This window comes from Cervus canadensis, chromosome 29 (assembly GCF_019320065.1).
Source record: "Cervus canadensis isolate Bull #8, Minnesota chromosome 29, ASM1932006v1, whole genome shotgun sequence".
Lineage (NCBI taxonomy): Eukaryota > Metazoa > Chordata > Mammalia > Artiodactyla > Cervidae > Cervus > Cervus canadensis.
In genome coordinates, this window is record NC_057414.1 from 13,521,227 (window position 1) to 14,602,516 (window position 1,081,290).

General features: G+C 43.2%; 2 protein-coding genes, 1 non-coding gene and 1 pseudogene across 19 annotated transcripts; 3 read left to right on the forward strand and 1 right to left on the reverse strand.

The window, feature by feature from the left end:
* Positions 1 to 199,929: 199,929 nt before the first annotated feature.
* On the forward strand, positions 199,930 to 961,536 carry FAT3 (FAT atypical cadherin 3). 16 transcript variants are annotated; one of them, XM_043451897.1, is made up of 29 exons: positions 220,184 to 220,924; positions 222,290 to 222,478; positions 350,217 to 353,522; positions 531,726 to 532,040; positions 723,863 to 723,924; positions 796,182 to 796,496; positions 798,764 to 798,974; positions 807,896 to 808,035; positions 836,435 to 836,710; positions 840,431 to 840,641; positions 846,108 to 850,181; positions 854,992 to 855,188; positions 856,174 to 856,327; positions 858,530 to 858,763; positions 885,191 to 885,580; positions 889,160 to 889,374; positions 890,557 to 890,694; positions 891,916 to 892,059; positions 897,867 to 898,064; positions 901,488 to 902,286; positions 917,933 to 918,067; positions 919,886 to 920,043; positions 929,704 to 930,172; positions 944,626 to 944,779; positions 946,796 to 947,448; positions 951,431 to 951,544; positions 954,404 to 954,463; positions 955,182 to 955,217; positions 955,846 to 961,536. In XM_043451897.1, the coding sequence occupies exons 3-29, from the start codon at positions 350,234 to 350,236 to the stop codon at positions 956,466 to 956,468; spliced, it is 13,764 nt and encodes a 4,587-aa protein (XP_043307832.1). In that variant the 5' UTR covers positions 220,184 to 220,924; positions 222,290 to 222,478; positions 350,217 to 350,233; the 3' UTR covers positions 956,469 to 961,536. The 16 variants fall into 16 exon arrangements, with proteins under 16 accessions (XP_043307829.1, XP_043307834.1, XP_043307835.1 ...); XM_043451894.1 differs by lacking the exons at positions 220,184 to 220,924; positions 222,290 to 222,478 and adding an exon at positions 199,930 to 200,257; XM_043451896.1 differs by lacking the exons at positions 220,184 to 220,924; positions 222,290 to 222,478 and adding an exon at positions 202,213 to 202,325.
* On the reverse strand, positions 418,548 to 418,656 carry LOC122431547. Its single transcript, XR_006266564.1, has one exon. It is a non-coding gene; the product is annotated as a U6 spliceosomal RNA (small nuclear RNA).
* LOC122430939 lies at positions 448,633 to 452,487 on the forward strand (annotated as a pseudogene). The gene has a single exon (XR_006266412.1). The product of XR_006266412.1 is annotated as a septin-2-like (transcript).
* A 66,920-nt stretch (positions 961,537 to 1,028,456) lies between the features above and the next one.
* MTNR1B (melatonin receptor 1B) lies at positions 1,028,457 to 1,043,008 on the forward strand. The gene is made up of 2 exons (XM_043452462.1): positions 1,028,457 to 1,028,679; positions 1,042,101 to 1,043,008. The coding sequence occupies exons 1-2, from the start codon at positions 1,028,457 to 1,028,459 to the stop codon at positions 1,043,006 to 1,043,008; spliced, it is 1,131 nt and encodes a 376-aa protein (XP_043308397.1).
* The last annotated feature ends 38,282 nt before the right edge of the window (positions 1,043,009 to 1,081,290 follow it).

The following is a 1,081,290-nucleotide window of genomic DNA, read 5'->3' on the forward strand; positions in this document are numbered from 1 at the left end:
ACCTGAGTTTGATCTCTGGGTTGGGAAGATCCCCTGGAGAAGGGCATGGCAACCCACTCCAGTATTCTTGCCTGGAGAATCCCATGGACAGAGGAGCCTGGTGGGCTACAGTCCATAGGGTTGAAAAGAGTCGGACACATAAGCCCGCATGCACATGCTGAGTTGCTTCAGTCATGTCAAACTCTTTGTGACCCCTGGACTGTACCCCACTGGGTCCTCTGTCCATGGGATTCTCCAGGCAAGAATACTGGAGTAGGTTGCCATTTCCTTCTCCAGGGATCTTTCCAACCCAGGGATCAAACCTGCGTCTCCTGCACTGCAGGCAGATTCCTTACTGACTGAGCTACCAGGGAAGCCTGTTGAAGCTGAAAAAGAGTTGAAAAGTCAAGAGTTTTGTTTTATTCTCTGGCTCATAAGAGTATATGGTGAGGCAAATAAAACCCTCCATCCCCTTGTTTCTAACTTTCAGTTACCCACACACTTACATGCTTCTTTGCATTAGTTCACCATGCACCTGGAGTCCACAGCTCCAAGAGTCCAGGGGGAAATGGCGGCAGACTTTATTTCAGAGCCTGCCACCTGGAAGAATGTTTCTGGAAAGACAAGTGAATCCTGAGTGGTCAGCTTTGGGGTTACTTTGTAGCAGTCCCCAAGGTGGCATCATCCAGACAGCTTCCATTCTGTGACTAAGGTCAAAGAGTAAAGTGAAGCCCTCACAGGTAAATATTGAACCAGGTGTTAAAACACCACCAGACACCACACATAAACAGCAGCTGCTGAAAAGAATGTGGAGACCTCATTCCCGGGCAACAGCTCCGATTAAGGCTTCCTCAAGAGAGATGGTGAGAGAAGGAAAATCTAACATCCCTGGTGTGTGGCCAGGACTCCATGTCCACACACATCAAACTTTCCTCAAAAAGTGCAAGGGGGATTACTCAGAGGCTGTTAGAAAACAAAAAGCCCAGAGAAAGGAACGTTATGGGGCTTCTGGAACAGGAGGTGGGAATGGAGTCAGTCTAGACCCTTCTCTGCAGCTCCGATCTTCCTGGAATTGTTTGACGGTCCAGAGACATCACCTGGGGAATTTGGTACTGACAAGGCTCAGATTTTAACGTGCAAAGTTTGTGCCAGTGTCACACACATAGGAGAGAAGAGGAGGAAGCTGGCGCTCATAGAAGCAACCATGATCTGTGTCGCGGGCTAGGTGGTTCCTTCCAGGGACCTCATTCATTCTCACATGAGCCTCACAGTCACTCCCAGAACGCAGAGCAAGAGACTGAGATGCAGAATTGTGCTCAGGTTGTACAACTAGTAACTGATCAAGTCAGGATTCAAATCCAGGTATCTGTTATTCTGTGCTGTTTCTACTGTACCACAGTCTGACACAGTCTCAACAGGAGTTAGTCCTAACTGAGCTTTCTATTTCAACTCGTCCACCATGAAGCCGATGACATGCCAATTAGACTGGCGAGTTCCAACCCCGTTAAGCCAGGAACTCTGCTCCCTAAAGTTTTCCCCTGTGCTATTCGTCTATTGATTCTAACTTTTTTGTCCTCAAGTATAATTTTAAGTGGAAGTAACTTTGTGTGGACACAGGAATTGGTTATAGAAAGAAAATGATCCAAATCCTCTAATATTACAGATTAGGGAACTGATATTTGTTTAATGTCACACAGTTAGTAGTGGGGACAGTAACAGAATCTAGGTTGGTGTCTGTCTCAGGGTAACTTGAGACTGTGAGTCCTGTAATCTAAGAATCTAAGAGCCATAGAAACAAATGGGGAAAATGTATGTATATGTATTTGTATGTATGCACATATTTTCCCATTTGTTTATATATATATATATGTATATATATATAGGCTTCCCTGGTGGTTCAGTGGTAAAGAAACCACATGTCAATGCAGGAGATATGAGTTCAATTCCTGAGTCAGGAAGCTCCCCTAGAGAAGGAAATGGCAACCCATCTCCAGTATTCTTGCTTAAAAAATCCCATGGACAGAGAAGCCTGGCAGGTTGCAGCTTATGAAGTCACAAAAGAGTCAGGCACGACTTTGTGACTAAATATATATATATATATACACATATACATATATATATGTGTGTGTGTATTCTAAGCAACCTATATTTAAAACTTATCTTCAGTTGCTTTGTGATCTTAAAAATCTTATTCAACCCCTTGAAACTTTGGTTTCCTTATCTATACAATGGAAATGTTAATCTCTACCTTAATGATTTTGAGAATTTAATGAAACAACATGGGTAAAATACTGGGTACAGCCTGGCACATAGCAGCTACATAGTAAAAATTAAACTTCTCCCCATACTTTTTACAAACTTGAGAAAAGAATAGAAAATGATAATAGCACTGTTGCATGTGTTTTTTTTTTCCTTTAGCACACTTAAACTCTAGAACTATAGGTCAAAGTTGAGTGAAACAAAGACCTAAGACGTTAGACCTATAAACAAAAAAAATACAGGCCAGTGACTTCTCTAGCATGAAACATCCACAGTTATTGCATAATTTATCCTTGATGTCGTCTGCCTCTCACCACCGTGTTTCTGCATGATTGAAATTGTTCGCTGCCGTAACTGTCTCATACTCACAGGCCAGGTTCTCATGTAATCCAGTCATTGGATTAGCACCAGCCTCACACTCTGTCTCTTCTTTCTTACAAATTGCTCCCAATCCTGTACCACATTCCCCCACTTTCTAAGAGGGGATATGCTCTCAGTTGCAGCAAAGATTAAGGTGCGTGGACTAAAATGTGAGGCACACCTATGAGGGCGCCCGGCACATGCCCGTGAGCAGCCTGCTCCTGGCTCCGTCTGCGACTGGGCTCCAAACAGACCACAAGCCTACGTCCGCTCTCCCGTCCTGAAATCCCCGCCATCTGAGTCCTACGTGCGCAGGCTACCACCAAGGAAATGCGCCTCTTTCTCACTTCCTACTTCCCTTCAAAGTGAATAAGGGTTTGTTGGATGATAAATCAGTATTCCAAGAATGAAGCCTTTTCAGGACACATGTTAGGGATGAAGATTTAAGATTTGTTTTTTTTTTAATTTATGGATTATGTCTCTAATGTAGTTCTGTCTTCTTCAATTAGAATCACTGCATTTGACTTACAGAAAGCGGCAGGGCACTTTCCATTCTAAGATATTAGTTCAAATCTGTCAGTGCAGATAATGACAATTGTCTTCATCTGTGTGTGTTCTGTCTATTGGTTTTAACTGAGTGTATAATGAACAAATATACATTGTCACTAAATTAGCTTTGCTAGATCTTTCTGGCATTTTTAGCTGGGAGAATGATGATCAAAAATGAAGGAAGAGGAGAGAGAAGGAGGGAGAAGGAAGGAAAGAAGTAAGGGAAGGAGGAGAAGGAAAGAAAGGAGGGAGGGAGGAAGGGAAGGGGGAGAGAGCGGGGAAGGTGGGAAGGAAGGAGAGAGGGAGGCAGGAAGAATCTCATGTCCCAAGACCCACAAAGCGCTGGGTGTCAGGAGGAAGGACAGCAGGAACACAGTGGAAAGCATAACATCAGACTTTATGCGGATCCCTGCAGGTCACCCCAGAGGAGCGCGATCTGTTCTCCAGCTCTGCACCATATGCGCATCTCCCACCTGGGGCCACTAGAGTCAGTCCACAGTAGCTTCAGTTCAGAGAGCTCAGCATCACGACTGGTCACAGGGAATCCTCTAATCCTACATCTTAGTTCAAATTATTGGCTTTCTTTACCTTCCCTGCGATAAAGCCTCACCCCTGCCTTCTAACTCTAGAATTTGGATTCATGTCACTTTTTATGGTTATATTTCTGCCCCTTGCCTTGATTACCTCCCAATGTACTGTTTCCCTTTAGAAAAAAAACTGAGTCATTGTTATGAATTAAACATCATGTGAGCTAAACCTTCACAGTCCAGATGGAGATGATGGAGCCTCACCGGGTCGGTTGTAGCCAGTAGTCAGGGGGAACAATCAGAAGGGAAGATTTAAAGTTCTATAATTGGTGGGCAATTGGGTGCTGAGGATTGAGAGTATAAGATTAGTTGAAGATTCCAAAAATCTTATCGTCCTCAACCTAAGAGACACAACTTGAAGGACTGAAAAATGAAGTTAGAATGATATGAGAGACATCACTTCTTGGCCTTTGGCTAAGAGCAAGTATAGAACACTGTGAGAAACTACCAAACCATGCAGCATGCTTATAAATGTGTAAGATCAAGAGCAGGTAGTTTAAAAGAGAGCTTTTCAAATTTTAATATGCATAGAAATCATTTGGAGATTTTATTAAAATGTGGGCTCTGGCTGAGCAGGTCTGTTCTGAGCCCCAGCATTTCTAACAAACTCCCTCTGATGCTGATTCTGGTCCACAGATAACGCTCTGAGTATCAAGGTTGTAAAATACAAAAGGAGGCTTTCAAGATTCTTCTACTCAGGTGGGCATGATTTTTTATTAACTACAGATCAATAAAGAAAACTGGCGGTGGAGGTTTTGGGGGAGAGCGAGGGTGGGAAGAACAGGTCTTATCTTCCGAGAGTGCTGCATGATGGCCCCCCGTGTGGCCACAAAAGATCCTAGTGTTGCTTGAGGTGGCCACGTGCACTGTGGACGTCTTGGCAGCTCTTCCTGGGAGGTCTTTTCAATGTACGAGATGGAAATAATGAGCCCCATGTAACTGCAGAGTTACCTCGATCACAGCCAAGAACATTCACCTTCTCAGAGTAAAGGTTCCCCTGGCTTCTTCCTTTGCCAAGACTTAAGACTCATGCTGGAGCTGGACAGGAAAACATTCAGCATCAGTTCCCTTAAAGAATGTCGGAAATATGCACCAGGGATTTTCCTCCAAAAGTAAATAATTATCGTTTGGCAAATGTTTAGAACAGTGAACGGAATTGTACATAAATCCTGTTCTCTCCTTACCAACTGCTTGCCTGCTTTAACATGCAGGTGTGTTGTTGTTACCTGTTTCTGTTTAAATATGGTTCCATAATGAAAGTATTCAACCAAATTACCTTTTAAGAAAGGTGCACTACCAACCACTCTGTAAACACACGGCAGTTTCTATAATATTAAAGACTCCGAACACTGAAAGGAAATTTAAAAGTTAGCTGAGACCACCAGCACCAGGGATTTTATATTGGTTTCCAACTAAGCCATCAGCTACCTTCTGCTTGAACACCTCCAGTAACTGTCAGCTCACCACCACGCAGAGATTCCAGTACACTTTCCAACAGCTCTGTTGGAAGATTTTAACTTATGCTATAGAAGCTGGCTTCATGACACTTTAAATTATTAGTCCTAGTTCCATTCTGTGGAGTCACAGAGGAAAATGTATCCTCTTTTTCATATAATAGTTATTCAAATGTTAAGCTACCATGGGCTCAGTTGTTCAATCAAAAATTCTTAGTTCTTTGGATTATTCTTCATGTAAAGTAAATTCAAATTTCTTCTTCATCCAATTACCTATTACTCTAGAAGTCCAACTTTCCTCTTAAACTGCAGTGTTCTCAATCAAAGGGAAAACTCCAAATGGAACTCTAAATAGTTTAAATTAAAATGTGCCTATTACATCCTTTATTTTAATTATTTTTTCTACCTTAATGCTCAGTCGTGTACAACTCTTTGTGACCCCAGAGAAGGGGGTGACCCCAAGGAATGTAACCCACCACGTTCCTCTGTCCATGAAATTCTCCAGGCAAGAATACTGGAGCAGGTAGTCATTCCCTTTTTCAGGGGATCTTCCCAACCCAAGTATTAAACCTGGGTCTCCTGCGTTGCAAGCAGATTCTTTACCATCTAAATTCTCACTTTAATATGGTATTTTTCTGTGACAGTTCAGACACTAAAGAATCTGTCCACAATGCAGGAGACCCAGGTTCAATCCCTGGATTGGGAAGATCCCCTGGAGAAGGGAATGGCTACTGCTCCAGCATTCTTGCCTGGAGAAGTCCACGGACAGAGGCGCCTGCTTGGTTACAGTCCATGGGGTCACAAAGAGTTGGATATGACTGAGCGACTAATACATGCACACCTTAATGCATCTTGCAATCACAGTAATGAGGTGGGAAGAGAAAAAGAATCCTGTGAAAAAAGAATCTGTGATCAGTAATCTTAGTCCCTACTCTCATTAACTTTGTGAGCAACTTATTTCATCTCTCTGAACTTAATATCTTAATTTATAAAATGGCAAAATTTAACCTTAAAAATTAAAGATGGACATAAAATTGACAGACAAATGTATTCAAAATTGATCTAATAATGTTTGGCATATAATAGACATTCAATAAACTATAAATATTACTACAAATTTTGGTATTTTAGAGAGGAATGTCAATGGTTAATCTATATTCCATTTTCAATCACCTTAAAATCATTAAGTATTTTTATATGTCACATTTCACTAGTACAATAATTTCATTGTGAAACCAGTGGCATGAATTCATCTTTCCCTATTTACTTTTATTTCTTTCAAATGTTCACCTGTTATTTAAGAGTCACTTGAATTTCTTATGGATAACAATTTCAGAAACAAATCTTTTAACTATCTTTCTCAATTTTGAACCATATGAAATTCTGATCAACATGACCCTGGGCTTCCCCTATGGCTCAGCTGGTAAAGAATCCGCCTGCAACGTGGGAGACCTGGGTTCGATCCCTGGATTAGGAAGATCCCCTGAAGAAGGGAAAGGCTACCCACCCCAGTATTCTGGCTTAGAGAATTCCATGGACTGTAGAGTCCACGGTGTCACAAAGAGTTGGACACAACTGAGTTACTTTCACTTCACTTTCACTATGAAATTATTTAAAATATGATATTTAAATAATATGTCCTTGTTTACAGTATTTTCTACAAATGGAAGAACTTGTTTAAAAAAACAACATGGCATTGTTTAAAATGCAAAAGAAGCAAATAAAAATTACACAAACAGGTTGAATGAAGGGTCCTATGTCTACAGACATAGGTTTTAGAAAAGACAGAGGAACCAGAGATCAAATTGCCAACATCCACTCAATCATAGAAAAAGCAAGAGAGTTCCAGAAAAACATCTATTTTTGCTTTATTGACTATGCCAAAGGCTTTGACTGTGTGAATCACAATAAACTGTGGAAAAGTCTTCAAGAGATGGGAATACCAGACCACCTGACCTGCCTCTTGAGAAATGTGTATGCAGGTCCGGAAGCAACAGTTAGAACTGGAACAGACTGGTTCCAAATAGGAAAAGGAGTACGTCAAGGCTGTATATTGTCACCCTGCTTATTTAACTTATATGAAGAGCACATCATGAGAAACGCTGGGCTGGAAGAAGTACAAGCTGGAATCAAGATTGTTGGGAGAAATATCAATAACCTCAGATATTTAGATGACACCACCCTTATGGCAGAGAGTGAAAAGGAACTAAAAAGCCTCCTGATGAAAGAGAAGGAGAGTGAAAAAGTTGGCTTAAAGCTCAACATTCAGAAAACTAAGATCATGGCATCTGGTCCCATCACTTCATGGGAAACAGATGAGAAACAGTGGAAACAGTGTCAGACTTCATTTTTTTGGGCTCCAAAATCACTGCAGATGGTGATTGCAGCCATGAAATTAAAAGATGCTTACTCCTTGGAAGGAAAGTTATGACCAACCTAGACAGCATATTAAAAAGCAGAGACATTACTTTGCCAGCAAAGGTCCCTCTAGTCAAGGCTATGGTTTTTCCAGTGGTCATGTACAGATGTGAGAGTTGGACTGTGAAGAAAGCTGAGCACTGAAAAATTGATGCTTTTGAACTGTGATGTTGGAGAAGACTCTTGAGAGTCCCTTGGACTGCAAGGAGATCCAACCAGTCCATCTCCTGAAGGAGATCAGTCCTGGGTGTTCATTGGAAGGACTGATGCTGAAGCTGAAACTTCAATACTTTGGCCACCTCATGCGAAGAGTTGACTCATTGGAAAAGACCCTGATGCTGGGAGGGATTGGGAGCAGGAGGAGAAGGGGATGACAGAGGATGAAATGGCTGGATGGCATCATCGACTTGATGGACATGAGTTTGGGTAAATCAGGGAGTTGGTGATGGACAGGGAGGCCTGGCATGCTGCGATTCATGGGGTTGCAAAGAGTCAGACACGACTGAGTGACTGAACTGAACTGATGTCTCTAGAAATATCCCTATTCAGATAAACATTGACCCTTGGACTTCCTATGAATTATTCTATTTATACTAAATCATCTTCTTAGTGTTCCATCTACTCAAAGATGTCACAGGGGACCCCAACGTCATGTTGAAATTTAAACAAGTACTGTATATACCTAACTCTCCAAAGAAGGAAATGGTTCTATCACGGGTGATTTACTCTTGGTGAATCTCTGAATTCTGAATTAGCACCGCTTCCTTTTCTAAATGCTTATAACATCTCCTTTTTTTCAAATTTGTTCTTTCTTCATAATGATTCAACCTCTTAATCATTAGCAAAATTACCTTATTATCATGGGTAATATTTGTTATTTTGGAGAACACTTTGCCTGATACTAACATGGCTATTCCTATTTTCTTCTGACTCATGTTTGTTTTGCATTAATATACTTTTAATTTATTTGGGGATTCATATTTAATTAGATTTTTTTAATCTGGTCCAATCGTCTCAGCTTTTAAATGCTATGTTTAGACAACCTATAATGTAGTTATCAATATGACTGATTTCAATCTGTTATACTGCTATTTCAGTTATTTCATCTATTATTTTATATTTTCTGTCTTCTTTGGATTAAGTGAATTTTTAGTCACAGTACTTCTTTTTTAAAAAACTTTTTTGCCACGTTGTTTGTGGGATCTTAGTTCTCCATGGACTGCACCCTGGCCCCAAGCAGTGAAAGTCCACCAAGTCCTAATCAGTCACTGAATCAGCAGGGAATTTTTGAATTCTTAAATTCCATTTTATCTCTGCTTTAAGTTTATTAGTCATATGTTTCCTTTTTTCCTTCAAGCAAGTGTTCTGGGGTGTACATCCTAAGCAGATCAAATATTTTGCCACTTCACATATAATGTAAAAATGTTTTTTCCCTGTCCTGTTCTGTGACTTACAACTTACTATGTTATAAAACCCTATCTTATTTTATTAGAGGTAAACAGTGAATTATTTTTTTCAAGAAATAAAAAGAAAAATCTCTAATGCTTGCATTTCTACTTTTTATTTTTTTACATAGATCTATGCTTCCAACTGGTATTGTTTTCCATCTGTCTGAAGAACTTCCTTTAATGTTTTTTATAATGCAGATCTTCCAGCCATGGAATCTGTCAGGTTTGGTTGTCTAAAGAAGCTTTCATTTTGCCTTCATTTTTGAAATACAATTTCACTGGCTATAGTTTTCTAGGTTGAATTTTTTTTCTCTAATCATTTTCAATATGTTTTTCTATTGCTTCCTGCCTTCCCTGATTTTGGATAGAATCTGAAGACATTTTTATCTTTTTTTTTTCTCCTCTATGTAATTTGTCTTTGGTTTGTTTTTTTGGAGTATATCCTGCTTGAAATTCATTGAAATTCACGGATTTGTGTATCAAAAACTATAGAAGTGTTCTTCAAATATGGAAATTTTAAAACTATTTTTTCCTTCTCCCCTTCTCCTTAGAATTCAATTACATATTAGCAAAGTTAAATTCCTTGTTACTGTCCACCAAGTTACTGAGGTGTTTGTTCTTAAAAGGTCTTCGTTCTTTTTTCTCTCTATTCTGCATTGTCCAGATTTTCTACTGCAGTGGTTTCCAGTTCAGCAATCATTTCTTCAGTAGAATCTAATCTTCTACTATATCCATCTTCTACTAAATCCACCTAGTAAAGTTTTATTTCACAGTTTACAAGACACCATGCTCTATCTGACTTCCTCCTTGCACCATGCACCATAAACTGCTTCCAGGCAGAAAGCCAGAGCAATCACAGGACACTCCTCAGTTCCCTTCTCTAGGCTGGATGGGAGTGGGGGTTGGGGGGGTGGGCGTAGGGGGGTGGGGTGGGGTAGGGGTGGAGTGGGGGTGGGGTGGGGGTTGAGGGGCTTAGGGGGTGGAGTGGGGGTGGGATGGGGTGGTGGGGTGGAGTTGGGGGTGGAGTGGGGGTGGAGTGGGGGTGGGGTGGGGTGGGGTAGGGGTGGGGTGGGGGGGAGGGTGGGGTAGGGGTGAAGGGTGGGGTGGAGGGTGGAGTGGAGGGTGGGGTGGCTGCGGGGATCACAGCCCGCACAGCCTCTTTCTGGTCCAGTATCTGAACCCAGTTGTTTCATAGACTGTCCAATGGGCTAGTTCCTCACACGGGAACAGCAATTCCTGTATCAGTTTTTCCTTCATTTGTGTGTGTGTGTGCTCAGTCACTTAGTCGTATCCAAGTCTTTGTGACCCCATGGACTGTACCCCACCAGGCTTCTCTGTCCATGGATTCTCCAGGCAAGAATACTGGAGTGGGTTGTCATTTCCTCCTCCAGGAGATCTTCCCAGCACAGGGATTGAACCTATGTGTCCAGCATTGGCAGGCAGATTCTTTACCACTGAGCCACCAGAGAAGCCCAGTCAAGAATCCCAAGTCCTCATAAAATATCTTATCCCCTCAAGAGTTCCCTTAAGGTTTTATTTTTACACTTGTACTTAGCAGGCATTTAAGCAAATAATTCATCTAAGTTTTCTACATGTTGAATTTAGTCTTCAGCAAGCTTGTATTTGATTAAATAATGACCTGAATTTTGTTCAAGCAATTCATAATTCCATTCACTTATTAACACTATATTACCTCACTTGTTTGAAAAATAGACTTTAATTAAAAGAAAGGAGATGCCATAATAAAGTGAAAGCTAAAAGGTGACCCAAAGTTTCTGAACCCCAGTTTCAAACTGGCTCTACCAATGCTCCATTTCAGCGTTGCATTTTTGTTCAGTGTTAACCAAACTTATGCTGAAATATACATTTAGGACAATATACGTTAGTTCAATTAAGTTATCTGTTGAAAAAAAAGCAGAGTGTTGAACTCTGAGGAAATGAGTTTCTAGGTATGCATTTATATGTTTTGGTCAACAGATAATTATTGTACCTACTACATACCTACTACACACTAGACATGGTGCTAAGGAATACATTAATGTACATAGGCCATAGTGATAATTATCAATCTGTATTATCTCATCCATTTGTTTAGTTAGTAGTTGACTGCTTCCCCATTCACCACCACCAGCAAACACTGGAATAAAAACTCCTTCAGCAGTCAATGTCTTACTCATCATTGTATCACTAGCCACTTGACTGGTCCTGCCATATAGTTCAGTTCAGTCGCTCAGTCATGTCCGACTCTTTGCGACCCCATGGACTGCAGCATGCCAGGCCTCCCTGACCATCACCAACTCCCGGGGTTTACTCAAACTCATGCCCATTGAGTTGGTGATGCCATCCAACCATCTCATCCTCTGTTGTCCCCTTCTCCTCCTGCCTTCAGTCTTTCCCAGCATCAGTGTCTTTTCCAATGAGTTAGTTCTTTGCATCAGGTGGCCAAAGTATTGGACTTTCAGCTTCAGCATCAGTCCTTTCAATGAACACCCAGGACTGATCTCCTTTAGGATGGACTGGTTGGATCTCCTTGCAGTCCAAGGGACTCTCAAGAGCCTTTTCCAACACCACAGTTCAAAAGCATCAATTCTTCAGTGCTCAGCTTTCTATATAGTCCAACTATCTCATCCATACATGACCACTGGAAAAACCATAGCCTTGACTAGACGGACCTTTGTTGACAAAGTAATGTCTCTGCTTTTTAATATGCTATCTAGGTTGGTCATAACTTTTCTTCCAAGGAGTCTTTTAATTTCATGGCTGCAGTCACCATCTGCAGTGATTTTGGAGCCCAGAAATACAGTAGGCAGTCAATTAATACTTGTTTATTGACTGAATGAATGACACATCCCTACCCTTATGTTGTTCCTATTGTTCAGTTGCCCAGTTGTGTCTGCTTATGTGACCCCATGGACTGCAGCACGCCAGGGCTCCCTGTCCCTCCCCATCTACCAGAGTTTGCCCAAGTTCATGTCCGTTGCATCGGCAATGCTGTCCAGCCAGCTCGTCCTCTGACGCCCTCTTCTCCTCCTGCTCTCAGTCTCTCCCAGCATCAGGGACTTTTCCAATGAGTCAGCCGTTCACATCAGACAACCAAAGGACTGAAGCTTTAGCTTCAGCATCAGTCCTCCAGCAAGTATTCAGGGTTGATTTCCCTTAAGATTGACTGGTTTGATCTCCTTGCTTTCCAAGGAACTTTCAGGAGTCTGATATTAGGGAGATGCCTGATAGCAAAATATATGGTTCAAATGAGGGAAGGATTGGAAAAATTTCAGAATGTTTCTATCATGATCTATCAGTGTTTTATAACTCTGAATTTTCTGGTTTTCAGATCAGCATTTTAAAATAATTATATACTTAACACTGCATATTTTAGTGGTTTTTCTGCTTCTGTGTTTCACCTTACTCTCATAGCACAAATAAGGCCAAACAGATATTAAAATCTCAGAACCTAAGGATTAGAAGGGGAAGGACAAAGAACCTAGTGCTATCTTCATGGGGCAAGGCCCTCGGGCAATCTTTGCTCTTACTTTGAGTCTAGCTTGAGGCCAGATTCACCAGCGTGCTCCTCCTCAGAAAAAAATTAAATTCGAAAGAATTGGTGAATAATACAGAAAGTAGACAGATCTCTTTGTGCAGCAGAATTCCAAATAATTTATGTGGATGCTCTGCCCTCGCAGGAGTGAAATGTAATTCCCAGCAATCTGAACTGCCCATAGAGACTTCCTTCTGAAGAGTTCAGTAAGGAAAGATGAAAGAGAAGAACTTTACAGAATAGAAACCTGGCAAATACCACCTCAGCTAGGTGATCAAGGTCAACACTGACAGAGCTAAGTCATACGGGTAGAATATGGCCTTGACATGAAATCATGAGAATGGCACTTTACTTCTACGGTCTTCCTTGCAAAAACTCATATCCCCACTCTAATCATGAAAAAATATCAAACAAACTCCAACAGAGGAATATTTTACCAAATATCTAACCATACTCAAAACTATCACAGTCTTAAAAAACAGAGAAAGTCAGAGAAAGTATCACAGCCAAGAGGAGCTTAAGAGACAGGATAAGTTAATATCATTTGGTCTCCTCTTCAGAAGGCTTCCTTGGTGGCTCAGTGGTCAAGTATCTGCTTGCAATGCAGGAGCCACACAAGATGCGGGTTCATCCCTGGGTCAGGAAGGCCCCCTGAAGGAGGCCATGGCAACCCACTCCAGTATTCTTGCCTGGAGAATCTCATGGACAGAGGAGCCTGGAGTCTATAGTCCATGGGGTTGCAAAGAGTCGGACAGGACTGAAGTGACTTAGCATGCACTCATGCGTCCTACACAGAATCCTGGAAGAGACCAAAATGATGTAAGGTACAAACTAAGGAAATCTGAATAAAGTATGGATTTTTGTTAATAATAATGCATCAGGATTGGTTCAATTAATTGTGACAAATGTTTGGTACTAATGTAAGATATTACTATTAGGGGATATTTCATGTGAAGTGTATGTGAACTCTATACTATTTTTCCAACTTCTCTGAAAATTTAAAACTATTCTAAGATGTTCTCAAAAAAATAAAAGAAAGAAAAAGAAGCCCTTATCTGAAGCTGCAGGCCTGGTCTTAAGAGTATTTCCATCGGAAAACTCTGCAGTAGGAAGAAAATAACCATTTGTTTCTCTATCTTTCAGCTCCCTGAGCAACCTCATCATCCCTGTAAGTGATTCTCCAGAAACATCCCAGCCTCACAATCCGTGAGCTTGCTGACCTTCAGAGATCTTCCCCTCAACTTCCACCTGGCCTCTCACATTGCTGTGTCTAATAGGAAATATCTGTTTTTGTTGTTCAGTTGCTAAGTTGTGTCCAACTCTTCGTAAACCCATAAACTGCAGCAAAGCAGGTTTCCCTACCCTTGACTATCTCTTGAAGTTTTCTCAAATGCATGTCCATTAAGTCAATGATGCCATCCAACCATCTCATCCTCTATTGTCCCCTTCTCCTCCTGCCTTCAATCTTTCCCAGCATCAGGGTCTTTTCCAATGAGTTGGCTCTTCACATCAGGTGGCCAAAGTACTGGAGATTCAGCTTCAGCATCAGTCCTTCCAATGAATATTCAGGGTTGATTTCCTTTAGGATTGACTGGTTTGATTGCCTTGCTGTCCAAGGGACTCTCAAGAGTCTTCTCCAGCACTACAATTCAAAACCATCAATTCTTTGGTGCTCAATTTTCTTTATGTTCCAACTCTCACCTTCATACCTAAGTTCTGGGAAAAACCATAGCTTTGACTATAAGGACATTTGTCAGCAGAGTAACGTCTCTGGTTTTTAGTACCTAGTCTAGATTGGTCATAGCTTTTCTTCCAAGGAGCAAGAGTCTTTTAATTTTGAGGCTGCAGTCACCGTCCAGAGTGATCCTTGAGCCCATGAAAATAAAACCTGTCACTGTTTCCACTTTTCCATGTGCTACAGACATCCCTGACATCCTGCTCTACTACTTCTGCTCACCGAGTCCGACCTTTGCCACCGTGGTGAATTCCTAGTCCTCGTCACTCCCCTGTCATCCCAGTGTATCACCTGTCTTCCTTACACTGTGCCTCTCAGGGAATTCCCTGGCCCCAAGACCCCCAATTACCTGTAAACACCCCATATTTTTTTAGGCCCTTTGCCTTCAGCAACTGCTGCTTCTCTAGTTCCCCCACTCAGCCGGTCTTTCAGCCTTGTTTCCAGAATGCTCGGGGCTGTTGGCAAGAATCAAAGTACTCAGTTGATTTGCTCCAGAGCAACCGTATCCCACCTCTGCTACTCTTCTAACGAAGTCCACTGATCCCTTCTCGTTTCCCTAAGTGCCCTTGTACCAAGTGCTCTCACAGCCTTCCCGACGCTTGTCCACCAGCTCTGAGGCCCTCTCTGGAGCTCCCCTTCCTTCATTTCCTGAGGCAGAATGGCCTCCTGCCTTAGAAGAGCACGACCTCCCCCTTCTAGCCCCCTCAGCTTCCTTTCTCCTCCTGTGGCAGGAACACCCTTCCCTTCTCTCCCCCTTCTGGCCTCCACACCCTAGCCCTGACGGCTCCTCACCCTCCCTTCCCCTGCTGTCCCCAAGGAAGAACTAACTGTCAACCCCCGTTTCCAACTCCTCTCATGCCGTAAGGGTCCTTGTCTTCCTTCTCTTGCTCTCTCCCTCTCTTATGACTTTACTGTCTTCACTGTTCCACTGTCCAGTTCTTCTCTTTGGCTTTCCAATATTTCCCCAGCCAACAAACAAGCTTTGCTAAACTGATCCCCAGACAATAATACTGCATTCATTAATCACTTGTAAATAATCCTGTTTGATAGGCAAATTTTGTCTAAAATATTAGTGGAGGCAAAGAAAAAGCACAATAATGAAGTTCATCACTGGCCCTGAAGATGTGAGCGTGACCATCGGGGATGGTTTTGGTTCCATCTCGGTCAAGTTGTATGGTTCTCAGTTCATCTGCCACTGCCCCCTGTCTCCAGGGCTTCTGCACAGGATTCTGTTTCAGAGTTTACCTTATCCTGTCTTCTGTTATACTCAGCTGTTGACTTGTCTCAAGATTTTCTTGAGGGAAGAGTTCACATTTTACTTATCTCTAACACAATGTTTTGTAAATCATAGGTATTCATCTTTATTAAAAGAAAAAGGGGTGAACTGGCTTTTTCCAGGCTCACTATAAATGTTAGCTTTTTAAAGATAAGTTTCAATATTTTTTTCCTAAAAGGATTTGAGGTTTCTCTTTTCCTTGTTAAGCACAAAAAGTAAAGATAAGGAACACAGCCCGAGGACCTAGAGGACACGGAAAATCACACCTACAATTCATTTGATATAGATTCTGCCTGCTGCCAAGGTAGGTCCTTGGGAGCAGGGTCCCATTTTGATGTATGTTTTGTACAGTGCCTAGGTCAGTGGGAATTCATGGTGAATAAATTGAGGGTGAAAGCTATGTGACTGAAGGATACAGCAAAGAACGAGAGTCCCAGCGTCTATTTTCAGCTCTGGAATTACATAGATACCCTTTGGCCTCTAACACAAGCCTTTGAAAGTTAAATTCTTCAGCCTTGGAACCAGAAATAATACCCACATACCTTGATGGCTTCAAAAAGGTTTTGCTTAATAAAATGACCACAAAAGAAGAAAGTTTTGCTCTTTACTGAGGAAAATGAATCAATAGCACAGCATTCCAGAGAGTTCTGCATTGACATGACAAAAACACATTCTAGCCATTCTCCTAGATTCTTTCCTTCCAAATAATTGTATTTGTGTCCCTCCTTAATTAGAGATACTGGGTTTTCATAGTTGCTTAATTAAATTGGGGGAATATCTATTCTGCGATGCCTTAAGGAAAGTGATTCCAATTATAGGGCCAGTCTGTCATTAAAGGTGAAGAGGCCAAAACATTTTCATAGCAAAGTTATAGCAAACAGACGGTGACTATAATAAGGAGGTAACTTAATAATTAGTCTTTCTATTACTTAAGTTTTACTCTGAGCTCAGATAGCTCAAGTAGCTATTTGGTCTCTTTTAGGGACAATATTGCGGATTTTCCTGGTGGTTCAGCGGTAAAGCATCTGACTGCCAGTGCAGGAAATGCAGGTTTGATTCCTGGATCTGGAAGATCCCCTGGAGAAGGAAATGGCAACCCACTCAAGGATTCTTGTCTGGGAAATCCCATGGACAGAGGAGCCTAGGGGGCTATGGTCCATGAAGTCACAAAAGAGTCAAAACACAACGGGGCAGCTAAACAGCAGCAGGGACACATTGAGGAGTCCGCGTTGCCTCTGCTGTGACAGGTCGCACATCCAGCCGCAGAAGTAGCCAGGCCAGCCACGGCAAGAGGGAACCCATGCTGTGGAGCTCCTGCATGATCCCCGTCTGTGCTGCTCAGACTGCTCCGTCACCGATGTGCTGGGCGATCCTGGGGAGTGGAGGACCGAACCTGGCTGGTATTACCTGGATGAATCACCACCTCACGTGGCATTTCAATGCTTCTTCTGTCATACATGCTCTCTGTGTTAGTTGCTGAGCGTTGCAAAACGAATTACCCCATAGTTTGCCATTTAAAACCGTACATACTTATTACATCAGCTTCCATGGGCTAGGCATCTGGGCGCTGATTTTGTGGGCCCTTTACTTCCAGTATCTCACAAAGTCGCAACAAGGTTTCTACTAGGGCTGGAATCCATCCCAGCTCAACTGGGAAAGGCTCTGCTTCCAAACAAGGGGCTGTTGGCAGGGCTCAATTCCTTGCAGGATTTTACACTGAGAGACTCAGTTCCTTCCTGGCTGTTGGTTAGAAATAGCCTTCAGCTCTTTCTAAGTGGGTCCCCTCTCTATGGTTGTTTATTCCACCAAAGCCAGCAAGAAATATAGACGTAGAGAGATAGAGATAAGTGTGGGGAGAGAAACTGCCAGCAAGAGGGAAATAACTATCTGATGTAACAAAATCTGGAAATAACATCACACTGTCTTTGCTACAATATATCAGATACAGTAGCTAGGTCAGCCAACAACAAAGAGGAGGGTGTTATACAGGGCATGGATAACAGGCAGACAAGGACTGGACAAGGATAGGTGGAGCCATTTTAAGCATCTGCTTGCCAGTCTTATGGGCATTATCATGAGACACAGAGACCCACATGTCTGTGGATCCACACTCTTCTAGGTCCATCTACTTGCATCTTCCCCAGGCCTGCCTGACTGTTGTCTTCCAACACTGCTCCTTCTAGGCTTCAGACCAACCAGCTGAACCACCTTCTGCTTCCCAGGAGTGTCTGCATCATCATCCTTACCTCTGACACCCTTCACAGAAGGACAACTCTTCAGATCTCTGCCCACTAGGAACATTTCCCTTCACCATGTCTTTCACCTCGGAGTTGGGACGGACACTCTCTTTTAGTTCATACTAACATATTAAGTTAACGTATTTATGAACTGGGCCCTAGCTTTATTTGGGGCTTTGTGATTTTTGCTTGTTTTAATTTTAAAAGTGCATTTATTGCTTTATTCCTGATTGTAAAGAATTTGTCAGTTATGAAAATGTGAAAAATAAGCCTGAAACAATGTCATTACTTGTAGAGATAATTATGTTTGTTTATACAAATATATATAGGTATGTGTTTATTTATATGTGCATATTTTGTGTACATGCACATATGTAGACACACATAAATACATCACATATACACGTCACTGGATCTGGTGTTTGATTTGCCTGCTGCTGCTGTTTAATGGGCACAAGCAGAAGATACCTAGTTCCTGGACCAGAGACCAACAGCTTTATCATTGAAGGCACAGCAAGCAGCATGAGCATCAAAATCATTGCATTAGTTCCCATTGCCCCCAGACCCCATGAAGATAAAGTGTAAAGACCGAGATTTTTACTTTCCCATCAGGTCATAGAGAGAGTACCACTCGACTTCAGGCATGAGCTGAAGGAAAGACGTCAGTGCAACAGGCATAGGTAATTTGGGATTCTTTCTACCTATCCAAGTAAGTCACCTTGCCCTCCTGCCCAGGTCTGATGTCTCAGAACCATTTCCATCGAATAGCCATCATATGATGGGTTACCACTCTGTCTTCCCAAACCATGACTTGTGTGTTCAGACAACACTCTTAACAGGCAACTGCAGCTGCAGTCACTGACAGTCCCACGGTCAGGCATTCCATCTCTGCTAAGGCTCAGCCTCACAGTAGGAACTGCCCTTGAGCAGTGACTAGCTCTTGCTGTGGACGCCCCGCCCTCACTCTACAACTCAGCAGTATGTGTTATGATTTTGCCCTAAGGCCTTGCCAGAGATTCCACTCAACCTTCTCATCTAAGACAGATACCTTTAGCACCATTGTGTCTACTAGGCTTTATGGTCCAAAAGGCAGAATTCCTCTTACCCTATTGCTCTGCGTCTGACTCAAAACTGGTAGCCTTTTAAGAATCACTTTAAAATAGGTTGGAATAATATTTTCAAGTATGGCATATACTATGTATACAATCCAAAAGTAAGCTTTAGGCTTCTGAGTTTATCTCTAATGGTTAAAGGTGCATGTGCTCAGTCATTAAGTCGTGTCTGATTTGGGGGACTACAAGGACTGTAGCCCACCAGGGTCCTCTGTTCATAGGAGTCCCCAAACAAGAACTCTGTAGTGGGTCATCATTTCTTCTTCTGGGGGATCTTTGAAACCCAGGAGTCGAACCCACACCTCCTGTGGCTCTTGAATTGGCAGGAAGATTCTTTACCACTGAACAACTTGGGAAGTACAATGGTTAAAGGTGCAGGACCAATAAGTTTATCTTAAGAAGGAGCATCTTGACTTGCCCTAGACTACTGTACTAAAGCACAGACCCCCCGAAACATTATAAGTTTTATCCTCCACACTTTAGTGACTTACATAGGATTTTCTGGTGCTTGCCACTTCCTACTCATCACGTCAGATTAACTTGGTATCATCAACACACTAGAGCAGCACAGTATTGGATTGGGATGAACAATAATGGTGAATGCCAAAAGGGTGCAGCTAAAACACTGGAGATAGTCTAGCCCTAAGCTACTTTATCTGGGGGCAAAAGAAATATAAAAATCCAACAACAATAAATTTTATGCAGTATTTATCAACTTTGTGGTAGGGACAAAAAAAGTGATGTAAGAGTTTTGTCATTGTTCGGTCGAGTCCAACTCTTCTCCAACCCTATGAACTGCCGCACAAGAGAGAGAAAAGAATTGTAAGCCAGATGGTTACTATAGACCCATTGCACATGGCTGAAACATGAATTAGTGTATGTATATTTTTCATGTATGCTGTGCATACTGTCTAAAATGTGTCCAAATCAGTTGGAGGACTTGTTACCAAAACAGCACTTAGGAATCTAAACACCTAGAGGCTTTGTCATCTTGAATATGTGCTTTTCTAGGGCTTCCCTGACTCAGCTGGTAAAGAATCCGCCTGCAATGCGGGAGACCCCAGGCTGATCCCTGGGTTGGGAAGATCCCCTGAAGAATGAACAGCTACCCACTCCAGTATTCTGGCCTGGAGAATTCCATAGACTGTATAGTCCTTGGGGTCTCAAAGAGTCAGGAACAACTGAAGGGCTTTCACTTTCACTTTCAGGACACCTAGAACTTTGATATGCCATTCGCAGGTTCAGAGGGCCTCTCAAGGTGGTCTCTCAAGTGGGAAAGGAAGAGTTTCATGTGTGCAATATCAGTTTTATGAACTTGAAAACAAAACCCATCCCTTTCTTTCATATTCTGTTGGTGGGAACTCAGTCACAGAGCTATACCAAGCTACAGTCAAGATTGAGAAATAGATTCTAGCTTGTTCAAAATGAAAAGGTGAGGACCTTTTTTGAAAAAAACAGGAAAGCATGCTGTAAAAGATACCAAAATATGAAGCTTTTACTTTTCTTCTGTGGTCTCTCCCTTTTTCATAATGTTTTTTCAAATTTGATTTCCTTTGACAGTCGTTCTCAGGAAAGAATATAAATTCTAGATTAGTAGCATGAATTTTCCATTCACCTCTGTATTGTACAATACCAGCTCTCTGTGTAAATATGAGTAGTTGTTAATTCATATGTGGAATCACTGAGATTCACTATTCGATTTTGGTAGCATGCACACATGTGCATGTATGCATATTTTATTCTTACGAGAACAGTGGAACCAGTGCACAAAATGAATTCAACTCTTTTTATTTCACTTCCTGATAGATTCTGCCCACACTCTCTACTTTTGACTTTGTGAGGAGTAAGGAAGAACTGCGAGGAAAAAGAACTATAGGTTACTCTATCTTTCCCTTTCTTTCTATGTTGTCATTTTCAGAGTAAGCAGTTGGCTAATAATAGGAAGTAAGACAGGATATGATAGTGTTTCTTGGTCATTTTTCTTAAACCATCACTGGCTTCTGTTTTCAAAGCAAGCTCAGGTTCTAAAGGTCTCTCAAGGTGGTCTCAGAAGGCTCTCAGTGACTTCTTTATTCATACACGTAACACACTGGCCTCGTACTTGTTTTGAGTCTCACTGAACTCCCACACATGGTCAGTACATCAGGATTCTGTGCTCATGAGGCACTGCGAAAGCCATATGCAAATGGACAGCGGAGAACAGTGGAAATGCAGGTTACTAGTAGTTCCCCTGCTTGTGCACATGCTCTGTTTTCGCACTGGACTTCACTTAGAAAACACAAGATCAAAAACAACATCATCAAGAATTTTTAGGCCAGCCACAGCAGAGAGGTAACTGAGCACAGAGCCCTCTGAGCGTGGTGTTCGGTGAAACATCCCAGGCTGCACACTCTTGAGGCCAGCCCTGTCTAACTGCGCACCCAGGGAGAGGCAAAGAAGAATTCAGGTTTGTGGAGAGAAAGTCTTGTGAAAGAGTTAATTTTTAAGAAAATCTAAGTGTGTAAACAGTATGGTTTCTATGGTTTAGCTATTTACCATTTTAATTGTGTTAGTCATATACCAATATAATATATGCCTAACATATGGTCAGGGACTTTCCTGGTGGTTCAGTGACAAAGAATCAGCCTGCAAGTGCAGGAAACATGGGTTCGATCCCTGGGTCGGGAAGATCCCCTGGAGAAGGAAATGGCTATCTACTCCAGTGTCCTTGCCAGGAGAATCCCATGAACAGAGGAGCCTGGTAGGCTACAGTCCATGGGGTCACAAAGAGTCAGACACGACTTAGCAACTAAGCAACAACAACAACATATTCCAAGTATCAGACCTTTGCAGGAATTATGTCTAACTAAACAATTATTCTGAAAGGCATATTAGTAGTATTCCCAACTTGCAATTGAGAAATTAAGGCTCATAGAAGGTAAATGCTTCCCCAGCGCCATTAAAGTATGTCTACTTCACTCCAAAAGTCATATTCTTTATGCTGATATATCTACTCCATAGAGATTACGAGTGGCCAAATTAAATCATTTTTAAAAGATCTTTTTTACTACCTACAACATATTCATTCTCCATATCATATTTTCCTAATCTGTATGTAACTGGCCCAAGGTCACCTCAGTAAAGCTTATGGATGAAGCATTTAGAGTAATGGAACCCAACTCCAGTCATGAAATACAATGTTCTATAACATTGCTAAGTGGATATCTATCCATTGTTTCAATGTTCCAAGTGCCATTTATTCAATCTGCAGTAAGTCCCCAGCAAAGTAAATCTGAATCAAATCAAATGCAATAAAAATACTAGACTGCACATTTTCATGACATAAAGCACTGTTGCATGATAAAATTAAACAAATATTATATTTAGGAATCCTCTAGGTAATGCTATTGTTTGTGAGAATGAAAATTTCTGTGATCTATTCATTATTACACATATACAATCCAACTTCCCAACGAGAAAATATCCTGACTAGCAGACAGCTGGGGGACAGGTGAGGGAGGCTGCAAAGACTTCAGTCTCTGGTATGTCCTGTCTTGCGTTTTGATGAGCTGATGGGAGACAATGTGAGCAATAGGAAAAGACAGTGTGTAGAGTTTAAAAAGCATTTGGATTCAAATCTCAGTTACACAACTTGTTCCAGGTCTCACCAGCTATGTGAAGTTAAAGTGGAAGCTTAAGCTCCCTGAGTCTCTGTTTGCCTCATCTGGAAGCTGAGAACAATAATAACTACTTCACAGAATTGTTAAGAGTATCAGACAAGTCATGTGAGCTGATATAGGTAAATGTTCTTTATAAAAAAGAATAATGTGCTATGCAAATAGAAGAGAGTGTTTGCTATGACCAATGTGTTCTCTTGGAAAAACTCTGTTAGCCTTTGCCCTGCTTCATTCTGTACTCCAAGGCCAAATTTGCCTGTTACTCCAGGTATCTCTCAAATTCCTACTTTTGCATTCCAGTCCCTTATAATAAAAAGGACATCTTTTTGGGGTGTTAGTTCTAGAAGGTCTTGTAGGTCTTCATGTTGTTGCTGCTGCTGCTGCTGCTAAGTCCCTTCAGTCGTGTCTGACTCTGTGCAACCCCATAGACGGCAGCCCACCAGGCTCCCCTGTCCCTGGGATTCTCCAGGCAAGAACACTGGAGTGGGTTGCCATTTCCCTCTCCTATGCATGAAAATGAAAAGTGAAGGTGAAGTCGTTCAGTCGTGTCTGACTCTTCACGACCCCATGGACTGCAGCCTACCAGGCTCCTCCGTCCATGGGACTCTCCAGGCAAGAGTACTGGAGTGGGTTGCCAATGCCTTTAGACCTATTCAATTTCAGCTTCTTCAGCATTACTGGTTGGGGCATAGACTTGGATTACTATGACATTAAATGGTTTGCCTTGGAAATGAACAGAGACCATTCTGTCATTTTTGAGATTGCACCCAAGTACTGCATTTCAGACTCTTGTTTACTATAATGGCTACTCCATTTCTTCTAAGGGATTCTTGCCCACAGTAGTAGATATAATGGTCATCTGAGTTAAATTCTGCCCTCTGATGCCCTCTCGCAACACCTACTGTCTTATTTGGGTATCTTTTACCTCGGAAGTGGGGTATCTCTTCACAGCTGCTCCAACAAAGCATAGCCACTGCTCCTTACCTTGGATGAGGGGTATCTTCTCACAGCTGCTTCTCCTGACCTTGAATATGGAGTAGCTCCTCTCAGCCCTCCTGCGCCCTGCAGCAGTCACTCCTTGGAGGAGCAGCTTATTTAACTTATATGCAGAGTACATCATGAGCGCTGGGCTGGAAGAAGCACAAGCTGGAATCAAGATTGCTGGGAGAAATATCAATAATCTCAGATATGTAGATGACACCACCCTTATGGCAGAGAGTGAAGAGGAACTAAAAAGCCTCTTGATGAAAGTGAAAGAGGAGAGTGAAAAAGTTGGCTTAAAACTCAACATTCAGAAAACTAAGATCATGACATCTGGTCCCATCACTTCATGGGAAGTAGATGGGGAGACAGTGGAAACAGTGTCAGACTTCATTTTTGGGGGCTCCAAAATCACTGCAGATGGTGATTGCAGCCATGAAATTAAAAGACGCTTACTTCTTGGAAGGAAAGTTATGACCAACCTAGACAGCATATTAAAAAGCAGAGACATTACTTTGCCAACAAAGGTCCATCTGGTCAAGGCTATGGTTTTTCCAGTGGTCATGTATGGATGTGAGAGTTGGACTGTGAAGAAAGCTGAGCACCAAAAAATTGATGCTTTTGAACTGTGATATTGGAGAAGACTCTTGAGAGTCCCTTGGACTGCAAGGAGATCCAACCAGTCCATCCTAAAGGAGATCAGTCCTGGGTGTTCATTGGAAGGACTGATGCTGAAGCTGAAAGTCCAGTACTTTGGCCAGCTCATGCGAAGAGTTGACTCATTGGAAAAGACCCTGATGCTGGGAGGGATTGGGGGCAGGAGGAGAAGGGGACGACAGAGGATGAGATGGCTGGATGGCATCACCAACTCGATGGGCATGAGTTTGAGTAAACTCTGGGAGTTGGTGATGGACAGGGGGGCCTGGCGTGCTGTGATTCATGGGGTCGCAAAGAGTCAGACACAACTGAGCGACTGAACTGAACTGAGTTAAATTCACCCATTCCAGTCCATTTTAGCTCACTGATTCCTAAAATGTCGATGTTCACTCTTGCCATCTCCTGTTCAACCACTTCCAATTTGCCTTGATTCATGGACCTAACATTCCAGGTTCCTATAAAATATTGTTCTTTACAGCATCAGACTTTACTTCCATCACCAGTCACATCCACAACTGGGTGTTGTTTTTGCTTTGGCTCCATCTCGCTCTTCTTTCTGGAGTTATTTCTCCACTGTTCTCCAGTAGCATATTGGGCACCTACCCACCTGGGGAGTTCATCTTTCAGTTACTGGAAAAGGTCAGTTTTCATTCTAATCCCAAGAAAGGCAATGCCAAAGAATGTTCAAACTACCGCACAATGCTCAAAATTCTCCAAGCCAGGCTTCAACAGTATGTGAACCGTGAACTTCCAGATGTTCAAGCTGGATTTAGAAAAGGCAGAGGAATCAGAGATCAAATTGCCAACATTTGTTGGATCATCAAAGTGTTCCAGAGAAACATCTACTTCTTCTTTATTGACTAGGCCAAAACCTTTGACTGTGTGGATCACAATAAACTGTGGAAAATTCTTCAAGAGATGGGAATACCAGACCATCTGACCTGACTCCTGAGAAATTTTGTATGCAGGTCAGAAAGCAACATGGACATGGAACAACAGACTGGTTCCAAATCAGGAAAAGAGTACATCAAGGTTGTATATTGTCATCCTGCTTATTTAACTTATATGCAGAGTACAACATGTGAAATGCCTGGCTGGATGAAGCAGAGGCTGGAATCAAGATTGCTGGGAGAAATATCAATAACCTCAGATATACAGATGACACCACCTTTATGGCAGAAAGCAAAAGAGAACTAAAGAGCCTCTTGACGAAAGTGAAAGAAGAGAATGAAAAAGCTGGCTTAAAATTCAAAAGTCAGAAAACTAAGATCATGGCATCCAGTCCCATCACTTCATGGCAAATAGATGGGGAAACAATGGAAACAGTGACAGATTTTATTTTCTTGGGCTCCAAAATCACTGCAGATGTTGACTGCAGCCATGAAATTAAAAGGTGCTTGCTCCTTGGAAGAAAAGCTATGACAAACCCAGACAGTACATTAAAAAGCAGAGACATTACTTTGCCAAAAAAGGTCCATCCAGTCAAAGCTGTGGTTTATCCAGTAGTCATGTATGGATGTGAGAGTTGGACTATAAAGAAAGCTGAGCACTGCAGAATTAATACTTTTGAACTGTGGTGTTGAAGAAGACTCTTGAGAGTCCCTTGGACTGCAAGGAGATCCAACCAGTCAATCCTAAAGGAAATCAGTCCTGAATATTCATTGGAAGGACTGACACTGAAACTGAAGCTCCAGTACTTTGGCCACCTGATGTGAAGAACTGACTTGCTGGAAAAGACCCTGATGCTGGGAAAGACTGAAGGCAGGAGGAGGGGAGGTCAGAGGATGAGATGGTTGGATGATTTCACTTACTCAATGGACATGAGTTTGAGTAAGCCCCAGGAGTTGGTGAGGAACAGGAAAGCCTGGTGTGCTGCAGTCAATGGGGTCGCAAATAGTCAGACATGACTGACTGAGCAACTGAACTGAATGGATGCAAATGGATATATTATGCGCTCCAGTACTTAAAGGACATGGGTGAATGTAAAATAAGCTGAAAATGAGAGAGAATTTGTCTAAAAACAGAGCAAGATATAAAAGGAATGATGGAAAATGTGAATGAGAGGAAAAAATGACCACTGGGAGAGTATAAAATCTGTTCTTCCCTCTGCATTTATTCAGAGTAACATCTTTTTATCCAACATCATACTCCATGTTATCAGAAATTTTAAAAAGTAATAATTTAAGGCAGTAGAAAAGATGATCCTGACTTGAGGAAGTGTTGCCTATTACAATTTAGAAGCAAGAGACCTGGTCTTATCATTTACTTGACTGGTTCTGTGATTTTGGTTAAAGACATAGCCAATCTGAGCCTCATTTCCTCATTTGTAAGATGGGAATGGTAAATCTCTCTCTTCCCAAATTTTGTTTAATATTTTATTTATACTGGTTGGCGGACAGGCACACCTGTGCCCCCTCCCTCCGGAAGCCCCTCCCTCCCCCTCCCCCATCTCTCCAGGCTGTCCCAGGGCATGGGCTTCAGGTTCCCTGCATCATATATCAAACTCCCACTGGCTGTCAGTTTTACATATGGTAATATATATGCTTCAGTGCTATTCTCTCAAATCACCCCACCCTCTCCTCACACTGTGTCCAAAAGTCTTCTTTTTGTCTGTGTCTCCTTTGCTGCCCTGCATGTAGAATTTCCCAGATTTTTTAGGAGAATTGACTGAGAAAGCAACTGTTTATACACTGTGAACATGTGAGCTATTGGTGTGGTTCTGTTCATCAGCAAAGATGATAGGCGAGGATGATGATTATCGATAGGATAACGATTCAGTAAGACTTTGCAAGGGGCTGCAAAGCTGTGCTACTGCCTATGGATATTTGAAGCATGAGCCAGGGAACAGAACAATAATCAGGATGAAGAATCTTTAGGAAAGCCTATTTATTTTCCTACTGAAATCACTATTACACACTTTAGATCAAGGAGAGAGACCAAGAGCTCATGCCATCAGGCTATGATCCAGAGTTTCTGATCTCCATATACACTGGGAACTCAACATCTCTGTTTGATAAAAACAGCCATAAACCTGAAACAGGACAGTCTAACATAGCTAAAGACTAAATAACTATTCTGTAATGAGAAACAAGTTTTTTCTCTTTTAACTCTTAACAGCCTCAAGTGTTCTGGTAGGGCTCAAGGAGACTAACATAGGAATAAAATTCAGGTGAAAAACAGCCACTTCAAGGACATCTGTACTACTTTTTATGTTCCTTTTGGATCCAATTCTTGGATCTCAGATTCTCCCCATAAAGAGGTGATAATTGCTAATTCACAGCATGTGGACTGGGTTGGTTGGTTTGATGTGTTTGTGTGTTCACGGCATGGTGAGTTCCCTTTCACTGTAAAGAGCACTTTATTCCCTTTGATAGAATGAGGTCTTGAACCCTGGTCTTGAATTTTGGTCTTGGTGGATTCTAAATAAAGATATTTCTTTTTTGAAGGGAAGACTGGGAGATGCACGATTTATTCTTGGCCAATACAACCTTGAGCGTAGAGACTAAGGACTCGAATAGGTGACTGGAGCTGACTGGTCCTTAGTGTTTTCTGATGAGATAGGGGTTAACTCTTGCTACCTGATTTCCCAAGAGTTCCCTTGTTTCCAAACCTTTCCCACAGTGGATCCTCAAATGTCCTTTTGCTTCTGTGAGGCAACTCATATGCTTTTATTACAGCTTTAATTATCTAGAAAGCAAACCCCAAGAACACTCCAAAACAACCAAAAACAGAAAATGCAATGATACCCCAACCTTGCAGAGCTGAGAGGGAATAATTTCAGGCAACTATAAGACTTGTGGGAATGAGTGCTGTTCAGATGTATTTTTCCATTATGCAGTCAACACAAGAGACAGTGTGTGAGTCCAACCATGCTTGCACAAACCCCAGCTTAGTAATATCAAACAGGAACCCTTGGTAGTATTTAGACCTGTCACAAATAGAAATTTTGATGTAGTCCAATTTATTTTTTTTTGCTGATTTATTGCCAGTGCTTTAGATGTCATACTCAAGAAACCATTGCAAAACCCAGTGTCATGAAGCTTTGTTCTTGTTTTCTTCTAAGAGTTTTGTGGTTTTGGGTCTTTGGTTTATTTGGAGTTTTTTTTTTTTTTTATGATGTAAGGTCACAATTAGAAATGTAAGCATTATTATTACTCAAGACATCCTGGCATCACTGAGTGGAATTCTAATAAAGGTGGTTTATTGAATTAGAATTCCTGAGTGGGAGGGGATACTGGCAATTCAGGCAGTGCTTTGGGCCCAATGTAAGGAAAACTGTGGGTCTGGTAAAGCGTGGTTTGGGTTTCTCCCCACGTCCTTTACAACAGCTCTTTGCCCTTCAATCACTCAAGGCCTGTCCTGCACCACATATTTCCAGATTCCACTCTCCTCAGAATTCAGCCAAACCCCACCAAGGTATGCACTGGAAAGAGAGCTGGCCTCTGGGAAGCACCTGTCCTGTGCCAGAGATGGCGCTGGGTTATCTCATTTCCTAGCCCCTGAAAACATATGTTCACATCTGCACCAGGAAAGACTCCATCTGCACTCGTATGAGGAATTCAAAGAGTCAAAACTTTTCAAATCCATTTATTCCTTCAGTCACTTGTTTATTTACTCTTGTGTTGTTGTTTTCTTTTAATAAATGTGTGTGTGTGCTAAATTACTTCACTCATGTCTAACTCTTTGTGATCCTATGGACTGTAGCCCACCAGGCTTCTCTATCAGTGGGATTCTCCAAGCAAGAATACTGGAGTGGGTTGCCATGCCCTCCTCTAGGGGATATTTCCAACCCAGGGATCAAGTCTCTTGTCTCCTGCATTGGTAGTTGATTTCTTTATCACTACCACCACTTGGGAAGTCCTCTTTTTCATATGTAACTATTGATAAAAAATAAGTATAGATATATAAATAACTCTTAAGTACCTATTCAGCCTACACCATGCTTAGATCTATAAGTATAATTAACAAGCCCTAAAAGATTGTTAACAAGCCTTCCAAGTCTTCCAATTGTTAACAAGCCTTCCAATTGTTAACAAGCCTTCCAAGCCTTCTACTGTGGAAGGCAGAGATAATGCAAGTGAGTCATTAAATGATTGCAAAGAAATCATGGACAAGGGTAGGTTCCCAATTTGGTATTTTGCATGTGTGTTAAGTTGCTTCAGTTGTATCTGACATATTGAGACCCTATGGACTGTAGCCCACCAGGCAACTCTGTCCATGGGATTCTCCAGGCAAGAATACTGGAGTGGGTTGCGATGCCCTCCTCCAGGGGATCTTCCCCACCCAGGGATCAAACTTGGGTCTCTTATGTCTCCAGCACTGGCAAGTGGATTCTTCACCACAACCACCAAACAAATCTTTGACCAGGAAATCTTGGACTCAAACATCATAGGATCTGATTCATGAGGTCAGTGCACTTTCTACTGAGATCATTTATGAAAGAATCAGATTTGAAGCCTCAGTTTTAGGATTTTGATCAGATGTGAGACTAGATGGTATAAGCACAAGCAGGAAGAAAGACACCACATTGTCCCCTGTGGTATAGAGACGATTCAGGAGTATCTCATTGTCACTCTTTTTCTCATCAAGAGATGACTGCTCATTAAAATCCAAGGGAAAAAATGATAGGAATCCATTTCTTTGCTAACAGTCATAGATGCTACTTGCAAGAATGGCTGATAAATTGCCAATTTTGTGCAATTATGCTACCCTGACTGCCCAGACACTTTTCAGTTGCAATCTCAGACATTATAAGAACATGTCCTTATCCCCCTATTTTAAAGCAGAAGTAAATTTATGATGTAAAGACTGTTGTCTGAGATAGAGGATGAAAATTACCCTTTATAGGGGTTTTAATTTTTTAATTGGGATTTGTTTTTGTTCCTGTTCCTCTGCTTTTTATTTTTGGGGTTTTGTTTTTTACTTGTTTGGTTATTTATTTATTTATTTTTGTGGTGGGGTTTTGGTTTTGGTTTGCTGAAGGTGAGTGTTTTTTCCTCAGAAATCTCATAGCCCAACTCCAGGAGGTAGTATCTGTGAGGATTTTCCTGTTAGAAAAGACAAAAAATTAAAACTGAACCAAATGACTCATTTCCATTAGCTAATGAGCTACACTAAAAGCCTAACTGCTCTGTAACCCCCAAGAAAGAAAGAGAAATCCCTCAGTCGGGTCCGATTTTTTGTGACCCCATAGACCGTATCCTTGGCATTTTCCAGGCAAGAGTACTGGAATGGGTTGCCATTGCCTTCTCCAAAGGGTCTTCCTGACCCAGGAGTTGAACCCAGGTCTCCAGAATTTCAGGCAGACTCTTTACCATCTGAGCCACCAGGGAATCTGCAACCACTGAGAATGAGAAGGTAAAAGGTCTGTGATGAAAGGCTTTTTACAGACAATGGAAAGGTTTCTAAAGTGGATCAACAGGACAGACTCACTCAGACCTCGTGTTTTATGACACAGTTTAGCAACACAATAGCTTGTATTCACAAGATGTCTGGCTATTGAAAGCTTTCTTCAGACTTTCTGAAATATCTCTGTAATGAGAAATTAAAGCTAAAAGAGTGATAGTATCAGAGAGATTTCCCCCCCTACTTTCTTTCTATTGAGAAACAAAATCCCTGAATACTCTTTTGTGACTGGACGTATTGACCATTTCTGGAGTCTTGGAGGAATGACTTTATGTGGGTATTTAGAAGACTCAATTCAGGTGGGAAAGGTTGGGACCTGTCAACTAACCCATCCTCCCTTGGGAAGAGTTAAAAAGGAAGAGGAGGGTGAACAGTAACACGCAGTACTTAGAAAGTGCCATTCACCTGAGTTCAGAGATCTCTTTACCTTGAAAATATCCTATTTTCGTTTATTGACCAACTGCTCTCCACTAGGCACCTGAGGAAGCATTGATCCCACTAAGATTTCAGCTCCTAAGTTGTAAAAAGAAGGCAGAAAGCAAAGGCGGAGAAAGATGAGACTTGCAAATTCAACCCACCTAATCACGTAGGAATTCTGGGCAAGTCATGGAGAGCCAGGCTTTTGTCTGCTTCCTCAAGAAGCAAGAAGCATAAATGACCCAGGATGGAAGTACAGCCATTCAAAAATTCAAATTACGTCTCTTCCAACTAGGTAAGCTGATTCCCACGGGGCAGCCAGCTTAGTATAAAATTAACACTTTAAAAGTCAAATTCACAAATACTCTCAGAATCTGTGAGAGTATGAATGAGAGAAATGAATCAGAATACATTTAAGACTTGGAGGCCTCTTGTCTTTGAAGCAGTGGTATGACCTAGTGTCTGGGGCTTACTTTGTGCCCGGCAGAGAACCTGACTGATTCATTAATCATTGTGTCCCCAGACCTGGCATTGTGCCTGAAACACAGCAAATGCTGAATAAACAGCTGATGAATGATGGAAAGAATAAAGGGTAAAGTAAAAAAATTAAACCTCAAATTATCAATGTGTACTTGTCGGGAGAAATATCAATAACCACAGATATGCATATGACATAGCCCTTACAGCAAAAAGTGAAGAGGAACTAAAGTGCCTCTTGATGAAGGTGAAAGAGGAGAGTGAAAAAGCTGGCTAAAATTTAATATTCAAAAAACAAAGATCATGGCATCCAGTCCCATCACTCCATAGCAAATAGATGGGGAAACAATGGAAACATTATTTTATTTTCTTGGGTTCCAAAATCACTGAGGATAGTGACTGCAGCCATGAAATTAAGAGACGCTTGCTTCTTGGAAGAAAAACTACGACAAAGCTAGACAGCATATTAAAAAGCAGAGACATTACTTTGCCAACAAAGGTCCATCTAGTCAAAGCTTTGGTCATGCATGCACCAGTCATGCATGCATGTGAGAATTGGACCATAAAAAAGATTGAGCGCCTCAGAATTGATGCTTATGAACTATGGTGCTGGAGAAGATTCTTGAGAGTCCCTTGGACTGCAAGGAGATCCAACCAGTCCATCCTAAAGGAAATTAACTCTGAATATCCATTGGAAGGACTGATGCTGAAGCTAAAGCTGCAATACTTTGGCCACCAGATTCGAAGAGCCGACTTATTGGAAAAGACCTTGATGGTGGGAAAGATAGAAGGCAGGGGGAAAAGGGGATAACAGAAGACAAGATGGTAGGATGGCATCACTGACTCAATGGACATGAGTTTGAGGAAGCTCTGGGAAATGGTGATGGACAGGGAGACCTGGTGTGCTGCAGTCCATGGGGTCATAGAGAGTCTGAGATGGCTGAATGACTGGACTGAACTGAACTGTGCAGTATGTCACTTACTTCTATTTAATTAGGATTTTAGTTTGGTTTTTTTTTGTTTTGAATTTCCATGTGTCTAATCTGATAAGCAGAAGTCCTGAGGTTAAGTGTTCCTACTCTTTTTGAATTTTTAGATTAAGGCTCAGGACCAATGCCATGATGTGTTATTTTTGTCCTTCCTGCTGTTAGTTTCCAGCAGAATCCAGGCCTTCTCTTTATTTCTCTATCCATATTATCTCCTCTCTCTGTCCCTCTAGAGTAACATAACAATCAGCCTCTAATGGGCAAACACCTGCATGGGTCAAAGCCATAACAGAACACAAGGATGCTCTGGCCACCTGCTTCTGCCCCCTGGGGACTGTCCCACTTTTAGACCCAAGGGAAGTAAGGCAAAGACCAGAGCCTGCTCCTCCTCTTTCCCTTTCACACCCCCTGCCCTGCTCCTCCCCACTCCACCTTTTTAGTCTGTCTTTACTTTTCCTTGGTTTTCCTCCTGCCTAGATGAGTGTACCTTTCCTCCTGTCCTTAGACACTCCTCTCCTCCCAGGAGACGAGGACGCACAGGGTGGCTCAGCTCCCTGCCCAGCTCTCCGGTGCTGACGTGCCCGAGGTTGCTCAGCCCACTCAGAGCTAACCCTGGGTGAACTGGATGACTGTCCTCAGGCGGCTCAGTGGTAAAGAATCCACCTGCCGATGCAGGAGACCCAAGGGACTCAAGTTTGATCCCTGGGTTGGGACGATCCCCTGGAGAAGGAAATGATTACCCACTCCAGTATTCTTGCCTGGAAAATCCCATAGACAAAGAAGCCTGGCGGGCTACGGTCCATGAGGTCTCAAAGAGTCGGACATGACTGAGCACACACACACACACATGCGCAAACCTCAAGATGAAAGTTAGATTCTCTTAAATCTCTTCTTCACAAAAAAAATCTCTTCCCATCTGGCTACCATATCAGGAACTTGCTTTCCTCCCAACCAGTTTAATATTCTATCACTCCTGCACTGAAACTGCAGTGTGGAAGATCATTATAGAAAGGTCCAGGCTACCTGTGATGGAAGGATGGACTACCTAACCGATGACTTCATTGTCAACCAGTACAGGAGAGTGATGACTCACATGGACTATGGCATCAGACTGCCTGAGACTGAATCCCAGGCCTTTATATGTTAGCAGAAGACTTTGAGCACATTACTTCTCTCTGCTCCTTGATTTCATCATCTGTAAAATGGAAATAACTATAATACCTATCCCAGAGAGTTGTTGTGATTATTAAATGAGGATAGATAGATGACAGATAGATAGAGACAGATGACAGATGGATAGAAAAGCCACTATATAATTTTGTCTCTGCTTTGTTGCTTAGGTCGTGTCCAACTCTTTGCCACCCTATGGACTGTTGCCCACCAGGCTCCTCTGTCCAAGAGATTCCCCAGGCAAGAATAATGGAGTGGGTTGCCATTTCCTCCTCCAGGTAATCTTCCTGGCCTAGGGATCGGACCCACACCTCAAGTCTCCTGCTGCCTGCTTTGGCAAATGGGTTCTTTACCACTGGCTTCACCTGGGAGGAACACACAAAATCAAGGTCACTGAATTGCCTAGAACAATGCTACATGCCGCAGCCGCTTGATGAAAATGAGTAACTGCTGCTTCTTTCCCACAACTTGATTCTGCCTCTAATCTCCCCACTCTGTATAAGATTTAAAGAGATCCTCCATCATAAGTATGACCTTGCTTTTTGAGAGCATCCAATTTAGGAAAAATTCCCGCTTCTTTAGATCTTCCCCCTAAATCCATCAATTAGATCCTCAGGTCAGTCAGTTCAGTCTCTCAGTTCAGTTCAGTTCAGTTCAGTCACTCAGTTGTGTCCGACTCTTTGTGACCCCATGAATCACAGCACGCCAGGCCTCCCTGTCCATCACCAACTCCCAGAGTTTACTCAAACTCATGCCCATCAAGTGGGTGATGCCATCCAGCCATCTCATCCTCTGTTGTCCCCTTCTCCTCCTGCCCCCAATCCCTCCCAGCATCAGGGTCTTTTCCAATGAGTCAACTCTTTGCATGATGTACCCAAAGTATTGGAGTTTCAGCATCAACATCAGTCCTTCCAATGAACACCCAGGACTGATCTCCTTTAGGATGGACTGGTTGGATCTCCTTGCAGTCCAAGGGACTCTCAAAAGTCTTCTCCAACACCATAGTTCAAAAGCATCAATTTTTTGGTGCTCAGCTTTCCTCACAGTCCAACTCTCACATCCATACATGACCACTGGAAAAACCATAGCCTTGACCAGATGGACCTTTGTTGGCAAAGTAATGTCTCTGCTTTTTAATATGCTGTCTAGGTTGGTCATAACTTTCCTTCCAAGGAATGAATGTCTTTTAATTTCATGGCTGCAATCACCATCTGCAGTGATTTTGGAGCCAAAAAATAAAGTCTGACATTGTATACACTCTTTCCCCATCTATTTCCCATAAGGTGATGGGACCAGATGCCATGATCCTAGTTTTCTGAACGTTGAGCTTTAAGCCAACTTTTTCACTCTCCTCTTTCACTTTCATCAAGAGGCTTTTTAGTTCCTCTTCACTCTCTGCCATAAGGGTGGTGTCATCTGTATATCTGAGGTTATTGATATTTCTCCTGGCAATCTTGATTCCAGCTTGTGCATCTTCCAGCCCAGCGTTTCTTATGATGTACTCTGCACGTAAGTTAAATAAGCAGGGTGACAATATACAGCCTTGACGTACTCCTTTTCCTATTTGGAACCAGTCTGTTGTTCCATGTCCAGTTCTAACTGTTGCTTCCTGACCCACATACAGGTTTCTCAAGAGGCAGGTCAGGTGGTCAGTCTCTCAGTCATGTCCAACTCTTTGTGACCCTATGGGCTGCAGCACACCAGGCTTCCTGTACTTTATCAGTTCCTGGAGCCTGCCCAAACTCATGTCCATTGAGTCAGTGATACCATCCAACCATCTCATCCTCTATCGTCCCCTTCTCTTCCCACCTTCAATCTTTCCCAGCATCAGAGTCTTTTCCAATGAGTCAATTCTTTGCATCAGGTGGCCAAAGTGTTGGACTTTCAGCTTCAGTGTGAGTCCTTCCAATGAATACTCAGGACTGATCTCCTTTAGGATGGACTGGTTGGATTTGCTTGTAGTCCAAGGGAGTCTCAAGAGTCTTCTCTAACACCACAGTTCCAAAGCATCAATTCTTCAGTGCTCAGCTTTCTTTATAGTCCAACTCTCACAGTCATATATGACTACTGGAAACACCATAGCTTTGACTAGATGGACCTTTGTTGGCAAAGTAATGTCTCTGTTTTTTAATATGCTGTCTAAGTTGGTCATAGCTTTTCTTCCAAGGAGGAAATGTTTTTTAATTTCATGGCTGCAGTCACCATCTGCAGTGATTTGGAGCCCCAAAAATGAAGTCTCTCACTGTTTCCATTGTTTCCCTATCTATTTGCCATGAAGTGATGGGACCAAATGGCCATGATCTTAGTTTTCTGAATGTTGAGTTTTAAGCCAACTTTTCCACTCTCCTCTTTCACTTTCATCAAGAGGCTCTTTAGTTCTTCTTCACTTTCTGCCATAAGGGTGGTGTCATCTGCATATCTGAGGTTATTGATATTCCTCCCAGCAATCTTGATTCCTGCTTGTCCTTCAGCCAGGCCAGCATTTCTCATGATGTACTCTGCATGTAAGTTAAATAAGCAGGGTGACAATACACAGCCTTGATGTACTCCTTTCCTGATTTGGAACCGGTCTGTTGTTCCATGCCTGGCTCTAACTGTTGCTTCTTGACCTGCATACAGATTTCTCAGGAGGCAGGTCAGGTGGTCTGGTATTCCCATCTATTTCAGAATTTTCCAGTTTGTTCTGATCTACACAGTCAAAAGCTTTGGTGTAGTCAATAAAGCAGATGTTTTTCTGGGACTCTCTTGCTCTTTTAATGATCGTACAGATGTTGGCAATTTGATCTGTGATTCCTCTGCTTTTTCTAAACCCAGCTTGAATATCTGGAAGCTCACAGTTCATGTAAGGTTGAAGCCTGGCTTAGAGAATTTTGAGCAATTAGACCCTACATCCTTTATAAGTACTTTCTAACCTCCTATTATTGAGACACCCCACCATTCCCTTCTCCTGTTCTCCTGTGTTCTCCCTCTAGGTAACTTTAATACACTCCACTTGGTTAATTTTTTGGGTTCATGAGGTTTTGGACTAAAGTGCATTGATGATAGGTTAAAGAGAGAGCATAATTCCCACTGACATGTAGTAAGCATCTGAGAAGTCTTTCCTATCAGGATTATTATACATATCTTGGGGGTATTAAGCACAGGACAGGGAAATCATGTGAGAAATAAGAACTGAGAAGGAGATCCAGAAGGTCAAACCTATCAACCAAATTATAAGAATAAAGTATGTGTCTAGGACAGGAAGTCAGTCTGGAAATAATGAGATAAACATTGAAGAGCTCACGTGAATTTGAGGTCAGTAAACAAGGCATATTAAAATCATTAAGACAATGCTTAGGAAACATGTAAAAACGTATCTATATTTTTCGTCATCATCAAAAGCTTCAGAAGCCACCTGCCAATAAGATGATGCCTGCTCTCTTTGTGCAGTGTGAGTCCACGGTGGAAAAGAACACTCCTACTGTGAAATAGCACGTGACAAAGTACTAAAAGGTTCTGCATCCTTGCCGAAAGCTCTTGGCATTCTGTCTGTAACTGGAAAACACAAATATGTTTTCTCACAGCCATCATGTCAGCATCATTTGCCACTCGGTAGTACGGCCCTGTGACAGTCATTTGCAGTGTAAATTCGAGTCACATCCCAGCAATTTTGCTATCACTCTTACTGTGAAGTCACCTTGCAGGTTTCTTCTGCAAGGCTGTGATTATTTTTCAACTTTATTACTACGCTGATTTGTTTTCCATTTGCTTATTGATGAATTTTGCTGTTAACCAGAAATATGTGTTCAGTGGCTGGTAGCATGTCCAGGGAAACTTACAGGACAAACCTTACAAGCTGGAAGGAATAATAGGGAAAACTAATGTGGATCTAGCTCACACGGTTTATTCTACAACCTGTGTTCCAGGACTTTATCAACTTTTATCCCACTGATAAGAATAACATGCTCACAACAAAGTCACAGTGAGCCCAAACAGTATATCTGCATCCATTATTTATTCATGCCCAAGTCACATAGACAAAAAGTACTAACTGCTAAGTCCAGAACTAACCAAATACTAACCGCTAGGACCAAATACTAACACTAAGACCAGATATAAGGAGAAATATCAATAACCTCAGTTATGCAGATGACACCACCTTTGTGGCAGAAAGCAAAGAAGAACTAAAGAGACTCTTGATGAAAGTAGAAGAGGAGAGTGAAAAAGTTGGCTTAAAACTCAACATTCAGAAAACTAAGATCATGCCATCCATTCCATCATGGCATCTATTTCCATCGTGGCAAATAGATGGGGTAACAATGAAAACAGCAACAGACTATGTTTCTGGGCTCCAAAATCACTGCAGATGGTGACTGCAGCCATGAAATTAAAAAACGTTTCCTCCTTGAAAGAAAAGCTATGACCAGCCTAGACAGCATATTAAAAAGCAGAGACATTACTTTGCCAACAAAGGTCCATCTAGTCAAGGCTATGGTTTTTCCAGTGGTCATGTATGGATGTGAGAGTTGGACCATAAAGATAGCTGAGCGCCAAAGAATTGATGCTTTTGAACTGTGGTGTTGGAGAAGACTTTTGAGAGTCTCTTGGACTGCAAGGAGATCCAACCAGTCCATCCTAAAGGAGATCAGTCCTGGGTGTTCATTGGAAGGACTGATTTTGAAGCTGAAACTCCAATACTTTGGCCACATTATGCAAAGAGCTGACTCATTTGAAAAGACCCTGATGCTGGGAAAGATTGAGGGCAGGAGGAGAAGGAGATGACAGAGGATGAGATGGTTGGATGGCATCACCCACTTGATGGGCATGAGTTTGAGTAAACTCTGGGAGTTGGTGATGGACAGGGAGGCCTGGCGTGCTGCAGTCCATGGGATCGCAAAGAGTTGGACATGACTAAGCAACTGAACTGAAGTGACTGAAGACCAGAATAACAATCCTTTATGTTATTTGTACTATTTCTTCCTTTACGTTCACCCCTGTGTTGTGTTACATGCATCAGAGGGGAGTTTGGTAATTAGTTCTGAGTGATCCCTCCTCCAGAGGGTATGGGTATCAGAGCACATAGCACCAGACTTTCGATGTCCATCTTGTTGAGCCTAACATGTACAGAGTACAACTCAATCCAAACACATTGCCATGGTTTATATCCTAGGTTTTTTAACATTATGTGTCATTCTAATGTGACATAGTATATTGAGAAAACAAAGTAGAAAAATATTAAATTTTTATTGTTTCACATTGCTCCAAAAGTAGTCATCATTAATATTTTAATGTATGTTGCCTTTTTTTAATGTCCAGGGTTTGTTTTACACATATACATAAATATACACATGCATATGTACGTTTGTATGTTTATGTGTGTGTAGGAAATGTTAACCCACACCAGAATTCTTGCCTGGAGTACAGAGTCAGACACGACTGAAGTGACTTAGCACAGTTGTCTTCATAAGTAACCACGTGAGTGTTAGTGGCCCATAGACTGTAGTTCACCAGGATCCTCTGCCCATGGGATTCTCCAGGCAAGAATATGAGAGTGAGTAGCCATTCCTTTCTGCAGGATCTTCCAAACTCAGGGATTGAACCTGGGTCTCCTGCATCACAGGCAGATTCTTCAGCATCTGAGCCACTAGGGTTGCCCAGTTGCCTTCGTGTTGTTACTGAATTCAGGTTCGTGTGCTTGACAATGCACTGAGATGTCACAGTCTGGAGCAGAAAAAGGTTTAATGCCAGACCATGCAAGGAGACATCCCTCTAAACCCTGCACACCCTAAAGGAGTGTCAAAGCGTTTTTAAAGGCAAGGTGACGGAGGGCTATGGTTGGTTGCTGTGAACTCCCTGGCGTCAGAATCCGTGATTCTTGCAGCTGTCCACGGGAGTCAGGTCACGATGTTCCTACAAACCTTCAGCAAGACAAGTGTTAGTCTCTATTCTGCAACTTTTATCTCTATTGATCCAAAGTGTTACACCCTTAAAGACTGGAGCCTTGAGAATGGACTGGTGTATATGTTTCAGGTTATAGGTAGCATTCTCAAAGCAAAAACCATAGAATACAAAAGTTACAGTGAAAGAAACAGATCTAATATGGATTCAGATTTGTTTTTCCCTATTATGATATTATATATAGAATTTTAAGAAAAAAAAATATGGTCTGGCGTATTCATGTCATACCTTCCAAGTGTTTGACTAGAGATGTGGGGAGTATCAGTATTCCACCCAGATTTTTTTTTAATTTTTTTAAAAATAAGTTCTTCATGTTTATTCTTATTATATAAGTAATGCAATAGAATTTTACTATGTCCCTTTAATATAATGTTATGTCCCCCAAACACATGTTTTATTTTTTAAAAAGCAGACATCATTCTCACATCGCTCATATGTCCTATTTCTCAAAAAGCATTAACAACATTGCAGGGGAATTATTCACATAATTTTCTACACAGCAGTGGTAATTTCAGCACTGAAACTCTGCACTTCTGTGTGCCACTGTTGAAAGGCAGCGAGTGCTGTCTAAGTCTCTGCATGGGTAGGCACTCCCAAGACTTCAGAGCTCCCGTGACAAACACGTGGAGAATCACTTGTATCACTAAGCTAGAGATCACAGTGGCAGATGATGCCCAAGAACAGGGGAGAGTGCAAAGAAAAAGGTATAACCAAAGAATCATTTCTCAAAAAGAAATCCATCCACCCAAAGGAGTGCTGTAGCTTGTTACACAGCTTCCCAGGGCTGGAAAGGATTAGAAAAGTTTCTGTATAACGAGGGGGCAATTAGAGTGAGTTTAAAGCAGCCTTGTTATTTATGATGGAGCAAGGTCAACGTGATTAAGTCTCTTCCATTATTTATAAGTTTGTTTGTAATTACTCTAAATTCTAGATGTTTCATATGATATAATAGAACTCATGGTAATGTTATTTCAGGTTCTCTTGATGCATGCATCTGTTTCCCCCAAATTTCAGTCATTAAACCAAAAATGCACACAGTATGCTCTGACATTAATCAAGAGAAAAAGCAAAATAATTTCTGACATACTGAATTTTTTTTTAAATAACCTAGAATCATGAAAAGCATAGTCATTTTATTCCCTAGCCTTTGCTTATGGAAAGCAATTTTAAAAAGAGTTTATATCACACTATTGGCTTGAATCATTTTTTTAAATGTCTTTTGGTAGCCACTTATAATTAAACACACAACTCTCATGATTAATGTCAGTGTTTGTGGTTAAATGAGTCAATTGTTAAATCAGCTATAGCCCTGAAATGCAGGAATGAACAATGAGGGAATGCTCTCCTCTAAATTTGCATGACTAACATTTCCACTTTGATGGGGGAGTTGGCTTATAGCATCTGTTTCAGACACATGAAAATTCAATTAAACTATCAGCTCTCAGAATTACCATGGAGCAAATATCAACATAGGAAACCATGATCTAATTATATTATGAATTTTAAGCTGGAGATAAAAGCTACATTCCAAGTTAGTCACATTGACCGACTCATTCTCCAGAAAGCTAATAAATATTTTTTTTTAAATAAGATATAAAGGCAGAGGAGAAATCTTCTCTTATTTATTACTCATTTTTGTCAGATGCTTCTAAAATTCAATTTAATGATAACTCAAAATACAAAGTTTTAGTAAAAGATGTGACTTAGAATAAGAGATAGAAATTTACTTCAGAAGGTAGGACTGAAGTTTCTTCAGTTCTGCCCTAGGAAATAAGCAGGAAGTTGAGTGAAGAATATCATAGCCTTGGAACTCTATTCCCACTTGCTCTCTGATGACCAAGGAGAGATGTGCTCTGTGATTGGAACAGAGATCAGCTCAGAGAAAAAGTAGGTTCTGCCATGAGGGACTCCACCAATGCAGAGCTAAAGGTAGACAGCCTGCGAGAAGACATGTCACGATATCAGGAGCTTCTTTCGCTGGAACTGAACAAAGGTATATCTGAGTAGGACCTTGTGGGGCTCCTGGGTGCAAAAACCTTTCTTGGTTACAGGAAATAGCCTTCATTCAGCTTCCACAAACTTTTCTGAGTTCCAACAGGCAGGTTCAAAGAGTTGCTAATCAGGGAAGGGAGGGAATACAGAAACCAGGGAAGCATAATCAAGAAACACCAGTGCAGCCTTGTGGCAAGGTCCTGGCTTCCCATCAAGGGACACACACAACAGAATTTTTGAGTTGTTTTGCAGATACTGCAACCCCCACCAGGTGGGAGAAATTACCTGTATGCTGCTCAGAAGCCTACAGACGCCAAATCACTTGAAAACAAAATGTTGATGTTGCTGACTCCCACTTAACTCACCATCAACCAATCAGAAGAATATCCATGAGCTGATCACACCCTCACTGAAACATTACTATAAGACTCTTCATTACCCATGCAGGTCAGGACCCCTAGTTTGGAGGGTATTAGCTTGCTCTGGCCCCCTTTGCCAGGCAATGGAACAAAGCTGTTCTTTTCTACTTCACCCAAAGCTCTGAGATTTAATTCAATGTTGGAGTACAGAGGCTGGATTTGGCTTCAAAGGATATTAAAAAGAGGTCATCTGTCACTCTTCCTATTTAGATTTTAAACTTGTAGTCATGGTCACAGAGGCATGGAGAAACTCTGGGAGATGAAAGCATCATGTCAAGACAGAGCCCCAGAAGCCAGCTGCCATCTTTAGAGAATATGCCAAGGAGGATGGCTCCTCCCAGTCCTCAGGTACGATGTCCTCTCATTCTGCCTGACCTGGGGAACTGATGAATTCTGTCTTCTTTACCAATTGATGCTCAGAGTTAATCAGCCTGTTCTTTAATAAATGACCAAAATAGTTAACTGAAGACAAAATCTTTCACGCAGTGACAAGTCTCGTGTGTCTCAGTTCAGTACTAATCCAGCAATAAGACGATAAGCCTCACTGCGGTACACGTCCACCCCGCACACCCACTGTCCCAGCACATATGTTCGGGGCCACCTCCAAGCCTCTGTCCGTGCTTGCTGTCAGCCCCATGGCCACATGTGCTGTGACTCTTGTCCATCTGGTCAACTACTAGCCTTGCTTTAATATCTAGTTCAAATGTCTGATGGTATTTTGTTCCCTTCCTTTATGTCCCCACAGCATTTTCACATACAAACTCAATCACAGTTTTTAACATAATATATTCCAACTTACATATGCATCCCTGGGCTCTTTTGCTTATGAACTTGATGACAAAAAAGACCTACACACAGAGATGAGTCAGTTACTGTAATAAGGTTCTCAACAGAGGTAGCTTTAACTGCTCTGGCCTTTAATTAGAGTAGGTGTATCTGAGGGAAGGAAAAGAAATTTCTATATCCTTTGCTTGGGCATGAGTAGATCAAGCTGCCATTCTAGCATGGAATGGAAGTGACCCACACAATAGTCCACTAAGTGGACTAGACACACTTGGGGGCAGCCCTCACAGAGGCACTCATGTGTTTAATTTACTTCCAAGGACCCTACACAGTAGAAATGGCAAGTTGCAGACTAATACCAGACCATTCACTATAGGCAGCTACTTAGAGCTATAAGAGATTGATACTTAGAACACTAATCTAAGGAAGAAATCCCATCCTTGGGTCAAATAGAATCTCTTAACTCTGTGACCATGACACAGAGAGCTGGCTAATGAAAAGCGTGCCTGTTTCAGAACTGCCACAATAGCTCATGGAACTCAGGGCACTTCTCCATTCTTACACTGGTCCATAAGGTCCACTCTAAGCCCAATAAGCATAACAGGAGCCTTTTATTTAATGTGAAAGACATTAAAATAGCTGAACTAACAGATATCAAAGCAGTTCGATACCAGATTTCAGGGGGAATAGACTAGGAAAACCAAGAGACCCACAGTCTTCATGAAGACACTTGATATATTTCTGCCAATATGTTCATGGCAAATGCCACTTAAAATAAAATTTTTCTAACCAGCAAGCTTGTAGGTGGGTTGTAGTATTCTTAGCAATCATTAAAACCCGTATGCTTCCTCACTGCTGCTCACGTACATTGTATTTTTGTTACTAGGGAATTGTTTTCATTGAAAAAAGAGTGACTCTAGTTCCACGGAACATTTAATATGTAAAAACTCAGAAAAATATCATTCAGAATTGGGTCAAAAATGCTTTTAAATACATGCTACAAGGATTACAGAAAGTGGTCTACACTTCTAAAGTTCCTTTTTTCCCAGTCTCTCTTCAACCCACTCTACTGAGTCTTGTTCTGTCTTCCTTCATTCCCCACAAACTCACCAGTGACTCCACACTGCTAACCTAATGGTCAGTTCTCAGCCTTCATCTCGTAGCTCTACCAACAATACACATATTAAGCACAGAAAATCACTTGCTGCTCCTCGATGTACTTTCTCCACTTGAGTTCCCGGACACCACTCCCTCCTGGTGTTCCTACTCCCTCACTGGTCCTCCCATCTCCTTCTCTTTGGCTGTTTCCTCCTCCCCTACCTTTAACATCGGAACGTTCCCAGCTCCAACCTCATTCCTCTCCCCTTCTCCATCTACCTTCATTTCCTTGGGTGATCTTACCTAGAGCTGCAGGTGTCATTTGTAAGGCTGTGAATCTCAAACATGTACAATGTTATACTCAAGGCACAGATTTCTTTCCCAAAATCCAGACTCATCTATCCCCTGCCTACTCAACATCTTCACTTGCATGTATCTTAGCATAACTACAACTGAATTTCTGATCTTCTCCCCCAAATCTGTTTTATCTTCAGCCTTTTTTCTCCCTTTGGTTAGCAAAGCCATCTGTCCATTTGCTCAGGCCAGAACTTATAGGCATCTTTGATTTTTTTTTCTCTGACACCCACATCCAATTAATCAGCCAATCCTTTTGGCTCTAATTTCAAAGTATTAAACCAGAGAACCAACCATTCCAAAAATATTGATAGACCAAAAAAAAAAAAAAAATACTGTTCAAGCTCCTGAAAGATAATTTAAGTATTGCCCCATGCCAATCCTCACATGGATTTCTGTACAATGTCACAAACCTACTAAGCAATCTGCATATGTCATCTGAAACTATGTTTTTTAGTTTCTTCTCTGAACATATTAAACAAAATAAAATTATGTTTTGGTTTAATCTCAGCTATATTTTTTTCTAAATCTCTTTCTCCACAGATGCTGACGTCTCACAGCTCGTTCATTATTAGAAAGTAGCTATTTTTTCCCCAGAAGCACATAAGACTTCATTTGGCCCTCCAGAGAGCCTATTAATGCAATTCAAGGATGTACCATTTTTAGCTTACTGTGCCTGTATGATAATTAGTGAAAAAAGAAATCATTCGTTTATTACCATCTCTTAATACTGACATATTTCTCTTTTTTTTATTTTTTGTTTCTATTTTCTGTATATGTATAAAATGCATTTTACATGAGATAAGGTATAAAATTGAAAACAGTGCAAAGTAGCACATTCACCTTCATATTCTATAGATAAAAAATGAAAAAAAAAAATGAAAGAGCCTAGTGGGCTTGCCTAGTGGCTCAGTGGTAAAGAATCTGCCTACAAATGCGGGAGACAAGGGCTCAGTCCCTAGTCTGGGAAGATCCCACATGCCCCAGGGCAGCACAGCCCGTTCACTGAAACTACTGAGCCTGTGCTCCAGAGCCCAGGAGCCCCTACGGGCCTTGACTACTGAGGCACATGCCCTCTAAAGCCTGCGCTCTGGAGCGAAGAGCAGCCCCCGTCACTGCATGAAGAGAAAAGCCCATGCAGCCACAAAGACCCAGCACAGCCAAAAATTAATTGATCATTTTCTAAAATAGAACCCAGCAAGATCCTCTCCTCTACTGCATGTATTAATATGTTTCACAAATATATTTAATATGCCAGGCACTTTGCTAGGGACTGGTGATTCCACAATGGTCAAGACAAATGTAGTTCCTATCCTTCGGTACAATTTACTGTCTAGGGATTGTTATAGATAAAGAAATGGGCTATTACCCTGCAATGTAAAGCCTGCTGAGAAAGGTGAGGAAGAGAGGGCCATAAGAACAGTAAATTCAGAACATCAGCAATGGCTTATTACAGAAAACAAGGGGCAAGGTATGACCTAGGATGAGTAGGAAGAGTTAGTTTGCCAGGGAAGAGAGACTAGCATTTTGTAGAGAAAAAATGTCATATGAAATAGGTGAAAGAACATCTGAAAATTTCTAGAAGTTCAAAGTGTTCAAAGAGGAAAGGAGGAGTGAGGAAATGAAGCTGAAGAAGTAAACTGGACCAACTCTTTTTTTCAGTCCTTTACTGACTGGGCTGTGTGTGCTCTTAGCTGGGCACACAGGATCCTCGCTGAGCTCAGGGTGGGTCCTGAGCTGCGGCACAGGCTCCAGAGGGCGCAGGTCCATTGGCTGTGGTGGAGGAGCTTAGTCATCTGGAGGCCCATGGTTTCTTGACCAGGGATTGAACTGTGTCCCCTGCACTGGTGTGTGGATTCTTAACCACTGGACTGCCAGAGAAGTCCCTGGAGCTAATTCTAAGAGATAGCAAAGAAGCTGCAGCTTTTAGTAAGGGAAACAGATGAAGACAGCCATAGACCAAGTGACCCAACCTCCACACATGGACCCCTCACCGTTCTAGAGGCGGGAGCAGACTCTGGGTTTGGAGAGGGCCCGCTTTCTGTTCCACAGATGACTCTCTTCCTCGTGTGACCTCACTCGGCAGAAGAGGTGGAGGAGCTCCCGGGGTCCCTTTGGTAAGGGCACTAACCTCCTTCGTGAAGGTTCCATCCTCCTGCCCTATTCACCTCCCGGAGGCCCCAGCTCCAAATAATACCACACTGGGTTTAGGATTTCAACATACAGAGTCGGGGGTGGTGTGAGGGGGAGAGAAATTCAGTCTATGGCAAAAACTTTAATCTCGAAAGTGACAATCAATTGTGTGTTTCAGAAAAATCACTCTTACTGTGCTGTGGAAAAGATACTAACAGAGGGGTAAGATCAGAAGTAGGAAAACAGGCAAGTTGACATAATCTTGGAGTGTGATGGTAGTGATCTGAACTAAAAGAATGAGAATAGAAATAGAACAATTTTATTTGTATGGTTGCCAAATAAAACTTTGGCTGCACAGAAGATTTTACATTCTACCGGACTCATTCAACAGTACTTGTTGATCTTCTATTATCAAAGAATTCAAACCATCCTCTGAAAACTAAGACCCAAAGAAGTTAATTTAATTAATTAAGGTCACAGGTAATTACTGATACAACTGAGTCTTCCAGTCCAGCATTAGTTACAGTTCAATGTTTTACACAGAAGGACATTCCAGTTATCTCAGTAAAATGAATTCAGATTCATCCCTCTAAAATGCTACGAAAATAAGGTTAGGAACTACAGTATTTAAAATGAGCTTAATTCTGATCCTTAAAATTCACACTGTAGAAACGTAACTTGCTTGAGCACCTTCCCTCAAACAGTTTAGGTCCCCTTGAATTAGTCTGTACTTAAAATTGCATCACCAACCAAGAACCTAATACTGTTTGCCAGAGACGGCTCTAGCCATGCCAGTCAATTGTTAGAACCACTGGCAGAGAAATTTACCATACGCATTAACCTGAAGCCTTTGAGTGGAAGGTTACTGGAAATAATGACTAGGAGTATCAAAGGCATGAATAAATATGGGAATCAGGGTTGCAAATAGTAAAGTTCTCTTATCAAGGCCGCAGACCAAATGTGCTCTCAGAGGCAACTCTCCCACCTTGGGTGGCATAGATGAATGATGATGCTGATTTAAAAAAGGAGGGAAGGGCAGATTAGCACCTGAGAATGAATTCTGTTGACGTTGTTATCAGTTGGATCCAAATAAAATGTGTTAATTTTTCTGTGTTTTCTCAGAGTTCAGCTGTGAAAATAGAGGTGTCTCTTGCAGTAGAAGATACGAAAAAAGTGAAGATAAAGTAGGTCCTTTCAAGAGATAATAAGAAGTATAGCAAGAGCCAAAGGAGACAATATTTTGATTAAAATCAAATACTTCTTAGGACTAAGATATTCTCAGTTTGCTTAGGGAGACTGAGGAATGGAAATTACAAGGTACTTTGTTGAAATTATGTGGTGAGTGGAGGAAAAGTGTAGAATAGGCCTATAAAAAGGGCAGGGATTTGTGTCAAGTTTAACATATAGAATATGTGTTGAGACTCCTGGGATGAATGATCCAGGCAATCCTTGATGAAGCCGTCAGTATTTTTGAGTGGTTCTGACAAATCTCTCCAAATTTAAGTGATTTAAACACAGAGAAGCTAGCAGTTTCAAAAAGGTGCCCAGTATTACTGAAAAAGTTCCAAGTAGAAGGTACCGTCCGGGTTTCCCAGGTGGTGCTAGTGGTAAAGAACCCACCTGCCAATGCAGGAGACATAAAAGGTGCTGGTTCGATCCCTAGGTCGGGAAGACCCCCTGGAAAAGGGAATGACTACCCATGCCAGCGTTTCTTGTTTGGAGAATCCCATGGATGGAGGAGCCTGGTGGACTAGGTCCACTGGGTCGCAGAGAGTCGGACTCAAGTGAAGGGAGTGAGCATGCCTGCAGACGGTGCTGTCCAGGGTCTCATGCACCACAAGTTCTACTTCAGATGAAAAAGGCACTGGAGGTCTGGCTTCCGAGTGACTCAGGTGATCCATGGTTCTTCATCAGGTATCTAAGTGGACTTGGGTTTACACAGGGAGGAAAAATTCACTAATTCTTTACTTATTTTGAAAATGGGATTATTCATCTTTGAATTGGTATGTTTGTGCTTAGCAAAGAAAAGAAGCAGACAGGTGAAACACTCATGCACGTTAAGATAGTGGGGAAGAACTTTTCTGTTTCTTTGGGGAACTAAGTGTTTGAAAGCACTTTTTTTTTTCATTTATTTATTTTCATTTATTTTTATTAGTTGGAGGCTAATTACTTTACAATATTGTACTGGTTTTTGCCATACGTTGACATGAATAAGCCATGGATTTACATGTGTTCCCCATCCTGAACCCCCCTCCCACCTCCCTCTCCATCCGATCCCTCTAGGTCTTCCCAGTGCACCAGCCCTGAGCACTTGTCTCATGCATCCAACCTGGGCTGGCGATCTGTTTCACACTTGATAGATACATATTTCAATGCTATTCTCTCAGACCATCCCAAGCACCTATAATACATGAACATAAGAATATCAGAGTGGTCATAGTCAATCAGAGGACCACACAGTCTTACTCCTCATTAGATTCCTGACAAAGGACAGCAAAAGAACTTGCTCCTTCTGCCATGTACCTCAAAGTTATCAGTTAAGAAAAAAATGTCCTAGCAAGTCTTTTTTAACCAGTCAGAATTTGTTTCAGCCCTCTTAGAGTCTTACTATGCACCCACCTATCACTTATCTTTTATCTATATCATTTAATCTTTACAGCAACCCTGGGAAGCAGGGATTACTTATTCTCAGGCTAGGAAACCAGTTAACTTCATCTGGGAATTTACTCATCCAATAGCTTTTTATTCATCTGCTTTGCTGGAGGTCAAGCAATGAATCATTGATGGCATTGGAATTATTGCCAAATCTGGTTTTAGAAGTTTGGGAGTCAGACAGATTTGTGGTAGAATCTCCATGGCTTACCGAGTCTATGAATTGGGCAAATTTCCCCAATTCATTGAAACTCAGTTGAATCATCTGTAAAATGGATCTAATAATAGGACCCTCTGACACACCCAGTTCTAGCAGTGGCCTTCAGGAGGAATTCTATGTGCTTCCCCTTTACTGGATCCCAAGAGGAGGGAGCCCGCAGTGGGTAGTTACGTCAGGCTCTACCACACTTTGTTTGACACTGAGTCCTTGAATGTTGTCACTGAGTAGAATTAAACGATCCTTGTTCCTAGTTGGGATTCATTCTCCTGTCTAGCTTTTCCATTGCATCTGAGTGGGAAGAATATCCAGGGCTTATTAGCTTCTGTTCTCTTTCTGTCTGTCCCTCTGTCTGTCTGTCTCTCTCTGCCCACACACGAGGGAAGCCACCTCTCGCCTCTGTCCTCGCTCCACTTGCTGTCTCTGATTTGTTTTGGATGGATTCTTTTCCCACTAAGAGGAAAGACGGAAAACTCCTCTTTGGACGTAAAAAGTAGCAAGACAAGGTCTCACATTTCACTTTCTGAGTACTTTTAATCCTAAATATCCTAGGAAAAAGAAGCCCTCTTTATGGTTCCACCTTAATTTACTGGACCAAAATCCTAAGTAACAAAGGATAGTGTCCCCTGCAACAGGGGACATGGGCCTTTGTACATGGACCTCCCCCTGAGACTTCCAACCAAGGATGCAAAGCTGGACCAAGGCCGGAGTCATGCAATCCTTAGTGCTTGGCCGAAGACCACTGTAATAATTTCTTCCTATTATTTTGATATCTGTTATCATGATTAATCAACTCTTTCTCCCTTATTTTTAATTTCTATGAAATGGGGGAAAACTCAGTAGTTTAGCTTAGGATTTTAGTGACTGCTCTCACTTATAGGATCAATGTTGCATAAAATCAATTTAATTCCAACTCCCTCTGTCTTATTATCAAATAATTTGCTAAGTAGAACATATCAAGGAAGATTTTCTCTGCATAATTTTATGTCACTGGAAATAATAATCTTGTATTTTTGTAATACATATTCAGATTTCACTAATTTACACCTTTCCCCCTCATTAATCCAAAATAATATTGTATTGACGCCTGGGCTTCTCTTTGACCTATACTCATTTTAATCTCAGTCTCAATTTTCTTTTACTCCTAAAATAGGAATAATGGAGCAATGAACATTTCCCCATCCTTGGAATTCACTAAATTTTTTAAATTCTGTGTTTGAGTAAGATGTGTTACAGTAAGGCTTTAATGTGATTGAATGAAGCATGAAGAAGTGGTCACACACTTAGACCTCAAGTAAACAAAACAATGTAGACATTTCAGTTCAAATCACCTTCTCATTAGAGAAACTCTGCTGACACAAGCTCCGTTCCAATTGTGGCAAACGTGATTTTATAATCAAGTATGAGCCGTATGGGTTTTCCCAGAAAGCTGCAGGCTTTTACAGTATCATTTTTGGCTGCATAATCAAATGGCTATAACCCATGACAGTCAAGCAGTTTGAAATGACATTCTTAATACAAAGTCTTTCTAAATTATTGTTTTTTAAGAAGATAACAGCTATGGAAATGAAAGAGACTCGGGAGATAAGATCTAATCTGATGGTGAAGAAATTCAAATGCCATCATAAAGATAAAGTCATTGAGGTGCTTGGCATATAGCAATGGGTTTCTGAGATTGAGACATCCTTTAACATAACAAGCATTTAGGAAGGCCTACAACATGGCAGGCCAGAACTGAGCTAAAGATACAAGAATAAATTGACTATGACTCCAGCCCTCCAGGATTCCCAGTCTTGTGGACAGAGCTGGCTGATCATTCACCCTCTTCTTGTGAGGGTGGAGGATAAATTGAGCCCAGTTCAAGAGGATTTTTTCTACCTCAAGTCAAATATTTCCAAACACGCTTTCCTGGGTAGCAAAAGAATTGATGTGAAACTAAGTAATTGCTTGAGGTGTGGGGGATGAACATTTATTTCCTTTATTGCATTAATCCTCCCACCTGACCTCAGGGGCAAAGTTTGCCACCCGACCCTTTTTTTACAGAGGAAGTAATCCCTGTGGCTGAGAGATTGTCCTTTGTCACTGACTAACATGTGGCAGGCCCAAGATGCTTTCTCAGATACGTAGGCTTTCTGTCACACCACATTGCCTAATAAGGGTGTGAATATCCAATATCCCGTGACTCGATTACTTAATGAAGGACCTGCAGTGTGAGGCATATGAAGGAGGCTGGCTGATAACAGAGGGACCATGTGTACTGAATGTTATCCCTCCTTGCGCAGAGTGTTGTAACTGTGTGTGTCTGTGCTCAGTCGTGTCTGGCTCTTTGCAACCTCACAGACTGTAGTCCACCAGACTCCTCTGCCCATGGGCTTCTCCAGGCAAGAATACTGGAGTGGGTTGCTGTGCCCTCCTCCAGGGGATCTTCCTGACCCAGGGACGGAACCCACGTCTCCCACATTTCTTGCATTGGAAGGTGGATTCTTCACCACCATGCCATCTGGGAAGCATAACACACTGAGGAACTCTAATTATACAAAGAAGTGGAGCAATAACAGTCACTGTGCCCTAGACTGTCATCATGTGAGTGAGGACAGATGAAAAGGCAGTGACGCTTTGTATCTCAACAGACACATCTGCATTCAAGGCCTTCCCAGGTTTGTGTCTGGTTCATGGGTGTCAGCTCGCCACTTTACATAGACTCTCAATGCATGTTAAAGAAATGAATGAATATGACCCTGCCATATGACCCAGCAATCCCACTCCTGGGCATACACACTGAGGAAACCAGATATGAAAGAGACACGTGCACCCCAATGTTCATCGCAGCACTGTTTATAATAGCCAGGACATGGAAGCAACCTAGATGCCCATCAGCAGACGAATGGATAAGGAAGCTGTGGTACATATACACCATGGAATATTACTCAGCCATCAAAAAGAATTCATTTCAATCAGTTCTAATGAGATGGATGAAACTGGAGCCCATTATACAGAGTGAAGTAAGCCAGAAAGATAAAGAACATTACAGCATACTAACACATATATATGGAATTTAGAAAGATGGTAATGATAACCCTATATGCAAAACAGAAAAAGAGACACAGATGTACAGAACAGACTTTTGGACTCTGTGGGAGAAGGCGAGGGTGGGATGTTTCGAGAGAACAGCACTGAAACAAGTATACTATCAAGGGTGAAAGAGATCACCAGCCCAGGTTGGATGCATGAGACAAGTGCTCGGGCCTGGTGCACTGGGAAGACCCAGAGGGAGTGGGTAGAGAGGGAGGTGGGAGGGGGGATCAAGATGGGGAACACATGTAAATCCATGTCTGATTCATGTCAATGTATGACAAAACCCACTACAATACTGTAAAATAATTAGCCTCCAACTAATAAAAATAAATGAAAAAAAAAAAAAAGAAATGAATGAAGCAGTTCAGTGGCTAAGACTTTGCCCTGCCAGTGCAGAGGGCCTGGGCTCAGTCCCTGGTCAGGGAACTAGATCCTGCATGCCGTGGCACAACCAAATAGTCTACTGAAAAAAGAGAAATGAATGAACGACAAAATAAATAAGTGAATGACGGCGGCATACAAAACTCCATCTACCTCAGGGCTAGTTACAAGCCACGCTTTTCTCAGTCTGATGAAGTGAAGCCAGAAGCTAGGCCTGAGTGTGAGCCCTGGACTCTAACGGAGAAGCTCCTATATATCCCCTGGGGACGCCCACAAACTTCTGGGTGAACTTGGCGTCTTCTTTTAATTCCTCCAGGGCTCAGCTGAAGCACTTGCTCAAAGGATAGCCTGATGCTTGCCTCAGAATTTAAATGCTCAGTGGAGTACACTCTGCAAGCTCAGCTGGGTTTCATTACAAGGAGTCCCACTTTCTCTCAATGCACATGTAGTCTAGAGACCAGCGTAGATGAATGGATGGTGCAGTGCATTAGGGCAGTGATTCGGAACCTCCCTCAGCATGTACTGATCCGGAATCTCCAGCTTGTCAGTTCCTAAGAATCAGTCTATCACGGTGAAGAATCACAGGATAATGGTAGGACCCACCTGATGTGAAAGATGACGGGGGATGCAGTTTGGGGGTGTTATACACAGGGGGCGTGTGTGGGGAGAGGTATGGGGGGCATTGGGGGAGTGTGCATTAATCTCTATGAGGTTAGGAGAGGTAACAATGTAAAAACAAACAGGTCAAGAAGGCAGTGTGATGGGGGAGAGCATGGACCTTGGTGACCGACAGACTTCAGTCTTACTCTCACACTGAGTTTGTCGTATGACCTTGGGTGTGTGGCTTCACTTCTCTGTGCTTAAGAGAGCTTTTCAGTGAAACAGAACAGTCCCTTGTACCTTCATGGGTGATGGTGAGATTTAATTGAGAGAACCATGCAAATCAAATGACAAGGTACTTGACCTAGAGCCGGCACCTCACAAACTTTAGTGTCTTTTCTCTTTCTCCCTTCTGAAGGGGGAAGCGTCTCTCAGAAGTATATTCCTTAGTTTGAGAGACCTCTGCCCATTCATCCAGAGCCACTTTGCCATTACAGAGTCATTAAGAACCCAAACAGCCAGGGAGGCTCCTCTGGTTAGTTATTAGGAACATCACCATCTTGCTGAGATTGTTTCGGAGATACTGACAAAGCCCTTACCATAAAGCAATGTCATTATCATTTAGATTGTCAGACACCTTTGTGTGAATCTGGTCATGACCATGTGTCTTCCCCGTGCAGAGCACCAATGACAGAGGAAGAATTTCAGAGCAATTGGGTATGTGGATTTTGAAGTCAGAATTCTATAAAATTTCAACACTGGGAAATTTATTTAATCTTTTTAAGCTTTGGTTAGGATATCTATGACTATCAATTTTGCAGGGTTGTTGTGAAGATTAAATGAGGTACTTATATAAGTCAATGATTGGAGTAGTACTTGGCCCATAGTAAGGGCCTGTACGTGTCCAACTCTGTGACCCCATGGACTGTAGCCCATCAGGCTCCTCTGTCCCTGGGATTCTCCAGGCAAGAACACTGGAGTGGGTTGCCATGGCCTCCCCAAGGGTCTTCCAATCCAGGGATGGAACCCTGGTCTCACGTCTCCAGCATCGACAGGTGGGTTCTTTACTACTAGTGCCACCTGGAAGCCCCGGGAGGGCCCAACTTCTGCTACTTTTTATTGCTATGTAGGTGCTGTCATGGAGACTTTTCTAATTGAATCTTTTCACCCCAGTGAAGTTTACGCAGTGGAAATTCAGAGAGGTTAAGGAATTGCCTGGAGAATCCCATGGAGGGAGGAGCCTGGTAGGCTACAGTCCATAGCGTCGCAAGGAGTCAGACATGACTGAGCAACTTCACTTTCACTTTCAAGGAACTGTCCTAGGTTCCCATACTATCTTCATTTCTTTATGGATTGTGTGCCCCTTTATAGATTGAAGAATTTGAATTTCTTCAAAACTACGTGGAGGTGGGAGGGTCCGGCAGAGTGGACAGGGAGGGAGACTGGAGGTGTAAGAGCAAGTTTAAGCAGGGGGGGCTCCCCTTACACCAGGGATCATCTCACATCTGTCAGAATGACTGTCATCAAAAGCACAAATAACAAATGCTGACAAAGATGTGGAGAAAAGGGAACCCTCACACACCATTGGTGTGAGTGTGAACTGGTACGATCACTGTGGAAGAGAGTATGGAGGTTTCTCTGAAAAGTAAGAGTAGAGTTACCATATGATCCAGCAGTTCCACTCAAGTTATGTGTCCAAAAAAGAAGAAAACACTAATTCAAAAGTATAATGCACCCCAATGTTCATACAACATTATTTACAACAGCAAGATATGGGAGAAACCTAAATGTCCATCCACGATGTGTGGATAAAGAAGTTGTTGTATATATACACAATGGAATACTACTCAAGCATGAAAAAGAATGAACTATTCATAGCAACATGGATGGAAGTGAAGAGCATTTTGCTAAGTGAACTAAATCAGACAAAGACAAATACTGTATGATAATTTCACTTATATGTGAAATTCTAAAAATAACAATAGAGAATATAACAAAAAAGAAGCAGACTCACAGATACAGAGAATCATGTAGTGGACTAAAAAAAAAGTCAGCAAATGTCCATTGGTGGAGTCTTTAGTTCCACAAGCGATATGTAAAGGAAACTTATGGAGTTATAGAGATGGTCTTCAGTATCTGCCATAACACTTCCTAGGCATGTCACTTCATCCTTTGAGCATCAGTTTTGTCATCTATAAATTTGGGCAACAATGCCTCTCTCAAGGGTGGCTCAGACATTAAAGAATCTGGCTGCAATGCAGGAGACCTGGGTTCGATCCCTAGGTTAGGAAGATACCCTGAAGGAGGGTATGGCAACCCCCTTCAGTATTCTTGCCTGGAGAATCCCCATGGACAGAGGAGCCTGGAGGGATACAGTCCATGGGGTCACAGAGTCGGACACAATTGAGTGACTAAGCACACATGCACACAAGACTCTGTAGGGATTATTTGAGATAACCTACAACAGACATGTATGGATGTGAGAGCTGGACTGTGAAGAAAGCAGAGTGCCAAAGAATTGATGCTTTTGAACTGTAGTGTTGGAGAAGACTCTTGAGAGTCCCTTGGACTGCAAGGACATCCAACCAGTCCATCCTAAAGGAGATCAGTCCTGATCAGTGTTCATTGGAAGGACTGATGCTGAAGGTGAAACTCCAATACTTTGGCCACCTCATGCGAAGAGTTGACTCATTGGAAAAGACCCTGATGCTGGGAGGGGTTGGGGGCAGGAGGAGGAGGGGTCGACAGAGGATGAGATGGCTGGATGGCATCACCAACTCAATGGACATGAGTCTGAGTAAACTCTGGGAGTTGGTGATGGACAAGAAGGCCTGGCATGCTGCGATTCATGGGGTTGCAAAGAGTCAGACACGACTGAGCGACTGAACTGAACTGAACAACAGACACCTGGACCACTCTGTGCCCATAATGCATAAGGAAAACAAATTCTAGACCTTTGTGCTATACCTGCCCTTCCTTATGGACACACACCCTTGTCATTAGAAGACATTCTAATCCAAATGACCACAAAAGCTGACTCAGAGCTTTGAAAGCCACTGAGATATCCAGTGGTGCTAACCAGTCTATGCAATATTATTGCAAGAAGCATGGCCACATTCTTTGTAAAATCAGCAGTCTAGGGTCTCTTTCCTAGCTCCTATTAATTTTCTTGTGCAGACAATAAAACTTCAAGGAAGAAAGCTCAGGAGTACCAGGGCTTCAGACAGTAAAAACCAAAAGGCAAGCTCCCTCTCAGCTGAATTCACTTACACACAGATTACGCTTAAACACTGGTCATTACACAGGCCTAGATAATATTTCCAGATGTGCACATTTGGGAGACCAATCCTGTGTGTGAGAAGACGGAAGTGAATTGTGTTTTCACTGATGATGAATGGTCTGTTCACCCATGGAATAACTTTCAGGAACGTTAAAGATGAGCACGTCTGGTCTCCCCACAGCTAATCCCCTCTTTTTAGCCACACATGAGGCTCCTACCCTGGCTAAGGCAAGACCCTCATCCATCAGTGAGGGAAAACCTGTGCTCTTTAATGCTACAAGATACCTCCAAGGCTTGGAGTGCAGACCTCAGAGGTGGAGCAGACCTCAGAGATGGGACAGAATTCTGCATCAGACCCTAATGTTTCCTTTTCTTGGGCAGACTCTGAATCATTCCAGAAACAAAACCCTACCCTTTATCTCCTCTGCTACTTTTTAATCCCGCTAATAAAACTGGAGTTGTAACAGTAATACCTGTGTCTAATTATAGCAAGGGAGAGGATTATGTAGCACAGTTCAGTGAAGATGGTAAAAGCACTTTTCAAAATACAGCCTAGCCACTCTCTCAAGCTTCTTCCATTCTCATAAGCCAGCTCCTGAATGCTAAAATTATTTTAACAGGCACAGCGCATGGTACATTAATAAATGATCAAAGGGTGTGCATTTGCTAATGTCCCTTTGGCCTCGATAAAGCAACCAGCAAATATTCCATTAACCACAACCCACGAAGTCATTTTTTTAGACTTGAAATATATTTTCCCCATCTCATGCTGGAGGTGGGTCACCAGGATTGCTTAGTTTATGCACTTGAAAACTGAATCCTTAAAGAAAAATGTTGAGATGGATTATTTATGAACATGCATAAATTATGTAGTGATTTCATTGAGATTTCTGGGACTTGTATGAAGTAGAATGTCCCCTGAGATGGCCACATCTCATTTAATCTGTCCGTTTCATCTTTTCCTCCACTTCACAGACTTCCCATATTTTGAGGTTCACTTTGAAACAATAGCTCATTTTGAAATGTAATTTAGAAATATATTTATTATGTATTTCTGTGTAGCACAAAATATTGCCTTATAAAAAAGAAAGCAAGCCACAGGACACACACAAGCAGAAAAGAAATTATACTTCAGAGTCATCATTCATTCATAAGATGGGAAAGGCAGTAAAAATAGCAAAAAATTACAAAATAAAAGAACAATGAGAAAAATTTTTTAAATAATAACCATGAAAACTCTATGCGGCAACATGCTCCTCTGTGCTTTCATACACTCTCTGCCTTCCACAAAGGTTGGAGACAAGTATATTATTAGTTCTATTTTACGAGTAAAACATGGAGAAGCATAAAGTTATGTTCCTTACTAATCTTACATAAATGAATCACTTGCAAATCACCACCAGGAATCTGCAAGGAAGTAGTATTTTCATCTGAGCTACAAAATTGGAAATATGAATCATTAGGGGCCCCTCTTGGTCAATGTTCCAAGACACTCATCAGTGTAAACAAGAGAAGATTTTAAACTGTACTTGCATGATTAAACTCTATTTTCATATGTATATGTAAGTACCCCAGTACACAAAGAATATCTAAGTAGGTATAGCAAAAATATGTGGATAAAATTTGTATTACAATTTTTAGAAAAGCTACAATGTTTAATCATAAAGGATTATACCCACACAATAAAATAGTTTTAAAAAGTAGAAATTTTAAAACAGCACTACAGCCAAATCTCTACTGACATGGAAAAAATGTTTTTCTTATATTGCTAAGAGAAAAATAAAACAGACTACAGAACAATTCTTAAATCATAGTACTTAAACAGAGAAAAGTTATGGAAAATCCTGATAGATCATGAAGCAAATTTTAACATTTCAATTATCTTTGTGGTAGAATTGTAGCTAATTTTTGTTTTCTTTCTCTGTGAATTTCCACACTTTCTATTTATAATATTACATATTGAGCTTTCCAATCATTATAACTAGGGAGAAATGCAAACCACATTTTTTACACGTAAAAATAAAAAATACTTTATAGTCTACACTTCATAGTACTTACTGGCAAATATAAGGAATCTGGGGATTCTATTCTAGAATCTGTTGACTTTTGAACCAGGTACTTTGTTGTACATACTTTGATGTCTTGTTCGTCAAGTTGAAAATGGAAAGATCAGCATCTGGAAAGACCTCCTCCTTAATTTTCAAAATACACATAGAATCCAACAGAAAGAAGATTTAATGGAGATGTATCTGTGGTTCTATAACTTAGAAGAGTTCAGTTCTGAGACATTCGAGGAGGCAGGGCACAAGGCCTCAGGGTCCTCATTTAGTATTCAAACTGAATCAAGAGTTTAGCTTAACCCAACCAGTATTTATGTGTACACAACATATGTCAGGCACTCCACGGAGTGAAAGGCAAACAAAGATGGGTAAGACAGAGTCCCTGAAACTCACAAGCCAATGTGGAAGGCTGTGTGTGATACAAGACAGCTTGGGATGCTTTGCTGAAACAGAGAATAAACACGCAAATCATTTTAAGGATCAGGAGACTGAAGATTCTTGAAGAACATGATGGTGAACTGAGTGTGAAGAATCAACAGAAAATGAAGCAGGTAAAGAAAGAAAGGAAGATGGCTGTGGGCATAGAGGCCTGCACAAGAAAAAGAGAGAATTCTAAAATTCTCGAGTAAGTGAGTCCTGCTTAAAAAAAACTTCATGAAGCAGGGAGTGGGGGGAGTGAAGGATGGGCAGGCAGGCAGAGGCCGGGTCTCGCAGCTGTTGGGTTATAGGGGAGAAAGAGAGGCTTGGGGAAGATGGGGAAACTCCTGATGGCCCTCGATATTCAGGCTGGAGTATGTGATCCCGTGATACCACTAGCCAAGATAAGAATGATAACACAACAAACCCCCTACACGCATACCCTCAAGTTTCAAACCTTCAAAGATGCGAACATGCATCACTGGATTATTTTTTCAAGAGTCTAGGTAGAATGGAACCCAGCAGGCCACCGGAACCCACGCCGTTGTCAGGCGGGAGTGAAGCTGCAGCGGGCCTCCGCCTCCTACCGCGGACGATGCTTCTGCTTCACCGTCTTCCACCTCCTCTCCCCACTTCAGGACAGAAATTGTTCCTAGGTAGGGGACTTACTCGGAGAAGGCAATGGCACCCCACTCCAGTACTCTTGCCTGGAAAATCCCATGGATGGAGGAGCCTGGTAGGCTGCAGTCCATGGGGTCGCGAAGAGTCAGACATGACTGAGCGACTTCACTTTCACATTTCACTTTTATGCATTGGAGAAGGAAATGGCAACCCACTCCAGTGTTCTTGCCTGGAGAATCCCAGGATGGGGTCGCACAGAGTCGGACACGACTGAAGTGACTTAGCAGTAGCAGTAGCAGGGGACTTAGTTTCCTCACATAGCTCAGCTGGTGAAGAATCCGCCTGCAATGCAGGAGACCTGGGTTGGGAAGGTCCCCTGGAGAAGGGAAAGGCTACCCACCCCAGTATTCTGGCCTGGAGAATTCCAAGGACTGTATGGCCCATGGGGTCACAAAGAGTCGGACATGACTGAGCGACCTTCATTTTCACTTTCAGGGGACTTACTGTAGCAATAATAGACCACATTTCCTGAGATGCAAATATATGCCAGGCCCTGTGATAAACACAATCCCATATTGACTCACTTTACCCCCACTGGAAGCCTACTAGCCCGAGGGCAACACTGAGGAGTTAGGAGATGGTGAATAAAGGGAGGTGAAGAGGCTGCAGTCAGAGGAGCAGTGAGATCAATATTTTTAGTTAATCGATGAGTTTTCAGCTGCGCTGGTTTCTTGTGCGCGCAGGCTTTCTCTAGCGGCGCGGGCGGCAGCTCCCCTCCGCTTCGGTGCGTGAGCCCTCACTTCAGCGGCCTCTCCTGCTGAGAAATACCGGCTCTCGGTGCACAGGCCCCGCTGCTCTGGGACATGGGGAACCCTCCCAGCCGGGGATCAAACCAGGGTCCCCTGAATTACCAGGTGGACTCCCAAGCCCTGGACCACCAGGGAAGTCCCCCATTTTAAACGTGTTGAATTCAGGGTAAACCTGGAGGCACCTTCATCATCAGAAAGGAGCTGGAGTCTTCAGTTAAGAGGAGAGATCAGGGAAGACTTGGGAATCATTTGCATATAAGAAGCTTTTAAAATTCATGCTCCATTTGTTGCTACTTTGGGATTCATAGGTGGTAAGAAGAAAGGTGGGTTACAGACAGAGCCTTGCTGGGCGTGGGGGCATCAACACTGGAGGGGATGAGAAGAGTGTTCTGGAAGGTATTGTGCAGGAGGGGCAAGGAGCTGGGGAAAGAAGGTGCCACAAACACCGAGACGAAAAGAGCTCTAGAAGATCAGCACACACTGCCAATGTTGCAGGCGGTCCAATGAGATGAGGAGCAAAGCGTGCCGTTGCATCTGACAAGGTGAAGTCACTGTTGACTGCATTGTCAGCTCACAATGCTGTTGATGACTTAGGGTTGAAAATAAAAGGATGAAGTGAAACTAGCAAGGTTTACAGAGGCACACTTCTGAAATGCTTGCTTAAGGAAAAGGGAGTGAGAGCAACTGGTAGAGAGAGGCTAGCAGCAGCTAAGTTAACGACAGAGAGCAAGGGTCTGCCAGTCTGCCTTACTAGACAAGCAGAAATCTGAAGAGGCTCTTGTTGGGGAGAGCTAGTATAGACACATAGCGTGGAGGCCGAAATGAAGTAATGTTTTAACAGATTTAGTTTTTCAGTTGTAGGTTCACCGCCATACTGAGCAGAAGTATAGCGCGGTCCCATATACTCCTGGCCACCACATGTACAAAGCCTCCCTCAATATCAAAATCCCAAGCCAGACTAGTTCATTTGTTATAATTGGTGAACCCACACTGACACCTCATTATCACTCCAAAGTCCATAGTTTACATTGGTGTTGCATATGCTATCAGTTTTCATAAAAGCATAACAACGTATATCTATCATTATAGATATCTGTTTTGAATGTTTATTTATTGGGTACTCGAGTTTAGTTGCCCCACAGCATGTGGGATCTTAGTTCCCTGACCCTGGATCAGCCCTGCCTCCCCTGCACTGGAGGCGGATTCTTAACCACTGGACCACCAGGGAAGTCCCCTATCATTATAGAATCTTACACAGTAGTTAAAAATCCCCTTTGAAAGAAAGTACGAGGAATTCTCAGAAACATGTGGAGTTCAATATAGACAGTCACCACCAGACATGACTTAAGGAATGGCTGTAGAAAAAGCCAAAAAGCATTCATGAACAGTGTTCTTAATAATGAGCTTAAGTTGTCTCCTCAAAATAATAAGACATTTTGAAGAATGTATGCTTTAGAAACATTATTTTGTTATAGAGAAGAGAATGGAGGAAAACCTGGCATGTAGGCCTTTGTGAATATTTAATGCAATAATACAGTTGGTTAACAAAGCTTGATCTAGAGTAACAAAGATGACCTAAGGTGGAGATGCGCAAAAATAGACAAATGGGACGTAAACAAACTTAGAAGCTTTTGCACAGAAAAGGAAACCATAAACCAAATGAAAATACAACCTATGGAATGGGAGAATATATTTGCAAACAATGCAGATGAGAAGGTCTTAGTTTCCAAAATATAAAAAGAGCTCATACAACTCAATAACAAAGAAACCAACCAACCAATCAAAAATAAAAAGGGCAGAAAACCTAAATAGACATTTCTCCAAAGAAGACATACAGATGCCATCATCAAAAAGTCTACAAAATGAATGCTGGAGATGGTATGGAATAAAGGGAGTTCCTTTTCCATAAAGAAATGGGGTAAAAGGTAGATTAACTGAGATTGAAGAATAATAAGTGAGGAAGAAAAGGCAACTTAGAAGTCAAGGAGAAAATAAAAAGCAAGAGATGGAGATCTCTGTTAAAAGGTGAAGGAAGGATTTTCTAATAATATTATTTTAAATTCATGGAAGGACATCAATATTTTGTAGGCAGAGAGACAGGCAGTGGCAGAACTTGAAGAAACAGGAGAGAGGAATAAATGATGAATTGAGTCTCTAGGGAATAAAGTGCCAGAGCCCAGATGGGCTTCACAGGTTAAGAAGCGGTAAAGAATCTCCATGCCAGTGCAACAGATGCAGGTTCGATCCCTGAGTCAGGAAGATCCCCTGGAGGAAGAAATGGCAACCCACTCCAGTATTCTTGCCTGGAAAATCCCATGGACAGAGGAGCCTGGCGGGCTACAGTTCATGGGGTCGCAGGGTCAAACAGGACTGAGCACACACTGATGGTAGATTTAACCTCCACCTCTTGGAGCCATTGCTCATCTACCAAGATGAGAATGAGGTAAAGAAAGGGGAGATGGCATGTGAGACTTTACCCCAGTTTACAAGTTAATCACCTCTACATGCTACATGGATTATGCCATGCTCACCAGACCCTGTGGGCTTTATAATTACTTTAAAATGAAAAGAGATCTCAGCATTATATTTCTTAGAGGCTTTAACATGTTTAAATGAATTTATTAAACTACTTCCCCACCGCAGTGTATTATTTTAATTGCTAATAGTCTAAGAAAAAAAAAACAAGTCAACAAGTCAACATATCAACTCTCTCATGAACCCTGCTGATCTTTATAAAACAGACACTTTCTGAGGCCAAAACAATAATTAAAATCATAAATATGTATTGCTACATCAAGTGAAACAATTGGAAAATGCAAGCTCATTAAGAATATTTTAATCATCTCATTACTTCTGTGGCATGGTTGTAGATAAATAATTTTAATTGTCCTACAGCTTAAGTAAAACATTTGAAAAGACAAGTTATTTTTGTGTGTCTTCTTTCCCCAAGGCAAAATCAGAACTTGACTGAAACTGTGCTACTTCCTATGGGATAAACCTTTCAACAGGAAAATAAGATATGGAAAGGCATATGGATCTAGTGACATTTTGGTTTAATTATTGAGACCACTGTACAAACAAGTGTTGTGAATAACAAAACAAGTCTAATTCCAGGTTGCTGTAAACAAAGAAATGAAAAACCCCATCCACAGATGATACCTCTAATACGAGATGCTGAAAGTGGCCTCCTCAGAATTTACAATTAAACCGGTTAAGGAAGAGTCTCCTACGGAAGACTCACAAGCCTCCAGGAAAGGAGTGGAAAATAGATTCATTCATCCAAACTGCATCAGAACCAGGAGATGGATCAAGGCATATATACACACCCCAACTATCCACTCCCTCCTCATCACCCCACTTTAGGTTGATCATCAGTCTTGCTTTCCAGCCTCAGCCACAGGAAAAAAGGAGCAGCTTTGCAAAATCCAAATAAATATTCATGTTAGAGTGTCAGTATTGAACTTTGGAAGATGCTGGTTATTTTGCATTATTGGCCTCCAATCTGGCGCGACAAGAAGTATGTTCAGAGCTGGTAGGCAGCAGCAATACTGGGAACAAGAGACTTCCCTGATGATCCAGTGGTTAGGAGTCCGCCTGGCAATGCAGGGTCACAAGTTGGATCCCTGGTCCAGGAAGATCTCACAGGCCACTAAGCCAGAGCCCCACAACTGCTGAAGCACATGCGCTCAGAGCCCCTGCCCCGCACCCAGGGAAGCCACCACAGTGAGAAGCCTGCGCGATGCAACTAAAGAAAGCCCGCACGCAGCAACAGAGACACAGCGAAGCCAAATAAAGAGATAAAACACCGGGAGCAAGGCCTTGCTTCACACCTACCAGGAAAATGAGCAAGACTCTTCTCTTTGTGACCCCAACCGTGCTATTGCCGCAAAGCAGCAGACCTCGCAGCCGGCGCCTAGCGAGGCATTCATTCACAGGCGGCGAGAGGTTAATGTTTCACCGGACACGTTGCAAACCCAGGTGAAGGCTGCTTGCTCTCATTTATGTGATTAAAAAAAAAAAAAAGCTATTCTCCTCAGCAGCCCAAGGACTGTTTAACAAATAAGCATATTTTAAATTTGCAGATTGTAGGCTTGGCGAATGGGCCCCCAGGTGGTGGTAGTGGTAAAGAACCCACCTGCCAATGCAGGAGACATAAGAGGTGCCAATTCAGTCCCTTGTTCGGAAAAGATCCCCTGGAGGAGGGCATGGCACCCCACACCAGTATTCTTGCCTGGAGAATCCCAAGAACAGAGGAGCCTGGAGAGGCACAGTCCATGGACTCGCAAAGAGTTGGACACGACTGAGCGACTGACCACGAGCCTAGAGAATGAATTCTTTGTACACTGAGAACATAGTTGACCATCCCAATGGTCAACCTATTACTATTAGTATTAGGTCAACCTAATACTATCATACCTATTACTAACAAGCCAAAAGAAACACAAAGGCTAACCTAATTTCTGACCAGACTATGGAAGGTTGTTTGGCATAGAAAAACATGTTCAAAACTGAAGGATCTCTACTTCCTAGGGCAAAAGAAAAAAAAAAAAAAAAGATGGTGAAATAGGATTTTAGCTTCAAATGATGCAAAAAGAGTGCATGTGTCAGGTGGAGAGCAAAGGGAGGATTTTTTCCTGTGACTAACATCACTGCAGTGCTTGAGGTAAAGATGGAAGCTCTGCCCTGAAATGACTTTCAGTTCAGTTCAGTTCAGTTCAGTCGCTCAGTCATGTCTGACTCTTTGTGACCCCGTGGACTGCAGCACTCCAGGCCTCCCTGTTCATCACCAACTCCTGGAGTTTACCCAAACTTACATCCATTGAGTCGGTGATGCCATCCAACCATCTCATCCTCTGTCGTCCCCTTCTCCTCTCGCCTTCAATCTTTCCCAGGGTCTTTTCTAATGAGTCAGACTTTAGGCCCAACTTTAATAGAAGTCCGGGCCCTCCGCCCATCCCCTCTCAAGCCTGTCTCTCCCTCTCTCCTACCATCAGAGGACACTCACTGGTCAGCCTTAGACATCCTGCCCAGCAAGGGCTCATCACTCCTGAGACAGGTGAAAGTCACCATCAGGTCCATCATTTTTTAAGAAAAGCCAGAGAAAACCTAGACAGTGCCTAACACTTGTTCATTCATTCCATCAGCCAGTCAGCAGACAACTGGTTTGAAAATATTTACCGAATACTTACGTGCTTGGCTATGTGCTGAGAAGTGATGAGAAAAATGGACACAACTGCCTCCTTGATAGGGCTCAGAGTTTAGTGGGATTCACAGGAACTAAAGCAATAAAATAATCCGGGGGTTTTGAGTGCTTACTCTGTGGGCTCTGCTTTAATCTGGGATCAAGTGAATGTAGGAAGTGTCAGTGGTTGTAGCTTTGAAAATACTAATTTTGAACTGCAGTCTCAACAATGAATAGGAGTGAACTAGAATAAGTGTTCCAGGCTGAGGACAGAAAATATGGAAAAGCCTTGAGACAGGAGGGAGCAGGCAACAGTCAAAGAAATAACCCAAGTGACTGGAGAGCAGAAGGGCAGAAAGGGATCCAGACCAGACAGTCAGTAAATATTTTTTATGAACAAATAATGGATGAGTGAACACACGAGTGAACAGGTGTCTGATTCCATAACCATCCAGCATTCCAGCCATGCATTCACACAAGGATACTCAGAGAAAGCCCACATCTTCATTCCTTAGACTTTCTCCCAGTTTACCATTTTACAATTCAAGCTTAACAAAAGAGAAAAAATGAGAGGAAAATAAAACCGCAGAGTCATCCTCTCCAGGGTTTTCAAACTGAGATCCAAAGCTTCCTGAATGGCCCTCATTAGAGTATGAGGGGAGAGTACACCCAGCACTCATGAGGGGTTCTCTGTGCATTGTCTTGTTTAACCCATACACTAGCCCTCTGAGGTGATTATCATTAGTTCTACTTTTTGAAGATAAATATCAGAAAGGTTTAGCTACCTCTCCAACATCCTGAAACCTGGATCCTGCCTAAGCCCTTGCTCTAAACCCTCGGCCAGTGATTCTCAGCCAGGACTAATGTTGCTCCAGGGAAATATTTGGCTGTGTCTGGAGACACTTTTAGATGTCACAGTTGGAGGGGTTCTCTTGACACATAGCGAATGGAAGCCAGAGATACTGATAAACATCCCGCAACGCTTAGGACAGCCACTCACAACGTAGATTCATCAGACCCGGAATACCAATTGCTGAAGTTTAAAAGCTCTGCTTTACATCATTCTGTCTTTGAAAATATATCTTCTTTTTTATATCTACTGAAGCACTTATCGGTGTCCAAGGGGAATTGTCAAACCATTGAATGGTAGTTTGGTGTCAGACCTCTTACTCTCTCCAGGAATAAATACATTACATGGCACAGAGTAGACGCTGACTTATCATGTGTTCTTATTGCTCTTGGAATTAGGTGGTGTAAATGTGACAATGTGAGCTGGCACGCTCCTGGTGGAGGAAGAGTACGGGAAATAATTTCAAGGTTGAGTGGCATTCAGTAGCCGAAGGCCTTGTCTCACTCTCCGGCTTAGGTCTTTCCTCAATATAATCGGACTGCCTATAAATGTTTATGAGGGGGACTCTGCCAAGGCAGAGGGAAGACAGCCAGAATGGGTGAGGTTTAATACCCTCATAATGTGATGGATTTTTTAAAAAGACACAGTTCTAGGACAGCATGGTCTCCAGGGCAGAATAAACTTCTTCATCTACACAGGAGATTAAAAAGACATTATGTATTTATGTAAAATGGTGCAGTCACTTCGATGAAAACAGTTTGTCAGTGTCTCAAAAGGTTAAACATAGAGTTATCATGTGACCCAATAATACCACTTCTAGATGTATATATACCCAAGAGAATTGAAAACTTATGTCTGCACAAAAACTTGTACATAAATGTCCACAGCAGCTCCACTCAAATAGCCAAGAAGTAGAAGCGAAAAAACAAGGTTTCCATTAATTAGTGGATGGATTTTTTGAAATATCGTATATCCACATAACTAAATATTTTTAGCCATATAAAGGGAAAAGGTACTATGTATGCTACAACATCGATGAACCTTGAAAATATTATGCAATTGAAAAAAGCCAGGGATTGTATGACTCCATTTATATGAAATGTCTAGAATGGGTATATCCACAAAGATAGAAAATAGGTTTATTGCTGCCAGGGGCTGGGAGCAGACAAAATGAGGAACAACTGAACATGGGTATGCGTTTCTTTTGGGGGCGAGTGAAAGTGTTCTAAAATTAGACAGTGCTGGTGGTTGTATAACTTGGTAAATACACCAAAACCGAGTGAACTGTACACTTTGAAAGGGTGAATTTTGTTGTGTGTGAATTATATATCATTAAAGCTGTTATTTTTTAAAAGACACTTTAAAATGTTTGACTTTCTTCAGTGGTGAGATCCACTAACTATATTATTCACATCATTCTTGGGCCTGGATCTTAAAAGTGCTATTGCAAATACTTTGAGACTGAATTCATTTAGAGATTTCACTCTTTCTGAAGATGACCTTGCCTGGCACTTAGGACTGCAAATCCTGCAACACTTCTCCCACTGCTGTTTATGGAATTAAGTATTCACTTGCTTTCTTCAGGAAGTTCACATCTCCAGTGATATTACACATCATGAACTGGCCTGGGGATGTTACAGGATCAGAGTAGATAGAACAGAAAGCTAAACAATGGAGGATTTTATGTTATTTGATCAAATGTCATTGCATTTTGCCTGCTTGAGAGTACCTTCGCCTACCAATGAAAGTTTCTGTTTTATTTTCTTGTGACACCAATGCTCAAATCCTTTTAGGATCACCAGAAAGATTGTATTTTGAGAAAAAGCCAATCCAGTCTCAATTTCAAACCGGCTCTAATTTCTTAATGTTCCCATCTTAGTTTTCCTTAACTACATCAGTGAGGAGAGCTTTAAAAATTTAAATTTAAAGGATGTTAGGATCCTTCCAATCTTCACTCTTCCTCAGGAACCAGAGCTCTCCCTTCATTTTCCACCTCTTAAATTTGTCAGCTGAAGCCTGCCAGGAAGGGTAGAAAGAAGAAATAGACTCTTCGCTGTTCCCGTAGGTCCTCACATGGGCCCAGAAGGTTCAGTCGTTCTACCCATAGAGAAGTGGATTTTGACATTTCCGTAGCCAAGAGAAAGACCAGGGATAGACATCACGGGCAGTGGGAGCTGCAGTCCCTTGGGCAGTTCCACGCTACCACCTGGAGCTCTGGAGTCCTTATCACACCTGTGGACTCACAGACGTCTGCAGATCTAGGGGCTCGAGAGAGGGGGTCATCTCTTCACAAAAATACAGACTCTCATAACTGAGAGAAAACTAATCAGGAAATTCCGCTGTCTCTCCTCCAAAAGTAGGTTCCATTTGCATGCCACCATTAATGAGGAGCTCACGACCTGGGAGACAAGGACTTGAATTTTATACCGTATTTCAGGATTAATGCAACCAAAACACAGAGCCTGTTTTGGTATAGACTTTAATGGCAGTGTTATCTTTTACCAGCTGTGTCATTGATGTCACTATTATAATTCTCTGCCTTCCCTTCCCATCTTTACCCCCATCCTCGCTCTCAACAAAACATCAGGAACCAGACAGAAGAGACAGAAAGGCTGTTAGACTCACATCTCGCCTCACGTGCAGGATATCTCTTATGTACAAGCCTTCCGGTTGTGAACTTTCAAACATGTGAAAGTGCAGCTGGTTCCAGCACTGAGCCAGAGCCTGTGTCACCAGCGTCAGGCTGAGTGAAGCTGCAGCTCACCCCCGTCTCCCGTCGCTGATGACCCCCCGGTTCCAAGATCTCCCACCTCTGCTCCCTCCTCCACCAGTCACTCTCTTCTCCTGTTCCCTCCATGCCCGCCCCTGTGTGCCCGCTGTTGCACTGTGCTACTGTACTTTTCAAGGCCCCGCACTTTAAGATTACAAATGTTTTCTTTATTTTTTGTGGTTTTTTATTTTTATGTATTATTTGTGTAAAAATATTATAAGCCTATTACAGCACAGTATAAGATAGCTGATTGCGTTAGCTAGGTTCAGTTCAGTTCAGTTCAGTCGCTCAGTCGTGTCCAATTCTTTGCGACCCCATGAATCACAGCACGCCAGGCCTCCCTGTCCATCACAAACTCCTGGAGTTTACTCAGACTCATGCCCATCGAGTTGGTGATGCCATCCAGCCATCTCATCCTCTGTCGTCGCCTTCTCCTGCCCCCAATCCCTCCCAGCATCAGGGTCTTTTCCAACGAGTCAGCTCTTCACATGAGGTGGCCAAAGTTAATTTTGTTGGATTTATGAATGAATAGGGACTTCCAGACGCACTCTTGGAACAGAACTCATCTGTATGTAAGGGAGCAGAGCAGCTGATTAGCAAACACTAGAGAGCACCACAAATCCTGAAGAAAACCAAGCAGGGAATTTCTCCCCCCTAAAATGTACCCAAGAAATGGAAGTCACCAGGCTGTTGTTGCCTGGTAGTTTGCAGGCCACTCTTCAGAAGCCAGCGGAAAAGGCAAATGCGCTCTAGCCATCAACCTTGAGAAGGAGGCCTTGAGTGGGTTTGGAGCAGACGATGCTTGAGGCTGTACAGCAGACCTGAACTATGGCATCAGCACATTCCAACCACTGTGCTTCAAGATTTCATGTGGGTTTTTGGAGATGGAGATTATTTCTTTAATTATATATTCTATTAATATGCAACTAGTCCTAAACTGGTTGAGTGGGGGTAAAGGAAAGAGAAATCAATCTCGGTTTTACTGAGAAAATATAATATTCCAGGCCCGGTGCCAGACACATCACTATTTAGTCCTCACAAAGGCAATGACTAAACCCAGCATTTAAACTTAGAAACAGGATGTGATCTATTCTGGAGAAGGTTCCGTGTGCACTTGAGAAAAAGGTGAAATTGATTGTTTTGGGATGAAATGTCCTATAGATATCAATTAGGTCTAGCTGGTCCATTGTGTCATTTAAAGTTTGTGTTTCCTTGTTAATTTTCTGTTTAGTTGATCTATCCATAGGTGTGAGTGGGGTATTAAACTCCCCCACTATTATTCTGTTATTGTTAATTTCCCCTTTCATACTCGTTAGCATTTGCCTTACATATTGCAGTGCTCCTATGTTGGGTGCATGTATATTTATAATTGTTATATTTTCTTCTTGGATTGATCCTTTGATCATTATGTACTGTCCTTCTTTGTCTCTTTTCACAACCTTTATTTTAAAGACTATTTTATCTGATATGAGTATTGTGACTCCTGCTTTCTTTTGGTCTCCATTTGTGTGAAATATTTTTTTCCAGCCCTTCACTTTCAGTCTGTATGTGTCCCTTGTTTTGAGGTGGGTCTCTTGTAGACAGCATATATAGGGGTCTTGTTTTTGTATCCATTTATCCAGTCTTTGTCTTTTGGTTGGGGCATTCAACCCATTTACATTTAAGGTAATTATTGATAGGTGTGGTCCCGTTGCCATTTACTTTGTTGTTTTGGGTTAGAGTTTATACAACCTTTCTATGTGTTTTGTCTAGAGAAGATCATTTAGCACAGGAGCCTGGGCATGGAGCCCAAAGACAAGACTGTGTTCAGTTCCTGAAGAGCTCTCCAGTGCTCACTACCCCCAGAGGGACCGCCACCCTGTGGCTCCCTCAAGGTTTCTGGTTTTAAAGCCCATTGCAAGCAAAATGACTTATGCAAGCCACCTAACAAGAGCCTTAATTCTGAGATGAAGAAACCCAAGAGGAATTCGTTCCACTTGCTCATAACACTGAAATGAAGCACAGAACCCCAAACGAGCCCCTTCTTGAATCGGCGAGAAAAACCACCTCGTTGAAAACTGCTCTTCTGTCCCCAGGACAGGCTGTGCTTGTGACGTCACTCAGATAACATCGATTGAGCCCCAGTAGGTGACTGGCACTGATGCAAATGGGTCATCTAATGATAAACAAAAGTTAGGCAGTGTCTTAAGCAACTCATATTCTTTGAAGCAAGGTAGGAACATACAGCTAGCTGTGTGTGTTGAGAGGTCGCTGAGTACTGTAATAGAATATGAATGAGGTGTTGGAAGGATGGATGAGATCAATTCTGTTGAGGCATTTCAGAAAGGCTCCACAGATCTGACCACTAAAAAGACCAAAGATCTTGAAGCAGTGTAGAACATTCCATGTGATGAAGAGAGTGTAAGGAAAACACAAAAGTACATAGCATGCTTGGGAAATCATGTGGGTGACTTGGTTATAAAAGACTGCAGCCTGCCAGGCTCCTCTGTCCATAGGATTTCCCGGACTAGGATCCTGGAGTGGGTTGCCATTCTTTCTCCAGGGGATTTTCCTGACCCAGAGATCGAACCTAAGTATCCTGCACTGCAGGCAGATTTTTTACCATCTGAGCCACCAGGGAAGTCTGATTATAAAGGGCATGTCTGTTAAAATGCTTAGACTTGATTCACCAGGGAAGGAAAAGCCAACAAAGTTCTTGAGCAGTATTTTAACATGATCAATACTATATCCAAAAAAGAGTGATGAGCCAGCAGAATCAGGGAGGGCTTACCGGAAGAAGTGGCATTTCAGCTAGGTCTTGAATACTATTTCAGGAAATAAGAATACTAATCGAAGGAAAGGTAAAGATTGTTTTCCCTCAAAGATGTCTAAAGACACAAAGGCAGCAGAACCCAGGAAACATTTACACAACATCCTGGAATATGGTTTATCCAGAAATTAGATAGTACAAATAATAAAATGGTTAGAAACAGGTCATGATACACCTTGAGTATAAAAGCAAAGTATTTATAGAGTTTCTCCAGAGATGCTAAAAAGCTAACAAATTTTTTCTTGGATTTTGTTGAGTAAAATTTTGCTTAATGAGATTGAAACTGACAGCCAGAGATAAGAGAGCTTAGAAAAAGACAAAGAAAGAGAGGCGCTCAATGGAATTTTAAATAACAATAGCTAACTTTTTTTGAGCACATAATTCCTTTTATGTGCATTATTTCATTCACTATTCACCTATGAGCTCAGAACTTATTTTGTCTGAGTAGAGGAAGCTGAGCATTTGAGAAATTAAATAATTTTTACTACAGATCACAACCAGAAAATAGCAGAGCCGATATACAACCTCATTCCCTCTAAAACTATATCCGCAGGACTTAGGATAGCTCCTGACATCTGTTAAGGATATAATGGAAAACACTTGAACTACTTTTGTTGAATCATCTTAACTCTGTGGCCTGAACTCTGTACCATCTTCTCAAAGAACATTTTCCTGATACTTGCAGCTCAAAATTGATATATTTTTCTGCATCCCAAATTCTATGGAATATATTCATTTAGGAGTATTCTGTACTCCAAATTTTGGGAGGAAGCCAGGGAATGCATCTCATTTATCCTGTTCTCTCTCACAAGATGTCCAGCAAAGTATCTACCACATGAGATGAATGAATGGACAAATAAATAAGTTATATTTCCTAAGCGGTCTCTTCTCCATTTCAGCACAGGTAAATTTCAATGACTTCTCATGAAACACCCAAGGCATATAATTGACTCAGAGTTCTCAATCAGATAACTCCTTCCATTTTCTTTTCTGATGAGAATCTTTATTGGCTGTGACTTAATTTAAACATTGCATTCATATTCTCTTTAGAGAAGCCCAGAGGCTCTAAGGTGGTGGGTTCTGTTTAATTAAATTTGATCAAATAATAATGATCTTTAATTTCCTAAAACTCAGGATCATTGAGGATATGAGAGGCACTATTTAATGCACTATTATGATAGTGTTCTTATTTCTGTGTTAACAGAAGCACAGATGGACTAGGTGTCCTCACTATGACATTTAGTGAAACTGGAGTGTCTCCTGACTTAAAAATAACTCTCACAATAATTCTCACTCCAGTCTGCCCTCCTCCCTAAAACTCCATCGTCAATATTTTATTCCTTTCAGTTTACAAGATTCCCTTTTAAAATGCAAATAATTTGCATCAAGATAAGAGAAACACTGAGTGATTCATTGCATCTCTTTTATACACAGAGAAAAGGTAATCAATATTTACTGAGCAACAGCTACATACTAGGCATTGTACTAGGAATTTTGCACTCATTATTTAATTTAACATCCACAACTCCGTGAAATTTTTTTTTTGGGTGTCTGTAACATGTCTTTATCTACAGATGAGAAACCCCAAAACTCAAAGGAAATAAGTAATTGAACAAAGTCAAACAGGAAAGGGCAGAGTTGAGACTCAGACTTTAGTTTCTCCGATTCAGGTGCTCTTTCTACGTTTTTATGTAGAAAATGGAGCTGTGAGGGTAGATGGGGTATCTAATGCTGGAATACAAGGAAGACGCTGCACACCTAAGTGAGTGCCAGGGGCAGCAGGAGAGACTCTGACTGCCGCTGGACAAGTGTGGGATTAATGGGACTCTGTGAGAATGGGAAGTGGCTGTAGGACTCACTGGCCTTAGACCCCTCCAGTGGAGCTGATTTTATAGGATGGCTAATGGACTGTTAATTTTTACACATGCAAAAAAATTCATAAATTGGAAAAATACATATAGTAAGGTACTGTTTTTTTCCATTTAATCTCTGTTTTTGAAGCCATATATTGAGAGATTTTCCAAAATTGTTAACATGTTTGCACATCATCCATGATGAAATAAGTGTATGGGGGGGAGAAAACCTTTAGAGATTTACAGTGTGGATTGTGAAAAGACACAACTGAAAACTCTCCAGCCATATGAAAAAGTCACCATGCTTTTGACTTGACTCAGAGTCATGGACCTCTTAAACTATTTCTGAAAGATATATGACATTTGGTCTGAGGCTTACAGATCAAACATGACCCCCAAAAGACTGGCCCAGGTAAAGCTCATAAGATGTTATGACTCTGTGTTCACTTTAATGCCTTTAGAGCCATGAGTTAAATCAGTCTACATTTCCACCAATTGCAATTTCTTGGTGGCTTTTCACCTTTAATTTTAGAAAAAGTCACTTTTGGAAAAGCTGTGATTTTATGTTTTTCAGTGTAAATTAATTCTTCACTCTTACTTTTTATGCTCGCCAATAATTGTTGTAGGACTTTTGGGAGGGAGGGATTGTTAAGAAACTAGTGAAATCAGCAAATTTAAAAGAAAAGGAGATACAAAAAACCTCGAATAGCCAAAATAATCTTGAGAAAAAAGAATGGAACTGGAGGAATCAACCTGCCTGACTTCAGACTCTACTACAAAGCCACAGTTATCAAGACAGTGTGGTACTGGCACAAAGACAGAAATATAGACCAATGGAACAGAATAGAAAGCCCAGAGATAAATCCACGAACCTATGGACACCTTATCTTTGACAAAGGAGGCAAGGATATACAATGGAAAAAAGACAACCTCTTTAACAAGTGGTGCTGGGAAAACTGGTCAACCACTTGTAAAAGAATGAAACTAGAACACTTTCTAACACCATACACAAAAATAAACTCAAAACGGATTAAAGATCTAAATGTAAGACCAGAAACTATAAAACTCCTAAGGAGAACAATAGGCAAAACACTCTCGGATCAAAAATCACAGCAAGATTTCCTCTATATGACCACCTCCCAGAATATGAATAAAAGCAACTACAAATGGGACCTAATGAAACTTAAAGATTTGCACTACAAAGAAACTATAAGTCAAGGTGAAAGACAGCCTTCAGATTGGGAAGAAAATAATAGCAAATGAAGAAAACAGAACAAAGGATTAATCTCAAATATACAAGAATCCTGCACTCAATTCCAGGAAAAATTAAATACCAATCCCCAAAAAAAAATTGGCCAAAGAAACTAAACGGACATTCTCCAAAGAAGAAATACAGTATGGCTAACCAAACACATGAAAAGATGCTCAAATTCACTCATTATAGAATTCAAATCAAACCACAATGAGGTACCATTACACGCCAGTCGGGATGGCTGCTATCCAAAAGTCTACAAGCAATAAACGCTGGAGAGGGTGTGGAGAAAAGGGACCCTCTTACACTGTTGGTGGGAATGCAAAATAGTACAGCCGCTATGGAAAACAGTGTGGAGATTTCTTAAAAAACTGGAAATAGAACTGCCATATGACCCAGCAATCCCACTTCTGGGCATACACACTGAGGAAACCAGATCTGAAAGAGACACGTGCACCCCAATGTTCATCGCAGCACTGTTTATAATAGCCAGGACATGGAAGCAACCTAGATGCCCATCAGCAGATGAATGGATAAGGAAGCTGTGGTACATATACACCATGGAATATTACTCAGCCATTAAAAAGAATTCATTTGAATCAGTTCTAATGAGATGGATGAAACTGGAGCCCCTTATACAGAGTGAAGTAAGCCAGAAAGATAAAGACCAATACAGTATACTAACATATATATATGGAATTTAGAAGGATGGTAACGATAACCCTATATGCAAAACAGAAAAAAGACACAGAAATACAGAACAGACTTTTGAACTCTGTGGAGATGTGAGGGTGGGATATTTCAAAAGAACAGCATGTATACTATCTATGGTGAAACAGATCACCAGCCCAGGTGGGATGCATGAGACAAGTGCTCCGGCCTGGTGCACTGGGAAGACCCAGAGGAATCGGGTGGAGAGGGAGGTGGGAGGGGGGATCGGGATTGGGAATACATGTAAATCCATGGCTGATTCATATCAATGTATGACAAAACCCACTGGAAAAAAATAATAATAATAAAAAAAAAAAAAAAAGAAAAGGAGAGCTTGGATAAAATCAGTATAATTTCATCCTTGACTTACATTCTACATCCGAATGGACTGCCTCAGCCCAAGCCCTCCTACAACCTACCCCACTGAGTGGGAGAGGGCTCTGCTAAAAAAGCACGTCCATCATCTGGTGGCAGATGCACTGTGAGCTCTTGCTTATAGACACACCACAGGATCGATATAACAGGGCACCCCAGCGTACTGTAGTGTTGTTAACATCCTGCTGGCTAGAATTCAGATTTCCATTTAATTGTGTTCTTACTTAAAATGTCTGCTGCACCTGCAGTCAACACGATCAGTATTAGCTATTTGTCTGGTGTCAAGTACATTTATGAACAATGAAAACTTTAGAAAAAAATGTCAGCCGAGATGCATAGTTCACAAATAACAAGATGATAATATCTCACGTGGAAAAAAAAGGCTCCCAGGAAAACAGCCCCAGTGATATAAATACTGAGTTTACCAGCAATGCCGTTTCCCTACAGCGGCCGGACAATAGGCCATTTCTTAAATGGCAAAAGGGATGAGCTCTCTTCTTTATCTGTATTCACTTTTGCTTTTATTTCATTCCTGGGAAAGAGAAATGCCAGAGGAGAAGCTTAAAACAGATTAGGCTGTAAGTACTGCATATAGGCTATTACATCATAACTGTCTTTGAAAACTTTCAAACAGCTGACCTGTTTATATTACAAGACAGGGTCAATTTCCATTCTAGTGACTCTTTTGATGTTTGTGAATACTAATGCTCTCCCCAGAATGCTGGCTTTAGGATAGCAGCAATTGAACCATTCAGCCTTCTCTGATGCAATCTTTCTGCAGCTAGATAGGATTCTATACATGGATTTCATTGAGCCACACAGCTTGGCATGATCAAAAGCTTTGCCGGAGCTGTCAGTAAATGATGTTTCAAATAATAGAGTCACGTTAATACCTACAGTTTCTACGCTGGTCACTGTGGCTGTGTGTATGAATGTGTGTGTGTGTGTGTGTGTGTGTGTGTGTGTGTGTATGGATATATGTAACACAAAGCCACAGTTTTGCTTCCATTGGAACTCAGAATGGTTAAATATCAAAATGAAATAACAGGGTCATTTTCAAGGCAAACGTCTGAGAAAACAAGAAAGGATGCTACATCCACATGGAATACCAAAGAATCTGGAGGATTTGGTATGAGAAAGACATAGTCAAACACTTCCATTTCTACATCTTTCCAACTACAGGAACTCAAGCAGTTTACTCGATGTAGAGGCCTCTACTGCCTTATTTTTAAAAAGGTGCTAACAGCATCAAGCTCACAAGGTTATAAGGCAGAATAAATTTACATATAATAACAGAAACAATAATAATAGCACTTATTAGTGAATTATTGTGTGCTAGCTTCTGAACACGTGACGTGCGTCATCTCAAACCAGCTTTCCCAATCACCTCTTGAAGTATGCACGGTAGTTTTCCCATTCTATGTATAAAGAATCTGAGACTTAGAAAGCAGATTTTTAGAAAGGAGTAAAACAGCTTTAATGGGCTTCCCCAGTGGCTCCGCAGTAAAGAATTTGCCTGCAGTGAGGACGCATAGGAGACACGAGTTTGATCCCTAGGTCGGGAAGATGCCCTGGAGGAAGAAATGGTAACCCACTCCAGTGTTCTTACCTGGTGAGTCCCTTGGAGACAGGAGCTTGGCAGGCTACAGTGCACAGGGTCACAAAGAGTCAGACACGACTGAAGTGACTCAGCACAGCAGAGCACCAAAGGTCTTTAATATGTGCCAGTCACTCTTGAGACAAGCTAGATGAGCAAGCCACTGTGTTCTGCTTAAATGGATTCAAGCCTGTATATTTTAAATGAAAAGACAGTTCCTATCAACACGTTATCTTTGAGTGTTAACGATAGAAGAGACCTTAAATTGGGGGCAGTCCAAGAAATGGCAACCCAGTCCAGTATTCTTGCCTGGAGAATTCCACGGACAGAGGAGCCTGGCAGTTTGCAATCCATGGGGTCGCAAAGAGTCAGACACGGCTGAGAGACTAACACAACACCACCACACCACACAGCTGAGAGCAGGATTCAGACATCAACACCCCTGGTCCCCGCCGTGAGCCCACGGAGCCCCACGTCACTAACCGGCCCGTCCCATGCTTGGGTGGCACTCCTTGTTACAAAGATTTTCAACTGCTTTCCTTTTATAGTCTCCTCACAGGCCCTCTGGAGGTAAACATCTACCCTTCAGATACTGAAAAATCATTTCTTATTTCTTCTGAGCCTCCATCAGGCTGATCATCACCAGCTCCTCAGCTACGACTCTTACAACAGGGTCTTCACAATCCTAAAATGTTGCTCTGGTTTGTCAATATCAGGCTGAAACTATGGTAACCAATTTCCAGTCTCAATACAAACTGCATTCTCTGAGCACTTTAATTTTAAATTAAAGCTGTTTGTAAGCTGTTAGTTTAGAGATTTAGAAAGGAAAGATATCAGCTCCCCTTGTCTGCCAATCTACTTGGAAAATCAGATTCCAAATATTCTTCCTCTCCTAACTCAACCTTCTATTGAAGACTTTACCACTACTTCTCGCACTAGAGAAGCTTTGCTATTCAGAGGGAGGCAAATTATGAATTATTTAAATTTTATTTAAATACCTTTCCGGAGTTTAATCTTCTTCAGCCAGCTGGGCACCAAACGTTTGATAGCTTCAGTTATGTACTGGCAGATGAATCAGACAGAGTTTTCCGATGGAAATACTGACTCTAAAAGCTTAATCACTGAAATTATAATTTGCTCCCTTTAGGGCAGTAAGGGGATTTGAATTAAAAACATTTCTTCTTGCAAGGTAAGGGATTCTTTTTAATGGCAGTGGTTCCAGGGTTCAAATTGATTAAATTTTTATAATTTTTTCTTCCACTTTGATATGGTAGAAGAATACTCCAACTCTACAGTTATCTGGAGATATTATTTTGAACACCTCTGTGTGTCAATTCCTCATCTGTGAAATGGGTATGATATTTATATAACCAAGCATGGTCTGATGATTAAATAAAATATTGTATATGAGAACACAAATGTTTTAGTATAATACTACTGGAAAGGAAAAGTGAAAGTGAAGTGAAAAAGTCACTCAGTCATGTCCAGCTCTTTGAGATCCCATGGACTGTAACTCGCCAGGCTCCTCTGTCCATGGAGTTCTCCAGGCAAGAATACTGGAGTGGGCAGCCCTTCACTTCTTCAGGGGGTCTTCCTGACCCAGAGATTGAACCCAGGTCTTCTGCATTAAGGCAGATTCTTTACCATCTGAGCCACATGGCAAGCCCAGATACATTCTTTTTAAGATTCTTTTGCATTCTAGGTTATTCCAAGATACCGAATATAGTTCCCTGTGATATACAGTAGTTTATATTACACTTGAGGCAGAATTCTTTCATAGCCAGAAAACCTTACTTTTGCCTTGAAAATGTTCAGCTGATTACATGAGGTCCACTTACATTAATCTCCTTTACTTAAAGACAAGTGATCATAGATACTAATCACATCTACAATATACCATCACAGTGACATTTAGGCTAACATCTGAGCAGACGACTCGGCACCACATCCCAGCGAAGCTGGCACATAAAATTGTGTATCACACCACCTCACAGAACTGTAAGCTTTAGGAGAAAAAGTATGCCTCTGGTTTAGAGTGGGAAGCTCTAGAAATCAGCACAGGACCTTTGGGAATCAAGAGTGCTCAACCTAGGCTCAGGATCTCCTCTCCCCCACGTCCTGACAGGCGTCAATCCAGTTAGGAACGAGACCTAAAGCTCCCATAATTTGCATGTCCTTCTTTCTTAAATAAAAGGAAGCATTCAAAATTTAGGTATATTTTTGTAATTTCAAGATACTTTATTTTTTTTAAGATGAGTCGCATCACTAAGTTTCTGACCCGTTCTCCCAATGCACAAGCTGTGAGTGTGCTTCCTTGCTCGACAGTTGAGGGGCGCTCTTTAGAAGCAGGTTTGAAAAGTGAGTGAAAATCCATATAAAACAAATATTCAAATAATTTCTGTGGAAACACAGTTAAGTGTGACCCCATCTCCTAGTCTTCCACATTGTTGCATCTGGGCCAACCCTACTCACATAGGCATCTCAAAACTCGCAGTAAATAAGTGGCCTCCCCAAAACCCCACTGCTTTGAATAGAAGCATTCAAAATTAGATATTTTTTCTTTCTTCTCTACAATGAGAAAAATATCATGATCATTAAAAACTTAAATCAAGTGAGAAATTACACACAGTCTGGTCAACATGGAAGCATACCTTCTTTGTTGTCTTATATTTACTTATTAACGATTAGAGAAAAAATCAAATTAAAAGTTAATGAAATATGAAAGGAAAGCAAACAAGATAAGCACTAAAATCAATAGAAACTGTTTTGACATGAAGAGGAAAATTGTAAAAATAATTTTGTCACATCGTACCCAAGGCAATAATTTATGAAAAGGATGAGATGAATTTTGAATAGCGTTAATAAATAGACTTCAGTGTTGTTTGGTAATCCAGTTAATGAAGAGGATTGAATCATATAAAAACATTGGCAAATGAGTTTAATTTCTTGCTGACTTGATGCTTAAATAATAAAACAATTATGTTATTTTTCTGGATTTTGAAATGCTTGAGTTATTTGTCAACTTTTAATCATATGCATTTAGATTTGATACACTGTATTGAGAATTGAGTATCCTCCTGATGAGTATTTCTCTTTTGACCAGGTATCAGTGAGAATGGAACCCCTGGTTTGCAATTCCATGTCTTAGGTTGAGAAGAATTTTCCACAGATCAGCTCCTGGCCCCTTGCATATTAAACTTGCTTCTCTCTAACTGCTGATGAACTTCCAGTGCAAGCTATCTGCAGTGTACTCTAGTCACAACTTCAAGTTCTGAACTTTTGTTTCACAACTTTGGTTGAGTCAGCACAGTGGGCAGCAGGAGTATTCCTGGAAACCATTCCCACACCAGGGCGACTAGCAATAATTTAACTGGAATTCATGCTCACATGACCCACTAATGTCAAATCAAAAGCATCCTCTTAGAGGATACCATAAAGGTCATGACGCCTCCAGCACCACCCAACAAGAGAGGAGGAGCAATGGGGGAGAAACCGGAGCAGAAAGAAGCATGAGCTGCGTGGATGAAAAATGTCACCTGCCGTATCAATAAACAAAGGATGCTGCAGTCATCAAGCCAACGACCACTATAGCCTCTGCCAACATTGAGCCCCGAGGGGACCCAGGACAGGAAACAACAGGACACTGGATCTGGAAGGTTAAGGTGCATCTCAAAAGAATGATTTCAATGGGCCCAAACTCTTCCCACACATAAAATAGTGCTGAAATCCTTAACCTGAGATATCTGGTTTTCCTTAATTAACAGCAATCTTTTGATGTTCCAACTACCTGATTTTTGTTGCAAAAGCTGTGTATATCCTAACTCCTTTCTTACCTCTTCAGAGCAGTCGCTCAGAGCTATCTGAGAGGCTGTCGTCCAGGCTTACGTGCTTGGAAAGTCTGTGGAATAAAGCACAATTCTCAGCTTTTAAGTTGTACATCTTTTTTTCAGTCAACAATTTCAAATGCTTTCAGTTAAAATATCTTACTTTTGCAAATTATACTGTATATATATATATATATACATATATACATGCATATATACCTAGTCATTCATATGGTTTTCCCCATGGGGAGGAGAACAGCTCGGCTCAGAGGGTGGCACCTCCGTACCACGTGGCTCTTTATATACTGCAAGCCTGTCCTCCCAGGTAGGCTCCAAGTGTCATGACGTCAGGGACTGTTTTGTTTCTTTGTACCCCTTGCAATTAGATCAGTTTGGGCAATGAGTAGGCACTCAATAAATATTTTATTTATTAACAAAATGATTAAGGCTAAACATTTTAAGCAAAATGAAATAAAACACTTTTAAAACAGCTAACATGATAGCCTTGTATCAAAGCACCTGGGGCTCCACAGATGTTCTAGTTTTTATAGCTGAAAACAAATTTCCCCCAAACTTAGCAGCTAAAGCAACGATAATCATTTCTTTTCATTCATGATTACCGTGAGCTGGCGAGCTGTGTAGACCAGCTCCACGGTTCTGTTCTCTCATAAGGTTGCGGTCAGCGATGGTGGCTGGGGGTCATCTCAGTGTCTTCTTGTCTCAAGTGTCTGGGGCCTGAAGTGGAAGATTCCTGTAGCAGGGGTTGAAACAGCTGCAGTAACTCAGACATTCTGAGGTCTCTCCATATCATCTCTCCAGTAGGCAGCTAGACTTCTAATGTTAGATCAGATCCTCAAGATGCATGTGCTGAGAGAGAGAGCCTGAGGGGGCTATTTTGCCTTTTATTACCAGTTCTGGGGGGGGGGGAAACACAGCATCACTTCCACTGTGCCCTATTGGGTGAGGCAGTTACAACGTCCATCCCCCAGTTTTAAAGGGTAGACTCTACCTCCTTATGGAGGGGTATCAAGGTTACACTGTAAGTAGGTCATCTGAGATAAGACACACATTAGTGTGGCTATCTTACTATACGAGATAGAGGTTTCTAAATTTATAAGCATTTGTTTAAATAATGTACAATATTCTTGCTCTTGCTAGTAGCTTCCAGCTACTGTTCTTCACGTGCCAGACCACTAGGTGCCCCTGCTAAGGAAGTGACTATCACCCTTGAATACCTGTAATGGCCTTGCCTTCAGAAACACACTGGTAGATGGTCTTGCATCTCAGAGGATCTAATACACGTCTGCTCTGTGATTTTGAAAGTGCCTTCTAGAGTTCCCCTCAGCAGTCCATCTTCCTATTTCCACCACTATTCAACCCAGGATGGGTGAAATTTAATAACTAATGTTAGTACAGCCCACCTATAGACCGTACTGTACTTCTGTGTGTCCCCAAATTCGTATGTTGAAATCCAATCCCCGGTGTGATGGTGAGGATGTGGGGCCATGGGAGGTGATTAAGTCATGAGGCTGAGCTCTTATAAATGGGATTAGAGCCTGTTTAGAGACCCCAGAGAGTTCCCTTGTCTCTTCTGCCTTGCGAGCCAACAAGAAGAAGACCACCATCTATGAAGCAGGAGATGAGCCCTTACCAAACTGAAGCTACTGAAGCTCTGATCCTGGGCTTCTCAGCCTTAAAAAAAAGCTGTGAACAGATAACAAAACTGTCAACAGGTAACAGCCTATTCTGTTGGCAATAGGAATAGCAGCCCATACTAAGCAAGCCCTGTTGGCCTCTGAGGATGTAACAGGCCCGTCTTGAGACCTTCCCCAGACTCCTGGACTCCCGGCTCCTTTGCCCTCACTTGGGATTGCCAGAGCAGAGACCGCTGTGCAGGCCTTGGAGGTGCTGCCTCCACAAACTGACGCGTCTCTTTCCTGCAGCTGCTGGCTCTTCTACCACTTCTACTTCCAGATTCTGCTATACTGTCAAGCGAAAGAATGAAATTCTCTGAGCAGCTGTCAGAGTTCATTCCCTGAGGGATAAGTTGTGGCCAGCTGCAGACAAGCTAGCCCTCTCCCTTCCTCTCACCGATGGCAGGTCTGGAAGCACAGTGCTGTTTTTCTGGAGACATCTTACAAGGCATACCTTCCAAGTGACTGACTGGGTCTGTGTAGATCATGCCAGAGGGGCGGGCATTCTACTACACCTTGTTACCTATTTTAATTTCATTTTCTTACCTGCTACACATCTTTTTTCACTGGGAGTGCCCTGTGATGGCATCAAACAATTAATCCTTTACTCAGGCTCTGCATTTTAAAGCACCGAGGCTAAACCTGAAACCGTTCATATTATCATGAGGAAACAGATTCACAGTTTTCCAACTTCTTACAGGTTCTTGAAAAACTTAAAATTGCAAACAAGGATTTTATTTTTTTCCCTCAGCTACAATGCCTACATTTTTTCCTTCTCTCCACACTACTTTCTCAAGAAATATAGGATTCAGGAAAGCTGGAAACAGGATTGCAGCCTTACCACCACCAGTGGATTAAATAAACATTGAAAGTTAAGAAGTATAATAACAGCTAATATTTGTTGATTCCTTACTATGTGCCAGGCTCTTTTCAAAGTAATTTATATGTGAAAGTGAAAGTGAAAGTCACTCAGTCATGTCTGACTCTTTGTGACCCCATAGACTATACAGTCCATGGAATTCTCCAGGCCAGAATACTGGAGTGGGTAGCCTTTCCTTCTCCAGGGGATCTTCCTGACCCAGGAATCAAACCAGGGTCTCCTGTATTACAGGTGGATTCTTTACCAACTGAGCTATCAGGGATCCCTGATATGTAATTTCTTTAATTTATATGTAATTTCTTTAATTAATTACATAAATTCCCTTCTGATTTAATAGTATCCTCATCATTACTTTATAAATAAAGAAACTGAGCCATAAGTTTACGGCCAAAAGTTCCACAGGAACTATGTGGTAGAGTCTATTTCCTTTTCTCTTTTTCTTAAATTAAATTAAATTTTTTCTTGGGAAGGCTTTTTATTTTGAATACAGCGGTGTGTACATGTCAATCCCAAACTCCCAATCTATCCCTCCCTCCCTGCTAGTAACTGTATGTTCATTCTCTAAATCTGTGAGCCTGTTTCTGGCTTGTAAATTAAGTTCATTTGTATCATTTTTTTAGTTTCCAAATTTATAATAGCCAAGACACAGAAACAACCTAAATGTCCATCAAAGATGAATCAATAAAGAAGATGTGGTACCTATATTCAATGGAATATTATTCGGTTATTAAAACAAATGAAAAATGCCATTTGCAGCAATATGAATGGACCTGGAGACTACCATACTAAGAGAAGTAAGTCAGACAGAGAAAGGCAAATATCATACGATGCTATTTATATGTGGAATCCTTGTCTCTTAAATGTATATAACTCCTTCTGTGTCTACCTCACAGTATTTTCAGAAAGACTGATGATGACACAAAATGCTCAGAAAAGAGCAAGTGTGAAGTATCTTTAATATTATATCTGTCTTTTTGATAAATGAAGGAAAAACCAAGTCAATACATATGCAGCATTGGAAAGAATATCCTAAAACATGAGCCTCAGCAAAAGACAGGCTCTAGCAATTACAGCTACACCCCTAGTGGTCCAGATGCCCATGCTTGTGATGAGGACAGGATCATGACCCTCCTTTCTGCCTTCAGATCTCACACAACTGGACAGCAGAACTCTTGAGCCTTCTGCTCCTTCTCCAGCTCATCCTACCCGCTTCCTGAGATTTCCACCTATTCTAAAGATTACATTATATTCCTGGAATAGGAAATAGCAACCCACTCTGGTAGTCTTGCCTGGAGAATTCCATGGACAGAAGAGCCTGGCGGCTACACTCCATGGGGTAGCATAGAGTCGGACATGACTAAGCAACCAAGAGTTTTCTAACTACCCTTAATCTGAATTCATCACTATCCTGTTTTACCAACTTTGCAAGTTAATTATTTGTCCATCATGCTGACTTTAATTTCTATAAGAACAAGAAAGTCTTGCTTGGTCTTACTCACTGTGCTTTTACAAAACACCTGAAATATATCTGATACTCAAAAAATCACTTCCCTAAACCTTAGAAACCACTCAAAATCCCATTGCACCATGTTTCACATGGAAATTCCCTATTAGGTGCATCACCCAAGAGCACTCAGTACTATGCTCAGTTCACATTAAAATAAACACTGTAGGCTGATTATATAAGAAAAGAAATTAACTTGAAATCACTGCTTAGTTGCATCTCCAAGTCCATGATCTGGCTTTGGTGGCAGTTAACTACAGTTTTCCATCCAAAAATTGAAAATATAACATTCTAATAAAGTGAAAATTGTTATTTACATTGTTGTAACTGTTATTAGATTGCAGAGACTGTTTTTCACTCTAAAATCTGCTTTGTCTAATCTTAGAACTTCTCCTGCTTTTTTTAAAGTCATGGCTTGCATAGTGTTAATTTTCCATTCTTTCACTTTCGATCTACCACTGTTGTTATATTTGAAGTGAAGTTCTTACAGACAGTATATTGTTGGATCTTTTTGTTGTTGTTCGTTTTTTGTCCACCTGGCAATTTTTAATCTTGTAATTTAATTAATTCAGAACTTTTATGGTCATTATTAAAAAGCAGAGACATTACTTTACCAACAAAGGTCCGACTAGTCAAGGCTATGGTTTTTCCAGTGGTCATGTATGGATATGAGAGTTGGACTATAAAGAAAGCTGAGTGCCGAAGAATTGATGCTTTTGAACTGTGGTGTTGAAGACTCTTGAGAGTCCCTTGGACAACAAGGAGATGCAACCAGTCCTTCCTAAAGGAAATCAGTCCTGAATATTCATTGGAAGGACTGATGCTGAAGCTGAAACTTCAATACTTTGGCCACCTAATGCGAAGAACCGACTCACTGGAAAAGACCCCGATGCTGGGAAAGATTGAGGACAGGAGGAGAAGGGGCCAACAGAGGATGAGATGGTTGGATGGCATTACCAACTCGACGGACATGAGTTTGAGTAAACTCCAGGAGTTGGTGATGGACAGGGAAGCCTGGCATGCTGCAGTCCATGGAGACACAAAAAGTCAGACACGACTGAGCAATTGAACTGGAAGTGACACTGATGGTCATTATTGATATAGCATGGTTTAAGTCTACTGTTTTATGTTGGATGGCTTGTTTTCTCTGTTTCCTCCTGTTTCCTTTTTCTACCTTCCTAGAGGTTATTTGAACATTTTTCCACTACATTTTTATTTATTTTTAGCGTTTTTGAGGATATCACTGTGTATAGTTTTCTTAGTGGTTGTTTTAGGTACTTTAATATACATACATAATATATTGCTGTCTCTGAGAGTGATATCAATGCTTCACCACTTCACGTGTAGAAATCTGTTCCCATATAGGTCTCTTTACATTTCCTACTTTTAAAATAAAATTATCCTAAGTACTTCCTGTACATACATTGGAAGCCACAACTGATGTTTATAATTTTTGCTTCAATCATCAAATATTCATTTAAGAAACTCTCACAAGAAGTAGGATGACTTGTTACATTTTTGCCTATGTGTACCTATCATGATGTTCTATTTTTCTTTCTGAAATTTCAAGCCTCTTTCTGCTATCATTTTCTTTCTGCCTATAAAATTTTCTTTAAGTGTTCTTCAGAAAAGCTTTTCTAGAAACGAATTCTCTGTGTTTCTTTTCATCTGAAAGATGTCTCTTCCCTCCCCTTCATACCTGAAGGCTATTTTCACTGAATACAGAACTCAGACCTGACAGTGCTTTTCCATCAGTCCTCAAAGAATGGCACGCCACTTCCGTCTGGCCATCGTGGGTCGAGATAAGAAATGTACTTCCATTCAATTGGTGTTCTCCTAAAAAGGAATGCATCACTTCTCTCTCTTTTTTTTTTTTTTCTTAATTTCAGAAGCTTAATTTTGATGTGCCTTTCAAGGAGTCTGTGCTTTGACAAACTCAGAAAGTTTTCGGTCATTATTTCTTCACATACTTCTTAAGTACCATTCTTTCCTCTCCTTCAAGCTCTCCATTGATGAATGTTGGCAATTTTGTTATGGTCTCACAGGTCCCTGAGACTATTCATTTTTGTTTCAATCTATTTTCTCTCTCATATATTCAGAATGGGTAAATTGTATTAATCTATCTTCAAGTTCACTGTTTCTATCCCTTTCATGTCCAGTCTATTTTATGAACTCATCCAGTGAGGTTTTATCTATTTTTTTACTTCAAATATTGCATATTTCAATTAAATTATTTATATTTGGTTCTTTATAACATTCATTTCTTTGCTTAGATTTTCTAATTTTTATTCTGTTCCAAGAACATTGTTGAATCATTTTTATAATAACTGCTTTAAAATACTCCTCTGATAATTCTGACCTCTGATTCAGATTGGCATTGGTTTCTGTTTGTTGTCTTATCATTCTTGTTGTGATTTTCCTCATCCTTGGTGTAATAAGTGATTTACCTGAACATATTAGATCTTATGGGCCTTATCTAACCTTTTCCTTGTTTTATCAGTCTGCCCTTTTACTGAGCTGTCGCCTGAGGCAAACAGTGCCATCCAGCAGCAGAGGAGCGCTGACTCACCCCGCCCATTTCAGGGGGGAGAAGAAATTCAGCCCCCTCTTTGCTCCTCCTTTAAAAATGGGGCATTGATGATCACACTCCCTTGTTGTCTCGAAGGAGGAGTGAAATTTAGGTCCTGCCTCACGGCTGCATACGGGATAAGCAGAGGGTTGATTCCCAGCACTTTGTTGCTGGAGGACGGGCATGGAGGCTCAGGTCCGCAATGGGCCCCACAGACATGGGTTGGGGGTGGAGAAATCAAGTGTTTCCTACTCTCTGCTTGGGCCACTTTGTCAGCCTTGTGATGCCAGGTAGGGGTGGAGGCTCACCTCACCAACGGACGGCAATAACACTAAGTTGATGAGGGATTCAGGTACTGCCAGATCTGCTGGGATGAGGATGGAGGGCCAGCTGCCCGCTCAGCCTGCCAGTGTCAGCTGGTGAGGAAGCTGGGCTGTTGCCATCAGCTTCTGGCAAGCAGGGAATGGAAAGGCAGCTCCCTGCCCCACCCGTGACATCAGCCAGTGGAGGACTGGGACACACCTTCTGTCCACAGAGGATAAGGGCTAAGAGGGAGCATGAAAGATCAGCTCTTAGCTGGCCAGCGGAAATGGAGGGAAAGCATGATAGGATTTTTTTGTTAGTGTTTGACTGGGCTAAGGTAGATATTGCCACAAGACTTTCTATTGTTAGGAAACATTTTCCCTAGTCCTTTAACTAAAGGGAATAAGCCTTTCTTAGAGAATTTTATCTGTGCTTGTTGATGTATCTGGAATGGAGGCTTCTGCAAAACTCTGTTGGGGATATATTGGAGGCAATAAGGAAACCTTAGGAACTTATCACTATGCTCCTTCCCAAATCCCAATATTCATATGCAGGTCACCTTCTTCTTGCAATCTTTCAGAGTCTCCCCAGTCTTTTTGTTGTTTTATGACCTGGGAGGACTAGGGTTACTCCATCTCGACAGAACCCAGGAAACTATTCACTATTCTGTAGGTTTTCCTATCTGTTATGAAAGTGCCTGGCACATATAGACAGTTTAATACTATCCAAGGCAATCTGTAGACTCAACGCAATCCCTATAAAAATACCAACAGCATTTTTCACATAACTAGAACAAATAATCCTAAATTTTGTACAGAAGCACAAAAGACTCAGAATAGCCAAAGTAACCCTGAGAAGAACGGAGCTGAAGATATCACATTCCTTGATTTCAAACTGTACTACAAAGCTACAGTTAACCAAAGCAGTACTATACTGGCACAAAAACAGACACACAGACCAACAGAACAGAATAGAGGGTGGAGCCCAGAAATAAGCCCATGCTTACAGATCAGTTAATCTATCACAGAGTAGGCAAGAATATACAATGGAGAAAAGACAGCCTCCCCAACAAATGGTGTTGATAATATAGGACAGCAACACACAAAAGGATGAAACTGGACCCCTTTCTCATACCAGACACAAAAATAAATTCAGGATGGATAAATGCAAAACTTGAAGCAATAAAACTTTGAGAAGAAAGTGTAGGCAATGCGCTCTTTGACATTAGAAACAGTACTTTGGATATGTCTCCTCAGTCAAGGGAAACAAAAGCAAAAATAAGCAAATGGTACTACATCAAGCTAAAAAGCTTTTCCACACAGAAGGAAACTATCAGCAAAACAAAAAGACAACCTGCTGAATGGAGAAGATATCCAATGAAGTGCTAATATTCCAAGTATACAAAGAACTCTTATAACTCAATAGCATAAAAGCAAAGAAACTGATTAAAAATTGGTCAATGGAATATTATGGGGCCATAAAAATGATGAGATCTTACCTTTTGTCACTATATAGATGAATTCAGGGTGTGTTATACTAAATGAAATGTCAGAGATAGGTAAATACAGTAGGATTTCACTTACATTGTGGAATCTAAAAAATGCAACCAAACAAAATGAAAACACACTCATAAACACAGAGAACAAATGGGTGGTTACCGAAGAGAAGGGGGAGGGAGGTCGGGTGAAATATGTGAAGAGAATTAAGATGTTCACACTTCCAATTAGAAATTGAATGTCATAGGGATGTATCACACAGTATAAGCAATGCCATCAGTAATTCTGTGAGAACACTGTGTGGGGACAGGTGACTGATGACTAGACTTATGGTAATACTTTCATACTTTATTTAAATGTTGAATCACTATGCTATACATTTGAAATCAATATGATATTGTATATCAACTATATTTCAGTTTTTTATAAACTTCATGTAGTTATATTTTGGGTTTCTTGAATACCATTATGAATAAGAATTGTCAACCCCATTCCAAATTAACTATACCTTTCAAAAATGTAATACTATTTCAGTTATTTTTCATGGCCTCTCTTCTACTAAACAGTATATAGTTATTGCAATGTATGCCTATCTGATGTTCTGAATATACACACTTTGGGCAAAGGTATATGTGTTGTTTTTCTTTTTAACTTTATTTATTTCTTCACCCCACTTGCTTTCAGAATGAGGATATCAAATGACACTAAAGTCCTTAGTAAACGGCAAAGGAGTTGATCAGCAATCTTCAAATCTTCCGTTTGTCCTCATGCTAGCAGATCCAGAGTACCCCAAGATTGAATATTTTAGTCAGAAGATAAAATGTTATCAGTTCTTCCTACTCCTCCCACTCCAATTCACCAGATCCTCTCCATCTACTTCCTATTTATCTCCTTAAAAGAATGTGGCGCTATCTGTTTTCTAAAGATATACTTTCCAATACAGTAGGTCACAAACGTCTATTCAAATTTAAACTAGTTAAGGGACTTCCCTGGCTGTCCGCCAATTAAAGCTTCACCTTCTGATACAGGGGTGCAATTTCAATCCCTGGTCGAGGATCTAAGATCCCACGTGCCTCGCAGCCAAATAACCAAAACGTGAAACAGCAATATGGTAACAAATGCAAGAAAGACTTTAAAATACCAAAAAAAAAAAAAGGAAGAAAGAAAGAAAAGAAAAAGCACCTTAAAAATGAACATTAAAAATTTAGTTCAGTTCAGTTCAGTTCAGTCACTCAGTCATGTCAGACTCTTTGTGACCCCATGGACTGCAGCACACCAGGCCTCCCCATTCATCACCAGCTCCCGGAGTTTACTCAAACTCATGTCCATAGAGTTGGTGATGCCATCCAGCCATCTCATCCTCTGTCATCCCCTTCTTCTCCCACCTTCAATCTTTCCCAGCATCAGGGTCTTTTCAAATGAGTCAGCTCTTCACATCAGGTGGCCAAAGTATTGGAGTTTCAGCTTCAGCATCAGTCCTTCCAATGAATATTCAGGACTGATTTCCTTTAGGATGGACTGCTTGGATCTTCTTGCTGTTCAAGGGACTCTCAAGAGTCTTCTCCAGCACCACAGTTCAAAGTTACCATTAAATAAAAGCCAGTACCTCCTTCCCACCTGCCACATTTCTATGCCCACGAGCCACACATGGCCATGGTGATTACTGCACAAAGAAAGAACATCTCCATCCTCACAGAAAGTGCTCTTACACAGTGCTGGTTGAAAGGCCTCCTTCTGCCCCCATCTCCAAAGGCAACAACTTCCTCTAGAGTCTGATTCAAGCTTCCTTCCGCACGCATCTATGTTTTAAAATGCACCAACAGGAAGGCAGCAGTGCTTTCAAAATAAGAGAGAGGCAGGCACGGAGCGGGTGGGAAATGTCCGGGATCTATTGTCAGAGTCGCAGACTGATGAACGTGTCTGGAGTGTGGCTGTGCTCCACATGAAAATTAGTTCTCTAGGACCGGTGTTATTGGAGCAATTACACGTCCAGGGTTAGATGATTTGCATTCTGATGGGGTTGAGAGGTCGGGTCAAAGAACAGTGCATCTCTCCATTCTTCTCCTAGATAAGAGGGATTTGGGTGTGAACCATTTATACACTCCCCATAAATATTCATGGAAGATTATATATGTGTATGGATGTGTGTATATATTTATTCTATGCATATGGTTAAAATTCATCTACATTAAACTCGAAAGACCCAATGTTTGCCATCCTAGAACAACTGTTATGCAACTAGAAATCACTCTGAAGACAGGAGGGCAGAGAGGCTGCATTTGCTGAAGCAGAGCAGAGAGGGGTGGGCAGCTTGGGAGCAAGATGCCTTTTCCCAGCCATTTTTTCCTGTCCTGCCACTGCTGATATAAGGACTCGCTGCTGTAACATTGTGAGGGTGGCTGACAAATCTATCAAGGGATCTCTCTCCCACCGTGGGAATGAACCACACCACATTCTATCCACTCATTTAAACATTGCTGCAATGAAGGGAAAAAAAAAAAAACTTTGTTAAAATGGATTGTTTCCAACATGCTTTTATCTGTCTCCAACTGAAACTTTGCTTCATTAATATTAATGTATCAAATGATTGCTGTAAACTAGGCTTACTACAGCTTTTAGTTTATTTGATCATAATAATATTCCATGAGGGCAGTATCAGTAAAAGACCCATTTTAGAGATAAGGAAAAAGAAGGTAAGTTCAGGTTTTTCCAAGAGCACACAGCAGGTAAGTTTTAAGAATCTGATTCACCATGAAAGCCATCATTTCAAAGAAGTTGAGGAAGCCGGTGAATTAGGAAGGAGAGACGATCTGCTATTGTGTATCTTAGTGATTTATGTTTGCAACAGAATTGCAGGGACACTTGCCTAATGTGGTAAGGCCATCCTTGCCTTAAACTTGACACTCAGTAGTGTGCATTTTGCTGTGTTATTTCCCCCAAAGACATGTTCATTTTCTAACCATGGTCTTCCTTCTTTGCTCTAAAACTGGGACTACACAGTAGCAGAGCAGGACACCAGGTTTTTAGATTGGTGGATTCCCTGTGGGCAACCCTTAATTTCCTCAGCCTTCATTTTCAGCATCCCTAGAAAGAGGCGCTGACAGATACCCAGACAGAGCAACCAAGAACAGGACCGTCTCTAGTTTCAGATAAGATTATTCACAAAGACAAAAGCCTGGAACATTTAACAAATGCAAGTGCAAGCAGGCAGTTCAGCCTACCAGGGGCAGAGAAAATGGATTGCAGTGTCAACTGAATCAATGGTTCATCGCTGTACTTTTTCAGTGCTTGAACCTTATTAGGATTGAGGCTGTACTTCTCGGCTGAAAATCAATCTGGAATTTTTCAAACAGCTGCAAAATGTAGAAATACAATTGCATATAATATGATGAGTCTTCCAACTGCTTTGGGAAAACTCATGCAGAGCTAAGTGGGCTGGTACATGGATGTGCTTCCGGCTGGGGATCAGGGTCCAAAAAAGAGGATGAGGAAGAGTGGCTAGGGCATAGGAGAGTTTCAAATCCAGGGTGAACTGACTGAACTCATGTCTCAGGTTGGTTTTGAAGATGCAGTGACTGCATACAGCAGTATGAGAATTAGGCTCTCTTGATACAAAAACTAACTTCAGGTTAAAGTTGGAGTCCAAAAAAATGCATTGAGTTTCTCTTTGACACCTGACCTAGCATTTAGAAATGGCTTCAGGGATGATGTGGATTACCAAGACAAAGGGAAGATGAGTAGAGATGCTGATAGATGAGCTGACCTAAAGAAGGAGCAAGGCAGACTCTTAAAGAAACTAATCAGGGAACAGATGATCTGTGCATCTGACCTGTTAGTTTGTGCCTGAATATATGACGGGATAATTCTCAAGGCAGACATTAGTAAAAGAGTTCTTTAAGTTTTAAGACAAGGAATCCTGAAATGGTTTATAAGGTATTTTTTTTTTTTAAGAAGAAATGCTTGCATTTGTAGTTTAGACCTACAAATTAGTGAGGTCTAGGTTAAATCCTGGCTTTACCATTAGTATAGGGCCTCGTATGAGGTATTCAACAGTTTTAACAATGTTAACATTTCCCATCTCTCAGGTTTATTGAGAAGATGTGTGTGTGTGTGCGCGCGCGCGCGCATGCGTGCATGTGTATGTTCAGTCATGACTGATTCTTTGTGACCCTATGGACTGCAGTCCGCCAGGCTCCTCTGTCAATGGGATTCTCCAGGCAAGAATACTGAAGTGGACTGCCATTTCCTCCTCCAGGAGATCTTCCTGACCCAGGAAGTAAACCCACATCTCCTGTGTCTCCTGCATTGAAGGCAAATTCTTTACCACTGAGCCATCAGGGAAGCCCCTGATTTTCAGTATAGATATAATGCAAACAATTATGGTTTAGTATTTTGTATTAATCAGTTCAGGCTGCCAAAACTAATACAGATTAGGTGGCCTAAAAAAACCAGAAATTTATTTTGTCACAATTTTGGAGGCTGGAAGCCTGAGGTCAGGGCACCAATATGGTCAGGTCCTAGTGAAAACTCCGTGACTTTCATGCATCTGCCTTCTTGCTGTGACTTCACATGGTCTTTCCCCAGTGCCACGGGGGTAGAGGAGAAGGGGGCGGGGAGGGGAGGAAAAGAGAAAGGAGAGAGAGAGCTCGTGGTCTCCTCTTATAAGGGCACTAATCTCATCAGACTACGGCTCCACCCTCAAGACCTCATATCACCTTAATTGCCTTCCAGAGGTCCCATCTCCAAATGCCAGCAAGCTGGGGCCTAGGGCTTCAGAATTCTTGTGTGTGGGGGGAGGGGAGGTCAGAAAACATTCAGTCCATAACATATTGTATTAAACCAGCAAGCTACATATAATTCACTTTCTCCCTGGAATAGCAGATCAAATAACTGTTGGGATATGGGGGAAAGGGATAGGATGTGTCCAGTGATTAGTAAAGCGTGGCCAGTGCCCTCAAGTGTCTTTCAGACTCATGAAAGGGATGGATGGCCAACAGGACATGACAGGGTGATGTGGCAGTCATACTGCCGGAGGTGAGCCGAAGGCAGCAGAGGAGGCTCAGGGGAATTTGCAGAGGATGGTGGAGTCAGGGGAAGGGTTGTGTTCTGCTTCCGTTTCATCCATAGGAAAGGCTGGCAAATTTCAACAGCTATGATGTATACTTAATAACTTCATGTTGAAGAATGAATGAATAGATGAAGCATATTGTCATTAATAAGAACACCCAAATTCCGTGTCATGGTCAAGGATTCTTTGTGTTAGAATGCCATTATAAAACTCTAAAATGTAAGTTGAGGTATTGTAAAGGAAAAAACATTAAGTTAGAAATCAAAAGAAAGAAAAGAATTTTAGAAATCTAAAATCTAACTGCTTTCAGCCCTAGGACCTTGGGTAAGAGAGGAAGAAGACATTTAAGAGTTAAGGGGGTTTGTATGGCCCCTGTCAACTCTCAAACTATTATTCTGGGATTCCCTCCTTGGATTTCATCTAAGGAACATTATTAGTAACATCTGGAGTGCTAAAAGGAATTCATTACACTGTGTAAGGTGGTAACCCCTGAAAAAAGCCTCAATAATCCAAATAATAGCCATGAAATGAACATATGTTTAAGGTGTAAGTAGTATAATGTAGCAGCTCTAAGTGGATTTTATTCATTCACTCAGAAAGGTTTATTCAACTACTACTAAATGTCAGGCTAGGGGCGAGTTAATGATACATTCATCTATATCCCAAGAAGTGTATATATACATATATTTATATAAATTTTTAAACACTAAAATCTATTTCTCCCAAGTAACTTTCTAAAACACTCTTTAAACTTTTCAACCTGAGTGCTCTGTTGCCATAATCTCATGTTAGCGATGCTCTGTGGAAAGGAATCCCCCTAATGCTTTTAGTGCTTGGCTCTTATATCTGAACCATGTGGTTATTGCACTTGACAAAAGCCAAAAATTGCTCTATAAAGTGCAGCCTCTTTATTCCCCTTAGAATTTGAAAAGTATTAATAAAGTTTATACTTCACTTCCAGTTTGAGGGGGAAGTAGGTGTATTTTTCAATTCTTTCTGAATTCAAGTCCACCTCTGTATCATTCCAGGTTCCTTTCCCAGACATTCCTACATCCTAAAGAGATAATAGAATATCATTTTATGAAGGTAATGTCAGGCCAGGCCTTGCCTCCTCTCTGCCCTAGCCTTCAGTTCCAAAGAATTGAATGACCATAGGACTGATTTAATCCAGCTCCTTCATTTTGTAGGTAAGGAAGTATGCCTAGAGGAGCGGAGTGATCACCCAAGGTCACTCAGCTAACTGCTAGTGAGGGTGAGACTGTCACCCAGGCCTCCTGACTTTAAGTTCATAACTTCTCCACTAACCCATGCAGCCCAATGACTTTGTTTCTCTTTTCTCCTTCACATACCTTTGCTTACAGATGTAGACATTCTGAGATGTCCATCATGCACCCAACTGGCTCATATCTGTTTATATCAGGAGATAGCCAACTGTTTATATAAAGGGCCAGATAGCAAATCTGGCTTTACGGTTTCTGCGGCAATGACACAACTCTTATTGTAATGTAAAAGCAGCCATAGGCAATATGGAAATGAATAATCATGCCTGTGGTCCTATAAAACTTCATTTACAAAATCTGGAAGTAGAGTGATTGGCCAGTGGACTAGATTTTTCCAAGCCCTGGTTTAGATCTGCATTCACTAGTCCTGATGCCAGGAGCCCTTTTCCTCACATTATCAGGGTTATGAATAAAAGATACCATCTTTCCTCCCTTATTGTAGCAATAAGAGCTTGTAAATTTTATATACTCTATATAAAAATTAAATCTACTGAATACTCACTTTATGGAAAAAGAACAAGGGATTAAATACATTGTAATAATAATAAGAATCAGCTTCCCTGGTAGCTTAGAAGGTAAAAAATCTGCCTGCAATGCAGAAGACCAGAATTCAATCCCCAGGTTGGGAAGATCCCCTGGAGAAAGGAATGGCAACCCACTCCAGCATTCTTGTCTGGAGAATTCCATGTACAGAGGAGCCTGGCGGGCTACAGACCATGGGGTCACAAAAAGCTGGACACAACTGAGCGACTAATGCTTTCACTTTCAATAATCATAGTAGGGTATGTGATTTACTGAGCACTTACTATGTGCCAGTTACCAAACAAAATACTTTTATGTACAAGTTTCTCATTATCCTTACAAAATCTTATTTTACAGCCAAGGAACGTAAGGCCAAGCAGGAGTAGGAAACCCTTTCAAGTATAAAGTTCTAGAAGCAAGATTTGAATCCAGATCTGCATGGCTGTTATCACCATCTACTGGCTTCCTGAGATCATGAGGGCCTGGTCTCATGTTACAGGGGAAGCGTAGCTCTGACCCTGGGCCTTCAGTGAGGACCCTTCCATCTGTTCCTCTACCCTGGCTCTCTTATTTTAACAATAATTTGTGTCCACGTAGATAAATGAATGATGTAAGTTACTGAGTAAAAAGAGCAGAGAATTACACAGAAAAATTAGTCTGGGTTTCCAAAGAAGGGTAAAGGCCAGGCTAAAGACTAGATAGAGAGACAGGATCCAGGTCCCAGCCTTGCAGGGTTGTGACGTGTGTGGTTGGCCCGCCCTGATCAGCACAGCGCCAGGCACTGCTGGTCACCAGGCAATGTTCTGGAGCCCTGAGGTTAGGGCTGACTCCTCAGCTCCTCACCCGAGAGAGGCTGGGCCATCACCTCACGCTGTGGTCCTGAGATCCTCTTTAATAAAGCAAGAGACTTTCATTTAACACTCACTAATAACCCTTCTGGCCTGGACAATCTAGTTAAGGAGTCTGCAAGGAAGGTGAATTACCACAGAAGCATCTGGGGTCTGTGAGCTCCCAGGAACAACATCTGCTCCATGAGGCTCACATGAAGGACGTTTCTAGGGACCAAACTTTAACAAGGAGCACCTGCCTTGGTGGAAAGATAGACAACATGGTGTGAGCACACAGATGCACATTTTTGGCCCAAAACTATAAATGTCATGGTTGGGAGTCCAGGCTTGGGACTTCAAACAACCCTGGGATCCCATCTTGGTTTTATCACTTCTTATTGGCATGGTCCCTTACAAAGGGAGGGTTAAAGTGAGCTGGATAACAGATCTTCTCTAGCGAAGTTTTAAGAAAGGGGAGAAAAGGAGATCAGGAAACTGGGGGCTCCATGGAGTAATAAATCAAAACACTGATAAATCCTGGGGAGAGATGACATCCCAATAAATTAAAAAGGAATGAAGTGACTAGAAAGGTAGTGAGGTCCTTGAACAAGGAAAGATTCAAATAAGAGCGGGACAATAACTTCTGAGACCTTAATGCTGGATAAGATTGAGGGCAGGAGGAGAAGGGGGCGACAGAGGATGAGACGGTTGGATGACATCACTGACTCAATGGACATGAGTTTGATTGAACTCCAGGAGACAGTGAAGGACAGGAAAGGCTGGTGTGCTGCAGACCATGGGGTGGCAAAGAGCTGGACACGACTTAGTGGCTGAAAAACAACTTGCTGAAAATTATAGAAAGGAATTTCAGGTACCAGATAAGAGTATGGCCACAAAGTCTCCAAGAGTCTTTCTGATTCTAAAATTCTGTCACCCCTGGAAATTCGAAAGGGATCTGTTTGTTTATCTTCTGCCAAGTATAAAGGGAACCCCAAGACCCTTCGACTTAAGCTCCTGCTCGCTTAAAGCATCACAAAGAGCACTTAGCACATCCCTTCAGCATCCCAAAGGGGACATTCTTCCTTCCACAGAGCCTAGACATCCCCTCACACCATTTATTTGCTCAGCATCTGTGCAGTGACCTTGAATTCACTGTTTTTTCAGGTAAGATAAACTGCGCGAGAGCTGCCCAAGTGGAACCATGAAGTTTACACCTCAGTGTTCCCTCGCCTTCACGATCACAATCCCCCAAAACTTGAAAGGCTATTTGGAGCTTTCCTCTGAGTAATCAGAACCCTCAGTGGAATAAACTGCCCCTAGAAGCTGTGGGCCTTTGACATTGAAGCTCGGAAGTTGAATTAAATAGCCTTTCATTCATTTAACAAATCACACTATTGCACTTTCTACATGACAGGCACAGTGCCAACCACTGGAGATACAGGCGTGACCTGTAGTTTGCCTTTTTACTCTTGGTTCCCTACACTAGTGTTGTGAGAATATCTTGTATCTAGATCTCTGCGGACAACGCCAGCACCAAGAGGCCAGTCCTGAGTGTGGCAGGGAGAAGCCTGACTGCCGGAGGCAAGTGTGATGAGATGACATGGGATGTAGCATCAGCAATAAAAGCCCCAGAGATGACGTCCCCTTTACACTGTAATCTCTGTTTCTGACATTTTTATCAGTTTTGAGAGGCTTAGCAATAAATTGCCCAAGAACATCCATAACAAGGCTTTTGGCATGTCTTCATTAGACAACCATGTCAGCTCTGTTTTTGAGCTTGCTCATTCCTCTCTGCAGATCAGCCAACTATGTAACCACTTAGAATCCTCTAGGAAGGTTCTGGTGCTCACTTCCAATTATCATATCCTCTGACTTCCATCTCAGATTTTCCTTTACATGACTTCTAACACATTAAAGCTGGAAAAGCAATCATTTTAAAAACACCACCACCACCAACAACAAAACCTGTGGCATTTATTATCTACTGATTCTCAGCACCATCCATGCATTTCTAAGCATCCCTCTATTGCAAGGACTGAACGCTTAGAATCTATGATTTTTCATGACTCTTCCTTCAAGATTTATACTTTTCCAGTGAGTTACTTGCATAAGATTCATAAAAGAGAAAAGAAAAAGAAAGTCATTTTTTCAGTTATATATAGGCATATGGACACTGAGAAGCAGAGCACTTTTCCAGAAGCTTCCTAGCAAACATCTGACAGTCACTGTCACCCACTTTCCTGAGGTCGGCAGCTGAGAACACAGGTGGTGGCTTCCCTGTGAGTCCTAAATATCAGTGTGTTCTGAAATTTAGCAGTAGTAGCTAAATCTTCTTGCCCCGGGTCCTTCAACATGGTAAAAGCCTCTTTCTCACTGTGTCAAATTTCTTTCTGCTTGAAATTCCTAAGGTGGCTTTTCTTTTCCTGACAGATCTGCATGGTAGATTGTAACAACTCATTCACAAGAATAGCTCCCATTACTGAGTGACACTATGTTAGGCACCTTTCTGGAAGCTTTATGAATATTTTCTTGCTTATTCTTCATAAACTGTCAGTCCCACTTATTTATTAGATGAGGAAATAGGGAACTGAGATGTTGAGTAACATTCACAAGGTCATATGAAACTGAGTGAAAAAGCTAAGGAGGGGCAAAGGGTTTCTGAAATCTAAGCAGAGCCCATAGGGATGAGCCAATCCTTCGAGAAGGTACCTGGAAGAAGTCCAGGCAGGCAGGTGGGACGCAGGACCCAGAAAAATATGCTGTAGTGATAGGAGGATCCAAGAAGTGGTCCAAGGGCTAGTTTCAGAGGAGGTGAAATGAGAGAGCCAGGTAACAGCAGTTAGCATCGGAGCAGTTGTGTGTCATGAACTAAGACATCACAGCTCAAATAGGATTCAAAGCCAGGGCTGTGGATGCCAGCAAGACTCATCTAAACTATGGCCCTTCTCAGTCTTGAGGGAACTTAAGTACCAGACAAGGTAGCAAAGCAGGAACTTAAGTATGAGTGGCGAGTCTTGGATACAGTGATTTGAAGTGGAAGGTGAGGAACCCTCAAAATGTGAAATATGATGGCATGCCTTAGTAGCTTATTAACTATCGCTCCTTAAGCCATCCTAGAATTAAACCAGGTTGTTCTGAGAGACTAGTAAGGAAATGAGTTTAGAGGTGGATGTCAAGAGGCCTCAGTTTGGGAGTTTGTAAACGTGAAAAGACAGAAAATTTGTTATTACCATATCATGTTTTACTTTTCCCCTTATATTTTAGCACAAAGATTTCCCATTCTTTTGTATTGGATTGGCCAAATGTTTCCTTTGATTTTTAAGTAAAAATAAAAGACATATTTTTCATTCTTACCAAGAACTTTATTGAACAATATATTCACCGTTTTGTTCCACTACCTTCTGCCATTTTCCAGGCAACTTCATAATTCCATCTTCCCAAAACTTTTTGTCTTTTTGAGCAAAGAACTGTTCCAGATGCCTTTTACAGTCTTTCAGGGAATTGATTGTCTTTCCATTAAACGAACTTTGTAAAGGCCAAACTAAATGGACATCCAAATGTGCAACGTCTGTCTGAAGGTGCAATGTCTGGTGAATATGGCAGATGACTCAGAATTTCTCTGCCAGGCTATAATAGTTTTTTCCTGGTAATCAAAGAAACATGTAGTCTTGTCTTATCCTGATGGGAAATTATATGTTTTCCTTTGATGAATTCTGGGTGCTTTTCACTGAATACTTCCTTCAATTGGGAGCAATACTTGTTGGGATTAATTGTTTGGTTTTCCAGAATAAGTTCATAATAAGGGACTGCCTCCCAATTCAATCATACACAGAACATCACTTTCTTAGGATGAAGACTGGACTTTGGTGTGATTGGTTATGATTCATTTTGCTTACTCCATGGTCTCTTCCATTCCACAGTATTGTACAGTATCCACTTTTCATCACCCATCACAGCATGTTTTTAAAAGGGAACATTTTCATTACATTTAAGGAGAGAATCATATGTAGAAACATGGTCAAGAAGATTTTTTTTGCATAACTTATATGGAACCAAACATCAAAGTGATTAACATAACCAAGCTGGTACAAATGATTTCCAATGCCTGATTTGGATATTTTGAGTATAGCCACATGGCAGAACGTTGACTGTTCTCAGTTAATGTCTTCATTTGATCGCTATCAACTCCAAATGGTCTACCCCCACCGTGGAGCATCATCCAAAGAAAGCTCCAGTATGAAACTTAAACCACTTTTGACATGTTCGATCAGTCATAGCACCTTCTCCAGTCTTCTGCACAAATCTGTCAGGTGGGGGAGGGGGGGCGGTTAGAGTTTCAGTTGAACTTTTACTTTTCTTAAAGTAAGAAAGTGTAATATGCCAAAAACATTGCTTTTTTCTTCCATCTTAAATATTAAAATGGCTACACAAAAATTCACTAATTTTGATCAGTTTTTTTAATGCATGCTGATATGCAAGCTGTCATAATATAATCTAACAAAATCATGTCAAATGAAGTTAAAGACAACTAAGTGCTACTAGTAGATATAATGGTCATCTGAGTTAAATTCTCCCATTCCAGTCCAGCTTAGTTTGCTGATTCCTAGAATGTCAACGTTCACTCTTGCCATCTCCTGTTTGACCACTTCCAATTTGCCTTGATTCATGGACCTAACATTCCAGGTTCCTATGCAATATTGCTCTTTACAGCATTGGACCCTGCTTCTATCACCAGTCACATGCACAACTGGATGTTGTTTTTGATTTGGTTCCATCCCTTCATTCTTTCTGGAGTTATTTCTCCAGTAGCATATTGGGCACCTACCAACTTGGGGAGTTCATCTTTCAGTGTCCTATCTTTTTGCCTTTTCATACTGTTCATGGGGTTCTCAAGGCAAGAATACTGAAGTGGTTTGCCATTCCCTTCTCCAGTGGACCACCTTCTGTCAGACCTCTCCACCATGATCCATCCATCTTGGGTGGCCCCACATGGCATGGCTTAGTTTAATTGAGTTAGACAAGGCTGTGGTCCTTGTGATCAGATTGACTAGTTGTCTGTGATTGTGGTTTCAGTCTGTCTGCCCTCTGATGCCCTCTCTCAGTGCCTACCATCTTACTTGGGTTTCTCTTACCTTGGACTTGGGGAATCCTTCATGGTTGCTCCAGCAATGCGCAGCTGCTGCTCCTTACCTTGGACGTGGGGTAGCTCCTCTCGGCCGCTCCGCTCCTACACCAGGCAGCCGCCACTCCTGCAGGCAAGAATCCCTTAGAAGAACTGGACTAGCCATCATAGTCAACAAAAGAGTCTGAAATGCAGTACTTGGATGCAATCTCAAAAATGACAGAATGATCTCTGTTCATTTCTAAGGCAAACCATTCAATATCATGGTAATCCAAGTCTATGCCCCAACCAGTAACACTGAAGAAGCTGAAGTTGAACAGTTCTATGAAGACCTACAAGGCCTTTTAGAACTATGACCCAAAAAGGATGTCCTTTTCATTTTAGGGGACTGGAATGCAAAAGTAGGAAGTCAAGAAACATCTGGAGGAACAGGCAAATTTGGCCTTGGAGTATGGAATGAAGAAGGGCAAAGGCTAATAGAGTTTTGCCAAGAGAACGCACTGGTCATAGAAAACACCCTCTTCCAAAAATGCAAGAGAAGACTCTACACATGGACCTCACCAGATGGTCAATACTGAAATCAGATTGATTATATTCCTTGCAGCCAAAGATGGAGAAGCTCTACACAGTCAGCAAAAACAAGACCGGGAGCTGACTATGGCTCAGATCATGAACTCCTTATTGCCAAATTCAGACTTAAATTGAAGATAGTGGGGAAAACAACTAGACCATTCAGGTATGTCTTAAATCAAATCCCTTCTGATTATACAGTGGAAGTGAGAAATAGATTTAAGGGACTAGATCTGATAGACAGAGTGTCTGATGAAGTATGCACAGACAGTGTACAGGAGACAGGGATCAAGACCATCCCCAACAAAAAGGAATACAAAAAAGCAAAATGGCTGTCTGAGGAGGCCTTATAAATAGCTATGAAAAGAAGAGAAGTGAAAAGCAAAGGAGAAAAGGGAAGATAACCCCATTTGAATGCAGAGTTCCAAAGAACAGCATGGAGAAATAAGAAAGCCTTCCTCAGTGATCAATACAAAGAAATAGGGGAAAACAATAGAATGGGAAAGACTAGATATGTCTTCAGGAAAATCAGAGATACCAAGGGAACATTTCGTGCAAAGATGGGCTCAACAAAGGACAGAAATGGTAGGGACCTAACAGAAGCAGAATATATTAAGAAGAGGTGGCAAGAATACACAGAAGAACAAGAACTGTACAAAAAAAAAACTTCACAACAACTTCACAAAGCAGATAATCATGACGGTGTAATCAATCAACTAGGGCCAGACATCCTGGAATTCGAAGTCAAGTGGGCCTTAGGAAGCATCACTACGAAGAAAGCTAGTGGAGGTGATGGAATTCCAGTTGAGCTATTTCAAATCCTAAAAGATGATGCTGTGAAAGTGCTGCACTCAATATGCCAGCAAATTTGGAAAACTCAGCAGTGGCCATAGGACTGGAAAAGGTAAGTTTTCATTCCAATCCCAAAGAAAGGCAAGGCCAAAGAATGCTCAAACGACCACATAATTGCACTCATCTCACATGCTAGTAAAGTAATGCTTAAAATTCTCCAAGCCTGGCTTCAGCAATTTGTGAACCATGAACTTCCAGATGTTCAAGCTGGTTTTAGAAAAGGCAGAGGAACCAGAGATCAAATTGCCAACATCCGCTGGATCATCAGCAAAGCAAGAGAGTTCCAGAAAAACATCTATTTCTGCTTTATTGACTATGCCAAAGCCTTTGACTGTGTGTATCACAATAAACTGCAGAAAATTCTGAAAGAGATGGGAATACCAGACCACCTGACCTGCCTCTTGAGAAATGTGTATGCAGGTCAGGAAGCAACAGTTAGAACTGGACATGGAACAACAGACTGGTTCCAAATAGGAAAAGGAGTGCGTCAAGGCTGTATATTGTCACCCTGCTTATTTAACTAATATGCAGAGTACTTCACGAGAAATGCTAGGCTGGATGAAGCATAAGCTGGAATCAAGATTGCTGGGAGAAATATCAATAACCTCAGATATGCAGATGACACCACCCTTATGGCAGAGAGTGCAAAAGAACTAAAGAGCCTTTTGGTGAAAGTGAAAGAGGAGAGTGAAAAACTTGACTGAAAACTCAACATTCAGAAAACTAAGGTCATGGAATCCATTCCCATCACTTAATGGAAAACAGATAGGGAAACAGGGGAAACAGTCGCTGACTTTATTTTGGGGGGCTCCAAAATCACTGCAGATGGTGATTGCAGCCATGAAATTAAAAGATGCTTAGTCCTTGGAAGGAAAGCTATGACCAACCTAGACAGCATATTAAAAGGCAGAGACATTACTTTACCAACAAAGGTCCATCTGGTCAAGGCTATGGTTTTTCCGGTAGTCACATATGGATGTGAGAGTTGGACTATAAAGAAAACTGAGCACCAAAGAATTGATGCTTTTGAACTGTGGTGTTGGAGAAGACTCCTGAGAGTCCCTTGGACTGCAAGAAGATCCAACCAGTCCATCCTTATGGAGATCTGTCCTGGGTGTTCATTGTAAGGACTGATGTTGAAGTTGAAACTCCAGTACTTTGGCCAGCTGATGAGAAGAGCTGACTCATTTGAAAAGACCCTGATGCTGGGAAAGATTGAAGGCGGGAGGAGAAGGGGACGACACAGGATGAGATGGCTGGATGGCGTCATCGACCCAATGGACATGAGTTTGGATAAACTCCAGGAGTTGGTCATGGACAGGGAGGCCTAGCGTGCTGTGGTTCATGGGGTTGCAAAGAGTGAGACACGACTGAGTGACTGACGTGAACTGAACTGAACTGAACTGCATTAAACTGACTGAAGTGCTACTAGAGCCACTATGGGAAAAAAACAAGCACACACACACTGGCCAACCCAATACAATGAACCATGGCTAAACAAGGAGTGAAAGTTACAGGATGTGTTAGGGTCCCCCAAAAATACATTCAAGTGATTTATTCGAGAAGTATTTTCAGGACAGGGTCCTGACTGTGTCTCAGACCATGAACACCTTATTGCCAAATTCAGACTTAAATTGAAGAAAGTAGGGAAAATCACTAGGCCATTTGAGTATGACCTAAATCAAATTCCTTATGGTTTATATAGTGCAAATGACAAATAGATCCAAGGGATTAGATCTGATAGATTGCCTGAAAAACTTTGGACAGAGGTTAGTAACATTGGTGAGGTGGTGATCAAAACCATCCCTAAGAAAAAGAAATGCAAAAAGGCAAAATGGTTGTCTGAGGAGGCCCAACAATTAGCTGAGCAAATAATAGAAGTGAAGGGGAAAGGAGAAAAGAAAAGATATAACCATCTGAATGCAGATTTCCACAGAACAGCAAGGAGAAACAAGAAAGCCTTTTTAAGTGAACAATGCAAAGAGATAGAGGAAAACAATATAATGGGAAAGACTAGAGATCTCTTCAAGAAAATTAAAGATACCAAGGGAAAAGTTCATGCAATAAGTACAATAAAGGACAGAAATGATAGATGATAGATGAACAGAAGCAGAGGATATTAAGAAGAGGTGACATGAAAACACAGAAGAACTGTACAAAAAAGATCTTCATGACCCAGATAATCATGATGGTGTGCTCACTCACCTAGAGTCAGACATCCTGGAATGTGAAGTCAAGTGGGCCTGAGGAAGCATCACTATGAACAAAGGTAGTGGAGGTGATGGAATTCCAGTTGAGCTATTTCAAATCCTAAAAGATGATGCTGTGAAAGTGCTGCACTCAATACACAAACAAATTTGAAAAGCTCAGCAGTGGCCACAGGACTGGAAAAGGATGTTTTCATTCCAATCCCAAAGAATGGCAATGCCAAAGAAAGTTCTAATTACTGCAATTTTACTCATTTCACCTGCTAGCAAAGTAATGCTTGAAATTCTTCAAACTAGGCTTCAACGGTTTGTGAACTGTTGAGCTTCCAGATGTTCAAGCTGGATTTAGAAAAGGCAGAGGAACCAGAGATCAAATTGCCAACATCTGTTGGATTATAGAACTAGCTAGAGAGTCTGAGAAAAATATCTACTTCTCCTTCATTGACTACACTAAAGCCTTTGACTGTGTAGATTACAACTGTGGAAAACTCTTCAAGAGATGAGAACACCAGACCACTTTTCCTGCCCCCTAAGAAACCTGTATGCAGGTCAAGAAGCAACAGGTAGAACTGGACATGGAACACTGGACTGGTTCCAAATTGGGAAAAAAGTACGTCAAGGCTGTATATTGTTACCTTGCTTATTTAACTTATTTAACATCATGCAAAATGCTGGGCTGGATGAAACATTAGCTAGAATCAAAATTGCCGGGAGAAATATCAATAACCTCAGATATGCAGATAACACCATCCTTATGGCAGAAAGCAAAGAAGATGTTGAGCACCTTTTCATGTGTTTGTTAGCCATCTGTATGTCTTCTTTGGAGAAATGTCTGTTTAGTTCTTTGGCCCACTTTTTGATTGGGTCATTTATTTTTCTGGAATTGAGCTGCAGGAGTTGCTTGTATATTTTTGAGATTAATCCTTTGTCTGTTTCTTCATTTGCTATTATTTTCTCCCAATCTGACGGCTGTCTTTTCACCTTACTTATAGTTTCTTTTGTAGTGCAAAAGCTTTTAAGTTTCATTAGGTCCCATTTGTTTAGTTTTGCTTTTATTTCCAATATTCTGGGAGGTGGGTCATAGAGGATCTTGCTGTGATTTATGTCGGAGAGTGTTTTGCCTATGTTCTCCTCTAGGAGTTTTATAGTTTCTGGTCTTACATTTAGATCTTTAATCCATTTTGAGTTTATTTTTGTGTATGGTGTTAGAAAGTGTTCTAGTTTCATTCTTTTGCAAGTGGTTGACCAGTTTTCCCAGCACCACTTGTTAAAGAGGTTGTCTTTTTTCCATTGTATATCCTTGCCTCCTTTGTCAAAGATAAGGTGTCCATAGGTTCGTGGATTTATCTCTGGGCTTTCTATTCTGTTCCATTGATCTATATTTCTGTCTTTGTGCCAGTACCACACTGTCTTGATGACTGTGGCTTTGTAGTAGAGTCTGAAGTCAGGCAGGTTGATTCCTCCAGTTCCATTCTTCTTTTCAAGATTACTTTGGCTATTCGAGGTTTTTTGTATTTCCATACAAATTGTGAAATTCTTTGGTCTAGTTCTGTGAAAAATACCGTTGGTAGCTTGATAGGGATTGCATTGAATCTATAGATTGCTTTGGGTAGAATAGCCATTTTGACAATATTGATTCTTCCAATCCATGAACACGGTATGTTTCTCCATCTGTTTGTGTCCTCTTTGATTTCTTTCATCAGTGTTTATAGTTTTCTATGTATAGGTCTTTTGTTTCTTTAGGTAGATATACTCCTAAGTATTTTATTCTTTTTGTTGCAATGGTGAATGGTATTGTTTCCTTAATTTCTCTTTCTGTTTTTTCATTGTTAGTATATAGGAATGCAAGGGATTTCTGTGTGTTAATTTTATATCCTGCAACTTTACTATATTCATTGATTAGTTCTAGTAATTTTCTCGTAGAGTCTTTAGGGTTTTCTATGTAGAGGATCATGTCATCTGCAAACAGTGAGAGTTTCACTTCTTCTTTTCCTATCTGGATTCCTTTTACTTCTTTTTCTGCTCTGATTGCTGTGGCCAAAACTTCCAACACTATGTTGAATAGTAGTGGTGAGAGTGGGCACCCTTGTCTTGTTCCTGATTTCAGGGGAAATGCTTTCAATTTTTCACCATTGAGGGTGATGCTTGCTGTGGGTTTGTCATATATAGCTTTTATTATGTTGAGGTATGTTCCTTCTATTCCTGCTTTTTGGAGAGTTTTAATCATAAATGAGTGTTGAATTTTGTCAAAGGCTTTCTCTGCATCTATTGAGATAATCATATGATTTTTATCTTTCAATTTGTTAATATGGTGTATTACATTGATTGATTTGCGGATATTGAAGAATCCTTGCATTCCTGGGATAAAGCCCACTTGGTCGTGGTGTATGATTTTTTTAATATGTTGTTGGATTCTGTTTGCTAGAATTTTGTTAAGGATTTTTGCATCTAAAGGTGCTCAACATCACTCATTATTAGAGAAATGCAAATCAAAACCACAATGAGGTACCATTACACACCAGTCAGGATGGCTGCTATCCAAAAGTCTACAAGCAATAAATGCTGGAGAGGCTGTGGAGAAAAGGGAACCCTCTTACACTGTTGGTGGGAATGCAAACTAGTACAGCCACTATGGAAAACAGTGTGGAGATTTCTTAAAAAACTGGAAATAGAACTGCCATATGACCCAGCAATCCCACTTCTGGGCATACACACTGAGGAAACCAGATCTGAAAGAGACACGTGCACCCCAATGTTCATCGCAGCACTGTTTATAATAGCCAGGACATGGAAGCAACCTAGATGCCCATCAGCAGATGAATGGATAAGGAAGCTGTGGTACATATACACCATGGAATTTTACTCAGCCGTCAAAAAGAATTCATTTGAACCAGTCCTAATGAGATGGATGAAACTGGAGCCCCTTATACAGAGTGAAGTAAGCCAGAAAGATAAAGAACATTACAGCATACTAACACATATATATGGAATTTAGAAAGATGGTAACGATAACCCTATATGCAAAACAGAAAAAGAGACACAGAAATACAGAACAGACTTTTGAACTCTGTGGGAGAAGGTGAGGGTGGGATGTTTCAAAAGAACAGCATGTATACTATCTATGGTGAAACAGATCACCAGCCCAGGTGGGATGCATGAGACAAGTGCTCGGGCCTGGTGCACTGGGAAGACCCAGAGGAATCGGGTGGAGAGGGAGGTGGGAGGGGGGATCGGGATGGGGAATACGTGTAAATCTATGGCTGATTCATATCAATGTATGACAAAACCCACTGAAATATTGTGAAGTAATTAGCCTCCAACTAATAAAAAAATTAAAAAAAAAAAAAAAAAGAAAGCAAAGAAGAACTAAAGAGCCTCTTGAAGAAAGTGAAAGAGGAGAGTGAAAATACTTGCTTAAAGCTCAACATTCAAAAAACAAAGATCACGGCATGATCTGGGAATAAGGTCCCATCACTTCATGGAACAGATGGAGAAACGATGGAAACACTGAGATACTTTATTTTGGGGGGTTCCAAAATCACTGCAGATAGTGACCACAGCCATGAAATTAAAACACGCTTGCTCCTTGGAAGAAAAGCTATGACAAACATAGACAGCATATTAAAAAGCAGAGACATTACTTTGCCAACAAAGGTCTAGTCAAAGCTATGGTTTTTCCAGTAGTCATGTGAGAGCAGGACAATAAAAAATGCTGAGTGCTGAAGAACTGATGCCTTCAAACTGTGGTGCTGGAGAAGACTCTTGAGAATCCCTTGGACATCAAGGAGATCAAACCAGTCAGTCCTAAAGGATATCAAAGCTGAATATTCACTGAAAGGACTGATGCTGAAGCTGAAGCTCCAATACTTTGGCCACCTAATGCAAAGAGCCGACTCATTAGAAAAGACCCTGATGCTGGGAAAGATTGAAGGCAGGAGAAGGGGACGACAGAGGATGAGATGGTTGGATGGCATCACTGACTCAATGGACATGAGTTTGAGCAAACTGGGAAATGGTGATGGACAGGGAATCCTGGTGTGCTGCCGCCCATGGGGTCGCACAGAGCCGGACACGATTGAGTGACTGAAAAACAACACATTTTCAAGGGAAAAGAGTACATGACACCCGATGAGGCAAGGAGACCAAATGGTTTCATCTAGATTTCTCATCATTCTGATGTCACAGGGAAGCTATGGAGAACAATTTGCATCATGTTGTTAGTCCCACCTTGAGGCAAGTGGGCTGGCTGACCTTTTATAACATTATGCCAGTGAGTCTTTTGTCTCAGAAGAGGGAAGGAGAGGTAGCCTCCAAGGTGAGGTTATCCTTTGGCAATTCTCTGAAGAAGAGAATATCTATGCGGTATTCTCAGGCCGCCATAAGTGTACTGGTTGATTTTTTAAAATCTAGGCAAAGAACCAACAGCATCCACTATAGTTCACTCCTTGCATCACTTGTATTCATGTGATTCTTATGTTAAGTTTACTCCTTCTGAGTGTAGTTTCTCAGGATTCTCATTGGTCTCAATTTCTTGGAAAAATTTCCAAGATGAATTATATCCCTGCCTGCTACTGAGGCATGACGGAAATGGTCATCATCCCTAACTTCTAAAATCTACAAGATTTCCCTCCCCTTGGGCCAGTGCTTCTACTAGGGGCTTGTCTGATGAATTGCCACAAATTCTTAACCCTATACAGTCCATGGAATTCTACAGGCCAGAATACTGGAGTGAGTAGCCTTTCCCTTCTCCAGGGGATCTTCCCAACCCAAGGATTGAACCCAGGTGTCCTGCATTGCAGGTGAATTCTTTACCAGCTGAGCACCAGGAAAGCTCATTCTTAGCCCTAGAGGGTCTTAAATCTTGATTACTATGCTACTATTAGGATATCATTACTCTAATTGTGAACTGAATTTACAAATGGGCATGAAAGCAGCAAGAGATACCTATGTGGATTGTCTCTATGTTAGATTCATTTCTCCTTACCTTAATTATGTACGAGCAATCCTACCACTTCATGATTAGCCATTATGGTTACTCCTTTACTTTGTTGATGGTCAGCTGGCTTGAGGATCCCAAAGTTAGCAGATGACAACCAGAGCTTTAGATCAGAAGTCCTTTAGGTAGCATTTCTTTAGATTAGCAGTCTACGGATGGAAGCAGCCCCCTCAGCAGTCTGAAACCTCTAAATCCACAGAGCTCAAATTTACAGAAAAGGTTTTCAAAAAAGTTCCTGGGTTATAGGGAGTCAAAATGAATGGTGCCTTTACCACTTCCCCTTTTTTGGTTTTCAGAGCCAGGTATTCTGTAATAACTATTGGAAATACAATATGTAATGCTTAACGGTATAAGTGCACACTATTAGCACTCCATCTTTGCATGAGGTCTTCGCAACACTTACGATCCAGTTATAGTAACAAGAGTTTATTTCCCTTGCTCAATTAGGCTCTAAGATTCTGGATGGTATGGCATGAGGTAAGACCCATGATTGCCATAACCATGTGCTACCAACCCCATCTCCTTTGTTGTCAAGTGGATCCAAGCAATGTCATAGGGGATTCCACATTGGTAAGTCAGATATTCTATGAGGTCTTGGATAGTGGCACTGCCCAAGGCATGGCAGACAGGCAAAGGCAAAGCTAGATTATTGCCAATCCCAGTAACACATTGCTGGCCTTGTCAAGATGAAAGTGGTCCAGTCTGTCAATTTGCCAACTTGTTGGTCTCTGTTAAAGATGACACAGTCTCAGGTTTTCTGTTGCTGGAAGGTTGGACATTCATCAGTAGTAGTGGCTACACCAGCCTTGGTGAACCCATGAATTGCCTCCATCTCTGCCATCAGGACTAATCTGTTTACTGGGGTCCTTGATGATAGAGGCTGCTTCACACCTACTGACTGTATTAGCTCATCTGCTTGGAAGTTTAATCCTGTTCTACCATGTACATTTTCCAATGGGTGATGACAAGTGAAACACATTTTCCTCACTTTCTTGGGATTATCTATATTACTCTTTCTAGGACTTTGTCTGCAGGTGTCCAAACTTGCACTTTCAAACTTCACCTCTGAGCAACTAAGATATTCACTGCAAAAGTCTATGTATACCCTTGCTCCACACTGTTTCTCTCCACACAAAATGGATAACCAGGTTCAAAGCCCAAAGCCCTGTCCATTGTCCTTACAGAACAGCAGTACCGTTGCATATATAGGCCACTGGGTGATCTAACTTTTCAATAACATTTTAAGATTTTCAAGTGTTTTCAACGTGCGTGTGTATGTCTGTGTTTCTCTCTCTGCTTCTCCTTCTCTTTCTTTCTCTCATTTCCTTTAAATATAGTCCATTGGAAGATCTTCATGTAGCGTCTCTTTTAAGGGCACTCCTGGGTGAGGCGGTAGGGAAGCAGAAGTCTCTGCATGGCTCGTGCTTCACATACACAAAGCCAGTCCGTTCATGAACTGAACTGGGGCTTTTTCTTCTGCCACCAGCTGATCCTGCGGAGTTCCACCTGGCGGGTCTCGGGGTGAGTTGACAGAAAGGTGACATATAATAAGCGATGTCTGGACCTGGGCCTCCTGCCCTCGTTTACTTTGATCCCCCTAGGCCTTCTCAAACCTGATCCTGGATGCACCACTTCTATGTACTGATGACTTGCTGCTGGAATTTCTTATTCTCACACCTTGGTGGGTTTGATAGGACACATCACTGAATCTACAGCTCTGGTAACATGGTCAGTTGATAACTCACAGTCAGGGGATCAATTTCAATCAGGGCCCAGAAGCACATCAGAGAGATTTTAGAATGATATGTAGTGCTCTGCTGCAGATGGCAGAGCCTTGTTCCAGAACAAAACTCTGCTCTGTGACGCTCCTATTGGGTCCTGCCAGAGATTCCACATGAGTCTCAGCTCCATCTCCAGTCAAAGCTAGAAGACTTCTGAGTCACCTGGTAAGTGGGTTGTGCCAGAATTCCCTTGTGTGAAATGGATTGGCTCCAAAATCCAAAGAATGCTATTAAGTGCTGTACGTGTTTTTTAGTGGTAGAAGGAGCAAGGTGAAATAATTTGTCCTTCCCTGTGACAGAGACATCCTGGCATGTTACAGAACACTCAGTCCCTAAAATCTCCAATGCGGCAGGCCTTGAATCTTTGTAAGGCGATCACCCACCTTCTGTGCCTGTGTCTTTTCAAGGCATCCAATGTACTTGCTACTTAATGATTACCGGGTCAAATAACATGATGTCACCAACGTTGTGGACTGATGCGACGCTCTGAATCATCCAGACAGCCAGGGCCCCTTTGGAATGTATTATGACAGAGGACAGAAGAGTCCACAGTGCTGTCACTCGAGCGTGACTGTGTGTTTCTACTTGTCTCTCGTGCATGTGAACCGTTCCTAATCATACTTCTTGATGAGTATGGAAAATTAATTAGCAGCACCATACCATGTCCTAAGTCTGTGTGAGTTTTTTTTAATTAATTGAAGTATATCTGATTTACAATGTTGCATTAATTTCTGCCTTACAGCAGGGACTCAGTTATACATATATGTACATCCTTTCTTATACTGTTTTCCATTACAGTTTATCCCAGAACACTGACTATACAGTTCCCCGTGCTATACATACAACCTTGCCATCCATCCCTTCTATGTGTAAGTTTGCCTCTGCTAACCCAGACTCCCAGTCCAACCCCCCCCCCACCCCGCCTCCTCGGCAACCACAGATCCATTCTCGAGTCTGTGAGTACTTCTGCTTTATAATAGGTTCGTTTGTGTCATATTTTAGATTCCGCATGTAAGTGCTGTCATATTGTATCTGTCTTTGGCTTACTTCACTCTGTATTATCATTTCGAGTTGCCTCCTTGTTGCTGGAAATGGCCTTATTTTGTTCTTTTTAATGACTGAGTAGTATTCTGTGTTAGCTGGCTCTAGGAAAGTTACCACATCTGTACAGAGTTGCCATTGGCACTAACACGTGGTTATATCTGAATGATCCACCGTCATCCGCCATGATCCACTTGGAATTTGCAGGGTTCAGACTGGTGAAGCAAACCGAGATAAGATAGGGACCGCCAATCGTGAGGGTGACATTACTAGCTAATATTACAACATGTGTAAGGACACATGTACGAACAATTTCATTTCCTCGAGGGGAAGTCTGGAGAGCTTCAGTTTGGCCTGTTTCACTGTAGAGAACTAGAAACCAATGACCGGGTTCTGTTGAGTGCCAACCACATCTACACACTTGGGACCAGGATCACAGCCCCGGTAATAACCCACCCCTTTGCCACCTGTATCTTGACTTTGAATATACAGAAAGGAAATTCAAATGTGGGAAGAAAATTACAAGGAGAACAAGGAGGAATCACCTCAGAGGAGAGAAAGGTCCTACCATAGAGATGCCACACTTTTTTGGTACCTAATAAACCTCAGTTTCATGTCACCAGCTCAGAAACAAAAGAAAAGGCACCCAGCCCATTACTCATGACTGAATGGTGAGTGTTGGCCCAGCCTGCAGGAGAGCCCTGATGTGATTGTTTATTATGACGGCATTGATGCGCTCTATTGCATAGACTCAAGGAAAGGGCTTTATGGTTTGTCCAAATGACTTCCTCATTTGCCAATTCACAAGCTGGGGGCCCAGGGCAGAGAATAGTCATGCTTGAGAGTGGCAAAGGTGAATGTAGCCTCTTTTAATACTGCGCAGAACAGAAAGCAGAGAGTCTTGAACCAGGTTGCCTGGGGCCAAATCCTGACTCTGCCACGTACTTGTTGACCTGCAGCAAGACAGGTAACCTCACAGTTTACCTGCACATAAGATGGGGAAAGTGCTATTATGAACATGATGAGCTGGTGTGGAACAGCTTACACAGACCTAGTACATGGATATGGTTCGGGCAATGTTACCTCCACCATTGTCATGTGAACAAAGTCACTCCAAATCTGGTGTTTTCTTCAATAAAGATCACAGCATTCAAAGTCTGAATCTTTCATCTGCTGACTAGGTGGGGGCCCTCTGGACTCATGACTTACACTCTCTACAGGCTCTATGGAGTAAATGAAGATGACAGTACCTACTTCATGGATAAAGCAAAATAATGTGTGTGAGGATAAAACAAAATAATGAGTGTAAAGCACCCTACATTTTAAATCATCCCACCTTCCATGACCCTTTCCCTAAAGGCCTGTGGTTTAGAACTTCATATTATAAGAGTGTCAATGGTATAGAACTCACTGAGCATCAGTGAAATTTTTTGTTTGTTTGTTTGTTTACTATTTGGCTGCACCCTGTGGCCAGGGATCGAACTCACACCCCTTGCCTTGGAAGGTGGATTCTTAACCACTGAACCACCAGAGAGGTCCCTGAAATAATTTTTATACTGTGTATGCACTTTTACCTGTAGCATCTTCATTATCTTTAATCCAAAGCTGTCTACTAATATCCCCATTTTACAGATGAGGAGAAGAGCCAGGGAACTCGTTGAGACCAAAGCCGCACTGCTAACAGAGTCGGGAGTCCCAGCAAGGTGCCGAGTAGAGGGGCCCGCACCATGCTTCTGCTCTGCCCTCAGGCAGTGGGGAGCCACAGACGAAAGAGGAGGAGAGGGATCCTTTACTGGATGGGCAGAGCCCAGGTTCTACAAATGCAAAAACATTTCAGAAGACATGGTAGCCTGCGAGCCTGGAGATAACTCTCGAAGAAGACAGTCCGGTGGCTCATAGTCTTGTCTTTCATTCACCGCTGTTTGATTTTTTTTCCTTAAACACGAAGGTAAACAACGCTGGTGAAGGTGCTCCCAGGTCTGTGCACACGGATGTTTACTCAGACATCACTCCTCAAACAACTGCATTAAGTGGACTTCAGGTTGAGGAATGAACAGCCAAAATCAATTGCAGTTGCTGATTCCCTGTGGGTTACCTGCACAAATATTAAAATGCCATTCATGAATTTAGAACTACTTCAATTCCAATAAAGAGTGACATCCAGAATTTACCAGCTGTCAGTGCAGAAGCCATGAGCTGGAAACACCAGCACCCATGCAGATCTGGCTGTGGACAGTTAGGGCATCGAAAGTCAAATTATCTGAGCTTTGCTAAAGTTGCTAATTTGGCCATTTCTTGAAGAAATCACAGTTGTTATAACTGCAATGATACAGCTGTTGTGCTCCTAGGCAGCTCTTCTCATATCTGTGTCTATAGATTGCCAAAATGGGATTTTAAAAGGGAAAAAGATAATTATACCCACATCATTGGTGGTCATTTTAGCTACATATCTGTATAACTGACTTACTGCCATATTTATGATAATTAGTACCTCTGTGTTATTTTTCCAAAGGACATTTGAAAGTCTTAATTTATCCTCACAACTCTGGGAAGTAGGTTTGAATTATTATTCCCAATTTACAGAGAAGGTAGCAAAAATGTAAAGAAATTCCTCAAGATTACACACTGGAAAACTCAGATGTGCTTCAAGTAGTCCTGAGTATTTCTACCCAAAATGTTGAGTGACTATGATAAGAGACTAGATACTAATGTTTAAATTGTTAGTCTGTTCATCTGTACAATGGAGAAATAAGAGGACCTAAATCAAATTATTGTAAGCATTAAATGAGATCATAGATGTAAATCACATCAAACAGTGCTTGGTGCATTGTAAGGACTCACTAAATTTTAAACATAATATAAATATTTCCTAAGTGTAGCAATGGACTAACAAAGCACTGACCTTCAAGCCTGACCTAATATTTTCTAACTGCATGGTTTTGGGGAAGTGTCTAAATATAATATGTTAAGGGAGATTAGGTTATTCTTGCTCTATCAACCTCACAGGATGCATGATGCGATGCAAGTGGAAATGCTTTGAAATTTGCAAAATGCTATGAAAGTATCAGAAGTTATTATATTGATGTCATACAAACTCTCCCAGAAGCAGAAATAATATTAGTCAATATATCATTGACTCCTCACTTACCTGCCAGACACAGCCTGCTCAGGGTTTCACAAGCTGACCCCATGCTAATCTCACTGTCATCAGGGGCAAAGGTTAACACCCCCATCTTATGGATGAATATGCCAAGGCTCAGAGCAATGAGGTGATGTGCCCAAAGTCACTCAACTAATACAATGATGGATAGAATAGAAGCCAAAAGAAAATCCAGCTTTCAAGCTTAAGCTCTTAAGCACTATACGATAAATGTGAGCTAGTAAACTTCATGGCTTCCCTAGTGGCGCAGCGGTGAAGAATCCACCTGCCAATGCAGGAGATGTGGGTTCCATCCCTGGGTCGAGAAGATCCCCTGGAAAAGGAGATGCAACCCACTCAGTATTCTTGCCTGAGAAATTCCATGGACAGAGGCGCCTGGTGAGCTAAAGTCCATGGGGTCGCAAAAGAGTTGGATACAACTTTGCCACTAAACAACAGCGACCAGTACATTTATAATGGTGAAGGACGGACCAAAAATAAAAGAATAGCATACTTTTTAAATGAAGACTCATTGACTTCATATGAATGAGGCTGAGAAGGTGGGCTTTGCCCAGCCCTGAATGCACGATCAGAAAATAATAAACTACACTGAGCTAATAGTTTCGCCATCTTCACATACGGACACTGCTCCCTTCTTGGACTGTTACTGGGAAATCCCAAAGTGATTTCTAACTTAATCTCCCTAAGTATTTGTATCTCTTGCAAATAGAGCCTACCACTTGGGGGAGGGGGAAGCAAAAGAAGAGACTATAGAAAGACAGTGAACCCTCCCCACCCTAGAGTAGTCTAGGGAAAGAAATTAAACTAAATTTAAAAATTAAATTTAAATGAAAAATTAATTTTAATAAAAATTAAAATAGAATAGTTTAAAAAATCAAAAGTAAAGATTTTGCAATTCAAAAGAAATTAAAATGGAAAAATTTTTTTGAATTTTTAATCCTGAGTAATTCAATCTGTTCTTCTGGAACTTGGCAGTATTCAAATTTATTGGCATCTTTTTTAAGGAAAATACTGTTGGAAGTCCTATTGGATTTATTTTTACATAGCCATGCCCCTACTGACCCTATTAGGAGAGGCCAATCTTGAGAGATATTTACTTTTCGTAGCTTAAAAACAAATCAGATTAATTTTTCCTCCTATTTCCAAAAAAAAAAAAAGTTTTTCAATGCATTTTAATAAGGCTCAAACTGTCTCCCTGTGTGTGTTCCCTCAATTTATCCATTTTTAATTGTCTTTGCGTCTTGGCATCTTGCTGCCCCGGGAAGGAACTGTGGTTCTCTTCTGCCAGTCTCTCCCACCCCGTTCCCTGTCTGCTCCCTGAAATAGGCTAGGCAGCCATCTGCATCTCCGGGTGGAGGCACGCTGAATGCCAGCCGTCCTATGGGGCTCTGCAGAGCAGAGCTCCAGAAGCCCGGCTGGGCTCGCACCAGACATGCGTGGCCTCGCCTCTCTGTCTCTTCCTATTAATATTTCAGCAGGTGGGTTGCATGGGCTTGGGGAGCCCTTTTGTCTCGGTGGGGAGCAGAAGACAAGCTCCATAAGGAGTCCTTTTCCCGCAGGCAGTTGAGAACTGGTATTTAAACCTCAGGAACACAGTCTCCATCACCTGTCTTTCGGTAGGCAAGAGGGACTAGGTCTTTAAATAAAACCTTCAGAAAGGCAGAGGAGCCAGGTACAGGGTGAGCTGAATGTTAAGTATAAAGAAGGCAGAATAGAGATGCTAAAGAGAGAGGCGAAGGGAGAAAAGGCTGAGGAAGAAGGAAGCATTTGCGGATGAAGAAGAAAAGACTGTGGGTCCTGTGTTGAATGCTGAGGTGGCAATGGCAGGTAAATGGCCCGTAGGAGGGAGGGCCCGAGACAGGGCAGGAAGGAGGCAGACAGAAATAAAGAGACCTGCATTGCCCAGTGTGTGTCTGGGGCTTTGATAGCCACTCTCTCGTTTGACCTTTGTTGTTGTTGTTTAGTCACTAAGTTTTGTCTGACACTTTGTGATTTCATGGACTGTAGCCCGCCAGGCTCCTCTGTCCATGGCTTTCCCAGGCAAGGATACTGGAGTGGGTGGCCATTTCCTTCACCAGGGGATCTTCCCGACCCAGGGATCGAACTCACATCTCTTGCACTGTCAGGCAGGTTCTTTACCACTGAGCCATCAGGGAAGTCCTCATTTGATCTTTACCACAATCCTATATAGTAGATGTCTAGATAGTTAATTCAATGTGATTTTCAAAGTTGCCTAAATCTCAAAGCTAATAGCAGGGTCCAATTCTCACAGGCCATTATGACATCAAGCAAATATTTGTTACATCAGTTATAAGCGGTGCCTGTATGGTGCCATTTGTTCAAGTAAGTGATGGATCGTCTCTGCTCTCCAGAACCCCACAAGAAATTATAAGATTTATTTGACAATAGGGGACCTCAGGGTGACCCAACAGGGCTGACAATCTGGAAAAGTCTATACAGCAGAATCACATTAGGAGTTAGAGTTCATTCCAGCTTGGCTAGAACGTCTCTCAACTCTGTATACTGTTGAGGGAGGTTGCTAGCATGTAGGGTTGTATTGCTCATTTTTCCTCAAGCTGGAAGGATGTTTATGAAGTGAATGCTTCCAACTATGGTAGGGTCTGTCTTGAGAAGATCTTGGACAGATGTCAAAAAGATGGTGGGCCAGGAGGTCCCAATGTTTGTCTCCCTCACAAGATAGAAAACGAAAATAGCTCTGAGAAAGTTCTAGATTACAATGAAGCAGCAGCAGAAACACAGCTGAACTCAAAAACCAAAGACAGCCACACGGAAAAGGGTAGGGAAGACTTTGCCTGCCTCGCCCCACCCTAGTCCATAGCGGCTGGGTGCCTCAGAGAGCTCCGGCCCTGCACGGAGGAGAGCAGGAAAACTGGGCAAGCCTCGTCACTCTGCGGCAATCATCACCTCCCTCCAGAGGACCCTCCAGTTCTCACCAACACTGCACCCAGCAGACCAAGCAGCCCGGGGCCCCATCACTGTGCCTCCTCCCTGGGGCTGGAGCTGCAGACCGGGACATGAGTAGGAGGCTCACAGACACACAAGAAAAGGAAGAAGGGCTGGGAAGGGTGATGAAGGGAAGATGAAAAGAATGCGGTCTAAAAGATGGCTGTCCTCTCCTGAAGGACCTTTCAAGGGAAACCTGGCCTGTTCCCTTTGGGGAACCTGTTTCTATCGTAAAGCATGGAATTGCACTCTGAATATACTTACTGAGCACCTACTATGTGCTTGTCATGAATCTCAGGGTTGTATAGTATGATTTGCAAGCAAGCAATGAATGTCTGGACCTTCCTGCACTAAATTGTGTGATTTCCTTAATGGGCATAAACTTATATACAATACCAAAACAAAAATTAGAGAGTATTGAAAGGCTTTAATCGTGCCTTCCATGTCCATGCAACAATGACCTTATTTAACCTCAAGCTCTGAGCACTTACCTGGAGTTCAGCAGAAAGCCAGCTGTTTCTTTCTTTCTGTCTCTGACCTGAAATAAAGATTTTGCAATTCAAACTCTGATGACAATTTGGTTGTTGGCCTGAGTGAGATAATAGATTCTTCCCCTCCCACTGTTCTATTGATGGAAGAAGAATATAGCTAACACCCACAACTTGCAGGAAGACGCAAAAGGATTATGCAAGCCGATTTCATATACCCACCCCACCAGTTCTAAACACACATTCAGTTCCCAGCATCGGCGTTCTGCTTGGTGACAAGATTACAGAGATGAATAAGACACATCCCTGCCTTTGAAAGCTGGACAAAATCCAAAGATAACAAAGAGATACATGTCGCACCAGCAAACATCAATTTATAATTACGTGACTCCAGCCTCATCTCTCTTCTACCCTAAGAGAATTGCTCATCAGCGTTTATGCGGAGTAAGAGTGTGACAATAAATGATCCTTACATTCACTTTGGGATATCTCCCTCCTTCTCCAAAGCCAGGACTGTCGATGTATTTTAAAACCTCACGTCCTTAAACAAGTTTTTCAAACTGACAATGCTAGAGCAGTGGCCATAAGCTCCAGAACAGTCCTAGCCTATCTTAAGCCCCAACTCCATAAATACCCTGGTTTCTAGGGCACCTCAGATTCAGGGTGTGCCGAGCGGGAGCGGAGCCCTCTCTTTCTGTCAGTTTCCAGGCTTCACATGACGGGGTATTTCATGGCAGTGAAGTGCGGAGACGTTAGAAGAAAGGATAGTCCACTGCCGTGTTAACTGAATTGTTTCCGGGAGTAACCTGAGCCAGCGTTGTTCAGAACTGTCCCCTGAGGGCTCCCTCATCCCACAGCGTGGCGTTCTGCAGCTATTAACACTGCCGTGTGCGGGAAGCGGAGCCCCTTCCAGGGCCTGAAAGGGAGCTCCGGTCTAACACTCGGAAGCGAATTGTCCAAGGAGACGCACATGCTGACAAAGCAAGGGGCTTTACTGGGGAGGGTGGCCGGGCGGAGAGCAGCGGGGTGAGGGAGGAAGAACCAGGGGGACTGCTCCTGCCTCATGGAGCTCTCAGGCCCTGCGGTGACGGGATTCGTTTCCGGGTTATCTCTGACCTGTGATCCCGACTCAGGGTCCTTCCTGGCGGCCAGCGCGTGGCTCAGCCAAGATGGAGTCCGCCCAGGAGCATTCTGGGAGGTGGTCAGATACATGGCGCCTCCTTTCAACCTTTCCTGAACCCTCACGGTTGGTACTGACTAGTTAGTTCCCTGTCCCTCACAGGACCTCTTGTTTTAAAATAACTAACGCAGACGGCGACTCTGGTGCCTGGTCAGGGCGGGGGTTTCAGTCGGTGTGCTCCCGCCAGCACCCCAACTTCAGAACTCAGGCTTACCCGGCACGGCTCTCCAGAGCACTGGAGCTGTTCCGGTTCCCCAGGGCCGCTGTAACCAAGTATCACAAAAAACCCGGGCCGCTCAAACAACAGAAATTGATTGCTTCAAAGTTCCAGGGGCCGGAAGTCTAAAATCAAGACGTTAGCGAGCTGGGTTCCTTCTGAGGGTTGTGAGGGAAAATGTGGTCCATGTCTGTCTCCTGGACTCCGGTAAGCCTCAAGCATTTCCTGGTTTGTAGACGGCATTCTGCCTGAGTCTTCACCTTATTTTCCCTCTGCATATGTACCTGTGTGCTCCGTCCCTTCAGTCGTGTCCAAGTCTTTGCAACTTTCTGGACTGTAGCATTCCAGGCTCCTCTGTCCATGGGATTCTCCGGGTAAGAATACTGGAGTGGGTGGCCATGCCCTCCTCCAGGGGATCTTTCTGACCCAGGGATGGAATCCAGGTGTCATGTCTCCTGCCTTGGTGGGTGAATTCTTTGCCACTAGCGCCACCTGGGAAGCCCTATTTTCCCTCTACTCATGTCTAATTCCGTCAAAATTTCCCCCTTTTGATAACATCATATTGGATTAGGACTCATCCTAATGATCTCATCTAAACTTGATCATCTTGATCGTCTGCAAAGACCCTTTTCCAATAAGGTCACATTCACAGGTGTCGAGGGGTCAGGACTTCAACATCTTCTGGAGGGACAAAATTCTACTCATTGGAGCCACTGAGAGCTCACAGCTAAACCCCTCCTGAAACTGTCCTCAGCTGAGGAAAGCCACCTCTCCCAAGTCACACCCCCTCCCTGTAAGAACCCACAACCTATAATGGGTCGATGAAAGGAGTGTAAAAGTCAAGTCAGAACAACTTTGTAAAGTTAACCCAAGGACGAAATTCCCTGCAGTGTTGGCAGAGATCTCTGCCTAAGCCTTCTTCCTTCACTTCCCCTGCAGGCACTAGACTGGAAAACACACCCTTATAAACTCCTGCATGAAAATAGTTAAATCAAAGGCTACTTCCCAGGTTGTACCACTTGTAGCAGTCCTGTCCTGGACCAGATGGTGGGGAATCAAAGGCAACAAGACATGTTTCTACCCTCCAAGTTTCCTCAGAATCAGAAAATGTTGTAAGGTATAGAAAGAAAGAAAGGCTTCACTCAAACACAACCTGCCTTTGGGACCTTCACTATTTTATGATTTGTCCCCCTTGCCCTGCTCCACCCCCAAATATCAACCAGTGACCACACTCTTCTTCTCCTCATGAACTGAACTTCTATGAGGAAAAAGTAAAGAGCAGAAGTTATTGTTTATTACGTAGGATTGCGAGCTAGACTTTTTGTATATGTGGTCTTATTTAATTCTCTCAACAGCTCTATCACCTTTATGTTGTGTGTGTGCCTGCTAAGTCACTCAGTCGTGTCCGACTCTTTGTGATTCATTGGACTGAAGTCTGCCAGTCTCCTCTCTCCAGGGGATTCTCCACCAAGAACACTAGCGTGTTGCCATGCCCTCCTCCAGGGGATCTTCCCAACCGGGGGATTGAACCTGTGTCTCCTGCAGCTCCTGCATTGCAGGTGGACTCTTTACCACTGACCCAGGAAGGGAGCCCTCACCTTTACATGACCACTGGAGAAACTGGAATTCACAAAGAACCAGTAAGGACTCAGCTCATCTGGTCCTAGCAAATCCAACAAGGAAGGGAACATAGGGGTTTCTACTTCAAAACCTATGCTCTTTTTACCACACCAATGATTTCCAGATTTGCATTATATAGGCTAGTAAATTAACAATAACAACAAAAATGGCAAACAGAAATAGAGATAGCAACTTTGGATACTGCCAAAAACATGAGAAGCAAAAACTTAAGTCTACTAATACTACCATTTCATAATAAAATACTACCATTTCATTACAACACAAAGTATTTTGCAAAATCAGTTCTCAAAACAGAGGTCACTGAATGTATTCAACATCATGGAAAATCTGCCACATCACCCTTATTTTTTTTTCATTTTGCCGAAGATTTCTGAAAATTTGTCTAGGACTGGTACAGATATGGGGAGCGGGGAAGATTGGTAATTACTTCTAATAGATCTGGATTTTATTCACACTAAAATAAATGACCTCTCTAGGTTATTCAGCAAAATGTTTTGAGTGTTTCAAAAGATGTATCTAAGCCAGCTTTGATGTGATCAAACATAACTGAGAACTACATGGGAATGTTACATTTGAAGAAACAAAATGAAAGCAAACGGAAATCATATTTTATACCTTGGCTATTTTTTCCGCCAGGTCTTAGATCTCTCTCAGAACTCAAGAGCTGGCAAGGGGCCAGTTTCCAATCAGAAGACACTGCTCTGCTCCTATCCATTCGCATTTGAATGTTGAATTCAACGATTTTTATTCTGCTATCAGTTACCTCCAGCAGGGAACAAGAGTTCAAATTCACATGTTAATAACTGAACGCTTGTAAAATGCCAGCTCAGGGTGTGAAATGGATGCATGCTGTAACGTTCGCTGCACAGGTGCCCTCAGTATTCCAGGGAAACATGATGAACTAATACATTCAGTATTAGTGGGAACAGTAGTGGGAACAAATTTGTCTTGTGCAGAAATACTGACTTCCATTTGCAGCCATCCTTCATCCAGAGAGCTCTCAGAGCACCTTATAGATGGTATAGAGATCAGCCACCCACTCGTGAAATGCAAATGCCTCAGGGCAAGAACCCTCCTATCTGAGGTTTTAGCAGTGCAGAGAGCATACTGCAACATTACATGAGATGAAACTCTAATTCCCCAAGTATTACAGATTTAGAACTGACGTGAGGGATTTCATTTGAAGAACAGAAGTATTTTAAGAAGGCTGAGTGCCATTCTGAAGTGGCAATCATTCCTTACAGGCAGCTTGTCATAGTGGCAAGAATGAAACCTCAGGAGTTCATCAGAGCTAAGTCTGAATTCCCGCTCCACCACTCACCCAGCTGGGTGACTGCAAATACAGCCTGGTTCCTCTTGGAGAAAGCGGGGTGATCACCATGCCTTCCCACAAGCTTGCTGTAAAAATTCAACAAAAGATTGCACCCAATAAATAGTGGCTGGTGTTACTTTATCTAGAAAATGAAGGTATGATGACTCTCAAGATGTTGTGAGAGTAGAAGTAATAATAAGTGAGGGGTTATTATGCGCTGCGGTGTGTGCTCATGGCTTTACCCACAGAATCCTCACAATTAGCATATTTCACAGAGAAAGAAACTGAGTCACTGAGAGAGAAGGTAACTCATCCAAAGTCGTGCGTGAGTGCTATTGCTCAGTCCTGTCCAATTCTGTGCAAACCAGTGGACTGTAGCCCCCAGACTCCTCTGTCCATGGGATTCTCCAGGCAAAAATACTGCAGCGGGTTGCCGTTTCCTTCTCCTGGGGATCTTCCCAACCCAGGGACTGAACCCGTGTCTCCTGCATCTCCTGCATTGGCAGGTGGATTCTTTACCACTGCGCCACCTAGTAAGGGACAGACAGCCTATCCAAGTTTGCATTGTTTAAGTGTATGGTCAGGACCGAAAAATGACATTTACTTGATGTCTTTATAGTTTGCTTGTTTTTTTTTTTTTTTTGGCCACACTATGCAGCATGGGGGATCTTAGTTCCTTGACCAGGGATCAAAACCCATTCTCCCTGCAGTCTTTACCTCTGGAGCACCAGGGAAAGCCCAGCTGATTTCTTTAGAGAATGACTTGGAAAGCCCAACTCTTCTCCCTACACCTATTTACATCATTGGCAAGTTATTCTGAATGGACACAAAGTCAAGTTCACACTCTTTTAATTTGCCCTTTCTCAGAATAACTCCTTCAGTTCCATTCAGCACACCAAACCACGGTGAAGCGCCTGCAAGGACTGCTGTAGCCACTACTTGTGTTCAAATGTTTCCAAGATGCAAGTCCAGTGCTGTCCAATGGCAAGGCCACCATCACAACTGGCTATCAAACAGGTGAGTCTATGATAAGCATTGGTATTAGCAGAAGTTTATGGACTCAAAGGAAAAAAGTCACTAATTCTGCTTGGGAGAAGAGGATATCTGCAGATTGGAAGGGACAGTGGAGTGAATGACAGAGACTGCACCCTCTCAGCCATCCTTGACAGGGGTCAGTCCTTTGGGCTCAGCTGCGCCCTCTTCAGGTGTTGGAGAAGACTCTTAAGAGTGTCTTGGACTGCAAGGAGATCCAACCAGTCCATCCTAAAGGAAATCAGTCCTGAATATCATTGGAAGGACTGATGCTGAAGCTGAAGCTCCAATACTTTGGCCACCTGATGCAAAGAACTGACTCATTGGAAAAGACCCTGATGCTGGGAAAGATTGAAGGCAAGAAGAGGAGGGGACAACAGAGGATGAGATGGTTGGATGGCATCACTGACTCAATGGACATGAGTTTGAGCAAACTCCAGCAGTTGGTGATGGACAGGGAAACCTGGTGTTCTGTAGTCCATGGGATCGCAAAGAGTCAGATACAACTGAGCAACTGAACTGAACTGAACTGTACCCTCTTCTAAAATGCAAACACTGGAAAAGAAAGATATCACATCTCTTACACAGTCATTCTTAAGATCATATTCTGTTGTGTCTGAAAGGTTCTGCGAATGCCAGTACACTGGGTTGTCAGAGAAAAGAGAGGATGGTACGGAAAGGAAACAGGAAATAGTAATCCCAAAAGCCCAGCTTCTCTTACACTGGTGACGAATTGAAGCCTGGAGACAGAGTTTTGAATGAAGTATAAAAGAATAGCTTCATTACTTTGCCAGGCAAGGCGGGGCACAGCAGTCTCCTGCCTCGAAAAACTGACTGCCCCAACTTGAAGAGGGTAAAGAGAAGTTTTATATCAATGGTCCAAAGAGGGTGTGATCTTCTTGTGGACATTCTTCTGATGGGCTGGAGGGGATGTAAATAGGAATCAGCATCATCCACCCTCAGGTTCCAAGTGGTCTATGGTCTACATGCTTGTGAGCAGTTAGTCATCAACTTCTCCCACCTGGAGGGTGCTTCAGTATCTGCAAAACAGCTCAAAGATATTGTTCTGTGTATCCCTTGATGGGGAACAGAGACCTTGCCCCAAGGATGCACTATTGTTTCTTGTGACTGTTTATTCTTCCCTGGTCTTATGTTCCCTCCCTTCCCTAATTAACAACTGCTTGAATCTGCCCACTGGAACTCAGGGAAGGTCACGGAGGCTAAATGAAGGCTATTTCCTGTAATCAAAGAAATAGAGGCACAGAAAGGCTTTGCCCTCAGGAGCCCCACAGGGCTTGGCTAGGTATCAGTAGCACGTGAGTGAGAGGTTGGGAGGATGACTTTTCAACTACTTGAAGAACATGCAGACTTTTAACGTGGAGCAGGTTGGCTGCTGAATAGGCAGGTGTGCAAAACTCTTCCCAAAAGGAGTGGGGAGAAATGTCAGAGGCAGGAGTGTGTTTTAGATACTAGACATTTCCAAATACCTTGTAAGTTCAACTCGGTTTCTAAGAGATTACCTGGAGTCTTGGTTTCCGCACAGGGTGCAAGAGACAGAGTGATCCGTTATTTGGCACCTTCTCAGTTCTTCACATTACCTAAAGGCAGTTTTTGAAGAAATTCACTTTGATTCTAAAGGGTGACCAACATATCCAGAGGAAAGCTTTTTATTTAAAAATAAGCCTGAGGCTGTAGTGATGTCATAGAAAATATATGAGTTTGGAAGCCAAACAGATGTGGGAATCTGTTTCCTACAGACTTCACAAATTCCTGGTTGTCTGACCTCTAGCAAGCTGACTTCTCCAAGCTCCAGTTTCTCATCTGTCTGTCAAATGGAGATTATATTTTCCACCTAGAGCTGACACAAAATAACAGGTAGCACTAGAAGATAAGTTACATGAGGGCAGGGATTTGTTTTTTTTATTTTCTTGCTGCATCTCCTGTGCCTAGAACACTGCTTAGTGTTCATTGATTGATTAATTGAATGAGTCCGTCAACAGTAGTCTTCATTCAAGGGCTTTCCTGGTGGTCCAGTGGCCAAGACTGCACTCCCAGTGCATAAGGTTCAGTTTGATCCCTGATCAGGGAACTAGATCCCACTTGCCATAACTAAAGATCCCACAGGCCGCAACCAAAAAAAATCCTGCATGCCAACTAAGACCCAGCAAAGCCAAATAAATAAGAAATAAAATAAAATATTTTAAAATATTTATTCAAAGTTTACTATGTGGTAGGTATTATTTTAGTAATAAGATGCTATCTATAAAGCATGAGATATGTTAAATAAGTGCTGTTTCTCTTAATGATATCTCAAACAAAAAAGACCAGTGAATAAGGGGAGAGAGAACTAATCCAAGCATTGCTAACTGGCTCTGCCCACTCCCTGAGGCTCTGAGTTAACCTGCAGAAGCCTCTCTTACCCTGATCACTGCCGTTTCATGTCACCAGCCGCTGTCCCTTTATCAACAGCCAAAAATGTTTAGATATTCCTGACTCAAGTCTTACCAAGCTTGCAAATCAAAGTCAGCCTTACTCAAAGCAAATGCTGAACAACTTTTCCATAAAAGGCTCACCCTGAAATAGCACTGATTTTCTGCCAATGCTTATTTGGAACAGACACATATTTTAAGACCTTCAGGTATGTCTTTCAGCCTCCAGTGTTCGTGAAAAACATTCAGCAGCATTCTGCATACAATAGGTGCTCAGCGAGTAATGTGTTTCTTGAGTCAGAGAAGACAGAGGAAAAGGAGCAGAATTTGGGAAATGAAAAAGAAGAGACGATCAAGAAAAAAAAGCAGGCAGAAAGCATCTTACCCGTAAACTTCATCTATCTGTCCAAGGCAGTGGTTTATGAATATTGGTGCATGAAAGAATCACTTAAGGAAATTGTTAAAAATGCAGAGTCCTGCCCCCACTCCCAAAGATTCTAATTCTGTAGAGCCCTCAGAAGATGCATTTTAACAAATCGCCCCAGTTACTTCTGATGCAAGCAGCCTTGTGAAGCTCTTTTTAGAAACCCTGCCCTAGGGAAAACAGGACGAAGACTGCTCTGAGGAAGGTGAGTAGTTCAGGAAGAGACTAGCCACAGGCTGAATTAAAAAGCATCAGCAATCAGGACAGGAGTGGGAAGCTTCTGAAAACACCAATGCAAAGAACAGAACTGAAAACAGTGCTATTATTACCTCGCTGAGGGCTTCCCAGGTGGCTCAGTGGGGAAGAACATGCCTGCCAAGCAAGAGATAGATTCGACCCCTGGGTCAGAAGAAGGAAATGGCAACCCACTCCAGCAGGCTTGCCTCGGAAATCCCACAGACAGAAGAGCCTGGCAGGCTACAGTCCATGGGGTCACAAAAGAGTCGGACATGACTTAGTGACTAAACAATAACAGCAACTCTTGCTAAACTTGCCAAATAGCTCCCCAATTAGTAAGATAATTTTAGGAAGGCACTCCGCAATCTAGCTCCCACTTACTTTACCAGCTTGATCTCTCTCCTTAAGAATCTGCCTAAAATGCAAGAGACCCGGGTTCAGTCCCTGGGCCAGGAAGATCTCTTGGGGAAGGCAATAGCAACCCACTCCAGTGTTCTTACCTGGAGGATCCCATGGACAGAGTGTTGCAGAAACTGGCTGTTGAGAAACCAAGCGACGCCCTGAGAGTTAGGGAACTCAGGTTTATTATGCTGGTGGGCCCAGAGGAGTTAACACTCCAAGCTCTGAGCCCTGACCGATGGGCGTACAGTTCCTTCATAGGGTCCGATTCCGGGTTTGCGTTCTGTATCTTGCATTGGATTACTTTAGGCACGCAGGATGGGGAGGGGGTGGGGAACTGCCTGCCTTTCACACAGACAAGCATGGCTAAGCAAGACTACAGAGGCTGGGTAATTGCAAGACACAGGGTGAGTGAGATAAGTTTAAGTTCCTGGTATTGCTGTTTTTCCCCAAAACTACTTGATCTATAGTGATCATGCAAGAAGCAAGCTGAGTTACAGAGGCAGAAATCATATATTAGACTCCATTTTGTTTTTATAGGTCCCTCCACAAGAGGAGCCTGGTGGGCAGCCGTCTATAGGGTCGCAAAGAGTCAGACACAACTGAGCGTCTAACACTTTCCAAGCAAAAGGAACTCTGCCTCATTCCAAGTATATGAGCAACATCATTTCTTTACCTCTGGCGGAATATAAACATGTTTCAAATCATTTCCACTGCTTGGAGTGTTCTAACACAGAATTTCTTCAAATCCTAGGATTGATGACACACTCAGATATCTGGACGAGGGCTCCTGCAAGCCTGCTTTCTAAACCCTCCCAAGCTTGATGTCCCAGGCCTCCAAGCAAGACTCTCGAGACTTTCTGACAAGTCTGTGAGTTCCTTCTTGTTTTTCAGCTGCCCAGTCATGTCCAGTTCTTCAAATAAATTCTCTTCTGCTTATTGTTGATTTGAATCAAAGAATCTTGACTCATACCCCTTCTTCCCTGTAGCCATCCTTCCTCTGCCTTTCACTGGGCACTTTCCAGACACTGCCTTACCCCATTCATTTTTCATCCACTTCTGAATTTTTCTGCAAATAAATGCAATCTCTTTGGCCACAGAGACTGTGTCTGATACTTCTTTAGGTGCCTCTCTAAAGGCCTAGGGTGGTGTCTTGAATAAAACAGGTATTGTGTGGTTAGGTAATTGGCTACCCCCAGAGGTTCAAAGTCACCTTTCTGACCTCAGCATAAAGTGTTCCTAACACCCTAAGACCAAATTCTGGAATTTCCCAAATCCTTAGTAATTATTTGCCAGATCAATCTATATGATGAACTAGGAGCATTCCTATCTGTAACAATTCCGTGGTGCTGGTGTTTAACACAGATTGTAGTCCCGTGAGCATCTCCTTAAAAATAAAAACAAAATTCCTCTAGGGTGACTTGATGTCTGAAATTCATCAAGAAATATCCTGGACTCCAGAATGCATCAGATCACTAGTGAGACCCAGGCTGTAATTACAGAATGAAATCCTACCCTTTTCCCTCTGTTTAGGAGGGGAATGGGCAGGCTTTGAGTGACACACGCCCCCAGCAGCTCACCAGGCTCCATCCCCTTGCTCCCTTCTGCCTAATTTTCCAAAATATCTACTCTTCTGTCCAAGGCTGCTTTCCATGAGCAAAAGAACATTGCCAAATCAAATGAATTTACTATGGATGTGTGTTAGTTGCTCAGTCATGTCCAACTCTTTGCGACCCCGTGGGATATAGCCCACTAGGCTCTTCTGTCCATGGGATTGTCCAGGCAAGAATACTTGAGTCGGTTGCCATTTCCTTCTCCAAGGGATCTTCCTGACCCAGGAGTCAAACCCCAGTCCCCTGTATGGCAGGCAGTCTCTATACCATCTGAGCCACCAGGGAAGCCCTGTGAATGTTGCCTTTCTAATTTCCACAGAGAAAATACACAGAAAACGTGCCATACAGAGAAAATACTATCACTTTGCCATTTGCAATAATGTCACATGACCTACAAAGCAATTCATATGTAATTTCATATAGACTTAAAAAGTACGTGATCCTAAAATAGACTATTTGGAGAGGAAATGGTAAAAGTACTTGCATATAAACAATTGTGGATCTTGTCTGCAAAGCTAAAAGCTTAAAACATTTCTTTGCAGTGACTCAGGGATACAGACTCAAGCAGGTATACAGACATCTTTCGTATACTCAGACTTGGAAAATGCTATCAAGCAATTTATTTATGGTTTTTTCTTAAGGTAAAAGTCACATAATATAAAACATCCCCTGTAACCATATTAGACTGCTCAGCTAAGTGGTACCAAGTCCTTTCACACTGTTGGGCACCTTTTACCATCCGTCTCCTGGATGTTTCACTTTCTTAGACCAAAACTCCATCCCCACTAAACACATTCTCCCCCATTCCCCTAGCCCCCAGCCCGGCATCTACCAATGCACTTCCTGACTCTACGAATTTGACGCTATCAACCAATTGTTAGTATTTTTCAATGTAAGAATAATCTTTCCTCCCACTTCTACTCAGTCTTTCAGTCCCATGGAATTGGAAAGAATAGGGGTATATATGCAAATACGGATAACCTTCAAGATTGGACTTAATTTTTTGACAAGAAATTTTGTGCTCAAGCCTGAAGCAATCTCCGGGATATTTTCTGCTTTGGGGTAACATTTCTTCTGTGATAACCTGAGAGAATTCAGCCTGAGGATACATGAAGAATCAACAAATTATCTTCTAAAGATCTTAACGCAAAAACTCAGACAGTGAGTGGCACAATTGAGACTTCCTGTGAAGTCTGTCTCCATCAAGAATTCCTCAGACAACCAAGCACCACATTTAGAGCTCTGTTCTCCCCACACAATTGAAAGTGTCATGTGCACAAGAGAGCCAAAATTGTTTTTTTTTTAATTCTAGGGAAACAATGTGGCAGTGTCTCGCCTTCAACTTCTTCAGCCGAATCCCTCACTGCTTATTACTATTATTATTGGTAATAGGCATTTCTGTGCCACTGAAATATTCACAGAACTCTGCACCATCATTTTCTCTCTAAGCTGCTCTTTAACCCTGCGTGAGCTGAAACAGTTGTCCTCTGATTTTGTTAACAGCAAAAACTAAAACCTCAAGTAAATAAGGAGATTGCTCCTTCTGAAATTCTTTTACTTATAGACAATCAACATGGATACGTTTTTTATCACGCATCACCTTCTGAAACACTAGATAAAAGCAGGCTTCCCTGATGGCTCATGAGGTAAAGAGTCCGCCTGCAATGAAGGAGATGAGGGTTCAATCCCTGGGTCAGGAAGAGCCCCTGGAGGAGGAAATGGCAACCCACTCCAGTGTTCCTGCCTGGAGAATCCCAGAGCCAGAGGAGCCTGGTGGGCTGCAGTCCATGGGGTCGCAAAAAGAGTCAGACACAACAGCACGTAATGGACGGATGGATGGATGGAGATAAAAGCACCAAAAATTCCTACCAATTATGGGGATAATGATTATTTTACAAATCCTCCAAGGTCATCCTGTGAATCTACAGCTTTATTTTCTTTGAAATTTTATCAAAGGAAACATATTAACCTTGCACTGAGTCGTAATTTAACCTGCTCCAAGCAACTGCCAAAAAACTTCCTTGGAAATGCTGGTTCTTGTTCTAAGAATTATGATGTCTGAAGTCATGTGTGACAGAAACCTTGTTTTACTAAGATCGAGGGAGCAATCTAGCTGTGAAACCAACTGTCCTGCCAATGTATCACCAAAATACAGCCACTGGCCAGAGAGGGCAGGTCAGCAATATATAATGTGCAATTGTTGAGCTACAGTATATTTTTCAATTGCATATTCCTAATGAACCGCCCAATGCTAACAGCAGAACTACTGAGTTATTTTTCCCTCTTTTATATATCAGCTGTATTTCCTTTAAGTATAAAATGTTGAAAGAGAGAGGAAAAAGAAGGGAAGCAGGTTTGCTGTGGATCTCTCCTGCAAAGATGATGAGCAGTTTCCTCCAGCAAGACAGTATTAAGCATCTAAGACAGTCCATGGCTCACCGACAGAGATAAATAATTGATAGATAATTAAAATTAAGATGAAAAGGTCAATGAGCCCCTCCTCTGACAGGCATTTGGCTGATGTAAATGAGATAGGCACTTACTCTTGTCCTGTGAGTGGTTATTTCTAGTTGGAATCACAGAAAGGCTACTGTACCTAATTGAGTTGTTTGCAAACGCTCTTTTTCTGTTTTCTCTAATTTACCTGTCCGTTTCAAACAAGGTAAGCAATGTGTCACGCTTATATTTTAAAAGGGAGGAAAGAGGCTTATTATTTGGAGTTGGGATAAAAGGGCCGAGTCACACCACCTCCACGATCGCTGTGTTTCCAGTCCTCAGGGAAGGTCAGGGCTACCCATTGCCACGATGCTCCCTGAGTCTCCAAGCAACCCTCCAGTGGTCAGCAATGGGAACGGCCCTTCCCGGAAGCTTGGCACGTGGTAATGCTATAAACCCTGGCCACCAAGCATGAGACCCTCAGGGTAGACACAGGTCAAAGCAGATGCAGCTCCGACGACCCCTTCTGGACTAGGGTTCACAGTGCTGTCCAGCTTTTCCTGCCCTGGAAAGAGTTGGGTCTCAAGGGGCCATTGGAACGAACATGATGACAACCGTGAACGTCAGCCCCAGGCTGTGACAAGCGCTTAGAGCTTTGTAGACTGTTCACTGACCACTTCCTGCCCAGCTCACTTAGCTGTCTCCTTCCCCCAAGGCTGTTACCTCAAATGTGAGGGCTTGCTTTCTGCTTCTCTTGTCTCTTCTGAAACCTACGGCAAAGGGTTGGGATCCTACTACTATTGGCTTAACTGCTCTGTCTTAACTCGAGAACTATGGTAAGCTAAAACGCTTTTCTAGCTGGGTCATGCTGACTGATACGAATAAATCGGGGGTGGGGGAGGCAGTTGCTGTATTCATTTTAAGTCAAGATACACTCTCTATGTGAACCCTAAATACAGTCTTCATGACTTCTGCTACTCTTTGTTTCCAAGGGGAGATCACAAGAATATTCTATAAGAAGATTTCTAATATATAGACTGATACCTACCTTGCTTTTTGTTATTCTCCAAGTTTAAATACTTCCAAAGTGAAAGTGAAGTCGCTCAGTCGTGTCCGACTTTTTGCGACCCCGTGGACTGTAGCCCACCAGGCTCCTCCGTCCATGGGATTCTCCAGGCAAGAATACTGGAGTGGGTTGCCATTTCCTTTTCCAGGGGATCTTCCCGACCCAGGGATCGAACCCGGGTCTCCTGCATTGCAGGCAGATACTTTAACCTCTGAGCCACCAGGGAAGCCCTAAATATTTCCAAACTGAACTTTAAAGATTTATAAGAAAAATTTTAGATTAACACTATCCAAGAAGTCTTTTTCTTTAATTCAAAAATAGTGAACACTTTTGTAAGTGCCAGGTAAATAAAACTGAACAAGAGATGGCCACTGTCCTCAACGAGCAATAGAATGTCCCCAGGATCTTGAAAGGACAAAAAGATTTTGCCAACTGGAATTCCTTCTACAAGGAAAACTCATCCCAACCAGTGTTAATCCCACCTTACGCATTCAGCAGTGGTTAATTGATGAAGAACAATCAGTCCCTTGTGAAACTGACTCAGTACTCCAGAAATGCCACTATTTAAATGTGGCTCACATTTTTCCTTCTCACAAAAGTAACACTTTGTCTGCAAGCTGCACACAGGTATCTTCCTGAAAGTGCAGATGTGAACCCCTCAGCATGCCGAGGATGCAAAGGCTGACATTTATTTTGCCTGTTCTTTCAGGGTAGCATTAGGGCCCCACAGACAAGGAGAAATGAGGTCTGGGTTGCACTGCAGACAGATGTAAGCCTGAAAGTCATGAGCAATTGATTTTCCACCTACTGCATTAATCCAAGGCTTGAAGTTACTTAAGGAAAAACTGGGTCCTTGTTCGTCTTCAGCACAGGACCTCAGCAGACTTAGGACCCAGATGTTTCAGACTCAGATATCTACTATCATTGAAGATATTGCTCAGTAAGTCATAATCTTACACACTGGAAATTTCTTAGGCTTTCCAAGAGGGCTCCAGGAGCTGAAATTGATTGAGGTCCAATCGTCCAGCTAAAATGAACTAGGATGGGCCTCCGTCTCTGGCCCAACACTCAGGCTTCAATAGCAATTTGTCTTCTCAGTATACCACTTCCTCTTGTATTCAGGACACAGTTGGGTTTGTGAAAACCCATTCCATTTCCAAATTCAGGAATACACACACCAATGACCCCTCCACACACATAGACACTTTTCTCCATATGGAAAAATTTTAATTATGATCAAACGCTCAGACTAAATATCCATTTCTCTGAGTCAGTGTCCTAGACTCAGGGCTTCCATAGCACACTATTCATAATCTGATTGTGAAATTTAATACCTACATTGTAAGATGTGTATTTACATTTACTACATTGTAAGATGTATATTTACATTTACTACATTGTAAGATATATATGGTTACATTCCACAAACACTTGGTGAATCCATCCTCAAAGGTTGAAACTTCTTTATACTTTATCCACAAAACCTTACAGGGTGCTTAGAATGCTCTAAGTGCTTAATAAATACCATAAGTGCTTACTAAATACTGAATGGTTAAAAGTACGGTTGAATGGAGCAAACTTGCCCCATCATTGATTATTCCATCACCCCACTACTGCCGGGCTCACCTGTCAGGCCAATTATTTTCAAGGAAAGCACTTTGGATCTAAAATGAATCCTTAGAAGGACTCTCAGAACTTCAGACTTTCTGTGAGATATAGGATGTTAGTAGAAGCCATTGGGTTTTTTTTTTTTTTTAATAACAGCTGAAATATATATAAACATTAACAGATATTCCAAGAAGCTTTGGAGCTTTAGGGGAAAATATGTGGTTTTCAAGGAAAAGAAATATCCCATCTCTGGCACAACTTCAAGTACCAAGAGCCCCGACTCTTCTTAATGAAGTGTTAACGAAATGTCAGCACAGACCAGACCAGTGTTGATTTGCATACGTCTTAGTTAATAGTGTGAAAATAGCATTGTGTGGATGTTAAATCCTGTTTATGTTATACAGCTAAAATTCCTGTTAAGATTATTGATTCTTTTTTGGAGTCTTTTCATACAGAGCAGTCTAGTAAGTTAAAAGAGGATTCATTTGATTACTCTGGAATGGTTACAATTTTCAAACAGAACACATTTCTTTGTTAGAAAATAAAAGGACGGGAGACCTGGAATTTTATAGACAACCCCTTGTTCCTAAAATTTGAGGGTCTGTGAACTAGAGGAAGGGTAATCACCACTGGGCCCAAAGTCAGTGAGCCCAACCATTCACTCTTGGCTAAAGAAGTATTAGAAGTAAAGCATAGGGCCGAGGATCACATTGCTGCTAAGTCACTTCAGTCATGTCCAACTCTGTGCGACCCCATAGACGGCAGCCCACCAGGCTCCCCCGTCCCTGGGATTCTCCAGGCAAGAACACTGGAGTGGGTTGCCATTTCCTTCTCCATTGAATGAAAGTGAAAAGTGAAAGTGAAGTCGCTCAGTCGTGTCCGACTCTTAGCAACCCCATGGGCTGCAGCCTACTAGGCTCCTCCGTCCATGGGATTTTCCAGGCAAGAGCACTAGAGTGAGGTGCCATTACCTTCTCCATTTTGGGGGAATATAGAGTAATTGCTTTCTAAAATATGCCCCATCAGCAAAGTAGCTTAAGTGTAAATACAAAAATGTAAATATTAAATATATATACGAGTTTGACATATGAACATGAGCTTCCGTGGTGGCTCAGATGGTGAAAAATCTGCCTGCAGTGCAGGAGACCTGGGTTCAATCCCTGGTTTGGGATGATCCCGTGGAGAAGGGAATGGCAATCCACTGGAGTGTTCTTGCCTGGAGAATTCCATGGACAGAGGAGCCTGGTGGGCTGCAGTCATGGGGTCACAAACAGTCAGACATGACTGAGTGACTACTACACAGACACATACAATATGCAAATATATATAATCTACAAATCCATATTGTTTTATAATGTATTCATTTAGTACTGACAATATATGAATATATAAATATTAATTCTTACATAAATATAGCAAATTATATACTATATTATAATATATAAGTGTTTATTATGTACAATATAAAACAATGTACAAGGTTGTTCTCCTGGTGATTTCAAACTGTATACTGATGGCATATACAAATATATATCTGTTTTCTTCCTCACCTGTTAATATTACTCCCATATATTCAGCAGGAACTTCAAACTTCTCTGTTCAACAGCCACAAAACTACACTTACCCTCTTCTTTGTCCTCCTTCTAGGGTCCTCTCCCCGTTCATGTCAACATCTACCCACGGAACCAGGAACAGTCATCCATACCTCTACTTTTCTGTCATCCCCACATTACAGTGAATTATTAAATAATTCCAGCTGGACATCTGAAATGTTTCCCAGAAGATATCCTTGTGTTCCATCCCTACTATTACCTCCCAGGCTTAAACCCTTACTCCGTCTCTCTGGACCACTTGCACATCTCCTTATCTTCATTATTTTTTCTCTGGTATCCATCCTCTAACCAGTCACCACCCCCAAATATGCTTATGTAACATCCAAATATGTTTCTGTGGTTTAAAACCCTTCAATGACTCCGCATGATTTACACTGTCATGAGGAGTCATTGGTCTAACATCCAGATATGTTTCTGTGGTTTAAAACATCCAGATACGTTTCTGTGGTTTAACACCCTTCGATTCTCTATGACTTACACTGTAGGCTCAAGATCCTAACAGAGTAACAGAGAAGTGGCCCTGCTTGCCCTTCAGTCTCAGCTCCAGTAACTCCCTGTCTTGACTCTTACTTTCCAAAACACTGGACGTCACGTTTTCTGCTCTCTCATCTCTCAAGATGCAGTGTTTCCCTTCTATGTACTATTTTATGCTTAAAGTAAAAAAGTGTTATTAGCCTTGCTTTACTATTTACTTTCTGATTTTGTTTTAGTTTTGTCTGTTCCTTTCTAGACAATGCACTCCATGAAGGCTTAACTACTCTTTCTAAATCCCCCGAACCTAACACATTGCCTGGAAAATAGTTGTTGAGTGAATGAATGAAGACATTATTCTTCACTTTAACTTCTCTTGAGAAGGGAATTTGTGAACTCCAAGGAGTTGGTGAACTAAAGTTCTCTGACCTGATCTTGCTTCATTCTTTTTTGTACCATTCACTGATTTTACTAATTCCCATAAGGAAACCTTTCCCCTTTCTTTATGGTTTTTAAAACTAATTCCAGAAATTAACAATGTCAGGAGAGTCTCTATGTCTATTTCTGTAGCTCTAACTATGGTGGTGGTGGCGGTTTAGTCACCAAGTCATGCCCAACTCTTGTGACCCCATGACCCCATGAACTCTTGTGACCCCATGAACTGTAGCCTGCCAGGCTCCTCTGTCCATGGGATTTTCCTGGCAAGAATACTGGAGTGGGCGGCCATTTTCTTCTCTAGGGGATTTTTCCAACCCAGGGATCGAACCTGGGTCTCCTGCATTGCTGGCGGATTCTTCACCATTGAGCCACTGGGAAGTACGGCTGTACTTAACTAGATATGTTTGTGCAGTGCAAGAACCTGGGGGCAAGTATGTGCACAACCACATACCTGGTGACACTTCAGTTCAGTTCAGTAGCTCAGTCGTGTCCAACTCTTTGCGACCCCATGAACCGCAGCACGCAAGGCCTTCCTGTCCATCATGAACTCCCGGAGTCCACCCAAACTCATGTCCATCGAGTCGGTGATGCCATCAAACCCTCTCATCCTCTGTCAGCCCCTGCTCCTCCTGCCTTCAATCTTTCCCAATATCAGGGTCTTTTCAAAGGCGTCAGCTCTCCGCATCAGGTGGCCAAAATACTGGAGTTTCAGCTTCAGCATCAGTCCTTTCAATGAACACCCAGGACTGATTTCCTTTAGGATGGCCTGGTTAGGTCTCCTTGCAGTCCAAGGGACTCTCAATAGTCTTCTCCAACACCACAGTTCAAAAGCATCAATTCTTTGGTGCTCAGCTTTCTTTATAGTCCAACTCTCACATCCATACATGACCACTGGAAAAACCATAGCCTTGACTAGATGGACCTATGTTGACAAAGTAATGTCTCTGCTTTTTAATATGCTGTCTAGGTTGGTCATAACTTTCCTTCCAAGGAGTAAGTGTCTTTTAATTTCATGGCTGCAATCACCATCTGCAGTGATTTTAGAGCCCCAAAAAATAAGTCAGGCACTGTTTCTACTATTTCCCCATCTATTTGCCATGAAGTGATGGGCCCAGGTGCCATGATCTTAGTTTTCTGAATGTTGAGTTTTAAGCCAACCTTTTCACTCTCCTCTTTCACTTTCATCAAGAGGCTCTTTAGTTCTTCTTCACTCTCTGCCATAAGGGTGGTGTCATCTACATATCTGAGGTTATTGATATTTCTGGTGACACTGCCTGCTATAATTTTCTGTTTCTGCTTAGTTACAGAAGGAAAAGGATGCATTCTTGGCTTCACCATCTTCCTGATATAACTTCCAAGTTTAATACCACCTGAGAAAGCTTCCATGCTGAGCAGAAATAATTACTTCTACATTACTTCTTGTATTACATCAATGCATGAGGAGCTAAATCACAACAATGAACAGGGTAAAATCATGGTTCAAGGGGTTTGTCAATTCGTGAAGAAATAAGACAAGAAACCAGGCAATTATAATTCAATTACGGGAAATAGTGTTAACTCTCACTGAAAACTTATGTTTTGAGCGGAGGTCCAAAGGACAGCCAGGTGAAGTGTACGGGACCCACTGTCTCCCACAGCAGCAGCACCCCCGCCACTCAGAGGCTGTGTTCTGCCTTGTGCCCAACACGGGGGATGCCCACATGTGTCCAGGCAGTGATCAGCGGGTGTTTTCTCTCTCCAACCTCAAAGCAAAATAAGCTAGGCTCTGGTCCTTTCTTAATAGCATTGCCTGTTAAGAAGGTATATAGCTCTTGACACAGAGTTCTATGGGAATGGATAGATGCAAATGGGAGGCACCCTCTTAAATCCTTACATGTGTCTGTTTAGAAGGGTGTTAACTCAGCACATAGCTCAGAACAATAGCCCCCATCTCTGAGAATCCAGAAAGTGATGACAACTGAGACATGCCTCAGAAGACAGCAAGCTAGCCTTCTTAAGCATGTTTAGTGACAAGTGTTAACAGTTAACAAAACCCTGAAGCTAGAGCTTGGAAGCTATTGATGAGGTCAGAAAATTTACTAGACATTTATTCATGTGTTTATACATTTATTTTCTTGGTAGACACTTATGGAGATACCACTGTGGGTTAAGAAATGTGTTAAAAGATGGGGAGACAATCATTAATAAGACAAAATTCTTACCTTCAAAGGGCTTACTATTTGGAAATTCAAGGAACCTTTAATGATAATAGAGTGTTCTCTGGGCACAGGATACCATGGAAACCAGGAGATGCAGGTAACCCAGGCCTGAGGGATCACGGAAAACTTCTCAGCCACAGCAGTCTCTACACTCGATTGTAAACGAATTACAACAGGATTTAGAGACCTTAGCTTGCGTTTGTCCCTGATTTACTCAGACTTTCATCACACGCCTCTGTGCTTCCACTTTGTGCTGAAGGGGTGCTGCTGACCCTCTCCTGAGATAAATGGAGGTGTTTTGCTAAGGCAGAGAGCAGGGCTATATGTCATTAAATCACTGTGGCTCAATCTTGCCAAGTGAACGCCAGTCCCAGTTGAAACATTTACAGAGTAGATAAAAATATGCAGATGATTCATTTACACAAGCTTATTAGTGAAGACATTCTTCACAAAGACCAGAAAACTATTCTCTAAATTTCTAAGGCACAAGTCTTTGTTTCAGCCCTCAAAAACTCCATCTACTTGTGCCTGATTGAGTGAACGTGGAAAAAGGAAGAATAAAATTCCTTTTCAATGACTTTACTGATTGGTTCTGGAATGGAGAGTCATTGGAATGGAGATTCTTCCTGTTTTACTCTTGGAGAGTTTTCACATTATTTTCATTTGATATATTGGTTTTTAATCAGAGCTTAAACATCAAACATGCACCCATAAAAATACTTCACTAACCAGCTATCTTTGTTCCAAGCACAAAATATTTTATGATATTTTATGTAATCTATTGAGTGAATATATTTATGAACATATTCTTTTTGTGATAAATCCTTAAACTGAGACAAAATATTAATCAAAAAATTTCAAGGGGATGGTATTGGGGTAAGAACTATTAATAGCTCCATATTTCACTTTGAACATTTCAGAACTTGGACTTTCATTTTTGCAATAAAAAACCATAAAGATGGAGGCAATAACTGCTAAATTTTAATTCTGTGATGAGACTCAGGAGAATATATTTCCCATGCCTGGGAAATTTTCTTTTACAAAAGACAGATAACAATAAAGAAATACTTAATTAACTAGGAATCCATGTGCAACACTGGATAGAAAATTAAGCTCATGTATTATTGCCATAATCCCGCTTTGCATTGGATGTCAGTATTAGCATATGGAAGTTGCAACACCATCAGGTAAAGAATCTTAAAATAAGTGAGCAGATATTGTACAAATATCGGTTTATTCTTTCAAACAAATGCCACCTGCACTGACATAATTCCACTTGTGAGTCATATGTGTGAATGAAGTGGTCGCCTTTAAACTTCCAAAGCACATCCTGTCCTCCAAATCTTGAAAAGATTTCTCTTGAAAGAGAAAGAGAAATCATAAAAATACATGGAAATATTTATAGGAGTGGGCTTCCCTGATGACTCAGTGATAAAGAATCTGCCTGCAATGCGGGAGACACAAGAGACGCGGGTTGGCTCACGGGATCAGGGAGATCCCCTGGAGGAGGGCATGGCAACCCACTCCAGTATTCTTGCTTGGAAAAATCCCATGGACAGAGAAGCCGGACAGGCTATAGTCCATGGGGTTGCGAAGGGTTGGGCACACTAGAGCACACACATACACACACACAAACACACACACATTTATAAGAGCAACAGAAATAGTTTTTTTTTTTTTTCAAATTGGGCCCCATTCTACTGTTTTCTTCTATTTCTTTACACTGATCACTGAAGAAGGCTTTCTTATCTCTCCTTGCTCTTCTTTGGAACTCTGCATTCAAAAGGGTGTATCTTTCCTTTTCTCCTTTGCCTTTCACTTCTTTTTTCAGCTATTTGTAAGGCCTCCTCAGACAGCCATTTTGCCTTTTTGTATTTCTTTTCAGTGGGGATGGTCTTAATCACTGCCTCCTGTACAATGTCATGAACCTTCATCCATTGTTCTTCAGTCACGCTGTATATCAGATCTAATCCCTTGAATCTATTTGTCACTTCCACTGTATAATCTTAAGGGATTTGATTTAGGTCATTCCTGAATGGTCTAGTGGTCTTCCCTACTTTCTTCAATTTAAGTCTGAATTTGGCAATAAGGAGTTCATGATCTGAGCCACAGTCAAAAATATACCCATTGAAAGCAGAGTTCCAAAGAATAGCAAAGAAAGATAAGAAAGCCTTCCTCAGTGATCAATGCAAACAAATAGAGGAAAACAATAGAATGTGAAAGACTAGAGAGCTCTTCAAGAAAATTAGAGATACCAAGGTAACATTTCATGCAAAGATGGGCACAATAAAGGACAGAAATGGTATGGACCTAATAGAAGCAGAAGATATTAAGAAGAGGTGGCAAGAATACACAGAAGAATATACAAAAAAGAACTTCATGACCCAGATAACCATGATGGTGTGATCACTCACCTAGAGCCAGATATCCTGCAGTGTGAAGTCAAGTGGGCCTTAGGAAGCATCACTGTGAACAAAGCTAGTGGAGGTGATGGAATTCCAGTTGAACTATTTCAGATCCTTAAAGATGATGCTGTGAAAGTGTTGCACTCAATATGCCAGCAAATCTGGAAAACTCAGCAGCAGCCACAGTACTGGAAAGGTCAATTTTCATTCCAATCCCAAAGAGGACAATGCCAAAGAATGTTCAAACTACCACACAATTGAACTCATCTCACATGCTAGCAAGTTGATGCTCAAAATTCTCCAAGCCAGGCTTCAACAGTATGTGAACCATGAACTTCCAGTTGTGCAAGCTGGATTTAGAAAAGGCAGAGGAACCAGGGATCAAATTGCCAACATCCATTGGATCATAGAAAAAGCAAGAGAATTTCAGAAAAACATCTACTTCTGCTTTATTGATTAAGCCAAAGCCTTTGACTATGTGGATCACAACAAACTCTAGAGAATTCTTCAAGAGATGGGAATACCAGGCCACCTTACGTGCCTCCTGAGAAATCTGTATGCAGGTCAAGAAGCAACAGTTAGAACCAGACATGGAACAGCAGACTGGTTCAATATTGGGAAAGGAGTATGTCAAGGCTGTATATTGTCACCCTGCTCATTTAACTTACATGCAGAGTACCTCATGTGAAATGCCTGACTGGGTGAATCACAAGCAGGAATCAAGATTGCCAGGAGAAATATCAATAACCTCAGATATGCAGATGACACTACTCTTATGGCAGAAAGTGAGTGAAGAACTGAAGAGCCTCTTGATGAAAGTGAAAGAGGAGAGTGAAGAAGTTGGCTTAAAATTCAACATTCAAATAACTAAGATCATGACATCCAGTCCCATCACCCCACAGCAAAAAGATGGGGAAACAGTGAAAACAGTGACAGATTTTATTATCTTGGGCTCCAAAATCACTGCAGATGGTGACTGCAGCCATGAAAGAAAAAGACGCTTGCTCCTTGGAAGAAAAGCTATGATCAACCTAGACAACATATTAAAAAGCAGAGACATTACTTTGCCAACAAAGGTCTGTCTAGTCAAAACTATGGTTTGTCCAGTAGTCATGTAGGGATGTGGGAGTTGGACTGTAAAGAAAGCTGAATGCTGAAGAATTTGATGCTTTTGAACTGTGGTGTTGGAGAAGACTCTTGAGAGTCCCTTGGACTACAAGGAGATCCAGCCAGTCAATTCTAAAGGAAATTGGTCCTGAATATTTATTGGAAGGACTGATGCTGAAGCTGAAACCCCAATAATTTGGCCACCTGATGCGAAGAACTAACTCCTTGGAAAAGACCCTGATGCTGGGAAAGTTTGAAGGCAGGAGGAGAAGGGGAGGACAGAGGATGAGATGGCTGGGTGGCATCACTGACTCAACGGACATGAGTTTGAGCAAGTTCCAGGAGTTGGTTATGGACAGGGAAGCCTGGCGTACTGCAGTTCATGGGCTCGCAAAGAGTCAGACATGACTGAGTGACTGAACTGAATTGGGTCCACCCTACCTGACTGGACCAAAGTACTTGAAAACATATATTGACACCAGGGTAATCAGCCAAGTATGAAAAATCTCATCTGTGGAAACGCACATCCCAAGCAAGCAGAATTTTAGGACATGAAACAAGATTATTGAGAATTTGATCTGAAATGGATTAAACCAGAAGGAATAGCAGAAGCAATAAGCTGAAGTCTTCATAATTGGGTTGTTTTCACAGCTTTAAGCAGTGTCTAATACTGTAAACCCCTCTGGTCCAGGGAATCGGAGAAGAAAAATTCCAGTAATACCTGTGCTGCTGGTGTATGAAGATGATTCTTGTCCTTCCTGCACTGTAAGTCACAGAACTTGAGGAACGCAAGCCCACAGGGAAAAAGCAGTGTTTTCTTGTGCTGGAAAGAGTAACCTTCCCTACAAATCCACCCACTTTCCAAGCAGCTACTGAAATGGGTTGGTCCTCCAACTTGGCCAAAACATAAATAAAGCTCTTAACATTCATGACATAATGACAGTGCTGCCTCCCTCATGTCTGGTATCTAAAGCTTACATTTTCACAAGCCAGTAGTGTAGGTCGTTGTTCAATCAGGATTTGTCTGTGAGCCAGGACCTACCCAGGGCTTCCCAGGTGATGCCGTTGTAAAGAATCCACCAGCCAAAGCAGGAGACGCAAGAGATGTGGGTTCGATCCCTGGGTCGGGAAGATCCCCTGGAGGAGGAAATGGCATCCCACTCCAGTACTCTTGCCTGGAGAATCCCATGGACAGAGGAGCCTGGTGGGCTACAGTCCATGGGGTCACAAAGAGTCGGACACGACTGAGCACCCACACACACCTGCCAAGGTCTGACTTAAGGCGTCTGATATTTGAAAGAAAAAGTGTAATGGGCATGCTAAGTACACTTTCTTCTAGACTCTCTAAATCTTGCTGCTTTTTAAGTTAGATCATCAAGAAGTCACGTACTTGGACCAAATTATCTCAGTTCTCCATAGAAATGCCTTCACTGATTGATGATGGAAGGTTTTGCCCTGAGCTGTTGCAGAGGGTCGATAGGAAAGTTGTCTCATCTGTATTTCTGTTGTTTTTTCAAAGCTGGAGCCAAGCAATGTCCACTACGCTTGCAAGCATGAATTTTCAAAAGGCCCATGGAAATGCAGTCCATTTAACATAATTCCAAGGAAAGCTTTATTTCTCGCAGTAAATGTGTGTGCTTTCTTTTGTCTGGAGAGAACATTAGGTAACTAATGAGGTTCCTTTCAGATGTCAGGAAACTCAGAGCTAAATCCATACATACCTTAGGAATTAACTCATCTTCAGTTGATGGCACTATCTATTTTGGGTGGTGGGTTTTTTTAGATAGTGTTTCTTCTATTTCAGTCACACCCATTTTACACAAGGTTTATCTTGGAAGCTGCTTTTTATCCTTTTTAAATGTGGGAGGCATATAGCGGAAAGTAAGTAGAAAAGTCACTCAGATTCGCTAAACATTAACTCTGTCTGAGGTGCTTCACATTCACAACCTTAGGCGTTAGTCATTAATACCATATCCATTTTAAAAGGAGGCTCAGGTGTGTCAAACAGCGTCCTCAGTGCTCACAGACCAGTAAGAGTCGGGGTCAGTGCCTGAGCCCAGATATCTTCTCTAATTTTGTCCAAAGTACATGCTCATATTTGTGACTGTACTATATATCTGTTTAACAACATTAATTATATAGAATACATACATGTTAATTCTTATAACAAGCTTACCTTGAGCTTGATTATTAAGTTCATTACTGAATTAAATACCTATTCCCCTTTGCAGTATTACTGTGAGGGTAAAATAAAATTAAAAACATGAAAGTACATTGAAAGAATTCTAGAGTAATGTACAAATGTGAAGTGTTTTATTATATGCTACACCATCCTATTGGTCATTGGAAGGTTTGAATTACTATCTTAAAACTCAATGGTTGTATGTGAGTAATTCTGAATCTTGCTGCTGCTGCTGCTGCTAAGTCACTTCAGTCGTGTCCGACTCTGTGCGACCCCATAGACAGCAGCTCACCAGGCTCCCGCATCCCTGGGATTCTCCAGGCAAGAACACTGGAGTGGGTTGCCATTTCCTTCTCTCTGAATCTTGAGCACCCCTCTATTCGCCTATTAGTACTCAGTAATGATTTTTAATCAACTGGAAAACTGAAAAGGGCTTTGGTAAATGTCCCTTAGATGTAAAATATTTTACTGAAGTTCATCAACAAATGACATTCTAAATTAAATTTCTGCTCATAAAATCCCTGTTCTGGTAAAGAAATTATTCTTATGCCATACATATAGTACTATCCTGCAAGCTGTATGAAACCACCCATTTGAGAATCCTACAGTGGGCCACTGACCTGAAAATACTTATTTCAGAAAAGAGACTGTACCTCTCCTATGTCCTGAGAAATAGCCTCAGACTTTCTGAAATGATCCACTGTCTCTGCACAGAGATATGAACAGTCCCTGCTTTGCTCATCCCAGCCCAAATCCTCAGCCAATATTAAAATGGAACCTCAGCACACCTGATCCTACTTTATTAATAAGTTTTTCTCTTTCTTCTCATTCCCCTTTTTATCCTTTCAGAAAATGACTTTGTTTCAACTCTTGATGCTAATGATATTTTTCATTTTATGTGTTAGCCCTACTGCTTTCTTTATTTTCTCAGTGAGACAAAATTTTAAGCATACTGCATTAGAAACCATGAATAATTTTCTAAGCACCAACTGCAAGTAATCACGCAAGGAAGACATCCCCATCATGGGAAGATTTCAGTGCTGCTTCGTTAGCATGAAGGCAGGCAACTTAGGAGGGAGGCGGGAGGACTGAGTGCTACTTAAACAAAACTTCATTCTTTCTGTGTGACGCTCGACAAACGGCAGACAAAATATTTTCTCCTTCTTATCTTTAATATAATGAATTGCAACAATATCCTCACCTAATTCTTGCCAATACTTTATCATTGGGCTTCCCTGGTGGCTCAGTGGTGAAGAATCTGCCTGCCAATGCCAGAGACATGGGTTCAATCCCTGGGCCTGGAAGATGCCCTGGCGAAGGAAATGGAAACCCACTCCAGGATTCTTAACTGGGAAACCACATGGACAGAGGAGCCTGGCGGGCTACAGCCCATGGGGTCACAGAGTCACACATGCTGCTGCTGCTGCTGCTAAGTCGCTTCAGTCGTGTCCGACTCTGCGACCCCATAGATGGCAGCCCGCCAGGCTCCTCTGTCCCTGGGATTCTCCAAGAACACTGGAGTGGGTTGCCATTTCCTTCTCCACACATGGCTTAGCGACTAAACAACAACAACAACTTTATCATTACTGGCAGTTGGGGTGAGAAATTTATATTCCCAGAGGGCTTTGGACATGGGCTATAGCATGCATCATATGATAAATGCCATGGAGGCTTCTGGTGATCTGAAACATGTTATAAATGCAAATGAAATAATAATAACCTGTGATTCTTGAAACTAGGGTAACAAAGATCATTCTGGGCAATCATTCTCTGGGCACTCCATCAGAGAAGCTGTAGAAAGAGAAGTTGAGTTTGCAGAAATGATGAGCACTTTCCCTTTGAGAAGAGCATCACTGATCCAAAAACCAATTGGGAGGGAGCTGATTGCTGAGCAACACATTGGTCTGGGACCCTCCCCTCAGAGCCGATGGAGAGACAAAGAAAATAGCAGGAAAATGAAGACACGAATGAGTACATGTGTTAGTCTCCCTTGTCAGGAAGCAGAGCCTGACGATGAGATTTGGGTGCAACCTGTGAAGGCAGAGAGGAAGCAGAACCAAGCGAGAACGTGGGTGTCTAGTGGGGTCTGCGGTTGGGAATAAGGCTCTAGAGCAAGAGTTAGCAGGTTTCATCATCTCTCAGCTTCTCAGCTCTGCCATTGTAGCACATTAGCAGCCACAGGCAGTAAAATAAAGAAGCCTTGCTTTGTTCCAATAGAACTTTGTTTACAAACACAATCAGTAGGCCAGATTTGGCCAAGGGACTGTGGTTTGCTGACTCCTCTAGAGTATGAATCACATCACAGAGTTACTGCCTTCTCCCCACTCCAGAGGCAAGGAGTTCAGCCGTCTGTCCCCTGTATTAGCCAGTCAGCAGCCGTGGAGCCAGCCTTGGGGGGTGCCAGGACCTCCAAGACCAAGTGGTTTCTCTCAGCTAGGAGGAGTTCCCCAACTTCACTGTGAATTTGTGAATTCTGTGAAAAAAATCTTAATTTGTGTTTTATGAAGCAAGTTCTCTGAGTCACCTATATAGTGTGAAGGGAAAAAAAAAAATCACCAAGTCCTAAACTGTCTAAACCTCAATTTTATATTTCTTAATATCCTAAGAGAGATGCGGTTGGGAGTTGTGAATAGTTAATTACTTAAACCAGTTTCCAGAATGAAATTAAGTCTACCTAAAGGACGGTAATTGGTAGAGTTTTTTCAACTTCATGTGTTTAGATAATAGTACACACACGTGCACATGCATGTACACATGCCCTTCCCACCAACACACACACAGTAGGCCAAGGGGTAAATACTAGGTCAGGATGCTGGCTCAGCTACTGAGAGCTGGAGATGGGGGATCAGGGACTGAGTAAAATGAGGGCTATTATAATCTATAGCTCAACACATGTTAGCTATTTCAATGTTAGCAAATTCAAGCAAATGTTAGCAAATACAAGCAAAAATATGTTTTAAAAAACTAAGAGAGAAAAATCAAGAAATGAAATAATAGCACTAATATGGGGGCTTCCTGGTGGTCCAGTGGTGAAGAATCTGCCTTGCAGTGCCGGGCCGTGGTTTGACCCCTGGCCAGGGAACCGAGCTCCCACGTGCGTGTGCATGCATGTGCCCCAGAGCCCCGAAGCCCACGCAGCGCAGTGGCTGAGCCCGCGCCGCGGCTCCGCAACCCACACGCCACCATGACGGCGCCTGCATGCGCCGACTGAGACGTGATGCAGGCAAGTTAAAAAATAGCGTTCAGATGAAGTAAGAGCTGAGTCCTAAGCCGCAGGAACCAAATAGAAAAACAGAGGAATTAGAAATCAAGAGATCATAAGGAAAGGAAGGGAAGACATAGGTGATGACCAAAAAAAGAAAAGAAAAGAGGATACGTGTAAACGATGCATGCAGGCTTTCTTTATTGTTCAGAAGGTGTGGTGGGTAAATTTTTAAAAAGCATTGTTTTGTAAGGTTGAACAAATACCTTACATACATGCATGCATGAACAAATAACTTACATGCATGCATAATTTACCATCCAGCAGCACCCCTCATAGATATACAGGCCAGAGAAACTTACAAAAGTAGACTGACAGATATGACTAAGAGTGTTCAAAGCAATGTTGTTTATAAAAATAAATTACTGGAAACAATTCAAACGCCTATTTACAGGAGAATGGGTAATTTGTACTATATACATTGTAGAATATTATACATCAGGGGAAATAAATGAACTGCAGCTACATATGCATTAACATAAATCTTAAACTTTACTACCGAGTGAAGAAAATAAGCTTTATAAACCCCACTTCCACATAAGCTATAGAAAGCTGCAAGAGAATGTTTCTCCCATCCTAATAACAACAAAAAAGCTGATAATATGTAAAATTATAACTTATCTTGAACCCATCAGGGAGCTGAGGTCACAAGGCAGCCATAGGAACTGAATTTCAAAACCAGACAAGTCCCTTTAAAGAGAGACAAGACATGGAAATTATTTCACCTTTGTAGAGATCAAGAAAAATAGAAGGCCACTCCAGCTGAGGGTAAGGCATCAGCTAAAATTTTAACGAATTCCTAAAGTCCAAATGTGGCCTAGGATGTAAGTTTGGAATAACTAGGAGCCCCAGACCCAGGGTAGTTCTTACACACCAGTTCTTCTCCATGGTGCTCCAGTGAGGCCCTCAAGAAAGATTAGGGCAGGACAGGAGATCAGAGAGATCTCTTTTCAGGGGTGTACACAGATGGAGAGCAGCTTCTGCTTGATTCAGGGGCAAATCCATCTCACATAAAAAACAAAAGCTGCTTTGGGAAGCACAGAAAATCCTCGTGTCCAGGGTCACCCGGGAAGAGAGAACAGTGAAAGCCATCAGCCTCTGGAGGCAGAGTATGACACTCCCCTTCCTGCCACCAGAAAGCATGTTAGGGAAGGGCAGAAACAATGGAAAATCTGTATGCCCGTGTTCTGCACCTACACAGAGCAGAAGCCTGATACCCTAGCGGGGGCAGGAATCCTTCTTCTGGGTACCTGCCGCAGGTCCAAGGCAGAGTTCTGTTGCCACAGGGGGCATCGATGGAAACACTGAGCGTGCCGTATCTCCAAGGCCCAGGCACGAAGGTGCTGCCTAGAACTGAGATGGTTTCTTAATCTTATTTTTTCATAGTTATTTCATTTGTTTTATCTTTTAAATTTTTATTGATGTATAGGTGATTTACAATATCATGTAAGTTTCAGAGGTACAGCACAGGCATCTAGTTATATATATATATTATTTTGTATATGCAGAACATATATATATACATGAGGAAATATTATTCAACCATTAAAAAAGAATGAAATAATGCCATTTGTAGCAACATAGATGGATCTAGTGACTGTGATACTAAGTAAGCCAGCCAGATATGATATCATATGATATCATAAAGAAAGTGATACCATATGATATCACTTATATGTGGAATCTAAAATAAAAAAGGCACAGATGAACTTATTTCCAGAAAGAGACTCAGAAACACAGGAAACAAACTTTTGGTTACCAAAAGGAAAAGAGGAATGGTAGATAAATTTTTTCTTATTTTTAATAATGTTAAAGGAAAATATGTTGTCTAAAGTGTAAGTAGTAACAATGTATTACAAAGTTTATAATATATGAGAAGTAAAACATATGACAACAATAGTACCAAGGATGGGAGGGAAGAAAGGAAAGAATCCTGTTACAAGGCTCACATAATCTGTATGAAGTGATATAATAAATGTGGAGATAGACTATACTAAGTTAAAACATATATTTTAAATCTTAGAACTGTCACCAAAATATTACAAAGGAAATTTAATTAGAAAAAACAAATGGATGTGAAAGAGAACCTTAAAAATATTCTGTTAATCCAAAAAAAGTCAAGAAAAGCCAAAAAAGGAACAAAGAACAGATCAGACAAACAGAAAGCAATTATGGTACACTCAAGGCAAACCATATCAATAATTATATAAAATGTAAATTGTCTGAATGGTATTATTTTAAAAATCATTTGCAGACACTTAACTATATGATAGCATTTTTACAAGCCTCAAAAATGAGCAAAATTATATAGCAGAAACTAATACAACATTGTAAAGCAATTACACTGATAAAAATGAGCAAAACTAAACAGTATGTTTCTTAAAGATGCTTCCAAAAATATCTGACAACATCATGTACTGACAAAGATACAGAGTCTACTTGTGTATAAAACTTTAAAATATTAATGATAAAATTCACAATAGAGATTACTTCTAGAAGGGGATAAGGAGTACAGAAGCTCCAGTAATCTTGTGAAATCTGGTTCTTGAGTTGGGTGTTGAGTGTACATGGCATTACTATGCTTTGGTACATATGCATTACATATATTTTGTCATGAGTTTTAAATAAAATATTTTCAAAAAGAAGATTATATAAGCAACTAAATATAGGAAAGGACCTCAAAGTAAACTAGACGGATTTTCAGAAAACAAAGGGAGAAAGGGCGTTTAGAACCATACTGAAGTGACAGATTACACAAAAATTTAGTTCAACAAAAATATCTTGAACATATATTCCATGTGCAAGGTGTTGAGCTTTATAGTGGATATAAAATTATAAGTAAGACAGCATTCTTTCCTTTGCATAACTTATAGCATAGTGGAGGTGTTCACTATAATATCTCTATCTGGAAATATTATGCTGTTTAAAATAACCCACCAGTAAGATCACAAAGAGGAAGCCAGTGAAGGTATAGAAGAAGCAAGACTGGCCATGTGTTGGTAACTTTTGACCCTTTCTGATAGGAGTGATGTGTTCATTATACTGGTTCCCCGTATCTATAGAAGCTTTCTAGAGAAGGGAACAGCAATCCACTCCAGTATTCTTGTCTGGAGAATTCTGTGAACTGAGGAGCCTGGCAGGCTACAGTCCATGGGGTCACAGGATCGGACACAACTGGGTGACTAACACACGCATAGAGGCTTTGGGGCTTCCCTGGTGGCTCAGTGGTAAAGAATCCACCTGCAATGCAGAAGACAAAGTTTCGGTCCCTGGGTCAGGAAGATCTCCTGGAGAAGGAAATGGCAACCCATACCACTATCCTTGCCTGGGAAATCCCAGGGCCAGTGGAGACTGGTGGGCTACAGTCCATGGGGTCACAAAGAGTCAGACACAACTTAGAGACCAAACAACAACAACAACATAGATACTTTAAATTTCTCCTAGTAAAAAGCAAATCTATTTTGTTTACAATCTAGCTTGGTACTTTAAAAACTAGAATGGGGAACTGGTAAACTTTCTGATCAACAACAACAAAAAAATTAGATGCCAGTTTCATGATTCCAAGATTCTTGGTAGGCTAGCACATGCATGCTCAGTCGTGTCTGGCTCTTTTCGATCCTATGGACTGAAGCCCACCAGGATCCTCAGTTCATGGGATTCTCCAGGCAAAAATACTGGAGTGGGTAGCCATTCCCTTCTCCAGGGGATCTTCCTGATCCAGGTATCAAAACTGTGTCTTCTGTATCGCCTGCATTGGCAGACAGATTCTTTACCACTGAGCCACCGAGGAAGCCCACTTGACAGGTTAGAACAATGGGCTAAATATATAGATAGACATAAATATGGATATGGATGGGCTTCCCTGGTAGCTCAGCTGGTCAAGCATCCGCCCGCGATGCAATAGACCCTGGTTCAATTCCTGGGTCAGAGAGATCCCCTGGAGAAGGGATATATTACCCACTCCAGTATTCTTGGGCTTCCCAGGAATCCACCTGCAATGCAGGAGACCTAGGTTCAGCCCCTGGGTTGGGAAGATCTCCCTGGAGGAGGGCACGGCAACCCACTCCAGTGTTCTTGCCTACAGAATCCCCGTGGACAGAGGAGCCTGGCGGGCTACAGTCCATGGGGTCGCACAGAGTCAGACACGACTGAACGACTAAGCACAGCACCGCACATTGATATGGATACGGATATAAATTAATAGATACATATATAAAACAGAGATGCAAGAAAAAATAAAAGACATACAGACTGGAAAAAAAGACATAAAACTGTCTATTTGCAAATGGCATAACTGTGTAGAGATGATATAGAAAACTCAAAGGCCTTTTAAAAAGAGCTGTTAAAACTAAATAGTGAATATCATACTTGAAGAATACAATATCAATATAAAAATTTAATAGTATTTCTATATACTAGAAGTGAATAATCGGAAGTTTAAATTTTTTGAGACACCATTTTCAATAGTACCAAAAATGAAATATTTGTAAACAAATATCACAAAGTAACTATAAGACCTGTATGTTAAAAACTATAAAATATTAATGAATGAAACCAAGAGGATCTAAATAAATGCAATGATATACTATTTCAAGGATAGGAAGATTGAAAGTTGTTTTATCAGTTCTCTCCAAATTGGTCTACAAAGTTAATGGAGTCCCAATCAAAATCCCAAGAGGATTATTTTTAAAAAATAAACATTCTAAAATTTATATAGACATGCAAAGAAATTAGAATAATCAAAAAGTTTTTGGAAGTTGGAAGTTTCACATTACCTGATTTCCAAGCTTACTATAAAACTATAGAAGTCAAGACAGTCTGATGTTGGTGAGAAGAAATACATACAAATAAATGGAACAAAATAAAGAGTCCAGAAATAGATGCACACATGTAGTATCACTTAATTTTTTATGAAGGTGCAAAGGCAATGCAATAGAGAAAGGAAAGTAAGTTCAACAAACAGTGCTGGGACAATTAGGTAACAGTGGGGAATTCTGTTTTATTTTTTTTAAGCGAACCTCAATCCATACCTCTCACTATACTAAAATTATCTCAAAGTGGATAATAGACCTAAATGTAAAACCTAAAGCTATAAAACTTTTAAAAGAAAATGTATGACAGAAATCAACCAATATTGTAAACTGATCATCAATCAATTAGAAATACATAATATTTTTTAAAAAGAAAAAAAGAATTATAATAAAAGACAACCAAATAGGAAAAAATAAAATGTTAAAAAAATGTGGTTTTCTTGAGCTAAACAATGATTTCTTAGATACAACACCTAAAGCACAATCCATAAAGAAAATACTCAATAAATTGGACTTCATCAAAATTAAGAACATCTACTCTTTGGAAGCCAAAATAAAATGAGAAGACAAGATTTAGAGAGGGAGAAAACATTTGTAAGTCATACTTCTAATAAAGAGTTTGTATCCAGCTTACAAATAGAACTCTCAAATTTCAATAATAGCCAACTTAAAATAGGGAGCTATTTGAGTAGATACTTCATATAAGAAGATACAAGTATGGTCACTAAGTACATAAAAAGATGCTCAACATCAATAGTCAGTAGAGAAGTGAAAATTAAGACCACAATAAAATACAACTATTAATATATACCTATTAGAATCAAATCTAATTTTTTAAAAATACTTGACAACATCAGATACTGATGAAGATGAAGAGTAAGTGGTACTCTCAAACATTTCTCTAAGGAATGCAAAATGGTACTTCACTTTTGGGAAACATTTTGACAGTTCCTTAGAAAGTTAACCATAGACTTACAATACAACTTAGAAATTCCACTACCAAATATTAACCCAAGTAAATAAAAACCTATGTTTTAACAAAAAGATATGCACAGATGTTTAGAACAGATTTATCTGTAAATTGCCAAAATCTAGAAATAGCTCAAGTGTCTCTCAGCTGAAGAATACATAAACTCCCAGTATATCTGTAAAATGGAATACTACTCAACAGCAAAAAAGATACAAACACACATGATGCACAAAAGAATATAATTTAATATTCAGTGAATTCTACTGTGTGAAAAAAGATATAGTCAAAAGTGTACATACTGTATGATTTCACTGAAAAGACATTCTTGCAAAGGCAAAATTGTAGGAACAGAAAATAGATCAGTGATTGCAGACATGAGAGTGGGAGAATGGTGGGCTACAAAACTATACTGGAGAATATTTTGGAGCAATAAAACTCTTTATCTTGATCGTGGTAGTGGCTGCATGGTTGCATAAATTTGTCAAAACTCAAAGAATTGTACAGTAAAGGCAGTAAATTTTACTATATGCAAAATACACTGAAATTTTTTAGATGAGAAGTATTTCCCTTCAAAATATAACATGGGTGACCATGAACTATTTTATTCCACTTACAAAATTCATAAATACAAAATGAGAAAGATATTATTTAATATGCCTATATGTAGAAGTATGAGAAATAATTATAAATTCAGTATGAATAAACTCCTTGGCATGAAGGACCAAAAGTCACTTCACTCTTAATAGTTACACAGAATTCAAAAAAAAGGCAGGGAAGACTTCCCTGGTGCTCCAGGGGTTAAGAATCCACCTGCCAATGCAGAGGACATGGGTTCGATCCCTGGGCTGGGAAGACTTCACACGCCACGAGGCCCCTAAACCAGGCATCACCCCACTGAGTCCGAGCGCCCTCGAACCCAAGTGCTGCACCAGGAGGAAGCACCGCAGTGAGGGGCCCCCGCTCTCCACGCATAGCAGTGAAGCCAACACAGCCGAAATAAAAGCAAATATGCAAATGAACAAACAGGCTGTTTTTATCTGTTTTTAAGACAGGGAGCAGTGCCTTGTTTTGTACTGCGGAGGTCATCTGGGGCAGGGATTTGGAGGGGTAATGACTCATGTACCACCATCTACACATAGAATCTGCTTTTTTCAGCCAGTGTGAATTCACCATCATTGAAGGTGCTCAGAGAACAGTGAGATCAATTCTGAAGTGAATTAATAAGTCAGAATTTCAGTATTTGTTTTCTCTTCCTAAAACGTTATTGATCAATCACCTGCTCTGGGCCAAGAACTGTATAGCCTGGAAATATGCTAGTAAACAGGTACATGTGTTTCCAGCCTGAGAAAGACCTGGTTAAAGTTATCAAATTAAGTGTTCTTTCCTCCAAAATGCAAAACGTATAGCTGAGAAAGTAGAAATGCAGAGAGCAAAGCTTCCTGACTTATTTTACTTAATTATGTCCAGGAAACTCTCAGGCAGCCATGATCATGAGAGGATCGCCAAATTCTAATTGACTGCCTCTGCTTAGAATTCAGTGCTGTGCTTGTCTTGTTTTGTTTTTGTATCCTGGATACTAAATCTGGACTTCCTCAGCATGGTTGCTTGTTACCTTACCTTAAACCTCTCTCCAATTAGTATCTGAAATGATGTGAGTACAAAGGGCAGAGACAAGCCATTCATCACACACCTCTGTTTTTACGGAGCCTTATATGCGCTCAGTGATTTATGGAACACAAAACTGATAATGGCCCTGTCCTATAGCTTTGGCATTCAGTGTGGGGGCTTTTTCCACTCTATGACCGCATTTGTCATATGGTATGTTGATGTATTTTATATATCAAGCCTGGAGAAGGAAATGACAACCCACTCCAGTGCTCTTGCCTAGAAAATTCCATGGACAGAGGAGCCTGGTGGACCACAGCCCACAGGGTCGAAGAGAGTCGGACACGACGGAGCGACTGACCACAGCCATATATCAAGCCACGACTTTGCTGCTGTGTATTTGCACACTCTCCTAAACAATTCCTTAATCATAAGTGATTCGTTCACTCATTTATTAAAAATTGCCTCACCTGTACTTACCAAGCATCTGCTGCGTGTCACTCAACTGGCTAGGTGTTAGAGGTCCAAAAAATGGTTATTTTTCATTATTTCACTACAATTTAACTGCATTTGATTTTTACAGCTATCTCTGACCAAAGGACAACACATTGTTTATTTCGTCCTCAAGGCAACAGTTTTTATTAGTGTAATTATTACCCACACATCTCACTGTGTACACACACACACCCCTAAAATGGCTTGATCCTAAATTTTTCTTCTCAAAAGAAAGAAATTACCTTGATTTAAAACTCCTCGCTTCGTGAAAGTTTCTCGAATTCTCTTAGCCCTGAATGACCTCTCCCTCTTGGATTCCTCAAGCATATTTTACCCTTTGTCTCCACTTCATAACATGTGTGTACCTTTCAAAGGTTTTTATTTTATTTTGTGTCAAGACAACATAACCAAATAATATAAGCATATGATGATGATTTTAAAATCATACAAAAGGAGTGCTCATGAAAAGCAACAGTGTTTGACCCTCCTTATCTTACTAGGCACCCCCCACCAAACCTTCCCAATGCCTAAAGGTAACCATTTTTCAGGATTTGTATACTAGTACTTCTAGATGTCAGCTATCGTATTTTTTTGAGTTATAAACTTAGAATATTGTATGTTAGTTCCTGCCATGAGAGAATAAATATCAACTTATTTACCTTGTTTTCCATATTCTTACTCTCTCCCAGTTTTTTGATTTCTGCTAATCTTTTTTCATCAACTTTGGGAAGTACACCTTGACTCTCTGTTATGTGCAATGAAAATAATAGTGTTCCCGGCACCTGAGTCAGTTCTAATGAGGTGGATGAACCTGGAGCCTATTATACAGAGTGAAATAAGTCAGAAAGAGAAAAACAAATATCATACATTAACCCTTGTATGTGGAATCTAGAACAATGGTACTGATGAACCTCTTTGCAGACAGAGACTCAGGGGTAGAGAACAGACTTATGGGCATGGGCGAGGCGGGGCCGGGGGAGGTGAGTGGAGAGCGGGGACGCATCTTCACGGCCCCAGAGTCAGTGGAGACCTGCTGCGTGCCTCGGGGCCTGAGACTGGGACTCTGCACCAGCCTAAATGGGTGGGAAAGAGTGGGGGAGGTCACGGGGAGGTTCACCAGGGAAGGCACCTGCGTACACCTACGGCCAATTCATGTTGACACGTGGTGGAAATGAAACCAAGATTGTAAAGCAGTTATTCTTTAGCTAAAAATAAATACATTTTTACAAATGTTAATGTTCCTACCTTTGATTCCACCTCACCTCCCTTCTGAGAATGCCTCAGCTCTCCAGATCAAATTGATTCACTCATGTTTACCCCATATGTTTTTAATTCATGTAATACCTTTTATTTCCTTCACCTTCAGGACCATGACTTCCCACACAACTTTCTATTTAATTTTCCCGTAAGTTTCTAATTGCCTGTCATTTTTCTTCTTGACAAAATAGTTCATAGTTTCACTAATATTGCCAATTTTCAGCTCCTTGATTATTCCCTCTGCTGCTTATAATCCAGTACAGTTTTTCATGAGGCATTTCTTCATGGAAACTTCTATCTTTGCCATTTACAACTTTTCTTTTTAGACCTCTGCACAAACTATCATTACAGGATAGATTTTAATCACACCCTGGTTTAGTCCCACAATATTTTGAATTCTTTATCTTCTTTCTTGGTTTTCACCTATCTTTCCCTAGAGTCTCACTGTCAGCATAGGGTGTACAGAGATGTGATAGGAAAAGCTGATCACATGCTTTGGAGAAGGCAATGGCACCCCGCTCCAGAACTCTTGCCTGGAAAATTCCATGGACGGAGGAGCCTGGTAGGCTGCAGTCCATGGGGTGGCGAAGAGTCAGACCCGACTGAGCGACTTCACTTTCACTTTTCACTTTTCACTTTCATGCAGTGGAGAAGGAAATGGCAACCCACTCCAGTGTTCTTGCCTGGAGAATCCCAGGGATGGGGGAGCCTGGTGGGCTGCCATCTATGGGGTCACACAGAGTTGGACACGACTGAAACGACTTAGCAGCAGCAGCAGCAGATCACATGTATGAAATGTTTTTATTTTGCCCTCAAAATAGCTTGGCTGGGAATGGAATTCCAGATTTCAAATAGTTTTCCCTCAGAATAATATTTAAGGCATCTTTCTGTTGTCATCTCAGCCAGTGTTGTTGAAGAGAATTTTGGCTAATTTGTCTCTCATTCCTTTGTAGATACCTACCGTAGGTTTTTTCCTTTCTGAAGCTTTCAAGTCCTTCTCTGTTTCCTTGATATTTTGAAATTTCACGACGATTGACCTCAGGTTATCAATCAGGATTCTCATAAGAGTAGATGGTTGTTATGTGTAACCTGGGAGTTCCCCATACAAAGAGGGCAAGAAGAGGCCAAAGAAAGAGGCTCACGGCTCCAGACTGGCAGGTGGTAGGTTTAACGAGCAGGGGAACTCACACACAAGGCTCGTCCTGGGCGGCCACAAGACGCGGAGACAGGCCCTCCCACCCACTGGAGTCTTACGAGCTTCTTTAGCGCCCTCACCCTGGTTCAATCACATGGACTGTCCAGATGGTCTCAACAACACGTGGCTCTCTCAAGTCTGCGTCCTTGTCTTGAAATGAGTCCAGAGATGTGGATGGGAGGAGAACATACACTTCAAGGACTGGGAGGGGATGAAGAGCCTTAGGCTGCCTGGGCCCAGCTCTCCGGTGACCCTGCAGGGGTCACCTTCATGCCTTCTCAATGACCTCCTCCAACAACGGCCCACTCAAGTTAATAAAGAAGAAGTATTGAGGAGGAGTAAACTGGAGGGTGAGGCTTCCCAGGCAGTGCTAGTGATAAAGAACCCTCCTGCCAGTGCAGGAGACATAAGAGACACAGGTTCTATCCCTGGGTCCGGAAGATCCCCTGGAGGAGGGCTTGGCAACCCACTCCAGTATTCTTGCCTGCAGAATCCTGTGGACAGAGGAGCCTGGTGGACTGCGGTGCATGTGATCACAGAGTCAGGTAGGACTGAAGCAGCTTGGCAAGCATGCACACAGTCTGGAGGATATTTACAACGGTATTGGGTAAGGGAAAGCCGAGAGAGTCACAGAGGATGCTGCTGTGACTTAGGATCCTTAAGAGCTGCTGCCGCTCCTGAGCTCAACAGGACAAGGATGGACGGGTTGGCCAGGGAGTCACACACAGGAAAGCATCCTGACGGCAGGCTGGTGAGGGACACGATCAGCCTAAAGAGACTCCACACAGAGGGAGTCGCAGATAAACACCCAGACCTTACCTTCTTCCTCCCTCCATCTCTCACTAGGACTCCCACTGGTCAAACCCACCCAAGGGCTGGGAACCAGACGGTGCTGTCCATCATCTTAGAAAGTGGTGAATAGTGGAGAGTGAATATAGAGAGACGAACAGGTAGCCAGCACATCAATATGCTGCTTTTCTTTTTTCTTCCTCTGTACTGATGGGCTTTCAATCGAAAGTCTCATCCCAACTAGGCTCTAAGTTTAGTTCTATTGTTTCTTTACAACTTCCTCCTCTCCTTATTTTCCCCCTACTTTCTTCTTCTGCAGCACTTCACTTTTTGTTATCTTCACCAAATCATAAACTTCTTGAGGTCAGAGAATCCACAGATTATTTACTTTTTGTCCCTTACAGCATCTGGCACAGCAGCCTGAACATGAATGGCGTAAGAAAATGAGCTCTAAATTAAGTATAAAAAATGTTCACCTTAAGTGTCAGTTGCTATACAATGTTTAAATCATGAGAACTTAGATGAGAAAGGCTTTCAGTAACCTTTGCGTTGCTTTAACTGTGACTGCAGTTGTGCCTTGATATCCACTCTGATATAGAAAAGAGCCCCGAGGGATTGTGTTGCATTTCTGAATTAGGATGAGAAATGAATGTATATTCTATTTTGACTTAAAATGTAAAAAACATGAAAACATTTCTCTCTTTAATAAAGAAGAGTTAAATAGTAATCACCAACAAATCATTGAATTTACATAGGAAATGGCAACCTACTCCAGTACTCTTGCCTGGAAAATTCCAAGGACAGAGGAGCCCAGGCTACAGCCCATGGGGTCTCAAAAAAGATGGATGCGACAGGGCAGGGAAAACATCACCCTTGAGTTTTTTGTTTTTAGTTCATTTTTTAATTGGGGTATAATTGCTTTACAATGCTATGTTAGTTTCTGCGGTACAACAGTGTGAATCAGATACATATGTAAACTCTAAGTATGTATACCCCCTCTCTCTGGAAGCCTTCTCCCATTGCCCTATCCTACCCCTATACATCATCACACAGCACCGAGCTGATGAATTTGTTAAAAGAATTTACTGGGATTCTGCATTACAATTTGAGATAACATGATGGTATTCATGGGTAGAATCCTTGACGGTTACTTCTGTTGTTAAAATCTTCAGTTTTTCAACACCAAGAGATGTTTAGACAGCAAAATGAGATATGAGAGAAAATGCCTCAGAACTCTTGACAGCTTTTCCACGCACTTTCTCTACTTCTCACCCTCAAAAGCGGGTGTTTATTCAAGGACTATAAAACTGGACTTTGAAACCTTTTTAGTAAACCCTGCCTAGGTAGCTTGGTACCTCACTCTTATAGAAGCGCACTTGTGTAATAGGGAAGAACAAGCCTGACTCCATATTGGATATATTTCCTTTAATTTAACCTCTATAGTCTATTGCTTTTGCTAAAGATAAAAATGTTGCCTATATCCTGGAATATACAGGATAGCCCATCCTGGAGGCTCTGACCATTAAGGTATAATACTTACCCTATTCATACAGAGATAAAAAATTGCAGAACAGAGAATAGCATTTGTCTCATTGGAGGTTTACAGGAACCCGAACACTGTGACCTGACCCTGGTGAACAGACGCAAGAATGAAGGATTCTGACACCGAGAAGTTTGAAACAACCAATCATATCCTCTCCTTTTAGTAAAAAGATGCCTAAATTCTAATTCAAGGAGGCTGGTTCTTTGGGACCCTACTCCATCATTTTCTTGGTCTGCTGGCTTCCCAAATAAAGCTGCTATTTCTTGCTCCAACAACTCATCTCTCAATTTATTGGACTGTCATCTGGCAGGCAGTCTGACTTAGACTCCGTAACACTCAGAGCTACTGATCTGGGGCCCGGGCTCAAACTGAGGCAGGAATGGTCCTTTTGAAACATCCTCTAACGCATGATAGTGACTCAATAAGTGATAGTCTTGCAGCAATGTGTACAGAAGAAAATTCCAATGCAAGATAAGCAGACATTATGGAATAAAGTGACAAAAACATCAAACTCTAGTAACGCTCAGAAAATAAGTGTTTCAACAAGTCCTTACTGAGAAAAACTTGAGATAAACAAAAGAATGACAACACAGATCTCAGTAATTAAAATAATAATAGTTACTAGTTATTAAGGGTTTACTCTTTGCCAAGTATAGTGAGAAACACTTTCTAAACAAGATCTCCTTGGATCCTCAAGTAACCTTATGAATTACATGTTACTCATTCATATTCAATTATGAATTATGAACTCACCTTATGAATTACATATTAGTGTCCATACAATTCATATAAGGAAACTCAGTCTGAGACAAACCAAGCAACTCCTCCAGGAACATAGCTCTATGATATTATGTGTAGTTTCCTGAATACTTGTATATTTATTTATATGTATTTGATGTCTTCCTGAAGTCCCCCATAAAAAATATTTTAAGATATTGTTAGAGGGAAGACTTCGAATTTGTGGGACCCAAATAGCCACACAACCAAGGTTCTAGAGCCCAGAGTAGACAGATCAGCTTCGAAGTACCAATAACCAGAGAGTAACCAAATCTAGTCTATTCATATTTGTGGTGTCACTCTGCAGAAGGGCTCTTATTTTTAGAAAAGAAACTGAAAGTATCCTTGCAATTTATTCGAAGTTCTTATAACTCAGATCATCTAAGATATAACTTCAATATAGGCTAAATCACTTTTAAGGAGTTTTTCCCCTTTTATGACACTATGTAACCCCTAGCCTCTTTCATGGTTTAAGCAAAAGCCAACTTTATTAAGTAGGAAAAATTACATGCAAGAAACTTATAAGCTTCCAATCACTATATGCCAATAACAAGCTGGTTCTTACAGAATTTCATAACACAGTATATTTCCGATGGTTCTTTGTGATTTGACAGAAACTTTTAAACTTTTTTCTTCTTTCTTCTTTCTAAAGTTTTCTAGGCTCTTTTGCTTCTCGTATATTCTTATTGCCTATAAGATGTATCCTTTAATTTGCTCTCTGAGACTCTAAATTTATTTTATATGTTAGTCATCAGAAAAGAAAACAGGTAGAGAGATTAACCTCATCTTGCCAAAATTTGAAGTAGCAAATATGCTTAAATTAAAAACAAACATGGTGAATCCTTGACCCTCCACTGCCAATAATCCCCAGCCCCTAAAGTGTGATCATACCCTCCTTTTCTCTGAATTCTGAACGGCTCCTTCCATGTAGCTTCTCAAGTTCCTCCATCACATCACGTCCACATCCTACCAGTGCTAACCCCAGAGGACACGTCAGCTCACTCCACCTCCTTCCAGTCTGGCCCCAGACCACTAGCATCTCCCCAGCCTCCAGGGTGATCCCTTCACTTAACGTTCTTGCTGCCCTCCCATTCTCCAAAGGACAGCCCCAGAGAGCCTTCAAGATGTAAACTGCCTTCCATCTAATCTCTATTAAAAATCTTTGAACAGAAGGGGAGAAATAACGATGAGGAAGAGGAATATGCAGTATTACAATATGTTTTTATAAAGGCTTTTTAATGTTATGGAAGAACACTTGTGAACATTTTTGTCCATATGTATACATGCAAGTTAGACATATGGTTTATTCTTAACTATGTGAAACAATATGCAACAAAAAAAGACTAGAAGGAAATAAATCAAAACATTGAGTATTAAAAAAAAAAAAACCTTCAAAGACTTCCCATAATACTCAGAATAAATAAAATTTAATCTTCTTAAAATGGTCCACAACCCTACATGGTCTTGTCTCTGCTATTCCTTCCAATCATGTACTGAACTTTCCACTCAGCTTTCAGGTCAATTTCTAAGCAGTTGTGTGTTTGCTACAATGTTTCTCCCCTCCACTAGACTGTGAGTTGCAGGAAGGGGGATCATCAGAGTTTTATACATCATTCATGATTTGCCTGCATCAAAAAACCTGGCACGTAGGCCCTCCATAAATTTTTGTTAAATGAATAAGTGAACTTAAGTTACTGTAATCAGTAGGAAACATTCTATATTATATACAGCCAGTAAAATGGAAATTGCAAACACAATAGGTAAATGTATACAATATATTATGTATGTAAGGCAAGCAAAATAGGAAATGTTATGTAAATTACAGTTGTATATTACATTTACAATGTGATTAACATAATATTTACAATATGTATACCTTTAGATACACAGAACACTTACAGTGCAATTGAGTCCATTAGAACATAGAATTCTCTTGTGTATTTTTAAAGCCAATCCTGATTGTAAAGAGAGGAAGATCTGTTTAAAAAGTTCTAAGCAGGATCTGCCTTCTGAGGTGAAAGGAAAGTTTGCCTTTGGAGCAGATGATTCATTTGTCCATGAAGGAATGTTTTGGTGGACATTTTAGTTATACACAGTGAAGCAAAAATCCTGTGAAATGGGGAGATCTGTGGAGGTTAACTGCTCTGTGTGATAATGATCTGGTCTTTAATGCAAGTAGAGATGCATGTATCTCTGTAGATTTTGTTTCCTTTTTTAATAACATCGTGAGCCTCCCATCCCCTCTCCTCCATTGGGTAGCTGTGGTAGAGAGGGTCTTTCAAAGAAGCTGGAGCTTAACCTCTGCGTAGAAGAATGGGTTAGGGGGAATAATACACTGAAGCCAGCTCATGATGGCTCCAAAAACCCAGTTGCTAAATTCTCAGGAATCTTGTGAGATCATTGTTAAAAGCAGACATTATTGAAAATTCATGATATAATCATCCAGTTAAATGTTGTCATATAATCTTACAATTTAATACAATTAAATTACATTACACACTCTTACAATTAAATAAATTTTATTAAAAATAAAGTTAGGAAATTCCCTGGCAGTCCAGTGGTTAGTACTCCTCACTTTCACTGTGGAGGGACTGGGTTCAATCCCTGGTCGGGGAACTAGCAAGTTGCGTGGTGCAGCCAAAAAAATGATTAAAAAATAAATAAATAAAGTTAACAAATATTCAAAACTCATCACTTCCTATTTTGTTATATTTTACTACCACCTGTGCTGCTGAAGTTACTTACACCCCCAGGATCTGTACGGTGGAAATACTGTATCACAGATAATGCTTCCTAGGTGGCCCCAGTGGTGAAGAACGTGCCTGCCAATGCAGGAGACGGAAGAGAGCAGGGTTCAATCCTTGGGTGGGGAAGATCCCCTGAAGGAGGGCGTAGCAACCACTCCAGTTTTCTTGCCTGGAGAATCCCATGGACAGAGGAGCCTGGCGGGCTACAGTCCACGGGGCTGCACAGAGTCGGGCATGACTGACGTGACTCAGCACGCACACTCACGCTGCACACCGCTCTCTCCAGCTCACGTTTGATGGTGTCATGTTAATAGCTTGAAATCAGCCATGGTGGCTCCATGTGCACCACAAAACTGGCAACTTCTATAAAATAGAGTTTGATTTATTGTTTTGTTGACTTCCAGACCGAAGAAAGTGATACAGAAAATATTTTAAAATCCAGATTAACCTTTAAATTGTGTTATGTCTGTAGCCATTACATTGTGAATAGCTCCAAACACTGCCAAAAATGAAATGATTGAAGCTCAGCCTATGTTTTCATTGTTTCACTTTTGCTATATTCCTTAATCTAACCCAAAATGTCAACCATTTATGTTAGAAGTACACTTGTAAATTGCAAGCATATGTTGTCTAGGGCACAACAGTTCTGCAAAAGTCAATGAAATCATTCCTTGAGAACCAATTGCGATATGGAATTTACTATAAAAACATTGCATATTTTATTATTGTAAATTGTGTTACATCTTTTATATCAGTAAAATTAATAATAAACTTATGTACATACGGGCTTCCTGCATAACTCAGTTGGCAAAGCATCTGCCTGCAATGTGGGAGACCTGAGTTCAGTTTCTGGGTCGGAAAGTTCCCCTGGAGAAGGAAATGGCAACCCACTCCAGTGTTCTTGCCTGGAGAATCCTAGGACAGAGGAGCCTGGCAGGCTGCAGACCCTGGGGTCGCAGGAGTCGAACGCGACTTGGAGCTACCTTCACGTACATGTGTATGAACACATTTTTTTTTTTTCTCCAGCAACCCAGCAACCCAACATCACTGGGTCTGGGCCATTTCTGTAGCAGAATGGGATTTCTGGAACACTAACCCACTCCAGTCGTTTTACCTTGAGAATCCCAGGGACGGGGTAGCCTGGTGGGCTGCCGTCTATGGGGTCGCACAGGGTCAGACACGACTGAAGTGACTTAGCAGCAGCAGCAGCAGCAAGCCTTCTTTGGGATTCCCGGGTGTGATTGTGGTAAAGAACCTGCCTGCCAATGCAGGAGATGTAAGATATGCAGGTTCGATCCCTGGGTCAAGAAAATCCCTTGGAGGAGGGCATGGCAACCCACTCCAGTATTCTTGCCTCGAGAAGCCTGTGGACAGAGGAGCCTGGCGGGCTAGAGTCCATAGGGTTGTACAGAGTTCAACATGACTGAGCATGCACATGCAAGCTTTCTTTGGAATATGTAGAAACTTTGGGGAAGGAGAACCTAAAAACAGACTGCATTTCCTGCAGTTTAGTAGGATGAGAACTCTGGCTATTAGTATTTGGAAATTAAAAATGAGATTAGGACCTAAAAGCTGGACGGTCAGATACACAGGTCTAAGATATTTATTCATGCAAGGACTAGCATATTTATTAAGCAAGGACTAGCAAGTGATAACTATCATTAAATATAAAGTGATATGTTTATTAGTCATTTTTTCCATTATATTAGATATTTTTCACTATCTTATAAATACATAAAACATAAAGAATACATAATTGTAAAGAAAGCAATTGACTCAAAGAAAAAGAAATACTCAAACTGAGGCTTTACAGCCAGCTCTCACCTGGTAACTGACATGAGTTGCGTAGTTTGGCCTCACTGACTGTTTCTCACCTCCCAGGACTGAAGCAGCAGCCTGGTTCACCAGGAGTCCATGAAGAATAAGCAGTTATGCAGCTTGTCATCATAGTTTCTTAAAAGAGTGATGGTGGAGCAAAGCTCACTCTGCATTATAGAAAGGCCTCAGATAAAGCTAAACGGTGCTTAAATAGATTACACTTCCTTGGGTGGTCAGCTGACATCCTTTATCAAATCTGATCTTTTGAAATAGCTATGGTCAGTCTCTGAACATTCCTTCTTTAATCCCTTTGAGTGTCATCTCTGTCATTAACTAGGAAAAGTGAAAAATACATCCTAGTGTGGCTGTTAATTAAATAGAAAATGCCTTATTTCTAACTTGGGTATCCTTATAAATTAAATGTTTTTCCTTCTATAGGGACAGCGATAAACAGTTGTTCTTTTTACAATGCCAAAAGTAACAAGCAAAATTTCTGAAAATGCCACCAGATGCTAATGGGTCCTAAGACTGCCCCCATTAAACCTGGAAGAGCTCTCCTGTTGTAATGACATGGCTTCTCGTATACCAATTTACATAAAATAAATTGATGGTAATATTTAAAGATAATGGCTGTGCTAGGTGCAGATCGTGTCAAATCGACATTCCTGTAGGTAAAAGAAAGTTGCAATTTGTCAGGGGAAAATGGTATTTCCTTTACTAAGTAGCCTTTTACCCTCGCATTGTTTTTGCTACCTCTAATTGGTGTCAAAATGAGATCAATATCCTGTCCTTACTTCTTGTGAGGTCTCTTGTGAGAATTACATGATACATGCAGTGCTCAGTATAGGCACAAGATACATGCTATAGACATGCAGCTATTTTTTAAATCATCTGTAAGGTTGTTATTACATTCCTGAAAATGTGAATTCAGCTCTGTTCCAGCCTGGGGTCCACTCCCCAGGAACCTCTTCACCATCTCTTTGCTGCCTTTGCTGCCATCTCCCTGACTCATGTTCACATTACTGACTTCTTTCTTGTTGCTTCATCCAGATTTCTCCAGGATTATCTGGCCACATTATAGAAATTAGAGACAGATATTCAGCCCCACTAGATGTATCCACGCAGCAGATCTCCTATGATTTTGCACTGTTAGATGTTTATAAAGCCCCAAAGATAGACTGTGATAGTTTCTCAGGCTTTTGTCTCATGGTCCAGTTATCCCAGATAATTTATTTTTCCTTACTGCATTTTATTTTATTCAGTCTTCTTAATACTATGCTATGCTAAGTCACTTCAGTCGTGTCCGACTCTGTGTGACCCCGTCCCTGGGATTCTCCAGGCAAGAACACTGGAGTGGGTTGCCATTTTCTTCTCCAATGCATAAAAGTGAAAAGTGAAAGTGAAGTCGCTCAGTCATGTCTGACTCTTCTCGACCCCACGGACTGCAGCCTACCAGGCTCCTCCGTCCATGGGATTTTCCAGGCAAGAGTACTGGAGTGGGGTGCCATTGCCTTCTTAATACTAAATACACACTATTATTTCTACTTGGTGTGTTTTTAGAACAAATGGCCAGTTACTTTTGAATGATGAAATTAAAGGAATGGGAAAAACCATTAAGATTAGGAGGTCAAAGGGCTCATTGAAAGCTGGGTCTAGCCTTGCAAGGCTTCCATTCTGTATCTTTCCCATCTTTTAACCTCTTTTACATTATTTATACTTGAATAAGGAGCTGGTTTTTTAGATGGGTCACCCTCTTGTCTATGGGATCACTAGCAATGAGGACAGTTCACGTCCAGAGTCATCTTCCTCACCAAGTGGAAAAGGCCTTTTTCCAAAGAATCGAATTAAATGAACTAAATGTAATTTCTAATTAAATGATGTAATTAGCATTTGTTTCATTCATTGGGTATGCTAGGCAATATGCCTGGTGAAAAAAGTGAAAATGTTAGTCTCTCAGTCGTGTCCAGCTCTTTGCAACCCCATGGGCTCTACAGCCCACCTGACTTCTCTGAACATGAAATTCTCCAGGCAGGAATGCTGGAGTGTGTAGGCATTCCCTTCTCCAGGGGGTCTTACCAACCAAGGGATCCAATCCAGGTCACCCACGTTGCAGGCAGATGCTTTACCATCTTGAATGAAGCAATTAGCATTGGTTGCATTCTTCGGATATGCCAGCCACTGTGCCTGGTACTTGAAACATACTGTCTTACTCAGTCTTTGCAACAATTCTTTTAGGTGGGTATTGTTTTCCCACTTGTAGATGAGAAATTTAAGGCTCAGAAAAGTTGGGTAACTTGCCCAAAACCAAATCCTCTGTACTTGGTGGAGCAGGGACAAAAAGAACTCTTTCCATCACACCACATGCGAATAAGCCTTCTTCATGGAAGTGAAAACTGTCCAGTGGCTAGAACCATTCTTTGATCCAACAGGAAAAAAATGGGTATTCCTATGAAAAGAGCAGATCTGGGGAGAGGACATATCTAACCCTATTGCTACATAGAAGAGACACGTTCCTCCGAAATGCGCTGAAGGTGAGAGTTGCCACCATCTAATTACTAGGTCATGTCACCAGACATACATGCAAGGAAAAGAGCCTGAACATTGCAGACAAGGATTTAAAGCAAATTCAGTCTGGTGGGTATTCCCTGTGTCTTTCAACCTGTGCCTTCTAGAAGCTGCTGATACAGGCAAAGGTCAAGATGCTTGTGAATAAAACAATAACAACAACATGAGGAAATGATGCAATTAGAGTAACAACCCACTGTGGGGTTTCCTGTGAAGCTGAGAACTGTACCTCCTAATCTGATTTCTAATGTCATTCTTTTGAGTTAATTTTTCCTGACCTAGACTGACAGAATTCTCTTCCAGTGATTTCCTCAACAGAGTAGAACAAAACATCCTTCCCTTTAAACAAACACACACACACCAGCTCTATCTCTCCAGTCTTTTGTTCCCCTTTCTTTTCTTGGTGATGGAAATTCTTCCCAGACATTGCTTTGTCTACGATGCCACTGAATGTGCTTCCCTGCCTGCCTCAGAGCGTTGCTGAAGACACACGACTGGAAGAGAGGAGTCCCAGCCCCAGCCTTCAGGCAAGCCCCTAGTGAGGAGCCTGGCAGCGGTGTTGAAAAATGCCAGATTTTCCTTCCGAAGAGATGGGAGAAGCATCACTGTTTCTCCCAGTTCAGAATGCTCTTTCCCCAGGGAGTTTCTCCAAGTGCTTTCTTACCTCTATCAACATTCCATTCCATCCCAACACAACTCATCGAAAGATCTCTTCTTTGCGTCTCATTTTCTTCATCTGTTACCTTACAGTATTGAAGGCTTCTTTCTACACCAATCGAGGTTCAGGATAGAACGTGCCCGCAAAAAGTGTCCTCAATGGCAGTGCGATCGGCAGGGTGCCCCTGGTGGGTCTGCACTGCTGCTGCCTCCCCGCTTGAATATTTCCTAGAAGATCCTTACCACCTACAGCAGTCACCCAACATTGGACACAGGCCATTTATGGTGTTAAGTAGAGCACAACATCTCTAGTGATGCTCAAAGTGATTCTATGCGATAGGTATGATTACTATCATTTGCAGGTGAAGCATCCATGGTCATCAAAGAGAAGCAACAGAAGTTCACAGAACAAGTGGCAGAGATTGGACTCAAACTTCAGTCTGTCTGACACTAAAGCCTGTGTGGTTTTTTCTTTTCCTTTGTTGAGCCCATATGTTTTATTCCTTCCCAAGGAAATACTGAAAATTTGACATCAGTGTGACTTGCAACAGAAGACTTCAAGTCTGCCACACCCTTGCAGATTTTGCTTTTTCTGTCTGGAATGCCCTCCACCGCCTCGGTGCTTGGCTCAGAACTATCTGTCCTTTAGCCCTCAGCTTTGACTTCCTCAGTGCAAAGAAATAGAGGAAAACAATAGAATGGGAAAGACTAGAGAGCTCCTCAAGAAAATTAGAGATACCAAGGGAATGTTTCACGCAAAGATGGGCTCAATAAAAGATAGAAATGGTGTGGACCTAACAGAAGCAGAAGATATTAAGAAGAGGTGCCAAGAATACACAGAAAAACTGTCTTCACAACCCAGATAATCACGATGGTATGATCACCCACCTAGAGCCAGACATCCTGGAATGTGAAGTCAAGTGGGCCTTAGGAAGCATCACTATGAACAAAGCTAGTGGATGTGATGGATTCCAGTTGAGCTATTTCAAATCCTCAGAGATGATGCTGTGAAAGAGCTGCACTCAATATGCCAGCAAATTTGGAAAATTCATCAGTGGCCACAGGACTGGAAAAGGTCAATTTTCATTCCAATCCCAAAGAAAGGCAATGCCAAAGAATGCTCAAATGACCACACAATTGTACTCATCTCACACGCTAGTAAAGTAATGCTCAAAATTTTCCAAGCTAGGCTTCAACGATACCTGAACCATGAACTATCAGATGTTCAAGCTGGTTTTAGAAAAGGCAGAGGAACCAGAGATCAAATTGCCAACATTGGCTAGATCATCAAAAAAGCAAAAGAGTTCCAGAAAGACATCTATTTCTGCCTAATTGACTTTGCCAAAGGCTTTGACTGTGTGGATCACAACAAACTGTGGAAAATTCTTCAAAAGATCGGAATACCAGACCACCTTACCTGCCTCCTGAGAAATCTGTATGCAGGTCAGGAAGCAACAGTTCGAACTGGACATGGAACAACAGACTGGTTCCAAATAGAAAAAGGAGTATGTCAAGGCTGTATATTGTCACCCTGCTTATTTAATTTATATGCCAAGTACATCATGAGAAATGTTGGGCTGGATGAAGCACAAGCTGGAATCAAGATTGCTGGGAGAAATATCAATAACCTTAGATATTCAGATGACACCACCCTTATGGCAGAAAAGGAAGAAGAACTAAAGAGCCTTTTGATGAAAGTGAAAGAGGAGAGTGAAAAAGTTGGCTTAAAACTCAACATTCAGAAAACGAAGATCATGGCATCTGGTCCCATCACTTCATGGTAAATAGGTGGAGAAACAGTGGCAGACTTTATTTTGGGGGGCTCCAAAATCACCGCAAAGAGTGACTGCAGCCATGAAATTAAAAGACGCTCACTCCTTGGAAGGAAAGTTATGACCAACCTAGATGACATATTAAAAAGCAAAGACATTACCTTGCCAACAAAGGTCCATCTAGTCAAAGCTGTGGTTTTTCCAATGGTCATGTATGGATGTGAGAGTTGGACTATAAAGAAAGATGAGCACCAAAGAATTGATGCTTTTGAACTGTGGTATTGGAGAAGACTCTTGAGAGTCCCTTGGACTGCAAGGAGATCCAATCAGTGCATCCTAAAAGGAAATCAGTCCTGGATATTCATTGGAAGGATTAATGCTAAAGCTGAAGCTCCAATACTTTGGCCACCTGATGCAAAGAGCTGAGTCATTTGAAAAGACCCTGATGCTGGGAAAGTTTGAAAGCAGAAGGAGAAGGGGCTGACAGAGGATGAGATGGTTGGATGGCACTACCGACTCAATGGACATGAATTTGAGTAAGCTCCAGGAACTGGTGATGGACAGGGAGGCCTGGTGTGCTGCAGTCCATGGGTTTGCAAAGAGTCGGACATGACTGAGCAATTGAACTGACCATGTATATACAAAAAATTTAATATAACATTTTCAATAATTTTCTCAATATCTTGATAATTACAATGGCTTCAAATTACCATAGTGTAAGATTTTTGGACACAATTTATACTTCATGTTCATCATTAAAAGAATAGAACTAGATCAATATTTTAAGTCATCTTGATTTTTACAATCTTCTGTGGCTTCTCAGCAGATCCAGTTCGAATTGGCACTGCTTGTACCTCCTAATGTGATAACGTGTCCTTCAGTTTCCATTACTATACAGCTATATAGGGACTCCAGTCTAGAAAGCAGTTGACAATTCCTTTTCCACATCTTTTCACAAGTGGGGGATGCCAGTGGGATTTCTCCTGCCCCTGCTCAAGTAGTGAACCTGGCTTAGGCCCCCACCTGCTTGAGAAGCACTCTCAGTCCAGTCGTCCTGCATGATCTGGCCTCCTGACAGGCTCTGTCTATTTGTGAACAGGTGGCCAGGAGGCCAACAGAACAGTCTCTCGGCCTTGCTCCTGATTTTGCATTTACATTTCATTTCTGGCCCATGGGGATAATTGTCTTGTTTTTTAAAGATTTATTTTTTGCATGTAGATCATTTTTAAAGTCTTTATTGAGTTTGTTACAACATTGCTTCTGTTTTATGTTCTGGTTTTTTTGGGGTCTTAGTTCCCCAACCATGCAGGGATGGAGTCTACACCCCCTGCGTTGGAAGGCAGAGTCCTAATCACTGGACCACCAGGCAAGTCCCCAATCATCTTGTTTTAAAACACGAAATCTCTTGTAAAAGTTCTCATTCGATGGTTTTCTGTTTTTGTTTTCCCTATTTGGAAGAGAAAATGGTACTTAAATGCACAATTCACAGCATTATCTCAATGTAAGGTCTCTAATTTCTATATTCCCAGTGATGAACACAGTTTATCCATGAATCAGTGCAGGCATGCAGGACTCCCTTTCAAGGAGAAGGTAATTCCTGCTTACAGGACTATCTTGAGGCTATCATTGGGGCTGACCCTTGCCTTTCGTGTTTGAATTTCTCAGCTAGTTTTATACCATCTGAGTTAGTACCCTGAGGAGTATCTGATTGTTAGAAGCTCTTGGCAGGAAGGAGATTGCACTAAACCCTCCTAATCTGAGCTGGCTTCTGCCTGAGGACAGATTTTGGGAGATGAATCAAGTGACTTCAAAACTGGAAAGGAGGCGTGAACACCAGACTTACAAAGGAGACCACTTGGCTGGGAGAAGGCAGTGTGGGAAGGCCAAAGCCAGATCTTCTGGGTTAGAATGAAATGAGATGCACTGAGTCAAAGAATTCGAAAAAGGATAATCTTAAACTTGTAATGTGGGGATTAGCAATCAGGAAACTCACTCAACCTCTATATGGTCTGGTCGCCTTTACACAAATCAGGATAAATAAGTTCTGTGTTTTCCACATCCTGTAGCATGTGTTAAAGTTTGGCTAATAGTATCAGTGAAACAGTTTCAGCTTCCTGGAGGAAAAAGGGTAGTCCTATGCAGGTATATTAATTTTAACTGTCATATTAATATTAATGGCAAAAGCTTCAAATGTTATTTTTATGAGCCCTTCTGATTTAGAGGTGTTTATTATATATGCTCTGCAATTCTGTTATTTACATTGTTTTTCTTTAATTTTATTTTTCTCATATGTAATTTAAAGAATTTAATAGGAGATTCTGGTTAGGAAAGGCACTAAAACTCACATTCTCTTTTTTATACACAGTAAAACTTAAACCTCTGGGGGTAAATATATTTTAAACATATCTGTAGTCACCATAAAGCAAACCTTGGTCTCTACTCCCTCTTTGAGGCTGAGAGCAATCCCCATTTGGAAAGTGCCTCTGGAGTGACCCTGTTGAGTAGAGGTTGACCCAAGGCTATAAGGACAGGCAAGCACCTGGCATATCTGCCAACCTGTTGCTGAGTCTGTATTTGACTGTCAGAAAATCTCTTCTAATAAATAAAAATAAATGAGCACATGAAGGAACCAGATGCTATGGAAATAATTTTGCTCAGTTTGAAAATAGGTTTCATGAACTGCGACTTTTAAGGAAAAAAATTGCCCCTGAACAGGCTTTTATAATGGAAATGGAAACACTTCTAAAGACGAAAGGAAGGTTGGTGTGTTTGAGTACCCACAGAAAGATGTATATCCTAATGTGAGGTGACAGGTATGAAATGAGACCACAAAATTGTTGGCATTTATAAATATATTATTTTATACTCTTTCCTGAATCCAGGTACCATACTGCGATTTCTTTATCCAGCAGTGAAAAACCTGTGAACCCTGATAAAATTTAACCAAGGGTTACTGTACTTGTATCATTACAAAAAGAGACCCCTTTTATTGTTTGAGTTAAAAGTCTGTCCATTTTCATTTTAAACTTGATTTCTGTAAGTTTTCATCTGTAAAACTGTATCAAGGGTTGAACTTGATGTAAAGTCTTCAGAATTGTAGGGTTAGCACCCATTTTTTTTTTCCTGTTCTCTAATCACTTTCATATATTTTACTGTGAAAGGCACAGGATAAAGCAATGTGATCTAAAGATCAGAATGTTCTAGTTACTTGTTCGTGTTGCCAAAGAGGCAACATTCCTGTTCCGGATTGAATTATTCATTGATTAGGCCTAAAACAGGCAGGTGTTAAAGAATACTGTCTATGCTTCCATCTCTTTCAGATAATGTGTATACTTTGATCCTTACAATGGCTTTATGAAGCAGAAAATACATCTCCATTTTTATAAATAAGGAAACAGAGGCTCAGAGAGGTTAAAGAACTCGATCAAAGTCACACAGCAGACAAGTGATACATGGGAAATTCCAACCCCTGTCTTCCTGACTTCAAAGGCCCTGCTTGCTGTATATTCCTTCACTACTGTGTATTCTAATAGGAGACCTCCAAGAAGGGAGCATGCAGCCCCTTCATTTTTTCTCTTCATTATAAGCTTCCAGCAGCAACAATCAGGTGATAAGTGTACAGACAAGAACCAGAAGTGCCCTTTTACTCACACTTTGCTGTGAGGAGAGTCGGACTCTCCCTTCAGAAAAACCTTAAGCAGCCAGCCTGTATCTTCCTTTTTGTCCACCTCTCCAGCCCCATGAAATGCCTTCTCCCCATGGACACCAGGCTCCCTGGCTACCACGGAGGTGTCCCGTGGCCACTCTTAAGCCTTTATTCCCAAAGGAAGCCTTGTTCTGTAAGCAGTTGTAGTCAGTCAGCAAGTATGTAACAAGGACTTATGTCGGAAACTGTAGCAGTGAAAGATGTAAGGAGAGATAAATAATGCACAGTCCTGCCCCCCAGGAGTTCAGTCTTTGCTGTTGTGGTTTGTAGCTAAGTTGTGTCCAACTTTTTTTGCAACCCTATGGACTTGAGTACTCCACCAGGTTCTTCTGTCTATGGGATTTCCCAGGCATGAATACTGGAGTGGGTTGTCATTTCCTTCTCCAGGGGCTCTTCCCAACCCAGGGATCAAACTCATTTCTCCTGCATTGGCAGGCAGATTCTCTACCTCTGATCCAACAGAGAAACCCTGTTTACAGTCTTACAACGGGGCGGGGTGGGGGGAGTTCACTCACAGATAACAAACTACAGTATCACTGTATTACATGACAGTTATGAAGAAAAAAAAATAGTAGACGGACTTTCCTGGTGGTCCAAAGGATAAGATTTCACTTTCCAATGCAGAGGGTACGGGTTCAATCCCTGGTTAGGGAGCTAAGACACTCCATGTCTCCTGGCCAAAACACCAAAACATAAAACAGAAACAGTGTTGTAACACATTCAATAAAGGCTTTAAAAATGGTCCACATTAAAAAAAAAAGAAGAAGAAGAAGAACATAGGGTGAGAAATGAACTCTCCCTGCAGTATTAGATCAGATTTCTCAGTGGGGTTGAGCTTTCTGTTGAGTTTGAAAGTTGAATAGGGAGTTAAATAGCTGAGGAAGAGAAAGTGAAATTCCAAAAGCGGAATTTCATGTATTCAACAGAAGAGCAGAGAGGAGTACATGGACACGGCCATGGAGTCCCTGGGCTTCCTGTGGCTGCTCTTAGGAAGTATTAAACCTTGGATGTCTTAAACAATAGACATGTATTGCCTCACAGTTCCGGAGGCTAAAAGTCTGAAATCAAGGTGTTCCCAGGGCCACGCTCCCTCTGAGAGCCCTAGGAAAGAATCCTGCTTTGTGTTCCCCTAGCTTCTAGAGGTTGCTGGCAATTCTTAGTAAGGTGGTTCAGCTTGTGAAAAACCCGCCTGCCAATACAGGAGATCCAAGAGACATGGGTTTGATTCCTGGGTCGGGAAGGTCCCCTGGAAAAGGTAATGGCAACCTGCTCCAGTAATCTTGCCTGGAAAATCCCGTGGACAGAGCAGCCTGGCGGGCTACAGTCCACGGGGTCGCAAAGAGAGGAACACAGCTGAGCACAAGCGCACACTTAGCTTGTAGATGCTTCAGTCTGGTCACCTGGCCATCTTCTTACCAGTGTCTTCATATCTCTTTTCTCTGTGTATGTCTGCCTCTGTACCCAAATGTCCCCTGTTTATAAGACATCAGTCATATGGGGTTAGGGTCCACCCTTCTGATCTCACTTTAACTTGATTACACTGTATAGGCCCTATATCCAAATAAGTTTACATTCTAAAGTACCAGGGGCTATTACTTCAACATTTCTTTAGGGAGTACTCAGTTTAACCTATAATACAAAGGTTGAAAAGGTCAATTGGGAACTATTGTGAGGAATCATTCATTCAACAGACAGTCATCAATTACATAACAAGTGCCAAACACTGTGTAGGAGAAGAAAAAAAGTTTGTGTACACATGATGCTCACTGTTATTTGAGCTATGAGCCAGTGAACTTAGGATGTAAGAAGAAAAAAAAAGAGCACTATATCACCCAGCTAGTGCTGTGTAATTGATCACTTCAAACTAGGTGGCTGAAAATAATGGTCGTTAATTACTGATCATGCCAGGGACAGAGGGGCCTGGCAGGCTACATTCCATGGGGTCGTAAAGAGTTGGACACAACTGAGCACATCCCCATGCATGCATGCAACCGTGGGTCGGCTGCGGCAAGCTGATCCAGGCTGTGCTTCTCTGAATCGGCTCTGCTCCTGACAGCTCTCACCCCGGTTCCATCGGCCGGGTGCCGCATGCTCTTATCTTGACAATGGCAGAGGAGAAGGAGAGCAAGCGGAAATAAGGAAGGGTTGCCACGTCTGTTCATACATCCTTGGTCAAAACAATATTTGTCACCTAGTTCAAAGTTTCAAGGGAGCAAATGTAAAGTCACATGGCAAAGGGAACAAATATAGAAATGGTGAAGAGTTGGGGGCAATCTACCCTATGGGGTTTACAGTCAAATAGGCATAAGGTTATATGTGGATAGATTTATGACCCATAGATTGGTAGATAGATAGATAGAGCGATGTAGAAATATGTGAAATTATTATTTTGGCAATATATAGTCCCTTGGGTCTCTTTACAGTAGGCAATAGCTTGCTCCTACACAGCAGTCCCCAACTTGTATGGCACCAGGGTCTGGTTTTGCGGAAGACAATTTTTTCATGGACTGGGGTGGTGGGGGGATGGTTTTAGGATGATTAAAGCACCTTACACTTATTGTGCCTTTTATTTCTATTATTATTACATCAGCTCCACCTCAGTTCACCAGCATGAGATCACAAGCTGGAGACCCATACATAGAGTATGTGAAGTCAGACTCCCTCCTTTTTTCACTCTTTGTCCTTTTAATTTGCTCTTAATTTGCTGTCAAAGATGAAAAAAGCTGATATTCAGTATAAAATATGAACTGATAATGAGATAATATAATGTCTTCCCAGGACTACACTGAGGGACTCTGTCTAACCTGACTGTGGATATTGCTTACCCTCTCGCAAAGGGGTAATAATGGAGGAATTTGGCACCTGTGATGGACTTTGGGGTTAGGCACAACCCTGCCACTACCCTACACGCATGTGTGCATGCTAAGTCACTTCAGTTGTGTCCATCTCTTTGCGACCGCATGGACTGTAGCCCGCCAGGCTCCTCTGCCCATGGGATTCTGCAGACAAAAATACTGGCGTGGATCACCATGCCCTCTTCCATTCCAGACCCAGGGATCCAACCTGCGTCTCCTGCTTTGCAGGCAGATTCTTCAGCACGAGCCCCCGGGGAAGCACCACTCTGCATAGGCAGCCATCTATTTTACCCATATGTAAAGGGATTAAGATGCTAAAGGCCCAGTAAAGTCTCTGTACCTATGTCTCCTCATCAGTCTTCAGCAGCTGAGGGTGACCCTCAGGGCCCTCAGGATGTCCTGTGTAAATGTAGGTTAAGTCTAGACTTCAGACCGTGTCCGCCTGTGCTCTGACCCCTCCTCACGCCACCCGCACCCACTATGCGTGTCTCTCCCCGCATCACTGTCATTAGCATCACCCTCCCACCCGCACATGTGCTGTCCGCCTCCCTGCCGTGGACGCTCCCACACGCCCCAAGGGTGACGCCATCTCTAGGCTTCCACCGGCAACTGAAGTAGAGCATAAACAGTATCAACTCTTGACCTGGAAAAAAAGAAGGCTCTGGAATGCTTCCTGTGGCAGAAACACACATTTGCTTTCATGGAGAAAAAATCTTAAATGGAGGAATAAAGGATTCTTAGGCTGACTTCCAATAACAAGTTTTGTTTGTTTGTTTGTTTTTGCTCTAATTTTAAAGGGAAAGGGAATTCCCTGGTCGTCCAGTGGTTGGGACTCAGCACTTTCACTGAGGAGGCCCGGGTTCCACCCTGGTCAGGAGACTGAGATCCCACAAGCCCGTGGGGCAGCCAAAGATAAATAAAATAAATAAATAAGAGGGGAGCAGGATCATAAACAATAGGGAAAATTATAAAAAGACTAAATAAATAGTCAGCCCTATTGCCATCACCCAGAGATAACCATAAGTAAAGCATTGGCATCCTTCTTTCATGTTACTCTGGCATACACATAAATGCATATTTTACAGAAAATTAGAACACAGAGAAGAGATAGCTTACTTTTTACTCATTTTTTTTAATTAATAAATTTATTTTAACTGGAGGCTAATTATTTTACAATACTGTACTGGTTTTGCTGTACATTGACATGAATCAGCCATGGGTGTACATTGTGTTCCCCATCCTGAACCCCCCTCCCACCTTCCTCCCCATCCCATCCTTTACAGTCACCCCAGTGCACCAGCTCTGACCACCCTGCCTCATGCATCAAACCTGGACTGGTGATCTGTTTCACGTATGTTAATATATATGTTTCAATACTATCTCTCAAATCATCCCACCCTTGCCTTCTCCCACAGAGTCCAAAAGTCTGTTCTTTACATCTGTGTCTCCTTTGCTGTCTCGCATATAGGGTCATAGTTACCATCTTTCTAAGTTCCACATATATACATTAATATACTATATCGGTGTTTTTCTTTCTGACTTACTTCACTCTGTATAATAGGCTCCAGTTTCATCCACCTCATTAGAACTGATTTAAATGCATTCTTTTTAATAGCTGAGTAATATTCCATTGTGTATATGTACCATAGCTTTCTTATCCATTTGTCTGCTGATGGACATCTAGGTTGCTTCCATGTCCTGGCTATTGCTATCAGTGTTACAATGAACACTGGGGTACACATGTCTCTTTCAATTCTGGTTTCCTTGGTATGTATACCCAGCAATGGGATTGCTGGGCATATGGCAGTTCTGTTTCCAGTTTTTTTTAAGGAATCTTCACACTGTTCTCCATAGTGGCTGTGCTAGTTTGCATTCCCACCAACAGTGTATTATATTCCCACCAACATTTATTGTTTGTAGACTTTCTGGTAGCAGCCATTCTGACTGGTGAGAGATGGTACATCTTTGTGGTTTTCATTTGCATTTCTCTAATAATGAATGATGTTGAGCATCTTTTCATGTATTTGTTAGCCATCTGTATATGTCCTCTTTGGAAAAATGTCTGTTTAGTCCTTTGGCCCACTTTTTGATTGGGTTGTTTATTTTTCTGGCATTGAGTTGCAGGAGTTGCTTGTATATTTTTGAGATTAATTCTTTGTCAGTTGCTTCATTTGCTATTATTTTCTCCCTTTCTGAAGGCTGTCTTTTCACCTTGCTTATAGTTTCCTTCATTGTGCAAAAGCTTTTAAGTTTAATTAGGTTCCATTTGTTTATTTTTGCTTTTATTTCAAATATTCTGGGAGGTGTGTCATAGAGGATCCTGCTGTCATTTATGTCAGAGAGTGTTTTTCATATGTTTTACTCTAGGAGTTTTATAGTTTCTGGTCTTACATTTAGATCTTTAATCCATTTTTAGTTTATTTTTGTGTATGGTATTAGAAAGTGTTCTAGTTTCATTCTTTTCCAAGTGGTGGACCAGTTTTCCAAGCACCACTTGTTAAAGAGATTGTCTTTTCTCCATTGTATATTCTTGCCTCCTTTGTCAAAGATAAGGTGTCCATAGTTACGTGGATTTATCTCTGGGCTTTCCATTCTGTTCCATTGATCTATATTTCTGTCTTTGTGCAAGTACCATACTGTTTTGATGACTGTAGCTTTGTCATATAGTCTGAAGTCAAGCAGGTTGATTCCTCCAGTTCCATTCTTCTTTCTCAAGATTGCTTTGGCTATTCAAGGTTTTTTGTATTTCCATACAAATTGTGAAATTATTTGTTCTAGTTCTCTGAAAAATGCTGTTGGTAGCTTGATTGGGATTGCATTGAATCTATAGACTGCTTTGGGTAGTATACTCATTTTCACTATATTGATTCTTCTGATCCGTGAACATAGTGTATTTCTCCATCTGTGTCATCTTCGATTTCTTTCATCAGTGTTTTATAGTTTTCTATATATAGGTCTTTCATTTCTTTAGGTGGATTTATTCCTAAGTATTTTATTCTTTTCATTGCAATGGTAAATGGAATTGTTTCCTTAATTTCTCTTTCTGTTTTCTCATTGTTAGCATATAGGAAGGCAAAGGATTTCTTTGTGTTAATTTTAGATCCTGCAACTTTACTATATTCATTGATTAGCTGTAGTAATTTTCTGGTGGTGTCTTTAGGGCTTTCTATGTAGGGGATCATGTTATTTGCAAACAGTGAGAGTTTTGCTTCCTCTTTTCCAATCCAGATTCCTTTTATTTCTTTTTCTTCTCCGATTTCTGTGGCTAAAACTTCCAAAACTATGTTGAATAGTAGTGGTGAGAGTGGGCACCCATGTCTTGTTCCTGACTTTAGGGGAAATGCTTTCAATTTTTCACCATTGAGGATAATGTTTGCTGTGGGTTTATCATATATGGCTTTTATTATGTTGAGGTCTGTTCCTTCTATGCCTGGTTTCTGGAGGGTTTGTATCATAGATGGATGTTGAATTTTGTCAAAGGCTTTCTCTGAATCTATTGAGATAATCATACGGTTTTTATCTTTCAATTTGCTAATGTGGTGTATCACATTGATTGATTTATGAATATTGAAGAATTTTACTCACCTTTAATATTGTGGGTGTTAACCGAGATCATTTTCACTAAATATTCTTGAAGGGGATGATTTTTATGCTTTTAGTTCAACAAACTAATGAATTCCTTTTCACGTGTACACCTCTCATGGTCACATTTGATATCCATGAGTCAAAAAAATTAAAATCTCGTTTTAAGGATATTAATGGCTAAGATATGGACCTCCCATTCTTTATATTTGTTATAAGCTGAGTCTCCCAGAAAGCAGAGTCAGTGACAGACGGTATGTATTCTCTCAGCTTACAGGGAGGGAGGGGACGAGGAGGAGAGGAGTGGGGGAGGAAAGAGAGCCAACATGAGGAGGCATTGTCAAGTTGGCCGTCACAGGACAGTCTGGCAGGCTATATATCCAGGATCTCAAGGTTATCCATAGGACAGAAGGAAGAGCCTTTATCCATGAGTAACCATCTCCCATTGGATGTGGTTCAGTCCTTACAGCATTAATCCTGCACTTTGGGTTTGCACACACATGGACACCAGGTGAATCCCTGGTCATCAGCCAAAGGCAAGGCGTGGTCAGCTGGGACCACATGAGGTCCCAGCAGCTGGTGCTGAGCTGCAAAGAGACAAGGAAGTGGGACAGTGTCTGATCTAATGCCTTGTCTACACTGTTGGCAACTTCACCGCCGTTTAAAATACAAAACAAGATAAAAAACCAGTAAATGTTTAAAAGACCGACCAGTTTTACAGTTAGTCTTAACAACGTTAGGAGACCAAGAGAGGTATGAGTTAAGAAAACCAGGGGAGAGGGGTTTGTGTGTCATATCCCGAGCAGACAGTCATTCCTGCCATTCCAGCCTCCTGCCATTCCTTCAAAATCCTCCTAAAAATAACCACGCTGGGATGTCTTTCATCATTTATTCCCCCTGAATGGTCATCGCTTGCTTGGTTCTCCCCTGGCATTTTTGTGCTCTCTTCATACTGCAGTCATGACAGTCTCGTAGGGTGGATTCTCAGTTTGACAAGGTAGAAATTCCTAAGTATGACAGCTTAGCTTTCTACAGATATGCATGTCCTCAGAATTGAGTAGTAATCTAAAATAGAATTTGAGAGCTAGGGACACTTCATTTCAGTATGTAAATGACATCCACTCTCCATTCTGTAAATAGCAATGTTTGGGACAGTTCGGTGGACATGGAGATTAATTTGATATGGCAGTGGGGCTGGGAATAAGGTAACACAAGTATACAAATGTTTGGTCCATCCAATACACCTTGATCACCCACTGGTTCACACCAAGAATGGATAAAATACACATAGGAATCAGATACAACCCTTTCCTTCAAAGCTTTTACAGTTGAAAAAAAGCATTTTCTACACTGGTTACAAGCTCCAAGTACACTTTTATATATATTAACTGGCTAGATGTTTATAATAACCCTGGGGAATAAAGGTTAAGCCTCAGGGCTCTGGATTTAAAGGGAGGTAGCTTCAACTTTGGTTTTTCCATTAGTGGTCGTGGGGTCGCAGGGGCGGGGGGAGGTGTGCATTCCAAGCCTCACTTCTCTCATGTATAAAAGAAGAATAATGATAATATGTGCTTCATCTGGTTGCTGTGAGAATAAGATAAGATAATATATGTAAAGCACTTAGTACTTCAAGCATATAGTAATTCAACGAATGGTAACTGTTTTTACATTGTTCAGATTTCACAGTGAATTTAAATGCATTGTTCAGGACCACATGCCATAGCCAGGGCTAGAACCCTTGTTTTTTTTTGCCTCCCAGTCTAGTGATACTTTCTTTGAAGTATAACAATGACGAATCCAGACTTTTCCAGACTTTCAACCCTAACATCCAGCACAATATTCCACACGTAATGGAGAGTGAGGAAATACTGTTTAATAACTCACTGGCAGCTGATTCCAAGTCAAATTATAGAGTTGCAAATGCAGAATAAAAATAAAATGTGTTTCAGTGCTTTCCTTGGCATCACTTCGGAGGATATCAAAGATATCAAACATAGCTTGTTCTTTTGGTCCACCAGCTGGCGAGGGAAAATATAGGTGCTCAGATCATGAACAGATCCTTTAAGGATACATCTTGCTTTAGCAGAGTTGGCCTGACCACAGGGATGTTGAGGAGATAATCCCAGTTCTCATTGTCTTCTCAGATGGAATGCAGGAGGTGATGGGGCTGACCGAGGGAAGAAAAGGCTCTGAGCTTGGGGCTGAGGGAAAGCCTGTGGCTGATGCCACAGCCCAGGCATCCAGAGAGGGGAAACACTTCCTGGATCACTGGTCTCACTCAGTGGGTTTGTGAGGAGCAAGATAAGTCCGTGCAAGTATGAGAGGTTCAAGTGGTTGGAGTCCAGTCCAGATGGAATAAAAGGATCAAGGTTTCCTTGAAAAAGAGTGAGGGCCATGGAATCCAGACCCTGTTCATTTTCCCTCCACTGTATTCCCAGTGTCCTGGGCTTCCCAGGTGGCACAGTGGTAAAGAATCTACCTACCAATGCAGGAGATGCAGGAGATGTAGGTTCGATCCCTGGGTTGGGAAGATCTCCTGGAAAGGGAAATGGCAACCCATTCTAGTACTCTTGCCTGGAGAATCCCATGGGCAGAGGAGCCTGGTGGGCTACAGTCCACGGGGTCACAAAGAGTCAGACATGATTGAGCCCATACACCCACATGTCCCAGGTGCCCAGAGGAGTACTTGGCAGAGCAGGTTCTCAGGACTTCTCACTGAATGCATGAGGAGGACAGAGATGACTACCCACACCTGAGTTTCAGAAGGGTGAAGTAACCTGCACAAGCTAGGACATGAAGCGGCTGAGCCTGGACCCAGACCCTCTGGGTCACACACACCACCACTGGGGCCCTGAAACACCATCTTCGTGTCCTTCCTTAACTAAAAATCCTCTGTCTCTCTGCTGCCTTAAGACGATGTTCAGACTCCCTTGCCCACCTTCCCACGATCTTTAAAATCTGAAGTTCACGTTATTATTTTCCACTAAAACTCCCACAGAAAAGCTCTAGCCTGGTACTCTCACCACCCTCCATACGGATCCTTTCATCCAGGTCGTTTGAAATGATCCATTTGTTCTGCCCAATTCTCTGAACTCCCTCTCATCCTTTAGGATTTGCCTATGCTGCACCTCTTCAATGAAGTTTCTGGCTGTCTCAGCACGCAGTAATTTCTCATTTCCCAGAAAGGACAAATCTCTCATTATGTGCCCTGCTCTCTAGGCAGCTAGGAAATGTTCCTTCTGATTGTTGGTCTTTGTTAGGAGTCTAACACCTGTCTACAACTAGAGTCTAAGCATACTGACAGTCAGGAATACAGCCAGCAACAAACAAAACAAACACTATTTCTACCTTCTAAGAACTATTGTTTAAATGGTTAAGGCAACTAAATATTTAGGTTAAGCTAGCTAGATGGCATATAGTAAAAATAGGTCTGAAGTTTTGATTAAGAACAAAAAAGGACTGTAAAAGGTCCCTCCCCTCCTCTCTTTCTCTGCCTCTTTGCTCTTTTTGATTGGGTGGGTACCTGTGTATCTCTGTTGCAGGGCAGAGACTGCCAATGCTGGGAGACAGCCACTGGGAGACAAATGCAAGTTCACGGGAGCCTGGAGGCTGGTCTGGAGTTCACAGATCCTGGGCAAGATTTCAAACTGGCTCCATTCAAGAGCTACGGACTTGTGAGGGGCAGACTCTGCTTCAAGGTCACTGCTGATGCAGTTTCTCAGTGTCTTCACCAGCGATGTGATGGAGGACCACCCAAGATGCTTGACCAAGTTAGGGAATGGCACTGAGAAAAACAAGAACTGGGAAAGATTGTTATTCAGCAAGACTTGTTAATGCAAAACCACAATGATACGCTGATTCTACTTAGGATGAAAGGATCATTCAGACTAAACACTAGTCTTCCTTCCAAGTTAATCAGTTGTTGCTTAGTTACTAAGTCGTGTTTGATTCTTTGTGACTTTATGAACTGTAGGCTCCTCAGTCCATGTGATTTCCCAGGCAGGAATACTGGAGCCAGTTGCCATTTCCTTCTCCAGGGGATCTTCCCAACACAGGGATCAAACCCAATTTTCCTACATTGGCAGCAGGTTCACCACTGAGCCACCTGGGAAGCCCCAGTCAATTGTTGCTGCTGCTGCTGCTGCTTAAGTCACGTCAGTCGTGTCCAACTCTGTGTGACGCCACAGACGGCAGCCCACCAGGCTCCCGTCCCTGGGATTCTCCAGGCAAGAGTACTTGAGTGGGGTGCCATTGCCTTCTACAGTCAATTGTTAGGGAAATGCTAATGAAACTGATCAAGGAGGTGCCCTGTTGGAGTGTATGTAACCATATGTGCCACCTCAATAAAGATGAAGCTGCCAAGTCCATTCTCTGAGGGGCTGTTCTAACCTTTGGGGGCAAGACAATGGCTTATGCTGAGCAGTCTCCCATCACTAGCTGTTTCTGCTTCAGGGAGAAATCACTACTGGGAATAACCCCCTGGGGACCATTCAGGACCCAACCCTGAGGCTTCTAAACCACATGAAGTAGTGACACACATCTGAGATCCTAGTAGCTGCTCTGGATGTTTTCTAAAACAGTAAGCAAGTTAGGGACTGAGAGATACTCTGAAAGGGACAGGGACCCTGCGAAGGAAGCAAGCATTAAGCTTAATTAAAATCCCTGTTAACATGTTCCAGCGCACAGAAAAGGTGAGCAGATACGGTTAGAGTAGGATGCAAGCTCCTTGAGGAGGAACTGTGTCACATTAACCTCTGGGCTCTCTGCTTCTGAAATACAATAGACTCTCAGTGGTGTGTGTAGCATGCATTCATGTTTGCACAAGTGAATACATGAGCTAATAAATGAATAGAAGTGGTAGACTTTTTCCTTCTTGATTCTTATGGAGCTTACTAGTCCAGTCTTAACCTTGTTGTTGTTTAGTCGCTAAGTCATGTCTGACTCTTTTGCTACCCCATGGACTATAGCCCGCCAGGTTCCTCTGTACTTGGGATTTTGCAGGCAAGAATACTGGAGTGGGTCACCATTTCATTCTCCAAGGGATATTCCTTGATCTAGGGATAGAATATGTGTCTCCTGCTTGGTAGGCAAATTCTTTACGTCTGAGCCACTTGGGAAGCTCCAACCTTAACCTTATCAGAATCCTCTATCAGAATTAACACTCAAATTTCCAGTAATTAATGCCTGGGGTTTCATGAATTCTCTAGAGCTTCCAGATATTCTAACCATCATGGGCTAAAGCATGCATGTTCACTAGAGTTAAAACAAAAACAATACTCTGTCCCCACTTCAAAAAACACTAAGCAAAAAATCTGATGTGATCTCTAAATGTTGTTTGCAAGATGGGGCCAGCCTCTGTGAAAATCACTCTGTGCTGCCCTCGCAAGCTGGAGGACATTCCGCAGATCCGCCGACCTCCACACCACTCCGGCCTGTGCTCCTGCTTCCAGGAGCAGCGCTTCAATACCTTGTAATGCCATTACTGTCACTCCCAAACAAGCTCAGAAATATGTCCTGAGAAATGAAATTTTCTTCAGACATTTCTTCACCTAAGCCTTCCAACTTGGAAAGATAGAAAGCTCTATAAAGTGAGTCAATTTTGTCTTAAAGGCAAATAAAAAGTTATTGGCACCAGGTTTCCAATATCTCAGGGAAAGTAATACCTGAAGCAGGGCTAAAAAAAAAAAAAAAAGAAAAGTTACTGATTTTAGGCACAACTTGAAGAAAATGAAAATAGTTTCCATGTAACTCCTTAAACAGTCTTTCAATTTTTTTTTTTTTTTCAGGTGTCTAATCCATGTAAGTAATCCAATTGCTTCTTAAAACCAACCAGGATCACTTGTAATTACCTGCCTCAAAATTGTCGTCTCAAAATTTCACAAATCCAGTGACTATTATGGCAACAGCGTTCATAAGATGCAGAGACAAATTCAGGTTCATATTCATGCAAAACTGCACTTAACATTGACAGGAAAATCAGAGCTGCTGAGGCAGCAGCAATTTCCCCAGTCTAGTCCATTTCCCCTATTTTGATTCTAATGGTGGGGGAGATGTACCCTAATTGTATATGATTCCTTATAGGAAAGCACTTCCTTCCATCACTCAAGTGCCAGACCCTGGTAGCATAAAATGATATGAATCAGGGTGTAAAGGAGAGAAATGTGTAAACTGCACCAAGTAAAGGCAGAGGTAGGTTCTGTTCTCCCCCCAAATGGTGCATGCATATTCCCTTGTAGCAGCTCTGTAGTTGTAGCAACTTTGTAGCAATCTTGTAGCAACCTGAGGAGAATGGGCTAGAATACCTTTCAGTTCAGTTGCTCAGTCATATCCAGCTCTTTGCCACCCCGTGGACTACAGCCAGGCTTCCTTGTCCATCACCAACTCCCTGAGTTTACTCAAACTCATGTCCATTGAGTCGGTGATGCCATCCAACCATCTCATCCTCTGTCCTCCTCTTCTTCTCCTGCCCCCAATCCCTCCCAGCATCAGGGTCTTTTCCAATGAGTCAGTTCTTGGCATTAGGTGGCCAAAGAATTGGAGTTTCAGCTTCAGCATCAGTCCTTCCAATGAATATCCAGGACTGATTTCCTTCAGGATGGACTGGTTGAATCTCCTTGCAGTCCAAGGGACTCTCAAGAGTCTTCTCCAACACCACAGTTCAAAAGCATCAATTCTTCGGTGCTCAGCTTTCTTTATAGTCCAACTCTCACATCCATACGTGACTGCTGGAAAAACCATAGCTTTGACTAGATGGACATTTGTTGGCAAAGTAATGTTTCTGCTTTTCAAAATGCTGTCTAGGTTGGTCACAGCTTTTCTTCCAAGGAGCAATCATCTTTAATTTCATGGCTGCAGTCACCATCTGCAGTGATTTTGGAGCTCCCCAAAAATGAAGTCTTTCACTGTTTCCATTGTTTCCCCTTCTATTTGCCATGAAGTGATGGGACTGGTTACCATGATCTTAGTTTTCTGGATGTTGAGTTTTAAGCCAACTTTTTCACTCTCCTCTTTCACTTTCATCAAGAGGCTCTTTAGTTCTTCTTCCCTTTCTGCCATAAGGGTGGTGTCATCTCCATATCTGAGGTTATTAATATTTCTCCCGGCAATCTTGATTCTAACTTGTGCTTCATCCAATCCAGCATTTCTCATGATATACTCTGTAAGTTAACTAAGCAGGGTGACAATACACAACCGTCATGTACTTCTTTCCCAAAGTGGAACCAGTCTGTTTTTCCATGTCTGGTTCTAACTGTTGCTTCTTGACCTGCATACAGATTTCTCAGGAGGCAGGTCAGGTGGTCTGGGATTCCCATCTCTTGAAGAATTTTCCACAGTTTGTTGTGAACTGTAGATGGTTTTCCCACCAGCTGTGCCTGCCTAAGCAAGATGGATAGGTTGACTGAAGCAATTACCTGGCAATTCAAGCACAAACACTGCCCCATCATTGGGAGTAGAGAGAATAATGTGGAGTTTTGCCAAATGAGTCAGACTAGCTGACGGCAGCCTGTGCACTGACTTCCAGGTTGAGTTAAGGGGGCGTGGCACTTCCATCTTTGAGGATGCAAGATCAGTCTTCATATGGGCTTATTCTGAACCCTGAACCCTTGTGTGCATGTGAAGAACAGCGGTTCTCAAGTTTTAACAAGCATCAGAAGAGTAAAACAACAGGAGGGTTTGTTAAAACTCAGATCCCTAGGCTCCACATCCAGAATTTCTGATTCAGTAGGTCTGGCATGATGGTGATGGACAGGGAAGCCTGAATGAACAGGAAAGCCTGGCATGCTGCAGTCCTCAGGTTGCAAAGAGTTCGACACAACCGAGTGACTGAACTAAACTGAAGTCTGGCGTGGGGACTGGGAATGTGCATTTCTAATACATCCTCTTATCAATTGATGTGAATGCTGCTGGTCAGGGACCACATTTTGAGAACCACTGATCTAGGCCTCTCTCTCAGGAAAATGACAACTCCATGCTCTCCCACAACCTGGAAACCCTGAATAAACAAGGCTGAGATGATTCATTCAACTTGCAAACATTCTCATTGAGCACGCACTATGTGATGCCCACCTTGGTGATGCAGAGATAAACACCAGTCTTTATTTTCAAGAGGCTCCCTTTCTGGTGGAGGAGATGGAGATAAAACCAGAGGAAGGTGAGAATGGGGCCGCATGAGAAGTGGTTTTACAGAGATAAAGACCAGTTGCTGCTGGGAACACAGACCACAGACACTCCAAGGGGCTGGAGGTTCATTAGGAAAAGCTTTGGGGTTGGTGTGGTAGCAAAGAACTGAGAATAAAGGTGCTAAAGTCTCAGTCACTCAGTCGTGTCCAACTCTTTGTGACCCTATGGACTGTAACCCACCAGGCTCCTCTGTCCGTGGAATTCCACAGGCAGCAATACTTCTCCAGGGGATCTTCCTGACCCAGGGATTGAACCTGGATCTCCTGCATTGAAGGCAGATTCTTTATCAGAGAAATTAAGAAACAGAGATTCCCATTTCTGTTGACATCCAAAAACATCAGCCTTACCGAATCCAAGGTCTGGTTGCCGTGGGTGAGCTTCCTGATATCAGGAACCATTTACTCCACAAAGATCTCCAACATCTGGCCCTCGGCACATAGTAGGGTTTCAGCGTGTGAACCAGTTGCTCTCAATGCCGCAATGACTCAATCTGCTCAATGGAAAATGTACGGGGAGAAGCAGCTTGCTTCAAATCGATCCTTGAATCAGAATCGAGGGAAAGAACATTTAAATACCACAAATCTGGTGTGAATTTGGACTGGCAGATTTTGAAATTTAAAAACAAAACAGCTGGGACTTCCCTGGTGTCTCAGTGAATAAGATTCCACCTGCCGATGCAGGGGACACAGGTTCGATCCCTAGTCCGGAAAGATTGCCTATGCCACAGAGCAGCGAAGCCCCTGAACCACAGCTACGGAAGCCTGGGGACTCTGGAGCCCTCGCTCCGCACCAAGTGGAGCCAACGCCTTGAGAAGTCTGCGCAGCGCGACTAGGGAGCGCTGGCTCGTCACAGCTGGAGAAACGCCTACGCAGCAGCAAGCCAGCACTGCCGGAAGTTAATTAACTAATTAAAGAAAACCAACCTAATCCTACCATCAAATCCTTGAACCTGCTACTTCCTCAGAGCCAGTAGTTTTCTTTTTTTTTTCACTTTACTGAAAATCACCTGTATTTGACAAGTAGTTATTTGGGGGTGAACAAAGTTATCAGATATAAAAATAGATGATGCTCTTCCAGCTTCCTTTGACAATAGCCAGGGGCAGCAAGGTGCTGGTTCGCAGTGACATTTTTGTTATGCAAATAGTTTGATGCGGTTCATTTTTGAAAAATTATGCTAACATTCATGGCTAACATTGGGCCCAGTGAAATGAAATAGGTATTAATTTGTTGAGCTAAAGTATTCCAAAAATAAGAGTAAGTAGATCTTTTCATGAATTCAAAATGAAAAGGGGGTCTATGTTCCTTAATTTAAGGCAATATGCCAACATTTATTTTTAATAATACTGTGCTGATTCAATTAAGATCAGGTAATAAAATCAATTGCTATAGTTTGTTCACCAACCTCTTGAAAAGGTTTTTTCATTTTCTTTGGTTCAGGGGCCCCTGAGTTTAGATGGATTTCTTTTTCATATTCCGTTTTGCATTAGTCAGTGAATGGGTAGAAGATGGTATATTTCTTCCTTTTAGCAAGGAGACAAAAGTCTTTGTTCTGTGCCTAGACTGCTTTTTTCTGAGATGCACTAGTGGCTGAAGCAATAAGCTGCTATGACTTACAGGTAAATTAAAAGACATGAGAGAAAACTCTACTTTTCTAACTTTTAAGACTTTATGGAACTTGTAATAAATGATTACCTCACTTTTATGTTATATAGCAACTGTGGGAATGGGACACCTTTTACAAACAAGCCATGTTCCCAAAGTTTGTAAACCAGTTGTTTTGAATGTGAAATACTTTTCCCACATAAAAATATTATAAATGGTGATCTGATTAGATTAGTGCACATAAGCACATTTTATTTATAATATAAATTATGTATTTTATTGAAATATAGGGGAAGACAATAAGTATGAATACTTTATAATTTGAAAGAGAGTGGTTTTGAATAAGAAACCACTGAAATTAAAAAAAACTCTAATATCTTAGTGTTTGATGACATTTATCATGTATACTGCTATCTCAAAACATAAATCAGATGTAGCACTGAATATCCTGTTTGCTTATTAGCCATGGTTAGTGTTGAACTTTAATTTATGAATAAAGAAAAAGGATTAATGAAAGTTCCCTCTGAGTGGCGGTGATTATTAAACAAACAACTTGAAGTATTCATTTGCAGTTTTTCTATTACATTTTTTGTATAATCATTTAATAAAGAATGACTTCTCCACTGACCCAAAGATCCAAGAAGGCAGATATTGCATCATTTTTTCTTGACCATTAAAAAAAAAGAGGAATCGGGTGGAGAGGGAGGTGGGAGGGGGTATCAGGATGGGGAATACGTGTAACTCTATGGCTGATTCATATCAATGTATGACAAAACCCACTGAAATGTTGTGAAGTAATTAGCCTCCAACTAATTAAAAAAAAAAAATACAAAAAAAAAAAATTGTTAACCACAGAAATTTCCTGGAAAGGATGCTATGACTTTTTGAATGACTCCAATCTGGACAATGCCGTCTAAAAAAGCAGCTTTGTGCTGCTTAAGGAAACAGGCGTATCTTAACACCTTCAGAAGAGTTACATGTATATGTAATACATTGCTGTTATTGTTACTTTGAATAAACTTTTACCTTTTAGATCAAAAAAATAAATAAATAAATAAAATTTTAGCACTTAGCAGACAGCCAACTGTGTAGGACTTTTTGAAATGAAATTTTTGAATTAATGAAAAAGAAAGAGGAGTGGCCTAAAAAATGTAGAATTGCAGATGTGTTAAAAATGGGTGTCCGATATTTCATTTATTATTAGTCTCCACGTAGCCAAAGAGGGGAGATTTGCAGCCAAAGACAGATGTATAAAAAGAAATTTCCCAAAGGATAAGGACAGTAAGACAGTTTGCTTGGTGAAAGCCAAGTGGTTAGGACTGTCCAAGTTTTCTTTGGTTGTTGTTCCAAAATACGGGAGATTGGGATTAGTCAGCTTTAGGATAGTTCAGTGGCGAAAAAAGGACCCCTGCAAGAATCATCAGTGGCTTGTGTTCAAAAGGTGGGGCAGTAGGAGAGATCTGACCCACGTGCAGGTGTTGGATGGAATGGAATTGCTAGCTGTACATAGAGAATTTGAAAAGAAAACTCAGCCTGCTCTTTCCCTCCTCACGGGTGCTCACTTGTGTACAACTCTTTATAACCCTACAGACTGTGGCCTGCCAGGCTCCTCTGTCCATGGAATTTTCCAGGCAACAACACTGGAATGGGTTGCCATTTCCTCCTCCAGGTGATCTTCCTGACCCAGGGATCAAACCTGAGTCTCCTGCATTGGCAGATGGATTCTTTACCTCTGTACTACCTGGGAAGTCCTGTCTGTTCTTTAGTATTATTATAGACATGCAACTCTAAAAACATCAGTGATAATATTCTTCTGTAACAAGATCTCTCTTTTTCTAAGTTCTGAAAAAATCCTGTAGTTACATTGTTATAGTTACTGTTGAGTTTTAATTTGGAGTTTGTAAACTCCAAATTAGCACATTTTAATTCCTTGTCTTTTAATAAGCTTTTTTGTCTAAGTGGAAGTTAATTCAGATAAGTTCTTGTTGCACAGTGGGTCCCCCAACACACGTGGCCTTGGATATACATGTTTATTTTAAGAGTAAGTTCTTAAGAGTTTGAAATAATCCAAGTTCATTTGAGGTACGGTTTATGCCTCCAAACCCTGGAGCTAAAGTGAAGTCACTCAGTTGTGTACGACTCTTTGCGACCCCATGGGCTGTAGCCCACCAGGCTCCTCCATCCATGGAATTTTCCAGGCAAGAACACTGGTGTGGGTTTCCATTTCCAAACCCTGAGATATTACGTATTCCTTCTAGTGAATCTGCAAAAGCAATGCTAGCTCAGTGACTAAAATCTTGAAGAAACAGAACTTGAATTTCAGGATAATTTTTAATGCACAACCTTTTCCTTAATCTGGGTTCTTTGGAGGGACCTTAGAGGGACTCATAAACTACCGAGACAGAAAGCAAGATGTATATGTGTACACACGTGTATGTTTAAAAAGAGGTTCTGTAAGTTTGATCAAAGATGTCCGTGACTCAAATAGCATAAAGTGTATCCAAAATCTCATTTGTATTCTTTTGATGTTTTATAATACACAGAGTCAAATGAGGAAACGTTTTTCTACGATAATATTTGAATTATAATTAGTCACATATGCATTATATGGGGACTTCCCAGGTGGCTCAGTGGTGAAGAATCTACAATTGGAGAAGGAAATGGCAACCCAACCCAGTATTCTTGCCTGGAGAATCCCAGGGACAGAGGAGCCTGGTGGGCTGCCGTCTATGGGGTGGCACAGAGTTGGACACGACTGAAGTGACTTAGCAGCAGCAGCAGCAGCATTCTTACAATAATTTTATCATTGTACTGCTCCAAGCTCTCTATGAAGGAACTAAAATCTAGGGATATTAGGTAACTTATCCAAGATAATACAGAAGGTGAAGGTGGAAAGCGAGGATCCTCTCAGTCTTTCTGCCTCCCTCCAGGGCCCGCGCATTTTACACCTCCCTAAACTGACTCCCTGCCATCATATAACTTGATTTTATCTGTTTCCAAAACATCCTAGTACCACAGTTTCTGGAAAGATCCACTCCTATCCCAAGTTCATAAACACCTATCCTTTGATTAAGTACTTCCAGGGAAGAAATTCCATCACGTTTCTCGATAGTCCAATAGGCAAACTGTTCTGAAATGCTTATGGAAGGTTAGCAATGAGACAGACAAGCTCCTCTGCAGTTTTTTATGAGCACAGAAACAAAGTGAATGAGATTATTAAGAACAGATCTGTGTGGGATTTAATTGATCACAAAGAGGAGCCAGTGTAAGTGTGTGTTTGTGTGTGTGTGTACTTAGCACATTGTGAAAATCATTTGCTCCTTACTGTAAATATTTAGGATTGATGGTGAGTGATTCTCTGGGATCATGATAAACAAAGAGCCTGATAACAGACTTACTTGAAGTACTTTATTGGGGTGTGTGACCTCAGGGAGCATGTGAGGGACAGTGGGAGGGACCCAGCTAAGGATGGAGAGCCAGTACCAGGTCAAGCTGGCCTCTACTTCGGGAGCCTGGCTCTTCAGGAAGACCACCCAGGAAGTTCTATGGAACACATTTCAGGATGCTTTGTTGGAGGATGGTAAAGGGAACATTTATCTGTGGGCTCCCATTGGTCAAAGATTTATCACAAGTGTTTAAGCTCTTGCACTTCTTTTTGGGCTTTAGTCTACACCAAAACTTCAACCAACAAGCCTCTGGATGGGAGGAAAGATGTAAGAGAGGTTGAGGGTCAGACACTGTCAGACTGAAGCCAGCTGGAGCCCTTTTAGAACTTGGTTCCAGCAATGGCTAAAAGACACGTGTGGAGCCCTGAGGATAGGAGGTGGCAAATGGGAGATGTGATATAGCAAGTAACATAACATTATTTTCTTATAGGTTGGTATTTTTTTCAATTATATCCTATGTCTCATATTCGTTGGGTCTAACAGGCAATTACAAGCTTTCATTATCTGTTTACCCTTTGAATATTATTGAGTTTTATATATTCATTGAGTGTGTTGGGCCTCGTGTAGGGAACTGGGGATAGAAACATAAATGTTATAAACAGATTCCCCGCTATCATAAAGTGTACCGTTATCAGCACTGAGCCTACCACAGTACTAACACATAGTAGGCACTTTTAAAGAAATAAAACAGCCTTTTAAGAATGCGTATTAAATGTTATGCAGATCTTAAATGACCAGAGGGGTGTCCCACTAGATAAAACACTTTATCATTCTTGTACGAAGTGTGTCACCCCCTGCTGTAATGGCTTATGTCTTCCAAGGGAGTGAAGACTATTTACTTTATTATCTATGTACTGCCTGGGGATAGGGGAGGCTGAAACCTAGACAGATTTCTGTACTTATCTGTAACGTGCCTCTGAGGCATAAGAGAACATTCTCAGGAGCTGAAATCCAGGAGGGGCAGCAGCTGTAGCAGTAGCCACACCTACATTCACCTGGCAGTCTTCCAGGCAGAAGGTGGAAGACGTTTTGTCTCCTTGCCAGTACTCTTTCCTTGAGCATCCTCGTGGCCAAACAACCGCTAGCTGACCAAAGTGCCTGGTTTCAGGAGCCAACTTGTTTCAGCACTTCCATAGAAGTACCTGGTTGGGAAATGCACTGATTTGTTAAAACCTTTGATGCTGTTAGCTGAATTCTGCTGGTCACAGGAAAAATGTCGTGCCAGGGACATGTATACCCACTGTATGTGTATATATATATATATATATATATATATATATATATATTTGTTATCCTTGTATACCCACTGTATGTATACATATATACATATATATGTATATATATATATATCTTTGTTATCCTTGTCTAGTCGCTAAGTCGTGTCCAACTCTTTGTGACCACATGGACCGTAGCATGTCAGGCTCCTCTATCCATGGAATTTTCCAGGCAAGAATACTGGAGTGGGTTGCTCTTTCCTTCTCCAGGGCACCTTCCCCACTCAGGGATCGAACCTGGGTCTTATGCATTGCAAGTGGATTCTTCACCATCTGAGCCACCAGGGAAGCCCCATATACATACATACACACATATATGTTTGTACATATATACATGTTCATATATATACACACATATGTAATAAACTTCCCAATGCCTTAGAAAGCTAGTGACATAAACATAAAATCAGAACTGAGTTATTCAATTGATAATATTTTGGAGGACTGGAAAGTCTTCCTAGCCCCTTCGGTGGTTTTCCCTCCCTCCAAACCCCTCTCCCGGCCTTCCGCGACAAGGAAGCCCTAGGTAACAACATGCTGACGGCCTCCGGGTTAGCTGATGTACGGGGAGCCGGAGCCTTCGTAGTTCTTCAGTGTTGACATTAAAGTCTTCAGGCGGAGACCAGAGCGTGCTGTACTTTATGGGGCAGTCAAGGCGGCGAGGCTGCTGCAGGCCTTCGCGGGAAGCCCTCCGCCTGCCGACGGCGGTGGGGCCACTGTGCAGTGAGACAAGGCAGACTCAGAAAGGCAGACTCAGCTGATTCTTCCAAGGGCTCGCTCTGGTGCCTGAGCACAAAGTCCCCATTAGCTACCCCTAACTCCTTCCCCAAGGAGAATTTTACGGTTTAAAAACAAGTAACGATTTCTTTTGGAGAACAGATCCGCAGGCCTGCGGCACCTCCCTGTGATGCCAGCGGTAGAGTCGGGGGAAACTGCCTGGCAGAGAGCATCCCAGGGAAGGCGCCAGCTTGAGCGCCTGCCTAAGGGACAGTGCGCTGCCGCCTATGGGGAGTGGGAAAGGGGGCCGGGCGGGGTGCTCAGATGGCCGCTCAGCTTTGAGGGGGGAGAAAGGCCGGGATACACAGAGCGGGGGTGAGTGTAGGCCCCGCAGCAACAGTGCATGCGTGGCGGGTGGGGTGAGAGCATGGTCTGGGATCCTGGGAAGGGTGAGGGCGCAGAAGTTACTGGAACAGGCGGACTGACAGGCTGGCGTTGCAAATCACCAAGCCCCAAGTCACTCCCTCACTCCACTGAGAGTACCTCTCCTCCATTTTCAACCAAAATGGTTTAAAACGGTTTGCGGGAAGGGAAGAAGATGGGCCACGGAAAGATACCCTTTCTCCACAGGGGACCCCCAGGGTCCAAAAATGTGTGGGCAAGTGCCAGGAGCCCTGTCTGGGACGCACATATAGAATCAAAATGCGCAACATCTGATGGTTTCCAGGTACAAAGTCACCTCGGGATCTTAGATAAGTCGTGTAAACCTCGACGTGCCTCGGTTTCCTCCCCAGTCCCGTGAGAGCGGCACGTGTGAGACCCTCGCGCGGGGCCGTGGCTGGCCTGAGAGCGAGAGCTGCGAGGGCGAGCTTTCTGGAGCCAGCATCACCAACACCACCCGCGCCAGGAAGACACGTTCTCGGTATCCTGGAGCCCCAGAGAGCGGCTGGGGAAGCCAAGCTCTAAAATTAGCCCGGCTTCCAGGCCGGGCGCCTGGAGCACCCTCAGGCTCGTCGCGCCGCCCCCGGCCCCCGCCCCCGTCCCCCCGCCCGCGGCGCTCCGAGCCCGCGAGTCATCCCGGCCGCGCGGCTTCTCCCCCCTCGCCCTTTGCGCCGGCGGTTTGGGAGGAGGAGACAGCGGGAGAGAAGCGCGAGGGGGGCGGCGAGGGAGAGGGGCTTGGCCGCGCGTCGGCGTCGGCGGTGATGGGGAGCGCGGAGCAGCCGGGCGGCGAGCACTAGCGGCGGCGGCGGCGGCTCGGAGCAGACGCGGGAGCGGGCGCTCCTCCCGGCAGCTGCGCCGCGAGCTGCGCTGCGGATCGGGGTCTGGCGCCCCCGGCCCCCTCCTCCCGGCTTCGCCCCTCCGCCCGCGAGCCCCCGCGGTGGCGGCGGCGTCCCGAGCGCCTCTGCTAGCGGCTCCAGCCCCGGCGGGCGCGCGGCGGGCACTGCGGCGGCCGCGGCCGGGTGGCCGGCTCGGCCCGGGCGGGAGCGCCGGCCGAGGAAGAGCCCGCGGACAGCGCCTGGTGGAGCGGAGCGTCGCCGGCGGAGGCAAGGGTGCGTGGGCATCTTGAACGCCGTGGTCTGGCTGCCGGGTGTCCCGGCTGGAGGGCGCCGCCAGACGCACAGCTGCAGCTGCCGGATGGGAACGGGGGGCTCGGGGGGCTCGGGGAGGCGAGAGCCGGATGGGCTCGCGGGGGAAACTTTTCACCTGGTAAAGTTCCTGCCTCGGCACGGCTCGGCAGCCTTGGCTGCCGCCGAGAGGAGAAGGGGAAGGAGGCTCGGTCTGGCGGCGGCAGCCGGGAGGCTGGCATGGAGAGTTGGCCAAGTTTGGGGCTGAGGATTTGGAAAAGGGGGCGCGGGGCGGCTTGCAGAACGGTGCACCCAGCCCCCGACTCCCGGCTGCCTGCCGGCTGCAGGTGGATCGGAGGGCCAGGCGGCGAGCCTGCTCGGTGGCCGCTGCTGGTGGGGCGCTGTAGGGGCGTTGAGAAGCCAAAGGATTCACTTGGGGACCCGAGGCTCAAGTTGGGTCGTTGCCTGGCGAGGCGCCGGCTGTAGCAGAGCCCAGACTCCACTTTGACCAGGGAGGGGAAAGGGTTAGGAGACATTCCGCGGGTCCGCTCCGCGTGTGACTCTGGTGTGCGGGGTCGGGCGGGGTGAGGTGTACCGAGCGGCCGCGACTCTGGGACGGGGGCGACAGTTTTTCTTGTGGAGTAGGGGGGAGGTGGGACTGTCCCTGCTCCCGTGGGGACAGCAAACGGAGTGCCTTGGGAGAGCACGGGTTTTGGCGGGCGTGCGTGAAGGTGGCTTGTCTTTGAAAAGAAAGCCGCGCGGGGCTGGGCGTCCTGGGGGTTGCGCTGCGGACCGCCCGGGATTGCCGAGTGGGTCGAATGCAAGCGTGCGCCAGCTCCACTCTCCAGGCCCCTTCCCAGGCGGTGCCGGGTGGACCCCTGCGCCGGGGACCAGTGTGGCTGCGGGGTCCGGGCGGGGGTCTGCGGCGCGCGGGCGAGGCGGTGGCAGAAGTGGCCGGGAGGGTTCTCGCCCGGCGCGCTCGAGCTCCGCCAGTGGGGGTCGCTGAGCTAAAGTGCATCGGGCCCCCAGGCCGGCGCGGGGCGCAGGGCCCGGGGATTTTTAGCCTCGCTGTGGTCTGCACTCCTCTCTCCCCTCTCCCGCCGACTCGTGTCGCGTGTGCTTTCCGAGACGGTTGAACGGGGACCGCGATGAGGCTTCGCGGAAAGCAACTTTCATTGTTCGCTTTTCCCAGCCCGGCTCTTGTGGGCTGGGGAGCGCTGGGGGAAGGACGCGGGGGTGGCGGGAGTGTGGCTGCGGGCTCAGCGAGCCTCGGGGTAGCCTGCGACGAGAGGAAAGGAGGCCGTGTGTGTGTGTGTGTGTGTGGCCGTGTGTGTGTGTGTGTGCGCGCGCGCGTGTGCTGGCGGCATCCTGCGGCTGTAGCTCCACGTAATAATGGGGGCAGAGCTGGCAGTGGAAGGGGATCCCTGGAAGGCTGAGGACGGAGGGAGCGAGCCTGCAGGGACCTGGCGTGGGGCTCGGCGAGGCTCCCTGGAGCGAGAGGCGCCGGCGGCCTGGAGAGCGGGCGCTCGGTAGCCCGGGCTAGCCCAGTCTGCCGGCCCAGCCCGTCCCGCGCCCCGCGCGCCGCCCCCGCGCGCCGGTCCCTGCTCGGCCTCCGGGCGGGGTAACCTGCAGCCGCCGCGGCGGGAGGCCGGCGGGGAGCGCGGGGCGCGCCGCCGGGTGAAGAAGCTTTTCTCCTCCTCTCCCCCGTCTCCCGCCCCTCGCCGTCCCCAGACCCCGGCGCGTTTGTTTTCCAAGTTGGATCCCACTTCCATTTACAAGTGTCAGACAAACCCGCGCGAGCCTCCCCCGTTCACCCCGGGCCCGCCAGACGGGCGGTGGGCGAGGGGCGAGCGGTCTGCGCGGCGCCCGGGGCGGTGCGACTCTCGCGGGGCGCCCGACTCGCCCGGGCTCACCTCCGTGGGTCCTGGGTGTTTAAGAGACACGTAAACAAACCACGACCCTCAAAGCACTCCGGCCACTTGTATCCCGCCGCTTCCCTCCTCCTCGCCTCGGACATATTCCTTTTCTGGCCCCAACGCCTGTCTTTTCAAAGGCAAGTCGGGGGTGGGGGGGGGGGGCAGGGGGCGGCAGGCAGGCCGACCGGTTCATCACGGCGGGTATGCGCCCCCGGCTTTGTTGCTGGGATTAGATTCTCTGACTGTGCCCGGGCTGAGTTAAAATACAAGCAGAGAGGCAGAGAACCGGCCTGAAAGACTGCGGACGACTTTGCCCCGGATCCGGGAGGCAGGGCTAGGTGGTGGACCGGGCAAACCCGCCATCTAGGAACCGAGGACTGAGGTACCCCCTTCTCGGTGTCGATCAAAGTCAGCCCTGATTTCGCTTCCCCTGGCAGGCGCGGAACTTCTCTTAACGTTTATGGAAGGCTTGAATGGCGTTCTGGTTTGTGACGTGGAGATTTGAATCTGAGAAGGAAAGAAAGGGAGGGGATGGAAGAGAGGGAAGGAAGGAGAGATGGAGAGACTGAGATTCTGCAGAATCGTGGAAACAGCACCAAGCCAACTGCTCCTTTTTTTTTTTTTTGAGTTCTTATTCCTAAATTGGAGCAGCTGAGCAGTGAGAGAATAAAGGACAGCCAAGAAAACCAGGGCGCCAAGAGACAAAGGCAAAAAATGCATAGTAACTTTAGCGCTTTTATGTGCATTTTTCCCCCTTGGATTGGAGTGGGCGGAGGGCATTTTGCGTTTTACCAGGAGAAAAGTTGCCTCTCAGAATTAGGCGAATGCTGATCTTTAATCATGAATCCCCGTTGCCTTTTCGGAACTCGGGACAGTGAATGGTGCTGGGGCCAGTTTCTGTACACAGTGAACCGCGATGGGAAAGTTCCCAGCACTGCCCAGTTGTAATGTCTTCACATCGGAGGCACACGGAGAACTTCACATCAAAGGCAGCTGGTTCGGAGATCAGAAACCGCTCAGCTGCTGGGCTGGCTTCGTGTCTTGGAGTGCTGGGATTTTCACAGCCAGTGTTTGTGGACCAGTGACTGGCTGGGAGTGCCCCCCCACCCCCCGCCCCGCCCCGCCCTTTTTCAAATTTATTTATTCTGCCTCCTGGCAGAGTCATTCTGAGGGTATATATATATATATTTTTGATAGTCAGGACCCAGTCTGTCTGTTAACTAGCAATTACAGTTGTGCTGAGCTACTCAAAAATGAAATGAGGAGCAATAAGCAGGCTCACTGCCCACTGACCTGTGGGCTGTATGGTTATTTTGCCTGCTCACAGCTTTTTGTAAACAACAGCTCTTCAGGCTGTTCGCAGAAGAATATTTTTGATGTGTCAGGTTATGTTATCAGCCTTGCTTTCTTCATATGCTGCAGAATGACCCGCTCTAATCTGGCTGATGAATTATGTTAAAGAGAAAGCAGTAGGCGGTTCCCAGTGAGGAGAAGATAACTTAGGCATCAGCAGCTGGTCTGAGGCTGCTCCCCATGGCTCTTGTGTTGTGCTATCTTAATGGCCCAGGAGGCCAGGAGGACCAGGGTTTTCCTGTTTGCGGAGGTGGGTGTGGCGTCCCTTCTGTCCAGCTGACTGTAGGTTGGCTTTTCCTGCGGAGCACAGAAGGAAAGGGCCACATTGGAGGGTCTGGTGTCTTGCATTGGGGTCACTCCCAGGTCCTTTCCTTCTGCAAGAGCGGGGATCTTCTGATGGGATCAGGTGGGACCGTACATTTGGGATTGATTTCCTTTGATTGCTGGGGAAGGGCTATTGATGAACCCTTGTCTTTGCTGATTGTGACAGACACCAGGCAGGAATGATAATTAAGCAGAAAGAGGCCTGACAGACCTGGTGGAGGCCATGTCTGCCCCTCAGCTCCTTCCTGAGGAAGAGAGTCCCCGATTTCCCCAGATGCACAGGGTCTTAAAGAATTAAAGACAGCCAACCCCAGTGTGGATTGTTGTGTTTTTTGATAAAGTTTTCTGAAATATTTTTCAATCTCTAATTGTTGAGTATATCTTTATAAGCATCTTTCTACTCCATTGTGAGGATTGGATCTCTTTTATAGTCCGTCCTTTGAGGATGACCACAGTCCCTACTGCCTGCTGCTGCTGCTGAGTCTCTTCAGTCGTATCTGACTCTGTGCAACCTCATAGACGGCAGCCCACCAGGCTCCCCTGTCCCTGGGATTCTCCAGGCAAGAACACTGGAGTGGGTTGCCATTTCCTTCTCCATCCCTACTGCCTAATAGCCTCTAAAGAAGCCTTTGTGGCTTGGGTGACTTCCTCTATGATGACCCCAACGGTACATATCTTTCTGTGTTTCACTCAATTTGATTCTGCATCCTTCTCAAATTTAGTGGTTTTTCTGTCAGTTGAAGAGTATCTACTTCTTTAATGAGCTTTTTTCTGCCCTTGTTTACACTGACCCTTTCCCCCAGATTTCTTTCCAAGAATAACTTTAGGAAAGCTTACCTTTCCTTAAAGAAACAAAAACAAAAAGATTCCATTTAATTCCACAGATTGAATTTATTGAGAACATATTTGATGCTTGTCTAGTGGCTTGGAGCCAGCTCCTGGTCTACCAGAATAGGCTATCAGTTACATGTAACAGTGACGAATGGCCATTCTAGTAGTTCTGGATTGGAGTGGCACTTCCCGGTTAGTCTTAATATTAGTCAATTCTAGGATTGAGATATTTTTGTATTAAAGTAGAAAGGATGAAAATTTGAGAATGGATTTCCTGCCATGATGATGGTTGGGGAAAATAGAGAACAGATTTCAAAACTTAATGATCACACTCTTCATATAACTAGTGTGTTGCTTCCTTTGCTGGATAGATATGTGTGAATGTGGCGGCCTGGGAGGAGGTCTGGGGAGAGTTGTGAATTGTCCTTCTTTAGAAAATGCTTTATGAAAGAATATTGCCTTGCCTAAACAGAAAAGTCAAGGCCTCCCACGGGACCCTGAAAAGGATCCGTGAGCAGATTAGAGTATTTCATCTTTCTGATCTTTCAGGTTCCATGATTGTGGATTACAACCTCTATTTAATAAAGTGAAGTGAAAGTCACCCAGTCTTGTCTGACTCCTTGCGACCACATGGACTGTAGTCTGCTAGGCTCCTCTGTCCATGGGATTTCCCAGGCAAGAATACTGGAGTGGGTTGCCATTCTCTTCTCCAGGGGATCTTCCCGACCCAGGGATCAAACCTGAGTATCCTGTATTGCAAGTGGATTCTTAACTGTCTGAGCCACCAGGGAAGCCAGTATTTAATAAAGAAAATTCATTCAATTAATTCTTGCCCTTCTATGTCTTAATTTTATCCCTTAATTTTTATTCTGTTAAGTCACATTGAATTTAAAGTTGTTTCAGTTTTTTTTTCTTTTAAAAAAAACTTTACATTTTTTACATTTGATCAATTTTTATTTTCTTTCACATGCTACTTTTTCTCTGAGCTCTAGCTCCGTATGTCTCTACCTGTCTTCAGAACCTCTTACTTAACTGCAAAGTCATCTTCTGAAACTTAACATGTTCCAATCTGAAGTGATCATGAGGCTCCTCATATCCATTGAGTTCTCAAATCTTAGAAATTAGTGGCAGTACATCATTTATGTTGAAAAGGGGTAGAAGCTAAGGTCAACAACCTTCCCTGGTGGCTCAGAGGTAAAGAATCTGCCTGTTGATGCATGAGACATGGGTTTGATCCCTGTGTTGGAAAGATTCCCGCCCGAGAAGGGAATGGCAACCCACTCCATTATTTTTGCCTGGGAAATCCCATGGACAGAGGAGCCTGGTGGGCTGCAGTCCATGGATTTGCAAATAGTGGATATTACTTAGGGACTGAGCACACATGAATTAAGGTTGAGAAAGTAGAAGCTGAAGTTACAGAGAACTTAGAATGCCAGGCTGAATATAAACAATGGAGTAACTGGGAGGGTTGGGTTGAGACAGCATGAAACTGTTTTATTCTGATTAATTCTGGAGTAGAGAACTCACTGTGGAAATGTGGGAAGAAAAACAGTGCAGAGAAACCAGTTAGGAGTTTCTAGTAGTAGTCTGAAAGTCAGTGATGGTGAAGGAAATAGGAAAAAGAGTTGCAAAGCTTTACTTTTTTAAACCTATTTTATTTTGTTTCTTTTATCTCTTCAAGGAATTTATTTCACTGAATTTCTTTTCAGTAATATTTACTGACCCTATGTCCCTTTGCAAGGCATCACACAGGATTCAGATATACCCTTTGTCAAAGTAAAAGATATCCTTTGCTTCTTTGTGCTTACTGTATTGTTGGCAAAATGGGAGATACCCATGTGTGCAAACCAGAAATCAACACCAGGATGTATTAGTTGACAAAATAGTGTTGTTGGACAGGGTCCTGGAGGAAGAGAGATTAATATGAGCTGGAGCAAAGTTTTAGAAGGAGTATTGTTGCTGTTTAGTTGCTCTGTACTGTCCGACTCCTTGCGACCCCATGGATGCCAGGCTTCCCTGTCCTTCACCATCTCCCAGAACTTGCTCAAACTCATGTCCATTGAGTGGGCGATGCCATCGAACCATCTCGTCCTCGGTTGAGGAGAAGGTCTCCTCTTGCCTTCAGTCTTTCCCAGCATCAGGGTCTTTCCTGATGAGTCAGCTCTTAGCATCAGGTGGCCAAAGTATTGGAGCTTCAGCTTCGGCATCAGTCCTTCCAATGAATATTCAGGGTTGATTTCCTTTAGGATTAACTGATTTGAGGTCTATAAAGTGAATATAATCCAATTTAATAATTCTTAGTAAAAGTCTAATGTAGTCAAGACAGTACAGAATTAATCAAGTCTTTCATTTGTTTAGGACAGTGCTCCTTGTGGGAAGAACATACTCATGGAACAGGCCAAATAGACTGTTGGGATGTTTTTCAGTATTTTTGGTAAGACACCTGAATTATTGAGGTCCTTTGCTCCGTTATCCTTTCGTGGTGTCTGCACCCCCGGCTTCAGAGAAGAGCGGCAGGTGTTTGAAGCGCGTCTGGGAGCCCGCACACCAGTGCCCACTCGGGCCGCTGCTCCCGCCCCTATCTGTCCACACTTTCTGGCTTCCTTGTGCTTCTATCACCAATTCTGGGGTTTTTAAGTTTTTTCCCTGTTGTTGGTGTTTAAAAAGTATGGGTGCAAATAAAGGACAAAAGGACTGCCCTTTAGGGGGTCCTTTAAAGAATCATTCATTTTTGCTGTTTTGCATCAGATTTCCTGGGTCCTTTATCACAGCCTGTTGAGGTTCAGCAGTTAGCTGGGAGGCTTCTCACCCCACCCAGAGCTCCCCAGAGGGGTCCTGAAGTGAGGTCCTCAACCCCGACTGCACTTTTGGAATCCCCCCAAGGCTTTTAAAACAAATGACTCACAAGTTGCATCCCGACCATTTTTTTTTAATAACTGTTCATTGTATTTTATTGTTTATTTTTAACTGGAGGATAATTGCTTTATAATGTGTTGGTTTCTGCCACACAGCCACGTGAATCAGCCATGTGCCCCCTCTCTCTTGACCCTCCCTCCCACCCCTGCCCCATCCCACCCCTCTGTTGAAATGTGTGTGTTGCCGCAGTGAGACAGCCAGCCAGTGGGACTTGGCTGTGTGTGGCAGGGAGCGCAACCTGGAGCTCAGGCTTGGCTACCCAGGGGCGTCCAAGCCATTTAAAGCCTCCCAGGGGCTTTTGCTGGTAGCCAAGATCGAGGACCACTGCTGTAAAGGCTGTGCCTACTATTTGGAGTTAGGGTTCACTCTTTTAGGAAGCTCCCAGGCCCCGGGGAGTTTGACTGGAAATCAGAAACACACGCTCTGCCTTCTGCTGTGAATGCAACCCCGGGGACTCTGCACAAAGTTGAAGTTAAGCTGGACTCACGCTGGAGGAGGTGGCCGGGAAGGTTCCTGGCCTCTTCCTACAGTGTTCTTTTGGTTCTCTGCTTTGCCGGCGTTTAACACTTTCTGTTGCCTAATGTGGCTTTGTCCTCGGTTTGACTCTAGTTGGCCAAGCTACTTCTCCAGCTACTAGTCATGATATGGTCCAGGAGCTGGTAAATGATATTTGCAAACTTTCAAACATCTTCAGGAACAGAAATCCTACCCTTCTTTATATTGGACTCATTGTATCTGGAGTCTTCATATGATTCTGAATTTGGGAAATGAATGCAATGCACTCCATTGATATATGGTCAGTTTTCTTTTTATTTGTAAGGATTACAAGAAATACACTGCACGCAAAAAAATGAATCATGTCTTCAAGAAGCTTACAGTCTAGTTAGAGCTCAAAATGTGTACACTTAAAAAAAAAATCACAGTACTGTTTAATATTGGAGGTCAAAGGCATGCATGCTTCTGGCAGGTGTGGGGAGGAAACTTAATTCCTACGTATCTTGTAATTAGCATCTTCTTAGTTCCATTTTCTTCTGGCCCTTAGTTACCTCACACTTAACCTCTAGCATAGAGAACTTTGAGGTGTTCGGTCCTTTAGGGATTCAGCATTCAGGTCTGTTGCTGGCTTTTTAACATTTAAAAAAAAAAAAAGTCAAATAAATGGTAAGCCTTGTAATGCTAGCTTTCAGAAGATGGGTGAAAAGGCCAGAACTTTTACCTTGGAGGTTCAGCATGAATTGCCGATATTTGTACTTTGCAAAGCAGTTGCAAATACTGTTTCAGTTATTCTTTATGTCTTTTCTTTTTCAAGATGTCAGAGATAAGCCCAGCTGTTGAGTGATGTGCAGATAGGAAAGGTTAACTAGAAGTTTAAATGTAACTTTAGGACTTCGACTAAATTAAATTCCCAACAATCTGATAAAAATTATAGCCTTTACAGTACCAGGAAAGGTTAAAAATGAGCACACTGGAGCAGCTATTACATTTCACATTTTGAAATAAACTCAGAATTATTAGTGCTACTAAATATCGTTGAACAGTACTTAACATGGGTAAACATCTGAAAGCATGCCCCATAATACAGATTACATGTAGTGACAAATGCGCTTAATAACAGTATAAATATCACTTTTTTCTATCAGATAAACAGTGAGTGTGTACATTTTCTTCAAAAGTAGGAGGAGGCTGTATCTCGAGAGAAGAGGTAGCTCAGTCTTTTTTGAAACCTAGAGCATCTATTACGAATGACATTTTGTTGATTTTTCCAGAATCTGAGCGTCTGATTAATATTTTAGGGCATCTAAAGTTTGTTTTAAGGACTGTGGCTTGAAATTCTCTGTTTGGCTCTACTTGGTGGCTAAATGGCGGCTGTTAGCACCATGGTGGGTTGAGAAGGGCCTTGTGTGATGAGTGGGCATGGCCCCACTCCAGGCTGGAACATGGAGCTACGGTTTCATCAGGTTGGCCTGGCCGTGGAGAGCCTCTACATAAAGAAATGTATACATGAAAGTGGGCCAGATGCAGACAGCTTTAACACTGCTGGAGTTAGGGGGAAAATGTGAATCTTTCCCACATTTCAAAAAAGAAAGTTTCATACTAATCATTTCAATCAGATGAGCCAAAAGTCAGAAGTGTGTCGTAATCTCCCTGGAGAACTTGGTACCTATCTGATAGGACTGTAAAGGCATTTCAGGATGTCAATTAAATGGAAAGATATGCCTGGAATTGAATATAATTAAGAAATGTTGAAGTCTGGTGTCTACATATTCAGACACTGTATTCGATGGTTCAATTAGTGAACCAGGGCTTGGATTTATTGACAAAAGGTCTCTTTCTCATGGCATGCTTCACTCATTAAAAGCTCATAATGTCTTGGATCTTTTTAGCTGTTGGAACTTGACCATTTGCCATTTTGTGCTTCTTGACTTTATTATTTTTTTTTAAACTTTACAACGGATTCAGATGATGTTGCTTCTCCCAGTGGATGCACATTCCCGAGGAATGAACCCATGATATGTCCTAACATTATGAAGTGTCACCAGAGCGTCACACAGGGCTTCATACTGAAAAACAAGGATTGGAAAGTGAGTTTATTACAGTGGAATTTGTGCTCTAACAGTTTTAAAGAAATTTGTGAATCTGTTGAGACGAATTTCTTCCCAATCCTGTTAGCTCTATATTATATTTATTTAATATTGAAATTCACATTTCTCTGTGTCCTTCTCAGTTTTATGGTTGATCAGTTGGTGGTATAAATCCTTTCTACTCCAGATTGTGGCTGGAGTTTCCCCAGTTATGTAGGAGAATGGGACATTTTTTCTTTTTTCATATCCTTGTTGTGGGATATATTTCTTTTTCAGCTACATTTGATGATTCTAAATGCTTGAATATATTGCAAATATTAAAGAAATAACTTGGGAATCTTGACACTGAGTGAGGAAGACAACAAAACACAGTCCACCTGACCCTTGAGGAGCTGTTGCTACCTATTTACAGTTCAAGTTTTAGCTGCCCCTGAACTGGTATGAATGTGAACGGCTGGTTTCATATGATTTCTTAATTCCTCATCTTCATAGGTTATGTTCTCCAACTAGGAGCAGTTTAATGTAATCTAACATTCTATCTTCCTGTAGACATAGCAGATCATTCACAGTCTGGGAGAACTAAATACGTATTTCACTGTTAGTCTTTCTGATGGCCTGTGCTAAGTTCTTCAAATTCATGTCATTGTTGGCAAAAATGCATTGATGTTCTCTTATTACCTTGGACTGATTTTACATGGAGCATATTAAACAAATGTGGTACCTGACCCTTCGAAAGTTAGCTTTTTCAATTGACTCTTATTTACCTAGATAGGCCCAGAAAAGAGGGAAATGCATGTGCTACCCAAGTCAGAAAGATGACACCAGTATCTTTTATTGAGATGAAGTGATGTCATCTACTTGGAAATGTCCTCATAACAAGGGGACAGAATGCCTTCCATTTATATTTAGAAGACAGTGACTACAATGAGGAAATTATGCAATCTAGGCGATTGATCAGGAAATGTAAGACAAAAACACACTACCTTGCCAAATCAATTTCCTAGATCTCCTTGAATTATCCAATAATTAGATGATCTTTTACTTTGGAAGTGCAGATTTTGTATGTGTAATTATTTGTCTTAATCACTGTATTCCCAAGCTGTATTCAGGGGTAACACACAGCCTGTTCAATTTATACTCTATTTCTTTCTATTAACTAGACAGGATTAATAATATACTTCCTCTCAAAAGAGAGAGAGGGAGATACAGGTATTTTATAAGATTTGCCACTTTCATAGAGCTCATCAGTGGTTATTACAATAATCAAAGTGAATAAACTTAGATTGCTCTTATACAATAGATATGTTTTTAAATGGGAGTGTAAAACCTACTTTTTAAAGCAAATCACATTTTACGTGCTTTCAATTAGGGAAAACTCTCCACTATTTCAGAGATCCTGTGGCACATTCTTTTATAAAGTAAAGGATATTTTGTTTCCCCTTAATTTATGTGTGTTTCAACTTTAAATGTTTGTATATCAGAGTTCTTAGAGGCAAGAGCATATACCTATGGGAAATATATTTCCTTTTAAACATGTGATGAACTGAAAGTTTGACCTTCTCCCTCTGCACTGCTTTGAAGAGAGGCATCAGAGGAGAAGCTAAATGGGGAAAACGCACCTGGAGTTAGAGAGGATGAGGAGGTCCTTGTCATTCATGGAAGTTGAGGAAATGTTAGAAAGTTTGAGGATTTCTATGCCATAAAGCCAGGCCAGTGCAACCCAGAGTTACACCTCTGATGATATCTGCTCCTTTGTGACATTTGCTGAAATAAACAAAAAAAAATCACAACCTAAAATTTGAGGGTTATGTTTTATTTGGTGGACAAAACTGAGGACTTAAGCCTGGGACCCAGCATCTCAGGTAACTCTGAGAGACTGTTCTGAAAGGTGAAGGGGGAAGTCAGGATATACAGGGGTGTTTGCCACAGAGCCCAAGTAGTCAGAACGTCAAAAGATGACTATTAATAAAACAAAACCAGATATCTCATGTTAAGAAGTTTAGAGCTTTTCTCTGTGTGGGAAGATGCAAGAGTCTGGGCTCACTGAAATCACACCTTTGATGTGGACCTCGGCTCTCTGGGGCCAGTATCCTGTGCCTTCTCACCCTGAGTTTTCTCAGGGGGTGCACACTGGGCTGAGGGGTGCAGCGTCTGACAGCTTGATGACTGGCATTCTCTTTCCAGCCTCAGCACTCATCTTCTGGGGCAGCTGTGGGGTCTGATGGCTGCAGCGTCCATCCCTGGCACAGTAAGGATGCTGAGTGGGACCAACCCCCTCCCCAGCCTTTGGAGCATCCGGAGAAGGGTCCCTTGGCTCAGGGCTCCTCAGCTGCCACGGTCCCTTCACCTGGCTTTTGTTCTCCTCGGTGCTTGTTGGCATCTTTGTCCCTCCCCAGCTCCTGCAGCCACTGTTTAGAGCCCTGTGCCATCCTGAAGGTCTTGTTTCAACCTAACCTGCTGTACTGCTTCTTAATATTTCTATACGTGGTTGCCCACTACAGTTGGTGTTGCTGTCATGACACCCAATACAGTCTGCCTTGCAATGAACTTACCTGTGTTGGTGTCTTTTTTCTCCCGTAGACCTTCATTCCACGGGCTCGGTGACATAACATGAATCTTTGAGCCACCACTCTTATATCACTGCTGTATCTTATCCGTGTTTAATATTTTAAACTATATGACCATATCTGTTGATGTTCCAGCTTGAATAATGTATCATTGACTTGCACAGTGGAACATCTGAGACCAAACCTTGAAAAACAGCCCTTGGGTATTAGGACTTCCTTATGATTCTGGTACTGGTAGGATTTACAATCGGCTCTCCATATCCATGGGTGTTGTATCTGTGGACTCTACCAACCACAGAGAGAAAATATTATAAGAAATTCCAAATGATTTCAAAAAGCAAAATTTGAACTTGCTACATTGCGTGCGTGCTAAGTTGCTTCAGGCATGTTTGACTCTCTGCGACCCTATGGACTATAGCCCACCAGGGTCCACTCTCCATGGGATATTCCAGGGAAGAATACTGGAGTGGGTTGCCATGCCTTCTGCAGGGGACCTTCCCAACCCAGGGATTGGACGCACGTCTCCTGTGGCCCCTGCATTGCAGGTGAATTCTTTACCACTGAACCACCTGGGAAGCCCATGCCATAAGTGATCCGAGTTCTATCCTTGACTCGGGAAGATCCCCTGGAAGAGGGCATGGCAACCCTCTCCACTATTCTTGCCTGGAGAATCCCACGGTCAGGGGGGCCTGGTGGAGGACAGTCCAAGGGACCATAAAGGATTGGACCTGACTGAAGAGACTCAGCACAACACAACCTAGCTTTTACATTGTGTTAGGTATTGAAAGTAATGTAGAGATGATTTAAAGTATTTGGGAGGGTGGTATGTAGGTTACATGCAATCACCATGCTGCTTTATATAAGGGATTTGAGCAACCCACGGATTTTGGTACCAAGGGGAGCCCTGGAACCAACGCCCTGTGGATAGTGAGGGAAGGCTGTAGTAGACTTGAGGTCCTTGTTGTCTAGTTGAAGAAAAAACCCTCCAGGCATGTATACCCAGGTTCTTGATTGGCGTGTCTGTCTATGCTGTGAATCTCTCCAGCAAGTTCTCAGCGAGTGTAGTAAAGACACGGAAAAGGCATGTATATCCATCCAAGTGTTTGTCACTTTTTAGGAGCGCCACTTTGTTTTCCAGGAGGTTCTGATAGGCAGTTGCTTACCTAATGATTCATACACGTGGATATTGATGTACACAGTCAAAGGTCAAATTTCTGGGGATGGGGAGACACCTTGGTGCTGAGTCTTCTAAGGACAGCATAGACTACATATGTGAGAATGTTCTTATTGTAAGAACATTTGGAGACTTTTACATTTATATTTAAAATGAAATTCTTTGTAAACATTTTTGCTGTAACTCTTGTTACACTAAATTATAATCAATGCACCATTTCAGTGAGTACCAAGATACAGAGCTTCCCCAAGGGTATCGCTTACCCAGTTCTGCCCATCCTGGGCAAGAGAATCATACTTTCAGGGCTGAATTTACAGTGTCTGGGACATAATAAAGCTTATGCGTGTATACATGAATGCACAAGATTACCTGGCAGTTAGAATAGATTAAAAGCAAGTCTTGTAAAATTCCAAGTATTTTTTCTTTTTTAAACTACATTGCACTAGAAAGCATTCTTTGAGGAGCTGGCTGGCAAAATCAACACGTGACCAGATGTGCATCTCAGGAATGTCATATTACAAAAAATGTTCAGTAACTATATCTTGAATGAATGGAAAAAAAGGCTTTGTCTGTCTTTTAGACACTCCATCATTCTGTGAGCTTTACAAACAAAATCTCATTAACACCGAATGCATGGGAGCATGAGAAATGTGTAATGCTCTTAATTTCTTATTAAGTGATTTGTGTTTATTGAAAATTGGCTTGAAGGTACACTGAACATAATTCATAATATTGGATTTAGGTGAGGCTAGATATCTGAGTCTTTTCTGTACTTAGAATGTGCTTACAAGTCCACTATTGGAATAGGGGGTGGGAAGAGTGATAGCTTACTCCTGGAAGGATTTGCTGAGGTGAGAAGATGAGCTAGACTTGGGGTGTCCTTTTCTGATGCTCCTGTGCCTTTTAGGTCTGTGTGAATTGTGCAAGGCCCTTATTTGTGCAGACACGCTTCGTACGTGTCTGTAAGCAGATGAGTGGCAGCGAGGGCACTCAGGGGCTGGTAGAGGCAAATGTGAATCCCACTTTTCCGCTGTTAGCTCATGAGGCCTGCTGGGTAGCAGCAGGCACTAGCAGACATTTAATTGTGTGCTAGGTAAGGCTGGCACAGCTCCAGCATCGTGGTGGAGTAAGAATTACCCTAATCAGCTGGGATATACTGCATATATTGATTAGAGTTGGATTTTCTTATGCAAAAAAAAAAAATCTTTATAAATAGTGGGAAAGTAATTGAGAGTAATTAAAAGGCAGAGAGTTAACTCACAGTTCTTTAGATGAAAAGGCATTTTGATCCTTTGCTTCCATGCAGATTTCTGGGCAGGCTGGAGCAGTTCGTGAGTGCCACATCTGAATGGTGGGATGATTGTCCCTGCTGCCCTGGAAAGAGACCAAATGGCCAAGCTGTGTAGTTGAGGCATGGGGGACCAAGGTCCAGCAGCTTCTTCTTGGTGGCTCTGTGCTGTGGGAAGCCTTCTTCTTTATTTGGGTCTGGGGGCTTTTCCTTTCTTTTTCTTGGCTTCACTCACTAATAGCTTTTAGTTATTATTAATATCCCTGATGAGAACTGAATTGAGATCCCAGTATCCTAGTGAACACTGATGGGAACATTATCTACACTGGAATTATCTAGAATTTCAGCATGTTTTGTCATTGCTTCCCTCTTTGCTTAAACTGAGAAGGCTTTGTAGTCATTTGGTATCATGGAAGCTACTTCATCTCTGGAATGATGACCTGAATAGTTATGTGCCTGGAGAATTCTATGAACAGGGGAACCTGGCAGGCTACAGTCCATAGCTTTGCACAGAGTCTAATACGACTGAAACAACTCAGCACGCACACACACACTTCCTTTCTTGCTTCCTAGCCCTTTCACTCATATGCAATGTCTGCCACAAACTATATGCATGAAATACCTGCCGGCTGGATGGGTGAATGGGATGCTGTATACGTTTGGGATGCTGGCATGATTTAACATCTTTGTGAGAAGTTGTAGATCATGTTTTGTGGAGTTCCAAGCATCATTATGATCAGAGATCATGAATAACAAGGAGGCAAGGGGAATGGGGTATGGAAGAAGAAAGGGCTAAGATTTATTGAGCATTTACTATATCAGGCTCTTTGCATATGTACTTTTCTCCCATCATCCATCATGTTCTGGAAGGTGGTTGTTAGCATCATCATTTTGCAGGTTACGGATACATGATCAGGACTTGAACCAAGGTGACAGGCCTTAATTAGCAGGGTCAGGATTTGAACCAACAGCTCTAGTTGATAATCACGGTTCTCAAATGAGGTTGTACAAGTCCCCTTACCCGCAGAGGAGGATGGTCTCATACCGTCAGAGCTTGGTGGCGGAGCCCAGAGACAGGCCGTGAGCACCAGTCAGATTTCTTTGAAGGCCGAGTATTTTTCTACAAACATTTATGGGAATTTTACAGTCTCTTCCGTAATGTGTTTGGTTAAATGTGAAATCATATTTTAAATTACTTGGTTATCAGAGTACCAATACTTAATCTTTCTGTCCCAAATCTACTTACAATGGACCCACCTAAAGCTGCTCCTAATGTGTCCTCTGGGACTCTTATGGGCTTTCCATGGAGAGAGAATCAGAGCTGGCAATTTGGTTGGAAGAGGGATTGAGGAACCCATCTTGAAATTTTGTTCCACTAAAGTGTGGTTTTTTACTTAGATTGCATGTGTATTTGCAGTGACCTGGGGCTGTTAGCAAGGAGAAGGGTGCTAAAACCTCTCATGATTTTGTCTTGTTCATCCAGGAGCTTTAAGCACCCTGATGTAACAGCTGTGGATCCAAGTTTGAGAAGCAGGCACAGAACCATACTTCCCTGCATTATTTGAATGATAATTATGATGCCCCAAACAATTTCTATGCCTGTGATTAACTGGTTAGTTATAAATGGCATTTTATCCTAGGATGATAAAACTTGTAGGAGACACTTGAGAAAAGGAGAATTTGGATTAACAATCCTTGAAAAACAGAATACCCCGAAAGTTCCACTGGTCAGCAGGCACTGAATTTATGGAAGATTCTTAGAAAGCAATTCTTGACAATATTAATAATAACTTGCATTTTTTAGAACTTTTTTTTTTCTTTTTTATTAGTTGGAGGCTAATTACTTCACAACATTTCAGTGGGTTTTGTCATACATTGACATGAATCAGCCATGGAGTTACATGTATTCCCCATCCCGATCCCCCCTCCCACCTCCCTCTCCACCCAATTCCTCTGGGTCTTCCCAGTGCACCAGGCCCGAGCACTTGTCTCATGCATCCCACCTGGGCTGGTGATCTGTTTCACTATTGATAATATACATGCTGTTCTTTCAAAACAAGAACTTTACCACCTATAATTCATCATTCATTTTTACATTTGCTTGCAACAGCTAACATTGATAAGAGACTTATATATAGTATCTCATTTACCTACCAGCAACTTCTTGAGGCAGGTATCATTATTTTCTCTACAGATGAAGAAATCGGGGCACAGAGTTGACAAGTGACTTGTCCAGGGCGACACACTTTGGCAGATATCAGAGTCAGGATTCAAATTCAGCTTTATCTAACTGTATAATCTGTGTTCTTTATCCCTCCACTGGGCTACCAACTGTCTCTCTCCTTGGTGGAGTTCTGAGTTGCTGGCCTGTCCTCAGCCTCGGTCATAGTTTATAGTGACCCTCTAGTGATCCTGGGCTTCCCTGGGGCTCAGATGGTAAAGAATCTGCCTGCAATGTGAGAGACCTGGATTTGATCCCTCGGTCGAGAAGACCCTCTGGAGAAGGGAATGGCATCCCATTCCAGTATTCTTGCCTGGAAGATCCCATGGACAGAGGAGCCTGGTGGGCTACAGTCCATGGGGTCACACAGAGTTGGACAGGACTGAGCAAGTTACACACAGTGATCCAGTGGAAACATCCAGATGTCTCCAGACTGCAGTATCCTTGAAAACATCTGCCGGTGCATGCAAATCTGGTTTGATTTTCTAAAACTTGAGAATGCAATTCAGGACAGAGGAAGCAAATTGAGTCCCTCTAGAGGATCATATGGAGAAGGCAATGGCACCCCACTCCAGTACTCTTGCCTGGAAAATCCCATGGACGGAGGAGCCTGGTAGGCTGCAGTCCATGGAGTCGCAAAGAGTCGGACACAACCAAGCAACTTCACTTTCACTTTTCACTTTCATGCACTGGAGAAGGAAATGGCAGCCCACTCCAGTATTCTTGCCTGGAGAATCCCAGGGACAGGAGCCTGGTGGGCTGCCGTCTATGGGGTCACACAGAGTTGGACATGACTGATGTGACTTAGCAGCAGAGGGTCATAGGAAGAGCTGAGATGTTCCCTCTTGAAGATTAGTTTTCCCTTCCAGGATAATATGACAACACAAGAGGAAATAGAAAGATCAACCAGTACCTATAAATGTGGGTTGTTGCAACCTTGCTGGAACTAACCAGAACTGCTGTGCTGATCGGAGTTGATTTGACTCCCGGGAGTTGGGCTATTAGATTCCCAGTGACCGTCATACAGTTATCCATGGCTACTGCTTACACAGGACGGTTTGCATCAAGAAGCTGGAAATATGCTACCTTCTGGTTTTGATTTCTCAGCTGAATGTAAATAAAAAGATGGAAGATAAAAATGCAGAAAATTGCATTAGCTTGATTAGGGGCTTTATTTGCACAAAAGAGTCTTTGAATCACAATTACCCTCTGGCTTTGGACCCCGGCTCTTCTCGCCTTTTTATTATCCAGCCCAAGGTCATTACTAAAAGGCTTCCCGTTTCATGGACGAAGACTTACTGAAATATTAATTTCATTGCCCGTAGTAGATTCATACGGTCTGTTGAATAACTTGAGGTTCTGTCAAGATCACAAAGTGAAAGAGTTATTTTTATGCCTTTGGAAAGGTGGTTCAGGAATTTAACAGGCAGCTGAAACCCCCCTCTCATCTTGCCTGTGTTGTTGACAGAAACGGGTAGAACTCTGTATGTTCTGTGGTAATTACAGCAGTGAAACAACCATCACTGCGTAAGCTACATCTTTGAGGCATCATGCAGGAAACATTTTTGTTTTATTTTCCTTTAATTGCACTGTGACTGGATTTAGATTTGATGCTTAAGACTCTGAGAGGGAAATGAACTTGTGACATTTGAAGTTTGGAAGTTTTTTTTTTTTTTTTTTTAGTACAGGTAGAACTTGAATATTCATTATTTTAATGTATGCCTTTTCAGTTTGTATCTGTTTTAATACAAAAACTGGACTTCAATACTGTTTTTTTTTTTCATTGTTCTTTTGCAGCTTTGACTGTATATGTAATTTAATCCAATGTATTAAAAAGAAGTTGCATTCTTCAATGGTAAAGAGCCCTCCCTTAGTGGTAGCTAATGATAATAATACTCGCAAGCACAATTCTTTAAAGCAAACTAAGGCAAAACAAAAACAAACCCCAAACTGCAATTGAAGGTTTTTGCATCATTACAGGCAACAGCCTAAGGCTGTAACAGAAAAGCTTGGTGAGAGTTTGGCTTGTTTTTTTAACATGTTGTTTTGTCTGTTGTGAGTAGACAGGCATTATTCTTGGTCCAAGTAACATACATCAGTTGACAGAAGCCAGCAACTTACTTACCTGGTCTCACTTTGGAAATATGCTTGGAAGTTACTATTTTATTGTTCTTTTCAGCTGGTTTTGCTCACAGAGTGATTCAGTAGCTCTTTCCATAGCTGTTTTCCAGCCTATTTTATAATCCATACTTGTTCCATCACTGCCCCCCCCCACCCCATCTTTGCACTGCTGGAATCATTTCTGTTTTACTTTAAAAACCAGTGTGCTAAATGTCACAACAAAATAAAGCATGGATTAGAAACAGCATTGCAGTTGCAGACTTAATGCCTTTGTGACATCTCATTGCTATGTAAATGAGATTCAAGGAGGTCATCTCTTTAGCAGTCACTCTAGCCCTGGTATCTACTTGATATTCCTTGGCCAAACTTACTGAGCATTCATTACTGAACTGGCCTAGGTGTTTAACTCTTTGTTGACTCTGAACCTGCTAGTCGAGGCTGCTGAGTTCAACAGCTCCTTCCTTAGTGGATGTTTTCATTTTAAGGAGCTCTTTGTGTCCCCACGCTGCTTCTCAGGCTGTGGGCACCTTGGGACCCGAGCTTCTGCTCACAGGATGCATTTGTTTGTAAGCCAGGACCGCACTGGGAAAGCACATTTGCAGGGCTTCCTTTGCTGTCTCAGGCATTTTTATCTTTCCTAACTTCTATATATTTAGGTAGATGTTTTATTCACTTGCATCTGTCACAAATTCTTGCAGATATTCTGTAGAAAAATGTGTGTCTGGGCTGGTAACTGTTCCCATAATACTTCCTTTAAAATTAATTGTCCACAGTTCAAACTTGATTTCATCTGATTTTGTAGATGCGTTAAGAGTAAGTACACTTGTTACTGAAGGCTGTGGAATCTGATTTTAATTCCATAAGAAACTTTAATGAGTACAGATTGTTGCTGGTGTTACATTTACTTGGTTAAAGGGAGTTTTTAATTCACTGCTGTGATTTGTTCTTTTTTAAAAAAATGTAATTATTAAAGTATGATCAATTTGTCTCATAATTCCAGTTTTGAAGGAGCCTTTTGCAGTCCGAGCAACTGGCCATATTTTAAATGGCTGATTCATTAAGTCATTATTCTCTCAGTGGTTATTTCAATACAGTGGGTTTTCTTTACACACAGGTGCTGAGCTGTGTAAACACTGAGTTCTGAGATTTTGGCTCAGAGAAAGCACACCTTACCCTCGGTGTAAGAAGGCTTAGGCATCTGGAGAAGAGCGGTCATTTGGCACCTCGCTCCCCTCCACATTAAGAACTGAAACACTGACGTTGATGAGAGAGGTGATTTGAGCAGCTCTGTGTTCACATGAAAATTCCAGAATGAGGATTTGACCCCTTTCATGGATTAACAGATGTCTTTGGATTAAGGTACTGAATCAACTACAATAATTTTTTAAAAGCTACTTTGGCCTTTTATAAACCAGTACCTTTCAAAGTGTCATATCTGACTGCCTACGGGCGTGAAGGACTGCTCAGACGTCTGATAATGACAGGTTATCTGGAATTCTGCTGAGAGTGGCATTACGCCTTCATGATTTTGATCAAGGGCAGTAGAAAACCACCAGTAGTTAAAATAGTGGGACAGAATTTCAAGGGCTGGTTCGAGGCAGGATTAGAGTGAAAGCTTAGAACCACCCTTCTCTGTGCGTTTCCACCTCCTCTCCTGTTCTTTACTGGATCATAAACATTCATGGTGACCCTGTTACACTCTGCGTCTTACTACATGCTGGGAGAGTTGAGGATGTAAATACAACATTGTTCTTGGCCTCTGGAAAGCTAAGATTTGGGGGTGAGATAAGGCCTCCCAGTAACCATCAAGGAATAAGTCGTGGTTTTGCTACAGTGGCTGTGCTCTCCTGGTTTGGACTCAGAAGTGTTTTCCGTGAAACTCCCCTGGCAGTTACTTCTCATCTGTCTCTTATGAACACCTCTGAAAGCAGCAGGAGAAGGGGACGACAGAGGATGAGATGGTTGGATGGCATCACTGACTCAATGGAAATGAGTTTGCGTAAACTCCGGGAGTTGGTGATAGACAGGGAAGCCTGGCATGCTGCAGTCCATGCGGTCACAAAGATTCAGAGACGCCTGAGCGACTGAACTGAAGGCAGGACTCCCTGTTCAATGCTGGAAGATCCTGATACAGAAATCAGGGGTGGCCAGTTATCTAATAACTAATGCTTAAAGAGTCCAGTTTCTCAACTTGATGCTCCTGATCTATCCTGGTGATTGCTATTTACTCAAGGAACAATTTAGAAGGAAATCTTATTTAGTAGGTGTGTTATGAAGAGTGTTAGTTAGTTGCTCAGTCATGTCTGACTCTTTGAGACCCCATGGACTGTAACCCAACAGGTTCCTCTGTCTGTGGAATTCTGCAGGCAAAAATACTGGAGTGGGTGGCCTTTCCCAAGGGATTTTCCTGATTCAGGGATGGAACCCAGGTCTCCTGCATTGCAGGCAGATTATTTACTGTCTGAATCACCAGGGAAGCTAGGAAACAGAATATGTCATTTTCAGAGATTTTTTTTTAATTGTCATGAAATCTTTTCATGTAAAGAGGCCCTCCAAGTTATTGTTTTATCAAGAGACAGGTATCATTGATGAGTTGTGAATTTGGATTTACCAAACAGTGTTCGATATTTTACAGTCCGGGGATAGCCTGAGTTGGTTTGCAGAGCAACTTGCTGCCTGGCGGCTGCCCCTTCTCCACAGCTTTCATTTTTCCACCTCAACCAGGTGCTGAGTTGTGGGACCTGTTGAACTGAAATCAGCCAATATTGATTAAAATGAAGAGGAGACAAAGCTGGAGAATGTAGAAGCTGAAATGAGATAAAGTCTGAATATCATTTGTTTCTGCTGTCATTGTTTCCGTTAGCACAGATGACCCAGTGGAATGCTTTCAGGCGTGGGTGAATTATCACAGTGGTAAGTTTTCTTCTGAGGCTTTTGAGGAAAGTTTTAAAAATGAGTTCACTCAGAGTTAAGAGTTAGACGGAAATGTTCTTTGCTGGAAGCCCTGGTTTTTTGTTGTTGTTTGTTTGTTTTAATTGCCTTGCTCTATGTTTTAGAAAACTGTCAGAAAATAAAAAATTAGCAGGTCAACCATTTTGCATCCTCCCCAATCCATTGTTTCAGAAATCGGCTTTTTTTTTTTGCCAGAGATGCTGGTTGATAGACTGCTCTGTGTTCACCGTTGTCATCAGAGTTTGTAAACCCAATGTTAAAGAGTTCTTCCTGGATCCTTGGCCTGCAAATAGGGTAAAATGCTACCAGATGAGCCACAAGGCTTCAGTTTGTGGTCCTAACCAAAAGCCAAGGACTTTAATTTTAGATCCAGATTCCAAATCATGAATTTTTCACTGGGTATGATTTTTTTAAACTACGGATCCAATCTTTATTAAAATACATTAACATAGTAAATAACAACTCTATTACTGTTCATTATATATAACAATGGATAAAGATCAGAGTTTAAAGAAATGAGCACCCAAGTAAATTTGCCTTTATCTTTCCATTGTGATTTGTATGGCAACCCTTTTCTTATACACACACTTGATTAGAATGCTCCTCTCTGCCTTACAATTTCCCCCTCAATTCTAGGGTCAGAATCTCCTTTGGGGGGAAATTTAGAAGAGGCCTTTGAAGTAGCTTAGCCCAAAAAGACCTTGGAACTGTTAACTGTCATAAGAAGAGAGGAGGGATGTTTTTGAAATGTGAGAGTTTGGGGCTAACTGTATTGTTTTATACTGTGTTTATGTCGTTGAGTTCCTGATTGAACTCTGTACGACTTGAGTAAAAATTTACTCTTTTATGTTCACTTTATAGCTCTTGCTAGATGGAGTAAATAAAAGCACAAATCTCTAGTTGAATTTGAATTGAACAACCAGCAATTCTTTTGCATAAGTATATCCCCAGTATTACATGAGACATATTTTTATCTGTCCATTCAACTCCTGCACAGATCACAGTTCATTCTATAGAGAGTATTGAGAAGGGGTTTGTTGAATGACTGAATGAGCCTCCAAGGGGAAATATCCAGGCGTTAGTTCAAAATGCTAACTGAGAGCACAGTAGAGCTTGATTCAGGAGTCACCGTCACATGCAGGGGTGGTACTTGAAGCCATGGAGATTGTCTAGGATCATTGTGTTGGCCTAAGGTTCTTCAGGGTGTTCCCAGGATGGCACCAGTGGTAAGGAACCTGCCTGCCAATGCACCAGACTTAAGAGATGCAGGTTCCATCCCTGGGTCGGGAAGATCCCCTTGAAGAGGGCATGGCAACCCACTCCAGTATTCTTACCTGGAGAATCCCATGGACACAGGAGCCTGGCGGGCTACAGTCCATGGGGTCGCAGAGTTGGACACGACTTAGCTTAGTGACTTAGCGCACGCACACTCAAGATTCTTAAACTGCAGAATCACCGGGAGGGTTTGTAACGCATAGATTCCTGTGACCCACTCCATAACTCACGATATTGTAAACTTGCGGTGGGGGTCAAGGACTGCTTATCCAGCAGGTTTCCAGTTTACATCAGCGCTCCTTATCTGGATCCACACTTCAGGAGCTACAGCCTAGACTCTTAGAGAGGGAAGTGCAAATGTTTTAGGTAAAGGCCTGATAGTAAAGAGTTTAGGCTCTGTCGGCTAGACTGTCTCACCCTGACTCTGCCTCCTTCAGCTGTTGTAGGTGGTATGTAAATGAATGAATAAGGTGTGGCTATGTTTCAATCAAACTTTCTTTACCAGACTAGGATGCTGACCTGATGGGGCCCCTGGGTCAGCCTCAGTTTGCAGCCCCTACTCTGGGCTGCAAGAAAGGTAAGCACTGAGGATGTCCAGGTTTAAAAGCCAAGTGGAAGAAAAGGAAATGGATGATGAATGATCTGAGCCATGGTAGGGTACCCGGGGAAGTGGAGTAGCCCCAAAGTCAAGGAAGCCGAGCTTTTCAAGAATGGATGCCTGATCACCCTTGTCTGTTGTCTGCGGGCAGCTAAGGCTGTAGGGGGAGATGGACACTGGGAGAGGCCTCTGGATGGGCGGTTAGGCTGTAATGACACTGCTCACTGAGTAGTCTGAACAGAACAGTGGGAGGGATGCGCCAGACGGCGGCGGGGGGAAAGTGAAGGCGGTGGAGGCAAAAAGTGCTGAGTCCCCTTTTGGGAAATTTGGCCGTGAAGGACATGAAGGCATCGAGGCCAAAGCTTCAGGAGAAAATTGGGTCCGAGAAGCTTTTTCTGAGCATAAGAGAAAAACAAATGTGTTTCTAGGCAGAGAAGGAAATGGCACCCCACTCCAGTATCCTTGCCTGGAAAATCCCATGGACGGAGGAGCCTGGTAGGCTGCAGTCCATGGGGTCGCTAAGAGTCTGACATGACTGAGCGACTTCACTTTCACTTTCTTTATAGGCAGAGAGGAAAGGGCCAGTGGAAGTGTCAGCCTGGGCTGCAAACACGTGGTGTCCTCAGAAGATGGTGCCCGCCAGATGGTGCCCAGGTGGTGAACGGGGAGCGGATGAGAATGCAAGAGAGGAGAGAGGTTAATGGAGAGAAGTTCTCAAAGCAGCAGGGTGGGAAGGCAGTGAAACAGCCCGCGGAGACTGCCCCGGGCTGGGGAAGGGGAGTACTTCCTCCACAACAGGAGTGGGTGAGCTCACTCCGTTCTTAGGAAGGAAAGGAAGAGACGTCCCAACTCACAGCCTTGGTTTCCTTGGAAAGGCTGGGAGCTCAGCAAGAGTGAAGAGACTCTGGGAAGCAGGGATTTTAAGGAGACTGTGATGGTTTGGAGTAGGCAGTAAGGCAGAAAGCACCACATTTACTGTGCAGCGTGGAGACTGCTGGGGTGGAAGCTTATTTGTGAGCATCCATATGTCACTCTGATACATGGGACTTTCCTGTAGTCTTAGCTGCCTGAAAAATGCAGAACATGTAACAGACGGAGGGTTATGCAGAAATTGCAGGTTGTCAAGAGATGTTGGTCAGAAAGGCATGAGCTGATAATACCGGAGATGCTTGTGAATGGGAATATGAAGAAAAATGAAGAGAAAGTGGAAAAGGAAAGGAAACCGAGAGTGTCACAGGCTGAAGTCTGGGTGACGATGAAGAGCAGGTGTGGAGGGAGATGTGAGGGGGGTGAGGCGGGTCGGAAGTTACTGGAGATGCTGGGGTTTCTTAGTGATTTTGGGGGTGGACAATCCCAAGGGTCTGGGGCGTGGCTGTGGAATCAGGCTCTGAAGCTGAACTGAAAGGTGTATATTCAGGGACTGAGGCGACTATGCTGGGTAGGTTAGCACGGTGGATTTCTTTTTTAAGTATTTATTAATTTAGTATTTGTTTGGCTGGGCCGGGTCTCAGTTGCCTCATGTAGGACCTTTCACTGCGGCCTGCGGGCTCAGTGTTTGAAGGGCATGGGCATGTGGGATCTGAGTTCAGTGACCAGGGGTCGAACCTCAGTCCTTGCACTGGCCGGGGGGCTGTTTAACCACTGGACCACCAGAGAAGTCCTGGCAAGCTGGATTTTTTTTTCTTTCCATGTTTTTTTCCCATTTTTTCTTTCTTTTTTTGTCCATTTATTTTTATTAGTTGCAGGCTAATTACTTTACAATATTGTAGTGGTTTTTGCCATACATTGACATGAACCAACCATGGATTTACATGTGTTCCCCATCCCGATACCCCCTCCCGCCTCCCTCTCCATCCCATCCCTCTGGGTCATCCCAGCGCACCAGCCCTGAGCACCCGTCTCATGCATCCAACCTGGGCTGGTGATCTGTTTCACCCTTGATAGTATACTTGATTCAATGCTATTCTCTCAGAACATCCCACCCTCGCCTTCTCCCACAGAGTCCAAAAGTCTGTTCTGTACATCTGTGTCTCTTTTTCTGTTTTGCATATAGGGTTATCGTTGCCATCTTTTTAAATTCCATATATATGTGTTAGTAAACTGTATAAGGTGGATCTTAAAGTCACTGGAGGTCCTGGCGGGAGAGTAGGCAGCTCTCGTTCCAGCAGGGGACCTGAGGGAGCCTGGAAACGGCCTTCTTCTGATCTTTGTGAGGCTCCGCAGCCCTTGCTCTTCTGGTCTGTCTCTGCCCCTGCTGGCTGTGATGTCTTTTCTGTGACCATTGAAGCAACTCACTGCACATTTGCATGAAGAAAGATGATAAACTAACACTGCACTACTGCTTGGGCACTTCTCTGTTGGTAACTTGAACTTCCATCACTATTTTTTTGCAAATCAGAAGAGAGCTGTTTTCTAGTTTCCTCTGCGAAAGAGAGAGCACTCTTTCTCCCTAAGTTGTTGCTAAGTTGTTGGGCATTGTTGAACATTTACTGATACCTTGGAGTCTGTGTTGTGACTACCTTCTTTGAGGAAGCCTGTCTGTTGTAAAATATTTGGGCTCACTTATCTTTTTACCAGCTTTTGGTTGCAAAGTATCCTCTAAAAGGAACTGGATCCTTTTCTACTGAAAAATGCAAGTTCATGTATGATAACTTTAGTAAACTAAATAAAAATAGCACTTAAATGGAAATTTAAGAGGAACCTAAAAGAAATAACTAAATGGTTTCTCTCTAGAGAAGTTTCTCCCCATCGGCCCCAATCCTTCCTCTCTTCTCTTTTTCTATACAACCTTTTTTTTTTCACCTGCAGAAAAGAGGACTGTGTTTTAAATTTACCTTTGTTTCTGAAGTTTTTTTTTCCCACAGGAATGACTTGATTTATATCTCATGCTCTCTCCTGTATCAGTTGAAAAATCAGAGAAAATGAATTGAAAGTGTATCATTTTTTAATATTTGAATCATCACATCTCATACTAGATTTCATATCTTATACAGATGGCATTATCCCTTGCATGTTTTCCCAGTTTGGAATTGCCAAAGGAAAGACTTGAATATGAAAGATAATGAATGTTGGGGACAGATTATTAGAATAGTTGTCAGATGTTATGAATGTCCTATTGGTTTGGCTGGAACGTATAAAAGTTTTCCCTTTGATGAAATCTGTGCAGAAAATTTTATGCTGCACTTGACATCCATCAGTATTTTCAGAACTAAAGCATTAAAAAGAAATTTAAAGTTTTCTTTCAATACTCTATCCCAACTTTATTTATATTGTCATTGGGGGAAATAGTAGATATTGGAAAAAAGGAAAAACAACTGATGTTGATTGTACTCGACAGACAAATAGAATCTCAGAACTGACTACATGATGATGACATTTCTACACTCATTTTGATAAGGCATAGAGTTTGTTTGGCGTTTGAATAATCTGTATTAGATAGGCAATTCCTAAAAGACAGAGTGAGTTCTAACACCATAGTTCCATTAGCAGTCCTGAAAAGATGTAACAACTATGGCGTTTTAGGGCTGACAGAAACTAGAGAGAGTCTGACTTAATCTTTCTTTATAGATCAACTGAGCTTTTGAGGGCTAATAAATTTACCAGGATTGTGAAGCTAATTTGGGGCCTAGTGAGGGGCTACACTTGAATATTCTAAAATACAAATTCTGCTCTCCATCTAGGTCCCGTGTTAGTTCCCTGATTGGTTATCTAGGTTTAAGCACTTTAGCATTTGCAGGCTGAATTTCAAGGTGTGGTAGGCATGTTAGGGGGCTTACTTGTGATTTGAAAATAAGTTAAAGTACCTGCATTTAGCTCAGAAAATACGGGAACATTTTGACAGTCCCATCATTCTAGAAACAAACTCTCTCCCCTTAGATGAACTTGCAGGGAGTAACTGGGATGAATGTGATGATCAGATGGGAATGGGAGACAGCAACAAGACTTTGAGGAAAAGTGAAAACGCAGAGGCACACGTCATCCAAGATGTGTCTCTCACTCATCAATCCGTGTTTATCCGAATTGGAGGTCTTCGTAAGTGAACTGAATGCTTTCAATCCAGACATGTCAGTGATTGCAATCGACCGAGCGTTCTGTCACACCTGCCTGCTTTTCTTTCTCTTTCTCTTTACTTCATTACATATTGATTGACTTCTTGGGTTTTACAAGTTCATAAATCACCTTCTTTTAAGAGGCTTTTTGGCTTTTGTGTGTGCAGACTGAGAGTACTGGAAAAGATTGATACTTGAATCACAGTAACAAAGAACTTCATCTTTCCTCTTTCAGCTTCATATGCAAGAGTGAAACATCAAAAGACAGTGTCATTATGATGAAACCGACTTAAAAGCAGTGGAAACACCTTGTAAAAACCTGGAGTGGTAGCAGCCAGCCCTCCTGAGTTTAGGGGGAGCTCTCGCCTTACACTCTTGGAGAGAGTAGACAGATCTGGAGAGACTTCACAACCAAGAAGAGAATTCAGCACTAATCATGTCGTCAAGTGCCACCCTTGCAAATAACAGCAGATATTCTTGGGTACAAACATGCTCAATCGTGTCTGACCCTTTGCGACCCCATGGACTGTAACCCACCAAGTTCCTCTGTCCATGGAGTTTTCCTGGGAAGCATACGGGCATGGGTTGCCATAATGTCCTCCAGGGGATCTTCCCGACCCAGGGGTTGAACCTGTGTCTCATGCATTGCAGGCGGATTCTTTACCATGGAGCCACCGGGGAAGCCTGCAGATATTTCTACTTGATTGCAAATCCATAATCCTGGTACAGGATAAAATAGATTTTTGTCTGTCATGGAGGGTTACATTTCATGTGCCCACAGTAGAATAATATAAGGCTTGATACCTGTGATCTCATCTGCTCCTAAAATTTTTTCAAATTCATAAATCTTAGGAATCAAAGTTTATTACTGTACTTTTCGTGAAAAAATGGTCCTTGTTCTCTTTGCTGTAAACATTTTAAATTCCTGTTTTATGGATGAATCCTAAAACATTCACTTCTATGTCTGGATACAAACAGATATTTAAACCCTGTAAGATTTTTTTCCCCTATTTTTAGCACCTAAGTGTTTTTCATTATAATATAAAGCAGTTACATGACATTTAAAATTCTTATTTTGCAGATGAACCCTAAAATACACTTTTTTTTTTAATTTACTGATACAAAGTGGGATGTTAACACTGAAGGTATAGTTTCCTGTTTTTGGCATCTAAGCATTTTTTATTATAATATAAAACAGGCACATGGGACTTTTATGGAAAGGCCTATGAGGTTGTATAATAATAATGTCTATTGTCCCCTTAAATAACAAGGAAGTCTACTTTGTAGATTGGTCGTCCAGCATTAGCAACAAAAAAATCATATTCCAGGCATTCTTTCATAGCTGATTTAATTTGGAGATATTCAGTCATTCCTTTCTGAATTAATTTAATTTCTGACAGCCAGTTTAATGCATCAAAAGGGAAAAAGAAAGCAAAAACTGCCATTGAGGTTGTCTGTAATTAATAGAGCTGACTTCTGAAGCACTCCAGACCGCTAAGCCCTCACATGTGAGAAGTGGCTTATTCTGAAGGGACCGTGCTTTGAAAGAGCAAAACAATTGAGGCTGGAGAAGAGGGGCTGGGAACCAGTGTGTTCTTTGGTGATTCAGAGCCATGGTTTCTATTTTCTCTGTGAGGGGGAGGCAGAAGGAGGATGGGAAACGTTCTGGGAATAGCTGTCTTTTCTTCGCAGCATTTGCAAACAGAATTTGCAGGCAGAAGTGTGTCTCTTGCACTAGTTTAGTAAAATGACGTGAACTCCCACAGTGTTGCTATGGAAGGTCCCACCCGTGAAGTGAGGTGAGAAATGCCGGCCGTATTTACTGTGGATCAGTCAGTGTCTGAAGTACATGTGGTACTTGCTTGGGATGGTTTTTAGTAAATAAACAGAGCCAGAGAACATTCCCTTGAAACCAGAATCTGAAAAACCAAAATGAAGTGTGTTTCAAGACTTTGGTAGAATAAGCATCGTTGTTCCCTGAAAGGTAGCACTGTGCTGGTGTAGGTGGTCTCACGTAAGCATCCTCACCTCTGGCCGTGGGTGGTGATGCTGTCCTGCATCTTTATAGGTGAGGAAACCCAGCCTGAGGTAGGCGCCTGGGTTCACATCTGAGTAATGCAAACCAGGTATGTTGCGATCACAGTGTTTCTTCAAAATGTGTAGAATAGGTACTTACCTGGCAGTCCCAGTGGTTAAGAATTCACCTTGCAATGCAGAGGATGCATGTTCAATCCCTGGTCCAGAAACTAAGATCCCAGATCCTGTGAAGCGACTATGCCTGAGTACCGCAGCTAGAGAATCTTGAGTGCCGCAGCCAAATAAAAAATACATATTTTTAAAAAACTGTAGAATGTATCAGGTTATACTAGTTGAATTTATCCAATTATTCATCTTAATTTTTTAACGAACTTTTAGACATGTAGGAACCTTTAACATTTAGGGAGGCATCAGAGGATGAGATGGCTGGATGGCATCACCGATGCGATGCACATGAACTTGGGTAAGCTCCGGGAGTTGGTGATGGGCAGGGAGGCCTGGCGTGCTGCAGTCCATGGGGTCACAAAGAGTCGGACACGACTGGGCGACTAAACAAGAGCAACAACAACATTTAGACATAAAAGCAGGCATTCAGTTGTTAAAACAAGGAAAATGAATTGATGGAGTAACTGAAATACAATGACTTCATGGTTTTCCACAACCAGATATTTTTCTACCCTGGTTTTCTTACCTCTTACACCTCCAGTAGTGTGTTTAAGGAGTTCACATTTATTTTAGTATTAATCAAAGTAGAAATTAATTTAAAAGAGATGAGTGTGGGAAAAAGTCCACAAATTATATTTCATAATTAAAAATTGCCTTTTCAGTAATTCATTGAATGAACATGGAATTTGAGTGCCTACTTTGTTCCAGGCTTTCTGAAGCTGCCAGGGATACATGGGGATGAGACAGGCAAAATCTTGTCCTCATGAAACTTACAATTTTTTGAGGGAAAAGATAGCTAATAACTAGATTTGATTTCCTTTTATCCATTTGAATTAGCTATTAGGTTACTTGGGAAAATCTTCCCTCCTGTTTTGCTTTAACAAACTTGAAATTTCCGTATAAGTAATTTATTGGTTACTTCTTAAAATGTGATTAGATTATCTGGAGTTGCATAGTGCTCTTTTTTTTTTTTTTAAATTGAAGTATAGTTGATTTACTGTTGTGTTAGTTTCAGGCATATAGCAAAGTGATTCAGTGACATCTATGTGTGTACACACACACACACACAGACACACACACACACATATATCTTCTTTTTCAGATTTATTTTCTCCCTTATAGGTTATTACAAAATATTGAGTAGACGACCTTGTGCTATATAGTAGGTCCTTGTTCATTACCTATTTTATGTATTTTATAAATTATTCATTTATTCACTTAGCTACAGGTCAGCACCTGTGGCGTGCAGGCGCCGTAGCCTGTGGGACCTTAGTTCCCCAACCAGGGATGGACCCCCAGTCGCCTGCATTGCAAGGCGGATTCTTTACCCCTGGCCTCCCAGGGAAGTCCTGGAGGAGTGTGTATATGTTAATCCCAAACTCCTGATTTTTTCCTCGTCCCTTTCAACAGCTAATACTGGATGAATTAACAAGGCTTTGGATGTTGATCATAGATGTGTAAACGCATCAGAAGCCACTCGGTCAGGTGGTGCTTCTAGAAGGCCTTGGAGTGTCAGCGACCACATATCTGAGGAAAGGAAGTGCCTGAGGAAAGAACGCAGAAAATGCATTTAGCGACTTTGCCACAGACCAGCTTTTCACAGTCTTTGGGACTGAAGGCTGTCTCTCCTGGGTTGTGTGTCCATGTCAGTGCTGGACAGAGACACGGGATGGCCTGGGGGGAATCCTGTAGATCCGCAGTGACCCTGTCAGCCTCACTGCCCCGAGGACACAGGCATACAGCTGCCAGGCCGGGCCGGGAGCTCTAGAACCGTCTCCCAGGGACCCTGTGCTGTGGTTCTTCTTGGAGGGGACATCAAGGAGAGAAGGGGCTTCCTCTAGATCACATCACTGTACAGCTCAGTCTACTGGGCTGCAAGCGCAGCCTTGGAACCTCGGATCATTCCCTTGCCTTCCACCATTTCTTGGCCCCATCTCCTGGGGTCTCTAACCATCTCTGACAGCGTGCCAATGTCAGAGCTGTTTCCTAAGCCATGGTTCCCAAACTCAGCTGTGTGTTAGAATCAGGGGAGCCCTACAATTTAGATTCCTGGGTCCTGCTATCTCAAGGCAATTTCCTTGGCAAAGAATAAGCAAGTAAGTACAGGTAATCTTTCCAATGTGTGAATATGTGCTAAGTTGCTTCAGTTGTATCCAACTCTTTGTGACCCTGTGGACTGTAGCCTGCCAGGCTCCTCTGTCCATGGAATTCTCCAGACAAGAATACTGGAATGGGTTGCCATGTCCTCCTCCAGGGGATCTTCCCCACCCAGGGATCAAACTCACCATCTATTACGTCTCCTGCATTGGCAGGCAGAGTCTTTACCATCTGAGCCACCAGGAAAGCCCAATCTTCCAATGGCAATAAGTAACTCTCTCTCTCTCAGCTCCTACGCCAAATTTGCAGGAAGGGCATCTTCTCTTCACCTCCCTCTGCTATGCCTGCCTGTAAAATGCTGGATGTGGAGTAAGTTGTATAAGCCACACAGATTCCATCTTGCTTTTCCCAGGGGATTTGACTGTCACTCTGAGATCAGTACTCAAGCCCAGGTACCTCCTGCTCTTTCTAAAATCATTGCATACTTCCCTTCTGCTGCTGCCTTTTTGCAAGCAGTATTTTGCAGGCACCTGGGCCTGTTGCATAAATTCGGTCACTCCCCCGCCCCACCCCTGCCCCACCCCCTTCACCTACCTCACCTCCCCCAGCCCCGCTCCAGGGAGCAATCTGGAGGCGTGTCTTTTAGTCCCTCTGGGTGGTTGCGAATGGCCCTGAGCAGGACCTTCACACGTTTGCCCAAGGTTCTCACTATGATGCTCAAGGGCTCTCCCTGTCCCGTGTTGCTGAGTGGATCTGGGTGATACAGCCACTGAGAGGGAGGAACATTGGTCCATCATACCATAAAGGAGCTATCCCTTTTTCTTCGCTTCCCTGTGTCCTAGATGGCTTCTTCGCTTTTTCCCACCAATGCATTTCAGGTTTGGTCCTTCCTCTTTTGGGGGAGAGCTCTCTTAAACTGAGATGTTAGTTGGTATATTTAAACCTATGATGTAAGACACCAGCTTCATAGTTAAAAGCATTGCCCTTCATTCTTGCTTCTCTGATGGCTCAGTTGGTAAAGAATTCGCCTGCAGTGCAGGAGACCCTGGTTCGATTCCTGAGTCGGGAAGATTCACTGGAGAAGGGAAAGGCTACCCACTCCAGTATTCTGGCCTGGACACAGAGAGTCAGTGACTTTCACTTCATTCTTGCTAGTTTTTCCTACTTATTTCCTTGGTTTCTTCTCTGAGTTGGGCTTTTTTTTTTTTTTTTTTTTTTTCTCCCCAGGTGACAGGACCTGGAGCTTTTGCTTGCTGAGGGCACCTAGGACATATTTATTGGCTTTTTGTAAAGGAAACCAACTGGAAAGGTTGAGGATAATTATTTAGTACTTGGAATTTATAGAGAGCATTTTTTAATAGTAATTCAGTTTCTTTTCATGTGAAGTAATACTGTTGTCAGATGGTAAGAACCTTACACTGCAACTGTGAGTTAGCCATACTTTTTCTTCCTAGTAGTTTTTTTTAAAGGAAACTTTTAAGAAAGTCAGCCTTTGTGGGGATTTTTTTTTTTTCTTTTTGAACTGCACAAGAGTCCAAGGTAAGTGGTCCGGGCTGACAACAGATTCGAGTCATGGAATCTCAAGTTCAAAGAGATTTAAGAAAGATGTTCCATCTTCTACTGTTGAGTTCTGGACTGAAAAGATCACATTGCAAATTCCTAGATCACTCTGAGGGTTAATTCATTTGGGTTCGGACACTTGAACTAATTCCAGTCAGGTATTGGTGGTTTTCTAACCCCTGAAAGCAGTGGCCTCCTTTCTTGACATTGAAATTCTCCCTGGAAGCTCAGATTTGAAATAGATGAAAGCAAAGTTCCCTAACTGCAGAGGAAGAGGGCTCTGAACTCAGGCTTCTTACATCATCCCCTGGCGCTTTCTGCCTTGTGTGTGCTTCTGACTGAGAGATGGAGGGCGGAGGGAAAGTCGAAATCCAGCACCTCTGCTGTCATCTAGTAAAACCATACCATCTTTCCCATGCCAAAGGTCCTATTCTGCACACCCAAATATGGTCAGTGAGACAAGATTTAAGAAATGTTGACATCCTGAGAAATCCCACAGAAGAATCCAAGATCCTGAGTTAATCAGAGATCAGTTTTATTTTAGTCACCAGACTGTTACTAAGATACATTAATGTATTAATGCATTTTAGAAGGATCTTAAAGGACAAAGTGTAAAAAGAAAGTTTCAAACAGATAAGACCTTGACGGCTAGAAATACCAACCCTGTTCACAAAGCATTTGAGAAAAATAGGGCATTGCAATATTTTAAAGCCATTATGTATCGAAACTTCCAAATCCTTAGCTGGGGAGGAGCCTTAGATAAACTCCAAACTGGTGATGGATGCCAGGCTAGATGGTAGAGAGCTACTTGAAATTTTAGGGCTGGGGAAAGCATTTTATGACACACTGGTTTATCAGACTTTGAGAGGAACTTATCTAATCTCTAGGCGTACATAGACAGCCAGAGAGAGGGGGAGGAAGGTTGGCATCTTGAAGTTTTGTTGACAGCCATCCTGTATTATTTTAAAAAATTAGCAAATGGCTAAACAATTCTACTGGACTGGAATCAGGAATCCAGGTGTTCCAGAGACAAATCCAGTGCCACTTTGCTTTTGTTGATGCTGTGGCTGAAGTTAGACCTGAGTAATAGCCCCATCAACATCAGAAATCTGTTTGCTGGTCCTCCAGACCAGGATGGTACCCTCCAACCTGGGCATATGCATCCTTTCTCAGGGTCCACCTGGCTTGTAGCAAGGATGTTGACTGTATTTAATTAGTTACTTACATAATTCTTAATTAGAGGGCTTTCTCTGATAAATTTTATTTAATTATTTGTTAAATTTTAATATTACAGTTTTTTAATAAAAATTTCTCAGTAGTTACCTTGAGGGCAGATACAGTGTTTGTCTTCTTCCTTATTGGAACCTTGTTATCTTGCACGGCTCCTGCCATATAATGGAAACTTAATTAAATGAGCATATTGAATGAATGACTGAATGAACGAGTGAGTGCTGAAACAATCAGATTTCTACATTTTTATCAGGGAAAAGGAACTGATGTGGGCATTTTGGATACAAAGGAGGCAGGCTACTGGAGTAGTTATAGGCATTGTGCTCAAAGCAGGAGACACAGGAGATGTGGGTTTGATCCCTGAGTCAGAAGGATCCCCTGGAGGAGGAAATGGCAACCCACTCCAATATTCTTGCCTGGGAAATCCCATGGACAGAGGAGCCTGGTGGGCTACGTCCACAGGGTCGCAAAGAGTCAGGCACGACTGAACACATAGGCACATGCACTCTGGATTGAGTCTGACTCTGCCACTCCCCAGCTTTCAGGGCTTTGGAAATTGACTTAACCTTTCCATGTCTTAATGTTCTCTGTAAATAGGTGATAATCATAGCACCTGCCCTGTAGAGTTTTATGAATAGGAAGCGGGACCTGACACATAAAGAGTGCTGGAGAGGATTGGGGTAAAGATGAATGAGTGGGCTCTTGACTAAGCAGGCAGAAACTTCCCTGCCATGTGTGTTTCAGACTGGCACTAATTAAAAACAGGGCCTTTACTTGGACAGGGGCATCAGGAGTGGGTGAAACCAGAGAAGGCATGCGTTGTCCAAGTAATTGACATATGGAGGTGACAGCTACCCTATTGCAACAGAGAAAATCAAGTAAAGTTGACCCTTGAACAATGTAGGGGTCAGGGGCACAGTGGGAAATCAGGATATAACTTATCCCTCTGTTTCAGCAATTCCTCCCTATTTGAGGTTTTTCATCCATGGATTCAACCAACTGCAGACCATGTGGTACTGTAGTATTTGCTATTGAAAAAAGTAAGTGGGCCCATGCAGTCCAAATCCACATTTGTTGTTCAAGTGAAAGAAAAACAGTGAACATAGTTGCTTGGTCGTGTCCAACTGTTTGCCACCCCAGGCTTCTCTGTCTGCCAGACTCCTCTGACCATGGGATTTTCTAGACAAGAATACTGGAGTGGGTAGCCATTCCCTTCTCTAGGGGATCTTCCTGATCAACCCAGGGATCAAACCCAGGTCTCCTGCAATGCAGGCAGTTTCTTTCTTTACTGTCTGAGCCATCAGGGAAGCCCCTTTGGGGTTGATTGTAAAACTAGAATGTTGAGCTCCTATGCAAATACCCTTCAGTTCCGTTCAGTCACTCAGTCGTGTCCGACTCTGTGACCCCATGGACTGAAGCATACCAGGTTTCTCTGTCCATTACCAACTCCCAGAGTTTACTCAAACTCAAGTGCATTGAGTCGGTGATGCCATCCAACCATCTCATCCTGTTGGCCCCTTCTCCTCTTGCCTTCAATCTTTCCCAGCATCAGGGTCTTTTCAAATGAGTCAGCTCTTTGCATCAGGTGGCCAAAGTATTGGAGTTTCAGCTTCAGTGTCAGTCCTTCCAATGAACACCCGGGACTGATCTCCTTTAGGATGGACGGGTTGGATCTCCTTGCAGTCGAAGGGACTCTCAAGAGTCTCTCCAACACCACAGTTCAAAAGCATCAATTTTTTGGCTCTCAGCTTTCTTTATAGTCCAACTCTCACATCCATACATGACTACTGGAAAAGCCATAGCCTTGACTAGATGAACCTTTGTTGGCAAAGTAATGTCTCTGCTTTTTAATATGCTGTTTAGGTTGGTCATAACTTTCCTTCTAAGGAGTAAGAATCTTTTAATTTCATGGCTGCAATCACCATCTGCAGTGATTTTGGAGCCCAAAGAAATAAAGTTAGCCACTGTTTCCGCATCTATTTGCCATGAAGTGATGGGACCGGATGCCATGATCTTAGTGTTCTGAATGTTGAGTTTTAAGCCAACTTTTTCACTCTCCTCTTTCACTTTCATCAAGAGGGTCTTTATTTCTTCTCACTTTCTGCCATAAGGGTGGTGTCATCTGTATATCTGAGGTTACTGATATTTCTCCCGGCAATGTTGATTCCAGCTTGTGCTTCCTCCAGCCCAGCGTTTCTCATGATGTACTCTATATAGAAGTTAAATAAGCAGGGTGATAGTATACAGCCTTGATGTACTCCTTTCCCTATTTGGAACCAGTCTGTTGTTCCATGTCCAATTCTAGCTGTTGCTTCTTGACCTGCATACAGATGTCTCAGGAGGCAGGTCAGGTGGTCTGAGATTCCCATCTCTTTCAGAATTTTCCACAGTTTATTGTGATCCACACAGTCAAAGGCTTTGACATAATCAGTAAAGCAGAAATAGATGTTTTTCTGCAAGTCTCTTGCTTTTTCGATGATCCAGCCAGTGTTGGCCATTTGATCTGTGGTTCCTCTGCCTTTTCTAAAACTAGCTTGAACATCTGGAAGTTCACGGTTCATATATTGCTGAAGCCTGGCTTGGAGAATTTTGAGCATTACTAGCCTGTGAGATGAGTGCAGATGCCCTTGACTTTTGAGAAAAACTGATGTACAGAATACAAAAACCCGTGATTCCTGTCTGGATATTGAAGTGTGCTGATGGACACACTTTTGTCCCTGAGTATCTCTGACTCTTCTGCCCCGTTGCTGCCCAGTGTCACTCTGAAAGGGTTTGGTGCCCACTTATTGGCACAGCAGGAGGTGCTTCGTGGGGCAGGGCGTGTTGCTCTGGGAGGAAGATGGGCTTCCACGGGAGACTACCAGGGAAAAGTGCACACTCAGTTCACACACTCTGTTAAAATGCCCATGATTTCCCTCAGTAACACAGGAATGCTTTTATGTTTGGAATTTATGATCCAGGGGTTTCCAAGTGAGCAAGGTTGTACATGACTCATCTGTAAAGGTTATAAAGCACTGTTGATCATAAGATAAAGAAGCCCTCCAAATTTAAGATTGCTAATATTATGAACAAACAAGGAGACAACTAAATAAAAAGCATTTAGTGAATTAGAAAACCAAAGTACAAAACCAAGAGAAAATCAAGGCATCATTTAACATGTGTGAATCAAGCCTTTTCTTCCTTTTTTAAAAATAATCAGAAATGTGTTTGATAGACAATATTGTGTTAGTTTCAGGTGTATAGCAGAGCGACTCAATTATATATATTCGTATTTTTCAGATTATTTTCTATTATATGTTAGTAAAAGAAGAATAGTTCCCGGTGTAATCTTTGTTGCTCATCCATTTTATATGTAGTATGAGTATCTGTTACCCCCACACACCTGATTCACCTCTCCCCTCCTCCCTTTCCTCTGTGATAACTGTAGGTTTGTTTCTGTCTGTGAGTCTGTTTCTGTTTTATATGTAGAGTCATTTGTATTGTTTTTTAGCTTCCATATATAAGTGATCCGTAACATTTGTCTTTCTCTGTCTGACTTCACTAAGTGTCTCTAGGTCCATCCATGTTGTTGCAAATGCCAGTATTCCTTCCTTTTTAAATTTTTAAAAATTAAATAAAAATGATTTATTTGGCTGCCCAGGGTCTTAGTTGTGGTATGTGGAACCTTCACTCTTCCTCCAACCGTGGGATCTTTAGTTGTGCCATGTGAACTCATAACTGTGGCCTGTGGTATCTATTTCCCTGACCAGGGATTGAACCCAGACCCCCTGCATTGGGAGCGTGGAGTCTTAGCTATTGGGCTGCCAGGCAAGTCCCATGTTTCATTCTTTTTTATGATCAAGCCTTTTCTAGGTGTAAGATACTGTGATTCTTTTGGATTTAATAGTCATTTAAGTGGTTTTTTTGTTTTTGTTTTGTTTTGTTTTTTTACCATTTGCATTTACTGTGAATTTCCTCTGAGCCACAGGATGTTTTGTTTTTAACATTTCACTTGTGTTGTGTCAAGATCATCGTAGTTCTCTGAGGTCAGTGTTATTATGCCCATTGTACAGTTGAGAAACAGAGGCTGAGGACATCATCTACTGTGTCTGAGATTGTACAGTCAATCTGTTGTGGAGCCTGGATTGGAACCTGGGTCTCCCCGATACCAGTGCTTCACATACTCTTCACCCTTGGGAAATGTGGGTTTCTGGTAACAACAAGCAACAGATCTTAGGTTGATGAGCAAATCTTGCTTCTCTCTTTTAGTAATTTTTTTTTTTTTTTTTGAGTTTTAGAAGTCTATAGCCTGCGTTTGACCATTCAGGTATTGACTTAGATGAATCCAAATGAAAACCGCATACCTTAGCTCAGGTTGTTGTTACTTCTTTTGAGAATGACAACACTGAAAAATAAATTTCCACATGTGGAACCTTGCTGGGGAGAACAGCTATGGTGAGATTAACTCAGAAATGCATGGAAACCTGACGTGGTCTTTTCCATTTGTGCCTAGGATTGTTTTGCCCCCTTGCGAAGAGCAGAGGTCCTGGTGTTCATGGCTGTTTGCAATTTCAGCTCAGGTCTCATTATGAAGTTTACATTTAAAGCTTTACAGGGGTACCAGGTTCAGTCTAAATTTGAAAGGAGCTGTGGGGGAGACAACTTGAGCATTTCCCCAGGGAAGTGGACTGGAAAATTGCTGGAGAGTGAACTGTAGGGAGCAGGCTTGAATTGGTCTCTTGGGTTGGCCATAATTACCTAATGGATTTTCCATTTCTTAAAATTTTAGGAAGGGAAAAATTGCCTTAAAAAACAACGGAAACATGAAATGGAACCACCTCGATTTCTTTTCAGGATTGTAAACTGCTGCCCTTCAGTCTTGACTCTGAAGAATGGGTGTGTTCTCAGACAGAGACAAGCCAGGAGAGGCACGTGTAGAAGAAAGGAATGAAGTGTGATTGAAACTCACAAATTGTGTAGCCTCATTTCCCCCTTCTGAATCAGTGCTGAATGCTGAGATTCGGCACCTTTCAAGATGGCTTTGGGTACAGCTAAAAGTATATTTTAATGACCATATAACTTAATTATGGTTGAGCATTTTGTTTTTCCATGGAAGGAATATATGGATATTTGTTGAGTGGCTTAGCTGTTTGTATACCAGGGCTTCCTGCTCAAAGAGGCTCATTATGCAATCTGTTTTCACCTAGAATACCATATACCCCCCACTTCCATTTTGCTTGGAAATTATATCTGAAACCAGGAATGTTAAACCCAGTCCCCCACCGTGATACATCCCAATAACTGTTCTATTTTAATGCATTTTGTTGTTATTCATTTTGTCCCAAGATGACACAGTGTCTCTTGCTCTCCTCAGTTCAGTTCAGTCGCTCAGTCATATCCGACTCCTTGTGACCCCATGAACCGCAGCACGCCAGGCCTCCCTGTCCATCACCAACTCCCGGAGTCCACCCAAACCCGTGTCCATTGAGTCAGTGATGCCATCATCCAGCCATCTCATTCTCTGTCATCCCCTTCTCCTCCTGCCCTCAATCTTTCCCAGCATCAGGGTCTTTTCAAATGAGTAAGCTTTCCACATCAGATGGCAAAAGTATTGGAGTTTCAGCTTTAACATCAGTCCCTCCAATGAACACCCAGGACTGATCTCCTTTAGGATGGACGGGTTGGATCTCCTTGCAGTCCAAGGGACTCTCAAGAATCTTCTCCAACACCACAGTTCAAAAGTATCAATTCTTTGGTGCTCAGCTTTCTTTATAGTCCAACTCTCACATCCATACATGACCACTGGAAAAACCATAGCCTTGACTAGATGGACCTTTGTTGGCAAAGTAATGTCTGTGCTTTTTAATATGCTGTTTCGGTTGGTCATAACTTTCCTTCCAAGGAGCAAGCGTCTTTTAATTTCATGACTGCAATCACCATCCGCAGTGATTTTGGAGCCCAGAATTTCAAGTCAGCCACTGTTTCCACTGTTTCCGCATCTATTTGCCATGAAGTGATGGGACCAGATGCCATGATCTTATGTTTCTGAATGTTGAGCTTTAAGCCAACTTTTTCACTCTCCTCTTTCACTTTCATCAAGAGGCTCTTTAGTTCTTCACTTTTAAAGCTATGGTTTTTCCAGTAATCATGTATGGATGTGAGAGTTGGACCATAAACAAAGCTGAGCACTGAAGAATTGATGCTTTTGAGCTGTGGTGTTGAAGAAGACTCTTGAGAGTCCCTTGGACTGCAAGGAGATCCAACCAGTCAATCCTAAAGGAAATCAGTCCTGAAAAGTCATTGGAAGGCCTGCTGCTGAAGCGGGAGCTCCAGTACTTTGACCACCTGATGTGAAGAACTGACTCACTGGGAAAGACCCTGATGCTGGGAAAGACTGAGGCATGAGGAGAAGGGCATGACAGAAGATGAGATGGTTGGATGGCATCACTGACTTGATGGACATGAGTTTGAACAAGCTCCAGGAGTTGGTGATGGACAGGGAGGCCTGGTGTGTTGTAGCCCGTGGGGTTGCAAAGAGTTGGACACGAGTGAGTGACTGAACTGAACCGACTGAATAGGGGCTTTCCTGGTGGCTCAGTGGTAAAGCACCCCCCTGCAGTGCAGGGAACTTGGGTTCGATCCCTGTGTCAGGAAGATGCCCTGGAGGAGGAAGTGGCAACCCACTCCAGTATTCTCCCCTGGGAAATTCCTTGGACAGAAGAGCCCCGAGGGCTACAGTCCATGGGGTCGCAAAAGAGTCGGACACTGAGTGAATAAACAATAGAGGGAGCCGGCTTCTGTGGTTCCACATATGCTCCTCAGACCAACATGTGCGTGCTTGCTGTGTGCCTTACGCTGTGTTACAGCTGCGAGGGACCCACACTTGAAACAAACACTGACTTGCTGCTTTTGTGAGTGGGAGAAGTAACTCATTTACGGAAGAAGCAAAAATACCAGATATATAGCATAGTCAAACTCGTAGAATCAGAGAGTGCATTGGTAGATGTCAGGGAGTGGAAGGGTCAGGAGGGGCCTGGTGCTTAATAGGGACAGAATTTCAGTTAGGAAAATGAAACATTCTGGATACGGATGATGGTGAGAGTTGCACAACAATGTGGGTGTACTTAGAGTGTGTGCGTGCGTGTTCTCAGTTATGTCTGGCTTTTTGCCATCCCATGGACTGCGGCCCACCAGGCTGCTCTGTCTCTGGGATTTCCCAGGTGAGAATACTGGAGTGGCTTCCCCTTTGCAGCTCCCGGGGATCTTCCTGACTCAGGGATCGAGTTCGCGACTCCTGCACCGGCGGGTGGATTCTTTCCCTCTGGGCCACCTGTAGCTAGTGAATGTTCCTAGTGCCACTGGAATGCACAGTTATGTGTGATTAAAGCGTTTTATCATGTGTGATCTTAACACAATCAAAACACATTTAAAAAGGAGCCGGTATGTTATGGCAAGAGCTTTAAAGGATCCAAGTGCTATGAAGTTCAGATGAGGGAGACTGTGCCTTGGCTTGAGGGGTCGTGGGAGAGACCGTTTGCTTTAGCTACAGTCTTGCCTGTGCCAGGGAGTGAGGGATCAGCTGGTAGAGTAGCCACAGAGGCCCAGGACAGGGGAGCCCAGGCCTGAGTGGCCGGGCACTGCGCACGCTTTCCTTTGACTGGAGTGTTGGTTGTGTGGAGGATGGTAGCGGGCGAGAAAATCAGAGCCAGATTTTGAATAGTTGTGAATGCCAGGGAGGGAGCTTGGACTTGATTCCTCAGGCTTTGCTGAAAAGATGTGAGCCTCTTGGCGTCATTGTGAGAACCACGATTACCGTAGAGTTGTCCGGAGGCAGTGTGGTGTGCACCGCGGGTTGCAGGGACACTAGGGCAGGAGAGAATGACCTGGAAGAATCAGGTGAAGCGGGATGAAGACGATGGGGGATGGACGCAGAGCAGGTAGGATGGAGGTGGGGACCGAGTCCAGGGCGCTGTGGAAGCAGGGCCCAGAGTTGGGTCTCTGATTCCGTATGGTTAGAAGGCGGCAGGGAGCAGTCTGGACGACAGAGAAAGGATACGACAGAACTAGGTGAGAAAGGAGACGAGTGTGTGTGTGTGTGTGTGTGTGTGTGTGTGTGTGTGTGTGTGAAGGGGGCGGTGGGTCTACTGAACTGGAAAGAGCTGTGGCCAGGCTGGCCGCCTTTCAGAACCTGATCTGATGCTGCCTTAACTCTGTAATCTTGGGCTGGCAGTTCCACCCCCCGAAATGTGTGTCTACATCTGCAAAAAGACATCTCTAATTTTTACTACTTATTATTCCAAATGTTATTTGTTAAAAAAAAAAAAACAAACAGAGAATGGAATGGTTCCAGCAACTCTCAGAAAGTTAAGAGGAGAGAGGAACAGGAAATGGAATATGGAAATCTTCTGAACTTTCTGCTGCTGCATAAGATTTAAGCTCTTGACATTTAAAGTGAAAAAATACAATTTAAGTGAATGGTGGAAGGATATGTTAATTAGTGAAGAGGAAGTTTCCGCCTTTGACACTTACAATGGCAATAGTTTGGGGTGGTATCTACACTGGCCAGCTTTATTATCAAGGCTAATTGTGCATTGGGTAATAAATAGGAAATGGGTTGAAATTTCCAAAGAGACCCACACTAATGGACATGCAATGAATATTACAAGCTGAAAAAAGCCTACCTTTAAGTTCTTGTCTTGCCTTTCTATATGGTAGATGACATAAGAAGAGGTCCACCTTGGACTGGTGGTATAGGTGGGTGTATTTAGTGCTCAAAACAGCACTTCAGGAAGAACTGAAATCTTTCTCTACATCTAACAATTTGTAAATAACCTTGTGGCTCTAAGCTACTTGAAGTTTTGTTGAGTTGAGATGATTTGGAAAGGAAACAGATCTGTCATTGAAAAACGAACGGATTGAGCTTCCTTAAATACCGGAGAGCACCTAAATGACCTTCCCAGGCTTTAAAGGAGAAAGTTTTCAATCTGCTTTCATCTCTTCTTCCTTTGGGTATTTTTCATGTAAGGGATGGAGAACAGAAGACTTGGTTGGAGTGCTTCTAAGCTGGAACTGGGGTTTGCCCTCCAGTCATTCAAGGATAAGACAGTGTTACTTACCAGGGATCGGCTCTATTACACCCTGGGCAGCTGCTATTTTTGAGGCAGGAAAGTGAGGCTGAAGAGCTTTGTACACCTGTCATGCAGAATTCTAAGCACCCCATTTATAAAACCTGTCAGTGTGACCTGGTTTCTTGGCCATATGCAGCCCTTGGCGATCTGGCCTCTTTCCCCGCTAGCCATGTTCCTTCGTCAGTCTTGTTTTTGTTTCCTGTTAGGAATGTTTCAGATTTAGCAGCTTAGTGTGTGTGAGTACGTGTGTGTGTGTGTGTGTTTTTAAGAGCCTTCATTTGTGTGCTTGAACTCAGACTGCTATTTGTCTTCCAGGAGTTATAAAGAAAAGAAAAGAAAAAAAAAAACCTTGATTCAGGATTCTGAAAATTTTATCCCATAGGGAAAAGGAAGAGAAGAAATCCTTATCAGCTTTCTTATTTGGTTATAAAAGTGGTAAGGCATGAAATTGAGACAGATGGCATAAAAATAGCTAGAGTTATTTCCTTTAGTTGAATTTTGCTGAGAGTTTCTTTAAAATCTTTGTAAACTGCTGCTTTCAATAGTTCTTTTAGGGCCTTAAAGCCCCTGTGGGTAAATGCATCAGTGTAATAAGCTTCCATCCAGGTATGTTACAGGAAAGGACCATAAACTAATTCAGAACATGAAATCTAGACCAGGAAGCCTCTTTTATGTACCCCTAATAAATAGATCATCAAGTTAACTTATCACCTCATCCTCTGTCATCCTGAGGTTGAGACAATGTAGTTACAACCTTAGGCTGTACTTGAAGGCATACATATACTAGACAGCCTGTCCTTGATAAGTTAAAGTGGACATTAGAATGTCCTTTAATAGAAGAGTTGAGGAGATTTTGAGAATTGCAGGTTGAGTATGCCAACACACAGGACATCAGACAGAGAGCAAAATAACTTAAGGAGTGGTTCTCCTATTCACTTTTTGTCTGGAGATATTAAGCAATATGAATAGCTGGGGAAAAAATGTTATGTCATTATCCATGGGTAGTGTGGTGCTAGTTTATTGTAGGGCAGAGTTACTGGAAAAGAAAGAGCCATATCATTATTCATATTAAAAAATGCTGTGACAATGTTCTACTTCAGATGAGTGTTGCTCCATAAATCATCCCAAATCCCTGTACTCAGGGGATTTTTGAAAAGATAGTATTTTCACAGGCAAAATTATTTCAGTTTCTTCATGGGAGGAATTTTAGAGTGTAAGGAGGAATTCATCCAAGCAAGAAAGCCATTTACTGAGTTCCTATCATTAAACAGGGAAGGTAAGGAGGGATATGCCCAGTTTAAAGCTATCTTAACACAGCTCTCCCCAACCTGAGGCCTCAGACCTCTGGGTTATTGCAGTTGTATCAGACCTCTATTGCCTACAGACTTAATGAGTAAAAACTGAATCCTTTTGTTTGTGGAGGGGGAGTCTTAAAAGGGCCCCATACTCACAAGGGTGAGAATTGTGCTTTAAGGTGAGGAATTATAAGAACTGAGCTTTGCTCAAACAGAGTTTGCTCTGTCTTTGTTTTTTTTTTTGATTTGACTGTTTTCTTATTTATGGACATTTTAGCCCAACTCAGAATAGAACAGCAAAATCGCAGTCACCAGCTGAACCCAGTTCAGTTACAGCATTCAATCTAAGGGTTTTGTAACTTCCAAACCTTTGTATTATTCCAACCCCTTGGTGGCTACATATCTTGTATATTGGTACTGCATTTGTCAAAAGATTTCTTTCTAAAAGCAGAATCATGCCACAACTAAGAGTTAAGGGCAGTGTATTTTGAATCTCCAAAGCAGTGGTTCTTTGGCCTACTCATGCTGGCTGGATGCCAAGGCATTTTAACCATTCCTTTCATTCAGGATTCTCCAAATTAATGCCTTCTAATGAATTTTCCAGTTAAATTACATTATCCTCTTTCCCCTGAATTCCAGATTTTCTTATGCCTGTATTGCTTCCCTTTATTATTTATTTGCTTTTTTCTTTACATTAAAAAAATGCTTTAGTCTTTAGAAGGGTAAATAGACATTATTTTGCTCCCATGTGACTTAAAGAAACTTGCACAAAGGCTACCATATTAGATGTGGCTTTTGCTTACCAGAGGCATCCGAAATGACAGAATTATGATAAGAATGTCCAGAGAAAGAGCATTTAATTGGAAATTCCATTCTTGAACAGATCACAAAATAGAAGGAGCCCTTTTTAGTTGCCTTGAATTGGTAATAACTGCTTGTGGGTAGTTTTAATATCTTTCAGGATTCTTTGTCTTTCCTGCCCCTATATTTTCTTGTGAATAGATGTCAAGAAGTAGTTTTAGTGACTCTTTTGAGGATTGGATAAAAAGAGCAAATATATACCCACTTTAACTGAATTCAGAGGAGTCACTTGATGTATTAAGCTCTTTCCATCAACTGAAGAAACCTTAGCTCAGAATTTGGACAGTCCAATCCCTGAACTATTAGGAGAGACTTTGAAGGCTTCTGTGGCCTGGTAGACCTTTTAATGACACATTCACCATCTCAGGAAATTAAATCTGTCTCCCCATCCAGTGGGATTTTTGCTAGTCTGTTATGAAATGGGCAGAGCATGATCTATTTGAAATAATTTAATGGAAGAACTGAATCAAATTTTACTTTGATAATTATTTGGGGGTTCATCCATACCCCTCTTGAGGAAATCAGAAGATGCCACATTGGACTGAAATAACACCAGGGTTGGGAAACATTCCCAGAAGAAGGGGTGAGGTGGCAGTGACCCTGTTTCCACATCTATAGCACCTGGTCCCAAAGCAAATGATCATAAATGCTTCTGAAGGATGCTTGTCGGTTCTGACCTGTAAAGAACAGGATAGTAGACGCACAGAGAAATGAGACTCATTCCGGGCAAAGTAGCTTCTGAAATGCAGGCATGCCTGTTTGGGCCTGTAGTTCCCCTGCAGTGTTACCGTCTATCTTCTTTTCCTTTTTAATTCCAGTTCACTCTGTAGCTGGTTGCTGTACCCTATGTTGCTTCTTCTAATAAATGGAACACTGGTCACATCCACCTGGGAATTTTTGGTGGCTCTGTTCGCAATGTTCGAAGTATATTCAAAGTACATTCAAACTACATTCAAATGCTGAAGAGATAATGGTTTGTGTGTGGTGCGGCATCTCTTATGTAACCCCACCGACCCTTGGTGGGCTCCGCACTTCTTGAGGTTCTGTCCATCATTTTCTTTCTCAATTTTTTAACCTAGTTTTCTTCAGGGTTTTTGTGTCAGATCAGAGTCTGGAAATAGATATACATATATATATGAAAATTTTAGCTGCTCAAGTCATGTCTGACTATTATGCGACCCCATGGACTGTAGCCCGCCAGGCTCCTCTGTCCATGGAATTCTCCAGGCAAGAATACTGAGGTGGGGGATCTTCTCGACGCAGTGATTGAACCTCGGTCTTCTGCATTGCAGACAGATTCCTTACTTTCTGAGTCAACAGGCTCACTATATGTATAGTGTTGACATTATGTACATTCAGTTCAGTCGCTCAGTTGTATCTGACTCCTTGTGACCCCATGGACCTCAGCACGCCAGGCCTCCCTGTCCATCGCCGACTCCAGGAGTTTACTCAAACTCATGTCCATCGAATCGGTGATGCCATCAAACCATCTCAACCTCTGTTGGCCCCTTCTCCTCCCGCTTTCAATCTTTCCCAGTGTCAGGGTCTTTTCAAATGAGTCAGCTGTTTGCATCAGGTGGCCAAAGTATTGGAGTTTCAGTTTCAGCATCAGTCCTTCCAGTGAATATTCAGGACTGATTTCCTTTAGAATGGACTGGATTGGATCTCCTTGCAGTCCAAAGGACTCTCGAGAGTCTTCTCCAACACCACAGTTCAAAAGCATCAATTCTTTAGCAGTTAGCTTTCTTTATAGTCCAACTCTCACATCCATACATGACTACTGGAAAAACCATAGCTTTGACTAGACGGACCTTTGTTGGTAAGGTAATGTCTCTGCTTTTTAATATGCTGTCTAGGTTGGTCATATTAGACAATTGTAAATAGAAAATTGATTTCTTGAGAAAGATCTCATATCATCAAGTCTGTTGGAGTAATAACCATATCACTGCTTTATAAAAATTTTAATGGTTTGCAAAACACTGTTTATCCTTGTCTCGAATCTCCTTTCTCATGTCTGCATAAAATGTGAAGATTGGATCTGTTAGGTAAAATTCCATTTATAATAATGTGTGAGATGACAACTGTGGCATTTAAATATAAGTATATATACATGTTATAGTATTAATTCTAAATGATTCCACATGAACAAATGATGAAATAGTCCCCTAATTTATCATCTATTAGTGTTTGGCATATCCTACTTTGTATTTCTTTTAATCTTCTGACCCTCTTTTTCAACTTGACTTACTTTTCTAAGGTGCCCAAAAGCAAGGAACTACAGTTGGTATTATTTCTTAGGAGGAAAGAACACTGACATATCCTGAACAACCACGGTGTTTCTAGGTTTGTGCTAGAGAGGCAGGGCTCAGAGAAGAGCTCTGAGGCAGGCATTGTTACTTCCACTGAGAAAGTGGGCTGCAGGGAAGTTAGGTATTAGGGCCAGAGTTACCTTTGGGCTATAGACCAAGTGCTGCCAAGCCCACGGTCTCGTTTCGATTTCACCATTTTCCCTCTTCTACCTAGTGTATTCTAAGGTGTCATTTTGTTGATCTTGGCTAATTTAACTATAGAAGTGATACATAATAGAAACCAGGGCAATGTGATCTTTTTCTTGTCTCGTGACAAACCAAAGGAGATTATGTGTGTGTGTGTGCTCAGTTCTGTCTGACTCTTGGTGACCCCCTGGAGTGTAGCCTGCCAAGTTGTTCTGTCCATAGAAGCTGCCAGGCAAGAATCCTGGAGTGGGTTGCCATTTCCTTCTCCAGAGGATCTTTTGGACCCAGGAATCGAACCTGCATCTTTTGTGTCTCTTGCATTGGCAGGCAGATCTTTACCACTGCGCCCACCTGGGAAACCCCCAAGGGATGTTCTCCTAATGCTAATATTAAGTATTTATTTCACATTTGAATCTGGAACGACTTGGGACTTGAATTTTGAGCCTTGTTTTCTTCTTATACCCATTTCAGGATAGTGGGTCTTATTGCATTGATTTCCACATCTAAAGAACTGAGCCTGAAGTTAATTATCTGTAATGTAAATGAAATGTGTATTGAAATGATTAAGTTGCAGACACCAATCTTGGGTTGTCCAAGGACATTAAAGTCATCTGTGTCCCTTGTCCTGTAGAACATACAATGCATTTAGAGGGAGCTTAACTGGTAATTCAGGAAGACCACTGTCACATACCATATACTTACTGTGGGTGAATCCAGGTTACTATGACAATGGATATATTTTCATTTTCTCCTTTTTAGAGTATAAACACACAAAGCTGAAATACTGCGTAAGTTCACCGTTAATATTTATCTTTTCTGACTTCATATTACAAAGAAGTAGAAAGACATTAGGCATATTTTCTTCAGAGTTAATGCAGTTATTTCTCTTTTTCGCACTCATCTCCTAGTGGAGGTCCTGGAACTCAGCTTGGATGTCACTCAGCTATGCTGACAGCTCCTCTTAAGGACAGTTATGATGAGAGATTAGACATCTTTCCTCACTGTTCTCATTCAAAGATTAGCACATATTTATTTCAACTTGGATTTGAAATCTAAATCTCCTTGGGTGAAGAGGATTCTGAATCAGAGATACCTCAGGCCCCACCTTTACAGATGGTAAGGACTTCATTCTGTGAATATTTTGTGTGTGTGTGGAGGGGAAATTCTTGGCATTCAGGAAAGAAAAGAAAAGTAGAAGAGAGGAGAAAGAAACAAAACAGTTACTAAGCCAAGTATCTGGAAATTACCCCAAGGTTCCTTGGGGCTTTTTCTCTTGGGGTCTCTTCTTTGGGACCCACAGTATGAATTAAGAGGACTACCAAAGAATCAAATAGCTGTAGATGGTCCTGCAAATTTTGAGCCATTTACATGCTGAAACCCTATGTTTACGAAAGACAGCACACATACTGGCTTCTACTCCACCAGGCTAACAATGCATGTTGCTTGAGTGACTGTGTGCTCAGTCATGTCTGACTCTTTGCGACCCCATGGACTGTAGCCCACCAGATTCCTCTGTCCATGGGATTTCCCAGGCAAGAATACTGGAGTGGGTAGCCATTCCCTTCTCCAGGGGATCCTCCTGATCCAGGGATCAAACCCGTGTCTGCTGCATTAGCAGGAAGATGCTATACCACTCTGCCACCTGGGAAGCCCAAACGCTGCTTAAGAGGTTGTAAGAAGTACAGCGCTGCTGCCTGACGCTTTCCCGGGCCCTCTCCTCCTGTCCCTCCGTTCTTTTCTTCTCCTTCTCCATCCTCAGGTATGGACTGAGTGCTGGGCACTGTGTTGGGAGCTGTGGACAGCATGGTGCCTGGGGCAGACCTGTCTTTCTGTCTTCATAAATCCCCGGTCTCAGGGGTAAGCCCGATGGGTAGACAGAAGACGAGAGCCTGGTACTCCGCATTCCATGAGCGGGCATGGGGAGCCCAAGGCCTCTGGCGCTGGAAAGACTTCCTGGAGAATGGCTTGGGGGGCAGAGCAGGAGACTCCAGGCTTCTTTCCCCTCTTCTTCTTCTTTCTCCCTTCCCCTTTCCTTCCCTCATTTCTTCCCATTTTTGGAGATTATCTTGAATATTTGTCCCAACTGAAGTTATGGTTTCAATAACTATTATTGTTAAACATAAGGCATGATTTGTAATATTTTCCTCCCAGTCTTTAACTTAGAAGGGGATTTATCTCAGGTTCTAAATGCTGCTTTTAGAGAAATACTGACTAGTTTTTCATTAAGAGAAAGGGGATAATAAATAAACTACATTTCTTTTCAAAATTCATCAACATAGCTCTCTGAGCAATTCATGCTGTTCATCTCATTCTCTAGTTTGAGAAGCTGGCCTCACGATGAAAAATTATGCCCAAACATCCTTGAAACTGTATTTTCTCTTTAGTATGGGCAGGAGCTAAAGGAGTGTCTTCAGATCCAAAATGTTATTTATTTCCGTGTTTGACATGTACAAATCCTCCTTGATGAAATGTCATTAGGGAGGCATATTGAGCTGTGTGGCCTCAGTTGATAGGTATGTTTCAGCTTTTATCACTGTCTGTGTTAGAAAATTAAGTGTAATCTAGGGTACTTTCATTCCTTTATTGACTCTAGTGGGTATATTTTATTTTAGGGAATTTAGTACAACATTTTGCCTTGGAGAAATGCATGTCCCTTTCCACTCTGACAACCTCAGCCTGCTCTGTCTAGGGGGCTGTGACTGAAAACTCTTTTTGTCCACCCTCTGGTTGAAAGCCTTCTGCTGAGGGATAGTAGGAATTGTTTGCAGAAACTCAGCTCATCTGTAGTTCTGGTTTGCAGAGAGAGTGTATCTTATTTTTGTACGGTGACTATTTGCCCAAAATGTTATGGAAACCCCGTCTGAAAATTTGAGTATGCTTTTTGAGTGCCTTTTCCTGATTTTATCTGATGATTTTCATACTCTGTGACTCATGCGCCAAGATTCTTAGTTAATTCTAGCAAGTCACCCACAGAATAACATTCATAAGCCAATGGTCCATTAGCATGTGTCTGCGTGCTCCCCTGTGTTGATAGAACACTTCTGGAAGGACCTTGGAGTCAGCCCCTGCTCTGCTCTGGGGTGGAAAGGCGTTGGAAAGCTGTCCTCCTGACAGCATCCTGCTTGTCACCAGCCACCTAAAATGATTTGTACCACCTCCCTTACTGAAAACATTTACCGCAAAAGGAACCTACTCAGCCTTTGTGAGTTCATCGCGTTGCTTGTTATTCAGGACAGAAGCAATGGGGCAGAAAACAATTTTTTCATATGTACCTACACTCCTCAACCAGTCCATCCTAAAGGAAATCAAACCTGAGTACTCATTGGAAGGACTGATGCTGAAGCTGAAGCTCTAGTACTTTGGCCACCTGATGAGACGAGCTGACTCATTGGAAAAGACCCTGATGCTGGGAAAGACTGAGGGCAGGGGGAGAAGAAAGTGGCAGAGGGTGAAATGGTTGGATAGCATCAACCGTCATGTCCACCGACTCAATGGACATGAGCTTAGCCAAACTCTGGTAGATAGTGAGGGACAGGGAGGCCTGGCGTGCTGCAGTCCATGGGGGTTGCAGAGTTAGACATGACTGAGTGACTGAACAGCAATGCCCCTTCTCAAAGATGAACCCAGTGTAGAGATTGCTAATTATATTATATTATATTATATTCATTATATTCATTCATGTTTGTAAAGAATTTCTAAATGAATGCTGAAACCTCTTACCAGAAATCTAATTAGTTAATCCATTCTGATTGGTTAACCTTACGTATAAAAATAATGTGATAGATATGTTTTGCTGGGGTTAGGGGAAGAAGAGCACAGAAGCTAGAGGTCCCCTTCCAGCCTGAAGTGCATAGGAGTTGGGGAGGGTCCTTGGGCCAGAAGTGATACTTGGAAGCAATTGCTTTTAGGAGGGAACAACTGAAGGGTTTTGGAAGTATGGAAAAAAGCAATGATGTCACATTATGGTAAATGTGTGTGCGTGTGTGTTCAGTTGCTCAGTTGTGTCTGAGTCTTTCTGACCCTATGGATAGTAGCCTGCCAGGCTTTTTGGTCCATGGAATTTTCCAGGCAAGAGTACTGGAGTGGGTTGCCATTTCCTCCTCCAGGGGATCTTCTCAACCCAGGAGTCTAATCTGCATCTCCTGCCACGTCTCCTGCGTTGCAGGCGGATTCTTTACTGCTGAGCCACGTGGGAAGCCCGTGATGGTAAATGAACCCCCTAAATGCATCTACCAGTTGGACTGCTCACATCCTGTCCATTATTTTTTTTATCCTCTAAGTGGCTGTATGTTAAAGGGAAGTGAAAAAGCAAAGTTTAATTCTGATAGTTCTCGACAGAAGCTACTTGTTACCCTTATTTACTTGGGGATACAATTGACTCTTGAGCAACACAGGTTTGAACCTTGAGGGTCCAGTTATATGTGGATTTTTTTTCAGTAGTAAATACTACAATACTACATGCTCCATGGATCGCTGAATCCACCAACACAGAACCAGGGATATGGAGGGCTGATAATAAGTGGATTCGGGACTGTGCAGAGATGCCCTTAACCCCCTGTTGTCCAGGGGAATTGAATCCAACAATACATTAAAAGAATCATACACCATAATCAAGTGGGATTTCTCCCAGGGATGCAAAGATTATTCAGTATCCACAAATCAATCTGTGTGATACACCACATGAACAAATTGAGTGAAAAAAAATATATGATCATCTTAATAGATGCAGAAAAGGCTTCTGATAAAATTCAGCATGTATATATGATGAAAACTTTCCAGTAAGTAGGCACAGAGGGAACATGCATGTGCGCTGAGTTGCTTTAGCCCTTTTGCACTCTTTGTGACCCTGTGGGCCGTAGTCCACCTGGCTACGTCCTCCAGGCAGGAACACTGGAGTGGGCTGTCATGCTGTCCTCCAGGGGTCTTGTTGACCCGGGGATCGAACTGGTGTCTCTTACATCTTGGCCTTGGCAGGTGGGTTCTTTACCACTAGCACCACATTCTTCAACATAATAAACGTGTCCTTAAATTCTTAAGTAATCGAGTCTGTGAAAACCTTTCTATGGGGCTGTGTAAGGGTACTTCCTTTGCATCATGACGTACATGAACACTTATTTGTTAGGATTTGGGGAGCTAGTTCTTTAGGTTAAATGAAATAGCACTTCCTCATGAGGTCCTCAAATAATTGGAAAGTGAAGCTCCTCTTCAGTGTGCATTACTAGCATAGGCTTTTAGAGTATAAAGGAAGTTGAGTTATTTGCTCTAAGTCCCTCATTAATTAAAAAAAAGAATAATTAAAACAAGAAAAAGGGAAGGAGAATAATTTCTGGTCCCAGCTTTGTGCTAATTATTTCAGACCAGTAACTTTTTTAATCTTAGCTTTGAGTGATAACTATTATCCCCATTTCACATACTGGGAAACTGATACTCCAAGAGGTTAAGGAGCTGGTCCAGAGAAACACAGCATAAGACAGAGATGAGCTTTAAATTCTGGTCTGTCTACTGTTAGTGCCTGTGTTCCTTCCATGAAGACACCACGTTAAGGCTATTCAGCTAGTTGGCAATAAGAAGAATGGACTAGAACCTAGGTATCATACTCCCCTGAATGCTGATCTTTCCAATATATTATATATCACTTAACTTGGAAAAACTTGAACATATATGTCAGTTATAAAAAAGATTAATGTAGAATTCCTTTTCTTAATTTTTTAAAAAAGAAAATACTTTCCCTCAAGACTATAATTTCACAATTCTCCTTCCCTTTTTTTAAGCTTGTTTTTTTTTTTGGATAAAAGCTAATTGAGCTTTCAGATGCTTCACTAACTTAATTTTAATCTCTGGTTGCCCTTCTGTATATATTTCTTTTCCATTCAGATGATAAGCATGCAATTGTAGTTAGCCTGATTAATGTTTTACATATTTCCCCAGGCATTCATACAGAATTGACTAAAATATAACTTACCCTTGGCTTCAGAAAACTTCTGGCATTTAGAAAACATGCACAAAATATACCCCTTGGTAAGCAGTGCTCCAACTTACAATTTTCTTCCTTTTAAGGAAGGGGGAAGAAAAAGAGACATTTTCAAGGGAGATTTTGGTTACAGTAGAGAGATTCTAGTTTGAAACCATTATTTTTTTCATTTCATTCCACTTCAGCCTTTTCCTTAGCATAGGAAAAATTTAAAAAATGGATGTATTCAGGTGTTTTTAACACGATGAGCTGGAATGGAATGCAGAATCAGCTCTTTTCTCCTTTTCATCTCAGAGCAAAAATATCACCATATCTTAAATTGCTTTGGGTCAGAACACTGTTTGTTGAATTATTCAACAGTTTGAACTGGTAGAATTAGAGGATTCATTAGACTGAAGGTCAAAAGTTAAGTTTAAAACATTTCCTTATAGTTATGATATGACTCACAGTGTTGACAGATTCCAGAAAGGCCGCAGGAGCTGAAAGATGTGTGGTCTTAATGAACTAAAAACACTCTTTTGCCTGGCCATTTAGCCCCTCGACCACTCAGAAGTACCCTGAATTCAGATCACTTGCATGTGTGTTAGATCTGTAGGCGAGTGTGTACTGGGTGAGATTCCCACTGGTTTTTTCCACAAGGTATTTACATGAGAATGGAAATTGTTCTATTGGTTTATTTTCATTTTCCTGTTTTTATCCACATCCCATGAAAAAATAAATCTGGGTCATACCGGGTCATATACTTTGAACAAACAGAACTTTCTGCTCTTCAGTTCATCTTTAAGTTAATTGTGCATGCCTGCTATGTCGCTTCCATTGTGTCCGACTCTTTGCAACCCTATGAACCATGGCCCGCCAGGCTCCTCTGTCCTTGGGATTCTCTAGGCAAGAATACTGGACTGGGTTGCCATGCCCTCCTCCAGGGGATCTTCCACACCCAGGGATCAAACCCTCTCCTGTTATGTCTCCTGCATTGGCAGGCGGGTTCCATACCACTAATGCCACTTGGGAAGCCCTAAGTTTATTTGTCGAAAGAGCCATGGCTTGAAGTCATAAGCTGGAAACTATCTCTCATTAGAAATGATGTCAAAAGAAAGGATAATATACTAATAGTGTGCATATGCAGGGAACCAAGGGCTCTCAGGCACTAAAATATTTACCTAGCTTCTTCCTTGTCCATATGTACATAGAGGGTACTTAATGTTGAGTATCACCGTTGTAGGAACAGGTAAGATGATTTGCAGAATCAAAGCAAGAATGCTGTTCTCGCGACATCAGTCTGCCCACCATGACCCACTTCCCCTTCCCATTTGGCAGCTTTGGGAATTTGGAAAGTTGGGTTTTGGGAAGTGTTCTACCTGACATCCTCTAGTGCTCCCCAGGAATTTATTATCTTGGTGTCTGTTGCAACTCACTTGTAACGTGCATTAAGTTATTAGTTTGGACACTTCAGAAATAATTGATGGTAAAGCCATCTGAAGAATAAAGATGTTCCCTGACTATTTTGGCTGTGGCCACTCTCCTCTCCATTAAGGCTCTTTCTCTCCAGGTGATTGATGACATCTGGTTGATATGTATTTTAAGGTTCTAAGCTGCCAGAGGTGGTGAGATTTATTTCTCAGCAGCTTTTGGTATAGATGACCACTTCCTTGGGCTTGAGACATCTTCATTTTTGGTCTTCAGTTACATTATCCCGTCCTGGTAATACGGAACATTACCCTTCCATCTTACTGGCCATTCATTCTTGGTCTCCTTTATTGACCTCCTGTGTGCTATGCTGAGTCACTCAGTCATGACTGACTCATTGTGACCCATTGGACTGTAGCCCACTGCGCTCCTCTGTCCATGGGGTTTCTTCAGGCAAGAATACTAGAGTGGGTTGTTATTTCCTCCTCCAGGGGTTCTTCCCAACCCAGGAATGGAGCCCATGTCTCTTATATCTCCTGTACTGGCTTATATCTCCCATGTCTCTTATATCTCCTGTATTGGCAGGTGGGTTCTTTACCTGCTGCGCCGTCAGAGAAGCCCATTGACCACCTACCAACCACTGAACATTGAAAGTGTTTAGGTCTTGAACTTGGACCGTCTTCTCTCTTCATCTGTGTTCTCCTTCTCTACCTCTAGTGATATCATTTAGTCCATTGGTTTTAATACCACCTGTAGGTTAATTACTTTTCAGTTTACACATCCAGACTCTCATGTGGATGTCTGGAGGACTTTGTGTACGTATGTAGCTAAAGAGAAGTCATGTTCTCCAGTCACCATCCTGAAAGCTGATTTTACCCCCTAGCCTTTTCAACCTCCATGTATGGCACCATCATCCACCCATTTTTTTCAGGCTAAAAACCTAGGAGTCACCCTCAATTCTTCCCTTAACCTCATTTCCCCCATCCATACCATTATCAAATCCTATCTGTTTTACCTCCCAGGTGTATCCTGAACCTGACCACTTCCCACCACTTCCGTTGTTACCACCCTCGTTCAGATGATTGGCATCTCATCCCTGGACTGCTGCAGCGGCTCCTGCCCAGTCTCCTACTTTTAAAATGCATCCTTCACACTGAACCAGAGGGCTGATCGGGCACATCCCTGTATTGCTTAAAGCCTCTCAGTGGCTTCCCACCAATAGCGGTATAAAATGTAGACTCCGCACCGCAGGTTCAGGGCTCCTTGTGACCTGGCCCCTGTTCTCTCTGACCTCCCCTCCCTCCACCAAGTGTCTCTGGGCATCACGCCACACTGGCCTTCTCTCTGTGCCGTAAATGTCCTGCTCCATCACCTTTGTCTCCCTTGCCCCATCTGCTTCCTTTTCCTCTGGATCATCTCTCTTCTGCTTTCTATCATTTATATCTTGACTCACTCCCTCCTCACACATGCCTGACTGTCCTAGCTGAAGTTAACTCCTCTTCAACCCTCTCTCTTTGAATGATCCTATTTCATCTTCTTCACAGCACATTTTACTGAAATGATTGTGTTTATACGTTCTGCTCTGTCATCTACCATAGGAGCTCTGGTCCTTGGGCACCTGTCTGTTGGGTTCGCTGCTGTTCCCTCAGTATTCAGAACAGTACATAGTACAGTACATAGTAGCAGCTCACTAAAGACTGCTCGATTATATTTGCCTCTTGGTTTCTGTAGCTCTTTTGATTTATTTTTTAAAAAGAGAGGTAACAATTCCCTTTGATATGCTGGACTAAGTTAGATTTGCTGCATTCATCTAAAGACATTACCCTGCCAGAGTCTATTAATCTTTTTAATGTAGCTTCCCTTTTTCTGTCTTCTTCTTATGCCCATTTTGGAAGTGGATTTATTTTACGTTATAAAACCATTGCCCCCTTTTTTAACCTGTGTGTTACAACTGTTAGAAGCAGACTATACTGACTTTTCTCCCTTCTTGCCTGGATTGGGAGTGGCTTGCCTCGAGATTGCATCTTTTTCATTATGAGGTTGTGTAGGAATTTAGCTCCCTTCTCTGAAGCAGTCATCATCCTTCAGCTCACTGCTCTGGGGCTGCAGAAGGGAAAATCCCTGGCTTATTCATCAAAGAGAGCTCTTTCATTAATGCTGCTGTGAATTCCTGCTCACATCAGATACAGAGGAGATGATGGGAAGGAACAGGGAAGCCACTGAAAGGTGTCAGAGGGGAAATTGAGGAGGGGTACTATAGTTCACTGTCCTCTGCATCTTTGCAAGTCCTGCCTGGTTACAGATGACCAAGCAGGGTAGAAATCTAGCAAGTAAGGCTGAGTGGTCTCTGCCAACTTTCTGGCTAAGGTTTCTCTGTTCCAGCCTAAACTTTGCATTCCCATGGTGCAGTTAGACTACTCTCTGCATTGCTCATAAATGTGTGATGTGAGGATGGGTGGTGACAGTGGTTGGGAAGATGAAAAAGAGATGGATCGTGTGCTCAGGGAGTTCTTAATAAATATGAAAATAATCAACATAAAGGGCGTGATGTGATTTAGGCCAGAAGAAAGAAGGAAGCAAAATGCGGTGGGAGTTTGAAAGGGGGAGAGCCCATGTAGGTTGGTGGAAGGGGGTGTGTAGGGAGATGAAGAGGGAAGGTTTCATGGAAGAGGGGCATTTGAGGAGCTCAGGTGGTGTGGGGTGGGGCAGCTGGGGAAAACGTGCCCCAAATGACTGAAGTGTTAGGGAAGAGTAACCCTCAGATGTCCTTGTTGTCCATGACCTTGGACAGCCTCGTTAAAGAAAGGATTGCCAAGGAAGCCTGCTAGACCTTTGGCAGAAGTAAGATCTGTTGAGCCCAATACACTCTAGGTCTGCAAACCTGCTGTCTATCTTCCGATGGAGATTCGACCCTGCACCTTGTCAGTATTGTATTTTTGAGCAGGGAAACTGGGAGATGCCTACCCCATGGACTCTGAGATCCACTTCTTTTCTGCAGTAGATAGTCTTATTTATGTTGATACGGAATCATTTTGCATTCTTAGATCCGATACTGGTAGATGCTTTATTTCAGTAAGTTGTGAAGGTAAACAAAAAGAAAACCAAGTGTTCTCCATCAGCGTCTTACCACAGTGGGACATCTGGAAACACAGTGGAACTGGCACATCCTACAAGCCAAGGCTGGGGAAACTGTGTTTTGTTCTGGCTGGATGATGGAGAACCTTCAACTGTGCTTTCCTTTTCTGAACAAGCATTAACGAAGGAAAAGATGCTTCTTAGTGCTGAATAATTTAAACATGCTCCTGAAAGCAGAGGTAACACTATGAATGGTTTCCCAAGTCAGGTTTTCAAGTATCACCTTCTACTGAAATGTCACTGATGGGTACCCTGTCCTCCTACTTACGTCATAGTTTTCTATAAATTGATCCTCTGTTTTACTTAAGTAAATCAAATCTCATCCTAAAGATAGTATTTGGAAATCATGAGTCTGATGTACCAGTTATATGTTTTCACAAATTATAAACCACCTATCATTCATCTCATGTCTTTTATTTATATGTGATGCTGAGATGCTGAATCTGTTTATATGGAACTTATGTCTTCTGCCTTTAAAATCATTTCAGCTTTGGGGAAAAAATAAAATGACTTCTGCACCATCTTTGTAGCAGTCCTATTAAGTCCAGCCCCTTCATCTCTCCCCTCCCCTGCCCTTGTCATCCTCCCCACCCCCTCCAGATTCCGTAACATTCTGAGCCTGCAGGGATTGTGGAGAACATAATAAAAGATCTTGGGTATTTTGAGGATTTGAAGTGCAATGAAAGGAAATTACTGACATACTGAATCGCCTTTTAATGGGAGATGGTGATATCGATCTGGTAATGTTTCCTGCAGTCCTAGTTGTAATAACTGTATAATATCATACACTTTATCAAAATAATTTAGAAGCTGGCAAATGAAGTTGTTATGGAACCTCTGTGTAAAATGAAATGAAAGTCACAGGGTCTAGAAGTTGGTGAAGGAGGAAGAACAGAATATATTTAGTCCTACAGGGCTAAATTAGGGGAGAAGTATAAAGTTCTGTAGCCAGAATAAATTTCTGAAAATCAAGTTCATGTCGGCAAGGGTCTCTGAGTCTCTGGGCCCCTGTTATTCTATAGAGAGTAAAAAATGATGGTCTCATCCCCTCATTTGTTTTCACCATTATTATCCTTCCTCACTGATGTAAGTTAGTATGCAAAGTTGCTTGATTTGTAGAATATGATTATGTTTATTAGAACATTTCTGGTATAATAAACTGACTTTATGAGGGGCCTGCTATCAGCAGGTTTCAAGTTTAGTGCATAGCTCAATGCGTTGGTTTTTATAGCTCGTAATGAAATGTCTGCTGTTATCAAAAATTTAATGAAAATTATGATGGTATTTCTCAGCTTTCTTATTAAAAATCAGGTCTCAATATTTCTAAGACTCTTATTATTACTTTAATCAGTTTGTGCTCCCATTATCTTCCTCGGGCACTAAAATTCTTCAAGTTTCACATTTTCATCCGCACTGTTTTGTCACTGTTTCCTTCACATGCGTAATCTAGAACGTGATTATAGAGGAAAGGTGGAGCATAATTAAGGGAGATTTCTCTTTCTTTTTTTTAGAAAATAAGCACACGTTGGAAAAAAACACTTTCCTGTTATTTCCTTGACTCTCATGTTACTACCACACTTCATGTCTGACACTGGATGTGTGGGTTTTCCACACAGCAAGCATTTCTGCAACACCAAGTGTGTGTCCCACAATTCAACTCAGTTCTGACATTGTCTGCCTGGAGGTGGCATCCCTTTCTTTGAAGGGAGGATTCAGTTTCACAAGACTATCTCAACTTAAGGCCCCAATGGCACATCTCAGGCTGTCTTCTGATGGAAAGAAAGTGAAAGTGAAAGTTGCTCAGTCGTGTCCGGCTCTTTGCGACCCCATGGATTATAGTCTGTGGAATTCTCCTGGCCAGAATACTGGAGTGGGTAGCCTTTCCCTTCTCCAGGGGATCTTCCCAACCCAGGGATCGAACCCAGTTCTCCCGCATTGCAGCGGATTCTTTGCTAGCTGAGTCACGAGGGCTAGCAAAGTCAGCTGAGTCTTCTGATGGACTGGGCTGTAAATCTGGGTTCCTGTGACCCTCTCCTAGAGTTCCATAATTTGCTAGAACAGCTCACATAAGTCAGGGGAACACATACATCTGCTAGTTTATTATATAATCAAGGATACAGATGAACAGCAAGAGGGAAGAAGTACACAGGTCAAGGTGTGTGGGAAGAGGTGCTGGGCTTCCCTCTCCCCTCTGGGAACACCACTCCCCCAGCACCTCCACATGTTCCAGTCTGGAAGCTTCCTGAAACCCGTTCTTTGGGTATTTTCATGGAGGCTTCATCATGGGGCCATGCTCAGTCATTAACTCAGTCTCCTGTCCGCCAAGGATGAGGGTGGGGTGGAAAGTTCCAGGCTTCTAATCGTAGCTTAGTTTTGACAATTTCAAGCTTCTAATCACTCCTTAGTCTTTTTTGGTGAAGCTATACAGGAGCTATACAGGAACTCACGAAGAGTCACCTAATTTGAATAAAAGGCATCACCATTGATCAGGAAATTCCCAGAGATTTAGGAGCTCTTTGACAAGAACCAGTGAAAGACCAAAGATCAGAACGGAATGACGCTCCTAGTGCTGTTAACACTTAGGAAATTAGAAGCATGTTAGGAACTCTGTGCCAGGAACTGGGGGCAGAGACCAGTGTGTGTGTGTGAATCTCCAGTACTTTACCCACCTGATTCAAAGAGCCGACTCGTGGAAAAGACCCTGATGCTGGGAAAGATTGAAGGCAGGAGGAGAAGAGGGCTACAGAGGATGGGATGGTTGGATGGCATCACTGACTCAATGGATATGAGTTTGAACAAGCTCTGGGAGATAGTGAGGGACAGGGAAGCCTGGCATGCTGCAGTCCATGAGGTTGCATAAAGTCAGATACAACTTAGCGAATGAATAACAGAGACGTACGTATATATAATATATATATAGTATATATATAATATTTATGTGTATTTTTCCATTATTTCACAAAGTAACTTCTTTTTGTAACTATATTTGTAATAATACTGCACATTTTCTTGATTTGCTCTTCAATTAAAAATATCTAATTACTTGAAGGGTCACTAATGTTTGATTCAGAATTATTGATAAGAAGAGTATTTTCTAAAAAATTAAATAATATTGTAGTTAATTGCAATTACATATTGCAAATTTTGATTTAAATTTAAAGTCCCAGAGTTTTGAGCACTTTAGATGCATTAATTTGTTTTATTACTTCTGGTTGATTTTCAAATCTCATTTCTGTGAATGTGATATGCCAGTTATAAAGCATTTTTAAATAATTAAATTGTATAGGACTTATCTTCTAAAAAATATTTTGGCCAAAGGTTTTTATATACTTTTAAATCTTTAAAAATGTTTTATACTTATGTTATTTCATTGTATTTCTGTGCTTCCTTTATTAGCTTAGGGACAAAACTATAGTATTTTGACCTTGCTATCATCTTAGAAGTCTCATTTTACCCATCTTTATAAACCCAGAGGAAAATAGAACACTGAATTCCTGACCTTTCCTGTGACTCTGTAGGCACTCACATTTGTCTAGCCTTTCCTATATGTTTATTTTGCTGTGTTATTTGCTTTTATGAATGTTAATATAAAGAGCTTTACACAGCTGCTGGAAACCCATAGATCCGTATGAAAGGATGACGACTTTGTAAATAGGCATTAGACATTTTTCATGAAAAGATCTATTTGCACACATACACGATGGTCACTTCCGCATTTTAGTAATGCGTATCAGATGTTTGATGCAGTACAAAGCAGCATGGCAACAATAATAGGGGACTTCGGCTGCAAGATGAACCCTGCATCTAAGGCTTGACTCTCCGGTCTTCCCTGGCATCATACGGAGAGCAGGAGCCTTCCTCACCCTCCCCTCCCTCCCTGAGAGGTGCTGAGCCAGGCCAGCCCCTCTCTCCTGACCTCGTGCTGAATTAGGGACGCAGGCTCTGCAGGGCTTCTCTTTTTCCTTTCTTCCTAGTTGTCCATCCTTGTTGCTGGAGGAACTTTTCCCTTTTGGCTGCCTTCAGCATTTAACGCTCCCAACATAGTCAATCCAAACTCCGGTGCCTGGATTTCAAAAGCTGCCATCCTTGGTCTGAGTTTCTGTGTGTTCCTCCTAATTTCTCTGTAAATGCTGAGAGACCCTCTGTCAGTCTTTGGTTCTACTGATGGCAGACATAGCAAACTTGTTCTCATTTCTGAGACATCAATTATGGCTCCCTTCCCCCAGCCTTTCTGGACTGTCTTTCCTAAGTCATCTTAATTTTAGCAAAACTTGTCTATCTTCTAAAGTCCATCTCGATTCTTACCTTTGCTGTGTACCCGAATCACTGCTCCTCCTCACTTGGTAGGCAGACTTGAGTCTCTATCACTGATTAACACTTTCAGGGCAGTCCCTTGGTTAGGACTTGGTGTTCTTATTGAAGGGGTCCCAGGTTCCATCCCTGGTCTAGTCGGGGAGCTAAAATCCCATAAGCCACTGCACAGCACAACCGACCAACCAACCAACCAAACGAACAAAAAACTTACTGACATACACACACTGCTGTGTATCAAACAGGTAACTAATAACCTACTGTATAGCAAAAGGGACTCTACTCAATACTCTGTAATGATCTATAAGGGAAAATAGTCTAAAGAAGAGTGGATATATGTATAAATGATTCACTTTACTGTCCAGCAGAAACCAACACACACTGTAAATCAACTATACTCAACAAATAATCAACAAATAATTAAGAAAATAAATAAAAAATAGATATAGAGTCATTAAAAAATTAACTACCAATTGAATGATTACTTTTCAGGAGCACATACACTTTGAAAAATGAGGAGCACCTTTTAAGTGTCCATTTTGATGATAATGATTCCCAAATTTGAGACTTATTTATATTTATGCTTATTAATCTCAATCTTTTATTTTCAATAATTCAAGTTTTCCAGCAACTTTCCTAAGCTATAAAATGAAATATCTCATCTTTAGAATATTTTCACCATTAAAATTAGATTCAAATTTGTGTACATAGTTTATCATATGTTTATAATATTATATGTATGTGGTACATATAGTGTAAGATTTTTTGAAAGGACCTGATATCTCAAAAAGTTGGCTTAAAGCTCAACATTCAGAAAACTAAGATCATGGCATCTGGTCCCATCAATTCATGGGAAATAGATGGGGAAACAGTAAAAACAGTGGCAGACTTTGTTTTTGGGGGACTCCAAAATCACTGCAGATGGTGACTGCAGCCATGAAATTAAAAGACACTTACTCTTTGCAAGGAAAGTTATGACCAACCTAGACAGCATAGTAAAAAGCAGAGATGTTACTTTGCCAACAAAGGTCCGTCTAGTCAAGGCTGTGGTTTTTCCAGTAGTCATGTAGGCATGTGATAGTTGGACTATAAAGAAAGCTGAGCGCCGAAGAATTGATGCTTTTGAACTGTGGTGTTGGAGAAGACTCTTGAGAGTCCCTTGGACTGCAAGGAGATCCAACCAGTCCATCCTAAAGGAAATCAGTCCTGAATATTCATTAGAAGGACTGATGTTGAAGCTGAAACTCCAATACTTTGGCCATCTGATGCAAAGAGCTGACTCATTTGAAAAGACCCTGATGATGGAAAAGATTGAAGGTGGGAGGAAAAGGGGATGATAGAGGATGGGATGGTTGGATGGCATCACCGACTCAATGGACACGAGTTTGGGTAAACTCCGGGAGTTGCTGATGGACCGGGAGGCCTGGCATGCTGCAGTCCGTGGGGTCTCAGAGTCAAATAAGACTGAGCAACTGAACTGAACTGATACCTCACTACATCAAGTTTTGAATGTGAAGAGGAGGCTGCTTGGCTGTCATGATGGAACATTTTTATCTGCTAAATTGCAGATCTCTGTGCTTGAATCTGCATGGACAACTAGACCCGAATTAAAATGTCTTTAGCTCAAACTCTTTAACAAAAACAGTGCCGAGAACACTAATTCTTTTTGTTTCTATTAACATTATCAATCAATCTAGCAATGCATTTTTATCTAAGTAGTCACAAAATTGTGAGATCATAAAATAATAGAGCTAAAAGTGACTTTAAAAATCAATTTTAACTAGGATTTTTACATATTCAGGACCACAATAAGCCTTTTACTTTGGTCTGTGTGGTAGATTAGATTACTGTTGAAAATATTCACTCCATTCTCTGTCCCCATGGGAGAAATATGTTTTCTCACTCTGGAATCTTGGACTTGATTTGTCCTCAAGGTTGGTAGAACCTGCTACCTGCTACCTGTTCCTTGGTGACATGCCCGCTTCAGCCAGTGGAATATTAACCCTCATGACATGAAGAAAGATGCCTTGTGCTTTGGCTTTGCCATGAGAAGAATTTCCACCCCTCCCCGCCCCGCCACAGGTAGCTGGGTGCCTGAATGTATGTGTGTGGAGCAGACCCAGCTCCACCTGCAGTGGGGAATCAAGCTCAGTGGGCCCACAGTTTGAAGCAGAGATGCTGACCTGCTGAGATCAGAGCTGGCTTGGGGACCTATGGGCATGAGAATGAAATGCTTGTGATTAATTGTATTCCATTGACTTTGGTGTATTTGTTATATAGCATAATTGTGATGCTATTTAATTGATGTAGACTCATAGGACAACCATATTTGTTAAGTCATTTCTGTTTCTGGCAAAATCTTTCCTAACTAACTCACTTTCTGAGTTCCTTTCTGGGCTCACGGACACTCCCTTCCCACTCTGAAAAAACAGTCTGACTGATGCTTGTGACTCACTGATCACAGGCAGCTGGTAGCTTATTCTTCAAGGTGCCCACATGCTTCTGCCCAAGACAGTCATTAGGTGCTTCCAATAATAAGTTTTGGTTGTGCTCAAACTTGCTGATACCAGTTGTACTTATTAGTGAAATACATTTGTGTAAAGATAATTGTTTCTTTCCATATTAAATACTGGGGAAAAGCTAGTTTCCAAAAAGTTTCTATCAAATAAGGCAAGTGAGGTGACTGTATAAGAATGGAAAACAATTGTAAGCTGTTGAAGATTGCTTTGAAAGTATCCCTAACTTACTACTTTACTTTAAAGAAAGTTGTTGTTGTTATTGAGTCCCAAAGTTGTGCCCAACTCTTTTGTGACCCCAAAGACTGTAGCCTGCCAGGCTCCTCTGTCCATGGGATTTCCCAGGAATTCTGGAGTGGGTTGCCATTTCCTTCTCCAGGGGATCTTCCTGACCCAGGAATTGAACCCGGGTCTCCTCCTTCTGCCTAACTAGAAATCATAGACAACAACCTGTGTGTGCCATTCATATAAAACAGAGCTGAGAGAAGCCTTGGTCTTCTCTAATGATGGGTAAAGGAAACTTTGCCAACAAAGGTCCGTCTAGTCAAGGCTATGGTTTTTCCAGTGGTCATGTATGGATGTGAGAGTTGGACTAGAAAGAAAGCTGAGTGCCGAAGAATTGATACTTTTGAACTGTGGTGTTGGAGAAGACTCTTGAGAGTCCCTTGGGCTGCAAGGAGATCCAACCAGTCCATCCTAAAGGAAATTAGTCCTGAATATTCATTGGAAGGACTGATGCTGAATCTGAAACTCCAATACTTTGGCCATCTGATGTAAAGAGCTGACTTATTTGAAAAGACCCTGATGCTGGGAGGGATTGGGGGCAGGAGGAGAAGGGGATGACAGAGGATGAGATGGTTGAATGGCATCACCCACTCGATGGACATGAGTTTGGGTGGACTCTGGGAGTTGGTGATGGACAGGGAGGCCTGGCGTGCTGTGGTCCATGGAGTCGCAAAGAGTCGGACATGACTGAACTGAACTGAACTGAACGGAACTTATATCTATGTATTTTATGTTAGAATTATGTGTTTAAGACATGATTCCCTAGTTTAATCACCTATCACCTTTTTTGATTCATTGACACAACTATTGGACTAAAAAAGAAGCTTTGTTAGGGATATTTAATTGGAGTTTGCTCTTTTGTAGAAAATTTTTGGAAAATTTGTGAGGTTTTGACTATTGGAATAAACATTCCTTCATGTTTGTTCTTTATTATAGTATTTCTCCTTGTAAGTAGGCCTTTATTTGGATGCTCCACATGTTTAGAATTTAGCTGGGGCTCTTTGGATTTTCAGTGTACAATTTTAAGGGTCACATTTTTGGACTTAAGTCTAGAAGTAATTTTAGATAATATATACTAATGGAAACTGGAAGCTTAGGTGGGTGAATGATTTTATATATATATATATATATATATATATATATATATTTTACATATGTATTCTTTATGAAGTACATATAGATACACCCATATATATACTTCATAAATTTATAATGTGTGTATATATATGTATGTATATATATATTTTTGTGTGTGTGTGTATCCCTATATAAGGAAGTCATAAGCACATGTCAAAATAAATGGATGAATAAAGACAGGTTGTGATTCAGCTCTTTAGGTTTGAATCTTGTTTGTACAAAGTTAATCTGCATCATGCAGTGATTCATGTTAGGTCCCCTTGCCATGAGTGCCAATTAGAAAAGATACGTGATTGAGTAAGGGACATTTTTCTGGAGACCAGCCCATCCCAGGAGACAGTCTGTCTCAAGGATGATACACACAGTGTTGGTTGATTGTGTAGACAGTTAATGTTTTCATCATGGGTGGCTTCCTGTCCTTTGTACTGGACACTTCTGGATTCCAAGGACCACAGGCACATCAGGAGAAGAGGTAAGGGAAACAAAAGCTCTGAATTAGGAGATGCTTCTCCCACGAGGATGGAATTCTAGCCTGAGCAGTACAGAGATGGGTCCAAAGAAAAGTGGTATCATTTACAGTCACACTACTATACATTTTATGGAAGAGTTTTTAAGCTTTTTATACCATCCATAGGATGATCTTCGGGTATGCGGGTTTGTCTAAATACCCATCAGGTACCACCTGTCTCCCGTCCTTGGTGTAACCCATCCCGACATATGGCTCAGCCTGCCTTCACCAACTACTGCTGAGGCCTTCTATATAAAGGGCAAGTATAGGTCAGTTTGGAAGCCAAGCTCTAAGGTAGTGAGCCCGTATCTATCAGAAGTAAGGAGGAGTATTGAATAAATGTCTACAGAGGGGAGGTTCTGGAGAGAACCCGAACAGTGGATTTGGGAAGAGGGATATGGAGGTCCTTCTAGAACTTCATCAGTCCATGCCACCCTCGCCCTCTCAAATGGGACAGGTCGCCTACAGGTCTTCTTGTTAACAGTGCCCTGTCTTTGAAATCAGTCTCCACATCTTGCAGATTCTCTCAGCTTACCATACTTTGTCTGTACCCCTTCTGTGCCTCTTTGTTGCTTGCTCCAGGGCATTCTTCGTTTGCTCCTGAAATAGTCGAGTAGGTCTCCAGGGTGCCTTTTCCCTTTTAACGTACCCCTCATCTATTATTTCCACAAGCATGACCTCTAAATCATGAATACAAGCATGTTCATCGTGTCCTTAAACTATTTCAGAGTTTCTGGCAACTAACTCTGTGACAGAATTAAATCCTAGTACCTCAGCCCCTGAGACAATTTGTGTTTATGAGTTGGTCCTTGGCCATCTTTTTAGCTTCCTCTCCATTCAGCTGCTCCCTCATCTCATCATACGTACCCCTTTGATCTAGCCTTGCCCGGTTATGACTTGAAGTTCCTGAAAGTTGTCAGGTTGTTTCATGTCCATGTACTATTCCTTGTATCAACACAGCCCTTCGTGTCCTACTGCGGGCGTGCTCTGTCGCTTCAGTCACGTCTGCCTCTTTGTGACCCTGTGGGCTGTAGCTGCCAGGCTCCTCAGTCCGTGGGCTTCTCCAGGCAGGAATACTGGAGTGGGGTGCAATGCCCTTCTCCAGGGGATCTTCCTGACCCAGGGATCGAATCCTCATCTCCTGAATTTCAGGCAGATTCTTTACTGACTGAGCCAAGTACTTGTGGCTCTCTTTTCATAGTACTTGTATTTCCCTTTCAAAACTCAAGCCTGGTTAAAATATGTGTATTCTATTTGACCTAATAATTCCACTTCTAAGAATTTATGTTAATCAAACAAATATTTATGTGCAAATATGTTTATTGCTACTGTTTATAATACTGTTTATAGACAGTATTGCTACTGTCTTTGAAACAACTTAAATATCCAGTAGTAGGGAAATGATTTAATAAACACCATGCAATACTGCATTTACCTTGCATTAGACTTACATTTTCACAGATTTTTGATAACATAAGAGAACATCTATAATATTAAATTAGAAGAGTTTGAAACACAAACACATGTATATTTATTCTCATTTATTAGTTTTAGTGCCTGTTCCTCTATTTAATGAGGAGGGGAAGAGACAGAGTGGAAAATATCATGAGAAGGTAATATCTTAAAAGTGATAGAAGCTCTTTGGGTGGTAGAATTATAGGTGATTTTAATTTTTTTTCATATTTTATTTATGTACTAAATACAATTTATATAAAATATTTATATTAATTTATTATGTTTTCCAAGTTTCCACGAGTGTATGTGTATTTTATAATCAAGAACATAATTCTAATTAAACACATGCAAATGAGCTCAAGGGTCCACCTGCCTGGGAAGCCTTCCAGGACCTCCGCTCTCCGTGGAGATCTCTCTCCCTCACATTTCCGCAGGCCCTGTGCTTCAGTTCTGCATCTGTGCTGCCGGATGCCAGTCACTCATCTGTTCATCTCTCCCAGTCCAGACTGTGATATTCTCCAGGGCAGACAGGAGTCTTCAATGACTTTCCCCCAGCACAGTAGCTTCCCTATGATGAGTACTCAGTCAAAGGTCATGAACCCGGAAACCAGCAATGACGCCTCCTCCAGAGTTAGGCAGCTACCTACTCATTCTCTGGCCTGCTCTGTGATAACAGGAGACCCCTGAGCATGGGGACCTGGGAGGAAAGATGGTAGGTTTGGAAGGCTGCTTTTCTTGGAACTTAACCTGAAGTCCTCACACTTAAGGGTGTCCTGCTATTCAAACCCCCACCCCCACCATCTGACCTCTACAAACTGCCCCTTCTTTCAGTTCTGTTTCAAATGCCATCAGCTCCCTGAAGCTTTTCCTCATGTCTTTGGTCTTATCAGAGATTTGAAATCTTATCAGGACTTCCTGTCTCTTGCCTTCTATTAGTTATTTTTGTTTACATCATTTATTCTGTGAAGGTGAGGAGACTTTAAGGATCCTCAAGGGTATGAAGCATGTCTTGTTTAGATTCCAGTCCTTAACAGTGAGTACCTGTTATATTTTGTACATTATTATAATGTACTTATATTTTACATAATTATTATAATAATTATAATTATTAAAATTATAATTTTGTACATAGTTGGTGCTCTGTAAATGATTGTGTCCTTGTATCACCAATTCTGCCTTAGGAATTTTTCTTACCTGAGCCTTCCCTAACCAGTCAATCTAAAACTAAAAATTGTATTTGCCCAAGAACTTGAGTGTCTCTTGTGTGCTAAGTCACTTTAGCTGTGTCTGACTCTTTGCAATCCTATGGACTGTAGCCTGCCAGGCTCCTCTTCCCATGGGATTCTCCAGACAAGAACACTGGAGTGGGCTGCCATGCCCTCCTCCAGGGGATCTTCCTGACCCAGGGATCAAACCTGTGCCTCTTATGTCTCCTGCACTGGCAGGCAAGTTCTTTATCACTGAGCCACCAGGGAAGCCCTATCTGATTTTTATTTTATTTTTCTTTATAGTCATTGTCACCAGCAGACATATATAGTTTACTTATTTATGTCTCTCTAACCTCCAGTAGATGGAAAGATGGATGGTAGTTTTATTCACAGCTGTTTCCCCGGAGCCTATGACTGTGTCTGGTATGTATTAATAGAAGGCATTCTGTCCATATTTATGAAAAACACAGTGAAGGATAAATACATTCAGTTCCATTCACTTCAACAAGAAGGTACAAAATGCTTACTGTTTGTAAAGTGCTATGAAAAGAACTGTAGATAAGGATGAGACAGCATGACTCCTGGATCACAGAATTATTTCTCAGTCTCATAGGAGATACTATGTATAGACATGATACAACATGAACTTTGATAAGTACAATGATAAACATACAGTGTCTGGGGGAATCTGAGGAATAGGTGTATCTTTGATTTCCTCTAGGTGTATCTATGAGGGCTTCTTGGAGGAAGTAACTGAATCTTGAAACCTGGGTAAGATGTGGAGAGTAGTATAGAAAATGGTAGGTGATGGAGATGGCTGGAGGGAAAAACAAAAGTGGTGGATGACAAAATGAATTGGAGGACAGCAAAGAGGTCATTCATCTTAGTTTAAAAGAAGAGGGTGGGAGGGATGCCGGAGGAGGCAGTTTGGAATTTTGCTTAAAGCTGTGAGCATCCCTGTGGATGAGCAAGGCCGTGTTGTCAAGCCTGGGGAAGGAAGTTCGTGGGAAGGAAGACCGGGAGTCAGGGCAGGTACAGAAAGGAGAGCGGCCTGCTGGGGGTCCACTGAACTCCGCCTCATGTGAGTGGGTAAGAGGCTAAGTGCGGGCGGCCGCGGGTGTTATGTCCATGCAGCTTGAGAGTTTACAATGCAAAATGGTGCAGGGACGTTTGAGAAATAGAATGAGTAGAACTTAAGTTCTTCCTCTCTTGTTCCATTTGTGCAACAAGAAGAGTAATATTCTTCGTGCTGTGCCTCGTCACTTCAGTTGTACCGACTGTGTACGACCCCATGGACTGTGGCCCGCCAGGCTCCTCTGTCCATGGGATTCTCCAGGCAAGAACACTGGAGTGGGCTGCCACGCTCTCCTCCAGGGGATCTTCCTGACCCAGGGATCAAACCTGCGTCTCTTACGTCTCCTGCACTGGTAGGCGGGTTCTTTACCACTAGCGCCATCTGGGAAGCCCCAGTAATACTCTTTGACTCCCTCTGAAGAGGCTGCTTAGGAACTGTGCATTAATTTTTGTTGAACATTAGCTTTGCTGTGAATGCAGGAAATTTCAGCGCTGCTTGGGACTTTAGTAACCATCATTTCTGTCTTTTCTGTTTGCTCTTACCCAAAATTTACAATCTGATTTAGCTTTTACAAAATAAGCCTCTGATGTAAGTATGCTTATCCTTGTTTTATAGGTGAGAAAACTAGGGTGTAGAGTTGGAATGATTTCTCCACAGTCACAATTAAATTTCAGGGTTGATATTGGAACATGACCTTCAGAATTCTACTCCTGTGCGAATCCTAGATCAGTGCTCTGTCTACAGCTCAGACCAATTCTTTGGAAAGTCTTCCTCTCTCATCTTGGCATTATCTCCCCAGAAAAGATCATACCAGTAACCATTTTATCCCCATTAAAGCAAAACCAAATCTGAGGCTTACTTATCTGTGGCAAGCTTTGCCCCTGAGTTGCGAAGCATTAGGAGTTTTTTGCTTGACAGGTACGTTGAAGTATTATAAAATCCACCAGACAAAGTTTTTGACACCAAGCTGCCACCTCAAGAATTAAACCTTAGATCACTTCCTGAATCATCTTAGATACTGTGACGGTCAGGTAGGCCTGGCTCTATCAGAACACTGGCTCTGCAACACCTCTTAGATTCTCCACTCATTGGTTTCCCTAGTTTGGGTTTCAGAGAATTTTTAGCTATCAGTTCAGTGAATGCCCTAACGAGTTGAATCCAGTTTCTTTTGCAACATTTACAGTTAATGATGGCCTATTCACTTGAGTAAGTTTCTGGTCTCACCTTCAATTCAGGAAGAGCTGGTGATGCGCTCAGTGCAATTGGAATCCTGGTGCTTTCTGAAAATCTTTGCCTTGAACAAAGTGAGAGCCACAGGATGAGCTGGCTGTCATTCATTCATGCATGCATTTATTCCTTTATTTCACACTGTTTATTGGGCTACTGTACCTTGCAGAAACTAACCAGACCCTGACCTTGCCCCAAAGTAATTTAATATCTAGAAAGGGTGATAAGACTTCTGCTTTCAAGCCTTTGCTGACTCACTGAGGTGGATGGTAATAAAGTCCCAAGAAACCTTTTGTGTTTCTTGGGACTTTATTAAATCTTGTATCCTATTGTATTGCATTTCTATATGTCCAGGTCTCTGAGTTTTGTGAGAACTTGGAACAAATTCTGTTCATTCATCTCTACCTCCCTAGTAACCAGGCACAACACAGCACAGATTTTTAATAAATGTGTGGTGAATATATAAACACATAAGTGTGGGATGAAGTACAATTCCATTGGGAAGATGGTGGAGGAGATGGCATCTGAGCTGGCTTTGCAGGATGGACGTGAAGAAAAAGGAGAGAGGGCATCACAGCAGTGGAGGCAGCACATTAAAGATACAGAAATGGGAATGCATTCAAGCCTCTGTGAATGCAAGAGTGATTCCTTCTGGATGGAATGTGGGAATCGCCAAGGTAAGACAACGGAAATCATGTTGGAAAAGGAGCTTGGGATCTGATATGGGCTTTGCAGAAAAGGCAACAAATAGCCAATTAATTTGTAGCTTGCTGACCTTTGGCCAGTTCTAAAGACTCCATCTCTTAGGTTTTAAGGTGAAGAAAGGTGAGGGACAAGAAAGGGAATATCTTGTTATGAGGATCAGAGCCTGGGAAGTCCTTCAAGGAGCTCAGGACCGAGTAGGACTAGAATGGGAAGAAAGCCAGTGTGCTTGGAATGGGCCCATCCCAGTGGAGGGTGCTTGCGTGTTGTTTTCATTTGTCAACCTCCGGCCATGCTGTGTTTGAACAAACCTGTGATGGATTATTTTTTTAGATGAGCTTTGCAGAGGCTGAGTGCTTGGAGAACTTGGTTACTCTGCCCCTTGGCTCTTTGCATGTGCTTCCAACACAGTGCCTCAGATACCTTTGTCCTGAGGATGCTTGCAGATCAGTCTTCGGCACGGATGACTGCAACTGGCTGGGCCGACTTTGTTTCCCCAGCTTGAGTGCAGCGCTGGCACATGAAGGAGCCTCGGTCAATATCGTCTGAGTGGAATTGAGTTGCTGAAATGTAGCCAAAGACAGTATCGCTCACCTCAGGGGCATCAGAGACAGAAGTTTCCATCCATATCGGAGTTGGATGCTCCTAGTTTATGGGTGGCAACCCACTCCAGTGTTCTTGCCTGGAGAATCCCAGGGATGGGGTCGCACAGAGTCGGACACGACTGAAGTGACTTAGCAGTAGCAGCGTTTTCTCCTAAGAGAATGACACTGTGGGCATTCTCTTCCTGCAGCCCTCATGCCACGGGGGCTGGGGGAGCGGAAAGAGGGCAGGGGGCGGTGGGCTGCCATCAGCTCCGTGGCTCTCCCTGGGACACGACGGGGGTCCAGGAAAGTGGAGACAGCATGGAACTCATGTCTTCCCTTTGTCCCAGGGGAGGAGTGAGAGCGCCCAGCACAGTGGAGGCGACTCGGCAGGCTCTGCGTGTGAGCTGCGTGTCACAGCTCCACGTGCAGCTGGGTTTTTGGAAAACCCACCCAGTCTGTTTGTTTTTCCAGTTAGACACACATGGGTGTACACATCCAGTCTTTTCCTGGGAACAAGCTGTTATCTATTAACGTGGTATTATCATTACCACTGTTTTGCCAAACGGACTTGCTAGAATGTGTAAGTGAACTATGCAACTGTATGCGGAGAAATGGGAGAGAGTTAGCATACTGGGCCCGGAGTGATGGTGCCCTTGTGAAGCGCTGGCCGTGTTCTGTTCAGGGGGGCTTCCCTTCCTTGCATCTCACTTGAAGCGTCTACTCAAATGGCTCTTTGATCATCGGTGTGACATCTGGGCACAGGCAGTTAGGTCTCTTCTGTTTTCATGAAGTAATCTCTTACTCAAATTTGGAATTATTTCCTTTATACTTGGGGAAAAGCAGGATCTTGGCAGAAGGGTCTCGATCTGGCTCTGTTGTGCATGTCAGTGTTTTGTCTAAGAGGATGCATTCCTATATTTTTAATTCCATGCCAAAACCAGGAAAAATTCTCTCTAGTCACTTATGCGTTTGCCTCTGTGTGTTGAATTGAGGCAGTAGAGGGTGGAAATGGCAGCATATTGAGGGGATTCTGTATTTTGTTTTCTAGAATGTTCCAATTTGCGTGCCTGCCCCTCCTCAGCAGATGATGGGGCCTCGTGGGCAGGGTGGCAGGCAGCGGGTGAACAGCTTGGCAGCATCTTGAATGCTACAGATAATGCTCTTCCCCAAGATGGGAGCGCTGGCAGAAGCTGCTCCCCGACAACAGCGAGACTCCCTCCTCTCCCTGGGGACCGGCTGCCTCCCTTTCCTGCTGGCTCCAGGCTTTAGATCAGAGACACTTCCTAATGGGAAACTCTCCCCAGTTTTGGCAGTGGGGATCCACACCGCTGGTGATGCTTTGTCACTCCAGCAGGTGATTTATTACAGAGATGCAGTGTGCGGTGTTGGTGGATTGGAAAAATTCAGGGTTCAAGTCTATTTTATCAACTTCTAGGCAGGCAATCACTGCCAGTGACAGCATCGGTCCAGAGTTTTTGATTATTCTAAATTTCATGTTGCAGAAGCCTGGATAATCTAGTGGTGGGTGAAGGATGTGGATGCCCAAATTCTGGAAATAGCTTTGTGAAACCTTCCTTTATACTCAAGGGAGGGAACGTACTGTGTTTGATCTCTATGTAATCAACAAATAGCTACTGGAGTGGAATGGGTCCTGTTATTTAAATTTGGAACATGTTTTTGGTGTAGCTGTGTAAATGACCACATGTGCAGCAGCAATATTCTCTGATAACTAGTTTGTTTTGAAAAGCCTCACAGTTCCCTTGTCTTAATCACACATCAAACACTTAGGGGCCCGATTATGAGCATTTTATTGCAGTGATAGCATGGGAGAAAACCTCTAGCTGTTGCCAGCCATTTTTTTTTTTTTTTAGGTTACATGCTAAGAGCTCACTTGCCTTTTCCTATTAAGGCGTGTGGCATGTATTTAGGAAAAGCTACTCCCGGTGGTTTGGGCTGTGTTAGGGGTGGAGCCTGAAGTTTTCAATGAATCAATCTGTGCCTTCACGTTGGATCCTTACTTCCTCCTGAGCAAAAGACAATACGTGAAGAATTCTGATTACAGCTCAGATCTTCAGCCTTAAGATGTTGCCCTTTGAGCTTGCTCTGCAAATACTTATTAGTCACAAACCTTCAATTTTAGTCCTTCACCACCCAGAATGGTGCCTGGGTACAGACGAAAAGTGCTTTTCCCATTGCAGGAGCACTTGAAACACTAGGTTCTTTCGCAGGGAGACGAAAATAGGTTTCCTATTGTTCAAATGGGTGTTTTAAGTGCTTTGCAGGTGTATCTTAGAGAATGGAGGTATTTATTTTTAATGAGAAGTGCTGAAGAATAACAATAATCGAAGCCTTGGAGAATTGCAGATCAAAGCTTTTCTCTCATGATAAAACAAATGAAGGCCTCTATCTAGGAGCTAGTAAATTTATTAATTTTTAAAAGAGGGATAGCGTCTACATGGTAATTTGATTCTTTGGGGAGAAGATCCTTTAAGTGGTGTTTAAAAATCTCCATCCTGAGGTAGTTTGGAGTGAGAACTTGTTATGACGGCATTATAAGGTAGTCGATGGGCAGCGTGGTTGAGAAACTTAGAAGCATCATGAGTCCTTTATAACTGTGCTTCTTCTGCCCGATGTACGGTATGGTATCTTATACTGTAGCCATATGTAGCTCTTGCTTTGGACCTGGGTTTCCTACTTTGCTTTTTGAGTCAGAAATGCCACAGTCAGGAAGTAGAATTTTGTGCAGGGTAATAGGCAAACTCCAAATCTTCCAAATCTAAGTTTTGAAAATTATGTGTTTGTTTATTCATTCATTCCTGGCTGCCCTGGGCCTTCCTTGCCTCAAGCAGGCTTTCTCTAGGTGCGGCAGGCGGGGACTACACTCCTGTTGCAGTGTGTGGGCTTCTCTTGTTGCAGAGCACAGGCTTCAGCGCATGAGCTCAGCACCGGTGGCTCACGAGCTTAGTTGCTCCGTGGCATGCGGAATCTTCCTGGACCAGGGATCGAACCCATGTCCCTTGCATGGGCAGGCGGATTCTTCACTGCCACACCATCAGGGAAGTCCTCTTCCACATCTTCTATTTCACATTTTCTCTGCCGTGGTTAAGATCTCCCCTCACCCTTCCAAATACTTGTGCTCCCCTCTAAGTGATCCCCATCATTTTTTCTCTTTTGGTTTGTGACTAGCAGCCATAATACATCTTGAAGAAGCCAGCTCTGCTTTCCATGAGTTGCTTTGTGGAGGTGGATTTTTAAGCCACTGAACTTGGTGATCACTGCCCTGAGCCCTTTGCAGCCATCCCCAACATTGTGGTGCTGGCTTGGAAAGAGCCAGTCTGCTCCAGAGTGCCGCATGGAGCAGGCGGCAGCTCTTCCAGAACTTCTGCTGTCAGCTGGACACGTTGGACTGGCCATGGAACTCAGGCTCTGGCATTTGTTAAATGGGCTTGAATATGAAACCATTTGGCAGGTGCAGGAAGGTTGCAGAGTAAATACACTGTCTCTGATCGAAGTGTGTGGAGGCTGCATTTGTCAAGCAGAAGTCACTCCTGGGCTGAGAAATACTTCTTGGGAAATAAGATGAATTGTGAAGTCAAGAAAGCATTGAGGTAGGGACTTCCCTGGTGGTCCAGCGGTTAAGACTCTGTGCTCCCAATGCAGGGGGCCTGGGTTCAATCTGTGGTCAGGGAACTAGATCTCACATGCTGCAACTAAGGCCTGCTACAGTCAAATAAGTAAATAAATACATATTTAGAAAAAACATTGAGATAGAGAAGGGCCTGTTTGTCAGGTTCTACCTGCTGCTTTAGCAATGAGGAGACTATGGTTCAGACAGATAGCAGGAGAGCCTTAGAGCTGATGAGGACCTGAGTCTCCTCGCACGCCCGTTTCTATAGCTCTGCAGCCTGGCTTATTTATGCATTTCCTCATTTCAGAGCTTGCCTGGAACAGGGCAGTACATCAATAAGTGAATGAATTTATGCCTTCTGTGTTTTAATGTGCATGTTTATGTTCATTCTTATCATCTGTTTGTTTACCCATATTGTAAATCTGCACGTGTTTGCCTATCTTGCTTGCTTTCCCTCCTCCACCCCTCAGATTGGGGTTGGAGGAAGATAAGGACCTTGCTGCAACTGAAACAAAACCTACAGCATCTAAAATTCCATTTTGTGCTATGAATTTTCAAAAAATGTTGCTAGGGAATGAGTCTCATAAATCAGATATTTGCATTTAAAAAAATTCCTCCTGGTTTGCTGGGACCACACTTGGTTAGCTCTTTGGTGAAGGGTAGTTAAACCTGATCTGGAAAAGGAAAGGTTTCCCATGTCACTCCCTCCCTGTCCATTCCTTGTGAATGTACTGACAACTCCCTGTTGGAACTGCTGGAGCCTGAAGATAATCCGCTGCGAGCACCAGGACCAGCTTCCTGGGCTCAGGAGTCAGGGCGAGAGGTCAGGCCTCAAGGCGAAGAGGGGCAGAGCTGTAAAAACAGTCATAGATAACCCTGTGGGGTCCGCACAAGAGCAGGCATTCTCTCCATGACCTCTCCCGTGATTTCAGTCACACACGTTGACTAGCGATTTGGAAACTTCCAGTGTTGGAAGGGTTAGTCCCCCAGGTGTGACTCTAGTGCTTGTCAAGGTGGGGACAGTTTTCCTTGCCTCTCACCTGTGGTTTAGTTATAGGCTCAGGTATGGGGACCAAGTTCTGGGTCACCTGATTCTGAATGAAAATTCCAATTGCACTCTTCCTGCTTTCCTGTACCTTCTAATGGTGTGCATGCTGCTGCTGCTAAGTCACTTCAGTCGTGTCTGACTCTATGCAACCCCACAGACGGCAGCCCACCAGGCTCCCCCGTCCCTGGGAATCTTCAGGCAAGAACACTGGAGTAGGTTGCCATTTCCTTCTCCAGTGCATGAAAGTGAAAAGTGAAAGTGAACTCGCTCAGTCGTGTCGGACTCTTTGCGACCCCATGGACTGCAGCCTACCAGGCTCCTCCGTCCATGGGATTTTCCAGGCAAGAGTACTGGAGTGGGGTGCCATTGCCTTCTCTGAATGGCATGCATAGATGATGGAATTCCTTTTGTCTTTAAAAAAAACAAAACAAAACACTCTTCATTTGATTTCACATCTCCCTCAGGACACTGCCCCATTTTCTGCTCCCCTTTCACTGAACCTCCTTAAAGATTTGCTTATTCCTTTTTTTTTTTTTTTAAGCAGAGGGTCATTTTAAAAATTGTTTCATTTTATTGATTTATCTTGGCCATACTGCAAGGCATGTGGAATCTTAGTTCCCTGACCAGGGACTGAACCCAGAACCCAGGCTCCCTGCAGTGGACACACAGGTTCCCAACCACTGAACTGCCAGGGAAGTCCCAGGAGTTGCTTATTCCTGTTTCTCTCGCTTCCTTCCCATTTCATCCTTATCGTGCCCCTGAAAATACTCTCGTCAGTGTTGGCAGTGGCCCGTGGTCACTAGATCCAGTGGTCAGCACTCAGCCCTCTTCTCTGACCCATCAATCCCTCATCTCTTGCCTCTTCCCTGAGACTCATTCCTGTGGAAGGAGACACCGGCTTTTCTCCTACCACACTGCCCCTCCCTTCTCAGCCTCCCTTGCTGATGTCTTCTAGGTTCCTTTGTTGCAAAACAGCAGGATACCCTAGGGTCTGTTCACTTCTCTTCTGAAACAAGATGCATTCCTTAGTGATGTCTAGTCTTGTGGCTTTTAATGCCATCTATATAGATCCTAACTGAAGAGCTCTAGTCTAACACTCCCTCATGCTCCAGACTCATATATATTCAGTGGTTCACTCAACATCCAGGTTGGATCTTCAGAGGGCATGTGAAACTTCACATGGCCAGTATGGATCCCCAGGTCTTTATCTCACACACCTGCTTCTTCTGCCATATTCCTCAATAATTGCAGCGCCAACATCCTTCCAGCTTGGAATCTGCATTATATAAATTAATATATATATATATATATGTATATTCACATGGGCTGCCATTTCCTTCTCCAACATATATAGTACATATATGTATGTATCCGTTCAGTTCAGTTGCTCAGTCGTGTCTGTGACCCCATGAACCAAAGCACACCAGCCTCCCTGTCCATCACCAACTCCCGGAGTCCACCCAAAGCTATGTCCATTGAGTCGGTGATGCCATCCAACCATCTCATCCTCTGTCATCCCCTTCTCCTCCTGCCCTCAATCTTTCCCAGCATCAGGGTCTTTTCCAATGAGTCAGCTCTTCACATCAGGTGGTCAAAGTATTGGAGTTTCAGCTTCAGCATCAGTCCTTCCAATGAACACCCAGGACTGATTTCCTTTAGGATGGACTTGTTGGATCTCCTTGCAGTCCAAGGGACTCTCAAGAGTCCTCTCCAACACCACAGTTCAAAAGCATCAATTCTTCAGCGCTCGGCTTTCTTTATAGTCCAACTCTCACATCCATACATGACTACTGGGAAAACCATAACCTTGACTAGACGGACCTTTGTTGACAAAGTAATGTCTCTGCTTTTTAATATGCTATCTAAGTTGGTTGTAACTTTCCTTCCAAGGAGTAAGCGTCTTTTAATTTCATGGCTACAGTCACCATCTGCAGTGATTTTGGAGCCCCCAAAAATAAAGTTAGCCACTGTTTCCATTGTTTCCGCATCTATTTGCCATGAAGTGATGGGACCAGATGCCATGATCTTAGCTTTCTGAATGTTGAGCTTTAAGCCAACTTTTTCACTCTCCTCTTTCACTTTCATCAAGAGGCTCTTTAGTTCCTCTTCACTCTCTGCCATAAGGGTGGTGCCATCTGCATATCTGAGGTTATTGATATTTCTCCCGGCAATCTTGATTCCACCTTGTGCTTCATCCAGCCCAGCGTTTCTCATGATGTACTCTGCAGATAAGTTAAATAAGCAGGGTGACAATATACAGCCTTGACGTGCTCCTTTTCCTATTTGGAACCAGTCTGTTCTTCCATGTCCAGTTCCATGACATGCATGTATATACATGTATATGTATACATATATATGTGTATATATATATATATAATAACTAATAAGTATAGTATGAAGTTACAAATTATATTTGTAAATTATACATTTCTATATTAAATATATTTATTATATATTTTTAAATTGAATAGCTCCAGAATCTGACCACATTTTATTGCTCTCACCTTGGTTCAGGTCATCATTATCCCCCTTTTGGAATGTTGCAGAAGCCTCTTAACTATCACTCCTAACTTTTCACCTTCTGTGCTGTGGTCTTTTCAACACCTCAGCTCAGTCATGTTGCTAAACCTTTGTCAGATCATCCCTTTTCTCTGCTCAGAATGCGGATGGCTTCCTCTCTGACTCTGAGTCAATGTGGCAACGGCTGCAGATCCAGGCCTGGTTTCTCTCCGACTTCATCTTCCCCTTTCTCTGCCTCGTGGACTCCTGCCACAGTGCTCTCGTTCCCGTCCGCCCGCAGAGCAGCCTGCTCCCCTGGGGCCTCCCTTTGTGCTGCGTCATCAGCCTGTTGTCCTCTCCCCTTCATGCCCACATGGCTCCCTGCACCCCCTTCATCCAGGCGCCGCCGTGAAGACTCCTACCTGCCTGCAGAGCGGCCTGCCTCCCTCTCCTGCCTTCTTTCTCTCCACAGTCCTGCTCATCATATATTTTATTTTCTTCATTTCTTTTTGTCTCTCTCCACCAGAATGTAAACCCCTCTGGGGCAAAGATTATCATCTGCTTTCTGTCTTGGCCGGTATCACTCTCTCCTTAATGGTGCCTGATCCATAATAAGCCATCAGTGCCTTGAATAAATGAATGAATGCTTTCCAGCAAAATCTGCCTTTTCATGGCCCAAAGGTTCTGTTTTCGGAGGTGTTAATTTTTAATAAGAGACATTCCAAGCTCACCAGGAGAAGGAGTGGATTTAGTTTAGATAATGGTTTCTTAGCTGCAAACTGGCCACCTTAGAACATCAATGTGACCTGCCCAACTAACCAGGGAGTTTTCACATAATTATAGTGGTGATATTATAAATATTAACTTGAAAAGCGTGGACTTGCAAAGATACGAGAAGCCAGATGCCCCCAACTGTCCTTTAAAGAGACCAACCATATGCACTGGGAAGACCCAGAGGAATCGGGTGGAGAGGGAGGTGGTGGGGGGGATCAGGATGGGGAATACATGTAACTCCATGGCTGATTAATGTCAATGTATGACAAAACCCACTGCAATGTTGTGAAGTAATGAGCCTCCAACTAATAAAAATAAATGAAAAAAAAAGAAAAAAATAAAAAGAAAGAGACCAACCATAACAAAAATAGCTAACACTTGGGGCTTGCCTGGTGGTCCAGTGGTTAAGAATCTGCCTTCCACTGCAGGGGTGTAGGGGACGCAGATTCGGTTCTTGGTTGGGGAACTAAGATCCCACATGCCACAGAGCAACTAAGCCTGAGTAGGTTTAATTAGAGAATTAGAGAAAGCCCATGCCCACCACGAAGAGGACCCACCACAGCCAAAAAAAAAGAAAAACCAACAGCTAGCCTTTACTCTGTAGTGTACTCTGCTAGATGCTTTTTGTTATCTCTCTCTCACACCTACACACACAGTGAGGTAGGTGGGCATTTTTTTTTTTTTTCATTTTGCAAATAAGGACACTAATGTGTAAAGAGCATAAGTAGCTTGTCACGTTCGAAGGTGAGTAAGTGGCCAAGTCAGGCGATGTCTTAAGCATTCTGCTCTGCTGGAAGGACGGGCTCCTCAGGGATCACTGGGCTGGTCGGGTCTTGCTTTTCTCATCAGATAGGTGCTTCCACGCCTAGTGGGAGCCTGATGCATTCGTGAAGTCAGGTCCAGTGGGAGAGGAGAGGCAGGCTGAGAACAGGAGGGGTCCCGTGCTCAAGGTTTGGACTGGTGTCCAGCTCAAACCCTCAGCCTTGGGGCCCAGCCCTGTGCTTCAGGCTTTAGAGGCTCAGCTGGGAAGAGATGTACAGTCTCTAACTTTGCTGGACTCAGATGTAGCACCTGCCTCCTATCTGTGTCTGGACAAAGCAGTTTGGTCTAAATGCATGTCCTGCTCTGGGGGCCCAAAATTATTTCTGCTTTCCTAGGTCTGAGCCACAGCAAAGCCCAGATCTGCTCTGATCACCCAGATCAGAGGATTTCAGAGCTGAGATGGATTTTAAAGATCCTGTATCACTTCTTCTGAAAGGGGGACCCTTTCCAGGGCCTGAGAGTGAGCTATTGTCTGAAACTGAAAGTTGCTCAGTCGTGTCCGACTCTCTGTAACCCCTGACCTATAGAGTCCATGGAATTCTCCAGGCCAGAATACTGGAATGGGGAGCCTATCCCTTCTTCAGGGGATCTTCCCCACCCAGGAATTGAACCAGGGTCTCCTGCATTGCAGGCGGACTCTTTACCAGCTGAGCTACCAGGGAAGGCCGAGCTGTTATCTAACACTCAGAAATGAGCTGTCCCAGGCGACACGTGTGGACAGAGCAGGAGACTTCACTGGGAAGGGCCGGCTGGGTGGGGAGAAGCAGGGTGGGGCACCTCGGGGAACTGCTTTCCACGTGGCTGGCAGTCTTGGGATTTTTTGGTGATGGGATTAGTTTAGAGGTTGTCTCTGGCCGATCATTCTAACTTAGGGTCCTTCCCGGTGGTCCTGCGTTGCTCAGCTAAGATGGATTCCAACCAGGAGGATTCTGGGAGGCTGGTAGAACACATAGAGTCTGCTTTTGACCTTTCTCGAATTCTTCCGGTTGGCGGTGGCTTGTTAGTTCTGTGTTCCTCACTAGGACCTCCTGTTCTAAAATAACTCATGCAATTGGTTACTATGGTGCCTGGCCAGGGTGGGCCGTTTAGTCAGTGTTTCCCGAACACTTCCTTATTGTGTGTGCTCCAGCCGTCAGGGAAAGCACACAAGTGCTCCCACACACTTCTCTCTTCTCATGCTGGCCCTTGGCTTGCTCTGCTCCCTCTTCTGTGACATATTCCCTCCACTGTCCTTCTGGCAGATGCTTTAGGATATAGCCTAATATCGAGAACACAATTGAAGATTTGAAATTATTTTTTTTAATACAGAGTAAGGCCAGTAAAGAATCTGCCTGCCAGCGCAGGAGCTGGAGCTGCAGGAGACCCGGGTTTGATTCTGGGGCTGGGGAGATCTCCTGAAGAAGGAAATGGCAGCCCACTCCAGTGTTATTGCCTGGAAAATCCCATGGACAGAGGAGCCTGGTGGGCTACAGTCCATGGGGGTGTGGCAAAGAGTCGGGTATGACTGAGTGACTGAGTACACATGTGCACGTGCACGCGTGTGTGCGCGCACACACACACACACACACACACACACTCAAGGATGGTTAGCGGTATCATGATTTGCTTTCATGTTTGTAGTTTATTTCCCGAAAAAATACTGATTTATGTAGAAATTGCATATGTGTGTGCTGGCATCTGAAAGTTTGGCAAGTCTATTAATCCCTCTTTTCTGTTACAGGCAAAATTTAGCCACAGATGTGAAACCCAAATCAGTGTATTAATTAATGGATATCGATGGTCTGTAATCAAGGCACAACCTGTTGGTTAAACATATTCTTAGATTAATGATAAACAGAAGAATATTTTTTAAAAAATATACTCAGGGTGTAGCATAAGAGTGTGACTACATTAAGCGTGGGTTTATCATTATTATCCTTAGGGAGAGAAGGGGATAGGTTATTTTTTAATGAATCCAGATGTCCAGAACTGTATTTTCTCTCAAATTTAAACGTACTTCCAGCAGTAGTTTCAAAGCTGGAGCTGTTGAACAGGACCATGGGGATGGGAAGTGAGGTAAGACAGCTGCTTTTGTCTGTGAGGAAACTTAATTTGTGTGACAATCGCCTTCTGTCTTCCGGGAAATTAGCATGCATAGTTTTCAACCAGAGAATGGAGTGCTCCCGTGTTTATCAAGCAGACCCAGTTTATGCTTCCGCATAGCTCTGTGACTGTGTACAGAAAGGTTTAGCCTGTACTCTGTATAGCAAATTTCTTTCTTTGGGGGGAGCGGGGCAGGCTGTGTGGCATGCGGGATCTTAGTTCCCAGGCAAGGGATGGAACCCACGCTCCCTGTAGTGGAAGCTTCCAGTCTTACCACTGGATCGCCGGGGAAGTCCTCTATAGCAAATGTCTATGCACCAAAAATGATACTTTTATCTAAAAGGGAGATTTCTGTGTGGAGCCCTGTAAGAAGGGAAAACCACATTGATTGCACACATTCTGTGTGCCTGGCAGAGGGCTACACGCGTGCTTTGGGCATGAGCTGGCATTTCTTACTGGACTCTGAAGGCAGGGATGTTTTAGGAAGGGCAGGGGGATGGGGTTGGACATCCTGGACATTTAGGAAGGGAATCAGCTCTCAGTGACCTGAGCTGATGGAGAAGAGAGTCTGGGAGTGTGGCAAGTGCTGTCTCAGGACCTCTCGGGTTCGCTGAGGGAAGGCCACGGGGAGAGGGAGGTTCCTGGGGGGAGCCTGCGGTCCTCTGCCAGCTCCAGGGCTGTTCTTTCCCCCTTCCGCTGGAGGGAGCGGCCGTATGAGGTCGTTGCAACAGGGATATGGGTCTTTTCTTTAGGAGAATAAACAGCATGCACCCTATGTGGGTTTCTCTTTCTCTTCATTCAAGCATGATTCAATTGTTTGTTGAAGATTTAAAGAATGTCCATGAATATAAAAAGGAAAACTATAATCATTCCCATAACCACCTGACCCTGACATAACCAGTTACCGTTATGAAGTGGAGCCTTGGATGTTCTGTAGGTAGTTTTTTCCTTATCCACTTTGAGTATATAGAACATGCCGCTTTAGTTAACGTATTAGACATCAGCTTTCTTAATTAAGCAATTAGAAAACAATGTGCTGTGTAGAGAGGGGCCTCCAGGAGAGGCTCCGGAGGCCCCCAGGGCTCAGACCGCTGGAGCCTGATTGTGGGGGCTCTCTGGGAAGGACCCCGGCTCTGTGTGTGATAACAGTGCTATCTAGTGTTAGCACTAGATAGCAGTAACAGTGTGATAGCACTAGATAGCTATAACAGTGTGATAACTAGTGTTGACCACTAGTCAACATAGTGGTCTAGACTGTCCGTATTGGAGATGAGGAAACAAAATATTGGGCTAAAGCCATTTACCTCCAAGTATACGATGGACTTCCCTGGTGGCTCAGTGGTGAAGACTCCATCTGCCACTGCAGGAGATGCAGGTTTGACCCCTGGGTCAGGAAGAGCCCCTGGAGGAGGAAACGGCAAAGCACTCTTGTGTTCTTGCCTGGAAAACCCCATGGGCACAGGAGCCTGGTGAGTGACAATCCATGGAGTCCCAAAGAGTCAGTCACGACTTAGCAACCAAACAACAATAGCATCGTTGGATAAAGATCTAGATTTCAAATGAAGTGGTTTTTTTCATCATAGCATTAAGTATATCAATTTCTTGTTCTCTAATCTCAGGCTGCTGTAACAGAATACCATAGACTGGGTGGCTTAAGCAACAGAAATTTATTTTCTGAAAGTTCTGGAGGGTAGAAGTCCAAGATCTAGATTTTAGCCAATTCAGTTTCTAGTGAAGGCCGTATTCCTGGCTTCTCACTTCTTTCTCACATGCCCCTCTTTGGTGAGTGCATGCATGAGGGGAGGGCAAGCGGGGGAGAGAGACAGAGACAGAGAGAAAGAGACAGGTTCTGAGTGTTCTCTGGAGCTCTAGGGCCCCTTCCTATAAGGGCACTGAGTCTTATCAGTTTGGGGCCCAATCTTTAAGACCTCATTTAACCTAAATTATTTTTTAGAGGCCTTATCTCCAAATACAGCCTCACTATGGGATGGGTCTTCGGTATACAAATTTGAAGGGATACAGTATTCAGTCCCTAACATTATCCAACGAATATTATTAGGTATCCACTGCTGTTGTACTCCTAAGGGATCTAAGGGATGGAGACATACCCATATGAAATTGCCATGGGATGCTATAGTGTAATTGTAAACTTGTATAGGACTGTAAGTTAAAGAGGACATCCATTGGGAAGTGACATGTGAGTTACAACTTAAGAGACAAGTAGGTGTCAGACAGAAGAGGAGATAGCAATTAAATGTTGCCTCTGTATTGCTGTCTACCTCTAGCACAAGATATAGAACTTATTTTTGCCTTTGATTTCTTATTTTATTGTATTTAACATCATCTTGCTGGATTAGTAAGATTTTCTGAGCCATGAAAATCCTTCACTGTCTCTCCTGAATTTTTCTGTGGAAAGATGGGATATGAATAAATAAAATAAAATGCAGAGCCTAGAGTCAGGCAGTTGTCATGATGTTAATTCCAGGCATGTGCTCCTCTCTATTCCCTCTTCTAAGCCTTGTCTGTTTAAAGAGATCGTTGGGCGATTTCGTGGAGCTGCGTAATCTCCCTCAATCCCTATTGATCTTTCCTAGTGTAGTTTGCTTGCTTTATTCAGTGGCCATAGGCATGGTTTCTTCTCTCAAAGTCTTTCTGATCACCTGGTCAGGAGCAAACTTGAAATCTCAGTTTGCTAAGAAAAAGGCATCAGAGTGCTGAAGATTTTCTATAAAATGCATTTCCCATGTTGCTGCCTCGTTTACTCATTCAACTCACATTTACTGAACATTTGCTGCTTGTCATAAACTCTTCTTGCTGGAACTAGTAGGTACAAGGCAGAATGAGATAATTCTTCACCTGGAGGTGTGTGTGGGCTAGTACAAGGATAGAGAGTCTGCAGTTCATACATAAGCCTGATTCATAGGGTCTGCTAGGAGCAGCTATTGATATGTTAAATGTTTCTGAAGGCTGTGTCCAGACTTGACCAGGAGGTTCTGCTGGATCGGTGGGGCTGTGTGTGAAGAGAAGGCTTGTTTGATCCCTGGGTCAGGAAGATCCCCTGGAGGAGGAAATGGCAGCCCACTCCAGCATTCTTGCCTGGAGAATCCAATGGACAGAGGAGCCTGACAGGCTGTGGTCCATAGTGTTGCAAAGAGGGGCTTCTCTGGTAGCTCAGATGATAAAGCATCTGCCTGCAGTGCGGGAGACCTGGGTTTGGTCCCTGGGTTGGGACGATCCCCTGGAGAAGGAAATGACAACTCACTTCAGTATTCTTGCCTGGAAAATTCCATGGACAGAGTTGGACACAACTGAAGCAACTTAGCACGCATGCATGCACACACGTGTGCGCAGAGAAGAAGTGACTTGCAAACTGCATATTTGCCATCCTGGGCTGGGTGATGCCTGAATACAGTTCTTTCACAGAGTTATGGATGCAGGGTCAAAAAATGCATCCTCTCAGTTGGAAAAAAAAAAATAGTTTCCCCTGATGATCATTTATTTTATGTTTAATCTAAAAACATATGTTACTCTTCTGAAAAATTTTCCCTTTGTTGCTTTTATTCTCCTTCTCCCTAAATTTTAGGTTACAGTCAGGAAATTGCTTTCTTCTTGCGAGAGTAGTCCTGCATCAGCCAGGGGGATATATATATATATATTCATGTGCTTCCACAACAGCATGAGATGAAACTAGCTGCTCTGCTGACTGTGGAAGACGGGGCTTCAGACTCTTGACTTTTTTCTTTTAACTCAGTAATTCTGATCCTCAGATGCACAATGAAATCACCTTGGATATTTCGAACACCCAGGCCCTGCTCCAGACCAGCAGGGTCTCCGGGGCGGTACCAGACCTGAGGTTCCCGTGTGCAGCAAGGCGGGAGCCGCCATCTTTCTGGGTTGCACTGAGTTTTCACCAGGGTTTGGTTGGTTGGATAACTGATCACATGCAGTTGCTCCTGGTCAATTGGAGGGAATGGATGGGAGGAGCAGATGAAGGAAGTCACTGAGGGGTTCTTCCCGGTTCACTGGTCATGGCCAAACACACAGTGTCTAAATATAGTTGAAATCATTTGTCCATGTCTAGACCCACATTCTTTTTTTTTTTTTTTTAATGAGGTATAGTTGATTTACAATGTTACATAAATCTCAGATGTACAACACAGTGATTCTCAATTTTTGAAGGTTATGCTCTGTTTATGGTTCTTATAAAATATGGCTATATACCCAGTGATGTAAAATATATCCTTATAGCTTACTTATTTTATGCTAGTAGTTTGTACCTCATAATCCCCAATTCCTGTCTTCCGCCTTCACTCTTCCCTGACCCTGCTGTAACCACTAGCTGGTCTCTGTATCAGTTAGCCTATTTTCTTTTGTGTTTTATTCACTTCGTTGTTTAGTTACTATGTCCTGTTTGACTCTTTGGCAACCCCATGGACTGTAGCCTGCCAGCCTCCTGTGTCCATGGGATTTCCCAGGGAAGAATACTGGAGTGGGCTGCCATTTCCTTCTCCAGGGGATCTTCCTGACCCAGGGATCAAACCTGCATCTCTTATGTCTCCTGCATTGTCAGGCAAGTTCTTTATCACTAGGGCCAACTGGAAAGCCCATTATATTCATTAGTCTGTTGTATTTTTTTGATTCTACATATAAGTGATATCATACAGTGTTCGTCTCCCTTGGGCTTGGAGGGTATTATGCTTATTGAAATAAGACAGACAGATTCAGACCCGCATTCTCAACAGTTTGCTAGGTTAAAAGCTCAGAAATTCACCTCTGATTCCCACACAGTCTCTGGGAAGCATTACAGAGTTGTGGCTCAGAGAACATGATCAAGGTCACAGGCTTTGAAGTTGGAAAGAACAGGATTCACATCTTGGATTTTACACTCACCATTCACATCCTGGATTTTACACTTACCAAGTGTGGATCTGGAGCAGCTACTTTCTGTTTTCGTGGCTTAGCTCCCCCTCGGGAAAAATGGTAGAATAAATGCATGTAGCATCATAGGATTTTAATGGTTAAAACGGACTGTGCACAAAGAGTCAGCCCCTCATCCTATTGGCTGCACAGAGAAGCTCACTAGACCCTGAATTTCAGGCTGGTTGTGTGTCTAACATGAGGGCCAACCAGAGGGCCTGGGCTCTGAGTGCCAGTCCCAGCACTAGCAATGCTGGGGGTGTGCATGCGTGTGTGCTCAGGTGCTTCACTTGTTTCCAACTCTTTGCAACCCCCTGGACTGTAGTCCACCAGGCTTCTCTGTCCATGGGGTTTTCCAGGCAAGAATACTTGCACAAGAAACTCAGAGGTGTGAGTTGCCGTTTTCTCCTCCAGGAGATCTTCCCATCCAAGGGATAGAACCCATGTCTCCTGCACTGACAGGCAGATTCTTTACCTCTGGACTGCTTGGGAAGCCAGTAATGCTGGCTACCACCCTCTAACTGATGATCTGAGAGTGGAAAGCAAGTTCAGGAAGCTCCCAGTGGCTGACTGCCTATCCGGTCCAACTTGTCATGGCATGTTTGTTTCATGGGTTTTTGACAATCAGTGGAATAAATGGATGAAATATTTCATAGGTGTTTTGAAGTCCAAAATGAAATGGAGCTGAGCTAGGGTTAGCCTTTTCCATCTCACGACTGACCTCCCTATTTACCAGGATTGGGTGTGAAGGATGACTCCATTGTACTTGCTGCCTGAAATCATAGCAGATCCTATGCCTTAGCACCCTCCAGGCTTTGAATCCAAAAAAACAGACTGACCCCTTTCCTGGATTTGAATGTGCCTCCTGTGCTGTTTAGACCACTCAGTGACCCAGAGCAGTGAGTATGAAGTGATCCTTAGATTTCATTTTAGTAATAAAAAACCTCTGTAGGCGTCAACATTACCCATACTTCAAATAAGCAACAGCATTCAAGCTTGAATTTTAGTTTTCTTGCTTTTGCCTTGTCCTCTAGAAACAAGCAAAGTCTGTAAGGAGAAAGAGGAGCAGCCTCAGAAGTAGATGGGCCAGAGCACTGGAACACTGTAGTTGACCAGATTAGTCATCATTGGTAAAGTCCTTCTCCTTCATGATGCTGTTCTCGAATTCTTATCCTGCTCCAGCCAGATACAAGGTCTAATCTTTTCTGAATTCTCATATTTCAGTCACTTTTTTTTTTCAGTCACTTTTTAAGGAATAGTTTTTTGTTATTAAAATTATTTATGCCCAGATTTCTACAAGCTTCTTAAGGGGAAGGACTTATATTAGTTATTTTTGTATCTCCCTTAACATCTAAGCCTTTTATAAGTACTCTATGTCCATCAAGTGAATGGATACATGTTCTGGGCACAATTACAAGAAATGAGTCTGTACTATCAAGACTCACCATTGTAATCTTGATGTTTGAATGACAGCTGTCATTTACTTTTCAGACCATTTAATTGCAATACTGATGTCCAGACCTTCTAGAGTCCTTTTAAGAATTTTTCGATACCTTGATTTTGATGTCCATCCTCCAGACAAAAACCCATGGCCAAAATCAAGGAAGAGCTTCTACTGTTAATATTTTTCCTCCAAATCTGCAACTATTATGTAAGCATACATTTGCAAACGTACTGTTTTCTTTATTCTGCCGGTGTCTGACTGTAGTTATCATTTAGAATTCTCCCACCTGCTTCAAGATGTCAAAGGTGGGGGAGGGATTGCTCTTGAGAGCTCATCAATTCTGCTTCACTGGACACTGGGAAGATGCACGATGTAAATTCTCTTTTGAAATTTTAAATTGTTTGCAATCTGTGGCAGCTCTGGCTTTATTTGAATATGTTGGAATGATTGGGATGGCAGTCATTTGAGTCAGAAATTCTGTCCAGTAGAAGCTGGACATTAAAAAAAATAGCATTTGCCTGCCTGGTGGTAAGCTCTTTTGGGAAGAATAAGCTTGTTTCTGTGTGTGCAACAAGGAAATGGGGGTGGTGAAGACATCCAGGATAAGACAAGTGGTGATTGACAGCCCAGCTGGTGGAGATGGGTAATTGGAAATTCATGGCACATAAATCTCCCAGTACTTATCTTGAAGCCTGGGAAGAGAGGAGATCTGAGCAGGGGAACATTTAACTCTTTCAAAGGGCTCTAATAATGTAGCAAATCTTTAAGTTCTTCATTTTAACTTTAATTAAATTATGGTTTTCTGTCTTGGAGAGATAAATGCGTTCTGCTTAAGGAAATGATTCTGTGCATAGTAAATGGGAATGTGCAGAGCTGTTGAAGAAAAAGTTCTTCACGTGTTAGTTTACTTTGAAGATGTCGTGTTTTCCCATGGGCCCCATTCCTTTAGAGAACAGTTGTTTCGTTCCCTCTTGTTGGGTTTCTGGTTTCTCTTTGTACCCCTGATGTCTCCTTTATGCATCTTAACTTCTAATTTCCAAACTAGTGTTTTGTAAAATGAGGTGATGGTAGATCATTAACAAGTAATTTGAATTAAAACTGCTAGCATAAGTGGAAGGGACATTCATCATACTTATTGAAGTTTCACATTTTCTCTGATGATCTGAATTTGGTTCAACATCTTTGATCTGGACAACTACCCTTCCATTATTTTGCTTGTGATTATCCATTATACTATTAGAAATAGTCACTAAGTTCCTTTTTAATTTTTATCTCTAAGCCAGGAAACTCCATGCAGACTAAATAGCTAAAGATTTTCATCCCCAACAAATTATTGAACTTGTCAGGGAATAAGTGAGATTGGGAAACTTAGGATGTCCAGTTTGAATCTGAACCTGATCAGTGGAACTCCCTGGTACCTTTGCATGATTGGGATGGGTCTCTTGGGGGAACGGATCTATTTTATCAGCTGGGCTTCGCCCATGTCTGCTTCATTTGTATTGAACTTCAGACACTTATCTGATCTGAGTGCCTTGTATGCTCAGAGATGTGTGGCCACGTTTGGGTTATTTCTGGTCGGCCAAATGTTGCATGTGTTGCCATGCCAGAGCTCCTGCTGGTGAACAGAGTTATGCCATAGGGGGCCAGCTCGCTATGGCTTTAGAACTTTCGTGAGCCTGATGCCCTGACATCTGGCTGAGATCTGAAAAGGGAGTAGAGATTGGAGAGGTACGCTGGGCACAGACATGAGAGTTGTTATAATGGTGGGGCATAGGGTATATTAGAATGGGCATAGGGCTTCCCTGGTGACTCAGACAGTAAAGAATCCACCTGTAAGGCAGGAGACGCGTGTTCAATCCTTGGGTTGGGAAGATCCCCTGCAGAAGGGAGTGGCAACCCAATCCAGTATTCTTGCCTGGGAAATCCCATGGACAGAGGAGCCTAGTAGGTTACAGTTCATGAGGTCACAAAGAGTCAGACACGACTGAGCGACTAAACTCCTATAGGGTGAATTAATTAATCTGAGGAAATACACTGAGCTTTTAAGTTCTGAGCCCTTATGTTAGGCAACCTTTGAAGTACCTAAGAAGGACAAGGCATGATCCCTTGATGACATGAAGCCAGGAAACCCAAGTGGACATTTGAGCTCTTCCAGGAACCAACCAAGTTATCTGGGTTGGACTAGATCTGTAAGGTGAGATGAAAGAGTTGGACTGATAATCAAGTACAGTAGGAGCAAAAATGCCATAAACTTTCTTCCTCTATTCAAAGGCCATTAAGGCCGCTTTACAGTTCTGATGTATGAAGGAGGTTATCTCTCATGATGCTCCTTGCTGTGTGTAGAGGAGGAAGATGATAAATTCATGTGGGCTGACTGATTCGGTGTGGAGCCAGGTGATAACAGAGGGGCGGCTCCCAGGGAAGGGGGTGAAGACTTAGATTTGACAATCACAGCAGGAGACCCTTAGTAGAAGAGATTATCAAGCTTTTAAAACCATGTTTCATGCCTTAAAAAGCACTGTAATTAATATATGTCTCTTCAGTGAAGGACACAAAAAGCCATATCTTCATTTAAACAACATCAGCAGCGCCCTGCCAGCACGACCAGTATATACGGCTTTATAAGGGCAGGTTTCTGAGTTCACTGGTAGGTTAAGCTCATGGCTGTCATCCTTGAGGTTTTCTTGTGAATTGCAAAACCTTTAATGGCCCCCATACCTGCAGAAAGAAGTTCAGCTCCCCCCAGCCTTCACCTTCCGACCTTCACAAACTGCCGTGAACCTATCTTTTTACTCTTCATCCAGTACAGAGTGCCAAAGGATAATGACTCAAAATGAGTAAGTTTGCTGTTGAAGAATGTGCGTTCCAAAAAAAAAAAAAAAAAAAAAAGAATGTGCGTTCTAGCAAGCGGGGGAAGACATGGAACAATTAAGTGCTTCCATGCCATAAGAATAATCTCTGTAGGATGCAGACATCATTCATAGACATGTCATGCCTTCCCAGGCCATTGTTCTTTCCCACACCATATTTCCTGGGCCCAGAATGTTGTTTCTAGCAGGTCTGGTGGCAAAAATCCAGTTCTTCAGTCAAGGTCATGGTTGAAGGTCACTGTTTAGAAATTTTCATGGACTTTTACCATTGGGGTTTGGGTGGCAGTTTGGGGTACACTTATTGTGTCTCTATGTCTTCCCCACTGCACCATGGGGCCTTCAAAGGCAAGGGCTTTGTCGAGTTCACTTTTGTGAAGAGTAGGAGCTTAATGAAAATTCACAGGCATGCAGCCTCACCATGACTGCGGGCCTTTGTGTTTGGCCCAGATCTCTGAACTGATGACTCAGTCTCAGAGAGGCCTGTCCTGACCTTTTAGAGGCCCTCTTCTATAAAACAGACCCTCCCCTTCATCCAGGTTTCTCTTTATCACTTTGTCAAGGTGTGTTGTCTTTGTAGCAGACATCACTGTGTGAAATTATTTTGTAATTGCTTTTTTAAAATTGAAGAATGGTTGATGTGTTAGTTTCAGGTGTGTAGAAAAGTGATTGTGTACACACACACACACACACACACACGTATATGTTGTTCAGTAGCTAAGTTGTGTCCGACTTTGCGACCCTATGGACTGCGGCATACCAGGCTTCCCTGTCCTTCACCGCCTCCCGGAGTTTGCTCAAACTCACATTCATTGAGTTGGTGATGCTATCTAACCATCATTTTCAGATTCTTTTGCATTATAGGTTGTTATAAGTTATTGAGTAGATTTCCCTGTGCTACACAGTAGGTCCTTGTCCTTGATTGCTTATGTCTGTTGCTCCTAACTGAAGCTAAGAGTGGGGATGTGGGGTATCTTATTCATTGAGGGATCACTCTCACCTCGAACAGTCCCTGACCTGTTGAGAGCCTTCATCATGTATTTGTCTAATCCATGAAGGGCATTTGGTTCCCATTTTACTTAGTTTGCATTTTTGGTCCAACATACATTTTTATATTTAACAACGAGCTCTCGACAGATTTTCATAGTGCTTTCTTCTTTCTCTGGGCTGGCTGGAATTTTCTGGCACCTTGAAGATAAGCACAGCAAGATGGTATGTTATCCTTGACCACATTTGGCTCTAGGCTGCTGACTTTTCAGGGGTTGTTTTCAGCAGGTGCTGCACAAACATTCATGGGGTCCTGGATCCTCCATTCAAGTGCTTTTGGGGCCTGGCATTCCGGGGTCAGGGTTTGCTCTGATCTCTTTTGTCTTTTTCAACTGTCTGTCTCCATCAAGTCAGCTGCCCACCCTGATATGTGAGTTACATTCGTGAGAAAAGAAACTGAAAGTGAAGTCGCTCAGTCTTGTCCAGCTCTCTGCAACCTCATGGACTACAGCCTACCAGGCTCCTCCATCCATGGGATTTTCCAGGCAAGAGTACTGGAGTGGGTTGCCATGCCCTTCTCCAGGGGATCGTCCCCACGCAGAGATTGAAACCGGGTCTCCGGCATTGTAGGCAGACACTTCACTGTTGCGACAGTGGTAATTTTTTTTCTTCTTTCTTTAATGACTGTTCCAAAGGAAAATAAGATCATGGAGTTGAAGGAAGAGGAGAGGATGGCAAAGGAGAGAGCGCCATGGGGGATAGAGCTGTGACTGGGAAATCCTGGGGTTCCAACCGCTCGAGTGTCCTGTAGGCACGGAGCCTCGTCCACTTGGGTGGGGGTGGCTGCGTGCACACCCCTTGCCCTCCGCCCCATAGAATCTGCTTTTTTCAGTAAGATAAAAGTGGAATAGACAGAGAATACCCCAGTTCTGGGCCAGCCAGTCACCCTTACCTTAACCACCCTCTTCTTCATAGTCTGAAGGCAGGGAGTGGGTTAAGGGTGTGGAACTAGCTTTGCTGGCTGGCCAGTCCATCACTCTCTCCAGTGGAGACAGTTATACCTACTGCTGTCAGCCTTGGGACTCAAAGCAGCCAGTTAAGCTGTTATTATTGTTCCTCTGCTCCAAGTGAGCTTGTAATTTCCTACAGTTATTACAGGGGAGCATGGGAATCAGAATGATTGAAGTGTCAGATGTCATAACTGGATCATCTTTGTATGCCTTATATTAGGTCGAGTGTGTGTGTGTGTGTGTGTGTGTGTGTGTGTGTTTTACATTAAGCTACATCCCCCACCTCTTTCTAAAGGGTCCATAGAAGCCTTGCATAATTCAGGGTACAGCCTAACTCTGTAGAACCTTCTAGAATTCCACTGACATGTCCTAATGAAATGTCAGGGTATTAACTCCTGTAATCTCTCCTTTAGGGATGGAGATGTGCAAGTGTGTGCACACACCCACACAAAAATATGTACAGTTGACCCTCTGGCCTTCCTAAAAAATTCAAGTATAAGTGGACCTACGCAGTTCAAACCCATGTTTGTTCAGGGATTAACTGTATATATAACCATCTCCCCATAAGAGTGTGCAGTTGCCTTATTTCTCATTAATGATCATTAGCTTAAGAGGTAGAGACTAACAAAAGATGGAAATATTTTCCCATGAGATTTAAAATACTATGGGATAAAAATGAAAGGAATAATTAAAAGAATTAAAAAGTGAGCAGAAGACCTAAACAGACATTTCTCCAAAGAAGTCATATAGATGGTAATAAACACATGAAAAGCTGCTCAACATGACTTATTGTTAGAGAAATGTAAATCAAAACTACAATGAAGTATCACCTCACACCAGTCAGAATGGCCATTATCAAAAAATCTACAAACAGTAAATTCTGGAGAAAGTGCAAAGAAAAGGGAGCCGGGAATGCAAACTGATACAGCCACTATGGAGAAGAGTATGAAAATTCCTGTAAAACCACCATCTGACCGACTACCCACTGTGGGCCTATAGCCTAAGGAAACCATAGCAATCCCACTCCTAGGCATAAACCCTGAGGAAACCAGGGTTGAAAAAGACACATGCCTCCCATTGTTCACTGCAGCACTATTTACAATATCTAGAATATGAACCTAGCTGTCCATAGACAGATGAATGGATGAAGAAGTTGTGGTACATATACACAATGGAATATTACTCAGCCATAAAAAGGAACACATTTTAGTCAGTTCTAATGAGGTGGGTGACCTAGAGCCTATTGTACAGAGTGAAGTAAAGCAGAAAGAGAAAAACAAATATCAATACATTAATACATGGAATCTAGAAAGATGGTACTAATGGACCTATTTGCAGGGCAGTAGTGGAGACACAGACATAAAGAACAGACTTGTGGACACAATAGGGGGAGGAGAGGGCGGGACAAATGGAGAGAGTAATACTGAAACATATATCACCATGTGTAAAATAGATAGCCAGGGGGAATTTGCTGCCTGATGCAGGGAGCTCAAATCCCCTGCTTGGTGAAAATCTAGAGGGGTGGGATGGGGTGAGAATTGGGAGGGAAGTTCAAGAGGGAGAGGATATATGTATACTTATGACTGATTCATGCTGACGTATGGCAGAAACCATCACAGTATAGTAAAGTAATTATCCTCTAATTAAAAATAAATAAATGAAAAAAATACTGTGGGATAATATTCAAACCTCCTGCTGGTTTCATGTCACAGAAACTGAAATTCTAAGGGAAAGAATTGGCCTTTGTCTGCAGCATGGCTATATTATGAACTAGAGTAGCGTTTAATCAGCTGAAGAACTCCGGCCGTTTATTGTGTAGATGTAAATTGTAATTATCTATCTAACCTTTTCTCATGTAGGGGTTGTTATTGAAAAGGTTGTTTTATTTCCTTTTTTTCTTTCAGGTTCAGTGCCATTTATATGTATATTGAACTTAATTTAGGGAAAAGAAGAAAAATTTGCTAATACCAATTGGTAGAAATCACCCCTTTGTGGACTGTTATCTAACTTCTATAGTGGCACAGAAGACACTGCATTTACAGTCTCTACATTTATAAACATTTTTTTTTCCCTCAGGCTGGTAGGAAAATCCAAACAGAGCTCATAGATTGATTCTGAATGAGAAATAGTCTCAAGTTGGAATGTATTAGTACAATCACTATTTTTATTAATCATTTAACAATTGTGTTGATTAATTTTCTGGCAGTGTTATGTTAATAAGATTTTGAAGAAAGGGAAGAAGTCATTTTGTGCATGTGGATTTAGTTTCATTTTATTCACAAAAATGGTATTTACTTAAAAACAAGGGTGGAAATAAGCAGGGATTCAGGGTTTGTCATCTTCTATTTTAGTGCAACAGCCAATGAATGGAGTGGGTGCTTGTGGAGAAATGGGTTGTGAGTCACAGGGGTTCTGGCCTCTCTGGGATGTTTGCAATTTGGATCAGAGATGTTTAGCTTCTACTGGAGTGTCATTTGTTCATGGATGCTTGGTCCATGCCAATGACTGGGAAGGATTGAGATCCCTGCATAATTTTAAGTTTGTGCTGATTCTCAAAGTGCGAAAGTGTTAGTTGCTCAGTGGTGTCTGACTCTGTGACTTCATGGACTGTAGCCCGCCAGGCTCCTCTGTTCATGGAATTCTCCAGGCAAGAATCCTGGGGTGGGTTGCCATTTCCTTCTCCAGGGGATTTTCCCGACTCAGGGATTGTGAACCCACTTCTCTTGGGTCAGGTGGGTTCTTTACCATTACAGCCACCTGGCTTAATGCATGGATTTCCCTTTATGAAAATCAGTTTCACAAGGAATTTATTTACTACGTTGAAGATAAAATTTATTTTAAAATTAGGATTGGTGATAGTTTTAAAATTCTGTTGTGTTGTTTTTGCTTCTGTTTTCCCTCTTTTAATTGCGTGGTGATGGGGTTATTTGCCCATTTGTTGAAGAGAGATCTCTGCCTCATGCACCAGCCCACGTGGTTGTATCTTGTGAGTAACTTCCAAAGGTTCACATCTGAGAGTACTTAGATTTCCACTCTTAAAGTTGCCATTGGAATATTTTACTAACATAGTTAGTTAAAGGGACTAACTGTCTGAATCACCTTGGGAACTGAAGAACTTGAACCAAGTGGTAGGCATTGCTTCTGTAATTTGCTCTTATAGAGTCTAGATGGTCTTTGAAATTCTCACCATATAAATGGTTTTAAGAACAATATTTGTATGGTTTAGCTTAGAATTCTAGTAACAGAGCCTAGGTGCTGAACTAGCTCTTTAATTTTTTCCCCTTATGAAACATTTGTTTCTTGAGATGAATAGTCAGAGAAACCATGGTATCATAGCAGGGGGTGGACTGGCTTCACCTCATCACATAATCATTTCATGTTGGATGAAAATGTAACACCTGGTGTTGAAAACCTAGAGAACGTTTTGACAGCCCATTAAAATGTAATTTAGAGGGTTTTCCATCCTATTAATATAATCCATATAGAAGCTTGTTTTAGCAGTCACGTGGTTATGTAGAGGTTTTGATGGAGGGTCCATAGGGTTTGATGACACACTGCTTGGTGTTCTATTGATTTTAAAGGTTTGTAGAGTGTGTACCTATAAAGTAAGGGAGCTGTGTGATGTGGTTTTCAAGTCACTCTCTCACCTTTTCCCCAGAAGACTTTTCCTTCCTTAATCCTCTCCAGGTGGTTCTCTGGTGCTTTGGCTTGAGGAGTGAGCCATGATACCTCCATGGGTGCTCAGGACGGGGCTGGGTGACTTCTTTTTTGACCTCTACCTTTCTTTCTGCCTGATAAATCAGGGTTCCTCTTGGGTCTACGTGTCAGTGACAGAGTAATTTCTCTGGAAAACAGTTACTTCTCAGTCCCCTTCTTGGTCTTTCTGCTGGGGTTTAGTACAGGCCCAAACCTCAGGGCCTGTATGTCTCCTTTATAGGTGTTGGGAGAAAGAATGGGAAGACGCGTACACGGGGTGAGAGGGTGCCCCAGTTTTGGTCATAGTATGGTCACCTCTTTCTAGAATGACTACCTACTCTTGCTCTCGAATTTCCTCTTGGCTGAGTTTTCTTCTATGTGTGTATAGTTTGCATGACTGAAGTTTCAGTCTAAAAGCCCGTCAGGTCAGTCAGCACTGTGGTTGTCTCTCAATTGTTTGTAGACGTGGAGGGGCAAAGAGGACGAGTATCTGGCTCCTGTCTCTGATCAGGACACAGCTGGGTCGGAAAGATGAGGTCTGTCCTGTTCTGCACGGGCGTTATTTGAAGAATGAAAGGGGACAACTTCCATCGGGGACTCAGAGAAGCCTGCTCTTTCGTAGAGCTGCAAGAGGTAGGTCGAGGCACGTCCTGGACGTCGCACAGATGTGGGGATCCGGGGTGGACCCGGAGCTGTGGTCAGGAGACCTGAGGTATCACATGTAGGCCATTCTGCGTTTTTGGCAGGGTGGGCACATATGCTAGGCGGGAATAATCTTTTAAATGGATCAGGCCAACCCAGGCATGACAACTGAATGCGGTGTGAGTTTCAGAATTCAACTCTGGACTGGAAAAAGGACATAAATGGCTAAGTTTGCTTGCTAGACCTTTGTAGGAGAAGTTGTCCATTTGTTTCAAAGATCTCTCATTATAAGCCTCAGTTGCTAATGGAAACCATTGGCATTTCTCTGTCCTTTCCCTGTGTCTTCTACACTCTCCTCCTCTGCAGTGGAGCTGCTGAAAGATATTGAAATGCCACCAGAATGCTGAAAGCGAAGGCTTCAGAGATTTCCCATCATCCAAAATTCAGGTGGTCCAGAGAGGTGCTATTATATGTGTGTATAATATAAATCAACTAGGTTGTTTAGGGAGTAATTACACTTTTATAATTTTTTTTTCTTTTAAAAGTCCCTGTTTTAGAAGGGACAGTACCTTCTTACTGTAGAATTCTAATTCATAAATGTAGAAGGAATAATATAAATAGAAAATCATCCTTTGGCAAATGTCACAGCAATAATCATCACAGATAAGAATCATCACTGGGTTTAAAAGTAGTGCATGAATGTGTGATGAGAAAGGGGATATTTGCATGTTCCCACAGTATCTCCCTATGAGAAATGTTTACATTAAAAAAGGAAAATAGTAATTCTACAGTGGAGAAACCTAGCAGCCACAACCTTAACCAGATGATCACAGTTAGTTTTACATGACATATCAGTATCATGTAATGCTTGGTCTGATGCAGGAGAAAGGACAACATCCCGCTATGGTATTCTTTCCAAAAATGCACACCCTGAGTTAGTCATGAGAAGGCATGATGTAAACTCAAATTGAGGGACATTCTACAGAATACTCTTCAAATGTCTCAGTGATGGTTGCTGAGGAAATGTCACAGGTTTGAGGACATAGGACACAGATTTAAGGAGTAAGGACACAGGACAGCTAAGTGCAGTGAGCCCCTGAGTCGTATTCTGAACCAGCAAAGGGATATACCTACGACAATAGGCAAAAACTGAGTAGTCTGTTGCTCTGTTAGTAGTGTAGCATCAGTGTAAATTTCCTTTAATTGTTATATGATTGTATAAGATGTGAGATCTAGGAAAGCTGAGTGACAGGTACATGGGAACACTGTGCTAGTTTTTCAACTGTTTTATAAATTTGAAATAAAAAAAACAAAATTTTTCTTTTTTTAGGAGACATTAAGCTTCATTGAGCTAATGGATTCATTGATTCCTTCATATCCTGTCTCTGCATATACCTAGTCCCTCTTCTAAGAAAATTAAAGCACATGCAGACACCCCTTTGGTGTTACGATTTTACTTGAAAATTCAGACTATATTTTTCAGCTTGTTGCTCTCTCCTCTCATCATCACCGATAAGAGAGGATACTCAAAGTTCTACTGAAGAGAGGAGGGACAGTCCAGGTTTTCCCACCCTTGGGCCGTTCTTAAGTGAGATCCCAATGATAATAGCGCATATTGACCATGAAGTCATTGAAGCTTCAGCTTTAGAACCCTTCACTCTCAGGGACCTCTTCGAAAAACCTCTAACTTAATTTGTTTAATTAAAAGTGTTTTTTGCATGATATCTTTAAATTTTTTTAAAATTGGGGGATAATTGCTTTATAATGTTGTGTTGGTTTCTGCCATACAACAATTCAAATCAGCCATAATTTTGTATATACATCCCCTCCCTCTTGGCTGACAGTTTTGAATTCATAGTTTTATATTTGTTTTTTAAAGAGGGTCCTGCACGTGGTGTAACAGGCTACACAATACCTGAAATGTTCCTGCTTCCTGGGAGTTATTTTGCCTGAGGCAGCCCCACACAAGATGACACAGTCCATTTACATCCTGACTCACATTTCCAAACAGCCCAGAAGAAAACAACGTCAAACGGAAGCTGGAATCAAGTATTTTGGTTCACTATTCGACTAGGCAAAGTTAGAATCAAATAAAAGCAAATGCAAATGAAAAGCACCCTTGTCAGAAGTCACCTTTGGTCGGAAGTTCAGCTTTGCTGCATCTGAAAGGTCACTGCCCAGAGGAGCAGAGTTTGGACCCGGAGAAGCAACACGCCGTGAATTGACTTGGAGGCACAGCTGACACTTGTAAATCCCACCCCCAGCCCGGCCGTCAGCTCATCCCACCTCATCACGTCTCTCAAATACGCTCACAGCCCAGATTTTCAAGTACCAGACCTCACAGGAAGAGGCCAATCATCCGCATGTAGAAATCTGTGTTAAATGAAATAGAGGATCAAGCCAAGGAGCCTGAGTTTGGGACTGGTGTTGACAGCTCCTCATTCCCGCCACTTACTAATTTTATTTCCCTCCTCAGCTGGTGTCATTGCCTAAAAACCATTTAAGCACAGGTTTTCATATTCTGTGATTTAACTCTTTAAGATCTTCTGTAACACATGCAGACTAAGGACCTCTTCTCTATGAGCATTTTAAATTGAACTTATTCTTGTGGAAATTTGATCGGTTTTATCAGAGTGAATTTTTTAAAGCTGGGTATAGACCTAGGTGTTCCAACCCTGAGTTCACCACGGACAGTTTATCTTTCCGGTGACGCACTTCTGAAATCAGAAGATTAGAATTGTAACACAAGACACAGGTACTTATTGTGAAGTTGCTTTCTCTCCTGAACTTTACAGTTGGGGGGCGGTGTGTGTATTTGCAGAAAGTTTTACTGCTGTACCCTCTCTTTCTCTCATGGGTTGGCTAAATATCTGTGTTTTCAGAGTAACCAGAGGACAGAAGAAAGAATTTGAAATTACAAATTAAACGAGTTGTGCTAGAAGTAAAATATTACTAAGTGAAGAGCTGATGGATTGGAAGCCTCACTGACAAGGTTCCTAATTTTATATCTAGCAGTTTTTTTTTTTTTAATCTAGCAGTTTTTTAATTGAAGTATAGTTAGTTTGCAATGCTGTGCTGATTTCTGGTATATATATAGCAAAGTGAGTCAGTTTTATATATATATATATTTCTTTTTCTTATTATTTTCCATTATGGTTTATTACAGGATATTGAATATAGTTCCCTCTGCTATCCAGTAGGACCTTGTTGATCATTTTATACATAGTAGTTTGTATCTTCTAATGCTGCACTCCTAATTTACCCCTCCCCAACCCCATTCCCTAGTAACCTTGGTAACTTAGTACCAAGTACCCTTGGGTAATTAGTACCTAGTACTTAGGTAACTAGTACTAGTTACTAACTTAGTGCCTAGTACCTAGGTACTTAGTACCTAGTACCCTTGGGTAACCTTAAGTTTGTTTGCTATGACTGTGAAACTGTTCCTTTTTCTTAGATAAGTTCCTGTGTGTCATATTTTAGCTCCGTAAATAACTGACATCATGTGGTGTTTGTCCTTCTCTGATTTCCTTCACTCAGCGTGGCCATCTCCAGGTCCATCCACGTTGCTGCAGATGGCGTTTCATTCTGCTTTATGTCTGAGTGATATTCCATTGTATTCACATACCACATCTTCTTTATCTATTTGTCTGTCAGTGGATACGTAGGTTGCTTCCATGTCTTGGCTATTACAAGCAGTGATGCAACATATCTATTTGCGGTACTTGCATCTTTTCAAAGCATGGTTTTCTCCAGATATATGCCTGGAAGTGGGATTGTTGGATCATATGGTAGCTCTATTTTTAGTTTTCAAAGGAATCTTCACACTGTTCTCCATGGTGGCTGCACCAGTTTACATTCTCACCAGCAGTGTAGAAGAGTTGCCTTTAGCAATGTTGGTTTTGATGTTTTATCTTTGGGCTTTGGGGAAAAAATCAGCTGTTTGATAATCAAATGGGTCAGAACCAGAAAGAATACCATTTCTAAGGCAGACTTGCTATGAAGGGTGTTGAGGGGACCCAAGTCAGGATCTTTAAAATGTATATGAATGAATCATTTGAGAGAACACTGGAATTCTGCCATGAAGAAGCCAGTAATCATGAGAGTCCTTTGGGAGTCAAAGTTCAGAAAACTTTGCATGTGTAGCTGTCTGCAGCCTTCAAAGACCTGAGGATACAGCAGAGATGATTTCATTGGCCGAAAAGCTCTATTAGAGTTAAGGTTCTTAAATATGTCCAACTGAGTCATCATACCCTTTCTGTCTTTACTTGCTGCCTGATAGTGTGTGGCTTCCCCTCTGAACCCCCCTCCACTGCCCCCAATTTGGCTGTCACTCTCCGGAGGAAATAAAAAAGCAACAGACCCAGTTTCCGGGCTGTGTTACTTTATGGAGATGCTAAAAGGCAGCTTATTTCATATTGATCATACCAGGGAGCTAGCCAAGTGTGGTGTTAATTGGGTCCTCTGGAATTCTAAACCCTCGGGACTGAAAGCTTTCTAGTGAGAAGGGGAAATAACCCACAGGCTGCAGAAAAATGAAATCCAGGAGCCTGCCATGTCCCAGTTTGCTGGTGATTGGGACAGGGCATTTTGTATCCAGTTGCTTATTTCAATTAGCTGGTTTGTGTTGTGTTTCCCCACACCCCCCCTTTCCTGCAAAGCTGTGAAGCCTTGTTTTGAAAACTGCTGCCCCAGAGTGCACTGGTTTGGCTGGCCTGCTCTCATTGTTCTAAGGCTCATTCCATATGTGGGTCACATCCTAGCTCTCGCCCTCCCCTCCCCCGCATCCCTTAAGTCATCTCCCCTTCCTTGTTCAGGCATCCAAGCACTGGCATGCACTTGCTAGAGTGCACACACACACACACACACACACACACACACACACGCACACACACACACTCTCTCTCTCTCTCTCATACACACACACTTTTCTTCCCTTAAGAGGCAGAGGTAAGGGGCAGATCCTTTGAGAAACTTGCAGGCAAAGCCATTCAAGCTTCGAAAGCTGGTTGCTGTGCATTTAGTTTATGGCAAACACCTCTTCACCTTCGTGAAAGTCATTACTCTGTTCATCTCCATTTTCCCTCTTCCCAGCCCTTGCTCTTTTCCCTTCTCTTCTTCCAGGACAAAGGTCCTTAAGAAACTAAGATTGCTGCTTAGTTCGACCCTTTCTTGTTACCGTGGCAGCAAGTGGGTATCTCAGACAGTGAAGGATGGAGCAGGCAGGCTGGAGTCTTTATGCACAGTTCTTTGGGGGCTGCAGAAAAAAGTCTGCTGAGAAATGTGCACTGCAGGCATGCCTGCTGAGTCCATTCTGCTGGTTATCTGTCACTTACTCTGACTAAAAGGTAAGGGCTTCTGTAATTTGCTGCTGCAAAGAATTCGTTCATTGTTCTATTTCTAAGGCCTTCAACTAATTGACTCTTGAGGGAAGATGGGAATGAAGAGTTTTTGCTTGACTTCTTTAGCTTATCTATTAGATCTAATTTTTAAAAAATCTCTGAAAGAAATATAATCTTGGCAATCTATGGCCACTAATGGAATATCTATTTATGTATCTTCAAAGGAAAAAAATAACAAACTTTGATTCCATGATGTTTCTTTTCTTTTCATCTAAAACTTTTTATTTACTGTGAAGAATTGTGGGGTACATGCCATCACCATTTTTGATGATTTCTGTAAACTTTGGGAATAAGAGTTGTAGTTTTGTCACAAAATAAGAATATTTCATTCTGGCAGGCTGCATTTTCACCCAGTTAAGAATTATAGTGCAGTGCACTTGAGTAGTAAGAATGAGGAAAGTTAGAGACTATTTAAACAAGATGTAGCATTTACACTGATTGGTCAATTACTGTAGTGCCGGTTAATACATGTTGATAAATACAAATCACCAACTGTGCCTCTCGTTTTGTGTGTATTTAGAGGAAACTTTCCATTTTTGTTCAGAAGTCAGATAGGAACTGAAATAACTTAGGATTCTCAAACTTGCCCACTTAAAGTAATAGGAACTATCAAATGCCTATTATCTTGGGAGAAAAGCTTAACTTTGGTTAAAGAAACATAATCTCAAAAACAGGTTCTCCATCATTGAGGAATTTGTACAGTTGGAAACCAGCTGAGTTCTATTGAAAAAAAAAATATGATTACACCTTATTTTCTTAAGCTCTGGTGATTTATTGGAATTCTTTGGTAGGAGTGTAGGCTGTATTTTCTTGGAGATGGAGATCTCTTTCGTGATATTTTCTTTTATAGCCACTGCTCAGGACATGTGATATGTGCCGCAATCTAACTGTTTTTATCAATCTGTCTCATGAGCCATAAATGAAGGAAGGGTGTATATTTGGATACCCAACTTAAGTCAGTTTATTTTATTTATTACTTTATAAAATTTGGGCCAAAGAGCCTTGGGAAACGTTTCCTCCAATGTTGGTGCGTATTCCTCTAACATGCGGATGTATCTGCTTTAACAACCTCGTGATAGTAGCAAAATAACCTGATTTTCTTTAGTGATTAGACTTTGAGAAGGAACAAGAAGTAATATGTATACTAAAGGGAGGATGCCGTGTTTAAAGGGGAAAAGTTTTACTTCCTTCATCCTAACTCAGTTTCTTAGTGGGAGTTTTGGAGATTGAGTCGCTGGGTAGGGCCCATTGAAGGGCTTCCCAGGTGGCTCAGCGGTAAAGAATCCGCCCGCGATGCAGGAGACATGGTTTCGATCCCTGGGTCAGGAAGATCCTCTGGAGAAGGGAGTGGCAACCAACTCCAGTATTTTTGCCTGGGAAACCCCATGGGCTGAAGAACCTGGCGGGCTACAGTCCGTGGAGTCTCAAGAGTCAGACACGACTTGTGACTACACCACCACCAGCAGGGCCCACTAATCTGTCCTACGGAACGTGCAGACCTTCTCGGGGGAGCCGGAAGTGACGACCCCAGAGTTTGGAGCTACACATGGGGCCCTGGCGTGGTCCGTTCCTCCGCTGGCTTCCCGCAGCGGGGCCGGTCGGACCACGCGGCCGGCTCCCTGTCCTGACCTGGGCGGCTGGCTCGCCTTCCCCACTCCTTCCCAAGGCCTTTCCGCGCCACGTGCGGCCGCCGGAGCGCTTCCTGTGCGCATGTGCAGTCCTCGGCCAGATGACGGTGCTCAGAGCCTACGCACTCGACTATGGGCTGATGCTTTGACCGTTGTATATACTTAGCTGGTTTTCACCCCAGCATCCTGTTAGGGACTGAGCATTTGTGTGCGCACCGCACATGTATACGTGGAAGCCGTAACCCCAGTGTGGCTGTTTGTGGAGATGGGCTCTATGGAGAGGTGAGAAAGGTTCACGGAGGCTGTAAGAGCGAGGCCCTCATCCCAGAGGTTCTGGTGCCCTGCGAAAAGAGACCGCAGAGCGTTCTCCCTATGAGGACACAGAGAGGGTGCTGGCTGTCTGCAGGCTAGGAAGAGAGTTCTCACGAGGAACCGAAGCTGCCTTTATTTTGGTCTTGGTCTTGTCAGCCTCCAGAACAGTGAGAAATAAATTTCTGTGGTTTAAGACACTCATCCTGTGGTATTTTATTATTACAGCCATAGCTAACTGATACACATAAATAGTTTAATTTATAACCTCCATGAACTTCTTGTTGAAGAGGGGAAACAAGAAAACTGATGTTGGAATACAAATAAGCTGACCAGAAGCATAAAAATGATAATCCTGCTAATAACCTTAAGATTGTTCTAAGCATATCTTCAAGCTGAGTTGATCAGGGTTCTTATATAGCATATTAGGTGCTAAAAATATAAGACCCAGTGCCTGCTCCATCCACTATGGCTCTTCATTTACTTAGATTAAACATGGTTCATATCCACTCTATGGTTATTTATTGAGATGTGTGTGCTCATAAAAATTATCCAAAAAACTGGGTTAAGCATATGATGAAAACATTTCAACTATCAGATCACAAAGTCAATTTTTTAAAAAAATTGACACAATATGGTGCAGTTGAGCCTCAATGTGCATATTAACATGTGCATGATCCTTTAAATTTAAATTGTATACAAATGATTATTTTTCTTACACTCAAGGTAAATGAAATAGCACTTCTTATTAATTGGAAGAAAAGGTGAAATTTGTTTTCACACATAATGAATGTAATTTAAATTGTATTAAATGAACTTTATGATAATATCTTTAATAATATATTGATCTCAAGTGAAATGCTTTATTTTAAGTCCTTCTTAATGTACTGTGCAAAAAGAATGAAATGATTAAAAGATTTCCTAAGGGGTTTCCAGTGATGATACATTATAGTGAAAAAGTGTTCCCAAGTAAAAAACGAATGGACAACCCCAGGCCAAGAGGTCCCCAAAGGCCTCTGTAGGGTCTTCAGCTGTCTGATATGCCTAGAACAGAGCAGAATTACGAATATAAAGAAGGATAGGAAGAAGAGATCCCTTAAGAAATAATGAAGACACTCCTCTTGGAGATCCGTAAGTGTAGAAGAATTCTTTGAGATGAAAAAGAGAGGTTTCAGTTCTCAGACATAGGCTGCAACCTAGGACAACATGCTTGTTGGCGTAGTGTAGCTGTTGGTCATTGAAGAAGTATATAGAAAGGCATATTTTAGCAGCATATATTAGCTGCTTTAATTTATAAAAGCAATCTAAATGTCTGTTTCTCTATTTACCATGGTCCTTTTAATATGCTTTTAAAAAGCCCCTAGTTATCCATGCTTAATAAATTGAATTGATTTACCTCTTGACATGGGCTTCCCAGGTGACACAAGTGGATAGGAACCTGCTCAGCAATGCAGGAGACATAAGAGGTGTGGGTTTGATCCCTGGGTGGGGAAGATCCCCTGGAGGAGGGCATGGCAACCCACTCCAGTCTTCTTGCCAGGAAAACTTCATGAACAGAGGAGCCTGACCGGCTACAGTCCGTGAGCTCACAAAGAGTTGGACACAACTGAAGTGACTGAGCACACACCTCTTGACTACTTCACAATTTAACTGCTTCAGTTAGTCTTAGCAAATGACATAACCAAATTGTTGATCTGTTTCTAGTATCACTGCAAAATTAAGCTGAAAATGCATACTGGATAAATTAGAGCTGGAATTGCATGGTGCCCACCTTCTCTGTGTGTTGAAGGAAATAATGATTAGATCACACTTTGGACTCACTGGGCTTTAGATCAACTCTACTTTTGGCCATGGGTCTAGGTTAAGGAAAGCCTGAGGGACCCGGTGCTGCTGTGTGCTGAGCTCAGTGCCCTGGTCAGTAGTGACCTCACTGTGACTTTCGAGCAGTCATTTCCCGCATTCTGCCCTTTCTCCGCTCTGGAGGCAGGTGACTGGGAAACAGGAAACCTGTGGCTTGATTTGAACAAAGAAGGGATTAACCAGACACCTTGCCAACCCTAGGAATATGGAGCGTATTGGCTGTGTCACTAAGGAGGTGGCCGAGGAGGAATTGGGACCTCAGGACTGACCATGCTGAGGAAGGAGGAAGTGATGAAAGAAGGAGAAAAGGAAGGTAGGAAGGAAGGAAGGAAGGAAAGAGGGATGTGGAGGGGGATGAAGGAGAAATGAAGGATGAAAAGACCAGAAACATGCACTTTCAAAGCGGTTCCATCCACTCCCTCCAAACATGGGCATGGAGACTCACAGGCATTCTTTCTGGATTTAGTTGTATTCTTTTGTTTGCAGGATACAAAGTTTAATTTTTTTTAGCTGCAGTTTTGTTATGCCTTTTTATTGCTGAGTGACCCCAGGTAGGCAATTATGCTTGGAACTCAAAAGGATTTGGTTGTTTGAACTGCATTAGCATGGGAAAGGAAAGTGGCCTGGTGTGGCAGGTCAGAGCAGACTGGTGGGAAGGGGCGGGGCTGGTGGTGGAGAAAGAGCTTGTTCTTTGGGATTTAGAGAGAAGTGGGAGAGTCTTTGTTGGGCAATCCGTCAATCACACTCTGCTCACAGGTTTGCCGAATATCACTCTCTCTTTGCAGGGTTGGGTGACGTTGACGTGGCTTCTCCCTGGTTGTTAGTAAGTATATACTTGAGACCATCTAGAGGGACCTTAGGCTGCTTCAGTGCTCACAACTTTTTTGAAGGCTTTCCATGTCTTCAGACTGCTAGAATTAAAGGATACGGGGAACATGGTGGAAGGAAATCTCTGGTCAAAGTCAGAAATGCAGTCACTACTTTTAACCGACTGCTCTTGGGGAGTTCTTTCACCTCAGTGGCTCCAGCCCTGTCATTATTTCCTGCTAAGTCATGTTCAACTCTTTTGCTACCCCAGGGACCATAGCCCGCCAGGCTCCTCTGTCTGTGGGATTTTCTAGGCAAGAATACTGGAGTGAGTTGCTATTTCCTTCTCCGGGGGATCTTCCCAACTCAGGGATTAAACCTGTGTCTCCTGCTTGGCAGGTGGATTCTTTACCACTGAACCACCAGGGAGGCTTGATTCTAATAGTCTTTATTCTTCTCTTTGCATTTATTTAATGGCAACCCACTCCAGTATTCTTGCCTGGAGAACCCCATGGACAGAGGAGCCTGGTGGGCTACAGTCCACAGGGTCACAAAAAGTCGGACATGACTGAGCGACTACACACACACACACACACACACACACACTTGCATTTATTTAATACGAAAGCTCCCACCTATGATCAAGGTTGGCCCAGAGTGACTGGAGGGAAAGAGTTATTCCAACTCATCTGCCACTGGTAGGAAGCTTTTTCTTTAACAGAAATTATCTACCTTTACTTTGAAAATATTTTGTAAAGTACTTTGCAAAGTCCAACTCACATAACTTCCCATGGGGGAGAAGAAATACCATATTGGGCCAGGATTTCTAGAAATAGACAAAGAGCTACAGACAGGTAATGTGACAGACAGCCTTGGTATCCCACCTCAGGTTTGGAAGCATTATGGGAATCTTTTTCTGAAAGTCATTTAATAAATTCATATATAAATATGTAAATGTATATAATGAGATTCCGAAAATGTGAAGATTGTGAAAACAGGGCATTTGCCTGTATCAGTGCTTTCTGAGTTTAATTAAATGGAAAAATGTTAATAGCTATGGGGGAGGGGGAGGGAGAAGACAGAAAGTTTTCCTGGTCAAAGGAGTTTAGCAAACATTGGGCTAAAGAAAGTTAGCTGGGTTTCGTTACACATGCTTTTTTGTAAGCTTTAGTTTTTTTAAGATAATTTTGTTTGTTTATTTTTGGCTTGCTGGGTCTTTGTTGCTGCGTGAGCTTTTCTCTGGTTGCGGGGTGCGCCCTTTCATCACCGTGGCTTCTCCCGTTGCAGAACACAGCTCTAGGGCGCTGGGGCCTCAGTAGCTGAGGCTCGTGGGCTCAGCGGTCACAGCTCTGAATCAGGAATCAAACCCATGTCTCCTGCGTTGGCAGGTGAATTCTTCACCACTGAGCCACCAGGGAAGCCCTGTAACGTATAATTTCCATGTCCACTCTGGACCTGCAACCTGCGTTATAGCCGTAGTTCCCAAATCTGAACTCATGATCACAAATTCCGAGACTCAGTGAATCAAAATCTGGGGAAGTGGGAATCCAGACTTTCATTGAAGACACCTTTGGGAGACCACCTTTAGGCAGTTAGCTCATCTGCTCCATCCGGGGTCCAAGGAACCGCTGTCGTGCAGCCCTCCTCGCCCCAATTTATGTAACTCCACAACTTCTTTTATCCAAGAAATGCATGTTGACATTTATGGAACTAGCAGATTAGGAAATGCTGATCAATGCATTTCTCATACTAAAGGCTTAAAGATTTAAAAAAAAATGATCATCAAGAATTGGTTTGGGGCTTTGAATTGTATATTTTGTATGTGATGGTGGTTCAGATAGCACTAAGAATCACACCTGTTTTTTGAGTCCGGAGTCCACATTGACATGTTATTTATAATTTTTTTAGTGGTATTTATTTCATTTATATTACCCTTATACTTTTTTTCCTCTTTTGCAGCAGACATTCCCAGGAGATTGAATGTAATATGTAGTAAACTGTTCTGTTCTCTCCTTCTGTTAGGGAATAATGCTTAAACTCATTTGATTTATAAAAACATAAATCCCCAGAGATAGGAAATGTTGTATTGAAAATGAGTTTGATAAACTCTTGGCATAAAATGGATGTCTTCTAAGAGAGGAGAGAGTGAAGGATCTCATTTTTAAAAAATCCTGGTTGTTTCTAGGGCTGGACTCTAGATTGTTAATTTATTGTGCCAAAGGGGGTTATGACAGTGGCTTAATTAAAATAATGTGATTAGACGAATATAAAACAAAAACTACTGGTTCTGAAAAGGAGATGATTTTTTGGAGGAACAAGAAAACTTGGGAAAACCCCTCTGAAGTGGTTTACCTTTCTCCCCATAACTGCTCTGATGGCACATCTCAGAGCCTCAGAGCTGGGCAGTGGAACCAGATCAGTTCACTGCAGGCTTTGCGTTTCTGTGTGGACAGCCTTGAAGGTGTTAGGGGTGCAGCTATATTTTGAGTGGTGAAAATATGCTCTAATGGGTAACTCCTGTCACAGCCATTAGAATCAGGTTAAATGTAAACACAATCTTCTTTTCATTGTAAATATCCTTTCGTGTGGAAAGCTGGTTTTCATATACTCATCCTTGAGTGTCTGTTCTTTTAATAAGATGTTGCAAACCAGATCGCCATTTCTATGCAAGTGACTGTTGCTGAGTTTCAATACCATGGACCTTTGCAGTCATAGGTAGATGAAACAGCTTTGGACATTTTTGTGCAGTCGTTGTCAAAAACCTTAACTGCTGAAGTGAAGATTCAGGTTCAATATGGGCCTGTGTTAGAGTCCCAGGACCCACGTGTATGTAAGATAACAAAGCACCAATAACAGTACGTGCATGGTGGCCTCTAACTCATCTCATGATGATAAAAATTGATCTAAAGATTCTCTAAAGAAAAGACCAATTATTGCTGACATTCCACAAGCTAGAACTCCTTGTGGATTAGACAGAGGCCCTGGCTGAAGACTGCCACCAGGAATTTGAAGATGGTTCTTGCAGAGATCTTCCAGGAACTAGGGCCTTTAATCTGATCACATTTAAAACCTGTTTCAGGCATGTTAGGTAAATTATGTCGAGGCTCTGGGGAGATAGCTCTGGCATCTGAGCATTCTCTGGGGATTGTTGTTTGACATTTGGAGCAGGTGAGGGGCCTACAGCTTGTGAAGTCATTAAGGTGCAATTATGACAAGCCTGACTTGATCCTTTCTAATGTGCCTGCCAGACTTGACAGCTCCAAACAGTTGGTGGGGACCCAAAGACACTTCTTCTTGGTTCCTTAGCACAGTGAAAATATTCTGTTCCCTGTGGCCAGAATGGCATGAAAGACATTTTTGCTGAGAAAAGGTGGAAGCGCTCGGGTTGGCGGTTGCTGATAAGTTAGAAACTTGAGCCTATTATCCATGACTCCCTTGGTGTACAGAATAGGTATAATTCCCCCTTTTCTGTTTTTAATTGTGCTTTAATTGACAGTAGGTGTCTCCTTATGCTGACAGACAGCTCCTTGCCTTAGCGCTTCTTTGATATCCGGCTAAGATGGTGTCTGTGCTTTTGGAATGCAGGATTGTGGCATGTCTTCAGCAGCTTGAGTGACATAGATTAAGGGTCCTTTATTTGTGGGGATGTGTGCATTTCTTTTATGCATGCCTAAGCCTTTGTAACTTAGGGTCTGGTTCCCATGCCATATCCAGATTGGTAAAGTAGTTCAAAACAAGCGCATCTTGAGTAGGGAACATCATCTTACTAAGAACTCTGAGCTCTGGGCTCACCCAGGGTCCATCCTTTACTAGTTATGTGATTGAACTCAAGTAACTTACTTTCTAAGCCTCAGTTTTGCCAGATGCCCATCTGTGAAATGTGTCTTATTTACCCTACCTCTAGGATCATCTGAAGGTGAAGTAAGACAGTGCATTGGAGACACTCAACTAGTGTTCGTACATATTAAGTACTCTGTAAGTGGTACTGTGGGGCTTCCCAGGTGGTGCTAGTGGTACAGAACCCATCTGCCAATATTAGGAGACATAGGAGTTGTGGGTTCAATTCCTGGGTTGAGAAGATCCTTCAGGAGGGCATGGCAAGCCACTCCAGGGTTCTTGCCTGGAAAATCCCATGGACAGGAGAGCTTGGCAGGCTACAGTCCACGGGGTGGCAAAGAGTTGGAGATAACCGAAGCAGCTTGGCATGCACGCACACAAGTGTACTATAATTATTGCTTAGAGTCCATTTCACTAACATAAAATAAATATATTTTTAAAATACTTTTTCCTTGACAGCTTAAGTGATAAATGATATGAACATGGACTAGAATTTCTGAATTAATGTATCTGCTCTCAAGGAATTTTGTTGGTGGCTGTGATTGAAAACAAAGTAATGAGATTGGCACTTGTCACATCAGCAAGCTTTAGATTACTGTTCATAAGTCTTTGGTTTCCCTGGCTTCTCTTTTTCACTTGGGTTGTTTTTAGCATCTATTTCATCTTCATTATGTATAAAAGCGTTTTTTTTCCCACTTATTTTTATTAGTTGGAGACTAATTACTTTACAATATTGTAGTGGTTTTTTGCCATACATTGACATGAATCAGCCATGGATTTAAAAGTGTTTTATCTAATGTTTCATTTTGTAAGAAGACAGAAAATGTTTATATCCTTCAGAAATGCATTTGACAGCAAATATTGATAATAAAATCCCAACTATAACAGCTTAAACAAATAGAAGTTTATCTTTCTAATTTAGCACCCTGTGTACAGGTTGTTAGCTTTGGTTAAGGACCTCAGCCATCATACGGTCAGTGCTTCTATGATTCTCATAGACATCCCTCTTTTCTTCCACATGGCTGCAAGGTGGCTACTGAATTCCAGACATCACATCCCTTTTCAGGTAGAAAGAAAGAAAGGTCATGCTTCCTGTCACATAATATCATCCCTATTTCTGCTAGTTTCATTGGCCTACATCCTAGTTGCACATCCTAGTTGCAAAGGAGATCAACTGTCGTCCTCCCCTGGAGTTTGCTCTTTAAATCAGTATGGTGTTAGGTAACAGCAGGATGATGAATATTGGATAGACAAAAAATAGACTTCAACAACATTGCATTCCTCATCTCAGTTTCTGTACTAGCTGCCTTCTATACTAGAGGGATTAAGTGCCCAGGGGAAACAGTTAATCCTAATCTCTCTAGCCCTTCTCCATGGTGAACTGACCATGCTTCAAGTCTGTATTATTCACTCAGTACAATGGAAAAAGAAGGAAGCATTTGCATCAACCAGTTGCCTGCCTTACTCTCCATCCTTTGGTTGAGGATGACTTCTCTTCTCTTGGTTACATCCGTCAGGATGGTTGTAGTTTATGGCGAATATGATGCATGTGGTGTGGGACCATCTTTGACCGTGACTGGCTCGCCATCCCAACAAGCATGAAGCCTGCTCTTCCTGACTCACGCTCGGGATAATGGGCAGCTCCCTGGTGTGTTCTCCTTGCAGAGTCTGTGTTCACTCAAGTGGGAGCCCACCCTTCCTTACAACCGTCCTCACTCGCACTTCTTCAAAACTGGGGGCTCATTTCCTACTGGATTATTAACTCCCAAGACTCACTGAGAAATAGGAAAGTATGTTGACTCAGTTCTATTATCTAGATTAGTGAGGCAAAGCTGAATAATACTGTAGTAGTTCTTAGAACTAAATCTTTCCTAAAATCAGTACTCATTGGCCCAATACAAGGTAACTTACTCTCGTATCCTTAGTTTAGGCTCTCAGTCATGTCTGACTCTTTGTAACCCCATGGACTGTAGCACGCCAGGCTTCCCTGTCCATCGCCGACTCCCAGAGTTTGCTCAAACTCGTGTCCATTGAGTCAGTGATGCCATCCAACCATCTCATCCTCTGTTGTCCCCTTCTCCCCCTGCCTTCAATCTTGCCCAGAATCAGGGTCTTTTATAATGAGTCAGTTCTTTGCATCAGGTGGCCAAAGTATTGGCATTTCAGCTTCAGCATCAGTCCTTCCAAGAATTTTCAGAGTTGATTTCCTTTAGGATTGACTAGTTGGATCTTCTTGCAGCCTAAAGGACTTTCAAGAGTCTTTTCTAACAACACAGTTCAAAAGCATCAATTCTTTGGTGCTCAGCTTTTTTTATAGTCCAACTCTCACATCCATACATGACTACTGGAAAAACCAGAGCTTTGACCAGATGGACTTTTGTTGGTAAAGTAATGTCTCTGCTTTTTAATATGCTGTCTAGGTTGGTCACAGCTTTTCTTCCAAGGAGCAAGCATCTTTTAATTTCATGGCTGCAGTCACCATCTGCAGTGATTTTGGAGCCCAAGAAAATAAAGTCTCCCACTGTTTCCATTGTTTCCCCATCTATTTGCCATGAAGTGATGGGACCAGATGCCATGATCTTCATTTTCTGAATGTTGAGTTTTAAGCCAACTTCTTCACTCTCCTCTTTCACTTTCATCAAGAGGCTCTTTACTTCTTCTTCCTTTTCTGCCATAGGGTGGTGTCATCTGAATATCTGAGGTTATTGATATTTCTCCCAGAAATCTTGATTCCAGCTTGTGCTATATCCAGCATGGCATTTCACATGATGTACTCTGCATATAAGTTAAATAAGCAGGGTGACAATATACAGCCTTGATGTACTCCTTTCCCGATTTGAAACGAGTCTGTTGTTCCATGTCCAGTTCTAACTGTTGCTTCTTGACCTGCATACAGGTTTCTCAGGAGGCAGGTAAGGTAGTCTGGTATTCCCATCTCTTGAAGAATTTTCCAGAGTTTGTTAGAATCCGCACAAAGACTTTGGCATAGTCAGTAAAGCAGTAGATTTTTTTCTGGAATTCTCTTGATTTTTCTATAACCCAATGGATGTTGGCAATTTGATCTCTGGTTCCTCTGCCTTTTCTAAATCCAGCTTGAACATCTGGAAGTTCATGGTTCATATACTTTTGAAGCCTGGCTTGGAGAAGTTTGAGCATTACTTTACTAGCGTGTGAGATGAGTGCAATTGTGCAGTAGTTTGAACATTCTTTGGCCTTGCCTTTCTTTGGGATTGGAATGAAAACTGAACATTTACAGACCTGTGGCTGCTGCTGAGTTTTCCAAATTTGCTGGCGTACTGAGTGCAGAACTTTCACCACATCATCTTTTAGTATTTGAAATAGCTCAACTGGAATTCCATCACCTGCACTAGCTTTGTTTGTAGTGATGCTTCCTAAGACCCACGTGACTTTGTATTCCAGGATGTATGACTCTAGGTGTGTGATCATGCCATCATGGTTATCTGGGTCATGTACCTTTTTCTTTGTATAGTTCTTCTGTGTATTATTGCTGCCTCTTTTTGATACCTTCTGTTTCTGTTAGGTCCATACAATTTCTGTCCTTTATTGTGCCCATCTTTGCATGAAATGTTCCCTTGGTATCTCTAATTTTCTTGAAAAGACCTCTAGTCTTTCCCATTCTATTGTTTTCCTCTATTCTTTACCTTGATCACTGAGGAAGGCTTTCTTGTCTCTTATCCTAGTATTGCATTTGAGAAGCAAACTTAAGTTCCCTTTCCTTTCCTCTATCATTTTCTCAAAGTGAAACAAGCATAATCAGAGCTTTAAGATATTCCTTATGTGGTCTAGGTAGCTTTTTCATAATATTTATGAAAAGATATGGAGCACTCTTTTTCTTATCTGCATGGAAAGAAAAATATTACTTCTGAAGGCTTCCTATACAAAAGTACCTAGGCTGAATGGATGACTTCCTTTCATTATTGTTAGTTTTCTACTTGCAAAGCCAGAAGTCAGAACTGTGGAATCAAAGAATTCAGGTTTCTTTGTAGTTCACATAGAGGGAGGTGGGAAATGGACAGAAATAGGTTGCCTTGTGTTTGAGAGACCAGGATAATGGAGAGTTTCTTGGAGTGCTCAGACACTGATGGACTCTTATTTGGGGGCAGAGTGCTTCAGAAAAGTCGGAAGCCAAGATTTATAGTGTATGGCAGCCTGTTAAACATCAAAAAACCATTTACTAGTCTGTTTTTTCCTAGTAAAAGGAATTTGGCTATTTTCTTTCATCATTTGTCAAGAAGAGACAAGAGACTTTTCCCAAGCTAATTAGAACATGGGTTGAATGTGTCTTTTCTGTGGCATGTAGCCCTTGAATGATGTTTGGCCATCACCAGGTCCCCACGTGACTGGATGACCAAGACAGCATCAGCCCCTTTAGCTGAGAGCCCTGGGTGCCAGCCATTGGTTTTGCCAGTCGCAGTCATTTGGCTGTGACTTTGAGAGAAGTCACTTAGCTTGAGCAAGTTCGTACCAATGAAACAGTGGGTGTGTTTGACCTGTTCAACTTCCAAAATCAGGGTCTTGCTCTCCCTTTGGGGTGTGCAGTTTGAAGGTAATCTGGGAATGTTTGGATACTGCTCTGAGCCTGAGCAAGTAGTAAAAATGGGGAAGGAAGAGATGGAAGCGTCCGCGGACCCCTGTCTCCACTTTTGTTTTCCTCTTTCCACAAGAGGACAGGGTGGTGCCCAGCAAGCCTGTGATTCTCAGTTTTCCAGGCTAACCCAGAGTGTTGCGTGGGCTCTGGTCCTGTCTTGTCCTTGCTGCCCTCCATGTGGGGTTTGGGGGCTTTGCCCCTTCCTGTTTCTTCTCAGTTCTACCCCGATGTTACCTGCTTTGGATTTGCACCCTCCCTCCCACCGGCCCCACCAGACATGCCTTCCTCCTGCTTCAGAATGTCAGTCCCCTCTCCAGTTACTGTCTGCATTCTCTGAACTTTAAGCCAAACTCAGCTAGTCTCCAGGTTATTTGATGACAGTGATGGACGTTAGGTTGCCCCATGGTGCTGAACTTCAGCAAGCTATTTGCATTTTTTACAAGTGTCACATTCTCCTGAAAAGGATCTCCAGTTGGTGAAATAATGTGGAGTAAGACTAACATGATATATAATGCTTTATTCACTGCAAAAGGGTTTCACATTAATCATATTTACTGTAATTCTCATACCAGGCCAAGGAACAAAATAGGGATATCCCTCTTGGATTTTATTTATTTCATTTGAATAGCTAAGACTCAGAGAGATTAAGCAGGTAATGCTCAAGGTCAACTAGCTAAAAAGTGAACAAAACCAAGACCTTGCACCTAAATCTTCCCATCCTGGGCTCTGGCTTCTGTAGGAGCCACCTCTTCACAATTTCTACTTCCTGTTCCTTATCTTTTTCCCTGTTGAATTAAGTACCAGCCAAAGGGCCACCATGTGTTCAAGGGACGTGTTGACTTTAGAAGATGACTGGCAAATTAGATGGAGCTCAAGCGTATGTAGGCTCAGCTTTGCAGCTGTAAAACATCTACCACCACCTGCTTTATTTTTTTTTTTTAAGCTTTTCTCATCTTTTAAAAGTGGACTCAGTAAAGACAGGTGTCTTCACTTGTGTCTTGGATTGTGTGGCATAGAGAAATGGGAACATTTTATACCGTGACGTGGGCAGTTGTCTGCGTAGTGACAGCACTTCGTGTGACCCATGGACAGTCAGTGGAGACGGTGCCGGCTGCCGTCTGCTTTGATGCTTCAGAAGATTGCGTTTAAAGCACCAAATAAAAACTCAGTTCTTCATTCCTCAAGTAGTATGTTTTTAACAATTCTTCATTCTTTAAACAATAAGGAAGAATTTGAAGCAAAGTGTAAAGTCTCCTACCCCATTCAAATCCTTCTTTTGGGTGAATTTTGAGTGCATCAGCTTCTGGACCTTTTTCTATACCATACAATGTATGTATGTATATACATTTAAAAAATGAATCATAGTTGCTTTAAAAAAATCCTTCACTGTTAGTCAAAAAGACTTACTTGATTCTTCTTAATGAGTGTCTGATATTCTACTGGATGGAGTCAGTAAAGGTACTTACCGTTACGTACAGAAGGGCATTTAGTCCTTATTTAGTATATCACTACTGAAAACAACCTAGTAAAAAGTATTATGACAGTATTTCTGTAGATAGATTCAAAGAAGTGAAATTTCAGAGTCAAAGAATATGCAATATTAAAATTTTAATAAAGGCTGCTCCCTGTCCTCCAAAGCTGTCATCCTAAATTACTCTTTTATTAATAGTTGCCCAATTCCCCACGTATTCACCATTAGGGGATATGAGTCTGATTTGCCAATTTGATAAACAAAAACAGGCCCTCCTTTGATTTGTATTTCCTTGGTCATGTGATGGTTGTGCATCTGTTTCATAGTTTTTGTTTTTTGTTGTTTTTCTACTTGCATGTCTTTTGCTGTGAAGAGCTAGCTCGTGTCCTTGTTCCAGATTTCTTTATCAGTGCGTCCTTTCTTACCACTCTCTCCATGGGGGTTGGTTCAGCCCCCATCTCCCCTCCTTGGATACCAAAATCCCCTGATGCTTAAGACCCTTACATAAAATGGCTTACTGTTTGTGCATAATCCAGGCACACACCCCCTCCTTCTGCTGTATACTTTAAATCAGTCTCTAGATTACCTGAAATACCTTATACATTTGGAAATGTATGTAAATAGTTATGCAAATAGTTATAGATACAACATGAATACTATGTAAATAGCAAGCAGCAAATTCAAGTTTTGCTTTTTGGAATTTACTGTAATTTTTTGAATATTTTTGATCCACGGTTGGTTGAATCATGAATAGAACTTATGGACATGGAGGACTGACTGTATTTGTCTGCCTCTGAGTCCAAGGTCTCTCTGGTCTGTCATTAGTCTTTTGTTTATGGCATCTTCTGCTGCTCAGATGCTTTTAATTTACATGCAATCAAGTCTGTTAGTTTTTTTCTTTATGCCTTTCTAAGCACTGTGTCTTCTCCCTGGCAAGATTGTAGAAATACTATAAATTTTTTTCTACTTGTCCAGGAACATGGTATATCTTTCCATCTGTTTATGTGTCTTTGAGTTTTTTCATCAGTGTCTTATATTTTTTGCAGTACAGGTCTTTTGTGTCCTTAGGTAGGTTTATTCCTAGGTATTTCATTCTTTCTGATGCAACGGTAAATGGTATTGTTTATTGAATTTCTCTTTCTGTTTGTGTATAGAAATGCAAAAGATTTCTTTGTATTACTTTTTTATAACTTGCAACTTTAGCAAATTCATTGATGAGTTCTAAATAGTTTTCTAGTAGTGTCTTTAGGATTTTCTATATATAGTATCATGATAGCAGCATAAATAGACACAATTTTATCACTTCTTTTGCAATTTGGATTCTATTTACTTTTTCTTCTCTGATTGCCAGAACTAGGACTTCCATAACTATGCTAAATAAAAACGGCACGAGTAGACATCCTTTGTCTTGTCTAACATCCATCGAGTATGATGTTAGTTGTGGGTTTATCGTATATGACCTTTATTATATTGAGATATGTTCCTTGTAATGCCCACTTTCTGGAGAGTTTTTATCTCAAGTGAGTTCTAAATTGTATCAGAAGCTTATTTTATTTTTATTCTTTAGTTTGTTGACGTGCTGTATCACACTGATTGATTTGCAAACACTGAAAAAACCTAAAACCATGGTCCCAAAGGATACATGCACCCCAATGTTCATTACAGCACTGTTTATAATATCAAGACATGGAAGCGACCTAAATATCCATCAACAGAGAAATGGGTAAAGAAAATGTAGTACATATATACACTAGAATATTACTCAGCTATTAAAAAGAATGAAGTAATGACATTTTCAGCAACATGGGTTGGACACAGAAATTGTCATGCTGAGTGAAGTCAGACAGAGAAAGAGAAATATCATATTATATCACATATACACAGAATCTAAAAAGAAAGATGTGAATGAACTTATTTATCTACAAAACAGAAAGAGACAGACTTAAGAGAATGAACATATGGTTACCAATGGGGAAAGATAGTGGGTAGGGACAGATAGGGAGTTTGGGATTGATATGTACACACTGCTGTTTTTAAGATGGATAACCAACAAGCACCTATTGTGTAGCACATGGAACTCTGCTCAGTGTTATGTGAGAGTCAGGATGCGAGTCTGTTTGAGGGAGAATGGATACATATACATGTATGGCTGGGTCACTTTGCTGTGAATCTGAAACAATCATGACATTGTTAAGCAGCTATTCTCCAATATAAAAGTTGAAATTTTTTCTAGTTATTTTAAAGTTTTTTTTTTTTTTTGCTTTTGTTTGTTTGTTTTAGGGTATAGATTCCTGATTCATGTATGATTGTAGGTAGACTTCTCATTTTACTTTGAAGTTCTAAAAATGGACAATTATTTAGGAAAGAAAATAAAATTTAAAATTGTACCAAAAATAAAATGAATTCTTAGCGATCCAGGATCTGGAGGCCTGTATGGCATGAGGTTGATGATCCAGATCACCAAAGCGTATTGGTTTCTCTTGAAGCCATCTCACCACCAAGATCTGAGAAAAGTGAAAGTGAAGGTCTCTCAGTCATGTCCGACTCTTTGTGATCCCATGAACTGTACAGTCTATGAAATTCTCCCGGCCAGAATACTGGAGTGGGTAGCCTTTCCCTCCTCCAGGGTATGTTCCCAACCCAAGTCTCGTGTATTGCAGGCAGATTCTTTACCAACTGAGCTGTGAGGGAAGCCCATGATCTGAAAAGCTATAACTACCCCCTGTCCATACTTTAAGCCTATCAAGATGTGTTTTGGGACCAGTCCACCATGGTCTAGTGACCAATGAAAGTCAGTAATTTGAATTGGTTTCTTAGTAGACAGCGCGAAAGAACATGCTTGATGACCAAGAAGATATTTGCTACAGGAAGCATCTTGAGATGAAAAACAGAACTTAGTGGAGTGTGGCAAAGACCTGCATTTACACAGGGTTACAGAATTTAGTGTATTTCTTCTGGAGGAGAATCCCATCCACAAACAGATGCATTATTGTCAGTATAGAATGAGAAAATAGCAGAATTCATGAAAAATGTCTTCAAGTAATATAAGTGCATGAATGACTGACGGAGTATATGTAGGTAACCGGCTTAGAGGATTGCTTATAGAGGAAATGAGGTCAGGACAGAAATGTAGGTAGAAGGTATTTATCCTCAGCAAGTCTTTCTTAGAAAAACAGAAACTGCATCTTAGGTTAAGAAGATGGTGGGCTGCAAGGCAGTTGAAGATCACTGGTGAAGTGTTGATCTATTCTGAGTCCCCTTTTCTCTGAAGACACCTTTAAATTCATGAAAAGGAACTGGAATGGATCTCAGGGTGTGAAGGATATGATCATCCCAAGGTCAAAGCGGTGAGGGAACCGGACCCCAAGCCTTGCTGTCTCCGTCGGGAAGGAACAGACACGTGTCGATGCTCACCACGTCACAAAAGGGCATTCAAGATCTTTTGCAAAAGAAATCTTCCAAAATTAGATTTTCACTAAACCAGTTATAACTTAAACTAAAATGTATTGAAAAGAAAAAAATATATATCCATGAATTAATACTTTTCTCCTCTAACTAAAAGCATGGCTGAAGTTACTTTGCTTGGGGGTCCATAGTAATCAAGGCCTCTGTGAATCAAAACCCTGGGATGTTAGTTCTTTTTGTGGACCTTAAGAGCTGATTAATTTTCCCAAGTCACTTAGTCTCTCTGAGCCTCATCTTCCCTTCCTATAAAATGAGAAATAATGCCTGCTTCAGAAATATGCTATGAAGAAAACGCTAACTGGCCCATATAAAAATTAGCTGAGTAATTTGGAAAATTCTGTGCAGAGGGTGAGATTGTAAGACATGTAATACTAGTGCTGTAAATGACTGTGAACCCTTTTTTGGACCTCTTTCTGGTAAAGATCAAGTTTCCTCTGATGCCAGTAAAGGTTGTATCTTGATTCTTTGTACCCTGAAACACCAGGCATTATAGATACATTTTTAAGAACTGTGGCATTGAAAGTGAAATTTGAATTGTATTTTTCACGCTGTCAAGGTGGGTGGTGAGTTAAGCTCTCTGAAGTGATGATTGCATTGTCTACTCCTTTTTTTTAATCCCCTAGTGTCCAGCTTGCATAGCGCTGTGTGCATTAGAGACACTAAGCAAGAGGTTCAGATTATCTCTGAAATGTGCTCCAAATTTACCTGCAGCGTGGAGGGTTAGGGCTTGTCAGTGTATTCTTATAATCTCATCATGCTTCTGTGTTGCTTCTGCACCAGCTCAAATTAAAATGCTGGAATTCCAGCTAAAATGTCAAAAAGTCCCCGCCACCTCCCGTCTGGGGGAGAGGAAGAGCTGCTCAGAGACAGGCACCAGGGCGTTCATCCACCCTTTGGCTGTGTTCTCACTTACCTGCCACAAAACCCAGGGCTTCTCATTTACTCCAGAGCTCACATTTCCACAAACTAGACCTTGGAGAACTCTGTGGGAAATGGATCTTGGCAGGCAATTTCTGAACAGGCACTAGGCTTTCTGCTTTCTACTTTCATAGATCCTTAAGAGTTGTTTGCACCTAACACAGTCTTGTCAGCTAAAACCTCAAGCCAGCTGAGCCCCGAGGATTGAGGGAGTTGCTGGGGAAAACTGCCTCTGTTTGCTAACTTGTTTTAACTGCGGCTTCTGAAAGATGGGGGCCAACGCAGATTCTTCCCGCTGCGCTTCCGTTGCTGGGCACCTATCTTTCTTTGTTTCTTGTCTCAGACAGTAAACAGAGGGTAATGGTTGCACAAGCATCCAGTTCTTTTGTGATAGCCTGGGAGCTTCACACAAGGAGATCTGAACAGGTTGCAAAAAGGAGGCTGATGCTAAATGCAAAAAAAAAAAAAAAAGCCACCAAAACCAAATGTGTGCACACACACACACATGCACACATAAATACCCAACCCAAAACCTCTCCCTTCCTAGCTTGTTACTCCAAAACCTTTGTGAGCCTTACCTGTCAATGAGTCATTATCTTGACAGTTTCTGCAGTCCTAAGCTGTAGAGGAGGATTGAAACTTGTACACTTGGTGATATTATAGGAAGTTCTTCTTGCTGTTGCTCTTTAGTTGCTTAATCATGTCTGACTCTTTTTCAACCCCATGGACTGTCACCAGGCTCCCTCTGTCCATGGGATTCTCCAGGCAAGAATACTGGAGTGGGTTGCCATTTCCTTCTCCAGGGATCTTCCCAAACCAGGGATTGGTCCAGGGATTGAACCTGCATCTCCTGTGCTTGAGGCAGATTCTTTACCACTGAGACACCTGGTAAGGTCAGGAAGTTCTTACCTGGGCTTAATAAACTTCAGCTTCATCTGAATGTATCTTTCCATAGTCATTGGGCTTCCCTAGTGGCTCAGTTGGTAAAGAATCTGCCTGCAATGCAGGAGACCAGGGTTTGATCCCTGAGTGGGGAAGATCCCTGGAGAAGGAAATGGCAACCCACTCCAGTACTCTTGCCTGGAGAATCCCATGGACAGAGGAGCCTGGTGGGCTGTGGTGCATGGGATCACAAAGAATCAGACACAACTGTGTGACTTTTTTTCTTTCATAGTCATTAGAAATTGGGCATAATCTTAAAGTCAAATATTAAAATGACTTTGGACTTTAAATGTTTTTTTTCCTATATCATTATACTTGAAATTGATCGACTATTAATTTATTTAGTACAGAAAATCACAAACTGGTTTTCCAACTCAAGTTACCTATAGGTTGGTAGATCACTAACACTTCTATTTGAACAGCACTTTTGAATTTAACATTTTTTCCATGCATTATCTAACTGAGACTTTAAATATTTTAAAACAAAGGTTGTAAATTCTTAGCAAAAAATTTTGCTAAAAAGAAAACTAAAAGATAAACCCCAAAGCAATTGTAGGGTAGTGGACAGAAAACTGAAGGAAAAAGTAGAATTATTATCCTAGAGATCATATATAAATCAAAATAAAATACTATCTGGGGAGAGATATCACAGGGCTCCATGAATGTTGAAATTAAAATAATGTGCTTCCTGACGGTATGATTGGAGGACTTGGCATGGACTTGGCAGTTATTCTCTTCTGCTTTCTGCGTTGCTGATGCCCCAGCAATGAGTCTGCCTATTGGGGAGTGCGCCCCAGCTGTGCTGGCTCTGCCACCCTCTGGACTTTTAACTTTGCACTGCATTTCCTCTCTCTCTGCCTGGATTCCTCCCCAGTACACTGAGAAACAGTTCACAGGTTACTTTCCAGGTTACTTTCAAATGCATAGTTTCATAGCAGCTCTGTGGAGCAGGAGAGGTGAAACAGTTGAAACATTTTGCCCAGGATCATAAGCAAGCAGGAGTTCACCTTGCATTCACTTCCCAAATCCAGTTTCTTCAGCTTCACTGCTTGGCTAGGGTTTATTATAAACGGTGAGAACCTTACATTGGGTAAAGGATAAGACTATACAAATAAACGGAGTACTTTATTGCTTCATTGTTATTTATGTGAGTAAACATTTACATGTTGCTATTATGTCTCCAAAATTTGTAATTGTTTTATTATTGGGAGCATTAGCACTTTGGAAGGAAAGGCTTTAAATATCTGACAAACATAGCAAATATTGAATAATGTGAAGCATTTTAATGAGTTTCCATTGACTTTAGTTTGCAAATTGTGGTAATGGAATAAAGGAAGGGATTTCTTGTTATTGAAACTGATAGAACTACAGTGTGTATGCGTGTGTGTGTGTGTGTGTGTGTGTAAAACATCTATAACCACAGTTACAGCTTTTCAGATTCTTTTATTGAATCTGTACACAGTTGTGTAAATAAATGTTAAGAAAATGAAACCTGTAATAAAATCCTTTATCATGTCAAGTAAAATGTATACTTAGGAGTGCCATTTGAGATAAGTTTTCAGGCTATCTCTAGATGTAATAGATCAACAGTAATTTAACATTGTTGAGCACTCCTGTTGCACAGTTAAACATTATCTATGGTTGAATGGATCATGAAATGCAGTGTACATAAGACATGTTTTCTTTCTTCCCTTTTTTTCTAAATGTGGTTTCTATCAAAACCTCTCTACAGTATCAAAAGTCCTTCTCTGATCTGAATAAATATTTTCTCTTCAGGCAGGTCATATATTATAGTTTGTTTGATGAAATAAAGGCCTGTGGTAGAGGCGCATGAAATTCAGATCATAGTAAAATAGCACTGGACAGAGCCCGCCAGGGCAGGTGCGGGCTGTAATTTCAGCAGAGAACCCTCCTTATGAAAGTCTGCCACGGGGCTTCAGGGGCAGCTGATGTCCATGGTGACTATAAGACACATCCTCACTTCTGTGCCCTGATCGTGGACTGAGACATTCCAGTTGTGAGGTACTAGCATTCTTGTCTTTAGCTTGTGAAATTCATAATACAATGAAACCTAATGTGAATGAAAAACAGCATTGGAAGTTTGCTTTTAAAAAGACTTTACTGTATTCTTGTGACTCAGTCATTTTCTATTGTTGAGTAAAGTAGTATTGCTATGTAATTGAAAGTGAAAGTGAAAATCACTCAGTCGTGTCCGACTCTTTGTGACCCCACAAACTATACAGTCCATGGAATTCTCCAGGCAAGGACACTGGAGTGGGTAACCTTTCCCTTCTCCAGGGCATCTTCCCAACCCAGGGATCGAACCCAGGTCTCCCACATTGCAGCCGGGTTCTTTACCAGCTGAGCCACCAGGGAAGCCCAAGATATGTAACTAGGGGGCTTTATAAATGGAGAAATAATACATTGAATAAGAATGCATATACTAAAGCTGAGATGAATTAACCAGACTAAGGGCCATTATATTGTGTTTCTTAAGATCGCCTTCCTTGGCTCTTATCTCTTATCGACTTCCTTGGCTCTTATCTCTTGTTTTTTTTTTTTTTAACATTTTAAAAAGATTTAATTATTAATTTTTGTGTTTTTGTTTTTTTAATTAATTTATTTTAATTGGAGGCTAATTATGTTACAATATTGTACTGGTTTTGCCATACATTGACATGAATCCACCACCGATGTACATGTGTCCCTATCCTGAACCCCCTTCCACCTCCCTCTCCATCCCATCCCTCAGGGTCGTCCCAGTGCACCAGCCCTGAGCACTTGTCTCATGCATCCAACCTGGACTGTTATATCCCACACACATTAGCTACAGAGCTATAATTTTCCCAAAGCAGCTCTTCCATCATGGTGCTTCCCTGATCAACAGAAATCGGCAGGGAGAGGGTCCCAGAACTGCCTCTGAAGTTCACGGTCTTCAGTGTGATACTTGCGGCTTGGAGGTCAGTCTCTTGAGCTTTATTCTTCTCTTTCCTCGCTGTGGCCTCTTGCTTTCTCCAGCCCAGCTGCCCTGGGACACTGGTTCTTCCCAGGTCTCCACTGCCCCACCTGTGTGTTTTCACTTACTTTATGATCCCTGCACGTGAGAGTGTAGTCCTGTTGTGGGTGAGAGCCTGGACACTGCAGTCCGGCACACCCAGATGGAATTGTAGTTCTCTCATAGGTGAGTGAGAGCATGGGCCCAGACCTTAAACTTTTCAAACCCCAGTTTCATCATCTATGACATGGAGATAGTGATACCTCATGAATTTATTGTGAAAATGAAATAAAACAATACAGGTAAGGTGCATAGGAGAACAATGCCTCGAATTTAGTGGGCACTCAGTAAAATAGTATTAAACACCTCCTCCTCCATGGAGTTTCTCTGTTTTCCATCCTGCAATGCAATTAGCCTCCTATTTGAATCCTGATAACATTTTGCATCTTTATAGTGTTGCCATTTTCAGTTAGCATTTTCCTTTCTTTAATCTCCTTGAAATTTATCTCTGCTAGGTGTTTCACAAATATTGGTTGAATAAAGTTGAGTTGCTGAACCACTGTACTTAATAACAGTGGGGTTTGAATGATTTCATCATAAAATAAATGGGAATTTTAAATAATTAATGGTTTCTAAGTCATGTCAAAACTCAAGCATCATTTTTATAGTGTAATGATTGAAACTGAGCTGAAAATAAGCAGCCCTGGAGGCCAGATCCTTAAATTATAAATAGCTGGGAAGGACGAAGAGGGCAGGTAACTGATGCAAGGCCATTCAGCATGGAATTCTGTGTAGGGTGTTTGGACATTAGGACCCGTGATTTGATCTGCACTCTTTGTAAAGTTACGAATATTTACTGTAATGGTGATTTCTCTGTATTTTAGATTCTCATCAAAGGGCCTCCCTAGTGGCTCAGTGGTAAAGTTTCCACCTACAGTGCAGGAACCACAGGAGACTTGGGTTCGATCCCTGGATCAGGAAGATCCCCCAGAGGAGGAAATGGCAACCCACTCCAGTATTCTTGCCTGGAGAATCCCATGGACAGAGGAGCCTGGTGGGCTGCAATCCATGGGATCACAGAGTCTGAAGTGACTGAGCACAGGTCATATTAGCAGTGCCAGCTTTCATTCACCCTGACTTACCTGACTCACTGCAGATGTGGTATAAAAGAGTCGGGCAGTCAAGTCAAGCAGCAGCTGACACCCGGCCTGTGACCTGGAGGGAAGGGAAGTCAGCTTCTCTGGCTGCCGTGCCCCTCTCCTCTGCTTCACTACGCACCTGTGATTTCTCTCTGAATTTCCTTATCTGGTGGGGAGTTGGGAGCCACAAGTCCTGGAACACATTCAGGATTCTCCAGATTCTCATCTTGAATTATCAAAGTCAAGAGAAACTGTGAAAGTTTTTTCCAACCTTAAAATCATGTTCTAATTATCATCCTCTCTTCATCTACCTCTTAAATGTAGGCTTTAATTTAAAAATATTTTTTTTCTCCATTAAGGCAGTGTTGAGACATATTTGAAAAAAGGACAAGATGTTAGGGGCTCTCCCCAGTTTTAACCCATGCATTTGAGCTGCGAAGCATTAATACTTTTCCTAAAATGTCTCTTTAATTGTAACTCTCCTCTGATTCCCCCGTTCTCTCCACTAACCCCCAAATCAAAACGGGAGAGAACTTTTTCACTTGGTTACCAGTTAAGTAGATTACAGTTGCTAAAGGACTGAGGGTGAAAATCGAATTGTTAAGCAAAGGAACTGACCCCTACTCCAGTATTTCCATCTTGCCTTTCTTCTCTTTTAGAGTGACTTCATGAAACAAGTGTCCTGACTTCCAGACAGCAACATCATTATCTTTGAGAGACTTTGCAAAATGCCTATCAAAACAGCTTATGACTGTTATCAGGCTTCATGTCACACTCTTACCTAAGAGGCTAATCTGTAGCTGATGGTTTTCCTTCTTTCTCCATTTCTAAACTTCACTCATCTATAGAGGAATTCCGGGTTTCCCTGCTGGCTGAGAAGTGAAGAATCTGCCTGCAATGCAGGAGACGCAGGAGACACGGGTTCTATCCTTGCATTAGGAAGATCCCCTGGAGGAGGGCATGGCCACCCCCTCCAGTGTCCTTGTCTTGGGAATTCCATGGACAGAGGAGCCCGGCAGGCTACAGTCTGTGGGGTCACAGAGTCAGGCATGACTGAACTGACTGAACACAGAGGGATTCCAGAGTGTGGTTGATAAAGGCATGCCTTTCCGTGAGTTAGGAGGGCACGTCCCACATGCAGACAATGCCATCCATATCGAGCTTATAATTCTCTCCCTGGTAGAATATGAAAACACCACCTTGAGGAGAAAAGATACCTGCCTTAATTACGGGAAGACTTTGAGACAGCCCTGGGCTAGCATTTGTGAAACCTGTTCAGAGATGCTCTAATTCTGTCAGGGAAGAGCTGACTCAGATAAGAACTGGTCACAATTATATTAGGCTTCTGTGAGGGAATGTCAGCTGGAAGGACTGCCCTGTATGTTCGCCATTGACTAGATCTGTGGAAGTTCTTATCCTGAAGGCACTCTGTGCCGGGATCCTGAGGAACCCTGCATGAATTAGTAAAGGAGACGCGCCGACTGTGTTAAATGTCTGATGGTGCTGCATGGGGACGTGAGACATGAGACGAACACCACCCCGTCATCGGCTCACTGAGACTCCCCAGGAGTCACTTTTACTAGCACATTTCCTCCCAGCCTATGTGTTGGATTCTTCTCCTGTTGATTTATGTGGGGAAACCTAAATACTTGTTTTTGTTTTAAAAAACAGCAAAAATTTCCCAACTGTCTTTTACCCCGACTCAGACACTGAATGTATGTAAAATTCCCAAATAACTTGAAATGAAAGGTTTCACTCCTTTGACTTTTTATTTGGGCTAAGTGGTTGATTATGGCTTTTTTGTCAGGCAGGGGAGTTTTGTGATCCACTGGATGAGTGGTAGACAGAGATGATGTATTAGAATTATTGTATAACTTCCTTGGTTTGAGTGCGGTGATTGTTTGCTATTATGTAATCTAAAACAATCACTCCCTCTTTCCAAAAATGTGTGGCTTTTCTGAAAATCTCAACGGCTTTGCATAGTATGAAAGTGAAAGTCGCTCAGTCATGTCCGACTCTTTGCAACCCCAAGGACTGTAATACGTTGAATTCTCCAGGCTAGAATACTGGAGTGGGTAGCCTTTCCCTTCTCCAGGGGATCTTCGCAACCCATGTCTCCTGCATTGCAGGTGGATTCTTTACCAGCTGAGCCACAAGGGAAGCATCATTGTGTACATTTGATGCAAAAAAGGAAGTCTAATTTTATAAAAAAAACATGTAATATTTACCATCCTATTCATTTTTAAATATATCCTTCAGTAGCGTTAAGTGTATTCACATTGTTTTCTAACTATAAGCTAATGATACTGAGGCGGTCTCAGTCCAGAAATAAGTGGATATAATGTGACAGAGATTGTGAACATGTTGTTCAAAAAAAAAAAAAAGATTCTGGAACTGAAACTAAAATTGAAACAGTGGAAAAGGAACTAGCTAGAGCAAGACAGTCCAAAATTGCCCCCAAAATCAAACAGAATAAAGTCCAACATTTCAAAGGCAGGTTGATATGCGGTGAATCATATGAGTATATATTCTATATAATCTGTATGTGAACTGTGAAAGGGCAAAAGCATACAAGTCACTTATTCATTGGCTTCACTCTTAGTGAAGAGATCAATATTATGATAATTTGGAACATAACTTATTTTGGGAGCCATTTTTAAATAAAATCAAGTCACTAGTAGCTATTTTATTGTAAAACTAAATAACCTAAGCTACCAAATAATGTTTCTTGACTGTTTCTTAGTGACATGTTGAATCCAAATACACTCTGGACTGGGAGAGGTAGGGTCATATACCATATGGCTTCCATTTGCAATTCCATGAGAGTGTGGTAAATAAACATTCTCTTTGTACCTCTACATGTACATGGACATGCAGTCATGGGGTCACAAAGAGATGGACATGATTGAGTGACTGAACTGAACTTGTACTTCTAGAAAATTATTTTAAAAGCTAATAGTATTATAACTGTTTATTTTTGGTTTAGAGTTTGAGTTCTCATCCTGGCTCTGCCTTCAGCAAGCTCCTGTGATTAATACTGAATTCCGAGCATTGTCCTTCAACTTCCATGCTCCAACTTCCATGTTCCAAACTGTTACTGAGCACAAGTTCAAGGGCCTAATGCACAGTGAGGCCAAACAATACCAATGCACAGTGAGGCCAAACAATACCAAAATGTCAGAGTTTGGAGCAAAGAAATGTTTATTGCAAGGTCATGCAAGGAGACAGGTGGCTCACGCCCCCCAAACCTTGAGTCTCTCCTTTAGCAAAGCATTTTTCAAGGCAAGGTGAGGGAGAGGTGTGGTTAGTTGTTGCAAACCTCTAGGTGTTGGAATCCTTTGTTCTTGTAGCTGTCCTGGTAGATCAGGTTCTGATCTGTTCCTGTAAACCTCCAAGACAAATCTTCTTCTCTGTGTTCTGAAACTTTTTATCTCTGTCCAAGTGGAAAAGTGGTATACCTTTAAAGGTCAGAGACCTGAGAATGGACTATCCTGTCTATTTCAGGCTATAGGCAGCGTTCTTTAATAAAAGGTGCAGAGCCAGCACGACAGGGCATAAAGTTTAAAGAAACAGAAGGAGAGCTAATACGGAGTCATATTGGTTCTTCCCTATTATAAGACTAGGCTTCTCTGCTGGCTCAGTGAGAACCCGCCTGCCAATACCAGAAACATGGGTTCAATCCCTGGATCGGGAAGATTCCCTGGAAAAGGAGATGGTAACCCACTCCAGAATTTTTGCCTGGGAAATCTCATGGACAGAGGAGCCTGGCAGGCTATATTCCATGGGGTTCCAAAGAGTTGGATAGGACTTAGCAAGTAAACAACAACAATTATTACAAAACAACTTCTAAAGTTCCTTCTTTTTTTTCTTTTTTAAGTTCCTTCTTTCTTAACCTTTCCAACTCTAGAAGCACCAGTTATCAAGTTATCTTAGATAACAAAACAGTGTACCAAGACTGGCCATGTGGTAGGCACTCATCCTGTGTTAGCTCTTGTTAGTCTTTCCCAAGTCAACAAATATTTTTTGAATGTCTGGTATTTGATCTTGCAGAATATATGGGAGGCACAGGGTAGTTATGCCTATGATTCTAGTTAGGGACATATAATCTAAGTAATTGCTCATTAATATCAGTTGTTCTTTCTCTTAAAAACATGTTTAAGTAGTGAAAGGACAGTATTGTTTCCTTTGTAGGCTGAGAGCTGGCATCTTTGTTTTTGATGTGGAAGGCAAGAGATTTTTGAAAATAATAGTGTAGCCTAGTGGACGTTTGAAGCTCGGAATTTAGAGTGTTTGGCATACAGACTTTTCTGTTGCTAAATTCTTTATTAATAATGTTTAGTCTGTTTGCATTTACTAATAACACATGGCCATTGAAAAGCAAACTTATGGGCTTACATTTGTAATGGTTGGATGACATTTGCTCGTAATGGGCAAACCACTGGGGCTTCTTTCTTTAGTTAAAAAAGGCAGTGGGAAAGGCATGTTAAACCAAGAGAAGTCTGTTCTCAAGGAAAATTCAAATCTGAACCCCTTAAGTAGAATGGTTTGGTAAAGGTTAAACAAACCTTCTCTCACTCTTGTGGGACTTTAAAGTAAATTTCATCTGAATTCTCGTCAGCTCCTCTGTGCAGCTGTCCCTAAACATCTGTCATGGCTGCTCAGAATGGCGGCTTCCCCCCTGATGGTTTACATATGCTTGTGTAAACTGTTTATTTGTAATACATAATTAGTGACAAAATGTATACTTGGTTTTTAACTACATATACTCACGGGTAGACAAGAAGAAAGCTCTATTTAACTTCACGGAATGGGAGTAGTTGGTTTAAGGCTTGTAAGTGTCTCTATCCCACTGACTTGCCAGCAGCTGTTGATGTAGAGGGGTGTTGAAAAATGTTTGGGCTTTTGCAGCTTGGGGTAATTGTGGAAGTTGTGCTTGGTCTCTCAATCCAGGATTGGGTTTGAGACCCCTGCCTTGTACACCATGCTGCAGAGGAAAATGTTTCCCTCGAAGCCATGGAAAAGTGAAGCTGCTCAAAGGCTGGGGAGTCTGTGGTCTTAGTAGACATGCAGAAAAAAATTATGTAAACCTCAAGAGACGTGGCCCTCCATTGACCTAGAAAGATCAACCTTCCAAGGTCTTGATTTTGTTGGCAGAATAAATGCTTCTGTAAAGGGTAAGATCCAAGTCAGGTTGGTGGAAAACGAGTGGAGAGTCTAGCTGTCAGAGTGACTGATGTCCTGGTCACACGTGACTGCTTCCTGGAGAAATCAGGTCAAATGGTCCTCCCCTGAGAGGTGAAGGTTTCTTCATTCTTGTTATAGATGGGGCTCTGAGAACCCAGCAGGGCTCATATCCTAGGCATAGGAGTTATCCCATCCCTAACAGAAATAAAGAGAAAGTGTTAGTTGGTCAGTCATGTCTGACTCTTTGCAACCTCATGAACTGTAGCCTGCCAGGCTCCTCTGTCCATGGGATTCTCTAGGCAAGAACACTGGAGTGGGTTGCCATTCCCTTTTCCAGGGGATTGTCCAGACCCGGGATTGAACCCAGGTCTCCCACAATGCAGGCAGATTCTTTACCAACTGAGCCACCAGGGAAGCTCCTAGCAGAGGAGAGCTCAATTCTTAGCACCAGACACTAAGAGCTGGTCTCCCTGGACATATCTCAAGGGCAGCAGAAGGCTTTGCACAGTCTCTCTGCTACAAACCATGCTCCTAGGGAGCTGTTTTGTTCATATACGTATTCTACCCTTCTCAATGGGGTCTTCCCAGATGGCACTAGTGATAAAGAACCTGCCTGCCAGTGCAGGAGGCGGAAGAAATTCAGGTTCGATCCCTGGGCTGGGAAGATCCCCCGGAGGAGGGCACGGCTACCCACTCCAGTATTCTCGCCTGGAGAATCCCATGGACAGAGGAGCCTGGTGGCTACAGTCCATGGGGTCACAGAGAGTCGGACACTACTGAAACGACTTAGCATGCACACAAGCACGCTTCCCAGTATAACTGCCCTGGTTCCCCTAGTCCAGTCACAGCCTTAGCATTAATTGACCTTAACTGACCATTAATTGACATTTTCTCCTGGTAATTCTTTGTCTGGGAGGCATGTTGTGTCTTCTAAGATGTCTGGCAGCATCCCTGGCCCATGCCCACTAAATGTGAGTGGCACCTCTCTCCTGACTGTAATAGTGGAATATGTCCGCAGACACCGCCAAACGCACTCTGGGGACAGAATCAGCCCCAGCTGAGCACCACTGCTCTAATCCTGTATTCTCATAAGACATTTATAGTTTACCTAATATTTGCAAATTCTAGGCACCCGTCACGTGCCAAGCAGTGGTTTTGATGTGGGACAGCAGTGATAACCCTAAGAGACAGTCCCTTCCTTCATGTAGTTTATAGTCCAGTTGAGAGAACAGATATTAACTGATTAGTCTTACTAAACCATAATTAAAATAGTGATAACTGTTAGGAAGGAAAAGTTCTGCGTACTCTGAGGACCAACAGGACGCCACAGCTAGACTTGGAGATCAGACAAATGTGCCTGGAGAGAGACAGAAGCTGAGGGGAAAGTGCCCGGGATTCCTGACAGGGAATCGGGGACAGGAGCTCAGCGCCGGGCTGGCCGCGTGTGTAGAGCCCCAGGGCGGGAGGCGGTCTGCCAGGGGCGGGAAAGGGCCAGGGGGGCTGGAAACGCCGTGGCTGGAGGTGAGTCCAGACAGGAAGTGAGGGCTGCGGGACTGGACACCCAGTGGTTGGAGATGAGTCCAGACAGGAAGTGAGGGCAGGTGGGCTGGGCACGCCGTGGCTGGAGGTGAGTCCAGACAGGAAGTGAGGGCCGGGGGGGGGGGGGGGCTGGGCACGCCGTAGTTAAAGATGAGTCCAGACAGGAAGTGAGGGCTGGGGGCTGAGCACCCTGTGGCTGGAGATGAGTCCAGACAGGAAGTGAGGGCCGGGGGACTGGGCATGCAGTTGCTGGAGGTGAGTCCAGACAGGAAGTGAGGGCCGGGGCGGGGGCTGGGCACGCCGTAGTTAAAGATGAGTCCAGACAGGAAGTGAGGGCTGGGGGGCTGAGCACCCTGTGGCTGGAGGTGAGTCCAGACAGGAAGTGAGGGCTGGGGGGCTGGGCACGCAGTGGCTGGAGGTGACTCCAGACAGGAAATGAGGGCCAGGGGCCTGGGCACGCTGTGGTTGGAGGTGAGTCCAGACAAGAAGTGAGGGCCGGGGCACTGGACACCCAGTGGTTGGAGGTGAATCCAGACAGGAAGTGAGGGCCGGGGGCCTGGGCATGCAGTTGCTGGAGGTGAGTCCAGGCAGGAAGTAAGGGCCGGGGGCTGGGCACGCCGTGGTTAAAGATGAGTCCAGACAGGAAGTGAGGGCTGGGGGGCTGAGCACGCTGTGGCTGGAGGTGAGTCCAGACAAGAAGTGAGGGCCAGTTCACTCGACATGCGTGATGTTGGCATCACTGGTGAGGCACGGTGACAGTTCAGGTCTTTATCATCTTGAAAGCCCAGGAAATATGCCCTCAGCAATACCCTCCTCATCAGCCGTGAGTGACCTGTAATCTCTTCCAACTCCAGAGTCGTGGATTTGAACTCATAGCCTTCTCCTAACATTCATTTTCTTTTTGAACTTACTACATTTGGCTGCTTTTCTGTTTCTGATTCTCAGGTTCCAGAATGATACCAGGGTCCCCAGAAGGCAGGGGACGGGTTGGGGAGTGCTGAGGGAATGTTCCACTACTTCATTAACCAGGCCAGCACGACGGGTCTTCATTCTTCCAAAATTAGGATGTGCAGCAGGATCTACAGAGATGGGGAAGCAGTAGTTTAGTGTCTCTCAGGGTGACTCCGTTGAGCAGCGCAGTCTCTGTGCTTAGGAGCTGTTCTCCAAAGGGAGGGTCTGCCCTTGGCCTTTTGGCTACATTCTAGGCCCAGAGTCGTCCTCAGACCAGCTCTGAGGCGCTGAGTGTTCACACCTAGTTAATGTACAGCTGCTTTGGGATAGTCTCCCTGTCCTGTGCCCAGCGTATCAGGATAAGGTTGGTTATGCTGAAAATTACTATCTAGGTGTTCAGAGGTTCTTTGGCAACTCCTTCAATATGGGTCTAAAGAAATGTTTGCAAATGTCTCAGCTCTCTCTGGAAACACGTTTTCTTTAGTGAACATAAGGACCCCACAGACACACGATTCTGCATCCCTGAGCGTCTCAAGATGAAGAGTAGTCAATGCTCAGCAATCCTTGTTGACCTGTTCTTAGGAACACTCTGGGTAATCCCATGTGGGGACTGAACTTGTGACCCTGGTCTCATTAGCGAAGGGTACTAATCCAAGCAACGTTGGCCTAAACCCATGAGTTGATATTAAATAACCTTAATGGGGAGTGTGGGAGAGCTGAAGGAACCCAATTTGCGTTGTGCCTTGTTTGCTGAGACCCAGTTGTCAGTGATGGCAACGTGAGGAGACGTGACTGACAAGATTTCTGGATTGTCAGCAAACTCCGAGGTGGCATTTCTTGACCTACATGTGAGCTGTTTTAAATCCTGGACAGTTTTTTTCATTGCCTATTCCCAAATCTTCTGCTTTGCCTTTTTTTACTTTTTTTTTTTTTTTAATCTTTCACTGTAATGTGTTCATCTTTCATAAATTAACATGTTTTGTCATTTCTTTTCCTTTTTGAGTTTATTGAGATTGCTGCCTAAGATGCTGTTTTGTAAGAGTCTTTCCAATTTCCCCATATATTGTTTTTTTCATTTCTTGCCCAGGTATTCTTTTTCTATCCTCATCTGCCTATTCCCCAGCCTTCATGAGGAGACACACATAGTATCACTCCATTGTAGAGAATTTTTCTCTTGCTACCTTCATTTAGCAGTGCTGTATTGTGCATAATATATAGGGCTCAGGGCTGCTGCCTTACATTAGCTGGGCGGTGGTGGGGGTCGGGGGTCGGTGGCAGGTATTTACCTAGACACATAGGCCTTTCCAGAACTGCCTTCTGGAACTTGTGACCTGCTCTGTCCAGAGTAAGACCTGACCCTGTGTGTGATTTTGGAAAACTATGGAATTGAATTGCATTCTCCCAGAAGACTTCCAACACTATTTCAGATGTCATTGTTTTTTGCATCTTCCTTTGGGGATTCGGTGCTGTGAGAAGAGGGGAGCCTGGTGCCTCTCCTCACCTTGTTCTGGTCCTGGAGCCCTGGGTCCCTCAGCTCTCCTCAGCTCTCCCAAGGATGCCCTTCCTAGCATGGCCATCACTTATCACTGAGGGAAAAGGCAGGTAGACCAAGATTCCCCATATTCTCTTTTCCTGATGCCTGATGTTACTATTCAGAATACTCTTCTCCTTAAAGACCACTTTTCAAGGGGAACAGCAGTTGGGATGGCGGAAAGGATGTTAACTTTTACAAATAGTACAGACCACAAGGACTTAACACAGCAGTAAGTATTTGTTGTTGTTGAGTCAGTCATGTCCGACTCTTTGGGACCCCATGGACTGCAGCCCACCAGGCTTCCCTGCCCTTCTCCATGTCCTGGAGGCTGCAGGAAGTATGTATGGGTTGTGTCAAAATGTAGTCAGCAAAGGGCTCTGGATTGCTTATAACACCTAATGCAACGTCAAAACCATGTTGTCTTGTGCTAAGTCTTTTCAGTCGTGTCCAACTCTTTGTGACCCCATGGACTGTAGCCCACCCGGTTCCTCTGTCCATGGGATTTTCCAGGCAAGAATACTGGAGTGAGTTGCCGTGTCTTCCTCCAGGGAATCTTCCTGACCAACTGTATTTTGCCCGGTGACTATTGGAATGGACACTATTTAAAGGCATTCTTTCAACTAAATTATTGGGGTTCTTTTTTCTTTTAGGCGGTTATCCCAGAGTAAATGTTATTACTGGGACAGTCTCTCTCTCTCTTTTTTTCTCTTGCCTTTTTTTTCTTCATTAAAAAAATATCTTGGGAGTAAGCGAATACTAATGTATTTACTCTTTGGTTTCTGTCAGCGAAGCTCACCAGAGAAAATTGAAATCATGCATTTTTCTGGAACATTTTCTCAGACAGCCAAGCGTAGAAGCAAATTACATCCTCTCCGTATGTTTTTTTTTTTTTTTTCCTCTTACTCCATGATGAATTTCTTTCTCCAGAGGGAGAAGTGATTTTTAAAAGGCTTGAACAACATGCTAATCTTTCCTTCTGATAGCCCCTGGTTGAATTACCCCTGAATTTGAAGCATTTACTGATGAAATGATACTTGACATTAACCACTGTTGTATGGAAATATTTCTAGCACCTGGGGAGAAAATAAAGGCGGGTGTTCATAATACTGCCGCTGTGTGGCTGAATCTTCCATTTTTCTCAGAACCAACTTGAATTACACTTGCTTCATGCTGACTGACTTTTCTCCTGAGAGACCACTTTTAGACAATAGAAAGATTTGCACCACTGGAAAAAAATGAGAATTTACAGTATTATTATAAGGAAAAAGATTGAGTTTGGGTAACGGTCTGCTTGGCTAGTTGACAGAACCAGCTGGAGGCTTTGGTTTGGGACTTGCTTAGTCCTTGTTCAGAATGACAGATATCCTTGTCGATGAAATACTCTTTTGCTTATAAAACCCTGCTTAGGCTTGGGGCTCAAGTAGACAAGCAGAATTTTCCAGTGAGGTGTGAAATCCGAACTTGGTTTTAAGGTTTTGCATCTCAGAGTATTTTTGACTTGGCAAAATGCTTTATGACTGTTGAATAAGTAAAAACATAATAAAAACTATGAAACGATTAATATAGAGTCCTTGTATTAGGACTGTGAAAATTTTTAATTTGCCTTTTCTTCAATGAGAAAAGAAAATGTACAGTACACTGTGGCACTTTCAGCTTTTCCTTCATTTGAAGCGTGGGGATGTGTTTATATGATAAGCGTTGAAGCAGTTTCTTCAGGGATAAGTCCCTTCTTAGTTGAAATGAGAATGCATACCTGTGATACGATGTAGCAAGAATAATGAACCAGTCTCAAGAATCCTGGGATTACCTCCCGCCTTCAAAGCTTTCCGGGCAGCTGTTTGACCTGTCTAAGCCACAATATCTAACCTGGGCTTGATCAGTGTTTCCCCAACTGTATTCACAAAATATTCCTTCTTCTCTTGCCGGTGGCAGTGTGGGGAGAGGAATGGGGAGGAAATTCATGATCAAAAAGATTTTAGAAATTGTGTGTATAATAGCCCTTGGAATCACAATTTGCATAGTATGCCTGTGCACACAGCAAGCATTTACTGATTCCTGACCTAATATCTGGGAACTTTATTTCTATAGTGGAAACGATAAATACAGATTGTGCTTTCCTACAGAGATTGCAAAGCAGGAAAAATTGTTGCAGGATGAAATTGTTAGAGATGACTAAGGAAGGGAGATGGGGTAAGTTTATTTTGGAGCCTACTAAAAAGCTTCCCTGGTGGCTCAGAGGTTAAAGCGTCTGCCTGCAATGTGGGAGACCCGGATTCGATCCCTGGGTCGGGAAGATCCTCTGGAGAAGGAAATGGCAACCCACTCCAGTATTCTTGCCTGGAGAATCCCATGGACGGAGGCGCCTGGTGGGCTACAGTCCACGGGATTGCAAAGAGTTGGACACGACTGAGCGACTTAAAGACTCCACAAAGTTCTAAATGAAGAAATCTGTTTACCTTTGTTTAACCAGTGTCTCCTAAAATGTTTTTTAGTTGCATACATATTCGTATGTCTGTAGAGTGATATGGGATACAGTTTGGGAAATGATGGGTTAGCTATTTCACCAGAGACTCTAGTTTCCATGATTATAATTCCTGATTTGTCTAAGGCTCATTTTCATTCCCTCCCTGGAGCACGTTGTGGAGTTGCAGTGTACGCTGGCTAGACACAAGTCACTCCACAATTTGATTGAAATTTTACCTTTTCAAGGCACTTGTTAAATACTTTAAGAAGAAGAAACAAGGGAGATTGCAGTGCGGTATGTAATTTACAAACCCACATAAGAAACTTTAATACAAGGAAGGCAGTGCTATCGGGGGAGGTGCATATCGATAAAATACAAAGTTTGGAGAAGTGGTCCTCAGAGTACTGATCGCCCGAGACCAGCTTCTCCTGGTAACTTGTTAGAAATGAGATTCTTAGCCCCCTCTGGAGACCAGCTGATCCAGAAACTCTGGAGGGGAGCCCAGCAATGTGAGCTTTAGCAAGTCCTGCTATGTTTCAGATATTTGGTCAAGTTTAAGAATTGCAACCTTAGATGTGGAGCTCACTGTGCATTGAGTCAAGGGGTATCTCTGGGATTGCTTCATAGAGTATGTACAGCTTAGCTAAATCAAGGAAGATGAGTAAAACTTAAAGAGTCAAACCAGTGGAGGCCTATATTATAGAGGAAGCAATAGCAATGAGACAAATTCACATTAGAAATCGGAAGCCTGGTTTTTAGCTTTTTTTTTTAACTGGCAATCTGTGTGACCTTGTCCAAATTACCTAACCTTTCTTGGTGTGTTTCCTCAACTCTAAAGCTGGGGTGTTTCATGAGACAATTTTATGATCCTCAGTGGGTTTACATGCCTCTGGTTTACTATATCATAATATCTTCTGAGTAATGGCATGACATGGATTATTTGTGACCCAAACACCTAGTATATTATCCTGTAGACTCTCTAGCTACAATGATTTGTATTAAGAAAAACTACACAATAAACATTTTTTCTACTTTGCAGGCAGCCATTAGCATCAGCCAGAGAGTAAAACTTTATTCCCAAGTGTGTTGTACAGATAGTCTGAAACTGATTTCAGGAGCAGGGACCCAGAATATCAAGTAGTGTCATGAGGATGATAATTTAAGCCATATTGGAAGAAGTTGCTCTTGAAGATAGGGTTTAGCAGTATCTGACTGTGCTGGGGCTCATCGTTGTAAGGAGAAGTCCTGCTAGAACTCCCCAGGACTTAAATGCCAAGTCTAAGGAGTAGCTCCCTAATGCAGCTCTGGTTTCCTAAGTTTGAAAATATACACTCAGGAGTTGGGAATAAGTTAGAGAACTGCATCAAGAGTCCTTAGCCCGTTACCATGCATGGGACCTCTCCCTGGCTCTGACCCCCACCCATGGCAGGGGCCTGGGTCTGTGGAAGAGTGGCTTTCCTATTAAGGATGGACTGCTCCCCGCCTGCAATGCAGGAGCCAAAGGAGACGCGGGTTTGATCCCTGGGTTGGTGGGAAGATTCCCTGGAGGACGGCATGGCAACCCACTCCAATGTTCTTGCCTGGAGAATCCTATGGACAGAGGAACCTGGTGGGCTACAGTCCACAGGGTCACAAAGAGTCAGACATGACTGAAGTGACTCAGCATGCACATACTCCATGGGTGGTCTTCTTCTTGACCCTTTATTCTTATCCCAATTTTCAGTTACTTTCTGCTTCGTATTCCTTCTTATGAACACTTTAATAATTATGCAGTGGTTCCCTACATACAAACCTTTGAGTTACAAATTTTCAAAGATGTGAACCTGTGTGCCAGCCCCTGTATGCAAGCTGTTGTACTATACTACTGTACTTTTCAAGGTACTATATTAGGATATGAAATATGTTGTCTTTATTTTTTGCATTTTTTTTTGCATTTGTTTTTTATGTGTGCATTATTTGTGTGAAAAGTATTAATAAACCTATTCTATTACAGTACTGTATAGCTGATTGTGTCACTTGGGTAGCTAAGCTAACTTGGACTAATGAACAAATTGGACTTACGAAGGTGCTTCAGAATGGAACTCGTTCATGTGTAGGGGACTCACTGTAATGCCAGTTCATATTTGTGGAACATTTACTGTGTGCCCAACACAGTTGTAAGCCTGTTTCATGAGAGAGGGCACTGGTATAAGCCCTATTTTAAAGATAAGCCCTATTTGAAAAGCTTTAAGTGTTACCCCAAAGTCACCCAGCCAGTAAGTGGCAAAGCCACCTTTGGGTCTCATGGAGTGGCCCTTTGCTGTTAGTAAAAGAGTCATCCTTTCCTTTACCTTTGATGTGGATTCTCTTGTTGAAAAAGGAAATGTCAGCGTAGGTTGTGAATTTCCTCCCTTATCCTGCATTTGTGACTCACAGATTTGTGTCCTCTCTAAAAACTGCCTTAGCTAATGAGATTAATGGATGGCAGTTGTACCTTACCATGTGCCACTGTTTTAAGTGCTTTATATTTGTTAATGCAAATCCGATTTAGTAGGCACTGTCGTTCTCACTGTATAGTTGAGGACAATGAGGCACTGCCAGGTTAAGTAACTCGTCCGAGGTCACACAGCTACTCAGGAGCAGTGCTGGGATTCAGACCCGGGCGGCCAGGCACCAGGGCGTGTGTTCCGGACCGCAGTGCACAACGGCGTTGGCATAGGCTTCGGACTCGGTCACAGGCCTCACCTGAGCTTTGTTTGCACGCCTCCCGTGAGGCGTCTTGGTCAAGTGTGCCTGTGAAGGGGAAGCCCTTTGGATACTGACTTTGTCTCGGAGGCTCTCAGAGCTCATTCCCCAAACACCATCTCAGTCTGGCTTATAAGCCCCTTTCAGAAATCTGTAAGATGGGAAGAGATGGAGTAGAAACAGAATGCTTTTCTAAGGCGCTGTTCTACTCTTCCCAAATCCCAGCTGTTTCAGGAGGCTGGTTTAATGGTGGCAACACGGACCTTGCCCAGGCTCCCCAGGCAAGCTGAGCCTTTCTCCAAGCCAAGGCTCACAGAGAGGTGGCTTTTGTCAGAGCTGTTCTCTCCCCTGGGATCTGTGATATTTTTTCATCCCTGGACAGGAAAGCCCCTGCCCTTCTGCAGCCCAGCCTGAGAACCTCCATCGGAGCGGACAGGGCCGGGCGGTGAGGCACGCCGCGCTGCCTCTGGAAAGGAAGTGTCTCCAAGATTGATGACTCGATGATCTCTTCAGAGATTATATCAAAAGTTATTGATTATGTTACTAAGTCGTAGAAAATAGGCTCCGAGGTTGGGAACTAAGTGCTTTCTTTAAAATAATCTAGAAGCAATAAAATAAATCAATGTCCAGAGCTTCTCAGACACCATTGCTGTCATACTCGGGTTTCACAAATAGCTTATCTCCAATGTGGAAGAGCAGGACTCTTTTTTTTTTTTTTAAGAAAACATCTTAACAGCCATCTTTGCATACTAAAAAAAGGAAGCCAAAGTCTTATTTTAATACTTACTTTACAGACTTTTAAAGAATTTCTCGCTTCTGACACTCCTTTATTTTCTAAATTGATGGAGAAAACTGCAAGGTTTTGAATTAATTTCTGCCATATTGGGCTTTTTTTTTTTTTACAAAAGTAAAAATACTAAAACCTCATGAGATATTCTCATTTTAACAACTGAAGTTGACAACTCAGTCCTGCTCAGGGTTTTGAACTTAAATCCAGATTTTAGAACACAAGAATACAATTCGATTTCAGTGTGGTTTGAAAGTCTTTTCATTTGCATTTAAGATCATTAATTCTGCTTTATAAGAAAAATATTCCAGCAGTGTTTCTTGCTAAAAAGAAAATAAATTCAGTATGCAAAAATATCATTTTCAAATAGTTAAAATGAATGATGTTTTTTTCATATTATGTTATGACAACATTTTTTGTTTTGACGGATTCACCAGAAGGTTTTGTAAAAGTAACTCTCCCCCAGGGCACTTAAATGTTTATTTATAAACAGTTAACTACTTAGAGGAGGGAGTAACTCCAGGGGGAGTAATGAGATGTTAGAAAACAAAGATAACTGCAAAATGATGATAAACCACAGAGTGAAAATTGTAATATAACTCAAAGGAAAATAATTCAGTTGGCAAACGTTTCCATTTGGTATTGTCTAGAACCTGGGAGATCTGAGACCTCATATTAGGGGATCTCATCCTATTTGGGGCAGCAGTTTCCTCACTTGTAAACTCGAGAGAGTGAGACAGATCATCTTTAAGCCCCCTTTGTATGTGTGTGTGCTCAGTCCCTCAGTGATGTCCCACTCTCTGCAACCCCAGGGACTGGAGCCCACCAGGATCCTCTGTCCATGGGATTATCCAGGCAAGAATACTGGAATGGGGTGCCATTGCCTTCTCCAGGGATTCTTCCTGACCCAGGGATCGAACCCGCATCTCTTGTGTCTCCTGCATTGGCAGGCTGGTTCTTTACCACTAACGCCACCTAGGAAGCCCTTCAGCCTCCTTTGAATTTGTATAATTCCTTGATTCTCCTTCCTCAAGTAAGATGTGCTTATTTGGAGGATTTGGGAGCTGAGCATACTACAGGCCTCTGGGCCTCTGTTTACTTGCCTCCCTTAATATTGTGTTTAGCGGGGACTTCCCTGGCCATTCAGTTGTTAGGACTTTGCCTTGCAATGCATGAGGTGTGGTTTGATCCCTGGTTGGAGAGTAAGATCCTATATGCCTCACAGCCAAAAAACCAGAACATAAACCAAAAGCAACATTGTAACAAATTTGATAAAAACGTTAGAAAGAGTATATTTCGAAAAGCATTGTGTTCAGTATACCAGTATTGTACACCTTCTTCGTGGTGTGTGGTTCTTGGAACATGCTGGTATCGATGCTGGGAATAGGATGGTGTCCAGTTTTGGCTCATCCTGACAGGTTTCCTTCAGGCTGGGGTTAGGGTGGAAATTCGGGGACAGACTAAGAAAACTTTAGTTGAACTGAATTCACCATTGGAGTGGTTTTCTTTTCTTGTGACCGAAGAGTCCAGATTCCTTGCGTGATGCATTGGTAAAACCACAGGAAGTGCTCTGGACATAGACTCTGTTGAAAAAAATGAAAGTGTTAATCGCTCAGTCATGTCTCACTCTTGGAGACACCATGGACTATAGCACACCAGGCTCCTCTGTCCATGGAATTCTCCAGGCAAGAATACTGGAGTGGGTTGCCATTCCTGTCTCAGGGGATCTTCCCGATCAGGGATCGAAGTCGGGTCTCTTGCAGTGTAGGCTGATTCTTTACTGTCTGAGCCACCGGGGAAGACTGGTGAGTAGGTAATGAGGCAGAAACAGAATTTGCATTTCCCTGGAGATGCTGGGAATAACCTCTTTTCTACCTTAAGAGAGCGTGCATGCCTTCGATTATTCTCTTATAAATGCCTGTCTCCTTCCACTGTGTTCATGGTGAACGGAAAAATGCCTCTTCCATTTTGGAGCATTCTCAGATGGTGAACTGAAAGAGTCTCTTAAGTCATGTAGGTTCTTATTAAAGCTTCTCCTGGTTTCTATCTGTAATCCCTAAGGATCCCATCTTTCAGCTGAGCATGCTCAACAGAGAGGTACCCCCAGATGCACTGGTCCCCTGGGGTTCACTCTCCTGGGAGGGATATTGAACTTTCTGCCTCCAAGCTGCTGCTTCGCACATAACTTGGCACATGGAGCATTTCCCAAGGACAGACAGCCAGAGGAACTGACTGTGAAATTAACTTCTTATATAAAAGGTCATTACATCTTTCTGTGTTTTATTTTTAGTCTTTATTTTGCTTATGAAATTCCTATATTAAACTGTACTCTTTTTGCTCACATACTCAGCATCTCCTAGGTGCTGCATCTGATGAAAGCAGCAAGGTGAATTTCCTTCTCAGGTAGAACTAAGCAAATGCAGGCCCAGAATTTCACTTAGAGAGTTTCCTGGAAGGCAGAATTGGGGAAGAAATGAGAAAGCATTGTGGAGGGTGGAGAGAGTCTGAGTTCTAATTCAGACTCTGCTATTAGGAAAGTGAGGTTTGATGTTCTTATCTACAAAAAAGTCTAATAATATGTGCCTTGCCAACCATAGATGTTTTTATAAGCTACAGAAATACTTGGTAATATTTGAAGATGCTAAACTTCCCCAGGGGATTTTTCAGTTTACAACCAGTGACTGTAACTAGTTTAAAACCAGAATGGAGGTAACCAAATAGGGAAGGTGGGTGGGTTTTATGTTTTTCCATCAGTTATAAATACTGACTAGTTCTGTAGAATTAAAGTCATATATGCTTCTGGGAAGCCTTAATAATTTCATTTTTGCTTATGTTGATAGAGAATTTAGGAAGAATGATGGTGTGATGGGAAAAAGCATGGATTTTGGGGCAGGAAACACCAGGGTTTGAGATGCTGCTCTGCTGCTGGGAGAAACTGGATGGGCCAGTGTTCCAGCCAGATGGGTTAACAGTCTTCTAGCTTTCAGTTTTCTAACATGTAGTTTGGAGCCTTAGGTTGTTTCAAGGATTAAATGTAACAAAGCAGCTAAGTCACAGAATGCCTGCAGAAGGGTTCATTTCCTTTCTCCTCTTCTCTTCCATTCTGTTTCCCATAGAAGAGACAGAGAAAGGAAATGTGAGGGTCTGGTGAGTATGTCTTGGTGGAAGAACTCATACATTTGGTTGTTCTAAAAATCTGAGCCAAAGAATATAAATAGACAGTTCTATCCTGTTAAATAGCATTCCCCTTCTCTGTTTTTAAAGCACTTGACAGATTTTACAGTTAAAATAGGAAAATGTTTTTAATCTTTTCTTTTACACAGTCATAGAGCTGTGGTGACTGTGGAAATTTAATAGTAGCTGATAAAAATAATTGGAAGTAATTCCTTCAGTTACTTGTAAGAAGATAAATCTCTTGTCATTCTTTAAATTTTCCTTTCACAAAATCTCCCTTACCTCTCTTGTTCTGAGAGGCACAGTCCACTGATAAATATCGCTTAGATCAGGTAACTCCTTAGCGATGGTCCTCCCTGCTTGGTTTGTTACATGATATTTTGTTTATCTTCATCGTATTGGATTATGCCTAACTCTTGATCAGTTTAAAACTCAACACAACAGAAGATGGTAATACTTGGAAAACATTTCTTTAAAGATCCTAATTATAAAAAGCAGTTACACAATCATTGATGAACGTAGTGTTCATCAATGTTGATTGAAGAAATATTAGAAGATGCTAGGTGCTCCCCAAACTCACAACATAGTTAATTCATTTTAAAGGTAAAAATGCAGTTTATATATAAATGTTTAAGTCATAATAGAATCACATCAAATATACTGTTTTATGCTCTTTTTTCCATGTAGTATTATATTCTTATTGCATCTGAAAATACACACCTTTTTAGTCATTATTTTTAATGGCTGCATAGTATTGTGTTTTCTAAAATGTGCCACAAAGTATTTGCTTCTCAGTTGATAAGCAATTAATATCTTTTCAATTTTTGTATTTTAAACTGTCCTGTAAATGTACACTTGTCTAATTATTTCCCTAGGATAATTGCCTAGAATTTAATATCATGTCAGAGGTAAATGAACTTCTTAAGCCTTGAAGTATGTATTTCTAAACTGATCTTCAGAATACAAGAAAGTTTACACCAGTGAGCAGTCAGTCCTATCAGCACTGTGAAAGTGTCACTCAAAGAAGTCGGGCATGATAAGTTTAAATCCTACTGATTTGGAATTCCTTGTCATCTAGTAGTGGGGATCTACTACTAGTAGTTCTACTTTGTTTTTCTTGTGTTGATGTTTTAGGAAAAAGATTTTATAATAAAGTTTTCAAAATGCACTGTTTCATAATAGTCACTTCTACTCCTTCTCTCATGTACCTCTAGGTTAATTTATCTCTTCTCTCTCTCTGTTTTTCCCTTCCAGGATGGAAGTATGATGTGATGGATATAATTATGGGATACTGTGTGGGCACACGGCCTCCTTCTTGCCTCATCCTCCTGCTTCTCAAGCTTTTGGCTACACTCTCTCAGGGGCTGCCTGGGACCGGACCCCTGGGTTTCCACTTCACACATTCCATTTATAATGCTACCGTGTACGAGAACTCGGCAGCAAGGACTTATGTCAACAGCCAGAGTCGTATGGGCATCACCTTGATTGATCTGTCCTGGGACATCAAATACAGAATAGTGTCTGGAGACGAGGAAGGCTTTTTCAAAGCCGAGGAAGTCATCATTGCAGATTTCTGTTTTCTCAGAATAAGAACTAAAGGTGGCAATTCCGCCATATTGAACAGGGAAATTCAGGACAATTATTTATTGATAGTCAAAGGCTCTGTCCGAGGTGAGGATTTGGAAGCATGGACCAAAGTGAGCATACAGGTTTTAGATATGAATGACCTGAGACCCTTATTTTCACCCACAACCTACTCAGTTACAATCGCAGAAAACACACCACTAAGGACTAGCGTCGCCCAGGTGACGGCAACAGATGCGGACATCGGTTCCAATGGCGAATTCTACTACTACTTCAAGAACAAAGTTGAGCTCTTTTCAGTCCACCCCACGAGCGGGGTCATCTCCTTAAGCGGACGATTAAATTATGATGAAAAGAGCAGATACGATCTGGAGATCTTGGCCGTGGACCGGGGGATGAAGCTGTATGGGAATAATGGAGTGAGCAGCACTGCCAAGCTTTATGTTCACGTTGAACGCGTAAATGAGCATGCCCCTGCTCTCCACGTGGTCGCTCACGTTCCTTTCTCGTTGGACACAGAACCTGTATACGCGGTGGTGACGGCCGATGACCTCGATGAAGGGGCCAATGGAGAGATTGAGTCTGTTTCCATCGTGGCTGGGGACCCTTTAGACCAGTTCTTCCTGGCCAAGGAAGGAAAGTGGGTGAATGAGTACAGGATTAAGGAGAAGAAGCCGGTTGACTGGGAGAGCTTTCCCTATGGCTACAACCTCACTCTTCAAGCCAAAGACAAAGGGTCTCCTCAGAAGTTTTCAGCAGTCAAGATAGTCCACATCGCCAACCCTAAAAGAGACACTGTCCCAGTTAGATTTGAGAAAGAAGCATACGAAGTGAGCATTAGTGAATTTTCCCCTCCTGGTGTCGTGGTTGCTATAGTAAAATTAAGTCCCGAACCACTAGATGTGGAGTACAGATTATCCCCTGGCGAGGATGCTCAGTACTTCAAAATCAATCCCCAGTCAGGTCTGATCGTCACCGCACAGCCACTGAATACCATTAAGAAGGAGGTTTATAAACTGGGGGTGACAAATAAAGAAGGAGATTTAAAAACACAAGTCACCATCAGCATAGAAGACGCCAATGACCACACCCCAGAATTTCAGCAGCCGCTGTATGAGGCGTTTGTAAATGAGAGTGTTCCCGTGGGAACAAGCGTTCTGACAGTTTCAGCGTCTGATAAGGATAAAGGAGAAAACGGGTACATCACCTACAGTATTGCCAGCTTGAATGTGTTGCCGTTTGCCATTAACCAGTTTACAGGCGTCATCAGCACCACGGAGGAGCTGGACTTTGAATCCTCTCCAGAAACGTACAGGTTCGTCGTCAGAGCCTCTGACTGGGGCTCGCCATACCGCCACGAGAGCGAGGTCAATGTGACTATTCGAGTTGGAAACGTCAACGACAACAGCCCCCTCTTTGAAAAAGTGGCTTGCCAGGGAGTGATCTCCTATGACTTTCCAGTTGGGGGTCATATCACAGCTGTCTCAGCGATCGATATTGACGAGCTGGAGCTTGTAAAATACAAAATCATCTCTGGAAACGAACTTGGTTTCTTTTATTTAAACCCAGACTCTGGTGTTTTGCAGCTTAAAAAGTCACTGATGAATGCTGGCATTAAAAATGGAAATTTTGCTCTCAGGATTACAGCCACTGATGGAGAGAATCTTGCGGACCCCATGTCTGTTAACATTTCAGTCTTACATGGAAAGGTGTCTTCAAAGAGCTTCAGTTGCCGAGAAACTCGCGTGGCTCAGAAGCTGGCAGAGAAGCTCCTCATTAAGGCCAAAGCAAATGGGAAACTGAATCTAGAAGATGGATTTCTTGACTTTTATTCAGTTAACCGGCAGGGACCACATTTTGACAAGTCATTTCCTTCTGATGTGGCTGTGAAGGAGAATCTGCCAGTTGGTGCTAATATTCTGAAGATTAAAGCCTATGATTCCGACTCTGGCTTCAATGGGAAGGTGCTATTTACAATATCTGATGGGAATGTGGATAGCTGTTTTAATATTGATATGGAGACGGGGCAACTTCAAGTCCTTATGCCCATGGATCGAGAGCACAGAGACCTCTATCTCCTTAACATCACCATCTATGACTTAGGGAATCCACAAAAGTCCTCATGGAGGTTGCTTACCATCAATGTGGAGGATGCCAATGACAATAGCCCTGTTTTTCTTCAAGACAGTTACTCAGTTAACATTCTTGAGAGTTCAAGTATTGGCACTGAGATTATTCAAGTGGAAGCTAGAGACAAAGACTTGGGTTCTAATGGTGAAGTGACTTACTCAGTCTTGACAGATACACAGCAATTTGCCATCAATAGCTCCACTGGAATCGTGTATATAGCAGACCAGTTGGACCGGGAATCCAAAGCGAACTATTCTTTAAAAATAGAAGCCAGAGACAAGGCAGAAAGTGGCCAGCAGCTCTTTTCGGTTGTCACCCTGAAGGTTTTCTTGGATGACGTCAATGACTGCTCCCCGGCTTTCATTCCCAGTAGCTACAGTGTGAAGGTCCTTGAAGACCTGCCCGTTGGCACCGTCATTGCTTGGCTGGAGACCCATGACCCAGATCTGGGGCTGGGGGGTCAAGTGCGCTATTCTTTGGTCAATGATTACAACGGAAGATTTGAAATAGATAAAGCAAGTGGCGCCATCCGCCTGAGCAGGGAGCTTGACTATGAGAAGCAGCAGTTTTATAACCTCACAGTTCGGGCCAAGGACAAAGGGCGGCCTGTCTCTCTGTCATCCGTGTCCTTTGTGGAGGTGGAAGTGGTGGATGTCAACGAGAACCTCCATACTCCCTATTTCCCGGACTTTGCTGTTGTTGGCTCTGTGAAAGAAAACTCAAGGATTGGAACCAGCGTGCTGCAGGTGACTGCCCACGATGAGGACTCGGGGAGGGATGGGGAGATCCAGTACTCCATCAGGGATGGCAGTGGTCTTGGAAGGTTCAATATTGATGACGAGAGTGGTAAGTTTCATGTTTTGTGCCAGAAGTGTTGTTTCACGTCTCATCAGTTGTCAACACTGGGGAAGTGAAGGGCTATTCTTGAACTCAAACGGAATGACAAATGAGGTTGCATTGGTGCAGAGGTGATCAAGTCAAAGCGTTTCCTTAGAATGCACTGATTTGTAAGAAGGCCTCTTTATACAGTGATAGCTGATGGTTTTCAGTGGGAGTCCCTGGTTTCTTTCTTGTTCAGCAATGCTATTAATTGGTTATCTTTTGATAAGCATAAATAATTCTCACCTCTGTTCAGTGTACTCATGACCTTCACTAAATTAAGGGTCTTGATAAAGTAAATTGCATTTGAATTGGCTTTAAATTAGAAGTGTGAAATGGATTTTCAAATGGATCTTATATGCCAGTATTTCCCTCTACAGACAGGCTTGCTGAAGCAATCTGATGTTAGTTGCTTGGTCTCTGGTGTTTCATAGGCACATCTGGCCCTTGACTGACAGGCGTTTGTACTGTATCGGCCCCATTGATACATGGAGGCATCTTACAAATATTTTCATGATAGACTAGAGGAGGCATGCTGTCGATTTTATTAAAAAAAAAATGGTTTTAAGATTTTACCTGTAAGAATTTACCTTTTATAGAAACATTTTAAGATGTGGGACAAGGTTGTCCTAGTATTTTTGTTGTCTCCTACCTACTGATTTACACATCATCACACCTACAGATATGTATTTTATTTTTATTCTTATTGTCATTATTTGCCTTTAAATATGCAGGTGCTTGGCTGTGTGTGTGTGTGTGTGTGCGCGTGCCTTGATTAGCACAGTAACATTTTCTTTTTCAATATTTATTTTTATTTATTTACATGGCTGCGCCAGGCCTCAGTTGCAGCACGTGGGATCTTTAGTTGCATCATGTGAACTTAGTTGCTGCATGTGGAATCCAGTTCCCTGACCAAGCTGGGCCTCCAGCATTGGGAGGATGGAGTCTTAGCTGCTGGACCACTGGGGAAGTCCCCAAAGTATCTTTTTCTAGTCTTCTCTAGATTGTTGACATCTCAAGACAGGAGCTACGCCTTCTCAATTCTTGTGTGAATGGTATTGTTGGCACTTTGAGTTTGGGGGACACATTTGGATCCAGTAAAGTATTTTCTATAGCGCTCACAGGGTGTTTGTTCCCAGTAAGGAAGACGGTGATGATGCTGATGATGATCATGGAAACAGGTAGTGGGAGGGGGTTGTCCTAGGGATCCTAGTTTACAGTAGTTATACCAGAGAAAGAGTTTGAGAAGCTGTTTCAATATTGGATAGAAGTAGCAAAACTCTCTGTACCATCACAGATTTAAACTTTAAATTGTAAAATTTTAATACGTGGTTTCTGATTATGGCCAGTGTAAACTGTAAAACTGATCCCATAGCCACAAAGAGGGAAAAGGTAAATGTCAAGAAAACTGGGTTCTGATTTAATCATATATTCTATCTTTTATATGTAACTTGTCATTCAGTTAGAATGTATTTTTACCTTTGAAATACAAAATGAGAAAGGAAAAGTAGCAGTCTTTACTGAGTGCCTATTCTGGGCTACTCGTTTACTATGAACAATAATGGCTTCATTGAGTACTTGCAATGGGCAACACACTGTATGAAGGGTTTTATAGTCGAGTCTTATTTAATTCTTCCAATAGTCCCATTAATCTTAATACTCAATTCATGAACCAATGTTCAGAGAAGATACATAACTTGGAGCCTAGTGGTGTACACTGCAGTCTCCAGTCTAAAGACAAGCACGGGCTTCCTTGCTTGTTTTTAGAGACACTTGAATTTGGTGTTGGTCTAAAATCTGTAAGATAATAAAGTGTTAAATGTGTGTCAAAATCCTTAGAGTCCTGAGCTCAGAGATGGCTGGCAGCAGCCCTTAGTGACCATCCTTTTTCCTTGCAATCCCACTGTTTGTGTGCTTCTCCAGCGTGAGAAGCTTACCTTTGGGACTCAGGTGGATATAGGTAGTTAGGTCGACAGTAAGGTGTCAGGCTGAATCAGTAACCACTGCAGCCTAGATGGCTACATCAAGCCACAGTGGGTTGTTTTATTAGGAAGTTTCACCTTGGTGTAGCTTGATGCAGGCAAGAGCAGGAGCAGTTTGGTGAGAGTGGCCTAGATTTTCCCGGTTTGTACTGTGCTATTTTGTTTTCATCTTGGGTATTAATGCAGAAGATGTGTGTATAGTTATTTGATGCTATAGCTGGTTTTATAATTCTTTATATAAATCATTTTTATTGGAGTATAGTTGATTAGCAATTATATATATTTATGCTGCTGCTGCTGCTGCTAAGTCACTTCAGTTGTGTCCAACTGTGTGTGACCCCATAGATGGCAGCCCAACAGGCTCCACCGTCCCTGGGATTCTCCAGCCAAGAACACTGGAGTGGGTTGCCGTTTCCTTCTCCAATGCATGAAAGTGAAAAGTGAAAGTGAAGTCGCTCAGTCGTCTCCGACTCTTCGTGACCCCACAGACTGCAGCCCACCAGGCTCCTCCTTCCATGGGATTTTCCAGGCAAGAGTACTGGAGTGGGGTGCCATTGCCTTCTCCGATACATATGTATATACATATACATATACATATTCTATTCCTATCCACATTCTTTTCCGTTATAGGTTATTACAAGATATCAAGTATAGTCCCTGTGTATACAGCAGGTCCTTGTTTATCGTTTTGTATACAGTCCGTGGGCTCGTGAAGACTCAGACGCAGCTGAGTGACTGAGCCCAGCATGTGTAGAGCAGCGCGCATCTGTTAACCCTAAACTCCCAGTGTATCCCTTCCCCGCCTTCCCCTTTGGTAACCATAAATTTGTTTGCTATGTCTGTGAGTCTGGTTCTGTTTTATACAGGGGTTGATTTGTATTGTTTGTTTAGATTCCACTTGTAAGTGATATCATCTGACATCTCTTTGTCTTAGTTCACTTGGTATGATGATCTCTAGGTCCATCCAGGTTGCTGCAGGTGGCATCGTTCCTGCTTTTCATGACTGAGTAGCACTCCAGTGGCCTTTCTTTATCCACTCATCTCGCCTCCTCCTCACCTGCTCACCTGTCTGCGGCCGTTCAGCTGGCCTCCCTGCTTTGGCTGTTGTTAAACAGTGCTGCAGTGAGCATTGGGGTGCATGTGCCTTTTTGAATTAGTGTTTTTGACTTCAGGAGCTTGGTATCTTTTGCCTCTGTTGAAAACTCAGCTCACTGTTTCGCATTTGTTCCCTTATATTCTGGATTGCATAAAATAAATTTTGCCATAAGTGATAATAATGTCACTTTCATTTTGACATTGCTTTGTGACTTAATCTCTTTTCTTAGGACATTAACTCCTCTGGGGTAAAGAGTAGTTGAGTGCATTATGTAAAGTCACGTACCTGTTTTAGGATATATCTAGAACCATTCCCTCTCAGTCTTAACTCAGTACTCTGTTCTTTGCATTCATTACCCATGTTTCTGATTTAACTTCCTAGAGAATTACTCAGTTTTAAAACTATAGTGACTCTTTTTCTCTATTATATTTCATATGGTTTCCCTGTTTAAGGAAGTAAAACTATGTTTTTCTCTGGTTATTAGAATAGAGGCTTGGACTTGATGTTGAAATTTTTTAATGAAGATTAGAATTCCCATATGGTAATATTCTTAGCCATCTTTCTTTCATCTCACTTCTTATAGATTTTAACATCCCAGCCTATGAAGCTAACGAGGAATGATTGCCTTGACTTGTGCCAGGGGATGCTAGGGTTGGGGAGAAGTTTGGCAAACGTATGAGCAACAAGAGAAGCCATCCCTTTGTACTGTTTGGCTTTTGCTCCCATTGAATGATCCATCGGCTCTGCCTCCAAGTGCTAAAAATCATGGTTTGAGCCGCTGGCAGAATGACTGAATGACTGTTTAGCCCTACAGCTGCTCCGGGGTCCGAAGTCTGGTCTCTGCTCTTCATTTGACACCCAGGCATAAAACGGCTTAAACTTGTTTGGATTTTTGTCTTTTAAGAACCTTGAAGACTCCTGCTAAAGGTTGTGTCATGGCTTGCATTGTTTCATGGGTCTCAGACCTATGCACACACATGAATCAGCTGGAAAGTTTGTTCGAAATGCAGATCCCCAGACCTGATTCCTAAGGATTCTGATTCCGTTTCTCTGGGTTGGGAGCCTAAGAATCTCCATGTGAGCTCTTCAAGCTGTTCTTCTGCATGTGGTTCAGAAACACTCCCCTAAATTTACCTGGGCTCCTTAGAGTATGTTTACAGATTCTTTCCTTCCTATAAATTCCTTTTCCTTTTTCTTTGGAAAGACAGGGAATTGAACTCATATTTTGGATGAATTTCTTTTTTAAGCGAGCTTTCCAACCCCAATATATCTTCTATTACTCATTAGTAGTGATAGTTTTCTGAATGCTTTCCTGATAAATCAAAAATCTGTTTATATGCTTTAGTAACTGCAGTGCTCCTGTTTTGTGAATCAGCTTATGCTGGGATTAGTTGATCCACTTAGTAGTTTTAGGGGCTTCCCTGGTGACTCAAATTGTAAAGACTCTGCCTACAATCCAGGAGACCCGGGTTCAGTCCCTGGGTTGGGAAGATCCCCTGGAGAGAGAATGACATCCCACTCCAGTATTCTTGTCTGGAAAATTCCATGGACAGAGGAGTCTGGTGGGCTACCATCCACAGGGTTGAAAAGTGTTGGACATGACTGGGCAACTATCACTTATACTTTAGCGGTGTTAGGTTCTTAACTATTTTGGAACTCAGTGAACAAAACCATACCTTTGAAGTTCTTTACCATGTATAGGTACTTAATAAATGTTTAATAACATTCACAGTAAATGGATTAGCTGAGGGGCCTTCAACTACAGTGGATTCAATCACAATTTAAATGACCAGTGACCAGTCTGGAAGATGGAACATGCAATTTAATCATTTTTTTTTTCCTTCACAAAGATCACATTCTTATTCTTTGACACAATAAAAATTCATAGTCTTGGCTACTCAGAAGTTTTAGAAGGTTTAGATAGAGCACATTGTACATTTTAAACTGTAATTTTCTGTTAGATTCTTTTGTAAGCTGCAATGACTTCACTGTTTTATTTAGCTGCTTTAAAGAAATATTTAATCCAAATAAACAGTTTCCAGTTCAGAACATTAATCATGGGTAATTTGGAAGATATTTTACCATTCATTATTACTAATTATATTATTGATCCATTTATCAAGTACCTGTTTTGTGCTAGGCACTGCCCTGGGTGCTTTGCAGGTACTTTCTAATTGTCACATTAATCCAGCAAGCTGGAGTTCAGTGAGGGTCAAGCATTTGAGGGGTGTCTGAGCTGGAATGGACAGTCTAGTGAAGTGGACTCCAAATCCCGTGTTAGTGCCCCTCTTTTCTACTCCAGCATGCCGCCACAGCCTTGCTAAGTGTATGTATTAGTCAGGGTTTTCTGTATTATTGCTGTGTAACAAACAGTCACAAAAATTTCAGTGGCTTGTAAAAGCATATATTTTTTTTCTTGCTCTTGAGTCTGGCAAAATAGTTGAGGTTGTTGCAGGCTGTAGTGTGAGTTATGATCTGTTCTGCATGCCTTTCCTACTCCAGTACCCAGGCTGAAGGGAGTGCTCTCTGTCTGGGCTGTAGTGCTCTCGAAGGCAGGTCAGGAGTACCAGAGCCGATGGAAGCTTGCAGTGGCTCTGGAAGTCTTAACTCAAGACTGGTCTGCATTCCATTGACCAAAGACCACCTTGGGATCGAGTTGAATATCGATGTGGGGCAGAGAGGAATACTTCTCTTACAGAGAAAGGGAGGAAGAGGAATTACTGAATAATAACACAGCCTGACATAGCATATGACAGTTGTCACTATTGTCTTCACAATCTATTGTTGTTTGGACAACACCACTAGCTTTGTGAAAGGTACTGGGTCAGTTTCCAGTGACACAGAGAGCCACAGGTGTCAGACTGGACCTTCTCCAGTGCGATCAGGATCTTTCTAGCTCTGCAGTGTTGAGATGCTATACTCGATCTTTTATAGGGAGAAGAATTCATTTCAACTGGTGGCCTGGGAAAGAATAAAGATATACAACTATGTAGCATTTATTTATTTAGTTAAAATGAAGAACTGTTTGCTAGCTGCCAGTGCTGAATCTAATACTCTTTATCTGCAGACTCTAATCAAGTGTCAAGAGTGGGTGAATCAAAACAAGGAAGAGAAACATTTGTATTGTTAGAAATTTGAGGAGTGTTTTATCATTGCAGAAATCAGATATTGAAAGAGCTGGGTAATTTCCATAGGATCATGTTTTTTGCATAATGTCATAAAATATAAGCTTCCCTTTTCTGATACTCAGAGGCATTGGAGATCATATTGTTTCTTATAGACCGCTGCTAACCGTTCCAGCTTCTTTTCCAAAAACTTGCCCTTTCAACTCCTTTTTGACAATTTGAGGAGTAAGACAGATATTACTCGGCAACTTTGGTGTAGTTCAAGACAATTCCAGACTAAATGGTGTTCCCCATCCTCATTCTTTTTTCCAGGTAATATTTGTATCCCCACCCATCTAGGTCGAAAGACATTCATTGGATTTGGCTCAAAATTTGCCTCTGGGACCAGAGCAAGTTAAGGAGAGGAATGAAGTTAGGATTAAGTGATAGCAGAAACTTTTCTTGGCTGTGGATTTTTAACCTTAGCTCTAGACTTTTTGATCATAATTATCTGAGAGAAATATAATGTTCCCGGAGGAGCTCTGAACACTCCACAACATTCAGATGAATGTAGTAGTTGTCATGTAAATCAGGCAGGAGAGAGGATTAGAAGCTTCTGGAAAATAATGAGCAGCATGTTTTTATTACTCTTTTCAGCAGGTGCCTTCTTCTTGACCTTTTCTTAGCAGTGGGCTGAAGGCAATTCAGGCTTTAATAGAGGACCCTTGGTTCAAATCTGTAATTATTTCTGCCTTGTGTATCAACTCTGTGCTGCCGTTGTCCTCATGTAACTAGTAAATGATAAATATAATGACCAGCATAAAGAGGAAATCCACACTGGGGGGCAAGCCAACAATCTGGACGCTTGTGTGGTCTTTTCTCTGAACCCATTCTTCTTTTTATGTTTTAATAATAGAGGTTTCCCATGGTTTACCTGGCCCTTCCTGTCAGCAGCATCATGATTTCCCCAGTGCTAGGTGATGCTGAATGATATTTACTTCTTCAATTAGCAAAGAATGAAATTTCAGAGGCCTAGTAAGCAGAGGTTACAAAAGCGATCATGTGATTGCTTCATGTATTACTGGCTTTCTGGAAGAGGTATTGGGATAAATTTATTGTTTGTGACTTTGGGTAGCTTGTATCTCATTTCAGTCTTCTAAAAAATTTTTTTTGCAGGTGTTTTATATGCATGTTGGAGGATACTTTCATTTATCATTACATTTGGAAGAATTATAGAGTTTGATAAATATTTATGTGATGCCTCTATATTCACAGTGTTTCATTGAAAAGAAAATGAAATGAAAGTGAAAATGGGCTGCAGTCTGTAGTTTTAGCTTGCCAGTTTTTATGAAAGCTTGTCTTATCGACAGACAGAATCTACAAAGAGTTGTGTGTAGGATTCAATTCAGTTTATATTAAATTCTGGGCACTGATACGTGAATTATTGAATATACTAGGACTCTCCAAATTTTTCCATTGGATGTTTGATGATTTAGTGGCTCCTCTAGGACAACTCTGCATGATTAAATTCACCGATTTTCATTTGCATAATATAGGTAACCTTTGAGTTGCTTTTAAAAAGCAGTATGCTGGTGAGAATAATGCCAAGTAAAATAATATATTGAATAAGAAATATTTCGAGTCTAAAAGTTTGAATAAGTTTGAATAAAAATGAAGGAATTAAGATAAAAATTTGTGGTGCATACAGGTCAGCACACACATACATACACATACACATACACACACATGGATGTTATGGTAAAAACATAAAGGCTTTTGATTTAGCTGCATGATCTATCAAACAGATTAAACCATTTCAGTCTTTTTCTACACTTCTTCCTTAAAAGTCTACCTCTTCACTCTTGCAGCTTCTCTGCTCCCTTTTTTTTCATTTTCCACCTCTTCTCTCGTTGCCGCATTTATATAGCACATGGGTTCCCTGCATGTTTTTGGGCTGAAGAAGATGCATAGGTGTTTAAGTCAAGGATGAGTAGTAGAGACAGAGAAGCATGTAATTGCAAACTGTGGGGTACATAGGTGACATAACATAAGTGAGAGCCTTGTGCTAGCCATTTATCATGTTCATTGTGGCCTTGGCATCACCCTTTGGCATTATACAATGATTTTTACAAATCCCAATTGGAGACAGGACAGTCTGAGAGATAACCAGAGCATTAAAGTCAGTTGATGATGATATATCAGCAAGGCTTAATTGTCAAGGAATGCATAACCCCAGAAATGGATCCAGATTTTATGAGGCTTGAAACTCATACAATTTGGGTGGCTTCTTTGAGAAAAAAGTATAAACAGTATGACTACAAAACTTTTATATTTGCTTAGAATGAGGAAAGAAATAACAGTAATTCATGAGTTTGAAAGTCAACAAACACATGTATCACAAATCTCAGAAAAAAAATATTTTGTTTATATTTTTATATTTATTTTAAACATAAATATGATTTATAATTATCTTATATAATATTTTGTTTGTATTTTATAAAGTGTCTGACACACATTTTGAATACATTTTTTCCTGTATACTTTTTGGTTGCATTTTTTCTTTGATTGCCTCTTATAAGATAATAATCTTTTAATTGTTTCTATAAAAAGTTCAGAAACATTATTTTTCCCCCAGTGTGGTTGATTGAAATTTTTTTTTATTCAGAGTTTAGAAATGTTTTTCTAGAGACACACTTGTTATTGATAGTGCTATATGTATTTTCTCCATTGCTGTCAAAGGTGAAAAAAATCTCTGTCAAGTTTATTTCTCATATGAGCTGTTACAGATCTACTTGCTGTTAATAATAACTGACTGCTGTAGGTCTGTGCTCTGTAAACAACAACAAAGAATTCTAGTAAGTTCAATTTCTGAGAATCTAATCAACCAAAAGAAATAACTTATGGTGCCCTTAAAATTTGTATGCTTCTTTTCAGGAGAAAACTTTGAGAACCAAATCTTCCAATTGCAAGCCCACATGCCTAATGATTGGGGAGTTTTCCACAGGCTAGCTCACAGCTCTGTACATCTGGTCCCTAGTTTCTCTTCTCCAGTGGCCGTAATTCTAGTACTGGCCACCCCAGGTTATGGTCATGTGGTGATGCAAGCTCTGTCCCTTCGCTTTCATGCTACAGTGCTGGGTGTTTCAGTGCAATGGGTAGTAGAAGGCTTTTGGTGAGCCGTTCCTACACTGGGCAGCTGGTAACAATTTGTCTATACCTGGCATTGATGGTGAGCCATTAAATCCAAGCCTAATGTATCTTCAACTCATTCTCACTTAGATCCCTAGTGTGCCTACGTGTGTGCAAAGTTGCTTCAGTCGTTTCCAGCTCTTTGAGACCCCGTGGACTATATCCCACCAGGCTCCTCTGTCCATGGAATTTCCCAGCAAGGACAATGGTGTGGGTTGCCATTTCCTGCTTCAGGGGATCTTCCCCACTCAGGGATCCAACCCGAATCTCTTATGTCTCCTGCTTTGGCAGGCGGGTTCTTTACCACTAGCACCAAATGTGTAATCTTGTGAACCATTGCTTGGGTCCTCCCTGGGGCTTGGAAGCTTTGATGGCTTCATATTAAATGTGCATCTGTGACGAGTACTGGTAAACGAACATTTTTTCTGACATTCTTAGGGTCATTGGTGGGAGGGACTGGAGGGTCACTGGAGCTGGGTCAGGCCACAATGTCTAGTGTTGATTTGTAGTTTGCTGACACCTAGACCAGGTTTAAGGTTCTTGTCCTCTGGTGTGTTATTGAGCCAACAGACATAACACTGCAAAGGACATAAGATCAAGGTTGCAAGTGAGTGGATCCAGGTTCCCTGGTATCTCCAAGTATCTAAAGGAGGTGCCCTGAAGTCGTGTAGCCAAAGCAACACTTGAAGAATAAGTCTGAGAGTTCAAGAAAGACGGTCATGAGTGCACTGCCTTTTCTGAGTGGTTGGCTGCTGAGGGAATTACGTTATTCCTTGGGCCCAACTCTTTTTTAACTCCTATTTGGGAATTTACTAGGAAGAATGTACCAGGACCTGGAAGCCAAGAAAAGTGGCCTTTGAGAGCTGTCCTAATGATTTTCACAGAGTTCTTTTTCTTCAGCTCATCTTATCCTAAAAGCATGACTTTGAGGTTTCTCCTAAATTATTAGGGGTTTCAGTTAACCGTAATTTCTGCTATATATATACACATATGTATATAAATGTGTGTATATGTGTATGTGTATATATATGTGTGTATACGTGTATATGTGTGTATATGTGTGTATACGTGTATATGTATGTATGTGTGTACATGTATATGTAGGTATGTGTGTATGTGTATATGTATGTATATGTGTGTATGTGTATATGTATATATGTGTGTACGTGTATATGTATATGTGTGTGTACGTGTATATGTATATGTGTGTACGTGTATATGTATGTGTGTGTGTACGTGTATATGTATATGTGTGTATATGAGTATATGTATATATGTGTGTTTATGTATATATATATATAAATGGGCTTCCATGGTGGCTCACACAGTAATGTATATGCCTGCAATGCAGGAGACCCAGGTTTGATCCCTGGGTTGGGAAGATTCCCTGGAGAAAGGAATGGCTACCCACTCCAGTATTCTTGCCTGGGAAATCCCGTGGACAGAGGAGCCTGGTGGGCTACAGTCCATGGGGTTGCAAAGAGTCAGATATGACTGAGCGACAGGCACTTCATACTTCATACTATATACACATAAGTCGTTTATTTAGGCTGCACCAGGTCTTAGTTGCAGCATGCAAACTCTTAGCAGTAGCATGTAGGGTCTAGGTCCCTGACCAAGGATTGAACCTGGACCCCCTGCGTTGGGAGCATAGAGTTTAGCTCCTGGACATCCAGGGAAGTGCTCCGGATTATTATTACAATGTTTTTTACTATTTACTATTACTATTATATTGTACATGTCAGCAGCACATCTCACAGTTGGTACTTTCCATCCCCGTGGGCCACTGGCATTGGTAGGGTGTTTCTGATTTCCTTGACTGCACTTTGATAAAGTCTTATTATTAAAAATAAACATTGATGAGATCAGCTTTGATAGAGACTTCTGTAGTTGGGATATCATGTTGCACATGAGCCAGTGTGAGACCTGAGATCTTGAGTGAGACTGGTGATGGAAAGCAAGGTTAAGGCCTTCTGTCGTGTATGTTCATCCTCCACTCTCATGCATATCAGTATCTCTCCCTGAACCTGGGTAGAGTTCTATATTTCTTTCTCACACCTTGAGGATACTGCTAAAGAAATTTTTGCCACATGATTAGACTGAATAAGCCTTGCATTGAAAACATGGTGATTAGTTTTGGATAACAATTTCCTAAAACATTTTCCTAATTGCTAAAAGTGAAGCCTTTGTCCATCTGTCTGTCTGGTAGTTTTATTCAAGAAGGCAAATAATCAGAGTGAGCCACACTTTCATTTATGGTCCCTAAACTCCTGTGTTTCACAGCTAAGACAGGGTAGGCACTCAATGGTGTTGATGCTAAGTCAGAATTCTTATTCCACAGTCCCACCACATGACCCAAAAATGTACAGTTAGCTAATTTGGAACTTAATAATTTGGTAGAATATGATCAAGAAGCAGAGTGTAAAGAAAAATTGCTGTGGGGAGCCTTTTACAAAACTTTCAAAATAATTTGTTCTGATATACATTAACTCTTGTATTTTTTCCTGAATCTTATTTACTTTTACTTTGCACACAATTCTAGTAAGCTAGACTTCTCTTTTTTTATTGGAATGTAATTGCTTTGCAATGTTTTGTTGGTTTCTGCTGTACAACGTTGGGAATCAGCCACTGTTGTTCAGTCGCTCAGTCATGTCTGACTCTTTGTGACCCCATGGACTGCAGCACGCCAGGCCTCCCTGTCCATCACCACCTCCTGGAGTTTGCTCACACTCATGTTCATTGAATCGGTGATGCCATCCAACCATCTCATCCTGTGTCATCCCCTTCTCCTCCTACATTCAATCTTTCCCAGCATCAGGGTCTTTTCAAATGAGTCAGCTCTTCGCATCAGGTGGCCAAAGTATTGGAGTCTCAGCTTCAGCATCAGTCCTTCCAATGAATATTCAGGACTGATCTCCTTTAGGATGGACTGGTTGGATCTCCTTGCAGTCCAAGGGACTCTCAAGAGTTTTCTCCAGTATCACAGTTCGAAAGCATCAATTCCTCAGTGCTCAGCCTCCTTTATGGTCCAGCTCTCCCTTCCATACATGAGCACTGGATCAGCCCTGTGTGTCCATGTCTCCCCTCCCCCTTGGACCTCCCTCCACCTTCCCATCCCACCCCGTGTGTCCTCCCAGAGCGCCACGATGAGCTGCCTGTGTGTGCGGCGGCTCCCCACTGGCTCTTACTTACACGTGGTAGTGTGTGCATACATGTCAGTGCTACTGTCTCGGTTTGTCCCTCTCCTTCCCCCTGACGCGTCCACAAGTCTGCCCTCCACACCTGTGCCTCTCTTTCTGCCCTGCGGACGGGTTCATCAGCACCATTTTTCTAGATTCCACATACATGATCCTGTAGCATCGTAGAGATTGTACAGCATGGAGCATTGCTGTATGGTGGCATGGTCGCAACAATGAGGACTAACCCTGTTAATTAGACAGTCAGAGACCTCAGTGGCTAACCCCCATTGAAGGTTAACTGTGCGTCAGGCATTGAAAAATATTAAATCATTTACTTTTCACAAGGATTCCATGGGGTTGTTACTTGCACATCTAAGGATGAAGAAACAGAAGCTTGGTTTTCAGTTACTTGTCCAGGTTTCCCAGCTTGTGATAAAGCTGAGATTTGAATGAGGCAGGCCAGCCCCAATCCGAGCTCTTAATCACTTCCCTACAGTTCAGACACTTGCTGGATAAACTGCTGTCTCCTTGAGGGCTGACCCAGAGGGAGCCCATCTCTTCATTACCAGACAGTATAAGAGCTGGTCATTATAATGAAGAGTCCCAATCATCGTAGAGGCCCAGATTCCTCAGGAAACAGAGCCCAAGGCAACAATTACAGCACGTGTTAATGTTTATTAAGGGTGCAGTCCCAGGGGAACACATATGAGGGCAAAAAGGAAGTCAGACCTGCAGAAAGGGAGACCAAATATAAATTAGTATGTTATTAAATTGGTCACAGCTTTACAAAAAGTGCCAGCCTGTTTCTCAGTCACCCTGCTTCTCTCTAGGGAGGTCACATGGAACTGCTGCATCTTGGACCAGTCAGCCTGGAGATGGAGGAGTGGACAAGCAGCTTTTCTCTTGATTCTTTCCCTCTTTGACCTTCTATTGATCAGATCTGCCACCTGGGGCATCAACTCCTCAACTCTGTTGGGGTGGGTAGTGGATCGGGCTGAGCTTAAGTGGATCTTGGCAGTACACAGAGGCTGGACAGAGAATTTCAATGCATTTGGGAAAGATCTTTGGTCAAAACTAAGTCTAAGCAGAAAGAAACACAACTCATAGTATTGTGATGCCTACCTGGATGCTCAGCTACCTAAAAAACTCCATTACCCAAAGTGGCACTTTCCCCAGTGGCTCTGTTTTGTCAGAGTGTCAGGGTTCCTGTTTCTTTGATCCCTGGGTGCGAAGAACGACACTGGAAGAACGGCCAGCACTCCATGTGTTTGATCGATGTGGGCCAAACCTCTTTGCAACACCTCTGCTTTCTTGAAAGCTGAGTGCTGTTTTATCAACTGTTTGTGCGTGCATGAGTCTGTGGGCTAGAAATGCACGGGAGGCAGAAGGCAGACTAAGGTCTGAGGATATTGTGAAAAGCGGGTCTGCCTAACCTACATTCCCATCTCATTCCTTGTCACATGTAATCATCTCTGTCGTCCTCCTCGTTGGGACCACCGCCACCACCGTCTAGCACTGTTTTGTCTGTTAGATTCTCTGCAGGGTGTGTCACCTACTGGAATCCATGCAGTCCTCACATTAAACTTCCGGGCAGGGTCTCATGACCCTAGATTTACGGGTGTGGGAACTGAGGTTTAGAGAGGTTGGATAACTTGCTTAATTTCAAAGAGCTACAAGTAGCAAAGCCAAGGGTCATCTCACTCCACAGTCCTTGTCCTTGTCCTGACTGCACGCTGCTCCTGGAGCCCCCATGTTGGGGCCTCTTAGAAAAATGCCTCTCCCACCCCCACCCTGGCCCTGTGCACCCCTTTTCTCATATGCCTTTGTTGCTAGGAGCTTAAAGGGAATATCTGCAATATTCAGCAACCCATTATAATATGTGCTGCATACTATACATGTCATATTTAATATAATGAACATATAAGAGAAATACAATACATGTTAAATATATTTACAGTATGCTGTGCTCATTTGTTTCGGTGGTATCTGACTCTTTGTGACCCCATGGACTGTAGCCCACCAGACTCCTCTGTCCATGGGATTCTCCAGGCAAGAATACTGGAGTGGGTTGCCATTTCCTTCTCCATGGCATCTTCCCAACCCAGAGACTGAACCCAGGTTTACTACATTGGCAGGCGGATTCTTTACCAATCTGAGCCAGGGAAGTCTGATTCATCTCAAAATTTTTTTAACTCCAACATGCCCACATCTTAAGAGGAAAATCTATTTCCCTTGGTAATGATGTAATTATATCCCATCCTCCTTCTAGAGTCTGTTTTTCTGAATACTGTTTTACAGCAATTCTACTTTGATTTTTATCAAATGTGTTGTCTTTAAGGGGCTTTCTAAGTGGCTCAATCAGGAAAGAATCTATCTGCAATGCAAGAGACCTGGGTCCGATCCCTGGGTCAGGAAGATCCCCTGGAGGAGAATCCACTCTAATATTCTTGCCTGGAAAATTCCATGGGCAGGGGAACCCAGGAAGCTACAGTCCATGGGCCGCAATGAGTCAGACACGACTGAACGACTGAGCCCTCGCTCACTCGTTGTCTTTAAATCTGTCGAGCTGAGCAGATGCTGTGTCAGATGTGATGTCTCAGCTGCTGGGTGAGGTGCTGGGTGCCTTGGTTGGAGTATTTCTATTCTAGTTGGGAGGATAAGGCATGCATGTGGGAAAAGAGGAAGTGTGCTGTCCTGTTTAATAAAAGAAACATCTATATACCCTGCACCTAAATTACTAATTTTCAAAGAATTTGAGTAATTTAATATCCCTTTTTTGGCCAAAATTATAATTGAACTGGATATTTAAACACTCTTTGGTGATTCTTTGAAGCATATTTAGCCCAGTGCCCTGCTTTGAAATTTGAGGAAGATGAGACTTATTGAGATAAAGTGATGTTTCCACCATCCCAAAATGTCAGTGGTACAACTGAGCCTAGAACCCAGGACTTGTAATCATGTGCCACTGTTTTGCTGAGATCTGTCTCCATGATTCAGAAGATGCTGTTGAGTCTTAGGTTGTCATTGTTAGCCATATTTACTACTGAGATGTGGAGTTACCGACTTGGCCGTAAGCAGACATCATCTTTTACTAGAATGGCTGACACCAGAGTTGACTGTGCAGTTTATGCTTGTGAGGATTCTGGATGACCATGCTTTATGATATTTTGCAACTTATCTTACATTCTGTTGTTTACTGACCTAAAAACATCACACCTACCATTTGAAGCAAAGAGCAGAGCACACTTTTCTTTTTAAATCACATATGCTCAGTTTTTAGTCACAAAACTCTTGAAATCATTAGCATATGCAAACATTCCTTTTCCCAAAGTGGTTTTCTACTCTGCAATTACTATGCTGTTTGGGGTAAGATAAATAAGTCCAACATTAGAACACTGCACATTAAAATGAGAAACAGTAGCATTGTCGTTCTAAAATATTAGGGAGCTATGAAAAACACCAACACAGCACATCCCCCTGTGGCTCCTGGCAGTGCCTGGTAAACCCAGTGATGCCCAGCCCTGTTCCTCTGGCTTCCCTGGGAGAGCGCTGGGCTGCTGAAAATTCTCTGCTGAAACTGGCTGGCCAGGCCACTAGTGTGGGTTGGTGAAAGGGAGAGGTTTCTGCCTTCTTTGTTCTGATCAAACTCGATGCAGTTTCTCCAGCTGTGAGGTCGAATTTCCAGCCCTTTGGTAAAATTAAATCGTCGCTTTGTCTCTGTTACCAGAGCTGGTTTCAGGCTGACAGGGCTGCAGTGGGAAAGCAAAGGGGTGGGGAGCATGCAGGTGGGATTGGCTCTGGGACAAACACTGAAATGTTCTGGGGACCTTGGATGCACAATTAACATGAAGAGCTTGGTACTCGGGTTTGAGTAGATGACCTGTCACTCTCAAGAAGATTTCTCTGCTTGCAGGGGCGTCTTTCCTAGTTGGCCCATGGGATTCTTAATAAAGATGCTGGAAATAGCAACCCTGCTGCATTTCGGCTTCTAACCGGAAGCCAAATGAAGATCAGAAGTTCTCTGTCCCTCTCAAACGGGTCCTAGCATTTCTCACTTCGGATAACGAGTGTGGTTTGCTTGCATGTTTCTTGTTATTGTTTTCTGTCTTTCAGTGTCTGTGAGTCGCTCAGATTTGGCAGATCTTGAATAGACATATGAACCCCAAACAACTGTAGTAAGAAATGCAGAAAATACTGAGCAGGAAGTGACTGGATTTCCTTTAGTAAGCAAATGTATCCTAGATGCTCATGGTTGAAAATTGCTTTTTATTTAATGAGTCATTTTTATTGGAAGGTAATGATTATGTCCAGGCCATAAATACAGTGTAAATTCCCTTCAGCAGACATTAAAAAGATGACTTTCAATTGCAAGCAGCTTTAAAGGCTTAAGAATGTTGAGGTACAAATTTTCAAACCTGTGTATTCTGTACACATACGGATAAAAAGAAGTGAATAAAACCCAAGAAGAGTCCATGCATAGGAAAGCATGTTTCTGACCACCGTCTGTGGTTGAATATTGCAAGTTGAAGGAGAACATGTAACAGTGTAATGATAAAGGGTTTTAAAGGTGTTGCTACGTGTGGCATCTCACTTTATTGTCGCAGTATCCAATGAGTTATTACCCTCACTCCATTTTACAAATGAGGCACAAGATGGTTTGGTGACTTGCCCAAATACTTCATCTTTCCAACATATTGCCTCTTCTTGTGTTTATGAATATGTAATTTTTAAGACTATCACTTTGAACAATCCAGTTTCAAAGTTTAATTGTGTTTTTCTTCCAGGAACACTCAGGCAGCAATAGGAGTTATTGCTGGTGGTTAAACTTAATAGTTTATATAGGAATAATTTTTAAAAATCCAACTGTGCTCCACATTTACCTAGGAAATAAAAACTGTATGTATCAAGATTCTGTTCAGCTGCCCAGAGGGCAGATGACAAAACTTTTTAAAAACATTTTTATACTCATAATACCAAGATATTGAACTGTTTGCAGCTAGCTCTGTGATTTTGTTGGAATAGCCAAGCATGTGCAAGATTTGGGTGTATAGGCCCAGCTTGAACTATATCCCTCATCTTAGTTCAGCATCAGCTGTGTATCTGTCTTATTCTTTCTGCTTAATTGTAAGCTCCTTTGGCAGGATTTATTTTTCTTTTTTTCCCTTTTTAAAAAAAGAATTGAAATGTAGTTCATTTACAATACTGTGTTAGTTTCAGACATACAGTAAAATGATTCAGTTATATATACATATATTTCAGATTTTCCATCATGTAATATTATAAGATACTGAATGTAGTTTCCTGTGTTATACAGTAAATCCTTGTTGTTTATCTATTTTGTATATAATAGTTTGTATCTGTTAACCCCATACTCCTAATCCAACAATCCTACTCCTGGGCATATGTCTGGAGAAGACTCTGATTGAAAAGATACATCCTCCACAATGTTCATAAACGGTGCTATTTACAACAGTCAAGATGTGGAAGCAATGCAAGTATCTACCAGCAGATGCTAGGTCTGCTGCTGCTGCTGCTGCTGGTAAGTCACGTCAGTCATGTCCGACCCTGTGCGACCCTATAGACGGCAGCCCGCCAGGCACCCCCGTCCCTGGGATTCTCCAGGCAAGAACACTGGAGTGGGTTGCCATTTCCTTCTCCAGTGCATGAAAGTGAAAAGCGAAAGTGAAGTCGCTCAGTTGTGTCCGGCTCTTTGCGACCCCATGAACTGCAGCCCACCAGGCTCCTCCGTCCATGGGATTTTCCAGCAAGAGTACTGGGGTGGGGTGCCATTGCCTTCTCCGGATTCTAGGTCTAGGTGTAGGTATATACACCACAAAGGATTTCCAAAGGTTTATTTCCTAAGCACAGTTGTGTCCTGTGCTAACCCCGTTGGAGCTTGAGTGGGGATTTTTGGAAGAAAAGGAAAAGGCAAGGGCTGGCTGTGTATCCAGCTGCAGCTCTATGTTTCTGTCTCATTCCTTTGCAAAGGTTGGATTAAATGAAGGAAACATGTTTTCTGGTAATCAGCTTCACCTCTGAACAGGTGGGGATTTGACCCAGGAGTTTTCTTGTTCTACTGTGGTTCAAAGTTTTTTTTTTTTTTTTTTTGGTTCAAAGTTTTGAATAATCAGTATGTAGATAAAATTGAGACACAAATGATCTCCTGAAGAGCTTCCTTGCCAGTGCTGGAGATCCATGGCTTATTTTCTCCAAGTTATTGAAGGTAGAGACAAAAATAAAAATAGGTTATATTTAAAACTAATTTTACTTTGCAATAACTTTGCATTGTCCCATTGACCCCAGTAGGGTTTTTTAGCCTATATTTAAACGTTCTTTCTCCCTACCCAAACAGAGCCAAAAGAAAAAAAAAAATGTCCACAGAGCTGCCCATCACTTTTTGAAAATATTTTGGGCACATCAGAAGGCATGTGAGATCTTAGTTCCCCGAGCAGAGGTTGGACGCAAACTCCCTGCATAGGTAGCCAGAGTCCTCACCACTCAGCCAGTGGGGAAGATCCTGCTGCTGCTTCTGTGTAAGCGTCCTCTCTGATTCCCCGTGCTTCCTCGTCTCCTGGCTGCTTCTCTTGTTTAATGACCTCCTGGCCATCTCTCAGGCTGACTCTGTTATCTGAAGGACTTTATCATCCACATAATTCCTTTATCTTTCTTTTCTCCGCTCTGTTTTTCAGTAAGGCCCTATCAACTTATCATTGGCAACTTCAGCTCACCATGCCCTGCATGCCCCTATCTCCTTCAGCAGGCGCTGCCTCATACCCTGTAGAACATTGGGTTCATTTCAGGTAGTGGTTGTTATCTAAGGTATTCCATACTATTTCCTCTGTGCCTAGGGCCTCCGATTTCACCACTCTCTTTTGGGCATTTTTTAAAAAAAAATCTTCATCCTCAGCTTCTACTTTATGCGCATTGCCTTCTTCTGCTATTTCTTTGCAAAAGTACTTTACTGTTTTTCAAAGTTAGATTTCTGTCACCCGCCAGCCATCCTCCCATCCATATGCTTTCTACTGACAAAACTTCTCCAACTTCTTTAACAATTTTGTCTTCTCCTTAATTCCATGTTCTTCTTCAGTAGGAGATAATCTGTTTTTCTTCTTAGAATAGCATAGTTTTAAGCTTGTTCCACAAGTTATTTTATGTATATACTAAATGAGTTATTTTATATAACACCCATGGTCAAGATTCCTTATATATATATAAATATATATTCTTTAGCCTTTCTCATTCCAGAAGGAATGTAATGGAAATTAATGGTGCTCAGTCGTACCTGCCCCCAAAGGCTCAGACATTCATATATTTGAAACACAAGAGCATTCAGTTATCAAACATTTCTATATTTACCAAGCCATGACTCCTTTTTTCCTGACAGGTAGTGTATACTACTTTTTATGAGTTACGTTGTTTCATGGGGCCAAGAAAATGGTCCTCACAGACAGGGAATCGTCTCTTTTGTATGTGCCAGGCAGTTCTCACTGGTGCTAGCCCAGACCAAGGCAGATTGTTCTGGATTGGCCCCCACCAAAACGACTTTGTTGAGTGAGAGATGAGAAAGCAGCCTGATACTCTGGGCTAGGGCGATTCATTTTCTGATAGCCAAGAGACTCTTATGGACAAATGAGAGGTTTGCAGGTCAGCCCTTAGCTTTGGCTTCTTCATCTGTTTATACTCAGGGTGAGAGTCTTCACTGATGTCATCAAAAACAACCTAAGAGCCAGAAAAATAAAGCAAAATTGTGAGTTTGGGTTTGAACTTTGTCACTGTTTTAGAATTGCCAACATGGCTAGAATAGGGTCTTTGGAGCAAAAGAATGTGGGCTGAAGTTCTCTCTTTTTGAGGAAGGAAGAAGCTCGACAAGGAATCAGAGCAGGTTCTGAAAGATGGACGTCCCAGGAAGAGGCTGTGAGGTGAGGTCAGGTTGAAGGGGCTGGTTAAGTCATCACTGGAAGAACATTCGGAGGAAGTAACCACGAGAGGCAAGAGGGATAGCACCGTTGTTTGATGACACTGTTGGGATGGAATGCCATCATGTAATCAGATTCCTCTGTGTGTGTGTGTGTGTGTGTGTGTATGTATTCAAGGGAGAGCCAGGAACAAAACAGTACAGATGAGGGTCTGTTCTCAAGATAAATGGTGTTAAATTCTATAACAGGAATGATGTGCGGGAAAGGTTCGGGTTGAAAACAAATGTGAGTATGTCTGTTACAAGGAGTGGCATCTCTTATCCTCACAATTCCCATTTGACCTTTGTGACCTTTGACACTTACAGTGCCTCTTGCTAATAGCTGGAGTGCACAGTCTGTACCTGGGATGTGGACTTTGCACTTGCTCTGTGGCCTTCAGCATTTGTGGCTCTTAATGAGTGCTCCCTGCTCCGTCACCCTTTTCCAGGCTGACTTGGCCGTCTGCTTGATGGGTCAACTGTGATTACACAGCTGTTTCTTTTCTTCTTTTCTGAGCACCCCGAAAGAAACTGTGTTGACTGTGTCTCCCCATGTGAGGTGGCACCCATGTGACCTTCACAGCCACAGGCATAATTATCCACCCTTCAGGGTTAAGGATACTCAGCATAATTTAGCTGTCTTCATAGGGCTGCCCTGGTGGCTCAGACCGTAAAGAGTCCGCCTGCAATGCAGGAGACCTGGGTTCAGTCTCCGGGTTGAGAAGATCCCCTGGAGAAGGGAATGGCAACCCACTCCAGTATTGTCACCTGCAGAAGCCGATGGACAGAGGAGCCTGGAGGGCTACAGTCCATGGGGTTGCAAAGAGTTGGACACGACTGAGCGACTAACACTTTCACAGAGCCGAGGCAGAACCCAGATCCCTTTCTCTTTAAGGCAGCTCCCTTTTGAAAGAGAACCTCTTGGTAACACACCAGTCTTTGATTGAGCAGCTAGAAATCTTTCATGGGTTGGGAGAAGTGGGGGGTCACATCCCCACTTGCAGGTGCCAGAATATAGACTCCCGCTGCATGCTCCCTACCCCCAGCTGACCTCTTTCTGTCGATGAGCTGTTTGCGGGATGATGTCCTTAGGGAAACATGGGCATCTTCCTGGTTTTGATTTTGGCTTTTGTTCTACTGAGGTGAAACTCACATAACATGAAATTTACCATTGTATGAGGTACCATTACATGCCAGTCAGGATGGCTGCTATCCAAAAGTCTACAAGCAATAAATGCTGGAGAGGGTGTGGAGAAAAGGGAACCCTCTTACACTGTTGGTGGGAATGCAAACTAGTACAGCCACTATGGAGAACAGTGTGGAGATTTCTTAAAAAACTGGAAGTAGAACTGCCATATGACCCAGCAATCCCACTCCTGGGCATACACACCGAGGAAACCAGATCTTTACATGCATCCCAGTGTTCATCGCAGCACTGTTTATAATTGCCAGGACATGGAAGCAACCTAGATGCCCATCAGCAGATGAATGGATAAGGAAGCTGTGGTACATATACACCATGGAATATTACTCAGCCATTAAAAAAAATTCATTTGAATCAGTTCTAATGAGATGGATGAAACTGGAGCCCATCATACAGAGTGAAGTAAGCCAGAAAGAAAAAGACCAATACAGTATACTAACGCATATATATGGAATTTAGAAAGATGGTAACGATAACCCTATATGCAAGACAGAAAAAGAGACACATATGTACAGAACAGACTTTTAGACTCTGTGGGAGAAGGCGAGGGTGGGATGTTCTGAGAGAACAGCATTGAAACAAGTATACTATCAAGGGTGAAACAGATCACCAGCCCAGGTTGGATGCATGAGACAAGTGCTCAGGGCTGGTGCACTGGGAAGACCCAGAGGGATGGGATGGGGAGGGAGGCGGGAAGGGGGTTCAGGATGGGGAACACATGTAAATCCATGGCTGATTCATGTCAATGTATGGCAAAAACCACTACAATATTGTAAAGTAATTAGCCTCCAACTAATAAAGATAAATGGACAAAAAAAAAAAAAAAAGGAAAGAAATTTACCGTCGTACCGTATTGGATCCTGTGGCACTCACATTGTGTACAGCTGAGACCTCTTTCTAGTCCAAGCCGGGTACCCACTAAGCACGGACTCTCCAGTACCTTCTCAGCCCTGCGCCTGCAGACCACCAGTCTGTTTTCTACCTTTCGTTTCTAGTTTTCCTAAGTACAGAGTATGGCCGTGTGATTCAGTGACCCCATGGTTAAAAGAGAAGCTGGACTCTTAGGGACTGGGATTTATGTTATCATAAATCCAGAAGGTGAGTTTCAAGAATAAAACCACATCTTGCTTTATCTTCCCTTTAGTGATAAAAGAAAGATGTTATATTTCTGAAGCACCTTTGATCTGACTTTGAAGGAATAAACCTATACATTTTGTTCAAGCAGATAGCCAGCTAGCTGAAACATAATGAGTTGATGAGCTTTTTTTTTTATTTGAAAATTGTTTATTTTGATGAATCCTAGTAACAGTCTGAAAGTGTATGGATTAATGGCCCATTTTAAGTTTCCCATTCTGGTTTTTTTTTTTTTTTTTTCCCCTTAAAGGGAAATATTTTTGAAACACTTAAGTATTCATTATGGGAAAATAAGCATGCCAGGCCTAAAAAAGAGAATGAAAGAAATGTGAGATGCTGTCTTTCTCTCAAATATTGGAGGGAAGTTTGTATGCTTGAAGCAGGATGAATTCATGAGTTTCTGTTGCTTCTTCATTGCAGTATTAGTTACTTTCAGAGGACCTGATCTTATAAAATGCCAAAAGATCCAGGAGAAAATTGAATGCTTTGACTCAAAATCAATTGCATATTATGTTAGAAGACGGCGGACTTCATGAGAACACCTCCTGTTAAGGGGACAAGAGCTGAATTTTCCTTTGATTCTAGATTTTAATATCGACTTTCAGTATTTAATAATAAGAAAGAAACATGGTTTCACATGTATTTTTAATTTTCTCAAGTTTGAAAGTTGCATGAGTCTCACATTGACTCTTGGAAGTGGATTTCAGAGTTGGTATTTAAAATACAAGATTCACAGAGACCAAAATGGTGGGGTGGTCAACTGGAGCATCATTTTCCAGAATAAGCAATATTTACATTATCCCTTTTCAATATTTTCTTCAGTTTTCATTTGGTGAATCCAGTTGCTATTAAAGTGACAAAGCTAATGGAATTACCTGCTGAGGTGACTTCTCCCAGGAAGGCACCCGGAACAAAACCTTTCATATACTGACGGGAGATTGTTATGAGGTTCTGCCTCACAAGAGGGTCCCCTGAAGGTTAAACAGGAACATTGTCTGATTCTTCGAGAGTGTCCTTTGGTGTTAATCTTTCTGACACCACCTAGATGCCTGTCAGCCTCCAGCTTAAATCCATTTTGAGATACGCCTTGGTCTTCCCTGAATTAAATACAACAAGAACAAACAATACCTTGGAGGGTTTTACCTCCTTCAAGTTTTGCTCACCTTGAGATTGTCATAGTTTGGTGGCCTTTTTCAAGGGTGTATCAGGAAAGACATTCATGGACACACCGAACCACAGAGCAAGACCTGCTATTTCAGGTGACTCTGTTCTTGTTCAGTGTTTTTTTTTTTAATTTATTTTTAATTGAATGACAACATTTTAAAACTCCACGGTGCTTTACAATTTTCCAAGTCTCACACACGTGATTTTACATAAGCCCACGAGGAGCCTTTTAAAAATCCTCCACCTTGGCACTTACCTGGTGGTCCGGTGGTTAAGAATCCACGTTCCAACGTAGGGGACGCGGGTTTGACCCCTGGTTAGGAAACTGGGGTCCCACCTGCTGTGGGGCAACTACGCCAGCTCATTGCAACTAGAGAAGCTCATGCTGAGCCCACAGGCTCTGGAGCCCACGCTCCACGACGGGAGAAGGCCAACCCTGCATGGAGAACCCCATGGGTGCTGCAGCTAGGGAAAAGCCCAAAGGCTGCAACGAACCCCCGGTGCTGCAAAAAATAGAAGAGACAGGAGCAGAACCCTTGCACTGCCCTCTCATCCCTCTCCCTGTTTATTCTCTGCATCTGTGAGTCTGCTTCTTTTTGGTTTTTTTCACTAGCTCGTTTACTTTTTAGATTCCACATTTTTGTGATATCATGCAGTGTCTGTATTTCTCCATCTAGCTTATTTCACCCTAGTCCATACATGTTGCTGCAAATGGTGGCATTATTTCATTCTTTTTTATGTCTAAGTAATATTCCACTGTATATACATACCAGTTCTTTGTCCATTCATCTGTTGATGGACACCTAGATTGCTTACATATCTTGTGTATTGCAAATAATGCTGTGGTGAACATTGGTGTGCATGTGTTTCTTAAAGAGTGTCTGCCACAAGAGAGCAGGTGTAGAGAGAACCAAGCATCTGCATTTAAAAGTGGATGATTCATTCTGAATCAGATGATTCTAGGCTAAGTGATGTGCAGACCACACCTGGAGGACCCCTGTCCTAGCCTGTTGAAACCACTGGGGGCCTTACTTTATTATTGAGTGCATTTGCTGTTCCCCCTGGTGTTGAGTCATGGGAAAATTTGGTGAGATGTCCAGGACCTAATTCCAGTCATTAGAAAAATGTTGACAAAGGCAAATAGTCTGGATTCAGAGTCCAGAGACAAAGCCCTGGAGACTCTTATTCTACATTGGCACTGCCTTACGTATACTGAAATTGAGACACTTTTATGCCCCTTTGCATGGCTTGTCCTTTAGCCCACATTTTTCCTATCGTGTCCTCTGGGATCTCATGAGAGATTTTGTCAGATGCCTTGCTGACATCCAGCTATGCTAGATCTACAGAATTTCCCTGATCCACAGTTCAGCAAACACATTTTTTGAAAGGAAAGAAGAAAAGGGATGGGCAAATAAAATTTTTTTAAAGGAAAAGAAAAATGAGATTAACTTGGCATGTTATCCCTTTGCCTGCTGATCCAAACATATAAATTTGAACCAACAAATTTCCTCTGGAATGCTCAGATTGTAAGGTATACTTCCCAGGAGTCGCTGGAGCCTAACAAAGAAATTTACATGCGTTTTACAGGAGGTTTTGCCTCCCCACAGGAACATGTGCAGACACAAGTGTGATAACTCATTAATACCAGCCTCCCTTTCTGTATGATTGGAAGCAGGGGGAGGAGGGGCTTTCTTTTAACTCTGAAACAGCGATTTTTGGGCAGCATGCAGAGATGACATTTCCTTGTAAAAATCTCTGAGGCTTTCACACTGGTCACCCCTCACTTTTCTCCCATCTGCATGCCCCCTGCAAAATAGTCTTCACCCTCTCTCTGTCTGGTGTATGAGGGAGGAAACAGGGAAAGGATGGCTTCCCAAAGAAAAAGGGAAATTCCTGTAGTGGATTTAAATGACAAAACTGTATTTCTCAGAGGGTTTATTCCTAGAAAAAGGAAAGAGAATAGTAGGAATATGTGTGTCCCAGAATTCTGACCATGAAACCGCAGAAAAGAACTTTGACTCACAACTCACTTAAGCTAATCCCTCCCCTAGAGCCCCCCACCCCCACCCCCTGACATGGTGATTCATTGTGAAAATCTGAAGTGAAGTGAATTTAGGCATGTTCGGAAGCCGGAGTAGCAGGCATCTGGGGATCACACACTGCCATCGTCCTCTCCAACTGACGGCTCAAAAGCACTGCCCTTCTGATGCACAGATTTTAAAAAGTGGGGGAAGCAAATTAATGATACTCACAAGGAATTTAAAGTAGACTAATCAGGGGAGCTGTGTGCAGATGCGCTGATGTAGAAAAATCAGTATTGGCTTTGTCTGGAAGAAGGAGTGGAGTTCGTCTTCTCGAGCTAATTAAAATGGGCTTATCTGTAAATTTAGTTATTCATAAATCTTGCTTCCACAGAGCTGCTGTTTTTCTAATAGGATGGGAAGGCTGGGTTTCTGTAAATGTGGGTCAGCCATGTGATTGAGTGACCCAGATTTCTGCAGACACCCGGAGGACAGAGCAGAGAGAGGCTCCGCACAGCCCCGCGTGGGCACCCGAGCGCCTGTTCTGTGTGCTGACCGCAGAGCTTGAACTGGACTGTTTTCACCTGGAAATCATGCTGTAGTTTCCTCCGAAGAAAACAGCACCAACCTCCAGGTCTTCCTGGTTTTTTCCCCCTTGATCACGTCTCTCTCTGAGTTCATGAAGGGACCTTTTTTTAAGCAGTGAAATTAGGTAGCATCTTTCTTGGCTGTGGCTCAGGTTGGGAAAGCAGGCAGCTCAGGATGCGGGCTGGCGTCCCTGAGTGTCCATCAGTGGAGAGCTTGGAAATGGACTCATGCTGATTTTAGACAGCTCATCAAATTAGCATTTTATGATCTCTCTGCATATTTTCTTTATAATGTAGCAGCAACTGTTTTCACTATGTGGTCAGCCAAATCATTTTTTTTTTCCTGTTATAAATTTTACTCAAAATGACAGGCCTCAACGTAGAAAAAGTAGAAAACACAAAAAAAGCAATAAAGGGGGGGGGCAGTGATTAAAAAGTGAGAGAAGATAACTGTTCTTATTCTTTTGAAGCCATGAGCAAGAGGTGGTCTTGTTTAGTGGATTACAAAAAAAAAAAAAAAAAAAATTGAGCTCTGGAACCAACTGTGCTGTGCTATGCTTAGTCGCTCAGCCGTGTCCGACTCTGTGACCCCGTGGGCTGTAGCCCACCAGGCCCTTCTGTCCATGGGACTTCCCAGGCAAGAATATTGGAGTGGGTTGCCATCTCCTACTCCAGGGGATGTTCCCAACCCAGAGATCGAACCCAGGTCTCCCGCATTGCAGGCAGATTCTTGACCATCTGAGCCACTAGGGAAGTCCATGAATACTGAAGTGGGTACCCTGTCCCATCTCCAGGGGATCTTCCCGACCCAGGAATTGAACCAGGGTCTCCTGAACTGTAGGCAGATTCTTTACCAGCTGAGTTACCTGAGGCGCCTGGAAACAGCTCACTGCATTGAAGTCAAAGCTCTACCACTTCTGTGGGATTTGGGACAATTGATCTCTCTATATCTGAGTTTCCTCTTTGATATAATAAGGATACCTACTTCAAGAAAATGCCTTGATCCCCTTAAAAGACCTCAACATAGTAAACATTCAATACATGTTTGTGGGAAAAGACACTGAATAAATGCTTAGGTGGAGTGTTTCCCATTGGATATGAAGTTGTGTATCTGGTCCCTGGGCTTCCCAGGTGGCGCTAGTGGTAAGGAAGCCGTCTGCTAATGCAGGAGATGTAAGAGATGCAGGTTCGATCCCTGCATCAGGAGGATCCCCTGAAGGAGGACACCCCAGGATTCTTGTCTGGAGAATCCATGGACAGAGGGGCCTGGCGGGCTGCAGCCCATGGGGTCACAGAGTTGGACAGGACTGAAGTGACTTAGTGCAGCACGTCTTGTTTGTAATCCATTACTTACAGCAACACAAAAGCATAGCGGAGCTTTCTTAGCCCGGTATGTGTACTGTTCAGTACCGTATAAATGTCAGTTATCATTATTGTCTTGCATGTTAGTATTTGTTAGCTGTTTCTTCAACGAATGGATGTCAGTCACGGCACTTGGGTCATTTAAACTCGAGCGAGAAGATGATGAGATTTATGAAATAATAAGTACGTTGAATAAGTAAGATGTGATCTACTTGGTACCCATGTGAGGGGAGCGCTCCCCAGGAGCTGTGTTATTTGGCAGTTTTTCTTTTCTTTGGTGTGTTCATCTGATTAAATTACTCCCATTGTAGCCTGATTGTTAATGGTTAGTAGACCTGGGCCCAGATCATTGCATCACAGAATAAGAAATATGATAAGGCTCCATAGCATTCATCTTTTAAATTAATTTTAAATAAGCATTTCCTGAGTCCTTACTGAGTGTCAGGAGCCATGTCAGATTCTGGAGCTGCAAAGACATTTGCAGGGGACAAAGTTAAGGAGACCTGTGACTCAAAGGGGAATTATAACGTACTGCGATGCATGCTGAAAGTCAGCAATGCCCAGGGCTGCTGTGTGTTTGTGTATACACTTATGTGTGTTGCAGAGAGAAGTTATCAGAACATCCTTCCCCCAAGGAGGTCCAGTTGGAACTACATCCCAGTAAAAGGCTAGGTGTTAGTTTCATATGGTGGGTGGGGCTCATTGCAACCTAAAGTCACAAGAGTGGAAATTGCGAAGGTTGAGAAAAGGAAGACAGCTGAGGTGAACAGTCATCCTCAGTTAAGCGTGGGTGGAGGTCTAGGGGGATGAAGGGTGTGGGGCTCTATGCCAAATAGGGCTGGTTGTCATTTGATGGTTATTAAGTAGAGAGTGAGTTGGCCATGACAGCATTTTGGAGAGTTCGTCAAGAGCCATGTGCATTTGGAGTTGGGATTATTTGGCACCAGAAAGACTAGTTGTGGGAAATCCATAATTAAGTGGCTGGAGTGAGGGTGGGGCAGCAGGGATGAAGGGAAGGAACCCATCCACGGGTTAAGGAAGTCACAGAGTCTGGCAACCCATGGGCGCTGGTGCTGGGAGGAAGGGTGGTGATGCTGGGGGAGTGATGAATGACAGGATTAGTGACGGTCCTCAGGTTTCTAGCTTGTGACGTGCAGGGGCTGGTGAGGCCATTTATCTAGATTAAGTATGTAGGAGAAAGGTCACTCTTCAGGTGGAAAGATGCCAAACATACTGGTGGGTTTTATGAACCTCTGACACATCAGAGGTGGCTTCCCGGGTGGCTCAGTGGCAAAGGGTCTGCCTGCCAGTGCAGGAGACGCAGAGGCATGGGTTCGATCCCTGGGTCAGGAAGATCCCCCAGAGGAGGAAATGGCACCCCACTCCAGTATTCTTGCCTGGAGAATCCCGTGGACAGAGGAGCCTGGTGGGCTTCTGTCCATGGGGTCACAGAGTCAGACACTCTGAGCACACAGGCTCGGATGTTGGTGCATCAGATGGGGCTTCCAGTAGGAGTGGATTTCTTCACGCAGGCGACCATCCTGGATCAATGTACGTCACCTTTTCCTCAGGAAGTGGTTTTGGGAGTAACAGGCGTACGTTAAGTTCTGTCTTCTTAGAGAACCAGTGGTATGCTCTGCTAGTTTTAAATACACCACAAGGATGTTTTCTGGTGAAGGGAATTAATCTGAGCAACTCATTTCCACGTGGGGGCTTTTGCCAGGCTATTGGAGGCGGCACTTAGAAGCAGGGAGATGGAAATTGGCACTGCTAGTTTTTAATGCTTTTGCAGCAAACTGATAAAGTAACGGAAGTTTTATGATTTCAACATGGTTTTGTGGACGTGTCATTATTTATGTATTTTTTTAAAGTGAAGGATATACCAGTTCCTAGCGGGAAATACGCCCTCCCCTCGTGGCTGAGTCTGGCCCTGTGCTGCCCGCCCCCCGCCAACAGTGGGTCAGGTCATTTTAGTATGCTCCTCAAGAGAAAAAGTGACAGTGAAAATCGCTCAGTTGCATCCGACTCTTTGAGACGCTATGGACTGTAGCCCGCCAGCCTCCTCCATCCATGGAATTCTCCAGACTGGGATACTAGAGTGGGTAGCTATTCCAAACTCCAGGGGATCTTCCCAACCCACTGATTGAACCCTGGTCTCCCTCATTGCAGGCAGATTCTTTACCAGCTGAGCCACCAGGGAAGCCTTAGAAGATGCTGCCTTATCTTCTGACCATCACCGATGGGGTGGAAAGTAATCCTTGCCCATTTGTCTTATGGTGCTGAGTGCCTCAGGCCAAGAGACTTCCTGGAAGAGACATGGTGGGGAAGAACAATTAGGAGTTTGGAATTCACATAAACACACTGCTATTTATCGAATAGATTACCAACAAGGACCTACTGTGTAGCACAGGGAACTATACTGAATATCTTGTAATAACTGATAAAGGAGAAGAATCTGAAAAAAAAAGATGCGTGTGCCTGCATCTCTTTGCTATACATCTGAACCTAACGCAACATTGTAAGTCAACTGGACTTCAGTCAGAAACCAAGGAATTATACAGAAAAATGAAGCTGTGACTGTGATTTACTTCTCCATGTTTCATATGTTACATATATAGAGGCAGGGTAGAGAATTGTTCATGTGTCAGTAGCATTTATTTGTAAGTTGCTGTTGTGTATCAGATAGTGTAGTGAGTTTCCTGCTGGGGTGATGAAGGGGCTGCATGTATAAACTTCTTGGGGAAGATGGGTTTCCAAACAAAGAAGAGCAAAGCAGTGAGTAAAGTACTGTAGCAGAAGCATATCCGAAGCAGCCTGGGGCTTCAGAGCATAACTGCTTAGCAAGTGCTAAGGAATTTTTTTCCTTAATTTGCTTACTTCTAATTGAAGGATAATTACATTATTGTGCTGGTTTCTGCCATGCATCAGTGTGGATCATACACGTGGAGCCTCCCTCTTGAGGCTGCTTCCCACCTCCCACCCCATCCCACCCCTCAAGGTTGTCACAGAGCCCTGGTTTGAGTCCCCTGAGGCATAGAGCAGCTTCCCACTGGCTGTCTGTCTTACGCATGTTAGTATGTATGCTTCCGTGGTGCTTTCCATCGGTCTCACCCTGTCCTTCCCACCAGGAATCCTTCAGAGAGGAGCCTCTCTGGTAAGCTTGCTTACCTTGTTTAAACGACATGGCAGACTTGTTGAAGGTCAGATCCCTTTCCCTGAATTGGATTTTTCTTTACATTTTTATCTGTGCTTCTTTGTATTGCAGTTTTTCAGGTCTGAGCCTTGTCTTCTGCACTATTCTAGAGCCTCTTCGGGGTAAGACCTCGATCTGTTCAACTTTTCTATTCCCTGCTGTGCCCAGCAAATGCCACAGTAACACACAGAGTTTCTCACTTTATTCTCAGAATAGCACCATGGCACAGATGTTATTGTTAGCCCCATTTTTATAGATAAGAAAACTAAAATTCAGAGCATTGAAAACTATTGTTAAGGTATTTTAAACCGTTCCAGTTGCTTAAATGAAATGCAGTAAACTAAATGGATTAAACAGAAATTTAGTCTTTGACAGTTCTAGAAACTGGAAGCCCAAGATTGTGATGTTAGCATGATCAGAAATGCCAACGTTATTAGGATATCATGGTGCCCTGACAGTGTCTCCCATGCCTATCTATTGTTCTGTTGGTCTCTGTCCTGGCATTGGACTAAATATACTTCTGCTAATGCTCATAACTTCACAAGGCAAGTTATTCTTATTTTTGTTTTACAGATGGGAAAATAGTGGACAAACTTAAATCTAGTCTGGGGAGAGAAAGGTTATGTTCAAGGAAAGGGAAATAAAAATAGATTTAAGTAATAAAAACTAATAATGTTAGAGATACCTTAAGATAAAAGGTAAAGAGTCTGGGTGAAATGCAGGAGACCTAGGTTTGATCCCTGGGTTGGGAAGATCCTCTGGAGAAGGTGATGGCTACCTACTCCAGTATTCTTAACTGGAGAATTCCATGAACAGAGGAGTCTGGCACGCTAAGTCCATGGGATCACAAAGAGTTGGACATGATTTAGCGACTAACACTCACTTTCAAGGTGGATTGTCAAATACATGGTGCATAATAAAAGCTCTCATTTACTCAGTGGTATGGTTGTGCTCATCTTGGTGAAATACCTTAAAATAATCTTATAAATACCTTAAAATAAGTTAGAAATGGGTACTGTTACTTTCCCCTTTTGCTGAGGATGAAATCAGCACAGAGAAGTTAATGATCACTTATTAGTAAGTGTCAGAGTAAATGTCACGTCTGTTTGTTTCCAGGGCTGTTCTCTTAAACACTGCAATTACAGCAGTGTAACACCCTGACGTATTAAGCTGAATTGTTCTTTCCTCGCTGGCTTACATATGATCACTCTAATCGGCTGGTAGTTTTCACTGCCTTGTGGAGAACTGGGGCATTCTAGGCAGGGAGGAGGCAGGAGGCATGTCCACAGAAAAGCAAAGAAAGCAAAAGTGGGGGAAAGAGCTATTTTTTAACTTCCAAAATAGGCTTTTGAAGGCCACATCAAAAATAACAGTTTTAAAAGCACAGGTTTTGATCCTAAGAGCGAAGTTTTGTTGAGAGAAGAAAAGACTCCTGAGAATAAAAAATAAAGGTCTCTGGAGAAGCTGGCCATGGGGTTTATGCCGTAATAATGGATTGGAAGGAGACTAGAGGAAGATTTATAAGCTTCCCTCCCCGCCCAAGCCCCCCGAGCCCCCCGATCCCCCCGAGCCTAGCTGAAGATCTTCGGGTAGGTAGAGGAGGAGAGCTAGTTAGGACCTGAGCAGGGAGAAAGGGGTCTGGGCTGTGCAGTGATGGGGCCAGACCTGAGCTGTCCCCCAGGAGGACAAGCAAAGCCGCCAAGTCTGGAGAGAGTGCCAGGTGCCAGCCGTGGCCCTGTCTGGAGACCCAGCCAAAGCCTCCTGGCCTTCCCCTTTCCCACGGGCACCACGCGCCAACTCCAGGAGCCGCGGTGGTCACTCCGCGCTGCTCCTCAGGGCCTCCTCGATGGCTGCCTGCATGCTGCCTATGCACCGTCCGGTAGAACCATGTTCCCCCCGCGCCCTGACATTCTGCTGAGCCTTGATGTGGGCCATCCAGTCCAGGGGCATGCCTCTTTTCAGGGCCCAGGATATTCAAAGCCTTGCAAAGGAGACCTAGATCTTACCTGGGTAGGACTGACTATATTTGCAAAGGAGAAGTGAAGATACTCTGCGACGGCTTCCAGGGGCAGGTGGGACCAAAGCTGGAACTTGAGGACGAGGAGGACCTTGGAAGTGAAGGGATAAGAGAAGCTTTCGAGGAGGGTGAGCAGAGGGCATGGGTGTGGAAAAGCATAATTCATGTTGTGAAAATGCTTAAATCCTGAAGTTACAGTTTGGAGCTAGCATCTGCCATGGGGGACCTTGAATGTGGGAATAGAGTTTCGAATTCAGCCTACAGGCGCTGAGTCACTGAAGCTATCTTTTGTTTGTTTGGCGATCTTTACACTGAAATCCTCTCCTAAGCATTTTGCACACATGTAAGGATGACTCACTTAATATTCAAAAACAGCTCCAGAGAGGCTGAATAACTGACCTGAGGCTGCACAACGGGGAAGAGATAGAACTCTGCAGATTTGAACCCTGGATTTATCTGCCTGAGACAGAATCTCATGTTCTTCCAACTCTACCAAGCTGTCCCTCAGCCTGTGCGTGTAGGTCGGGACTAGCATCCTTGGTCATGCTTGGCTCTAGACCGGTCAGACTCCAGGCTCCCTCCAAGGAGGGAGTTGAGGATACCTTTGCAAACTTGCGGATGAATGTAACACCCCTGTCCCCCCAAAGGTTTCCTAGCCTAGTCATTCCCAAGTTGGCCCCTCATGCTCTTAATTTGTATTTTGACTGAGAAGTTAAATCACTGTCAGTCACCCGTTAGTTTTGGTCCCAAGGCTGTAGACGAATGGTTCTTTATCTTGACATCTTAGCTCCTGCATCTGTGCTTTGTAAAAGTATGTAATGTTTTTCTTCTTGTTCTTCAGAGTGACTTAGTTCCCGTGCCAGGGGAGTTCAGTGTGTATGCTTTTACTCTCAGCTCTTCTTATTTATACAGAGTTTAGACCTGTGTTCTGTCAGCTCATTAATTGGTCTACTTTTCATCCAGTTAATGACAAATGTGGACCGCGCGAATGTTTGACATTCAAAACAGACAGCTCCATAGTTTCGTGCTTTTAGGTCAGTCACTCCCTCCAACTTGGAGATTTATCTCAATGAGCCTGACAGTTGACCTCTTTGCAGGCACGCACTTCTACCTGTCCTTTCTGGAGTTTTTCTTGGCACCTCGGAGTGAGGGAAGGGATTTGTTCACATCAACAATTCTTTGAGATAGACAGGACAAGCGTCCTGGTGCTCTATGCAGAGCTGAGGTGTCCACAGAACCTAGAAGTTGCACCTCTGTCCCGAGGAGTGGTGCCGTTTGTTCTGGATGCTCAGCTGCATCCGTTCCTTTGGCATCCAGCAGTTCAGCATCAGGCTCAAGTTAGAATAACTCGGACGCCTCCCTTCAGATTATCGACCGAGTCTCCCTTCCTGCTTCTCCCTCCTCACATCTTCTCTTTGTCTCTCACACGCGTGGACACAAATATACATCATATTCCAGCCCAACTGAACCATGTGAATTTCCCAGGATGTTCCGTTTGTTTTCTTACCTCCGAGCATCTGCCAATGTTGCCGTTATTGTTAACGTTAATATAACCGTAATCATGACAGTGATGGCTAGCCGTTCCTGAGTCCCAGGTTCTTTCCTCATATTCTTCCATAAAGTAGATGAAGAGGGAACGCTAAGAGCATTTGACGCTCCAGGACAAATTTCTGCCCGGCTCCGGGGCTGTTCCCTCTGCCTCGGCCGTGCTCTCCCCAGCCACCCGGCTGCCATGGTTTCTCTCTGGGACTCAGGCCTCCGTCCACCCTGCTGTGTCTCTACATCCCAATGCCTTAGTGTAGCAGGATGCATGCTGCCCGATGTGGGTCAGTGGATCTGGCTCTCTCCTCTGCTCGAGTCAGGGACCGCAGCGTTTGGAACTGGGTTGCCAGGTCGAGTCTGGGGCTGGACTGCCGCAGCTTGGGATGCCGCAGGGTAGAATGAACGATGGACAGTGTTGGGCCAGTGTGGAAGGACATGCTGCCCAGCACCCCTCGGCTATTTTGTGCTTGTGACTTTTGAAGCCCTCTCCCCTCCACGCCCATAGCGATGATCAACAAGGATTTGTGGATCAACTCAGTGAGCCTGAGGAAGATGAATCTGGGAAGTCTGTGATGACTCTCAGGACCTGACCGTGCCTTGGACTGCCCGGGAGACTGGCGGACCCTGACCTTGTGTCTGAGCTGCTGGCAGGCCGTCTTATCCGTGACTGTGGGTGTGGAGAGCTGGCTTGACTGCTTGTTTCTGAGTGGAACCTGTATGTCAGTGTTATGGAAAGCAAAAGGGAAAGGGTTGGGCGCTCAGTCGTGTCCGACTCTCTGTGACCCCTATGGACTGTAGATTCTCCAGGCTCCTCCATCCGTGGGATTCTCCAGGCAAGAATACTGGAGTGGGTGGCCATTCCCTTCTCCAGGGGATCTTCCTGACCCAGGGATTGAACTCGGGTCTCCTGCTTTGCGGGCAGATTCTTTACCATCTGAGCCAGCAAAAACCAAAACAGTTCTCCACGTGCCATTCCCTTTCCAGCTGACTTTCTGCTCTAGGCAGATGATAGGGACCTACGGAAGGCTGACCTCACCTGATTGTGTGTGCACATGTGTGCATGTGGCTCGTGTGTGTGTGTTGTCTCTGTGTCTCTCTTGGGGACTGGGAAGGGCGTCTGTTTTGCCACCAGCCTCTCGAGGAAGGCATGGCTGTCATCGCAGGGAAACACGTGCATCACAGCAGCAGCGGCAGTCACGCTGCCGTTTGCATGTCTGCGCTCCGGCAGCATCTGCTGACGCTTGAGACTCTTCTGCCAGGACTTCGCCTGCCAAACCGCCTGAACCATATGTCCTCATCAGCAGTAATACCCACATCCCCAGGTCTTTTAGGGGTGAGGCATCGTAGATCAACGACCGACATCTCCGCCGGGATAAGCACAGCCTGTGCTTGGCTCTCAGAATGGAGGGGAAGGAGTGGGGTGCTCTGCATTTTTGATTTCAGAAACAATAGATACCAAAATAGTGTTGAATTTACTTCTGATCCAGACAGTAATTGACAGTGTACTGAATGGATTAACTAATTACAAAGAGCTGCAGTATTTTTCCAAGGCCTAATCTGCTGGCTTGTTGTTAGTGAGAAGCATCATTAAACAGAATAGCATGAAGCAGTTGTTTTCCTAAGCGGCAGAAAAGAGTGTCTAAACTTCTGGTTGAGAAGGGTTCTACTTTCTATTGGCACTAGCACATGAATTTTATATGCTATAAGTTGCTCTTGATTGATTGCTATCTAGTTGTTTCAAGTGTATATTTTCTGCGCCTTCTTCCTCCTAAAGTGATGAGTCTGTTAAAAATAGGGGCTACTTATGTTTTTCTTTTCTACTCCTAGGAATGCACTACAGTGTTGGGCCCTGAGGAGGTACTCAATAAATCACCCAGTAAAAGAATAACATTGGCAGATAAGATTTATTTAGGAGGCATTCCAATATTTTAAGTCACCAACAGATTATAAAAAGTTAAATTTTTAGCAAATACACAAGATTTAAAGCAGAAAACTTTTATTCCAAATTAGATTCACAGTCTTTCCCGAGTTTCTTGGACAGTCCACAATTGATAGAAAAGTCAGTTTCCTATATATATGTATGCCAGAAAGCATATATGTGTCATAAAGCATATATAAATGATGCTGAAGCTCCAATACTTTGGCCACCTGATGCGAAGAACTGATTCATTGGAAAAGACCCTGATGCTGGGAAAGATTGAAGGACAGAGGAGAAGGGGACTACAGAGGATTAGATGGTTGGATGGCATCACTGACTTGATGGGCATGAGTTTGAGTAAACTCCAGGAGTTGGTGATGGACAGGGAGGCCTGGTGTGCTGCAGTCCATGGGGTCTCAAAAAGTCAGACACGACTGAGCAACTGAACTGAACTGATGTCATAAAGCATTTGTATCTATCTACACACAGATGAAGGCTTTTGGAATCTTTAAAAGGGGTTAAAAGTGTTTAATATTTCCCTACTTCCCTCTAACTTTTCAAATGAGAACACATTAACTATATTCCTAGAATTCAGCTCCCATTAGGGCAGGGATGTGTATCTGTTTTGTTTTTCTGCCTCGCCTCTTAGCTTCAAGAATGCCTGGCACAGACTAGATATTGAGTATTTGCTGAGTGAATACCTGAACCCCAAATATTTTCTAACCTGGTGCTATAAATAACCTTTTTTTTTTCCAGTTTAAGACTATTAATTAAATACTTTCAGTAGTTGTTGTTTAGTCACTCAGTCATGTCTGACTCTTTGCGATCCCATTGACTTCAACACGCCAGGCCTCCCTGCCCATCACCAACTCCCGGAGCTTGCTCAAACTCATGTCCACTGAGTCAGTGATGCCATCCAACCATCTCATCCTCTGTCGTCCCCTTCTCCTCCTGCCTTCAATCTTTCCTAGCATGAGGGACTTTTCCAGTGAGTCAGTTCTTCACATCAGGTGGCCAAAGTATTGGAGTTTCAGCTTCAGCACCAGTCCTTCCAATGAACACCCAGGACTGATCTCCTTCAGGATGGACTGGTTGGATCTCCTTGCAGTCCAAGGGACTCTCAAGAGTCTTCTCCAACACCGCAGTTCAAAAGCATCAATTCTTCGGTGCTCAGCTTTCTTTATAGTCCAACTGTCACATCTATACATGACTATTGGGAAAACCATAGCTTTGACTAGATGGACTTTTGTCAGCAAAGTAATGTCTCTGCTTTTTAATATGCTATCTAGGTTGGTCATAGCTTTTCTTCCAAGGAGCAAGTGTCTTTTAATTTCATGGCTGCAGTCACTGTCCACAGTGATTTTGGAGCCCAAGAAAATAAAGTCTCTCACTGCTTCCATTGTTTCTCCATCTGTTTTCAGTAGTACTAAATACTTTTTTGCTACATTTTCCCTAGATATATCCCCCTCTTGATCTTTATCAGTTTCTTTTGTCTTTCTGTAAAGCAAAAAGACTTATGGTTGAAATAAATACTTGAATTGTTTGACAATATTGACATTATTCAGCACCCATCACTTACTGGGTGCTCAATAAATATTTGTTGAAATATTTCAGCCCATCTGATTGACTCTCAGCCCCCTTCTGTATATGGACAGCTTTTTGCTCATTCATATTTTACAAAAGGATACAGCATGCCAGGTCTTCCTTACTGTTTCACTTCTTAGACAATGTTATCTAATAAAGAGTCCTATATTCCAGCTTCACCACATTTCACCATATTTCTTTCCATTTTTTAAAAGATAGACTAATTTTTCATGCCTTCTTTTAGCTCCCTTTGGGCTTCCCAGGTGGCTTAGTGGTAAAGAATCTACCTGGCAATGCAGGAAATGCAAGAGACATGAGTTTGACCCCTGTGTCAGAAAGATCTCCTGGAGGAGGAAATGGCAACCCACTGCAGTATTCTTTCCTGGGAAATGCCATGGATAGAGGAGCCCCGTGGGTTACAGTCCGTGGGCTCGCAAAGAGTGAGGCACGACTGAGTGACTGAGCGTGCACACGCATTGTCTCATGCCTGCTGTCTGCTCCTTACTCTGCGTTCTCGTATCCTGGGTTCAATGTCACCTGCTCTTGTCTTGGGCATCCCTGACTCCTGGTAATACCTAGCCAACAGTGCTGTGGTGCACACTGGCCTCGGTGTGTCCCTCGGTAGGTGTTGAGCCTGTCTAGCTCAGGGAAACTCACTGTTTCACTCTCGTCTCCTCCTCCCTCTCCTTTACTGACAGCCATCCCATCCTGAAGCCCACTCAGTCCCCAGCTCATTCAGGACACTGAAATGTTTATAGCACGGCTGGGTGAGAGCTTCCCTTATACAGATGGGTAGGTTTATCTTAATTATCTTTATGTGATAAATTATCTTTATGTAATAAATCTGAGCCCATCCCTGAGCCAAGCATTTTGCAGTTACCATCTCATTTAATTCTCAGAAACTTTGTGAAAAGAGTATGATCATAAATCCACCCTCTTCCCACAGACGCAGAGCTGTGCAGCTACTGAGGAGAGTGTTACAGTGTGAGTGACTGGTTTCCTCGTCGGAACCTTTGTCTTACATGCTCCCCTGCCCTCTGTCTCATAAGCAGGTCTTCTATAGGAGCCAGAGCAGCAGAATTTAAAGGCCTTCTGCTTGCTCTCCTCTTGATACCAGTCATGGTTCTTGGCCTTCCTTAATCAATAGAAATTGATCAGAGGCCAGATAAATTCAGGCAAGGTTTTATTGGGGCTCTGCTGCTAGAGCTGGGAGCACAAACAAGTAACAGGTTACCTTGTTAGCTCACTCCCCGAGGGAGACTGAGCTGCTCCTTCCTGGGTGAGGCTGGTGGAGACTGAGCTGCTCCTTCCTGGGTGAGGCTGGTGGAGACTGAACTGCTCCTTCTGTGGGTGAGGCTGGTGGAGACTGAACTGCTCCTTCCTGGGTGGGGGTGGTGGTGAGTCCAGGGACCGGGCCAGGTGGGTGGCTGAGGTGTTTTGCCCACCCCTTTGGTGGTGTTGAGTGCAGGGTGCATGGGGCATGCAACAGTACCCTGCTTCTGCTCCTAGCTCTTCAGAGATTCAGCAGTTGACTGTCAGCAGTTTTAGGCTTGCTGTTGTAATGCATATTGTGACACAATGTAGGTGCCTCAAAGCTCCTATAATTAGCACCGTGTTATCATTCATAGAGGAAGAGCTGCATTATCACCAAATCTCAGTCATGCACAAATGTATGTAGCCAGTAAGGGTGTCAAAGGGACGACTAAAGAAACCCAGTGACTTACTCAGTAAGCAGAACAGGTCGTGCGATGAGCCGGCCTGGCATGCTGTCATCTGGGCTGCACCTGCTCGTCTGGTCGCTGTCCTTGCCCAGAGTCCTGGGCTGGGCAAGCGGCTGCTGCATGCACAGCTCAGTGCCCGTTACCGTAATGCTAGCCGCACACCGCACTATGGATCTGCCGCTGTGTGTAAACCAGGTCTCCCCGGCCAGGTCCGATCCAGGCGGGCTGGGACCTGGGCCCCGGGGGCCTTTGCTGCACAGCTCACACTTAGACACATATCTCCTCCTGAGACTCTGAGGGATTTAAAAGAGATGAGTGCAGGTGCAAAGTATGGACAGCAAGCTACAAAGTGACCAGAGAGTCAACTGCCAAATTCCTGAAGAGCCAGCAGCAAAAGCAGGGAACTGTCAAATGCCTGGCTTCTGGTTTTTTTATTTTTTTAAAAAAGGACTAGAATTTGGGGGATTTGGGCATTAAGCAATACATTTGCCTAGATGTGAAAAGTTAATTTCTAAGGGATTGGGAGATCTTGTTTATGGTATGTGAATGCAGCTTAATGGGAATTAGTTTAATTGTGTAAGAATATTAAGCAATCTTCTGCCGTCTGCTGTCAACGGCACATGGGTCCCTGAAGGTCTGCTTTTCCATTACTCTCATCTTGTCCGTGTCTGTGTCTGGATGGAGTTCCCAACATCATTAACACGCCTCACACGGTTTTTTTTTTTTTTTTTGAAGCTGGGGCTCGATTAAATTGTTTTCACTTATGCAAAGTGGATTGGTGAAAACCTTTTCCCCAAATACCTGCCAAAACAGCTATTTTCGTCTTCTCTTGCCCGCGACCCACAGCCAGTTTCGTGCAGCATATTGGCCTGACCACCAGCTAGTCTGTTTAACCGTATGGCTCTCCCTGCCCGTCTTCCCAGCAAAGCTACTTCTGTGTTGGCACCTCCCTCCATTCACCACCCTGCAAATGCTCCAGCTCTTTTTTTTTTTTCCCCCAGAATTTTTTTTTTTTTTAATCTCTGTCTTTAGGAGATTGCCCGATAGGTTTTTATTTGCCTGTGTTATGGAACACTGTTTCACAAACTGCTTTGGGTCACAGTCTACCGTAGGAATCAAATGTTACCTTGTGAACCCGAATACCCATCCTCAGCCACACAAGCACAGGCTCCAGAGGGACTCTGCAGGGGCCTTTGAGAAACAGTACCGTGTTAGTTTCCTAGGTGCTGTGAGACTGGCCCCCAAACGGGGTAGCTGAAGATAACAGAAATGTATTGTCTTAGCTCTGGAGGCCAGAGGTCAAGGCTGGCTTAGGCGTGTTATCGCTGATGGCTCCAGGGGAGAACCTCCCTTGCCTCCTCTCCGCTTCGGGGGTGTGTGGCGACCTTTGGTGTCCTGGGTTCTCCCTGTGTGTCTTTGCATGGTCTTCTGTGTGTGTCGGTCCCTGGGCAGATTTCCCTTTTTCATTAGAGCACCATTCGTATTGAACTAGGACTCACCCTAGTAGTTCCATTTTAACCTGATTACCTCTGTAAAGACCTTCTATCCAAATAAGATCACATTCTGAGGGACTGGAGTGAGGGGTCCCCCCAGTTAGGATGTGACTATATCTTTTTTTGGGGGGGACGTGATTCAATCCATCATGATCACCAATCCTTAAGTAATATCTTAATGTCTATTCTCTTATGAAAAATGTTGCTTATTTCTTGTGAAATTAACTTCATGTAAGTTTGAAATACCATTGAAGACAGTGGTTCTGTGTTTGAACCTGGCCTCTCTGATCTTCGTTTCATTCTGTTAAAAAAAATAGGGATTTTAATCCACAATTTACGGGATTGTAGTGAAACTTAAGAAGAGATTATGATAAGATATTGAGTAAGTTAATTCTTTGGCTTCCCTGGTGGCTCAGCGGTAAGGAATTTGCCTGCCAGTGCAGGATCCCTGGGTGGGGAAGATCCCCTTGAGGAGGAAACGGTGATCCACTTCAGTCTTCTTACCTGAAAAGTCCCATGAACAGAGGAGTCTGGCGGGCTACAATCCATGGGGCTGCAAAGAGACAGATGCACCTAGTGACTAAGTAACAAGTTAGATATAGTAAAGATGAAGTGAAAATGAGTAGGAAATTATGAGTGAAACTATACAGAATCCATTATATCTGATGTAATCTGAATCTGTAGTTGTTAATCAAAAAATTCCTAATACCAACAATTATATACACATATCATACAAGATAGAAATTATTCATTTATTCTCCAGTCTTTTAATGTTGGACCAAGAATTTTATTTGTTGCTGTTGCTGTTGTTTTAATGCCATGGTTGACATTTTACATCATTTTTCTGCATAAAACCCATATGCAGAATTTTTCTGCATAAAGCCACATTTTTTCTGCGTAAAGCCATAGTTTTCTTTTGGAGATTTTTTTTTTTTTAAATAATGGATTAAATACTAGAGTGAGAATTAAAAACACAAGGCAATTTGAGTGTAGAATTCTGAGCAGAGCTTTCTCTACTGATGTAGAAAATATAGTTAAGTATTTTCCTGGAAAGTTTCACAATGGTCTTGTGTGTGTGTGTATGTGTGTGTGTGAATCACTCAGTCATGCCCAATTCTTTGCAACCCCAATGGACTATAGCCTGCCAGGCTCCTCTGTCCATGGAATTCTCCAGGCAAGAGTTTGGAGTTCATTGTCTTCTCCAGGGAATCTTTTCAACCCAGGGATCGAACCTGGGTCTCCTGCATTGCAAGCAGATTCTTTACCATCTGAGCCACCAGGGAAGCCCCCACAATAGTCTTGCTCATGTCTGATTTGATGGCTAATTTAACAAAAAGCAACTCTCATTCAACTTAATTTTCTTTTTATTAACACTCATATTCTATTAGCTTTTGCAGTATTTAATTAAATTGCACAGTTTTGTTAACAAGTAAAACTGGTGTACATTGTTTAGGGCACAAACCCAGCTGATTCTCAGTGAGCTTAACAGCTCAGTTGGTGGGGGCAAAAGAGGAGGGATCCTGGAGAACTGTCTCCTGGCTAAGGCCCTTCAGTCTAACCATGGGTGTGGGTTCCTATTTTATGAAGAAATCCAGAGCAGTGGTTGATTTGGTGAGTTGGGTAAATGCTGGTGGATTAAGGAGCTCTCACATTTTGAGGAGCGCTTACCTGAATCAGTTCTCCATTTAGGGCCTCTTGTCTAAACCTTCTGCAGCCCTCCCCATCTGTATATCTGTCACAGGTACAGAACGTATGGTCGGGAAAGCAGAACCCAGCTGCTGGGGTACACTCTTCAAGCCTATATGGCTGGCACTTGCCCAGTTTTAAGACTGAAGAAAGAGCCTGGAGTCAGCAGCAGAGAGGAGCTTATAGGCTTGCAGCAAGGTCCTGAAGCAAACTCCACTATCTACTGTGAATGATGGCAGGATGTGGGTGCAGCTTTTGCTCCTGGGGTTAGGGGGAGATGGCCAGTTAGAGGGGAAATTGGCCTCAGGTTGGCTCATCAGTTACCAGGGAAACTGGCAGAGGGACATGCACCCCCATCCTTTTGATAAGAACAGTCTCTAGCTGGGGAGGGGTGAGGACGTAGGCAGGTGAGTAGGGTGTAGGTGAAGCAGGCCCTGGTTGAGCAGAACAGCCACCTTGAGTGGCCTGCCCATAAACCAGACAATAGGATGTTCATTAAAAGTGAAACAGCATGGAAAAATATAAGGAGCTTGATAGACGTGTTTCTGTATGCCTGCTCTACCTCAAGGATGCTCTTGGTGTGGACTTGGGGTGTCTGCTCTTATCTTGGTGCAGGGGTTATTGGCTCATCCTGGCTCTTCTTAGCATCTCCCAGATTGTTAGGAAGAGAACACATCCCTCACCATGAAAGGGCTTTCTCTACTGATGTAGGTGAATTTTGCCTGTGTCAGTATTTTTATCGAGCAGAATGGGTTTAAGCTGAATAAAAAAGGCAGATATGTATCTCCACTAGGTATTTACTAGGAAATGTCAAGTGGTGTTTTATTAACTTGGTGAGATAAAGCCAGAGAAATACACGGGAGGTCTGCAGCCTGGCTTGAAACAACTGAGAGCCGTTTTCTTTGTAACTGTCATAGCCTTGGATCGCTTATCGGCACAAGGAATATGCTTTGACTTTGATTGTGCTCTTTTAAGTGTTTTCTCTGCAGATCACAGCACTCAACAAACAGGCCTAATGCTCAGAAGATAAAGTTGGTCAGAAATGGTTAGAACTGTACATGAGCCAGATTATGGAGGAATTTCAAATAAAGATATCTGAAAGTAAAAGTATGGTGGTGGCTTGCCAGTCAGTGGTCATATCATCTTCCATTTTTGCATTCCTTATTCTTTGTCAAATGTGCATTTTCTTACCAACATCTTCATGAGAAAAGTACTCTCTGTAGTTTTATTCCCAAAGCCACTGAAACGTGGAAATTTAAATGCTATATAAATAACAATATGATGAATGACTCAACAGAGGGAAGATAAAAGTAGAAATTAAGTAAAATATATGATAAAACAATGAAAATTGGTATGATCAACAAATGAGAGGAACCACAAATCAGTAATAATCAAAAATGCCTGTTTATAGGGTTACGTGCATGCATGCTAAGTCGCTTCAGGTGTGTCTGACTCTTTGCGATCCTATGGACTGTAGACTGCCACGCTCCTCTGCCCATGGGATTTTCCAGGCAACAATACTAGAGGTGGTTGCCATGCCCTCCTCCAAGGGATCTTCCTGACCTAGGGAACAACCCAGGTCTCTGGCAGGCAGGTTTTTACCACTAGCGCCACCTGGGAAGCCACATTTAGAGGGTTAGTAGAAATTTTAAAAATTGTGTACATACATAGAGTCACAAAGAGAATGACATCAACAACCATGTGCCGATACTTTAAAAAATCTAAATGAAATGCACGAAATTCTAGAAAATATATAGATTACTTAATTCAGTTCAGTTCAGTCGCTCTGCATGTCCAGCTCTTTGCAACCCTGTGGGCTGTAGCACTCCAGGCCTCCCTGTCCATCACCAATGCCTGGAGCTTACTCAGACTCACGTCCATTGAGTCAGTGATGCCATCCAACCATCTCATCCTCTGTCGTCCCCTTCTCCTCCTGCCCTCAATCCTTCCCTGCATCAGGGTCTTTTCCAATGAGTCAGTTTTTTGCATCAGATGGCCAAAGTATTGGAGATCCACCTTCAGCATCAATCCTTCCAATGAATATTCAGGATTGATCTCCTTTAGGATGGACTGGTTGGATCTCCTTGCAGTCCAAAGGACTCTCAAGAGTCTTCTCCAGCACCACAGTTCAAAAGCATCAATTCTTCTGCACTCATCTTTCTCTATAGTCCAACTCTCACATCCATACATGACTACTGGAAAAACCATAGCTTTGACTAGACGGACCTTTGTTAGCAAAGTAATATCTCATTTCCCCATCTATTTGCCATAAAGACATGGGACCGAATGCCATGATCTTTGTTTTCTGAATGCTGAGTTTTAAGCTTACTTTTCTCACTCTCCTCTTTCACATTCATCAAGAGGCTCTTTAGTTCTTCTTTGCTTTCTGCTAGGGTGGTGTCATCTGACTATCTGAGGTTATTGATATTTCTCCCAGAAATCTTGATTCCAGCTTGTTTTTCATCCAGCCCAGCATTTTGCATGATGTACATAAGTTAAATAAGCAGGGTGACAATATAAAGCCTTGATGTACTTCTTTCCCGATTTGGAACCAGTCTGTTGTTCCATGTCCAGTTCCAACTGTTGCTTCTTGACCTGCATACAGATTTCTCAGGAGGCAGGTAAGGTGGTCTGGTATTCCCATCTCTTTAAGAATTTTCCACAGTTTGTTGTGATCTACAAAGTGAAAGGCTTTGGCATAGTCAATAAAGCAGAAATAGATGTTTTTCTGAAACTCTCTTGCTTTCTTGACCCAACTGATGTTGGCAATTTGATCTCTGGTTTTTCTGCCTTTTCTAAATCCAGCTTAAACATCTGGAAGTTTATGGTTCGTGTACCATTGAAGCCTGGCTTGGAGAATTTTCAGCATTACTTTCCTAGCGTGTGAGATGAGTGCAATTGTGCTGTAGTTTGAACATTCTTTGGCATTGCCTTTGTTTGGGATTGGAATGAAAACTGACCTATTTCAGTCCTGTGGCCACTGCAGCGTTTTCCAAATTTGCTGGCATATTGAGTGCAACACTTCCATAGCATCATCTTTTAGAATTTGAAATAGCTCAACTGGAATTCCATTACCTCCACTAGCTTTGTTTGTAGTGATGCTTCCTAAGGCCCACTTGACTTCTCATTCCAGGGTGTCTGGCTCTAGGTGTGTGATCACACCATCGTGATTATCTGGGCCATGAAGAACTTTTTTGTACAGTTCTTCTGTGTATTCTTGCCACCTCTTCTTAATATCTTCTGCTTCTGTTAGGTCCATACCATTTCTGTCCTTTATTGTGCCCTTCTTTGCATGAAATGCTCCCTTGGTATCTCTAATTTTCTTGAAGAGATCTCTAGTCTTTCCCATTTTGTTGTTTTTGTCCATTTCTTTGCATTGATCACTGAGGAAGGTTTTCTTATCTCTCCTTGCTATTCTTTGGAACTCTGCATTCAAATGGGTATATCTTTCCTTTTCTCCTTTGCTTTTCACTTCTCTTTTCTCAGCTCTTTGTAAGGCCTCCTCAGACAACCATTTTGCCCTTTTGGGTTTCTTTTTCTCGGGGATTGTCTTGATCTCTGCCTCCTGTACGATGTCAGAAACCTCTGCTCGTAGTTCTTCAGGCACTCTGTCTATCAGATCTAATCAGTTGAATCTATTTGTCACTTCCATTGTGTAATCATAAGGGATTTGATTTAGGTCATACCTGAATGGTCTAGTGGTTTTCCCTATTTTCTTCAATTTAAGTCTGAATTTGGCAATAAGGAGTTCATCATCTGAGTCACCGTCAGCTCCTGGTCTTGTTTTTGCTGACTGTATAAAGCTTCTCCATCTTTGGCTGTGAAGAATATAATCAATTTGATTTCAGTATTGACCATCTGGTGATATCCATGTGTAGATTCTTCTCTTGTGTTGTTGGAAGAGGGTGTTTGCTATGACCAGTGCGTTCTCTTGGCAAAACTCTGTTAGCCTTTGCCCTGCTTCATTTTGTACTCCAAGACCAAATTTGCCTGTTACTCCAGGTATCTCTTGACTTCTTACTTTTGTATTCCAGTCCCCTATAATGAAAAGGACATCTTTTTTGGGTGTCAGTTCTAAAAGGTCTTGTAGGTCTTCATAGAACCATTCAACTTCAGCTTCTTTAGCATTACTGGTCGGGCATAGACTTGGATTACCATGATATTGAGTGATTTTCCTTGGAAATGAACAGAGATCATCTGTCATTTTTAAGATTGCATCCAAGTACTGCATTTCGGACTCTTTTGTTGACTATGAGGGCTACTGCATTTCTTCGAAGGGATTCTTGCCCACAGTAGTGGATATAATGGTCATCTGAGTTAAATTCACCCATTCCAGTCCATTTTAGTTCACTGATTCCTAAAATGTTGATGTTCACTCTGCCATCTCCTGTTTGACCACTTCCTTTTTGCCTTGATTCATGGACCTAACATTCCAGGTTCCTATGAGATATTGTTCTTTACAACATCAGACCTTGCTTCCATCACCAGTCACATCAACTGTGTGTTTATGCTTTGGCTCCGTCTCTTCATTCTTTCTGGAGTTATTTCTCCCCTGATCTATAGTAGCATATTGGGCACCTACCAACCTGGGGAGTTCATTTTTCAGTGTCATATCTTTTTGCCTTTTCATGCTTTTCATTGGATTCTCAAGGCAAGAATATTGAAGTGGCTTGCCATTCCCTTCTCCAGTGGATCATGTTTGTCAGAACTCCCCACCATAACCCGTCCATCCTGGATGGCCCTACAGGGCATGGCTCATAGTTTCATTGAGCTAGACAAGGCTGTGGTCCATGTGATCAGATTGGCTAGTTGTCTGTGATTGTGGCTTCAGTCTGTCTGCCCTCTGATGGAGAAGGATAAGAGGCTTATGGAAGCTTCCTGATGGAAGAGACTGACTGAGGGGGAAACTGGGTCTTGTTCTGATGGGCGGGACCATACTCAATAAATCTTTAATCCAATTTTCTGTTGATGGGCCGGGCTGTGTTCCCTCCCTGTTGTTTGACCAGAAGCAGTCAACTAGAAGTCAGGTCTCCCAACTGGTTTCCATGCCCTTCATGCTGTCCATGACTAAGCTCCTGAGAGCAGCACCAGTCACTTCCCATTCTGGGTATAGAAAATGGTTGGGTCTTAGATCAAACAGACTCTAATTTGAATTGATTACTTAAATTGACCCCAAAAGAAATAGAAACCCAACAAGATTAAAACCATGAAAAGGAGACTTCTAACTCCATCTCTGACATGTAGAGAGCTAGGATATTTTTACTCTCAACACTACAATGTTGACTAAAAAATATACACAACCTAAAAGTTGAGAGTTATTTTTTTTTTACTTGGCAGACAAAACTGGGGACTTAACCCTGGGACATAGCCGATCAGATAACTTTAAGAGACTGCTCCAAAGAAGTAAGGGAGGGACTCAGGATATATAGGAGTTTTTGTAATAAAGATCAGGTTGTTGGAACATGGACAGATTAGTGTTAATTAAGGAAAAGCAGATATCTCAAGTTAAGGGATTTAGCACTTTTCTTTGTAATGGGAAGATGCAGGAGTCTTTTATCACTTCCTGTGATATGGACCTCAGTTATATGAGGCTAGTATCCTGTGCCTTCTGCTCCTAAGTGTCCTCAGGGTACACCATGGCCAGGGATGGCTGCAGTGTCTGATGGCTTGATGACATTCACTTTCCATCCCGAGTTCCCTCAGGTCTTACCTTCTGGGCTAATGGTTGCAGTATCCTTTGTTTACTGTCCTGACAGGAAGCATCCTTAGTCCATAGCAACACCGGATCCAATTGGACATTGACTTTTCTTGGAATTTGGTTACGTGGAACGGAAACCAGCAAGTGCCATAAACTAGTAGGACATTTTAATAGTAATTCCGATGAATTCCTGATGGCTGAGAACAGACAGGTGGAAGACTGAAAAGCTCCTGGGAGCTGAGGGCTAAGTGGGTCACCGCTGTTCACAGTCTTTACCTCTGGAACCCGGGTTTCTCAGGTGGCTCAGTGGATAAAGAATCCTCCTACAATGCAGGAGACCTGAGTTCGATCGCTGGGTCAGGAAGATCCCCTGGAGGAGGGCCACCACTCCACTATTCTTCTTTGGAGAATCCCATAGACAGAGGCGCCTGGCGGGCTACAGTCCCTGGGGTCACAGAAAGTCAGACAAGACTGAAGTGGTGGAGCACGCACGCCCACACCTCTGGAACCTACCCATGCTCAGGAAGAGGACGCTGAAAAGTGCCCCTCAGAGCCTCGGGAAAGGGGGTGGGTGAGCAAAGGGGCTCCTCCAGGCCCCTCTCCTTGACACAGGTCTGCTCTGCAGCCGTGAGGGCTTTTCCAGAGCGCAGTTCTGACACCTCATCCCCGATGAGCGAGGGGAACTGGCCCCGCTTCAGCTGTTCCAGGCCTCTCCCCTCACCTCAGGGAAGAGAAATAGTGGGCTGGCCAGAATGTTCCAATGGCCTGTTACAAGCCATAGTCAACAGGGGAGGGAGTTTGAGGAAAGAGACTGGAAATGTTACCGCCAGGAAGACTATTAGGGGAGAGGGGAGAAATAGGCCTGTGCTCCTGGACAGGGCCAGAGGCACCCCTGAGACGGGCTCACTAGCCTGAGACACAGGAGCGCGTTGGAGGACACCCCTCTCCCCCACACCCGGGCCCTGCACCAGCCAGCCTCCAGTGGGAATGCTGGGGGGGAACGCTGAAGAGACCGCGAAACACGGGCTCTCTCTGAGAAACAGGAAACAGGAAAGTCCAAACGCCCAGAGAGGAGGGACGGGGAAGGCCACTGGAAGGATCTGAAACCTCGGGTACCCAACAGCTACACCAAGCATGAAGCAGCTTCTCTCCTCGCCAGGTTAATATGGATTCTCACAGTAAAGTCCTGTTTCTTTCAGTAACTGTTATTCTATGCTACACGTCTTGCTTTCAGTAAGAAATGATCATTCCAAAAGGCAAGAAAAAATTCTCTCCCATACTCACACACATGCACACGTGTGCACACACACACACAGGTACAGTCTGATGAGACAAAACAATCATAGAACCAGGCCCAGAAATCATATGGATTTTGCAATGATCAAAAAATTTTAAATAATTATGGTTCATATGTTATAAAGGCTCTAGTGAAAAAAATAGACAAGATACAAACCCATGTGGTTAATGTCAGCAGAGAAGTGAAAGTTGCTCAGTTGTGTCTGACTCTTTGCCACCCCGTGAAATATACAGTCCATGGGATTCTCCAGGCCAGAATGCTGGAGTGGGCAGCTTTCCTTTCTCCAGGGGATCTTCCCAACCCAGGGGTCGAACCAGGGTCTCCTGCATTGCAGGTGGGTTAGTTACCAGCTGAGCCACAAGGGAAGCCCAAGAATACTGGAGTGCGTAGCCTATCCTTTCTCCAGCAGATCTTCCCAACCCAAGGATTGAACCAGGGTCTCTGGCATTGCAGGTATATTCTTTACCAACTGAGCTGTGAGGTAATGATTAAAATAATAATAAAAAAATAATGATAACAGAAACAAAAAATGCCTTTGATAGATTCATAGGCAGATTTAATATCACTAAAAGAATAGGTAAATTTTAAAGTTAGTCAATAAAACTTCCAAAACTGAAAGGTAAAGAGAAAAAAGAGTAGGGCAAAAAAGACAAGTTGTGTAGGCAATTCACACTTGCAAATATAAATGTGAAAATCCCAAATAAATTACTAGCAACTGAACCCAGCAGTGTAACCTACAAAAATACATTATGTCTAAGAAGTATTTCTCCTAGGAGATAGTGTCACACTAAGATATGTGTCAACTAAAAAAACTGGTTAACAGATTAAAGGGGTTAGTTAAGTAATTTGCTCAGTCATAGAGCTGTTAATGGGTGAGTAAGATGCGTAATTCTGAGCCTAAGCTCCCCACCCTCTATTCTGTTTCTGACGAAGACAAAAAGAGGTAAGGGTAGAGAGAAAAAGAAGACCTCAGTGGCAACAAGTGGAAGCAGATTGCGATCGCTGAGCAAGATATCTCATTACGCTGATCTCCTATTAGGGTTTTTGTTTCTTCTCTATTTTACCCAGTCTTCTAAGTCCCTACCCTCAGTGTCCTCTTAAATTGTTCTGTTTCTGGGTTTCTCACTATCTGTGCTTCCTTGAGCCACTCCTACTCCCGCTTATTCCATAAAAAGGAGGGTTGGCTTTTGGAACATAGGCTCCCAGAAAAAGCAAGTTAAATACGATTCACTGCAACATGTGATTGTGGATATTACAGACCAGGAGAACGTGGATGTTTAGAGATGAAAGCTGGGGACAGCATCTAAGATGGCAAAATAAAAGAGTCAGATTTGAACTAGACCTTCAAATTTGGGGTTGCCATTTTCAGAGGTAGAGCAGATCTATAAGAATGTTCTAGTCCATTATTAAAGGTTTAGATGTGGGAAGGTGTAAGTCCATGTAGGTAAGTCTGCTCCAGCGAGAAGAGTTTGCATTAAGGAGTGGTGGAAGATAAGTATGGGAAATATTGGTTATGGATTTTATCCTATAAAGAAAAACAGCTAAAGGTTTTGGAACTTTTATCTATGAATGTATTCATTTGTTTCTCCGTGTAGCAAATTGTTGTGTTCAGTTGCTAAGTGTTGTCCGAATCTTTGCAACCCCGTGGACATGACAGGCTTCCCCGTCCTTCACTTCTCCCCAGGGTTTGCTCAGATTCATGTCCATTGAGTCGTGATGCTATCTAACCATTTCATCAAGCATCGATTCTATGTTAATCTCTCTGCCATTATTCCAGAGTACAAGGGTTAAAAGGATGCAACTCCTGCTTTCAAGGAGTTTTGCAACTGAAAAGACAGATGTGTCTGTAACTGAAATGCTCTGCAACAGGTGCTGTCCTGATGGAATGTATGACTGGGGATGGGAGGCCTGGGGGGGCGGGTAGTGATTAATTTTGTCAGGCAGGAGAAAGAATAGCAAAGAGTGGGAAGAATCTTATCCCAAGGAAACGATCCTGGATGGTTTAGAATATATGATCCATCTTTGTCAGGTCCTCAGCACTGTTCCTCAGTGAGTGCTGGTGGATTTGGAGGTCTTCCCTCTGTATTTGGTCCCAGCTTGACCCCTCTGTGTGTGGGTCGTGGCCTCCGAGCCCAGTGTGACCAGTGGGTAAGGCTGCCTTACTGGCAGTTGTCCTAAAACTTCTCATATTTACTGCTGCTTCCTATGTTCTCATGGCCATTTCTTCCCAAGCAGAACTCTCCTGTTTGACAGATCCTTCACTTCCAAATGTAGAGGTTGCTTCTGTTTTCCTCAAGTTTACATATATCATTCTGATCATGCAGGATTCTTTCCTAATGCCTTCCTGTGGTGCTTCAGAGAAGCAAAACGATCTTGAGGTATATCCGGGGGTGGTATGTGATATTCAGGGCGGCAGAGCCTCTCAAACCCTGTTAAAAGAGGTTGTACTATTTGGGAGGAACTTTATATCATGATCTCATCCAGTCTTCTTTTGAGTGGTATCAAAGGATGGGCTTCCTAGGTGGCGCTAGTGGTAAAGAACTGAGCTGACAGTGCAGGAGACATAAGAGACCCAAGTTCGATCCCTGGTTTGGGAAGATCCCCTGGAGTAGGACATGGCAGCCCCCTCCAGTATTCTTGCCTGGAGAATCCACGGACTGAGCATCCTGGCTGGCTGCAGTCCACAGGGTCGCGAAGAATTGGCCAGCACAACTGAACCCACAGACACACACACACAAAAGGTGGCATGAGAACGAGGCTCCCATTTATTTATACACTGACATCTTTGAACTAATTGGAGAACTTTTCAAAAAAGTATGCATTTAGTGGGGTAGAGAAAGTAGGAAATGGAAGTGGCCACAGATTTTCTATTCTTAGACAGTTTGCAAATATTTAAAATTTTCTACGACCAGTAACATTTTGCTTTTTGCAAAATCAGTTTAAGCTTAAAGTCATGAAAGCTTTGACTCTTTTAGGATGTAAGCTTGACACTTTAAATGTGACTTGTTATTGTAAAAGCGGTTAAAAAAAGCTTCATGCTTTGGTTCATGCATACATGTTGCTTGATTTATATACGGCTTCTTATATATCCTACCCAGGCACCACTGAGAGCTCAATTTCCTCCTTTTAGTGTGGCAACAGCAGAATTTTTAAAAGGCCTCTCTTTTACCATTTGAGCCATACATTCTATGACTCTGTCTTAATGTTTCTATGGAGATTGTCTTGTTCTTTGAGAAATTGTTTCAGGAGTTAGTAATCTAGAAAACAAGAGCTATTTTATTTCTTATTCCTTGTGCTCCCCCAGTCCCTGATAAAACCATATTTTAGTAGCAGTTTAAATACTTCCTTTCTAATTGTATATTTAGCACATAAGGGATCTTTAAAAATTCTTTTGTAGCTAATTGTTCCCTTCCTTAAATAAATAGCTTAGTGCTTCCTAAATTAGAGTAACCAAGGGAACAGCATCTGATTTCCCCAAACATAATCTGATTTCTTTGCTTTATGCACATGATTAATTTGCTGGCCGGAAAGCTGTGCAGACTGCATGGACTTCTAGAATTTTTTCCAAAGGGAAAGATAACTTATGTGGAGTCTTTCCAGTTATGGGCTCCATGAGCCTGGCCTCGAGGGGCACTGATTTCAATCCCTTTCCGGGAGCCAGGAACAGCACATCCTAGTAGCTCCCAGTGGGCGAATTCCAGGTGCCTCTGGGACCCTGGCACCTGAAGTTGCCAACGTGGATTAGACAGACACATCCTTCTAGGCAACAACAGATTCTCCAGATCTGTGCCCTTTTTCCAGCCAGCCAACGAATCCACCCTCCAAACCCAGGAGACGCCTCTGTTTCTTCATGACATTGTCAAGTTAATGACTGACGAAGTTTTCCCTTATTATCTTAGAAAGCTTGACCTCTGGAGATAATTAGAGAAAGAGACCCTGGAAGACTGAACTTTTCTGAAGATGACAATTATTCTACCTGCCAGAGACCTGCCTCGAGGGAAGTCTCTTTGTTCAGGCTTAAACCAGATGATTTTATTTGCGAGAAAAATTAGATATTGCGAGAGAGTAAAGGGGGCAGAGTATGTTTGAGAGAGAAAGATAGGGAGATGGAGTTTGAGTGGTAACACTAAAAGGATTCTTTTTGAAAAAGTTGTTTATTCATTCATTGGATGATGGAACGAATACTAAGTGCTGGGTGCTGTTGAGGAGTCGAGGATACAGAGGTGAAAAGAAAGGCAGGCACGTACTCTTGAGCTTCTCACAATGATGCTCACATGCTATGACTTCATCGTGCTCAGTCGCGTCCGACTCTCTGCGACCCCATGGACTGTAGCCCGCCAGATTCCTCTGTCCGTGGGATTTTCCAGGCAGGAACACTGGAGGCAGTTGCCATTTCCTCCTCCACTGTTACTTCATATGTCTCCCAAACACCCAGAACACTGCCTAGTGCATAGTAGGCACTCGACAAATAGCTGTTGAGGGAAAGCATGAATAAATAGTAAAAGTGAGTTTCTCTGCTGTCAGTAAAGTGTTACCTTCTGAGTTTTCAGTACTCAGTACCTTGGTTTCTGTTCATGCTCGTAGTATAGTTTGCCTGCAAAACCCTGGGTTGATTTGAGAGGAAATGCCCTTGATTACAGACATATAACTAGTCAGGACTGATCAGATTGAAATCGAATGTAGACCCTTAATTTAATGAGGAGAGAAAAAATTACCCAAACAAGAGCATGTGTAATTATGCTAAATTTCATGACTTCAGGGTCATAAATGGATTTTTCTTGATGTTCATCTGACACGAATTAATTCCAGTTGTGGCTGACTGTGAAGCAACGGCTTGTCGGGTCCTTTATAATAAGAGGGCATTAATTCCTGTTAAATTATGATGAGCCTCCTGCAGAATCATCTATTTCATTCATATGGATATAGCTAATAAGGAGACAATGAAAGTCCAAGGGGATCAGAAGGAGGCTTCTGCTGTAGAAACTGCCATGAGGCAACGTGGCAAGGGAGAGCTTTAAAGCAAGTGTCTCAGCCAGCTCGAGCTGCTATAACAATATCGCACAGACTGGGGGCCTTAAAGAACAGAAGTTTATTATCTCAGAGCCCTGGAGGCTGGGAAGTCCGAGATCAAGGTTCAGGCAGGCTTCAGTCTCTGGTGAGAGCTCCTTTCCTGGCTTGTTCGATGGCCCTGGCCTCATGTGCCTCTTCCATCTGACTGCTCGCCCAGAGAGATGGAGAGAGGGTGGGATGGCAGGAGCCACGGGGAAGGAGACATGGCCCGCACACGTCTCATCTTCTAAGGACACCAGCCCTGTCGGATCCGGGCGCGGTGCTCATAACCTCATTGCGTCTTGATTACCTCGTGCAAGGCCCTTTCTCCAGTACACACACTTTGGTGGGTTGGGGCTTCAACTCATGAATTTGGGGGGCAGAGTTGAGCCCAGGCCAGGGGGACAGCTTGCAGTGCTTTCTCTGCTCAGCTGTGTCCACCTCGCTGGTTACTTAGGTTCTCTGGGTCTAATTCTCCTAACTCCACATGCCAGGGGAGTAAGAATCACAGCCTGAGTTGAGAGAATGAGTTGAATCTACCAGTAGCTGAGAGATGCCGTCCAGGGCAGGGTGTGTAGGGGGCACTGGCCAGAGGCCAGCCCTCCGCCGCCCTTACCACTGTGTCCACTGGGACTGCATTCTCTCCCTGACCAGGCTGGGCCCCAGGGTTATAGGCAAACTTGTGGTCTGGATGCCCCTTTCGGTAATCAGTGGATCATATTCTAGGGGGGAAGAGAAATCTGCAGAAGCAGGGCTTCAATACAGAACGTGTGACAACCGGAATAAGTGGTGATGTTGAGAAAATGAGAGGATTAGCAAATACATTAACACCAATGGAAATTGTGGAATCGTGAGGCTCAGGAAGGCATTTTTAATGACTTGAGTAAATGAGAGAGTGACTTTAATTCTATTCTTTCAAATTATGGGATTAGGCTAAGGCCTTTCTCTGATGAGAAAATAAAATGGAATCATTTTCAGCAGGACTCCATCTTGAAAGTATGCCCATCTTTAAATATTTTTCTTTAATAATCCTGTCAACTGTTAATGAATTAAACATTATGTATAAAAGTGTTGTTTTTATTTCCTGCTCTGCAAAGAAGTCTCCTGAGAAAAGAGTCCCTGTCTTTTCTGGGCTTTCTTCTTGTTGTATTTGAAATTAAATTTCTCTAGCCAAGTGTTACATATAATTGTTATTCCTGATTTTAGCACCGATGTTAATAAATGTCACCCCAGAATATTCACTTTGTTTATTAACCTGATTTAATGAAATTTTCATATATATATGGGGACACACAGTTGAGCCCAGAGCAGTGAGACTTTCCAGTTGGCACTAGTGGTAAAAAAAACTGCCTGCCAACACAGGAGACATGAGATGCAGGTTTGATCCCCAGGTTGGGAAGATCACCTGGAGGAGGGCATGGCCGCCCACTCCAGTATTCTTGCCTGGAGAATCCCATGACAGAGAAGCCTGGCGGGCTTCAGTCCGTAGGTCACAACGAGTCAACATGACTGAAGCAACTTAGCACATCTGCAGGCATTCACACACACACACACACACACACACACACACACACTTATAAACACAAATCGGACAGCCTGACTCTTGATATTCTTAAAGAGATAAGCATATTTTCCCCTTCTTTTCTTTGTACTAAAGAAAAAAAATTCCATCTAGTGTTACACACCAGCTGCATTCCAGTACCTTTGCAGATTTTCGTTAAACACGCTGGGTGTGCCTGTGTATTAAGCCCTCTAATGAGCTAATACCAGTCCTCCGCTGTAGTTCATCAGCGGCATTTCCTCAGCTCAGCAAATGCATCTTCATTCATTCGGCCTGTGGCGTAGTTGTCAGTTGGTGCTATTTAGTGTGACAGGTAGAAGGAAAATAAGCTGTGCTTGAAAGTCTGTCAAATTATTATCAATTTTTGGTCCCAGTCCTTGTATTTGATATTCCAAATAAACCCTTTCTTTTAGGGCATTGAGTACAACATTAGATCAGTTCCAAGAGAAAACGACCGTATCTCACCGTTACGAGCTGGTGTGCCTACAGACCAGCTCACGCAGCTCAGAGTCACTTTTGCTGTGGTTTTTCATTGCGGTGGACTCGTAGTTTTAATTTTCTTTTGTGTTCTGCCCGTCTCAGACAGTGTTCTGTGCTGGCAGTTGGGATAACAGACCTTGAATTTCCCTAAATGAAGTCGAGTAGAATGGACATCAATTTTTGACTGCTAAATTGTGCTGTTGCATTGGTTTATCTACTCAGTGGTAAGAAATAATGAAGAGCATGCATTCTAGGAAAAGAAAAAAAATGCATGGAAGAAGCAAGGGTCAAAATATAGGGAATAGAAACAAGTCCAATTTTTAGATTGTTTTTACCTGAGGATCTTTTTTAGGATTACGAGTCTTATCTGCTCTGTGTAAGGTGCTCTGTGAATTTTTGTTTGTTGTCATCAGATGTACTGCAGCATAGAGATTCCACAAATCCAGAAATCCTTTTTACTGTGTTCTGTCCTGGCTTATTCACCTGTGTGCTAATTGCTTTTTGTGGCCATTTAAAAGTTCACTGTAGTTGAAATTTTTGTAGTGTGTGTGTGTGTATGTGTGTGTGTGAATAATCACTGGGACTAGTTTAAGGGAAGAGTGGAACTTTAACTATGCTTTTGAGACATCTGAGAGATTATGATATGATGACCCAGTTGCTGGGCATATAATCTGAGAAACACCTTTGTTGAATCAATTTGAGTTAACCTGAAGCCCAAGAGGCATATCCCCACTTTTTCCATTAGGGGGTGGGGGTCCATATTTTTGCTATTGTGTAAATTCTTGTGTCATTTGTTTTACATTTAATTTTTAGTGAGTAAGCTCGATAGCTGATGGGCGGGAGGGGGAGTTTATTGAGTAACTTTCCAGATCAGTTTCTGACCTGAACTTCAGCTGCAACTAGCATGATTTCAGACATGCCAGGTCCTCATTTGCTCATTGGCCTCCCTGACCTTCCTGCCAGAACCAGGCAAAATAAAGAATAAATTAAAAATACGGCTCCTTTCCTGCTGTTTTCTTGGAATATAGTCTTGGGGACATAAGCCAAAACTCTGAGGAAAAATAAACCTTATCAGAAGGAAATTTTCATATATCACACTAGATTTTTTTCTTGATATTGAATGTTAGATACAAGTTGGTATATGTGACAATTTCATGTACATAGATTGGAAGCTCTTAAAGCTGTGGAGACACTTAGGCAAAGAAATAGGAAAAAATAATACACGAGAAATGATGAAGCTAGGAAAACCTCTAGGCAAGTTACAAAGTCAGAATGATACACTTTTTAAACAAATTTTTTTAACTATAGTGGATTTACAATATTGTGTTAGCTTCAGGTTTATAGCTTCATATTTTTTTCCATTATAGGTTGTTTCAGGATATTGAATATAGTTCCATGTGCTATACAGTAAATCCATGTTGCTTATCTAGTTTATATATAGTAGTGCGTATATGTTAATTCCGTCTCCTGATTTATCCTTCCTCCTCCCCCTTCTCCTTGCGTAGCCATAACTTTGTTTTCTGTGTCTGTGAGTTTGTTTCTGTTTCATAAGCTGATTTGTATTGTTTTTAGGCTCCACATGTAAGTGATACCATATAATATGTGGCTTTCTCTGCTTGACTTAGTTCACTTATGTGATAATTTCTAGGTCTGTCCGCGTTGCTGCAGATGGCATTATTTCACAGAATGACCCACTTTTAAGGGAACAGTGAAGGATGGCATTACTTAGGGTGTGCATGCTGTTCACATTGTGCTAGGTATTGTAGAAAGTTCAAAGTTGAATCAGACCAAAGTTTAGTAGAAAAGTGCATTGGCTGCCATGTGTGCGTGTGCTAAGTTGTATCTGACTCTTTGTGATCCTACAGACTTTAGCCTGACAGGCTCCTCTGTCCATGGGATTCTGCAGGCAAGAACACTGGAGTGGGTTGCCTTGCCGTTCTCCAGGGGATCTTCCCGACCCAGGGATCAACCCAGGGATTGAACCCGCATCTCTTCTGTCTCCTGCATTGGTAGGCGGGTTCTTTACCACTAGTGCCGCCTTATACGAGAACAATGATAGTTGCCCAGAGAAGTAGATGTATTTTTATGAGACTTGAAGTAGGGAGAGACTGCATCTAGTTCATTGCTTCTGGAAGTGTGTCTTCTGGTCTGCCGCTTGTTGGACGTGCAGTTTCATTGGCCCCATCTGAACGTATTCTGGGGATGGAATCTGTATTTTAATGATCCCTCTAGGTGTTACTGATGCTCGCTAAAATTTGAGAAATATTCTGTGCATAAAGAGAGACTTGGGGTTTTGTGGGGGAGGTGGTATTTAAATTGAGCAAGAGGAGCAGACAGAACGTGAGTAGGCAGTGCAGGAAGGCAAAATCGCAAAGTCCTCAAGCCACCATCTATTTTAGTGCCTCCAACTCTTAGAATGAAAGATTTATTTTATACTTAATCTATATTCGTCGTGCTTTTCCATAAGGCAGTTTCCTCTGTTTTCGTTCTCTGTGGAATTGTGAATCATGGTGATCATATTTTGTATAACAGCCTTTGCTATATTTCAAGGAGAATATTAAGTTCCCCACTGGCTTTTCTTCACCAGGCTAATTAATCCTCGTTCGTCAGCCTTTTCTCCTACCTTCCAGCCCTTTTATCATTTTCATTGCTCTTGTCTGGGCTTTCCCCAAATTTTCCATATTTCTCCAAAGTTACAAAGACCCAAATTATATCTGGTGCTGGTTGAGATCTCTGCCTCAGCAGGCAAAGTGGATGAATATCTTGAGTCTCACATATTATTTTTTCTTTGTGAGAATTTACCTACAGAAATAAGAGACTGTGGGGCAGTGTTTTTAACATACTGTCCTTGGATTCATGGAGAACTTGGGATTGATTACATGGAATCTTAGCTCCATGTATGTACTGGCCTTTGTCTGCAGACTCAATAGCTATTGTGATTTCTACATAAGAATAAAAATGCATTTCTTTTTTTCCGAACTTATTTAAGTATAATTCAGTTTGTTCAGGCGCTCAGTTGTGTCCAACTCTTTGCAACCCCATGGACTGCAGCACACCAGGTTTCCCTGCCCATTACCAACTCCCAGAGCTTGCTCAAACTCATGGTTATTAGCAAAGTTCAAAAAAAAAGTTTTTTTTAACTACTTATGCTGTCTTAACAAAGTAAAAGTTGAACTCCCACAGTGCGAACCTATGCCGTTTTTAAAGTCAGCAAAGGAGCCCTTCTGGGTTTAAAAACACATTCACTGGGGCAAAAGTCCAGACAGTCAGCCCAGTGGCCTGTCTTCATCAGTACAATAGGAACAAAAGGATCCATCTTGCATGATATCAGCATAAGCCAGGTGACAATCAAGTGGTTAGAGTGTGTAAAAGAGCAGAGGCGGTGACTAAAGAGGACAGTGATTATTTCTGTGGACTGTCTGTTGGATCTCACATGTGCCTTTACACGATCATTTGTTCTTCTAGTCCCAGAATCCTGAGATCTTGTCGGTCAGTGGTGCCACATGTTTGTCCATCTGCATCTCTGTTCTTATCTCTCTCTCTTGTTTAAGTTTCTGTGGGTAGGGGATGAGGAAAGATTCATTATGGAGAGCTCCTCAGTCCGAGTTGGGCGTCCCTGTGCTGTATCTTGCCATAAGAGGCCCCTTCACACTCGATTGGAGGTCTAGAATTTCAGCATTTCCTGCTTGAACTAAGAGCAATAAAAGGAAATAGTGTGGGTGGGTTTGCTGAACAGCACCAAGTTGAAAATTTAAGACACTTTTCTGTATGGTCATTTGAGTTTTCACCAAGAACATTATTTCTATATACGTTGACAGGCAGGAGAGGAAAATTTCTGACCCATGAGTCTGTAAAGCGTTGAAGACTAAATAAATGTTCTTAGCAGAGCTGAGATGAAGGTGTGGCCAGTCTCAATGGAGCCTTTCATGGAGGAGAGGGCGTTTTAATGGCCCAGGCGCTCTGGAACTCTGAGACCTGTGAGTATTATCTTGGTGATGTTGGCATAGGGTGTCCTTTCATTAGTTGCTATAGAAACAGGGGACGCCACACCTACCTTCTCCATCTAATTTGCATGTTATGCAAGGAGGTCTCAGAGGGCTCTTGGACACATGCTTCTTTGAGGGGTCACTGCTCAGTGAGTAATGCTCAGTTCTTATAATTTATTCTTGTGCTTCATCCTGGGATATCATCTCCTATCTTTGTCATTTCTATTCATCTTATATCCTTAGGCTTTGAGTTATTTTGCTTATAAGAAAATCACTTATCTAAAAACAGGGCTTCCTAGGTGGTGCTGATGGTACAGAATCTGCCTGCCAATGTAGGAGACATAAGAGACGCAGGTTCCATCCCTGGGTGGGGAAGATCCCTTTGAGGAGGGCATGGCAACTCACTCCAGTATTCTTGCCTGGAGAAGCCCATGGACAAGCAGCCTGGTGGGCTGCAGTCCGTAGGGTCGCAAAGAGTTGGGCGAGACTGAAGTGACTTAGCATGCACATCTAAAAACAAGCGGGCAGAGACCATCACCCCTCCAGGTCCCTAAGTCTTACGCAGGGCACTAGGAGCTATAATGAAATCAGGACCTCCCCTAAATCTACAAGTGAGAGTCTGAACCCAGTGAGAGTCTGCTGTTTCTTGAGCAAAGCAGAAAAATGCGTCCTGGGTTGGTGTTCCAGCCAATACAGAATACTTGATGTTGATTAGAAAGTTAGACCCCCTAGGTGATTTCCCTGGCACATGTGGTTTTCCATTGCAAAATAAAATGTAGTTGCATTTATAGAATTTTAATTTTAGCCTGTTTTTTTCTTATTTTGCCTTTTTAAAGCATTGCATCAGCTTTGTATTTCTTCACTACCTCTTCGCCAACAAGAAATACAACACACAGGCTTAGATGATGTTCTGTCTCGGAAACATATTTGACAAAGCTACATATAGTAACGGCATAATTTTCTCAGCAGGAGAGTACCACATACTACTCTCTTGCAACTGGGCTTTAAAAAAAATCTAAAGAATACACTTACTTGGCTAAATGTGGCTTGTGTTTTAATATTTTTGCAGTGACATCTTTGATTCTGAACATTCCCAGTTGAAAAAAATATGAAACTTTCTTTTCCTGATGTGTGAGAAGGAAAATGGATCCTCCTGCCAATTACAGCATGAAAAACCACGGTGCCTGTTTAACTTGTTCTCTTTGTAAAATTATAAGCCTAGAATAATCCTGCCATTTCCCAGCTCTGAAATATGTTTTCATCTGATCTAATTTATTCAACAATGAGTGCTGACCGCGTTCCCCAGATTGATCATCCTCTCAGTTTGTTACTTGCCTTGGGTACTGCATTCCTGGATGTTTGTGTGTTCTTGGCGAGTCTGAATCAGGATGGGCATAGCATCAGAAGCCCTGGAATAGGAACAGATGCCCCAGGCCCTTAGCTAATCTGTCCTGCATCACTGGAATAGCAGAATTGTATTTTATTCCCCTTGTGCTGGCCACAGTTTCAGAAGAGTGGAGTCTCACTGGAGCAAACTTGCTCCACACTTCATATATCCATGGCTGTGGTTTAGAAAGACGCTGCCTTGTCATGGTTGAACAAAAGAACATCTATAGTGTCAGAAAGGAACAAAAATACCACTAGGCACAAGGCAGGTGGTTCAAAGCATCTGAAATCTGGGACTAACTTTGGGGGTTTCCCTGGTACCATTGGCTTTGCAAGGTCCAAGTGACCCCCTGAAATATACTTTGTTATAATCTCCACCACTTTGCTTTTAATTTTAAAAAGTGTTATTTGTCTTTGGCTGCGCTGGGTCCTCGTTGCCGCACTGGGTTTTCTCTGGTTGCAGCTGTTGGGGCTGCTCACTGCAGCGACTTCTCTTGTTGCAAAGCATGGACTCTAGGGCGTGGGCTCAGTCGTTGTGGTTCCCGGGCTCTGGAGCACAGATTCAAAGAGCACACATGCTTAGTTGCCCCAAGGCATGTGGAATCTTCCCGGGGCCAGGGATCAAACCTGTGTCCCCTGCATTGGCAGGCAGATTCTTAACCGCTGGACCACTGGGGAAGTCTGCGTCTCTACCACTTGAAAGGTGAGAAAGAGTGTGAATAACCATGTGGGTCAATGTATTTGTCTTCCAGTATAAGATTTTTTTTTTTCTTTGCTGTGTTTTAAACAAACCACCATCCCACAGACAGAACTCCTTAAAACCTGTTTAACTTTTCATGTTAACATTAATGATAATTAATTTCTATGACCCTTGAATTAGTTTCTTATACATTTTTCTTTCTTTGGGAAAATGAACATGCTGTTTTGTTAAGCATGTGCAAGAAACCACGGGCAGAGCCACCTGGATCAGATGTCTCTAAGCTTCATCAGTGCTTTACCCCGTACAGGACTCTGACTTGGCTTGTGACATAAACAGCTCACGTGGTTGCCACCAGCCCCTTGAAAGCAATTAGCATTTTAGCAAGCCACCCCAGAAACTGCCAGACAGAAGAGGTTTCCGTGAGGCGTGAGATCACCTACGAGGCACTGTTGTTGAGTGGGTCCTGGTTCACAGAAACTGGTGAGATGCTTTCTCAGGGCTCTTCCACATCCCTCAGAGGTGCAGATCTGTCCACATCCTGCTGAGAAAGATGGATGTGTCTGACGTTTGGTGGGAGCAGAGGGTGGATACCAGGACAGATGCTGGAGGTTAGGCAGCAGCCAGGGAAATTTGGCCAAGGCAGCTTGCATGTGTCCCTTAGATAATACCAACCATGCAGAATGATCCTGAAGATGGAGCAAGGGAATAGAGGATAAAACGGCTATTGAGACAATCATTTGGTTAATTTCCCTTTTCAAGTTTAGGAATGAGTTCCTGGTCGTCATTGCTTTTGTACAACCTGCTCTTTTGATAGTTCTTAAGAAATGGTGCTGATTTTGTTGTTGAGTTGAGTTTAGTTCCTCCTTTAAGACTGTTAACCTATTATGAAGGTCATTTCTAAATCACAGCTATGGGGAACAGTTTGCTGTCAGCTGGTAACAGGCTTGTGTTCTCATTAGATAATTAAACCCATTCCACTGACTCGATTTTGAATTGTACACTCTCAAAATCAGCATTCAGTTTAGTTCAGTTCAGTCGCTAAGTCGTGTCTGACTCTTCAGCATTAAAATACATGTATTGGATACCACTTAGATACTTTGCTGGATTCTGGAAATAGCAACATGAAAAGAATGGACTCTGCTCTTCTGAAAGATATGATATGGAAGACAGATGTGTAAACCGATAACTACCAAGGGGTGTGATAGGTGAATATAGCCACAGAAATGCTAAGGTAAAAGCTGAGCATGAAAGAGGTCATCACCAACTTTGCAGGAGGAATACGTGACTCAGAGAAGACTCAGAAAGGAAATGATTCCTGAATCGAGTTATCAGGAGAGAAATTTACCAGAAAAGGAAAAGACATGATGGAAAACATACTGGACAGAGGCAGTATGAGCGGAGTTGCATACATGGGAACTGTTATGTAACTTAATCTTTTTTCTTTTACATTTATTTTTATTGAATTGTAGTTGGATTATGGTGTTGTGTTGAGCTGCTGCTGTTCAGCAGATTGACTCAGTTTACATATATATACTTTTTCATATTCTTTTCCATTATGGTTCATCACAGAATACTGACTGTAATTCTCCTGTGTTATACGGTGGGACCTTGTTGTTTATCCACTGTATATATAATACTTTGCATCTGCTAATCCCACACTCCCACTCTTACTGTCTACCACTGCCTCCCTCTTGGCAATCACTAGAAAAATATGTAATGCTTCATGAATTTGCATGTCATCCTTATGCAGGGGCCATGCTAATCTTCTCTGTATCATTCCAATTTTTTAGTATATGTGCTGCCAAAGAAAACACAGTTTTAAACCACTCTGGATGGGAAAGAATTGACTTACAGAATCTAAAAAAAAAATAAAATAAAATTGAAAACAAAAAGAGCCCAACTAAAGTAATAGATTTTGACTGTATTAATAATGGCGTACAGTATCACTGGTGCTCCCTGTGGATATTTAAGCAATAGCTATTCTTAAATTTAGGTGGGAACCATCTTCCTTAAATTTAGGAGAGGAAATAGTAGTAGTAGGTTTAGAAGCTGCTTTCCCCTTAAACCAGCAGGTGCCCGTGTGTGCCTGTTGAGTGGGGTGTGCAGGGGGTGTGGGGTGGGGGGGCAGCTCTGAGCTGAGAATCCTAGCCTCCTTTCTACGCCCCCAATGGGGGCGTCACCTTGGGCATGTCACTTAGCAGAGTCTCTTTCATCTTGGTAAAAATGAGCTGTTTGTGTTTCTATCTAAATTCTCCTTCCAACTCTGATCTCATTACCATCAAAACACCTTGTAATACATTTTGACACATGATGGAGAATAATTCACCTGTCTCAATGGTTGCCTCATACTGGATAACTGTATTTCATAATACTATTCCATATCTTTTAGATTACTTAGTAAATGTATTTTATGTAGTGATAACCTCATACCCTGAAGAAGCCATTTACTAGGCTAGAGAAGCAGTTACTTTAAAAAATATTTAGGGGCTTCCCTGGTGGCTCAGTGATAAAGAAACCGCCTGCCAATGCAGGATACTTGGGTTCCGTCCCTTACCCAGGACGATCCCACGTGCCTCGGAGCAACTAAGGCCGCGCTCCACAGCAATTGAGCCTGCGCGCTGGAGCCCACGATCCTGGAGCCCGCGCGCCACAAGAGAGGCCACTGCCTGAGAGGCCCCCGCTGTGACTAGAGAGCCCCCCATGCAGCAGCAGACCCAGCACAGCCACAAATGAGTTATCTTAAAAATGATATTTAGGAATAGCTGTAACAATAACCAGCCTCCGTGAAGAAGTTAAACAAGCTTCCTCTCTCCCCAACAGAGAACACAAACTTGTCCATTATAACACCACCAAGCATCTCTCCGACTTGGTGCCTTGTTGTAATCCGGTCGCCCTCCCCGTGTGACGCGGTGTACACGTCATCAGAAGGCGCCGCGCGCGGCGGCAAAGATGCAGCTTCGAGCAGCATCTGCCTCTTTGTGCCTGCAGGTCCCCAGGAAGCATGTGATTGGCCTACCGACCCTGCCGCCCTGGGGACCACTCCAGCCAAGAGGGCTCATCCCCCGCCTGCAGTAACAGATGAATAATGTAGTTTGCTTAGGGAATGTGTTCGGGTTCTTTTCTGAATCAAAATTCCATTTGTTTGTTTTTATTGACATGACTTTGCTGAGAATTGCCTTTGTGGTATGTGTTACTAGCAGAGCTGGAACCGCCACACATAGAGTGCTTTCAGTCTTTGCAACACATAGGTGTGCCTGTTACAGCTTTTAGGAAATCACTCGGCTTGGAGAAGAAAACATTTGTTAATATTTGGACCTCCTGGCCAAACATCATTCTAGTGTTCAGAAATTATCAGCAAAGCAAAGGAGTGTTCAGAGAGGCTCTGGCCTCTCCCTGGCCCCCTCTCCATGAGACTTCTGACTTACATTCACCAAATCCGAAAGCCCTTTAGTGCAGGCTTCCTGCTCCCCTCCCCCAGTCCATATTCTATATTAAATTATTAGTGTTCTCTATATAAACTCCTTGGGAAACCAGAACCCTTATTATGACTTCTGGATTTCATTTTCCTTACATAAGCATTTAATGATAAAACAGCTTTCATGAACACTTAACATTTCTGTTCCTGTTAAATGTTCTTAAATTTCATAGTAGTATGCTATGTTCATTTCCATGTAGCATTCTTAAAAGTGGCTTAAGGCGGTGCACGGTCCCCAACCATTTTGGCACCAGGGACCAGCTTTGCGGAAGACAGTTTTTCCACAGATCAGGGGTGGGATGGTTTCAGGATGATTGAAGCGCATTAGATTTATTGTGCACTTTATTTCTATTATTATTATATCAGCTCCACTTCAGATTAAACCCCAGAAGTTGGGGACCTCTGGTTTAAGGGTCTTGCACACTGCTAAGTCAACCTGACTTCCAGGAAAACCTTGTATAGGTTGCAGGTGATGGGTATTTACATTGACCTACGAAGACCCAGGAAGTTCATGGGGCCCTAGTTTGCGTTAATCCCACTATAAAGTGTGCCTGAAGCAGAGAGTTTGGGGCTTAAAAAAGCTGAAGATCCCCATGAAGATTAATAATAAGATATAAAGCAGAGATAGGAAGATTATATGACATTTCTTTTAGACCTTGGATTTCTTTAATCCCTAGGTGTGTTGGGTTAGTGCTTATCTTCATGAATGGATTACCAAGGTGGATTTCACTCTCTGCCTTTCTAATGCTTTATTTTTATGACTCCTGTTACTGTTGTATATTTGTTCATCTCAACTGCGTACCCGTCGCTAAAGCCAAGGCCCCTGACCAGTCTTAAATGAGATAAGTAAGAGTCTGGAGCCAGCAATTCAATTTCAGGTGTACTCTTTTTAATTTATTTGAAGACTTTATGCCATCCCTCCGGCTAAAGGACAGAATCACAAGTTGACTCAAGGGATAACTTGCCATCTTTCAAGGGTAAACTCATAGAGTCTTTAAAGAATTTGGGGAACTTATGTAATAAAAAAGATTGTTTCCTTGAGGATGTCCAAGGCAGAAAAACGTGGAAAGCTCACTTAGATTTTAAGCCCATTTTTATTTCTTCAGTTGATTGTCAGAGCAGTGGTCAGCAAAGCCCAACCTGTAGGCTGGCTGCCTGATTTTGTTGGTTTTTTAAAAATTTATTCATTTATATTTATTTGGAGGATAATTTACAACATTTACAATATTGTGTTGATTTCTGCCATACATCAACATGAATCAGCCACAGGTAAACATATGTCCCTTCCCTCTTGACAGGGACGGGCTGGGATGGGAGGAGGAAGGGAGGTTCTGATTTTGTTCAGTTTTAATGGGACACAGCTTTTACCACACAAGGAAGAGTTGAATAGCTGCCACAGAAACCTTCTGAATCACAAAGCTTAAAATATTTACTCTGACTCTTTACAGAGAAAGTTTGCAGAACTCTGCCTTAGGATATTATTGATACTTAATATTTGTGAGGACAATTAGTAATTATAGGTTGTAAAAGGAAGAGTCTTAGATTAACATAAACACACTACCACATATAAAATAGATAGCCAACAAGGACCTACCATATAGCACGGTGAACTATACTCGGTATCTGACAAGAACCTGTAAGGGAAGAGAATCTGAAAAAGAACAGATGCATTTGTATGTATTGGAGAAGGAAATGGCTACCCACTCCATTCTCCAATATTCTTGCCTGGAGAATCCCACGCACAGAGGAGCCTGGCAGGCTATGTCCATAGCATTACAAGAATCAGACATGACTTGGTGACCAAACCACCACAACCAGCACCACAGTATGGATGTATAACTCAGTCGCTTTGCTGTATATCTGGAACTAACACCACATTGTAAATCCCCTATTTCTTTTCTTTCTTTTTTAAAAAATGCTCATTTCTTTGTTTGGCTGTGTCGAATCTTGGTTGTAGCACGTGAGATCTTTAGTCTTTAGCTGTGGCATGAGGGGTCTTTAGGTTGCAGCATGCAGAACCTCTAGCTACGGCATGCAAACTCTTAGTTGCAGCATGTGGGGTCTAATTCACTGACCAGAGATTGAACCCAGGCCAGCTACATTGGAGTATAGAAACTTAGCCACTGGAACACCAGGGAATTCCCCCAAATCAACTGTATTTCAATTAAAAAAAGGAAGTGGTCTTGTCGCTAAGTCCATGCATTACGATTTCTGCTTTCCCCAAAGTGAACATTGTTTGACGCTCACAAAGGATGCAGTGGGGAAAAGCCGAACCAAGGTTACCAGTGGATGGCTTCACTCAGCCTTAGTTCATGGAGATATTCTGGAGCCTCCATTCTCATTTTCCACCCAGTTTCATAGCGAGTGGGATTTCACATCCAAGTTCTGGTCCCAAAGGATTCAACAGTTCCAAAAGTTAGGGTTAGAGTGAGCGATGATCAGCCTCTCAATTCCGGTGGGGCCTGGAGGGCAGAGAGAATACCCATCATAACCAAATCTGTAATAATAATTTAAATTCTACAAATTCCAGGACTCTAGCAGCTTGATTTAGGAAATCTTTCCTTTCTTTTTTTTTTTAAAACAAGGGGAAGATACACAAACGGATTAAAGTGCACTTGGAAACCCAGCCGGCTTGTTTCTCACCTCCCAAAGGAGCACTTGACTCCCTGTTACACTGTTTTCCCTTTTTATCAAATTGCTAAGAAACAGTAACTCAATTGATTTAAATGATTTCTATCACACATAGCCTTTAAGACAAGTAATCGGTTTATTATGCTCAGTCATAACAATGGTATTTTACTTCTATGAATTGTATTTTCAGCAGCACTCATAAAATACTCAGTTTGACTTCGTTTATTAACTTTCTCATTTTTCCATTAACTGATATTTTTCCGTCTCAGATAATTTGCCTGCCCATTGATATTGCATAACTCAATAGAAATATGTTTTTCAAAAGAATGAACAGAACATTCTTTGAGGCTTAGATAAAATGATTTTATCTGAATATATCACGAAGAATAATGCTTCAGTTTTTGTTTTAGTCAAATTTCACTTTTAATGTTATAATCTTAATATCACTTTGAATTTAATTACATTAATTTTGTGGCTTGCTATTTAGTAGTTTCTTATTGCTGAGAGCCTAGATATTGAAAAAAATCATTTTCTACTTTTTAGATAAGAAGATATTCAATTTTAATTTATTCAGTTCTTGTCTGCAAAATTAATTAGAAAAGATGCCTGGTTTTGTATTAATAAGTTTCAGTTTGGTGTTTTATTCTCTGTTGAGTCCCTTTCAGTCTCTTGCTGAAGCCATGTAGGCCTGCATAAGGCATTTGCATTATGTTTTTTTAGCTTCCTCCTGTTTTATTGGCAAGTGACCATGTGTATGGTAATTGAGCAATTGTCTGCTTACTTGGGTTTATGGAATTTACATCAGCAAGTTTTGGAGATCTTAAATTTTGGTCTCCAAACAGACTTGAAGAGGAAGCTTTCTGAAACACCATCATTTGGTTAAAAATGTATTTGTATTTAATTGAGTGACAGTCACTCTCAAAACACTGAAGCCGCATTTCCCTTTCCTCTGGGCCACACTTTGTGCCTTCGTAATCGCAGAGACTGGAGACTGAGGCAGCTCTGCAGTCACGTGGGGACGCCTGACGGCCTGGGAGCGGGGCCGGCTGCGGACAGGGCCCCGGGGAGCCCGCAGTCAGCCCGCTCGGCCTTCCTGCGTGGCCCGTTCCTTCCTGCCTGACAGCTGCAGAGCCTGGCATTGAGATGGGGAGGTGACCTTTGTCGGGGTCCCCCAGCCAGCGCGGCAGAACAGAGCTTTGAGCTGTACTTTGTGGCTTGATCACGTTGTCCTTGGCCTTCCTTGTCATGTGTGGTTGACTCTCCATCAAGAGCGGCTCATCTCTGCCCTGGCTGCGTCCTCCTCTGTCCGCACCCGCTCATATCTGAACCGCCCGTGCCCTGCCCCCTTCACCTGACACTTCCGGTCCAGTCCCGCCTGTCTCTGCTTGGGCTTCCCTGACCCGCTTCACGTTCTCAGTTCCCGAGGGCAGCCTTACTGTTGTGTTCTAATTCTGTGACCAGTGCCGCTGGTAATACGATAGTGATTGCATTGAGTCTGCAGATTGCCTTGGGAAGCAAGTGACTATGACGATGCTCATTCTTGCATTCCTAGAACGCAGTGCATCTTTCCATTCGCGTGGGCTTCAACTTCTTTCATCAGTGTCTTAGAGTTTTTGGAGTAGAGGTTTTTTGCCTCCTTAGGTGGATTTATTCCTAGGTATTTTATTCTTTTTGACAACATGGCAAAGGGGATTGTTTCCCTAATTTCTCATTCTGGTATTTTGTTGTCAATGTATAGAAATGCCACACCTTTCTGTATATTAATTTTGTATCCAGCAACTTTACTGAATTCATCGATGAGCTCTAGTGGTTTTCTGGTAGCAGTTCTAGGGTTTTCTATGTATAGCATCATGTCATCTGCACACAGTGGCAGCTTTAAGAAGAAGGGATGCAGGCTTTGATAAGGAGAAACTTGGCGGGGCGCCTGGGGTCGGGGAGAAGGATACTTGGCCTGAGGCTGCAGCGAGATGCTGGGAGCAGGCTGCACGTGCGGATGTGTGTGCTAGCAGCGGGCGCAGAAAGGTGTGCAGTGAAGGAGACGAAAGGCCGAGGGGCCTGCGTGCAGACACAGGGCTGTGGCCGCTGAGGGCTGCTGGGACTTGGTGGCTAGGGATGAACAGGAAAAGTTCAAGTTTTACATCATCGCCTGCTCCTTCTGCCTCTGTAACTTGGCTTGTTCCTTGTAAAGTCTAGCTCACATAGGTCACGTAGTCTCAGAAAGCGGGGCCTTGCGGTACTAGAAGCTGGAGCTTATCTCACTCACCCTTGTCCTGCTCTTTGCTGTCACCCAGCCCCTGCAAACCTGCTTAATCATGCCTATCCAGGTCAGACATCCCCCTCCCCATCTTGACTGCTGTTCCTGTGCGTGAAACCGCTTAGTTGAAACCAGCCTATTAGCAGCTAGTGTTGCCCACGAGAGTCTGTCTATAAAAACTCTGTGACCCCTTTGTTCAGAACTCAGAGCTTGGAGTGTTAACTGCTCTGGGCCCACCGGCGTAATACACCTGAGTCCTCCAGCTCTCCCCTTGTGATTGCTTGGTTTCCTGAGTACTGGTTTCTGCAACAGGGAAATCCTGCCTTGCTCTGTGTCTGACAGGCAGTTCATGGATATTTATTGAATGGCCACAGATGGAATCTGGACTTTGTAGGTCTTCCTGTAAGGGAAATTAACTGAGTTGGAGAGGAGTGAAGCTAGAGATAGCATAGCCCAATAGGATGCCAGTATTATTCATTTTGCCTCTTGTCTGTTATAAGATTCACAAGAAACTGGAGCTACACTAAAGGAAAACACTTCAGAATCATATTCTTAATTGATGTGTTTATATTTTGTTCATTGTTAAGTCGTGACTCACTTTGCGACCCCATGAACTGCAACATGCCAGGCTTCCCTATCCTTCACCATTTCCTCAAGTTTGCTCAAACCCATGTCTATTGAGTCGGTGATGCCATCCAACCATCTCATCCTCTGCTGCCCCTTCTGATTTTGCCTTCGATCTTTCCCAGCATCAGGGTCTTCTCCGATGAGTCGGCTCTTAATGCATTAAGTGGCCAAAGTATCAGAGCTTCAGCATCAGTCCTTCCAGTGAATATTAAGGGTTGATTTCCTTTAGGATGGACTGGATTGATCGCCTTGCAGTCCAAGACACTCTCGAGAGTCTTCTCCAACACCACAGTTCGAGAGCATTAGTTCTGGAGTGTGAAGTCAGCTGGGCCTTAGGAAACATTACTACCAACAAGGCTAGTGGAGGTGATGGAATTCTAACTGAGCTATTTAAAATCCTAAAAGATGATGCTGTTAAAGTGTGTTTATATGTATTATTGCTGGGAACTTACCTTGTGGCTCAGATGGTAAAGAATCCGCCTACAATGTGGGAGATCTGGGTTCGATCCCTTGGTTGGGAAGATCCCCTGGAGAAGGGAACGGCTACCCACTCCAGTATTCTGGCCTGGAGAATTCCATGGACTGTATAGTCCATGGGGTCACAAAGAGTCGGACACAACTGAGTGACGCTCACTTTCACTTATTTATGTTTAGGAAAAGTGATATTGAAGACTGTGTGAGCGTAGACCAAGTAGACTCTCTGACCCATGGGCCTTGCTCTTGCCTGTTCTTTGTCCCTCTGTGTCCTGGGGCAGTTACGGACACTGCCTGCCAGCCAGCCCTGCATTCGTGTAAGTCAGTGCTTTTCAAACTGAGTTATGATCCCATCCATGGATCATGCTGTGAAGTCAGTGGGCTGCAGAGAGCATTTGAAATGACACATTATAAAATATAATAGAGATCATTGCATTGCACATCATGAGCGTCAGTTATGTTTTGCAGAAAATACATTTCTTATTGCGGGTCACCAGGAAGTTTGAAACGCAACATTTTAAGTGAAAAGAGCTCATTACTTAGGAATATCATAAATCTATCTTTAGCTCTGTGTGTAAAGAGATCATGTGATTTATTACGCCAGCCAGGACACATTTCAGAGGGAAAAGGGTAGCTCTTAATTAGACCACAACAGGTGTAAACTGGGCCTGCCTCAAGCTAATTAAGAATTATGGCCACTCTGCCTGTATTAGTCAGAGTTCTCCAGAGAAACAGGACTGATGGGATATATAGATGTATATACATCTAGATCCATCTATCTCTGTATGGAGCAGAAGAGACAGAGAGGGGGAAGGGGATGGGGGGATACTGAGATTTATTTTAAGGAATTGACGTAGGTTCTTATAGGGGCTGACAAGTGGGAAAGAATGCGACAGGCCAGCAGTTGGCTGGATACTCAGCTAAAAGCTGATGCTTCCGTTTAAGTCCAAATTCTGCTGTAGGCAGGGTTTCCATAGTGCAGGCCTGGGGGAATTCCTTCTTCCTTGGGAAACCTTTTAAGATCGTGAAGCTGATTGAATGAGGCCCACACACGTTCTGGAGGGTAATCTACTTTACTTGAAGTCTATTGATTTAATTATTTATCACATGAAATAATACCCTGGGACTTCCCAAGGGTCCAGTGGTTAAGAATCTGCTTGCCAGTGCTGGGGACACAGCTTCGATCCCTGGTCCAGGAAGACTCCACATGCCTTGGGGCAACTAAGCCTGCCTGCCCTAGAGCCCAAGCTCCCCAACAAGAGAAACTAGAGCGTAGCCTTCCTCCCCACAGCTAGCGAAAGCCGGTGCGTAGCAACGGAGGCCCAGCATGGCTAAAAAAAAAAAAAAGGAAAAATTAGGAATGAAGATATTCCTTCACAGCAACATCTAGACTGGTACTTGACCACACAGCTGGGTGACATAGCCCGGCCGAGTTGTCATAGGAAATTACAGTTACCCAGCACACCACTTAAGGAGGAGAGGTGGTGGATGAACACAGCTCAGACTTTCTTTAATGCCCTAAGGCTGTGCTGAGGCCGGACAACTTGTTAGGATTTTTGTTGTGCTATTTAATTTTATTTGTAGTTATTGGCAATGGATTTACTGAGTATTGCCAATTTGACCTTGTGGCTTCTTAAAATAATTTTTTAGAGAAAAAAAATATTTTTTCACTTTGGTGGTTTAGATCACTTTTATACTAAGCATGTAACTTTGTATTTAAAACTGTTTTAACATTTTATATTTTAACATTTTATAAACCGTTTATAATGAAATATTTCGTGAAATGTTTAGAGAAGAATGTCCCTAAATAGCTTTGCTGTTTGGGACACATTGTTTAAACTATAGAAACTGCTGTAAAATTATCTTTGTAAGTAGTCAATAATTTGCCATGTCTCTTGCTGCAAGATAAAGTATGAGGGCTCTAAATTGCCCAGAAAATCCACAAAAGCATTGATTTTCACCAAATGGCAGGAACTGACCACTAGGCAGTTCTGCCCTGTAGTAAACTGCAACAGAGTAACCAGTAAACCCTTAGCAGAAACCTGGCCTTGTTAGGATCTTTGGAGAAAGAAAGAGAATTCTGCAAAGTTCTGTATTGAAAAATATCCAAATGAATTGCTCATCCTTCATCTTTGCTGACCCAGTAGTCAACTTAGTGCCTAATTCCTGAAGTTTTGCATTTCTCCTACTTTTAGAAGGATTGTTTGCCAACTACAGATCATTCGGAAGCTGTTTAAGAGGTTTGAAAAAGGAACAGAAATGAAAGATAGTAACTCTGATCAGAGTGATCAGAGTATAGTAGGATCATTAACATTTGAGCATTTCCTTTCCACCTCATTTTCTGTGAACTTTTAACAAATTAAAATTGCATGACTTATATACTTCTATGCTTTGTGTTTTTGTCAGGTGCCTTTATAAAGGAACATTTTCCAGTGACAATAAGTACCTTCCATAAGTCTTGTCTGTAGTCTTCATGTGAGATGTAGTCTTCATCATGTGAGAATGTCCCATTTAAGTCATTCAGAGTTCTTCCCTGCTGGACCTTTAATATATTCACCAGTCCTCTTTTGTTGTTGCAAATAATGCTGCAGTGAACTTCTTTGTGAATGAAGCTTTCCTCTTGTTTGGATTTCTTTAGAAGAGCTTTCTGGTTGCTTAGGAAAATCACCATCATGAGCTTCCTTCTGAGCCCTGCCTGTTCTGTCTGGGTCCTGAGGTTGGCCGGGAATGACCCAACCCTCAGCATCCTTGGAGACCTTCATGGAGTGCTGAGCTGCTTGCTAAGTGGCAACAGAAAGCTACTTTTTCAGGGGAGCCATTAACTTGGGTTGAGAAGGATGAGATTCAATGGATACTGATCAGGTGAGAGGCCCTATGGGTCTTGGAATGGTTCACTTCACAAGGGATTAAGGGAGCCTTGTGAGTTGAGGACTTGAATTCATAGGCCAGGAGAGCAAGGTGGGTCTGCGATGGAAATTCTTGCTGGGATTGCTCATGGCCCTCCCTGGCAGTGCATCATAAATGTGATGTTTGGGAAAGAGGATGAAAGGAGACTGTCCTCTTAGAGTCTCATGTTCATGTTTATGTGCATCATTTCCGCTGACAGCAGAAGCACAGTATGAGCTCATGCCCAAGCGCTTCTTTTGATTCTTGAAAATAAATCTGTTGTAAGTAGGATCTTCATCAGTAGTTAGTCTAAAGAACTCTCACACTGCCTTATTTCTCAGAACATGTGGTCAGGCAAGTTTGAGGTCACCACTGTAGAAGCCCCTCATCATGATGCCATGTGGAGAGAACCCAAGCCACATTTTAGGGACTTGGAATCACTCCTGAATCATCTGCTGGATGTCGCATCTGCATCATCGTCTCGTGAACCTGTTGTCAAAGCTCTGCCTCCTTCTGGAGTCTTTGATGTTGCTTCAGAGCACTGGTTCGCAAGCCAGGTAAATCTTGACCTAAAAGTCAGTCTCCACTGCTGATTGGCTGTGTGACAGAGACTGTTTGCCCTCCTGTGCATCTGTTCCCCGGCAGCATGAAATGTCACATCTGTTTCTGAGAATCGTTTTGGGGATTGGGTAAGCAGAGCAGTGCACACATCCCTCATTACACGCCAGTGTTCGCTACGTAAAGCTGGTTTATATTTATTAATGGCTGTCCCAAATTCTCTCTAGATGTTTGTCCTTAGGCATGAAATTTCAGTGTCTGGTGGGTAGCTCCTCCCGGGTATCTATACTGGGGCTGATGCTAACTGACATTAGAATCACAAGAAACAGCCAACAGTAGTAATACAGCTCCTGAGGACTTCAGTCTTTAGGATTCCCTCTCCCTTCCTGTTTTTCTTATTTTCATTATTGACTCTGTGTCTAGTTCTCTGATAAGTGCTGGGGATTTTAAGTTGAATAAAATGCCATATCTGACCTCACAAAGTCTTTTTGGCCTAGTGCTTCCCAGATTTCTAGCATGTAGATGCATAAGTTAAAGTACTCTGAGGATGCTCTCGTTCACTTATGAGACACCCTGGGAGTTCTCTGGTGTGAAAAGCTCTTTACACTCCCATTAGTTTGATACCCCAAAGTTATCTTTGCTTTGACAGGAATCTGTTCTGGAAGGAATGGGTTTCTAGCTTTCAGAGTTTAGACACTGTCTGTCAGCTGAGCAAAGCTTCAAGGACCTGGCTTTTCCTGGCGTGGTTCCTGGTTCTGTCAGCCGCCACTCTTCTTAGAGACAGAGATGAACGTCTGCCTCTCAGATCCGGGAACGAGTCTGGGTGGGACAGAGGTCCATCTGCTCCACTGTGGCCTCTGACTTCCAGCTTCTGATGGGTCCACTCTGCTATTCTGGTTCCTGTTCTGTGTTGTTTTGCCTCCTGAGTACAAAACCAGGAGAGTGTGGAGTGTTGCATAGCAGCCCTCAAATGAAAAAATTAAGAGAAGGCATATTTTTCCATTTGTCATGGAAGCGTCCAGAAATTTCAGTCTTGGTTGGAAAGTAGTTTTATGACACTGTTTTCTCAATGCTGTCTTGATTCCTGTCTTTGAATTTTGGGTTAGTCAATGAATCGATCACTGAGAAGTACAGTAATAGCTATGACATTGATTCAGTGTTGGACTTTTCATTCTGGTCTCCTGGGAAACTTAGTGGATGGAATCTTAGAATGTCTGAGTAGGCAGTAAATAAACACTCATCCTCATTTTGAAGGATGCAAAGGCTTGTAAACTGAGATGTGAAATATTTAAGAAACTCTTAAAATCTCATAGCATATCAGAGTTGAAAATACTTTTGTGGTTATCTAATTTACCTTTATGCATTTTAACAATGAGAAAACTTAAAGCCAACTTAAACTATTTCTCTGTGTTAACTGCACAGTGATTAATTGGAGGCAGAGATACTGTGTTTGGAGCCAGCTCTCCCTCTTGTTAGCTTTTTGGCCTTGAGCAAGTTATTTAACCTCAGTGTCTTCATCTGCATCCAAGGGGGAAATAGTTTCAGTGTAGCTCATAGGGCTGTTTTAAGTTAAATGAAATAAGCCACCAGGTTGGTGCATTTCAGTAAACTTTAGCTATTATTATGATGGAGTGTGGAGAATGGTGAGACAAATCCTCTCTGAGCTGATCTGCAAAATTACATTTTCAACAGGTGTTCATGGTGGGTGAGGATATTCCAGGAAGGAGGGACACAGAGACAGGGACTTGAGAGTCTTAATGGAAGCATTAGGAGTAATCCAGCTTGGCTCTGCTGTGTAATGCATGAATTCAAGAAGGGAGACTCAGAGCCTGAAAAAGTAGTTGAAACCTAATCAAGGCTGGTCTTGGATGCCAGGACATGGAATCTAAAGTTCAGTCGTGTGTGTGTGTGTGTGTGTGTGTGTGTGTGAGAGAGAGAGAGAGAGAGAGAGAGAGAAAGAGAAAGAGAAAGAGAGAAAGAGAGAGAAAGAGGGACAGACAGACAGAGATATGATTATACCTGGACTAAAGGAGAGTAATTGACGAGGTTGTGCAGGAAGGGAAGTTTTCTTTTGATAAAGTGGAATTACAGCTTGTGTGTGACAGTGTATGTTAAAAACTTACAAATGTGTCTCACTTGCCTGATGATTCTGATTTTAGAAAAGCATGCAGAAATAATAGGTTAAAACTAACAACCTAAATATCTAATAATGGGGGCTTGGTTAAAGTAGCAAGTTTATATAATTCAATATTATCTAGTGATAAAATGATATTTCTTTTTAATTGACATAGATCACCGAGATAATGCTAAAATGATTCAGAAAGTGTTAAATACTATGTTTATGTGATCTCATAAAAATATATGTGTATGTATGATGGCCCATGCTTTAATTCATAAAAGTCTGGCAGGGATTTAAACCGAAATATCAATAATGGTTACCTTTGGGTGACTTTAATTGAATTAAAAATATATATAACATAACATTTACTATTTAACCATCCTTAAGAGAACAGCTCTGTGATGGTAAATACATTTACCATTGTACTGCAGCCATCTCCATCTCTTGAATATAGGTGATTTTTCTTTATTCTTCATACTTTTATCTAGTGTTTGAATTTTTAATTTTATAGCTGAAACAAAATTTGAGTTAAAAAATATAAAGTGAGGTTCCAGGGTTCACAGGGATGCTATTGCTGGGATGAGGGAAATCACGCCCTGACTCGGTTCATGACTGGTGGAGTGGAGAGGAAGCAGAGGGACTGAGAGAGGGCCGACTGTGCTCGTGATTTTATTACAGGGTCAGATCCCCCTTGAACAGATGTGCTTTTCTCTGAGATGCCTTTGGGACACCGTGTTTATGGGAACTGGACTTGGGGCTGCTAGGGACTGAAGGAATTTGGTGTGCACTGTAGACTGTACGGCAGCCAAGCCCCCAGATCCACGACCAAGCTGTCACAGCAGCTTCAGGAAACCCGGGCACCCAGGGCTGGTCGAGGTTGCATATCTAAGGAAATGTCCACAGAGGCATCAGTCCTCACTTTGGCGCCTGGCTGCTTGTGGGAGAGCCTTCCTCTGTGAGAGCATCAGGGACCTCCATATCAGTTTCATGCTGCATATAACTGGATTCTCTGAGGCCCAGATTCCTTCACTTACAGGAACCTTTGTTGTGTCAGGATTAACAAAAGGTCTCAAAGTAGCAAAACACTAAACTATTTAAATTTATTTTCTGCAACACATAGGCTCCAGTGCTCTGTTCTGAAGCAGAATTGAGAATATTTTAGCACTTTTCTCTCATATACTCTGTCTTACTAGGTATGTTTATTATACAGTGTAAAAGCCAGATTTCCCCATAAGATAGAAAAATAACTCCATAAGGAATCGTCCTTCAAGAAAAACCACATGGTTTCATTTAGGGACATTTCTCAGAAGCTCACTTTGTCTCAGCAGACATGGAGCAAAGCTGCTGCACAGAAGCACAGATGCTATAGTGGTGGGGAGAAGGAACACGAGCGGGTGTCTGACCCCAGGGCTCGTGGTCTACTCTATGGATTGCAGCTGAAGTCAGTACACGTGTAAGCATCTTCACAGGAGACCTGTGCTTCTGAGAGGCGCACAGCTCTTAGGATGGTGGCAGTCTCCTCGGGTGATGGGCTAAGGAGGATTGGGAGGGTGGAGCCTGGCCCAGAGCCTTGAAGGAGGGGTGACTGAGACGAGGAGGTAATACATCAGAGGTGTCTCCTGGATGGAAAGGAGAGCCCAAGTGAAAGTGCAGAGTTGGGGATATACATTGTAATGTTTGGATAATGGGTTTCCCAGGAAGTAGAATTAGAGGCGAGGATTGGAATGCAACTCCTTTATTAGTGGGTGATCCCAGGAAACATTAGCATGGAGTCAGGAAATGGGGACAAGTGGGGAGAGAAGCCAGTAAAGGGTGGGTCATGAAGACGCTGAGCTGGTAGGGCCAGAGGAGCTCAGCCCTGCCAGGGAGCTCTGGGAGACAGTGTGGAACACACCTCAGACTTATCCCAGCCGAGTGCAAGGCAGCCCCGTTCACAGCTCTCGGACCCCTGCTGCTTGAGGACACTCCCAGGGGCATGGATGCGGGCCCTTCCAGAGTGCCCTGCCCAGATGGAACACACGTCTGTGGCTGGAATAAAAAGCTCTCAGCTGTTAGGCAGAAATCTTAGTTTCTCCAACCTAACTCCTGGGACTAGATACATAATATCACATAAATGGTAATGTTAAATTATATGGCTGCTATGAACTGAAAATTTCTGTCCTTCCAAATTCATATGTTGAAACCTGATACCCAATATGATGATATTTAAAGGTGAGACCTTTGGAAAATGATTAGATTTAGATGAAGTCATGAGGGTGAGGTCCTCAGAATCGAATCAGTGCCCTTTTAGAAGAGCTTAGTTAATGTCTGTCTCTGCCGTGTACAGCAAGAAGGGGGCTGTCTGCAAACCAGGAAAGGGGTCTTGTCAGACACCAGTTCTGCCTGTACCTTGATCTTGGTCCTCCCAGCCTTGCAAATTGTGAGAAATAAGTTATTTAATCTAGTCTGTGATATTCTATTATAGCAGCTTGCACTGACTAAGACAATGGCAAAAGAGGTTTTGCAGATAGAATAAGGACATTCATCAACCAATATAGTTGTTTTTTAGTTAATAAACTAAACTATATTTGGGCCTAATGTAATTATGTGAACTCTTGAAAATGAGGGTGTTTTCTCGGCCTAATGTAATTATGTGAGCTCTTGAAAATTAAGGTGTTTTCTCTAGCTATTAGCAGAAAGAAACCAGATTCAAAGCACAGGAAGGACTCAATCTGCCATTGGTATCTTTGACTGTGGAAGGGACTACATGGAAAGAATCTGAGAGTAGTCTCTGCCTGCTGAGAGCAACCCCAGCTGGGCAGCCAGCAGGACACCAGGGATCTCAGTCCTACGACCATAGGGACAGGATCTTGCCAATAATCTGTGTGGGCTAGAAAACCGATTCTTTCTCAGAGCCGCTGGAGGAGAGTCCAGTCCAGCTGATAGCTTGATTTTGGCCTTGTGAGACCCTAGGCACAGCAAGTCCACTTGGACTCTTAAGAGAGAGTAAATGAATGGAAACTAGGATGATAAATTTGTGTTGCTGGAAAAAAATGCTCTTGGACAGTGATGCTCAGAGGTGTTTGTAATTAGAACCTTTAGCATGTAACAAAGAAAGAGATAAAACGTTGAGCTATATCCATAACATGAATGGTCATGGTGGAGAGGTGTCAGGGGAAGAAACTGAGATTAGAATGAAGGAGAATGGGCTTCCATGGTTGTCAGACAATAAAGAATCTGTGTGCAGTGCTGGAGACCCAGGTTTGAACCCTGGGGTGAGGAGGTCCCCTGGGGAAGGGAATGACAACCCACTCCAGTATTCTTGTCTGGAGAACTCCTTGGACAGAGGAGCCTGGCAGGTTACAGTCCATGGGGTCACAAAGAGTGACTAACATACACACACAGCAGATTGCCATGCAATGTCTTAGAAATCAATCAGTGTGAAGGAAAATTTCAGTAAGGAGGGACAGTTGAAAGGAAAGTAGTATTTTACCAAAAACATAGTCATGATTGTGCTTTCATGATTGGATAACCCAAAATTATCCAAATGTGTGTTAATTGAGCGGTCTGATGGAATAGGCTTGCTCCGAAAGTTGCTTCTAATTCTGGCTTTGCTATTCGCTAGCTCTGTGACCTCAGGAACATCCCTCAACTTTTCCAGATGTCAGGCTCCTGTTGAGTAAAGTGAGGTGGTTGATTCCAGTCTCTCCCAGCGCCAAGAGGCAATTTATTTGGATGCAAAGATATGGTGCAGCTCCCGCCTCACTCCTTGTCGTCTATTAAGTTCATAAGTGTACTGCACGTTAGTCAAAGAAGTAATCTAATTTCACAGTTAAATAAAGAGCTAATTTAAATGACTATTGAAATTAAAATGTTCATCGAATTCATTTGCTGGCTCTAATAAATGCACTCTCCAGCGTTCCATAACCCCGCCCATTCTCCGAAGCCCACACCCTGTATCTTCTCTCTGCCTGTTCCTCTGTCTCCAGATGGACTCTGGAATTATATTATTACATGTTGTTTTACTTTTATCTATGGCCATTTTGGCAGCAGGAATTATACATGTTTCCCTGACAGAGAGCTTTACGTGGAGCATGTGTTTGAAAGATTAATGTAAGCAATTGCTTCTGGAACAATTAATCTTGTTTTCCCATAGTAATGAAAAATGAATAATCAAAAGCAATAAATTGTGCCTAGAAGATGATAAATACTTCTTCAAGCATTTTAGCACTGACTGTGAATTACAGCTGACCCCCAGATGGGGAAGGATGAACATGACCAGTGGAAACTCCACAGGGGGCGCCACGGAGCTTTAATAGTGGTCTTTAGCTGCTTGATTGATTTCATTGTTCCCTATCAGAACCTAGACGACCGGCTGTCTGTCCTGCTGATTTAAATCTCGAAATGGCATCTTGTGCCTATTAGGGGAGTCTGTGTTTAAACCACTATAGAATGGTTGTCTCTTTCTGTTCCTTAACTAATGTGCGGACGCAAGTGGAGCTGCATTAGGGTTTAAAATATGAATAGTAACAACTGAATAATTCTAGTTCTACTCCCTGCAGGCTGGGAACCCCGGAGGGATGTGTTTTATCCAGAACTTCATCAGTTTCCTGGATGTGAAGCCACTTGAGTAAATTCAAGAAGGAATCCTCGGAGACTTACTTTGACTTTCAGCTGCCCATCTTCTGTAGGCACATTCATGAACCAGGCTTTACTTTAGACGTAATAAGTTTTGGAAAAAACAGTGTGTCTCTTTCACGAGACATTCTATGAGGTAATGAAGCCCTGAAATAAGTGATTGGCTTTCTTTTGAGATGTAGCACTTCAGAAGTATATTTGAGCACATGTGGCATTCAGATTCCTATGTGCAATGCCATCATACATGCATACATACATATGTGTGTGTGGGTGCGTGCTCAGTCCTGTTCAACTCTTTGTGACCCCATGGACTATAGCTCACCAGGTTCCTCTGTTCGTGCAGGAATATTGGAGTGGGTCGCCATTTTCTACTCCAGGAGATCTTTCTGACCCAGGAATCAAACCCATGTGTCCTGCACCTCCTGCATTTGCGGGTGGATTCCTCACCACTCCATCACTGGGGAAATCACACACATACATACATACACACACATGCATATGCATGCAGACATACATACATATATAATATAGCTGTGACCATACTTTCTCCACATTGAAGAAGCAAAAATATCTTAACCAGTGTAGACTCGGGGCACTTTACAAAGCAGCAGTCAGGTACAGAGACCCCTGAAATTTTCTGCAAAGATGATGGCAAAGGGAATCAAGATAGGAGCCCAGTCAGGCTCCTTTTCACTATGTGCAACTGCCTGCATTTAATGTGTTTTCATGTGTTTGTATCTGCCTGCTACTCTGGTACCCAGAGAGACCATATTTTCATGCTACTGAATCAAAAAGCTGATGTGTCCTCCTTCTCTGATGAAGCTTGGCAGGTAATCGTGAATCCCAAACTACGTCTGTGGACACTATAATTTAGGTTTTTTCCATACTGGCTATTAGCTGAGATATCTGGGCTGATGTGTATGATCTTTAGAATCCTCTGAAACAAAGGTAAGCCTTCCCTTCTGTTTCCAAGAAATGTTACTGATCACAAATGTAACAGTGTGTGATACAAGTAAGCCCTTTGAAAAGTCTACCGTGATAGGCAAACACAAATCAATGGTTGTCTCTTGATGGACTGGTCAAAAGTTGATCCCTCTTTTGTCTGTCTTGATGCTATGGTAATTGTAAACGTAACTATATTAAAAGTTTTCTCAAGGAATAGTTTCATGTCTTGTACACTTTTCATGAGTTTGTATTTTCACAAAGCTGGAAATATAATTCTGAAATCTAAATCAGGGAGAGAAAAATCAATTCAGCTGATCAGTCTTTTGAGAGTAGAGAGGCTCTTCCTAGTTTATTGTTTCTAAAAATAAGCTTTCCAAATTTGGCGCCGCTGTTGGGGAGCAGGGATGGGATGTCAGTAGCTGAAAGTCCCCAACTCCACGCCGCACTGTATTGTCAGATGCTTACGGAGCTCCTGAGAAAACTCCTGCCATATGTGTTTTGTTCTAACAACTTAACACAGCATGCTTTTTTAAAAAATTTGCTTTTATAGAAATGTTCAGGTTCTCCTGGATTCTTTTGAACTGTAGCCAGCATGTGATTTAGGCCCTTGACTTGGCCCTGCGAAGAAAAGTTGAAAACCAAAGATGAATAGCCATGTGGTCTCTTACACTTGAGGATTGTCCAGTTAATATTTCAAGTCGCCAAGGCCAGCCTCGCAGAAAGCATGTACTTTATTTTTGTTCTGAAACATTGTGTTTTGAGCTACTTCCTGAAGGGCTTTTGCAAGAAAGCAATTCATTCTGCATGGGAAGATGACTGTTTCTCAGCGTTCTCTGTCAGTTCCTGGTTCCAGACTGCCACGCTGTTGGTGGTAGGCTTATAATGATATTAACAAGAAAAACGGGATAGTGAGAAGGTGAATAAGAAATTAAGAAGAAGGGAAGGATGAGGAAGAAGAGAAAAAGATCATGATACTGTCCTTCTAGTACTTTGAAAGTGTGTTAGTCGTTCAGTCGTGTCTGACTCTCTGCGACCCCATGGACCGTAGCCCACCAGGCTCCTCTGTCCATGGGATTCTCCAGGCAAGAGTACTGGAGTGGGTTGCCATGCCCTCCTCCAGGGGATCTTTCCAACCCAGGGATCAAACTCAGGTCTCCCGCATTGCAGGCGGGTTCTTTACCATCTAAGCCACCAGGGAAGCCCTCAAGTAGTTTATTCTTTCATAATTTACAAAGTGAGTTAGTGAGATAGTTGATGTCACAAGTGAAGAAACTGATTCTGGTGTGACGTTGTTTTCTGTGTGTTACATAGCTTAAGTAACAAAGCTAGAGCTTAAACTTCTGACTCAAAGGCTGACATTTTTTTTCTATCCAACATTCCTAGCTCTACAGTTACAGTGTGGTGTTTACAATGTGAGCTAATCTGTTTGTAAAAAGACTTGAACTAGGGTTCTTCACAGAGTGAATGCTACAATGAAACATTTGATAAGGAAATATAATAAAAACTGTGCCATTCAAAGAATGAATGAAACAGTTAATTCAGGTTCAGGTCAGTCAAAGCAGGAAATATCCACTAGGTTCTGAAGAAGAAAAATATTTTAATGATGTTAAAGGACTATTCTTGGGGAAAATAATGCAGTATATGGCTTATATTACTTTCACAGAAGCACAGTGATCTTTAAGAATGGATGAGTCAGTTTCACAGACATCATATAAGAATGCTTAGGACCCCTGATTTTGGCAGGAGTCAATGCACACACGCTTCCTTTCTCAAAGTTGCTTTGTGGGGAAATTAATGGTCACTGAAGAATTGAAGGACTTCCCAGGTAGCTCAGTGGCTTCTGTCTTTCAAGGAAAAGGTTCTGTCACTTTGATAACACACAATAAAATTCAAGTCACAAATTGTTTATTAGCTGAATTGTACTTATATATCGAAGTCCTAACTTCTGGTATTTCAGAATGTGACTGTATTTGGAGATTGAGTCTCTAAAGGACTAATCAAATTAAAACAAGACTGTTAGGATGGTCCCTAATGCAATCTGACTGATGACTTTATAAAAAATGAGAAATTTATACATAGACATATACTGTGGGAAGACAATGTGAAGATGCAAGGAGAATGTCATCTACAAGCCCAGGAGAGGGGCTTCCCAAGAAACCAACAGTGCTGTCGCCTTAATCTTAGACTTCTTTGCCTCTGGAAATAAAATCTGTTGTGAGAAAATAAAATGTGTTGTTTAAGCCACCCAGCCTAGGGTACTTTGTTATAGCAGCCCTAGTAACTAGAGTACTATTTCAAATCAGTAGCTCTCAAAACTGGCTGTGTTTTAGAATCACATTAGAATTTTTTTCTTAATTGATGCTCAGGGTATCATCCCAGAACAACAGAGTCAGAATTGCAGGGGACAGGATCTCAGTGGTTGTGTTTTGCAAAGACTTCCCCAAAGATTCTGATACAGTTTAGGTTGAGAATCACCATTTACACTGTCTGCCCCCAGATTCATTCCCAGCTGGTTCCTTTCAGGAGGGATGACAAATCTTACATCCAGGGTCTGGGTTATGAAGCTTGTTACTCAGAGTAAAGGACGCCATCCCACAGGACCCAGTAATAGTCCAACGTGGCTGATCCTTCCAATCATTTGAATATCTGTTTAAAAATAGAGATTCACAGAAATTTTGATTTATGAATCTGGGAGTTCTAGGAGATGGGGCATGAGTTTGTGTTTGAGACTGTCTATGAGTGATTCTGATGATATTTTAGATTAAGAATGGCTGAATATTTATTCCTAGGTATGTGTGTATGTATGGACTTCACCGGTAGCTCAGCTGGTAAAGAATCTGCCTTCAGTGCAGGAGACCCAGGTTTGATTCCTGGGTTGGGAAGATCCCCTGGAGGAGGGAATGGCAACCCACTCCAGTATTCTGGCCTGGAGAATCCCCATCGACAGAGGAGCCTGGCGGGCTACAGTCCATGGGGTCACAAAGAGTCGGACACAACTGAGTGACTCAGCACAGCATAGCACATGTGTATGTGTATATATGTATTATGCATGTATTGTCTTCAGCAAGGAAAAGGTACACCTAATTCCACCACCAAAGGAACCTATTCAGGTTTCTGTTCTGTGATTGTTTCCCCATGACCTTTTCCATTATTAGACAGTCCAAAGATGAAAGTGTTAAGGACATTGGGAGTGATGCTTCCTAAGGCCCACTTGACTTCACACTCCAGGATGTCTGGCTCTAGGTGAGTGATCACACCACTGTGGTTATCTGGGTCACGAAGATCTTTTTGGTACAGTTCTTCTGTGTATTCTTGCCACCTCTTCTTAATATCTTCTGCTTCTGTTAGGTCCATACCATTTCTGTCCTTTATTGTGCCCATGTTTGCATGAAATGTTCCCTTGGTATTTCTAATTTTCTTGAAGAGATCTCTGGACTTTCCCATTCTATTATTTTTCTCTTATTTCTTTGCACTGATCACTAAGGAAGACTTTCTTATCTCTCCTTGCTATTCTTTAGAACTCTACATTCAAATGGGTATATCATTCCTCTTCTCTTTTGCCTTTCACTTCTCTTTTTTCTCAGCTATTTGTAAGGCCTCCTCAGACAACCATTTTGCCTTTTTGCATTTCTTTTTCTTGGAGATGGTCTTGATCACTGCCTCCTGTACAATGTCACAAACCTTTATCCATAGTTCATCAGGCACTGTATCAGATCTAATCCATTGAATCTATTTGTCACTTCCACTGTATAATCGTAAGGGATTTGATTTAGGTCATACCGGAATGGAATTTTGCAGTTTGGTGTTTTGTGGTAATGACCTGAGGTTAATCAGTATTTTCTCTTTCTCAAATGTGCTGTTAGGGCAAAAGGTCTGATGCTAACAAATTATGTCTTTCACAACTGAAGTGTAAATTGAATTTCTAATCCATTTGTTTGCTAATCATCCCTCCTTATGAATACACTAATCAACCTCTTTGGGAAATTTACCTATTATGTATAGTCATACATGCATGCAACATTTCCTTGACACAAAGTTATTGCTCCACAGCCAAACAAGATCAGGTTGTAAGAAAAAAAGAAAAAGTCTATGGCAAGTGAAAGTCTGTGTCAAAATAATAACTGACTTGTATCTTGAATGATAAATACTTATGTTCATCATCTTAAAACAACCTGTGTGATGTGCTGTTATATCCATTTTACAGGTGAGGTCATTAAGGCTAGGAGAGAGGAGTTACATCAATCACCCTAAGTCCTGCAGCTGGGAAGTGGCAGAGGCAATTCGGCTCCGGAGCCTATGTACACTCTTAACAGTTACACCTTCTACTGGCCCTAAGCTTACCCATCGACTCCTCCATGAGCCCTTTTCTCAGTCTCTTTTATATTTAATTTTAACTGATTTTGGATTAAGTTTCCCAACCAGTATCAGATTTCAAACATGCTTCCCAATCAAAGACCAGAAATTACACAATAAATATTTTTAGAGTAAGGGGTGCCTCTACACAGTTCTCTTATTTTCACTTACGAAAAACTAATACACCATGATTTTCTTGAATATAATGTGTGTTTATAATAATTCTTATGTATTAAATTATAAAGATATCCATATGTCCATAAGCTATATTCATAGTCCCATCCTAATATGAAAACTATTTTTGTTTTGCCTACTATCTTTTAGTCTTCAACCTGCTGTTGTTTTATTTTAATCATTGCAAGTGGAGCATATATTTTTATATTCAAATTTTCACTTACGTAAAGACATTTTGTGTAGTTTTGAATAGTTCCAGGTAGTCATCAAAGTAAAAGTCCTTGGAGTGATGCATCTGGATTTGCAATCTTATGTCTTCATGTTTTCAGCACCTCCTATCTTTTAAAATCACTGAAATTACAAACTTTTTGAGGTTGACTATCCTCTCTAAAACCCATCTCTAAATTTACACAGGTCGACATACTGCAGAAGAAATTTGTAGCAAATAAATGTTGATTAAATGTAGCCTAATACTTGTTATTCACATATTCTCTAGCTAGAAATTCCATACACACACAAAATATACATTTATATCTAATACATATATATATAATATAATATATGTATATATATATTGGTAGTTTAGAGCACATATTTCAGCATCAGGCTGACTTGGATTAATACTCTTTTTCTGTTATTCACTCTCTGAGTCATTTTGGGGAAGGCTTTGAACGCCCCCAAATCTTGGTTTTCTTTTCTGTAAAGTGAGGACAATATTTACCTGCAGGTGGAGATTAAATGACAAAATTAAGGTGGGGCTCTTCCAGATGTCCCAGCCTGGCCCACTGAATGCCCGGTAACAGCTGAACAATATTATAACAAAAATTCCTTTGAGGCCACTCTGACATACAGTAATTGTACAGAGCAAGGTAACACTTTTATATAGTCCTAGGAGGACAAGGCACAGAGTGAAGTTTCCCTGGTCTTATTTGGAAATAGACAACACACTTCTTTTGCTGAATCTGGGCAAGGTTTCCCTGTGTGTGTTGCCACAACAGGTGTCTTCATATAAGCATGTCCATCCACTGTGAGCCAGGACCCGTAGTCAGGGATGCGGAAGCATTTCTGGAAGGAGGAGTGGAAAGAAAAGAACTAGAGTGGCTCCTTTCATCCGAGGCTGATCTCTTGAGCAGTGGGCGGGGAAGACAGGCCTGCCTAGAGCACTCGTACCTTTATAGAGGGTGGAGGCTGGATGTAATCTTGCAAACACACTGACAGGTAGGCAGGATTCAGAATGAGGTTCACATCTGCTTGGAGTTTTAAAAGCTCATTCTAGAGCTAGAGGGAGGGCTTGTGGGTGGCTGAACAAACTCATTCTGGGGCCAGATGGCCTGGGTTTGGCTCCTTGTCTCAGCTGTACACTCGTTATATGACCTTGAGCAAGTCTTTTTGCTTTACTGTGGCCGATTCCCTTAATTGTAAAGTGGGGGTAAAAATAGCACCTACCTTCAAAGTTTGTTGTGAAAATTAAGGAATTTAATTTATGAAAGTGCTTGGAAAATATATGGCAAAAAGCAAGCTTTTTACATTCAGTAAATGTTAGCTTTTGTAATCTACCTACCTATAGAGGGCTGAATGGTCAGTTTTGCTCTTGCCAAGTTTTCCTTCCCCTCTTTTTTCCATGATTGCACCTGGATTTATGTGCCTTTCCACTTAAGAGGTGACTCTTGAAGGTTTCTTGTTTTCTAGGAGCAGAAAAATGCATAGCATTATGAACGATAAGTCCTGAGCCTGTTCTGTTATTAAATTAAAGTCATGGAGACAGTTACTTTTTATATTAAGAATGGTTCATCATTCTAACTAATCATTAAGATGTAAAGTCTGCACTCTGATAGACCTGGGCAGTACAGAACATAATTTCAGGCAGAACAGAAATTACGCATCCACACATTTCTGAGATTAGAACATGAATTAGTTTTTAGCAGATGTGTTTGCTCAGGATTCCAATTTCTCTTCTCATTCTCTGTGATAGATTCCTTCAACCACAGCTGGAGTGTTTGGTGGGGCTGGACTCCCTCCCCGCCCTTAATTTATTGTCGGTGTTGCCTGCTGGGAGCGTGCTGCAGAAATAGGACTGCGCTTTCACGCTTCCTCCTTCCCAGCACTTTTCATTCCGTCTCTGGGATTTGACTTCTCACCAAGCCCACTTTGTGGGCTCTCCTGGCGGCTTAGACGGTGAAGAACTTGCCTGCAGTGTGGGAGACCCGGGTTTGATCCCTGGATCGGAAGATCCCCTGGAGAAGGGAATGGCTACCCACTCCAGTATTCTTGCCTGGAGGATTCCATGGACCCGGAGCCTGGCGGGCTACAGTCAATGGGGTCACAAAGAGTTGGACAGGACTGAGCGACTAACACTTTCACTTTCAAACTCAACTTAGAGCCACTGATCTCTGAATTCTGTTAAGTTTTTTGTGCTCTTGCTCTAAGATACACTACAAAGATCAGATTTTGCTGCCCAGGTAGTTCCCAAGGGCAGCATGTGGCTAGGCAGGTTCCAGCCTAGTGTTGAGTCTGGAGATCCTTGTGGCTGGCTGGCCTGTTGGCATGGAGGTGAACAGTTCAGCAAGAGGATACAAGATCCTAATTCAGCCAACTTTTTGTGAAATGTGACTCTGAATGGGGCTTTGTGGTAGGTGGTTTCAGATGCCTCCTCATTTACTCCTCACAGCATCCTGATCTCTAGCCTGAAGATTGGTGGGGATACCTGAGAGAGACCAGGAAAGATCACTGCCCCTCTCAGCCTGAATTCTGAACAGTTTGGGAAATAAAAGAGCAAAGATGGAGGCCAGGATATTATCTTTATTGTAGAGATGCTAAGTTGGCCGATGTAGGTTACTGTCAGAGCCAAATGAGCTTTCCAAGAATGAATCCCAGAATCAGGACTTGAACATGCCGGTCCCAAGCGCAGTGGAAGCTTCTTCACCTGGTCCCCTGACCCCAGCGGCATCCAGGGCCTGGGAGGGGCAGTTGCAGTGGGCCTCTCTGTGGACAGCTCAGTTTCAGGAGGAAAAGTGTAGAGCTGAATGGAGTGTGTCTCATTTGCTCCCCAGTGTGCTTTAACACGATTCACTCCAACTGGAGATGAACGGAATGAGTCAAGTGTTGGAGAGGGGCCATAGGAGCATGTTTTGGGAAAATATGTCCCCGTGAAAACAGTGTGGGGTCAAGTTCAGATGACAAAACCAAAACCGAGGCACAGAGAAACTCAGTAACTTGCAAAAGGCTTCAACCGCTCCTTAGCAGTGAAGCTGAAATTTCAATACAATCCTTTCACTCTCCCACCTTAGGCTGAGTCAGAGATTTTCTCCACATGGAAAAATTGGAATCTTGACATAGAAAAGAGCTGTAAAAGGTCATTCATCCTTTAGAATCCAAAGCATAGTTTTACATAAACTGTCCAAGAAGAATAGGCCAGTCTTTTCTCCTTTGATTTCGCTGCCTCTGCTTTTGTTGTTAACTCTCTGTTGCAAGCTCTAGTGGGCTTGTCTTCCATCATATGGGTCACTCACTTTCTTCTCATGAAGTTCTCCTGGCCACTAGACTTCTTCCTCTCCAAACTGACTGATCTGGTACACCAAATCCCACGTCTGAGAAATTTGCTTTTAGACCACAGTTTTCTTCCCCATGGGCTTCCCTAGTGGCCAGACAGTAAAGAATCTGCCTGCAATGCAGGAGACCCAGGTTCGATCCCTGGGTTGGGAAGATGCCCTGAAGAAGAGAATGACTACACACTCTAGTATTCCTGCCCGGTAAATTCCACACACAGAGGAGCCTGGTGTGTTATAGTCCTTTGGGTCTGAAAGAGTCGGACACAACTGAGCAACTAACAATTTCACTTTTTTTTCCTTCCCCATGCCATCTCTTGCCCAACAATACCAACTCCTTAGCCAGAGAGGAATGCTACCCTAGCACCAATGGACTGTGATAACCATCTGTATACCTCCTGCCTGACCTGATGTTCTCAGCTTTGACAGGCCAGCTGAGGAGCCATTAAATGTTTTGAAACGTTGTTTTGTTGTTGTTGTTTCAAATTCCATTCTTTCACATGTGATTATCATGGTGATTACTATTAACATGTTGAATTACATTTTTTAAACTTTTGGCATTAGACAGCTGAATGGCATCTTCTTTAAGGACAGCTTACACAATATCCTGCAGGGGTGAGAACTTGCTCTCAAATTGTGTTCATGGTCAGAGCTCAGCTTCCCTGGGGCTTTGTGGGGAGCAGTGGGTGGTGGTGGAGGGATTTATGGGTGCAATTTCCACTATGAGGCTTCCTGGAAGATCTTTATGAATGAGCTAGATAAAGGCCCTGGAGGAAACAAAGTATCACAGCCTCTGGGTACTGAAAGGGTTTATGAACCACACAGGGCTGGAAGCAATTAGCAGCAGCAAGACTTGGAAAATAGGAGGAAAAAGGTAAATCTTATAAGCAGAGCTGGACATGGGAATTTAGAATCTACTTCCAGTGAATAAGAAGTTATATTTCAGAAGCCATGAAATCCCCAGAGTTCTGCTTACATGCATGTGAGCTAAGTTGCTTCAGACGTGTCCAACACTTTGCGACCCCATGGACTATAGCCCGCCAGGCTCCACTGTCCATGGGATTCTCCAGGCAAGAATACTGGAATGCATTGTCATGCCCTCCTCCAGGGGATCGCCTGACCCAGAAATTGAACCCAGGTCTCTTATGTCTCTTGCATTGGCAGGGAGGTTCTTTATCACTAGTGCCTACCTCTTAGTAATTTTAAGGAGCTTAAAATATCCTTTGCTAAATTGAGAGCGTGTTCATTTTTTATATTATGTTCCCTTGAAATATTATTATCCGATAGATGTGCATTGTTTAGAAACTCACCTTTTAATTACAATATTGAAGATCCTGTAATCTTGGGCTTCTGGTTAAGGATTCCTCAAGAAATCAGGACAGTTTAAAACAGGATCCTGATTCTTGCTGGTCAGTTTCTGGAAATTTACTCTGGAGTTACTTTTTCCCAGAAACTGTAGAACAGCTTTTATTTGAAATTCTGCAGAGCATTTCCTTTCTTCCTCTCATTTCTGTCTTCATGGCTGAAACTTCAGTGGTTAAGCAAGAAGGTTGAAGTGGTTTTACAAAGGTAAACTCTTGCCTGTCTGAAAGAAGTTACAGCTTTGAAGGACCCTAGAAAGAAAACTGCCCTCCCTGCACGTTGCAAAGAAATGTTTCCTATTTATGGCCAGGGTCATTGGCCGGTCACTCGGGGGGAGCTTGTCCTGAACAATTTAACTCAGGTTGGGAAGCTAGCGAACCTCCTGCACCGTTCTGTGGATAAGGGTGTAACCAGCCTTCCACAGCAAGCCCTGCTTCTGATTCCCTAGAGCTCGGGTATTCTTTGGATTGTCAAACTGGCACCTTTGGATATTTCTATGACCTTGAAAATTAGAATAATTAAGTTTCCTCTGGCACAGCGGGAGTTGATATGCATAATTAACAGCAGCCAGCCTTCCCTGGAGAACAAATTTATGAAAGACATTAAAGGAGGCAAGAAGCAGCTCTTTTTGAATGAGGGGAAGTAAGCATTAGTTATGTGAGCGTGGTGGTATTTGGATGTTCCTTATCACATGCATGTAGATACTTCTCTGAAATTTAATAATGCATTTTCCTTTTATTTTCTTGGTAGCATCCATCATATGAAACAGAGGGGTGTGAATGATTGGGAACCAAATTAATGAACAGGGGCGAGAACTTAAAAAAATACTTCTTTATAGGGGAGGAAAAAAGTTAGCTGGAGGCTACATTAACTTTTTGCAACAAAAACTTTGAGACCCCAGCAATTGTTTATGTGTCTTTTCTTTCCCTAAGCTGTGAAAATGCCTAGTATGAGTTGGTCACAAGTGAAAAACGACCAGGGAATATTTTGAACGTATGTCTTTTTAAACATTTCTCCAAACAACTCTGACTCTTTATAGCACTATTTTCTCAGCAATTGTCTTTAAAAGTATATAGCTAGTTAGGCTGATGGATAGATGAGAGAGGGGGAAGGAGAACAGTCCACTAGGATGTGGTTCTGTCTGTCTGGGCAGACTGTGGGTGTGGTCTCAGCCGATGTGCGCTAGGGCTCTATCTGTACACACTCTCTGTGGCTGAGCTCTTGTAAACAGCGTGTGCTTCCTCCAGACTCATTCTGGTCTTTTATTTCACAAGGTTGGAACTGATGTCAAAATGTATGCAAGGGATCATCTCTGTCAGTAGGATACCCTTCCAGCTGGAAGAACACGGGTTTTACAGTGAAACACACACCTTCAAGGAAACGATCAAGGCACTAGTAGTCTCTGCTCCTACTGCTTGGTCACTCAGTCTGTCTGACTCACTGTGGCCCCATGCACTGTAGCTCACCAGGTTCCTCTGTCCATGGGATTTTCCGGCAAAAACAGTGGACCGGGTTGCCATTTCCATCTCTGGGGGATCTTCCCAACTCAGGGATGACCCTCCTCTCTTCTGTCTCCTGCAGGCGGATTCTTTCCCACTGGTGCCACTTGGGAAGCCCCCTAGGAGTCTCTACCATGAGGCAGATAGAAATCAATGAAAGTCCTTAGTCTTTGTGAAGAGCATCATAGACATCTTTGCCACTGAGGACGGGTTGATCAGTAACTCAGGAGCGGTGGTTAGTAAAGGTTACAGCCAAGGGTGGGCGCTGGGTGGGTGTGCTGCAAGCGGTCAGTCGGTCTTAATTCACTGGTGAGTCCGCGATTGATGAAACTTCGCTAAAGATGTCTTAAGGAACAACCAACTCTGTTTATAAATCCAGAAACTCCTGGATATGTTGGATTTGCAAATCTTCCCAAATCAAGTTCATTGAAAATCAGTGAAAAAAGGTTTTGAATTCACACTAGTGGTGGTCGGTGAATTGGGTCTTGAGAAATCGATGCTCATAAGCCTCATTTTGCTGACTGACCTCTACCCAGAAAGAATCTTACCTGAAGCCACATAGAAAATTTCAAGAACTGTCCAAATTGAGGCTTTGACTGTTGAAACTGAAGAGGATCAGTGAAAAAAGGTTTTGAATTCACACTAGTGGTGGTCGGAGAATTGGGTCTTGAGAAATCGATGCTCATAAGCCTCATTTTGCTGACTGACCTCTACCCAGAAAGAGTCTTACCTGGAGCCACAGAGAAAATTTCAAGAACTGTCCAAATTGAGGCTTTGACTGTTGAAACTGAAGAGTGAGGGGTCACACTGCGTCTGACCATGGTGGACAAACCAGGCCTCAGGGACGCCGTCAACGGCAGGGACTGCTTTAAAACAGTCATCTCCCACATCGATGGCAGTTTGAACAGCGCCTGCAGGATGAGAGTGGTCTGAACAGAGGTGCATCGTCGGTAACAGGGTTCACTGCTGCTTTTACTTCATTTCCCCCTTCAGACACAGACTTCCGCCATTGGATGTTGCGTTTGTGAAGGTGATACACAGCAAGGTGAATACTGCGCCTGTCATTGAGAAAGGCTACACGCTCACACTGAAGGAGCGGGAGCACCTGAAGAAAAGGATTCTGGATGAAATTGAGGAACATGACATCAGAATCTACCACTTTCCTGATGCAGAGTCCGGTGAAAATGAAGATTTTAAAGAGCAGACTAGACTTCTCAAGGCCAGCATCCCTTTCTCTGTGGTTGGATCCAGTCAGCTGGTTGAAGCCAAAGGCAAGGAGGTCAGAGGCCACCTCTACCCTTGGGGCGTCCTGGAGGTGGAGAACGTGGAGTACAAGGACTTATTAAAGCTGAGGACGATGCTCCTCACTCACATGCAGGATCTCCAAGAGGTGACCCAGGACCTTCACTATGAGAATTTCTGATCAGAGAGGCTCAAGAGAGGTGGCAGAAAAGTGGAAGATGAGGACATGAATAAAGACCAGATTTTGCTGGAAAAGGAAGCTGAGCTCCACCACATGCGAGAGATGATCACTGCATGTGATCAAGTGCAGCTACAGCTGCAGGGCAGCGATGGTGATGGCAAGGTCCATGGGCACCATGTGTGAGGAAGCACTTTGCAAGATAAACATTCCCGTGAGTAACACAGCTGCGTGTTTGCAAGACTGTTGGAGGGGTGCCCTGTCCACATTTCACAGTGCCTGTGCCTGAGAATTTAATTTTTTTTTAACTTTTGATGTGTTATTTTGTATGAAGTACCTTAACATTTACATTTCATTGTGATGTTATACTTTATATTTTGTGAGGTAAACTGTCCATTTTCCTTCTTCTTCCACTTTAAGTAACCACTAACACTAGAATTGGTTCCCAGGGACCAGTCAGCACGTATAGTTAGTAGCTGGATTTGGTTTGACTGGCCTAACCGACTAATCATGATTTACTTCCAGAACATTCAGATTTCTGAGAATGTTCCTGAGCAGTAGAGACATGAACACAGAAGGATGAGCTGTCTGGGTATGAGTCCATTTCTCACCAAACCATGGCACCTGCTTCCCTGCCTTACTTTTGTTTGAGCACAACATCCAAAACCGGTTTTGCTGCTATAATTCCATACTGTTAATTTATCTGCACATTATCTGTTTACCAAACAAAAAGAAATCTAATTAGATACATGTTTATACTTCAATAGCTTTTTTACAAACAGGCTGTTAGGGGTGAGGGAGAAGGAAGGGAGATGGTGATGTGGAGAAGCGCTGAGCTCCAGGGCTGAGGACACCCAGGAAGGAAGGGAGATGGTGACGTGGAGAAGCGCTGAGCTCCAGGGCTGAAGACACCCAGGAAGGAAGGGAGATGGTGACGTGGAGAAGCGCTGAGCTCCAGGGCTGAGGACACCCAGGAAGGAAGGGAGATGGTGACAGCTGGCCAGGTGCACTGCAGAAGACCATCTGGTGTTCTCCCGACCGCCCTTGCACTGTTGACTGATTTTGAGTGCTCAAGAGCTATAGGTTTAGGTGCACTGTACAGTTTTCTCCAAGAAGTGTTCCATGACCTTAGGGTACCTCCATGCAGGGCCAGTTATTTGGGTTATTTTGGCATTTATCAACTATGCTAGTAAAAGCTGTTTTTTTAAAAAGGGGGCGGGGTGGCAGTACTGGAAAGCGGTAGACATAGTAAGCCCAATGCAGTCTACTTAGGGCCAGCTGCCACCTAATGGATGCATGGGTGTGGGTGGGCCTACATTTTCAAATCCCCTTTTGTTTTGCTGACCCAATCTAAATACCTTTGCTCATAGATAATCACTTTTTTACTAAGAGATAAAAACTTTACCTATAAAAGTGTATTTTGAAAACTTATTTTACACAGCAATTTTGTGTCCATTGAAACTAACCTTTTACCAATAAAGCACTATTGTTTAGATATTAAAAAAAAAAAAGATTACAGCAGAGAAGAGATTTTCTAAAAAGCATGTAAAGTTGCTGTAGTGCTATGATGGGAACAAGCACCCACAGGGGCGGAGCTGTAATGACCTGTACACTGATTCAGTTAATGCTAAGGAGACAAGCGCATATTAGTTCTTTGATGGAAATAGCTAACAAGAGGGCAGGTGATAACTTCCCTACAAACATCCACTGTGGTAACCTTAAATTGATGTCCTTGTTTTATTGTTGATCTCTACCCACTACCACTCACATCACTGCTCATTAGCTGTCTTCTCACCCAGAATAAGTCAGCTTTGAGAAGATGTGAACGTTAGGAAATTAATCAAAAGATATCCTTAGAGCCTGGGCTCAGTGAATCAGTCAGAGTAAGACAAATCATTGCTCAAATGCTGCTTTGCATACTGTTCACTAATAAAAATAAATGCTATAAATTAATTATTTATCATGTACCACAGGGTACTGTGTACGTTAGGCCAGGCAAAATGTTGTTTCCACTTTCTTTGGATTTTTTAATTGTGCTAATCAAATTTCAGGTTCTCTGGTTCTAAATGGAAGATTCATCTTTTTTGTCTCTTTGCAGTCCAAATAAAGACTAGAGTCATTTCCCAAAACATTAAAAAAAAAGGTCCCTTAAGGCACTCAAAAAGAAAAAAAAGGATAAAAATGACATGTGAGCAAATGAGTCTGAAAAACACTAGCTACATATATTTTTTGAGTATCAAATTTCATATCAAGTAGAGCAGTGGCTCAGAGAAATCTTGCACCAAAGAACTTTTTCTTATTTCAGCTTACACTTTTACTTTTCAACTTATTCAACTCACTTTTGCTTATTCAACATAAGAATTATACATAAATAGCTAACATTTATTGACCAGGACTCTTGTCCAGGATATTATTTTATTGCCTATCCCAATTTTATTTCACTGTAACACATATTAACTGTCTGATAAACCATCAAATGATCACCCATTTAAGGGAAACAAAATGTTGTACACCATGTATGACTTGTGAACCTCATGGTCTGAATCAGCACTACCCAATAGATAGACAGTAGATCCAGTAGATAGACAGCCACACTATGTGATTTTTAGTTTTCTAGTTAAATGGACAAAAAAAACCAAAAGAACTCAGGTAAAAATAATTTTAATAATAGATTCTACTAACCTATGGGGCTTCCTTGATGACTCAGACAGCAAAGAATCTGCCTGCAACTCAGGAGATCTGGGTTCGATCCCTGGGTTGGAAAGACCCCCTAGAAAAGGAAATGGCAACCCACTCCAGCATTCTTGTCTGGAGAATTCCGTGGACAGAGGAGCCTGGTGGACTACAGTCCATGGGGTAACAAAGAGTCAGAGACGACTGAACGACTAACACTTTCACTTCACTTATTAACCTACTAGTTATATTAATATTAAAAATATCAAAGTTATACTAAAGTATCCTGTTAAAGGTACCGTACACTTTTACCATTTTTTCCTACTCAGTCTTCAACATCCACAGCGTGTTTTGCACTTACACATTCTGTGGTTCAGACATCTCCACATCACCACTCAGGAGCGCACGTGACCGGTGGCCACTGTTCTGCATGATGTGGGTCCTTCCCAACGTGGCCTCGGTGGGCAGTCTTCCTGAGCTTGTTTCCAGGAGTTCTGTGTGACCAGTTCTCCTTGACTCCCATCCACTCATCTGGAATGTGGATCAGTTGATAAGAGACCTGTAGGCACACATTTTCTATTTCTTTGATTGTTTCAGTTGCATTCAGCTCCAGTATCAAGTTTTCCCAACGGAGAGGGAGCATGATTGGGTAAATCTTCATGAGTTAATGAAAATCAGCAGGAAGACATCCATAAACCTCATTTAACCTTGTCAGGATAACATTTAATTTTACTTAGGGTAGGCCCTTGAGTATGTTGGAAGCCTGACAGACAGTTGGATGTGCAATTTTAAAGAAAGGTATTTTGCTGGAATGTTGTTCTGGTCTTTGAGGGCTAGAAAAATTTCAAATGCAGTATAATTTCAGCAAGTATGTGTACGTGTATTTATTAGAAAATAGCTGATAATAGTCATAGACAAGCTTTCTTTCTGTTTTCCGTGGGCCAAGCCCTATTAATAGTCATTATCTCTTTTAATTGTTACCGGTCTATTCATTGCTTCATTGTATAGATAAGAAACCTAAGGCTTAGTCAGGGTAGGGAATTCTGACCGATCTTCCACCACGGTGAGTTTTGTTCAGCGCTGGAGCTCAGGCTGTCCCAGAACATGGGATCCACGTGTGCTCTTCATTCAGAAATGCACAACCTCCCAGGATCTGAATGGAAGCTGAGTTAGGGTGGCTGTAGACCAACTACTACACGAGAATGTGCTTTGGGGCACATCTCTGAGTATCTTTGACACTAGAGTGTTAAAATACTTTCTTCCTTTCTGTTAATGTGACGGTTATAACATTTATTTTCTAAAAATCAGGGAGTGGTTTGAACTTAGGCTGGGAGAGTCAAGATAATTCTCTGAGTCTAATTTCAGTTTATCCAGGCCCTGCAGTTTCAACATGATGACTCTCTCTGTTGCCAGAAATTGTGGCTCTGACAAGCTCCTGCTGCAGTCACTTCATTAATCTTACTCTACCAGGACACCTGTTCACTACTGTGCAGCGTCGGCTGATATCATGCGGTAATTATGTTGTTAATTCATGGGCTGATGTTTTCCAGACTGAAGCATGGCTTCCTGTAGGCAGTGATCTGGGAAATCAAATCGAGGCAAACATTGACAGTTTGCTTCTGCCAGCTTGGGAATATGGTGTGAGTTTGGGTGGAAAGAAATTCATTTTGTGAGTGTGGCGTTTTTCATTGGGGCTACTATTCAGCACAAATTCTGTTAACCGACTGCTGGTACAAATCATGAATTCTCGAGTGAGATGACCTAAACGGAGCTAGGATCTAAACCCTGGCTCCATTCCTTAGTTTGGGATCTTGAAATTACCTACCCTGCATGATGGAAGGATACCTGTATCCCAATAAATACTCAGTAAGTGTTAACTTTTGTTATTATTTAGCAAATATATATCAATGCCTACTCTTAATTAGCAACACAAAAAAGCTTATTCAAGAAATAATGCTCTAGTTCAGCTATTTATAAATAAGTAGAGATAATATAGAGGCTTCCCTGGTAGCTCAGATGGTAAAGAATCTGCCTACAGTGCAGGAGACCTGGGTTTTATCCCTGGTCAGGAAGATCCTCTGGAAAAGGGACTGGCAACCCACTCCAATATTCTTGCATGGAGAGTTCCATGGAAAGAAGAGCCTGCTGAATTACAGTCCATGGGGTCACAAAGAGTTGGCACTACTGAACGACTAACTTTACAAACACATACACAGATAAGATAGAAGTGTATTATAGATGGGGAAACAAGGCTTTGTGTGGTCTTGTGTGGGTTGGACCCTTGGGCTGTGTTGTTGTTTAGTCGCTAAGTTGTGTCTGACTCTTTTGTAACCTCATGGACTGTAGCCCTCCTGGCTCCTCTGTCCATGTGATTCTCCAGGCAAGAATACTGGAGTGGGTTGCCATTCCCTTCTCCAGGGCATCTTCCGGACCCAGGGATCAAACTCACACTTCGTGCATTGGCAGGTGGGTTCCTTACTACTGAGCCACCAGGAAAGTGCCCTTGGGCTCTGAGAATCACAGATGAGATGTTTACCCTTTCAGTCCTATGTGAGTCTGTAAAACCTGGACTAGACTCTTGCCTCTACTACTTCTTCACTGAGTGACCCTAGGCAAATTTCTCCACCACTTGGTTCCTTCATCTAAAAAGTGTAGAAATAAAGATATCTACTTCATAGGGTCTCTGTAAGTATTAAATAAGTGGAACATATCAAGCTCCTAAAGTAGTACCTTTCTCTTGGTAAACAGGAGTAATAATTATTACTCCTGAGTAAATAACATTATTATTACTTGTGAAAATTATAGCTTCTCTGGGGATGCGAACCTAGCATATGAAAGGATAAGTAAGCTATGATTCATTACCACATATGTGGTATAATTTGTAATCAAAAACAGTAATTTCCAACTTTTTCACCTCCTTATCATTCCCTCCTCTAATGACGATTAAAATAAAGCCAAACAACAGCACAAAACTTCTTTTTTTCTTATTGTAGAAGCCATAAGCGCAGATAGTAAACAAATTATAAAAATAATAAGCAAAGTGATGGGGAACATTGAAATCCATGATCACACTACTCAGAGATAAGTGTGGTTAATACTTTGATGTATAGCTCTTCATATCTTTGTCTTGGTATGTGCATATATAAATTTTCTAAAAATGGAATTGTACTATGCATCTTGTTTACAATCTATTTTTATCATTAGTGGGTAAATTTTTATCAGTTAATAAATGTTTCTCAACAACAAACATTTCTTAATGACTGCATACTATTCTGATGTATGGATGCACTGTAGTTCATTCAATCAACCCCCACTTCTGAGCATTTGGTGCTTTTTCTGTTCATGTGCCCTGGCAAATAGCACCACGATGAAACTGTCTTATGCCTAAAGAGCATACAGCTCTTTCCAGTGTTTGCCTCGGACTAAAGCGCAGAGGATGGTCACGGTATGCAGCTAGGAGGTGAGGGCCAAGGCGGAACTGTCACCACTTTCTGGACAGAGGAGGAAGAAGTGCAGGCCTGTTCCAGGAAGCAGATGTAAGAGTAAGGGCAGACGGAGTAAAGGATATGATATAGGCAACAGGCAAGGCAAGTTAAACCAGAGATCCTGCAGATGAGGACTAGAACGAACTTCGGTTAGCAGCACAGACTTTCTCTGTGTTGCCCGTTGCTTGAGCCCTTGTCTCTGTGAGGCTGTGGCCCTGTGCCCCGAGCCGTCAGAGAAAGTCCAAAAGCTGCGTGAGTGGGGGCATCCGGGAAACCTCCTTGAAGTAGACACGGTGGGTGATGAATATGATGTATAAATCCTAACAGGTCAAGAGGACATGTGGCAGTGTTTCACATGGGAATACCACACCGATCGCCTGGTGTGGCTTCCACCTGTGAGCTTTGAGAAGCTGGCTCTGCAGGTGTGTGGCCGTAACCACTCCTCAGAGCTTCTGGTAGCTACATGTGAGTTCCTTTGCAGTGAGGACCCGGCCCAACTTGTTTGCTCAGAGAAATGGGAGAGAATTACTGATAGATGGATATCAGTGTCCTTGCCTTAAAAAACATCATCAAAAGGACCTCATTTAGAGGGCTTCCCTGGGGGTCCAGTGGTTAAGACTCTTCACTCCCAACGCAGGAGGCCCAGATTCCGTCACTGGTCAGGGAACTGGATCCTGCCTGGTCAACTGAGAGCCGACGTGTGCTGTTGCAGCCAAGACCCAGTGCAGCAAGATACATTTTTTAAAAATATACTTTAAAAAAGACCTCATCCAAATTAGTCTGATCTCCCAGAATAGCACTCTACTTAATGTAATTTTACATTGAAATCGGGTTTCCCAGGTGGCTCTGTGGTAAAGGGTCTGCCTGCCAATGCAGAAGACACAGGTTTGATCCCTGGGGCGGGAAGATCCCCTGGAACAGGAAATGGCAACCCACTCCAGTATTCTTGCCTGGAAAGTCCATGGACAGAGGGTCACAAAAGAGTCAGCATGACTTGGTGATTAAACAACATTATAATGAACAAACTGAAACATCGTATTAGAGCATTGGGTCAGAATTAAGCCAGCAGTTTACTTACCTCTCACAGAGACAGGTAAGAGAAAAAGCATCACCTTCTTCTCCAAAGCCTCTTACTTATGACCAGAAGAAAACCCCTAGTTTTCCCCCAGATACGGCCTTCTGTTAGGTAGTTTCCAATTTTTTTCTTCCATGGTAAACAATGCTATAATGAGACTGTGGTATTCCAGGTCGGTTGTTCTAACTATTTTAACTAATGAAATTTTATTGTATTTTTGCCGTAGGGATTTGAAGCAGTGGGTAGAACCATACAGGGCTTAACTGATAAATAATAAATGCCACAATGCCCATTAATCTATATTTGGAAGCAGCATTTCCCTTGCCCTTTCCAGGTTCTGACATTTACTTGTACACTTTGTCCCTGACTATGTAGGTTTCTACAGTTGCCTTTTCTGTGGAATCATTTTCTCTATTTAAATTTTTTTTTAACTTTTTATTCTGGATTGTAGTATAGCCAATTAATGGGCTTCCTTAAAGAATCCACCTGCCAATGTAGGATACATGGGTTCGATGCCTGGGTTCAGGAAGATCCCCTGGAGAAGGAAATGGCAGCCAACTCCATTGTTCTTGCCTGGGAAATCCCACGGACAGAGGAGCCTGGCCGGCTACAGTCCATGGGGTTGCAAAAGAGTCAGACACGACTTAGCAATTAAACAGCAATAAATAGTTGAATTCAAGGTTGTGACAATTTCAGGTTCACCTCAAAGGGACTCAGCAATACATAGACATGTATCCTTTCTCCTCCAACTCACCTCTCATCCCGGCTGCCAGGTAACATTGAGCAAAGTTCCATGTGCTATACAGCAGGTCCTTGATGGTTATCCATTTTAAATATTAGCAGTGTGTACCTGTCCATTCCAAACTCCCTAACTATTCCTTCTCCTCAGCAACTAAGTCTGTGAGTCTGTTTCTCATTTGTAAATAAGTTCATTTGTATGATTTCTTCTTAAGGAATACTTTTTTTTTTTTTAAATTTCCAGAAGCTGTAATGTACACACCACTTAGTAGGGAAGAAAGTTCATATGAGTGAGGGCGAACTTGTCTTCTGTATTTTCCCATGAATATTGAGAAGTCCAGTACTGCTTCTGCTCCCCCCTTTTTTCATTGCCCTTCCCAGCCGCAGCAGAGAGACTTTTCGTCTGTGTCCCTCACCCTAAGTGGTGCGGGCCATTGTGACTGTCCTTCGAAAGACAGCTCGTTTTCATTGGCTTCCCGGGGGTGTTTTCGGTGTTGGGCTTTTTATATGGTGTGATGTCCTACTCGGGGAACTGACAAATGGCAGCAGCACTTTGCACGGTCTGGGCTCTGAGCAGGCTGCCGGACAGCTGAGCCCGGCCCGAGGAGGACACAGGAGTCCTTGCACTGATTCCACCAGCCTTTAGCCCGTTGCTTTCATCCAGCAAAATTCATCAACCAGCATTGCGCCTGCCTTCCGGGGTCCAAGCGCAGGCCCTTGATGACTGCACACTACATTTGAATTGAAGCAGCATTTGCAACTATTTATCATAATGTGTTGAGATGGTTGGTTACAGCTCCCCATATTAAGATGACATTGGTTGACAACCTTGACGTGCAGACTGTCCTCTGTTCCAGTCCTTTGACCCTCCGCGCAGGGGTCTGCTGGAGCGTGGCGCCATCTGTCCCGCGCAGGGCACGGACCTGTTAGAGCGCAGCCGGCTCGGACTGACGCCTGAATGGGGTGGCGCTGGCGCGTGATTGCGCTGCAGGGTGCGTGCTCTGCCCCATGGCCCGCGGCTTCAGAAACCACTTCACACGTGGAGGGTTCCCAGCACCCCGTCGCCCATGGGGTCTTCCAGTTGGTCCTGACAGCTGCTCCCGTAGTGCTGAGGAGGCAAAGAACCTTGAATGAGGGAACATGCAGGGGCTTTGGGGGCCTGGCTCCCCTCCTGGCTGCCTCTGCAGCTTGGGGGAAACCACAGCGCATCTCTGAGCTTGAGTTGTCTTTAGTGTTATAGCCACAGGACACCATGCATGGCTGTCTTATGGACTGTTGTCAGCTTCCATTAAATAAGCTCCTCATGTCCTTGGAAATGCTCTCTAACTTCCCCTTCTGCTCCTGAAAGAGAGGAGGGGCTTGGAAGTATTTGACGATGGAATGAACTGAAAGTACTACGTGGATCGTTTTGGTCAAACCTTTTCAAATTCTAGCAGATAGGGTCTCATTGCCTTCCTGCTTATTTGAGGGGAGAGCGAGTGCCTCACTCGCTTAACTAGGGGAACAGCCAACACTGGTGTGATGTCACCATGCATTTCTCTGGCCAAACATCAAAACCCACGTTTCCCTGGGGGTCCAGAGGATCAGGAACGGGAAGTTGGCTGGTGCAGGGATGTGTTTCTGCCGTTGCTTCAAGTGCTAGTTGATCTTGAACTTTTCATGCCTGGTCTGCAAGCCTGGAGGTCCTTCAAAGTGTGATACTAAACAAGAAGAGCTATGGTAGTGCAAGACAAAGAAAAAATATGTTTTGCTTTGTTTTGTCTTTAGCTCAGGGTTTATTGCTGCCAGAGACCTACTTCTCAACTGGCTTTGAAAAGCAGCTGTTGTCTGGCTTCCTTTTGCCTCCAGTGATGCCTGTCTTGGATACCTGGGCACAGCTTAATTTTAGCAGTGCTCTGTAAAGTAAGTCCTGGGAAATGGATTTTGAATCTCTTTTAGAGGTTCGAGAAATGGAAGCGTAAATATTGAATCCACACATTAAAGAGAGAATAGATAATTAAGCTCTTGTCTGTTCCCGGCAGCTTGTTGATGTGTTTTTATTTTCTAGTTAATGAGTGATGTGTGTCAGAGGGAGGTGCCATTTGGGAAATCAGGTCTCTGCTGAATCACAGCACTGATCCATTCATTGTTGTGTTCCACATGGGTCCGACTGACCCACAGGCAGGCTGCAGGGCTGGACTAATTATGCAGCTGTCAGAATCACAGAAATGAATGGGCTGGGAGTGCTGCTGCCCTATCTGGGAGTGTTTGTGGGTTTGGATCTCACTTTTTTACAGTGGTCTTTTAGCAGGTGAGAGAGCACTCATGTGAAATTGAAAAGTGTCTGAAAACAGTATTAGAAAGTATATCCGTCTGTGTTTAGGGTCCCATGATACAGGGCATATTGCTACCAGTTCAAAGGAACCATTGCTAGTGAGACAAATAGATGAAATGTAGAATCACATTGCGAGGCAGTGACCTTTATACACTGCAGAAACACGCTCATTCACACACAGGACACGTGCACCCAGTATTTCTCCTCTCATTAGATACATGTTACGGATGTTGTAAAGGTAAAGCATTATATTATAGGTACATAGGGCTTCCTGGGTGACGCTAGTGGTGAAGAACCTGCTTGCCAATGCAGGAGACACAAGAGACGTGGGTTCGATCCCTGAGTGGGGCAGATCCCCTACAGGAGGGCATGGCAGCCCACTCCAGTATTCTTGCCTGGGGAAGTCCATGGACAGAGGAGCCTGGTGGGCTATAGTCCATGGGGCTGCAAGAGTCAGACACCACTGAAGCACCTTAGCATGCACATACCCATAGACACTTTATGGGAAACTTCATGATTTAGGGTGTTTCTCTGTGAATAAGGGAGGGAATGCCCCTCCTGAGAAGCCGTCACCAGTGCCCTGCAGATACATTGTGAGGTCACCCAGAAACCAAACAGCAGGTTCTTTTTGACCTGAGCTGTAAGGACCGGAAAAATGTTTCAAGAGCTGTGCCATGCCTCACCATACTGCAGCGGGATGTTGAAGGAGCAATCAGTAATACCGATCTTGTCTTTATTTAGAATTTTGATACTTTGTTTATCATTAAAAACGCTGCCTTAGGACAGTGTCTGTCTAGATTATGGTGGTTTTTGGGCACCCTCTGAAGTTTTGTAACTGGGACCAGCCCCTTTCTGGCCTCACCCTAGTCCTGGTCCCTTAGAGGGTCCTTTGAATCTTCCTAGAAGACAAGAGCACAGACACAGGAGCCTCCTTGGTGCTGGCCCGGCTGCCTGCCACTGTTGCCTCCCTCTCCAGTGGGCCTGGTTGTGAGATAGTAACCGAATCGGAGTGTAGTCCTCACATCCATAGAGTTAATGGTCTGGAAGTAATGACAGACAAAATCAGATTAAACACATTTATAAAATCAGAGTAAACACATTTATAAAAATTAGAGTAAACACATTTATAAAAATTAGAGTAAACACATTCATAATTTGTTTTTACAAAACGCAAAGCGCTGTTTTAAAAAAACGAGCATGGTGATGTGAAAACGAATGGGGGTTGTGAGGATGCAGACTGTCTTTTGGAGCAGAGTTGGGAATAGCCCCATGGGGTGGGGGCTGGCACCCAGATCAAGGCTTGAGGAGGGGATGACCGAGTGGGGAGGGCACCCCCAGCGGGGGCGCTGGCGGGTGGAGAGCTAGCTTTAAGGGGAAACAGAAGGTGGTCTTTTCAGAGCCCTGAGTGGGGCCTGGAGTCTGAGGCACAGGCCAGAAGGTTCAGGTCGGAAGTGGAGGTCAGGACACGCTGCGGTGTTAGGTCGCCTCCTCTGAGACACAGGTGCCCTCCTCATGGTGTGCCCACCGCTCCATCACGGCACTCGTTGCAGCCGTGTGTTGCTCAGTCACTGAGTCGTGTCCCACTCTTTGCCACCCTGTGGATGGCAGCACGCCGGGCTTCCCTGCCCTTCTCTGTCTCCAGAAGCTTGCTCAAACTCAGGTCCATTGAGTTGGTGATGCCATCCAACTGTCTCATCCTGTCACCCCCTGCTCCTCATGACAGTGTCGTGGGTACTTTTTCACGTGCCTAGTCCAGAAACTCCACAAGGACAAGGAATGTGACTTAATTGTTCACTGGTATTTCTTGTATCTACTAGAGCTCATTGAGCATTCTGACTTAACTAATCCTTAGTGCTCAGGAATACATGCTGGTAACCAGAGATTAATCTGGCTGAGAATAAAACCAGGAAGCCCCTTGATGTACTCCCTTGGGACTGAGGGTATCAGTCTGCCAAAAAAAAAAGGTTTGGGACTCAGGAAAACTCTTAGCTGTATCACTGAGAGCCTTAGGACAAGAACCCCATACTCCCAATTCCATGAGCATTTTTACATTGTATACATTTTCTTTTTCATTCTCTTTCCCTTGGCTTGTAAAGAAAATGCCTGCTCACCTTAGCTTTAAGATTTAGATTCATCATCCTTCTGTGTTTAGAAATGGCAGAGGAAAGCAAAGCAGATGAACAAACAGCAAGGGGAGGAGAGAAGCCCGGGGAGTGTGGAGGACCATGTCGAGAAGTTCCGAAATGTGCAGCCTCCTCCCTCTTGATTCTCAGGGGAAATCTAGGATGCTCTGTGCATGTTTTACCCAGAATAATTCCTTTGTTCATGCTGGAGAGTTCCAAATCTAAATTATTAATTAGCTTTCAAGTTTGAACGTCCTGATGCTGCAGTGACTGACTCTTCTTTGTGAATACTTTTCATTAAGAACTGTGTTTTATAGCCAAGATGTAGAAACAACTGAAGTGTCTGTCAGCATTGGGCAAAGAATGATGGGCAAAGAAAATGTAGGAGACCCTGATGCTGGGAAAGGTTGAAGGCAGGAGGAGAAGGAAATGACAGAGGACCAGATGGTTGGATGGCATGACTGACTCAATGGACGTGAGTTGGAGTGAACTCTGGGCAGTAGTGAAGGACAGGGAGGCCTCGTGTGCTGCATTTCCTGGAGCTGCAAAGAGTCAGACACACCTAGGCCACTGAAAAGCAACAGCAGTCACAACTGGTAGGCCCCAACAATAATATATGTCTCCAGATAAGGCAAGTGTTGGCTACGGCGAGAGGGATCACCATCAGGGATTATCGTTAACAATACTGTGAGGTGTACTTGAAAATCGCTAAGGTAATCTTAAAAGTTCTAACTACACATACACATGCATCGTCATTGTTCAGTGACTGCTCCGTCATGAAAGACTCTGTGACCCCATGGATTGCAGCACGCCAGGCTTCCCTATCCTTCACCATCTCGCAGAGCTTGCTCAAACTCATGTCCATTGAGTCAGTGATGCCATCCAACCATCTCATCCTCTGTCGTCCCCTTCTCCTCCTGCCTTCAATCTTTCCAAGCATCAGGGTCTTTTCTAACAAGTCAGCTCTTCCCATCAAGTGGCCAAAATACTGGAGCTTCAGCTTCAGCATCAGTCCTTCCAGTGGATATTCAGGATTGACTTCCTTTAGGATGGACTGGTTTGGTCTCCTTGCTGGCCAAGGGACTGTTGGAGAGTCTTCTCCAACATCACAGTATAAAAGCATCAGTTCCTCAGCGCTCAGCCTTCTTTATGGTCCAACTCTCTCACATCCACATGTGACTACCGGAAAAACCACAGCTTTGACAATATGGACCTTTGTTGGTTAAGTAATGTCTCTGCTTTTTAATGTGCTATGTAGGTTTGTCATAGCTTTTCTTCCAAGGAGCAAGCATCTTTTAATTTCATGGCTGCAGTCAGCATCTACAGTGATTTTGGAGCCCAGAAAAATAAAGTCTATCACTGTTTCCATTGTTCCACTGTTCCATTGTTTCCCCTTCTATTTGCCATGAAGTAATGGGACCAGATGCCAAGATCTTTTAAACGTTAAATTTTAAGCTAGCTTTTTCAAAGTTGTGTGTGTGTGTGTGTGTACACACATACTTGTTGTTGTTCAGTCTCCCAGTCATGTCCAACTCTTTGTGACCCCATGGACTGCAGCATGCCAGACCTCACTGTCCCTCACCACTTCCCAAATTTTGCTCAAGTTCACATCCATTGCTTCAGTGATGCCATCCAGCCTTCTCATCCTCTAACGCTCTCTTCTCCTGCCCTCAGTTTTTCCTGGCATTAAGGACTTTTCCAACGAGTCAGCTGTTCACATTGACCAAAGTACTGGAGTTTTAGCTTTAGCATCAGTCATTCCAATGAGTATTCAGAGTTGGTTTCCTGTAAGAGTGAATGGATTGATCTCCTTGCTGTCCAAGGGACCCTCAGGATTCTTTGCCAACACCAGGGTTCAAAGGCATCAATTCTTTGGTGTTCTGCCTTCTTTACAGTTCTGCTCTCACAAGCATACATGACCACCGGGAAGACCATAGACTTGACTATACTTTATATACTTTTTACTATATATAACTTTATACTTAATATACTTCATACTATACTTGACTATACTTTGTTAGCAGAGTAATGTCTCTGCTTTTCAAGACACTGTCTAGGTTTGTCAATAGTTTTCCTGCCAAGAAGCAGTTGTCTCCTGATTTCATGGCTGCAGTCACCATCCACAATAATTTTAGAGCCCAAGTAGAGGAAATCTGTCCCTACTTACACCTTTGCCCCTTCTATTTGCCATGAAGTAATGGGACCAGATGCCATGATCTTAGTTTTTTTTTTAATATTTCCTTTCACTCTTCCCCTTCACCCTCATTAAGAGGTTCTTTAGTTCCTCTTTGCTTTCTGCCATTAGAATGGTTTCATCTGCGTTTCTGACGCTGTTGATGTTTCTCCCACCTGTCTTGATTCCAGCCTGTAGCTCATCCAGCCCGGCATTTCTCATGGTGTGCTCAGCACATAGGTTAAACCAACAGGGTGACAGCAGACAGCCGTGTTGCACTCCTTTCTCAATCCCGAAGCAGTCAGGTCATCAGCTGGTGAGCCAGTCACACACACACACACACACACACACACACCCCCAGAACTATGTGAGTTGATGGGTTTGTTAACTAACCCTATTGTGGTAATCATTTCACAATATAAATATGTCAAATCATCAGGTGTATACTTTAAATCTACATTTCTCATATTCCAGTTGTACCTCAATAAAGCTGGAAGTGGGGAGAATTGTTTTAGAAATTGAAATTCCAATATGATATATTAGGTTAAAAGATTGCTTGTTTTATTCCCTGGCCAGCAAAACTTCCAACACCTTATGCTCTGTTTTGTCTCAGAAAGAAATACAACTTCCCTGCAACCAAATCTGTTGTCCATTTGGCATCTCTTATGCCCTTTATTTTTTCCCTTCATAAGCACACGCTGGTGTCTGCTGAGAACTGTGCTAACTAAGCACCCAGATCTACAAGTCCCTTGGACTATGGAGAGACCCTGCCAGTGGGGGCTGGGTGGGGGGCGAGGACAGAGGGTGATGTGATGTGCTTCTGAAGCTCTGTAGTGTGAGAACTTTATTTTTCATGGGTATTTGGGGAAGCTTCACAGAAGAGCAAACGTTTGTGCCAGCACTTAAAAGGTGCCTAACGAATGTATACAAGTTTATATGTTGTTTAGTCACTAAGCCCTGTCTGACTCTTTTGCAATCTCATGGGCTGTAGCCTACCAGGCCCCTCTGTCCATGGGATTCTGCAGGCAAGAACACTGGAGTGGGTTGCCATGCCCTCCTCCAGAGGATCTTCCGGGCCCAGGGATTGAACCTGCATCTCCTGTGGCTCCCGTGAATCCTGTGAATCCTGGCAGATTCTTTACCACTGAGCCAGTCAGTGAAGCCCTGAATAAGCAAATAAGTACTTCTAAATATTTCTCAGGCTATTCCAAGCCTTAATCTCAGGCTCCAATTTCTGTTTAAAGTTATTTCTTAGGAATGTTGAAATATCTGTAGCACATAAAGCTTGCCTGACTTAACTCTCCTCATAAGAAATAGAAATGCGCTCGGACATGTTTGAGAAGACAATGCCGTTTAAACCCTGAGAGCTAATGAGAAGGCCAAAGCACACATTTGATAAGCTTTGTCATCTTTTTGTCTGCAGATCATAGACCTTGCATTTTAATTTACTGTACATAATGCTTCCTTAATGAGTTCCAGTGGATGGCCATTGAAAAACATGCTGGAGCAGCTGCAGACATGATTATGGGGGGAGGGGTGGGAGGAGGAAGCATTTATTTGATTTATGTGATACATAGTTAGGGTACCTAATATTTGCAGCCAGGGTACAATAAGGGCAAGGGAAAAAATCTTCAGTATTACTCTGGACAGGAGAAAGGTGCTAAATCAATTTACTTTTTCCTGTACGTGTGAAAAATACTAATTGCAAGCTAATTGAATTGCATTTTCAATGTTGTCTTGCTAGACTATGGTTTGCTTTATGCCAGAAAGTTCATATTAAGCCAGTGTAATTATCAGAATTATTTTTAAAGTGAAAATTGAATTGAGTCTTCCTAGTACTGATTTTGGCTTTGTTTTAAAGCTCTGCCTTCAAAACTAAATTGTGGCTTGGTGAAGAAAAGAGAAAGGACTGGGGATGATTCCTAAGAGTAAGACAAGAAGAAAGTCACAGATGTAATTGCCACAAATACAGGCACCAGTTATAGGGCTTTAGTGTTAGTGAATGTTGAAAATCACTTTCATGTATATCACCTCATTGAAGTCTGCTGACTGTTCTGTACAAGAGGTATTATTGTTCTCATCTTCCAGATGAAGAAACCAAGGTTTTACTAGCTTAATTAATTTATCCGAGGTAGAAGTGCTTAGATTTTAACTCTGACTCTGTTAACTTTGGTTTCATTTTTAAGGATAATAATACTTGTGCTTGGAACATCATTGTCTCAAAAAATCATTTTTTGGAAGTATTTACTAACTTACAGAGTACTATGCAAGTAGACATACAGGGTGATGATTACTGTTATCAATTGTACAGTTAAACCAGAGGGTGGGAGCGCAGAATGGACAACAAGCAACGGGAAACCTAAAATCTCGGGGTCTACAGGCATACCTCAGAGATGCTGCAAGTTCAGACCACTGCAATAAAATAAAAGCTGCAGTAAAGTGACTCACAATTTTTTTGATGCCCCAGTGCATATGAAACTTGTGTTTTTACTATGCTACAGTCTATTAAGGGCTTCCCAGGTGACTCAGTGGGTAAAGGACCTACCTGCCATGCAGGAGACATGGGTTTGATTCCTGGGTTGGGAAGATCCCCTGGAGGAGGGTATGGCACTCCAGTATTCTTGTCTAGAGAATCCCATGGACAGCGGAGACTGGTGGGCTATAGAGCATAGGGTCGCAAAGAGTCGGACATGACCGAGCAACTGAGCACACACGTGCATTAGTCTATTGAGTGTGCAATAACATTATGTCTAAGAAACACTATACTTGTCTCAGTTACACAATACTTTATTTCTGGGACTTGCCTGGTCATGCAGTGACTAAGACTCAATGCTCGCAAGGCAGGGGGCCTGCGTTCGATCCTTGGTCAGGGACGTAGACCCCACATGCCACAACTAAGAGTTTGCATGGTGCAGCTAAAGACTGAAAATCCTCTGTGCCACAGCTAAGACCTTGCACAGTCAAATAAATAAATAAAAATACATTTAAAAATTCCTTTATTTCTCAAATACACCATCTGACAAAGCAGGGTTGCCAGAAAACATCAATTAATAAAACACGCAATAAATGAAGTATGCTTATATATAAATAAGAGGAAAATCATTCCTGGATGTTGAGTCATTAGATTTTATCTCTCGGTTCTGAAAATGTGATTCAAATCTATTGCTCGTGCACTCAGCATCCCTCGCCTTGTCTCCATCACGCCATGCACTCGTCATGGGCACGTTACCCCATCTGTGACTCGTTTCCTAACGTCTTTTGACATTTATGACTCTCCTCTTCTCTTCTGTGAATGTACACATAGAGACTCGCACACACCTTGGGGACCCTGTGATTATTATCTTGCTTTTTCTATTAATCCTTCCCTTCCTTGGGTTAATGAGAAGAGTCATGATCTCAGCTTCAATTTCTCTTCTGTGAAAAGAAGCCAACCCATGATGACTTTGCTCATCAGTCCTCCATGCACTTACCCCCTGGCCTCTGCATAAGTTGGTTAATCACGTCTGCGTGTGTCCACGGCTTGGCAGTCACAGGTTTGGTCCTTTTGTTGCTCTGTCAGTTCTTCCAGGCTGTGCCTGTATCCTGTGCCCCGGATGAACCTCAGACTTGATGATGAATGTTGTTGAGGGTGACCTGACCACGTGCCTCTAAAATGGAGGCGAGTGCAGCACTATTTTTAAACGTTTGCTGAGGTTTCACTGTTTCTCCAACCCTAGGGCTGCAGCACTAACTTCCTTCTTCCCTATTAGAACAAAGAAAAATACAGCTGATAACAGAGGTCCATTATCCTGTATCCAAAGCCATGCGGCCAGCCAGGTGTGTTTCAGAATTCAGAATTTCCCATAATTTTTTTTAGGACTTTTTTTTTCCCATTTATTTTTATTAGTTGGAGGCTAATTACTTTACAATATTGTAGTGGTTTTTGCCATACGTTGACATGAATCAGCCATGGATTTACATGTATTCCCCATCCCGATCCCCTCTCCTGCCTCCCTGTCCATCTCCTCTGGGTCTTCTCAGTGCACCAGCCCTGAGCATTTGTCTCATGCATCCAACCTGGGCTGGTGGTCTGTTTCACCCTTGATAGTATTCTTGTTTCAGTGCTATTCTTACAGAACATCCCACCCTCGCCTTCTCCCGCAGAGTCCCAAAGTCTGTTCTGTACATCTGTGTCTCTTTTTCTGTTTTGCATATAGGGTTATTGTTACTATCTTTTTAAATTCCATATATATGTGTTAGTATACTGTATTGGTCTTTATCTTTCTGGCTTACTTCACTCTGTATAATGGGCTCCAGTTTCATCCATCTCATTAGAACTGATTCAAATGAATTCTTTTTAATGGCTGAGTAATATTCCATGGTGTATAAGTACCACAGCTTCTTTATCCATTCATCTGCTGATGGGCATCTAGGTTGCTTCCATGTTCTGGCTATTATAAACACTGCTGCGATGAACACTGGGGTACATGTGTCTCTTTCAGATCTGGTTTCCTCTGTGTGTATGCCCAGAAGTGGGATTGCTGGGTCATATGGCAGTTCTATTTCCAGTTTTTTAAGGAATCTCCACACTGTTCTTCATTGTGGCTGTACTAGTTTGCATTCCCACCAACAGTGTAAGAGGGTTCCCTTTTCTCCACACCCTCTCTAGCATTTATTGCTTGCAGACTTTTGGATAGCAGCCATTCTGATTGGTGTGTAATGGTACCTCATTGAGGTTTTGATTTGCATTTCTCTGATAATGAGTGATGTTGAGCATCTTTCCGTGTGTTTGTTAGCCATCTGTATGTCTTCTTTGGAGAAATGTCTGTTTAGATCTTTGGCCCATTTTTGACTGGGTCTTTTTGAAAGACAACGAGAGAGGACATTTGCTGTAATGTTTACAGAACATCTTCAGCTGGATGCAGGGTAGTAGCTTGTAATCAAATACTTGAATATTTCTGCAGCAAAAAAATGTGGAGAATGACATTGATGGGCTGAATATAACAGCCTCACATTGGGCTAGGTTGTGTTTAATCATGAAATGATTTCTGGTTCACTAACGTTTTGCAGTTTAAAAGAGTTTTCGAACATTTGGGGATTTTAGAATTGTGGATGTACCAGAGATCGTAGCCCTGCACTGACAGAGGGGTAACTGTATAAAGCATTCTCCATGCCACATGCCTTGTTATAGAAATTTGACTTTCTCTTCTTTAATTAGAAAGCGGTACATGTTTTCTCACAATAAAATGCACCAGACTGAAATATGGCTGGCCTTCCTTGGTGCTTCATAGACTTTTACAGAGTGTGTTTATTTGCCGGCGCTGGGCCTTAGTGGTGGTGCTCGGGGCCCTTAGCTGCAGCATGTGGGACTGCATTCCCTGACCCAGACCCCTGCCTCTGGAGCTCCGAGTCTTTGCCACTGGATCCCCAAGAAAGTCCTGATGCTTTATAAAGATCATCGAAGTCTGAGAAAGTTTTCCTGTCCTATACACTATTTCTTATAGCGTCTATAAGGTACCAGCTATCAATATTTTCAGAAGAGGGATACAGCAAAACTCCCCCATTTTTCCCTTTGAGAGATGGAGATAAGATCAGCAGAGGCCAGGAGCATGTGGAGAGAGTGGGTGGATTTAGAGGCCTGTGTCAATCTTTACACATCGTGTTTCTTTGATGGTCATTTCTTTTTCTTGGATGTGAGGCCATACCCAAGCTACCAAGGTGTCTCATCATCCCAAAGTCATCTTCAAATGGATTGACTTTTAATGCTGAATAATAATTTCTCAGCATGGTTTCACTGTCTATTAGGGTCATAGCTTAACGAACCATAAGGCTGATCAAGGTCATTGTATATGTTAGAGATGATTAAAAGAGAACAGGCAGGCATGTGGGATCTTGATTGTTTCATTCAAAACCCCCAAATTGTTCAGGAACTCATAAATTAGCCCTGTTTAAGGTTTATGAAGATAATTAGGGAAAGATTGCTTCAAAGTAATAACTGTTATAAAAATGAGACCTTTTTAAAACCTTGATTTATAAAGCACTTATTTGCCTTCAAGAATTTTGGGGGCTGATTTATAAGCTGATTCACCATCTGTCTCTTCTTGGCAAAACAAAGGAGAAATGGTTGGATACTATTTTAGGAGATAGATTAAAATATTAATTGTATATTTTACATGAACAAGAATCCAGGGGAGCTAGGATTTGCCTATGACCGTGGGTGACTCCTTTTTGTAAAGTATCTTAAATTGTTCTACCTTGTGATCATTTAAGATGAAAAATAAATATACTCTAAATAGAAAAAGTAAAGCTTGAAGCCGAATGGTGTTGCTAGTAAGCTTTTAATCAAAGCTTTTAGAGTTTTGTTTAGTTTACATGGTGTGCTATGCTGTGTTTAGTTGCTCAGTTGTGTCTGACTCTTGGCGACCCCGTGGACTGTAGCCCATCAGGCTCCTCTGTCCATGGGGATTCTCCAGGTAAGAATACTGCAGTGGGTTGCCATGCCCTCCTCCAGGGGATCTTCCTGGCCCTGGAATCGAACCCAGGTCTCCTGCATCGCAGGCAGATTCTTTACCCTCTGAGCCGCCAGGAAAGCCCTTAGTTTACATGATGTGGCAGTTAAATATCCAGGATATATTATCCAGTGATGTTCCAATTCCGTTTGCAGAAGAAACCACTATATTCCGGATTCATATATTCCCCTTTTTGACTGCCCCAAACATGCTGCCTATGATGTTTATTCTCATTATTTCTAAAGGTCCAGTAGCCATGAATGGTTAATACTGTGTTGTTATCCCCTTTCTTATGATGAGTAAATTGAGTCCAAAGAGGTTGAGAAACATGCCCAAGGCTGATTCGAATCTGACCCTGAAGGATGTTCTCTCTCTGCCTTTCCATATTTGACTTTGATTCTTTCAAAATCCAGGTAACTATAAACAAATGTTTCATAAACTGAAGATAGTTACGTCGATGCTTCACACCATCTGATTTCCGGTCAAGGCGTTTTATAGTCAGCCTTTTCATCCTGTGTTGTTGACTTCTAGCATCAGCTGCATGAAGTGTACCTCTAACCTCAAAGCCCAGTTCTAGCTGTATTTTCTACTTAAATCTGACTTGGCTCTCCTTAAACTGTCCTCAAATATAAGCATAGACATAGAAACCATATGCCTACCCCATGACTGGGGTACAAATTGCCTTTTTCATCCTTTGTCTGTTTGTCTTAATTGTCTCATCTGTCTTACTTAGATTGTAAATCTTTTGGGAAACACTCGGCCCTCTGTACATGGAACCCACAGATCTTCTCGGGTTATTATTTTCCATTAGGTGAGACAGCAGTAATCCAAGGGTGATTAGTTTCAGTGGGTTTGGCTGAAATATCTGGTCTTAGGAACAGAAGTCTTGCCTACGTGTACACACTGGTCTTATTTGTAGTTTCCAATGGTCTTTGCAATCTGGTGCTATTCAAATTTGTCTCAGATTAATTTTTTTCCTGATTATCCAATTTTGAAAGAGTCTCTCCATTATATTTATATGCATAACTTTAAGAAACTATTTGATTACCATATCCTTTATAGAAATTTTGGAAAAAAGAAGACAGTGCAGTGATCACATGGTCATATTTTTACTTGAGAATTTTTGCAACCTGCTTCTCCCATTTAATTTTAACATTCTTCAGTTCAGTTCAGTCACTCAGTAATGTCCGACTCTTTGTGACCCCATCAACTGCAGCACACCAGGTCTCCCTGTCCATCACCACCTCCCGGAGTCCACCCAAACCCATGTCCATCGAGTCAGTGATGCCATCCAACCATCTCATCCTCTGTCAGCCCCTTCTCCTCCTGCCCTCAATCTTTCCCAGCATCAGGGTCTTTTCAAATGAGTCAGCTCTCTGCATTAGGTGGCCAAAATATTGGAGTTTCCGCCTCAACATTAGTTCCTCCAATGAACACCCAGGACTGATCTCCTTTAGGATGGGCTGGTTGGATCTCCTTGCAAATCAAGGGACTCTCAAGAGTCTTCTCCAACACCACAGTTCAAAAGCATCAATTCTTTGGCACTCAGCTATCTTTATAGTCCAACTCTCATATCCATACATGACCACTGGAAAAACCAAAGCCTTGACTAGACAGACCTTTGTTGGCAAAGTAATGTCTCTGCTTTTTAATATGCTATCTAGGTTGGTCATAACTTTCCTTCCAAGGAGTAAGTGTCTTTTAATTTCATGGCTGCAGTCACCATCTGCAGTGATTTTGGAGCCTGAAAAATAAAGTCAGCCACTGTTTCACCATCTATTTCCCAAGAAGTGATGGGACCAGATGCCATGATCTTAGTTTTCTGAATGTTGAGCTTTAAGCCAACTTTTTCACTCTCCTCTTTCACTTTCATCAAGAGGCTCTTTAGTTCTTCTTCACTCTATGCCATAAGGGTGGTATCATCTGCATATCTGAGGTTACTGATATTTCTCCCAGCTTTTGTCTACACCTTAAATATTCTTCTAAAAATATCAGTTTTAATGTCTGTATGGTAGTCTGTTTAATGCATATGCCAATTCCTTTTTTGTTATGGGAGAGTTTTATATTTTTATGGCTATTACTTAAATAGATTGCATGTAAGTTTTGTTATTACAGGGTTTTGGTGAGCATCTTTAAATAGGCTAAATCTTTAAATATACTTTTATTACTTTTTTACTTTTAAGTAATTAAGTGTAATCATTGGGTTAAAAGATATGAGCATGTTTAACACCTTTAAAGGTCTTAAAATACATATGTAATAATAATTTATTTTTTGTAAGATTTTTGAATGATAGATTAGTATCAACATGTAAAAAGAAACTACAAAAACATAGTCCAGTGGAAAAGTTGTCAAATGTCTCACTCAAGCATTTTACAGAAGAATAAGGCAAATGGTCAGTGAACATGAAAAGATACTTACCATCCCTCATAATCAGGAAAACAAATTAAAATTGCCAGAACCATTTCACACCTATCAGCTTGGCAAAAATTAAATTTGGCTCTAACCAAGTGACATTGAGTCTGTGAAGTAAGAGACACTCATGCACTGCTGAGGAGGGTGTAAATTGTTTCAACAACTTTGGACAACAATTCAACAATATATTTAGTAAAGAAGAATTGAAAATGCACTGATGATGCAATGATGCTTATCATTATTGGAGAAAACTCTCCTAAAATTGCACGGGAGTTTATTATAGTGTTGCTTCTGGTTGCAACAAAATGGGAACATCTAAAAAGTCCATTTCTGAAAGAATGGATCAACATTGTGCAGTGTACTTACACAGTTGAGTATCATATAGATGTGAAATGAATAAAGCAAAGCTATTTTATCAGCACAAATAAATCTCAAAAAACATACTGTTGATGGAAAAAAGAGGATTCAAGAGAGCCAGCTTTTGGCATTTTACATATATCATTTAAATAATATTTAAAACAAACACAGCATCAATTTACATTATTTTTGGAGATATTCACATGGAGTAAATATATTAAAAAGCATGCATGAAAATGAGATATAAAAGCAGTGATGTATGGAGGGTTATGGAGTGTGATTTTAATTATATCTGTAGAGTTTTAGCTCTTAAGCTAAATAAGCAGTATATAGCAGCAGTGTATATATTATTCCACTACACTTTTTCGTGTTCTGAAGTATAAATGATCAATTTTTATGTTCACCATTAGAATGGTGGTTATCCATTCCCCCTATATTTTCCAACACCGATAACAGCTCCAATTCTGATGGCAGTTTGGGAATCTGATCTCTGTAGCTTAATTTTGAATACTTTATACCAATCATGAAGGTTTGAACCCACATTCTCTAGTCTGTCTTGTGATAACCAATAAGTGATTGAAGACTCTGACAAGAGTCAAAGGTATTTTCAAAGGCAATGGGACAAATTTTTATCTGCAAAAAAATTACCTGGCCCTTGGTTAGATATCCAGACTGTTTCCAGCTAAGCTAATGATGCAAGTCAACACATGTTTTTGAGTGTTTGTGATGTACAACATACAGTGCTGTGAGCCTTCCTTGCAACTGAATTTTCTGAATAAAAATTGAGCTACTAACACCTTTTCAGAGTCTGAATCCACTCTTCAGTGTAAATGCAATGCAACTGTCAGGGCTACCAGACTGCCTGCCACCCTCTTACTCAGCTCTCACTCTGCAAGCTGGATCATGCTTCTTAGAAGCTGGTCATTCTTCCATTCACTGGTGACTTCCAGATTGTTCTTTCTGCATGTTTGACACTTTCTTTACTCTTTATCTGCTTGGTAAACCCTACTTATCCCTTAAGATTTAACATAGAAGGAAATTCCTGGGGACAGTCTTCCCTGATCCTCATCTCTCCTGAGTGCTCCTGGGTCCCTGTGAATATCCACATCTACAGCCTTCGGTCCTCAAGTGTGACTCTTGGTGCATCTTTCTCCCGCATTAGGTTTATAAGCTCCTTAGAGTCAGAGACTGTGTTCTTCATGTTTGTAGACTTAGTTGATGCAGTGCTTACCATAGAGCAGGTGCTCAGTAAATGTTTGTTAACTTAATTGGAATCAGCAGTCATCTCAGTCATGTGTGTGTGTGTGTGTGTGTGTGTGTGTGTGAAGACAGCTATTCAAGAAGTAGGGTGGAGAGAGGGAAAAAGAGAGAAAGATGGAGTTAGTTAGCCACTGTCTTACATTTTCACCTCTTCTATCCATCTTTGGTATTTCATCCTTTTCCACTGGGATCCTTTTTCCATTGACTGCAATTATTTTGAAGTTTTATCCAGTTATTGGAATATTATTGTTGTTGTTATTGTTTAGTTGCTAGGTCATGTCTGACTCTTTTATGATCCCATGGATTGTAGCCCACCAGGCTCCTCTGTCCATGGGATTCTCCAGACAGGACTGCTGGAGCAGGTTGCCATTTCCTTCTCCAGGGGATCTTCCTGACCTAGAGATCAAACCTCTGTCTCCTGCATTGCAGGTGGTTTCTTTGCCGCTCAACCAGACAGAAAGCCTCGAGTATTGGAATAATTTGGTTTAACTTCACTTGCATGTTTAGTAAGCACAGTTTTGATTCCTGCATTGTAATCATCAGTACAGACAGACATAGATTGCAGAGGGCTTACACCTGGGACAAAGCCTGGTAAATCTCTCCAAGTGCTTGTGAGACATTTGCTTTGATCGGTTTTGCCCCGAAGTTAAATACTAACTCCTAACCCCGAGTGTCCCAGGAAGAATGTATTTTATGCCTCATACAAGAGATAGGAGGACTTGGGTCAGCAAATCCTCTTACAGAGAAGACACTGTGTCAACATCAGGGCTGACTAGAAACTTAGAACAATTTTTTTTTTTTTTTTGGTTAAAAAATATGCCATTCCTATAGTCCTAGTCCAGAAAGATTTGGGTTCTCCATGCGTCTTTTGTGTAGAAAGATTGTTAAAAAAGTGATCTCCTAAAAAAAAAAAAAAAAAAAGTGATCTCCTCAGGTATCCACGGGGCTTTTTTTTAATCTATTACTGTCACTTAATGCTCTTGTCAAGACACTTCCGCTGCCAGCATGCTTGTGGAGCTGCAAATCACAAACATCGCATGGGTACCGTGTTGTGGGGTGATGTTAACTCAGACCAGAGGTCATGATGTTCGACTGTCAGGAGATAAAGGAGTGGTCTTCTTTCCCTTTGGGAGGGAAGGTTCTTCTAGACTACCCCAGTGATCTCCAATAAACCCTACCCTGAGGCACACTCCTCTGATTTCCCACCACAAGTGCGGGTATAACGCTTTGTACAACAGGGGATCCTAAGCCAGCTAATGAGTTATCATATTTTCTCTTCTGACAACACATTTCTTTATCACAAATGTGTTGCCAGGAGGAGATGTCGTAGGTATACAAATATGTTTCCTAAAAAGAGCATGCATTAAAATATTGGGTTAGCCAAAAAGTCCTTCCAGGTTTATCTGTTCGTTTATAGAAAAACCCAAACGAAGTTTTTGACTAACCCAATATAAAGATTAAGAACCTGCCTGCAATGCAGGAGATGCCAGAGATATGGGTTTGATTCCTGAGTTGGGGAGATTCCCTGGAGGAGGGCACGGCAACCCACTCCAGTGTTCTTGCCTGGAGAGTCCCATGGACAGTGGAGCCTGGCGGGGCACAGTCCACAGGGTTGCACAGAGCTGGGCGTGACTGAAGTGGCTGAGTACAGTCCTCAGCACTATAAAGATGAATGAAGAACAGGATAACTCCTGGAATGGCCTCTACAGCCTGACTAATTCTGGGAGTAGTGAGAATCTGATAGTGAGGTGGGCGCAGATTCTGCCTTAACCAGTCAGAGCTCATGGATTGAGCGTGTGTTCTGTGTGCTGGGAACCAGGAGTGAAGGGTTAGATGCCGTCTCTGCCCTCCAGGTGCTCAGCACGTGGCCAGGACAAGAGGCCTTAGACACGGGCTCAGAGGATGGGCGGGCATCTCAGTGAGAAGGGGGCATGCTGGACGCTTCGAGAGTGGTGACTGCTGTAAACTCGGGGCCCTTGGGAAGGCCACTGAGACAGAAATCAGAGATCAAAGCTGAACTCTGAGGTTACCAAGTGAAGCGGGAAAGCAGAGCGTGTTTCTTTTCATTTGGGTCGTGTCGAGGTGAAGACTGAGGCTGGAGACACAGGAAGAAACCGGGAAGTGAAGATGCCTACACACGTGCTTTGCTGCCTCTGAGATCTCGTATTACTCACTGGCTCTGTTATGAGCAGAGATGTCATCTCAGCGTCTCATACATGGAAGGCCTCATAGGTGTATCACCTTTCTTAGATGTCCAGGGATCTTCAGGAATTCTCCCTTCTCGATAGCCCCCGGGATATGGATAGCTGTTTTTAGACCTTACCACTGTAGGTCTTGTTTAAAGGCTATTTTTTAGCATTTTCATGGCATGGTCCTTGAGTGTGGAAAGTGTGTCTTCCTTTTAGTTCTGGGATTCTGCTCTTCCTTAATTCGCCTGTCTCTTCGGAGAGTCTAAGATTTTCTGCATCTTTTTTTTTTTTTCTTCCAGTTCTTCTGCTGTTTCTAGTAAACTCTCCCAATATGTTGTTCCTCTCCTGGCAGAGAACTCCATGCGCCAGTAGCACTCTACTGGTTTTTCTATCCTGGACTGTCTGTCTGTTGTCTGTGGGTCACTGATCAACAACAGCCATGGGTGTGCCCTGGGGTGCTGCAGTGAGCTGTTATTCACTGCAGGGAGCCCAGGGTCGGGGGATGGGGAAACAGTTCAGAAAGAACCCACAGATACATGTGAAAAGCTGCCTGCATGTTCCCCACAAAGACCAAGCCTGACAATTCTCTCTCCTATGGGGGGAATTTTTCAGTTCTCAACTTCACCAAATAGTAAATTCTTGGTTTGTTTTTCAGCACTTACTCATTGACGAAAGCAAGGCAAAGCGAAGAAACAAGCAGAGTACTTTCAGCAAAACAGGAAATGTGACCGTATTTCAAATCGTTAGCCTTGATTATCTTTCGTTCACTTATTTATGTGTATGTGTTAGAAGCATGATATTTTAAATCTACCATTACAGAATAGAATCATCCTAGTCATGTATAAGTTGAAATTTATTTTTAGGGAGTCACCTTCATACAAATCCTTATAAAATGGTTTTATTGAGAGAGCAGGTCATAAAATCAAGTGAAAAGGAAGAAATTAAAGACCGAAGGTTAATGTGGAGCAAAGGAGGAAGGTTAAGTGATTTATGAGACAACTCTAGTGAGAGATCAACTCCCTTTCAAGGTTCACATATCTAATGGAGGCATCGCTGGCCAGCAGTGAGTTAGGGACTGTGGGTATACACGAGTGTGGGTAAGCGTGCGGAGGAGGAGAGGGGATTCCAGGACAGGGTGAGGGGGCAGCAAAGCGGTATGTGTGCATCACTCAGACTGTGACGGAGGATGCGTGCCAGGAGGGCAGCCTTTTGTTTTGTTTCAGCTCTGGCTCAGTTGCCACCGTCTTCCTGCTGAAGCCGCCTGACCAGGTCCGCTCACAGAGCTGATGGAACGGCAGTGCTGCAGCGTGGGTCTTTCTCATTCGTGTGGTTCAATTGCAAAATCATGTGTAGACGCCATCTGAATACACTGGGACATAGAACTACATCAGAGTCTACTGTTTCCTCTGTCTCTATTGCAGAGGCAGAACGAGAATTGGGATTTTATGGGACTTCTCAGCAGAGGAGCACACACCCTGAATGCTAGATCCACAGGGGCATGCCATATCCACAGGGGCATGCCAGATACACCGGGGCATGCCAGATCCACAGGAGCATGCCGGATACACAGGGACATGCCGGATACACCGGGGCATGCCAGATACACCAGGGCATGCTGGATACACAGGGGCATGCCGGATACACCGGGGCATGCTGGATACACAGGAGCATGCCAGATACACCGGGGCATGCTGGATACACTGGGGCATGCTGGATACACAGGGGCGTGCTGGGTACACAGGGGCATGCCAGATCCACCGGGACATGCTGGGTACACAGGGGCATGCTGGGTACACAGGGGCATGCTGGGTACACAGGGGCATGCTGGGTACACAGGGGCATGCCAGATCCACCGGGACATGCTGGGTACACAGGGGCGTGCAGAATGGGCGAATGACGCAGTGGCAGCGAGACGGGAAGGTGCAGCGTGAGTGAGCAGTACTGGCGCGCCTGCCACATCGCTCAGTCGTGTCTGACTCTTTGCGACTCTGTGGACTGTAGCCCGCCAGGCTCCTCTGTCCGTGGGATTCTCCAGGCAAGACTACTGGAGTGGGTTGTCATGCCATCCTCCAGGGGATCTTCCCTATCCAGGGATGGAACCCACACCTAGTACATCTCCTGCACTGACAGGCAGGTACTTTGCCACTAGTGACACCTAGAAAGTCCTGGAGTGGCGTCACAGACATTGATTGCACTGAATTGATCAAACCAAATTGAGTGGGTGATCTGTTAATTACTGAGTGAGCTTTGTGAGGAGGAGAAGCTAACCCCTGCCCTCATGAAGTCCAAAAGCTTTAGCCCATAAGCTTATAAACTAGGGCAACCAAAGAGTTTCATGGGGGGAATGTGAATGGAAAAGGCAACGTACGTTTACCTAAAATACACCAGGTATTATGAGTGCTCTGCACCGGAGATGAAGACAGTGGCACAGAGGAGCTCAAAACTCATGAGCTTTGCTCTGGAAAGTTGTAGAATATCGGCCACATCAAGTCGATTTGCTGTGGCCTTCTTCTCTGCTTGCTTAGTCCTCCTGTCACCTTGACCGCCAGGTGAAGCCTCACTTTGTGAAACCAGTTATTTAATTCTGTTCAGACTGCCAGCAGCCAAAGATAGTAATGTAAAATGTAAATGGTGTGCTTTAATTGCGTTGAAAATTCCTCCATATGCTAAAATTTTTGTTTCTGAATACCTGATGGAAAGTTCATTGATGAACTTTATTAGTGAATCCAGAGGGACCATGATTGATCTTTCGTTTATTATTTTTAATTGAGACTGTCTGACAGCTTTGTTTAAAATACTTCCCCACAGAAAAGAGTGGGGATTTCTATTGCTTGTTCTGTATAGCAGATGACAATGTAAGTTTCACTCTTTGGGGTTTTCTGGTATGAAGTGTATTTTTGTGTGTGGCCTCATACTTTTTGGAGATGGTGAATGCAGCATTCTAAAAATACAAACTGTCAGACTCCTACTTCAGGGAATTGAATACACTGGTACAAAGTGAGATATGCAGCCTAAGCTCCCGTATTAGTGCATCTCTCCCCTCTTTCCTGGGTAATTCATATACCTTTCATTTTGTAGGCACTCATTCTTATAGACATGTCTTTAAATATTCCATCATGTTCTTTCCCTGACCTTATTTATTATCTCACTGGAATCAATTACTCTTTCACAATATCTACATCTCCTCTAGCACTTAATTTGTGTTACTGTACTTGTTTATTCTGTTGTCCATGTGCAGGCTTGGATACGAGCTTCTTGAAGGCAGAAAATATGTTATTCAGCTTTGTAGCTCTTACATTTAACACAGCTGGTGCCTGGCCTCAGAGCAGACACCCAGAATATGTATAGGGTTGAATCCATTCAAGGTTCACTGAATTTTCTGTGTCCGTATGAGAACTTGAGATCGGTTAGACAGCTCTGAGTATGCAAGTCATAATCAGCCTTGACCTTGGTTAACTTACAAGATCATGCCTTGGGAGGTCTGTCAAAATGGCAGCTTGGCGTGGGGTCTGTGAAACCAGGTGGCTCATTAATAGTAATGCTGTCCTTGGTAACAGCCTTCGGAGTAGAAACCAGAAGGCCTGGTAAACTGAGTGGTCTAGTGAGGTGTGTTACTTCTCTGGAGTGTTCTTATGGGGAAAATTACAGTGTAGAAAAGTTATTTAAGGCCTCTAGCTGTTGGTTAAGCACTGGCTGTGTGAGGCCAGACAAACATTTTCAAAATAAAATGCTTCCCTAGGCCTGGAAAACACTAATTTCAGTATTTATGTCACAGAGAATATCATGAGCTGGACATTCATCACCTTAGCTCCCTCTCAAACCAGTTGACTCGAAAGTTTCTACAGATGCTACATCAGTTTCTCAAGTCACCCCAATTTGACATCCTGAAAGCCATTTTTTCCCTCTTCTTTAAAAATGTCTTCCTAGACTTCCTTATTGTGTCACATGCCAAATTCTGTAGGTGTCACTTCAGCGTGACGCTTGGTGTCTGCTTCTTCCAGTTTTACCATCTTTGTTGTAAGGTAAGGGAGTTAGAGAAGGCGAGGTTCAGAAAAAGAACGAGACTGGCACCTTACAGGAACAGATCACCTTTAATGAGGCGAGAGGGGCCGCAGTCAGATTAGCGAGCTGCTGCACTTACTCAAGAAAAGAGTAAGCATATATAGGCAGGTATGTGGAAAGTTACTGTCTTAAGGGGGCCTGTTCTTCTCCAAGGTTGTTCTGAGTAGTTATCTCTTAAAGGGCTGGGGCAAGGAATTTTGGAGATAGGCCAGAGGCTGGACCAGCTGGGAGCTGGGTGTAATCAACCTTAATGTCCATTTTTTCCTTCTGGTTAGAGAGTTCTTTGTTTTACATAGAATGGTGGGGAGGACCTGGAGGGGAGTTTTAACTTCAGGCTATTTTGAGCCCTGTAACTTTTCTTCAGTTGTCCTTCAGCTCATTGAGTGAATTCCTTTGATGGCCTTCACCATGGATCTCAGACTCCTTGCTTAGTAGGGAGCATGTAAGTCTTCTACTTTTCCATTGGCCAGCAGATGCCTCATGGGGATAGTTCCCAACTCCTCTGAACCTCAGACTTTTTCCAATGGAAAATAAGATCAATAATAGTGTCTAATTCTTAAAAATATTGGGAGTATTAATTGAGATGATGCTGGGAAAGCAATGGAAACAGGACTGGCTGAAGTTTAATAGAGAAAATCGCTAGAATTGACTCAACCCTGTCATTAAGCGTCAGGAAATGGTGATTTAATAGGGCTAGTGGAAAACAGTTGTTCAAAGAGTAAGCGATCTGTATTTACACTCCATTACAGTGCAGACTCACGACAGTAGTTGCATAACAAGGGTGCACAGTTTAGTCCTAGCCTTCTACTGCTCTGGGTTGTCAGTTTTCTTTTTCATAGCTCTTTTACTTTTATTTCCAAGAAGATAAAAACTTCTTGAGGGCAGAAACTCAATACTCTAGCTCCACTTGTGGGTAACATATGAATGGGTTGATAATATCAGATTATTTTAGATGATTCAGCTTAATTATAGACAGCCAGTGTATGTAGGTGCTTAATTGATAATCAAAATTTCTATGTTTTAAATATATGCCACTCATTCACTTTCCGAGGAAGAACCTCCCTTGAGGAAAAGGTTTTACCCCTTATGGAAAAACTACCTGCAGACATTTATAAGCCTGCATATATATTTTTAACTCACATCAGTGGAACTTGGAGGAAATATGTTGCTTTGCTTCTGTTTATTTTCTTGTATGTCAGTATGGGAACCCACCATTTTCAATATTGTCTCTCAAACACACACATGTGCGTGTGCACTAAAAGAAAGAACATTGTGGAAAATGCAGGAAAAAGTATATAAGCCTAGAGACCTGAATTTCACTCTAGCTTAGTCGCTGGCTACTGGTGTAAGTTTGGACAGGTCATTTCTGGGCCCATATTTCTTCATCTTATGAACCAAATGATGAGGTCAGATGCCATCCACAGCTTCTTCTACCAGTAAAATTATTCAATTTGTGTAGAACTCTCTAAAAAATTAAGAATTTTGCATGATAATCTGTTACCTATGACATTTGGGAGAACTGGTGTCTTCCAGACTTTTCTGGTTGTGCCAGATTCCATTTACACTGTAGAAAAAAAAAGTGTAGTCATCTATTCATGCTGAAAATTCTGCTCTTACTTAATGGGTGGTTGATGGTTGCTGTGGCAGAAGCCCAGCTCTTGGGCAGGGAGAGGTAGAAAGGTTTGGGTGAGCTGACCCACGAGACCAGACCAGGCCTCCCTACTCAGCAGGGCATACAGCGCCGCAGCAGTGAGACTGGGGTGGCGAGGTGGGGTGGAGGGCCATATAAGGGGATGCTCCCCACAACTGAAGGGGAAGACGAAAGTCATAATAATCTTGCCCTTTTCATCATGTGTCGAACTTGTAACTTCTCGGTATGCCTTTATAGTTGTACACCATTACATTCATTTATTGTGCTTACCTTTTTTTTTTTTTTTTGAAAATTTACTATTTTGTTGAGCATTTACTATTGCCAGATATTCAGGAGACATACGTGAAATAGACAATTTCAACTTGAGTCATAGATGAAATTTGGGGTGTTTTGAAAGCATGTTAAAGATCATATCTTCACCTTCCTTGCTAATAATGCATGATGGCTATGGAGCTATCTATGGAAGTTGACCCAATGTGCCTAGAATATGAGGAAGGTGGGTGTGAAGGGGGACAGGTCATTGGTGGAGGACCTTTCAGGCATTTTGAAGGTTTGGGGATGTTGTCCACATATGTTAATGATTTTATTCCCATAAACAACCTCCTGTGATAAACAGAAAAGATACTACAATCTCCATCTTATAGACTTTATAAATGGCTGCAGTGCAGCTAAGATGTTCAGTGTCTTGCCCAAGGTCCCACTTTCAACACTCATTCACTCACTCATTTAACAAATATTTATGAGTAGTTACTATGTGCCTCTGGGGTAAGGCCTGAAATTAAGGTTCAGTATTATGCTAACAGCCTCTGATCTACTCCGGAATGTCTTGAATGGCCCGACAGCAAGTGCCTCTCCCCACCCTGCTCCTGAAGATAAGATTCCCTGGTCCAATACTCCCCCTTATCAAAGGGACCAGGCCCAGTCCCAGCTCATTCCTGCCAGCCTGCACAGTTTTCCAAATAAGCCAGTCACATCATCTGGTAAGAAGCGGGGGGCACACTGTTGTCGTGGTGTTACAAAGCCTGCCCCCCCCAGGCCCCGCGTGTTCGCTTTGTTCCCACGCACAGCCCCTGTGTGGTCCTGCCTGATGCCTGTTCCCCTCCCCTGACCTGCGAGTGTTTGGGACTAATAAACTGCAGTTGATGTCATCCATCCCGTGTTGAGTATCCTGTGTCCCGCCATCCCCATGACCGTAGGATGGGAACACTTCCCTTAATAATGGGGTGAATAGGCGGCCATTAAAACGGTGCCAGAAACACACATTTTAAGTGGAGTAAGTTCAAAGAGTTGATGTATTTTGGAGTTGGCTGCTTCTGCATACTTGAATTATGAAGCAAACTAATACTGGAGCTTTTACTATCAAATTAAGGAAAACATTTGCATCAAAGGACTCACTATACCAAAACTGCACTGGGGAGTGTTTTTGGAATGCAACCCACAGGGTGAAAGGCAAAGGGGACAACTGACTTTGTGTTCTACTTTCTTGGTAAGTTTATACAAAACGGATTTTCCAGTGTCCTCAAAGATTACCAGCAAAAGATACCTAACTCTCATATGCCCCCTTTCTGTAGCGTTATATGATATGTATGTGAATTTTCCTGGGAGATCAGAAAGGCTCCAGGATCATGTAAGTGGAAGCAGTGCCCATTTTATTGTGACTGTAAGTGCATGTAAGTGCTTCGTTATAAGCTCCAGAGTCAACCAGGTGCTGACTGTCACTTTAAGAAAATCCTGTCATTGAATGGTGTATAACCAAGCAAAGAAATGCATAGATCATGTGGAATGAAATGAGCTTTGTAGACTAGACCATGAGAGATGGTGAAGGAAGTTCTTACAACGTTGTCTGAACGGAGCTTCGGGAAGCGACTGAGCTGCTGTTACCATTGTCCAGTTCCTTTTGTTCATTCATATGAGCAAGAAAATATTATTACAAACTTGGGAGTTTCTTCTTTAAACACGAGTAGGAGGGTTTCATTTAAAAGAACCTAAACAGGTAATCAGGAAGGAAGACTTGGATAGTCAGTGTGACCTTTGCATCATTTAAGCATTTGTTGACCTGATGTCTATATGTGAGCATGCATTGTAAGGAAAATATTCAGTTATTCCAATCAGTTAACTTGGAATCATGCCATTTCTACCCCTTGCTCATCTTAATAAAAGTTTCTGGGTAATGATGATATTAAAATTATATATAGTTTGAAAAACCATGTTTGTATAGACTATTTACCTCTTTATTATATATTGGGACCCTGGTGATATTTTAAGCTTTACATTATTGCTTCAGAAGTCAGATCTTAAATCTCTAGGGGGGAAAAAAGCAATCAGAGCATAAACTATGAAGTTAGAGGAAACATAAATTCAACGGAATAGTATATTACCAATTTTAGTGCATTCATCCTGTTTATTTCCTTTTGAATCCTGTTTATTTTCCTTTTTGAAGAATCTATTTAATTGAAGGTGAGCTTAGATTTGCTCCTTTAGTATTATGCAAGGAAGACTACAGAGTAATACTGAATTGGTTCTGGTCATTTCTCAGGATTTTAAGAAGCAAATTGACTAGTGAAATTAATTAAGTCACCATGTTTCATGCTGAGGGTCTCATGCTGTTAGTTACTGCACCTTTTGATTTCTCTCCTTTGTGAGATATCAGATATCAGTGGCTTTAAATTGCTGACCAGAAAGTAGAAAAACACCAGACATGTGATTCAGTGCCCACTGGAACACCAGGTAGCAAGCAGACTATTGAGAATAAGGCTAGTAAGAAAAAGGTCAGCCATCTCAATATCTGCTCCTTAAAAAATAATAGTAAAAAATTATGTTTACACAATGCATACATTTTTGTTAAAACACACAAATATGCCAAGTATATGTTAGAAAATTAAAGTCTCCTTTAATTTCACTCCACAGAGATAACCATTTCTAATAACTTGATGCTTATACTTTTCAGATTTTTAAAAATGAATTTAACTTAGGGAACTGGGCCAGTGCTATATGTATCATTGAGCTTGGTCTCTCTCTCCTTTTTTTTTTTTTATTGAATTATCCATTTGGGCACCTTCCATGTCAGTGTACATAGGTGGGTCTCATTCGTATATAACATAGTAAGGATGTACCACACCATCAACCTTGCTTCTGCTAGTGAACATTTGGATCGTGTTCCATTTTTCACCATTTCCAACATTATTGCAATGGGTGGTCTTTTCCACTTTCCAATGGGTAGATTCCACAGAGCATCTCTGTGAATTAAACTTTTTGCAGTGGGCACCACAGGTTTAATTGTAGCAGCAGTCACTGTTTGTAATTTTGCAGTCTTTCCTGTGTACCAGGTCTTTCTGCTGACAATATGCAGCGTTCCCTTCTAATCCTTAGAACAACTGTGGTGGGGAGGTTCCTTTATGTTTCCCCATTTTATAGCTAAGTTTTAAAGAAATTTAAAAACTCCCCTGAAGCCACTTAGCAAACAAGAAACAGCCTCAGGACTCAAGCCCTGCTCGCCCTGATTCTGCAGCCCATCACTGTCCTCTGACCCCATGGCCAGGCCTGCCACAATAACTGGAGCTGCTTCACCCGGTTGCATTCTTGTATCTCAGCCTGAGCTGCTTCTCCGCCCTGCTGTGCTGCCAGCCTGGTACAGACCCCTTCCAGGCCTTTGCTTTCACCCTCACATCTGGAGACAGGCCTGGGCGTCCAGTCCGCCCCCCTCCTTTGTGCCTGACCCTTCCCCAGCTCCATACCGGCCTCACTGCTGAGACCGCATTCCTGGTAGAAAGCGCAGCCTCCCTAGGTCCCAGAGAAAGAGAGGGAGCAATCCCTTTAGGTTTGCTGGATTTGTAATGCCTTTGCTGTCAGCCAACAGATTTCAGCTGACCAGCAATCTCAGAAGCAATCATTAAAAGCAGCTGTCTTCATAAATCGGGGAGGGGGCAGGGAGAAAGAAAAATTACTGCGTGAACAACACGGTAAGAGTCATAGATGCCCTTCGGTGCTTTGAATTACATTGGCGCAAGCAGGTATTGGGAGCAGCCAAGTAAACGAACTGGGAGGTGTTACATGCCGTTCGCTAAAACTCATATTGCACAAATAACCACCAGCCGGTGCTGATGCTGAGACAAGGTACATGAACTATAGGGTACAGACAGCAGTGTTTGAATGACCTTTGGGTATCGTGTGGGAGGTTTTTCTGGAAATTTTCTGCATGTCCATCATAACCCAATTTCTTTCGTAACCTTTCACCACTTCACCCCTCAAACACTTTCCCCTGTCTTTTATTTTCTTTTGTTATTTTTAAGCAAAGTTGTTTTCTAATACTTATATATGTGGCTCTCAGACCGTGAGACTGTGCAGGTATGAATCCTATCCCTTTTCTCTTTTATCTTCACCTCTCTCTTCCTCTACCATTTTTTGCTTCCTTTCTTCCATGCAAGTATATTAAGCACCTCGTCTATGTCAAGCACTTCCAAGCACATCACACCCTCAGAGGTTACGATGACCTGTGCGAAATATAGCCTTTTCTGTCACAATGCTCATCATCTAATACAAAGGGCTGGGTAACCTAATACCTAGCACTGGGTAACCTAGACTCTTGTGTAGTATCTGACACAGAGAAGGACCCCATGCTCTGTAACTCACCAGGCTTCTCTGACCATGGGATTCTCCAGGCAAGAATACTGGAGTGGATAGCCATTCCCTTATCCAGGATTCCTTCCCGACCCAAAGATCAAACCGTGATCTCCCGCACTGCAGCCAGATTCTTTACCATCTGAGCTAACAGGGAAACCCCATTCTGTAAATACTTACTACATTCATCTGTCAATATCTTACAATAAAGATACTGAATTTCGAGAGTATTAATTGACTTCCCCACTTAGTTATAAAAATCAAGTTGCGATTGCATATTGCCGTGATGTAATTCCCAATTAGCCTGCCCAGTTTACGTAGGTTTTATTACTGTTACATACTAAGATAAGGGTGGTATGTTGGTGTCAATGATTCTAAGAATAGCATGTGGGATAAAATAGGTGGTCAAGAGCTGTCACTCCTTTGCTTTCTCAATGTGACCATTGCACAAATTTTCTAAAAGATCACCTTCTGCCTCAAGGTCTGCCTTCGTGGCGTAGAACCGAACTTTGGCCCTCTGTCTATGCTACCTAAATTATAAAACAAATATTTGTTACATCCCAAGTTCCACTGTGATTTCCCCACATTAGCAGTTTTATTTTCTGTTGTTTTTCTTTTATTTAGTCACACAATCGTGTCCGACTCTTTGCGACCCCATGCACTGCAGAATGCCAGGCTTTCCTGTCCATCACCAATCCCAGAATTTACTCAAATTCATGTCCATCGACTCAGTGATGCCATCCAACCATCTCATTCTCTGTCGTCCCCTTCTCCTCCTGCCTTCTATCTTTCCCAGCATCAGGGTCTTTTCCAAAGAGTCAGTTCTTAGCATCAGGGGGCCGAAGTATTGGAGTTTCAGCTTCAGCATCAGTCCTTCCAATGAACACCCAGGACTGATCTCCTTTAGGATGGACTGGTTGGATCTCCTTGCAGTCCACAGGACTCTCAAGAGTCTTCTCCAACACCACAGTTCAAAAGCATCAATTCTTTGGCACTAAGATTTCTTTATAGCCCCACTCTCACATCCATACATGACTACTGGAAAAACTATAGCTTTGACTAGACAGACCTTTGCTGGCAAAGTAATGTCTCTGCCTTTTAATATGCTGTCTAGGTTGGTCATAGCTTTTCTTCCAAGGAGCAAGTGTCTTTTAATTTCATGCCTGCAATCACCATCTGCAGTGATTTTGGAGCCCAAGAAAGTAAAATCTCTCACTGTTTCAATTGTTTCCCCATCTATTTGCCATGAAATGATGGGACTAGTTGCCATGATCTTAGTTTTCTGACTGTTGAGTTTTATGCCAACTTTTTCACTCTCCTCTTTCACTTTCATCAAGAGGCTCTTTTAGTCATTTGCTTTCTGCCATAAGGGTGGTGTCATCTGCATATCTGAGATTATTGATATTTCTGCTGGCAATCTTGATTACAGCTTGTGCTTCATCCAGCCCAGCATTTCTCATAATGTACTCTGCATATGAGTTAAATAAGCAGGGTGACAATATACAGCCTTGACGTTCTCCTTTTCCTATTTGGAACCAGTCTGTTGTTCCATGTCCAGTTCTAAATGTTGCTTCTTGACTGGCATACAGGTTTCTCAGGAGGCAGGTCAGGTGGTCTGGTATTCCCATCTCTAAGAATTTTGCACAGTTTGTTGTGATGCACACAGTCAATGGCTTTGGCATGTCAATAAAGCAGAATTAGATGTTTTTCTGGAACTCTCTTGCTTTTTTGATGATTCAGCAGATGTTGACCTTTTTATCTGTGGTTCCTCAGCCTTTTCTAAATCTAGCTTGAACATCTGGAAGTTCACAGTTCACGTATTGTTGAAGCCCGGCTTGGAGGATTTTCAGCATTACTTTACTAGCGTGTGAGATGAGTGCAATTGTGCGGTAGTTTGAGCATTATTTGGCATTGTCTTTCTTTGGGATTGGAATGAAAACTGACCTTTTCCAGTCCTGTGCCCACTGCTGAGCTTTCCAAATTTGCTGGCATATTGAGTGTAGCACTTTCACAGCATCATCTTTCAGGATTTGAAATAGCTCAACTGGAATTCCATCACCTCCACTAGCTTTGTTCGTAGTGATGCTTTCTAAGGCCCACTTGACTTCACATTCCAGGATGTCTGGCTCTAGGTGAGTGATCACACCATTGTGATTATCTGGGTCATGAAGATCTTTTCTGTACAGTTCTTCTGTGTATTCTTGCCACCTCTTCTTAATCTCTTCTGCTTCTGTTAGGTCCATACCATTTCTGTCCTTTATTGAGCCCATTTTTGCATGAAATGTTCCCTTGGTATCTCTAATTTTGTTGAAGAGATCTCTAGTCTTTCCCATTCTGTTGTTTTCCTCTATTTCTTTGCATTGATTGCTGAGGAAGGCTTTCTTATCTCTCCTTGCTATTCTTTGGAACTCTGTATTCAAATGGGAATATCTTTCCTTTTTTCCTTTGCTTCTTGCTTCTCTTCTTTTCACAGCTATTTGTAAGGCCTCCTCAGACAACCATTTTGCCTTTTTGCATTTCTTTTCCATGGCGATGGTCTTGATCCCTGTCTCCTGTACAATGTCATGAACCTCTGTCCATAGGTCATCAGGCACTCTGTCTATCAAGTCTAGTCCCTTAAATCTATTTGTCACTTCCACTGTACAGTCATAAGGGATTTGATTTAGGTCATACCTGAATGGTCTAGTGGTTTTCCCTACTTTCTTCAGTTTAAGTCTGAATTTGGCAATAAGGAGTTCATGATCTGAGCCACAGTCAGCTCCCGGTCTTGTTTTTGCTGACTGCATAGAGCTTCTCCATCTTTGGCTGCAAAGAATATAATCAATCTGATTTTGGTGTTGACATCTGGTGATGTCCATGTGTAGAGTCTTCTCTTGTGTTGTTGGAAGAGGGTGTTTGCTATGACCAGTGCGTTCTCTTGACAAAACTCTGTTAGCCTTTGCCCTGCTTCATTCCATACTCCAAGGCCAAATTTGCCTGTTACTCCAGGTGTTTCCTGACTTCCTACTTTTGCATTCCAGTCCCCTGTAGTGAAAAGGACATCTTTTTTGGGTGTTAGTTCTAGAAGGTCTTGTAGGTCTGCATAGAACTGTTCAACTTCAGCTTCTTCAGCATTATTGATCGGGACATTTATTTGAATTACTGGATATTGAATGGTTTGCTTTGGAAATGAACAGAGATCATTCTGTCATTTTTGAGATTGCATCTAAGTACTGCATTTTGGACTCTTTTGTTGACCATGATGGCTACTCCATTTCTTCTAAGGGATTCCTGCCCACCGTAGTAGATATAATGGTCATCTGAGTTAAATTCACCCATTCCAGTCCATTTTAGTTCACTGATTCCTAAAATGTCGATGTTCACTGTTGCCGTCTCCTGTTTGACCACTTCCGATATACCTTGATTCATGGACCTAACATTCCAGGTTCCTACGCAATATTGCTCTTTACGGCATTGGACCTTGCTTCTATCACCAGTCACATCCACAACTGGGTGTTGTTTTTGCTTTGGCTCCATCCCTTCATTCTTTCTGGAGTTATTTCTCCACTGATCTCCAGTGGCATACTGGGCACCTACCGACCTGGGGAGTTCATGTTTCAGTGTCCTATCATTTTGCCTTTTCATACTGTTCTTGGGGTCCTCAAGGCAAGAATACTGAAGTGGTTTGCCATTCCCTTCTCCAGTGGTCCAGTTTTGTTACTCTTTTTTAACACATTTTGTTGCTTTCTTATATAACAGCTGTTACCATAAGGTAGACTCTGAGGTTGGGCAAATTTACCCATTTTAGAATTTTCAGCAGTGTTGACTATTATCAGAAAGAAAGAAACTTCGGGAAGATAGGACTTAAAGACTGTTGTTGATACGGGTGCCTCTTTGCACTGTGTGGATAGATATAGGTATAGCGTGACAGTCAAGATGAAATCTACCTGGGAAAGGGATAAGATGAAAATTACTTTAGAGCAATGAAATATTGCCTCCTTAGGCCTCTTCAGGGAAAGAAAAACAAAGATTTAAAATGTTGAAGTTAATAATGACGATGCATCAGTTTTATCATATGTAAATTACCAAACTACAGGAAAAAAATCATTTAATCTAAAACCCAGCTTATTGTATGTAAATTAGATTAGAGGGACTGGGTGATTCTCACCATCTCTCTGCAGACAATAACTGTAAATTCACTCTATATTCACCTCTCCTTTGTATCTTCAGCTAATAACCACCATTAATAATATTCTGAAATCCGACACCCGGTTGCTAGATTGTAACTGTAGCTCATCTGTAGGTGAAGAGAATTTATTTGTTCATAAAGAAGTTAATTAGACGAGTAATTTTTGAGAAGTGTCTTTGAGAATGTGTGTGATGAAATTGAATGAGGGGAGTGTTTATGTGTATATTTATATAGCCTCAATGTATAGTTCACTTGGTGTACAATTTTTGGAAAAGAAGATCCACTGGTTAAAAAATAAAGAAGTAAGTAAAACAGAAGTAAGCCTGTAGATAAGTTCCTCTAAGGGAAAAACAAGTCATATTTAATTTCAATTGACTGAAAATAGAATACATCAAATTAAAAAGAAGCTCCCTGGCATCATGGAAGCCAGTAATGTAATGAAAATATGCCATTTTAACTGCTTGAAATCCTACCGTTAGATTGTATGTATGTTCTCTGGAAACTCTAGTGGATGTATCACTTGTAGTAAACATATATTGAAGACTGAAATATATGTTGTCCATCTCTTCTCTATCCTGATTTCATTTTGGAAGACATAAGGGAGCTTGGAGTGACCCAAGTGTCCTAGAAAAGTCCAGAAAAGTGATCTCTTATGTCATGCTTCTCTTGCAGCAGAAAAGGACCAGGCTAAGCCTGTGTTTAGATAATTGAAATATTTGGACCACATAGTGGTAGACTGGCTTATTTTAATCATCTTAATGACAGCACCAAATCCAATAGATTGCACAGAAATGAAGGGCCCCAACCCCCAAATTAGTGTCTGCAAAGCTAATTCTATGGTCATGCATGTATGATGAATGAAAACACTTGCGCCCATCCTGCCCTGGCCCCAACACAGGCACGAAAGGTCAGGTGTGCTGAACAACCACAGGCCCCGTGGGAGTGCTTCGCAGCCACTGAAGCACCAGAAACGCATGGATCCTCAGCTGTAAAGAGCAAAATGCCAGCTTCTATGGACCCTAGGAGTTCTACTGTTTTAAAATAATCATTAACGATTTGACAAAAGGACTTCTGATTGGGTAACTGGCTCACTGCAACCTAATCAAAACTCTGACTCTGTTCCTAGATCAATACTGCTTGTACACAGTTAATTCTGAACATATTCTGCATCTAAGGAATAGTGTAGAGCCCCGAGCTCAGAGTTCATTCAGTGTAGCTGCACTTGAACAAAGGAGATTTTGGGTTCACACTGTACACTGCAGGTAGGAGATATGGAAAGATATAGATAATTGCCATGAATCCCTCTAAGGACTCATCTGAGAAATAGAGGAGAGTCTGCTGTGTTTTTGGTAGACTCATCTTTGTTTTGCTTTAATTTGCTCTCAGAATAAAACACTCCAGAATTGTCCTTTGGGGGGTTGTTACTACGGATTGGTTAGTTACTTTATTGACTGTGGATTAACATTCTCTGAACTACATGTTCTGCCTGTTTCTTCACTAAATTATACTTCCCAACCTAGGCAGATGGCGGTGCTTGTTTCAGATGGGCAATTTTTGGTGCTGCTTTTACATTTCTGTCTGCTATTTATTGGGGCCATGTCCATTTCGTACTTTAGTAGTCAATAAAGAGAGGTCAAATTACAAAGTACAGGGGAAAAATACAAGATTAGATTTCACTCGTTTATTCATTCTTTAGTTTAAGCATTTTTAAGTACTGTCTTTGTGCCAGATACTATAATCATGTATACTTTAAAAATCCCAGATCTCCTGTCTTTCCTCTTTGCCTTCCTGAAGAACATTACCCAGAGCTCTACACCGAGGGCTGCATGATTGGTGTCATCCAGAAGCTTGCTCAGATCTCCTCTAGGCATCCGCATCTCTCTTCTCTGAGTCTTTGTTTTACCTTGGCAACATTAAAAGTCCGTTTGGGTGGTTTTCCTAACTAGATAGCTTTCTTTGCACAAAGATGAGCTCTGATCTTTACCTTTATGGGCACAGAGACCTAGAGGCGGGTTTGAAATTAAGTTTTCCTTCATCTTCTACCAAGATCTTACCCCCGTGTCCTCCCTTCTGACCCATACTGGCAGGCACTCCCTTAAGTGCACAGTTTTTCCCAGGTACTGGGAAGTGTGACTTTGATTGGGGAAGACAGAGAGGGCACCAGAGAACAGAGGAGAGAGAAGGGCGAGTCAGAAAAATCATCTCTTTTCAAGAGAAGCTTCTCCTCCCCCTTTTCCAGGACAGTGCAATGTGGTATCTACTTCCAAGGAGTTTTTAGTCAAGTAAGGGAGACAGAAAATAAGCCTGTAATCACAGTGTTTTGTAAAAAGTGCCCGAAGCACAAGTTCCCATGGAATGGAATTCTCACTTAGTAACTGTTTAGATACTTCCTTGAGGGTGTTTGTATGACTTGTTTTAATCTGTTTCAGATTATCTCTTTCAAAGGAGGCAAGTATAGGAACTGGGTCCCTGGAGGGTAGACAAAGCATTCAGGAGGTCTACACAAAAATTATTTTCTTGCAAACAAAAGGAGGCTGGTAGGGCTTCATTCCAGTAACATAGGACATTAAAAACTCACAGTCTGGATGGTGCTATTACCATTATAGAAAGAAGGGGGAAAAAACAAACAAACATCCTTCTGTAAAGTGAGATCTTTCATCTATAATACATGAATTCTAGAACCTGGAGACGTATATTATGTGGTCTAATCTCATTTTTACAGAGGAAGGTGAATCCCACAGATATTTTAAATAGTAGCCTGTGTTTGTTGAGTGTCTCTGTGTCAGACATCCAGACATACTTTACCCTGATGACCAGTTCTGTCTCACCACAGCCCTAAATTCTCAGAAGCAGATTCCTTGGGAGTGCCATAATATAAGATGAAGAAAGAGAAGAGAAGCTGAAGCTGATTGAAGTTAAGTAACTTGCCTACGGTCACATAATTCAGGAAGTGGCAGAGACTTTAACCTATATCTTGATGGCTCCAAAGCTCATGCTTATGACCACAGTTCTAAACTAAATAATCTATAGAGCTACTGCAGCTCCTAGTTCTTTTGATTGAAACTTCGCAGTTCAGTTCAGTCGCTCAGTCGTGTCCGACTCTTTGCAACCCCATGAATTGCAGCACGCCAGGCCTCCCTGTCCATCAGAGTTTACTCCCTGAGTAAACTCCTGGAGTTTACTCAGACTCATGCCCATCGAGTCGGTGATGCCATCCAGCCATCTCATCCTCTGTCGTCCCCTTCTCCTCCTGCCCTCAATCCCTCACAGCATCAGGGTATTTTCGAACAAGTCAACTCTTCGCATGAGGTGGCCAAAGTATTGGAGTTTCAGCTTCAGCATCAGTCCTTCCAATGAACACCCGGGACTTATCTCCTTTAGGATGGACTGGTTGGATCTCCTTGAAGTCCAAGGGACTCTCAAGAGTCTTCTCCAACACCATAGTTCAAAAGTATCAATTCTTTGGCGCTCAGCTTTCTTCACAGTCCAACTCTCACATCCATACATGACCACTGGAAAAACCATAGCCTTGACCAGACGGACCTTTGTTGTCAAAGTAATGTCTCTGCTTTTTAATATGCTATCTAGGTTGGTCATAACTTTCCTTCCAAGGAGTAAGCGTCTTTTAATTTCATGGCTGCAGTCACCATCTGCAGTGATTTTGGAGCCCCAAAAAATAAAGTTTGACACTGTTTCCACTGTCTCCCCATCTATTTCCCATGAGGTGATGGGACTAGATGCCATGATCTTCGTTTTCTGAATGTTAAGTTTTAAGCCAACTTTTTCACTCTCCTCTTTCACTTTCATCAAGAGGCTCTTTTAGTTCCTCTTCACTTTGTGCCATAAGGGTGGTGTCATCTGCATATCTGAGGTTATTGATATTTCTCCTGACAATCTTGATTCCAGCTTGTGCTTCTTCCAGCCCAGCATTTCTCATGATGTACTCTGCATATAAATTAAATAAGCAGAGTGACAATATACTGCCTTGATGTACTCCTGTTCCTATTTGGAACCAGTCTGTTGTTCCATGTCCAGTTCTAACTGTTGCTTACTGACATGCATACAGGTTTCTCAAGAGGCAGGTCAGGTGGTCTGGTATTCTCATCTCTTTCAGAATTTTCCACAGTTTATTGTGATCCACACAGTCAAAGGCTTTGGCATAGTCAATAAAGCAGAAATAGATGTTTTTCTGGAACTCTCTTGCTTTTTCGATGATCCACCGGATATTGGCAATTTGATCTCCCGTTCCTCTGCCTTTTCTAAAACCAGCTTGAACGTCTGGAAGTTCTCGGTTCACGTATTGCTGAAGCCTGGCTTGGAGAATTTTGAGCATTACTTTACTAGCGTGTGAGATGAGTGCAATTGTGCGGTAGTTTGAGCATTATTTGGAATTGCCTTTCTTAGGGATTGGAATGAAAACTGACCTTTTCCAGTCCTGTGGCCACTGCTGAGTTTTCCAAATTTGCTGGCATATTGAGTGTAGCACTTTCACAGCATCATCTTTCAGGATTTGAAATAGCTCAACTGGAATTCCATCACCTCCACTAGCTTTGTTCGTAGTGATGCTTTCTAAGGCCCACTTGACTTCACATTCCAGGATGTCTGGCTCTAGGTGAGTGATCACACCAATTGTGGTTATCTGGATCATGAAGATCTTCTTTGTATAGTTCTTCTGTGTATTTTTGTCACCTCTTCTTAATCTCTTCTGCTTCTGTTAGGTCCATACCATTTCTGTCCTTTATTGAGCCCATTTTTGCATGAAATGTTCCCTTGGTATCTCTAATTTTGTTGAAGAGATCTCTAGTCTTTCCCATTCTGTTGTTTTCCTCTATTTCTTTGCATTGATTGCTGAGGAAGGCTTTCTTATCTCTCCTTGCTATTCTTTGGAACTCTGCATTCAAATGGGAATATCTTTCCTTTTTTCCTTTGCTTCTTGCTTCTCTTCTTTTCACAGCTATTTGTGATGCCTCCTCAGACAACCATTTTGCCTTTTTGTATTTCTTTTCCATGGCGATGGTCTTGATCCCTGTCTCCTGTACAATGTCATGAACCTCTGTCCATAGGTCATCAGGCTCTCTGTCTATCAGATCTAGTCCCTTAAATCTATTTGTCACTTCCACTGTACAGTCATAAGGGATTTGATTTAGGTCATACCTGAATGGTCTAGTGGTTTTCCCTACTTTCTTCAGTTTAAGTCTGAATTTGGCAATAAGGAGTTCATGATCTGAGCCACAGTCAGCTCCCGGTCTTGTTTTTGCTGACTGCATAGAGCTTCTCCATCTTTGGCTGCAAAGAATATAATCAATCTGATTTTGGTGTTGACCCTCTGGTGATGTCCATGTGAAGAGTCTTCTCTTGTGTTGTTGGAAGAGGGTGTTTGCTATGACCAGTGCGTTCTCTTGACAAAACTCTATTAGCCTTTGCCCTGCTTCATTCCATACTCCAAGGCCAAATTTGCCTGTTACTCCAGGTGTTTCCTGACTTCCTACTTTTGCATTCCAGTCCCCTGTAGTGAAAAGCACATCTTTTTTGGGTGTTAGTTCTAGAAGGTCTTGTAGGTCTTCATGGAACCATTCAACTTCAGCTTCTTCAGCATTATTGATCGGGACATTTATTTGAATTACTGGATATTGAATGGTTTGCTTTGGAAATGAACAGAGATCATTCTGTCATTTTTGAGATTGCATCTAAGTACTGCATTTTGGACTCTTTTGTTGACCATGATGGCTACTCCATTTCTTCTAAGGGATTCCTGCCCACCGTAGTAGATATAATGGTCATCTGAGTTAAATTCACCCATTCCAGTCCATTTTAGTTCGCTGATTCCTAGAATGTCGACATTCACTCTTGCCATCTCCTGTTTGACCACTTCCAATTTGCCTTGATTCATGAACCTAACATTCCAGGGTTGGTATGCAATACTGCTCTTTATGGCATCAGACTTTGCTTCTATCACCAGTTCCATCCACAACTGCGTATTGTTTTTGCTTTGGCTCCATCCCTTCATTCTTTCTGGAGTTATTTCTCCACTGATCTCCAGTGGCATATTGGGCACCTACCGACCTGGGGAGTTTCTCTTTCAGTATCCTATCATTTTGCCTTCTCATACTGTTCATGGGGTTCTCAACGCAAGAATACTGAAGTGGTTTGCCATTCCCTTCTTCTGTCAGACCTCTCCACCATGACCCGTCCGTCTTGGGTGGCCCCACACATCATGGCTTAGTTTCATTGAGTTAGACAAGACTGTGGTCCTGTGATCAGATTGGCTAGTTTTCTGTGATTATGGTTTTAGTGTGTCTTCCCTCTGATGCCCTCTTGCAACACCTACCATCTTACTTGGGTTCGGATTGAAACTTCTAAATGTCCCTAAAATCCATACTCTGGACTAGTGCTTCTTAACTCTGAGCGCACATCATTGTTATCTGGAAGACATCTTAAATTACAGAGTATGGGGTCTATGGTGGACAGACTCTGAGATGGCACCCCACAATTTCTGCCTCCCAGTATTTGTGCCTTGGTATATGCAAGGGATCTGTGACTTGCATGTAACCAATAGCATCTGACAAAGGTAATGAGTGTCACCCCCATGATTATGGTACATTATAGAAGATTCTTATGGCTTACCTGATAGCTTAGTTGGTAAAGAATCCACCTACAATGTAGTAGACCCTGGTTCGATTCCCAGGTCGGGAAGTTCCACTGAAGAAGGGCTAGGCTACCCACTCCAGTTTTCTTGGGCTTCCCTTGTGGCTCCGCTGGTAAAGAATCCGCCTGCTATGTGAGAGACCTGGGTTCAATCCCTCGGTTGGGAAGGTACCCTTCAGAAGGGAAAGGCTACCCACTCCAGTATTCTGCCTAGAGAATTCCAGGGACTACAGTCCATGGGGTCGCAAAGAGCAGGAGACGACTGAGCAACTTTCAGTTTCACTTTCATCAGAGACTCTATAATGAATTGCCTATGGAAAAGACCCTGATGTTGGGAAAGATTGAAGGCAGAAGAAGAGGGTGACAGAGGATGAGATGGTTGGATGGCATCAGCGACTGAATGGACATGAACTTGGGCAAACTTCGGAGATGGTGAGGGACAGGGAAGCCTGGCATGCTGCAGTATATGGGGTCACAAAGAGCCAGGCACAGCTAGGCAACTGAACAGCAAGGATGGAAGCCCCTGTGTGTTTTTATATTAATTTGTGCTGGAGTGTCGTCACCTTACAGCGTTGTGCCCCTGTTCCTGCTGTGCAGCGAAGGGAATCAGTCATACATGTATCCCCTCGCTTTCTTTGGATTTCCTTCCCATTTAGCTAACTCCTAAAATGAGTGGAGTGCTATGTAGTAGGTTCTCAATAGTTATTTATTTTATACTACATAGTAGTATATATGTTAGAAGACTCTGTCTTGCTAATAGGTTTGTTCTAGATTTATTGTTGACTTGATGGAATAATCCGTCACCTAGAACAAGCTCTTGTGGCAAGGAACTGTGTGTAGCCTCCAGCATCTGAGAGATGACAGCTAGAAGGGAACAGCTGGGGTCTTCAGCTCTATAATTACAAGCCATTAATTCTGCTGACAACGTGAATAAGCCTGGAAGGCAGTTTTCCCTAGTTGAGCCTTCAGGTGAAAACACACCCGATCTGATGCCTTGATCGGGCCCTATGAGATCCTGAGCTGAGGACCACCTACCCAAGCAGTGGCCCACCAGAACTATGAAATAGTAAGGATAAGCTGCTGTTAGCTGCTTCCTTTGTGGTAATGTTTTACCTATCTGTGGATGATTAATATATCCCCACAGTTTCTGATTCAGAAGACCCCACACTGCGTGTATTCATTAGGCCTGATGTGGGTCCCTAAAATTTCAACTTATAAAAACGCCCCTGGAGACAGTCATGCCACTGGTCCGGAGGCTACACTTTGGGAATCACTGGCCTGGACCCCAGACAACCGTGTGATGTCCTGCTTGTTCTCTCCACGCTCCTTGTAGACCTCTCTGCTACGCACTCGGTATCTAGAGAAGTTCTTCACACACAAATCATCGCTCAGTTGGACATGACTGAGCGACTGAGCACACGCATGCACACACACACACACATGCACACACACAGAGACACACAGACACACACACAGACACAGACACACACAGACACAGACATACAGACACACACAGACACAGACACACACACACACAGACACACACAGACACTCACACACACAGAGACACACACACACAGAGACACACAGACACATACACACAGACACACACAGAGACACACACACAGACACACACAGACACACACAGACACACACACACAGACACACACACAGACACACACACACAGACATACACACAGACACACACACACAGACACACACAGACACACAGACACACACAGACACACACACAGATACACAGACACACACACAGACACAGGACCATCCAACCACACACACACACACAGACACACACACACAGACACACACAGACACACACCAGGACACACACACACACAGACACACACAGACACACACACAGGACACAACACAGACACAGACACACACACAGACACACCCACATACACACACACACAGAGACACACACACACACACACAACAACACACAGACCACACCAACAGACACACACACCACAGACACACACAGACACACACACAGGACAGACACAACACAGAGAGACACACACAGATGACACCACACAGAACCACACCACTCGACACACACACACACGGACACACAGACACAGGACACCACACACACACAGACACAACACAGAACCACAGAACACAGACACACACAGACACCACACACACCACACACAGACACCACACACACAGAGACACACACACACAGAGACACACAGACACACACAGACACAGACACACACAGACACACACAGACACACACACAGACACAGACACACACAGACACACACACACAGACACACACACACAGACAAACACAGACGCACACACACAGACACACAGACACACACACACAGAGACACACACACAGACACACACAGACACAGACACACAGAGACACACAGACACACACACACACAGACACACACAGACACACACACACACAGACACACAGACACACACAGACAGACACACAGACACACATACACACACACAGACACACACTCACATACACACAGACACACACACAGACACATACACAGACACACACAGACAGACACAGACACAGACACACACACACAGACACACACACAGAGAGACACACACACACAGACACACACACACACAGACACACACACAGACACACACACACAGACACACACACAGACACACACACACAGAGACACACAGACACAGACACACACAGACACAGACACACAGACACAGACACACACACAGACACACACATACACAGACACACACACAGACACACACACAGACACACACAGGCACACACACACACACACACACACACACAAAGCAGCTTTTCTGCAACTTGCCGCGGCTTCTGGATGCAGATTCCGCTTTACTGGCACTTGTGCTATCGCACAAGGGGATGAAACGAGTAGCAGGTCCCCTGTTGGCGGGCTGGGCGGCGGGCGGGGTTCCTTCCCGGGTGAGGGCGGGGCTGACCCCCAGCCCGGGCGGCCTCCGTGGTGCTGGGCGCAGTCCCCCTGTGCAGGACCGTGCTCTTGCGCCATCATCTCAGAAGTGGCAGCTGGCTCTTTGATCTTTTTGTATCTTGTCCATAATATGCTCCCACTGCCACTTATTTTTAGTGTCCTATAGTTTCTTCCTATTCTGTTGCTCCAGAAGACGTCTGCCCAGGTGTGAGCATTGCAACAAAGGTTCCGGTCCTGGCTTGTCTCACATGTTCTCCCCACTTTCCCTCCTCTGCCTAGAGCGACCCCCTCCCACTGGATTAACTTCTGATCTTTCTTTAGATGAGCCCGTATTCACCTTCCAGCTCAAAGGTCACCTCCTCAGCAGAGGCTTCACTGACCTCAGCCTGGACAAGGAGTCCTTGTTATACACCACCTTGGAGGTTAGAAGTACGGGCTCTGAAATCCACCTGTCCAGGTTCTAATCTCAGCCTCACTGTTTACTATCTTTGGAAGGAACCTTGAATAAAGGCGTTAACCTTTCTGTGTCTCCATTTCTTCAGCACTAGAGCGATGAGGATCAGTTTGCGTGCGTGTGTGTATGCTAAGTCACTTCAGTCGTGTCTGGCTCTGTGCGACCCTATGGACTGTAGCCCACCAGGCTCCTCTGTCCATGGGATTTTCCAGGCAAGAATACTGGAGTGGGCTGCCATGCCCTGCCCCAGGGGATCTTTCTGGCCCAGAGGTGGAACCTGTGTCTCCTGAAACTCCTGCATTTTGCAGGCAGATTCTTTCCTGCTGAGCCACCAGGGAACCCTGAGGATCGGTTACATCATCAAATTAGGAACACATCATCCTCCTCTCTAAAGAGGGGGGGTGGTGGCATGGGGTTACTTCTTCAGGTGAGAAAAATCAGATGAGTTGAGGTCCTTGGTGTGCCCTCAGTGAGGGCGCTGGCTGTGCTGCTGCTTTCCCTGTTGTGACTGTTGTGACCTCACGTGGACCCACATTTCTTTACTTCACTGCTTGAAATTTTCCACTTGTTGATGCTCATGTCTGTCTTCCCTTCTAGATTATAAGCTGCATGCGAATAGGGAACATGACCATTCTTACTTCTCATTTCAGCCCCTGTGCTCCCTGCAGTACATGACATGATGTGGACAGTCAGGTGATAACAGTAACAGATCCAGCACCCTGACCCAGGGGGCCTAGTCCCAGATCCATGTGTGTTCTCTCTACTTGGGTGGAATGCAGTTTCCTCTATATTTCAGTCTCTCATCGCACTGGCCCGTGAGCCCCATGCTTCACCTGCTGGGTTGTGTTGAGATCACATGGAGAATCTCTTAGGCTTGTTCTTGATCATGGGTTCCAGTGGACTCTGTAACTCTATAATTTGTTGTTGCCGTGGAACAGAGAGGAGAGGGAGTCTTGAATGACTGTATGAGGTCAAACACTTGAGCATCTTTGCTCCTTAGTACTTTCCTTCTTCCTTCATGTATTCCCAAAGCTGTAACATCCACCAGATGTTAATAGGACTTTACTGCTCTAAACCAGACTATATTGGCCTCTCTCTGAGATGGAGTGCTGTGTGCTGGAATTCGGCTCCTCTTCGCCAGGGCTGGTCAGAGTGCTGGAGAATACATCACAACACAGTTCTGTTTGCAGTGTGCTGGAAAAGAGCTTAGTTCCAGTCTTGATTCCAAAAAGAAATGCATTTTGTAGTTTTTTGTTTTTTTTTTTCTTATCCTGAGAGCAACAAAAGAGCTGGCCCGGAAAACTAGAGTCTGCAAGCTTCTCTAGAGATGTTTTCCCTCCCTACCCTATTTCATTAACCTTTCTTCTGAAAATACTTTGGAATGTGTGGGTTTAATTAAGAGTTTTTTGCATGTAGTTATGGCAGGCGCCCATCTCTCCCCTTGGTTTATTCCTTCATCTGATTTAGGTTGAACATATACATATTTTGAGAATTAATTATAATTGCTTTTGACAAAAGAAATAGCTATTTTTTATGTCTGCACGTCCTTAATGCTGGCTTATGTGCAACTAATGATGATAGTCATTGACATAATCAGTGCTAATGGTCTCTACTATCTACCTAGTTTTGCATATAGGGATGTAATTCAAATTTTAGAAAGACTGGGCTGAATGGCTCTTTGTTCTGTATTTAAAATATTACTTCAGTGCTCACTGGAAAGAGGTCTGTTCTCACAAACTGGATTTGAGTGTTTGCTTTCCAGCTCTGAGAACATGGGGTGTTCTTTAGTTCTTTAAGGTCATCTCCTCACTTTACAGACAATGCTATCCTGAGCAAAGAGACCATCAAAAGAGACCATGTGTGTGAAAGGAGGTCATTATTATTGCTAATTCATAGGGCAGGGAGTTTAAAAAATTTGTTTGAATGCTATATTGAGAAAAGAAAACTCAAATTTCACTGCTGATTTCTAAAAATCAGATAGTAACACTTCCCAAGTGTTTAGCACTTACGATTTATAAAGCATTTTGTCACACATTAACCCATTCTTAACCTTCTGGGGCACAGGGAGATGTGATCTTGCTAGGCAGCTTTATGTGAGTATTTTACTTAACCCAAAAACCTTAGGAGGGAGCAAAAATTAGTTCCACTTTTAGGATAAGTAAACTTAGAACAAGGCCCGAGGTCCAAGCTTGAAATCATCATTCTCTTGTCCTCAAACATAGGCAAGGATCTTGAGTTTGCAGAGTGGACCACTTGGCAAATTCTTCTTTTTAAATCTCAACCTTCAGTTAGCATAGAAACATGGAACTAGAAGGGACTTCAATGATTTAATCATTTGCTTAAATCCAGGGCTCAGCCAGTATGACCAAGACCTAACACCCAATTACTCTAGCTCAGTGGTTCTGAACTGAAGGTGATCCCTCTTACCCTGGCCCAACATTTGCCCATATCTGGAGACATCTATTATGCTGCAGCTGGTCAGGTACTATTGACATCTAAATGGTTAGCAACCAGCGATACTGCCAAACATCCTGCAATGTGCAAGACAGTCCTGTTTCTCACAATAAAGAATTACAAAGCCTCAAATGTTAATGTTGAGAAACCAACCTTAACTAAATGTTAATGTTAACCAACAGAAACTAAATGCCAAGGTTGAGAAACCTTACTCAAGCTGGAGGAGTCAGGGAAGGCTTCCTGGAGGCAGTGACACCAGAACTGGCATTTAAAAAATAACCAAAAAATCAGCCAGGCAGACAGAGAAAGGAGAGGGCATCCCTGATGAAGAACGTGGCATTTGCAAAAGCACAGAGGCCTGGAATCGGGCCTCACGTGTAAGAAATCCTGAGCTCGTTGGCACTGTTGCAGTGTTTCTGAGAGTAGTTGTGTTATGTTCCTTTTCTCCAGGAGTAATTCACATTGAGGGTTGGATTGTAAGTTCATTTTGTTCCTAAGAATAAATACTTCTTCCTGCCAGACAGCCCGTGAATATCATCACAGTTCTTAAGATGCTCATGCGGAGAGTACTCTGTGGTGATAACACAGGTGGATAATCTAACCCAGCCTCAGGACTTCACGGACCCAGTGTCGTTTCCCCTCGATGAGTGTTTCTAGGAATTAGACCCCATGAAGGTGAACATTTGAACATGTGAGCCAAACACTGCTTTCCTAGCTTTGGCACCTGGTACAATGTCTCTTGCGTAGTCTGTGCTGCAGAGAAGTTTGATGCGCCAGCATGTGAAAGTGGTACCCAGGGTGCTCTTCAGCAGTAATGCAGGGCTGTGGATCTCAGCTGATGCAGTTTGCCAGCCCTTTGTGCTTCTAATTGTTATTTTTGTTCAGTCTCTAAGTCATGTCTGACTCATTGCAACCCTGTGGACTGCGGCATGCCAGATTCCTCTGTCTCCACTGTCTTCCAGAATTTGCTCAATCACATGTCCGTCGAGTCAGTGATGCCATCCGACCATCTCATTTTCTGCTATCCCCTTCTCTTTCTGCCTTCAATCTTTCCCAGTCTTTAGGCAAATGCTTTCAACCTCTCTAAGCTTTGGTTTCCACGTGTCTAAAATGGAGCTCATAATACTTAAAGAGCAAGGTTGGATTCAGGATGAGAGATAGTACCCAAAGAATCTAAAACATGGACTTCCCTGGTGGCCCAGATGGTAAAGAATCGGTCTGCAATGCGTGAGACCCAGGTTTGACCCCTGAATTGGGACGATCCTTAGAGAAGGCAATGGCTACCCACTCCAGTGTTTTTGCCTGGAGAATTCCATGGACAGAAGAGCATGGTGGGCTACAGTCCTTGGGGTCACAAAGAGTCGGACATGACTGAACGACTAGCACTTTACTTTTCAACAGCAATTATGCTAATTGGTGTTAGCTTTAGTTTTACTGCTGTTCTGACAGGGATGATGGTGGCGTGCAGAGCATTTTGATTGGTGCTGTGGAGAAAAGTAGGGTTGATAAGATGACTTCCTGGTTTTTGGAACTCATACTGAGAGCTCCCCTCTCCAGCCCACCACAACAGTTGCTACTATGTAGTCCTGCCATCCCAATCTGGTACTAGCTCTGCAGAAGCAGCAGTAAGTCAGAGCTTTGTGACCTTGGGTAAGTCATTTAAGTTCTCCAAGCATCACTGGGTGATTTGCAAGAACTAAACGAAATAGAACATTTAAAATTCTTGGCATGCTGTAGATACTGAACAAATGCTGGTTCCCTTCTCCCTGAGGCAGTCATCGTCAAGATGTTCTCTGGAGTTTACTGCTGGCAGAAACAAATGAGGTTAAATAAAAGTCAGGGGTGAAAATAAGGGGAATTACAGAGATTTTGTTTTGTTTGGCCTTGTTTTCTTTAACTTTTGCAAAAGATACAGAAATTCTTCTTTCCCTCAAACTTCAGTGAATTTCAGGGGACTTGTCATTCTCCGAGGTGAAATGTTTCTGCTTTGATCTCTAGACATCTCCAGACATTTCTTATGGATGGTTTTGACCTTGGATGGAGGGCTCATCCCTGTCTGCATCAATCTTCTGCTTGCACCCCGTTCCAGTCCTAGTTTGAACTCCAGAGTTTCTCCTCTGGCTAAGTCATTTCTTCTGTGGCCTCTGGGGGTCTCCAGACCACCCAAGAGGTGGACAACATTTTCCTACTTAACACCCAGAGCTGCTGTCATTTGACTCCTGGCCTTCCTCTGAGCTGCACGCCCTACTCTGGCAGGTTACTGATGGTGTGTAGTCTTAAACCCTTTGAGCTCCCCTGGTCCAAACTGAACTCCACATGGCGGTCAGGTATCTTAAGTAAGCTTCGCCCCAATCTTGTTACTTCCTCAGACACCTTCCTCTGCTTGGGGTTCTTGAATATGCTAATGCTCCTTCCACGCTGGTTGAATTGCATGTCCACCCTAGAGGACAGGCATGGCTATCTTTTCTAAGGCTCAACCCAGAGGGAGAACTTTTCTACCTCATGTAATCACATGGCATATGTGATCATATTTATTATGCTACTTACCATGCTGGTTAGTTTCCTGTGTGTCTGCAGGAAGACTCTGAGTTCATAGGGCCAAGGGGCTATGAGAAATGAATCTTCATTGAATTCACAGGCCTGCTATGATGTAAACATGGAGTAATTGTACCTCAATGCATATAAAAAAGGAGACAGAGAAGGAAACAAAAAGTATTTACAGACATACTGAAGGATAATGGCAGGAATGGAACTATATGTAGGTCCTTCAAACTTCATTCTCTTGGTGCCACTGGGAACTGACCATATATGAAGTCCAGGAGTTTCAGAGACTTAGCTAGAGTCAGCAGTGGACTGGGAGAATGGCCTCCTGGAATCCTTAGGATCCTCTCAGACCTGCAGGGAAGTCCTCATTCTGTCAATTAGTAACTCTACAATCTCATGCAAATTGTGTAAGTTCTCTGATGGTGACTTGCATTTTTGGTAAAAATGTGGTTAGTATCACCTACGTAGAGATAATGCATTTGACCCATAGTTGGCACTTAGTGAAAAGTGTTTTTGTAGTTGGCATCCCCACTGTGTGAGCAACTTAAGGGGGTCCCTTGCATGTGTCTACTGCATGGTCTGAGTTTACTGCATCTACCCTCTGGTTGCCATCATCATGATCATTAATAAACATTAGTGTGCCAGGCACTGTGGTGGACACTTTTTGTACATTTTCCTGTTTGATTTTTCACCTCAGTAATCCTGTAAAATAAGAGGATCTATGGTCATACGTGTTTCACAGATGAGGAAACTGGGGATTACAGAATGTGGGTGATTTGCCCAATATTTTCCGTAATAAGTAATCGAGATGTAAAGTCAGGCAGTTCTACTGCAGGACCTCCTTCCCACCGTCCTCATGTTACCTCTGGTGCTGTCAGGACGCACTTGTGTGAAGCTGTCCTGGCTTAGTATCTGTGCATTTAAATCAAAGTTCATATCTGTGCATTTTAAATGCCACCAGAGGTGCCTAGTGCAAAACTTTTGGTTGGGGACGTATCATTTTAGCATGGAAAATTTCATACAAATAAACACTAAAGTCGACGCAGCCCTGGCATATAGACTTCTACTGTGGGAACCTTAACAAAACCTGTGGAAATTATAATTTCTACCTTAATGAAACACTGTATTTCAGGTTCCCAAATTTACCCAAGCATGGGCCAGAGGGCCAAATAATCCTAACACATTAATAACCCTAAAACATAAATTATAAGCACGAATCAGGAGACCACCAAGCATCATTTAGGGGCAGCCTGAAAACTACTCTGGGAGATTAAATTTAATGTTGTTTTTCTTTTAATTTTTTCTTACGTGCTCAGGTTACTAGAAACCTGTAGTGAAGTGAAGAAGAGAAGTCGCTCAGTCATGTCCGACTCTTTGCGACCCCGTGGACTGTAGGCCACCAGGCTCCTCGGTCCATGGGATTTTCCAGGCATGAATACTGGAGTGGGTTGCCATTTCCTTCTCCAGGGGATCTTCCTGACCCAGGGATTGACTGGGTCTCCCGCATTGTAGGCAGACGCTTTACCGTCCAGTCTAATTTGCTTTTTTCTTCCTTGCTGATCTATAACCTCCTCGAAGATAAGAAAGCGTCCTCTGTTAAATGATGGATCACTGTGTTTGGCTAGCAAATCGCAGTTTCCGAAGTGCTTTTGTAAAGTCATCTCATTTGCTACTCACAGCAACCTGGCGAGGTAGGCAGGGCAAAAGACATCCCTGTTTGTGAACAGATGAAGTGGCTGAGTCTTTTAGCAAGGGTGAGTTATCGGAGACTGCATAAGTAGTTAGTGACAAGTCTCTGGGCTGAGCATGTATCTTTTCCCAAATGCCTATTTCTGTGTGATGGCACTGGACAGTTGAAACAATCTGAACACAATGGAATCTTCAATAAATGCTGACTGGCTGATTGGACTCAAAACAATTGGAGATAAATATCAATTGTCACTGTTTTCCACTGTTTCTCCTAAAGTACCTTGGAAGCACATTGCTTGCAGTTTGTCCACACACAGGAAAGAAGCAGAAAGTAAACCACTGATCATCCTTGAAAGTCTTTTCTTCAGACACCTAAAACTTTCCAGAGCAGAGAAGTTCACTGTTTGAGTCAATGGCTAACACACACTCTCTTCTCATTAGTCATCACTGGGAATAATCTCCTTGCAGCTGGTAAATGGGATCCAGCTTCATGTTGGAGAGGTCGTCCAACCAACTCCAGTGACTTCTGAGAAATAACATCCGCAGGAGGGTCTTTAGAGAGTAATAAAGCTATGTACACAGTATGCTATTTTTTCAGGCCCTTGATAGGCCAGTTTAATAGAGTTCTTTGTAGTGAGAGCCACGTGGGATGGAGATAATTTTGGTCATTAGCTCTTAGCTATTTGAATCCACATCAGCTGGTTTAAATCAGACTTGAAGAGACACTTCCAAGTTTTAGCTCTTCATTTTGGTAATCTGTAAAATCTTCCTTAGACCTGCATTTGCTCTGCTGTGGATCCATCCAAAAGATGAGCAGTGACAATTTTCAGTGCAAAAATGGGGGCAGGAGGAGGAACTGTGGATTGATTAAATCTATTGTGCAGAGTATTAGGTGAAGGCTTGGATTAGGATCACTCTGCCAGCCCAACCCACTGAATGGATATTTATTAAAAGGCAGTGGATCTTACAGCATATGTAACCTCTTACTTAGAAAACATTCCAGCTGAATCGAGATTTTGCTCCCGATTCTGTCCCCAGTGTCTGGCACAGAGTGGTCAGTGAATATTTGTTGCAGGAGTGTAATGTCAGGGACCTTCGCCATAGGCTCCCCCCAGGCCGCCTCCACACCGCACCCTGTCCCCTCCCGCCCCACTTCTAACCCAGGTGGCCTCTGTTACCAGCGCCAGACTTCCTGCTGCCTCTTGGAAAATCTCTACTCCCAGAACCCTTCTCTTGCCTAGAGACCTTATTCACCCTGTGAGCGCAGATCACACACTCTTCCTCAGTGGGAACGTCTGTGACCCCTGCTGGGGTTGGAGTCCCGGGCATCCCCACGTGTGCCGCTTTCCTCCCACGGAACTCCCGCCATCTCTCTCATGCTCCATGGCCAAGAGTCAGAGGCCCCTGGGCTGTGCCCACGAATGCGGGGCCTCTGCTCCGCTCAGGCCGGTGCTCCTCTCTCTAGAGTGGGGGCGGGCACACAGCCGACACTTGCCGATTCCTTGTCGAGTGTAAGGAAAGAAAGAGCTTAGCATCTAGCCCCAAGGTATTAGGTTTAGCAAACTGCTTTAGGAAAAGAGGGTGGGGGTTACGTTTTACTTTCTGAGAGCAGGGTTTGAAGAAACCCTTCTGTGCTGTTGGAGAGAGCCAGAGAGGCTGAAGGCAACACTCCAGAGCTAGGAAGTGCTAGTATTTGCGGAGCATTCACGGTGGCAGGTGATAAACATCGGGTGATTCGCACATGCACACTGCATCATCCACCCCTTCCCTGGGATTTTAAACACATGCCACAAGAAGGCCTCTGTGTAGCCTCTTTACTTGGGGAAAGTTTTTTCTTTTTTTAATTTACTTATTTTTAATTGGAGGATAGTTGCTTTACGATAGTGTGTTGGTTTCCACGGTGGTCAGCATGCATCAGCCACAGGAGTGCATCTGTCTCTCCCTCTTGGATCTCCCTCCCACCCCCCACCCCTCTAGGTGGTCACAGAGCACCAGATTTGAGCATCCTGCGTCACACAGCAGCTCCCCGCTGGCTGGCTGTTATATGTATGGTGATGTACATGTTCCCACGCTGCTCTCTCAGTCCGCCCGGCCCTCTCCCGCCCCCCGCTGTGTCCACAGGTCTGTCCTCTACGTCTGTGTCTCCATGTTGCCCTGCAATTAGGTTCATCAGCACCGTCTTTCTAGATTCCATCAGTTCAGCTCAGTTCAGTAACTCAGTCGTGTCCGACTCTTTGCGACCCCATGAATCGCAGCACGCCAGGCCTCCCTGTCCATCACCAACTCCTGGAGTTTACTCAAACTCATGTCCATCGAGTCAGTGATGCCATCCAACCATCTCATCCTCTGTCTTCCCCTTTTCCTTCTGCCCCCAATCCCTCCCAGCATTAGGGTCTTTTCAAATGAGTCAACTCTTCGCATGAGGTGGCCAAAGTACTGGAGTTTCAGCTTCAGCATCAGTCCTTCCAATGAACACCCAGGAACAATGATCTTTAGGATGGACTGGTTGGATCTCCTTGCAGTCCAAGGGGCTCACAAGAGTCTTCTTCAACACCACAGTTCAAAAGTATCAATTCTTTGGCGCTCAGCTTTCTTCACAGTCCAACTCTCACATCCATACATGACTACTGGGAAAACTATAGCCTTGACTAGACAGGCCTTTGTTGGCAAAGTAATGTCTTCTGCTTTTTAATATGCTATCTAGGTTGGTCATAACTTTCCATACATATGCATTAATATACAATATGTGTTTTTCTGACTCAATTCACGCTATATAATAGTCTCTAGGTTCATCCTCCTCATTAGAACTGACTGAAGCTGACTTTGGTGATGGAGTTCAGTTGCATTTGTCTAGAGTTTCCAGAATTCTGTAGCCCAGTCTGCATCTCTGCTGTTTCCTTAGGTCCCTGGGATTCCCCATCCTTACAAACTTGCTGTGTGTCCAGTGACATACTCATCACACTTCTCCTTCGTGGTGGGTTTGGTTTCCATCCGCTCTTAGTCTTTTTACTCCATCAGAGAAGTGATCACAGCTGTCTCCCTGCTGCCTGGTGCTTAATTGAGGTCTGAGCAGATTTTTTTTTAAGTGAAACTCTCTCAGGAGGATTATTTTTTAAATTTCATTTATTTATTTGAGCGGTGCTGGGTCTTCGTTGCTGCCTGGGCTTTTCTCTAGGTGGGTGAGCAGGGCTGCTCTGTCGTGGGGCGCGGACTCCTCCTTGCAGTGGCCTCTCTCTTTGCAGAATACGGGCTCCAGATGCGCGGGCTTGCAAAGTCATGGCGCACAGGCTTGGTGCCCCAAGGCATGTGGGGTCTTCCCAGACTAGGGATGGAACCCATGTCCCCTGCATTGGCAGATGGATTCTTAGCCACTGGACCACCAGGGAAGTGCCCCCGGATGGTTGTTGTTAGTAAAAGGATTCAGATCAAGGTTAATCTCTAGGGATTTTAAAATACCACCAGCAGGTGCCTAGTGCAGAGATTTGGGGTGGGAACATATCATTTTAGAATGGAAAACTTGATACAAACAGAAACTAAAGTCAATGCAACTCTGCCACACACATTTCTTATTCAACTCCTCTGTGAAGTAGGTGCCATTCTCAGCTCGATTTTACAAAGGAGGGAGCCGAGGCTCTTGAGAAGTTTAATCATTGGTGCGAGGTCACACAACTGGTTCATGACAGAGTCAGACCTTGACCCAGGTCTGTCTTCAAGATTTTATGATATGACATCATCTAGCAATTATCAAGGTGACACAGTTTAAGTTGGTCAGAAGCCTTCAATCAACATGACAAGGAAACTGTATAAAGGAATGCAGTTTTTGGTCTTTTTGTAAGGTCTTGCTTAAAAGCCAAGGTGGGCTGAAGGGTTTCTCAGAATTTCCCCTTTCTCTACTGTTCCGCAGTTCGGTGCAACTTTGAACGACTGCTCATCTTTACTGCAGGCATACTTACAAAGGCTATTTTGGTGTCATTCATTTAGTAGACATTTGTTGAAGAGCTATTCTCTTTTTGATACAGAAGTGACTACTACATGTCCTAGGGCCTTGAATAGATACATTAAAAGGGATAATTACTGTATAGCACATGAGTCCCGTACACTCACGGGAGTGCTGTTTAGTCACTAAGTCATGTCCGACCCTTTGCCACTCCATGGACCTAGGAAGCCTCGAGTGCTTTATTAGTGATACAGAAAATTTATTTTGGAAATCTAGATGGAGTGACTGATTCTGCTGGGGGAGGGGGTGAGGGAGGGAGGCAGATAAGGAACTGGCCAAGTCTCCATATGGTATGAGCTGATCCAGTCACTTAAGATGATTTTCTGAGTGGCAGCTCAGGACCACGTATTTTATCGCATTTTATGTGCAACTGTCATCTACCATCCAAATGTGAACTGTAAGTGACCGCCAAATGAAGTCTTGCTACACAGTACTCAGCGGAGTACCCCTTTACTAATCAAAGGTATAGCACCAGTGTTCTGATTATTCAAGAACTGCTTTGAGGGTGCCTAATACGAGCAATTCCTAATTTTGCTGAGAATCCAGTTGCAATCTCCTGGCTTTGGAGTGCTACATGGAAGCAAGGGATTTGCAGGGTGAGTGAGCCTGCCTGACTCCCCAGAAGTCACATCTGAACTTGGCTTTGCTGTTCTCTGTGACACTTTGAGTCATCTTGTACATGAGCAAAGCTTTGATTGCCTTGTTGCAAATGACCATCATGTGAAATACTAAATCTTAGAAAACTTAGAAAGCAGTTATTTACTCGTGTTGGAAGGGGATGCATCAGAAACATGACCTTTCTCAAAAAATGTGATAGCAAAGAAGTCAAGGAACCTATAACAGCATCTGAGACTTGGAGTGTTAATGCAGAACATTCATTCCCTTTACATATGTCAGGCATCTGATAGATGTAGAAGTTTTCGATATTCAGATTGGAATTGTACTGAGGCCTATGCATTATGTTAGCGAAAGCTTAAATAATAATGTGAAATGGAACGTGCTTTTAATTCTTTTTGGGCTTTCACATTCCATGCTGTATCCACAGATTGAGAAAATGCATGAAGCATCAGTCAGTTCAGTTCAGTTCAGTCACTCAGTCGTGTCCGACTCTTTGCGACCCCATGAATCGCAGCACGCCAGGCCTCCCTGTCCATCACCTGGAGTTTACTCAAACCCAGGTCCATCAAGTCGGTGATGCCATCCAGCCACGTCATCCTCCGTCATCCCATTCTCCTCCTGCCCCCAATCCCTCCCAGCATCAGCGTCTTTTCCAATGAGTCAGCTCTTCGCATGAGGTGGCCAAAGTACTGGAGTTTCAGCTTCAGCATCAGTCCTTCCAATGAACACCACAGTAGATGCTTAATATTTAAGCATAAATAATTAAGCATAAATATTTGTTGACTAGAATTTTCAGGGCTTATTGACACTAAAATGCTAAGACTCATCACACACATTACATATTGATTTTTTTCGTTTTTTCCTTTCTTCCTTTCCTTTCATATTGATTGGTTTAGATTAAATTATTACATTTTAGTTTAATTTTAAATCTCTTATTATCAGAAGGTTTTTTTTCTTCTAAGAACAGATTTATGTTGGAGATGAAAAATAACCTGCACCTACCGCGATGGCACTGATGCTCTAAAATGCTGGCCAACATGATTAGGCTGACTGTAAAAGGAATTTGAAGAAGCAAAAACAAGATGAAATGTTTTCAAATAATGACATCTGGTAATTCACATTAAGTGCCTAATGTGCATTTTTCTTTTGTGTTTTGCTTTCCCTCCCAGAAAGCATCCTTCTTGCAAGACTCCCCCTTATCAGAACAAAAGTAGTCAGAGGTATTTTTTTTTCAAGCCAAATGTGACAGAACACACATCAGCATTCAGAAATGAAGTTTCTGCAGTAGGTAATAGTGTAATCGGTTTTGCCAGAAGCAGAATGTACAATCCTATTAGAGATGGGGAAAAGGAAAAGGATCACCTTAATTTACCTCCAGGCGATAGAGCAATAACTCGGGGTGCCTTGGGCTGCCTACGTAAAGATACTTTAATCATACAGTAAAAACAGGTTTAGTCTGCTGCCTGTTTTAGATGAGGGAAGACTCCCCTAAGTTAATAAAGGAAACTCATCTAACACACAGTCTGGCAAAGGTGATATGCTATTCTTAATCTTTGTCAACATTAAGTCTGTTTAAGAAATTTAGCAGGCTACAATGAGATGCATTTTCCCCTACATTCCCTATGTTCACTGCAGGAAAAGAAATGGATTGTGGTGACTTTGGATGAAGTTGATATACACAAGAAAGAACTGCTCTAAAATTAAGGGTGTCCAAGTTTCACGCCACAACCTTCAGACAGAAGTGGCTTTCCATCGTCTTGTTCCTTTGGGACTGAACTCATTATAGTAACCATCAAACCAGAAAGTCTTCAGCTGAGGGGTGTTTCTCGTGTTTGCTCTCTGGCTGTATGGAAAATGTGATCTTTAATTAGTTCAGGTTGTAAAACATTGCGGAGAGTTTCCCAGGCACTTGGCTTTGTCGTCTAGGTCAGCAAGTGCAATTCTGTTTTAATTGTGGCTGAGCTATTGTTTTAGACTGATATTCCTAGAGTGCCTTTTACCAATTAATGGTAATATACTACTGGGAAATCATGTTGCCTTGTGGAAACCCGTAAATAGCAAGGCCCTAATAGGCTGTCTATTAATAGTAATACAAAGTCAAGGATCTAATGCCATTAAATGGCAGTATTCATGTGTGAAAGCCTTCTAGTAACTGCTTTAAGAAATTTCACCAGTCAGTTGCGTGTGTGTGTGTGAGTTTGTGTATGTGTGTGAGTGTGTGTGTGTATGTAGGCACGTGCATATTTGTGTTTTCTTCCTGTCTCTCTCTTCTTTGTCTTTCTGCCGGATTCCTTTCTCATATGGATTTCCATTTTCTGTCACGTCTCTGACTGATTGGGTTCAGAGAGGCAACACGTGCCAGTCCTTGCCTTTGAACCCGCACTTCAGATGTGTGGTGTTTTATTTCCTCTCCTGCCTCTTGGCTTATCATCAATTCTAGCAGTGAGTTTTGACACGTGCAAATTAATAATCATTCATTCAAAATGAATACGGTGACCTTTGTGCCCACACGATGTAGTGAAAGGAGAGGACGCAGGGCTCGGGGGTGTGTGAGCTCAAGACTTAATGAGACGAGCAAAAATGGGTGCTTCTGTGGGTGTATATATACATTCCCGTCTGCTCGCCTCGGCTGTCAACTTACAGCGGTTTAATGTAACCACATACTTTTTACATTTGCATGTGATATATTCCTGAGAATTTTATGAAAGACAGAATTAAGAATTGAAATGACCTCTCCAGGCTGAAAAGCTGGGCCAAAAGCAAGGCAAGAAAATATTACAGGGATGAAAATAAAACTTTCATTGAGGTTCAGAAGTGTGGTTGTAGAAATGAACGGTGGAAACATGGCTTGGAAATTCATTTGAAAACTATCTTAATTCTTTAGGTGACAAAACCTGGAGACGAAATTGTGATGCAGTCTGTTTCTATTTAGCTTAACATGGCCTCCAAGTACAGTGATGCCCAAGTGTGGTTTTGAATGAACCAGTTTTCCAGTACTCTGGGCAGGCTTCATGCATTGGGAATAGTGCATTACGGGGTGTTTTCAGATTGAGTACCATCTAGGGGAGTAGATGAACAGCATGTGAAGAATGGGTAAAAGCCATCTTAAAAGAGTGAAATCCAAAGACAACTAGGAATGTTGACTCCAGAGAAGAGAATACAGAGAATAGATAGACTCGTTCGTTGTATTCAGTTATGTGAAATAGAAGAGGCTGAATATATATTCCGTAGTGTTCCAGTGGGTGGAAAGTGTAGGCAGGCAAATATGGGGGTCAGATACGAAAAGGAGCTTTCTCTCAGTTACATCTGCCTATCAGTGGAGCAGAAAGGCTCGGGAAGAGGGAGCTCATGAATATAGTGGGCCTTCACCTGCCACAGGGGATGTGTGAATTTGATGGCTGTGATGTTCTTCCTGTGCGGGGATTCTCAAGATGCGCCAGACATGAAAGCAAAGCATGATTCTCTCACTTATAATGGTATGACCTTGCAAACATCATTGCAACTTTCAAACCTGTTTTCTCACCTCTAAAATGGGTTTAATATGGTGCCTGTGAGTAAGTGCTACGGTACAGTCAGCGCTCTGTCAAAGGCACGGGCATCGCTCTAACCTTATATACCTACTCTGCTTCTTTGCTTTAGTCTGACCAGTGAGTTTAACTTCTGCTGATGAAATGCTAATGTAATGTTCAGTTCGCAGTTTGTTGCTATTGTTAGCCAGGGTTAAATAATGAGTTATTAGCTAATTTTTCAGCTGAATGTCAAGAGATTTGAATCAGAAAGTGTGGCAATGACAAGAGTACCAGTCTTGTTTGCTTAGTTATGTCCATTGAGCTTGGAATGTAATACTTGATTCTTGCATTTTATGCAATTTTTATTGTTGTTGTTCAGTCGCGAAGTCATACCTGACTCTACAAACCTATGGACTGCAGCATGCCAGGCTCCTTTATCCTCTCATCTCCCACAGTTTACTCAAATTCATGTACATTGAGCTGGTGATGCTATTGTAGGCAATACTTGATCATAAAATACATATTGCCTTATAAAACAATAGTAATACTTTAAAAATATAATATAAAAGCAATAATTACTAGCATTTAAAGAGTACTTATTACGTACCCTGGTGGCTCAGACCGTAAAGAGTCTACGTGCAATGCAGAAGACCCAGCTTCAATCCCTGGGTCGTGAAGATCTTCTGGAGAAGGGAATGGCTACACATTCCAGTCTTCTTGCCTGGAGAATTCCATGGACAGAGGCACATAACAGGCTGCAGTCCATTAGGTTGCAGAGAGTAGGACATGACTGAGTGACTAACACTTTCACACTTTCTATTATGTACCAGGCACTGTGCTAGGCATTTTAAATAGTAAACAATCTGTGTTTCCTACCTTGATCATAATAGTGAATTAAACACATTTATATTCTTTAAACCTCAAGTAACTTTGTGAGGTGCCATCCCTATTTTATAGGTAAGGAAACAAGCAGAGAAGTTGTTATCTGCACAAGGGCACATCACTAGTAAATGACAGAGATAAAATCAAGACTTTTTACCTGAATTTTCACTATGCTTCCTGACTTAAAAATTAGGGTCATTTACAGTCAATTTATGGGGCTTCCCTGGTGGCTCAGCTGGTAAACAATCCACCTGCAATGCAGGAGACCTGGGTTCGATCCCTGGGTTGGGAAGATCCCCTGGCGAAGGGAAAGGCTACCCACTCCAGTATTCTGGCCTGGAGAATTCCATGGACTGTATAGTTCATGGGGTCTATGAAGAGTCGGAAAGGGGGTCACAAAGAGTCAGAAACGACTAAGCGACTTTCACTCACAGTCAATTTATTAGCCATTTTCTGCCTTTTTTTGGTCATCACCCTCAGTAAAAAATGCATTTAAATGCATTTTGTATCCTAGCCCACTGTACTCTCATTCTCACACATATAAGTTTTACAAAGCACTATTTATCCTTATTATACACAACACTGATTTGTCCCTCCTATTGTATTTCATTTAAAAAATACACAGATTGGACTTACTAAATTGATCTTAACTCAGTGACCATTACCAATTAAAATAAAAACATAATACACACTTGTTCTTTTCCTGTAGGAATAAAAAATTCTATACATTGGATAAGTAATAAGACTCATATATGTAAAAGGATTTGCTTCTTACGCTTTCGAGGTGGTCTCATGAAGCGGTGTCATTTCATAACGCAAAGGTTACAGTGAAGGAGAAGCACATTATATGAATCATGTTGTCCAAATGAATTACTGCTGTCATCTGAATTAAAACAGATACATGGTTCCAAGTCAGAGTCCTAAGTGACTTGAACATTTCCATCAGAGATTGTGAATTATATGTAATGGAAGCTAAATAGTTGTAGTTTTTCATTTTAGAACAGCCGTAGCTGTCAGGTTCCGATCATACACAAAAGCCAGTTGTGCCATGAAAAATACAATGTCAGAGCCAAGAGACCGCCCAGACTCCAGAAATGAGCCAGACTTCTTGGGAGGTCAGTGCTCAGACTTGGGCATGGAGGGAGGAGGTCTAACTTATTTTAGTGATTTTTTTTCCACCCATCTCTTCTGGATGCTTCCCAGCGAATATGACCATTTATTTAATGGGCATTTGAAACCTTTCTGGTCTCTGCTCAGGGCTTTGGTTTGATAGCAAAAACAGAAGTTAGGTATTCCAAAGATCAACTGGTTGTGAACAACTGTTCCTTAGGAATTTAATATTGGTTCTCTGCAAGAAACCGTGCGAAGGACTGATCAGCTCTACTCACTAAAAATAAAGCATTTTTATAGCTGGTTTAAAAATCCTGTGTCGGCATGTCTTTGAAGCATTCCTTGAACTGGTTATGAATAAATATATTACACATTTGCCTCCCCTTCCTTGCTATAATTTCTCTTTGCACAAGAACAGTTATCCCCTTCTCCTGGACTTAACGATCTTCCTGACAAGATTTACCTGTTGGCACGTTCCCCACCAGGACCTTTCTGCGAATGGCTGCAGCTCAAGAATGGGTTTCCCTTTCATCCAGCTCGCATTGGCTGAGTGTCAGGGACGGAGCAAGCAGAAGATGAATAAGACACTGGCCCCCTTTAAGACCCTCGTTGAGGTGTCAGACATACAAGGAAAACTGCAAAATGGGGTCTTCAGTGCCATAGTAATGGCGGCCATAAATGCAGTGGGAGAGTGAGTGGCCAAGTCTGGGTTGGGAGTTACTGACTTCACAGAGCCAGAAGCGCCGTCTGCGTCTCCAGGGTGGGAGGCTGCTTCTTCCCGGCCGCGGGGCCAACGTGAGCCGTTTTCAGGTGTCTGCAGTGTGCAGGTGGGTGGGCTCAGGGGGAGCATCTGGGGTGGCGGAGATGGCCACGGTGCGCTCGTGGCGGCTGCGGACCGCCCCTGTCCGCACCGGGTCTCCCTGGGCCTGGCCCTCAGCCCTCTGCGGGAGAGGATGGCTCTGGCTGCTCCGCCCTCTGCAGCTGGCCTTGAACTTGGAGACTTTCTGCGGGAGGCCGAGCAGACGCTACAGGTGACTCGGGCCTTGGGGTGTGTTTGCGCCGCCGTCCCAGCGCCTGGTCGCACACGGGCTGCACTCCGAAGGAGCTGAAGAAGGACGTCCCGCGTGCGCCGCGGTCACTGCCCTCTCTGGCTGGCTCCGCAGCGGGGCAAGCTCACCCACCTACCCTTCCTGCAGCCTCATGGAGGTTATGGAAGACTGTGCCAACCGGGGAGATTAGACGTCTCAGTAGGGCCTCCTGCCATCTTAATTAAACTTTCTTTCAGCAGCTCTTCCTGTTTCTGGTCTCCTGGGGCTAACTAGGTAGCTTTTTTTTTTTTTCCTTTTTAGCGCGTTGCCATATGTTGGACGCTGTTAATGGAGTTATAATAATTCTCGTCTGGGTTCTTTCTGCGCAGCCATCAAAACTCTATTGGAAATAGAAACACCGTTCACTCCTTCAACACATATTTAATGTTCAAATATTTTGTGCACAAAGCGTCAGGAGCTCCGGAGGTGCTGGGTTCTGTGTGGAGTGAGACAGGAAGGACCCTTTCTGCCCTGGGGGATATTACAGTCTAATGCGGAGATAGGCATTAAGTCCAGAATTAAGGTCACCTGCCATGAAATCTGCTCCTCAAAAAGGCAAGTGCCTCTGTAACTACAGAGCATGCCTAAGACTGAGCAAATAGCAGGCCAGTATGGACCCTAATACAAAAATTCTGTAGGCAACCTGCAGTCCAGGATGACCTCCTGAAAATCCAGGGTTACTCCTGCATTCTATTTTAGTTTTTTTTTTTTTTTTTAATTTATTTTATTGACAGATAGTTGATTTACAATTAGTTTATTAAATATATATATATACACACACACACACATATATATATATACAATTAGATTAGTTTCTGTTGTACAGGAAAGTGATTCACTTCTACATATACATGGATTCTTTGTTTTATTAGTCCCCCAGTTAGGACCTTGCTGTTTATCCATTCTCTACATAATGCTTTGCATCTGCTAATCCCAAATTCCCAATCTGTCCCCAGCCGACTCTCCACTTGGCAATCACAAGTCTGTTCTCTATGTCTGTGTGTCAGTTTGTGTTTCATAGATAAGTGTATTTGTGTCACATGTTAAATTCCACATATAAGTAATACCATATGGTATTTCTTTTTCCCTGCATCCTCTTTATTTTTTTAGCTGTTCTCCTTTTATCCCTACATCCTCTTTAATACCACATTTCCCATGCTGTCCTTTGCTGTTGCAGCCTGGGATTTCAGCTCTATTGGACTATGCAGTATAGACTCCTGAAAGGAGGAAGGGTGTGCAATGAAGCCCAGAGGCCTCCTTTCTGAACTCCCCTCCTCTCTGCCCTTTGACCCTCCTGTGTCCTTGGTACCTGACCAGGAGCTACCCTAAGTCTAACCTGGAGCCACATTTGTTGAGGGATACCTCCCAAATACCAGTCTTACACATGTTAATGTCAGTGACTCAATTTTCTTTGGATACTGAAAATTTATCAGTAATGGACATACACTGTCTATACCTAACTTCAGAACCGTTCTTGGGAGCCATTCACATACATATTTTAATCAGTATGTTAACAGAATATACTAAAATAATTTTCAAGTTATCTTGAATTTTCACAGTAATGCAGAGGTCACGCTATTACTGCTTTATTTTTAGAGTTTCTAAAATAGTTGTTTCTGATTCCCTACATATTACTTGCATCACATTATGGGTAGTATCTTAATAAATGTTCTTACAAAGGGGAGAAAATTCAACATGATTTTTCATCTCCATGTTGAGAAAATGGCATAGCAATTTGTTCACAAATCTCAATAATTTGTCCTAAAACTAACATTTACCTGTATTGCTATTTGCATAGCTTAGAATCACTAAGCACTTTGAAATATAGAAATTTTGGAAAAGAGTTCCTACCTGAGGCATAAAATCAGCATGGTAACAACATACTAGGCTTAATAGCAGCTTTTCTTTCTTCTTCTTTTCACTTGTTCCTGCAAGTCAACAGCTACATATTTATCAAAAATTCAAGCCTTGTGCCTGCACACCCCGATGTTAAGGACTCCAGCTAGAAGAGTCTGCTTTTGTTTTCTTCTCAAAAGCTGGCCTAACAGCTTGAGTATTTATCTCTGTCTTGTCAGTGCCTCTGGTCCTGTCCACAGAGCAAGTGAGCACATTTCATCCCAGTTATGAATAGAAGATGAATCCAGGGTGGCTCGCACGTGTCAGAGGTTAGAACCATTTAATGGGATGAAATGCGAATGAAAATTGGAAAACAATCCAAGGAATCTGTAGAAGATGAGAACTGGAGAAACTCAATTAGCTGAAACCAGACACTTCCCTCCTCTGGGCCCTGGTTTCTCTGGGCTATTGTAGGTGCTTATTTGGTTATAAATAGGAAAGCAAAGAGTTTATTGTTTCCACTGTAAGGAAAGGTAAGGTGGTTTCAAGGATTTTATTCATGTGCATGTATAGTCCCTATAACCTAATCAGTCTAACTTAATTACCTAAGTATGGCATTGTCTGTGTAATTTCAGCAACACTGGTTAAAGGAAAAAGCAATCTAGTGAGATTTAACCTGAAAGGATGAAAGAAGACACAAGTTCTGGAGGGTGTTTTTCTCCTAGATAATCTTTTATAAACTTGTCATAATAAACATAGTTATAAGTTTTTCAATCACATTCAAGAAAAAGCAACCACAATGCCAAACTTGGACTCCAATCCAGCTTCCTTTGTTTACTCCATGCTTCACTTCCATCACCTAGAGTGTGTTTTTGCCAAGGGAATCATTTCAGCTTTTTGGGGTATCATGTATGCAGTTATCTGTGCAACTTCAGTAAAAATATTTTCTTGGTAAATATCTACTCAGCTGTGAAAGTCAGAGTGAATTCACTTGTGAAAAAGAATAAGTGAGCTGTATGCTTTCATTGTTTTATTAGGAAGTTTCTGAAGGCTTTTGCTCCTTATGGAAAGGTATAACAGTGCTTAGTCGGGTCCAGCTCTGCAACCCTATAGACTGTAGCCTGCCGGGCTCCTCTGTCCTGACTTAGAGACTGAACCCTTGTCTTCTGCATTGGCAAGTGGATTCTTTCCCACTAGTGTCACCTGGAAAGCTCCCTGTGGAGTGGTAGATAAGAGCTTTGTATCTGGGTGAGTACACTGTGACTTATAGTTGCCATATTCTGATACAGGAGAAATAAAAAAGAAAAAGGAAAAGTGTTCCTTATAACTTGGAGAAAAAGTTTTCCAAAAGTGAACATTTCCATAAAGAGCAAGTGGTGCAAGTCCCATTGTTAAGAGTGAACTTTGTCCCACCCTGCATTGCTTTAAAGTAAACACAAGAGCTTTTGTGACTATGTCTGTAATACACACTCTAAAGCATTAGCCCAGACATTTTGGTTCAGGACATATTTCTTCAAGTCTAGTCTAACTTCTTGGAAGTGAAAAGGCTTTCCTAAGCAAAACTTAAATTCCCAGTCCCAGATTTTTTTCTTTTCTTTTCTTTTTTTTTTTTTGGTATCTACAATTTGAGATCATGGATGCTAACTAAACTTATTGTGGTAAACATTTCACAGTGTATGTGAGTAAAGCCATTATGTCATATAGTACAGTAAATAAAGTACAGAAAGCTGAGTGCCAAAAAATTGATGCTTTTGAACTGTGGTGTTGGAGAAGACTCTTGAGAGTCCCTTGGACTGCAAGGAGATCCAACCAGTCCATCCTAAAGGAGATCAGTCCTGGTTGTTCATTGGAAGGACTGATGTTGAAGCTGAAACTCCAACACTTTGGCCACCTCATGTGAAGAGTTGACTCATTGGAAAAGACGCTGATGCTGGGAGGGATTGGGGGCAGGAGGAGAAGGGGACAACAGAGGATGAGATGGCTGGGTGGCATCACCGACTTGATGGACATGGGTTTGGGTAAACTCCGGGAGTTGGTGATGGACAGGGAGGCCTGGAGTGCTGCGATTCATGGGGTTGCAAAGAGTCGGACACGACTGAGAAACTGAACTGAACTGAACTGAGCAAAAAATAAAATACGACCTAATAAATGACTTAGCAAAGGGGCTTCATTAAATAAATGATAAACATTGTGTGAGTATTTCAACAAGGATTTATTGAGCATGTAGTGTGTACTAGCCATTTCTCTAGGGTAGACAACAGTGATGCAACAGGGAAAACTCTTGCACGGAGGGAGCTTATATTTTCTGTTAGTTGACTAGTGGGCAAGTGGGCATTAAAAGCAAAATGTATAGAACTACAGGTATTGTTACGGAAAGCTGTTCAGTAGATGATAGTGAGGATCCACAGTTTCTGAGGAATATTCTGCTTTGGGGAGAAACTAACCTAGAACAAAGGCAATACATCAAGGACATTAACAGTGATTATCTTTGGGTCATGAAATAATGAGTGTTTTTAAAATGTATTTATTTTGCATGTTTTCTTCTACAATGAAGTCTTTTTATTTTTAACACAAAGATTTACCTAGTAACCAATTTGAATGCTCCGAAAGTTTTTGCTAAGCAAAGATTGCCTCTTTCTTTTTCTTCCTTCTTTTTCTCTTTTTTTTTCTCTTTCCTTCCTTCCTTCTTCCCTCCTCCCCCTTCCTTTTCTTTCTTTCTTCCTGTCTCTCCCTCTCTGTTGCTCTGTCTCCTATCATTGAAACACAGGAATAGATAGGAACTTCAGCTTCCCTCATAGACCTACTTCTTTGTTCCTCTGCAATGGTATCAGAAAGTATTTCTGTGTATCTAACCAAAATGCCTTGTGCTGAGGTGTATGCTCATTTCTTCTAAAGAATCCAGCTAATTACTGCTCTTTGTGAAATAACCTCTATGCATTTAGACACTTAACAAAACTACTTCTTGACTTTATTTCATGCTTCCTGAAATCATTTTCTCCACTGGTTTAAATTTCAACAGACTTTGGGACTCTGTGGGAGAAGGTGAGGGTGGGATGTTCTGAGAGAACAGCATTGAAACAAGTATACTATCAAGGGTGAAACAGATCACCAGCCCAGGTTGGATGCATGAGACAAGCGCTCAGGGCTGGTGCACTGGGAAGACCCAGAGGGATGGGATGGGGAGTGAGGTGGGAGCAGGGATCGGGATGGGGAACGCATGTAAATCCATGGCTGATTCATGTCAACGTATGGCAAAATCCACTACAATATTATAAAGTAATTAGCCTCGAACTAATAAAAATAAATGAAAAAAAATAAATAAATAAATTTCAACCTTCCTTTCTACTTGACTGTGTGAATCCAGTCATTGTGCTTAGGGATGGTATGCAAATTAGCATGGACCCCAGAAAGGCTCTGAGGCTGGAAACAATCTGGGATGCAGTAAAGAAAAGAAAAACAAAACAGTGAGAGCTGGGTGTGTTGCTACAGATTGGTCCTCTGTCCACTTCCTGTTTTCAGGCTGTTGGCATCTGGTGCTAGCTACACAGACCAGATTTACTGTAGAGAGAGAACAGGTATACATTTTGAGTCCATTCAAAACTGGTCCTGAAAAGTTTGCCTTAAAAACAAAATCAAATACTGAGCATATGTTTACTGAGTTCATAGAACGTCCTGGGAGGCTTTTGAGCAGGCAGCTAAGTTTTAAAATTCCTGGGCCCCAAACAGACAAGGAGAGCTGTCCATTTTCATTAACTCCAAACAAAAGCTTGAAATCAGTCTGCAGGCTTTTGCCTTAATTTAATGTGCTGCTCTCCAGCCTTGAGCCTTGTGAAATAACATGGAATGAAGGCGACTTGCATTTCAGGACATAATTGTTTCCTGCAACTGGGCCGTGGCTTTTTCTTCTGCAAAGATGAAAGATATCTCATCAACAGGAGTTGGTATGAAGAGGAGGGAACGGAGTAGAACAAAAGTGTCGGGGTGGATGAGAATCAGTGGATGAGTGGTCAGAGGGGGAGTGTGCCTTGCAGGCTCTCTATCCGGGGGCCCAGGGCTTTTAATTCCGGCTGTCTGTGGTGTGAATCTGTGAACAGTGCAACGTGTAAGTGAATGATAAAAGCAACTGATGTCTTCATGAAACTGCATCTTGGCTTCAAGCCTTGAAGATGATACCATGACACCATCCACATTATTGGTAGTAAAGGGACAACTCCAAACTGCACATGTTTTTTAAAAAAACCTATCATCCTCAGGGCACTTGGAGCTGGTGCTCTGTGACAACCTGAAGGAATGGGGTGGGAGGGAAGGTGGGAAGGAGTTGAGAATGGGAGGACACGTGTACACCTGTGGCTGATTCGTGTTGATATATGGCAAAAGCCATCATAATATTGTAAAGTACCTATCCTCCTTTTTTAATTTATTTATTTATTATTTATTTATTAAATAAATAAAAATTTTTAAAAAAGAAAACTGTTTTATCAAACAGGATAGTTCACAGATGGACAGTTGACTTCCAGAGCTAGGTAACTCTGCATGTACACTAGAGAAATCTAAAACGGATGACAGGCTCATTCTATCCCATTTGATTTTGCCTAGGGATCACAGGATGGCTAGATGACTCAGTTTTGTTTTGTTTTTTTTTCAAATGAAGCTATTTCTCAGAGTGCTTGTCTGTAAAGAGCCAGACATCCCAACTTGCCTGCATTTGCCAAATGTTATGATGTTATCCTTCATTTATTTATTCAACATTTACCGTGTTCCAAATTTCTATCCACCATCCTACAATAGAGGAAAACAAGACAGAATGCTCTGTATTCACAGGGAGGCCATAGTAGATTGGTGAAGGGACAAAGTAAAGTGCTAAGACAAAAGCCCCAGACCCCGGCTGGCTGGGGGAGGATGTTCTCTGAATCTGAAACTTCCTTGCAGAACAGAGAAGGTGGTTTGGTTCCCAGAGGCAGGGCCTGAAGGAGCAGAAAGTGCAGACACCTTTGTACAAAAGCACAGGGGTGATAGGGTATTTAAGGAAGAAATTGTCTTCCAGTTCTCCTGGTCTCCAACCATTCCAGCATCTGAGAATCTTCTGAGGAGATATAAAAATGGATTCAGAATAATATGTTGAAACAACTTAAATAGAGGGAAGCAAGGAAACTATTGAATTTCCTGCTACCAAAGAGCTGATACCAACCCACTGTGAGGGATGCTGGGGCAGGGGATTGCCTTCTTTTTCATGATAATGGGCACATGTGGATAGATCAGCAGGCAGCTCCAGTAATGAAAAGAGAGTGTGCTCGGGTTCACAGCTCCAGATTCCAGACCTGACTCTGACACTTGATTAGCTGGGTGATTCGCTTAAAATTTTCACTTTTAAAGGTGCTTTAAAGCATATGTTTAAGTATATTATGTGTCAAATATGTGACATATAAAGTGTATTAAAGTATATGCGTGTATAATATGTATATACTAAAATGTGTCTGAAGCATTTTGAATGCCTATTTTAAGATTCTGTCCTCCCACGATTGCTTTGTGTGTCTTGGCTCATCCCATTTTAGCTGATGGCAGTTGATTTTAGTCTGTTTCAGAGTGGTAATGATTATAGGGATGACCATGGGTGTGAGTGGAGTGACCTGGGTTGAGCTATAAGGATAAAATCCCCATTCTTTCCCTAATTATCACCACACTCGGCTCAGAACAGTGATCCTTCCTAAGACCATAAGAGCTTTATACAAGTCTAGGGATGAATAGGAAAAGAAAGAAAAATAGTATCTGTGTGATCCTGTTAAATAAAGGCAAGCAAAGGTTGGCTAAAAGGGATTATGAAGCCCATGAAAGAATTCCATGTTCTCTCAGAAATAAAAGTACTAAGTGTTTGATTCTTGAAGAAATAAGCAATTTAAAAATACACTTAACGTTAACACTGGGGGAAGCTGGGTGAGGGTTGCCCAGGAACTCTAGTTCATTTCTTTGTACCTTCCTATTACTTTATAATTATTTCAGAATAAAAAGTTATTACAAAATGTAAGAATTGGGAGTTAATATTTTGACTACCTGGGAGTAAGAATTAAAGATTATATGTGCACAAGGAAACAGGTAAATCTCTATTAGAAGTGTCTACAAAGAATATACCGCCAGGGTGATTTAAAGTTTTTCTTTGTGTGTCTTTTTTTTAACTGCCTCAGAAGCTATAATACTTTTCCTGGCAGAGGGATTTTCATCATGTAGTGTAGGCACAAGGCCACCAAAGCATTCCCTAAACCATTTGTTGACAGTTTTTTTTAGAGTAGTTGTAGATGTTTGGGTGTCATTTTTCTGGGACAAGATATCATTTGACACCTTGGTTGCTCCATATGGAGATATGGCTGGAAAATGATGAGCTGAGTAACCCAGCCTGTGATAGTCATCTGCTTCGAACAGCTCCATCCATTTTTCCTCTCATCTCCAATATTCAGAGCTTAGTCGATAAGAACAAGGTGTATATAGTTTTTTTTTTTTAATAATTTGTTTGTGAAAAAGAAAGAACAACTATAGCTGGCACATGCTTCATGCTGGGATCAACTTATTCCATTTCAAACTGTGCACAGCTCTAAGAAATAAATAAATACAGTTTATGCGCCTGCTTATACTATTAAATATTGTTACCCAAATAATTCCAGTCTGCCTTTATTATACAGTAAGAAGGAATAGAAGGAGGAAAATTTTATAATCCTAAGCATATCTCAAAGAGTATAAAAAATCCCAACTGTATTTCTAAAGAACTTTTTAATGGGCATCTTCATAAATATCAACATAAAGTTGGGCATCTCAATAGAGTCTATGTTGTGTATTTCTGTGATAGGTGAAATGTGAGAGGAAGGATGTATCTGCAACTGGGATATTCCACCTGAGCCCTCTCTACTGAGCAGCACCCCCAGAAACTTGCTTCTAGAAGCTCACTGTAGACAGTTTATTTTTTTTAATTGTTGTTCAGTCACTCAGTTGTGTCCAACTCTTTGCAACCCCATGGACTGCAGCACGCCAGGCTCCCCTATCACTTCACTATCTCCTGGAGTTTGCTCAGACGAATGTCCATTGAGTTGGTGACACTATCTAACCATCTTATCCTCTGCCACCTCCTTCTCCGTTTGCCTTCAGTCTTTCTGAGCTTCAGGGTCTTTTCCAATTAGTTGGCTCTTTCATCAGGTGGCCCAAGTATTGGAGCTTCAGCTTCAGCATCAGTTCTTCCAATGAATATTCAGGGTTGATTTCTTTTAGGATTGACTGGTATGATTTCCTTGCAGTCCAAGGGACTCTCAAGAGTCTTCTCCAACACCACAGTTCAAAAGCATCAATTCTTTGGCTCTCAGCTTTCTTTATAGTCCAGCTCTCACATCCATACATGACTACTGGAAAAACCATAGCCTTGACTATATGGACCTTTGTAAATAAAGTGATGTCTCTGCTTTGTAATATGCTGTGTAGGTTCATCATAGCTTTTCTTTCAAGGAGGAAATTCATGGCTGCGGTCACTGTCCATAGTGATTTTGGAGCCCAAGAAAATAAAGTCTGTTACTGCTTCCACTTTTTCCCCTCTGTTTCCATGAGTTGATGGGACCGGATGCTAATCTGTTACATGGGGAGGGAGGGGTAGGCAAAATCTGAGAGCATTTTAATTAGATTAAAAATGGGATGAAGAATACTTTTGGAAATAATGATTGTATTTGTTGTCTTGATGGTGGTGATGGTTCAAGGGTATCAAAACTTACAAATTGTTTTCTTTGAATGTGTACAGTTACTGTATGCCAATTATACCTCAATTGAAAAAAAGTAAAAAGGAATGCATGGTAGTAATAAAAAAAAGCAATGAGCTTATATGATTTTGGCAATCTTTGGAAACCTCAGAAGTGAGTTTTTGCTTGATAGAAAAGCTCATGTGGATTTCCATTTTTTAATTGTGACCATGTGGATCATAATTAACTGTGAAACATTGAAGAAAGTGAGGAAATGCTTTCACTGGGTATTAGTTGCTTAATATGGTTAATATTGAGCCTTGGATGAATTTTAAAATAATTGTCAACACATTTCACAGTCATTCTTTTCCTTTTGTCCTCGGATTTTTGGATCAGGATTGATGCCTGAACACTGTGTTCCAAGATACTCATTTGCACTTCTACTTAATGAGTGAATAGCCATAAACTTATTTCATATTAATGAGAGAATTCTAACTTCTAGAGGACATGTCTGATGTTTCATTAAAAAATAGAGTAAAATTTCACCCATATATTTTAATTTACATTAGTGGCTGCCTTTCATCCAAGGACTTTTCAAAATCACCTAAATGTCCAAAGCCAGTAATACACCATCTCCCAGTTGGACAGGTGCAAGAAAAGAGATTTAAGTGATTTCCAGGCACCACAGAGCAATTCTGTGACTACAGATCTGTGTGTGTGTGTGTGTGTGTGTGTGTGTGTGTGTGTGTGTATGCAGATGCATGCTTGCTGTCTGTGCATGTGAGTGCATGCATGGTGGGTGATCAGGCAAGGTACAGACAAAGCTGACCTCACTTCTTTGATTTTGTTCCTTGTTGAATTAAGTTTTCTTCTTAATGGACTAACTTTGCTGTTTCCCAAACCGGCCAGATATTTTCATGAAAAGGTATCGTGGGCAGTCACAAAGACCAAGCAACAATATGCCACATGACTGGAAAAGAAAATAATATCTAACAAGACTTCCCATCCCAAACTCTCTCCTCTCCTCGCCCTTACTTTGGGGTGTGGTTACTATTTGCAAGGCTTTGGGGTATTTATTTTGATTCATCTTGGTTTTACACATACTCAGCATCTATTAACACTATAATATGTTGCAAACTTTGTGCCAAACACTCGACATGCGTTTAATTACATGATCACCATGGCATTGAAATATGGGTGCTAAAACTAGGCTTGCTGGGTTTAAACACATTGTTCAGGGTTAAAGAGGTGGCAAGTAGTGGAGTCTGGATTTCAAAGTGGAACATTCAAGGCAGGCAGACCTGGGTTCTCCAATTAGCCATGCAACCTGGAACACGTTACGTACTCACATTTGAGACTTAATGCCCTCATTTATGAGAGAATTATAAAGTTTGCAGGGTTCTTTGGTGGATAACTTTAGAGCTAAAACTTCAACATCAGTTGTACGATCTCCCTTTGAATCACTTAGCTGTTCTGAATTTTAGGCAACTCTCTTTTGGCCTAACTGCTTCTGGACAGATGCTCTCCTCCCTCCCAGGTAATACGCTTGGCAGTTTGCTTAGTCAAAATCTGTAGGGCAGATTATGTGCCTAATGTGGTCAAAACCCTGACAGGAGAACCAAGGATAGAGGATTCAGGCCAGAGTTGGAGAACTGCTTCTTCACCCCATCCATGGATGTTTTTTACAGTATAACAGTTTACAGGAATTCCATGCTTTTCATGAGTATCCTAATTACTTCTAAAGATTTTATAAGCTGAGCCCCAGGGTTTTCCCATTACAGTGGTAAGTACTTAAGAGTTCTTGTAGTAAGTTTCTGCAGCTTTGGTGTTTTGGGTGAGGGTTGTAATGATATTCAGGAACACTGTGTTTTCCTTTGACTTTTCTGGCATATGTTTGATTTCCTGTTTGGCGCTTGTTTCAACCCTGAAATGAGAAAGGTGGGAAGGAGCAGGCTGGGCATTTTTCTGCTCCTAATTTAAAATGCTTGTCCTCAAATATCCCTCGAAGTGGCTCAGAGTTTATTTGGGGCCCTCTGTAGAGTTCTTGAGGGACCTGGAGCTCATGCAGAAAGTATGTTGGTATGGATTACAGTGTCTTCTCTGATTCTTTCGGAATAACTGTGACATTTGATTTGTAGGGAAACTGCATCAAGGAGGCTTATATTTTTGCATGCAAAGCATTTTCCATCCCAATAGACTAAAGAACACTTGAAAGGTCTTTTTCACTTTTGTGAATGAACAGATAAAATATTGTGTCCTGGGAAAGCTTTTGGTTGCATAAGAAATCAATGCAACCTCAGGTTAAGTGGAAATATTGGTGTGATTGTGCACTGATTTCCCATGCATCATGTGAAGTGTTTTGACCTCTGGCCCACTCTCTTCCCATTTTCCCAGTTGTCTCGTGTGTGTATATGTTTTGTCCATACCGGAAATTCAAATAAAATATTTGTGAATGTGATTATACGTCTCAAATGGTGGACGAACTAGTTAGTATAGTTTTGCAGAAAATAATGTTCTGATGTAAAGAGAAGCATCTTGAGTTTGTATTTTTTTTCATTTGCCTTTATTCCTTAGCTCAGCCCTTCTCTATTGGAGATGATTGGCTTAGTCTCCTCCTGGTCTGCTGTCTCAGTCACTCTTTCCCTTCTTTCTCGCAGGAGTCGTCTCTACTGCAGACATTCTCGATCGAGAGACAACGGGGTCTTACTGGCTGACTGTGTACGCCACAGATAGGGGTGTTGTTCCACTCTATTCCACTATTGAGGTCTACATTGAAATTGAAGACGTGAATGACAACGCCCCGCTGACCTCGGAACCTATTTATTATCCTGTTGTCATGGAAAACTCTCCAAAGGATGTATCTGTCATTCAGATCCAGGCTGAGGACCCTGACTCTAGTTCCAATGAAAAACTGACCTACAGGATTACAAGCGGGAATCCTCAGAACTTTTTTGCCATCAACATCAAAACAGGTAAGGGAATGCTTGTGTGACTTTTTTTTTTTCAGTTGTTAGTCCACCTTTTAAATTCACAACTCTGGTACTTGCTGTGTCCTTTTCTTTATTTCATTGTGTGGAGAAGAGCATCCTTCTTTCTGGAAACAGTTTCTGAAAAGGTGAATGTTCTACCAGTCTATTTTGGTATGTTTTAACCTCAGCTGAATGGAAGTGAAGTGATCTAACAGAAATTAAGAGGCTTTCTCAGGAAGCCTTAGGTTTGCTTTAGTCATAATTATAAAAAATGGCTCCCAGACCATTCAGAGAGCTGGCTGCTTGCTCTCTCTTTCTTAGGAGAACATAACCTAGGCTATGCTGAGTTCTGTGGCTATCTGGTTTTGTGATGCCTCTTCTTCTAAACTCCTCCCTTGCTTGGCCTTAATCCAGCTCATTATAAATAATCTCCTTAAAGCCTTAACTTTAAGCCCCAGATTGTTGTGATTTCTGTACTACCCATCAATGAAGTGTTATGTTTAGAAGAACTTCCAGTATCTAAACCTTTACATAAAACACATATTTTTAATTTTCTGGGTTTTTGCTTAAAAAGTTTCTAGAGATTGCTGAAGACTATACTTGCTGGCTACAGATCAGAAAGGGCAGGCGTGGAGTTGGTTGAATGCATTCTGAAGCAAGTATATAGCACTAGAAAAAATGCTTTGTGGAGTAAATCTCAGAAGTTTGTTACTTTCTTGTGATTTGCCTCTTTTTGATATGTACAAGCAATTGAAATACTCAGTGAGAGCTGAGATGGATACAATTTTAATTAATTGAAATTTAGAATGTAAAGATATTATTGCTGTTTCCCTCTGGGCAAGTTGATGTTGGTCAAAAGTTAGGCTGGGTGATGGAAATGTGTTGGTGGGGAGGTGTTCTGCTTTCCTGACAAAGTCTTGATGAAGTTGATAGTTATTTTTCCTGCCTGTGTTTGTTCAAGTAGAAACATACAGCTGACCCCAAGCATTTTATAAGTGCCAGATTCCCATTAGCATAATTTAAAGAGAATGCCAAGGGTTTTTTTTTTTTTTAACTATTGATTTTTTTTCTAACTATAATATGCATAGGTTAGTCATTTTGTTAAGCAGAATTCAGCATTTGAATAGCTTTGAATCCGGATCCAACCCTGATTTCCTTAGAAGACAGAGTAGTCATCAGCCATCAGTGTCTGATTGAGGCCTCCCTGAACGTGAGGGAGGGCCCAGAGAGCTGGAGTCACGCCCATCCCTTCAGCACACCCTTAGACCCATGCATGTGAGGACTCCGCCCTCCTGATTCACTTCTCACTGTAGCCAAGGACTCTGCAATACTGTGGAAGAGAAATGAGCTCAAATACTTCAGCAAATTAAGAAGAAGAAAGGACAAAGACAAAAACATCACAGAAAAGAAGTTGAGGACATGGCCGTCTTCACATTTCACAGCCTCTGTGGAATCTGAAACACCCCAGCTAGATTCTGAGTTTTCTCTCTTGATTCCATTGGCATTTGAGTCAGTGAGGGTAAACCCAGTGCCCTCTTTTACAGAAGACACTGCACAAGGCCAGTGTCAACTGGTCTCTTCCTGCACTCGTGGGCTGAAATTAAGGGAAGAATAAACGTCACAGGGAAGAATTTGGGTTGGAGGTGAAGACCATAGAATGAACATTATTTGCAGAGAAGAACATGTAGACTCCTATAACTGAAGATGTCTTTTATAAAGCTTTGAACAGTCTATGCATAAAGTTTCAGAAAGTCCTGTATTATCAAAATTTGGACTGCATTACATGATTGCAACCTTCGTCATAGTTATAATTTCCCTATCCTTGTTGTAGATTTTTAAAAAGGATTTGTGCCAGGAAGGACATTTTAGACCAACTTTTCTAATAGTCTAAAAGGAATGCATGGCACACTTTGTAATTCTCAGACACATGATAAGAAAACATTGGATTTTGTTTCTCCATTTAGTCATTCACCAAGCATGTACTGTGCCTTCTGGTTTACAAATAAGATCTAATATATAGAGTTATAAACTTAGGAGATGGCCCAAGCTTATCAGGGACCTAAAGGTAAATGAAGTTAATAACATGACAAACATTCACGGTGGAGTGAAAGTAAAGTGAGAGGATGGGGCAGGTGAGGGTGGTGGTCAGGGAGTACTTCATGGAGGAGGTAACATTTGGGGTTCGAAGTCCTGGTTTTCAGAACCTTGCTCTGTACATCTAACTGGGAAGCACCATCAACTGCAGAGAAAAACATAGACTAAATCAGACTCTCTGTGCTTTATGAGCTTGGGCAAGTTATTGAACCTCTCTGAAGTTCATTTTTTAGTGAGAAAGGATTGTTGCAAGGGTTAGAGAGGTTCTCGTGTGAAGTGATTGCCACAGTGGCTGGCACATTGAAACTGTGCAGAGAGGGTTGATACCCCATCCTGACTGCTGTAACTGATTACAGCCACACCATTTAATCTCCTAGGGCCTCTAGTTCTTACCTAGAGAAGGAAAATGCCTTGCTTTCTTCACATGAATTGCTCATGAAGTTTCAATGTCATGAGGTGTTTGAAGGCCATTGGTGAGCTACAAATCTCCAAAAGAATCATGTTATTACTGTTCCTATTTCTGTTGAGGTTCAGGGAACCAAGGAGCCTGGTGTAACTCTTGTTAAATGTGTTGCTCTAATAATGCTCTCCATGAAGAAATTTCCATCCAATTCAACAAACCCTCCAATGAGACGCTTTAGTTTCGGGCATACTTCTTGTTTCTCTAAAGTCCTTTGTCTGCAATGGTTACATTAATGTAACATTTTTTCAGGAATGCAGGGGAGATGTACCTAACTGGTATATTTAGGTAAGATTTATGGTTTAGATTTTTTCAACTAGATATGGACTCTGGTAAACTGACCTTTCATTCCTCTGTGGTAGAGCTGAAATTTAGAGTTTCGTTTTGCTTTGGCAATGAGCTCCATAATAAATAAGGATTAAAATGATTAATGCAAACTCAAATAATGTCAATGCTTAGGGTCCACAGCTTGCAGCAGATAACAGATGTCCTGACCTCGAGAAGGAAGAGAGAAAGATTTCTCTGATGAACACACTGTTCTCTACCTAAGGAACTGTTTTGTTTTGTTTTTCCTACCAGACCTAAAATCACTTAAAGTCAGTAGTCTGTGGACTTTCTCCAATAATTCCTGTGGCTTAAGAAGGAAAACAAAAGCTGTAATGCTCCTAGGTCCTTTCTGGTTTGTGCAGAGAACCCTTGATTGATTCCAGGCTGAGCAGTTGATTTCAATCAAAGGCAGCTTCCAAGCAGGCTCCTGCCATAGCTCGTCAGTAACTGGAGCCCTGCCCACGTGTTCTGAGCCGGAGACACCCAGCAGGCTCGCGCTCACCTGTCTTTCTGGGTGAGCAGGAACTCAAATGCTTTCTTCCAGCATTTGTAGTGAAATCCAAGCTGGCCGCTGAGTGGTGGTCCAGGCTGATTCAGGGAACAGGTGTGGGAAGTTCCTCTAGGATTTCAGAGTGTTTACTGTAGTCTTGTCTACAGGATGGAGGCCATTTAGCACAGTGCCAGCATGCTGGCATTTAGTAAAGCGCTCAATAAATGTTGTTATTATTATTAGTCATCCTGTATTCCTCACTAGAGTTGTTTGTGTAAGCTGCAAGCATACTGCTCCCCAGCCCCACTGTCTTTATATTATGTGTATATATACACACACACATATATATACATGTAGATGCATATAAATACATATAGACACATACATATATATACACACACACATATATATACATGCAGATGCATATAAATACATATAGATACATACATATATACACACACATATATACATGTAGATGCATATAAATACATATAGATACATACATATATATACACACACATATATACATGTAGATGTATATACATACATGTAGATGCATACATATATATACACACACACACATATATATGTAGATGTATATAAATACATATAGATACATACATATAAATACACACACATATATACATATAGATGCATATAAATACATATAGATACATACATATATATACACACATATATATTCCTTTTCTGATTCTTTTCCATGATAAGTTATTATAAGATATTGATGGGCTTCCCTGGCAGCTCGCTGAATATGGTTCCCTATGCTATACAGTAGGTCCTTGTTGTTTATCGATTTTGTATATAGTAGCATGTATCTGTTAACCCCAAACTCCTCATTTATCCCCCCTTTTCCTCTTTGATAACCATCATTTTGCTTTCTGTGTCTGTGAGTCTGTGTCTGTTTTGTAAATGAATTCATTTGTATCCATTTTTTGGATTCCACCTGTAAGTGATCTGATGTGATCTGATGCGTGTTCTCTGATTTGCTTCACTAGGTGTGATAAGCTCTGGGTCCGTGCATGTTGCTGCAAAAGAGACATACGGGAAGTGGTGTCTTCCCTTCCTAGTCAGTGTAGCACTGGAACCTTCCATCGGGTTTTATAAAGTGTTAAGTGGACTGCTGTGTGCCGCTGCTCTTCTAGACCTCAGGCATTGGTGGGATGGATGATAGAACAGAAGTGTAAGACATTACTGCATTTAGAGAATTTATTCTCTTGGGAAAAATAGGTCCATCATGCATACAATGCATTTTAGCAAGAATGTAAGGCAGATTATTTAAAAAAAAAAAAATGGCCAGACTCTGTGGAATATAAACTGTGAAGAGAGTACTACGTCAGGGTGGGGCAGAGGTCAGTGCTGGCTGGAACGGGAGAGGATGGTGTGAGGACTTGAAGACCCCTGAAGTGGGAGGCCTGAGGAATGGATCAGCGTGCAGTGAGAGAAATGAGAAAATTACTCAGGGACTGTGGACATGTTAAGCTGACCTTGAAAGCCCATCCGTTGCTACTTGAGCTAGTTGGACAGGCTTTATATCATTAGAGAAGGAATTTTAAAAGACTTATAAATGTCTGGAATGTTGGAAGATATTAGAAGTAGCAACTATGCACATCTTTTTTATTTTTGTTTGAAAATATTTAGATTATTTAAAGCCTTGGGTTTTATGTCTACCCTCTGAGAAGCCTCATAAAATAATTTTTTAGAGAGGAAAAAGCATGCCTAAGAGAAACCCCTTTATTCTTTGCTTTGCCTCTGTTAAACATCCAACCAGGGTTAACTTATTCTCTGTTGACACCCTGCATCTCTGGCAGTCAGCCTTACTTAATCCAGACCTTTTGATGGTGACTATCCAGGGCATAGACTTTCTAAACTCCTTCCTGCAGTTGTGATGTCTCCCTTTGGCCCATGTTCTGGCTGGTGGCATCTCCACCTACCTTTGAGAGGAGGTGGAGGCTCAGCTTTCTTTTGCTTTGTGTGAGCCTCTCGGCATTGACCTGACCAAAGAACCCTGGTGTGTAGGAAGATTTGCTGTCATCTCTTCTCAGGGAAGTTGAGAGAAAGAGATTCTCTTCAAAAGCATGTCTGCCGTAGGAATATATCAAAGCCTAACCTTACCTATTGATTCCCTTGGGCTTAGACAGTTTCCCTATACAAATGGGAGGGATAAATTATTAAAACATTGGATGTCATTAGTTTCTAAACTAACTCTGATCACCTTGGGACTTTCCTGTGGTTCATTTGTTAAGACACTACGCTTCCTGCTTCCACTGCAGGGGACGTGAGTTCGATCCCAGGTGGGGTAGCTAAGATCCCATGTGTCCTGCAGCGTGGCCAAAACACATACATAAATAAAAAGCGCCAGTGTGCCTTCTGGTATGTGGTTTAAGACAGATCTGGAACATGTTACCCAGAGGGGTAACTGAGAGAGGAAACTCTAGACCATACATCAGCATGATGATAATTGCTTGGTAAGTTTGTTAGACTACAGATTCCTAGGGTGGAGCTCAATAATTTGCATTTCTAAGCAAGTCCTATGTGATGCTGACCTTGCTTACCTGAAAGCTTGGTTCCCAAGCTTCAGGATTCAGTATCCAAAGAGAAACCAAAGAGGGAGGTAACACAGGGCTGAGGGATGTACCTGAGACAGTACCAACTTTAAAGGTACTGATAAAGGTAGCCACCTTTATCCTTTGTGCATACATTCTTGCCTTCCAGAGCTGGGATTCTGAGACTTGACCATGAATTCAGAGTGTTCTCTCTACCTACCCTTACAATCAACTCTCATATCCGTCAGATACTCTCTGTTTTATGAAGTAGGGAAAAATGAAAATCCTGTCTCTTTAATGGTCCATGAGCAAAAACATTGTGATTCCTAAGACTTGTGGTTAATAAAAATCTGGGCTATATCAATATTTGGATACACTTATTATTTCCAAATATATAGAATTAAGCAGAAACCATTGCCAAATGGAATTCAGAACTACTTTAATGAATCAACAAATCTTCAGTATTAGTTTATCATCATAAAAAGAATGATGACTCAGAAGACCGCGGTGCTCAAAAGATAATCTAACATTTTAGGTAAGCTAAGCCTTCTTTTGATGCCCAGCTCTCTTGGGTGATAATCTGCTTAGGAAAAGGCTTCTTCCTGGAAAACAGAAGGGGACCTTGCTTTATAACATCAGAGATTAAAAAAAGAAAAAACACACAAATTGAGGAACAAGAGGACAAATATTGATGCTTTTTCTTTCAAGTGAACATTGCAGAAATCTCTTATTACAGTCTCTTGTTCCTTATGCCTTCCTGGTGGAAAGCTAAATTCTCCTGAATGGGAAGAATTGACCGCTGGGTGATGAGCTGATATTCATAAGTCCGGGCACAAAGCAGATAATGCGGCGAATGAGTATGTATGAAACTGTAAATCACCCTCGCCCCTTCTTTCAGCCATGAAAGGAGGCCTTGTCCTATAGAACATTAAATTGTGTTCATTTAATCCAACAAGTCCAGTAGAACAAATCGGCCTCATGCAGATTTATCACAGGAGGTTATTTAAATTCAGCGGTGACCTTTGCATCCCTGTGAATGTGCTTCACGTGAACAAGGACGAAGGGAACTTTTCTGCACTGTCATTATGTCTCTGGGGGGACTGCGTTTCCCCATGAGATCAACTCACAAGTGTGGACTGGGGGTTCGGGGCAGTTCTGAGGGTGCAGAGGGCTGGGTGAGGAGGGGGCGGGTACGTCACAAGGGGGGATGTGTTTTCTCCTAGTGTGGACTCTGACTGTGCCTTCCTGTGGCCTGATTTGTTAGAATGCTGACTGTGAATGTAAGTACCGATTGATTTCAGGGTTACTCAGCTTCGATCCTTACGACATTTGGGACTGGGTAAGTCTTTGTTGTGGGGGCCTGTGCTATGCATTATAAGATGTTTAGTGACATTTCTGGCCTCTTTCACCCCTTCCCTGAGCTGTGACAGCCAAGGTACCTCCAGACATTGTCAAACATCCCCTGGGGTGAAAACTAATGTGGAATATTTTGAACTCATTGAAAACCATTGAACTTATGTGGCATATTTTCTAAGACTCTGTTTCATATGCCTTTAACAAAAAAACCCTGTGCCAGATGAGTGACTAATTAGGGAAGTGTGATGGTGTTGTTAACATTTTCAAAAAGTGCATGTGTGCATATATCAATATATAGATATAATTGCATATATATTAATTATATATATATATATATGCAAAAAAGATTGATTAAAGTCATAAATTTCCCTTTTATATCTTTTATCTGGGCATTATCTCCACAGCAGTAATTTACTGCATTGGTTTATTACTTTCTTCTGTTCTGAGAGAAACAGTGAATTTTAATTGAAATCACTGCCCACTTCTCTTCATTCTTTCCGGACATGTTAGGGCGACTCTTGCGTATTCCCCGGCATGTGCTTCCTTCCTCCCGGGGGCGACAGCAAGAAGAGGAACCTTAACCAGGGAAGCCGAGTGCGGATCTGCTCTGTGCCCAGCCGTGCCCGGGTTTTCACAGATTAGCTAGTTCATCTCTCATCACGGTCCTGAGAGGGCTTCCCTGGGGGCTCAGTTGTAAAAGAATCTGCCTGCAATTCAGGAGCCACAGGAGCCCTGGATTCCATCCCTGGGTCAGGAAGACCCCCTGAAGAGGGAAAGGGCAACCCACTCCAGTATTCTTGCCTGGGAAATCCCATGGACAGAGGAGCTTGGCAGGCTACAGTCCACGAGGTTGCAGAGTCAGACACGACTGAGCACCCACACACACACTCCTGGGAAGAAAATGGACTTGTGGGCACCTTGGTGACCTGCCCAAGGTCACCCAACTGGTCGGGCAGAGCTAGGGTTGCTCTGATTAATGGTCCCCAGTGCTATAGACAAATGCCACAGGATGTGAAAATGTGAGCAACTCAGGGAATGTGTTAAGGATCTGAGGACTCTGGTGCTCAGTGAATTCTTTCAGATGATTGTACACACACTTTGTTTTGTATGTATTTACGGGTTGAATTGTGTCCCCCAAAAGACATAGTGACGTCTTAATCCCCCTCCACCCATGAATGTGACCTTATTTGGAAATAGCCCTTTGTAGATGTGATCTAGTTAGAGTGAGATCCATTAGTGTGTGTATGTGTGTGTGCTCAGGTGCTCAGTTATGTCTGACTTTCTGGTTCCATGGACTGTAGCCCACCAGGCGACTCTGTTCACGGGATTTCCCAGGCAAGAATACTGGAGTGGGTTGTCATTTCCTTCTCCAAGGAATCTTCCTGACCCAGGGAAAGGACCTACATCTGCTGAGTCTACTGCACCGGCAGGCAGACTCTTTATCACTATCGCCACCTGCGTTCCCCTGCTGGCTCAGACTGTAAAGCGTCTGCCTGCAACGCAGGAAGCCTGGGCTCAATCCCTGGGTCAGGAAGATCCCTGGAGAAGGCAATGGCAACCCACTCCAGTATTCTTGCCTGGAGAATCCCATGGACAGAGGAGCCTGGCGGGCTACAGTCCATGGGTTTGCAAAGAGCCGGACACGGCTGAGTGACTGACATACACACACAGCGCGCCTGGTAGCCGCTGTTGCATGAGGGTGGACCCTGATTCAGTGACTGCTGCCCTATTAGAAGAGGGGCGTTTGGACACAGAGACCTGACCCAGAGAAAAGACGGCCTTGGGGCTGCAGACAGAGGCGGAGGTTGAAGACGTGCTACCACAGGCCACTGAGTGCCAGGGTCCTCAGCATCCTCCAGAAGTCGGGAGAAGCAGGGCCGATCCTCCCCTAGAGCTTTCAGAGGAAGCACCACTCTGCTGACACCCCGGCTTTTACCCTGTGACCTTCAGGATGATAATACATGTGTGTTGTGCTCAGCCAGCCAGCTTGCAGTCCTTGGTTATGGCAGCTCTCAGAGACTCTACAGGAGACCGTCAAAGGGCACAGGTGGGAAGGCTGAGTTCTCCTAAGGGGGTGGAGGTAGCTGGCATAACCAAGGACTCCTAATACCATGCTTTTCTTATTACACCAAATGTTAAAAGTTAGCAGGGCTTTTTTTTTCAGCCTTTGTTCAGTTTTGGTTTTTTTTTCCTATTGAAGTGTAGTTGACTTACAACTTTGGGTGAGTTTCAGGCATACAGCAAAGTGACTCAGTTATATATATGTGTGTGTGTGTGTATGTGCTTAAGTTAAGTCACTTCAGTCGTGTCCGACTCTGTGTGACCCTATGGATTGTAGCTCACCAGTCTCCTCTGTCCATGGGATTCTCCAGGCAAGAATACTGGAGTGGGTTTCTGTGCCCTCCTCCAGGAGATCTTTCTGACCCAGAGGTCGAACCCTCATCTCTTCTGTCTACCTACATCAGCAGGTGGGTTCATTTATCACTAGCACCACCTGTGAAATACACACACACACACACAGATACACATTTGAGATTCTTTCCCCTTATCAGTTATTCAAAATTTCTGAGTATAGTTCCCTGTGCTATACAGTAGGTCCTTGTTGTTTGTCTATTTTGTGTATGTTAGTGTGTATGTGTTAATGGCAAACTCCTAATTTATCCCTTTCCCCCTGCTTTCCCGTCTGGTAACCATAAGTTTGTTTTCTATGTCTGTGTGTCTATTTCTATTTTGCATGTAAGCTCATTTGCATTTTGTTTTTGATGCTACATATAAACCATACATGGGTGGACCTAGACATTGTCACAGAAAGGGAAGCAGATCAGACAGAGGAAGACAGGCACCATGTGATACTGCTTATCTGTGGAACCTAAGACTTTAGCAGTTTTTGAGATTGTTAATCCAGGCTTTAGTTAGATCTCTCATTTCTGTTGTTTGTTGTGTGGTACTTGTGAATTGGTTAAGTTTAATGATTTGGGGGAGTTCTAACAGGTATAAGGGATTTGATGAGAGATTTGTGTGGCCTTAAGTTGTTATAATCATTTCAGGAATCCTGAAAGAGCATCCATGCTCTCATGCCCAGGGGACCGACTGTGGGAGAATTTTTATGTAAGTCACAAGGCCGCATGGAAGTTACTATTGAGCATCACTGGTGTGCTTCATAAATCAGAATCTCTTCAGAGTCTCATTTATCTGATCCCCTTTTGAGTCCTTTAAAGTAAATTCTCTGGAAGCACTTTCCTTTCAAAGCACTGGAAATTTCTACCTGATAAGTAGCTACAGGATGAGGTATAGTTTCACCACTGACCTTGAAAACCCAAAGTCCAGTTTCAGTATGGTTGCCACTTTACATTCTGGTCTTGGCATTTGCTGTCATTTTTAAATGACTTTGTTCCTAGCTTCTCAACATTCTTATAAAAATGTTCAAATGTTTTGAAAACCCATAAATTTTATTCACATTGAGGTAGATTATTCTAGGAAAGTGTATAGAAATCTAACAATAAAATGACAAAACCAACCTGTGGTGAGTTATTGATAGTAGTTTCATGACTTAATAGCACAAAGACAAGTGTCTGTTTAGCTCTTTGCCATTTATTATCATGATCAGGCTTCTAATCATGGGAGGAGAGAGCTTGGACACTAGAATCAGATATGTGTGCATTTAAATCCTAGCTCTACCACTTTCTTAGCTGTGTGAGGTTGGGCACATTACTTAACCTTGCTGAGCTTCAGTTTACTTCACTGCAAAAATGAGAGTATGTACATTAAATAATGAATTAGCTTGCCACCAAGAATAGATGAGTTAACATATACAGAGTACTTTAGTAAGAATTTAACACATAATAAATTGTCAATAAATGTAAAATGATGTCTTCACATGCATGGAGTTTATTCTAGCTAATTTGACTTCCACATTGTATGATTAGTCTTTGAGTCTCTAAAACAGTGATATTGAAGGGAGGGAAATAAGGAAACTGACAGGAGAGAAAGCAAAGAAATACAGCTAACCAGAACTTGGTGAACATGAGCATTGAAAACCGTCTTTGTGACGTGGTGCAAAGCAGCATCAGACTTGAAATCTCACAGAGAAGATACGTGTGTCTGACTGTTTTGCAGCCCCAGGGACTTGGGGTTGCAAAGTTCCATTTCGTAACCTACCAGGCTCCTTTGTCCATGGATGTTCCAGGCAAGAGTACTGAAGTAGGTTGCCATTTCCTCCTCCAGGGGATCTTCCTGACCCAGGGATCAAACCCGCATCTCCTGCATTGGCAGGTGGCGTCTTTACCACTGAGTCACCTGGGAAGCCCCACAGAGAAGATTGCTTGTTATAAATGCTTTGGAGGTATATGCCTTGCCCAGAACATCATCCCTTTTCTCTGAGTACTGACCACCAGTCCGTCCCTCCTTGACCCTGGGATCAACATTCTGTCTTCCCGAATTTATTATTGGGATTCACAGGTAATCTCTGGGTGTGGTAGAATTGAGGAGTTTTAAACCTGACAACTATGGATGAATGTTTGTGTCCACCTAGAATATATTGAAACTTAATCCCTGACATGGTAGTATTTGAAGGTGGGGCCTTTGGGAAATAATTCTTTCATGATGGTGGGGCCCTTTTGAAGAGGATTTGTGCCCTTATAAGAGAAATCTCAGGAAGATCCCTCTCCCCTTCTGCAAAATGAGGATGCATCTAGAAGACACACTCTGCCAACCAGGAAGTGGGACTTCACCAGACACTGAGTCTGCTGCATCTGGATATTGGACTTCCAGCATCCTGATTGTGAGAAACAAATCTCTGTTGTTTATGAAGCACCAAGCTGATGATATTTTGTTAGAGCTATCCTGATGGACTGAGACAGAGGCTGTGAGCACGAGGCAGCCGAGGGACAGACAGACAGGCTCTGACAGGCTTCGTCCTGAAGGCTTTCCACGGGTTGGTCCAGAGGTTAGTGACACGCAGCTGTACTCTTTGCCCTTAGATTCTCTAATGTACCCCACACAGTAACAATACATACTTTTCCCATCAGAGTTTGAAGCGTCTCTTTTGTAAATGAAGGACCATAATAGACTATTGCTGTGGAAACCAGGTCAGGAGAGGGGCTCAGGACAGAAGAAACGTTCTCCAGTGCCAACAGTGCCCAAAGGTTAAAGACTGGAAGAAGCCTTTAGGTTTGGTAATTTGGGGCGAAACCAGTGAAAGGTGTTTGTCTTTTTAAGTCTCATTATTGCTGGGATTGTTCATCTGCATTAGCTTGAAGGTCAACCCCCACTTTGCATCTTTTATTTGTGGAATTCTGTGAGTGATGACCTAAAATATTTGTGGTCTCCAGCATGTGCTTGAATTAAGCCCCGTCTCTCTTTATTAATAGTTCTCAGAGGGATATTAGCTGGCTTAAATTTTATCTGTAGGAAAATTTGCCAACAATTTGGTTAAAAGCACATTGTCCTGTTTTAGACAACCCTGTTAATTCTTAATGTTTTGAACAAGATGTGCATGATGACCACCTGTTTTCTCATAGTTTCACCCTGTGAAATTCGCCCAGTACACCCGTGAGAAGCAAGGATTCTTCCTGGATTGGCACCCCATCTTGTTCACATGCTAAACTTATGGCAATAGACAAGTTTAACCAGGTTGTTAATCAGGAAAATGGGGATACTGAATTGTTGCTAAGATTTAACAGATTTATGTGCTTTATAAAGCCTTAGCTTAGCCTTGTACAAATAAAATGCTCAAGAAATGTAGTATGAACTGCCGTAGTCATTATTAAGGGGCTTCCCAGGTGGTGCTACTGGTAAAGAATCCCACCTGCAAATGCTGGAGATGTGGATTCGATCCCTGGGTCAGGAAGATCCCCTGGAGAAGGAAGATGGCAACCTACTCCAGTATTCTTGCCTGAAAAATCCCATAGGCAGAGAAGCTGGTGGGCTACATACAGTCCATTGGGTCACAAAGAGTAAGACACGACTGAGTGACTGATCATGCATGCATGCAGTCATTATTAAATGCATTCAGCATTTTGCCTTTCATCAAGATATGCTTATAAAGAATACTTTCTTGAAAACTGACAAGAATCAGTGTAAATAGAAGCCTTGAGGGAACTAGATATATACTAAATGTTTCATTTTTTATGAGTGTTTGCTGTATACCAGTGTCCAAGGATGATAAAACAAGAGCCCTCTTCTTTAGGATCTCATAGTGCAGAATTATTTCGCCATCAACTGTCACTCATTGCTGCTGTCACACAGCTTGAAAATGAAGAGATTAAGTAAATAATATTAAAGGCTTTTATGGGACTTTTTTTTCCGGCAATAATAGATGGTTACAATATTTATAGGTTATTTTCGGAAGGAAAACATCTGAGAACATGAGTGAGGAAATGTAAAATAAATACATCACATTAGAAACAGACTATTACGGGCAGAAAATGCTGAGCTTTTGCCAATGCACCATTTTTAAATATGTTTCCATTACAGATACTTCAGTTAAGGAAGACAAATCCAATTTTACCTCCTACCACTTTAGTTAATTTCTCTGTAAAATTTCCTATTTTATAAAGACATACTTCATCTTGGCTATGTATATACTAAATTGTTCATTTTTTACTTAGTTAAATTGTTTTCTGTCACAGTGAGAAATGCTTTTCTCTGAAGAAATGATGTTCATGCACGGGAAACAGGGTTATTTATTAAAATGGTTTATTATGAAACTAGATTTAGACATATTTCTCTCATTTTGTATTTAAGTGTTTTTAGTGCCCAGTGAAATGACTCTCAGTGTAAAGTGGGCTTTGACAGTCCATCCCCAAAGTCTAACTTTTACAGTTAATCAAATACACCTGGTGGATTTTTATTTACATGCATATGTTTAGAAATATCAGAGATGGTTTCAGTTGATCACTATCAGTGCTTTGCTGGGTTATCATAATTAGTAAATGGCTTAAGTTATTTTGTGTTTTCATTCCTGTCTGATTTAATAAGGCTTTGTGGTTTGGGGACTCTGTACCTAGGTATGAGTGGAACACAAAGAAATAGGAAACTTCTCAGCACTAAGAGGATAAACTGTGTTTTTACAAGATTGAAACCCACTTTTTAACAAAAGGAAGGCATATGTTTGGGGTTGAATCCTGAGCTTGTTACTGAAGCTGCATGTTGGAAGTTTAGTCACATCCAGGAACTTCTAGGATAGTGAAATTACACAGAAGTGGTTTTCCATATAACTGAATTTTAACCTTTTATCTGCAAAAGAGAAGTAGACTCACAGACATAGAAAGCAAACATATGGTTACCAAAAGGGATAGCAGAGTGGGAGGAGGGTGGAGATAAATTAGGAGTTTGAAATGAACATATACACACTCTACTATGTATAAAATAGGTAAATAACAAAGATGTACTATATAGCACAGAGAACTATACTCAGTATCTCATAGTAACCTATAGTGGAAAAGAATCTGAATCACATTGCTATATAGCTGAAACTAACACAATATTGTAAATTAGTTATACTTCAGTTAAAAAAAAAAAAACAACTTTAAGTGCCAAAACAACGATAAAACATCTCTGGGTTTCTGGTCCACTTTCCAAAGTGTGTTAAATGTATCTTTCAACTTGAAACATAGTATACTTACACTGAACATTGCTGATCCCGGCAGCTCTGGGGTCATGGGCCCACCTGGGGCTCATGTTCTGAAAGATCGCAAGTGTGGTTTAATGCTCTGTTGGCACTATCTGGAAATTTTTAATAATTTTTGAACAAGAGGCTTGCTGCTTTCATTTTACACTGGGCCCTGAAAATTACGTAGTCCATTGCGGATGCAGGGTTTCCGTCTGGATTCCTGATGGTTGTCTGGGGTCATCAAATGCACTACCATTTGCGCCTCCTCCTTTGGGCTTCCCAGGTGGTGCTAGTGATAAAGAACCCACCTCCAGTGCAGGAGACTTGAGAGACACGGGTTCCATCCCTGGATCGGGAGGTCCCCTTCCCAAGGAGGGCATGGCACCCCACTCCAGTGTTCTTGCCTCGAGAATCCCACGGACAGAGGAGCCTGGAGGTCAATGGTCCACAGGGTGACGAACAGTCACACACGACTGAAGTGACTTAGCAAGCACATGCCCGTGTCTGAGCTCAGCTCGCCAGCGCTGGCTTCTGTCATCAGCATGCCTTTCTCTCCCAGGGCTCTGTTGTCTAATTTGCTGCTTCTCATCTGCTGAGACGTCATATAAATGAGGGATTTGAATAATAAGTAGGTTGAGAATCACCGGGCTTTGCAGGGTGGCCTGGAAGACGCCTCCCCCAGAGTGAGTGCACAGCGCAGTAGACAGGCTTTCTGCTGTCTGTTGTAGTGATCACAGGCTGCTTTTGCTCTTCCCTTGCACTGGCTGCTGTGGCCAAGAGGCCACCTCTGTGTGGACACCAGGTAAGGCCGTGCAATCCTGGTCCATTTCTATTAAAGGGAAATTGTTGGCAACAAGCTCGTTTCAAAGCCCACTTAATTTTCAAAATTAATCACAGACAGAAAGAACATAAGTGAGGTTTCTTTCATGAAACTTCTGTCACATAAATCTGATGAGCTGTGAAGTTTTCCCTGTTGACTTAAAGCACTTTAGATTTAAAGATTTTAGATACTTTAAAACACTTTAGCTTTTTAAAGTGAAAGCACTTTAGATTCCAGTAATTTCTATCCTTTCAAATTGTCCATGTACCTTCAAAGCATTGTTATTGCTTGTCCTAAAGAAAACCATGTTATACTTTAAAAAAAAAAAATTATAAGTACACTTGTATCTCACAGCATTCTGCATGATTTTCTTTTTTTTTTTTTTTTTTTTTGACACAGGCCATAGTTGCTAGGTTTTCCCTACAATCATGCAGCTTCATTTTTCACAGTCTACTTGGATTCCTACTAGCTCATCTTTGCAGTGATTTTTAGCTTTCTTTTGGAGTAGTTTTCTGCTTTCCAGCATCCAAGCTGTCTGGCAAAAGCAAGCAAAACCACGTAAATATTCTGTTATTTCTTAGGTTGTTCATAGTATAAGAAATGTGCTGACATTTGTATTATAAGAAAAGAAAAGTCTTCAGTGTGGAAAGGGATGTTTCTTGTTCATCGTTATTTTTTTAATTTAATTAACTGGTTGATTTATGTTTGGGTCCTTCTTGCTGCCACAGCCTTTCTCTAGTTGCGGTGAGTGGAGGCTACACTCTAGTTGTGCACATGGCTTCTCGTTGCCATGGATTCTGTAGTTGCAGAGCACAGGCTCCAGGCACTTGGGCTTCAGTAGTTGCAGCCTGCAGGCTCAGTAGTCGTGACTCACAGACTCTAGAGATCCGGCTCAGTGGCCGTGGCTCGCGGGCTCTAGAGTTCGGGCTCAGTGGCTGTGGCTCGCGGGCTCTAGAGTTCGGGCTCAGTGGCCGTGGCTCGCGGGCTCTAGAGTTCGGGCTCAGTGGCCGTGGCTCGCGGGCTCTACAGTTCGGGCTCAGTGGCCGTGGCTCGCGGGCTCTAGAGTTCGGGCTCAGTGGCCGTGGCTCGCGGGCTCTAGAGACCCGGCTCAGTGGCCGTGGCTCGCGGGCTCTAGAGTTCGGGCTCAGTGGCCGTGGCTCGCGGGCTCTAGAGTTCGGGCTCAGTGGCCGTGGCTCGCGGGCTCTAGAGTTCGGGCTCAGTGGCCGTGGCTCGCGGGCTCTACAGTTCGGGCTCAGTGGCCGTGGCTCGCGGGCTCTACAGTTCGGGCTCAGTGGCCGTGGCTCGCGGGCTCTACAGTTCGGGCTCAGTGGCCGTGGCTCGCGGGCTCTAGAGTTCGGGCTCAGTGGCCGTGGCTCGCGGGCTCTAGAGTTCGGGCTCAGTGGCCGTGGCTCGCGGGCTCTACAGTTCGGGCTCAGTGGCCGTGGCTCGCGGGCTCTAGAGATCCGGCTCAGTGGCCGTGGCTTGCGGGCTCTAGAGTTTGGGCTCAGTGGCCGTGGCTCGCGGGCTCTAGGGATCCGGCTCAGTGGCCTGGTCGCGGCTCTAGAGATCCGGCTCAGTGGCCGGGCTCGTGGGCTCTAGGTTCGGCTCGTGGCCGTGGCTCGTGGGCTCACAGTTCCGGCTCAGTGCGTGGCTCAGGCTCTAGAGATCCGCTCAGTGGCCGTGCTCGCGGCTCAGAGTTCAGGCTCATGGCGGTCTAGAGTGGCTCGCATGGCTCGCTCGAGCCATCCGCGGGCTCAGTGGCCGTTGGTCGCGGGCTCTAGAGTTGGCTCTATGGCCGTGGCTCGCTGGGCTCAGTTTCGGCTCACTGCCGTGGCTCGCGGGGCTCTAGAGTTCGGGTCAGTGGTCGTGGCTCGGCGGGCTCTAGAGATCCGGCTCAGTGGCCGTGGCTCGCGGGCTCTAGAGATCCAACTCAGTGGCCGTGGCTCGCGGGCTCTAGAGTTCAGGCTCAGTGGCCATGGCTCGCGGGCTCTAGAGATCCGGCTCAGTGGCCGTGGCTCGCGGGCTCTAGAGATCCAACTCAGTGGCCGTGGCTCACGGGCTCTAGAGATCCGGCTCAGTGGCCGTGGCTCGCGGGCTCTAGAGTTCAGGCTCAGTGGCCATGGCTCGCGGGCTCTAGAGTTCGGGCTCAGTGGCCGTGGCTCGCGGGCTCTAGAGTTCGGGCTCAGTAGTTGTGGCAAATGGGCTTAGTTGCTCCATAGCATGGGGTGTCTTCTCAGATGAGAGATCGACCCCATGCCCCCTGTGTTGGCTGGCGGGTTCCTAGCTGCTGGACCATCAGGGACGTCCTTCATCATGTTTACTTGTTCATTTATTCACCATTCTGTGTTACTTACTGAGCACCCACTGTGTGCCAGACACTGCAGTAGGTAACAGGTACAATGGGAAATGAAAAGTTGTTTTCCATTCGAAGAACAGTGCTTTACACACAGCAGAACTCTAAGGAAGTGTGGAAAGAAGGAAAAGAAATATATGCCTTGGATAATATGTGTCATTTGTTAATATTGCTTGGGGATTTCTGACCTCCTTTTGTAGCAAAAAGCACTTAAACGGTTCTGAAATCCAACCGTTGTTGAAATTCTCCTAATTGCTTTTGTTTAAACTTCCATTTGACATTTGAACTATTTTCAAAATGTCATCTCTGGATTCACTTGCCTCTGAGAAGTTGAAGGAAATTTTATGTTGACATAGTCTTCAAGTCATCAAAATGTGCAAAGTCCTGAAAATTTCATGTGTTCATAAAGGAAAACTAAGCAACTTAGTCTTTTTTACAATCGGTTTATTCTAGGTTATCGAAGTGCTTTGGAAATTGCAGCTTCAATTTTGTGCCAGGTCTTACCATTAACTGGTGTGGGCATTGTTAAAACAGTGTCACAGCGACCTACATCCATGATGCTGTCCTTCTACTATGTTGGATTTTAATGTGATTTGACATGTGGAGGGGGACAGCAGGTAATTATTTGGGATATACCTTTTATATATAAACAGGAGGAAAATGGGAGTCGGTCTTTGCTAATAGATATAATAATAATTATGATCATAATTATAATTTATATGATGCTTCACAGATGTAGAACTCTCACACATTTTATCTATGATAGGCTTAGAATAACCTGTTTCACAAGATGAAAGTCAACCTAGGTAACCTAAAGAAAAGTTCTTTAGATTTAGAATTGTGTACCTCAGAATCAAAATCAGTAGACAAATCTTACCAATCCTACATAGATTCTTTATATTTGAGGAAGGCCAACCATTGTATTGAGAGTTAAAGAAAGGGTTGGGGTGAAAGTAAGGCCAGTTGTCTATAAACTCATTAGAAACAAATTATTGGAAGCAGTGTGCTGTATATCTATGGGTTTGGTCTATATCATAAACATCATAAGTAAATTCAGTATTCTTTGGCCTCCCATGAGTTGATATTGTTTTGTCTTGATTCATGTAATAATTGTTGATGTTGGTGGTGGTTTAGATACTAAGCTGTGTCCAACTCCTTGTGACCACATGCACTGTAGCCCACCAAGCTTCTCTGTTCATGGCATTCCCCAGGCAAGACTACTAGAATGTGTTGCTGTTTCCTTCTCCAGGAGATCCTCCTGGCCCAGGGATCAAACCCATGTCTCCTGCATTGGCAAATGGATCTTTACCACTGAGCCACCAAGGAAACCCCCATTTACTAATTCTGAGTTAATTAATTCAGCAAACATATAAGGAAAACCTGCTGTGTGTCAGGCATTGCAAAAGTACAAAAGCAAGAACATGTCATTCCTTAAGGTAGGCAGGATCTTCAGACTTCTGTTACAATTTTTGCAGTACTTCACATCATTTTTATTGATCTGTACTGAACAAATGGTCCCTTGCCTATAAATAGCTTTAATTTCCTCTGCATCTTGGATTCTTTGTCAAGACAAAAATGATTGTTAACCAATACTTCATTGCACTGGAGGAGCATGTGTGAACCCCGCTGTCAGCCCTCTTGGTAAAGAAGACTCTCAAATGGTTCTGTTTGGGGCATGCAGTCCTCAGTAACACATTAAAAAAGAACACATTTCCAAAAGGATGTTTGTGAAGAGAAACTGGTATCTTTCCAAAAGCAAATGTAGAACCGAAATAGAAACAGACTCAAGATATAGAGAACAGAACAGACTCAAGATACATAACCTGTGGTTACCAAGGGTTTGGAAAGAGTGGAGGAGGAGTGGATTGAGAGTTTGGGATTCGTACAGTGCAAACTTGTGTGTATACAATGGACAAACAACAAAGTCCTACTATATGGTATGGGGAACTATATTCAATATTGTATGATAAACCATAAAGGATAAGAATATGAAAAAGAACATTATATATATATAAATTGAATCCCTTTGCTGTACAGTTGAAATTAACACTACATCGTAATTCAACTATACTTCAATAAAATTGAAAACAACAACAATTAGAGAACCAACAATCTGTTTTAAATTTTGAATTTTAAATCTGCTTCCAAATTGGGAAAGGAGTATGTCAAGGCTGTATATTGTCACCCTGCTTATTTAACTTATATGTAGAGTACATCATGTGAAATGCCAGGTTGGATAAAACACAAGCTGGAATCAAGATTGCAGGGAGAAATATCAATAACCTCAGATATGCAGATGGCACCACCCTTATGGCAGAAAGTGAAGAGGAACTAAAGAGCCTCTTGATGAAAGTGAAAGAGGAGAGTGAAAAAGTTGGCTTAAAGCTCAACATTCAGAAAACTAAGATCATGGCATCTGGTTCCATCACTTCATGGGAAATAGAGGGGGAAACAATGGAAACAATGAGAGACTTTATTTTCTTGGGCTCCAAAATCGCTGCAGATGGTGACTGCATCCATGAAATTAAAAGACACTTACTCCTTGGAAGAAAAGCTATGACCAACTTAGACAGCATATTAAAAAGCAGACACATTACTTTGCCAAAAATGGTCCATCTAGTCAAAGCTATGGTTTTTCCAGTAGTCATGTATGGATGTGAGAGTTACACTATAAAGAAAGCTGAGTGCCGAAGAACTGATGATTTTGAACTGTGATGGTGGAGAGGACTCTTGAGAGTCTCATGGACTGAAAGGAGATCAAACCAGTCCATCCTAAAGGAAATCAGTCCTAAATATTCGTTGGAAGGACTGATGCTGAAGCAGAAACTCCAATATTTTGGCCACCTGATGCAAAGAACTGACTCATTGGAATAGACCCTGATGCTGGGAAAGGTTGAAGGCAGGAGGAGAAGGGGATGACAGAGGACAAGACAGTTGGATGGCATCACCTCACTGACTCAATGGACGTGAGTTTGAGCAAACTCTGAGAATCAGTGAAGGACAGGGAAGCCTGGCGTGCTGCAGTCCATGGGGTCGCAAAGAGTTGGACACAACTGAGTGACTGAACTGAACTGAACCTGTTTTAACCACAAATGAAACACTGCCTGTTATAAACCAACTCTCATCACCTGCCCTGTCTCCTCCAGCCCAGGAAGTAAATCACACTCCCTGATTTACACACTGTGACAGCAGAGTCACACTTTTACAGTGTGACACTTTTACACACTTTTAGCAGAGTCACCCTTAGTTGAGGTTCCCAGAGTCCTGTCCCCAACCAGGAAAGCTCCCATGTGCATGCTAAGTCTCTTCAGCCATATCTCACTCTTTGCAACCCCATGGACTGTAGCCCTCCAGGCCCCTCTGTCCATGGGATTCTCCAGGCAAGAACACTGGAGCGGGTTGCCATGCCCTCCTCCAGGGCATCTTCCGGACCTGGGGATGGAACCCGCATCCCTTATGTCTCTTGCATTGGCAGGTGGATTCTTTACCACTAGCGCTGCTAAGAAAGCTCTTAGAATCAACAGACCCCTGGTGCTCTCAGCGGGCAGCCCCCCTCCGAAGCAGAAAGGAGTAGCCAGCCGCCTGGGCCCTCAGGGAGCTCCTGGTTGAGCAATAGTGGTCACTCTTGAGGTTGCGCCCTGAGGCAGTGAAGTGACTAACTCTTCAGACCGCTTTGGAGATGAGCCAGACACCGTGCCCGTGACTTACTGAACTGTCAGAGGCACCTTCTGTAATTAATTCACTGTTCCACAGATGCTCAGACGTTGTTTTGCTAGATCACAGCACACGTTCTTTTGGCCTCGAAGGACAGGTTGCCGGGTCCCCCGCTCCCCACGCCGCCCTCTGCCCAGGGCACCTGCCCTCCTGCTCGGGGGCCGGGGGCGCGCGTCCCCTCAGCCTCCCGGGGACTGGCTCGCTCTCTCTGGGTCCTGCCCCAGGCCTGGACAAGGCCTTCTGTGACCACCCCCGCTAACCCTGCGGGTCCTGTTCTTCCTAAGCCCGTCCTCACTCCATTTCTCTCCTGCGCACTTCCCGCTGTCTAATGGACTGTATCTGTAACCTGTTCATTTGGCTGCTTCTTTATTTACCCCCTGGGATAGAAGGTCCAGGAAGACTGGCCTTGTGTCTGTCTGTTGACCCCTGTACCTTCTGTCTTAAATAGTGACTGGCAAGTCAGTAAATGTTTTGTAAATAATTTTTTTATTCTCCAGTCATTTTTTTTTTTTTTTTTTTGCTTTGATGTGCAGCATGTAGGATGTTACTTCCCGGACCAGGTATGGAACCTGTGCCCCCTACAGTGGAAGCGTGGAGCCCTAACTACTGGATCTCCAGGGAATTCCCTAGTAAATATTTGTTGAATGAATAAGTGAATAATCAGATAATTTAATGAGAGGATAAATTTGCTAGAATCCTTACTTAGAGGAATCACAAACAAGGAGGTCCAAATTTGTACCCTCTCTGTTGAGAGGCCATACACTAATTTTCCAAACCAAAAGCCTAGAGAGTAGGCATGATGTGAACTTGATCTTTTAAGACGTGCAGATGTTGGCAAGTGGGTCAAGGAGAGAAAAGCCACTTTTCTTTTACATGAAGGTGTGGAAGCAGAGGTGGCCAGGTACACTCTCTCCCTCTGTCCTGGGTTTGTATGGGAATTTGCCTTGCCAGGCATCTATTTAAAGACAGCATCTTCCCCTGTGCGGTCATAGATGTTTCATGCTTTATACCAAAACCATTTCAGAGCCACCTCTGGACATGTTGTGGCTTAGCACATAGCCTTCCCATCCTGAGATGATAACTGATAGTAGAATGTGAGCATTTCTAAAATTAAGCTTTTGATCCTGGCAACATTCACGACTGTACTTAGAGAAATTGTCATTTTTTCCCCTGCTTCTCTCTCCGTGTGCTTGTTAGATTTTCCATACGTTGTTTATAATAACTTTTCCCTGCGGTTGAAGATAACAGATTTTTGCTTTTAATTCAAGAAATGTCGTCTGCTGTAATGTTTTGCAACACGACACTTTCCAAGTTTCACAGTGAGAGTGTGTTGTCTGATTGTGTTTTTGCATGTGAGGCTGTAGAAACGGTGATAATCGCCCCGGAACCGCCGCGTGCCGCTCCCCTGCCCTTCATCCTTGTTGGTGTGCCTAAGTGCATGTGAAGGGTTTTTTTTTTTTTTTGTCATTGTAATTTAAATTCAGAAGGAGTCTATTTGTATGGTAATCATAAACTAAGGGAAGCACTGTTTCATTTCTCTCTGGGATCTGTTTTCTGGCATCCTCACATTCTCTAGCACTTTAACCTGGCAACAGCATATTAACAGCAATCCATACACCGTATTTTAACATGTAGAATAACCCCCAGAAGATTAATACATGATGAGGAGAAAAAAATTAAGAAGGGATGTTGAGGCCATCATTAATTTTGCTTTCATACATCATGTCTTGGTTCTTTCTGATCTGAACTGAAATTAGAGTCACCCTAGAGCTTTCAACATCCAGAAAAAAACTGTTATTGTCACAATGAAGCCCGAGCAGCACTGCTCTTCTTTAAAAGACTGAGATTCCATCATGAGGGAACCAATGATCATCTCATTGTTTGGATGCATTATTTTTCAACAAGGCTTTTTAAGAGGGTTATTTTCTTTCTGTGAGCACGATCAGGAAAGAACTCTTTAACTGTTCATCTGGTGTGCCCTGAACCGGAGAAAGATGGATAGTTAGAGACTTCTCTCTCAATTCAAGTGATTACCCTATGTTCTTGTCTTAAGTGAGAGACTCGTGAGGCCAGGGGTTGTATCTTCAATCACATCAAATGACACTTATTTGTTCACAAAACAAGCTCGATTAGATTAATTTCCCCAGATGATCCTATTAGGTGAGGTGATTCAGCTAATGCCTTCAGATTTCCTCAGGTCAGGGACGTCTGCTCAGATGCCTGCCGGGGCAGAGAGGGAACACGAGGCAGGGAGGTGGGCCTGCTCAGGTCTGGCTGCACAGGTCCGGCTGGGCCGTTTGCCTGCAACCCTGGCGGCTCAGATGTTAAAGCATCTGCCTGTAGGGCAGGAGACCTGGGTTCGACACCCAAGTCAGGAAGATCCCCTGGAGAAGGGAATGGCTACCCACTCCAGCATTCTTGCCTGGAGAATCCCACGGACAGAGGAGCCTGGCGGGCTGCTGTCCATGGGGGTGCAGAGAGTCCACGCGACTGGGTGACTCACTCTCACTTTTCACTGAAGGTGGCGAACGGCCAGTCCTGCCCGGCTCACATCTAACAGGGAGCTGCCACTTTTTGTCCCTAAAGATGATGAGTCCAGAATGTTGCATAGGAGTGGCTAGCTCTTTCTTCAAGGGATGCGATAAATCGCTGTTTTCATGCAAAATCCCTCGATTTTGATGCAATGTTAGTTCAAACCTAAGAGAAGCAGTGGTGGGCACCAACCTAACAAGAACGTGCCTGTGGCCTTAACTCTGGCGGGTCTGCGGTCAAAGGGAGAACAGATAGAGGCCCACATACCACAAATGTAAGTATTTTAAACTGATAAATCAAGCTTGCACAGCTGTTAATAAAATATGTTCCATCCTCCTCCTCTGACAAATATTCAAATCGGAAAGGCCGTGTTTGAAGCGGGAGGTCTCCGCATCCTACGAGTGTCAGACCAATGTGGGGGCAGCAGGTCCTGCCAACCCCTGCCCAGCTCCCCTCTCACCCCCGGCCCGATGCCAAGCTCTGCTCCGTCACGTGCCAACACTTGCCCCCAGAAGCAGCTGCCACTTAAGCAGCCCTCTGTCCTGGGCACTGGAGGGGCATGGCCTACCCAGGGAGAACGGGTCTACTGAGGAGACCCACCCTGGCCTGGAAACAGGCTACAGGTGGTGACTGAGACGAGGAATCCCAGGATCCCTAAAGCCAGAGGCTGGTCTAAAATCTAGACTTCAGTCCAAGTGTGCAAGGCTTTACGCCAACACCAAGTGGGCCCAGCTCCACGGCTCCTCAGGCTCTTGATCTTGTCAGGGGGGCAAGGCTGAACGAGGGCCAGAGGCTCCCCTCCTGCCCCGGAGGCACAGTGGCCTCGCAGGCTAGAATCTCAGGAGTGTTTAAGCCCTCAACATGTAGAATATTCTTTGCTCCCAGTGAGATCTTAGAGGTCATCTTATTAGTCTCAAGGCCTCAGTTTACAAGTAAAGTGAAAGTGAAAGGCACTCAGTCCTGTCCGACTCTTTGCAACCCCATGGACTGTACAGTCCAGATTACTGGAGTGGGTAGCCTTTCCCTTCTCCAGGGGATCTTCCTGACCCAGGGATCAAACCCAGGTCTCCCACATTGCAGGCAGATTCTTTACCATCTGAGCCACAAGGGAAGCCCGTTTACAAGGGGTATCCTGGCTAGTGAGAGACAGCATCCATTCATGTAGAGTCAAAGGCTTTTTAGTCAACTGAATCTGACGTATCTGAAAGTCCAGTCGCTTGCCAGATCAGTGACAGTTTACTTAGCTTCCTGGAGCCTTGGTTGCCTCCTCAGGAAGATGGAGATGAAATAAAGTTTATTCTGGCTTAATAAGGTCTTTTCTAACCAGTTATGGATGAGGCCTTTGGTTCCTCTGAGCAGAACCTCCTTTCTCGGGAATGTCTGTTCTGTGGAACTCTCTAAGCTGCAATCGTTTGCTTTAGGCTCTTCTGGTTAAATGCAAAGACCATCTGAGGCTACCTTTCTAGTCTTTGAAATCTTTCACTTTGGCTTGAGAAAGGAGCAGCAGACGAAATCAGCATGAGGTGTTTGTTGTTTAAATATGAAAATGTTCGTGTCTTTCCTCTGAATCTGATAACTTTTTGATTTTTAGGGCCCTTGTAACCATTTTCAAAGCTATGTATGATTTCTAAAATTAATTTGTTCAAAGGACTTGATGCTTATATTCTTGCCTAAGTTTCCCTGGAAACGTACACCCATGTAGCTTTTATGTAACAGTAAAGGATCTTTTCAAAAACAGACTACTGTTGATGTTTTTGTTTAGGAAGGCGAGTGAGAAGAGGGAAAGAGAGTTTCCTTACATGAGGAAGATATTTTAATCAGTTTAAACTGAAACATTTCGTAATTATAAGACTGGTTATTTGGTGTGGAATGTAGAATTTAATACTGAAGTCAGTTAAATTGGCATTTTCAGGTTTCATTGGAAATGACCATTGAGTATTGGCATCAGACTTATATGCTCTTCTATTTAGTATATTAAATCAACTGTTTAAAAAAAGAAAGTCTGGCTAATTGGCCTGCCAAGATCATAATACTGTCTGGTTCTAAGGCTATATAAGCCTGAAAACTCCATTATGGAACACTTCTTTTATGTGCAGAATGGTTTCTAATGCCTGAAAATGTCATAATTGCCTCTTCATATTAGAAAGGCAATAGATATTATTGGATACCCACTTCCTCACAGACTCATTCACATTTTTCCTATTTTAGGCATTGTCTCCGCTATTAGGACACTTTCATTTAGGACAAGCAATAAGCCATATTTTAGTACAAGCAGATCTAGTTGTATGTGTATATATGTGTGTATATATATATATATATATACACACACACATACACACACACACACACATATATATACACAGACACACATATATGAATATTTCAAATCAAGAAGTTCATGCAAAATCTTTTTGCTCTTTTAGTCATAACACAGCTTGTATTATGTTGGAGATTAAGGTTGTTATTTTTCACCTGCTGTCAGTCTATCATTGGAATTTCTTTCTCTCTTCATTGGTTCCATGACCCAATGAGCTGGATTAAGTAGTGGATACCAAATAATAGTAGAAGAAGATAGATGAGAATGTTGTGATTTGGGGCATTTAGTGAAGGTGTAGGTGGATGATAATGATGACTTATATCTTGATGTATATGCCAAGCATACTTAATGATCAATGTGATCATTCCTAGTTTTGAAATTCGGGAATCTAACTTGGCAGGGTCACTCAACTAGTAAGTAGCAGGATCAGAACTAAAGAACAGATCCACTGACTTGAGAGCAAGTGCTTTTGTCTAATGCTCCATGAATATAGAGACAGACATGATAGCCAGCGTTTTTTAAGTACTTACATATATACTCTGATTCCATTTCATTCCAGCAAACCAGAGGAGGGTATTGTGATGAGCTGAATTTTATAGATGAGGACACTGAAGCTTGGAGAGCTTTTATAAATGTGACCAAATCACGTAACTTGTAAACACAAGAGTTGGGGTTTACTCCAGAGCCTCTAGAGCACTGGGCCTTTTGACCAGAAAGGGGAGAAACCTTCAAAAATGTAAAGCCAATTTTTGTTTTAAATCCTTTTCTATAGTATTTAGCAGATAACACCAGGTAATTAAGCCATAAGAGAAGTGCCACAGTGTCTGTACTTACGTTCACCAGACAAAACTTTCCGAATGGATTCTTTCGTCCGGTTGTGTGAGCTATTGTGTGGGGTATCGCTGCCCAGCTTAAATGAATAGACCACCAGCCAAGTGAGAAGAGCCCGCGGGCTGCAAGCTGTGGTTCTGTAACTGTTCAGTGATTAGAGTGGGTAATTTTTAATATTATTTTATGGTTTATTTTGCAGAGGGCATCATCCACCTACATATATGTGTATACAGATGGATATACATATACCTATGCACGTATGTATTTATGTTTGGCCAAAGATTCAGGAAATCTTTCAGGGAGATTTTCAGAGGTGTACTCTTTCTCATGTTGCTCTCCTGTGACTTCTCTACATTAGGCAGTGATGACCCCTGCAAGCATTGGCCAGATCCACTTCCCTGCTGTCTTGAGTAGCCTCTCTGCTGAGTTCCTGCTAAGACAGAAATTCACAAACAATAGGTGGCCATTGCCAGCAATTTGAACACAGCAGTCTTGGTCCTTGGCAGAAGTAACCAGCAATTGGCAGGCTATTACCCAAATCCCCTGCCAAGAGAAAGCTAGGACTTTGGAAATTACCTTGCTCCTTCCACCTGGTTGCCATATTTCTGTCTTTAAAAAAAAAAAAAATAGGTTTTGTATGTGCAAGTATGTTTCTTGATAGCCTTCATGCTAAAACAGTCCTTGGCATGAACGTCTTTAGGTCTTTGTGGGTGCTTAACAAAATGAGTGCCTTTCCATGTGGAAATGCAGTTCTTTCCTTGATACAGGACTTGATTTGGGAGTCCTTTGCTTCTTTATATCCTATGGTACCTTAATTAAAAATTATAAGAGGACCGATTGTGTATGTGGGTCTGTGCTCTATATCAGCATCAGTTCAGTTCAGTTCAGTTCAGTTGCTCAGTCGTGTCCGACTCTTTGTGACCCCATGAGCCGCAGTACGCCAGGCCTCCCTGTCCATCACCAACTCCCGGAGTTCACTCAAACTCATGCCCATCGAGTCAGTGATGCCATCCAGCCATCTCATCCTCTGTCGTCCCCTTCTCCTCCTGCCGCCAATCCCTCCCAGCATCAGGGTCTTTTCCAGTGAGTCAACTCTTCGCATGAGGTGGCCAAAGTATTGGAGTTTCAGCTTCAGCATCAGTCCTTCCAATGAACACCCAGGACTGATCTCCTTTAGGATGGACTGGTTGGATCTCCTTGCAGTCCAAGGGACTCTCAAGAGTCTTCTAATTCACACCTGATTTTTCCTTCCAGTACACTCACAGAATCAAAGGTGTTCAGAGCTTATGTAGACATTTTACAGAGAAGGAAACTGAGATGCACAAAATTTAATTGATTGGACAAAAGTTATGAACCTAATTTTAATTCATTGGATGCTTGTTGACCCCCTGCTATATGTAGAAGTGGGTGGCATTGAGATAATAAAATTTTTTAATTTTTTGTTTGGGATATACCTGCATATGTGCAGGTATAAACCACATCATAAATCTGGGTATAATTAAGAAATACAATATTATCATGGGTAATAGCTACTTTATTTGAGCAAAGGACAGCTCAGTATTGTCTGAGATATCACAAAGGATCTAGACCCTTACCTCATTCACTGTTTTATTTTTTCGTTTTGGCTGGAAAGGGAAAGTTGCTTTATTCAGGATGTGGGCAACCTGGGGAGAAGCTAGTGTGTGTGTGTTCAGTCACTTCAGTCCTGTCTGACTCTTTGTGACCCCATAGACTATAGCCCGCCGGGCTCCTCTGTCTATGTGATTATCTCGGCAAGAATACTGGAGTGGGTTACCATTTCCTCTTCTAGGAGCTCGTCCCAACCCAGGAATCGAACCCACATCTCTGGCAGCTCCTGCAGTGGCAGGTGGATTCTTTACCACTAGTGCCACCTGCAAAGCCCAGGAAGAAGGTAGACTAGTGTCCAAAAACCAACTCTCTCATTTATTCATTTTTGAACTTGGCAAAGTCAGTGCTTCACTTCCTATGTGCCAGGCACTTCTTTGAGCCTGGAGATAGCCCAGCAAATATGGTGCCCATGGTTGCTGTCATGATGGAGCTCAAGGTTCAGTGGGGCTCAGAGACAGATGGGGAGGGCAGCACAGGGCAGTGGGTCCTGATGAGACCAGATTCTGTGGAAGTTCAGGGTTGGGGGACACACCGAACCCAAATTCCAGGAGTCTGGGGGTGGGTTGTGCATAAACCTGTAGATGGAGGTATGATAGAGGGCCTTCAGAATGAGAACATGGGACGTCTGGGGAAGAGCCGTGTGCTGGGCACTGGACTAAACGCTTTCCATGCGGAGCCTGTTCTGAGTCTCACAATAGTGTTAAGTGGTAGGTATTTATTAACTGAGGTCAACTGGACTTGCCCAAGGTCACATAGCCAGCAGATTAGCGAAGCAGGATTCTCACTTAGGTCTGTATCATGGAGAGCGGTACTATTAAGAAACCACTTATGGAAAAGGATTTTAACATTTGAAACAGGTAAAATTACAAGCCTGGTTTTGAACATGGCTTGATACAATGACGTGTGGATGTGTGTGCACACATGGATCTTTGGGTTATCCAGGCCCCTGAATGATCCAGGAGACTCTCGTCTTTTGGCCCCACCTGGAGCTTGTCCTCGGTCTTCTGGCCGCTCATTAGCAGCTTTCTTTTCTGCGCAGCAGGCCACTTGCTTGCGCCTCTGACCTTCCTCAGCAGCATTCCCGTAAGCTGCCTCTTTGGCTGTGTCTCTCCCCTTCCCCAGATGCTGCTTCTTCTCTGCTCGTGAACCAGCACTTGTTTTCCGCTCTTCTCGTGGTACCTGAGTTACCACTTGGATCTGACCTCAGCGCCCGCCCCCGCCTTGGACACTGCACCAGCTTCAGTGTTAGAGATGGCCCAGCTTCCAGATTCCCAAATGCTGCGGCTCACATGAGGCTGAACCTCAAACGAAAGCTCATTTACCTTTGCACCCATCATCTGTATCTTGGTTTTGATCCCTCTGGGGCAGGGCCAAGCCCCAGTGGTTTCTGTAGACCAGCTGGAGGCCAGCAAGTATCCTCACCTTCAGCAGATGTCTAGGTGCAACCTGGGGCTCATTCTCTGAAAGAACCTGTAGTGGAAACATCAGGGTCAACTTTGCCTTCCTTGGGACTTTCTAAATCTCTCTCTATGAAAACTATTCTGTCAATACTAACCCTGTCAGCCAACTTTGAAACACGGGATCTTATTTTCTCTCTAAAACAGGGAGACATATTCCTTAGGCTTCCTCCCTCCTGAACTGTTTCACTATTGCAACTTGCTCAGATAACCTTTATCTTTTTCATCTGAGGTCTGTGTATGTGTTTTCTCAGCAATTAAGTTTTCCTCAACATCTCTATAAAATTTGGATAAATATCATTTTCATGGACTCTGAAGTCCAGGCTTTCATATTTTTTCACCTACTTTACAACAATGACAGTGATTGAAGAAACAAAAGACAGCCCAGGAATTTTTTGTCTTTTACAATTTTCTATTATGTTAGAACATGCAGGGAAATAAGTTCTTACTGAAACTGCTACACTTGGTCATGTTATTGCAGGGAACACATTATGGACTTGTTGGTTTGACAGTGAAACATCTTTAGACTAAAATTTTAAATTATTCATCCAGCTAAGGTTTTATATATATATATATATATATATATATATGTTATATATATTATACACACACACACACATATAAGGTAATATTTCTCTGGTATCGCTTATTTCAAATTTTAGGATTTTTCTTAAAAGACTCTATCTAATGATAGAATGTGACAAATTCAGTGAGGTTTAAGATAAGCCTTATTTATGTTTCTCAGGGCAAATCATATTTTGTCTTAGCACAGCCTTCTTGCCTTTGGTATGCTCAAGGAAATTAATTTGACTGTTTATGATGTTATTTAATTTTCAGTAAGTATTCAAGCATATATAACCACAGACATCTATATAGTAGGCAGATGGATTAGCAATTGTGCATGTAATTAGAAATAACCCTTGAAATACAAAAGTAGATTTTAATATTCAGCATCTAAAGAATTGCTAACATTACAAATTGCCCATACCCTGGGGTTACAGCCAGTGATGTAAAAATTTAAGTAGAAGAATTCAAATGAAAATTTCAGCCTTCTCAGCACCAAGCAGTTATTGAATTACAGTAGAAAATCATGACAAAATCGCTTAAAGGGACATTCTCTCTTTCTTTAACATAAAAATAAAATGTGTTTGTAACTAATTATAACATGAATAATTAAATGTGAAATAATTTTGTTTTGAGTGTCTCTCTTTATAGCAAGTCACACACTTGAATAGGAAAAGTCATATTTAAGAATCGCATTAATAAATACCAGCTCACTTTAAGATTCTTACAGAGAAGAACACAAAATATTCTATTTTCTACTTTTAAAATGAAGGATAGCACTTGTATTTACTATTGTGAGTAAATACAAAGAATGTGCTTCATTGACTATTGAGAGAACAGGAGAGGCAGACTCTTCCGGTGAAATGAATTCTAGTTTTAGATTAGATCTGGATTCAAGTCCTCTGTCTGCTATTTGTAAGAAATAACCTGAAGAAAGTTTCTTAAAGTGTTGGGATTTGTTGGTATTTCTGCTTGTAGTTGTCATTTAGTCGCTAAGTCGTGTCTGACTCTTTGTGACCCCATGGGCTGTAGCCCGCCAGGCTCCTCTGTCCGCAGGATTGTGTCAGGCTATGCTGCCAGAGCTGGTAGCCGTCTCCTTCTTAGGGGACCTTTCTGACCAGGGAGCGGACACAGGTCTCCTGCACTGTAGCTGGGTTCCTACCACCCAGCCTCCTGCTTGGAGAGGCTACGCCTTTCTTTTAACATGGTCTCTAACACCCTTGATAAAGTCTTACTAAGAAATTTACTGGTGAAAGGAAAGAAAGAAAAAATTAGATATGGGAGGGAGAATAAAAGAGAATAGAAACAGAAAAGGAAAGAAAGAAACCTCTAGCTTGTAAGGAATAGTATTACTCCTTTATGGTATTTGATAATATAGTGGCTAAAAATTAACATTCCAGGTGTACTTTTGCAACTTTAAACATCACCTCTTTACACTTAGTTCAAAGGATAAATTTTGTCCAAATGTCAAATACTTTCCACCTTTTCTTTTTGAAGTAATATAATAATAATATTTGTGGAGATTCTACATGGAGCTAAGATAACAAGATGCTAGTAGTGGCTTAAAAGAGTTTAGAGTTTGGAGAGGTTTTTTTCTTCCAAAAAGAAGGAATTCACAGTGGGGATGCTCTGTCCCTGAAGTTACCAGGCACTTTTCAGCTTTACATTGTGGGAAGACTGATATTTCCCATGAAAATCAGGAGTTTAAATGAAAAATGGAGAATGAAGCTGAGCTTTTTGCCACTCTAGGAGCAGATCTAAGTCCTAGAGAGGCACTGATGGGAAAACCGAGTCATACATTCTAGAATTCACAATTTCTTTATCATCTGAGAGGCAAGGTGGGATAGGATTCAGTTCGGGAAAGAAAATGGAGGTCCTGGCAACAATGGTTGCGTATTTCAAACCCATAACTATAGGATATTTAGCAGAAGTAAATGCCTTAGTGGATGACCTGAATGCTTGTAACATCTATAGCCTAATTCTAACCCCAATCTTTGATCTCACATCCTCTGAACGTAATAGACAGTCAAGAAGTGTGTCCTCCTAGGCCCGGCTTCTGTGCCAGGCTTTATATTCCCGTGGCCCGCGGGTGCCGTCGCAAGGCAGACAAACTCCCTCTCCTCAAGAGGAGCCGTGTGCCACGTGTGTCTTGTGTGTTGGCACGAGTCTCCGAGTTGGCTGCGAGCACTTCTGGGGCTGGCACTGGGGAAAGTATGAAGCATCCTCTCTTCACGCTCTGATCCTCATATGCTTGCTGCCCATAAGCTCGCGATTTAGGGGGAAGATTCCACTGGGGATCAGAGCACTGTTAGCACTTTCTGTTCATTTGTCTGACTATGCTCATTCACTAGTATGTTAGCAGAGAATACCTTTTATTACAGAGGCAAAATTTTCAATCCTGTGGTCATCACAGAAGCTTTGAGACCAAAAAGTTTTTAAAAATCTCATTCCAAGTTTTTCCTGTGTTATCTGGAACCAGTTGGTGCTTTACGTTGGAAATTCGCAGAGATACCATAAGCCCAGATACACTTCTCTTCCTGGAAAGCATGATGTGAAATGATTCGGAGTTTCTGTGATTGTCACTGCCATGGTGTAGTAGGTATTTACTGCACTGTGGAGGAGGTGAGTGCGGAAAGGAAAAAGGTTTCCCTCGGTTATGGTTAGGAATAATATTCTTATATAACTTTACATTGGAAATAACTTGAACTGCAGGCCATAAAATTAGTTTTAAATGAAGATGGGAAGCTGTGGATGTCTGAAGCTGTTTTCCTTTGTCATGAAGCCAGGTGCCCTCTGGGATAACGGTTTGTGTACCCTCACCTCCCGGGACAGATTTGCTTTTTCTCGGAGTCTTGTATTGCTTTGTTCACTCAGGCGTGTCTAGGCCACCTCCTGGCCGGTGTGTTCCGAGCTGATGCCACAGCCTGGCCAAGCAGGGATGCTGCTCCTGTCACTGCGCCCTGGCGCCCTGCGCTCTGAGCCGAGGGGGCCGCAGCCTGCGCTGACTGATCCTGCAGCCGCCCACCCTCACGGCCGGCCCGCAGGGGACTCGGCGCAGGCCCTGGAGGGTCGGCAGAATGCACAGAGTCATTTTGGGAAGTTGATGCCATTTTATGTTTTTAATCAGAAGTACACAAACACACATAAATTATCCCATTCACCCCAATCTTGCATTTTATCCTCCTTCTCTGTAATCTGCTGATTAAGAGTAGAGAAGGAAATGGTGACTCACTCCAGTCGTCTTGCCTGGGCAATCCCATGGCCAGAGGAGCCTGGTGGGCAATAGTCCATGGGGTCGCGAAAAGTCAGACACGACTGAGCAACTTAACAGCAACAATTGGTTAAGGGAGAGTGCTTTGTGTTGACATCCTGATTGTGCTGCTATGGGCTTATGATCAAGTAAGTTCAACAGAAATCGTGAAAGCCTCAGTCTCTGCATTTTTAAATGAGGCTGATGATGGTGCTCTCCATTGTTATGGACAGGAGGATTACAAGGGGTAATGCACACACAGTGAATAAATAAGTGTTAAACAAATGTTGGCTATGACTCTCATTGTTTTTATGAGTGTACCCGTGGCCAGCTCACTGGAATTTACTTATCTGGAAACTGTCTCACATAGAGGCTCCTCACTTATTCAGCATAACGTGGAGGAGGAGGATTGAAGAACATGTTCAGTCTCTTGCCCTAAATTCTATCCTTGCTTTTAGCTGTTATCTACCAGCCTCCCATATGTTTTCCCACAAACTATGGGGTTTCATACCATACCATCACCTTCTCTATCTTTGCCTTTATCACTATCCTCAGAGACTACAGTGACCTCATGTGATTATCAAAAGTTCATCATTTCAAACAAAATCAACTTCTCTGTTCTCTGGGTCATTTACACGTGCGTCTTACCCCTGAAATCGAATTCCCACAGTCCTTTGTCTTCTTCCTCTGTTCATGCGCCTCCTGCTCAGTGAAGAGCCATGGTGATTTATAACTTAATTCACGAAGTTGTCTTCTAATTCCCGCACCAAAGAGGGGGAAAAGCCAAAGCCCTTCTCTGAGCCCGGTACTCTCCAAGGTGCTGAAACAGTAAAGAACACACTGTTTCCGCACCCAGTTTATCAACCCAAACCTCCGGGTCACTGAAATCCTCAGACCTGATAGTTTTAGATTGCCAAGCCCCACTACAGGAAGGAAAAAAGAAAATCACAGCTCAATGCAGATTGTTATTCACAAATGCCCTGTGTTTGGCACAATCAGAGCACTAGCCACTCGCTAAATTGTAGTTTCCTGTTTGCAAATCTGTCCCAACTGAACTCTGAGTCTATACACTGCTTTGTATGTCTCTGTGCCCCATTCAAGCTTAGCTTATAGTAGGAATTGAATTAAAGTTTGAATTAATGTCAATTAATGCATTTTAGCTTTCAACTTTGTAAGTAGTACTTAACTGTTGGTTGGCAAACCCATTTTTCATAGTTTTTAACTCTTTATTCTCCATCTCAGTCCTCCCCGTTTCTCTTTCAAACATTTCCACTGAATCTTCTCGTCTTCCATCTTCACTTTCTACAGAAGAATTTGGCTCATATTTTGTTAAGGGTGTCAATACTGACCTATGTGAGTTCCCTTGCCTTCCCATTAAGTAGTCTTCACTGTACCCCATTACCACACGTTATGAGAGGCAGTGGGATGGATCCCAGGGTCTCTCTTCCTCCCAGAACGCTCCTCCACCTATGTTTTCTACTGTTTTTAGCTTGATGACTTACAGTATAATGCAGGCTGTAAGGAAGTTTAATGTTAACTATTAAATTCCTTCCCCCGAAACTGTTCAGAGACTGACCTTAAACCAATTAAAATTCTTCTTGGCACTGTGGTCCACATTTTGTGTCTCTCTGCCTAACTGCCTGCGTTGGGCCATGTGGTCTGTGACCAAACCTCAAGCCAGAAGTCAACTCTGACTTCTCTCCTGTTCAGTCCCACCCAGCTTATCTCTATGGGGCTTCCTAGGTGGTGATCATGGTAAAGAACCAACCTGCCAGTGCAGGAGACTTAAGAGTCCCTGGGTGGGGAAGAGCCCTTGGAGGAGGGCATGGCAACCTACTCCAGTATTCTTACCTGGAGAATCCCAAGGACACAGGAGCCTGGCGTGCTATAGTCCATGGGGGCGCAAAGAATCGGACCATGACTGAAGCAACTCAGCACCTTATCTCTGTAGCTCTGACCTTTCCAAGGTAGGGTTGCTTCATCCTTGATAAATTCTTTGTTGATGCAGGACCTACCTTGAACTCAGCCATGGTCTGGTGACAGCTTGCAGCTCTCTGCCCTGTTCAGACTGCAGGGAGTCTTTGTAAATTCATGAGCAGTAGAGGGAGTGATAAAACCTGTAGTTTAGTAAGGCTGTCTTGGTTTGGAAGGGAGGAAAATAGAATCATAGGATGCCTTAAAATGTCTTGAAATCTTGGCCTCTGATGTGCTAGGAACCAAGAAATGTTCTGAATTTAATAAGGGAAATAAAAAAGCTCATTCTCTATTCCTGAGGGGTGACTTATTTGGGGATAAAGATTTGCCAGGATTGCCTTTGACAAAATGTGAAAATTTCATAGGCCTGAAGGCTCTTGCCACATGTTTTATGGGCCTTATTTTGGAATGGCTTTTTTTATTTGGCCAAGGTAGATGTTTCATGCTATCATAGCAGGCATTCGCTGCCAGACTTTGGCTTGTGAGAAATGCTTTGAGATATGAAGCATCCCATCCCGGGCCATCATTCTCCAGGACGGGTCTGGGCATGCAGAAGACTTGGCTCGCCGGACTGGATGGTGACGTTTTCTGTCCTCTCAGAGGCGCTGGTTGTCAGGCGCTGGTTGTACCCATTCCAGGGACATAATTACTAACCGCTGATAGGAATTTATTTGAATAATTCTAGAAAATGTTTGTTTAGGTAAGAGGGAATTTTCTTTTCCTAAAGATAAGCTCTTGCCTAACCAGCATTAAATTACATTTCAAATGGTCTCTCAGAAGTCAAAGCATGAGTGCAGAGTGTGATGTATTTGCGTGAGCTACTGGTGTGTGTGTGTGTGTATGTGTGTGTGTGTTTAAGCTGCTGAGTGCTTAAACCTGCTTTTGTGTTTTGAGGGTTATTTCTAGCAGGAGATGAGTCTGTCCAATTTATCTCTGGCACCGAGCAAGCCCTATTTGTCTCTGGCATGAAACGGGCTTAGCTCGTCTGGTACTGTCTCTGGTTATCACGCTACTCAGCAGGGGTAATTTGTTTTGTTTTATTTCTGTCCTGAAAGGTAATTAATAATACAAGGACAAAATTGTTTGTGTGGTTTTTTTTTTTTTTTTAATATTTCTGATTACCCAGAGAAGAATTTTTCAGGAGCATTTCCAAATAGCTACTCTGCACCTGGCTGGGAAATTGCTTTCCTCGATGGCAAAGAGCTGACTTTGGGGAGACCTTCAAGGGTCTGTCCCTTCACCCCCACACTCCCCAAGCCCATTAATGTGGGTCAAGGAGAACTTCAGTTGGTATTTTAAAACTGATCAGTGAATAGTAACACTGAGCCAGAGCCTTCATTGTTTAGCACAATTTTCTGGCTTCTGCCAATGCATTTAAAAAAATCATTCAGAACATTCTAACACACTAGGTGTTGTGTGTGTTTAGTTGTTTCCATATATCTTAATTCATCTTCATAACAACCAGTGAAGCCATTACTGTTATTCTCCACTCCAGAGATGAAGAATTTGAGACTTGGTAACATAGAATTTAAAACCTGCTTTTTCATTTTAAGAGTGATTCTTCCCAATTCTAGGATCATAATGACTATTCCAAGAGTGGCAAATTTGTTGATCTAGAGCGGTAGTCTCCAACCTTTTTGGCACCAGGACCAGTTTTGCTGTAAATAGTTTTTGCACGGATAAGGTGAGGGGATGGTTTCAGGACAATTCAAGCACATTGCATTTATTGTGCATTTTATTTCTGTAGGTTGCAGTCATAACTCATTGGCAAGCACTTGTTCCTCTTAAGGAGGCTGTTTGTATTTTACACTTGCTGGTGGTTGTCAGAGAATAATGTGGGACATTGATACCATGTAATTCTGTTTTCAGTGCGAACTGGAAATATGGTGCTCATCATTATACTTCTGTACATTTGGTGTAATTGTTACTTTCTTTTCAAAGCAATAAACTGAGATTTAGGGAGAATAAATGACTTTTCCAAATTCATTCAGGCAATAAGTATTTTAATTGGAATTCAAACCTGTGCTTGTCAACCTCAAAAGTCCCATTCTGTACTGTATTCCTTCCATTTCTGTGATGCCAGATTTATTTTCACCTTCAGTCTCAGCCCCTGGGAAGCTCCACTAACTTTTTCTTTTTGGTTAGAACTTCGTTAAAATATAATTCATATACCACACAATTTATGTACATGTTTGTGTACACATTCACATATTTATGTACAATTTTTTGACACATTTACAGATTTGTGCAACTCCTACCATGATCAGTTTTAGAACTTTCACAGACTCATACCTTATAGTAGTCACCCCCCCTCCCCCTGGGCCTCAACCCTAAGTAACAGCTAGCTTATCTTCTGTCTCTGAATCTTTGCTTATTCTAGACATTTCATACAAGCTGAATCATATAACGTGTGGCTTTTTGTTTTCAAAGTTATTAATCTTGTCATATACATCAGTATTTAACTTCTTTTTATGGCTGGATATTATCTGCGTATACCACATTTTGCTTATCTATTCTTTAGCAGATGGATGTTTGGGTTGTTTGGGCTGTTATAAACACTGCTACTGTGAATGTCCATGTACACTTTTTTTTTTTTATTGTGAGTTTATTTCTGTCAAATGTCTTTTATTTATTTGAAAACTTGAGTTAAACTGACATACTATATCATATTAGTTTCAGATGTGTAACAGTGACTTGATATTTTTATACATTAAGAAATAATCGACCTCAAGTTTTTATGTGGATATATACTTTCACTCTCTTAGGAATATACATAGGAGTGTAATTCCTAAGTCAGATGGTTATTGCTAGGTTATATGTTTAAAGTTTTGAGCAATCCCCTACAATTTTCCAGAGCGCCTCATCTCACATTCCTAGCAGCAGCGTGAAGGTTCTGATTGTTCCATTTCCTCTCCAACAATTGTTATCATCTGACTTTTTGTTTTTAGCCATCCAACAGGGTGTTCAGTGGTATTACATGGTGGGCTTTTGTCTGTTTGATTGGTTTTTATTTGTCTTTTACTGAAGTATAGTTGATTTATAGGGTTGTGTTAGTATCTGGTATACAGCAAGGTGATTCAGATATATGCATGTAAATATATTCATATTCTTTATGTTCTGGTTTATGAAAGGGTATTGAGTGCTACCTGTTGTATGCAGTAGGATTTCATTGTTTTTCCATCTCGTATACAGTAGTCTGCATCTGCAAACCCCGAATTTTAACTCCTTGCCTCTGCCACCCCTTTCCACCTTGGCAACCACAAATCTCTTTTCCATGTTTGTGAGCCTGTTTCTGTTTCATAAATCATCTATATCATAGTTTAGATCCCACATATAAATAATATCATTTGCAATCTGTCTGTCTCTGACTTCACTTAGTATGGGCTTTCCTGGTGTCTCAGATGTTAAGGAATTTGCCTGTAATGAGGAAGACCTGGGTTCGATCCCTGGGTCAGGAAGATCCCCTGGAGAAGGGAAAGGCTCCCCACTCCAGTATTCTTGCCTGGAGAATTCCATCGACAGAGGGGCCTGGCAGGCTATAGTCCATGGGGTCACAAAGAGTCAGACAACTGAGCGACTAACACTTTCACTTTTCACTTCGTATCTCTATGTCCATTTCTGCAGGTGACTGAGTAGTATTCTCTTATGTGCATTTACCACACCTTCTTTATCTGTTCGTCTGTTGATGGATAGTTTGTTGTTTCCTTATCACATGGTGGTTTTGATTTACATTTGCCTAATGACTGATAATGTGGAATATCTTCTCATGTACTTCTTGCTTATTCTTGTGTCATCTTTATAGATATATCAATTCTTTCTGAAAGCCTCTAATCAAGTCTTTGACCACTTTTTAATTGTGTTTTCTTTTTATCATTGATTTGTAAGAGTTCTTTATATATTCTAGGTACAAATATCTTATCAGATATGTAGGACGTGCAGATATTTTCTCCTCATTCTGATTGTCTTTCACTTTTTTGATAGTGTCCTTTGAAGAATGGAAATGTTTTGATTTTGATAATGTCCAGTTGATCTGCTCATTTCTTTTGTTTCTTGTGCTTTGATTATCACATGTCAGAACATGTTGCCAAATCCAACGTCACAAAATTTTTTCCCATGCTTTGCTTCTTATTTTTATTGTTCTAAGACATAGTTTCCTTTTTATAGGTATATTCCTTTGTTCAAGAATAGTGGAATTTGTTGGAAAATCCTGTTTCTACTGTGTGTGATCATAGAAACTACTATCATCCAATTTTATCCTTGAGTTCTAAAGATACCCTTCCCCCAATTGAGCATCATTTGTGTTCATTATAGGTGCTGGACTAAGTCTGGCTGGATTTTTGTTGATGTTTATTGGTCTCTTTGTAACTGAGTTATATATTTCAGCTCCTGTGATTTATACGTTGCTTATTTTTTCTGTTATTATGCTACTGCTCTTACCAATTGGCCTTCTAAACATTTCTTCAGAAATATGTGAATATTTACTGCAGAAACTTTTCATGCTTTAGAAATTCTAAGAGATCCTTTTAGAAAAGGAAGAATGCCTGTCAATGCACTACCACCTTTAAGTTATCAGCTTTTTTGACAGAATGTTTAAAAGTGATTTAAGACTGGTTAGGCAGCACTTATCAGTAGGGAAGAAAATTTCTTTTTCAGTTACTTAATAGCCTATCTGAGGCACTTGCAAGGAAAATTCTCCAAATTTCATAGATGTTTTTGTCACTACAGTGCCCTGGTGTATACAATGTGGATGACACTTCCATAGTTCTTCTCCTTCAGTATTGACAGCCTTTCAGAGTCTTCTACTGTGTGTGTGTGTATATGTGTGTGTTTGTTTACCCGAAATGGTTCCATTATGACACTTTTATCTGCCTCATGGTTTAATGTTATCTGCTTTATCTTTAATAATGTTCTGAGAGCTCTTTGAAGGTGAAAATGCAGCATTTACATGGAGAAAATTCAGCTACTTTATTTCCTTAATTTTCGTAAAATTTCCACCAAAATCCATGCAGTTAAAAGTACCTTAAAGAGCTAAGCTATATTGTTTTACATGTGGGAATTTATCCAACTCCATAAATATCTTGTCTTTATAGTTCTCATGTCTTTTTTCTTTTGTTTTCTCTGAGGAAGTAGTAAATTTGCCATCAACCATTTGATAGTGTTAAGTGCCTCTTGCCCGTGTGAAAGTGAGTGAAAGTCGCTCAGTCATGTCTGACTCTTCGTGACCCCATGGTATACAGTCCATGGAATTCACCAGGCAAGAATACTGGGGTGGGTAGCCTTTCCCTTCTCCAGGGGATCTTCCCCACCCAGGGATCGAACCCAGGTCTCCTGCATTGCAGGTGGATTCTTTACTTACTGACCATGAGGGAAGCCCTGATATCTTGGCCATGAAGAAGGGATAATTAGAAATTTGATCTTAATAGCATCTATATTCATTCACTTAGAGAAGGAAATGGCAACCCATCCCAGTATTCTTGCCTGGAGAATCCCATGGACAGAGGAGGCTGGTGGGCTACAGTCCATGGGGTTGCATAGAGTCGGCTACGACTGAGCGACTGAGCAGACATTCGTTCACTAAGTTGAGTGATTAAAATCTCTCCCCGAGGTAACCTTTCCTTTTGCCCTATTATCTGGGTGCTCTCCCCTCCCAGCAGCCTTGTTAACTGACCTCTCACCTGGCTCTGTTTAACTCCGATGATCACCTTCCAGCCTTTCAGCATTTAACATGAAGATTTTTGTCATGCATAAGTCACTACTCAGACATCCGGGCTTCATAGGTAGCACTAGTGTTAAAGACCTCACCTGCCAGTGCAGAGACATGAGAGGTATGGGTTCCATCCCTGGGTTGGGAAGATCCCCTGGAGGTAAACATGGCTAGCTTCTCCAGTAACCCTGCCTTGAGAACCCCAGGGACAGAGCAGGCAGGAAGGCTCCAGTCCATAGGGTCGCGCAGAGTCAGCCTGGAGCTACTGAGCAGAAATGCACGCTGCGGGATGCGTGTCTCCATGTGATGTGTGCATGCGGCTGCCTCCTGTGTGAAGTCACCACATCAGCTGTGCGAAGCAGGGACTCGTTTATGGAAACCAGCCTGTCTGTGTGGGTCACAACAAACTGCAAAATTCTTAAAGGGATGGGAACGCCAGGCCACCTTACCTGCCTCCTGAGAAACCTGTATGCAGGTCAGGAAGCAACAGTTAGAACAGGACGTGGGACAGCAGACTGGTTCTAAATAGGAAAAGGAGTGCGTCAAGGCTGTATGTTGTCACCCCGCTTATTTAACTTATATGCAGAGTACATCATGAGAAATGCTGGGCTGGAGGAAGCACAAGCTGGAGTCAAGATTGCCGGGAGAAATATCAATAACCTCAGATATGCAGATGACACCACCCTTATGGCAGAAAGTGAAGAAGAACTAAAGAGCCTTTTGATGAAAGTGAAAGAGGAGAGTGAAAAAGTTGGCTTAAAACTCAACATTCAAAAAACTGAGATCATGGCATCTGTTCCCATCACTTCAAGGCAAATATATGGAGAAACAGTGCAAACAGTCAGAGACTTTATTTTCTTGGGCTCCAAAATCATTGCAAATGATGGCTATAGCCATGAAATTTAAAGATACTTGCCTCTTGGAAGAAAAGCTATGACCAACCTAGACAGCATATTAAAAAGCAGAGACATTACTTTGCCAACAAATATCCATCTAGTCAAAGCTATGGTTTTTCCAGTAGTCATGAATGGATGTGAGAGTTGGACTATAAAGAAAGCTGAGCACCAAAGAATTGATGCTTTTGAACTGTGGTGTTGGAGAAGACTCTTGAGAGTCCCTTGGACTGCAAGGAGATCCAACCAGTCCATCCTGAAGGAGATCAGTCCTGGATATTCATTGGAAGGACTGATGCTGAAGCTGAAGCTCCAGTACTTTGGACACCTGATGCGAAGAACTGACTTCTTAGAAAAGACCCTGATGCTGGGAAAGATTGAGGGCAGGAGGAGAAGGGGACAACAGAAGATGAGATGGTTGGATGGCATCACCGACTCAATGGACATGAGTTTGGGTGGACTCCGGGAGTTGGTGATGGACAGAGGGGTCTGGCGTGCTGCAGTCCATGGGGTTGCAGAGTCAATCAGGACTGAGTGACTGAACTGAACTGACTGATCCTGTCTGTCTCTCTTCTTTCTGCATTTTATATATTCTCGAAAATAACCTCTTTATATAGAAAGCTGAGATATACATTTATTACTTTAATTCATATTCTCCCCAGTTACTCTGATATCAATTACTTAACCTTGTTAAGCCTCAGTCATCTTACCTGTACAATGGGTATAATATGTAACAGTGCTGCAATTGGTGTGCATTGAGAAAACTATGATAAACGGCTTCGTTTCTGTGGACTATATTTGGAAAAAGCTGGAGAAGGGATCGTCTGCCTCTCCTTTCTCTGCTTTCTGCTGCCCATAAATTCTTCTCCCCTATGTTCAATGTCATCTGTGAAGTAATTGCTCAGAAAATATTTCTTATTGGTTTCTAGGTAACTACTTTATTCTCTGAATATAAAAAGACTTCTCTGTCCATAATTTTGGCTCTGTAGAAGCAGCAGGAAATATGTGAGGAAGAGCGAGGGACTGTAATTAATTGTGGAGGTTTACTAACTAAAACTGGAGAAGGAAACAGCAACCCACTCCAGTATTCTTGCCTGGGAAATCCCCTGGACAGAGGAGCCTGGTGGACTACAGTCCATGGGGTCACAAAGAGTTGGACATGACCAAACACACACATGCCACGCCACAAACTAAATCTCTGGTCTCCCAACTTTTTGATCATGTACTCCTATCAGTAAAACATCTTTGAGCAGTCACCTCAGAATTTTGTGATCAACTGAAAAACATGTTTATGTCAACCAGCTTCAAAATTAAAGGGTTATCCAAATATAATTTCATTGTTGTTGACAGTAGTAAAAATGTCTTGGCACTCTTTAACTTTCAGCCAAGAGATATGAACCAAGGATTGGTACTATGACAGGTGACTGATTTTTAACTGAGAAATTCGATGAATTCTTTTTTCTAGTTTTGCCATTGGGCAGCAAGGACTCCTTGTTGCAGCACACAGGCATTCACAGGCGCTCTCTGGTCACGGCGGACAGACGTTCTCTAGTTGCAGCGCACAGGCTTAGTTACCCCCATGGCCTGTGGGGTCTTAATTCCTCAACCAGGGACTGAAGCCATGTCCCTTGCATTGGAAGGCGGATTCTCAACCACTGGACCACAAGTTCCCTTTATAAATTCTTGAGACTTACTGTCCCTTCACCTAACCTGCTTTAAATCCAGTTTAAAATTCATCCTTTTCACCAGTGGGGAGGGGGTAAGAGAGCAGAATTATAGAATTGGGGGAGAAGGGAGGTGGGTAGAAGATAAGCTTAAGGATACCACATGGGGAATATGGCCAATATTTTACAATAACTGTAAGTGGAAAATAATCAATAAAAATTTTATAATTTTTTTAAAAATTAGAAATGAAAACATTCACTCCTTTCAGTCCATACAACAAATTACTGAAAGTCTGCTTGGTCATGTGGCACTGTTTTAGGCACGGAGTGTATAGTGAGAAACAAATACTGCAGCCTGTGTCCTTAAGGCAAAGCCACCTGTTATTAATAGAGCAGCATGGGCACAAGCAGCACACATTTTGTAATTTCTAAATGTATTTATCTTCACCCCCCAAGAGCAGAAGAATTTAAATTTTACTGATATTTAATACGCAGGTAAACAGTGTCACTGCCCCTTCTCCACTTCTCCAGGGTAGGTGGTGACCTGCCAGTTGTTGTATTCACAGTTTCCTGAGGTGTTCACAGTATCCCCAGGTACTGGGGAAGCAGACAATTAAGCCATTTTTATATTGTGCATTTCCTTTAGCGTGAACCAGAAATTGTAGGTGATGATGCTTTGTTGTGATTAATGCCAGCAATGCAAAGAAAAGAAAATGTGTTGCTGTTAGGCCCAGATACACAAACGTGTAACAGATCCTCAGGCAACCATCAGCTCACTGTGACTAGACTGGTTATTGTACAACTCTTTAGTCCTTGACTATTTCCCCGCTGCTAATGGGATAAAATCCATACTCCTTGGCCTGCCATTCAGGCACCTTCACCCTCTGGTTCCTGCCTGCCTTACAGTCTTATTAACGTTGTTTTTACATTTACACACGGCTTAATCCTCACCTGTTTACCCAGCGGTTTCCAACTTGTCCTTCAAAACTGCTGAAAGATCATCCCCTCTATGAAGTCATCCCAGATGTTTCCAGACCGCTACTCACCCTGCACTCTGACCTCCGGTGACTTTTCTGCCTGGGTGCCTGTCAGCCCTCAGCTCACTGGATTTTAATTATCTTGACTTGTCTTTTTCCCTGACTAAACTGTGTCCTAGTGGCACCATCTGGTCCTCATGAAAACTGGTGGTTTTGGCCAACATGCACATGAAAAGATGCTCAACATCACTATTAGAGAACTGCAAATCAAAACTACAAGGAGATGTCACCTCACACCAGTCAGCATGGCCATCATCAAAAAAAATCTACAAAGAATAAATTCCGGAGAGGGTGTAGAGAGAACAGATACCTGCAGTGTTGGTGGGAATGTTAATTGATGCAGCCACCATGGAGAACAGTGTGGAGGTTCCTTAAAACCTAAAACTAGATCTACTGTGTTGTTGTCGTTCAGTTGTTCAGTCGCTCAGTCGCTCAGTCATGTCCGACTCTCATGACCCCATGGACTGCAGCACGCCAGGCCTCCCTATCCTTCACCATCTCCCGGAGCTTGCTTAGACTCATGTCCATTGAGTCAGTGATGCCATCCAACCATCCTCTGTCGTCCCCTTCTCCTTCTTCCTTCTAGCTTTCCCAGCAGCAGGGTCTTTTCCAATGAGTTGTCTCTTCGCATCAGGTGGCCAAAGTATGGGAGCTTTAGCTTCAGCATCAGTCCTTCCAATGAATATTCAGGGTTGATTTCCTTTAGGATTGAATGATTTGATCTCCTCTCAGTCCAAGGGTCTCTCAAGAGTCTTCTCCAACACCATAGTTGGAAAGCATCAGTTCTTCGGTGCTCAGCCTTCTTTATCTACCATATGAGCCAGCAATCCCACTCCTGGGCATGAGTTCGAAAAAGACAAAGAACCTACTTCAAAAAGATACATGCACCCCAGTTTTCATTGCAGCACTATTTAAAATAGCCAAGTCATGAAAGCAGCCTAAATGTCCATCAGTATATAAATGTATAAAGAAGATGTGATAGGCAATGGAATGTGTCTCAGCCAGACAAAAGAATGAAATCATGCCATTTGCAGTAACATGGCTGGACCTCGAGGTTATCATACTATGTGACGTGTCAAACTGAGAAAGACAAATATATGATATCACTTATATATGGGACTTAGAAAAATCATAAAAATGAACTCATTTACAAAGCAGCAACAGGCTCACAAATGAAGAAATCAAACTAGTGGTTACCAAAAGGGATATATAAGTTGGGAAATGGGGTTAACAGATGCACATTACTATATATAAAATAGATAAACAATAAGAATTTACAATATAACATGGGCAACTATATCCAATATCTTGTAATAAACTATAATGGAAGAAATAGAATAAAAATATTTATGTATATACACACACACATATAACCAAATCACTTTTCCGTACACCTAAAACTTCACACCATATTTAAATCAACTGTACTCCAGTTTAACAAAAAGAAAGAAAACCAGTGGTTTTGCTTTGGAGGGCTTTCTGGATGTAGCTCGATTCTCTGGAGTTAAAAGGTCTCTCCCCCATTGTGTCTGCACCGTTAGATGTCGGAGGACTGTTCAATGAGCAGGTAGCCACGCCCTCTGTCTGCACATAAACTAGAAGCTTCCACTGGACCCCCCACCCCCCCACCCCCCGCCTCTGGTGGCTCCGCCCAGTGGCCGTCTCCTGGGCGCAGTCCCTGCTCTCCCACATACTGACTCTGTGACCTGCTGTTACTTAACCTCTGAGTGCCTCCGTTGCCTTCCCTGTAAAATGAAGGTAACAGACATTGTTAGGAGGTAGCAGGAATATGGTAATCGACGCACCTCTTAGAATCAGTTTAGCTACCATGGTCAAAATGCAAAGTCTGTGCAAGTCCACATAAGTGTATGGAGCCTTCCGTTAAAGCCTAAATGACGCTGTCATTTATGGCATCGAGTTCTTGCTTGTTTTGAATATTTGATGTGACAAATGAAGGGAAGCGATGCCAACCACCAGAAGAAGGGGAGAGAAAGATGAGACGAGACTGGGATGCTAAAAACAGTATTACCCCTATTTTCCCAAGAGAAATTGGTAGGTTTGGTAGATTTCCGGCTGTACTGGTGGGAAATTGAGCAGAAACACAGTTGCTCATGTAATTTTTGTTGTCGTGGCTCTTATTGTTGTTTTCCCCAAGAGAAATGGCTAACCGCCCTACGTATCCTATTGTATTCATAAGAAGTCTAGTGGACACATCCCCGTTCAATTAAAGTACCCCCCCCACTTTAATTTGCTCATTTTGCATATTTAACAAAGCTAGCATGCTCCCAGCCTCGTTAGGAAACTGGTGTCTGCTTTGGGAATTTCAAGCCTTTACCACCTCAGTGCCTCATTGCAATAATTGGTGGGAAAAGTGATTTCCAGCAGCTCACACTATCTGCAGCTAGAGCTGAGCGCCTCATCTCACCACAGGCCTCCTTGTCAACCTGTGAGGTGTTATTGCTCGCTTTTGTTTGACTGTGTATGTTCCTTTAATGTCTCTGACAGCAAGGTGTCTGAAATCCACAATTTCAGTTGGTGATGAGAAGAACTGTGATCAGTGCGCCCTTAATAGCTGTGTTGGGACCATGTAGTAAAACTGGATTTTGACTGGTAAGCAAAGGATAGAATGAGTCTGCAGTAGTTGGGGAGAATGAAACATTATAATTGACTTAAGCGGAATTCACTCTTTCACTATATATGTACTTGGTAACAGTTTTCAGCTCCTGCCATGGATAATAATAATAATAGATGCACATCTTGTATCTTTTCTCTAGGGGTAAGCTCCCTAAGACAGCCTTGGTCACCCAGTGCTTGCATATAAAGAATCTTCAGCACCCCTCAGATTAAGGACTGTGTGAGTGAGAATCTGAGCATGGTGTTGGATAATCATTAGTGTTGTTATCTTGGGGAATTTTCAAAACATTTTGATTATGAAAATTGGTAAACAAACACCACACGAAAGAGAATAATATAACAAACTCCTATACACCCAGCATCCAGCTTCAACCACTATTGAAATGAAGTGGTAGTCCCTCAGTCGTGTCTGACTCCTCTGTCCATGGAATCCTCCAGGCAAGAATCCCAGAGTGGGTTGCCATTCCCTTCTCCAAGGGGTCTTGCTGGCCGAGGGATTGAACCTGGGTCTCTTGCATTGCAGGTTGGTTCTTTACTGTCTGAGCCACCAGTGAAGCTATTAACCCTTGGCTAATCTTGTTTCATCTATACCCCTAGCATTCTTTTCACTCATCAGACTAGGTTGAAGAAAACATATAGGAAAGATTGTGACACATATATGCAGATAATGCAGTAAATTAAATAAGTATACAACTTGCATTGTCTGCCTTCAAAGAATATTTTCTAAGATCAAGCTCTGCTTGGCATTTTAATGCCATTGATTCAAAGTGGCATAGTCCCTGTCTGTATGGACCCTGTTTTGATCACACAGAGCCAGTCTTTTCCAGAGTTTCTCAAGATCCTCGTTTAATAGCTAGTGGAAGTGACAACCAGCAAGGTGTAATTTCCATGTCAGGAGCTTGTTAATTTGTTGGTTCATTTATCCTCTGAGAATGAAGTTCCTGTCCTCTATCAAGTGTTCAGTCAAGGTCACTGACTACCATTTTATATCTCTTCTTTGCCAGGGACTGTACCGGGTGCTTGGATTAAAATTAAAAAGCAAAATTCTTCTTAGCTCTTTCTAGAACTCTCTCGCTGGAATAGATTCCATCAAGGGAGTCTGGAAGTGAAGAATAAAAGAGGGAGGAGGGGAAGACCGAGGCGTGACCCAGGAACAGATGAGCAGGCTCAGTGCCGGGGAAGGAGGGCTCCTGGAAGCTTCCCTCCTCCTGAGGGACAGTTGTCCTGCTCCAGGCCTGTGCTGCCTGGTGCTGGGACATGGGCAACCGGGAACAAGGGGGTCGGCCAGGGGCTATCCTGGGCTCTGAGAGTCAGCGACAAAGAGCATCTACCGCTCACGGGATCTGCAGCCCAAACCACACGGCCAGCAGTCCGCTTCCTACTGTGATGAGCTCAGTGGATCCCGTGTCGCCCCGCATTGAAGGCTGCCCTTCCAGAGTGACTGTCAACACCATCCCCACGGTGCAGGGCCACCCCGCTTCTCTTTGCAGGTTTACCCTGACTTAAGACAAGTTTGTCAGTGTTACTTCTGGCCTGAAATTTGAACATGTGATAGTGTTGTCAGCTCATGGATGTGTCTTCTGCAGAGGGCTGGTGAGACCAGGACAGCTGCTGACGTTTTTGCTTTTGCTCTGCTTTTTTCTGTCCCTTTCTCCTCTAGGACTTAGCTCCTCTTTCGGGACCTGGGTTCTTTTTCTCGGTCTAATTCTCAGCTCTCTTTTGTTGCTCATTTTGAGTCACTTCCACATTTGATTTCTTCCTTTTCTCTCACCATCCTTCTTCGCATTTTCTCCTGCCCTTCCTCTTGGGTAACCATGTGAGTTTTCAGGGAGGCAGCATTTTTATATGTCGGAAAACATTTGAACTTCAGCATTGCCTGTCACATATTTGGGGATGGAAGAAAGGCTCGGAGTCTCACCTCATCCTGACACTTGGCTTTTACAGCCCTCATAGATCCCTGGCCATAGATCCCCTTGTTCATTCAGACAGTTTTGGCTGAGTGTCACTTATGTCTCAGGCATAGAAGTTCATGTTGTATTAAGGAGACACAGCCTCTGCTTTCATGGGGCTCAGCACCCATCCCATTGTGATTTATGGTAACACATCGTGTCTCTAAAAGATGTCATTCATTGTACAGTTTAAATTGAAAGATCTTAGAGGTCTGGGCTTCCCTTGTGTCTCAGTGGTAAAGAAACTGCCCGCAATGCAGGAGACATGGGTTTGATCCCTGGGTTGGAAAGATCCCCTGGAGAAGGAAATGACAACCCCCTCCAGCATTCTTGCCTGGGAAATTCTATGGACAGAGGAGCCTGGCTTGCTATATAGTCCATGGGTCACAAAGAGTCGGACACAACTTAGTGACTAAACAGCATTAGAGGTCTGTCCTTTTAAAGATACTGAATTGGCCGAAAATCTTGTTTGAGTTTTTCCAGAAGATAGTAGGAAAAACCAAATGAAGTTTTTGGCCAACCCAATAATATTTAACTAAGTTACTATGTTATTCTACCAACAAGTTTCATGGGTAATTTTTATACTCAAAAACTGATAGATTCTCAAATGAGATTTAGCCTGAAGCCAGCCAGGATGAAACGGTAACCCTGAGCATCTGATGACAAAAATAACATGAAGTAAGTACTGCAGGTAGTTCAGCATTTTCTCATCCACGCACTAAATGTCAGGGGACATGTTTTAAATGCCACTCTCTCTCCATGCTATTTGAGCAAGAGTATTAATAACTGACCATGGTTTTTAAAAAATCTGTCAATATTGCAACCTTAATAAGATAGTTAAATGAAAGGCAGTGTGTGGTGATACATCGGTAGGACCTCTGGCATGTCAGGAGAGGTATAAAACTGAAATGTCTCCCAGGAGTGAAGGAATGAAAATGACTGTGTACATTGAGGTGTTTTTAACTAGTTAACCACTCACTGAAGTAGCTAATTGCTGAATGGGGGAGTTGTTCAGCCTGTTCAGTTACCATGGCGACAGAACCCTCCGTCTTCTGTAATATACATTGAATTTCCACTACTTACAACTGAAGCATTTGATTTCCTCGTGGGTGAACTGATAAGCATGTGGTGTCTTGCTAACCTAATTAAGAAGCTGACGCCGTGAGAAGATGGTACCCAGCATGCCAGTGAAAAGGGAGAAGGGAGACTGTTTGGTCATGTCAAAACTGAGAGATGCTATAGCTTGGTTTAGGCAACAGTGATGAGTTGTACAAAATTGGTGCTATTTTATCTTCTGTCTACTATTCCAGTTTCTTAATTTCCCCACCTTCCCTGGAGTGTAACTGTCTTAATTATTATGTCCCGGGACCTGTGCAGGTGCTAAGGCACAGAGATGAAGAGGGATGTTCTTGTTTTTCATGAGCCAACAGACTAGGCTTGGGTCATGAATGCTTAAATGTGCTGTTGGAGGGTCCTGAAGAGGTGGCCACTTCAGCCTCTGCTCCCTGACCCCTGGGTGACTACGCTGGTAGGGATGGGAGTAATTTCCTCAAAATATCAAACCTTACCCCAACAGGAAGTCTCTCCATGACTCCTAGAAACACCCCTCTACTTTCCATTTTGTTGGAAATGTTGGAAGTGAACACAGATTGCACGCGTGCTGAGCTTTAGTTGTTCCCGACTCTTTGTGACTCCGTAGACTATGGCCCGTCAGTCTCCTCTGCCCATGGGATTCTCCAGGCAGGAACACTGGAGTGGGCTGCCACGCCCTCCTCCAGGGCGTCTTCCCGACCCAGGGATGGGATCCTTGGCTCCTGCGGCCCCTGCACTGCATGCAGATTCTTTACCGCTGACCCAGCTGGGAAGCCTGAACAGACAACCACTGGTTATAGTGGTAAGAATGGGTTATGTAAGACCCATAAAATGTATGTCCAAGTCCTAATCCCAGCACCTGTGAGCATGAGCTTTTTTGGGAACAAATGTAATTAAGTTAAGGATTTTGAGATGAGATCATCCTGGATTTAAAGTGGGCTCTCAAATTGGATATTTGGGTTTAACATATACATACTACTATATATAAAATAGGTAAACAACAAGAACCTGCTGTGTAGCACAAGACTATACTCAATACCTCAGAATAGCTTATAATGGAAAAGAATCTGAGTAAGAATATACACACATGTGTATATATATATATGGTGGTAGTGGTTTAGTCACTAAGTCATCTCCAACTCTTGGAACCCCATGGACTGTAGCCCACCGGGTTCCTCTGTCCAGGGGATTCCGCAGACAGGAATACTGGAGTGGGTTTCCATTTCCTTCCCCAGGGATCTTCCTGACCCAGGGGTCAACCCTGTGTCTGCTGCGTTGCAGGCGGATTCTTTACCCCGGAGCCTCTAGGGAATTCCATTTGCTGAATTACTCCGCTGTACAATTGAAACTAACAATGTAAATTAACTGCAATTTAAAAACTAAAATGAGCTTCTCATTGGAATAATTTGAAAATAAATACAGTGGGCTTTAAGTTCCATAGTGAATCTTCTCATAAACGGGGACGGTAAAGGAGAAGACACAGACCTCCAGGGGAAAGAAGGCCATGTGAAGACAGAGGCAGAGATCAAAGTGAAGGAGCCAGTGCTGTGCCCACCAAGGACAGTCAAGGGTGGCCAGCAGCCACCAGAAGCTGGGAGAGGCTCCGAACTTCAGACCCTCCAAAGGAAACCAGCTCTGCTGACACCTTGATTTTGACATTATCGCCTCCAGAACTATATGAGAGTATATTTCTGTTGCCTTAAGCCACTCAGCTTGTGGTACTTTGTTCTGGCAGTTCTAGGAAACTAACACACTGACCAATTAAAACGACTAATAAAGAAAATTGAAATCACCTACAATGAAGGGTCTCCATCCAGCCCCAACATATAACTGACACATTCCACTAAAGGCAAGTTTCATAATAGAGCAAATAAATGCTGGTTTTCGCAAAGCTGACGTGCCTCCAAACATTCCAAGGGCCTTTAGGGGAAAGAGAAATGGGGTTGATTTCTCCCTGCTGGTTGAAAATAGTGCAGCCGTGGATGCGGCTGGTTGCCACAGAGCCGTGGCCCACACCTGTCTTACGTGCTGTGGTCTCTGGTGGCCAAAGTGAGGCACGAATGTCTGAGATGACTCTGTAGCGGCAGAACAGCAGGAAATGAAAGTCCCTCCCCGAACTCCCCCTTCCCACATCAGACTTAGAATTTGGGATGTGTTCATGGCACATGCCAGAGATGACGGAAGTGTCTGCTCCCTTGATGGTGCACCCAAAGCTCTTGTGCCCGCATGCATGCTCGGTCACTTCCATCCCTTCAGTGTCCAACGCTTTGCAACCCCATCAACTATAGCCCACTAGGCTCCTCTGTCCTTGGGATTTTTCAGGCAGTATACTGGAGTGGGTTGCCATTTCATTCTCCACGGGAACTTCCTGATCCAGGGATTGAACCCGCATCTCCTCCATTCTAGGCGTATTCTTTACCGTCTGAGCAAATCTCTCAGTGGAGTCCAAGTGCCTTAACCTGGCAGCAGACTCACGTAGAAGGAGCCCTGTGTCCTGCTCGGCCTCTCATTGTGCTACTGAGCCTGGAGTTTGACTTTGCAGGGTTTTGATTCTTTGTCAACAAGATGGGGATAATAATGCCATCACAGGAAGCATGGTCATCAGCCTCCTCAGCAGGAAGGGAAAGCAGCTATCTGTCTCTTCAGTGGTTGATTTGTTTTCTGCTAATACAACCTGTAGATCTTGAAGCAGATTTCTGTTCTTCCTATCTCAGTGTGTTTGAGATTGAGCCAAATGCTGGTGAGCGTCTAGTAAATGTACTGTGTCTTTGGCAACTTTGTTGAGCACGATATAGCGTGCATTGTTTTTCATACTGATGGCTAATGTGTGTGGAGCCTTGCTTCATTTTAGTCACTGTGCGAAGCATTCAATATGTATTCTGACTGTGTGTCTCATCCCAGCTCTGGGTGGGGATAGTGATGCTCCCATCATCATCTCCACTTTGCCGAGAAAGGGACTGAGGCTCTGAGTGTACCACAGTCACTGACTCAAGATTTCACCCCATCATGGAGTGGGGTTGCCGGCTGGCCTGCCCTCGGATTCAGACATGGTGGCTTCGGAGTCCAGGCTCCCGCCCACACAAAATACATGATGATTATAATGCCTGTGACTGACTTGCTTTTTAAAAACCACCCTATCATTGTTCTCTGTTTACCCTGATTTTCTCATTTATTTATACTGTTGTCTGGTTTAGATATCATTTAGCTACTTCAGGACTTTTGAGGGACAATATATAAAACTAATACAGGTGATGTAACTATTACGTGAGAGAATATAGGTAAACTCTAATCTGGTTTCTAACTCATTGAAGTGAGAGTATTAGTCACTCGGTTGTGTCCAGTTCTTTGAGAAGCATATAGACTGCAGCCCGCCAGGCTCCTCTGTCCATGGGATTTCCCAGGCAAGAATACTGGAGTGGGTTGCCATTTCCTTCTCCAGGGAATCTTCCTGACCCAGGGATTGAAAGCGGGCCTCCTGCATTGAAGACAGATTCTTTACCACCTGACCCATTAAAGGAACATAATAAACACCATCCCTCTGGCTTCCCATTCAGTGCCCAATACTAGAACCACGCTCAGTCTGCTTTCTGCTGCTGCCTCTTTTGATTTCCCAGGCAACACTGTAAATTGATTGTAAATGATGCTAAAGAAACTGTAACAATAATAATAGTATACTACGTATGAATCTGTAATGAGATTTCCTGAAGTGAATCAAATTTGAAATTAAACACTGTATATTTTGTCTTGCATACTTTCAACTTTATTATCCAAGTATATAATACATAAGACCCTTCTAAAGATCTTATAAGAGAATTGGTTTAGATTTTTTGTTGGTCTGTTTTATAGGGTAGGCAGTGGGGGGATCTCTTTTTGATAATATTAACACGTCTCTAAGTCTCAATTTCTTTAACCGTAAAGTGGGGCTGGTAGTGGTTGCTTCACCGAGTTGTCTTATTACAATTTAGTGCTAAGAGCACGTGCTGACTCCATGCTTGGCACTTCTAAAAAGTACAGTCTCAGCAGTAATGTGAATAAATTTAAAAATAAATTTTTAATATAAAAAATCCAGATGAATTAGTAGGCAGAAGGAAGAAGACTTTTATTCAGGACTGTTTTCAGTTTTTTGAGACTAGAAATGAAAAGTCAGAGTTTGTGATAAAGTGGAGATACTTAAAAGTATCAGAGATCCAGACTTCTAGGTTGTACTCAAATTTATCACAACTAATTTCAGGTTCACATGCGAATTAAGAGGGCATCAGAGGATGAGATAGCTGGAGGGCATCACCGATGCAATGGAAATGAACTTGGGCAAACTCCAGGAAATGGGGAGGCTTGGGGAGGCCTGGCGTGCTGCAGTCCATGGGTCGCAAAGAGTCAGACGCGACCGGGCAACTGAACAACAACAGTACTGAGCTGTCATAAAGTGAGTTATGACTTGAGAGCTTAAAAATGTGTGCCGATTCTCAGTGTCATCTTTGCCAGCATAGGTGGCTGCTCCGACCCGGGGCAGGATTCTGCGGTATATGAAAATGATCAGAGTACTTTTTAAGGAAGAAGCCTGGCGGCTCAGGCAGCAAAGAACCTGCCTGCAATGCAGGAGATCCAGGTTCAGTCCCTGGGTTAGGAACATCGCTTGGAGAAGCGAATGGCAACCCACTCCAGTATTCTTGCCCGGAGAATTCCATGGACAGAGGAGCCTGGCGGGCTACAGTCCGTGGGTCACAAAGAGTCGGACACGACTGAGTGACTAACAGTGTCAGGTCCTTACGGGCTGAAACTGAAGAAGCAATACATACAGCCTCCCAGGTGCCCACTTTGTCTTCAGAGCTGCGTCCGTTTCTCTGGAGGCTGGGGCCTTCCCAGAGCTGATTCCTACAGAACTAAATATTCTTGGTTTGGTTTCAGTTACTTGTTGGTCTCAACCTCAACACAACCTTGCCTGTGTCATTAAATAGCATCTGGTGGTGAGGTCTTTGGGACATTTTGACAAACAGGTAAATTGTATCACAAGTAAATTTATAAATTTGTAGCCTGAGAGTTCATATTTCTGTTTTGATCATGTGTTCATTCCCAAGCGTGATGTGTAAGCTCTTCTTATTTCAGTAAGTACAGTCCGAGAAGTGCTTTTGTGCTATTGGGACATCCATTTAAATTCTAGCCTCTGTTATCGAATGCTAAAAGTGGCAGATACAGGCAAAACATTCCAAGTTGGCTTCCTATGAGGAATACTCCTCTGAAAATCGGCATTAACTTCCAGGCCAAGGTTCCAATCAGTTGAGTGTTTGTCACATGATGGAGGGAGAAACATAGTAAGAATTATACCTTTCCTGTGAGTGATAAAGGAGCAGCTTAAATACCAAAAACAGTAACCGAAAAATACCCCTTTCATCTCTAACTTAGGTTGTGCTTTTGATAACCACCAAGAAGAGAAAGAAGCAGTACTCTCATCCCACTGAAAGTTTTATAGTCCTCAGGAAAGGAAGGCAGCTCTATGTGAAACAGATGACCAGTCCAAGTTCGCTGCATGGAGCAGGGCACTCACAGCTGGCTCACTGGGACAACCCAGAGGGATGGGGCGGGGAGGGCGTGGGAGGGGGTTCGGGACGGGGGGCCACATGTACACCCGGGGCTGACTCACGTCAGTGTATGGCAAAAACCATCACGATATTGTAAAGTGATTAGCCTTCAATTTAACTAAATGAATTTTACAAAAAGAAAATAATTAATACTGTGGCACTGAAATTCCTGCATTCAGATTACCTGGTGCTCAACAAAGAGCTTCACAGGGTTCACAGGGCATCAGAATGCTGGGAGGTAACATCCATTTCCAAAGAAAAACGCAGGTCTGTTTTCGATATAAGCTTTTCGTGATATACTTTTTTATTGTTTTATTTCCTTCGGTTGTATCTTGTGGGAAACCTGGGAGAGAAGGAAACTGAGCTTTAGAGAAAAAGAGAAGAGAGAGAAAAGGCGAGAACAGTGAACTAGAGAGTACACACACTGAGAAGTAAATCGTCTGCAAGTAATCCCTCTGTTAGAAATGGTCCAGCAGATTCTTGTGACATACCCAAAGTATACGCAGTGTAATGGGACTCATGGCTATTATGTGAATTCTAAGCTTTGCACTTAAAAATTATATGCAGGCTAATCAATTATGGACTCAAAGAGATACTAGTGTTACCAGAAAAGAACTATTTGAGTACTAAATAGTAAGGATAAGAAAAAAGAAAAAAGTACTAATCTGACCAACACTTACGAGGAGTGTTCACATAGTACTTGGCTCTCTTATTGACAGACTGTGTGTTCCAAGTCATTTAAAACAATTATACAGGGCCTTGAAGAGTCAAAGGTGTGAAGGTGGTTTGCTCATTTGCCGTGAATATACCTAGCTTGGAAGTGCTGTTGTGTGCCCTCTGATTTACCCTGTGGTCACTCTTGTTACCAAGCTGTTTTTGTGTTGTTAGTCACTGAGTCATGTCTGACTCTTGCGCGACCCCATGGACTGTAGCCCACCAGTATCTTCTGTGCATGTGATCCTCCAGGCAAGAACACTGGAGTGCGTAGCCATTCCCCTCTGCAGGGGATCTTCCTGACCCAGGGATCGAACCCACATCTCCCGCCTTGGCAGGTTGCTTCTCTACTGCTGAGCTGCCATAAGACCACTTTACAAAACAAAATCCCCGGAGTTTGAGTGATCAGCTGGAAGGTACACCTCTAAGAAGCTTTCCGACTGCAGACCTCATGGGCTTTCCACTCGGCCATGTTCCCTGCAGCACAGTTACACAGGGTTGGAGATATTTACTATTTTGATAATGGACTGAAAATTTGAGAGAGTTATTACCAAGGGCAATCTTCTGATTGCATTAGGCAGCAAAGAACCAGGAATACACAACCCAGTTCTTACCTCTGTTCTAACCATCTGTCAAACCTTAATCATGTCCTCTTCTGAAGCCTCACTTTGCCTGTTTATAAAGTAAGGAATAATAAAAACTTCCATCTCTCAGAGATGAGAGCTTTAAGGAACATTAGATCACTTATGAGAGAAGCTTTGTGTTCTTTAGAAGAAAAGTACATGGCAAAGTAACATTTTTCACTGTAATCGTCTAATATGTCATAAAAAACCAATGCTGGAAAGATAATTAAGTATGTGGCTTTGACAGAGGAGTTGAAAGGAATGAAAAACTGATGAAAATAAAAATAGTCTGTTATCTTGGTGACTGGATGGTATTACCTTATAAGGGCATTTCTGAGCCCATGGTTCTACTAAGACAGTTCTTTATTAAAAACCAGATGAGTATCTATAGTCCCATTAATTGTGTTGTAAGCTAAAATCCAGACTCCTCTGGGAGTAAAATTTGTAACATAAAGATCAGTGGTCTGTTCTTATTAAATTGCTATGTCAAGACCCGACGATAAATGAAATATTTGGAAAAGGTCAGGAATGGATCAGTGAAAATGACTCTGAATTAGGAAGCAGAACTTGTTAGGGAAAGGTTGGAGAGAGAGAATAAAATAGAAGACAAGCTATAGGCTGAGAGATATATGAGAGGTGGATGGTGACTGGAGGCCAGAATGAAAAGAAATTGCTTTAAATTATGACCAGAGGATTATAAGCAGTGCTCTAGGGAGACCCTGATGCGTCTGAGAGTTGTAAGCTACTGGAATGCACTATTGATTGAATTTATAGAATCTCTCTTTTTTCTGGAGATATATTTAATAATAGGCCACCTTTCCATCTCAGCAGATTGCTAGAGGCAGTAGATAAAAGGGCACATTCTATCAGAGTGTGTGGTCATGCCCTGAGATAATTAAATTTGGGGACAGAGTCCTTCAGTATGTAGAGTCTTTCACTCGAAGAGCTGCAGCCTTGCAGGACCCCATGAAATGCTACTTGGCATATTAAGACCTTATGAGAAACCATAAGGCTGTTTCTTTTCCTCATAGCTACAGAATTCTGACTACTTTAGCAGTAGCATCAGAAAAGCTGCCCCGTTGTCCGTACCTGTTATGGAAAGATTTGGGAATTTAAAGGACTCGCCACATTCTGTTACCTTATGAGGGCTTCCTCTGTGGCACAGTGGTAAAGAATCTGCCTGCCGATGCAGGAGACTCCCCTGGAGTAGGAAATGGCAACCCACTCCAGTATTCATGGAAAATTCCATGGAAAGAAGAGCCTGATGGGGTACAGTTCATGGGGTTGCAGAGTCAGACATGACTGAGCAACTGAGCAAGCACGCTTTGTACCCCAAATGGCAAAGAGTGTGGGATGCCTCCTTTGAAAATTATTAAATGTTTATAAAAAGCAGTAATTATGTAATCTTGGAATATTTCTATACAATTAATATGCTTTTAAAATGCCAGTAGTGAGGGTAAGCAGGTTGGCATAGACTAGAATTTTACATAAGGCTAGTTATCCAGGGTACATTAAATGCCTGAGAGTTGCTTGAATTGCTTAAGGCAGGTAAAGCAGCCTCCAGTGTATCTTGTTTTTGTTATTTTTGTTAAGTGGGCATGGAAAAAATTTAAATGTAAGCTTTTTGTGTTAAGTAGAAGATTAGGTCGGGAAGAATAATGACGTATCTTTTACTGATGTTCTCATTTTCACTTTTTAATTCAAGCTTTGTTTTTCTAGCGAATTCCAGAGCAACCTTATTTAGATGGCTCGTTATGGCCTGGACCCATTGTTCCATTTCATCCAGCAGCGCTACCATGATTGTTTGCTATCACCTTTGTTGGAGATAGTCTTCCCCCAACACTAGCGGCACCTGTTAAAACCCTACACATTTTTTAAGATCCAACTCAAAGATCCTTTATCCAATTCCCGCCTCATTCCCAATTTGGAGGGACAGTTTCCTGTCAGGGCCACATCCATGGCACCTGGCCTTCCCTGGGGTCTCAGGTGGTAAAGAATCTGCCTGCAATGTGGGAGACCTGGGTGCGGTCCCTGGGTTGGGAAGATCCCCTGGAAAAAGGGGACGGCAGTGTACTCCAGTATTCTTGCCTGGAGAATCCCATGGACGGAGGAGCCTGGTGGGCTACAGTCCATGGGGTCGCAAAGAGTCAGATACAACTTAGTGACTTCACCTCACTATCTTAATCTTAATCTTTCCCTCCTTAATCAGAAGCATTTTGAAGGCTTTGATGTCTTGTTTATCCCTGTCTTCTTTGCAAAGTCTAGAACCCCATCATGCATATATTGGATATTAACTAAATATTTGTTGAATCTGTTTCCCCTCTTGCTGCCTCTTCATCCACCTTATGCCTGTGAATTGGATGTCTTTTGCCCACTCTTACTTTTGCCCTCTTGCTCTGGGCTTCTCTTGACGATTTATAGCTGAATTCCTGCCCCAGCTACCTCGTCTGAACCTGTTTAGGTTTCTTGGCAGTCTTGCCCTCTCCTTCTAAGCGTTGGGAAGCCATCAAGTCCCACAGGCACAGTTTAGAGCTCAGGGCACTTTTCCAGCCTTTGCCTGTTCCATGACACTGCCTCTTCCCGTCTGCTTGGAGCTCCTAGTCTCTAAGCTGTGTCCCCGGGCTTGTGTTGGCTTCTGGAGCATTCTATCATGTCATGGCCCTCACTGGGCTGCTCTTAGCTTTGTTTTCTGTTCTCGTTCTGCCAAGGAGCTGACTCTTGGCTCTACTTTCCCCGTATTTTTTTCAGCCCAAATGCAAGTCACCATCCAACATATCGCACATCCTAGTAGGGACACAGAGGTCTGCTGTTCTCCTTGTAGGAAAGGGAATTATGCCCCTATGAAATTAACAAGTCAGAGTCTTATATCAGTACCCAAAACCCTGTGTAATCTGCCCTCACCCTCTCTAGGCAAGCTTCTTTGCCCTTTCCCACCAAGTAGACCACCTGTTGGGTGGCTGTTCTTGGTGACTCTTGAGGACCATGGGCTTCTGCCCCCTTGGGGAATTTGCTTGTGCTGGGATGGCCCGTTAACTAAAACAGCCTCCTTTTTACTCATTCTTCCATTGCACTCCATTTAGAATCCAATTCAAGATCTACTCTCTCTACGATTTTATTGTCCCACAGTTCAGGCCATCTGATTTTCCCCATCCTCACCCACACAGGGCATTTATGATTTTGGCCTTGACTGTGTTGTTATCTTACAGTTGTTCCAGGAACAGGCATCTCATCTTACCATCTAGCTGATAAAGTCTCCTGCGGGTGGGGGTGGGGAGGAGAGCCATAGTCTTCTCTTTTGCCCGCTGCACCTCCCTCAGAAAATATAATTGTATTTGTGTTTACATATGCATGTGGGTATGCACACACACACATATTGGTATGTACCAGGCTGTCCATGATTTATTTAACTTAATCTACACAAGTAGGGTTGCCAGATAAAATACAGGATGAAAATACTGAGTCGGGTAGAGTTATCCTAAACTTTATTCGTTGTTTATCTGATGTTCAAATTTAACTGAGCAGCTCATATTTTAATTTGCGATATGTACCAACCTTTTACACAAAGCATTCATTGCACTTGTTATTTTAGGAATGAGGAAACTAAGGGTCTGTGACATTCAGTCACTTGCTCAGAGCTGGATATCAGATGAAATCTTTTGTCTGGGAGGTTCTCTAAGCTTCTAAGTGTGAAATACCGTGATGGCACACAGAATGACATGACACCCTTCAAGATGACCTCAATCCACTTTGTCGTAAAGGAGTGAATCATATAAACTTCAGCTCATCTTCAGATCTTCTGTTGTGAAGATAAAGTCCTGTTCAATAGTTGGAAAATGCATGTCTCTAAATATTATCTTAACATGGAATTGGACCTCTTCTGAGCATGGAAGCAAACACCTAGGTGTAAAACTTAGCCACAGTAGGTACCACAGAAAGCAGAGGAAGTGAAATATATTGTGCATGATAAAGCACCTATTAAATACTCCTTAACAATTTTTGTGCTTCACTTCATATACTTCCCTGTAAATATCGGTTTCCTTTATTAGGCTGTGATTATGGTGAATCACATTAGCACTTTGCAGAATATTTTTTTTTAAACCACCCATCTCCTACAATTATGTTAAATTAAATTTAATTCAGGCTCTCTTGTCTAAAAGAAAATATCTTTGCATTTAGCAAATCTAATTAACGTTACACAGACCTTTCCCATTAAGGGAGGTGTCTTGGAATATTCCCCTTGAATAGAGACACTCTTTTCTCTATTAATGAAGAAAAACATGGGAAAAGTTTAGGAAGCTTCACCAGATAGCCTTCCACTTCTTTTGTATTTTCCTCCTTTCTGTTGAGTGAAGTCAGGGGTTTGGTGGAAAGCTTTGCCTTGGGTTGGTCTATGGATATCACACTTAGAGGGAAATGGAAATTGGTTACCTCTCAAATCAATATACTAATACATTAACTCAGACATGACCAATCTAGGATAAAGTTCATCTGACATATAGTCTGCCTTTAGGATCCTTAGCAAAACTAAAGACTGTAACTAATATGTCTTTATGGTCTTCTTGCTTCACATTCTGAGTCATTCTCCTTTCTCTGCCTCTCTTTTTTTTAACTGGGGTATTCAGTTCAGTTCAGTTCAGTCGCTTAGTCACATCCAACTCTTTGCAACCCCATGGACACACACTAGGCCTCCCTGTCCATCACCGACTCCTGGAACTTACTCAAATTCGTGTCCATAGACTTGGTGATGCCATCCAACCATCTCATCCTCTGTCGTCCCCTTCTCCTCCCACCTTTAATCTTTCCCAGCATCAGGGTGTTTTCCAAGGAGTCAGTTCTTAGCATCAGGTGGCCAAAGTATTGGAATTTCAGCTTCAACATCAGTCCTTCCAATGAATATTCAGGACTGATTTCCTTTAGGATTGACTGGTTGGATTTCCTTGCTGTCCAAGGGACTCTTAAGAGTCTTCTCCAAAACCACAGTTCAAAAGCATCAATTCTTTGGTGCTCAGCTTTCTTTATAGTCCAACTCTCACATCCATACATGACTACTGGAAAAACCATAGCTTGGACTAGACAGACCTTTGTCGGCAAAGTAATGTCTCTGCTTTTTAATATGCTGTCTAGGTTGGTCATAGCTTTCCTTCCAAGGAGCTAGTGTCTTAATTTCATGGCTGCAGTCACCATCTGCAGTGATTTTGGAGCCCAAGAAAATAAAGTCTGTCACTGTTTCCATTGTTTCCCCATTTATTTGCCATGAAGTGATGGGACCGGATACCATGATCTTAGTTTTCTGAATGTTGAGCTTTAAGCCAACTTTTTCACTCTCCTCTTTCACTTTCATCAAGAGACTCTTTAGTTCTTCACTTTCTGCCATAAGTGTAGTGTCATCTGCGTATCTGAGGTTATTGATATTTCTCCCGGCAATCTTGATTCCAGCTTGTGCTTCATCCAGCCTAGCGTTTCTCATGATGTACTCTGCATATAAGTTAATAAGCAGGGTGACAATATACAGCCTTGACATACTCCTTTTCCTATTTGAAACCAGTCTGTTGCTCCATGTCCAGTTCTAACTGTTGCTTCCTGACCTGCATACAGGTTTCTCAAGAGGCAGGTCAGGTGGTCTTGTATTCCCATCTCTTTAAGAATTTTCCACTGTTTGTTGTGATCTACACAAAGGCTTTGGCATAATCAATAAAGCAGACGTAGATGTTTTTCTGGTATTCTCTTGCTTTTTTGATGATCCAATGGATGTTGGCAATTTGATCTCTGGTTCCTCTGCCTTTTCTAAATCCAGCTTGAACATCTGCGAATTCACGGTTCACATACTGTTGAAGCCTGGCTTGGAGAATTTTGAGCATTACTTTGCTAGTGTGTGAGATGAGTGCAGTTGGTGTGTAGTTGCTTTATCATGCTATGTTAGCTTCTGTTGTACATATAAGAGCTAGGACATGGAAGCAACCTATGTGTCCATCGAGGGATGAATGGATAAAGAAGATTAGATACATATATACACTGGAATATTACTCAGCCATGGAAAGAAATGAAATTTGGTCATTTATAGAGACGCGGTTGGAGCTAGACTCTACCCCTCTTTTTGCCAACAGTTTATTTGTTGATGATCCTGGTCTGGAAAGTTACCTGACTTACCCCGCCCCATCTCTAAAGCTCCAAAAAGTCCTTCTGTACTCTTTGACCTTAGGCCACAACCCCACTGTCATTGTTATCAGTTCTCTCTGAAGTTGATGTTCTGCTTAATTTTGTCTAAAATTTTGATTTTAGGCAGCTTCCAGGCAGCTCAGGAATTAAATAGTCTTCCTGCTCCCCTCCCTCCCTTCCATTCTTCCTTCCTTCTTTAATTTTTAACTGGAAGGAATTTTAGAATTGATGTTACCTGATGCTCTGTACCTACAGAAAATGATTTCAAGCAGCATATTGAAAACCAGTAGACAGTAGATGAAGTATTTTAATTGAGTCAAGGTTAGAGAGAATTCTTATGGATATTGCCAAATGCAAATTCTTGTGGCAAGGCAAGGATCACCCTTAGATAGAAAAGGGTTTGAATTCTAGCTCTGCCTATTGCTGTCTTGGTGATGATCTCAGACAAGTTCAGAAACTCTCTGACTCTCCCTTTCCTTGTCTAAAAAACTGTGATAAAATATAGCTGCCCCTCTGGATTTCTGAGACGATTAAAGGACACTGTATGCCTTGGCTAGTTTTGAATAGTCTCTGTAGACAGGGGCTCCTATTGTCTTGCTTGTTGTACATGGTGGTGGGGCTCAGGTGCGCCCTCTTCCCAGCAGCCGCTTGCCCATTGCTTCCTCAGCCTCCTCCCAGGGCACAGAGTCTTCATTTTTCAAAAGGACTCGACATTAGTGATCATAGTGGTGGGCCCTGAATTCGGCAAAGACCTAATCTTTGTATTTTCAGTCATTAAAAAAAATGATTTAACTGTGATTCATGGAGTTCATTGAAGTGATTTTTATGGTACAGAAAGCCCTTTTTTTTTACCACTTGACATTTAGCTCAGCCTTTTCCTGAAGGCTATGCAATACATTTGGGGGAGCTTTTTGCCTTGTTGCTTATATGTGCATAGTCTGTTCTGGCTGCTGTAACAAAATCTCATAGGCTGGGTGACTTACAAGCAACAGCTGTTTATTCCTCAAAGATTGGAGAGCGTACATATGGAAAGTCCCAGACCACCGTGCCTGCAGTCACAGTGTCTGGTGATGGCCCGCTTCGCCATGGGTGACTGGCTTCCCTCTGTCTGCGCCCGTGGTGGGAAGGGTGCGGGGACCCGCTCCTGGGCCCGCTTGTTAGGTTCCCGTTCACGACATCATGACCTAGTCACCAACCAAAGGACCCATCTCTGAACACCATCAGACTGAGGGTTAGGTTTCAACATACGGATTTGTGTGGAAGCAAATATTCAGTAAATAGCAGTTTCTGAACCCATTTATAGAGCCAAGGGTGAGAGCACAGGCTGAGTGAGTGTTTCGGTTTGTGGCCATGTTAATGCCGTTAGCTGGTGAAATAGTCATGTCCAGGAATGTGGAATAGAGGTGGAAATGGATCTTAGACAGGCTACTGGCATGGTGAGGATGATAGTAAAAAGGCAAGTATTACAAAAGAGTGGCAATGCATAGATTTTAATTTTTTGACAGCTTGTTATCCCTACAGAGATGTGTGTGGTAATTATTTGTAAATTAGAATATTTCACTTCATTTTCTAAACATGAGAGGAACAATTTCAGTAGATTGAAAAATGGCCAAAAAAAAAGAAAAAGAAAAAAAAATACTTGATTGGAAAATTAGTCATTGTCTCAGCTGGAGGGCAGTATTTTACCTTGAGCTGTGTTTTGAATAGCCTGTGGAATGTACTTTGATTATTTGAGCTACAGATTTAGAATTTAAAATGATACCACTTTGTATTCATGTAGAGGCCTTCATTTTAGAAATTTTCACTGCTGAAAAAAGTACCTTATCTATCATCCTGTGGGAAGAAAAATGATGAAAATGACAACAGCAGTCATTGACAATGAAGTTAATGGGACCATAATTAATATTTGCACGTCTTCAACGATCAAGATAACCCAGTCTCTATCCTTAGGATGTGGCCATTCTGTAGAAATGAGGGATTGGGGAATATGAAGGAGTTAGGACTGGATATGATAATGAGTTTTGTTTTCATTGTTTCAAATTCTGGTGACTGTAAATTTCATTTTGCATTGTCTTTCTGCAGTTTCCACAATCAGCATACTTACCAGGACATGTTAAGGTAGAAAGCTTGGCTGAATGCATTAAAAGAATTGCCTCATGTTCAGGAGAGAAATTGTGCACTTCTATAGATAAGTAATAAAATAGTTAATATTCAGTTATTCTTACAAAGTTCCAAGTGCTTTTCTATACGTTTTAAACCTGTGAACACGTTAGTCCTATATGATAGGCACACGGTTTCTGTCCTAACCTTGGGGAGACAAGGCGCAAATTGGTAAAGCAAATTTCCTGAATTTTCACAACTACTAAGTAGCAGGTTCAAGATTCCAACCCAAGCATCCTTCCAGAGCCCAGGATCTGATTATTCTCTGCCGCCTCTTGTCTCTTCCTCCTTTTTTAAATTTTCCTTATTTTTTTTGTCCCTGAAATGCACCATACCTACTACTATCAAAAACTTTTTTTCTTCTTTCCTTTCTCCTTTCCTTTCCTTCCTTCCTTTTTTCCTTCTTCTTTCACCTCATTTCTATTTCAGAATAAAGGGGTGCGGGGAGGCCAAGTGAAGGGGGTGAATGGTTAGAGTTGGCTCCGCTGAGGTCAGAGATGGAGAGAGGAAAGTGCTGAGATCAATGGCTGGTTGTATCGGTAGATGAGACCACTGACATATTGGCTAGTGAGAAAAGAGGTGGGTAAGGAAAGCCAGTTTTCTTACTGTCAGAGGAGAAGGATGTTACAAACAGGAGAAGCAGCGGCTAGAGTGACTCTGTGATGTTGGATTGGAATTAGAGGTATTGCTATATTCAAGATATATAGGTAGCGGTAGAAATAAATATAGATGCAAGGGCATGTGTGTGCATTTATATACAGATATTTCTTAGCTCTGTTCAGGAGGGACACCTCAGTATCAATAAGCACACCTGAGCCCAGCCTGCATCATCAGAAATGATAAGGTCATGAAGGTGAGGAGGGACTGAAGAGTGTCATCCTGATTGAGGAAGACTAAAGAGCCGTGACCATTAAGTGCCACATGTGGTCCTAGATTGGATCCTTCTCTGCAAAGGGGATTATTAGGACCACTAGTCAAATCTGAGTAGTATCTCTGAGTGAGGGATGTATGAAGGTTCATCATGCTCTACTTGTAGCTTTTCTGTAAGTTTGAAACTATTTTAAAATGAAAATTAAAAGAAAGAAATAATAATATTGGTCAGGATCACAGTTGTCTTGTTACTTTCTGGTTCTTTTTGTCAGTAAATTTAAAGTTTGGAATTTACTCAAATCCCCAGAATCAAGGATTATTAAACTCCACTAATTGTGGATTAAATAAAAGTTTTTTTAAATTGCAAATAGTAAGTCTGCATAATGGTAATATTTTTATGTGCTTTCTTTTCAGAATGTACTCTGATTCACTGAAATACCATGCTTTTAAGAAATGGGCTGCATTTCAGCAACCTCTTTTCCTAAATTGCTTTTGTAAAAATCATGTTTCTGAATGACACTAACTGGAGAGATTTTTAGAACATTGGTTCCAGGTAATTAAGAGAAAGATGTTTTCCTTGTCTTGGAATAATTTCAAATGTGAGAGGCATGGCAAAAATGAAATGTGGAAAGCTGTACAACTGATTTCCTGCTAGTATGAGTTTACCTGTGATCTCTGGGTCAGGAAGATCCCACAGAGAAGGAATGGCAGCCCACTCTGGTGTTCTGGCCTGACAATCCCGTGGACAGTGGAGCCGGCGTGCTGAAGTCCATGAGTTTGCAAAAGAGTTGGCATGACTTAGCAACTGAACAACAACAATAAGGATGGGAATATTCACAGCTGATGTGTTCTTCCTTTTACTTAATTTTCTTCCAGACATGAGAGGATATCAATGTGACATTTTCTAAGGATTTTTTATTTGATGTTAAAGTGGGCCTACTTTTATAATCCTCCTAAATTCAAAAGAATTCATTACATTATATTCAGGATCCTCAAGACAGGGACCTATATCTGTAGAAAATGGAGTGTTTAACTATACTAACTTGGTTATTAGTGTAATTTCATTTCAGCAGATCCCATGTACCGCCTTTTCTTTTGTCTCCAGTATCCAGGGTGGGACTGGTTTTAATTTTTTACTCTTATTAAAAAGGTGCTTTGGTCATTATCTTTGTAAATCTGTTTCTATTTTCCCTTTAGAAAAAAATTCCTAGAAGCAGACTTGCAAGTCAAAGAGATGAGATTTTTGAAGTGTTGCCAAAATACTTGTAAGCACCTGAACTAAAATGCCCCTTATGACTTTAACTGCTTAAGCTTTTTTTAATAATTAAAAGTGCTAAAGAATAGCATATTTCACTTAGCAAAATGAAACCTTGATCTTGAATGTGGCATCATAATAGTGAGTCTACTGACTCAGACCACATCATAGTATTAGAACGTAGAACTTCTGATGCCTAGGGACCTTGGAGAAGATGAGATTGCAAGCTCTGCCTAATGCCGAATCTCACCAAGGAACAAATTTGTTCATTTTTTCTAATCGGTGGATTTGGAGCAAGGTTGGTCAGTGACACGATCAACTCTCCATGTATTTAAAGTCTGTTGTCCAGTCCTCACCGTGTCTGAGTCACTTAGAAGCTTCTAGGACTTGAAGCAGTCAGTCTCCTACTTTGCTTTACCATAAAAAGGGAGTGACCATACAAGGTGAAGGATCTTTTCCAATAGATTTGTGCTCAAGACTTAGAAAGCATACATGTTTTCAACAGCGGTGTCCCTTTTCCGCAGATCACTTTGAATTCTCTTGTAGAGTAACAGTGTTTCTAGCAATGGCCTCTGTTCCACTTCCTTTTTGGTGTTGTTTAGCATGATGCACAGATATTTCATTTGTGTTTTGCAATAAGATGCTGTTCCAGGGCAAAGATGGAATGTTTCCTTCTTCCAGTAACTTGCCAGTGTGGTACATCCATTAAATCCAGTTACACATGTAACAGAATGTACTATTGTTATTGGCAGTGACCTCATTGATTAATTACAGGCTGACCCTCTTGACAACTTCCTAGTGATTTTACTTCCTGAGTGATTAGTTCTAATGTTGCTTATACAGTTGGAGTCAAGGAAGCTTACAGTAACAGTCCTGCTTTGGAACATTCTCTGTTCTACTGATGTTAATTAACAAAATACTCCACAGAGGAAAATGGGTATTTATGCTGTCGCAGATGAAAAGAGTTAAGAGGCTTGTTCCGGACCATTCAGCAAGTCACTGGTACTCACAGATCAGGCGAGGAAGAAGCCAACCATTTTTTGGTAGATGTCAGCCAGGTGAATTTGGAGCAAAAGCAGACAAGGGCCCACAGAAGAGCAAGTAGTATTTGACACATTTCCCAGAAATGAGGCAGCAGGGGCCTGGCCCCCATTCTGACTCTGTGCGTATTAGTCGCTCATTCATGTCTGACTCTTTGAGGTCCCATGGACTGTAGCCCGCCAGGCTCCTCTGTCCATGGGATTCTCCAGGCAACAGCACTGGAGTGGGTTGCCATGTCCTTCTCGGCGGATCTTCCTGACCCAAGGATTGAACCCGAGTCTATTCTGTCTCCTGCATTGACGGGCAGGTTCTTTACCACTAGCACCACTTGGGAAACCCCATTCTGACTCTAGGAAAGGCTAAATGCTAGGTAGGATGAAAATTAAGCTGTCATAAAGAAGAGACTTCTAAAGTGCAGTGGAATAATGAAGACAGTTTGCCTGGGCTTCCCTTGTGGCTCAGCTGGTAGAGAATCCACCTGCAATGCAGGAGATCTGGGTTCAATCCCTGGGTTGGGAAGATTCCCTGGAGAAGGGAAAGGCTACCCACCCCAGTATTCTGGCCTGGAGAATTCCGTGACTGTATTGTCCGTGGGGTTGCAAAGAGTCAGACACGACTGAGTGACTTTCACTTCACTTCACAGTGTAACAGGAACGAGGTAACAGTTCAGGGGGGTGCAGTGGGTCTGTCCCATGTGACCAGTCCAGGACTAGGAGTTGTCTATCATATGACCCCACTGTCTCCTTGGGTGTTATCTTCTGTCTGTGGTTGAAGCTGAGTCCTAGGCACATCCATGTTTCAGCTCATAGGGAAAGGAAAGGAAGGAAGAGCATATGGCTTGACCTCTTAGTTGGAGAGTTGCATTCTCCAACTCCTAAATGCCTAGGAGTTGCATTCCATTGGCCAGAACTCTCCATACCCAGCCATGAAGGAGGAGAGGAATATATGTGGTTTCTAGCTGAGTGGCCAGGCTTTTCTATTACTGCGAAAGGAGAACACAGACCGTGGTGGGCGAGAGGCAGTTTCCACCTCGGATTTATTTGCTGTAGCACTCCCCCTTTTACTAGTGAAAGTTTTGTCAAACAACATGTAACTAGCACTTACGGGTGAAAGTCACTCAGTTGTGTCCGACTCTTTGCGACCCCATGGACTGTACAGTCCATGGAATTCTCCAGGCCGGAATACTGGAGTGGGTAGCCTTTCCCTTCTCTAGGGGATCTTCCCAACCCAGGGATCGAACCCAGGTCTCCTGCATTGCATATGGATTCTTTACCAGCTGGTCCACAAGGGAAGCCCAAAAATTCTGGAGTGGGTAGCCTATCCCTTCTCCAGTGGATCTTCCTGTCCCAGGAATCGAACCGGGGTCTCCTGCATTGCAGGCAGATTCTTACACTTACGGGTACTCAATACATTTTCATTGAATGAGTTGATTCAGGTATGAATTCAGGTATGAAAAAGTATAGCAGGTTCCAATCCACAGATCCCAATTCTGACACTCTCTCCTCACACCATCTCGGCACAATTTTCTTCTCCTTATTAAGTTGTGTTGCTTAAGCTTAAACTTGCTCACGTGTTCAGCCAAGTGGATATATCATATTTGCTTTATTTGAGTGAGCTTATCTTTTAGCATGACTTTTGATGGTCTCTCTGTCTCTGGCCACGTAGATGGCACTTCTTCCCCTCCGATCTCAATAACAAAGACATGGCACGTCTAACTTGAGCCCTAATTGAGGCTATTCATATTGTGAAGCTGCTGTCTCCTTCCGTATCCGGCCCTGTTTGTCATAAAAGTATGCTTAAATACAGGAAATCAATCTTGTACCGTCAGTAAGCCTGTGGAGTACCAGCCTGCTACTTCAGACCAATACAAATAGGCGCCTAGTATTCATGTTTATCCCCAGTTAAATTTCAGTGGAATTCTAAATTGGAACAAATTTCTCTCCCTTTAGAAACTCACCTTTTCCTTCATTGTTTTCTTTTGGTATGATTTCAGTAAATATTCTTAAGCAGATGCTCAGATTCAAGTGCTTTGGATTCAAGATACTCGGATTCAAGTATACGATCCAAGTGCTTTGTACATGGAGGCTGACACAGAGAGGTTTTTTTAGTCCAGGGAACTTACTTGTGAGTGATTTAATCAAAGTTTCAACAATATACTGTAGGAGGTTGGGGAGTGACAGATTAATACAAAATGAGAGAGTGTGGCAGAGGCTTCTTGGGAGAAGGAAGATTTAAACTTGGCCTTTAAACCTTAGATAGGGATGTATGGTAGGAAGGCTTTTCTGGCAGGAGGAGGAGCTGAGCTAGGAGATGGAAAAGTTCAGTCACAGAGGGCACTAGAGTGTTTGGAAGGAAGGCGGAGTGGTAAGGAGAAAAACCACGTGCGTAAGTAGAGAAATCAAACTGTAGACGGATAAGCAGCTGATGAGCTGTGTGACAGAAGGGGCCAGGCTCACAGGATACAATTTCTTATCATAAAACCAAACTCAGATTTTAACTAGTTATCACTACTTCTGTTGTCCCCTAAAAATAGCCGACTTTATATAAAAAGGTTGAACAAAGAGTGCTCGAAAACTAACATTTATTTGTTCATAAAAAAGTCCTCTGTTTTACAGTAGTTGTCTCATTTGATCGGGTACAAAAGCTTCAGAAGCACGTGCTTATTGAGCAGCCACTGTAATCAGTTATCAGCATTCACTGTATGTGCTGGTCCAGCGCTGCTGCTGCTGCTAAGTCACTTCGGTCGTGTCCGACTCTGTGCGACCCCACAGACGGCAGCCCACCAGGCTCCGCCGTCCCTGGGATTCTCCAGGCAAGAACACTGGAGTGGGTGGCCATCTCCTTCTCTGCTAGCATGCTGATGTACAGGTTAAAAACAAAGGAGATATTTGTTGCCTTTATCTTACATCCCTTCTTTTCTTTCATCTTTTACTAACAGTCCCTCTATAGTTTAGTATGGTCAGAGGAGCTAGGATTTTGACACAGAGGCTAAACTGCGCCTAAAGCCGTCTTGGTTACAAGACTGGTAACCAGTCTTTTTTTTTTTTCCATTTATTTTTATTAGTTGGAGGCTAATTACTTTACAATATTGTAGTGGTTTTTGCCATACATTGACATGAATCAGCCATGGATTTACATGTGTTCCCCATCCCGATCCCCCCCCGCCCCGCCTCCCTCCCCATCCCATCCCTCTGGGTCTTCCCAGTGCACCAGCCCTGAGCATTTGTCTCATGCATCCAACCTGGGCTGGTGGTCTGTTTCACCCTTGATAGTATACTTGTTTCAGTGCTATTCTCTCAGAACATCCCACCCTCGCCTCCCAGTCTTGACTTGTAAGCAGTCTTGGTTACAAGACTGGCTCCTTCCCAATTTCTATCCCTTAACTCAGTCCAGCACAGCCCATTTCTACTGCTGGAATTATTATTCAACCATAAACCCAAGGAGACTGACCTCTGTGTGTCTTTAAGTCAAATACAAAAGAAGGAAAGCTAAGGGCCTGGATGTTTTCAAATTCAGGCCCCTTTGAAAGAATTCTATTACCAAGCCAAATGTAAATTTACCTGCCCTAGGAACAAAACAATAAAACCCACTTAAAGTACTTAGGATGGCCTTCTGGCTTTGAAATATGGCTTTGGTGACCTCATATCCTCTAAGGCTGAAGTTTAATATTTTAATATCCCTCATCTCTGCAGTAAATGCCAGAATAGCGATGCTTCTTAATGGACTCCTGTGCCTCCCACAACTGATTTCTGTATTGGGTGTATCCACAGTGCAGGTCTCATATGTAAGGAGCCCTATAAGAGAGCCACATTCTGGGAGAGGATTTGGGAAGGATTCTGCAATACTGTGGAATGTACTCGTCTATTTCTGTCAGTTCCAAGAATGCACTCACTTAATGTAAACAAACCACATCACAACAACAGAAGCATAGCAGCTAGGACTTTTTCTGTGTTAATTATATTACCCTCGGACTTCCCTGGCAGTCCATTTGTTAAGACTTTGCCTTCTAAGGCAGGTAGGCTGTTAGTTCAATCCCTGCTCAAGGAGATAAGATCCCACATGCCTTGCAGCCAAAATCCAAAGCATTAAAAAAAAAAAAAAGAAGGAATATTGTAATAAATTCAATAAAAACATTTAAAAAATGGTTAATATGAAAAATTGCGTCCCTCTTAATTATCTTATTCCATGTAGAACATTATCCTCTCCTGAAGAGTTTTGTTTTGTTTGTTTTTTTAATGTCTAACACAGTATCTCTAATGCAGAGACTGCAAGGCATACCAAGTCAATTTTTGCTAAATTATAAGCGTATCAGTTGTTTTACAAAGCTCATGACAGGAACTTAAAATATTTTGCTTCTAAAAAGGCATAGAATTTTATCAATTTAGCTGCAGGCAGAATAGCAAGCATCCAGCTTCTGACAGATGAATTGTTACAAAGGAAAAGGAGCCTTTTCTGTCAGTTTCTTTGGACCTATATCTTGTTTCTGCAGTAGTTAAACTGAAAGAATGCACTATTTGGTCATTTATTCAGTATTTCTTCTAAGGCTTTGGGGATGCAGAATAAGACTACAGTCCCTGCCCTCAAATCCTTCTTAGTCTTGTAATCAAGGAATATGTGTCATTTTAAAACTTATCTAGACACTACTTCTTTTATAGACCATAATATTGCCAACAATAGATCAGGAATCTTCTAAACCTTCTAATTATTTTATGAACAATTTTTTGGTACCGATTAAAGCAAATTGTGTTTAAAACATTTATTACATTTATGGAACAATTGGGTTGCTGATGGGTATTTGATGATATTAAAGAATTAATCTCTCTTTAGTTATTGTGGGTATCTTTTTTGTTTCTGTGGATGTATTTTTTAACTGTGGCAAAACACAAAACATAAATATTACCATCCTGCCATTTTTTAGTGTACGTTTCAGCAGCCTTAAGTACAATCCCATGGTTTGGCAATCAGTCTCCAGAACTCTCTTCATCTTGGAAAGCTGAAACCGTGCAACCCTCCGGTCCTCTCTGCAGCGGCTCTTGGCAGCCGCTGTTCTCCGTTCTGTCTCTGTGAATTTGACTGCTCTAGGTGCCTCACAGACGTGAAATTACTGTACTGTTTATCTCTGTGACTGGCTTATTTTGCACAGCATAATGTCCTCAGAATCCATCTATGTTGTAACATGTGTCAGAGTTTCCTTCCTTTTTAAGGCTGAATAATATTCCTTTGTAGGTGCTCAGTCATGTTCAGCTCTTTGCAACCCCATGGACTGTAACCTCTATCCATGGCATTCTGCAGGCAAGAATACTGGAGTGGGTAGCCATTCCCTCCTCCAGGGGATCTTCCCAACCCTGGGATTGAACCTTGGTCTCCCGTGTTACAGGCAGATTCCCCATCATCTGAACCACCAAGGAAGTCCAAGGGTGAGAGGCATCTCTGGCTGGGCGACAGAGGAAAACGCACATGTCACATTTTGTTTACCCACTCGCCTGCGGACGGATGCCTGGGCTGCTTTCATGTTTTGGCTGTTGTGAATAATACTGCTATGAACACATGTGTGCCAATAGCTCTTTAAGGCCCATTTTCAATTATTTTAGGTATATATCCAGAAGTGGGATTTCTGGATCAGGTGGTAATTCTTTCAGTTTTTTGAGGACCACCTTCCTGTTTTTATATCAGTTTCACCACTTACATTCCCACTAACAGGACTGCAAGGAGATCAAATCAGTCCATCTGAAAGGAAATCAATCCTGAATATTCATTGAAACAACTGATGCTGACGCTGAAGCTCCAATACTTTGGCCGCCTGATGTGAAGAACTGACTCATTAGAGAAGACCCTGATGCTGGGAAAGAATGAAGGCAGGAGGAGAAGGGGACGACAGAGGATGAGATGGTTAGACGGCATCACCGACTCAATGGACATGAGTTTGAGCAAAGTCTGGGAGATGGTCCAGGCGTGCTGCAGTCCATGGGGTCGCAAAGAGTCAGACACGACTGAGCGGGTCAACGACACCAACAGTATATACGAGTTTCAGTTCCTCCACATCCTCACCAACAGCTGTTATTTTTCTTTTTTTCCCCTAGTTGCCATCCTCATGGGTGTGAAGTGGCCTAATTTGGTTTTAATTTGCCATTTATCAAATGTTTATGGAACACTTGCTGGCTGAAGACCCTGGGCTGGGTTGTACTGAGCTCTAAGAGTATTTCTCTTATAGTTAGTTGACTGATCCAAAGTTGCCTGGTGACCTCAGCTTACAATCAGGTGCATTCTCTTCCTTGAACATTCTAGAAGGGTGACTACAACAGGTTAAGGGTCTGTATGTAACCTTGACCCTGTTGCATGACATAGCACCTTGTCTCACTACCTCATAGGAAAGGAATCTTACGATTATGAGCAGATTGTGTATTGTGTGTGTTTACTAATGTCTTACTGGAACACATACCATTGTAATATAATATTTGATTCCCAGGCTAGGTCAGGAAAGACTGTGTGCAAAAAGTAGTAACTTGGTATGATCGTTTTTGTGATAAAGCTTTATCTCAGTTACGTGTGTTCCCACTTGCAGGTTGTGGCTTCAGAGAGACCCTGAACGAAACCAGGAGGAGCAGGGCCCCCTCCGCCCTGGTGTCCCTCTCACCCACTGATGAGCGGTGATGTGCGTCACAGTTTGGGTGCAGCGCCAGGAGCAGAAAGAATAAGAGGCAGGATTTGGGGATCGGGGGTGGTGTGCACTGCAAGGACTTTGGGTCCCAGCTATTTAACTTGCACATCTGTGTAAGTGAATATGAGATGACTGAATCATCTTCCTCAGCCCTTAGGTGTTTAGAACCATGAAAACAAGACCGTTTGTCACTTCTGTGTACCAGTTGCCCTCGACTCTTCATTGGCCTTCACTTAGTCAGTGGGCCACACTTGTAGAACTCATCCTTCCAGTGCCTAGTGGGTCAGGCCCTCTGCTGGGCATGGGAATGTCGTGTGGTGAAAAAGGTAACTGAGCTTATGGTGGACACTTAGGGTCAGTTGGTATTTATGGATTATTCATAATCCATAGCTGCAATCTCTTAGCTGCAAGATTGCCTATACATTTTGCAAGGATACCCCAGATTGCTTTACCGTAAAACCCAGCCCCCTTTCCCCACCCTTGATGTTTGCTGCCAGAAGCCACAGCATGCTTCAGAATGCTTTCTATTTTGGTAGTGCTTCTGAAAACGTGTGAGGTGGATTGCTTGCAGGGGAAAAAAACATATTATATATAGTAAGCGTCACTTAAGATACAGTGTTAGAAAAAGCATACATCTTAAAGCACTCATTCAGATATATAGTATTTTTTTGGAGCTAGGAATAAGGATCATCTTGATGCCTGTGTGTACCCTACATAAACCATGTGAGCTCTTTAATTTCACCCCCCTCTTTTCCTTGGTAAGATGAATGCTGCTTTTTGGCAGGAAGGATGGGACTGGTCAGGGATGTGAACCTCGTGGCCGAATCTGTTTTAACAGCATGTGAGTTCAGGTGAGGGTCGTGGGGGCAGAGTGACTGGGGAAGCAAGTATTGAGGGGCCACGTCCCCGCAGGCTCCTCTGGGCACTTCCTTTCCCCAGCCTGTGTGTCCTCTTTGGCTTCACCTCCGACTGCATTTCTGAGAAGCTCGAATCTGTTGAATTGAGTACAAGGATGTGGGCAGCAGAACAAAAAGTGTTTTATTTATTTCCTGACAGGCTTTTAACAGGCTGTGGTTATAATGGGAGGGGAATGCATTCTGTCCGCAACACAAATTGCTTTTCTTCGCGAACATTATGGTGGTACTTCCTGGCACAGGATTTCCATGGTTGTTGAATTTGCTCTCTCTTTTGTTGGTTTGTGAGCTAAGAAAGAAAAGAACAAGAGCTTTGTAACCCTAATAACGAAGTAATAATTAAGTCCTTTATAAAGGCAAGCTTATTCCCACATCTTATTCCAAGGTACAAGACATACTTTCTCATTAGGAGGTATTGTAAGTACTCACTGGTAGCGTATCAGGCGTTAGATGGCATAAATAAATATGACCTCATTCATGTGGAGCTTCACCCCTGAGACTGACACTTCGTGGGCTTACAGGCACCGTCTGGAATGCTGCAAGTGTGGTACAGTAACGATGTTGGGAGACTCCGAGACCAGCTCCCCGCCCCCAACTAGCATGTTTTCACGCTTGGCATCCAGGCTCCTGGGGTCCGCAGGGGTAACTGACACCCCCTTTTTGTTGATTACCCTAAGACAAGAGAGAGCACTGGGTAATGTTTGTGTGTGTGGTCCAGGAAAGACTGGGGGCGGAGGGACATTGGGTGGTGGAGCCAGAGCTCAGCGGCGTGTGAAGCCCTGTGAGAGTGATGTTCCCGAGGTCACCCTTATCAATACACGAGCCCCGCAGGGTAACCATTCTTTTGGTAAGAAATATACTACATTTTAACATTTGCTGTTGTTTAGTTGCTAAAGTCGTGTCTGACTCTTTGCGACCTCAGGGACTATAGCCCACCAAACTCCTCTGTCCATGGGCTTTCCCAGGCAAGAATACTGGAGTGGGGTGCCATGCCCTTCTCCAGGGGATCCCCCCCACCCAGGGATCAAACCCACATTTCCTGCATCGCAGGCGGATTCTTTACCACTGAGCCACCTTGGAAGCCACATTTTAACATATATTCTTAAAAAAATAAAATCCTGGGGAGAGCCTAACCTTGTCAGGCCAGTACACAGCTTGTGAGGCCTCCTCACTGTGGAACCAGCTCCACCACCTTCTCCCCCTTCCCACTCCCCCCGCACCCTCCAAATCTTACTTTGTAAGACACACGAGCAGCAGCTCTAGAGGTTCTGGATGGGACAGGGTGAAGGCCAGTCAGATTGATGGGGACTTCAAGAACTTGCCTTGGACCGCATTTGCAGAACCAACACAATCTTTTATTGGGATTGCATGTGTATCCCAGTCTATCCCTGGGACCGACGGTGGTTTAGGACACCATGCTTTGGTGACACGCTCTTCTGAATTGAGTGGCCTGCGGATCCCATGATCCAGATGATGGTATCGATGAGAGACATAACCTTCTTGCTATTGGCCCTCTCACAGGCCGTGCCGGGAGTGAGCTATGGGTACAATGAGATTGGGCTTTCTCCTCTATTTTCTTGAGTCAGATACTTACTCCTTCGTATCCGATTGCCAGAACAACAAACTTGCTTTCCTCCCAACTTCCTAGTGACCCTAATTATCAAAATGTTTTGACTGAACAACCTCCATTGGGCTTTAATGCTGTCAAACATCCCTCCTGTCAGTACCATTGGTTGCTGGGGCCCTGTCCACCCGATAACGAAGGCCACAGGAGTTCTCGTGAGCTGGACTGCAGTCCCTGGGTAGTTCCCTCGCACTGTGCCCACCCTGGAGTACTAAGATTTTGTGGTTTTCTTTCCGCACATTCTTCCCATTTATCACTTGAAGACCAACCTTGACATATGTGTGGATTTTGTACCCTTCACTTTTTAGTTTAACTCTTTTCTTCTCTGTGCCTGTTCCTTACTTCACTCTGTCCCTTTTATCACCTCCAACATCTCTCCCTCAATATTCTTTCTTATTAAACCTATCTCATTGCAGCCTCTTGGATATGCTAATGGTTTACAGAGTGTTTTCATAAATTCGCCTGATTGCTAAGAACTTGTCTGATGTCACATTTAACTGTGTCATTTATGGACAGGTGGTCTGGTTAGAAATGATTCTATGGAGGTCTTCCCTTTAGTTCAGTTTGAGTTCAGTTGCTCAGTCATGTCCGACTCTTTGCAATCCCATGGACTGCAGCACATCAGGCCTCCTTGTCCATCACCAACTCCCAGGAGTTACTCAAACTCATGTCCTTCGAGTTGGTGATGCCATCCAACCATCTCATCCTCTGTCGTCCCTTTCTCCTCCTGCCCTCAATCTTTCCCAGCATCAGGGTCTTTTCCAAGAAGTCAGCTCTTCACATCAGGTGGCCAAAGTATTGGAGTTTCAGCTTCAGCATCAGTCCTTCCAATGAACACTCAGGACTGATCTCCTTTAGGATGGACTGGTTGGATCTCCTTGCAAACCAAGGGACTCTCAAGAGTCTTCTCCAACACCACAGTTCAAAAGCATCAATTCTTTGGTGCTCAGCTTTCTTTATAGTCCAACTCTCACATCCATACATGACTACTGGAAAAACCATAGCCTTGACTAGATGGACCTTTGTTGGCAAAGTAATGTCTCTGCTTTTTAATATGCTGTCTAGGTTGGTCATAACTTTTCTTCCAAGGAGCTAGTGTCTTTTAATTTCATGACTTCAGTCACCATCTGCAATGATTTTGGAGCCCAAGAAAATAAAGTCTGTCACTGTTTCCACTGTTTCCCCATCTATTTCCCATGAAGTGATAGGACCGGATGCCATGATCTTAGTTTTCTGAATGTTGAGTTTTCAGCCAACTTTTTCACTCTCCTCTTTCACTTTCATCAAGAGGCTCTTTAGTTAGTATCTGAGCTTATTGATATTTCTTCCAGCTATCTTGATTCCAGCTTGTGCTTCATCAGCCCAGTGTTTCTCATGATGTGCTCTGCATATAAGTTAAATAAGCAGGGTGACAATATACAGCCTTGATGTACTCCTTTCCTGATTTGGAACCAGTCTGTTTTTCCATGTCCACTTCCAACTGTTGCTTCTTGACCTGCATACAGGTTTCTCAGGAGGCAGGTCGGGTGGTCTGGTATTCCCGCCTCTTTAAACTATAGCTTAACTGATAGCCTTAGATTGTGATCCATCAAATCTTTTCAGTGTAAATGAATGCATCCTCTCTTTTTGGCTAACATTTATTTGAACACCTACTAGTGACAGACAGTTTATAGGATCTCGTTATTCTCATTTTATAGTTAAAGGACTTGAGACTCAGAGTTTAAGTCTTTTCTCTAAATTCACATTGCTGATGAAAGGATAGAGCCATGATTTAAACTCTGGTCTCTATGGTTTTAGCCCAACCCTACTATTTGCATTATTCCTTCATAGATGGAAAGCCCTTGGTTAGGGAAGCCCCTCTGACCATTTCTCAAGCAATTCTTCCTTAGCTGCATATTTGTCTGGAGAATAGGAGTAATTCTAAGAAAAGTAGGCTTTTATTCTGAAGTAGGTCTCATTATATAATATTGATAACAGGATGCAAAACTAAATGACCCAGGGATCCCAGGCTAGTCACTTTATAACTAAGTTCAACATGTCAGACTGATATGGATCAAAGGGAGAAAAGCCTTTGGGAAAATGCTTGAAATATGGAAATAAAAAATGTAGAAGTAACCCATGGGAATGCAAATGGCATCATTTATTTGAAAGATTTGTATTTTATTTGGAGTTTCCTAAGAGAATACTCTCCACAGAATAGCTTTCTTAGAAGGTCATAGTTGGAAAACAATTTTGAAATCCATATTGAAGACTGATGAGGAGGGAAGAACATGTCAACTTGTGTAAAGCTGAGGTATACTTTCCTTTTTTAAATGGGCTTCTTAGGCTTGGGGAAAACATATTTTTGTGTTACCTAGGTGTTTACATAGAAATCATCTGTATAATCAGATATATAGCGCTTACTTTTGTAGGTCATGTAAAAGTTTTCACAGGGGTTTGCAAGCATCATATGAACTTCACACAGATCTGTGAGGGAGAGAATGTGGGTTGTTCCCATTTTATAGGTGAGAAAACTGAAGCCCAGAAAGTTTATGTGATGTGTGAGACACCCAACTAGAAAGTGGTGGGACCACATCTATTTGAGACACGGCTCCTGTTTACTGGTCTCGGTCAGGCCTAAGCTCTCTGTTCCCAGGTTATTCTTCCGTGTGATGATGATGATGACCTGGTGGTGATGACGGTTGCATTGGTTGTGGCGGCATTGGTGATGATACTGACAGAAAAGACCTGATAGAATTGTTCTTAATATGACGTGAAAGTGAAAGTTGCCCAGTCGTGTCTGACTCTGCAACCCCATGGACTATACCGTCCATGGGATTCTCCAGGCCAGAATACTGGAGAGGGTAGCCTTTCCCTTCTCCAGGGGATCTTCCCAACCCAGGGATCGGACCCAGATCTCCTGCATTGCAGGCGGATTCCTTACCAGCTGAGCTATGAGGGAAACCCCAGTATGAAGTGAGGTAATGGCCAAAAGCACTCAGCACAGTTTCACAGCACAAGAGAATGAAAGGTGTCGTTCCTCTTGAAATGGTTTTGCTTCCCAGCCCTCTTCTCTTTCCTCCATGCCATCCTGCCCCTGCTGGCTGCAGATGAAGCTCCCGAGAAGAGGACACCCTCCAGAGAGCCTCCCGTCTGGAGAGGTGGACAGCCCTCTGCTTCTCCTCACCTCTCTGTTTGGTGTAAATTGCCCAGGGAGTTCATTGCTTGCCCAAGGACATGGTCTCAACATGCCAGAAAGAAACGTTAGTGGAAAGTTCAGAAGTGCCAATCAACAAGCCCCATTGCTCTCCCAGCAAATACCAGATCAAATAATTGTCCCTTAGCAAAGAGAATTAGTGATTACAGAGATTGCATTTCACATTCTAGGCTGCTTCCCCGAGGAAATGGTTCCGTCAGTAAAAATTATGTGATGTGCCCAACGTTGTGCTAAGCTTGAGCAAGAGGGCCTTGTTTATTTGACCTCACTGGAAAACGGTGTTCCACCCAAAGGGGAGGAGTCTTGACAACTGAAACCTATACCTCAAAGGACTTCTTTTTTATTTATCCCAATAATATCTTTTCTACTGAAGTACAGCTGATTCACAATGTTGTGCTGGCTTCATAATAATACATGTATCTATTACTTTTCAGATATTTTTCCATTATAGATTATGACAGTATATTAAATATAGTTCCCTGGGCTATATGGTAGGTCCTAGCTGTCTATCTGTTTTATGTCTTGTAGTGTATATCTATTAATTCCAAAGATCTAAGTATTCTCTCCCCCTGCTTTCCCCTTTGGTGACCATAAGTTGGTTTTCTATGTCTGTGAGTTCATTTCTGGCTTGTAAATAAGTTTATTTGTTTCATTTTCTTAGATTCTACACATAAGTTATATCTCATGATATTTGAATTTCTCTGTCTAAATTACTTCACTTAGTATAATAATTTCTAGAACCATCCATTTAAGCCATCCATTGCTTTGGGTGGCATTAGTTCATTTTCCTTTGTGGCTGAGTGTTTTTCCATTGTATATATGTACTACTGATTTGTCTTCATTATTGATGTAGTGTTTGTCAGTGGACACTTAGGTTGCTTCCATGTCTTGACTACTGTAAATAGCACTGCTATGAACATCAGGGTGCATGTATCCTTTCGAATTAGACTTTTCTCCGGATATACGCCCAGGAGTGGGATGGCTAGATCAGATGACAGCTTTGTTTTCAGTTCTTCAAGAACCCTCCATACTGTTTTCCCTAATATCTGCACCAATTTGCATTCCCACCAGCAGCATAAGAGGGTTCCCTTTTCTCAACACCTTCTCCAGTATTTATCAAAACACTTGTTTTGGTTGTAAGCTTTTCTATAATACACAACACTTCTCTGTGCCTTTTACAATTGACCATGATCCACAGCCCACCCGTGATCACATGGGCTATGATGAAGCGGCTTCCATGATGTCTTTGTGGTCGAGTGCTGACTCTTACCATTTGATGCCAACCCCCTGACACATGTGCCTTTTGACCTCTTACACCTTTCTTCTCTCATAGCTGTTTTCTTTACCTCTTATTCCTTACTGTTATTTCTTGTTGTCAGAGTCTGTTGGGATGCTGAAATTGTGCCTAAAATAGGAGCATGTAGATAGACCCTTGTCTTAGGGGCTTGGTGGCTCAGAAGGTAAAGAACCTGCCTGCAATTCAGGAGACCTGTGTTCGATCCCTGGGTTGGGAAGATCCCCTGGAGACAGGAATGGCTACCCACTCCGGTATTCTTGCCTAGAGAATTCTGTAGACAGAGGAGCCTGGCGAGCTACAGTCCCATGGTGGGAGTCCATGGGGTTGCAAAGAGTGGACATGACCAACACTTTCACCTTCACAGACCCTTAGTGAGGCCCGAGCGTCCTCTCCTCCAGTTGGTGTGCCTGAACTTCTGGTAACTCCTGACCTGCAGCTCGTTTGAGATGGTCAAGGTTGCTGCTGTCAAGGTCGTTAGAAGCCAGTGGGGAGAGAAAATGCACGTTTCTACAGATGAAATAGAACATGTATGTTCACGAGAAAGCGCCTAGTCATGATAGTAGGTGCACTGGGAATTCAGACTAGGTGAGAAACCTCAGAGAAGACTTCACAGGAGAAGCTTTAGCTGGACCTCAGAGAACTGCCAAGAGTTGGCATGTCCCCTCCCTCATGCGTCCACTCCTTCATGCGTGTGTTCAGTAAAGCTCAATGGAGTAAGACTGTATTCAGGGTTGTATTGGAGGAGCAGAAGATGCAGTATATAAGCCATACAAGGTTCTCGTGGAACATGTGTGTGAGAGTGGAAAGACAATAAAAGGAGAGGAAACAAGAGCACATCAGAGGGTAATAACTGCTGGAGACACATCAGATGGAGAAGTAGGAACCTTCTGATAGGAACAGAGGCGGAGGGTCTCAGGGACTGCATCCGAGAAGGCCACAGGAGGGGCTTGGACGGTGGGAGGTCTGCCCACGGGCAGAGCAGAGGAGCAGCACTCCAGTGGGGGGCCGGGGTGCAGGAGTCCTGAGCGTGGGGCCGGCTCAGCAACACCCAGGGCATGGGGGGCTGTGAGGTGGGAGCGGGGGGACACCCAGGGCACAGGGGGGCTGTGAGGTGGGAGCAGGGGGACACCCAGGGCACGGGGGGCTGTGAGGTGGGAGCAGGGGGACACCCAGGGCATGGGGGGCTGTGAGGTGGGGGGACACCCAGGGCAGAGGGGGCTCTGAGATGGGGGACACCCAGGGCAAGGCGAGGGGCTGTGAGGTGGGAGCGGGGGGACACCCAGGGCACAGGGGGGCTGTGAGGTGGGAGCAGGGGGACACCCAGGGCACGGGGGGCTGTGAGGTGGGAGCAGGGGGACACCCAGGGCAGAGGGGGCTGTGAGGTGGGGGGACACCCAGGGCAGAGGGGCTCTGAGATGGGGGACCCAGGGCAAGGCGGGGGCTGTGAGGTGGGAGCGGGGGGACACCCAGGGCACAGGGGGGCTGTGAGGTGGGGGGATACCCAGGCAGGGGGGGCTGTGAGGTGGGAGCAGGGGGACACCCAGGGCAGAGGGGGCTGTGAGGTGGGGGGACACCCAGGGCAGAGGGGGCTCTGAGATGGGGGATCACCCAGGGCAAGGCGGGGGGCTGTGAGGTGGAGCGGAGGGACACCCAGGGCACAGGGGGGCTGTGAGGTGGGGGACACCCAGGCAAGGGGGGCTGTGAGGTGGGGGGACACCCAGGGCAGGGGGGCTGTGAGGTGGGAGCGGGGGGACACCCAGGGCACAGGGGGGCTGTGAGGTGGGAGCAGGGGGACACCCAGGGCACGGGGGGCTGTGAGGTGGGGGGACACCCAGGGCAGAGGGGGCTCTGAGATGGGGGACACCCAGGGCAAGGCGGGGGGCTGTGAGGTGGGAGCGGGGGGACACCCAGGGCACAGGGGGGCTGTGAGGTGGGGGGACACCCAGGCAAGGGGGGCTGTGAGGTGGGGGGACACCCAGGCAGGGGGGGCTTTGAGGTGGGGGGACACCCAGGGCAGGGGGGCTGTGAGGTGGGAGCAGAGCAGGTGGGGGGCCGTTGGAGGAGGAGGCGGGCAGGGCACAGAGGGGTCTGGGTCTCATTCCAAGGGCAACAGGAAACCGGGAGGAGGTTGTCAGTGGTGAGTGAGGGGAACCAACTGTGTCTGCAGGGCTGCCTGGATGCTGTGAGGGGAGGAAGGTGGAGGTGAAGCAGGAGGGGAGATGGATGCAACACAGGCAAAGCGTCCCAGGCCATGTCTGCGAAGGAAGGAGCGTGGAGTGCCAGGGGCGTGTGTGTGAGAGAGGGGGAGTGGGGGAGAGAGACGGAGAGGTGCGGGAGACGGTCTGAGCAGAGTGCTGATGAAGGATGTAAGGCTGGAGGGAGGGGCACTAGTGTGTGGAATCTTCGAAAGGCGTCTGTTACATATGGTATAAACTTCTGCAGCGGAGAAGGCTACACTTCTGTGTTTATCCTTCTGCAAAACAGCTTAGAGCTGGGATTCACACCATTGCTGCCAAGGCTGGATTGCCTCTGAGAGTTCACGTAGAAGAAATTGCACTGCGCCCAGTTTCTCAGTCCAAAATAACTCATCCTGCAACTCTGCTGGTGCGTGCGCTCTGCGAAGCTGAGGGGCTTTGGAAGACGCACCTGGGCCGGTTCCAGCCAGGTATTTGGCGCACACTTGGTTCTGCTTCTCTCCTGTGGGAATAAGCAGAGCTGACACTTCCTGAGTGTGTACCCTATGCAAGGCCCAGGCCTCCTGGCTGATGTGCGTTCCCTTATGTAAGATCCCCATGCCTTTCTATCGCAGTTTTGCACAGCACACGGGTCAGTTCGATTGTTCAGCGTGGCTGATAACAAGAGACTTGAGTCAGGAGTCAGGAGTCAGGACTTGAACTCCGGCTGCTTGCCTTCTGAGTCCCTGCCACTCACCACCCTGCCTCCCCCAGGCTTTATGTTCCGGCTCAGACGCTCAGGGATTCAAGTGCGGATGAAGCACGGGGTACACCTAAGAGGCCCAGACCAACTGCCACTTGGTACTCCTGGCTTGCTATGCAGCCTGACCCTCATCTGCTTGATTTCTTCTTTATTAAACAGCTTCTGGAATCTCCTCCAACCCCAAAGCAGCTTCTTCCTTGACAGAGGATAGTAGATATCTAATATGTGCCTTATTAAAAAGAAGAACAGAGTACAGGGTTTGTGAGCTCTTGAACAAAAGATTCAGTAGATCCAGAGTTGGTGGAAATTTTCATTTCATTTCATTGTTGGCTCTGCCAGGTGTCAGCCAAAAAATAAAAATAATCATTCTGGCAGCTTCGACATGCTTTTCAACAAAGATTTACTAGCCCTGTGCTGTAAGAAAGGTTCATATTGCAAAGACTTCATTACTTTCAGTGTGAATACTGTGAGACCAGGTGATAAATCATTTAACTCAGACCTTACTAATCAGAATTAATGTACAGAAGTCTTGTTGTTATGGCTTATGTTTTCTCAGTAGTTCTTGAACTTTGGTAAGCTTCCAGGTCATCAGTGGCAATTGCAGGCTCTCTCCGACTCTCTGCCATTGCCCGATCCACCCCGTGGTACCTGTGCTTGTCACATGCCATCTCGGGAAAAGTGTTTCCAGGATCACGCAGTTCCATAGTGACTTTTGCTTTCCTTCCGAACAACTATATGTATATGAATAAGTTCGGCCAAGTTTGCAAATCATCAATGTCTCCACGATAGGAGAATATGTTTGTTCACCTAAATTCTCAAGGTTAATCGCTTGGCCGTTTCAGTTAAAATTTTTTGCTTTCTGTCAGAGCCCCATGAAATAAACCTGTGCTTCAGTTTCAACAAGAAGTTGTAATTTCAGAAGTTTTACATTGCTCATAAAGGGATGAATTCCATTTAAATCTTTAGATATTTAGATTGCTAAAAAAAAAAACATTTTTTTTCCACTCAAAGTCCTTACTAGGGTCTTCCTCTGTCCCAATAATTTCTGTGCCCTGAAGATCTCACCTTATCTTTGGATTTTCACAGCACCTACCACCAAGTTTTGTAGGTAATAGGTGTCTATGATATGTTTGTGAAATTGAACAGTTCACCAAGTTGCACTTAAATATCTCCTACCAAAAGGAAGCATAATGTATGCTTTTATGATATATTTTTCTTCCTGACTTTGGCCCATTCCAAGATCTCTGTTTTCACATGTACTAGATTCTTATATTCTGCATGGTGATAACAAACAAAAGATACATATTTAATCTTGCCCTTAATGCTCAGTCTGAAATACCTTCCCTGGGACTGCCCTGGTGGTCCAGAGGTTAAGACTTCACTTCCCAGTGCAGGGGTGTGAGGCAGAACGCTGGTCAGGAAGCTAAGATCCCCCATGACTCAAGGCCAGAATACCAAAATATGAACAACAGAAGTCATATTGTAACAAATTCAATAAAGACTTTAAAAATGGTGCACGCCAAAAAAAAATCTTTAAAAATAAAGTATCTTCCGAGCTACTTATATATAAAATGCTGCTTTCCCTATGTAGAGGAGAGGAGTTTTCATTTACAGTGAGATGGATGTCATATATGTATTTCCTCGAGAGTCCGCCTCGGTATTTATGTGTCTTGTTCTGTAAATGTGTCCATCAGCTGTGCTGATGAGTTTTCAGTATTCCCACCCAGAGGGGGAGATCCCTGAGAGTGTACCTCGCAGGGTAACGTTGCTAAACAAATAGGAAAATATTTTTAAAACTACATTATATAAAAGCAGATGTTAATATAGACAGGCCACTTTGCTGGTAAGGATTATTTTCTTCCTTTTTATTATGAATTTGTGCTTGAGGAGTGCAGAATAACCTTGTAAACTCAATTATATTCAATTATACTTTAATATCTTCTACATCTCCAGCACCAGGCTGGGAATCACAAAGAAATAAATGACACAAGAATTGACTTCTTTCAGAGGTGTTTAGTTTATAATCCTCCCTAGGTGTCCTCCAACCCCAGTCTTACCCCCAAACCAGACTGTGATGTCCCTCATGACCAATCACTGCTCTAAGAGGATTTCCTTCCCCTGTTTAAGCTTAGGGATTTTGGCATCCACTGCTCTTTAGTAATATTTGCTCACCCTACATCATCACTCCGTTTCCAGCAGCAGGGCTGGTCTCCGGGGGCGGGTCTCTGGCCCCGGCCTCCTTCACTGCATGGCTCCCCCAGTCCTCAGAAAAGGCAGGGAGGCGGGACGTGCAGGAATGCTTGGGGCGGAGGGTTCTGCATCAGCCAGGCCTGGGCTCAAATGTGGGCTCGGATATGCGCCAGCTGAGTCCACGAGCAGTGTTTCCACACTTTGAGCTTGTAATTCCTCATCTGTAAATATAATGCCTCCTGCAGGCTGTTTATAAAGAAGGCTGCTGCTGATGCTGCTGCTAAGTCACTTCACTCGTATCCGACTCTGTGTGACCCCATAGATGACAGCCCACCAGGCTCCCCCGTCCCTGGGATTCTCCAGGCAAGAACACTGGAGTGGGTTGCCATTTCCTTCTCCAATGTGTGAAAGTGAAAAGTGAAGGTGAAGTTGCTCAGTCATGTCCGACTCTCAGTGACCCCGTGAACCGCAGCCTTCCAGGCTCCTCCGTCCATGGGATTTTCCAGGCAGAAGTACTGGAGTGGGGTGCCATTGCCTTCTCCGATAAAGAAGACAATGAGGTCAATGTGCACAGCCTCAGACATGGCGCCTGGCCCGCAGTCTGCACTCGGGGCCTGGAGCTCTGACAGGACCGGCCGTGTCCTGTGAAACGCATCACCCCAGTGCCCCCAGGATCGTGAATCAGTCCCTTTCCAACTGCCTTCTGCAGAATTCCCGAGAGGCAGAAGCCTACATCATGTCTTCTTCTGAAGTCTCACACCCACCTAGTCTGACAGACAAGAGGGGCTTGACAAAGAAATCGGCTCTTGTCTAGGTGACAGAAGCGGGCCAGCTTTCTGGGTTTAATCATCGTCAGCGTGTGTGTCAAGGAAGGGTGTCCCGGCGCACCTGGGGGCCATGCTTCTCTAACCTCCAGGGTGGGCTGGGCAGTGACTAGGCTCGATGGGCCCTCATCGTGTGGTATTTGCCAAGCGCTGACTCTTACCCAGCCGTGGGCGCGTCCCTGCAGAGCACTGACAAACCTAGCAAGCCTTATCTCCGCCCCCAGACAGGTATCAACTGTGGAACAAGATGCTTCAATAAACACGCATTAGTAAATACTGGGAAGGAAGAGGGCGCTGTGAGAAAAAGTAAAGGGAGAGAGCTTTCTCAGGAGGTTGCTCCCTGGAAATTCAGAGAAATCCCCTCTGAATGTACAAATGGCATCATAATAGTTGAAAAGACTCACAGGTCACTACTTCGTGTACTTTATACAAATCACAAAAATTAAACCTTGCAAAAAATTAAACTTCAAGTAATGCACTGAAATAGCTACTATTACCCCCATTTCACAAATGAGAAAACCAAAACTCGGGAAGTGTCGTTCTTACCCACATGAACTCGAATGAAGGCCAGACCTGGACTTCCACCAAGACAGTCCTCAGTCCTGGCCTATAGTCTGGTGATCTCCGCAGTGCTTCTTGCCTGGGTCCATTCACCCCATTGCCGAAAAGCACCAGCTTTCAGAACAGATGACCAGCCAGCATGCTAGAGTGGGGCAGACAGTAAATTCAGTGAACACAGAATGTCATCTTTTCACCAAAAACTCATGTTCTCTCCTCATTTACAAGCTGAATGAGCTAGCTGTGTGGCGAAGTGTCTGCTTTTTCCCTCATTAGGCCGTCAGCAACTGGTGACTGAGTCCCAGGCCTCAGCCCCCTCCAGTTTTCTACTTCTTTAAAGTTAAGAAAGCCTCAGTGTTTTCTCAGTCCAGCAAGTTATGAGGTTTCTGTGACTGCAGTGTTCAAGCCTCTTAATTTTGTCCCAAGAGTTTCTTAATGAGGTTTGTTTTTTTTTTTAATTACTAAGCAGAAGATTCTGTTCCCATTCGGGATGAAGCCACGTCCTCCCTTCCAACCTTGTCCAGCCTGCATCATCCATCCTCCTCCGAGGACAAGAGGGCGGTCTGCGTGTCCTCCCGAGAATGGCCGCTCCTCTAGGTGAGGGGCCCGGCACGCCCGAGACCCTGGGCACCGCCTGGCCCGCCAGCCTGCAGGAGGGGTGGGCTGCTTCCGCCCCCTGCCTGCTCTTCCCAGCTCACCAGGGGACACGCATCTGCATGCCCTGAAGATGATAACAGCAACAATGAAGGCACTTTCCACTTGTTGAGTAAAGCACTGTGCCCATCACTCTAACAGCTTCATGCGCGTGGTTTCATTTAATCATCACCACGTTTCTGAGGTCTCCATTATTCAGTCACATTTGCAAGTTGGGGAAGCTGAGACTCAAGATGGTCAGCTGATTTGCTCATGACTCAAACCTGCTGCTATTGCTGCTCAGTCAGTCGTATCAGACTCTGCGACCTCATGGACCGTAGCCTGCCAGGCTCTCCTGCCCAGGGGATGCTCCAGGCAGGGACACCGGAGAGGGCTGCCGTTTCCTCCTCCAGACCCGGGGATCAAACATGCGTCTCCACGGCTCCTGCATTGACAGGCAGATGCTTCCCACTAGCGCTGCCCTGGAAGCCAGATCCAAACCTGGCTGTGTCTCATCCCAGCTTGGTTCTTAATGAGTTTCTGTGGACTTTGGAGCAGATGTGAGTGGGAAGTACCCAGCCCTCCCTCCCCTTTCTTATCATTTGGTTCACTGTTGGTCCCCCTTCCCAACAAAGACAGGGACGTGGGGAAATGGGGGGTGTCACAGGAACCCTAACACATTGTTGGATTACAGAGCAGCTGGGCAGCTTCCTACATCTTCATCCTCTGTTCTAAGCCACCCGCCATCAACAAAAGACTTGTCCAACCACACCATCCCACTTGTGACCTCAGTTTTCCCGAGTTGTCTGTTGTAGCGTCTGTATCTCTTGATTGGGAGCCCACTTGGTATTTTTGATAGGTGTGAATTTTCTGTGATGCTTAGAAATTTTTCTTGGTGATCAGTGTAAGTACTCGCTGGGATTTACTTGATGAAAATTTTCCCCATGGAGACCCGTCATTTCTCATATAACCTCTCACCTCTTCGTGTGCCGCCTTGGACGCAGAGTGTGGCGGATGCTGCCAGAGGAGACTAAGAGGGGGAAAGCGACCAGCTCCAGCCACTAGCTGTCATCTATTTGATCAAAGAAACATGATAGCAATTACACTGATTTTTTAAATTAATTTCTAGAGACATTTTCATACAATAGTTGGTTAGTAACAGGGTATTGTGTCTCCTTGGGGAATTTTATCTGTTTTTCCCCACTGTTTTCAAACCAGCTTAGAAGCAAATGTTTAGGAATTTCTTGCATATATGAAGGCATAATTATTGTTTTGCTGTTCAGTCTCTAAACAAATTAACCAGGCAGGACTATATTTTAAACATGTATTTAACAATTACAATGTTGTTAATTACAATTTAACTACTCAATGTTGATCATCCTCTTGAATACCCTGGGATTAAAATCGCCCCCATATTTCATGTATTATCATAAACTTTTCTTGGCATGTAAGTCACATTAGTCAAAAATGATTACTGATTTCTCATTTACATTTTCTCACTTCTCAATTTTCCATTTTAAAGATAATTTATTTTTCTTGCTGATTGATTTGTGAGTCAAGTTCTATATATGCCTGTGAGTAAATACAAGTATCTGTTTGGTCACCCTTAATATTACTGGTTTTCAGTCGCCATAGCCCTGTCCAATTTCCTTTATCTCGATAAGACTCTGAACCAACATCTCTCATACCTACCTAAATTTCCTTAGATATGTGATTCAGTAAACAAAGAGTGCCTTTCACTTTGGAACATTTATCTTTTTCACCTTAAAATGAAATACCATGACATCTAACTTTGTGGTTGAGGTTTCAGGTGTGTTCAGGAAATTAAAAGCTGGGATGCCTGCAGGAGCCATAAGATAATGACACATGGATGATAAGTGTAACAAATTTCACATACATCTGAAGGAGCTGAGTCATCTCTGCCTTTTTGCTGTGAACAAATACCAATTCCCTGACCTTAAAAATCTTCAAACGTTAAGTTAATGCATTTTATTTCCATTTCCAGTGAGTTGTTTGAGGCAGTATTACACACATGACTTCTGATGGGTTTTATATTACCGGGATATTGATACTTGCCAACACTCAGTTAATTTACTTTTCATTTTCAGCTCCTTACAGAATGATATGCTGTTAGTTGTTACTTTTCAATCTGTGTTCACGCTTTCATATTGCAATTACTCAGCTTTTAATAGAAAACGAAATGGAAAAATCCTGCTTGGGTGTGAAATATGTGAATTTGCAGGTTACATATTTTCTGCCTGTGTCTTCTTTTTGCATCCTACCTCAAAACTTCTCCAGCCTACCTCTCTCTCCTGACAGCATCTTGAAACAGGATATAGCTTTTCGATCGGGCTAGCTGATTGCATAGGAGCATTCCTGGGTAATTATGCCTGTGAGAATGAGGGAATTAAAACAAAAAAATGACAAAACCCACTGAAATGTTGTGAAGCAATTAGCCTCCAACTAATAAAAAAATTTAAAAAAATAAAAAAATAAAAAAAAATTTAAAAAAAAAAAACAAACCTGATAGCGAGATGATGATCTTTATGAAAATACAGTCCTGAGTTTATCAATTAAAAACAACTTGTATCTAACTGGGCAGTGTGCTCACTGCCTAGGGAACAGCATCTTAGCCAGGGAAGGCAGAAGTAACCTCAGAGAGCCAGCCAGCCAGAGAACACTGGGAAACTCCTCTTTGCAGAAGCTTTGTAAAGTCTGGAAGTAAACGGTTGCATGGCCCAGGCTTCCGGAGGCTACAACTTTGTGGCACAGAGCAAGGAAAGGAAAGGCTTCTTAAATGGAAACCTTTCCCAGAGATATCTCCTAATTTTTTTTTTATTTTTGTGTCTGAGGTTTAGAAATGCCACTGTTTATAACATAGCTATTTCACTTTGCCTACATTTTGAGCAGATGTATCCTTGCACACTTACTGAGCAAAAGGCCCTTGCTTCCTTATTTATTCGTGATTGCTGAAAAATTAACTGTGGGTCCTTGGGTTCTCAGAACTGGAATGCACTGTGTATAGCGCTTGTTCCATGGCGTGTCTCTGCCACTTCCATAGCAGAAATGAACGTTTAAGGAACTCCTTGGGCTTCCCGGGTGGTTAAGGTGGTAAAGACTCTGCCTGCAATGCAAAAGACCCGGGTTCAATGGCTGGTAGGGAAGATCCCCTGGAAAAGGAAATGGCAACCCACTGCATTATTCTGTCTGGAAAATTCCATAAACAGAGGGGTTTGGCAGCCTTCAGTCTGTGGGGTCACAAAGAGACAAGACTGGGAGGCCAACAATTTGGTAATAATAGCAAAGCATTTACAGAAGCATCAAGGGGGGGGGCGGTCTGAGAGTTTCTGGTTCATATTTATTGTAAATATAGGTGAAAACCTGTTTGGAATTTGCAGGTTGCTCCATGTATCTGCTTTGGGTGTATCTGGGGGTGTGTGTATATTTGAGGTGAAGTGCATGATCCCTGTTAGAACCTGAATGTGAATTTGCTTTGTATGTTCATGAAAAAGAAGTGCACCAAAAACTCAATCTAGCTCAGATACTGTCTGAGTTACCTGGTGGCCGAAACAATATATTTTGATATCAAAGACTGTTTGGGGATTAAAAAACAAAGCTAGAGATCAGATACAAAAGTGAAAACCAGTGAGTATGGCAGTTGTAAATAAAAGTCGGTTTGTTTTAAATAAACTTATGGTTACCAAAAGGGAAAGAGGAAAGGGGGATAAATTAAGAGTTTGGGATTAGCAGATGCAAACTACTATATATAAAACAAATAAACAAGTCCTACTGTACAGGGAACTATATTCAGTACCTTGTAATAAACCATAATGGAAATGAATATGAAAGAGAATATATAATGTATATATAACTGAATCACTTTGCTATATGCCTGAAACTAACAGGACATTGTAAATCAACTATGCTTCAATAAAAATTTTTTTAAACTTTTCAGTCATCTTGTGACTAAAAGAGCAGACTGGATGGATGTTGTGTGTGTGTGTGTGTGTGTGTGTGTGTGCGTATCTACAATTTAGACACATTTTTTCCTATTGACACTATTTCAGTTCCATTGTACAAATGGGCCTGGAAGATGTATCATTTCTCAATCCCTGGGTTCGGACATTGAATAATTGACATTGAACTACTTAAAATTGGCAGACTAAAGTTGTCTTTCTTTGTTAGTAACTGAAATGAAGAAATTTTTATTAAGTTTGAAATGTCGATAATTCTAGAAATGATTTTCTATTCGGCCTTCATCTTTTTCTACATTAATGATGCATCTTTAAGCAGATTCCTTTTGAAATTTTTCTTTACTTAATAGAAACTTTATTAAGTCAATATTAAGTGAAATTTTGAGCTAATTTAATTTTGATTGAGCTCTCATTTACTATTGCATTGGTATAAAGGATTGGTAACTAAATTAAAATAGTACAGTAAATTAGCAGTAAAATCTATACTAGAAGGAATTTTTTAGTCATCCTTATCGTAGACATTTACTGAGCATCTAGTCTATGCACTGGTTTTGTCAGATTATTCTTAAAGATACTGTCTTTTTAATTCTTGTTTTTTAGATACTGGTGGGACTCTGCAGAATATTTCTAATGAGTTCTACCTTGGTCCTTAAAACAAGTTTTGTGTTAGCTCTGAAACATCCTGATAGCACTGATTTTTGCTGCATTATATATTTGAAAAGAACAAAGCTACATGCCTTTAAAGACATTCTAAATTTCAATAATTCGTATATTTCAGACCAGTATTTAGGCTCAACTTCTCTTGTTTAGACACTTTTTAGTGTCTTTAAAACATTTTATCTTTTAAGTTACAAGCTTCAAATCTCACTCTCTTTAACTATAAAATCTCGATTTAAGTGTCTTGTCCTCAGGGAATCTGTGTTTGGCATCTCAGATCAGGTGAGGTTCCACTCTTCAAGATCTCAAACCACCCTATGGTGGTTTCAAAGCACTTACCATAATTGAAATCACACCATTAAATATATAATTTCTGTGCTTCCCTCTCTCCAACCTAAAAACCTCACTAGATAAAAAGACTATATCTGTCTGACTCCAAGAGGATGCCTGGCACCCAGTAGGCACTTAATAGATACTCCCAGAGGAAGAGAGTGAATGTGTACAAAGACTGTCACTGGGCCCCATCCTTGGCTCTCTGCTGGTTTCTCCCTTGCCTTCCTTCCTGGCCAATCAAATTTAATTGGAGAATATTTCAAAATCCAGGATTAAGGAGCAATTAAACCAAGGTTAGTTTCTTTCTTTGACTTTGAATCTCTAATATGTCCTATTTTGCTTTTGATCTTCAGAAGTTTTTTTTTTCCCTTAATTTAAGGAAGAATTAGCAGATGGCCACATAAGATTATTGAATGACTGCCTTCTTTCTGAAGTTCCTTGATATACACTGGTGATATAGGAATAGTCGGAGGAGGGAAAAGATCCGGTTGCAGTGGTATCTACAGAGATCATTCAGGAGGAGGCCCCAGGGGCCAAGCATCCCTGAGCCTCAGAAGAAAGAAGACTAGAGGAGCTGAGACTGTGTGAGGAAACTGCACATCTCCTCTCACTGTGACCTCTGACAAGGTGTCTTACCTTGTGGCGTCTCGGTTTCCCCATCTTCAAAATGGGGGAAATAGGACTTACGTCATAGGGCAGTTTGAAGGCCAGAAGAGATGATACATGAAAGTTGGCTAACTGACCCAGGACTAGACACTGGGGCCTCCCAGGTGGTTCAGCAGTGAAGAAGCCGCCTGCCAAGCAGGAGACCGAATCCGATCCCTTGGTCAGGAAGATCCCCTGGAGAAGGGAATGGCAGTCCACTCCAGTAGTCTCACCTGGAGAATCCCACGGACAGAGGATCCTGGCGGGATACAGTCCATAAGGTCACGAAGAGTCAGACATGACTGAAGCAACTTAGCATCAGGCGCATGCAGGCACTTTGGGGACACTCAATATGAACTACTTTATTGTTCTCCTAGATTTAGAGTTAACCAAAAATAAGACCATCTCCACATTTTTCTTCCCTTGCTTTGCTTGTTAAAGTGTTCCATACAAAAACATTTTGATTTTACACTAAACCATTTTTTTCTCTTTGTCCCAGAATAACCATAAAAATGACAACTGGATTCTTATGTGTCTATCGCACCCCCACACAAACCCCCATTTTGCAAACTGACTCTGCATCTGTACGTGATGATGAGAGTGATAAGAATCCATTTTATCATTTTTACGAATGGGTTTTGTTTTTTTTGTTCCCCCCTCAATTAGAGGAATGGGAGAAAGTTGGATACTATAGCAGGGCTCTGAGAGCTGGTTAGTTAGGGAACATAGACACAGCAGGGGAAAAAAAGACACAGAAGAAAAACAGAAGGAAATGAGAGCAGGGACTTCTTTTATCTGAATTAAGCCAGGATTTAGACGCAGTTCTGTCAGAAGGCTTGTCTTGATGCGGGGAACTGAATTGATAAAGGCTGGCTGAAGAGAAGGGACCTCGATGGAGTCAGAGAGAAGCGATAGCATCCTTTCTCATTTCATAAATGTCTGAGCGCCTGTTCGGAAGCAAACCCCTGGCTAACTTAAATTCTAGTGAAGGGACAACTTAAGTACACACTTTCTGTGTATGAAATTAAATTAGAGATGTTCTAAGGAAGTGCAGCGTGCAGTTCACAGGTCGGAACGATGGCCCTGATTGGAAAAATCAGGAGACACTGCCTGAAAGGCAGTGGCATCGCAGATGGACGTGGAATGAGGGTGGCAGTTTTTTTTTTTTTTTGACTTCTGATTGAAGGATGTAGCTGATTTACAGTGATGTGTTAATTTCTGTTGTAGAGCATGGTGACTCAGTTTTACACATACACACTTTTTTTTTTTTAATATGCTGTTCCATTAGATTTATCTCAGGCGATCGACTATAGTTCCCTGTGCTATAGAGTAGGACCTTGTCGATCCCTTCAGTACGCAATAGCTTGCATCTACCAAACCCAAATGCCCAGTTCATCCCTCTGTCTCCCGTGGTAACCTGCTTGGTTACAAGTCTGTTCTCTGTGCCTGTGTGTCTGTCTCTGTTTTGTGGATGGATTCATTGTGGATGTCTGCAGGTTTGATAGGTGAGGATAAAACCCTGAGAGGGAACTCTAGGCAGAAGGAAGCGTATGAGCAAAGGCACAAAGGCAGGTAGTAAGGGAGAAATAGTGATGCTTCCGTTAAATGTGGGTGTGTGTTATGCAGGTGCTGGGAGGGAGAGACTCAGTTCAGTTCAGTTGCTCGGTCGTGTCCAACTCTGTGATCCCATGGACTGTAGCACGCCAGGCCTCCCTGTCCATCACCAGTGCCCGGAGTTTATTCAGACTCATGTCCATTGAGTCGGTGATGCCATCCAACCATCTCATCCTCTGTCAGCCCCTTCTCCTCCTGCCCTCAATCTTTCCCAGCATCAGGGTCTTTTCCAATAAGTCATCTTCACATCAAGTGGCCAAAGTATTGGAGTTTCAGCTTCAGTCCTTCCAATGAACACCCAGGACTGATCTCCTTCAGGATGGACTGGTTGGATCACCTTGCAGTACAAGGAACTCTCAAGAGTCTTCTCCAGCACCACAGTTCAAAAGCATCAATTCTTTGGCACTCAGCTTTCTTTATAGTCTAACTCTCACATCCATACATGACTACTGGAAAAACCATAGCTTTGACTAGACAGACCTTTGTTGGCGAAGTAATGTCTCTGCTTTTTAATAGGCTCTCTAGGTTGGCCATAACTTTTCTTCCAAGGAGCAAGTGTCTTTTAATTTCATGGCTTCAGTCACCATCTGCAGTGATTTTGGAGCCCCTGAAAGTAAAGTCTGTCACTGTTTCCATTGTTTCCCCATTTATTTACCATGAAGTGATGGGACCAGATGCTGTGATCTTAGTTTTCTGAATGTTGAGCTTTAAACCAGCTTTTTCACTCTCTTTCACTTTCATCAAGAGGCTCTTTAGTTCTTCTTTGCTTTCTGCCATAAGGGTGGTGTCATCTGCATATTGAGGTTATTGATATTTCTCCCGGCAATCTTGATTCCAGCTTGTGCTTCTTCCAGCCCAGTGTTTCTCATGATGTACTCTGCAAATAAGTTAAATAAGCAGAGTGACAATATACAGCCTTGACGAACTCCTTTTCCGATTTGGAACCAGTCTGTTGTTCCATGTCCAGTTCTAACTGTTGCTTCTTGACCTGAATACAGGTTTCTCAAGAGGCAAGTCAGGTGGTCTGGTATTACCATCTCTTTCAGAATTTTCCACAGTTTGATGTGATCCACACAGTCAAAGACTTTGGCACAGTCAATAAAGCAGATGTTTTTCTGGAACTCTCTTGCTTTTTTGATGATCCAGTGGATGTTGGCAATTTGATCTCTGGTTCCTCTGCCTTTTCTAAAACCAGCTTGAACATCTGGAAGTTCATGGTTCACGTATTGCTGAAGCCTGTCTTGGAGAATTTTGAGCATTACTTTACTAGCGTGTGAGATGAGTGCAATTGTGCGGTAGTTTGAGCATTCTATGGCATTGCCTTTCTTTGGGATTGGAATGAAAACTGACCTTTTTCAGTTCTGTGGCCACTGTTGCATTTTCCAAATTTGCTGGCATATTGAGTGCAGCACTTTCACAACATCATCTTTTAGGATTTGAAACAGCTCAACTGGAATTCCATCACCTCCACTAGCTTTGTCCATAGTGATGCTTCCTAAGGCCCACCTGACTTCACATTCCAGGTTGTCTGGCTCTAGTTGAGTGATCACACCATCGTGATTATCTGGGTCGTGAAGATCTTTTTTGTACAATTCTTCTGTGCGAGAGACTAACAAAGCTTAAAAAGCAGCGTGGTGTCATGGAGCAAACTGTACTATACTGAGAACAGCGCCTATATTTGGAGTCTCTGAAGTTCTTTAGATGAAAATCATAGCTCTCATCAAACTTAAGGATCACCTTCTTGGGTTCTAAGGAAAGTTTCCTGCAGCTCATGTTGGAGTTTAATAGGTCTATATGTGCATCATTTCTATGTTGTTGGTCTTAACATATACATTTTTGGAATGATGTCTCTCATACTTCTTCGGTTAGGAAGACTTTTGAAGTCCCTGGAGTAGGACACTCAGAGTTGTTACTTCTTAACCTCTTCCTTTTCCTTCATTTGTGGAGTTTTCTAGGTTTTCTATTTAGGACTTAAGAAACCCAGAGAGTTCATTTAAAACACCTTTATTGAGGGTGAAAATATTGAGTTCAAAAGCAATTAAGTGTAAAAAAAAAATGAACTGTTCTAAAATAATGCAATTAACTTCTAAGCTAACTTTAGATTGATTTAAAAAGCAATGGGAAGGGGAAAAATGCTTCTAACTCCTTTTTAAATCACTATCTTTCAGTATTCACTTTTAAAAATCGAATGAGCACATCACACACACACACACACACATTCATATTTAAGGATCAATGAACTTTTCTCTCATTGCTCCTGTAGGGTTACTCTCCAAACCCATCTTTCAGCATCTATTTGGGAACTGGCAAAGGAAAATGAGGCAGCTTACTCCCTAAGAAGTTCCTTCATCAAAGCGTCAGACAGCTTTACTGAGAAGCACATAGGAATCAAATGAGTAACGAAATACTTGCTTGCTTATTTTTAAGTTGTACAATTCTGTAGTTTTCAGTGTATTGACAGTTGTACACCCGTCAGCACAGCCAAGTTTAAACCATTTTCATCACCCCAGAAACAAACCCTGCACCCATTTTCAGTCTTTCGCCACCACCCTCAAAGCTTCCCACACTTTGGCAACCACGGACCAACTTTCTGTCTTTATACGTTTCCCTACTCCATACATTTCATGTATCAATAAATAGTCATATCATATAATGTATGGTTTTTATGACTAGCTTTCTTCACTTAGTATAATGTTTTCAAGGATCATCTGTGTTGCAGTTTGTAACAGTTTTTCATTTTTTTTTATTGCAGAATAATATTGCATCGTGTGGAATATTTTGTATGTCCTTTCATCAGTTGAGAGACATTTGGACTTTTCTACTTTCTGGTTATTAGGAATAATCCATGTACAAGTTTTTATGTGAATATATATTGTCACTTCTTTCAGGAGTATATGTAGGAGTGGATGTGGTCATATGGTTAACTCACGTTCATCATTTTGAGTAGCCGCTCGATTGTTTTCTAAAGGCGCTCTGCCATCTGACCTCCCTGCAAGCACTGTGTGAGCAGTCTCCTTACCTCCTCACCATGGCTTGTCTTTGTCTGTTTATTTTGATTCTAGCAGTCCTGCTGAGTTGGAAGCAGCGCCTCACTGTGGCTTTTATTTGCACTCCCCTATGGCTAAAGATCATGGCATCCGGTCCCATCACTTCCTGGCAAATAGATGGGGAAACAGTGGCTGATTTTATTTTTCTGGGCTCCAAAATCACTACAGATGGTGATTGCAGCAGTGAAATTAAAAGACGCTTACTCCTTGGAAGGAAAGTTATGACCAACCTAGACAGCATATTAAAAAGCAGAGACATTACTTTGCCAACAAAGGTCCATCTAGTCAAGGCTATGGTTTTTCCAGTAGTCATGTATGGATGTGAGAGTTGGACTATAAAAGAAAGCTGAGTGCCAAAGAATTGATGCCTTTGAACTATGGTGTTGGAGAAGACTCTTTAGAGTCCCTTGTACGGCAAGGCGATCCAACCAGTCCATCCTGAAGGAGATCAGTCCTGGGTGTTCATTGGAGGGACTGATTTTGAAGCTGAAACTCCAATACTTTGGCCACTTGATGCGAAGAGCTGACTCATTTGAAAAGACCCTGATGCTGGGAAAGATTGAGGGCAGGAGGAGAAGGGGACGACAGAGGATGAGATGGTTGGATGGCATCACCGACTCAATGGACATGGGTTTGGGTAGACTCTGGGAGTTGGTGATGGGCAGGGAGGCCTGGTGCGCTGCGGTTCATGGGGTCACAAAGAGTTGGAGATGACTGAGCGACTGAAAACTGAACTGAATGGCTATTGATGTTAGCTATCTTTCCTTGTGCTCATAGAGGATATACGTTTCTTTGTTGGAGAAATGTCCATTTAGATTCTTTGCCATTTTTAATTGGGCTATTTCTTGTTTTACTGTTGAATTGTAAGAGTTCTTTAGATATTCTGGATGCAAGTTCTTTATCAGGTAGATGATTTGCAAATGTTTTCTCATAATCAGTGGATTATCTTTTCACCTCCTTGATGATAGTCTTTGAACAGCGAAAGTTTTAAATTCTTTGAACTTAAATTTATCTTTTTTCTTTCGTCACATGTTCTTTTGATGTTGTATCTAGGAAGACTTTACCTAATCCAAAGTCATGAAGATTTAACCGTATATTTTCTTCCAGGAGTGACATAGTTTTAGCTCCTGCATTTAGGTTTGTGATTCACTTTGAGTCTTTTGTTGTTGTTGTTACAATGGGAATAGAGATCCGGCTTTGCATCATTTTCATGTAGATACTAGCTGTCCCTTTTCATACTGCCCCTGGGGTTCTCCAGGCAAGAATACTGGGGACAGCATCACCAACTCAATGGGTGTGAGTTTGAGCAGGCTCTGGGAGATGGTGGAGGACAGGAGTCTGGAGTGCGACAGCCCATGGGATTTCAGAGGGCTGAACATAACATAACAACTGAACAACAACAACAAATTCAGTTGTCCCAGAAGCATTTGTTATATTCACCGTTTCTTTGAATAGTCTTGGTTTCTTTATTGAAAATCAGTTGATCATGAATGGAAGGGTTAGTTCTGTACTAACAATTCTAGTCCATAAAATTATACACCTATCTTAAAGGTAGTACCACACTGTTTTGATTATTGTAGTTATATAGTAAGCTTTGAAGTCAGCAGGAGTAACTCATCCGAGATTTTTCTTCTTTTTCAGGATAGTTTTGGCTATTTTGTCCCTTGAACTTCCATGTGAATTTCTAATATCAGTTTGTTAATTTCTTAAAAAAAAAACCCAACAACAATAACTGGGACTTTGATGGATATTGTATAAATCCTTAGGTCAGTTTGGGGAGTGTTGCCATCTTAATAGCATTTAGTCTTGTGATCTATGTCTTAAGGATATCTGTCCATTTATTTGTTTTCTTTAGTTTCCTTTAACAACATTGTTTAGTTTTCAGAATAGAAGTTATACACTTGTTGATTTCCAAAGATTTCATTCTTTTTGATTCTATTGCATATATAATTTGCTTTCTTAATTTTCAATTGTTCATTGCTAGTGCATATAAATTGATATTTTTGTGTTTCATCTTAGATCCTATAGCCTTGCTGAACTCATTAGCTCTAATGTTTCTTTGTGTATTCTTTAGTGTTTTCTGTATAGAAGATCATGTCATCTACGAGTAGAGGTAGTTTTAATTCTTTTCCAAACTCGATGTCAGATATTTCTTTTTCTTGGCTAATTGCCCTGGCTAGAAGCGTCAGTACAATGTTGGATTAAAGAACATACATTCTTGTCTTGTTCCTGAACTTAGAAAGCATCCAATCTTTATGTATTTTGTTAGCCCTGGGGATTGTCTAGATGCCTTTTATCAATTTAGGAAGGGCCCTAATATTCCTAATTTGTTTATTGTTCTACTGATGAAAGGGGTATTGGACATCTCAAACACTTTTCTCAATCTGTTAGTATAGTCATGTGGTTTTTATTCTTTAATCTATTGAAATAGCATATTATATTAATTGATTATCAGATCAAACCAACCTTCTATTCCTGGAATAAATCCCAGCTCGACATGATAATCCTTTTTAGACACTGCTTGATTCAGTTTGCTAGTGTTTTGTTGAGAAGTTTTGCATATATATTTATAAGAGATATGGGTCTGTTCTTTTCTTATTATAGTTTTGGCATCAAGATAATACTCTATAATGAGTTGGGAAGTGTTCCCTCTTCCCATATTTTTTGGAAGAGTTTGTGAAGATTTGAAATTAATTCATGTTTAAATGTTTGGTAGAATTCACCAATGAAGCCATCTGCACTTAGTCTTTTATTTCAGGGAAGATTTTTTAAAAATTAATTATTATTAATTCAACCTCTCTATTTATTATAGGTTTATTTTTATGTCCTACTATCTTCTTTATTACTTCCTTCTTTCTACCTGCTTTCAGCTTAGATTTCTCTTCTTTTTCCAGCTAAAGGAGAAGTTTAGGTTATTGATTTGAAATTTTTATTCATTTTAACCGTGGTCATGCACAACTATAAATTTCCCTTTAAGCACTAATTTAGCTGCATCTCATAAGTACCTGGGGTAAGGACACCTTGAGGCTTCCCTCGTGGCCCAGATGGTAAAGAATCCACCTGTATTGTGGGAGACCAGAGTTTGATTCCTGGGTCAGAAAGATCCCCTGGAGAAGGGAATGGCAACCCACTCCAGTATTCTTGCCTGGAGAATTTCATGAACAGAGGAGCCTGGTGTGCTGCAGTCCATGGGTCACAAAGAGTCGCACACAACTGAGCAACTAACACTTTCACCTTCATAAGTTTTGCTCTGCTGTACTTTTGGTTTCATTTATCTCAGAGTATTTCTAATTTCCCTTGTGATTTCTACATTGACTCATGGGTCATTTAGGACTGTATTTAATCTCCACATACATTAGGAATTCCAAAGTATTTTTTTATTATTGGTTTCTAGCTTCATTTCATTCTGATCAGAGAATACATTTTGCGTGATTCTAATCTTTTTAAATGTATTGGGTCTTGGCTTATGTCCTATCCTGTTCCATTTGTTCTTGAGAAAACGTAATTTGTTGCTGAGTGATATGTAGATGTCTCTTTGGTTTAGTTGGTTAGTTTAAAGTGCTGTTCAAATCTTCTGTCTCCTTGTTGATATTTTCCCAAGTTCTTCCGTGGAGTATGTACTTTGACACAGAAATCTCAATAGTATAAATTGTATATTGACTTAAGCCTCATGTATGTTTGTTTTTTTCACCTTTCTCTTCAGTAGCTTCCTGTAGCAAAATTAACTTAGCTTTACTTTTTTAACCAAATTTCAATCATATTACCTCCTCAGCTAATGAGGGGAAATTTTAGTTGATTTCTTTTATTTAGTACACTCTCAACATACCATTACTTTTTAAAATTCTTCTTGAGGTTCACATTTTTAATTGAAGTTTTAAATCAGTATGCTTATTTCCTTAAAAGACTATTTTTAAAATTGTTGTGACGTTTTTTGTTTCCTCTGTCACTGCCTTAGTCTTTTTAGGCTGCTGTAACAAAATACTGTAACCCTGATGGCTGAAACAACAGACACTTATTCTGGAAGTCCAAGTTCTGGAGGCAGGAAGTCCAAGATGAAGGTGCCAACTGATCCAGCGTCAAGTGAGAGCTGTCTTCTTGGTTTGCAGACAGCCATCCTCTCATCATCCCCTCACAGGATGAAGAGCAGAAAGAGGCCTTTTTTTTTTTTTTTTTGGCCATGCCATGTGGCATGTGGGATCTTAGTTCCCTGACCAAGGATCAAACCTGTGCCCCCTACATTGGAAGTGCACGGTCTTAACCATTGGGCTGCCAGGGAAGTCCCAAGAGGCTTTTTTTCATAAGGACACTAATCCTGTCATGAGGACTCCACCCTCATGACCTAATTGCCTCCTAAAGGCCTCATCTCCAGAAAACACATTGGCCATTAGGGTTTCAACATATGAATTTGGAAGGAACACAAACATAGTCCATTAACAGGTACCATCCTAAAGCAAGGCTTGACCTTGAAAACTGCTTCCTAACTTGACTACAAAATTTAGCTCTGCCTCTTATCCCTGAAAATCTCTTCCCAGTCAACCAGGGAATATATTTACATATGCTCTGGGCTCAAGATTCATCAGGGAATCAAGAATATTCAACCAGAAATGGAGGTAGCAGAAGAAATTTTATCTTGTGTAAGGAGTCGGAGAAAAAGAAAAATTAATTTTAAGATAAACTTAAGTAGTTTAAATTAGATTAAACAGATTAAATCACCAAAACTTTTTGCTTATCCTTGAAGTTTATATTTCATTTCATTCCCTAATCTTCCTACTTGAAACACTGAACCTCCTCTAACCAGATCAGTTCTTTGGGGAGGATGGAGAGAATAACTCACAAGACACTTGGCAAAAGCATCACTCTGTGATCTGGCTCTGTCCTCCAAATGCTGTTGCAACATCATTAATTTCCACAGCACAAATAGCTCATGACCATCTTGTTTCCTTCACCACCAACAATCAGGATGGTTCTTCTACTTATCCTTTAACCTTAAAGGCTTATCTTTGTATTTCCATGCTGTTCTCTGAATGTTCATGGTTTCTGAAGTATATTCTTTGAATTGCTTGAACTCATATAAGAATGACATAAAAGTTATACGAGCCTATAGCCAAACCCATGCTGTATAAATATTCAGAGTTGTTTCTTATGACTGGATCAGCAGAACCCCTCTATCAGAAACCCCTGGGATTTCTATTTAAAAATCAGATTTAGGCATGTGACTCTGAGACTCAAGAGTCTGCATTTTAGCAACCCACATAATTCTAACATACTCAAGTTTTAGATCTCTACTTAGTGGCTTATCATGTATGTACCCCCTTGTAGGTAAGAATTCTGCTCTCACTGTTAGCATCCAGCACCTTAATTTTTTTGTGGAGTATAATTATGGAAGAGTTCCTGAGATTGGTGTTGTTCAGGCGCTAAGTTGTGTCTGACTCTTTGTGACCCATGGACTGCAGCACGCCAGGCTTCCCTGTCCGTCACTATCTCCCTGAATTTGCTCAAACTCAGGCCCAACTGAGTCAATGATGCCATCCAACCATCTCATCCTCTGTTGCCCCCTTCTCCTGCCCCCAGTCTTTCCCAGCGTCAGGGTCTTTTCTAATGAGTCAGCTCTTTGCATCATTTGGTCAAACTCTTGGAGTTTCAGCTTCATCATCAATCCTTCCAATGAATATTCAGGACTGATTTCCTTTAGGATTGACTGGTGGGATCCTCTTACAATCCAAGGGACTCTTAAGAGTCTTCTCCAACACCACAGTCCAAAATCATCAATTCTCTGGCACTCAGCCTTCTTTATGGTCCAACTCTCACGTCGATTCATGACTACTGCAAAAGCGTAGCTTTGACTAGATGGACCTTTGTTGGATCTTTGTCCTGAGATTGGTCTCTCTTGTCAGTGTAGTTATTTTCATACTCTATGTTTGTTATTGATTCTCAACAATATTCCCAATAATCTCTTGCTGAGCAATTCTTTGGGGGCAGTAGAGTATCAAATAGAGAGACAGAGGGTGATGCCATTGTTGAGCGATTCTGATTGTGACTCCGTCGTTGCTGCCTCCTCAACCTTGACTTCTGGGAAGCAGCGAGGTTTTCCCTTGTGATAAGAAACAGACACACTGTGTGTGTTTCTGTATCAACCTTCGAGCAGAAGCGTCACACATCAGAAGTCATGCCTGACCTGTTTTCATGAGGTTTTAAGAAGAAGTGGTGAAAAATCCACTGCAAGGAGAGAAGGAGGGCCCCTCGAGTGCAGGGTCACACAGAGCTCTCCTCTGAGCCCTACTAGTTTCACAGTGAAGCCGCAGAGGTTAATAAAAGGGAGTTTACATCTTCTGCCTGAAATGATGCACTTCTTCCCTGAGACTCCCTGTAAGAAACGCTGCAAAAGCAACCTCATGTCCTCCTCTGCCGTGTGAATGAGCTTCCGCTTAAAGGATTCTGGCCGTGTTCCCTGTGGTTCCGTGAGGATGGATCAGTCACTGACTGAGGGTCCCCCCACCCCACCCCAGAGTGGCCTCCCAGTAAGTTTGGGTTCAGGACACCACCTCCTGTTACAAGGCTGACCCCAGGGATGTCTTTGAGTCTTTACTCTTGCAAGCCTTAGAGTTCAGCCCTGACTTCATCTTAAAAACTTAGAAAAGAACACGAACACAGAATATTTCTGTTACGTCTGCCTTACCTCGTTCCATGCAACAGCTGATTGCAGAGAAGGAGGTGCGCCTGCCCCAGTGATCTGTAAACTTACAATGATGTGTGATCTCAACAGAAAACAGGCCCCTTGTGGCCCACTTTTGTATTTCTAGTCTTCCCCATCCCACCTGCCTTTCTCACTCCACCCGCTTCAGTCCCTTACTTGATGTGCAACATATAAGCAGTGCTCACAGCACATATGTACTTAGAGAATTGCTTTGAATTGACTTAAATCGGATTGGTCTTAGTTAGTCTTAAATCAGATGGGTTAGCAGAGGATATGTGAACTCATGTTTTCAGAAAGAACTGAGCGATTACTATATCAGTATTGTAGGAAGACAAGAGAATCTCTTGCTTGTTCCCTGCTGTATACACTGGGGCAGGTGTGGATACTGTGATGGCTTTTTAAATTGTAGCATTTACAGTGTTATAGAATTAGTGTCATCTGCTTTTAAATAGTAAAACTTTTACCCCATGCAACAGATACATATGAAGTTCTAAGTAGGTGCCCACTAGGTTAGACACTCAATAAACAAGGCTAGGAGAGCAAACAAGACATGGTCTCTGCTCCCAGGTTGCTCACAGGTCAGACGCGATTAATGAGCAACATAGCAAGTCTTTTGATGGAGCCATGCAACTGTGGAAGAAACTATGGAAGTAGTTTAGGAAAGGAGAAAGCCTACCTGGGATGAGAGAAGGCTTCCCAGAGAAGCCCCCAGAAGTGATAACAGCTGGCTGTGGGTTGGGCAGTCTTTTGCCAAGTAAAGAGCCAGGAGAGGGATGTTCCCTGCAGAGAGAAGAACAGCAACAAGTATAGAGATGGCAAGCCTGGCAGTTCTAGGAAATCAGGTGAGTCTGGAAGCATGACTCTGAAGGAGGGGAAATTAACAAGATAAAAATCTTGGAGAAGCTTACTGGATCCAATTCCAAAGGGTCTGGTGTGTATAGGCTAAGCATACTTTCTCCACCCTGATGCCATGAGGTATGTGGTGAAGGCTTAGAAACCATTTGCATTGAAGACCACCTTGGCAGCAATGAGAACTGGAGGATGCTGAGGTTGGAGGCCTGCCAACCAGCTGGAAGCCTGTGGTGGGGACCCACATGAAGGATCATGGTGGTCCAAACTAAGGTCAAACAATAGGGTGGAGAAAAGTGAATGGATTCTGAAAATATTAAGAATTAGTGGACCAAGCACTGTTGGGCTATAGGTCAAGAGAGAGAGACAGAGGAAATGTCAGTGTCTGGCTTGGTGGGAGTTTTCCTTTGCTAGGGCTGCGTTAAAAGTACCACCAACTGGATGCCTTAAACAGACGTGTGTTGTCTAGGAGTTCTAGAGGCTGAAAGTCTGAAATCAAGGAGTCAGCCAAGCTGTTAGGACAGAATCTGTTCAGAGCATCTGCCCTTGGTTTGCAGATGGCCGTTGTCTCCCTCCGTCTCTCTGCATTATTGTTCCTCTGTGCGTGTCTCAGTGGACATGAGTTTGAGCAAACGCCGGGAGTTGGTGAGGGACAGGGAAGCCCAGCATGCTGCATTCCATGGGGCTGCAAAGAGTCAGATACTACTGAGTGACTGAACAACAACATGCATGTCTCTCCCTGTATCCGAATTTCACATATATTTTCACATATAATCCTAAGAACAGCACTATACATTATGATAAAAGGCTCCATTTTATGAACCTATTAAGGTCCATTGCAAGAAAAGAAAATTATAGGTAAATCACTCTAGGATAATAATATGAAAATTCCAACAAACTGTTAGTAAACTGGTCCAGCAATATAAAGAAAAGATAATATATCATGATCAAACTGGATTCACATAGGGAATCGATGTTGGTTTAACATTAGAAAATTAGTCAGTGCAGTTTACTAAATCAACACAGTAATGGAGAAAAGTCGTAAGTTCAGTAGGTGAAGTACAACATTTGACAAAGTTCAGTACCCATTCATGACCAAATGAGAAAAAAAAAAAAAAAAAATCCTCGAATCACTTAGGTAACTAGTAGTAAGAGGAAACTTCCTTATTAAGATAACAATTTGCCAAAAATAATAAAAATCTACAGAGAGCACAATTAATGGTGAAATTTTGAAAGTTTTCCTGAAAGACTGGGAAAGAGACAATGATACCCCCAACACCAAGTTTCTCCTACATTGTACTGAAAGCCCCAGCCAGGGAAATAAATCAAGTGAACAAAAGGCAAAATGAATGGGAAAGGAAGAAATACAACCCTTCCTATTCAGACGATATGATTATGTACACAAAGTTCAGAAGTCCCCACAGATGTGGGATTTGAATTACTAGATGAAGTCAGTTCACTGCCCTTTTCTGAGGACACCAGTCTTACTGGGTTTATTGTTGCTGCTTAGTTGCTCAGTCGTGTCCGACTCTTTTGTGACCCCATGGACTGCAGCCCACCAGGCTCCTCTGTCCATGGGATTTTCCAGGCAGGAATACTGGAGTGGGTTGCCATTTCCTTCTCCAGGGGATCATTTCCTTCCCAACTGAGGGATCAAACCCCCATCTCCTGCATTGGCAGGTGGATTCTTTACCACTTATTTGGTTAGGACTCACCCTAATGACCTTGTGTTAACTTGAAAACCTCTGAAAAACCTCTCTCTTCCAATCAGATCATATTCTGAGGCACTGGGGAAAGGGGTAGAAACCCAAGGTATACTTTTTGGGGAAATACAACTCAGCCTGTAAGAGTGGATGTGGGACCATCTGCTGAGAAGGAGATTTGGTAGGTGCCGGGGTGAGAGAAGGAGATTGGTTTCACGCTATGCGGCTGCCCATGCCACATTTTGCTTAAATATAGTATTTTGATCGCATAAGCTGTTTGCTTTGGTGACTTTTACTTTGTGCCGATACAGCACCTTTGTTCCTGTGTTTATCTTCCTTTATTGGTTTAGTCTCTGACAGCCTAGAGGAGTGGTCCTGTGGGAAACCATGGGCTGCCCAGCTTATTCAGGGGCTGTCAGATGCTATGGCCTGGAAGGCATTCTTTTTGGATGACATTAATCCGTGTTTCAACTCCTCCCTTCTCAAGACAGTGGCTGTCATGACCAGGAATGACACCTGAGGCCAGCAAAACCAGCCTCTCAAAGCTCTCTACAATCACATTGTCAGCTGGAGCCCCCACAAACTCAGACGGATAGCCCAGAGAGCAAAGATGTCAAGTCCAGCAGCCGAGTATGCGCAGACACCATGCTGGCTCTCTGGTTCCCGAGTCTCGTTGGCTGGGGTCATCTGATGCTCCGTGGGGGTGAGGCAGGGTGGATAGACTGTTGGCCCTGATGTTAGTAAACCCAGGATCTGTCCCTCACTTTTTTTTTTTTTTCGAAGCAGATTAGTCAGTTTTGCCCAAATCCTGAGACATACTTAGCTGACCCCAGGCCTGAGATTCCACGCCGCTTTAAAGCCCTAGGTCCTGCTAAAGGCAGAGATAAACTGCGACCCAGAGAGAAGGCTCACGTTCAGCACACGGACTTCCTGGGTTTAATTAAAGCACTGAAATTGATGAGTATTGTCAGTGACTTGCCAAATCGCCTGACAAAATCATTTCCACAGACAACTCCTTGTTTTCAGAAAAATGCAAGAAAGTAGCCAGCTCTTTGAAGTGAACCAAACAAATGACGTCCTAATGGAGGGTTAGCTGGAGGATGCCTGAGGTTTGGAAAACGACCAAGTGTTACTCTGGAAAACTCCTTTTATTGTGCCCCTGGAGGAGCCCCAGAGTCTAACTTGGGATTTATCCAAGGTTGTTTTTCTTCCCAACTGAAGAAAGACACTGGTATTGTACTTGCCTACATTATTGTTATTGAAAGTTCAAAGAAAAAAGATTGAGGTAATAGTTTAGAAAGTTAAGATTTCTTTTGGTAACCTGATATAATTCCCCTGATTTCATCAGGGAATTTAGAGAAATAACATGCTGGGCCCTTTTAGATTAGAGAGTTACAAGGAAAAGAATTTGTGTGCATCATTTTTTTGGCTAAGCAGAAAGATATTTTAGACCAAGGAAAAGAGAGTTTGACATTGCCATGACATATCCCAATTTGGGGATCCTTCCAAAAATGAACCTGATGCTTTCCTTAATGAGTTCATTTGTCAAATGACTCTGGCTTCTGTTTCTGATACTCACTTGGGTCCTTTTGGAGCCAAGGATTATATCCCAGAGGACTCTAAAGTTTCTCATACATGCCAGCTCCAGAATGAAAGACAAGTAGTTCTAGAACTTTGCCTTGACGGAGGAGTGATGAGGAACTAGGGTGATTGTGAAGAGGTTTGGGTTTTCTCCCCAGTCCAATAAAGAGTCAAGGAAGGTGTGGGGTAAATGGGGTAGCTGCCCCAGGGCTGTCCGGACAGATATCCTCCGCTCCATTGGGCCTGCAGGCTATTGAGGTTGCTTACTTTACTTCTCATGAACTATGTGTGGTTCTCGTCTGGCACAGGGGAAGCCCAGGCACTAAGGCTCTTCATCCCAGTAAGAGCCATCTCACACAGCTGCACTTTTAAGCCACCCAGTGACATACAGTTGAGAAAAAAATGAGTGAATTTTACTAATGAAGCTGCAACTTTGTTGAAATAGACATAGACTGCCTCTCCCTGTGAATTTTAATCAGCCTGCAAATCCCCATTTATTAGCGATGGGTAATCTACAGCCATCTCACTTTTTAAAGGTCTTCAAAGGAAATTGAATGTTGTCAAGCCATTGAGGTCTTCTTTGATATGCATGTAACTCATGTTAACATTAATCATTGTTCCTGCAGATTAATGAAAGAGACCTCTTTATATAAAGGTTAGTAAGGAAGACAAGCAATGATTTCAGTGGCCCTGTATGAGCAAATAAGGTCGATGGCTTGATTCATAGGTGAAGGTTCTATTACATCAGAGATGATAAATACAACCTAAAGATGTACGACTTTATGATGGGCTGGGGAGGGATGGAAAAAGGGCAGCTGGCTCTTCTGAAAGTCTCCTTTATAGCAGTTAACAGAGAGAAAGGGAGTCCTTTGTGAAACAAGTCCCTGAGATTTAAGCTTTTATAGTATAAAATGTCTCCTAAATCTCCAGAAATTTATAGTGGGTAGAGGCAAAGCAAGGGAAAGGAAGAGGGGATAAAGAAGCCCATTTAGGGAAATAATTTATCAACAATAACAAGGGTTAGGTCATGGGGGTGTAGTGGGGAGAAGCTGGGGTTTGAGAACCAGGCAAGGCTGTGGCTCGAGTCTCAGTTCTGCGGAAGGAACTGACTCTTGGGCTTTGGTTTCCTGAGCAGTGAAAAGAGATCCTTGGACAGAGTCTCTTGAAGTCTCCCTTTCCTCTAATAGTCGGTGATTGTCATGTAGAGAGCAAAATGTACACGCCATTGATAAACAGGGTGATGGCATTACAAAGATGAGTTGACATTAATCATGACGGGACTATAGGAAAAGGTAGGTGTGAAGAGCTTTGTAAGTGAGCCACAGAACCTCGAGAACAGAGCCGGGGGCTTTGGAGTCAGGAGATGGGTCTGAATCACAGCCTGACACCTACCGTGTCCTGGGAATGTTTGCCACCATCTCTCACGTGACACCTGGGATGATACCATCTCCTTCATCTGGTCCTTGAATGGGATAGCTCAGGTACTGATGCCCAGGGCATAGCAAGTGATTGTGCACAGTAGGCCATCAGCAAGTTGATGTTTACGCCTGCATGATGCATGTCAGCAGGGCTTCCCAGGTAGCTTAGTGGTAAAGAATCTGCCTGCCAAAGCAAGAGATGCAAGAGATATCGGTTCAGTCCCTAGGTCGAGAAGATCCCCTCGAGAAGGAAATGGTATCCCACTTTAGTATTCTTCCCTGGAAAATCCCATGTAGAGCCTGGCGGGCTATAGTCCTTGGGGTTGCAAAAGAGTCAGGCATGTTGTTTAGTGACTAAACAACAGTGTGTTTGCATACGATGTCATTGGCAGTTGAGCAAATTATTCCCTAAAATGGTTTAAATAATTCTCGGAATATGCATTTTACCATCCATTCATGAGGGAGCTTGCTATTTCAAAGAAAACTAGTGTGATTCTCTTCATAAGGAGATTTTTCTAATGCTTATTATCTACTCAGAATATATCTGGCTTCTTAAGTTTGGCTTCTGTTCTTTGGTGTTATCTTAAAGCGGGAGCAAACCTGAACTCTTAGCTGTTATCTTGCTTCATTTCCATTTGCTCTTTTTTGTGAGCAGCTGTGATGATACGTGGTGACCAACTTCAAGAAAAATGCCTCTGCCCTCTTTCTCTGGAAGCATTAAACTAGGGGAAGCTTTTCTTCCAGTGATTATTCTCATAGGTTGAATGCTCTTTAAGTTGCAATTGACAGAGTGCTTAGTGAAATGCTATATTTAGGAACTATTGTGTACCTATGTCTATTATCTGTTTCCTTTTCTCTTCCATGAGGTGGTGTTTCCATGGAAAAAGCGCATTTGTTGCTTAGGAGATTGCCCACTCCTGTCTTCTTGCTTATCTTTCCCATTTAGTCCCAGACAGGTTTGTAATATCATTCACAGTTGCTGTGGAGACTATTATGATGTCATGTGTGTGGAGCTATTATTTAAAGTGATGACTTAGCAGCCAGGTCTCCTGAAACAAGAAGAGCCCAGAGGCACGCACACGCACACACACACAAACACACTGCCCTGCTGGAATTCTTCTCGAAAGAATCCTGCTACAGATTTTTGAGGGAAAAAGTGCATCAGATTTTCTTTTCATAATTTAGTCAAACATACTTCTTCTCTCAAACAACTTGGCTTCTCAAACATCTAGGATTTAAATAGTGACAAGAAAAAGGGTGTACAACTTTTCTTACATAAGATACTACCTAGAACTGTAGCACTCCCTAGCAGAGCCAACTAATGTGTATGGAGGATACACCCAGATCTTTTCCTACAAGCTGGTCATTCTTTATTAGTGTAACTGGAAGTGAATACAGTAGCAGAGAGAATTCACTTACTCGTAACTATGCTAGAAATTTTGTTTTGCTAAATTATGTTCGAGATGGTTGGATGGCATCCCGGACTCAGTGGACGTGGGTTTGAGCAAACTCCGAGGGAGGGTGAAGGACAGGGAAGCCTGGCATGCTGCAGTCCATGGGATCACAAAGAGTTGGACACAAATGGGTGACTGAACAATGGAAGGGAAGATGGAAGGAGAGAGGACTGACATTCTGGTGAACTCTTCCTGTGGTGAGCAGCCAGCATCACCAGGACCTTCCTCCTGCCTCGTCTTCCCTCCCCTTGACCTCTGTTCTCCCCCATCGCCAACTGATGCGGGTGCTCCTGTCTCCCCTGTCTCGACCCCTGCTTCCTTCTCCCATCTCTCTCATCCCATCTTGTGCCTCATGTCTTAAAAGAATCGTCTCCTTGTCCCAACCAGCCTATGTATCAGAATCACGAGGGGAGCCTGATAAAATACAGATTCCTTGGTTCCTCTTCAGAGGTCTTGATTCCGAAGATTCAGAATGTGTCTCAGCAACTGACTTTTTAGCATGCTCTCTGGGTGATTCTGCTGTGCTGTCAAGCATGGGAGCACTGATCCGTGCTCACCGCCTCTTACGCCCTCCCTCCCTGTCCACCCACCCGCCCTCCTCCACCTGGTTTTCATCTCTCGCGCCAGTGGAGTCTCTGCCAGGGCCACTGCCGTCCTCCCAACTGCTGGGCGCAGGGGCGTGTGGGCCCACTGCTGAGCCCGGCACGCGGTGGTCACCCCCACTTTGGAACTGTCTTCCCCTTGGCACATGTGACACTCTGCTGTGCCTCTTTGACTGTTCCTTCTTGGCATCCTTTGTGGATTCTAATTTCTCATCCTTATCCTTAAATGTTGGTTCTCCCCAGGATACGGTGCTCAACCTTCTAGTCTTATTTCCCTACAGACTCTGGGTGGGCTTCCCAGGTGGCTCAGTGGTAAAGAATCTGCTTACCAAGCAGGAGACTCAGGTTTGATCCCTGGGGTTAGGAAGATCCCCTGGAGAAGGAAATGGTAACCCACTGCAATATTCTTGCCTGGATCCCATGGACAGAGGAGCCCGGTGGACTGCAGTCCATGGGGTCGCAGAGTCAGGCACGACTTAGTGACTCAACAACAACTGACTAAGAGCACTTTGTGTTGACATCCTGGTTCTGTTACTATGGGCTTACCATCAGGCAAGTTCAACAAAAATCCTGAAAGCCTCAGCCTGCAACTAAACAACAGACACTGAGCAATTTAATTTCACCCATTCTTATGGTATTATAACTACCACAGATGTGTTGATGACACCCACATGTTCCTACAGCCCTGACCATCTCTTACCTAAGCTCCAGATTCTCGCTGGAATTTCTGTGTGTAGACTCCTGTTCAGCCTTAACCTCAGTTTGTCCATAGATTTTCTTCTTCCCTAAATCATCTACATCACGTTTTCTCCCAGGAGAGATCCCACTGTCAAGCAGGCCAAAACTTGAAGCCATTGTCATCTAATTTTTGTTTTTTACCCTGAACATTATACATTGCCAAATCCTTCCAATTTTTCTCCTGATTATTTGATCATCTTTTCTTCTCTCTCAGCTTCAGCCCTTTATTATTACCCTTTGTGACAGGCTTTGAACAGTTCTGCCGGGTACCTAGCCATAATTCATGCTCTCGCCACCCCTGTTGGATGGTTAGAACTGTGAACTTAGAAAATATAGCTGCTTCATGCTGTATCCTCAGCATCTCGCTCAATGCCTGGCAGGTGATCAATAGGGTTAGATAAATGAAAGCGTGAGCCATTCAGCCCAGAGCGTCTTTGCAAATTTCTTACTTACAGATCAAATACGTGAAACGATGCGCTTTAGGGCTAGTGTTAAGCCTGAATTGCCAGCCACCAGATTGGCATTGGTATTAACTTGAGAATTTCCGCCCCTCTTCATGTCCCCAACACCAAACTAGGTCAGCTGGAAGCTTTCTCTCACACTGCAAGAGCCAGCTACTTTGCTTAAAAATGACCTTTCTCTAGTTTCATCGCCACAGATTGCAACTCGACACAATGAGTTACTCAGACTTGTGTTTTCTCTCCGGACCTATTCTGATTAGCAGTGAATTATAGGCGTGATCAGTGGGACTTAAGGCTTCTATGTCCTAAGAATCACTATGCATCTTCCTCGCTGAGTCTCTGATTTCTGGATTGGATCTGTCACAGAGTGGGAATACTTGCTGCAATAAAATATCATTGAAAAATTAAAGCCTGTCATCCCCCTCACCTCCCAGGCACAGGCAGAAAGCATAGCTCAGAGCAGCAAGCCCTTGTTCAATCAGATGATGACTCAGGAGAATTGAAAGTTTCCATCTTTTCCTTTGACATTATGGAAACTTCCCTCTGACCCTGCCCCTCCCTCTATAAAACCTGCTGGTTTTTCTGGCCCTTTGCTGGTTAACTGCCTTTGGAGTTTCTTGGAGAAAATGTGTCAACTTAAATAAGTGGTTATTAGCGTAGCCATGGGTGATAGGTGAAATTTGAGAGCCCATTTTTCAGCTACTGTGTTTAGGATTAAATCTGCAGTATTTTTCTTGGCTTAAGCCACTCTTCACAGAAAATCATCCACATAGAATATCTGTGAAAACGACTCTATGGCTGATTCATATCAATGTATGACAAAACCCACTGAAATGTTGTGAAGTAGTTAGCCTCCAACTAATAAAAAAAAATAAAATAAAATATAAAAAAAATAAATAAAGAGAAAAAACAAACCTATAGGCTTGTTTGCTGTATAACCTGCCACGTAGTAAACATAGCCATTCTAGCATGACCGCGACTACCCATGCTAATGAGGACAAGGATGGCGTGGCAATTTAAATCTTCAGATCACATGAGAATCTTGAATCACTCGGAATTATCTCTTTTCTTACTGTCAGACCGGCAGTCATTTGAGTTCTACAACCTCTCCTTTCCCAGGTTGCTTCCATGAAAAGTGCTAATGAGAGGCAGGATGGCCTAGAGGCAGGCGGAGGGAAGTGGAGCTGGAGGGTGAGGGAGACACCAGCTGGATGATCAGCTCCTGAAAGTGGTTTCCAAAAGCATCCTTGCGTTCGTCTGGCCTGCTGCGGAAGGCGAGCCAGTCACTTCTATTCTGCAGGCGTTAACTGAGGCCTCCTTCAGGCCAGCTTCTGCTCATGGGGCTGCAAGAAAAGTTGAGAAGGTAAACAAGTCATTGAATGCAAATGCCTGTAATAGAACCGCAGCCCCGATCAGGGTCGTGGGGAAACTGCACGTGCTGCAGGGTCAGAGGGCAGCCGTGACAGGCTTCACCTTCTGGCCTGTGAATGCTTTCTTCCAGGTTTCGTGTGATCAGAGGTTAATTTCTATTCTGGGCCTGAGGTCATTCTTCTGTCTTTGAAGAAACACGGGTGTTAGAGCGCATGGATGCCATGGGCCGGGAAGTATATGCAGCTGTCCTCACGGCCTCTGCAAGAGTGTCTCATGTTTGGGGGGACGTTGCCACCTATGCTCACTGCCTACACACTCTGCCTTATTTGGAACCTGCTGCCTTGACTGATGGTAGTCAACTGGAATCTCGGTAGTATAATTGACTGCATTTATTTGAGAAATTAGTTGTCCATTCCTGGTTACTTTCCTTCATTCTCTGATACTTTGTGACACATTTGGGGGTTGACTAAATATCACCAATTCTGTGCATAAGAAGGTTTACGAACATAAGCAGCTTTTCACTCACAAAACGGCTGCAGTTGAGGCTTGTTTGTTTGTTTCCAGTTGAGGAGGTTTTAATCTCTCGTGGGCTGACAGTTTCTAATATAAAACAAGTGTTCTCCCAAGTTTGAAGTAAGCGAGTGCTGGCTCTGCTCTGAGTGGGCTGAGAGAGCCTTGTCTGATACGTGTTCTTAGAGGACAGTGAATTCTGCGGTTACATTTTCTAAGCCAAAATAAGCCAAAGAAGTTGTCAGAGTATAACTTTAAGAGCATTGTTGGTTGCCAACGTCCCCAAAATCAGGATAATGGTCCTATGAACTCTATAAATGTCAGCAGTTGCGTAGGGACTCAACACAGTCCTGTGTTTCTGAATAATTCCGCAGTGTGTTATTTATCTGTCCTCAAATTCTGGAGACTGACTTGGTTTCACCAAGGAGAACAAAAAGTTCTGAACAAAAGACTGAAAGGCAATGAACTCTCCCTTTTAAACAATACATTGAGCGTGTTCTATTGGGCCCTTGTTCATCTTGCTACTTATTAGTCTTGGAGGTGAAGGATGGAAGGCAATGGATCACTTGATAAACCTGAGTCTGATCACTTCTGATCTCATTCCAGTGATGTTTCTCCAGAGAGAGCTTCAATAGGCGAGGTTAAAGAGGAAGGAAAGATGGAGCCTGCCAGAGTTCAGCTGGGCTCCTCATTTGCCTGTAGCTGTCACTATTTTTATTTTATTTATTATTATTATTATTTATTTAAAAAAATTACTTGTCCTTGCCTGTGTGTACTGGGTACTGGACTAAGTGCTGTGAATGTAGGCATTTGATGAAATGTTTCTTCTTTCTGGGGGCTTGGACTAAAGCAGAGTTGGGTTCAGGAGCATATAAAGGTCCTGGTATAACATAACTTTTCATTCCTTATGCCAAGAAACTGAGGCCCTCTGTCCTCTGCTTGATAGAATTTTGTGTCATAAACATCCTTCTTTTGAATGTAGCAGCCCTGCCCAGGCCAGGACAGATTTAAAGAAAGCAGAGTTGGGTTCAGGAGCATATAAAGGTCCTGGTATAACATAACTTTTCATTCCTTATGCCAAGAAACTGAGGCCCTCTGTCCTCTGATAGAATTTTGTGTCATAAACATCCTTCTTTTGAATGTAGCAGCCCTGCCCAGGCCAGGACAGATTTGGAAAAGCAGAGCTTCCAACAGTAAAGTGTTAAATGGATAGCGTCTCAGACACAGCAGAACTCTAGGCAAGGGTGGTCTGAGTCTCAGTGCTTTGCTTCTGACCTACTACTACTTCTTCCAACCATTTTGGACCTCCATTTCTTCCCTTTTTTTGGTTTTAAATTGAAGTACAGTTAACTCAAAATATTGTCTTAGTTTCTGGTGTCCAGCAAAATGACTCAGTTTTAAATGCATACATATACATATATTGGAGAAGGGCATGGCAGCCCACTCCAGTGTTCTTGCCTGGAGAATCCCAGGGACGGTGGAGCCTGGTGGGCTGCCGTCTACAGGGTTACACAGAGTCGGATATGACTGAAGCGACAGCAGCAGTTTACATATATACGTATATATACATACATATACATGTATATACACACACACATGTGGAAAAGAATCTGAAAAGGAAAACACATGCATATCTGTGCGTATTCATGCATATGTGCTCTTTTTCCGGTTCTCACATGCCATCACCTCTTCTCTGTGGCTGACATCCCGCTGGGTCTGTGCCGCATCTCTATCCGTCCCTCTTTAGTGGACGCTTAGGTTCTTCCCACGCCCTGGCTGTGGTAGACAGTGCTGCAGTGAACACTGGGGTGCATGTATCCTTTCCAAGTAGATTTTTCTCTGGATATATGCCAGGAGTGGGATTGTTGGAGCATACGGTACTTCTACTTTTTAAGTTTTTTAGGGACCCTCCATGCTGTGTTTCATAGTGACTACACTAATTTCCATTCCTACCAACAGTGTAGGAGGGATTCCTTTTCTCCACACCCTCTCCAGGTTTATTATTTATAGATTTTTTTTTTTTTTTTTTTTTGGTGGTGGACGTTTTGACTGGGGTTAGGAGATACTTCCATTGTGGTTTTGATTTATATTTCTGTGATAATTAGCAATGTTGAGCGTCTTTGCATGTGTCTATTGGCCACCTACATGTCTTCTTTGGAGAAAGTAGATCCCTATTGCTTATAGCTCTTTGGAGACCAAGACCCCCTTTGTTACCTATTTCCCCCCATCTCTCAGTCCTCACGGTCAGGAGACAGATTGGTGCCTTCCAAGAGTCTGTCCATTCTGTCTCACTCGTATTTCCGCAGTGCTGTAGCTGAGCCCTCTTCTCTCTGACCAGCCCCCAGCAGCAGAAGAGAACAGCTGGTCAGAAGTCTGTGCATCCTCTCTCCCTCTGTGTAAAACATTGTTAAGTCACCTGCATCTTCTCCCCTCTCAGATATACAACTCGCGTTCCTCTGACGTTTTCTCGCCAATTTCCTTTCCTAATCCTTGAACCACGCACGGCTCACGTCCTCCGGGAAGCGGCCTGTGGGCCCGCTTGTGGGCTCAGCAATCAGGGGTGGTGAGACAGCCCCGGCTGCCCTCAGCCGGGGGGCAGTCCTGCAGGCCCTCCACTCAGGATGGGGATGATGCAGAGGAATGAGATGAACAGCGGTACAGACTGTGTTTGTGTCCCCCGGCCCCAAACTCCTGTCTTGAAGCCCTCATCTCCAGCGTGATTATACTTGGAGAAGGACCCTCCAAGGAAGTAACGAATGTCACAGGAGGTCGTAGGCCAGGGCCTGACCTGACAGGCTTAATGACCGTGTGAGAAGAAGCCCCTCTTGCCCTCTCCCGCACATGCGTGCACCCAGAGAGGGCCGTGCAAGGACCACCCGGGAGGACGACTGTCGGCGAGCCGGGGAGAGGGTCCTTGCTGGAAACTGACCGCGCCACACCTCGACGGCGGACTTCCAGCTTCTCGAGCTGTGAGAGAGTGAAACCCTGTTGCTAAGCCAACCCGACTCTGGTCTTCTATTGCGGCAGCCCCAGCAGACAAATGCAAGCCGTTCCTGGGCAGTCCTTCACTGCTTCTCTCTGTCCGGATCCTCCCAAGGCTTGTTCCTGCAGAGCCCGCTAGGATCCTGAGTTCCCTACCTCCCCTGTGTTTCTGACCTACTTCTCCAGTAGAATATTTAAGACAGCATTTTCACTGGGGCATTTCCCTGTTACTGATATTGAGGAATCCATTATGCAGATGAGTTGGTTGAATCAGGCTTTTACCTGATGCTGTAGCTAGTTTTTTTTCCCACTGGAATTGATGTAGTCTGTAGTATATTCAAATCTATTTAATAATAAGCTATACCATGAGGACATTCTACATTATTATTAAAATATCAGGAATCATTGTCTGATGAGGTCTTCAGCATTATGTTTTAATTATACATAGAGAAAAAGAATTCTTAGGCTTCAAGTCAGGGTGTAATTTTTAAAAAATTATTTAAATTGACTTTGAAGCACCTTCCAGTCATTTGTTCAATGGTTAAATTCCCCAGAATGCCTGCTGTTTTCTCGCTAATTTTTTGACATGATTATCTTTCTGGAAACAGAGCAGCTATTTAACTCAGCTAGTACTGAACAGAAACTGATTATTCTCTTTTGATGTAACTGGAGTGGCTTAAATACTTACAGTCTTTTGTGTTAAGGTAAGATTAAAGCAGAGGAGAGAAGTGTTCTGTCTTACAGCTCAAAGTAAATATTTCAATATGAAGTGGGTATAATTTCTTTAGGAAAACATACGTAAAGGACAGGTCACTGTTTGTTCAGGAGCACAGCCTGAGAGGGAGACATAAGCGGTGCCTTACAGGGTTCTTTATTCCGAGCACCCTTTGACTCTGGTCATGATACATGACTGAGCAGAAGGCGAGGCTCAGTTATACCCTAGACTCTTCTTTCTGTAAATCAGAGGCTTGTCATTACCTTATCCGTAATCCGTATTCCTGTCGGAGTTCCTTTTTTGTTTTTTTTTTTTACATTTTCTCCCTTTACAGTTTTTTTACATTTTCTCCTTTTTATATTTTATGTTTTTTTAAACATCTTTTCAAATTAGAGGATAATTGCTTTACAATGATGTGTGTGTTTCTGCTACAGCAGTGTACGTCAGCTGTATGTATACATTTATCGCCTTCCTCTCGAGCCTCCCCACCCTCAATCCAGCCCCATCCCAGCCTCTAGGTCACCGCAGAGCACGCGCTGAGCCCTGCGCTACATGGCAGCTTCTGGTTCTGAGCTGCTTCAGTCATGTCAAACTCTTTACGGCCCCATGGGCTGTAGCCCACCAGGCTCCTCTGTCCATGAACTTCTCCAGGCAAGCATACTGGAGTGCATTGTTGTGCCCTCCTCCTGGGAATCTTCCTGACCCGGGCACTGAACCCCCATCTCTCATGTCTCCTGCACTGGCCGGTGGGTTCTTTACCACTAGCGCCCCCTGGGAAGCCGCCAGCAGCCCCCACTAGCTGTCTGCTTTATACACGGTACTGTGAGCATGTCAATGCTGCTCGCTCAGTCTGTCCCGCCTCCTTATCTCCCTGCTGTATCCACAGGGCCATTCTCTACATCTGCCCGGTTGGAGTTCTTTGTGAATTACAATCCATTTCAGTCATTGCAGCTTGTTAAAGGACTTAAGGCCACAGAAATGTGTACACCTTGAGAGGTTTAGGTAGAATTTAGACAAATTAGATCTTCTGAACTATTGGGCAGTGAGTTTTAGCAGCTCTCAAAAGCATCCCTGGGTATCCACTAGTTTCTGAAAAACAAAGATCCAGCAATAAAGGAGAGATCAATGTGCTATTAAAAAAATAATAAAGTCAGCAAGATTCATAACAGCTCTTGGGCTTCCTATTGACAGTGCCATTTGGAAGTCACTAAAGAATTTGCTCGAACTGGACTCCAGGCTTCAGACGTCTTCACTTTTGTTCAGGTGAAGGTGCAGAGCAGATTGCTCAGTAAGCCCTTTTCCATCAGAAAGGACTGTGGTGACAGTCTAGCTGTGTCCTTTTCATTGTCAGCCTCAGCTAGTTCATTCTGCAAATGACTAATGACCGATCCTAAGTAAAATTAAGTCATCTTGGCTCCAAATACCAGTATCTCCCAGGACTTCAGTGCTAACCCTGTCCATCCTTTCTAATAGGGCACTATTAGACTATAGACTTTAGACTATAGACTATAGACTTTCTAATAGGGCACTATAGACTCAGCATTTCTTATTTCTACTGTTCACCTTCTCTTCTCAGAACGGGGGCTCCACCCTCCAATTTGTCTCTTTCTGTCAACATTCGAAGGATCCCTCATGCAACTGCAGCAGACCTTTACGGAGTGAAGATGCTGTGCCCGCATTCACAGTTCAGAGCCGGTGTTCTGCCGGGAGAGTCAGGACCACAGTGAGAAGCGAGGCGAGGTCCGAGGCTCATGGAAAGGAAAAGCCGGCCTCTGTCTTGGAGAAGCTTACAGCCTGTTGGGGAGGGTGGTGTAAGGCATAGAATGAATGACTAGAAAACCAGTGTTCCATCAAATACTGGTTTAAGGAAACGTACCAAACTTCTTGCATATCCCTTCTCCTTAGAACCCCTCATGTTATCTTGGAAGAGAGAATGGTTAACGGGATGGTCACTTAATAACAAAATTAAGACAGTGTAACATGCTATGTATCTTCTGAAAATAAGTAATAGGTTCAGTTCAGTTCAGTTCAGTCACTCAGTCGTGTCCGACTCTTTGCGACCCCATGACTCTCTGCGACACCAGGCCTCCCTGTCCATCACCAACTCCCAGAGTTTACTCAAACTCATGTCCATTGAGTCGGTGATGCCATCCAGCCATCTCATCCTCTGTCATCCCCTTCTCCTCCTGCCCCCAATCCCTCCAGCATCAGGGTCTTTTCCAATGAGTCAACTCTTCACATGAGGTGGCCAAAGTATTGGAGTTTCAGCTTCAGCGTCAGTCCTTCCAATGAACACCCAGGACTGGTCTCCTTTAGGATGGACTGGTTGGATATCCGTGCCATCTTATTTGTTATTAATACTTCCTCTCACTTTTGCAATGCATCATTACAAAGACTAAGAAATGCTATATGGTATCTCCATCATTCTCCACAGCAAGGCTTGATAAATAGCCACAGAATGTTCACCTTCACTGTGCGGCCAAGTTACTTATAATCAGGCATCAACATACATTGTTAAGAGCTGAAAGAGCGGTAGGTACTTTGCATTCACGTCCATGTGGTTTATGAAAATCTCCCAAGTAAACAAGAGCAAGGTAACTATGAAGAAGGGTTATCTTTCGTTGCTGAGCTTGTGAATATTCTCTGTACTGTGGAAATAATTCTGACTCTGTCATGTCTCTGGATAATGATGCTTCTACATTCTACATGGGGCTTTTGTTTTTAAGATAAATAAGCTAGTATATCAGGCACAAGAGGCAACTGGAAATAAAACTGACTCAGCAACCTGCATGTTGTGTGAATATCACCTTTCTACCTTCACATAACGCATATCCCTTCTGCAGGTAACAGGCACACTGATGTTCAGGGAGCCCATGTGCAAGGGACTCTCAGGAGTCTTCTCCATCACCACACTTCAAAAGCATCAACTCTTCAGTGCTCAGCTTTCTTCTCAGTCCAACTTTCACATCCATACATGACCACTGGAAAAACCATAGCCTTGACTAGACGACCTTTGTTGGCAAAGTAATGTCTCTGCTTTTTAATATGTTGTCTAGGTTGGTCATAACTTTCCTTCCAAGGAGTAAGCGTCTTTTAATTTCAGGGCTGCAATCACCATCTGCAGTGATTTTGGAGCCCAAGAAAATAAAATCTGATACTGTTTCCACTGTTTCCCCATCTATTTGCCAGGAAGTGATGGGACCGAATACCATGATCTTAGTTTTCTGAATGTTGAACTTTAAGCCAACTTTTTCACTCTCCTCTTTCACTTTCATCAAGAGGCTCTTTAGTTCTTTTTCACTTTCTGCCATAAGGGTGGTGTCATCTGCATATCTGAGGTTATTGATATTTCTCTCGGCAATCTTGATTCTAGCTTGTGCTCCCTCCAGCCTTCAGTCTAATCAATTATACTCTAAGGATCATGAATACGCAGAGAGCTGGGTACCTGTTCCTGCAATTTAGGGAGCATTACAGTGTCCTGTGGTTCTTAGCAAATAGCACTGAGATGTGGTTGTAAAAAATTCAGCATCCCTCCCTGATCTCCCTCTCCCTCCCCCACCTCCCTCCCTCTCTCTCTCTCCCTCTCTCTCTCATGTCCCTAGCCCTGCTAACCTGCCAAATCTGCTGGGAGCCACTTATTGGCTGATCACTGCACTCAGCAATATACCTGCACAGCGACATACCCCTACAACAGAAGCATCCGACGTGTGTGAGCCTCCTCAGCCCGTGAGGAGTGTGACTTTGAGGCCTCCGGGGCCTTGGCTTCTGACTGTGCGGTGCTTTTCAGCCCTTACCCACTGGCGGGGGTGCTTATTTGCAGGTAGTTCCTGCTGCCATTGGGAATAGCTGCTTTATCTTGTGAATTGCATGGGTTTTACTCACTCTCAACCTCTTCACAAGTATGTTTTCTGGATTGGAAATTCACCTGAAGGGAGGAAGCTCGGGCCGTGCTCAGGTGATGCGCTGGGGTGGAGGCGCCCTGGGTCGGGGCCGGGACAGTGCCCCGAGAGCCTGCAGGCTCCTCCTGCGGAGCCCTCCTCGGAGCGCGTCCTCCTCACTCTCCCAAACCCCCTAGTCTTTGCAATGCCTCCCGGGCCCTGGAAGTCTTCATTTCAGTCTCATGGGAGTTGGTTTGTTTGTTTAGTTCTTTCTGTCTTCAACTGAATCGGGGCAGGGAGTGCAGAGGCTCTGTCAGGGTCTGGTCACCAATTATAAGTACACGAGAGGATCTCACAACAGGTTTGAGGTTCCACGTGCCCCAGGTCCACCTATGTGCTTGTTAGGGTCAGGGGCCCCGGAGCCCAGCAACAGAAGACCAAAGACCTCTTAGTCCTGTTCTTTATAGCAACGAGCAGCTTGGATGAGTCACTTGTCTCTATGAACATGACATTTGCTTCTTTACCTGAAAAACAGATGTAATGATGCATTCCACACTGGACTTCAATATGGATTCACTAAACTAGATAATGCGTGTAAATAGTTTGGTCTGGTACCTGAATCAAAGTAAATGGTCAGTAATCATTAATTAATCATAACTACTGTTTTATTATTTATGGTGCTGGTTTAGTCTCTAAGTTGTGTCCAACTCTTTGAGACCCCATGGACTGTAGGCTCCTCTGTCCATGAGATTTCCCACACAAGAATACTAAAGCTTCTTCCTTCTCTGGGGGTCTTCCTCACCCAGGGATTGAACCTGGGTCTCCTGAATTGCTTCCCTGGTGGTTCAGATGGTAACGTGTCTGCCTGCAATGCAGGAGGCCCAGGTTTGATCCCCGGGTCAGGAAGACCCCTGGAAAAGGATATGGCAACCTGCTCCAGTACTCTTGTCTGGAAAATTCCATGGACGGAGGAGCCTGGTAGGCTAAAGTCCATGGGATCACAAAGAGTCAGACATGACTGAGCGACTTCACTTTCACTTTCTTTCTCTTGAATTGCAGGCAGATTCTTTACCAACTGAGCCACCAGGAAAGCCCTTATCATTTATAGAACAGGTTATAAACATACCAGGAGGTTTTACTCTAAATGCATACATATAAAAATAAGGAAAAAATGCTTTATGTGAACCGTTACTCTAAGTTTCATGCTATATAATCCTTTGAATGTTGAGCATACTCAACCTTTGCATTTGCATTTATATTATTAATGCATTTATCTTGAGTTATTTCAGGTACCCTAAGCTTGTTTAGTACTTAATGATTCTTTCTGAGTAAGAGATAACCCTGTATGGTTTTCTTTCTATTCAATTCCCATTTTAAGAGTCCCAGTGTCATTATTTATGTCCTCCACGTAAGCCACAGTTGTTGAATGCAATTGGTCAAGGGGTGACAATCTCTCTTGCTTTTTCTTTCATTATTCAACCCGAGATGATGAAGGAATTTAGATCCTATATGGTCTAAATGTGTGATCAACATATTCATTGGATAATACACAAAAACACACTGGAGATATATGTAGATATGTAGATCACTTATATACACATTATAAACATATTGTGTTTTAGTTTCCTAGACTTGCTGTAACAAATTATCACAAACTTGATGACTTAAAATATCAAAAAATCTATTTCCTCACCATTCTAGAGACCAGAAGTCCAAAACTAAGATATCACAGAGCAAGGCTCTCGCTGCCGACTCAAGGAAAGAATTTGTTCTTGCCTCCTGTAGCTTCTGTGGCTCCAGGAATCCCTTGGCTTGAGGCTGCATAACTCCATTCCTGCCTCTCTCTTCCCATGGACTTCCTCTCTGTGTTTCAAATCTCTCTCTGCTTTTTTCTTTTAAGAGCCCTTTCATTAGATTTAGGGTATACCCAGATAGGGCTTCCTCGTGGCTCAGTGGTAAAGGACCTGCTTACCAATACAAGAGACACGGGTTCAATCCCTGGGTTGGGAAGATCCCCTGGAGAAGGAAATGGCAACCCACTCCAGTATTCTTGCTTGAGAAATCCCATGGACAGAGGAACCTGGTGGGTTAGAGTCCATGGGATCGCAAAGAGTCAGACACAACTTAGTGGTAAATAACAACAACCCATTTAGAGAGTAGACAAAACCCGCAGGGGATGATAGAAAGAGGAAAACAGCTAGTCCTTACCTTGTGCATCATCCCAAGTGTCTTATCACCTGCTCACTGTGAACTTACGATGGTGTCAATGAATAAGTGAAGTATTATATGTGATGTCAGCCTCAGGATGCATTTGATTTACTATTAGTATGCCACATGTGAGGACCAGACTCCCAAAGAGGTGAAGTTACTTCATGAAGTTCACCCAGGCCAGGATGAGATTTGAACTTACGCCTGCTCACCAGAAATCTGCTTGTTCTGCCATATCAGGTTACAAGCTAATTAAGGCAGGTGCCTGGTCCTGCCCCAATTCAAGCTCCCTGGGCTCCTGGATGTGCAACCTCAGAAGCTAGAGGAACACTTGAGATGCTGAGCAGCCTTGGAACCAAGATTTCTGTTCAGAGGCTTCAGAAAAAGCCCCCTTAGACGGAGAAGTGTCTAGAAGTCTGTTTATCTTGAGAAGATCTGGGTGTGAGTCCTGCTTAGACTTCTTACTTGCTGTCCAGTTCTTGGCAAGTCCATTCGTGCCTCTGATCCATCTGTGCGTCTGTAAATTAGAACCTTAGCACCCGTCTTGCTTCCGACAAGCATGATGATAGTCAAGAGACACTGTAAAAATAGCTGTACCGATGTTAAGATGTGATCAGGAGGAGGTGTATGAAGTCAGAGATAGACAGCTCCTTGCATGATGAGTTCCACAACCCAAAGACTTCAGCACTGCCTGTCCACCCACCCACCAGGCCCTCAGCTCTGCTCCACGCACTTAAACTCTGCCACGGTGCTGGGCTGCGTCTCTAACTCCGTTTATGATGGGACAGTGATGACAGGATTTGCAAGGCCAGTGTCTTCACTGACACCTGAACTCACATAAATCGTCTCACACTGTGCATAGCCCTAAGAAGATGCCTGGTAAATATTTGTTGCTTAAATGGAAGAGTGGACGCATGCCTCCGGGACTGTTTTCAGTGAGCTGTGAGATTAGGCTCCCCAGGTGGTGCTAGTGGTAAAGAACTGGCCTGCCTGTGCAGGGTACATAAGAGACAAAGGTTTGATGCCAGGGTCGGGAAGATCCCCTGGGGGAGGGCATGGCAACCCACTCCAGTGTTCTTGCCTGGAGAATCCCATGGAGAGAGGAGCCTGGCAGGCTACAGTCCATGGGGTCGCTAAAAATCGAACGCGACTGAAGTGACTTATCAGCAGCAACAGGGGGTTACTGCCATCCTCTCAGGGACTATAAAGTCTGAACTTGCAGGCATCCTTGTCCGTGACTGTGCCTGCCCGGGCAGCTCAGGGCAGGCTCAGGGGGCAGGACCGGGTGGCAGGCCTGCAGCCCTCCTCTGTCGGGCAGGCCAGGGGCCCCCCTGAAACCCACACCGACACTCAGCATCCCCCGGTGGTGGAAGTGCCTCCCCAAGGCCAGGCGTCCCCCGCAGTCCTGCTTATCATCTGGCTTTTTCCCTCTGTCAGCTATTTTTGGATGTTGCCCTCTGGACCAGTCATCATGATGCTGGATTTTGAGTTGTCAGCCAGAAGTTCTGAGTATTCTTGACCCTTTTCCCGGGGAGGCATGCCAGGAGAGGCGTGTTCCTCACCACTTGTCACTGTCCATGCTTTGCCCTGGCAAGCAGGACACGCATGCCCCCGATCACCTCTAGTCCTTGGCCTTGTGCCTGAAATGAAGCGGTTGCTTCTTGACAATGCCCCACTCTCCCCCACCATGTACTTCTCACTGGAGATAGATTTGGTTGCATTCTCTGTTATGAGTTCACTGGTGCACATAATCGCATCTCCCTCGACTTGCAGTCCAGAGATGTCATTATCATGTGACTTGACTGTCCCAAGGCCAAAAATCCGATAAAGATGACTTGCCAGCCTTGTTATGCATGCTGTTCCTTTTCCATAGCTTGTTGCCAGCCCAGGTATCGCTCTTTGGGGGCAGAGTCACAAGTTAATTGAAATGCTGCCACATTGCATCTCACGGAGAATCCTTTCTCTAACACGCGTGACTGGTTATGTCTCTGTGTAGAAATTCTCCTCTTCTGCTGTGCAAAGCGTAAGTGGAAATATAAAGTCATGGAGAACAGGGACTTTATTCTTGATTGGAGTGAAAATGTGACAGAAACAGGACTCTGGTTGAGAAAGTGCTTCGGTGGTTGTCAGCACTTTCCTCTAACAGAGTGATGCAATTTTTAAAAATGTTTTCTTTTTTTTTAAATCATCCTCCTGCACTTTATATACTTCAGTTGATGTTAAGAAGATGAACTGAGTAGATGGCAAAGAACAATTCTTAAAATATGTGAATACCAAATGTAAGATAAAAAACATAATTGCAGTTTAGACTTCAGATTTATTTGAAAAGGGGATAATGATAGTAATTACCCAGTTTGAGTTTTGTAGAAGGCTAATTAGATCCCCAAAGCATTTGTATGCACAAGGAAAACCATAAATACAAAAGACCATCTGGTCCTTATCAGCTTACAACACTAACACTGTCTGTAATTATTTTTTTTACATTGTTTTGATGTTGACATTTCACGGAGCGATACATTCTACCCCGGTTAGGGAAACCTACTTTTCTGAAGACCTGGGGGTTTGCCCCCATGCTCCTAATAAAAGTTTTAGGGTTCCACAGGCAAAAGAGACACTGCTTTTGAGAAATAGGTAAACATCCATTCATTATACCTATTGTTCCAGAAATGTGTTGTTTATAAACTTGTCTGGTTTATCTGTCTTGTCTTGTTAATGACTTCATCTTCCAAATACTTGGATTCAGTTAGGTTTTTGGGTTTTGTTTATAGGTACAATGGGGAGTGACAGGTTGAGCTGTGTTGTAGGGCACAAATGAGCAGCATCTCTTTGTCACCTTCTTTAGTTAGCTCTGTACCTGGCAATTTGGAGATTCCAAATTAACATGATCTGTTTTCATGTTCATTGTCTGTCTCCCTCACTGCAATGTCAGCTTAAAAAGGGCAGAGATTTTGTCTTATTTATTTTATTTTATCTCCTACCTTTTATAATAGTACCTGGTACATGTTAGATATTCCATAGCTATTTGTTCAAGTGAATTAAGAAATGAAGTAGAATGCATGATTTCAATTTCAGGATGTTTATGTTTTGCTATCAGATGTTACATAATAAACCACCCCCAAAGTTCCCTGGTGGCTCAGATGATAAAGAATCTGCCTGCAATATAGGAGACTCAGGAGATACAGGTTTGATCCCTGGGTCAGGAAGATCCCCTGGAGAAGGGAATAGCTACCCACTCCAATATTCTTGCTTGAGAAATCCCATGAACAGAGGAGCCTGGCAGGCTGCAGTCCATGGGGTCACAAAGAGTTGGACACAGCAGCAATTAACAAACACACAAAGTTACATGGCTTGAAACAACTAATATTTCATTAGATCTTAAGATTTCGTTAGCTTAGGATTTGTGCATGACTCCACTGGGAGTTCTTTTTTCTGCATGGTGTTGATGGAGGCCAGTTGGTGGTACTTAGCTGGCAGATGAACTGGTCTGGAAGGTCCAAGAGAGCTTTATCATATATAGTCCTTGAGGGTATGGATGGAAAATTGTGAATTGAAAGTGTTAGTTGCTCAGTTATGCCCAATCTTTGTGACCCTGTGGACAGTAGCCCTCCAGGCTCCTCTGTCCATGAAATTCTCCAGGCAAGAATACTGAAGTGGGTTGCCATTTCCTTCTCCAGGATGGATAGAAGGCTTGACTCAACTGGGACTTTTGATCCTAGCATCTACATGGGTTTTCCATGTGGCTTGGGCTTCCCACAGGGTTGTGACACTCGGTTTTAAGAGGGCGAAACAAGAGGTGCTGATTGTCTGAGAGGATAGGCATGGAATGGACATAACACCCCTTTCACCATATGTAAATATTTAGGTGAGTCCCTGAAGTCAGCCCAGATTCAGTGGGAGGATAGCTGATTCCTCTTTCAGTAGCGAAAGTAATTGCAGCCATCTTGAATCTGTCACACCATCCAGTTTGAAAGCATAGTTACTGAACAACCTAAAAGACATATTGAGGTGAGAGTGGTGTGTGCTATATATGTGAATATCACATGAATACAGTGTAGGAAATCCGCAGTTTGAGGTAAGACTTCACGGAGCCCATGGGTGAGTTGTTTTTGTTTTTGTTTTAACTTTTTATTTTGTATTCAGGTAGAGCCAATTGACAGTGTTGTGATAGTTACAGGTGAAAGTGAAGGGGCTCAGCCATGTATATACATGCATCCATTCTCCCCCAAACTCCCCTCCCATCCAGACTGCCACATGACATTGAGCAGAGTTTCATGTGCTATAGAATAGGTTCTTGTGGGTTATCCATTTTAAATAGAGCATCCTAAACTCCCTAACTACCTCTTACCTACTCTGGCCACTGTAAATTCATTCTCTAAGTCTGTAAGTCTCTTTCTGTTTTGTAAGTAAGTTCATTTGTATCATTTCTTTTTAGATTCCACTATAAGGGATGCCATGTGATATTCTCTCTCTGACTTCCTTCACTCAGTATGACACTCTCTAAGTCCATCCATGTTTCTGCAGATGGCATTATTTCATTCTTTTTAATGGCTGAGTACTATTCCATTGCATATATGTGCTCCATCTTCTTTACCCATTCCTTTATCGATGGGCATTTAAGGTGCTTCCATGTCCTGGCTGTTGTAAACAGTGCTGCAGTGAGCACTGAGGTACATGCGTCCTTTCAGATCATCTTTTCTCTGGATACATGTCCAGCAGTGGGATTGCAGTGTCATGTAGTAGCTCTGTTTGAGTTTTTAAGGAACCTCCATACTGTTCTCCAGAGTGAACCAATTTACATTCCTGCCAACAGTGTAGGAGGGTTCCCTGCTCTCCACACCCTCGCCAGCATTTACTGGTTGTGGATTCTTTGATCATAGTCATTCTGGCTGGTGTGAGGTGAATCTCATTGTAATTTTTATTTGCTTTTCTCTAATAATTAGCAATGCTGAACATCTTTTCATGTGCTTCTTGGCCATCTGTATGTCTTCTTTGGGAAATGTCTGTTTAGGTCTTCTGCCCATTTGTTGATTCGGTTGTTTATTTCAACCTTGTTAAGCATCATGAGCTGTTTGTAAATTTTGGAGACTAATCCCTTGTCCATCACATCATTTGCAAATATTTTCTCTTGATCTGTGGGTTGTCATTTCATTTTGTTTATTATTTTCTTTGCTGTGCAAAAGCTTTTGAATTTAAGTAGGTCCCATTGGTTTATTTTTGTTTTTATTTCCATTATTCTGGGAGACAGATCAAAGAAGATATTGCTGTGGTTTATATCAGAGAGTGTTCTGCCTATGTTTTCCTTGAGTTTTGCAGTGTCCAGTCTCACCTTTAGACCCTTAATCCGTTTTGAGTTCAGTTTTGTGTGTAGAGAAGGATCTAATTTCATTTTTTCACATGTAGCTGTCCAACTTTCCCAGCCCCGTTTGTTGAAGAGACTGTCTTTCCAACATTGTTTAGTCTTGCCTCCTCTGTCGTAGACTGACCGCAGGTGCATAGCCCATGAGTGAGTTTTAACCTGAGCCTGAGCGAAAGGAGAAGGCTTCAAAAGCTGAAAATGGTGAAGGAAGGCATTCCCAAAGAATGAACGTTTGCTAAAACATGGGTGTAGAACCAGGATCGTCAACAGTAATAGCATTTCTTTATTTAGAAGCTGTTGGTATACAGTGAATTAGAGGTAACAGGACATAACCAACACCATTTTTGGAAAGACACTATTGGAAGCAATGTATATATGTATTTTTGAATCATTTTCTGTGAAATACTGACTGCTACCTCTCCTTACAGAATCCCTTGCTGAGAATTATCTCTCAGAATTGTGCTAAAAAGAGGCTTTATTAGACTTGCTCTGCTTTCTTCTTTCTGATGACAACTAGGACAATTCCTATTTTCTTTGTTTTATTGGCTTCTGGAGGCTCAGACCCAAAAGTGAAACTCTGGCAGTTATGTTCAGCCTTCCACTGGCATTTTTGCACTATCTCCTTTTCTTTGATCCTTGTATTTTAATTCTCTTTCTGTTTTACTAGTTCATTGTGTGACGTCTTGCTTTAATCTACCTCTGTGTCCGCAAAATAAATTAAGCAAACAAGAGCTTAGTGCTTATGTAAATTGTTAGAGTTAGGAAAAGTTATAGAAATCATAATAAACAAATAACATAGATCCTTATTTAAAGAGAATATATCATTTAGTTTAGGATCCAGGTACAGGAAGATGTTAAGAAAAACAATAAACTTGAAGAATGGGCTTCAGATGAGATAATTGCTAGAAATAAGATGAACAAGGTGAATTGTGGTCACCTGATTGAGTCCTTGAATGCTAGGATGAAGAAGCCAGTGTCAGCTGGAAAATTGGAAAAGTCTGACATCAGCATGACAAAGTATTTCAAACTGATACAGTGTGTACATTTCTCAAGGAGTTGAATTTTCACATGGAGTTTTTCTTCTAAATTATTTCCTCATTCAGAGAGTAACTCAGAATTCTTACAACATTTTTCATTCCCCTGAGCTGAGCAGCAGTCTCTGCTGGGAGGTCTGGGAGGTATCAGGACCAATAAGATAACATTTTGTAGTTTCAGCCAAGTGCGGAGTAGATTTGGAGAGACAGCAGTTTGGTTTATCACCGACCAGCAGCCTATCAAATAAGTTATATTACCTTTATCATATCTCTATATCTTAATTTTTCTGGCTTTCTAAACAAGGAACACAGGAAATTGTAGACATCTGTCTCATGTTTGGTGGGGCAAATAGATGCTCCAGCACGAGCAGGGATTTTTAGTAAATGTCAAATGAGCAGAGCAGGAAATCACTGCAGGGGCTGATAATGTGCTTCTCTCCCGTGCTGTGCCTCCGCCCTGTGTGCGGGACTCTCGAGAACTCTAGAGTAGGTAGTCATGCTCCTCTCCAGGGCATCTTCCCAATCCAGGGATTGAACCCAGGTCTCCTGCACTGCAGGCAGATTCTTTAGCATCTGACTCACCAGGGAAGCCCTTCATGAAAAGTCTATTTAGACCCATTTCACTGGTACACTTGGATATAAAAAAAAATCCACTTCTCCCGTGGTTAGAATAGCCTGAATGGAGATTTCAGTAAAAAGCACCTGGTAATGTCCCAGGAAGAGGAAAGTGGTTCAAGACACCAGGGATACCGGAGGCTGAGAAGGCATGTTTGTCTTCATTCTGATGGCTTGGTCTGCCATGTCTGTTCTGACGAGTGGAGGGGTGAGTGGGGTAGGAAGATAGTAAAGTTCTTTCTGGGTCGTAGAGCAGATAGCAGATGAATCATGTTGCCCTATTTTTGTTGGGAGAAATGAGACTTTCTGCAAAGAAGGGACATGAAGACAAGGACTTGAAGGGTGGCTACTGTCTCTGATGCCGCTGGAAACCATAGCGGACACTTCGACGGTGCATTGCGTGCTTGGCCTCCTTGACTGCCCTTCATGGCCGTGGGTGCTGTGGCTGCTCTGCAGGCCCCTCAGGGCCATGGCCCCATCCCTTCTGCTTCTGGGAGTGCTGGCCGCTGATGGCCCTCAGCAGATTCCAACTCTGGGAATGGTCTTAGCTGAAGAGAGCCACCTGGCTCTCCCAAACAGTTTGCCTCCAGGGATATGCCAAGACCCACTTCCCTCAAGGTCAAGCAGCTCTGCAGGCTCATCTTGCCTCCAGAGTGGTCTCTGGATCTGCTGAGGCCTGACCTGCTCCTGTTACAGCCCTGTGACTGTTGATCCCAAGAGGGCCCCCAGTAAACCATCTACACACAAACCTTCGTCCCAGTCTGTTTCCTGGGAATCGTTGTTGTTCAGTTGCTCAGTCGAGTCTGACTCTGCGACCCCATGGACCACAGCACACCAGGCCTCCCTGTCCCTCACCATCTCCTGAAGTTTGTCCAAGTTCATGTCCATTGAATCAGTGGTGCCATCCAACCATCTCATCTCTGCTGTCCTCGTCTCCTTTTGCCTTCAGTCTATCCCAGCATCAAGGTTTTTTCCAATGAGTCGACTTTTCACATCAGGTAACCAAGGTATTGGAGTTTCAGCATCAGTCCTTCCAGTGAGTATTCATTATTCAATGAGCTTCCTGGGGGACCTGCCCAAAACGCAGGCTGCCCTTAAAATTGTTTTCCAGAACCAGGTCCTAGAATCAGTTGGAGACATACTTTTGACCTGGGACCAATAGCAGTCATGAAGATGCACATTTAAGTGCAGCCTGTGATAACTCCACAGTTGAAAGACATCACAAGACCACAGGGATCACCCAGGATTGCTGCAAATATCCCTGGGTGACCCCTTTCCTTCTGTCTCCCATCCCTGCTCTCTTCAGTCCTGTTCGGAGTCCCTTTCCATCTATTCATCTTTATAATTCAGCTTCATATACCTGCCCAGCAAGGCATAAAAGGTGATATTTGTCTTTCATACCTAGTGTGTGCAACAGTGTCTGGGCGTGTGATGAAACAGGTCTCACCCTGGATTGTGATGAAAACCATCATTTCTCACTAATTATGAAGAATATAGGATCACTGGCTCTATTGATTTCCATTAACTTGTAGAGAGTTATGAACCTCAAAATGGAAGTCCACAGCTACCAATACCTCAGGATGGTATTTTATAGCAAGCAAGACTCTAGAGAGTACCATAAAAATCAGCCTTTGATGCTCGTCTGAGGGTTTATGACTTAAAAAAATTGCTCGTGCTTTATCTGCAAATGCCTCCCAGCCACCCTTGGGAAGACTGACCTGACAGAGGCAGAGGCTACACCTGAGTTGAATGCAGGGCTCAAGAAGTCTTCTGGAATTGGCTGTTGGCTTTCTCCGCTCCCGTTTTCTTGTACCTGTTGTTGAGGGCCTATCTCCTTGTCGTGTTGCCAGCAAGTATCAAGTCTGGACATCCATCCCGCATATTTTGGAAAGATCCCCCCGAAAGCTACAGAGCAGGCATCAACATCTCAGCTGAGTGCCTTGTTGTTCAGACTCTGATCTCAGAAGGCTTCACAGATTTGCCATGTGGTGCAAATGATAGCAAATGAAGGAAAATGGACCTTGTATCCCCATGAAGCCAGGTCAGTCTGTCTTAGCTATGTTTTCATATCAGAGATCTAGATATGAGATACTTACAGGTTAAATTAAAGTCATAATTTCTTTTCTCATTACCTTTTCTTCTTTGTTCATCAAGCACTGATTGAACACCCATTTTGCACTGTTGTGTATGTGACCTTTTCCTTTGTTGCCTTTTGCTTTCTCCCTTGTCACTTTATTCCTAGAGCAAATAAGTGAAGAGGAAGTCAGGTCCTTTCGGGGAGACTACCGAGTGCTTCTCTTTGTGTGGGGATGAGCGCTGTCATCAGACCCCCCCGGAGGTTGAAGTGTGAGAGAAGGAGTGAGCAGGTCCACAGAGAGCCCAGAGAGTCATCTTCTGTCATCACCACTGAGTGCATAACCTTCAACAACCAGGATGCTGGTGTCAGCTCTGCTCTCCAGGTAGCAGAAGCCAGCTAGGAATCAGAGAAGGAGCTCTGTATGGTCTTGAGGGAGATTTGTTCCAGCCTGTGGCAGAAACTTATGAACTATTCCTCCTGCTTGACAAGAACTTAGCTTTCTAGTGGCTTGTGTCTTCCAGATACAGGTACAGATACAGTGTCCATCTACTGTGTGGGGACTTCCTGGCAGATTTTAATACTCCATGTTCCTTTTCTAGCCTCCCCACATACTTCCGTCCTTCTATTTGCACTCTGCGTTGCCCCCAGCCCTTGTCATGCCAACATGCAGGCATGGCCAGGTCCCTGTACTGTTGCTTATTGATTACATAGGGGTAGTGGTTCATTAGCACAGAGACTTTGAAATCAGACAGCCCTAGATGGCGGATGTGCTGCTGGTAATATTAGCTGTCACACACTCAAACACACACATACCTGAAGACCTGATTTATAGTGCTTGCTGATTTCCATGGTGTTAATACTCCCACCGAAAGCAGGAGGAGAAAGGGACACCAGAGGATGAGATGGTTGGATGGCATCACCAACTCGGTGGACATGAGTTTGGGTAAACTCCGGGAGTTGGTGAAGGACAGGGAGGCCTCGCGTGCTGCAGTCCATGGGGTCGCAAAGAGTGGGACACGACTGAGCGACTGAACTGAACTGAACGGAATACTCCCACCGTGGCCAGGTTTAAGGTACCCAAGTGAAATCACTCAGTGCAGTTAGCAAAAGATGAGATCACAGTTGAGTCTCACGCGCTGGTACCAGACACCATCGGTCCTAGGATTGGGCCCTTTTCAGCCCTGGGAGACATTACTTACCCTCTCCACGCCCCATGTCCCTCACATGTGAAATGAGGTTGATATGAAAATAATTGCTTCAAAGGGCTATTGTGAGAATTCAATGATATTTCACATACAGAATTTAGGTAAGCAGGATGGACATCATAACCTTTCAGTGACCGATACCTAGTTAGCTAGGAGAGCTGCTGCTGCTGCTAAGTCGCTTCAGTCGTGTCCGACTCTGTGCGACCCCACAGATGGCGGCCCCCCGGGCTCCTCTGCCCACAGGACTCTCCAGGCAAGAATACTGGAGTGGGCTGTCATTTCCCTCTCCCAGCTAGGAGTGCTAGGCACCTTTGTCTCATCAGCAATCCAACTCTTTCTCCCTCTGGAATGAGCATTACTTCGGGTGAACTTTGGGTTTCCCAGGTGGCTCAGTGGTGAAAGAATACACCTGTGATGTGGGATCCACAGGAGCCTCGGGTTTGATCCCAGGGTTAGGAAGATCCCCTGGCGAAGGACATGGCAACCTAACTCCAGTGTTCTTGCCTGGAGAATCCCATGGACAGAGGAGCCTGGGGGGCTACCGTCCATGGGGTTGCAAATAGTTGAACACAGCTGAAGCAACTTAGCATGCACACGTGCACACTGGTGACCTTTAGTATAAACCAACCCAGCTCATAGTGTTGGCTTCAGTTATGGAAAGAGACTGGCCTCCTCTGGCTTAGGGGACTCAGTTGAGAAGCAAAGTAGGGCTGGCAACCCGGACCATCTCCTGTTGTTCCATCATCCTGTCTGACCCCATGGACTATAGTCTGCCAGGCTCCTCTGTCCATGGGATTCTCCAGGCAAGAATACTGAAGTGGGTTGCCATGCCCTCCTCCAGGGGATCTTCCCAACCCAGGGATCAAACCTGCATCTCATGTCTCCTGGCTTGGCAGGCAGGTTCTTTACCTCTAGTGCCATCTGGGAAGCCCTATTCAATGGCCACTGTTCTCAAAAGAGACACACAGTGTAGGGAGGATACTTGAGCAGTTGTAGCAGGTTCGATCCCTGGGTCGGGGAGTTCCCCTGGAGAAGGAAATGGCAACCCACTCCAGTATTCTTCCCAGGGAAATCCCATGGAAGAGGAGCCTAGTGGGCTATAGTCTATGAGGTTGCAAAATAGTCAGACTGAACTTAGCAACTCAACAATGATAACAATAGAGTCACAATAGGAGGGGTCTGAGTCTTTTAATATGAATTAAGATCTAATTTTTAATTCTCAGAATCCAGTGGCATGGCCCCTTTCCATAGAGTTCTGCCTTGGTTAATCAGAGTCAGGAGGTGCACACTCAGTTTCTGGAAACAGAGCCAATGATGAGAGCAGAGGCCTCCGCCAGGAGAGTGGATGCTCCACTGCACACTTCCAGGTTTCCCGGTTTTTCCTCCCAGTCTTCTCACCTCCTCTGGATTGCGTGGGGGAATGAGCGTGGAACAGGTCAGCCTTTGTCTCCCTTAGGCAGCATCAAAGCTGTGCTTGTCAAGTCTTAGCCAACTCCAAAATTTCTAAGATTTTGAATGCTGACATCTAAGTGATGCTTTGGCTTAAAGAAATGGAAATGGACTTGATAATTTGCATAGTGTATTCATTTTAATTCCCTATCTTCCTGTCTGGACTGTAAGCTCTTTGAATGTAAGGGACTTACTCATGTATGCCCCAATATTGTCTAACATATAGCCTCACTGTAGTCACACCAGCAATCTTAGGAGGGAGATGCTGTTATCATTCCTTTTACATATGTATTAAAATGCAGTGTTTCTAACCCTCTGGAAACAGTGACAGACTTTATTTTCTTGGGCTCCAAAATCACTGCAGATGGTGACTGCAGCCATGAAATTGAAAGACACTTGCTCCCTGGAAGAAAAGTTATGACCAACCTAGACAGCATATTAAAAAGCAGAGACATTACTTTGCCAACAAAGATCCATCTAGTCAAACCTGTGGTTTTTCCAGTAGTCATATATGGATGTGAGAGTTGGACCATAAAGAAAGCTGAGCGCTGAAGAATTGATGCTTTTGAACTGTGGTTTTGGAGAAGACTCCTGAGAGTCACTTGGACTTCAAGGAGATCAAACCAGTCAATCCTAAAGGAAATCAGTCCTGAATACTCATTGGAAGCACTGATGCTGAAACTCCAATACTTTGGCCACCTGATGCAAAGAGCCGACACATTAGAAGAAACCCTGCTGCTGGGAAAGATTGAAGGTGGGAGGAGAAGGGACGACAGAGGATAAGATGGTTGGATGGCATCACCAGCTTGATGGACATGAATTTGAGCAAGCTCTGGGAGATGGTGAAGGACAGGGAGGTCTGGCATGCTGCAGTGCATGGATCACAAAGAGTCGGACACAGTTGTGCAACTGAACTGAAATGAACTAACCCTCTCAACATGCCACAGTTCATCCTTGGTGAAACCTGGACAGCCTGACTCCAAAGCTCTGCTCCTAAGGCTGGTGCTCCAATGACCACCTCTCACCGTTTGCCACTGACAGCCCAATCCAGCCCGAAAGCGGCTTGGTTCTTATCAAAGCTGTAAGCCCTATCCAGACGTGTGCATGTCGAGTTAAGGAGGTCAGATATTGAAACTAACATAATTTTAAAATACTTAATTCCAATACCATTTTTAAGGCCATCAAACTGATTTTGCTTTTAAGAATTGACTAAGTCAGTTTGAAGAGATAAATTTATGTAAAACTCTGGCCCACATTTTCTAGTAAAACTGGCCCTGTGTTCCTCAGAGCTGCAAATGAGGCTTCGATTAAAATCAGAAAACCTCTAGCTCACCGGGCATAAAGAGCCAGGAATGCCAGGCTTCCCCTGTCTCCCCCACCCAGAAGACTGCCTTCATCGCGGGAATGTTTCCCTTTGCTTTAACTGTTCCTCAGAAACAGAGGGACAAAGAGAGTCTAGAGGCAGTGTGCTGGGCAATGACAGTCATCCTTTTGTATATGTGTACATTACTGTAACAATTTTGCATCTTCCATTTAAATACGGAAATTGGGGAGATGCTCCCTGAAGCATTACCACGTCTCTGACCCTGGCTGCTGCCTCATTTCCTTTGCATTTGGGCTCAATCTGCCTAACATCCCCTTCTCTACTTGTCATAAAGTGTGTGTGTGTGCACCTTTCAATAACCAACTAAAATGTTCCTCCTCTATGAATCCTATTTTAACCCCTAAGCCAGAATTTACTGAAACCACTTCCGTGTCCCAGTGGCTCTTTCTACGATCCCAGTGCCCCTCATCTCCTGTGGTGTTACAAACTGGGGTGTACCAGACTTCCTGAACCCAACTCTAAGCTGATAGATAAGCTCCTTGGAAATGGGAGACCTGAATCGTCTCTGCAGCCCACCTTCCCACCAATATGACGCTTTTTGTGTATTAGTACCCAATAAACACTATCAAAACCCGATCTCTGCTTCCCAAAAATGCATTCAATATAAGTGTGTTGGGGAGCATCCAGAACTCTCTTAACTAACACAGTTGGTTGCTCAAGCAGTATTCAGAAGCAATGGAGTCTGATTCACAATCAATCTTAAGTCACTGCATTGTTCACTGTTCCATAAATTTTACTTGGAAAGTCCAGGTCCTTGTTATACCTTCCTACTGTGAACCTAACATATTACATCTTCTGTTCTTGGCTGCCAAAGTATGGCTCTAATTAGCATTAATTCCTCAGTGAATTTTAAATACATTCACTTTCCTTTTTTAAAAATTTTTCAATAAATTAGATTATTTGTGCTGCCTCTACATGGCAGAAGGTGAAGATGAACTAAAAAGCCTCTTGATGAAAGTGAAAGAGGAGAGTGAAAAAGTTGGCTTAAAGCTTAACATTCAGAAAAACTAAGATCATGGCATCTGGTCCCATCACTTCATGGGAAATAGATGGGGATACAGTGGAAACAGTGTCAGACTTTATTTTTTTGGGCTCCAAAATCACTGCAGATGGTGATTGCAGCCCTGAAATTAAAAGACGCTTACTCCTTCAAAGGAGAGTTATGATCAACCTAGACAGCATATTAAAAAGCAGAGACATTACTTTGCCAACAAAGGTCCGTCTGGTCAAGGCTATGGTTTTTCCAGTGGTCATGTACGGATGTGAGAGTTGGACTATAAAGAAATCTGAGTGCCGAAAAATTGATGTTTTTGAACTGTGGTGTTGGAGAAGACTCTTGAGAGTCCCTTAGACTGCAAGGAGATCCAACCAGTCCATCCTAAAGGAGATCAGTCCTGGGTGTTCATTGGAAGTACTGATGCTGAAGCTGAAACTCCAGTACTTTGGCCACCTCATGCGAAGAGTTGACTCATTGGAAAAGACCCTGATGCTGGAGGGATTGGGGGCAGGAGGAGAAGGGGACGACAGAGGATGAGATGGCTGGATGGCATCACCAACTCAATGGACATGGGTTTGAGTAAACTCCGGGAGTTGGTGATGGACAGGGAGGCCTGGCGTGCTGCGATTCATGGGGTTGCAAAGAGTCGGACACGACTGAGCGACTGAACTGAACGGACCTGAACTGACAAGGCCTCTCATGGTTCTAGATAAAGGACTCCTCCACACATTGCCCACCATTTCTCAAAGCTCTCTGGAAGCCTCATGAGGATATTGCAGTATTTCTAAGCCTTTTGATATTTTGTCTTAAAATGTGCTTATACATTACTAAATGACTCCATTTTAAACTATTGTTCCCTTATTTTCTTGTGTCATGTTTGCAAATTGGTTTGGCTCTCTATCTTGGTCAATGTTGGTAGAAATCTGCTTACAGAAGGGACTTTGCATATCATCCCCTCTATCTTCCGCGCTGGACGTTCAGGAAATAAGTCAGAGAGGGGCGTGCTTTATACATTTCCTTCAGAATTCCAGCCCCCTGGGAGGGCAAAGCAGTGTCAGTTCTGTAAAGCTCTGTGCACCTTGCAGCCACTTAATGAGTGGAAGGTGAGTGTGTGGCAGCTCCTGGAGCCATTCCTGGCACTGGCAGCCACTTGATGAGTGGAGGGGTACCGGCTCTGTCACTGTGAGTCTGTGGATGCACTGCATCATCCTTCTGTATCTGTTCCTTTTTCTAGACACACGTTTGTTGTCAGGACAAAATGAAACGGTTGTATAAGCTTCTTAGCAAAATAAGCAATACTGAATGCTTGTTATCACTGCTGGTTCTTCTCCATGCACGCGTGTCTCCTCCCGCCGTCAGTCTGCTTCAGACCGTTCCGGCTCAGCTCTCACTCAGGCCCGCCGCCAGCGTTCCTGGGGGGGACGTGCTCCCCTCACTCTGACCTGCCAGAGTGTATGCTTTGAACACGGTGTGTACCCCTGTCTTCTGCACAGCTATTTGACTTCCCTAAACTGCCCACAGGTACCGAGCTTGGTGCTGAGCGCAAATGTATTTATTTCTGTAGGTTGCAGTGGGCTTCCCAGATGGCGCTGATATAGAACCCACCTGCCAATGAAGGAGGCATAAGAGATGAGGGTTCAATCCCTGGGTTGGGAAGATCCCCTGGAGGGGGGCAGGGCAACCCACTCCAGTATTCTTGCCTGGAGAAGCCCATGGACAGGAGAGCCTGCTGGGCTACAGCCCATAGGGCTGCAAAGAGTCAGACATGACTGAGAGACTTAGCATACATGCTTGCATTGGTCGATTTGTGAAGTTTGACAGTGAGTTCCTTGAGAGTAGTTCTGTGTCTGGTTCAGCTTTGTAACCTCACATTGTCCAGCAGTATACCTTGCATTCAGTCCTCATGGCGTATATATTGAATGAGTGAATGAGTCACTCTAATTGGATCTTAAGCTCCTAGATGCACTAAATGTATCGCATGCTGTCCATCACTGCACGTATCAGCGGCAGGAAGTCCCAGCGTTTGTAACAGTAGGGACAGCTCCTTCTGCAGTCGCATGGAAGCGGCTCTCTATGCTATTTCAATTTCATAGCCCTCGCCCAGAACTTGGCTGATCCAGACTCCAGGCTGTGCCTAGCCTGTGAAATGCTTGAAATCTCTTCTGAACACTAGCCAAGGCTCACGGACCTCTGGATTTGGGGTTTATGAGTCCCTGGGATTGGGTTCTTTTACCTCATATTTGATTCAAACCATTGTCTCTGCTCCTTGACAAATGTTCCTTCTGGGAAGCTATGAGTGTTTGGTCATCTTGGGTATAGAAGCAAAATTATATAATGTTCAGTGATGTGAAGATGGGGTTTAGTGTTTAAAGTTCCCTTCATCTCCACTGTAACATATAGATAGCCAGCCATGATGAACTTTCTGTGTTCCCTGAAAACCCACCCTATAGCTCTGCTCTAGTGACCTGGGGGCTCCAAAGTGATCAGTTGCCTAGGGCTAGGTTCATCAGTGTCCAATATAGAGATGCCTTATTTTCTACTTTATTCTTCACACCTGCATGCATGCATTTTTGCTGCATATTTATTTTTATAACCCAACTACCTCCTCTTCACAGATAGCCCATCTTCTTGATGTAATGACACAAGAAAACCACCACACATCGACATAAAATTCCCACTACGATGGCTTAGATCACCATTACTTCAGCTTTTCTTTTTTTTTTTGCCATCCCAGGAATAGATTCCCAACTTTAAATTTACTTTCTAATTCACAGCATTAATTTTGCTAATTACTTTAAAAGGTTTTTGTGTAAAAAAAAAAAAAATACCTAGCAAATACTTAGCATTAATGGCTTTCTTAGAATTTTTAAGGGTGAGTTATATTCATTAATTAGCCAATTAAATACAGCATCCCTGGGTGGAAAACTTTATCAGCCTGGATCCCATTTTATAAATGGAGGAACTGAAACACATCGACTCAGACGTGCCCCTTGGAGCTCTGTCTTTTCCTGTTTATTTCTCTGCCCCTCCTCTGCTGCTCGTTTTACCAGATTTTCTCCCCTGAACACCTACCTCAGATTCCTGTGTGTGTATATCCAGGACAAGGAGAGGTGGGGAATACCTGTGGCCCAAAATAAAATTGGATGACTACCAAGAATTAGGCTAGAGAAGACTCTGCCCTAGGAGAGAAGAGGGTGGGAGTGAATCAAGAGTATATTTCCCCTGGAAAGTCACACTGCTAAGCATTTTCCAGATCTCTTTGTATAAAGCATGTCTGTTTTCTTAGTGGCATCACCAAGGACTCACCCCCATCCCCAGAGCAGGGATTAGGCTGATCCCATGTTACACTGAGTGGTTGGTGGTCCCCAAAGTGTGTCTCCTGCAGTGCATCCAATCATGTGCCCGATGAACTTAGAGTGAGCAAATTTTGCTCAATAAAAATAATCATGAAAGGATAAAGATATGCATTTAGTGTTTCTTGGGTGATAATTCTGATGGCAGAAGGCACCATTTGATTTTTATTTGCACTGTGGACATGCAGAAAGGAAATAGTGGGTATAGCCTTGGAGTCTGAGTTAGCCAGGTTCTTGGTGAAATCGATATGTAGAATGCAGAAGGGTCCCTTCCTCGGACTGTGGAAGGCAGTTTTCACTGCTGTAAATGATGGTGGAAAGTTGGAGTGTGCAGTGGAATTCACACATCTTTGAAACCTTCCCAGATGAATTCCGCAGCATTTTGTCATTCAACCAAATAGTAGAAGGCATATTTATCAACTTTTCAGAGGACGTAGAGATAAAAGGGAAAGCAAATATTTTCGAATACTGCATCAGGGTTCAGGGAGACCTCAGACAGCAATAAGAGGCTGATGATGTCTGTTATAAATTAGTAGAAGCCAGATTCAAATTCAGCTTGTGTGTGCCTCCTCAGTCCTTAGGTCAGGTCTGACTCTTTGCGACCCTGTGGACTATAGCCCACCAGGCTCCTCTGTCCATGGGATTCTCCAGGCAAGAATACTGGAGTGGGTTGCCATTTCCTCCTCCAGGGAATCTTCGCGATCCAGGGATGGAAGCCCTGTCTCCTGAGTCTCCTGCATTGGTAGGCGAATTCTTTACCACTGAGCCACCTGGGAAGCCCTCAAATTCAGCTCTAGGCTCCAAAGCCCAAGCCCCGTTAGACCCAACAAATCCATTACAAAGGATATGATATTTTCAGAGCATTTTTAGCAGTCAGTAATATTGGATATTTTATCTCCACTACTGTAGGCCAGTGCTGTTAAACAAAAACATAATATAATATACACATGCAATTTAACTTTTTCTACTAGCCACATTAAAAAGGTAAAAATAAGCAGAGAAAACTAAGGTTAATAATATATTTAATTTAACTTGTTATGTACAAAACATAGTTTTGATATGTAATGAATATAAAAGTATGAAAAAGATATTATATTATTTTTCACACCAAATCTTCAGAATCCAATGTGCATTGTCTACTATTGGCACATCTCAATTTGAATGCCGTTTGCATCAGAAATTCATCTCTATTTAGATTTACAGTAAATTTACAGTTGAAAAGATAGACTCATATATCCAGATGGTTCTAAACCTATTTAAAAGTTTTCCAACGATACCATCAGTTTCTAAATTTTAATTTGATCTATTTAAAATTAAGTGAAATTTAAAAGTTAGACCCTCAGTTGCACTGGCCACGTCTCATGTGGGCAGTAGTCTTATGAGGATGATTGCTGGTGCATTGGGCAGCATGGGGCTAGATTCAGAATCATCCCCCCATGTGGGCATTGGGAAGAAGCAGGGTCTTAATCAGAAATAGGGGGCAGCGCAGAAGGACTTGCTTGGCAGCCATTGGCAGCATGGTGGGAAGAAGCCAGACTGAAGAATCTGTAGCTTGCTCTGAGCTCATCCAGTTTGCAAAGCTCCAGTCCACTGGTCTTGCCACTCTGCCTTGCCACCTTCCCAGAGGCTGTTGACTCCGTGATTACTTGAAACACAAACCTGAGCGTTTTTAGTCCTTGTAAAGTTATCATGCCACCTGTTTTGTCAAGTTCTTCTCTACAAGTAGATATGCTTATAGCTCTTCAAGAACCCGTTGCATTTTCTGAATAGATAAATGCCCTTTTGCAGAGATAGCTGGCTCGGCCTGCTCCATCAGTGTAGCCTACAGCTTGTTGAATGAATTGTAAGTGCCTTCTGGTTAAGGGGGCTTCCCCGGTGGCTCAGATGCTAAGGAATCTGCCAGGAATGCAGGAGACTCAGATTCAATCCCTGGGGCAGGAGGATCCCCTGGAATAGGGAATGGCTACCCACTCCAGTGTTATTGCCTGGAGAATCCCGTGAACAGAAGAGCTTGGTGGACTACAATCCATAGGGTCGCCAAGAGTTAGACATGACTGAGCAACTAACACTTTATGGTTGAAGTATCTAAAAAGTAGTTCTTATCCTCATGATCTTGCCATTGTCCTCACTGTCATCATCAGTGTGGTCATCACTCTTTTCCCCCTTTCAGTCCTCCTCTCATACAACTGAAGCTCCTGTTTGAAGATGGAGGCCCTGTATTCTCATGCTATGTATCAAACTGAGGAGTTTATGGAAGAGAAAAGGACCTAAAATACCTAGGCCTGCTTATATAATACTCACTGAGGGAAGTCTGGCTGGCTCTCCCTGCCCTGTTTTATGGTTGGGAATACTAAAATTCACAGAGCTGAATTTGCTTGCCCAAGATCACCCAGCAGCAAAAAAGAAAAAAAAAGATCATCCAGCAGAGCTCAGATGTAAATCCAAGATAGCCTGTCTCCCAACTCTATGCTGTTTCTGCTGTTCATCCTTATTGGAGGACAGAGCCTAGGGAATGTAATGACACCAGTTCTCAGTGTAACACAATTGTGTTGTACATTGACGTCTCTGTTCCCAAATGAGGGTGACATTATTAAGTGTAGAAATGAAAACTACCTTCCTACCCGTCTGTGACGGGCTTCCCCGATGGCTCAGTGGGTAAATAATTCGCCTGTGATGCAGGAGACACAGGAGATGCAGGTTTGATCCCTGGGTTGGGAAGATCTCCTGGAGAAGGAAATGGCAACCCACTCCAGTATTCTTGCCTGGAGAATCCCATGGACAGAGGCGCCTAGTGGGCTGCAGTCCATGGGGTCACAAAGAGTCGGACATGACTGAGCCACTCAGCACCGGATGCACTCCCATCTGTTATAAAGTTGTGCCCATGGCATCAATGAAGCATTCTTCTTTCACGTCACTCTCTCTTTCTAAGAATGCTCACAGATACCATCCTACAGTTTCCCTCAGTTTCCTCATCATCACCCTGATTTTGCCAATGAAAAGTTCTGAGGGGAAAGATAGTCAAGTGTTAGTGTAGAATCAGCCTAGAGAAATAATATCTTAGGAGGGCTGCTACCTCGGCTGCACTCCCTACCGTAAAGTCTGGAGCCTAACAGGAAACCAAAAAAAAGGTGTGAAGCCGGTGGAAGTGGATGGCCTTGTTCCCAAAACGTGAGTGGTGACTGATGACTGGCAGAGAGGAAGGTGCCTGCCGGGGCAGCTGGGTGGGGGCCGCGGGGCGCCTGCCGGGCGCGTCCCAGGGCACGCAGACTGGAGCCCGGCTTGTGTGGACACCGACCTCATGTATACAGATGCTGCTCTTACATCGTGACTCCTTGAGGAAGGTGCTAGGAGAGCAAAAAAACAAAATGAAAAGGAGAGCACCCAAGACTTAGAGCTCTTTCTTGAGCCTCAGAGCCAGTGTTGAGAATGTGGTTGTGTTTTCCAGGTGGCATATGGAAACCTGAAATGAGAATTAAGCAAGGTTTAGTGCAGCAATGGGGGCTTCCCCTGGTGGCTCAGGTGGTGTGTGGACCACTCAGGATTTATTCCCACTGTCTAACAAACTGTAGTGTGCGCCACGTAAGTGTGAGTAAAATATAATAAAGACCAAAAATGACTCAGTGAACTTCTTGTTATTATTTATTTATTTCAAAGTGGTTTTAAAAAATTGAAATATATTTGATTTACAATATTATATTAGTTTCAGGTGTATAACAGAGTGATTAAAAATTTTTATAGATTATACTCCATTTAAAGTTGCTATAAAATATTGGCAGTATTTCCTGTGCTGTACAATGGATCACTGTAGCTTACTTATTTTATTGTATTGTATTATTTTTTAACATAAAAACAGTGTATCTTTTTTATTGAGGTATAGTCGGTTTACAATATTATAGTAGTTTTAGGTGTACAACAAACTAATTCAAAATTTTTATAGATTATACTCCATTTAAAGGTATTATAAATTATTGCCAATGTTCCCTGTACTGTGTATCTTCATGATTGATTCATCTCATACAGACTAGTTTGTCCTTCTTACTCCCTGCTCCTCTCTTATCCCTCCCCCTCCCCTCTCCCCTCTGGTAAACCACTAGTTTGTTCTCTGTGTCTGGGAGTTTGTTTTTATTTTGTTATATTCACTCTTCTGTTTTATATTTTAAACTCTACACTTAAGTGGTAACATACAGTACTTTAGCAACTAACCTAAGAATAAATTGATTTGAAATATATGAACATTTGTGCTGGGAAGCAGGGAAGCGGGGTTTATAACGGTTTCTTTAAACTCATGACAGAGATGATTTCCTCATTAACGTTAGAGTCCAGACTGAATAAAGATCTCAAGAGCATTTCGTTTTCTTTGACATCTTCTCAAGTGGTGGGGGCGGGAAGGGGTGGCAGATGCCAGCAGGGCCCGAATGACGTGATAACCTTATCATTTTTAGTTTCTGAGCAGAGGCCTGTCCACTAAGACCCAAAACTGATGCTCAACCCTGCAGCAAAGAACAATCCTGCTTGCCCCAGACTGCATCCTGCTGGCCAATGAAATCTTGTTTTCAGCATGGTCGAGAGGGGTCTGCTCATAGTGGTTCCTTTGTGAGAGCGATGGTAATTATTTGAGAGTGAGCCTTATGCTAAGAGGAGAGCAGGGGGTAAGCAGCGTGGGTCTTGTGCAGTGGTTTGAACTGTGCTCTTAACCTGGAGTCCTCTTTTCCTTGCTCTGGTTTTCACGGCTCTGAGACAAAGGTAAACAACAGCTTCAGCCTGCCACCGACCTCATGTAGCTTTCACCTAAATTTTTTTCCAAAACCACAAGCACGTAAAATATATCTTGTTCTAGATTATGTCTTAAACAGCAACAGCTGTCTTCACAGCGGGGCTTCTTCAATATTTAGGTCCCATGGCAAAGAGAGTAGAATCAACAGACCTACTAAAAGTAAATCTTTAAAAAAACATTACATTGCTCTATTTTGCTACCTACACACACACACACACACACACACACACACACACACACACACACACACACACACACACACACACACACACACACACACGTCTGGGCACTTCATTTTTGTAAGTACCTGATCAGTTGAGTTCAGTCGCTCAGTTGTGTCCGACTCTTTGCGACCCATGAACTGCAGCATGCCAGGCCTCCCTGTCCATCACCAACTCCCGGAGTTTACTCAAATTCCTGTCCATTGAGTCGGTGATGCCATCCAACCATCTCATCCTCTGTTGTTCCCTTCTCTTCCTGCCTTCAATCTTTTCCAGCATCAGGGTCTTCTCTAATGAGTTAGCTCTGTGCATCAGGTGGGCAAAGTATTGGAGCTTCAGCTTCAGCATCAGTCCTTGCAATGGGTATTCAGGGTTGATTTCCTTTAGGATGGACTGGTTTGGTCTCTTTGCAGTTCGGCTTCATCATCAGTCCTTCTTGACATCTGAGTCCAGGGTATGCAAAAAATATCCATAAGATGAACTTGATAAAATGTGGTCACATTGAGGGGACAGAAAAGTGTGTGGTCTTTTGAACCCTGGCTGTGGTCCGTGATGTGTCTGGAACTGCCCTGCTGTTCTGAATGGGAGATGCTGTTGCCATTGGGCAAAGTCTGGAAGTGAATTCAATTGCAAGATCCACATCCTGCCTCTAAGGACCCCCTAGAGTCATGCAGACAGTTTCACACATGGGTTTTGAGGCATAATGGATGGGCATGAGCGTGTGGTTGGCAGTGCTCCTCGGAGGCAAGGCTGTCTTTTCTTCTCTCTACTTTTACAGCATGTTGACACATGTCCACTCTCATCAATAAATGTTCCCATCTCCACTGATCTGTTTGGAAGAGGCAAGAAATTCATGTGGGGGGACAACTCATTTGTCTTTAGAAATTGCAAAAGCGAGTGCTTCAGAAAGAACTGGAGAGAGAATAGAGGCATTTTAGAAATGATCGATAAATCTGCATCTAATTTTTTACTAAAATAAGCACTGGCTATTTATAGAGTCCAGGCAGAGATTGTGAGAAAGGAATTATAAGACAGAGAGACACAAAGAGTCTTTGTATTTTGTTTGACAGACAGAAGCTCTTCAGGCAGATGTAAGAAGCATGCCTTATACATCCGTGAATGTGGGTGGTTATTATACCAAAAAAAAGTGGCTTTCTTGGTAGCCAAGCAGATGATCTGTGTTTCTTCTACCTCTATATCAATATTATTATTACTGTTACTATAATTATTGGGATACTATTCATATCAACTAACATTGACTGGTCTAAATATAGAAGGAGCTGTATTTTATGAGCAGAATCTAAGGACATAATCTTTCCTATTGGCACCGAGAATCTCCATTGCTAGTATCTTGTCAACTAACGTGAAGTGAGAACAGGGTGCCTTATGCCAGGGAGCCATTATCAAGAGTAGTCTTGCGAACAGCAGAAACGAGAGGTAGCTGTTGGAGAGTGGGAAGCATCTTTCTGCTTGCCTCTGCACCTCTAATTCTTGGGTGATGAGAGGATTTACAAAGAAGAAGAGCCTCTCTCCACTGTGAGAACCACCCCTCATTAACCTGATTCCTTTCTAGAACAGTTCCATGATAATTAGAGGTCAAGTTATGTGTTTTCCTGGAAGGACCTTGAACTGTTCACAGCTGAGGCCACAGCCTGAATTTAGCCACCATCGGGTCACATGTGCTCATGTTTTCACACAAGTGCCAATAATCTTTTTTTCTTTTTTCAAAACATCTAATGGGTACATACACGTGAAAACCTCCCACTTAAATTTTCACAGAAAACACGTTTTCCCTCTTTTTGGGTTCTGCACACAGAAGTCTTCATGCTCAGGCATGGCAGGAAAGGGTCATGACAAGTAGAGAAGCTGGGTGAACACCAGGAAAGAAGGAAGGTCTAATCTTTGCAATTTTGTCAGTCCGCTAAGTCATCTGTCATGTTTCATCACATCATCCTGAATTCTCTATTCCCCACTGGGGCCCGAGCGATCAGCCCTGAAACTTTGAGCTTCCAATGTGATAGCAAGATTCTGCGTTCCCCAGAGCAGAGCAAAGGGCGTTTGTGCTCAAAGCCCAAAGAGCCTGCACGCCTTGATGTAGCACATGCTGTGGGCATGACCCTGCTCGGATAAACTCCTCTCCAGGGTGGGGAGTGACTTAGGGAGACAGTGACGCCCAGGCTGGTAGAGAGAAGACACGCATCAGAGGTGCAAACTGCGTGTTCCAGGAGCCCCAAGGAAGAGGAGGTGGTTTATCGTGGAGGAGTACCACGATGGGGTTTGGGCTGAAACCTGAAATGGGTCCAGTTTCAACCAATGGAGTGAACGTGGGCAGGAGGAGAGCCCGATGCTGGGGAAACACAAACAGCTGAGGGTGTGTGCAGGAAACGGAGGGGTGGTTTTCCTGGCTTGAGCATCTAGGTTGAGAGAGAGAAGGCCGGAAGGAGAGGCTGAGACAGAGGTCTCTGAAAGCTGGAGTAGGGAGTCTGTACCTGATTCTGTGGGCAGTGGGGAGCTGAAGGAAGTCACGGCATAGAGTGGCAGACCTACAGTTCAGGAGGAGCGTAGATGCTGACTGGCTCCCAGAGATACTGCCCCGCCCTGTCTCCTGAGCTGGGGACCTAAGTACCCACTGCTCTACCAGCATTTCTCACGTACAGTCGGTATCCAGCGTGTCCAGAAGTTCGACCAATCGAAACTCATTACTGTTTTTGAGAAACCACACATTCACCCACTCATTAGGTCAAACTTTAAAAATGGCATCTGACCATCCTTAAGTGGTCCATCTCTCCCTTCCCACACAACACCAGTCATTGCATCTGATAGACTCTCACTCCTGCTGCGTGAATCCATTTCCTCTTACTCATCATCATCCAGTGTCAGCTGATTCAATTCTTTTTTTTCCCCTCCCCAGTCCAGCCTCCTGGTTGTGGTTCAAAAACAGATAAGCTCATATGACTTGGAGATTCTAAACTCACCCTTGGCTCTCTGTTACCAAAGTCCAAAGCCCTGCTTCTCACAATATCAAGAGCTGTCCCAGGAACTGTTACAATTTGGCTTCTCTGCCTTCTCTCCTGTCAATCCTAGCACCTCTGCCTGTCCCCGGCCCCTAGCAGCCCTCACGCCGTGTCTGGGCTGTGTTCTCTGCGGTGCGTGCTGGTCCTCATCTCCACGCTTCTGCCCCAAGTGTGCGTTCCACGTGGCGTGTCCTTTCCCAGCGTGCCAAACTCCTCCTCATCCTTCAGAGTCCCAGTGGATTCTTCTCTTTGCTTCCTCTTCACAATGATCAATCCATTCACTGCTCGATGCTCCTGGAGTGCTAGTGTGTAGAGTGGGTAGTTCAGCGCTTTTAATCTGTTGCCTTTAAGTAATAACAAGCTATTTTCCCGCATCTGACCCTCCCATCAGACTGGAAGCTGCATGAATGTAGTGACATAGTCTGTTTAGCATTAGTTCTCCTGCTGCTGCATGATATGCAGGAGACTCTAATCAATGTCTGTGAAATGAGTGTGTGATGGATTACTGATGTGCCATTTCTTAACCCAACTCTCAAATCTTCTTTAAATTTACTTTGTATTCTTCTGTGAACTGAGTTAGCAGAGATAAAACGTATTATCTGCACTTGGCAAATCTGTCTTTCCTACCCCACCCCCACACACAACACATACACTTTTTAAGAGAAATTTTATATCTCTTTAGAGAATAATGTTTACCATTCTAGCTTATGGATGAGAACATGAAATAAATAATGCATTTGATATATATTTTTCTCCCAAAATTTTGATCATTAGCTTAACTTCCCATCCTTCAGGAAAATATCTTCCTTACATAAAATATGCAAATATTAGATTATTTATCTGTTTGCCGTCTGAGCGCTTTTATGAATTCCTCTTCCTCCGTTTGGTCTTTCATCCCTATCTGCACCCACCTTCATTCCCAACCAGAGTGGATCGGTTATTTGTTTGGGATTTTGTTTGCAGTGTTATATTGGATGAAGAAGGAACAGTTTTAATTTGGTCATGTGTTTGGTCTGAAATCTCTGTCCTGAAAACCCTTAGCAAGGAGTCGTATTTGTCCCATTTGTCATCCAAGACAGCTGCTTGCTGATTTCTGCTCAGACTTCCCAAGAGCTTGTTGGGACATTTTTATCCAATTATGTTCTACGGTCAAAATCATTTTAATACTGTGAGACAGAAAAGGTTAGAAGAGTCTCTGTTTGCCTCAAAAATAAATTGTTTCCACGAGAACCTCCCACAGATGCATGTTGGTGTTTGGTTTGAATGCACAGCCCTACCCCCCTGACCTCACGCTGTGCCAGAGACGAAACCTTGTCCAGCTGCACCTCACTTGCTGTTGTCAAGTACGGAAGAGAGACTCCAGCAAAAATAACAGATGTTTAAAAATGTAGCTAGTACCAACTGTAGTTATGTTTATCTGGTTCTACTGACAGCAAGGTTTCTCTTTCTAATTAATAAAAAGAAAGAGAAGGTAAGCACTCAAGCTCGGGTTCACTAGTGATAGCAATGGACATGGTTCTCAAAGAAGCCCCAGGACAGTTCCTCGAGGGTTTCTATGACCTTCCTCCACTTACCTGTGAAGGAAGTCACGTCACCTCAGTTGCTGGTCACTGAACCCCTAAAAATTAAGGGAATAACCAGAGATCAATCAAGTGGGAACGTGGTGTTCTTATTTCCTGATTGCAGCTTCAAACTCTGGCAGGGAAATGAGCTATGCGCACGTGCTTTCCTTTCTGACCCATTGTGGTCCTTGCCTTTTCTTGCTTCTCCACTGGCCACCTTGAGAACCTTTCCACATCTGCCTGAAGAGCCAAGCTCTTCTGAGGATGCTGGCATTTTCTCTGGGGGAGAGAGGCAGATTTCTCAAAGTGGGTCTTTGCTTTGTTCCACCTCAAAAATTGCTTGCTTCCAAGCTTATCTTTTCCCTTTTAGCACTCTGTTCTGAAACACCTTCTCTGCCTCATTTGATGCAAATTTTATGACATTGCCTGTTGGCAACATCCTGCTAAAAAGAAGCTGAGAAAGGGATTGAGTTATGAATGTAGTAAAAGCAGTGAACTAAGAACCTCAAGCTTGAGAGGAGTCTGGGTAAAACATTTGTGTTTCATGATTTAACTGATCAAGATGTTAATTTGGCAGGGAAACAGATAATACTTGATGGATTAATATATCCAGATTTTATTTTTTCTTTTTAAATTTTGTTGAAGTATACTTGACATGCAGTGTTGTCTTAATTGCCACTGTACAGCAAAGTGATTCAGCTATACATGTATATGTACTTTTTCATATTCTTTTCCATTGTGATTTATCACAGGATATTGAATAATCCTGTTCCCTGTGCTATACAATAGGGCCTTGTTGGTTATCCATCCTAGTGGTAAAGAATGCACCTGCCCTTGCAGGAGACATAAGGAACGTCAGTTCAGTCCCGATGTCAGGAAGATCCCGTGGAGGACGGCATGGCATCCCACTCCAGTGTTCTTGACTGGAGAATCCCATGGACAGAGGAGCCTGACAGGCTACAGTCCATAGGGTCACAAAGAGAAGACAGGACTGAAGTGACTTAGCACACATTGAATATCGTTCCCTGTGCTATACTCTGGGACCTTTTTGGTTATCCATCCTATATGTAATAGTTTGCCTAGACAGATTTTATTTTTCATCCATAGTTAAGGAGGAACTGGAGGGGTATTGAAAATATATCCTTCAGGGACAGGTTGCTGGTGTAACTTGTTTCTGAGAGGAGAAGGGGGAAGGTAGGAGAATTGAACTTACTGTCCAGCCTTAATGTTGAGTGCAGTGAGCCAGCAGAGGGGGAAAGAGCATGATGCCAGGGCACAGAAAGTTATCCTCGGGCCAGTCTCAAAGGGACTTACATCCCATCTCCTCACACTCCGTTGACTGGCCACATCCAGCTACAAGAGGAGCTGGGGAGCCTAGTCCAGCTGTGTGCCCAGGAGGAAGAGGAACCAGCTCTGGGGAGCAGTAGCTAACGGAAGGAGAGGATCAGGACCGAGCCAAGCCTCTCTGCGCCTGAGCTTGCTACTCACCCGGAAACAGAAAGGGTGATGCCTAAGATTCCACTGGTACCACTCACATCTGTGATTCCAAGTGGACAGAGGATCTCTTATCTGACTGCTGCACCACTTGCGGTTGATTCTTTTTCTATTACTCTTTTAAGTGAAGTATGTGTGTTGGTTGCTCAGTTGTGTCTGACTCTTTGTGACCCCATGGACTGTAGCCTGCCAGGCTCCTCTGTCCATGGGATTCTCCAGGCAAGAATACTGGAGTGGGTAGCCATTCCCTTCTTCAGGGGATCTTCCCAACCTAGGGATCAACCCCAGGTCTCCTGCACTGCAGGCAGATTCTTTACTATCTGAGCCAGCAGGGAAGTATAGTTTATTTATAGTGTTGTGTTAGTTTCTGGTGTATAGCAAAGTGATTCAATTATACAAGTACACACACATACACATATGTATTATTTTTCAGATTTTTTCCCATTATAGGTCATTACAAGATACTGAATTAAGTTCCCTGTGCTGTACAGTAGGACCTTGCTGTCTATTTTATACATATTAATTTGCATCCATTGGCAGTTCATTCTTAAAGGAATTTTCCAGCAATTAAATTAAAAAAATAAAACTATGAAGTGGACTTCAGCAGTTATGTTAAAAGGAAGTATTTCATGGGACCTCTTTTTACTGAGTTACTGAATGCAAGTTTGTGTGCCTAATGCACAGTGAAGCCAAGCAAACTAAAAGGTGAATGTTTGAGGCAGAGAATAGTTTGTTGCATGGTCCTGCAAAGAAATGGGTGGTTCATGCCCACCTCTCCTCCAGTGGAAAAGTGGTATGTTGTTAAAGTTCAGAGCCCTGGGAACAGGCTATCCTATATAGTCTGTAGGCAACATTCTTTGACAAAAAGTGCAGAGTCAGCATGACTAAGCACGGGCAACAAAGCCCAATGGTGAAAGGAAAAGGATCAAATCTAATATGGAGGAAGATTTGTTCTTCCCTATTACACTTTTTCCTGTTCCCATTACATGGGATGAGGTACGTTTTTCTTGTTCTTCTTTTCAGCCCCTTATACCCTTTCCCCTTGCCTCCTTAGCCCCTGCCGTCTTGTAAACAGACAGAACAGAGACAAAAACAAAACAAAACTTAGAGGTCATCCCTCACCACCCTCATCCCTCCCCTCCAAGGTAACTTTGAATGCTGGCCAAGTCCCCTGAGGACGCAGGCCGGGCGTTTTGGCAGATCCCTTGGAATCCTGAAGCAGAGCGCTGACGGCTGAGCCCTTGGTGACCGGGGCTTCGGAGGAGCCTGTGCTGATGACGGCCTGCACTCAAGCCACCCAGAGTGCTGGCGCCTGCTGGGCTGGTGATGTCGTTCCTAGCCTCAGGTGCAGCCCCCTTTATCCCAGCCCTCCTCTCGGGGGTCCTGGTGTTCCCTGTCATGAAGGAGGAACAGTAAGGCCACCACGGGGTTAAGTGCTACTTTCACTCACTTTTGTGGAGCGGCCGCCTTCCCCGTAGAAATGTCATTGGCTCAAACTGATCTCCTTTTTTTTTTCTGCTACCCAAATGTCAGACTCTCGTGTAAAAGTGGTCATGAGTGACTTTCACCACCAAGGCCCTTTCAAGAGCAGCTCGTGATGTGTGTGCTTTCCTTGTGCAAATATAACCTGTCTCAGGCCCGGTGGAGGGCGGGGAGGCGGCCTCAGGCTCCCTGTTGAACAGACCATCAGAGAAGGAAGAAACCTGCCCTGGCTGCCAGCTGGGTGTTTTGTTTCTTTGTCTCCATTTTGGGAGCACAGTGTGTCTTCAGGACTAGGTGGCAGGACAACAGAGTTGTCAGAACTCACTAGGCTTCTTACGGAAAGTTGCTCAGTAAATCTTTCCTTAGTCACTTGTCCCAGGATTGAGGTTGGCTCAATGTGACCTCTGCTGATCGATCTCCATCCCGCCAACCAGGAAGGGCGCCTTTTACAAATGCATATCCTGAGTTCCTTCCAGGAACTCAGCGCAGGAAGTGGAAAGCTCAAAGAGGAAGGTGTGATCCTTGCCTGAAAAAAGTGTTAGATGCTCAATTGTGTCCAATTCTCTGCAATCCCATGAACTGTAGCACGCCAGGCTCCTCTGTCCATGGGATTCTCCAGGCTTGAATATTGGAGTGGGTTGCCATGCCCTCCTCCAGGGGTTCTTCCTGACCCAGGGATTGAACCCGGGTCTCCTGCATTGCAGGCAGATTCTTTACCATCTGAGCCACCAGGGAAGACGCAGGAAGATCCTTGCCTACAAGAGGTTAATTCTGTCTATTTGGAGCAACCCTGGGAATCTATGGTGATCCAAGCAATTCTGAAATACTCTGGCCTCATGCACTGGACGGGGCCTCCAGGGCAGAAAAAGAGATTGCAGGAGAGAGGGAGAGATAACGTGGACTCCGCGTTCTCACAGTGTAAGCTGGAATCTGAACTCTGCTGCCTGTAAGCCACATGGCCTTGATCAAGTTATCTCACGTTTCTGTGTCTCTCTCTCCAGTAATCTGTAAAAGGAGGGAAGCAATACCTTCTTCTCAGATCACTGTGGGGTTTAGAATAAATGTGTGTCAAGCTCCTAGTATGTGCCTGGCATCAAGTAAATTGCTTAGTAAACAGATCTGAGTTTCTTCAATCTCTTATCCGTAAAGCGTGAGAGTTGGGCTAGATGACATAAGCATCTTCGAATATTCCACACTGTTGCTCTGGCATTGGGGTCTGCTCTAGGAGTGGGTTGGGTCCAAGCTGAATGAAAAGGTCCCCCGCTGGGGAAGGAGTCCCTTGACTGGGCTAAAGTACAGAGCTCAGAGGGCAAGCAGGGTACTAGGACAGTGCCAAGGGCTGCCTAGTGAGGACACAGCTGTCTTAAGTGATTTTAGTTTACAGGATTACAGGGGGTCCTGTAAAACATCCCTGGCTTTCTGAGACACCTTTTATGGTGCCTTCAACAATGATTCAGCTGGATCTTTTTTCAGTTTTTTGATGGTTTCACACTATTCTATGTCCTAAGATAAAGGATTGAAGTTGACTCTTGCCATCTCAAGTAATCCTTTCTCTCACTTGCTATAAACTAACTTCTTTACCCTTTAGAGCTTGAGCTTGGTTTCAGACCAACAGATCTTAGCTCCAAAGGTCTCTAGCTTTGTGATCTTACATAGTCAGTCAATGCTCCTGAGCCTCTAAAGCAGTGATCACAAAATCTAAGCTGAACAATTGTGCTAATTAAATGAAACAATTCACGCCCTGCCAACAATCCCCTTCTGAATTTCATGTGTTCCTTATATCCTTGGCTTTGTCAATATACAGATTTTTATCAAATACTTTCTCTTGTCTGTCCTACAGACCTGGTCTTTCCTACACAGAATCCCCACTTTGGACATGTCAATTACCAGTTCCTTAATCCTTGGCCTGTCTCTGTTATGGCCCATGTGAGTAAATGGCTCACTCTTCCTATCTGGGTTAGAAAAAATTGGCTAGCCTTTTTATCTGGAAGCTGTGTGGCGATAGGACAGCTTAAGAGCATATGCTTTGCAGACAGGCAGCCCTGGCTTCCAGCACCAGCCACAGCACTCACTGGCTACAGGCCCTAGGCAAAGCGTTTTACGCTGTTTCTGATCCATCAAGTGGGAACAATCATGCCAACTTTGCAGTATGATGGTGGAGATTACATGAGAACACGTAAGTGAATCCCAAAGCAGCTAGCTAGTACTACTGTCTCTCCAAACAGGCAGCATGGGCTGTAGGCAGGAAATGGACCAGAAGTCAAAGCCTAGTGTCCTCAATAACAGGCCATGTGACTATAGTATGCTAAGTTGCTTCAGTCGTATCCGACTCTTTGCAACCCTTGCACCGTAGCCTGCCAGGTTCCTCTGTCCATGGGATTCTGCAGGCAAGAGAGAAGTGGGCCCTCCTCCAGGGGATCTTCCTGATCCAGGGATGGAACCCGAGTCTCTTATGTCTCCTGTGTTTGCAGGCGGGTTCTTTACCACTAGCGCCACCTGGGAAGCTCATGTGACTACAGAGGAGCCTTTTAGCTGCTCTGGGTGTATTTTCTCTGTTGTCGAAAGGCATAATAATTCTTCTCATATGGATTCCACAGTGGTGCTCTCTGACTAAAAGGAGAAAATAGAAGTTGTGTCCTTATTTTTATTAATACTCTAACTCTTCTTGATGCCACCCAGAGATGGCTTTCATTCTTGATGACTTAGCATCTGCTTTCTAGACATGCTTTTAAATCATGGGCAACCTCTTGTTTATCTTCGGTGAACATGTTTGTGATAGGAGTGTCTCATTCCTTTGGGTTGAAATAACTGCTTTCCATTCTGGAGTGTTCCTTAAAAGCAGACTTCCCGTTTCACAAATTTCACCCGAGCTGATACTGATCGGCACTAAAACCAGTGCCTCTCCTTGCCCAACTTGACAAAACCACAGTGCAGCCTTTTCTAGATACAGATCTGCAACCACATTACATGTTCCTTTATTAATGAAACACAGCGAATCGCATCCTTTCGGAGGATATTCGAATTCCCTCTGAGAGGAAGTACTTTGTTAATGATCTGAACTGCGTCGTTTAGGGGATGAGTTGTGTTGACGTATCAGGTGTCCTTTTGAGCCAGCGGGCCCCAAGTGCCTGGGAATTGGGACCAAACCGTGTTTCATGACACGGTTTCCTGAATTCCATTGTAGCAGAGTGGGTGCTAGATTATTTACACTGTGATCACATCTGCAGAAGAGATGGCTTGAATTTCAAAAGAGAAAAAAGCGTTTTATAAATGGGTCACACCTGTGGTGGGGAAGCGAGACAGGTTAGGGTAGACAAATTGTCTGGACACAAAACCACCCTGTGTCTAGCCAGAGCTTACTCATCGGACACGAGGAAGGCTCCGGAAGCCTCTGGTTCCCGAGCTGGTAATCAATCATGTCACCCCCTCCATCAGAGCCCGTAAGTAGCTTTCCATCGCTGTGAAAATGAGTTCAAAAAGAGCCTGAATACAGCATACGACACCCCTGCCTGCTCCTCCGGCCCCAGCCCACTCTGTTACTCCTTGGCTCACGTTTCTGTAGCTGCACTGGCCTCCTCTCCGTTTTCACTCATTCACCGAGTTCTTGTCCCATCTCAGGTTGGTACTATATGCCAGTTACTGCCCCAAATGTTTCTCCCCTTCTCAGGCTGACTAAATTGTGTCCATTCTCCAGGACTCGCCTTTGAGCTCCCTTGTTCAAACAGGCCTTCGCTGTGCCCTCCAGTCTAAATTTGGTCCCTTTTTTGTCCATTTCATCGCACCCATTGATTTTCCTTCAAAGCACTTACTACAGCATCCCGTCCTACATCTGTGGGTTATTTGTCTAATGGGCATCCATCCTGCTGGACTGTGAATCCTGTGGGGGCAGGGGTTGTATGAGTTTTGCTTTGTTCTATTCTCTTTATATCTGAGTAAAATGTTCAGGCAGTAGGGCTTCCCTGGTGGCACCATGGTTAAGAATCCACCTGCCAGGGCAGGAGACCTGGGCTCCATCCCTCATCTGGGACGATCCCACCTGCCATGGGGCAGCTAAGCTCATGCACAACCCCTGGGCCTGTCCTCTGGAGCCTGGGAGCTGCAGCCACTGAGCCCACACGCTCTGGAGCCCGTGCTCTGCAACGAGAGAAAGTCCCATGAAGTGATGAAGATCCAGCACAGCCATAAATAAATAAATAAATAAATTTATAAAAACACTTGGCTTCCCTGGTGGCTCAGATGGTAAAAGAATGTGTCTGCAATGCAGGAGACCTGGGTTTGATCCCTCAGTCAGGAAGATCTCCTGGAGAAGGAAATGACAACGTACCGCAGGCTTCTGGCGGCCTGGTGAATTCCATGGACAGAGGAGCCTGGTGGGCTACAGTCCATGGGGTGGCAAAGAGTTGGACATGACTGAGCAGCTAACACTTTGTAACTTTTTCATAAAAACTTCTTAGGGAATAATAGAGGCTTTATTAGATAATTTTAAATATTTAGATAATATCTAAATATTGGATAATTTATGGAATAAGTGAATTAATGAATGAGGCCTTTGGCAGGGCTACCTGCTAAGCAAGAAGAACAAAATATACAGCAAGCACCCTCTCCTTCTCGGACTCTCCACCCATCTAGTCATGCTCACTTGATCTGGCTCCTTGGCAGCATTATCCCATTGTGAAACACCCTTTCAGAGTCAGGCTGTGCATCCATGTGGTCTGCAGGCTGCCCATTGCTAGACGGGCAGGAAGATCTAACAGAAGCATCTTTCAAGCAGAAATGGGTTTTGCAATGTTTCCAAACACTGGAAACCTTCAAGTACGTGCGGCTGAAGACTCTGCCCTCTGTTTCACATGGTCCTGATTTCTGGTGGAACGTCTCTGGCAGCCCCATGGCTGGCATCTTTGAGATCAAACCAGATATACAGATTGGGTAGCTTGTTTTGAGGAGGGTGACCATGATGGAACACGATCTGAAATTCTTGAATCAGAGGGAGGAACTGGGACATAACGATTATGCTTTAAAAAAAAAAAAAAGGAGAAATCCAATGTTTATTACGAAGTATTCAAATAAGTACCATGTAGAATAGGAGAGGACTTCCCAGGTGGCTCAGTGGTGAAGAACCTGCTTGCCAATGCAGGAGACTTAGAAGATGTGGGTTCTGTCTCTGGGCTGGGAAGATCCCCTGGAGGAGGAAATGGCAATCCACTCCAGTATTCTTGCCTGCAGAATCACATGGGCAGAGGAGCCTGGAGGGCTGTGGTCCATGGGGTCACAAAATAGTTGGACACAACTGAGCAAATGAGGATACATACAGAACAGGAAAAGATTTGCTGTGTTTCGCTGGAGGGCTGACATGAGCATTATAGGGATTCATTTTTATCACTATAAGTAGGAGCTTGTGACCCCTTTTTGGATTCAAAGGTGGAGGGTAACCTGTGAGGAGGATTGACGTGATGCTGTGAGGAGAATCCAGGTGGAGGCTGGTTGACCATCCGGTAGGAATATTGCAAAACATGTTCATGTACTGATTCTGAAATGAACTCTAAAGCTTTTTCCAACTCGGGGAGTTAGTAATTCTTGTGCTTGGGGTTATTATTAAAAACCATTCATTAGTTTGATTTGCTTTAGTTTTAGGCTACTTTGCTTCAGGCCTTGGGATCAGAAGGTCAGGCTACTGTTCTAAAGTGATTTAAAAGGAGAATTAAATTGAAATTAGATTATTTCCTCCATTTCACATGAATAGCTCGTACCAATACTTGGCAAAGAAGTCATCAACTATCAAGCTTTTTCCAAGTGTCAGTTTAATTTTAATTTTTACTGTTAAATATCCAATTATGTTCAATTCAACAAACACTAATGAATACCTATCGTGTGGTGATAAGTGCCATGATAGACATTCATATACGGTACTGTGTGAGTGCAAAGAAGGCTATGTAAGACATCCTGGGAGAGAGGAAGCGATTAGGGAGACTTCCAGCAGGAGGTTAAATGGTAGGTTAAATGGTAGGTCTCTTAGTTGTGTCTGACTCTTCGCAACCCCATGCACTCTAGTCCGCCAGGCTTCTCTGTCCATAGGATTTTCCAGGTAAGAATACTGGAGTGGGTTGCCATTTCCTCCTCCAGGGGATCTCCCTGATCCAGGGATCAAACCCTAGTCTCCTGCATGGACACTGAGCCATCTGGAAAGGCCTAACTGGTAGGTACCCAGATGCAAAAAAAAAAAAAAAAGATGAATTATAATTTCTCTCCTCCAAGAGTTTGCATTTCAGTTGGTTTTTTGGTGCCTGAGAGATGCCTAAATGTTCACAAGGTGCTATGTTACTTCTTTATGTTTTGGTCTGTTATCTGATTTTGTTATCTTATTGCCTTTGCTAGAGTGTGATCCTTATGTATTACTTTTCAACTAGACTAGTCCAGACTCTAGTCCTGCAATTGAAAAAAAAATGTCTTTGGAGTCTAGAATGGAAATGGTTCCACATCTGAAGACTGGTGTAAAATCAGGTGATGGAGGAGCCCTTCTTGACTTTTGCTGGCCTCTTCCTCGTTTACCAAGAGGGACACTTATGCAATCTGGAGAAGGTGCTAGATGTGATGTGGGAAGCGATGAGGAATTGCAGATGTAGAGGGCAAAGTACTGTGATGTTGGCACTTCCAACAACTGAGAGCTCCTGAGGTCCAGGGCAAGGAGAGAAAGGAAGGGATTTCTGGGCATGTGCCCTGGCACACAGAGGTGTGGACCTGAGTGCAAAAACATTGAGAACCTGGTGTTAGTATGTTCCTCCCCAGCCTGCCTCTTAATTCTGAATTGTGTTGCTTCATCATGCTTTCTAAAGGCAAAAAATTATCCAGGAAAAATATATATATAATTAGGGGTTTGGAAGGAGCAGGATAAATAAGTTATATTCGTTAAAATGCTTTCATAATTAGTACCCCTTCTGAGAACAAGATCTTCTAGGTTTTATTCCTTGTTCCTCCTCTAAAACTGATCTTCCTCAATTTCCTTATCATTTTAATGCTTTAATTTTAATGCTTGCTACCCTCACAATTTGAAGAGGTGTCCTGAGAATTCACTTCCTACGGCTTGAGTGGTTGAGAAATCTAATTCTCTAGCCGAAAACATGAGTGTTACTCTCTTTGTGATCCTTGAGAAACATTTATCATCCATTTGCTCTACTGAGAAGCCAGATGAGCAGCAAGAAAAACTCGTCTTTTTAGATTCAGGGAGAATCTCACCCCCTCCACTGCAGGAAGAAAACAGTTCCTAAGAGCACAGCTAAGGTCATTTGAGAATCTGCACTTTACCTTTGATAGCTGTGAACTTCTCAGGATGGAAATAAGACCTAAGTCCATCACAACAGCATTTAAACTTAGAACTCAATGGATAGCAATTAGGAAAAATTTAAAGCACACCCTGGAGGCTCCAAAAGTAAACATTTCTCTGGGCAGATGTGTTATAGCTGAATTAACTGGGTGTTTGTGCAACTGCAATGAATCGGAGAGATAACAGTCTTTATTGCCTGTAGATGTAGCCTGTGATTTCAAAATACAAGTGGTGTTAAATGTTCCCAGTAGAGATTCAGGCAGTTTGCTGAGCAAACCGTTATTGCTGCCAGGTTATAATCATACTGCCTTAGGTTATTTGTCCAATTCTAAGTAATGAGGTTCCCATCACCCTCCATTTGGGGTGTGTTTATCTTATGAGAACTTGGGTCAAATTGAACTTAAATTTCATTTGATTGTATTCTCTGCTAAGAATCATTCCTAGAGGAGTTAAACCCAAGATTGATTTCACTCATATTATTCCTTGTTAAAAGTTTTCACAGGAGAAAAACAAATGGTCTCCCCTTTTAGGCCGATGGGTTGATTTGGGGTGATGCCTGCAGCCTCTGACTTTCACAGGTGGGAAGGCTATAAAGAGGATGCTGCTACATGGATGCCCAGGTCTTTTCTGTTTTCATCCTGAGACCGTTTAACAGGTCTTTAAAGGAGCAGCCTTTTGTGACATCCCTTCTAGGATATAATGACAGGAGAGGGAACGATGAGCATAGAGGTAGGGGTTACAAAGGCCAGAGAAAAGTAACAGGGAATGCCTGTAAAGCGCTGAGCCACAGCCATCTGTTCTGGCCTGTGATAATGGTTGTTACCTTTGCTGCAATATGGTGCATTTCGCCAAGATAAAGCCTCCACTACAAATCGGAGTGGTTTAATTTTGATGCAACCAAGGGCCAGGTATTCCCATGGACTCATTCCCTACTGTGCTTCAACCCTCATCCTTCATGCTTTTATATGTATGATCACAATTTATATTTACAGCAAGACATAAAATGTTGGTATTGTTCCTTACCTAACTAACAGGTGAGGAAAGAGAGGCTGCCCAATGGCACGTGGAAAGTAAACAGTGCGGCTTGGACTGGAATCCACTCTGTTTGATTCTGGTCATCTTAACCGAGATCTGGCTATAGTTCGCATCATTGCCACAAAGACCCTTCCCACCCACTCAGGCACAAGAAGTGGCAGACATTGGACCCAAATGGTCATACCTGGAAACTTCCCGAAGGAGTTGAAGATCCTTGACGCATAGCCTGAAAGCATTCAGTACATTCTTGTTGACTCAATAAATGAGATGAAAGTTAAACTGGGTTTTGAAATAGGTAAGTTTAAGCAGAAGTGAATCTTAGTCAGAGCATGACTGCTTAATTACAGAATGGCTGGAGAGTCTATGATTATATATCTTTTTTAGTCACATCTCTATATTGAAGTCTGAAAAACAAGAGACTTTAATCACTGTCCTAATTTTGTTAAAGTAGTACTTTTTATTTGAAATAACTCTTGTAAAGTTGTCTTACTCAAAGCCTTTCATTTTCATTCATTCTCTCAACTGGTATTTATTAAAGCCTATGTCTAGACACTGCAGAGGCGATTTAGGGCTGGAAAGAAAGGCTGGGAGCAGATCACCAAAGGCGCGGAGCATCAGGTGAGGTTGAGACTTTGTACTTAATAGGCTATGAGGATATGGTGGCCATAGATGACAAATGGATGAGCTACGTGGTTGGAAGCTGTTATTATCCCTGTGAGAATGCAGACATTGAATCAGAGTGGCTATGTGACTTGCATAAGATTGAAAAATATCTAAGGGGAGAAACTGAGGTTTAGCCTTGATCTCTGGGCTCCAGAGTTTTCTCCACTATCCTCCACTGCAGTCTCTCTTACTAAAGGCCTCTTAGCAAACAACAGGGGCAGGGTCAAAAAAAAAAGAGAACTGAAAACTTCTGCCTATTGTCAGGTCACAGAAGAGCCCACTTACTCAGGTAGAAGATCACAGCTGAAAGATTTTCCTGATGATCCACTGGTAACTACTTGGCACTTTCACTCCCAGGGCCCAGGTTCAATTCCTGGTCGGGGAACTAACACCCTGCAAGTCACATATCACAGGCCCCTGCAACCCCCTACCACCCCCAACAGAGAGATTACAACTGAGCCAAAGGGATATAAAAATAAGAAGTGCTTGCCCAGAGGACCAGAGAACTGTTTTGATGATCTCATTTGCAGGAGATTAATATCAGTACATTGACTCCAATATGAGATTAGGTTGCTTAACCTTCACACTAACCTCTTTGGTCTCCTGGTAGAAGTTACATCCTCCCTGGAATTTTCTGCCAGCAGGGTGCTGACCTCCAGACATTGCTATGGAACCAAACTTGTAACAGACCTTTCTTGACAATTGTTACTCAAGGTTCCAGGGTTTTTGAAAAAAATTCTAAGGCTTTCCTGAACTTCCATATATTGCAAACTCTGTTTCCAAATTCATCATTGACTTGTTCCATGTAGACAGTTAGGTAAAAGTTTGTTATTCAATCACTCAGTTGTGTCCGACTGTTTGTGACCCCACGGACTGCAGCACACCAGGGCTCTGTGTCCCCTCACCATCTCCCTAAGTTTGCCCAAGTTCATGTCCATTGCATCGGTGAGTCCATTCAGCCATCTCATTCTCTGACACCCTCCTCTGCTTCTGCCCTCAATCTTTCCCAGCATCAGGGACTTTACCAATGAGTCAACTATTCGAATCAATGGTCAAAATACTGGAGTTTCAACTTCAGCATCAGTCCTTCCAATAATTATTCAGGGTTGATTTCCCTTAAGATTGACTGGTTTAATCTCCTTGAAGTCCAAGGGACTCTCAAGAGTCTTCTCCAACACCACAGTTCAAAAGCATCAATATTTCGGCACTCAGCCTTCTTTATGCTCCAACTCTCACATCCATACATGACTACTGGAAAAGTCATAGCTCTGACTAGACGGACTTTTGTTGGCAAAGTAATGTCTCTGCATTTTAATATGCTGTCTAGGTTGGTCGTAGCTTTTCTTTCAAGGAGCAAGCATCTTTTAATTTCATGGCTGCAATTGCCATCTGCAATGATTTTGGAGCCCAAGAAAATAAAGTCTGTCACTGTTTCCATTGTTTCCCCATCTATTTGCCGTGAAGTGGTGGGTCCAGTTGCCATGATCTTGTTTTTTTGAATATTGAGTTTTAAGCCAGCTTTTTCACTCTTCTCTTTCACCTTCATCAAGAGGCTCTTTAGTTCCTCCTCTTTGCTTTCTGCCATTAGGGTGGTATCATCTGCATATCTGAGGTTATTGATATTTCTCCTGGCAGTCTTGATTCCAGCTTGTGCTTCATCCAGGCCAGCATTTCACATGATGTACTCCGCATATAAGGTAAATAAGCAGGGTGACAATATACAGCCTTGATGTACTCCTTTCCCAATTTGGAACCAGTCCATTGTTTGATGTCCAGTTCTAACTGTTGCTTCTTATCCTGCATACAGGTTTCTCAGGAGGTAGGTAAGGTGGTCTGGTGTTCCCATCTTTTTAAGAATTTTCCACAGTTTGTTGTGATCCCCACAGTCAAAAGTTTTAGCAAAGTTAATGAAGCAGAAGTAGATGTTTTTCTGGAATTCTTTTGTTTTTTCTATGACCCAGTGGATCTTGGCAATTTGATCTCTTGTTCCTCTGCCTTTTCTAAATCCAACTTGAACACCTGGAGTTCTTGGTTCATGTACTTTGCTAGTGTGTGAGATGAGTGCAATTGTGTGGTAGTTTCAACATTCTTTGGCATTGGCCTTCTTTGGGAATAGAATGAAAACTGACTTTTTCCAGTCCTGTGACCACTGCTGAGTTCTTCAGATTTGCTGGCTCACTTTCACAGCATCATATTTTAGAATTTGAAATCACTCAACTGGAATTCCAGTCACCTCCACTAGCTTTGTTCGTAGTGATGCTTCAAGGCCCACTTGACTTTACACTCCAGGATGTCTGTCTCTGGGTGAGTGATCACACCATCGTGATTATCTGCGTCATTAAGACCTTTTTTGTATAGATCTTCTGTGTGTTCTTGCCGCCTCTTCTTAATTTCTTCTGATTCTGTTAGGTCCATAACATTTCTCTCCTTTATTGTGCTCATTTTGCATGAGATGTTCCCTTGGTATCTCTAACTTTCTTGAAGAGATCTCTAGTCTTTCCCATCTTTTGTTTTCCTCTATTTTTTTGCATTGTTCACTTAGGAAGGCTGCTGCATTTTTGCCTTTTGCCTGATGCATTTCTTTATCTTGGAGATGATTTTGATCACTGCCTCCTGTACAGTGTTACAAACCTCTGTCCATAGTTCTTCAGGCACTTGTCTATCAGATCAAATCCCTTGAAGCTATTTCTTACTTCCACTGTATAATTGTAAGAGGTTTGATTTAGGTCATACCTTAATGGCCGAGTGGTTTTCCCTACTTTCTTCAATTTAAGTCTGAATTTTGCAAGAAAGAGTTCATGATCTGAGCCACAGTCAGCTCCCGGTCTTGTTTTTGCTGACTGTGTAGAGCTCTCCATCTTCAGCTGCAAAGAATATAATCAATCTGATTTCGGTATTGACCATCTGGTGATGTCCATTGTTTAGAGTCATCTCTTGTGTTGTTGGAAAAGTATGTTTACTATGACCAGTGTGTTCTCTTGGCAAAACTCTTTTAGCCTTTGCCCTGCTTCACTACTCCAAGGCCAAACTTGCCTGTTATTCCAGGTATCTCTTGACTTCCTACTTTTGCATTCCAGTCCCCTATGATGAAAAGGACATCTGATTTTGATGTTATTTCTAGAAGGTCTTATAGGTCTTCATAGAACCATTCAACTTTAGCTTCTTTGGCATTAGTGCTTCGGGCACAGACTTGGATTTCTGTGATATTGAATGGTTTGTCTTGGAAATGAACAGCGATCATTCTGTCGTTTTTGAGATTGCACCCAAGTACTGCATTTCAGACTCTCTTCTTGACTATGAGAGCTACTCCATCTAAGGAATTCTTGACCACAGTAGTAGATATAATGGCCATCTGAATTAAAGTCACCCATTCTGGCCCATTTTAGTTTGCTGGTTCCTAAAATGTCGATGTTCACTCTTGACATTTCCTGTTTGACACTTCCAACTTACCTTGATTCATGGACCTTACATTCCAGGTTCCTATGCAATATTGCTCTTTATATCATCGGACTTTACTTTTACCACCAGACCCATCCACAACTGGGCTTTGTTTCTACTTTGGCTCAGCCTCTTCATTCCTTTTGGAGTTGTTTCTCTGTTGTTTATTCTCCAGTAGTATATTGGACATCTACCAACAAGGGGAGTCCATCTTTCTGTGTCATGTCTTTTTGCCTTATAAAAGTTAGATATACTTAATAACTATGTCAGGGACATACCAAGTCCTCCCTTGTTGCAGTGCAGGTAATTTATAAACCTCATCTCATTTTATAGTCACAGTGTTCCCTTGAAGTAGAGATGAACATTCCCATTTTATGAGTCAGGAAAGAAACCGAAGCTGAGAAAAGCAAGTTTGAGTCACTTGCTCAAGATCATTTAGTTGGGAAGTGGGGAGGCTTAGAACCAAACTTAGATCTTTCTTGACTCCTGTCCACTGTCCTTCAGGCTGGTTCTTGGATGGAGAACATCCAGAAACTTACTCATAGAGTCAAGACCCATACTGAAAACATTCACTGTGAAAATAAAACTAGAACAAAAAGCTTGCAGAATATGTAAATGTAAGGGTAAGAGGGCTTTGGTAATGTATATAAGTATTTTGCATAGAGGCATTCCTTTTGAGACAAGAAGGGGCAGGGCACGACATTTAAAAGAATGGCACAATTTGAGGATGTGACATAAACTGATTCGAACCAACCAGGTCCAAGATGGTGGATGAGCTGACTTCCACTAGACCTTGAGCCTCAGTGTATGCACATTAGCATGCTAAATGGCACCCCACAGGCATCATGATAGTCCCAAGGCCAGCTATAAAGGTCAAAAAATGGACAGTGGCCCAATTCCTAGCAATTCTCACTCCTTCCCCAAAATAGCTGTGACAAGTAAAATTCAACAAATCCTCCATGTAATGCTCTGTTTGGCATTTATGCTTCTGTAACCCAGCTTGCTTATTGCAGCAGCCAACCGCCAGAGATGGCGCCAAAAGAAGGTGGTTTAAATTGCAGACCCGGTTGAGAACAGAAGGCACACTGCGTGTTCTCATCCTTGATTGGCTCCCCTTAAGAAACACCTCGTTTGCATGAAAGTTCTGCCCTGCCCAGTAGCCTGTGTGTATTTAAGAGCAGCGAAACCTGAGTCGGGTGCTCAGCCTTTGGAGGTGACCCTGCTGGGCCAGCACCAGTTTGAAATAAACAGTCTTTTCTGATTCTCTGAGTTCATGTGGCTTGTCTCTTCCCATGAGCCAAATATCTGCTGTAACACTGCTGTTAACAATTGGAGTACCTCTCCTACTCATTAGCCTATGAAATTGCTCACCCTATAAAAGCAGACAACCCAGTGTCCTTATACCTCTCTTGCCTTCCAAGATGGTCCACACCCTGTCTGTACAGGGTGTTTCCTCCCTGAATAAACCTTCTTTCACTTCACTGTGGCTCGCTCTTGAGCGAAGCCGGGAACCCACACTTGACGGCTGTCTCAGGGACTCACCTGAGACCCGGGAGCTGACCATCTCTATCTAGTGCCCCACTCTCTTTCCTGCAACACTTCTTTCCTTCAACAGTCATTTGCTGGGGGGCTACTGTGTGCCAGGCGCTCTTCTAGGTGCTGCAAGGATAGCAGTTCATCAGGTGGAGTCAAAGCTCCCACCTGTGCAAGGCTTACATTCTAGAGGAGACAGGCAAGAGATAGGTAAACAAGTATGCAAACGAGATAAGTTAAGACAACAGGAGCAGAAGAAAATAAAGCAAGGAGGAGGAGACTTTAGGTGTGGTGATCCGAGAAGGGACGTGCGTGTTCTCCTGAAAGATGGTGTTTGAACTGAGGTCTGTGTGATGAAGCAGGAATCAGCCTTGCAGGACTGGGGGAAGTGGAGGTAGGTAGGGAGATGGATCCTGGCCAAGGGAAGAGGGAGGACAAAAGCAGAAAAAAGCTTTACGTGTTCAAAGAAAACAAAGAATTGCTGACTGAGTAGCTGGAATCTGGTGACAAATAATCAGTGTTTTGGAAAATAGAGTTGAGTTTGTTAACTATTTGAATTTGTTAAAACTTTGCTTTCAAAAGATTAGCAAGGGGATACAAAAGAGGACAGAACCTCAGGAGAGAAACCGTCTGATAGGATCCAGCAGAATCCAATTGCTAGTGGTCTGGTCTTGGCAGAATTCTTAAGAGAAGCATGGATCCCTGTAGGTCTCCTTCAGATAATGGGGGGTCCCAATGACAATTTAGTTGATCATACAGCAGCTCAATGGCTTAAGACAAAAATACTATCTACGTACCAGGTTTGTACTTTTCTGAAGCAGTTTTGCAATGGGAAGATTTAATGTGGCCCTGATCCCACTGGGAACTGAAAAGCAAGTATGATTACTTATCTGAAGATGCTTTTCCCATGAATGAAATAATGAACAGGAGACAGAATTAAAAGAATAAAATCATTCTTAAGCTTTTTCAAATATTTTGGTTAAATGACGGCGTCATTTTACTTGAAGTAGTGCAAAGTAAAATTGAATAAGAAAAGAAGCTTTGTGTCTTTGTGGTTAAGAATGAGGATTCCTGAGTCAGAAAACTTGCTCAAGATTGAAATCTCTCACTGACTGTGTAACCTCTGCAAGTTGCTTGGTCTTTTTTGTTGTTGGTGTTGCAGTAAAATTGCTTTACTGTGTTGTGTTAGTTTTTTCTATACAAAATGTAAATCAGCTACATGTATAATGTGTACATATATCCCCTCCTTCCACCCTGCCCCCCATAAGTTGCTTGGTCTTTCTGAGACTCCATCTCCTCATCTGCAAAATGGGGATGATAATAGTATTTACAACTTAGGAGCAATATTTTAGAATTGCCAGGATTAAATGAGATGTTGCAGGCAAAGTGCCAGCATATTACCAACCACATGGAGAATAGCTCATGAAATGGTATCAGTTGTTAGCTATTTTAGAAAAATGTGTGACTGTGTGAGGAAGACAAAAAAAAAAAGCAAGAAAGTGGTTCTGAGTGGTTCTGAACACAGCCGTTACCTAATTGTGGCTAAGCATTGTGGTATCTGACAACATGCTGCTTCTTCCTGGGCTTTAGTTTCCTCATCTGCAAACCCAAGGGATGCCAGGCCAGGTAGTCAAGGCCCTCAGATGCATCCGGCCTTGAACATCTACTGTTTGAATAAGTTCATCACAGAAACCTGGTGTTCAGTTGTGATCTAAAACTATGTGACCATTGATCCTGACTTGCCTAAGACTGAGGGGTTTCTTGGGATGTAGAACTGGGATTTTCAGTGCTAAAAATCAGGATATTCTCAGGAATCGGTTGCTCACACTCCAAAAATATTGCTTCCAAGAGGAGGCAAAGGCGGTGGAGAGGAAGCTCTGGTTAAATGATATTTGACTGGCGTTCTCTTAGCATTACCTATCGGTCACTTTATTAGGTTCAAGCACTTGCTTGCACCGTGGGCCTGGTCCCTTTTTTCTGAGTCTGACAGGAGTGGAGAGAGGACTTTTCCCATCGTCACCTACCATGCTGTTTCATGACATGTAAAAATGCTTCCATGTTAAAAGTTAAGAGAGTGCCTTGCAGAGCTGACTGATTGAGTGCTTGTAAGCAGAAAGGTATTATTTTCTTTCCATTTCCAACAATAAATAATACAGAATTTCAAGGTTTCCCAGAAGATGTTCTGAAATAACTTTGGAATAGGACTGGGGTCCTTCTTTCCTGTGTGCTTTTGTTACCAAGTCCAAACTTGTACTGATCTCTGCATGACAGGACAATAAATCAAGAGGTGAGATGTTGGTGCTTTATGTGGAAAGCTGCAGACTGAGAAGATGGTGAACTTGTGTGCAAAAGAAGCCTCTGATCTGAGCTGGAATTCAAGCATCCCTTGTACTAATAGGAGAAGGGGTGTGGCTGGTTGCTGCAAACTTCTTGGTATGGGAATCCTCTGTTCTTGCCACTGTCCATGTAGGTCGGGTCATGTGTTCTTACAGTTCTTCAGTAAGACAAATGTTATTCTCTGTTCAACAGCTTTTTATCTTTATATGAATGGAAAAGTGTTATGTCTTTAAAGGTCAGAGTCTTTAGAATGGACTATACTGTATATTTCAGTCTATAGGCAACATTCTTAACATGTAGCAAAAGAAATAGAATATAATGTTTAAAGTAAAAGCAACAGATGTCATGTGGAGTCAGATTTGTTCTTCGCTACTACACATTCCCTGTCCCATCATAATACCGTGAAAGGTCCTCTTTTCCTTGTCTAGCTAACAAACTGCTTGTTTCAACCACGAGACTCCATGCTGAGACGGCTTCCCTTGCTTTCCCAGGTAGAGTTTAAGGCGGACTCCTCTGCGCCACCATGTTGCCTTTCTTCATAATTCTACCTGCTTCTCCAACAGTTTAGTTATAATTATCATCCACTGCCAGTACCGTCAGCATTCTCAGAAGGCAAGTACCCTGGTTGCAAGCAGCCCTGGGACAGGAATAGTAGTTCACGTAATATTAAAAATTCAGAGCCCAGAATGACTGATGAGACAGTGGAATGTGTCCTTCCCGCTGTTCTGGTTTTTAAATGCAGAACCTTTTAGCGATTTTCTTTTCCATGGGAAAAATGAAACTCATTACTATAATTTCAAACCTTAGTCTATCTAGCATGAGTTCCAGGTCTTCTAGGGCCAGGGTACCCATGCGACTCACAAGAATGAAAATTGCAGCAAAATTAAATAATCTTGTTGAATGGATACTAAGCCAGGCACCAGTTCCATGACACATAGCATTGACATGTACAAGTACTAATTACCCACTAATTACAACCACAGCAGAGTTGAACTCATGCTCACAGAGAAAGAAGGGCCGGCACAGTGCTGTGAATGGTTTAAAGACCCACTCTCAGAGTCTGTGCACACAGCCCTGTGTCCAGAATGTACGGACTTCCTCAGTGTCCGCCCAGGCCGTGGCTTTGTCTTTTAACACGGGTGGCGTGTTTACTTGGCTTGCTGGTTTTTTAAATCAGTGTCTCATGTTACTCACCCACGACAAACTGGGAGCCCCAAAGAGGGGATGCTAAATTGCTGAAAATGTGGAAGAAACATCCTAGCGATTCTGCTTCTGGCCTGTTTGCCAGCTGGCGTGGGAGGGGAAGTCAATCTTGGGATGACAAGAGAAGGAGTAAGACAGAGAAAGCTGAACATGGCCAGGCAGCTGACCCGGCACCAGATCGGCCCTGGATTTCCAGTTTACCGCATTTCAGGTCGGCACTCACTGTTCCCACCCCTGAAATAGGAGGAAAGCCTAAACACGCTTCCACCACCTCTTCCGAGGGAACCTGTGAAAGGAAAGCCTAGCAAATACTATGGTATACCAGCTTCAGGGCACACATTTGAAAGTCATACAGAGTTAGCTACTGGTAAAGTAACTCTTAATAAATGACATGCATTTGTATTTATGTTGATTTTTTGACAAACACAGAATAATCAAGATCCAGAGACAGATGCTATGGTGGTCTTCAAGGCTGCCCACCTCCCAACAACTCCCCACACCAGCGCCACCCCTGTAGAACCAGTATTTACTGCTCTCTGATTTTTCCCCAGCTTTTATTCTTTCAGTGATTCACTTACTTGCCAATTCTATCAGGTTTGTTGTGTGTGTGTGTGTGTTTTTTTTTTCATTTTCTGAACAAGAAACTAAAGTGGCACCTGAGTCACTCTCTCATTGAGACATGGCTGAGCTGCCCCATTGGTGCACTCCTCTTACTGGATCATCGGCTGCATTCTGGAAGGGTTGCAATCCTGCAAGGCCCTGGGGCTCACCTCCCATCTTGCTCGTCACTTCGGAGCGCCTGGTGGATCCCGACGAGACAGAACTTGGCCGCTTTTTCCAGGCTACCTCTCTCTGTTTGTTGCAGCCTCCCCGCCACTGTTTTATTGTCTTTGGAAAGTGAAACATGGGCTGAACCTGCTCTGGCAGGTTGGCAATTTGTGCTTATATGTGACAGATTCTTGGATAAATAACATAACTTAGTTAAACAAAAAGTAAAGGCAAAAGAGAAATAAAATACACGTTGGAAAGAGTCAAGAAAAACTCATTAGCATTGGCAATCTGCCATCTCTCCCCATTAACCTCAATTAACCACTCAGACTGCAGACTCTGACATATAATATCAAAAAACGTGGCTTTGTGAACTTGTAATATTGTATGTTGAAAACCCAAAATACTAATTATCACAGCACATAATTTCATTTTGAATTTATTTGGAAGCTTTTCCCCAAAGGCATGGAAGCTTTTGTAAGTCATAATATAAATGCTGAATGCTCCTCTCAAGTGTGTGGACCATCCCCCGCTTTGGGTGGTACTACACGTACCTGTCTTCACACACGCTTCCATGCACACTTTGTGTCGGATAGTTCATTCATCCAATAGACTAATATATATTGATCACCATCCATAGTCCTTTGAAAGCTATAAAGATTAGCATAGGCTCTGAAAAGCTATTCCTTTAATGCACATTAAATGAATGAAAATATAGTGGCCCTGGAGAAGCCAAAGTCTGTTGAAGAAAACAAACATGCAAACACAAGACAAAGTGATGAAGCTATACTGGAATCGTTCATAAATTTCTCTACAAAAGAGCAGAGGGAATACTCAACTCCTCCCTGAATCAATAAGGCATTTTTTTTCTCAAGGAGTTAGAAAGGATCCTAATTCCTTGTTTATTTCCACTTATATTTTTAAAGGAAAAAATAGCAATATTACTTGTAGCATGGAAAAAGTTAATTGTTTCCTCATTAAATCACTACTATGTTACAGAGGAAGAAACTGAGGCACATACATTTTTAAAGGCTCGCACAAAGTTGTTGCATTTATTGATAAATGATTAACTACAAATTTCACTATCCTTGCAAGAGATGGTAGGGCTCCCCAGAAAAGAGGAGCACCATAAAATCCCACCAATTCAGACTCATTTTGAGGAAGATTTTACAGAGGTAGAAAATGCATATTCTAGAATATTTCAGGAAACACGCGTTTCCTGCTTTCAAATAAACACTAAGGTTAATGCTACTATTAACAAAATGTTGCCAAACAAAAGACCTGCTTGGACAGACTCTAATGAATAGTTAACGTAGGCCATTTGCAATTAGAACATCAAAATGGGGTTGTTAAAATTAAAGTGCTTTGCAAATGGTTTGTCTGGAGTACATTAAAAATTCTCCTGGGACCTTTCCACCCTATTAATTTACCTGGGTAGTACAAAGGTAAACTTCAACCAGCCACAGAACTGTTACAGACTCTCAGATAGCGAGACTGAAAAATAATGAGGTTTTATCGTGTATAAAAATGTAGGACAAAAGGAAACGATTGAATTATGTGAAAATTAACTGGAAATTGTGTGATATTTTTTAAAAAAGTGTTGTCAGTCTTCTGATAACTTGGAAAGCTCTCCATTACAAGTGATGTTTTTCCCAGATTTTTTTAATTGGGTTTTGAAACATGGCTCCTACCTAAGACCTCGTAGAGCAAAGATGGTCTTAAAGGATGGCACACCTGCAAAGGAACTGTGTGTTTTCAAGACTTTGCACATCCTCTGAGTAATTTGCACTTTACCCATCCTCCTTATTTTATCTGTCATGTGAAACCAGATGTAGAGAAATTTATTTGCAGTGAAATCATTTCTAAGGGGAGTGCAGTGGTTGTTTTTCACACCTCTGGAGTGTGGCAGGAATGAAATAACTTTGTAGTGTTCATTTGAATAAGCAGAAGGAAACTTCGACTTTTAGTTGTTTGGCTGTTATTACATTTTCAAACATTGTCAGAGGTGACCAGTCTAGAGACAATAAGGTTTTCCTTTACAATGTAATCAGAAATAGCATCCCATTGCTCTTTGGGTTTTTAATAAAAGTAAAAAATAATGCCCTGCTTCTATAGATGCTTGTTCCTATTTTTAAGAGCAGCATCTGCTACGTGCAGGGCACCGTGCCAAAGAGTCCAAAGAGTTCATCTGGATCACTTCTAACCAAAAGCCTAGTAGGGAGTTATTACTATCCCCGTGTCAGACCTGACGAGGCTGAGATCAGAGAAGTGATGTCATTTGTCCTCGGTCACACAGCTAAGAGACAGCAGAGCCAAGATCTAACCCTAGGTTTCCCTTTGGCAGTCACCTTCTGTCTCATGATTCTTAGCTACAGGTTTGACATTTTAACTTCTTCCAACGTCTCTGTTAGACTCTGATTCACCATTAAGGGCCCAGGACAAGTTTAACTTATTCCCTCATCTTTTCCGGTTGTACATTCAGCAATGTTTGTTTCTTCAGGCAACCCACAGTCGTGCAAGACATGTATTAGCTCACACCTAATGTCACAGTTATTTGCACACCTGTCTGTCTTGCTTATTAAATTGTTAGTTTCTTGAGGGCAAATATGGGAGCTTACTGTTGTAAGATGCTGTTATATCCTCGTGGCTCTTCCCACTGTACCTCCTAGAAAAATATGCTTTTGTGGGAAAGAGGTCCCATCACACAGAGGTGGGGTGTAACCCTGCTGTAAGGATCCTGGGGCTTCCCTGGGGCTCAGCACTGAGGAATCCGCCTGCCAATGCAGGAGGTGAGGGTTTGATCCCCGGGTCAGGAAGACCCCCTGGAGGAGGGCGTGGCAACCCACCCCAGTAATCTTGCCTGAGAAATCCTGTGGACAGAGCAGCCTGGTGGGCTATAGTCCCTGGGGTCACAGACAGTCGGACATGACTTAGGAACTAAACCACAGCAGGATTGTGAGGGTCAGGAGACGCTAGGCTCACAGTGTGAGAGAGTGTGCCAGGGCGGGGACGCCAGGCTGTGACTGGGATGATCCAGAGCTAGGGGGACACACCAGGCCTGCAGCAGAGCTGAAGTCAGAAGAGACCCAGCAGCCAGAGTTCAGCTGTTTTCCAAGAGTTCAGAACAGAACCTTGCAGAGCTCAGAGGAAGACAAGCTGGAGGCCATGTGCCAGGTGCCTCACTTTACTGACCTTTCATTGTTCTGTATTATAAAGTCAAATGTTGTTCATTCTAGGGAAATGAGACTATTTCGATAAGCCAGAAAACCTGACTACCACAACCCCAATACCCACTGGGGCTTTCCTGGTGTCTCAGATGGTAAAGAGTCTGCCTGCAATATGGGAGATGGGGATTTGACCCCTGGGTTGGGAAGATCCCCTGGAGAAGGGAATGGCAACCCACTCCAGTACTGTTCCCTGGAGAATCCCATGGACGGGGGAGCCTGGTGGGCTACAGTCCATGGGGCCTCAAAGAGTAGGACATGACTGAACGACTGACACTTTCACTTTCACAATACCGCTTGATAACATCTGTGTATACAGTGATTCTCACCTCTGGCTGACTATTGCAATCATCTGGAGCATCTTAAAAATCCCTAGGCCTCTAGCCATACTAAATAATTCAGAATGTGTGGATATGGGACCCTGGCGACAGTATTGTTGAATGCTCTGCAGGTGATTCTAATGCACAGATTGGCGCGGCAGTGGTCAAGAGTCAAGGTCCTCAGAATTCAGCGTGAGGTGCATGTCATCACGGCCCGGAGGGCCTGCATCTCTGCGTTTCTAACCTAGCTCCCACGTGGTGCGGACGCTGCTCGGCCATGCCATACTTTGAATAGTAAAGCTACTGACTCTCCTCTCAATGAAATTTAACAATGCTTGGATGAGGGATTTCTTACAAATAAATCTTTGAACAAGTTATTAATATTGAAAGTGCAAGCATCAGTTTCTCTGTCAGATGATAGGGTAAGAAATAGAAATTCTACAATTTTTGTTGCCCCAATATTTAGGTTCTAGTAACGGGAAATCTCAAGATGGCCAGGAAGCAAGATTAGACCATTGGACACATATGATACCCCAGGTATTATTCTTGGAGCTAATAATAAGATAACATTTTTGAGCATTTAATATGCCAGGATAAACTTAAAACTCAGCATTCAAAAAACTAAGATCATGACATCAAGTCCCATCACTTCTTGGCAAATAGATGGGGAAAAAATGAAAACAGTGACAGACTTTATTTTCTTGAGCTCCAAAGTCACTGAAGACGGTGACTGAAGTCTTAAAATTCAAAGACACATGCTCCTTGAAGAAAAGCTATGACAAACCTAGATAGCATATTAAAAAACAGAGACATCACTTTGCCAACAAAGGTCCATCTAGTCAAAGCAAGGATTTTTCCAGTAGTCATGTATGGATGTAAGAGTTGGACCATAAAGAAGGCTGAGTGCTGAAGAATTGATGCTTTTGAACTGTGGTGCTGGAGAAGACTCTTGAGAGTCCCGTGGACAGCAACGAGATCAAAGCAGTCAATCCTAAAATAAATTAACCTTAAATATTCATTGCAAGGACTGATGCTGAAGCTGAAATTCCAATACTTTGCCCACCTGATGTGAAGAACTGACTCATTGGAAAAGACCCTGAAGCTGGGAAAGATTGAAGGCAGGAGAAGAGGACGACAGAGGATGAGATGGTTGGATGGCATCACCAACTCAGTGGACATGGGTTTGAGCAAACTCCGGGAGATGGTGAAGGACAGGGAGGCCTGGCATGCTGCAGACCATGAGGTCACAGAGTCAGATATGACTGAGCAACTGAACAACAACAAATGTGCCAGGAACTGAGCGAAGCATTTTAAAATAACTATTAGGGCATGGCAACCCACTCCAGTACTGTTGCCTGGAGAATTCCATGGATAGAGGAGCCTGGTGGGTTACAGTCCATGGGGTCACAAAGAGTCAGACAGGACTGAGTGACTAAGCACAGCACAGCATTTAATTTAATAAGCCTCATTTTACTTAAAGAAGCTAAATAATTTGTTAAAAACAGAACGCTGCCTTGGGCTGGTATTGAGTTGTAAAGCAAGACAGTCTGATACAAGACCTTAGGGCTGGTTACTTGATGGTGCATGATGCCCCTCAGGCTAGATAATCTTTACAACCCATCCATATAATGTAATTTAGATTGCCAGCCACTTCCTTATTTTGATCATCCAATATTCAGAATTCTGCAAAAAAAAAAAAAAATCTTGGCAGAAAGAGAAAGGGGTGGCGAGCGCCTTACTGCACATCTGAGCACACACATCAGTGGCGTGCTGCTGCTGCTAAGTCACTTCAGTCATGTCCGGCTCTGTGCGACCCCTTAGATGGCAGCCCACCAGGCTCCACCGTCCCTGGGATTCTCCAGGCAAGAACACTGGAGTGGGTTGCCATTTCTTTCTCCAATGCCTGAAAGTGAAAAGTGAATGTGAAGTCTCTTAGTCGTGTCCGACTCTTAGCGACCCCGTGGACTGCAGCCTACCAGGCTCCTCTGTCCATGGGATTTTCCAGGCAAGAGTACTGGAGTGGGGTGCCATTGCCTTCTCCAGAGTGGCATGCTAATGGCACCTAAAATGTCATCATTTAATGTGACATCCCTAATATTGGTTCACCATCTGCAGCTTAATTTCTCTGAAGAAATCCAATATGGCATTCAAGGTTTAGCTAAATCATCTGGAGACTTCCTCAGGTGCGTAAATACTTCTTCATCTAGGCTGACTCATGAGACTGAGCCGAAGGGCTGTGTGAGCCAGGCAGGGAAGGAGCCATGAGGATTGGTAATGAGGTGAGGCACTGAGGGAAGGGCAGATGGGGCTGGTGAGTATGCAGGTATTCTGACAAAACGGGACTCACATACAGCATCTCTCAGTTCAGTCCAGTTCAGTCGCCCAGTCGTGTCCGACTCTTTGCGACCCCACGAACCACAGCACGCCAGGCCTCCCTGTCCATCACCAACTCCCGGAGTCCCCCCAAACCCATGTCCATTGAGTCCTGAGTATATGTGTGTGTACATGTGTATATGTGTGTGGTATAAGAATCCCTCAGAGGAGGCAGCCTTTGGAAATGTTCTTCACCTTGCAGCCTCAACTTTACTCCTCCCTGTGAGTTCCAATCTTATCTTTCACCCCGATGACACTTTGCCTTGACCCAGATCCCCTAATCGATTCTGTCTGTAATGAGTGGTACAGAGAGGGAACAGGGTTTGCTTGAATCTCAGAACTATCCCTCCAGGCTGCAGACAAGTCCACCTGTCATCTAAGGCTGATGGAGGTGCAAGGTATATACCAGCATCGACACTTTTCCTTCCAAGCTGGCCTTCCCCCTTTGCTACCTGTGGCAGCTATGGAATCCAAAGGGGGACGTGTTTCTGGCAGAAGAGCACTGCCCTCAATTTCCCTGCTACCCACTCCAGTATTCTTGGGCTTCCCTTGTGGCTCAGCTGGTAAAGAATCTGCCTGCAATGCAGGAGACCTGGATTTGATCCCTGGGTTGGGAAGATCCCCTGGAGAAGGGAAAGGCTACCCACTCGAGCTCTGGCCTGGAGAATTTCATGGACTGTATAGCTCATGGGGTCTATGAAGAGTCAGAAAGGGGATTGTGAAGAGTCGGACATGACTGATTTTCACTTTTCAAGGAAGAATTGAGAAATGCTATCCATTGGCTTGCAAAGAAAAACAGGTGAGGCTTACCTGTGACAGAAAACCAACGGCTGTGAACCGTGTTTGACACTCAGGGTCTTCATACTTATGTTTAAGATGCACTCTCATGTATTCAGTTTAGAACTTCTGTTAGCATTTTGGAAATCACTATTTATAAAGAAACATCCAGGTTGCAGTCTTGAAGCTCCACCGGTGATTTTCCCAGCAGATTTTCTGAAGGAAATTTAATAGCAGCGCTGTGCACCTAATTGAGTGACTCCAAATCTTACATCAGATAAAACAGCTCCTACTTAAGAAAAAACCTGGTGGGGCCGGTTCCCAGAATTCTTTTGTTAACCTCCCTCGTAACTGGTGTTGTATAAGCTTTTGTCTTTCTGCTTATTCTTTTCTTTTCAAAGAAACATCATATAGTCCAAACACACATTATTTAGTCTTTTTTTAAGCAAACCTAATGCATGTCTTCACTTCAGCTTTAATATTTTTCTACAGTGCTGAAATTTGCATTTACTGCATCCCTTTCAGTCTCTCCAAATTCAGTGACTAGTCTTATGTCTATGTGTAAATAATACAGGGAATGAGGCTTTCTAATGGGCTGAAACGAGACGTGGAAATAGTTTCTATCACAGAGTCCAAGTTCTTACTGCTCCATACAGGATAGACCAGTAAATCAAGAGATGAGTTGTTGCAACAAGGAATGGTGACTTTACTTGGATAGCCAGCAGACTCAGAAGATGGCAGACTAATGTCCCAAAGTACTACTTTACCTGAGTCAGAAGTTGTGTTTATTTTAAAAGAGGACGGGGTGTGGCCGGTTGGTATAAACTACTTGGAGCTGGAATTCTTTGTTCCTATACCTGTCCACAGAAGCCTAGTCACATTGTTCTCATAAACCTCCAACAAGACAATTGTTATTTTCTTTTATGCAACGTATTAATCTCCAGGTGAATGTAAAAGTGTTATACCCTTAAGAGTCACAGCCTTGAGAATGGATTGTCCGGTATATCTCAGGTTGTCGGCAACATATTCTTTTACGAAGGTGCAGAGCCCTGGGGCCAAAGGCCCAGATCCAGTATGGAGTCAGGTGTGTTCTCTGTTTCTAGAAGTTAGAATTGTGTAGAAGAGACGGCAAACGTGAAAATAACTACAGGTTTTTTTCCCCCTACTTAAAAGCATGCATTTGTAGTTAACTGATGTTTTTACTTTGCTCCTTTTGCGAAATATTCATGTGGGTATTAAGTGTTAGTTTTGAGAATAAATAAAAACCAGAACACAACCCCTCTTGCTTGTGCCTGGGTCACCTTCCCATGTCCTACACAGCTGGAGTCAGTTTCATCCCTCCCCGTGAGGGAGCCGGAAAGCAAGAATGATTGCTTTTAATGTTTCTGTATTACTGTAGACTCTTCTCATTGAAAAGAGACTTTAGGACATTGCTAGATGAGGAAACAGTTCTGGAGGAAAAAAAAAAAGATGTGACTGCTCTGATCTCATAACCGGTCACTGGCAGAGCTGAAACTGGGTTGCAGGTCTCCTGGTTCCTGGGTGGGTGGCTTTGCCACAGCTCTGCATTCTTGTCTGCTAAGAAGACAGTGGAAAAGCCTCAGAGTCAGAGTCCCTGGGTGCGTGTCATGGCTCCATCTTGGCTGACCTTGGGCAAGTTATTTCTGATTTCTTCCTCAGTTTCCAGAGTCAAAATAGCTCCTGTTTCTCAGAACTCTTGTTCGTTTAAACGAGATCATGTATGCAAGCTGTTTAGTGCTTGCGTTTGGCACACAGTACTCAATAGATGTTGACTCTACTGTATTATTATTTACCCAACTTTCTCCGTGAATTCGTTAGAAACCAGGACATGGGAGGGCTGTGGGATCAACGTGCAGTTGCTGTGTCTAACATTAAACATTAAAAATCTTTAACCAACTTCTGAAAAATAGAATAAATAAATAAAAGTCTATCAGGAATGGTTTTAATGACCTCCAGCTATTAGCATGGAAGAGAGTGTCCAGAAACTGGGAAAACATGAAAATTATTCAAAGAATGGAAGAAAGCATTCAGATAACCTTACTTCTATACTTAGGAGCTATGTGACCACTCTGTATAAGGCAATACTGAGAGTCCTGGGGGACTGTATCCATGTTACCCTCATTCAAACCAGTTTTGCTTGATACCTTCAATGTACCACATTCTATATTAAATGCCAGAGACACAGGATAAATAAGATCTATTAACTACCTTTTGCTTATATCTTGTTTGGGAAGACTGATTGTTTAACAAAAAATTAGACCCAAATATTGGTTTCTATACTGTGTGTGTGTATGTTGGTCACTCAGTCATGTCCACCTCTTTGCAACTCCATGGTCTGTAGCTCACCAGGCTCCTCTGTCTATGGAATTCTCCAAGCAAGAACACTGGAGTGGGTTGCCATTCCCTTCTCCAGGGGTTCTTCTTGACCCAGGGATTGAATCTGGGTCTCCTGCATTGCAGGCAGTCACCATCTGGGCCACCTGGGAAGACCTTCTATATCAGTAGTATTTCTTTTAATTAATCTATTTTTCAATTGAAACATATTTGCTTTACAGAATTTTGTTGTTTTCTGTCAAACCTCACCATGAATCAGCCATAGGTTTACATACATCCCCTCCCCTTTGAACCTCCCTCCCATCTCCCCACCCCACCCCTCTAGGCTGACACAGAGCCCCTGTTTGAGTTTCCTGAGCCACACAGCAAATTCCCGCTGGCTCTCTATTTTACATATGGTGATGTAAGTTTCCATGTTACTCTTTCCATACATCTCACCCTCTCCCCCCTCTCCCCATGTCCATAAGTCTATTCTCTATGTCTGTTTCTCCATTGCTGCCCTGCAAATAAATTCTTCAGAACCATGTTTCTAGATTCTGTATATATGCATTAGTATACAACATTTATCTTTCTCTTTCTGACTTACTTCACTATTTATAAAAGGCTCTAGGTTCATCCATCTCATTAGAACTGACTCAAATGTGTTCCTTTTTATGACTGAGTAATATTCCATTGTGTACATGTACCAAGACTTCTTTACCCATTCATCTGTCAAGGGATATCTAGGTTGCTTCCATGTTCTAGCTATTGTAAATAGCGCTGCAATGAACAATGGGATACGTGTGTCTTTTTCAGTTTTGTTTTCCTCAAGGTATATGCCTAGAAGTGGGACTGCTGGGTCATATGGTGGTATACTAGTAGTATTTTTATATTCAACAAACATAATGGCGCTGATCTAGGTTCCTGAGCTCAGCTGGTGACCCACCCGAACAAAGCCTTCCTACAACTGGGGTCTAGAGAGAGGTCCAGACAATAGATGAGTTACATGCTGCATGCTGGAGGAGGGAAGGTCAGAAAATGATTTGCAGAGAAGGTGACATTTGGACTTTCTGGAAGGATGATGAGAAGGTTTACCAGATAGTCGGGGTAGGCACGGCAACATGGTAAGAAGAGTAAATGGAATATGGAAAAAGACAGTAAACACTAATTGTAGCTCACAGGGCTGCTATTCTAGTTGTATTTGTAATACCAATCTCAGCTTCCAACAGTTCTGGAAAATTATGCTGAGCAAAGACCTACACAGCTTCAAGTAGCACTTAAGGAAAATGTCAGTGTCATGGCACTAGATTACACAGCTGCGACTCAGGACACCCGCAGGGAGGAAGAGCAGGGAAAAGATGTCATCCTTTTGAGTGTCGCTTCTCTGACCATAACTCCTTAGAACATTTTGAGTTCTTTTCTGAACAGGCAGCCCCATTTTCATGCTCAGATTTCTCAGAAAGGTTGTTAGATTCCCCCATTTCCGCAACAACAACAACAAAAAAATCAAAAGCAGTTCTTTATAAAGTAATTGCATGGTTCCAACCATATATGCTCTCCCTTTCTCTTTACTGAGTATCATTCACTTAGGACTGGCGTAATCCCCTCCTAAATTGGAGGTTTGCATATGTAATTATATCAAATGATGTGTTTGTTTATATCTCCAAACCACTTTCAAAAGCTTGCCTATGATTTATCTTTGAAATCCAATTTCATCATGTCAGTCCCCAATTTACTGCGCCCAATGGGTCTACAGTTACATGTGTGATGCACATGCCTCTCTCTTGCAGAGATTACAGTGAGGGTGCCTTCCACAGTGATGAATCCGAGCAGTTGAGGAGGGGATGGCTCTGTTTCAGTCTCTGCCCTGTTCTAAGACCCTACTGCATTCAGCTACAACAAAGCTGTTAGAAGGGAAGATGCAGCTTCGGCAGTTTTGTCTAATTCCTCTGGTCTGTGAGAGATGGTCCGCCTCATTCCTGTGTGACTGCAAAATGCTCTGTGCTGCTGAAGCTCCATAGCTCACCCTGAGTGTGCCCCTTTAGAGGGAAGAAAGCTCCCCCCCTTGGTTTATTTGACCCTGTCTTGACAACAAGGTTTATTTTCAGTGCAAATAACCACCAATCGTGACTTTAACCCAAAATGTTCTTTTCATTATATTTATGTTCCAGATTCCCCATGAACAAACCTGATGGATCTATTCGTTCCAATCCTTCTTCCTACCAGATTCATAGACTGACTAACTCATTCATTCATTCAATCTTAAAAAATATAGTGAAAAATATGGGTGAAATATAGTCATTCAGTATTTTTAAAGATCTGTCTCCTCCAAAACTGAAAGACTTGTTAAAATCTAAAAGGCAGAGTTTATGATCTCCTGCTGATTTTTAAACAGCTTTCCTGATACATAATTTATGTACAATAACAATCACCTATTTAAAAGATACAATCCACTGGCTTTCAGAATACTTAGGGAACTGTACAGCCATCACCATAATCTGTAATTTTAGAGCATTTTCATCAGCCCGAAGAGAAACTTTGTACCCCTTAGAAGTCACTCTCTGTCCCTTGCCCCACTTCATCCCATTTCCTACTAATTTTCCCTTGTTTTAAATTGATTAATTCATTTTCGGCTGCGCTGGACCTTTCTGCTTCCTCGGGCCTTCCCTGGCGCGGCCGGCGGGGCTGCCCTTTGCTGCAGAGCGTGGACTCTGGGCGCCGGCCTCAGTCCTCGTGGCTCAGGGGCTCCGTTCCCTGGGGAATCTCCCCAGACCAGGGGTCAAACACATGGCCTCTGCATCGGCAGGTGGATTCTTTCCTACTGGACCACTAGGGAAGTCCTGATTTTCACTTTGACTTAGACTTTTTTCCCATGTTTTCCTTTAGATCTGTGAAAATAAAGGTGATGGAAGCCCAGAGAACTGAGACCTGCAGAGGTGTCCTTGCCTTTTCCTTCAGGGACAGAAACTCTTTGTCTCTCTCATAGCTCTGGGGTCACTGGTCACGTGCGTTTTCTCCAGACTTTTCAGGAAGCCCGTTTCTTCCCTGTGGGCTGATAAGTGAGTGAGAAGCACACCGTGGGGAAGGTAGGCAGATGGACGGGAGCCACCTGCCCCCACTTGCACACTTGCACATGGGCGTGGTGATGAGGGCTTCCCTCAAGAATGACCCTTGGGATAGCTGGGAGGGGAGGCTGACCTCCTTCCGCAGCGCCGGCACTGCAGGGGCCGTGGCCGCGTGACCTGGACGAGGAGGACCTGGGACGGCTCAGGAGCCCACAGCCGGCAGAGGGGAGGGCTGCTGGGCTTCTGTGTCTGCAAAGCGGCAGGCGAACAGGAGCAGAGGCTGTCAGCCTGCTCACCCCATCATAGCCTCCATGTCACAAGCATTTCTCATTCCCACTGGGACCTCTCACAGGGAATGCTCCCTGAAGAGGGGGTGATGGCTGCGGAAGCCTCCCGACCCCTTTCAAGACAGTTACCTCTCACTTAGAAAGAGCTTCCGTGACAAATGAGCTTGTGGAACAGCCTGACCTGAAGGTGATGGCGTCGGATTTGTGTGTTAGGCGCTCGCGGGTGTGACCCGCTGACCCTGAGTCAATATGACTCAGAGCAGGCTCCTCTCTGTTCCCCACTGATCACCTCACACCAGTGTATTCACACATCTCCATGTCCCCTTTGCTCACCCGTCACACACACACACACACACACACACAGCGAGCTCAAGGTCTGACCCAGATGCTAAAGCTGCTCAGTGTATTTCATTCTTGGATGGGCAGAAAAACTCATGTCAATAAAAGGTCATGGTGAAATTCAACAAAGGATAATGGTATTGCAGAGAGCCTTCTCGTAGAATCAGAGCACCATCTCAAGGCATCATCTCAAGAGATTCAAAGGCAGTAAATGAGGGATGGAGTGGGGCACAGAATGCACGTGTTTTGAGTTTCCCAGGAGGTTCTGATGGGCAGCTAAGGAAGGGAAGTTACTGATTCTCTCCCTGGAAGTTTCTTTTTTTAAATCCGTCTACCTCTCTGTCTAGTTGGCTGTGCCAGCTCTTATAGCATGTGGGGCCTTCGGTCTCTGCTGCAGCATGCAGGATCTTTGAGCTGTGGCATGCAGAACCCTCCATTGCAGCATGTGGGATCTAGTTCCGTGATCAGGGATTGAACCCCAGGCCCACTGCATTTGGAGCACACAGTCTTAGCCACTGGACCACCAGGGAAGCCCCCTACCTTGAAACTCTTGATAGCAGTCTTTCCCCATCATCTCTGACAATAACTCATTTTTATATGCAGAAGTGCCTAGCACTGCACCATTCACATAGAGGAACTCAGAAAATAGCTTTAACTGAGCACTGAAGACCCACACCCCCTCCCCACCCACAGATACTCTCCCCACACACAAAACAATGCCTCCTAAACAACCACACTCTAAGCCTGTCTGCAGCACATGAAGATCAGAGTATGAGTGATCTCTCTTTTCCATAGCAGCTTTTGTCAACTGACTGCTAATGAGTCTCCAGTTGTGTTTTAGGCCAGGTGCTTAGGTGGCCACCAGGGCTTCTGAATCAGAAGGCAGGTCTTTCCCATGAAGTCACTCTGTCAGTCTGTCTAGTGGGAAAATACAGACGTGTGAGCAAAGCAGTGTCGTAAAAGGCCAAGAATGATAGTGTGGTAGAGTATACTTGTTCTGGTAGTGTTTATCAGCCCCCTAACCCTGGGAGAGAGGGTCACCTCTCTAACGCCTGAGCTAAGTTTGAAAAATCTGTGGATGAAGCAGAAAGGTGGGGGCACATTCCAGGAAACTTTCATGGAAAGGCAGATCATCAGTGCGAGGGGAGTGTGGGTTTCCCTCCCATGGGAGTGTGGACGGATGAGAGTGAAGTGCGTGGGGTTCAAACCATGTCCCTCAGATTGGAGCTCAAACCTAGGCACGCCTCATGAGACCCGAACCCTGTCAAACCTCAGACTAGAAATCGAACCCTCTGTCTTTTAATTGAAATCACTCACGTGGTATCTGGACTTAACTAAAGTTCAGGTTCTTTATGTCTCAGTGCAGAAGGAATTCAGCAAGAGACAGAGTGATAAGAAGTAGATTTAATTATTAATGCAGGATGTTTGTGAAGGATACAAGCAAGCAGGTAAGGGGGCTCTGCCTCAAGAGCTAAGTAGGAAAGCAGGTTTATGTAGAGAGACACCTTCCACAGAGAGAAGGTAGTCCATCTCAGAAGGCAGGAGAGAGCTCAGTGCAGTGGTTAGTTTTTACAGGCCGAGTAATTTCATGGGCTAACAATTGGGAAGATTATTCCAACTATCTGGCGGGGATTTCCTCAACTGGGCCACGCCCACCTTTTGGCCTTTTATGGTCAGTCTTGTGACTGTCATGAGGCTGTGGGTGTGTCATTTAGCATGGTAATGTGTTACAAAGAGCATATAATGAGGCTCAAGTTCTACTGGAAGTCAGATCTTCCTAACCCTAACCCTAACAGCCATGTTACTTCCAGTAGGATTTTATTTTCAAGGCCATGGGGAGCCATTTAACCCCTTGTAGTCTTTTTTTTTTTTTGGCTTTCTCTAAAATCATGTACTCCATCCACTACTGGAAATTAAAGATGTGAACGCCTTAGCAGATTTTGATGACATACTTTTCCATATTTCATGCACTTCACCAGCACTGAGAGTGAGCTTTTCAGTTCTCTCATTGATCAGCATAGATCAGCAGCCCCAATCAGAGGGCCTTATTTTCAGGGACAGTGTGGAATCAAGAAATGGAATGTAAATTTGACCTCCTAATTGCCATTTAAGAATAATCATGATAAAATCTGCAAAAGACAAATTGGATGGCCTTGAAAGTTTTGTCTTCTCCTTCCCTTTTCTTTGTCTCTCTGCTCAGAGGGATGATTAATGAGAAATGCCATTCATAGGAAAGATAGTTATTTCCAATGTAGAACTTATTTGTATAAAGATTCAAACAAATAAAGAGATAAAGCTACAGCATGAGATCTTTCATATATGAGTAAATTTGAAATAATTATGTGTACAAGTAGTTATTGCAAAAATAACCTTCTTTGTCAGTATAACCAAAAAATTATGTAAGCGTAAAAAAGTTAAATAAGAAAGTTTTGTTTCATAGCCTGAATCTAATCAGCAATCTATTAATTGTTCAAGAACTTTAAAATCTTCAATGAGGTTTCTATGGCAGAATTTCAGTCATATGCAGATAAATCATTGAAATTCCTTATTACCAGAAAAACAAATGTTCTTTAGTGAGGTTCTACATCCCCAAAGTGATTAAAGTACCTCAACAGTGGAAAGCAGAACCCAGAAACAAATTTTTCAGGTTTTCTTTGTCAGTATTATTTTGTTCAAAGAGTAATTCTGAGCCCATCTGACTGGTGAGTTATACTGTTCCCCATGCGTTTGCTTTTCCTTTAACTGGACTTGGTTCCCACACTCAGTAAGCTGCTTGCCCCAGATATTTACAAGTCAAATATTCTCATTTCTACACAGGTCTGATTACAACAACTTCAAGGAAATTGGATCGAGAACAGCAGGCAGAACATTTTCTGGAGGTAAGCGCATAGAGGGAGCCGATATTCATTAACACTGCCTTTCCCTCAACTACTTTAACCTTCCCCGTGAACTGGAGCTTGAATGTATGTGAACATTCACATACAGTGGGTCGCAAAATGAAGCTATTTCTCTTGGCTGATTGGTTCTGAAGCTGGAGATTTCTGGTGCCTTCCTGTGAATGCAGTCCTCTGTGCCAAGAGTGGATGGTGGGACCTTTGCCCTTCCTGAAAGCAAGCAGATGTATCAACATCTCTGCCTTGACTTTGGGCCCCTTTGTCAATAATCAGGAAAGAAAATTCAGGAGCAGAGCCTTGTAAGCCATTGTGGCCTCAGAGGTAAAAAGAGAGAGCGCCGAAGTGCAGCAGTTAGCGTGAAGCACACCCTTTGTGGAGAAGGGCACTGCTAGGCTCCTCGTTTCTTTGCTTGGGAGAGACTTAGGAAGGGCAAGCTGGCTGATTCACAGCCAGAGACCATAAAATGTGCTCCTGTAATTCAGTAAGACAGAAGCAGCAATATAAACTGTAAGAGCATTATTTCTGGAGGGAAAAAAAAAAAAAAAAACATAAGGCAAGGGATGAGAAAATAGAAATGAAAGAGTCTTTTGAAACATTCTTCCCATACACATCAGGTTTCTTTATTGAGAAGCTTGAAGCCTGGGTAATATGTATGATGCTGTGATTTAAGTGTGACAGTCTCAACACCGCGTGGATGACAATGCTTAGAAGGTAGAGCTTTGTTATATTGTGTCCTTGCTGCTAAACTGATCTGTCAGTTGGAGGAACCACTCACTGGAATCCACAGTCCTATATGCGCACACACACACACCCCTCACATCTCTTCTGATAGTCTCCTTTAAGTCAGTTCTCCAGTAATGATTTATTTAAAGAACACTGGACTAGAAATCAGTGCCTTGGGTCCTAGGACTTCCCTGCCATTATTAGCTTGGAGCCTTAGAAGCCGTTCAGCTGCCTTGGACCTCAGTTTCCCTACTGTGAAATGTGGCAAATAACTGCTACTCCGTATACCTCAAAGGATCATTATTAGGATTAAACCTGACCTTTTATATCAAAGTATTTTTAAAACTCTTACACCATTACACCTAATAAAGTATTATTATTATTATGCAGCACTATGATAACCCTTTTAAAACATTGCTATCATCACATAAAGATAAAAGACTCCAGGCTGCCAAAAAATAATTATTGTAATTCTTTTTTCAAAGTCATCCTAATGGGCTCCAGTACATACCTGCTCCAGAATTAGAGTAGGTTTGCCAGAATAATAGCCCTTATATTATATTCATGGCCTTCTTTCCTCTGCAGCAGAGGCCAGGCCTCCAGGAGGGGCTGGGTTCTCAGATAGTTGAACCTATTACTTCCCAGCAGGGAAGAGGGACGGTGTCTCATTAGCTGGGAAATCTGCTGAGATCACTTACTGCCTTGTCCCCGGAAAGGTGGTGTCCTGGGGGGGGTGTGGGGTGGTGCAGAGTGTGATTCTAGGGAAAAGAGGCAAAAGTGTTTTCCAGGCATTTGAATTCACTCCCAAAGGAATCCTTAACGGTTTCCCATCCTTCACAGACTTACAAGAATACTGACCCAACACTTTGGGCCTTTGGACGAACACAGGTGCTCAGTAAGACGTAGATAAAATTGTTGTGGTTTTAATTATTATCATACGGTGTCACAGAGCCTGGCCTTTCCTAAAGATTCAGCTTCATCTGCACACTCCCGGACAGACAGAGCTCCCGGGCAGAAGGAGCCGGAGGCCCCAGCACTGTGCTTGGCCGTGTCTCCAGGGCTGAGCTGCGTACCAGGGACGCAGAATGTGTGGTAAGGATGGGCAAGCAGGCAGCCGACGAGCGAATGCTGTCACTGCAGACACAAGCGCTCTGGGCCGCTCACAGAAGGCTCCACGGCAGTGCCTGTAAGAGAGGAGTGGGTAGGCAAATGCAGTGGAGCAATCGGAAGGGCCTCTTTGAGGAGGTGACGTTTGGTGACAGAAGCCAAGCTTCTGTTGGAGACATGGAACCAGGCCAGTGTGACTGAGGGTGTAAAGTTAGAAAGCTGTAGAGGCGGTAGGAAAGCAAGCTGGAAAACACAAATAGGACTGTGGTAAGGATTCTGAACTTCCTCCCAAGTTCGGTGGCAAGCCATGAAGCAGGGGGAGGGGGTGGGGCGTGATAGGATCGGCAGAGGGAGAGATGATGGGGCGTCCTGCAGGTCAGACAGGGGCTGGGGCAGGGCCTTCGTAGCCGGCAGACTGGGGAAGGGGGTTCTTTCAGAAGGACCCAGGTGAGAGATGATGGGGACGTGGATGAAGGTCTCATACAAATCCCATCATGGTTCTAGCCAACTAAGAGCATATGGCTTTTCTGAAGTTCCCGGGGTAGAATTTGAATACCTAAAGGTCATCAGGCTTGCCTTCCAGCTAACTTGCCCTCCAGCTCTGCCCACTCACCAGTATTCCCCATCAGAGGTGCTCTTCGGTAAACACTCTTCCGGAGGTTTTCAAAAAACTGCTTGAGTACCTGTCTTCTTCTCTCTATCTCTCTTCCTCTTCTTTCTCTCTCTCTTGCACATAACACTCCTCCTTTCACTCCCTAAATTATAAAATTCCTAGTCATATTATTTTTTTATGTATAATATTTCTGCGACCATTTGAATGGCATTTCTTTCTTTGTTCTGATTGGATCATAGAAAGAATATTGCTTTAACTCAGCCCTGCAAGAAAAATGAATAAAATAGTATCATTCGGAGTGCAGAAGAGAATTCTCTGCTGTACACAAATTTTTATTAACTGCCAATACATTGTGTGAGTTTTAAGTCCAGCCTGTGGGTAATTAACCTCCTAGAAAGCCTTTAATTGGCAAGATAACCCTATGCTCCTCTTTAAACTCATATTAAACTTGTGGCTCTATTTCATCTTTCTCCTCTCCAATCAAGTAAATTGAACTCTTCTTGAAAGGCTCCGTTTAGAAGCTGACCTGGGAGATACACTTCTGAATAGGTAACCAGGAGGACATTAATGATGTGTTTATAGTGTGCTAGCCTGATTATGGAAGGCACTTTAATTGTATGCTGCTGGTACTATGCCGTACTTTAATTTCAGATATTTAAACTGACTCTGTATACACTGTAGGGCTTCCCAGGTGGCACTAGTGATAAAAGAACCTGCCTGTCAATGCAAGAGACTCATGATCAATCCCAGGGTCTGAAAGATCCCCTGGAGAAGGAAATGGCAACCCACACCAGTATTCTTGCCTAGAGAATCCCATGGACAGAGGAGCCTGGTGGGCTACAGTTTTCCACAAAGAATTGGACATGACAGAAGTGACTTAGCATGCACGCACACACACAGTAAGGGTTTTGGAGTTTATAGAACATTTGCCTTAAATCTGTGACTATAAGAAGGGATTGTCATTATCAGAATCAAAGGGACTTGCTAAAGAAACAAGAGCAGCAAAAGACTATAGAAAAATTCACAAGTACATCCCTTGATAGCCAGTTATGACTGCAGTGGAGATAGAAGGCTAATTCCAGCAAATAGATGCACAAAGTTGAAAATGATGCATAAACTAAACTGTGAATTAAAGTTTTAGCTTAATGGCTATGACTTTAGCCTTGATTACCTAGTTATCAAAAAGGCAGTTGTGAAATAAAGAAACACATTAATTCTTTCTTATAATTACTTGTATAGATTTTTTTCTTCACCTACCATATTTAATCTCCTTATGGGCATGAAACTTGATTCATCAAGACAGTGAATGGAAGTGGTGTGGAAAAGCATGTGTGATCCATTCAGCCAGTCCTGAGGTTATTGTGGGGACTGCTCACAGAGCCTACACGGGCTGTCACACTCTCTGAATCCCCTTTACCTTCATCTGTTAAGTGGAGATGATGGTTTCTAACATCAGTTCAGTTCAGTTCAGTCACTCAGTCATGTCCAACTCTTTGTGACCCCATGGACTGCAGCACGCCAGGCTTCCCTGCCCATCACCACCTCCCAGAGCTTGCTCAAACTCACGTCCATTGAGTCAGTGATGCCATCCAACCATCTCATCCTCTGTCGTCCCCTTCTCCTCCTGCCTTCAATCCTTCCCAGCATCAGGGCCTTTTCTAATGAGTCAGTTCTTCACATCTGGTGGCCAAAGTATTGGAGCCTCCGCTTAAGCATCAGTCCTTCCAATGAATATTCAGGAGTTATTTCCTTTAGGATGGACTCGTTTAATCTTCTTGTTGTCCAAGGGACTCTCAAGAGTCTTCTCCAACATCACAGTTCAAAAGCATCAATTCTTTGGCACTCAGCTTTCTTAATAGTCCAACTCTCACACCCATACATGACTACTGGAAAAACCAGAGCTTTGACTAGATGGACCTATGTCAGCAAAGTGATGTCTCTTCTTTTTAATATGCTGTCTAGGTTTGTCATAGCTTTTCTTACTATTAAAAGAACAAGCATTTTTTTAAAATTTCATGACTGCGGTCATCATCCACAGTGATTTTGGAGCCCAAGAAAATAAAGTCTGTCACTGTTTCCATTGTTTCCCCATCTATTTGCCACGAAGTGATGAGAGACCAGATGCCATCTTCATTTTTTGTATGTTGAGTTTTAAGGCAGCTTTTTCACTCTCCTCTTTCACCTTCATCAAGAGACTCTTTAGTTCCTCTTTGCTTTCTGCCATTAAGGTGGTGTCATCTGCATATCTGAGATTATTTATATTTCTCCTGGCAATCTTGATTCCAGCTTGTGCTTCATCCAGTCTGGCATTTCGCATGATGTACTCTGCTTATAAGTTAAATAAGCAGAGTGACAATATACAGCCTTGATATACTCCTTTTCCAATTTGGAACCAGTCCATTGTTCCATGTCCGGTTCTAACTGTTCCTTCTTGACCTGTATACAGATTTCTCAGGAGGCAGGTCAGGTGGTCTGGTATTCCCATCTCTTGAAGAATTTTCCCGTTTGTCATGATCCACACAGTCAAAGGCTTTAGCATAGTCAATAAAGCAGAAGTAGATGTCCTTCTGGAACTCTCTTGCTTTTTCTATGATCCAGCAGATGTTGGCAAGTTGATCTCTGGCTCCTCTGCCTTTTCTAAATCCAGCCTGAACATCTGGAAGTTCACGGTTTCTAGCACAGGGTTGGTGTAAAGAGCGTTTGAAGTTGCATCACCGATTTGATGGACATGAGTCTGAGCACAGCCTGGGAGCTGGTGATGGACTGGGAAGCCTAGCATGCTGCAGTCCATGATGTCACAAAGAGTCAGACACGACTGAGCGACTAAACAGCCAAGTTCATACTGCTCCCTCCATGATAGGCCAAAGAATCAAGGGATAACACGTGGTTGGGGCAAGGAATAGTGACTTTATTTGGGAAGCCAGCAGAGATGAGAGGATGGTAGACTAGTGTCCCAAAGACCCATTTTACCCAGTTAGAATTCTGGTTTATTTTGTACTACAAGGGGCGGGGGTATGGTTGGTTGCTGGTTGCTGCAAACCTCGTGTCAGAATCCTTGGTTTTTGTAGCTGTCCACATAGATCAGGTCACAAGCTCCTGTAATCTTCCAACAAGACAAATGTTATTCTTTGTTCTGAAAATTTATCTCTATGTGAATGGGAAAGTGTTATACTCTTAAAGGTCAGAGCCTTTGGAATGGGCTATGGTATCTATTTCAAGCTGTAGGCAACATTGTTAACTTATAGCAAGAGCAAGGGAATACAAAGGTTAAAGTAAAAGAAACAGCTCTCATATGGAGCCAGATTTGTTCTTCCAAATTTCAGAATGACAAATGAAAGGTACCAAAGATGATGTCTGTTAGGTAGCGTACTCCAGGAACGGTGGAATATGGGGGTCGGTGTTGTCAGCGCCAGTCGACTGTCTTATTTGTCTTTCTGTTCAGAGCATCTAATTCAGTACCTGGGAACCATGGGACTCTCAATAAAGGGTGTGTGAATGAGTGATTACTCTAAGACACCGTTATTCTCCCTCTCCATGAGATCGCAGAGGTGGGTATCAACATCGGGAAAAGTGCATAGGCTTGCAGACAGAAGGGACAGAGTGTTCTGCCTGTCTCCATCTGCTTTGCCAAATTAAATCAACTGTGGTCCTCCATTTTGTCATCTGTAAAATATGTATATCAATTCAGTTCAGTCGTGTCCAACTCTTTGCAGCCATGGACTATAGCCCACCAGGCTCCTCTGTCCATGGGATTCTCCAGACAAGAATACTGGACTGGGTTGCCATGCCCTCCTCCAGGGGATCTTCCCAACCCAGGGATCTAAGCTGGGTTTCCTGAGTTGCAGGCAGATTGTTTACCACTTGAGCCCCCAGGAAAGCCCATAAAATAGGAACACAATTTGAAAAATAACTTCTGGCTGCTCTAGATCTTTGGTGCTGTGTGCAGGCTTTATCTAGTTACGGTGAGTGGAGGCTAATTTCTAGTTGTGGAGGATGGGCTTCTCATCGCGGTGACTTCTCTTGCTGCGGAGCAGTCTCTAGAGAGCTTGGGCTTCAGTAGTCGTGGTGCACAGGTTCAGTTGCTCCATGGCGTGTGGGATCTTCCCAGCCCAGGGGTCAGACCAGTGCCCCCTGCACGGGTAGGCAGATTCAGACCCACTGGACCACCAGGGAGGCCTGTGCACAGGCACTTTAAACCACTGTTTGCCCGCCCTCTTCCCTTGCATGCTGTCCTTGTCCTGGTAATGGTAAATGCCTTGTCAGTTCCCTGTCTTTTTTTAGTACTGGTTGCAGTATTTGAATAGCTTCTAGCAGTTGATTCTTCTTAAAAGATACATCCATTTAAATAATCCTATTGTCCCGGCCTAATTATGTGTGAATCTTTATCTCAATTGCTAAAAGAGTGTGACTTTGCCTCTCTTTTGATCTTGAAATTCTCCTCTGTTCAGGGGTGGATGGTTCTGATAAAAGTCTCCAGAAGAGAACAGAGAGAGTATTTTATTTGCAAATGAAAAAGATGACAAGGCCCAGTAACCAGTGTAAAGACTGAGGGTGAGAAATTGCATTGTCTATATGGGTATATCTTGAAGAAGCTCAGAGAAGGTGGTGAGATTTTATAATGCAGTCGGTATAAATAACAGAACACATTACAGAGGAATATGCTAGATCTATAGGAATGTAAATTATTTAGTATCTGTCTCTTTAGCATACTCATCCATCGTCCTTGGTACTGCATCTCCTGTGACTATTTTTTCTTCCTGTCTGAAATTCTCATCCTTTTTTATAGTTGTATTTTCTGAGGGGGAAAAAAAATATTGCTCTTCCGTAAGTTTTTATAACATTTCCTCTTGCCTTGGGATGCAAATTGATTTCTTTAGTGAGTGTACATCCTTAGTGGTTTCTTACTTTGGTAAGCAGCTGCTTTTGAGATGATGGTAATTTCTGGTGGTGAAGAGTTGCAGGTCTATTTCAACCCATTAAGCCGTCCAGATTTTGGTAATTTAACTCCTAGTGAAATGGCCGTTTGTCTCATTAAGCTGTTTGCCACCTTCAAAAAACTTTGCAGGAAGTACCTGTAGGCCATCAAAAAAGCTGTGTGTCTGTGCACGCAGACAACTCCTGTAGCAGGTATGGGCCTCTAAAGGAGAGTTGGTTGTGACTTTCATTTTCCAGAACTCCCAAAAGAGCCCTAGAACCCTCTCTTCCTGTTCTTTATTTCTAGAACGGTTCCTTCACTAGTCTTAGTTGTTCTTTGTATTTATCAACTTCAGTGAAGTTAACAGAAACTCAATTCCGTGTTTTCTTCCTTTCCTAAATGCTTATTCTGAGCCTGGTATTGGGCTAGCACCAAGGTCCTGTTACTGGAGTTAGCATGTGTGTCCCACTGGATGTTTGTTTCCTTGCCTTTCATGCTGATCTCTGTTAAAGATGACTCTGCCAATTGTTCATGAACTACTACAATTAGCTTCTGTCTTGGAGTCGAGGGGCTGTGTTTCATTCGTGTCGTCCCAACTGCTTCTCTCCTGTTTAGAAACTAAGACCTGGATAAGAGGAGAGGCTGAAGGTCACACAGTCACTTCGTAGTGGTGTCCAGTATAGGCCTTCTGTACTTTATAGGACATATACAGCCCTGCACATCCGTCATCGTGCTAAAGTGTGGTAGATCAAGTCATCTTTCCCCCAGTCTCGCTTTATAGCAGATTTACCCAACAGTCAGCTCAGCGCCCCCCTCAAGGATCGGGGTACAGATGTAGGGGAAGAGGAGGTTTTCTGTTATACTGTCTGGTCATCTTTTCACCAGCCCCTCCGCTGTTTGCTCCTCGGAGTGGCAGGCCCTGCGTTGGACAGGGCTCACCCTGTCACTGGCCCTGCCCCAGCTCCAGGACAGAGTCCATCTGAGAGGGTGCTGGGCCCCTGTGGTGGGTCCCGCCTGGACTCCAGCTGAAGAGAGACTGTGCGCCGACTGTTTCGGACCGGATCATATCCCCTTACAGTTCTTACGCTGGGGGCTTCCCTGGTGGTCCAGTGGTTGAGATGCCATGCTTCCAAAGCAGGGGACTCCAGTTGGATCCCTGGTCAGGGAACTAAGATCCCACTTGCCACACAATGTGGCCCAAGGATAAAAATCAGTAAATAAATGTTAAGAAGGTGTGAAGGAGAGAGCCAAAAGAACTTAAAAAAAAAAAAGATTTGTATGTTGAGGCCTGAATCCCCACTACCTCAGAAGATGATTATTTGGAGTCTTTAGAGAAGTAATTACATGACATTGAGGCCTTTAGGGTAAGCCTTAATCCAGAGTGACAGGTGTCTTTACAAGAAGAGGACGTTTGGACACAGACACACCCACAGGGAAGACCATGGGAAGACAGAAGATGACAGCTACAAGCCAAGGAGAGAGGCCTCAGAAGGAGCCAACCTGCTGACATCTTCCCCGCAGACTCCGGACACCGAGTCCCCCTAGAACTGAGCTCCTCTTCTGAGGTTACGATCAACCTCTCTACCCAAATCTTCATCTCCTCTCTTCCTGAACTTGTTCCCCACAACACTGAAGAGTATCAAAGAAAAGTGGGCATTGGAACTATATGCAAGCCCCTGTGCGCTTTTTCAAAAGTCATTTTTATTTATTTATTTACCATGTGTTTGGTTTCGGTTGGGCTGGGTTTTCACTGCTGCATGTGGACTTTCTCTAGTTGGGGCAAGTGGGCATCACCGTGGCGGCTGCTCCTGTTGCAGGGCACAGGCTGTAGGGTGTGAGGGCTTTAAGGGTGAGCAGGTTCTAAGGCACGGGCTCAGTACCCGCACGCACACGGGCTTGGTACCCGCACACACACGGTCTCGGTACCTGCACGCACACGGGCTTGGTACCCATGCACACGGGCTTGGTTGCCCCACGACATGTGGGATCTTCCTGGACCAGGGATCAACCCATGTTCCCTGTGCTGGCAGGTGGATTCTTAACCAGTGGACTCTCAGGGAAGCCCCACTGTATGCTTTCGAAGGAAACACCTTTTGCGTCAGTCTCCCAGGCCTCCCCTGGGTCTCCAAAGACTAGTTCGGTAGTCAGTGATCAGGAAACGTGAAGGTGCACAGGAGAATAGAGATGGCTGAGGGTGCTCCACACTTCAGCTCTATGCCAGCCGATCTGAGGACTGTGCGCCAGCCGACTCCACGCCCTGAAGCCCCTCCCTCACACTGCCTTTAAAATCTCTTTCCTGAAGTCCATCAAAGCTTTCCATGTCTTCTGAGCATGAGCTGCCCGTTCTCCTTGCTTGGTGCCCTGCAGTAAAGGCTGTACTTTCCTTCAGCGACCCCAGTGTCAGTAGATTGGCTTTACTGTGCAAGGATGAGCAGACCCAGGGCTGGTGCGGTAACACTCCTAGCCTCCAGAATTGTGAGAAAATAAATAAATTTCTGTTGTTCAGGACACCCAGCCTGTAGTCCTTTGTACTGGCAGCCCTCGTAATTAATATACCAGCCAGACTTCACTCGCGTCGCATTTCTCCCCCACCCCCTTCTCTTCTCACACCACTACCTTGCAAGGCTGTGTACATGCATCAGATACCAAGGGACCAGGGCAGCTATGCTTACAGCCTAGAAGGCTAAAGCTTCTGTCTAAATATGAGTATCTCCATACTCCTTGCTCCATAGTACAAGGGAGGGATACCCCCGAGTTTAAGTTCTTCACTGAAGGCTCTTCCTGCTTCCCTAGCCTCAAGCACGTGCCTTTCTGACTGCCTGCTTCCTCCAGTCTCCTCAGGAAGGATTTCCAGTCCATCTTTCCCAGAAATCTTACCCCTTTACCCACAGGAATTATTCTCACTCAGAAACAAACCCTTCCTTATCAGCTGTGTTGCAGTTTAGTTCCCAAGTCGTGTCTGAATCTTTTGCAACCCCACGGACTCTAGCCCACCAGGCTCCTCTGTCCATGGGATTTCCCAGGCAAAAATACTGGAGTGGGTGGCCATTTCCTACTCCAGAGAATCTTTCCAGCCCAGGGATTGAACCCAAGTCTTCTGCATTCCAGATGGATTCTTTACCACTGGGCCACCTGAGAAGCCCGTTGCGCGTCAGTAGATTTTCCTAAATTGCTGTCATTCCTGTGTCTTAAACAGTGCCCCAGCAGGCCAGGCAGGGACGGCCTTGGGCACTCCAGGCCAGTTAAAGAGGAATATTAGTGGTGGTGGTGTACGTGTCTGTGTGCACACACATGTGTATGAGGTAAGATCAAGACTAACGTTCTGGTTCCTGCAGAGAAGTCCAGCTTCATGTGGATCCTTAGGAACCATCTTTTTATGAAAAGCCTCAGCAATGTGAATTGCTGATGGACTGCTGTATTTTCCCCGTTGACCAAAGAGTAAATATCAGACACACAAGCATATTTTTCAAAGCAAATATTAATTCTAAGATAGTTTGTTCAAAACAGAGTTTCCAAGATGCCCACAGGGCTGGGGCAGTAATTCAGAGGAGCGGTATGTGGGCTGGTGGGGATGGAGGGGGACTGCAGTGGGTCTTACGTTCCCCTGATGCTCAGCCAGTGGCAGCTGTGGGAGCAGGCCATTTCATCAGAAAGTCTTCTTTTTAACAAAATCAAATTTACAGGCCAAATCTCCCCATATTAAATTTGACACCTCCATTTTTTAATACTCTATAAGCCAATGAGCCCCTGTTTGGCAACATTTGATATAAAAAAGATTTCTTTCCTTACTTGCCTCATAATATGTAATCCTCTCACAAAGGAGGTAATTCACATGGATTGTAGACCGCAATTAATCTCTTGTCATCTCTTCACCTCACATTTTTTCACAATATGCCCCTTTGGACCCATAAAAAAAAATAAGAAATGAGCTCAGGGCTGAGGTTTAAGAGAGCCTGTTGAGGATGAAAAGGATAGCATGTAAGGAGTTGGGTTGGCAGCCCACTCCAGTATTCTTGCCTGGAGTATCCCCTGAACAGGGGAGCCTGTCGGACCACAGTTCATGGGGTTGCAAAGAGTTGGACACGGCTGAAGCGACCTAGCACACACACACACACACGCACACGGAGCTGGTTAGGATCTTGGCTGAGAGCATTCTTCTCACTCGGCTTCCATCTGAACTGAGGGCGGGAGGGCTGTTTTGGGTCCTTGAATGACATAGAGCTGCTTGGGTGTCACGTCTGCCGTGTCCCCCGTCAGCTCTCCGTCCCTCAGCCTTGCTCTTCTGAGCCCCTGGGTAGCCTCCAAGTTCATGATCGGAAAACAGACATGTACATATGCTCGGAGAGTTGTCTGAAAGCAATCTTTGATTCCATAAATTGTTCTTGTTGTTTCGTCACTAAGTAATGTCTGACTCTCTGCGACCCAGTGGACTGTAGCCCACCGGGCTCTTCTGCCCCTGGGATTTCCCAGGCAAGAATACTGGAGTGGGTTGCCATTTCCTACCCTAGAGGATCTTCCTGACCCAGGGATCAAACTTGAGTCTCTTGCGTTGGCAGACAGATTCTTTACTGCTAAGCCACGAGGGAAGCCTCGATTCCATAAATAACAACCTCTAATTTACCTGTTTGCGAAATGTTGCATTTATGTCCTCTTAAATCTGAACACTGATTAGTAGAGTCACAGTGATTGAGACCTGTTCCGTCGCACCTGGGAAGCCCTTCCGGCCAGGGGCTCAGTCTGGAGATGAGGGGGCTTCTGCGTGCCTCTGTGTTGTGTGGGCAGCTGATGGCTCCAGGCGGGTTACAGCTTGCTGAGCTGGGCACTCAGGTTTCAGGGAGCTGAGAATCTGCCTTTGTTTCTCCGTGGAGTGATGTGCTGTTGCTTCCTTCAAGCTTCTGGGGCAAGCCTGTGGCGGGGGTCTTATGGCAGGTGCCAGCTCTCACCCCACAAGGCTGGCATCACACAAACGGCTTCTCCCTTTTCAGGGAAGAGGTTCGGATTTCCCTGCACGGCTCTGAACAATCATGAGAGCTCCCAACTGTACGGCCTAGCAGTACAGACTGGCTTCTCCACAGTGCAAAAATGGTAAATTGACCCTCTGCCCTTGGCTTTCCCAGCTAATTTCCCCTCATCTCCCACTGTGTTGCTTTTCTAATTTATTTGTGCAACACATAGGTGAGCTACAGAATGATCCATGCAGTCTGATTTCATCGGGGCCCTTCAGAAACCACCAACACTTGTACCTTACACCATGTATGACCCAGTTGAGCACTTTAAGTCTGTCTGTGAGAAAATAAAAAATGGAATGGCAGCAGGTTCAGAACTTGAGATTTTAACTCAAGTACCTCTATGAATAAAAAGGAAAACTACTTTGGCATGCCTTCTGCATGCTGCAGAGAGCTTTTTTCAAATGAGCTATTGTTTCAGGACCTTTCAAATGACTCACTTTTGTGGCAAATCAGGGGCTACCAACCTCATCTATTTTGCAGCAGGACTGCTTTAGTGAGATGCTGAGAGGGTTGTCAGCAGGACACAGAAGACTGTAAGGAAGAGAAGTCAGGAGAGTCTCAGGTTTCAGAGCCAAGGAAAATAGGTCTATATATCCGGGCAAATACAATTTCTTTAAAATTGAGAAAACCTGTAATAAATTTGGTTGTTTCACATTTTGGAAATGTATTTTAGACAATTATTTAATCTTATTTACTGAGAAATAAACACATCCACATGTATGGATGTGAGAGTTGAACTATAAAGATAGCTGAGTGCCGAAGAACTGATGCTTTTGAACTGTGGTGTTGGAGAAGACTCTTGAGAGTCCCTTGGACTGCAAGGAGATCCAACCACTCCATCCTAAAGGAGATCAGTCCTTGGTTGTTCATTGGAAGGACTGATGTTGAAGCTGAAACTCCAATACTTTGGCCACCTGATGCGAAGAGCTGACTCATTTGAAAAGAACCTGATGCTGGGAAGATTAAGGGCAGGAGGAGAAGGGACGACAGAGGATGAGATGGTTGGATGGCATCACCAACTCAATGGACATGAGTTTGGGTGGAATCCTGGAGCTGGTGATGGACAGGGAGGCCTGGCGTGCTGCGGTTCATGGGGTCGCAAAGTCAGACACGACTGAGCGACTGAACTGGAACTGGAATCATGTGAAACCAATTTAGACAGAGGTGGTTAAAGCATAGCATTTGGAAGCAGACAAGCCTTGGCAGGAACCAGCTGTATAACCTTTCTTAATCCACCCAGTCTCAGTTTCCTGTAAAAGTGGGATAACAATAATTATAATCTCTTTTTCATAGCATTTTGTGAGGATTGGCCTGGTGCATGTGCATGGTGCATATAAAGTGTTCGCCATATGATTAGAAGCTTAAAATTTTTCTCTTTTGACTCCTGAAGCTGTCTTTTTGTGGCAGAATTCAGAATACTTAGTGCATTATATGCATTGTATTTATAGTTTGGCCCATGGTTGTTGAATATATTTGCAGTACTTTAACAAGATAGCATCTATAAGTATACCTAGATCCTGGCATATGGTATGCACTCAAAAGAGCACTAATTTCTTCCTTCCTTTTCTGAAGATGAGCCTAAAGTTTCAGAGATTTATCATCTTCCATTTGCTAACATCCACTAAATGGACTATAACCATCTAAGTTGCAGCAGCCCATTCTCCCAAGATAGGCAAAATAAGGAATCAACCATGGATCTGGCCTGGTTATAAAGAAAGTCACGGGGCTCTGATGGGGGATCTGTGGTCCCCCTGACTTTCTAAGTCAGAATCTGAGCTGGAGACAGAGGCATCCCGGCTCAAATGGTGGAGCTATACCTTTCCCAACAATCCAGGGACTCAATAATTATTCTTGAGACTAGCCTGGGACAGATAGCTAATTTCTCCAGGTTAACCATCTCTAGGCCTACCCAGTCTCATCACTAACTCCCAAGTTTTCTCCAGAATTATAACTACTTTAAGGCCTTAAATTATGTTTGGTTGTTAATGCAATGTGTTCAAGATTTCAACACATAATGGGAATTTTTTTTCTGTTTCATTCAGATGTCAGCACCTCAGTTGTGTGGAAATAGTAAACTGATTGTGAATAATCAAAAGATTCTCAGTGGAGGTCACCCACAGCATTGCTAATACTCAGTGACAGATACCTTAAACTCACAGTTCCTTGCGCTCAGTGGTTTCAAGCTCTGCCTATCCTTCAGGCCGTCTCAGATCTGTTAGCAAGCTGCAGGATGGGCTTCCCGCAGAGACTAAACAATGCCCCCTTCCCGGCCCTCTCTTTGGTGAAGGCCAGCGGTGGGATGGAGGCCAGAACTGAGGAGTGCCCCTCTTTATACTCCCAGTGCCTGGGACGATACCTGGGACATCATGGGCACCCACTGGACACTGGTTGAACTTTAGGTTTAGAGCTCCAGGTAATCCACAAACCAGACAATCCCTATTTCCCAGGCTGCTGCAATCTGTACTGCCAGAAATCTACAAAAAGTAGGTGCCTAAGCAAAAGGTTGACATGATCCCTGTGGTGCTGACTGACTTTCAGAAAGGGGAAAAGCTTCACCTCACTGCACCCCAGTCAGTACAGAGGCCTCTTGCAAACCCCAGTGTATGTTTGGAGCCTAAAAGCAGTTCCTAAATCACATTTCTCTCCCTGAAATCTATCATCCTCAGGAGGTCATAAATACATAATTCAGAAGGAAGGTTGTAGATTTTTCATGAGGTACCCTGTTATAACTCTTGGCATGCCACTATACATTTTTAAAGATGCTGATAAATCTTAAAATTGAACATGGGGCTCAGTTCCATGCTAAGGTATACTTTGCTAATATATAGTTGAGATAACTTGGGATACTATTTCAAGTAAAATAGGAAAAGCTCATTTTTTTAATGTATAAATATCATTAATATCCCTCTTCAGAAGCTTCACAAAGACATTTTTAAACTAAGAAACAAATGTCCACAGGTTAGGATCCTCTGACCAATCAAACTCCATTTTCTAAAAAAGCAGAATGTCTTCCAACTTTTTCCATTTAGAGGGAACTTGATTTTCTCTTGTGTTGTTCTTAAATTAAGTATTTTGTAAGCAACTGTGGGTATCACAAAGATACCAAATGACTGCATTTTTTTCTCTTAACATGGTGGGGGCATCCTCTTTGCCATTGTTCATAAACCTGGCTAAGCCTCACCTTTACATGGGGCTTCCCAGGTGTCACTAGTGGTAAAAAACCCGCCTGCCAATGCAGGAGACATAAGAGACAGAGGTTCAATCCCTGGGTTGGGAAGATCTCCTGGAGAGGGGACTGGCAACCCACTCCAGTATTTTTGCCTAGAGAATCCCGTGGACAGAAGAGCCTGGTGGGCTACAGTCCATGGGTCACAGAGTCAGACACGACTGATGCGACTTAGCACGCACACACACACCTTTCCACGCTCCATCATTACCATCCAAAGGCCGTGGGCCCCTTCTCTTTAGATGAAGAAGTCAAAAAGGCTGCAGCTAACTCTAAAGCACATTATACCATTGCCAGCAGGGAGGCAGGGCTATGGCAGACAGACTTGCGGTGTCTAGGAATTAGAGATGTGCTTTCAGCTAAAGAACACAAGGGGGTTTTATTTAGCTTTTTGACAATAGGAGACCTTGTTCTCTCTGTCAGTGGGAGCTGAGCGTGCTTGCTCCACTTCGGGATGAAGAATTACAAATCTCTCTGTGCAAGGCTATGACAGACCCATGATATGTGCTTTGATACATGCATAAAACCATTTACCCGTCTTCAGAAATGATGCTTCCAGGAGCAACTCATTTAAAAGTTCCTGTCATATCACAAGGACATCCATATGTAGGAAAAAGGGAACTCAATTTCTTATGATCTAAAGCATGTATCTGTATACGTCAATGAAAGGGAGAAAATTCGAATTTATTTTCAAAACTCTTCTTTTAGAAATTACTTAGTGCCTATGGTAAGCTTTTTCTACAAAAAAATACAGTTATTTCTAATTACAGAATAGGTAAAAACATGTAACTATGATGCACCAGAAACATATAATATTATATATGTATTTGTTGTTTTAAAAAAGAGATAAAGCAAAAAAAGAAGAAAAATGTAATAGTCATAATTTCCCAATGAAATGATGATTACTTTTTACATTTTGGAATATAAACTGTATGAACTTTTATTTTACATTTATGTGTATAAGCTCATAAATGACATATAATCCAATTTATCAAAAAGATTGAAATCATAGTATAGGTATAGTTTTGTAACCTCCTTTTTGCACTTATCAGTTTACTGTAGGAAATTTTTTATGTTAAAAAATTCAGATTCAATATGGCCCTTTTTTTTGGGTTGCATACATGTGTGTGTTAGGGTTTTTCATGATCTTAAGAAGTGGACCATCCATCACTTATTCTGGAAGACTGTAATGGATACAACCTAGACTCCCAGCTCTACTATTCACACTTTTGTTGTGTTGGTTTGGTGCCTGCTTGAAAGCAGTCACTTTCTTAACCTCCTTCCTGTAGATCAACTGAAAACAAGACCCTGGACATGATCAAATTTCACTTAACAGATTGTTTCAGGCACTTGACCAGACTGCATGCAAATACAAGCAAAATGAATTCCCTTGGCTGGAGTTATGAAACCCTACCTTATAGCCTTAACATTTTGAAGGAAGAAGTATAAAGTGTAAGAAAAATTTTCCATCAATATATCTAAAACACTTGAAAAAAAAGAATACTGCATATTTATTCATGTAATTCGAAAAATTATATCAGAAACCTGAACATGTAACCTAAATAGGTAACATTAGACTGCTGAACATTTTATCCACAAATATGAACTACCCTCATCTCTTCCTCTATAGATTAATGTTCTCCTTTATAACATTTTCTCAGTGAAAGCAAAATGGCATATCATTGGCAGCTTTTCACAAAAGTGCCAATAAATCCCACAGAATTACAAAATTTCAATGCTAAGTAGTACCTTAGATATTGTCTATTAGATGATGAGGGCTTCCTAAGTGGCTCAGTAGTAAAGAACCTGCCTGCAAGAGATGCAGATTCGATCACTGAGTTGGGAGGATCCCCTGGAGAAGGAAATGACAATCTACTCCAGTATTCTTTCCTGGGAAATCCCACCAACAGAGGAGCCAGGCGGGCTACCGTCCATGGGGTTGCAATAGAGTTGGACGTGACTTAACAACTAAACAACACAACTAGATGATTAGCTGTTTAACTCTCAAAGTAAAGATCTGGGTAAACATTTGCCAAATGTGGGCACGCAGGTGACATTCACATTTGGCATGGCTATCTGCATTCTCTGCTGGTGACAAGTCGTGGCATCAAAAGGGGGAAAGGATCCAAACCAAACTGTGTCTGAGGCTTGACATGCCATTTAGATGGGGCGTATGCCTTCCTGTGCTTCAAAACAAAATCCCATTGCAGGACACAAGGAGAACTAGTAGGAACAAGAGCAGCCCTGACTGCCTTACATATGTCATATCAGCTCCAACTTGGCACTGGGAAATAAAAGGGACTGTGGAAAGGCTGGTGTGCATGCCAAGAATAAGTCATCTTTGCACCCAGAGAGACTCCACTTTCAGACAACCTTGAAGTGTGGTTTTCAGTGAGGGAGGGCAGGAAAAATAATATGCTCCTATGAAATATCTCTTCTTAAGGTAAAAACGGAAAGAAATATATCATTCATGAATATGTGTCTGTTATGAGACCATAGATTACAAAGTATTTAATGACGATTTCTGTTTTCCTCCTGGCACTAAGATTATACTTAATAGACTCCAAGTAAGTATGGGCTGAATTGGACTGGGAGAAAAAAAAAATGTTTTCCCCCTCCTCTTTATTGTGGTTAGACAGGAAGGAATGAATCCCAACTCAGTCAGTTCTTATTCAGGAGGAACTTGAGTTGCATAGGCCAGTGCCCAGATATTTCCAATGACATAAATACGTAACTCTACTCATTTGACAAATGACAAGGCCAGTCCAGAAACCGTAGAAGGAAGCGCCATCTCTGAGGTTGCCTGTTGGTAAGGCAAATGCATCTGAATCGTGTCTCCCTATAGTTCAACTTCATGTTGTCCACAGTAGGGTTACTTAGATTTTGGGCTCCAAAATCACTGTGGACGGTGACTGCAGCCATGAAATTAAAAGACGCTTGCTCCTTGGAAGAAAAGCTATGACAAACCTAGACAGCATATTAAAAAGCAGAGACATCACTTTGCCAACAAAGGTTGGTATAGTCAGAGTTACGGTTTTCCAGTAGTCATGTACTGATGTGAGAGTTGAACCATAAAAAAGGCTGGATGCGGAAGAATTAATGTTTTTAAATTGTGGTGCTGGAGAACACTCTTGAGAGTCCCTTGGACAGCAAGAAGATCAAACCAGTCAATCCTTAAGGAAATCAACCCTGAATATTTGTTGGAAGGGCTGAAGCTGAAGCTGAATCTCCAGTACTTTGGCCACCTGATGTGAAAAGCTGACTCTTTGGAAAAAACCCTGATGCTGGGAAAGATTGAAGGCAGGAGAAGGGGACGACAGAGGATGAGATGTTTGGATCACATCAGTGACTCAATGGATATGAGTTTGAGCGAACTCTGGGAGACGGTGAAGGACAGGGAAGCCTGGAGTGCTGCAGTCCATGGGATTGCAAAGAGTTGGACATGACTTAGCTATGGAACAACAATCCCCAGGACAGAATGGACTGGACTCCGTGTTTGTTAGTAACTGGAGATACTAATTCCAAAGACCAGACCTAGCCTACAAGGTTGAAACCAACACTGACCCATTTACATGAGACATTACTCACTTCTTAGCACAGGGGTTCAGGTATAGGCCTGACAGCAGATGAAGGAGACAAGCTGGTGGAAAGGACAGCTGCTGAAAGTGGTGAGCAGGCCCAGATGTGGCTCGTATGAGCAGGAATGACAGGAGAACAGCTGAGCAGAGAGCTGCCCTTGACTGCCGTAACCAAGGTTTGGAGCAAGAGTTCAAAACTGCAAAGAATTATAAGCAAAGAAAAGCATTGTTCCCGCTGCTTTTCTGTTCTCTCCTTGACTGTCATACATTTCAATGGCATCCAAATGTTCCATTATTTTAGCTACCAACTTGAGAAATTACATTATAGTTACTTTCAAAGTTGTCAGAACATTAAACTCAACAATGACAGTTTGTAACCCATTTTCTCTAAAGTGCTTAATTTTTTTTTCTTCTAACCCTGATGGACTGGCATTTAAATAAAGAAAGTTAGGTTTCTGAAATTCAATTAGTTTCTGTGTATGCAAAGTTATTCTTGTAGCTCATCCACATGCATATTTCTTCTTGCACATACATATTTGGTATACTGTACTTGAACTTTTACCCTATTTGTGTCTAGAGTTGTTTTTAAAAAAAGGGAAATTTGCTTCATGCTTCAGCTTTGAATATTTTCACTCATTAATTTTTAAATTCTTTGACATTCAAATGCATGCATCTTTTCAGAAAATTAAAGGCTAGTTAAAAAGAACAATACTGTTAATTTTGAAAACTCCTATTTCCCCTGTTGAATGAAAAACACAATGGTATGTATATCATATTTTACAATTGATTTATTTAAGATTTCCCAGAAAACTTCACTCATAATTACTGGTTGCAAGGGAATGAAGTTCTTCAGTTAAATGCCTACAGCATTCTTATGGTAATTTTGAAGTTGGGAGACTTGGCCACATTCATAAATGGTAACTGTAGAAAATCGGCCACTTTCCAATCAAACAAAAGAATGGAAAACCTTGAGGACACTTTTGAAAAGAGGAGACTTTCTAAAAAGTCTAGTTATACTGTCTGTTCCTCAAGCAGATGAATAGGAGACGGTTACAAGAATACTGCGGTTGCTTTTTTCTGTATAGGCTGCATGTACTATCTGTCTGTACAGTACTTAGTACCCTGTTGAACTCAATAAATATGCAGTGATAATAATATTATTGCCCAGAATTCAGTTAGCACTTCCACATCTTTTGAGTGTCACAATGTTCTGCCTATTAGGTGTAGGGAATTTTAATTTAATGCTCATTTTGAGGCTTAAAGCTTAGAAGTGTAATGACCCATGTGAGATAATCCTCCACTGCAGCAGGACATTTTTGGAACAAAGCCATTGGGTCGTCCAAAATTCATTTAAACACAGGAGAACATTACTTCCCACACTAAAATTTGGAGGCTCAATATCCTGGCTTTTCCAATCTGTATCTTCCAAACCATCTACATCAAAACCCCTAACACACACCAAAAAAGGGGACAAACAGAAAATTCTAATAGATCTATGACAGTTAAATAGCCCTGACTGGCCTCAATCTGTGTCAATGGAAGAGGCTGAAGTAGAAATCAAATGGAGCCGGAATTTTTTTTTTTTTCTTTTAATCAGGACTACCAAGTTTGTCAGTCAGCCTTATTTAGCTACCATTAGACCTTGGGATATCTTGACAGTGTCTACATATTTCTCCTATGAAATGGCATTTTTCTTTTGGCTTAATAGAAACTACCTTCAGATAGTTCTGATGCGAATAACGTCCTTGATATTTGACACAGTACCTGGCATCCAGTAAGCATTTCTGAAACTATTTAGTTGTGTGAATGAATGAATGAATGAATCATCAATGAAGGGAAATTCAGAACTGTTCTAAAACCTCATTTAAAAGGAGAAAACTGTTGAGATTACCTTAGGAAAAAAAAATCTTTAACTGTTTTCATATCTCATTTTGAGATTTCTAAGGCAACTAGCCTACTTCTTAAAAATCTATTTTATCAATAAATGTGATAAAATTACTCTGGAAATATTTAAATTGACATTGAATCTATGTAAATTATCCTTCATGAGAATATGCAAATATTTGGTGTGAAATTAGGTTAACAATAAGTGGTTAATACAGTAAATAAATAACAGTAGACTCACATATTTGTAAACACATACATGTATATACACACATGTGAGTATTTCCAACACATAAAATGTAATTGCATACTGGTTTACCCTAAAACAATTGGGGACACCAGAATAACACAAGTGAAGCAATGATTAACTGTAGGAGGAAAAAAAAAAACTGTAGGAGAGTATGTAATACAATTATGCACCCAGTTGTGAGAAACCAATTTGTATGTCCTATAAGAGTTAAGGGCTGGACTTATCAGAGGAAGCTGAGTGGAAGACAAGAGACTTGACCTGAGCTCTGGCTGAGAAGAGCAGTGTGAAGGAAGAGGATGTGCGTACTCTAAGTACAGATAGAGAGAGACGGGGATGGCACCCTTAGACGTCTGTACCAAGAGTCTGCCAAGGGCAGTAGGATTTGAAGAGCGACGGAGTGGAAAAGCTAAGGGAGTAGTTTGACTAGAACATGAGGAAATACAAAGCAACGAAAGGTTTTTGTTTATTTGTTTTTATTTATTTTTGGCTGTGCTGGGTCTCTGTTGCCTCACGGCTTTTCTCTAGCTGTGGTGATTGTGGTCCCTCTCTGGCTGTGGTGAGGGGGGCTCCTCTCTGGCTGTGGTGAGGGGGGCTCCTCTCTGGCTGTGGTGATTGGGGCTCCTCTCTGGCTGTGGTGAGGGGGGCCCCTCTCTGGCTGTGGTGATTGGGGCTCCTCTCTGGCTGTGGTGAGGGGGGCCCCTCTCTGGCTGTGGTGAGGGGGGCCCCTCTCTGGCTGTGGTGATTAGGGCTCCTCTCTGGCTGTGGTGATTGGGGCTCCTCTCTGGCTGTGGTGAGGGGGGCCCCTCTCTGGCTGTGGTGAGTGGGGCCCCTCTCTGGCTGTGGTGAGTGGGGCTCCTCTCTGGCTGTGGTGAGGGGGGCTCCTCTCTGGCTGTGGTGAGGAGGGCTCCTCTCTGGCTGTGGTGAGTGGGGCCCCTCTCTGGCTGTGGTGAGTGGGGCCCCTCTCTGGCTGTGGTGAGTGGGGCCCCTCTCTGGCTGTGGTGAGGGGGGCTCCTCTCTGTCTGTGGTGATTGGGGCCCCTCTCTGGCTGTGGTGATTAGGGCTCCTCTCTGCCTGTGGTGAGTGGGGCCCCTCTCTGGCTGTGGCGAGTGGTGGCCCCTCTCTGGCTGTGGTGAGGGGGGCTCCTCTCTGTCTGTGGTGATTGGGGTCCCTCTCTGGCTGTGGTGATTAGGGCTCCTCTCTGCCTGTGGTGATTGGGGCCCCTCTCTGGCTGTGGTGAGTGGGGCTCCTCTCTGGCTGTGGTGAGGGGGGCTCCTCTCTGTCTGTGGTGATTGGGGCCCCTCTCTGGCTGTGGTGATTAGGGCTCCTCTCTGCCTGTGGTGAGTGGGGCCCCTCTCTGGCTGTGGTGAGGGGGGCTCCTCTCTGCCTGTGGTGATTAGGGCCCCTCTCTGGCTGTGGTGACTGTGGGCTCCTCTCTGCCTGTGGTGAGTGGGGCCCCTCTCTGGCTGTGGCGAGTGGTGGCCCCTCTCTGGTTGCAGTGCGTGGGTTTTTCATTGTAGTGGTGTCCCTTTTGGCAGTGCATGGACTCTAGGGTGAGCGGCTTCAGTGGTTATGGCTCGCAGGCTCAGAGCACAGGCGCAATAGCTGTGAGGCTTGGGCTTAGCTGCTCTGCAGCAGGTGGGATCTTCCCAGACCAGGGGTTGAACCTGTATCCTCTGCATTGCCAGGTGGATTCTTAACTACTGAGCCACCAGGGAATCCTGGCAATGAAACGTTTTTGAGCAGAAGACTGATGTGATACAAGTTGTACACAGAGAATTTATCTGGCAAAGGGGGACTTTGGAGTGAGAAAGAGACTGAGGGCATGCTGGCCAGTCCAGAGAAGGTAGGTCCAGATGTAGGGGACTGCTACCCAATCCCAGGCCAGGCCATCAGTCACGTGGGAAGGCTATGGGGCTAAAGACATATGGGCATATGGGCGAAACTTGGCGATTAACTGGGAGACTTAAGGGAGGACTCGGGTAGTTATTTCCCACAGTTGTCAGAAGCTGGCATCAGTAACAGACCTGGGTAGATGTCATTGGTGTTGGCTTCATTTGTGTTTCTTCCCTATAGCTGAAGTGATGTGGTCATCATGACAGCTGCTACCTGCTTAATTAGCTCCTTCAGGGGGGCTTCCCAGGTGGCACTAGTGATAAAGAACCTGCCTGCAATGGAAGAGACATAAGAGATGTGGGTTCAATCCCTGGGTTGGGAAGATCCCCTGGAGGAGGGCATGGCAACCCACTCCAGTATTCTGGCCTGGAGATAGAGGAGCCTAGCAGGCTACAGTCCATCGGGTTGCAGAGTCGGACATGACTGAAGCGACTTAGCATGCACGCACACATCAGGGGGTTTCCTCACAGCAGGGAATGTGACAGTCTTGAGTTCAATCCCTGAATCTCAGGAAGATTCCCTGGAGGAGGACGTGGCAACCACTCCAGTATTTCTTGCCTGGAAAATGCCATGGATAGAGGAGCCTGGTGGGCTGCAGTCCATGGGTCGAGAAGAGTTGGACACGACTGAACAACTGAGAATGCATACATCACCATAAGACTATGATTTCAAGAGTTGTGTAGTCTTATCTTGTGCAGAAAAAGAAGCCCTTCATAAGCATTTTCTGAAAGAAAATGAAAGATGATTTTCCTTCTTTTTATTGTAAAGATATGTGTATTCTAGTTTTACTTCTTTTCATAAAATTCTTTCACTCTGGAAACTGCACTGTTTCTAGCAGAGGTGAGTTTGACTTGGGGGTCCATGTATTTTCATTTCCTTCTTTACTGTGTGTGTCCTTGAGGCGTGGGTGCTCTACTCGCCAGGGCTACTTTGTCGGAAGAACCCATCATCCCAGTGGAGTCACAGCTGTGTGCAGATGGAATCTAAAGAGAGATTCATTGGGGGAAGGAAGGAAGGTGTTCCTTTAATTACCGTGTTTGCATAGCTGGAAGAAGCATGTTGTTATAGGCTGGAAAGAGCTGGGTGTATAGACTGAAACTGACCGGGATTTGAATCAAGAGTCTGCCAAATACTTGATGAATGACTTAGAACAAATTCATAATCTATATTAAAACCTCACTGGGTTGTTCTAAGTGCTGCGTAGAAAGGATATGCAGAGAGGCTAGCATAGAACAGTCTATGAACTACTATTAGTTTCCTTCTTCTTTAAGGCAGGAGCCCCTGTAGGCTTCATTGCTCCTAAGGCTTAGCACAGTCCTAGCAAAGTCAGCAAGTATTTTGCCCAGTGGATACTGAAGTCAAAGGGCTTTGTGAGGACCAGGGAAGGCAGCAGTTTGCATAGTCAAATACACGTTTGCCTTCTTCCAGTGGCGGAAGCTTGTGCAGCCCTTCGGCTAGCAGGCACCCATGGAACTGTGGGTGTGTGATTGCCCCCCGCCCCCAGGGTGAGCCATTCTTCTCATCTCAGGTCTGTCGGAGGTTCACGATGACTCACCCTCCTACAGATCTGGTGCCTCATTAAGTTATTAGAATGTCAGAATTATCTCCAATGCCTTTGCCACCCACCTGACAAGAGGCCTCCGTTTGACACTGCTGATTTCAAAATGACTAAAAAATGTGAATGATGTATGAGATGATGTATGAACATATATGGAAGATTTTCCAAATGTTTTATGACAGGCTTTGCCCCCTTTTACTCCTATGCTTCAGCTATTACAGAGTTCTTAGCTTAAGATTGACTTCAGTTCACTTCTATAATAATTCTGTATGCACACATATACACACATACATGTGAATACTTGCAACACGTAAAACATAACAACAGTGCCTGGGATATGCAGGTTCTGTGCTCAGTGTCCTGGGGACATAAGGTGCTAAGACTTGGCCCACTGGGACCCCAGCCCCACCTCTTGTAGCATGGAGAAGCCCTTCATCAAGAGACACCATCATCAGTCATGAGGTTTGTCAGAAGATTTTTACCCACAGTGTTACAAAAAGGGGAAACTGGGTGTGGCCAAACTGCTTTCAGCTAGATGGTCATGATGGATTGCAAAGATGGAGACAAATTTTCACAGCTCCTCCTAGCAAGAGGGAAGACTTGGCTTGGGGGCTTGCTCTGACCAATAACCATCTAGCTGAAGTGACACTGTGCAGTTTCCCAGCCTGCCTTCGAGAGATCTGGTTGCTTTTCTCACTGTGCTTGTAATCCTAGAGCTTTGCCTGTTTTCTGATAGGATCACTTCTCAGAGGAAGATGACGCCTCCATCCGAACTTTGGTTCAAATGTCAAGACTCATGATTTCACATTGACCAGGAGGGAATGAAAAATCCATTGTTAGAATAAAGTGCTTTCTGGGGTGAGAAGGGTGAATGCCTAAGCTGTTCCCAAAGTGGCCGGAGACAGTAGGGAAAGGAGCTGAGCTTGGGGCTGCATATTTGGTGGTTGGGGTGGGGCTGGGTGAGGATTCCTGCCGTTGAGGAGGAGTTGCTGTGGCGTGAACTTAGTTCCAACACCAAAGGCACACTTGAGCTTTCTCACCAGCTTACCCAGATGTAAAATGTAAGAGCAAGTAATATGGTAGAGTCTGAGAGCCATCAGCATGTTTCAGTTTGAAACATGGGATCAGACTCTTTGTTACTTTGTTGCAAGTATCTTCAGAGCGCTGAGCATTTGAAATTATCTTTTTAAAAAATTTACTTATTTATCATTTTATTTCTCTACCTTCTCTGCCCTCTGCAGATCATAAACTCAGTAATGACTGGGACCAAGTCTGTATTGTTCTCCCCTGAATCTCAGCCTTTAGATTAGTGTTTAATACATAGTAGGTGCTCAGTACATACATGGATAAACTTCTACTACTGAACATTAGCTTCTCTGTATTTAGTCTTGATGTTTAGTGCCCCATCATAGAGCAGTCACACTGCAGGTAATTCTAATGATCTGAAGTCTGCGTGACCTGCTCTGCATCTCTTGTAAACCAATACTCCCAAAGGGATGGCTAAGGAATGTTAGCCTCCGGTTCTTCTCTAAGCTCTGAGTTAAACCCTCGTAGCAAGTCGGATCATGACACCATCTACCTGGATTGGGTTGTTCTTGCTTCTCATGGAGATATTTTTACATCACTGTGTTCTTGAATTTTATTCTTATGTTCTTCTGCTACCCAGCCATATCCAGCATCTCTGAATTCTTTTTTTTAAGTGCTGCTCAGAACGGTGTTCTGTGCTTTTCATTATTTCCTAGGAAGGATCCACACAGGAGGCTCTCAGAGTTTGTATCGGGGGCTAAGGGACATTTCCTTCTCTCTGAGATGAAAAGTTTAGCCCGTTGTTAGAGAAGGAACTGTTGTGCTAAACAGTAGTAGCTTCCCTTATTCTAGATTTTCTCATGTTATTATCCCCTAACCCTTTGCTTTTTACCTTTTTCATAAATATGTATATATAATTTATTCTTTTATTTTCCATTTAAAAAATTTTATTATAGTTGATTTATAATATTGTGTTAGTGATTTTAAATATGTATATACATATATATGTGTATATATATGCGTGTGCATGCTCAAATGCTTTAGTCATGTTCTCCAGGCATTCTCCAGGCAACAATTTTGGAGTGGATTGCCATGCCCTCCTCCAGGGGATCTTCCCAACCCAGGGACTGAACCTGCATCTCTCTTTTTTTTTTTTTTTTTTAATTTTTTATTAGTTGGAGGCTAATTACTTCACAACATTTCAGTGGGTTTTGTCATACATTGATATGAATCAGCCGTAGAGTTACACGCATTCCCCATCCCGATCCCCCCTCCCACCTCCCTCTCCACCCGATTCCTCTGGGTCTTCCCAGTGCACCAGGCCTGAGCACTTGTCTCATGCATCCCTCCTGGGCTGGTGATCTGTTTCACCCTAGATAATATACATGCTGTTCTTTCGAAACATCCCACCCTCACCTTCATAATAGCCAGGACATGGAAGCAACCTAGATGCCCATCAGCAGATAGAATGGATAAGGAAGCTCTGGTACATACACACCATGGAATATTACTCAGCTGTTAAAAAGAATTCATTCGAATCAGTTCTAATGAGATGGATGAAACTGGAGCCCATTATACAGAGTGAAGTAAGCCAGAAAGATAAAGAACATTACAGCATACTAACACATATATATGGAATTTAGAAAGATGAACCTGTATCTCTTATGTCTCCTGTTTTGGCAAGCAAGTTCCTCACCACTATCACCACCTCTTTTTCAGATTCTTTTCCACTATAGGGCTTCCCTGGAGAACGTCATGGACAGAGGACCCTGGTAGGCTACAGTCCATAGGGTCGCAAAGAGTCAGACACGACTAAAGTGACTGAGCACACACACCTAGTGTATTACCAAGTATTGAATACTGTGCTGTACAGTAGGTCTTTGTTGTTTATCTGTTTTATATATGGTAGCATGTATCTGTTAATCCCCAACTCCTAAATACTTCCTCTCCTCCTTCCCCTTTTGGTGACTAGAAGTTTGTTTTCTGTGTCCCTGAATCTTTCTGTTTTGTAAATGAGTTCATTTGTATCATTTTTTTGGATTCTGCACATAAATGATATCATATATTTGCCTTTCTCCCTATGACTTACTTCGCCTGGTATAATAATCTCTAGGCCCATCCGTGTTGCTGCAGATGGCATTGTTTTGTTGTATATACACACCACATCTTCTTTATCTATTCATCTGTCAGTGGACCCTGCAGTTACTTCCACATCTTTGCTGTTATAAATATGCTACTATGAACACTGGAGTACATGTATCTTCTGGAATTAGAGTTTTCATCTTTTTCTGGATATACACCCAGGAGTGGGATCACTGGCTTATATGTTACATATATACATAATTTTAACAATTACATGTATACACATGCTTTTCCTATTAAGTCTTCTCAAAACTTCTCTGGAAGTAGGTATAGTATTGGTAATTAATAAGTGGATGCTTACTCCCAAGACACACAGAACGGTCCAAGGAGGACTTGACTTTCCCTTGTCCTTCCTCTGTTTGAGAGAAACCTGGTCCTTGGGAGAAGCTGAGTCATGCCTTCAGGTTATTCCGTGGGAGGCAGATTATTCTTCACCCTGTGTTTGCCATAGCACGTTTGAAATGGTTGATAAATGTTGTTGCATGAGTCTCCCTTGAGGTTTCTTCTTTGCCACTGGGGCTTAATTAATGTTCATATTTATGACCAAAACCTGTAGATACAGGGATATAGAATTTGAAATCCATGCACCTTACAGAGAGATCCTAAGTAGATCAGAAGTAGACTTAAGTAGATCTTAAGTAGACTCAGAAGTTGATTGCCATCTGTATCCTCCCACTACATGTCATAGCATCTAATTCTTAGACCCTAAAACCTGTTGTGAATAATTACTAATTGATCTTCAGGAGCACTTTAATATCTTTGAAACTCTAGGATTGATTATCTTCTTTTACCCAGAGCTTGATATACTGCAAATGAATCAAGAAGTCACTGATAAGATAGCTGTTTTAACTTATAATTTAAAATGCTTTAAAAATGTAATCTTGTTAACCTTTCTTTAGGAAATAGATAGGTACACCTAAGGTGAGCTATGGAGTTGACTCTATAAAATGAATCTATTTTCCTGCCATTTTTTTACCCTGCAGATGGAGAAATGTTTTCATTAAAACTGTCTTGAAAAACTGAACTGTGAAATATTTGGTGAAGGAAGACCGTTAATTAGGCAGTATTGCACACTGGTTAAGGGAGTGGCTGACATGTTTTCTAACACTTTTAGAAGTGTGCAACATATCTCAACTCTATTCTGCACCGATATTTCTAGATTCCACACTCCAGCTTCTGGAACTTAACTCTTCTTTGCCTTGTTAATAGCAATTTGAACTGCGATCTAAGTTTGTTTAATTTTTCTGCACTAAAAATAATTTACTATAGGATTGAAACATACACATTATCGTATATAAAATAGATTACCGGTGCAAGCTTGATGTATGAAGCAGGGCATCCAGAGTGTCCTGTGCCAACCAGGAAGGGCAGGGTGGGAGGGAGGTGGGGGTGGGGGGTTGAAGATGGAGCGCACACGTGTATACCTCTGGCTGATTCATGTTGCTTTGTGGCAAAAACCATTACAATGTTGTAAAGTAATTATCCTCCAATTAAAATAAATAAGTAAATTTTAAACAAACAAAAGCTTACTAAGCTACACAACGGCTTCAAATTCAAAATCTGCTGAATAAGCCCTTTTAATGCAAATAGTATTTGAACTCAGAGGTCGTTATGCCCTTCAGATTTTGTGTGATAGTCCAGGGGTCTAAATGTGGTTTTTGGTAACAAGGCACACTGCATGTGTTGCAATAGGGTTAATTGGCTGATGCGGGAAACATGTTATCATGAATTAACTAGGATGCTAAAGGTCCTTTTTAGCTATTAGTAGTAGAAAAATATGAAGCAAGAAGCTGTGTGCCTTTGGGGGTGACATAAATGTCCTAAAAATTAGATTTTGGTAATGATTGCACAACTCTCTAAATATACTAAAACCCATTTAATTGCATACTTTAAACAGGGTAGCTTTATCATACGTGAAGTATTAACAATCTCAATAAAACTGTTTTTTTTTTAAAGCTGCATCCTAGTGCAGAAATGAAATAATGGTTTAATTTACATGTGCTTATAAAGGCATCTGTGATCCTAACAAACCGTGAGTTGAAACAAGTTAGCAACTGCAACATGAAGGATGAAAACAACAACTGTCTAAGAAATTACCTGAAAGTTGTATCTTGTCTGTGGCTATGACTGCATCTCATGAGATACAAATGCTGCATCCCTGATGCTCCTGCCAACCAGCAGGTATTTATTAAGTCCCACTGTGATGGGACTGCTTACAGAGAGTCAAAGGTATAAAGTATAAAACACATTTGCATCAGTTACCTATTGCCATGTAACAAAACAATTGTCATTTTGTTTAGCTCACATTTTTGTGGGTTGCTAGGTGGTTCTTATCTTGGCTGGTGTGGCTGATCCAGGGTTGGACTTTTTCAAGAGATTGCATTCAGCAGATGAGAAGGCTGGTTGATCTGGGACAGACTCACTCAGTCGTGTAGCAGTTGGCAGGCTAGCATCCAGGGATCTCACTTCTCCTCCATGCAGTCTCTCATCCTTTTACTTCAGACTTTGGATTGGAGCTTGCACAGTGTTACTCTGACTATGTTTTACTGGTCAAAGTAAGTCACCAAATTTCTTAGTCAGTTTCAGCTGCTATAAAAAAAATGCCACAAGATGGGATTCAAAGGACCCAGGATGGTATTAAAATTATGCTAAAATTAGTACACATTGGCTAATTGAAAATCAATTTCTTTTTACTTTATGTTCTGATTCTTGTTATTTACCAGTTAGAACTTCTCTCGCAGCAACAGGAAAAGTTCAAGAGTAGACCAAAGCATTCACAAGAATGCAACAAAAAACACATCAAGACAAGTGTGGGCAAAGCTATGGTTTTTCCAGTCGTCATGTATGATGTAAGAGTTGGACTATAAAGAAAGCTGAGCACTGAAGAATTGATGCTTTTGAACTGTGGTGTTGCTAAGACTCTTGAGAGTCCCTTGGACTGCAAGGAGATCCAACCAGTCCATACTAAAGGAAATCAGTCCTGAATGTTCATTGGAAGGACTGATGCTGAAGATGAAGCTCCAGTACTCTGGCCACTTGATGCCAACTCATTGGAAAAGACCCTCATGCCGGGAAAGATTGAAGCAGGAGGAAAAGGGGATGCCAGAGGTTGAAATGGTTGGATGGCATCACAGACTCGATGGACGAGTTTGACTAAGCTCCATGAGTTGGTGATGGACAGGGAGGCCTGGCATGCTGCAGTCCATGGGGTCGCAAAGAGTTGGACATGACTGAGCAACTGAACTGACTGAACTGATCCTACTGACTGATACAAGAAAAGAAATTGATGAAATCCACCATTTTTAAGCTACTCGTCAAAAGGAAAATCAGCAGCAGGTAATCTAAAATTGCCGAAGGTGTCACAACCTTGTTAAAACAGTCCCATCATCATCTCGCTGTCAGCTATCCCAAAGAGAGGGCCTCCAACTTATAGGTGGAGAGCAGCTTGTGGGCTCTAGCCAGGAAAACCACTCAACTCCACAGATGCGACCTTACCTAAAAGAACCGAAAACCTTTGTCCATAGTCATTAGAAGTTTCACAATCCAACTTGGAATTTCTTCTTCAGGTTCAAGCTTATGTCTCAAGTAGAAAAATCCATTCCCCAGCTAGCTGGGGGAGTGTTCAGTTTGATTTCCTATCCCTAGGCCTTCCTTCTCTATAAACACAGCCCTCCATGTGATGGCATCAAATTAAATGCCTGCTTCCAAGATACCTGATAAAAGGAGAAGGAAAAATAAAAGGGGCCTTCTTACTTTAGACTTCTTAGTAGCTGATTCTGTAGGTATAGAAGCCTAGTGTCTTAAATGGCATCTTAAATGGCCATTTTCTTTCTATAATCTGTTGCCTCAGATATGCTTGAGACTTTCCTAATAAATTTACTAGGCAGATTTCTTAATAGCATGTTAGTTTAGGATTATAAAAAGCTCTTATCTTTTTCTTCAAAACATGACCCCTTTTCTTTGCTTGAATTCTCAGGTTTTATATAGAGACTCCTATTCAACATTTCTATTGATTCAAGAGTGAAATAGTGGCTAAACTGTATCAGGCTGCCACACTTGAGAGATACTCTATCTCTCCATCATCTCTCTCAAGTAGACAGTTTATTTTTTTAATTTTAAGAATTTTTTGAAATTTAGGGCTTCGCTGATGGCTCAAATGGTAAAGAATCTGCCTGCAATGCAGGACACCTGGGTTCAATCCCTGAGTCGGGAAGATCCCCTGGAGAAAAGAATGGCTACCCACTTCATTAATTAATTACAAAAAACTCATGCTATCTAAAGCTTTAAGCCACTTCATCAAATTTATTAAAATACCAGCAATAAGGGTTACAGAACTTCACACTGAATAGAATTACTTTTAACAGCTTTGGCAGTTTCTACAAAGTCCAAATTTTTCTGTTCTATATACTGCTCTTTAAAAATACTTAATTTCTCTAAAACTAAGGGTCACAGGTAGTTGACATGTTTAATCTTTAGAAAAAATACATTTTATTGCCAACAACTGTAATTTCAGGATAGCACTTATTTCCTATATATTCATCATAAATATGAATTTGATGAGGAAATATCCAGAGTGACCAGGTCAGTAGGATATAATGAGTTTGGTTACTTGTTGTTAGAACACAAATCTTAAGCTGAAACACCCTTTGTGTCATTGGTCAAAGGATGATTAAATGATAAAATCTGAAATATTTTTAATGGCAAAGGGTGGAGGATATTCATATGCTCAAAACAACCCTTTCACACACATGATATAATAAAATTTAACGAGTTGTCAACAGCACCAAATGAAGGCTGATAAATCATTCTGGTAGAAAGTATGAAAAACAACTAACAAAATCTAGGATGTCTAAAGTCATTCCATCTCAAATGATAAGCTCTTTTGTTATTATCTATCAGCTAAGCTATAAGATAAATGGGATATGTCACCATGGTAGCAGTGGGCAGACAGATTCAATGTGAAAAGTGAGAAGGAAAGCAGTAGAAAGCAGTAGAAAGGAAATGGGATGAGACAACTCAAAAGATCAGGGAACTATCAAATTTATACCATTTAATCTATTCAGTGGAAATCTAAATCACTCTGATTCTTAACTCTCAGTAAAATGAACATTCACTAAAACGCAGCTCTTAAAATGGAAAAACAGTCATGTAATGCTTCCTTAAGGCTGTCAAAAGCTAGTAAAACCACCCAATGTGATAGAATTCCATTAACTTTGTAAACAGTTACAAGAAATAAGATGTTTTGGTAAATTTAGCACATTGATTTTTGGCAAATTTGCTTTGGCAAACTGGTCATTCTGTATATTGTTTATTTCAGTGTATTGATTTTTAGCAATTTGGCTTTCTTCTGATATCTCGTGCCCTCGGAGAACAAACTAGATAATCAAAGACTCATTTTGTAAAATAAATACTGAGTGCCACAAGTCACTGGCTAGGAAAGTGGGTGTATAGAGGTGGCTGACACAGATGTTGCCCCCGCTGGGAGTTACAGTCTGTAACAGGGAAGACAAACACTAACCAAAAGTTACTCAAATAATTGTTTAGCTTGAGTTTTAATGAGTGCTTAAAAAACAAAACAAACAAACAAAAAAAGGCATGGTATGAAATGAGAGAGTTTGAGAGGAAGACCTGCTATGGGAACATTTTATCTTTAATTGACCAGTAATAGAAAATGCAAAAAAAAAAGAAAAAGAAAAAGAAAAGAAAATGCAGGACTCCTGGCCTTGCAGTGGTTAGGACACCGTGCTCCCAGTTCAGGGAGCCTGGGTTGGGTCCCCGGTCGAAGGACTAAGGTCTCTCGGGCCGTTTGGCACAGCCGAAACAAACAGAAATGGAAAATGCAGTCTGCCGGTCAGAAGAGCCTGGGGCGCTGGTGCACCCCGCCACCTCGGCGCTGCCCGGCGCGGCTGCCGGCTTCCCGGGCTCCCGCCTTCACTCGGTGCCGCCCTGCGTGTTTCCTCGCGGACCCTAAGGTGGCCGCCGGGATATCCTGAACTCCACGTGTTTCTGGCTTTTTCCTCACTCGCCCGAGGGCTCCTTGACTCTCTCTGCCTACTGCTTGCTCTTCCGTCACTGCCCCCCTTTGCCCTCACCGAGGCCGGTCTCCCCAGTCCCCTTTTCTTTTCTTCATTTTTATGCTTGCAGTTCTGCCGCCTTCTGCGCTCCTCCGAGTTCTTAGTCTTTGAGAGAACATGCTAGCTGGTCACAGCATTCCCAGACCTCTACACAAGAGAATTGAACAGTTAAAACTCATTAGAAGTGGCCTTTGGGTCTCTGACACTTATAAAGGATGTATTTTTATACTGCTGTAGCACTGTAGAACTTTTTATTCTTGGGAAGACTTTTTTTTAACAACTCTAATGATTGGCAGTCTGGATCTGAGAACGCTAAGGGTGTGTAACTAATTCTAGAAGACAGTTTACTCATATTACTTTAAAAAAATTGTTTTGACCATGCCATTTGGCATGCACGATCTGAGTTCCCTGACCACGGATAGAACCTGGGTCCCCTGCAGTGGAAATGCAGTCTTAACCACTGGACCACCAGGGAAGTCCCAAGCTATCCATAGTATTAAGAGAGATCTTAAATATTTAGAATTTCATAACAAAGGTAAATGAAAGACCATAGATGAAGCTGTATGTGCAGTATAACTAAGATATACCTATCTATATATAATACAGAAATAACTGTCAAAAAATCTCATAATAAAAATCATTAAGAAAGGATAAGTGTTTTATTGAATATAGAAATGCATATGAGGAAGCTAACTGATGGTTTACTTTTCAGTTCTCAAACCTAGAGATACTTCCAAAGCACAGCATGCATCACAGGTTCTCAACTAGGGACAGTTTTGCACCTGGGGGACATTGAGTAATGTCTGGGGACATTTTTTTTTTTTGGTTGTCATAATGGAGGGGGCTGGAATCTAGTAGGTTGAGTCCAGGAATGCTGCTAAATATCCCCAAATGTGCTGCAGAGCCCCCCACAACACAGAACTTTATGAATACTACCCATGTTCACCAACACTGGCATAGATTAGCAGCACCCATGTTTCAGCTCCATCTCATAGTTGGTCCCAGCTCTGTTCCCACTGAAAGGCACAGAGATGCAGGCTTTACAAAACAAGCATTTAAACCGAGGTCCAGCAACACTCAGGATATCCAGATTCACTCTTACTTCTCCATAACATTTGCATAGCAAAAGGCTCTCACATCTCAAATTTATGGAATGAAAGTGGCTTCCTCTCTGGTGACTTGAGGATTCCTTGAGACCTCAGATTAATTTCTTTTGGTGGGGGGAAACATTTAGGTCAGTAAGAAGACCCTCAAGCATAGATGGTTGCTCCTTTGTTTGTATCCTCTCTTTAAAGCTCTAACAGAATAGCTTTGGATTTTTGGTTGTAATTTAAAGGTGATGCTTTATTTTGGTCAGCTCAGTAAATTAAATTACAGCATAATGCCAGTACCTAGGGTAATGGTATTAACACATAAAAACTGGGTAATAAATATTTATTGAATGAATGACTTTCATTGTATTATTTAGACTTTTGAATTCAAGTTATAGGTCATAAATTTCAGTTGCCTGTGGTTTCCCATCAGCTTCCTCAGAATGACCCTACCTTCCAACTTCAGTTTTATTTTTTCCATTGGTTTTATTTTTGTCAGGTGGAAATCTGTGTTTCACCCAGTTAATTCATTCATCAATTTACTAATTATTTTTTATACTAAGTGCTTCTAACATGACCATGAAGGTGTAAGAAGCCCGCCTTTCAGTAATGAGGAAGCAAGACTTGAGGAAAGGCAATATGGCATTATATAATTCAATTATAAAACAGAGAGTGACTGAGTGCTATAGAAATCTATTCATAGAAAGATTGAAATAGAATTGAACTGTAGAGGAACTTGTGGAAGTGAATTGGCTCAACCTACGTTCCTGAAAATAGGAAGAGATTCAGACAGGTATTCTTTTTGTCTGTCGGTCACATACTAAATAAGCATAGTACTAAAAAAGCATAATTTTTGAGTGTCTGCTCTATGTCTAGAGATTATAAAGATCAGTAAGATGTTGTTTCTTCCCTCAAAGAGGTCATGATTTGGTGAGAAAAAATAAACAGTAGGCAAACCTTCCGGGATAATTTGATAAATGCCATACAAGCAGTCACTGAGCCGTTTTGCTGGAAAATTCACAAAGGACAGCTTCCTGAGGAGAAAACCACTGGATTTGGTGTTAAAAACAATAAAAGTTAATCCCAGGAAGAAACTAACAGGGTGTTCCAGACATAAAGACAGCAGGTTTGTTAGAGGTAGGGAGCTGACTGAAATCTAGAAGAGACAGGAGACAGAGAGAGGAAAGGGAGAGGGGGAAGAAAAAAAAAAACACACACACACACAGGGCTTCCCTGATGGTCCAGTGGCTGAGACTCTGCACTTGCAATGGAGGGGTCCAGGCTTCAGCCCCTGACCAGAGCACTAGACCCCACACGCCACAGCTCAAAGACCCTGCACACCACAGTGAATGTCAGAGACCACACACGCCGCAACTAAGGCCTGGCACAGCCAAATAAGTGAGAGAAAATGAGTAAATGAATGCTTTCTAAAAAGAAGAAAGAGAGAGGAAAAGGACATGGATTGAGGAGCAAAGAGTGAGGAGCAAAGCTGGAAGTCAACGGGCTTTGGGCTTATTAGAGAGTTTGGCTACAACTGGGAGCCAGCCATTGGGAAAAACAGAGTACTTGGTAAGCATGTAATAGATGAATAAAATAGTTTTATGTTCTGGAAGGGTCAGGGTGCAGACTCAAGGAAACGTGGCACATTCTGGGGTTACTTACCCAGGGCTCATATTTGAAAGTTCAGGAAGCCAATTTGAATAAGTAGGGTGAGGCAAGACTATGATGGAATTTGGTTGTCTTGGTGGTCTTTTTTTGCCAAGTGATACAACAAACGTGACGCTTTCGCACCATGTACCCAGTGTCCTAGATGAGAAAGAGACTTGAGGCTTGATGCCAGATAAGTAACTGTTATTCAGTTATCAAACTCTAGACCAGATGTATTGGGAGAGCAACAGAAACAGAGATGGAGAGGTGGATAGAAGTCTTCTGAAAGGAAAAACCAGTGGTATGACAGAAGGAGGGTACAGCTTGCTATTAAATAACTCTCTAGCTGAGGAAAATGAGGGCTTGGTGGTTCCAGGACGAAACCAGGATGAAATAGGCAGCTGTGGTTTGAGAGAGAAAATCTTAAGTTGAGTGTGACTCATTGTGTTTTAGACGCAAGAGAGTCAAAAAAGCGAAACTTCCCGCTTGGACCTCAGGTATCAGCGAGGGAAACAAGAAATTGAAGCTGGAGGAACAGATTTGGGAGTCATCAAAACATAGATGATTGTTCAAGAGCAAGTAGATGCTTCTTCATGTGCTTTGGACTTCCCTGGTGGCTCAGAGGTTAAAGTATCTGCCTGCAATGCGGGAGACCCAGGTTTGATCCCTGGGTTGGGAAGATCCCCTGGAGAAGGAAATGGCAACCCACTCCAGTATTCTTGCCTGGAGAATCCCATGGATGGAGGAGCCTGGTGGGCTATAGCCCATGGGGTCGCAAAGAGTCAGACACAACTGAATGACTTCACTTTCACTTTCTTTCATATGCTTTATATCAGTATTTTAAAAGAAGTTCTCTAGTGATAATTTGTTGCTTTGGTCTGACATTTGATTACCAGAGAGGCACTTAAAAGTAAACTTTTCTTTGCTGGGAAGCATCTGTTTAATAAGTGCTTCTACTTAATAAGCCAGCATGTTCTGGGTCCTCAGTAGCTTCCTTGTGATAAACTGGCACTTTTGGAAGCTGCATGAAGTTTTCCAGCCTCCGAAGCACTCTCTGAGTATCTAATGTTTTGATACTTAGGGGAACATCACTAGTTTAATTATGGTGAGAGCTGTTTAATAACCAGACCCAGCGTACCTGCTTCTTCTTAAAAAAACAAAAAAGCAAGTTGAAATTCAGTTTGGTGATAGAGAGGTCAGTAAGACCTGCACATATTTGAGTGCCTACTATGTCTTGGACACTAGGTCAAATAGTGGGGACACAGCAAATTCTTTTGGGGGCAAGTCAAGCAAATTGACACAGTGAACATGGATAAGGGCTCAATCAGAGGTCTGTACCAAAGGCAGAGGTCTCCTTGCCCAGGGAAGTCAGGTAGAAAAATCAATCATTTGAATTGAACTCAAAAGGCTAAGTAATATTTGCAGTTAAATGAGACAATGTCAGCTGTCGCCAAATGTATATACTGAGTATCTAGTCTGTTCCAGGCACTGTTTAGGCACTGATGATAAAGCAGAGATGAGACCATCATGGTGCCTGTCCTCATTTAGCTGTTGTTGAAGTGGGATGTGATGGACAAGAAATTTGTTAATCAGTAAAGTAATATAGTTGAGTGAGTAGGGGAGTTGCTTTAGCAAATATATAGTCAGCAAATGATCTCTCTGAGGATATCTATTTGAGTTAAGACCTAAATGAAAAGAAGATGGTGGGAACGGGAAAAGATTGATAAGCTGAGACAGCAGCAAGTGGAGAACCTCTTTTCATACTGGCCATGGGGCTCTCAAGGCAAGAACACTGAAGTGGTTACCATTCCCTTCTCCAGTGGACCACATTTTGTCAGAACTCTCCACCATGACCCGTCTGTCTTGAGTGGCCCTGCATGGCATGGCTCATAGTTTCATTAACTTGTACAAGACTGTGATCCATGTGATCATTTTGGTTAGTTTTCTGTGCTTGTGGTTTTCATTTTGTCTGCCCTCTGATGGATGAAGATAAGAGGCTTGTGCAAGTTTCCTGATGGCTTAAAACTCAACATTCGGAAAATGAAGATCAAGGCATCTTGTTCCATCCCTTCATGGCAGATAAATGGGGAAAAAATGGAAACAGTGACAGATTTATTTTCTTGGGCTCCAAAATCACTGCAGATGGTGACTGCAGCCATGAAATTAAAAGATGCTTGCTCCTTGGAAGAAAAGCTATGATAAACCTAGACATCATTAACAAGCAGAGACATCACTTGGCCAACAAAGGTCCACCTAGTCAAAGCTATAGTTTTTCCAGTGGTCATGTATGGATGTGAGATCTGGACCATAGAGAAGGCTGAGTGCCGAAGAATTGATGCTTTTGAACTGTGGTGTTGGAGAAGACTCTTGAGAGTCCCTTGGACTGCAAGGAGATCAAACCAGTCCATCCTAAAGGAAATCAGTCCTGAGTATTCATTGGAGGGACTGATGCTAAAGCTGAAGCTTCAATACTTTGCCCACCTGATGCCAACTCATTGGAAAAGACACTGATGCTGCAAGAGATTGAGGGCTGGAGGAGAAGGGGGCAACAGAGGATGAGATAGTTGGATGGCATCACCGACTCAATGAACATGAGTTTGAGCAAACTGCAGGAGATGGTGAAGGACAGGGAAGCCTGGTGTGCTCCTGTCCATGGGATCATAGAGTTGGACACAACTGAGTGACTGATATTCTCACACACACACACACACACACACACACACACACACAGTATGTTACTCCAAATGTTATGGGAAGCCTGTAAAGGATTTTACAATGAGAATTAGAGCTCTAGGCAAAGATCCAAGTCTGGAGATCCACACCTGAGGGTCATCAGCATACGGATAGGTTTTGAAGCCATGAGACAAAGAAAGTAGATAGACTAGAGGCAAGTGCTAAAAGCTTTAGGCAGCCCAACATTTTAGGGAGACTGCAAAGGGGGAGGCAGTGAAGGCAAAAGGGAAGCCGGGAAGCGGGGGTGGCTTGAAAGCTCAGAAAAGATAGGGTTTCAAAAATGGCTCTAATTGGAGGGTTCAGAAACAGTGAGGAATGAGGTTAGATGAAGATGGAACACACCATCGGCTGTGGCTAGTGTAGGGTGTTGGTGACACTGATAAATCTGTTTCCATGGAATTGGAGGCACAAGCCCAGTTGACTGGGAGAGGGGGTTAGAAATTGGAGAGAGGGAGTAGACCCGGTTCTTCTGGGGGTTTGCTATGAATGAGAGTGAAGAAATAAAACAATAACAACAATAACAAAGCTTTGAGTTAAGGAAGGTTTTGTTTTGTTTGAAGATGATTATTGCTATTACTTATTCCTAAGTATATGATCTAGTACTGAGGGAATCAAAAATGGTGGCACAGCTGTTGGTGGGAATATAAACCAGTACAGACAGTAAGGGAAGCAGTTCCTCAAAGAACTAAAAAGAAAATTGCCATACGACCCAGTAATCCCACTCCTGGGCATATATTGTGACAAAGCTATAATTCAAAAACATACATACACCCCTGTGTTCATAGCAGCATTATTTACAATAGCCAAAACATGGAGGCAACCTAATGTCAATCAACAGATGAATGGATAAAAACAGTGTGATACCCAATGGAATACTACTCAGCCATATAAAAGAATGAAAAGAAATGCAACGTGAGTGGACCTAGAGATTATCATACTAAGTGAAGTAAGTCAGAAAGAGAAAAACAAATATATGATATCAGTTACATGGAACCTTAATGTGACCCAAATGAACTTATGTACAAAACAGAAACAAATTCATTAGAGACAGAAGGCGAACTTACGGTTACCAAAGGGAAAGTGGAGGGGAGGGAAGGATTGGGAGCTTGAGATTAGCAGATGCAAGCTATTTACATAGAATGAATAAAAATCAAGGCCCTATTTATAGTGCAGGGAACCATATTCAGTATCATATGATAAACCATAATGGAAAAGAATGTGAAAAATTTTATATATATGTATAACTGAGTCACTGATGTACAGCAGAAACTAGCACAACATTGTCAATCAACTCTATTTCAATAAAATTAAAAAGTGTAAATGGTGGTGCAGGAAAAAGTAGTGAAAACCACAAGAGGAAAGCCCTTGAGCAGGCTAGAACAGATTCCAAGCTGAGTAAGAAAGGGATGAATGAAGGACATGGTGGTTAGTGAGCCTATGAGAAGGTCCGTTGGTCTGGGGTCTCGCAAGTAATAATGCTGTCTGAGCAGGCATACCGGAGAAGGCACTGGTAAAGAATCCTCCTGCCAATGCAGGAGACGTAGGTTCGATCCCTGACTCAGAAGATCCCCTGGAGAAGGAAACGGCAACCCACTCCAGTATTCGTGTCTGGGAAATCCCATGGACAAAGGAGCCTGGTGGGCTATAGTCCATGCTTTTGTGAAAGAGCCAGACAGGACTTAGTAACTAAGCAACAACAATAACTGGAGGAGGCAAGCTGGAAGAGTAGGAGATGATGTCACAGAGGAATCTTTGAAATTGAGAGATTCAGAGCTATTATAGTTATTGGTGATATCAAATCTCAGGTATATTCATTACAAATAATGTCTAGGTATAACTAAGTTTCGGGCTTCCTAGGTGGTTCAGTGGTAAAGAATCCACTTGCCAATGCAGGAGACACGTGTTCACTCCCTGGGTGGGAACAATCCCCCTGGAGGAGGACATGGCAACCCACTACAGTATTCTTGCCTGGAAAACTCCATGAACAGAGGAGCCTGGCAGGCTACAGTCTATGGGGTCCCAAAGAGTCGGACACCACTAAGCAACCAAGCACAGCACACAGCAGAGCTAAGCTTATGCTTGTTTATCTGACTTAGTTGATGAACAGTGTTATAGCTAACAAAATATTCATTAAGCACATAAATGATAGCTGTGTGCATGCAGATTTCTGAAAATCACAGTCATCATAAAGGTTCTAGTTCAAGAACATCAACACCTGAGATGAGAGCTCTTATAGGCATCGAGTTCATTACAAAGGTGGAGCCACTTGACCTGACTTTCAGGAAAAAAGAGGTTAACAGCAATGAGATACATGCTACCCCCCTATCAGAATGGCTAAAATTCAACACACAGAAGTATTTTCTGATAAGGATGTAGAGATAAAGGAACTCCGTTTTGCTGCTGGGAATGTGAAATGGTACAGCCACTTTAGAAGTAGTTTGGATGCTTTTTGCAAAACTAAACATAGGATCTAGCAATCATGCAACTTATGTTCACACAAATGAGTTGAAAATTTGTGTTTACAAAAAACCTGCACACACAGATGTTGATAGCAGCTTTATTCATAATTCCCGAAACTTTAAAGTAATTATTATGTCCTTCAGTAGGTGAATGGATAAACAAATTATAGTATATTCATACAATGGAATATTACTCAATAATGAAAAAAGAAATGAGCTATCAACACAAAAAGATATGGAGGAATCTTTTTCCAATTAATTAATTTCAGCTGGAGAATAATTACTTTACAATATTTTAATGGTTTTGCCATACATCAGCATGAATAGGCCACAAGTATTCATGTGTCCCCCCATCCTGAACCCCTTCTCCCAGCTCCTTCCCAGCCCACCCCTCCGGGTTCTCCCAGAGCACCTGCTTTGGGTTCTCTGCTTCATGCTTTGAACTTGCACTGGTCATCTATTTTGCATATGGTAAGGTAGATGTTTCAATGCTATTCTCTCAAATCATCCCACCCTTACCTTCTCCTGCTGAACCCAAAAGTCTGTTCTTTACATCTGTCTCCTTTGTTGACCTGCACGTAGGATCATTGGTACCGTCTTTCTAAATTCTATACATGTGCATTAATATACAGTATTTGTCTTTCTCTTTCTGACTTACTTCACTCAATATAATAGGCTCCAGGTTCATCCACCTCATTAGAACTGACTCTGATGTGTTCCTGTTTATAGCTGAGTAATATTTCATTGTGTATATATACCACAACTTTGTTGTCCATTCATCTGCTTGTGGACATCTAGGTTGCTTCCATGTCCTGGCTGTTGTAAACACAGCTGCGATGAACACTGGGGTACACGTGTCTCTTTCAATTCTGGTTTCCTCGGTGTGTATTCCCAGCAGTGGGATTGCCAGGTCATATGGCAGTTCTATTTCCAGTTTTTAAGGAATCTCCACACTGTTCTCTGTAGTGACTGTACCAGTTTGCATTCCCACCAACAGTGTAAGTGTGTTCCCTTTTCTCCACACCCTCTTTAGCACTGGTTTTTTGTATATATACTTTTTCATGATGGCCATTCTGACCAGTGTAAGATGATACCTCATTGTGGTTTTGATTTGCATTTCTCTAATAATGAGTCATGTTGAGCATCTTTCATGTCTTTATTAGACATCTGTATGTCTTCTTTCGAAAAATGTCTGTTTAGGTCTTTTGCCTACTTTTTGATTGGGTCGTTTGTTTTTCTGGTATTGAGTTGCATGAGCTGCTTGTGTATTTTTGAGATTAATTCTTTGTCAGTTGCTTCATTTGCTATTATTTTCTTCCATTCTGAAGTCTGTCTTTTCACCTTGCTTGTAGTTTCCTTTGTTGTGTAAAAGCTTTTAAGTTTAATTAGGTTCCATTTGCTTATTTTTGTTTTTTTTAAACAAAAATGGAAGAATCTTGAATGTACGTTGCTAATTGAAAGAAGCCAGTTTGAAAAGCCTATGAATGATTCCAACTGTGTGACATTCTAGAAAAAAGCATACTTTGGAAGCAGTAAAAAGTTCAGTGCTTCTGCTACATTTAAAATCGATAATCAGAAAGGTCCTACTGTGTAGCACAGGGAATTCTATTCAGTGTTGAGTGGCAGCCTGGATGGGAGGGGAGTGTGTGAGAGATTGGATACACATTTATGTATGGCTGAGTCCCTTTCTGTCCACCTCAACCTATCACAGCATTGCTAACTGGCTATGCTTGTGTGTGCTCAGTCATGTTCAATTCTTTGGGACCCTATGGACTATAGCCCACCAGGCTTCTCTGGCCACAGGATTCTCCAGGCAAGAATACTGGAGTGGGTTGCTATTTCCTCCTCCAGGGGATCTTTCAACCCAGGGATCGAACCCTCATCCCTTGCATCTTTTGCATTGGCAGGCAGATTATTTAGCACTGTGCTACGCCTGTACATCAATATAAAATTAGAAGTGTTTTAAAAATAGAGAAAATAAAAACTCAAAAAGTAGATGACCTGCAAGCAAAGGAAAATAAAAACCTTTCATATCCCCACCTTCCCAGAAAAGTTCAGTGCTTTCCAGGATTTTTCAGGGAGTAAGAGAAGAATGAATAGGTAGAGAGCACAGGGGATTTCTAGGGCAATAAAACTAACCCATATGACTCTGTAACACTGGGGGACACAGGCCATTATTCATGTGTCAACCCACAGAATATACAACACAAAGAATGAACTCTTATGTAAACAAGGGACATTCATTAATGAATGGCTTATCAGTATTGGTTCACCAGTTATAACAAAGGCACTGCATATAATAGGAGAAACTTGGAAAAGGAGGCACTTTTTTGCAGACCTAATAATAAAAAAAAAACAAAAAACAATGTACTTGTTTCCTTGGAACATTATAAGTCCTCAAAAATGATAAAAGCAATGTTTGCCAGATAGGCAAGGAGAAAAAGGAATAAAGTGTGTTTATCCCAGAAAGAAAGATTAAGGCATGCAGTAAAAAAAATACAGAAAAGAGAAAGAGTGGGCAAGGTATACAGGTGTGTTGGGGGGTCAAAAATATTGTCAAGCAAATGATCAGATGTGCTGTACAAAATGATCCCTGAGCCTGCAACAGGGAGCATGGTTACAGTTGGAGCAAGACTGGAAAAATAGCCAAGTCAGGAGACTGTTGCCCTGGTCGAGAGGAGAATGGATAAGATCTGAACTGAAGTCGAGATGGAGAAGAGGAGATGAATTATAAATAGATTTGGCTGCTAGAATTAAAGGAACTTGGTGGCTGATCGAACAGGCCGGGGTTCTCAAAGCCACCACATGAGACTCCCAGTTGAGCCTGAGGGAGTCGTGTTGGACTTGGAACTTGCTGTCTGACCCCACCTTGTGTTGAGTGATGGGCCTGACTTTTGCAGCACCAAGGCTCTTCTCGCTGATTGGTTGGCACTTTCAGAAGTAGCATTAACACTTTCAGGTCACTAGGGGGCTAATCATAGCCATTTCCTGATTGTAGAACTGAATTGCTGTTCAGAAAGAATAATCATAGCAGTTCACACAGGAGTCTTTCCTAGAAGATTTCACTATCTTAGGACAAAGTCATTTGCATTAAGACCATTCCATGAGGCTAGTGTCATGAAAGTCATTATTTATATAGCTTTTGCTCTCAAATTTTCAGGTACCTTACCAGAAGTCCACTGAATCCTCTGCTCATTGCATATGTGTGTGCATGTTAAACTGATGCACATAGGCAGTACATGAACATGTGATTAGGAGGACTAATAGATGGATGTAGATAGGGACAAACATTAATAGACACATAGATAGACAAGCAAATAGATGTTAATGATAGCAGTTATGAGCATGTTAACTATTTTAAAAGAAAATTATAGAAATAATAAAATTTTTAAACAATTTTTTTCATGTCCAATAAAATTATGCTTTATTTATATAATATTATTTTACTATCATATATATGATATAATAATTCTTTTTTTCCATTTATTTTTATTAGTTGGAGGCTAATTACTTTACAATATTGTAGTGGTTTTTGCCATACATTGACATAAATCAGCCACGGATTTACATGTGTTCCCCAATTTTAAAATAACTTTTAAAAAAATTTAAAAGAAAATTATTTCATAAAAGGCAAATTTAAATTTATTAACCATCAGCTCTGTGCAAGACACTATTTTGGATACATACATACACTACTGTTCAAAGCTGTTTGTTGCAAGTTTACATTCCCAATAACGGTGCACAAAGATTCTCTTTTCTCCACATCCTCACCAATACTTCTTATCTCATGTTTTTGATGGCAGCCATTCTAACTAGTATAAGCTGATAGCTCATTGCGGCTTTGATTCTGATGATTAGAGGATACCTTTTCATGTACCTATTGGACATTTGTATGTCTTCTTGGGAAATACTGTATTATATACTTGAAAGTTGTTGAGAGAGCAAATCTTAAATGTTCTCACCACAAAAAAGAAGTGGTAATTACGTGATGCAATAGGAGTGGTAAGCTGCAGCAGTAATCATGTTGCAATGGGGGGAGAAAGCTCTTGGGAAACAGAGGTAGAGGATCTTTAATGTTGGTATTCCTAGAGCAGGAAACTGGTGTAAAAATAGTTTGCGGAATAATTAACACTTCATTTAATTCTAGTAAAATCTCTATAAGGTAGATATCATTGTCCCCACATAACAGACGTGGGCATTGAGGCACAATTTAAATAAGTTTCTGACTTCCCTGGTGGTCCAGTGGTTGAGAACCTGCCTGCCAGTGCAGGGGACATGGGTTCCGTCCCTGTTCTGGGAAGATTCCACATGTCGTGGAGCAAAACTAAGCCGGCACACCACACTACTGAACCTGTGCACTCTAGAGCCCATGCTCTGAGGTGAGAGAAGCTGCTGCAAAGAGAAGCCGATGTATCGCAACTAGAGAGGAGCCTCTGCTTGCCACAGCTAGAGAAAGCCCGCACACAGCAAGGAAGGTCCAGAGTAGCCAAAAGTAAATAAATAAATGAAAATATTTTTTTTTTAAATAAAAAGTTTTAAATAATTTCCCAAAGGTTGTTAAGCTCAGAAGCAGTGAACATACTGGAATCGAGCACAAACCTCTGTGATCCAGAAGCAGTGTTTTTCTCCTGCTTGTCATCGAGATGGCTCTTTGAAGGCACCGCGCGATCCTCCTTGAGTTTCTGCACAGTGCCCTCCTTGGGAACTGAGTGATTCTTCCAGGTCATGGAGAAGTCTCACAATTGGCAGCCGACTGGTTTGTGCCGACTCAGACATTTTGCATCTCCATCTGGAACTGCTGTTTGGGAAGCCCCAGCAGAGCCCCTGAGCTGTGGTGCCCCCAGCCCCCCAGCTCTGTGAAATGAACACGATGATGACTTTTATGACCCTAGCCTTGCAGGATGCTCCCCAGGCCCAGACGTGCAACTGTAATTCCTTACCCACAGGCCACCAGCCTGTGTTCAGATAACCATGAAAAAGATTCCTGTTGAGTCAGTAGAACCTGATTACACTGCAAGAGAGTGAAATGGAGAAGAAGAATGGCATGTGGAGGCATAATTGTTAAGTGATAGGAAATAAATCATGCCAATTACCCTTTAGGTGTTTGGGCAGACCCACATGAGATTGCTGCAAGAACAAATTCATTTTAAGACTATACTTATGCCTTCTCTGAATCCCTGCTGCCAGAGGCCATTAGCATTGTCCAACCAAAAGTTCCAGAAAGTCCCCAGGCCTCATGTAGCTACTGAGATTATAAAAAATTTGTCTTTGGGAAGAAAGTCATACATAGAGCAACACCTATACCCTGTTGAAGAGGAATGATTCCTGGTGTTTGAGCTATTCAGTCAGAATCTGCTCCATTTATTTAAGAAATCTGTTACTCAGATGCAATTTCACTCACTTGCAAGGTGGTCTTTTTTTTTTTTTCTCATTTCATACATGCAGAAGGCAATATGATCCTCCCACTCCACCCCCTGCTCATCTCACTGATGCCTTTAGAAAGCTGGAACCAGACTGATTACAGACCTTTGTTGCCATAAAGATACAACAGAATGTGGTTAAGGGAGAAGAAAGAGCCTTAACTGTGAGTTCTTTCCCTCTGATGGCTAATTTTTTTCTCTTATACCGTTCGAAAAAGGTGGCAAGGTGACATCTACTTAGAGAATGTTTAATTGCAGCTTTCGGAAGACTGAAGCAGTAATACCTCACAGAATTCTCAGTCACCATTCAAAATGTTTGGAAAAGCACAAGATGAAGTGTACTGTCAGCAGAGGGGGAAGAAATTGGAATTTCAAGTAATCTGCCTGGTCTCCTGATTACACTCTGTAACAAAGAGGATATACCAGCCTTGATTTCAGTCTCTGATTTCCATTCATCTGGGGTCCGTCCTTTCATTATGAACAGGGTTTCTCTCTGGGTAGCCACAGTACTTACAATCTAAAGAATAGCAAAGAGCATTTTGTTCTATTATGATGTGGTGATGTCAGATGCAAGTAATTTGATCCTAATCCCTGCCTGCTGCATCCGAAGGCAGGTTAAGGACCTCACCCAGAGCATCTTCCTAAACCACATTTAAAGAGTTATGTGTGTCTGCATCACTGTGCATATGTGTGTGCATGCGTGTGTGTGTGTATGAAAGTTGTTTATTCATAAAGGAACATGTGATAAAGTCTTGTAAATAACTAAAATTGATGACCCAGCCATTAGATAAGAATTTACCTGGTTAGTTTAATTTTCCAATAGAGTTACTAAACATGAGCAGTCAGAATTCTCAGTATATTTCAATGAAATATAAACATAAAAATTCAGATATTTGCTATTTTAACTTTTTATTTGTTTAACTCAGTGGAATTAGTTACTGAAATTTGGGAAGAATAAACTGCTTTAAGTTAAAAACTATATTGCTGACATAACCCCTGGAACAGGAGTGCAGAAGCCACGCACTGCTCAGATTTGCTCAGTTGTGTAAAAGATGCTGAGAAACCTCATTCTCTGGCCCTGCTGCCTGTGATGTCAGGTCATCCAGAAGCTCTCATTTCCAAGAAGGCTATGAAACAGGTGGACTTCTTATCTGCTTGCGCAGGAGCTAAGAGTCAGTGGTAAATGACTGTGATAGCCTATAAACCCATTCAAAAGGGATATGTCAGGCTATGATCTTTTCTTCTGTAGCATTTCATGAGAAGTACAACTCTTAAGGACAAGCAGGACCGTGAGGAAGCCTCTGGGCAGCTCTCCAAAACAACACAACTGTATCACTCCAGATATACTTAAAAGCATCTCCCTTTATGAGGAAGAATTCCATACTAGCCTTAGAAAAAGACATCCATAATACAGATTTCTTTCCTGGGAATCTGATTTTCCAGAAGTAAAGGGCATTCCTTTGAAACTCTGCATTCCCTAGAAATACCCCAGGCGCCATTGCATTGATGATGCCGCTCGGAGGTTTCAGATGGACTGTTCCACGTGCAGCCCACATACAGAGCTTTCCTCTCTTCCGTCAGCCCTTCTTTATTTGTAAATGTACCTGTTGTCTCTTCCAGATGGTAAGTTCATGTAGGGCAGAGACTGTGTTCTTATTCATCTTCATAGTCTGCATCCCAAACAGTGCTTTCTCATCGCAGGTCCCCAATCATTGAACACACGATACGTATTTCAGATTGATAATAGTGGATACAAAGTATTCTAATATAAACGGTACACTTTTGTACGTAAAGAAATGATGGATGGATGGATGGATGGATGTGTGTGTGCTCAGTCGTGTCCAAGTCTTTGTGACCCCATGGACTGTAGCCCACCAGGCTGCTCTGTTCATGGAATTTCCCAGGCAACAATACTGGAGTGGGCTGCCATTTCCTTCTCCAAGGGATTTTCCTGACCCGGGGATCACATCCACATCTCTTGAATCTTCTGCACTGTTTACCACTGAGCCACCTGGGAAGCCAAATGATATGATACTTCCCAACTTTTAGCTGATTTTCCCTAGGAGTGTATGTGAACTTGAACTGGTATCCTGTGAGTTAGTGAGGGTGTCAGAGGATCAGCCTGGATTTCACACCATGCTGTGCTGGGTCCTCTATCTGCTGTCAAATGGGATTGATATGGCTTGACCCACTTCCCTGGTCATTTCATTGGGGAAGCAAATGAGGTCACAGATGTGAAAGTGCTCCAACGGGGTGGTATGACTGAGGTGGCCTCAGCATTGTTATTACAGTGGCTTCGGGACCTAGAAAATGAGGGGTCCCTATCACCCTGTAGTTTTCAATAATAAATCACCCTGACAACAGACCCACCAAACTCAAAAGCACTGAGGAGCCCTGAAACCTGATCTGACTCAGAGACCCAAAACGTGTGACGGGAGCATCTTTGTGAGCGTACAGGTCATCTCCCGCTCAGCCTACCTTGGGCTGCAGTGGTGTATCGTGGGCCCTGACCGTCAGATTTGAAAACCAAAAGGCCCAGAACCAGGCAAACAGACATACATCATTCACTGCCTTCCTCATTCATTGGCTTCAGGTCGCCTTCAGCTGCTGCCGACACAATATCTTGATGCCTTGTGTGGTCTTTCTCTTTGAATGCTTTCTGGAGGTTTCCAGGAAAGGCTGTGAGCCTATATATTATGGAAATGGACAGAGGAGCCTGGCGGGCTACAGTCCATGCAGTCGCAGAGAGTCGGACATGACTGAGCACACAGTGGGCCTATTCGTTAAAGCATGGAAACTGATAACTTAAAAAATATATTCTATTTATTTACTCATCTGTTTATCCTTTTTGGCTGGGCCAGGTCTTAGTGGTGACACAGGATCTGTAGTTGTGGCATGTGAACTCTTAGTTGGGCATGTGGGATCCCACTAGAGGAACCTGGGTCACATGCACTGGGAGTGTGGAGCCTTAGCCACTGGACCACAGAGGAAGTCCCAGAAACTGATAATATTTAATGGTCAATAGATATTCCCACTGATTTCAAGTCTATTCAAGAGTCAGTTTTATCATAAGCTCTCTGCTGAGCTTTTTCTTTAAATTAAAGGGTAGTTGATTTACAGAGTTGTGTTAATTTCTGTTGTTCAACAAAGTTATATACATTCTTCTTTATTTTCTGTTTCATTTTGATTTTTCCAGGGATACTGAATATAGTTCCCTATGCTATACAGCACGGCCCTGTTGTTTATTCATTCTAAACATAATAGTTTGTGTCTATCAACCCTAAACTCCCAGTCCATCTTCCTGCCCCTCTGTGTCTGCTTCTGCTTAGTTTTTTATTCTAGTAAAAGTCTAATCCATCTGGGAGCTTCATAAGCCAGTTCTTCTCACTGTCAAGCTATCAGACTTCCTAGAACATTTTCCATACATTTTAGTGAATTCTTTCTTCTTACCTTGGGCAAGTATTGGGATTCCTGAAACACTTCTTTAACAAAGCAACAAAGCCAGAAGGAAAGATAGATACTCCTTCACAAAGTTCCATATTTATGTCCAGAATAAGATTTTTCAGGACAATTGGAGCGAAACAACTCAATCTTCCCTGAGTGTGCACTGTGGTGTTAAATCTCACCCAATGCTTGGCAATCTCTGCTGCCTCTCACACATTTTGGAACGTGGTTTGGGAATATTTCTCTGAGTGCTTTTGCCATAAAGTAAAAATAGTTTCAGCTCCCCGCTAAGTAGAGTTCTTGCAAAGAGGCATTCATTATTCATTACTCACTTTTCTCCAGTGCTGGCCACTAGGGATCTCAAAAGTTTTCACATGTAGGTATTTGTGGTCATGATCTTCTAAGAAGAAAGTTTGGGATAGAAATCGAGAAAGGACAACTTCCCTGGCAATGTCATGCCTTGGTTCACAAAGTAAAGTGGGAAGGGTGTAGCTGTTAAAAGCAGACGGTGGCCTATGTGCCTATGGCACACTGTGAGGAGCTATATCTGATCATCATAAGCTCACTCTGAGAATAAAATTCAAGATTATAAAGTGTCATCTGTGAAAACTACCATATTACAGAGACCTAGTACATCTTGAAAGTCTTTTGTTTCAAATACCTTTGCAATAGTTTTGGCTAGGGAAAAAGGCTATTTCAAAAGTTTATAGATGCAGAACTGAGTTATACATTTTTAATTGCCTCCTGGGGCAGTGTGACTTATTTATCTTCAATGATTTAACACATTTAATCTATTTTGCTTTTGACATGGGCAGAAAGTTCACCAGCCACTGTTCTTCATTGCTGAGGCCTGGTGGTAAGGGCTGCCTGGGGCACTAATGATGAGAATGTTTTTACTTAGCCCTTGGCCTCCACTGTTGGAAAATGTGAAAAGTAAAGAAGCTTTAAATGGAATTTCAATAGGTAGTGTTGACTAGCAACAATGTGGAAGTTTCAGACATTTTTTTAAAAAAAAAATTTATTAAAAAAAATTCACTTTCTTAAATTATTGGATTTCTCAGCCTTTTTTATGGTCCGACTCTCACATCCATACGTGACTACTGAAAAAAAAAAAAAACAACAACATAGCTTTGACTATATGGATAGGTTTTTTTTGTGTGTGTGATTGGCTTCATTTTCTTGATACAGTGTGGAATTATTTTTTGCTAATATTTTTCATGGCTGAATTTTCATAACTTTCAGTCAGTTCAGTTTAGTCACTCAGTCGTGTCCGACTCTTAGGGAAACTGCAGCATGCCATGTTTCCCTGTCTATCACCGACTCCCAGAGCTTGCTCAAATTCATGACCATCAAGTCGGTGATACCATCCAACCATCTCATCCTCTGTTGTCCCCTTCTCCTCCTGACTTCAGTCTTTCCCAGCATCTGGGTCTTTTCCAGCAAGTCAGTTCTTCTCATCAGGTGGCCAAAGTACTGGAGTTTCAGCTTCAGCATCAGTCCTTCTAATGAATATTCTGGACTGATTTCCTTTAGGATTGACTGGTTGGATATCCTTGCAGTCCAAGGGACTCTCAAGAGTCTTCTCCAACACCACAGTTCAAAACCATCAGTTCTTCGGCACTCAGCTTTCTTTATAGTCCAACTCTCATATCCATACATGGCCACTGGAAAAACCATAGCTTTGACTAGATGGACCTTTATTGGCCAAGTAATGTCTCTGCTTTTAATATGCTGTCCAGGTTGGTCATAGCGTTTCTTCCAAGGAGCAAGTGTCTTTTAATTTCATGGCTGCAGTCACCATCTGCAGTGATTTTGGAGCCCCCAAAATTAAAGTCTCTCACTGTTTCCATTGTTTCCCCATCTGTTTGTCATGAAGTGATGAGACTGGATGCCATGATCTTAGTTTTCTGAATGTTGAGTTTTAATCCAGCTTTTCTACCCCCTTCTCTCACTTTCATCAAGAGGCTCTTTAGTTCTTCACTTTCTGCCTTAAGGGTGGTGTCATCTGCATATCTGAGGCTATTGGTATTTCTTTCTCCCAGCAATCTTAATTCCAGCTTGTGCTTCATGATTTTGGCAGTTTACTTTTCTGTACATTGCTTTCATTCTGCTCTAGGTACTGAAAATGGAAAAATGAAAGACACATTTCCTGCCCTCAAGGAGCTCACAGTTTTAATGCAGCCTTTTAGGTGGCTTGATAGAAATGAGCATAGACTCAGAAGGCTCCCAGAAGATGGGACATAGTTTAGACCTGGGACTGAGTGTATGTGTCTTACATTCTCCTGGGAGGCTAAAGCTGGGTGAATGCAAATATACATCTAATAAATTTGCTAAATACCAATACATGATAAGTACTTCCTAAATATTATATCATGTACTCGTGTACTCAGCCCTATATGACTCTTCACAGCCCCGTGGACTATAGCCCACCAGTCTCCTCTGTCCATGGAATTTTCTGGGGAAAGATACTGGAGCAGGTTGCCTGGAGCCTACTCCAGGGGATCTTCCCAAACCAGGGATCGAACCCGAGTCCATCTCCTGCGTTGGCAAGTGAATTCTTTATCACTAGTGCCATCTGGGAAGTCCTAAATATTGCATATTGATCATTATATTCACCCTTGAATTTAACTTTGTGAATCTATTTAAGTCTACTGAAATGATCTTTATTTAAAACTTGCATATACTCCCTTTTGTCTTGTGAAAGTAATTAAGACGCTTGAAGTATCTAAGATGAACCATTTTTCTCTTTTAGTAGCTATATCCTAAGACATGTTTCCCCAGGGATTTTTATTTTATCACGTATAAAGAACAAACTCTACCTGTTCTGTGATGAATTCAAGAGAACACAGGGTTCTTAATAGCTGTGTTAATGGGATAATGAATAATGTTTGTTTCTAATCCACAGGATATCTCCCTAATTTATCCTAATTTATTAGCAAGCTAAGATCTCTGTTATGATTCAAAATAAAAATAACATCCATTAGAAGCAGAAAAAAGTGGGATAATTTCTTCCCCATTGCTGGGGCTTTTTCCTGTGCCTCTTATGAAAACCAAAAGAAATTGATGTTAGTGTAACCTTTATTATGTACCAGACATCATGCAGGATGCTACCCATGTAGTGATTGATTGCCATTATCTTCAGGGAACTTACAAAGCTAGTTTAATGCAAGGGTATAAAAGAGGACAGACACGTAATAATCAGATATGTGATCAGTAATGTATTAGTATATGAAATCAAGTCAAGTGAATCATGGAAGGAAGTAATCCTATATGAACATGATCTCTTGAGAAGAAATCATAAAAGAACAGACATTTGCATAGGACCTCAGAGGATTTTGTAAGAACTGCAAGAACAGGGAATTAAAGGGGATTCTATACAGAGGGATCCCCAGTAAAACTGTGAGCAAGTTGAAGCACACAGTCCGCGTTAGAAGAACAGGTCAATGGGGAGCCCCTGCAGGGAAGGGAGTCCATCTTGCTCATCACTGTTTACCCCATGTCTAAAACCCTGCACGTTGTAAATACTGTATATATTTGCTGAAATGTGGTCTGATTGTGTGGTTAAAACCCAGAGGAATCGGGTGGAGAGGGAGGTGGGAGGGGGGATCGGGATGGGGAATACGTGTAAATCTATTGCTGGTTCGTGTCAATGTATGACAAAACCCACTGAAAAAATAAATAAATAAATAAATTTTAAAAAAACAGAAAAAAAAAAAAACTTTAGGTAGAGAGTGGGTGAAAATCAGAAGCTGAGAAGAGCCCAATAGATAGGCTGCATCAGTACTAAAGAATCTTGTGATTTAATACTAAAGAGTATGGACTTTATCCTGTAATTCAGTACTTATCAAAGTATGTCCCTTAAAATGTCAAATCTGAAGGACAGTAATAAGCATCTTTCAACAAAAGCATTCTGTTGTCAAATAAGCTTGGGAAATACTGTTTTAAACAGTAGCTTCTTTGCTTAGATTTCTTCTGAGCTGTATTGTGAAGCTCCAAGAAAGATGTTCAGAATTCAAACTTCTAGGATCCTAGACCCTCTCCACCCTGCAGGACTGGGGTTCTCCATGGCACATTTTATGGAAATCTGTCCTAACGGAGGGACTTAACGACCTTTCAGCAATGGACTGATCTGAACTTCATTTTAGAAGATTTTCTGGTCTTCTAAAAACTCAGGGCTTCCCAGGTAGCCCTAGCGGTGAAGAACATGCCTGCCAATGCAGGAGACATAAGAGCTGTGGGTTCGATCCCTGGGTCAGGAAGATCCCCTGGAGAAGAAAATGGCAATCGACTCCAATGTTCTTGACTGGAGAATCCCTTGGACAGAGGAGCCTGGTGGCTGCAGTCCATGAGGTCGCATAGAGTCAGACGCGGCTGAAGCAACTTAGCGTGCACTGGCCTTCTAAAGAATGGGCTGAGAGGAGGCAGTTTGGTGACAGGTGTGGTAGTTTTGGCAGGAGATAATGAGAGCTGAACCCCGAGAAGCAAGGAAAAGAACCGAGAGCCACCACGGACCTTTCAGAGGCAGACCTTGTCAGAGCTGTCACTGGGATCAGACACGCTGCCCGCTGCCCAAGTCCGCCTGGCCAAGGTGGTCTCCGGGCACTGAATCTGGTCTGTACTCTTTGTTACCAAGCTGAGCCTCCAGGAGCAGGGCTCTGCCCGTCTAGAGGAAGGACAGGGTGTTTCACAGCTGCAGGGTCCCTAATTAATGACTGATGAGATGTGGGGGGAAAGCAAGAAAAACAGGATGACTCGTGTTTCTTGTTTAAATGATGGCATGGCCAAAGATGTCTTCTGCAAACTTTTAATACTTCTAAAACTATAATATCTGCAATCACAGTACCTGGAGAAGGAATGATGATGAAGATGCATTTCTATTTGCTCTGAACAGCCTCTACAAGGAGTTACATTTTTCTCTCCACCACACATGAAATTAAATATCCTATCATTATGGAGAGATTTTTACCAACACCTTAAACCAAGGATTGCCAACCTGAATGTCTCGAGAGTCCACTCGGGTATGTTCAGTGAGTGAAGTATGGAGCAGACTGAGTGCATGTAGAAATGTCCTTCACTTACCAAAAGATATGCTGTCTTCCACTTTTGCTTTTGAATATGCAGTCTCCATCATCTATATTTTATAACCATTTTTGACAGGAATGTAGATAGTGAGAAATGTTTCTCTACTCCAAGAAAAGTGTCTGCACAGTATGTGTGATGAATGACACCTGACGTGGTGGCATAAGAACTGTAGAGAAGGGTGGGCCAGTTATTGTGATTTTTTCAGAGGAGACTGGGTATTTGAATTTTTGTGTGATATCTCTAGTTTTTGATATAGACAGAAAACTTTCAATAGTCTGTATGGACCAAATAAAAGCATATCTCTGGGCCCCCACCAGTCCATGATTCCTCTCTTAGCCCATATGTGCCCATACACATGGGCCCCCCTCTTTTTTTTAAGTTGATAAGTATAAAATTCATATACTTTTAGGTGGGCTTCCCTGGTGGCTCAGAGGGTGAAGCGTCTGCCTGCAAAATGCAGGACACCTGGGTTCGATCCCCGGGTGGGAAGATCCCCTGGAGAAGGAAATGGCAACCCACTCCAGTGCTCTTGCCTGGAAAATGCCATGGTCGGAGGAGCCTGGTAGGCTGTAGTCAATGGGATCTACTTTTAGGTAGACAAGGTGTTAAATGACCTGCTAAGTTGCCCTGCAAACCTAGGTTGAATTGCCGGGAGGAGAAAAGCTATATTTCCTGTGCTGATAATTAGAACAGGGTCCTTATTTTTGCATTAAGTCTTTACCATAGAAAGAAAGTCCCAAAATCTGGTGCCTGGAGAGTGTTAGAGAGCTTTCATTCAAATCGCATCACCAGTGGCGCTAAGGCATGGGAGTCTGCCAGGATAAAAGTAATATAAAGTGTGATGTCCGGTGCTGTGAAAGAGAGGGGAGGCTACTAATACACACTTCCCATTGTAATTCATACCTCGTGGATTCTGTTTCAGAGTGGGGAGTGTGGAATCATGAATTGACTGACTAAGGCCTTGATGTCAGGGAGATTGTGAAGTGGTGCAGAGGGATTTAGTCCTGGGGCTAATATGATGTCACCTCTTGGTTCCTGGCAGAACTTTCTTAATGGCCCGCATGTGAGCACGCAGATTGGACCCATCTGTTTGAAAGGGGGAGTTAGCACATGTGTGGTAATCACCATCACTCGAAAGAAACTTTGAGGAGGTGTTTAGTTCCTGCTGATAGGGAAGATTAGAATCAAGCAAGTTTTATGAATAGAAAATGATGAGCACATGAGCCTGGCAGGAAATGGAAATGTGATGAGATTAGTAGCTGATGTATACCTCTCTGCAGAGAGAAAAAAAAAAAAAAAAAGCTCTATGGGATGTCAGGCTGAGAAATACTTTATTTCCTGAAGTGCAAAGAAGAGATTTGGACAAAGCTGTAATATTAGCAGCCACTGCCAAAGTGAATTGGTCAAGGATCTTCCTAGAAAAAGCTGCCATTTAGCTTCTGCTGGGCCTCACCATGGTGAGGAAAAAGTGCCTTCTTGTCCTGAGGCATGAGCTTCGAATGTGCATTCAGCCAACAAGCATTTCCTGGGCACCAGCCGTGCGGTAGCATTGCGCCGGTCCCGATGCGGGTCACAGGCTCGTGGGGGTCAGCACGCTGTGCTCTCTGGGTGGGCTGGGAGCCGACTGTCCTGGGGTCCCTGATGACGGGCGTCTTTGGGCAGAGAGAAACAGCACAAAAATAAGGACTGTGATTCGGTGACCTGAAAGCCTATGTCCCATGGTTCTGTGGGTCACGGAGCCCCACTGGTTTGTGCCATTTGAAAAACAACTCTTTAGAAAAAGGAAACTTTCTGAAGGACAGTTCAGAGCCAAGTCATCAGATTTTGCCCAAAGGTTGGCAGTCCCAGCCTTTAGGGAATGGGTATTTTTTTAATTGAGATGTAGTTGATTTACAATATTGTGTTAGTTTCAGGTGTACAGCAAAGCAGTGTAGCTATGTGTGTGTATATATATATATATATTTCAGATTCTTTTCCATTTTAGGTTGTTATGAAGTATTAGACATAGTTTCCATGCTATACAGTAAATCCTTGTTGCTTATCTATTGTATATACAGTAGTGTGTATCTGTTTAACTCATAATTTATCGCTTCTGCCCCTCCTTTTCCCCTGTGGTAACCATAAATTTGTTTTCTATGTCTGCAAGTTTGTTTTGTAAATAAATTAATTTGTATCCTTTTTAAAAAAATTCCACATATAATTGATATCATATGGTATTTGTCTTTCTCTGATTTACTTCACTTAGTATGATAATCCCTAGGTTCATGTTGCAAATGGCAACATTTAATTTTTTATGACTAAGTAATATTCCATCATGTATGTATAGCACATCTTCTTTATCCAAGTAAATGGACTTTCTTGTTTCCATGACTTTATCAATGGCTTTCTCTGTATGGAAGGTAAAGTGAAAGTGAAAGTTGCTCAGTCATGTCTGACTCTTTGGGACCCCATGGACTACACTGTCCATGGAATTCTCCAGACCAGAATACTGGAGTGGGTAGCCATTCTCTTCTCCAGGGGATCTTCCCAACCCAGGGATCGAACCTGGGTCTCCTACATTGCAAGTGGATTCTTTACCAGCTGACCCACAAGCCCAAAAATACTGGAGTGGGTAGCCTATCCCTTCTTCATCAGATCTTCCTGACCCAGGAATTGAACCAGGGTCTCCTGCATTGCAGGCGGATTCTTTACCAACTGAGCTATGAGGGAAGCCCATGGAAGGTAATACACCCCCATTCTCTTCAGAAAAGAATTCTGCTTATTCCTTCCAGATTCACCTCTTCTGAAAGGTTACCTACCTACCCGACCTTGCTATTTCCTTCCTTCCCCTCTTTCCTTCCCTCCCTCACACCATACTTTAATGTTTTCTTCCTCCACTCCTTCTCCTTCATTTCATCTCTTCCTCCCTTCCTTTCTTTCCTTTTCTTCCTCATTCCTTCCTTTTTAAATATTTCAAATAGAGACTTTTCTGTATAAAATAAACCACTCTGTAAATGTATGCAAACTACTGAGTATATATCTCCTGAAATGCCTGAGAATAGGTCCTGCAACATGCGATGGGGAAGACAGGGTGGGAAGGGACCAGAACACTTTCCCATCCCCGCTTGGCTTATTAAAGCCATAATGCAAAGTTAAAGGTCAGATAAGAGAAATTGCATGTAGTAAATCCAAGGGTAGATGGTTTAGGGCAGTTTTTTTTTTATTATTATTTCTTTTCCTCCATGGAAAATATGTGTGACTGTGAGGGTTCCAGAAAGTTTATCTTGAGATTGCTCCTCCTTTGAGACCTATCCTTTAATTTACTGTTTGCCCCTAGTTTCCTTTCTAGAAATGGCGGGAAGCACTTGTCTTCCCAGCAGTGCAGTAGTCTGAACGCATAGGCAGACAGGCCTGAATTCCAGCCTTTGCCTTCATATCAGCCCCTGAGTATTCTTGAGAAGGTTGCTCCCCTTGTGAGGAAGAGAGAAACCGGTTATCAACCTCTCTGCTGTCTTGGAAGGATTAAGGATTTAATGGTTATGGAATGTTTTGAAAATAATAAGTAAACATGAAAAATAAACATGATGTCTACTCTACACACACTTCTTTTTTTTTAAGAGTCTAGCATTTTGAAAAATACCTAAATTAAAGCCTCTGCCATACTGAAATCATGCAGATATCTGTATCTGAGAATTTGTGAGTGCATGCTTCATTTGAAGCTCAAAGGGCAGCTTGGAGTCATGGAACTAATCTCTTGGAAAGATTGAGGTTATTGCCAGTAATATGATGTTGGGTTAAGAAACACATGTCTACATCTGTTTCCTCACCTGTAAAGTGAGCAGATAGAACCAGAATGGTGTCTAAACTCCAAGGACTGTTGAGTTCTCTTAATGTCTAGTGACTATGCATTCCTGAATATAATAGACATGAGGAAAGTCAGTCTCTCCTTAGCCTGAGGTTCTGAAGTCCTTAAAACAACATGGCAGGGGTAAGAAAATACTCTGCAATAGGTCCCTTCATCCATTTGTCTACCTGTGTGGTGACCATGAATACAGATACCCAGCACATGTAAGTGGTGAAAATTGTGCCATCCACAACAGGCCCTGGAGTGAAACAGTGAGAACAGATAGGCATCCTCACTAGAATTTATTGTCAACAGCATCTAGTATCTTACCCATGGAGCACATGTCTTTTGAATCCAGGGACCTCTAGACATATTGTGTTGGAATATAATCAGATCCAAGAGAAGAGTGACATTATTAGTATTTGTAATTTACTACAAGGCTTCCTAACCTTTTTCCCTTTATAGTGCACAAAGAAGATGATAACATGTGCATGATTCCTTTGGGTAAAGGGCAAGGCTAACCCAAGGTCCAAGGTGACTAGCCCTTAGATTCAGCTAGAGGAGGTCACACGCATCTAACAAAAAGTTGGGAGTACATCTGACACTGACTTGCCACATGTGGTTGGAAACTGCCTTAGTTTAATGAGCTTTGTCTTTAGATTTCTTCCTTGCATAGAATCTATTAGCCAGGCCTGAGACTTTAGATGATGAAATAGGGGGAGGGAAAAGTAAATTTCTTTCAAGCTTTGTCTTCCACTTTAGAATCGTATCAGGTGCTGAAACAGCTCAGAGCAATCAGGAGACTCAGAAAAAGGGCACGGAGTACTTGGGAAGAAGAAAGGCTATTGCCAGATGGGTAAGAGGTGTGCGGCAGCCAAGGCAGGATGCCGAGGTGTGGGGACTGGGGTGTGTTCAGCAGGATGGAGGCAGATGGGTTGATGGGACGGCACTCTGAATAGCTGGATCCCGGCTGTGTGAGGCCCCACAGGTGGTGTGAAGAGTGACCTGTTGATGCCCACGGTGGCCTCAGGGTGCGGCTGCCAGAGTGGAGAAGCAGAGTCCTCATGCCATAAGCTTGCCAGCTTTGCTCAAGGCTGAGCTATGGTGCCAAGGCCTGTGAGAAAGCATGTGCCAACCGCGTTCGCAGGAAGGAGTTGGAGCAAGCATTTAGGTGAGAGGCAGCATAGGATAGAGAGTGAGGAGCACAGACCCTGGTGCAGGCTGAGTCCACCTTACTTCACCACGCTAAGCCTTTTCCTAATCTTCAGTGTGGGGATGGGTATCCCACCTACCCCCAGGACTTATGTAAGGGTGTGTGTGTGTGTGCACGCGCATGCACGTGCTCAATCATATCTGACTCTTTGTGACCCCATGAATGTAGCCCAAGCTTCCCACAGGTAGCTCAGTGGATAAAGAATCTGCCTATGATGCAGGAGACAGGTTTGATCCCTGGGTCAGGAAGATCAACTGGAGGAGAAAATGGCAACCCACTCCAGTATTCTTGCCTGGAGAATCCTATGGACAGAGGAGCCTAGAGGGTTACAGTCCATAGAGGAGCAAAGAGTCAGACATGACTGAAGTGACTGGGCATGCAAGCATGAACTATAGCCCCTCAGGCTCCACCATCCATGGAATTCTCCAGGCAGGAATACTGGAGGGTTGCCATTTCCTCCTCCAGAGGATCTTCCTGATTCAGGGATTGATTGAACCTGCATCTCTTGCATTGGCAGGCACATTCTTTACCACATGAGCCACCTGGAAAGCTGGATGTAAGGATAAATGAGTTAATATTTATTAAAGATTTAGAAGAGTGTGTGCACAGAATACGCGCTAAGTGCCTGATGAGTAGGAGAGAACAGAGACGGGACCACTCAGCTTCACCCTCCTTCTTCCCATCGCCTTTACCAGGGAGAAGGGCCTGGCGAACTCTGTGAGAGGGGAGCTGAAGGTGTAGACACATAGCGAAATAGGAGGAGAAGCTGGATCTCCACTAAATAAGCCTTAGAGAGATGAAACAAGTTCCAGCCATAGCCCATGGTCTGGTGGCAGTCTTTTAGCAATTGAGGATGACAGGAAAGGTGCCACAAGGCTGGAGATGAGGATGGCCCCGACTATTACATGAGGGAAAAACTTGATTCTAGAAGCACAGCTACAAGCTTGATGCTGATCCAAAGCCACACTTGGGGAGGGAATTTGAAACAGATGGTTAACAGATGCTTCTACACAGGCTGTGTAGTGTAGCAAAAGAGCAGGAACTGGGAAGCCAAGCTGACTTGGGTGCAAACCCAAGTCCCGAAACTTACTGGCTGAGTGGCCTTGCAAAACTTATATCACTTCTGAGTCTTACTGTCTCCAGCTGTAGAATAGAAATGGCAGCGTCGCCAGGGATCCTGTGAAAGATAGTGACAGTGTAAATGATCACGCCAAGGACTGAGCAAAACAAACATGCAGTCAGTGATTTCCATGAACCAAAGTGGCAGCAGAACATAAGGTTGAGAACAGAGATTGGCAAATTTTTCCTGTAAAGGACCAAATAATAAATACTTTAGGCTCTGTGGCCCGTATAATCTCTACTTCAAGTACTCAACTATACCTTTAAAGCAGGGAAATGTTTGTAAATAACATGTTCTTAGATGGTGTGGATGGGCATGGCTGCATTCCAATAAAACAAAAACAAGTGGCCGGATTTGGCCACCGTGCGCTTATCCCTGGTTTAAACCAAACAACCAGGATTAAAATGAAGCCTTGCCACTATGAGCAATGTAACCTTGGACCAGGTCATAAATTGAGCTGCTTTATCTATCAAATATGTATAATAGTAGTACCTGTGTCATGAGTTTTTTTTTAATAAATAGACCCTAACTTTTAAAATAATTTATTTATTCATTCCTTTATTTATTTGCCTTTTCATGCTGTTCATGGGGTTCTCAAGGCAAGAATACTAAAGTGGTTTGCCATTCCCTTCTCCAGTGGAGGTGACAAATAGATTCAAGGGATTAGATCTGATAGACAGACTGCCTGAAGAACTATGAACGGAGGTTCATGACATTGTACAGGAGGCAGTGATCAAGACCTTCCCCAAGAAAAAGAAATGCAACTAGGCAAAATGGTTGTCTGATGAGGCCTTAGGAATAGCTGAGAAAAGAAGAGAAGTTAAAGGGAAAAGGAAAGATATACCCATTTGAATGCAGAGTTCCAAAGAATAGCAAGGAGAGATAAGAAAGCCTTGCTCAATGATCATTGCAAAGAAATAGAGGAAAATAATAGAATGGGAAAAACTAGAGATCTCTTCAAGAAAATTAGAAACATCAAAGGAAGATTTCATGGAAAGATGGGCACAATAAAGGACAGAAATGGTATGGACCTAACAGAAGCAGAAGATAGTAAGAAGAGGTGGCAAGAATACAGAAGAACTATACAAAAAAGATCACGACCCAGATAACCATAATGGTGATCACTCACCTACAGCCAGTCATCCTGGAATGTGAAGTCAAGTGGGCCTTAGGAAGCATCACTACAAATAAAGCTAGTGGAGGTGATAGAATTCCACTTGAGCTATTTCAATTCCTAAAAGATGATGCTGTTAAAGTGCTACACTCAATATGCCAGAAAATTTGGAAAACTCAGCAGTGGCCACAAGACTGGAAAAGGTCGGTTTTCATTCCAATCCCAAAGAAAGGCAATGCCAAAGAATGCTCAAACTACCACACAATTGCACTCACCTCACATGCTAGCAAAGTAATGCTCAAAATTCTCCAAGCCAGGATTCAACAATACCTGAACCATGAACTACCAGATGTTCAAGCTGGATTTAGAAAAGGCAGAGGAACCAGAGATCAAATTGCCAACATCTGTTGGATCATCAAAAACGCAAGAGAGTTCCAGAAAAACATCTACTTTTGCTTTATTGACTACGCCAAAGGAGACTGGTTTGACTGTGTGGATCACAACAAACTGTGGAAAATTGTTTAAGAGATGGGAATACCAGACCACCTGACCTACCTCTTGAGAAAACTGTATGCCAACAGTTAGAATTGGATATGGAACAACAGACTGGTTCCAAATCAGGAAAGGAGTACGTCAAGGCTGTATATTGCCACCCTGCTTATTTAACTTATATGCAGAGTATATTATGCGAAAAGCTGGGCTGGATAAGGCACAAGCTGGAATCAAAATTGCCCGGAGAAATATCAATAAGCTCAGATATGCAGATGACACCACCATTATGGCAGAAAGCATAGAAGAACTAAAGAGCCTCTTGATGAGAGTGAAAGAGGAGAGTGAAAAAATTGGCTTAAAACTCAACATTCAGAAAACTAAGATCATGGCATCTGGTCCCATTACTTCATGGCAAATAGTTGGGGAAACAGTGGAAATAGTGAGAGACTATTTTCGTGGGCTCCAAAATCACTGCAGATGGTGACTGCAGTCATGAAATTAAAAGACGCTTGTTCCTTGGAAGAAAAGCTATGACCAACCTAGACAGCATATTAAAAAGCAGAGACATTACTTTGGCAAAAAAGGTCTGTCTAGTCAAAGCTATGGTTTTTCCAGTAGTCATGTACGGATGTGAGTTGGAGGATAAAGAAAGCTGAGCACTGAAGAATTGATGGTTTTGAACTGTGGTGTTGGAGAAGACTCTTGAGAATCCCTTGGACTGCAAGGAGATCCAAGCAGTCAATCCTAAAGGAAATTAGTCCTGAATATTCATTGGAAGGACTGATGCTGAAGTTGAAACTCAAACACTTTGGCCACCTGATGTGAAGAACTGACTCATCGGAAAAGACCCTGATGCAGGGAAAGACTGAAGGCAGGAGAAGAAGGGGATTACAGAGGATGAGATGGTTGGATGGCATTACCAACTCGATGGACATGAGTTTGAATAAGCTCTGGGAATTGGTGATGGACAGGGAAGCCTGGCATGCTGCAGTCCATGGGGTTGCAAAGAGTCAGACACGACTGAGTGACTGAACTGAGTAACTGACTTATTTATTTCTTTTTGGTTGTGCTAGGTCTTCGTTGCTACAGGGCTTTTTCTAGCTGTGGTGAGTGGGGGCTGCTCTTCATTGCGCTCATGGGCTTCTCATTACGGTGCCTTTTCTTATTGTGAAGCACAGGGTCTAGGCACACGGGCTTCAGTACCTGCAGCAGGCTTGGTATTTGTGGCATATGGTCTTAGTCGCTCCATGGCATTTGGAGTCTTCTAGGACCAGGGATCGAACCCATATCTCTCATATTGGCATGCTGATTCTCATCTGCTGGACCACTAGGAAAGTCCTCATGAGATTGTTTTAACAACAAAAGGAACAATTAAAGGAGCATAGACTATGCCTCTCAGAGTGACCCTCCGAGCTCAGTAACCTTTTGATACCTGCTCTTTGTCATCATTATGACTATCCAAGCAGCCTAAAACATGGAGCTAAAACCTTCAGTAAGATGAAGTTGAATAGGAAGGAATGTAAAATCCAGCACTTTGGCCTTCATAAGGAAACCACACACTTATTGCTTCTTTTAAGAAAAAGACTTAAGTGGTTTAATTCAATCATGTCTCAGAGCTGTGTGACAGGACTGCCACTTAGCATGAGTAGAATGACGAGCTGAATAAACAGACTTGAGATTGTCTCTAAGACTACAGCAGTTTGCGCAGATCTGAGTAAGTTTGATGCGCTTTTTTGTCCTGTTTTGTCTTGGCTCATATTGTAAGAATGAAGCTGATATATAAGAAAATATCCTGACCAAGGCAAGCAGTATGATTAATAGAAATTCATTACACATAATGAATGACCTGAGAGATGATTCTATGAATTTGAATTTTTTTCAATCTGGGGTGAGGAGTCTCAAATATTGCTAAGAATTTTATCAGTATGGTAGTTTTAAAACACACCCCCTCCCCCCCACCATGGGACCTTCGACCTTCCCTAGTAGTGCAGTTGTTAAGAATCTGCCTTGCCATGCAGGGGACTTGAACTGATCCCTGGGCTTCCCAGGTGGTTCAGCGGTAAAGAATCCGCCTGCCAATGCAGGAACCACAGGAGATGTGGGTTCAGTCCCTGGGTTGGGAAGATCCCCTGGAGGAGGAAATGGCAACCCGCTCCAGTATTCTTGCCACAATAATCCCATGGAGAGAGGAGCCTGGTGGGCTACAGTACATGGGGTCACAAGAGTCAGACAGGACTGAGGGACTGAACGCAGGGAACTAAGACCCCGCATGCTGTGAGTGCCCCCTCTCTGGAGCCTCTGTCCCGAAGTGAAGATCCCATGTAAGACCTGATGCTGCCAGCTAAATGAATATTTTTTAAAAATGCCCCTCCACACATTACTTAACCCTCCCTTATTTAGAGGTGGGATTTTTGACCCCTCTGCTTGAATCTGGACTCTGGGACTGCTGCCCAACAGAACATGGATTAAGTGATGCTATGCCAGTTTCTGGGTTTGAGCCTGAAGAAACTGCCACTTACTGTCCTCCAGGCTTCTTGCTCATAGAACCCAGCCACCACGCTGTGAGGAAGCCCAGGCCACGTGAAGTGGCCACTTGTGGATCCTGGGCCTGTTGACCTCTGTTGACCTCAACCCCAGCTGAGGTCCCAGCCAGTGACTGCCATGGACCAACAGACGTCGCCAGTGACTACAAGTCGAGTGACTGATGACTTCAACTGCATGAGAGACTCCAAGGAAGATGTGCTCCGTTCAAGCCCTAGAAGGAGGAGAGTTAATAAAAGAATTCTGGTTATCTTAAGCCACCTGGTTTGGGGTTACTCAGCAGTAGATAACTGGCACAGTGTGGAGGAAGAATTTGAGTCTTTCTGTATAGTTACAAAGAGCAAAACAAAGGCAGTCTGTAGGAAGCTACAGTCTGTCTAGGTTAAGGATAGATGGATATATCCAGGTTCAATAAGAAGAAGAACTTTGGGAAGACTGAACCTATCAAATAGCACATGGACTGCTTCATAAGGCATTAGTTCTTATTGAAAATATCTGAATAAGGCCAGATGACCAGAGGTCAGGAATACCAGGAAAGATTTGGGGCATGGGGAAGGGGTGAATTTAATAGGAATCCATGCTTGTTGGTTGGTTGATTTCCCAATTTGCCTTAAAAAAGACTTTTGTACCTAGAAGGCACTGGATGAATACTTTGTTAACTAATTTAATAGGTATTTATTAAATGCCTATCACATCCACCATTGTAGATGCTCAGGATATATCTATGAGCAAAAAAAGATGAAAATTCATACATTGTAGAGTTCATATTATTTTTTTAAAATATTCATTTATTATTTATTTGGCTGCACCGGGTCTTAATTGCAGAATGTTTGACCTAGTTCCTCACCGGGGATGGAACCCAGGCCCCTTTCATTGGGAACACAGAGTCTTAGCTACTGGACCCCCAGGGAGGTTCCTGGAGCATATATTCTTAAAGAGGCAGACATGCAATAAACAAGCTTACATGTGAAGTGTATATAATATATCAGATGAAAATAAAGCATCCAAGGCAAATGTCAAGTGGAGCAGGAAAGATATTCAGTCTCTGAAGAAAGGTTCACAATTTTAAATATAGGGGAATTCCCTGGCAGTTCAGTGGTTAGTGGCCTGGAAGTAGTCATTTTTGATAAATCAAGGGTTGAAGAGTATGACAGAATTAAACTCTTCATCTTAGAAAGGTTGAATATATTCTAAGATACTCTTGTAACCCCTGGGACAAGACAGGAGACGACAACGTCTCAGCTCTCAGTCAGCTTACGTACTTAGCTTACTTTCTGCTACGTGGAGAGAGAAAACAAAAGTAAATACATCATGCAATTTAAATGATTGAGAAGCATGGCCTTCTGGGACTTCCCTGCAGTCCAGTGGCTAAGACTCTGCGCTCCCACGGCAGGGGCCTGGGTTTGACCCCCGCTGAGGGAACTAGATCCCATGTGCGGTAACTAAGAGTTCATATGCCACAGCGAAGACCCAGATCCACATGCCACGACTAAGACCCAGCGTGGCCAAATAAATAAATGAAAATATGCTTTAGAAAGACAGTAGAAGGACGGCCTTCCCTCGGGGGCCATAGCTCCAGAATTCTCGGTGTCCGCCCACTGTGGACGCTATGAAGCGCTCGCCTCTTCCGTCGAGAGATGTAGCACCAGGCTCCTTTGTGCCCTGTTGTCCTCATGTTCGGGGCTGTGCTGCCTGCCTGCTGGCCCTGCTGGGTCTTCACAGATCACAAGGGTAGCGTAGAAAGTTGAAACAAGCTGTGCTGTCCTTCAGTGGTACTATATTATTTCTGGTTCCTTTTGCTAGCTGTAAGTAAAGAAAGACATTAAACTTCCAGGATTGTGATTGATTGCTGAACCACTGATTACTGATCGACTGTGAGAGTAGAAAATCTGGGATAGGGTGGCAGAGTGAGAGGACACGTGGATCATTTCTAAACAATGGCTAATTCCTTACACATCATTTATGAAAAACAATGCAGAGGAGGTGATGAGGATTTATCTCAGTGGGGCTCAGTCTCCAGAGTTGCCCCTTCTTCCATGCAGGCTAATTCCAAGTGATGGACTGAGGTCTAGGGCAATGTGAAGTGTGACGTTTGAGGATCTGATGAAATTGTCAGCGATTGCTTCCCTCGTGGCTCAGATGGTAAAAGTGTCTGCTCGCAATGCAGGAGACCTGGGTTTGATCCCTGGGTTGGGAAGATCCCCTGCAGAAGGAAATGGTACACCAGTCCAGTACTGTTGCCTGGAAAATTCCATGAATGGAAGAGCCTCATAGGCTACAGTCCATGGAGCCGCAAAGAGTTGGACACGCCTAACCGACTTTACTTTCACTCTCAACATTCCAGATACCAACGGGGCTGGAGACATGAGTGGGTCTAGAGAAATGATAACAGACATTAAGACTTTGAGGTTATAGGGGATGTAGTTCGGTTCAGCAAACATTTATTAGTCATATACTAGGAGAGAGGAAAGAGACGAAGAAGACAGGGTTCTTGCCTTCAAGTAGCTCACACTGTCCTGGGGGAGCCAACACACAAAAAGATCATTGGAGTAAATTGTAGACAAGTGTCCGCAGTGATCAGCACAGTTTTGAAAGTAGCTAGAAATTGTTATAAGTAATCATGGGCTTTGCAGCAATATAAGTAATATAATGAACCCCAGTGTATGGTTAAAACTGTGTCTACCTGAGACTTCCCTGGTGGTGCAGGGGTTGACTCCACACTTCCAATGCAGGGAACTTAGATCCCACAAGTCATATGGTGCCAGCCAAAACAGAACAAAATAAAGAAAATTCTGTCTTCCTCTACCTGACCCCATTCAGAGAATCATAGAGCACTTGGGAGATCTTATGTTACCAGTCTCTTCATTTCCTGCAGATGAAGAAGCAGACCCCTCACTGTCTGCATGTTCCCTCCATTCGTTATCATAGGGCAGAGTTGGGAGTGGATCACTTCAGTTTCATTTAGCAACATTTATTTGGCACTTAGAGCTGTACAGGGTGTCAGAACAGAACAATGAATGAGACGGTCTCTGACCTCAGCTTGCTCACAGTCTGGAAAGATTGAGCACAGACCAATAAGGCAATAGATACTTAAAACTGCAAGATGATAATTAATGTCCTGGGACGGTACACCCAGTGGAGTGGGAACATGGTGAGGGCATGTAGAGCTGTCTGCAGGGGGCAGGAATGGCCTTGCTTAAAACACGGTGCTTGAATAGAAGCTTCTACAATGAGTCAAATGTATTCTCAAGAGAAAGGCTTCCATGGAAGCCACCAGATGTGCAGAGGAATGGAGGAGTAGGAGCCTGGCGTATTCGGCACCACCCCAGGCTCACTGTGTAGCTGAGCATGGAGGGTGGAGAGGAGCAGGTAGAGTGCAGTGATCATCATGGCAGGCCAGATCCTCAGCCTCAAGAGTCCCTGAAGAATGCTGGGCAGGTCAGTGATGTGGTCAGATGAAAGGAAGAAATTATTTCTTTTGACAAAGAAATAATGCTTTACGACAGAGGTGGAAGCTGAAGGCAGGGAGACCAGAAGGCCACTGAGGGTCTCCAAGCAAGACGCAGATGAGGCCTGTGAATGGTGCACATGAGAATTGCCTCCTGACTTCCACGTTTGCTTGCATGTGAATAGTTAGACAGAGCAGGGACCCTGCATGGACGCCCAGGCACAGAGCACTGAACACAACAGGCAAGATCAGATTTTGCCCTTAACCAACTTATCAGCTTAGAATCATGTGCTTAATTAATTTCCATGACAGTAAGTACTGCAAAAGAAGAGTATAGGTATTTCAAGAGTGTATAGTTCAGGAGGGAGATAGAGTAGCCAGGGGGGCGGGGAGGGTACTTGATCTCTGTAGTCAGGGGGCATCCTGAAGAAATGGCAGATCCAAAGGATGAGTAGGCAAGGTCAGTGAAGGGAGGGCAGAGGACGGCATAGGCACATGCCCTGAGATGGAAGTGAGTATGCTGGAAGACCCGAAGGATGCCCGTGTGACTGGGGGCGGGAGCAGGGGGGCTGGTACCCAGGGAGAGGCGATGCAGGGGAACCTGGAGGCTATTCATAAGCCTGTGTGGCTGCCACCCTTCCCGCCTGTAAGCAGACACCTCGAGGACTTGGGTTTGTAAACCTGGGTGAACTCCAGAAGGGGCACCTTCATAGCGGCAGGATCCTCAGGTGATGGCCCCAGGAGGGCCTGTCCATTCCGTGCCAGCCTGCTGACCCTGAAGTAGCCCCAGAGCTCCACTTGGAGCTCCATGTGTTGGCAAGCAGTGAGGAGGTGATTCTGGGCACAGGGAAGACAGTGGGAGTTATCTGGGTTTGGAAAGAGGCCGTTCAAGCAGCAAAGAGACGGAAGAGTTGAATGCCAAGAAATCAGTGTGTTTTGGTCAACACAGCTCACCTGGGAACGTGACAGTTTAGTTCAGCAGCAGCAGCAGAACTGCCTCTTCAGAACTTGTCCTGTCCAGGAATTAACCCAGTCAAATGCCAGCCTTGGCACATAGTCACCCTAACGGTGTGTCTTTTCTGAAACGTAACAAGCCAATTGGGAAAATGACCTTGGAAGCAAACTTGATTGATTTTTCAAAGAAAACAAGAACTCCTGTGAAAATTTACCTGAAGTCTATTAAAGCCATCCTCTAAAGCAGCTAGTAAGAGAAACTAGACTAGATTGGGGTCCCATTTTGCAAAAAGCCTTTAATTTGTTTTCCCACATTTTGGGCCTCTTTTCTCTTCATTTTTCCCATCAGGTTGCTTAATTAAGCGACAAACTGGATGATGAGGGGCTGTAACTCACTGCTGTTTTTCTCCTGTTGATGCCAAGTGCATCTTTATGTTCCTTCCCGCCTCCAATTATGTATTTTGTAATAATAAACTATCTTATAGTTCATCTTAAAGTTCATTCAATCAAGATAGTGATTGAAAGAATGAATAGAGGTTCCTCCAGGTTTTGTGGTTAAACACAATAGCAAGTTTTGCCAGAAGTTCAGTACCTGAGTTCAGACTTAGTAATGATGAGACCTCAAGCCTCTGTTTTCTCATCTGTAAAATGGGAATAAATAAACCTGCTCCACTTATTGAGGAAAGATAAAAGAGTGCTTTATATGTCACCATCCACATGTTAAGTATTAATAAGATAATAACTATCATCATTGTGACCAAGAAGATTATTTACCCTAAGACTCAAAGACAGTTTACATCTGCCATGCAAATTCTTTATCTACAAGTTCCTCTTCTCTCTCCTCTCTCCATTTCCACAGACATGCGTAAGAACAGCATCTCAGAGTTATGGAAAAGGGTGGCCATTCTTTTCCACTTCCCAGAGAGGAAGAAAAAATATTTTCTGACTGTTAAAAACATATTGTAACTGTCAAATGTACTTATGAGCAGCAATCAAAATTGTAAGTTATAATCAGAGTTTTCCTTTTGTTCAGTGACAATGTAAAAAACATCACAAATTTTACATGAAGATGGAAAAGAAAGAAAAGAGCATGAGTACTGAAAGACTTTGTATGGTGATGGCCTTGCCCAAGGGTTAAACGAAGCACCCACGGGTTAACACATAATGATGGTTATTGTGCTTTTGGTGCCTGTTGAGAAGGGCACTGTGGAAGGAAATGGCAAACCACTCCAATATTCTTGCCTGGAAAGTTCCACAGATAGAGGAGTCCGGCAGGCTACAGTCCGTGGGGTCGCAAAAAATCGGACGCCATGGAGCAAATTTCAGCAGAGAGGGGCACATTTTAGGTCTGCTGCGTCTCTGTAACCTGGTACCTTTTGTAAAGTCAACCATATTTCTTCTGCCTCTCCTCTTCACACCACGACAAGAGCCTCCTTCCTTCCTACCTTTTTATCAGTGATTTCCATTACCGGATTGAGGGTCTTCCCTGCTCTTATGTGTGAATGATGAAACGTTATGCATTTGACATGAACTACAAGAAAAAGAGAGAGGCTGAGATGCCCTCCTGCCCAGAACAAACCTTTCATGGGGTGGCAAGGGGAGGAGCAGTGAGAAGTTCTTTTCTCTTTTCTGATTGTAAAACTCTTTCTCTTTCAAAACTCAGGTGACCGTGACAGATGGTGGCTTCTCCCCGAAACAGTCGACCATCTGGGTGGTGGTTCAGATTCTGGATGAAAATGACAACAAGCCTCAGTTCCCAGAGAAGGTCTACCAGATCAAGCTGCCAGAACGTGACCGGAAGAAGCGGGGAGAGCCCATCTACAGGGCTTTTGCATTCGACAAAGACGAGGGACCCAACGCTGAGATCTCCTACAGTATCGTGGATGGAAATGATGACGGGAGGTTCTTCATTGACCCCAAAACTGGCATGGTCTCTTCCAGAAAGCAGTTTACAGCAGGGAGTTATGACATTCTCACGGTAAGATTTTTCTGAACCTCAATAACATTAATGAGGGGGAGGAAGTTATTTTCTTGTTCATATATATGTTTTAAGCAAAAACAAAAAGGTCTCTGGGCCCAAAAGTGCAGCCACATAAACATGGAAGGCTCCTTTCTGTTGCAGTGACGTTCCTAAATAAGGAGGCCATTTCCTCCATTTCCAGTACACAGCCTGCTCCGTCACTTACTCACTTACACTTTCTGTAGCCCCAGATCATTTCAAGGTACTGAGCACAGATGTAAGCTGCGGAGAGGAGAGCAGCAGAATAACATAACCTGCCTGCCTCTCAACATGTCCTGAAGACATCCCAATGAAAACAACTCTTGTAATGTTGACAATGTGATAGAACATGAATTTAACTGTAGAAATTGAGGGACACAAATCATATCTAGGCTTATTCTGCAAAGAGTGAAAAATCTGAAGTAAAAAATGACATTTTCATTGTTAGAAAGTCAAAAATAAAAACAAGTATGAGCACCATCTCAAATAAAGACTTAATCGATTAATACCATGCCTAAGGCACCAGCCTGCTCCCCCACCCCAGCCACTTTAGACAGGTAGCAGCTGTGCCTGAAAGGGGACTGGCCAGCCTCCCCAGTGGCGGGCACTTTCAGGGCCAACAGCTGCAGAGTTAGCGCCACAGTCTTCCCCACTGTGTATGGTCAGTGCTTTGTTATTTTAAAGGACGGTCTGAGTCCATTTAATTTTTATGCCTATGGACTGGACTTGGGCTCCATTCCCTGCTCAGTAGTGTATTCAGAAGAGTGAACAGAGAAAAGAAAATAACTTAAAAACCAGTCCTGTTTCCACCATCAGCAGCTCTGATGTAACAGGTGCTACGGCAGTTGTCTGAGACTTGCCAGTGGAAATCTTTGAGGACCGGGTGGATTACAGTGGATACTGTTGGTACCCTGCCCAGATCCCCTTTATCAGGCTGCTCCAGCCTTCCCCCAACTGCTGTGAGTGTTGACTGCTAAGGGCTCAAAGCTGATTCCTTCTTCATAGAGTCATCCTTGGCCACGCTTCTCAGCCAAGATGATCTATACACCTACACTAGCCCAGCAGCCCACAGCCAATTCCTAACTGACACCAGATATAAAAGCCCAACCTCCTTGCCTCCAGGTGGATCCAACTCAGTAGTACAGTGAATGATTCAGAGCTCCCTTTGGGATCAGGCTGAGGTTAAACTTCAACTGAGACCACATCCTTGTTTACCATCCTCCTCTGTCTATCCTGCTCTCTTCACTCCCTTTCTCATGGGAACACTTCCTCTTGAAATCATTTGTACTCACATCCCTGTCTCAGACTCTGCTCCTGGGAAACCCAACCTAAGGTATCTTCAAGGGCCCTTCCTCTCACAGAAACTGGGGGAAAGTGATCATGCATGAACACAGCACTAGGGAGCTATGAGTTGTCACTGTTTTTAAAGGCTACAACTATTAGCAATGCATCTGGAAATGGTATTATTAATGTGATAGTTTACAATCCTTTTTTATTTTGGTTTTTAAATTTTCTATCACTGATGGTTTGCTTGTTAAACTTAACTGCAAACCACCCCCGACCCCCTCCAATACACACACACATTTAAGCCCAGGACAGCATAGCAGTTAACCCTGCATATCTGGGCAAGGAAACATGCTTTTCTCAGCCCTTATATCAAACCAAAGAGAAGAGTCATTAAAACACCCCCTTCCTCACTCCACTGCCTTGAGGGGCCCACGTTTCCACTGAGAGAGATCTCCTTCACTCCTTCAGGGTTGGCTTAACCAGAGGGCCTCTGAGATGAATTTTGCAAGGCTGATGCCTTTCCCCTGCCTCCTCCCATCTCCCTCTTGGAATCCCATGTGACAATTCTATGTGACAATGACAATGCATTTGTTCCCTTTTCAACACTACCACCACAGCTATAAGAAATCAAAGCAGCTCTTCTTACTCTTGTAGCTGTCATTCGTGTCCATCCAGCGCTAAAATCTGCAAGTGCACCATTTGTTTTTCAAGTTTTCCACATCTGCAAGGTTGGCAGTGATTCAAAACACCTCTGGCAAACGTGCTCTGGGGCCCCATGTGTCCGAGTTGCTTCCCACAGCCCCTGAGCCGATTGTCCTCAGATCGCTCTCCGCATCTTCCCCTTGCCAACCCTGTCGTGAGGGTGGACTCTGAGCCCCGCAGCATACTAGTGACAGATGCAGGCTTCCGCCAGGACCCAGGCTCTGAAACAGCTCTCTGTCTTCTCCGTGTGTGAGTAGATCAAGGCTGTGGACAACGGGCGCCCTCAGAAGTCCTCCACGGCCCGCCTCCACATCGAATGGATTAAGAAACCGCCTCCGTCACCTGTACCATTGACCTTCGATGAGCCATTCTACAACTTCACAGTCATGGAGAATGACCGAGTCACCGAGATTGTCGGGGTGGTGTCTGTGCAGCCAGCTAACACCCTTCTGTGGTTTGACATTGTTGGTAAGTTTGAGTCCCCCAGGGCAGTATTGGGCAACATAATCGCTGACTGTTCAGAGCAACTAGCAAAAAAGAAAAAAGACAATAACAATAACAACAACAAAAACACTTAAAGATTATGCTAAGATTAAAAGATGTATAGTGCTGGAATGCAAAAGAGCCAGTAAAATGAATAGTCGACCTGTGCTTTCGTTCCGAGTTCTGTAGCTAAGCTGAACCGAAAGTGCTCTCTGGCTGGAGTTTCCATAGTATGTTATTTACTGCGATCTTAATGTCTTTCTGTGTGTCATTTAAATTCTATTGTCACACTTGGCTAATCTCATTTCTAAATGTATTGATGGTACTAGACTTGCTGTCCTTCATTTCTCTCTTTTTCTTCACCTTTTTTCTGCATTCTGTTCTTTTTTTTTTTTTTTTCTGCTCCCGACTACCCTGCTTCAAGGTGGCAAGCATGCTCGAGAGATGTTCTATATTCTACAGACAGCTTGTGGGCAGAACTGTTCAACAGAAGGTACCCTTAGTGCAAACACATTTGCTAAAATACAGCTATCCAATCTGCCTTTTACGGGTTTTTTTTTTCTTTTTAAGCAAATTAAATTACATCTTTCATAACTGCCTGTGACAGGCTGAAGTGCAGCCCACAGATTTCATACATGCCTCTAACAGCGACTGCATTACTCATATCCAATGACTCCTTTGTTTGAGGTTCGGTGGGGTTTGTATTTGGGGTGGAGGGGGAGTTGTTCTGATTTCTTTAGAGAAACTTTTTTCTCTGCTTTTGAGGTATGTGGGTTTTTTGTTGTTTTGATCTTTTTGTAGGTTAGTTTACCTGGGCCTTTTTACAATTGAAAAGTAAATTCAAATAGATCCCAGCCCCTCAGTTTTGTAGGAGTGCCATTCGTAGACCCAAAAGCCCCACCAGGAGAGTCCCGGGCTGCTGTCCACAATAGGAAGGACAGGAAATGGAGCCTAGATATATAGCCAGCAAGAGCTTCCTGTGAGAGCCAAATACAAAAAGCAGATGGACGCAGGCAGGATAGACCTTAAAAGCCAACCTTTAAATTCCTTGAAAGAAAGCAAGCAAGCGCACCAGGCTGCAAAAAGAGAGGGCAAAATTGCCCCTTCACCACCCGGCAGGGAGAGGCGGCGGAGAGGAAATAAGTGCTGAGGACCAGGAATCCAGGCGAAGGCAAGTGTGCACGCCAGCTGAAGTGGGTCTGACGCTGGTCCAGCTGAAGCTGACTTCCCACGGTCCTCCGTGGGAGGTGGTGACTCCGGAGAGCTGGTCTGGGGGAATCATTTCCTTCACGTGTCACTGCTTGGATAGGATGGGCAGGAACCTGCCTCTCTTCCCAGGAATGATGGGGTCTTGGGAAAGCATTTAGAACGTTCCACATCTGTTTTAATGAAGCACAGAAAAAGAATGAATGCCCCATGTCCCCCAAATGAAACATCAGTAGAGGGTCCCCTGAACTTCCCCCAAAGAAAAGGCTTGTTTTCTACCTATTTCATTTTCTATAATGCTGGTAGACCAGCTTTCTTTCCCTTAATGGGCATCGATCACACCATCCCTGTGCATGACCATCGTCATTCCCAACTTTCCACTCTGTCTTCATTTCCACTTAGCGCCTTTGAAATGGTACCTCTTCTGATCCGTGGAAGATCTCTCTGCTCCTCCATCCTCTCAGTCGTTTTCTCACACCCCAGGCATCTCTTGGTAGTTCCTTCACCCATGCCTCCTGTCAGGGTCACAGAAGACACATCTCAATTTCAGCGTGTCTCCAGTGCAATCATGACTTCTTTTCAGTAATTCAAGGGAGAGTGCAGTGGACAGCCAAAGGCTGAGGCTCCTGCTGCACTGTCCTGAGCCGTGGGAGGACTTGCCCTTTGCCATCAGTGACCACTTCGTCTCCATCCCTCTCCGACACTCCAGTCTGCAGGCGCCTCTATGGCCTCACAGCACTGCTTCTCTGCCTTGCATGATGCGTGCATACAGCCTCTTGATATGCGGCACATCCCGCCCACCCCAGGATGCCCTTGCGTACACTCCTCTTCAGAAATCTCACAAGCACACCTTTCTCTGATTCTCAGTCTGACCGGCCACCTGACACGTTATGCAAGTCGTTTTTGCAACTCCTTAGCATGCCTGCCTGTGTGTGTATGATTGTGTATAGGAAAGCATGCCTAACAATGCTGCGTGTAACCTGACTTGCATGAATTCCATTCAGCAGTATTAGTGCTGGCGTACATGTTCATGGTGTTTATCCTGGCTCCAATCTTAACCCTTAAGGTCAAGGTCTTTGTGTCCTCACCCCTTCTTCCTGCCATTGCTTTTGTTGATCTCCACCCAGGGTGAGTGGGATAATGATGCCAGCTGATGGAGATGCCCCAGGCAGCCCATGTGTTAACCCCACTGATGCCTCCTCAGACCCGTCCAGAGTCACTGTGACCTTCCACTGTATTCTCAGCCTCAGCAACCACAGCACCTTTGGCCAAAAGAGAACTGGTCCAAGAAGAGATGGGCAGTTGACAGACCAGAATCCTCCCAGGAAGGAGTCCCTTTAGGCTGCTCCAAATCATATCTAGGAATCATGATCAGAAACATGGCATCCATTTTCCTGTTTCTCCATCTTTATTCCTAAATCTGTGCTCCTTTTACAGAATCTTTCCAGTTTTAGTGCTCAGATACTTCTCTTAATGGGCTTCCCAGGCAGCTCAGTGGTTAAGAATCTGTCTGCCAATGCAGGAGACTTGGGAGACACAGGTTTGATCCCTGGGTCAGGAAGATCCCTGGAGTAGGAAATGGCAACTCACTCCAGTTTTGTTGTCTGAAGAATTCCATAGACAGAGGAGCCTGGCAGGCTACAGTCCATGGGGTCACAAAGAGTCAGACATGACTGAGCATGCATACATGCACTTCTCTTAATATAGACCTACTAGGTTGTCCCTCTAGTCTAGGTGCTTCCATCACAGATTTCACTATGTATCTGTTAACATCCAGTCAAGCTTCTCCTGCAAATTAAATTTACTGGGCGAGATGCCCAAACAGAACTTGATTTTATTTCCATCCCTGCATCCAGCCAGCCTCTTGAAATGTCAACTCTTTAAGTCATGGAGAAAGTACAAACTTTTCCCCAGGTGCTGGCTGTGTTCAGAATAGATATGGATCCCCCTTCCACCAAATCCGCCCTTTGAAAATTTTTTCTGATCTCAGAGAGCTATATTTTTCCAACCTGCTGACAACATCTTTTCCTCTTCTCTAAAAACCTATTGTTTCCTTTATCATATTCAGATGTTTCATTCTTTCAAGATTTCTTGTTTATTTGTCCTTGGCCCCCAATACTCTCCTCTGTCTTCTTTTCTTCTTCCTTACCCAAGTATCTTTCTTGGCTAAGCTAACATCAAGGAGAGATAAGGGAAAGGGCTTCTCAATGCCTAAGAAACTTAGCAGTGTGCTTTAGCTGGATAGACACCTATACACACACTCACGGTTACAGACCATACCTCCTCCCAGCCTAACAGAGCTTACAGATGCTCTAACTGATGAACTCACGTTAAATAAGCAGAAATAGTGTTCCAGCATGCCTTTTACCCTGAGAGTATTGTCTCCTTATTTCCATATTCCCAATCTCCCTGATTCTTGTTTAACTGCATTTCTTTTCCTTCTACTATCATATGAATTCACAAAAGCCGTATAGAGAGCAAGATTTTGTTCCCAAGCCGGGACCCCTGCATCAAGGACCTGCCAGATACTTTCTTGTGCCTCCAAAGGCTTACAGCATCACAGAGCTAGACTCTCTTCAGCTTCCAGAGACAGAAGCCCACTTGTAACCAGGTTAAGAAAGCTGTAATTAAAAGGAAACGTGATAGAGTTCAGCTGTTCTGTGTTTAAACAGCCCATGGCATGGCGTATTCCTTCCCTGTGCTAAAAGGGAGAGAAGGCGGAAGGGACAAAGCTCGCCCACAGTCCTTTGCGGCTTGCTCACGAATCTTCACACTTCTCAGGAGACTGTGATTTCAGTTCGGCAGCACCTTGATTTGCATTCTCTCTGATGTGCACGCAGTCTGGTTCACAGTTCAGTCCCTGTCTCTTTGTCCCACTGACAAATATTTGTATTATAAAGACCACCATGACTACATATGCCAAACGATTCCTCTTTACTTCCAGTCTGATGGGAGATACTACCACCCACTTTTCTAGCTTTTTCCCTGACTTAGACTAGGATAACTGTTTTTCTGGTAGGCAGTAAACACTTAACCTATCTCTGTTTACTTGCCTCACCTAATGTGTAGAGAAAAGCTGTTCTTTGAAAATAATCCCCTGATGGCATAAAGTGGCATGTGGGTCCAGCTCAGCTGAAACACATTTCTGTGTTTCTGTTGCAGAAGCGTGAAGACAGCCTGGGTCCTTAGTCTGTCATTGCTTTCTGAGGAATCTGGTTTCTTGACTGCTTCTGTCTTGCAAGCTTAGACCTGTCCTTCTAGAACCTCATCCAAGATGGGGCCATCCCCTATTAGGGTTCCATCAAGTGCGTGTGTGCTTAATCATGTCCCGGCTCTTCGTAACCCCATGGGCTGTAGCCTGCCGGGCTCCTCTGCCCATGGGATTTCCCAGGCCAGAATACTGGAGTGGGTTGCCATTTCCTCCTCTAGGGAATCTTCCCGACCCAGGGATTGATGCTGTGTCTCCTGCATTGGCAGGTGGATTCTTTACTACTGAGCCACCGGGGAAGCCCGAGGGTTCCATCAAGTAGGCAAGTTAAACTCTTTGATGGCACCCTGACTAGCATTAACCTCTCTAGGTCTTCTGTAACTCAGTATCCACATTTCTTAATCACAGAACTCTCCCCTACCCCTCCCAAGAGGGCTGTCCCATTTCTAATATAGCTCTCCCTCCATCAGGGCGACACTTGCTCATAGTCATCAGTGACATCATTTCTTCTCACTGGATCCCCAACAAGTCTCTTTTTTCTCCATAGCAACCATGTGGTCCATAGGAAAACACCTGAAGAAACTTTAGGAAAATAATAAAAATCTTAAAACTACTTCAGATATTACTGTAAGAAAATGAATTTTAAATCAGATTCTAGAAGGGATTTTCCTTCCTACCACTGTTTCTAACCTCCAGCCTGCTTCTCCTGCCTCCTATGTAAGCATCCGTTTTAGCCCGGTACTGTGCTTTCTTCCTTCCAAGGCAGACAGTTATTCATGATCAAACCGCAGAAATAGTGTGTAGTATTTTCCCTCAAGTTCGGTGTGCATGCTGAACTTGAATGAACAGCTTGCAAACGACTCCCGTAATTCACTGAGATTCTGCGGCTCAGTGTTTGGGAAGCTTCTCCCATAGCTCATCCCCCTTGATTGATTTTGAAATTTTGGTTGGTAGTGTTACCATTGTAAGTAAGGGTAGATTGGAATCAGAGCTAGGGGAGGGGTCCGGAAGCTTTTCTAAAGGGAAAGCTGTGAGATAGTCACCGCTGGGTCTCGAAATGGAGAGACGGTGATTCTTTAAAGGAAAGCTTAACTGGTTCATGGCCCAACACCCTGCTACCCCGCACATTCCAGCAGTAGCTGCTGGCTCCAAGTATTTTCATTCCCATCCCATTTTTTGAAGCTTTTTTGGGACCTTCCGACTTTTGATGTTTAAACTCTAGAATCCGGTGGAGAGGCAGCACACCTCTGTTTACGCCTTTGCACCTGTCTTGACCGAAAATGGTCAAAGAGAAATGACCCCTGACATGAATTCTCTGTTATGTGGGCTGTTCACAACCTCGCTTACAACCATCTCTGCCGCACGCCCCTGCAACGCTCAGGCTGTGGCTTCTCTTAATCCCCACGTTGTTGAATCAGCCCGGCTGGCGGTGTCTCCCCCTCCCCACCCTATGCCGAGCCCAGCGCTGCCGCCCCAGCACACTCTGGCTTTGCATGTTGTTACTGGCTCTGAGGAAGCACATCTTCTTTAAACGGGCGCTGCTAGTGAAAGCAGACTCATTCCATCTGATAGGCTCACGCCAGATGAATTGGACATGGGATCCGACGAAATGAAATCACCTTTCAGCCTAGAAGGGAGCCTGAGAAATGAGGCCTGGGGGAGAGACAGTTGTTCATGAAATGGGAGGCCTAAGTGGTAGGCTGTGAAATTGCGGGAGGGTTGATGGTGAACTGCTGGTCTAGATTCTGTGTCCCTTGTCAGAAATTCACTGTAAAACTCAGGGGTGATTTGGGGAACCTGGTTTTACATGAAATCTTGATTTCACTAGAAGCACAAGCCTTAGAAGTGAGCATCAGAGGCTGCTAGCCTTATTGATGGATGGAGAGATACTCACAGGGTTTCTCCAGCTCATTGTGATCTGCTTTCTCCTTGTCCATCTCCCCTGCTACTTTCAAGGTTTCTGGTCTAGAGTATTTGAAACAACAAAGGTGAATGGGGGAGATATACACAGACATGCACGCACACGCAGGAAGAGAGGGAACTGTAAAAAATCACCCCCACATTGAGCAGAACCCCCTGTGCGCTGCTCAGGGTTTGATAATAACCAAAATGGGGAAAGAGTTTGAAAAAGAATAGACACATGTGTATGTATAACTGAATCACTTTGCCGTACACCTGAAACTAACATAGCATTGTTAATCAATTACACTCCAATGTAAAATAAAGTTTTTTAAACTACCATAAAAGTAATCAAAAATGTTTTTTGATACAAAAAAAAAAAAGACTAATAATGCAGACAATCTATATGCCATATGTAAAATATGTAAATTTTATGCCACTAAGCATAATGATGATGTATTTCTGCATAGGGAGGGCCCCGAGGAAAATGTGGGTTTGAGGCTTCATCCCACTGAAGCAGTAACTGAAACTGGAAGACATTGCTTGCATAGTCTCTAAATTTCATTTTTATTTGTCTTTGGAGCAAACCAAAGTTTTATTTGCAGAGCTTCCATTTTACATTGACCTACAAATTTTCACCTTCTAAAATAACTGGCCCACTCTTAACCCCCACCCCCCAAAATCATGGTCCTTGGATTTTAAAAAAGTAAAAATCTTAGTAAGAAGGCATTCCAAAGATGATTTTTTAATGTGGTTTAAAATATGACTTAATACCCACCAGAAATAGCTTGAGAAGCTGCTTTCTCATCTTCCCTTCTACACAGTCTGAGGCTATTTTTCATCTTTCTTTTGAAAGTTTCCATGGCAAAGTTTTTTTCAGAATATACCACTTGATAGCAAATGACTTTTCTTTGCTCATTAGAATGGTTATTCAAGACACTTGAATCAGCCATACATTTCATTTCATGTGGTTATCAACATGAAACATTCCCTTTGAAAGAGGCATGGTGACCTAAGGCTTGCTTCTCTTTCAGCCTAGATCTCCTCCCCTTTCTCTTTATCCTGTTCTTCAAAAGACATTTTTTTTTGACTTAACATTTAGTATTTCTCAGTAAATCAATTAAAGATATTAATTGGAAGATGAGTCTCTTTTAAAATGAAATTTTTGTAAAAATATATCATCTCCAAGCAATTCTCTGGTACCCCATATCTTCATAGCTTTAATTAAATGTCAAGGGCAATTATGTTCTCTCTAGCAATTAAAGAATCTTAAGTGTATATGGCAGCTGCAAGCAATAAGTATTTGAAATATATATGACAAGTTTTTTTGTAAGTACACCACATTATTTATTTCATGTCATTATACATCAAATTCTAGTAATTCACATAAAATCCTTCTTTCCCTTAACTCATCTGCCCATTTCTAATTGTAGTATTATAGAAATTGTATATAACATTGTTCATTGATCAGCAAAATGAAATGCAGAAAACAGAAGCCAAGATTTCCTTTCTAAAATATGAAATTCAGTAAACACATTGCCCTATGTGCTATAGTTAAATAAAATTACTGCCCAGGAACAAAATTAATTGACATAGTGAAATTTCAAGCTAGCATAAATAGAACTTGTGAACATTGACTGATACTTAATTAAAATTGTTCTAGCATTTCTACCAATATCTTTTCTCTCCCTTAAAAAAGATCTTTCATTTTGAAAAAGATCATAAACCACACTTTGGTTCACAGAGATGAAAACATCTACAGTAATTTCAACAAAGTCTATATTGTCTTAAGCACATTAGTCATAGATTATAGATTACACCTGGTCCAATGGTAGAAAGTAAAGTTTCATAAACTTTCATGTAAAATATTTTATCAGTTGTTCCATAGCTGATGTTCCCCTCTCATTCTTTCCAGATTTCATTTTGTAAATCTCCTGTAAACTTTCTACTTTGGGCAGAGAAAGATAACTCACACTGTCAAGATGGCAAAAAAAAAAAAAATTTTTTTCTATAAATATCCCAACTTACAGATAGAGAATTTTTAATATGAAATCCAATTTTGTTGCTTTTCCATATTTTCTAGTATTTATAACTTCATTTCTGACATTAAATTGAGGGAATCTGAACTCTAACAACCACATGTTTACCATCAATCCTGGTACAGATTTCAAAGTGCCTACTCATTTTTGTTAATAATGATTGGACTGTTTGTTTACTTAGAATTTAATCTACTTTGGAAATGTAAAGGGTCCACAAATTCCTAGCCCAGAAGCCACAAAGGGTTGAATGGGACTTTAGCTTTCTAAATATTTTATGTGGTCAATTTATGTTTTACTGCTCTAACATTAGTGCTGAGGGGATTTTTGGCAATATATTTCTTGGTGACATTTGTTATGCATTGTAGAGGCTGTGTTTTGAAATAGAGTTAAGTTAGAAAATAAAGGATTCATTTGAGAAGTACAAATTGAGCCACAGGGGTGCCTGTCCAGAAAAAGCGTTTCTGTATCTGAGCTCCCTTTAAGACTATATGCCTCAGTACGTGTAATAACTTCTCAGATGTGCTAATTTCATGTTGTTTCTGTGAACTCGTCAGGGGGCAATTTTGACAGCTCTTTTGACGCAGAGAAGGGTGTTGGGACCATTGTCATTGCAAAACCTTTGGATGCAGAGCAGAGGTCCATCTATAATATGAGTGTGGAAGTCACCGACGGGACAAATGTTGCTGTCACTCAGGTAAGATATCAACTTATTAAACAGTGAGAATGCTGAGAAATCTGCTAAAGTCCGAGATGCAAGCAACTAAAATATATGTTGAAGTAGTAAATTATGTCCATGGATATTTAGTGTCTTAAGAAAAAAAAACAATTTGCAAGAACAACCTAGACAGAGGATTGTATTAACAGTACAGTTAAATCCCCCTACATACAAATGAGTTCCGTTCCAAGAGCATGTTCACAAGTCCAATTTGTTTGTAAGTTCAACAAAGTTAACCTAGGTACCCAACTAACAGTCGGCTATATAGTGTGTGTTAGTCACTCAGTCATGCCTGACTCTTGGCAACCCCATGGACTGTAGCCCGCCAGGCTCCTCTGTCTGTGGAATTCTCCAGGCAAAAATACTGGAGTTGGTTGCCAATTCCTTCTCCAGGGGAACTTCCTGACCCAGGGATTGAACCTGGATCTCTCTCATTGCAGGCAGATTCTTTACCATCTGCGCCATCAAGGATGCCCCATATAGAACTATGCTGTTTGTAATACTTTTCACACAAATAATATGTAAAAAACAAACATAAACAATGAGACATTTTTAACCTTACAGTACAATGCCTTGAAAGGTACAGTAGTACAATACAACAGTTGGCAAACAGGGGGACATTTGCGTCTTCAAAAGCTCACAACTTGAAAATTCACATGTAAGGGGCTTACTGTGTTATATAACTGAGCTTCCTCTTTCAAAAAATGATGACTGTTTATGCATAAATGGACTTCCCTGGTGGCTCAGGGGGTAACGCATCTGCATGCAATGCAGGAGACCAGGGTTCGATCCCTGGATTGGGAAGGGCCCCTGGAGAAGGGCCCGGCAACCCACTCCAGTGTTCTTGCCTGGAGAGTCCCATGGACAGAGGGGCCTGGCCGGCTAGTCAGTGGGTCTGCAGAGGCGGACGTGACTGAGCAAAGGACATACACATGCATGAAGGAGTTCCATGTGTCTGCTTCCTGATCAGTTACTGCGAGATTTATGTTTGACACAAAAGGAGCTTTCCTTGAATTTGCAAAGAGAAGGACATCTAGCGTGGAATTAACACACTGTGATACTCTTCACCTCTTCATGCTTTAGTCACAGAAAGTTAAAGTTCGAAAATCCCTGAATCCAAATTCATTTTACAAACTAAGAAAAGTAATGTGTCCAAGGTCACAGAGCTTTTATAGAAATGAGGACTGAGGGCAGGGGGCCCTGACCCCCATCCCTGTCTCAGCCCCTCTGCCAGCGGGTCTTTGTCCTGGTGGAAGCTCTGGCTGAGGACGCAGGGCTGTGAATCCCAGCGAAGCCTGGCCCGTTGCCCGCAGTCCTGTGTGATCCTGACGTGTGCCAAGGCTGCTGACCATCACTTGTACTCTGCCACCGGAGTGCTTATGGAGGGCGGCTGAGACCAGGGAAAAGGACAGGAATCCCTGGGTAAGACTCACACTCTGTTAGATACCAGTATGAAGCAGATCTACCCTAAACCTGAGGTAGATTTTTGTTGCGTTTTATAGTTTAGTACCAGAGACCCTTGGCCAGCCCTGGCAGAGAACGGGCACACACACGTAGCCCGTAACCCCTCCTACCCTCTTTGCCTCTCTCTCATGTCCCCATGACCCCAGAAACCATCACTAACTGACTGAGGTTTGTTTTTCGTTTTTTTCCTCATGGGCCCAGGTGCAGCCTCAGAATCCTTCTCAACACGATGCTTCAGGTGGTGTGGATGAAATGTTTGCCAACCCTGAAGTCGGCTTATTGATTTCTTAAGCTGATTTATTTAAAATATGATGTAAGCTTTGGTAACAACGTGGTTTTTAAAAGGGGCAAGTTTTTAAGAAGTGTTTCGTGTGCTTGTCTAGCCAGTTATCTCTGAATTTGAGGCTGTTTGAAAAACATGATGAGATTCTTTCCTTTGAGTCCATTTGTAAAGTGGTGAAGTTTGAAGGAAGCAGTAGGGTGGGTTTTGCTGTTGTTCAGTTGCTAAGTTGTGTCCAACTCTTGGCGACCCCATGGACTGCAGCACTCCAGGCCCCCCTGTCGTTCACTCTCTCCCCGAGTTTGCTCAGACTCACGTCCAGTGATTCAGTGACGCTGTCTAACCATCTCATCTTCTGCCGGTCGGTTTTAGTACAACGCTTTTCCTTTTCATTCCAATAAACTGAAACCCAAAAAGGGGACGTGACAGGCACTGATAAGGCAGCCTGTGTGCATCAACTCCTGATCCTTCCACCAGTGTTCTTTCCTAAGGTAAAACTAAGGCTCTGTTTGTCCCAGAGAATCCCCTTTACACATATTGCACTGATGCAATCATCAACAGCACCCCATTCACACTCAAGGTTGCCCCAGTTGGAATAATAAACTATGTGGTCACCCTACCTAAATCCAGGCTGCTTCAGAGTATCTTCAAAAGATAGTGAGAACTGAAAGGGACCCAGGATTGAAATCCTGCAGGAATCACACACTCTAAAAGCTAATTAACAACCCATGTGTAGTATTGCTAAGTCTTTAGTGCTAATTCACTTTAAATGAGAATTTAGAGTTTTTAAATTAGACATGGCTAATGATTTCTTAGCATATCCAACTTCAACTCCTTAGCACCACTTAAAAACATAAGATGTATTTGAATAAAATACAAATAAAGCATGGAACCCTATTCATTACATACTTCTCTCTAGAGTTTTGTAATGGTTGAATTAAGTGGTGATTCGTTGTGCCCAGAATGTTATAGATACATGTTAAATATTTCAGAACAAATTAATGAATAGTAGATGTTACAATAGATATTTTCAATAGGGTCTCAGTGGCGGATATGCTGGATGTCCAGAGAACATAACTAATTCATGTTAACCTAAAACAAAAGTTAGCTAGAAACTTTTATTTCAGAATTTCAGTAGGACCAAATGATAAATCATTCAGTAGCATCTACTCCATGAATATTTCTTGAGTTCATGCCATGTGTAGGGAGCTTACTACCTGCCTGAAGTCAGAGTGGTTCAGAGTTTTAAATCCAGATGACTGATGTGCACCTATTTTTTAAAAATTAATTGAGAGAATGTGTTACAAGCCCTTGAATGGGCACATTGTTCACATCCTGCTTTTGTTGATCTTGCTTCAGACCAGTGTATAGTTAGACTTGTCTCTAGGGCAGTTCCCTGGTGGTTCAGATGGTAAAGAATCTGCCTACAATGTGGGAGACCCAGGTTCGATCCCTGGGTCGGGAAGATCCCCTGGAGAAGGGAACGGCTACCCACTTAAGTATCCTGGCCTGGAGAGTTCCATGGACAGACGAGCCTGGCAGGCTACAGTCCATGGGGTTGCAAAGAGTTGGACAGGAGTGAGTGACTTGTACTTTCACTTTTCACTAGGGCAGTTCAGAAATTAGAGCACTGGGGCAAACTTGGTGGTTCCCCTTGGCAAGACCAAGCTTAGTAGGTTACTAAAGGGTATAGAGAGATTTTCTTATCAAAAGTTTCCAAGTTACTCTGTGTCTCCAGGGCCGTGAGCTTCTTCTTTAAAAAAAAAAAAAAAATTATTTATTTATTTGGCCTCACCAGGTCTTAGTTGTAGCATACAAACTCTTGGTTGTTTTGTTTTGTTTTGTTTTGTTTTCTGAGGCAAACGAACTCTTACCTGTGGCATGTGAGATCTTGTTCCCCAACCGGGGATTGAACCTGGGCCCCCTGCACTGGGAGCTCAGAGTCTTAACCACTGAACCTCCAGGGAAGCCGTGGGCTTCTTAAGGAGTAAGAACAGTGTTCAAGGTACAGATTTGCGTGCCATCATTCTTACCATCAGAAAACCAGTCGTCTGTCTCTCTGGCTGTGTTTGAAGACCTCTCCAGCCTCTGCTGTCCAGGCCTGTGCCCACCTGAGCCATGGGCACAGCCCTCAATGTCAGGACGTTTTTACAAGAAGGATATTCGGGGAAAAGAAAAGCATTCTAGATTTCTTTTAGCAACCACTAAGGCACACTCCAACCCATGACCCAAGGCAACTTAATGATTTACCATCAAACGGAGATTCTTCACCCTGTAACTAAAATGTCCTATAGCTCCAAACCACCTGTTCAGTTTTCTTTAGGGAACTTTTCTCTGCTTTGTTCCTTTGGAACCATAAAATGTGGTATGACAAGGGCTTCAAATCAGCCATAAACAACCTGTTGAGTTTCACTTCACAAATGTCAAATAAATCAGAGCTTCAGGGACCTCTGTGTCTACATGAAAACCCTCCCTTCATCTGCAGTTTTGTCCTGTTCTCCCAGGATTCTTGTGCCTCAGAGCTACAATATCTGGTGACGAATAAACATCTTTTGCTCTCTGAGATTCTCCAGCACAAGTACAGAATGTAAAAAGGTGTTGTGGACTTCAAGTGATAAAGACTCAGATGTACTAAACAAAAGAACAAAGCATTCTCTTTACAAAAAACCTCCTGCCAAGATGGACAAGGGCCTCTGTATAAAAGAGGTGTTGATTTTACGTGTTAAGAAGTGCTGATATTACTGTCCTGTATATAGTACAGTATGTGAGCGCAGAAGCTCAGTCGTGTCTGACTCTTTGTGACTCCACGGACTGTAGCCCGCCAGGTTCCTCTGTCCATGGGATTCTCCAGACAAGAACACTGGAGTGGGCTGCCATGCCCTTCCCTTGTGGGATGGCTCCCTTTGATGACTCTTTGACAGTCTTCTCTTTGCCTAAAACCAGCTGCCATCTGTATTCCAAAATTATCCCAAGTTTTAAGAGCTGACTTCCAATTTCTACACATATAATATCATGGAATGATAGCAAATAATTCATGACTGGCACCAGATATAGCCTTCATTGCTATAGACCAGAGCATGATAATGATGAATGGAGAAACTTAAAATCTCCACCCTAGTTCCAGCTGTGTTCCCTTCTGTCCACACCCTGTCCCAGCTTCCACATCCGGCTGCCTCCAACAAGCCAATGCAAACCAGAACGTAGTTGTCAGGACACCCCTGGGGGTCTGGTGGTTAAGACTTTGCCTTCCAATGCAACGGGTGCAGGTTTGATCTCCAGTCAGGGGGCTAAGCTGCTACGTGCCTTGCAGCCAAAAAACAAAAGCAAAGAAACAAAAAAGGAATCAGTATAGTAACAAATTCGATAAAGATTTTAAAAATGGTCTACATTAAAAAAGAATCTAGTGCAAACAAACTAGACTCTCCAAGATAGTTTGAGTCCCTGGCAGGTCCTTGAAATTCATGAAAGTGTTGATAAATTTTGGTATGCATGTACATATTTTCAGAGAGTAGCTCCTCAGTATTAATTTGGTTTTTAAATGGGTAGTTGCCCTAAAAATGGTTAAGGTAAATTAACTCCTCAACACTTTCATTACTGTGAAACTCTAGTTGAAAATTTCAACATGCAACCACCCAGAATTCCTAGGAAACACACATTGTGTGTGCAACCCCATGGACTATAGCACACCAGGCTCCTCTGTTCATGGATTTTTTAGGCAAGAAGTACTGCAGTGGGTTGCCATTTCCTCCTCCAGGGGATCCTCCTGACCCACGGTTCAAAACTGCATCTCCTGTGTCTCCTGCATTGACAGGCAGATTCTTCACCACTGAGCCACCGGGAAGCACACGTCTCTGAGGGAGTTACTGGTTTTGTAATACCTTCCTGCTCTGGTGACGGGGCTGGCTGTTGCCATGCTATTTCAAAGCACTGTCATTCTGGGTTAAGAAAGAGAATCAGTTTGCTTACCAAAGCCCTGAATAGTGATAGCTCATGATGAACAGTGTCGGATTCATGATCTTCGAAGAAGATGCAGCTTTGGGACCAAGGGTAAGCCTTGATCACTCAAGAGCTTTTGTGTAGCAGTGTTTCATTAAAGTATAAAAAGGCACAGAGAAAGCTCTGACATAGACACCAGAAGGGGGATGGAGAGGGCCCTCCTCGCTAGTCTAAGCAAGGGAGTTATATACTTTTTAATTAGTTATTACAGTAAATCAAAAGAGTGTCTCAAGGTTGTAAAGATCTTACTAGACCCACTCCCATAATTTACATTTTGAGAGAACAGGATTAGCCAGAAGGTTTTCAGGAAGGAGAAACTGTCCTCAAGCTGGATACATTGTTGTTACCTAATCCTTAGTACAGAATTTAAACTGAGTTGTTTGTTGTGTAATCATCAGTTCTGGAATTAAAGAAAAAAGTTTTATGTGACTAAGACTAAGGACTGTAGAGAGAAAAAAAGACATTTGTCCTTTCCTCCTCCCTGAGAATTCCAGACCCTGTGTCCTCCTGGAGAGCCCCAGACCCCTCTCTCCTCCTCAGGGACCCCAGACTTCTTATCAACCTGCCTAGGAATTTACTTTCTCAGTAGAAAATAAGAAGTTAGCTCCCCTGAAGCAAATTTTTTAAAAATAGAAACATTCTGTAAAAAAAAAAAAAGGAGGGGTGCAGTATTCTTCAGCGTTATGGAAGTGTTCCCCACTTTGATGTCGTGCCAGGCAAGAGGTGGGCAGAGGTGTCTGGCCCAGCAGAGAATGATGAGCGGATTAGGAGAAGGGGGACCTCCTGGCTGGTGGGAAGCTGAGGCATCACAGGAACACGGGCTGTTGTAAGAGGGGAAGGAGGAACATCAAGTGGAACTGGAGGCTTATAAGAAGCAGAAATAATGAGCTGCTGAGAAGGATGAGGTTACTGTCCATACATACAAGAGCACTGCAAATCCATACGAAGAGAGATTCTGTTCTTAGCACCCAGACTGTGGTCTATACACACCGTTTTCCATGGGAAAAAACCAGGATTCCTTGTAGAACTAGCTGATTCCAGGTCTAGGACAGAAACCTCGGCATCTTATCCTGCCAGAAAAGTCTAGTGGAATCTTGTTTGACGGTAACAAGAGACAATTCAAACTGCATTCCACTAGTTAAAGATGGAAATGTTTGAGCATCAAAAAGAATAATGACTACAATGGACTGAAACATATGAAATAGATAAAACCTGTGTTTATACTATAATCAAAAACAAACAAACTCATTTAACTCTCACAATCCCTCCATGAGGCAGGTGCTATTTGCAGTGGGCAGAATGTACCGCCATCCCACACCCAAGGTGCCTGTGCCCTCCCAGCCTTTAGAATTTGTAAATATGTCATTATATGGCAAAGGGGGCACTGAAGATGTAATTAAGGTTACAGATCTTAACTTGTGAGACTCACCTAGATGACTCCGATGGATCCAGTCTAATTGCATGAGCCCTTAAGCAGACAATTCTGTCCAGCTGAAGCTGGAAGCGATGCAGCAAAATGAGAAACCAGAGATTTCCGAATGGCAGAGGATTTGAAATATCATCGCTAGTCTGAATAACCAGTTGTTCAATCATGCCCAACTCTTTGTGATCCCATGGACTGTAGCCTACCAGGCTCCTCCATCCATGGAATTTTCCGGGCAAGAATACCGGAGTGGGTTGCCATTTCCTTCTCCAGGGGATCTTCCCAACCCAGGGATCAAACCCAGGTCTCCTGCATTGCCGGCAGACACTTTACTGTCTGAGCCATGAGGGAAGCCCCCGTCTGAATATGGAAGATGCAGTAGGCCAGGGAGGGAGGCAGCCTTTCGGATCCTGCTGAAAGCCGGCAAGGAGGCAGGGACCGCAGGCCTCGAACCTCAAGAAACTGAGTGCGGCCAACAACCTGAGTGACCTTCAAACTGATTCAGCCTCAGACCTTCCAGAAGGGTACACATCTCTGAGGACCCCTTGATTTGGGGCTTGTGAGACTCTAAGCAATGCCATACCCCAACATCTGACCTGCGGAACTAGGAATAATAAATGAGTATTATTTTAAACTGCTAAAACTGTGATGATTTATGGTGGAAATAGGAAAATAATCCCCTATTATCATCCCCATTTTACAGATAAGGAAACTGAAGCAAAACAGCTTTAAGTAACTTCAATAGATGAGGGCTCAGATATAGGTAGTTGGATTCCAGAACCTGCTCTGTTCCCAACCAGTATACTGTGATGCCTCTCAAAAGGAAGATGACGTCTTTGCTAATTATTCTAAGGCAGGAAGGGATACTCAACTGGCTCTGCTGTTATGAGGGAGGACACTTTTAAAGATGACTGCCTGGTAAACATGGTGCTACCTTTGGCCATTAGACTGTCTCATAGCCAGTCATATATGCTAGGAAGAGAGCAAAATACGCCAACCACCTTATAGCCCTGCTTTCCACCCACTGGGCTTATGGGCCACAGAGACACACATTAGCAAGGAAGAGAAAGGAGCAGTTCTTAACAGTTTTTTCCATGCACTTACCAAACACACATGAACTGCTGTATCTTCATAGGGAAGGGAAGTGGAGTGGTAGTCACACAGGGGTGTCCAACTCTTTGTGACCCCCTGAACTGTAGCCCACCTGGCTCCTCTGTTCATGGGATTCTCCAGGCAAGAATACTGGAGTGGGTTGCCATTGTCTTCATAGTAGGTTTAAACAAATCTAGAGCCTGCCTTGGTATCTTTAATTTTCTTGAAGAGCTCTCTAGTCTTTCCCATTCTTTTGTTTTCTTCTATTTCTTTGCACTGATCACTGAGGAAGGCTTTCTTATCTCTCTTGCTATTCTTTGGAACTCTGCATTCAAATGGGTTTATCTTTCCTTTTCTCCTTTGCTTTTCGCTTCTCTTCTTCTCACAGCTATTTGTAAGGCCTCCTCAGACAACCATTTTGCTTTTTTGCATTTCTTTTCCATGGGGATGGTCTTGATCCCTGTCTCCTGTACAATGTCATGAACCTCTGTCCATAGTTCATCAGGCTCTCTGTCTATCAGATCTAGTCCCTTGAATCTATTTTTCACTTCCACTGTATAATTGTAAGGGATTTGATTTAGGTCATATCTGAATGGTCTAATGGTTTTCCCCACTTTCTTCAATTTAACTCTGAATTTGGAAATAAAGAGTTCACGATCTGAGCCACAGTCAGCTCCCAGTCTTGTTTTTGCTGACTGCATAGAGCTTCCCCATCTTTGGCTGCAAAGAATATAATCAATCTGATTTCACTGTTGACCATCTAGTGATGTCCATGTGTAGAGTCTTCTCTTGTGTTGTTGGAAGAGGGTGTTTGCTATGACCAGTGCGTTCTCTTGGCAAAAGTCTGTTAGCCTTTGCCCTGCTTCATTCTGTACTCCAAGACCAAACTTGGCTGTTACTCCAGGTATCTCTTGACTTCCTACTTTTGCATTCCAGTTCCCTATGATGAAACAGACATCTCTTTTTGGTGTTCTAGAAGGTCTCGTAGATCTTCATAGAACCATTTAACTTTAGTTTCTTTGGCATTCCCTGGTGGCTCAGATGGTAAAACATCTGCCTCCAATGCAGGAGACCTGGGTTCGATCCCGAGGTTGGGAAGATCCCCTGGAGAAGGAAATGGCAACCCACTCGAGTACTCTTTCCTAGAAAATTCCATGGATGGAGGAGCCTGGTGGGCTACAGTCCATGGGATCGCAAAGAGTCAGACATGACTGAGCGACTTCATTTTCACTTTCTTTCTTCAGCATTTGTTGTTGGGGCACAGACTTGGATTACTGTGATATTGAATGGTTTGCCTTGGAAATGAACAGAGATCATTCTGTTGTTTCTGAGACTGCACCTAGGTACTGCATTTCAGACTCTTTTGTTGACTATGATGGCTACTCCATTTCTTCTAAGGGATTCTTGCCCACGGTAGTAGATATAATGGTCATCTGAATTAAATTCACCCATTCCAGTCCATTTTAGTTCACTGATTCCTAAAATGTCAATGTTTACTCTTGCCATCTCCTGTTTGACCACTTCCAATTTACCTTCATTCATGGACCTAACATTCCAGGTTCCTATGCAATATTGTTCTTTACAGCATCAGACTTTACTTCCATCACCAGTCACATCCACAACTGGGCATTGTTTTCTCTTTGACTCAGCCTTTTCATTCTTTCTGGAGCTGTTTCTCCACTCTTCTCCAGTAATATATTGGGCACCTCCCAGCCTGGGAAGTTCATCTTTCAGTGTCCTATCTTTTTGCCTTTTCATACTGTTCATGGGGTTCTCAAGACAAGAATACTGAAGTGGTTTGCCATTCCCTTCTCCAGCAGACCACATTTTGTCAGAACTCTCTACCATAACCCATACACGTGGCCCTACACGGCATGGCTCATAGTTTCATTGAGTTAGAAAAGGCTGTGATCCAAGTATTGTTTGGTTAGTTTTCTGTAATTGTGGTTTTCATTCTGTCTGCCCTCTGATGGACAAGGATAAGAGGCTTGTGGAAGCTTTCTGATGGGAGGGACTCACTGTAGGGGAATCTGAGTCTTGCTCTGATGGGTAGGGCCATGCTCAGTTAATCTTTAGTCCAATTTCCTGTTGATAGGTGGGTCTGTGTTCCCTACCTATAGTTTGGCCTGAGGGATAATGGCAGTAATAGTGACCTCCTTCAAAAGGACTTATGCCAGGACTGTTCTATCAGTGCCCCCGACCCCACCGCAGGCCATTGTCAACCCACGCCTTTGCCAAAGATTCCTGGACACTCACAGGCAAGTCTGGCTCAGTCTCTTGTGGGGCACAGTAAAGGACAGAAATGGTATGGACCTAACAGAAGCAGAAGATATTAAGAAGAGGTAGCAACAATACACAGAAGAACTATACAAGAAAGATCTTAATGACCCAGATAACCATGATGGTGTGATCACTCACCTAAAGGCAGACATCCTGGAATGTGAAGTCACGTGGGCCTTAGGTAGCATCACTACAAACAAAGCTAGTGGAGGTGATGGAATTCCAGCTGAGCTATGTCAAATCCTAAAAGATAATGCTGTTAAAGTGCTGCACTCACTATGCCAGCAAATTTGGAAACCTCAGCAGTGGCCACAGGACCGGAAAGGATCAGTTTTCATTCCAATCGCAAACTACCGCAAAATTGCACTCACCTCACATGCTAGCAAAGTAATGCTCAAAATTCTCCAAGCCAGACTTCAACAGTACATGAACCAAGAACTTCCAGATATTCAAGCTGTATTTAGAAAAGGCAGAGGAACAGAGATCAAATTGCCAACATCTGTTGGATCATAGAAAAAGCAAGAGAATTCCAGAAGAACATCTATTTCTGCTTCATTGACTATGCTAAAGCCTTTGACTGTGTGGATCACGACAAACTGGAAAATTCTTCAAGAGATGGGAATACCAGACCACCTGACCTGCCTCCTGAGAAGTCTGTACGCAGGTCAAGAAGCAACAGTTAGAACTGGACATGAAAAAAGACTGGTTCCAAATAGGAAAAGGAGTATGTCAAGGCTGCATATTGTCACCCTGCTTATTTAACATATCCAGAGTACATCATGAGAAATGCTGGACTGGATGAAGCACAAGCTAGACTCAAGATTGCCGGGAGAAATATCAATCACCTCAGGTATGCAGATGACACCACCCTTATGGCAGAAAGTGAAGAACTAAAGAGCCTCTTGATGAGAGTGAAAGAGGAGAGTGAAAAAATTGGCTTAAAACTCAACATTCAGAAAACTAAGATCATGGCATCTGGTCCCATCACTTCATGGCAAATAGATGGGGAAACAGTGGAAACAATGAGAGAGTTTATTTTCTTGGGCTCCAAAATCACTGCAGGTGGTGACTGCAATCATGAGATTAAAAAAATATTTGCTCCTTGAAGAAAAGCTATGACCAACCTAGAGAGTATATTAAGAAACAGAGACATTACTTTGCCAACAAAGGTTCATCTAGTCAAAACTATGTTTTTTCCAGTAGTTATATATGGATGTGAGAGGTGGACCATAAAGGAGGCTAGGCAGCAAAGAAATGATGCTTTTGAACTGTGGTGTTGGAGAAGATTCTTGAGAGTTCCTTGGAATGTAAGGAGATCCAACCAGTCCATCCTAAAGGAAATCAGTCCTGAATATTCATTGGAAGGACTGATGCTGAAGCTGAAACTCCAATACTTTGGCCACCTGATGCGAAGAACCGACTCACTAGAAAAGACTGATGCTTGGGAAAAATTGAGGGCAGGAGGAGAAGGGGATGACAGAGGATGAGATGGTTGGATGGCATCACCAACTCAATGGACATGAGTTTGAGTAAACTCTGGGAGATAGTGAAGGACAGGGAAGCCTGGCGTGCTGCAGTCCATTGGGGTCACAAAGAGCTGGACACGATTAAGTGACTGAACAGCAACGAACAACAAAATTTGCCTTCCAATGCTGTTTTGGTTTCTGCTGTCCATCAACATGAATCAGCCCCAGGTACACATACGTTCCCTCCCTCTTGAATCTCCCTCCTACCCCCCCATCCCATCCTGCCCCTCTAGGTCGTTGCGGACCACCAGGCTGAGCTCCCTGTGTTACACAGTGACTTCCCATTAGCTGTCCGTTTCACATGTGGTAATGCACGTATTTCAGTGCTTCTCTCTCGGTTCTTCCTGCCCTCTCCTCCTGCCCCTTGTGACCTTATAACCACTGTGTTGGTGATGGACAGAGGAGCCAGGCGTGCTACAGTCCACAGGGTCACAGAGAGTCAGACATGACTGAGGGACTGAACTGAACTGAGCTGAGAACCTGCCTCTCCTAAAAGACCAATGGATAAAAATTTATAGTAATATATATCACTTGTTATTTGCACAATTAATTAGCATCATTCTAAGTTTCATTTGCCTGACATCCTGGGAGTGGTTAAATCAAGTTTTATCATGACATTGATTTTCCAGTGAGAAACTGAGGCACAGACAGGTTAGGCGGCTGCCCTAGGTGGACACGGGTAAAGAGATATCATACAAACCCATTTCTTCCTACTCAAAATCAGGTACCATCTCAGGAACTTTCCCCTACATATCTATATATGCAAAGTATACTGGTTAATTCATTAGGGGAAGCCTTTTGTCTAGTGGAAGGAGAATTGACCCTAAATCAGGTGACCCTTGTTCAAAGTCAACCCTAAACCAATTTCTTACCACAGAAGGGAGCCTCATCTCTGTGAGACTCAGTTTCTCCAGCATAATGGGAATAAGATCTCACATACTTCATGGGTTATTGTAGGAATAAAATAAGATACTATGAGGTATCTTGAGATCTGTGACCTGCCAGACACATGTAGGTTTTATTACTATAATCTTTTCTCAACTTAAAATCGAATAATATACCTACTAGCTATAAATCCTGTGTGTGTGTGTGTGGGGGTTATTGTTATTTATGAAAAGCAACAGAGATATGCATGCCCAAATAATAATCTCAAAATTACACTGATTTGATTCAGGGACTCGTGATATGTGCTTTTGTGGTTTTAATATGCTTTCCTTATTTGAGTCCTGCTTTGATTTATAAAGATATGAAAATCAGCTTGTATTTGTTTGCTCCACAGCCAAGCCTGAGATTAAAAGTCTCTTTCAGATCATCCCCACATTTCTTAAGCCCCACAAAGTAGTTAATTGAGATTGACCACTAAGTCTTCCTGCCAGTGGGTCTGTGCTCTCTGGGGCTGGGAGGTCCATGATGTGCATTCCTAGGTTAGCCTTGCATATGACAACCACAGGGATTCCATTCCTCTTTTATCTCTAGGTGATGTTGGGGGTTCTGGTTGGCCTCCTTCCTTAAAAAGAATGGCTCAGACGGTAAAGAATCTGCTGGCAATGCAGGAGATCTGGGTTCCATCCCTGGGTTGGGAAGATCCCCTGGCCAAGAGAATGGCTACCCACTCCAGTCTTCTTGCCTGGGAAATCCCATGGACAGAGGAGCCTGACGGGCTACCGTCCATGGGGTTGCAAAGAGTCAGATGCGACTGAACAACTAACACTTTCACTTTTCACCTTCAAGATTCAAACTTTGTCTTAGCCTTTTCCTCCAACTTGCACCAGCTTAAAAGGGGGTGGAGGATAGAAACAGATCACTTTTGTTAATGCTGCTTCAAGGCTTCCCTGATAGCTCAGTTGTAAAGAATCTGCCTGCCAGTCCTGGGGTCTCTGGTTTGATCCCTGGGTCAGGAAGATCCCCAAAAAGAAATGGCAACCTGCTCCAGTACTCTTGCCTGGGAAATCCCATGGACAGAGAACTGGTGGGCTACAGTTCATGGGGTTACAAAAGAGCCATAGACAACTGAGCAATTAAACAACAAAAATGACAACTAATGCTGCGCCATGATGCCCTGGATCGAGGGATGCTCTCTTTGGGTATATTTTTTGTTTCCTTTAACATCATTACCTTCTTAGAAGATGAAAAGGGCAGGGGCACAAAGCTTCCTTGTATATTTAGGTTAGGACAATGCTGGAATAAGTGCAATTAAATACATGAAATAAGGCAGCAAGCCAACTCTACTGTGAGACTTTATGTTAAAATAATGATAAAATCTCACTGTATATAATGGATCCATGCCTGACAACTTATGAGCAAATCAATTCTTGAAAACGGATTCCAATTGTAAAGGCAACAGGACACTTTCTGTTCAGAATAATCTCAAGATTAATGTTCCTGAGATGAGAATGGTCATGTCAGTTAGCCGTTTTGTAAATCAGGATTTTTGTATAATGGAACATCATGTTTGTGCATTTATAATTAATGTGTATATAATTTCGGTGTGGGCTTTCCTGGTGGCTCAGAGGTAGAATCTGCCTGTTAATGCAGGAAACAGGGGTTCGATCCCTGGGTCAGGAAGATCCCCTGGTGGGTGGAATGGCAACTCATTTCAGTATTCTTGCCTGCAAGATCCCATGGAGAGAGAAGCCTGGCGGGCTACAGTCCATGAGGTCGTAAAAGAGTCAGACATGACTAAGCAACTAAACAACAACAGTTTAAGCGCACATGGAAATGCTCTAATGGAATGCTGCAGAATTTGGCTCCAGGAGACCTAGGTTTGAGTGTGGCCTTGCCGTTAGGACTTGGACAAATTGCTTAACATCTCTGATTCTCATTTGTCACGTTGATAAGCTAAAGATAGTAAAGTTGAAGAAATGAATATGATATAAGTTGATAAACTGGAAAACAAGCACATGCTGATGTGATTTTTCTTCTTAATGCGTTCAAAAACAGGTCTTGCAAGCTTGGAAGGGATACAAGAGGCATCATCCTTGAAATTACAACTATGGAGTGTTTTAGATGTTGTTCTGAATGCAAACAGAGGCAGAATATTCAGTAATTCAGGATTTAATTGGTTCTAATAAAAGACAGAGGCCTTACCCTTCGGCTCACCCCGTGGACACTTCATGCCACGAGTCTTTGTAAAGTGAGGCTCGGCATCTCCCCAGGCTTAGCTCGGATGAGCCTGCAGAACCCGGAGTGTGTGTGCTGGGCAGCACTGAAACCATCGCGGAAGAGACTTCCCACACTTGGGGTCCCTCCTGCTCGGAGCGCACTGTGCTTCTGTAGGCCTTTCAATTACCATTTTGAACACAACATCTTTTTGAAAGTTACTTTGCTTTGTTTGGTTGTTTAGGAGCTCACAAATGGCCCCAACTGTGGGAAATAAAAAGCAAATGAGGAAAAGGAAGTCTTTTACAGAGAAACACTTGTTCTGACTGTAGATTAGGCTCAGGACAAAGCAAGCAGAAAGAGGCAAGCTTTTCAAGAGCACGTCAGCTTTGAAACTTCAGGAAGGTCAGGGCAGGCTTGCTGGCCAGAAAGGCTCTTTTATCCCATTAATGTAACAGCTTCTGTGAACACAAATATTGTAGCATCTTGGCTAAGTTAACTGGAACTTTTTAAAGGAAATAAATGGCATTCAAAGAATTGAGTATGGCTTTCCAAATACAGTGGAGATAAAACAATGCCCAAAATTCCTCCATCACACTTCTCTGAAATTTTTCTACCATAGACTAGAAGCAAAGATTGTTTGCATGTCAAGCTCACCCCATGGCAAGTCATCCTGGCACGTAAGTCATGGTACCACCCTTTTCCTCTCTCTCAAAAACGATCCACCAAAGTGATGTATAGTACAGGTATGTCTAAGAACAACCATGATCTGACTAAATTTGTTTCTAAAAGTAAGTAAAGACTACAGCCAAAAGCCTGCCTATTATTTAATGGAGAACCAACTAAAGGCTTTCTTATTAGGGATAAGACAAGAATATCACTGTTTTCACTACTGTTTTAACAGTATGCTGTAAGTATCCACCAATGCAGTTAGCTAAGATAAAGCAATTTGTATGATAAGAATTGTAAAGACAAAGGTAAGCTGATCTCTATTTGTATACACTGTAATTATATATCTGAAAAGTTCCAAGGAGTGAATGGAGCTACTTTAAAAGACAAGAAAAGTAGTAAAGTAACAAGTTATAAATTTAACAAACTCTAATAGCCTACATACATAGTTAACCTCCCCCCCACCAAAAAAAAAAAAAAAAACAGGGAAAATGTGTAATGAAAAAGAACCCATTTAGCTTAGCACATATATATATAAAGTTTAAAAGTGTCCAAAGCCTATTTGTGGAAAACTAAAACACTACTGAAAAAATAGTAGATTTGAACAAAGGAAAAAGGACAAGCTATATTCTTGGATAGAAAGACTCTATCATTAAGAAATTAGTTCTCCCTTAATTATCCTGTACTTTTAACATACTCTAAATTTAAAATGCTATTGGTTTGTCAGGTGCAATAAGTTGATTATAAATTAATTTAGAAGAATAGTAAGCAACAATAGCCAGGAAAATCCTAAAAAAAAAAAACAAAAAAAACAAACAAACCTTCGAGAGGGCTTAGCTTTTCCAAATAATTTAAATGTATATAAAGAAAATATTATCACTATTTACACACCAGGAAGTAGCATAGTGCTGTAGGTCAGTTTTGCACGCTAAGTCATTCCAGTTGTTGTGACCCCAGGGACTGCAGCCCGCCAGGCTCCTCTGTCCATGGGTTTCTCCAGGCAAGAATACTGGAGTGGGTTGCCGTGCCCTCCTCCAGGGGATCTTCTCCACCCAGGGATCGAACCCAGGTCTCCCGTGGTTCCTGAATTGCAGATGGATTCTTTGCTGCTAAGCCACTGGGGACCCCCATAGGTCAATTATACTTCAAAAACAAACAAACACATTCATAGAAAAACAGGTCATAGCCGTGGCTACCAGAGGCAGGTGGTAGGAAGAGGGGGAACTGGATGAAGGTACAAAAAAAGGTCTCTTCTTGTCCTGTGTGTGTGCTCAGTCGCTCAGTTGTGTCCAGCTCTTTGCAACCCTGTGGCCTGTAGCCCACCAGGCTCCTCTGTCCATGGGATTCTCCAGGCAAGAATACTGGAGTGGGTTGCCATTTCCTCCTCCAGGGGATCTTCCTGACCCGAGGATCAAACCCACGTCTCCTGCGGCTCCTGCATTGGCAGGCAGAATTCTTTGCCACTGAGCCACCTGGGAAGTCTAAGAAAAAGGTACAAGCTTCCAATTATAAGATAAATAAGTACTGGGGAGGTAATGTTCAACACAACAAATATAATTAATACTTCTATATGTTATACATGAAGTTTGTTGAGAATAAAGCCTGAGTTCATATCACAGTGAAGAATGTATTTCCTATTTCTTTAGCTTTCTATCTATATGAGATGGTAGATGTTCACTAAACTCATTCTGATAATCACTGCATGATTTACATGAAGTGGAATCATTATGCTGTACATCTTAAACTTACACAGTGCTTTATGTCAGTTATGTCTCCAGAAACTGGATGGAAAAAAAAATACTATGAAGGCTGTATAATTAAAACATTTTGATGTTGATGCAAGAAGACAGATAAACCAATGGAACAAAATAGAAAAGCCAGAAATATACTATTTGCGTATGTAAATTTAGTACAGAGTAAAAGTGGCTACTCAAATCTGTGGGGAAGTAGTAGTCTTCTAGAAATTATCATTGAAATAAATGGAGAGCCATGTGGAAAAAAAATAAAACTGGCCTCATTCCTCACATAATATGCTAGGAGAAATTCCAAATGGATTAGAGATTAAAATGTAAGAAAAAGAAACATTTAAATTCTATTTCTGAGAAATATGTGATCACCAGAACCTGGGAATGTAAAACTATGATTTAACATCCAGAAACAATCAGGGAAAAGACTGACGTATTCAACTACATGAAAATAAAACAAAAACTTTTGCATGACAAAAAGAAAAAGGTTTCCATGAACAAAATAAAAATAAATGACAAAGTTGACAACATTGGAAATTTATAGCATGCTTCCAAAATAAACAGAAACAAGGACTACCTAACCCATAGAAGAATGAGCTGATAGTTTTAACAGGAAAAGAAGTGCATGTGTGCTCCTAAGCGTAGGTTGGGGTCTTGTGGACAGGGCACTAGAAGAGTCGGGGGAGGCCATCTGGCTGGGTGTAGGGTCCTGCAAGCCAGGAATGAAAACCTCTGCCCCCCTCATCCAGGCCCTCCCCCAGGGGCACCATCAGGGATGTCCCCTTAGCTCGGGATGGGAGATCTGAGGTGGGAAAGTGCTGCTGTGGCTCTGGCCTTTCTCTGAGGCGGTGGAGCAAACGGTTCTTAAACATATGAAAAGACCCTCAACCTCACTGGTAATAAGAGAAAGGAAAATTCTAAATAACACTGAGCTGCCATTTCTCATCTATTAGATTGGCCAAAAATTTTACAGCATGCTCTGTTGGTGAGGCTGTGAGAGGGCCGTCATTCTTGTATATAACCATAGAAATGCCAAGTGATCAAACTTATGGGCACAGAAATATAGGAGGTGTTTCATAAAATCATAAGCATTTCTCCTTTGAGTTAGCAATCCCAATTTTAGGGACACAAATATATGTTAGCAAAACTATGAAAATACACAGGCACAAGGCTCTTTGTTGCATGCTCATTCTAAGAGCAAAAACAGTAAACATCTTAAATGAACATCAGTAGAGGGCTGGTTGGATTAATTATAATACATCTACCCTTGGAGGATTATTTCTGCACCGTTGTGGCATGGTCTTCATGATATGAAGCAGCGACACTGTTGACCTTTTGAGTCAGATGGCTCTTTGTTGCGAGCAGCTGACATCAGGTGGCCTCAGCCTGCAGCAGCTTGAGGCAGGGCTTCGGTCCCCTGCCAGAGATGAGGTCGGGCTGCAGTCAGAGCGCTGCATCCTAGCCACCAGACCAAGGGTCAGTAACAAGGCCCTCACCCTCTGGCTTTGCAGAAAAAGAATTCCCACAAAGAAAGTGGTGAACAAGTACTTATTAGGAGGGAAAAGTGTACAGTACATGTGGACCGACATGTGGGCGCACTCAGAGAGTCATGCCCTCGTGACAGTTTAGGTGACTCAATGGGGCACTTCTTCCAGGTTTCCCCTGGCCAGTCATTCTGACTTGCCTGGTTCAGAGTCCATATCTGCTATGTCTCAGGTCCTCCTACGCATCTCTTAGCCAAGGTGGGCTCCACCGAAGAGGCTAGCTTGGCATAAGTTAGCATCATGCCCCTTGGACCTCCAAGGAGCTGGTCTGCACTTGTGTAGCTGGGGAGGTTTCCTGACAGAATGAGAGATATGTGGGCCATTGTTTTCTGTCTGGGCGGGACCCAGCCTCCTCTCTCCACCTTCCTGCTATTGCTGTTTCCACAGGGAGCCACCTCCAATCCCTTCACCCTGGTGCTGAGGGGCCCATCTGCCTCCGGCCTCAGCGCCCGCCTGCGCGTTAGGGAATGTTGAGCAGCTTCCCTGCCCTCTACCCATCAGGTTCTAGGAGAACTACCCCCAGATTGTGACAACCGAAAACCTCTCCAGACATTGTGAAGTGACTCTGGGAGACGAAGCCCTCCTTGGTTGAGAACTACTGATAAAATGTTAGGTAAAATAGCTTGTTCAGGGGAAGTGTATACAATATGTTTATGGCCCACCAGGCGCCTCCATCCATGGGATTCACAGGCAAGAATATTGGAGTGGGTTGCCATTTCCTTCTCCAAAAGTAGATGGATAAAATAGAACATTACTGGAAAAAATGGTTGCTTGTAGGAGAAGGGAATACAAGAAAAGGAAAAATAACAAAGCTAAGCTTGACCATAACTTTTCTGTAAATTTAACACTGGTAATTTTACATATAATATAAAATGAAGTTAAATGTTAAAAAAGCAAGTCAAAAATTTGAAAGTAAATGGAAGCAAACAAATTTATATGTGTATCCAGTTGGAAGCATGTATGCCCAGGGTAAACTCTTCTATATGACTTTACACCTACTAATTTGACCATATATCCCTAGTGGAATAAATCTAAAGGACAAAAAGAACTGCAAAAGAATATTAGATCAATCTGAATGACCATAATTGTAATTATAATAACAATATTGGTGTTATTCAGAGACTTTGTGGCACATTATTTCAGACAAGTGAATATTCAGACAGATGAATAAGTATGATGATGTCATTTTGCATGAGAAATGTCATCATGGGAGAAAGAAGATACACATGTAAAAGGAATGAGATTATGTAAAAACCTTGATGGGCACCTTGATATTGTTTTTGCTTTTTTATTGCAGTATAATTGACTTGCAATATTGCATTAACTTCAGGTATACAGCATAGTATCTCAGTATTTTTATACATTACAAAATGATTGCCACAGTAAGTCTACTTCCAACTTGTCCCCATGAAAAGTTGCTATAATATTGTCAACTCTATTCCCTTTGCATTACATCACACTACACCCTTGTGATTTATTTTGTTACTGGAAGTTTGTACCTCTTAATCCCTTTAACTAATTTCACTTAAATCCTCACTTCTGTCCTCTCTGGCAACCACCAATTTATTCTCTGTTTCTATGAGTCTGTTGCTGTTTTGTTACAGTTGTTTTTGTTTTTGTTTTTGTTTTGTGGTGTGTTTATATTTGTTATGTTCGTTTTTTCTTTTTGTTATGTTTGTTTTTCAGATTTCACATATAAATGAAGTTATATAGTATTTGTCTTTCTCTGAGTTATTTCATTTAGCATAATATTCTTTACAGCTATCCACATTGTCACAAAGGGCCAGATTTCATTATTTTTTATAGCTGAGTAGTATTCCGTTAAAACAATCTGTATCTGTGTATATATATATATGTATATGGTTGCTTCCATATCTTGGCTATAGTAAATGATGCTGAAATGAGCATAAGAGAGCATGTCTTTTAAAATTAGTGTTCTTGTTTTCCTCAGAAAAATACCCAGAAGTGGAATTGTTGGATCATATAGCAGTTCTGTTTTTTCATTTTTTTTTTTAGGAACCTGCATACTGTTTTCCATAGCAGCTGCACCAATTTACATTCCTACTAATAGTGCATGAGGGTTTCATTTTCTCAGCCTCCTCACCAATATTTGTTATTTGTGGTCTTTTTGATAAGTCATTCTGACAGGTGTGAGGTGATACCTCATTGTGGTTTATTTGCGCTTTCCTGACCATTGGTGATGTTGAGCACCTTTTCAGGTGTCTGTTAACCAGCTGTGTGTCCTCTCTTTGGAAGCATGTCTATTTAGGTCCTCTGCTTATGTTTTAATCAGATTGGGTTTTTGATGTTGAGTTGTATGAGTTCTTTGTACATTTTGCTTATCAACCCCTTATCAGATATAGCATTTGCAAATATCTTCTCCCATTCAGTAGGCTGTCTTTTTGTTTTGTTGATAGTTTCCATTGCTACACAAATGTTTTTCAGTTTGATGCAGTCCAGTTTCTTTTTGTTTAGATTTTTTTTTTGGCTTTCATTCCCACAGCCTAAAGAGACATATGCAAAAAATATACTGCTAAGCCCAGTGTCAAAGTGTATTTTGCCTATGTTTTCTTCTAAGAGTTTTATGCTTTCAGGCCTTACATTTAAATCTTTAATCCTTCTGAGTTTATTTTTTATATGGTATAAGAAAGTATCAATAATTCAATTTGTTTTGCATATAGCTGTCCAGTATTGCCAGCACTATTTATTGAAGAGGTTCACCTTCCCCAATTAAAGTCTTGCCTCCTTTGTCATAGATTAATCGACTGTATAAGCATAGGTTTATTTCTGGGTTCTCTGTTTTGTTCCATTGATCTCTCTGTCTCTGTTTGGATGAGGTACCACACCTCATTGATTAGTGTAGCTTTGTAGAATAGTTTGAAGCCAGAGAATACGATGCCTGCAGCTTTATTCTTTCTTCTCAAGATTGTTTTGGCTAATTGTTTTGTACAAATTTTAGAAATATTTGTTTTAGTTCTGTGAAAAGTGCCCTTTAAATAGGGATTGCATTTGAATTTGTAGATTGCCTTGGGTAACATGGTCATTTTGACAGTATTAATTCTTTCAATTCAAGAAGATGATTTGTTTTTCCATCTTTTTGTGTCATCTTCAACTTCCTTTTTCAGGGTCTTGTAATTTTCTGAGTACAGGTCTTTTACCTCCTTCAGTTCAGTTCAGTTCAGTTCATTTTACCTCCTTAGTTAGATTTATTCCTAAGCATTTTATTCTTTTTGATACAATTGTAAATTGGATTGTTTTCTTACATTCTTTTTCTGATAGTTCACTGTTTATAGAAATGCAGGTTTATTTACATTAATTTTGTATCCTGAAACTTTACTGAATTTAGTATCATATCACGTGTAAACAGTGACACTTATACTTCTTTTCCAATTTGACATATTTAATTTCTTGTCTGATTTCTGTGGCTAGGATTTCTAAGATGTAAAAGGATTTTCCAATTTTGAAAGTGGCAAGAGTGGGCATCCTTGCCTTGCTCCTCATCTTAGAGGAAATGCTTTCATGTTTTCACCATTTATTATGATATTGTCTGTAGGTTTGTCCAACATAGTCTTTATTTTGTTGAGATGTGTTCCCTCTGTACTCACTTTGTTGACCTTTATTGTAATAAATTTATGTTTAATTTTGTCAGAAGCCTTTTCTGCATCTACTGAGATGATCATACGATTTTTATTCTTCAATTTGTTAATGTGGTGGATCACACTGACTGATTTGTGGTTATTGAACCACCTATCCTTCCATTCCTGGGATAAATCTAACTTGATCATGGTATATGATCTTTTTAATTTATTGTTGAATTCATTTTGCTCATATTTTATTGAAGATTTTTGCATCCTTGTTCACCAGTAATATTGGCCTGTAATTTTCTTTTTGAGGGGTGTCTTTGTCTGGTTCTGCCAGCCTCATTGAATGAATTCAGTCGCATTCCTTCCTTTTCAATTTTTTGGAATATTTTGAGAAGCATAGATACTGACTCTTGAAATGTATTGTAGAGTTCTGTGATGCCATCTGGCCCCACACTTTTGTTTGTTGGCAGCTTTTTTTTTATTCCTGATTCAGTTTCAGTGCTGATAACTGATCTGTTCATATTTTCTATCTTCCTGATACAGTCTTAGAAGATTATAAGTTTCTAGGAATTTATGTATTACCTCTAGGTTGTCCATTTTACTGACATAAAATTTGTCATAATAATCTCTTGTGATCCTTTGTATTTCTGTGTCATGAGTTGTAACATCCCTTTCATTTTTAATTTTATTTATTTGGGGCCTCTCCCTTATTTTCTTGATGAGTCTGGCCAAAAGTTTTTCTTGTTTCTTGAGGTAGACTTGTATCATTATATACTTCCCTCTTAGAATTGCTTTGGCTGTGTCCCATAGATGCTAGATCATTGTATTTCCATTTTCATTTGTCTCCAGGCATTTTTTTTATTTCTTCTTGTGATTTCTTCAGGGACCATTGGTTGTTTAGTAGCATACTGCTTCAACTCCACATATTTGTGTTTTTTTGCAGTTTGTTGTTGTTGTTGTGGTTGATTTCTAGTATCATGTTGTAGTGGTTGTAAAGGATGCTTGATATTGTTTCAGTGTTCTTAAACTTGCTGAGACTTATTTTCTAGCCTAGCATGTGATCTCTCCTGGAGAATATTCCATGTGCATGTGCACATGAAAAGAATGTGTATTCTGCTGCTTTTGAATGGAATGTCCTAGATATATATATATGTATGTATATATAGAGAGAGAGATTGATATATATTATATATATAATATCAATTAAGTTCATCTGTTTAATGTGTCGTTTAAGGTCAGTGTTTCCTTACTGGTTTTCTGTCTGGATGATCTATGCATTGATTTAGGTGGAGTGTTAGAGTCCCCTGCTATTCTCTCCCATCATGTTTGTTAACATTTGCTATGTGTATTTATGTGCTTAATTGGCCTCCCTGGTGACGCAGTGGTGAAAATCCACCTGAAAATTTAGGAGATGTGGATTCAGTCCCTGGATTGAGAAGATTCCCCGGAGAAGGAAATGGCAACCCACTCCAATATTCTTGCTGGGAAATCCCGTGGATAGAGGGACTATAGTCCATGGGGTTACAAAAGAGTCAGTCACAATTTAGCGACTGAGTGATAGTGAAATCATGTTGGATAAATGCCTCTTTGCATTTATTATCCTTTTGTTGGATTTATTCCCTTAACATTAGGTAATGTCTTTCTTGGTGTCTTGTTGCAGTCTTTGTTTTAAAGTTTATTTTGTCTAAGTCCTGCTACTCCAGCTTTCTTTTGATTTCCATTTGCATGGTGTACCTTTCTCCATTCTGTCACTTTCAGTGTTTATGTATTTCTAGATATGAAATGAGTCTCTTGTAAGCAGCCTGTCTGTAGGTCTTGTCTTATTTTATCCATCCCGTCACTCTATGTCTTTTGTAGGAGTGTCTAGTCTATTTTCATTTAATTATTGATAAACAGGTACTTACTGTCATTTTGTTCATTGTTTTCTGATTGTTTTGTAGTTCTCCTTTATTCCTTTTCTTCCCTTGCAATCTTCTCTTGTGATTTGATGACTATCTTTAGTGTTTATTTGGATTCTTTTCTCTTTATTATTATTTGTGTGTGTGTGTTTATTTTAGGCTTTTGATTTGTGGTTACCATGAGATTTATATATAACATCTCTATGTATGGGTATTGATTTTAAGTTCATTATTTCTTAAGCTTGAATGCATTTTAACAGGCTTCATTTTTTACTCTTTTACTCCCACATTTTTGGCAACACATTGTACATCTTTTTATTTTATATATTATTTATCTACTTATTGTAGATAAAGATGATTTATTACTTTTGTCTTTTCACCTTCCTACTGAGCGTTATAAGTGTTTTGATCCACTACCTTTCCTATATTGTGCCTTTTCCAGTGAGGTTGTTCCAGTCATAGCTTTTTAAAAAAATTTTCTATTTGTGGCCTTTTCATTTCCACTTAAAGAAATCCTTTCAACATTTCTTGTAAAGTTGTCTTAGTGGTGATGAACTCCTTTAGCTTATGATTATCTTTTAAAAGTTTCCTTCAATTCTGAATGATACCTCACCAGATAGATTATTTTCGGTGGTAGATTTTTTTTTCTCCACTTCAGCACTTGAATATATCATGCCATTTACTCCTGGCCTGCAAATTTTCTGCTGAAAACTCAGCTGATAGTGTTATTAGAGTCTTCTTGTTTGTAACTAGTTGCTTCTCTCTTGCTGCTTTTAAGGTTCCCTCTTTATATTTAATTTTTGTATTTTAATTATAATATGTCTTGCTGTGGACTCTCTGTGCTTCCTGTACATGGATGTCTGTTTCCCTTCCCAAGTTAGAAAAGTTTTCAGCTAGTATATCTTCAAATATACTATCTTCTCCCTTTTTCTCTCTCTTCTCTTTCTGGGACCTTTAATGTGTTTATTAGTGTGTTTTATGTTGCCCCAGGGGTCTCTTAAATTATTCTTTTTTTTTTTTTAATTCTTTTTTTTGTTTGTTTGTTTTTTCTGTTCAGCTTGGAATTTCCACTGCTCTATCTTCTTGTTCCCTGATCCTTTTCTCCACATCACCTAATCTACTGTAGATTCCTTCTGGAGTATTTTTTCCTTCAGTTACTGTATTCCTCATCTCTGTTTCGTTCTTCTTTATATTTTCTAAATCTTTGTTAAACTTCTCACTCTGCTCATCCATTGTTTTCCCCCCCAAGCTCATTAAACTTCTTTATGATCATCATCTTAAACTCGATGGTGGAAGATTGCTCATCTCTTTGCTTAATTCTTCTGGGGTTTGGTCTTGTTCTTTCATTTAGGGCATATTCTCCATCTCCTCATTGTACCTTATTTCCTATATTTGTTTTATGTATTAGGTAGTTCAGTTATGTTTCTCGATCTTGGAAAAGTAGCATTGTGCAGGAGACGGCCTTTGCAGCCCAGCAGCATACTAGCCTCTTGTTACAAGGGCTGTATGTTCCAGTGATGCCTCCTGTGTGGGTTGCCTGGGCTCTTTTGTTGCGCAGTCAACTACTGCAGATGTGCTGGGGGGCAGGCTGGCTGTCACCCCTGTTAGCTGCCAGGCCCTGCCACATGCAGTGGCCAACGGCCCACTGTGGACACGGTCGGCTCCCAGTGTAGTTGGCCACATGGCAGGGGGCGGGGATGGGGGGAATGGGCCCAGGACTGTGCCAGTCCCCTGATGGACAGAGTCGTTAACAACTTAGTTTTGAATTGGTAGTATCAATATGAACTCATGATATAATTATTAAAAATGCTTTTCTGATTCTGCTAAAAAATACCAAAGCTGACAGCAATAAGCATTCCTAGTACCGGATCATGGTTTCTAAATGTCACTTCTAACTAAAAAGAAACCAACACTTCTTGAAGTTATAGATAAATCAAGAATGGAGCAAGGATATGTATAAGATGACTGAAAAGGTTACCAGTAGCAGTTACTGGAAAGCAAGAAAACCACCAAATTCTGCCTGGGTTGTGTCAGAACATCACAAGAGCCCACGTGAGAAGGCCAAGGAACGGCCATGTGTACATCAGTAAATATGGGCCTTTTCTACATGAAGTGTGTATACATGTGTGCATGCTAAGTCACTTCTGTCATGTCCTAACTCTGTGCGACCCCACGGACTGTAGCCCACCAGCCTCTTCTGTCCATGGGATTCTCCAAGCAAGAATGCTGGAGTGGGTTGTCCTGCCCTCCTCCAGTGGATCTTCCCGACCCAGGGATCAAACCCCCACCTCCTGCATTGCAGGCAGATTCCTTACTGCTGAGCCACTGAGAAAGCCTTTACATGAAGTGTACTTCAGAGTAACCAAATAATTAAAGAGAAGTTTCTTTTTAGAACTATTCTAGCTAATAATTGAGGAAGAAATCATAGAATTAAAATGGTGCTGTTTTGCACTTTAATGTGTCATGATCATCAGCGGCCTATATCACAGAATAAGATAGAGAACCAGATATTATGTATCTCCAGACAGAAATACACAATTTTGTCAACAAAAAAAGAAAAGGAAGAAGGAAATTGAATGGGAATTTTATTAAGTCTTCTGCATAAAACTGCCAATATAAGAAATACAGGGGACAGAGGAACATGTAAAACAAAACTATAGGGATACAATATGCAAAATTCAGACTATGGGAACAAAAGAAGAAGCAGCTCAGCTTTTTGATTAACAACAACAGCAACATGAAAACTGCAAGGGAGAAGTGGGGGGAGAAGCTACAGATTAAGAGATGCCTGCAGGAGACATTAATCAGGTACAGTGCGTGTGCCTTATTTGCACATCATGGTTAAAAGGAACTATGAAAATATACGTTCACAAGTACACAAGCATATGTACCTCATTAAAAACGATTACAGAAGTATGAACACCGAATGAATATTTAAAGACACTAAGGAATTGTTGTTTTCTCTGTTTAGATGCAGTAGTGGTATTGTGAGTGTGTGTGAGTATGTGTGATATGTGTGTGTTTACTTTGACTCCTTGTCTTTTAGAGATGTACACTGAAATTACATGATGGCTAGGATGTGCTTCAAAATAATACAAGGGAGCAGATGGGAATGAACAGGTGTAAAGATAAAGCAAGATTAGTCATGAACTGATCATTGCCAAAGCTGAGTGATGAATAAAGGGTTCATCCAGCCATGACTTTTATAAAATTCTCCTGAAGAGTTTGGAAACAAAATGCTTCCTAAAGAGAAACAACTTGGGACCTTTGTGCTCTAGCTGCCATTGGCATTAGCACCGTGCTCCCCGGTAGACACCTCTCTGAAGGAGAACCACCTCTGCGCTCTCCTCTTTTTCCTTAGCCTCTTCCTTGTTGCTTATCTTGTCGTTGCCTCCACGTCAACTCCACTCTAGAGCAGTAACAGCACATAACCAGAATGTGCGATGATGAAAGCGTAACAAACTGAGGTCACCTTGGGATGTCCTACATTGCGCCCCAGATAATCTTCCGGAATGATCATCCTCCTGGGGTCATCTCATCTGTTCAGTTAATAGTGAGAATATTGATCCTCACAGTTTATATTCCTGTTAATGTGAAATGCTGGTTTATTGTCAATCTCTAATGACAGCACGCTTTCATAAGAATCTCCCTACTTATTAAAACAGCTGTTTGAAGCTGGGATCCAAGGACACAGAGGGAAGAGAGAGGGAGGGGGCCTCTTTTACTATCAGTGAGTAAATTGGCATCGGTCATCACTCTTGTCTTCTTTTAACTGTAGGTATTTATCAAAGTGCTGGATAATAATGATAACGGCCCAGAATTCTCTCAGCCAAATTACGATGTGACCATTTCCGAGGATGTGCTTCCAGATACCGAAATCCTGCAGATTGAAGCCACAGACAGGGATGAGAAGCACAAGCTGAGCTACAGTGTCCACAGCAGCATCGACTCGGTCAGCATGAGGAAGTTCCGCATAGATCCCAGCTCTGGAGTCCTCTACACGGCCGAGAGGCTGGACCATGAGGCACAGGACAAGCACATCCTGCACGTAATGGTAGGACCAGACTGCTTAATGCCCTCCTAGCGGAAGCACCTGCTTAAGCACACGCCTTTGCCGCCAGGCGGGCAGGGCCCTTGACTTTTGTAAGTAGTGGTGAATGTGATCTTTTCACAGCAGGGTTGCCTTCATTCTTGCCTTTTCACTTCAGCGAGGAATTACTATTGTTAGGTAGTGACTCCCTATTTTTGCCAAACTGAACTATTAGAGGAACTGTACAGTAAAGGCTCATGACAGCCTGACTTGAGAGGGAAGGAACAGGCTGTGTTTCCATAAATCTCCGAGGCTGTGGTATTGGTTTGCGTCCAGAAGATTTGGTGGAAAAGTTTAAAAGTTCCTTGAGAAGATAATCACAGGGGTAATCATTTGTTTGACCTGTACAGTCCTTAGTCCTTAGAAGCATTTAGAGGACTGATTTATTACTTATTGCACTGGCATTGGACCTAGCGATAAATACTGGCTCACAAAAGTGATCTCAGAACTCACCAAAGCCTGTAGAAATAAGTCTAAATTTGGGTTCATACGGTCTCCAAATTATGTAGAAGTCACTTTCATTTTAAAGCAAAGTTTCGACGAGTTTGCATAAATGAGAAGTAAAGATTAGTAAGAAAACACACTTGTTTATGACCTAAAACCTGTCCCTTTAACTACCCAAGAGCCCCCTGGGCAATTTCACAGCTACTACCTGTCAGAGACCCCTGAGTTCCTTAAGACTGGGTAGGAGGGCAGAGACTTAGTTTCTGTAGGTTGACTCTAAGATGCACTAAGATGCTGTCAATTCTGAAACAGCTGAAGTAATGTTCCAGTAAGTGCTGCTCCTTCTTTCCAAGTCTGGAAACCTCTCTGGGCAAGAGGAAAGCTGGATGCCGTGGCGCTGGCTGTGGCTGCCAGCTGAGAGTGCGGGGAATGGAGGAGGGACTCGGGTTCATGAGATGCATTCCTCTGGCTGCTCATTCGTGCATTCATTGAACAGATATTTCTCCAGCACCCACTGTGTACTATGTTCTGTTCTAGGCACTGAGGATATAAAAGAGACAAAGTCCTTGCACCCTTGGACATTCGAATGGAAAAGATCTAGATTTCAATAATCCCAAAATACAGAGTCCAGCTTGGTCCTTAGGTGGGGCAGGCTGGTCTATAGACAGGGAGCTTAGCATGCTCATTGGCTAGCATTTACATGTATCTCTTCAGGAACAGAAATCCCCTCCCAGTGACTAACACCATTCTTACCATTCTTCAAGCCATGTCTGTTCATTCTTTCCTTAAATAACTCAGAGTTCAGTGTGCTCACCCTGTATCATTTATCATTTATGTAACTGTTTAGAGCAAGCAACTCCTTTATGCTGCCTTTCTCCAAGCTAAGCCCTTTTAGTCATTTTGCTGAACTCCTTTCAGATACTATTTTTGAAAACCCCTTCCCCTTATATCTAAAGGGAGGGTAAGGGGTAGGGCCTTTCTCGGTAGATTTTCCAATTTCTTCAAACCTCTCTGAAGTTAGGGGATCTACACCTGAACAAGAAAAAAAGCACACATTGGATTAATGCTACATACAATTATAGCAAAATCATGTGTTATAGAATTGATTAGTTGCAAGCTTCTGCCACAGGACTGGAAAAGGTCAGTTTTCATTCCAATCCCAAAGAAAGGCAATGCCAAGGAATGTCAAACTACCACACAATTGCTCTCATCTCACAAGCTCAACATCTGTTGGACTATCAAAAAAGCAAGAGAGTTCCAGAAAAACATCTACTTTTGCTTTATTGACTACGCCAAAGGAGACTTGTTTGACTGTGTGGATCACAACAAACTGTGGAAAATTCTTAAAGAGATGGGAATACCAGACCACCTGACCTGCCTCCTGAGAAGTCTGTATGCAGGTCAAGAAGCAGCAGTTAGAACTGGACATGGAAAAAACGACTGGTTCAAAATTGGGAAAGGAGTACATCAAGGCTTTATATTGTCACTCTGCTAATTTAACTTATATGCAGAGTACATCATGCAAAAAGCTGGCCTGGATGCAGCACAAGCTGGAATCAAGATTGCCGGGAAAAATATCAATAACCTCAGATATGCAGATGGCACCACCCTTATGGCAGAAAGTGAAGAAGAACTAAAGAGCCTCTTGATGAAAGTGGAAGAGGAGAGTGAAAAAGCTGCCTTAAAACTCAACATTAAGAAAACTAAGACCATGGCATCTGGTCCCATCACTTCATGGCAAATAGATGGGGAAATAATGGAAACAGTGAGAGACTTTATTTTCTTGGGCTCCAAAATCACTGCAGATGATTTTGGTGACTGCATGGTGACTGTAGCCATGAAATTAAGACACTTGCTCCTTGGAGGAAAAGCTATGACCAACCTAGACAGCATATTAAAAAGCAGAGACATTATTTTGCCAATAAAGGTCCGTCTAGTCAAAGCTATGTTTTTTCCAATAGTCATGTACAGATGTGAGAGTTGGACTATAAAGAAAGCTGAGCCCTGAAGAATTGATGCTTTTGAACTGTGGTGCTGGAGAAGACTCTTGAGAGTCCCTTGGACTGCAAGGAGATCCAACCAGTCCATCCTAAAGGAAATCAGTCCTGAATATTCATTGGAAGGACGGATGGTGGAGCTGAAACTCTAATACTTTGGCTACCTGATGCGAAGAACTGACTTGCTGGAAAAGGCCCTGATGCTGGGAACGATTGAAGTCTGGAGGACAAGGGGATGACAGAGGATGAGATGGTTGGATGGCATCACCGACTCGATGGACATGAGTTTTACTAAGCTCTGGGAGTTGGTGATGGACAGGGAAGCCTGGCATCCTGCAGTCCATGGGATCGCAAAGAGTCGAACATGACTGAGTGACTGAACGGAACTGAACTAAGCTTCTGCCATGTGCAAACCAGGGAAAACTTGAAAGCAGTCAGGCAAGGTTCTTTGGCATGTAGCAGTGTGCGAGTGTCACATTTTAGAAATTAAGATTTGGTTCATCTTCCCAGTGGTTAGGGTTCTCTCTTAGCTCTGGACCTTTATTTATGTTGGTTCCTCTTGCCTGAAATACATGCCACACACCACCTCCCCCAGCATTATACCACTTCTACTTGGTTTTGTAAGCTAGGCTACATTCTTCTTACTGCTTACTCATATTTTGGCATTTATCTCTTTGCCTTTTATCTGACTACTTACTTGTTTGCATTCCCTAGTCAACTGCTGAGGGCGGGAACTGTATCTAATCAATGCTGAAACACCTGGGGCCATCCTGGGGCTTAAGAGATAACAGATGATAATAAAAGTTTGTTGAATGAATGAATGAATGACAGTGCCTACATTGCATTCATTACTTCCACATTTCAGTTTCCCCTTTAGAAGAGCCTCCATCCACCATTCCATTAGCAACTGTTCAGGCAAATTACAGAGGGCTGGGTGAGGGAGACCAGAGGGAAGTGCTGTGTTTGTGATAGTCGGGCTTCAGTTCCACAAGCACGAACTGGACACAGGCCAGAGGCCAAGCTAATGCTGAGCAATCCAAAGTGGCCCCAGCGCTCACCGTGTTCACAATCAGCGTCCCCACTTGGTAGAAGCACTGTCAGTTACTGAGAAGCTCCTCGGCCTGGGAATGGGTCAGGCACTTCCCGTGCATGATTTCATTTTGATTTCACTGTAGGCAGAGCCATGTGAATTCTTTGCAACTTAAAGATTTTAGTCCTATTGCTTCTTGTATTTTGCCTCAAGGTCAGAGATCAGGAGTTTCCTTATCGAAGAAACTTGGCCCGAGTCATTGTGAATGTGGAAGATGCTAACGATCACAGCCCTTATTTTACCAACCCACTGTATGAAGCGTCTGTGTTTGAATCGGCTGCTCTGGGATCAGCTGTACTGCAGGTGACGGCTCTGGACAAAGACAAAGGGGAAAATGCAGAACTCATGTATACCATAGAAGCAGGTGAGAGCTGGTGCAGACGGCAGCGTCATGCATGGCACTGGACCCTCAGTAGTGTTTATCACCGTGTAAAATTCTCATAGTTACCACTGGCATGTCTCCAAATGGATTTTTTGGCCAAGAAACTGCCCTATTTGCTCAGTGATGGTGTATTAAGTTCTTGGCATTTCAGTAATATGTCTTCCATCATTGACAGCAAAGAAAGAGTTTCCTTTTATTGTGTTCAATCTCAGATTTTTCTGGAATGGAGAAGAGAGAAGACTGCATAATAAACTCTGTGGCTTTTTTTGATGGGTCAACAAGCCCGTGGCCTCAGACTGAAATAACCGAAGCCTCCCATCATAGGAGGGCTGCCAGACAGTTCTGTGAACTGAATCTTAAAGATCATTGTTTACTTGTCAGTAGCTGGGCTGTGGGCTTCAAAAATGCCTACACCCCTCACACCCTAGTTCGCACAAACTCCCTTCATTGGAGGTGATGTGAGTAGCAGAGTAGTGGGTAAGGACTCAACAGCCTGCTTAACCTGACAGATAAATAAATACAGGCTCTTGTGTTGTTAAAACTTGAGAGTATTTTAAAAATTCAATTTTGATATCTAGAAGGCAAGACCCTAGTTTACTGATGGTCTGCAGATGGACACTTAGAAAACACTTATGACAGAAGAGATAAATGTCCAAGTGAGGAGAAGACTGTAAGCCTAAACATTACAAAGATCCTTCTCTGCTCGATTTTCCCTTCCCTGTTCTGTCTTCTTTGAACATTCAAGCCACATATTTCCAAAATATTCTGCAACATTATGTCTGTCGTGCATAACGCCAAATGCTGTCTCCTTTCATGCTAGCGCTGGAAAGGCTTCTTTCTCTTGATTTAAATAAGGAGCATTTTTGAGACTGGTTGAATTAAAATATGAATGCTAGAATGATAACTTTGGACTAAAAACTTTTAGGAAAAAAAGCCAACAACCTTCTGTAAAAATAGCCCCTCTATTGAATGACAATATAAAACTATTTCCTGTATTAGACACTGACATTTTACATGAGTCTGTGTAAACTCTATACCAAAAAAAAAGAAAGAAAAAACAAGAAAAGACATGGGTTCATAACAGCCAGGTGCCCCAAGAGAGTTTGTCCATTTCTTTTCCAATTTTCCATAGAGTTTCCTTTCAGCCTAAAGCCTGACAGTGTGTGTGTGTGTAGATGTGTGCTAAATCGCTTCAGTCGTGTCCAACTCTGTGCCCCTGTGGACTGTAGCCCACCAGTTTCCTCTGCCCTTGGGATTCTCCAGGCAAGAACACTGGAGTGGGGAGCCGTGTCCTCCTCCAGGGGATCTTCCTGACCCAGGGATCAAGCCGGTGTCTCCTCTGTCTCCTGCATGGGCAAGTGGGTTCTTTACCACTGGTGCCACCTGGGAAGGCCAAGCCTGATAGTACTTTTTTTAAAATGCTATTTTGCATTTCTTGTTTATCACAGGCCATTTTAATTATTTTGTTATTGAGTCCTTGTTCCTTTAGTTTCACAAATAATACAGGGAAACTTTAAAAAATAATTGTTTAAATACTGCCACTGGAAGCGAGGCAATTCAATAACTCTTTATATTCATTCTATAGTTCTTCCCTAATCATGTGTGTTTTTTCTTTTCTCCTCATTTATTTATGCATATACCTTCTTTTATGTCATTGTCATCATTTAGGTATATGGTTTTATTTCTACTTTTCTTAACATCTTCTAAGCATTTGTCCGTGTGTCTACTTGTTTTTTATATTTGTCAGTAGGGTTGCTACTTCTCCTCTCAGATAACCAGACAATTTCAAAACCAATTTGGGGGTTCTCAAAGAGTAATTTAAGGGTAATTTACCATCCAGCTGAAAGTTCTGCGTTGTTTATCTTTCAGCTTCCAAAGACTGTAGCCCGGTGCTAAACATGGAGAAAGAATTCAGTCATTTCCTCAAATAAAGCTAGGGAGAAAAGTTTTTTTTTTCCCCTTAAAATTTCTTTTATACAGAACACTTGAATTTCCAGAAACCCCAAGGCATGCTTCATATCTCAAAGAATAAACTTTGATTAGATGTGTAAAAAACTAATGAGAATTACAGGACAGACAGACCTATGCTTGACCTGGACTGGTTCTGGTTAAGCCAAGGTTCTTTGCAGATCATGGTAGGAGACAGGCAGATCCCAGCTAGTTCAGGACTTTGAAGCAAATAACAAGAGTTTGGTGTAAAGTGTTGTTGTTGTTTAGTCGCTAAGTCACGCCCAACTCAACTCATTTAAATGCTCTCACAAACCTCAACCAGCAAGAGTCACTCTGTTTACTGGTGGTCCATATTTAAGGCTTCCCTGGTGGCTCAATGATAAAGAATCTGCCTACCAATGCAAGAGACACGGAGACTCAGTTTCCATGCCTGGGTCAGAAAGATCTTCTGGAGAAGGAAATGGCAGCCCACTGCAGTATTCTTGCCTGGAAGATGCTATGGACAAGGAGCCTGGTGGGCTACAGTCCGTGGGTCACAAAGAGCTGGACACGACTGAGCGACTAAACAACAGCAATACATTTCCTAGCCCCTGCCTGGCCTGAAGTAACTACGGAAGCTTTTTTGTTTTTAATTAATTAATAAATTTGGCTGCACCAGGCCTCGGTTGTATCCTGAGGGATCTTTCGTTGTGGCACGTGGGATCTAGTTCCCCGGCCAGGAATCAAACCTGGGCCCCTTCCTTGGGAGCTTGAAGTCCCAGCCACAGGATCTCCAAGGAAGTCCCTAAAGCTTTTTGTTTTTACCCAAAGGACTGAGGTAGAATCAAGTGCAGAACTTCAGGTCTTATATTTAGTTCAGGGTTGACTTTTGGGGCCAGCAGTGCTTCACGGGTGGCTTGGAGAGAAGGCAGTACAGGAGAGACCAGGACTAGGAAAGAGCTAAGTTACGATGGGAGGGAGCGTATTAGACTCCAAGATGGATACAGACGGAGAGTTAAACTTTTTTGGATCTACCTCTCTCAACCATTCAACATATATTTACTAAGCTCCTTTTTTGTGCCAGGCACTGTGCTGTGTACCAGATTCATAATGGTAAGTAACGTCAGCACAGCTTTTGCCCCGTTGCCGAAAGTCTATAAGAAGCCATGCCGTTGTTATTGCTGAGTCACTAAATCGTGTCTGACTCTTTGAAACCCCATGGATGTCACCCACCAGGTTCCTCTGGCCATGGGCCAGGAAACTAGGAGGAATAATGGTGTGGGTTGCTGTTTCCTTGTCTAGGGGATCTCCCCAATCCAGAGATAGAACCCACATCTCCTGCATTGGCATAGATTCCATGAAAACAAGCAAAGATTAGCTTCCAAAGATTCAAGTAGAGCAGAGGAGAGAAAGCAGGAAGTGGATTCCAAGTAAGCAGGACAGTGCCCTGAAGAGAGAGAGACAGTGGCCGCTGGACAGCGTCCTGGGGTGGGTATCAAGGAGATCCGCAACCGCAGGACCGCAGGGTGGGGCAGTGCTGCGCGGGGTCAAAGGCTGGCTGGGCCTCTTTCGTCCCTGCCATGTGTGTCTTGCTGTTAAGTCCTGAGCCTGCAGGAAGAAAGGTCTCACATAAAGGAAGAAAGGTCTCACCTGAAAACTCCACGTGGGGCCCTGTAATGAGGATGTAGCATTCATCATTCAGGCCTGCATGGCAGGTATCTCTATATTTGCCTCCCCTGAGATGCTGAAGTGAAATGATTCCTGCTGTCTTGTGACGGTCTGTGAATCAAATATTGGGTCACACTCGATTCCATAGTACCATCCTTTGAAAATTTGCAGGCTTGTTCCCGAGCTCATTGACCTTCTTGTTGTCATCATGAAATGGTCATGTTTAGATGGCATATCCACATTTGGGGTCATAATCAAATTCTTTACCTCTGTTAGATTTGCTCCCTCTCGAGAAATTAACAAACATAGAAATAGACTTCATAGGAACATGACATTTTCATTTTCAGACATGGAAAAGTTTAATTAACAAGTATATAGTAAGAAGTATGTAAATAGCTGTATTTATTGTGTATTTTGACTCTTTTGTGACCCCATAGACTGTAGCCCACCCAGCTCCTCTGTTCATGGGATTTCTCAGGCAGGAGGACTGGAGTGGGTTGCCATATCCTACTCCAGGGGATCTTCCTGAATCAGGGATCAAATCCACGTCTCCTACATTGGCTGGTAGATTCTTTACCACTGAGCCACCAGGGAAGCTCCATATTTCAACAAGCGCTGTACTTACCTGCCCCCTCAGTCCTGGAGCCTATCGTAATGATAATGACATTTAAACTCTCTGTATGTTGCCATGCTATAGAACTTCAAAAAGTAAGAAAAACTCAGATATATTTGAATAACTGAGATTTTTAACTTGTTTAAAAGAATGGAGGCCCGGAAGTATGTGTGTTGTTTGAGAACTAAGGGAAAGCCCCACGAGAAGGGAAAAGCCATGTGGTGAAGGATGCTACTTCCCACTGTTCGTGACCTGTGAGCCGCCTTCTTTGCACTCTTCACACTTTGTGTTCCCCACTCTCTCCTCCTCTTTTCCTCACCCTCAACAGTCCCGGATGTCACACCCCGCCTGTTTCAGAGGCAGAGCCCTCCGCTCCCGCAATGTCAGGGTGCACAGCGGGGGACAGCCTCTCAAGCTCCTAAGGTTCATGCCTCAAAGTTTCAGGGCGGCTTCTGACAAACAGTTTTGTACTTCACCAGAAACCTCTCAAAAATTTAGCAAATGGAATGGCTACAGATTGAAACAACTGCCTTGTCACTTTTTATGTCCACTGTTACATCCATGTGTGCATGTGTTTGTGTGTGTTGGAGTGTAGGGGATTCGGAAAAAATCCTCACAGCTTACAAAGCAAATGATGACTGAGAAGAATTCTCCATGCCTGAGCAGCAAACCCCCTCCCCCCTCGGAATGAAGTTGATCCTTGTGATATGAAACAATACCAGTTCCGTGCAGCAAAACTTACCTTTGGGATAATCTTAAAGCAAATGATTATGTGATACTGTTCTAACCCTAGGAAGTGATCCCTATGACCTTCTTTCTTACAGCATAGAACATGGAATTGTGGCAGGATGTTGCAGAATGAATGCCTTTTTACCAGTGTCACTGGCATGTACCAGCCCAGTCTGGGAACAAGAAAGTCCTGAGCATTCTTGCTAGAAAAGTCTTTCCTACAAATTCTTATTTCCCAGTTTGACAGTACATAAGTGCTGTGCTGTTTTTCTTGTTAACCTGGATTCAGAAGACACTAGTCTGAAATTCACAATGTACTAGAAAATTCATTTCAAAGTCTTTTGAGTATCCTTTTAGGGAAGCCTCTCATTTTATTTCAGGATAAGGTGGAGTGAAAACAAATAATTGCTTCTATTTGTCATACTGTGTAAAGTAGCCTCAAGATGAAGAGTGAATCTTCAGAAACTGACCCACTTGAACTCATTTTCTTGTTGATTTCTCTATTGCAGGGAACACTGGGAACACATTTAAGATTGAACCGGTCCTGGGCATCATCACAGTTTCCAAAGAGCCAGACATGACGACCATGGGTCAGTTTGTCCTGTCAGTCAAAGTCACGGATCAGGGTTCCCCACCGATGTCTGCCACCGCCATTGTGCGCATTTCCGTCACCATGTCTGATAATTCTAACCCCAGGTTCACTCACAAAGACTACCAAGCAGAAGTGAATGAAAATGTTGATGTTGGAACGTCTGTCATTCTAATCTCTGCAATCAGTCAATCCACTCTCATTTATGAAGTGAAAGATGGAAATGTTGATGGGATCTTCACCATAAACCCCTATTCTGGAGTCATCACCACTCGGAAGGCACTGGATTACGAGCGGACTTCCTCTTATCAGCTCATTGTCCAGGCCACCAACATGGCAGGAATGGCTTCCAATGTCACAGTCAGTATTCAGATTGTTGATGAAAACGACAATGCACCAGTCTTTCTCTTTTCTCAGTATTCAGGCAGCCTCAGCGAGGCAGCCCCTGTCAATAGCATTGTCAGGAGCGTGGATAACAGCCCTCTGGTGATTCGAGCCACTGATGCTGACAGCAACCGGAATGCTTTGCTTGTGTATCAGATTGTGGAGTCCACAGCCAAGAAGTTCTTCACGGTGGACTCCAGCACAGGGGCGATCAGAACAATTGCCCACCTGGACCATGAGACCATCGCCCATTTCCATTTTCACGTGCACGTGAGAGACAGTGGTAGCCCCCAGCTGACCGCGGAGAGTCCCGTTGAAGTCAACATAGAGGTGACGGATGTGAATGACAACCCACCTGTGTTCACTCAGGCTGTGTTTGAGACTGTCTTACTTCTACCGACCTATGTCGGAGTGGAGGTTCTGAAAGTTAGTGCCACAGATCCTGACTCCGAGGTGCCCCCTGAACTGACATACAGCCTAATGGAAGGCAGCTTGGATCATTTTTTAATTGACTCAAATAGTGGAGTGCTCACCGTGAAAAACAACAACCTCTCCAAAGATCACTATATGCTGATAGTGAAGGTGTCTGATGGAAAGTTCTATAGTACATCCATGGTCACCATCTTGGTGAAAGAAGCCATGGACAGCGGCCTCCACTTTACTCAAAGCTTTTACTCCACCTCCATCTCAGAGAACAACACTAACATAACCAAAGTTGCCATTGTCAATGCAGTTGGAAATCGCCTTAATGAGCCCTTAAAATATAGCATCTTAAACCCAGGAAACAAGTTCAAGATAAAATCTACCTCAGGGGTCATTCAGACCACAGGAGTTCCCTTTGACCGTGAGGAGCAGGAGTTCTATGAGCTGATGGTGGAAGCCAGCCGAGAGCTTGACCATCTGCGGGTGGCGAGGGTGGTGGTCAGGGTTAGCATCGAAGACATAAACGACAACTCTCCGGTCTTCGTGGGTCTCCCTTACTACGCTGCCGTACAGGTTGACGCTGAGCCTGGCACTCTGATTTACCGAGTGACGGCCATTGACAAAGACAAAGGTGCAAATGGGGAAGTGACCTATGTCCTACAGGACGACTATGGCCACTTCGAAATTAACCCTAATTCAGGGAATGTTATTTTAAAAGAAGCATTCAACTCAGACTTGTCCAACATTGAGTATGGGGTCACCATCCTAGCCAGAGATGGTGGAAAACCCTCTTTGTCCACATCTGTGGAACTTCCCATCACTATTGTCAACAAAGCGATGCCTGTGTTTGATAAGCCCTTTTACACAGCATCTGTCAATGAAGATATTGGCATGGACACACCCATTCTAAGCATCAATGCCACGAGTCCAGAAGGCCAAGGCATCATATATATCATTATTGATGGGGATCTGTATAAACAATTTAACATTGACTTTGACACTGGGGTCCTGAAAGTCATTAGCCCTTTGGATTATGAAATGGCATCAGCTTACAAGTTGACAGTAAGAGCCAGTGATGCCCTTACTGGGGCCAGGGCTGAAGTTACCATTGACCTGCTTGTTAATGATGTGAATGACAACCCCCCTATTTTCAGTCAACCCACATACAATACAACATTATCAGAAGCGTCCCTCATTGGGACACCTGTTTTACAAGTTGTGTCTACTGATGCAGACTCAGGAAACAATAAAATGGTCCATTATCAGATTGTCCAGGATACTTACAACAGCACGGATTATTTTCACATAGATAGCGCAAGCGGCTTGATCCTGACCGCGCGGATGCTGGACCACGAGTCGGTGCAGCACTGCACTTTGAAAGTCAGAGCCACAGATAATGGCTTCCCATCACTGAGCAGCGAGGTCCTGGTTCACATCTACATCTCGGACGTAAATGACAACCCTCCAGTCTTTAATCAGCTCATTTATGAGTCATATGTGAGTGAACTAGCCCCCCGGGGCCACTTTGTAACCTGTGTGCAGGCCTCCGATGCAGACAGCGCTGACTTTGACCGGTTGGAATACAGCATTTTATCTGGGAACGACCGGACCAGCTTTCTGATGGACAGCAAGAGTGGCATCATTACACTGTCCAACCACCGCAAGCAGCGGATGGAGCCTCTGTACAGTCTCAACGTGTCGGTCTCTGATGGGCTGTTCACAAGCACCGCCCAGGTGCATATCAGGGTCCTCGGGGCCAACCTGTACAGCCCTGCCTTTTCACAGAGCACCTACGTAGCTGAAGTGAGAGAGAATGCAGCCGCTGGGACAAAGGTAATCCACGTTCGGGCCACGGATGGGGACCCGGGGATGTATGGGCAGATCAGCTATGCCATCATCAATGACTTTGCTAAGGATCGATTCCTCATAGACGGCAATGGACAGGTCACCACAACAGAAAAGCTCGATAGGGAAAACCCTCTGGAGGGAGACATCAGTATTTTTTTGAGGGCCCTCGATGGCGGAGGAAGAACAACTTTCTGTACCGTGAGGGTGATTGTGGTAGATGAAAATGACAACTCCCCCCAGTTCCTGACAGTGGAATACAGAGCCAGCGTCAGGGCAGATGTCGGACGGGGCCACCTGGTCACGCAGGTTCAAGCCATGGATCCAGATGATGGAGCAAATGCAAGGATAACTTACTCCCTCTACAGCGAGGCCTCGGTCTCAGTGGCTGACCTCCTGGAAATCGACCCTGACAATGGTTGGATGGTCACGAAGGGCCATTTTAACCAGCTGAAGAACACAGTGCTGTCCTTCTTTGTCAAAGCGGTGGACGGGGGCATCCCAGTGAAGCACGCGCTCATCCCTGTCTACATCCACGTCTTGCCCCCCGAAACCTTCGTGCCCTCCTTTACCCAGCCTCAGTACTCCTTCACCGTGTCAGAAGATACAGCCATTGGGAGCACGGTGGATACCCTGAGGATTTTGCCCACTCAGAAGGTCAAATTCAGCACAGTTAATGGGGAGCGGCTGGAAAATAACAAAGGCAATGTCTTCATCATAGAACAGGAAACAGGCACGATCAAGCTGGACAAGCGTCTTGACCATGAGGTCAGCCCAGCTTTTCACTTCAAAGTGGCAGCCACTATACCCCTGGACAAAGTGGACGTCGTGTTCACGGTGGATGTAGACGTCAAGGTGCTGGATCTGAATGACAACAAGCCAGTCTTTGAAACTTCGAACTACGAGACGATCATCATGGAAGGGATGCCGGTGGGCACCAAACTAACACAGGTGAGGGCCGTGGATGCGGACTGGGGAGCCAACGGGCAGGTCACCTACTCCCTCCACGCGGAGTCCCAGCCCGAGAAGGTGATGGAAGCGTTCAGCATCGACAGCAACACAGGCTGGATCAGTACCCTGAAGGACCTGGACCACGAGGCAGACCCCGTGCTCACCTTCTCCGTGGTGGCCGCCGACCTCGGGGAGGCCTTCTCGCTCTCCTCCACGGCACTGGTGTCTGTCAGGGTGACAGACATAAATGACAACGCCCCAGTCTTTGCCCACGAGGCGTACCGAGGGAGTGTGAAGGAGAGCGATCCCCCGGGTGAGGTGGTCGCCGTCCTCAGCACGTGGGACAGGGACACGTCTGACGTCAATCGCCAAGTGAGCTACCACATCACAGGTAAGTCTGCCACCCGCGGAGTTCACTCTGCGCCTTGCTTCCTAAGGAGAGATGGAAGGGGGCAGGGGGTGGGGATCCCCACCTGCAGTGCAGGAGCCACAGAAGACACGGATTCAGTCCCTGGGTCGAGAAGATCCCCTGGAGGAGGGCGTGGCGACCCAGTCCAGTGTTCTTGCCTGGAGAATCCCACGGACAGAGGAGTCTAGCGGGCTACAGTCCATGGGGTCTCAAACAGTCGGACACTTCTGAAGCAATTTAGCACACATTCATGCACGGCAGGGGGGTAAGAGTAGGGGAGAGAGAGATGAGATGAAGGTTTGAGGAGTTATCTTACCTCTCTGGGGCTGAGACGACTCAGTTCTTTAGTTGTTACTAACTCAGCCTTATTTTGCAGTTCATTGGTTTGCTTGTGACAGATGGCCCAGATTGATACTGAGTCAATTTTTATCATTTGAAAAAAAGTCCAACTTTGCTGGCGGTCCAGTGGCTAAGACTCGCTGCTTCCACTGTAAGGGACACAGATTGGGTCCCCAGTCAGGGAACTAAGATCCCACATGCCACACAGAGTAACCAAAATAAAGAAATAAAATTTTAAAAGAGTCCAGCCAAATACCCCGGTTGAAGAAATAAAAATAGCAGAATGCCTAAGAAGCTTTTTGTCTGAAATGAACATAAATAAATCAAAGTGATGCTTTACTCACTTTCTTTCCTTACCATTATCACTCATGTCTTTACTGCAGATATATACATTTTAATGGGAAAAAAAACCAACACTTCCCTTCCACACTGCTCTTCTTTTTCTTTATGGAGCTGTTTTCTTAATGTTGTTTTCTGTTTAACGGTCTTAATGCATTTGTGCTTTGATAGAGGAATTTATTTTTTAAGTATATTCCTTTTTCCTACTTTTTGTAATGGCAAGAAAATAAATAGCTTTATTTACAAGTTTTTCCTGGTAATAAAAACTCAGATGCATGCACACACACACACACACGCATGCATGCACACATACAAATCAGAGGGCGTGTTTTTTTGTTTGTTTTTTTTTTTGCTGAAAAATCTTAAATTATAACTCCAAGTCAAAGGGTATGTCTCCTGACATGGCAAATTTTTTGGATCCCTTTTCTGTCTTTCCAAATAGTAAATAGCAGTTCAATAGGAAAGCCAAGATAGACAAGTGAGGTCACACAGAATGCACACACACACACACACACACACACACACACACACACATACACACATCACCATTACTCTGAGCAGCTTGTGTCAGAGTGAAAATGGGGTATCACCAATCAGGGGTAGCTTTCCAGGGCTGATGGCCTTCAATTTCTAAGAGGAGAGGTTGGTGGTGTGGGGGTTCTAAAGCTAATATTTTGATGTTGTGCCGTTCAAAGGCAGAACATAAGCCAAGTGCCAAAAGATTTCAAAGAATCCATCCATACTTGTAGTCAGGTGGCTTCCCTTTAGAAAAACAACATTATTCAAAGTGAAAAATGAATTAATTAGAATGCCCTTAGGACGCAGAATCTTCTTAAGTACTTTAGTGAGAAAGTTAATTAATCACCGCAGAATAAGACCCACAGGAGAGCATCCGTGCCTGTACTCAGGACCCTCACACCTCCCTGCACACTCTTCTTCTTTACGCAACTGTTTTCTTGAGGCTGTTTTCTGTTTAAAGGTCTTAATGCATTTATGCCTTTTCTGATATCTTCCATTGTGGGTTTTTTTTTCATTAAAATGTATATTTCTGCAGTAAAGACATGAGCGATCATGGTGAGGAAAGAAAGGTGAGTACAGTATCACTTTGATTTGTTTGCATTCAGTTTTAGACAAAAAGCTTCTTAGGCATTCGGAGGAATACTTTTCTATTTGGAAGAACAGTTAAATACTCAGCTTTAATTATTTATACGTTGTCTCTGAATTCTCAGTGGATGGTTTAAGGGACCATCCCATCGACTTTACCAAAGTAATGAGAGCAGAATAGCTTCAAGCTACTGTTACTATTAGCCGTGCCAACCACCAACTGATTTTAATTAGATTTAACTTTTGCTCTTGATGTAACACAACTTGGCTGTGCTGCCACAGATGAACAAAGGACCATTAATCATTTTATTTCACAAAAGAGCAGTGTGGGCCTGCACTGAAAGCGTTTAATAGAGAGGTTACATTTGTGCATGCTGAAATCATATTCGACTGAAGCCTAATTGAATCCTGGTCAGTGGTGGAGGAAAGTGATACCCCAGGGAGAACCTGTGCCTCACCAGAGCATTTTTCTCGACCTCAGCAGATTGGCATTGAGGGCCAGGTAAGTCTCCATTGTGGGTGGCCGTTCCTTGCTGCAGGTGACAGTGTGGGACGGTCACCAGCGCCACTGGCTTCTACCCAGTAGATTCCAGTAGCCCGGCCATCGGCATCACCCCTAGTGGGACATCCAGAAATGTCTCTGGATGTTGACAAATGTCCCGGGGATATGGGACTAGCCACTCTCACTTGAGAATCACTGCCCTGGAGGAATGTGCAGCCCTCAGCTTCTCTGCACTGTCTGTCCACTGTGGTTCATTTAGCCCATGGTTGAATCGCCAAAATCCAGCCTCTGTGCACCAGTGTCAGGTTAAATCTCAAAGACAGTTTGGGGCAAAGTAGAAAGAAATAGCTTTATTGCTTTGCCAGGCAAAGGGGGCCAGCCACAGTGGGCTAATACCCCCAAGGCTGTGTGTTCCACCCTGGGGGCTGGGCAGTGAGGAGCGTTATAGTGTTTAAGGAGCAGGGCGTGATCAGTTTGTGGACATTCTTCCAGTTGGTTGAGATGGTGGTGACGAGTCAGCATCATCAACCTTCTGGTTCCAACTGGTCTGGGGTCTACGTGCTTGTGGGTAACATAGTTAACATCTTCAACCTGGGAAGTTCAGTATCTCAAGAGAGCTCAAAGTACATGACTCACAATGTTATCTGTTGTCCCTGAGGAGGAACTAAAGGTCCTTGACTTTGTTTAACGACTAACATATTATTATTTTGTATTGTTTGCTTTCCTTTGTGCATTTTCTCACTTCTCAGTTTAAATTTATTCTTTGACTAAAGTACTCCTGCAGAGAGAAGGAAGTCAGATTTACAGGAGAGCAATGGAGAAACAGATGTAGAGAATAGACTTATGGACATGAGGAGAGGGTGAGATGTATGGAGAGAGTATCATGGAAACTTACATCACCATATGTAAAATAGATGGCCAACAGGAATTTGCTGTAAGGCTCAGGAAACTCAAACAGGGGTATCAACCTAGAAGGATGGGGTGGGGGAGGGGGAGATTGGAGGCAGCTTCAAAAGGGACGGGATATGTTTACACCTATGACTGATTCATGTTGAGGTTTGACAAAAAGCAACAAAATTCTGTAAAGCAATTATCCTTCAATAAAAAATTAAAAAAAAAAAATCAGGCAGAGGACAGGACATGGGTGGGGTCTGCTCTGGGAAGGCCTCGTGGGACCTTGCTTGGTTACAGTCGCGTCCACGCCGGGGCTTCCCAGGTGGTGCTAGTGATGAAGAACCCGCCTGCCAGCGCAGGAGACACAAAGAGGCGCGGGTTCGATCCCTGGGTCAGGAAGATCCCCTGGAGGAGGGCATGGCAACCCACTCCAGTATTCTTGCCTGGGGAATCCCATGGACAGAGGAGCCTGGTGGGCTGCAGTCCATGGGGTCACAGAGAGTCAGGCACAACTGACTCTTAGCTCGCACTCTTTTAAAGATTCATTGTAAGAAGGGGAGATGGCTCCACTTTTTCAATGCAGCAGCAGCCAACAGGCAGTGGCTTTCCTTACTTATTTATTATCAATCTTTCCCACCAGAAATTGAACTCCACCACTTTTGTCCACTGCCATAACCCCACTGCCTGGCACAGCCTGTGGTCCAAAGCAGGTGACAAACACATGTTGAATGCCCCCAAACCAAAGAAATAGTGATGATCTAACTGGAGTCTGGGCTTCAGGCCAGCTGTCTCGTCCAGTCTCCCTCCGTGTTTGAAGTGACGTTACCTCCTTCTTCAGGTTTGGAAGGTCAGGGTGGTTTTCTTCTTCCTTCCTCCAAGCTGCTTTTGCCTCTGTGTAGTTCAGTGATGCGAGAAAGGAATATTGCTGGGACCACTTTCATGTTTCAGCCTCATCAAAAGTGGTTCTGCTCCAACTCTTCTCCTTTTCTTCCATTTTCACCAGCTTCCCTCTGATAAGTTTGATCTAATTGCAGTGCTTATCTTTAAGCAGCTCCTTCAATAACCCCTCATTGGGGCTCTTTAATCCAAATGGGTCTTCCTCTTCACACAAACTTTTCTCCCCCAGATTTTAGTCCTTAGAAGAAGAGCCGCGGTATGATAACGCCTTCATTAAAACATTCCTTAATAGAGCTGACTGCCTTTCCTTGATTGCATAATCAACGGCTAATGAAATTGTCTGGGTAACAAGAGCTATAGTGTATTACATCCTCTCTTGAGACAGAGTGGAAAGACAATTGTATCATCTGAGAAGAAGATTGATTGTTCACAGTTTGAATTTGATTGTCCTTAAGGGGAGCCAAACAAGAGATCATCTCTGGCTTCTCTAAGTGCATTTTCCTCCCTTGGAAAGTTACTGTTTTACTTTCCACACAAGCCAAGCATATAAATATCATGCTTTGTTGCAGGAGAATCAAAAGGAAGTGTCAATTTTTTTCCAGTCTCGTAAATGATGCAGTTTGAGAGGCACCTGGCTGACCTCACACAGGCCTCTCACTGTAGGTGGAGATCAAAGCTTTTCATTGCTCATCTTCAGAAACTCTCTTTTCACCACAGGAGGGAACCCCCGAGGAAGGTTTGCCCTGGGCCTGGTGCAGAATGAATGGAAGGTCTACGTGAAGAGACATCTGGATAGAGAAGAACAAGACATTTATTTCCTCAATATCACTGCCACCGATGGGCTGTTTGTCACTCAGGCCATGGTGGAAGTGACTGTCAGTGATGTGAATGACAATAGCCCTGTGTGTGATCAGGTAAGATTTGTGGCCATGTCGGATAAATTGCTGCTTTTCACTCTGCTTCTCTAAAATTTAGTCAAAACCCATTTCACTTTTCTCCTTAAGACCTGGCTACAGTCTCTTCCTTTCTCCTTAATTGGTGCAGTCCAGTTTTATATAAGCACGTAAGAGGATGAAATACTATAAACATGGAAAGAGTATAGGTAGCACAAATAGTACCTAATTCTGCCCATTAAAAAACACAAACAAAAAATAAAATCAGGACTCTTAAAAAGCTTTTTAAGGAATCATAAAGAATATTGTGATTTTTCATATCTAAACTACTGATTTCATAAAAGAAAAATGGACCACTCAAAAGTATGAATTGCTTTTGTTGTGTAAGTTTACACAGCTGACTGGCAGCAATGTTGGTAATGAAGCTGGGTCTCCAGGCTTCTCATGAAGCGTCGTTTCCCCCATAGTTCAAAGCATGAGAGCCAATGCAAGGTGTCAGTTATTGATTTTATATTCTTTCTTACCAAAATTAAATCACCCTTCATTTACCTTTTCCTTACATGTAGACTGCAAGACAGTATTGGTGTTCTTTAGCTTATAAAATTGTTGCAAATCATACTAATGCCAGGTGTTAGTAGTGTCTTTAAAGTTGAAGGGTCACAAGGACTCCCTGGTGCTTGATCACTATCTGATGTGACCATTATCTGATGTTCATCACAGTTCCACAGGGGCAGGGATTTTTGTCTGTTTTCTTCTACATTGTACCCCTAGCATCTCAATAGTACCTTGCCCATAGTAGCTGCTCAATTAGCATTTGTTGAATGAATGAGCATGGGAGGGACAGGGCAAGAGATACTCTATGTTTCATCCAATGGTGTAAGATGATTCTGTAGTAAAGGAAAACCGTAACTGAACATAAATTATGTGAGTGCCTTTTTAAGGAAATCATTTATCAGGCTAATATGGCAATCGCCCCACGCATACTAATGATTTTGCCTTTGCCCAGGTTGCATATACAGCATCACTTCCCGAAGACATTCCATCAAACAAAATCATCCTGAAGGTCAGTGCCAAGGATGCTGACATTGGACCCAATGGAGATATACGATACTCACTCTATGGACCTGGAAACAACGAATTTTTTCTAGATCCCGAAAGTGGTAAGGCAAAATTTATTCTCTGAAATGCCATTATTAATCCACAAGAGAAGTTAAATTTTCACGTGGTCTCATCACTAGGGGGTAGTTGGTATCTAAGAGCCTTAATATGACACTCCGTTATCTTGGACTCTTAAGAAATGCTAGTGGCTCATTGTGTCTGGAAGACACAAACCTCATTTGACTTATAAACTTGCCCTGACTTTACCTACATGTGGTAGCACCAGCGAATCAGATGTGCCTGTTTGCTTCTCCTCTTTCTCATATCCATGAGTTAAAGCAGCTGCCCTATTAAGGGTATATGTAGAATTATAAATGCAGGTTTCCATGCAAACCAGACACCAGTGCACAGTAAGGAGAGTCTTGCCTTGCTGAAACCCTTTTTGGGTTCCTGTGCTTATTAACACACTTGTCTGGTTTTTATTCATCATTGCTGCTTAGTTGTGAGACCTCAGATGTGCTTCCACATTAAGGTAAAGTTTATAAGGTGAAAGGTTATGCACACCGAAGGCAGATGCCCGCATTGAAGGCCAAAGCTTAAGGAAAAGACATTTTATATGGAGGTAAATTATTACAGAGCTGTGTGCTGGATTGGCCCATCCATTGACAATTTTTAATTGAAGTGTAATGATTAAATGATTTGTATATTTCCAGCTTTGTATTGGTTGCAGTGAATATCACTAACTACTGAGTTTCCAGAAGGTATTGGCTTCTCAATGATCTACTCCCATGTCAGCTATATCTTACTGGGAAGGGCTTAGTTGCATAACAATATACTACTTGGATATAGAGGCCTGGCACTTCTTTTTTTTTTGACTAACTAGCATTTATTAACTACTAGACCTAAAAACACTTTGTGGAGTATTTGTGATAGACTCTGACATGAACCCCTCATAGCATTCCCAAGCGAGACTGTAACCCAGTGGGGAAGACAGAGCAGTGAGTCAGTAATACTAATAACAGAAATAATGATAGTAATGAAAGACAATGATATGAGTGCCTGGGAGAGACATCAAGACGTTATATCTGAGCACAGAGGAAAAAGCAGCTAATGTTCTGATGAGACGGAAGAGGAAGCTTGTAAAGAAGAACCGGCATTTGAACTGAGCCAAGATCCTCGGGGCTAAAGCAGGTAGCTGCCAGCCACGGGTGCAGTGTGGGCAGAGAGCGTGGGCAGAGAGCGTGGGCAGAGGGCACCTCCAGGAAATGCCGTGTACGGCACTCTCACTGTCAGAGGAGCCACAGGACGACTCGCCAGAAAAGTGGTGGGAAAAGTAAGGTTAGGTCAGATCTTGGAGGGTCCTGAATGCCCAACTGACAACTCCCTGGATGTTTTTGCGGAGGGGGACATGATCCAGCCTGTATTTGAGAACTGCCTGCCTTCAGGAAGCTGTAGAAGGAACAGCTTTGTAAGTACTGATGACTTGCTCCCAGTGATACCTGCTAATTTTACTAAGAGTACATAATAATATTTCATGAGTCTGACTTTTCACCAAACGGCGTTTATTCAGGTCTGTCATTGCCATTATCCACTGAAATTTAAGTAGCAATGACATCCCCACAGGGACTGACACCCAGGACCAGTATAGTCATTCCAGTGATTAATAACCCCTCCACGGTCGTAAAATCCCCTTCCTGCACGTCTGCTCCGGGCTCCTCAGTTATCCCCCACTGGGACTCCCCCCCAACAGCTGCTGGCCCTCCGCTCTCCCAGCAAGTGGGGTTTGCCTGGCACAATATGACTCTTTTGTAACCTCTTTCTGCTGGAGCCAGCCTGTTTGGACTGTGTGTTTTCCTCTAAAAGATGACGTAAAAAAAGATTAAGTGTCTGGAAGCAGAGAAACTAACCCTTCTGCATCTAAAGACCACTGACCTGATTGACCATCAGAGAACTGAGCAGTTCTTGAGAGGTTTAAAGAGGTGTGGAGCTTCTCCATCCTGCCAAAAGAAGGAATCCCTGACACAAGAGGCTTCACAGTGGAATTAATTCCTTTGAAGGTCATGCTGTTGGTTTCTTGTTGCATCCAGAATCCCATAAATTTTTCCCTGATGCTTAAAAAATTTGAACTTGCTCTATTTTTCAAAGTATGAAGCTCTTGAGTCAAATATCAGCAGTCCTTCCTATACTGGGGTTCTGTATGTAATTGATTCCCTGCTCTTTGAAGAAAGACAGTTTTTGAAAAGCCAGGCCGTTTATTTTCACAGGTGAGTTAAAAACTTTGGCTCCGTTGGACCGGGAGAGGGTCCCTGCATACAGCCTCATTGCCAGGGCCACCGACGGGGGTGGCCGATTCTGCCAATCCAACGTCCATCTGATCCTGGAGGACGTGAACGATAACCCGCCGGTGTTTTCATCTGACCACTACAACGCCTGTGTCTATGAGAACACGGCCACCAAGGCTCTGTTGACCAGGGTTCAAGCGGTGGATCCAGATGTTGGTAAGTCAGCCGCCCGGATGGGTGCCTCCCTGTCTGTGCGTTTGACATAGTCAAGTGCTGCCTATCCTCCAGCCCCATCTGCCCACCTGGACTCCTTCCCATTAGGGCAAATACAGTAAACCACAGTTCGGCTCTTAGGCTGATGGACTTCACACACGTGAAAGAAATCTGCAAGACATCGTCCCACCTTTTTGTAGGGTTTAAAGAAGTGATGCTGTGAATTCCTTTAACTTTTAACAAAAGGGTTTTGAGTTTGTTGTTTTTTTTTTAACCTTTAGAATAAAAATAATAGCTTTCCTACTTGCGCATTCCTCTTGAACATAGTTAAATGTGTGGTAGGGAGAATTCATTTCTATTTCTATAAAGAATTGCAACCCATGCTTTAGCTGAAATATGACAGCCTCGATTTATGGTGGTGCCCCATAGTGCAAAGACCAATTACTAAATGTGCTGCCAGCCCAATGTGGATTTTTTCTAACTGCCATTTTCCAGAGTATTTTGGTCACATAAACTGACATTACTCGGAGGGGTGGGAGTGGTGGTGGGGGGGATAAGGAATTAGAATTGAAAGTTGCTAATAAAGTTTGTGTTCAGATCCACTTTACATAATGAGATGGTGAGTTAGAAAAGACTGGAGTTAATTGCTAGGTAGCCTTTCTGAGAATGCATAAGTTATTGAGGTGACTGCATGATGGAGTCTAAATACAAAAGGACATATAGACAGCCTCTTGGCTGTGCATTTTAAAAGCTGTAAATCAGAGGACTGGGGAATGATGGGGTATGTCTGTTATGCTAAACAGGCCTTTATATAATTCAGTGTCTTATTGCTTAATTCTGAATTGAAAGAAAAATCATTGGACTAATGGAAAAGTAAATACATGATAATTAGTTGAAAACAAACGTAGAGCCCAGGGTCTCTGCATATTTCCCCTTAGAGAAATTAGTGGCTATTCTATGAATTATTGTTCTTACCTTATTAGCATAATTTTTGAGGCTGAGAACCAACCCTTTAAAAATCTGCATATTATAAAGCTTGGTAAAAAAACATAATAAATAGTCAAAGACTTTTTTTTTTTTTTTTTCCAGCTGCACCATGCAGCTTATGGAATCTTAGTTCTCTGACAGGGATTGAACCCAAGCCCTTAGCAGTGAAAGCATGGAGTCCAAAACCCTGGACCCCAAGGGAATTTCAGAAAAGACTCTTTTATTGACCTATAATCATGAATTATTTACAAAAGCTCCTTTAGGAGGATTAGAAAACATTCCTTGGACTCTTGATAGCAAACTTTTGGAGAAAAGAGGACAGAAATTGTACAGATGGATCATTAATAATTTAACTTTGAGAATGTGTAATTGGGCCAGGGACGAAATTTTGAGATTGAAAATTTTTTTAATTAAAATTTCAATTTAAAAAAAATTGGAGTTTTTCTATTCACCTCCTTCCTAAAGGAATTGGGTGTGCTCTGTCTACTAGAGAATGAACATGGAGAGAGTCTGATCAGTACGTTATGCTTCAGACAGGAGGTGCTAGGTTGTCAACTGAGAAATGTGATTGCGGTAGAGGGTATGCACCCAGCTTTGTGCTGCTCAATTCTGCCGAGTCAGCTGTCCGGGCTGGCAGTTGGGGAAGAGGGGTTGACTAGACTGTGCATTAGCAGGGGCAGAGATGATGAAGCCTTTCAAACACTAGACCCGGAATAACCCATCAGCACTTCTCTCTGCTCTTTGCACCAGTTAGCAAGAGGCTTACATTCATGGCTTCAGACCAACACAGAGGTTGAGTGCTGTTCGTATTGTGTGTTCATCAGGCCATTGTATTCACTTCCAGAAAACCCTAGCATAGGATACCAGATTCTAGGTCATATTCTCAGTTTTTTTTAGATCTCATTTAGCTTTAAAAATAAAAACTAAGACAGCTGGGAAAGAACAAATGAGCTCCTCTAAAAGGCAAACTGAGCACCTGCTGTTTCTAGGCACCGTGCTGAGGAGGTGGGGGTGGAGGGTGGGCCCAGAGCCTGCAGGGAGAACCAGAGTCAAACCCATGTTCTCCAGAGTCCCAGGTATCAGTGACTGGGGGTTGCTTATGCCGTTTTCATCAGTGGCCTGATCCTCACTTCTCAGTCTTCTGTAAGTCAGCACAGAGGAGCGTGAGCCACATGCTGAGATGAGCAGTTTGGGGTGGGCAGTGCTGGGTGAATCATCCGGAGGCCAAACCTAACCTCTGGCCTAAAGCTGAGTTTGCTCCTGAATCATTCAACCCTACTGAATCCAGCCATCCAGTGTCTTTAGTCTGGCTTATATAGAGTGTTCCAAACAGTTTGAATCAATTGTCAATAAAAGTCAAGAGATATTTATTTGAATTTTCAGTATCTGGCATTTTCTAAAAACAGCACTCAGAAGACTCAGCAATTCCAGGCACACAGTCCCACCATGGTTGGAAGCTGCCATCAGCCAGTTCTCACCTTCCCAGCCATCTCACTTAGGTTTCCGCCTGACCTGCATAGGCCCCTTCTCTAAAGTGACAAGGAAATTCTGATGTTTAAGAACTTTTAACTTTGAAATAATCATAAGTTCACAGGAATTTGCCAAAAAAAGTACAGAAGGTGGCATGTACCTTTCACACAGTCTTTTCTCCCAGTGATACCATCTTGCATAACTGTAGTACACTCAGATTTTGACACAGGTGTCTGTGTGTGTGTGTGTGATTGTGTGTGCATGTAGTTCTGTGCAGTTTTATCACCTGTGTAGCTTCATGTAACCACCAGCCCATTCATCTACTTGCTGCCCCTTCATAATGACACCCACCTTCTCCCCACACTTCCTTCCCAGTCTCTAATCCCTGGCAACCACTAATCTCCACATCTATAATTTATTTATTTCAAAAATGTTATTTAAATGGAATCGTGCAGCTTGTAACCTTTTCCAAATGTCCTTTTTCACTCAACATCATTCCCTTGAGATCCATCCAAGTTGTCTAATTGGTTTTTGATCCTAGTGAAGAACATTGGCTCCATTTGTATAAATGACAGGGCTGTTTGGTTCATGAAGCTTCTTTTGTCAAGCATATTCCTTTACCTAAAGTTACAAACGATTTCATCAGTATTTGGCCACAGCATATACTAAGCCACTATAAATTGCAGAATAAAGACAAAGATATATTAACCTGAAGTCCGATTCCATTACTTCATAAATTCAAAATTCCTACAATCTCTTGCTAACCTTGCATATCCTGATTTTCTAATTAGCATATATATACATATACATATATATATCTATATCATTGTTTTTAGCCAAACAACTCTTTGCTATGCCAAATTCATTATCCATAATGAACCAATGCTAGTGTTAAAGAAACTGCCTAGATCAGGGAAAAAAAAATAAAAACAGGAAGACAAGACCACTTTAGCACCCATTTTATGAGTTCTAAGCAATAACATGGCAACTGTCTAGATTTTAGCATTAAATTCTTCGTTTTCCTGTAAAATGAACTCCATCCTCCATCCTCCATCCCATGAACTAATGACATGACTTTATGACCTAATATTTATAAAAATTTAGTCCTTTCAGTAAACATTAGGAGACTTTTTGTCACACCACCTCTTTGGGGTTCATATTTTGCTATTTACTCTACCTCTTAAGGCAAGGTTAGGTGTCCAGGTTCTCAGTATTGAGGGTTTTTTAAACTAACAAAGGAAATATGCAGTGATAAAAATCAGAGTTAAAATCTGTGACCATTTTAGGCAAAGTGACATGAAAATCAAATGTAAACTTGCACTGGAAAATGTGTCAGAGCCCATGATTTATTGAGAGGCCAATGTCCAGATGTTTGAGATTCAAGAGGACATATTTTTCCTCTTATGGATCAGGGACATAAAGCAAGGAAATGTTCTAATGAACATGTTCACTCCTTTCCTGTGAAATATTTCCTATGCAGTTTAGACCTGTTTTTAGGGATTTTGGAGAAACTTGGAAGCTTGTAACACACATTAAAATTATTTTCCATTCAATATAGCTGATATTTAATGAGTTGGTATGTAACAGCTATTATAGAAGGAACTATACGAGGAATATGCGGTGACAGACCCAGGTTCTATGCAGTAGTGAAGGGCATAAATCTGGAACACACAAACCTGGAATAAAAGAAAGAACTTCCAGAATTCAGAATGAATGAGATTCAATAGGCAGAGGGATGAAGGCCTTCAGGAAGACAGGAACCAGGAGGAAAAATTTGCAAAGTTGGGAATGTGCTGTTTTTGTTGAGTTGCTCAGTTGTGTCTGACTCTTTGTGACTCCATGAACTGTAGCATTCCAGGCTCCCCTGTCCTTCACAGTCTCCCTGAGTTTGCTTAAACTCATGTCCATTGAGTCCATAATGCCAACAAACCATCTTATCTTCTGTTACCCCTTCTCCTCCTGCCCTCAGTCTTTCCCAGCATCAAGGTCTTTTCCAATGAGTTGACTTTTTACATCAGGTGGCCAAAGTATAGGAACTTCAGCTTCAGCATCTGTTCTTCCAATGAGTATTCAGGGGTGATTTCCTTTCAAATTGACTAGTTTGATCTCCTTACTTTCCACGGAGCTCTTAAGAATTTTCTACAGCACCCGAATTCAAAACCATCAGTTCTTCAGTGCTCAACCTACTTTATGTTCAGCTCTCATATCCATACACGACTACTTAAAAACCTTTGTTTGACTATATGGGCCTTTGTCTGCAAAGTGATGTCTCTACTTTTTAGTATTAAAACTGTCTAGGTTTGTCATAACTTTTCTTCCAAGGAGCAAACATCTTTCATGGCTACAGTCACCGTTCTCAATGATTTTGAAGCCCAAGAAAATAAAGTCTGTCACTGTTTCCATTGTTTCCCCATTTATTTGCCAAGAAGTGATGAGACTGGATGCCATGATCTTAGTTTTTTGAATGTTGCATTCTAAGGCAGCTTTTTCACTCTCCTCTTTCACCTTCATCAACAAACTCTTTGGTTCCTCTTTGCTTTCTGCTATTAGGGTGGTGTCATCTATATATCTGAGGTTATTGATATTTCTCCCGGCTATCTTGATTCTAGCTTGAGCTTCATCCAGCCTGACATTTCACATTATGTACTCTGCATATAATTTAAATAAGCAGGGTTACAATATACGCCTTGACGTATTCCTTTCCCAATTTTGAACCAATCCATTGTTCCATATCTGGTTCTAACTGTTGCTTCTTATCCTGCATACAGGCTTCTCAGGGGGCAGGTAAGGCGGTCTGGTATTCCCATCTCTTTGAGTGAGTGAGTGAAAGTCACTCAGTCGTGTCTGACTCTTTGCGATCCCATGGACTTTACAGTCCATGGAATTCTCCAGGCCAAAATACTGGAGTGGGTAGCCTTTCCCTTCTCCAGGGATCTTCCCAACCCAGGGATTGAACCCAGGTCTCCCGCACTGCAGGCGGACTCTTTACCAGCTAAGCCAAAAGGGAAGCCTCCCATCTCTTTACACCCAACTAAATAGTTGGGAGAGTATAACATGGTCCAGGACAGAACGCTGACAGTGAGATGAGAGAAGTCATCTGGGCCCAATTGTGGGGGTTCACAAAAGCCAGGAATTGTGTGCTTAAACCCAAAGATGGAAAAGAACCGCTGCACACGTAGGACAAAAGAAATTCATCAGTTCTGGTTCGGGAACTGCTGATCTGATGAAAGCCTCTAACATGGATATGAAGAAAGCTTCTAGGAGATTATTGAGAAAGACCACAAGGGCCAAAATTCAAGTGGTAGCTTGGGATTTAAAAGGAAGAAGCAAATGAGAGATTTTACATGTGAAATCTGCCAATTGTGGCAGCTGACTGGACTGAAGGCACAATGGACAGGCCAGGCAGGAACTCAAATTCGGGCACAAGGTGGACAGAAATAGCCTGGGTGGCCTGAAGCAGGACCTCGTGTAAAAAAGATAAAAAATTGGAGACACACTGGGAATTAAAGTACAGTCCTTCAGGAATGAAGACAACAAGTTTGCTAATCGTGACAGAGTAGGAAGGCTTTGCCTTCAAGGGGCTTCCAGTAATTACGGGAAACAGACAAGCAGAAATGAACATTCAGAGAGACAAGCACAAATGAACATAAAAAGAAAATGGAATCAATGTTATAACAGAGTCACTTCATCTGTAAAAGTAGGGGTTTTTTAAGGATTAGTCAGACACATGTAAAATGCTAGCTCAGGTCTCTGTGGAAACATGAAAACATGAGCAGTGACTTTTCAAGTGGGACAACTCAGAAAGTATTCACAAAATGGTATTTGCATTCAAGCCATGTTTTAAGGGTTGGGGCTTGATGTTGGGGCAAGAAGAGGGGAAAGATCTAGTAGCAAAAGAGGATTGTATTAGCTAAGATAGCCTTGAGTAGACTGAGGTAACTTTTCAAAAAATCTCAGTGGCTTAGTGCAGCAAAAGTTTAATTCTTGCTCCTGTGGGGAGCAGGTCAGTGCAAGTCCATTTAGCGATGTGGAAATCTGGTCCCTCCATTGGGTCAATACCACCTTCATGACCTTTGCTTCCCAAGGTCACTGCAGCAAAAGAAGAGAGGGATGAAGAAGGCATGTCAGCTCTTTGCTGCCTCAGCCTGGGAGAGACCCACATCACTTTGTCACTGTCCATTGACTAGAACTAGTCAGATGATGCTGGGAGGTATAGGAGAGGCCACAGGGTATTTGGTGAGCACTCATGTCTCTGCTACAGTAATGAAAGCAGGAAAGAAAAACTGCCCCAAGACATTTCAAAGAAGTGGGAAAAGATGGCGTTCCTCGTGTGGTTAGGGAGGGTGAGCCTCAGCAGCAAGGAGAGACCTCAACCACTTAATCCCCAAACGTGGAAGGAAGGCGAGAAGCAGAAAGAAAAAAGACTGACTTTCAAAGAAGAAACTAAGAGGGAGAGGCTGAGGAAAACCCAGTTGGGAGGCGCACATCTGCCTTCAGACATCTCCATGTGGTGAGAGATTCTGTCAATGAAGGAGACTAACATGGCGGCAGCCAGGCTGGGCACTCTGCGGCGAGCGCAGGGAGTGAGGTTCAGAGGCTGAAGGTGACGTGAGAAGGAGTCACTGAAAAATGGGGAAGAGAAGTTCCTCCCCCACTGAGGGCTCTGTAGGTGCTGGGTTACAGAAGTGAACAGACCCAACCAGTAGACTGAAGTTCATGAATAGAAAAGATAGAAGTTCTCTCTCAGAGTCTTCCAGAATGATGCCTTTCCCTCTAACATCAATAGGTCCTCTTATTAGCAGAGAACAGGAAAGCAACAGAGAAAACGTATCTCTTGACAGAACCTTTCCATTTATGCCCAAGAGTTTGTTTTCCAGCAGCCCACAGAATGCTTAATTTTGCACTGCCATTCACTGTAGTGATGTAAGCTTGCAGTTCTTGTTGGGGATTCATTTTCTGCATATTTCATGAGGGAGACAGATGGCATCCTGACCCCACATGGGCTCTCAGGGGACAAAAGCTGGAATGAACTTGGTTTTCCAGAGCACAGACCTTGTCAGACAAAAAGGCTGGCCCAGTGTCTGAGAGCATCATTAGATCTGAGTATGCTGTGCTCCATGAAGGAGCAGGAAATTGTTTATCTGAGAGGAATGTTCACAAAAATAACTGCTGGGGTTATTAAAGAGACGTCTTCCTAACTGAGCCACTTTAAGTGAATCTCTCCAGTCATCTCTTGCCTCTTGCCTGCTGCCCCTCGCTTGTGAGAACCTCGAGAAGACGCAGGAGGAGAGGCTGAGAGATGAGTGAAGTGCGCCACGAAGTGCTGGGAGGCTGACAGAAACGCATGCCAGTCCAGTGCTCCAGACTGGCCGTCTCTTGTCCTGGGACGAAGTCTGAGGAGGGTCGTGTATGCCGCCCAGTCTGTCAGAGTTGCAAACATTTGTCTCCGTTTGGAGCTCTCCCTTACCTTCAGGGCGGTGGCCGGAGTTTCCATCTCTGGGAGGAAGTTAGATCTTCAGTATTCCCTCATCACCTTTCTGGTCTCACGGAGGGCCCCGTAATGGGGTTTGATTTGAAATCTTCCATCACTACCTTCTAGTCTTGTGGAAGAAAACAAATATTCACTCAGCATGTACTCCTGGAAGGGCTTAGCTTACCTTTGCACTGGGTCCACCCCAAAAGCAAAAGAAAAAATGTTACACCTGACCAAACAGGTAAACTCTGAAGCATCTTCTTCACCTGGCTGTGTGGGAGAGAAGGGCCAGGGTGTGGAGTCTGTGAAGGAGGTTAGGTGTGCTCATGTACCCCACAATGGGGGTATGTGGGTGGGCCATCATTTTTCTGTTTTAGGACTTCCCAAGGAGACAGCTCCTTGGTGACATCATCCCCAGCCAAGCCAGCAACCCTTGACTCCTCTGGACCCTGCATATCCCCCCAAATATCCTTAAGGGACACATCTCATAACCAGAGGTCAAGAGGCCATGTGGGTGGGGGGAAGCCTTGGGTGATTAGTACCCTGCACTATGCAGGCTGTGTGACCTTGGGCCAGTCACGGGTCTCCCTCAGACTCTTTGCTCTTCTGTAATGTTAGGAGCACAGGAGTGATGCTTGCTTTGCCAACCCAGCCCTCTTTGCAGCTGGGTCTCCAGCAGCATCTCGAGATTTTCCTTATGTGGAACTGCTCACGTACCTCTTCTCTCCTACTGTTAAACCCTGCTAGGCAAAACTGGGGTTTGGTAAGAATTTTAAATGGCAATAAACATAATATGACTAATGACATTTGCTTTTTGAGCTTCTATTACATTCCAGGCACCATGCCAAGTACTGCAGATACATTATTTCCAGTTCTCACAGCAACTTCTGCAAGTTGGCAGATATGTTTTGTTATTATTCTAGTTAACATATGAATAAACTCTGAAGGGTTAACTTGTCATGAACGATAGACTAGTTAGTGGCACCAAAGGAGACTTAGTTAACAGATAACCAGCTAATAGTCAAGATGGTTTATATTTTAGTCAAGAGCACTGCTCTCAAAAAGTGGTCCCCAGTCTGATTTCACCTGGGACTTTATTGGAAATGCAAACTCTGAATGAAAGACTCTAGACCAGTGGGTCTCAGCCTGCAGTGTACACCAGTCATCTAGAGGGCCTGTTAACCTGGGGATTACTAGCCCCGCCCGCAGCATTTCTGATGGAGTCTGGGAGGAGGTTTGATCATCTGTGTGTCAGAGTAATTCCCAGGGCAAGTTAATGCTGCTGTTCCTAGCATCATACTTGCAGAGCCACTTGCTCACGGATTCCTAAACTTTTTGTGCCACCAATACTTTGACAGTTTGGTGACACCTACAGATTGTTTCTCAGAATAATGTTTTACAGTTCATAAAATAAAATGCAAAAGGTCAGAAATGAAATGGTGCATCCAGGTATTTTTTGGTCCTAGTGCATAGTAAAGTGAATGTCTGCTTTAGTAGATTAAATACCATCTAACACGGTAGATCTCATAATTCCGGTATCTTGGAGTGGTGGTAAACAGGGATATGTGCCACAACTGTAAAACAACATGAAAATAGCAGTGATTGGTTACCAGATCACAGGTGCTCCTCATCCTGTAGTGATCGGTTGCCTGCATTTACAATTGAATGTGATGCCAAGTCTAGTTAGAGGTTAATGAAAGTAAAGATGTAAATTATTCCCAGTAGGCAGCTTCTAAGATGACCCTCTATGACCCCCCCACCTCTTGGTAGTCCCATCTCTCTCCTTAAAAGTTGGCTGGACTTAAACTGACTCCAGACTCACCTCTTTCTATATTTTTTAAATCTTTTTAATTAAAAAAAATTTTTTTTTTAGCCAAGTCATGCAACATGTGGGACCTTAGTTCCCCAGCTAGGGACTGAACCCACAGCTCCTGCATTGGAAGCACAGAGTCTTAACCACTGGACCACCAGCAAAGTCCCCTGGCTCACTTCTGATGACTAGCATATGGTAGAAGTGATGGCTGGTATCCCTCCTGAGAGCAGGTCACAGAAAGACTGTTCCTTCCCTCTTGGTCATGCTCTCTGTTTTAGTCTGCTCGGGCTGCGATAACAAAATACCACAGACTGAGTGGCTTACCCAGCAGAAATTCACTCTCGGTTCTGGAGGCTGGGTGTCAGCTCCGGCTGCCAGCCCGGTCAGTTCCTGGCCTGCAGGTGGCCGCCTTCTCACCAGGCGCTCACATGGCCTTTCCTTGGTGTGTGCAGGGAAGAAAAGAGTGCTCATTGCCCCCTCTTCTTCTGACCACCGATCTTCTTGGATTAGGACCCCACCCTATGACTTCTTCAACCTTAATACCTGAAAAGCCCTAGCTCTAAATACGGTCACATAGGGGGTTAGCCAAACAAGAAATTCAGGCAAAATTTTACTGGGGCTCCTGTGCCGGCTGAGAAGGAACAAAAACAAGCAATAGCTTCCCTTGCTCGCGTCCTGAGGAGGGGTGAACTGGGTCCTTGTATCGGGGTCCTCAACCCCCAGACTGAGGGTGGGTACCAGTCTGTGGCCTGTTAGGAATGGGGTCACAGCAGAAGGTGAGCAGTGGGTGAGCTGGCTGAAGCTTCATCTGTTGCTCCCCATCACTCCCATTGCTAACATGACCCCACTTGAACCATCCCCCACCCCCTCCATGGAAAACTGGCTTCCTCGAAACCTGTCCCTGGGGCCAAAAAGGTTGGGGACTGCTGCATTACATGGAATGAGGGAAGGTGTGTCCAGGGGCAGGGCCAGAGGGGTGGCTTGCATAGCTGGCCCACCCCTTCGTGGTGCTGAGTGCAGGGAGCAAGCACAGTACCCTTTGTACACGCCTGCTCCCAGCTTCTCAGAAATGGCAATCAGGTTGTTCTTGTTTGGTTGGTTAGTTTTTGTCTTTTTGAATCTTTTTGGTCCAGAATTTGCCTCAATTACACATGCACACAGTTATTTTTAGTCTCATGTAGTCTCTCTATGTTTTTAACTCAAACAGAGGTGTGTCCAGGTACAAGCTTTGCAGCACTGCAGCCAGGAGCCCCAGGTCCCGGGTCTATCTGACAGGGACACAGTTCAGGGCAGAGCAGGCCCTCTGACTCTCGCCTGGATTGCTCCCCTGGGGAGAGAGCTAGGACATGGGAAGGCAGGCCTGTGAGTGGCCTACAGCTCGAGGGCCTGAAGCCCGCCCACAACCGCACGAGTGAACGCGGCCTCCTGTCGGGCCTTTGGATGAAACCACAGCCCAGCCCAGCAGCTTGACTGAAGCCTCGTGAGAAGCCTTGAGCCACAGACAGCCAGCTAAGCTATTCCTGCCCCATGGAAACCATAGGATACTAGATATTTATTGTTTATGCGATAAGTTCTGGGGTTGTTTGGCATGGAGAAGTAGAGGACTAACAGGCTAGTGCAAGTTCATGGGCCTTCTGAACTCTACCCACATAGCCCTAAGAATTCTCCCATGGCCGTTCTCTTCCAAGGGCTTTACCCTGAAGGAAGACGGGCCCTGCATGTGGGTCGGTGAGCCAGCACAGGGCCTGCCCTCCAGACGGACAGCTCAGCCAGACTGAGCACACAGCCGCAGTGACACGGACGGCGGGGAGATGATGCAACAGCTGCTGGCTGCTCTTTGCGGCTGTTCTCACGGATCCGCGCTTCCCCCCAGGGCACCTGGCCCACTCCCCCTGTGAGCCACAGCCCCTGTAAATCTTGGCATGCTATGCGTGGAAGGCTAGATCCAGTCAAACCCTTCTTTCTCTGAGAAGGAAGCTGGGACTCAAAGATAAAGAGACTTACCCAAGATGACTTCTTTAATGGCAAACCTGGATCTAAAAGAAGGGTCCCCTGACACCTCAGTACAAAGTGCTTTTCTATTCTCTAGTAATTTCTACCAGAAAATACTGGAGTTGTGTTGTTTTGTTTTCTCTTTTAATAGCTTTTAATACAATCACGAGTTTTTCTTATAGAAGTGAGAATTTTATTTTTATTTAAAATTTTTTATTGAAATATAGTTGATTTACAATGTTGCGTTAGTTTCAGGTACGCAGCAAAGTGGTTCAGTTATACATGCACATTCAGTCATTCAGTCGTGTCCGACTCTTTGTGACGCTGTGGACTCCTCTGTCCATGGGATTCTCTAGGCAAGAGCACTGGAGTGGGTTGCCATGTCCTCCCGCAGGGGATCTCCCCAACCCAGGGACTGAACCCATGTCTCCTTGTTGGCAGGCAGATTCTTTATCCCTAAGCCATCTGGGAAGCCTCTCAGTTACATGTATATCCATATAAATACACATGTTCCTAAAGATGTTATGAGAAGGATTCAAGCCTGATGTCAACCTGCCTGCTCTTAAGCGTCGTATATTCTGTGTCTTTCCTTAACACCTTAGAAATTATTACCTCTAAGCTGTACAAGTCAAGTGATTTAATATGTTTTTTTCCTTCCCCAAAGCTCTGTTATTTTCTGAAGTCTTAAATCTTTGAAGGCAGCTGAGAGACTATTAAAATGTTTGTAAAAGCTAAATAATTGCCCCTAAAGACAGAGACATGAACCATTCTCTGGAGCACTTTGTGGGCAAAAGCCTTAGTCTGTCGTACAGATATCAAAATGGATAATCTCAGGCTTGAAGCCTCGGTCCGCAGAGCCCCAAACCCTCACACCTGTCATCTTGCTACAGCTCGAACAGACCTTGACGTTCTTGCCAGCAGATGGAGAAAGTGCAGTTCAGAGAGGTGTGGTGGCCTCTCTCAGGCATCTGTGAGATGAGTGGTAGTCCTGAGTAAATGACTCCCGGCCTGTAAATCGCTCCCTGACTTCTCTACCTGGCAGCGGCGTCAGCGCATCTTCCGCAGGACATCCGGCGACATCGCAGGCGGTGACGCCCCGTCATCTCCGGGTCACAAGTCCTGGCACTTTGAAAGCTGACATCACACAGTAGCTTTGGGATGAGACCAGACTAAATATCCCAGTTCCAATCCGTACTAACTCTCGAGCCTTAAACAAGTCTCCCTGCCCCTCTGAATTCCTCTTCCTCCCTGGAAAAGCGAGATATGAGCTCCTTGTGTTCTCTCCAGACCGCGAGCTTCAGGGGGGCTGAGGTGCAGCCTCTCCACCTCTGTGACCCAGCAGGGGCCGGGCCCCAGCCGCCCAGGACCTGCTCAGTGCAGGTCTGCCGAGCTGCCGGGGTGGGAAGGACCAAGACTCAGTGCTCGGTCACTTCAGTCATGTCCGACTCTTTTGTGACCCCACGGACTGTTAGCCCGCCAGGCACCTCTGTCACGGGATTTTCCAGGCAAGAATACTGGGGAGGGTTGCCGTTTCCTTCCCCAGCGAGAACTAAGACATTCCAGCCAAATCCCCTAATGTCATGTCTAGAACATAGGTGGATTCCTTCCTCAGGGCTTCTCATACATACAGCCTGGGCCCCCTTGTGTAGGAATCTCAGAGGCTGGAAATTCCCCTCTCCAGTTCCATTGGAGATATATTGGGTTGGTCAAAAAGTCCATTCAGGTTTTTCCATAAGATGTTATAGAAAAACCCCAACAAACTTTTTGGCCAATCACACAGGAGAATAGTGTGATGTCCCCAAGAAAATAGGATGTGCCTGAGAAAATACGATGCTTTTAGTTGATGAGGCCTTAGGGACCACCCCATCCCAAATCCAGTATCCAGCAGCAGAGATAAAATAATGCACAAAAGCAAGGCAAACTGGCTGTCAGCTTGGGCTCTGTATCAGAATCCCCGTGAGAGCCTTTAAAAATAAACAGGCAGGGCTGCATCTCCAGAGTCTGTTCAGGAAAGTCTGGGATGGGGCTAGGCATGCATTTTTTTATGGAGTTGAGTGGGATGTCTTGCCTGGTTTAGGAGTCTTTGCATTAGACACATACAAGCTATTATTAATATTCTTTTTAACATCTCCCAAACTGGGGATCAAAACAGTCCTTATCAAATGAAACAGCACATTCCTTTCAGAGAGGAGTATAGTGAAGTGTTTCAGCAGCACCCACGGGCAGGGAATTCTGATTTCTAAGAACTGATCTCAGTGATTCATTCCTGCGAGCTCCCCCCCATCCACACGCTGTCTCATCCACAGATGCCACACACTGGGGACCGGCTTCTGAGCTGTCTGGGTCAGTCCTGCCCCAACACGCAGCAGCACGCAGGACAGGACCAAGGGAGTGCTAGAGTGTAGGGGAATCTTCATCTGCTCTGAGTAATGTATGCAGACTCTGAGGACCCCGGCTTTGGCGTGGTGCCTCTGCAGGGCATCCTGAAGCTCAGTGGGGTGTGCTTACCAGCTTTGCCTCAGGATTCATGGCATCATTTCACCTTGAAAGCCTCCTTGACAGGTGCAGTTATGTTGTGCATCAACTGTGAGGAGCTTTTGGAATAACTTCCCCTATATTACATGGTGCTTCCCGCCTGCACACTCACTCCAGCTCACTCCTTCCAATCTTCCCTCTTCTCTCTCTGCTGATGTATCCATTAACTTGTGCCCAGATTTTTATTTACTCTAGCTATAATTGTTAATAGCAGCTCTGGTAATTTCCTAGTGGCTCCAAAAACAAAAAGCTTCAAAATCTGTCATTCTAAACTTAGAATTTTGAAATACTGATCCCTTAACCCTTCTCTGAGTGCTCTGCTTACTATTACATCTTTCTTAACTTCACATATGTTCACACACCCAAAATGCCCTTTGTTCTTGTCGGTTCCCCACTTTGGTACTCCTTTCAACTCCTGAATTTCCTTCATGGATCAATGCAATTGTTTCCTTTTCTGGGGAACTTTCCTTGGCCACCCCTCTCCAACAATCTACTATACGCATGTTTGTCTCTTTAGAAATAGGAGACATTTGAGGGTCGAGCTGCTCTGATCCAGTCTGCTTCATATCTCCATTGCCTACCTTACAGGAAAGTCCTGTGAATATTTGTTGAATGGATAACTGGTCATAGTCAGTGACTCACTCAGGAAACAGTTTTAGTATTATTGTTGAGGAACTGTTCAGTTTAGAAGTTCTGTGCCCCAGCAGGGATGGACTTTTGAGTAATTGGTTGATGGGTTAATTTTATTTATTTATTGGCTATCTCAGTTAGCAAACTACCAAACCACAGATGCTTGAGTTTAGCCTAATGAGCTGCAGCTTTTGAGGGACCATGGAAAGCAGTCTCAGAATGGGGCCAGCTTTATAAGTGGGCAACTTTTGCAACTGTGCAGGGCCTCCTGCTTAGGAAGGCCCCATGTTGGTTTAATGCTCTACTCTGGCTGCCTTGATGTCTTGAGATTATTTGTAATTGAAGTATAGTTGATTTACAATATTATGTTAGTTCCAGGTGTGTACAAAAAAGTGACTCAGATAGATAGATATAGATATGTGTTTGTGTGTGTGTGTCTGAGTGTGTATGGGCTTCCCAGGTGGCTCAGTAGTAAAGAATCCACCTGCTGATGCAGGTGATGGGGTTGCAGTCCCTGGCTCAGGAAGATCCCCTGGATAAGGAAATGGCGCCCCACTCCAGCATTCTTGCCTGGGAAATCCCATGGACAGAGGAGCCTGGCGGGCTAAAATCCATATGGTCTCAAAGAGTTGGACACGGCTGAGCACACATGCATATATAGATATATATACATGTGTATGTGTATATGTATTCTTTTCCATTATTGGTTATTAGAGGATATTGAATACAGTTTCCTGTGCTATAAGAACAGTTGGTCCTTGTTGTTTATCTGTTTCATATAGTGTGTGTATCTGCTCATCCCAAACTCCCTGTTTGTCCTTCCCCCTCATTCTCCCTTTGATAACCGTGTTTGTTTTCAATGTCTGTGAGCCTGTTTCTGTTTTGTCAATAAGCTCGTTTGTTCGCATTGGTTAAACAAGGGCGCCCGCATTTTTATGTTCTGAGACCTCACATGGTGTGAGGTGCCAGTCTTGCCCAGCAGAGCAGGTGCCAGCCCAAGTGACAAGTCCCCAAGAGGTTTATGGTACAGTCAGGATTTCCCTGATTCTGCGTCTGGTGCTGCCTTCTGCCTTTTTTTTTTTTAATTATTCAAAACGACAGTAAAAAGGGACTACTGACCCCCCGGGTTGGTATTTTGCCTGTGGGAATGTGCCAGGGATAGTTATCACCCAATGAAAAACTTTTAAAAGGCACTTAAAACAGACCTGATTAGAGAGTCTATTTAAAAGTCATTTCTGACTTCAGAAGTAATTGCAATTCCATGGACCTCCTCATGGCAACTTTCTGTTTTATTTCCTATCATCTGAAGGCATATTTTAAAGACAGAAAAGAATGGTCAGCTTGAGTTCCTTCACTGTGATGGAATTTTATTTGCCTCCCACAAATGAGAGGAGAATTTTAGGCAACCAATTTTATTCAACTGCTTAATTAAGTGTAAAAAATGGTTTTTAAAATGTATCCCTTGAAATAACTTTATAATGAGAACCTTGACCAAAAGATCTTTTTCTATAAAAGCTAAAATGAGGAATGGAAAAATCCAGGAAAAGAATCTCATAGAATAGATGAGCATCTTTCTCTACAATTATTTCACATAATGTGTATGTTGAGGATTAAACTGGCTTGAAAATAACGTGAAAATGTGACTACTCTCTAAGATTGATACAAAGAACTATTTCCTATGTACATGAGTTTTATAGTAGTTCTTTTACTTATTGCAAGCATGGCCTGTGACCACTGTGTAAAGTCTGAAAGGATAGGCAGAAAGAAAAAATAAGTGAATTCTAATCACTGTTGCCATTTTGATAAAGGTCTCTTCTGCCCTTTCCTTTACACAAGTGCACCTAAACTCAATACTGTTTTATAACTCACTTTTTTCAGTAGCTGAACGTATATAATTTGTTCAACTAGTTTTTATTCTTGGAAAATTGAGTAGTTACCAGTTTTGTTCTGTTTTCACAAATGCAGATATCTATTTAGCAACAACCTTGTATATAGCTATGAATATTTTTTGTTCATTTTTAGCATTAAATATCCCTGACTTCTCCACTTGGCACTTTTGTGAGGCCCTTCAGTTCTTTGGCACACGCATGTGCGGTGGACGTGCAAGAGCAGTATGCACATCACCCCTGCCTTCGTCATGTCAGCAGGCTCATCATGCACTTGCTATGGCCCCTTGGCTGCTTCCTCTGCAGTTCAGCATTCATTCTCTCCTATTATGTGCCAGGCCCTGGGTTCAGTACCAAGGTACAAAGATAAGATGCAGTCCTTTGGTCGTGGGAAAAATTGATGAAGGCAGTGGAAAGATAGAAGTTCCCAGTTATAAGAAGATTAAGTACTAAGGATATAATGTACATGACATATGTAATTAACATCACTGTATGTAATACATGGGCTTCCCTGATGGCTTAGCAGGTAAAGAATCCATCTGCAATGCAGGAGACATGGGTTCGATCTCTGGGTCGGGAGATCTGGAGTTGGGAATGACTACCCACTCCAGTATTCTTGCCTGAAGAGTCCTACGGACAGAGGAGCATAGCGGGCCACAGTCCAAAGTGTTGCAAAGAGTCGGACACGACTGAGCAGGCGTGCAATGCCATGTCTTATGTAAAAGCTGTTAGAAGCAAATCTTATGTGAGTTCTCATCACAAAGGAAATATTTTTTTTCTTTTTTAAAAATTTTATATCTATATGAGATGATGGATGTTCACTAAACCTACTGTGGTAATCGTTTCATGATTTACGTTAAGTCAAATCATTATGTTTTATACCTTAAACTTATACAGGCTGTATGTCAATTATATCTCAATAAAACTGGGGGAAGAAACAAAATGTAAAGGAAAAAAAAAAGACCCAGTTCCTCTGCCTAAATGATATGTTAATCTAGTGGGAGAGAGGATATAAATATAGCTACTGAGAACACAAAAATGATGTTAAAGAAGCAGAAAGAAGGGAAATTAAGGAGGCAGTCCCAGAGGAGAACCTGCAAACAACATGCAGGATTTTGACAAGGAGGGGAAGACAATGATCTGAGTAAAAGTGAAAGCATGAGCAGAAACCTGCAGTAGTGAATGCGCATGTGTCCTCAGGAGAGACTAGAATAGACCATCCACTGTGGAACTGGAGCTGGAAATGACATGGAGAGTGTGAGCTGGGACCAGACTGCAAAGGACTGGAAAGCCATTCTCAATCTTTTATTTATTTATTTTTTTAACCATCTGTTTGTATTTATTCGGCTGTGCCGGGTCTCAGGTTGTAGCACGCAGGGACTTCCATCTTCCTTTGTGGCACTCTGGATTTTAGTTGCAGCATGCAAAATCAGCTGAGGCACACAAACTCTTAGTTGCGGCATGGCATGTGGAATCTAGTTCTCTGACCAAGGATGGAACTTGGGCCCCCTGCATTGGGAGTATGGAATCTTAACCACTGGACCACTAGGGAAGTGCCTCATTTTTACTTCTTGCTGTAAGAAGTGATAAGGCAGGGACAACCTTGAAAAGCTGGGGCAGGACTGGACCCAGAGTTTTAGGAGCTTAACTCTGGTTAAGTTTAGTCAGGAGAGGATGGAGTCTGAGTTTGTAATTAGGAGTGTCTTGCAGCTGGGCAGGTGAGAGAGGGTGGAACCTTACCTGACTCTAAGCCCTGGCCACAAACACTCAGGACAGCTCTCAGAGGTAGAATCAAAAGAACTCGGCATTCTAACCCTAAGCAAGTAGTTTAGGTATTACTTAAATACACAGTTAATAGTATGAGTAGTTCCTTGCCAAGTTGCCAAGCTCCTAGAGTTAAGGAGGTGTCTTCTGGGCTCTACTTCTCTCAACATGGTGCCCGTGATAGTCAAACAAGTGGCGCTGGACAATCCTTATTAAATGGGAGGATCATAACCAGGGTCTCCAGTGAGACAGACAGAACTCTTGTGTCTCTCAAAAGTGCTATATTTTAAGGATACGGCTGTTGCAAAGGAATGTAATGACATATTCAAGAACCAAAGCTTTGTTTAGCATTTTTCTTCGAAAGATAATCCTTATAGCTTAAATAAGAATGTGCCTTAATCTCCAAGCCTGGGTCATAAAGACTGAAATCTAAATGTACTTGTGGGATTTCAAGCACTGACTGACAGGCACTCATGCAGGTGGGAGAAAGTGTTGGTTCAAAAACAAGTTATTAGCTTGCCTAGGTCATGAAATTTGGGGGCAGACAGCCATGGGACATGAAGGAATGTTAGGGGGCAATTGAAATGCTCTGAGGACACTGGTTCCATTGAGGTGTATGTTGGTCAGACAAATGCATTCCTCTTATTGCATATAAATTATGACACGTCAGTATATCAAGCTGATATAAAAATAAGTGATTAGAACCAAAATGTAAAGTGTTACTAGAGTCTGATTGCTGAGATTATTTCAAATTATCTTCCCCAGGTATCTATTCTGTGTAAATTCATGTCTGTTTATAAAAGCCAGTTTATAGCAATTTAGTACAGTCCACATTTTCTGTGTGCCGCGGACAGACCAGATCCTGTGCAGCCGCTGGAGGGTGGAAGGTGAATGTCACAGACAAGGCCCTGCCCTGACAGAGTCAGCACGGCTGCCACGTGAGACCCCAAAGTAAGAGCAGCGCTCTTGTAGGTTCACAAAGCTCAAGGAGCTTGCTCTCAAAGGGAGAGGAGGCAATGTTTTTAAAGACCAGATTAAAAAAAATCTCAGCAATGTTGCTGTGTTGACTGCTCTGGCCATTTGGTGTTGGTGCTGATTCTAACACCTTTAACAATCTCAACTATCAAGCTGAGTTATTCTGACACGAGGTGAGATCCTTGCAGATGATCCTGGCAGTGGACGTTATTTCTCGCTGAGATGTAAAAGCCTTGCTGTAAAGTATACGTGTGAACTCTCAACACGTAACTAAATGGCATGAATCTGCTGTGTTTAAGTTTTCATCCCATCCAGAAGATTCCAGTAGCTCATCATCATCAGGTTTAATATGGACTTTTCCTTTGCTAACTCTGCCCAGTGATGCCAAGGTCCAGCAATTTAATGGCCAGTTCAAGGAGAGGATGAACCCTTTGAAAACAGAAATGAAACCAACATCAATTAATCTAATTTGCAAATAAAAAATAGTGCTGGAAGATCATTTTAGATCTCAATGGACCTAGGTTCTATCATTTTAAAAATGAAAACACCTGAGACCCAAAAGGGTTAAGCTACACAAGTGTACCTGGGTTACAAGCAAGGTCTCCTGTCTTTCAGGATTGGACCACATTGCTCTCATTTTAAACCTTGACTTTTATATATAGTCCGTTTGTTTATTGTTTAGTCACTAAGTCGTATACGACTCTTGTGACCCCATGGACTCCATGCAGCCTGCCAGGTTCCTCTGTCCATGGAATTTTCCAGGCAAGAATACTGGAGTGGGTTGCCACTTCCTTCTCCATACAATCCATGCCCCCCATCCAAATAATCCATTTCCATGTGGCCCAAATGAGAGGAATCTAGCCTCCACTTAGAAACCTTTAAAGGAAGTAAATATAGAAGCCCTTGGCCACCCACCCACCCCAGGATTTCACAGCCTTCCCTCCTGGGAACTTGTATATGCCATTTCTTTCCTCCCACCCCACTCCACAAAATGCCACTACCTATTACTTCCTCGAACAGATTGGGATTTTAGTCATTCTCTTTTTACTTGATTTTCATCCTCTGAAGGCCTGCCTGCTCCATTTGCCACAGTTAACATGCAGAAACTTCACATGCAATGAAAATCATCCTTGGTAGTCTGGCATTTCAGCATCTTAAGAAGCTAAATAGCTCCATCCTCATTAAATTAGGTGCAAATTGGAGAAGAGAATTACGTACTGAAAAACACAGACGCAAAATGATGGGTTAATGTTATACTTTAATATAACATGTCGTGACATGCAGTGAGAGCATGAGGCCAATTAGCAAGCGAGTCTTCTGCTCGGGTTCAGATTTTCTGCCCGGTACGTAGGGAAAGGATCGAGATTTGAAGGATGGCATTTATCAAACGCCCTTGGATAGAAAGTTTCCATTTTAGTGACAGGACCTGCCTTCATTTAACAGAGACCACCCCCATCGCATGGTAACACAGCAGAGACCCAAGGGCTCCACCGAAATTATCGCCTGCACGTTGGCATTTAGCATCTGACTTCATTGCTAGAAACTACTGAAATCTGTTTCAATTGTGTCCAAATTAGAGTTTTAATACATTCCAAAAATATACCCTGATCTTTTCTCCAGTTACCAGGTCATAAGTGACACCTCTGAGCAGGTCTGTGGCTTGGGCGCCCTACCCCACCATTTCTAGTGCTGCTTTCACGTCAATCTGGCACAGAGACGAGAGGTCAACCATAAATCTCGCTGCTCCTCCTGGGGTGCATGCCCAGGATACTGCCAGAAACAGTGTATCGGGGCGGGGCCTGGGGTCAGCAACGTGTCAGGGAGGGGATGGTTTTCTGCTGTGCTAAAGCAGAAAAACCCTGTCACCAAGTTTTAAATTAACAGAACCTGCCCGAAGGGGAGCCGTGGTCTTTGCGTCGCTGATTGATGTCAGCCTTGTAAACGCAGGGCTCCCGCCACAGGGCTGGACGCTCAAAGAACACTGCCTCTCTTGCATGGGTGCAGAGCCGAAGGCTGGGAGAGAAATCTGCAGGCTGGGAACACGGGAATATTTTCAGATCTCAGCTCTTGGTCCCAGTGAAGGACACACAGGCAGCCATGAGAAGCACCTCGCCTTCCGGTCTTGCTGCCGCAGAGAGCGCCAGTGCGCAAACCCAGCCCTGCCTCTAGGAGCTCAGCGGGTCGGAGCATGCTGGCTTTCAGAACAGAGTCAGAAATTGCTTTCTTCCTGCGTGGTCCTCAAGCCTGAAGAGGAAGCTTATCCAGAAGCAGATCTCCTGGAAAGAGGACTTTGTCCCTTGTGCTTACCTAAAAATGCTTGCGGCAGCGGGCTGATCGCTCAGCCCTCAGCTTGTGCGTCAGGGAAGGGGGTGATCTTGTCGGCCAATGAGATGAAAGTTCCTGTGTGAATATCCTGCCACCCCTCATTGTTGGTGACAGTGGTGTTCCATATGCTGGCGGGGAGTCAAATTCCCAGGGACTGTGTGATTTGAAAGCCCATGTGGCATATTTGGGCTTCCCTCCTGGCTCAGTTGGTAAAGAATCTACCCATAATGCAGGAAACCCAGGTTTGATTCCTGGGTAGGGAAGATCCCCTGGAGAAGGAAATGGCAACCCACTGCAGTATTCTTGGTCTTCCCTCGTGGCTCAGACGGTCAAGAATCTGCCTGCAATTCGGGAGACCTGGGTTCTATCCCTGGGTCAGAAAGATCCTCTGGAGAAGAGAATGACAACCCATTCCAGTATTCTTCCCCGGAAAATCCCCTGGACAGTGCAGAGTGGCAGGCTACAGTCCACGAGTTTGCGCAAAGTCGGGCACAACTAAGTAACTAACAAGGAAGGAAGTGGTATATTTATGTCAATCGCTGGTGTGTTTCCATAAATGCATCTTTGCACCCTTTGAGAGGTGTCCCAAGGCCATCAGATCGGTCAGGGCAGCTTCCAGGACACACAGTCACTCAGACCCCAGGCAGGGTTATTGTCTTTCAGGAGCAAGCTTGATCACCTCTGCAGTCCTCCCTGTGTTCACCCCAGGAATTTATGATGGAAAATTTAGTCTTGCAGCCACTTCTAAAAATAGCCAGGAAGTGTCCCTAAACCTCTGCTTTGGGGCCTTACTTCAAGGGGCAGCAAGGAAAGAGGAAAGACTTCTTGTTTTCAATCCTAGCATCAATAAAATCAGAGGTTGGTGTTTATATATCACAGGGTGATGGTTTTGAAAGAGAAATAAAAGTAAATGATGAAACTTTGGGAAAAATGGGCTCTCAGGAATGGAACCAAAAGCAGACTGTCAATGTTGACCTTTTGGTTAAAGCCACATAATGCAGTTTATGTCTTTCCCTCCAGATATGTGATTTTATTGGTTTGCTGGGAATTTTGGCTTAAGGGAAATTGTACATTGGGGGAATAAAGTGTTTAACTCTTATTAATGCCAAAGGCCTGTCCCCACGGTGAGATGCTATAATAGAAGACAGCATGTACGTAGGTCCTCCCTCTAAGAGCTTATATTCTAAGGATCTGTGATTCACAAAACACATTTTCAGGTAGCTGTCATACTGTCTTCATTAAGAGCATTTAGGACAACATGATGTCTTTCCACCCATGAAGTTGTTCTATTTTGCTTATAAACTATAACTCCTAGTGACTTGGAGGCTTATTTATAATAAACCATTTTGAAGTACTGAGATCCTAGGATAAAAATATTTTAATCAATCTTCAGAACCAAAAGTCGATCCAATCATCATTCACTGATTTGTTGGTTGTTAATGGACATATCCTGGTTTGTATGTTTTAGCTTTAGTATATATTAAGGCAAAATGACATTTTGATAACGAAGTGCAATTTCTTTGAGTCATAGAATGGGAAACCACTCTCTGACGAAATCTCTCCCTTCTTTGATGGGATGCTCTAGGCTTACTGGCCATTGAATTTTTTTTTTTTTCTTTTCCTTTATATTCCCTTATGACCATATCCATTTATGTCTCTGCTGGCTCTCTGAATGCTGATGACCTTTTAAAATATAACTGCAGTTTGGACCTCTCCTCTGATCTCCAGCCTCCTGTACAAACTTTCTACTTGAATCTCCACTTAAATATAAAATGCCCATCTCACACTCAGTCTATCCCAATGGGGCCCATGATCTTTTGATCAGATTTTAGTCCTCCTGCAGTCCTCTTCATGGCATGTGTGTGTGCTAAGTCACTTCAGTTGTGTCCAACTCTGCAATCCTATAGACTGTAGCCCGCTAGGCTCCTCTGTCCATAGGATTCTCCAAGTGAGAACACTGGAGTGGGTTACCATTTCCTCCTCCAGGGGAATCTTTCCAGCCCAGGGATCAAACCCAAGTCTCTCACATCTCTGCATTGGCAAGTGGATTCTTTACCACTGGTGCCACCTGGGAAGCCCTTCATGGCAGCTGATGAAAGCTCCATCTTTTCAGTGGCTCAGACCAAAGCCCAAGAGTCATTCTCTGACATTTACATCCATGCCTTGCCAGCTCCATGATGAGAAGGCCATCTATTCTCCCCAGCTCCGAATTCTGAATTCATTTGTGCCCCTCACTTCTCAATCCTGCATTTTCAGAGGACACCTGGAACCTGACTGCCTCTCACCCCCCAGCACCACCGTCTGTCCCAGCTGCCCTTATTGCTGTCCGTCTTCCTGCAGGGACTGCCCCCAGGTCTCTGCTTCCTGTCTTTTTGCTTGTTTCTACATTTTATTGGGGCATAATTGCTTCACAAGGTTGTACTATTTAATAATTAATATTAATACCTTCTACTCTTCGGCAAAGTGAATCAGCTATATATATACATATATCCCCTCTTTTTTGGATTTCCTTCCCATTTAGGTTACCGCAGAGCACCGAGTAGGGTTCCCCAAGCTATCCAGTAGGTTCTCGTTAGTTATCTGTTTTGTGCATAGCATCAACAGTGTGTATATGTCCATCCTAGTCCCAATTTATCTCCCCCACCCCACCCCCCCCACCGCCCTCCCGCTTGTCCCCTCAGCATCCATATGTTTGTTTTCTATGTCTGCATCTCTGTTTCTCTATTGCAGATAAGATCACCTGTACCATATTTCTGGACTCCACATGTATGCATTAATATGCAATATTTGTTTCTCTCTTTCTGACTCACTTCACTCTGTATGACAGACTCTAGATCCACCCACGCGCCTACAGATGACCAATTTCAGTCCTTTTCTGGCTGAGCAATATTCCGTTGTATACATGCGCGGTACCTGTTTCACCCATTCCTCTCTTGATGCCCATTTTGGTCGCCTGTGTGTCCTGGCTGTTGTACACAGCACTGCTCTGGACCCTGGGAGGCCTGAGTCTCTTCTGCCTCCTGTCTTGCTCTTCCGTTCACCACCAGCCGCCTGAGCGCCTGTGAATGTCTGCGTCACATCACGTGCCCCCTCCTCAGCGCCTCCAGGCCTCCCACCTCACCGCCGGGTGAAATCTGCCCCACACTGCCAGCACCCTGCTCCCGCCTCCCGCGTCTCTGTCCTCCCGCCTCCCGCGTCTCTGTCCTCCCGCGTCTCCCTACTTCCGCATCTCCCTCCCCCCGGCTTCTCCCTCCCCCCCCCCCCCCGCGTCTCCCTCCCCCCGCGTCTCCATCCTCCCGCGTCTTCATCCTCCCCCTGCGTCTTCCTCCTCCTGCATCTCCCTCCTCCTCCCGCATCTGCCTCCTCCCGCCTCTCTCCTCCCGCGTCCCCCTCCTCCCGCCTCTCTCTCCTCCCTCGTCCCCCTCCTCCCGCCTCTCTCTCCTCCCTAGTCCCCCTCCTCCCGCCTCTCTCTCCCTCCGCGTGTCTCTCCTCATCTCTGGTTACGCCGATCTGCCACCGCATCTCCTCGGTCACACCAGCCTGACTCACGCACGCCCCTGCTCCCGGGGGTCCCCACCTGCCGTCTGCTTCCCCAGATGTCTGCTCTGCCCCCTCATCCCTTGCTTGGCATCTTCACTCAAGTGCAAACTTCCCACCGCTGTATTGGAATAACTACCCCCTTCCCTCCAGCTCCCAAGCTCCCTCTCCCCCCAGTACTCATGATCCCCCACTCAAGGCTTCATTTTTCTCCCTTTTCCTCCCTCACATACCCTATATTTTACTGATTCATTGTTCTTGTTTATGTCTTATTTACACTCACCAGAATGTAATATTTTCCTTTGTGAAATGTTAGACCCTTATCCATTATGGGACTCTGTAGCCCCTAGAATAGTGTCTGATAGATTCTAGATAAAAATGTGTCAAAGTAATTAGTTCATTAATTTATACTTCTCTTCCTGTGGCACATCTTGACCCTTATATTTATTGGTATCTTAGAGATTTTCTTTAAATTCATGGAATTCTTTAATATATTAAGAAGATTCAACTATTTTTTTTTTTAGGCTCCTGGTTTGTTTATTAGGAGATATGTGGTAAACCTCAGTAGAATAGTTTCAGATTGGGATTATAAATATATAAAGAAATTGGTTGAGGGTTTGAATAATTATAGCCTATATATTCTTTCCTCTTTCCAAATCATTTTCATCTTATTTGGCATAGGCAGGTAAGAAAGATTGTGACTTCTGCAAACCACATGAGCCAAAAGAATTGAGTCAGTCTCTCTAACATGATCAAGACAGCTAGTCAGTTATTTGAAAACATGAAAGACATATCAGCGTGACGCATGCAAGGCATTCTGCTTTAGATCCAGCTCTTTCTGATATTCGTGGCCAGTACTTTGCATTTCTTTACCGTCTGGTCTGGTTGTATATATTTTACAAACTGAAGCTGTAGGACCGCAGCTGTAGGAACCGTCCTACAGTTCCTGTGCTCCTTTGTGTGGCCCTTAGACCTCAGAGCCGTCCTCCTCTGCGGACAGCGCCTGGCTGTGCCCCTTTTCATGCCCGCCCTGTCTCCCGCAGGCATCAACAGGAAGGTTGTGTACTCCCTGGCCGACTCAGCCGACGGGTTCTTCTCCGTGGACAGCTCGTCCGGCATCATCGTCCTGGAGCACCCGCTGGACCGAGAGCAGCAGTCCTCCTACACCCTCAGAGTGCGGGCCACCGACCAGAGCCCGGGCCGGGTGCTGTCCTCGCTGGCCACCGTCAGCATCACTGTCCTGGATGTCAACGACAATCCCCCTGTGTTCGAGAGGAGGGACTATCTGGTGTCGGTGCCCGAGGACACCTCCCCTGGCACCCAAGTCCTCGCTGTCTTTGCCACCAGCAAAGATATAGGCACAAATGCTGAGATTACGTATCTCATCCGATCTGGAAATGAGCAGGGGAAATTTAGGATCAATCCAAAGACAGGTGAGTAAACAGCAACCTACTTAGAATGCAAGGCTTTGCCATACCCTGCCTCTCTTCCTAGCCCTCTAATCAATCGCCCTTCCTGGTGGACCAACAAATCTCCTGGCAGGACCTACACCCAGACTCCAGAGTGCCCTCTGATGCTCTGTTCTAAGGATGAAGTGAAGTTGCTCAGTCATGTCTGACTCTTTGTAACCCCATGAACTATAGCCTGTCAGGCTCCTCTGTCCGTGGGATTCTCCAGGCAAGAATACTGGAGTGGGTTTCCATTTCCCTCTCCAGGGGCTAGAATCAAATACACTGGCCATTCTAGCCGGCTAGGTGCTGAGTTGAGAAAGTCTTAAGGTGACCATGTCGATCACTCTTTAACATCTGCCTTGGGAGGTGACCAGAGACCCACAGCCTGAGTGCAGACAGGCGCAAACGGAGATGAATCTCTAGGAGCACTTCACACAGAGAGACATAGAGCCCAAGTTAAAACAAAACAGCAAGCCAACAGAAAAGAGAGATAGCCAAAGAAACCCTTAGGCTCCATCTGCAAATACTATCTCCCCATCTTGAACCACACTACTCCTCCTTAGCTTTCCTATCTGAAAAATCCTAGAGTAAACCTAGGGGCCAAGGATTTGCCCCATGAGCCCACAGCAAGGAGCTGAAATTTGGCAGGGGGCATCCTTAGAAATTCCCTCATGGCTCAGCCAGTAAGGAGTCTGCCTGCAATGCAGGAGACCCGGGTTTGATTCCTGGCTACAATCCACTCCAGTATTCTTGCCTGGAACATCCCATGATTGGAGGAGGCTGGTCCATGGGGTTGCAAAGAGTTGAACATGACTGAGCAACTAACATGTTCACTTTCACTCCTCCTGGCCAGAACACTTCCATTTCTCACCACACCCTTTTCAAACTCGGGATGTGATGCAGCATCACCTGGGGAAAAGATGTCTAGAAAGAAACCAAGAGAACAAAAATAGAACCCTGGGGCTTTCTTTTCCTGAGGGAGTTAATAAGCATTCAGGCTACTTTGAGTAAATGAAGATGGTAACTCAGAAAAAAATTTGGCTGATCTTTGAAAAGTAAACATGCTCATCCTTGTATTTTCATAGTGTTTATATTAACGCTCTCCCAGCTCTTTCATGGCTATTCTCATTTGTTTACCTCTCCCCCATGAATGAATAGGGCAGTCCCTTATTCACAGATGAGAAAGGTGAGTCTCTGACACCTTTTGGCCATTGGACATAATTCCCTTGTCACTCAAGGAATATGTGCTTCTTGAGCCAGAGGGTAAAGGTCCATTTTCTGTTGGATAATTCAGTAAATATGAACAAGAAACTATCATAATTAGCACTGTCATCTAACATGGCAAATATGCCAGACTCCTGTTATTTACCTATTCTTGCTGGTTATCTCCCCCATTTTCCATATAAGAAAATCAGCTTCAGGGAGGTTAAATAATTCCTCCAGTGAGAGTAAGTGGGGATGGGAGTGGGGAATCCAGGATTTGAATTCAGATCTTCCTGACTCTGGGATACATTCTCTAACCTCTATAACACAGCTATGCCATGAGGGTGAAAAATCTGGAGGAGATATAGTCCCCGCCCTTAGAATGGGAGCATGAAAACTAATGAAAGGATTGCAGTAGCTGCTTCTCCCAGCAGTAACCCTGTTTATTAAGGTCATTACTTCAAATTAAAATGTATGGGGAGTTTCCTCATTTAAATATGTGTTAGCCTTAGCTTGTCTAGTTATGGCCATTGTATATGAATACCATGAGGAAGTGGTTAAGTACTGTTTAAATATGGCTCTGGATAACGAGACTGGGATGTAAAATAAAGTGCTAGAAGTGGTAATTGCTAAGAAAACTTAATTATGGTGAGAAAGAGGCCCTTGTTATGAGTATGACTTCTGCTTCTCACTGTAAGTAGAGGGCAGCTTTAGCTCCTAGAGAAGCTGCCTGTCTTGAAAGAGAATGGACATAATGTACTCACCTTGATCTCAGTAACTGTTTTCCAGGTGAAAGTGTTAGTTGTTAAGCTGTGTCCAACTCTGCAACCCCATGGACTATATAGCCCACCTAGCTCCTCTGTCCATGGGATTCTCCAGGCGAGAATACTGGAGAGGGTTGCCGTTTCCTTCTCCAAAGGATCTTCCCTACCCAGGGGTCGAACCCGGGTCTCCCGCATTGCGGCAGATTCTTTACCATCTGAGTCACCAGGGAAATGACCTTGAGAACTTTCCTGCAGATGGCACAGTGATCAACTACCAACTGCAGAACTCAGGACTGGGTTGCCCACCAGAAAGGACTAGGATGGGTGGGAAAGAGAACTCAGGGAGCCCATTGTGGGGGTGCACCCAGCTAGCTGCTTTTACCTGTTTTATCTGCTTAAATAGCTCTGTACCATGAGTGTTGGTCTTCCCTGATAACTCAGTTGGTAAAGAATCCACCTGCAGTGCAGGAGACCCTGGTTCGATTCCTGGGTCGGGAAGATCCGCTGGAGAGGGGATAGGCTACCCACTCCAGTATTCTTGGGCTTCCCCTGTGGCTCAGCTGGTAAAGAATCTGCCTGCAATGCGGGAGACCTGGGTTGGGAAGATACCCTGGAGAAGGGAAAGGCTACCCACTCCAGTATTCTGGCCTGGAGAATTCCATGGACTGTATGGACCACAGGGTCGAAAAGGGTCAGACACGACTGAGCGACTTTCACTTTCACTTTCATGAGTGTTAGCTCTTCTCTGTAGCTGTGGGCACTAAACTCACCCTTCTTTTGGTTACAGATTCCCAAGTGTTTCCTTCTCCAGCATGTTACAGTATCTTCAACTTTCTTCGTCCTCTTTGTGTCCTAAAAGTTTTAGATAAGCACATTGTAAATAGGCAGGGCACCTTAGTGGGTAATTCAATTTAAGACTTAGGTGAAGTTCACAAGTATATACTAACTGGTCCTTCCCAGGTGGTGCTACTGGTAAAGAACCTGTCTGTGAATGCAGGAGACATAGAAACACGGGTTCAGTCCCTGGGTGGGGAAGATCCCCTGGAGGAGGAAATGGCAACCCACTTCAGTATTCTTTCCTGGAGAATCCCATGGACAGAGGAGCCTGGTGGGCAACAGTCCATAGTGTCGTAAAGAGTGGGGCACGACAGAAGTGACTTAGCATGCACACACATACACTAACTGATGAGAGTTGAGGTCATAGAGTCACATCAATGCATCTTGGCTCAGTCTCAGTCTGCCTGGGTCTTCTGGAGGAATCCTAGACATTTCTGGGGGCCTCTTGCTCCCACCCCTCTTCCCATAGGGTGAATAATGCCAGAGATTTTCAGGCTGCTTGAGGGGCTCTGACACTGTTGCAGAAATACACAAAGACTCGATTTCTTCAGTGTTGTGTCTGGTGGGTAGCTGTGTTTAACTGACAGCATTAATCAGACTCTGGGGTGCTTTCAGCAGGCATTAAGCAAACAAATTTCTGAATATCTCAGAGTCTTGGCTGGAGACAGTGTCACAGATATTACCATGATTGTGGAGCTGCTGACCAGAGTGGTTTTTTTCCCTAATCAAATCTAAAACTCCCCATTTTTCTTCAAAGGGGGTATTTCTGTATCTGAGGCCCTGGACTATGAATTATGCAGAAAGTTTTACCTAGTGGTGGAAGCGAAAGATGGGGGGACGCCTGCCCTCAGCGCTGTGACCACTGTCGGCATCAACCTCACAGACGTGAATGACAACCCTCCCGAGTTCAGCCAGGACGTGTACAGCGCTGTTATAAGTGAAGACGCCTTGGTCGGGGACTCAGTCATTTTGGTAGGTGCCAGTGGGAGGTCTAGGTATCTGGGATGAATGATCTTCAAGAGAATGAAAAAGTGAGCAAAGTCCATCTTGGATTCTCTTCATACTTTCTCCCTTCAGGCTCCCTTTGGTCCCCAAGAACTCTACTCAGACACCACTTTTTCAGCTGTTCCTCCCCTGTTTTGTCTGTTAGAGAGGGTCTGATAAGTTCATTTACAGCAAGGGGTAGGTGATCTTTAACCACTTTCCTCCCAGGAGTGTATGTTTTTCAAGGAAACAAAAGAGACTGTGGAATTAATTCCTAATAGCTGCTATTAGTTAGTAACTTAGATGACAAGTCTAAGGACAGAAAAAAATTATTTCCACCTCCCCCACACCAAACACACACACACACACACACACACACACACACACACACACGCACACACAGACACGGTAAGGCAGCTACAAATAGGATCAAGCTTAAGATTGATTCGTCACTCTTAGAGGAGCTCTTTCGGGAGGGAACTTTTTTCTAATGACAGTAAGAACATGTGTTAGGAGAACACAGGTTCTCTTAGATATGAAAGTTACATTGGGAAACAAGGAGTCCTGTCCGCAGCATCCTCACCACCCCTAGGCTGGAGGGGTGTCTTCCTGGCTCCTGCAGCACCAGGCTGGGGGTGTTCCTTCTTTACACATTCCCGGGTAGAGCCCCCAGGCCCTCTCTCCTGGGACCTGGAACTACATGAGACTATTTCCTTACATAAAAATGCCAAATCAGCAACGTGGAACAGGAGACAGTGGGTCTGCATGTTAGCCATGTGGGAAAGGAAGTTCTCCTGGACTTCCTTAGCATGGAAGTGCATAGGTTTACAAAAAGTCCAACTCAGTGGCATAGATCATTGTTTTGCAGAATTGGGAAAGAATTACCGAAGTATCCCTATCAGTTAGTTTGGGGTCTGTCTTAACTGGCTCAAGGCCTCAGGGAAATCAGGCCTAACAAGCATCAGGCTGCATTCAGATGAAAATGAAGAGAAATAAAGTAACAGTTCCAGTAATGGTGCTTTCCTTCTTAGGCTAACCCAAAATCTCTCCCCCCTGGGGCCTGATTGCTGGCACTGGTGAGCAGTGCCCATTTGTATAGACCTGGACCCTAAGAATAAACCTTTTCTTGGTCTCCCCATCATGCCTTTGCTTTGTTTGTGTCCTGTGAAGCTAATAGCAGAAGATGCAGACAGCCAGCCCAACGGACAGATTCGTTTTTCCATTGTGAATGGAGATCGGGATAATGAATTTACTGTGGATCCTGTCTTGGGACTTGTGAAAGTTAAGAAGAAATTGGACCGGGAACGGGTAAGCTACTTCAGGCCTGCTCCATTCCCATCCACAACCAAACCCCCTTTCACTGAAATCAGGCATGGATTCTTTAACTAGGAAGGTTCTCCATTCTGAATGGGCTTCCCAGGTGGCTCAGTGGTAAAGAATCCACCTGTCAATGCAGGAGCCGCAGAGACAAGATTTTGACCCCTGAGTTGGGATGATCGCCTGGAGAAGAAAATGGAAGCCCATGCCAGTATTCTTGCCTGGGAAATCCCATGGACAGAGGATCCTGGAGGGCTACACAGGACACAGGACTGCTACAGTCCGTGGGGTGGCAAAAAGTCGGACACAGCTGAGCAAGTGAGCATGCGAGCACTCTCCATTCTAAATAATGGGAGTAAATAGAAATGGGCTGAAATGCAGCAGGAAATATTTGCATTAAAACCTTTGAAAGAACTTGCTGCCAATAGATGCTGATGGTTTCTTATTTAGGGATGTTTTAAAGAAAAAGCAAAAGTGTATATTTCTGAACGGTTTGAATCTCTGTCCTTCCAAAGCAAGAAGGCAGAAAAGTACATTCAGCATTGGGATCCTGTGGTCCTGATTTCATGAGCAGCATTGGCCCTAAGTGAGCTGACACAAAAGGACTACCTGAAGATATCTAGGTCAGAAAGAATGATCCAGAAGATTCCTCTGTCCAGGTGAAACCAAGTTTCTAAACATTGTCTTTTTTGACCAAAAACGTGTCTTCAAAGTGAAGTTAAAATATGGAAAAACATGCCATAGACCTGATGCTTAGAAATAGAAAGATCTCACTGTGTGATAGAGCCCCATGAGATACTCCCGAAGTATCAGAACTGATCCATGAGACAGATAAGTGGTGACAACTGTTGTGATTTAAACAAAGGCCAAGAGCTGTGCTTCTAACCAGGGGTGATGTACCGCCAGGGGACATCTGGCAGTATTTGGAGACATTTTTTTTTCTGACAAATGGTCAGAGGCAACATTGACTTCTAGTGGGTAGAGACCAGGGGTGCTGCTAAACATCCTACAATGCACAGATCACCCCCTGGCAACAAAGAAGGACCTGGCTCCAAACGCCAGCTGGTGCCCAGGTAGAGAAACCTGGTCCAGAGACTCAAAGCAAAGACAGCTTGTCTTCAGCAGAGCATAGCAAGCCCACGGCACCTCTGCATGGGCCCAGAAGGAAGCAGGCACTGTGATCTTTACTGTGGGCCCTTTGTGTTTTGGCAGGTATCTGGATACTCCCTGCTCATCCAGGCAGTAGACAGCGGCATGCCTGCAATGTCCTCAACTGCCACTGTCAACATCGACATTTCTGATGTGAATGACAACAGCCCAGTCTTTACACCTGCTAACGCTACTGCTGTGATTCAGGTAAGCAAACCTGGCCTGCCAGGCACCTGTGCTGTTGCACTCAGCCTCCATCCTCTGCCGTGGTTTCCTTGTCACGGATTACTCTTATTTCTGCCTAATATCAACTCACCACATCATTTCTCGTCCTTGTTTGGTCCCTAAGTCGTGTCCAACTCTTTGCGACCCCATGGAGTGTATCATGCCAGGCTTCCCTGTCCTTCACCATCTCCCAGAGTTTGCTCAAACTCATATGCATTGAGTCGGTGATGCCATCCAACCATCTCATCCTCTGTCTTCCCCTTCTCCTCCTGCCTTCACTCTTTCCCAGCAACAGAGTCTTTTCCAGAGAGTCGGCTCTTCACACCTGGTGGCCAAAGTATTGGAGTTTCAGTTTCAGCATCAGTCCTTCCAATGAATATTCAGGGTTGATATCTTTTAGCATTGGCTGGTTTGACCTCCTTTCTGCCCAAGGAACTCTCAAGAGTTTCCTTCAGAGCCACAGTTTGAAAGCATCAATTCTCCAGCACTCAATCTTCTTTATAGTCCAATTCTCAGATCCACACATGACTACTGGAAAAACCATAGCTTTGACTATGCAAACCTTTATCAGCAGAGTGATTTTAGAGCCCAAGAAAATCAAGTCTCTCACTGTTTCCATTGTTTCCCCATCTTTTTGCCATGAAGTTATGGGACCAGATGCCATGATCTTAGATTTCTTAATGTTGAGGGTTTTTTTTAATTAATTATTTTAATTGGAGGCTAATTACTTTACAATATTGTGGTGGTTTCTGCCATACATTGACATGAATCAGCCATGGGTGTACATGTGTTCCCCATCCTGAACCCCTTCCCATCTCCCTCCCCATCCCGTCCCTCAGGGTGATCCCAGTGCATCAGCCCTGAGTGCCCTGTCTCATGCATCGAACCTGGACTGGTGATTTATTTCACATATGATAATATACATGTTTCAATGCCATTCTCCCAAATCATCCCAACCTCGCCCTCTCCCACAGAGTCCAAAAGTCTGTTCAATACATCTGTGTCTCTTTTGCTGTCTCACATATAGGGTCATTGTTACCATCTTTCTAAATTCTATATATATGCGTTAATATACTGTATTGGTAGTTTTCTTTCTGACTTACTTCACTCTGTATAATAGGCTGCAGTTTCATCCACCTCATTAGAACTTATTCAAATGCATTCTTTTTAATAGCTGAGTAACATTCCATTGTATATATGTACCACAGCTTTCTTATCCATTCATCTGCCAATGGACATCTAGGTTGCTTCCATGTCCTAGCTATTGTAAACAGTGCTGCAATGAATATTGGGGTACCTGTGTCTCTTTCAATTCTGGTTTGCTTGGTGTGTATGCCCAGCAGTGGGATTGCTGGGTTGTATAGGAGTTATATTTCAAGTTTTTTAAGGAATCTCCACACTGATCTGCATAGTGGCTTTGCTAGTTTGCATTCCCACCAACAGTGTAAGAGGGTTCCCTTTTCTCCACGCCCTCTCCAGCATTTATTGTTTGTAGACTTTTTGATAGCAGCCATTCTGACCAGCATGAGATGGTACTTCATTGTGGTTTTGATTTGCATTTCTCTAATAATGAGTGATGTTGAGCATCTTTTCCTGTATTTGTTAGCCATCTGTATGTCTTCTTTGGAGAAATGTCTGTTTAGTTCTTTGGCCCATTTTTTGATTCAGTCGTTTATTTTTCTGAAATTGAGCTGCATGAGCTGCTTGTATATTTTTGAGATTAATTCTTTGTCAGTTGCTTCATTTGCTATGATTTTCTCCCATTCTGAAGTCTGTCTGTTCACCTTGCTTAAGTTTCCTTCATAGTGCAAAAGCTTTTAAGTTTAATTAGGTCCCATTTGTTTATTTTTGCTTTTATTTCCATTACTCTGGGAGGTGGGGCATAGAGGACCTTTCTGTGATTTATGTCAGAGAGTGTTCTGCCTATGTTTTCCTCTAGGAGTTTTATAATTTCTGGTCTTACATTTAGGTCTTTAAACCATTTTGAGTTTATCTTTGTGAATGGTGTTAGAAAGTGTTCTAGTTTCATTCTTTTACATGCAGCTGAACAGTTTTCCCAGCACCATTTATTGAATAGGCTGTCTGTGCCCCATTGTATATTCTCGCCTCCTTTGTCAAAAATAAGGTACCCATAGGTCCATGGGTTCATTTCTGGGCTTTCTGTTTTGTTCCATTGGTCTATGTTTCTGTCTTTGTGCCAGTACCATACTGTCTTAATAACTGCTGCTCTGTAGTGTAGTCTGAAGTCATAGGTTGATTCCTCCAGTTCCATTCTTATTTCTCAAGATTGTTTTGGCTATTCAAGGCATATTTTTGTATTTCCATACAAATTGTGAAATTATTTGTTCTAGTTCTCTGAAAAATACCGTTGGTAGCTTGATAGCAATTGCATTGGATCTATAGATTGCTTTGGGTAGTATACTCATTTTCACTATATTGATTCTCCCAATCCATGAACATGGTATATTTCTCCATCTATTTGTGTCATCTTTGATTTCTTTCATCAGTGTTTTATAGTTTTCTATATATAGATCTTTTGTTTCTTTAGGTAGATTTATTCCTAAGTATTTTATTCTTTTTGTTGCAATGGTGAATGGAATTGTTTCCTTAATTTCTCTTTCTGTTTTCTCATTGTTACTGTATAGGAATGCAAGAGATTTCTGAGTATTGATTTTATATCCTGCAACTTTACTATATTCATTGATTAGCTCTAGTAATTTTCTGGTGGTCTCTTTAGGGTTTTCTATGTAGAGGATCATGTCATCTACAAACAGTGAGAGTTTTACTTCTTTTCCAATCTGGATTCCTTTTATTTATTTTTTTCTTCTCTGACTGCTGTGGCTAAAACTTCCAAAACTATGTTGAATAGTAGTGGTGAGTTTGGGCACCCTCATCTTATTCCTGACTTTAGGGGAAATGCTTTCAGTTTTTCACCATTGAGGATAATGTTTGCTGTGGGTTTATCATATATGGCTTTTATTATGTTGAGGTATGTTCCTTCTATGCCTGGAATGTTGAGTTTTAAGCCAGCTTTTTCACTGTCCTCTTTCACCTTCATCAAAAGGCTTTTTAGTTCCTTTTCGATTTCTGACATTAGGGTGGTGTCATCTGCATATCTGAGGTTGTTGGTATTTCTCCCAGCAGGTATGAAAAGAGCCTGATTCTTTTACTGCAACGGATTAATAAACAGTGATAAGAAAAATTTCACCAATGGGGTTCTCTCAAGTGTCAAGTGCTTTCTGTACATCTGTCCCCATTGTGGCCCAGCCCCTGGTTTAGCGTGAAGGAGGTTAGGATCTGGGCGGTTCAGTAGCTCACCCAAGGTCAGGCAGCTGTAAAGTGCTGGAGTCAGCATTTGAATTCAGGTCTGTCTTCAGAAGAGAGTATTCTCTGCCCACAATGACAGGCTGCCTTTAAGCACTTTGTGCTGTTCTAGCAGGGAAGGGAAATTGATAGGAGCCATCTCCTTTGTCAAAGAAGGATTGGCCATCAGGCTAGAATTGCTCCTCATTAAAATCAGTCTTCCATAAGCAGTTTGTTTAGCACTTTAAGCCCACCTGCTCTCTAAAATTAGACTGCAGGAGACAGTGACTTCCTGCTGGTATTCTGCTCTCAGAGAGAACAACTTTTCATCCTACCTTTTTTATTTTTATTCAAAAGATATCTCATGAACACAAGTCCTAACTGAGCAACCTCCATTTCCTAGCATTTCTAAAAGCTTGAAGCCTGACTTCAGGAGGATCAGGAAACCCAGTCCAAGAATGCTGTCAGTGTATAGGATTTATAGGAGACAGGGATAGACAGATGTGTACTGGAATGGCCGCAGATATTCTAGGAAATCAGCCTCAGAATCACCCCCAGGGGTTCCCAGGCTTTGTGGGTAGAAGGTGAGATGAGCGTGAGTCAGGTCTCGAGGGACCCCCTTTGGAGCAACGTTCAAGACTTTGAGTCTGGCTGTCCATCGCTCCCCCCACGCCACCCCACTGCACCAGGCCCCCCAGGGTCAGGCTGAGCATCTCTGCTCCCTTGTCAGCGCTTCCTCGGCACAACCAGACCCCTTCCCTGGGGCATTTGTTTTTCCTCTCCTCCTGATGGTTTCTCCAGTGGCTGTGCGTGCCTATGGCTCCGCAGACCTTGGCCAGGCTCCAACACCCTCCCCTCACCCTGGCGCCCTGTGCCCCCGATGGTTTGGCTCTCCCATCCCTTCAGGGCCACTGTCTTCCCCTCCCCCACTCCGTGCTAGCCCCATGCAAAACGGGCTCTGCTGCCGCAACCTGTGCTTTTATGACACGATCGATCAGCCTGACGGCCTGTCCTCACCCATGCTCCAGGAAGTCGGCCAGGGAGGAATAGAGACTCAGCCTTGAGTGGTGACCGTGGCTCCTGTCTGCAGTGCGGCCATCTGCGCTGTATTTCACCCTCCTTCCTCACGTGCGACCCTTGGGCACACATCATCTCTCCCTCTCTCTTCTGCAGAGGAAATGGCTTTTGTAGAGAGAGCAAACAAATCCATAAATCTGTTTGGTGTGGTGCTGAGGCTGCTGTCAGTGTGCACTGGTAAATCTGTGCACGGCTGGGGCCTTTCCACGACTGATCCCAGACAGAGCTGGCGTCTGGTTCCCACTGACCCAAAGGCCACTTGAGAGGAGACGCAAATGAGAGGTCTCTGAGGTTCTCCTCACCTCACACTCTTGCAAAAAAATAATGCTCCTCCCATTGTTCACACCAGGATAATTTTCTTTTTCCAACACATGGTTCTTATAAGACAAATTCAGCACCTAAAACATGAGTGCATCCTCCGTGTGCATGACTCCCATCATGCAGGGTGTCACTGTCTCCATCTCTGTGACCCAGACTCAGTTAATCCGAAGTCAATCTCCTCAGAAGGCCTGAACTAATGAAGCTGACTCCAGGCCTGCGCTCTGGTAATGCTGAAGTCCAAATAGGGCAGAGCAAGGAGACCAGTGCCTAAGCCACTGAGGAATTTAATTTTATTTTCAGAGGACAACCTTGGACCCAAGAAGGAGTTACTAAGAGTCTCTGTTTCCATCTGGGATAGAAGGCAGAGTTTCTGCAATATGACATTGGTATAATGACATCCGGGCTTCCTAAACTTCTGATGAAGTTGTAGATGTCTTTTCTCTTCATTCTCTGATTGAGAAATATCCCATCCCCTTTTTCTTCCCTCAAGAAACAGAGACACTGTGTTCTGATGCATGGGATTTAAAGCCCTATTTTCCACCCAACACATACCTTTGTATTTCTACCAGGAAGTTGCCAGTATGTCTCCCTAAAAGTCCAATATTGTGACACTGTGTCACCTTGTTGGACCTCAGCGTAATCATGTTGTGACAAGTGTGAGGGCGGATTTTCCATCCCAAAAGGCTGATGTTTTCTTGGCCCCAGAGGATTTCTGACGCCATCATGAAGCCTGATGAGCACCATGGATTTCCAGAGCCATCTGGGTGAACTCAGGGCAATTGCGGCCTTTCAAGGACAGATGGAGCCAGGCAGCGTCCTTGGAACCTACGAAGTAGTTCAAGGCCAAGTCCCTGTGTTCTCAACTGCAGCTCATTGTCTCACGGGGCAGTCTGGGGAGGCAGCCAATGATGGGTGATGCTTACAGACACCAGCATTCTTCAGAAGATGAGATAATATCACAGGGAATCCCTTCCACTAAAAGCCCTGTTTTCTAGCCCAGCACTCTCAGCCGGTAATGATGGGCTTTTTTTAAAAATGTGCAGAGAGGTGTAATTTTATCTTCCCTTTTAATATACTCTCTTATGCAGGAAAATAAGCCAGTAGGCACCAGCGTTCTGCAGCTCATGGTGACAGACAAAGACTCCTTTCACAATGGGCCTCCCTTCTCCTTCTCTATTTTGTCGGGAAATGAAGAGGAGGCATTCGTGTTGGACTCGGACGGGATCCTAAGGTCAGCCGTGGTCTTCCAGCACACGGAGTCTGCAGAGTACGTGCTGCATGTCCAGGTATGGCCTCATCCTCTACCTGTTGCAGGCCAGCTTTCTCTCCTACCCCTTGGTTGGGTTTTTGGTTTTTGTTTTCTGTTGAGCAAGTCAACATAATTCATTACCATGTAGGAGTGTTCCCCTTTTCATCTCAAATTCAATTTCACACCAATAAAAGCGGCCTCTGTGTGTGAAATTGAACAGGAAGGAAAGGAAGCATCATTGTTCAAAAGGGACTTCCCTGTAGGGAGTGCCAGAATAACGGTCTCTGGGCTTAAATCTGTATTCTGAACATTCCTGGGGTTCCAGACGAGCCCCAAAGACAACTCATTGGTCAAGGCTTACTGCTCGGTGGTTGTTGTCATTGAGTTGCTAAGTCATGTCCCACTCATTGCAACCCTATGGACTGTATAGCCCGTCAGGCTCTTCTGTCCATGGGATTTTCCAGGCAAGAATACAGGCATGGATTGCCATTTCCTTCTCCATTACTTCTTGGTACTGAGAAGTATTTCCCAGATCACCCCAATTGGGAAATGACCAATCCTTGTCCTGGTGTGATGGAGCTATTAATATTTCATGGCCTCTGCCTTTTAAGAGACCTCTGCTTGAGCTTCCCAGGTGGCACTAGTGGTAAAGACCCTGCCTGCCAATGCAGGAGACATAAGAGACATGGGTTGATACCTGCATTGGGAAGATCCCCTGGAGGAGGGCATGGCAGCCTACTCCAGTGTTCTTGCCTGGAGAATCCCGTGGACAGAGGAGCCTGGAGGGCCACAGTCCATAGGATAACAGAGTTGGACACAACTAAAGAGACTTAGCACACCACACTTTGTAAGTTTCCCCAGAGGAGAAACAGGAGCAGGGACTCAGGTGGCAGTGGCATCCCAGCATTTCAGCTTCCTCAAGGTCATGATGGCGAATGAAGGGAGACCAAGAGGCAGAAGTGGCGGCTATGGGAAGGGTGCGAACAGAACAGGAACTGAGAGAGCACCAAAAAGTCCCTGGTTGCAAATTTTGCCAGTCCCAAGATGTGGGTCCCATCAGTGAAACTGAGTGACTTCTTTTTAAAGCACAGTCGGCACAGAGAACAACCTATTATTAACAGTGGCAATGATGAGAATAGTCAGTCTTTACATAGAGTTTAATTGTGTACCTTATCTCTTTGGATAAGTTATGGGAACCCCACAAAACCTTTCAAATTAATGACTTTTGGCTAGAAGCACATTGATAAACTCTTCAATTGCTACCCACTCCTCCAACAATATTATGTGAATGACTTTATATCACAGTAGAGGTCCTCAAGGGCAAGGAGAGAGTTTTAGTACCTTCTCACAGAAGCTACTGGGCCTTCCCAGCTGTCACTAGTGGTAAAGAACCTGACTGCCATTGCAGGAAATGCAAGAGACTTGTGTTCGATCCCTGCATAGGGAAGATCCCCTGGTGGAGGAAATGACAACCCACTCCAATATTCTTGCCTGGAAAATCCCATGGACAAAGGAGCCTGGAGAGCTATAGTCCATGGGGTCACAAAGAGTTGGACATGCCTGAGTGACCTGTGTGCGCACAGGAGCTGGTACAGTTCTTTGCATACCTTCTCTGGTGGTTAGAGAGCATATTTCACATCTCAGACTTTGTAAACACCACGGAGAGCTTTCTGCTCCTGGTCCTTTATATTAAACTTACCACCGAGGCACACATTCTGTCTCCAAAATGTCTCAGCGTGCATCAGGTATATACCCTTTGCAATCTCCCCCCTTTATTCTAAATTGTCCCATAATGAGACTATTGCAAAACCTCCTGAGTGTTCCTCTGGCCTCAGCTTTATTCTTTCTGATCTATCTCTGTACCCTTTCCAGGCTAATCATTCCATTTTGATTATCTCGTTCCACTAAACCAGAGGTCAACAGACTATAACCCTGAACCACATCCTGCCGTCAACCTGTTTTTATAAATAAAGTTTTATGGGAACTCAGCCTCACTGGTTCATTTACATATGCTCTGGGCTGCCTTCCTGCTGGAAGTTGAGTAGTTGATACAGATCATAATAACCCCAAAGCCTAAAATATCTCTTGTCTAGCCCTTTACAGAAAATGGGTGCTAACCCCTAAACTAAAAACATCTGAGCTCCCTACTGCCAGAAACCTTGTGAATTCTGGCTGGTTCAGAAGCTGAATTTTAGGGTTTTTAGGCAGACATGACTGTCCAGTCCTTCTTAGCCCACAGGCCCATGGGTCTGTTCCTTACACCCAGTGGCTTCTTGCTTTCCTGGCCTCTGATCTTTGAGTGGGCAACCTCTGACCTATGGAGTCTGAACTCATCATTGTCCTTCAAGGCTCTACACAGTTTGACTTCAAGTTCAGTCCTATTTGCTAAATTGATCTCCCCCTAACTGAATTTTCCATTCTAGCATCTCTGGTTCATAAAGTCCATTTTAAAAAGCATGTGGTTATGGGAATAATAAAGATAACAACAATCACATTAACTCTCATGCACCAAGTACTTCTATGGGTCTGGTCTGTGCCGAGTATGTTGCAATCATGTGAGTCTTAATCCCCACAGTACAAGAATCCTGTGAGGTAGATAGGACTATTTCACTCAAATAAGATACAAAAATTGAAGCTTGAAGAAGTTAAGTGAGTTACTCCAAACCAGACACATAGTAAGAGGCAGAGCAAAGATTTGAACTCCGGTCCATGTGACGACCCAGCTCCTACTTTCACACTGCCTTCCACATACAAGGACATATCTCCTGAGGTGTCACCTGGCCGACCCCCATCCTGGGATGCCCACCCTGGGACCCCAGCTGCTGAGAATCTGCCCTTCTCAAAAGCCCTCCGGCACTGACTGCCTTCATGTTGTATGTGGCAGGTCCTCAGTTAAGATCTGTTTCAGGGTGGCAGTTCTGTCAATCCTTACAGAAAGAAGGAAGACAAAATGGCTTTTTTCAGGCTTTTTGCATTGTACCACCTTTTATTCTAAGCCTCGATATTGTGTACTTCACACTTGAAATGACGTTGTTTCTTAAATGTACAGAAAAGTGCTGTCTGGTCCCATCCAAAGCAAAGAAGCCAAGATTTCTCTTCTAAGTGGGAATGTCACTTTACGAGGCTCCCCTGTGGCTTCTGTCCAAAATTAAAACACGCCAGCCTCTTTGGGGCTCTGTGGCTCTCACAGCACCCTCTGTCCCAGTTCACCCCCACTGGCTTTATTATGTTGACACATTTTATTCTCATAGCAAAGTGCACTTAGGGGCACCAAAAGTGATAGATCACTCCTCTGACATATTACATGCTCAAGTTTTGTAGAATAATGACAAGGGATGGAAGAAGCAGCAATGTGGTTAAAAGAGCAGACATTTTCTATCTGGGTTTTGTTTCTTTTTAAAAAATTATTGTGGGCTTTTACCTTACTTCCTCGTCTTCCCTCCCTGCTGGCCGATTTTAGGCGAAAGACTCCGGCAAACCTCAGCAAGTGTCTCACTCCTACGTCCGAGTGCGGGTCATTGAGGAGAGTATCCACAAGCCCACAGCCATCCCCCTGGAGATTTTCATTGTCACCATGGAGGACGACTTTCCTGGTGGGGTCATCGGGAAGATCCACGCCACTGATCAGGACGTGTATGACGTCCTCACATTTGCGCTGAAATCGGAGCAGAAGAGCTTGTTCAAGGTGAACAGTCATGATGGGAAGATCATCGCGCTGGGGGGCTTGGACAGTGGCAAGTACGTTCTGAACGTGTCGGTGAGTGACGGCCGCTTCCAGGTGCCCATCGACGTGGTCGTGCACGTGGAGCAGCTGGTGCCGGAGATGCTGCAGAACACCGTCACCATCCGCTTCGAGAACGTGTCCCCCGAGGACTTCGTGGGGCTCCACATGCACGGCTTCCGGCGCACCCTGCGCAACGCGGTCCTGACCCAGAAGCAGGACAGCCTGCACATCATTAGCATCCAGCCTGTGGCGGGCACCAGCGAGCTGGACATGCTGTTCGCGGTGGAGATGCACAGCAGCGAGTTCTACAAGCCGGCCTACCTCATCCAGAAGCTGTCCAACTCCAGGAGACACCTGGAGAACGCGGTGCGCATCTCGGCCATCCTGGAGAAGAACTGCTCTGGGCTGGACTGTCAGGAGCAGCACTGCGAGCAGGGCTTGTCGCTGGACTCGCATGCGCTCATGACCTACAGCACAGCCCGTATCAGCTTCGTGTGCCCGCGTTTCTACCGGAACGTGCGCTGCACCTGCGATGGTGAGTGCGGTTTGGAGCCTTCCCTCCGCTCCCCGGGTTGTGGGAGGCGGCTTGGGTTACCATCCCCGCATGCTCGTATCTGTTCATTCACTCACTGGACCATCCGTGATGTGCCTCCTCAATGTGAGAGATGCCGGGGCTCCAGGGTGAGCAAGACAAGCTCAGCCCCCCTCCGGTGGAGTGTGGAGCTTATGGGCAGCCAGAAGTACAAGTGGGCGGGCATCGATCATGCAATGAGCATCCTTAGGGGACCCAATCAAGGGGGAAATTTTCCTGAAGGGACTCTTCTCTAGGATGAGATAAAAGATAAGTAGGAGTTAGGCTTTCTCTGTCTGACTTACTTCACTTAGGATGATAGTTTCTAGGTCCGTCTGTGTTCTGCAAATGGCATTATTTCATTTTTTATGCCTGAATGTTCTGTTACACATGCACACCCCACATCTTCTTTCTCCACTCATCTGTTGATCATAGATTGCTTCTATGTCTTAGCTATTGTAAATAGTGCTGCTGTGAATATTGGGGTGTATGTATTTTTTTCAAATTATAGTTTTCACCTTTTCCAGATGTATGCCCAGAAGTGGAATTAGTGGACCATATGGTGGCTGTTTTTAGTTTTAGATTTTTAGATTCTGTTTTTAGATTCTTTGCAGAATCTCCACACTGTTCTCCATAGTGGCTGTATCGTATGTCATATGATATCACTTAAATGTGGAATCTAAAAAAAATGACAGAAGTGAACTTAACAAAACAGAAATAGACTCACAGACATAGAAAACAAAATCATGGTTATGAAAGGGGAAAGGCGGGGGAGATAAATCAGGAGTTTGGGATTAACAGATGCACACTGCTGCATTTAAAACAGATAAACAGCAGAAGACCTACTGTGTAGCACAGGGAACTGTATTCAGTGTCTTATAATAGCCTACAATGGAAAGGAACCTGAAAGAGAATATGTATTATGTATATAAAACTGAATCACTTTGCTGCATACCTGAAGCTAACACTTCATTGTAAATCAACTATATTTCCATTTTTTAAAAAAAGGAGAAATAGGAATTAGATGTGTGAATACGGTAGCGGAGGGACAGTATTCCAGTGGAGAAGGTGTTTGTATGAGGCCTAAGGGCAAGATAGTAGCCTACACCAAGGTGGTTGAAAGAGCTTTCCGGTGATGACAAAGGAGACTTATGAGCAGTAATCACACAAGAGCCATTAGGATGAAGTCCTAGAAATCATCCCAAAGCAGTGGGAGCCATTGGCTGATTTGAGGTGGAGAAGTCGTGGAATCGGGTCTGTCTTTCACAGAGAGCTTGCTGGCTGCTTGAGGGGATGGGTTAGACGGGCCGGGCCAGTGGCAGGGAAGCAAGTTCAGAAGCTACCAGGGTGTGTAAGAGCAGCTGGGTTTGCTTGAGTGAAACCCAAGAGCTAGATGTCCGGGAGCACAATCGGGGAGTGGGTTCAGCCCATAGAGTAGCGGAGATGGAATGGTTCCTGTTTGTCGATATAACTAGAGTCACTGAACTTTGACCTTCCATGCTTAGAAGCCATAGCTGCACAGTCGGCCACAGTGGTCAGCAAGAAGCATTGCTCACTCCCTCTTTTTCTCTCTCTGACACATGGTGCTATAAATTCACTGCCCTTGTCGAAGAAAATCGCACTCGGAGTTTTCCTAACCAGTATGAACTTGACCCAAAGGGACTGTGGCTGGAAGAGAAGCCATTCATAAAACATCCCATTAGATCATTGAGGACAGACAGGGCCCTCACCCTCTCTCCTTGCAGAGTTTCGAGTTGCCCTTTGGCGAATGAGTTGATCAGAAGAAAGCCCCGGAGGTCACAGCGCCCTCCAGGAGACCTTTCCATGACCTCCATACAGCCTAGAAGCATGTGAGCCACTCCTTCTGTGGTCCCCAGTGAGCTCTGCTTGTGTTTCCATCAGGTGGAGATGCAGAGATGTCCAAACTGTTGAATATGTAAATTAGCTCCAAAGTAACTCCAAGCATGCATGCCTGCCAGGGGAAATGTTTCTGGCAGATGCCACCAACATGCAGGATTTATGAATGCCAGCTGTCCAGACTTCACCTAGGTTTCCTTTGTAGGCAAATTGATTTATGCACCAAAGGTCTGCTAGAGCCTTCCTGCAGGGATTCACAGCACAGTTCAAAAGAGGTTCAAGACAGGACAGGGCAGACCCTGCAGGAGAAGCTAAACCAGCTAATTAATCCTTGTTCTCTGAGAGCTCGTTTCATTCAGTAAAAATCTGCAGTGGCAGCAATGTCTTGTGCTAGTCTCTCAGTTGTGTCTGACTCTGCGACTCCCTGGACTGGAGCTCACCAGGCTCCTCTGTCCATGGAATTCTCTAGGCAAGAATACTGCAATGGGTAGCCATGCCATCCTCCAGAGGGTCTTCCCAACCCAGGTATCGAACCCGGGTCTCCTGCATTGCAGGCAGACACTTTAACCTCTGAGCCACCAGGGAAGCCCTTAGGAAGCAATGTCTTAGGTGCTGCAAATTCAAAGTGAATAAAAGACACAGTCCCAGGAATTTCAGGAGCTGGCTGTTATGAGCTCAGCTTTTCCAAGCCCCCGTTTGCGTTAATAGTGTTATAAGAAAGGCTGGGGAGGAAAAAGGCACAGGGTCCCTGTCACAGCCGGAGGAAAGCTTTCAGTGACATTTAGATGCCAGAGACCACTTGTGTTCTGGGTTTTGAAGGATGACTATGAGTTCATCAAGCAGAGACGGGCAGAGGGCAGGCTTGGCAGATTTTCTTTACAGCAGGGATTTAGGGGGTGATTTTGTTGGAGAGAGGGATCTTCCTCTGCATTTTTCATGAGGCACTGATGTTTTATTTATTTTTTAATTTTTATCTTTTGGCCACACCATGGGGTGGTATGTGGGATCTTAGTTCCCCAACCAGGGATCGAACCCATTATGAGCCCTGCAGTTGAAACACAGAGTCTTAACCACTGGACCACCAGGGAAGTCCCCAGAGACACTGATGGTTTATTTTACTTTATGTTTTGGTTTAAAGCAACAAGATCTTTTTATCTCACAGTTCTGTAGGTCAGACGTGCAGGTGGGCGCAGCTCGTCATCTGGTTCCTCTGCTCAAGCGCTCACAAAGATGAAGTCAAGCCGTCAGACATCTGGGGCTCTCCGGCCAGAGGCTCAGGGGAACAATCTTCTTCCAAGCTCACTTCAGAGTTGGCAGAATTCAGTTCCTTCTGGTTGTAGGGTTAAGGATACTACTTACTTATTTGCTGTTAGTGGGGACCTCTTCCTGGTGGCTCAGCAGTAAAAGAATTCGCCTGTAATGCAGGAGATTCAGGTTTGATCCGTAGGTCTGGAAGATCCCTTGGAGAAAGGAATGACAACCCCCTCCAGTATTCTTGCCTGGGAAACCCCGTGAACAGAGGAGCCTGGCGGGCTGTGCTCCATGGGGTTGGTCCACGGGGTGGCAAAGAGTCGGGCACTTAGTGGCTAAACCGACACCACTCTCAGCCTTAAGGCACTCCTTAAAGAGACACTGATATTTTAAATGCATTGAGTTTCAAGGTGGTAGCCTTACCCAGGACTCTTGTCCTCAAGTCCCCATAAACCCTTCTACTTGCAGGAAACCCAGAATTCTGGAAGTTTTTGTGATTCAGTCCCAGACTGAATGTCAGTCCCAGACATCCCAGAAGGAGGCTTTCTCAGTCTAGAAGGGAACATTTCCTGAGCGGTAACACTGCGGACTCAGGCCCACCTCTCAGCCTCTTGCCACCTTTATGTCACTTGTGTAATTAGCTGTAAAATAAAATACTGAATTTTAGTGGTAAAAGGACCTCAAAACACCATCTGGTCCAGTCCCCATATTCAGCAGCTTTATATGATTATCTCCATTCTATAAATGCAATAGCTCCCTGCCTTGCCCAGGGCATGTGGCTGGTGAGAATGGCATACTGATTCAGTGTAGGTTCATTTTGGGTCCTTGTTTTATTCCTTGCAACTTAAAAATAAGACCTCTTCCATTTTTTATTCTTGGGTCCTTGTTTTATTGCATTCTAAGAAGAAGAGCTCTTCCATTTTGTGTATGACTTATAATCCCCATGCTACGTACACTATGAGAATATTCAGATAACTGTGGCTCAGACCATGAACTCCTTATTGTCAAATTCAGACTTAAACTGAAGAAAGTAGGGAAAACCACGAGACCATTCAGGTATGACCTAAATCAAATCCCTTATGACTATACAGTGAAAGTGAGAAATACATTTAAGGGAATAGATCTGATAGACAGAGAGCCTGATGAACTGTGGACGGAGGTTCATGACATTGTTCAGGAGACAGGGATCAAGACCATCCCCATGGAAAAGAAATGCCAAAAAGGCAAAATGGCTGTCTGAGGAGGCCTTACAAATAGCTGTGAAAAGAAGAGAAGCGAAAAGCAAAGGAGAAAAGGAAAGATATTCCCATTTGAATGCAGAGTTCCAAAGAATAGCAAGGAGAGATAAGAAAGCCTTCCTCAGTGATCAGTGCAAATAAATAGAGGAAAACAACAGAATGGGAAAAACTAGAGATCTCTTCAAGAAAATTAGAGATACCAAGGGAACATTTCATGCAAAGATGGGTTCAATAAAGGACAGAAATGGTATGGACCTGACAGAAAGCAGAAGATATTAAGAAAGGTAAGGAATACTTTTGTACAGAAGAACTGTTACAAAAAAGATCTCATGACCCAGATAATCACAATGGTGTGATCACTCGCTAGAGCAGACATCCTAGAATGTGAAGTCATCACATTAAGAAAAGCATCACTATGAACAAAGCTAGTGGAGGTGATGGAAATTCCAGTTGAGCTATTTCAAATCCTAAAGATGATGCTGTGAAAGTGCTTCACTCAATATGCCAGCAAATTTGGAAAATTCAGCAGTGGCCGCAGGACTGGAAAAGGTCAGTTTTCATTCAATCCCAAAGAAAGGCAATCCAAAGAATGCTCAACTACCATTGCACTCATCTCACACGCTAGTAAAGTAATGCTGAAAATTCTCCAAGCCAAGCTTCAGCAATACATGAACCATGAACTTCCAGATGTTCAAGCTGGTTTTAGAAAAGGCAGAGGAACCAGAGATCAAATTGCCAACATCTGCTGGATCATCAAAAAAGCAAGAGAGTTCCAGAAAAACATCTATTTCTGCTTTATTGACTATGCCAAAGCCTTTGACTGTGTGGATCACAATAAACTGTGGAAAATTCTGAAAGAGATGGGAATACCAGACCACCTGACCTGCCTCTTGAGAAACCTGTATGCAGGTCAGAAGCAACAGTTAGAACTGGACATGGAACAACAGACTGGTTCCAAATAGGAAAAGGAGTACGTCAAGGCTGTATATTGTCACCCTGCTTATTTAACTTATATGCAGAGTACATCATGAGAAACGCTGGGCTAGAGGAAGCACAAGCTGGAATCAGATTGCGGGAGTAATATCAATAATCTCAGATATGCAGATGACACCACCCTTATGGCAGAAAGTGAAGAGGAACTAAAAAGCCTCTTGATGAAAGTGAAAGAGGAAAGTGAAAAAATTGGCTTAAAGCTCAACATTCTGAAAACTAAGATCATGGCATCTGGTCCCATCACTTCATAGGAAATAGATGGGGAAACAGTGGAAACAGTGTCAGGCTTTATTTTTTTGGGCTCCAAAATCACTGCAGATGGTGATTGAAGCCATGAAATTAAAAGACGCTTACTCCTTGGAAGGAAAGTTATGACCAACCTAGACAGCATATTAAAAAGCAGAGACATTACTTTGCCAACAGAAGTCCGTCTAGTCAAAGCTATTATTTTTCCAGTGGTCATGTATGGATGTGAGAGTTGGACTGTTAAGAAAGCTCAACGCCAAAGAATTGATGCTTTTGAACTGTGGTGTTGGAGAAGACTCTTGAGAGTCCCTTGGACTGCAAGGAGATCCAACCAGTCCATCCTAAAACAGATCAGTCCTGGGTATTCATTGGAAGGACTGATGCTGAAGCTGAAACTCCAATACTTTGGCCACCTGATGCGAAGAGTTGACTCATTGGAAAAGACCCTGATGCTGGGAGGGATTGGGGGCAGGAGTAGAAGGGGACGACAGAGGATGAGATGGCTGGATGGCATCACTGACTCGATGGACATGTGTTTGAGTAAACTCTGGGAGTTTGTGATGGACAGGGAGGCCTGACATGCTGCGATTCATGGGGTCGCATAGAGTCAGACACGACTGAGCGACTGAACTGAACTGAACTGAACTGAAGAAGAAGAGCTCTTTCATTTTGTATATGACTTATAACCCCAATGCTACGTACACTATGAGAATATTCAGATAACCCCTTTTTTCCTGACAGTCTAATCACCAGTCTCACAGACCCATGGCAGGACGACAGAGGGTCTTGGACTCCAGTAGGCCTGTGACTTACTAGAAAGGCCCACTACTGAGCCCCGCACTCAAATATAATGGGAGGCTTTGAGTGGAGCCCTGGAGTCATTATACATGTAGCCTGGTGACCCTAATTCTGGTGGTTAGGAAACCAAACTATAATAAATTTCACAGTAAGATACAATAGAAAAAATGTTCTTGGGGTTCAGGGGGTGAGTTCCTTATTATAATAGTAATAGTTCTCTCATTTTTCCTGAAGTACCATCTCAAATGAAAATACAGTGAAATCTGTTAAGGAAAGCATTAAGCATTGTAGACATTTTCTCATTTATTGGAAAGGAGAGATAATTGAAGTCAGTAAATGCTCCTAGCCCACTCCCCCCGACACACACCCTAGTGTTGGCTGCTGTTTAGCCTGGAAGGTTGGCAGATATACTAAGTGGACTTTCCCACCACCTGGTGGAATAATTAGGAGATAAATAGAGGTAGTGATCCATTCTGGGCTGTGTAGAAATATTTACACAAATTTGGCCTCAGTAGTCTACCCTCCTCCCAACTTTCACCTCACCTTTCTCTCATGGAGACTTTTTTTGGGTTGACTTAACACCATTAAGCATCTTGAACTAAAATGCTGGGTTGCTCTGACAGAATGAAAGCAGGCTTGAAGTTTAGTGCGGAAGAGGTTTATTACATTCCAGCCCCCGTTGAGCATCGTGTCTGAGCAGAAGTTTAAGGGTTCTGCTGTCCTGAGATGGCACCTGATAAACCCTGGATGTTCAGTGGATGTTGGCACTTGGGTAAGAAAGCCTGGGGAGTAATAAACACCCTTGAGTTCCAATGAGGACGTCAGAGGACAGAGTATCGGGGCAAGCTGTGGGGCAGTAGTCATGGTCCATTTTGGAAGATTTTCATTGATTTTTCAAAAATCTGATCTACATACACATCAAAAAGGAGACACTTGTTCAAGAGAACGGACTTGCCCCGAGATCATTAGCATTTATGACTGGTGTGTTTATGAGTGTTGGTGGAAGGGGATGCCTGCCTTGTCCAGTCTTGGTTCAGACATGGGACCCTGACTTGAAACTGAAGCTCCAGTCAAATGCGTGGAGCGTCTGTCACCGGCGAGCTCGGTGCTGCGGGGTGAGGTGTCAGTGCTGGGCCCTCAGCCAGGGCAGCCCGCTGTCGGAAGCCTGTGCAGGGTGGTAGGAGAAGGCCTGAGGCTGAGGGGCCGCACTCGGTCTGAAAGGATGCCTGGAATCAGACAGGACACGGGAAGGAGTCAGTCCAGGCTGGGGAGCTTCAGAGCCAAGCGATGGAGGTGAGAAGCCATGTGCAAGCAGTGCGCCCGTGGATGCGGGGACCAGCGCGGCGACCCACACTAACTGAGCCGCGACCTGTTACCGTTTCATTTTTCACACATGTGTGATTGTACTTAACCCTCACAATCACCCTAAAGCGTAGGTATCATTAACTTTCCTCAGAAGTTAAGGAAGCTACAACTCAGAATGGTCAGTTGGCTTGCTCAGGGTCCCACAGAACTAGTGCAGGTCAAGCCAGAGTTCACACCTGGCTGTCCCAAGCCCTATACTCTCCTACCACCGCACAGCTTTGAGGAAACTTGAAATTAACTGAATCCAACTTCCCACGCACCTTGGACATCCTATTTACTATCCTCCTACCACAATAATGCAGGCAGGGTTTGAGCTCAGCCCTAGCACTCGCTACCTCTCAAGAAGGACCTGAGACAGCTGGCTTCGTGGGCCCCGAGTCTCCCTCCTGTGAGGTCACCCGCTGCACCCTTTAAAGCCACACGGAGCCTGACCTGTCTGACCCTCCCGTACGAACCGCCCTCCAGACAGTTAAGGATAGTTACTAGGACCCCTTGAATCCTCTTTTTCGAGACAAACAGCAGAAGGTTCTCTGTTCCTTGGCCATCAAGAATAGGAGCTAGAAAGAGTAGTAGGTGGTGTAGTTGGACTAGAGAGCAAGCGTGAAGGAAGGATTTCTCTGTCTTTCTTGGAGGAGTCCGTGAAAGGCACTGGGGGCAGTGAATTGTCCTGGGAAGGCATTTCTGAGCAGAGAAAGTAGTAAAGGAACATTTCTTTACTACTTTTATTTTCTCATTCACTCATCAGTGAATCAAATACTTTTCTAAGCCCTAGGTGGGCTGCTGGAGTTAGAGGGGTGAGTGAGGCTGACATGGTCCCATCCTCATGGCCCTTGAAGCAGCATTGTGCACTGGGCGAATGACAGGGAGCTCAGCTGGACTGGCTGGTGGAGAGACAGTCCCGAAAGGAACATGCTGGGACAGGTAAATGGGGCCTGTGGTGTTGGAGAAGACTCTTGAGAGTCCCTTGGACTGCAAGGAGATCCAACCAGTCCATCCTAAAGGAGATCAGTCCTGGGTGTTCATTGGAAGGACTGATGTTGAAGCTGAAACTCCAATACTTTGGCCACCTGATGCGAAGAGCTGACTCATTTGAAAAGACCCTGATGCTGGAAAAGATTGAGGAGAGCAGGAGGAGAAGGGGACGACAGAGGATGAGATGGTTGGATGGCATCACCAACTTGATGGACATGAGTTTGGGTGGACTCCAGGAGTTGGTAATGGACAGGAAGCCCTGGCATGCTGCAGTCCATGGGGTCTCAAGGAGTCGGACACGACTGAGCGACTGAACTGAACTGATAGGCCACGGTGATGCACTTCTCATGAGTACAGTAAAGTAAAACAGTGAAGGCTTCTACGAGGCAGGAAGATACTTGAAACTCAACCTTAATGAGTATTTAAAAAGCATAGGAAAATCTGAGATCGGGTTTACACTTAGGCCAGAATTGTTCATTCCAATTCTCTGAGGACAGAACCCATAGTCCCACCCCCAGGAATTCTGAATAATTCAGTGTCTCTGAACCTTTACTGGACTTCCCTACAAACTGGGAAGTTTCTATTTCTTATTCATGTTAGATGTCTGTCTGCAGATCCCTTATCTTTAGCATGCATGGAGTCCTGAAGGGCCGGGAGAGGTCTGGACATGTCCACTGTGGAGGAGATACCAACTTCTTACCGTGTAAATAATCACTTATGTTTTCCATCCACACACAGCTGCCCCAGAGAGAATGTCTTGAGTGAAATGGCACTCAGCCTTTAGCAAGATCATCCCAGAAAATATGGCTGAACAAAGCAAACACCCATGAAGATGATTCTGTGCTTTGGGGAGAACCACAGGAAACCATCTCAAAGCAGAGGGACCTTAGGAAAATGTGTTTTAAAATTTCATGCAGGCCAGAAATTATGAAGGGAGCTTACTGACGTATGTGGCATTGGCTGAGACATGGCACCTTGGCAAAGCATGTGAATTTAGGGTGTGGGATGTTTACCTTTAGCTATTAGATTCTCAGTATAATAAGGCAGAGATATAAATCAAGAGGTTGAATAAGCTCAAGGTGGCAGCAGTAATAATCATACCTGGATACTGACGCGTTAGCTAAAGGTACAGACTTAACCCAGGGAGCCGTGGGAATCCTGGGGAGATGAGGCACATAGCTCAATTGGTAAAGAATCCACCTGCAATTCAGGAGACCCTGGTTCGATTCCTGGGTCAGGAAGATCCCTTGGAGAAGGGAAAGGCTACCCACTCCAGTGTTCTAGCCTGGAGAACTCCATGGACAGTCCATGGGGTCGCAAAGAGTCGGACACGACTGAGCGACTTTCACTAAGGCAAGGAGAGACATGCATGGGGCAGTGAGACCCTTCTAAAAGCACGAGAGGATTGCCTTTCTCCTCCCTGCAGTTTCCAAAGCCCTGAGCTTCTGCTCGAGTGAATTACGTTTTCAGCTTTGTGGAGAGTGACCGAAATGCGCCCCACCCTCCCCGAGCGAAGCTTCACGTCGCGTGCACGTCCCTCCTGGTGGAGAGTCTTTATGAAAAGAATCCCTCTGCCCAGGACAGTTATGAAGGGGCTGACCCTGCTGCACATTGCCTGTGACACTGATTAACACAAAGTTCTCCCAGGCACACAGTATTCATATCATCTGTCAGCTTACAAATCGTGAGTCTGACCCACAAAGGACAGCAAAGAAGGAATTATACTGGAGCTCAGATCTCTGCCATGTTTCCCAGTCAGGCGAGTGTCTCCCGTTTGGGGACCCTGAGGTAATTTGTTTTTACCCTCAATTTTTTTTATTTCTTTACAAGTTGCTTTCACATACATTAAACCATCTAATGCTCACAAGTTTCCAAGAGTAATTATACTCATTTTTCATGAAAAGGAAGCAAGACCCAGAGGAATGAAGTGACCCCTTAAAACCTCTAACTGAAGGACACATAGAAAATATATTAATGCATAATATATTTTAATAATATTAATTAATGTTATATAATAATGATATTAATGTAAATATTAGATAATAAGGTATACTTCTATTCATTCCAGCAGCCATCGACTTTAATAGGCCCCACACAAGAAATGCATTGAAATACTAGTCAGGAACAAAATTCAGGGTTGCTGCTTGTCAGTGTCCCACCCTTTCCTGTTACTCAGCCCTGCCTTCCAGAGGGGACCCAGCAGTGGGGGACAGAGGTTTCTCTGCCTGCTTCCTGCTCTGACAGTTGCTAAAAGCATCTGATCCTTCTGCCCTGCCCTGACTTGCCACAAATGGCGTCAGTTGCTTTGATAAAGGGGATCCTTCTCCCTTCATGCTCACTCTGGTCCCAAACTGATGGATGCCTGAAGATACAGAGCATGTAAAGCTAGAGCCTACACTTCCAGTGGACCTTTGTTCAAAGAGGAGAAGGGGACGGCAGAGGATGAGATGGTTGGATGGCATCACTGACTCAATGGACATGTGTTTGAGCAAGCTCTGGGAGTTGGTGACGGACAGGGAAGCCTGGCGTGCTGCACTCCATGGAGTCGCAGAGTCAGACATGACTGAGCGACTGAACTGAACTGAATAAGCATAAGCTTTGCAAAACAAGTTAACCCCTCCTCATCCATTGAAATCATGCTGCATTTTATGTTGCTAGAGATTTTAGGGCTTTGGCTGGGAAGAGGATTGGTGTCCCCAGGACCCAGACCTAGAGACACGGGTTCACTCCCTGGGTTGGGAAGATCTGACGTCCATCTGAGGCCAAAGGACACGTGGCATTGTTCAGAGTTGGTGTACAAAGGTCAAGTCCCTCTCACATAAATATTTCAGAAAGGATCTAACTTCTCATCATAGTTGATAGAGAGGAAAGAAATACAGTATTGTATGTGGGGAGTATTTGGTTTGGGGAAAGCTGTTTCTCAGTAATCAGAACTCTTTCTCTGCTTGAAAGAGACTACACTTTGTACACACGCTCACATCTGTCCCCAGCTACCCTCCAGACTCGAATCTGCCTGCATACCTCCTTGAGCCACAAGAGAGCAGACTGCAAGCAGAGCGAACTGACAGCACCAACTGGGGAGCTAGTGTTTATGGCCCTTGCAGCCCGGGCTGGGAGGCAGGGGGGAGGCCCCTGGGATTGTTAAAGCATCAGGAAGCTGACCTCTCGCCAGAACTGTCCCTTCCGCCTTAAGAAGCCTATTAAAAAGGAAGAGAAGGAGCATTGACCTGTCAAAGCCAATGGCCACTGGAATGGATAGAAATGTGTATCATTGTATGTCTAGTAGTTACATTTATATTCATCTTAGAATGCACTGATTATAACGTGTTAATATAGTTTCTATCTGTCCACCAGCTGGAGTATTTATAAGGGGGACTGGATCTAACATAATTCATTCATTTGATGGATTTAATTATCTAGGTTCTATTGTTGTGACATGGGCTTCCCAGGTGGTGCGGTGGTAAAGAATCTGCCTACCAGTGCAGAAGAAGCAGGAGACATGGATTTAATCCCCGCATTGGGAAGATCCCCTGGAAATGGAAATGGCTACCCACTCCAGTATTCTTGCCTGGGAAATCCTATACGCAGAGGAGACTGGCGGGCTATAGTCCATGAGGTCACAAAGAATCCAACCCTACTGAGCAACTGAGCACACACGCACACACACATGGTTATAATATAAGGAAAGAATAAGAAGAAAAGAACTGTGAATTTGAACTCCAGTTGCTGGTCTAAGTGACTCTGCTGTAACCCAATATAAGTGATATGGTTGATAAAGTGAGAAGCCCAATGCTAATTTAGCAGAGCAGGACTTGTGGCAAAAGAAAAGGTCAAAATATGTGAATAAAAGGGAGAAGTATTCAAATCCTGTGTTTATTCTGAAATATAGTGTTTAGCCTTTATTATATGTACTTACAGCTTTCTTCTAATGTTACCATAACTCCTGACAGAAGAAAATGGCTTTGCTCTCATGGGTCTGGAAATTATCTAGTCCTCTCTTCCCCCTTTGAAACAGAGGTTTTTAAACTGCATTTTTGATAATGCAAGTTTTCTAAGCAGTGAAGCCATTGCATTAGTGTAGAATGTAGTATATGTCGCTATGTCTCAGAAACAGACTTTTATAGAAAGGACATCTTTTCGCTGGCTAAAATAGGACACAGGGAAAGACATGTCCATGGAATAGAAAGGAACGGATTTCTTAAATACATCAATTATTGTTTCTATGTCTAATTGGAAGTTAATGTTCAATAACTTTAGAGTTAGATCTATTTGATGGATTGCATTTTATGGTTCATTTATGTGCATAACCGCCTCCGTGTTGCTGACATCGGCACTGGGCTTGGTTGGCATTTTTGAGCTTATGCTAACTAGCCGACAAGGGGGAGCTACCTGGAGGTGTGCAGGCCTTAGGAACGGAAGTGAAGCCACTCATGGAGAAAGCGCAGATTCGGCCGGGAGAGTCATGAATGTGCCATGAGTAAACACACTTCGAGTTAAACCACTAACTAGTTGATTAAAGAACTTCCTGGGTGGCACTAGTGGTAAAAATCCTGCTTGCCAATGCAGGAGACATAAGAGACATGGGTTCAATCTCTGGGTCAGGAAGATCCCCTGGAGGAGGGCATGGCAGCCCACTCCAGTATTCTTGCCTGGAGAATCCCATGGACAGAGGAGCCTGGTGGATTACAGTCCATAGGGTCGCAAATAGTCGGACACGTCTGAAGCAACTTAGCATGCATGCACGCCTGGTTGATTCATTCCCAAGAAGCACAGACCCTTGCTACTCAAAAGATCTCATCCTTCAAACCTGAGTTTAAAATGCTTTCTTCCTTTGCAAAGACTTTTGACATTCTCCCAGGAAGCACAATTGTTCCTTCTCTAGGGCTTCCCTTGTACTCACAAATCCCTAGCAAAGCAGTTACCTTACTGTATTCTAACCATGTGTTTGTGTGTTGTTTCCTAGGGGAGGAAGAGATGGGATAATTTTTGTTTTCATCTTTATATGCCCAGGCCTATCACCTCACTGGCCTGAAAATTTTCTTCTTGTTGGATGAATGCATCAAAAATTCCAAAACTGCTTATCAAAAGCACCTTGGAACAGATCATAAGGCGGTTGAACAGCTGTCTTAAATTCCATAAATATTGATAAAAACGCGGCAGGAATAAAGATTTTTTTGGAACGAACAGAGGAAGATATATTTCAGGACACTTAGGTCTTTCAGAACCATTTGTGAAGATCACTTCAAATTTTCAGTTAAAAATCCCTTCATCTTCTAAGACTTTGTAAGCTGGATCCTTGCCAGGAGTATCTTTTATGGCTGAGCTCTCAACTGGTAGAAAACTGGATTTATGAATTCTGAGTCTGCTGGTGCTTCTTACATCACTCCCCTGCAGGATTAAAGTCCCTAAAATGTTTATCTGTTATTGACGTTAAGTGTCCACTTTCTCCTGGACAAAGAAATGACTGTATAATGGAACAATATGCTTAATGAGGAAGAAAGAGCTGGGCTAGAAAGGAAGATAATAATGGACCAGATCTTGCTGAGGAAAGATGCTGCTAAGATCCAGTGTGTTCTTGGTCCACAGAGAAGAGGGGCTTCTTTAGGCCACTGCCTAACCCAGCTGTAGGTTGCTTTCAATTTGGGTCTTCTTTTCTACAGTCTTTTACCATTTAAACTCTCACCTAATTACATTTGAAATACCCAAGACCTTTGGGAAGTGCATTTCCTTCAGGGAACCCGTGTTTGCCATCCTCACAGTTCTGAAAATCTCCCTTGGGTCCTGAATTCTACTTTAATCAGCTAATCTGCTTTCCAGAATTTCCTTTCTGAGGAATTAACCTTTCATCTCACTGTGCTATGAACATTGAACAGGTGAAAAGGAAGCCTTCCTTTGCCAAGGATAATTCTATCATGTTTGATAGCCGATGGGGCACATTTACAGCCAGTCAATACAATAGCAGGGAGCAGAAGGGATTCAGAATCAATGAGAGTTGTGCTTGCATGATTTAGAATGAGTCACTTTTCTTTTTTTTTTTTTTATAATTTATTTATTTATTTTTTCAGTGGGTTTTGTCATACATTGACATGAATCAGCAATAGATTTACACATATTCCCCATCCCGATCCCCCCTCCCCCCTCCCTCTCCACCCGATTCCTCTGCAGAATGAGTCACTTTTCTTTATAAAGGTCTTTTTTCCCTCCCTCTGAAAGCAACAGCTAACATCTCCTGGAGTTGTAGAAGAAATCTAAACAGAAGTGATGCATTCAAGTGGTCCCCAATATGCACAAGCCCCAGGACTTCCCTAGGGGCTCAGTGGTAGAGAATGCATCTGCCAACACAGGAGTTGTGGGTTCAATCCAAGGGTCTGGAAGATCCCCTGGAGTAGGAAATGACAACCCACTCCAGTATTCTTGCCTGAAAAATCCCACGGACAGAGGAGCCTGGTGGGCTACAGTCAATGTGGTGACAAAAGCATCAGACCCAACTTAGCAACCAAACAACAACAACATGCAGGAGCCCCAGCCAGTAAAGACTATAAAGCCCCAGACAGTAACGGGCCTGTGTCGTATGATCTTTCTTCAGCTTAAGTTGCAACCAGTGACTTCACAACCTTAGTATATTTGATTTAGCCTAAAAAGAGGAGCTCCACTGACTCTTTGCCCTCATCCTGCCTCAGTCTGGCAGTGAGCTTTGGGAGATGCAGAGACCCCGATGGGCACCTGCACCATGTGAAGCCCACTCAGGCCTTCCTGCTTCTGGGCAGCACTTTGTCTCTCAGCTCAGAGCCTGTCGAGCCCAGTTCTCAAACCATCCTGTGCTTCCTGGACTTTACAGAGTGTAGAGTGATTGCCTTTCTGCTGATCATGTGTGTTCCCCTCTGTCACAGGAGGACTGTGTCCAGGGGCCAACGATCCTTGCGTGGAGAAGCCGTGTCCAGGGGACATGCAGTGTGTTGGTTACGAAGCCAGCAGGAGACCGTTCCTCTGCCAGTGTCCACCGGGAAAGCTCGGAGAGTGCTCAGGTGCAGAGCGCGGTGGGATGATGAGGGTCTAAATTCATATTCTGGAAGCCCTTGCCCTTGAGTAAATTACACTGCCCTAGCCCTTCCAGAAGACTTTCTGTCTGGATGTAACACTTTCCTTCAGAATGAACCCCAGCCAGCATCCACCTCAAATGCTTGGAATTTATCACAGCTGCAGCCTGTGCTCAGGAAACATGCAATGCCTGTGGGTTCCTTATATAGTGGGAGGCCATAGCCTGTGTTTCAGTTGTGCCATGTGGATGCTAAGGGTGTGAAATTATAGAAAATAAAAGGCTGTTGGTTAGGCAGAGGAGTTGGAATATCTGTGGCATGGCCTTTCATGTTCTGAGCCTATACGTCTCAAAAGAAAGTGAAGCTGAGCCAGTTCAGTTGACCTTTGTAGGGTAAGCGCAGCCTAGACCAGGTAAGACTCCCCACTGCAAATGTACAACTAACTGCATGTTCCTGAAAGGTGAGGTGATCACCTCTGTGTCTTAAAGAAAAAAAAAAAAAATCAGTATTTGTGTTATTCCAATCCAGATGATCCTCCATTTCTGATCATCACTCAATTTCAATACTTCTCTTGATTCATATATGTTCTACCATTTCTTTCCTCTAGAGAGTCATGTTCACTTTTGTTACCAATAGAACCCTTTTTGTAGAGGATGTATTTCAGACATAAGCACGCTGATATCAGTTTTAGAATCCAAGAAATATTTGTTGAGTGATGATTATAATAGCAATTACAGTGGGAATAAAAAATTATTATATCTAGTATGTGCAAGGCACTTGCAAAGCAGTGGGTTCTAGAAACTCAGGCTTTGCAAAGACAAGCACTATTCTTAAAAATGGAAGCCAAAGCTCTTTCAGCGTTGACTTCAAGAACAGAGCTGTCCCTGAATCCACATACTTGCCTTTGAAGTCTTCTAAGTCTCTAAGATACTTATGCTGTCCCACCCCCAACACGCCTGCTGTATGCACCGCAGATGGGTCTGCAGGGTAGCAGTAGGGCACTTTTCCTAACTTCAGGTGTCCCTTTGTGCCCATCTCCCTTCTCCTTTCTGTATGCAAAATTCTTCATTGTCCATGATTATCATCCATTTTGGTGTATTTCCACACTTTCACCCCAGTGAGACAGCTTTTCAGGCATTACTTTGCTTCTTAAAACATAAAGTGGAAGGCAGTAAAAAAAAAAAAAAAAGAGCGAGAGAGAGAATGAACTCAGAATTTGGTGATATGGGTAGCTACTAAACATTTTAGGCAGGGGAGCCTGAAATTCATGGTCAGTGTGGAGTTGTGACTGCACAAAACTTGAACTTCCTTTGTATCACTGCCTTTATCAACACTTGTGCAAATGACCTAAGTTCGCTGTTCAGCATCAGGATACTTGGGGAATGTGGATATTCTTTGAAAATGGTTTCTCTTTCCCTTGCTTCATGGAAGTGAAAGTTTTGTCAAGTGTCTAAGTGGTGTGGGTGGGCATGAAGGAATATCTTTTAAAAATGCTGATTTTAGAAAGCAGGAATTGGGAATTTAGTGACTATAGGAGAATCCAGGTTGGAGAACAGACCAAGCTGCCCTTAACGTGAGAGAGCTCAGATGTGGGGCCTCTGACTGGTTCAGTATTTTTTACTCTGAAATTGGAATGTGGCCTGAAATGGAGAACCAGTTTTTATCCACAACCGTTTGTCCTCAGTGCCCCGCCAGCACTCCACGGAGTTTGATCAATTCGATTGGTAGTCGTTCAGTGATGTCACAGGTCCCTTCTGGTTTCTGGGTGTTCAAAGTATCTATGTCTCCTCGTCATGGTCTTTTCAGGGCACACTTCTCTCAGCTTTGCTGGAAACAGTTACATCAAATATCGGCTTTCTGAAAATAGCAAAGAAGAAGACTTTAAACTGGCCCTGCGTCTGCGGACCCTACAAAGCAACGGGATTATAATGTACACCAGAGCAAACCCCTGCATCATACTGAAGGTAATTAAAATGGGTTATCTTTGCCCGCAGTCAGTTCTCATGTTAGTATTTTGGCTCTTGGGTCTGAAATTGTTTTGTCTTTTAAGTTCAGAAAGCAGAAGCTGACTTTAGGGCCAGGGGAGCAGCAGCAAAACCGGGAAGTGTGCCAATACCCCATTTCCTTTTGTACATTCAGCTTCAGAATTGCCTCTTTGGAGACTGGGGTACCTCTCTCTAGAGTGGGTTCAAGGGCCGGCCTCCTTTGAGCTGTAATCACTCAACAGTTCATTAGAGTCTTTCCTAATCAATTCCACAGCAGGGGTGGTCCTTTCAAAAGGCTGACTGTGTCCTCTTATACCACATGGGTCTATCCCCAGTGACCTCTGAAGGTCACTTCTATTCTTGCCCAGGAAGGACATTGGAGATCTGGGGTATAGAAGATTCCATATGCCCTCTTCTGGCCCAAGGAGCCTAATTTTTAAATCATTCCTGGCCTCAGAAACTCTCCAAAGGCACTAGATTTCCTTTTGAGCAAGTCTGGCATTTGTATTCACATCAGAGCCTCTCATGCCTTCATAAAAACAACAGCAGCAATCATACTAACAGCTTTATATGCCTCATTTGGTTTGTGTTATGAAGTTAATATAATAAATGTGATTTATTTATGTATATATATACATATATGTATATATATACTCAGTCATGTGCAATTCTTTGCAACGCCATGGACTATATAGCCTGCCAGGCTCCTCTGTCCATGCGATTCTCCAGGCAAGAACACTGGAGTGGGCTGCCACTTCCAGGGGATCGTCCCGACCCAGGGATTGAACCTGAGTCTGTTGCGTCTCCCGCATTGGCAGGCAGGTTCTTTACCACTAGTGCACCTGGGATCCCACATGGAGACACAAGAGACCCAAGTTCGATCTCTGGGTCAGGAAGATCCCCTGGAGGAGGGCCTGGCAACCCACTCCAGTATTCTTTCCTGGGAAATCTCTGGACAGAGGAGCCTGGCGGGCTACAGTCCATGGGGTCGCACAGAGTCGGACACTAGAGGTTCAGAGAGGTTGAATTATTGACACGGTTGTGCGGCTAAAGCGTGCCGAGCCTGGCCCTGCCTCCAGTCTCGCTCACACCACGCTTCCCATTGCCTCGCTGTCCCCAGCTTTCAGTGTTGTTACTACAACTCATTCTATCCAGAATCACATGTGGGCCTCTGTAGACAAGATTAAGCCTTCCGGATGGGAGGGGAAGGGGACCTAGGAGGGACCATGTGTATTGGAACACTGTTTTCCTCTGGACGTGCACTCAGAGGTGGGGGGCGTCTGTCCACCAGGACCCGCTCATCCACGGGGAAATGGCGGGCGATTTCCTCCTTCCACTGCTCTGTCACCCGGTTAACGGGGCTCGCGGTGGGCCGTGCGTGTTAGCTCCTGAGCTTTGGCTGTTCGTTAGGTCACATCCACGTTGATTAGATGACTCAGGCTTTAATCCTGGAGGGAGAAAAGCATGTAGAACAGTAGATGTGACGGCCCCTCCTGCCACATAGACTTCATATACCTGCTTCTGATACTGCCGGGCTCTGTGCAGAGAGAGTGAGCCGCGAACTGGAGTTTAAGTTGGCCACTTCCGTAAGGAATCTCCCGCTACCCTGACTCATTCAACTCAGAGAATAATTTCAGCCCCATTAGGAAAAACAGTGTTTTCAAAAGAAAACAAGGGACTTCTCTGGTGGCCCAGTGATCAGGCTTACAGGGTAGGGACGCGGGTTCAGTCCTCAGTTGGGAACGAAGATCCTGCATGCCACAGGGCCAAAAAATAAAAATAAGAAAAATAAAGTATACCACTTAGGAAAGTTTTGGACAGATTTATTTTTTTAAAAAAAGAGAGAGAAACACTCAGGATGCACAGTTTTAGAAAACAGTGAATTCAAATCAGATCTTCATGATGGAAGAAGATAAATTCAAAAACCTAAGTCCTGTCTTTTTAACCCCCTGGCTACTGAAGCAAGCTGCCTAGCATCCTTAGCTCACTTTCTTTTTAAAAAAAAATTGTATTTTTTTAAATTTCTTTATTCATTTTAATGGGAGGATAGTTACTTTACAGTATTGCGATGGTTTCTGCCATACATCGACGTGAGTCGGCCATAGGTATACATGTGTCCCCTCCCTCCTAAACAGCCCTGAGAGGCAGGGTTGTATGATCACTGGGAAGGCACTCTGCTCACGCAGAGGTCGCAGCTGCCAGGGGCCCTGCCCGGGTGTCACTGACCTTCCCCCTCTCTCCTTCCAGCTTTCACAGGACTGGCAGCTGCTGAACATCCTTAGGAAGCAAATACTTTCTATTAGCAATTCTTTTAAATAGCGTTAAATTTGAGAGAGAACAAAAATATGGGATATGAATGGCTTGATCCTAAAATGGAGCTTGTCATTTCACACTTCACTGGCAAACGTCTAAAATGTGCAGAACCCTAGGGATGGGAAAGAAGAATAATTCAACCTTTTATGCAGCTGTAGCTCCTAAGATATATTGTATTTCATGAAACAAGTGTGTTTCTGAGAGTTGTATAAATTGAATCTCTATAAATGGAATTCTAATAAACCAGGGATGGTTGCTATTTGAAGGAACCCTTCCATTAATCCCTTTGTGATGTGAATAACCACCCCCACCCCAATCTGTCTGTTGGGTAAGTTTGCTTTTCATATGTTGGCTTTGCCCAAAGCAGGACACAGCTGTACTAAACTACTGCAGATACTCCCCTGCAGTCACCAGGAATAGCCACTTAGGGGATTTGAATCTGTTTGCTTAACATTTTCAGCCTCATGCAAGATTTAATTTCATTGGCTTTAGGTTCAGTGTGTGCCTTGTACTTTGGTTCAATGACTACGCTGCAGTGCTTTGTTTAAATTGCACCTCTTGGTTGTTTATATTTTCCCAGCTAAAGCACATTCTCTAAAAAGTACTTAAGATGACCTGCAAGGTAGAGGGTACCCCTCAAAGACAGTTGAAGAATTGCATGGAGACCTCAGGAAATGAATGTTCTCATAGACAAGGAGGCGCTCATCTTTCTGTTTACGATTGATACTTGTCTCTTCCAGAAGAGATTCCAGGCTCACTGTAAAACCTCAAAAGTGATAAAAATCAAAGCACCATTAAGATGAAAACAGGGATAGGTGAATTAGGGGAAGGGGATCAGGAGGGACAGACTTCCAGTTATGAATAAGCCATGAGGATGTAATGTACTACATAGGGAATATGGTCAATAATACCGTAATAACTTTGTACAGCGACAGATAGTAGCTAGACTCAACACTGATGATCATTTTGTAATGTATAAAAATATTGATTCACTATGTGGCACACCTGAAAATAATATAATAAGTTAATTATACTTGTACTTTTAAAAAGATAAAAAACGAAAGGCTAAGACTCAACTAGTAAAATAGGGATGGACAGAACATTGAAAAATCTAGACCAGGGATTTGTTGAACACAGACCATAGCTCTGAATTTCCTGGCAGCCAAAGTCATGATGAAAGTGGTGGGATAGGTTCCGTGGCTCTCCTCAAACATGTAAAAGAAACATGTTGGATCACTAGGAGAGATTTCCAGACACAAGTAATATTTTTCCCTATGTTAGTCTTTCAGGTCCAATATTATAGCAAAAGTGCAAGAAGTACTTGCTCGTTAGTGTGTGTGCTAAGTCGCTTCCATTGTGTCCAACTCTGCGACCCTGTGGACTGTAGCCCGCCAGGCTCCTCTGTCCATGGGATTCTCCAGGCAAGAATACTGGAGTGGGTTGCCATTTCCTTCTCCAAAGGATCTTCCTAACCCAGGGATCTAACCCGAGTCTCTTTAAGTCTCCTGCATTGGCAGGCAGGTTGTTTAGCACTAACATCACCTGGGAAGTGCAGTTTAACTGCTTTTCACTCAGTCATGTCTGATTCTTTGCGACCCTGTGTACTGTAGCCCACCAGGCTCCTCTGTCCATGGGATTCTCCAGGCAAGAATACTGGAGTGGCTGCCATTTCCTCCCCCAGGGCAACTTCCCTACCCAGGATTGAACCTGGATCTCCTGCACTGCAGGAAGATTCTTTACCGTCTGAGCCACCAGGGAAGCCCAGATAACTGCTTTGCAATGCTGTGTTAGTCCTGGTGTACAATGTGAATCGCGTATGCACACCTGTAGCCTCACTCTTGAGCCTCCCTCCCGTCCCCCACCCCTCTAGGTCATCACCAGGCACCAGGCTGAGCTCCATGTGCCTTACGGCAGCTTCCGTGTATTTTCATTCTCACGCTCTCGCGAACACGTGTGAGTGCCTACTTTTTCACCGCTAAGAAAACTGAGGTTCAGAGAGCGTCAGTGACTTGCCTAAACTAATCAACAGTGACCTGGCCTCTGGCAGTGGCGGGCAAGTCGGGAGTACTGCACTGTTTATCAAAAGAAGAGATTCCGAGGGCTGAGATTTAGTCATTGTGTGTTCATTAAAACTATATTTTTTGAGCATCTACTGTATGTTGTTGTTGTTCAGTCACTAAGTGATGTCCAACTTTTTGCAACTCCATGGACTGTAGCACGCTAGGCTTCCCTGTCCTTCACTACCTCTGGGCGTTTGCTCAGATTCATGTCGAGTGAGTCAGTGATGCCATCGAACCATCCCATCCTCTGTCGCCCTCTTCTTCTTTTGTCTTCAGTCCTTCCCAGCACCAGGGTCTTTTCCAATGAGTTGGCTGTTTGCATCAGGTGGCCAAAGATTGGAGCTTCAGCTTCAGCATCAGTCCTTCAATGAATATTCAGGGTTGATATCCTTTAGGATTGACTGGTGTCATCTCCTTGCAGTCCAAGGGACTTTCAAGAATCTTCTCAGGCAAAACAATTCGAAAGCATCAATTCATCGGCGCTCAACCTTCTTTATGGTCCAACTCTCTCATCTATACATGACTACTGGAAAAACCATAGCTTTGACAATAGGGATGTTTGTCAGCAAAGTGATGTCTCTGCCTTTTAATACTCTGTCTAGGTTTTATAGCTTTTCTTCCAGGGAGTAAGCGTCTTTAAAGTTCATGGCTGCAGTCACTGTTCACAGTGATTTTGGAGCCTTGAAGCCCAAGAAAATAAAATCTGTCACTGTTTCCACTTTTTCCACTTTTATTTGCCATGAAGTGATGGGACCAGATACTATGATCTTAGTTTTTTGAATGTTGAGTTTTAAGCCAACTTTTTCGCTCTCCTCTTTCACCCTCATCAAGAGGCTCTTTAGTTCCTCTTCTCTTTCCACCACTAACGTAGTATCACCTGTGTATGTGAGGTTGTTGATATTTCTCCCAGCAACCTTGATTCCAGCTTGAGCTTCACCCAGTCTGGGATTTCGCATGACGTACTCTGCGTATAATAGGGTGACAATTTTGAACCAGTCTGTTGTTCCACATAAGGTTCTAACAGCTGCTTCTTGACCTGCATACAAGCTTCTCAGGAGACAGGTAAGTTGGTCTGGTATTTCCATCTCTTTAAGACTTTCTCACAGTTTGTTGGAACCCACATAGTCAAAGACTTTTGCATAGTCAATGAAGCAGATGTTTTTCTGGAACTCCCTTGCTTTCTTTGTGATCCGACGAATGTTGACAGTTTGATCCTTGGTTCCTCTCCTTTTTCTAAACCCAGCTTGTACATCTGGAAATTCTCAATTCACGTAGCTTGAAGGATTTTGAGCATAACCAACTAGCATGCAAAGTGAGTGCAATTGTTCAGTACTTTGAACATTCTTTGGAACTGCCCTTCTTTGGGATTGGAATGAAAACTGACATTTTCCAGTCCTCTGGGCACTGCTGAGTTTCCCAAATTTGCTGGCATATTGAGTATAGCACTCGAACAACATCATCTTTTAGGATTTGAAATAGCTTAGCTGGAATTCCATCACCTCCACTGGCTTTGTTCGTAGTGTGATGCTTCCTAAGGCCCACCTGACCGCATTCCAGGATGTCTGGCTCTAGGTGAGGGATCACACCATCATGGTTATCCATGTCATTAGGACCTTTTTGCACAGTTCTGTGTATTCTTGCCAGCTCTTCATAACCTCTTCTGCCTCTACTAGGTCCTTACCTTTATTGTGTCCATCCTACTGTATGCGAGATAGCTGTTAATGGCCGTCTTAAAAAATAGGTTTTCAAAACCTTCCCTTTCAAAGAGTATTTGTAACCTTCTTACAAGTTTATGATGATGTGCATGTGCCAGAGCCACACGCCAGCAGTCTGAAGCAGTCAGACTTTGCACTATAATTCATACTTTCTTACTCAAAATTCTGCTTTCTTACAAGGTGAATTACAGCTCTGATAATTTGTTTCCCTAACCCCAAGCCACTGAAGATCCAGGTGAAAGAATGTCACTGATTACAGACAACCCTGAATACCTGCACCTTTTGTGACATTATGCTTTAGTTGAACACATTGCCTACCTGTCTCCACTTCTCCACCCTGACGGACACACGCCATTTCAGATCCTTGCTGCAGACTTCTCTTACAGTTTCACATACACTTCAGTTTCTATTAAACTAGCTTGCTCTCTGTTTTGAAGAAGCTTTGTCCTCTTAAAAGAGAGATTCTTTAAAACTGGATAAACCCCATTCTGAAGACAGAAAAATTATGACCAGAGTGTAATTTTCCAAGGTGAGAGGACTCAGATATGAAAGCATTCTCTCCTCCTCCTGGCATAATATACTTGTAAAATAGCCAGATATTGACTTTTTACAAGGTAGCTTTTGGTATCGGCATTCTAGTTCGTCATCTAGAAAAGGCTTATAATTCCAAACTCCTAGAATTTAGAAGGTATGAGTCACTTTTGTTTTCAAAAGCTGCGGGTCATGTAGGTGTCTTTCTATTCACTCAGCTGTGTTGTTGCTGTTATTTTTTTCAACAGGTAAAACAAAACAGAAAGCTTAACCGTACACTGTAATACCATGGGATAATCTTAGTGACAGAACATCTGTGTATGTGACTACATCAGAGCCACATCAGTTCTCCTGGATGAATTTATAACTTGATTATTATCCCAAGAGATGGGGGTTAGGGTTAGGAAGGGGAATGGACCAAGTAATATATTCATTAAATACATCCTTTTACAAAACCTAACCCCAAGATTTTCCTTGATAGACTGGGGACCCCTATAGACTCTACAGCCACTGAACACTACAGCAGATGGACTGTGCCAGAGGCAGGTAGTCCCCAAAGTCACATTTGATCGTTTTATTACTGACACTGAAATAAAAATATGGATATTATCCAGGAGTTGTCACTGAGCAAGTATTCTGGCATGATTTACAATATTCATTCGGTACATTTTGTTGAACAACAGCAAAAAAATGACAAAAACAATGGCATAGATTACACATGAATGATCTCTGAAAATAAAAATTTGTTTCCAGTCTTTGTGCCTGCATGCATTTGTATTACTGAGCACAGGATGTATGTACCATGTACAAGGTGGCTGACAATTCTGTAGTGGACTCATCCTGCTTGTAAAATAAGCCACGGCAGTTCTCTTTGCTTTCTCTATAAGGGGTCTTAAACCCAGAGCTTCCCCGGTGGCTCAGACAGTAGAGAATCTGCCTACAATGCCGGAGACCTGGGTTTAATCCCTGGGTTGGGAAGATTCCCGGTGAGGGGAATGGCAACCCACTCCAGTATTCTGGCCCGAAGAATCCCATGAACAGAGGAGCCTGGCAGGCTACAGTGCATGGGGTCACACAGAGCCAGACACGACTGGGAGGCCAACACTCTCACTTTTCAAACCCAGACGCCAGCCAGTTCTCCCTAGGGAACCTGGGTGATACATGACAAAAGCTGGAATTTGATTTCTCATTCCTAAATTCACAAGGCTCTGCCTGATTCATAGACCTCCTGCCTTTCATATACACGTATTTATGTGGCATAAACTTTATATGCAGGAAGAGAGGGTGCCAGTGAATTCATGGAGTCTCAGTGGCAGAAGTGAGAGTCCCTAGGAATTAGTTGTCTGCAAAAACTGCTGAGGCATAGAAAAGTGTCCCATTTGTGAGGGTGAGTGGTGGTGTGCCCGTCCCTAACAGGTCTGTCAGGAGCCAAATGCATCTTGGAAAGATGGACTCAGTTTATTTCTGTGACGTTGGTAGCTCCCTGGCCCCAGTGCCCTGAGCGCCCCTGTGCCTTCCCCCTCCGTCCATTTCCCCCCCCTCTCTCTACAAGCTCCTGCTCTCTACCCAGGCCCTGGCACCAGACTGCCCTTGGCGGCAGACCCTAGGTGAAGGCTGGCTGCCCTGGCGTGGCTCAGCGGCTGCCTCTGAGGGTTCACAGGGGACAGGGCCCTGGCTTCTGTGTCATGCTTTGTGGCCGTGAATCCCTTCATGGCCCAGCACTGACTTGTTGACGAGACAGTGCTCTGGCCTTCATTCCCTGGATCTTCACACCATCTCGCATCTCTGAGAAATGCACATGAGGGTGGGTGGCAGAGGAAAGGCCAGCCCGTCTCCTCCGCAGCAGCTGATCCTGGCTCTCCCGCTGGTAGCACATGTCCCAGAGTTTGCTGTCCTCTGGGAGTTAGCCTGCTCAGGGCAGGGGAGACCTGGGTACCGTCCCTCACCAGGGCAACAGAAACAGCAGGCTGCTCTCTGTAGCTGACCCCAGACCAGGGGCTGGGAGTATCTGCAAGGTGTACACAGTGAGTCAGATCCTTCTGGAGCTCCCGAGGTCATTAAATACACATCCATTCTTTTGTCTTAAGTTTTTTATTTTGTATTGGGATATAGCTGATTACTAATGTTGTTATAGTTTCAGGTGAACAGTGAAGAGACTCAGCCATCCAGTCTCCCCAAGCCCCCCTCCCATCCAGGCTGCCACCTAACACAGCAGAACGCCCTGTGCTGTAGGAGGCCCTTGTTGGTTCTCCATTTTTAATGTAGCAGTGAATACATACGTTCCTAGCAACTGGCTAAGCCCTGAGTACTTTATAAGATGCTCTTAACCTAAATGATGAACAGCAACCCTGAAGAACTGCTGTAACCCTGTTGTAAGCAGATGGCTAGCATTTAATAAGAGAGTTTTTAAATCTTACACATGCATGAAGCTGGGAAGTAAGAAATCCACGTGGCCTCCTTCTCCCCCCTACAGCACAGTCGCAGACTTTCTTGGGGTGTATACATGTATTTCTGGGCTTAGTTGGTTCATGGCCATGTCCCCACTTAAACAGAAGCCCCAGGAGGCCAGCAGCGACAACTCTGCTCAGCGGTCCTCACAGGCCCTGCCACACTGCTCGGCACACAGTAGATGTTCAATGCATATTTGTAAATGAATATTAATAAGTTCACAGAACTCACTCTGTGCTGGTAGTAGTTTGGAAGGGCGCACAGAATAAAGGACCCCCCTAAACAGAAAACTGCGGTGAATTTTTAAAAGATGAAGATGGAAACAGTAGGAACATTCTTAAATATTAGTGTGGATTTCTGAGCCTGCACTCCTATTGCTAATTACAAGACAATTTGTGAAATCTCAGGTATGCATCTGCATGGCATATAATGAGGAGAAAGGGTGATTATTAAAAATCAACCCATAGCAGATTTGCGAGTGGATCAAAAGCCCAGGCTGGTTGGGAACGGGGTGCCCAGGAGCGCATGGCCAGATGCACGTTGAAAAGCACCCCGGTGTTGGTTCCGCGCAGATCGTGGACGGCAGGCTGTGGTTTCAGCTGGACTGCGGCAGCGGCCCCGGCATCCTGGGCATCTCGGGCCGCGCGGTCAACGACGGAAGCTGGCACTCCGTCTTCCTGGAGCTCAACCGCAACTTCACCAGCCTGGCCCTGGACGACAGCTACGTGGAGCGCCGCCGGGCGCCCCTCTACTTCCAGACGCTGGGCACCGAGAGCGCCATCTACTTCGGGGCCCTGGTGCAGGCGGACAGCATCCGCAGCCTGACCGACGCGCGGGTCACGCAGGTGCTGAGCGGCTTCCAGGGCTGCCTGGACTCGGTGGTGCTGAATGACAACGAGCTGCCGCTGCAGAACAAGCGCAGCAGCTTCGCCGAGGTGGTAGGCCTGACCGAGCTGAAGCTGGGCTGCGTGCTCTACCCCGACGCCTGTGAGCGCGGGCCCTGCCAGCACGGAGGCACCTGCGCGGGCCTGGCTTCCGGAGGTGAGCACCCTGGGCCCCGCCCCGGGGGTGGGGGTGGGGGGATGGGGGAATGGGGGTGGGAGGCAGACCTGCCGCACCGCTCTCTCAAGCATCTGGGAGTGCTCTCCCAGAGAGGTGGATTCCCTGCTGGCTCAGCCTCTTAACCCCCTGATGGAAGTTGGCAATTACAGGAACCGGTCGCTTTGCAGAATCCCAAGGGCGCAGCAGACCAGCTGCAGGGGCCTGGAAGGTGCCATCCAGCGCCCGCTCCCCGCCATCTCCACACCTTCCCAGGTCTCAGCAGCCCGGAGGAACTGGATGCCCTTTGAAGTGTCTGCCCCTTTGGACCACTTGCATGTCACTGCAGAAAGACTGGTAACAATCTGAGTCGTGATGACCAGGCACTGCCCCCTCGCAGGCAGACATGGGACTTTAGCTTCTACTAAAGGGCACCTGAGGGTGGATCCGCCACCCTAGAAACAGAAGTGTAGAGGAGATGTTTTGGAGGAAGCTTTTTTGGAGGAAGCATTTTAAAATGTGTGTATTAAGTGCAACTCCAAAAGAGCAAGGAGAAGGCAATTTACATCAACTATCAAGACAGTCAACGAGAGCAGTGAAGCTTTACCCCAGTGAAATTTTCCCCAGAGATCATGAAGAGGACAGAATGGGGTGGGCAATAAAAGGGGGAGAGAGGCAGGGATGGTGTGGGTTAATAGAGGGTTTCTATTGTACGAGGGGAAAGCTAAGACTCTCAGTCTAGGAGTCTGAAGATGAAAGAATCCCTGACTTTACTCAGAAGCAGGATCTGTGTTAAAGTAAACTAGGTCAGGCTCTCCTGGCTAAAGGCTTTGCCATCTGACTTCACTTCAGCCCCTCTGTGGAATCTCTCAGTGGGAGTGTGATTAGCAAATTTAAACCTTCGTCACAAATCACACAGAGATTCCGCTGTGTACATTACCATCTACTGTTGGTGAAGCCCAACTCCAAATTTAGACTCCATTTTATTATTAGAATGTTGTGAACTGCCCATGAAATGATGCGCTGCTGAAAGACGTCACCAAAGTTATTTAGGCTTGCATACGTTACTGCCGCAACGAGGGCCACGTGCCCTGGGGGTAGATTTCTGCCGTCTCGATTTAAGAAATCTATTCGCTTTTTTTTACTGTCTCAGCAGTATATGTAAATAAAGGGTTGTTATGGTGCCATAATTCTCGAATGATGGGCAGTAACTATACTTCAGTGGTTCTATAAACCAGCCTATTATGACAAGTCATGGCCAGTTTTTCACCAGCCAAAACAATTCTGCTAGTGTGAGCTATCCACAATGTATAAAGGGAGCATATAATTAAATTGGGTTGAAATAGAACACCACTCCATGTCAAATACTGGGTCCACAGCCACAAATTGTAACATACTTTTAACGGTGGCAGGATGTTGTTTTGCTGGCAAAGCTATGGGTTTCCACAATGGGTTAGCATGAAAATAATAATAATCACTGTTACGGAAAAAAACTAAGGGAGCTTGTTTTTTCTTCAGTGTATATTTTAATTTTGTTGCTGTTCAGTTGCTCAGTCATGTCTGACTCTTTGCCAGCCCATGGACTGCAGCACGCCAGGCTTCCCTGTCCTTCACTATCTCCCAGAGTTTGCTCAAACTCATGTCCATTGAATCGGTGATGCCATCCAACCATCTCATCCTCTGTCACCCCCTTCTCCTCCCATCTTCAATCTTTCCCAGCATCAGGGTCTTTTCAAATGAGTCAGTTATTTGCATCAGCTGCCCAAAGTATTGGAACTTCAACATCAGTCTTCCAATGAATATTAAGGACTGATTTCCTTTAGGATTGACTGGTTGGATCTCCTTGCAGTCCAAGGGACTCTCAAGACTCTTCTCCAGCACCACAGTTTAAAAGCATCAATTCTTCAGGGCTCATACTTCTCTAATTACCATAAAAATCCCTGAGATAAGCCTTCAGTGCAGGTATGTTCATTAAATATCTATGACCTCCATCAGAAACAGCAGTTTTCCTTTGTTTTTAAAAGCTCATTTGGCTTAACCAAAGTTCAGGACTGAGGACCCACCTGCCATATATTGATACATTTTCACATGGTCTGAAGAATCTGCTTTCCTTTCCCCAGGGACCCAGCTTTGCCCATGGGTTGCATCTGCTGTCAAACACCTCATTGTCCATTGCTCCCCAGCTTCCCCCTATACTTGGACTTGGGATTGGGATTCTGTGGCAGGTATTCTTTCCTCCAAGGGAATAAAGTGTTTCTTTTATCAGCTCAAGTCTTTCCTTTCTACTGGGAGCTCATGTTTTCCTAAAACAAAGTATCTTTCCTCACTTCCATCTCCCTTCTCCCAAACCTACTACCTCTTACGAGAGGTGGTTGAGAGAACCCGGTGGTCCTTATCTCAGGACCCGCCCCATCGGGCATGGTCCAGAAAGGGCAGTACTGCATAGCAGGGCTGATCCCGGGCCAGCAGGCTCCTGGCGACCCACCAGGAAACCCAAGGGGACTTGCTTCCATGGGGATCGCAGAGCCCTCTTCTGAGGAGGTACCTATTTGCTGCCTGGCTATCAGGATTGGGGCCTTGGCTTCTAGAAAAGAGGAGAGAGAATCCATTTTCTCACCCCACTGTCTGTTCATATGAGAGGACTCTTGGCTGGGTCCCCATAGCCCATCTGCAAATTCCCTCAATGAGGGGCCCCCAACCTCCAGGATCTAATGTCTGATGATCTGAGCTGAAGCTGATGTAATAGTAATAGCAATAACGTGCACAATTAATGTAATGTGCTTGAATCATCCCCAGACCACCCTTGGTCCATGTAAAACTTGTCTTCCACCAAACCCATCCCTGAGTACCAAAAAGGTTTGGGGACTGCTGCCCTAAATTGAGGAGAAGAAGATGGCAACCCACTCCAGTATTCTTGCCTAGAGAATCCCGTGGACAGAGGAGCCTGGTGAGCTGCTGTCCATACAGTCACACAGAGTCGGCCACGACTGAAGCGGCTTAGCATGCATGCATGCCCTAAATTGGTGCTAAATAGTAGGGAGGTGTGGGGGGAGCAAGAAAAGGCAGAACCAACTGTTTGGCCTTTAACTCATATCTGTGAACTATTTGGCTAATTATAAGGTTATTTAAAATAAGGGGGAAATCATCTCAGTTGTGAGTGACGATATAAAAAGAACAAGAAAGAAACAGAGAAAAAATAAAAAGAACAAGGAGACTGTCATTAATGAAAGAATATTCATGCCTGGAAGAATTCCCTCTGGCTACCAGGGTATCTAATCACAGGGAAAGAGTCTTCCTTCCCCAGATCAAAGGCTAGAATGCAAGGAGCAGTCAAAGAGGAAATTTGAGCTGCAGAAAGTAGAGCAAGGTGCTTAAATGACTCCTTGCACATGAGAATGTTGATAACATAGTTATCTGGGCATCTTGCTGTTGTTGCAACCCTGAGTTGTCACTCTTGTCACTTGTCACTCTAAACTTCCATGACACCTGTGTTTCTATAGTCATTCTCTTGGACCTTAGAGGATGCTGGGGGATATTGGTCATTGGCTGTCCTGGTAATCCTCTACTCTCAAATCGTGACACTCTTAGCACCAGACTCTTGTTCAGAGCATTCAGAATTTTAAAAGTGGGCAACCCAGAGCATGAAGCAGATTTCTTTCAGAGAAGCAGGATTCTGCTTGAACCGCTTCCTAACCCAGTCAAACCCTTGACAAGGCTGCTGAGTCTGCTAGCTCGGAACGGTGTGGTCAGCAGATTTGACCACTGTTATGCCTCTGGCTGTCCCATGAGCCGGCCACGAGAACCCAGGGGAGTCAGAGCCCAGAACACTGACTTGTAATAAGAGGGTAATTATGACTCTGAAAATCAACCACAGAGGGAAGGCTCTCTCTTGGTAAAGCCTTAAAATTATATGTATTTCATAAACATGAGCTGGAAATAGCAACCGCTGTGAAAAAAGAACTAGCCTAGTCCCACTGTGACCCCTGTGCTTCCAGACCCAATGGGTCGGCAGCAGCCCAGGGAGCGCCCACGGCCTGAACATGCTGGTCTCGGTCCTCAGAGTCTCATCCTGCTCGTCTCAAGCCCATGACCAGAAGACACAGTTGGAGCTAAACTATAATTTGGCAAAGCAGTGTGGCAGCTGAGACTGCCAGGCCAGAAGCAGTCATTCAGGCGGCTTTCATGAGACTGAAAACTAGTCTTTTTTTTTTTTTTTTTTTAATATTTATCTATTTTTGATTGATTGATGATTGCTTCAAATGTTGATTTGACTTTTGTCATACATCAACTTTAATTAAGCATAGGTGTACATATGTCCCCTTATTCTCTAATCTCTCTCCCACCTCCCGCCCTTTCCCACCCTCCTAGGTTATTACAGCCTAATCTTAAAATGAGAAGTTGATAACTTTCAGTGATAGAGTCCCATTTGTTAGCTTGTCACTTTGTTACTATGTCCTTGACGCTGTGGTAAGCAGCTTGTGAGTGCTTCTGCGATGAGTTACAGTTCTCACCCTAATACTCTTGCTGTTGTTCAGTTGCTAAGTGTGTCTGACTCTTTGGGACCCCATAGACTGCAGCACGCCAGGCTTCCCTGTCCTTCACTATCTCTCTGAGTTTGCTCAAACTCATGCCTATAGAGTAGGTGATGCCATCCAACCATCTCATCTCTGTCATCACCTTATCCTCCTGCCTTCAATCTTTCCCAGCATCAGGGTCTTTCCCAATGAGTCAGCTCTTTGCATCAGGTGGCCAAAGCATTGGAGCTTCAGTTTCAGCATCAGTCCTTCCAATGAATATTCAGGACTGACTTCCTTTAGGATGGACTGGTTGGATCTCCTTGAAGTCCAAGGGGCTCTCAAGAGTCTTCTCCAACACCACAGTTCAAAAGCATCAATTCTTCAGCACTCAGCCTTCTTTATGATCCAACTCTCACATCTGTATATGTATCAGTGCTATTCTTTGCTCCCCTCAACTCCCATTTTTCTGATAAAGAAACAGACAAGACAGGTCAAGTAACCAGCCCACCGTCACATAGCTAGTAAGGTCAGGAAGCCAGGACTTGATGCAGGTTTGTGGAACTCCTGCCCCCTGCCCCCAGCCTATGCTCTTAAACTTTGTTGCTCAAAGTGTGTTCTAGGCACCAGCAGCGGCAGCATCACTGGAAATGTTAAAAATGCGGCATCTGAGAATAAGTCAGAATCTGTGTTTTTAACAAGATCCCTTGGTGATATGCTGTCTCCGAACTGCCCTGAAAGCACCCCCCAAAAATACAAGTTCTATTCTGGTTTTGTGTGTTGTATATAGTATTTCTGAAACTCCAAGGTGCCTCTGCATCACCTGAGAACCTGATTAAAATGAGACCTTGTTCTAGAAGAGTCTCTTATTTGTTAAGGAGAAAGGAAAATCTGTTGACTTGCCCCGGTCATTCTCTGTCCACATCAGAGGAACCTTCTGCTAGGTCACTGAGTTATATTTTGCAAATTCCTGAACTTACCACTCAAAAATTAAAATAAAATAAAATAAAATTATCAGTGAAAAGTTTGGAGAAAGGAAAAGACCCAAACCTACAAATCAGAATCTCAGAATCTGCAAGAGTAGAATTCAGGCATCTCTGTTTATAACAAGCCTCCAAAGTCTATGCAATTCTGAACTTGAGATCCACTGACATTTGAGAATCCCAATAAATTCTGTATTTGCCAGAATGTGAATCAGTGGATTCCAGGAAACATAGGACATTCAGAAATTGAATGTCAGATGCACAGCCTGCATTTTGTAATAATTGCTTTAGTCTAAAGATTGAACTTTGTTCCTCAGAAGTTTGGGGTCACCCTGAGCTCCCTTTCAAAGATAAAAGTAATAGTGTGTACCTTCCCCCTCTAAGCAACGTGCACGAGGCAGCAAGTTCCCAGATGTTGTAAATAGCTGGGCATAGAAGCATCTTTAGTTACAGAGTGACCTGTGCTACTTTGGGTGATATTTTCAGTCCCTAACTTGTAAGTGTCTAGATTAATTCAGTCTACCACACTCTAATTAATTGCCTGACTTGTGCGAGGCTCTGTGTTAAGTTCTAGGGTCCTATTGCTGTCTCTGTGACCAACGGGTCCACTTATGCGGCCTCCCTCCCTTTGTGTGTGGCTTAAAGGAATTGGACAGGTTTCCTGTGTGTGCTCAGCCCACTGGCCCGCTTAGCACTGGGGGACAAAAAAGCCAGACTCCCAGATAGTATACTGTGGACAAATTTGACTAAGATTTGAAGCTTATGAGGGGAAAAAGTTTTGGGTTTTTTTTCTGGGTGTCTTTCTTCTAAATACTGAATTAACTTTCTGGGGATTATTTTAGAAAAACCTCATGGTAATAGCATTAATAATATTTTATTGATCCTAATAGAAAAACTCAAAACCCTAAAGCAGTCAAATTTTGTGCAGACACAAAAGAACATGCTAGAAAGTGAAATGTTACAGTGTGTTTAATGTTGTTAACACAGTAAGTGTTTCTGGATCCTCAAGGAAAGTATTAGAGGCTCAGCCCAATGTACAGTGTGGGAATTGTGAGCCAGCTTTCTTTGGGAAAGCTGGAGAGCTCCCTTTCAAAAGTTTTCATCTCATGAGGTCTGAAGATAGTGCATGGGCCCTGCTTGGTGAAAGAGGAAACTCTGAGTGACTTCAAGTTGAGGGGGTGAAGTAGTGACAGAGGCCGTGAGCCACAGTTAAGCTCACTCCACTTTTGAGTGGCATCCCACGTGACAATATGGTCAGCAATTTTCTCAAGCTCCCTGAGACTCACATGGACAGAAGTTTCAATATTTTCCAATAAATAGCCTATGTGCCTGTTAAGTCACTTCAGTCATGTCTGACTCTTTGTGACCCCATGGACTGTAGCCTGCCAGGCTCCTCTGTCCATGGGATTCTCCAGGCAAGAATACTGGAGTGGGTAGCCATTCCCTTCTCCAGATACTGCCTACAAGTCAGAGTTTAAAAAAAACAAAAACTCATGGCTTTCCATTGTTTGATTTATGAGCAAGAGAAATGAAGCTGATTTCTGAATCCATTCTAATTACAGTAATTATAACAATAAAGCACCTAATGTTTGTGGGCTGCATTGTGGTTGATGAATCCAGAAACCTCATTATCCTCTGTGAGTGGGTATGAGTGAGGCTTAATTATCAGATAAAAACAGGGAGGTTCCTAGAGGTCAGGCAGCTCAGCTGATGGGAAACAGCCAGAACTTCGATGTGTACCCACATCACAGGTCTCTCCCCAAATCGTAAAGTTCCTGGAGTATCTAAATGGAGTCCGTAACTGAGCAAGCGTAGCGGTCGATGCTGCCTTCAGATCCCAAGTGCTAGTTGCATGTTTGCCGTTATTTCCCTCTTTGTGCAGAAGGCAGATGTTTCCTTATCAAGGAAGCAAAACCCAATCAGGATAATGCTCACCTCCACCAAGCGAGCGGGGCAGGAGGTGGAAGTCATCACTTGGATGAATCAGGTCGGAAAACAACTACTAAGTCAAAGGAGTAAGATAGAAATGATCTTGATTATTTGCCTACATGGTCCAAATTGACTCTATAATTGCTCATTTCTATGTATTGCATGTAATAGGTTTTGCCATGTTCTTCTCTGAGCAAGGAGAGGAGAGGGCATTTTAAGTTTTTGTGGGTGCAGATTTCAAAATCATCTGCATCAGCTGTAACTAGCATTGCAAGCAAGAGCATAGCTTTGAGGGAAGACTTTAAAATACACTTCTCGTTTCATAAGGATTAGCCAGGTGATAACTGTTGGTTCTTTTTTTTCACGTGTATCTCAGTGCTAGCAGGACAATTATCTTTTTTTTTTAAATTTTTTATTTTGTGCTGACGTGTAGCCGATTAACAAACAATGCGATAGTTTCAGGTGAACAGCAGGGAGACTCAGCCGTACACACACACGTATCCATTCTCCCCCACACCCCTACAGTTCAGGCCGCCACATAGCACTGGGCAGAGGTCCACGTGCTCTGCAGCAGTAGATCTTTGTTGGTTCTTGTTGTTGTTATTTAGTTGCTCGGTCGTGTCCAACTCTTTGCGACCCCATGGACCGTCACCTACCAGGCTCCTCTGTCCATGGGATTTCCCGGGCAAGAATACTGGAGTGGGTTGCTGTTTTCTTCTCCAGGGGATCCTCCTGATCCAGAGATCAGACCCACACCTCTTACGTCTCCTGCATTGGGAGGTGGGTTCTTTACCACTAGCAACACCTGGGAAGCCCCTTGTTGTTTATCTATTTTAAATACAGCAGAGTACATGCCCCTCCTAAACTCCCTGCCTATCCCTTCATCCCATCCCTCCCACTTACAACCAGAAGCTCATTCTTTTATATGTGGAATCTAAAAAAGAAATGATACAAATGAATTTACTTACAAACCAGAAACAGACTCAATTATCTTTTTTAATCTGGAGAGTGGTATAAAGTGGCATCTCCCACTTGTTGACTACGTAACTTTGGGCAAATAATCCTATGTAATATTCAGTTCCCATTTTTTAAAATAACAGTACTTTCAGCATAGGGTTCTTATCAAGTATTAAGTGAGATAATGCAAGGAAAGCTCTTTACATTTTTCCTAGCATGTAAGAAGCTGTTGTTCTTGCTAATAGTTTCCTTATCTGATATTTTCCAACCCAAGAAAAAAGAATGCACCCTTTTGAATAAAACTTTGAGATTATCCTCTGAATTTTTTCTTTTATGTACACAAAAGTGTTAAAATATTATTTGTGATTAAATAATGCCTGGCCATCTTTTGAATTCTCTTCCCTCTATTTGTATTTTATATCAATATATGATAATGCTTTGGAAAAGCAGAAGCTTTAATATGCTGTTATCTTTGTTATGATTATTTGGCTCCCTGAAGGGCGCCTGATGCTGTCCATCTCCCTGCATCTCCTTGGCTCCCTTGAGAGTTGAGGGGAGCCTAGTAAGTGGCGAGTTCTGGCTTACTGACAAGTCCCAATGCCAATACAGTCTTGCAGAAATATCTGAGAATCTGAAAGTCTGGATTCAAGTTCAAATCCATCACTTACTAGCTGTACATACTTGAACAAGCCACCCATCTCTCCAACACTCCCAGGGAATTAAGGTGTTAATGGAGCCTCTTATTTTCTTTCATGGAATTACTGTGATCCTTCACAGAATGACAAAGTGGTTTTAAGTCACTAAAACATGATATCACTTAATATCATTGTGGCAGACTTGCTGATGTTATAAAATTATTATTAATAATAATAGGGCTCAGGCCATGATAATGAGATCATAAATAATACTTTGTTAGAATGAGTTAATTTTATTAACAAGCCACTTTTGCAAAGGCTTAATAGCAAATATAACTTTTCTTTCATTTAAAAAAACCTGACTACTTTTTAAAATCCAATTGCCTTTCCCTTTCAGCATATTAATGTAAAAATCTCTCCAAATTTAAAATTCTGAAATCTTCCCTGGTGACTCAGATGGTAAAGAATCTGCCTGCAAGGCAGAAGACCCAGGTTCCATCCCTGGGTCAATCAGATCCCCTGGAGAAGGGACTGACTACCCACTCCAGTATTCTTGATGGGAAAATCTCATGGACAGAGGAGCCTGGTGGGCTACAGTCCACAGGGTCACAACGAATCCGGCATGACTGAGTGACTAACACTCACAAAAGCAAGATGTCTTGCAAAGGGCTCTCTGCCTCTCTTGTCCCATGGGTTTGAGATTAGGAGAGCAGATCCTGGAGAGTTTGCTTCTCTCTTTAATAAACAGAGAAATCCAGTTAGAGCATACAATGAAGTGTGATTCTTAAACATGCAGTTCAGGAGAAAACTGAACAACTCAGACTCTGGAGCCAGACCGCTGGTGTTCAAGTCCACTCTAGTTCCATGGCTACATAATCTACTTCTCTGTACCCCATCTATAAAATTGGAATAATAACAATAGTCCCTTTATCGTAGGCTTGTTTTGAGACCTACATGAGTTAACACAAGTAAAGTGCTTAGAACTCTCCTTTGTTGGTGTTGATCAGTCATTCAGTCATGTTTGACTCTTTGCGACCCCATGGACTGCAGCACGCCAGGCTTCCCTGTCCTTCACTAGCTCCCAGGGTTTGCTCAAACTCACATCCATTGAGCTTCTGATGCCATCCAACCATCTCATCCTCTGCCCCCCTCTTCTCCTCCTGCCTTCAATCTTTCCCAGCATCAGGGTCTTTCCCAATGAGTTGGCTCTTCACATCAGGTGGCCAAAGTATTGGAGCTTCAGCTTCAGCACCAGTCCTTCCAATGGACATTCAGGGTTGATTTCCTTTAAGATTAACTGGTTTCATCTCCTTACTGTCCGAGGATTCTCAAGCGTCTTCTCCAGCACCACAGTTCAAAACCAACTGTCCCTGGTCCATAATAACTGTCACTGAGTGTTAGCTACCATCATCATCATCACCTTCAAAACAGACATCTAATTTTCTCAGATATAGAACAGGGCTTCTCCTTGTGCAGGATTTGTAGTGATCTCTGTGCTCGTAGGTGGTATTTTTCTGCCTTTGTATCTCTATCCCCAGCTGTGCTGGTAAACCAGTTCTCTAAAAATAAAAGCCCTGATCTGCAGTCTTTGCTGATTTCTGTGTGTAACTATTCCCTGCCTGGCTGGCATCAGGCTACCAGTGATTTAATAACTGTCTGCCAACTTCCTGAACACTGAAAGTCAGTACCCCCAACCTTAGATGAGCCAGCTCCAGCGCACCACTGCTGATGGCTTAGACACGCAGTGGCAGTGAGTAGGTTAACCAGTCAGGCTGGTGGCAGCATCAAGTAGCTCTAAAAAAAAAAAAAAAGCAGGAGGAAATGTGTGGGAGTACAACGGTGCCCTGGAGGGCGGGCCTCACTTTAAATTCTGATTGCCCAAGGTCAGAGACGCCAAATCAAAGAAATCAAACCCAGGACCCTCCTTAGAATCCAGTTTCCATGATAGTGAGTCAAATGCCCCTTATTTTCAGACAGTCCCTCCTTGCCCCTCCCTCAACTCGGCTTACTTCTGCTATAGTTTGAGAAACAAACAAAAGCTTGTCAAATAGGAGCTGGAGAGGAGGAGTCTTACCTGGGCTGACCCCTCTTGCCTTAGATTCCCCTCCTGACCGCCCTCCCCATCCTCATCATCGCTGTGCTTTGCAGATTCCTGGTTCTCCCGCCCCTCCCTTTAGTCTAAAAAGGAACTGAGTTCCTTCTCACAAGTCATCCTCCCTCTAAACGGCATGCCACCCTCACCAAAGACTAGCCAGGTGACATAAAGAAGCATTTTTTCCCCAGTTACAACTGCTTTCAACAATCCCCACTTCCATTTAGGTGAACAATTTCCCAAACTGGAAAAAAAAATTACCCCAAGTCAGCAGCATAATTTGAAGTAAGCATCCTGCCCACAGACTTCAGGCTGGCTCCTTTTGGACACAGCTTGCATCAACAGTGGTCTTTCTTTATAAATTAGTTCTCTGATGTTTCACTGGTGTTGCATTCAAGAGTCTCGTGTCTCTCTCTGAGCTTCAATCTCTGGTTCTCTGTGATTCTTAGTGTCAGGGAGGCTGGGGCTACACAGGTTCCTTCTTCTGTGAATGTGGAGATGTCTCTCCTGCCTCTTCCACTTGCCTCCCGAAGATGTCTTTCTCCAAATCTGTGAGCACCCACACACAGTCATGATGTCCTTCTGTACGTGAGAGTTCTCTGGAGTGTCGAGTCAGTACAGAGAGCATACACTATTTCAATCTACAGATTTTTAATTATCTTACACCTGCAGAGATCAGTCTACAATATCCCAATATCAATCACTGACCACTGGGAGATTAACCCAAGAGTCCTTCTAATAACAGGGAGGATGGTTATTTGTGGACTACAGTAAATATGATGTGCTCATTGCATGCTGAGGTCTACACACTTCTTCTACTACTGCCCAATCACCCATGTGTTAGAAACCAGGTCTTCACCCTCCCTCTGAACAGGAGATAAGGGTCATTACTGTGGAAATTGACCCACCCAAGGATACTGACACAGTATCATAGTTGACAAGCCCCACTGATGTTCTTAGAGCTTCCTGTGAGATTTCTAGTTTTCTTCCTCTGCATTCTTCAGTATGAACTGATAAGTCAGGATTATCAGACAAGGAAGGAAATCCTCTCATTTGGAAGATAGGGACTGCCTTAAGGTTCCCCAGAGAAACAGAAACTATGATAAAGGAATGGATAGATAGATGATTGATGGATAGATTATAGACAGGTATGGAGGGAGAGAAACAGAGAGAGAGAGAGACTGAGTGATTTTTAAGAAATTTGCTCACAGGATTGTGGGACTGGCAAGTCTGAAATTTATCGGGCAGGACAGCAGGCTAGAAATTCATGAAGAGTTTATTTTCAGTCTTTGATCTGAAATCTCAGAGCTGGAAATTCAGCCAAGATTTCTGTGTTGCAGTCTTGAGGCAGAATTCCTTCTTCTTAAGGCTTTCTTTTGAATAGGTAAGATTCACCCACATTATTTTTCCAATAGTCATGTATGGATGTGAGAGTTGGACTATAAAGAAAGCTGAGCACTGAAGAATTGATGCTTTTGAACTGTGGTGTTGGAGAAGACTCTTGAGAGTCCCTTGGACTGCAAGGAGACCCAACCAGTCCATCCTGAAGGAGATCAGTCCTTGGTGTTCATTGGAAGGACTATTGTTGAAACTGAAACTCCAATACTTTGGCCACCTGATGCAAAGAGCTGACTCATTGGAAAAGACCCTGATGCTGGGCAAGACTGAAGGCAGGAGGAGAAGGGGATGATTGAGGATGAGATGGCTGGATGGCAGCACCAACTCAATGGACATGAGTTTGAGTAAACTCCGGGAGTTGGTGATAGTCAGGGAGGCCTGGCATGCTGCAGTCCTTGGGGTTGCAAAGAGTTGGACACAACTGAGCAACAATTGAACTGAACCCACACTATATAAGATAATCTGCTTTGTGCATGCATTCTAAGTTGCTTCGGTCATGTCTGACTCTTTGCGACCCTATAGACTACAGCCCACCAGGCTCCTCTGTCCATGGGATTGTCCAGGCAAGAATACTGGAGTGGGTTGCTATGCTCTCCTCCAGGGGATCTTCACCACCCTGAAGCCGAACCCACATCTCATTATGTTTTCTGCATTGGCAAGTGGTTCTTTACCACTAGTGCCACCTGGGAAGCCCAGTCTGTTCTACTTAAAGCCAACTCATTGTAAATGTTAATCACATCCACAGATACCTTCAAAGCAATATCCAGACTAGTGTTTGATCAGTAACTGGGCACTGGAGCTTAGTCAACTGGACATAGGAAGTCTGCCTTCACAGAGACCAAACCACAGAAACAGACAGAAGCAACTTGGAAGAAACTATACAGGGAGAGTGCTGCATTAACATATTATTAATATCTTTAGAGAAATAAGAGAAGATATTACAACCACAAAACAGGAGCTGGATGTTATGTGTTTTAAGAAAATAAAAGCTCAGTGAACAAAGTAAGAGCCTTTGGAAAAATTCAGCATATATAAAAATGTCAATAAAAGTTTCAAAAGATGATAAACTCAGAAAGTAAGGCAAAACCCCACAGAGGTGTAATAAAAGAGAGAAAAATAAAATTAAAGAAAATCCAAATGACCTGACATCCAAACCATAAAACTTCCATAAAGATAGAACGGAGAAAATGAAGGCGAGGAAATCATCAATGAAATAAAGACAACTTCCCAAAGTTGTTGCCATTACAGCTCCTGAGTACCCAGGACTGGGTGAAGCAAACCCCCACGAAAGTGTGCCTCACTGTGAAAGCTCAGAGGACTGGGAGCAAGAGAGGGCCCTCCCTCCAAACTGTTCCTAGAGGAAAAGAGACCATGTCACACACAGCCTTCACGAACCAAAATGACTCTGGATTTCTCAAAAGTAATACAGAGGGAATTGCTTAGAATGCCATACGTAACTTAATTGTCAAAAAAAAAAAAGTGTAATGATGGAGTAAAAATATGTTCAGCCGTGTGAGGTCTCACTTGACCTCATGCACACCCCTTCTCAGGAAGCTGCCGTGGAAGACATCTAATGACATGAGCACGGTACCCAGGTAAACTCCGACGTAGAGACATCCTGTCTTGACAGTCGCAGTGTGGTGAAAGCATCTTCCTTCGCATCCTGATCTCTGTTCCTGGGATCTGCTCCCTGGGTATCTTTTTACCATTCTTACTATCATTCATGTCTGTGGTTAATTAGATGCATATTTGTGGGCTAGCACGAGCTACAAACCATTACGTGGCATTTTTGTGGCAAGATGTGTTCCAAGTTCAAAATAACCAACCTGCTAATGATCTTTGGAATTTGGACCCTGTGCAGAGGACTCAGGAGGCCACGTTTCGGCAGAGTCTGTGCACGCTGAGCGGCAGCAGTGTCCGTGGCTCACGAGCTCCTCTGTTTCTCCAGGTTACCAGTGTACTTGTCTCTCCCAATTCACCGGAAGAAACTGTGAATCTGAGATCACAGCCTGCTTCCCAAACCCCTGCCGGAATGGAGGCTCCTGCGACCCCATAGGAAACACTTTCATCTGCAATTGCAAAGCTGGGCTCACTGGAGTCACGTAAGTGCGATTGTGCAGTTAGTCTTTTTTTACACTGCCTCTTCTTGCTAAGAAAACAAAACTAACTGGGGTAAAATATCCACTACTGATAGGATGGGCAAAGGGTTAATACCTGTACATGAAGAATGCTTAACAATGGCTAAAATGTTATCAGGGATTATCTCTGTGGAGTGGGGTTAAGGGTAAATTACATTTTTACTTTATTCCTCTCTATATTTTCAAAAAGTTATATAATTACTATGTGTTATATAATCTGGAAAACAGTTCTTTTAAAGAAAGTCATCTATGACCCTAATGTTTCCAGTATAATTCTGAGACAGATATGCTATGCATTTCCCCAGAACTCATCAACTGGACTCTACTGCCTAGGGTTTTATGATCATCCTGAGAAACTAAAGACTTACCTTTCCTTTGAAAATCTTTTATTCCCCCAAGAATGAGGGAAATTAAAGGGTTAGCCAAATGGAAAGGGAATGTTTTCAGTTCTGAGTAAAACACCACTTTAACCATCCTTGATGGTTTTAGAAGTGTGTGTATATATATATATATATATATATATATATATATATATATATATATATGTAATCTCAAGCAAAGTGATATTCTAATTACAGATCAGTCTTATGTATTCATTAAAGCAAATCTCCTGAGGACTTTACCAGGAAATACTTAGCTGACTTTGAATCGTTGGATGTAATTTAAAGTAATAAAGCTGCATTTATTTTTAAATACTCTGTGATTCTGACTAATTTCCAGCTGACCTGGCCTCAATCTGTTCACATTAGGGACGTTTGACTACATTTTAAAAGGTGGATTACCAAAGATATACGTGATCAGACCTTTTAAAATGAATATGTCGGAACAACTGCAGAAGTGGAGGACAAGGAAGAGGAAAGACTATATTCTTAAATAACGTTAAACTCAGAGGAAGACTTACATTTGCCTGTTTTAACTATACTCAAAACAAGTCATGGATTGCTTTAAAGAGAATAAAGTTGATTTATTTTTCATTAGAATGCTTTAATCATTTATCCCCCTGGTAATCTGAGTTAGCATTAGCCTTTAATAGAAACACAGGGACTTCCCTGGTGGTCCAGTGACTGAGAGACCACGCTCCCCATGCAGGGGCCCCAGGTTCCATCTCTGGTGAGTTAGCTAGATCCCACATAAAATAAATAAAAATAAATTTTAAAAACCTAAGCATAGAATCTGGAATATAAACATTGCTATGTATCCCTCCACCCACCGCTTACATGTGCCCCATTACCCTTGCTTCCCAGAGAGACCAAAAATTACTGTGTTCATTAGAGGGAAATGTCAGAATCAAAAACTTTCTCCTCCTGGGAAACTCTGTATAGGGTGTCTAGGTTCACAGCTCTTTATCTGCAATTCTACAATCCCCAAAGCTCTAAGAAATAAAAAGATTGAGAATATAATCGTGGCAAACATTTGCTGGCAAAACCAAGCAAATCATGCCGAGGCTATTCTAGTCTTTATTTCCCTCATTTAGTGTGACTATCCATATGTTTCACTGTAGAAACACTGGTATATTTGGTGATAGGTCCTATGCCAGTTTGTAGGATGGGGTGGGTACTTTACATAATATGAAAGACACGTGGTGTATGTCATTTCTAAAATTGCAAAATTTTGCATTCTGAGATCCATCTGGCCCCAAGCATTTGAAGACCAGTATGTCTTCAACAGCATCTCTGGTTTCTTTTTCCATGCCATCTCTTCTCTCCCAGGACAGCCCTCTCCTCCCCACCCAGCCAGGGAGGTTCAGAATGCGGGAGGGATGGCGCTGGCTGGTTGGTAGGAAGTCCACATGATGAGGACGGGGTCCTGGGTGGGCACATAGAGCCCACGCATCTCCCATGTACCCTGCATCACGTCATTTCTGTCTTGCTTCAGGGGACCCTCCACGGGCTTTCTACCTTTCTGAAAGATGTCCGTGTAAGAGCGGACGCCCGCCGGCCCTGCTGTTTCAGGGGGGGGCTTTTGTCTTCTGTCGCAAAGGTGTGAGGAGGACGTCAACGAGTGCGAGCGGGAGGAGTGTGAGAACGGCGGCGCCTGCGTCAACGTGTTCGGCTCCTTCGTGTGCAACTGCACGCCGGGCTACGTGGGCCAGTACTGCGGGCTGCGGCCGGTGGTGGTGCCCAACATCCAGGCTGGGCACGCCTACGTGGGCAGGGAGGAGCTGATCGGCATCGCCGCGGTGCTCCTGGTCATCGTCGCCCTCATCGTCCTCTTCGTCGTCTTCCGCAAGAAGGTCTTCCGCAAGAGCTACTCCCGCAACAACATCACGCTGGTGCAGGACCCCGCCACGGCCGCCCTGCTCCGCAAGAGCAACGGCGTGCCCTTCCGGAGCCTGCGCGCCGGGGACGGCCGCCACGCGTACCAGGAGGCCGGGCCCCCGCAGGTGCCAGTGCGCCCCATGGCCTACACCCCGTGCTTCCAGGGCGACTCCAGGAGCAACCTGGACAAGCTCGGGGACGGGCTGGGCGGCGAGCCCCAGGAGATGACCACCTTCCACCCGGAGTCCCCGCGCATCCTGACGGCCCGGCGGGGCGTGGTCGTGTGCAGCGTGGCCCCCAACCTGCCCGCCGTGTCCCCCTGCCGCTCCGACTGCGACTCCATCCGCAAGAACGGCTGGGACGCGGGCACCGAGAGTGAGTCCGCAGGAGGAGTTCAGCAGCATTGCTTCCACTAGTGTTTAGCGGATCTTTGGGAAGGGAGAGCGACCCCAGAGGCACAGAGCTCTGCTTAGGACAGGCCCTGACACTGAAGGTTCACACCAGCTCTGAAATCTTGCCCTGGTTCTTATCCCCATTTACTGACGGGGAAAAGGAGGCTTAGAGAACATACAAGGTGCCCACCATCGCAGAGTTTGTAAGAGGCTGTTGGTATTCCAACCCAGGGCTGCCGGCCTCTAAAACCCATGCTCTTTTCATAACAACATACTCTTGGCAGTAAACCACGCAGCGTAGCCACATATGCCATATATAGGAAGTGTGCCCTAGAAGGTCAGAGAAGAGTATTTCCAGTCTTAGGGTGAAGACTTGAGAGAAGCAGAGGGACATTGGAGTTGGACCATGGTGGATTAAAAGTCCAGGAAAAGAAGGGTGTTCTACATAGAAGCACAAATTCAGAAGAAGAGCAGGTCCTTCTGTTTGGCTGGAACGCAGGGTCCAGGAGACAAGCAGGAAATGTGGTCCAGGCCACATGCTAGTGTTTCCCTCTCCTCTTGGCCTCCTGCAGCAGAATTGCAGGCGAAAGGAAGACCCACAAGTGCAAAGGCCCTGGGGTGGGAAAGACTTGAGTATACTGAAGAACATAGGCAAGGTCAATGTAGTTGGAGCTTGGTGAGCAACACTAATGCAGAATTTTAAGCAGGAAAGTAGTGCAATATAATTTCCACTTTTAAAAGATGGTTCAGACCAATCCATGGAAAAGAGACTAAGCAGAAAGTAAGCGAGAAGGAAGCAGTTAATTGGCCTCTACAAACATCTAAGTGAGAGGTGGTGATTGTTTTCCCTGCTCTAGTATCAGTCAGGCAAGCTCTGTGGTATCCTATGACTTTTCATCAGGCCTAGTGGCTTTATATTCAAGAAGCAATAACATCCTGGGTGTTTGGAGTTTCCAAAGGCTGAGGATATAGTACCCTGATATATGTTGGAGCAGAAGCGGGGGGCGGGGGGGGGGGGTGCTAGTTTTAAATGAAGCTAGAAAACACCTGTAGTCAGGAGGTAAAGGGTTCCTGCATGGAGGAAGGGGGCATGCCTCCTGGGGTCTTTAAGCATGAGTAAGATTTGGGAGGAAACTATCTGAAAGGGCCTTCTAGAAATAGGAAGCAGCTCAGTTAGTGTAGGGGACACAGAAGCGGTTTCCTGAGGGGTGTCTAGCTCTGTTGTTTAGGAGGAAGGCAAGGCTAGAAGTAAAAGTTTGGATGCCAGCTACAGTCAAGATGATTGACTCTCTGAGAGTGTGAGCTCACCAAGGGAGCAGGAGCAGAGAATATGCTCAATCTGGGCCACTTGCAAATGCCTGCATGTGGGAGGTAGGCAGGGGCTAGGGCCAGGAAGGGAAACACACACGGGCCACAAAGAGAGAGCCGGAAAAGCGGAAAGGGCAGCGAGCAGAAGCTAAGGGTATCAATAAGGTCAGCAGGGTTCAGTCCCATAAAACTATCCAGGAGGATACAGTCTTACACAGAAAAAAAGTAGATATATTATGCTTACCACCTGAAAGTTTCTTAGTGATCTCAAGAATGTTTCAGTGAATCTTCAAGACAGAGTCCAGTGTGCAAGGGTTAAGGACGAAAAGATTTGGTGAGAAAACAGAGGCAGCAAATGATCATGAAAAGCCGCCACTGCGGTGTGCTAAATCATCCCCTTAAATCCCACGCTGCCCCACATGGGCACCAGTTGGAGGAGGGGGGCGTGAAATAACTTGCCTACATTTGATTCCCGGGTCGGGAAGATCCTCTAGAGAAGGGATAGGTACCCACTCCAGTATCCTTGGGCTTCCCTGGTGGCTCAGCTGGTAAAGAATTCGCCTGCAATGTGGGAGACCTGGGTTCGATTCCTGGGTCGGAAAGATCCCCTGAAGAAGGGAAAGGCTATCCACTGCAGTATTCTGGCCTGGAGAATTCCACGGACTGTATAGTCCATGGGGTCACAAAGAGTCAGACACGACGGAGCGACTTTCACCTCACTTCATGAGCAGTAACTAGGAAAGGGAGGGACAGGATTCGAACCTGGCGCATCAGGTGCTTTTACCAAGACTACTCCTGGAACTTTTACAGGGAGGAGGAAGAGGCGCAGGAGAGGGAGGGTCTGCTGATGATGGCAGAAAGCCTCTTCGCATGCCATTCTAGTGCGCCCCCATGGCTGAGTCCACCGTTAAGGAGACACACTTATAATTCAAGTAGTTGCCCTTGGGAGAAGGCAATGGCACCCCACTCCAGTACTCTTGCCTGGAGAACCCCATGGACAGAGGAGCCTGGTAGGCTGCAGTCCATGGGGTTGCTAAGAGTTGGACACAACTGAGCGACTTCACTTTCACTTTTCACTTTCATGCATTGGAGAAGGAAATGGCAACCCACTCCAGTGTTCTTGCCTGGAGAATCCCAGGGACGGTGGAGCCTACTGGGCTGCCGTCTGTGGGGTCGCAGAGTCGGACACAACTAATGCGACTTAGCAGCAGCAGCAGCAGCGGTCACCCTTGGATTTTACCCATAAATATATTCCCTCTCAAATTATCTGTAGAGTTAGACTTCACTGCAGCCTTGCTAAATCCTCTGGTTAATGGAAAGCCTCCTTTTACTTAGCAATGAAAAGCCGGGGGCTTAAATAAATGGAGGAATGCAGAGAGGAGTTTCTGCCCAGCACTGTGCTCACCAGGGCAGGTCACCTGGCATCCCCTCCCTCCCGTCAGCTGTGTTCACAGCTGAGCCTGGTGCCCACTTTGTGCTTTTCCAAGGCACGTCTTGTTTTCTGCGGCATGGCTGCTGACAGGTGAGTTTCTCCCTGGCGTCTCTCTCCACTTAGATCCGCTGTTTATCAACTGATTGCTTTGCTGTGGCTCCAGCATCTGGTGCCAGAGGCCACACTGCAGTGCCCGCTCCCACCACCACCCCGGGTGGAAGAAACGGTGACCTCTCTAGTCACGGAGAAGCACAACCGTTCCTGAAGCACGAGGCCCCCTCTCTTGGGGCCATCACACTCTGGAATGATTTGAAGTTTTCCTGCTGATCAGTTCCCTGCCCCTGCTTCAGGATGTGACAGCTTTATTTCCAGAATCCACCTCAGGCCAAAACTCGCACAGCCCTCCAAAGTATTGTTGAGTTTTTATGGAATACATTTCCTCCTTTGTTAAACAAGGCAGTGCTAGCTGGTGAAACAGTCTCTGGGTGACTAATTCATTTTTCACTTGACAACTTGGAGACACGGGTTGTTTCCCATTGCTTCCTTAGTCCACCACATAGGAGGGTAGCCCTGTAGTGTGTGTGGCTGTGTGGTGTCTGTTGGGGTGTGTGTGCAGGCTGTCTTTGTGTGGCAAAGAAAGGGGAAGTGTGTGGCTAACAGCACGTCCACACCACCGACTGACTGCCCTCTTGCGAGCGCCGCATGCTGTCACTTCCAAAAAGTGGTGTGACGCTGCCCTCTAGAAGGCCACACGGAAAACTTCACTCACTCCCCAGAGAGGAAGTTTGGAGACCTGTAATGATATTCTTGCCTATAAAATATTTATACCCCTATTTTAAAAATAATCTCACTTAACCTGGTGTTGACACCACGTCGGTCCATGCAAATGATTTAAATTAACTCTGAATGGCAAAACCCAGCCCACTCCATCCTCCCTTCACTCCTCACTCAGTCGCTCCCCTATGAAGACAGAACAGCACTTTCAGCTGTCAGCTATTTGGAAGCTCATTTGCCACGGGTTAAGGGTTTCAAATCCATAATGTAAATCTCTTGATTGACAGACCTTTGCCCCCGATGGCACAATCAATTTTCTACTGTGTGGCTAAATTCTTTTCTCTGAGCAGATGAAAGCGCCCCAAGAAGTGAACTCTGGCAGGGGACGGGGCTGGAAATATGCACAAGGTAACCAGTGTCATTTCTGCTTTCTCTCTGGCTGTCCATGAAGACAAAGGGGTTGATGACCCGGGAGAAGTGACCTGCTTTGCAGGCAGTAATAAAGGCAGCAACTCGGAAGTGCAGTCCCTGAGTTCCTTCCAGTCGGATTCGGGCGATGACAATGGTAAGAAGTCCCGGGATTTGTTTCCCCCATGGACTGTGTCTCCTGTGCTGGCAGTTGCTGGCTGAGGAGAGGGTGATGGGACCTGTTTCGTTTCCTGACCTGATCTTGGGCTTCTGCCCATGCTCACAGCTTTTTGGTGAACTCCACTGTTGGGTGTTTTCATAGAAAGAGCAAAGCTCCCATTGAGCTGCCCCAGCTGTGAGCAGGCGCAGAAAGAGACAAGGTTCCCCCAGACCTCCAGTGACGCATCCTCTTTGACCTTATTCCAAAGAATACTCTCTAGCAAACTGTGATTTATTTCCTTTTTTAACTCATGATGATGTCTTCACTCTTCACTCTACATCCAACCTCCCCATCATTAGAAATTAGTTCAGAGGCAAGACCTCCTTCCAGTAGAACCTGCTTCCCAGAGAGGTGGTATCTTCATTCAGTTGAGAACCCCTTATAATCGCGTGGGGTCATGAGCTTTTGGAGACTCTAGTAGACATGATACCTCAGCTCCTTTGAGAAATGCACATGCACCCAAAATGGTACATCCAGTTCCATGTGGCTCATGAACCCCACTGACTCCAAAGCTGCTGCCTCTATTGCTTATGAACCCCTGTTTATGGAGAGGGCATTAATTCTGGACTCAATCTTCTGACTTTGAGGAACCAGGCTTGGAGATTGGGTTGATCTCCCCCAGGAAGGGAAGGGGAGCAGAAATGGTCATAAAACAGTGAGAATTTACCACATGGTGGTGAACCAAGAATAATTTCCAATAGTCATCAACAGACAGGCAACCTTAGTCTTAGTCTTAGTATCTTAGTAATTTAGTATCTTAGTCTATACCTTATGCCATTTTCCAGTTGGTCAACAATTGGTAAAAATTGAATATGTATTAATTTATGTCATCATTCAACCCTAAACCCTTGTGGAGTTTCTCTTAGGCACTGACTCCTACACTGGGCATTCTGTACCATGAAGTACAAAATGAAAACAACATAGTCTTTGCCACCCCCCCAATTCCACCCCACAGGTAGAGATAGAAACGGGGGAGCCCCAAGACCGTAACATCAATCACGGAAGTGAAACAGTCTGCTTTCCCCATCACTACCCCCAATCCCTCCCACTTCCTTCCCAAATCCCTGGCCCTCCTGAGAGGTGCAGAAACCATTGGGCAACAAGCCACGCTGACAGCAGACTTCTTCCAAGCTATCTCAGAAGGTCAGAGGCAGGTCTCCAGATCTGTTTGCCTTGGTGTTTACCCCCCTTCTTCAGCCCTAACCAGAAGAAGAGCTGTCTCTGGTTTGTGTTTTATCTAGAAGCACCCAAGAACATAGTGTTTCCGTGCTCCAGACAGCAGCCCAGTGATGAGGTCTGGTTGACTACTTTCACAGTTTCTGCTTCATGACATACTTGGGCTTTCATGCTTAGCATTCTAGGCTGGTCCATTCTAGCAGGCTTCCTAAAGTGTTAGGAATTTTCTACCAATTAGTTTTTTTTTTCCCCTCTTTCTTGTTTTTTAAATTATGAAAGTATGATAACACATGTACAGGAGACTTGGAAAATACAGAACAAAATTACAGATAATTTCACTATATATTACAATTTTTTAAAGTAAATTAAGATTTTTAATTTAAGTTGGAGTTTCAATATCAAACTCTCAGAAGTTAATAGAATGAATATACTGACAAGTAGAAGGATACAGTGGGCCTGAGGGCTTCCTTGGTAGCTAGGATGGTAAAGAATCTGCCTGCAGTGAAGGAGACCTGGGTTGGATCCCTGGGTTGGGAAGATCCCCTGGAGTAGGAGACGGCAACCCACTCCAGTAATCCTTGCCTGAGTATTCCATGAACAGAGGAGCCTGGAGCGCTACAGTCCACGGGGTCTCAGACAGTCAGACTACAACTTAGCAACTAACACACACGTACAAAGTAGACTGAAAAGCACCATGAACCAAGTCAACATAATTAAGATTTACACAGTTTTCACACAATAGTCGGATACAAATTCTATTCAAGTTCCCATGGACTATAAACTAGGAGACACTGGAATATATCCAGGGACATTAAACAAGGTACAAAAATTTGATGGTCCAAAGGTATTGAAATCATACAGTCTGTTCTCCTAATCACTGTGGAATTATGTTAGAAATCAATATCAAAAGATATTTGAAAATAACCCATATATTTTCAAGAGTAATGTGACATTTACCAAAAGAGATGTTTGACTTAGCCTTTTACCGATTGGTTTAAGCCTGATCACCTCTCCAAAAGCTTCTGGTATCAGATGCTAAGGCGAGCCAGGTGGGCTCAGAAATCTCCTCCCCATTTTCTGACTGTTTCAGAGGCCAAGCTCCCATCTACACTTTGCGGGTGGGAGCTGGGCCTCGGGTCATCCCAGGCTGCCAGTGGCACCATCTGAGTGTGAAACCATCAGTCCTGCAAAGGTTATTGTTCATCACTGGCATTTGGCTCAGAGCAGCATGGCTGACCAGCAAGTAATTAGCCCTGGGAATAGTGAGATCTTCCTCGGAGCCTTGGGAGTTACTAATGAGAAATTAGCATGAGCTTATGAGCTTCTGCCTTCCTAGATTGATTTCACTGGGCCACAGGTGTGAATTTATGACATGGCAATTCCTGCAGTCATGTCTTTCAGGAGGACTGGCCCTGCGTTTGCTGCTGTTTCCCTTCCTCCGAGAATCCCAGGGGATAACAGTGTCCACTGTAGTCCAGTAGATGGACTATGGGAAACTTTGGGTATTTGCGTGCTGTACCTTTGTTGTTGCTGTGCTGTTGTTAAGAGTGTACGTTCAGAAGACATAACTAACCTGAAACTGTCCTTCTCCTCCCCCCTGTCTTCTTTCCTGGCCACAAGCATCCATAGTGACTGTCATTCAGCTTGTCAACAATGTAGTTGACACTATAGAGAATGAAGGTATTTACTGTTTTCTTCCGTAGCATTTCTTTGTGCAATTACCGTTTTAGGAGACACTGCTTCCTTGTTACTTTGAAAAAGGGACAATTTTGTTTTAAGTATAGTTGTACAGTATTATATATGTTTCAGATGTACAACATAGTGATTAATACTTTTTGAAAGTTATACTCCATTTATAGTTATTATAAAATATTGGCTATATTCCCTGGGCTGTATAATACATCCTTGTAGCTTCTTTATTTTATGAACTAAGGGTGATTTTAATCAGCTGGCAACAGTAAAAAGGTGGTTTCAAATGAGACACTGAATGTCTCTCTCTGAATTAGAGTGAATTTTACAATTTTGAAAAAAAAATCCAGTTCATAATTTTTTCAATATGTGAGATACTCTTTTTACAAAATCCCTTCCCAGAGAAGAGTAGCCACTTAGTTGAAATCCAGATTAATACTAAGTTCGTTCTTACATTCAACATGTATTGATTGAGCACCTATCATGAGCTAGGGATATTTAAGAAATCATTCAAAGCTACAATATTATGGGGATTGATTTCAATCAAGTAACTTGCATTCGTGATTTAAAACTATTAGGGTCTGCTATAGATTTTTTTTTTTAAATAACAGGGAGAAATAGGCATTGTTAAGTCATCTAAAATGGCCTGTTGTACCCTCTTCACATGCCTCGGACTGTCAGTTTCACTTCTCACTTTGTGTTTAAACAGTGTCTGTCATGGATCAAGGACAGAACTTCAACCGAGGTGATGCTGCCACGCCCCCAGCACCAGATGCTCCTTATGCATTAGAAATTTCTGAGTTTGCCCTTACCCTGTCCGTCTCCCTCCATCGTTTCTGAGTGTCTTTGACCTGCCTTTCGCATGTTCCAGGTGTCTTGTGTATTGGCACTAGGGGTGAAAGCCTCGCCCACATCTCCCTCCCCAAGTCTCTCCCGGCCCCAGTCATTCATTCATTTGCACGGCGCATCCCCCGCCCTCCTGCGGCCCACAGGAAGACTGGTGCATCTTCCCTCTTAGAGCATGTTGCCAGCCTGGCTCTGCACTTAGCCTGCGGCTAGAAGGAGGGAGTGGAGGGGAGAGCCTTCTAGAACTGTTTCCGCAGCGTGCCCGGCTCACCAAGGCTTATGCCGTGGCCGAGCGGGAGACGCGGCAGCAGTCAGGCCTCCTCCTCAGCGCTGCCGCTGCCCGTACCCCCCGGGCGAGAGCACGGCTGGCCCGAGAAGGGCCCTGTAAAAAGCATGGGGCTGCGCCTGGCTTCTTAGCTGTCTCCTGGGCATTGAGTTGCATGCCAGGTCCCCTGCCCGCCGCTTTCCGCGCCCTGTGCCCAGCGCCGCCCTGGAGGAAACTAACTGACCCGGCTTCCCTCTCGCAGCCTACCACTGGGACACGTCCGATTGGATGCCCGGGGCCCGCCTGTCCGACATAGAAGAGGTGCCCACCTACGAGAGCCAGGAGGGCGCGGCGCCGCCGGGCAGCGCGCGCGGGCTGGAGAGCGACTACTACCTGGGGGGCTACGACGTGGACAGCGAGTACCCGCCGCCGCACGACGACGACTTCCTGGGGCAGGACCCGCTGCCGCCGCCGCTGCCCGAGGACTTCGCGGACCAGTACGACGGCCTGCCGCCCGCGCGGCCCGGCTCGCTGGCCGGCACGCTGAGCCCGGGCTGCCGGAGGCGGCCGCAGTTCCACCCCAGCCAGTACCTCCCTCCCCACCCCTTCCCGCACGAGACGGACGTGGGGGGCCCGCCCGCCGCCGGCGAGCTCAGTACTTTCGCGGTGAGCGTGAACGCGGGCGCGGAGGCCGCGGCGGGCCCCGCAGACGGCGCGGCCGTCCCCTTGCACATCGCCCGGGGCCCCTCATCCTCCGACGTGTCGGCCAGCTGCGGCTTCGACGACTCCGAAGCGGCCGTGAGTGACTATGAGAGCGTTGGGGAGCTCAGCCTTGCCAGCCTCCACATTCCCTTTTTGGAGACCCAGCAGCAGACCCAGGTGTAGAGGCGGGGAGCCCGCGGGCTGGCACAACGCGCAGAGACCGGCGCGGCTCGCGGCTCCGCGCAGCAGGCAACGCGGTATTCTCAGCCGGAAACTCCTCCGAGTCCTACTGTCACGAGCAAGCTCGACTCCCCGTGGGTGAAAAGGAAAGGCTCAGAAATTGTTTCTGAGAGGTGACCCATCGCCCGGGCAGCGCGTGTCTGCCTACATGACCCAGAAGGTGCACCAAGTTTTTCCAGGGGAAGCGAGCTCCGCCGTGACGTTAGACGCCCGTCTGTCTGCTTTCTGCAGTCTTGTGCCCTGCCAAGTGTTACAGCGTCGGGCCGGCCCTTGCAGTATTATTAACTGGCAGCAAGCCAAGAGGCTTTGTTGCATGTAATTTTGAGCCAATGGGGGGAAATGAAAACAGTAGTTATGACTGTTGGAAAAGTTAGTCTCTTAGGCAAAAGAAAAGAGGAACGACCATTACTAAATAAGAAAATGGGCTGAAGCCTTTCAAATCAACTTTTTATTTTTTTTTAAATAAGCTACCCAATTTTCAGCTATAAAGTTAGGTTTGGGTAACATGTTTAGTATGCCCAGTTATTTTTGTTTGTTTGTTTGTGTTAAGCATCTGAAATAATATAGTTGTATTTTATGATCATTGAAAAAGATATCAATGAAGAGGAATACTTGAGATATCTGGGTTCCACTTTGTAGGTAGAGGGGAAGGTTAACATTGTGCAAACATTGGAAAGAATGTGATTATCTGTCTTTGTGTTTTCCAGTAAATATTCTTGGCTGTAACTACAATTTTAACATTGTGGCAGAAATTGGCGTTTGTTCTAAGAATCAGGAAATAAAGAGACAAAAAAAGGAATATTTTAGTACATTGTTCCCTAGAATGAGAGACATTGAGAGGTTTAAGCAGAATTCACAAATTCAAGGAAAAAAAGAAAATACTTCCAAAGTTTTCAGCTAGATAATCACAGTTCTTGATAATGCAGATAAAAGGTATGTGTTTTAAATTGGTAGCGTCATCACTATAGATGCAATTTTGTTTTTTAAAAAAAGGAGAAGAAAGATTAGTTATTGTGTATAAATTATAATAGTGTGTGTGTCTGGGCCTATGTACAGATATGTGCTTGCACTCAGTAAGGCTGCTCTTGAGGAGAAGTGACAGGAAGGTTTTAGGATACAACCTATGTTAAAAATCCTGCCAGCAAGGCCAACCTTCCAATTTCTCTGATCTTAATATTAGAGAAACACCAAATGCCATATTTTATTCCGATTCAGTTAACTTTATTTTGGTATTGCCGTTTATATTAACTTGAAGCAAAACTGTGCTTTTTTAAGGAAGAAGACAAAACAGTATTTTGTTATAATTTTTCAGAACTAAACTCTTATTTGAAAAAAGTATAAAGTTTAGCTACACCCTGCCTTTTGGTTCTCCTCTCTTCTGACATGCGGGCTTTGACCTTGAGTTTCCAAAATTGCCAGGAGAATCATCTGACTGGAAATACAGTAACTCCAAGCTTAAAGTTGATGAGCTGAGTAACTTGACTCTTTTGTTTCAGTCAGATCATGGGCACGTGCACAGAGGCCATGGTTAAATAAATGCATATTTGCACTCTCTGCATATGAGCGAATCTCTGTGTCCACAGTTTCTGGTGACATATGGCGTTGGTGTGTCCACCATACCGTCCTGAATCTGTGTCTCATCCACTCAGACGTTTCAGTCATGTTCAATCCACTTCTTTGTAGGAGTCAGTGTTTCCAAAAGTTTGTTAAAACTTAGTTAAACAAACAAAAATTCCTTTTCATTCTCAAGCTTCCTGAGTAAACTGTACACTCATACACTTCACAGATTTTTCAGCTTTTCTCCTCTTCCTATCTCTTAGTCAGACCTACTCATGGAAACATTATCTGCACCGTGGTCTTGAAATAAATGAATTTCACTAAGGCTGCTTGGCAGAATGAAATCTTTGGTATTTTTCTTATGTAAGAAACCCATTTGCAAGAATCACAGAGAAAATGACAAACTAATGGTCTAGAATAGAATTGCTGCTACACTTTCTATAATGCAGTGGCATAAAAAACAATCAAAGTAAAACCAACAATTCATTTCTTGCCCCAGGAAATATTAGAAGGAGATTAATGCCGATGAGTCAGTCCTGCTTGCACAGCATACCCTCCAGGCAGAGTGCCCTCGGAACCCAGTAATGAAGGAATAAATAGATCCTAATGCTGTTGTCAAGTCACCCAAGAAAATTGGGCCCACTCTTGGCTCTGACCTGTATAAAATACCTCTTTCTTCAGGATATCTTCCCCTGGTTTTCTTCACAGTAGCTCTGCAGCTAAATGTATCCCAGACAAGCATGTGTTATGTTTTGATCAGTTACCTTTAAACACATGATATCTTTTCACTTTCTGGATAATTAGCTTTTCCTGTAGATTCTGAAATGATTTGCAGCCAGGCCAAGATGGAACTAGGTGGGGCGACCAATGATTTAGGAGCTGGAAGGGTGCTTAAGATCTGCTTATCCAATCCCCTTATTTTATAAAAGAGGAAACATACCCAGAGAGGGGAAGGGACTCACCCAAGCTCGCACATGAAGTTAAGTAGCTGAACAAGAACTAGAGCTCATCCGTTTGACCAGTATTGTTTCTGTTACTATTATTCACAACTAACCTGCCTGGGGCATGGTGTCTGCCTGCTTCTGCTGGAGCTTTTGATTTCACCCCATTCCTGCTTTGGAATATACTAGAGAGAACTCATGGAGAGTATTTCTCTGGAAGCCTCATGATCTTAGATTTTTTTTGCAGCCCCCATAGGAAAGGTGCAGTTACAGAATTCATACATTTCTTTGGACATCTATCAAAACTACTTTCACCAAATGGATGTTTTCTAAAATGAAGATGGAATGATAATTATAAAATGGAACTCAAACTGATCAGTAAGTACAGTAAAACTTACCTACCAGGTCCATTTGTTTTTCTTTTTTCTTTCCTCCCAGCCCTGGTATTTATTCCTACCCATTCACCCTGATGAACCACATGGGAAAGATTTAAGCCAATTAGTGTCTTTCCCATACATGTTTTCCTAACATATATGTGCTACCTCTGGAAGCCATTTTCCATAGCCCATTGTAGGCACTTTGCTTATATTGCACACATTCTGGTTAGGTGGAGATTAGCTGGACTAGTGATGCTTGTCATAGAGTCAGCAGATGCCCTGGGGCTGTAAAAGATACAGAAGGTAGGTGTTTAATTTATTTGCTTTCTTCTATGAGGATTTTGTTACTGAGTTTCATTCCATGCCAACTTTCCATGTACTCCTATCCTGCCAGTTCATGAAATGCCATTGTAGAAGATTTAGTGATAGGAACAAGTCAAGTCCATGCATGTAAGATTTATCCTATCAGACAATCGGGGTGAAAACCTAGAAAGGGAATTGATGCATTCCTGGAACTTACCAGGAACCACTCTTGGGAATCAGTAGCGGAGCCTGGGGAAAGAGAGCAAGGAAAACACTGTCAGCCAATTCCTATTTACTTACCACCCCCACCACCACCCCACCCCACCCCCGCCCCCGCTGCCCCGCTGATGCTCGAGTCTACATGATAGCATCAGGGAGATGAGAGACAAGCAAACTAGATCCCTTAGGACCCAGGGACACCTCTGTGGGAGAATTCGGGGAGCTCTGGCACGGGTTGTCCAGGTGATCGTCTGGTCTCTCCTCTCTGCTGCCCTCCCAGTGCACAGATATTGCTAAAGTGGTTAGGTTTTATGTTTTTTGTTTTCAGCTTCCAATCATGGGAAATGGAGATGTGAAGAGGCATTTCTTTCACGTCATCATTTTGTGTGGTCTGTGAGAGGCGGGTTCTGTGTTTTTGCTGGGCTTTGTCCTGCAGCGTTCAACTGCACATTATTCTGGTGTAAATCCACAATGTCTTTAAGCTTCTGGTTGTATAATTCTAGGGTTTAAAGTTGCCATATGTGGATTTGGCATCAGTTAATATTTAGCCAACTGGCTAAGAGATAGGAAAAGAATAAGATTTTCTTTCCTTATGTAATAATGAAAAGCAATAATTACAAATATGTAATATTACACAAAGGCCATAATTAGTCTCTTCCAGTGTTTAGAATGCACTCGAGAGTCGTAGAGTCGTTTGGAGTATGTTTGGACCCATCAGTATGTACTGTAGTACCCTTCTGGCAAACAAATCCCTGAATTGCTACTATTGAACAATTTTATGAGCCCATACTACTGCATTTCGGGAAGTGACAAATGTGTTCAGATGTGTTCAGAAATGGAAGCAGTTCTTTTTAAGCACTGTATCAGAGAGATTGTCATGTAAATTTACCTGTTACAAACAGGCTGGTTTGTAAAAGATGTATGTTTCGGTGTTAAAATGTTTATAAAATTGTATATAATGGTTTCAATTTTCCAGGCTTTTGTAGATATACTGTATTTGATGCCTTTAATTCTTTAATTAAAGTGCAGGATTCTTTAATTTGGGGGGTTGAATATAATTCTAAGTCACCCATGCTGTTGGTCTGCAAACTATTGAGGTAACTGCGCACACACACATAAAGCATTTTAGATTCGAAAATGATGTTTTTGAATCATTTCCAAATGTACTGTAGCCTTTCTTTGGTTTTACTGTTTTCATTTAACTTTCTCTGTTTCCAAGAAAATGTTCCTATTGACATTTTAAAAATCAAGTGTGTTTTGCCCAGTTACTAAGTACCTGATTTGTATGCCATCTCAGATTCAGAATGAAGTGCATCGTTTCTTCACACTCACATACACTCACCTCAACTTGCACACACATCACACACCAAACCTTATGCAAAGGGAACGCGAACACTTAAAGTGGATCCTGCCCCTTATGGAAATGGATTGTTTCTGCATATAATGCTGTTGGCAGTGTTCAGTCTTGTGTTCTTTTTCTAAAAAATGAAAGAAAAACAAAAAAGATGACAAAAAAAAAAAAACCCCACAAAAACCGAACAGTGTACAGGTTTGTAACTGCCAAAATTTGATGGTTAAAACAAATTTTCAAGTAAAAAGAAAAAAAGGAAACTATCAATCGTGTTGACTTTTTTTTAAGTGTTGCCTTTCATTTGTCTTCAGTTAATTGCTCACGTGGCAATTATATTTCTAGGGATAGTAGTTTTCTCAGAAACTTCTTTCTCCCATAAAGACTTCCATGGGCTCTGGTGCGAACCTACACTGAAATTTGATGTAGCTTCTTACTGGGTACCATTGCCTGTAGGGCTTTCTCCTGATGGGAATGAAAGCAGTGCTGGATCATTGAGCCGCATCTCTGCAGAAATCTTTTGTAAATGTGTCCCCATGCATTCTAGGCAGCTTTACAGCAAGCCTCTTTCTAAATAAATAAATAAATCCAAAAATTGGGGGCACAATTAGCACCTGAATTTTCCTCCAAAAAGTAGAGCTCTAGACAATTTTGTACACAGACTAAAAGTCAAAATATATACAAGAGAAGTTGAGGGGGAGTGCCAAATTGATCTGGAGAAGTGACGTTACAGGATGCTACCTTGAGACCAGAAGGGACTCCAAAAGGGGAGGGACAGTCCCCACCCCGCCTCGGCGCAGGAGGGCCAGGCCTGCTGTGAGAGCATCCCTGTCTGAGCAGCAGCGGCACAGAGGCGTCTCCCCGGGCACTGGGAGGCCCCGGGGCTGACCCTGCCCGCACTGGCAGGCCAGCTCCGCCGGCCCCTGCCTGCCCAGGATGCTGGAGCCCCACTGCCATGCTCCCCTGGCTGGGCTTTCAGTCTCTCCCGACCGAGTGGGCAGAGCTAGGCGTGCTGCCATCCTCCGGTTACTTGTCCATCTGTTGCAGGAAGGGGGACCCCTTCCAGGGCCCGAAAGTGGGTCTCGTCTAACACTCGGAAATGAATTGTCTGAGGAGACACACGTGCTGATGAAGCAAGAGGTTTTACTGGGAAAGGGCACCCGGGCAGAGAGCAGGAGGGTGAGGGAACCCGGGAGGACTGCTCTGCCACGTGGCTTGCAGTCTAGGGTATTATGACTAGTTTCTGGGTTGTATTTAGCCAATCGTTCTGACTCAGAGTCTTTCCTGGTGGTGCAGGCATCACTCAGCCAAGGTGGATGCCAGCGAGGATTCTGGGAGGTGGTTGGACACGTGATATCTCCTTCTGACCTTTCCTGAACTCTTCTGTTTGGTGGTGATTTATTGGTTCCGTGTTCCTTACCAGAACCTCCTGTCCTAAAACAACTCCTGCAAATAGTTACTATGGTGCTGGCCAGGGTGGGCGGTTTCAGTCAGTGTGCTTCCTCTAAGGTATCCATGCATTGGTAGGCAGATAAACAATCAGATAAAAGAGGGGGTGCACCAATTTGCCAGCTTTGCCCACTTCCATGGTATTGATGCCAAAAACTTAGCCTCTGGGCACTGGTGCTGAATCAGAGACACAGTTTTGGGTGAAGTGGAAAACAATAGCTTTATTGCTTTGCCAGGCAAAGGAGGCTGCAGAGGGCTTATGCCCTCCAAACTGTATGTCTGGGATTTGGTGAGGAGTTTGACAGCAATGGTTCAAGAATAGGCCTGCTGATAAGGATCAGTGTGTTCGGTGCCTGCCCTCCTTCAGTCTGGTCTCAGGTGATCTGTTGATGAGCTTCTGTGATTCCCAAGTTATCAATCTGTGACCTCTCTGGAATGAAGACTGCTTCATCAAGTAGTTAGCATCTTCCATTCCTTGGGGGTTCTAGTTCTACAGAAGAGCTCAGAGACAGTGTGTTCTTTCCTTCAGGTGGAACCAGGATCCTGCCCCAAGGCTACACAATTATTTCTTGGCTGCTACTCCTTTGTCTCTGCATTCCTTCCCTTGCCAGATTAATAACTGAAACTGCCCTTTGGAACTCAGGGAAGGCCGTGGGGCTAAAGTCTACTCCCTACAAACTAGGAGAAGGGGCCGCAGAGAGGGGCAGGGGACACACATGCCCAGGAGCCCTGCAGGGTTCTGCTCGGCTTCAGTACAAACACTCGTGTCATGGCTGGCTTCAGACCACCAGGATAATATGAACCAGCTCACAAGCTGCTGGCTCTGGAAACCCCATCTGAGCCAATGTCAGTAGAGCCCTGGCTCCTCCACTGGATCAGAAGCCACCTGAGGGCAGAGTTGAGTCTTTACTGTCTTTATTTCCTGGGTTCCAGTACAATACTGGGCTTCCCAGATGGTGCTAGTGGTAAAGCAGCTGCCTGCCGATGCAGAAGACATAATAGATGAGGGTTTGACCCCTGGAGGAGGAAGTGGGATCCCACTGCAATATTCTTGCCTGGAGAATCCCGTGGACAGAGGGGCCATGGGGTCGCAAAGAGTCAGACAGGACTGAAGCAACTTAGCACTCACGCAGTGCAGTGCTGACCCTCACTAGACATTCTTGATTGAGAAATTAATCAATGACATCTCCAACTAAATTCCCGTGATCTTACAAACCCTTCCTTATCTTGGTGAATTTAGTAACTGCAATAAGAAAGATGTCAAGAGAGGGAAGTACTGAGAATGCTCGAAGTCTCCTGCCCTTCAATCCAACAACACAGGGATGTGCTCACGAATCGAGCGCCAAGAAAATATTCGTGTTCATGACTCTCCTGTGGCCACTCTTAGCAGAAAGAGAATGTGTTTGAATCTCCATCCTTACCTCCAAAATGGGAGGGCCACCCAGAGATGTCAATTAAGAAATAACATTGGTCTGGCTGGGGAAAGAGATTTTTTTATGTCAATCTCTATTCTCTGCTGTTCCTTTGAAATAATGGGACTGGTTCTTAGCTTGGAAACAGATCTCTGTGGAAAGGCCACTTTATTTGTCTGGATCAGGTGTGCCCAAGGCACACCTGAGTTCAGTGATTCCCTAAGATAACTGGAGACTCAGCACAGAGTTCTACTCATGACTATAAAATAGTCAACCAGCAGGGAGCTCAACAGACATTCAACATCCAGGGTTTCACTGAAGGCTAGTCTTGTCAGCACCTCTGCCTGGGATGTACCAAAATTCCAGACTCCCAGAAGAAATGTAAGTGTTCAGTATAAATGATGCTAAAATTGTGGGAATCCCCCCTTAAACTCACTTTTCCAAACACACGTCAAACGCTGATGTGAGCAGGGCTTTCAGAGGACAGCATCAGGCCTGCGAGTCTCTGCACAGACCCTCTGAGGTTTCCATCAAATCGATGCCCTCCTGTTTGTCCAAAGTCTTAGCAATTAGCAGCTTCCTTTTTCCTCTGGCCCCTCCGTGCAGCCTGCAGCTCTTCACACCTCGACCTGCCCTTCTCTGTGTGAAACAGAAGATCCAAACAAAACACTTCTGCCACAACATCCGGGTGAAATCAAGCTGGTCAGCAGATGATACTGTTCAATTGTGATTCCTGTAAAAATTCTCATCTGTGGTCACTAGTTCTCTTTTGGTGCACAGCAGGGCAGTCTCCCAACCTAGATATTCATCTTGAAGCACTTTGCCTCATTTCTCAAAATTCTTCCACTTTTCTCTCCATTCTTTTACTTTCCAATCACTTTTCAGCCACTTATGCTTATTTTGTACTGTTCTTAATAAAGAAGATTTGGAACAACCTAAATAATTAACAATAATGATAATTTGGAACAAATCGACCTCAAAATTACAGCAGCCTAACAGATCAAGCAAGAATAAGGGGATTAAAAATAGAAAACTATATCTAAAACATTTTTTCATGTCCCTTTAATTTTTTTACTGCCTTTTCTTCTTCCTTCCTTCCTTTCCTGCTTCCTTTATTCTTCTCTTTATTTTTTCCTTTATCTTACTTCCAAACCAGTGCAGGTTCATCACAAAAATGAGAAAAATGAAGACAGGCAAAAGAAGGGCTTATAGGGCATATGCTTGCATATGTCTCTAAAAATGATCATATGTTTATCAGAATATATGATTTTAGGACATGGTATACATAGATCTATATTAATATTTTTAAAGGATAATCTTCATGAATATACTTTTAGGAATTTTAAAATATACTGCCCCAAGTAGTAGATAAGTGCTTTCCCACATAAAGACAGACATAGTATAAAGCCATCCAAAACAAAGCATCAATGGTCCCCTGAACATTATTTTCTTTTCTTAAATGTATTTATTTTTAATTGAGGGATAATTGCTTTACAATATTGTGTTGGTTTCTGCCAGACATAAGCATGAATCAGCCATAGATATACACATGTCCCCTTGCTCTTGAACCTGTCTCCCCTGCACTTTTTAACTGATGTTCCCTCACCACCTTGACCTCCAAAACAAACAGGATCATTTCTTTAAAACTGTAGGGGAAGTTTTTTAAACTTTTTATGTTCAAATTATTCTCTATTAAGTGCTCTTTTGGTGACCTTTTGTAATGATTCCACTTTTAGATGTTTTCTGATCTACAAGTCCTTGTTGATCTACCGGGTTCCACAAGATTCAAATATCTCTCCTTCCACGTCACTTTCCCAGGCTTTCTGAAACCCTTCCCTCCAGCCATTTTTCCAGATGTGCCCTTTCTCCAGATGTGCCCTTTCATCTGGTAGCACATTGCACTGAACTGACACCCAGTGTGCAGACCCCTTGACCAGCTAGAGCCAGACCCGCACAGACCTTGACTCCAGGAGAAAGCAGGAAGAGATGCTGGAGCAGACACTACTTTTACAAATTGTCAGTTCATTGGTGAATATTTTCTTAGTGTGAATACTTCTGCTTCCCCATTCAACCTCCTAACAGTAAGGGGATCAGATAATGGTGACTTTCTTTATAGGTGGCGCTCGTGGTAAAGAACCTGCCTGCCAGTGCGGGAGACATAAGAGACCCAAGTCTGATCCTTGGGTTGGGAAGATCCCCTTGGGCATGGCAACCCACTCCAGTATTCTTACCTGGAGAAACCCACGGACAGAGGAGCCTGGCGGGCTACAGCCATAGCGTTGCAAAGAGTCGGACATGGCTGAAGCGACTTAGCACACACAGCGCAAATACACCTATGTAGATGAGAGTGAGTCACATAATGGGATTCTAAATTGAACTGAAACTTACTGTGTTCTCTCAACCCTTTGTCTTAGACATCTTCACAAGTCCATATTTTATTCTGCTTAATGACTGCATTTTTTCCATGTTATGATTATTCCATAATTTTATGTAATCATGCCCTCCTTTTAAAATTGGCATTTGGTTGATTTATAAAATTATATTAGTTTCAGGTGTGTGACATAGTGACTCAGTACTTTTAAGGATGATACTCCATTTAAAGTTACTTACAAAATAATGGCTATATTTCCCCGTGCTGTCAATATATCCTCGTTGCTCATCTATTTTATATACAGAGTAGTTTTTATCTCTTAATTCCACACCCATACCTTGCCCCTTTCTCTCTCCCTCTCCCTACTGGTTTGTTCTCTGTATCTGTGAACGTGTTTCTATTTTGTTATATTCATTCATTCCTTGTGTTTTTTTAGATTCCACATATAAATCAATCATGCCCTTCTAGACTGACTGCTTTAATGTTTGGATATTACAGACAAGACTCCCATGAATATTCTTGTATAAATGTGCACACATGTTAGAATTCTTGAAGGATGGATATCTGCAAGCAGAATTTTTAAGTCAAAAAAGACCTCCACTTTTAAGTCTGAATCTTTCTCCCATTTTAATTGCTTTCAAAATGGTTTCATCAAATAATAATCCCACCAATGCATGCATGCCAAGTTGCTTCAGTCATGTCTGACTCTTTGAGACCCTATGGACTGTAGCCTGCCAGACTCCTCTGTCCGTGGGATTCTCCAGGCCAGGATACTGGAGTGTGTTGCCATTCCCCTCACAGGGGATCTTCCCAACCCAGGGACTGAACCTGTGTCTCATATGTCTCCTGCACTGGCAGGCAGGTTCTTTACCACTAGCGCCAGCTGGGAAGCCCCATCCCACCAACAGTAACACCGAACATGCAGCAACTTATAAATTACTCTCTCCACCAAGTGCATAGAGCTGGCATCTGTTCCAGAAGCCATACTGCTGCTCTAGATTCTTAGGAGATCCAGGTTAGGCATTGCTATGGCAACTGCTGATGCTGAAGCTGAAGCTCTAATACTTTGGCCACCTGATGAGAACTGCCAACTCGTTGGAAAAGACCCTGATGCTGAGAAAGACTGAAGGCAGGAGGAGAAGGGGACAACAGAGGGTGAGATGGTTGGATGACATCACTGATGCAGTGGACATCAACTTGGACAAACTGGGAGATGATGAGGGACAGGGAAGCCTGGCGTGCAGTCCATGGGGTCACGAAGAGTCAGACACAACTTGGTAGCTGAGCAAACAAACTTGCTGCCGCCGTGAGAACCGACCCATCAAGTCTCAATATCATCTATAAATACTGTCATGTGGGCCACTCTTCTCCATCTGTCCACAGTGGGGCTCTCTGAGGAGGGCCAGACAGCTGACTAGCAGAACCACCAAGAACTCTTTCTCACTGAAATGCTAAATGCCCAGCTCTCAGGTCCTATGTTCCAACAGGAGGGTCCAGGCAAGACAGATTTTAGCAAGAAAAATGTAAGCAGGTTCTATAGAGTTTGAATGCTGAGGTTCTCATAACATCAGGCCACATCTGAGCCATTGTGACTCCACAAACTTTAACTGAGATTGTTTATATCTGCGATATAGAAAAGCTCAAAGAAAGTCTTAAAACGTGGATTTTCATATAGACTTTCATCAGTTGGAAACAAAAAACTACCGTTGACAGAAACTATGATAATTGCCTTAGAGGCTGTGAAGTTAGGCTCTACTACCCTGCTCCTTGGGCTTCTCCAGTGGCTCAGCGGTAAAGAATCTGCTGGCAATACAGAAGACGTGGGTTTGATCCCTGGGGCTGGAAGATACCCTGCAGGAGGGCATAGCAAGTCATTCCAGTATTCCTGCCTGGAAAATCCCATGGACAGAGGAGCCTGGTGGGCTACAGCCCATGGGGTCGCACAGAGTCGATCACGATGAGATGCACACAAGTGTGCTTAAGTGCTGATTCGACTTAGCACGCAGGCGTCCTGCTCCTTAGACGGTGGTCCAGGGACCAGCAGGACTGACCTCACCAGGGAGCCTGCTAGAAACACAGAATCCCGGCCTCACTGAATCAGAATCTGCTTAACAAGTTCTCCAGGTGATACATACATCTGTTCACGAATGTCTGGGAAGCTTGGCTGGACTTTTGATTCAGACTCTGATATGTACCAACTGTGTGAACTTGGGTGAGTTACTTAGTCACACTGCGCTTCAGTTGCTTCATCTGTAAGACAGGCAGGTTACATGAAGACAATGCTGTAATGCATACAAAGAGTGACAATTAAGAAATATGCAAATCGTAGCCACAGATGATTTTTCCTAATTTGCATCCAGGTCCCTTTGTATAGAAGCAGCTTTCATCATTTCCAAGAGCTCCAACTAGTGGCTACTGGAGGAACAGCTCAGTTCATAATGATTAAAGCTACTAATAACAAAAGAAAAATCCTTTGAGTTTAAAGCTCAGGTGTTCACTGGAGTCTAGCTTTGCGGGAAAGCTCTTCGGAGCGCTATCCGTCACCTTATTTAAATAAATGTGTTTTGCACAGATAGGAGGTTCAGGGCTTTGATGTGGTTGCCCATCTGTGTGGAGGCTCGACCTCTATCTTGACCAGTCACTTTCTGATGAAGCCGAATCCCTGGCCAATTTCAGGAGCTCCTTCTCCAGGCTGAGATTTTAAGACTGTATCATTCCTGTGACCCAGGAAAAAAAATGTTGTTTAACTAGGTCACAAAGGAATTCAATGACAGGTGACAGGTGACCAGATCTTGGTGTGTAGGAGGGGCTAACGGTCTGGATGCTTGTTCTAAATGGTAGGAAATTGACTCTGAGAAGAATGATATTAAAATGACCAAAAGGGCAGCAACTACAGACACAAACCTGAAATGCAGTGATAAGATTTATTGTGTAAATAATTCACCTAGCATGGAAAAAGGCTCAGGATGGGCTCTGAAGACAATGGGACTTTTTCATGTCTCAGAATATAATTAATTAAGAATTCAGCAAACAAGGTAATTAGAGAAACCATAACCTGGAGGCATTCTGCTGAATTATTTCAATCATTTTTAACAATGAGAAAATTTAATTTTCCTGTCTTGTGGTAGAGATTTTGAATTTAGATAATGTAAAGAGCAATGTTTATACAGTGCAGTCAGTAAATTAAATTATTTCTTTTGATTTTGATTTTCCAGCAAAAATTAGGATCAAGTGATTGACTCTAAATCATGGAAATGATTGTCAGAGCTGAAAAATAATTTGAGAGAAAAATGTACAAATTACAATTGACTCTCATCTTCTCTAACACTAAGTTGCCCTTGTTGCTCTCTTTGTAATTATTGTGTGTGTGTGTGTAAATCTATTTCATGATTTGCCCTGGGACAGAAAGGATGAATAAATTATTCTTATATATAATGGAGGTTATGTTTATTTACCACCAAATTAAACTTGCTTTCCTTAACAGTAAGAGGTTGTCAACAGCTTTTAGTCATCAGTTTAGTACCAGTTAAAAATTAAATTCACTTTTTAAAAAATTCACTTTTTATGAACCCAGCATTCACAGAAGATGTGCTACAACCTACTGTGTTTAAATTGTCCATTTTTTTACATTACTTTGGTCATTGCTTATTTAAGTATTTCCTAGGGTATTTGTGATACTTTTTATTAAGACACCATTTATCCAGTATGCATTTTCAAGACCATTGCAATGATATTCTGGTATGTGTTGCCTCATTTTCTACCAATAAAAATCTCTAATTGTACTATCAAGATTTCTGAGTGTCCCACCCCAGAGCATAGCTTTGGTTGCACAGAGACCTGGGTTTGATATCCGTGGTTATGGGTTGAATTTTGTCTCCTGGAAAGATGTTGAAGTCCTAGTCCTTGGTGCCTGTGAACATGAGCTTGTTTGGAAATAGGGATTGCAGATGTAAGCGAGTTAAAACGAGGTCACACTGGATTAGGGTGGCCTCTAAGCCAGTATGGCTATATTCCTCATAAGAAGATAAGACACATGAAGACACACACAAACGGAGAATAAAAATATAGGGACAGCGATTGAAGTGGCCTGACTACAAGCCAGCGGACACCAAGGAATGTTGTCAACCACTAGAAACCAGGAGAGAGACTCAGAGTAGATTTGCCCTCAGAAACTCCAGAAGGAACCAACCTAGCTGACACATGGGTTTTGAAATCTGGAGTTACAAAATGATATCTACCTTACAGAATCAGCATGCGTGCTCAGCTGATCAGTCATGTCTGACTCTTTGTGACCCGGTGCACTGTAGCCTGCCAAACTCCTCTGTCCATGGGATTTTCCAGGCTAGAATACTGGAGTGGGTTGCCGTTTCCTTCTCCATATAGAATTAGGGCGGTGGTTAAATGAGATGCTGCTTATAGATACAAACATGACAGATGTTTGGCACATGCTAGGATTCTAGTTTCTGGTTCCAGAAGATCTGGAGGTAAGAAATATGCCCAGTAGAGATAACCAACCCTGTCCTCCTCAGGCAAAACAACACTTCTTTCATTTTGACTGACAAGCAACAATAGCAATATGAAACAAGCTTTTGTTGCAGGAGAGGAGAACTCACCACACTTCCACTTCCTTAACAATTTCTGTTTGTATTTTCTATGATTACTTTACAGTCTTTCATTCATTTGCATAAATGTTTCATAATTGTAATCACAGTATAGACGTCATTTCAGATTCTATTTTTTTCACTCTGTATATTTAAGCATTTTTCTTGCTTCTACTTAATCGTAATTAAGTGTTAATCATTTCCCTTCTTTATATTTGAGGGTCATGGATGAATTCGTGGAAGATGGAGCTCCCAAGCTGGGAAAGCTGAGGAGAGAGGGCCATGAAAAGAGAGGCTGGTGTCAGAAAGAAGGAAGCACTCTCCCCTCTGGACGTGGGGATCGTGGGCCTGTCCGCTGGGGTAGGAGGGCCTGGTATTTGAGAATGAACCCCCTTGGTGACATGGATGCTTCCACGAGGCCGTGGGAGACCTCGAGACCAAAGCCCGGGGTCCTTATGGGCATGAGGAATGGGTGTGGGTGCTTTCTAATGGCCCATGCCTTGTTTTCCACAGGAAATTGCTACAATTCTGAAAGCTCCTTTTGTGGGCCAAGCACACTCATAGATTTCACATTTATTTGGGGTGACTGACAATTATGGAGCTCTAACCCCCGACACAAGCTACCCCTTGGTATTCAGGCTGACTACATGTTTAGCCTCAACAGCTGCCTCGAGGAACCAGCCCTCCCCGGAGAGAGTCATCAATTCACTAAACCTTATTCTCCTTGTATTAGGGTTATCCAGAAAACAGAACCACAGGAAGTATAGAGAGATTTATTTTAAGGAATTGACTCATGTGATCATGGTGATTTAGTGGGTCCAAAATTTGATGGGGTAGACAAGCAGTCTGGAGATTCAAGGGTTAAAGTTCAAGTCCAGATGCAGTCTGCTGGCAGAATCCTTTCTTGCTCTGGGAGGGTCAGTCTTTGTTCTGTTAACGTCTTCACCTGATTAGGTGTGCAAAGTCCCTTCAGTTGTGTCCAACTCTTTTGAGACACCAACCATGGACGGAGTAGCCTGACAGGTTCTTCTGTCCATGCGTTTCTCCAGGGAAGAATACTGGAGTGGGTTGCCACTTCCTCCTCCAGGAAATCTTCCTAACCCAGGGATCAAAGCCTCCTGTCTTACATCTCCTGTGTTGATGGACAGGTTATCACTAGGCCACCTGGGAAGATCAGTCTTTGTTTCTTAATGTCTTCAACTGATTAGGTTTGACCCACTCATATTATGGAGGATAATCTGCTTAACTCAAAGTCCACTGATTTAAATAGTAATCTCATAAAAAAAAAAACAGCTTCAGAGAATACCCTTTGACCAAAATGATCTTTAACCAAACATAATAAATAATATTTGACCAAAGATTTGGGCACCATAGCCCAGCCAAGTTGACACATAATGTTAACCTCCTCCAGGGCAGAAATCCATACCCTCTTAGTCATCTCTGATTATCCAGTGCTCAGGGCTGGGGAGATAATCCATATTCTTCATGTGTTTTTATTTTAACTAAAAAGTAATCTACACATATTTTAAATCAGAAAACAAGTGAAGAAGAAAGGTAAAATCTTTCCCACTTTCAACTTACTCCCTAGAGGCACCTCCCTATAATAATTTGATTCATATCCTTCTGGTCTTTTTAAATAATGAAATGTAAATGTGTGAAATTTGTTTTACAAATTCGGGACCCAACTGTACACACTATTCTGAAACATGCCCTTTTCACTTCAAGGGAGTCCCTGGACATCTTCCTATAATCAGTACATTCTTTTAGCAGCTGCATAATATCCTGCTACATGGATGCACCATAATTTATTTAACAGTTCCCTTACTGATGGATAATTTTCATTGTTTCCAGTTTGGAACTGTCACAAACAACATGGCAATGTGTATCATTGAATATATTTTAGCACTCCTATGCAAGAATATTGTATGATAAAGATCTAGTAGTGAAATTATGAGATCAAAAGTTAAATTCAGTTTAAATATTGCTAGATCTAATCAAACTAACAGATGCTTAAGGAGGGTTTGTTGGGTTGGTTTAGAAAGATTCACAGTTCTGCAGCAAATTCGGCCTAGAAGGAAAGGACAGAGAAAATGAAGGGAAAGGAAAGAAAGGCGATTAGGAAAGAGGCGGAGAGTGTTTGACAACCAACCTACGTTTGGTTCCGCCTGTGCTTCAGACGGCACATTGTGTCCCCAGGGTTGTGCAAAGTAACTCCCAGGAGGTGAGCTCCAAGAAGGCGGGGCTCTGTTTTGTCACTGATGCAACCCAGGCTCTTAAAACAGATCTCAGTTACAAAGAAGAGACTAGATAGAGAGATACTTGTTGAGTAAATAATGCAAAGAAAACCAAGACCTCTCAGGTTAAATAAGAACACATGTGTGGCAGTGTATATCTGTTAATCCCACACTCCTAATTTACCCCTTCTTCTCCCTTTGGTAGCCATAAGTTTGTTTTCTATGTCTGTGAGTCTGTCTGTTTTATAAATAAGTTCATTTGTAATTTTTTTAGATTCTACATATAAGCCATGTCATACCATATTTGTCCTTCATTTAGGATGATAATCTCTAGGTCCATGTTGCTGCAGATGGCTTTATTTCATCCTTTTACATGGCTGAGTAATATTCCATTCATCCATTGATGGACACTTAGATAGCTTCCATATCTTGGCTATTGTAAATAGTGCTGCTACAGATAAACAACAATGACCTACTGCATAACACAGAAAACTATATTGTATATCTTGTAATAACATATAATGAAAAAAGAATCTGAAAAAGAAGATATTTGTATGTGTGTGTATGTATATATAAATACATATATAAGCTAATCACTTTTGTTGCACAACTGAACTGAACACAACATTGTAAATCAGCTTTACCTCAGTATAAATAAATAAAAGATGTGAGAAGCATGTTGCATATTGTATGTACTCAGTACATGGTAGCTGCCTTTATAATGAAAGGGAAAGTGTTAATCACTCAGTCATGTCTGACTTTGGCTAGCCATGGACTGCCCACCAGGCTCCCCTGTCCATGGAATTTTTTGGCAAGAATACTGGAGTGAGTAGCCATCTTCTCTAGGGGTCTCCCAGACCCAGGGACTGAACCTGGGTCTCCTGCATTGCAAGCAAATTCTTTACTGTCTGAGCCAACTAAGCTGGGGTGTCAATAAGGATTGGGACTGGGAGTAAACTCCAGTGTGCTGCCTGAAAAGCAAGTGACTCCCCACTGCTGCACATGGGGAGGCCTTGGCTGGGGGACATCAGCCAAGGGTGTCCACTAGAAGGAGTGGAACCCAGGTTCTGTACTTGGGTTGAAGTTCAAGGACAAGGTAGAGGAGCTGAGCGCTACATGTCTTGGAGTAGGCAAGGCAGGGTGCTTGAGAGACTCGTGGGCAGCCTCTGGTTCCATTCCTTACCCAGGCTCTGGTTGCAGCTCCACGGGGCTCAAAAGGAGGGAATACAGATGCTTCCTTCCGGAGAATTTCCTCTTACAATAAACAAACCCGTCTTCATCATGGTATTAAAAGAAAGTGGCACGAACGCTGTGTAGGTTCTGCCTCTCACCCTGTAGCTGTGGCAATTACACCATTTGGGATAATTGTCTTGTAATTGCCGCTGTGATTTAAAATCTAATGTTATCCTCCAATTGTTCTGATGTCTTTTCATGAATAATGCAATCGTCCCGTGAGCCCTCTGCCAGTTTCTCATTTACAGTGGCCCTGTGTTTGAATTATGCACCATTGTCTTACCCACCATTGTCTCACAAAAGGAATGCGCCAGAGACAATACAGGGAATAATTAGGACTCGGCTAATTATGGGACATGGGAATGTGAGTGAGTAAGGTATGAAGTTTTTCTCTGGAAATATTCCCAATGCCCAGTTGGCCTATAGATAAACAGGAGAGGGTAGATTTCTCTTTGAGGGTCTTCGTCTATCTCTGAATGCCGGACATGTCTGTTCTCTCCGAAGTGGTGGGAGTTTTCTTTTCAGCACAGAAGGAAGACGGATTTTTCCATAGGGTGACTTTTCTCAGCTGTGTTATGTGGTCGTCATTAAATGCAAGCAGCTAAGTAAACATGAGCTGGTTTGCCTTCAGACAAGGCCAAAATACCAGTTGTGCGCGTGAATGGGCAGTGGCAGCTTGGGTTTCTGTTTCTGGAGTTTGAGCCTTGGTTTAATATAACAAGAAGAAATCCATCATATTGAGACAAATGACTAGAGAGTCTTTTCAGAATTCCAATTTCGCTTCCACCCTGAGAAGGAACTGTCTCAGTCTGGTAAAGTCATATTTCTTTATTTCCATGCCAGTGAGCTGGTAGCCCTCACTACTAGGGCCTCTGAGGCTTGATGAAAGTGGGCAGGGGTCCCCCGACCGCCCAGCAGTAGAGGGCAGTGTCAGGTCACATCTGCTCCCTGTGTTCTCTTTGAATGAGGGCTGAAGATAAGTTTCTGAGGCAGCCCGAAGCCTGCATCTCTCATCCAGAGAAAAATGAGGCTCCTGAGCTTGGCCGCTCGCCACCCAGTCCAGACACACCAGCTCGACACCAAGGCTTTTCAAAGGCCTGCCTGTTCTTGCATTCCCAGCCTGCAGATCCACCACCCTGCCTTCCCGGCTTCCACTCCCCTCTGGGCTTTTGTGCTTTTTTTCTTTAAGATTTTTTTTTTTTTACGTGAACCATTTCTAAAGTCTTTATTGAATATGTTACAATATTGCTCCTGTTTTTTAAGTTTTGGTTTTTTGGCCATGAGGCATGGGGGATCTTAAGCGCCCTGCCCAGGGATGGAACCCACACCCCCTACATGGAAAGGCAAAGTCCCCGGGGATGGAACCCACACCCCCTACATGGAAAGGCAAAGTCCCCGGGGATGGAACCCACACCCCTACAGGGAAAGGCAAAGTCCCCGGGGAAGGAACCCACACCCCTACATGGAAAGGCAAAGTCCCCGGGATGGAACACACACCCCTACAGGGAAAGACAAAGTCCCCGGGGATGGAACCCACACCCCTACAGGGAAAGGCAAAGTCCCCTGGTCGCCAAGGAAGTCCCTTGTGTTACACATGTGTTTTTTTAAGAGGTCAATATTTCCAATAAGTTTTCTCTGATTCCTCAAGCTCTGTTGTTGGCCCTCCTGTGTTCCACACAACCTCCCGAGGTGAGCCCTGTCACAGCCTTTCTTACACCTATTAGAATTTTCTAGTCACCTGTCTGTCTCCCTTGCCAGATGGGTGAGATCGAGGTGAGCAGGATGAAATGTTTACTCCAGTTCCATCCCACGTGCCATCAGTGAACATCTGGTGGAAGAGGGGATGGATGAATGAAGCAATGAGTGACCTCATGTCCTCCTGGCCTCACTCCATGAAGGAGGCCGGGTGTCCACAGAGAGTCTTCAGAATTGAGAGTTACCAGCCGCAGCCTGGAACATGGAGTGGCCCAGTGAGAGCTGCGTGTCAGCCCAGAACAAGCTCCCTTCACGAAAGCGCAGGCCACCCCAAGGAGGGCGTGCAGAGCGGCAGAGTCTCCTTGTTTGCCTGGGAAGATGAGCTCACAGATGCCCCAGCAGGAAGCGTTTAAAGCCCTGGACGCTGAAACAGAGGGCAGACTGACATCTTGAAGCCAGGGTGCTTCCTTCTGGGTTTGAGGCTGTTGGATGACTCCATCATTGATGTGTGTGTGTGTGCGTGTGTGTGCACCAGCTCCATCCTGTCTGACTCATTGTGACCCCTGGACTGGAGCCCGCCAGGCTCCTCCGTGCATGGAATTCCCCAGGCAAGAACACTTGAGTGAGTTGCCCTTTCCTTCTCCAAGGGATCTTCCTGACTCAGGAATCGAACCTGGATCCCCTGTGTCTCCAGCACTGACAGGTGGTTTCTTTACCACTAGTGCCACTTCTGGAAGGAAAGCAGCTGCCAGGAAAGCAAGTCAGGTTTCCTGAGAAGTGGGCGAAGAGGCTGGGATGGGGCAACATGATCTCTCAGGGAAGAGTGGGCTCCAGGTGGAGTGCCATAATGTGAGATGTAGTCTGCAGGGTCAGTAGGGGTGATTGGTTAATATTCAAAGTACCCCGAGAAAGCACAATCTAGAGATGGTTAAGAAATATTTTAACCAGCAGAAACTAAGAAGCAGTTTCTTCTTAGCCAACATAGAGCTTTTGGTTAAGATAGCATTGGAAAGAGTAATCAGAAGCCCTTCTGATGGATTCAGGGGTGGAGAACACGGTGTTACGAGTCTCAGCTGTATTGATCTCCAGTCAGCATGAGAGGGCATGCTGCTTGCTTCAATGGGTAATAGTAAAGTGTGTTTCACGGGTGAAGCGAGCAGAACTGACACACTTGTTGACTGAAACTATTGCATAGTCTTCTCCCTGGATGAACAGTTGAACAGCAGCCTCTGGGGTGGCAGTCAGCGCCAAAGGACCCCATCTTGTGTTGAGTCATTTTAGGGGGTTCTTTCCCCCACAAGAAGGCCAGCTGAGATCTACTGCCAGAATGCTGTCATATGCAGCAGAGACTGAAAGGTCTCTAGAAGCTCAGAGACTTCATCAAACTCTACAACAGACATGTGATAGTTTTATGCCTGCTAATAGAGGTATATGTGAAGGAACCGTCTGAGACTTGGTTCATTATATCAACTGGTAGTGATATCTAACAAGTGGAGGCCTCTAATACCTGCCAGTCAAGAACCTAATCACTGTGACCAACCAAGGTGCCTGGGGCTTCCCTGGTGGCTCAGACGGTAAAAAATTCACCTACAAGGTAGGAGACTCGGGCTCAATACCTGGGTCTGGAAGATCCCCTTGAGAAGGGAATGGCTACCGGATACAATATTCTTACCTGGAGAATTTCATGGACAGAGGAGCTTGGCAGGCTGCAGTCCATGGGGTTGCAAAGACTTGGACATGACTGAGCGACTCACATACTCTACTCTAAGGTGCCTTAGGCCCACTTACAATATTATGCTAAGGACTAAAGGAGGGGGACTGGGCCAGCAGAAACTACTTCTTAGGTTAAATGTCAGAGCCCTCACTGCTAGTCTGAACTGCTATAGCCATAGTTTGGTGCCAAACTTTGGCTAATTCTGGTAGCTCTTTGCAATGCTGTATAGAAAGACTCTTGGAGTTTCTAATGAGATTCTGTTGCTTACGAGCAATGTTTGTTCCCACCCACTGTGGAATTACTGAGTAGAGAATATGGTACTTAGAGCATTACCCATGACACTTTTTCTTTTTTTTTTCAAATTAAAACGGCATCTTTATGAAACACGGATCAAAACCATGATTGTTCTTAAGAATTAAGACTAAATTAGCAGGACTTCCCTGATGGTCCAGTGATTAACAATTTGACTTCCAGTGCAGGGGGTATGAGTTTTATTCCTGGTCGGGGAACTATGACCCCATGTGTCTTGCTGACAAAAAAACAAAAACATAAAACAGAAACAATGTTGTAGCAAATCCAATAAAGACTTTAACACTAGTCTACATAAAAAAAAAAAAAAACTTTCAAAAACAATAAATTAGCATTAAAACATTCACTTCTCTCAATAAAAGCAGGTTGACATTCATTCACAAGTCAACAAATGTTTATTGAGTACATATTAAGGGTGCACCTAAGTGGAAGTTTAATTCCCCAATCATTTTAAGCAAAGCTGTGGTTATGATTTAGAGAATTTTAAATAAAGTGTTCTGAGGACAAAAAGGACTAGCCGTTCTTCACAGGCCCTAGGAGGCATGAGGAATCCAACAGGTGAGCAATTTACATTCCATACCAACCACAGCCCCTGCACTGGTCTCAGTTTGGGTAGCCTTTGACATTGACAAGCTTGAGATGCTCCAAGGTTGGTCCAGGTTCCTTTAGGCTGCTTCATGCTGACAGCAGCTGAAATCTGACAAGCTTCCCAGCACTGGAGACAGGTGAGCTTTTTGATACCTGGCATGGTGATGGCTCTGACCTGTCGTCCTGTTATAATTTCTAGGTCTGTGCTAGGTGTGGGGTTTCCCTGGGGATTTGTGCATGAAAGAGAGCCAACTTGACAGGCAGGAACAGGCAATGTTATTGATCAGTGGGGAAAAAAATAGGTCTCTGTCAACCTGGTCTAAATCTTGAACATCAAATTTCCATAGTGATTAGGAATATCACTTCCTGCTCATTCCCAACCTGGCTTCTGAAAGAGCTCCCACAGTCCTGTTAGGCTTTGGTTCATTTTAATTGCACTCTCAATGTTTGAAGAGTAATGACTTTTCCAGTAGAGAACTGATTGCAATGGTTATGCAACTGATTAATTTACTTCCAGGAAGGGTAAGTGTATGTGCATGTCTTAGCATCTCCATGCAGATGCTTCTGGACAAGGGATCCACTTTCCATGTTTTAATTACTTCCCTGATTATCTCAGCCTGGACCTCTCTCCTCTCCAGACTAGCATCTCTTTTAGTTAGCAATTCAATCCCACCTCTCATGATAGAAGTCCAATCTTTCTAATTCCACAGGCCAAGAAACTAGATGTCACCTTCAACTGCCTTTCCTCATATCTCACATGCAATTTTTAAATATTTGTCAGTTTCTAAATATATTCAGAATTTCTCACCACTTATCTCCATCATGACTATCCTCCTGGTCCAAGTGGCCATCATGCTGGGATGACTGGAAATTTTTACTGCTTTACAATTTTCATGGTCTACTTTCCACCTCTACTCTTCTTACTGCTCACTTGCTTTTATGCATTTATCACCTGATAGTTCCACGTCTCTACACTTTAGGTAAAGTCTAAGGGATTAGACTACCATCTGGCACAAATTATCTGCCAAATTGATGAATGAATACACCACAGGCAGACCTGAAAGATTTGATTCCCAGTACATGATGACATATGATATAGCTTATAAAATTCCATGAGATATACTTCTGCATCCAAAAAAAAAAAAACAAAAAGGAAAACAAAAACTAGAGAACAAAGGCTACAAAGCTCCGTTCATTCCTCACCATCTAGACATAGTAACCTAACTTAATTGAACAGCTCAAGCCCAAACATCCATTTATCGTACCTCTTCTGCCTAAGAGAATTTGGCATTTTCTGTTTCAGGGCTCTGAATGCTAAAGCACTGAGCACCAGGATTCCAAGGACATGGTTCAGTTCAGTTCAGTCTCTCAGTCGTGTCTGACTCTGCGACCCCATGAATCGCAGCATGCCAGGCCTCCCTGTCCATTACCAACTCCCGGAGCTCATTTAAACTCATGTCCATAGAGTCGGTAATGCCATCCAACCATCTCATCCTCTGTCATCCCCTTCTCCTCTTGCCCTCAATCTTTCCCAGCATCAGAGTCTTTTCAAAGGAGTCAGTTCTTCAGGTGACCAAAGTATTGGAGTTTCAGCTTCAACATAACTCTTTCCAATGAATATTCAAGACTGATTTCCTTTAGGATGAACTGGTTGGATCTCCTTGCAGTCCAAGAAACTCTCAAGAGTCTTCTCCAACACCACAGTTCAAAAGCATCAATTCATCGGTGCTCAGCTCTCTTTATATTCCAACTCTCACATCCCTACTGGAAAAACAATAGCTTTGACTATACGGACGTTTGTTGGCAAAGTAATGTCTCTGCTTTTTAATATGCTGTCTGGGTTGGTCATAGCTTTTTTCCCAAGGAGCAAGCATCTTTTAATTTCATGGCTGCAGTCATCATCGGCAGTGATTTTGGAGCCCAAGAAAATAGAGTCTGTCACTGTTTCCATTGTTTCCCCATTTATTTGCCATGAAGTGATGAGATGGGATGCCATAATCTTAGTTTTCTGAATGATGAGTTTTAAGTCAAACTTTTCACTCTCCTTTTTCACTTTCATCAAGAGTTTTAGTTCTTTTTTGCTTTCTGCCATAAAGATGGTGTCATCTGCATATCTGAGGTTATTGATATTTCTCCCGGCAATTTTGATTCCAGTTTGTGCTTCATCCAAACTTCATCCAACCTGGCATTTCACATGATGTACTCTGCATATAAGTTAAATAAGCAGGGTGACAATATACAGCCTTGATGTACTCCTTTTCCTATTTGGAACCAGTCTGTTGTTCCATGTCCACTTCTAACTGTTGCTTCTTGATCTGCATACAGATTTCTCAGGAGGCAGGTCAGGTGGTCTGGTATTCCCATCTCTTAAAGAATTTTCCACAGTTTAATGTGATTCACACAGTGAAAGACTTTGGCATAGTCAATAAAGCAGAAGTAGATGTTTTTCTGGAACTCTCTTGCTTTTTCAATGATGCAACGGATGTTGGCAATTTGATCTCTGGTTCCTCTGCCTTTTCTAAATCCAGCTGTTGAAGCTTGGCTTGGAGAATTTTGAGCATTACTTTGCTAGTGTGTGAGGTGAGTGCAATTGTGCGGTAGTTTGAACATTCTTTGGCATTGCCTTTCTTAGGGATTAGAATGAAAACTGACCTTTTCCAGTCCTGTGGCCATTGCTGAGTTTCCCAAATTTGCTAACATATTGAGTGCAGCACTTTCACAGCATCATCTTTTAGGATTTGGGATAGCTCTCAGCTGGAATTCCATCACCTCCACTAGCTTTGTTCATAGTGATTCTTCCTAAGACCCACTTGCCTTCACATTCCAGGATGTCTGGCTCCAAGTGAGTGATCACACCACCATGATTATCTGGGTCATGAAGATCTTTTTTGTATAGTTCTTCTGTGTATTCTTGCCACCTCTTTTTAATCTCTTCTGCTTCTGTTAGGTCCATATCATTTCTGTCCTTTATTGTGCCCATCTTTTCATGAAATATTCCCTTAATATCTCTAATTTTCTTGAAGAGACCTCTAGTCTTTTCCATTCTGTTGTTTTCCTCTATTTCTTTGCATTGATCACTGAGGTAGGCTTTCTTATCTCTCTTTGCTATTCTTTGGAACTCTGCATTCAAATGGGTGTATCTTTCTGTTTCTGCTTTGCCTTTAGCTTCTCTTTTCTCAGCTATTTGTAAGGCCTCCTCAGACAACCATTTTGCCTTTTTGCATTTCTTTTTCTTGGTGATGGTCTTGATCACTGCCTCCTGTACCTCACGCACCTCTGTCCACAGTCTATTAGATCTAATCCCTTGAATCTATTTCTCACTTCCACTGTAGCCACAAGTGATTTGGTTTAGGTCATACGTGAATGGTCTAGTGGTTTTCCTTACTTTCTTCAATTTAAGTCTGAATTTGGCAATAAGGAGTTCATGATCTGAGCCACAGGAAGCTCCTGGTCTTGTTTTTGCTGACTGTATAGAGAGCTTCTCCATCTTTGGCTGCAAAGAATATAATCAATCTGATTTCAGTGTTGACCAACTGGTGATGCCTGTGTGGAGAGTCTTCTCTTGTGTTGTTGGAAGAGGGTGTTTGCTATGACCAGTGCATTCTCTTGGCAAACTCAGCCCTTGGACATGATAGTGTTGGACTCACCTATTAGCCCTGGGATCTCACCCTATGCCATTGTGACTCTACTTCATCACATCCCCAAACAATGCTTCCTTGTGGGGAACAGGAGAAGGTTAAGACCTGAATGGTGTGCTAACCACCCAGGGCATAAAACACTTCCAGGCCTGTGGCCCTTAAATTGATTCTTTACCCAGAGTCTCCTCACTGATGTCATGCTTTCCTTCTTGGAGGAAATCGAAACGGCTAGAAGTTTTACTACTAATTTTATTCAGTCATAGAAGTGTCGCATACAGTAGAGGCTGCTGAGAAAATGGCACGGGAGAAGGACGTCATTTCTTGCTGGCCTTCACTGCTGACTTGGTGACCTTGGCTGCAGCCGCCGTCTTCTTCTCCACAGCCTTGATGACGCCAACGGCCACTGTTTGCCTCATGTCCCGCACGGCAAAACGGCCTGGAGGACAGAACAAAAGAAAAGATTTCTGAAGAGACACAGAAGGCACGGCTCCTTGGCCTCAGTCAGAGGTGTTTTTCCTCCCAAGACTCAGCAGCTGTCCACCCTGCTCACCTAGAGGCGGGTACTCAGAGAAGGTCTCCACACACATGGCCTTGCGGGGACCATCTGCACGATGGCTGCGTCGCCTGACTTCAGGGCCTTGGGGTTGTCTTCCAGCTTCTTGCCCAAGCGCCGGTCAATCTTTTCCCTCAGTTCAGCAAACTTGCAGGAGATGTGGGCTGTGTGGCAGTCCAGCACCGGAGAATAGCCAGCTTGGATCTGTCCTGGATGATTGTCCTGATTGTCAGGACAATCACCTGGTGGGGAGAGGAGGAGGATGGGATTCTCTCCCGGAGAATTCAGCAGCCACTCTAAGACCTCACAGCGCACCCTGCTTCCACACTCTGCCACCAGACCCAGCCAGAGGCAGGCCGCCTTCCACACCCCCGCAACCCCTAGAGCCAACCCCGCGGGTGGGTGCCTCACCTCAGCTGCCTCCTTCTCAGACTTCTCAATGGTCCTCTTGTCAATTCCCCCACACTTGTAGATGAGGTGCCCGGTGGTGGTGGACTTGCCAGAGTCCACGTGGCTGATGACCACGATGTTGATGTGGGTCTTCTCTTTGCCCATTGTGGTGGTTGCTTCCTTCAGTCACTGCTGACTGGAGCATGGGAGGGGAGGGTGGGGAGAGGCTGAGGCCGAGACGTCTGGCAGGCAACCTGCCTCTTGCTACCCCTCTCCTCCTGCTCTGCCCCAGCACCCCCTCCCTACATCATGGCCTAGCCCAGAGCCTGGGACACAGTGGCACCAGCTGGAAAGGAAGCGACTTGCCAGGCTTGCACCCTGGCAAGGGTCATGATCCCAGGGCTGTAGCTGGGATTTCCAAGTGGTCCTGGCCCCTCCCTCCTTTCTCCTATGTGGGCCTTCCCTCAAACATGTGGCGGCTCAGCCATTCCCCCCCAACCGCCCCCCCACCCACTCCATATACAAGAAACCCTGCCATCCCGTAGCCTGAAGGTGATCCTCTTCACCTAGCCAGTGCCTACCTTCGGAGAAGAGGGAACAAGGAGCTGCAACAGCTGTGACAGTAGTGAATGGCTGTCTTACCTCCTGCTTTTATAAGCCCAGCCCTGGGCCTGCTTCTGGTTCCACCCAAATGTGACACCAGAGCTGGGTAGGGAATGCCACTCCCTACCCTCAAATCCAGTTTTACAGACTTCTTCTCTGACTGATTGGATATTCAGATGAAGAAAGCCTGGGTAAGTGAGTGTGTGGGTGGAGTCTGGGAAGGGAAGATTTGGGAAATAAGAAGAAAGATAAATAATTGGTAAGACTGAATTCTGCATGGCATCAGACTTTGCATGTGACTTCCCAAGACTAAGGTGCTAAATGGCTGTGGCCTTTCATTCATTCATTCATCAAGCAGTGCACTGGGAAGTATAATGCTCAATACCGCCAGGGGCTGAGGACTTGGAATCAGGTAGCGATCATGGCGAGACTTTGTTGGGGAGAGGTCTCAGGCTCCCTGAAAGCCAGTGGTCCTTCTGGGGCTTCTTCCAGTCAGCAGTCCAGGACTGCTGGGGGCGCTTGCCACAAGGCTGGACTATGGCTACTTGGGGTTTTCTCTGAGGCTGAGTATGTCCTCCTCCCTCCCCAAGAAGGTTCTTAGCAGTGCTCAGACACTCGGCCAATGCTGACGCAGTCACTCTCCACAGCCCTAGCCTGGACCCAGGATTGCAGGAGACCAATACTCTAGACTTTGAGGTTCCCCATCCCATGGAGGCCCACCTCCTTGAGCATTGCCTGTTTTTTGCTTTTTTTTTTTTTTTTTAATATTTATTCTCTCTATATATTTGGCTGTGCCAGGTCTTAATTGTGGCATGCAGGATATTTAGTTGTGTCATGTGGAATCTAGTTCCCCCAGCAGGGATCGAACCCAGACCCCTTGCATTGGGAGCATGGAGTTTAGCCACTGGAGCACCAGGAAGATCCCCCACTACTTGTTCTTAAATCACCATTCTCACCTTTGTGCCCAAGGAACCAAAAAGCTAGAATGTCAGAGAAGATGGATTCTCACAAAACATCTGTCTCTTTTCTCTCCTGATTTTACAGAAGAATCAAGGTCTAAGATGGTTAAAGTATAACTGAAAGTGTTAGTCGCTCAGTCTTGTCCAACTCTTTGTGACACCATGAACTGTAGCCCACCAGGCTCCTCTGTCCATAGAATTCTCTGGGCAAGAATACTGGAGTGGGTGGCCATTCCCTTCTGCAGGATATCTTCCTGACCCATGGATTGAACCTACGTCTCTTGCACTGCAGGCAGATTCTTCACCATCTGAGCCACGAGGGAAGCCCAAGATGGTCAAAGGATTGTCCCAAGTTTCTGTAGCTCCTTGGTCCCCACCATTAGTGTATTTCCCTCATCCAACCACCTTTCAGAAGAGAAGAGGCAGAGCCACTCGTATTCCGCTAACATCTAGGAGGGACCGCTGCCCAGCAGAGCCCCGGGAGCTGTGACTCCCACCCCGGGAGCGGTGGAAGTGGGGCAGCCCCTGCCTCTGAGGGGCTCACACTCTGGAGGGAGATAAAGAAGCCATTTCAACGTAACGAGCGAGTCGTGAGGGCTATGGGTGAGGGTCTTTGGGGGACTTCCCAAGTGTGTGGGGTAAGGAGGACTGCTTCATAGAAGTGTTTCAGCAAGACCATGGGTGTGGGCCTCAGGCAGAGGGGCTTGTCAGGCAGAATAATCCATTAAGGACAGTTCTGGACTCAGTTTGCCTGGAGGGAATGGGTGGAAGGAAACAATGGCTAAAGAGATAAAAGGGGAAGATCATTATGCATTAATTGCTCAGAGTTTAATTTTCCTAAACTGTAAGTCTAATTATGTAATCCCCTTGTTTGAGTCTCTTGATTACTCTTTATTGTCCTCAGGGGAAAAATTACTGTTCCTTCAGTGATGAGAAGATCCTCTGGAGAAGGAAATGGCAGCCTACTCCAGTACTCTTGCCTGGAAAATTCCATGGATGGAGGGTCCATGGGATCGCAAAGAGTCGGACACGACTGATCGACTTCACTTCTCACTTTCACTTTCAGTGATGAGAAGCTCCAAGAGGCTGAGGCTGGAGTCAGGAAGCCCCTTAGGAGGCCATTGCAGGAGTGCTGGAAGAAGAGGATACATCTCAGCCAGGGGGTGCAGCTGACACATGTTCCACATAAATAGAGGGGGATTCAGAAGCGGGCGGGACCAAAATTGCCAGCAGAAGCACTTGCCATCAGGATGGGGAACATATGACTTTGTCAGCATCTCCTCCCTCATCCCAAAGTCAAGCTCAAGCCTTTTACAGAGCACGAGAGGACTCTACATTAACTCTAATGCAGGGGTCTGCAGCCCCAGTCTGATGGGAACCGGGCTGCAGAGCAGGAGGTGAGCAGCAGGTGGCCAGTTGGTGATGCTTCACCTACTGCTCCCCAGGGCTCATCGCTGCCTGCTGCTCGAAATGCCACCTGAACCACCCCCATGACACCCCCAGTTCCATCTGTAGAAAAACTGCCTTGCACCAGGCCAGTCCCTGGTGCCAAAAGGTTGGGGACCACTGCAAGGGTCAGAGTCTAGACCCCTTCCTGAGTCTCCAGCCCTTCCGCCCAGTGCAACTGAGTTGCCCCTCCCTGATCTGGATATGAAGTTCCCTAGTCTTACTATGAGTCTTGCTATGAGTTTTACTAGTCACGATGAGATTATAGTATCATCTTGTTTGAGCCTCTTGGAAATAGCACAAAGGCAAATCAGGCGTGTAAGGGAATTTCACCTCAGAATCAGGTAGACCTGAGTCTACATTCTGCCTCCTCCACTTCCTAGCTGTGGGAATTGACTGTCTCTGAGCTTCCGTCTCCTCATCTGTAACATGGGGGTAATTCCTACCTCCTGCTTTCTTGAGCAGTGAACCCAGTCATCCTGCGCAGTGCCTGGCACGTGGCAAGTGATCCATGGCCAGTGCCTCCTCCGGTCCTGTCTTCCTCTCTCCACCTTGCGTCGCCAGACTCCGCTCGCTGAGAGCCAAGTGCTTTCATACAGACCAAACGATTTGCCCAAGGTCACAGAACACATTAGTGAAGAAATAGGAGGCTACTCCTCCATCTCCAGGTTTCCAGGCTTCTGCTGAGCCAGACAGTCTCCTCATTAAGAATTATTATTGTTATACTTCTTCCATTTAAGCCATTTACATAGTATCTCTGTAGTCTTGGCTGACTCCAAACTGAAGGAATAATCAGAATGAAGAGGTTTTCTGACATTGAAATCAGCTGAAGGGTAAATGCTCCTGATAGAATGACTTTCCCAGCTAGTGTAATTGGCTGTTTCTAGAAAAATATTCCCATTATTTACAAATCTGAAGGGCCCTGGCAATTCATTATCATTTTATTAGAAATAGTATTTATAATGTATAAACATAAAGTCATCAGAGTTTCTGGAATGAGATGGTTAAGAATTAGAATGAATCTATAGTGACTGTAGTGCAAGCTTCAGATGAGTTAGGATGAAATAAAATCATTTAGAATGACAAGCTCAATGCAATGAGACAAATGAAGTTAGATGGTCAAGCTGTGCTTGTCGGGCAACTGTATAAATACAAGAAGGGGTGACTTTGTAGTGAAAAGTTACTCCAGGGGGGGTTGATTCCTAAGAAAGCTAGACTATGTGGCCAGTGTTGGCATATGAACTAAATATGTCTACTAATTAATTTACATATTAACCAAAACCCCTTGGTCTTTATAGTTAGTGAGCAGAGGTGTAGCTATGAGATCACCCCCATTTTACTTAAGTTTCTAGAGACAGACTCCATCGCAGACATAAACTGAGTCTGCACAACAGTATCAGTATATACATATATATATTTTTTCATTTGTTTTATTGAAATTTAGTACTTTGGCCCCCTGATGTGAACAGCTAACTAAATGGAAAGACCCTGATGCTGGGAAAGATTGAAGGCAAAAGGAGAAGGGGTTGGCAGAGGGTGAGATGTTTAGATAGCAGCACCAACTCAATGGACATGAATTTGAGCAAACTCTGGGAAATAGTGGAGAACAGAGAAGCCTGGCATGTTACAGTTCATGGGGTTGCAAAGAGTCAGACAGGACTTAGCGACTGAACAACAGCAAAGTTGATTTACAATGTTGTGTTAATTTCTAGTGTACAGCGAAGTGATTCAAAAATGCCTGTATACACATTCTTTTTCATGTTTTTTTCCATTATAGTTTATCACAGGATATTGAATATAATCCCCTGTGCTATAGAGTAAGACCTTTTGTTTGTCTGTTCTCTGTTATTAATCAGTATACTGTAGAAGAAAGCCACAGAATGAAACAAACTGGAGTTAGTGATGGGGAACTTTGAAGGTAAAGTTTCAACACCTTAAAGTTAGTCACATAGAGAAAGACATGTATTGGTTCAATTCAGTCACTCAGTCCTGTCCGACTCTTTGTGACCCCATGAATCGCAGCACATCAGGCCTCCCTGTCCATCACCAACTGCCGGAGTTTACTCAAACCCATGTCCATCGAGTCGGTGATGCCGTCCAACCATCTCATCCTCTGTCATCCCCTTCTCCTCCTGCCCTCAGTCTTTCCCAGCATCAGGGTCTTTTCCAATGAGTCAATTCTTCGCATCAGGTGGCCAAAGTATTGGAGTTTCAGCTTCAACATCAGTCCTTCCAATGAACACCCAGGACTGATCTCCTTTAGGATGGACTGGTTGGATCTCCTTGCAGTCCAAGGGACTCTCAGGAGTCTTCTCCAACACCACAGTTCAAAAGCATCAATTCTTCGGCACTCAGCTTTCTTCGCAGTCCAACTCTCAAATCCATACATGACCACTGGAAAAACCATAGCCTTGACTAGACAGACCTTTGTTGACAAAGTAATGTCTCTGCTTTTTAATATGCTGTCTAGGTTGGTCATAACTTTCCTTCCAAAGAGTGTCTTTTAATTTCATGGCTGCAATCACCATCTGCAGTGATTTTGGAACCCAGAAAAATAAAGTCAGCCACTGTTTCCACTGTCTCCCCATCTATTTATCACTTAAATGTGGAATATAAAATATGACACATGCACTTATCTACAAAACAAAAGCAGACACAGAGATATAGAGAACAGATTTGAGGTCGCAGAGCTGGAGGAGAATTGAGGGGGATGGATAAAGGGGGAGTTTGGGGTTGGCAGATGCAAACTAGCATATATAGAATGGATAAGCTACACGGTCCTCTATAGCACAAGGAGCTATATACAGTAGACTGTGATAAACCATAGTGAAAAGGAAGATAAAAGAGAATGTACACATGTGTATAACTGAATCACTGTGCCGTACAGCAGAAATTCACACAACATTGAAAGTCAAACTATACTTCGATTAAAAATTTTAAAAATTGAAGAAAGAATTGTTTTGACTTAGTTTAGTCCCATTTCAAGTGTATACATGAGAAGCAGGGAAACCTGAGTTCCCCAGGGTCTGATAAGCTGAATAAGAAGATATCCAGTTTGCAGACTTTACAAACATAGGAAATCAGATCCTAAGTAGGACGGAGTTATTTCTTTGCGCAGATGCTTACAGAGCACCTTTTCTGTGGTGGTCTTGAAGCATGTGGCAGATAGGGATGTCTGCTGTCCCTGCCTCAACAGCACAAGGGGGAGGCGACACCAGGCTCACCACCCCACAACCCAGGAGCTGGAGTCCATGCCCTGGAGGAGACAAAGGACCGAGTATTGGAGAGACTCTAAATTAGTGCTTTTCCACTCAAATAATTCTTGCTTAGATGGGGAATGGAGACAAGGGGAGTAGGTCCTTTTCTTTATGTTCCAGAGCTTGACAACTTTAGGGGAAAGGGACAGTGGGGTAAACTCTGGTCATGCCCTATTAAAATGGAAAGTTTTCCCTCTGAACTCTGAGCATCATTCATTCAACAAATTCTGGAGCACGTTCTGTTACTTCATCTCCACCTCAAAGCTGCTATTGCCTGACTCCCATTTCACAGATGGCTCAGACAGGTAAAATGAATTGTCCAAACCACACAACCAATGTGTAGGCAGGAGCTGGGGTGGAATTTTAATCCAGACATGTTCCTTTCTCTTTTTCTAGGACTTATTTCTTTTATTTGTATAGTTTTCACCGCACTGGGTCTTTGCTGCCATGGACCTTCTCCAGTTGCAGCAAGCAGGCTTCTCCTTGTGGCGGCTCCCTCATTGCAGAGCACAGGTTCCAGATGCACCGGGTTCAGTAGTTGCAGTTTATGGGATCGGAAGGTGTGGCGCACAGGATTAGCTGCCCTGTGGCATGTGGGATCTTTCCAAACCAGGGATCAAACTTGTGTCCCCTGTTGGCAGACAGATTCTTAACTACTGGAGTAACAGGGAAGCCCCAAAACGTGTTCCTTTCTAAAAACAACATCCTTACGATAGCCAGGACATGTTACCTCCTGGAAGTCCCCTGGGCATCATTCTGGTGCAGTTCCTCACCTTAGATGTGGAAACTGAGTCTCAGGCAAGTCCTTTTCAGTCTGATTTGAATCCATAAACATTTATGTGTCAGACATGGTTCAAGAAGGACCTGAACCTCTAGGAATTCCCCGGCCAGCTGATTTGACACATTCCCAGTCTCGGGTGGCGAGAATGACACATTCACACCCACACAGTTAGGCTCTCACAATACAGAGATCTGTGCACAAGCAGTGGAAGCCCAAGCCTTCAGCAGACCTTGCCGATTGACTTGATCACAGGTGCCTCTACTGAACATTTATCCAACAAAGGAAGACCCCAGTAACATTATTTATGTAATTGCTTTTCTTTCCCAGTGCTCTAGGGGTGACATCTCTCTGCCAAGACTGCAGTTAATTGGAAGGCTCCCAATCTCTCCTCACTTCAGATCATAAGCTAGATAGCAGTGTAAGTCCGAACACATGTGAACTCTAAACTTCAGCCCAGAGGCAGGACAGGGCACAGGACTGCTGCCGTTGTTCAGGCGCTCACTCGTGTCCGACTCTTTGCGACCCCATGAACCACAGCACGCCAGGCTTCCCTGCCAGCCACCAACTCCCAGAGCTTGCTCAAACTCATGTCCGTCGAGTCAGTGATGCCATCCAACCATCTCATCCTCTGACGTCCCCTTCTCCTCCTGTCTTCAATCTTTCCCAGCATCAGGGTCTTTTCAAATGAGTCAGCACTTCACAACAGGTGGCCAAAGTATTGGAGCTTCAGCTTCAGCATCAGCCCTTCCAATGAATATTCAGGATTGATTTCCTTTAGGATGGACTGGTTTGATCTCTTTGCAGTCCAAGGGATTCTCAAGAGTCTTCTCTTTTGAATACCACAGTTCAAAAGCATCAATTCTTCAGTGCTCTGCTTTCTTTATACTCCAACCCTTACATCCATACATGACTACTGGAAAAACCATAGCTTTGACTAGATGGACCTTTATCGACGAAGTAACATCTCTGCTTTTTAATATGCTGTCTAGGTTTGTCATAACTTTTCTTCCAAGTAGCAAGTGTCTTTTAACTTCATGATTGTAGTCACTGTCTGCAGTGATTTTGGAGCCCAAGAAAATAAAGTCTGTCACTGTTTCCAGTGTTTCCCCATCTATTTACCGTGAAGTCATGGGACTGGATTCCCTGATCTTCGTTTTCTGAATGTTGAGTTTTAAGCCAACTTTTTCACTCTCCTCTTTCACTTTCATCAAGAGGCTCTTTAGTTCTCACTTTCTGCCATAAGGGTGGTGTCATCTGCATATCTGAGGTTACTGATATTTCTCCTGGCAATCTTGATTCCAGCTTGTGCTTCATCCAGCCTGGCATTTCTCATGATGTACTCTGCATATAAGTTAAATAAGCAGGGTGACCATATATAGCCTTGACGCACTCCTTTCCCAATTTTGAACCAGTCTGTTGCTCTATGTTTAGTTCTAACTGCTGCTCTTGACCTGCATGCAGGTTTCTCAGGAGGAAGGTAAGGTGGTCTGGTATCCCCATCTTTGTAAGAATATAAAGAGTACAGGATGGAGAACAGTGTGGAGATTCCTTAAAAATCTGGAAATAGAAGAGCCATACAACCCAGCAATCCCACTGCTGGGCATACACACCGAGAAAACCAGATCTGAAAGAGACGTGTGTACCCCAATGTTCATTGCAGTCCTGTTTACAATAGCCAGGACATGGAAGCAACCTAGATGCCCATTGGTGGACGAATGGATGAGAAAGCTGTGGTACATATACATAATGGAATATTACTCAGCTATTTAAAAGAATGCATTTGAATAAGTTCTAATGAGGTGGATGAAACTGGAGCCTATTATACAGAGTGAAGTAAGCCAGAAAGAAAAACACCAATGCAGTATACTAACGCATATATATGGAATTTAGAAAGATGGTAATGATAACCCTGTATGCGAGACAGCAAAAGAGACACAGACGTATAGAACAGACTTTTGGACTCTGTGGGAAAAGGCAAGGGTGGGATGATCTGAGAGAACAGCATTGAAACATGTATATTATCATATATGAAATAGATCGCCAGTCCAGGTTGGATGCATGAGACAGGGTGCTCAGGGCTGGTGCACTGGGATGACCCCGAGGGATGGGATGGGGAGGAAGGTGGGAGGGGGGTTCAGGATGGGGACACATGTACACCCATGGCTGATTCATGTCAATGTATGGCAAAAACCACCACAATATTGTAAAGTAATTAGCTTCCAATTAAAATTAAAAATAAATAAATAAATAAAAATAAATAAATAATATAAACAGCACAGGATGGAGACTGAAACTGTCAAGGCTGCCCCTTCTCCAAGCCCACATCTGGCTTAGAGAAGTGTACCAGGGGAATAACTGGGGCCCAGCGGGGAGGTTTTCATCTGTGGTTCATCAGGGACAGAGAAGGAAATAGGCTGATGTGAAATAGGTGGTGCTGGGGTTGGAAAAAGGATGCAGAGGGCACAAAGTTAAACGTCCCAAAGGGTTTCTTTTTGAAGACAGCAAGTCTGAGAAGTCAGCACAGGAATCCAGCATAGAACTGCTGATTCATTCTTGCATTCGTGTAGCAATGCAAAGTACATATTTCCAATTGTCACTTTTTTCACTGTGAAGCGTGTGTTGTTATTTAGTCCCTAAATCATGTCTAACTCTTTTGCAGCCCCATGGACCTTTAGCTCACCAGGCTCCTCTGTCCAGGGGATTTCCCAGGCAAGAATACTAGAGTGGGTTGCCATTTCCTTCTCCAGGGGATCTTCGCAACCCAGAGATCAAACTGCATCTCTGGAATTGCAGGCAGGTTCCTTACCTCTGAGCCACCAGGGAAGCCCGTGAAGCATATGATATAGGGGAAACTGTTTTGTGGATGTCCCATATTTGTAGCACCCTCCCCTCCCTTGATTTTAGAATCTAAGTTCAGATTCTGTCTCTTATTTATCCCTGTGTGAATTTGCATAAACCATTGACACTCTGAAACACAATTTCTTCACCTGTGGAATAGGACTGATGACCATTCTGTCCTTTCCCTCCACTGGTCCTTAGGATTCTCTTAGGAGAATCAGATAATGGGTTGGAAAGGAAACTGTAAGCTAAGCTCCAAAAAGGATCCACAGAGTAACTATGCTCAGAGTGAGTAGAGACTGAGAACTTTAAACTTAATTCTGCATTGCTGGTAAAAATAAATATTACCTTCAAAGCACTGGAGGAGAAAAGTGACTATGTAAATATCATTGGGAGCTTCTGGTTTTTTTGGATGGGTGCTCAGGGATCTTGAAAAATTTATTCATTGCTGTCTCCAAGATACCAACATGTCATTCACAGTGACTTGCATTACGTCCATTAATGAAGGATCAAAGGAAGTGTTCAGATGTCTATTGTATCCATTCATCAGTTAATATCTAAAACACCTTGTATATCTGAACTCATGGTGTTAGCCCTTGAATACATACATGTTTAATGACTACCTTGGTTTGCTTTGGAAATCATTTCATGTGGTCCACTGAGGGTTAGTAAGATACAGGGAAAAAAATTTAGAGGGTAAAAGAAGGTCCTCCTTCCTTTGGGATGCTCCTAACGCAAGTGCACACTCTTCCTTACCTCTCCAGATACACATCTATCCTAATCCAGATGTTAATGCTCCAGAGTTGACAGTACATCAGGTGAGCAACTGAAATATTATCCTGAGAAATGTCAGATTCCACTGCATAGTGTTTATAATTTAACTGTTATTTAGCATTTATGGATAACACACATACTTGCAAATTGTTTTACAATCACTTTATAGTTGCTCTGTGAGAGATAATTAAAGCAAAACCACTTTAAGTGGAGCTACTCAGAGGGACAAATTTGTGCCAATAATGTGCTTATATAAATGCAAATTATCAGGAGTCTTAATACAGTGAAAACTGCTTAAATCATTTTTCATGGGACCAATATGTAAATATAATAGTTCCCTGATTTATAGAGCACTTTTCTTCCTAAAAGATAAATATACCTACCTAGGCATGCATTACTTAACAGAGCTTCCCAAATCCCAGAGGAGGAAATCCATTCATTTACTGATCCTTTCAACCAGATCCTACAACAACGCCCAGCCCATAGTAGGTCCTTAATTTTTAACAACTGAGTGAATGAATGAGGAAGTATTTTCACAAGGTCATAATTATCTGTAGCCTTCATGCAGAGAATGAGAGTGTGGAGGGGGATGGTTATTAAAAGGTCAATGTTACCACCTCTGGTGAAGCACTGAAGTAGTCAAGAGACTTGGCAAGAATAGAAGGAATGAAAACTGAAGGAAGGAGAGTAACGTTTAGGCAGGTGAGTGGAGGCTGTTGTCTGAATATGGAGGAAAGCTATTTTTCTAACCCTCAGAAAATTAAACTGAGAAAGAAGAAACAATGATAAAGTGCATTCGTAATTGGTGAAGTTAATGTCCTGGAGAAACAGCCCCAGCTGAACAATAATCTGTACATTTTAAGTACCCGAGAAGCCGGTAACATTGTAATCTCAGGAGAATGGTGTCTTCATTAGCAGAGGATGAGGCAGCAGCCTCATTAGAGGTAAGAACAGAGCAGTCCATTCCTTAGATTCTATGGGAACCCTCTTTCCTCTGAGGGCAAAAACTAGTGGTAGGGTTCACTGCAGGTATTTGATTGGAGAACCGTTTTTAAGAGGTACACTATTAACCACTCATGGAACTAATGTGCTGAGGAATATATTTTGGAAAATAATGGTTTAGAGCATAGAAAAATAGGGCAAAAGAGCAGTTCCCATGGAGGTCATATTTCCTACAAAGAAACAAATCACATTCTTGTTTATCTTTGGCACTTAACAATCACAAGAGATGACCCCAAACCTTAAATCCTCAGGCTTCTGAATACTACATATAACATATGTATATATAGGATATATGCTTATTATTAAACTATGTACGTATGGGATATGATATAATATGACTATAACCGGGACATTGAAATGACCCCTTCAAAGTGGTTCCATGGACTGTAGCTCACCAGGCTCCTCTGTCCATGGAATTTCCCAGGCAAGAATATTGGAGTGGGTCACTATTTCCCACTCCAAGGGATCTTTCCGACCAAGGCGTCAAACTTGCATCTCCTGAGTCTCTGAGCCACCTGGGAAGCCTAAGATCCCATGTTCATTCTGGCCAAAAAAAAAAAAAAAAATTAAAAAAAAAAAAAAAGAAAGAGAGAGGGGGGAAATGATGGTGATGATGGAAGAAAAAAGAATTCATAAAAGAATATGGAGTGATATAACAAAGTAAAAACAATCTAAAGGAAGAAGAGGAAACTTAGCCAAAACTTTATACTGATGATGGAAAATGATGTAATACACTTATGACTTTTAACAATTTAAAATTGTTAAAAGGAAGAGGCTCTGGAGTCAGATCACTTGGGTGAAACCTCACTCTCCTACTTCCTAGATAAATGACTTTCAACCAGTTAAACTTTCTTAAGCCTCAGTTTGTTACATAAAATTGAAATAATGATATTATCTGCCTTCTTACATTAGCTTTGATCCTTTCATGGAAGAATCTGTAAAATGGCACGTGGTATGTATTAAACTCTCAATAACTGATGGTTATGCCTCCATATGGTTATTATGCCTCCCTTCTCAACAAATCTTTTATACTTCCATAGCTGGTTCCTACCAACCTCCCTGAGTTAAACAGGTCTTGAAAGAGAAAGAAGCCCATTTTGGTGATGGAGACATCAGTGCTACTTTGGAATCATTTTATAAATGAGGTAGACTTGAGAAGTCCCATAGCACAGTGCTGACTTAGGACATAGTAACGTGCTTCATTCCATGGGGTCCCACATGACTTAGTGACTCAACAACAACAGCATGTTCAATGAACAAAAGGTGTTAGAATATAAGTCATTGTAATTGCACAATGAATAAGAAAGGATAGAGACAAATTCACCTAAATTCTTAACCAAATTTCATGTCCAAAGAATAACCCTTGCTCTGCAGATGGGGCAGAGCTCTCATGTGACCCATTGCTGGGAAGATGACCTGTGTACTGAAAACCAGTCCAGGCACCCCAGGAGTAGGAGAATCATAGATCATTTGAGGGGAGTGAGTGAAGGGAAGGCAGCTGGTGAGACGTTCAGGTTGACAGGGCAGCAGGTGACAGGAGGAGCCTCCCTGCTGACGGTGGGGAGACACAGCCTGGTGTCGCATATTTGGTGGGTCTCAGTATCTATTCACGGGAAAGGAGAGACACCCATGGGCAGTCCCAGCATCACCTGTAAAAAAATCATATCTACTATTGCTTTGGGCTTCCTGGTGCCCCAGGGTTACAGCTGCCTGCAATGCAGGAGACACAGGTTCAGTCTCTGGGTCAGGAAGATCCCCTGGAGAAGGAATGGCAACCCACTCCAGTATTTTTGCCTGGGAAATCCCATGGACAGAGGAATATGGAGGGCTACAGTCCATGGGGTCACAAAGAGTGGGAAACAATTTAGCAACTGAGCACACACCCACTATTGCCTTAGAGCAGAGTCTGGCAAACTAGGGCCTGTGAGCCAAATCTGGCCTGTGTCAACCTCCTGTGTGCCCGTGTGCAAAGAATAACTTTTACATTTTAAAATGATAAAGAAAAAATGATAATTCATGTGAAAGTCAGATGACATTCAACCTCAGTGTCCATAAATAAAATTTAATTGGAACACAGCCACATCCATTCATTTACCTGTGTCAGTGGCTGCTTTGGGACACACCAGCTGAGTGAGCGGTTGCAATTCAGTCAGTTCAGTTCAGTCGCCCAGTTGTGTCCAACTCTGTGACCCCATGGACTGCAGCACGCCAGGCTTCCCTGTCCATTACCAACTCCAGGAGTTTACTCAAAGTCATGTCCATTGAGTCGGTGATGCCATCCAACCACCTCATCCTCTGTCTCCTTCTCTTCCTGCCTTCAATCTTGCCCAGCATCAGGGTCTTTTCCAATGAGTCAGTTCTTCACATCAGGTGGCCAAAGTACTGGAATTTCAGCTTCGGCATCAGTCTTTCCAATGAACACCCAGGACTGATCTCCTTTAGGAAGGACTGGTTGGATCTCCTTACAGTCCAAGGGACTCTCAAGAGTCTTCTCCAACACACAGTTCAAAAGCATCAATTCTTCAGCGCTCAGCTTTCTTTACAGTGCAACTCTCACATCCATACAATGACTACTGGAAAAACCAAAGCTTTGACTAGATGGACTTTTGTTGGCAAAGTAATGTCTCTGCTTTTTAATATGCTGCCTTTCTTCCAAGGAGCAAGCGTCTTTTAATTTCATGGCTGCAGTCACCATCTGCAGTGATTTTGGAGCCCCCCAAAATAAAGTCTCTCACTGTTTCCATTGTTTCCCCATCTATTTGCTGTGAAGTGATGGGACCAGATGCCACGATCTTAGTTTTCTGAATGTTGAGTTTTAAGCCAACTTTTCCACTCTCCTCTTTCACTTTCATCAAGAGGCTTTTTAGTTCTTCTGGTTGCAACAGGCTCACAAATCTTAAACTATTAAGTATCTGGATTTATAGATAAGTTTGACTGCTTTCGAACATTGTGCTCTTTACTGCTTTCCCATTCATTCACTCATCAAACATTCCTGAGCATCACAGGCTATAAGGAGACTGAGATCCAGGGATGCGGGAAGAAAAGATTAAACCAAGGCATCCATTGTGCTTTAACAGAGAGATAATACACAGCAAGGGTAGAGCTAACTGGAGGTGAGGAAATAGGAAGGTTCAGTAAACATTTCAGGAAAGAGATTCTCAAACATGACAATCACACAATGACCAGACTATTATTATTATTATTTTTGGCAACACTGTGCATGGCATGCGGCATGCGGGATCTTACTTCTCTGACCAAGGATCAAACCCATGCCCCTTGCAGTGGAAGAGTGGAGTCTTAACCAACGGCCAGGGAAGCCCCAAATCATTACTGTTTTGCAGACAGAGAGAGCACTGAGATGCCAAGGGCTTGCTGAGGGTCAGTTGCATAAGCAGGATCAGGACAAGGCCAGATCTACTTTCAGGCTTCCCAAGTCCAGGCCCACGTGACCTACCTACCAAGGAAGGCTATGTGAGACCAAAGGAAAAGGCATCTGTGTGGTAGGGTGGGAGGGCAAGCAGAGGGGAAACACGAGGTGACTGTCTCAAGGAGTGGGTAAGGTTCAGTCATGGGACAAGCAGGGCCTGTCGCGCAGAACAAGGTGCCTTCTGAATGGCCATTTGAGAAGGCAGCCAATTTCTGGTCCAGAAGTAACTCTCCTCTGAGAACTGTGAGGAGTTTATTTCACGAGTACTGATGCCAAAGCCTGGATTTTGTTACCTGCTTTGAAATCACTGGGGCTATCCCAAGCTTGCAGTCTGGTTTATTTCCATCACTCTGATTTGGGACACATCCATAGAAGCTTGGAAAGGGGGAGGATTGTCCTTTTAGTTTAGCCATGTTCCAACCATTTTTGTTTTGCTTAGCAAATGTGTTAAACTTATACCGTGTGTTGGCAACTGTTACATTACTTCATTTCAATAAATCGTGGTTACTAGTGAATGGCAGTTGTGTTGAGCAGAGAAGTATTTGTTTCATTTTATTCTCATAAGGACCCTATGAAATACAGGTTTGTAAGTTTGGAAGTGAAGATCAGGATGAGAAAGGAAGAGGAAAAGAGAATTGATATTCATCAAGCACCAGTTACAAAGTTCAAAAGGTGTTTTCATTTTTTGCTGTTATGAATAATGCTGCAGAGAATAACACTAAAATAAAAAGATTTTTGTCATGCAAAAATATTTATTAATTGTTGATTGATATTGACACTACCTGAAACCTTCCTACAGCAGGGGCTTCTGAATGTCTCCTGGGATAGGGCATATATCAATTTGATACTGAGCCTGACCTTAGTAGTGGTCTCCCTTTCACCCCACCCACACACAACAGAGAACATGAGCATCTTTTGAAAACATGCAGCTGGAGACTTAATACTCTGCAGGCTCCACACTGCGTCCACCTCCAGGCTTCCCTCCCTTCTGTCCCCCATCCTACTTCTCCCACTCCATCCCTGACCGTTAGACTGCCCCCGGGGCTCCCTGGGGCTATGACCAGTGATCCTACTGCCTGGGAACAGGAAAGGACTTCTCTGCTTTCACTTTGGGACTTGAGTTTTTCCATTCTAACAATAAATCTCTACTCAGGCAGACTAGAGCATATATTTGCTAATTAAAGTTTACAGCATGTAACAAATTCACCTTTAGGGAAGTTTGATCCCCACCCCCCTCAATCTGGGTCCCTTGATGTCATTATTATTAAGTGAAAATCCAATAACCTTCATTATTGAAAATAAATGAGATATTCTTTATCTTATCTCTGCCTTCCCATAAGGCTGCAGGAGCAGACAGAATGTAAAAATTGGATGGAATACTTCCTAGGGATGGGGGTATTACTGGTATTAGTCGTCTGGCTAACTAAACTCCAGATTTAATCTCCTATTATTTCTCACCCATTGCAAAGGCAACTCAGCGTTAGGGAGTGTGGCGTTCAGACTTAAGACTCCAAGAGCTCCCAGAGATGCTATTGTGGTGGGCAGGGGGAGGGGGGCACAGGAGGACTTGGACTTCTGAACAAATCACATTACAAAATATACAACCCAGAATGCTGGGAACTTAATTCTAGCTTTGCTGCTTTCTAGCTGTGTGACCTTAGGCAAGTCACTTAACTTTCCTGAATCTCAATTTTTTTCATCTGTGAAGTGAGGATTATAACAATACCTGTTTCATAGGACTGTGACTATTAAATGAATCAATCCATGTAAAAGGATTAACACAGTGCTTGAACATGAGGGCCCAATAAATATTAGCTCTTGTGATTAATTGTACTTTTTACTGAATCACAGAAAGGACACATTCAAGTCAGAGCTGCCCTGAGAAAAATAGCTCACCCTCTGTACACAGATTACATTTGGCAGCTGGATCTTCCTTTTACTTAAATATTAAATAAATAAATAAAATGCATTTGCTATTGAAGGAATTGATTTGCATGAACCAGACATACGTTTTTTCATCGAATCACTCCATGTGGTAAATGCTGAGGTCCAGGGATAAAGTTTATTCATTTAACAAATCCTGTCGTCAGCCTTTGGGCTAGAGTATGAACTGAGATCCACACTGATGTTGCTCAGTGCTCAGCCCGATGCCTTGCGACCCCAGGGACTGCAGCACGCCAGTCCTCCCTGTCTCCACTATCCCCCAGAGTTTGCTCAAGTTCATGTCCACTGAGTCAGTGACGCTATCGAACCATCTCACCCTCTGCCGCCCTCTTCTCCTTTTACCTGAACCTTTCCCAGCATCAGCGTCTTTTCCAATGGCCTGTGTCCATTTAATGATTATAAATCAAGTAACAAATCATTACATAAAATGGTTTATTTGCTTTCAAGTTAACCCAGAAATCCTGGTTTGAGTTTAGAATTCTTGGACTTCTCAGAGTTCTGTGCCCAAATATGGTAGAGCCAGCACGGCTGAGCCTGACCCCGCCCCCATGATCTGACACCTTCTCTCCCCACCCCGGATCAGTTCTGCACCCCGTGTAGAAGCTCTAGCTTGCCTGTCCCAACTGTCCCAATGTCCCATTGTACAGTGCCACCCACCCCAGGCCCAGGGGTGCTCACTCTGATGCCGTCATCCACACTCATAGCATGTCAGCAAACGTTAAACGGCTGCTTAAATGATTTCCTCCAATTGTGATGATGCCGTGAAAGAAAAAATCCCAGATGTGAGGAGGTGGAGAGAGCGGTCTGACATCGCCTAGGGTCTGTAGGTTTGTGGGTGGTTTTCCTGGGAAAGCTACACAAGCTGAGACCTAGAGGATACAGAAAGTGGAGGGCGACAGAGACTCTTCCAGGCCAAAGACACATCACGTGCAAAGGCCCTGAGGTGGGAAGCAATAGAAGAAGTTTAACATGTCTGGAGTGCAGAGAAAGATGGAGAGGGTGTGGGGAAAGACTGGACGTGTAGAAAAGGGTGAGACACTTCAGGGTATGATTGGAATTTTGTTTCGTGAAGATTTTGTTTCCTAAGGATTTATCTAGGAGTCATGGGGAGTCATTTAAGGATTTTAAGCAGGGCTATGATCTGATGAGATCTGCATTTTTGAAACTTCTCTTTGCCTCAGCTTAGGGACAAGGCGGGGTTGGGACACACACTTAATGACCTGACATACAGTGGCTGAGCGGGCTGCTGACGCAGTAACGGCGGGGTGGGGTATGATTGGTGGGGCCCTGATGAGGAAGACTCCGGTTACGATGTAGATAGATCACAGTAGGCATAGGAGTGTGGGTCAGGGCTCCAAATTCTGTGGGCCTCAGCTTTCATTTATATTTGGAGAAAATGATCTACCATCTTTTTCTGCTTCTACTTTTTGCAACTCTGTTGAGCCTGGGCAGGTACTAGGTATCAGAACAGTGATGCTGGCTCCCTATCACAGCTTAAGACAACTGAGAGGACTGCCTAGTCCCAGGGAGAAGTTCCACTAGATGGAGGCTTCTGTCTATCCGCCAACCTCTCCAGGAAGCAACAATGCATTATTTCTTGAACCAGAAGTAATTAGCCCGAGAAGCTTTGCTGATTGCATTTGGGAATACTGTGTGAGCACTGATCCCTGTGGGTCCATGCCCGTGGACTTGAGGAATTAATATAAAATGCACAGCCCCCAATCCCAAGATACCTTATTGGAGAATAGTGAAAATACAACTGGATCTGGAATCATAATCTAGATTTAAATCCTGGATATTCCACTTGGGGAAAGGAAGGCATGCTGATGGAGGGGACCCTCTCTGAGCCTCTGTTTCCCTATGGCTTGCCAACCACAAATACTTACTGGAATCCTTAATGTTCCATGAGCCAGCCACTATTGTTCGGGCTGTCAGAGTTGTTTAGTCTCTAAGTCGTGTCCAGCTCTTTACAACCCTATGGACTGTAGTCAGGATCCTCTGTTCATGGGATTCTCCAGGCGAGAATCCTGGAGTGGGTTGCCATGCCCTCCTCCAGGGGATCTTCCCGACCCAGGGATGGAGCCCGCATCTCTTCTGTCTCCTGCATTGGCAAGCAGGTTCTTTACCACTAGCGCCACCTGGGAAGCCCCCATGAAGAGGAGGGGGTAAGTTGTGCTTAGTTATCCCAATCACCTGCAATGCCATTATCCCTGGTCTTTCACTCATAACTTACCCCTTGGGAGCTCTTGGATGCTCTCAGGGGTTAAGTCGCTTGCCTACAAGCACAGAGCCCCTCCAAGCACAAACTGAGGTTTCTAGCTCTCTTCCACATCAACGTGCCCGAGTTCCCACATAAGGTAACTCATGAGAATGCTTGGTAACTTGTAAAATACCGTGTAGACAATGCTTTCACCATTCTCGACAGGTCTGGCTTTCTCTCCAGAGCTCAGAGCTTCATGTTGCTTTTACAGATAAGAAAACTGGGTTTCAGAGCTGTGAGTTAATCTGCCAGTGTCCGATGGATGGAAAACAGGAGGGCTGGGGTTGGAACCAGAAGAGCCTGGCCCCATGAGGTCACCATGACCTCTTTGCCCTTGACACCAGGGACCCTTGGGCCCAAGGGTCATGGGGGATAAGATGCTTGCATAAAGATGGTGAATCCTTCTACAGAATTCATTTTATTCAGAGATTTGAGGTAAATATCATTTTTATGTTAAATATAGTGATATATTAGTGCATGAGAATGTAGCAGTCACATGTGTTTTTATAACAGATCATAAAACTTCAAAACTTTTTGTTTTGGCTACTGCAGCTTAAGATCACTCTCCCCCCACCCCACCCCCCGCAAGACGCCCCAGAGATATAGATTAGTCCTCCTGGCCAGTAGGGTAATTGGGAAGTTTGAGACGATCCTCTAGCATTTTATTACAAAATACTGGTGACAAAGATGCAGATACAATAGGAGTATTTTTTTTTAATTTTTTTTCATTTATTTTTATTAGTTGGAGGCTAACCACTTCACAACATTGCAATGGGTTTTGTCATACATTGACATGAATCAGCCATGGAGTTACATGTACTCCCCACAATAGGAGTATTTTTATCTGCTGGCTATTCTTGCACTAACAGAAATGCGCATCGCTTAGACGTGAGCAAAGCTGTTTAACACGAGTGAGTGTGTACTCAGCCGCTCAGGTGTGTCCAACTCTTTGCAGCCCTGGACCACAGCCGGCCAGGCTTCTCGTCCAGGAAACGGTCCAGGCAAGAACACTGGAGCTGGGGGCGATTTCCTTCTTCAGGGGATCTTCCCCACCCAGGGATCGAGCCTGAGTCTCTTGCGTCTCCTGCGACAGGCGGGGTGTTTCATCACCGTGTGCTGCTCTCGCCCTTTGTAACACCGCTTCTCACAGTGCCAGGGCAGGCTCCAGGACACAGTGGCGATCTTCTAATCTCCTGGACTCCACTGCTTGCATTTTTCCTTCTCTACCACCGGGGGGCACAAGAGCCCACAGTAATGCTCCATCTCTTTCTAAGAAAGCAAGTTCAGTTCAGTTCAGTTGCTCAGTCATGTCCAACTCTCTAATACTCCATGGACTGCAGCATACCAGGTTTCTTTGTCCATCACCAACTCCCGGAGTTAACTCAAACTCATGTCCATCGCGTCGGTGATGCCATCCAACCATCTCATCCTCTGTCATCCCCTTCTCCCGCCTTCCATCTTTCCCAGCATCAGGGTCTTTTTCAATGAGTCTGTTCTTCGCATCAGGTGGCCAAAGTATTAGAGTTTCAGCTTCCGCATCAGTCCTTCCAGTGAACATTCAGAACTGGTTTCCTTTAGGATGAACTGGTTGGATCTCCTTGCAGTCCAAAGGACTCTCAAGAGTCTCTCCAACACAACAGTTCAAAAGCATCAATTCTTTGGAGCTCAGCTTTCTCTTTATAGTCCAACTCTCACATCCATACATGACTACTGGAAAAACCATAGCTTTGACTAGACAGACCTTTGTTGACAAAGTAATGTCTCTGCTTTTTAATATGCTGTCTATGTAGGTCATAACCTTTCTTCCAAGGAGCAAGAGTCTTTTAATTTCATGGCTGCAGTCATCATTTTGGAGCCCCCCAAAATAAAGTCTCTCACTGTTTCCATTGTTTCCACATCTATTTGCCATGAAGTGATGGGACCGGATACCAGGATCTTACTTTCCTGAATGTTGAGTTTTAGGCCAACTTTTTCACTCTCCTTTTTCACTTTCATCAAGAGGTTCTTTAGTTCTTCACTTTCTGCCATAAGGGTGGTGTCATCTGCATATCTGAGGTTATTGATATTTCTCCCAGCAATCTTGATCCCAGCTTGTGCTTCATTCAGCTTGGTATTTCACATGATGTACTTTACATATAAGTTAAATAAGCAGGGTGACAATATACAACGTTGACGTATTCCTTTCCTGATTTGGAACCAGTCTGTTGTTCTACGTCCAGTTCTAACTGTTGCTTCTTGATCTGCATACAGGTTTCTCAGGAGGCAGGCCAGGTGGTCTGGAATTCCCATCTCTTGAAGAATTTTCTGCAGTTTGATGTGATCTACACACTCAAAGCTTTTAGTGTAGTCAATAAAGCATAAGTAGATATTTTTCTGGAACTCTCTTGCTTTTTTTGATGATCCAACAGATGTTGGCAATTTAATCTCTGGTTCCTCTACCTCTTCTAAATTCAGCTTGAACATCTGGAAGTTCATGGTTCATGTACTGTTGAAGCCTAGCTTGGAGAATTTTGAGCATTACTTTGCTAGCATGTGAGATGAGTACAACTGTGTGGTAGTTTGAGCACTCTTTGGCATTGCCTTTCTGCAGGATTGGAATGAAAACTGACCTTTTCCAGTCCTGTGGCCTCTACTGAGTTTTCCAAATGTGCTGGGATATTGAGTGCAGCACTTTCACAGCATCATCTTTTAGGATTTGAAATAGCTCAATCAACTGCAATTTCATCACCTCCACCAGCTTTGTTCATAGTGATGCTTCCTAAGGCCTACTTAACTTCGCATTCCAGGATGTCTGGCTCTAGGTGAGTGATCACACCATCGTGATTATCTGGGTCATGAAGATCTTTTTTGTATAGTTCTTCTGTGTATTCTTGCCACCTCTTCTTAATCTCTTCTGCTTCTGTTAGGTCCATACCATTTCTGTCCTTTATTGTGCCCATCTTTGCATGAAATGTTCCCTTGGTATCTCTAATTTTCTTGAAGAGATCTCTAGTCTTTCCCATTGTGTTGTTTTCCTCTATTTCTTTGCACTGATCACTGAGGAAAGCTTTCTTATCTCTCCTTGCTATTCTTTGGAACTCTGCATTCAAATGGGAATATCTTTCCTTTTCTCCTTTGCCTTTCACTTCTCGTCTCAACTATTTGTAAGGCCTCCTCAGGCAACCATTTTGCCTTCTTGCATTTCTTTTTCTTGGGGATGGTCTTGATCACTGCCTCCTGTACAATGTCATGAACCTACATCCATAGTTCTTCAGCCACTCTGTCTATCAGATCTAATCCCTTGAATCTATTTGTCACTTCCACTGTATAATCATAAGTGATTTGATTTAGGTCATACCTGAATGGTCTAGTGGTTTTCCCTACTTTCTTCAATTTAAGTCTGAATTTAGTAATAAGAAGTTCATGATCTGAGCCACAGTCAGCTCCCGGTCTTGTTTTTGCTGACTGTATAGAGCTTCTCCATCTTTAACTGCAATGAATATAATAAATCTGATTTAGGTATTGACTATCTGGTGATGTCCATATGTAGAGACTTCTCTTGTGTTGTTGGAAGAGGGTGTTTACTATGACCAGTGCGTTCTCTTGGCAGAACTCTGTTAGCCTTTGACCTGCTTCATTTTGTTCTCCAAGGCCAAGTTTGCGTGTTTACTCCAGGTATCTGTTGGCCTCCTACTTTTGTATTCCAGTCGTATTGAATTGTTTGCCTTGGAAACGAACAGAGGTCATTCTGTTGTTTTTGAGATTGCATCCAAGTACTGCATTTTGGACTCTTTTGTTGACTATGATGGCTACTACATTGCTTCTAAGGGATTCTTGCCCAAAGTAGTATATATAATGGTCATCTGAGTTAAATTTACCCATTCCAGTCCATTTTCGTTCCTTGATTCCTTAAATGTCAGTGTTCACTTTTACCATTTCCTGTTTGACCACTTCCAATTTCCTTGATTCGTGGAGCTAATGTTCCAGGTTCCTATGCAATACTGCTCTTTACAGCATCGGACTTTACTTCCATCACCTGTCACATCCACAAGTGGGTGTTGTTTTTGCTTTGGCTCCATCTCTTCATTCTTTCTGGAGTTATTCCTCCACTCTTCTCCAGTAGCATATTGGATACCTACTGACCTGGGGAGTTCATATTTTGGTGTTGTATCTTTTTGCCTTTTCATGGGGTTCTCAAGACAAGAATACTGAAGTGGTTTGCCATTCACTTCTCCAGTGGGCCACATTTTGTCAGAACTCTCCACCATGACCAGTCCATCTTGAATGGCCCTACACAGCATGGCTCATAGTTTCATTGAGTTAGACAAAGCTGTAGTCCGTGTGATCAAATTGGTTAGTTTTCTGTGATTGTGGTTTTCCTCTGTCTGCCCTCTGATGGAGAAAGACAAGCAGCTTATGGAAGCTTCCTGATAGGAGAGACTGACTGAGGGGGAAACTGGGTCTTGTTCTGATGGGCAGGCCCAGGCTCAGTAAATCTTTAATTCAATTTTCTGTTGATGAGCGGGGCTGTGTTCCCTCCCTGTTGTTTGACCTGAGACCAAACTATGGTGGAGGTAATGAAGATAACGGCCACCTCTTTCAGAAGGTCCCAAGCAGGCACTGCTGCAGTCAGTGCCCCCAACCCTGCAGCCGGCCACCGCCGGCCCACGCCTCCACCAGAGACTCCTGGACACTCCCAGGCAAGTCTGGGTCAGTCTCTTTTGGGATCACTGCCCCTTTCTCCTGGGTCCAGGTGCACATAAGCTCTTGTTGTGCCCTCCAAGAGTCTATTCCCAGCCCTGTGTAAGTTCTCGCAGCTCTATGGTGGGGTTAATGGTGACCTCCTCCAAGAGGGCTCATGCCACACCCAGGTCTGCTGCACCCAGAGCCCCTGCCCCTGCAGCAGTCCGCTGCTGACCCATATCTCCACAGGAGATGCTCAAACACAGTTCTGGCTCAGTCTCTGTGGGGTCTCTGGGTCCTGGTGCACACAAGGTTTGTTTGAGCTCTCCGAGCGCCTCTGGTAGGTATGGGGTTTGATTCTAAATGCAATTTCACCCCTCCTTCTGTCTTTCTGGGGCTTCTCCTTTGCCCTTGGATGTGGGGTATCTTTTTTGGGGGGGATCCAACATTCTCTTGTCTATGCTTGTTTGACATTATGAAAATATAGATATATTTTTACTAGTCAGGGGCCAGATTGGGGAACCACTGACTCTTTCCAAGTAGACTTTTCAACTTGTTTCTGAAAGAACCCTCTGATAACATTTAAAGTGTGCTCCTCCACAATATGTAAGGCAAATGCTAACAAGTATGAAAGGGGAAATTAACAGTAACACAATAATAGTGTGGAACTTTAATATGCCACTCACACCTATGGATAGATCAACTAAACAGAAAATTAGCAAGGAAACACAAACTTTAAATGATACAATGGACCAGTTAGACCTAATTGATATCTATAGGACATTTCACCCCAAAACAATGAATTTCACCTTTTTCTAAAGTGCACACAGAACCTTCTCCAGGATAGACCACATCCTGGGCCATAAATCTAGCCTTGGAAAATTCAAAAAAATTGAAATCCTTCCAAGCATCTTTTCTGATCATCATGCAGTAAGATTAGATGTCAACTAGAGGGAAAAAATTATTAAAAATACAAGCATATGGAGGCTAAACAACACACTTCTGAATAAACAACAAATCACAGAAGAAATCAAAATATGCATAGAAATGAATGAAAATGAAAACACAACAACCCAAAACCTATAGAACTCAGTAAAAGCAGTGCTAAGGGGAAGGTTCATAGCAATACCAGCTTACCTCAAGAAACAAGAGAAAAATCAAATAAATAACCTAACTTTACATCTAAAGCAACTAGAAAAGGAAGAAGTGAAAAACCCCAGGATTAGTATAAGAAATCATAAAAATTAGGGCAGAAATAAATGCAAAAGAAACAAAAGAGACCATAGCAAAAATCAACAAAACTAAAAGCTGCATCTTTGGGAAGATAAATAAAATAGACAAACCATTAGCCAGACTAATCAAGAAAAAAAGGGAGAAGAACCAAATCAACAAAATTAGAAATGAAAATAGAGAGATCACAACAGACAACTCTGAAATACAAAGGATCATAAGAGACTATTATCAGCAACTATATGCAAATAAAATGGACAACTTGGAAGAAATAGACAAATTCTTAGAAAAGTATAACCTTCCAAAACTGAACCAGGAAGAAATAGAAAATCTTAACAGACCCATCACAAGCACAGAAATTGAAACTGTAATCAGAAATCTTCCAGCAAACAAAAGCCCAGGACAAGACAGCTTCACAGCTGAATTCTACCAAAAATTTACAGAAGAACTAACACCTATCCTGCTCAAACTCTTCCAGAAAATTGCAGAGGAAGGTAAACTTCCAAATTCATTCTATGAGGGCACCATCACCCTAATACCAAAGCCAGACAAAGATGCCACAAAAAAAGAAAACTACAGGTCAATATCACTGATGAACATAGATGCAAAAATCCTTAACAAAATTCTAGCAAACAGAATCTAACAACATATTTAAAAGATCATACATCATGACCAAGTGGGCTTTATCCCAGGGATACAAGGATTCTTCAATATTTGCAAATCAATCAATGTAATACACCACATTAACAAATTGAAAGATAAAAACCATATGATTGTCTCAATAGATGCAGAGAAAGCCTTTGACAAAATTCAGCATCCATTTATAATAAAACCCCTCCAGAAAGCAGGCATAGAAGGAACATACCCCAACATAATAAAAGCTATGTATGATAAACCTACAGCAAACATTATCCTCAGTGGTAAAAAATTGAAAGTATTTCCCCTAAAGTTAAGAACAAGACAAGAGGGCCCACTCTCACCATTACTATTCAACATAGTTTTGGAAGTTTTAGCCACAGCAGTCAGAGAAGGGAAAGAAATAAAAAGAGTGCAGATTGGAAAAGAAGAAGTAAAACCCTCACTGTTTGCACATGACATGATCCTCTACATAGAAAACCCTAAAGACACCACCAGAAAATTACTAGAGCAAATCAATGAATACAGTAAAGTTGCAGGATATAAAATTAACACACAGAAATCCCTTGCATTCCTATACACTAGCAATGAGAAAACAGAGAAATCAAGGAGACAATTCCATTCACCATTGCAACGAAAAGAATAAAATACTTAGGAAAAAATCTACCTAAAGAAACAAAAGACCTATATATAGGAAACTATAAAACACTGATGAAAGAAATAAAAGATGACACAAATAGATGGAGAAATATACTGTGTTCATGGATTGGAAGAATCAATATTGTGGAAATGAGTATACTACCCAAAGCAATCTATAGATTCAATGCAATCCCTATCAAGCTACCAATGGTATTTTTCAGAGAACTAGAACAAATAACTTCACAATTTGTATGGAAATACAAAAAACCTGGAATAGCCAAAGCAATCTTAAGAAATAAGAATGGAACTGGAGGAATCAACCTGCCTGACTTCAGACTCTACTACAAAGCCACAGTCATCAAGACAGTATGGTACTGGCACAAAGACAGAAATGAAGATCAATGGAACAAAATAGAAAGCCCAGAGATAAATCCATGCACCTATGGACACCTTATCTTTGACAAAGGAGGCAAGAATATACAATGGAGAAAAGACAATCTCTTTAGCAAGTGGTTCTGGGAAAACTGGTCAACCACGTGTAAAAGAATGAAATTAGAACACTTTCTAACCATACACAAAAATAAACTCAAAATGGATTAAAGATCTAAATGTAACACCAGAAATTGTAAAACTCCTAGAGGAAAACATAGACATAACACTCTCTGATATAAATCACAGCAGGATCCTCTATGACCCACCTCCCAGAGTAATAGAAATAAAAGCAAAAATAAACAAATGGGGCCTAATTAAACTGAAAAGCTTTTGCACAACGAAGGAAACTATAAGCAAGGTGAAAAGACAGCCTTCAGAATGGGAGAAAATAATAGCAAATGAAGCAATGGACAAAGAATTAATCTCAAAAATATACAAGCAACTCATGCAGCTCAATTCCAGAAAAATAAATGATCCAATCAAAAAATGGGCCAAAGAACTAAACAGATATTTCTCCAAAGAAAACATACAGATGGCTAACAAATACATGAAAAGATATTCAACATCACTCATTATCAGAGAAATGCAAATCAAAACCACAATGAGGTACCATCTCACACTGGTCAGAATGGCTGCTATGAAAAAGTCTACAAACAATAAATGCTGGAGAGGGTGTGAAGAAAAGAGAACCCTCTTACACTGTTGGTGGGAATGCAAACTAGTATAGCCACTATGAAGAACAGTGTGGAGATTCCTTAAAAAACTGGAAATAGAACTGCCATATGACCCAGGAATCCCACTGCTGGGCATACACACCAAGGCAACCAGAATTGAAAGAGACATGTGTACCCCAATGTTCATCACAGCACTGTTTACAATAGCCTGGACATGGAAGCAACCTAGATGTCCACCAGCAGATGAATGGATAAGAAATCTGTAGTACATATACACAGTGGAATATTACTCAGCTATTTAAAAGAATGCATTTGAATCAGTTCTAATGAGGTGTATGAAACTGGAGCCTATTGTACAGAGTGAAGTAAGCCAGAAAGAAAAACACCAATGCAGTATATTAATGCATATATATAGAATTTAGAAAGATGGTAACGATGACCCTATATGTGAGACAGCAAAAGAGACACAGATGTAAAGAAGAATCTTTTGGACTCTGTGGGAGAAGGCGAGGGTGGGATGATTTGAGAGAACAGCATTGAAACATGTAAATTATCATATGTGAAACAGATCACCAGTCCAGGTTCGATGCATGAGACAGGGTGCTCAGGGCTGGTGCACTGGGATGACCCAGAGGGACGCAATGGGGAGGGAGGTGGGAGGGGGGTTCAGGATGGGGAACACATGTATACCCATGGCTGATTCATGTCAATGTATGGCAAAAACCACCACAATATTGTAAAGTAATTAGTCTCCAATTAAAATAAATTAATTAATTTAAAAAGAACAAATAAAGTGTGCCACAGGGAAGAGAAGGGCTGGAATAAAGAAACCAGTTTGTGTTGTTCCAATTGTGGAATGAGCAGTAATAAAGGACATTGACATTGGGCGTGAAGTAAGGGGCCCCTGTGAGAGGTGGGCAGTAGAGAAGGAGGGCACTGGTGACCTTGAAGTTGCAGTCTGAGTGACTGGGAAGATAAGGATGACATGATCTGAAATAGGTACTTTATGTGTTTAAGAATGTTTAGTGAGTACATGTTTTTTCCCAGGCATGGGTCTGGAGGCCTGGAGTACTTTCAGGAGCACCACATAAGTTCTCTGTGCTTACATCCTGGAAAGGCACTGTGGATCTCTGCCAGCTGCTAAAATGAGATAGGCATAGCCCAATCCAAGGATGAGCTTCAGTTGGCATGACCTGAAAGGCAGACAGTGTGTCTCTGTCTCAATAAAAGAGATTTTATGTCTAAAACAGGTCTCTGAAAATGTTGTAAGAATTTTTTTTCTTTTGCTACTTTTTATTATAAAAAATTATAAACATACATGAAAGTAGAAAGACTAGTATAATGAATACCCATGCATGCATTACTCATAATTATTAATTCATCCCAAATTCATCACTTGTATGCTGAGTTGTGTCTGACTCTTTGAGGCACCTTGGACTGTAGCCCACCAGGTTCCTCTGTCCATGGAATTTTCCAGGTAAGAATACTGCAGTGAGGTGCCATTCCAAGGGATTCCAAGGGATCTTCCCAACCCAGGGATCAAACCTGCATCTCTTATGTATCTCTAAAACATCAAGACCTTTTAGATATATGACCACAATACCAATGTGATTCATTTAAAAAGTGAGCAATAATTCTTTAATCTTTTTGCTTACTAAAATGAACTATTCTGAGGTTGCTGATTTCATCATTAAATAACTTATGGATATAACTACAGTTTTAGGGATCTTCTCACCAAAGGAGAGAAAAGACCCATACAATGTATTTGGAAATCTGTATACTGGTGGCTCAATGCGGTAAACCAGGGTTCAGTCCCTGGGTTGGGAAGATCCCATGGAGGAGGGCACTATTCTTGCCTGGGGAATCCCCATGGACAGAGGAGTTGGGTGGGCTATAGCCCACGGGGTCACAAAGAGTTGGACATGGCTGAGTGACTAAGCACACACACATGCTGTTTATTCTCGCTACATGGAGGAAGCAGATAATAAACAAATAGAGAAATAAGTGGAGTAGGTCACTGCAGTTAATCCTAAGCACCAAGAGGAAAATGAAGCAGGGTGGTATGCTGGGCTTGGGGTGGTGGGGGCTTCCTTTCTCAGGAAGGAGCTGCTAAACGCAGAGTGAAAGTGGATTGTTTCACAGAGAGAAGCTGCAGACAGAGCAGAGACCAGGAGCCAGGAGAATGGGATGAAGGGGACACTGGTAGCAAATGAGGTCCAATCTTGCAACTGTAGGAAGGAGCCTGGAGTGTTTATTCCAAGTGTGAAAGGGAATCATTGGAGGGTTCTGAGCTGGGTAATTAATTGATTTACATTTTGAAAACTAGTCTTGTCTGCTGTATGGGAAAAGTGTTGGAGGCAGGCAAGGTAGGAGCAGAGAGGCTGACTCATCAGGGCTCTTGCAGTTGTCATCCTACCCTTGTGTCACCAAGCAGGAGCCAATGGGGCTTCCCCTGCCCAGACTGCCTCTATATCCTCTATCTCCCTCTTGTTTGCAGAAAGACTTTAACCTCCTAGGCCTTTCCTGAGTGCCAAAGAATAAATTTAGTCAGAGAATGGAGAAAATGCAAAAACAAAGGAAAATAGTTAAGCAAGATGAAATAATGATAGTTTAACCATTCAGTAAAGTCAAGGACCTTTGGTTACTCAAGATAATATTCTGAGCCATATCCCTTGAGCTGTTTTGCAGATACTGAAACTCCCACCAAGTGGAAAAAGTTTACTGTATGCTGACCACAAGCCGGCAGACCTCAAACCAGTTAGAATCAGAGCTGATGACGTTGACTCCCAGTTACCTCACCACCAACCAATAAGAATAATGTCCATGACCCAATCACATATTCCTCAACCCTCTCCTCAGTAAGTAGCCCTTTCCCCTTTTCCCTACATTATCTCTGAGCAAAACCTGGAAGTGAGGAGTTGGTTCTTTGGGACATGAGTCTACTTTTTCCCCAAGAGTCGCTCAGTCATGTCTGAGTCTTTGTGACCCCATGGACTATACAGTCCATGGAATTCTCCAGGCCAGAATACTGGAATGGGTAGCATTTCCCTTTTCCAGGGCATCTGCCCGACCCAGGGATTGAACCCAGGTCTCTCACATTGCAGGTGGATTCTTTACCAGCTGAGCCATAAGGGAAGCCCAAGATTGCCAGCTTCCTCAATAAAGCTATCTTTCCTTTTACCCAACACTTATCTCTAAGTTCAGTGATACTTTATAGGATGGTGGCAGTAAATGGAAATAATTGGATAAATGTGGGAGGTCTTCTTACAAGGAGATGAAAGAGAATCAGCAGGTTTGGGGATGGCTGTGGTAACTTCATTTTAAAGCATTAAGGATAAGCTGCCAGTGGACTGATTTGAGGAAGGTATGAGGATATTTGATGGCATCCATTTAAATAGCTAGTCTTCCCAGGTGGCTCAGAAGTAAAGAATTTGCCTGCAGTGCAGGAGATGAAGGAGACGTGGGTTCAATCCCTGGGTCAGGTGATCCCCTGGAAGAGGAAATGGCAATCCACTCTAGTATTCTTGCCAGGAAAATCCCATGGATAGAGGAGCTTGGCGGGTTACGTCCATGAGGTTGCAAAGGGTCAGACATGACTGTGTGACCGAGCATGCATGTGTGCATGCATTAAAATAGCTGGGTTGCTCCTAAACAGTGGACACACGGCAGTGAGGGGCCCAGTGTCCAGCTGGCCACCCCTTCCTGGGAGCCCACACTCCCAGTTCACACCAGCATCACAATCATGGTGGAATCATGTTCATCCATGTCTCACTTTCTTCAAAAGTGGGAAAAACTGGAGGTGGGTTTGGTTCTGGCTTCTTTCTCCCAATGTCCCCAGCCTACTCAGAGTCTCTTTCCATGTTGAGGAGGGCACAGTGAGGCATAGCTGTGAGAGGGGACAGTGATGGAAAGTAGAAGAGTTTCTCAGTTTTTATGCTAAGTATGATGAAAGTGAAAGAAGAGAGTGGAAAAACTGACTTAAAGCTCAACATTCAAAAAACTAAGATTATGGCACCTGGTCCCATCACTTCATGACAAATAGATGGGGAAACAATGGAAACAGTGGCAGACTTTATTTTCTTGGGCTCAAAAAAATAACTGCAGATGGTGACTATAGCCATGAAATTAAGATGCTTGTTCTTTGGAAGAAAAGTTATGACAAACTTAGACAATGTATTAAAAAGCAGAGAAATTACATTGCCTACAAAGGTCTATATAGTCAAAGCTATGTTTTTTCCAGTAGTCACGTATGGATGTGAGAGTTGGACTATGAAGAAGCTGAGCACTGAAGAATTTATGCTTTTGAATTGCAGTGTTGGAGAAGACTCTTGAGAGTCCCTTGGACAGCAAGGAGATCCAACCAGTCCATCCTAAAGGAAATCAGTTCTGTATATTCATTGGAAGGACTGATGCTGAAGCTGAAGCTGCAAAACTTTGGCTACCTGATGCGAACCCATTGGGAAAGACACTGATGCTGGGAAAGATTGAAGGCAGAAATAGAAGGGGACGACAGAGGATGAGATGGTTGGATGGCATCACTGACTCAATGGATATGAATTTGAGCAAGCTTCAGTAGATGGTGAAGTACAGGAAAGCCTGGAGTGCTGCAGTCCATGGGGTTGAAAAGGGTCGGACATGATTATACAACTGAACAACAACAAAAAAGATATTTTCACTCATTCAAGAAGCAATTTTCAGCTTATTGCATGTTGGAGACCATGTGAGGAACTAATGGGGCTAAAAAAGGAAAAAGAAGGTAAACTCCCTCCTCAAACTGTTCTGATCTAATGAGGGGAAGGGTGTACATTTATTAGAAACCACTAGGGAGCCAAATGGGGTATAAAATAAAGGTGAAGTAGACTAGAGAGAGAGGTAGCACAAGTAAGAAATAAAATCAACATTTTCCCATGGATACTTGAGAAATACATACCTTATTTCCCCAGTCCTAATATCACCCCATCACCTTAGCCCCACGATTCTTTGGCTTTTCCCAAGAAGTACCAATTTTATTGGGAAAGGAATTATATATTTTTAACTATCATATGAAATTTTGACTGATGGTATGACAATGAATTTTCTCCCTAATGCTTAAAATTATTTCAATGAAAATTTATAAAGGCATAAGAATTAGATCACATTTGACTATTCAATTAATGTTGTTGTTGTTGCTTAGTTGCTAAGCCATGTCTGACTCTTTGTGACCCGATGGACTGCAGTAAACCAGGCTTCCCAGTCCTTTACTACATCTTGGAGTTTAACCAAACTCATGTCCATTGCATCATGACAATGACTATCCAACCATCTCATTCAATTAATAAATTATCATTATTGAAAGTGTACAATTAGGTGTACTGAAAAATCTAGAGCAAATATCCTAGAATATTATTTGTTGATTTTTTCAGGGCCTTCTTTGCTCCTCCCCACCCTCACCCTGCCAGCCAATTCTCCTTGAGAAAAGGGGCTTTTAGCTGAGTAGTTTAAAAGGTAATTAAATAGCTTCTGGACTATTTGGCTGGCCCACAAAACTGTGAGCTAGTTATATCTAAATTAGACTTGGCTTACAACAACTTAACAACTGAAAACCCTCTATCACAGTCTACTGATATAGTGTTGCTAAGATAGTTTTGAGATATTCTCCCGCTTGCATAGTCATAAGTGTTTCAGAAGATTTTGGACTAACTGGCTCAAAAGGGCACTTGATGTTTTGTTGAAGGAGTGAGGAGGGCCTACCTCTCCTGAGCGGCAGCAGTAAAGAAGGAGGGAGAATGCAGAAGAGCAGGCATTAGGCAAGGCTTCCTGCCGGATTTAATTTAGTCATTCAGCTCATTGGGAATTGTGGAATGCCTGCCACACATTGACTTCCCTGGTGGCTCAGACAATAGAGAATCTGCCTGCAATGCAAGAGACCTGGGTTCAAACCCCAGGTCAGGAAGATTCCCTAGAGAAGGAAATGGCTACCCACTCCAGTATTCTTGCCTGGAGAATCCCATAAACAGAGGAGCTTGGTGGGCAATGGTCCGTGGGGTTGCAAAAGAGTTGGAAGACACTTAGCAACTAAACCACAACAAACTTAAGTGCTTATGGGAACTAGGCAGGTGAGATTAATGAACTCGTGTGCAAGAGCAAGGAGCACATAGCACAGAAGGTCTTTTATTTACTTGTGTTTGAATTTAATTTTCTGACCATAAGGAAGCAGTACAAGCTTGATGAAGGATGGCAGCTGATTCGACGTTGATATGAAGAATATACAGGTAGTGGTGGGATGTGGCACCCTGCAGAAGCTTGTTGTTCACTCACTAAGTTGTGTCCGACTCTTTGCAACCCCATGGACTGCAGCACCCACCTCTCCCCCATCATCTGCTATCTCCCAGAGTTTGCCCAAATGCATGTCTTTCTGGAGCTATTGGTCATGCCCTCTGCTCTTCCCAGCAGCACAGTGGACACTTTCTGACCCGGAGGGCTCATTGTCAGGTGTCCTATCTTTTTGCCTTTTCATACTGTTCACGGCGTTCTTGCAGCAAGAATATGGGGATGGGGGGCCACCTCCTCCTCCAGTGGACCACGTTTAGTCGGAGCTCTTCACTCTGACCCGTCTATCCTGGGTGGCCCCGCACAGCATGGCTCACAGCTTCACCGAGTTACAAAAGCCTCTTCGCCACAACAAGGCTGTGATCCACGAAGGGGACCAGGTAGAAAGCAGGCCCCATTTCAGGCAGGTGAGGGTGGCAGCCCCAATTAAGTTCTGCCTACAGTCGGGCCAGGCAGTACAAGTCTCCAGTCAAGAGAAGCCAGAAGTCAGTATTTTTGTGTGAGATCTTATTATTTCCAACTGTTGACATCTAATTAAAATATTTACAAAGTACCTTCAGAGCCATAATTCTGTGGCCAAGCCAAACTGGTTTCACTCCCTGAAGAAATGACAGTCTCTCTGGCATATAATGGCTATGTGATGTATGTTCAGCTTCTTCTCTTTCTCATTATGATGGCATTTTCCCACATCTTTCCTACTCCTTCAGAAGAAGGATGAATTCCCTCCCTCTAGTTGGAGAATGAAAGTGGGCAAGCAGACAAACACCGAGAGGCTGTTTTGTTAATGAGGGTGACAGGTAAGGTTAGTAGAGGGTTTCGTTTCTCTGCTTAAAAATGAGCTCATGGCCAGAGGATCTGGAGAGCAGGAGAGAGGCTGGGCCAAAGGGGGAAAGCAGCCACAGAGAGAGTCAGTCGGTGAAGGAAAACAACTTCAGGAAAAGAGAGGGTATAGCTTAAAGGGGCCTTAACGTATTTTGCCGAGTGGTATGGATATAAGCCCCTGCATACCCGAGACAACGGAACAGTAATCCACGGGACTTCCCTGGCAGCCCAGTGGTTAAGAATCTGCCTGCTAGTGTGGGGGGACGTGAGTCTGATCCCTGCCTTGGGAAGATTCCACGTGCCAAGGGGCAACTGAGCCCACGCGCCACGACTCCTGAGTCCACGTCTCGAGCCCGTGCTCGGCAAGAGAGAAGCCACCGCGGTGAAGAGCCGTGCAGCCCACCTGCAGAGCAGCCCCCACTCACCTCAACAAGAGAAAGCCCGCTCACAGCAGCGAAGACCCAATGCAGCCAGAAATTAAAGACATTATCACTTTAAAAAGATTTAAAGAGTCTATGGTGCTTCTTACTCTGAGCCCTACTTGTGTTTTCTTTGAGATGAGATGGAGACAGGCAGTCCAGGTGACCTCAGACTGTGCCACAAAGAATAGTAATGTCTAAAGGGGATGGATGCGTGCTGCCTGCATTTTAAACCAAAAATGGGAAGAACCCAAGATCTGAAAACAGAAAGAGATATCTGACCATGGAGGAATGTCATGAAGAGTTTAGGTTCTAGGACCGGCTAGTGTAGCAAATAAGAAGGCCCATTGACAAGAGGAGATGTGAGGGCAGAGGGCAAAGGAGGTAAAGGGTGCCTGGTGCCTCGTGAGGATGGCAAGGGTGAGCAGAGGCTTCATGCAGAGGTTATGTCTCTATTTTATGTTTGCAATGGACCTGAGTCATCAAAAGCCGTGGGTTAGTTTTATTTCAGTGAAGTCTCCAAGCTTGCTCCCTCACCCTCTGGGTGTCAAAGAACTGTAGGTAAAATGCTCACCATCACATCCTTGGAGACCAGACAGTCAGATATAATCACTCCAGGGTTTGGAATTTAGAAACATTCGCATGTGTGCGGTGGGCATTTGTGACTTCACTGATTCTGCTCGTTCCTGCCTGTAGAATCTGGGTCTGGCCATTCAGAGCCAGAGCCAGCCAGTCCCACTGAGTCAGTCATCTGTGTGTGCTTGGCACTCAGGACACTCACCAAGTTGGATCCTGAGGATGCGGGTGCATGTCCTCAGTCGTGTCTGACTTTCTACAGCCCCATGGACTGTAGCCCACCAGGCTCTTCTGTCCACAGGATTCTCCAGGAAAGAATACTAGAGGCTGTTGCCATTCCTTCTCCAGAGGGGTTCTTCCTGACCCAGAAACAGAACCCAGGTCTCCTGCAGGCTGTTTCCTGCATTACAGGCAGATTCTTTACCAACTGAGCCACCTGGGGCTCCCAAAGACATTTTCACATCCAGAGTGGGCCACCTGCCTGAGGATGCTAACAGAGTGAGAGGGGAGAGGTCTGGAAGTTGCTGCTGGCCTGGCTTCCCCCGTGGCCACTAAATCCTGGGCAGACCAACTGACCTCCAGGACCTCAGGGTCAAATGATGACATTTCTGGGTCTGAGTGTTAAGACTTCACATTTTATATATTTCATATTTTAATATTTTATACTCAAGGAAACTGAGGCACAGAGAGGTTAAACAGCATTTCCAGGGTCACACAGCTAGTGGTCTGGCTCCAGGGTTAGCTATCACATCATACATCTCAGAGGTATTATCTGACCAGGAAGACAGTCATGGTCAAGAGACTTTGGAATCAGACACACCTGGACCTGTCAGTTCTTAGCTCTAAAGCCTGGGAAAAATGAGTTAATGTCTCTGTTGCTTCAGCTTCCTCATCTGTAAAATATGAACAGCAAACTTATCTACTTCAGAGAATTGTTGTTTGGTAATGCCTAGGAATGGGGTCACCAAGAGTCGGACACAACCAAGCAACTAACACTTTCACTTTGAATGTCTAAGAAGTAGTAACACAGTGTCTAAATATGTCAACAAATGACTGTAATATTAGATGCAGCCCTGGCCAAGGGATGTGGGTGTAGAAGAAAAAGAAGAGGTGTAAGAATAAATGATGACAGTGAGAAGTCTGTAGATACAGACCCCATAAGACAACCAACCTTATTTTGCTAAGCACTGAAGAACCGATGCTTTCAAATGTGCGGTGCTGGAGAAGACTCTTGAGAGTGCCCTGGACTGCAAGAAGATCCAACCAGTCCATCCTAAAGGAAATCAGTCCTGAATATTCATTGGAAGGGCTGATGCTGAAGCTGAAGCTTCAATACTTTGGCCACCTGATGTGAAGAGCTGACTCACTGGAAAAGATCCTCATGCTAGGAAAGATTGAGGGCAGAAGGAGAAGGGGGCTACAGAGGATGAGATGGGTGGATGGCAGCACCAACTCAATGGACATGAATTTGAGCAAACTGTGGGAGATAGTGAAGGACAGGGAAGCCTGGTATGCTGAAATGCACGGATTAAAAGATACAACTTAGCGACTGAACAACAATGATGAAAGTACATCCTGCATGCCAGAGCATTCTGTGTATGAGTGGAGGTGTGGACCAACATAGGCATGTGCTGGGTGAACAGTAGACAGTGAATTCTTAGGAACTTCAGTCAAGTGCCCATTTATTCCCACAATGCTCCTGGGCACTGGATAAAGAATCCAATCTCCTCTTAGGACAAGCCATTTTCCAGATCAAACCTTCCCTGCCCTCAACAACAGATCACAGGGAGTCAAGTAAGCAAGTGGTGGCTGGCAGTTCTCTGCTCTCTGACTAAGTGTAGGTGATGACAGGCCCTTCCAAACAAACTGATTTTCCACGTGTCATCCATGTCTTCTTTAATGACCCACTAGGCTTGTCTGGTATAGGTGACTTTCGGGCTAAGGATACAGTCACTCCCATGTAACATGAGGTGCTTCTGCAAGCACAAGAGCAGACTCAAATCTCTATAAATTCAAGATGGCTTCAGCTGGCCATAGATATTAGTTTGAGGATAAGCCAGGTCTTGGCAAGTTAACTTGGTTGGACAAAAAATAGCTGTCATTAAGCAGTCACAGGGAGAACGTGGAGTGCATCACTGGTGTTTAAAATTTTGCCCCGATGGAACCAACAAAATTGATAGATGAATATTAATGGAGAGACAGTAAGTGGTAGAAATTTCCAAAGTAGCATGTAGATATCTGAAAAAGTTTGCATGAAACAGTTGGCATGTGTATTCTGAATGTGTTTATAGGGACTGGGAGGGGGTGAAAACTTTCTTCTGAGACCTGTACTTCTATGTACCTTGAAGGATATATTTGAATAAAAATTAATGCAATTAAAAGAGTAGTAACAACAAAATTCAGCCTCAGGCTGAGTGTCCCACTCACTGGCCTTGGAGACAAAGGCACAGCGCTGAGGCCTTCGGGGGCCGACCACAGCCAGCCTCTGGGGAAGGCACCCGGTCTGCCGACAGCACCTCTGCAGAGACACTGGGTATTCTCCTAAAATAGACATGCCCCCGAGAGACAGGACACTGGTCACATACCCCACCAAGCTGAGGCTCAGCCCTCTGTCCCCAGAAATGGAATCCACATTGACTCCTGGACTATACTTCCCTCATAGCTTGGGGACCTCAATTCTCTAATAGCTTGTCCCTTAACTGATTTCCCTGTGAATGAGTCCCCTTGTTCCCAGGTTTCAAAACCTTTGGGAATTTTTTTGACTGCATCCCATGGCATGTGGAACTTCCCCAACCAGGGATTGAACCTGTGCCCCTTGCATTGGAAGCTCGACGTCTTAACCACTGGATCACTAGGGATCCTTCCCCAGGTTTTAAAAGAAAGCATTAAGATTCCAAAATAAATTTCCTACCATAGAAAGCAAAATCATCCCAACCATAGTGTAACACTTTCCCTTGAATCTTTCTGCTTATGATTTTCTGCTTCAATTTATTTTTACTAGGAAAATATGCTGTTCTGGTAAATTGTAAACTATAAAATTTTTTTCCAATAAATAAAAAATTAAACAATTTAAATTTTATATATGAATTATATGTGTGTGTGTGTGTGTGTGTGTGTGTATGTATGCATGTTGGTTGCTCAGTCATGTCTGACTCTTTGTGATCCCATGGACTGTAACCTGCCAGGCTCCTTTGTCCATGGGATATCCCAGGCAAGAATACTGGAATGTGTAGCCTTTCTCTCCCCAGGGGATCTTCCCAACCCAGGGATTGAACCCAGGTCTCCCGCATTGCAGGCAAACTCTTTACCATCTGAGCCGCTAGGGAAGCCCAAATAACCCACTAACTAACCCACTCCAGACAGGGTAGGGTCATGGAGAAACACTGACCTGGAGTTCACTGGATTCCGAGGCAAGGGTCAGCCCCTTCTGCTTGAACACTGAGCTGTTAATTTGACTTGAATCTGAAATAACCAGGACAGTAAGTCTCATGTGGATGTTTCCCCTGAGGGAAAGAAAAAGTCAGACAAGGTAAAGATCACGCAACCAGCAGTGGAGAGGATTCACCTTCTGGCCGCCCTGGCTCAGCTGGGTCCCTGGGTCACTGTGCTGGTCTCCGCCCAGGGCAGGTGCTGGGTAACAGGGGGAAGACTGCCCAGATGTGAGTTTTCTGTTGTTTTTGTTTTGTCTTGTTTTCACTCTTCTGTTGTAAAATATCCCTCTTTCCAGACTATTCTTCACTTCAGGAAAAGATTAGGGCAGCTTCACAATGCCAAGTAGTGGTATACCCTCTAAGAGATCTTTATAAAAACCATCTTTTTCAGAATGCATACAACCTTCTTCTTCCAGGGTTCAACATGCCTAACATTGTCAATCACGCATTTTCCCGAGGTGCTAAGTGTCCAGAGGTTTTTTTTTGTTTTTTTTTTTTTTTAAAGATTTAAAAAACTTGGGTTCAAGCCCTGGGTCAGGAAGACCCTCTGAAGAAGGAAACAGCAACCCACTCCAGTATTCTTGCCTGGGAAATCCCTTGGACAGAGGACCCTGGCAGGCTACAGTCCATGGGGTCCCGAAAGAGCTGGACATGACTTAGCAACTAAACGATAACAAGCATTTATTTATTTACGCTCTGCTGGGTCTTCCTTGCTGCACGCAGGCTTTCTCCAGTTGCAGTGAGCAGGGAAGGACTACTCTCTAGACACAGTGGGTTTCTCATTGCAGTGGGTTCTCTTGCTGCAGAGCAAGGCTCTAGGGCATGCAGGATCTACAGTACTGGTTCTGTAGTAGTTGTAGCTCATGGGCTTACTTGCTTCTAGGCATGTAGAATCTTCCTGTACCAGGGATCAAACCCGTGTCCCCTGCATTGGCAGGCGAATTCTTTACCACTGGACCACGAGGGAAGAACCAGAGGTTTTAACATTCCCTGATGCAAGAGCCAAACTGCCATAGTTTGGAATCATCCTAGCTCTGAGATCCACTAGACGAATCTGTTTCTTCAGAGTACACAGTAACCATATCCACCTCATAGAGATGTGAGGATTAAATGAAAGTATCCATATGCCTTCTAACACATAGAAAGCACTCGCTATTAGTTGTGGCTGCTACAATTATTTCTTACACTATTAGTAAATGGGCAAGTGGCTCTTTCAACCATGTTGCAAACTGTTTACCCAAAGAAAAATTTGATTATATGCTTTATACATTTTAAACTAGGGGAGTAAAAGCCATTATACAGTCAATGAAAGAATTGAATTCTGTTAGACAGCCAGGTTACAGACTTCATCTTGGACATTAATCAGCCACAAACTTTGGCATGTTATTTGTCTCTGAGAGTCTTTTCCTTTCTTTTCCAGCTGGACCAGTCACGCCTGCCTCCTAGGCCTCACAGAGCTGTTGAAAGGAAGTACGAGATGGCCTGGGTAAAAGCGATTTGGGAAGGTTTCAAGTATTATCCAGAGTGTAAGGTATTATAGTTGGGTTGTGGGAAGATGACCTTCTGTGAGCACATTTCTATCTGCCTTTGGACTTGGGGGCTGGTGTTACACTCATTTTTGGATCCTCCATAGGTATTCAAAATGTCAATTTACTTTTGAAAGAAACCAGCCAAGAACGTTGAACTCTCTCCTCTGTGTCTCTCCCTTCCCGTCTCTGGGGTTTGAATTTTCCTCTTACAGAATCCTGTTTTCACTGTGGGCAGCCACAGATCAGTCTCACCTCTTGGGGAAGAACCTTCTTCTGTTAAAAGGCCTCGGCCTGGGGCACTGGCAGCAATCCCCGCTGTTTCACACTTGGTCGTCAACCCAGGAACCGCTCTCAGGGCAGACATCCTCTCTGCAAAGGAAGGGAAGTCTGCAAAAGCAGGGTAGGATGCAGAGGTTTGCAAACCCCTTAGTAGATTCCACTATGCATGGCATCAAGTCCAGAGTTGAGATGACTCTAAAGTCCAGTTCCTGCCACTTCTCTTGCCCAGAATCTCAGCCTGAGCTTACTTCTTCTAGAACCTCTTCTCAATTCTTTGAATGTGGTATTCTCTTAAGTCCCCATCACCTTGGATGTCATAACTCCAGCCTCCTCTTCCATAACTTTCCCCCTAGGTTTGTTTATTTTGCCTTGTTGATAGTAGGGTGGATTCTGTTTCGTTTGAAGATGTATGAATCACCCAAAGTCCATCGTTTACATTAGAGCTCCCTCTCGGTGTTACACGTTCCATGGGTTTGAACAAGTGTAATGACGTGTACCCACCATTATCTCACACAGAGTAGACTTGCTGCCCTAAAAGTCCTCTGTACTCTGCCTAGTCATCTCTTTCTCCCCTAGCCCCTGGCAACCACTGCTCTTTTTACTGTCTCCATAGTTTTGCCTTTTCTAGAATATCATATACTTGGAATCATATATCATAGAGCCTTATCAGATTGGCTTCCTTCATTTAGTAATATGCATTTAAGTTTCTTCCATGTCTTTTCATGACTTAATATCTCATTTATTTTTAGTGCTAAACAGTATTTCATTGTATGAATGTACCACACTTTACCCATTGACCTACTGAAGGACATCTTGGTAGTTTCCAACCTTTGAAAATTATGAGTAAAGTCTCTATAAACATCCATGTTCAAATTTTTCTGTGGAGATAAATTTTCAACTTTGGAGAAATACTAAGGAATGCAATTGATGGATCATGTGATAAGAGTGTTTTTAGTTTTGTAAGAAATAGCCAAACTGTTTTTCAAAGTGGCTGCACATTTTTCTGACCTTTTAAGGCATGGCCTGGGCAGTTTTGCCAGGAGACAGCATGACCATCTTAGGCTGCAAGTTCCCCCATTGGGAAGATCCCTAAAGGAGGGCATGGCAACCCACTCTAGTATTCTCGCCTGGAGAATCCCGTGGACAGAGGAGCCTGGTGGACTACAGTTCAGAGGGTTGCTAAGAGTAGGACATGACTGAAGTGGTTTTGCATGCATGCATGCACCCCAATTCTTAATGTCCAAAGGTCTTGAGATATCTGTTGTGGATATGTGCATGATCCCAGTCCAGGGCAACCCTGGGCAAACACCGTGTGTTTCATATACAATCAACCGATTGTGCATTATTAGTGTTTCTGAGCTGGAGAGACATACGTTATACTTAACTCACTAATTGCTCTGGGGGCCACTGACGGTCAGAGAAATGTTACTTTTTGTTTGTTACATGTACACTTGCAAAAACAGGGAAAGCATGGCTGTCTCTTCTATGAAAATGCCCCTGGGGACTTCCTGGTGGTCCAGTGGCTAAAACTGCAGCTCCCAATGCAGAGAGTTCCCTTGGTTAGGAAACAGATCCCGCATGCGGCAACTTAAAGAGTTTGCATACCACAACGAAGATCAAAGATCCCGCGTGTTCAAACTAAGACCTGGAACACCCAAATAAGCAATTTTTTTTAAGAAAGAGAACTTAGCTTATTTCATGCCCCGAGACACTCTTGCCATCCAGCTGAGTCTTCCCCTCATCCCTTGTCACTCTTCTACTGACTAGTTGTTCATTCCTCCTCATTTATTGGGGATTCACACCAAAATCATAGGTTTCCTTTTCTCTCATCGCCATAATATGCAGCCTGTGACTTCTCAAGTCCTTGACCTTCTCAGTTTCAACAAGCTTCCTCCAGCGACCCACCCCCATCATCACTCTCACATCGATAGAATCCACAATTCTCAGAAACCTCAGTGTCAAGCAAGTCACTTTCCCAATATCACAAACTATTTTTTTCAAAGTCACCCACCGCAACTCTTTCAATTCAACCCCTCCCGTCCTGAATCCCGCCTCTTTCCGATGACCCACCAGCCCCCTTTGGTTTTTCATCGTCTCCCATTTAATGTCTTCCTGGGGCCCATCTTCCCACCATGCCCTCCAACTTCCTTCACTGAGCTGCTCCTCACTGGCAAATCGAAATGCTGAGTGAACTTCACTCTGCCTTCTCTTTGTCTATCCCGAGCAGCTCCCAGTTGCTGCTGAACAGCCACCAACAAGGCTGACCAGCTTTATTTCAAGCCGTCATCTCACGCTGCGCCAGGACGTTTCCATCTTCCGACACACCTGCTGTGTATTCTTAAAGCTCCTATTTTCTGCAATGACATTTCAGGCCTCCTGTTTTCGTCTCCCACACTTTTTCCCCTTGAATCCCAGCTAATGAGGCAGCCTGGAGCTCCCTGAGAAGGCGGCAGCCAGAAAGGAACTCCCCCATCTCATGCTGATCTAGAAACACATCCAAATTTGCACTGGCTTATGCTTCATTTCCCCTGTAGGGGGGGAAGCCTCTCTCTCCTAACAATAATCTGCCTTCCTTGGGCTCAGATGCGCTCACCTCTCAAGGCATTATTGCTTTAACTATCATCTTCTCCGGCATCATCGCACCGTTGAAGTCCCTCTCTCTGTTCTTCTTTTGTTTCTGGGTTTTTTTTTTTTTTTTTTTTGTGCGTGTGCAGAGCGGGAGAGTAAAATGTACATTAATAACACACATACAAATAACATCCCAGAAATTTATTCCATGCTCTGTTCCAGTCAATCTTCACTCCGCATTGGGCAACCGTTGTTCTGATAACTATCACCATAGATGAATTTCCCTGTTTTTGGACATCATACAGTTGGAATCATAAAGAATATATGCTTTTATATCTTGCTTCATTTGCTCGATATAATACTGTTTAGATTAACTCATGTTGTTGTGTATCAGTAATTTTTACTGACGAGTCACATTAACAACACAATTGTTTTATCCATTCTTCTCTTGAGGGACCTTTGGGCCATCTGGGCTACTACTATAAGGAACCCCACTCTGGACAATTCTTGCACAAATCTTTTTGCGGACATATGTTTCATCTTCATTTCATTGCTGGTCAAAAAATGGAATATGTTTAATTGTATAAGAAACTACCAAACAGCACTTTAAAATGACTGTACCATTTTTCATTCTCATCAAAGCAGGTACTTTACTTCTCTGCCAAATAGATTATCAGTCATTTTGATTCTAGTGATGCAAAAAGTGGGTAAGACAGTGCTTGGCATAAAATTACCCCGGAGAGGGACGAGCAATTATTATTATTAGATTAAGTTGTCAAACACTTTAAATAAAGGGCATCTGCGTTTCTTCTTTCCTATAACCATACTGCACTCCTCTTTTTTGTTCTAATACCTTCAAAAAACACCTTATAATAACCCCCACTATTGACCATACATCTCTTTAAGTATTATTATATTTAAAAAGATATTCATAAGTATTGTCGCGGTTTTATAAAGAGGACAGGGCAGAGGCACCGCCAGTATTTCTCAGGTAAGCAGCAAATAAACAGCCCAGGGTCTTCTTCCTTCTCCTGCAGCTGCCTGCCTGATCTCTCCGCAGCGCCTGGAGTTATGTATTCGCTTTGGAGGGGCAGTGCCCTTCTGACAGCCAATCAGCGGGTCCTGACGAGCAGCACCTTTTCCAGTCAGAAAATCTGGGTGTCCCTGGACACCCAGCTTCTTGGGCGGTGCGCTCAGGCGCTGAGGCCGGAACCGGGCCAGGCACGTGCTGGGCCCCGGGCGGCGCGCCGTCGCACCTGCTCCTGAGCGAGCCAAGCGGAGACGCGCTTCTTTCAGCAGCGCCTGCACCCCAAATTCTCCTCTCAGTCCTACGTTTTTCTCCGCCCCCTGCATACGCTTAATTAATCATCTCGTCCAGGTCCCTCCGCGCTGACCTCCTCCCCGGTGCGCGGGGCCTGGCAGGGAAAGCGGCCCGGGGCGCGCGGGGCTCGGCACGGCACGGGGCGCCCCGCCTGCGGAGAGAGGGCGCCGGAGCGTCCGGGATGCCGGAGAACGGCTCCTTGGCCAACTGCTGCGAGGCGGGCGGCCGGGCCGAGAGCCCCCGCTGGACTGGCGCGGGCGGCGCGCGGTCCTCCGGGGCGCCCCGGCCTCCCTGGGTGGCGCCCGCGCTGTCCGCGGTGCTCGTCGTCACCACCGCCGTGGACATCGTGGGCAACCTCCTGGTCATCCTCTCGGTGCTCGGCAACCGCAGGCTCCGGAACGCAGGTGAGCGCCGCGCCCGCCGCCGCGTCGGGCCGCGCCTTGGCGTCCGGTCTCTGGTCTGACCCCGACCGAGCATTCGGCCGCCGGGTCTGTCCTCCGCTCCCCGCGCCGCGTTCCCTTCTCCCAACAAGTCCCCAGGTTTGGTCTTGAACTCAAAATTAGGTTGAGTTGCTGCCTTTCCGCGACGTGTGGCTCTTGCAAACGCACCGGGCAGCACTTGGCGCGTCAGTGCCGGCGTGAATCGGTAAAGTTTTTCTCGCGCACTTTTTGGCAGAGCAGGGAGCTGTGAAAAGCCAAGCGTGTGGAAGTCAGATCTCTCCAAGGCGCTCCAATTTTGCGGGTCTGGATGGTGCCCTCCCGGCCACAGGAATCTCATCTTTAACACCTCCCTCCCAGGCCAAGCGTTATGTTAAGCAGAGCACGTGCTTAAGAAATATTTACTGAGACAGTGAGTAAATTAGTGGAAACGCTCTAGAGTTTTAGTCTGATATTTACCTCCTCATCTTGGTTCCAAACAAAAGAGTGCAAAGGCAGCCCCTACTTGGTCGGAACTGCATTGTTTTCAAATACCCGCCCCCTGCCCCGTCTTTAATGAAGACAGGGAATTCCTAGGACTAAACTAAACGAAGATTAAAATAATAGTTTGGCAAAATCGTGTTTCAATCCTGGGACTATTTCCCCCTTTCAATACACTCTCATTTCAACTTTCTCATATGTAGGTGTGTCAAGGAACAAAACCGGAGGGAGGGAGTCTCTGAACTCTGACCCCGAAGGTCATAAGAGCATGCTGACCATTCTAGCTTTCGGAGAAGCTCAGTGACCCGTTTGCCCATTTGTCGTTTCCCTGTTTGGGCCTTAGGGGCAACTCAAATGTTAGAGTGAATTAAAATGAAAAGATAGCAGAAAGTCAATCAGATAACTCAATCATGCTTTTCTAAGGAGGCAGAGCATTCAGAAAGGCTATTTCTAGTACATTGTTATAAACACTTTATGTGACCCTGTGACTCCCAAGATTTTTTTATCTAAAGAACAAACACAAATATGAGCTTCTATCTGTAATATTGGAAACCACGTTTGAAGTAACTGTATGGTGACAGATGGTAAGTAGATTTATAGGGATCATTTTGAAATGTATAGAAGTATTGAATACCTGTGTTGTGCACTAGGAACTAACATATTGTTATAGGTTAGTTACACTTCAAAAACAAACTCAGGAAAAGAGGTCAGATTTGTAGAGCCAGAGGCAAGAGTTGAGGGCAGAGGAAACTCAATGAAGGCAGTCTAAAGGCACAGATGACCACTTCTAAGATAAATAAGTACTGGGGATGCAGTGTACAGCATGATAAATATAACACTGCTGTATGTCATATGACAATTGTTGAGAGTAAATCCTAAGAGTTCTTATCACAAGGAAATTTTTTTTTTCTGTTTCTTTTTGCATCTATTTGAGATGATGGATGTTCACTAAACTTAGTGTGGTAATCATTTCATGGTGTATGTAAATCAAATCACCTTGCTTTGCTCCTTAAATATACAGTGCTGGGTCTCAATTACATCTCAATAAAACTGGAAGGAAAGGAAAAGTTAAGCTTTCTAACACTGTCATTCCAGTAGTGGTGACTTTTATTATCTGCAATAACTTTTTCAAGATGTTGTTGTGTCCTTGGAATAGAGGCTGATCTATGAGGAAAGAGCAGGTTAAAAGCATTTTGATCATATTGTCTTTTGTAGCAGCCACAAGGAATTCTTTTCCTGCCCAGGGAAGCAGGGCTTCTCTCCCTGATTAACCAGGTGTTTAGAGGAGCCTTTGTGGGCTTCTTCCCTTGGGCGGGGTGGCTGGAGAGGGAGTGGGCATGCTGTTTCTTTTGCCTGAAGGAGGCAAGCTGCTTCTCCCCTCCTCCATCCACAGGCGGGCTGGGCTCTTCCGCTCTCCTAGTGAAGTTCACAGAGACCTTATTGATTTGAGAGCATGGCTGGGGTGGGTAATGAGCGTGTTAAAACACTGGCACTCTCTGTGTTCATTCTTCCTGTGTCTTGGCGAATCTGCACAGCCCAGCACCAGAAAAAAGAATTTCATACCATATCTGTGCGTGAAAGTGACAGTCGCTCAGTCGTGTCTGACTCTCTGCGACCCCACGGACTATACAGTCCATGGAATTCTCCAGGCCAGAACACTGGAGTGGGTAGCCGTTCCCTTCAGGGGATCTTCCCATTTCTGACATTTTCCTGTCCCAGTCACGCAGCTTAACCAGTTTTTATTTGAGCCTTGGCTTTATTGATAATGGTCGTGAAAAATCATTTGGCAGACTGAGATTTGAAAAGATGCCCGGACATCTACAGCACTTTGAATAGTTAGCACCCCTTCTACTATTCATCAGCTTCCCTGGTAGCTCAGCTGGTAAAGAATTCACCTGCATTGTGGGAGACCTGGGTTTTATCCCTGGATTGGGAACATCCCCTGGAGAAGGGAATGACCACCCATTCCAGTATTCTTGCCTGCAGAATTCCATAGACAGAGGAGCCTGGCAGGTTAGAGTCCATGGGATCACAAAGAATCAGACATCACTGAGCAACTAACATGCACACACACATATATATAATTTGTGTATACAATTTAAAAGAGTCAACACGACTGAGCGACTTTCACTTTCACTACGATTCATCAGTTTTCCCTCTTACTGAAGAGTTTGGAGTTACTTTAAGAAACATTCATCTTGGGCCTTTCTGTAATCGAGTCTAGTTCTTTCATTCGTCTGTATTAAGAAAACAGGGCTGTAATATTGAGAACATGTACATGTCAAATAACTCAGGCTCACAGAGCGCAGTCACAGCTGCGTTCTTAGCAGCTGTCATCCTCTACTTGGCTGTTATAAACTCAGTTTCTCTGTCTGGCAGATTCTTGTTGTTAATAACAGGGATGCTCCACAGCAGTGGAGACGGTTACATTGACTGTCCCTTTGTGGGCCCGGGGGAACTCCCCTGTCTGCAACTTCTGTGCGCATGCCTTGGGCAAACTTTCTCAGAGATGGCCCTAGAGCAAGGCAGATTGGAAGGAGGGGAGGGTGGGAGGCAGATGCAGAGCACCGCGCCACTTAGATGGTAAGGCCGAGTGTGTTTCGCTCCTTGCCGCGTTTGCTTCTGGAGCCTTACATGTTGTGTGGCGCAGGCGGTGTCTCCGCTTCCCCGAATGTGATCACTGGGGATCCGCCACACCTCAGGCTCTCCTGGAGCATCTGGGGACGTCTCCCTGTGCCCGCCCCTGCCGTCCGTCCCCTGTCCAGGCGTCGCCAACATCCACCCCTGTATTTTCTCTTTTCCTCTCCTGCTTTTACAGAACCTTCCTCCATCGCATTCCTTCTCTCTCTGCTGTGTTTTCAATTTCTGTCTCTTTCCCTTTAGCCCCTCTCCCAACCCCCACACACTGGGGATCCTTTGATTAGAAGAAAAAACCATCTTCCCTTGGTCTTATGTGTCCTTCTAACTTCATGACTCCTTCCTCCTTTTCAGCAGACATCTGACTGTAACGGTTTATATCTGTTAATCACTCATTGTTCCCCATTTCCTCCAAGCCCCCTGGGTCTGCCCTCCTGGGAGATGCTCTGTGCTGTGTGATGCCGGAGGCCGCTCCCTCCAGAGACCTTCCATTCTCTCGGCTCACCTGATACTAGTTCTTGAACCTCCTTCCTCTCTTCATCTTCGAGACCTCTGATCCCTGGGAGTCATCACTGGTTCCTTTGTTCCCCAAGTCCTCCTGATTTTGGTCTCATAGTATCTCTACATGCCCCACTTCACACTCTTATCATCCCCTAAACAAGCCATGTCTGTGGTCCGCAGACAGCTTTCCCCGCCACTCCACCCTCCCTGTCACCATGGCCAGACACACCCCTGCGTCCAGGGACCACTTCCTGCATCTACAGAATGGGGCCCAGCCCCGGCGCCTGGCCGGCACAAGCCTGCGGGGCCAGTGGGACACCCCAGGATCACAGCCCCAGCACTCGGCTCTGGCTCACGGAGACGGGAGCTGCTGCCACCCGCTCCCAGCCTGTGTTTTCTGACGCTCTCTCTTCATCTCTGGAAGCTCCCCTGCCTCTTTTTGGCTAGAGAATATCTCCCTCAAATCCCTTACTACCCTAGTGGTAAGTGGTTAAAACCCTGAGCTCGGCTTTGATCCCTGGGCAGGGAAGATCCCACATGCTGCAAGGCTCAATCAAAAAACGGAGGCTCCTTCAGGCTCTAAGAATTGCACACCAGCTGCAGACCTCAAGGGCTTCCCTGGTGGCTCAGGTGGTAAAGAATCCACCTGCAATGCAGGAGAGCCCAGTTCGATTCCTGGGTCGGGAAGATCCACTAGAGAAGGGAGAGGCTACCCACTGCAGTATTCTTGGGCTTTCCTGGTGGCCCAGATGGTAAAGAATCTGCCTGCAACGCAGGAGACTCTGGTTCGATCCCTGGGTTGGGAAGATCCCCTGGAGAACGGAAAGGCTACCCACTGCAGTATTCTGGCCTGGAGAATTCCATGAACAGTACAGTCCATGGGGTCACAAAGAGTTGGACACGACTGAGCCACTTCCACTTTCTTTTTGCAGAACTCAAAATCAAATTTGACTAGGAAAAGAAGTAGCCAACATAGAGGGAAACTGTCTTCTCCCAAGACACTAGCTCAACCCCCTTCCTCTGCTCTCCTGCTGGTTGTTGGCTTTATAATTAATATCATAAAAGGTGTGGTTACTGTCTCCCCCCACGACCCTGCCCAGTCCACACAGCACTTCCCTTACAGTACCGATCTGAGTTTTTTCTCTCCCCACAGGACTGTAAAATCACTGAGAGCAGAGACTTTTATTCCATTTCTGAAACTTAATCTAGATCTGCTGAAACAAATTGAAATGGACAAAATACCAAGAAAGCAGTGAGACAGAAGGAATTAATTTTGCTTCATGAAGTGAGGTATACTCAGCACCACTCACACCATCAGTACGAATCTCAGGGAACTGAATTGCCATGAGCACTAAAAGCCCAAAGTATATCTCATTCTTGTCCTCAAAAGCTGACTGCACCTTCTCTAGAATGTATTGACCCCTGTTGTTGCTGTGTGGCCAGCGGGCTCCCTTAAATTGTGCCCCAGGGACTCCTGAGGGAGTTTGCTTTTTTTTTTATTGGTGAATGATGTTGTTGTTCAGTTGCTAAGGTGTGTCCGGCTCTTTGTGACCCATGGACTGCAACACTCCAGGCTTCCCTGTCCTTCACGATCTCCCACAGTTTGCTCAAACCCATGTCCATTGAGTCGGTGATGCCATCCAGCCATCTCATCCTCTGTCGTCCCTTCTCCTCCTGCCTTCAATCTTTCCCAGCATCAGGGTCTTCTCCAAAGTCAGCTCTTTGCATCAGGTGGCCGAAGTATTGGAGTTTCAGCTTCAACATCAGTCCTTCCAATGAATATTCAGGACTGATTTCTTTTGGAATGGACTGGTTTGATCTCCTTGCAGTCCAAGGAACTCTCAAGAGTCTTCTCCAACTATTTGAGTATAGTTAATTTACAATATTGTGTTAGTTTCAGGGGGAGAGCAAAGTGAGTCAATTATACATATACATGTATTCACTCTTTTTTAGATTCTTTCCCATCTACGCCATTACAGAGTACTGAGTAGAGTCCCCTGTGCTTACAGCAGGTTCTTACCAGTTATCTGCTTTATATATAGTAATGTGTATATGCCTCTTGCCCATTCTGGCTTGAGGCTACTCACTTTAAACTGTGTATAAAACCGAGCCTCCTGTCGTTACCTGGCACCATTCAGACTGTCAGTCACACAGAAAAGAGCGAGAGAAACGTGTCCTTACTGTAACGCAGAGATAGTCTCCATCGGCTAGCAGAAGGCACCACGGCATCCATGGTTCCTGGCCCACTGGCACAGGGACCCTATTTTCCCAGGTGATGATCAGGAGCCACTGCCTGACAATGGATTCTTGTTCTGCAGGTGGATTAAGAGGTTGTTGGGGAGGTGTTGTTAGTGAGCAGAGGTATGGCCAAACATAGGGCATTCCTGTGACTTGTAAGGAAGGATGTGGAATATTTGATGTTGGGATTACCCAGAAAGACGTGGAGTGCTTGCTGAACGCCCAGGTCCTTGTCTGGAATCCACTCTGTGGCTTGGGCACCCAGCAGTGTGCAGAGTTTGCATCATCTCTCACCCAGAATGACTGCACTGCAGACTTCCTGGGGGGAGATTTCAGTCTGGCCCTGTTGGCATCCCCAGTTAGCTTAGAGCAGATCCTGAATTGAGGAGGTAAATGATGGTTTATTTACACATTACAGGCTGACCCTGAGCCAAAGCTCCTGAAGGGCCTGGAGAAAATGTTTAATGGGCCCACAGCCCCCACCCTCAGGCATTACCAGCTAAGTGGCCCCACCTCAGCCAGGTTTTATCCACCATCAGGCACTCCTGGAAGACGTCCCTTGGTGGCAAGCATCTTCTGAGCTGCTGAGCCTTCAGGCTTTGGAGGGCTTCTTATCAGCTGAAAACCAAACTGGGCTGCATTAGACTCCCTCTCTGATGTTGCCTGAGCCTTCCAACTTCACATTTTAGCTCTAAGTATTTTCTCTTTACTGAGCAAGAATGGAAGCATTTTAAATCTCTTAATTGTGTCTTTTAGCCAAATAGCCAGAAAGCTCATAATCCTTGTTAATTCCCACCTTGGAGTCCTTAGTATCCCCTAGTGTGAACATTTTCATGTTAGACTGCCTTGTTTTCCTTCCCACAAAGTTTGGAGTCTGTATTTACCATGATATGCTGCAAAACTCAGAAAATCCTGATGCCCCATTAGGTCTTACAGTTTAAGATACTGATGGCTGAAAGAGGAAAAAATTAGGGTGTTGGGAAGTCAAGTCCCGGTTCTGAGGGAGTTTACACTTTAGAAGCAATGTCCTAACTTCACTGTTTTCATCCAATAGGACTTCTCACATCTTATCTCCCAAGGAGCCTAGTCCAACATTATGAGCCTCCTTCTTGTTCTTTGTAATAATAATATCAAGTTGTCATAATTTTATGTAAATATAATAAGACTGATAATAATATAAATAATAATGCAGTTGATAATAATATAAAAATCCCAGTAATAGGTAATAGCTAAGATTGTTATATGTAGGCGTAGCAGATGCACACTATTATATATAGAATGGATAAACAAGGCCTTCATGTGTAATACAGGGAACTGTGTTCAGTATCCTACAATTAAACCATAGTGAAAAGGAATATAAGAGAAGTAAGTGTATGTAACTGAATCCCTTCGCTGTACAGCAGAAGTCAACACAACGCTGTAAATCAGCACATCATCGTAAATAAAAAAAGCCTACTATGTGTTTATTATGTGTCAGATAGAAGCTTCTCTCATTTAAAAGAGAGAAAGAGAAAAAAAACTTACACAGTCTATCAAAGGATAGCCCTTTCCAAGCACCAGTTCATTTCCCTCCTAATCTGCAGCAGATTAGGAGGGTGGCCTCCAGTGCAAAAGTGTGTCCTCCAGCACTCAGCACGCTCGCCCTTGCTCACATCACTGCTGGTCTCCTAGCTGGCAGGTGAGAGGGCACGTTTTTGCACTTTCTCACTCTCGTGATGACCAAAACCTCTACACCTTTAATCCCTATGACATTTCCTTTTACTGATTTCCTCTTGTTTTTTTTTTTTTTTCCTCCCCTCTTTCTCTGTTCACATATTCTGGGTGCTAATGTCTTGATCTGTAAAATGGAATCAGCTGACCCATCATACAATCAGCCTTAAAGGATTCCTGTGAAAAACAATTGAATGTGTGAATGCATATTATAAACGTTAAGATGCTATACCAATTGTTTTCTTGTTATGTGTGTTAGTGGCTCAGTCATGTCTGACTCTTTGTGACCCTATGGACTGTAACCCGCCAGGCTCCTCTGCCCATGGGATTCTCCAGGCAAGAACACTGGAGTGGGTTGCCATGCCCTCCTCCAGGGGATCTTCCCTGCTCAGTGGTTGAACCTGGGTCTCCTACATTGTGGGCAGATTCTTTACCATCCAAGCCACCAGGGAAGCCTTCTTGTTATAACTAAGTGTAAAGTAGTAAAATGCTTCCATAAGAGTTTCCAAACAATGCTTTGATGGTTATGGTATAAGATTTTGTAGTAAGCATCTTATAGAGCTTCCCAGGTGGTGCAGTGGTAAAGAATCCACCTGCCAAGCAGGAGATGCAGGTTTGATCCCGATCCCTGGATTGGGAAGATCTGCTGAAGAAGGAAATGGCAACCCACTCCAGTATTCTTGCCTGGAAAATTCCATGGACAGAGGAGGCTGGTGGGCTACACTCCGTGGGGTCACAAGAGTCAGACACAACTGTGCCACTGAGCACAGCACAGCAATAAGCATTTTAGTTACTGATTTAAGTGGGTGCTTATGCTCTTAAATATATTTTTAAGTGGTTAAAATATTTCCATCATATTTTTGCATATGCTATTTGCTTGCTAAGTGTAAGTTAAAGTTATGTTAGATTTCAACTGAGCCCTTGTATGATTTACCCACATGCTCCAGGGTTTTCATAAATAATGTGATTTTGGAAGAAAACAATGTCCACCCTCAAAGAATTTGGGGATTAATTAGGAGCTCTGTTTGTTGTTTAGTCGCTAAGTTGTGTCTGACTTTTTTTGCGACCCCGTGGACTATAGCCCACCAGGCTCCTCTGTCCATGGGATTTTCCCAGGCAAGAATACTAGAGTGGGTTGCCATGCCCTCTTTGAGGGAATCTTCCCAGCCCAGGGGTTGAACTTGGGTATCCTGCACTGGTAGGTGGATTCTTTAACACTGAGCCACCAGGGAAGCCCAATTAGGAGCTTATGTTAATATGAAAGGACATTGTTTTATATTTGTAAAGAAGTCACATTTTTAATAAATTACCTATTCAGTTATTTCAAATGCCTATCCCTGAATGTAACTAATAAGAAAACCTCACATTTGTTTGAAGATTATTATTGTTTCTTAAATCTTTTCCCATGCAAGATCCCATTTGAGGTAAATAGCCATCCTGGGATGGAGGCAGGCCTGTAAGAAGGGCCTTTGTGACTTTTGGCTGATCCCTGGGCTGGTAGTGCTTGACCAGCCCCATCCCCACCCCACCGCCCACTGCCCTCAGCCCCAGGATGACTCGACTCTTCCCCAGTGTTCTCACCCCCTCATGCTGGTCTCCCGCCCAACTCTCCCTACACTGAAAAGGCAGTTTCTGTGTCCGTTTCCCCAACAGCACTGTGGGCATCTCAGTGGCAGGGGCGTGTCTTTCAGCCATCACTGTGCCCTACCCAAGCATCATAGGTGCTCAGTGGACACAGCACACGTCTGAGTAAGTGGAAGATGGAGGAGAACCTCAAGGCGTGGGAAGTTTAACCCTGTTGGAAAGGATAACAGAGATGATAGTGTCAACTTTCCCATCATAACACTCATAACATCTCACTAAAAAATTTATTTCATTAATTTATGTGGCTGCACTGCGTCTTAGTTGCAGCACACATGATCCTCTGTCTTCGTTGAGGCATGTGGGTTCGTTAGTTGCTGCATGCAGGATTTTTTTATTTACAGCATGCAAGATCTAGTTCCCTGACCAGGATCAAACCTGGCCATTCTGCAAGGTGACCACTAGACTACCAGGGAAGTCCCATCACATCTCACTTTCATTTCACTGTCCCCTGTATGAGGCCATGAGGTTTGTAAGAGGAGAAGGTGCGTCATACTTGCTTACCACACTACCCTCAGCCCCAGCATAGTCAGAGCATCCGGCTGAGCCACCAGAAAGCCCACAGTCAGAGCCAGTACCCAGTAAATACTCAGCAGTATTTGTGGAGCAAATGAGTCCATGACTAACTACTTCTGCATTGCTCCTTTTAGCTCAAAGAGCAGAGACAATTGAAAACCAACACATTCTTCTTAGAAAATAAAGTGGGCACAGGAGAAAGGGATGCAGAATTCTGATGAAGACCAGATAGCTCAACATCTGCTGGCTGTCTCCCGGGTTAACACATCCCCACTGAGGACTAGATTTCCTGAAAAAGGGAAAGTAGGCCGAGAGGGAGGGGACTGTGGTCTGTGTATGTGGGGAGATGTGCTTTGTGTATGAATACTGGGAGGAGTTCCATCCATATTAATACAAAACCCTGTTGTGAAGGTCTGTCTCCACTAATATGCCCTGTCTGATGGAGGTCGATGGAAATAAGTAATGCCAAGGCTTGTGAGATGAATACTCGTTAGAGGCCCGTGCCCGGGGTGATGAGCAGCGCTGTGTGTCCTGCTCGATTTCTCACCTGTCTGCGGAAAATGGGACCGGAGAACTCAGCCTCCCCTTGGCTCTCATCTAGGCAGGGCCTGGCTTCTTACAGATGGGAAACATGGCAAGAATTTTACTCCTCTAATTTGGAATTTTGTCAAGAAAGTCTGGAGACGATAGGACGTCTGGGCAGATGGATCTACCGCAGGAACTGGTTGATTTCAGCCTTTTAGGAACAGCCGGAGTAATGGGGAAGAGTAATTGAATCACTTTCCACGTGGAGCGGAATGTGTTTTACCCACTGTTTACAAGCTGTTTGCCGCCTCTGGGGCGTTATTCCGGGCTGGGCCACGTTAACACCTCAGAGCTTGACTTGCTTCCTGCGAAACAGCGGGCTGAGCCGCACCTGCTCCCAGCCGCTCATGCCTTTGTCCGCGTGCTTGCAAGGGCCGGAAGCTCCTTTGCCACCCCGCCAGGAGGCCGTGGGCCCTGCGGAGGCCAGCATCCCCACGTTGGAAAGAAGGGATTTTCTTCACAGAAATAGCCATGCCACGTGTGTCTGAGGAGGGGGAAAGAGGGCTCCAAAAGTAAAGAACGGAACCAACGAAGTGATCGTCACAGAGAAAAGAAGTTCAGGGACTCGGTCAAGTTAAAAAGTGACAGCATTGAGATTACCCCAGGTCACTCCAACACCCACTTCCAAATGTCAAAACAGTTCATTTTTTTTTTTTTTATTTTTGAGGAGTCTCTATACTGTGGTCCACGATGGTGGCATCAGTTTACATTCCCACCAACAGTGTATTAAGGTTCTGTTCCTTTTTCGCTACATCCTCACCAACATTTGTTATTTGTGTTCTTTTTGGTCATAGCCATTCTGATCAGTGTCAGGTGATATCTTACTGTGGTTTTGATTTGCATTTCTCTGATGATTAGTGATGCTGGGCATCTTTTCATAAGCCTGTTGGCCATCTGTGTGTCTTCCTTGAAAAAACATCTATTTAGGTCTTCTGCTCATTTTTTGATCAGTTTATTTTGTTTTTTTGATATTGAGTTTTATGAGCTATTTTCATTTTGGATATTAACCTCTTATCGGACATACCATTTGCAAATATTTTCTCACATTCAATAGACTTTCCATATGATCCAGCAATTCCACTGCTGTTATATGTCCAAAAGAAAAAGAAAATACTAATTCAAAAAGATACATGTGCACCCCAATGTTCATAGCAGCATTATTTACAATTACCAAGGTATGGAGGCAATCAACAGATGAATGGATAAAGAAGATGTGGTGTACACACATACACGATGGAATATTTCTCAGCTGTAACAATGAGTGAAGTTTTGCCACATGCACCATGGATGGAACTGGATGCCATTCTACTTGGTAGAATAAGTCAGACAGAGAATGACAAACACTGCATGTTATCATTTCTATGTGGAACCTTAAAAACAGAACAAACTAGTGACTATAACGAAAAAGGAGCAGGGTCACAGATACAGAGACAAACTCGTGATTATCCGTGGGGTGGGGGTGACCGGGGAGGGGCAGCAGCAGTAAGGGATTCAGAGAGAAAAATACTATGTACAAAATAAATTGTAAGAATTGCACAGGGAATACAGACAATATTGTATAATAACCTTAAATGGAGTATAATCTATAAAAATACTGAATCACTTTGTTGTACGCCTGAAACTAATACAATATTGTAAATCAACTATAATTATTTCTGGGTCATCTGACAACAAATTTGAAAGCGGTAATCCCTCACTCTCTGCGACCAAGTAAGGTCTAAGTAGTAGAGTTAGAAGGGCTTCTCCAGTGGTACTAGAGGTAAAGACCCTGCCTGCCAGTGCAGGAGACATAAGAGACACTGGTTCAATGCCTGAGTCAGTAAGATGCCCTGGGGGCAGTATTCTTGCCTGGAGAATCCCATGGACAAAGGAGCCTGGTGGGGTACATGGGGTCACACAGAGTGGGACACGACTGAGTGACTCAGTATGCACATATGCACAGTGTAATCAGAAACTGAAATCTACCAGTGGAGACGAGAACAAGGCTGAGAATGAGATGAAAAAGCAGGAGATTCCCCCACATCCCAGGCAGGTCCTGAGATATGCATTTCTTGCCTGTAGTACCAGCATGAAAGAATTTGAGGGGGATTTTCTCCCATTAACTAAACAGATTCCCGAGATAGTAGAATAGGAAGGAATCTCACAGTTTACCCTAAGGCAGGGTTCTCCTCCACCATCCAACCTGTACTTCAAAGTCTCAAGAGACAGGGAAGCTCACTGCCTGGAAAGCACTTCCAAATGTCCAAATGAGCTCCTTTCTATTCAGCAAACCCTGTTTCCCTCAGGCTCTTCTCTGGGGGCTCAGATAGCAAAGAGTCTGCCTGCAATGCAGGAGACCTGGGCTTGATTCCTGAGTCAGGAAAATTCCCTGGAGCAGGGCTTGGCAACCCACTCCAGTATCCTTGCCTGGAGAATTCCATGGATGGAGAAGCCTGGAGGGCTACAGTCCATGGGGTCGCAAAGAGTCGGACAAAACTGAGTAACTAACACTTTTCCCTCAGATCCTAAGGTAGCTCTGGACTCAGGAACAGCTGGGTCCTGAGAACTCCCAGGAAACTAACAAATGTCTTTTCAGTCCTTTGTGACTGAGGTGACCTCAAGCATATGAGGTTAAAATAGGCATTTTAAGAAGCCTGCTTGTGGGTCTTCCAGTTTCCCCAGGAGTCTTCTCTGAGGTGGGGTGACAATGTGTATCTGGACAAGGAGGGCTTTCTCTACCTTGTGGGTCCGTTTGTAGCTACAGGTACAGAATCTGCTTTACCTGAGGGTCTGACTTGGGGGCACACCCAACTGAGTGACTCTGAGCCCCCTTTTCCCAAACCCCCTTGAGATGAGACCACAGCCGGGCTTTTCTGATTGCTGTGCCTTTTGGGTCCTTTCCATTGGCCAGGTGCTTTGGATCCCTGAGGTGGTCACCGCAGCCTCTGCAGGGTCCCCCCAGATGCATGGTGGTGGTGGCGCATTGGTGTCCTGGGAGAGTCCCTCCTGGGAGGGACAGAGGCTAGAATATTCTAGAATATTCTAGAGGATGGAGATCGCGAGGTCTCGTCCTGACTCTCTCTGCCTGTTTCCTGCTCCAGGTAACCTGTTCTTGGTGAGTCTGGCATTCGCTGACCTGGCCGTAGCCTTGTACCCCTACCCGCTGACCCTCGTGGCCATCTTCCATGACGGCTGGGCCCTGGGGGAGGCGCACTGCAAGGCCAGCGCCTTCGTGATGGGCCTGAGTGTGGTCGGCTCCGTCTTCAACATCACCGCCATCGCCGTCGACCGCTACTGCTACGTCTGCCGCAGCGTGACCTACCACCGCCTCTGCCACCGCCGGCATGCCGCCCTCTACGTCGGCCTTGTCTGGCTGCTCACCCTGCTGGTCCTGTTGCCCAACTTCTTTGTGGGGTCCCTGGAGTACGACCCGCGCGTCTACTCGTGCACCTTCGCGCAGACGGCCAGCGCCGGGTACACGGCGGCCGTGGTGCTGGTGCACTTCCTGCTGCCCGTGGCCGTCGTGTGCTTCTGCTACCTGCACATCTGGGTGCTGGTGCTGCGCGCCCGCAGGAAGGTCAAGGCGGAGAGCAAGCCGCGCCCGTGGGCCGGTCGCGTGCGGAGCTTTCTGAGCATGTTCGTGGTCTTTGTGATCTTCGCCATCTGCTGGGCGCCGCTGAACTGCATAGGCCTCGCCGTGGCCATTGACCCGGAAGAAGTGGCTCCCCGGGTCCCAGAGGGGCTGTTCGTCTCTAGCTACTTCCTGGCCTATTTCAACAGCTGCCTGAATGCCATCGTCTATGGGCTCCTGAACCAGAACTTCCGCAGGGAATATAAGAGGATCATCTCTGCCCTCTGGAACCCGCGGCGCTGCCTGCAGGATTCTTCCAAGGGCAGCCAGGCTGAGGGCCCGGGCAGCCAGCCTACCCCCGCTGATAGCGCCCGGGCCCCTGTGCAGGCAGATAATCTCCCACCTGGTGCCCGGCCGGGCGACACACTCAGGAAATGATGGGAGAGAATCCACGCCTTGGGGGAGGTCAGCCGCCTGGGCCGTGCCCGCCAGTCAGAGGACAGCGCGCGGCTGGGGGCTCTTCACCCTGTGGACGAGAAGCCCCTCAGTACACTGGGGTCAGGCGATCAGAGACCCCTGCAGGTCCTGGAGGCCACGTCGCGGCGAGCACATCGGGCCCAGCCCGCCCACAGTCCCGGTGCGCCAGGGCCCGGTCCCGCATGGGCGAGGAAGGAGTAGAAGGCAGAGGGGCCTGGGGTGCAAGAGGCGGCGGCCTCCCCACCGCAGCCCTCCTGCTTGGGCTTCCTGCTGCTTTCGCTCCTTACCCTGAGGGGCTGCAGGGGTCCGGGGCTCCTCTGTGAGCGAGGCCGGAAGGGGAAGCTCGGCAGGGCTGGACGGGCGGCCGCTCTGCAGGTGCCGCTCAGAGGCCCGCGTCCTGCACCCCGCCCCCACCAGGATCCTCCCTACACACAGGGGTGTGCGCATGCGCAGACCCACACATCACGTCAGATACGCACACACACTCTTCTATACACTGTACACACCACTCACATCATACTACAGACACACTACACACTACACACACACCACATCACACACACAGCCCTATATACACTGTACACCCCGCTCAGACCACACTGCAGACATACCACACATACACACACAGCCCTATATACACTACACCCCACTCATACCACACTACAGATACATTACAGACACACACAGCCCTATATACACTGTACACCCTGCTCAGACCACACTACAGACATACCACACACACAGAGCCCTATATACACTGTACACACCACTCACGCCACACTACAGACATACCACACACACACACAGCCCTATATACACTACACCCCACTCACACCACACTACAGACATACTACACACACACACAGCCCTATATACACTACACCCCACTCACGCCACACTACAGACACACCACACACACCCATATACACTGTACACACCACTCACGCCACACTACAGACATACTACACACACACACAGCCCTATATACACTGTACACACCACTCACACCACACTACAGACATACTACACACACACACACACAGCCCTATATACACTGTACACACCACTCACGCCACACTACAGACATATCACACACACATACACACCCCCTATATACATTGTACACTCCACTCACACCACACTGCAGACATACCACACACACACACACACACAGCCCTATATACACTGTACACCCCGCTCAGACCACACTGCAGACATACTACACACACACACAGCCCTATATACACTGTACACCCCGCTCAGACCACACTGCAGACATACTACACACACACAGCCCTATATACACTGTACACCCTGCTCAGACCACACTGCAGACATACTACACACACACAGCCCTATATACACTGTACACCCCGCTCAGACCACACTGCAGACATACTACACACACACAGCCCTATATACACTGTACACCCCGCTCAGACCACACTGCAGACATACTACACACACACAGAGCCCTATATACACTACACCCCACTCACACCACACTACAGACATACCACACACACACACCTATATACACTGTACACACCACTCACGCCACACTACAGACATACCACACACACACACAGCCCTATATACACTACACCCCACTCACACCACACTACAGACATACTACACACACACACAGCCCTATATACACTACACCCCACTCACACCACACTACAGACACACCACACACACACACACACACCCATATACACTGTACACACCACTCATGCCACACTACAGACATACTACACACACACCACATGAGATACACACACACACCCTTGTATACACTGTGCACACCACTCACGTCGCATTACAGACATACCACACACACACAGCCCTATATACACTGTACACCCCACTCACACCATACTACAGGCATATTGCACGCGCGCGCACACACACACACACACACACCCTCAGGCGTCTGGAGTAGAGCCTGCCCAGCTTCCTTTCCTGGTCCCGCCCTGTTCAAGCTGTGTGACTTGCTTGTGTGATTGGCAGACCCCTAACCTCTGTTTTCCTCAGTTGCTGCCCTTTAAATGGAGACCGTGCCACCGCCTGCCCCCTCAGGGCTGTGTGAGGAGTTGCTGGGATGACACAGCCCGAGAGTGAGGACGTGGCTGGCACTCGGTCATCATTCCCTCATCATTATTCTAACTACAGAGAGTGAAGAGTAACCTGGAAGGAGAGAAGCAGTGAGCTGAGAAGAGGGGGGTGGGGGGAAGAGGACGGTGTGTGTGGCAGTGGGGGCACCTCTCCCCAGGGCCTTCCTCAGCCTGTGCATTCTCAGGGATTTCCCCCCAAAACTTAGTAGCATTGGGATTTTATTACTGAACATTTGCTAATCACATTTAAACATTTGACATTTCAAATGTTTAGGGACATTTAGTCACTGTCACTGCTAGAGGGCTTCCCAGGGGGTGCTGGTGGTAAAGAACCAGCTGCCAAAGCAGGAGACACAGGAGACGTGGGTTTGATCCCTGGGTCAGGAAGATCTGCTGGAGGAGGGCATGGAAACCCACTCTAGTATTCTTGTCTGGAGAATCCCGTGGACAGAGGAGCCTGGCGGGGTACAGTCCATGGGGTTGCAAAGAGTCAGACACGACTGAGCAACTAACACACTGTGCCTAGTCACTGGGTCTCCTGGAAACTTGGGGGCTCCAAGTGCTGTATGTGTGTTATCCTGTTTTATAAGATCTTAAACATGGAAAAGATATTATCCATGCTTATATGAATAAACTTAAAGAAGAGACTTTAAGAAGTGATGTGATTTCCCAAGCTCACAGAGCTTGCTGAGTTCAAAGCTAGGTGTGAGCCTGGGGCTTATTTTTTGTTGTTGTTGCTATTGGTTTGTTTGTTTGATCTGGGAGGTTGTTAAACAGATTTTGACAGTGCAGATCTTGGGAAGGGTCTGGGAATCTGATGCTGACCCTGGTGGACTTTAACCAGACTGCTCAGAACGTAGATGTTCCAGGTTTTGTGACTGAAAGGTTGGGATTCAACTGCCCAGTGAGGAGAGTCCCACCCAGGGAGGCCTCCTAGTCCAGACCTCAGACAGAGACACAGGAATTGTAAGGCTCTCCCGGGGCTTCAGCCACTTTTCCCAGGTCTGGGCAGAGCCTGCACTGACCGGGCCTGGCATGTGCTTGCTTTCTGTTCCCCCTGCCTCCTGCCCCCAGGCACCAACTACAGGGGTTGGCTAGTCACTGTTGATGTGAAGGCAATGGGGTGTTCCCCACCTTCTCCTCTTATCCTGTATTGTTTTGCTCTGGGTTGAGTGTGTGACACAGCTCAGGCTCAATAACTATGATTGAAGGAATAAAAGCTCGCTTCAGTTCACTGGGCCCACAGACGTCACCTGGCTTGCCAGGGTTCAGCACTGACAGTCCACTAACTGGGACTTTTTCTTTTCCCACAGGTTTTGGTGATGATCCAGGAGCTGAGAGAATGGAGAGATATAGGAAAATCCAGGGCATCAGGCATGTACATATTCACATGGGATGGCTTCTCGCTGTGGACTCTGATTTTTAAATAAAGATCATTATGATTTTGCTGCAATAGTGTGGGAACTTTGTTCACCCTCTGCCTTTTTGGTGCTGGACAACCTGGTCAAAGATACCACTTTGATACCTTTGTTCCTATCTGTGTTAGTTTCCTGGGTAGGAAGGTACCACAGAGCAGGTGTCTTAATCCCAAGAAAACCCTGGTCCTACCTTCAAAATGTTTGAGGCTAGTGTTGAACAGAATCTAATGAAAGATGCAAGACTAGAGGGTAACTGGAGGTTTGATTGAGGCAGGACCACTCCCATGCCTACCACCCCCATCACACGCACGTGTGCGCTAGAAGCCTGACAGAACAGGTGGCCCTTTTCTGAGCATCAGCAGTTTTTATTTCATTTTTAGCTGCTCTTTTCACAAAATAGCTAGCATACCAAAAAATAAAAAATATGAGACATTCAAAAAGGAAAGGAGATTCAACCCCTGGAGAAGAACAGTCATCATAGAAGGAGAACTAGAGATGGTGCCAATGTTGGAACTAGAAAGTAAGGACTTTAAAATAACTGAAAAAAATACAGGTGTTATGTAGAGTTAAGTAAGTCAGAAAGAGAAAAACAAATATAAATGCATAGATGCGGAATCTGGAAAAGTGGTACAGATGAATTTATTTGCAGAGCAGGAATAGAGACACAGACAAATGCATGGATACCAAGTGGGGAAGTGAGGTACAATGAGTTGGGAGATTGGGATTGGCATACACACTGTGCGTGTGTGCTAAGTTGCTTCAGTGGTGTCTGACTCTTTGTGATCCTATGAACTGTAGCCCTCCAGGCTCCTCTGTCCATGGGGATTCTCCAGGCGAGAATGCTGGAGTGGGTTGCCATGCCCTCCTCCAGGGGATATTCCTGACCCAGGGATCAAACCTGTGTCTCTTATGTCTCCTGGATTGGCAGGCAGGTTCTTTACCACTAGTGCTACCTGGGAAGCCTATATATACTATACTGCTGCTGCTGCTGCTGCTAAGTCGCTTCAGTCGTGTCCGACTGTGTGCAACCCCATAGATGTCAGCCCACCAGGCTCCCCCATCCCTGGGATTCTCCAGGCAAGAACACTGGAGTGGGTTGCCATTTCCTTCTCCAATGCATGAAAGTGAAAAGTGAAAGTGAAGTCGCCCAGTCGTATCTGACTCTTAGCGACCCAGTGGACTGCAGCCTACCAGGCTCCTCCATCCATGGGATTTTTCCAGGCAAGAGTACTGGAGTGAGGTGCCATTGCGTTCTCCAGTATATACTATAGGCTATGTATAAAATAGAAACTATACATATTATTTAAAGGATAGAAGGCTAAAGAGCACTGACTGCATAGGACGGGTAATTCTACTTAATGCTCTGTGGTGACCTAAATGGGAAGGAAATCCAAGGAAGAGGAGATTTATGTATATGTGTGGCTGATTCACTTTGTTGTATAGCAGAAATTAACATGACATTGTAAAGCGACTATATCCCAATAAAAAATAAAATAACTGAAAAACATGGGTCAGGATGTGGTAGACAAGGTGGACAGTGTGTGTGAAAAGGGAATTTTAGCACATAAATGAGAATTATGTTTAAAAATGGGAATGTTGAAATAAAAATGTGATAACAGAGATGAAACGTTTATTTGAAAGGCTTAACTCCACTGGACAGAGTGGAGTAAAGGAAACAAAACAAAATTGGCATAGGAAAGGGGGGTGAAGGAAATCTGGAGAAAGACACGTGCCATCTTCGAAGAGTCCTCTTCTAGTGGAGCCACACAGGAAGCAATCACTCCAGCAACAAATGATGATGAGACTTGTGAACTGTTGTCTCCCAGGGAACTTTGCCTGAACCTAGGTGTTCAGGGTTTTTACTGGAGCTCAGGCATATAGGCACCCTGCGCTTAGCATGGGTCAAAATTCTGGATTCCCCAAAAGGAAGCTGGTGTTCATCACGAGAAACACTATTTGTATAAATAATTTCGGTACAGTGAGTCCCTCTTTCTGTTATCAAATGGTGCGAAAAATCCAAGTGTCCAGATGGGAGCAAAGGACCAACCTCACAGACATTTCTAAGGATGGCGGTCTCAGACCTGGTATATATTAACCCATTTTTACACATTGCTTAACGGTGAATTAGCTACACATATCTTAAAATCCATGGGTCAAAGAAAAATCACAAAGGAAACAAAGTAATTTGTACTGAGCCATTATGTATAACTAAAGCATCAGAATTTGATTTAATGCTGTTTTCGGTACCACTTATATTTCAGTTGAAGATGCCAGCACTGGGCCTTGCATATGACCGGGCACAACAACCTGATTCTAAAAGTGCCTTTGAAGATTTCCAAAAGTTTTAAGAACAAGTCAAAGGGAATATAAAATCCTTATTTTTTTTTTCACTTTAGGCAAAAGTCTGAAAGTCACATCTCAGTTAAAGTTCCAAGTTGCATTTGGTTTTACAAAATCGACTCTTTCTGGTTCTTTTCAAAGTCATTGATTCTTTTCTAGACTCTTTTGTAATCTTTACACACAAATACACACTCGAGGTCCACACATCAAAACATATCAGCTTAGGTGTTCTAGGGCTGTTCTTTCCTGTTGTTAAGCTGTCCTTCTTATTTCTGTCTTTAGTACCTTTGGTTTGGTGTGTTGAGATATTTATCAATTTCTTCCCCTTATTATGGCTGAGATGGTCAAGAATTTGCCTGCAATGCGGGGGACCTATTTTTCAGTCCCTGGGTCAGAAAGATCCCCCAGAGAAGGGCATGGCAACCCACTCCAGTATTCTTGCCTGGAGAATCCCCCTGGACAGAGGAGCCTAGTGGGGCTACAGTCCATGGAGTCACAAAGAGTCAGACATGATTTGGGGACTAGCAGTTTCACTTTCACTTTTCACTCCCCCTATTATAAATCACCTAGAAATGTGGCCCAGGCACTGTGGTGGGTGCCTGTGGATGGGGTGGGGATCCTACCTGTGCAGAACTCAGGTTGGGGTGAGCTGCTGGAGGGAAACAAGTGAAGCACAGTACGGGCATCTGGACACACTCCTTGATGTGCGTAGCTCCCCTGTATCCAAGGAAAGGTTGGGCTACACAGACGAGGATTGATGGAGCTGACACAGTCGTGATGGAAGCAAGATAGCATAGGAGGGTGCAGAAACCTTGAAAGAAAAATCACCAAAAGTGAGTGGGAGGAGTCAGATGCCATGGGGCCTGCATGCTGGCGATGGGGACACAAAGGAGCCGCTGCCGGGCCTTCTTGGCCTCGTCATGGCCTCATCATGTGCTCAGCAGGCTGCGGGCATATTAGGACTTGAGCCAGGTTAGAGGAGTAGAAACGGTCAGGCCGCTCGCTCCTGCCACATTTCACTCTGTTGTCTGAGGGTGCCCTCTACTCCTTCTCTTCCTCTCTACGCTGTCACCATAACAACCACATCCTATGACAAGGGGCAGCGCTGTCATCAGGAACGAGAGAAGAAGCAAGCCTGCCCAGTGACTCCCATCTGGCTTAGCCTCAGATTCCCAGTTTAATTCTCTTCCTGTCAGCTTTCAGTCTCTTGAGATGGATGATGTCTACTTGTGAGTTACCAAACTCTCCAGCTAGAGGTAAGGACCACTTCAGGGGTGTTTCTTTCATTCTCTCCAAATATTAAGTGATGAATTGATATTAAATGAATATGAAATACAAATCTGGGTAAAGACAAAGGTGAACATTTCTAAGACAAAAGGAAATGCATGTGTGCTTTCTCGGTCAGTAAGAAAATGCAGAGGGACAGTGGGTTGTACCCTGGAGGCCAAGTGGAAGTGAACTCTTTTATAAGCATATTCCCTTCCAGACCCTTGTTACTTAAGTGGGGACCACCTCCTATGCCCATCTGATTGGAGTCCTTTTCAAGAGCCTTGATGGGTACTGCCTACCCCACTAATTATTCCCGTACCATAGCCAAGGTAATTGTTTAGAACTGGTTGGGCCTATAGTTGTATTTTAGACCTCAAAAAGGTGATGTCTCCTCTCAGAATTTCAGCCAGGGAGAAGATTAGGTTGGTGGAATTTAAAATGTAGGCTGGGATTAAATCGCCTTTATTTTGGTGATTCAGAAAAATCTTTACAATTTATTTGTAGGCAACTTTTATTGCCCAGTTTCCTTTTTATGTATATACTCTGTTGACTGCTTTATTTAATTACCAACAAAAATCAATATGCTAGCAGTGTACACGTGAGTTATTCTGCCTTTTTTAAAAGTTTATTTCTGACTGTGCTGGGTCTTTGTTGTTGCAAGGACTTTTCTCTGGTTTGGGGAGTGGGGACCACTCTCCAGTTGGGGTATGTGGGCTCCTCATTGTGGTGGCCCCTCTTGTTGCAGAACAGGGGCTCTGGGGAACTCGAACTTCAGCAGTTGCAGCATGAGGGTTCGGTATCCGTGGCTGCCAGGCTCCAGAGCACAGGCTCAATACTTGTGGCGCAGGGGTTCAGTAGCTACACAGCTTGTGGGATCTTCCTGAATCAGGGATGGAACCCGTGTCTCCTGCACTGGCAGGCAGCTTCTTTACCACTGAGCCTCCAGGGAAGCCCTAGTCTGTGTTCTAAAATGATGAAGTTTTTATGTTAATGTAGCTTGAAGAGATCTTTAACCTCCGAATGGTGTGTGAACAACCCATCCCCCGTGTATACACTTACCACAACCGCCTGGATGTTAACAACCTTCTAAGTACTGCTGTGCCCTAATCTCGCTCTCTTCTCCTCTCTCTTCCGTAATCCAACCAAAGTGATTTTCCAAAATGTGCAATGGTTATTTCATTCTTCTATGGAAATCACTCTGTGTCTCGCCACGTTTATGAAGATCACAAGCTCTACATGATTCTTTCCCTTGCTTTCCTCTCCAACTGCCTCACAAGCTGCTCCATCCACTCTTTCTCGCTTCAATGTACAGACCTAGCTGTGTAACTTGTGGAACTGTTTATAATATTTTGTATGAGACTGTGGCTCACCTCATTATTTGTAGTGCTGAAAAACTGTATTCAGTTTAAGTATGTATCAACAGAATTATGGTTAAATAGACAACAGTTCATATAAACTATGGAATACTATGCTGGCGTGCAAAGGAAGGTGTATATATCAACAGGGAATTGTATCTGTTATACCAGTATCAAGCTTAATGAAAAACAACATCAAATTGAAGATAATAGTGTACAGTATGGTATCATTTCCCCTTAAATTAAATCTTTTTGTGTGTTCATTTCCTTATAATGTTACCGAAAGGCACATGTGGGGGTTCTGGCTGCTCGCCACTCAAAAGCCCATAAGCAGGCCAGGTTGGTAGAAAGGAACGTTTGCTTTATTTCAGATGCTGGCAACTGAGGGCGGGTGGCAGACATCTGTCCCAAGGCTGACTCCCCCACCCCAACAAGCAGGGGTGAGAGGTGTCACAGACAGAATTGGGGAGGGGGTAAGGCTACATGCAGAAACAGCACCTCCATCATCTTCATAACGGTCATCTTCAGCTGGCGTCGGTGGTCTGACCAGCATCATCTTGTTGATTTAGGTACAGTTCATCTTCAGTTCTGGGGTGCACTTGTTCCCATTTCTTTGGGGTCCATTCTCAGAATTGTGGCAGCTCACATCCTGGGTACAGTCTGATCATCAGGTAGTTAACTTTTCCACCTGGTATTTTGGTGTCTATAAGACAGCTCACAGGATGTGGCTCAGAATATTATCTATAACCCTTGAGAAAGAACTGAAGTCCTTCACTGTGCTTAATGACTGCATTATTATTATTTAGTCTCCTTTGGCTGTTTTCCTTTGTTTCCACATTTCTCTGATCAAACTTATTCTTTGACTAAAGTTTTCCACAGGCAAAAGGCATGTGGAGGACACAGTGGAGGCAAGGACCACATGGAGCTGCTTCGTTTCAGTAAGATGTCTGAAATAGAAGTCTGGAGGTGAATTTTCCAAATTGTCTCCTCTGGGGAAAGGGATGGACTGTGGTTGAAGGAGGGAGCCTCTCATCTTTTGCTTTATTTCTTTATTGTTTCTTCTTTCTTAGCTACACCGCATCTTAGCTGTGGCCCACAGGATCTCTAGTTGCAGCCTGCAGACTCTTAATGGCAGCATGTGGGATCTGGTTTCCTGACCGGAGGTTCAGCAGGGCCCGCTGCACTGAGAGCATGGAGTCCCAGCCACTGGACCACCAGGGAAACCCCCTTACATTGTTTTTGTTCATGGGAAGATGTCTTATTTAATGACAATTAAAGATTAAAACATGTTTTTAAGTGTACTCTTAAGTGTTTTTAAGTGTCCTTAAGTGTTTTTAAGGACTCTTGCCATCTGTTATGAGCTCAGTGGGTGAGGATGCCTTACCACAGCAAAAGAGGACAGAGAGCAGGGTCTGGATGAGCTCTCGGGGCTTACCTTTGCTAATGAGGGGCTGGGATGAGGCGGGTGTTGTTGCACTGACAGGGCTGAGAAGACGCATTAATATATCCAACACCTAGAGTCAGGTATTCAGGGACAACGGTGAATGGTGACGGTTCAAGGTGAGCAACCACTGTCCATGGTCCCCAGAGAGGTACAGGGTATCCTCAACCCCGGGTGGCTGGCTAGGAGTGTGGACCGGAATGTGCTTGGCAGCAGGATCAGAGGCTTAACCACAAGCCGCAGTGGTGAAGGATGGGCCTCAGCCCTTAGGGTGGAGCAAAGGGAGATGATAAGACAAAATGAGAACCTTTGGAGGACACATAGACTTGAGTCAGGGGGAAAGACAGGGCCACAGTCGTGGACTTGTGAAGGAAGAGGCAGACCCAGCTTTAGAACAGAGATAAGTGATCTGCTCACTTAGAGCATGGCCGCTGAGCAGCGGTGGGGAGTGGGGAGAACCAAGGCCACATGGGAGGGCCAAGTGTGCTGAGCTTCGGATAAGAAGACTGGAGAGAGGGATCATGGGCAAGCGAGACTGCCGTTCCAGGTAACTGGGAAAGTGCTGCGGACTGTAGCCTCATGGTTGGCTCTTCAAAGAGGCACATCAGAATGTGTTTGATCTTTGTTGTGGCTCTAAAAAGGAATCCACAGTAACGATGAAATGCTAGAAATAGTATTGACTCAATGTGAAGGCTGCTAGAGTTTCTGATAGCATTCCTCAGAATAGAGTTCTTACTGCAAGGGTCACTAAGAATTGAGAGTCTGGTTACGGTAACACACACCTCCACATTAAGTCCATTCATCTTGACAGCTCTGTTTCCTGAACTTTCCTGAAGCCAGTATCTACTTATGGTTGATGGAGTGGCAGGCAAAAGGATGAGACGCCAGTGCTGTCTTAGATTTATGACCTCCTTTTTCACTCAAGGTAAAAACTTCAGCATTTAGAACACTACATTTTTATCCGATGCACGGGACTAGATTAAATGTTGAACTACATGACAGATGAAGGTGGAATTAATTAATGTCAGGTCTCATATAAATTGCTCATGATGAGAAACAATGAAATTAAGGTAAGTAGATGTGATACATCATCATTTCTCTTCATTTAACCAGCGTAGAGGTAGACTAGGAGGATGACACATTGCATACATGAGAAAAATGGGCAGAGCTGATAATAAAGTCACATTCATTTCCTTTTCAGAGTAGTCAGGAGTGGTTCTCATGAAACTCAAATTCATATTTAATGTACAAACTAGCTCCATGCTTTCATTTCAAAGAAATCTGGCTTGTTTTATTTGGCAATAATATAACCTTTTATTTAAGCAATGAATATTTGCAGGGAAAGTTGGGAGAAAGTTTCCATGGCTGAAATAGTAAAGCTAACCCCTTTCTAGTTAAGTCATGGATAGGATGTGTGCATGCGTGCTTAGTCACTTCAGTCGTGTCCGAATCTGTGCGACCCTGTGGACTGTTGCCCTCGAGGCTCCTCTGTCAGTGGGATTCTCCAGGCAAGAATACTGGAGTGGGTTGCCATGCCCTCCTCCAGGGGATCTTCCTGCCCTAGGGGTCGAACCTGCGGTTCTTACATCTCCTGCATTGGCAGGCAGGTTCTTTACCGCTAGTGCCACCTGGGAAGCCCCCTTGGATCAGATGTGTTCCCTTTAAGTCTGGCACACATGTCAGCAGAAAACATCTGGCATTTTTCCAACTTTGCTTTCAGAAGTCAAACCCAGGCCTTTTCCTGGAAGGCTGGCGTCAGGTCTGACGATGGAGTCTACAGTTCTTTCCCAGTCACTATCTCCTGGATCTCTGCACAGAATGTGTTGTGTGTGCTTAGTCACTCAGTGGTGTCTAACTCTTTGTGACCCCATGGACTGTAGCCCACCAGGCTTCTCTGTCCTTGGGGATTCTCCAGGTAGGAATACTGGAGTGGGTTGCCATGCCCTTCTCCAGGGGATCTCCCAACCCAGAACTCCCACATTGCAGGCAGATTCTTTACCATCTGAGCCACCAGGGAAGCCCAAGAATAACAGAGTGGGTAGCCTAGCCCTTCTCCAGGGAATCTTCCAGACCCAAGAATCGAACCAGGGTCTCCTGTGTTGCAGGCGGATTCTTAGCCAGTCGAGCTACCAGGGAAGCCTACACAGAATGGGTACTCAGGGGCAAAGTAGGGGAGGCTCTTGATGCAGAGTGGCTCCAGGGACAGAGTATCACATGTATGAGAGAGGAGAAGTTACCTCAAACCACAAAAACCTAGTGTGCTGTTAATAATGGTGTCACCAACTCATATGCAATTGAAGTATCTTTAATATTCATTAAACAAGAATATATCTTCTAAGCTTGGTGTCGGGTGCTGAGGATATCGAGGTGATTAAGTCAAAGTTCTTGCCTTGGAGAAATTAATAGTCAGGGAGATAGACGTCTAACCAAGTAATGTGGGAGGTTCAATAACGAAAAGACAACCAGCTATAGGAATTACATGCTTGTGGGAATTATAGAGACTGGCAGTGCTCAGAGTAGAAAGGTCACAGGTCAGAGGGATGTGGGTGAGAGGCAGAGGAAGGTTCAAAGATAAAGGCGAAAGCATGGATGCCTGAAACGTATAGTCTGATTTTTTTTTTTTTTATCAGATGGTCAAAGGTTGAAAATGTATGTGATCCTGTGTGGGCAGGAAACAAACCCTGTGATGTGTTGTTGGAGTGTCAACTGGCCTGAGCCCTACTGAGGACAACCTGGCAGATCGCTCATGATTGCAAATGCACCTCTGTGCAATCTAGCAATTCCTCTTTTAGGAAGTTGTGCTAGAGATACATTCATCCTTGTATAAAACACACTACGTTAATTGTTGCAACATACCTTGGGGTAGTCAAAGATTGGAAACACCTTAAATGTATGTCATAGGGCACTGGGAAAAGAAACATCAGTGCTATAGTAGGGTGCCATAAAAAAATGACAAGGCTCCTTGTAATTTGACACGGAACAATCTCCAAGACATTTTACAAAGGAAAAGTACAAGGTCCAGAATAGCAGGTAAGGAAGATGACTATTTGTGTGAATAAAGTGGACAGAATAAAATAAAGAATAAATAGAAATAATTGAGAGGGTAACAGGCAGTAAGGGAAAGGGTCTCCAAACTGAGGAAATAGGCTGCAAGTGTCAGACATTGTTTATCTCTTTCTTAAGCAGCAGGAGGGAAAAAACTACAGGTGTCAGATTTTTTTCCCTTCTCTATACAAATTTAAAAGGAGATTTCTTCTAAAATTCTGTGTTGCCATGATGACACCTGGTTCCACCTAAACTTAATTTTTCTCAAACCTTGAGCTAACTAATGCATTTTTCTTCAGTTCACTTCAGTCGCTCAGTCGTGTCCAACTCTTTGTGACCCCATGGACTGCAGCACACCAGCCTTCCCTGTCCATCACCAACTCCTGGAACTTATTCATATGTCCATTGAGTCAGTGATGCCATCCAACCATCTCATCCTCTGTCCTCAGCTTCTCCTCCTGCCTTCAATCTTTCCCAGCATCAGGGTCTTCTCAAATTAGTCAGTTCTTCACATCAAGTGGCCAAAGTATTGGAGTTTCAGCTTCAGCATCAGCCCTTCCAATGAATATTCAGGATTATTTCCTTTAGGATGGACTGGTTGGATCTCCTTGCTGTCCAAGGGACTCTCAAGAGTCTTCTCCAACACCACAGTTCATCAATTCTTCAGGGCTCAGCTTTCTTTATAGTCCAACTCTTACATCCATATATGACTACTGGAAAAACCATAGCTTTGACTAGATGGACTTTTGCTGGCAAAGTAATGCCTCTGCTTTTTAATATGCTGTCTAGGTTGGTCATAACTTTTCTCCCAATAAGCAAATGTCTTTTAATTTCATGGCTGCAGTCACCATCGGCAGTGAATTTTGGAGCTCAAGAAAATAAAGTCTATCACTGTTTCCATTGTTTCCCCATCTATTTGCCATGAAGTGATGGGACCAGATGCCATGATCTTAGTTTTCTGAATGTTGAGTTTTAAACCAACTTTTTCACACTCCTCTTTCACTTTCATCAAGAGGCTTTTTAGTTCTTCTTTGCTTTCTGCCATAAGGGGTGTGTCATCTGCATATCTGCGGTTATTGATGTTCCTCCCGGCTATCTTGATTCCAGCTTGTGCTGAAGGAGGAAACAGACAGAACAGGCTCCATCTTGAAAGCAGGGCTTCATCTTGGGCTGGACTGTGGACTTTGATCTATGTGCCCAGTATCTATGGAAATGACATACCAACTGGAAAACCAGACCCCCCAGACGGAAGAGCCCCAGGACTTGCACCTAGACTGTGTAACCGAATAGAATCATGCATTCTGTTATATTCTTTTCCTTTGTTCAGACTAGTTTCAGGGAATTTGGGGAGGTGGGTTTGGGCACTTACACTTAGAATATATAAGGTTTTCACAAAAACTGGTCAGGGTCCTTGGCTAGGAGGTGACTTTGCCTTGGGCCCACCGGTGTAATAAACTGCATTCCACTATTTGCCTTGTCCTTCTGAATGAGTTTGTTTCCCAGAACGCATGGCTACAACAAGCCACGCTTCATCAAGCCCAGCATTTCGCGTGATGTACTCTGCATAGAAGTTAAATAAGCAGGGTGACAATATACAGCCTTGACATACTCCTTTTGTGATTTGGACCAGTCTGTTGTTCCATGTCCAGTTCTAACTATTGCTTCTTGACCTGCATACAGATTTCTCAGGAGGCACATCAGTAGTCTGGTATTCCCATCTCTTGAAGAATTTTCTACAGTTTGTTGTGATCCATACAGTCAAAGTCAATAAAATAGAAGTAGATGTTCTTCTGGAACTCTCTTGCTTTTTTGATGTCCAACGGATGTTGGCAATTTGATCTCTGGTCCCTCTGCCTTTTCTAAATCCAGCTTGAAAAGCTGGAAGTTCAACGGTTCACACTGAAGCCTGACTTGGAGAATTTTGAGCATCCACTTTGCTAGCTTGTGAGATGAGTGCAATTGTGTGGTAGTTTGAGCATTCTTTGGCATTGCCTTTCTTTGCGATTAGAATGAAAACTGACCTTTTCCAGTCCCATGGCCACTTCTGAGTTTTCCAAATTTGCTGGCATATTGAGTGTAGTACTTTCCCAGCATCATCTTTTAGGATTTGAAATAGCTCAACTGGAATTCCATCACCTCCATTAGCTTTGTCCGTAGTGATGCTTCCTAAGGTACACTTGACTTCGAATTCCAAGATGTCTGGCTCTAGGTGAGTGATCACACCATCGTGGTTATCCAGGTCAAGAAGATCTTTTTTGTATAGTTCTTTTGTATAGTTTTTCTTAAGCTATGTTAATGAACTACCCTAGACTCTTTCTTCAAGTGTTCTGCCTAAGACTCAGAACTGACTTGACAAACCAATATGTTTTACTCATGCACAAACTCTCTTAAGCTATGTTAATAAGACTATGTATTTCCTTGGAAACCTGCCTTTCTTCAAGATCCATGTCAATCGTTTTATGGCCCGGGATGACTCACCTTGTGCCAATGTTATCTCAAAACGCATGTTGTGGGTGAGGGGCCTGGTGCCACTCTGAGTTTTGAGACATTTCCTTTCCCTAATTAGCAGCCTGCTGATAGGAATATAACATACTGCTGAAGGCTAGCAGGGGGGCACTCTTTCTGCCCCCTTCTGATGTCTTTTAGAAGCTGTCTTTATCTCTTTTATACTTTAATAAAATGCTATTAACAAAATCTCTGAGCGATCAAGCCTCGTCACTGGCTCAGGATTGAATTCCTCTCCTTCAGAGGCCAAGAATCCCAGCGTCTCTCACAGCTCAGCAACAACCTTTCTTAATCAGTAATGTATGCATAAGATATCTCTGAAAATGAACAAGACACATAAATGTATTGAATGAGAGGAGGGAAATGGAGACATGATACAGAAGTGGATAGGAGGATATTCATGGCATATGCTTTTTAAAAATAAGTTGTTTGTTTGTTTTGGCTGCACTGGGTCATCACCGCTGTGCGAGGGCTTTCTCTAGTTGTGGTGAGCGGGGCTACTCTCTAGGGTGGCGTGCAGGTTTCTCACTGTGGCGGCTTCTTTTGTTGCAGAGAACAGGCTCTAGGCTGCACAGGCTCAGTAGTTGTGGCGCATGGGCTTAGCTGCTCTGCGGCATGTGGGATCTTCCCCGACCAGGTATCGAACCCATGTCCCCTGCATTGGCAGGCAGATTCTTAACCACTGGACCACCAGTGGTGTCCATATAAATTTTTTTTAATTATTTATTTTAATTGGAGGATACTTATTTCACAATATTGTGGTGGTTTTTGCCATACATCGACATGAATCAGCCACCGGTGCACATGTGTCCCCCCAACCTGAACCTCCCTCCCACCTCCCTTCCCACCCCAGCCCTCTGGGCTGTCCCAGAACACGGGCTTTGAGTGCCCTGCTTCATGCATGGAACTTGCACTGGTCATCTATTTCACATGATACATGTTTCAATGCTATTCTCTCATATCATCCCACCCTCACCTTCTCCCACATAGTCCATATACTTTTTGAATGTAACCACACTAGCTGTCAAATATTATAAGATAAAATTTCTCTAGTTTTAATGAAGTGTAACTGGCAGATAAAATTGTACATATTTAAGGTTTACAACTTGATGTTTTGACATAGATAAAGTATAATATAATAAATAGTCATCACACTCCTAAATAACATACCTGTCATCTCACATAGTTACTATTTTTATTTTTGCAGTGAGAGCACTTAAGCTGTACTCTCCTAGCAAATCTCAAGTATACAATACAGCATTGCTAACTATTGGCCCGTGCTGTACCTTAAATCTCCAGAACTTAGTCATCTTGCATAACTGAAATTTTGCACCCTTAGACCAACATCTCTCCATTCCTTCTTCCCTGCAGTCCCTGGTAACCACCATTCTGCTCTCTGGGTCTATGAATCTGACATTTAAGTTAATCACATGTGACTGAAATCATGAAATATTGCCTTTCCATGTCTGGCTTATTTCACTTAGGATAATGCCTTCCGGATTCATTTGCAACAGCAGGACTTCCTTCTTTTAAATGCTAGATAATATTTCATTGTGCATATATATCACATTTTCTTTATTCATTCATCTGTCAACAGACATTTAGCTTGTTTGAATATCTTGGCTATTGTGAATAATGCTGTAATGAACATGGGAATCCAGATATCTCTTTGCAAGCCTCATTTCATTTCCTTTGGATATGTTCACCCTTTGATAACTTTAAAGTACATGATGTGTTTAAGGATGGTCTAATAAGACTTGAATTTAGGGTGTGTATGACTGTTGGGTGGGTGGAGGTATGGAAGATAAGCCAAAACACGTTGGAGGTGAAGGGCCTTTTATCCTAATTTATGAAAAGAGGCATAGTAGTGTGGTGGTGTGATGTTCAGGGCACTGGCCTTGGCAGCAGAGAGACCTTAGCTTTGGAATTCAGCTGACACTTCCTGCCTACCTGTGACCTCGAGCAATTCGTGAATGAACTTTAGCCCACATCTCTCTTGTGAGACAGTTTGTGTGACAGTGCCTGGTCCTGGTAGGCACGATCAACCCCTCTCCCTCCCTCCTTCATTCCTTTTTCCTTTTTTCTTTCTGCTGTGTTCTGGCTTCTCAGTTCTTGCACTTTTATGAATGGGTCAGAGGAAGAACATGTTTGAGAAGGTCATTTTCCACTGATCCAGCTTAGCTGAGTAATAGGGCATGGACTGAGGTAGGCTTGAAGAGGGGGCATTTAACTCCATGGTACCTGGTGCTTTTCCACATTCTTTTTCTATAATAGAAAAAAGGTAGTTACAAACTGAAACCTATTGTTTTCATTATTTTCTTCACTGTGGGACACCTTATTACAGTTTTATGCAGCTCAGGGGGAGGTCTCATAGATCGACATGGCACAGAGAAAATGAATTGAAGATGGAATCAAATGTGAACGGGTAATTCTGAATACAGAAGTGCTTTTGGATTAGCTCAGGCAATTCCATTTACTGTGGCTCTCACTATTAGGAAAACATCATTATTCGGTACTTTACTTCCTTCCTGGAGTGACTAAGAGGTCGAGCAAGACAGAAGATGCCAGGCAAGCATTTTATTATCATGGTAAAGAAAAGGAAAAGTGGGATTAGAATGAAATGTGCTTTCTAAGGAAGCGTGGAGACGTCAGAGAAGCCAGACCACTCGTGGTGGCAGGGCCTGAGGACAGTGGGGACAGAAGCCCTAAAACCACCCTAAGGCAGGAATAGAGGGGCTGAGAATCCCAGAGACTTAGTCATTTGTTCTGGTGGAAAGTAACATTTTGGTTCTACATGTTTGTAAATTAGGAACTGTCTCTGCTTCTCCTAGTTTCTTTTCAATTTTGTTTGTTTTTGTATTTATTCAGCACATGTTTATTAAATGCCTGATACTATATTTGTCTAACACTGTGTAAGGCAAACAGAATACAAAGGAAAATAAGGCAGACTTCACTCCCTGTGTGAGGTGTGAGGTGAGGTGTATCCCTTCACCTCTTCCCTATCAAAATGGCATTCTTCAGAATGTCCATCAATCTCAATATCAAACACTCCACCCCCACCAAAACACACACACACAGAGCTGGTTGCTGCTGAAAGATTGGTAGTATAAAAATGAAACAGAGAAGCACCCTGTAGGGCCTTCCTGGGGACAGATATTCCCTCCCCCACCTCTGAACCCTGCCTCTTGTTTGTAGAAAACTTTTAGCCTGCTAGGCCTTCCCCAAGTTCCAAAAAGCAAATTTAATCAGAGACGTGAGAAAGTGCAGAAGCTAAGGAAAATCATCAAGAAGACAAAATGATAATTGTTTAGCTAACAAATTCAAGAACCTTTCGTTCCTCCTCATGGGCTATAGATAATATCCTGAGCATATACTGAAAACGTCCATCAGGTGGAAGAAGTGAACTGCCGCCCACCAACACACAGATCCCAGACCAGCTGGATCCAGAAGGTCAATGACTGACAGTCCCCGAACACCACCTGATGATCTCATCACCAACCAATTAGAAGAGCATCATCCATGAGTTGATCAGGCAACTTCTGACACTCTCCCTCACCTTACCTTTAAAAACCCTTCCCCAAAGACCATTTGGGAGTTCAGGTATTTTGAGCACTTGCTGCCCATGCTCTTGTTGGTGTCTTATAATCAATGTTGTGCTTCCCTCACCACAATCAGTGTTGTCAGTAGATTGGCTTTGCTGTGCTGCTTGGGTGAGCAGACCCAAATTTAGTTTGGTAACCAAAGCACAAGGGAACTTTCCAATTTTGGGGCAGAGAAATCACCCCAGACATTGGCATGTGTGATTTTCATGCTTTGCCAAGAGAAGATGCTTTGTCAAGAAGCTAATAGTGAATCAAAAACTTAGAGTGCATGTCACGCACACTACCTTCACTATATAGCTAAACTTAGCATGATCAATAAGAGAACACACTGCACTATGTACCTCCTGATGTGATATAATAAGAAATACACGTAATTTGGTTAGGAGAAAATCAGATAAATCCAGAATGTGTGATATTCTACAAGACAGCTGGCCTGGACTTTTCAAAATGACAATGTCATATGTGATAGCCACCATCCAAGTTGTCCCTCTAATAATCCTAGCTATTTGGTATTCATGCCTTTGGATAGTCCCCTCCCACACTGGCAAGAACTGAGTTGTATAAATAATAGGATATTGCAGAATTTACTCTGTATGGCTCCCAGAGCTAGGTCTTCAAAGACATTGACTTCTGCCTTGTATCTTCTTGGCTCAGTTGCTCTGGAGGAAGCTAATCACCAAGTCACGAGAAGGACACATAAATAGTGCTTTGGAGAAGTCCGTGTGGTGAGGAACTGAGACCTCTTGCCAACAGCTAAGGTCTATCTTGTCCACCATATGAGTAAGCCGCCTTGGAAGTGACCCCCAGCCTCAAGCAAGCCTTCAAAAGGCTGCTTCCTTAGGTGACCTGTGACTGCAACCTTATGACCCACCCCAAGCTGGAACTGCACAGCTTAACTATTCTCCAGTTCCTAACCCACAGAAAGATGTGAGTTAACGTCTGTTTAGAGTTCAACCGCTAAGTTTCGAGAGGTAGATAGCTTCTCTACTTCAGTAGATAACTGATACATTGTGAAAGAAAATAAAAGGCAAAAGAATGATCCCGAATTAAAGGAGATGAAAAGAACATGACACCCAAAGGTAATGCATATGTTTTCATTGAATCCTGGCTATAGGGGTGGCAGGTGACAGCTAACAGATATTTGAAGGATAACTGGGAAAACTTGGGTAAAATTTCTGTGAAAAAGTGAAAGTTGCTCCATCATGTTTGACTCTTTGCAACCCCATGGACCACCAGACTCCTCTGTCCATGAGATTACCCAGGCAAGAATACTGGAGTGGGTTGCCATCCTGTTCTCCAGGGGATTTTCATGACCCAGTGATTGAACCTGGGTCTCCTGGATTGGGGGCAGATTCTTTACCTGAGCCACCAGGGAAGCCCCAAAATATTTCTGAATCAATGTCAAAACTTTGGGGTGATCGTGGTGTTGTGGTTAAATGGGTTAATGACTATTGGACTTAGGAGATACTAACTGGAGTAGGTAGGGTGAAATGTCATGTATTTAATACCAGGTGGCGCTAGTGGTAAAGAACCTTCCTGTCCATGCAGAAGACATAAAAGACTGGAGTTTTATCCCTGGGTCTGGAAGATCCCCTGGAGGAGGAAATGGCAAACCACTCCATTATTCTTGCCTGGAAAATCCTATGGATGGAGGAGCCTGGCAGACTACCATTTAGGTTTATTGTACTGTTCTGCTTTTCCTCTACATTTGAATATTTTAAAACTTAAAAATTGAGAGGAAATGTGCACAGTTTGAGTTAACTTCCAAGAATTTATCCTAGTGATGAAATTGAATATAAGCACACAGATTTAACTACAGGAATTTTTATCATTATCTGTTTTGTAGTAGTCAAAATGCAATTTTCACATGGATATTTTGGGGCTATTTTATATATTTTAGGTCTTTTTAAAATATGTCCCCCCACCCCAAGAATTTAAAAACTCAATTGTCAACTATCTAAACATTCAACCAATAGAAGAATTATCAAGTTACAATCAGATACAAGTTCAATACTATGGAATACTATGCCACCATCAAAAATAATGTTGAAGATGAATAGTTATTGATATTTTAAAAACCTATTGTTAAGTGAATGAAAGTCACATAATAAATCAGCAGAGATAGCATGGCCTATTTCTAGAAAATATATGTGTAGAAATACATGAGGAAGGATCATTCCTCAAGAGATTCCCCCAAGGGGTCATCTCTGAGTCATAGGAGGATGAGTATTTTTTTCCTTCTTTTCAGTCTGCATATTTTAATTTTCTTCTATGAATATGCACTGACATAGTTACAAGGAGGGGGGTTATCATTGATTCAAAATGATGGAGGTGCTGTTTCATTTGGGAGTCATATACTTCTATGTAAATTGGCTGGTACCCTCACAAGAAAAGTCAAATTAACCCCTTTCATGTAGAGAGCATGAATTATATAGATGATGTGAATCTTGGACAGGTTAGAAAGAGCCACTGTTTTCCCAAAACCTTAATATACAGCTGTATCCTAAGCAACCATCACGAGGTAAATTTCGTTTGTCTTTAATCTGGACAGCCCGACGCAAAGGTGACCTGTTGTCTCTCCTGGGCCCTTGCCCCAGGTGCTGCTGTCTCAAGGCTCGTCTTCTGAGAGCCCCTAGCGGGGTTCCTCCGGCTCCCCTACTCTCACATTCTCTGTAGCTGCTCCTGGAAGGTGCTCTTCCTGGCATGCCCTCTCTTGGAATGACTGTGATCCCTGTTCCTGAAGCAGGAGGCTCCTCCTGGTCTTGCCCCTGCCCTTGTCAGCACTGCTGGCCTTCACTGCTGCCACCGCACTCTTCTAAAGATTACAGGACCCTCTTTCCACCTTACTCAGAAAGGAAAAAAAAAAACAACCCTTTGTCCTTAAGGCTCCTACTCATACCTGGATCCCACTAGGTTTCACCCAGCTTTTTAGCCCAGGAGCTGAGATGAAAGGGCCTCTGAGTCACAGCCTTCCGGTCCCCAGGTAGAGGCAGGTCAGGGGCAGGTCGCCTGGGCATCTGCAGTGCCCGTCACTGCTCCCCATGGGGAGCTCGCCTTTCTATTCTGATCTGTGGCCTGAGGTCCCAGCCCCTGAGGGCACCTGCAGAGTCTCTGGCGTCAATGGCTCCGACCTCTTGGGTGGAGTCCAGGCCTGAGGGCTTGAGTTGCTAAAATGCCTTCATGTTGGATTATCACAAGTACTGTGAGGTCAGCTCTTCCACTCTGAGAGAGGAGACACTGAACTCAGCAAGGGAGTGGAGGGGCTGGTCCAGGTCCTGTGCGATAGCACCATCCACGGTGGGCCCCCAGTGAGCCTGGCTGAAGGAGGCTGGTGGAGAAGGTGGGTGAGCTTTTCAGATAGACCTGGGCGCAAATCTTGATCTTGCCACTTATCAACCACATGGTACAGGCAAGTTATCCAAAATCTTGCTTTTCTGAGTCTTAAAGTTTCCTTGTCAGTAGAATCTTGTTTTTCTGAGTCTTAAAGTTTCCTTATCAGTAGAATGGAAATAAAAAATATTTAGCAAATTGAATTGTGAAGATTAGAGTACTGGAAAATAGTAGGTACTCAATAAACTTTAATTTTCTCTGCTTAGTGCAAAGTTCTGGCCACACTGTGCAATTTCCCTTAGTAGAAACTCCTCTAAGTCTGGAGAATGGCACTCCTATTTTTTATATAGTTTAATTTAATTTTCTTTTTTGGCTGCACCACACAGCTTACCAGGGATCAATCCAGCACCCCCTGCAATGGAAGTGCAGAGTCTTAACACTAGACTGCCAGGGACTTCCCAGTACTCTTATTTTTGATGATATAGATTAATGGCAGAAAAGGAAAGTTCCTGGCTGTAAAATGCAGTCACAGTTCGAGTTCCTATGAAAGGCTCCTTGATTCTAGCATGAGCATACGCTGCGGAGACTTGCCCGAGGCGGAAGCCACCTGGAAGCCGGGAGCCCAGCTGCGAGGACCATTACTTAGCCGCACAGCCCAGCTGTGGGATGTCAAGAGTCGAGGCCAGGCCGCCTTTGAAGCAGGTGCTGGCTTGTCATCTATCAGGCAATAGCTAAAGGCAAGTGGGGATCCAACAGGTTTGCCATCCCTCCCAGGTTCTGGGAGCACTGTGAACATCAGTATTAAATATCTGTGCATTTGCATAGATTATTTCCCAAGGAGAATTCAGAGAGCCCCCCCTGCTCTGCATGTGGGGGTCTGGAGGGTCTGAAGGGTCTTCAAGCTGTGCTGGCTGTGGGATGGGCAGGCAGGTCGGGGGGCCGTGCAGGTTGATAGACCCACTGAGGTCTGTGCTTTCCCCCTTCCTAGGTGGAGATGACCTGGGGAGGCTGTTGGCTAGCCTGCAGTGGCCCGGCCCTGGGCTCCACTTGTCTGTGGGACAGGGTGTGGGGCGCAGAGGCAGTCGCTAGATGCAGCCTTAGGTGGGCTCCTGAGTCAGAGTCAAGACGACAGTCAGAGAGTAGTATATGAATCAGATGAGAAGAGATGAGGAGTCAAGCAAGCAAGCAGGTAAGGGATTTCAGAGAACTGACTGTCACAGGGGGTCGAGGTTCAGTGAGCTTGGAGAAGTTGAGCCAAGATTGCAGGACGGACTTACTGCTTTTTTATGGGGTGTCTGTGACCACTGGCATTGATCAGGCATGGCCAGTTATGGGACCAACAGGAGACAGCGTTATTCATTTTGATGGAAAAAGCATTCACATATTGAATTATGAGGAAGTCGTTCTGGCTTATACATGATTTAACTTGAACTTTAGGCCAACCAGAACAGTCTGTTTGTGGCCCATTAAATATATACTGTACATCTGCTGTAACCATTAAAGAATAGAAAGCATTTACAAAATAGGAATGGAGTAACTGTGGTTCAGGCTTTTAAAAAGGAGCTAGGTGGATATAGTTTCAGACACATTTCTGCATCACTGAGAACATGAATTTTCTGAACTATGTCGGACTCAAGGATGCCACCAGGCAGCCATTCTCAAAGCAATATCTGTTAGCAAATGCCAGTGGCAACCTTATGGTTTCAAGGTCTCTGCTTGGAACTGTGCAGCCATTTTGGACCCCAATCAATCCTCGTTTGACAGGCGCCCTTACTTCTCATCAGCCTCAGCCCTAATTCCTGACAACTTGTGTCATTCATGGGTTCTGCCTCCATAAGCCTCCCCTATTTTTTAGTCTGGTGGAACACAATTCAATTGTTCCTTGAATCTGTGTCTCTGAGGCCACAGTCTTCAGTTGGGCTCAAATAAAACTGTTTTCAACTCTTATTACAGACTGTTTATTGCTTCCATCAACAACTTTTACGTGACTACTGTGGTGCCTGACATGTGGTAGCTACTCACCAAATTCTGCTGAACAAATGGGGCCAAAAAATAGACGCCAAATTTTCATTTCTCCTCAGAGCCAGGGAAGGTGGTTTGTGGGAAATGCTTCACTCTCTTGCCTCTTTAGGCATAAGAGTTTGAGAGACTCTTTTCACCTTCTATGGATTGGGAGCTGTCATAAAACTTTCCAGATAAAATATTAACCCAGTATCTCTCTGGCCCTCACCAAGAGTAAGTCCTACCTCTGAATTCTGAGGAGAACCAGATCTATCCTGGGATGTGCTCAAAGCAGCGATGAGAAGAACTGAGGAAAACGAGAATGAGCGAGAGGCAGTTAAGCGAATCCTTTCCACGTGCTGCTCTGGCGGCTGTAAATGACTGCAGTGGGACCCATGGGGTCCACAGCTAGGAGGCTGCCAGGCAGAGGCTCCCAGGGGAGGATAACCACCAGCTTGTGTTGCTGGGGCAGTGCCGGGTCACAGAATGGACTTACGGGATGTTTGCTTTTTGAGTGAGAACTACCAGTTTCTTTACAAGATGTGCTTTGGCTAAAAGGTTTGCATAAAGTGAACTAGTCAGAACCCAGTGCAGAGAGGTTTGTAGAGAGAGTTATGCCCATGGCTTTCTCTCCCTGAAATTTGGCAAGTTGTTTTGGTGTATTTACTTATTTATTCTTTTTAACCAAATCTGAACTATAAAATAAAGCCATCTTATTTTACTAGATACGATTCATCTCTCCAGCCTGCCTAATGTTTTCTGATCTTAATTATGCAATCAAATATATTTGACATTTATTGAGTAGCTACTCTATGCCAAGTGCTGTATATATTGCCTTTAATGTTTATAACAAACCTAAGGGTAAGTATTATTAACTTAAAGGTTGTGAAACGAAGGCTCATCAGTGACTTGCCCATGATGACACTCTAAAACGTGGGCAGAGGCAGAATTTGAAGCCAGCGTTTTTTCATCCCAATCTGTGCCTTGTTTGGTTTTGATGTAGTGTGTTCTAGGCCTTGTCTGATTATAATCTACTGCATTAGCTACTTTGATGAGGATGCTATCTAGATCTTTACACAAGTCACTGGTAAAGATGCTGAGCCTGTGGCCACGGCCTGGGTCCATGCATAAGCCCTGCCACTCTCAAATTCCCTCTGGGTCACCTTCTTGATGGGCAAGCATTCTAAATTTCCCTGGAGCTTTGCTGTTATTAGACCAGAAGGGCATCATGAAGGGCATTACCTCAGGTACGGCCTTGCCCAAACAGAGGTACCTGTGCTCCCTACCTTCTGTGGAGTCCTTTCCCAGGCTCACAGGTGCAAGTCCTTGCACCAAGGCCATGAGGCAGAGTCCAGAACCAAGGTCACCTCTGGAACTGACTGAGCCCCATTGTAACTGTGGCCCAAATGCCCCCTGGTCCCTACCAGCCAGCTTCCTGACCCCAAATCAGGCAAAATTGCCCGATTTTGTTCACCCGATAGTGCCCTAACCAATCACCTACTGCCATCCTTCCAGCAGGAATTTTCTTTGTCTTGAGGCTATAAAAATTGGCTACTAACCCACCAAAAGATCAGGTCTCCTTTGAGCCACCTGCTGTTCTAATAGTGGGCTCTCACTGGCCTGCCAGGAGGCAGTGCCCTTATTGTCTCTGCTCTTTGTTCTTAATAAACTCTCTCCCTTCTGAAATGGAAAGATCTGTGTGTGGAATTTCTTTTTCAACTCTTGTTCAGACTTCCATGATACCTTCCTTATCTATTTGTTCAATCTAAATCTTTATTATTAAGAAAGGAAATTTGATTTGCCCACCAAGATTTGTTGCTCAAAGAAGCCATGATGGAACGTATGGTCATGGTTTTCTCTACCAGATTCATGTTTTCCCTGGCCTCTTTCTCATTCCTTTCTCTTCCTGCTGCCTTTATCTTGTCTTACTAAGGATTTAGAAGTGCCTTATACAGAAAATATACAGTACAATGACAGAGCACAAATAAGCATGATAAAACAGGACCAAGGAGTTTTAAATCAGAATAGAAAGGCTGACCAAAGACAGAAAATAGAATCCAATTATGCAGACTGTAAATGTTTTCATAGTTGATATGGTAGAGCCTAAAACTGGCTCCTGGGTTTCCCTTGTGGCTCAGCTGGTAAAGAATCTGCCTGCAATGTGGGAGACCTGGGTTCAATCCCTGGTTTGGGAAGATCCCCTGGAGAAGGGAAAGGTTACCCATTCCAACATTCTGGCCTAGAGAATTCCATGGACTTTTTAGTGAGCCTGAATATTCATTGGAAGGACTGATGCTGAAGCTGAAACTCCAATACTTTGGCCGCCTGATGCAAAGAACTGATTCATTTAAAAAGACCCTGATGATGGGAAAGATTGAAGGTGGGAGGAGAAGGGGATGACAGAGGATGAGATGGTTTGATGGTATCACCAACTCAGTGGACGTGAGTTTGTGAAAGCTCCAGGAGTTGGTGATGGACAGGGAAGCCTGGCGTGCTGCAGTCCATGGGGTTGCAAAGAGTCGGACATGACTGAGCGACTGAACTGAACTGAACTGAAAACTGGCTCTCATCAAAATTGAAAAAAAAGTTCATGCTAGTTACTCAGAAGGAAAAAAAGCTCTGTTTACTATTGAGTTCTAAAAAAAATTCATATCCTCTTTTATTAAGAGTGCCCAAAGCAAATCTATATACCTCACAGTCAACTCCTCCTAAAATCTTGCTTCAAATTGACCTGTCAGACAGAGCCTTGCAAAATCCACTTTCTTCCTCTTTATGAAAACCATAATTAATTCAACTCTGGTTTCTAGTACTTTCAATAACATTTATAAGTGACTGCTGAGGCTTCCAACACAGCTTAAAATCAAGGGAGATACTTCCTAGGAAATAAAAAGGGATAGACTCGTCATACTGAAAATGATTGCATGCATGGGATATACATGCATTTGATGAATTTGAATTTGAGTATGTTGAATTCAAGGATAAGTTCAAACTTAAACCAGACTTTGAAAATGTTAAAAGAAACTATGTTACTACGATATTTCATAGGGAAAATAACTTTGTTGAAGTAAGTATTTGGAGAATCCAACTGTTAGATTCTCCGCAAATGAGAAAGTGAGGAAATATTTGCCTTTTTGTGATCACAGGAGCACAATGAAAAAGTAGCACCATCGGGGATTAGGCAGTAAAGCTCTTACTTAAGAAACAAATGCCATATAATTTCACTCATACATGAAATATAAACAAAACCAAAATGTAAACAAAACATGAACAAACCAACTGAACAAAGCAGACACATAGATACAGAGAACAGAGCAGTGGTAACCAGAGGGGAAGGGAGCGGAGGGATAAAGAAATGGTAAAGGGGTCAGCGGATGGTGACGGAGGGAAATTGAACTGTTGGTGGTAACACGCTGTAGTACACACAGACGCTGAGATACAGCATTGCACACATGAAACTTTGCCCTGTCTACTGAGTTGGTGACGGACAGGGAGGCCTGGGGTCGCAAAGAGTCGGACACGGCTGAGCGACTGAACTGAACCGAGCTGCTTTTCTAACTGTGAAATGTAACATATGGAAACAGTGCCTAAACTAGAGGATGTAAGGATGATTTCGAGATAATTATAAAGCAAAAACTCATGTATCTGCCGCTGGAGTCACTGGAGGCTCTGTGTATGCCCAGTCACTCAGTTGTGTCTGACTTTGTGACCCTTTGGACTGTAGCCCACCAGGCTCCTCTGTCCATGGAATTTTACAGGCAAGCCTACTGGAGTGGGTTGCCGTTTCCTCCTCCAGGGAACCTTCTCGACCCAGGGATTGAACCCGCGTCTCCTGCATTGCAGTCGAATTCTTTACCCACTGAGCCATGAGGAAAGCCCCAATATAAAGTAAAAACTCATATACCTGCCACTCTAGTTAAGAAAGATAATATTGTCAGTATTTATTCCAGAAGCCCCCTTGTGCTTCAACACAAACCTCTCCACCCAGCAAATTAATCACTACTCCGAATTGGGTCATAATCATTTTCATGCTTTTCTTTATCATTTTATGACCAATGTATATAACCTAAATAAACAGTCACTTTTGCCTTTGAATTTGATATAAAGGAATCATACATGTGTGTTTTCTCTTATGTCACAAACAGCCGTGTATCCTGGTGCATATGTATACACGTTTTGCAAGAGAATATTACCAGGAGTGGGGCATCTTCAAATTCACTAACACTCCGTTAGTGGTGGTACCCACTTATACTCCCTCTCCTGGCCACCGTTAGGTAGTGCAAGATGTTTTACATTTTGCCAGTCGAGAGGATATGCAGTGTTTTGTTCCTAATTTGTATTTTCCTGATGGCGGATATGTTTAACGCTATTTCATATGCTTATTGTGCATTCGGGTCTCTTCTTTCCAAAAGTACCTGTTCAAAAATTTTGCCTATTTTTCTATGGGGTTATTCTCTCTCTTTACTTACTGATTTTAAGAGCTTGCCGTATATTCTGGATTCTACTATTTTGTTGATTTTATGTGATATGAATGCCTTTTTATTCTTTGACTTGCCTTTTTATCCTCTTTATGATTTTTTTTAGGTACAGAAGTTCTTAATTTAATATGATCCAATGTATCAAACTTTTCCTCTGTTACTACTTTTTTCTTTTTTAACCTTTTCCCTTTTGAAAGAATCATACTGTATTGTTTATAATCTCACCTCCCACATGGAATTGACTTTGTGTATAAGGGAGGTACAAGGGAGGAATGCAATTTCATTTTTATCCATATTAATATAGACTTGTCTCAGATTCACTTCTTCTGAAAATTACTGAGTCCAAGTTCACACTGCTCACTCCACAACTGGCTAATCAACCAAGAAACAAGTTATTGGGACAAGGAATGGTGATTTTCAGAAATCCAGCAAACCAAGAAGATGGTAAACTAAAGCCTGAAAGAACCATCTTGCTCAGGTTTGGCTGCTGTTTTTTTTTGTTTTATTTTTTTTTTAATAGAACAAAGAAAGAAGGGGTTAAGGAGTTAGAGTTAAAAAGGCAGTAAGTTGTTGCAAATATTTCCTGGTTCCAACCAAACTGAAGGGAGTGTGTCTTTTCTTTCCTGCAGCCATTTACAAGCAAGCCTGGTTGGAATGTTTCTTATGGTCTAAACAAAGGTATCTTAGTTTCAACTCAGGCTTGGGAGGCAAGGTCCAGGAGACAGGCTGTTATGTATACTTTAAACCATAGACGACATGCTCTTAGCATTAACTTGTAGCAAAAGCAGTAGAATACAAAGGTTAAAGCACAAGACACAGATCCAGTATAAAGTCGGATTGGCTCTTCCCCACTATATAAAGACTGACCTTGGTCCCTTAATCTGCACTGTCTCTTCAGTCAGGTTTCTCTGCCTATATTATATTAATAGATTCTTTATATTAATAAGTTGATTCCAGGGCTCTCCACCTTGTTTCATTGATTGTTTATTTATTCCCTGAACTACACTACATTTTTAAAATTACTGTAGTTTTAAAATGAGACAATTTCTGGTAGAACAAATTCTCTACCTCATTCTTGCAATTTTTATAAAAATCTTAGAATCAGCTTGCTGAATACTCAAAAATGTTAGAATTTTTGTTGGAATTACAAAAATCTCTACATAAATTTGGGGTAAAATTTACATTCAGCAATACTGAATTTTTGAATCTATGATCATGGTATATTACTCAATTTATTTAGGTCTGTTTTAATTTATTTTAGTAACTCATTAATTTCTCTATAAGTTCTTGAATACATTTTATTAGATTTTTTTTTCAAGATACTCCCTATTTTTCAAGTAAGAGGACCCAGGAAACTCTGTTCCACAGTATCCTTTGCACATGGGGCAGATTTGCCTGAGGTAGGCTCCACTCACCAGATTGACCCACGTGAGGTTTCGGTTTAGAAGGGAGCAGCCTGAGGAAGGTGGCCTCATGTGGGAGGCCCTGCTGGTGAGGAGTCTGGCAGAATCATTCAGCTTTGAAGGGCAGCCACAACGGTTGAGTTGCAGAGCGGAACTGGCATCGGTGGAGGCAGGAGTGGTTGCATTCCTCTCCTTGTCAGGGCAGTTCTGCTGCACAAGTTTATTTTCACTGTAGCGACCTGATGCAAAGAAGTGACTCATTTGAAAAGACCCTGATGCTGGGAAAGATTTAAGGCAGGAGGAGAAGGGGATGATAGAGGATGAGATGGTTGGATGGCATCACCAACTCAATGGACGTGAGTTTGAGTAAGCTCCAAGAGTTGTGATGGACAGGGAGGCCTGGTGTGCTGCGGTCCATGGGGTTGCAAAGAGTCGACACGACTGAGCGACTGAACTGAACTGAACTGAGAGATTTTATTTGGAGCATTCTTCCCTTAAATCTTTGTGTTAGTTTCTGCTGTATAACAAAGTGAATCAGCTCTATGTGCACATACATTCCTCCCTCTTGAGCTTCCCTCCCACCTTCCATCCTACCCCTCTAGGTTGTCACAGATCACAGGGCTGAGCTCCCTATGCTATACAGCAGCTTTCTACTACCTAACTATTTTACACATGTAGATGGCATATTAAAGAGCAAAGACATCACTTTGCTGGCAAAGGTCCCTCTAGTCAAAGCTATGCTTTTTCCTGTAGTCATGTAGAGATGTGAGAGTTGGATCATAAAGAAGGCTGAACTTCAAAGAATTGATGCATTTGAATTGTGGTGCTGCAGAAGACTCTTGAGAGTCCCTTGGACTGCAAGGAGATCAACCTAGTCAATCCTAAAGGAAATCAACCTTGAATATTCATCAGAAGGACTGATGCTGAAGCTGAAACTCCAATACTTTGGCCACCTAGGCAAAGAACTGACTCATTTGGAAAAGACCCTGATGCTGGGAAAGATTGAGGGCAGGAGGAGAAGGGGACGACAGAGGATGAGGTGGTTGGATGGCATCACTGATTCAATGGACATGAACTTGGGTGAGCTCTGGGAGATGATGAGGGACAGGGAGGCCTGGTGTGCTACAGTCCACGGGGTCACAAAGAGTTGGACATGACATAGTGACTGAACAGCAACAGGTGTGTATATGTCAGTGCTACTCTCCCAACTCATCCCACCTTCCCCTTCCCCCTGTGTCCATTCACTATGTCTGTCTCTTTATTCCTGCCCTGCAAATAGGTACATCTGTACCGTCTTTCTAGATTCCATATACATGTGTTGATATACATTTATTTTTCTCCTTCTAACTTACTTCACTCTGTGCGACAGACTCTAAGTTCATCCACATCACTACAAATGACTCAATTCCATTCTTTTTTATGGCTGAGTAATATTCCATTGTGTATATATGTACCACATCTTCTTTTTTTCTTTTTTAAAAATTTATTTATTTTTTAATTCAAGGATAATTGCTTTAGAGACTTTTGTTGTTTCCTGTCAAACCTCAACATGAATCTGCCATAGGTGTGTGTGTATATATCTATATATCTATATATCTGTATATATATAACCCCTCCCTTTTGAACCTCCCTCCCATCTCCCTCCCCATCCCACCCCTCTAGGTTGATACAGAGGCCCTGTTTGAGTTTCCTGAGACACACAGCACATTCCCGTTGGCTATCTATTTTACACATGGTAATGTAAGTTTCCATGATACTCTTTCCATACACCTTACCCTCTCCTCCACTCTCCCCATGTCCATAAGTCAATTCACTAAGTCTGTTTCTCCATTGCTGACCTGTAAATAAATTCTTCAGTACCATTTTCCTAGATTCTGTATATATGTGTTAGGATATGATATTTACCTTTCTCTTTCTGACTTACTTCACTCTGTATAATAGGCTCTAGGCTCATCCACCTCATTAGAACTGACTCAAATGCCCTCATTTATGGCACATTTGTGCCATAAATGCGATGGACATCTAGGTTGCTTCCATCTTCTAGCCATTGTAAATAGTGCTCAATGAACAATGGGACACATGTGACTTTTTCAGTTTTGGTTTCCTCGTGGTATACGCCTAGGAGTGGGAATGTTGGGTCACATGGTGGTTTTATTCCTAGTTTTTTAAGGAATCTCCATACCGTCTTCCATAGTGGCTTATCAACTTACATTTTCATCAACAGTGCAAGAGGGTTCCCTTTTTTCCACACCCTCTCCAGCATTTATTTGTAGACTTTTTGATGAGGGCCATTCTGACTGGTGTGAGGTGATATTGTAGTTTTGACTTGCATTTGATTTGCATTTGATTTACATTTCTCTAATAATGAGCGATATTGAGCATCTTTTCATGTGTTTATTAGCCATCTGTATGTCTTCTTTGGAGAATTGTCTGTTTAGGTCTTTTTCACACTTTTTGATTGGGTTGTTTGTTTTTCTGGTATGGAGTTGTATGAGCTACTTGTATATTTTGGAACTTAATCCTTTGTCAGTTGTTTCATTTGCAATTATTTTCTCCCATTCTGAGGGTTGTCTTTTCACCTTGCTTATAGTTTCCTTTGCTATGCAAAAGTTTTTAAGTGTAATCAGGTACTACTTGTTTACTTTTGTTCTTATTTCCATTACTCTAAGAGGTGGGTCATAGAGCATCTTGCTTTGATTTATGTTATCGAGTGTTCTGCCTATGTTTTCCTCTAAGAGTTTAATAGTTTCTGGTCTTACATTTAGGTCTTTAACCCATTTTGAGTTTATCTTTGTGTATGGTGTTAGGGAGTGTTCTAATTTCATTCTTCTATGTGTAGCTGTCCAGTTTTCCCAGCACCACTTATTGAAGAGCCTGTCTTTGCCCCATTGTGTATTCTTGCCTTCTTTCAAAAGTAAGGTACCCATATGTGCACTGGGTTTATTTCTGGGCTTTATATCTTGTTCCATTGATTTATATTTCTGTTTTTGTGCCAGTACCATACTGTTTTGACGACTGTAGCTTTGTAGTATAATCTGAAGTCAGGAAGGCTGATTCCTACAACTCCATTCTTCTTTCTCAAGATTGCTTTGGCTATTCAGCACTTTTTGTGTTTCCATATGAATTGTGAAGTTTTTTGTTCTAGTTCTGTGAAAAATGCCATTGGTAATTTGATAGGGATCATATTGAATCTTTAGATTGCTTTTGGCAGGATAGTCATTTTCACAATATTGATTCTTCCTACCCAGGAGCATGGAATACCTCTCCATTTGTTTATGTCGACTTTGATTTCTTTCATCGTGTCTTATGATTTTCTGTGTACAGTTCTTTTGTCTCTTTAGGTAAGTTTATTCCTAGATATTTCATTATTTTTGTTGCAATGGTGAATGAATGGGATTGATTCCTTAATTTCCCTTTCTGATTTTTCATTGTTAGTATATAGAAATGCAAAGATGGCGGAGGAGTAGGACGGGGAGACCACTTTCTCTCCTACAAATTCATCAAAAGAATAACTGAATGCAGAGCAAACCTCACAAAACAACTTCTGATCGCTAGCTGAGGTCATCAGGCGCCCAGAAAAGCAGACCATTGTCTTCGAAAGGAGGTAGGACAAAATATAAAGGGTAAAAAGTGAGACAAAAGAGCTAAGGACGGAGACCCGTCCCGGGAAGGGAGTCTTAGGCGGCCTTGCTTGGGCTAGGGTCCGGGCCTGAGTGCCCTGAGGACAATCGGAGGGAGCTTCTGTGAGGTGCCAACTTGAACTGTGGGAGACCAAGGGGGAGAGAGTTGACCGGCGGAACACACTGCCGGCCGTTCGCAGAACAAAGGGACGGAGAAAGTCCCAAGAAGAGGTCGCAGGCTGCGGACCCGCCCAGCCCCGCCGGAGGCAGGAGGCAGGGGGGAGGGGAAGGTCGCGGCGAGACACAGGGCGCAGGCACCCGACCGGCGCGGGTGGGGACTGGGGCTGGGGACGCGGAGGGCGGAAGGCGCGCGCACCCGACTGGCGCCAGCGGAAACTGAGACTGGGTCCGCAGAAGGGAGTGAGTGCGCCACACCTGGGGATAGTGCGCCCATCAAGCCCCTCGCTGCCTGGACCGCTCTGACGGGGAAGGCACAGAGAGCAGGCGCAGCTTTTCCTTCCGCGCTTTTGTGTAACACCCGAGGGCTGGAACCTAGCGCAGCGCGGGGCGCGCTCCATATAGAACAGCCGGGAGCCTGAGCAGCGCAGACGGAGAAAGCAGCGTCAGCCCCTCCCGGCAGCGCCAGCCCGCCCCCGCAGGGCCAGCCCCTCCCCGCAGCGTCAGCCCCGCCCCGCAGCGCCAGCCCCTCCCCGCAGCGTCAGCCCCTCCCAGCAGCGCAACAGAACTAGCTGACTGAATAAGAGTCCACCTCCGCCCGCCTGTGTCAGGGCGGAAATGAGGGTCTGAAGAGACCGGCAAACAGAAGCCAAATAAACAAAGGGAACCGCTTCAGAAGGGACTGGTGCAACAGATTAAAATCCCTCTAGAAAACACCGACTTCACTGGAAGGGCCCTGTAGATATGGAGAAGTGTAAGCTGGAACGAGGAGCTATCTGAAACTGAGCCGAACCCACACTGACCGCAGCAGCTCCAGAGAAACTCCTAGATATATTTTTACTTTTTTTTTCTAAGTAAGGAAAAAAAAAAAATTTTTTTTTTCTTTTTATATTTTTTCCTTTTTATTTTTTCTCTTTTATTTTCCTTTAAAATTCCCTATTACTCCCCCATTACTCCTTAACTTTCATTTACATAGATTTTTACGATTTTTTTAATTAGGGGAAAAAAAAAAATTTTTTTTTTTTCTTTCTTTCTTTCTTTTTTTTTTCTTTTTTTCTTTTTCTTTTTTTTCTTTTTTTCTTCTTTTTTTTCTTTCCGTTTTCTCTTTTATTTTCTGTTTTTCTTTTTCTCTTATTTCTTTTAAAGTCCTCTAGTACTCCTCTACTACTCTTCATTTTCATTTTCACTACACTATAACCTTACCAAAAAAAAAGAGAAGCCCTATCTTTAAACCGAAGATTATTCTCTCCCAATCTTGACTCTCTGTTTTCTACCTCACAACACCTCTATTTCCTCCTTCCCCTTCTCTTCCCAATCCGATTCTGTGAATCCTTGTAGGTGTCTGAGATACGGAGAACACTCTGGGAACAGACAGCTGCGTAGATCTGTCTCTCTCCTCTTGAGTCCCCCTTTTTCTCCTCCTGCTCATCTCTATCTCCCTCCTCCCTTTTCTCCTGTTCATGTAACTCTGTGAACCTCTCTGGGTGTCCCTAACAGGGGAGAATCTTTTCACCATTAACCTAGAAGTTTTATTATCAGTGCTGTATAGTTGGAGAAGTCCTGAGACTACAGGAAGAATAAAACTGTAATCCAGAGGCAGGAAACTTAAGCCCAAAACCTGAGAACACCAGAAAACTCCTGACTACATGGAACTTTAAGCAATAAGTGACCGTCCAAAAGCCTCCATACCTACACTGAAACCAACCACCACCCAAGAGCCAGTAAGTTTTAGAGCAAGACATACCACGCAAATTCTCCAGCAACACAGGAACACAGCCCCAAATGTCAACATACAGGCTGCCCAAGGTGACACCTAACACATAGACCCATCTCAAAACTCATTACTGGGCACTCCATTGCTCTCCAAAAAGAAGAAATCAGTTCCATGCACCAGAACACTGACGCAAGCTTCCCTAACCGGGAAACCTTGACAAGCCAATCGTCTAACCCCACCCACTGGGTAAATCCTCCACAATAAAAAGGAACCACAGACCTCCAGAATACAGAAAGTCCACTCCAGACACAGCAATCTAAACAAGATGAAAAGGCAAAGAAATACCCAACAGGTAAAGGAACATGAAAAATGCCCACCAAGTCAAACAAAAGAGGAGGAGATAGGGAATCTACCTGAAAAAGAATTTAGAATAATGATAATAAAAATGATCCAAATCTTGAAAACAAAATGGAGTTACAGATAAATAGCCTGGAACAAAGATTGAAAAGATTCAAGAACTGTTTAATAAAGACCTAGAAGAAATAAAAAAGAGTCAATTAAAAATGAACAATGCAATGAATGAGATCAAAAACACTTTGGAGGGAACCAAGAGTAGAATAACGGAGGCAGAAGATAGGATAAGTGAGGTAGAAGATAAAATGGTGGAAATAAATGAAGCAGAGAGGAAAAAAGAAAAAAAGGATCAAAAGAAATTAGAACAACCTCAGGGACCTCTGGGACAATGTGAAACGCCCCAACATTCGAATCATAGGAGTCCCAGAAGAAGAAGACAAAAAGAAAGGCCATGAGAAAATACTCGAGGAGATAATAGCTGAAAACTCCCAAAATGGGAAGGGATAATAGCACTCAAGTCCAAAAAACCCAAGAGTCCACAAAAGGATAAAACCCAAGGCCGAAACACCAAACACATTAATAACAAACAACAAAGATCAAAACAACAAAGAACAAATATTAAAAGCAGCAAGGGAAAAAACAACAAATAACACACAAAGGGATTCCCATTAAGGGAAACAGTGACCTATCAGTAGAAAACCCTCCAGGCCAGAAAGGGAATGCAGGGAGTCCTGAAAGTAAAGAAGAGAAATAACCTACAACCTAGATTACTGTATCCAGCAAGGATCTCATTCAGATATTTGAGAGAACTCAAAACATTACAGATAAAAGCAAAAAGCTGAGAGAAAATCAGCACCACCAAACCAGCTCTTCAACAAATGCTAAAGGATCTTTCTCTAGACAGGAAATGCAGAAAGGTTGATTAAAACGTGTTGAACCCAAAAACAACAAAGTAAATGGCAACGGGACCACACCTATCAATAATTACCTTAAATGTAAATGGGTTGAATGCCCCAACCAAAAGACAAAGATTGGAAAAAAAAAAAAAAAAACAAGACCCCCATATATGCTGTCTACAAGAGACCCACCTCAAAACAAGAGACACATACAGACTAAAAGTGAAGGGCTGGAAAAAAAATATTTCATGCAAATGGAGACCAAAAGAAAGCAGGAGTCGCAATACTCATATCAGATAAAATAGACTTTCAAATAAAAGCTGTGAAAAGAGACAAAGAAGGACACTACATAATGATCAAAGGATCAATCAAAGAAGAAGATATAACGATTATAAATATATATGCACCCAACATAGGAGCACCGCAATATGTACGGCAAACACTAACGAGTATGAAAGAGGAAATTAATAGTAACACAATAATAGTGGGAGACTTTAATACCCCACTCACAACTATGGATAAATCAACTAAACAGAAAATTAACAAGGAAACACAAACCTTAAATGACACAATGGACCAGCTAGACCTAATTGATATCTATAGGACATTTCACCCCAAAACAAGCAACTTCACCTTTTTCTCAAGTGCACACGGAACCTTCTCCAGAATAGATCACATCCTGGGCCATAAATCTAGTCTTGGAAAATTCAAAAAAATTGAAATCATTCCAGTCATCTTTTCTGACCACAGTGCAGTAAGATTAGATCTCAATTACAGGAAAAAAATTGTTAAAAATTCAAACACCTGGAGGCTAAATAACACGCTTCTGAATAACCAACAAATCATAGAAGAAATCAAAAAAGAAATCAAAATATGTATAGAAATGAATGAAAATGAAAACACAACAACCCAAAACCTATGGGACACTGTAAAAGCAGTGCTAAGGGGAAGGTTCATAGCATTACAGGCTTACATCAAGAAACAAGAAAAAAGCCAAATAAATAACCTAACTCTACACCTAAAGCAATTAGAGAAGGAAGAAATGAAGAACCCCAGAGTTAGCAGAAGGAAAGGAATCTTAAAAATTAAGCAGAAATAAATGCAATAGAAACTAAAGAGGACCATAGCAAAAATCAACAAAGGCTTAAAAGCTGGTTTTGGTGAAAAAAAAACAAAAATTG

Coding starts and splice junctions, on each gene's coding strand:
- FAT3 (XM_043451894.1), top strand. CDS start 350,234: ATGGATATAATTATGGGATACTGTGTGGGCACACGGCCTCCTTCTTGC. Junction 902,287..917,932: donor CGTGCGCTGCACCTGCGATG/GTGAGTGCGGTT, acceptor CCTCTGTCACAG/GAGGACTGTGTCCAGGGGCC. Junction 951,545..954,403: donor GGATTCGGGCGATGACAATG/GTAAGAAGTCCC, acceptor CCTGGCCACAAG/CATCCATAGTGACTGTCATT.
- MTNR1B (XM_043452462.1), top strand. CDS start 1,028,457: ATGCCGGAGAACGGCTCCTTGGCCAACTGCTGCGAGGCGGGCGGCCGG. Junction 1,028,680..1,042,100: donor CCGCAGGCTCCGGAACGCAG/GTGAGCGCCGCG, acceptor TTCCTGCTCCAG/GTAACCTGTTCTTGGTGAGT.